Here is a 1,153,433-nt window from a genome sequence, read left to right as displayed (position 1 = left end):
ATGGTAGGAAATAAATTTGGTAGGGCACCTGTCAAATGTTCAGAAAAATCCTCTGCTTTTGCTATTATGGAGATTTACTGAACTCCAGTTCCAGTTCCTCGAGTAAATGCAGGATGATGTCTTCTCTAGACTTTGATCCAACTTAAAGTATAATGCCTACTTGAAATGCACAATATTGTCTATACTGGCAGAAAAAGAATACTCCTACCTAATGTCTGAAGTTAAAATTGCAAAGTTATTAAATTATGGCCAGAGTTTTGGAAATCGACTTCTTTGGACTACAGCTCCACAAATCTCCCAGCCAGCACAGCTACAAGCTATGTGTCAAAAGTCTAAAAATAATGTTTCCCAAGCTCAGGTTATGTGTCATTTTCCATTCACTTTGGATGGCTACATGTTTCTCATTTTGTTTGGACAGCTACGATCACAATTCTTGTCTGCAAACACAACATGAGAGCAGAGCAAGAGCATCATGCTCAGACATTAATCTATGGCCAAAATCCTTGCATTTTTATGATTGCCACAAGGCCACTATAGAAAAATACACTACAACACTTTCAAAACTGTGCATGAAGCTGATTTGTTGAAGGGTTTTCTCACATGGTTCAGACTGTTTAACTACAACACCCTAGTCTTCCTTTGTATGGACAGCATAGCTGTTACAGCTTCATTGACTGATGCCACACTACACAGGTTGCTACTTGTATTCCCAGCGGCAACCACTTTTGCCTTGGGAACCGGTGCAATTATAATCTGAACACAGTCTTGCCAGGTGCTGCTGCATCATCATCATTCATGAAGTATAAGAAGTTGAGCCTGGGAAAATGTTTTGTTTTTCTCTTAAATGGGTGGGTTACTTCCTTCAATAAACAAGCCCTGATCTCAGACTGTGTTTCTCTCCTGATATTCTTGCTGTGTGGGGCAGGATAGCTGCAGAAATAGATGCAAAGAAGTCCATATTATCCATGTGATAGTACCATAGCAAACATATCTGAGCCACTTTTGGGGGGGGGGGGGTTGTCCATGTATGCAACCACATCATATGATTTCTTGACATAATGAGAAGAGAAGAAAGCTTGGAGAAGGTGATGCTGCTGGGGAAAATGGAAGAAAAAAGGAAGAGGGGCAGACCCAGGTATCCTTGAAGTGAATGGCTTGACTGAGGATGGATGGATGGTATCCCTGAAGTGACTGGCTTGTCATTGAAGGAGCTGGGGGTGGCCACAACCAATAGGGAGCTCTGGCATGGGCTGGTCCATGAGGTCATGAAGAATTGGAAACAACCGAATGAATAAACAACAAAAAGCATCTTCTTAATGCATATGATGTAGAAGAACAATACAGAAGCATAAATACTGATGGCACACAACTCTCCTTTCCATACAATCCCAAGGAAGCTGTTTCTGTTAGGCCCTTACTACACTACCATATAAAATCCATATTATCTGCTTTGAACTGGATTATCTGGCAGCGCAGACTCATATAATACAGTTCAAAGCAGATAATGTGGATTATCTGATTAGATAATCTGAATTATATGGCAGTGTAGAACATAAAATTTGTCAGGAAAGCTTAGAGAAGACAATGATGCTGGGGAAAATGGAAGGAAAAAGGAAGAGGGCCGACCAAGAGCAAGATGGATGGATGTTATTCTTGAAGTGACTGGCTTGATCTTGAAGGAGCTGGGGGTGGCCACGGCTGACATGGAGCTCTGGTGTGGGATGCTCCATGAGGTCACAAAGAGCCGGAAGCGACTGAACGAATAAACAAGTAGATGTATGGATCAGTACCATTGGAAGAGATTGTGTTCACAGGTATTTGAAAACATCACAGGTACTATAGGTGAATTGGTATCTTCTAGAAAAGATCGGGTAAGGCAAAAAAAATAAAGTACCAAAGTAATAGCACCACCTTGCATTCATTGCTAAATGTTTCAGTAATGAAATGACCCAAAATTTCAGAGACACAGTAATCATATCAGTTATGAACACAATTTTCAGAACTCATTCTTTATGAAACAAAACATGTGTTTAGTGGCACTGACAGATTAGACCTCAAAAGGCTAACCTTCTATAGGCCAGCCCTCCATTCAGCAGAACAAACAGTACTCCAAATGTCGCTTACATTTTGAATGGAATGAAATAATACATGCTTAATGGAAGGAGGAGATGTGGTAACTTAAAAACAACTTTCTGATAAACTACTGGACCAATTTGTCAGAGAAAAATCAGTTTCTTCATGTGTCCAATCATTGGCAGACAAATAATACATTTCAAGATTATTAATCTTCACTTGCTGTGCCTTGCAATTTTTTTGGATTACTGACATTTCCAGGTCCTATTACTTTATTTGCATTTAATTATTCCATTAGTGTTCAATGTGATGGCCAAAGGTAAAAAAAAAACAACACATATAAATAAAATACAAAGCCATTAACTTACATGGTTGGCGTCTGATTTAGGATTACAATATTTTAGAGCAAAAAGACTGTATAAATATAATTTATTAATAATTATATGGATAAAGCACAAAGTAGTAAATGGAAAAACAAAACACACATATACTGCATTAAAATGCATTTTAAAACAAAAACCACTCACATTAATTAAACGGTGTGCAAATTAATGGGAGCCACAGCCCTGTGTCATATGTTGCATTTGCAAATGGTGAAATCTGTGATCATTTATGAAACATTTGAGTAGGCATTTAAATCAAAGACTTCCTTGAAATGATTGGGACCAACTAAGAATACATTTCCAACTGAGAAAAAAACAAGAGCCAATTTGTCTATTCTTTATCTTCAGTTTCTTATTTTCACTGATAGGATTTCTTTTTAGAAAAAGGTACTTGTAGGGGGAAACACAAATGTATCATTTTCAGTTTCAAAAATCAGAAAGATTATTTTTAAAAAAACAACCACAAACTCTGTTGACTGTTCTCATTAGATTCTTGTAAGATGCTACATAATCTGTAGTCGCAGAAGTCGAAGGAAATCTACCACATGCAGGGCTACCTGGCAGATCCTCGTATCTGTGTCAGATTAAAAAAATCATAGTGCTTATTGCTTGTCACCATGGATACCATGAAGATACTGCTGTCCACTAACTACTACTGGAGAAAGACGACGTAATTCTCCGGGACGAGTCCTGTTTTGCCTTCATACGTTGCTTTTAGCCATCCTGGCTCCACAGATGGATACACTGCAAAGAAATGGAGTGGGTATTACTTTTGCACAATATTCACATTTTGTTTTAGATGCATGCTTTAAAAAAACAGTAGGAAAAATAACAAAAAAGGCCCTAAAAGTGGGTGAGGACCTGCCTGCACTATGCATTTGTACATTTGCATCCATCTGACACCTTACTTATATTTCACCCTTCTACAAGACTGGGGCTCAAGTTGCAAAATATACAGTAAAAGCATACAACACAACCTCCATATTCATAGGGACTATGTTCTTGTGGGTTTTTTCGGGCTATAGAGCCATGTTCTAGAGGCATTTCTCCTGACGTTTCGCCTGCATCTATGGCAAGCATCCTCAGAGGTAGTGAGGTCTGTGGGACTATGTTCCTGAATTAATTTTGGAAACAGGAAAATGTGAATAAAAGTGAACCCTAGTGAAATGAATGACTTCTGTAAGGAGTAGCCGAAGTGTAACCCTGGAGGACTTAGAAAATGCTTACTGAAGATTGCTCTCGACAAATTCTCTAGGTCTGGCATGGGCAAACTTTGGCCCTCCAAGTGTTTTGGACTTCAACTCTCACAATTCCTAACAGCCTACAAGCTGTTAGGAACTGTGGGAGTTGAAGATCAAAAACACCTGGAGGGCTGAAATTTGCCCATGCCTGCTATAAGTCCTCCAGGAGAGCTCTAGGTAACATCTGGGGAAGCATCACCTAGTAGAGCAGTGGTTCTCAACCTGGGGTCTCCAGATGTTTTTGGCCTACAACTCCCAGAAATCCCAGCCAGTTTACCAGCTGTTAGGATTTTTGGGAGTTGAAAGCCAAAAATATCTAGGGACCCCAGGTTGAGAACCACTGTAGTAGAGGGTTTCTTAAACTTTTTCACTCAAGAACCCTTTTGTCTGAGAAACGTTTATGTGATCCCAGGCAAATAGATATACAAAACAGGTATAAAACCAAACATTTACTGATAACAAATCAGCATTTGCAAGGCTTGCTAAACTATCTGACTTTCCTTTTTATGAAACATATTCTGCAGAGTCTTCTGTAGCATTGCAGAACAGATTCATGTAAATGTCTAAGACACCCATTATGTGACATTCAGAAAACTTTTACTGCTGCAAAACTTTTTGGGACTCTAGCATTGGAATTCTGGAGCTCCATGCAGTCATGACCTAGAAGGCGTCTATGGACAACACTGGCTCTTTGGCTTAGAAATGGAGATGAGCACCAACCCCCAAAGTTGGACACGACTAGACTTAATGTCAGGGGAAAACTTTTGCTTTTAGCTACCTTGAGCTAAGGTGACCCCATTTGGGGTCGGGACCCACATTTTAAGAAGTAAAATAATTTAACATCTTACTTTAAAACAAAAATTAATAACAACACAGCTCCTTTCTTGTTAAAACACATTTCTTAAGACTTGCTAGAAAGTAAAGATTTGGCTGCCAGAAGGACAACAAAGAAGGAACCATCCCAGCTTCCCCTATGGAGGGAATTCTAAGGTTTTGGAGCAGAAAACAAGTTTTTTCCCCTGTTCCTAGAATTATTGTGAGACAGAAAAGTTTGGACAGGTTCACGGGAGAATACTTGAAACATATGTGTGGACTAATACAACTAGAATCACCATCAGAGGGTTAACTGTGTTAAGCATGTTGCAAACAAACACAACAAGGAGATACAGGATGTAATCAGACCGTAAGACGTCACAAGACTCCTGTTTTTGGGTACAAAAATGAAACATACTACATCTTACCATTGGAAAATATTGCTCCCTGTGGGAAGGAGAGTTCATGACTATGTTCAGCTTTACAGGAATACATGGCCTTGGCTTGCCTGAAAAAAACAAAAACCCAGAACTTGCATTAATATAGACCAAAAGAAAAGGATGATCTATGACAGGAAGGACATTCCAGTAAATTTAATAGTACTAAAAATGGTTTTGGTGACTTATTTCTGAGAGTTAAGAATGTAACACAAACACTGTCCCTATTTTAACCTCCCAGTTCCTGCCTTTCACACACTGGTTTCCCTTACCCTTAGATCTTATCAGCCTTAAGTAGGGATGCCTTAGTATTGTAGAATTAATCCAATTTCACACCACTTAAACTGTCCTGGCTCAATGCTATGGGATCCTGGGGATTGTTAACACCAGCACTATTTAGTAAAGAAAGCCAAAGATCTTGTAAAATGACAACTCTACTGTGTAGATGCACCCCAAGTGCATCTACACAGATGGACTTGTGTAGATGCTGATAGCCCTGATGCTTACCTTCATGCTCCTGATGCTCCTCTGGAATGTGTCCAGAGGAGGGCGACTAAAATGATCAAGGGTCTGGAGATCAAGCCCTATGAAGAGCGGCTTAAAGAGCTGGGCATGTTTAGCCTGACGAAGAGAAGGCTGAGAGGAGATATGATAGCCATGTATAAATATGTGAGAGGAAGTCATAGGGAGGAGGAAGCAAGCTTATTTTCTGCTTCCCTAGAGACTAGGACATGGAACAATGGCTTCAAACTACAAGAAAGGAAGAACTTCCTGATTGTGAGAGTTGTTCAGCAGTGGAACTCTCTGCCCCAAAGTGTGGTGGAGGCTCCTTCTTTGGAAGCTTTTAAACAGAGGCTGGATGGTCATCTGTCAGGGGTGCTTTGAATGCAATATTCCTGCTTCTAGGCAGGAGGTTGAACTGGATGACCCATGAGGTCTCTTCTAACTCTATGATTCTATGATTCAGGCATTTGCTCCTAATCAGAATTGAATTCAATTTCCAAATTATTACATTAAGAGTGATTTCCTAGTGTTATGACACATGTGCTGTAGGTTCATATGTGGGGGTGGGGGTTATTCCTGGGGTCTTAATCATAATGAATAAATGGAAAGTTGTACTTCTTTGCAAACTGAATGTATTTATTTGCAAATATATATGTAGCTTGCAACACTGTTCCCCTCCTAAAAACTGTTAAATTCCTCAAGGAAATTAACATAAAATTAAAAGATAAACTAAAAAACACACTTAAAAAACATATCAATACTATACAGCATTTTTTTCCTTTGGTATGTTGACATCTTGTTGCTGTTACAATAATTCATGAATGGCTGTTGATCCAACCTCTGGTATTTTGTTTTTGTTTACTGCCTTAAAAATCTTCACAACTGTAGTTCTCTATCACAGTAACTGCAATGCAGTTAAAATACATCACATTATATACCCAGTCAGCCATAATATTCACTAAGGTGCCTTGGGAAATCTACAATCTCTCTGAGCTCCATTTGAACTCAGCCAGCTATTGCAAGGATAAATCAACATAGTTCTATGAATGATGCTCTTTTGTTCCTGAGAAATGAATAGTTATTCTTCTATATATACTTCTCATTTAAAAAATTCTTAGTGGTGTAGCAGAAGAAACGAACAGTCCTCCTCCAGTAAAGTCAATATCTGTGAGCAACGTTCAAATATATTATCAGATTATTCATTGCTCATTCCTTTTTTTTAAAGCAAACTGCAAAGTCTGCATTGGCATGCACCACTAAACTCTGAGTTTAAAAGTCAACTTATAAACATTTGAACCAAGAACTGCTCAACAAACTGCCTGCAAGCAATTGCAAGGCTGTGCTCTGAAACCATACACCGATGCTGGTTTGCAAACCCTGTCTTCATTAAAGCTGTATTATTATTATTATTATTATTATTATTATTATTATTATTATTAATACCTACCCCGCCACCATCTCCCCAACAGGGACTTGGAGTGGCTTACATGAGGCCAAGCCCAAACAACAAATTACAATACAAAAATACAAATCTGCCCTCAAATCTGAACCCACAAACCATAGTTTGGGATAACTCTTCGAGGCAACCAAACTACAGCAGCTGGACAGTTTGTGGACTCCTGGTTATTTCATCAAAGGGGAGGACAAAACATAATATAGAACACAAAATAGATGGGAATACAGCTTAGTATCCCTTATCCAAAGTGCTTGGAACCAGAAGTGTTTTGGATTTCAGATTTGAGCATTTTTGTATTTTAGAATATGCAATATACATACATAATTGAATTTGGAATATGCATACACATACATAATGAGAGATCTTTGAGATTGTACCCAAGTCTAAACAGAAAGTTTAATTACTGTATGTTTTATGTTAGACACACAACTTGAAGGTAATTTCATATCACATTTTCAATACTTTGTGCATGAAATGAAGTTTGTGTGCATTGATCCATCAGAAAGCAAAGATGTCACTGTCTCAACCATGCATATGGACAATTTTGGAGATTTTCAGATTTCAGGATGTGGATAAGGGATGCTCAGTCTGCATAGTAGTAATAAACCAGAACGCCAGAACCTCAAAGAGTGGCAATTTTACAAGGTACTTTTACATTCTGTGTTTTATCTCTTAATTGCTTCTGCTCCTCTTTCCTGCTTTTTAAAACCATGTCCTAAAACTGTGAACCAAGCCACTTTTTCCTCTGATGTTAATAATTGAGCATTAGAATTAAGATCATAAAGCACTCTACCCTTTTACTGCAAGATCCTATTGTGTGTGCTTGTGAAGAAGATATCTTTTCTGGTTATATCACTCCTGTTCATTCAATGCAGTGACTAAAAGAGGGTGTCAAAATAACATTACCAGAAACATGTTCCTTAAGCAAAACCTAATTTTCTTTGAAGTGAGAAACTCACTCAGGTCTTCTAGCACATGAACATGGTTATATAAATTGCATCTATGTTTCTAAAAAGCAAAATCTGTTTCTGAACCTGGAAAATAAAATCCACTGGCCTTCACATTTGAATGTAGAAATCTAGTATCTTTGTCTGCCACTTTACAACAGGATTAGAATCCAACCAGTTGAAATACTAGGGCAATAATCTCTATAACACAAGCCAACAAAATAAAACTGTTTGTAATAATAAAAAATGAGAGTAGCACAGTTTAAATCATTTTTATGCTGACTTTAAACGTATTTTTCCCATCATGTCAACTTTTATTTATTTCAAATATTTCTACTTTTAACTTTTAAAAATATGATGAATGGTACATTACAGTGGACTAGTGTAAAGTCTGCACATTTTACATGTAACACAAGCCAACAAGTATTTTTCATCACAAATAGTTTTAGATCATTCTTATAGAGTTTTTTTTTTGCACTGAATTCAGATCTGTGTTTATGCTTTCTCTATAGTAGTTCTCTATAGTAGTTTTTGCGATGAGGCAAATCAAATAATGTATGCATTTATGCACGGACATCAATAGAATCTAATTAACCACAAGCCAACAAGTATTTTTCATTGGACATGATTTGAGCTCATTCTTAACGAGTTTTTTGTGCTGAATTCAGATCTGTGTTTGATTTTTCTCTATCATGTGTAGTTTTTGCGATGCAGCTAATTGAATAATTAATTACATATTGATATCAATTAGATTCTATTGATATCAGTGTGTAAATGCATTAATTATTTGAATATCCTCATCACAAAAACTACATGTGATAAAGAAAAAACAAACACTGACCCGAATTCAGTGCAAAAAACTCTATGAGAATGACCTAAAATTTTATCTGATGAAAAATACTTGTTGGCTTGTGTAATCCAACATTTCAACTATTGTTTATAACTGGATTCCCATCATAATGAAGATTCTGTTTAATTCCCAAGCCCAGAGCATGGAAAAGGTATTGACTGGAGAATTCTGAAACTTATAGGCCCAAAACTATTTTTTTCAGTCTCTGCTCATGATCAAGCTAGGCAGGCAGGCAATCATAAACATCAGCTTCACTACACACTGATGTTTCCCTAATTCTACCATTTTACTTGAATTTCAACAGAGCTCTTTTAACTGGGAATCAATCTAAGGTTAAAAGGTGGAATCTATCCCATGAAGGAAAGTGATTTTTGAATGATGTCATGGCTACTCTGTAGCCTTTATGATTCTTGAAGAATTCAGCTCAGGATTTCCAGCTCAAAGTTCAAGATGCTGCCTTTTGACTGCAAATGTATCACATCAGAGATAAACAACATAACAAAAATCTCTTCCTACAAAATAAGGAGAGCAAGAATGGGGATGAAACTGTAGGAAATACCTGGGGATATTATTAGCTCTCCACTGTTTGTCCCCTTTCTCGTAAATGCATTTTAAATGAGGGGGAGCTGCTCAGTATAGTACAAATCGACAAAAATGTAACGGATGCCACAGCTATTTAAAACAACAATCCTAAGGCTGATGAAAGCACAGCCTCCCCTCAAAACATCTAAAAAGAAGTTAAAAAAATTCCAGATGATGTGTATACAGTTATTATTGCCACTGGGACAAAGCACCAGAGCTGATTCATAAACAGTGGCCAGCTTGTCTGTTGCAAAAGGAAGACTGTCTTCCTTCTGTTCTGCCAACCTCTTACTCAATCTACTTACTACTACCATCCAGCACATTGACAAAATGGAATAATAAACTGCAAAGGAAATTCGGAGGGAGAAGGGAGGTATGTGCTGCAAAATGTACAAATGGATTTTATTTCCACTGTGATGCAGCAATTAGAGTAGAGTAGGCAAAAATTACTGTTTTGGTCCAAAAGGGCCAAGTCAGTATTAGCTGAGGGCCAGAGGGTACAGTGTCACCCAGATCCCATCACAACCCAACCTGCCAGACCTCCCAAACTCATACATTTCATTAGAACACAGCCTTCTTACATTTCAGTCTTTAGTGAGATGAGGTGTTGGGAGAAGAGCTTTCCTTTCTTGCTGAGGAAGAACAAGTTCTTATTCCAACCATCATCTCCAGAACTGTTGCCTCTCTGCTTTCTACTTGTGGGAGGAAAGCAGCAATCTCAGAAGCAGAGTTTCCAGGCATTGTGAGAAGCTTTAACCCCTCTTCTCCTAGTGATTCTGATTGAGATGGCTGCCCTTGTTGGGACAGTGCTTTTGTCTTAATCCACCCAGAAAATAAATCATGAGAGGTAAGTCATGGGACCACACTAAACCAGGGCTGAAGATTGCACGTGGTCTAAAGGCTCTGGTTTACATATTTTGGGTTTAGAGTAGCAGACTAGAACTGGAAAGACATAGATTCAATGATAGGCAACATTTCCTTCCTGTCTTTGTCCCTCAGTCATCTTCAAAATTGAGCTTGTCACCTCATCACCATACCCACAAGTTTTGCATTTCTATGGCTATTCACCCAGCCTGCCTAGGAAGGTCTGCTCCTAGACACCTCAATCCATACATCTGAGGAAATGAGCTTAGCATTTAAAAGCCTATGCTACCAACTTTCTGCTCTTAGTTTCAAATGTGCTACAAGATCTCATTGCTTACACAATAATTATGATGGTAACATTAATGAAGTGGTGGTCATAGTTACATCTAAATCACACTACAAGGTCCATGTTTCCTGACCTGATCAGAAGTGTCATTATAATTAAGGAAAGAGATCCATAAGGCTTCTCCTACCACTTGTGATTCCCTCTACAATCAAAATAACTGTTCTATATCTGTCTCTGCTCCAAAGCAGGAAATGAAGGAAGGTTGGCAGAAAGAACTTCCTAGAGAGCTTACCTGAATGTGGAGGAGTCTGGCCTCAACTTTGTTTTTTGAATTCTCCCTATTTATTGCAACTTTCCCCACTTTTAATATCATAGTCACAAATGCATGGCCACAGCTAGACAGAAATTAAAATATGGCTTTCAAAAGCAGCTACCATCCCTCATGAATGCGCTGCAGAAAAAGAGTATTTGATATTCAAAATATAGAACAGAGAGGGTGTAATATTGCAAGAGAGCCAGTATGACATATTGGTTTGAGCACTGGACTACAGGTCTAGAAAACAGTTAAAATCCACACAGAGCCACAGAAACCTGCTGGGTGACCATTAGCAAGTCACACCCTTGCAGCCTCAGAGGAAGGCAAAGGTAAATCCTTTCTCAAGATACATGCCAAGAAAACTCATAACAATTTTGCTATAGGGTTGTCATAAGGTGAAAACAAGTCAAACTGCACATTATAGTATTGTGAAGCACACCTTACCTTCCTGATGAAGTCTGCTTAAGTGAGCAACCACTTTCAAACAGCTGGGCTCTTGCTGCTACCCTGGAACATATGAATGTACTGCAAGTTTGGAGACATTCTTTTGAATGCAAGAATATTAAGAAAAGAGCAATAAACAACTGGGCAAACTTACACAGAACCTGGTCTCTGATAGCCATTACTCGATGTAGTATCTAACCGCAGTCTTCTGCACATTTTGGGAGGCAGGTCTGGGTTTTCTGGGGTCTTTGATATTTCTTTAGCATCTAAGGATGCTAAACTCTGTACTGAACCACTGCAGCTTTTGTTGCCTAAATAACAATGAAAACAAAGGTTGAATCATATAAATTAACACTTTTGAAGACTAAAGTTATGGATTTTGATATAGCCCACAAGCAATTCTACAGAAAAGGGTACCACTGTCACATCAAGGGGTCAGCTACTCCTGGTTGTCACTACTGCCATTTCCCCATCCAGACGTTCAGAAAGCTCAGAAGTGGCAGCATTGCAGAGAGAGTAGAGGAGGTGCTTCATTTAGGTTCTCCAGGAACAGATGAAACTCTTGCCCTTTGCCACTTGACTCAGAGACATTTTGTTTTTTTGATAGATTCAAGATACAGTACTTAAACTGATCTGTGAGTAAGTAATTCCAGGTTTTTTTAGTCGATTTTTCAACCAAAATTTTCAAGAGTTATACATGAGTATATGCAACAATATGTTTTGTCCAACTGGAAATAACCAGCTAGGATATGTGTTGGGGAGGGTGCAACAGGGAAATAAGCCTGTTATTGTTTCTGCCTGGAAAATACCTGTCCCTCTGACAATATTGCATTACAGCAGAGGCATTAGACCCAGGATCTGTATCTGTTGCTTACCTCAATCTGGACTATTTAAGCAAAACATGCATCATTGCAGTTTCTCTTTCAACCAACCCTTTGAAGTTAATGGCAACAGCTATTACTAAGTACGATAATACAAAGCAAGTGCTGAATCAGGAAGCTTATTGAGTGATACTGATCAGAAAATATGGAAACAGTGATGCACACTAACAAAACTGTTACTGTAAAAACCAGTAAGGGAAAAGGTTTTTCTCTAGACAATATATGAGAAAAGGTTTCTGAGACATGCTATATAACACCCAGACATGACTCATTGACCGACACCTAACCCTTCAGTGACATGGAACTGCTGTTATTTCAATATTTTATTCAACTTCTGATGGTTTGCCATCCCTCCATACATATTTATAACTATCACAAATAATGTAATCAGCGATTTTTCCATAATCCCCACAAGTGGTTTTCAAAATAGGCTCAAGTTGGAATATTTTTTTGCTTCTTTAGCTTCTTCCTCTTCCTCCTTAGCAAAATGAATTGAGCACAAGGCACTTGCAAACTGCCTGAAGAGCAGCAAATCTCCTTTCCTCCTTCTCCTTCCTTATGATTGGAAGGAAGAGAGGAGATTTGGGATGGGGTGGTATTAGATGTCACTTCCTTTTGAAAGTTAAGACATCCATCCTCAAAGAAGTTATTTTGAGAGTCTATGTAGCAGCCAAATGCAAACTTGAAGGCTTTGTCTGTTCCTTCCTCTGAAACATAGCCTACTGCTATCAGATGGAACTGGTGCCTTTAGAGTATTGAGGCCTTATACTTTTCTTTTTTTCATCTCTTAAGAATGATGAGTACATGGAGGCTGGATGGTCACTGTCAGGGGGTGCTTTGATTCTGTGTTCCTGCATGGTAGGCAGTTGGACTGGATTATCCGTGTGATCTCTTCCAACTTGACGATTCTTTGGAAATTTCAAAGGTCTTGAGGTAGGTCAGTCCAAGGCTAATTTTGTAGATCTCTGATATGACCAGACTGAATAGATAAAATCTAATTCTAAGCATTCTACCTAGTTTTTGTTAGAGCAATTACATAGCACGAATTCCAAGCTTTCATTAAAAAAAATAAGGACAATACAAATAAGGGCATAATACATTTTAGGGCAGAATTTTACTCCATCTACAGAAGCAGAAGGAGGAGAAATTAAAAGATTGCATGTTAGAGTCCAATAGGAGTCCAATCACACACCGAGATTATGTTGAAAATCATATGTTTGTATGGGACGGGAAAAAGCCAAGAATCAAGAGGAAAGTCCTTACTGATGATAAACGAAGAGGTGGACTTGGTCTATCAGACCTGAAACTGTATTTTGAAGCATCTGCAATTTTGTGGATGAGAGAATGGATGATGCTAGACGATGAGATAATTTTGACTATAGAAGTTTATCATTTACCATTTGGATGGCATGCAAATTCAAAATAGACAAGAGCTTTACAAATGATATTATGAGAAAAGCATTTTTGAGAATTTGGTTAAAAGCACAAATTGAAATTTGAACATAAGACTCCACTCTGGATTTCGCCACATGAAACTTTCTGGGTGATAAGAAAAGAAGATCAAGAAGAGTGGATGAAACCCAAGTTCAATAATCAACCTATGCTAAAATCAAGAGAAGAATTGATGAAAGAAGTGTTAAATATTGGATGGTTCGCTTATGAGCAAATTATAAACAGAAATTTAAACAAGATCTTTAACATGGCTTTGAAAAAGAAATGACTGAGTTGGTAAAAATATTATGGCCAGGAAAAAACCATATTGGGAGGATTTATCAATTTGATTAAAACATGAGAGAAAGTAAGAACAAGTAAAAGTCTGTATGGTATGGTAATATATGGTAAAATCTGTACTGTACTGTTTTGGTGACCATTGTTATTACCATATTTACTGGAGCCTCCGGAGGTGCAATAGGTTAAATCCTTGTGCAGGCAGGACTGCTGACCGCCGACATGTCAGCAGTTCGAATCTGGGGAGAGCAGGTTGAGCTCCCTCTGTCACCTCCAGCTCCCCATGAGAGAAGCCTCCCAAGGATGGTAAAAACATCAAAAACATCCAGTAAATATGTTAATAACAATGGTCACCAAAAAGTGCAGGCAGTGAAAATTCACTTTTAATGGATATACAATCATGACAGAATAGAAAAAAAAACGTGACTTTACAGTTTCTTTCTTACATTTGCTCAATAGTCTGGTATTTTTGGTAGTAATTTTGTGGCATCTGCATATTTTGATGTTCTTTCCTCTATTTTTTATGTTTCCTTCCTCCAAATCTAATCCATGTTTTCTGCTTCCCCCTTTTGCATTCCAACTCAAATATCACAGATTAAGGTGTGTTTTTTTTGCTGCTTTAATGAAAGATAGACATTACATAATAGACAATGTTTCACATACCTGCAGAAGAAATTGACCTGATGGATGGAGTGGATCTTTTCATTCCAGAGAGACTATACAGTCCTTTTGTACTCAGGTCCACTGAAGGAGTCACATTCTCCAAACCAGTGACAGATGTAATACTCTGACAGTCAGATTCCACATCTGTTTTTGCTGCGTCCTCCTTTGAAGAAGAATCAGGACTTATGGTCCAGAGGCCTGAATTTTTCTGTCCATTAGATGGGGATGATGCAGTCCAAGGAACAGCTCCTGCTTTTTCCTTGGGCTGAGAAGATGCTGGTTTTGTGGTGCTGTTCTGTTCTGATGAGTGAGAAGAAAGTGATTCAATGCTGCCCATAGGAGTACTGTCTGGACTGCTGCTGTATGAATCACCTAGATGGTAGAAAAAGTGAAGGTCAAGATCAGTGGAAATACAGCATTTCTCAGGAAGGAATTGAAATTGCAATACAACCTTCTAATGAAAACTTCAGAAATAAATGTACATTTGTAAACCTAAAACTGTATGGCTAAGGTTGCTTGTCACTGGTTTAAGTGGATAGTGCAGGTTGAGTGTCCCTTATCCAAAATGATTTGGGACCATTTTGGAGTTTTTTGGCTATTGGTTTGCTTGTATTTGCGTATACATACATAATGGGATATTTTGGAGATATGATCTAAGTCTAAGGGTGAAAGTCATTTGTGTTTCATATCCAACTCATTCACATTTTATAGTTTTTAAAATGATATTGCACATGAAACAAAGTTTGCATACATTGTCATGTATCATTTTGATTTCAGAATTCTTGACAAGGGATTCTCAACTTGTACCAATTTTAATTAGGAGGAAATGCAGTAAAAAGCACAAAAAGGGATGACAGTCAAGATAATAAATCACTATAAATACTTTAGTTTATGTTATACACCAGAGCAGGAACACCTGTGACCTTAAAACAACACAACAGCAAGCAGTTAATTGAAGAATATATGTAGGCAAAGCAGTAAAAATAGTAAAGCAGTAAATGTCCAATATATAAAATAATCCATAAACATCAAGGGAAAAGCAGATCCTTGAGTACATAAAATCCATGAAACTAGCCACCTGTATCTATGAAACAAGACAGCAGGAAAATCTCATAGATAAATTGTAAGTTTGGCAAAAACTTGGTACATGAAAGCAAGACAGTGATAAAATAACATTGACTGACTGAGGCAACTCTCTCCCATGAATCATTATAAAGCTTTTGCATATCACAAAACTGAAAGGAAAACATTTTTCTTGACTTTCCCAGCAGATAACGGTTTGTTATCTCTCTTTTGCTGTAGATGAACTGATTGTCTCAGTCTCTGAAGATTTTGTTTCTCTTTACTAAAACTTTGCTTTCTGTCCAAGCTTTCATTATCTTCTCTCTCATTAACTCCTGCACCTGACAAATCATGTTCAGACAGTTGTTCTGAGAAAAGCTCTGAGGCCTCTCCCAAGAATGTGGCCTTATGAATGTTTCTGAGACAGCTCGGGCCTCTTGTCTGAGCTTAACTCAGGCCTAAGCAAACCCTCATCCCCAATGCCAACAGACCCAGGACCACCACCAGGAACATCATCCCCAATCCCATCATGAACATCTACATGAACATCAGACATAATCACAAGCTGAACAGTTTAAGGGGAAAAGCTGTAATGCAGTGGTTCTCAACCTGGGGTCCCCAGATGTTTTTGGCCTTCAACTCCCAGAAATCCTAACAGCTGGCAAACTGGCTGGGATTTCTGGGAGTTGTGGGACAAAAAGTTGAGAACCACTGCTGTAATGCATGAATGGATTCCAATTTCAGAATGATCTCAGGCCTCAAAGTAAAACAGATGTGACTGTAATCAATTCTTACCAATTATAAAAAATTCCAATATAAAATTAGTTCTATGCATGTCTCCTCAGGTATAAAGTCAACTCTAATGACTTCCTAAGCTACAATCTTGAGTCCACATTTAAAAATGTGCAAGCCATAGCAAACAAAATTTCCAAGACCACAGAAATGTCTCAGGGAGTCTCTGTCCCTTCAATGAAGATAAACACTATAAGGATATATCTATTAACTAGCATTACTGGGGTTGCAGATATCAGGTCTGCTCCCAAAAAGAATCCTGATGCCCACATGGATATAGAAAGACAAGATAGAATCAGTGTTCATGAAATAAATGGCAGAAAATGAAGCCATCAGAATGTGATGGAGGGCAGAGCTGAACAAGACTAGCATCTTGAAACTAACATCTACATTTCCAACACTGGGACTGGATGAACTGTCCTATTAACATCCTAGATGTCTGCAGTGGCTTCATTTAAATCACGTATCCTTGGAGTGATCTGATGGATATGGGGTGGAAAGAAGACAGGTTGACAGCTGTATTTGTTAGATTAGACTGCTATACAATTGATCCGGAAATAAATCCACCTATACCAAGATGATTTTGCTGGAGAAACATTAACACGAAACATAAACACATAATGAAGCATAGAAAAATTCAGGAGATAAGACAAAATCCACTTTGCAGACGACAAAGTACCAACACCAGGGAAAATCAAGACTCACATTCATCTATAGTTTTAAAAAAGCACAAAAAGCTCTCAGCCCAGAAGCACCTTATAAAACTCAAAGAAGCAACTATTGCCATCCACTAATTGCCAACCATGAGGGTGGGAAGGCGTTAGTGAACTAAACAGCACTTACTATCATGGTCTGCCAGGCATGGTGTATATCGTCCTTTGGGTTTGCGAGGGCCTGTGGAGAGGCAGATTGCTCTTGTTCTTCTTGAGCCTGATCGGGATTGAGGCTGCGGAAGAGGAATGTTGGGGTCCGGGGCTGTGTGGAATATCTGTCAGTTAAAAGCAAGGACTCTTAACATAAACATATTATATAACTCTTCTTGACAATCTTTAGGAATACCCACACTTTTAGGTAAAGAGATCATGACAGATCTAGGTCCTAATGCTATGAAATTTTGTGTAAAAATTGCAGCTATGGTGGAAACAGAAAAACCCCTTTTCTCTTCAGTATAATGAGTTTAGTCATATTGTTTTCATTACACCATTTCCAATAGATTTTAAATGTATATTAGACATTCTCTAGTCATTCCTTTAGTAGATATAAAAATCTTAATTCAAATGTTGGGCTGCAGGAAGACATGAGTTTTGTTTGAAGGTTATGAACTTCAAACTATTAAAAACAGGAGTTGTGGATTACGATGTGTACAGTCATGCCAATGTGATATGACAGATTTCCATGGGTTTGGTCTATTTCTTCTGGTTAATACATCTAACAACTAAATAGATGTCCCTGTCACTAACATCCACCAGGGTCATGACATTTTTAAATTTACCCGTCCTTCCATAATGCTTACGTACAGATTATACACAGACACAGATTACGCACCCCTTATCCAGAATTTCAGAACCCAAAATGTTCCAATATCCTAAATTGTCCACTTTAGCTTTCTGGTGTTTCAAACGACACAAACTTTGTTTCATGCAAACATTATTTAATATAATGCATAAAATTACCATCAAGCTATATGTACAGGATGTATATGAAACATGAATAAATATAGAATTGAGTCCCACCTCCAAGCTATATCATTATATATAGTAAACTATGTATCTAAAATTCTAAAAAAACCTGAAATCGAAATCAGATTGATTCCAAAGATTTTGGATGGGGTACACGAAAAGTGTATATGTGTGAGCTTGTGGGTGTCTGTTTGCCCACACACACACGCACATGCACACACCAATGTGACTGTTGCCTTATGGTGAGCCCATTTTGATTTTTAGGCAATGTATTCTGGAAGGTGGTTTGCCATTCTTTTCTCCGAAATACAGCATCTGGTATTCCTTGGCTGTTCCCCATCCAAGTTCCCATCTAACCAGACCATAATTTGCTCAACTTCTATGTAATATATAGTGGGAAAGGAGAAATGCAGAACCATCCTGACACCAACATAACACTACAACACTCAGAAAAGAGGAATGGGAAACCAGGTGCATGACTACCATTTTAATAGTGTCATCATTCTGACATCTGACATAGATCTCAATAATGACAGTACAAAGTTAAAGTTAACAAAGTTAAAAAGTTTACAAAGTTTAGTATGGCCATACCAAAAGCCCCGAGTCCCTTTGGAGAGATGGTGGCAGGGTATAAATAAAGTTTTATTATATCATCATCATCATCATCATCATCATCATCCTCTGACCATTCAACTTTATTCATAATTCTGCTTCAACCTAGAGTTGAAAGGATGGGGCTACTGGGAGCTGTAGCTTAATGAATCTAGAGAGCTAATATAAAATCCTTATTTTCTTTCTTTGCTGTATTCATGAGATTGTTGTTTTGTCCTAAGATAAAATAACAAGAACATTAAGGAGGAGGCAGATGGCCTTGTCCTTCTCAGACATTAATGGGACCAAGGCTGTGGAACAGAGATTCTGAGGTCTAAGTCGAGTACCAGTTGTTGGAATGCTATTTTTTTACAATAGGTTTTTTAAATCTTTGGAATGGCTAACAAGATTCCACTGTTCTACCTTTTCATAATGTTCAATGAGAATCTCAACCACAATATTTTGAAACTTGATGTTCATCATAGCAGCTACTGTTTCCTCTTGGGCTCTCATCAGTGTGGGACCAAAAATAACTCCAAGGTTGGATATGGTCATGAGATTTTGTTGACTATGTAACGATACTCTGCAAAGTGGTGAAAAGAAAAGAAAGTAAAAAAAGTTAAACATTGTCTAGTAACTTTATCAAAGGTCTTTTTCCACTCACATTTTAAGAAGCCACTTGTAATTTCGATTTTATAATATACACCATGCAGTCATGCCAGCCACATGACTTTGGGGGTGTCTATGGACAATGCCGGCTCTTTGGCTTAGAAATGGAGATGAGTACCAACTTCCAGAGTCAGACATGACTAGACTTAATGTTAAGGGAAATCTTTACCTTTAATAAACACTAGAATGATGGGACATTCTATTGCACACATGGCCCAATAACTATGTTTTCCTAACAGGATTCTTCCAAATATAGCAGATAAAACTTGAACATAACATTTCTCTGGACGTTTTTCCTCCTTAGAAGAGCCATGAGCAATTAAAGCTGGCAATGCATATCTATCTATCTATCTATCTATCTATCTATCTATCTAGCTGATGAGGCGATAGAATGTATGGGTAGATTTAAATTAATTTATTAAACCCAATTCCAGTCTTAATCTGCTTATTTCAATATTGTGATTCCTGCATAGTGCTGCCAACTCATCATACAATGATGAAAAGAGGCCATATTCCACTTTGTATGTTTCACATGGAATTTTCTTGCAAACATGTGCATGGGTGGTTCAGTCCATTTTGACAGGACATCAATTTAAACATTCTGCCAAAAAGATAGATATTAGAGCTGAGCCTCCGTCAGAAAGAGATGAATATAACGTTATAATTCTCATTTTGTTATGAAGTCAAACTGACTCTAACTGACATTTTGGTGAAAGGATAAAGCCATTCAAAGGGCACGGCCAGTCTACCTTTACATAAATCATGGTATTTTAATTTCAGTTGGAATAATTTGGTGCTTCATTTACAGGGAGGCCTCTAAAAAATGCTGCCTGTCTATTTTGATAAATAGCAATTAGATTTTAAAAAATATCAAGGGGTAAGCGATGCCAGCCACAAATCATTTCTTCATTTGGCAATCTCTCACAATTTTCGATTGCAACAAAAACAGGTTAAAATAGTCTTAGCTGCAGCAATACAGGTATGACTCAGATCCTCAACTAGAGGAAGTCAACACACAAGCACTTTCTTGGTTTTGCACAGAGGAGCTCTTGATGTTCTTCCCCTCCACTGCACATGTCTCAAGTGGCAGAAATCTTTGTCATGGCTTTTGACACAATGAATGTGTGCTGCATTGAGATACAGAAGAAAATAGGGAGGAAAGAATCACAAACATTGAGTCAACTAGACAGATTTTATTGCATGTGGCAGGCAAACTGGAACTGGTGGTCTTCTTCCCACCATGATTTAACTATTGTTGGCTATTGACAAGCAAAACCCAACAACAGCTGTCAATCCAACAATGTTCCCATCATCTTTGGGCCATTACATTTCTGTGCCAGCATATCAGCACTAAAGTGATGTCAAAGAGTGGTATTCTCCTCTTCTCCCCCTTGCTATTCCCAAATTATTTACTTATTATTTTACAGTAAGAGTTGACTTTTTTAAAAAAAATTACCATAGCTGGAAGTACACATGTGGGGCCACAGATGAATTGGAACGGTTGCTCAAATGAAAAGAAATGAAGTAATGAAAACTGATCATGACTGATATTTGAATAGCAGGATCATGCAATAAAGTCCTTTGACTCTTTCAACACATTCAGAAAAATGAATTCTTTTTCTAAAGTGGTGGATAAGCTCAGAGCTCACTAGAATGAACAATATGATTCTCCAAATATTAAATTGTACTGCTGGCTATGCTGACTAGGGCTGATGGGAGTAGTAGTCAAGCAACATCTGAAGGACTTCTGTAGGATGAAGTACTTGGTATCAACTTTAATTAAATGTGTCAGCTATCCGTTTCCCTGGAAAGAGGTGATTTGGTCATGCTCATTCATGCTTTAGTCATATTCAGAGTTGATTACTGGAGCAGACTGCCTTTTGTGTTGCCCTTTAAAACATGTAGAAATTTGAACAGGTTCAAAACGTAGTAGCCAAACCTATGATGAGAGTTAAAGAAGGGATCAAAATACTCCAAATTCTCAAAGAATGTCACTCTCTCATAGTTTATTTCAATGTGCCACCCAAGGTGTTAGTTCTTCACATCCTAAATTAGCCTTGCACCACATGGAGTTCTCTGAATACATTGCATCACAATTCCCAGAATTATGCAACCATCAATGTCATGCCATTATAGAACTCCAGTGAGCCCTCCACATTTGGGAATTTAAATTTTGCATTAATTTGATTTTGCATTAATTTTGATTAATATGTCCTTTTTAGGAATTGCTAGGTTCTTAAGAGGAACTTTATGGTTAATTTCAGCAGATGTTAACAACAGAGACATAGATTCCTATTGAAATGTTATCTTGGGTAAAAAAGTAGTGTTTTTAAACTTGCATTTTCCCCATTTTTATGGGGGTCCTGTGTCCTTAATCCCTGGCAATGTGGGACATACACACATATAGCTTTGTATATAACTTAAAGGCAAGGTTACAATTTTAAGTTTTGTATTGATCAAAGAAGTTTGAAGTGGTAAGATCCATACAGGAATAAGAGAATACCAAAGTTTCCATATCATTTATCATTCCCAACAATGATAATTGCTTAGGTTGTCTTGGTGACAAATTGGATCTCTAAGCACCACAATAGAAAATAGAGTTTCATATTATCATGACACGGAATGATTAGGCACAAATTTTGAAGCAGATTCGGCATAGTCTCCAGTTCTTTCAGAAGTTGTAGAAAATTGCTTTTTAGAATACTTATAATTTGGAACTTTACAAAAAGCCAATTTTCATTTGAGTCTATGCTACTTTTCTCTTGGGATAATGAACAGGTATATGCTCAAATAATCAGGCAAGGAAATATGGCACTATTCTTTATTTCATAAGTAAGAAAATTGCTGTCTCCTGAAATTCTCTTTCCTCTTTTCGTTGTCATTGTGAGATTTTAGACATGGCCGATTTGCAGATTGCTGTTTCCTTTTATTACAATGATATGAGTTACCGAGTGATTCCCCCTCCCTTACTGCATGAACATGGTACAGCAAGTAAGTAGAGCTTCCATAGTCAAATCCTCAGAATTAACATGTATGTATGCATGTTTTTGCACCCTTTTGTTCAGTTTCTTTGTTTTTAGTACATGATATCCTTGATTTCCCCAAGTTCAGAAGTTTGGTCTATATTTATCTGTTTTTAAAAAGTACAACTGGGTTTATACAGTTCACAAATTATGTTCTGATATATTAAACATTACTTCTTTTTTTACTGCTGTTTCACTTCAGTGTGACCCTATGTTTTTAAATGTTTCAGGAGATGTTGGCATTCAGCTGGTGCAGCTTTTACCTGAATACGGATTGTACAACATTTGGGATTCTGCTTCAGGTATCTGAAGATACGGAACCATACTTTTACACAACCTCAAGTACTATTGCATCCTGCCTACACAACAGGAATGATCATATTGACAAAACCCAAGGTTATTGGATGGTCAAGCTATTGTAGGACAATGCTCATAAAATATCTTAGAAAGGTTATTGGTTTGGACTACACTCAGAAGAGTCTTCTAGCCAACTTGGATATAGCAGTGCAGAGTTGAACAAGTCATGATACAATTTTAAATCTCCAAAAACCAAGATCGGTCTTCTAAACTATTCTTAACCCCTTTCTTTTTAGGATAACTCATACCTCGTGTTTCTCCAGCCTACCCAATTCCATATTCCTTAGGATAAAGCCATGAAAATTAAATTAATGTAACTTCCAAGTTCATATATATAATTACTGCCTTTACAGACATCTCAGAATCCAGAACAGATAGCAGTGCAAACACAGGCACTAGGTGGCATGGATAGAACTGAAGTCAATTTCAGTTGAATAGGTAATATTGCAATCATATTTGTAATTGACACTGTAATTCTTTTTCTTCCCCCTCACCTTTCACTCCAACTGCTCACTCATTCTTCCCTCCCCTCACCTTTAGAACGTATCAAACTGATGCTGATAGATATACATATATAGACTGGATTTTTCTAGATGTTAGAAAGGCCTGGAATAGAAATGCTTTAAAAACCTATCTTTTTACACTTTACACTCAAATCCTGTTGAAAACATTTGGACTAAACCTTGGAGTTTATTGCTTTTATTCTGGAGGAGAAAGGTTTATGGACCACATTAGCCTAGTGACTCAATGGAATGAAGGTTCAGCTGCCATTATCCAATATGTCTAGGAATATCACACAAGACGTGTTTCACATTTCAGACATTTTTTGATATTTTATTTTAGAGTATGTACTATATTTGTGAGGTTGGAAGGAGAGAGACATAGGCTGCAGAGGCATAGATTTGTGCTTGGTTTCCCACAATTTCCTAGATCTTCAGTCTCTCTTCATCTCCACAACTCATACAAAACACAGCAGTGAATGAAGGTTGGAGAGAGCCTGAGGATCTGTGAAATGACAGGAATCCAAGTTTAGTGCTTGGTGCCAATCATGGCTCCTGTCATTTCACAGATACCCACATCTCTCTTTAGCCTTGTATCTCTCTGAAGCTTTGCATCTCTTTTGTTATTTGTGCTGTGTATGAAATGTGAGGCAGGAGAGAGATTGAGGATCTGAAAGCCTGGAAAAAAACCCATATTTTTATTATACTGGAGATCTCCAGGAAGCCACCAACTGGTTGCTTTCACGTTGTGAATGAACAAGGGGAAGAATCACAGTCACTGCCTCAAAGATGGAAGCAAAATGGTGGAAGCAAAAGATTTCGGATTTTGGAGGGTTTCATATAAACAGATAATGGAGGCTCAAAATTATTTCAGGCCAGAAATGATTTCAGGCTAGAAAGCCCCAAGGTGGACACTCACACTTTCAGGTGTCCATGTTTTACAGTCTTGGAGTTATGGCAAAGTCAGCTAAACAACACACATACAGACAGTGTTGTTGTGTGCCTTCCAACTTATAGCAAACTAAAAGAATTTTCTTGGAAAACTAACTTTGAGGGTGTCTGGCATTGCTTTTCTCTGTGCTTGAGAATGTGACTTGTCTAAGGTCGCCCAGTGGGTTTCTACAGTGAAACAAAGAATCCAACCCTGGTTTCCCAGTTTCATAGCCCAACCATTAAGTCACTATGCTATGCTGACCCAAACATTTACATAGACTTTAAATACCCTAGATAATCTTTATTTTAATGTAATGAAACCTCTAAGTTTTGGTTAAGTGAATACTGTAGCTTGAAGATATAAATGTTATTCAAGACAGGGTTTTTAAAATGCCATGTAAGAAAGGCTATATTGCAGAACAAAAATTAACAGGAGAATAGTAACTAAACAAACAAAAGCCTGTGCTTCCCCTAATATGAAATCATTCCCTGGCAGAAATAGAAGACTTTTCTAATTAATGGAATTAATTAATCAACACCATTTAGTACCTCTAAGGCTATAGTAATAAAACACATTTCCAATCATCAGTTCTTTGCTTGCAGTCCTGTAGAGAGTTGTATCCTTTTCTCATCTCTTTGATACAAAGCAATTAGGAGAAGCAAGGAAGAAGCTACACGGCATCACACCTTCCTTCCTCTGACCTTCCTTACCACCACCAACAAATCAGAAAATAGTTCTTACTTGACCAAGTGCTTGATTAGGATGTCCAGCATCTCTCGGTTCTTCTCTGGCAGTTTGTGTACAAGTGCATGGACTGCTTCAACTCTATAATTTTGATCATCAGACTCTAATAAAACAACAGCAGAAGCGAAAACAACAAAGAACAATTGTAAGTAGAAAACTAACAGCAACACACACACCATTGTGTGTGTGTTTTGTAGTAACATAAATGCTTGGAGGCTGTATTTTTAAGGACATGTTTTCACAAATATTCACAGACAAAGTATTTTAGTAAATTAGGCTTCTGAAAACGAATATGCAATACTATGTGATATTTGAAGCATTTACACCCAGTTCTGTTTTAACTGAAGAAAATCAAGAATTATTATTATTATTATTATTATTATTATTATTATTATTATTATATTCATGACAAGATTGTACAGAGTAAACAAGATCATTATGTATTTTTGTATTTGATCACACGTCAGACACTTTCTAAGTTTCTAGGACTGTGTGATGTATCAGCGAATAATGTGTGCAGATCCCAGTAGGGTAGTCTTATGCAGCTGACAGATGGCAATTTTGTCAGCGCCAATTGTTTTTAAGTGCAGGTCAAGGTCTTTAGGCACTGCACCCAGTGTTCCAATAACCACTGGGACCAGCTTTACTGGCTTGTGCCAGAGTGTTTGCAGTTCTATCTTTAAATCCTATTATTATTATTATTATTATTATTATTATTATTATTATTATATGTTTATTTATATCCCACTTTTTCTCTCCACAATGAGACTCAAAGCAGAGTACATTAAAAACATTTCAATACAATTTAAAAATATTGTTCTTTGTTCATTCGTTCAGTCATCTCCGACTCTTCGTGACCTCATGGACCAGCCCACACCAGAGCTCCCTGTCGGCCGTCACCACCCCCAGCTCCCTCAAGGTCAGTCAAGGTTATATAAAAATATATAAGTAAGGATTAAAACAATTCAGGAAAAAAACCCAGAGGCAACAACTAGAAGCTATGGTTATATACAGTGCCAGAACATCCTCTTAAATAGCAACTAATCTCTGGCTACATTTTGTGATGGCCACATTGCCCTCAAATATAGTTGCTATGTATGCATTAGATATTGTTTATGCACACTTTGTTGTTCTCTGGGTAATTCTGAAGTTCTATAAAATACTGATAGTTGGAATAAACTTTATCTTGCTTGGTGCTGTGAGCATCTTGGACTGAAAACAGTACCAGGCCTTACAGATCCCTGGCAAAGGTACTGTTTTTGAAAAAATATTTTTCCACTTAGTTTCAGGGCTTACTCCATCTCCATGTTTCACTTGGGAAATACAGTGGGCTGAGTTTTCAGTCCTACACAGCACTAACTTTAAACAGAGGAATCTTTTATTGTTGCCTCTACTTTTGCTCCAAATCACAATGGTATTTACTCTATGTTATTGCTGTAGCAATAATTCTGAACATTGTGGGTGCCAGTGGTTAATGCTGACACCAAACAGTGAAATCTATGCCCTACACCACAGCTCCCAGACACAACTAGAGCCCCAATGCCTTAAGTACTTTGGACAGGAGAATGAAACATCTTATAGTATCCTATTTTATAAAGGCCAAGTAAGAACCTGTATAAGAAATTTGACAGGGACTAATGAAAATAGATTGTGCCGAGAAACAACTAGGTGAAATAGTGAAAATTACCAGAAGCTGAAATGAATTCCAATAATTCATCCCATCTGTGAAACCCTGACTCTACCACCAAATTTCATTTGTGCCAGTGTTCAGAAATAATAATTTGCAGAAATTGAACTATCTTAAGAAAGCTCTCCAAAGTGCCTTTATTTTTGAACTGCATTGGACTCAGATTTAAACAGGATATAAGTAGGAATCTATGACCTAGGCTAAATAAATATCTTCTTTCACACAGGGTAGCCTTATAGGGAGCCACTAGTGAGTGTGCATCTAGAGCAGACACAGGCAAACTTTCTAACTAGGGGGTCACATGGCGGGCCAGAGCGGGGTGGGTGAGCCACAAGGAAGAGTGTTCTCCCAAAGTCCTCTCCATGACCTTTCCTCCCCTTCCTCTTCTCTTTTGGATGCAGAAAGTGAAGGAAAGACAGGAAACGTTTGGATACCAAAAAAGGTTCACCTTCGTCAGGATGAGATGGTAGACGGGAGAGAAAAAGTATATCCAGGGGACCCAGTATTGCCTACTCCTGATATAGATTCCTAGAATCCTAAAGCTGGAAGAGACCCCCGAAGGCCATCCAGTCCAACCCCCTGCCTTGCAAGATGGCACAATCAAAGCACTCTCAATAGACAGCCTCTGTGGAAAAGCCTCCAGACAGATTCGACCACACTCTCAGACAGCCTAGGCCACTCTCCAGAAAGTTTTTCCTAATCTTTTCAGTCAATTTTTTTCCCTGCCATTTGAAACCATTGCTTCCTTGTGTCCTGGTGTCTAGAGCAGAAGAAAGTCTTTTTCCCCCTCCTCAATGGGAAACCCTTTTAAATTTTGAAACTCTAATGGTTCTAATGTTCCCTCTGTCTAACTTCTTTTCTCCCAGCTAAACATCCCCCAGGAGGGAAGGAGGGAAGAAAAAGAGAAGGAAGGAAGGAAGGAAGGATGGAAGGAGGAAAGAAAAAGAGAAGGAAGGAAGGGAGGAAGGGAAGGGTAGAAGAGGATGGAGGGAGGGAAGGCAGGGAGGAAAGAGAGAAGGAAGGAAGGATAGGATGGTGTGAGAGAGAAGGGCCTGAGGAAAGAGCCCAAGGGGCCGCATCCAGCCCCCACATCTGGGTTTGCCCATACCTGATCTACAGTCTTGACTCAATGTAGCTGGTCACCCCTTTAACTGCCAAGGCACAACTGTATGGAATCACACAAGCTGTAGTTATACAAGGTCTTTCTCTCCCTCAGTCCCTCTCACATAGCAACACTTTTCATGGTAAAATAATAATAAATTGAGTGAAAAAAATCATTACTCTAGTGATAGAAAGGGGATAATGGAATGACTGACCATCCCCTTTTGTGAAAATCTCCAAAGATGCAGCAGCAACAACAGTATTATAACATTTTAAATGAGCTGCTTTCCACCAAAGTCTATCTGTATTAGATTTTAAAATGGCACAATATTATTAGCTGTTCTCTTTGATTACAGGTGAACTATACATCCCAGCAACTACAACTCCCAAATGTAAAGTTTTATTTTCCCCAAACTCCACCAGCATTCACATTTGGGCATATGGAGTATCTGTGCTAAGTTTGGTCCAGATCCATCATTGCTTGAGTTCATAGTGCTTTCTGGATGTAGGTGAACTACAACTCCAAAACTCAAGGTCAATGCCCACCAAACCCTTCCAGTATTTTCTGTTAGTCATGGGAGTTCTGTGTGCCAAGTTTGGTTCAATTCCATTGTTGGTGGAATTCAGAGTGCTCTTTGATTGTAAGTTAACTATAAATCCCAGCAACTAGAACTCTCAAATGACAAAATCAACCCCTGCAACCCCACCAGTATTCAAATGTGAGTGTATTGTGCATTTGTGCCAAATTTGGTCCAGTGAATGAGAATACATCCTGCATATCAGATATTTACATAACTATTCATAAGAGTAGCAAAATTATAGTTATGAAGTAGCAATGAAAATAATTTTATGGTTGGCATTCACCACAACATGAGAAACTGTATTAAGGGGTTGTGGCATTAGTAAGGTTGGGAACCACCTCTTACGCAGTGCACCCAAGTTAGACCAGTATATATAGCCATTCTTGTAAACTGCTCTGAGCCTCAGGGGAGTGGGGGCATATATGTTTGAATAATAAATAAATAAATAAATAAATAAATAAATATCAGCAGTCCCCGAGTTCCAAATATCCAACTTATAAATGGCTCATAGTTAAGAACAGGGGTGAGACAATAAGTGACAGAAATCTACTCTAATTTTCCCTAGGAAGGAAAATTCACTCCTGAAAGAGTTACCATGAGGAAAGGGGGTCTCCACTGAAGCTTTATCACCAATTCTTGTTTTCACAACAAGCCAAATTTTTCAAAAGCCAATTATCACAGGGACAGAAAGTGAGGTGAAATCATCTGAACAGGGGCACAGACTGCAAAACACCACAGAGGTGTTAACCCTTCCTTATGCTATAGAAAGCTTTTATAGACACTTAAAATATACCTGTTTTGACTTACAAATTCAACTTAAGAACAAACCTACATAACCTACAGTAGAGTTTATTTATTTTATTTATTATTTTATTATTTTATTTATTTATTTATTTAGTCTCGCTTATCCAACATAAATGGGCCAGCAGAATGTTGGATAAGCGGAAATATTGGATAATAAGGAGGGATTAAGGGAAAGCCTATTAAATGTCAAATTACATTATGAAATTACTAATTAGGCATCAAAACACTATGCTTTACAACAAATTGACAGAAAAAGCAGTTCAGTACACGCTAATGTTATGTAGTAATTACTGCATTTATGAATTTATCACCAAAACATTGCAATGTATTGAAACAGCTGTGGATCTGGGCAGGAGGTAGACTGCGCTGAATAATACAGAATGTTGGATGAGTGAAGGTTGGATAAGCGAGACTCTACTGTATCTTGTTGTAAGTGTGATGTGTGAGATAAGTGTGTCACATATGTGTGATGTGTGAGATAAGTAAGTTGAAATACAACACCATCTGAGCATTTTTTTTAAATGAAGCAGAGAGTGTTTGAAGATTGGGGGACCCATGTATATGCTGAACACAAGTTTGACTCTTTCCCACAGCATTTTTACTTACTGACTGCAACAATGAAATCCTTGTGCAACTTGAAGGTCATCAAGGGCTCTGCAAGACACCTGGGTAAAACATTATGGAAGACAATGTTTATCTTGCTTGGTACAGTTTTGTTAAAACTACCTAACATATTCTCTCACTGATGTCTCATTATAAATCAGTGGTTCTTAACCTCTGGGTCCCCAGGTGTTTTGACCTACAACTCCCAGAAATCCCAGCCAGTTTACCAACTCTTAGGATTTCTGGCAGTTGAAGGCCAAAACATTTGAGGAACCACAGATTGAGAACCACTGCCCTAAATGGATAGGGATGTAAAACAAAAATAACACCAATGAAGGAGAGAGAACTCAATTTAAATATATAGAACAAGAACAGATAATAATTTTGCCTATCAGTTCCAAAAATCACCTTCTGCTACAGAAACAATCATTCCCTTAAAATAACAAAAGAAAATATATGCTTATTTCTCATCTCCTGATTAAATGAAGTCTTGTGCTTCATATACTTCTAGTAAATTGGAGGGAAGTGTTTCATGCACTATGGCTTCAAACTAAACTATGCTTGCCTGAATGTTTTTAAAAAACCCTTAACAACTTCAGACTTTATAGTAAACTAATATATCTAGTGTTCTGGTTCAGGGTGTTAATTTATCCAAAAAATGCTTCCTGTAAAGTACGGGTAGATATTGTATTTCTTGTAAGCAATATTAAGCCAATGTATGAATTTGTGTTATGTGCAGCCTTGACCTCCCAGGTCCATATCAACCTCCTCTATCCAAGGAATTTAAAAATTGGCCTAGCAAGCTATTTTTGATGGGAAAATGGCATGGAGTTTGAATTTTTATTCTAAACATTTATTCATACAACTCATTTCCAAAACATTAAAAATTAAAAAAGATCAGAAGAGACAACAATATCCCTTTTTGTTTTGTATAATAGCAAGTGTGAGACCCATGGCAGGATATCCAAATGACCCTTAAACCTTCTAAAAGGGTGTGGTGAAGTATAACATACTGCCAATATTTTTAATTTGTTTTAATAATAAACTGGCAATTCTAAGCTGGTTTTTAAATGAAGATTTTTGTTGGTTTTCCCAAAGAAAGAATCAATTTATCTGACAGGATTGATAAAGAGGATGCTAGGAGTCATAGTTGTGTTTACCCAGCCTGAATATAGAAAATTAGAAAATCATGTTGGACAGTTCTGCTAAAAAAGGAAACTACTCAATGAAAGAGATTTACTCTTCAGTGCTGTGAATACTGGATATTGACTTACAAATTAAACATGTCCCTTAAAGATGGAGAGCTTTGTGGTGCTTGATAACAATAGCTGCCTATACACATGGTTACTGATTATTTCCTCTTTTACAATGCCATATTCATTACAAGACTTGAAAAACCTTAAGTCAAAATGCAGATAAGCAGACAGGACATCTGAAAGTTGGAATCCACACACCTTACTCACCTGAGGTAGTTCTTTAGTCCACTTGTTATAGTTTTATTGTCCCAAATTTCTAAATCAATGTCCATGTCAGGAGGAGATTTAGGAGCTATTACAAGAGAGATGAAAAGATTGAAAGAGACTGCAGTATGGCATGACTCAATTGCTTTACATATAAAGTACTAAATTAGAAGAATGGGATGTGCCACAAAGGGATGCTGTCTAATATAACTCTTCTGATATTTAATGGAAACCTATGCATTATGTGTGGTTTATCAGAGGTGTCCAGTTTTTAGGACTGCATATGCACAGTACATATAATTGACTATAATATTAGAGTACTTTTTCAAGTATCTTGAAGGTCCTCGGTGCATTACTTATATTTCTAGATAGAGTAACTAGAAGTTAGCAGGGCTGGAAAAGTCCTCAATGAAGAAGAGTATTACCACCTTGGGACTAATCCAACCCCCTTGTGATGCCAGGGGAACTCACTCGTGAAACGTATATGGGCAGAACCAGCCACAGTCTCTGTTGGAAGATAAGAGTGGAAACCCTCCCACTGTGGCTGATTTTGTCTCTTAAATGGTATACCTGCTTGCTGTTTTTTGATCAAAGGTTTTCTCTTACATATATATTAGAGTTGTGCATGGAATTCGTTTTTTTCCTGTTTCTTTCATTTCAGCCCCCTCCCCGTACAAAAATCAACTTGACATGAAAGCATGCTGGAGCTGATCCTGGCTTCAATCCTGCTTTTGCCTGCAGCCGAGCACCTCCCAGAACTTGCCTCCTTGCTTTGGAAAGAGTGAGTGTGTGTGGTGTTCAGAGGTGCAGAAAGCGCAAGCACCTGTCAGTACCCACAGCCGAGTGTCTCTTACTCTAGAGTAAGAGGCACTTGGCTGCAGGCACTGACAGGCATGCATGCTTTTTGGGCCTCCATGCCACACTATCCTTCTTTCCAAGGATAGTGTGTGTGCGGTGTGGCGTGAAGTCTCAGAAAGCGTGCCGACACCTCCTCTAAAGTAGAAACAGCAGGTAAGAAGAAGCTTCCTTAAAGCCGGGAAGGAGAGCCTAGGTGGGAAGCCCCCCGCCCCAAATAATGGTCCAATAGAAAACAGATCTTTAGGGGTCTAAGAGTGAAAACAGATACCTGCCCTCCCGATTTCGGGAGGCTCCCAAAAAACAGATCAGGGTCCCCACTGAAAGCCAGGACACGAAACGGGTCAATGTTTAATCTGAATGCTCAACCCTAATATATATCAAACTATTAAAGCACATGAAAGGACTAAAAAAATGAAACGGATGCCTGCTGTGCTTTTTCTTGGAACTTTTAGTAGGTGTTAAAATGCTGATTACAGGGGAAATAAAATCTTCTGATTATAGGTTAATTGGAGCTTATCAATGAAAAGTCAATTATGTGTGAAAATGCCTGCTTTCCAATGGCCCATACAGTATTTTAGATTACACTATGTCTAAATCATATAAGTAGCTAATTAAATTCCCAACACTTTATTTGTGAGTGCATTTGAGATGGAGATAAAGAGTTTGATTATGCCTGAAGGGATTTCTCATTTGCTTGCTAGAATAGTTACTGATCCCCTTTTATGTACTTTGGGTAGTTTCCTCTTGTGTGAATGGACAGAATGAAAAAACCTCTCTTCTATTTTTTCTCTGTATGAAACTGAAGTTTTCAGGAAGTTCCCCTCTAATACATGTATGTAAATTGGAAAAAAAAATCCTAAAGCTGCTGAACTGTAATTCCCAGCATGCCTCAACCCAGTTGGGATACAGGATGATGAAGAAAGCAAAATGAATCCTTTTGAGAACCTTAGATATATGGTTATGTATAAGATTAATAAGACTGACCTACAATCAATCTATTGGCATCATGTTTAGACTATAGAATAGATGGAGAAACCAGAGGGAAATGTTTAAATGCTCAAAGATACTGGGGTATAAATATTCAATAGTATTCTTATAGCTTTGAATTATGTAAAGAGAAGTCAAGGGTAGAGGTTAGAGATTCTCGGGAGAGAATGGGGAAGTGGTGGGATTGGGAGGGAAATACTTGTATTTTGATTGTTCAATTTTGGAGGTTGTTTGTTTCTATGTATGTATATACAATTTAAAAAATCTTCAAAACAAAACAAAACAAAACAAAACACCCAGTTTATGCTAGCTGAAGTTGTTTTGTGACCCCAGTTAATAAGTGGATTAAGCCCAGTGTTGGAGATATTCTCAAGAAGGGGATGCTTTTACTAGTCTAGTTCAGAAAGAAAGTAAAAACTTGAGAAGAGCCGCAATTGCCCAAGACAAGGATTAGGACCTTTCAACCATGAAAAAGGTAGTAAGATTTCCAATTATGTATTTAGGTAGGGACAAAAGGATAAATTCCTTCCTGTGAATTTTTAATGGCATATTTGCACCTATTTTGAATGTTATGTTTTTGAGTATTAAGGTTTGCATTTAAGGCCGCTATACTGCTGGGCAGCGTATGGACTCTAAAATGAAGTCCTGTGTGCAAGGAATGTTGGGACTGAGGTTGTATTTAATTTAGTATACAATGTGTTAAATTGTTACTGTTATTGTTTTAAAATTTGAGGATTTAAATACAGTAATTCTCTGTGCATTATTGACAAAAAAGCAAGACCCATAGGTACACTTACAAAATATGGTATTCATCAGCTTCTGAACTTTGGAATTCACACCACCGATTCTGTACAACCCCAAGATTGTAATACCTTCAAAGAAAAAGGACAGACAATAACAAGGCTTTGCGCTGCATGCCACTTTATATTTCTCAGCTCAAGAATTTATTTGCCTTATTTGAAATATTTATATTAATTTCCCCTTCTGCAGCAACGTTCTCATTCATTGTTCAATATCTGCTTCTCTGACTTTTCTCTCTTTTTTCTGCTGCTTACACAACAAGGTTGTGAGAGCATTCACACACATTTTGGAAGTAACCTACTAAACACTAAGGTTGGGTAGAAGGAGAATTTCTTAATGCCATGCCAAATTTTTAGAACACAATAGTATTGTTTTAATGACTTATGATAATTTGGTTATAATTAACTGGTATTGTTTTAACTCAGTATATATTTATGGTTTTATACTGTGTTATTGATGTGGCATTGAATTGCTGCCTTTGTTAGCTGCTCTGAGCCCCCCTTGGGGGTTGAGAAGAGGGGGTAAAAATGCTGTAAATAAATAAATAAATAAATAAATTCAAGCTTCAAAATTGTTGCTTTGTTGTATTTCATTGAGTGTTGTTGTTACTGGTCACCAAATAAGTATGGTGACCCTATGAATGAGACACCTTCAAGAGACCTAGATATCAACTTCCCTGCTCAAGTCTTTCAGATTCAGCACTATGGATTTCTTGTATAAAATGTTTATACAAAAATAGCACTATGGATTTCTTGATCAACTCAACCCAGTTGCAGTGAGTTACTTTATAATTACAGTACTGTTTTTCAAATCTTGTCTTTGTATTGTTCTGACGTCCCCCTTTTGAGTACTGAACAGATCCTTCTCCTGAAGTAAATGGAGTTCTCACAACCTGTATTCCAACTAGATTTCTGGTGTTCACGGGATTTAAAATCAGTCTTTTCAAATGGAGTATTTCAGAAGTACTAGTAATTACTGATTATTCCTATGCTCTTGTATCCTACTGGGTTATGCATTTTGATTTCAACAGGATTTAGGAAATTAGGAAAGTCCCATGTTAAATGCAATGGGATTTTGTTTCCAAACAAAGTTAAGATAAATATGATAAATGGGTAGTATCAGTGCAACCCATGTTAGCACAGTAGCAGTGTTCTGAGTAACCATGCATTCCTACATGGCATGATGGTTTAAATGAGTGATTTGGATCTCTAGATGTTGACTATGCTGTTTATGGCCCCTTCCAGATGAATAAAATCCCATATTATCTGCTTTGAACTGGAATATATGGCAGTGTGGACTCAGATAACCCAGTTCAAAGCAGATATTGTGGGATTTTCTGCATTGATATACTGGGTTATATGACTGTGTGGAAGGATCTCTCAAGGACCAACAGCTCAAACATGCTCCACATTCCATGGGTCTGTGCGTACTCTATCACATTTTGAAATTTTGGGCCACGTTATATCAATGTCTATCAATATGTCTCTGCTAAGACATCTTGAAGTATGGGTACTGAAGCCAGACACAACATGTAACCTCTGCACCATGTCCGTATATCTCCATAAATATGTATTTTTCTAAAACATCAAGCTTTCGTTTCAATACATACCTCTTGTTTCCACAGCATGAATGCATTTTCTTACAAAATTGAAGCCAGCTTCATTTAGGAACACTATCAAAAAAATTAAAAATAATATGCAGAAGTTGCAATATTAGTCAAAATTCAACGAGCAAACCAGAATGCCAAATTGCAACCTCAGTATTGACAACATTTGCATTGAAATCCATATAAATTAAATAAAGCAAATTTCTGAGAAGAAATAAGGCCCTCTGGCATGAAAGAAAAAGCAATGGTAAGAATCCTGTTCAGTATTTATTATGTCATAAGTCACTCATACAGCATCATAAATTTATGAATTTAAGTTTACTGTTATTCCACCACTTCAACGATTGAAAGGGTCCCCCCTTAAAGTCATACAGCAGAAGAATTTATAAGATATTGGAGACCAGGGCACCGTGCAATGTGCTTAAGATTTCATAAATTTCAGTGCACATCATTTTTTTCCATTCATGCCCCGTCTGCATATTTTACAACTGATCTTGGAATCTAGATTATACAAACATAGTGATAATGAAATGAAGAACAGTAAGATTATCATTGCCCACATTTTCTATTGTAGGCTGAGAATTACATTATGATGAGCTATTTGGAAAAGGTGACATGTCAGGCTAAATTGTACTTGACCTGCTTGTGTGTTTGGAGAAGGGCATAAACAAAATAGGTTATGAATTACCACTAAAAGTATATAGGCAGATAAGAAAACAATCTTCGTTATGGTTTTTAATTAGTATCATTATTTCAATAAGGCACTTTTTATGAATCGTTTAAAGCTATCTCCAGCAACAATTTTTCTAATTGGATATTTAAGAAAACCAAAATACAAACATAGTGTTCTTGACATGATTGCAATAATTGGTCATGAGGTAGGACCTTTTAGCACTTTAACCTTGCAAATTGATCTATAATTTTATACTGAGAAACAAGAACACATGAATAATAAAACCATGTTTCTTACTAACAAATGTCTGACACACTGCCATGAACAATATGACTGTGAACATAATTTCCCTTAAAATGTATTCTGCATTATCAAAAACAATGAACATACATTTTGAGCCTGGCAGTTCTACAGTCACTGTTATTCAAAGGTTTTGATCAATGTTATTCAAACTTTGGTCTTCCAAATAATTTAGATTTCGGCTCCTAGATTTCAATTTACCATGCTTGCTGGGACCTCTGGGATTTGAAGTCCCAAACACCTGGAGAACCAAATTTTGGGAATCACTGGTTAGATTTACATTGCTTTCTGAAGAATATAGTAAAATGTACACATTGATGCAGCATAAAAATGTAACTTATAACAAATTTGGAAAGCAGCAAATAGATGCATGTAGTATGGCGGGATGGGGACACAAAGTTCTACAGTAAGATATCCAGAATTTGGAGAACAATTCTGAAAGCTGTAATCCAAAGAAAGGGACATTTTCAAATTCTGGACATGATTCTATATAAAGAACATTGGGCAAAAATTCAGACTTAAAAACATCAAATAACCAGAAGTACACTTACTTTCTTCCTTCTTGCTTATAATAGCTGGCAAAGTATAAATCTAAAAAGAAAAAGTAGTGATTTGCATCATGCTCATATTTTATCACAGCTTATTACTGTTGCTTTTCCAAATTTTCAAGATGTTTTGGTGGAACAATCCGATTTTATTACCCATACGAGACTCTGAAGATGACACAAGTGTGGGTTGTACAGGAAGAAGCCATCCCATTGATATTTGTGTCATGTTTTCAAAAACCAATCCAATTTTATTTATTTATTTATTTATTGAAATTTTTAAAAAATCACCATAACTTGTAGATGGCTTTCTTGTTTAATAAAGCATTTCTTCCCATCCATTTTCTTGCAAGCCAGTGACACAATATTATGAGAAAACCAAAGCATTTTTCTTGAATTTCAGTGTAATCTGATATACCTGTGATGTTCTTCAAGTAGACCGAATAGCCTCAAATATGATTACTTTTTGGAAAAAGGCAATTTTAGCTAAGTTTACAACATTCTTCCATTCTCCACATTATTTTTCTAAGAAACAAGTAATCTCAACTGAGGACACATTCAATCCGCATGCTCTCATACAAAATAGCTGGAGATGCCATTTTTGTTGTTTCCAAGCTTTGAAAGGTGATAGTGAGATATCCAGTGGTGGATAACATTTATCATTACTTTTTTTAGGGGAGTCATGATGCACTCCATAATATGAACATTTCAAACCTTAAGTCAAGAACTATCCTATTTCTTGATCGGTTTGATTCCTCATTACCTTGTCTCTGTGTATCTTTAATAATAGTATTGTTGTTATAACTGTTATTGCTACTTCATTACAACTGTAATAACATGGTTTTACTTTTACTTTAGTGGTATTTCTCTTATTAATGTTTGCAAGCCATTGGAGGAAGGGTGAGGTATAAGAACTATGAATAAACATGAGAAGTATAATTTTTTTGTACTTTACAAGGCTGACTGAAAGGGACAAAGAACTGCAGGCTTGCATAGTCAAAATGCTTTTCTAACTTGGGGATGGTGGGGTGCTGCAGATTATTCTCCTGACAGAAACACTTTATGCTATATCCAATGATGTTCTTTTGACTTGAGCAGACACATGCTATTTGTGTATGAGATTTATTTTAATTGCTTTGTATTGTATTTGTTACTGCTTGTTTTGCTTGTATTGTATTGTGGGCTTGGCCTCATGTAAGCCGCACCGAGTCCCTTGGGGAGATGGTAGCGGGGTATAAATAAAGTTTTTATTGTTGTTGTTGTTGTTGTTGTTATGAAAAATCCCAGCCACAAGCCCTTGGATTATGCCCCAAATTAGCCCTCCTTTTTCCAGGCCTTTATATGTATTTTTGGCTTTCCGGGTTAAATTCAGAATTATCCCTACCTACAATAGGCACAGCAAAGCCTAGAGAAAACAATTATGCTGGGGAAAGTGGAAGGCAAAAGGAAGAGGGGCCCACCAAGGGCAAGATGGATGGATGGCATCCTTGAAGTGACTGGACTGACCTTGAAGGAGCTGGGGGTGGTGACGGCTGACAGGGAGCTCTGGCATGGGCTGGTCCATGAGATCACGAAGAGTCGGAGACGACTGAACGAATGAACAACAACAATAGGCACAATAAACCTGTTGTGACTATTCAGTTTTTTTTCCCCATTTCAACAGATTTACTGTAGATGCAACTAATGGATGATTTAGCCTATGGAAGGAGATTCTGCCAAACTATAGTGGATCATTCCCCAGTAACAACCATGCTTTGCTTCCTAGATCTTCAGGGTGATACAGTCCAGCAACATCTGGAATGCCCCACAATTCCTAACTTTGATTCACCCCTAACTCTTTTCATACACAAACACAATGGAAATCAAATATTTATTGTTACATACAGATATAACAATATGCATTTGAATTTATTTTAAAGAATCACATTAAATGGAGCCACAGTCAGTGGTCCAAATTTTCTGGGGGTAAGGGCAAAAGACCCTATGGAAAAAAATACATATCAGGAGTAACTTGAGAAACTGCAAGTCACTTCTGGTGTGAGAGAATTGGTCACCTGCAAGGATGCGGCCCAGGGGACACCCAGATGTTTGATGTTTTACCGTCCTTGTGGGACGTTTGTCTCATGTCCCCGCATGGGGAGCTGGAACTGACAGAGGGAGTTCAATCCATTCTCCCCGGATTCGAACCACTGACACAAGGGTTTAACCCATTACACCACTGGGGAATCCTCCTATGGAAATGAAAAACTGCAAATAAAAATGCCATTTTTAAAATTGACAGAACATCTGTCTGGAAATCTCGAAATCATCCAATGTGATCCTGTAGTCAATTTCCAACAGAGGTGACCACAGTCATACTTGAGGACCTACTGATTCCACAAGAGATGTTATTAATCAAATCTGCAAAAGTAAAACTTGTAAATGTGAAGGGCCAATTGTAGTTTCAAAAGTGGAATCATACATATATTCTTTGTTCTGAAAACAGAAATCGGCAACAATACCATATGACATAATTTCCTTACTGGTTCTTTTCCATCCATAGCTTCCAGCCAGAGTTTTCTGTTGGATTCAGAAAAAGCCTGCAGTGTAATGATCCCATGTCTATTTAAAAAAGAAAACACACAGAGAAGAGCATGCTATTTATTCATTTTTAAAAATGTGAACACTTATCTCAATATGTCATTGCAAAATGGAGAAGAAGAAGAAAAGATATCATGTAGTAGAATTAAATTGAATGTTTATATTTTTCCCTATACCGGTTGTTTTCTCTCTTATTATGAGAGGCTCCCAAGTGGTTTTCTCCAAGACCAAAAGCAGAGTGAATCAAATACAATAGCAGAGAAAAATAAAGAACAACCCTTGAATTCCAATGGAGACATATGTTGCAGTGTCAAGAAGTTCTTCTCAAGAAAAACAAATTCAAAATAAATACAAAGATAATGACTTGGGTTAAGACAAGTATAGTCACGAAAATATCCCCATTCATTTCAGCTCTCTCTTCAGACAGACAAAACAATTTACATCACTGGTGGAAAATGTATTTCTCAACTACTATGCTGGAATTTTTACCATCACATGAGAGAACAATAGGTTGCTTATAGAGACCTCCTCCCTTTAATTGACAGGTTAGGGACCAGGGACTGTCAAAACTGAAAACAGCTGAATAGCAGAACACAGTCTTTTTTGAACTAGCAAATGAAAGACTGGATAGTTGGGGGTCAACTGAGACACAAAAAATGCACTTAGAAAGAGAGAGGGGAAACCAACATGCTGAGCTGACTGAGAGAAAAATTCAGTGCATGGTCAAAAGAGAAGACCAGAAGTTGAAAGTGTGGTTATATAGCTACATAAATGAATCAATGAATCATCTAAAGTGAAGTATCTGGACGTCCAGCTCCAGCTCAATCCCCCCCCCCCAATATTTAGCATCCTTCCCCTGATCTCTGTAAAGACAAAATCATGAGTCATTGTAGTCCACAGATGAAAAACTGAACTTGGCAATTACTGGAGGGTCAGGAGTGCACAGGGGTAGCTCTAAGATGTTGTTGTTGTTATTGTTGTTGTTGTTATTTTGTCCTTTCAAATGGTTTCTGACTTATAGAGATTTCTTAACAAGATTTGTTTTTTGTATTGCTCTAATAGCTGAGAGGTCACCCAGTGGTTTTGAATGGTTGAGCAAATATTTGAACCCTGCTCTCCAGCATCCTAAATCAAAGCTCAAACCACTACACCAGACGGATGTTAGTGGACTCAAAACTAGCACTGGGAAACTATGATCTACACTCACCCAATCCTGCTTACAAAGTTACATGATGTTACCAAACCATAAACCGCAGACCACTTATTCCAATGCAGCCTGAGCCCTGCCACACGCACAATGGAGGACCTTCCTATAGCAACACCAGAGGCACTCCAAGTGGCCAGCTACTGGTCAATTTAATTTAATGCCAACTTTTTTTTACAAATGTATCTTTGGTTCCTTCCTGATATGATAAATAAATATGATGTTACCAGAACTTGCAACATTTAAGAACTACAATTCCCAGTACCCTCCAGCCAGTGACTTCAAAAGTTTCAAACCTTTCAACAACTTCAATATCAAAACAGAAACGCTTGTCAATTGAATCTGTCTTTCTCCGGATGCAGGACTTCAACTTGAATATTTCTGGTGAACTTGGGACAAGACCATTCTAAAAGAAGCATAAGGAGAGAATGTGACATGATCAGTCACCAAAACATTTAAATACATTTCCTTTCATTGATCATATAACATTCTAGTCACATAATAGTCCAAGATTTCTAAAATACTAAGTATATTTCCTCCTTCTCCTTTAGATGATACATATTTATGTTCTTGCAGACATTGCCATAGGAAAAGCATTTGTGAAAGAAAAGGAGGAATGCTGCTTTTTAGATAGTGTTTGCCATTTGACATTTTTAGAATTGTCTTTCTGTCTTTCTGGCAATTGGTCTACCTCATGGTTGGATGGCACCATTTAAAAATGAACAAAGCACACAAAAAATAACAAGCATGAGTTTTCGGCTTTCCCTTTACTGACAAAAACAGACTACACAACCTTACTGTCAGTCCTGTTGATTTAACTGGGTTGAAATATTGATATAGTTTAAACTCTGCTTGGTTCGGTGTAAAATTGTAATGCTGTGAAAGTGTTAAGTGCACAAAGCTTTTGATTTATACCTAGAGCATAGCTTTGGATGGTTCCTGTTACGTTACACATTCCAGAGTAGAGATAACAACTCTGGAGTCTTCCAGCGATGTCTGTTGTACAGTGAATACGTGTCTGTAACTATTGCTGTACATAGGTTTTGTTTTCCTGTTATTTTTCTAGAAAGTAGCAATAACATGCGACTCCGAGGATTTGGAGTTGAATGAAGGCTGCACGCTTCTTCTGTTTTTGTGCTTCTTAGCAGTCACTGTGAGGCCAAATAAACTGACACGTACTAGGTCTGAACATACCTAACTCCTTTCCAGCATGTCACCCACCTTTCATCACTGGATGAAAGGTCAGTATGTTCCCCTCCCAACTCCATTTGGGGTAATACTTACCACTTTCCCCCCAGACTTTGGTTCAGAAAGACTCATTGTAAATGCTTTTGATCCCTTGTCATAAGTACAGTAATGTTTAATCCAAGTAAATCCTAGCGGTCCTACAAAGTAAAAAAAGAAAAATAAAGAATAAATTTGTCTATTAGAACAAAAGCAGAACAAAATAATCATGATAAAATATGGAGGTTATTGGTTTTGTCATAGAAAATGCTTGCAAATGTAACAGTTATTTATGCTCCACATTATATATTTCACTGCTTCATGTGTGTTGATACTATATTGATGTCAAAAATTATCTTTTTACAGAACAGATTTCAAATGCCAGGAATTTTATTTCTCATTAGTCCTTTTAAAATGTTACCACATAGTATTAATAATAGTGCTTAAAACTATTAATTATTAAGTCTAACAGCCAGTTGGTTGTATGTTCAAAAGATTTTATATAATCTTTCAAGTTCCATAATAATCATTTAAACTATACATCACTATATCCATCTGTATTGTTAAAACTATAGAGTAAGGCTGGGGTTAGGGGTGTAAGACCCCCACAAAAGTGGGAAAACCTTAAATAAAAAACTTTTTTTGTCCTGAGAGAAAAATTCTCCAAGAATCTCAATGTCTTTCAGTGCAGTTCTTTCAAAAGCTGGCATAGAATCATGCTGGAGAACTTACAAATGCTTAGAGCAGTGATGTCCAATATTTGGTCCTTCAGATGTTTGGGACTCTGTCTCTTAGAAGCCTAGCCAATTTGTCCAATGGTCAGGAATTCTGGGAACTAAAAGCCAAAACACCTGGAGGATCAGAGATTGGACACCACTGGCCTAAGGAAGTGTTGCCTCTACAAAACTCTAGGTCCTCAGGACACAGTTCTACAGTTAACTCTGTTGGACACTGACTGTAGAATTACATAGGAGGATCTAGAGATTCTTAGAGAAAACACATTAAGCAAAGCTATACATGATTCAGTCTGTAAAGGTAAACTTTCAAATGTGGAGGGCCAACTGTATTCCGGATTCAGCAACACCTCTAGAGGGGAACATTCACTCAAAAATGGAGAATAAAATATTAAAGAGTGGATATTTCATCCCCTATTTCTTATCATCATTTGCCATGCAAACTGAAGCAGATAAGTGAAGTGACAGTATCTACATTCAAAGTAATTGGAGAGACTGAGTACAAAGATGTATTTTATGCCGACAATTCTCAGTAACAGAAGATGTGGCAAGTGGACCCAGTTCTCCGCATTTGGAATAATAAGTGTCCCCATTATTTCGCTTTGCAATGACAAAATGAGAATACATTTTTCTGACTATATTCCTGACAATCAGCAGCCTAACCTACTACATTACTGAAAAAGATGCCTTCCTTTCCAAGACTGCAATTGTCTCTGTCATTTTCTCTCTTAGCTGAAACAAATGATCAAATCCTTTCCTCTTTGACAAGAGTATGTCAATTGGCCTTTCACTATTTAATGAAACACCAAATGTGCCCAGAATTTCACTTTGTCTTTGCTTTCCTGTTAATAATACCCAAGATAATTTCCACTCAACAAGGGTATTTTTAATAGTATATTATTATTATCAGTCAATTAAATACTATAAAAGTGACTCAGAGCAACCTCCCACTTTTTTTCAGCAGGAAATATATATCTCAGAAAAGTACAGGGAGAAGAAAGGAAGGGGTGACTCTTCTTTGACACATAGGCTTAACAAGAGCAAGTAGGAAAACACAAGTGAGAAATCAATATCATTGAAACTTTATCATTGCACTCCTTATTTTTGAATGTCAACTTATCAGCTACAGGGTGAACGCTACAGCTTGGAATCAGTGAATGTATTAAAGTTTTTATACCGGCATTACAATAAATTGAAAACAAAAGTGGGATTCAAGAGATAAAATGTCCATATCCATGAATGATATATTCCAGGACCTTGTGTGGATGTGCAAAAACCATACTGAATGAATAACTTCTGGAGGAAACGTATCACAGAGTTGCCTTGCGGGGAAAAAATAGAATAAAAAGAAATAAATTAAAAATAAATAGATTCATGCAGGAGAATGTAGGAAATGCCTAGAGATGAAAAACTGCTAGCACAGCTAGGTCCTCCAGCATGGCTCTATGGTCAACCTCTGGGAGAAGCATACTATAGAACTGCCTTGAGGACCTAGGAAATGCTAAGAGAGGAATAGCATATTTCACTGTGTCACAGTTGTACTTTTATCCCTTTTTTGGCTGAAAAAAAAGGGGGGGGGGAAGTGCCACTATTATGCTGTGAAAAAAATCCAGCTATGGGGCTTCATTCAGCCATCAGCCAAGTGAAGCCCCATAGCTGGATTGGATGAGGGCAAACAAATTGAAACTCAATCCAGACAAGACAGAAATGCTCCTAGTCAGTTGAAAGGCAGATGAGGAAATAAAGATATAGACTGTGCTGGATGGAGTTACACTCCCCCTGCAAACACAGATTCACAATTTGGGGGTCATCCTGAACTCAGCACTGAACCTGGAGGCCAAGGCATCACTGGTGACTAGGAGGGCCTTTGCACAATTAAAACTTGTGTGCCAACTGCACTTATTCTTTGAGAAGCCAGATCTGGCTACAGTAGTATGTGCCTTCGTTACATCCAATATTGATCACTGTAACAGTCTCTACATGGGGTTGTCTTTGAAGAGTGTTCAGAAACTTCGGCTGGTTCAAAGTGCTGATTAGGACTTTTAAAGCCCTATACAGCTTAGGTCCATGTTATTTGGCTGACAGCATCTCCTTGGATAAGCCTGCCCAAGCCCTGAGGTTTTCAGGAGAGAAAAGAGAGTGGTCCTTTTCAATGGCTGCTCCTCAACTCTGGAACTCCCTCCCCAGGGAAACCAGAATGACCTGTTGTCCTTAGCTGCCAGGCTAAGGCTTTTCTTATTCGGGCAGGATTTTAAAGAGGAAGGTTTTAAGGGTTGCTGTGGTTTTAACTTTGAATATATTTTTAACATGTTTATGGTTTTAACTGTGAATATTTTAATACCATTGATATTTAATTCTATTTGAATGTTTGTATATTTGTGGATTTTAAATTGTATTGAGATGCTTTTAATGTAAGCAGCTTTGAGTCTCCTTTGTGGAGAGAAAAATTAGGGTGTAAATAAACGTAATAATAATTATAAACATAAATATAATAATAATAATAATAATAATAATAATAATAATAATAATTCCATGAAAAGGGGTCCAAGGAAAGCCCCACAGCTCCAAGAAAATGAGGCTGGTAATCAAGTGAAGCCCCATAGGTGCATGGGGAAGTTGCATCTTTCTTTCAGTCACCTGAGCCAGTGTGCAGGTGGATGAATGAAGGGTGCAACTATTATGCGAGGAATTCTAAAATATCAATTTTGTCACCCCAAAAATGGGAGTGCAGCTATTACACAGTGGTGACTATTACATGAGAAAATGTGAGATATTTTGTTAGATTTGGGTAAATGAAAGCAAAAGTACTTGTTCCTCAGACAAGAGGGTTGTATTATATTAGCAAAGCCCCAAGAGTAACATTTTAATCATATTTTACCTGCCATAATAATATTTTTTACCTGCCATGTCCATCATATTTTAAAATTTTAATTATTAGATTTGGCCCAGCCACAAGTTTTTAAATGTCGTCGTGCTATTGCTAATGTTCATTGTTTATTTGCTGTTATGAGTTTTATTTACTGCTTGTATTATTGTTGTTTTTGCTTGTTATTGCTGTGTTGTGGGCTCGGCCTCATGTAAGCTGCACTGAGTCCCTTGAGGAGATGGTAGCGGGGTACACATAAAGTGTTGTTGTTGTTGTTGTTGTTGTTGTTGTTGTTATTATTATTATTATTATTATTAAAGCTCTTGTCACACAACATTCTGACAATAATGCATTGGAAAGTTTCCTGTTCACATCATACAAAACGATGCTGGATGACCACATGTGAGGCATGTCCCAGCTACTGATATCCTTTACCAGGATGGGGTTGGACAAAGTACTATTGGGATATTTTTCAACTTTACAATTCTATAATTCTATGATGATAGCTCACTAACTGTTTTAGGTAAAGGTAAAGGTAGTCCCCTGACATTAAGTCCAGTCATGTCTGACTCTGGGGTGTGGTGCTCATCTCCATTTCTAAGCCGAAGAGCCAACGTTGTCCGTAGACACCTCCAAGGTCATGTGGCCGGCATGACTGCATGGAGCGCCGTTACCTTCCGCCAGAGCGGTACCTATTGATCTACTCACATTTGCATGTTTTCGAACTGCTAGGTTGGCAGAAGCTGGGGCTGACAGCGGAAGCTCATGCCGCTCCCCGGAATCGAACCTCATTAAAAAAACTATTATCACGGAGGATAAATCTGACACTAACATATACTGGCAGAGTTTCCCTGATGACTATAGAAAAGAAGTCAGCCCTAAAATACTGCAACACTTCTCATATTTAGAGTGATGGTCTGAAGAAGAAACTCTCCTCCCTGTATCTAAACATTCAAAATTATTCTGAATCCTGATTTCCCTGTGTTCTCCACACATGGAAGAAGTCCTTCCTTTCAGACTGTGAGCCTATATCTTAGACTTATGAGAATGCTATATTGTTTCCACCAATCCAACTTTATACAGAAATTGATAGCAATAAAATGAAGGATTAGGGCATGAACTTACGGAATGTATGACGCTGTGCCACATTCTTGAGTGGGTAACTCAATGCAGAGTAACATACTACTCACGTTTCTCTTGAACGTAGAGGTAGCCTTCCATCGTCCACTGGCTTGGGGGTCTATAATCTTGACTAGCTGATTTCATTCTCTGCATGAGTCGCTCTACTTCCTGCCTCGTGCTTTCAAAATTATTCCGTGTCTACGCAGTAAGATGCAGAAAAAGAAAAGAAATGATGATGAATTAGGATTCTATCCATGCTGACTGAAGTGGGTGGAACACTTATTAGCTCTAAGGAAATTGATGTAAAATACGTACTTCAGACCAGAAAGATTTGGAAGTACAGATGCCATAGAGACTTTCTATATTTATTTATTTACAGCACTTCTACCCCGCCCTTCTCAGCCTGAAGGCCACTCAGGGCAGCATACAGACTGGCAACAATTAGATGCCATGATCTATACACTGACTGAGTTTTTGTATGTTAGGAAGACATAAGCTTTCCAATTTTTCCCATTGCTCCCATATGTGTGTAATAGGATTCTTAAGAAGAAATTCTTATTGGCTTTAACTGCCCATTCCTAACTACTTGCTCCCTGTTGCAAAACCCACAGGCAAACCACATGTTTGAAAACCAACCATAAACATAGCATATCATGGTATCACTTTGTTTGATATCTATGTTGTTGTTCATTCGTTCAGTCGTCTCCGAGTCTTCGTGACCTCATGGACCAGCCCACGCCAGAGCTCCCTGTCGGCCGTTACCACCCCCAGCTCCCTCAAGGTCAGTCCAGTCACTTCAAGGATGCCATCCATCCATCTTGCCCTTGGTCGGCCCCTCTTCCTTTTGCCTTCCACTTTCCCCAGCATAATTGTCTTCTCTAGGCTTTCCTGTCTCCTCATGATGTGGCCAAAGTACTTCAACTTTGTCTCTAGTATCTTTCCCTCCAGTGAGCAGTCAGGCTTTATTTCCTGGAGGATGGACTGGTTGGATCTTCTCGCAGTCCAAGGCACTCTCAGCACTTTCCTCCAACACCACAGCTCAAAAGCATCGATCTTCCTTCGCTCAGCCTTCCCTAAGGTCCAGCTCTCACATCCGTAGGTGACTACAGGGAATACCATGGCTTTGACTAGGCGGATCTTTGTTGCCAGTCTGATGTCTCTACTCTTCACTATTTTATCGAGACTGGACATTGCTCTCCTCCCAAGAAGTAAGCGTCTTCTGATTTCCTGGCCACAGTCTGCATCTGCAGTAATCTTTGCACCTAGAAATACAAAGTCTGTCACGGCCTCCACGGTTTCTCCCTCTATTTTCCAGTTGTCAATCATTCTTGTTGCCATAATCTTGGTTTTTTTGACGTTTAGCTGCAACCCGGCTTTTGCGCTTTCTTCTTTCACCTTGATTAGAAGGCTCCTCAGCTCCTCCTCGCTTTCGGCCATCAGGGTGGTGTCATCTGCATATCTGAGGTTGTTAATGTTTCTTCCAGCAATTTTCACCCCAGCTTTGCATTCAACCAGCCCCGCACATCGCATGATGTGTTCTGCATACAAGTTAAAAAGGTTGGGTGAGAGTATGCAGCCTTGCCGTACGCCTTTCCCAATCTTGAACCAGTCTGTTGTTCCGTGGTCAGTTCTGACTGTTGCTACTTGGTCCTTGTACAGATTCCTCAGGAGAGAGACAAGGTGACTTGGTATCCCCATCCCACCAAGAACTTGCCACAATTTATTATGATCCACACAGTCAAAGGCTTTAGAATAGTCAATGAAGCAGAAGTAGATGTTTTTCTGAAACTCCCTGCCTTTCTCCATTATCCAGCGGATATTGGCAATCTGGTCTCTCGTTCCTCTGCCTTTTCTAAACCCAGCTTGAACATCCGGCAACTCTCGCTCCATGTATTGCTGGAGTCTTCCTTGCAGGATCTTGAGCATTACCTTACTGGCATGAGAAATAAGGGCCACTGTACGGAAGTTGGAGCAGTCCTTCGCATTTCTATCTATCTATATATCTATAGAGTCTGCAATATAGTAATTATTTTCAAATTTCCATGGGAAGCAGGAATAATTGATATTAAAATAAGCTGAGTAGTTAATGGCCCCACAAGTCCACAAAACTGCAAAACATCATTAGTGGCTATGAGAAAAACCAAAAAGTGGCTAATACCTTACTTACTTCTTGAGTACATTAAATGAGAATCATATTTTGCTACAAAACAAGTATGTCCTTAAAGCATTGTCACATCCATGTCAAGTGGCCTTTTTGTGTGTATATTACTTTTAGAGAGAAACGAAACAAGAAGCGAAGAAGTCCAGATTTTCAACAGAAGCTGGGTTCTGTAAGATTTCTGTTTTTCTCTCAACACTGTTCTCCAAGTTTTATGCATCTTCAAAGTCGAAAAATCAAAGGAGACTCAGACTTGAAGAGGCAATGAAGAGTTATCAAAACTTCAATTTATTCAACTAACATGACATCCATTATTCATTCTGAAGTGAAGTGTCTAGAGACTAAAGGAGGGGGAGCCCTAGGATCCATCTTTTGTGCCAAAAGAAATGAGTTATATGAGCTAAAAGTTAACTTTGCTTCTATTAACTTTGCCCAGTGTATTTGTCCGAACGGATCTCCCTCTACATCCCACCTCGAAGTTTAAGATCTTCTGGGGAGGCCCTGCTCTCGACCCCGCCAGTGGCACAAGTGAGGCTGGCGGGGACGAGGAGCGGGGCCTTCTCAGTGGTGGCCCCCACCTGTGGAACTCACTCCCCGGGGAGATCAGATCGGCGACTTCCCTTCTAGCGTTTAGGAAAAAACTAAAGACCTGGATGTGGGACCAAGCTTTTGGTCATGCTGACAACTAACTAAAGGACCTGTCGATAGACAAGGACAATGGAATGGAATGGATATATGGACTCTGATATATGGACTCTGACATGAGATTGTTTTTATGATTTTATTAGGTATTTATTTTTTATTTTAATTGTTGAATTGTTATATTTTGTATTGTTTGTTGTGTGATTTGGGCATCTAATTGTGCCTTCCCTGTAAGCTGCCCTGAGTCCCCCCCGGGGTGAGAAGGGCGGGGTATAAGTAGATGAAATAAATAAATAAATAAATAAATATTAAGGATGAATCTACATGGTAGGATTAATGCAGGTTGACACAACTTTAACTGTTATGCCTCAATGCTATGGGATTCTGGGAGGTGTTCGTGTGATAAGGTGCCAGAACTATTTGGCAGAAAAGGCTAAAGACCTTGTAAAACTACAACCCCCATGATATGTTAGCATTTAGCTATAACAATTAAAGTATAGTGTCAAACCAATAATTCTACAATGTGTATGTGCCCTTAGTTTACCTAATAGCTGCTAGTCAATAATTCTACAATGTGTATGTGCCCTTAGTTTACCTAATAGCTGCTAGTATTTTTCAGTCCCATTGTTCCAGCACACATAGCCTATACCCACAGGCATAGAATGGCTCAAAGCCCAAAGCATTCAAACAGTAGTGGATAGGGAAAGATTACTTTAAAACTATGAAATTACATGCGACACATACTCATTATGTTTCCATAATCACAGAAAGCAATGGGAATGTGTTTATACAGCACTGACTCATACTTTCATATATAACCCTTCTATCTTGTAACTGTCAAAAAAGCATAATGTGGAAGCTTTCCAGATTTTTTTTCGTGTCAGAAGCGACTTGAGAAACTGCAAGTCACTTCTGGTGTGACAGAATTGGCTGTCTGCAGGAATGTTGCCCAGGGGATGTATTACCATCCTGGGAGGCTTCTCTTGTGTCCTTGCATGGGAAGCTGGAGCTGACTGACGGGAACGCACCCTGTCTCATGGATTTGAACTGTTGACTTTCAGGTCACCAGTTCTGCTTGCACAAGAGTTTAACCCATTGTGCCACCGTGGCTCCTTTTTCAGAATGGTGAGACTATAAAAGGTGAATACAATTGGCATTCTTATGCATTAATATTTCATCACAGGTCTCAGTGAATACTGGTAGATTTGGTGAAATTACAAGAGACAACCCGACAAAAGAGGGCTAAAGGAATATGAGATTGGTTATGATTCTACTATGAGACGAAGCGGATTATTTAGTGTAACTTTGTAATTGTTGTATTGTTAAGATGTTGTTGTAATTGCCTTTTTGTAAATTGCCTTTTTATATGTGTTGTACACCGCCATGAGTCGCCCTAAAGGGCTGAGAATGGCGGTTAACAAATGCATTAAATAAATAAATAAATAAATAAAATATTACAAGAGGTAAAGATATCAAGAGCACCTAATGCTTGAAGTATGTCAGCAATTTTTGAAGAAACATTTGATGAATTCGTCAAAAGCATGGAAGATTATGCTTCCAGGAAATTTTGTAACAAATGCTAGAACCAAACATTAGATTGAAATTTCAAAATTTTGACAGTTTTAATAAGGCCAAACTTGCCAATGAATTGCTGTATAATATAAGATGGAGTTGTGATATAGATTGATAGGTGCATGGTAATGGCCAAGAGAGCCAGAGATGTGGCTCGGGTAAAATATATTCATTTATTGCCACAGTTTCTGAACAATAAATATTATCCTGAATTGCTAGAGCACCAAGCTACAAAATATAAATCAAGAATGTGATTGTATGGTGAAGCAACAGTGACCTCTGGTGCTTTTAGAACCAACAGTTTAGTTATAATTGCTAGTTCATTCTTGGATAGCTTCTTTTTTTTCCAGTCTTCCCATCAATGTCACTTTTTACATTTTGTCTGATAAAAGGTCAGATTTTTATTTGTGAAACTTCCAAATACTTATTTTCAAATTAGCATTGCTCTCCTGATATCTTTGAAGAGAGGGTCATATTTTCAGGCTCGTTTAATCACCTAAAGCACAGAACTTTCTCCATGGTATTGTGGAAGGCTAACCCTAACCCTCACAACCTCTGAGGCTGCTTGCCACAGATGTAGGTGTAATGTCAGAAGAGAATGCTTCTAGAACATTTCTCACTATGCTTCATACTTTTATTAAAAATCATTTGAACAAAAAAGGGGGAGGATATAGCTATTTTACCCCAAATGCACTGTTTTCTCTACAGAAATGTTTTCTCTATTTAAAAAGGATTTTGCAAAAAAAAAATCACACAGAAAAACATTTCAGAGTGAGAAATCTCACCACTTTTTGATGTCTCAAGCCTCTCCTCCTCAAAGTTTAGTCTAGCAAATGGATTAAGACAACTACAGCTGGACCTCCACATTTGAAGGTTCACCTATTGCAGATTTGATTATTCACCGATGGATTGATACGGTCTACCTGGGAACTCCTAGTACTCCAGCATAATTATGATTACCATCTGCCAGAGGGTGACCATAGAGTTGCACTGGAAAACTAGGGATTCCTAGTGGAACCATATTATGCCCTTCCACCAGTAGTTAAACACACTGGAGGACAGAGATTCCTAAGGAAATGTTCTCTCAGGTTAAATGTCCTTCTTCTTATACAACTACAGCCCCTCAGATTATTTTGGGACTGCATCTCTCATAATTCTCTCAATAGTTCATTTTATCTAGGGTTGATGGAAACTATGTTGTTGTTGTTCATTCGTTCAGTCGTCTCCGACTCTTCGTGACCTCATGGACCAGCCCACGCCAGAGCTCCCTGTCGGCCGTTACCACCCCCAGCTCCCTCAAGGTCAGTCCAGTCACTTCAAGGATGCCATCCATCCATCTTGCCCTTGGTCGGCCCCTCTTCCTTTTGCCTTCCACTTTCCCCAGCATAATTGTCTTCTCTAGGCTTTCCTGTCTCCTCATGATGTGGCCAAAGTACTTCAACTTTGTCTCTAGTATCTTTCCCTCAGGCCTGAGCAATCAGTTGCCCATCTCTCATCTAGTAGGAGAAGTCAAGTGAGCAAATGCAGGCAGCCCCTAATTTACAAACATCTGTCTGACGAATGACTCATAGTTAAGAATGGGGGTGAGACCCCCAAAACCACATTTCCCCACTCCAGTCTATACTATTCCCCACTTTCCCCTTCTATCTCTCCACTCTTGGACCTGCTCTGCAGATACTGTCTTACTTTTAACACTATTGAACCTTTTAAACTATATGTATTTTTTTTTTAAAGTGAATAATTATATATATATATAGAATGGGGGTGAGACAACAGAAAGTGAGAAAACTACCTCTCGGAAGGGAAATTCACTCCTGAAAGAGTTATCATAGGGGAAAAGTGTATCCACTGAAGCTTTATTACCAATTCTTGTTTCCATAACAAGCCATTTTTTTTACAAAATCCAATTATCACAGGTACAGAAAGTGAGATGAAATCTTCTAAACAGGTGCACAGACAGTAAAACATACACCACAGGAGTGTTAGCCTGTCCCTATGTTATTCAAAGCTTACATCTATCTATCTATCTATCTATCTATCTATCTATCTATCTATCTATCTATCTATCTATCTATCTATCTATCTATCTAACTCTGGTGTTCTGGTGTTAAAAAAATTACCTGTTCCAGCTTACAAACAAATTCAACTCAGCTTGGGGACTTCTGTAACAGAAATGGTGTCATGGATATGCAAACATTCTAGTGGTAGAACTCACTAATGGTAATGCAAAATTATGTCTAATGCCTGAAACCATAGCACATAATCTAAGTTAGTTTTTCAGTATTTTCACTTTATAGTTTTAACACAAGCCAAAATGTAAACTGTAATTCTGTGGAAGAGAAGTGAAGGACCCCAAACGACAACAGGGTATGGAGAATAAACTTCAGCTCCCTGAAAATTTTCAGTGTTCACTCTACCCATTTTCCAAACCAGAAGTGGGCTCCTGGGCATTTCTATTTTTTTTCCCTCTGTCATTCAGTCTTGATTTTTTTTTTAACCATGCAGTCCCTGGACGGCGATCAATCTCACCAAATTAGTCCCACACTTTTTTTTTTTGTCGAGCCAGGAGCAACCTGAGAAACTGCAAGTCACTTCTGGTGTGAGAGAATTGGCTGTCTGCAAGGACGTTGCCCAGGGGACGCCTGGAAGATTTGATGTTTTATTGTCCTTGTGGAGCCCCCGGTGGCGCAGTGGGTTAAACCCCTGTGCAGGCAGGACTGAAGACCGACAGGTCACAGGTTTGTAATCCAGGGAGAGGCGGATGAGCTCCCTCTATCAGCTCCAGCTCCTCATGTGGGGACATGAGAGAAGCCTCCCACAAGGATGATAAAAACATCAAATCATCCACCCTGGGCAACGTCCTTGCAGATGGCCAATTCTCTCACACCAGGAGTCACTCCTGACATGAGAAAAAAATCATCCTTGTGGGAGGCTTCTCTCATGTCCCCGCATGAGGAGCTGGAGCTGATAGAGGGAACTCATCCGCCTCTTCCCGGATTTGAACCTACGACCTGTCGGTCTTCAGTCCTATCAGCACAGGGGTTTAACCCACTGCGTAGTCCCACACTAACATCAGTGTTTGGCCAATGTCCCAATGTCTACTGTTTAAGGAAACCTCAAAAGCAACTAAATAGTTTTCCCCTCTCTCTAATGGCTGGAGTGAGACCTCAGAGATGGCATAATTTATCATGCTTCCCTATGTATAACATAAATAAAAGTTAACGATAAATACTGCATAATAAGGATAAGTGTACACATTTGCCCAATCTGCATGACAAATAAAGATGTAAAATCTGGCTTTGCTTGGCTCTGAAAGTAGATTGCTGAAGCATAAAATTTTATTTTCTGAGTGGAGTCCATGCAATCCTGCCTACAGGCAGATCACTAGTGTGAAGACATTCATAAAATTCTACATCCAGGGTGAGCTGTATACAATGCTTTTGCTTAAATCCATTTAAATTACTAGACATTCTGAATGGGATTGTTTTTCCAAACTGGGGGCAGAACAAATTTTACTAATTTAAATCTTGGAGATGTTAAATCAATAACTGGATTTCCCAAGGCAAAGGGATGAAACTAGACATGACTTAAGTAATATGTGAAGCTTTCTACATTTATGCAGGAAGTTCCTTGATTTGCATTCTAAAAATTTTAGCATCACAACAAAGCATGGGCAGCACTGCCTTTGTTACAGCTGAAGTTCAATTATCTAAAAAAGTCAGAATAAATGTAGCTGAGCCTTACATTCTGTAAATTGAATTGCAGCTGCTGCTTGTATGGTGCAAACTCCTGGGCCAATTCATATCCTTCATGATAAAATGTAAATAAGCCCTGAAGAAATGCCAAAAGCTGAAAAGAGAAAAAAATACAACTGAAAACTAAGCATTAAACATTGCATCACACATATTAGAGAGCATTAGCAGAACAGAACTGACACCTATTAAAATAGCAAAAGGGGTAAGAAAACACATACAGGTTGGATATCTTTTTTGCACAATGCTTGGAACCAGAAGTGTTTTAGAGTTCATATTTTTTCCCCCAAATATTGAAATGTTTTCATGAAATATCTTGGAGTTTGGACCAAAATCTAAACACAAAATTAATTTATGTTTCATATGCACATAAACTTATACCCATAATCAAGGGCACATGTGTTAACCTCAAGGCCCACAGGTCAAATTGGTCATCCAGATGCTGGACTACAACTCCTGTATTCCTCATCATTAGCCATCACGATTAGATTAGAGCTGATGGGAGTTAGAATACAGCAAAATCTGTAAGGCTATTATAATCTGTTACATTTGGTCAGGATAGTGGGGTTTGAATTAGGACACTAAGCATGTGGATATGATGTTTGATGGTACAATGTCTTTTAAGTTTTCCTCAACCTCAGAAACACAAGTGCTGTTGGGCAGCATCGTCATTCAATAACATCGGGGGACCACCAACCACTATGTAAAAAAAAATTATAGTTGGCCTTCTTGTATCCATAGATTCTCTGTCCATGGATTCAAAAGCCCTTTGAAACAACCATAAAACTGATGTGTGTCTTGATGAAAAAGAGCTTGACACACTTGGCCTTAAAATAATTCTGAATACACAGTATTTTAAAAATTTATTTTGTGCATGAAATAAAATTTGTGTAGACCAGTAGTTCTCAACCTGTGGGTCCCCAGATGTTTTGGTCTTCAACTCCCAGAAATCCTAGCAGCTGGTAAACTGGCTGGGATTTCTGGGAGTTGTAGGCCAAAACACCTGGGCACCCACAGGCTGAAAACCACTGGTGTAGACTGAACTGAGAAAATGTCACTTTCACATTTCAGAATTTTGGATAAGGTATGCTTAACTTGTAATGTCAAAAAGGAGAACATATATTATGGTGGCCTGGTGTAATTCCATTGGGCAGGAAATGGTGGTCTGTAATATTGGTGAAGTCCCTTGAAGTCTGATGGTTTGTGATGTCTCAGGGCAAGAAGGTATATCTAAGTTGATCTTCCAATCATTGGCGGGTGCTTGTAGGGTGCCTGTGGCCCTCCAGCTGTATTGGGCTCCAACTCCTAGAAGTACTAGCCAGCTTGCCCAATGTCCAGGAATTCTGGGAGTTGGAGGCCTACAAAGTTGGAGAGTTGAATTTACTAATATAAACAGCCATACAGATATAGCTTTCAAGCTCTAGACTCAAAATTTGGGCTAAAAAAAGAATGTTCAAAGTCAGCCTTTACTTGCCAAAAGAAGTTACTCTCTCAAAAACTTACTTATGTGCTGTTTTACATATATTTACTTTTCTGTGTCTCTCTGTCTGGAAGGGGAACTTTTAATCAAATCTGGTAATATTAGCTCATAGATATAGCAAAACATCAGGAGTGGAGTGAAAAGGCCAGAAATAAGGGATTTATTTCTCAGCTTGTTGATATGGTTAATTTTAGTTACAACCTGTGTACAATGTCATACAATGCAAGTTTTAGTCTTCTTTCATTACACATAATATGACCCAGTTCATTATTAACATACTACTAAAATGTCCTATTTGTGCAGCCAGGCTTCAGAAAGTTGAAGAGTGTTTATGTTTTTTGAAGACTTATTCAGAACGATTAATCTAATTCTGAACTGAACAAAAACAGTATCTAGCACTAGATGGCAGCAATGTCAAACTCATTGTGAATCATTCAGTCCTTCAATATCAAATTTTATTCTTTTATTCAATATGGTATCTAGTAACCGAGCATCAAGAATAAAAGATACTCTGTGCATTTCGAGTGTATCCTTTGATCCAACCATAACATTTGAACCAGCTTGTGATGTGGATAAGTGACATTACTTTGCGTTTTCCCAGTCAATCTGCTAGAAGTCACAAATGGAGATCAAGGGAGTCTGAGCATGGTATGAAGTTCTAGATCATGGGTAGGGAAATTTTGTTCCTTATATTTTAAAACTTTAGCATCCAGAAGTGCCAGCTTGCATTGCTAATGATAAGGGATTATGGCAACTGTAGTCCAAACCACGTGGACATACAATGGTTCCTTACCCTCGTTCTATACCAGAATGGGCAGAATGCATCCCATGGGCCTTTTGTGTGATTTGCAACTCTCTGATGCCACTGCCTCCACAGACACTGGATTTTTCTCTGTGTGTGAAAGCCTCCTGGGATGGTAAGTGTGGAATTGCTGAAGCCCAGAAAATTTCACCCCAACCAACAATAAAACACAGACATGACCACAGTCACTTTCTGGTCAACGGCTTCCACCAAAATTGCTCAATCCTAAATATGTCTCAAGAAATGGGCCAAGTGAAGCCAAACCATTCTTCAGTTAGACAATGCATGCAGGTATCTTTTTCTCCTTATTTTTTTAAAAAAAGGCACAGCTATTTCAAAAGGGGAAATTGGAACTATACAAGTAGCAGACATGGGATTGGTGAATCCTGTCCCCTATCCAGATTAAATTCCCAAGGATAAGGAGAAAAGTGAATGTTAATGATAATTTGGAGAGCAGAGACAATCACAATTGGTTCCCAGTAGTAGTTTCTCATACTAAAATTTGCAATTAAGGCAATGTTACGAACATCTGCATGAAATGTCAAGTGCAGCCTTGAGAGAGGCTTTTCTCAGTTGATATGTTTTAAATGTAACTGTTTTAAACCTATGTTTTACTCATCTGCTCTGGATTTAGCGATTAACAAATTGGTTCCCTTCAAAAATCAAAGCAGGTCAAAAGATGTCGCTTGGGATTTTGAATAACTGCAACTGAGCATTATCTCTGAATTCAGACAAACTGCAGATAGTCATAACCCCATTTTATGGGGGGGGGGGACTACCTTCAAGCCTTAGGTAAAGGTAAAGGCTTCCCCTTGACATTACATCTAGTTGAGTCCGACACTGGGGGATGGTGCTCATCTCCATTTCTTAAGTCAAAGAGCCGGTGTTGTCCGTAGACGCCTCCTAGGTCATGTGGCTGGCATGACTGAATGGAGCGCCGTTACCTTCCCATCAAAGCGGTACCAATTGATCTACTCACATTTGCATGATTTAGAACTGCTAGGTTGGCAAAAGCTGGAGATAATGACAGGAGCTCACCCTGTTCATGGATTCAAACCGTCAACCTTTCGATCAGCAAGTTCTGCAGCTTAGCAGTTTAACCCACTGCACCACTGCAGCCCCTACCTCCAAACCGTATCCCAAAAAAGTTATTATACTGGCTATCAATATTTAAAAATTCTAAAACTATAACAGTAAATAAAGAACAACTCTCAAACACAGGGGAACTCCAGACAAGAAACAATCAGGAACACCTAATGACCTCTCAACAAAGGATTCTCCCACGCAGTAACAAGCCACACCTAAAAACTGTCAGGCCATCAAATGCTAATCAAGGTGGCCACTTGAAACCTTCAAACCTAGCTCCAACAGACAAACGTTCTTTCTCCTACCCTGGACTTTCTACAGATATATAAACCCAATTTTCCTAGTTTCCAACAGACCTCACAACCTCTGAGAATGCCTGCCACAGATGGAGGTGAAACATCAGGAGAGAACATGGCCATACAGCCCGAAAAACCTACAACAACCCAGTTACCATACTCCAAACTCAAAAATGGAAAACTGAATGTTGGTGGACAGGAAAAGAGATTTAAAAATGGGCTTAAAGCTAACCTTAAAAACTGTGGCATAGACACTGAAAACTGGGTAGCCTTGGCCCTTGAATGCTCTAGCTGGAGGTCAGCTGTGATCAGCAGTGCTGTGGAATGTGAAGAGGGCAAAAGGGAAAAATGTGCAAAGAGGAAGGAGCATCAAGCCAACCCTTTCACCTGGAAACCAATGTCCTCACTGTGGAAGAATAGGGCTCCATAGTCACCTACATATCCACTTTCAAGATACTACACTTGGAAGGACATCATATTCGGACAATGCGGGATTGCCTAAGTAAGTAAGTAAGTAAAAGTAAAGTAAATGTGAAACTGCAAGAAAGGAAATGTGAGGCTGATTTCCCTCATAACTGCGAGAGCTTTTTGTGTAGGGAAACACTATAACAAGAAACCATAGTTTATGATTATGTGCATTTTAAACACAGCACTTTGCGCTGACAGCACATTTAGGGCTGCTACTCTTTGTGGTAAATCTTCTGTGCTTTTCACAGGTGTATGGCAGCCAAAGATTCACTTGATGATTATCTATCCATAATTGTTTCCCAGTTCCAGGATAAGCTGCGTCTCTAAAATTTAACTATTATGCAGTTGTTTAAAGTATGAACACCCTACTGAAAACACTTATTGAAATCCCAGGGCAGTTACAACAATAGCAAAATGTTGCTCTGCTTCATTTCTGTGAAAGCCAGTTTTCCATTTCCTCTTATATTATAAAATCCAGTTTATGACTGTAGATCCAAGTATGTTTTGTGCAATCTCTCGTTTCATTTTCCTTTAAAAACTGAACCAGGAAGACAGTAACTTCTTGGCTGATGAACTAAAGGCCAGAGGTCAAATTCCTACCCTATCCAAAATGGAAGTGCAATCTTCTTCCTGTGAGAATAAGATGACCAAACAATCTCAGGGTCACCAACATTGCATAAAAATAAATAAAAGATTCTTGCAGACTTTTGATGCAGTTTCCCCCCCGAATGCTGGAATCCCTGTGGTCCAGTCTCTAACACCCCCATGGCCAGGGCTGTATTAAATCAGCACAAGCTTTGATTTACTGAACTGAGTGATTTAGGGATTCACATGATGATAAATATACTATTTGAAGTCTAGTTACAGATCAAATCTAGGGGGGAAATCAGACAACATGCCCTTCCATATCCTGTTGGTTCTATATCATTAGATAGCTATAGTATAAAGTGGTGAAGTGTATGTGTGAATGAAGCAGCAGAGCCAAACCACCATATTAGTATCAACTAAGATGCAATGGTTCATAGGTTTGGGTGGTGTTTCATGATGCGCAGAAGTACCTTGGTTCAATATCCTAATGCAGCCTTTCTCAATCCTTTTAAATTGGAGGAACCCATAATTTTCAAGTCTCAGGGAACCACTGCATACATATGATTATGTCTATAGTGTATGAGAGATATATCTCTATCACACACTGCTTTTTGCAATCATTATTTAAAGCCTAGATTTTCAGCCCCTTTTTAGGCTGAAAAAGCCTCCCTTGGCTTATACACGAGTGAGGGTCCTGGCAGGAAGGTCAGGGGCTGAAAAAGTACTTCTTTTAGTCCCACACCTTCCCAACAGAACCCTCACCTCTCCGCAAGCAAACTAACTGGGTCGCTGTGCTGAGAGAGGGGAGAGGGTGCGTTCCCCTCTCTCACGTGCCTTCCTCCCTCCCCTCCAGGAACAGTGAACCAGCTGGGTTGCTGTGCTGTGAGGAGAGGAGAGATTGGGCGCCTTCCTCTCTTCAGTCCTTCCCACTTTCTCCCTTCCCACCTCAGTTTCCCCCCCACTTTTCCAGCACCCATTTCTCACCCCAGTCTTCCTTTTTTCTAGTTTTCCTCTTCCTAACCCAGTCTTTACTATTCCTAGACCATCTCTCCCCACTTTTCCAGCTCCCTTTCCATCCTGGCCTTTTCCAGGTTCCAGTCTTTCTTTCCCATTTCCGACTTGCTCCTTTCACCATTACAGTTTCCCACTTTCCCACCTTCTCTTTCTCACCCATTTTTCCACTTTCCCAGCCACCTTTCCCACTTCAATCTTTCACATTTCTCCACTTACCACTCCAACCTTTCCCACTCCAATCTTTCTACCTTTCCAGCCCCCTTTTTTGCACCCCAGTCTTGCTAATTTTGCAGTCTTCCTTTCTCCAACCAAATCTTTTCCAGCTGCCCCTCTTTCCCAAGCCCAATTTCCCCAGCTTTTCCCGATCCCCACTTCACACTCGAGACTGGGGTCTTTCCCACTTTTCCAGGCCCCCCCTTTCCACCCAAACATTTTTCAGTTTCCAGCCCCCCTTTCACACCTCAGTCATACCCTCTTCTCCAGTTGCCCCCTTCCGGCTCCAATCTGTCCTACTTTTCCAGCTACCCACTTTCCACCTCATTTTTCCACTTTTTCAACCACCATTTCCAATTTATTTTTGAAATTTACCAGTAGCTGTTGCATTTCCCACCCTCAGTTTATACTTGAGTCAGTAAGTTTCCCAGGTTTTTGTGGTAAAATTAGGTGCCTTGACTTATATTCGGGTCAGCTTATACTCAAGTATATATGGAATTTATTTATTTATAACCTCTCCTTTTCACTCCAAGGGGGATTCAAGGCAGCCTTACAGAAAGACAACATTTCAATGCATCATAAAACAACAAAAAAAAATAAAGTAAGCCATTGCATTAAAAACATGGAGTTAAGACAATCATAACCTCTAGTGACCTCTCATGGGATCCTGAGGTCCACAAATCCTGCTCTACAGAAGTATCAAACAGAAGTACAATGGGCCCTTGGTATCTGCTGTAATTTGTTTCCCGGATTCCTTCACATAACTTTTGACCTATAGCAACTCTAAGTCAAACCTATCACAAAATTGAGTTCTGATGAGGTTTGCCAGTTCCATTCACTGAGGCTGAGAGAAATACAATTTGCTCAAGCTCAACCAATGAGTTTCTATGGAAAAGTGGGGATTCAAACTTTTGTTAGCCTAACACTCAAATATATTGTCTACATTTTGGGAGATGTATTGATACAGAAATATTTGCAAGGTAATCCAGAAAAGCAGAAGTGTGTAAGATGGAAGCGTAACTGTCAGCTCTCTGCTATATGCATGGTTAAAGATGCCTGGCTTAGTATTATGCAACTTTAACCATGCATACAGCACAAAGCTATGTTTCCACATTGAAAATCCAGCTTTGCCAGAGCATCTGCAAATATTTCTCTATCAGTGCAGCCCTTTCAGACACTGCTACTTATTTGTTCTGATCTACTGAACCTTACACAAAATTGAAGCTATCACATTAAAGCCTCCCTCTAACTGAATAATGGTCATTTCAGCTTTGTTGCAGCGCTGGACCTCCTCCTCCAGGGTTAGTAAGGAGCAGGGGTTGCCAGATACTCCCACAAAATATTGATTTTGTGACAACAGCGGTTAGACAGGAATTTGATTACTTTTATGGTATATCCTATATAATTTTTAAGGCTTCAAGCACAAACCTGAGCTGCTATTTTGCTCCTTTTGCAGTTGTACTCTATTTGCTTGCCACTTACTAAAAATAAAATTAATGATTTTTACAGAGGTGACGAATGGAGATATTTTTGAGAGCTATTATTGGTGTTAATGTGAATCATATCACAGATCCTGTTAGTGCAAGATCTATTCTGAACAGAGCTTGCAATTCAGAAACACTTTTAATATTGGGTTGTTGTAGGGTTTTTTTTGGGCTGTATGGCCACGGTCTAGAGACATTCTCTCCTGACGTTTCGCCTGCATTCAGGAGAGAATGCCTCTAGACCATGGCCATACAGCCCGAAAAAACCTACAACAACCCAGTGATTCTGGCCATGAAAGCCTTCGACAATACACTTTTAATATTATTATTATAGCTTCCAGAATTCCTCAGCCAACATGGTCATTCGACATCCTGGTTGAGGCATTCTGGAAATTACAGTTCATTTTTTCTATAAAAAATATTTTCAGACTTTTACTCTGATTTGTCTATCTTCAGATTTTCAAATGGGAGGTTTTCACAAACCCATCTGTATGTCCATAGGATCAGAGTTGAATTTATTTGCACAGGAAATATATCTGTGTACGGGTTAACCTCATGTCAGGCATGTAGCCCCCCCCCCCCCTGAAATTCTCATGGTGGTTCGCGAAAAGACCTTACTGGTGCATTATTTACACTGCTATGTTTATTCATATCATGATCTGATCACTATACTCAATATATCCCATATGCATGGGGGTATTGGGGTAACGATACAAAAGGTTTGCTAGGGTAGACCCTCTTTCACTCAAACTCAGCAGCCCCCCCCCCCCCCCCCCCGAATCGAAATCCTGGCTACAAGCCTGCCTCATGTATAAGGTTTTGCAGGTGTGGGGCCAAAACTATCACTTTTTATATATCCCAGGGATATCCCATATATCCCATATCCCAGGGATATGATGAGTAATTCTGTGAAGAAGGGAAAGTGTCACCACCAAGTCAAGGGGCCAGGCAATACCTATTTATCTACTAAGGGCCCTTGGCCACGGTTTCCACTATTTTCCCACATTCAAAAAGGCAATTCACTACTCTACTTGGAGAAGGGGATGGTGTGTGTGTGGAGAGAAGGGGGGCTATTGTATTAACTCTTACTTAAAAAAGAAATATTCCTTTATTTGAGTAGAGTGGCAAAAGACAAGAGCTTAGTTCATGCCAGGAGAATCTTTAAGAAGCAGCAACTCCCTCTACTTTCTTGGCACTCCTTCCAGGAACAATACTAAAGAATTGCCACCTCTTCCATTTCCCCTCTCAAGCATTCAAAAAATCTAGAAGAACTGTCACAGTGGACAGTAAATACTACTTTTGGGATGTCCCAGGATGGACTATGATTTTGCCTTTCATCAATCTACTCAGAGAATGGAATGGTTCCTTTTATGGTAAGTTTTAAGGCACAGGGAAGCTGGTAAGTTTCAAGGCAACATTATCCATGGATAACTCAACCCAGTTTTTGGAGGTCAGTTCTTCAATTAATATTTCCCAACTTACTCATTAGTTTATACAGTATCTGCATTACCATTCCTCTACTGCCCACAAGGACTCAATGGTCTGCATTACCCTCTACAAATGTAATCAACTTTCTTTTTGAACATATATTTCATGAACTAGATTTATGTTGGTAAAGGTTCAGATTACACTACAATCTTGTCAAATTAGAATAGCCCGTGAGCTTCTACCTTTAGTACAATTCAGAAATGAAGGCCACTGTTCCAAACGTACTAAGGTGGAGACTCTATTTCTGCAATGCACATTTTTTTCATGGGCTTTCAGGGTTATAGAAGTCAAAGACCTCATGTTTCTCTCGATCCTGAATGCAATTAACAGTAGTTCAAAGAGTGAAGGCAAGCTTGCATCATTATTTACTTTGAAATACGGATGAACAGAAATGCAGCCTTACAACTTATTAGAAGAAAGATCCATAAAAGTTAACCGAACTTATTCTGAGGTGAGAATGTATATGACTTTCAACTAAGGCATAGATTGTGAGTCCTGCTTCAGCGGTTTCATTTTTTTTTAAAGTAACTTCTATTCTCTCTCTCTTTTTACTTCTTTAATGAAAGGTCTAGATAGATTTATTAGAATCTGAAAATGAATGCTGTGGGTTAGGGGTTTTTTGGAGCCAGTTTTTTTTTACAATATGAAAAATGTTGCACAGACAATATTGCTAAGCACAAGTCATTAAAATGTCATGTAGATAGATGGCAAATCATCTGCAATTTCATTCCACTCTGGATGAGAGACCATCTACGTGAGCATTTAAGAAACCAAGATTAAGAGTCCAAGCCAGGCTTTCAATAGCTTACGATATTAAATTCCCTTCTTTAATTAACCAATATATTCCACTTTAAATGCAACATTTGCAGATATAAGTCAGTGGTTTTCAAAAACTGTGTTCCTGGAAACCACAGGGTTCCTCGGAAGTTCACCAGGGGTTCCTTACTGAGATATATTGGTAAAGGCAGACAAATTGTTTGCAAGACCATTTGCTTCGGCTGAAACATCACTCCAAGCTACAGTTAAAGAAGCTGAACTGACAAATTGTTGTTCATGATGAGATAGGAATATAAAGTGCAGTTGCATCCATGGTTTAATGCCAAATATATCTTGGCATGAAATCTCAATTGCCAGCTCATAATTATTGATGTCACTCTCCCTGTACAGGCACATGTGTCAAGAGCCTGTAAATGTTTTGCTTGGTGTTTTTAGATTATAATTCCTCAGATCTTCTAGTTAGCATAGGATATGGTGATTCTGGAGATGTAATCCAAAAGAAGTATTTTCTTTCCAGACTCTTGCTTATGACATGGAATTGGGAATCTTTTGTATATGGAAAGAGAAAAGCAATTTTAAACACAAAAATTGGAATCCTGATATGGAGCATTCAATTAAACTATAATTCTATGGCTTGAACATATCAACAGATAATAATTTCATCAAACCAGGAAATATGCCATGAAATCAAGACTATGGAAGGAAAGGGGAAAGCATGTCTACAGTTCTCCAAACAAATGTTCACAGGGTCAGGAATATGGCATCTCAGTATAGCTTATATTACAAATCAGTTTATTATCTGAACTGTAGCCCACTGGTTATATTTGCTCTTTCTCTGTAACTCCTGGCTTCACTGAAGCAATGGATTAGATTTTTAGACCTATTTTGAATACATAATAAACAGATTGCAAAATAGAACACACTACTGAATCTTCTGCAAGATGGAGAAGTCTCTCCAGAATCAGCGTGTGGGATTTCATTGGCTGAAAAAAATATTTAAAGGAAATGAAATGATTTAAGGAAAGGCATCTATGCATAAATATAAAGTAGCTGTTGAAAAATTGTGATATATCTCAGCTACACTGGAAGTTAAGGGTTTACATTTTTGTTATATTTGTATTTTACCACGGTTATCAACTTACTGGTTCAACAAACTCAAACTTCTTTCTCTCTTGTACTTCTTGAATTTTAAATACATATTCTAATGATGCTTCATAGAAATTTTGATGTTCTCTGTCAATCTGGGTATCTGCCTGAAAAGAAAGCAAAATTAAAAGTTAGAAAAGATCACATGCCAGCTACTTTTATTTTTATTACATAAGTGATTCTGATGACATCAGAAACACTATCCATAATAGATGCAGTTTTCAAAAGAGACCATTGCATCCTGTTTTCATTCATTACATTCACCTATCATTCAAATATGTCATAACTATCTAGACCAGTGTTCTCAACCTGTGGGTCCCCAGGTGTTTTGGCTTACAACTCCCAGAAACCCCAGCCAGTTTAACAGCTGTCAGGATTTCTGGGAGTTGAAGGCCAAAACATCTGGGGGCCCACAGGTTGAGAGCCACTGATCTAGACAGAAGGGCATTATAAAGTTGCCTGAAAGTGTGAGGACAGGATGTCAACATGTCAAAGTTCTCCCTTCTCTTATTTTTTAAAAAAGGTATTTGGGCATAAGCAACACAGGGGGAGTCTTCAGGTGAACTATGACCTCTTTCCCTGAAAGAACAACTCTTTGTTTGCTACCCCAAGTACCAGGGACATTTTCATTGTCAGTCATGCTCCAAATGTTGTGCACCCATACCTAACCTTTCCCACAATCCCCTCTTGTGAGTTTTGTAATCTACACAGGTGTTGGGAATCAGCCTGTGTTTGTGTTCCAGGATCATGATGCTTCTGATGTGGGCAATGATGTGTGCAATGCTGTGAGAAAGGATGAGGGAAATGATGGTGCCAAGGCTGAGGTGCAAGATGTAGATAGTTCGGTCAATGATTTTCATGCAGACAATGACAGAGAGGCCCCAGTGCAAGGGGCAGTTTCTCATGAGAATATTCCTGCTGAGCATAGGGATTATGGTTTACTCCCTCTCTCTCAAGAATTGGGTTTGGAAAACAATCTGACACCTGGAAATTTTAATGAGCAGTCAGAAATGGAGTTGAAAAACAGGTGGATGGAGTTTATCCAAGACCAACAACAAACTCAAGATTTATGTCACTCCGAAAGGCTTCATCAGATAAGAGCCAAAGGAGGGGGAAAATGAAACCAGTTTCTGGGTTTTAGGATATAAGGTTTGCTTCAAGGGAAAACCTGTTTGATCAGGCATCATTTGGAAATCAGTTCATGTGCCATAGAAATCCAGTTTAAGGGGTCTTGTTCCTGTGGATGCTTCTAGCCTTTTGGTGTTGGCTAGCAGCGTTTGGATTGTCTTTGCATCATGTTGATTCCTATTGGATATATACTGCCATGGATTGCTTTTATATCTTTTATGGACACTGCTTTGAGTTAATGCATTTTACAGACCTTTTGCTTTTTGGAAATTTCTTACAAGCATTTTGGAACTTTCTTACAAGCATTTTGGAACTTTCTTACAAGCATTTCTTTCTACTGGCTATTTTATTAAGCTTCAATAAAAAAGGATTTGTTACTTCACTCAACGTGTGGTGTGTTTTAAAGTCAGAGGGCTTTTCCTGTCCTGGAGTACAACAACAGGCATGAAAACCCAGACACACAACTTGAGTTGTGCCTTGGATGCCTGCAGTTTTGGTGATTATCACAGGTTACACTGGATTTGCTCCACTTCTAGCAAAGCCAAAGGGGTGCTCTGGAATTTGTTAGAAACTGTAGCATATCCCAGTCTCAAGACAGTGTGGACAGTTGGATTAGGTCTGATTTGGAGTGGGGGAAAGGGGCAGATTGGGCCTGTGTCACCAATTCCTCCTCCAAGTTACCTGTAAAGCTCTGTCTGAGCTCCCAGTAATCATGGATGCCCCTTACTGACATTACCAGAGGAACAGCATGATCAACAAGAAGGAGAGGAGATTGGTCCCCTTTTTCTTCCTAGTCACATGGGTGTCTCTGCTTGATGTCAGAACAGTGTGCCTGAGATGATCGGGAGTTTAGATGGAGCTCTGCAACATGAAACGTTAGGTAATGGTTCAGCAAGATAGATATGGTCTTGACCTGGCTGGGTGTTGGTTAGGTAGGGTCTACCTCTGGAAACATTTATGTTCTGGTCTGGGTTCAGACTTACCAGACAATGCTTTTTCCTTATCTGGCTTGCCACTCTGACAGCAGCAGTGGTGGCTAATCGGCTACAGTTGCAAGCCAGGTGTTTGGAGTTCATTGCTAGTTGCACAACTGCATTTATTAATGCTCCTATTACATGATTTCCAGCTGTAACACTGTGCCAAAGAAAGAATGAAGGCTTCCATTCCCTCAGTGGCACAGCAGCAAGTCAGACAGGATGGGGGCAAAGGATAATAGCAGGAGGAATTTAAATTCTGCTCTAGCTTAGATTTAAAAATCAATTCCAGAGAAAAACCTCTGGGATTGTAATTCTAGCTTCCAACAAGAAATGAACATTAAGATCCACTGGGAGTCATATTTCCAGGCAAGGAAATGTATATTATCAATGTTGATGTTAGTCACAGAAGATAGTTCTGAAAAGTTCCCTCCATTTTGAAAAAAAATATTATTTTTCTTGGGGGAGCAGAGGAAAAGAAAAAAAAATATGGAAGTAATTGCTTGGTTCCTCACATCAAAGATATTGCATAACTCATTTAGCATTTTATTCAATGTAGAGGATAAATAAAATATGGTTTAAATTACTGCTCTTAAAAAGACTGAGACATTCATATCATCCTGTCAACATGAAAACACACAGAAACAAAAAAAGCTTAAACAACCCAAAAATATAAAAGAAAATATATCTGCTTTTTAGAAATGAATCCGATAATGCCAATATGCATCAACTGCTTTAAGAAAGAATATCTTGGACCTTACATTTAGTAGATTATTACAGGAAAGACCCATAAAACGACAAACTACAAAATAAATGTATGATCTGTCATGGGCTCCATGCCTCCCTCCATGGTATTTGATATGTAAGATCAATAAGGAAGAGAAACAAAAAACCAAATATAAAAAGGAAGTATTAAAAATATTTCTGAATACTAGGCCCATTACAAATAATGATTTGAAATGACATTGCTCTTCTAGCCCTAATTTATTATCTGCTCTTGCACTCTTCTACCAGCCTTGAAACTATATTGCACAAGCTCCTACTCTCTGATTTCAGAATTTATTACTGTTCAGGCTATTGATTGTTTTATGATGTTGTTTTATGTTATTACGATATTATTTATTTTATTGCATCATGTTTTTAATCTATGTCTGTTTAGGCTTGTCCCCATGTAAGTCGCTTCGAGTCCCTTCGGGGAGATGGAGGCGGGGTACAAAATAAAGTTATTATTGTTATTGTTGTTGTACATATGCTGTAAAAATCAATTGAGTTTTAGTTTGGTTAGGGAGTACAACTTTCTTTGGACAGGGTCAACTAATTCTAGAAATTCAGCTTTTTTTAATATAGTCAGCTACCTCTAGAAGCAAACATTGCTTAAAGAACAGCATCACAGAAAACTGTCCAGATAAAAGTAACTAGAGTAGCTGAAGTAACAATGGAAAGTGAAAAAGGGCCATATTTTTACATAAGCTTAAAAAAGAAGAAAGTTGGAAAAAGCCATTCTTCCACCTGTCATAACTAGAAGATGAAGCCACATAGAATCATAGAGTTGGAAGAGACCTCATGGGCCATCCAGTCCAACCCCCTGCCAAGAAGGAAAATAGCATTCAAAGCACCCCCGACAGATGGCCATCCAGTCTCTGTTTAAAGGCCTCCAAAAAGGGGTCTCCACCACACTCCGGGGTAGTTCCACTGCTGAACAGCTCTCACAATCAGGAAATTCTTCTTAATTTTCAGATGGAATATCCTTTCTTGTAGTTTGAAGCCATTGTTCCGTGTCCTAGTCTCCAGGGCAGCAGAAAACAAGCTTGCTCCCTCCTCCCTATGACTTCATCTCACATATTTAAACATGGCCATCATGTCTCTTCTCAGCCTTCTCTTCTTCAGGCTAAACATGCCCAGCTCTTTAAGCTGGACAATCTTTATGATAATGCTCTTGAATAATCTAAGAGTGACTCTTGACATTTACAGGATAGAACAACTTCATATAGCAGAAGCAGCAATGAGTAAGAATTCTTTTTGTTCTTCATTACATGTCATCAAGTTTGAGTGTGGGAGAGAGTGAAACTTCGAGTCTGCCTTAAGTTTCTCTTCTGCAGGAAAAGATGGGTTATAAATGACAAAGTGATGGATTTCCTCCCTAAAAGGAGGAATGGGTACACATTTCCCCTCACATGCTATTCCTGGATGATGAAGGTTCTTCCCATACAGACTCCTAACTTAATTCTTCCATCTGTTTTTTTAAAGAGAGCAAATCAGATGAACTAAGGTTCATTTGACTGTCTTCACTGCTTAAGAAGTCACTCATGGCACGCTCCTCTTTAACCTTTACATTTTATGCTGGTCCAACATTACTGTTTGAAGTGAGTCAGCATCTCTTCAAAACACACTTGCTTGGCCTCTGTGCTAGCTTAAACTTTTTTCAAAGCATCTGTTTTTTTCTTTCTTTTTTTGGCATATTGTGCTCTATATGAAACCTATTTGGGGAAAGTAATATGGTGTGGCTCTAGACAACATTCCTATGTCTTTCCAGTTCCATTGAGATTGAACTGAATCACAATGTTTGGGTTCATCAATTGCTAAATTGGCAGGAGGCATGGTAGATCTTGTGAACTAAAAGAAATTATTTAAGCAGTTTAACCATGTTTGCATTTGAAACCATCTTTTGCAAGATTGTGAATACATTGCCGGATAAACAATCCGGCAATGTATTCACATTCTTAAGATTGCTGGATGAACAACTCTTATTTCCATAACGTTTTTTTCAAAATAATTTTTATTGTAAGAATAGAATAATGCCTTCCCTCCACCCCCTATATATTAAAAAAAAAAAAAAAGAGGAATGGGGGGAAAAGAAAGAAAAAAAATAAGTACCGTATATTCTGGTGTATAAGACAACTGGATATCTAAGACGACCCCCCCCCCCCCAAAAAAAAAAGTTTACAGGACTGTCAGAGTGGGAGCCAGCTCTTCGGCTTAGAAATGGAGATGAGCACGAACCCCCAGAGTTGGACACAACTGGACTTAATGTCAGAGGAAAACCTTTACTTTACCTAGAGTGAGCCCAGGTCCAATGTCCTTTCCTGAACAACAACAACAATAATAGAACCCTAGAGTTGGAAGGGACTCCAATGGCCATCCAGTCTCAGCCTAATTCTGTCAGGCAGCAAAACACATCCAAGCCCTCCTGACAGGTGGCCATCCTTCTTAATAAGAACAACAACAACAACAACAACAACAACAACAACAGAACCCCAGAGTTGGAAGGGACCCCAATGGCCAGGGAGGAACATACATCCAAGCCCTCATGAAAGGTGGGCCATACAGCTCTGCTTAATAACAACAATAAAAACAACAACAACAACAACAACACAATAATAGAACCCTCGAGTTGGAAGGGACTTCAATGGCCATTTAGTCCATCCCCACTCACTCCTGCTAGGCACGAAGACACAATGCAAGCCCTCCCAAAAAGTGGCCATCCAACTCTCCTTGATAATAATAATAATAATAATAATAATAATGGAACCCTATAGTTGGAAGAGACTCCAATGGCCATCCAGTCCATCCCCACTCACTCCTGCTAGGAAGGAAGACACAATGCAAGCCCTCCCAACAAGTGGCCATCCAGCTCTGCTTGATGATAATAATAATAATAATAATAATAATAATAATAAAGAGTGGAGGGGGGGTGCAGCGCAGTACCAAACCACCATCCCCAGCTGGTCTCCATGGTGGCCAGCCTGGTGCTGACTCTGCCGCCACTGGCTTGGTAATGCCTCCTCCTCAAGCCTGGAGCAGCTGCGGAGAGAGCCGAAGCCAGAGCGGGGGGAGGGGGAGGGGCAGAGCCAGGCCGCGCTGTGCTGCTTCGGCTCTCGCAACAGCTGCTCCGGGATTAAGGCTTAGGCAGCACCAATCCAGTGGCAATGGAGACAGCATCAGGCTCGCAAAGTGGGGACAGCCCAGCAGGCCACCACCCCCAGCCGTTCTCCAAAGTAACGTGACCTCACGCTCCTCACTTTTCTCCAACGTAACGTGGCCTCACACTCTTCCTTCTCACCCCTCCTTCCCCCCTCGCTCCTCCTCCAGGCTGCAGTGCTTGGGGATGGCGAAGGAGGCAAGCAACTGCCCACTCGCTGGAGCAGGTTTTGGCTCCCACAGTAGCTGAAGCAGAAACCAAAGGGACTCCATTTTGGAGATGATTTTTTGGGGTTCAAAAGTCATCTTGTACCCTGGAATATACGATAGTATGAATCGGAAAAAAACATAACAAGAAAACGAGTGAAAAAAATGGAGTTAACTTCCAATCCTCTCTGTGAATCTTGGGTAATTGCCTGTGTTAATAGATCCATTTGCATTATCTCTATCACTTTTAATATCTATTGTTCCATTGTTGGGAATTATTTTGATTCCCATTTTTTGGTGCATGTTGTTTTAGCCATCGTTGTTAAATAGTATAATAATTGGTCTTCATTTTTTTATTTCAAAGCCTGTTATTCCAAGTAAAAAGTACACAGGTTTAAACTGGAAATGTATTTCTATTTTTTTAATTTTCGCAAATATTTCCTTTCAATTTTTTTTGCTTTTTTGCATGTCCACCACATATGAAAAAAGTGCCAATTTTCTCTTATTTCCATATCTTTATAAGCTTAAAACAAACAAAAAATCCTTTCACTATCTCTAGCTCTGTATGCATGACCTTTTTAAAAAATGAAATGATTGCCAGGATGCTATGGTTAAAGAAACAAATCTTAGAAACATCCCGGAGAAGGGGGACAATGAGCCTTCACTGGACCTGTTGACCTGTGCCTGCTCCCACTAACCTCCCACAATCAATCTCTCTCTCGATAGATAGATAGATAGATTATACTATTTAACAACGGTGACTAGAACAACAAAAAAGAGTGGTTCCTCCCCTTCAACAAACTTAAAATGTTTGGAGAAATTTCATCTTTTGATGTGAAAAAAGTGTTTATTCAAACTCTAAGATAAAGGCAACACTGCTCTCTGCTAGTCAAAGTGTATTATGACTTCATAACCTCTGAGGATGCCTGCCATAGATGTGGGGAAAATGTCAGGGGATGAATGTTTCTGGAACATGGCCATACAGCCTGGAAAACCCACACCATTTTTATGTGTGTTTGTGCCTTTATGTTGCCTGTGGATCTACAGTGTGCCTATGAATTTCAATGTTATCTTAGGCAATGAATTGCGGATTCTTCTTATATTCTTGCAAGTGTGTCTGTTTTTCCTGCCATTAGCAGAAGTGGAATTTGGAAAGTTATGTGAAGTGGTGGTATTCACAGGGAATGCATTTAATTTGAAATTGATTTCCTCACAGAGGTATCGGTTTAGTGCATAACAAGTAATTCCAAGCTGATTAACTAGCCTTTAAGAAGTCAATTATAACTTCCAGTAAACAATGAATAAGTTGTCACTGATTTTTTTTTAAAAAAAACTGGAGTTCTTTGCAAATGGGCCTTCTCCCAATTTCTCTCTACAAATGATGTGAATGGTCTAGGTTTGATTCCTAGCAGGCCTGAAGTTTTATAGAAAGCATACTGTCAAATGGAGGAGGGTTACTAAGATAGTAAAGGATCTGGAACTACTCCTTTGCGGAATAATTGCAGGAGATGTATAGGTTTGTCATTGAGATGAATGACTTGATATGATAACCATTCTCAAACATTTGAGGGATTGTTGCATTGAAAATGGAACCAGTTTTTTCCTGCAGCTTCAAAAGACATGACCTGTACCAATCAGATGGAAATTACACAGAAATGGATCAAAAGGATTTTCTTTCAACAATAGAACAGTCTGCGATGGTGCTGATTTCCACTGTAGAGTTTAAAACTGAGGTTACATGTCCACCTGACAAAGATGGATTAGATATGAATTCCTATACTGGCATGGAACTGGGTGACACGATCCTTGAATCCCCTCCCCTTTAAAAACTACAAAATTTTATATAATTCTTATTTTAGAAGGAGCAGGGTACAGGTGATGGAGAAGAAAACCCTGTCCAAATGCTTAGAGATAATTTTAGGTCAGAATTTGTAATACTGAGATGGGACTAGATAGGATGTGAAGGCCTAGGAGCTGGAAGGAGACAGAAAGTGAGAAAACTATGGGGAAAATGATTCTTCTGCTTTCCCTGCAACACTTTTTTGCACCTTTCAGTTAAAAAACTGAAGCTTTATTTGTTAAACACAAATAAAATATTTGGAAAATACGTAGCATAAAAATTTGTATACAAAATACATATAATTCATATAAATTTTGCCTACAAAATATTAAAAGTGTGATTGTTATGTATATTAAACCAGAAATTGATTAAGCTGTCTTAGTCACCTGTATATATTTTAGATCAGGAACAATGTGCTTCTTTTAATTTAACTACAGCAGAGTTATGCATTCTCGTTGAAAAAAAAAAACCATTCATTTTAGGAAGAGAAATTTAGAAATCAATATTATCGCTAAATGTTTACCACAACCAAAGATTCAGGTTTTAGAACTATAGGCAGTAATTAAAATAGTGCTTTTTATCCTGATTTATAAAATTAAAAGACAAGATGTTACTGATATTAAATTCACTACTCATAAGCCGTGCATGTACCAACCTTAGAATAAAATAATATATTGTCGAAGGCTTTCATGGCCGGAATCACTGGGTTGTTGTAGGTTTTTTCGGGCTATATGGCCATGTTCTGGAGGCATTCTCTCCTGATGTTTCGCTTGCATCTATGGCAAGCATCCTCAGAGGTAGTGAGGTCTGTTGGAACTAGGAAAATGGGGTTTTCCACAGATATATAAACCCATTTTCCTAGTTCCAACAGACCTCACTACCTCTGAGGATGCTTGCCATAGATGCAGGCAAAATGTCGAGAGCATGCCTCCAGAACATGGTCATATAGCCCGAAAAAACCTACAACAACCCAATAAAATAATAGCTTGTTAATTTGCAAATTTATACCGCTCTCCAATAAACTATGTTCTAGTAGTAACTTATATAACTTTTTATAGTAACTTAATAAAAATTCAAATCAAAATTCAGGATGAAACACAAATTCAGAGCAAAAGGAATTTTTAAAAAACAAAACTTACAGCTAAAACCTGCCATTTTGTCATGGTAATAAAAATAAAATTCACACAAGTACTCCCTTAATACCAAGTTTATTTTAAGATGGGATATTTATCTTCAACATATCCACTTTAAGACCCCGAACAGAAGCTGGTATTTATATTCCATATAAACTGGAAGCTATTTTTGTTCTTGAGTACATTCATTCCCCTTTCTCTTTTTAAACATGAAAACCAGACCCCCAATAATAAAAGCTTACATCTTGCAGGTGTGACTCCTTCTTCTTTGCTGATAAATTTAAGTGCTTTTCCAGGGTAGAATAATACTTTTCACTCTCTTTGTCAAACTTCTTCTTTCCTTCCTGGAAAATAATACATTCCAAAATTTAAAATAAAACTGGAAACAGACATAGTACCAACAGATGCTGAGCCGGTGGAAGAAAAGTCTTTCTAACTGTTGGCTATAATAAAAAATATACATGGGAATTGTGTGTTTATTGGATAACTGAAAGTCAATCAATTCAACTCCATTTAGCAGATTTTCATATTTGTACAAGGAAACTGGAGCATGGATATATATATTTTTAAATCTGTTTCTTCCCATTACACAAAACAGTATTTGAAAAGCAGTTTTCTGTCTTTATTAATTGCAGTGATGGCACAGTACAGTGAGCCCCACAGATTCAAGGGTATAAGGGGCGACTGACCCACACAAAAGTGGAAAAATGTGACTATTGTAATTGCTCATAGAATCATAGAATCAAAGAGTTGGAAGAGACCTCATGGGCCATCCAGTCCAACCCCCTGCCAAGAAGCAGGAATATTGCATTCAAATCACCCCTGACAGATGGCCATCCAGCCTCTGTTTAAAAGCCTCCAAAGAAGGAGCCTCCACCACACTCTGGGGCAGAGTGCTCCTTCACAAACATGCATGCTACAGGAACTTTTTCCACCAATAGTCCTGGGCCATCACTCAAGATTTCATATCCATTTCCTTCCAATCCATTTCCTTCTCCGACTCCATCTGCTGCCTCTCTGCCTCTTCCTCACTATCCTGCCAACAGTACCAGCTCCTCATTTCCTTCCTCACTTTCTAGCCATGAAGCTTCATCCAGATTTTAAACTCCCTTCTTTCATCTCTCTCCTTTTCCCACCTTCCCACTATGAAGCAATGTAGGAAGGAACATGGAAGAGGCTTCATGGTAGAAAAGATGGGAAGTAAACAAGGTGCGGATACTGTTGACATGGAGGAGGAGCAGTAGAAGGAGTAGGATGAGAAGTTCAAATTAGTTCCGCTACAACTACAAACTTGTGAATCAAATTAATCAAAGGTAACACCTGATGCCTCTTGTTGCACAATGTCTTATGGCCCATCCAGTCAGGGCCCATATTCCAGGCCCTGTTGCACTTTTACTGGGGGCGTCCAAGCGACGCTTCCAATGAAAGAGGATTAATTCAAGACAAAGCAGGAAAACCCTGCTAATGCCAAAATAATTTGATAGTACATTAGACTTGCACCTTTTGGGGTTCTGGAGACCAAAAATGCGAGATGGTGCCAACCCCCCCCCCCCCCCCACCATTAGGCCTCTCTTTTCAGGTCTGGTGGAACATGCCAATGACACACAAGGAAATGAGGGGAGCCAGGAGCTAAGCCTGCCCCCCCCCATCTCCTCGCATGTTATTGGTATGGTCCATCAGGCCCAAAGAAAGTCCTAATGGCACCCAGTAAGTTTATTTTTATTTTTAAGGGTTTTGTGTGTGTGTGTGGGGGGGGGGGTTGGGGTGGCTCCATGAAAGCATGGTAGTTACTGTGCTGTCATGGGGAAAACCTATAGTAAAGCCCTTTTACTTGTTAGACCAATAACACTGACCAACACACATTTTGGTGCCTCAAATGTTAGACCCATTTCTAGGTATAATTGACCTGGTGATTCAAAAAATAGAACTAATTTTCTCCTATCAGGTCTAGTTTTTGTCATATAACATTTTTCATCTGCTCGATCATAGAAAACCATGATAACTATATCTAAGAAATTAGGTGCAGTCTATCCAAAGTAATTTTCTGAATCAGCATCACAAATAACCCCGGGAACAGGCCTAAAAACCAAGACACCAAGAATTCTTTTTGGTTGGGCTGTGTAATGTGACTTCACTTTTACTTATTAAGTGGTGTTTTTTTTAAGGATGACTTTCTTATCCTTATTTTCCAAAATAAGGATAACTATTTCCACTTCTAATAGGTTACTTATAAACTCTAGAGCAAGAGTTTTAAACTAAGGAGTCGATGGACTCACAAGATTTCAGGATGTCTATGAGCTTGAATTTAAGAAATCAACTTATTTTTATTTTCTTTGATCTCTAACTGAAGTTTAGTATTTCCTTCACTTATTTCTAAACATTTGTCAAAAAATGACTATTTGAATGGATGTTGCATCTTATTAGGTTGTCAGGTGTTGAAATAATGGGATATTTTTAAAACATAATTGTATATAATCCTAAAATTTAGTTTAAAGACCTGCTGATGTTGAGTGTCATACAACCATTTGTCATTATATTTATTTATTTATTTATTTATTTATTTCGAGGTTTTATATACCGACCCTCTCACCTTCAAAGAGGGATTTGGACCGGTTCACAACATGTGTTAACATACAAAGAATATACAATAACAACACAATGCCACTTCATTACACGATTAAAATATCAGCACCATACACATTAAAACATTATCATCACAGTTAAAAGAGCCAAATCGTCCAACACCATCACAATCCCATTCATCATCCTCCTTTCATGTGGGCAAAGAATTAAATCAGTTGTCAAATGCCAACATATTCTGAGAAGGGGTCCATGATTTTCACCTGACTGGCAAAGGAGTCCGTGGAACAACAAAGGTGAATAACTCCTGTTGTAGAGGGAACACTGCTCAAATGTTTATATCCCTTCAGTCATAATGCTCTCCAGTGAAGTCAGTACTCTCCAAACTACAAGTACATGCATGCAAAAAAGATGAAAGACAGTATAGGGAGGTACCCAATTTCAAACCATTTGTCATGATGATGTACTATATAAATTCAGTAGTTGACACTAAAGAATTTTTGGAAAACCAGACCTGAAGATGTTCCTCATTTTGAAGTGTATTTCAGGACTGCATGTATGCATATGTTCAGTATTTCCTTAGTTCCTTTAGACAATGCCAGATCATTAACCATGGGAAGTAGTTTATGTTGACTGTGAAAACATACCTAAAACTTTGACAAGCTTGTCAGTTGTCCATGGCTTCAAAGCTAGTCCTGAAGCAATAATACTGAGCTATACCAGGTTTTGTCAATAAACTTTCCTTATTACTCAACTTCCAATACTCAGCTTCATGTAATGAAAACTTCTGAAGTCTCATAAAATCTGCTGCAGTTGTTACATTCTGTATTATCATATTAGTTACTTAATTACTTTCAGAAAAGATAAATAGGTGGCATTTCTACTTCTGGGGGACAGGGGACGGAGACGAAAATACTTTCTTTAAACCGAGATATATGGAAACAGTTAAATATGAAATAAGGCTTCCGTTCTTGGAATTGTAAAACTACAAATCTGATTTTGTAAAGTGTTTGCATAAAGCAATGAAACAAATCCACTCAGCCAATGCAAAGATACATCAGGTTTAACATAGATTTCCCTCCTTTGCTTCCTAAGGAAATGAGCCTTTTGGCAGATGCTAACATTAAAAACAGAAGTAAATATTATATATTTTTTTAAAGTGCTTAGGTCAGCCCTTGAAGATTCTGAGTCAGATGACCATCACAACTTTCAACCCAGACATGTGGGTTTGGCCTGACCCTTTCCTGGCATGAAGTTCTCCCCACGTTCTGAAAAAAGATTTCTGGAAATGAGAAAGAGAAAGTTACACGATACCCCACATCTTCCATTTGGTTATTGGACAAACAAGATTGTGCCCTGCTAAAAACAGGTACAGAAAACCTGGTTTTAATAGACAGAAGGCATTGGATTAAGTGCTTATCCTCTTCTTTATTTTACTCGCACCTTTTGCAAGATGGAGCTCGTTGTTTCAAAGACTGGGTAACTCTGACCACTTTTAAATTGTGTCTCTTTTCAGGAAGTTCTCCTGTGTTTCTCGTTAAATGACAGCAAATATTCCATACCCCTTCCAGCCAGAATTTTGGCAAGCTACATAATTGCAGCTCCAGCAAAGGATCACCGCCTTGTCGGGGCGCTGGAGCTTGAGCACCTCAATGATGTCATGAGCGAAACCGTGAAGGGCCACCCAAGACGGGACGGTTGTGGCAGAGAGGTCAGACCAAGCGTGATCCCTGGGGAAGGCAATGGCAAACCACTCCAGTATCCTTGCCAAGAAAACTAAATGGACCAGTACAACCAGAGATATGTCGGTATGCCATTGGAAGATGGGACTCCCAGGTCGGAAGATGGCCAAAATGCTACTGGGGAGGAGCAGAGGATAAGTTCAACTAGCCCCAGATGTGATGACGCAGCTAGCTCAAAGCCGAAAGGAAGGCTAGCGGCCGACGGTACTGGAGGCGAACGACGAATCCGATGCTCTAAAGATCAACACACCATAGGAACCTGGAATGTAAGATCTATGAGCCAGGGCAAATTGGATGTTGTTATTGGTGAGATGTCAAGACTAAAGATAGACATTCTGGGGGTCAGCGAACTGAAATGGACTGGAATGGGCCACTTCACATCAGATGACCACCAGATCTACTACTGCGGACAAGAGGAACATCGAAGAAATGGAGTAGCCTTCATAATTAATAAGAAATTCGCTAAAGCGGTGCTTGGATACAACCCAAAAAATGACAGAATGATCTCAATTCGAGTGCAAGGAAAGCCTTGCAACATCACAGTGATCCAAATATACGCCCCAACCACAGCTGCTGAAGAAGCAGAAGTAGATCAGTTCTATGAGGATCTGCAGGACCTACTGGATAATACACCAAAAAGAGACATTATTTTCATTACAGGAGACTGGAATGCCAAGGTGGGAAGTCAAATGACAACTGGGATCACAGGCAAGCATGGTCTGGGAGAACAAAATGAAGCGGGACGCAGGCTGATAGAATTCTGCCAGGAAAACTCGCTGTGTATAACGAATACTCTCTTCCAACAACCTAAAAGACGGCTTTATACATGGACCTCACCAGATGGTCAACACCGAAATCAGATTGACTACATCCTTTGCAGCCAAAGGTGGCGGACATCCATCCAGTCAGTGAAAACAAGACCTGGGGCTGACTGTAGCTCAGATCACGAACTTCTTATTGCCCAATTTAGAATAAAACTAAAGAGATCAGGGAAAATACACAGACCAGTTAGATATGATCTCACTAACATTCCTAGCGAATATACAGTGGAAGTGAAGAACAGATTTGAAGGACTAGATTTAGTAAACAGAGTCCCAGAAGAACTATGGACAGAAGTCCACGACATTGTTCAGGAGGCAGCAACAAAGTACGTTCCAAAGAAAAAGAAAACCAAGAAGGCAAAATGGTTGTCTGCTGAGACACTGGAAGTAGCCCAAGAAAGGAGGAAAGCAAAAGGAAACAGTGAAAAGGGGAGATATGCCCAGTTAAATGCGCAATTCCAGAGGTTAGCCAGAAGAGATAAGGAACTATTTTTAAATAAGCAATGCATGGAAGTGGAAGAAGACAACAGAATAGGAAGGACAAGAGACCTCTTCCAGAAAATTAGAAACATTGGAGGTAAATTTCAGGCAAAAATTGGTGTGATAAGAAACAAAGATGGCAGGGACCTAACAGAAGCTGAAGAGATCAAGAGAAGGTGGCGAGACTATACAGAAGATCTGTATAGGAAGGATAACAATATCGAGGATAGCTTTGATGGTGTGGTGAATGAATTAGAACCAGACATCCTGAGGAGTGAGGTTGAATGGGCCTTAAGAAGCATTGCTAACAACAAGGCAGCAGGAGATGATGGGATCCCAGCTGAACTGTTTAAAATCTTAAAAGATGATGCTGTCAAGGTGATGCATGCCATTTGCCAGCAAATATGGAAAACACAAGAATGGCCATCAGACTGGAAAAAATCAACTTATATCCCCATACCAAAAAAGGGAAATGCGAAAGACTGCTCCAACTTCCGTACAGTGGCCCTTATTTCTCATGCCAGTAAGGTAATGCTCAAGATCCTGCAAGGAAGACTCCAGCAATACATGGAGCGAGAGTTGCCAGATGTTCAAGCTGGGTTTAGAAAAGGCAGAGGAACCAGAGACCAGATTGCCAATATCCGCTGGATAATGGAGAAAGGCAGGGAGTTTCAGAAAAACATCTACTTCTGCTTCATTGACTACTCTAAAGCCTTTGACTGTGTGGATCATAATAAATTGTGGCAAGTTCTTGGTGGGATGGGCATACCAAGCCACCTTGTCTCTCTCCTGAGGAATCTGTACAAGGACCAAGTAGCAACAGTCAGAACTGACCACGGAACAACAGACTGGTTCAAGATTGGGAAAGGCGTACGGCAAGGCTGCATCCTCTCACCCAACCTTTTTAACTTGTATGCAGAACACATCATGCGATGTGCGGGGCTGGATGAATGCAAAGCTGGGGTGAAAATTGCTGGAAGAAACATTAACAACCTCAGATATGCAGATGACACCACTCTGATGGCCGAAAGCGAGGAGGAGCTGAGGAGCCTTCTAATCAAGGTGAAAGAAGAAAGCGCAAAAGCCGGGTTGCAGCTAAACGTCAAAAAAACCAAGATTATGGCAACAAGAATGATTGACAACTGGAAAATAGAGGGAGAAACCGTGGAGGCCGTGACAGACTTTGTATTTCTAGGTGCAAAGATTACTGCAGATGCAGACTGTGGCCAGGAAATCAGAAGACGCTTACTTCTTGGGAGGAGAGCAATGTCCAGTCTCGATAAAATAGTAAAGAGTAGAGACATCAGACTGGCAACAAAGATCCGCCTAGTCAAAGCCATGGTATTCCCTGTAGTCACCTACGGATGTGAGAGCTGGACCTTAGGGAAGGCTGAGCGAAGAAAGATCGATGCTTTTGAGCTGTGGTGTTGGAGGAAAGTGCTGAGAGTGCCTTGGACTGCGAGAAGATCCAACCAGTCCATCCTCCAGGAAATAAAGCCCGACTGCTCACTGGAGGGAAAGATACTAGAGACAAAGTTGAAGTACTTTGGCCACATCATGAGGAGACAGGAAAGCCTAGAGAAGACAATTATGCTGGGGAAAGTGGAAGACAAAAGGAAGAGGGGCCGACCAAGGGCAAGATGGATGGATGGCATCCTTGAAGTGACTGGACTGACCTTGAGGGAGCTGGGGGTGGTAACGGCCGACAGGGAGCTCTGGCGTGGGCTGGTCCATGAGGTCACGAAGAGTCGGAGACGACTGAACGAATGAACAACAACAACATAATTGCAGAAATTTAAATTAGGCACAGAAGAAGAAACAAGTGAGATTAATATGTGGAGTAAACTAAGAGACAACCATCAGTGAACACGTGCACTAACATAATGAATAAAGTAGTCACATACCCATATTCACTTTCAAAAGTACTATTTTGCAGGTGAATGCTTACTGTATATTGAATTTTATTGACAGTCGCAGCTACTCTCATAATAAAGTTTAAAAATAGGATTCCAATGAGCACTTGAAATATGCTTTATGATATTTCTGCTACTTGTCTTTGTAACTCATCTTTTAGAAGAAAATTACATTAAGTGAACTAAGAAAATCATATTACATAACTTTGAAAGAGACATAGTTAAACATCTGTCCGGGACCATTGGATAGGTCCTAAAATCTTTGCTATATCTTGGAATTTTTGCAGAAAATATTATGGATTAGGATGCACAGTGAGTAGCACTTCCAATATATTTGTTACATCCTTAAATAAAGGTATATTCATTACTATAGAAGGGGTTATGCCTTAGCTATTAGGAGATCTGTATTATTCATGTGAATTTAGCATGAAAGAGGAAATTGGAGGCATTTACAAAAAGAATAAAAATAAATTGAACATAAAACCTACAATTAGTTGATCCTATATAACTAGAAATGTCTGCGTATCTGTTCCAGCCAACAGTTTTGAAGCTTTCTGTTGTTCACATGCACTTTACACAACTTCTACATCAGTTTATGATTTTTTTTCAACACAATGCTTACATGAAAATTCATATGCATTTTTATATCTTTCATTTAATGTATGTGCTTCTCAAGGCATCCTTTGGGAGAAGTGAGTATTTCCACAATGTATGCAATCTTTATCCACAGCATATCTAACATTGGATAACTATATCATAAAATTGGTAAAAACTGAAAAACTGAAGAATAATTGGATATTCCTTTAGAGAATGAGAAACTGTCAAGTTCACACCAAAATGCTAATCAAATAAATGTCTCCCCCATTCTTTTAGACACAATGCTTTCTCAGCTTAATCTGCCCTAGTTAACTTTATTTCAACTCTTCACTAATGTCCAACAGAAATTATACACATAAGAACATTCCTATTTCCTTTTTTCTTGAACTTTCCTTGCATCATTGGAAATATGCTAGTAGCCTTGTAGGTCAAAATGACCATGGAAATGCTAACCAACCAGGTTGATAGACATTTGATCAATCAAAACATGTTTCTTCACTAAAAATGGCATTTCTCCCCAATATTCAAGAAAATTTCTAAATATTCCAAAATCCTGACATCTTGAATTGACTGAAATCTATGTCCATTTCTGAGCGTGTTTAGTAATGTAGATAAGTGAAACCATGCAGAAGGAAATCTTACAGTGCATAGCTTACTATTAGTGAAACAGGAAAATATTCGTGAATTCTAATCTCACGTCACTCAAACAATATTAACTGAAATGTTGCAGAAAGCTTAGTGCCATGTGGTTAATTTTTTCCTGATCATTTAGTATATTTAGCATTTTTATTCAGTGAAACATGCTGTTCTTGTTCATTGCTGACAAGTCAGATTCAACTTTTAGGGTGCATCTATTTTGTAGAATTAATGACATCACTTTAATTGGCACAGCTCAAAGCTATGGACTAATGGGAGTTGCTGTTTTACAGGGCCTCTTTTTACCTTCTTTGCTAAAGAGTGCTGTTGCCTCACCAAACTACAATTCCCAGAATTCCATAGCATTGAGTATGCTAAATTGCATTAATTCTATAGTGCCGATGCACCAAATACACTCCTATGAATGAATGATCTCCAAGACACCCTATCATCAATTCCCTGGTCCTACAGGCTCAGGGATATGGCTTCCATGACTGAGCGTGGTTTTCCTATTGCTTCCCAACAAAGCATTCTCTGTTTTTATCTGGAAACCAAGCCCAATGAGGAGCAGTTTAAGAAACTGGGTATGTTTAGCTTGGAGAAGAAAAGGCTGGGAGGAACATGATAGCCATATTTAAATAAGAAAAAGGATGTCACATTAATAAGGGGGAAAGCTTGTTTTCTTCTGCTCTATATGCTAGGATAAGGAGCAATGGATTCAAATTGTAGGAAAAGAGATTCCACCTAAACACAAGGAAGAAATTCCTGATGGTAAGAGTTGTTTGACTGGAATATACTGCCTGAGATTGTGGAGTCACCTTCCCTTGAGGTTTTGAAGCAGAGGCTGAATGGCCATCTATCAGGAGTGCTTTGATTGTGTATTCCTGCATTGCAGGGGTTGGATGCATAGATCACACTTGAAATTCTCCACCTGCAAACGTGGAGGGCTAACTGTGCACAAGAAGGAAGGAAGGAAGGAAGGAAGGAAGGAAGGAAGGAAGGAAGGAAGGAAGGAAGGAAGGAAGGAAGGAGAGAGAGAGAGAGAGAGAGAGAGAGAGAGAAAGAGTTTGAGTGATAGGTACAGTCATCAAAATGTGGGGGTATATTCCAAGTCAGCTGACTTGGAATATACCCCCCCCACACACACACACACACAGATACAGCACTCATGCGTATCATAGAGTACTCATTCCAATAGAACTGTTTTCAGTGCAACTGTATGCTTCTTTAAAGTTTGATGGTTCTTACTCCTTTGTTGCTGAATGTAGGTCCACAGCCCTGAGGCTACAGACATTATTTGCACGCAATAATATGCTATTGTTAACAAGCAATGAGATTCACCTGGGGGCCCTCTCTATGTTTTATAGCTGAAACTTCATAAGGTGGAGAGGGGATTCTTCCCAAATGCTCCTTTCACTCAACATTTAAGTGAAACCAATCATGTGAGTCACAATGCAAAATGAGCTCCTGCACCAAACCGTTAAGCATTTAATTTGTTATGACTATGATAAATTAGTCATTTATATTCTGCAGGATTTCACACAATCCCTGGCAAAACTCTGCCCACATACAAAACATGCAAGCATTGTTAAGAGAGTGCATTCTTGAACATCCCTCACAAGAGGATAACAAAAGGTAGCCTGTTACAATATGTGCAGTCGGCCCTCCTACCTTTAACATTTACCGTTCTGAAACAAGTGAAAGAGAAGTTAACAACCGTGACTTCCTGTTACCAGGGCACTTGTGGCTGAGAACCACATTTACTGGAAAGCAACAAAACAAATAGGATTTTATTTTTTTTCCTCTTTACTACTTAGCACACACCATCATTTTTCTTTCCATTGGTATCAGATGAAGAAAATATCCAGAACAAGACTAGTAGATGCTCAGGCCATAACTCAGCAACTATAATTGAATTTACATCTTCATTTTTATTTAAGTCATGATGGAACTGCTGGGAATCCCTTAATAGATGCCAGGAAGCCAGCCTTTTCTGACTTGTAAAAAGAAATTACTTGGACAAATATTCCCATGGACACTGTAAAAACAAAAGTGCTTGCCTTTCAAACCTGCGAATCAGCAAGTACAGAATATCATCTAAAACTGCCAATGAAAACATTTTTTGATTTCAGTTGAGTGCCCCCCAGACCCTTAAAAAGAATTACTAAGAAAAGGTGGAAAGAAGCAATAAGAGATGAATTCGAACAACAAGGAATTTATTTATTTTAGTAAGTCCAAAGCAATTTCTGAATATACCAAAAATTTTCTATATTTTTTAAAAATTAAATTAAATACTGATGTGCAACTTATATGGAAAAATTACATCCTAACAAGGTAGTTTTAACTTAATGTTAATAAACCAACATGTTGGGTGGCATACTATCTATTGCAAGTTGGAGTAGCTATACAAAACTGCTTATTTTCCATCGTTTCATCATACACGTGCATTCTGTATGTCCATCTCCCCACAAACCACAGTGTATTGTTGACTTATAAGTCTGGATTGTCAAGAGACATCCTGCTTGTAAACCAGGTGTAGATGAAAACTGGGCTAGTATTCTAAGATTGGCAATGTCGCTACAACCTAGCATTGCTCCAGGAAACATTTAAATTCACTTTTTTAAACAAATATTGTGAAATAAGGATGTGAAACAATAAAAGGAAACAGTCCATTAGATATAGTGTTGGTTCTCTAGGCATAAGGGAAATGATTCTTAGTACTTGTTTTACTATCTAAATGGTAGGCTGTCAGGATCAAATTAAGTAAACTCTTCTTCTACATTTATTTTGCTATATTGAAGTGTTTGATATGTTTACACTGCTCAGTCAATAATATCAAAAGTTCAACTCACATAAGAGGAACCAACAATGTGACTATCTTTGACATCATGAGGTGTTCCTCCAGAATGGGAAGGAACTATACTCCTCACACATGATTGACCTTGCTCAGGATAGGAGATTCTTGCAAAAATGTGAGAGTGGGGTTTCTTTGTTTGTTTTTGTTAGAGAAGACTTTGCCAGATCTAACACACAATGCATGAGAGCTCCTTAGGCATTCATTTAGACTCCTATTGATTTTGTATACCTGAGCCACTGAATCAATTGAATTTACCTAGAGGCAATAAACAATTGATTCAAAGAGTCTTCTTTGGTTGGAGACTAACCAACAGGACTTCATCTATACAGTTGTGCATTCTTGAATAGTGCATTCCTATCTTATGTATTCTCTTTCACAAGAGAATAATCTGTGAATAAACTGGGCCATTGACTGCGAATAAACTGGGCCATTGACTGATACACAGCTACACAATGTTGGTATTCACTAGAAGTTGGAGATTTATACATCTGAAGCACAATGTAGGATCTCAGCCACTGTGAATAGCCAAAGGCATCCACATACCTTCAAAACCTGGGAGGAAGACCTTTAAAAGTTGTAGTTACCTGCATTAACTGCCACCACCAAAAGAGAGAAAGTTGTTGTTTTCAACTTAGTGATTGCTTCACGTTAGCACATTATGGGACTGATATTGTACACAGTCTGTTTATATCCAGAGCCTTTGCTGTATTTTATTGAATTTTAAATCCGTAGGGGTTTTATATGTTATTTTATGTAAATATTGTCATGCAAACTACCTCGCTGCATTTTGTGTGTTGTTGCACTATTGAATGCTTTTTGTGAGCTGCCCTGAATCCCTTTGGGGAGATGGTGGCAAGATACAAATAAAGTTGTTGTTGTTATTGTTATTATTATTATCTTCAATGTATAATGACTCTATGAAATAAAGAGTTCTAAGGCATCCAATTATCAACCCTGCTGAACTCTTTCAAACTCACATGAAAAGTTAATGCAATGACATGCTTCATTGAAATATATTTTAATTATTGTCAAAGTCTTTCAATTATGTTTATTATGTTTTTAATTTTAAACCATGTTTTTAGTTGGATATTGTATGTTGTAAGCCGCCTTGAGTCCCCCTCGGGATAGAGAAAGGCAGGGTATAAATAAGGTAAATAAATAAATAAACAAATGTACAAACTGCTGAAACGTGTTCCGGGCTGGGGCGGCGTAGGGTATGGGGAGTCAATCCAATGCTATATTTTTGAAGTGAAATTAGAGGGCACAGTAAGTGTTGGCTTATGCTTCATCATGCCCATATCATATATGAAGTTCAAGTTGAGTTTACAGGAGTAATGACTGAAGTTTAAAGATCTTTGGTAGCAAGGAACTTGCAAAATGTTTTAAGAAGGGATGATGTTCTTCCTTTGTTTCTGCCACAATGTCAAATTGGTAGATGAGAGGACCTAAGTATCAGAATCTTCACACTTACGGTATGTATTTTCTAGCACTGTTAGTTTTCAAAAGACTAACATTCATGAAGACCATACATCTTCCATCCTAGAATATTTGAGATATAGTCTGGTAGCTATATGGATAAGAATGGGATACAGAAGAAGACCTCATAATTTGTTCTCTGGCTATCTAAAAAAAGGGATTCAAAGCAGCACATGATTAAGGATGTGTTTTTATACTGTAAAGATTGAAGTGTAAACTTACAATGTGAAAAATAATACAATTCAATTAGCATGACAGAACCGAGGCATAAAATATATAATATTGACAGAAAGCCTGATTGCAGAATAAAGTTTTTTTTAGTTTCGGTGTAGCACCTGTATAATGTTTCCTGCCAGATTCAAAAATATTTCATAAAAAATCCACTGTTTTGCAGTTCATATTTCTCAGGTAGTTTTGACAGGTTTTTCCCCAAAGGGAAGGGAACTAGAAATAATTAATCTCATAGTAATATTTCCACATTGTGATCCATGTGATGGGTAGCTTTAAGAAATACAATACTTCTTTCAGAAAATTGAAAGATGAAACGAAATGTTGTAATGTTACATATTATTTGAAGTGGTGTACTATTTGAAAATGAGCGACTAAACCAGTAGAATCTGGTTACCTTCCCTACTGATCTCTTTTGACTATTTTAATGAAACATCACTGTGTGTGTTCTCTGGTCTATTTATCATAAAGATTTACTTTGCAGGGTAAGTTAAACATTTCTTTCAATACAGTGTTCCATTTCATGCAATCACAGACATATGTTTGGGAATTCACAAAGCTGTTATGAAGGCAGCCTCTCCCTACCATATGGTACTAAGAAGAGCCATTGATAGATCCATTGTGATCTATTCTCCAAATAAAGTTTAAAAAATATTTCCTGGTATCTCTAGTCAGGACTCTGGAAGACCAGGATTTGAATTTTCACTCACTAGTGAAAACCCACTGAATGATCTTGGGCAAAAGTCTCAATTCCAGAGGATGGGAATGGCAAATTTCTCAATAAATCTTACCAAGAAAACCAGAGTGAGGCTCTCTTTAGGGTTACCATAAGTCAGAAATTAACTGAAGGCATACAACAACATCTGAGTCCTAGGCTGGGAAAAGGGTTTATTTAAACCAGTGGTTCCCAACCTTTTTTTTTTTTGACCAGGGATCACTGTGACCAGGGACCACTCTCCAACATTAGCACCAGAAGGGTTATGAATCAGCTTTTGATCAACTTTAGATTTGGTTTGGTTATTTGTGGTGCTGATTCAGAAAATTGCATTGGATAGAACACATCAGTTCTAGTTTCTGATACAGAACATATGCCACCCAGTAGTTGCCATCTGCTTACCCACAGAAAACCATATTTAATAAGCCTTAGTACTATAAGAAGGTTTTGCGAGACCAGTTGCTCTCGTTGCAATGGTGTAGTAATGGTGAGGCCGCAGAACACATTTTAGTTCTTGCGGACTACTGGTGGTCCATGGACCACAGGTTGGGAACCACTGATATAAACAAATATGATCATGACTACCATGTCATCTTCTCCTTCTGCCCTTCTTCTTTATAGGGTTAGGAAAACCATTTGAAATCCCTGGAGTCTCTGCCTGTCTGTGTCTGCAACACTCAATCAATTGACCAGTGGACTGATTCAGTATATGGTATCTTTGAATGGCTATTTATAGCAATCTCAATTTCTAATGATTTTAATTATGGCCTCTATGAAATACTTTCTTTTCAAAGTCTGAAATCCACCTTCATTTCAGAAGACAACTCGGCTTTTTCAGTTGTTCTGGAGCAGGCAGCAAAATGTCTTTCTATTCACCATGTACAGTTCCTTATAAATTATTATCATGTCATCATTTGCCATCATCATTCTAAATGAAAAAGTCACAAATATTTTAGCTTAGCAAACTACTCCAATCACTTGATTGTTTTTTCTTGATCTTTTAATTGACTTTTCAGCTAAAAATGGCTGACATAAGTGGCAGTGGAAAAAATTACTCATCTAAAAGTTTATTTACAGATTTATACCCCTCTTTGCTAACATTCAAAGGGACTAACAGTGGAGAGCGAAGCAAACATTAATTAAATACAGCATCTGCTAAAACAAATTTTCCCAGGCAACTATCAAATAACATCTCAGCAGAGCCCTTCACAGTTGGATTGCCAGGGCCAATTATGGGAAAACAATCCCATGCTCATGGTTAAAAATTGTTTACAAGTGTTTTCCTGTTTACAAATAGAAAAAAGAGAGAGATGAAACGTAAGGTTAATCGGGGCAATTCAGCCCTTATGCTGCAAAAGGAATTGTCAGATTTTTGTCCAAGTCCTGTAGTCCACTCCCAGTACCTGTGTTTTGGCAAGAAGCAACAATTGCATAAATTAAGGTCCATTTATCCCAAGAACTAGGTACATCATTTCATATTTCCAGTTGCTGCAAGGTAATATAGAAAGCCCTCATATCCTTTGTGAAATCTCAAATAGACAAGCATAAATGCAGCATTATAGAGCAAAAACTAGTGGTGGTGTCTTACAGTAAACAAAGAGGAAAGTAGAAGATGTATGTTAGAAGTAGACATTTTCCAAAGCTAGATGACACTCAAGTGATATTGTTACACATCCATACAATAGTAAGATATGCATCCAAAGAGATGAGAGCCGTTGGGAATATTATTTCCTCTTTGCCATCTTGCAATGCACATCTTTACCATTCCCTAGCGTTGAATTGTCCCCAATGCTAACATACACATCAGAATTAACAACCCTGTCATTCTTTTTGGGGTTGTGGGGGAGAAGCAATCCTTAGATATTAACTTTATTAACTGACAACATTGGAAGGCAAGATTTCCCAAAATCCTATTTTCTGAGATAATAACTTACACTAAAGTCAAGTTAATGTAGAAGAACGATGTGGTGGGATGGCCTTGAATTGTGAGAGCTTTTAAAAATAAAATGTCAAATTTAAAATGAGGAAGAAGTTAACATTTTCTTCAGTTTTTTATTTTGATTACTATCAGCTGGGGCCCTTGCAAGAAGGTTTAATCCAGACAAGAAAGAGATACTCCTGGTCAGTTTGAAGGCAGACCAGGGAACAGGGACCCAGCCTATGCTGGATGGGGTTACGCTCCCCTGAAGACACAGGTCCATAGTTTGGGAGTCCTCCTGGACTCGGCTCTGAACATGGAGGCCCAGGTATCTGCAGTAACCAGGAGGGCCTTTGTATAATTAAAACTTGTGTGCCAACTGAGCCCGTTTCTTGAGGAGCCAGATCTAGTTATGGTAGTACATGCCTTAGTTACATCCCACCTGGATTACTGTAACATGCTCTACATGGGGTTGCCTCTGAAGAGTGCTTGCAAACTTCAGCTGGTCCAAAGAGCTGCAGCCAGGTTGACCACTGGGGCTGGCTACAAGGAGCAGGCAACCCCTCCCCCCAGTTGCAGCAGCTCCAAAGTGCTGGTTATGACTTTTAAAGCCCTAGGCAGTTCAGATCCAGACTATTTGGCTGACTACATCCCATTGTACAAACCTGCCCAAGTCCTTGGTGGGTTTCCATCTCAAGCTTAGTTGGTGGAATGAGAGAGGGGCCCTTCTTTCTCGGTAGCTGCCCCTTGACTTTGGGACTCCCTGCCCAGGGAAGCCAGAATGGTCCCCCCTTGCCGTCTTTCCGGCTGCAGGCTGAAACTTTTTTATTCAGGCAGGCTTGTAAAGAAGAAGGTTTTTAAGATCAAGTCATGAGGTGCTATGGTTTTTAACTTTGAACATGTTTTAATGGTTTTTAACTGGGATTTTTAAAAATACTGTTTATATTTAATTCTGGTTTAAAGTTTGCCTATTTTTATATTTTAAATATAGCTTTTATGCTAAGCTGCTTTGAGTCTCCTGCAGGAGATATAAAGTGAAGTATGATGATGACGATGAAAAAGAAGAAGAAGAAGAAGAAGCAGCAGAGGGGAGGAGGAGAAGGAGAAGAAGAGGCACTACTACTACTATTACTACTTCAGGACTGAACGTTGGCTTCCACCTCTTCACCTAATACTGGTGTTCAAGGTGCATAACGAATTAAAATAAGCCCAATAAATATATGAGAAGCAATAAAAAGTAAATGAAGCTATTAAAATACTAAAGATACTGTGTGTATTTGTATGTGTGTGTGTGTGTGTGTGTGTGTGTGTGTGTGTATATATATATATATATATATATATATTTAAAATTGTGGTCATGTGCTCTCAAGTCAACTTATGGCAACCTGAAGGCAAACTTATCATGGGATTTTCTGAAAGGATTTGTCATTATTTCCTCTGATACACAGAATACATGGCTTCTACAAGGTCAGTCAGTGGTTATCCATGACAAGGTATGGATTTCAGCTTTGATACCTCAGAGTACCTAGCCTAGCACTCAAGTCACTATGCCATGCTGATTCTAGCATTTAATATACATTAGACCCTTAAAAGTATATCAGAATAATAATAATAATAATAATAATAATATTTTCTGCTGACAGAATCACAACAAGGAAGGAGCCATTTTGATCTCCTTGGGAAGAGAGTTTCAGAGCCCAGGGGAGGCAAGGTCCTGTCTTGCATCCCAACAAGGTATTGGGCTCAAGAGAACTGTCTCACTGGAGGATCACAAGTAACTCATGCAGGCAGATACAATCTCTCAGGTAAGCCATATTGGGTTTTATAGATCAAAACTTTGTTTTGTAATTTGTAGTGCCTTAAATCCTATGCTGGAGAAAGGTGGGATAGAAATTATATAAAGCAGGGTACAACCCACTTATCCACCAATTTGATATTTATAAATTTAATTTATCCATGCTCCAAAACATATTCCCCTTAGAAGTATTTGTTTCCCCCAGTGTGACTCTATGATATGTTTCTAGCTCAAGAATAGTCAAAATACAGGGTTCGTGATTTTGATGTTTCAATTATTCACAAGGGGTCTCGGAACATATCCCCTGCAGATTTGTGTGTTTTTGTATCATACCCTAATAGAGGTGGTTCTCAACCTGTGGATCCCCAGATGTTTTGGCCTTCAACTCTCAGAAATCCTAACAACTAGTGAACTGGTTGGGATTTTTGGGAGTTGTAGGCCAAAACACCTGGGGACCCACAGGTTAAGAACCACTGCTCTAATGTAAATTAAAATAACCAGCATTTAAAATTTTGCCTGGATACTGAGCAGCAGCCAGCAGAGCCGTTGTAGCAAGGAAGTTGCACATCATGTTATTTCATGTACAACTCAAACAAGAATTAATTGAGGCATGTACCAGTGTGTTAGATCAGTCATCCAGGAAGAGCTTTATTTTTAAAGTTAGGCTATTATGACACCAATATATTTATGTTTTCATATTGAATTGGAGGAAAATACTAAACAGGCTGCTAGCTTCCACAAGTTAGTGAAAAGCTTGCACGCTTGTAGTGTAGTCGTTTTTGAGCACTGCACTGTGATCCTGGATACCGAGGTTTGATTCCCCGCTAAGTCATAAAAACCCATTGGTATTCTTGGGCAAACCCTATACTTTTATTCACAGAAACCTCTATGACAGGGTTGCTATAAATTGGAAATGATTTGAACACACACAACAAGTGACAACTTTTGCAAAGTTACTTTACCAGACTGTGGTAATGACTTGTCTTATAGGATTGGTTGTTGGAAGGACTACAACAAGATAATGTATAGTAAATGCTTTGATCTCTCTGAAGTGCTATATAAATGCGAAGTATTGTTATTCTTATTATAGGCACCGAGCCAAATCAACAGAGAAACAAACAGATCTGTCTCTTGCTGTGCCAAAAGCAATAGCAAGGCAGATGGAATGCAGTGCGGAAGAGAGGCGGGAGGAGGGGGAAAGTCTCTCTTTATTATCTCTAAAACATCTTGGTTTGCTTCTTCATCTTCTTTCATCTGACACAGACCAATGAGTGCAGTGAACCAGGATTTCTTAAATACTATGCTGGACGGATAAGAACATACCACAGAAAGGTTTAACCTAAAAGCAGACAACACAGTAATCCATGAACTCAACAACATTACCAGCTGGGGACCAGTAAACCACATTGACCAAATAAGGCAAGTGACTTCGTGCTCGAAATCTTTTCCCACTTAGCTCACTCCATTTTTCCTATGATTTGTGCTATAAATGATAGAGGTCACTCTCCCCCCTCTCCCCACACTGTCTGACTCACATGTAATAAACTGCTAAGCTGCCCAATGTATAGCTCAGTTTGTATCCTCTCGGGGTGGAGGTGGAAGGGAGAGAGCAAGAAACACAGTTACAAGTAAAAACAATAATACTATACGAACATGGAGACTTACTGACATACACTTTCTCTCTCCCTCGTTCTGCCCCCCCCCCCCCAGAAGAGAACTTTTATGAATTTATGCAGAAGTGCCCCAATGACATTTTCAGACATTCTATATAACACCCACTCAATCCCTTCAGTCTTTCAGTCTTCAGTTGAACAGGGGAAAGGGCTATTTTAAAATGTTGCAAATTTCAGAGTGATTTTTATATAATGTAATGCTAACCTAACGCTATGCATTGCTTTCAATGGGGCCCTCAGCTACTGTTCCCCTGCTTGTAATGTCTGTGTTTCATTCTATTGGAATTAACTTTTCAAATACTTTACTACAAATCCAGATCAGTCATGAAAATTTCAGCTATACAGATTGAACGTAGCCCATGAGGATCCCCCAAAGTTGCGACACATGTTCATGATTTGGCTGAAGGCTTTTCATTTATTTATTTATTTTTGTCATGTCAGGAGCGACTTGGGAGACTGCAAGTCACTTCTGGTGTGAGAGAATTGGCCGTCTGCAAGGATGTTGCCCAGGGGACACCCAGATGATTTGACGTTTTTATCATCCTTGTGGAAGGCTTCTCTCATGTCCCCACATGAGGAGCTGGAGCTGATAGAGGGAGCTCATCCACCTCTCCCCGGATTTGAACCTGTGACCTGTCGGTCTTCAGTCCTGCCAGCACAGGGGTTTAATCCACTGCACCATTGGGGGCTCTGGCTGAAGGATTAATGAAAGAACATAATGTGCCATGACCATGCAGGTATAGCTAGCCTATTCACCTAATATGCAAAAGGAGAAATTGAGTACTAGACATTTCAAGGAGGTGAGTTCTGCCTAACCAATGTACTTCCCAATAGATTTTTTTCTGCAATTCTGACATAATGCTTCTCCAGTTTAATTTTCCATGACAATGTAAACTGTGAAATGAAATCACACATACAGTTTTCAGTGGAAAAAAAATCTCCTAAGTGATTTCCTGTCCAGTCCACCAAAAATGGGTTAGCTATACCAACCATACTATTATGACAGACCTTCCTCTGCCAACAGGTTTTTGGGGAAGGGTAAGGGGAGGCTCCGGGGAGGGTGGGTGGGATTGGGGAGGGATATGAGTTTTAAATGCCATTTTAATGTATTTGCTGTATTTTAATTCTGTTTTTACCACACTGTTACTATTTAATGGTTTTTTAACTTTTGTATTGCTTTTTTAAAACTATTTAGTGTGGATAGATGTTAGCAGCCTTGAGTCCCCATAGGGAGAAAGGTGACATATAAATAAAGATAACAACAACAACAACAACTTATGTCACAAGTACCACCTACCAGTAGTAAAGAATGGTAATCATAAATCATAAATCTGCAAAGGTAGTGGAAAATGAACACACAAAAATACTGTGGGACTTTGGAATCCAGAACCCAGTTTTGGAACACAATACACCAGACATTACGATTGTGGAAAAGAAAAAACTTTGGATTATTGATGTCACCATACCAGGTGACAGTCACATTGAGGAAAAAACATAGGAAAAAAGCAGCCGTTATCAGGACCTCAAAATCGAACTGCAAAGGCTCTAGCATAAACCAGTACAGGTGGTCCTAGTGGTCACTGGCGCACTGGGTGTATGCCAAAATATCTCAGCCAGCATTTGGAAACAATAAACATTGACAAAATCACAATCTGTCTACTGCAGAAGGCCACCTTACTTGGATCTGCGCGCATCATTTGGAAATACATCACACAGTCCTAGACGCTTTGGAAGTGTTCGAAATCCAGCATATATATCTCATTTGAAATCCAGCATATATATCTTGTTTGTTGTGACATACTGTGTTTTTGTGTCAGTAAAGTAATAATAATAATATGTTTGAATGCAAGCATTAATTTAGATTATTTCCAGTTGCATGAATGAGTCCCTGGTTTAAAAGAGAAGTGTGGGAATACTGTGACCCTTCAAGTTTTGTCAAACCAAAACTTACAGAATTCCTCACCATTCTCTATGCTGACTACAGCTGATGGGAGCTCCACTTCAACATCATCTGTAGAGCTACATTTTTCACAATCTGAAGCTCACTCTGATGTCAGCAATAGGCATGTACATAAATAAAGAAATCCAGAACAGATTTAATTGTTATATATTCTTAGGACATTCTGAAGTCACTTGAACTTTTTTAAAAATTAAGGATAATTACATAATTATCATAGAACTTATTCTCTGTAGCTACCTTCTCTATTACAATTTATGGTAATTGTTGTTTTTTATATATGTTAACACTTTTGAAATGTCAGTAATGATTTAATTTTGCCATCAATGTATATAAATTGAGTTATTAAAGTCTGCATTCTAAGTTAATATCTTAAAACATTCTTTTCTCTGGTGGTGAAGAAACTATAGCATCACCTATTAAATATTAAAGCATGTATAGTCTAAAAATGTAAATTATGGATGCCAAGCCATGGAGGTATTACTATCTTGGAAACATGATTTATTTCTGTCACTGAAGAAACTTTATGATTTGGGAGGTTTACTTTTAATATCTGAAACCACATCTCATCAACAACTCAGATTGCTGACTTCCCAAACATCATGGCATCAAATAAGACTCCAAACAATAACTCAGTACCAGTATATGCTTCCGTCCGAATAACTCATTATTTTACAGCAGGATTCCAAAATAAGAAACACTTTTTACAAATGCTGGAAAAATATGCATTTTGGATTGACTTATTCATGGGTCAATGTAAGTACTGTACCACTCTTGTAAAAAAGGAATGAAACTGGAAAACTTAGTCTAGCCTGGGAGAGTCTAAAAGATGCTGCAACCTCTCTACTCTCTCCATCACGACACAGTCTCTGGCTTTTCGAATGTCTGGGTGAGAAAATGGTAATGGCCGCCAGAAGCATCTGGACTTCCGAGGCGATGCTGGTGTTTTCATCTCCCCACAAAAGAACCCTTGACTTGGGATTGTGGCGCAGCTGGCTGAATGTCAGCTGCATTAAGATCACTCTGACCAAAAAGGTCATGAGTTCGAAGCCAGCCCGGGTTGGAGTGGGTTTCCAACCAATTGTGTGTAGCCTGTTGTCGACCTTTGCAACCCGAAAGACAGTTGCATCTGTCAAGTAGGAAAATAAGTTACCACCTTAAAGTGTGGGGAGGCTAAATTAACTGATTTATGAGGCCATAAAGAAGACTCCAGCAAAGCATTCCAGCGGGGAAGCATGCAGGGAATGCGGAAGTGCTTCATCAGCATTGCAGATGAAAGCGACAGCTCCCCTGGTGGCCAGAAAAAGTTAAATAGCCTCTGTCTATGTCTGTATATGTTTGTATGTCAAAAATTGGCATTGAATGTTTGCCATATATGTGTACACTGTAATCCGCCAAGTCCCCTGCGGGGTGAGAAGGGCGGAATATAAACGCTGTAAATAAATAAATAAATTGACTTATCCATGAGACATATCAAAATCCATAATTTTGACTACAAACCTGTCCTTGATCTACACATGATGTTGACTTATAAAAGAATGTATGGTGTAATCTAATTAAACAAAATACAAATTACTAAATGGTAAAATGGACATCAAATCTTTAATTTATGCAGCTATGAGTGTTCAAGTCACCTGATGACTTATGATGACACCATGAATTTCAAAGAAGTTTCTCTAGCAAAGAGTGGTTTGCTCATTTCTTTCCTCTGAAATATAGCCTACAGTGGTGGTCTCTCACGGAAGTACTAACCAGTGGTTAAAAAGGCTGATACTGCCTTTTCCTTCACGTTGACCACAAGTTCACTAAAGGAATTTCTTTGGAGCATATAACGCTTCCCAACTGTTTCAACCTCATAAATGTGTTTTCCTTGTAACAGCTACATTTTTTCCTTGTAAATGGTAAAATGTTGTCAGTCACTTAAGTTAGTGGACTTCAGTTGAAACAATAGCACCACCGGTTTTGTTGCAACACTTATTAGGAACTGAAGTTTACATTTGCTGGACCAGTCTACAATCTATCTTGTCCATCCCAAACTATTCATCCAGACATTTCTGAGAAGGTCACAAGCAGTACAAAATATGAGCAGATATGTAATCTGTCCCCTGCATCTCATATACTGGTTTCATTCATTTTGACTGAGCTGTTCTATGCTAATTCTCTGTATGTTTTTATGTTAGGTTTTTGATGTTTATTTTTATTGATTAGGTCTAATTTTTTTGCATATTTTATATGTTATGTTTGAACTGTTGTAGCCTTGTAAGCTGCCCTGAGTCCCTTTTTGGAGATGGGGCGTGATATAAATAAAGTGGCTGTTGTTGTTGTTATTATTATTATTATTCTGCATTGGACTTTCAGTGTTTGTTAGCCACATCAGCCTTAATAAATGTATTCTTTACCTATGCTCCACATCCTCAAATTATATGACATCAGCCACTTAATAAATCTATAACTTGACCAATTTGGTCACTCTCTACTCGTTTTCTCCTCACCACGCTGTATGATAAGTGCCTTCAAGTCACCTGTTGTCTTATGGAGACCCATTAATTTCATAGGGTTTTAAGGCCAGGAATACTCAGAGGTGGTTTCCCTCCTCTGAAAAATAGCCTACAGCACCTAGAATTCGTTGGTGGTCTCCCATTCAAATACTAACCAGAGCTGACCCTGTTTGTTCTTCCAGTTCAGAGGGGATATACTGCCTTTAGGATAGGTAGGCCCACCAGAGTCCTGTAAATTGTCCTCAAGAACACATACCTATTTATTACGACACATCAGTTACTTGGAGGAACCAGCTCTTTCAGGCTCCACTGCTTATCTACAGAATTACCTGAAGGCATTTTTTGCTCACTACAACCTACCAAGTGAGCAGTTATTATTAGTTCTACATATGTATCCTATTTCTATAGTTTTAAGAAAAACTCTACAAATAATGCAGAATTGCAAAACTCTAAATACTTCAAATGACTGGTGGTACCCTTTAAAAGATCCCTGTCATGTTAAGAAGAATATTTCATTGAATGTGTTTTTATAATGGCTGTTTTTCTACATACCAAAAGGGTTTATTAATTTTTTTTGCAAATGCAGGAGCAGACCATTTTGTAGTTCCCTAACTGATACAACCCTTCCAGCTTACTCTACTATTTCATTCTGTAACTTATAAATCACAATATTCAGAACAGGAGTTATGTACATCATCCCTTTGACCTAAAATAAGCACCTCTGGAAAACTTACAAGTCAGCTATAACAATGATAACCATCTCTTTTCTGTCTTCAGAACATCTAACCAGTTTTTAACACATGCATGTTCACACAGAAAATGGATAATATTTAAACACTGTCGAAATAAAAGGCAATATGGATAGATTAAAAATGACAGTTCCCACTCAATAAAACCCCACTTTCCAAGCCAAGCTGTAACTAATAGTCCCCTTGAATAAAAAGATCTATTGCCAAAGGCAACAGTGATTATCCATGTCAGATTCCGATATTTGTTTTTGTATTTGATTAAGAACACCTTATTATAACATCTGAACCTAGACGAACTGCTGCCATGTTTGATCTGGTTTAGTGAAAGAAGCCAAACTTTAGATCACTTTTTTTACAATTTGGTCATTTCAACTAATAACTATTAAGATTAACCACAGTTTAGAGTTCCGCCAATGTAGGAAATGGCAGTTAAGACAAAACAGAAGTGCTTTATATTGACTTCCAGTCCTTTCCTTGTAGCTGCACTGGGAGTCAATAGGTGCAATGATAGTGGTAATTCTCCCCAAGTGTCATAGTACAGCGCAATGTCCAAATGCAACTATTTACAGAACTAGATATTAAATATTACGCAAACAGTGTATGACCTATCTGTAAGCTTTGTAAACATTTTTAGTAAGCAACTTACTTTTGCTGCACCTATCTGTTCTTTACGAAATTTCTCCAGAGGTGCTATTAAAACATCATTAGCATTCTGGATCTGAAATGAAAAAGAGAATCACATTTAATTTTAGGACAGAAAAGTCTTTTGTTGTTGTTGTTGTTGTTGTTGTTGTTGTTGTTGTTGTTGTTGCTGTTGCTGTTGCTGCTGCTGTATTTGTGTGCATTTTAAAAAAATGTTTTTGTTAAGTTTCAACAAAAACAACAATGTATAATCAAAAAGGACAAAGAAAAAGAAGACAATAAAACTAGCCAAACATAACATAATACTATTAAAAATAAAAATAAAGACACTTCTATCAATACATATACAGGCAGTCCACAGATAGGTTCTGTAGGTTAGTTCTTAAGTAGAAGTTATAAGTCAGAACAGGTAGATATTACCGCTATGCAAAACTTCATTAGCAATTAGTTTTTTATTTGTAATACATTAAATTCATATATACGGAGTAATATTTAGAAACACAACGGGCAGCCACACAAAAAAACTTTTAAACCTTTTTAAAAGGTTTAAAACACTGACATATGAAATTTGGATGAGTTATGTAACTCTCGTACATGGCTCCAGGTCTTTGTTGCAGGTACCACTTCTTCCCCAAAAGGGCTGGGTTTGGTTCCCCCAAAGAGCCCTGAGTAGGATGGTGAGGCTGGAACTGAGGAAGAAGCCCTGCTCTTTCCCTCATAGTTACTGTCTCAAACTTAATTTCCCAGAATTTTGCTGATCTCCTTGTGCCATCACCTAAAGGGATTTTGAGATAAATGATGAGGATTGTTGGAAGTTGAATAAACCCTGTAAGGTAGGCTAAGTTGAGAATGGGAAACGTAATGTTGGTGGTCAGGAAAAGAGATTTAAAGATGGGCTTACAGTCAACCTTAAAATCTGTGGCATAGAAACTGAGAACTGGGAAGCTCTGGCCCTTGAGCGTTCCAATTGGAGGTCAGCTGTGACCAGTAGTGCTGCAGAATTAGAAGAGGCACGAATGGAGGGGGAAAGGGAAAACATGCTGTAACGACACCACCAGTTGTAGGGATGTTACTGATTTGTCGGAGTCTCCTACAATTTGTAATGAATCCACAAATTTGATAACACAGCCACTCGCCTGTAATATTTTGTTTATCTTCCTTTGATGTGTAGCGCAGCTTGACTTGAAAGTATTTGAAACAGAGGCTTGGATTTAAGAGAAACTGTAATATGTTTATTGAAGTATAGAAGCTTAATGGTTTTAATGTTTCTTACTCCTAAAGGTACATTCCTTTAAGTGGTTACATTTATAACCTTTCATAAAGCAACTCTTAAGAGGACTGTTCTTTCCACTAGACAGGTTTAAAACTTATTTCCTTCAAAATGTGTTTTTTTCCTTAAGAGATCACTCCAGGTACTAGCCTATTCTTTCCCTCTGTTATCTCTGTTACAGTAAAGATTCTTACTGGGGTTCTCTTCCCTTTTTTCCAAACCCTAACTGCTAATCTAAATAAGTCAACTTGGCCTATCTAAACCACACAAACTAAAAGCCTAAACCTTCCTGATTCTCAACACAGTAGAACCAACTTTCCCTGCGGTTCTCTGACCACAGACTGCCTATTTAAAATGCCTGCTCTTGCCAAGTAACAGTTGGCTTCTCCCCTTTTACCATGGCAACCCATCTCAGAGTGAGTTGAGCTTGCTACCATCCTCCAGTTATGCTATTTTAAATACTTACCCCTTTAAACACCTACCTATAATTATATATGACTGTAGGTTAAAATTCACACTTCACCACACATGCCAATAGGAAGGCACAACATGCCAACCCTGACCGGGACCACCTTTCACTTGGAAACCAATATCCTCACTGCGAGAGAACATGTGGATCAAGAATAGGGCTCCACAGCCACCTACAGATCCACTGCCAAGACACTATACTTGGAGGACTATCATCTTCGGGCTACAAGGGATCGCCTAAGTAAGTAAGTAACCCTCAAGGGAAGAGGGTTACTTACTATGCATGAATAGGAGCGTAGTGTCTAGATCTAGGGAAGTAATGCTACCCCTCTATTCCGCTTTGGTTAGACCACACCTGGAATACTGTGTCCAGTTCTGGGCACCACAATTCAAGAGAGATATTGACAAGCTGGAATGTGTCCAGAGGAGGGCGACTAAAATGATCAAGGGTCTGGAGAACAAGCCCTATGAGGAACGGCTTAAGGAGCTGGGCATGTTTAGCCTGAAGAAGAGAAGGCCGAGAGGAGATATGATAGCCATGTATAAATATGTGAGAGGAAGCCACAGGGAGGAGGGAGCAAGCTTGAATGATGGACAATGAATTCACTATGACGACTGACCATTGTTATTATGTGATTGCATTTTGCTATTATAACGTTTTAATTGAATATGTTATATGATGTTTTAATGATTGTTTTGTGATTTTATTGTTGGAAACCGGCCCGAGTCCCCCGTCTCTTCTTAGCCTGAAGAAGAGACGGCTGGGAGGAGACATGATGGCCATGTATAAATATGTGAGGGGAAGTCATAGGGAGGAGGGAGCAAGCTTATTTTCAGTTGCCCTGGAGAATAGGATGTAGAACAATGGCTTCAAACTACAAAAGAGGAGATTCCATCTGAACATGAGGAAGAACTTCCTGACTGTGAGAGCCGTTCAGCAGTGGAACTCTCTGCCCCGGAGTGTGGTGGAGGCTCCTTCGTTGGAAGCTTTTAAACAGAGGCTGGATGGCCATCTGTCAGGGGTGATTTGAATGCAACATTCCTGCTTCTTGGCAGGGGGTTGGACTGAATGGCCCACGAGGTCTCTTCCAACTCTGATTCTATGATTCTATGATAGGGGTGGATGAGCAGAACAGCCTACCAAATAGACAGAGTCCCTGAGAAAAATGGGTCTTTAAGCTGCCTCCCCATAACTAAGTAGCAGAATTATGCAAGTATTCAATTACATAAATAATTTATGCAACTAACTTTTAAATAATGAATTTGGGTTCGCTGGGGGAAGAAAATTAATTTGTATAAAGAAGCCTGAATAAAATATATATTCTAAAGATGATTTTTCCCCTCCTAAATTAAGGAGTTTCCCACCACAATATATTCTCTTGCCAACTATTGTGTTTCCCTCCTCTTCATTTATTACTAGCAACCTCTCTGGATGGACAATCTAAATAGTCATTCCATCTGTCTCAAGATTTGGCATTTTGTAAGACTGAAACAGCCTTTTTTAAAAACCTTATAAATATTTGAAGAAGGAAAAAACATTTTTACGCTTAAGCTCCCAGAACTGTAGTTATTTTAAAGTAATTAAGTTTTAGTATGGAACACTTGTGTATTTCAGTGCTAATTGTAGGATGCGGTGGCAAGACTAGTGTTGGAAGCAATGTTTAATATAGTTATCCCCTTGCAAACCCCAATACCATTTCTAGTTGGAGAACAATTTCTTTCTGTTATAATCACCCTCTAAGCTCATGAGCACTTAATATGCCAAATGAACTGTTAAGGGTATTTTGATAGCTGGTGCTTAAAGCCGGGCTGCTGAAGTGGGAAAGAGATGTTAACATATTAGTAATGACTCTTAAAATCAATTACAAACTGCAGCCTTGCACATGTGAAGCAAGAAAGTGACTTTGGATAATGCACATGAAGTCAGTAGAGCCTCTTTGTACTATTTGATTTGTGTTTAACGGTCTATTCACAACTTTTAACATAAATGTAGTGTTTTTTTTAACTGGAGATGGTAAATCCTAAGAAGATACCACATATCCTTTAAGTGATGGCTTGGGAAATATTATTAGTTACGCTCTTTCGCCATGACTATGGAAAAGTCACTGTTTGGAATTATCTCAGTAATTTACCAGATTTTTTAATCTATTTCTTCAACTAACCAGATTTTCCTCAAATTCAGCACTGAGTTAAATACAGTCACTTCTCCACATTTGTGGGTTTTACTTTTGCAGATTTAATTACAGTAGAGTCTTGCTTATCCAACATAAACAGGCCAGCAGAACGTTGGATAAGCAAAAATGTTGGATAATAAGGAGGAATTAAGGGAAAAAGCTTATTAAATGTCAAATGACGTTATGATTTTACAAATTAAGTTAGTTTGTTATACCACAAACTGACAGAAAAAGCAGTTCAATACATGGTAACGTTATGTAGTAATTAATTATTTTACAAATTTAGCACCAAAATGTCACAATGTATTGAAACAGCTGTGGTTCCAGCAGGCCCGTAACCAGGATTTCATTTGGGGGGGGGGGGGTGAATTTTTTTCAGGGGGGGTTTCGGGGGGGTTGAGTTTCGGGGGGGGGCTGAGTCTGAGTGAAAGAGGGTCTACCCTAGCAAACCTTTTGTATCATTACCCCAATACCCCCATGCATATGGGATATATTGAGTATGGTGATCAGATCATGATATGAATAAACATAACAGTTTAAGTAATGCACCAATAAGGCCTTTTAGCGAACCACCATGAGAATTTCGGGGGGGGGGGGGCTGAAGCCCCCCGAGCCCCCCCCCCCCCCCCCCGGGTTCCAGGCAGGAGGCACAGTCTCCTACAGAATATTGGATGAGCCAAGTTTGGTTAAGCAAGACTCTACTGTATATGCAGATTTTATTCATATGTTCCTTCTAGGAGTATCTGGGTCCTACAGCACCATTCTATTGTCAATTTACAATGGAAACTGAACTTTATAGTTGTGCTGGAGGACCTACTGTTTCCTGCTGAGATTCCTACTGTTCTTCTCAGGTTAACAAAAAAAAATATTTTGAATTGTATTTTTTCCATTTCATGGGGGCCCTACATCCCCATCCCCTACAAAGGCGGAGGTTCTATTTTATATGGTATAGAGCACTGGGGCTCTAGAATTATTTATTTTATTTATTTCATATTCTTCTATCCCGCCCTTTTCCCCACAAAGGGGACTCAGGGTGGCCTCACATAGGCATCAACGATGCTTGCAATGTATACACCATAAAAATACAATTAAAACAGTAAAACAGTAAAAACATCTTTAAAACATCGTACAAATCAGCCAATAAATTCATTTAACAATAATATTAGTGTGCCAGAAAAACCAAAAATCAAGCCAGGATTCCAATGTCGCAAACCCAAATTCTTTTCGATTTGTCACTTCATCTAATCAAATGCCTGGCCACAGAGCCAGGTCTTCAGTTGTCTTCTAAAGGACAGGAGGGAGGTAGCTAACCTGATGTCCTTAGGGAGGGAGTTCCACAGACGGGGGGACACTGCCAAGAAGGCCCTGTCTCTCGTCCCCACCAATCACATTTGTGAGAATGGTGGGATTGAGAGCAGGGCCTCTCCTGATGATCTTAAGCTTCGTGATGGTTCATAGTAGAAGATACGTTCAGACAAGTAATCTGGACTAGAACTGTTTAGGGCTTTAAAGGTTAAAACCAGCACTTTGAATTGTGCCTGGAAGCCAATCGGCAGCCAGTGGAGCTAGCGCAACAAAGGAGTAGTGTGGTTCCTGTACGCCGCTCCAGTTAACAACCTGGCTGCCAACCGTTGGACTAATTGAAGCTTCCGAGAAGTTTTCAAAGGCAACCCCACGTAGAGAACATTGCAGTAGTCTATTCTGGATGTAACCAGAGCGTGGACCACCATGGCCAAGTCAGACTTCCCAAGGAAAGGGTGCAGCTGGAGCACAAGTTTTAATTGTGCAAAAGCTCTCCCGGCCACTGATGAGACCTAGGGTTTCAAGCTCAGCCTGTGTCACATCCACATTTCAACAGAATTCACCACATTTCACTTCATCACATTCAGAAAGACAGACAGAACTCCTGCATCAGAATAAATATTAAAATTGGAGAGAGAGAAAATGCCACCTGGCTATGTTTTTATGCAGGGCAATCTATGTCAGTCAGGCCTGTAGCGAGGGGGTGGTTTTAGGAGTTCAAACCCTCCCCGAAATGTTTCAGATTTTTTTAAAAAACCTAGTTTACTCATGAATTTTAACTGGTTAACCAAATCCCCATGCTAAGTCTATGAGAAGCAAAAAAATTAAGAGTCCCTCCAGAACTGTAAGCACTATCTCAAGCAAATATTGACAATTTATTCACACTGTCATTACTTGCAGCAATAGCCAATGGAGTGAAGCAACCAAGGTGTGTGTGTGTGTGTTGAATGCTCTCATTAAGGAGGCTAGACTTGGTGGAGGTGGTTGACAGGGGCAGACCTGCAGGCTATTGAAGGTTGCTCTGCCCCTGCTGTGCTCTTTGCTTCAGCGTGAGCTAGGAGGCAGGTTTCAACCCCACCCCACCCCAAATTTTCAACCCTCCCCGAAATTTTCAACCCCCCCAAATTTTCAACCCCCCCCCCAAATGTCAACCCTCCCCGAAATTTTTTTCTGGCTACGGCCCTGATGTCAGTGTTTTTGAAAGACAGCATGAGGAGACACAACCTTTTGATACCCAGGTCAGATCAATTTCTTTCTTTCATTTGATAGGCTCTCCCTTGCTGTCCTCTCTATTTCAGAAGGGAAATACTGGATAATATTTATTCTGTTCCAGGCAGCATTTTTATTTTCATTTTGCCAGGCTGATAGGCATTTAATGCTACATTAAATGTGCAACCATTTTAAACAAAATCATAATGGAACTCAATATGATTTAAGCACTTGAAAATAAAAGAAATGGAATAAACCATTCAATTAGTTCTTACTATAATTGAATTTTGTAGGCATTGAAAAGGAAGCTGTTGTTGTCTACCAATTAATTTAATGATGGATAATATTTTTTGGACATGGCATCATCTATGTATTAGGCTTGTACATTTTGGCTAAACCCTGCGTTTCTGCTGGCCAGATTCCAATAGACCCCCATATCCATTTTCACATGACTCTAGAAGACAGGTAGGTAGCTGGATAGCTGTATTTGGTCCATAGCCGAAAAATGTGGCTAGATCCTGCCCACTAGCGGCAATGGGAAACTTATGAGGCTCCCCTTTCCGTTTCTGGGAGCCTTTCCTTTTTTTCCTTCAAGGCAGCCTGGGTGTCAGCAAAGGGGTTAAGAAAGCACTATATCCAGCCCATTATGGTGGGGGGAGGGAATACTTCCCACAGCTCCCCTTCCATATCCTTCATTAAGACCTGGATTAATATAATCAAAATTAAGATAATACTCTTCCTGGGATCCTTTCCCTTCAGTCTGTAGAGGAGACCAGGTTTAAAGCTTTGTTAAAGCTGTTTCTTTCTACTCTAGAGGAGACAGGCTGCAGATGCATTCACTCTCTCCCTGCATGCAGGAGGCTTCCCATTTCTCAGGAAAGAAAGAGCAATCAACCTGGAGCTATCTCCCTGGGCTTCCTTTAAAGACTCTTTTTGCTTTACTGCAGGTCCTGTCTGGAATGAGCATGCTTCAATCTCTGGGTTTAATGCTTCTTTAAAGCTGTTTCTACTTTCTACTCTAGAGGAGAAGTAATTAGGTGGCAGCAGTTTTCATAGAACGAGGATTTTCTTTATGTTTGGTGAGATTTATTATTATTATCTTTTACAAGTATCTGAAGGAGAGAAAGGGAAGGAGGGAAAAAAAGCTAAAAGGGTGACTTTCCCAAGTGCCCCATCCACCTGTCCATGCATGTTCCCAACTCCCAGTCAATTTTACTAAATAAAAAGAATTGAGAAAATAAAGGAAAATCAAAAAGATTAAACGGTGGTGCCGAATTGGGGAGAAGAAGTCAAGATCGGCTACCTCGTGGTTCTGTTATGGTCGGGAATTTGTGATGGCTGGTCGCTTGCCGTTATGGACATCTGAACAAACCAAAGATGTTGGATTGGCTGAAGGAAACAGTTAAAATGGATCTGAGCTCAATCTACTATGTATGGTAATGACATCTGCAATAATAACTGTGGTTTCAGTTCATCTGACTGAGAACCAACGCTGCACTGAGTCATATATATCCCCCCCCCCCAATTTACTAAAGAGCCCCTAAAGCCTCTCTGTATGGTTCTTCCATGCTTTACATCCATTTAACCAAATGCAAAATGGAAACTGCAGAGCTAGGAACCCAGGCAGGTCTTAATAATGATGACACCATATTGTTTCTGGCTAAGGGGATGTATCCAGATGCTTCTCCATGTGTGCAATTCACTGTAAAGCTCACGTGGAGTCACTTCAGGTGATTTTCAGTAAGTCAAAGGAAGACTTTAGGCACTGCAAGGGGAGGAAAGAAGGGCATGTCAATCCCTTGAAAAAGGGTTTTTCTGCATATAAGGTAAACTTAGATATGTGAAAATTCCTAATAGAATTTGAACCATAATGTCACATTTTGATATCTATTCTGATTCAACACTGATCTGGCACAAAATGTTTTTGTATCACACCAGTATAAAGGATACATTTGTGTAGCTTGGACCAATGTCTAGAATACATAATGCTTGCTAGGTCAATTTCTTTGTATTTCATGGCAACAGCTTCCAGAAAGATATCTATGGTAAGCTGTCACAACAAACATTCCAGGAAGCCTTGCAGCACCAAGGTCACAAAGATTTATTATTATGGCACAAGCCTTCATTGCCTATTTCTTGCATCATTAGATGAGTAAGTATTAACCCTACTTGACAGGTATATAGCTTTACACAGATTTACCACAGACTAGATTTTTTGCATTTCACTGTCATTTGAGAACAGCAGGGGTTGTTTTTTTTAACTTCATCTCTACTGATGCAGAACTTATGAGCAAAAAGAAAACAGACTCAAAAGATGACCAGGAATAACATTCAATTCATCTGATGAAAGGGACTCCAGACCATGAAACATATGCCACAATGATAAATTTATTCATCTTGTGCCAGAAGACTTTGTTTTATGCTGCCCAAATCAAGATCAACCTCCCCCCCCCCCACAAAAACACCCTGTAGTATGTTCAGCTGGTCACAAGGATTCTCTGTGCCAAGTTCGGTCCCAGTCCATCATCGGTGGGGTTCGGAGTGGTCTTTGATTTCAGGTGAACTATAAATCCCATTACCTACAACTAACAAATGCCAAGGCCAATTCCACCCCAAAGTCCACCAGTACATAGAAAAGGGTTATGAGAGAGGCAGTGGACGGGGTCATGCAAATTCCACAGCAATTGAGAAAGAAAGGAATCCTGGGAGGTGTCTTTGGTGGGGGGAAAACAGAAAATCTAGGCTGAAATGGTCCCTTTATGAAAGCCTTCACTTGGGTGGTGGGCATGCGTGGAGGTCATTGACATGTTCATGGTAACCTGCAATGTCAGTTTGGGGAGGGCCATAAGTGTCTCCTGCTCAGTGGGAACTATAGCTTGCTTTTGGAGGTCGGACTCTGTCTGTATGTGTATGTGTGTGTGTGTGTATAGAAGATAGATAGACAGATGAAATACAGGTTGAGCACCACTTATATGGAATTTCAAAATCTGAAAATGTCCACATGGGTTGATGAGATGATGATCTCCCTTTGCTTTTTGATGGTTCAATGTACACCAACTATGTTTTATGCATACAATTATTACAACAATTGTATATAAAATTACCTTCCAGCTATGGGTATAAGGTTTATATGAAACATAAATGAAATTTGTGTTTAGATGGGTCCCATCATAATGATATTTTATTATGTATGTATATCCAAGTATAGGCACTTCAAAATCTGAAAAAAAAATATCCAAAATTCAAAACATTTCTAATAAAGGATATTCAACCTGTAGTTTCTGCAAAATGCTACTTGCCCCCAAGAAACTTACCATCTAAAAACCTTGGTTAGCATTTTATGTTCTAAAGCCTGAAAAAACATATTAGGAGAATAAAGTTTTGCTATTCATTATCCTTACATTGAGTGCCACTGACCTGCAAAAATACTGTTTGGGGTTAAGGAACCACAGCAGAAAGCATGCATGCAAGCAGAACTTTTGAAAGGGAAGAATGTACTTGAAAATTGTGTCTTACAGAGAGCTTTCATGAATGGACATGTCCAGGCAGCCAGCCAAAATCAGCATCGTTGTTTGTAATGGTATGAAGCCCGGGGGCCTTAAACTTGAGACTACTGTGCAACTCTGCATTCAGGAAAGGCAAGACACAGGTTTACATAACACGGATCATCAAATATCCTGGAAGCGGAGCAAAAGTGTGTTAAATATAATATGAAGGGATGATCCAGTAGAGATTTACAGACTGGACTGGGCCCTCATGGGAACCTTTTCTAGACTCCAGCAAGCCTAGGTTCTTAAATCAAGCTGTCTTATGCATTGTCCACAGCTCTACTCACAGCAAGAAAGAAAATGTATTACAGGATTTAAAGGAAATAGATATCGCAGACACACCTTATGGATCTTTTGAATTTTGACTCAAAGTGTCCTATATCAGAAAGCATACACTCCAGAATGATCACAGCCTTATTGCTAATAGGGGCCACCAAGGCCCTCCATATCCACGGATTCAATCATCTGCGGCTATCATGCACAAACTAACTATTTCTACATCAAGAGATAACAGAACTGGGATCACTAGGCAAAGTTATCCTAAAACCTGATACAAAATTAATTTAGAAGCAGTTCACCCCCTTCCCAATCTAAACAGCACTTACATTTGCATACATTGATATATATAACCATAGCAAGGATCTATATGGATGAGAGTACAGTGGGATTTGATTCTAGAACCCCATGGAGGCCCAAGTACCATTATATGCAATGACATAGTAAAACGAAGTACCAAAGCCAAAGTTTGCTTTTTGGAATTTTAAAAAAAACTTACAATATTTTCAAGACATGGGTGGCTGATTCCATTGATGTGGATTCTGTGGGTATGGGGGGTCAACTGTATTGCAAGCCCTACCCAGAATTTTCCAAAATCCCAAGTATTCAAATATGACAAAAGTCCCAAAAGAAAAATACTCTGAGTGTATGTGTGGTATCTTCCTCAACCAAATCACCCTTTGAGTTACTACAGCTACTAAAGTTGTATGTGTATGTTTAAACTTATAGATTTAAGTAAATTCTCACAAACTATATGTTTGGTTTTTGCTGTCATTTTGACCCATCATTTATTACTTTTCTCTCACTCTGTTTATATGCAGCAATCACAGTTGATGTATGTGAACTGATAATGGACAGGTTTTGGACAAAGTCCCTGAATGTTGAGTTGAATTTGGATGTGGCCATATTATTGTTAATAATGTTTTAACTGCCTATTTATATTTAACGTTTTAATCAATGTTTCAATTGTGTTTCATCACTATGTTGTGTGTTGGCATCAAATTGTTGCTGGTGTAAGCCACCCTGAGTACCCCCTCGGGGGTTGAGAAGGGCGGGGTAAAAATGTTTGAAATAAATAAATAATAAATAAATATTCTCTAGAGATACCTATTTGAAGCTATTTCATCTATGAATAAATTCTGTTTTCTCCTCAGTATGAGAGAACAGAAATATTCCTATGCAATTCTCACTTATTATCCCTATTACAGTAAATAGAAAATATTCTGTACACAAACACCCACAAAGGGGTTTCTTGCTGAAAAATCATGTTTTTGTGAGTAAAACGTAGATTCCCCTCACCTGACAAAATGTGTCCTCTCTAGACATTTCCTATGTCCTCTAGAATGACTCTATAGTATTCTTAGACTAGAAGTCCTTCATTTCAATAGGGTTTGCTATTATCCACAGTTTTGTGTATCCACACATAGTCCAGGAATGTATCTCCTGTGGATACATGAGTTATACTGTACTCATCTCAGCAAAGAGCTTTGGTGGAAAAGCCATGAAATTCAGAAATAGGATTACTCTTATAAACTGGAAAGAGACAGTGGTTCTACCATTTGGAATCCCATGCCACTATCAGTTTGCACTTTGGCTGAACTCAGCCAAGCAATATTATCTCTCCCACTCCCACAGAGGAAGTGTTTCTAGACAGAGAGCGTGAAGCAGTGCGGTGCACCTTTAAAAAAAGACATAATTTCAAATGCTGTAAGAAGGTGTGCTCTGCTTTGAGGCCTTAGTGAGGGGTGTTCAGTTTCACTCTAATGTGTGCCGTGCTGCTTACCGAGCAAAGTGAAAAGCAATAAAAAAATAATCTTAGTGTATATCATGCTCTGCAATCAATACCATTTGTAATATCTTTTCTGGCAGGGAGGTTGCAAAGGAGTTCTGTGCAGTGAAGTCAAAGCACATCTTTGCACACAGTTTGGACTAAAAGATCAAAAAGATTTCCACGTGGCTCTTTCCACTAAGCTTTGTTTGTAGTGGGGAGGATTAATCATAGCACCGCAGTGGTCAGAAACAAAGAAGTAAAGATTTCAACCTACCCAGGTGTTGGCACAGATACCAAAGGTCTACAAACAAAAGCTTCTTGAGTGACAGTGGGATAGTAATACAAGGGAGAAAAATAAATATATAAAATAACTTCAAAAACTACAGGACTTTTAAAATTTAAGTCTGCATTATTTCCTCCAGATGAAGAATGAATTAGATCTTGATATGGATGTTGAGAATATTCAGTGAGGTGCACCCTTATTACACTATCTGGGAACAGTATCTTGGTGTACAGGATCAACATGATATATGGAGTTCAAATCCCCAAAGAGCAATTGTTTGAGTCCCAGTCCAGCCATGGGAACCCACTGGGAGAGCTTGGACAAATCTGACTGTTTTTGTGACCAGGGTCTTCTGATTGAAATGCTACGAATAAAGACAACAAAATCCACTTGATGCTACCCTATTAGTGACCTCACAGAGACAATATTCTCAAAGGTCTATACCTAACCTTATTGATTGTTATAATGTTATTCTTTTAACTTGTTTTTAACTGTTTTTATCATGTTTAAGTATTGCATTTGCTTTGTTAACCGCTCTGAGTCGCCCTGAGGGCTGAGAAGAATGGTATACAAATATAGTAAATAAATAAATAAATAAATCCAGAAGCTTTGGCAACACACTTTTACATCATAAAGTTCAGATTTGATTATACTTTGAAAAGCTATTTAATGCTACAACATCCAGAATACCCTAGCCAACATGGTAATTTCTGAGTACACTGACTAGGGGATTCTGGCAATTCCAGTCCAAATATGCAACATTTCTAACCTCTGGTCTGGAACTAATAACCTCATCAGCCAGACAAGAAAATTGATCTTTCCTTTATTATCAAAGCATTCCAAGCATATTTAGATAGTATTACGCCCCATCCCTCAAATGGAAAGACACTCTGCCAAAGCCTGGAGAACACCCACCACCCACTCTACAGCTGATGTGACCTTCCCATGCTCTCCGCATTGTTTGTTTTATCATAGTTTAAGGGTGAGACTGCAGCAGTGTTCATGTCAAGCATTTACATGCCTCAAAGGCAGAACTCATACAAACACCATCCTTTTCAAATGAACACTCAGATGCGCAGACATCCAAAGATCTCCTCTGTATAGAGGAGTAGGTTTTCTGCTATGTACACAACAGGGATTAGACACATCCTTCAAAATTCGAACAAGTAGAAATTAGAGTCCGGCCTTCCTGACAAAGGACTTAGCAGTGGAAAGGCAGCTGAAAACTCAGTGAAGCAGCCAACCTCTTTCATGCTAAAGTCTCCAGATTCCGTTCCTGCAAACTTCAATGAGCAGCAGTAATAGGAAGGAAACCTGTGTTGGAAAACCACTACCAGATAAAAAAGAGAGCACCAGGCTTACAATAGTAGCAGTCCAACTAGATAGCAAGCAATGACTCTCCACACACACACCCCTGTAAAAAAAAAACAACAACAACAACAAAAAATCCAATGCAACACTATGGGCAACAGATGTTCCCATAATTATCTGTACACAGATGGTTTCAACAATATACATAAGGAAGCTAATAACCCAGCTAATATAGAACATTTCATGTTACTGCTGAGCACTGGTTAAAATAAAGACAATATTTTAGGAAGGAACTTTTCTCAAGCAATTTACTGTGGGACAAAGACCAGTCAGACATTGATTTATATTACACAACATGAGCATATCTAGCTGTTAGAGAAGGAGTGAAGAAACCTTAAAACACCTAAATAGGAATTGGAACAAAGTCAATCCTTCCTTGAACTGGTTCAACAGCAGCTCTGTTGTGGATTTTGGATTTCCAGATGGAGAACACAGGCAGGTTTGTCCATCATTATGTTTTATTGTGCTGCTACATACGGAGTAGACTCCAAAGTAGGTAGACAACTTCGAAATTTTTAAACCATGGTAATACTGAACTGCAATTTTCATCCTATTCACTCCATTCTAGGGCATTGAGCCCACGGTGGCGCAGTGGGTTAAAGCCCTGTGCCGGCAGGACTGAAGACTGACAGGTCGCAGGTTCGAATCCGGGGAGAGGCGGATGAGCTCCCTCTATCAGCTCCAGCTCCTCATGCGGGGACATGAGAGAAGCCTCCCACAAGGATGATAAAACATCAAAATCATCTGGGCATCCCCTGGGCAACGTCCTTGCAGACGGCCAATTCTCTCACAACAGGACACTCCTGACACGACAAAAAAAAAGGGGGGGGCATTTGATCGAAGTTTGTTCTTGCTGTGTGCCTTAAGGTAGTTTCTGAATTATGGCTACTTTAAGGCAACTCTATTATAGAGGGGTTTTTTTTTAAAAAAAAAGGATTTGGTTGGGGACAAGGGGAGACGCCAATGACTTCCTTGGAGGCTGAGAAAGGTTGAGTAGGGATTTCAACTTCTTAGGCCAGCCACCACACTGGCCTGGCACCTTGTGTGAAAGTAGCCATATAGGAACAGTTAATATACTGGTTCAGAGGACAACTTCACAAAAATAAAGGTTCAAGTAAGGAGTCTGCTGCTTTTATTAAACCTCTCTTATCCTATCAGACTGACCATGCTAATAAATCAATGAACTGAATATTTGACCTTAGTAGGTCAATTTTCAAGAGGTCACTACTAGTTGAATTAAAACTCTATTCTTTCAGCTTAGCACTTAAGATTAATAAATTGACTGAAATTCTATAACTGAACTCCCATATACTTTGTCCTTTTGGAAGCTGCCTGATGTCATACATTTGTTGACCTAACTTTGTTTTGCCTAACACTGACTAGCAGCAGGTCTTCTGAATCTCAAATAAATGTTTCATCACCTCCTTTGTGGCCCTTTTTTGAAAATGGACAGTGATGAAATCTTTGCCTTCCTGCATACTAAGAGAGAATTTTGTGACTGAGATATGATCTTCTCCCATCTCATATATCTATACTGTACTCGTGAGAAAATATGTACGACACATGATTTTCCCTCTTTACAGAAAGCATTTTCTTAAATTCCTCAGTCAGGAATCTCACCACATTGAGAGAAAGATTATTCAAAATCTGGAAGCAAACAGGGATCACTCTGTTGCTCTCAACAGAATTGAGTGTTAATAAGCATTGTGTGTTATCCCAAATGAAATAAATAATTGGTGCATTAATTCTGTTCAAGGAAACATGCTTCCATAGGTGGGTTGAGCTTCTTAGAGTAGAACTGAATAGAGATGATACTATTATCCACCGGGATTGTGGGACAGCATTAAGATCACTCTGACCAAAAGGTCACGAGTTCGAAGCCTACCCGGGTTGGAGTGGGTTTCCAACCAATTGTGTAGCCCGTTGTCGACCTTTGTAACCCGAAAGACAGTTGCATCTGTCAAGTAGGAAAATAAGGTACCACCTTAAAGTGTGGGGAGGCTAAATTAACTAATTTATGAGGCCATAAAAAAAGACTTCAGCAAAAGCATGCAGGGAATGCGGAAGCACTTCATCAGTGTCGCAGATGGATGATGAAAGCGACAGCTCCCCTGGTGGCCAGAAAAAGTTTAATAGCCTCTATCTATGTCTGTATATGTTGTTTGCCATATATGTGTACACTGTAATCTGCCCTGAGTCCCCTGCAGGTTGAGAAGGGCGGAATATAAAAGCTGTAAATAAATAAAAATAAATAAATATTAAAGATAGCTTGTTCCATCTTAATGGTCATAGTGGAGCAAATCCACAAGGCTCTTAGATATGAAAGATTAAAGAGGGGTCTTTTCTAACAGTGATGGACAGAAAATTGCATGCATTTCTCTGTAAGCTTCATTTGCTCATTTTTCTGGTCTTCTTCCATCAGCACATCAAGGGTTTGTTTGTTTTTAATTACAGACGGGTTTAGTCTTGTTGCTTTTAGGCTCACATTGTTCTAGCTGTATTTGCCTCATTACTTTTGGCTTTACATATTAAAGTGGTTTTAATTGTTTTTATATTTTTCTGTCACCTTGACTGCAGACTAGAAGGAACAACACAAGTAAAATACAGAAACTACCTTGTTTCACATAACATTCATGGGTTGTCAATTTATGTCACGAGTGCCATAAGCATGGATGTATGTGTGCCATGCCAGGGGAACACACCAATTGTGATACATGAATAATAGAGCTGGGCGAGATCACAAGGGCCATCCAGTCCAACCCCCTGCCAAAAGGGCTAAATTTCTCCCTTCTTCTCTTGTTTGAGTATTATCCTGCTGGTTGCTTGTTAGATCAATATTTGTTTTATTTAGCTCCCACCCACCAGGACAAGCCATTTTAACCTCAGGGGCATGTCTTCATGTACAATCCACTAAAAATTAGACCTCCAAAGAAGTCATTCTGTGGTAGTTACTTGAACCACTGTAAATGTGTCCTCCAAATTTCAACCACTTGGCTTGTAGATTTGCTGGTACTGTCTTTATGAACAAAAATCAGCCAGGATCAAATAAATTACAGTAAATAAAATAAAATGCTTCCTATTATTTCTTTGCCTTTGGGGGACATGCAGTAGTTAATATAAAAATCCCCATATATATCCTTTTTGATGCAATGATCTAGTTGCTTTCATTTGAGGTAGGGATTGACTTCCCATTGGGGTCAAGCAATACAAGACATGTACATTATTTTTATTATTACTGTATTAATTCATTTTAATTAAATAATTAACAACATACAGTATAAAAAGAATTCAAAATAATAAACATTTTACTAGCACTTAACCCCACCACCTAGGTCTGTTTGCTTCCTCTGCTATAAATTTATGAGTCAAATGTCATCTCTAAAAGGTCACATCCAAAATTCCTAACCAACAAGGTTGGATAGTTTTCCCTTATCATTCTCTAGAATATATTTAATGAAAATTGACCAATGTGAGTCAAATTCCAATATCTTACCACCACCCCCCCGCCGCCCCAAACACCATCATTTCCATTCATAGCTTGTCATTTAATGCTACATTCCATACCTCCCCATACCATGCTTCCAACATGAGATTGATTACTATCTTCCAATTCCTTGCAGTGATAAGTCTTGCCACAATGCACATTATAACTTAAAACGTATCAATCACTTTTATGCTAAACTTCAAAACACTGGAATTCTTATTGGGAGGTGGAAGGTGGGGTGGTGGCAATAAATAACCAGAATGTACCGGTTGGATTTTTTTGAGAAACAAATATTCTTGTGCATGGCAGTGCAAACATTTCTATCCTCCTTTCTGTTTGATAATAGGCTTCATTGAAGCCCCTGGTGGCACAATGGGTTAAATCCTTGAGCCAGCAGGACTGCTGACCGAAAGGTCAGTGTTTCTAATCTAAGGAGCAGGGTGAGCTCCCATCTGTCAGCTCCAGTTTCTCATGCAGGGACATGAGAGAAACCTCCCACAGGATGGTCAAACATCCGGCCATCCCCTGGATAACATCCTTGCAGACAGCCAATTCTCTCACACCAGAAGTGACTTGCGGTTTCTCAAGTCGTTACTGACACGAAAAAAAGCTTCCAAGGAAGATAGAAATAAGTGAAAAAGCAATATTCCAACTCCATTTGAAAGGAAATGGTAATTTTATAAAGTTCTAAGGGGAGAATTATAGTACACCCCAAGCCCAAAATTCAAAAACAAGGGTAAAATGTTTGTAAGGCGGGTTTTGATTTCACTTCCTGGAAGCTTCAGTTTAAAAAAGCTCAAATAGGAAATTATGGGAATGATTTTTTATTTATTTATTTATTTATTTCGGGTATTTTTACCCCACCCTTCTCAACCCCCTTGGGGGGACTCAGGGCGGCTTTTAGCCAGCACATATTTGATGCCTACAATTAAACACAATAAAATACACAACAAACAGTAATTATAAATAATTAAAACATTGAGTTAATACAATAAAATCTACTAGAAAGAAGCCAGCCTGGTGGTCATCGTTTCGCCGAGTTCTGTAGTTAGTGATTCCATTCAGCTTATCATTTTTCTCCATGGAAGTCTATTTTCTTTTCAAATGCAGAGATATAGACCAAAACAGGTCAAGCAGAGACTGAATACAATAACAAGCTTCTGCAAAGCAATTTTCTGAATCCACTAGTATGTAATTTTTAGCACACCCTAGATAAGCTTATGGAACAAAAAGAACAACACAGTTCATTACGTTTTCAATGTACGTTTTTAAATTTATGTAAGTTGTAGAGGCAATGAATGTTTGTGGATATACTTGTAAAGCTCAGATGACACTATACAAATAAATAAACGTAGTAGTAGTAGTAAAAACACACGCACAAAGTACACATATGTGTGCACATACATGTACCTGTCCCAAATCCTAAGTATCTGTATTTGCGTGGAGTTTGACTGATGTCTGAATGTTTGATTAATGTTTCAAATAGATGCATTATATCAAAACAATTTGCTTTTAAAATGACAATTAAAATCACTTGTTTCTGCAGTCACGGTTTCACTTGAGGGCACAGCTACCCACTGCGAAAGGTGGACTTCCCAGCATATGCAGCTGGATGAGGATTGTGTGAGAGATGAATTAGAGAACTTGGAGAACCAGTCTAAACATACTAATAATCAAATGCAAAAATAGGTGGTATCATAGTACCACTCTTGGATATATCTACCATGTGAATTTTGACAGATGATACCACTTGATTGTCCTGATACCATTACTTTCATTCCAAGAGCATGTCATGTCATACCCAATGGCAGTCTTGTATGACAAGTCCTATAGTATTTTAATATACTATTTCTCCCTGGTGATGAAAAGCAAAGGAAGAAATAAAAGAAAGGAGAAAGAGAAAGGAAAGAAAAAGAATTCAGGGAATGCTGGTTATGGAAAGGATGATGGGAATGATGGCTAAGCTAATTAAAATCTGTAGGCAGAACTAGGAGAACCAAATATTGCTATATATTAGTAATATGATAAGCGATCAGAGGTGATGGGAATGATACTTCAACATTTGGAAGGTAATAGATAAGGGATATTTTGGGGCCTTGGACCGCAAGAAGATCAAACCAGTCCATGCTCCAGGAAATAAAGCCCGACTGCTCACTGGAGGAAAGGAAAATAGAGGCAAAGTTGAAGTACTTTGGCCACCGAATGAGAAGACAGGAAAGCTTGGAGAAGACAATTATGATGGGAAAAAGGAAGAAAGGCAGACCATGGGCAAGATGGTATCCTTGAAGTGACTGGCTTGACCTTGAAGGAGCTGGGGGTGGCCACGGCTGACAGGGAGATCTGGTGTGGGCTGGTCTGTGAGGTCATGAAGAGTCGGAAGCGACTGGACACAGCAGGCTAAACAACTGTGCTACAGAAAAATCCTGCTGATCAAAAGGTCAACAGTTGGAGCTTGGGCCAGGATTGAGCACCCACCATTAGCCCCAGCTCACCTGCCCACCCAGCAGGTCGAAAGAAGAAATGTGAGTAAATAAAAATAAGAACCATTTTTAGAAGAGAGGTAATAATGGTGCCCTTAAGGACATCGATATGGCATGGAAGATGGAGCAACAGCACACATCCCCAGCACCTTGGCACAGCCTCCAAAATGCCAGAAATAAGATGGGAAAAACTGCCTTTGCCTCTGTTGTGTTGTCTGTTTCTTGTTATTGTATAATCGGCATTGAATGCTTGTCGTATTCTGTAAAGCCGCTCTGAGTTTCCTTCGAGGTGAGAAGAGCAGGGTATAAAAACTGTAAATAAATAAATATTTTGTCCTTCTAACACTGCTCCAATGCTACTGCTGTTCCATCATTTTCAAATAAATGGAAGCTACTAGGAAAAAGAACAGACTGTTTTTAATTGCTTGAAAAGAAATGGCTTTTTAGACCTTGAAGATATCAAAACCTACAACAATAAATCCAGACTATTAAAAGTAATGAAATGAAAGATGATCAAACAAAACAAGGAAGATAGCAGCATCAAAAATAGTCAACATGAATAACTGTATACCAAAAAGCCTTACTATCAGTTTCTCTAAAGAAAGCAAAATGAAAGCCTAAAGCAGGTGAAAGACAGTGAAGTGTGGCTGTTATGGTTCTATTAATCTTTTGAAAGTAAAAACAACAAGGTTTCATGTGCCTCTTTATGTAAGAAAAGACGTGCTTTTCCCTTATTCCACATGTCATTGTAGACATTCTTGGCAAGCAACTTTGTACTTAAAGCCATTTTTCGCTAACTATTAAAAAGGAAGTACTAAGACTGTGCGGCATGACTTATTTCTGACTGTAGGTGACTATGACAGTATATTACATGGGTGTCTCCATCTATCAGAGCATTTTATTGAAAGAAATTATTCTGTCTAAACTTCAAGCTAAAATAGGAATCTAATGTGAATACAGAATATCCATTCTTTCATGCTCTCTGTCTCTCAAAAAAGAATTTAGATGATACTGATAATAATGCTGCATGCAAAAATCAAGCTTTTATGCATGGAATGAGCAGTTTGCAATATGTTTCTGAGTAGATATATGTGTTAGAGAAAAAAAAACCACACACATTTGCATATATAGCGGGCCCTTGCTATTTGCAAGATTTCAGTTTAAAGATCTCTTATTGATACCAAAATCAATGGATGCTCACATCATATTATACTTACTTACTTAGACGATCCCAGTAAAATTGTTATCCAAGATTGGTGTACTGGCGGTGGGTATGTAGGTGACTGTGGAGCCCTATTCTTGACCTGCATGTTCTCCTGTAGCGAGGGCATTGGCTTCCAGGTGGAAGGCAGTCCTGATCAGGATTGACTTGATGTGCCTTCCTCTTGGCACATTTCTCTCTTTTGCGCCTCTTCAAATTCTACAGCACTGTTGGTCACATCTGACCTCCAGCTGGAGCGCTCAAGGGCCAGGGCTTCCCAGTTCTCAGTGTCTATGCCAGAGCTTTTAAGGTTGGCTTTGAGCCCATCTTTAAATCTCTTTTCCTGCCCACCAACGTTCCGTTTTCCATTCTTGAGTTCGTAGTAGAGCAACTGCTTTGGGAGACGGTGGTCGGGCATCTGGACAACGTGGCCGGTCCAGGTTGATGGCGGAGGACCATTCCTTCAGTTCTGGTGTCCTTTGCTTCTTCCAGCATGCTGACATTTGTCCATTTGTCTTCCCAAGAGGTTTGCAGGATTTTTGGAAGCAATGCTGATGGAATTGTACTAGGAGTTGCATGTGACGTCTGTAGATAGTCTACAGGAGAATAGCTCTATAAACAAGCACCTTGGTATCCCTACGGATGTCCCAGTCCTCAAACACTCCCTGCTTCATTCAGAAAAATGCTGCACTCACAGAGCTCAGGCGGTGTTGTATATAATTTCCCATTATATACAATGATGTAGTAAATGATGTCCTTTACATAAAATGGCAAAATTCAAAAATTGCTTTGGGGATTTTTTAATATATGTTTTCAAACTATGGATGGTCGAATCTGTGGACAGATAATCTGTTGATTAGATAGACAACTGTATAATACTTGAAAACAGTGGTTTTCAATCTGTGGACCCCCAGATGTTTTGGCCTTCAACGCCCAGAAATCCTAATTGCTGGTAAACTGGCTGGGATTTCTGTGACCTGTAGTCCAAAACACATGGGGACCACAGATTGAGAACCACTGTGTTAAAAATACTGTAAGAAAGAATGTACCATGCTCATGTCCATAAAAGAAGTTCAGAAGTCACACAAGATACTGTTCCTTGGAATCTGCTATTTCAGAATAAAGGAAGGGAGGAAAATTGCATATTTCAAAGTTTGTCACGGCTGCATATTCAGCACTGCTGTCAAAAAGAGCCAGGACATGCAGAATAGCCAGCTGTTCCAAGAATAAAAGCATCTGGTTCCACCTGCCCTTGCCTGGTAGGTGGCTCACATCTGACAAAGGGACTGTTTTCCTCCCATGGCCGATTTAGTGCTTTAAACTAGATAGAGCTGAAGAAGTAATATTCAAGACCTGGAGTGGAGAACTAATGAGATTGTCTATTTCCTGCTGTCAGAAAGAGCTCGGAGTCCAAAAAGATGTATTTCTGCCAGAAGATCAACAGCTCTTGGTCCTCGTGTGACTTTTAAAGAACAGTGGATTTCCAAGGACAGTTTTCACTAATGTCCAAAAATGTAGGCAGGTAGCAGGCTGATATTTGGAAGAAGTACTGGCAAGTTATGTAAAACTGAGGGATAGTTTTCAAATATTTAAATAGTACACCCACATCTAATTTCATTGTAAATTTATATTCAACCTATATATGTTTTTTAAAGGCAGTAACATTACTACTAATAATAATGTATTTATTACCCACCTCTCCTTATGACTAGAGGCAGGGTGTAACATGATAAAACAGAATACTATTAGAATACATATAACAAAATACACAGGTTAACATTCACAAGTTAAAATTGACTGGATAGACCTGCTGGAATAGACTAGTCTTTAGTAGCAGTTTCATATAACTCTTAAAAAGCAAAAAATCTAAGACAAGGACCATTTCACAAGCTGACTATGTTGTCCAGCATTTTTGGCTTAATACATAAATAAAATACTTATAGTCCACAAGTAAAACATCTCTAAGATGTGCAATGCTTATGATTATGATTGTATTCCCCATATCATTTCAGGTGACAAGCTAATTGCCTGTTTGCATTACATTTTTGTTGCTACTTCGTAACTGTAATTTTGCTACTGTTATGAATCGTAATACAAATATCTGATATACAGGGTGCATTTTCATTCACTGGACCAAATTTGGCACAAATACCCAATATACCCAAATCTGAGTACTGGTGGGGTTGGGAGGTAGGGATTGATTTTATCATTTGGGAGTTTATAGTTCATCTACAATCAAAGAGCATTTTGAACTCCATTCATGAAGGAATTGAACCAGTCTTGGTGCACAGAACTCCCATGACCAACAGAAAATACTGGAAGGGTTTGGTGGGTACTGACCTTGAGTTTTGGAGTTGTAGTTCACCTGCATCCAGAGAGCACTGTGGACTCAAACAATGATGGATCTGGACCAAACTTGGCATGGATACTCAATATGCCCAAATGTGAACATTGGTGGAGTTTGGGAGATATAGACCTTGACATTTGGGAGTTGAAGTTGCTGAGATTTATCATTCACCTATCATTCACCTATCATCATCATCATCATCATCATCATCATCATCATCATCATCCTACAATCAAAGAGCATTCTGAACCCCACCAATAGAATTGAGCCTAATTTCCCAAACAGAATCCCCATGACCAACAGAAAATACTGTGTTTTCTGATGGTTTTTAGCAACCACCATGACACCCCCTCATGACCCCTCCAGTGGTCCTGACCCCCAGGTGTAGCATAGCTTTGAACCTCTAGAAAATAGTGATGCTTCTTCTTAATATTCACCCTCTTTCGCTGTTATTTTCAAATATTTCAATAAAAACTATTTAAAAAAAGAAAAAGAAAATAGTGATGGAACAAACTTTATCTCAACCAGTGATGCTCACACACGCTTTGTCACTGTGTGCATAGCTTTGAACTTCTAGAAAATAGTGATGCTTCTTAATATTCACCCTCTTTCGCTGTTATTTTCAAATATTTCAATAAAAACTATTTTAAAAAAGAAAAAGAAAATAGTGATGCTTGGAACAAACTTTATCTCAACCAGTGATGTGAGTAGATTGGACTGAAAGCAATCCTGTGACCAGGTAGACCCTTTGGCTAATGTTATTGTTTGTTGTCTATTTGTCCTTCTGCACAGTTCCAGAATTCAATCCATCTCTGGGTTTCACTTGGGAAATACATTAGGGTAGATATTTCAATCCTATTCAACAATATCGTATGTGAAACTGAAAGTATAATGCAGCCATCATGACTGAGATACTGATAATTTTTTATATATTCACCTCATGACCAGAACGATTACTAATTGATCTTTTGCCTGCTGCTATGGCCATCCAACTTCAAAGCATTGTCATGCCAGAATAAATGTCTTTGAAGAAGACTGGAATAAAGATTTCAATAATCAAAGTGTTGTTTGACCTATACTCTGAATTCTTTCAATTTTCTTTCCTAAAAAAGATACAGCATTAATCTGTATACAAAGAGGTAGTAGAATAAAGCAACATTTGAATTGTTGGCTTAGTGTTTTGTCAGCTTTATAGCGGAACAATACTTACTTTTGGAAAATCAAGCCCAAGTTGGAAAATATGTCTATTCAAAAATCACTGCAAACACCGTTATAGATTAATAGCTGTCCTATGTAAAATTTAAAGGTTTGAAAGTTTTTTTACCCTAGAAGGAAAACTATGAGGTAGAAGCATGCCAAGTATTTCAGGAGTCTGATCCTTCACTATATAAGTATATTTACTGACTCCAACTTTCATTTTAGGCTTTAAAAATCATTGCCTCTTTGTTAAAAGCTTTTCTCTTGAACTTTAACTTGTGATCTATTTTACCAAAAGAAACACAGCAAAGCTCGGAAAGCAATGTTAGCCAAGATTTGGTATTATTAAGCTAAAAAAGTACATATGGACTAGGTTGTTGTAGGTTTTTCTAGAGCATGGCCATATTGCCCAAAAAACCTACAACAACCCAGTGATTCTGGTCATGAAAGCCTTCAACAATACATTACATATGGACTGCTTGAATAAAGGAAGTTTTAACACACTATTAATTACAACACATACAGAACAAAAGCTTAGCCAAACTTCACAAAACGAGTCTATGTCACTGATATGTCACAGTGGTTTGTAAGCTTCTGGAAGCCTCTAACTATGTGGAACTACAAGGCTCATTATCTACAAGTTGCTTCTGGGTGCTTTGGCTGATACCAAATGAGAGACTCCCCCTGGGCACACAGAAGACTGGGCAATTTGGAAGGCGCTGAACAGATTGTGTTCTAGCACCACGGGATGCAGAGCCAACCTTAAGAAATGGGGTCACAAATTGGAGTCCACAACATGCGAGTGTGGAGAAGACCAAACCACAGACCATGTTACAATATAGCCTGAGCCCTGCCACATGCACAATGCACCTTCTTATACCACACCAGAGGCACTCCAAGTCACCAGCTACTGATCAAAGGACATTTAATATAATGCTAAGTTTTTACATTTTGTGTTTTTAAAATACATTTCAACTGTACCCTTGGTTTGCTTCTGATACAATAAATAAATAAATCTACAAGTGGAATGGCCATGGTGGCTGGGGGTAATGGAAACTGTAGTTCAGTGCATCTGAAGTGTGGTAAGATGGAAAGGAATGGATATGAGTAACACACAAGGAAGATTCCAAGTAAAACAGGGTTTAGCCATACAACCCACTGGATGTTCCTAGACCAGTTGCTCACAGGCAAGTTGGAGGGAATAAAAACTATCTATGACGTTCTCAGCTCTGCTGGGAAAATGTGATGAAAATGCATGGGATTAAAAAAAAAGATCTCAATGGTTCCCACAATCAATACCACAGGGATTAAGAGACTGATATGAAGGTGGTGGGAAATGTGTAATATGATTATCCAAGAGAACAACTAAAAAGAGGGGTTGAAGGCTCTTAACTGTTCAAATAAGAAAAAAACTTATAGCTGAAGTACAGAGACTGGAAGGGAGTATGTAGGGAACATAGACTCTTGACAGAATTATAAACGGTAGTGTTTGGTGAATAAGTTAGTTTTGGTCTGTTGTAGATTGCCAATTGATTTTTCAATGGCAAAACATTTTTTACTAACACAAACATTCCAATCTTTCCACATACATTTACATACTTCTAGAATGATGATAAAGTACTTGCACCAACTTTAACAAGTACTAAAATGGAATACAAGTCTTATGAGGAACATCTTAGGGAGTTGGGTATGTTCAGCTTGGAGAAGAGAAGAATGAGAGATGACATGAAAACTACCTTTCAATATTTAGAAGGCTGTCATATAGAAGATATAACCAGCTTGTTATATGCTGTTTCAGAAACTAGAATATGAACCAAAGGATTCAAATTACAAAGGAGGGCATTTTACTTAAAGATTGTGAAGAATCACTGTACTGTTGGAGATGTTTGATAATGAGATGGACTGCTTTGTAAGCATGGTGGACTCTCCATTTTTGCAGATCATTAAACAGAGATTGGGTTAATCTTTCAGGAGTTTTTAATTGTGTATGGTAGAGGCATAGAACAGATGGCTCTGAGAGTCTATGGTTCTAATATATTTTATACATTACTTGATTTTACTGCCCTTATATTTTGTTATTCCTACTGAAAATGTGTATTGTCCTGTGCCACCACAGGCAAATGTTGTCAATAAATCACAGTGCTGCCCTGCCAAGGTCCCTGACATCATTCAATTCTGGCTTTTCTGATAAACTCCCTTTTTTAAAAAATAGTCTACAATGTCTCATCAGCACACCTTAACATTAAAAACACATTAAAAACACAGAGAAAAGCAGAGGGGGGCTTTTGATCACTTCCAGTTTTGTTTTGGGTTCCTTTTGGGATTTGGGGCACTTCATGTGGTTCTTAGAAGGTCCTGTGGGCAGAAAACTGGTCTCTGGGCTTGCTGAAGTTGGCCATCCTATTGCAGATTAGTAGCACTAATTTCATGTGCTACAAATACTAACTACCTGCTAAGTAAATGTAATCCTATTCAAGAAAGCAAATAAATTGCTAGAGGATGGATAGAGAACAGTTTTCTTCATCCTCTATCTACATGTTCTTCTCTGCATCCAGCATTGAAATACAGTGAGCTGGAGAAGGGGTGGGATTCTTAATTTAAGAGGGATTAAAAATAAAAAAGTGAGGATTATGCCAGTTACCTGAATTTGATAAGTATGAAAGCAAACACAACAAGATACATGGAATTCCAACCACAAAACAATCTGTTTGTCATTCATCGGGAGGCAGTCAAAACTTGTTTCTTGAGGTCCTGTGATTTTCATAAACATGAAATAGAAGCTTTCCAGGAGAAAGCAGACTGACTTATTAAGTGAAACGTGAAACTGTACAAGCACATTGTCAGACAGACTTACCAGGCGTCGCCTCTCTTCTTCTACTGCAATCAGTAATCGAGCAAACTCCTTCAACGACTGAGCTACAAAATAAATGCAAAAAAGGAAACAGAATTAGTTTATACTCATTCTTTATTGCCTTTATACACACACACACACACACACAAAATGAAGAATCATATATTCTCTCTCTCTCTCTCTCTCTCTCTCTCTATATATATATATATATATACACACACACATACACACACACCCATTAATTAATTTCATTAAATAATTAAATCCTCACTGGCAAAGGGATCTGCCAGGGCTTGCTGCATCAGAGTCCAATCCAATATTACTCTTTTTGTCAACCTCCAGGATTTTGAAATGGCTACCAACAGCTAATTTAGAATATAAGAGAGATAAATATCTGTTTCTTGGGATGAAAAGGAATCAACATGTTGCTTCTATTTGTCTTTGGTTTGAGATGATGGAAACAATGATCCTCCAGAGAAGTTATCCACTCGTTTAAATGTAGTGCCTATTCCAGGGATTCCCAAACTAAGGTCTGCTGGCCAGATACAGCCCTCCAACATCATTCACCTAGCCCCCACCCAAAACTTTAGACGTAGGGTCACCCTAAGTCTGAAACTACTTGAAGTCACATAACAACAACGATCCTAATTAACTTGACTATCTCATCAGCTAAAAGCAGGCCCACACTTCTCACTGAAATACTGTTAAGTTTATGTTGATTAAATTGTTCTTCATTTTAAATACTGTATTGTTCTTTCATGTTTTTTGCATTGCAAATAAGATACGTGCAGTGTGCATTCATTCATCCCCCCCCCCAAACAACAGTCTGCCCCCGCCCTGACATTCTGAGGGACTGTGAACTGGCCCTCTGTTTAAAAAGTTGGAGAACCCCTGGCCTAAGTAATAGAAGACCTGGTCCACCATCTATTCAAATGGTATTTATATTCAAACAGTAGGGAGTGTTATTTAGGCACATTTCTGACTCATTTGAGTAACTGGTAGGTGATGTAGAAACTCACTTTCTTTTTAGTGGCTCTAACTATTTTGTGCCACAGAGTCACACTGGTGGACCTATAAACTCCTAGAGAGATCATTTGAATTGAATCTGTGAATAATCTAATCTACAAAAGTGAAACTTGAAAATGTGGAGGACTGGCTGTAATTTGCTCAAAAATAAACAGGCATATACAAAAATCTACATTTTCTAAATAATAAAAAAACACACACACAAAGTAGTGGTCTTTTTGCTTTAGAGTTAATTCACAAAAGCTGAAAATGCTTCTTTCTTTGGAGGGGGTGTCACGCATTGAGACATCTTTCCTCATTTTTGCAGCTCTTCTAAAGATGATTCTTTCCAATATTAGAAATGTTGACTTAAGGATGCCCAAGCAATGTAGTGGGCTCTTTCAAAATACTTGCTTTACATTTATATTTCTTTGTGCAGGTAAGCCAAAAGGATTCCTGTTCCTTGTTAAATGGATACAACAAAGACCAGGATTTTTACAACATGATATCTGCTCTCCATGCAGTATATATAATAGTAGGGGGATACAAAGATTGCTAGAGCACTGATGACAGTAGTCCATCATTTCTCACCACTCTTATGTTGGCAAGGACTGATGGGAACCATAGTGGATGGCCACATAACTCTTTGTTCAGGAGATATGATTGTAGTCTTTCTCTCACTTAAGAGCAAAAGAATACAAAGTGTTTGCTGTTTGTTGTGTAATGAGAAGACCACTGGAAATTATCCCTGTTGAAATTACATGAGGAATGACAAGACTGATTATTCAGGGACAGGAATGCTGATCATGTTGTACTATGGCTAAAACATTTCATTTATATTAATTCTATTTAATAATGTACAATTACTTGTACTTCTAAGCAAGAGAAGCTTTTAGAAAAAAAGGTAATTGTGCAATTTGGATGACTACATTTTTCCCAGCAGAAGCATTTCCACAAAACAGGGAACATCAAATGTCAGAGAATTCTAACTTACTGTGAACAAGCTACATGCTATTACCTGAAACTCTTTTACTCCCACACCATCTCTTGCTCCACAAGTGACTAAACTACTCAGAATTCAGAATGCCATCTGAACCAAAATTCCTGCATGTTGCTATTACTGCATTTATTGGGTCTTGATTCATATAATTAACATACATGAATCACAAAATGGGAAACCAAGTTCAAATCAATTATATGCTAGTCAGAGGAGTAACTGAAAATCTGCATTTTCCCAACTTTTCAGGCATTCAATAACCAACTACATACATTATACACATTTTTGGCTTCTTTTGCTTGTTTCACCACATATATGCATTGCTTTTCTTATAGAGAGACCATACACAAACAAGAGCTTCCATATTTTAGGACTACAGAGAACAGAACATTTTGCGAAGTGCATCTGCTTTTGCCGGGATGAGTATGTCACAACATTTAATAGTGAGATTTTTATATTAAAAGACAATAGAATCCTGTACTCCTTTGTACCTGGTCACAATTTCTCCCTGCCTGCTTTAAAGGGTGAAAATAACATAAAAAGAGGAAATTAGAGCAATGACATCGATCTGAACCATCTTATTTAAATCCATTTTTCTGAAATCAATTCACTCTAGAAAGCAAAAAGATCAAGAGAACAAGTTGCCACCTTTACTAAAAGAGAGATTACTACACAATCCCAACATATTTCTGAGAAGCCTCTCTTTGGGAATAACAATATTTTTGAATAAATGTGGAATTAATATATTGCCATGGTGTTTAAATCATTAGAGAGTCTGGCCAGAACTATTATATTAAATCAAAATATGGAAGGGAAGCAGAAACAGAAGAGTGATTTAAAAATATATAACTAAATTGAAAAGGAGCAATATTGAGAACCTTCTACAATAAATAATTGGGCAGAATGGCTCCCCTCCAAAATGAATAAAATGTGCAAGATCAGAGCAGATGTTCTCACATTCTGTTGCAAGATCATTGCAAAAACAGTCCGTTTTATACCCCAAGTAGAAGACAGACTCAGAAAATGATGAAATAAGGTTCTTACATCCAAGTAGAGGACTATTTTACCTTCCAAAAAAGCTTAATCTGTTTCATAAACTTTCGCTTTATACTAATAATTATTTGTAGGTATTAAGAAAGAATATGAACAAGTGGTGAGTTTCCAACTCTTATACAGAAGTCGGGCAAACAGATTCATAGATACTTTTCCCAGACACACAAAATACCTTTCTAACACTTTCATACATGAATGCTTATGGGAGTGTGCACATGTAGTGATTTCATTTGGGAGCACTGTTAGAAAGACCCATGCCTAGCAAGTGTAAGCTAAAGTAGATAGGTTAGGACAGAGAAACAAACTCACCAGATTGAAGATAAAACCACAGATGTTTATTACATTTCGGCCAAGAAGGATGCAAGTACAAGCAAATTGTTTCAAAAGGTACAAACATAAACATACAGGGAAATCTTATACCACTCTGACAGCTATTTTGCTTCCTGCTCCCTCTCCCGATTGGCTGAGAAAGAGACCAGCCAGAATCTGCATCAGGATTGGCTGGGGATTTGCTTGACATCACAGCCTGCAGGCGAGATTCCCTTGGTGGAGAGAATGGTAGTCAGGTCTATGCAAGGAGTCAATCCATTTTAGTAACATCCCCTGGGAGGGCGCAGAGGAAACAACACTACAGATATGCTGATGAGGTTTGGATTGACTCAGACATCAAGTTCAATCCAAAATATAGGTGTAAAGTTCAAAAGAAAAAGATGCTGATCTTGTGCAATCATGGAAAGGCTGTCAGTATAGAAAGTTAATGAATGCACATACACTAAGCCCCCTCTTCTGTGGGAGTGGCAGACTCTCAGCCTCAGGTTACATGGACAAACATCCTGAGCTTGTCTGGCTGGTAAAGAAGATCATTTATATACACAAAAGGTTTCTGGTAGTTATCTGCCTTGGGAAATAGTTTGAGTGGTTTAATAAATGTCCCAATTCCCAAGGGATTATGTATTTGGGGTCACAGGGAAGTGGCTACCTTCAGTTACATTTTGATACATATAAGAAACAGTTTATACACTATATATAATAAATTGATACACTTTACTTTTTAACTTTTTTTTACTTAACAGTACAGTAAGAAAGATACAAGTTACACAGAAATCACAAACTGATACAATTTGTTAATGGGTTACACACTACAGAGTACATGGGGTACAGCTGCTGCTAGGTCCATTCCCAATTTTCTAAATCTTCGGAACTTCACAACTCCAGACCTCTGGAAAAGGTTTTTAATAAAAAGGAAAAATATATATTTATTTGTAATCTCTTACTGAAATATAAGTCTTTTTAGGGGGAGGGATGCCGTGGCTTGACAACACACACACCAAATAATGAAAAGGAATGTTATTTCAGCGAAGTTCCCTTTCTTTCCACCTTTCATTCAGCATCTGTCTCCACCAGTTTTAGATGAACTGCCTGGGGTTCTACTGAAGAACAAAAGTGTCACATAAATGAAATAAAATTCTCTCTCCCTCTAGTTTGTCATTGGGAATGTTGCACAGAGAAAGGGGTCTTCTGAACACACGTTGATCTAATGTTCTACCATGATCCTCTAAGACTGAATCAGGTGCATACCATATATACTAACATACAAATCAACCTCATGGATTTTGATATGACCCAACAATAAGTCAAAAGTCTTTCTGCAGCAAAAAGAAAACTTGTAGCATGTTGGTATCACTGGTGCTATAGTAGTCCCAGTAGTAATAGAGACCCTTAGTTTTGCTGCATGGAAACCACTACCAAATAAGAAAAAGTATGGAACAATTTCAGATTTGCATCTTATCATCTCTTCTTCTGCAGTGAGATTTGTAGAAATTACATTTCTACCACTGAGAGATTTTAAGTGATGCGCAACTGGTAAGTATCAAATAAATATATTCTAATAAAATCCTCTACAGACAAACCGCAACAGACATCTCCAACATTCTTGTTTTTATTGTCAGTACAAGTGAATATGAAATTATCGTAGATATGTAATTATCTTGAATTTGCAATTCATGCAAGACTAACTTTATCTCTTCCAAATTGACAGGCAAAGACATCATATTCATTTCTGCTAAAGACGGTAAGGAGCATATTGTTTGAATTTGCATTCTACTCAAGCAAGTGCTTTGTAAAACAGTTGAATTCCTTGTATAAATCAGCAAGACAAACTATTTCCAGTTCATCTCCCTACAGAAATGAGTCGGTTTTGACCCCTTTGTGGTCTGTTTCTTGTCACACATGTTACACTTTTACTTGTGGTTGCTTCTCCTTTTGTTGGAGGGTAAAGTGGTATTGCTCCACCATTTCCAAACAGAATCCATGTGTTCCGGCTCACTGGGAAAGTACCACACTGAATTGTTGCTCATTCTTTTAACCTCTCCTGTCCTATGAAGTTTATGTTCATGGTCACCATGGTTTGCTGACATATCCATTGAAGATCAATAAGGTAGGTTAACATTTATTTGGGACTTGAGTAGATAACATTTGGGTGCCACTCTAGGGCTCTTAAGGACAAATCTACAGCATTTTCCCACAAATTCCCACAAATTCTGCTCAGCCCACCATAAGGGGGACCCATATTTTCTGTAGTGTGAGAAGTGCTTCACTAATCACTATAAACTCTACATATCAGTTGAAAGCAGGATGCAGGTTATACTTTCTGTGCAACATAACTTGAATTGCCATTTAAATTTTCCATGATACTCATCCTCAGCCTGAAACAAATTCCATGCTCAAACATTTTCTAGAAGTGGCAGTTAACCTGTGTATTCTAGCAGTTACAGAAACTCAGTGATAAGCTGTAGACTATGGAGCAAGTAATAGGTTATTACAAGGTGACGGTTTTAAATTCTGTGCAGACAAAAGTGTGGTGTTTGACACATTGTGGGACTGCAGTTCCCATCAACACTAGCCAACAAATCCAATTGTGAATTATGTGGTTTTTTTATATAGAAACATCTTCACCTCTGAGTAGAGCCTACTCTCTCAATACTCCTTTAAAGGGAAGGGCAAAGAGCTGCTGCCACCATTTCCGACCCAGGCATTCAAAGAGGCTACAAACAGTACCTTGGTGAAAGAATTGGGGTGGGTGGGGGGAGGTTGATGCTTCTTTTAACTTTTCCCAGCACATAGTAAACTCTCACATTCCGCCGCTCTACTTAGGGCCCTTCCACACAGCCATATAACCCAGAATACCAAGGCAGATAATCCACAATATCTGCTTTGAACAGGGTTATCTGAGTCCACACTGCCATATAACCCAGTTCAATGTGGATTTTATTATCCAAATATTTCTTGTTATCTATTAATAAATCTCAGGGTTTGTTGCCCTATTTCTTTGTAATATATATACTATATAGGCCAAGTATGACCAGACATACCACCTAATTCAAAGTATTTTAAGGTTATTGATATTTACAGGATTTGAGGTCTATCCTAAATTTTCAGGCTACTCCATTTTGCATGGAAGCTTATCCAAATACTTTTTCCTTATGAGCCTCCTTATATGTGGACAATACCAATTTACATTAAAAGTACTTGTGTCAATTTATCAGATTGTAAAGCATCAATATGTGCTTTTTCTCAGTTGGATCCCCCTTAAGCTCATTAATTTAATGGATTTGAAACTAGCTTGGTCTCCCATTTACTATTGACCAGAAAATGGATTTAATTAGAAGTGTCAGAGCTAACACATAAAGCAAGGACTGAAAGAGTCGTGTATGTACACAGTAGGATTCTCATTCCCATGGTTTAATAAGTCATGCCTTAATAAACTGTCTAAATCACACCTCATGATCCATGGTGCCTTGTAATTAGCATCAAATACTCGTTAGCAGGAAAACATAGCCTAGTATATTGGCTCTAACTAGATAGTAGCATGAGATCACCCAGGGTAGGCTCCAGGGATGATGTAATGACAGCAGGATCCAGAAGTGATCAATGAGTGGTTGCACTAAGGAAGCAGTTCTGCCAAAGATGTTGGCTGGATTTCAGAGAACAAGCTCCATCCGTCCCAATGGGACTATGGATTTTAAGTTCTAAAACTACTTTAGAAACTGTTGGGGCTTTCAAAAACTGGTCTGAAATAAACCAAAACTTCATGTGAACATTCTCAGTAATATAGATACTTGAATTAGAATAGCGCTTTATATCAGAACTGTAGTATGTTTTAACAAGTCAATTTTAATCTCCAAATTTATTTGGCTCAAGAATTACTACAGATGCTTCTAGATAGCATCTTGGTATCTCCTAGAACAGACATTGGATCTTAATGCTTGTAATGGCCACCAGCGATTCCCAAACTTTGGTCTTTCTGGTGTTTTGGACTTCAACTCCCAGAAGTTCTAGATGACTTGGTCAACAGTCAAGAATTCTGTGAAGTGGGAGCCACTGGATGAGACAGTCTTTCTGTCAAATTGTGAAGCTTATAATAATGTAGAATCACCATTAGTCCATGACAATATAATATAACGTCATGCTACTGGGACAAAGAATAGCAGCTTCTTTGCTATTTATACCCAAATCTGCAAGCTGTTTCTCAAACCATCTTTTCCTATTTTTCTAGTTCCAATAGGATTTGTTCACTTCTGAGCTGTGAGTAAAATATTATATCAATGACTCAGTGATGTTAGATAAATTGGAATACAAAGACAATTTGTGTTTTGTAAGCCAACCTCAACTCTGAGATGAAGATTTGGGCCCCATCTTGGCTTTCAGGAGAAAATCTCAGACACTCTGCATCTGGACACATTCCTTATTTTGCTCACTCACATAGGACTGTGCCAGATGAACCTGCAAATTGTAGAATATAACAATGACCCATTGTGCCTTATATAGAATGTTTGACCTCCCTGGCAGATATTTTTCTCACGGTTCTTCACGGTAAATGAAGGCTGCTAAATGAATGTTTTCATGTTTGAGAGATTGTTATTATAGGCTTTGGCATGTTTATTTTTAGTAAATCACAATTTCTTTTTAAATCGGTTCTTTTAAAGAGACTTTTTTTTTTAAAAAAATAGTCATATTATTTTCTAAAAGAGACTTCATTTTAAATCCAGGTCATCTTGGTTGTTCCCTGCATGAACCATCATTTCAAACTAAACATTTGAAGTCTCTAATTTTTTTGATTGCCAAGTGCACTTGGGAAAGTTAGTGATCCAATTGCATTGCCCAACCAAAAAAAATGCCTATGTGTCTTGATTTTTAGGCCTGTTCCTGCTATTATTGTGGGGGGTACTGATTCAGAAAAATTCATTGGACAGACCAAAACAGTTATAGTTTCTTAGATATGGTTATCATGGTTTTCTATGGGAGAAGAGATGGGTGACTGGTAGATAACATTTGTTATTTATCTCACAAACTAAAGTTGATAGGGGGAAACAAGTGCCATTTTTGGAACCAGCAGGTCAAACACATCCAGAAATAGGAGCAACATTTGAGGCACAAAATATGTGTTGGCCAGTGTTATCAATAACAGCTGAAGCCAAGATACAGGGATGGCTTGGGGAAAAGAGAAAAATGAAATCATTACACAGAAACAGCAACAGAAAAGAGGCAATGTAAGTCTGTCTAGCACCAGCAAAACACAAGAGGTTGGAAAGATTGTAATATGGCCCACTTCATAGACATTATTTACATGCTCCTGCAACCCTCCTCCAAAACCTACATAGGATGCCACAACTTCACTGAAGTTCATGGTGTTTTCTTATCATCAGGATACCTTCCTGTTGTATGCCTTTAAGTAGTCTCTGATTTATGGCAACCCTAAGGCAAATTATGACACTATTTGTTCAGACCTGAGTGTAATTTGCCCAAGGTCACCCAGTGGGTTTTCATGGCCCAGTGGAAATTGGCCCTTGGTCTCTCCCAGAGTCCTAATTCAGCATTCAAATGACTACACCACCTGGCTTTCTCTACATATGGGATAATGTAGTTCCGCAGTGTTCATAGTGTAAGATATGTTCCAGCCCAGAACAAAAGACAAGACTAATATAATCTCTATGGTTAACTCTGTGGGCCATACTGGTTGGGGAATTTAGGATCACTGAATCCATGGATATCAAAACTATGGATATGGAGGGCCAATTGTACAACTATTGGAAGAATCAGCAACACAGAGACTATATTACCAATTTGAGCCAAAGCTAGGGGGTGGGGACACTGAACCTAACTGTTCTTCAATCTTTTTATATATTCATTCTGCACATGTTCTATTTCAAATATTACCTCAATATGCACATTTCTCATGTCTACAGATGCCTTGTGTGATGTAAGCATTGCCAGTGAATGAGATCTCTTTCCACTATGAATGCCACAGTTTAGGCACATCGCCCATTCACCTCTCATTATCTCCCAATGTAAATCAGGCTCATAGAAATTAGATGATTTTCTAAGACATCTCGATACCTTTCAATCCAAGTTAAAGCATTTCCTGTTTGTCCAGTGCAGTACTGCTATTGCCAGGCATGTAAACACATTACCATTTTGTCAGTGTTTATTTTGCAATAAATTAGATTTGCTTCCCAGAGAAAAACACTATTCATTTCAAAGGAAGTCTTCATTTTGAAACCATGCTGTTTTGATTCCAGCCTCTTTTTTTGCCTGAATATAGGAACTCAGACAGTTATGCTTTGTGCTCACTCAAGCTCTATTTGATTTCCCAGTTACAAAAGCTGTCACTTTACTGGGGGCAAAGGTTTTTATATCACTGGATATAACGTTGTACTCAAGGGTAGCAACAGAAAGACTCAATAATATATATCATTCTTCTATGCTGCAACTAGTTCTACAGACCAAGGTTGGGTGAAAAACAGCCTTTTGGACATTGTTGATCTGCACCTCCTAGCAGTTATCAGCCATAGCAAGGGCTGATGGGATCTGCAGGTAAACACTGTCTGGAGAGCTTCATGATCCACATCTGTATTACAGACTAATTTGGTGGCTTCCATCACCCATAATCTCCCATCCTTCCAATGACTATGGCCGTGCTGACTTCAGCTGATGGACCTTTTTCATAAAACACGATGACTTTTAAAAACCTGTTCAAAGAATAAAATGTAACCAACCATCAATAAGCACATCAAGACTTGCTTTTTCTTTTCTCTGTGTAATATGGACAGGCTTGAAGTTAAAGGAAATCTGCAAAAAGGTTGGTTGGCTTTCAAGAAAATATGGACAAGTATCCACAACTATCAGGAAAATGTGGACAAGTCTTTGAGAATGTTTAACCAAATTCCCTAGTTCATGAGCTACAACTTGCACTATCCCATTCCCCTGTTCCTAGTTCTGATTGGCCATGTTTTACGACAGTTCTCACCATAAGTTATTGGGCGCTATTTTGAGTTTAAATAATTGTTTTATATGCTTGTGGTTTTATCTTTTATTGCATTTTGTGTTTATTTTATGTGTTGTTCCAGGCACATTGTGCCGTATGTAAGCCCCCCGAGTATGTTCAGGGAGATGGAGGTGGGGTACAAAAATAAAATTGTTGTTGTTGTTATCCTCCAAATGCTGAGTTCAATATGCAAGAGAAAATTGAGCTCTGTCCTGACCGCCTATTTTAGAAGCAACTCATAGGACCACATTCTCCAACCTGTTATCTTCCAGTTGTCTTGTTTACAAGTTCCATTAACTCTTTTCAGTGGACTGCTGGATGGAAAATATGGTGATTGTGGTATAACTCATCAGTTGGGAAAGAATATTATACTACACAGTTTTAGATACACTAATTGATCTTTTCTGTACAAAGGAAGTGTGGAAACTTTTCTGTTCCATTGCTGACAGTAGTATGTGTAGCAAAATATGCAGATGTTAAACAAGCCAACAACAGTTCCATTGCTGCAATTCATTTTGAGGGTGTTCATTCTAACAACTGACATTAATTGGCTGTGGCTTCCAATATAACTATTGCCAACTGGTTTTTTACCACTACATTCATGTAAAATGATTTGTTTTAATACCTTGGAAAAATATTCTCTCAGTCAACACAACTCTAAAAACACTTGGGACCCACAGCAGTAAACTTGCTTTATCTTCATCGTCAGTTGATCATTTTCTTATATAGTTTGCCATATTTAAGCATATTTCAAAACTGTGTAACAAATAAATGCATTTAAAAAACTACTACACCATACTGGCTGTCATAAAGCATATATTTTATTTTATTCCTGTTACTTGTAATTATGTTTTTAATGTGTTTTAAATGGTTTTAACCATGCCTTTTAAAATATATTTCACTCTTTTTTCATTTTTGTAAAATATTATTTTAATTTAAAATTTAAACCATTTCTGGAAGCTACCTTGGAACTAATTCTGAGAGAAAGGAAGTCCAATAAACAAACATATTACTGTACAATCTCATGTATTAATCTAGAAATGTTAACCCCCCTCCCAAATTAATTCAGTGGCAAAAGTCATGGTAAAGGGGTGTTAAAGTGAAGTTAGTGACTGAATGAGAAACCACTGTCAACTGTTTTCAGGGTGGTATGAGTTTTCCTAATGGCATAACAAAATAATACAATATAACCCCCGTATCTGCAGGAGATGTTTCCCCTAAATTTGTGTGGATTCGCAAAACTATGGATAATAGCAAACCCTACTGAAATGAAGGACTTTCCTAGAGATGACATATTTCATCAGACATAGGTAAATGAAACTGTGGATATTAATCCCATGGATACGGGGCTGTACTATATGTTAGAAGTATCAAGGTATTAAGCAATGTCTCATGTCTGAGATGATAACTCAGCATTATTGCACTGAGGTGTCACCAATATGTTGCTGATGCATTTCTGCTATGACATAACACTGAATCTGGAGAGGCTGTGAATATTTTCACACAGTATCTGGATACAGTTTATTTTTATTTACCATATATACTCATGTGTATATGTTGACCTTATATACAAGTAAATGGCAGGTTTGAAGTACAAAATTATGGGTTGTGATATGATTTATGGATGTTGAGGGTCATTCTTCAGAGTGGGGAAATCACTGGCCACTGGGGCTGTCGTTTTCCCACCCACTATTTTCCTGTTCACTCTAGAAAGGTCTTTTGCCACTCTTCTCATAAAAGAGCATAGTTTCCTTTTTTATAAGGTCAAAGTGAGTTCATTGACTTGTGGATAAGCTGATACAGATTACCTACACTATTGTCTTCTCCCATACAATCCACCCTACACACTTAGGTCCTCCAGGGGATGTCTACTCCAACCAGCCAGAACCCGACTGGTGATTATCACCTAGATGACCTTTTCACTGACCACCCCACAACTGTGGAATGACCTGCCAGAAGAGCTCCGACAAGAAAACAAGGTGTTGGAATTTAAAACGCAATTGAAGATCCATCTCTTCTAGTAGGCCTACCCAGTCAACTTTTAATCATGAATTTTGATTTACGTTCTATTCCACTATATATCAATTCTATATCTGCGTTTGGTAGAATTTCACACAGAGACACATGTATGTGTGTGTGTTTATCTATGTAATTTAGTAATTTATTATATTTTTATGTTCATTTGTTTTTGAATTTGTTGTACTCTGCTTCAGACCATCAGAAGATAAATAAAATGTATCATCACCATCATCTTAAATTGCTGACATTGTTGTCATTAAAACCTTCCTTTTAATCTCACGAATACTTGATAAATCTTTCACATTTGAACCATTTTACACGTAGCCCAGAATGTGAACTTTTCACTCCAAGAATGAGAGCCAATAAACTGCCCATCCTCTCAGAAGATGGATTATACTGATCTACTATACATGTATCTGTGCCAAGAAAACTGCAATCATTGGTACTCTAAATGAGCCATTGCATTAATCTTTAAACTGTAAAACTAAACCATTAACTAGATTTGTTCCCTCACATATTTAAGCACATTTTCTTGTGCTGAAGTTACATATTGTCTGAGTCACTGTTCAAGATTCAGAAAAAGATAGATTTTACAAAACAAAGAAACATTTTGGGAATTAAGAGTCTAGTGTCAATGGGGGTATATGCTCCAAGGCAGGCTTGTCTAACCTGTAGTGGCCCAGCACAGCTACGAATGTGGCCCAATATAAAATTGTAAACTTGCTTAAAACATAAGATTATTTGTGATTGTTTGCAACTTCATTGCGAGGCTGTTGAGTGCAAACTTTATAGAGATTAATGGAATGGAACAATCAGGGTATGTTATTTCCACAAATATTGGCGGTGTGATCCGTAATTTGTATTATAATTGCAAAGATTTTGGCCAGAAGACCTGCTTGATGTTTTTAAAAGACCTTCCAAATGAGATAAATAATTAGGATTATTATGGAAATACTTATATTGCTCATCTCTGGTGGTTGATAGTGTGAAAATTATCCAGGGACCTTTTTCATTTGTTTATTAGCTATCGTTAGTCTTAGTGTATTTTATGTGTGGCCCAAGACAATTCTTCTTCCAATGTAGCCCGGAAAAGCCACCCCTGTTGTAAGGGGTACCTCAACTTTGCAAAGTTTACATTTTGAAGCAGAATTTAAGAAATATTGTTGGCTCTTAGCAGTGTTTCAGTGTTGGCTAACGTTGTAGATTTCAAGATATAATAACCGTATCCTTTTACTAACATTTAGTGAAACAGTAGTATGAACAGATTCCAGAAGTTGCCATTTTTAGAACTTCTAACTCTATTGGAATGAAGCATCGCTATTCAATTATTTGGAGGTCAAAGGGAGGATCAATTCCCAAACTTTGGTGAACACCTTCTTAGCTACACTTTTTGTTGGACTACTGGTGAACATGATTTGATAAATTTAGTATTGTGTGTGGGTCGATTAGTTTTCCTCCAAAAGTCAAGTACCAAATTCGAGTTCAAGGATTTTGATTATTAACCCTAGCCATCTTCACTTCTGCCCATGCCCATCCCATTTGTCTTGAATACAACCTTGAGTAGTTCTGCCCAGGAAGATTTCAAACAGAGAACAAATCGTGCTTTTAAAAGATCTGTGATATGAACAGGAATGACTGATGGAGCTTCCATACTTTCCTTCCCTGCTCTTCTCAAGAGACTTCATGGGTTTACTCAGTTATTTCTTCAAATAATTCAAATTTACGATAGACTGGGCACAGACAGGACACCCAGCATGCTTTATAGAGAGAAGACAGTCTTGAGATGAGCATCACAATCTAAAATATCTGACTTATTTACTACATTTCCCTCTTTCAAACATAATTGACTTGACAAAGTAACACAGAATTTATTGTTACAGGAAAAGGAACATTACTTAGAATGAAGAAATAGTTTTTGCTGTCAGTCTTTATGGCATATAAACATTTTTGCATGTGGAGAAAACACCTGACATTTCAATTATTGCAACTGAATAATTGTTGTATGTAGGTGGCACTGCGTGGCTGAAGAAATAAAAAGCAGTAAATGGAAAATAAGGAGTTTGAGACTACATTTGTGCATCATTAAATGAGCTCCTGTGTTACTGTGGTTTTTAAAATATATTATAGTATGTGAAACACCTACCTAAAATATTTTTGAAGTTTGGAAAGCTGAAGTATTGTTAGAAAGTGAATATATAACCAACATCTTAGTTGTACAGCAAATTCACTAAGAAAGGCAGGGAAGAGAGAAGACTTGGACACTGGTCCATTTTCCAGTACTAAGTATCATTATGTTCAATCAAACTGAGTTGTCTATATAACCCAGTATAGCCAAGAATGCACCTCTTTCAATAGCATGGTCTCTCATGCTTCACACGTTAAGCTGATAGTAAGAACAGGTGAACTGGCCCTTTGCTCCTACCAGTACTACCTTTATTTTATCTAATTTTGAATTAATTAATTGGCTTTTATTCCACCTTTCTTCTGATAGAAGGACTCATGGCGTGTTAGGGTCAAACACACATGGAAAGGAACAAGCATGCCATGTTCTACAACTCTCTCTGGACGTTGTTGATTTCCTCCCCAGTTAAATGATACAGCTTTGTTAAGCAAATTAAAGAAATAGACAAATACCTTCCCACAATTCAACTAGTCCAACTACTAGTAAGAATTCAGTAGGCACTTGGTATTGGCTGGAGTGTGGTTTCAGGCTCTCCTGATGATACCAAAAACCATGGGTCTCCTAAACTCACAAAATGGTAGGGATCAGTTTGTGACTTCAATCTGGCTTTCCAAAGAAACTGATCTTTCTAATCTCCCAAACTAAGTTTGCTGTTAATATGGACCAACCTTAAAAATAAATCAGCCCATTCCCCCAAAACTCCACCCTACCATAAAATAGATGTTATCTGAGCCAATCATTTCTGTGAAACTCTATTTTAATTCACATGACATTATGGTAGTTTTCCATATTTTATTGAAAACAATATTTCTAAAGCATTAATGATAAATATAAAGGCACATATTTTCCATGTACACACGAGAAGGGGGAAGCCTAACAGTGCATGTCCTTTCAGGAATTATAAAAGTAATCCCTTACCTATTAACTTAGCAGTCAACAAAATACATTGCACTTTAAATACTAACATAAAGACAAAGCCCTGAGGCTACCGAGCATCTACCATAGTTAATCATGAGCCAACAATTCACATTTACTCTGACAATGGTAGATCAAAATGATCTGACTTCATGACCACAATGCCATTAATGCTCTGTGATCCATAAAGTCAGTTCTCTCCATTACATCACAGAAAAAGAATTCAGTTCCCTTGTGTAAGCCAAGTTCTCCTAACTGTGCCCAATAGGTGATTGCCAGTTTACTAGGTAATCTATTGAACTCCTAATGTACTGCTCCAGGTTCTGGAATGATTTGATGGCTGCAAGGAAACTTAGAAAAGCAACTATGCCAACAGTATAGCAGAAGTAGAGATAATATTTGGGAGAAGGTTGTTGTTCATTCATTCAGTCGTTTCCGACTCTTCGTGACCTCATGGACCAGCCCACGCCAGAGTTCCCTGTTGGCCGTCACCACCCCCAGCTCCTTCAAGGTCAATCCAGTCACTTCAAGGTAGCACCAACATTTTTTTTCAAGATTAACACAGATTTTATTTGAGGAAAAACAAAATCAACTCACAGTATAAACCAGTTACCCCTAATAAAAAAGAAGACATAGTTTGATCTGTGAGAATTATAACTTCCCAAGGGTAGAAGGCCAGATAAATTGGAAACAGCTTCCACCCCCATAACCTTCCTCGAGCCTCCCAAAGGTCCAGTAGCAGCCCACACTCCATAGCCCCTGAGCCCCCACACATGGGCACATACCCCTGGCTCAGCTGTTAGACTTGAGCAGATCTGCTCCAGAGAATCTCTGGAGCTTCAGAAGAGATCATTCAGCTGATCCTCTCCCTCTTTCCCAACTGAGGGACCATCCAAACAGCTAAAATATATCTAAAACACCTCCAATACCCAAGCCCTTGCTACTCTGTAACCCTTTATGTTTATTTTATTTTTTCTATTCTTTTCCTTATGTAAATGTGTGCACAAGCGGAGGGGATGAAATATAAACAAATAAAGCAAATGACATTTTTCACCTCTTGCTCAGCCTTGGAGAGACCCTCAATCTTCACCCTCTTCTTCCCTCTTTATGAGTCTATACCAAGCACCACACAAACTCTCTTTTATCTATTTTTATTATTATTAAACTCTATAAAAATGAAGGCAAATCCTTTGAACTTCTCTTTGTTTTCCTCATTCCAACGTCACCCACCCAGGCGTTGACACAGCCTCTGGAGGATCCTCCCTCCCCTAGTCCGCCACTACCAGTCCATTGGAAGCCTCAGAGCTTTCCTGGCCAACTGGGAGAAGATCCCCAGCTGTGGCACCACTCCCTCCTTCAATCAGGGCAAGCGCCAGCTTGGACCGACCTCCTGACCAATCAGAGGCCTGGAGGACACCGGGTGGATTCCCGGTGCTGGCCAATCAGGGGAAAAAGAAGGGAGTTTCAAAACAGAACCATGTCAGTGAATAGCAACTTGTGTTATAAAAATGTCTGCTTATGATTACTGTATACCTTACACTTGTACCCTTTGCGCAAAATGAATAAAGTTTCTGTTGTGTGCCTTCAACCTGGTGAGATGCTTGGGTCCTGATTCCTGATTTGTGACATCTGCAGTTAACAAAGTTTGCCAGGCATCCCTCAGCATCCATGGAACTTAGAAAAACTCCAAATTTTTCGAATCAAACTGAAATCTGTGATGGAAGTAATTATAACCAATCTTCTAATTCCACTATCACCTAGCTAACCAACAGAAAGTGGTATTTGCCCAGCTTTACTCAGGGGTCTTTCATGGTTGAGAAGGGATTCAAACCCTGGTCTTCCAGAATCCTAGCCTAGAACCCAAACCACTATACCACTTTGGTTCTCATAACATCTATAAGTATTTAATTCTCATTAAAATACATAGCATATGGAAATTAAATATATGCCTCTGATCAAAGACCTATTTATAAAGGAACTGTCAGAGTGCTCCTATAGGGAAGTTCCTCTTCTACATATTAATAAACACTAACATACATTCTCTCCATCTCATCACAGAAACTCTAAGGAAATATTCTTCTACCTTCTCGAATAAGAAAAATAAATTCAAAATATGGTCTGCCCTTCAAAATGATGGCTAATGATTTAGTTGTTGAATGAATTAGTGCTTTATAATAGCTCAGCAAAAGAGAGGAAACAGATTTTAGAAGATATTCCGAAGTATAATGAGTAGCAAGACTAGGCAGATCAAATATATAGTGGATGACAAGCTAATTTTCATAGCAACAGGCATGGCCATATTTGTCCAATTGCATTGTAAAAAAAAAAAAACAGTAAAAAGTATGAACATGTTAATATTAACATAATTATCTATTTATTTCTCCCAGATTGGCATCCAAGGCAGGTCCCAATTGCAAAGTCTTTATGGAAAACGCAGGTGAGTGATCAGATTTTTCCAAGGAATAACATAACACCGAATATACTGGCTGCAATGAGATGTCACAATAAGCAGGAAATCCCAGTGGACAAACTAGCATGCCAGTGCATGCTGGCTAATGGTGTCTGCTTTCGCTGAAAGCAGTTAAATAAATCACAGATCTTCAGTTTATTTTTTTATGGTGACATGTGGACCTGAAAGGAAGCCAGCTCTCAAGATTTTTTTGCTTTTTCCTCTCCCAATAACCATAAAACAAATCTTGGATTAATTCTCTTTTGTAGTGGGGAGGTTCCCTGCTGTGGCCAAGCATTACAACAAACAAATCACAAATCAAAAAGTGGAGACAGTAGCAAGAACAATCAGGCAGTGTTCATGAGCATACTATTCATTCTCAGAATGCAGATGTTCCTGAAATCTTATTAGGATGGCCAAATGCAGCCGCTTTCTCGTCTTTTCATACTTTCAGTTCATAAATTGAAAAAACAGCACTTCTCAACCTGGGGGTTGGGACCCCTGGGGGGGGGGCGTTGCAAGTGGGGTCAGAGGGGTTGCCAAAGACCATCAGAAAACACAGTATTTTCTGTTGGTCATGGAGGTTCTGTGTGGGAACTTTAGGCCAATTCTATCAGTGGGGTTCAGAATGCTCTTTGATTGTAGGTTAACTATAAATCCCAGCAACTACAACTCCTAAATATTTCCCCCAAACTCCACCAATGTTCACATTTGGGCATACTGAGTATTCATGCCAAGTTTGGTCCAGAACTATCATTGTTTGAGTACACAATGCTCTCTGGATATAGGTTAACTGGAACTCTAAAACTCAAGGTCAAAGCTCACCAAACCTTTCCAATGTTTTCTGTTGGTCATGGGAATTCTGTGTGCCAAGATTGGTGGAGTTCAGAATGCTCTTTGATTTTAGGTGAACTATAAATCCCAGCAACTGCAACTCACAAATGACAAAATCAACCCCCCCCCCACCCCCAACCTCACCAGTATTCAAATTTGGGCATATTGGGTATTTGTTCCAATTGTGTCAGTGAATGAAAATACATCCTGAATATCAGATATTTACATAACAATTCATAACAGTAGCAAAATTACAGTTATGAAATAGCAATGAAAATAATGTTATGGTTGGGGGTCACCACAACATGAGGAAATGTATAAAGGGTCGTGGAATTAGGAAGTTTGAGAACCACAGAGCTAAAAGAAAGTCAAGTCCACACAATAAAAATCCATTCAGTAGAAAACTTTTTTTTTAATTGAATAATGGAGTTCCTAACACCTTGGCGGATCCAATTAAAATTCTAACAACAGTTGTTTAAGATTAAGAAATGGATTTGTATTGCTTCATAATTTTACACCTTTTCCTTCTGTATATAATGAGGTATATAATCAAAGTCCTTGCTATCTCAGAAGCCTACCGGCTTCCATTAATTTAACTTCACTGCATGAAGTCCACTGTAATTCAATACATTTCAAATTATATTTCCTCTGAATTATGTGGGAAGAGTATTAGAACATAAGAAGAGCAGTTATAGATGAGACTAAAGGTATATCCATTGCAGCATTGTTTTCATATCATAGTTAATTAAGCACCTATGACAAATAGAACCTGAGAGCAACATCACTTTTCTACTTACGTTTTCCAGCAAGTGGCATGCAGAAAAGTATTGCCTTTGGTGCTAGAGGAAATACAGAGCTGTCATGACAAGTAACCACTCTTTAGATTGAGCTCCTCCCACATATTTCAAAAATTCTATTACAATGGGCCCTTGGTATATATTACAGTTTGATTCTACAACTTTTTGTGGATACCAAATCCATGGATGCTCAAGTGCTATTATATACAATGGCACTGTGCAGGTACAACTGCACCAGGAGCTCCAATTTTGTTTGCTTTGCATTGAATGTTTGTTGTAGTCCTAAGTTTCAGGGACTCTGCAGATAGGTGGCTTCTTTTGGCTGCAATCATAGGGCAAGCCACCTGTCAATTATAGTTAGGTTCCCTGGTCCAGCCCCTTTTTGGGTTTTGGAGGGAATAGGAGCCAGTTTGGGTTCAGTCCACACAGAGAAGCTTTTCATGCAGGACATAATACCAAGAGCTCCTGGAGAAAGCTTCGTCTTCTACAGCTTGGCCAGGAGATATACAGCCTTACAGCTCCTTTGCTGAGGGAATCCGGTCCCACAGCACTTCAGCCAGCCATCACAGAAACCTGAACTCCTTTCCCCCTGGAAGTCTACAAAGTTCTGCTTGGTAAGGGTCACTCGCGGAAGCCAGAAGCAGTTGGTACCGGGTGCAGGGGCTCCACGCCAACAGAGACAAAGACAGACTGCCCAGATTAGAAGTTAAGGATTACCCTATTAGCTAAAATACAGTTTACAAAGATAGTGCCTGTTCCCTGTGGACAAGATTGAGAGAGAGCCAATAGACTGTTAAGAAAGCTTTAAAGTACCTGTTTATTTTCATTAATAAAGAACATTGTTGAACCTTTAAGCAATCTAAAGACTCTGTTTTAAGGAAATCCAAGGGCCTTTAATCCCAATTTATGTCCTGTCTACAGTCTTATGCACAGGCCCAGCATGTGACAGCACAGGCACTGCAAAATGCTGTCCCTTGTTTGTTGTTCATTCGTTCAGTCATTTCCGACTCTTCGTGACCTCATGGACCAGCCCACGCCAGAGCTCCCTGTCAGCCATCACCACCCCCAGCTCCTTCAAGGTCAGTCCAGTCACTTCAAAGATGCCATCCATCCATCTTGCCCTTGTAATGATAAAATTAAGGTTTGCTTTTTTACATTAAAATGTTTTAAAGCTGTGGATAGCAGAATCCATGAATACAAAATTCGTGAATACGAAGGTCCAACTATATCTAGTATGTATCAGCAAATGTCTCACTGACACTGATTCACACAACAAAAGTAAGGTGAAAATGAAACCTGCATAGGCAATGAATAATATGTACATATAAGCATATGCATGTCCATTCTCATTTTGGGTAGAATGGATTAAAAAAACCCTAAAAAACAGGCATCTGACATACATATCCAAATGTCCCCATCTCCTCAGAATCTATCTTGTTTCAGAGATGAAATCTCACTTCATAATAATACATTGTCAACAGCCAAGATTCTTGTCATCCATCTTCTCTGGCTGAAAGATTGCAAGTGTCATTTCTGAAGATGGAGGACCTGCAGTCATTAGCAAAAGGATGAATGATGCATTGCATCTTCAAGTCCATGTCTTTCTAGGAATGTTCAACATACTATCTCACCACTGGTTTTCAATTGGAATAAAATGATAATTCATTTGATTTATCTACTGTACATCTCTGTCCATCTTTCCACTGGTGCAAATCCTCTATTCCAGTGGTTCTCAACCTGTGGGTCCCCAGGTGTTTTGGCCTACAACGCCCAGAAATCCCAGCCAGTTTACCAGCTGTTGGGATTTCTGGCAGTTGAAGGTCAAAACATCAGGAGACCCACAGGTTGAGAACCACTGCTCTATTCCTTTAAGAACATTTTTACCTCTACTGTGAGTTCACTTTTATGGCCTAGCCACAAATTGCTGTCTCTTTTTGTGTTCCTTTAAGTCATTTGCAGTTTGCTTTCCTCTGGAGTTGACAGCAGAGGACTTGCCCACAGTCACCCAGTAGGTTTCCATGGCTGAGCAGGAATTCAGAGCCTGGCCTTCAAAGCCCGAGGTTGCAACTATACTGCAGAGTTGTATCACTTTGAAATCGGTTTAAGTGAAGTAGCTCCACTTTAAGAAATTCTTCCATTTAGAGTTTTAAACTACATAATGGACTGAAAATACCACTAGAACAGTAAAATTCTCTACCAAACAGTTCTGGTGCCCCACCAAATTACAAATCCCAGGATTGTGTAGGATGAAGCCATGGCAATTAAAGTGGTAATAATTTTACAGCACAGATGTAGTCCAACATTCAAACTACTACACCATGTTGGCTTTCACAGAATCAGATTAAGAACTCTCAATTATTTTTGAAAGTACATGTCATCAATATAATAATAATAATAATAATAATAATAATAATAATAACAAGAATTATCGTACACGTAAAAGAAAATTAATCTAATTAAGACATGGCACAAATGGAAAAGGGGATTATAGTGTGGAAGAGGATTAAAAAGTTCAGGGTAACCAAATGATGGTACATCTGATGCCACATCGCTTTGAAAAGCTTTGCTCAGACTCATGGACAAATGAGTAGATATCCGCACCACAAAAACTATGATAATCTCACATTTGGGGAGCAAGCCACCTTGCATATTTCAAATAATGTATTTTGCAGTTTTGACATACCTTGCCCAAGTAATTTGGAGGATGGGGGTGGAGGAGAGCAGCAGCTATAAAAAAGGACTCAGTGATCTTAACAGTCATCAGTAATGGGAGAAATATGGCATCGTGCTGTAAATCAAGAGCAAATCCAAAGCTGCAATTCACATTTAAGTAGAAGACAGATGGCATACAAACTAAAGCTAACCGTCTCCATCCTTGGGTGCCTGAAGCAATACGTAATACAAATATAACCAGATACATTTCTTAGACTCAGACCTAGGAGCATTCCAACCAAATTCCTGGATTATATTTAAGTGTATTATGCACCCTCCTGAAGAACACAAGCCACATTCAAATACCATAGCTGCAATTGCATTAGTAAGACATAGCCGGATGAAACATTTTATTTTTGGCCACTAAACATTTTTGGAAACAAAACAGCCAAAATGCAATTCAAAAGTGCTGCTGTCGGTACCATGACTACAACTTTCACTTGATTCAGGAAGGGAATTATCCATAAACTGATCACAGTGGCATTTTCTGTGATTAAAACTGCATAATGGACTGAAAATACCACTAGAACAGTAAAATTAAAAATGGAAAATGTAGGTGCTTGAATAAATATTGTCAGGAGAGAAGCCTGATATAATATGAAGTATAACAGGTATTATTAACTATAGTATCAATATAGGTGTTTGTATGTACACATGCATAATATGTAACATTTTAAAATTAAAATTGACTTTTTAAATCTATTGCCTCCATTAAAAAGAAACAGACGTAGAAATCAGCTATGAGAGTAGATGTGTGGAAAATGTATAATAGGAGTGTGTGCGTTATGAGATTAATTTGTATCCCCTTAGCTCTAAATTTGAAGGACCTTCATGAGAAAATTGAAATAATTTGATATAGTCTAGTGCCTTAAATCTTAAAGTTTTGGGGGTTCGTGACTACAAAATGTATTTAAAAGAGGGTCCATGGTGAAGTAAAGGCTGAGAACAACTGCACTAAACCATGTCTTTTCAATGTATATAAGGTAAGGTAAAAGGTTGCATTTTACTCTATCTGAACACAGTCCTTCACAACATGTCCAGTGCTTAAGGAGCAAGAGAAATTGGAAGAGCAAGAAAAGTTTAACACAAGACTAAAATTTTAAAATGCATGTGGATGTTAGCTATAGTCCTCGGAAATTTACCAGTATAGATCTCAGACTGAGGTGTTTTCTTTAAATGCTACTCTTATGGCCACCTCCTCAGAAGAGATTTCCTGGGCTCTAGAGAAATAATTATTCCAGTGCAATGGTTAACAAGTCTTAGGCCCCTTCTACTTTGCCCTATATCCCAGGATATGATCCCAGATTATCTGTCGATCCCAGATTATCTGGCAGTTCATATAATCCAGTTCAAAGCAGATAACCTGGGATCAGATCTTGGGATATAAGGACAATGTAGATGGGGCATTAGATAGTCATATACTACTCTTAAATCTCAGGCATAAAGAGTTTGCTAGGCTAACACTAGCAAACTCAATTTTACAAAATATTATTCACAAAACAATCAAAGAATACTTGCAAACTGTAGCATCATTACAACGAGTCAGTACCAGATGCTCACATAAATATAGCAATGGGAGAGATAAAAGCAGTTTTAAATAATCTATATGCAAATGATACACAACTCTATTTGTCTCCTCAATCTGGTCCCAAAGAAACTGCCGAAAGTGGAAATTGTTCAAGGAAGTGTGTAACTTCCTGGAACTGGAGAGAAACTGCCCCAAAAAAGGAAGGTTAGACACTGGTCTGTAATTATTAAGGTCCAAGGAGGGCTTTTTCAGCAGCAGTCTAACTACTGTTTTTTTTTTTAAACAGGGTGGAAAATTCACTTTCCTAAGAGATAATAATAATGATAATAATAATAATAATAATACTTTTATTTTTTCTCCACATCTCCTCACGGCTCGAGGTAGGTTACAGGTTTACTAAAACATAAACAAACACAATCTTTTTAAAACACTCCATAAAAAAAGGTAAAGGTTTTCTCCGACATTAAGTCTAGTCATATATATATTTCTAAGCCAAAGAGCTGGCATTGTCTGTAGACACCTCCAAGGTCATGTGCTGGCATGACTGCATGGAACACTGTTACCTTCCTGCCAGAGCAGTACCTATTGATCTACTCACATTTGCTAGGTTGGCAGAAATACTCCATAAAATACATATTTTAAAACATATTTCCACAAAACAAAACAAAAATAGGCATACAGTGTTAAAATTCATCATTAAAACTTTCTGGGAGATGAATTGATAATTTGTTGGATTTGAAATCTAATTGCATCTCCTCCCTGGATGACCAACTAAGATGGACAGGGATGAAGTAATTAAATTGTCTTCCTTACTTGCCCCAGCAACTTGTCCACATCAAAAGTACTCAATAACTGAAACTAATCCAGTGTAATCTCATTCAGAGTGGCTGGACACCTCATTGTTGACTTCTGCTCCAATGATAGCATCTAAGTTAGCTCTTATGTGAGAGATTTTATCTGCAAAATCGTTATTAAAGGCATCACAGTGAACTACTGATGGTTCTATAAATGGCTTCAGAGGGGAAGGCACCTGCGTTAAGACTCTCACCACTCTGAACAGCTCAGTTGGACATGAATCCGCAAACACAATATATGCAGAGAACGAAGCTTTCTTCGCTATGTGTATTGCCACCTTATAGCAGTGAAGAGTTCCTCTATATCTGTCTTGTCACATAAAAGTCTACTTTTCTACCATTTGCACTCTAGTCATCATCCTTCTAGTTTCATTTCCCTGACATATTTCTAAATATGTCTGACTCTCTTAACCTTAACCGTCACTTCACTCATTCTTTTCTCTTCCTAACCAGCTATATCAACTGTAACCCACATACCAACTGCCATCCCAGCTGTCATTCACCAATTTTATTCAGATGCCTTCAAGCATTCCACCAATCACCACTCATTTTCACCTTTCCAGTCTTTTGCCTATTTTCAATAAAGTGAACAACTCAAGTAATTTAGTTAATATTTAATAAAATAAGCATCATTTTACACCACACATCTATGATATCACATCCATTTTCTAAGAAGGCAATTTGCTCCACTGCTGAACAACAGTTCAAAGCATCAGGGCATTCTTGCTAATGTGTAATTCAATCCACCCACCCACCTTGCTTTTGAAGCCATTCATTCAAGTCCTTCATTCAGGAAAAACAGAAAACAGATATTCTTAATTATCTATGAGACATGCATTCATCTATCTGACAATGGCTATTGTGCCATTAATTGTTTCCTCTCCAGGCTAAACATGCTTAGTATCTACAATCTCTCCTCAAAACACTTCTTTGTCCTCTTCTTCTGCTTACCACATGCAAGTCTGTCAATAATTTTCATAAACTATAGTACCCAAATGCAACACAATACTTTAAGTGAGGTATAACCAAAGTGGGAAGATTATTTCTTGTGATATAACACTAGGCTTCTGATAACTAGCTTTATCAGCGACTACTATGCAGTACAGGCACTCTGTGAGTTACAATCATCCTACTTAAAAACAAGGGTGAGACAACAGAAAGTGAGAGAAATCTACCCCTAGGAAGCGAAATTCACTCATGAAATTCACTTAACATAGGGACAAGGTGTCTCAACTGAAGCTGTATCACCAATTCTTGCTTCCACAACAAGCAATTTTTTTCAAAATCCACAGGGTCAGAAAGTGGGGTGAAATCTTCTGTACAAGCGCACAGATAGCAAAAGAAATACCACAAGCATGTTAACGCTTTCCCTATGATATCCAAAGTTACGATATGTATTTTTGGCTGGACTTACACTTAAAAAATTTACTTGTTCTGACTTACAAACAAATTCAGCTTAAGAACCAAACTATATTAATATAATCCATTAATATTTTTATATTCTTTCCACTTCAACTACCATCAATGTATTTGTGTAACTCATTTTTCCCGCCTTAATGTAGGACATTAAATTTATCTCTATTCAATACCATTTTAGTATTTAGGACCCTATCTCCATCTTGCCAACAGTGAAAGAATTGAATGAAGGCACAGATTTTGGAAACTTTACAAAAATTCCATTCACCCAAGATAAGAACCCTGAACACTCATGATTGTATATGGAATAATTCATTTGGTCAAAAAATTTTCTGGGTACTTGACAACAGAATGCATACACATATACAATACATGATGTAAATGCTTTGAAATGCTGTTAGTTAATCTATACCTTTGTTTCATTAACTGTCTTATTTGCTATTTCAATAAAATTGTAATTAATTTTAAAACATAGTCTTAAAACCTGCTTCCATCCAAAGTATTAATACTTTAATACTAAATTAATACTAAAGAAGTAATCAAAAAGTTTAGTGTAATCTGCAATTAGACAAGTATAATCTCTATTCTTTGGTACAATCATCATCATCATCATCATCATCTTTATTTATACCCCACCACCATCTCCCCAAAGGGGACTCGGGGCAGCTAACATGAGGCCAAGCCCAAAAATAATACAGCAAAGTTTAACACAAAATAACAGAAAAAATTACATCACAACAAAATACATGAAGTAACAAAATAAAATAAACAGTACAAAACAACATAATAAAAATCAAACACAAAGGGTGGGCCAAATGTGCAAGATAAAATGTTAAAATGTTAAAACATTAAAACCCTGGGTGAGATAGAAATAGAAAAAAGTTTATTTATGAGGAAGGAGCCCAAGAAGGAGTAGTCGTGGGGTATGGACTTCATTAAGACAGAACATCCCCTGTACTGCTTTGTTTCCACAACGGACAGTTCTTTCATGCTTTGTTTACTTTTATTTGATTTATAGCTTGAAGTTCTTCCAACATAAGACCTAATGCAGCTCAGTAAAATAAAATAGTATGTGGAACAAAAGTTTAAAAAATCATTAAACAATCATTACAAACAAAATATTAATTTGTAAACAACTCCAACGTATTAAATACATATAACATATGAAACCAGAACACTCAGTATACATTTATCTATTCCAATCACTCAAAAGCGGAAGGCCTATTTTGAATAAAAGGGTTTGCCAGTAAGAGAAGAACAGAGAAGGTGCTTCCACTGGAGGGAGTTCAACAGCTTAGGAGCAACTATTGATTAAGTTTTTGTTGGTGAGTACCTTCAAGTCATATCCAGCTTATGACAACCCTAAGGCAAACCTAGCACAGTGTTTTCTTGACAAGATTTTTCAGAAGCAGCTTTCTATTCCCTTTCTCTTGCCCAAGATCACCCAGTGAGTTTCTATGGATGAGAAGGGATTCAAACTCTAGCCTTCAAGTCATAGCCCAATGGCCAAACTATGACTGGGAACTGGCGCTCCCAGTAAGAAAGGACTTATTGGTTACCACTATTTGGAATCATATAATCAAACAGTTGGAAGAGACCTCATGGGCCATCCAGTCCAACCCCCTGCCAAGAAGCAGGAATATTGCATTCAAATCACCCCTGACAGATGGCCATCCAGCCTCTGTTTAAAAGCTTCCAAAGAAGGAGCCTCCACCACACTCTGGGGCAGAGAGTTCCACTGTTGAACGGCTCTCTCAGTCAGGAAGTTCTTCCTCATATTCAGATGGAATCTCCTTTCTTGTAGTTTGAAGCCATTGTTCCTTGTCCTAATCTCCAGGGAAGCACTGTAGTCGTCTGCCCTCACCTTAGCTCAGTTTCTGATGTGACTGATTATGATATTTTTATCACACCTTTCAGGATACCAATCTTTCTAGGCTCATTTACAAGTAATATTAATATTCATTATAAAAGTCACAAAGATATCAATGTACAAAAAGTCATAAAGATATTTGCCACAAAGCAACATGAAGTCCTCTAGAGGGGAGGGAACAGTCCAGCTAAATAAAACTATACATCCTCTTTGTTTGCCTTACTCTTCCATTTGAGGTCTGGATAAAATGGTTAAGATTACAAGATGTCACATCTACAAATATGAAGAAGATATCTTCTTGATCACAGCACAGACATGAATATAGATATCACAGGTGCTTGCGTGCCATTTATCAGCTAAAGAAAAGAGTACCACAATAATTCAAAGTCTATCTTATGTAAAGCTAAACATTTATGACTGCAAGATGAAGTAAGACAAAACACTCACCAATGCTAATTTCATCGTCTGTTTCAGCATCTCCAATGCATTCAAACTGAAAATCTTGAAGCGACTGAGAAAATTTTTGCACTGCCATTGATAAATCTGTAAAAGAAAAATATCTAAAATTACTGTGGTGCTTATTTTTAGAGAACAGACTTTCATTATAATAGTCACCTGATCTATTTATTTTATTTTCTGGAATAAATACAATTAAAAAGAATGATTACACAAACTATCAAAAGCTTCATCTCCCCTCAAACATAACTTTCAGGTAATTAGGATAGGAATGTTTTATCGTTTTCTAATAAGCACATTTTTCAGATGATTCAACAGAGACATTTATAGGTTTCTATGTTCCTTTCTTTGAACACTTCACCCAGTCCAATTTTTATAGGCTTGATTAATTCATTCATTTGAAAGAAAGAGTTGAACAATTGCTTTATTTCATTAGGTTTGCAATACAAGTTTAAGAATTTTACAAAAATAAATAGTGAGGTTAGATATCTATGTATCGTATCAGAAGCAAGCCAAGGGTACAGTTGTAATGTATTTTAAAACCACAAAGTTTAAAAAACTTCACATTATACTAAATGTCCTTTGACCAGTAACTGGCCACTTGGAGTGCATCTCGTGTTGCTATAAGAAGGTCCTCCATGTAGCAGGGCTCAGACTGCATTGTAATAGCAGTCTGTGGTTTGCTCTTCTCCACACTCGCATGTTGTGGACTTCACTTCGTAGCTCCACTTCTTAAAGTTGGCTCTCCACTCATGATGCCAGAGTGCAGTCTGTTTAGTGCCTTCTAAGTCGCTCAGTCTTCTGTGTGTCCAGGCGGGAGTCTCTCATTTGGTATCAGCCATGGCTTGAGGTTCCGGGTTTTAGCCTGCCACTTTTGGACTCTCGCTTGCTGAGATGTTCCTGAGAATATCTCTGTAGATCTTAAAAAGTACTTCTTGATTTAAGGTGCTGGCATGTTAGCTGATATCTGAACAGGGGATGTGCTGGAGATGTCACTGCCTTGGTCCTTTCATTATTGGCTGCTACTTCCAGGCGCATGTCAGGAGGTGCAATACCAGCTAAACAGTATAATTTCTCTAGTGGTGTAGTGCATAGATATCATGTGATAATGTGGCAGGTTAGATAAGGTTAGATGAGGTCAGAGAATAATGTGGTTATTATACATGTGGCCATTCAAATTAGAGAAGTTACAAAACATGTGCTCCACCTTCAGTCTTTACACACCATGCTTCTTGAGTCACAGAGTGAAAACGCAAAAAAGATTCAGTTGCAAATAAAGTGTTTTCATATACAATTGGCCCTCCTTATTCATGGATTCTGCATCCATGGATCAATTCATTACTTTAAAATTTCAAAAAAAAATCCAATAAGTAAACCATGATTTTGTCATTTCATACAAGGGACATAATTTTGATACCCCAGTATACATAATGGAGCATCACCATTCATGGATTTGGGTACTTATGAGGAGCCTAAGAACCAAAGCTGAGCAGATACCAAGGTCTCATTGTGCTAAAATGTGAGGTCATTGTAAGTCAAGAGGCAATTTGAACACACACACATAAATACACACACACACGATTCAATGATTGATTTAATAACTATCCATCTATTACTGTTCTTGCAGTAGATCAGTAATACTCCTTATTAATCTTTAACACACAACACATTTCAAGAGTTAGTGAAGTGTACATATTGGTTAGGAAAGAAAGAGAAATGATGAGAAGTGTCAAAGGGAATTCAAGAGAAGAAGCAAAGTAAACAAGAAAGCGGCATGTAACCATTTCAGTTGTGTGTGCTCAGGCTTAACTGTGAATGACTAGTGCTTATGCTTGTCAACTAGAGATAAAAAGCAAGGTGATTCTGATTCTAACTTGGCTCACAATTGGTTCAGTCTTATCACAAGACAAACTGAAACTTTCTCATTTTCACAAAGTACAGCTCTGGTAATAACTAGACAGCCTTTCTGAAAAACGTCTATAACAATTGCTTGCCTGGAAAATATTTTTACAAGCATATCTGCCATATTTGCATATGGTAATCTCTCATGGCTCATCATTTAAAAAGAAGGAACCAAGATTTTCACTGATTGACTAGAAGCAATTTTTACTTGACACAATCTGGAAGGTAAACTGACTCACCAATCCACTGCCTGTTATTTGAGCACAAATGTACCACCATTAACTATAACTGTGGTTTTTTAATGACGCAATTGTTTTGGAAAGGTTCTGTTACTCATTTCCTTGGCTCATTTCTTTTTAAATCTAATTGTAAGGTCTGGTCTTCCATCACAAAAGCCCAGCATTTCAGTGAATCATTCCTATTTATAAAACCTTTAATTGGACCAAGCACAACAAAACCCCCACTGTGTTTTCTAATAGAGCTAACTTTTAATTTGGTAATTGTCATAAGTATAAAGTTCATATTACAGTTTTGCTTCAATAAAGTTAAAAACAACCAATATGTGACCTGTAAACAGCTTTTTTTTACAACAGAAATGTATCTTTATCCATTTCTCTTGAAGTGAACAGAATACGATCAGTGTTGTAACTTTTAGGACAAAGTATATTGAGCTGGGATGTTACAATCTCATTTCCAGCCTACTTGTTTGAACTGGAGACTTATGAACATAAAAACAAGAAAAACAGTGCCACAGGAAGTAAAATGAAACACATCATTCAACGTATCAGCCTTTTTAGTTATATGATCTTACATTTCCTTCTGCAACCTAAAATTCACCTCTTGAGGAAAATGTTTCCCAAATGGGAATTTGTCCAACTGCTTCACCTCTATGAATTGTGCTCACTATAGCCCTTTCTTTCCAATATCCAAAGAACACATTGCAAACTGAATTATTATTATTAAAAAAAAAGAAGCTTGGCTAGTAGTCTCCTTGATATACTGAGTCCATGCACAGTTTCTGTATTTTACTTAATATATGTTTTCTATTACAAAAGGTATTGATTAAATGTGAAGACTTGGAGGAGGAGGCTTTCTAATCCTAGGTACATCTACTCAATGGATGTTCCTATTTGGCAGTTTCACATCTGTGCTGCACAGCACAAAAATGCATGTTTTGACAAAGAAACATTAACATTATTATTCTTTCTAAATGCATTCCAGAGTGACCTGGAATTCCCCTGTAATAGTTTTTTTCACCAAGAAATAGTTGAAAACCTTTCCTGAAAGACAGATTGCTCGTTGAATTAAATTTAAAGAAAGTATTCTAACAGGTAGTACTTGAAGGGCCAGTGTCTCTGCCAACACAGATTGCCCCTGGCAGGGAAGAAAAAAGACAGCTTCCTAGTCTAGTTGAGCTTCCATGAATGACAAGGAGCTTTGGAACATTCCTACATCCTCTTGACTATCCCTGAATTCTTCCTTCTGGTTTACCCAATTGTGACTTATTCTTTGGTTCTGACTTTGTCCGTCTCATTTGATCTTGCTGCCATGACAACTGATTCAAGTTGTACTCAGATGTGCTTTAATTCATAATTCATCAAGATTCTTATAAATGCATCTCTGGTTATTATTCCAATTTGGGGACAAAATATTAAAAGATATAGTCAGCATTCTATTGTTTGTGGGAATTAGAGTTGCGGGGGCTCACAAAAATTGAAAAACCAAACCAAAATGCATCTCTCTCTCTCTCTCTCTCTCTGTCTCTCACACACACACAGAGTGCACTCACTCACCTGAATAGGTACACTCACTCACTTGCATAGATGGGACAGGAATAATGGGAGAAGGGAAGTTAGGTGATGGGCAAGTCTGTGGGAAGGATAGATGGCGTACTGCCATTGTAAAAGTAGCTGCTGCTGAAGCACCTTTCCATAACCTTTGCCCTACCTTTGTCACTGACACTAACCCTTGCTCCCACCTTGGTTTTCTTCTATTCCTCCTCATCAGCCTGCTTCCTCTGTGTGCCCTGGATACCATCAACTCATCCCTCCTTCTTTGTGCTCCCCCATTCCATCCTCTTTCCACCTGTTGCCTTTAGTGAGTACACCAGGCCATGAATGTGCTCCACTTTCCCTGCCCTCAATTCCATTCCCCTTCTCACTACCTGTGTCTGAGGAATCACACATGTATAATCTCCATCCCATCCCATTCTCCCAACCATGTGACCAAGAGGCAAGGGAAAGCACATGTGTACCCATACTCACACTCCTTGCATTTTCCTATTCCATTCCTCTTGCTCATCAACTGAGTGAGTGAACTTACATACACATACCTTGTCTTCTCATTCTTCTATCCCATCCCCTTCCCCTCTGCCAGCCTGAGAGAATTAGTAAGCAAATGTGTTATCCCCAATAAAACCCCATGAACATACTTGATTTTATCAGGAAGGCTTATCAGGAAGCATGTTAGGTACTTTCAAACAACTATGTTGTGCCAAATACAGAAGGAGTATTTTTTTTCCCCTCAACACCTCCACGATGACTAACTCTAGATTGCCATTTTCAGTCCTGTTCTTTGTTCTTTGTATACAAATTCTCCATTACGGAAAACTAACCACGAAATTGCTCATTTTGTGGGAAGTCTAGGTCCGCAGTGGGTGGCGCAGTGGGTTAAAGCACTGAGCTGCTAAGCTTGTTGATCGAAAGGTCGCAGGTTCGATTCTGGGGAGCGGCGTGAGCTTCCGCTGTCAGCCCTAGCTTCTGCCAACCTAGCAGTTCGAAAACATGCAAATGTGAGTAGATCAATAGGTACCGCTCCGGCGGGAAGGTAACGGCGTTCCATGCAGTCATGCCGGCCACATGACCTTGGAAGTGTCTACGGACAACGCTGGCTCTTCGGCTTAGAAATAGACTACCTTTTTTACCTCTGTCCAAACTTAGAACTCAACATGAGGGGTGAATGAAATACTGTAATGCTAAAGATTTCCTAAAAGTATTCTAAAATACTAAGACTAAGCTATCCACTTCTTTGATAATACAACAATTTGGAATTGACAATAAATCACTCTTAGATCTCAATAAATATTCCTTTTTGGATGCTTCCAGATTGTTTTGGGTGGGGAGGACAAGTCTTTACAGAATAAAAACAAGTAATGGAGAGCTACATCGACCAATAATCACACAAAAGAGGGGAATTCACGTGTGCTATAGGAATTAACTTTATTCCTTCTGAAAATCCCATTTCTGGTTTATAATCTCTCTGATTCTCCCTTCATGTTGCTGTACATGTCAAGGTTTCTAAAAAGTCCAATGTGCTGTCCTCATTCTGAATACAATCTATCCTCATAAAAGCTCAATTGTTACAAATAGTGGTAGTCATGCTGCTGCATAGAGTATGCCTCTCATTAAAAAGCCGCAGTCCATAGACAGCTTGATATGTCAAGTTAGAAACATATGGCTTCTGGAGGATTTATAAACGGAAATTGTATCACAGCTGTAAAATACCCAAATGCATATCTCCATCAAAATACTGAGGGAAATGTAGACATTATGATATACATATTACTTAGAAATAATTACTTTTATCTGGAGCAGTGGTTTCAAAAACTCCTGCATCCGTGCTATAGATGCAGAATAGTGTAGAATTCATAAAACGCATTGGCTGAGGAAACTGGGCTCCAAATGAACAAAAGTCCTATTCATATGTGAAAAATATTATAGTGTTATACCAGCAGGGATGTATCCAACCATGGGAAGGTGAGCAGTCATAAGCAAGTTGAACATGAGCCAACAGTGTGATGCAGCAACTAAAATGCCAATGGGATTTTGGGATGCATCAAAAGGAGAATATTGTCTAGATCGAGGGAAGCAATGGCACCTCTCTATTCTGCTTTGGTTAGACCTCACCTGAAATATTGTGTTCAATTCTTAAATAAATTCTGGGCACCACGATTTAAGAGATATTGACAAGCTGAAATGTCTCCAGAAGAGGGTGACCAAAATGATCAAAGATCTGGAGACCATGCCCTATGAGAAGCGTGTTAAATAGCTGGGTATATTTAGCCTGCAGAAGAGAAGGTTGAGAGAAGACATGATCACAATAAATATTTGAAAGGCTGTCATAAGGAAGAGGAAGTAGAGTTATTTTCTGCTACCCTCGAGACTAGGACTTGGAGCAATGGGTTCAAATTACAGGAAAGGAGATTCTACTTGAACTTTAAGAATAACATAATGATCGTGACAGCTGTTTACCAGTAAAACACTTTGCCTCAGAATGTGGTGGAAGCTCCTTCTTTGGAAGCGTTTAAACAGAGGCTGGATGGCCATCTGTTGGGAATGCTTTGATTGTGCCTTTCCTGCATAGTAGGAGGTTGGACTAGATAGCCCATGTGGTCTCTTCCAACTCTATTATTCTATGATTCTAAACAGAGAACCTCTGTTCTTTGTGAAGAATCTCTACATAAGTAGTGGCATGGACAGCTTGGAAGGTGTGGATGAGGGAATGCTGGTGGAAGGCTCGGCAGTACAGTTGAAGTCCAGCAGTGCACAGAAGCTCCCTCAGCCAAGCTCTGAAGCAATATCCATAGAAGGAGCTTGCTGACTATATGCAGAAGACTTCATCTGAGCAGGTTGAGGAAGAGTTAAGAGCTTTCATGGACTTACAAAAAGATAGGTCTCAGCTGAGCAGATAATTGAAGTTAGCTGAGAAGAGAGCCAGCAACAGGCAACATCTGTGAAACTAGGATTTAAGGAACTGAAGACTTTTACTTAGTTTCTGGTTGCAACATCAGTTCTAGAAGCTATGACCCTGGACTTAGGATCACTTTCTGAAACTGGACTTACCTTGGACATCAACTTTGGACTTTGATTCAACGTAGTACCCTGGACATTTCTGGTAATTGGCTCATGACTATGAAATAGACATTTGTATTTGCTCTTGTGTATTCCGATTATTGTTTGCATCACTGTGGGACTACTGGCTAGATCTTGGACTGTTAATGCATGCTTTGCTGGTATTTGGGGGTCAAGGCTTTGACAAATAGAGACATCATGGTATCAGAGATTCTCCAGACTATTTCCTTCTCCACACAGAAAGTAAAAGAAGGAACAGCAGGGTGTATAGAACTAACAGATTTCCCTTCAGATGTATTGATTCAGAATTCATTCATCACAAGTGAAGTAGGTTCAAGAACTAAAAGAAGAAATATGGCAAAATCTGAATTGTGGCTGCAAATTATGTTGAAGAGAATAGTAGCAAACAACTGTCCATGGCATCAAAACAATACCTCCTGTTCTGTTTGTCTGTGTACTGACTATACAAACGGCATCAAATGTTTGCCTTGTATGTGTACTTGTGATCCGTCCCAAGTCACCTTCGGGGTGAGAAGGGTGGAATATATATAAAGTATTATTATTATTATTATTAACATTGACAAGCAGGCATTCTGGGAGTCACTATTTATACTTCAAATTAAAAAAAATCTTTAACTGAAGAAACAGTCTGAAATCCAATGGTGAATATTATAAGACAGAAAATATTTAAATATACAGTGCTTTGCAGAATTAATCTCCCCAAATTTATTAGCACTTTTGTGCAATTTTATTCCTGGTTTCTTTTGATAGTACTTTTGTATTCATAAAAAAGTTTGTTCAGAAATGCTCTCCGGCAAGCTGAAGGGTCTTCCATAAACTGGTACAGTAGTCCTCCATATTAGTGAAGGTTAAAGGCACCTGTGAAAGTGGATAAACTATGGATATAAATAGAAAACATGCAAATACTGCTTTCCCTCCAGTAATAACACTTCTTTAGGCATCTGGAGGTTCTCCAGCATGATTTTATGGTCCACTATAGAACCACACTAGAGGACCTACAAATGCGTTGAGAGAACAAATTTTGGCCACGTGTAGAACAGGAGCAAAAGCCATGGTAAATACAGTACAGCAATGCGCAAATCAGTGCCAAGAATGCTAAATCAAGAATAAGTGGCACTGCAACTGCACAAAAGAGAATTCAATTCAAGTGCTTATGTGATGTCTGGAGATAGTGGTCATACCAGAAATTGTTTAGATGTGTCATAGCAAAGAGTTAAATGCCTATGCTACAAACACTTAAGTTTTGTAACTTAAGAAAAAATAATTTGTATCTCTACAGCAGGGGTCCTCAAACTAAGGCCCTCCAAGGTCATTTACCCGGCCCTCGCTCAGGGTCAACTTAAGTCTGAAGTGACTTGAAAGCACATAACAACAACAATCCTATCTCATCAGCCAAAAGCAGGTCCACACTTCCCATTGAAATACTCATAAGTTTATATTTGTTAAAATTGTTCTTCATTTTAATTATTGTATTTTAAAGTGGGTTTTTTTGCACTACAAATAAAATATGTACAGTGTGTATAGGAATTCATATTTTTTTCAAATTGTAATTCAGCCCTCCAACAGTTTGAGGGACTGTTACCTGGCACTCTGTTTAAAAAGTTTGAGGACCTCTGCTCTACAGTGTGGAATATCCTGTTCAAGACAGTCTGCAAACAGGTGTAATGGACGCTAGAAGTCCCTTTCCAAGTAACATAATGATGATCCATAAAGCCATAGGGAGTCTGAGCTCCAAAGAGTTCTGGTTATCTTGTCTCTTATCTCACAAACCAGCAGTCTAAGAAAAACATGCTCTGTATTTGAAAGAAAAGAAAAAAATAATATTGCATCTGAAGCAGCAATCTCACTATCTCCTCTGTGTCTCCCCTTAAGCTCTCTCCAGGAGCCTAGCCAGCCTTAATCATATTTAACTACTAAATCAAGAAGGTTCCAAGAATGACCACGGATGCTCACTGTGCTTTCGCCTAGGTCAGTAGATCAACCTTATTTTTATATTCCACTTTTTAATGGTTCTGTTTCTCTATGTCACTCTTCTTAAGGAGCTTAAGGAACCTCCAAGAAACCAATTAAAAACAAATCAAAAGCATTCTAATAAGAAACTTGTTGTTGGTTAAATCTCAATAATATAAAGACAATAGAAGCAGCAAAGAACGTCTGCCAAAAGCTGCCTATAGAATCATGCTGGAGGACCTACGTAATATGTCTAGACAAATGTTCTCTCTATGTATCGCTAGTTTCTCTTGTTCAATGCTAGAGTCAGCCTCCAGCAGACATTAACCATACAATCACTTGAGGAAATCTAGAGATGCCTGAAAAAGTGTTTTCTAGGCATTGATGGGTCCTTCAGTTTGATTCTATGGTCAATTTCCAGCCAAAGTTGATCACAGAATTGCACTGAAGGACTGAGCAAAGTGGTTTCTCTGGTGTATGTGTTATTTTGATTCATATCAGAGGTTTGCCCACTTTCATAGGGATGCCGTACCCCTAATGCCCACAAATATAGGGCAACTACTGTTCAGGAAAACTTGATGATTGTAACTTTTTCTTAGTGACTATAAACAGCTTCAGAAAGGGATTTATTGGCAAGAAAATGGACAGGGCAAGAGAAACCTTCTCTTCTATTTGCAGCCTCAGCATGGTGGAAACCAGACATTGTTAATTTAGTTGTCCTTTCACAGAGAATAAAGATATTTTAAAATTGCTTTATTTATGAAAGAAGAGTAGGCTGCCAATGGGTATGACGTTACTGCATTTTTAGTCCTGGCACCTCTGCCTCTTCTCAATAATGCAAAGCAACACTGTTTTATATGCAAAACAAATAGGTCATAAAACTTCAATTTTATGCTTTCAAAGAACTGCATACCAGAAAACTCCATCAATAATCAAAAATAGCTGAAGGAACAAGAGCACCCCACTGAGAACGACTGCATGCCAACAGCTGCTGTGCTTGATACAGTCAATTTCATTCTAAATAGAACATGCCACAGCGGGACATCTTTTTTTCCACAGACAACATTGTAAATACGCCAACTGGTAAAATGATTACGCTTAGCGATGCCTAGAAGAATTATACAGCATTAAGCATACTAATAAAACGTATCTTATAAATCAATATTTCTTAGCCAATTTTGCATCGTCAATAAAACGGAAAATGTTGCCAGAAGCCAACGAATTAGATGGTGAATGGAAATGGTGAGGAAATTTTGAGTGCTGGCAAATTGGAAATGATGATCCATAATTGGAAAAGGGATCCACAGTCCTCTCTACAGTTCTGGTATTAAAACTGGTAGAGTTTTCCCTTTCAAAATGTGTGTATTTCTTACTGTTGACTGATATAGTGGAAAACAAGGTGTAGAAAATTTCAAGAGTAGCCCATATTTTTCATGCCAGCTCCCAATGCAAAAGTCCTGATAAGACTGCATTGAGGAACATGCATGAAGAAGCTGAAGGGAGAAAAGCAGATGTATTACTGTATGTTTTCCTAGAAGAACCGGATCTCCTTGTCAGGTATATTCTACCAGTACATTAAGAACTTGAATCCAGTCTCACACAACTGGATTTTCCTCTGTCCCAAGAAGGCAAGCCCATCCACACAGAAAACTAAATGCCAAGGAAAAGGGTGGCACTTGTGCTTGGTCATACCACTTCTCTATTTTGCAGGATTTTTTTGTCTATGTTGTGGAATGTGTATTTGGGTCAGCCCAGATATGAGTGTCTCTAACCTTCAAAGGTCAGAGAAATTCATCCTGTCACCAAAACAAAATCCCCTCAATGTCTTTGTTTATTTTATTTCATGTCAAAAGCATTACATAAATAAGTTTAACACTGATCAAATAAAGGGAGCACAAGCAGCTAAATAGTTTTAGATCAAAACCGGGCAACTGCGACTGCATTATCTGTAGCTTTAAACAGTTCTTTCTCTGTGCATGAGGCTGGGCATTGTGGACAAGCATACAGATGCTGAGTTGTTTGTTCTGCTTCATAGTCGCACTAGGTGGAAGATTCTTCTAGTTGGTGCTATTTTTCCAGGCTGTCTTTTGATCGGCCAATTGCAATTCTGGGTCTGTTCAGGTGTTCCTTTTCTTTCCAACTTCCAATTCCCTCCTCCTTTGCTAGTATCAATCATAGCTTCCTGCTGAAGATTGGCAATTACCATTTCAAGTTGAGAGTCTATGCGGACGACGTAGTTTGCATAACAGAGGACCCAATAAACAACATAAAAGATTGGCTTAAGAAAATAGAAAACTTTGGAGAATTGGCGGGCTTCAAATTAAATAAACAAAAAACAAAATTATTGGTGAAAAATATGGACCAAAAATCAAAATTTAAGTTACAAGAAATTTCCGGCATTCAAATCGAAAATAAAGTAAAATACTTAGGGGTTAACATAACAAAAAACAATATAAATCTTGTAAAAAACAATTACGAATTGCTGTGGGGAAAAATACAAAAAGACTTGAACAGATGGAAATACCAAAATATTTCGCTATTAGGTCGAATTGCCATAATCAATTCTGTTCCTCTTCCAAAACTTACCAGTGTTAAGAAATGACCACCTATTTAAGAAGTGGAACTCCGAGGTGACCAAATTCATCTGGAGAGATCGTAAACCAAGGATAAATCTAAAAATATTATCAGATGACAAAAAAAGGGGAGGCCTGGGGCTCCCAGACTTCAAAATTTACTATGAAGCATGCAATCTGGTTGCCATAAAGGAATGGGCAACCTTGGAGAATAGACCCCTGTTAGCATTGGAGGGACATGATATCCATGCCGGCTGGCACGGATACCTATGGTATAACAAAAGAAAGGTGGAAAAAGCCTTCAGCGACCACTACGTAAGAGCCGCCTTAATAAGAACCTGGGAAAAATATAAACCCAGATTGTATACAAGAACACCCTTATGGATCTCCCCCACAGAGGCGAAACATAAAAGAGAATTAGAGGAAAAAATTGGCTAACTTATCAACAACTATTGAAGGAAGAAGAAGGAGGGAATTTAACATTAAAATCTTTGGATGAAATAAAACAGTTATATGGTAAAATTTCATGGTTAAATTACCACCAAATTTATCAAGAATATAAAGAAGATAAAAAGTGTGGGTTCAGCCAAGATTTAAGGTTATGGGACACAGTAATGAAAAAGAATAGAAAACTAATAAAAATTATTTACCAGCAATTGCTCGCATGGGCTACTGAAGAAGAGCAAATTAAAAATTGCCAAGTCAAATGGGCCAGAGATATAGGACACAGTATCTATACCAAACAATGGGAAGAGATCTGGACGACTAAAATAAAATATACAGAAGCCAGCGACCTAAAAGAAAATTGGTTTAAAATGTTTTTCCGCTGGTATTTCACGCCAGATAAGATAGAAAAATTTAACAAAAATGGGTCAAGCCTCTGTTGGAAATGTGAGAAAGAAAAGGGGACCTTTTTCCACCAATGGTGGTCTTGTAAAGTAGTGAAAGAGTATTGGGAGAAGATACATAAAGCAATACAAAGAATAATAAAAATTAAATTCCCCAAATTACCAGAAACATATTTATTAGGAATCACCAATAGAAAACTAGACAAAAATCAAGAAAAAATAATCTTCCTATTAACTACAGCGGCAAGAATGCTCTTAGCGAAAGTGTGGAAACAAAAAAAAATCCCGAATTTAGAAGAATGGTGTCTGAAAGTAATGGACACCATCCAAATGGATAGTCTCTCACAGAGACTAAAGGGAACAAAAAAATTCACAAATTGGTCAGGTTTCAAAGAATATATTAAATCCATAAAATTTCCTTTACAAATCGACTTGTCCAGCATATGAAGTATACAATTCCAAATGAGGTCTGGCTTTGAAGAGGAAAACAACAGGAAATGAAGATCTCATGGAAGACTGACGGGAAGAATACCCCCCTCCCCATCCCCTCCTTCCCTATGCTGTCATTTTGACCCTTTCCTCCCCCGCTGTACCCCCCTCATTCTTAGCCCCCCCTCCCCCAACACTTTTCATAATATCCATCATCACCTCCCCCCACCCTCGCCTTCCCTAATCCCAGTGTTTCATGTCTTATATCTTATGTTTATATTTATGTATATACTGTAACAAAACAACAATAAAAACTATATTAAAAAAAATCATAGCTTCCTGCAACATGTATACCACCTCAGGTCAGGATATAATGGAACTATGTTGTGCAAATCACAACATAGTTAAACATAACTTACAAATGGTTTCCAAAATGCTGTCTCTGGTTAATGAGCAATCCTGTTTTGCATCAACTAGAGATCAGTCACACTACACAATTATAGCACTATGGTTCCACTTTAGCTACCTCTGGAATTTGCAAATGGTATTGAGAATTCTCTGCCAGAAAGCCCATGTCTTACCAAAGTCCTAGAATTCTATATGGCAGTTAAAGTGGAATGACAGCACCATAATCATCCACATAGAAAGTGTGAAAGGCCCCTGTTTTAAAAACAAAACAAACACAAGCTACAACGTTGCAAATATCACATAATGAACCACAATGTTGAGCCGACTCTATCTGAACTTTTAGAAAAGAGGATTAACAGTTATCAGCTATAATGGCTATGTGTGTCTCCATGTTGAGAAGCAATATCTTTGATAATGGTAAGGTGGGAACAAGCAGTAAAGGTAGGAACAACCAGTGAATCAATATCACCTTAATAGCCCTGGAAATTTCCCAGACAGAACACATTGCTGGCTACTGTAACAAATAGAAGGGTGAATTCAATGGACTGTGTCAAATCCATTCTTCGATTCTTATTTGAAAGTCCTTGCTTCTGAAGTGATTTAGAAAAAGCTATATTATTTTATGGAGCATGACTTTCTTCACATCCCATCCAGCTTTCTCTGTGCAGAACTTAACCATGACCTTGTTTTGAACACATGCAATTGCTTTTTCAAAGTCCAATGTTAGAAACTCAAACTAGTATGAAACTTCACCAACCTGCATCCCCAGTCCCCAACCCTAGTTTTTAAATATATATCGTAATAACTATATAAAGAATAGCTTTTAGTAGTGACGAACAGGTTACATAACTGGAGGCCCCAAAAGGATACTGTATGGATTTTGCTCATAGCAAAGGGAAAAGCCTAAAGCCTACACTGATGTAGACCTCAATGTGCCCTGCTGAGATAAGGGCAAGGGGAATGCAAAGGCAAAAGGCCAGCTAGCCTATGCTGACAGAGCATTTGTTATCATCTTCAATGAATGCTCTCTTACAATTTTGTTGAATACATAGTCTTTCTGCCATGCGACAATACTAAGGCACAATGTGGCATTTGTGCACATTGACTTTTCTTGTCACATTAGCAGTTCATGCCAACTGCTCACAATAAAGAACTAGACTGCAAGTGGGCGAGAAGAAGAGTGACTTGACTCTTATTAAATCTTCATCTTCCATTAATTCAAATTTTCTCAGCAGGAAGATAAAAAAAAGATGCCATTATATACCCTATTCTCTCTTCATATTTCATGCCTTGTAACACACTGTTTGTGAAATATAAAATTAATAATTCTCATCACATCATTCTACATAAAACTGGTTCATGTGCAGTATGCCTGGCCACAATGGTGCCTCAGTATGCTCAATAGCTGGCTTTTGACTGCAGTGATTCATATTTCTCTTCAATGTTAAAAATTAAACAACTGTACTAGGCTGTACTGGCTTTAGAATTTTTTATTATATCTTAAAGTAACATGCAGAGTTCTATTTGTCTTTGTTGTTGTGTGTTTTCAAGTCTTTTCTGACTTACGGTGTCTCTGAGGTATGGAGTTTTCTGGGGTTGAGTATGTGTGACTCACCAAAGATCACCCAATGTGTTTCTATGGTCAAACAAAGAATTGCACCTTGATCTCAAGATCGGTAGTCTAATACTGAAATCACTACACTTTGTCTACAACACTGAAAATAATTAGAATGGTGATCCACAAACATAGAGATATGCAGCTAATGTGAGGTAGAACAGTCAAGAGTCACAAAGTTCCCTGAAGCTCTGGAATGTCCAAAGATCCAATTAAAAAAACCTCAACAGGCTACTAGTACTAAAAAAAAAAAATCTAAAATCAGGACCAGTAAATAAAGAACAACACTACAAAACAGGGGAATTCCAGACAATCAGGACCAGCTAATCACCTCCCAACAAAGGATTTCCCCAGGCAGGAAGCAGCCAAGCCTTGAAGCTGCAAGGTCGTTCAATGCTAATCAAGGTGATTAATTGCAACATTCACACTTACCTCAAGCAGAAAGGTTATTTCTCCCACAGATATATAAATGTCACTTGCCTTGTTTCAAACAAAACTGTCAATCTCTGAGGATGCCTGCCATAGATGTGGGTGAAACATCAAGAGATAATGCTTCTGGAATACGGCCATACAGCCCAGAAAACTCACATCAACCCAATGATTCTGGCCATGAAAACCTTCGACAACACAACCCCTCAACAATTGGACTCTTCAGCTGAGTTCAAGAAAGCTAATGACAAATTCTACTGAATTAGTTTAATGATTACAACCACAGAAACACAGCTTCAATAAATAAGAACACAAAATTAAGAAACTGAATAGGTATTTAAAAAAACTAAAACAGAAAACATCTAGCAGATTAAAATCCAGTGGAAGTGTTAATCACTCAGGTCCTGCAGGTAACCTTCTTTTAAAAAAGAATATATTAAACTTCACCAAATATCATGACAGAGTTCCATGTCTTCCTCCTTCCTGTTCACTTCCTATCTCCTTTGGATTGCATTAAAGCTATCATTACTACTCATGACAAATATGTGTCTTCTTCAGTAACAGACAGGATTCCTTTAAATGCTACTTGCTGGGGTTCACAAGTAGGACTATTTCACTTCAGTTGCATTTGTGAGCTTTCCACTGGCAACTGGAAACCACTATGTGAAAAAATTATGAATTAGAACTGGGATGTTCCAGCATGGTTTGTTTTATGTTATTATCCCAGGAAGGAGTTTTTCTTGAGCGTATCTCCAGAGTTTAGAAGTAGTCATTTGAAGATGCTAAGTAAACCTGCTCCGATGAAATTCAATTATGTATAAGTCAATTTCATGTATAAGTTGAGGGCAGATTTTTGGACCAAAATTGTGGATTTTGAAATGACCTGTGGATAAGTCAAGGGTGATTCTATGCAGAAGGGAAAGCACCAATGTCACCTCAGGAGGGCAGACCTCCCTATCTGATGCCATAGTTTCCCAACCGAGGCATTCCAAAAAAGGCCAAAAGCTTATTTATTTATTTGTGCTATTTATACCTCGCTTTTCTCAGCCATACGGAGACTCAAGGCGGGTTATAGATTAGCACAATTTGATGCCAGACACCAAAGCAGAGAGAGTTGGTGGTTCTTTTAGGTTTTCTCGTGACAAACAAAGGCCTTGCTTTTCACCACTCAACTCCAAGAATGTGATGGTTCCAATTTTTATAAGAGTTCAGGTACAGCAATGATAATGACCTGTGGGCAATTTGACCCAGGTTTTTTATGGTTGAAGTTTCTAGATTTATACATGAGTCTATAGGAGAAGCGTATCCCCAGAGAATGGAAAACACAGTGGTGCATCTGTTGAAGATCTCAACAGGTTGAAGAGGAGATCATATGGTGGTGCTCCTTCAAATAAGCTTGTCCTAACTGGAATTGGCTTACTGGATATTACCAGATATTACTTTACATTGGTCTTGGAAACAAACAAGTTGGAAACCAGCAAAGTTATTTTTGTAACAGTGTTCCAAATCTTATGTGTCAACAGGCTGGCTGCAACATTAAGGAAAACTAATTTTCATTTCTTTGTGATACTTCTTTGCTATTTAAAAGCAGATATCTATACTTCACATCTGCATCCAAGCTGAGAGAAGTTAACATAGCTTTGGTGAATTATTTCATATGCTATCACTGGCATATTTCAGAAAAGAAAATTTATAACTCCAAAAGCTTCAAAGTAAAAGAATCAATGTGCCATCGGTCTTCCAAAGGAATGAGTCTGTCAAAGGAGGTTTTCTGGGCAAATTCATACATACAGAATCACCAATCAGCAGCAGCAATAATATGCTATGTTATGCCTATGTCAGTGCAGCATCAACAGACATTTTTATGTTTTTTATTAAATTTCTAAACATGGAATCAAAATGACTTCCACAAATTGAAATGAAAATTCTACATTTTACCAAAGTTTTAAAAAAATGAAATAACATTTTAAAAACCTGGATAAAACTGTTAAAAGCTAATTTAAAAACATAAGTGAGAGTAACAGTTCAACAAAATAAAATGCAATAACCATGTCAAAAAAATGATGATTATCAAAGGCCTTCCTTCACCTGTAATGGAAAGATCACATATGGTCACCATGAAAGTACAGTCAGACCTTCATATTTTCTGGACTTCGGGGAACAGAGCCCCCCTACAATGGAACAAAACACAAGTAAAGATACTAATTTTTTACATCTCTTTAGGAATCCCTAGAATCTCCATCGCAACTCTGATGTTTAGCTATCACTTAATGTTTTACCACAGAATTCCACCGGAGGACCTTCAAAAGCCTTGAGATAAGTTCTCTCTAGGAATCTCTAGTTCCTCCTTGGTGGAAAGTGGCCATATGGTCATGGCCAAAGACCAAAGACCTTTACATTCTATTAATCAATTCTGCAAGTAATCACATCTACAAAAGTTGGGAGGTCTGACTTAGCCACAGTGGTCCACACTCTTGTTACATCCCGAATAGACTACTGCAATGTGCTCTATGTGGGGCTGCCTCTGAAGACTGCTCAGCAGCCAGGTTACTTATGGGAGCAGGGTACAGGGAGCGCACAATGCCCATGTTACACCAGCTCCACTAGCTGCCTATTAGCTTCTGAGAACAATTCAAAGTGCTGGTTTTGACCTATAAAGTCCTAAATGGCTCTGATCCACTTTATCTGTCCGAACGCGTCTCTCCCTATGAACCATCAAGTACTTTAAGGTCATCTGGGGAGGCCCTGCTCTCGGTCCCGCCACCATCGCAGTCATGTTTGGTGGGGACAAGAGACAGGGCCTTCTCTGTGGTGGCTCCTCAACTGTGGAACTCCTTCCCTAAAGAGGTTAGATCTGCCCCTTCCCTCCTGACTTTTCACAAGACACTTAATACTTGGCTGTGCGAGCAAGTGTTCACAGAATAGACGGTTTTTCTTGGCTTAGATAAGATTGTATGGACCACATATTTTGGACTGATTTGGAGCACATTTTAAATTTGGCAAACTGTGTTTGAATGTATATTTATTATCATTTTATGTAATTGTGTATTTTATTGTTTTTTTATATTGTTGGAAGCCGCACTGAGTCCCTCTTCAGAAGTTGAGAATAGGACAGGATACAAATGTTCTAAAATAAATAAATAAACCACAAGCATAGAGAGTCAACTGTACATTCATATCATGCACCACAAGCCCATATGCATAGTTCAATAAATTACTGTTTTGAATACCATAATGGTACATCTATACAGTATAAAAATCAACACCAGGCTTACTTTGCCCTTAAAAATTGAGAGGCTTTTTAAAAAAGAAGCAATTCAGATCTATTTGAACAAGGAACACATAGAATCCTAGAGTTGGAAGAGACCCCATGGGCCATCCAGTCCAACCTCCTGCCAAGAAGCAGGAAAATCAAATTCAAAGCACCCCCTACAGATGGCCATTCAGCTTCTGCTTAAAAGCCTCCAAAGGAGGAGCCTCCACTACATTTTATGTATACTTTATAATTATCTGGTATCATTAGCATGATACCATATTTGCCAATGGAACAGCAAAGTCTGCACATTGATACAAAGCTATTACAAATTCTGTACACGATCCAAAAATAATCAGGACTATAGCCAGCTTTCACAGTTAAGGAAAAATGCCTTAACTAGGAAGTGATATATTGGAGTGAAAAAACAATTTTCTTTCAATTTGGCTATTTTATCAAAGTTTACCAGAATTCACAAAACCATATATGAAAGTAAAAATAACAAACTAACAAATTTGGCCATTTGTAGAAAATTAATACCAAGCTTCTAAAGTGATTTCTAAGCACCCGTGTTTACAAATGACTATTCAATTTATCTGAGAACCAATGTGGCATAGTGGTCCACCGATCACCTTTATGTTTATCAGGACAGAAGTCATAACAAAAATCTTTCATCCCAAAACCAATAGCTATAAAACTGGTATATGCTAATAAAATGTATGTATTACTTAATTAAAACCTTTTGTCAACTGCTTTTTGCATCCTACTTCCCTGCTCTACAAAGTAACATGCAATAACATATATTTCAAAAATAAATCCTCATAATAATTACCTTTGAAAACTCAACATGACACCTGAAGACATTACATTTAGCGTAAAGTACTAAATGCCACAAAACTGCTCATTGAATAATCAGGTTTTTAATAAGCTAAGTGAATATACAAATATAAACATCTCAATCCCTATTTATTTATTTATTATTTATTTAAAACATTTATATTCTGACCTTCTCACCCCGAAGGTGACTCAGGGCGGAGCACAGCATATATACAGCAAACATTCAATGCCGGGACACAGATTCACATACAATACATAAACATTAAAAAACATTTATCAAAATGTTAAAATACACCATTTAAAACCATCCTAGCCATCCACATCAAATCCAATTGGCCCTGTCATCTTTCCCACTGCCGCTTCATTGCCCTGTCCCGAAAGCTTGGTCCCACAGCCAAGTTTTTACCATCCTTCTAAAGGACAGGAGGGAGGGGGCTGACCTGATCTCACCAGGAAGGGAGTTCCATAGCCGGGGAGCAATCACCAAGAAGGCCCTATTTCTCGTCCCCATCAATCGTGCCTGTGACAATGGTGGGATGGAAAGCAGGGCCTCCCCGGAGATCTTAATCTCCGTGATGGTTCATAGGGAGAGATGCCTTCGGACAGATAATTTAAGCCGGGACTGTTTAGGGCTTTATAGGCCAAAGCCAGCACTTTGAATTGTGCCCTACCGGGCAGCTAGTGCAGCTGGCGTAACATGGGAGTTGTATGCTCCCTGTATGCCGCCTCACTTATTAACCTGGCTGCCTCTCGTTGGACTATTTGAAGTTTCCGGGCAGTCTTCAAAGGCAACCCCACGTAGAGTGCGTTGCACTAGTCTATTCTAGATGTAACGAGAGAGTGGACCACCGTGGCCAAGTCTGACTTCTCAAGGTATGGGCGCAGCTGGTGCACAAGTTTTAATTGTGCGAACGCTCCCCTGGCCACTGCTGCAACCTGGGATTCCAAGCTCACTGATGAATCCAGGAGAACTCCTATGTATTTATCTATTATGAATACATGGGGAAAGCAAGTCCTTTGGGTAGAAGACGGGGGGGGGGGGGGGGACCGATTCTTGTAAATCCAAACAACCAACTTGATCCTGAGATAAAAGATGCAAAATTCAGCATCTTTCCTCTCACTCTCTTTTTAAAAAACAAGCTTTTCATACTTGACAAATACAGTATATTACAGGCCTTGGGGTTGTTTTAGCCTGTGTCAAGTATGGTCTGCAAAAGAACAAATTGCAGGTGCAACTGGAAATTCATGGGTGGTTTCTGGGGTTAATAAGTTGTTGTACAGCAACAATTTATAGGTTGGGATACAAAAAAAGCAACTGTGGCACACCCAGGAATTTGCACACACCCAGTGGGATTTTTTTTTTTAAAAAAAACCCTTCTTAACTGTATAAACTGCAGTCAACTCAACACCATATACCATCACCACTAATTCCATACCTTAAACTTCTCTTGAAGTTTCCTGCAGTTACAAAAGTGATTTCAAAGGTGGGAGAAAGGGGAATGTAGTTTGAGAAACAATCAGTCTTAAGAGTTAAGTAGTTCTTGCCCTCTTATTTCTACTAAACAACAGAATGCACTTTTCCGCCTCCTCATTTATCTGTGAACTGCCTGATTCAGAGAATATGTGATAAATTCATGCTCATTTTTGCAATTCAAATGCTCAAAGTAACACATTTTTTATAGTTGGACCTCCATATTCCAAAAAGCAAACCTAGAATCATATAAACATAGAGTTGGAAGAGTCAACAAGGGCCATCCATTCCAAGCACCTACCATGCAGGAACACACAATGAAAGCATTCCAGACAAATGCCCATCCAGCCTCTGTTTAAAAACCTTCAGAGAAGGAGACTTTACCATCATCCAAGGCATTGAGTTCCACTGCTGAACAGCTCTTACCATCAGGAACTTCTGAATGTTCAGATAGAATCTTTTTTTCTTGCAATTTGAATCCATTGCTCCCATTGATGAAGGGCAATTTTAATTAACTGCCCCTCCTCAATAGGACATCCTTAGACATATTTAAACATGGCTATTATGTCCCCTTTCAGCCTTCTTTTCTCAAAGCTGAAAATACTCAGCTCTCAAAGCTGTTCCTCATATGGCTTGGCTTCCAAACATTTGATCATTTCGGTTGCCGTTTTATGGATCAGTTCCAGCTTTTCCATATCCTTCTTGAATTGTTGTGTCCAGAACTGGACACAGTATTCCAGATGAGTTTTGACCAAAGCAGAATAAAGTGGGACTATGACTTCCCTTGGTCTAGACACTATACTCTGACTGATGCAGCCTAGAATCACATTGACTTGTTTAGCTGTTGCATCACACTGCTGATTCATGTTCTGCTTGTGGTCAACTAGGATTCTTAGATCCCTTGATTTTGCCATTTTATAATAAAATGAGACTTGAATGTCCATTCGATAGTATCTTTGAGGGGAGGTGTGTCCTGAAACCAAACACGCAAACATCAGCAGATAATCCGGGGGAGGGGGGAATGATTGTTCTGTTAATGTTGTTGCTGTTGTCATCATCATGTTTACACCCAGCCTTTTCCCAAAAATGAGATTCAAGGCAGCACATGAAGACAAACAAAGCAACACCATAGATAGGTAATGAATGAGTTCTTTTGAAAAATATTAATCTTGGAAGTACTCCGTTAACGGACAACAACTCCCAGTTTAAGAAAGAAACAAAATAATCTGACTTAGACCAGACTGATTTTACCATTGGGGGGGGGGGGGGAGGGCATGAATAGGAAGACATATGGAACTAAAGACGTTATCTAGGCATTTCAAGTAATGAGCCCTTGGAAAAACAACATCATCTAGAGCGAGGGTCATGGGAAAGAGAAGCTTCCCTCACCCTTTTTCCTGGCAGGATTTCTGCGCTTGGGTGGATAGAAATCTATGTTTTGAAATGGGAGAAAAGGAGAGAGGGGGGTTATGGCAGAATTAAGAGGCATCTGCATATTTGGCCTCTTAAATAAATAAATAAGAAAGAAAAAAACCCTTTTACTTTAAAAGAAAATGAAACACATTCTCTGATTAATTTCTTGGAGCGCTAAGAAGTCAGTGACACACAGCCACTGGTCAGATGTCTTTGATCACAAAAGTTTGAATCTGCCACATGATCTTCTGGATTAAAATCCCAGTTGGTTTCTTTTATGGACACATATGAAAAGAAACGGATGTGCTCAACAATTGTTCATACACAGAGAAAACATACACAACCCCACAAACCCTAAACTCTACTGCTTGGTAGATCAAAACCTCAATCATAACAGTATTTGACTCCCACTGACAAGCCAGGCTTAGGGAAAAGTGTTCAAATGAATCAATCAGTTGTGTACATTTGAATCCTTAATGCAGACATCACCTGGAATTAAGCCAGCCAAAGAACATGGTTTGGGGCTGCTCCTGTATCACTAAAGATCAAAAGATACCACTAATGAGGAAAAGAGCAAAGACTACCTGTATGTCCAGTAATGATCCGGTTATGAACCTCATTGCAGTGTCCTGGAATATACTCATTCCAGGGTCACATATGTAGTACTGTTCCAGTTAACTCTTTAACTGTGTCTAAGGCCAGGAATGATCGTCCCTCCCAACATGATCAGAAGGTAAGGGAACATCATACAAATCCTCAACTTGGAAGATCAGGAGGAGACAGAGGAATGGCCCACTCATTCACAGACACTTGCCTTTCAGAAGTCACTACACAGTTGTAATGCTGGCACTTACTGAGTGAAGTTAAGGTTTAAATCTTTTGTTAGGAATTGAAAATACTATGGAATGAGCAATGTTTTCTTCAGTAATATCCTTATTCATAAATATATATTCTCAAAAAAGAGGCTGCAACCAATCATGGCTTTCCTAACTATAGATTTTATTACACCAGCCTGCTGTCTCACTAAGGTTTTGTAGGAATTGGAAACATATTCGTTTCAGTATCACAGCTCTTTGCATTAGTAGAATGGTGCTTCTATGGCAAACAGTGATCCTGAAATCTGTCTTCTGCATTGATCCCATAGCTCCACCTTTCTGTCCTCTGCCCTACCCACTAATGTGGCATGAGTTCCAGAATATTGGACTAGAAGTCAAAGGGACCTATTGCACTGAAGAAAGGAATGGGAAGGCAGTGGAATGGCTTTTATCTATCAATAAAGAGAAGTGCTTTTCTTCCTCAAGAGAATGAAAGCAAAAACGTAGCAGGATAAAAACAACATTGTATGATAATTTTTGGTAACAAACAGTATTATCTTACTGCAATTTTAATTTGCCAACTTTGTGTCATAAATCCTATCATTGACTAAGTTGACTAAGTTTTCAAGCACATTTTTCTCTCATTCAGAGTCACATTATATGTGAAATCACTCTGCAGCCAGCAAAGGTAAAGTCGCATGGTGGATTAGAATCCTGGAAGACCAGGACATATCAGTATATCCCTCCTTAGTAATAGACACATCCAACAAAAGCCGAAAATGTTGGAAATGACTTGAAGGCACACAACAGCAGCAACTATGAGTACAATAAAGTGTTAGATTTCCTTCATTTTTGCCCCTCCTCTTTTAATTTTATGCAGAATGTTAACAAAACTAAATACTGACACATACAGGGTTTCATGTGAGGAATAACACACAACGTGATAGCTATGTGAATATGTAGACCTAATAAATCATGTCTATCAGCAAATCCTATCAGCCTTTTAAACTAGAGTCTATAAACCTATCTAACATATCAGCAAAGTAAGAAAAAACTTTTGAAATCCATGAAGTCATCTAAACTGAGTAGGGGGGAAGGGAAACTACGCAAAAGCCACAATGGTTTCATGAAAACTGCTCTTCCTCTGTGTAGAATTAAGTGTCTTATTACATCACAATGCCTAACTTTACCTACCATCTGTAACTCATTAACTGCCAAGGAGCAACAGATTTTTAGCACTGTTACAACCAATCAAACCCGTGGCTTTCAGCAGGGCTTCAAGCTTGCGGATTTGATCACAGACCATTCTTTGGACATGATACCATCCATGGGACAAAGGCAAACCCCAGTCTGCCTAGACAGCTCTGCAACTGCAACCACAAAAAGAGATTTATCCAAGAAACTTTCAAGAAATCAATGGGCTAACTAACCCCCAAGTTCTCCTGTAATGTGTTATTCTCGTCTCCTTCTCATTGATAGAAAACTAACTTTCTGGGCTGGGGATATTTCACCTGATGGCTCTGCTGGACTCTGTTCTGCCAGCCAAAGTGAACTATTTCATCTTCACAATGTTTGCACTACCCTGATCACAATAACCTTATCAGTAACTAAAAGGTATACAACTACATATGGATGTTGAAACAGCAAACCAAAACACAACGTTTAGACCAGGTATGGGCAAACTAAGGCCCTTTGAGTTCTTATATCAGGCCTCCCTAATTTTCCCTGTCTTTATGCCCTACCATGTCCTTATGCCAAAAAGAAGGGGAGGAAGGCACATGGCAGCTGGGAGCCCTGTGGCGCACCATCAGTCTACATCTACTTGAAGCCATTGGGAGAGATCTTCCGGAGTTATGGAGTTTGGTGTCATCTGTACACAGATAACATACAACTCTATCACTCCTTTTTACCTGCAACTAAGGAGGCTGTGTGTTTTAAACTGTATATTTTGGTATTATCTTGACTATTAGTAACTCTGTTTATGATCAGACTGTTTCTTAAAGTTGGGAATCAAGATGGGTTATAAACTAAAATGATAATACAATTAAATATTTGCAAGAAGTCACATTCAAACAGAAATCTTTTAGCAATATCAAAATAACAAAGTACACAATTAAAAATGAAACAAAGTTAAAAACATTAAAAAATGTAATCAATACAGCACCCTCTTAAAACCCCTTTCCTTGATAGGTTGCTGTTTTTACTCATTAAATTTATGTAAAAGCCTTCTCCTTAATATTTTGGCATTAAATATTTGGATCAAAACCCTTTTCTTAATATCCTCAGACCCACAAACAGGGTTATTAGGGCAAAGACACTGTGCAATGCTGAAAATCAACTGAGCTTCTCAGAATCTCAATATGTGTTTTATTTAAAGAAAAACAGCTTTGTTTATAAAACCAAAAAAATCTGAAGAGGTCAACACAATCCCAACATGAATAGATTTATAGAGAAATGGTTGTAGCTTATTAATTTTCAGTGTACAGTATCCAACCTTTGCTCATCCAACGTTCTGTATTCTCTAATGCAGTCTGCCTCCCACCCGGATCCACAGCTGTTTCTATACATTGTGATGTTTTGGTGCTCAATTCGTAAATACAGTAATCACTAGAATCATAGAATCAAAGAGTTGGAAGAGACCCCTTTGGGCCATCCAGTCCAATCCCCTGCCAAGAAGCAGGAATATTGCATTCAAATCACCCCTGACAGATGGCCATCCAGCCTCTGTTTAAAAGCTTCCAAAGAAGGAGCCTCCACCACACTCCGGGGCAGAGAGTTCCACTGCTGAACGGCTCTCACAGTCAGGAAGTTCTTCCTCATGTTCAGATGGAATCTCCTCTCTTGTAGTTTGAAGCCATTGTTCCGCGTCCTAGTCTCCATGGATTACCATGCATTGAACTGCTTTTTCTGTCAATTTGGTGTAAAACATGATTTTTTGGTGCTTAATTTGTAAAATCATAACACAATTTGATAATTAATAGGGTATTCCTTAATTCCCCCTTATTATCCAACATTCTCACTTTTCCAACTTTCTGCCGGCCCGTTTATGCTGGATAAGTGAGACTCTACTGTATTTCAAATGTATCTATTTTTGCTATGAGGTAGAATATAATATCTTGCTTTTTTTTTCAATTAAAAATGCAAACAAAAGGAGCAGGCAAGATTATCACAAGCCACAAAAGTAGCTTCTACAGTGCTTTTATCATGAAGAAGAATGGTTGTTATTTCTTGAGGAAGTACACTCAATCTGAGTTCTCCCCGGCTCTATACTGATAAAGTAATCCTGCCAGATAGTTAGGTAGGCAGTGACATTATCCAGGTCCAGAGGGTAGAAAGGAAATTCTGCCCTTCTATTTAAAAAATATGTCATAGCAAGACAGCTAGAAAGATGTTCTGTGACTGATGTCTGTAGCAAACTGGGATCACTCATCTAGAATTAATAGAAGGTCTTCATGTAGCAACATGATCATGCTGAGAAATGAACTAGACAGCATGAAACAATCTCTCTCTCAAGGACTGCCAGAAAGACCCATGCCCAAAACCATTAATCCCTTGGAAGCCACTTGTCCCGGGTTAGAAACTGAGGGACCAAACTGTATTCCTCAATGGGTGACTATGGCATTCAGGTCTCTAGTTGCCAATATGGGGAGATTTCCTTTTCCAGAACAGCAGTCTCAGACCACAGAATGGGAAGAAGGAAGGAGGAAAATAAATAGAAGTCAATTGTAAGGGAAGAAGCCTTGTAGGAAGACAATAAGGGAGAAGCCATATAGTATCACTGCTGTAAAAAAAGCATCACAATTTCTGTAGACAATGGTCATGTAATGGCTTCCTTTCTCACTCATATATAACCATGGAAGAGCAGATTGGGCCAGGATTGCAGCAGTGGCTTAAAGATGCACATTACAGTACTAGTGGCACCAGATCTCTTGCTTTCTCTTTATTACACTCCTCCACTGAGGCTGCCTCCTCAGAACTCAAAAAGTTACTTTTCTCATCATCCCTCCTAAAAATCACAACCAAAACAGTCATTGAACATGCTAGGAAGGAAGCTTTGGAAGTAACATTTCCCACTTCTGGGTCTGCTACACTAAGTGATATAAGAGGAGCCCCAAGTGGCACAGTGCGTTAAACCCCTGTGCCAGCAGGACTGAAGACCGACAAGTTGCAAGTTCGAATCCAGTGGGAGTGTGGATGAGCTCCCTCTGTCAGCTCCAGCTCCTCAAGCAGGGACATGACAGAAGCCTCCCACAAGGATGGTAACACATCAAAACATCCTGGCATCCTTGCAGACAGCCAATTCTCTCACACCAGAAGCGACTTGCAGTTCTCAAGTCACTTCTGACACGACAAGTAAAGTGATATAAGAATCATAGGTACAAAGTATGCCAAGGCATCTTACTCTCTGAGATATAGACCTATATCTGAAATGGCTATATAGATTATTATGATGAAAGATTCCTAATAAAATTTTATCAGTGTTCTATCTCATTTACAGCAATGAGGTTAAAGCAAATTGAACTTGTCCACTGCTGGAGTTTACAATGATTTTTCTTAATCTTATATAGTTAGAAATGTGGTTATAAAGTTTCAGCATTATTTCAGAAAGAGTCACACAAACAGAAATGAAGATGAAACGTTTAATCTCATCTTAAAATCAGAGGTTTACGAAGCTTTAAGATAACAAGGTCGACAGGGAAACTTTTACATTAACTACCACAAACGGTCCAAGCCATGTAAACAGGAAACACAACAAGCAGGAGAGCACCTTCATGAGCAAATGGAACATTTTCAACTTTTATTTTGACCCATCTATTCTTTTGCTGCAAAGTAAAAAAGCAAGCAGACATCAGGGAAAACTGTAAATTGCCACATGAAAGAACCAACTTCCTAGGAAAAAATACCAATGGCTGAAATATTTCAGATTTTTTTCAATGGTGGAAGTTCCACAGTAAATTAAAAAGCAATAGCACATTTAAGATCCAGATTCAATGATTTTTTTAAAAAAAATGAAATAAATGCTATATATTTAAGATCCTCCGAGCCCTTGAAGCACATTAAATTTGAACTGAAACAGTAAATGTATTACTCAAATCAAGTCTTCCTGTACATGTCTGCTTAGAGCAGGGGTCCTCAAACCTTTTAAACAGAGGGTCAGGTCACAGTCCCTCGAAGTGTTGGCGGGGGCAGGGTGGATTTTTATTTTTAAAAAGACATAAATGAATTCCTATGCACACTGCACATATCTTATTTGTAGTGCAAAAGACACTTTAAACCAATACAAAAATTAAAATGAAGAACAATTTTAACAAATATTAACTTATTAGTATTTCAATGGGAAGTGCGGGCCTGCTTTTGGCTGATGAGATAGGATTGTTGTTGTTGTTGTTGTTGTTGTTGTGTGCTTTCAAGTTGTTTCAGACTTTGGTTGACCCTGAGTGAGGGCCGGGTAAATGACCCCCGGGCCTTAGTTTGAGGAACCCTGGCTTAGAGGTTCCATTGAGGTTCTTATTTATTTATTCACAATATTTATATACCGCCTTTCTCACCCCAGGGGGAGACGCAAGGTAATTTACAACATACTAATGGCAAAAATTCAATGCTAACATACATGTAGACAGAAAAAAGAACTGTCGAAGGCTTTCATGGCCGGAATCACTGGGTTGTTGTAGGTTTTTCCGGGCTATATGGCCATGTTCTGGAGGCAATTTTTCTCCTGATGTTTCGCCTGCATCTATGGCAAGCATCCTCAGAGGTAGTGAGGCACTGCAAAATCACTACCTCTGAGGATGCTTGCCATAGATGCAGGCGAAACGTCAGGAGAAAAACTGCCTCCAGAACATGGCCATATAGCCCGGAAAAACCTACAACAACCCAGAAAAAAGAACATAACAACTCAACACTAACGTATAACTATAAATTAAAATAATTAAAACCATTAAACATGAGACATAAACGAGAGTCCAAAAGTTGCAAGCCAGGATTTTGTTTTGGGGGGTGGGGGTGGGGGCTGAGTTTGGTTCGGGGGGGGGGGGCTGAGTGAAAGAGGGTCTACCCTAGCAAACCTTTTGTATCGTTACCCCAATACCCCCATGCATATGGGATATATTGAGTATGGTGATCAGATCATGATATGAATAAACATAACAGTTTAAATAATGTACCAGTAAGGCCTTCTCACGGACCACCATGAGAATTTGGGGGGGGGGGGGCCCTGAAGCCCCCCAACCCCCCCCCCCCCCCCCGACTACATGCCTGCCTCCAGGTGACCAGCTACTGGCCAAAGGACATTTAATAAACGTCAAAGGAAATTTAATAAAATGCCAAGTCTTAAAACTTGTGCTTTTAAAATACATTACAACTGTACCCTCAGTTCATTTCTGATATGATAAATAAATAAATAGCATTAAAAAGCATTAAAACATCCTAGTATAAATACTAAAATCACATAATCTTCTTAGGTTCGCAGGCACAGCATTACAGTCTCAAGTCTACTGAAGATAACTTTTCCATTGGTATGATCCTTTGAGCTAACTTTGACTACGGGCTATTCTATTGTTTTCTTGGAAGGATTTATTCAGAGAAGGATTGCCACTGCCTTCTTCTAAGAAAATGACTTGCTCAAGATTACTTAGTGGGTTACCATGACTGAGTGGAGATTTGAACCCTGGCCTCCTAGAATCTTAGTCCAAAGCTCAAAATGCTATATCATACTGGTTCTTGAAGATTAGTAGTCAATACTGAGTCCCTGAGGACCACCCACCTTTCATTTTCTAATTACTGCTTAAATTTAATTAAATGTGTGTGTGTTGTTGTTGTTGTTGTTGTTGTTGTTGTTGTTTCAAGACAAAATATATACTGGTCAAACAAAAAAAAATTAAAGATGCCAATAGTATAGTGACCTTATACAAATCCATGGTGTGATGACACCTGGAATGCTGTATAATGTTCTGCTCACTCACATAAAAAAGAGCCCAAATGAGCAGCAAATAAGGGACTGGATTACCTCCCATAAAAGTTAAAAACTTTGAGTTCTTTCACTTAGAAAAAAAGTGAAGACTGGTACACTGTAAAATCATAAAGCATATAGATACTTCTTCTTGTGATTTTTAATAGGGGTCATTCACTCAAAATAGATAATGGAAGAGTCAAGACCAATAAAAGGAAGTACTTTCTCACATTACATAGTTAAAATTACAGAATCATAGAATCATAGAGTTGGAAGAGACCTCATGGGCCATCCAGTCCAATCCCCTGCCAAGAAGCAGGAAAATTGCATTCAAAGCACCCCCGACAGATGGCCATCCAGCCTCTGTTTGAAAGCTTCTAAAGAAGGAGCCTCCACCACATTCCAGGGCAGAGAGTTCCATTACTGAATGGCTCTCACAGTCAGGAAGTTCTTCCTAATGTTCACACAGCCAGCCAGCTGCACCAGGACTGTGGCGCAGCTGGCTGGGTGTCAGCTGCATTAAGATCACTACTGACTGAAAGGTCATGAGTTCGAAGCCAGCCCAGTTCGGAGTGAGCTTCCAGCCAATTTGTGTAGCTTGTTGTCGACCTTTGTAACCCGAAAGACAGTTGCATCTGTCAAGTAGGAAATTCAGGTACCACTTATGTGTGGGGAGGCTAATTTTAACAAATTTACAAGGCCATAAAAAAAATCTACAGCGAAACCATAGGGGGATTGCGGAAAGTACTTCATCAGTGTCACAGATGGATGGTGAAGCGACAGCTCCCCTAGTGGCCAGAAAATTGGAATGTTAAATAGCCTCTGACTATCTGTCTATATGTGTAGTGTGTCTATGGCATTGAATGTTTGCCATGTATGTGTACATTGTAATCCGCCCTGAGTCCCCTGTGGGGTGAGAATATAAATACTGTAAATAAATATACACACACACATATGTATGTATATGTGTGTGTGTGTGTGAGAGAGTGTATCTCAGTTGCCAAGGTGCAGAAGTCAGAGGCTATGCCCCTCTTGGCAAAACACTCTTGGCAAACATGTGTATATATATATCTCAGTTGCCAAGGTGCAGAAGTCAGAGGCTATGCCTCTCTTGGCAAACATTCATGCCCTTTGGGCAGGCTTATCATACCCAACCAGCTGACCACTGTGTGAAAAGAATGGTGGACTAGGTAGGCCTTTTTTCTGATTGAGGAAAGTTGTTCAGGGCCATATATTGAGTTACAACCATAAAATCATTTCGGTTAGACACCCAACTGTGAATACAGGCAAAGGCCCTCAGGCAATGCAGACTGTCTGGTGTCTACCATGCTGTTTTGCAGCGTCAGTGTTGAAAGATTTTGTGACTCAGGTTCTACTTTTTAATTTACAAATATCAGGGGTACTGGGGTAATTTGGGAGCCATGGAATGGGTGGTAAGAACAACTATGGATCACAGGCAGAATTAGTTTTTCTTGAAAGCAATAAATTATGGTAGCATAACACAGTTATGCTAACAAAGCTTATTCAAGCCATCAGTATGAGAAGGAAGCACACAATATTTTTTTCATGTCAGGCGAAACTTCAGAAACTGCAAGTTGCTTCTGGTGTGAGAGAATTGGCCATCTGCAAGGATGTTGCCCAGGGACACACAGATGTTTTGATGTTTTACTATCCTTGTGGGAGGCTTCTCTAATGTCCCCGAATGGGGAGTTGGAGTTGACAGAAGAAGCTCATCTGTGCTCTCCCCGGATTCGAAATTCCAGCCTGTTGGTCTTCAGTTCTGCTGGCACAAGGGTTTAAACCCATTGCACCACCGGGGGCTCATATATATATATATATATATATATATATATATATATATATATCCCCAATACAATATATATAATGATATTGTATTGACATCAGTATTTAAATTTAAGAAATGTACTTTATGTCATAATACACATGCATGGGAGTAGGACTGTCACACTGTCTTCAAGTTCCCCGCTGGCTTACAGCAAATGCATGAATTGCATTTGTTTTTGGGTTCTGAATAGATTTGCGTAAGATACAAGGTAGACATGGGTATTTGCTGTATTAATACAAGTTCCAGAAAAGTGATATCTCTATATGTGTGTTTATATCAATCAAACCAAATAAATAGTCTCATCTGCTTCTGACCCACCAGATGGATAAGAAATAATGAATCGTCCCCAGGTTGCTGTGGAAAACAAAGGACCATTCTGTTTCATAAGTCTGAATATTTAACTCCTCAAAGTGCTTATTCTACTAGCCTCTCAGCATGCTGTTCTTCCACAAAGGAAAAGAAAATGCTAAAAAGAAAAGCCCCTTCAAATCAGAAGAAAAATAACATTTTTGTCCTTGGTACAGTTGATGCAAATAAACCTTCAGAATAGGGAGAACAGACAAAGCAGAAAATCATTTTGAATTAATTGTAACAGGAAGTGGCAAGGTTGACAAAACAGTTCCCAGCCCCTTAAAACCACAAGAGAATTTATACAGACTCAGTAAAGGTTATTTTTTTTCTAGTCTAATGAGAACAACATTCACTATTTATCTTATTTCTTCCAAGAAAAGTCAAATATTGAAAATAAGTGGGGTGCAATTCCTCTACAAACTTGCCCAGGGAAAAGTTGCATTTAACTCAATTTGTTCAAGTATTTTTTTAAAAAGTACACCCTGCAAAGATTCATTTATAAATATCAGTAGTTTAAATTTCTAAATGAAAATTGATAATACTTAAGTGGCTCTTTGGGATTTACATCCAACATAGGATCAGTATAAACTGATTTCCAATTCATAATAAAGGCAGGTTGGAAATAGAAGCCAACTTGTGGATGCTGCCAAATGGCAAGTATTTCACTACTAATTCCATTAGTATCTGCCTGCTCCATCTCCACCCCCACCCTACATCAACAGTGACAGGCTCTTGGAAATTCCAGATTCTGTTAAATTTCCCATAATGGAGTGTCTGCCAGAACTTTCCTCCCAGGACTGTAGAAAATAAGACTGGGGAAGCAGCCTCCCAGGGCAAGACACCCAACTGGGGAGAATACCTGATTATTGTGAGGAGGGAATTCCACCAGGGAGAACCTTGCTAGATATTGCAAATGCTGAACCCATCGTTTGCAATCACAATGTTTTGCACTTATACTCATGTATAAGTCTAGGAATGTTAATCAAAAAACTGACACCAAAACTTGGTTTGACATACCCATAAGTCAAGATAAGCAATGGACTATACCTTAACTTTTATTTTTGAAAAGGGAAAAGCTCTTTTGACTGCACAGACAGAAAAATGTTAGGAGAGGGTAGGGTCTGTTAGTCCCCTGAGGTGCTGTTGGTATTTTCCATTCTCCACAGAATGACTGTTGTGGTCAGCCCTGAGAATGAGGACAAGGGGATGCTGGAGGGGCCAGTGGGGAGTTGAAGACCTGAAGCTCCCAGCAGCCCTCCCAGCCTAGCTTCATTATTGCAGAAGAGAAGCCTACAGCAGTAGACACCATTTTCCAGCAGATGATAATAATATAATACTTTATTTTTATGCCCCACCTCCATCTCCCCAAAGGGACTCAGGGCGGCTTACAAAGGGACAAGCCCAGACAGCACAGAGTTATGGAGTTAGCAGAAGTGAATGCATCAGGGCAGGCTGATGAAGGGTCAAATGCATTGTCCCTTTTAGATTTACAGATGCTAGCATGCTATGGCCCTGTAGGTCTGCCCAATTAGCAAAGAATCATAGAATCATAGAGTTGGAAGAAACCTCATGGGCCATCCAGTCCAACCCCCTGCCAACAAGCAGGAAAATTGCATTCAAAGCACCCCCAACAGATGGCCATCCAGCCTCTGTTTAAAAGCTTCCGGAAACTGTCTCTAAATAGGCAACACCTAAGAACATACAATAAAAACCTCTCAGGGTTTCAACCTTGTTGAAGAAGACAACATCTATGCTTTGTAGTGTAAATCTGAACTGTAGATTTGTTGATTCTGGACTGTATCCTGGACTGCTGTATTGGACTTCTGACTGCTGTTTTCGGACTGCTGGCTTTGTTGACCTTGGACTGGAATTCTGATTACGGTTTGTTCCTGACTGAACTCTGAAACTCTTTCGGTGTGGCCAGAGCAACTTGGACTCAGCACTTGGGCTTTTTCTCGCTCTCATTGGCTTGTGTGTGTATGTACACTAACCCTACAAGGACTCTAGCATTTAGGTCTGCCTTTGTTAAAATATCAGGACTTTGACTCTTCTGTTGCTTGGAAAATCCTTGTTTGTTTAACCAGGAATTGACATAACATGACAAACACCCTCGACTTAGCCACAAGTCATATCAAAGTCCATAACTTTGGCCCTCAACCCTGCCCTCAACCTATACATGAGGTTGATTTATACATGAATATGTGGAGTAATTGGAGTCACTGAGGGCTAGATGTGAAGGTGACAACATAAATATTAATTTTGTAAGCCACCTTCAGTCTGTTGGTGGGAAAAAGACAAGGTATAAACTGAATGAATAAAAAATAACCTTTGAGTAAGCTATCTTTGGAACATAACAGTCATGAATCATCAACACCTATTTATCTAGATACAATTAAAGGACACAGAGATTATGGAAAGTAGATATTGTGTGGCCAGTGTATCCATGTAGATATTGTGTGGCCAGTGTATTATCTATGTCCAATAACATAAATCCTCTCTAGGCATTTTCTAGATACTCCAGTATGCCTCTATGATATCCTTGGGTTGGACATCTTTCATTTCAATAAGGTTCATTATTAACAGTGGTTTCACATATGCATCTGAAGTCAAGGAACACATCCCCCGTGGATATGTGGTACTTGCCGCATTTGGTCAAATTTGTCCTAAGATTTCATCCTAAGATTTCATCCAGTACAGATGTTATCCGGTATAGGGTTGATGTTATATTTCAGAAATCCATTGTGCTTCATTATTTGCTTCCTTTCCAAAATTGACTTTCAACAGTGTGTGTCTAAACCAGAATTACATGGCCACAACTTAACCTTAGATAGATCCCAACAGCTATAATTCCGTCATACAAATACATAGTATCATAGAAGTACAGAGTTGGAAAAGGCCTCAAGGGCCATCCATGATGAAAACAACATCAGCACGCCAAATGCAGACTAAAGTAAAGTCTGAGAAGATTGGAAAGAATTTCTTCACAGCTCTCTGATACTTCAGTCATATAAAGAAATTCACCAAATGTGACATTTCATTGCAACTATATTAATGTTAGTTTTTGAGTAAATACACCCCTGACCTCAAATGCCCGAAGATTTTTCAAGCTCCAGAATAGCAGGTCTTCCTTAAATTACTCCATCTAAATAGCATAACAGACATTCGATCAAATATTTGCCAAAGGAAAAGAGAGCCAGCAACTAGGAACAGTTTACCCAGATTGTGGCTTAGCTCTGGAAAAGGCTTTTTGCTTGAAGCTTGTTACTAAAGTCGGGGAAAATACAAGGAACTGTCTCATTGCACACAAATATGCCCTGCTGTCACCTGGATTTCTGAACCATACGTCCCCCAAGACATTTACTTATTTACTTTAAAATGTCTTGTTTTGAATTACTTCCTTTAAAACATCATATTCTCAGACAAACACTGATCCAGAGACCATTTGCCCTGTCGTACAGATTAAGATAAACAAGACAGTTTCACTAAAATGGACACACTGGAGAAGCCTTCACCAATCTGGAACTCTCCAGATGTTTTCGGCTACAATTCTCCAGATGTGATGAGACTTGCACAAATTATCATAACAGTACTGGGTTAAGGAAGCATGACCTATAGCCTTGATGTTTCAGAATGTTTCCATTAAACAAATGGCACGTTTGCTTAAAAAAAACTGGAAGGAAAATAACTGTGCAAGGGGAAACTCACATTCACATCACATTATCTTTGCTGGAGGGGGAAAGGAAGGGAGCATGCCTCTCATCGGTTCAGGGAGTGTTTGAACTGGACCTTAGATTGCAAATTGGCTTTAAGGAATTTCAAGATTGCATTCCTGCCTTTTGCACAAGAGCCCCTTGTGTAGAACAAAAAGCTGCTTTTAATTCCCTTTAAAGTACAGTTGGGTAGCGTACTAATAATATGCCCCATGCAAACCTCACTTGAAAGGATTCTGCCCACAGCCCAGAATCTGAGAATGTGGCCAAAAAAGTTTCTTGTCTCTACAAGGTGGTTTCCACTTAATTTGATGGAATTTCTCAGGCCTGGATGAGAAACAAAAGAAACCCAGTGAAACTTCCCTTATGCAAACAGCTGTCCAAGTAAACAAATTCCAAAGAACCGTGAGAAATATGCACTTCTTTGGAGCTTACATTTCAGAGTATTTTTAACAGTAACAAGTGCGTAATATCCAGATATGAACTAAAGTTTAAATAAAGTGGAATCCTCCACTTTATTTAGAGCAGAAGTCAGCTACACCATACTCAGCACTGAAAAGAGATAGGAGGTGATGGGAGTTATTATGGGAAAGGAAGGAAGGGGGAGAAGCATAAGCCCATGGGATTTCCAAAATTCCAAAACATGTTTAAAAGATTGGGTTTGAACCAGAGCCTCCCTGTTTCCCAATCTGTTCCATAAATTTTAATGGATAGACTCTTTTCTACATATGGTTGTGCAAACTGGATAGAAAAAGTAGTGAATAGGAAGAGAGTCCAATCATGGTGGTGGAGAAGAATTTGGCTGACACTGAGGACTGCTAAAAGACAAAGAAATTGATCTTAAAGCAAATCATGCCTAAACTATCCAAACTGCCATGATGACTAAATTGAAGGTGACAAGACATGGCTTACTAGAAAAGACAATAGTGCTTGGTAAAGTTGAAGGCAATAGAGGACCAGATGACAACTATATTTCAGAGATTGACCCAATCAAAGAGACCATGGTCCTGAGTCTGCAAGGCCTGAGCAGGGCTGATGATGATAAGAGGAACTGGAGGCCTCCTGGACACTATCTACACTGACACATAATGCGTATTCATAATGCAATCACTGAACTGGATGGCCATCTATCAGGGTGCTTTGATTGTATGTTCCTGCATGGCAGGGAGTTGGACTGGATGGCCCTTGTGATCTCTTCCAACTCTATGATTCTATGATTTTATGGTAGTATGAAAAGACATGTCTAACTAAACAAGGTAAGTATGCTTGCTAAGGTTATGGAGTCTATTCCAGGGGGTAGACTCCATAACCATAGCCTTGAACTTACAAGACTCAGTAGAGCTGTTGATGATGGGGCGTCTTGGAGGCTTCTCATTCAGAGAGTTACATAAGGTCAAACTGAAAACAGTTGACAACAACATATTCAAATCCTCACTTTGTAAAATGTTGGATCTCAGCTGTAGGAAAAGGAACAGACACTTTGTTTCCCTTTGTGACATGCCACAACCATCTTGATATACACACATACAGTGGTTCCCAACCTTTGAGCCTCCAGGTGTTTTGGACTTCAACTCCCAGAAATCCCAGCCAGTTTACCAGATGTTAGGAACTGTGGGAGCTGAAGTTCAAAACACCTGGATGCCTAAAGGTTGGGAACCACTGCTTGAGGCTCTGAATATGATGGTGAGGTTGGAGATTTTGGTTGGGTATCACTTATTTCTAACAATAATTATAGTCAGCACTCATATTCTCTGAGGTGAGGGACACAGAACTTCTACAAAAGTGAAAACTGCAAAATAAAAAAACCCTTTTTTTTAACCACAGAGAATATCTATCCAGGAATCTCTAATCCTCTAACGTGACTTTATGGTCACTTTCAGGCAGAAGTTGTCTGTTGAGTTACAGAGGATCTATAGATTCCCAGAAAGCACATTATAATCAACTCTGTGAATAATCAAATCCACAAATGTAAAACCCATGAATGTGAAGGGCGACTGTATAGGACACAACTACACTACCCAATCACAGGTCTTTGGAGTGTTTGCTACCATTAATCACCTCCTTTACAAAAAAAAATCAGTTTGAAGAATGATCATTATCACATCTTAGTTCTCACCAACTTTCTCAGAAGAACATGACATTCAATGGCATGCAGCAATGTTTCTAACTGGAGAATATTTTGGGACAGCTGTCAGCATGTCAAGACCAAAATACATGGAATAGGTTGTTAAATATATATTTTATTTTATTTTTATTCTAATACACCATCATCTGTCTAGAAGAAACTGAAAATCACTCGTGGAAGACCATAAATGGGGAAATCCACCTTTACTTTCCTTGCATTGGTTCTCAGGAAAACGCCTCTTCTGAAGAAGGGAAAGAGAAAAAGCACCAGAATGTAGACTGTGAGATTTTTATCCAAATGAAGCCTGTATATCTCCAAAGACAGGCAGATAACAGAAGGATTTTGTGCCCATTAGAACCAATTTTGGGAATTAAAACTGTTTTGGGAATTAAAACTGTAAAAACTAATGACACCACTTCAAGTTTCAAATCCCCACTCAGCTATTGATACCTACTGAGTGACTTTGGGTAACCTCAGAGAAAGGTAAAGGCAAGACCCCCTAAACAAATCTTGTTGATACAACCCTATGATGGAGTTGCCGTAAGTCAGAAATGAAAGAACAACAAAGAGTAGACCTATTAACATAACTGTTGAATGACCAGTAAGTAAGTAAAACCATCCAATTCAATGACTCTGTTCTAAGTGGCATTGACAATAAAGTTTAGGTTCATCTGAAATAGTTGCAGTTGTGGTACCATATCTGGTTTTGCCACCATGAATTGAATATGTTTACTGCACAACAGCCAAGAAAATCTAACCACATGTGTGAGGGAATTTATACAGATACATGGCACAAGCAGGATTTCAGCCACAGTATCACATATCCACATAGCAAGCAAGCTAAGTCTTCTGAGTCTGTTTTCTATCAGTTCACTGGTATTCCACTGCCAAACACAATTGTTAAATCTTAATATCAACTCTCAAAATTTAAGCATTATACCATTTTTGCTGTCTGCATACTATATAATGGTGGCAAACCAGACAATGGCTCTAAGCTGAACCTTGCTTTCTGTCCAAAATGACCACCACATGAGAACTTGGACCACTCTTCCCCAGTCAACTAATCCATAAATGCTTATCTCAAATCTCTATAGAAAACACTGACTTTAAATAAAATATATTAAATTACATCTGTTTTCGTGAGGGCCTGTAAGTCTGTGGCAAGTTTACATCCTTTGCAGGCACAAATAGTCTCAAGCAGTGTTTCTCAACCCGGGGGTCGTGTGGAGGGTTTCGGAGGGGTTGCTAAAGACCATCAGAAAATGCGTATTTCTGATAGACTTTAGGAACCTCTATAGCAGAGAAGGCTGAAAATTTCTCTGCCTTTCCTCCTCTTCCTTTTTCGTGCTAGTGAACTACAACTCCCAGAATTCAAAAACAGCCCCCCCCCCAACCCCACCAGTATTCAATGTTGGCCATGTAGGTAGTGTGCCAATTTTGGTGCAGATCCATTGTGGGCTGGATTCGGAGTGCTCTTCAATTGTAGGTTAACTATAAATCCTAGGACCTACAACTCCCAAATGTCAAGATCTATTTCCCCCCAAACTCCATCTGTGTCCATATTTGGGTATTTGTGCCAAGTTTGGTCTAGATCCATCATTGTTTGATCCATTGTGCTCTCTGAAGGTAGGTGAACTACAACTCCAAAACTTAAGGTCAATGCCTACCAAACCCTTCCAGCATTTTCTCTCGGTCATAGGAGTTCTGTGTACCAAATTTGGTTCAATTCCATTGTTGGTGGCATTCAGAATGCTCTTTTATTGTAGGTTAACTATAAATCCCAGCAACCACAACTCCCAAATGAGGAAATCAATCCCCCCCCCAACCCCACCAGTATTTGTATTTAGGCTTGCGGGGTATTTGTGCCACATTTGATCCAGTGAATGAAAATACATCTTGCATATCAGATATTTACATTACGGTTCATAACAGTAGCAAAATTGCAGTTAGGAAGTAGCAACAAAAATAATTTTATGGTTGGGGGTCACTAAAACACCAGGAACAGTATTAAGCGGTTGAGGCAGTAGGAAGGCTGAGAACCACTGGACTAGAGCTTCTCCATTTTAAATAGACAAGGTTGTAGGTCCATGAATAACTGTTTCTGCCAGTTGAAAATGACCATACCACACAACAGTACGGACATCTGTACTTCAATAGCTTCCTATGATAGTCATCGTCAGGAGAAAAAAAAACTCAACAGTCCACGTGTTTTCCACATGCCAAGTTAAGACCATAACAGAAAATGATAGTTACAAGATTCCAGAAAGAGACAGGCTTTTAGAGGGTAACTCAACTTTTTCTTAAGTACCTTATTTACTCGTGTGTCTAGAAAGTTTAGTCAAAACCTCAATACAAATAACAAAGGTCAACTTATCCAAGAGTAAATGTGACTATCTTAAAAGTCAAAATCAAAAAAGAAATCACCTCCTTTTCTGAGTGGAATAGTAAAAGGGAAGTGGTTAGTCCTCCCCATAAGAACCTAAAATAAGCAACCCTCTCTATTATTATCTCTATTATTCCTCATGTTCCATCTGAACATGTGGAAGAGCTTCCTAACTGTGAGAGCCGTTCAGCAGTGGAACTCTCTGCCCCGGAGTGTGGTGGAGGCTCCTTCTTTGGAAGCTTTTAAACAGAGGCTGGATGACCATCTGTCAGGGGTGATTTGAATGCAATATTCCTGCTTCTTGGCAGGGGGTTGGACTGGATGGCCCATGAGGTCTCTTCCAACTCTTTGATTCTATGATTATTTGCCCTATGGTGCCACTTCTGAACTTTTTGAATATCTGGGAAAATGGCACTGTGGCCAAGGTGGCTGTCTCCAAATCATCACTGGTGCTTTCCACTGTCTACAGAATGACTCTCAACTTATCCATGTTTCATAACAAAATCCACAGCTTTGGCCTCAGAAACCTGCCCTTGACTTATACGTGAGTTAGACTTATAGATTAGTATGTATGACATGCACTATAACTGCCATCATCAAATAGGTGTGCTCTAACCTATGCACATAGTAGAGTCTTTCTCGCAAACAGATTTAGCTGTTGGCCACATCCCTAAACAAACATGAGTTTGTTACATATTTGCATTATGGACACTTCATATAAATCCTTCATATGACACCTAGAAGTGGCCAGTCACAGGTGAACTCATACACCTTCCACATCTAGGAAGTCTTTATTCTGCAGCTGCTTTTCTGACAAAATTAATATCTTGCCTTCTCAAATAAATGTTCTGACCCCAGTGAAAAATTCCTTTATTTCCCAAATTTCTAGCATCACATTTGACCATTTAGAAATTGACTTTCGTTAGCAAAGAAAAAAGGTAGGCAAAATTAACAAGGGAAGGTGAACATTAAGTAAACGAGTTCTAGATTTTCAGGGCCTTGCCATCTACCATGTTAGATTCACTGGAGGCCATAAATCTTTCTTGGAGGGCAAAGGTCCCATTTTGCCCTTGCCATAGCTATAATTCAGCATTAATCCTCTTGCTTTGAGAAAGGAATGACATCTGCAAGCCAAACCTAGGTATCTTAAGGAACACGACCTATAAACTACACAGCACACTCTACTTCTGACCCAATCAAATACGGTACCCAACTATAATGTTATTATTTGTGACTGTAAGCTCCTATTTTTTCTGTCTTTTGATATGCCTTACCACTGAGCACCATGTATGTAATGCAGGGAAGGAAGATAAACCACAGAGGAACTTTTCTATCCATTTTGATTTTTGTAAGCCACTTTGAGTCTGTCCCAAGAAAAGGGCAGGATAATGATAATAGTAATAACAATAGCTGTCAGTCTGGAATATCAGTATGTAAAGCGATCTTGTAGTACCTTGAGACTGAGAATACAAAATTGGCAGTATAAGAATTCCATACAAATACCGACTAGGAGCATGTCCCTGAATTTAAACTACAAATCCCAGGATTCCACAGCACTGAGCTTAGGAAGTTCAAGTGATGTGAAAGTGCATTAATTCTACAGTGTAGAGCCACACAAACCAATATTATGTATGCTGTCTAGCCATAGCATGTGCCTGAACTCCCAACTGCAAACCCCAGGATTTCAAAGCCTTGAATCATGGCAGTAAGGACAGTTTCATCTACACTGATGATCGTGCCATCACCGCTCACATAGGGAGCTTTGAAATGGTTGTACAGAAGCTCTCCAAAGTTTTAGGTGCTCTTACTGCCTATTACAGGGAAACCAAGCTGATTCCCAATCCATCTAAAATGCAGAAGTGTGCTTTTCATCTTAAGAACAGACAAGCATATCGAGCTCTGAGGATGACCTGCGAAGGAATCCCACTGGAGCATTGCAGCCCACCAAAATATTTGGGAGTCATTCTGGATCATGCTCTGACTTATAAGGAGCACTGCTTGAATATCAAGCAAAAACTGGGCGCTAGAAATAATATCATATAAAAGCTGACTGGCACAACCTAGGGATCACAAACAGTCACAGTGAAGACCTCTGCCTCAGCACTTTGCTACTCTGCTGGTGAGTATGCATGCCCAGTGTGGAATACATCTCACCATGTTAAAACAGTGGATGTGGCTCTTAATGAGACATGCTGCATTATCACAGGATGTCTATGCCCAACACAACTGGAAAAATTATACGGTATTGCACCATTTGACATCTGCCAGGAAGTAGCAGCCAATAATGAAAGCACCAAGGCAGTGACCTCTTCGGCCCATCCGCTATTCAGATATCAGCCAGCATGCCAATTCCTTAAATCAAGAAATAGTTTTCTAAGATCTACAGAGATACTCGCAGGAACACCTCAGCAAGCGAGAGTCCAAAAGTGGCAGGATAAAAACAAATTCATGGCTGTTACCAAATGAGAGACCCCCCCAGGGCACACAGAAGACTGGGTGACTTGGAATGAGCTGAATAGACTGTGCTCTGGCACCATGAGATGCAGAGCCAGCCTTAAGAAATGGGGCCACAAAGTGGAGTCCACAACATGCGCGTGTGGAGGAGAGAAAGCCACAAACCACCTACTACAATGCAGTCTGAGTCCTACCACATGCATAATGGGGGACCTTCTCACAGCAACACCAGAGGCACTCCAAGTAGCCAGCTACTGGTCAAAGGACATTTAGTATAATGCCAAGTTTGTGTGTGTTTTAAATACATTTTAACTGTATCCTCAATTTGCTTCTGAAACAATAAAATAAATGCAAGTTGTAGTTTTAGAAGGTGTTTAACTTTCTGTTTCAAAGAATGCAGGTTGCTTCACCAAACTACACATCCCCAGGATTCCTTAGCATTCGGCCATGGCAGTAAAAGCGGTGTCAAACTGCATTCATTCTCCAGCATGCCTTCCTCCCATACTGAAAACTGAAGCTAGTCTTAATGGGTGCACTGGTGGTATACGTGATATATTGTCAAAGCAATATGAAAGTGCATTCATTCCACAGGGCAGATGCAGCCACACAATTACAAATACTATTTATCCTGCCTACTAGGAGCATGTTGGAGCCCCTGGTGGTGTAGCAGGTTAAACCACTGAGCCGCTAAACTTGCTTACTGAAAGGTCAGTGGTTCAAAGCAGGGTGAGCTCTCACTGTTTATTTCAGTTTCTGCCTACCTAGCAGTTCGAAAACATGCAAATGTGAGTAGATCAATAGTTACCGCTTCGGTGGGAAGGTAACAGCACTCCATGCAGTCATGCTGGCCACATGACCTTGGAAGTGTCTATGGACAACTCCAGCTCTTCGGCTTAGAAATGGAGATAAGCACCACATGACTAGACTTAATGCCAAGGGGAAACCTTTTCCTTAGGAGCATGTCCCTGAATTCCAAACTACAAATGCCAGGATTCTACAGTACTGAGCCAGAGCAGTACGAGTGATGTGAAAGTGCATTAATTCTACAGTGTAGAGACACACAAACCAATATTTTTTGTGTTATCTACCAAAGCATGCACCTGAACTCCCAACTGCAAAGCCTAGGATTTCATAGCCTTGAGCCATGGCAGTTCAAGTTGTTTCAAATTGCATTTCATTCCAGTGTGTACATGTACCCATACACACAAATGATCTTTCTGCTGCATACCCAGAACATATGTCCGAATTTCTGTTTCAGAACAAGGGAAAGGAATTGAATGTTTAGTTTGAGTTGGGGTTTAATGGGAGTATTAGTAGTTTAAGTGACAACAAGTCTTGTGAAAGTGCATTCACTCTACAGCAGTGTTTTACAACCTGGGGGTTGGGACCCCTGGGGGTCCTGACCCTGGGGGGTCATGAGGGGGTATCAGAGGGGTCGCCAAGACCATCAGAAAACACAGTAATTTCTGTTAGTCATGCAGGTTCAGTGTGGGAAGTTTGGCCCAATTCAGTGTGGGGTCCAGAATGCAATTTGATTGTAGGTGAACTATAAATCCCAGCAACTACAACTCCCAAATGACAAAATCAATCCCTCCCAACTCCACCAGTACAACTCCCAGAAATTCCAACCACTTCACCAGCTACATTTAAATACATGTATAACAATTGGGAACCCCCGGTGGCGCAGTGGGTTAAAGCGCTGAGCTTGTTGACCGAAAGGTCACAGGATCGATTCCGGGGAGTGGCGTGACCTTCTGTTGTCAGCCCTAGCTTCTGCCAACCTAGCAGTTCAAAAGCATGCAAATGTGAGTAGATCAATAGGTACCACTCCGGCGGGAAGGTAATGGCGCTCCATGCAGTCATGCTGGCCACATGACCTTGGAGGTGTCTACGGACAACGCCGGTTCTTCGTCTTAGAAATGGAGATGAGCACCACACCCCAGAGTCAGACATGACTGGACTTAATGTCAGGGGACAACCTTTACCTTTACCTTTTACAACTCCCAAATGTCAAGGTCTGTTTTCCTCAAACTCCACCAGTGTTCACATTTGGACATATTGAGTATTTGTGCCAAACTTGGTCCAGATGCATCATTGTTTGTGTTCACAGTGCTCTCTGGATGTAGGTGAACTCCAACTCCAAAACTCAAGATCAGTGTCCACCAAAGCCTTCCTGTATTTTCTGTTGGTCATGGGAGTTCTGTGTGCCAGGTTTGGTTCAATTCGATCATTGGTGGCATTCAGAATGCTCTTTGATTGTAGGTCAACTATAAATCCCAGCAACTACAACTCCCAAACGACAAAATCAATACCCCACAACACCACAAGTACTAAAATTTGGGCATATTGGGTATAAGTGCCCTGGATTTCATAGCCTTGAGCCTTGGCAATTCAAGTGGTGGCAAACTACAGTGTGGTGGCAAAAATAAATAAATTCTGCCTACGTTTAAGTGACAGCAAAAAAAAAGCCAATGGGATTTTGGCCTGCATCAATAGGAGCATAGTGTCTAGATCTAGGGAAGTAATGCTACCCCTCTACTCCACTTTGGTTAGACCACACCTGGAATATTGTGTCCAATTCTGGGCACCACAACTCAAGAGAGATATTGACAAACTGGAATGTGTCCAGAGGAGGGCGACTAAAATTATCAAGGTCTGGAGAACAAGCCCTATGAGGAGCGGCTTAAGGAGCTGGGCATGTTTAGCCTGAAGAAGAGAAGGCTGAGAGGAGATATGATAGCCATGTATAAATATGTGAAAGGAAGCCACAGGGAGGAGGGAGCAAGCTTGTTTTCTGCTTCCCTGGAGACTAGGACGCGGAACAATGGCTTCAAACTACAAGAGAGGAGATTCCATCTGAACACGAGGAAGAACTTCCTGACTGTGAGAGCCGTTCAGCAGTGGAACTCTCTGCCCCGGAGTGTGGTGGAGGCTCCTTCTTTGGAAGCTTTTAAACAGAGGCTGGATGGCCATCTGTCAGGGGTGGTTTGGATGCAATATTCCTGCTTCTTGGCAGGGGGTTGGACTGGATGGCCCATGAGGTCTCTTCCAACTCTTTGATTCTATGATTCTATACATGCACCCATACACAGAAATGATCTTTATGGTATTGTAGAAGGCTTTCATGGCTGGAATCACTAGGTTCTTGTGGGTTTTTTCGGGTTATATGGCCATGTTCTAGAGGCATTTCTCCTGACGTTTCGCCTGTATCTATGGCAAGCATCCTCAGAGGTGAGCTCAGATCCTCACCTCTGAGGATGCTTGCCATAGATACAGGCGAAACGTCAGGAGAAATGCCTCTAGAACATGGCCATATAGCCCGAAAAAATCCACAAGAACCTAGATCTTTATGGTACATACCCAGAGCATGTGTCTGAATTCCTGCCCCAGAACAAGCGAAAGGAATGGAATGTTTACTTTGAGTTGGGGTTTCATGGGAGTATTAGTAGCTTAAGTGATATCAAGCGTTGTGAAAGTGCATTCAGTTTACAGTGTGGATGCACCTTTGTTTTGCCAGTTGAGCACCACATTAACTGCCCTGTCTATGCAGTACACACACACAAGTACTTTCCCAACTGCTTCCCATGCGCCTGGAGTGGATTCCCGTCCCAGAACAAGGCAAAGCAAAGGAATGTTTGTTAGGGAAGGAAGAACTTTGTCTGCTTCCAGCAGGGGAGCCCTTCCACCGGGTCCATTCAAACAAAAGAGCAGCCTCTCCCTCTCCCCTCCCCGGCCCAAGCCCAACCCAGCCTGACTCCCCTACTCACTCCGGAGCGCCCCGATGAGCAGGCTGCCGTCCTTAATGAGCTCCTTAATGAACTTGTTGGTCCTCTCCAGCTCCACCTCGTGACATTTCAGCCTCTCCCTGAAGTCGGGGCTATCCAGGTAGGAATCGCTGAACTCCAGCGTGGGCAGCCCCATCGCGGCCCAGGAGGAAGGAAGCCCACTCAAGCCAACGAGGAGGAGGCCAAGCCCACCGATCCCGAGCCGCACTCGCGGCACTCGCGTCCAGGCGAAGTCTTCCTTTCCTTCCTTCCTTCCGCCTCTCCAAACCCAAGCCGAGAAAGTTGTCAGCTGGTTACATGGTGGCGCCGAGAGCGCATCGGCGGAGCTTGCTTCCGGCTGGGGCTGTCCCTTGGAGTTTCTCCTCACTGGCCCGGGAGGAGGGGAAGAAAAAAAAAAAAGGGGGGGGGATCTCAGCTGAAGCCTCTCCTCCCTCCCAGGCTCGGGTCAAGAGGCAGAGAGAAGGAGGAGGAGGAGGAAAAGAAGGGAAAAGGAGAGAAAGCGCACTCACTCCCTCACTCCTTCACTCCCTGCGCTCGCTTGCTTCCCAGGTTTTGCCCCCGAGCCAGTCTCTCTCTCCCCCCTCTTGCCACGCCCCCTCCAGGCTTTAAAAGGGGCCACCCACTGGCCCCAAACTAGACCCTCCCTCCTCTTCTTCTTCCTCCTAGGTGCATCTCTGCTGTAGGACAGGCACGGGCAAAGTTGGACCCTCCTTCCAGGTGTTTTGGACTTCAACTCCCACCATTCCTAACAAGGCTTCCCTCATATCAGACCTTCTTATACCAAGTCTTCCTCATATTGAAACCTTTCTCACAAGGAGGCATTTTTACTCTTCTCAGAAAAGGAAGGGGCCTGAGACTGTTAGGAATGCCTCAGTGTGAAAAAGGTTTCAGTATGAGGAAGACCTGATATGAGGGAAGCCTTGTGTGAGAAAGCACCAGTGTGGAGGCTGCTGTGTGTAAAGCTACAAAGTCTTTAGCAGGTATGGGCAAATTTCGGCCCTTTAGGTGTTTTGGACTTCACCCCCCACCATTCCTAACAGCCTCAGGCCCCTTCCTTTTCTGAGAAGAGTGAAAATGCCTCAGTGTTTGAAAGGTTTCAGTATGAGGAAGATCTGGTATGAGAGAAGCCTTGTGTGAGATAACACCAGTGTGAAGGCTGCAGCGTGTAAAATTACAAGGTCTTTAGCAAGTATGGGCAAACTCCGGCCCTGCAGGTGTTGTGGACTTCAACTCCCACCATTCCTAACAGTTTCAGGCCCCCTTTCTGAGAAGAGTAAAAATGTCTCAGTGTGAGAAAGGTCTCAGTATGAGGAAGACCTCCTATTAGAGAAGCCTTGTGCGAGAAAGCACCGGCATGAAGACTGCTGTGTGTAAATCTACAAGGTCTTTAGCAGGTATGGGCAAACTCTGGCCTTCTGAGTTATTTGGACTTCAGCTCCCACCATTCCTAACAGCCTCAGGCGCCTTCATTTTCTGAGAAGAGTAAAAATGCCTCAGTGTGAGAGAAGTTTCAATATGAGGAAAACCTGGTATGAGAAGGCCTGGTATGAGAGAACCCTTGTGTGAGAAAGCACCAGTGTGAAGGCTGCTGTGTATAAAGCTACAAGGTCTTTAGCAGATATGGGCAAACGCCGACCCTCCAGGTGTTTTGGACTTCAACTCCCATCATTCCTAACAGCCTCAGGCCCCTTCCTTTTCTGAGAAGAGTAAAAATGCCTCAGTGTTTGAAAGGTTTCAGTATGAGGAAGACCGGGTATGAGAGAAGCCTTGTGTGAGATAACACCAGTGTGAAGGCTGCTGTGTGTAAAATTACAAGGTCTTTAGCAGGTATGTACAAACTCCAGCCCTCCAGGTGTTTTGCACTTCAACTCCCACCATTCCTAACAGCCTCAGCCCCCTTCTTTTTCTGAGAAGAGTAAAAATGCCTGGGTGTGTGAAAGGTTTCAGTATGAGGAAGACCCCCTATGAGAGAAGCCTTGTGTGAGAAAGCACCAGTGTGGAGGCTGCTGTGTGTAAAGCTACAAGCTCTTTAGCAAGTACGGGCAAACTCCAGCCTTCCAGATGTTTTGGACTTCAACTCCCACCATTCCTAACAGCCTCAGGCCCCTTCCTTTTCTGAGAAGAGTAAAAATGTCTCAGTGTTTGAAAGGTTTCAGTATGAGGAAGACCTGGTATGAGAGAAGCCTTGTGTGAGATAACAGTAGTTTGAAGGCTGATGTGTGTAAAATTACAAGGTCTTTAGCAAGTGTGGGCAAACTCCAGCCCTACCGGTGTTTTGCACTTCAACTCCCACCATTCCTAACAGCCTCGGGCCCTTCCATTTCTGAGAAGAATAAAATGTCTCAGTGTGAGAGAAGTTTCAATATGAGAAAGACCTGGTATGAGAAGGCCTGGTATGAGATAAGCCTTTTGTGAGAAAGCACCAGTGTGAAGGCTGGTGTGTGTAAAGCTACAAGGTCTTTAGCAAGTATGGGCAAGCTTCCTACTTACAAACAAGTTCAACTTAAGAATAAATCTACAGGACCTAACTTCTTCATAACTTGGGAACTTCCTGTATGGATGAAAAGTGTTCTTTCCTTTCTGCTTTAGAGATCTCTTGGGGTGCTTCCAGACAGGTCCAGTATCCCAGGATCTGATCCCAGGTTTTCTGTTTATCCCAGATTATCTGGCTGTGGGGACTCATATAATCCAGTTTAGTGCAGAAAACCTGGGATCAGATCCTGGGATATAGGGCTTGTCTGGGCGGGCTCCTTGGTGGTTGTAGAGCATGTTTCAGTTCAAATGTGTGCCCCTTCTGCTTCACAATACAGTACGTAAATCAGATAATTGTGTCTTCTAAACTTTAAGGCCTGTATAAACATAGCTATGTTAGGAGAGCGATAACTTGCTCTTTTGAAGAGTGAAGACACAAACAAACCCCATTCTGGATTTAGGCATTCTTCATATTAAGCAGTGATTGTTACTGTTTCTAGATTTGGCTTTGAAGTATCGAAAATAAATTGACTGTTTTAATAATCATTATGCAACAGTTGCATATAGTATGTTCCCAATACAGATCTCAGCATGTTTAGCCTGAAGAAGAGAAGGCTGAGAGGAGGCATGATGGCCATGTATAAATATGTGAGAGGAAGTCATAGGGAGGAGGGAGCAAGCTTGTTTTCTACTTCCTGGAAACTAGGATGCGGAACAATGGCTTCAAACTACAGGAAAGGAGATTCCATCTGAACATTAGGAAGAACTTCCTCACTGTGAAAGCTGTTCAGCAGTGGAACTCTCTGCTCCAGAGTGTGGTGGAGGCTCCTTCTTTGGAAGCTTTTAAACAGAGGCTGGATGGCCATCTGTTGTAGGTGCCTTGAATGTGCTTTTCCTTCTTGTCAGGAGGTTAGACTGGATGGCCCACGAGGTCTCTTCCAACTCTGTGATTCTATGAGTGGTAGAAACAAAGACACAGAAAAATGTATGGCTGAGTAACATTTGTTGTGACACGTTCTGACTCACAGATTCTGCTGGTAGTCCCTTTACAACGGCCATCAATTGAGGGTTCATCTACAGTTACAGTGTAGAGATAACATAATTTGACATCGCTTTTAACTGCCATGATTCAATGTTATGGAGTCATGGGAGTTGTTGCTTTACAAGGTTCTGTAAGCACATCCGCAAGTTTCTTCAGTACTCAGGGATGCAGTTTACCTGAACCCATGCTGTATTCAGAGGTACTGTGTAGAATCAGGATGTGGTTGCTGAAAGAGCATTGCGGTAAGACAGCATGTACTGTTTTTCTCTTTGCTACTGAAAGCATACTTAGGATTTCAGTTGAAGACTGTATTTTCTTCTAAGGAGCTCCCTTTTTGCTCCTAAGGGCCTTTCCAAACAGCCCTATATCCCAGAATTGTTGTTGTTCATTCGTTCAGTCATCTCCGACTCTTCATGACCTCATGGACCAGCCCACGCCAGAACACCCTGTCGGCCGTCACCACCCCCAGCTCCTTCAAGGTCAGTCCAATCACTTCAAGGATGCCATCCATCCATCTTGCCCTTGGTCGGCCCCTCTTCCTTTTGCCTTCCACTTTCCCCAGCATAATTGCCTTCTCTAGCTTTCCTGTCTCCTCATGATGTGGCCAAAGTACTTCAACTTTGTCTCTACTATCCTTCCCTCCAGAGAGCAGCCGGGCTTTATTTCCTGGAGGATGGACTGGTTGGATCTTCTCGCAGTCCAAGGCACTCTCAGCCCTTTCCTCCAGCACCACAGCTCAAAAGCATCGATCTGCCTTCGCTCAGCCTTCCCTAAGGTCCAGCTCTCACATCCGTAGGTTACTACAGGCAATACCATGGCTTTGACTAGGCGGATCTTTGTTGCCAGTCTGATGTCTCTACTCTTTACTATTTTATCGAGACTGGACATTGCTCTCCTCCCAAGAAGTAAGCATCTTCTGTTTTCCTGGCTGCAGTCTGCATCTGCAGTAATCTTTGCGCCTAGAAATACAAAGTCTGTCACGGCCTCCACATTTTCTCCCTCTATTTTCCAGTTGTCAATCATTCTTGTTGCCATAATCCCAGAATATCAAGGAGGAAAATTCCACCATATCTGCATTGAACTGGGTTATCTAAGTCCACACTCGGATATTGTGGGATTTTCTGCCTTGATATTCTGGGATATAGGGCTATGTGGAAGAGCCCTCAGTTAACTGGTACTCATGCTGTATTTTCTGGTTGTTTGAGAGTTACTATTAAAAATAGGACTAATACTATATACCGTACCACTAACCCTGGTTTGACTTGATATTACAGCAATTAAAAACAAATTAAGACAAATGAAACTTTAACACATTTTCACTATATTATATGTATATAATAATTTTTAAAGAATTAATTCTTCACTTTTTTGCTGGTTGTCTGAGAGTTCCAGTTGCTTGAGTTCTGCTTAACTGAGACCCTTTCTACACTGCCATATAAAATTCAGATCATCTGCTTTGAACTGGATTTTTTTAATTTACGACATTTATATGCCTCCCTTCTCACCCCGAAGGGGGCTCAGAGCAGCTTACAAGGTATATATACATACAATATATTATATTATATTATTAGCATAGTACAATATCAGTATTAAATATTACTATATTTAAAGATTTAAAGATGGCCTCAAAGCCAACCTTTAAAACTCTGGCATAGACACTGAGAACTGGGAAGCCCTGGCCCTTGGGCGCTCCAGCTGGAGGTCAGCTGTGACCAGCAGTGCTGCAGAATTCGAGGAAGCACGAGTGGAGGGTGAAAGAGAGAAACGTGCCAGGAGGAAGGCGCATCAAGCTAACCCCGACCAGGACCGCCTTCCACCTGGAAACCAATGCCCACACTGCGGAAGAAGATGCAGAGTAAGAATAGGGCTCCACAGCCAAATGGAGACCCACAAGGAAACCCATAATGGAAGACCATCTTACTCGTCCAACGAGGGATCGCCTAAGTAAGTAAGTAAGTAATTACTATATTGCACTATACTATATAATACTAATATTGCACTATGCTAATAATTATAATATATTGTATGTTTATATAAAATTGATCATAATATTACAGTACAGTATAATAATTATATGTTTTATATTACATATAATATTACTAATAATATTGCAGTATAGTGGTATAGTGTTGTTGTTCATTCGTTCAGTCGTCTCCGACTCTTCGTGACCTCATGGACCAGCCCACGCCAGAGCTCCCTGTCGGCCATCACCACCCCCAGCTCCTTCAAGGTCAGTCCAGTCACTTGAAGGATGCCATCCATCCATAATATAGTAATATATAATACTGATATTGTGTTGTGCTAATAATATAATATAATAATATTATGAGTCCCCTTCAGGGTGTGAAGGGTGGGATATAAATGTTGAAAATAAATAAATAAAATGTTCTTATTGCATCAAGTAGGTGACAGCAATGTGGTGGAATTGGTGGCTATTCAGTGGTTTTGAAGGTTTTGCCCTTCATTAACAAGGGACAGTTTATTTACAAGGAAGAGACATGCGAGTAGCAGGATTCATACAGTGCCATGCGATAGGGATGCTTTGGTGAGGTTCAACTTCAATGCTCGTTTGCGATAAAGACCTCATTCAGGTAGTATGATGGTGATAACTTCTACACTTCATTTGGTATTTTTTTCAAGAAAAACACTACTTTATTGACGAATGTGGAAAATGAACTTTGCTTGAACTTCCTGAACCTCCTTCACCTTTTTGCAATGCTTTATTATTTCTAAAGGATTATACTATTTTTGTTGAGTTCCGGGAGCAACGGGAGAGTCCTCCTGTAGACAGTTTAATGATGACCCATTTCTGCATTTTTTCAGGCCAATTGAGAAGGGCTTTCACCCATTCAATTCAGTTAATATTGTTCTTTATAATGATATTAAAACTGTTCTTTCTCCCCACCCTCCAAATACTGTTTTAAGCTGCAGCACACAAATATATCCTTAGGAGCCTTGACTGTTACAGATGCATGAATGCATATCACTTTTTTTATAAGTTATCTTGTCTAAAGCAAGAATTTATCCATTCCAACCCTGTGAAAATAGCTGATTAATTCTTTAGGTCAGACTTTTCCTTAAGGTTCAAAATTTAAGGAAGAACATACTGCGACTCTGTGGGAAAATAAACAGCACTCTACGCTCTAGCCCTGAGGCGTAGTCTACTTCACTTGGGTGGGCTGGTGTTATAGTAAGGTTACTACCAATGCCTCGCTAGAGAAAATGACTAATCAGATAAGACTGCATACAGATCTGCCTAGCATGTGCATAGGTTAATATATGTGTAGAGATGCCATCCTCAAAAATAAATACTGGGACGTCAACAGAAATGTGCTTTGTCTCACCTTAGTGGGGAGAGTTGTGAGTAGAGCATATTCAGCCCTCATTTATTGTGGCGATGGGCACCGGGTTCCCCATGGATATAAACATTTATGAATTTTAAAATGCTATTCTTTTTTACCTGAGTAAAAAGACCAAAGTGTATGGAACCCCAGATCCTATTATATATTTATTTATTATTTATTTCCAACATTTCTACCCTGCCCTTCTCAACCCCCGAGGGGGGACTCAGAGCGGCTTACACTGGTAATAATTTGATGCTGCAACATACAAACAACTGTAACAAATATAACAGCAATTGAAAACGATTAATAAAACAGTAAGTTAAAAACAGTTTAAAACATTATTATCAAGCCGTATAGTCATTTCCAGTCCAGTTCAACTCCAAAGTCCTGTCATGTCTGCTGTCTAAAAGCTTGGTCCCAGAACCATGATTTCAGATTTTTCCTTAAAAAAAGGAGAGATGAAGTCGACCTAATCTCGCTGGGGAGCGAGTTCCACAGACGGGGGGTCACCACCGAGAAGGTCCTGTCCCTTGTCCCCGCCAAATGCGTTTCCGAGGCTGGTGGGACTGAGAGCAGGGTCTCCCAGGATGATCTTAGAGTATGAGGTGGGACATAGAGGAACAAGTAAGCTGGGCTGGAACTGTATACGACTTTATAGGCCAAGACAAGCACTTTGAATTGTGCTTGGAAGTGGACCGGCAGCCAGTGGAACTGACATAACAGAGGGATGGTATGTTCCCTGTAGGTTGCTCCGGTAAGTAATCTGGCTGCTGCCTGTTGGACTAGTTGAAGTTTCCAAACAGTCTTCAAACGCAACCCCATGTAAAGTGCATTGCAGTAATCTATTTGGGATGAAACTGGCCAATAGTTGACTAATTGAGTGCGGTCCAGTGATGGTTTTTTCAACAGCGGTTTTATAACAGCCTGTGTTAGGCTGGCTGGAATCTTGCCCTCCTGTAAGGAGTCATTAACCACCACCTTCACTTACTTTGCCAACCCCCCCTCTGGCTTCTTTATCAGCCAGGATGGGCAGGGGTCTAGGACGCATGTGGTAGGTCTTGCTTCTCCAAGGATCTTGTCTACAACAGCAAAGTAAAATGTTCTTCTCTGTGGAAAAAAGGAAAAATTGAGAGTTTATTAAAACTATTTTCATGCTGCAGATGGTTGAATCAGTGGATACAGAATCCATAAATACGGCAAGTCAACTGTATATCACACTGACTCTCTGTTCTTCTTGGGTGAGTTTCACACTGTCAGGGCCCTTCTACACAGCCATATAACCCAGAATATTAAGGCAGATAATCCACAATATCTGCTTTGAACTGGGTTATCTGAGTCCACACTGCTATATAACCAGGTTCAAAGCAGATAATGTGGAATTTTATACAGCTGTGCAGAAGGGGCCTCACTGAAGCAACCCCCTCCCCCCTTTGATAGTGTTGCCTTAAATTGGAAATGACTTCAAGTAACACAACATTTTTCTGTAACTGAATCAGTGGCAAAGTTTGTACTCCAAGCCATAGAGATTCACAAAATGTGCAAAATTCATAAGTAGATTCTGGAAATTGTAGTAAAAAAAACAACAGGCACATTTTCAAGCTCTGTTCTCTTCCAACAGAATTCTTCCCAGGTCCTTTCAAGTGGACCCAAAGGAGTCTCCAATTTATTTTGGTCTGTAACTGATTTAGAATTCTGCTGGGGCTGTTGTGTATGTTGTGCTATTTGATTTGAGCTGTTAATTATTGATCTTCCAGTTTTCTTGTATATCACCCAGAGAGGGCTTATCCTAAAACACATCTTATAAACCTTTTAAATAAATGATTCAGCTTAGTACCTAGTAGTTATTAATGGAATGCACTGATATATCAGTAGAATATGAAAAGGTGGAGTTGTACTGTTGCTGTCTTACTACAGCTGCATTGAAGGCTATCACCTATGTCTAAACTTTATAAACATCATTTTTTAAAAAAATGTAGTTTTGGTAATATAGTGAGCTTATGTCGGTCTGTATGCCTAACCCATGTTTATTATTCCTTTTTCACTCCTTCCTTTTTTCTTTACTTCCTTTTTAAAATCCTATTTTTAAAAGGAATATCACCCAAAAAGTGGTGAGTAATAGTATAATATATCTTTCATCATTTCTCTGATGAAAGACAAGACATGTGAACCAAGCCATATTTTGTTGCCTTCAATTTTATTTCAATCCATGGCAATCCTATAGATGAGAAACCTCCAACTCACTCTATGCTAAGGAACCCTACACAGATCTTGGAGACTCGGGATGATGATTTTGTTGTGCACCCTATGGACTATCAAGAAAGACAAATAAATGAGCTCAAAAACAAATTACAGTAATTCTGTGTCCTCCATTCCAGTTGGCCAACCATTTCTGCTCAACTTATACAATGTGACTCTTTAGAAAAGACTATAATGCCCAGTAAAAACAGCAGGTAAAAGAAGGACTGCATCATATGTGGATGTGTTTATTTTATTTATATTCTGCCTCTTTCGTAACACAGAATGCAATGGGGCTCATAAAGTTCCGGTAGACTCTCCCTAATTAAAAAATCCAATTAAATGAACAATCTTTTTAAAAACACAAGTTAAAACAGTTTTAAACAGTAAAATGACAAAAGTATAGTGCACTCCATTAAAGGCCCCCTTTGCCACAATAGTACAGAGCCAACTGTGCAAGAACAGTTCCACACAATCACTATAATGCAGTTCAAAGCCAGCTCAAGGGGAGGGTTTCTACAAAACATACACCCCAATGCATGATGCAGAATGCATCAAACCAGAATCAGCATGTTACAAAATCTCACCAGAAAGTCTGGAACAAGCCAAATAGTGCACTGCAGCTGATCAGAGTATATCCCCATGCAGGACTAGAAACCAGGATATACTCTGCTCATATGCAGAAAATCATCATATCTCAGTAGATTGGTTAAGTGTGTGTGTGTGGAGAGGGGAGGGGAGAGGAAGGGGGAATCCAGCATTTTCTAGTAGCCATCCAGCCACAGTTCCTGCAGTTCCTCAGTCTGGTTTCAATCCTCAATCAGTGCCTGGAGTGTTTGTATAGGTGCTACAAATTGAAAACCAGTTTGATTTAATCCACTTCCAAACTGTATTATAGTGTCTATGTAGAACTGCCATGAGATTCAATAAAGGAAGTTGGAGCCCTGAATGTACATTATCTCAGTGGGGATGTAAGTAACAGAAACTCTTGGCTATCTCTCATGCATAGGTTGGCGCTACACTGCCATATAATCCAGTTTCAGAATGTGAATTGCCTGCATTTAACTGGATTATATGAGCCTACACTTCCATAAAATCCAGTTCAATGCAGTTCATTTGCATTCTGAAACTAGATTATATGGAAGTGTAGATCCAGCTGTATTGTTGCCATCCATCAAAACTAACTTGATAGCAAATATAGAATCACAGTGCTCAAAGAGGTCACAAGGACCATCTACTCTAACCCCTTGCAATACTCATTAAAAGCACTTCTGATATATGGCCATCCAGCCTTTCTTCAAAAATCTCCAGAGAAAGTGACTCCGCTATATTGTGAAGTAGCTTATTCCATTGCCAAACAGCAATTACTGTGAATAAATTCTTCCTACATTTAAGTGGATTCTTTTTCTGTAGTTCGAATTGCGCCATGTCTTCATCCTGAAGCAGCAGAAAACAAGCCAGCTCCAACTTCATATAACATCATTTCAGATATGCAAACATACATATCTTAATTGTCTCTTTTCCAGGCTAAACATACAATATCTTCTCACAGGGCTTGGTTCAGACCTTTGACCATTTTGGTTCCCCTCCTGTCCAAACTTGTCAAGTTCCTTCTTGTATTGTGGTGCCCAGAGGTGGACTCAGTATTCCAGGTGGTCTGAATAGAGTGCCACTTTTACTTCTCTAGATCTAGACACTATATTATTATTATTATTATTATTATTATTATTATTATTATTATACCCTGCTTTATTCTCTAGAACCAGTCAAAGCAGTTATATGGTGTCCTCCTTTGAAGGAGGATTATGAATCCAGCCTTGGTCTTGAAATTCCATGAGCCTTCACCAGGTTCTTTGATTTAAGGAGTTCTGTTGTTGCATTCAGCAAGGATTTTTATTCTGTAGGCTTCCAACAGTGGATCCTGTCTTCACAGGATCTCTCCAGAAGGATGGTTACATCACAGTTTGGGGGCTTTGTTTCTAAAGTAAAGAATGCTTTTCATAAGTCTTCCATTGAGGATTCTGCTTTCAGTTGCTTAGAGCCATCTCTCATCAGTGACTATTCAGTCTTCTTGCCTCTGGGTTTGATGGGTACAGTGATGACTCCAGAAGCTCCTTTGTTGGCTTGGCTGTCAGTCAAGCTTCCTGCAGCAGCATCTAGCTCAGTAACCCCAGGAAGATTGCTCACAAAACCAAGCTGATTCTTCCCTTCTACCCTGTATATTTCTTAATATCTTTTAACTCATCTTCCTGGTTAGACTTTCTAAGGAAGTCTGCTTCAGTCATATGTGTTCCTTGTGGCATCAGTAGGGCAGAGCAGAGGTTGCAAATTGCATCAAGTGACACCATCAAAATGAATGTCTATAAAATTATTGTGCAATGTTTCAGCAGAACTTTTTTGGTGAACCACATAAACTTTTCTTAATATGAAAAAGCTTATATGTACTGGTGCAATATGCCTAGAAGACTAGACAATTTAGAACCTTGTAATGTACATTCACTCTGGGCAGTGCTGTCAGTATTAGCCATAACAATGACATTTTGAATCATATGGTTTTGCCTGCACACGTCTATAAGCACACACTGTTATTATTTTTGCTGCTGGTGGCTTGCTGCTGGTGAAATATATGCCTTTGCCCTGTTTTCACCTGGTTTTTCCATTTTTTTTGTATTTTGCCATGTCCTTTCTATTCACTCTTTTGCTTTGACAGTGGCTTCTGGCCCCCTTTTTGGAGTTGTCACTGTGGCCCTGGACTTCATTATAGATCAGTTGTGACCATAGTAAACTCCCTCCCTCTGCTTGCTCCAGAGAAACAAAATCCTGGGATCACGATGAAGAAGGCTAGCCTAACATGGGGTGTAAAAAGTGCTACTGCTTCAAAATATTTTTTTTCTTTTATAAGTTTAAAATGATACTCATAATAACCAGTGGCTAGGGGGTTTGTTTCCAGAAAAAGGAACCTTTCCACATTAGGTCTATTGCTTGTGGTAATAGTGACAGGAATAAATTTATTTATTTATTTATTTATTTCAAACATTTATACCCCATTCTTTTCAACCCCTGAGTGGGGGGACTCAGGGCGGCTTACACCAGCAAAATATTGATGACAACACACAACATAGCAAAATAACACGATTAAACATTGATTAAAATATTAAATAGGCAATTAAAAACATTTTTTTTTAAAAAAATCCATCATAGGCAAAGACTTTTCCATTCCAACAAGTTTTTGAAAGTGGGAGTTTATAAAAGAAACTGTTTTAAAGAGAATGTTGTACATTGTTATTGCTGTTTTCATTTTAATTAGGTTTTTTAAATGGTGTTTAAGTGTCATTGATAGTTTAGTTGAATTTCAGCGGTGATTAGTATTTGAGGCTTAATATTGATTGCAATATTTTAACTATATTGGATTTTAATTAAATCCCAGTATTGGAGGAAAAGACAGGGAGATACTACGACAGCTTCATTTATCATCTTTTGTGTGATGGTGACACAATTAATGAGAGACCTCTAAGAGTCCTGTTAATCAGCTGCCCTGTTCAGATCATGCAATTTGGGGATTGTGTCCTCCTTGACTGAATCCATCCACTTGCAGTTCTTCTTTTCCTAATGCCTTTCACTTTTCAAGCTGTATTGTCTATTTCTATGAGTTACATCTTCTCATGATATTTCTAAAGTATGACAGCCTCAGTCATCTTTTCTTCTATTGAAAAATAACAACAGTGATATTACTATTGTTGTTAACATTATTGCTACAGAAAGGTTTCTGAACCTAGACAGCCAAAGAGGGGAAAGGTGATGAGTTAGGTTCATCTTCTAAGGAGATCTTTTGCTTTTGCAAGCTTCTAAGAAGCACAGGAATGATTGACTGGTTGCATTAGAAATTGTTTGCCTGTTGAAGGGACATGGGCCGGTTATATGCCTTCCAGGTGAAGCTGGCTGAAGCTTAGTTTTTGACTTTCAAAAGTTTCAGTCAGGTTCACCTGGAAGGCATATAACCAGCTTCCATCATGAAGATCCTCATTCCTTTGGAAACTAGCTTCCCCACCTTCCTCCTTCTAGGCACAGTAGACATGGTACTATTTCTTTGATGTTATACTGTCTTGACATATGTTTCAACTCTTTTGTTTTATGCAATGATTGGGCATACAAGTGGATAGATTTGGAAAATGAATGCCTGCCAAATATTCATGTTATTTTAAAAGGGGATCCCTTAATGTGGGGATCTGTCTAGCTTCATGGGGATCTGGGGATCTGTCTAGCTTCATGCCCAAGTGACAAGAACCATGCCATGGCTTCTTCCTTTGTAAAGTTCTGGTTCTGTCGTCACATGTCATTTGGATTGGTACAGAGCTGCATCATCAGCCCATAGGTGGGTTGTCCAATTAATGGAACTGGCCCTTCGCACAAGTCAACTTATTCAGCTGTAATCAGTAAAAGTTGTGGTCTATTTTATTCCATGCTGAATGTTCGTGTCCTCTTTGAAGTGTTTTGCTCAAACTCATTGGATGCACATTTTTCCAAAATGTGAATGGTATAGGTACTCAACCACCTTAGCTGAAATGCATGGCGGTTTTGCTACCTACAAATGTATTGATACAATTTCATTCAACACCAAGAAAAAGACACAAAATTAAAGAGAAATTGAATGAATTCTCTTCTCATTCTGTAAGTGGAAACTTTGGTTCATTCTCTGACGACAGCTCACTGATGTGAAACAAAGTTAAAAACCAGAAATCTGAAGTGTGTTATGCAGCAAAATTGTTGAAGTGCATCACCATCTCTAGAGACCTGTGGGAGTTATCTGGAAAGAGAATAGAATTTTTCCATATCCTTCCTCATGGGCTTTCATTGCTTTACTCTAAAATATTGGTAAAAGGTCAGGTTAAGGGCTGTCTCTTGCTTTATAAGTTCATATATTTCTTTTTATACATTATTTCTTTGTATACAACATTTCTAAAGTGGCCCCAGTTTGCTCCCAAAATGATAGGCACACACAAAAATTCAACTTGCTATGAAGCCTGAATACCTAAAGGCATCAGATCCCATCTGATCTTGGCAGCTAACCAGTGTCAGCCTTAGTTAATATTTGGCTGGAAGAGATTCCCAAAAAACACTAGGTGCTGTAGGCTATATTTCAGCGGAAGTAAAACAAGTTCTGACTAATTCTTGTCTAAGAAAACCCTATGAAATCCATTGAGTCACCACAAATTGACAGTCGGTTTGAAGGAACATCTACACATGGTATAGAAAAAGGAATTGCTCTGAAATAATATTGCCATGACTTTGATTTACTTCTTTGCCTCCTCCTCTTCTTTTTCAGTGGTAATAATTATCATTTCCTATGTTCTCATCCATTACCCAACAGAGTTGACATCCCTCACTGCAAACCCTTGCCAGATCTAATATTATTGAAAAGAACATATAAACAAAACTGTGTTATTCAGGAATTAATTTCTTACTAATTTTGAAAGACTTGCTGGAACTGGAAGTCGGACAATTATACATTGTTTGGAACCTGATCAGATGTATCATACAATCAGTTCTCTTAGTTTTTCAGGCTCTACTGAGACACTAAGTAATGTAATATGGTGTAGCCTTCTCACCCCCTCCTTCCCTTTTATTGTTTTTTCTTCTTCTTTCTAAGTTATTGCTGGACTTTGCCCGAAGAAAAAATTCAGCTGAAGATTTGGCCTGTTTCCTGCTGGGAATGTGCAATGGAATATTAGTACAGACCCAATTAAATTTGCTCAGGTTTCAGTGATTTGTTACCTGCTGGAATCCACTGAGTATTTATCGATTACATTTTTCCAAGTGGGACCCAGAACAGAACAGTGCAATGTAGCATTGTTCCCTTTCAATTTTTGAATTACCAAGCCATGCCCTCTTCTCGAATACTCCATTCCTTTCCTCCCTCCTACCTATCAGTTTGCAATATTATATACCATACAGAGTTTTTGCGACTATAGCTCCCAGACTACCTCACTCAGCAAGCTGATAAAGGATTCTGGAAATGACACAAAGTTATTTTTTCAAGCTCTGGCTATACATCCACTAAGTCTCACTGGCATGCTTGAGGTAACTTTTCCTCTTACTGTGTTCTCTTCACCAAATATATTGTTTTGTACTTCTGCAAAACTTGGTATATTTTCCCGAGTCTAAAGATATGCATTCCTTCGACCTATTATTTTGGTTGTAAAAGGCTCTGCATTAGACACTAAGTTACCAAGGTTGAATCTCCACTATAGAATTAATGCAGTTTGACACCACTTTAAATGCAAGATAGTATGCCACCAAAGAAACAGTACCACATCTGCAATGTCAATGCAGTTTGGTGAGGCACTAGCAGTCTTTGGCAGAAAAGGCTAAAAACTTTGTACAGTTGCCATGATTCCATAGCATTGCACCATAGCAGTTAAAGCAGCATCAAACCGCAGTAATTCTACAGTGTAGATGCACCCCAAGTCAACCTGGCACCCTTGAATCATACTACAATAAAACTCCCAGCTGTTAAATATTCTGATTTTGACTGACTTAAAATGTATTCTAATACAACTTGAAATCACCAGTTTATGAAAGGGCTGGTCTGGGTATCCCTGTACTCAGGAAAAACACGGGACTTCAGTGTGGACTGCTCCAACACATGTGCACATTTTAAAATCCTGAAACAGCTGATGGGGACTGTAAACAGATGGAGCCATGGACACACAGGTGGCTAAATGGAAGTACAAACTGAAAGCAATTCCCATGAGAACTCTCTGCAACCATTCCCTTTGTTCTGATGTTTGTTCTGTTTTGTTCTGATGTTTGTTCTGTTTTGTTCTGATGTTTATGAAATTTGTTCTGATGTTTATGAAATTAAAGAACTTTAATTTACACAGTGGGCACCAGCATGGTAGGCAAGTGACCTCAAAAGAAAGCAGGGTTTAAGAGGGCAAATATTAAGGCAGTAGGAGAGTGAGGAGAGATAATAAGAAATCTGCTTGTGTGAACATTCATATATCCACATCAACACCCATGATGTACAGCACATTTTGGAGAGTCAATTAAAAAAATGAAAAGAAAACTTCAGACGGATGTCCTGTGACCATTTTGCAGATTTCTAAAATCTGCTTCAAACAAATCTTTCAGGGTGCCAGGGGACTATTTGACGGGATTGACAGCTCCGTGTTTGGACTTGCTTTCAGGTACCATAATTTTTGAGCCCCCGGTGGCGCAGTGGGTTAAAGTGCTGAGCTGCTGAGCTTGTTGACCGAAAGGTCACAGGTTCGAATTCAGGGAGTGGCATGAGCTTCCGCTGTCAGCCCCAGCTTCTGCAAACCTAGCAGTTTGAAAACATGCAAATGTGAGTAGATCAGTAGGTATCGCTCCGGCAGGAAGGTAATGGCGCTCCATGCAGTCATGCCGGCATTGGAGGTGTCTACGGACAATGCTGGCTCTTCGGCAGGCCCGTAGCCAGGATTTCAATTCGGGGGGGGGGGGGGCTGAGTTTGTTTCGGGGGGGGGGGGCTGAGTCTGAGTGAAAGAGGGTCTACCCTAGCAAACCTTTTGTATCGTTACCCCAATACCCCCATACATATGGGATATATTGAGTAGGGTGATCAGACTATGATATGAATAAACATAACAGCTTAAATAATGCACCAGTAAGGCCTTTTCGTGGACCATCATGAGAATTTCACCCCCCCCCCCCGACTACATGCCTGCTCTTCGGCTTAGAAAAGGAGATGAGCACCACACCCCAGAGTTGGACACGACTGGACTTAATGTCAGGGGAAAACCTTTACCTTTACTTACCACGATTTTTGGCCCACTTCTTTGTCCCAGATTATGAAGCTGCCTGGAAGGTCCCTCAGAAGTCCCATTATTGGCTCACCTTAGGGTCACCATAAATCAGAAATAATGTAAAGGCACAACTTAGATATCAACAATTCAAGAAATTAGTTATTACATTTGAAACATATTTACACACGTCTCCAAATTCCATGCATCCAAAGAGGTGCCAGTGAAGAAACGGATTGCTGAACTCTTCTGCTTGATATGCTTAGCAGCATTGCAACCTTTGAATGTGAACTTGAAACCCAGAATACAAAATAGATGCAAATGCAATATTGAAATTACATGACAAAAATTACCCTTTTGTTCTTTTCTAAATATGTAACTGAAAATACCTTATTCAAGGTGAAAAGAGACTGTTCCTTAACCATGGCAACTTCAAATCTAATTCTCCCTCTTTTTGAACTCACTAACATGTATGGTCCTCTTTATAGGGGCTTTTCACCATTAGTGTATACATATGGCTTTCCTCTCCCCCTTTAATCCTCTTCCAACACTTAATTAGTTCACCCTTCGCTCCAAATTATTATACCCAGTCCCCAACATAGATAGTAGTCATTGCTAAGTATAATGGGAATTAAACACATTTGGAACATGCTGGTTCAAGGAAGGCTGGATTAGAGATTGAGGACCTCATCACACTATAGAATGAATCCACTTTAAATCTGGTTTCTGCCTCCTGCAGAATTCTGGGGTTTGTAGTTTAGTGACACTGTTAACAGGGGCAGCTCAACCCATTATGCAAAATAAGCATTTGCAGTATAGTTGGTTTTGCCCAGGGGTGCTCTTGAGGCACTCCTGGGGGTAAATAGACCTTGACATATGCAAGCTGTAGTTACTGGGATGTATAGTTCGCCTAAAATCAAAGAGCATTCTGAACTCCACCAATGATGGAATTGAACCAAATATGGCACACAGAACTCCCATGACAAACAGAAAATATATAGCAGTGATTGGTTGGGGGAGGGGGCACCAAAATACGGTTTGCTTACCATTGAAAATTACCTAGGGCCACCCTAACTGTTAAAGGTTCCTCCTTAAACTACAAACACCAGAATTCTGCAGGAGGCAGTGACCGGGTTTAAAGTGGATTCATTCTCTAGTAGGATGAGGACCTAAGACTCATGATCATCCAATGAGTTTCATCAACTAAAAGGGCTCTTAATCTAGATTTCTTTCTAGTCTTTGGATTTCTGGACCACTATTCTTTTCTGGAATAAAGAATAGTACTTTGTTACATGGTTTAGAGATATAAGTCTACGGCTGCCAGATGGAAAACTGGAAAGGACACCTATATCTTTAAGGGCTGTTTGGGTTGTTGTGCACACCTTTAAGTCCTTTCTGACATAGTAACCCTGGGCCTAAGGTAACCCTATCACAGGTCAACCAGTTGGTTTCCACGGGCAAGTGGGGAATCGAACCTTGGTCTTCAGAATTGCAGTCCAATTCTCAAACACCAGCCATGTTGGCTCTCTGTACAAAAAAGGAAATGTCAACATCTAGTGTTTGTTTTTGGTGGTATCACAAACAACCCCTGCCAAAATGACTTCTTCCATATGACCATATAGGAGCCATCTCTCCTTATTTGGTTATGGTTAATTATACTTTAACCTGACTCCTGGGCCTTTAAGGCAGGGCAAAATATTGATACATATGATAATTTTCAGATTACACATTTGAAGACAATAAGCTATTACCTGGGATATTTCTTTATAGTAGCAAACTATCCTGATTATGGTTCATGATCATTCAAGTTGCTCATATAGCCTCGGTTTCTAAAAGGAACAATTTTTCTCAAAAAATCCCAGCTTCTTCTGTAAAGCCTTTGCTTTTTTGGTGCACTGTGGCACCACCTACTGTTCGCTCTTTATGTGCTTTAGTTAGAATTTCACTGTCTTTGTTCAAAAAGCAAGGGTAGTAGTAATCGGAAAGAATATGAAAAGTTGAGAACAGACCAGGAAAGGGATAGGAGTCCCTGTTAATAATTGTGACAAACGGAAACCAACTAAGGGAACAGTTTTAAATATATTTGCTTTAAATATATTTGCTTTACAAGGATTGTTGTTTATTCATTCAGTTACTTCCGACTCTTCGTGATCTCATGGACCAGCCCATGCAAGATAACAATCTGCAAATCGGATTTTGGTTCTTGATGCATAGGTATTCATCTTTAACCTGTGAATGTGAAAGGAAAAAAAGAATTTGGATTGGAGCAAAAGGGCAAATAGACCACTCTTTGACTACTCGTAAAACACATAAACCTGGAATGGAAGAACACACTTCCAGGCTCTATTTTATTTGTTTGTTTTGAGGAAAAATGGTTGAAAAAAAGATGGGAGGTGATACTAAACCATATGTTTGGCTAAAATCTTTCAAATAATGAAAGGTTGTGACCTTATACAATGCTCCTGTTCAATATACAATAATGGCTTATATATTGTTCAGTTGTATACTTCCTGCTTTGTGTGTACTTGTTGCTCATTTATCAGCATTAAAACAAGTTAAATCTCCAAGTCTACTCACTCTTTTTTTTCTGGGAATTTGTTTACTGGGTTGTGCTTTCATAGTGTCAAAATCTGATTGCACTTGATTCTAAACCATAGTGTTGGCAAAATGACTGATAAAAAGGTAAAGGTTTCCCCTGACATTAAGTCTAGTCATGTCTGACTCTGGGGGGTTGTGCTTATCTCCATTCCTAAGCCAAAGAGCCGACATTGTCTGTAGACACCTCCAAGGTCATGTGGCCGGCATGACTGCATGGAGCGCCATGACCTTCCCGCAAAAGTGTTACCTATTGATCTACTCACATTTGCATGTTTTCTAACTGCTAGGTTGGCAGAAGCTGGGCCTAATAGCAGGAGCTCACCCTGCTCTCTGGATTTGAACCACCACCCTTTTGGTCAGCAAGTTCAGCAGCTCAGCGATTTAACCTGCTTTACCACCAGGAGCAATCCTTAATAATTGTCCTTGTAAACACCCTACGTTTTGTTCTCTTCTGATGAACTGTTGAAGACAAGCTAATCTTTGGCTGAAATGCTTGTAGAAATGAATTAACATAAATTCATTCTGGGCTGGATGTGTAAACCTCCCCCTCTTTCCCCTATCCCTCATTCACTAGTATATTCAGATACAGGTACAGTATTCCAAAAATGGGGGGGGGGGGACTAAAACAAAAAAAAAGCCTCTGTATCTAAGTATTTTGGATAAGGAAGACTCAACCTGTATTGCCTGCAACAATACAGGTTGAGCCTTGATTCGACAGCAGGTAACAAGAAGTGCAATCTCAGACTCCTCTTAGTTGAACTTAGATGTAAAGAATTTGAGAAAGTAATACCGCTAGCGTTATCAAGTCAAGCTAATAAGATCTGCAGAGAACCCAGAGTATGTTACATAAAGCAGCATTTGTCTTGGAACAGCATTTTCTAGTTCTTATTGTAGCTCCTTTAAGAATATCTTTCACAGCTTTGTGGCTCTGATATATGCCCACTGCACTCATGGATGCGAAGTTTAACAATATTCCGTCTCACTAGAGATTTTCTATCTGCGAGTCTAGTGATGTTAAGGATATCTTTCACTATTTATTAAGCTCCCTGCTGTGTAAATCCCCGAGGCACAAATTTCTTGCTTGTAGTCTCCGTTCTTTGTCAAACAGACCATCCTTGAATTGGCTGTGTAGACTGCTAGGTGGTATTTATATATTTTCTACGCAGGCTGCAAAATTTGCTTGGTGTAAAGGAGACAGACACCCAAGCCAAAGCAAAATGAAACAAAATCCTAGTAGGGCAATTAGCATAGTTAGTCCCCTTATAAAATCTATACGTACAGTGTGTTGTCCAACATCTTTTTTTGCATTATAATGGTTTTCTTAAATAGATGTTTGGTTATTTTTATAAGTATACATTATCTAACATTATGTACTTATGTACATTATGTGTGCAGGGACTTAAGAGTGGTATTGTTCAACATCTTTGTAAATTGCTGTAGTGATGGACTAGAAATCACACTTACCACATGTGCAGATGACATCACATTAGGAAGGGCAATGAACACCTCAAAAGACCAGATCCAAATTGAAAACAACTATGATAGATTGGAAAACTGTGCTGAAATGAATTTCAACTGGAATGACTGTGAGGAGAGACAGCATGATGCAGTGGGTTGAGCAATTCAATAATCAAAACCGCTGTTGTGCGATTTCAGCTACTGTAAGAACTTCAGGTTCGGGACCAGGACTATAAAGCTCCCAAAGGACCAAATAAGACACCGATGGTTTGAAGGCAAAATTAGAGGCTTTTATTTCACTTTGGCCAAAGTGGATGTCAGGAGAGTCTGTGCTCCAAAGACTGACATAAGCTCAATTGCGAACATATAGATTTATTTATAGAACTTCGACAGCTATTCAAACAAAGGCTATCTGCCATGCTGGCTTCTGATTGGTCCAAAATGGTGTTGGCTGGGATCTGTTCTCTGACAGGTCTAGGAGCTCCATCCATTGATATCACTATTGGCTCCAGCCATGGTGGGAAATTTAATAAATTGTCATTGGACTATTTGAAGGCTTATGTTTGTTTATTAATCTGCCCAGGAGATGGGTGCCTGTGGAAAAGAATATGGCTGGACTTTAAAATGGGGTTTGAGGTCTCTTTTTCAGTCAATACAATGGGTGCCAACTGGGTAGACCCCAAGAAGGAGGGGCTGATTTAGCAATAGAGGTGGGGAAACTTTCCCAGGAATAAAACCAGATTATATCAGAAAAATTCCATGACACTTCTTAAAACTTATTATGTGTTCTGTGTGTCCTCTCAAGGTACTGTGAAGGGATTGTGCTAACTACTTGTGTGGTTGTTCTCTGAGGTCTGGTGCTTGGAGTGGTTGTGGTCTATGCACTTGGATCATGTGATTTTAATGTTTTTATTAGGTGTTTTAGGTCTTATATTTCATGTTTTAAAGGTCTTTCCCCCTTATCTTAGTGAATTGTCCTATTGTTTTCATACTCAGTTACATGGTGTTGATTTGTGATTTGGTTTACGCATGTAAGGCATTGAATTTTTCCATTATCTCTGTGTAAACTGCTTTGAGTGCCCCCAGGGGTGAGAAAAGCAGTATATAAATACTGTAAACAAATAATAAATAATAAATTGTGCAACATTCTAGAGAGATTCAGTGAAAGGTGGCTTGAAACTGGGGAAAAGTTTAATGCAGTGTCCCTATTAGTTCCTATAAAGTTGCAGACTCCAGGGTTCATCATTTTGGGGTCTGGTTTTCAATAGCAATACTTTCTCAGAGGACGGCATTGGCAAACATTTTCTGAAAAAAATCTTGCCATACAGGTTTGCTTTAGAGTTGCCATAGGACAGAAATAAACTGAAAGCACATAAAAATAACACACTGTATTTAAGGAATAAAAATAAAACACACACATATAGGATAACTGACACCTGCCTTGAAAGCAGTACATGTATAAAGCATCTAGTAGACCAGGGGTTAGTGGACTACATACATATACAAACAAAGGTCGAATGGATATACTTCAGGATTTCTGCATTCCTACATGGCAGGGACTACATGAGATGTATCTTGTAGTCTCTTCAAACACTAGGAGTGGTTCCAGGCAGCACTTTATTGCAGGCTTTAGTGGGGGGCAAAAAATCCCAGGACTTCAGAAGAGGTCCACATACACACCTGTTGGTCCCGGGATTTCTGCGTCCGTTGTCCAGGTGTCATGCTTTGTTCTGAGATTTAGATTCTCCCAAGATGGTCATCAAAGGCAGGACTTCTGCTGGAAACTGGCAGGTTTTTTTTCCAAAAAAATAAAATAAAATCACAGGATGTGGATATGCGAACATTTGGGTATATGGAGAACTGCAAAAGTTCCGTACTTTGTCCTGGCCAGAAAAACCGTTCCCTCCAGACATTTCATGAAGTATCTCCCACATTTACAAACCTCATGGGATAGAATCACTACTGTCCAAGTCAGCAGTACACAAACAGGAACACACATTTTAAAGCCAGGAACAGAACTTTGTTATTATCTACTATTTTTAGAGCCTGGCTACCTGGCCATCTGTCTAGATAGATTTGGTTGAGTACTTGTGGCATCAAACAACCTGGAGCTGTTCCTGGGTTACACATGGCCTTTTCTATTAGCCACCTGCATGGCCTTGGCTCTCAGTATTTACATTCCTCTCCAGCACATCCATGTCCCTACAGCCCGTAGTAAGTTTTTGCGGTAAACTGTGCACATATTATCAGCACACACCCAATGAGGAACCAACATGTATAACCCAGCAACATCATCCTGTTGTTCCCTGGCACAAGTACACCATGAGACCTGTTTACACAGATGGCCGCACAACAAGGTCTAAGTAATTATAGTAATGATGACATTCTGTTCCTGATTTGAAAGTGTCTGTTCCAGTTTCACTGTGTACTCATTACTTTGAAAGTACTTGTTGCACCCTAGGAACTTCATTTTTCTGCCAGAAACTTCATTAAATAGGTGAAGGATGAAGTTCCTCTTCCCAGGACAAAGTTTTTGCCTTGTATTCAAGTGTCACCTTCTTCTTAGAAACTGATCAATCAGGAAAAAGCATCAAAACCCCAGGAACAAACCAAGATAAAAAAAATCATGTGATATCCGATTGCAGGGACATATAGACATGCAAATATCTGGATATTTGGCTCAAAACTGCCCACACCTGGAAATCTTGCGTTTTTTGCTTTTTGTAGCAATTACTTCCAGGTTTACAGAGAATGGAATCTGGCCACCCTCCTGTTTGCTGTGGAAGCTCCTGGGATAAAGATACTGTCTGAATGGGCCCTAAGATTATATCACGATTCTCCCTTCCTTCTCCCAATGACTCTTGAGAGAGTCTTAACTCCTTAACACTTGTCTGACAGAGGAGCCCATGCTGGAAATGAGGTGGACTGGAATGGGATCACCCCCCAGAACAACACTCAAAAAGCAGGGGAATACCAGACAATAATCAATCAGGGCCAGCTAACACCTCCCAACACAGGATCCCCCAGAAGCAACCAGCCAGGCTTTGAAGCTGCACGGCCATTCAATGCTAATCAAGGTGGATAATTGCAACATTCACACTTGCCTCATGCAGACAAGAGTTCTTTCTCCTACCCTGGACATTCTACAGATATATAAACCTCACTTGCCTAGATTCCAACAAACCCCTCAACCTCTGAGGATGTCTGCCATAGATGTGAACAAAACGTCAGGAGTCAATGCTTCTGGAACATGATACAGCCTGGGAAACTCACAGTAACCCAGTCCATATATTCTGTGATATTGTGATAGCCAGTGATCACAAAATAAATAAATAAATAAATATTTTTTTTGTCGTGTCAGGAGCGACTTGAGAAACTGCAAGTCGCTTCTGGTGTGAGAGAAGGATGGTGCCCAGGGGATGCCCAGATTATTTGATGTTTTTATCATCTTTGTGGGAGGCTTCTCTCATGTCCCCGCATGAGGAGCTGGAGCTGATAGAGGGAGCTCATCCGCCTCTCCCCGGATTTGAACCTGTGACCTGTCGGTCTTCAGTCCTGCCAGCACAGGGGTTTAACCCACTGTGTCACTGGGTTATTTATTTATTTATAATAAATAAATAAAGATTTATAAATAAATAAATAAATAAAATCCTATTAGTTTCTATTAAAAAACAAAAACAAAGATAAAATTCACATAATGGGGGCAGGGAAATGTGCTATTGTCTCTAACAGTTTTTAAGACATCTGATTCATATACTTCTTCAAATCAAAATTGACTGGTCAAAGTTTCAATCTATGTACCCAATTTGTTTTCAGTTATAGAAACTAATATGTTAGAATAATCATACAATTCCTATTTGTATAATGTGGTTCTGTCTGCCCTCTAGTGGCCAGAGAGAGAATATACACTATATCAATTGTAAGAATATTCAGTGCTTTCAAAGGGAAACAATTGCAGCAACATCATTGCCAGTTTTGTAGTGGGCGATCACCCATAGCAAAATGGTCCTTGTCTGCTGAAATGGCAGTCTTTGACAGATGAACACGACAGGAAAGGTGTAAGGATTAGCATGGAGAAGCAATTAAACTGTCAACAGCAACAATAGCAAGAATATATGGTTTCATGTTTGGTTACCTCTTTCTTCTTTTATTCTGTGCTAAAACTAAGGATTCTGTCAAGTCTGGCATGCGTGTTATCTAAATGACTGTGTCTGAGCCTACTTAGGTTCTGAGATCTTCTGGCGATGCTCCTTTCTCCTCACTAGTCTCACTGTCTGTTATTGTTATAATATGGTAGGAATATGACAGGGACTTCTTGGTGGTTTCTTCCAAGTTCTGAAACTCCCATTTTAGAGCAGTTAATCTGCTGCCTTCCTTGCTCTCCTTTCTCAGTCAGGCAAGTTGTTGTTTTTCCCACTCCAGCAGGCCTTTTAAGAGTTGGCTGCTCAGGGTGAAAGGGGCCTTTCATGTGCTGTGTAGTTATCATAGAATCATTGAGTTGGAAGAGACCTCATGGGCCATCCAGTCCAATCCCCTGCCAAGATGCAGGAAAATCGCATTCAAAACACCCCTGACAGATGGCCATCCAGCCTTGGCTTAAAAGCCTCCAAAGAAGAAGCCTCCACCATACTCTGGGGCAGAGAGTTTTGCAGCTGAAGAGCTCTCATAGTTAGGAAGTTCTTCCTAATGTCTAAGTGGAATCTCCTTTCCTGTAGTTTGAAGCCATTGTTCTGCATCCTTGTCTCCAGGGCAGCAGAAAACAATCTCCTCCCTAGGACTTTCCCTCATATATTTATACATGGCCATCATGTCTCCACTCAGCCTTCTCTTCTGCAGGCTAAACATGGCAAGCTCTTTAAGCTGCTCCTCATAGGGCTTGTTCTCCAGACCCTTGATCATTTGAGTCGCCATCCTCTGGATACATTCTAGTTTGTCAACATCTCCCTTCAAATGCGATGCCCGGAATTGGACACAATATTCCAGGTGTGGCCTGGCCAAGGCAGAATAGAGCATGGGTAGCATGACTTCCCTGGATCTAGACACTATACTCCTATTTATGCAGGTTAAAATCCCATTGGTTTTTTAGTTGCCGCATCACATTATTGGCTCATATTTAACTTGTTGTCTATGAGGATTCCAAGATCTTTTTTACATGTACTGCTGTCGAGCCACACGTTTCCTTTATATTTGTTGTTCTTTTTCATTGTTGTTTTAACTACATTTATTGTAATTTTATTGAGAGATTATATTTCTAAATTTTGCATGATGTCATACTTTTTAGCTGCATCCGATTGACCTTTTGTAAGATGTTTTGAATCTCAAACTGGGAAAAATATGAAATTCAAATAACATGATGGTGATGGTGATGAGTCAACTACACCTATTGCTCAGGCTTGGAATTCACCTGCCAGAATCCCTCTGCCAATACAGGCAATGAATGAGAATTTGGGAATTGTAATGATGGATCTATATATCCTCACTAAGGACTTCATCCCACACAATAAAATCAGCGTTTCTACACATTTAAGAATCGGCAGGGCCTATTGGGGAACTGTCTGGGGTAGTGGGTGTGGGTGCAAGGCCAGATTCTAACAGTGGCCAGGGGCTGGGGCTAATATTAGTTGTTCTCAAAGGCCTGGTGAAACCACCAAGTCTTCAAGCTCTTACGAAAAGAGGAGAGGGATGGGGCCAGGCCCGTAGCCAGGATTTCGTTTCGGGGGGGGGGGGGGCTAAAGAAATTTCAGGGGGAGTTTCGGGGGGGGGGGCTGAGTTTCGGGGGGGGGGCTGAGTCTGAGTGAAAGAGGGTCTAGCCTAGCAAACCTTTTGTATCATTACCCCAATACCCCCATGCATATAGGATATATTGAGTATGGTGATCAGATCATGATATGAATAAACATAACAGTTTAAATAATGCACCAGTAAGGCCTTTTCGCGAACCACCATGAGAATTTCAGGGGGGAGGCTGAAGCCCCCCGAGCCCCCTCCCTGGCTACATGCCTGGATGGGGCCTGTCTTATTTCCCTTGGGAGGGTGTTCCAGAGGCCAGGGGCCACCACCAAGAAGGCCCTCTCTATCATCCCCACCAACCGTGCTTGAGACAGTGGTGGGAGTGAGAGAAGGGCCTCTCTGGTGGATCTTAGAGTTCATGCTGGTTCATAGAAGGGAATGTGATTGTGAAGATAGGAGGGGCCCAAACTGTTTAGGGCCTTATAGCTCATAATCTGCACCATGAATTTGGCTCAGTGACTTTTTGGCAGCCAATTAAGCTGTTTTGATAGGGGCATTGTATACTCCCTATAGGTTTGATGGGGGTAGGAAAACTTTCCATTTAATTTCAAAATGGGCTGTGATGAAGCTTAAGAGAAAACCAACAATCTCAAACATTTTGATTTCCCCATGGGATGAAGTCCTAAATACCCATCTGATCTCTAGGTACTCCAGCACAACTCTTTTGTCAACTTACAATGAAGGCTGGCAATACTGGAGGACCTAGAGATTCCTAGAAGAATCTTATTAATTAAAGCTGTGAATAATATGGAAGGCCAACTATATTTCAGAGGATGAAACTGGCAAAACCACCCACATACACCTTGTCTAAGAAAACTCTATGAATTCAATGGAATTTCCAAAAGTCAATAGATGACTTGAAGTCATATACATACACATAGTCCAAGAAGCAACTTTTGAAGCTGTACTTAAAGGCAGTGTAGCACAACAGAATAAGAAAGCTTAAGTTTGTCTTTTAATTGAAACACAACTTGATGTTGAAGCTAGCATTACTCTTAATTTTCCAATGGTATTTCCAATGAGAAAAAAAGAGTCTTAACATGCACAGATTTGGGGAAAGTACAAGCAAAATAGGTATATTCATAAAGCAGCATTCAAAAATGTATCCTATTAATCCAAAAAAGTGTATTATAGGCAAAACAGAGGGAGAAATGTGTAAAAACTACCGTATTTACTAATTTTAATGAGATTTTAAAAAATCTCGAAGATTTAGAATGAACAACTGGTATTAAATTGAGAAACAAACATAAAGTGAAATTGTCAGATTTATCAACCCATGGAGCACAGTACAGAGTTGCCTTCCCCAGTCCCAAATTAAACCTGAACATCTTTGCCCTTGGCTCTCAACGCAGGTCCACATTCCAAAAACCATCCCTCTTGACTGTTAATCTAAGAGTTCTTTAATTAGGGCCTCTCCATGTAAACAATAATAGACAATCCATTTACAGCTGCTCACTCACTCCTCTCTGCCAGAAAAGGAACAGGGAAATGGGAACAATTTGAGCAGCTGTAGTACATAAAAGTGGAGAAACCTGCCAAAGCCTCTCTTGTTGTTCATGCTAGAGAAGGCTTTTGAGATCATGCTGCCTGTGTCTTCATTCTTACAGGAACAAAACAATGCTGGGAGAAAAGAGACAATAGTGTCACCCCAACTATTGGGCAGACTTGCAACCTCATTACATAGCCAAAATAAGCGTCTTAGGACACTTAAAGCTTTCTTTGGAGATGGAGCCCCATGGCAGCCATCACACGACACCATGTGATGGCTGCAATGGGGAACCCCCCCCCCCAAAGAAGGCTCTAAGCATTCTAGGTCATCACATGATGTTGTGTGACTTCTGGCTGTGGATCCACCCCCAAATTGGGCAAAAGTATAATTGGACACTTCCCCTGCAAGATGTGAGGCTTTCTGTGTTAGAGTAGCACACGGGGTGACAGAGGCACCCCTCAAACCTGCCATTTCGCCACACCTGCTGGTGAAATGGCACCCGGGGGGGGGGGGTCTCCCCATGTGATAAGGTCCCAAGACAACTCTTTAAGACAGAAAATGTGTGCATGTTCAGGTCAGTAGCAGCCCTATTCTAGATATTTCTTCTGGAACCCTCTGGGGGATGCTGTGAGGATTTCTTCTTCTCCCACTACTTTGATATCAAATGCAGAAACTTCTCAGTCTCCCAGCACTACAGACCCAAAGCCACTACTGTGTGTATGCCTTCATCTTGCCAGTTGAATTAGGGCAGTGGGTCAACCTGTGGGTCCCCAGATGTTTTGGCCTTCATCTCCCAAAAATCCTAACAGATGGTAAACTGGCTGTGATTTCTGGAAGTTGTAGGCCAAAATACCTGGGGATCCCCAGGTTGATGACCACTGAAATAGGGTGACCCATGAACTTCATGCAGCTTACTCAGGCAAGGAATCTACAGAGGTGGATTTGCCAGTTCCTTCATTTGAAATGTAGCCTACAGTAACCACTACTCAGTATTGATTGGTGGTCTTCCATCCAAGTACTAATCAGTGTTGACCTTGCTTAGCTTACAAGAGTGGATGAGATCTGGTGCCTTTAGGGTATTTAGGCTTTAGAAGTCACCACCCCAATACTAAATAATTGTTCCCACCACAGGTATCATGTGCTTAAACCCAACTACTCCACTAAGAGTATGTTAGCATTCCCAGAGGCAATGTATGTAGAATTTATTAAACAGAAGTTCAACATAGAGTTTAAAATTACTTGGTGTACAGAAGCTTACTTGTAAATAATTTCAAGGCCTACTGATATTTATTCTTCTTTATTGGATTTCATCCAGATTCTATCTCTAACACATATTTTTCCCTATTATTTCATAAATCTCATTGACTCTAACCCTCCATCCTGATGAAGTTCAAACACAGACTGTTTCTATTTATTGTCTCATTCCTAACTCTACTCTTTGCTGTCACCTATCTACATTTCTTATCCCTCATTAAATGAAATCTCTAATTCTATCACACACACCAGCATTCTAAAAAAAATCTGTGCTCTCACTGTTTCTTAACAGGTCATTTACCTTACTACATCAGATACGTTGTTTTTGTTGTTGTTGTTGTTGTTGTTATGTGCCTTTGTTGTTTCTGATCCTGGTGAATCTATTACAGGATTTTCTGGGGCTGAGAATGTATGGAGCTGAGAGTGTGTGCTTAGCCCTGGTCATCTAGTGGGTTTCCATAAGTGATCAGAAAATTGAACTCTGGTCTCCAGACTTGCAGAACACGTCACCAAACTGGCTCTCAATCAGTCACCACCACCATCATCCATAGATGCCCCCTAGGTGACTTTGGGTAAAGCCTTATGGTTGCCAAAAATTGGAAATGACTTGAAGGCAGAACACAACAATAACAATAGCAAATTATTTTTATTGTTGGCTTATATGTTGGCCTATGATTTTCTGCCTTCCAACTGACCAGGAGTACTTCTGTCTTGTCTGGATTTATTTTCAATATATTAGCCCTCATCCAGTACATCATTTGATGACATTTGGTGGAAAGGAGTAATAGAGTTGGGTGTTGTCCACATAAATTTGACACTGAATTTCAAAACTCCGAATGAACTCTCCACAGCATGGGGGACAGAATTGAACCCTGAGGGACCCCACAAACCACCGGCTAGGGAGTTGAACAGGAGTCCCCCAGCTCCACCTTCTGGGTCTGACCTTTCAGGAAAAACTAGAGCCCATAGCCCCATCCTGGAGAGATAGCCCAGAAGGATACCATGGTTGATGGTATCAGAAGCCAGGGAGAGGTCCAGGAGAACTAGCAGGGACACTCTCCCCCTATCTAGTTCTCTTCATAGATCATCCACCAGTATGACAAATACCATCTCTGTCCTATAGCCAGGTCTGAGACCAGACTGCAATGGATCCAGATAATGGGCTTCATCCAAGAACCTTTGGAGTTCTCTAGAACCTTGCCCAGAAAGGAGAGATTTGATACTGGCCTATACTTGTTAAGTTGAGTGGGATCCAGTGCCGGTTTCTTCACAAGGGCTCTTACTACTTCCTCTTTGAAAATACCTGGCATTACACCTTGAGTCAAGGAGGCATTCACCAGCACCTTCACCAACTCTGCCAGTCCCACACCCCAGCCGATTTTATAAGCCAGGGTGGGCAAGGGTCTAGAGAACAAGTGGTCACCTTCATTTCTCCCAAGATCTTGTCCACATCCTCGAGCTGCAGAAGCTGAAAAGAATCCAATAATCAAGGACAAACAGATACCTCAATTACATCCACAGAGACTGCATTAACACTGGCATCTAAAACAGAATGGATCTGAGTGACTATTTGCAAAGAACCTAGCAAACTCCTCACAATGAGCTGACAATTGGTCAGGGGTCCCTGGTTGAGCGGGGTTTAAAAGTCCCCTGACCACTCAAAACAGCTTTCTTGGATGGTTCTTTGCAGATCCAATGTTGGTGGCAAAAACCATTTTTCTGCCACCTTCATTGCAGTGGAAGAAGCTCTTAAATAAGCTCTAGATACCATGCTCAGTCAGACTCGCTGTGACTTTTATGCCAACACTGCTCTAGTTTCCATTTCACTTGCTTTATCACTGCCAGTTCCCTGGAGAACCAGAGAACTCTACCTTTGGAAGACAATCATACTCAGCCATGAGTTATAGCCTATGATAATGACTGTGTGGACTTCTCAGACGGATTGTCTGGTTGGCCACCAAGGGAAACAGAACGCTCAACTATCAGATCAGCCTTTGGGCTGCTTCAATGGAACTATTCTTATCTATATTTTGTTTGCATGCAAATTCTGGATGCTTCAACCATGCTTTCAAACACTTACTCACAGAGTCTGATCTTTCTTTAAAGCAAGTCATTTTCAATGCAATTACATCTTGCTCACTCATTCGCAATGAGCTTATTATTGTCCTTAGCTTCAAAGATCTATGCTGTAATCCTAGCAACCCCCACTGAGAAAAAATGTATCTTCAAGAATCTAATAAAATAATCCAAAGCTAATAAACTGTTAATGCTTTCTGATCAAGTGTATACCCTTTAACTAGGCTGTTCCCTGGTTATTATCAACATTCTTGCCTGTTGCTGATAACGAAGTTTTTAGCTCTACTGGAACAGTTAATCTTTCTCTGAGAAGGATATAACATTGATCAGATGTCTGTGAAAAGATTGTCATTGTCTATAATTTCTGATGAGGTGGCTGGCCTGACAAGCGAGCAAAAACAGCACCGTTGGCTTTTCTTTTATCATGTCGCTCCCTGATAACCTCTTTTGGTACAATAGGTACCAGGCAAGAATCTTCATCTGATATCACTTCGTATTTCCTTAGAGCATTAATCACAATCTCTGCTTCTTCCTGGGATATTGCATTTAGATATTGCACCAAGCAATGGTGACAAGCACTTGGCAATATTTCTCTCATTTAGCCTCACAAGAAACTCTTTTATTCTGAAATCACACAGGAATATGTCATGGCATGAAGGGAAAAGAGATGATGAGCAACAGATCTGAAAATGATTTCTGAATTTAATTTGCCACTTTCCAAGCCCGCACATTTATTGGTAGGACTTTCTTCCCCTCTGCCTCTCCCATCTTTTAGCTATGATCCAATGTCATTGGCTTCTCACACTTTTTATTTATTTATTTATTTATTTATTTGCAGTATTTGTATATCACTTTTCTCACCCCGAAGGGGACTCAAAGTGGTTTCCACATAGGTAATGGCAAAATTCAATGCCAGCACAAACAATTACAATTATACAATTACAGTTAGACATAAATCAAATTAAAATACATCCATAAACAGTAGAACAATCATTAAAACAGTAAAAGAGTCTCATCCGTTGAATTGCCGTTCCAGTCATTGTCTTTCCGAAATGCTGCATAGATTTGTTTCTACTGCCCGAAGGCCTGGTCCCAAAACCATGTTTTTAATTTTTCCCTAAAAGCCAGGAGAGAGGGGGTGGATCTTACCTCATTTGGGAGAGTGCAAGATGGATACAGGTGGACTGGAGCTGGATACAGGTGGACAAGATGGATACAAGTGTACTGGAGCTGAAAGTATAGCCAGTGGTGGCTTATTTTTTCCATGTCAGTGAATCCAGTCCGGATTATGAAACATTTTAAAAACCTCTCCAATTTGCTGAACATAATGGCAATGCTAAGATGCCAGAAATACTTACAGTATTTCCATTTTAACAGGATGGTTAAATTAGTTCATTTCACATTGTATTTTATGCTATTATGATCCCAAATATTGACTAGCATTGCCACCTTTGTTACAAGGTGCCTGCGATTGTGCAAGTTAAATCCTGGAACCCTGGCTTGACTAGGGGCCATTGGTAGGTTTTGTCCACCAATAGCTGTGAGATACTTTGTCATCTGGACAAGCAATGATATTGCAAACTTGTTTCTATGCTGGTTTGCCACTTCTCTGCAATAAAGTCATCACCTAAGAGTTTTAACTGTTTATTTTAATGCCATTAATGTTTAATTCTACTTTAATGTTCATTTTTTTCAGTTTTGATACTGAGGACTTTATCACACGAAATTGTCATTCCACTAGACTAGAGAGACCTTATAATTGATAGTGGATGCACACTAGCTGTTACCATACCTATTTTCCTTAGTATAATTGGGCTGATTTTTTACTTCTGCCCTCATAAGCGTGTCTACTAGCACTACTGCTGTTTCTTAATCTTTCCTTTCCAGTTTTAAGGTGACTGCACAATTCGAACTTTTTAAAAATAAAGACATCAAAAAGACTAATACAAATATAAAAGAAACAGCCAGCTTGGGAATACTGATAGGTAAAGTGGAGAATCCTGTCCCCTGACGTCACTTGATTGCTAGCATGTTGTTATAGAAGTGAAGGAGACCCATCTCATCAAGGTAGGTGACAGGAACATTGAAAGATTGGGAACTTTATTTATTTATTTATTTATTTATTTATTTATTTACTGTACTTATACTCTGCCCTTCTCATCCCAAAGGGGGTCTCAGAGTGGCAATAATTACAAACTATGGCAATAATTCAATGCCAGATTCAGATAATAGCGATATCAATAAAACACAATATTATAAATGTAAACACACACACACATAAATTAAATTATCTTTCAAATGATTTTGTTATTGTTCATTCATTCAGTTGTTTCCGACTCTTCATGACCACATTGACCAACCCACACCAGAGCTCCCTGTCGGCCGTCACCACCTCCAGCTCCTTAAAGGTCAATCCAGTCACTTCAAGGGTGCCATCCATCCATCTTGCACTTGGTCGGCCCCTCTTCCTTTCATTTTTCCCAGCATCACTGCCTTCTCCAAGCTTTCCTGTTTTCTCATTATGTGGCCAAAGTACTTCATCTTTGCCTCTACTAACCTTCCCTCCAATGAGCAGTTGGGCTTTATTAATATGATTAAACATATTAAAATGTATTGAAACATATCAAATTTACATTCCATTGAAGCATGATTACAGGTCTCACAGTCCAGTGGCTTAAACAGCCAAAGCCCGGATAAATAGCAGCTCAGTACCCTCAAAACATTGTCACACACAGCCCACTCCCACCTAAAATTAATCCAATCCACCCCACACCCAGTTGTCCTTAAGAAATGCCCAATAGGGTGATGAAAGATTCCAAAAAGGTGTCCAGATGGTTCAGTCTATTTGGCCCAGACCAGTCCATTTGGTTTGGGGGGGGGCAAGGGGTGGCTTTCTAATAAAAGTTCAAACACCGAGCAATGATAAGCCACAGCAACCCCTCCAAAGGTGACAATGACAATGGTAATAGAACAAGCCAATAGTGGAACACAGCAGCCAAGTGGGCAATGGTGGAGGAGGCCTGTCTGATTTGAATGCTGCAGCGGTGATACCAGAGGGGGCAACGATGGAAAAGGCCCAACATTAGAGGTTTCCCACTGCAGCCACTCAATGGAGGCTCCTCTCTCAGCTGTTCTTACCAGTCTGGGTTGCAAGATTTTAAAGCAGCCAGTAGCGTTGGAGAGAGTTGTAGAAGCATCTCTCTCAGCTATAATTGGGTTTTACCTATTAATAGCCATGGACAGGAGGATCACATGATGCAACATACCAGCCTTGGGATACACCCAGCATCATGTGATAGGGACTGTCAACAAAGTGTCAATTGTAATGGTGATTTGCTTGCACAATGCAATAAAATCCTGAAATAACAGTAATAAGAGCTATTCTTAGAGTTTAGCATTCATGACTGCTTTTGAAGGAAATAGATGCTTTTCCCAATGTATTAAAAATGTCCCTTCTTGATCATATTCCCCATTGTAATCTTGGCAAGTTATCAGCCAGTGTAATTCTACTGCATAAAACAACATGCTTCGTTCTATTAAAGCTCCAGCTTTTGAGCCTTAGGCTCCTTACTCTGCTTACTAAAGTATAATACAGAGGGTTTATTGGATTCCAAATGTGGTCTCATTTGCAGATCCACTGCCTCTCATAACTCTGGTGACAACTTAGCGAGTTGAGAGGAGAATGAGATGAAGGGTGGAAGAAAGATTCCCTGCCATTTAATTCTGCTCAATTTTTCTTGCTGTGATTTTTTTTTTAAAAAAATAGCTTATCCTAGTTCATTTTTCTTTAATCAGGACATGAATGTCTAAATTAAGTGTTCCATTTTTTTTTTAAAAAAAGTTGAGTTACAATAATTGCATATTTCAAGGGGAAATGATCTCCAATAATCAGAGGAAGCAGACCTTCAATAGCATTTTGAACTGACTGGAGCGTGATTCATGATAGCCATGACTGTGTTTTATTAGATGTTCTCCGTCTAGTGCTCACTCACTATGTGCAATAAGAAGTCAAAAGACAATTTGTGTTCCTTTTACTTTGTAATTCAATTCAGTCTTGTGCGGCAGTTTTATGGGTTGTGTTGCCAGAATGTAGTAGCACTTTATTTATTTATTTTACAATAATATAAATCAGAGTCATTCTTGCAAAGGGAAAGCAGTCATTTTGATGTGATGTATTCCTCTCTCTCTCTCTCTCTCTCTATATATATATATATACATACCGCAAATTTTATAGTTTGTTTATAGGTTTTGAAATAATTTGAACATTTTAAACTTTTATAAATTATTTAATTGTTTATAAAATAAATTTCACAAAAACTTGTTCAAGTTTTTGTATAGTATTTAATCTAATCTGTTTCATTTCAAAATATGTTGTTAGCTGCATTCATTTTTATTATTGAGAGAAAGATGGGGTATAAATGAATAAAATAAATAAAGCTATCTAATATTTAATTGGCATCCACCCATTTTTCAATATAGCCCTTGATGGATCTCACTATAGAAATTAAAGCAAAATACAGCCAAAAATCCCCCTACTGTCATAAAAGTAAATAAAGGGGCTGAGTTTTACCACAGCTGATTAATCACCATCAGGAGTAGATCTTTCCCAAGCAAAGGGTTGGCAGTTTAAGCCTGGGTCAGTGTAATCACCCGACTTTCAGCCTAACTTACTGTCCACCTAAGCAGTTTGAAAACAGCTGTGAGCTGTGAGTAGAGAAATTAGGCACCGCTTAAGCAGGGAGGTATTTTATGACACCATAAAAAGTGGTGATCAAAAGAACAGAAGGAAAATCTGTGATCAAAAGGCTCATCATCATAGAGGATGGCGCGACAGCACCCCCTGTGGCCAGAATCAAGCATAAGCTCCAGGATGTCGAAGTTAGATAAATGCCAACACATAGAAATGTGTCTGTTTGTCCTGTATGTCTAACAGCACTGAATGTTTGCCATGTATGTGTTTTGTGATCCACCCTGAGTCCCCTTTGGGTTGAGAAGGGCAGAATATAAATACTGTAAATTAAATTAAATACTGTAAATTAAATTACTGTAATAACAGTAATAGTAAAATCATAATAAAAACAATATATTAAAACAACAGTCTCTCTAAAACCACTCATCCTTTAAAACCATTGAAATAGCAAACAAATACAATCTTTTGGAGGGTTAGACACAATATATAGTTCATGAGGTCCAGCTGCTGCTAATGCCTGTTCCTGATCTTCTACAGCTTTGAACTTGCAAAACTCCAGGTCTTTAATAAAGTGGAAAAATAATATATTTGTAGTTTCTTTGTGAACCATAAACCTTTGTGGGTGGGGGGCGTTACAGTGGCTCATCCCCCCAGGGGTGAGAAAGGCAGTATATAAATACTGTAAATAAATAAGTAAATAAATGTATTTGCTGGAATGACTTAGCAGCTTTAACAAAATATATTACTATCAATGAGCTTGTGGCTCTGATCTCCCATTTTGTTCAAATTCCATATCTGTCAGATTGTGGAGACAGAAATGCATATCTTTCTCTTAAAAAAGATCCTTAATTCAGCAGCATGCCCTGTTAATTTTCTTGGTACAATGGAAGAAGCAATTCTGCTGCAGCAGTTCAGAAGGAAGATGTTGGCTCTGGTGAGCAATAGTCAAACTTGAGGTAATTATTTTTCTGGACTTCCACTCTTAGTACCAATGATCTGAGGAGGTTTCTAGCAGTTGCAACCCCATTTTATTCCCCAAACTCTGATATGGTCCCAAAACAGGGCATGTATGCAATCAGCCTCTGTCTTTCCCTCCTTCTGAAATTCTCCTGGTGTTAAAATAATGAAGGAATAATATGTCTAAATGTAACTACATGTCTCATACTTGTTGACTTTTTGATCTTTTTAAAGACCATCTCAAGTATAGGTTTATACATGCAAGTTTATGCAAGAGGAAGTAGTCAAATAGATTGAATAGTGTGAGGAAAGGCAGGAGGAAGTTAAGTTTTGATTTCCATGGCATGTGTGTTTGGGGTGGGAAATGATAGGCTGAAGGGCCACATAGATCTGTGTTATATCACTTGGCATTGAGCCATCTTCAATTTTGCCCTCCAGAGATCATGACTTGGTATTTTATCTGTGGGTTTTAATCTGCTTGATAGATTGTTATGAGTTTTAGTTGCTTATATGCTTAGATTGTTTATATTTTTGTGATATGTGTTTTATTGTTTACCTGTGTGGCATTGAATTTTTGACAAATGTATAAGCTGCCTTGAGTCCCCTCTTGGGTCGAGAAAGGCGGAGTAGAAATGAAGTAAGTAAGTAAGCAAGCAAGTAAATAAATAAATACATTTGACTTCTGGGATGTTGGGTTTTTTTTGGGGGGGGGGGGGGGAAACTCTTTATCAGGCCTAAATCAGTACTGGGAAGCCAAGAAATGTAGCAAAAGTGTACCCACATACCATAGAGGGTACTAGGGAGCTTCTAAACATTAAAAATGGGATGTGCTGGAAGTAACATGTACCATCCTATGACCTCTGAAAGTTTGTCCCTGCTATATACACATAGCTGAGAATTAGCAAAGACATGGGATAATACTATAAAACAGTAATCTTATACACACTTACAATGTTAAGTGATAAGGCTGAGTGAAAAGTCGGACTAATGCATTGCTATAATGGTACAACAGCCTAGTGTGCTAGCAGCCCTAGCCTGGCATCCCAGTAATGATGGATTCTCCTTTGTGCTTATCATTACTTAATCAAAACCCAAAGATGTACCTGCAGGCTACACACTGAAGATAATGTGTACTTTGGCTAGAGGACAAGGTGTTAATGTTAGGAATAAAAAGTCCAAAGAGTTTATGAGACAGATACGTCTATATTTTGTAGTGCTAAAATGTCAAAGTCCCATCCTTGTGGTTTCAACTGGGGACAAATCAATAAGGGAGCACTTAAGAAAGCACATAAATATAGTTAAGGTCATAAAAAGTAGATTGCTGTGTTTAGCATGTTATTTATTCCACAATAAATGCTTAATGGATTCCTGTTGACTTTTGAGAAAAGCGGTAGGGGTGTTTGTAGAGCAGTAAGAAATACAAAATTCATTTCAAGACTAGGAAAATATTCTTACTTTGAAATGAATATAGATTTGACCCATAATCAGTAACTGCACAAAATATATATGTGTGGCATTTAGTTCCCAAATAAATTCTTGAGATTATCTTCAGCACTTGTCGGCAAAGGAGTGCGAATGGGAGGCTGCAGTTTGGTATATGGGATTTCTCGCAAGATAGCCTTTTATTTTTATTTATTATTTTTTTAAAAATAAATCTGACTACATTATTGTCTTTTTAGGAATTAGGGGTGGGAGTATCTGAAGACCAACAAGATTTTTGTTGGAGCAAGTTAGAAGCAAGAGTGGATGAAAGGATAGATGAGAGATTGCTGCCAGAGATTTAGGGCCCTTCTAAACAGTCATATAACCCAAAATATCAAGGCAGAAAATCCTGCATTATCTACTTGAAATAGCCAGCATCACCTTCCACATCTTGGAAAAACAACCCTCTGCTTACCGCAACAGCTAAAACATTCCCATACCTTCCCATCTCCTCTTGTCATTCCTATGCTGTAGCTTCTGCTTACCTTCCTCCATCATCTTCCTCTCTCAGACACATCTGAATAAACTCCCACAATATCTGCTTTGAACTGAGTTATCTGAGTCCACACTCAGATAATGTAGGATTTTCTGCCTTGATATTCTGGGTTATAGGACTGTGTGGAAGGGCCCCGTGCTTTTGTGGAGGAGGATCTCCAGAAGTTTTGGAGGGCATATTTTTCAGTCTGGTTGGCTGCATGCTGTATACAGGCTACACTTGCTTTGCTTTCTCCCTCTGATTCATCAGTGAGTAAACGTCAGAGGACAGTACAGTAGAGTCTTGCTTATCTAACCTTCACTCATCCAACATTATTATCCAATGCAGTCTATGTCCTGCCCGGATCAGCTGCTTCTCTAGACAGTCAATGTTTTCAATACATTGGGATGTTTTGGTGCTAAATTCATAAATACAGTAATTACTACATAACGTTACCACGCATTGAACTGCTTTTTCTGTCTATTTGTTGTAAAACATGATGTTTTGGTGCTTTAATTGTAAAATCATAATGTAATTTGATTTTTAACAGGCTTTTCCTCAATCCCTCCTTATTATCCAACATTTTTGCTTCTGCAATGTTCTGCTGGTCCATTTATGTTGGATAAGTGAGACTGTACTAACTCTACTGTACTAAAAACCATTTTGAGCAACTAGATAGGGCATTGCATTGATTCTTTCATAGGAGAGCAGTCTGATTCAGGATGCCTCTTGAACAGAACATTTACATCTCTTGAAGTCTTTAAAAGTTATTTTTGGTTGAAATATTTGGGAGGAATTGATATGAATCATTGGGATGGTCTAAATAACACAATTCCTGCTCTTGCTGTATGAACTCCTTGCTGTATGAACTCCTTGCTATATGAACTACCACAATTTCTTCAAAATATGCTAATTTTATGCCTCCTCACTTCATTCAGAGCTTGGAAAAGTTATTTTTTGGGACTAAGGCCCCAGATTTTCCCAGCAAATGTGGATTCTGGGATGTGTGGCCCAAAACAGAAATTTTGACATGCTTTGTGTTAAACCAAGAAAAGCAAGATAGGATTGAAAGTAAGCCTTTAATAATCACAATTCCTGCTCCTGCTGTATGAATTCCCTTTACCTCTTTGAATTTGAAACTACCACAATTTCTTCAAAATATGTTAATTTTTGCCTCCTCACCTCATTCAGAGCTTGGAAAAGTTATTTTTTGGGACTAAAGTCCCAGAATTTCCCAGCAAATGTGGATTATGGGATGTGTGGCCCAAAACCGAAATTCTGACATGCTTTGTGTTAAACCAAGAAAAGCAAGATAGGATTGAAAGTAAGCCTTTAATAATCTAAGTGTTATGCCATCCTATTCACATCAATATACGAATATATCCCATTGAACTGAGTCAAGTTTGCATTTATTTAAGCATGATTAGAAAAAAGTAGCATGCATAGACATAACTGATTTATGTGTAATGCTGTAAAGGAATAGGCAATAAATATGGGAACATCTGCTTATAATGCTAAAGGAATTTTAAAAATGTAATTCAGTAAAACAGGCCTAATTCTGATAAAGATTGACCACAGAGAGAATAATAGCGCAGATGCTCACTTTTAATAACTGAGTGTGCATGTTTTTCTTTGTTTCCTAGAAAGTTTTGAAGTCCATGAGCAATTAGTCAGGTTAATCGTGTTTGGCTGATAAACCTCTTCTGAAGAGATATAGCTAATTATAGAACAATGGAATCAAAAGCAAATGCATACACAACCCAAAGTACAGCTTATTGTGTTAGCTTAGGTTGTTTACCATTATAGTCCACAAGGAGTTTCTTCTCCTAATTATCCTCAGCATAATATTAACTATCATAATTACTTGCTAAAGTAGGTAGCTGAATGTTATTTCATAATGTTTAATGTATGCAGGCTCTAATATATGCAATGGCAGTTCTGACTGAGTTGGCTGCATCTAGAGATGTGGAGAGTTTAATGGCAATTAAAGATGTTAACACTTGTAACAAGCCATCCATGTCCAGCTGAAAAAACACAGCATCTGCTTATGAATACTTCCATCAGTCCTCTGGAAACAGTTGCCTATTCTATTGGTTTCCAGTAAAAAAAGTTATATAAACACACTGTATTTCATGGGAACTATAGGTATGAGGCTAGATACAGATACACTATATTACTATACACCATAAGAAGTTGAATAGACCAATGGACAAGATCCTACACAATTGTGAAGTTACTGACACAATGCATAAACATGCAATTGCAGGGATGCACACAGGAGGCCTGTGCCTGTTGTCACAGTTTGCAATTTAGAAGGAAGGTTTCTGCATGTGCCAGCAGATCTTTCTTACATTTATTGCATTGTACTGTATTATTGTATTTTTTATTTACCATTTGATGTTGTTATTTGTCATCAAATCAGTTTTGATTCACAGCAGCCCCATGAATGGGACTTCCATTGAGAGACGTCCATTGCAAGTCCGTAGCTGGTAGAGAAGAGAGATCACAGAAACATCTCTATATGTCCTCATAATCAAATTCTCACTTACTTACTTACTTAGGTGATCCCTCATTGTCAGAGTATGATGGCCTTCCAAGTTTAGTGTTTTGGCAGTGGATACGTAGGAGACTGTGGTGCCCTATTCTTGATCCGCATGTTTTTCCACAGTGAAGCATTGGTCTCCAGGTTGAAGGTTCTCCTGGTCAGTGTTGACTTGACTTGCCTTCCTCTTGGCATGTTTCTTCCTTTCACCCTCCACTCATGCCTCTTCAAATTCAGCAGAACTGCTAGTCATCACTGACCTCCACTTAGAGTTCCCAAGGGCCAAGGTTTCCCAGTTCTCGGTGTTTCAATTATGACATCATCCACTGACATAAGTTGGATTCTTACAGAAGTGTTAATGGATGACAATCACTCTGTACCTGGCATACAAAGGCAGATGCATCTTTGATCCCTTGCTGTACACCAGCCACAGAAGAACCACAGAAGAAATAGACCAGCAGTGAGGAGAGAGAGTTAGCATTGCAGAATGAAGAAGTTAATACCAACCTCTGCAACAACAGCAACAAAACAACAGCAATAAAACATACAGATGTATGCTTGTGTATGTCACTAGCAGAATGCCAACCACAAACTAGGATTGCAAGACAACATGGCCATTATAGCAAACTGGCCATGTTCAAATGAAGAATGGTTAGCAACTATATATTATTCCAAGACAAATTTTTGAAGTGCTTAGTCATTTCATAACCATATTAGTGGAATTCAGCTTCCAAGTTGAAAAAGACTTACACATCCAACTGGAAATGCTGATTTGAAAGGTTTTATTAAACATCAGATCACATAATGAAAGGGTTTCCCCAGGTTTTCTACTAAATTTCAGTGCCATGTCGATGATGGAAGGGGTGTAGCCAATGATGGTTCTTTGGTGGGTCGGGAACTCCGGTCCCTCTGGAAGGGACCATACCTATCCCAAAGATGTATTTCACATATCTTCTTGGTAGTGAATATTGGGCTTTCTGCATATAAACCTGAATTAGGAACTATGTGGCCCTCAAAATTGTAGACTGAAATTTCCCATAGCCTTATTATCTAAAAGCTTTCAAAAACATTTAAAATAAGAGGACATTTCCTATTATTTTCTTTGTATTGTTTTTAAGTAGAGTTTTAAAAAAATAAATGTTATGGTTTAAACTGTTGAAAAATGTTTATTAAATTCCATTTTAATGTTTATTTTTGGTATATTTTAGTTGTATTGTATTTTAATTTGTAAGCCACCTTTAGTCCCAGTTATGGGAAATATTTTCTGGGTTGCTCTCCCCTGAAAAATAACTTTTATAATCTCTGAATCCATGCATGATGAATTTAAATCAAAGCAGTGTTCAGGTTGCGACATCTAACCCGATTTGGTCTGCAGCCATATCCTAGTTGCTCATGGATCTGAAAAACCTTCAGAATGGTTAAGTATTGTAATACAACATCTCCTGCTGAAAGTAATCAATGCAGCTTCTGCTGAGTAGAACATACTCTTGGGAGTTGTAAAGAATAAAGTAATACCTTTGGAAAAGAAAAAAGTACTCTGAGCTGTTTGACAGAGGAATATGTTGCCTTGGAGTATGGTGGAGTCTCCTTCTCCGGTACTAGTGTTTTAATCTTTGCTCTATGTTTTTTTTAAATATACGTATGGTTCCTTCTTTTATCTGTGTATTTTAACTATGTTGTACTTCATCTCTAGCTGTGAAGAGAGGTGGGTAACAATTTATCATTAGTAATAATAATAAAAATACTATTGTTATTAATTATTGTTAGTCACTCAAATAACAAGATGGATGGAGTTGCTCTACTATAGGTAGCCATAGGCAACAGTTAGGCATGGTCATTGGTAATATAGGTTATTAATAATATGTGATTCAGATTCCATGTGTTATCAAAAATTAGACCCCAAAATTATGAATTAGGTGAGGCAGTACAATTGAGACATACAGTGCACCCACAATACCTTTTCCCTTTTATCCTAAAATAACCTTTCACGAATTTCCTTGGGATGTTGCCTCACCACAGCTCGGACATCAAGAAATCATAAACTCATAAATTCTTTACAATACACCAGGAGACTCCGGAAGACATACTGTACAGTGAGTCTTTTTTTCCTGTTTCACCTGATATGATCTGGGTTATCTCTTGGAATGCTTCATCTTCTATGCCCTCAAACCAAACCCATCCTTTTTGACACCCATTGAAACAGCCAATACCTTAAGCACCCTTTGTTTTCCCAATTTGACGCCCATTGTATTAACCAGAGCTGAGATATCAAGATTCATTGCAGCCCATTACTGCTTGCCCCATCACATTTTGTCCTATTGCGCTTCTCTCAAGAATGGATTAATAGACAACTCTTCAAAACAATCCAATTACAGTTTATTAAATTTTCTCACTACAATGAAGACCAACCAGCTATGACATCTGACAGAGCCCTAGACCAAGCAGGTCCTAGCCGGGCACTTTCTGGAGGAGCTGGTGTGGGAATCTTGAATAGCTGTCCAAGATACAATAAATACTGAATGATCTATATTAGCAGCTGTAGGATGTCAGTTCTTTGGAGTGCTGCCTCCATTGATGTCCCCTCTGGCCATTGAAAATAGAGCCCCTGATTTTGTCTTCAGCCCATTTGTGTCTTGTCTGGTCTTTTGTAAGCTTGGCATTCTGGGCCTTGAACCCATGATTTTAGTGCAGCTGAAATCACATAACACATGAAGGACAGAAAAACATAGGTAGAAATCTGTATCTAGACACTCCCTTCAGACTGCTGTTTGTGCATACTGAATGCTGCTGCATTAAAAAAATGGTCTCCAAACTCAATGTATTTTTATTCAAGTAGATAAAGTTCTAGTCTAGTCTTAACCCTAAAACATTTAACTTACATGCAGAGGGATTTTTTTTTTTTTGTATTGGTAGGAAACATCCTTTTCTTAAGCTCCCAAATCTCCTATTGCAAGATTGTGTATTCACAAAAGTAACTTTTCTGCCCTCTGATTCAACCAAAAACAGCCCTCAACAACCTGGAGTGGATCGGTTCAGGCTTTCTACCTACCTCAATGGGAAAATCGCCTTTTCCTTTTCCCATCTAATGGACTGGATATCTGCAAATGCAGCTCCGAGTCACTTTTAGCATCATGTGGTGTTAATGAGTCAAACAGCTCTTGCCATTTTATTTCTCCACCAAGCATATTACAATGATCAAAACCTTTCTATTAGTGGCACAACTCCTTTGCCCATCAAGCCCAGCACATAAAAATTAAAATTGCATGAAACTTTCATCTTGTTCTCTATTAATCATGCTAGTTGACTATATATGCAGGTACCAGCTTCTTGGTTATATGAACAGCTGTTTGTTAGATTAAAGCAAAAGAAAAGGTGCTAAATTTTAAGGTGTGTAAATTTTAAAAGGAAAGAAACACTACTTTTTGTCAGAAAGTCAATGCCTGCCACATGTAAAAATTATACAGCCTCATATAATTTTTGCAGGACCTGAAATATTACATAAAGAGAGAGATATTGTTTGCCTCTTCTTTTAGCATTATTCATCCCAGCCTTAGCTTAATAGATAACAAATATCCATAAAATTCTAGGACTGCAGTCAATTTCAACTGATTCAGGCTGTGTTGAAGTCACTTTGACAACTCTAGTGCCACTTCTTATCATGCATTTAGCACCAGTGATTCCAACTGCTTACAGGCTGGCAAAGCCTTTGTCATTTATGCTATCTCTTGGATGGAAAAGACAGAATGGCAACCAAAGTCATGAAGTGACAACAAAGAATAGGGCCAGATGAAAGAAGATAATTTGATGTGAATAAGAGAATGATAGTGTCATTCACTAAGCTTGGTTGATTAAAAAAATGGTCCACAGCTCATTTCGGATGTAGGGGGCACTGGTGGTTCGATTCTAAAGTTACTTCCGAATTTTTCCAAAAAAAAAAGTCAGAACTTTTTGAAACTTCTGAAATTTCTGAATCTATTTGTTAATGATGGACACAATTGTGCAATACATGGAAAACAGCACTGGCATAGGGGAAACATCCTTTTTTTTTCCTAATTATGCCACATCCGAGTGAACCTATCCAACCCTATCATTCATTTATCCAAGTGAACTCTTTATTTTCGAATTGCTGTGCATGGTATATTTAATGTATGTGTATGTAGCCTGAAATGGAATGGCCTGGGTTTCTTCTACAATACTTACCAGATGTAGTTCAGTCACACTGAGTGTGGTTCTGGGTTTATTTAATATCTCCTTGTTTCAGTGTATCATCCAGTCGATTCAATAAAGGGCAGGGCTTCTACACCTTTATATTGCCCATCAGATTAATATAGAGGTACATTATATATGTGTCTACTTTCATGGAGGTTGAAGCACAGTAGCCTTGCAAAAGTGGGAAGCATGAGTAAGTGTTCAATATGTGAGGCCTTTTCATACTGAAAATTATAGCACTTTGATTACACTTTAACTGCTAAGGTTACATCCTATGGAGCTCTGGAATTTGATGGTTCATACGATAATTATGCCGATGGTTATATGCTTACTACTAGTACCACTACAGTACCATTATTATTCCTGCTGCATCAGGTACAATTTTTTGTTCTCTGTCCTATTTTACTAAATACTTCCACTGCACCCATAGATTTCTTCTATCAAACTTCCTGTAATTTATCTTCCTCTGTTTTTATCTCCTCAAGTTATTTTCTTTATCTTGGATGGCCAAATGCACATTGTTCTTAACCTACATTCATCTTACTCACTTAGTGTCACAAATCCATTCTCCGGTGTTCTATAAAGAACAACTCTTCTCTGACCAAAGCAGGAGAAAGTCAATGGGATCACCACAAGATCCTTCATCCGACAAGTGCAGTATATTGATTTATACTCAACAAAAGCAGACAGAAAGTATGCTCACATGGGAATATTTCTCCCAGAGATGGTCAGGTCACAGTTTGATCGACAGACTAATTCTGCATTGGTAGCTAAATTAGATTTGTTATGCCCATATGCTGATGAACATTGCTCTGTGGCTTAGTATAATACCATATTTTGTGCAGGTCAAATATGAATCAGAGTCAAGGCTGAAATACGAATTAATGTAAATTCTGAAGTATAAGGGATCATCAAGAAAGTCCCCTTACCATTCTTCAAGAAGAGACAAAAGAAAAAATTGAAGGCATCTATGTTGAGTCATATAATTTGTAACATTTTCACCCCCATCAAGTAAAGCCAGAGGATCTTATCTGCCAGAAACCAAACCACCCCCAAAATACATTTTACTAAAACATGGAGAATTTCAAAACAATACACTGTGATTTTTTTTCTTCCTTCATCTGTAGACTGCTTGATTTTCTCATCTTGTACTTATGGTGCAAACAAAATGCCAATTTGGTTAGAATAGAAGTTCCATCTGGTCTTAAGGTTTAAAATTTGGTGAAAACCGTGCAAGAGGTTTAATTAGCTAGGATTTCTAAGAAGGATTTGTAAGATGCATTGTGGTTTTAGATTAATGATTAATGGGTAAGGTTTTTAAACTCTGGGAAATGTAATCTGAGATTTGATGTATTTAACAGGATGATCAAGGCAAGATAACATTTCTCTTTTCTGTTTTGATTTTGTGTGCATTCTTTTCTGGTTTGTCAGCCAATTAATGCTATTTTTCATTGTAAGGAATTGATGAAAGGATTTTTGAAATGTAATAGAAAGAGAAGGCAAAGGGTTAGAGTAATTAGATTTATTATGATAATGAAAACAATGAGTACAAAGTAAGAAGTGTATGAGAGTTTTAAATATATTGAATGTATTACTGATAATTTTGGATAATTGTGTTGGATGTATAACCTATTGTATCTTAAAAGACATTACTATGATGTTGACATGGTTATAGAGGAAGATATCAAGATTTGAGGTGAAGAATAGTAGGGTTAACAATATGTTGTAGTTCAGTTACCAGTTCAGGTAGAATACATGTGTGTACAATTTGCTAGAAAGATTCAAGTCATATGTGTTAGACTTGTGCAATCTGAGTAAACTTTGACCCATTTAGTGTCCCAGCTTTCAGTGGGGGCCCCAATGCCTTTTTTGGGAGCCTCCCAAAATTGGGAGGGCAGATACCTGTTTTTGCTCTAGAGTGCTGAAAGATCCATTTTCTCTCAGCCCGTTATTGGGGGGGGGGGGGGGGGGCTTCCCAGGTTCCCCTTCCTGTCATTTTAGGCATTTGAGCTGTTTCTTCTCTAGAGGAGAGGTGCTCAGCTGCAGACAGGCACATGCGTTAAGGAGGATCCTTACCTGTTCTTACTCTAGAGGAGAGGCACTCAGCTGTAGGCAGGCATGCAAGCTTTCTCTCCTGTGCCTGCACATCACACATGCACTCTTTCCAAGGCAAGGGGACAAGTTCTGTTTCTTACTCTATAGGATATGGAGAGGCACTCAGCTGCACACACTCTTTCCAAGGCAAGGAGGCAAATTCTCAGTGTCTTACTCTAGAGGAAGTGCTTGGCTGAAGGCAGGCATGCACACTTTCTCTCCTGGGCTGCACCATGCCAGCAGCCACAAACTTTCTTCCAAGGCATTTTAAGGCAGGTAAGGAAGAGCGGTGACCTCCTGGAAGATGAGAGTAGTTTTCAGGGAATTAGGGTTTTCTTTTAGTTTGCTGGGGGATTAATAAAAAAGATTAAACTGTGATGCTGAAAAGCAAGGGAGGAGCTGAATTTGATTCCCAATTGCTTTCATATTGGGCAAGTTTTCATACTGAGAGGGTCCTTACACTTACAAGCTCCTGAAGTACCAAAGGTACTGAAAGAAAAGGAGGAAACAGAAGAAACAAATTCCATGCACCAGTCTAATACATGTTTCCCAGTTTGTTGGGGGGGGGGGGGTGAGGGGTGGGGTTGGCGGCCTGTTTTTGTCCCCAATGGCTGTGGTTGTCAGAAAATCTCAGTGATTCTGCATAACAGCAAATGATACTTTTGGAAATCTCAATAAAAGATTTACGAAAACATTGCTTTGAAGATTTTGGGGACTTTTAGTTGTGTCTCTAATATTGCAAGGTTGTTTCGAGGAAATAATATTGAGAAAAGTAAACATTTCATTCTGTGGAATCCTCCAGCAATTCAGCATATCAGGCTGCTGTGAGACAAATATTCCTTTGTTTCCTGCAGCTATTTTCAGCTTCCATTGGCCCTTTTTCATTGGAGTGCAAAATATCAAAGATGGAATACCAAAAATTAAATCAGATATCGGAAAAGAAACATGAGAACATGAAAATGCCAAAATTTACAACATATTTAATTGGTGGCATTTGAAACTGCAGCAATCAGTTGTAAGACTCAGTGGTGTCACCTATGTTTTGGAAATGCTAATTTCTTAGACATGTAAGCCCATTGTAACTTGGATTTTAAAATGGCCATAGCATTTTTCTTTTCCATTATATTTATGCTATGCTTAAAACCTTTCCTGCATATTTCAGGTTCACTTAGCTTTGGTCATCTTGGTGTGGCTGATGGAAGCAATAGACCTATCTAAAACACTGATTTAGATTGGGGAAGATAGCTCTGGTTTCAGGAATGTTTTCCCATTTAGCTTTAATTGTGAGAAAAGGGTTTCTCTTCAACTTTAATGACTAATAATGCATTTTTGGTGATTTTCCAGACTATGAATCTATTATAGGAATATAGTGAACAATGCTAGAATTTTAACCAGTAATTTAGTGAGAACCAGCATTTTAGACTCTGTGGCAGAGCAGGTTGTGTAAATCCACAACTCCCATCATTCCATAGCATTGAGCCATGGCAGTTAAAGTGGTGTCAAACTACATTAATTCTACAATGTAGATGCACCCATAGTGAGGGAACCATATGGGTACAAAGGTTGTTATCAAAGTTTACTTTTTATAAGGGCATAAGGAAACCATTGCAGTTAATTTCTGAGATTGCATATAATGATTTGCAGTTAAGTACACTACAGGGTTAGTCAAAATGCATAGGCCAATAAGCCATTCAATTGAATGGCTTATTGGCCTATGCATTTTGACTAACCCTGTACTTTGCTAAACAAACACTGTGGACTCCAATATACGTATTTCTAGTGAAAATTGGATTTTAAATCTAGCAGCTACTGAAGCCAAAGTCACAATCCATTGGCTGAAAAAAAAAGCAGTGCTGATTCATTGTTCCAGTCAAACCGCTCAAAATCTGACATTTACTGAGTGACAGCAAAGATTTAAAGATGACATTTGGTGGCACTTTGAGAGTTTTAATCCTGAGTTCCACCTTTTGGCCTTTTCTTCCAAGTCAAGATGCTAGGAAAGGGCAGGAAGGGGCATTTGGACACTGTGTGACAGCAGGCAGGAAGGAAAAATGGCCAGCTAGAAAGAAGTGATTGTCCCTTATTGGTATTTTGAAAACTTGGCAAACACCAGCTGCAGTTGAATGGATGCCTTTATCTCCAGAATAATTATTACTTAACTGGGAGGAGAACATCTGTGCTCACAAAGGTAAGTTCTTTGTGAATATAACCAGCCTGGAACAAACTTTTTATATTAGGTGAATTGTCCTGTGTTTTCAATATTACTCTATGGCACAATTCTGAGCTACTGCTTCTCAGACAAAATGGAAAACATTACTTTTGGGGTCCAGAATCCTCTTTCTGTTGGCACAACTTGTCATAGTTATAGGCTTCGGAAACACGGTGTAATTGGACAAACATGGTATGATGAAATAACAAACACAGAATGGCTTAGACGATGTAAATGGACATGGAGTTGAACTGGTAGACATTGATTATTATCATTTTAAGTGATTTTATATGGATTTTTATTATGTGATATTAACTGTTTTTAATCTATATGTATGTATTTATGTTTTGGCATTTAATTGTTGCCAATCTGTATGTTGCCCTGAGTCACTGTCAGGCTGAAAAGGGCAGGATAAAAATGTGGTAAATAAATAATAAATGAATAGGCTATCAAGTATGATTGCCTTCTAAGTGCAGAGTTTTGGCGGTGGATTCGTAGGTGACTGTAGATACCTATTCTTGATCTAGATAGTCTTTTGCAGTGAGGACATACATACAGTGAGAAAGGCAATCCTGACAAGGATTTGCTTAAGGCATGTCTTCCTCTATTCGTGCCTCTTCAAAATCCACAGCACTGCTGGTAATAGCTGACCTCCAGTTGCAATGCTCATGGGCCAGGGCTTCCCATTTCTCAGAGTCTGTGCCACATTTTTAAGGTTACCTTTAAGCCCATCTTTGAATTTCTTTTGCTGTCCACCAACATTCAGTTTTTTATTCTTGAACTAAGAGTAGAATAACTGCATTGGGAAATGGTGATTGGGCATTCGGGTAAGGTGGCTGGTCCAGCAAAATTGATGGCGGAGAATCATCACTTCAGTGCTGGTGGTCTTTGCATCTTCTAGAATGCTGATGTTTGTCTTCCCAAGATATTTGCTAGATTTTTCAGAAGCAACACTGATGGAACTTACCAGAAGTTGAGATTTATGTTTGTAGACAGTCCATGTTTTGCAGGCATACAACAGAGTGGGAAGAACAATAGCTTTATAAACAAGCATCTTGGGATTCCTATGGATGTCCCAATCTTCAAACCCTCTCTTCTTCATTAAAAATAAGCTGTGCAACTTGTCAGTGGTACAAGGAAGTAGTATCTAACATAAATTCAAACTTGGAATACAACATAACCAATGGATTTGAGGGCTGTGGAATACTGGAAACTGGTTTTTAAAAGTAACCTTTTCCATGCTATGTTTTTTCCAATGATGTTAGAGGCAGTTAATAACTGTCAATCAAGGATGAAAGAAGCCTGAGATTTATTGTTCATTAACAAGGTCACAGACAGAGAACAGACAGAAAGGAAAACTAGAAATCATCTGATTACTAGGATTAGTTTCTTTTTTTACCTGCAGCATTTTGATTCCCACTTCACAGTTTTTGTCTGGTTGGATAATGAAAGAAGTGTTAATGGCACCAATTAAGAAGTGTAAATGTGATTTATTGGTCTTTGTTACTTTCCGGGTCACTAAAGATGAAACAGGAAGACACACATCCTGCAGTCTAAAGACAATTTAAACTGAAGCAGTTCTTTGCAATTTAGATCTTTAATTAAAAGCTTTTAAAGTTTAATTAAAAAGTTAAATCATTAATCTCATTCTGGAGGTGGGGGAATTTCTCTCTCTGTGTATGCCAATGAAATAACAGAAATCATGCAAAAAAGTGCTAATTATTTGGGATACTGGAGTTTGATGGCTCCCAACCCCACCACGTTGAGGCAAATCACAAAAGAATATATTTTGGGAGAAAGGAAAAAATAGCAAATGGTTCAGTCAAAAACAGTATAAAGCACTGAAAGAATGAAGGTTGTGCTATTATTATCAAATAACGGTATCACACGAGAATATAATATTTTTTACAATGGCCTTAATTTTATCTTTTGACAAAATTATTCAGCTTGAGAGACAACGCTGATATTGATGGTTTTGTCAGTTAGTCATTGTCATTGCTTCACTCTCCAATGACTTCAATAACTATTCAGTAACATTCAATCAGTTCTGATTTGTATGATGTCTTTTTTTCCATGTGATCCCTGATAGTATTTGATCATCCATGCAATTATCCAAAATATACCTTCTTCCTCCCTCAGTTACCCCTATTGACCAATTCAATTGCATCATGTATACACATTCCCTAGTGGGTTGTAATTGTTCATGCAAAAAGAAATAAGAAGAAAATGTGGTCTTGAAGTACTTTTTAGAGGTTCAACATTCCATCAAAATGTCTGTTATTTCATTGGCATACATCAGAAAAGGAAGAGAATCAGTTGGTGTTGTAGCTTGAGCATTGGACTATGTCTCAAGAGGCCAGGGTTTAATTCCACACTTGACCATGGAAACCCACTGAGTGATATTTACATGAGGCACACACTCTCAGTCCAAGAAAATCCTACAATAGGTTTACCTTAGGAAAACTGGGTTGCTGTGAGTTTTCCGGGATGTATGGCCATGTTCCAGAAAAATTGTCTCCTAACATTTCACTTGCATCTATGGCAGGCATACTCAGAGGTTGTGAGGTCTGTAGGAAACTAGGAAAATGGGGTTTATTTATCTCTGGAATGTCCAGGGTGGGAGAAAGAACTCTTATCTGTTGGAGGCAATTGTGAATGTTGCCATTGGTCACCTTGATTAGCATTTAATGGCCCAGCAGTTTCAAGGTGTAATTTCTTACTGCCTGGGGGAATCCTTTGTTTGAGAAGTGATTGGCTGGCCGTGATTGTTTTTTGACTGGAATTCCCCTGTTTTTGAGTGTTGTTTTTTATTTACTGTTATGATTTTAGAGTTTCTTAGTGGAGCTGTAGATAGTTTGTAGGTCGGGTTTCTTCATCAGCTTCCCTATGTGGTCAATGGTTCCCTTGATGTATGGTAAGAACACTTTTCCTCTGAGTGGATCTTTCTCTTTGCTCTCATAACTTATTCTCGGATCTTGAAACTGCTGTACCATTAAATGCTGATCAAAGTGGTCAATGGCAACATTCACAATTGCCTCCAACAGACAAGATTTCTTTCTCCCACCCTGGACATTCCAGGCAGCTCGGACAGTCCATCGTGAGTACTTACCCTCTTGTCTTTGAAACTGGTGCTGAGCTCAGATAGGGGAAGACCTGCTCTTTCTAAAGATAGCAGCTCAGCGCTGGGGAAGAGAATATCTCAGGATTTCGCTGTCATTGGGAGAGGCTCCATTACTTCACCCCCAAACTAACCTTGAGCTTAGGTAAGGAAAGACTTGCTCTTTCTAAAAATAGCAGCTCAGGGTTAGGGTAAAGGATCCCAGGATTTTTTTACCATTGGGGGAAGTTAACTCAGCAGCTGAAGGAAAAAGGAAGGAAAGAACATCTACATGATTTCACAAGTTGACTGTGTTTGTAATTTCAACAAGCTTTGACAAGTCTGCCAAGGACTTTGAGAAATAAATATTCTGTTTGATGTTCAAATCTGGAGTGGCCTCAGTTGCTGGGAATCTTAAGCTTCTAAGTAAGGCACCCACAGTTCACCTGGATAAAGAGAGAAGCACATCTTAGTTTTAACTTTATAGGGTCTGGGTGTGATGGCACAGGCACTGACCATGTTGTTCCCAGTGACCGCTTTTATGATGAGAACAGGAGGAGGATGGTAAGTGCTATCCCATGTCCCTGGATTACCCGAGCCTCTGGAATATAGGATGGCCATGTAAGCAGTTGTAGCTGGTTGTGTCTCAGAGCTAGTCCAATTTCTTACATGTTGCAGTTTGCTCCAGATTCTTGGGGAAAATCCAAGGTGCCTGAGTCACATGGTTGTTTAACATCTACATGAAGCCGCTGGGCGAGATCATCCGGAGTTTCGGGGTGCGGTGTCATCTGTACGCAGATGATGTCCAGCTCTGTCACTCCTTCCCACCCGCTACTAAGGAGGCTGTCGAGGTCCTGAACCGGTGCTTGGCCGCTGTGACGGTCTGGATGGGGGCGAACAAATTGAAATTGAATCCAGACAAGACAGAGGTACTCCTGGTCAGTCGCAGGGCCGAACAGGGTATAGGGTTACAGCCTGTGTTAGACGGGGTCGCACTCCCCCTGAAGACACAGGTTCGCAGTTTGGGTGTGATCCTGGACTCATCGCTGAGCCTGGATCCCCAGGTTTCGGCGGTGACCAGGGGAGCATTCGCACAGTTAAGACTCGTGCGCCAACTGCGACCGTACCTTGGGAAGTCTGACTTGGCCACGGTAGTCCATGCTCTGGTTACATCCCGCCTTGACTACTGCAACGCTCTCTACGTGGGGTTGCCTTTGAAGACGGCCCGGAAGCTCCAATTAGTCCAACGGGCGGCAGCCATGGTATTAACAGGAGCAGGGCGCAGGGAGCATACAACTCCTCTGCTGTACCAGCTCCACTGGCTACCGATTAGCTACCGAGCCCAATTCAAAGTGCTGGCTTTGACCTTTAAAGCCCTAAACGGTTCTGGCCCTACATACCTATCCGAACGTATCTCAGCCTATCAGCCCACCAGGACCCTAAGATCTTCAGGAGAAGCCCTTCTCTCCATCCCGCCTGCTTCACAAGTGCGGCTTGCGGGAACGAGAGATAGGGCCTTTTCTGTGGTGGCCCCCCGGCTTTGGAATGCCCTCCCTACTGAAATAAGATCAGCCACCTCGCTAATGGCATTTCGGAAAAAACTGAAAACATGGATGTTCGAGCAAGTTTTCAACTAATTCCGATGTGATGATGTTTTGATCATGGACTAGCAATCAAGGATAACGAATTGGATTACGACTTTAACTATGAGATGTTCCGGTCTGTATTGGTGGCCCAATACTATGTATGTATATGTATGTATTTTTATATTTTATTTTATATTTTTAAAGTGAATATTGTATTTTTAAATATGTTGTAAACCGCAATGAGTCGCCGCACAGGCTGAGATATTAGCGGTATACAAGTGTACTAAATAAATAAATAAATAAAGGTGTGGAGGGACTTCAAGGCCACATTTATCTAAATCAGTTTTGTGGCACATGCAGTCAACATGGGGCTGATTCAAACACCCACCACCACCCTTAGAAAAAGGGTTAATGGAGATGTTCCCTCAGCCTGGCTCAATAAAGCCTGAAAGAGCTAAGGCAAAATATTTGATTTGAGGAAGAGGACAAAACAACATCTTCGCTGTCCCTCTACATTCCCACATGTAAGTCAACCAGAATGGCAACTTGAATCTTCTTTCAGACCTAGTGATGAAATACTACACCTGAGGATACAAAATAGGTTATGTACAATGCCCCTCTTCATTCAATGCCACTCAGCAGTCTCCTAATTCTGCCTAATGGTAGGACTGGCCCTACAGATAAATGCACTTAAAAGCCAATTGAGATGGAAATGTTGAAAGCATGTGAATGCCTACTCCATACTCTGACTCTTTACTTATTTACTTGCTTCAAGCAAAAGTGTAATCTCATGACATTACCCTGCCCCAGGACACAAATTTAGCATAAGTGCTTCTCCAATGTGCACGATAGAGACAGATCATTTTGAAAGATAACTGAACAAGACAGATCATGTAGATGCATTTCTTCATAAATTAATAGACACAGTCATTTTCCTCTATGTGAAACTGAAACCAGAGTATGAAATGATATCTGCAGACAGGCATATGAATTTTCTGTTCGTGATTGACAAACAGGGTACTTTTTCTGCAGCTGAATCATTAGGGATGCAAATCCTGTCTACTTAAATATGCAAATAGAGGTTTTGCTTTCACCAGGGCTGAGGAAGGAAAGCATTTCATGTACAATTTAAATGCTCATTAGAGTCCTTTTTACCCCTTTGAGCATTCAATTTGTTAAAAGGCAGCCTGCCAAAAGAAGAATGTATTGATTGGTTATCACACTGTGAAGTGTGGAGGTTTCTAACCTGAACCCTTCTACAAAAACAAACAAACAAACATGAAGATACACAGTTCTGGTTCTCATTTTGTAATAGAGTTGGGAATAGATACAAGTAAGAAGATGGAAGTGTTTTCCCACTCCACTCTTACTTTATATTCCTGGGTGATCTTCCATCCAAGTAGGAAGTTCATCAGGGATCTATATTTAATCAGGCTTCCATTTTTGCCAGCTTGTCTTTTGCAGATTTGATTGTATTCATTAATATGTTTTCTCTGGATGACCTACAGATTCTTAGATAGAACACTTCCCTAGGCATTTGTGGCTCATCCAGTGGTGGAATTCACCATACAATTGTCCTGTAGGACTTAGAGATTCCTACAAAGATGTTCTCTTAAGATAACAATAAAATTGGTGGTTTTTAAATTCAGTTTTCCCAGTTGTCCAAGGATCCTGCACCCCTAATTCAAGCCAATGTGGCAGAGTCACTTTAAATTTTATTTATTGGCATAAGGGAAGGTTTGCATACCCTCCAACATTGAAGTATGAACATCAGGACACATGCACCCAAGAATGCATAGATTGCACTTCTCAGGCAGGCAAATCACCACCAACATGTTTTTTTTTCCTTCTTGGGCAGCCTGAGTGGACAGCCTCATATGGGTGCTACTTTTAGGTCAGTGTTTCTTAACCTTCCTCATGCCACACCCCTTTAATACAGTTCCTCATATTGTGGTGACCCCCAACCATAAAATTATTAACTGTAATTTTGCTACTGTTATGAATATTAATGTAAATATCTGATATGCAGGATGCATTTTCATTCACTGGACCAAATTTGGCACAAATACCCAATACGCCCAAATTCGAAATACTGGTGGGGGTTGCAGGCAGAATGATTTTGTCATTTGGGAGTTGCAGTTGCTGGGACTTATAATTAACCTACAATCAAAGACCATTTTGAACTCTACCAATGATGGAATTGAACCAAACTTGACACACAACTCCCATGACCAACCAAAAATACTGGAAGGTTTGGTGGACATTGACCGTGAGTTTTGGAGTTTTAGTTCACCTACATCCGGAGAGTGCTCTGGACTCAAACAATGATGGATCTGGACCAAACGTGGTATGAATATCCATTGTGCCCAAATGTGAACACTGGTCAAGTTTGGAGAAAATAGACTTGGCCTTTGTAGTTGCTGGGCCTGGGCTTATAATTCACCTACAATCAAACAACATTCTGAACCCCACCAACAATATAATTGGGCCAAACCTCCCATACAGAACCCCATGATCAACAGAAAATATTGCTTTTTGGTGGTCTTTGGTGACCCTCTGACACCCCCTCATGATCCCCTCCCCCAGGCGTCCTGACCCCCAGACACTGTTTTGGGTCCTTCTGCACTAGACAGTTATTGCAGTATGGTTTCCCCTAACTGCTAAGGTTCTATCATATGAAATCCTGCCTTTCACATCGTTACAAATTCAGGATTCTAGGGGATGCAACCATGCCAGTCAAATAAGACGAAGAATGCCATGACTGTGTATCATGAAGGGTCTTTTCCCTGTCTGTCTCTCTTATGGGTATTCTTTAATGCATTTCATATGTTCTTTTTGGTAAAGTTATGACAAGAAGCCTGTTTTGAAAGCTGAACATAGTTGAGAGGTTGTTATTTGCCTGAAAACACTGGTTGACCCCATGCCTATAAAAGCAAACCAAACAGTATGGGATGTGTAGAATTCATCAGTAAAAGCAGCATTGTCACAAAAGCTGCTCTTCACCCCCTGTTCCGTTGCTTCAGTTTGGGGGAGTTTACATTGATTCCCATTCTTCCATACCCTTTTAATGCTTCTTGCCTTGACTGAACCCATTAACTGAACGGGCAGCAGCAGCTGCGAGTTAAAGTTTCACAACAACAGAATCACACAGGAGTTCATTGCAGGTTTCAGCAAAGTGTGCCGGCATGTCCTCTCCACCTATTTGTGTTTTTATTTGCTTTTAGCAGTGATTGAACCTTGATTTCCCACTAGTTCTTAAATGTAAGGAAGTAACTGGATTTCTGAAATCCATAGGACAAGTGAAATCCCACAGCTGCAGTTTGAATACTTTTCAAACCTGAATTGGAGAAGGATTTTGTTTTTGTTTTGGACTGCAAATGTCAGTATCTGTGCTGACTCTGGGAATTCTGGGAGATGTCATCCAAACTTTAGTTTTAAAAATATCTTTTTCAGCACATCTTTTTCATTTCCTCTCTTTGAAATCCTCTGCAAGTGTTCTGTGCATGCCTTTCAAACTACATGACATCCTTGGTTTGTTCGCATTCAAACATTTAAGCTTCTGTAAACATTTGAATATTGCCCAGCTGTTCCAAAAGCTGCTCTTGTCATGTTTTGCTCCTGATAATGAAAGTATGTTTAGGAAACAATGCAATGTAATATGTGTATTAAGAGCAGAAAAGTAATATGGAGGAATTCATTTCATACCCTTGTTTATGAGCATAAGGAATACAGATATAGTTTGCTTTAGAGTTGAGTTTGTGGAAATCGAAAGACCTCCCACACTGTATAATTATAGCAGTATGACACTATTATAAGTACCCTGGCTCTGTCCCAGGGAATCCTGGGATTTATAGTTTTTGTGGCATCAGAGATCTCTGATAGAAAAGCATAAATACTTCACCAAGACTACAAATCCCAGAATTCTATAGCATTGAGCTGTGGCAGTTTATGTGGCAGTAAACTGCTTCAAATCTGCAGTGTGGTTACAGACTGAATTATCTAGCATGAAGGAGAGAAACCTCAGCCTTGTAGAACCCAAGCTGCAATCCATGTAATTCTTGTGGATGAGCTATTTTTGTCTTGTTGGCACTTTTTCTTGTGCCTAAAGACTTGAAGCTGTAGGAGAAACCCTCATGTTGGTAAAGTTCACACCTGGCTTTCACTAAAACAAAATGGCAATTATGTTGGGCACCTGATAAATGCAGTAGAATGTCCTTTCTCTTGGAAACTGGATGGTGGGGTCCAGTGAAGATCCAGTACTTGGATGGAAGATCACCAGGGAATATCTGATAACTCTCAAAGTATTGCTAGGAAAGTAGAAATTATGGAGAGCTGTTACCTACAGATAGCACTGACAATATCAGAATAATGGACTAGATTGATCAATCATTTTGTTGAGCATAAGGCAGTCTCCTAGGCATCCCAAGGCCATTATGTCCAACTCTAAAAAGAGCTGTGCATAGGACCTATGGATTCTTAGTCTGCATCACGGGACAACCAGCAACCAAAATATTGTGCAAGAGTCACACTTTGCCCATTCTACTCCCCAAGTCATCTAGATGCACTACAGGTTGGAACACTTTTGCTGAAATCCTACATTTGTGCTTTTGTAGTGTAAAGCAACATATACATCAGAAGAGATGTCATGTAGAAAATGGTGTGGGGCTGTTTTCTGCTGCTAGGCAGGCATTAAAAAGCTATGTCATAGGCTATGTTCACAGAGATATGCCTGCATGTCTTCTGCACAGTGCCTAAAAAGCACATTAACATGTGCAAGTGAATTTCAGTCTTCACTTTTTCTAGACCGTGTCTATTTTTTTCCGTTTTGCTACTTTGCTTTCTGTATTTTCTATTTTTAATCACTCTGTCCATTGGGAAGTGGAGGCTAGCCTTTCATGTTTGCAATTATTTAATTAACATGCTATCACTCCATTATGACCCTTCCTGTCTAATCAAGTCTTGCCATTAAACCATTTTTCTGTGATGTTTTCTCAAGAATCTATTACTAGGTAGATAAGATTTTACACCCAGGGTAATCATCTCTTCCCTTCGTGGGAAAGCTCAGAATCATTCCAAAATTTAAACATATTTTTAAAAGAAGTCCCAGGTGGGGAAAGCTGATTTTACAGACCCATTGTTCCTTTTGAGAAAGAGGTTGGCCTGGTTGTTAATTAGAAGCAGAAAATTGCTCTTCTGAAGCTGACTAATATCAAAAGGGCATTTTAAACTACTGAGCATATAACTTTTTTTCCAATTACATTTTAAAATGTAATAATTAATGACCGGAAAGTGGATCCTGATTCATAATGGCAGGACTGTGTGCAAATCCAATGGTGTGAGTTAATAGTAGGAACACCTTTTAATGAGCAAAAGATTAAAAATGGCTTTGCATATTGTCCAAAGTGAAATCTTGCTTTAAAATAAGGAAGTACTTCACACATATTCACACAGAGGGCAATATTTTCTGCTTTCGCCAACCAATGAGATGGTTCTGGAGCAACAATATCTAGTTTTATATTTCTTTGGCGGAAAACAACCAATGGAGACTTATAGTAATTTTGTATTTGTTTCATTTACAAGTATATAAATGAATCTGATGTGGGGAACAGTCAATTCATTTATTTCAATCACAGATAATAATAATAATAATAATAATAATAATAATAATAATATACTTTATTTATATTCCGCTCTATCTCCCCGAGGGGACTTTGAGCTGATTACAGAATACATATATGTCAAACATTTAATGCCGTTATATAACAAAGACAGACAGCACATCGACAGAAGCGAAGGCTTCCCCCTTTTCATCTCTGGTATCTTGAGGCTGTGCTCAACTCCTGCCATAGGGAGGTGCTCTTGTTCCAGTTTCCATGCTGAGGAGCCTGCTATTTGTGGGTGCCTTTCTGGTTGAATTACTGTCATATCTCCCATAGGCACCTTTAACCTACCAATCAAGGCAGTACCTATTGATCTACTCACATTATTGTTTTTGAACTACTAGATAGGCAGAAGCTAGGATGATGGAGGGAGCTCACCCCGACATGCAGCTTCCAGCTGGTAGGATTTTCTGCAGTTGGCAGTTTAACCCACTGTGCTACTGTGACCCATATATATTTATATATACCAAGTGAATATAAAGAAGCAGTAAAAATAAACACCTTAGTACTATGCTTTAGACATACCCACAATATGTTTATACATGTCTATTTTTTTTTTTAAAAAACCCTATAATTCAAACATGCACTAATTTATGATTTCTGGTACATACAACTAAAATATATTTGAAACTTATGAACTACGGACAATGCTGTCTCTTCAGCTTAGAAATGGAAGTGAGCACCAACCCCCAGAGTTGGACATGACTGGACTTAATGTCAGGGGAAAACCTTTACATCCATCTTGGTGGATAAAGCCATAACAAAACACTTGGACCATCTCTTTCCCTTCCTCTTGCTCATTCACCTTTTCTCTTGTTCCCTGCTTCCCAATCTTTTTTCTGGTACATCCTCTATTTTCCATTTCGACTAGAAGATGACACAGTCCTGTGGCATTTGATGGTTTCCATGCCCATTGGATCATGAATCCACTTCAGATTTTAACTAGCTTTAATGGAAGTGTCTAAGGTGCAAAAACTAGTTAGGATCAAACTTCAGTACCTTGGAGATCTCCTTAATGCTTGGATTAAAATTTGGAGTTGATGTAGTGGTATGGGAGCCAGTAGCTCCCACTGTGCAAGTCTGAATCAACAAGTTTCACAGGGCTTTTGAACTCGAAGCAAAGGCCAGACATAGCCTAAGGGATGTTGTTTGCCTAGTGCTGAAGTAGAGGTAGTCGCAGATAAGCAGCAGGTATATTGCTTCAAGGATTTAGAAATTCTATATCGCTTAGATCCATTCTCTCTGACAAAATATATCTCACTTTTTGAACTTGTCTAGATTCTGAGAACCTCAGGAGAAGTCTCTCATTGCATGAGTCTCTCATTTCCATTACTTTTATAGGTGTAGTTGGTGGGTACATGAGATAGGGCTTTCTCAGTAGCATCCTGTAGGCTCTGGACCATCCTCCTTAGGAAGGCGAAATTGTTTTAATATTGTTAATAGTTTAATTCCAACTTATGGTGACCCTAGCATGAGGGAGTTTTTTTTGTCAAGATTTGTTCAGAAGCTGAATGAGACTTGCTCAAAGCCATTCAGTGGGTTTCCTTTGTCTAGCAGGATTTTGACATCCTGGTCACCAATACACCATGTTGTGTCTTGAGGAAAAGATTGGCTATTAATAAAGATGCTGATGATACAAAAATAGCATTGATCACTATAACTGCTTAAACATTTGAATTGTCCATGGGGGCATGGCTATAGAGCAGTGATTCTGACCTTTTTTTTTTGACCAGGAACCACTTAGACCAGGGACTATTCACCAGGGACTACTTGATAAGGGACCACTTTGACCAGGGACCACTCTCCAACATTAGTACCAAAAGGGTTGCAAATCAGTTTTTGGTCAACTTTAAATTCGGTTTGAGGTGCTGATTCAGAAAATTGCATTGTATAGATCACATCAGCTCTAGTTTGTGATACAGAACATATGCCATGATCAGCAACAGGGAAGGAATGGCAGGTGATGTGAAAGGAGTGGAAATAAAATAACTGAACTAAAATAAATAAATAAACGAGGAGTAGGTTTGCAGACCAGATTTTCATCCTTGCAGCCCACTGGTGGACTGTGGTCCACAGGTTAAGAACCACTGGTAAAGAGACTAGGGAGACAACCATGATGAGCTTTGCAAGATTACTAGACCACTGAATACAACCCCACTGAATTCAGTGGAGGGTGGACAACAGTAATTTCAACAGAGAAGAGGACTGGTTGGCTTGATCAAGTGGTTTGTTTCCATCACTGTAAATCAATTTTCAAGGTTTTCATTTTTCCCTTTTTTTTTCCAGTCTCTCCTTCTTACTCTCTCTGTGTGTTTTTTAGAGGAAAGGACTACAGCCAGAAGATTTATTTTCACAGTGTAGTTGATTGAAGATGATTGTCTGTCTGTACACTAGACCTAATTAATTTTTGACACCAAGGTCATTTACAGTGTATCGGGGAAAAAATCTCTTTGCTGGAACACAAATAGACCAAAGATAATTGCTGAGGACAAGAGCAATATATTCTGCCGCCTCTCCCCATGATGAAGGCAGAGTTCAATGCCATGAAACAGAGTTATTGCTGAAGATCAGTATTTGATGATTCTTCTGTTGCATTTTATCTCAGTAAGCAGAAAGACACTTCAGTTGCAGCTAGCCAGCCAGTTCAACTGAACTGTGGTTATAGAGTATATCACCAAGATGCACATCACTGGGGCAATGAACCTATTACAGGTTTTAGTTTGGACTTTAGAGTAATAATTCAAGATGCTGAACACAACATAAATTCAGCAACTTCAATAGCTTTGTTAAAATTTTTGAAAACCTGGAATTGATTCACTGCCTCATTCACACGAGAAACCCAACACTGAGACCCAAGTTGGAATTGTATTCCTTTTGTGGTCAGTGATAGGGTGTGTGATATACACAGTAGCTAGAAAAGTTAATAGAGGGATGGTATCTTGAAGTGACTGGCTTCACTTTGAAGGAACTGGGGGTGGCCACAGCCGACAGGGAGCTCTGGCGTAGGCTGGTCCATGAGGTCACAAAGAGTCAGAAGTGACTGAACAAATAAACAACAAAGAAAAGTTAATTAGAGGCGTTAACCACCCAAATCATTCTGCCAATATAGTCATTGGTAAGTGTTGTTGTGCTCCTCCACATCCAGAGTTTGCAACCCCAATGTCCAAATGTCTCATCTCTTCTCTACAATCCTCCTCAAAATTGTGGCCTTTTGCTCATTTGAGAGGGTCTACAGAGGAAAAATGAGGTATTATTATATAATAATAACTTTATTTTTATACCGCGTCTCCATTTCCCCGAAGGGACTTGGGGCAGCTTACATGGGGCCAGGTCCAACAGAACAATTGACACATAACACATTAAAATGCATATCAACAAAATAATAACAAACAGCAATATATCAAAATAAAAACAACAATGTTAAGCAGTACATAAAACAAGCATAAGAACCAACAACCAATAGCAAAGTTCAAAGGCTGTGGGACTTATAAAGGTCTTCCAAAGAGTGGAGAGGACAACCAATGATTCTCTGTGCAGTAGTAGTGACCCTTTGGAGAGCCTATCTGCCAATGTGCAGTTACCAAACCATGTGCTGATGCAATAGGTTAGGACACACTCTACAGCACAGCAGTAGAAATATGGGCAAACTAAAGTCATTTCCCATGCCTTTTTTACTCAGCATAAGACAGTAAATGAAACATTTATGCATGGGCTGCACAGGTTTACATTTTGAGCCAGGGCTTGAGACACTGCATGGGAAATACAGAACATATGGCAGGAGTTTCCTCACAAGGAGAGCAGGACTGAGTCACTGTAGTTCCAAACTCATCTTTGCCCTTTAGGACCCTTAGTACTTCCTGCAACTTCCAAGTTATGGCTAAGACCCAGAGACAGCAAATGTATGTGATTACAGAATGTGTGCTCCTTAGTGGAAATGTTGTGTGTGGATTTAGGAAGCTTCTCTTTTTGCTAGAGCTATCAGAATTAATTTTGCTTTCCTGTACTGCAGTTCTGTAGGCATTTCCTCCATCAACTGAAAGTGAGTTTACATGAATTTTTCAAAATATATGCCCTGGATTATAATTTTTTAAAAAATGTTGGATGCTCCCAAGTCATTTATAATTTATGGCAATTCTAAGTGTTGACCCCATAACAGGAACTTATTGGCATGTTTTGCTCATAGGGGGATTGGTCACTTCTCTCCTCTGAGGCTGAGAGAGTGTGGCTTACCCAAAGTTATACAGTGGATTTCCATGGCTGAGAAGGGATTTGGTCCCTTGGAGTACTAGGATTCTGGCTCTGTGCACCCCTGCAATGATAGAAACCAAAATTAAATACACACATAATTCCATAAACCTTTTGCCTAACATAACTTCTTGTCTATCCATGTCTCTTGGCTAGCAGAGGGCAAGGCAGAGTATGCATCTCACAAGGTTTCTATGTGTTTTTAATTTTTTTAATCATATTCCCAAGTCCTATTTGCCACAGAGTAGTATTTTTGTTCTGACAGCACTTAAGTAAAATATGTTATCTTTGCAAATGCTAGGCACATACCCTGCCTGTGATTCCAGCATAAGTCTTGCAACAAATGTTTGGGGAATATTTGTCCCCATGATTAAATTGTTTGCCATCAATACTGTAAATGGTCTGCTCTTGAATGAAGGGTGGGTTTTCAAATGGCCTGTTATTATTTTGACTTGGGTTGTAATTTGTTTGCATGAGTTGGAATATTCCCTCTTTTTACACTTTAGAGCTGAGTAGACTAAAATTAAACAACAAATGCAAGAAGTCAGACTAATTTCTTTTCCCCCCATTACATTTTTGATTTATGCTTTATTTGCCAACGGCTGCTGATGTCTCATGAAAATTTGCAAAGCAGCCACCCTGCAGATAATTCTGGTAATATATTATACAATTTTTGTCATCCTTACTCCATTTCCTTCTTGTAGTTTGCATAAAAGAAATGTGAACCACATTTAGCAGGAAAATATTGGCCAAAATTCTTTTAGGAATATCCATAGGGAAGTGTCCCTTTTGCATGCAGCTTTCTTTTTTCAGCCCCTGGGATGTTTTTGTTGTTGTTGTTGTTATGCTTATTTATATCCCACTTTTTCTCTCCACAATAATAGAATCATAGAGTTGGAAGAGATCTCGTGGGCCATCAAATCCAACCCTCTGCCAGGAAAATCCCATTCAAAATACTCCTGACAGATGGCCATCTAGCCTGTTTAAAAGCCTCCAAAGAAGGAGCCTCCACTACACTTTGGGGCAGAGAGTTCCACTACTGAACAGGTCTCACAGTTAGGAAGTTCTTCCTCATGTTCAGGTGGAATCTCCTTTCCTGTAATTTGAAGCTATTATTCTGCATCTCAGGACCCTTCCACACTGCTAAAAAAATCCCAGAATATCAAGGCAGAACACCACACAATATCTATTTTGAACTGGGTTCAAAACTGAGTCCACACTGCCATATATTCCAGTTCCAGGCATGTGGGATTTTATTCAGCTATGTGGAAGGGGCTCTAGTCTCCAGAGCAGCAGAAAAGAAGCTTACTCCTTCCTCCCTATGACTTCCCCTCACATATTTATACATGGTCATCACGTCTCCTCTTAGCCTTCTCTTCTGCAGGCTAAACATGGCAAGCTCTTTAAGCTGCTCCTCATAGGGCTTGTTCTCCAGACCCTTGATCATCTTAGTTGCCCTCCCCTGGACACAATCCAGCTTGTCAACATCTTCCTTCAAGGAGACTGTTAGTATTCCTTCCCTTCCTAAAGGTTCCCTACACCGCCATACTGTGCTTCATAGCAAACTGGAAGGATCAGAGAAGTTTTGATCTACATCCCCATAGCCAGATGCAATATATTGACATCAGTATCTTCCATGAGTCTCCATTCTGATATCATCATTCTGCATATAGGCATGGGAACATAGCAAGATTTTTCTCCAATCCTTCCTGCTTGTCACAAAGCACAGAATGACCATATATTTTGGCTTTGTTTGTGTATGTGCTTTTCAGTAGGTTTGTGGTACATGACTCAAAACAGTTCATGCAGTTATGTATGTTATGGTGTTGGGTTGTATCATTGAGGCCATTGACAGCATTTCTGAATGATGATCCAATAGGACTTGAAAGTCTGTATATGAAAAATCATCCATTTAAGATGTTTGTCATGCTATGCTGCTATAGTTATCTTATTCCACTATAATTCCCAGGGTTGCAATTTAGGGAGAGCCATTAGGATTCTCACCAGAAGGTTATTGGGCCTCACTAAACTACATGGCAGTTAAAGTGAAACAAGAGCACTATTACAGTGCAGTGCGAGTGTGATAATGCTTTAAATAACCTACTTTAGATGTCTAGATATTTTGTTTTGTCTTTTTTAGTCCTGGTTTTTAATGTGCAAAAAGAAAGTGAGATGACCCTCAACTTTTGCCTTCCACTTTGCTAAGGTGTGTCTCTGTAACAGGAATGTGTTATGCAAGGCAATAATAAACACCTTACTTTGACTTTTCACCTTCATTTACACCATGGCACAGCCTTAAGTTGACTGGGGACCTCATCACATTGAGAACAGTAAGCTGGGTGATAGTGGGGGGATTTGCCATGGATTGTGGTGAATCCAGTAGGGGCAAGGGAAACCCATCACCCCCTTGTCCCACATCACCCCTTACCGCATCCCACAGGTGAAGCGCTGCCACCCGGCTTCTCCCTATTGTCCTCTATGTAACACTGGAAGCCTCTTGAGTTCCTGGCGCTGTCAGTTCGACCTTATTTCAGGCACAAAGCCCAGCTAGACACTGATCTACATTGTGTGAAGGCATCCAGCTGGCTCCATGACTGAAATGAGGTCGAACTGTTGTAGGAAGGGCAATTTTGCCCATCTGATGAGGTCATAAGTAGCTGTAGGAATCACTTGTAGAATGCATGGTCCCTGACTATTAATTGGCCTGCTTCTGTGGGAAAATAAGAAAGATAATACTGGATTTCTCAAGCAGAGTAATCAAACTGGCAAGGCAGAAGCAGAACAACAATCCATTCCATGCCCACATGTGCAGGAAATAAAGAAGCAAGTTTAGACTGCTTTCAAAAGATATAAAATTAACTTTACTTATAGCTACTTGTCAATAATCAAATATGTGGTCTAATGGAGAAGAAAGAAGGAAGACAAAAATGACCGTGGGATAGAGTGATGCAGGATTAAGGAAACAAACAGAAAGTCTCCAAGCAAACTAGTAATTAGTGAGTGCAGACAAGCAAAGACTGCTAACTTTAACAGCTTAAAGCTGCCTAACCCTAACAGAAAGGCTGTTCCTTCCTACCTTTTAAAATAATCTTTTGTCATAATGTGGTTGGTGAATAGCAAAGATTAAAGTAGTCAATTATCTGGAATCCCAGGGCGATATTTTATTGCTATTTAATGCAGCGTACTCTCACTTGCCCACAATGACATGATATCATCTAATATGATTGACTGCATAATACTGATGTCATCCTATTTGCCATGTGATCTCTTCTAATTGGAAATGACCCATATAATTAATTCAGGAAGAGGAAAGAAAAAAGAGCCAGTTTTAATACTTAAGATGAACCATTGCTTTAGGATGATTTTTTTTTGTTTTAAAATGTCCTAGTTTTTGATGGAAATTTTAAATATCAATTGCAGCTCTAATTGCAATGTATCTCTTTTATAATGGCATACCATCAGAATACACTGTTATTTCAGTTTCCTTTATGTCAAGGGATTTAGGGCCCTTCCACACAGCACTATATCCCAGAATATCAAGGCAGGAAATCCTAGATTATCTGAGTGTGGACTCAGATAATCCAGTTCAAAACTGATATTGTGGGATATTCTGGGATATAGGACTGTGTGGAAGGGTCATTAGTTAGCAAGACACTCAGAGCTCTTTCACACAGCCCTATATTCCAGAATGTCAAGGCAGAAAATCCCACAATATCTGCTTTGAACTGGGCTATCTGAATTCACACTCAGATAATGTGGGGTTTTCTGCCTTGATATTCTGGGATATAGGGTTGTGTGGAAGGGTCTGTAATAAAAATGGAATTCAGGGCCCTTCCACACAGCCCTATAACTCAGAATATCAAGGCAGAAAACCCCACATTATCTGCTTTGAACCGGAATATATGGCAGTGTGGACTCAGACAACCTAGGGCCCATCCAGACAGTACCTTTATTGTGGTCATTCCTGCAATAAAGAAGGGGGTGCCCAGACAACATTCTGTAGCAAATTAATTAGATAGTGGATTTATTCTGCGCCTTCCTAGAAGAGCTGCTCTGAGTGTGTACTAGAGGCTGTGTAAGTTCATTTTACTTTTCAAAGGGGTCTGGGGGCTTTGGGGGAGGTAGTAGGGCCTCCAGATGTTCTCGTGGGCCAATCCCATAAGAGCATCTGGACACCCACCTCAGAAAGTATGGAGCCCCCGGTGGTGCAGTGGGTTAAACCTCTGTACCGGCAGGACTGAAGACCGACAGGACACAGGTTCGAATCCGGGGAGAGGAGGATGAGGTCCCTCTATCAGTTCCAGCTCCTCATTTGGGGACATGAGAGAAGCCTCCCACAAGGATGATAAAAACATCAAATCATCCAGGCGTCCCCTGGGCAAAGTCCTTGCAGATGGCCAATTCTCTCACACCAGGAGTCACTCCTGACACAACAAAAAAAAAAAACCTCAGAAAGTGCGCATTTTCTGGGGTGGGTGTGGACAGGCCCCTGGGAAAATCCACATTTTTAAAACATGGATTTTCTTGGGATATAGACCTGTCTGGATCCACCTCCAGTTCAAAGCAGACATTGTGGGATTTTCTGTCTTGATATTCTGGGATGTAGGCCTTTGTGGAAGGGCCCTAAGTGTGAATACCTAATACACAATCCTTGTTCTGATTTCTGTTGGAATTAAACTTTTAATAAAACTGCTTAACCTGGGATCTTGTTTGTACTCTGAAAGTACTTAGAGGATACATGGATAACCTTAGCTGCATGATCTCTTTTCACTGACCCATTAATTTCAATGTACCAGAAAGGTAGTTTGAATCTTGTTTTAAAATATAGGGAATGCCCCCTCCCCCCACCACCACACACACAATGGGGTTTTTTTTAGAGCTTCTGTAAATCAGAGATGATTTGAAGGCACACAAAAACAGCAGCAATAAAGTGTATCTACTTGGATGCAAGCCCCATTACACCTAGTCAGCAAAAATGCGTAGAGCAGCCAGTGTGTTGTTTACACACATCTACTTGGGAAAATGTTCCCTGGAAACAACAGGAATTATTTACACAGTTGAAGCTAGATTTATTTTACTTGGAGGCTCATAAACAGGACATGAGAATGTCACCATCCATTCTGTTGCTTGTCCCTCAGCATCTGGTAATTCAGGTTTTACCTTTATTGGATTTTACTCTTTACCTTCTCCTAATTTAGCTCCAAAATTAAATTTAAACCAATTAAAATATCCACATGTATATGAATATGATACAGTGGATTAGTTCCCAAATGAGATGCAACTCTTGAGTCGGTATCTTAGCATTTGAAAAGCTAATCAAATATTTACTTCATTCATTCTCTGCTTACACACAGCATTTTTCTGTTTTCCAAACAAACCAGCCAGGGAGGGGACATCTAAGCCTAATGAGATAAAGGAGTTTTCATTTATATTACACATATGACCTTTTGCTTTGTTTTGTTTTTGAAAGATGTCTTTTTTCTGTTTGCTCCATTGAAAAATTTCCATGATCATAGATCTGTTCCCTGTCATTCAATGTCATTTTTCTTGGAGGAGGTGATCTTGAAATGCAGATGCCTCTGTCTTAGGAACGGTATTGCTTATGATGTTCTAATCCACTAAAGATTTATTATTATTATTATTATTATTATTATTATTATTTATCATCATCATCATCATCATATGCATAACAAGATTACTACACAGCAAACCAGATCACTATGCTGGCTTTTGTATTTGATTACACATTGGACACCTCCAAAGTATCTAGGACTGTGTGATGTATCTGCGAATAATGCATGCAGATTCGAGTAGGGTGGCCTTTTGCGGCTGACAGATGGCAATTTTGTTTTTAATTGTGTTTAAGTGCAGGCCAAGGTCTTTAGGCACTGCACCCAGTGTATCAGTCACCACTGGGACCACCTTTACTGGCTTGTGCCAGAGTCTTTGCACTTTGATCTTAAAAACTTCCTATTGTGTAAGCTTTTCTAGTTGCTTCTCATCGACCCTGCCTGGGATTGCAACATCGACAACCAACACCCCCCCCCCCCCTCCCCAATGATCATGAGGTCAGGAGTATTGTGCTCCAAAACTCTGCCAGTCTGACTTGGGAAATCCCAGAGTAGTTTGACATGTTCATTTTGTGTAACCTTTTCAGGCTTGTGATCCCACCAGTTCTTTGTCACAGGCATATGGTATTTGTGACACAAATTCCAGTGGATCATATAAGCAACAATATTATGCCTCTGCTTGTAGTCCATTTGCGCGATCTTCTTGCAGCAGCTGAGTATGTGATCCATCGTTTCATCTGCTTCTTTGTAAAATTGTTGTTGTTGTTGTTGTTGTTGTTGTTGTTATTTATACCCCACTTTATATCTCCAAAAGAAGACTCAAAGTGGCTTTACATAAAAGCATTCACATACAATTTAAAATATACAAATATGTAAACATTAAAACAGGATTCAATATAAACAGTATTTTTTTAAAAAAAAATCCCAGTTAAAATCCATTAGAACATATTCAAAGTTAAAAACCACAGTAGCCCATGACTAGATCTTTAAAAACTTCATCTTTAAAAGCCTGCCTGAATAAAAAGGTTTTAGCCTGCCTCTGGAAGGACAACAGGTAGGGGGGCATTCTGGCTTTCCTGGGAAGAAGAAGGGAGTTCCAGAGTTGAGGGGCATTTGCCACCAAGAAGGAAGGCTCACTCTCTCATTCCCACCAACTAGGCATGAGATAGAGGTGGGACCGAGAGAAGGGCCTCTCTTGAAGATCTCAGGGCCCAGGCATGTTGGTACAAGGAAATGTGGTCAGCCAAATAGCATGGACTCAAACTTTCTATGGCTTTAATGATCATAACTAGCACTTTGTATTGTGCCTGGAAACACACTATCAAGTAAGTGGAGCTGCTTGGCTGCAGCTCTTTGGACCAGCCGAAGTTTCTGAGCATTCTTCTGAGGCAGCCCCATGTAGAGCACACAGTAATCCAGATGAAATTTAACTAAGGAATGGACCACTGTGGCCAGATCTGGCTTCTCAAGGAATGTGTGCAGTTGATGCACAAGTTTTAATTGTGCAAAGGCCCTCCTGGCCACCACAGATACCTAAGCTTCCAGGTTCATTTCTGGGTCCAGGAGGATCCTCAAACTGTGGACCTGTGTCTTCAGGGAGAATGTGACCCCATCCAGCACAGATTGGATCCTTATTCCCTTGTCTGCTTCCAACTGACAAAGAGTACCTCTGTCTTTTCTGTTCCATTGTGTAACTATATGTATAGCCAAAATCTTCCAAATCTTCATTTAAACCTAATTCAGATCAATCTGCCTTTTGGACTCAGTATTATGTACATATGAGCACAGTACTATCTCTGAGTCCTTGAGATTGGAAACAGTGGAAAGGAAATCTGCTATTAAACCCTAAATCTCCTATACTGATTACATACCTTTCAACATTTCATGGATGAAAATGGGATGTGTGTCAAGTGACATCAGAATGAGGTCAAGGCAGCAAGCAGTTACTAATGATGAAGAATACAGAACTCAGAAGAAGCTGCAATTGTGTGCAAAAGCCTCCGGAGATTATTGCAACAGGCTTGTACGTCCACATTAGGAGCTTCCCAACCATGAATGCAAATGCTTACGATTGCACAAAATCCTTATTAAAATACCTCAAAGTTGTCTTCAACTCATTTTGAAGAGATGGTTTACAATAAATGAGAAACACCCATTTATAGCCTTCAGAAAGCGCTTCTAAAGGTGGTGTGGGTTTAGGACATGCACGTATTTTGCAGGCATGTTGTGGGTATCACTTTCCTGTGCTTGAATTCCCCCATTCTCAGCATGTTTCCCATTATGCTTCTGGTGAGCAGCCTGAGAGGATCTCAGAGGCCTCTTCTCTGCTGTCCTGATATCCCAGGATCTGATCCCAGGCTATCTGCTTTGAACTGGATTATATGAGTCTCCACTGCCATATAATCTGGAATAAGTAGATAATCTGGGATCAGATCCTGGGATATAAGGGCAGTGTAAATGGGGCCTGAGGCCCCTTCTATGCTGCCATATAAAATCCAGATTATCTGCTTTTAACTGGATTATATGGCAGTGTGGATTCATATAATCCAGTTCAAAGCTTATAAAGTGATTATCTGCTTTGCTCTGTTTGCAAAAGTTCCATCTCCAGCTTGCCCATGCAGCCTTAAGTTGTGTATCGTAAATATACATCTTTCTTGTAGAATACACAAAAATATCTGAATTTGTGGAGTTGGGCAAATAAAAAAAACATATAAGATGTATGGATGAAGAGGGGCAGTGTACAAGCTGGGAGGAGTTACATCCCATCTCCTGCAGTAAGCTAAAAGCACTTATAGAAGGCATTGGGATGCTAAGAAGAGTGACTATCCTGCTATTTTCCTGCTCACAGCAAGACAGGTTTGCAATGCCAGGACCTGTTTTTAGAGCCCCATGCAGTAATCTCTTCAGTCTACTTTATTGGGAAGGATTCTGCCCCTTCTCTCTTGTCCCTGCCGGACTGAGTTAAGGGAGAGCAATCTACTTTACTGCTTTTACTATTTGCAATTGAAATAAGATGAGAATTAAGGGGGGAAGTGTGAGGAGGAGAGAGAAATGGGAACATTTTAACAGAAGTTTTGAGTGATAGGATTTGTCAGAACGGTTTCCATCAAATTGGGACAGTTGGAAGGTATGTGCTTACAGTGTTGTTCATTTTGAGGGCATATTTTCTACTACCAGCACCAAATTAGATGAACTCTCAAGTGGACTGGCTGTTTTAAGCATCAATTGTATGCACACACAGCCTTCAATGTCAGGTTCACTGTGGGTTTTCCTCCAGAGCCAAAAGGAAGATGTCTCCATTGTGAGTTTTTTTTCTCTTTCCCAAAAGAAGCATCCTGCCGTATTTGCTTGACTTTGCAGAAAGGGTCAAAGCCAACTGCAGTATCATAAACAATAGCATCCCTGCAGTGCTGACTGGAAGGAAATTAATTTGCTTTTTAAAAAAAATCTGGAAAGGCTTTATCTTAATTAGAATACACAACTGAGTAACACTTAAGGTAATTTCTAGTTATTAAACTGAAAAGAAGACCAAGTACACTGATCACATATTTTCCTGAATGCGAGAGAAAGACACACTGAATTATACCTTCCCCAGTAGAAGTACGATATTCCTATTGGAACATGTCCTTAGCAGTCATGCTCACTCATTGTAACAAACGTTTCATAGAGAGGAAGAAAATAGTAGTTTATTTAATGGATTGACCAGCACAGGGTGTTGAGTACTTGTTCTTAAAGCCTGGCTTTGAATTCCCATGATTGAAATGGAAACAATAGAATCATAGATTCAAAGAATCCTAGAGTTGGAAATAATGGAAACCACCAACCACCACTGAGCAAAGACGTTGTTGTTGTTTATTTGTTCAGTCACTTCCAACTCTTTGTGACCTCATGGACCAATCCACGCCAGAGCTCCCTGTCAGCTGTGGCCACCCCCATTTCCTTCAAATTCAAGCCAGTCACTTCAACGATACCATCCATCCATCTTGCTCTTGTTCAGCCTTTTTCCTTCCATTTTCCCCAGTATCATTGTCTTCAAACTTCTCCAAACTTTCCTGTCTTCTCATTATGGGCCAAAGTACTTCATATTTGCCTCTAATATCCTTCCCTCCAGTGAGCAGTCAGGCTTTATTTCCTGGAGGATGGACTAGTTGGATCTTCTTGAGGACCAAGGTACTCTCAGAATTTTCCTCCAGTGCCACAGTTCAAAAGCATCTATCTTCCTTCCTTCAGTCTTCCTTATGATCCAACTCTCACATCCATAGGTTACTATAGGGAATACCATTGCTTTAACTATGCAGATCTTCGTTGCCAGTGTGATGTCTCTACTCTTCACTATTTTATTGAGATTGGTCATTGCTCTCCTCTCAAGAAGTAAACGTCTTCTGATTTCCTGGCTACAGTCTGCATCTGCAGTACTGGAGCAAAGATAGTGGCTGATGTCCTCTTGGGTCAGGTTGTGTACATTTAGATCCTTTTGAACACTGTGCAAGGAGCAAATCATTAACATTCCTCCCAGCAGCTTCTTGACCAGCCATTTCCCAGCTGGTAGTGAGGAAGGGGAGATGGCAATTAAGCAGGATCTGTCCTAGCTGCAATTATGTAGCTGGGGGAAAAGTATATGGAGATACTACTCTGGATTTCCAGAACGTCACACACTGATAGCCAATGCAACAACCCCTGGAGATGCCTTTTTGGGGATGAGCAGAGCACAACTGTGCATGTGGAGAATCAGACCCTACACACAATGAGGAAGGATCTTGGCCATTTCCCACTGAACCTGTATCAGATATAAAGGATTCCAAGATATTTCTATACAATGTCAATCCGAATATACAAAGTTTGGATTCTCACTGCCTATCGCCTCCATTCTAAACCCTTGCCCCACCCATCTATACTTATCAGTATCCTTGTTATTTTTCTCTCTATCTACCAATACACCATTAATTACTTTAATTAGCATGGTCAACATTAATGGACAGTTTATCCCTTACTAATGTAGATATTGCATCTGCTACTGAAAGCGTGAGCATTTCATTTGAGTTGATAAACTTAAAAACAACCTGCCAACTAAAAGTGGACAATACTATTTCTGATATATGGGCCAACCCGCTCTCAGCTGCAGAAGGTTGACTCCAGATTTGAAACATACAGAGAACACAACTCTGTCTGGCTCAGCATAAGGTAATAGTGTTACCTGTGGACCTACTCTAGATTGAGTTATATCCCCTTGACATACTGTTCAGATTCTTATGCCCCCACCCCCATGTCTATTCTGCACCGTGTGGGTGGGTGGCAAGAAAAGAGAGGAATTTTGCTATTGTCAGATGCAAAAATGATGAAAATCTGCTGAGGTCCTCTCCAGGTTATTGTGCATCTGTAATCATTTTGAATCTGACTCCGGCGACCTTGATGATGCCTTCCTACCCTGAAGAAATGAATATTGGTGGGATGGAGAGGTAAGAGGACAGATAGATTCAATGATTGGACACATGGGATGGGGACTTTGAGTGCTGTGGAGGGAGGAAGCAAATGTGATTCCCCAAAAGGACATACAGAGGTGCAAGGGATTTGCAATTTCAATTTCATCTCTGGCTGTAGAGGCATCTCCAATACTGCCTGCTCCCCATGAATACATGCATGTGTGAGTGCATCCGTATGTGTAGGAGAGAGTCAGAGGCTTCAGAGTACAGTATATTTGGGGAGACTTTGGGTGCTGTGATAGAAAGGAATAATGCCCCGGAAAGGACATATGCAGGCATGTGGAAAATGTATGTGTGCAAATAACACAAATGTAAAGCCAGCTAGGGACTCCTGATTGTACGGGTAGTTGAATCTGGTCACTAACAGATTCGATAGATTAGCTCTTTAGTGAAAGACAAAGTAGAAAAGTATTAATTAAAAAGAGTTTACAGAAGATCTAAGTATATTCTGTGTGTTCACAGGAGACATCTTTTTAAAAAGGTGTCAGTTGGGCCATGCCTTCAGATCTCTTGTGTCTATTCCACTTAACTGCTTATGAACATCTCACTTTGCAAACTGATTGTGTTAATTGAGCTCATGGCTTTGAGGACTCCCTTCATAACCATTAAACGATACCAGCAGGATCACCTCTACTGGTTGTCTCAACCCATCTCATTTAGCCAATGATTTCTTTTTAAAAAGACGGAGGTTTTATCTCCATTTAGTTAGACCAAGTCCCTTGGAAGTAATTTAACCCTAAACTAGAAGCCATTATCTCAACCTGCTTTAATTCAAAGTGTTTCACATGGGAACCTAAGGTATTTGTTTTTTTTTTTAAATCCTACTGCTTTGGTTAAATTGGTTGGGCATTTACATCTTTACATCATCACAACAGACATTTATCCCTCATGGTTATGACAAAGGACCATTCTCAACAACAATGTGGTAAAACTATTTGTGAAAATATATGCAGTAGGAAAAATGCACACTAACATATGTAACAAATGGAAATAGAATGGTACAAACATTAATACTGACCTCCCATCCCACCGCCCCCCCCCCCCAAAAAAAACCCCCCAAAATTGTAAGATGTCTCCATTGCTAAGGAACAAGAACAGAAGGGAGTTATTGTTGTTCGAACTGTTTTTGGGTCAGGCAGAACATAGAAAAAATATAATTCACAGAATTGTCATTATTTATTTATTTATTTATATTTCTAACCTGCCTTTCTCAGCCCGAAGGCGACTTTCTAATTTGACCATAGATGTTGGCTAGGAGATTGTGGGAGTTGTGTTCTTGGCTCCTAGACATCAAGCTATTAGTAGCTAGCTAATAATGAAAGATTAAGTGTATGTTACATTTTTGGATGATAATTCCCCAAATTCCCTCTTTTTCTTAGCAGTAGGCTCTGCTAACACTACTTTTGAGACAGAAATAACCATTAGACCCAAGTTGATACATACAAGTTTCATAAAGGAGGGAAGGAAGTCCTTCAGATATTTTTTCTGCAAACATTCTACTTTGTGTTGTCGAAGGCTTTCATTACCGGAATCACTAGGTTGTTGTGAGTTTTCCGGGCTGTATGGCCATGTTCCAGAGGCATTCTCTCCTGACATTTTGCCTACATCTATGGCAGGCATCCTCAGAGGTTGTCAGGTCTATTGGAAACTAGGAAAATGGGTTTATACATCTGTGGAATATCCAGGGTGGGAGAAAGAACTCTTGTCTGTTTGAGGTAGGTTTGAATGTTTCAATTGGCCTTCTTGATTAGCATTTGATGGCCTAGCAGTTTCAATGTCTGGCTACTTACTGCCTGGGGAATCTTTTGTTGGGAGGTGATTAGCTGGCCCTGATTGTTTATTGTCTGGAATTCCCCTATTTTTGAATGTTGTTTTTTATTTACTGTTATGATTTTAGAGGTTTTTTAAATACTGGTAGCCAGATTTTGTTCATTTTCATGGTTTCTTCCTTTCTGTTGAAATTGTCCACATGCTTGTGGATTTCAATGGCTTTTCTGTGTAGTCTGACATGGTAGTACTTTGGACTATGAATATTTAAAGGGTATGAAAAACATTCTTTTTTTTTTTAGTCTGAACATCTTAACATGGAACTCTATAGAAGGTAAAATAGAGGGAGAGAGATAGTTATCTAAAGGATCTTGATAATTTCTACCAAATATGAGATACAAATCTTTGAAGCCAATGCCACAAAAGAAATGTGTGAGCTTTTAATGGACCCCAAATATTATAATAATATTTACAGGAGAGTTGATAAGCTCTAGAAAGATCTCTTTACTCTTAGGGATCAAACTGTAGATCTGTCGAGGGTGACCTGGAAAGATTTTCTTCCTAAGCTTCTACCAATGTAAGACTTACAGCCATTCCTCAAAGACATGATTGAGGGCTGAATACTAAACAACTTCCCAGGAGATACATTATGCTAATCGGTACTGCAATCAGTTATTTATCATTCTAACAGACATGTATTTTCCATTTATGCTAACAGGGTGGTTGATTGGATTCCGCTCATTAAATGGGCAGAGTCAAAACCAGTCTTATAAACTGCTGTTCAAGTTAATTGGGGAGTACTTTAGTACTTGGAAACTGAAAATTAAGGTTTAAAATTATAACCCACATCAATCAGGCATTCTTCCGACATTAAGCCAAAATCAATCCGCTTAGTGTGTTGAGCATAAAGTTAAAGTAAAGGAGGAAAAATGCCTCTCTTCCATTTTTGCCTTTGCTGAAAAGTCAGCATTTTCAGAAAGACAGTAGTAGGTAAGAGGCTCATTTTCTGGTTTTTTTTTTGTTTTGTTTTAGCTGTTTAAAGAGCGGGTCCCTAGGACAGTAATTAGACTAAGGGACTGTGCAAATAGCAAAGAGTGGGTCATGTCACCCTGCTTGCCATTTGTTCTTCTAGTGAATTATATTAATTTCTTATGATTTATTTCTTCCCTCCCGTCTGCCCTCCCTCTCTCCCACCTGTTACTGTAGTTAAATATACTATCATTCCAGAGACATTGACTTATTAAATTACTAAACTAGCATAGAAGTGAAGAATGGGCTTTTCAAGCCACTGTAGACATGGCTCTTCTTGGAACATTATTGCACATCGTAGTTGCTTCTTCTAATAATGAAGTCAGATGATGAGTGATGAACCTGTAGTGATGACAATAGAGGGCCACCAAGGGGAAGCATTGGCCCACCTTTGTCCTCTTCACCTGGAATCTGGATCTCTATATTAGTATGCTTTCATAACATTTTGCCAGTTTTAATAGGATCTCAGAGAGGATTTGATGCCTTTAAGATGTAGGCAATGTGTTTACATAGCTGGAAGTAATTTAATACAATTGAGGCAAACAATATGTTATCAAACAAACCAGTCCAAAATCACTTCCCTGATGATGGATTGATGTACACACTGAATAAGCTACATCTTGGGCTTCTAACACAGTCTAAAGTTAGAATCCTGTTGGTGTAATACAACTATGTAAATAGTTTTACAGATATAGCTGTTCTGTTTGGCCATTGTTCAATTCATAATGCAGTCCAAGGTTGTGAAAATCAAGTCCCACATTTCACATGTAACTTCACATTCTGAGATGGCACTTATTCACCAGTGCTTTCAATGTATCAACGGATTCATTGGGATTGTCAAAACAGCCATTGTGCATTCCCCAGGCAAGCATTCTGGCAGATATGCATTGGCTGTATAGTGTTGCTATTCACAGAAAGGTTGTGTAGTGCCACAATTGTATAACTGTGTGGGCGTACAATTCAGCCTAAATTTCAAGTTTTACATAATAGTTGGATTCATACATTTTTAAAGCCTCTTAAACATAACATAGTTAACTTAGCAATATCCACCTTTGATAGTAAGTATACATCAATACAGTAACAGCATCCTGGAGATTTACTATAAAAAGGAATGATAGTAACTCCTTGTTATTCAAGGAGGAACCCGTACTAGGGGTATGCACAATTCTGTTTCATGATATGGGATTTAGTGAAATTTGACGATTTGGTATTTATTTATTATTATTTATTTGGAGTGCTTCTACCCCGCCCTTCTCAACCCCCTAGGGGGGACTCAGGGTGGCTTACAAAAACAGGCACAATTTGATGCCCAACAATTCATAAAGAACAACATATAATTTACAATTTAACGTCAGCAATTATCACTAGTTAAAACAATCACATAAATACAATAACAGTAATAAAATCATCCTGTGGTCAATGTTCACCGATTTATAATTCCATAATCCATCCAGCATTGTCATTGTCCTTTCCTGCTCTAGTTGTCTTTGTCTTTGTCCATCTGTCAGCTTACCCAAAGGCCTGGTCCCAAATCCAGGTAGCTGGATTGTTGAAAATGGACCAGGCAGGACCCAACTGAAGCCTTAACTGGAACAAATCACGAGTAGCTGGATCTTTCAGCTAGTGGGGGCAGCCTTGCAAATGTGGCAAGAATGGGCACCTGGAGGCAGTAGCTCTTCCTCTTCTTTCTTCCCCAGTAGTCTCCTCCATCCCTTCCCAAAGCCCTCCTTTCCCAGTGGAGCTTCCACTTGAGGCAAATAAGGCCAGAGAGAGAGAGAGAGAGAGAGAGAGAGAGAGAGAGAGAGAAAGGTGGGAAAGGCTTCAGAGAGGGCCCCACTAGGAACTCATTTTCCCAGCAGTAATTTGTGTCATTCAAGCTTTGAAGGAGCCTCTGAGCTCACTCCTGGGGCATGAGGTTTTTCTTTTTGTTTCTCACATTTCTCAGTCAATCAGAGATTATGTTGACTGTGTCCATTTTCCTCCCCTCTTGTAGCATGCACTGATTGGGATGTCAGTTCCCAGAACCCCCTCTTGTGTGTGTCTGTTTTATTTAAAATGTTATGGTAAAAACTTTTTAAAATTCCTCAAAATCAATGGATTGGTGAAATGTTCTGAAGCTTGAGGCAAGTTTTATCCTGATAGGCATACAAAGGCCTCTAAAGTTTACCCATTGGCATCAAGGGACTGAATTTTACTGGAACAAAAAATGGCAGCCTCCTCCTGATTTCAGGAATTTCCTGGAAAACCGAATGGGTGGGGGGGGGTGCAGCCAAACAGAACCAAAAACAGTATGGTTTTTGGACATTGTGCACACTTCTAGTACAGAACAGATTAGAGTATGGCACAGTGGGGGAATTACAGTCATCTCTATATTTGCAATCAGAAGCAGCCAAACAATTCTGCCTAATGGGAAGATTGGTCTATTTATGCACCTCTCACGTTGAGTATTCACATCTTTATCTCACCATCCTTTAAGTCACTGGATAGAATTCAAACAGCAAGCATTATAATGTATTTTAAGAACATCAAGGAACAGTATTCTACTTCCCTCCCCTTCATGTAAGGAACAACAAGCAACTCATGTCTTTTCTAGCTCAGCATTTGGAGACACAAGCAAACTGCACCAAGGATAATCTTGATCCAATACAATACAACCTCATTCCCAGGAGAACATTTTGATATATAGATGGATTTAGAAATATGCTTGCTAAAGATAATGGGTTGTTGGCACTGTGCTTTCAAAACTGGTGACTCTTAAAAAAAGGATTAAGGGATATTGCCATCTCAAAAAAGAAAGAATGAAAGAAAAATGAAGAAAACACAGAAAGGCCTTACTTTATGTCACAGATAAGATGCCGTATCATTAGACAATAGAAAGATATTGTTCAGCCAGGCATGAGGTCAGCAGAATAAAATGCCACCTGCTAGAGCTTTGACAGATATGCTTCAGAAAAGCTTTCAGTATATTGTTTTTTTTCTCTCTTTTTTAAAAAAACACATAATCATTTTCTGTTTTTGAAATGAAATTGCTGCAATTGTACCATCATAAACAATCTCAGGGATTCAAAATATGTTGTAAACCATCATTCTGGGCTGACAAACGCCCACCTTCTTTGCTAGTCATCTGGATAAGTATTCACCAAGCACAGTTATTCTTCTTTTCTGATATGTATATATACCATATTACAAAAAATATAAAGATTATCTTGGTGAAGGAAAGACAGACAAAGAAACCAATAGTGCGCATACATTTGGAGAATTTTTAGCAACCTGGTGACATTTTCAGAACTAATTTAGTTCCATTTTCTACCTTCTTTCCATTCAGCCTGGTCCTGTGGCATTCTGTATAGAAAATACTTTATTATGTCTGTACTATAAGAAAAGTAGGCTTTTCTGATGTGCTCACTGATAGCTACTCTTTTTTAGAGACCGCAAAATGCTGCTTCCATTTTTCTTCAAGGAACCTTTCCAGCACATCTTGCCTGCATTTCTTTGATTCCTTATGTCTTTCCTTGCTAGGGATGGATGAACTCCCTATATACCATCGCATTATCACGGGGTGTCTGCGCCCCACACCACTGGAGAAATTACACTGCTTAGCCGGCATTGCACCACCTGACATCCGCCGGGAAGTAGCAGCCAATAGTGAAAGGACCAACCCAGAGACATCTCCAGCTCATCCCCTGTTTGGATATCAGCCAGCACGGCAACGACTTAAATCTAGACATAGTTTTCTAAGATCTACAGAGACACTCGCTGGAACACCTCAGCAAGCGAGAGTCCAAAAGTGGCAGGCCCAAACCCAGCACCTCAACCAATGGCTGATACCAAATGAGAGACTCCCCCCTGGGCACACAGAGGACTGGGCGACTTGGAAGGCACTGAACAGACTGCGCTCTGGCACCACGAGATGCAGAGCCAACCTTCAGAAATGGGGCTACAAAGTGGAATCCTCGGCATGCGAGTGTGGAGAAGAGCAAACCACTGACCACCTGCTGCAATGCAACCTGAGCCCTGCCACATGCACAAGGGAGGACCTTCTTGCAGCAACACCAGAGGCACTCCAAGTGGCCAGATACTGGTCAAAGGACATTTAACCAACTACCAAACTCCCAAGTTGTGTATTTTTCTGTCTGTTTGCTTGTTCTGTTAGAAATGTAATATATAATGGACTGGTTGCTCTGACACGACAAAAAAAAATCCTTTAAAAAAGAAACCCCATGTTCTTTTCATGTGTGAATGTGAGGATGTTTCTCAAAGGAGTTGGGGGACCTATACTCACAGAGGCCTTATCCTATGGAAATCTGGTGAACACATACAGACTGGACTCAGGTAGCAATCTGGGGACCAGTCCCATGTGGAAGTCAGACTGCTCCTGAGGGGAAAAGAGGGGCTTTTTGGGGTCCCCTTGAGTCCCTTGCTAGCAAATAACTTGGAGGAACCCCTGACACACTAAGGAGAGAGGCACAAGAGCATTTGGGGTCATGCAGGATGGGGAAAGAGGAGTCCCTAGTCACCAGGAGTTCATGATGAGAAACACGAGGTTCATAAAGGCACCAATCAGCCAAAGTCTATTCATAAAAAAAGAGAGGTTCATTCATAAAAAGGAATCCAATTCATAAAAATCGAGCAGAAAGAGCAACAGAGGCCTGGGGTTCAGGGAGGACACAGAAAGGGGTGTTCCAGGGTCAGGGGCACCATATGTGTCACTTCTTGGGGCGAAAAACACACATCAAAATTGTGGGTCCGTGAGAATGCCAAAAGCCTATGGCCTGCACAAGGGTCGTTTGGATAGGGCAGAAGGTGAATTTGGAGGGCACAGGGGTCCATTCAGAAAAGTGAGATAGCAGTTAGTCTTAAAATTAATTGAAAAGAGGACTAGCATTGGCCCGGAAGAAATCAGTTAAGTCACAGATATGGAAACCCGGCTGGCCCCGGTATCCGTGGTTGTGCCCTCCGGGATGCTATTTCAATGTTCGCGGCTCAGGGAGGTGTAGGTTCATAGATTGGAGGCAGAAAAGGACACAATATATCATGCAGAGAGTTTTGAGTCTAGGGAAATGATGCAATTTTATTTAGGGACTTGTTACAAAGTGTTCCAGGGGTTTAGAGAGGTGAAAGGCTTTTGCTGAAGCTGCAGCTGGTGTGATGCCTCCGTTGGGAGTCCAGGTCAGTTCTGTAATGGAGCAAATTTGGAACTGCAGAACTCCCTGATGCAGCTGGCGATGATTAAGTCAGTTTGAAAGTGGGGGTCCTCATGTTCGATGTAGAGTTGGCTACCTTGATAATCTTATAAAACAGTTCATACCTTTTAAATTTGGTAAATAGCTATAGTATATAAAAGGATAAAAAATGTACAAAAAGTAATAGATATAAATATGATAGGTGTTGCTGATCTTAGATTTTTAGTCCTACATCAAACTTTGGCTGTCTGGGCATGGAGATGATGGAATTATGAAGACCTGGCTTCTGAGAACAACGTAGCTGATCTCTGTAGTTCGGTTTAGGTTAGGCAATCAAAGGGAGAATCCTAGGATGTCTATCGAGGTGGCTGCAGTTGGGCTGTTTGGAAATACTGTCTCTAGAATGATAGTATTTTGTTGCCTGAGGCTGAGATCCATTCTTGAGTGATGGCCCTTGGCTTGAGTCAGGCAGTTCAGATAATTCCTTATACTTAGTTCATTTAGAAATAAGATCAAATAAAAGTATCTTTTATACATTCTACAAAGCCATGGAATAGATATACTATATAGAAAGGTTATATGGGAAATCTTAAAGAGCATATGTGAGTATGGTAGTTGCTCTTGGTTTTTAATAACCAAGCTTTAGATGTTAATTCAGTGTCCGTGTAAAACCTAATTGTGTAGATCTTACATTGACACTGAATTAACATCCAAAGCTTGATTTGTTTGAGGATTATCCCACCCTTAAGAGTTCCAGGATTTCCTCTCTGAGATCAGTAAAAGGTGATTGATCCTGGTGATTTCTGACAGAAATACAGGGAAGGATGCTGTATCTCATTGTGGCTTGATGTCCTTTGGGAAACTATAAATTCTTTGGGGGGAAGGGTGTCGTGTTTGAAAACAGAGCCATAAGGGGGAAAAAGAAACAACAAGATGACAACTTCAGTTCAGCACAAGAAACTAGACTGAATATAGAGGGATACAAACCAAGACACTTAAGAATGGAGCATTCAAGTGTAAGGTGTTTTGTCTCCTTACTTAGTTTCTTTTTTTAAAAAATCCCAAGTTCATTTCATTGTGTTCATGAAGAAAAAAAAGTTTTTAGAAAAATGTTATCAAAAGTTTAACAGACTTAGGAAGGGTCCTAGGATAAAGATTCAGCCCTCATACCACTCTTGAGAAAACCATCATATATCAAGAGAACGAAATAGCATCTGGGATCCCTTCCTATTCATTTATATGCCTACATTTATATGCCTACACTCAGTAACTGTTGTCATTTTCTGTTTGTTTTTAGCACATCTACTCTCTGACTGCATCATTTTGACCTGTAGTCATACGCTTTCTCCCTGTCCTCCATATGATCTTGTAATTGAGTACAAAGAAGGCATTTTAAGAAAAGCTATCTTTATATGTTTTTACAAATGAAGGTCTTTTTTTCTGCATTGCATCTACAATGCAGAATTAGTGAGGTTTGATTCAACTTTAACTGCCATGCCTCAGTGCTATGGTTTCATGGGAGTTTTAGCTTTACAAGGTGTTTAGCCTTCTCTGCCAGAGAGGTTTGTGCTCACCAAACAACAACTCCTGTGGCTCCATAGCATTGAGCCATGACAGTTAAAGTGATGTCAAACTGCGTCAATTCTATAATGTAGGTGCACCCTAGGTTTTTTGTATGTTTATGATTGATTGTGAGGCTGGTTTAAATGTGATTTTCCTGCTTCTTGGCAGAATGGGGTTGGACTGGATGGCCCATGGGGTCTCTTCCAACTCTAGGTTTCTGATTCTATGGTTGTTCTTCAACTTCTGCCTTGCCACCTTGATTAGTCCATTGGAGAGATTTACTACTGTCTTTCACATTTTCCAAAACATACATAGCTCCAATATATGGTGAGTAGGTTTGTTTGTTTAGTGAGAATGAAAAGCTTTGTTCCAGAAACACAAGCAAAAGTTTGGCTAACATTGAGTCCACTCTCCTTTTTCTTAACATAGAAAATGTCCTAGTTAGTAATTAAGGAAGGAAATGTCTTTCATCTTCACAAGAGTGGTGATGATAGTAATAAAAGAATGAGAATGGATTGCAGATTGATTAGCTTATGGATTTTCAATATATGTTGTTGTCTGCATCAGCAAAAGAACGGGTCATTATAGCCTTCTGTGACATTCATAGCTAATTTACTAGAAGGCCTTGTGTAATATGCTACTTAAGCAACAGTCATTTTGTAATTGAAATCTCAGTTGAAATGCCTACAGTAACAATCTATTTTTATTTCTTGAGCAGAAAGGATTTTTTTTAAAAAATCTTGGCCTGATATTGCAAAGTCATGAACCTTTATCAATATGTTTGCCATAAAAAAGTTATGAGCTCTAATAAAAGTTCCCATCCAAGTCAAATTGTTAAAAGTCAAAAGACAAGGTGTCAGGGTGTAACTGAGGTCTTCCAAAGCTCTACAAAGTTTTTAGTGTGGGAGATCTCATTCCAGAAGCAAGGCGTAAGACTAAAGATTAATCAATATGGGAATACCTCCATTAACAATATAGATGTGTTCCTGGATATTACATCTACAACAAAAAATGATAACAGAGTCGGAAGAAACATGAAAAGAATAGGAAAATGATTCTATACTATAAAAATAAATCAGATGTATTTCATCGAACTTTTATTCCGACCAACCAAATGCACATCTGAAATTTAAAAAACTAGGTCAGGTAAGCCTTGCATAGACAAACAAAACATTATTAACTTTCTGGACACGGTTTGAAGACTTCTTATAGAATCCATCCTTCTTCTGTGAGTCTGCGCTCTTCTTATGGCTTCCATTTTGGGCAACTTTATCCATTTTTAAGATGCTGCAGAGACAAGCTAATCTGATTTCCCTCTTTTCTTTGTTTTACTGTTCATGCATGCAATCAAGCCAGTTGTTGTTTACCTTGCCTTTTGCAGGCACACACAGAGCAACATAGGATTGGTTCATGTAGGACCAATCCATTATTCCCTAGCTTAATGTCTCAATTTTCCTGCTATTCTAGCAATGCCAATGTTTCTGAAATACTTCCAGCTAGACCAGTGGATCCTAATCTGTGGCCCATGGACCACCAGTGATCCATAAGAACTAAAATATGATTCACGGCCTCACTGTGACTATACCATTGCAATGAGAGAAACCGGTCTTGCGAAACCTTCTTATAGTGCTGAGGCAATAAGAATGTCGGGAGGGTAGAGGCTGACTACCCATGAAAGGCATGACAACAAGCCTCTTGCCTGCTGCTTCTCCTCCACCTCCTCATTCCCCCTGAGCAGAGCCATTACATGTGGTGCCTGGAAGTGGGGGAACCTTGGTGTATTCCTGAGGTTATTTGGGTATGATTCAGAAAATTGCATTGGATAGACCACATCAACTCTAAGTGATTCAATATGGTTTTCTGTGGATGAGCAGATGGCGACTACTGGATGGCATATGTTTCATATCAGAAACTAGAGCTGATGTGATCTATCCAATGGAATAAGCCCTGTAATCAGATATGAATTTATTACAGCAGCACTGATATCCAATAGGGTATTTAGAGGTCTTGTCACTGATGTAATCATTTTACATCTAGCAATAATGGCATAGGCAGATGTTTTTCTCCACAAAACTCAGAGCAGCCCAAGGGTGAGGCTTCAGGGATATATGGTAAGTTTGGATGAATATTATATGGTTCAGTCTATCTTCAAACTACAAGAAAGGAGATTCCATCTGAACATTAGGAAGAACTTCCTGACTGTAAGAGCTGTTCAGCAGTGGAACTCTCTGCCCTGGAGTGTGGTAGAGGATCCTTCTTTGGAAGCTTTTAAACAGAGACTGGATGGCCATCTGTCGGGGGTGCTTTGAATGCAATTTTCCTGCTTCTTGGCACGGGGTTGGACTGGATGGCTCATGAGGTCTCTTCCAACTCTTTGATTCTATAATTCTTAGGTCTGTGGACAGAACTAACATGCTACTCTGAGCTACATAGGATCGAATCTTTCATGTGTCTCTGTGCTGGCATTGCACTGCTAGTTTGTATGAATTTATTTAAGCCATGCTTTTTGCAATCAGGTAGCTTCCCCAAGTTGCAGTCATAGGGCCAGCAACCTGGCAATCATTGTTAGAGTCTTTTGGCCCACCCCTTTTCCCAGGGTTTTGGAGGCAAAGGAGGACTTTTGTTCAGTCTCACTGTTTGAAGCCTAGCAGCAGGACATGCGGGATTCTCTTTCCCACCTGCATAAAAGCTTCACTTCTCACAGCTCTGCTGGGGGAGTAAAAAGATAGTTCCACAGCTTTTGCTGGGGGAATACAGCCAGCCTTTGCTTGGGCAACAGGACAGTTCCTACAGCCTTCGTGGAGTAAAGCAAAGGACACCTTTTGGCTTGGCAGATCTACAGCAACCATTGTCTGGTAAGGGACCACTCGGGCTATCCATAAAGTAGCTTGGAGCCGGGAGTAGGGGCCTCATGCCAGCAAAGTAAAGAAAGATTGCCCAGGGAGGGGTCAGAAGATTTCCCTAAGGAAGAAAGGAACAGTTTACCACCAGTTGCCTGCCCTTGATAGCAGATTGAGGAAGCTACCAGTTCTCCAAGGTTATAAAGCATTTAATTCATTTTTTTGAAGATGTAAGCCCAAATAAAGAACTTTGTTGAACTTATTTTGAGCCTCAATAGAACTTTGTGTTGGGAAATCTAAGGGGCCCTTCAGCAGAGGCACCCCGGCGTCCCGATGGGCATACAGAAGACACGTCCTGTAAACAGACATTATTTCAGGCTCAGTGTGCAACAGCACAGTCTCAAATGTGGAAACGGCATTTTTGCAGTTGAGGATAGGTAGCTTCACATAGTAGCAACATTATCTGGCCACTTTTGAGGTGAGATTCTCCTTAAGATTATCAGCTTCAATTTAGTAGTCGCATCTGAAGCAGCAGATGCAATGTCTAGCAGATTCAGATGCAATGTGTCAACTCTCCCCAGAAACCAAAATGACTAAACTGGGTCAATGGCATTCTGTTCATGGCATACACACATGTAATTTCTTCTTATGCTTGTGTATGTTCCCCCACTTTTTTTTTTTGCAGAGGTAGCATTTCCTTTCCTTTTACTGTATTGACTAAGTGTCCTCCTGAACTTGTCTGAACTCTGAAGGCTGTATGAGCTTTATTTTTTTTTACTAATCTTCTTACAGGGTGAAAATATCAGCTAACTTGGAAGGATCCTGTTCAAGTGGCTACATCCAAAGATGAGAAGAATGAATCAATTGCTTCTTTTAGGATTAACAGGAAGGTTTTTTTTTTTACTTTTTGGAAAATTTCCCAGCAAGCACATGCCTTGACTGGGGGAATTTGTAATCTGAAAGATCTTTTGTGGTGACCTGTCACTAAAATATCTAGACTCAGTAATTTTAACCTGATGCAGAAAGAACATGAACACAAAGCTTATAAAGGGATTTGTTTTGAGTACCAGAATGCTCTATTTCTGTTTATTCATCTATGTGTTCTGATATTTAAATGCCATCCAGGGGAAATGTCTTAGCTATGCCTGGAAATGAGACTTCTGCCTAGTTCAAGGTGGCAACTGGTCATGTCCAAAAGCAGCAATGCTTTCCGTGAGATAGTTTGATTGTGAACTATGAAGAAGTTATCCAAGCTCCTTTGTTTATCTAAAAAACAAGTCCAGAACCTTGCATTGTGTCTCTAAAGTTTGAACTTACAACTAGAGATGACTCATTATCTATTGACAAAGTAGCAATCACTGCCACTTCTTGGGTGTGTATGCTGCCAATGTGTACCTTTTTTTCAAGTTACCCATTGATATATGAATTTCATAGGTTACTCAGTGGTAGCTTTGCCAGTTCCTTCCTCTGAAATAGAGTCTACTGAGCATGGAATTCATTAGTGGTTTCCCATCCAAGCACAAAGAAGAACTGAACATCCAAGATCAAAGAGGATCTTGCACCTAAGGGTATGTACGATGCCTATCCAGGGTTTAAACTTACCACTGCAGCAGCATGTGGATGTGATACGGTACTGACATTTTATTTCAGGCCAGACAACCATTAGTCTAAAAATCTTGCTGATCTCTTTCAAATCAGTAAATCTGATACACTTCATCTCCTCGCACTACCGTAGCTATTTTGAAGCAAGTTAATACCATGTTTGAGATTTGCAGAAAAGCTCATGTGAAAAACAGTTGCCTTAGGCAAAAAGAATGAGGAAGCCCTCAGGTTCTGTGTCCCTGCAGAAACGTATCTGGGATACTGAACTAAGAAATTCACACCTTCAGTGTTTATTTCCCCTGTTTTAAGGCTCCATCTCCATTTACAAGTGTTCTGGGAATCGTGTAGTAAAACCATAGCATTTAGCACCTGACAGGACATAAGATAAAAGTCAATAAAAAGAGAATAATTTATTAAAAAGATCTAATGTTACAAGAACAGTAGACAGGAACCAGTATTGAACTGTGTCTTTCACATAGTATATACCATTATATATAGTAAATATATACAGTTGTATACAAGATATCTCACATTTTAAGATGGGACTTCATTTTGGTTTCTGAACCGAGGTTGTTGTTCTATTTTTTCCTGCTCACTTTTAAAATCATCATGACATTATACAAAAATACAGTCTTTTGAATTAATCTGTTACAATCTCAATGAGAGAAAATGAAAACAAACAAGGAAAGATTTCTGCAGCAACACTCAAATCCTTTAAAACAATAACACCAGATAGTTGTCATGAGATGGACGTGTTATCAACCACAACGAAACAAATATGGCAATGTGCAGGTACTTAAACATTTATAAATGTTTATTAGAAGCAAGGTACAACATTTGCACAGATTGAATAAAAAAAGGTACCAGCTTGCATCTGTTCACTGCTACTTAACATGATGTTGACCTTGCATCCATTCATTGCCACTTAACATGATGTTGGGTCAACACAGTTAGTGAACGTTTGGCCGTTAAACTATTGTTGTGTGCCTTCAAGCCATTTCGGACGTATGGTGACATATGGCAAGCCTAAAGCAGTCCTAGCCTGGGGTTTTCTTGGCAAGGTTTTTTCAGAGGTAGTTTGCCATTGCTTTCCTTTGAGAGTGGCAGACTGTGACTTGTCAAAGATCAGCCAATGGGTCTCCATGGTTCAGCAAGGACTGGAGCATTGATCTCTAGAGTTATAGTCAAATATCCAAACCACTGCACTACATTACCTTTTCTATTAAGATCTATAACCTAATTAAAAGTTGAGGTATGCTTGCCATTTTATTTATGGCACTACCAGGGACTGTAAGACGTGTAGATAGGGGCTTAGTAAACCCTCACTCTCTATTGAAGACAATAATAAACCATGTTCCTTTGCTGATTGGCTACCATTGTTCAAAACCCAGGGAGTGGCAGGAGGTGAAAGCATGTAGAAGAGGTAGGAATACTCACCCTGTCCTAATCTAATTAATTTGAGAATGTATTTTGAAACAACAATAGGCAGATGAAGAGAACATCTACAAATCATTAATTTAATCAATGAAGACATATGAAATGACTTCCTGACTGAAGTGTACTCTGGAGTCTTTGCCCCTGTTTTCTCCTGACACCTTTGTCACTTGGTGCTTCAAAATGACAGCAGATACACTTTGAATGACCATGTGTTCTGCTTTATAACTCTCTTTTAGGCTTTAGGTACTAAGACTACCAATCTAAATTTAACACCTGGGGAGCAAACGGGTAGTCATATATTATGGGATACTAATATTTGCTCATTGTATTTCCAAAGGAAGGCGTGAGTCATTTTGTCAATTTCCTTCCTATTCTTAGAAAGTCATTGAAATTGATACCATTTTGAGACTATATGAAGTTAAGGAGTTTTCTGTGCAAAAACACCCACTTTTGTGTGTGTGCAGCAAACTGTTTCTTCTGCACACAGAGCCTTGCTTTCTGTGCAGAAAGCTGGATTCGTATAGAGAAAATGCAACTTTATGCACAGCAAATACAGTTTAAGTACAAAAGCACCACACATATGGGGGTTTTGCACAGAGTTCTGACTTGCAAAGCTTCTCAGTGTGGTGAAAACCCTTTCCAGGGTTTCTTTACGCTTAGGAAACCTTTCTTTCAGCTGTTGATAGAATATTTTCAATATTTTTCTGTCCCTATATGCTTTCTCACTGTGCTGTCTCTATACTCTTCCTCACTATGCTGTCATCTACTGTATATCAAGTATATATACATTGTATATATTAGATCAGACAGGATCTGGTGTCTTTAGGGTATTTAGGCCCTAAGTGTACTAATCTTATTAGTTTATTTCAATGAGACTAGACAGACAATCAGATGTTGAATGGTAAGTCAATGCATAGGCTTATCTCATTGACTGCATACATCTGTTTGAATTGAGTCAGGACTAACAGTAGGATACAGGCTTTTATGACTGCACATCTTTACATATAAATTAGCATATGTAAATCTTAAGTGGATCTATGTTTCTTTCTTGTTAGGTAATGCATTTGGGAAATGTTGAAGTGGTCAGACTAGATGGAGATATTATATGAGGCTTCTGATAGTGTCACCAGGGCCACTCCAACTCATTGCATGATTTTGTGAATTTGTCTGTAGCAATGGGGTGAGTGGGTAACAGAAAGGTTGGGCACATCTAATTCAAGAACTCATCGCAACATTTGATTGGACCATAATGTCTTCAGGAAAGGTTCTGAAAACTTTGGTTGTTTTCAACCACATTTTAGCTATCACATTCTGTAGTCATATTTTTGGTGGTTTCTGACTATAGGATGTCAAATCATTATATGTTATGACTTGCACTTTTCCCAGCCAGGGAAGGGACAATCCTGTCATATTTTTCCTAGGCAATGAGAATTCTACTGTTTCTTTTCACTTGCCAAGTAAGGGATTTTGCCCATTGTCATTGTAACTTTGCATTCTTTCTTCTTGTACACCATCCTCAGTGCATCTTGCAGCAATAAGATAAAAGTTAATTCATATTTTATTCAATAGATTCAGTAAGCTTCTACTTATTTAGACTAACTGTTTATGTTCCTTAAAAAGGGGGACTTAGAGGGTGCCTTTATCTTACCTCTGAAATCTGCAGCACTCAAGATAGCCTTTTTCTCAGTTTCACAATGGTGAAAGTATTCAAACATTTCCCCCCTTTCAAAGGAAGCAATGTGAATAAATGTAAAATCAGAGATCGACATAAAGGAAATTCATTCAACTGCTTTGAGAGTTGGCCTTATTGGGTTGGACAGTGAAAGAATGCTTGGAAACTCTGATCTGAGCTCTTAACACAAATTTTACACTTTATATGCTGAACAGTTTTTCTTCACAAGTGACTTCCTAGGTGCTAAGCATTGTATTTGAAGTTTGTCTTCAAAGTAGCAAGTGTATAGATCCAGTGTTATAGATCCAATATTCAGATTAACAATGATTTCTTTGAGATATATAATTTGAAGCCCGGGCAGGATTAATCTAAGACTTTTAGCTGCCATGTTTCCCTTTCTCTCCTCCTTCATCAAGTCAAAGTGGATAACACCAAAGGAAAAACATTTTTTCTGAAATCTGAGGCTAAAAATCTGAAATGCAATTGTTTCCCCCTTTGTCATAACATACAATCATAACTTAAATAAGGAACATTCAACTGGCTTTAACATGACACCTAACATCGGTCACCTGAGGCAGCAGCCTTGTTTTGCCCAACAGTAGCACCAGCCCTGACATTTGGTATGATTCTCTGTAATATGCATTATTATCATAGTCACTATGATAAAATGCACTGGTACATATATTGCGCACCCAACAAATAGAAAGATTTTGATTTGGCTGCTCCTTCCACAAAAGGCCTCTAGCAATAGAAACATATTCTCTCTCTCTCTCTCTCTTTCTTTCTCAGTGTTCCATTCTATTAATAAATAGACACTTATTTGCTGAAAAATGCCTTTGGGACTAGAATTGGTAGCCAAGCTCTAGTCCAAGCTATGGTAATTTTGAGCCGTCGGACAAATTATAAGATAGTATCTTCTGCCATTCTCGGTGCAAAAATGGATCAGACTGGCAATTGAATCTGGACATGGCATAAAATTCCCACCTCCGCTGAAAGTAACAAATCAATTTCACCTGCAGATAATGTGGATGCAGCATAATAATTTGTGCACTGGTCTTCAGATGATGAAGTGTGCCTGAATGGATAGCTCACTTAATATCCAATATGAACCAGACAAATGTGCTGTTACCATTTAGTTAGGGGATAAAAAGATTGAAATAGGGAGTGGGGTAAAGAAAAAAAGATGGATAGATCACTGTATAAATGAATGAGAAAATAGTATTTCATATTACAAACAAAAGAACACATAAAACTGTTGCAGTTTGAACTTGAAAATAAGATATGGATCTGGAAAAGCTAAAGGTGATGGTGGGAAACATTGACTAGCAGTAGCTATTCCAGTGGATTTGAGATTGAGAATTTGATTGGTTCTGTATTTTGTTGACAACAATCTGGTCACCATGATCTTGTTCCAATCTTAATATGCTTCTTGATATCGTTTCATTTAATCACCAAATATAGACAGTACAGTACCATACAAAAATGGACTACAAAAATAAAGGTCTAAAGACTGAAAGCTGTTTGGGGTTAACAGCTTTGTCTCTTTGCATTCATTTTCTCCTTCCACCAGTTTGCACTAACTGGAGGGTTTGTTGAAGTATCTGATTATAGTTTCATTGCCATTTGCATTCTCAATCAGCATTATTCTTGCTATTAAAAATAAAACATTTCTCCATCAATTGTTAAAGTGGATAATATCTGAGGCAAAACAATAGGTCTGACCCTTCTCCATTCAACTGCTTCAAATGTAACATGTAGTGAAAAGTGGATCATTATATGCCCAGAAAATATAAACAAAACAGAGGAAAAGTAACAGAAATTACCATAATTTGCCAATTTGATTTACCATTCTTTTTTTTAAAAGACATTTGCTACAGTAATTATGATGAAAAGTTTGTTATCCTGCTCTGTCAATTTGAAAAAGAAAATACAAAAAAAGAAGAAGGGAGAAGATGGTGGTGACCCACTAGACTGCAAATGTTCATCGGTTTCTTCCTTTTTAAAGAAAACAAATCCGTGACAACTCAAACAAAATCGATGTACTGTACTAGACATCACAGTTCAAACTACTAATGACACAAGACGGGTGTCAGCTAATTTATAAACATATATAAGGAAAGCAAATATAATTTGACAGGAATTTCATTTGTTTATAAAAGGTCATCTCATACAATCTGCATATTTTCTGTTGGGCAATAAACATCCCCTCTCTCCCAAAGAGGACTAGTACAAAATTGAAAAGAAGAAACCTGATGAATTATGTTAAAATTATTTTTCACCCACAACACTCTTCCTGGCACACTGTAGGCATTTCTAGGTGTTGTTGACCAGTGGGTGTTCTTTCTCTGCCATGGACGCAGAGCTCCACTCCTTGGTGTCACTGGCCTAAAGCAATTGAACAGATGAACGAGAAAAGGTCCACAGAGTTCTTCTTCACCATGAGGTTGAAGGAACCATCAGTACCAAGAGAAATGTCACAGTTGATGAAGATGTGGAGAAAGTATGTAGACTTGACTGAGAACTTGTGACTTTCCCACCTGAAATAGACAAAACAGAAACTGCAAAATAACTATGGGGTCACAAGGGGCTCTTTGAAAAAAACAACAACGGTAAGGTTTGTTTTGTTTGCAACAGGTCAGAATTTGTTTTCAAGTTGAATGCCTCTGCTAAGTCAAGGTACAAAAATACAATTAACTTTCTATTTGGTAAGAAATCCCAAGAGCAAATAACCTGCCTTTTAAAATTTGCAATGCCTGTCCTTTGCAATCTTATTAACCACTCATACTAATTATAGCTAATCAATGCAAACATAAACAATGCACTGTGCCATCCTTTCTTTTTAAATTAGCACTTGTAGGCAGTCTGCTATTTGGAGCTGCAGGTCAGTCCAAACTAGCAAGGTAACATTCATCCATTCAGAAATGCAATTTTCTTACTTATGTTTAAGCTGTCAGTGCTGTTGCTTATGTAGCCATATGGGGTGACAGAATCCTATAACACCTTTTACATAATGTATGTTTACATAAGCAGTGGATGCTTTAATTAAACCTGCTGCTAGTGAATTCTGAAGTTGTGGATTGGGTCAATGTTAAAATGGTGTGTAACAAGCATTGGACATTTTGACAATTCTGCTATGTAGTCAACATCATCAGCAATCCCTTGTGTGATTGCCTTCCAAGTGTAGGGTCTTGGCGGTGGGTCCATAGGTGACTGTAGAGGCCATTACTACTATGTAATAATACTGTTGATGTCCAAGTTTTGGTTCTCCAGGTGTTTGGGACTCCAACTCCCAGAGGTCCTGACCAGATTGTTCAATGTTTAGGAATTCTGGGAGCTAAACTCCGGGAGGACCAAAGGTTGGACACCACTGTAGTAATGTAACAGCAGTCTTCTGCTGAATACAGGCATTATGAAACTGACCAATTCTAATTCTTGTATATGGAAATACACTTACAAAGACATAACTCATCTATAGATTCTGACTGGCATTTCTATATCACATGGCAGAGTCCAACTGGGTAAGGAAGTACATGAAAAAATACACACTAAAATAGGAACCCAGAAATTAAAAGCTCAATGAACCTATGCAAGCTCAGTGATCATGAAATGTTAATAGATGGTTGAAGGAAAGGAACTGAATGGAGTTATTAAATAGTTGAATAGCTTCTCTCCATGCCCGTCCAAGTTTGACCTGTGGTATTTCTGAGGACATTGCTGCTGGAGGAGACATATACCATAGCTGCTAATATAGTTTAAGTTAGACCTCCAAGTCAAAAACCATGACCCTGGTTGGTTTCCATTAACTCCTTGCCTTCGCTACCTGTCTGTTTTGTCTGCAGTACTTTTGTGGGTGTTTTGGGAGGAAGGAGCTTACAAAACAAAACAAAACAAAACAAAACAAACCCCTTTCCATTTGGGGAGTTAATTTTTAAAATGTGCAACTTTTTGAAAATGTATTCATTGGTAAGAATACGGGTGCATGTGTGTGCATGTGCAGATGTCATTTTGGGGAAAACTGCAAAGGTTGGCCACAGTGCTCAGAGTCTCCCTTCCAACCTACCATATAATGTACTATATAAATCAACCTATGTATAAATCAGGACAGATTTTGGGGCAATATTATGAATGTTGACATGACGTGTTGATAAATGGAGGATTATTCTAAACAGAAGGGAAAGTGCTAGTACTTCCTTAGGGAGCCAGCCACCCCTGGCTGTTGCATTTGCCATTTTCCCGCCCAGGCATTCAAAAAGGAAAGAATAGTTGCTTAATGAAGAAATACATGCTCATTTGAATCTCAATGCGATCAGCATATAGTCAAATTATTGGGATCACCTCTGTGACTAATTGAGGAAACAGTGTTGATTTGATGTGACTGTTAACAGCACCCCTCATGAAATATGTGGAACTCCTTGAGTTCAGAGGTGTAGCTGAAGGGAAGTCAATGTTCTCATTCTCCCAAGACACATTTACTCCCCAAATTTTTAGCATTGCAGAAACTCAATTGAACATTTAAAAATACAGTTCTGGCATTCAAAGATTTCTAGTCTGTTATTGTGTTCAACATGGGAAATTTGGGGACTGAAGGTAAATTTCATATAAGAAATTTACCATTCACCTACAAAGATATAACTCACATATTTCATATAAGAAATTTACCATTCACCTACAAAGATATAACCCACATATTTCATATTAAAAATTACCATTCAATTCCTTTCCTTCAACTGTCTATTAACATTTAAATGATAACATTGACTTATTGTCACTGTCCTCATTTTGTCCTTCTATAGCTACACCAGGACAGAGAATGATTAGCTATGTATGCCCCTCTTTGCCAATCCCCGATCCAGCACCCATATTGGAAGGAAATAAGGAATGTGGCTCTATTACCTACTACCACCATGACTGTCAGGAATACGGATTCAATTATTGGTCTGAGTGAATCTCACCCCACGAAGATTTCTCCCAGTGTGACATTTTTCAGTGTGACTTGTCTCAGCATGACACTCTATAGTTGACAAACAATGCCAAATCACACTGATATGGAAAGTCACTTTGCAACAGCATGGTTAGCTCAACACTGTGCTTTCTTGTTAGTCAAAACACAGCCAACATGTTTCCTATTTCAACCAAGCAATCCCTTAATTGGCAAAGTGATGCAAAGCCCTGAAACAATGCAAGACAGTGAAATATGAAAGCTGGAACAAGTTAAACAAAATTGATGGATGTTCTCCTTACCTGAAAAAACTATGTAAGAAAAATTCAGCTCCAATGCTAACTATATCCAGGGAAGTGAATGTAAAGGCTGCCTTTACCTTGGTAGGAAGCTTTCTGTTTTCTGCCCTAGGTGCTTCTTGCTGAAACAGTGTTGATAGCAGTGATAGCTAAATACACTTGGAAAGATTTATGCCCCACAGGTACTCTATTGGATATCTTTCAACATCTCGGGAATTGGCCACTGATAAGAATACATGCCTTTATTCAATTTTATGAGCTTCCACTGCAGTGTAACAATGTTAGCGGAGTTGGAATGCAATAACTATGTGGTCCATTTTTTATTATCAGAAATACTTACCTGAGAAAGACGGTACTCTAATTTGGGAGCTGGGTGTTCCATCTCCTCCTTCGCTGACTGCACGGACCTCTATGATGTAGACACCTACATCAGGGAGAAGCACCACTGCAGACGTTTTCTGTGTTTCAATGACTTGGCTGTTGCTATGACCTTCTTGTCTAAACAAGACCTGTAGATGACATAAATAGGATGAATGTCTGATTTCACATTCTGGAACATGGTAATTAAAGCAAGGACTAAAGAATTTAGGATTCAGCTGAATACACTGGGGACTAGCACTGCATCACTGTCAGCTTTTCTTTGTCTTTTTCAAATCCTTTTATAAGGTTCTCCTTTCCATTGGAGCATTTATTATATGACCGTAACCCTACTTTGATCAACTCTGTACTGTTGTTTTCCTTTCTGACTTCCATCAGTATTAACTGGTTTGTTAGAGACATACAGATATTTATTTATCTTCTGACCAGGCTTAGGAGTTTGAACGAATGCTGGATAGTTCACACTTCTCCTTTTCCCCTCTTCCATGTCAATAACCCCTTTTTTCCCTATCTGTAAGAGTATTATATAGGAAGGAACAACTCTATCACTTTTAATATCTTCCATATTCATTTTTAATTTATGGAAATAGTGGTAAAAAAACAAACTGAAAAGATTTTTCTTCCAACCTTACTACAATATAAATGTTACATTTACACAAGTTGCAATAACAGTTTACACTAACCACAGTTGTAGTTTTAAAATGAGGGATAGAAGCTGATTTTTGGCTCATGGTTAATGCTTAGAACCAGTAAAAATTTAGATATAAGGATCTTAATAGTGTGTATGTGTACATGCCTTCAAGTCACCTGTTGACTTATGGTGATCTCATGAATTTAATAGGGTTTTCTTAGACAAGAAACATACAAAGGTGATCTGATATTTTCTTCCTTGAAATATACTATGCTTTGCTTCTAAGAACAGATGGGATCAGGTGCACAAGCTAAACATGAATCAACACTGTGATATCCAGCAAAAAAATCAGTTCCATTTCAGGCTTTATTCACAGGAAATAATTGAAGGAAATAATAATAATAATAATAATAATAATAATAATAATAATAATAATAGCAGCATTATATTCCCCATTGGTCAGAGTTCACCCAGAAAAAATGTTTACAGTTCTGGGGACCATAGTTCTTAAAGATGCTCAAAGATATTAACCCATTTGGTGCCTGTCTTTTGCCAGATGCCTCTTTAGTGATTAGATTTCTTCAGTAGTATTTTCTTTAGTTGCTATAGGGTCAAGGTTAATTGTTTAAGATGGTAATGTTCCTCTATGTTTGAGATACAGAGAAGCTTGCTGAAAATATGAGATAATAAAGCTTCAGTCCTTGTGAATGGGTATCATCTTATTTGCCATAAATGCATGTATGATGAATCATGTATGATGAAAGCAATATACTCAGACATTAATGTTTGTGTTTCTTTCTTAAGAGGGATGTAAATGTATATCTAAACTTGCCTATAATAAATATCCTTTGAAATTATCAGAGAGTCTGCTTAATCTCCCCTCAGGATTCCAGTACTTAAGAATGTTAACTCTTCTTGTCTGGATTTTATCATCATCACATGCCAGCTTCAAAAACAGATTAGATGACAAATGGCCAAAGACCCTCAGTGTAAAGAGAAAGGGGTGGGAAGCCATGTTTGTTTCAATCCCATCACTGTCCAGCCAGGAAATTACTATGTTAGTTTGCTCCAGGCATTTGGAAGCCGCCTACAACCGCAAAAGATATTGGAAGATTATGCTTTGTCCACATGCTGGAGGATGTTGGTCAAAGTATGTATATGCACACTTATACATTTTGGTGCAGACCAATAACCTCTTTCAAACAATGTGCCAAGAGAGCAACCTGTTCCTCAATGTAATCAACATTTAAGAGGAAGCCAGGTGTTATGAATGTGGACTGTTGAATATCTGCAAGTAATCATAGCAAAGTCTTGGTATTTGCACTTCTGCTCTGTAAAGAAAATACTAATTTTCATGGCATTTATGACACCTCAGGCTTCTGCATTTCCTTAAATCCTATTGCAAATATTATCAAATTGGGGTGTTATCATGGATTTCACTACAGTCTGCACTTCCTAATAGTGAAATGGGATGGTAGCAACGACACCAGGCAGCATATATTACTTAGTTTTAAATCCCCAGTTGACAGTCACTTTATTCAAAACATGCCAGCTGAAGAATAAAGGCATTACATTTAATTTTAGTTCCCCTCCATCAGCTTAGAAAAGATTGCTTTTGTCTGACTCAAAGTTTTTAAAAACGTAATCAAAACAGTTTATAACTCGAGGTAGTGGTGGTTGATAGGATTAAGAAAGGACCTCCTGCATCAATAGAATGGTAGGTATGAGAGATTTGTCTCCCCACAATATCCAAAGCCTCAACGTCAGGCTTGCATACACCATAGTTTACAAAACAGAGCCACTAGTTCTAAGAAGTTGGCAATGTGGAACTTTGCCATTCCCCATCATTCAGGCTCCTTCTACACTGTCCTTATATCCCAGGATCAGATCCCTGGTTATCTGCTTTGAACTGGATTACATGAGTCGCCAATGGCATAAAATCTGGGATAAGCAGATAATCTGGGATCAGGTCCTGGGAAATAAGGACAGTGGGCCCTTCCAGGACATTTCCAGATAGTGCCAAAATGTGGGATTAAAAAGAGGGGCAACCCCCCCCCCCCGGGACCTCAGCAGGTCCCCACACTGACCTGCCAGTCCCAGGATTTCTTCCCCCGCTACCCTCACTGGTCTCCCTTCTGTGTCTCGGGATAAAATGGAGGGCAGACGTGGGACATCCAGCAGAATGAAATGGGAACTCCTGTATTTAAAGTTCTATCTGGATGGGCCTCAGACAAACTCTATATTTCAGAATCTGATTCCAGATTTTTTACTTTAAACTGGATTATATGAGTCCACACTGCCAGATAATCTGGGATAAACAGAAATCCTGGGATCAGAGCCTGGGATATAGGGCTTGTCTGGAAGGGCCCCGAGCAGAAGGAGCCTCAGCAGTACCAGAGAATAATGTGACCTCTCTAAAATCATAGGTTATCATTATACCAAAATAATTCACTTGTGGGACCTCATAGCATTCAGATCTTCTGTTTCCTTTATTACTTTTCTTTTCTTTTCTTCTTTTTTGTTGTTGTTTTGACTTTTTAGATCAGAGCTGCAGACCGTCCTGCCTTTTTCATTTTATTTGTGTTCTGAAACTTGAGTTATTCAAGAGGTATAGGAAATACTACAAACAAGCCACAAGATTGGCTTTTTAGTTGTTATTGTATTAATTGATTTTTTTTAACTATTGTGGCTATTGCTGTTATGTATTTTATCTGTTGAATTGTTGGCATCGAATTGTGCCGGTTGTAAGCCGCCCTGAGTCCCCCCTTGGGGGTTGAGAAGGGTGGGGTAGAAGTGCCCGAAATAAAATAAATAATAAATTTGTACCTATTTTACATTTTGAATCACAGTGCTGAAAAAAGGCATGATGACGAGACTGTTTAGGGTCTACATTAACCAAAACCCCCATACTCACTGCGAATGGTCCACTGGTTATCTTAACAGGGTACAGTGGCTTCCATTGAGTATCATTATTTTGGTAGGTGTATGCGGGGAGATAAAGTCAAGAGATATCCCAAGGCTTCAGGGATCTGGACAGCGGAAATGTATTTGACACCATCATCTTTTTTTGTGCACTTACTAGAGCAGAGCAAGGGGATGGATAATTCCTCCCAGCCAGTGCATTCTGACTGCTGATGTCAGAACTAGGAGCCCATGGGACCAAGAAGGAAAGAATATTTCACCCTGCTTTTTGATGTCCTTCAGGTGCTTCATTCTGACATAAGAATATATAAGCAGAAGAATTCATGGTAGGCAGAAGCTTGATTGGAGTTCTCTGGCTGGATGGCAGCAATGGCATGAAAGAGATGACAGCAGAGAAGAGTGGATGCACTCCCAGGCTGTCTAGACAACTGCCATGCATTTGGCACAAATGTGCTGAATTCAGGGCTGCTCTCGGGCAAATATATATTGGACTAGACCTTCTAATGTAAAGGAGCTCAATGTTGACATAAATCGAGTCCTTTAGCAGACAATTTGTGAACAATGCATGAAAAGCAATGATAGAGGATGGAATGCTAAACATGTGGCAAACTGACCTTGTATCCCATGACATCAGATTCATTTGCTAGAGGTCTAACAGGCTCCCATCCCAAGGACACATGGGAGCCATCTTGTATCCACATAATATTACTTGGTGCTTGACTAGGAGCTGAGAAAAGATTAAAGATAAAGAGATAAATATATGATACACTGTTTAGAAATACATACTGGAAGGTTTTGGGGAAAGCAACAAAATAACCAAGAGGCGGTTTAATTTTTTATTACGTTTATGCTCAATTGCCAGCAGGGTTGGGCAAAGTTCAGTAGTATAGTCTCTTGCTGAAGAAGTGTCATTTTAATAGTTACTGGGGAGGCATGAATCATTTAATCTCCATTTGCTGTTCCATGTCAAAAACATTTAGCCTTGTTTTCCAGAAAGCTAACCTTGCCTCTCATGAATGCCAAATGTTCTTGGTCACTTTTTAGGAATACAAATCCTTTAAAGTGAGCTCATGAATCAAAATAGAGGCACAGTCCTGTTTGCTATTCCACATATATCTCAAGGAAAGGGGAAAAAAGAATTGAAACCTTTTCAGAGCTACACATAGGAGAACAGAAGTTGGGAACCTACGAGATTTCTTGGTAGCAACACGAACAGCATTGCTAGGTGGCCCGTACCCCGCTGCGTTGTACGCCTTTACTCTCAGGTGGTACAGTGTGTTGCCTTCTAGCCCGGTTAGAATGATGGATGACTCATTTCCTTCTGTTCTGGCCTTTTCAGCGGCTTCTTCTTGTTCCATATCTTTCCAATAACCAACCTGTCGATAGAAGACTGTGTAAATGATTGAACAGAACATTTGCGGGGTTCTCCCCTTAATTATGATCATTCATAATGTCTATAGCATGTTTCAAAAACCCATCAAAATACCTTGTTTCCAAACCCTCACACTAAACCTTTGAAATTGTTTTAATGTCTGTGAAATAGTGGTGTCTTCAATGTCTCTTGTAAACATATAGCATCACAGAATAGGAAAAACCATGAGGCTCATCAAATCTATTCCTTTATCACACAGGAACACACAAAGCACTCCAGAAAGATGGCCATTCAGTTTGATCTTTAAAATATCCAAAGAAGGAAAGTCCACTAGTCTCTTGAGGTGATCCACTTTATTTATTTATTTATTTATTTATTTATTTGTGGTATTTCTATGCTGCCTTTCTCGGCTTACGTTTGGCAGCAATTTGTTGCCACACAGTCATAAAACACAATTAAAAACATTTAGTACACATTATAAAACCATATAAAATCTTTAAAAACATATAATCATCAGTGACTTTCTGTTAATTCATTTTCCAGAAGCATTGTCTAAGCCTTTCCGTGCCTACTTTTTCCTAGTTCCATGTTTATCTGTTATGCTGCATTTCCAAAAACTTGTTCAAATAGCCAGGTTTTTACTTTTTTCTGAAATGTCAGGAGGGAGGGGACCAATCTAATATCCCTAGGGAGGGAGTTCCATAGCCAAGGGGCCATCACTGAGAATGCCCTGTCTCTCGTCTCTGCCAGGCGTGTCTGCGACAAAGGCGAGATCAAGGGCTTCACCAGAAGTCACGATCACACGTCTGAGAAAGGTGGTGTATAAATATGGTAAATAAATAAATAATAAATCTTAACTTTGACTTTGTGTCAAACAGCTGTTACAGGAAGGAAGTTCAGCATGTTTAGGTGAAACCTCTTGTAATCTGAATGTGTTGGTTTGTGTTCTAGTGTCTGGAGCAGCAGAAAATGATTTCCATCTTTTACAGGACATCATTTCAGGATTTCAGTTTTGCTATTAATAATCCAGCTTTCTTTAGTCTGGTGGACTACAGTTCCCAAACTTCAGGGTCAGTATGCTCAACACATCTGGAGGGCAATAGTATGAAATAGATTGATAGAGTTCTATAAGCTTTTGGTAAACAATGTAGCTGCAAAGGAAGGTTATGGTCCCTGATGTAAAGCAATAATGACAAGGGAATCTGCAACCTATTTAAAAGGCCAGTTTAAAAGACTTCCGGGAAAGTCCTCCCCCCATCACCACCCCGGCCACTGGAAGAGCAATCAAAGGAATCTCAAAACTCTTAAAGGCTTTGGGGCCACCAAAAAAGCCTGTCCACTGGGTAGTACTTTGTTAATTCCATCATAGATCAGAGAGGGAAGAGCCTGGCCTTGGGCAGCACTTGGATCTAGAACACGTCCAACTTTATTGTTTTCATAAAATGTTTTTCTGAAAGTTCCCAAAGTACATAACTAAAAGCAATCCAGCCTCCCTCCTCACAGCCCTTTTGGTTTGGAAAAGAAATGGCAATGTGGAACATTTACTTGGAGACAAACATTTTTGATGGCAAAAACTGGGAGTCAAGAACATCAGCGGTGTCAAAGTCCTGGTCAGAACTTGTGCTAACCTTGAAGATGTGTACTTTTGTATCCTATAGCTTGTTGGTTTCTAAATCTGACTGGCTATATTTCCCAACTGTTTCAGATATTGGTCTTATTCATTTCTACCTGGAGACAACAAGAACATTTTGCATGCAAAGCAATGAGTCCAATTTGCTAGGTTGGGCTGAAACACAGTAATTGACCCAATGTCATTCATAGAGCTGTCATAGCTTCCTGGACAAATGAACCTACTATCAAGTACTTTAACTACCACTTTAGCTCTTGTACACTGCACTGCATTGTGGCATTTGACATTTCCAACCAGTTGGCCAAAGGGCATCAGGCAATTAGATAGATAGCTAAGATTCAAAGCACTCTGGATTTGCCAGCCTGGGACTTTGTAGCAAGAAGGGACAAGCGAGAATAAGTGCTGACAGGAAGTCAAAACCACTCCAGAAAATCCAAGGGCAGCCTACCTCTGGTGGGTTTTCAAATACATTTACTATTCAGACATAGCGAGCTTCGACTAAATTCTGCGAGGAAGTGGCGTGAGCAATATTTCCTTCCTTGGTGAGCACAGTACACAGCAAGGAAGCTCTTAGCCTGTGCAATGAATTGGAGATGACAGAACACCTGAGGAAACCTTGTAGTGGGTTAATCATACCCGAACAGCAGCGCTGGGGGAACGGTGAGGAAACCGGAGGGTTTGGTTTGAGTTACTCTGATAGGAACAGGTTTCTGTCAAATGTAATTCAGGAAGAACCCTCTCTATGGAGTGGCTTCCTCTTCCTTTGCACACAAAAGCCCAAATCGTTTTTGATGTTTACAAGTCTGTGGCAGTTGCTGCTTGCCTTCTCTGAGTTTTTCTCACTCTCCAGAGGTTATGCTAGCAGTGCATGAATACTGAATAGTTTGTTTGTTATGCTTTCAGTGTAAGCCACCATTTTCTTGCAGGTACTGGTTTTGCAGTGAACAACATTCTCAGTGAGAATAGTACTTTAGTACTATACTTCCCAGAATCCCCTATGGCCACATGAGCTGGAAGATCCTGGAAGATGTAGTTCCTTAAAATTAATTCTCCACATTTTGCTAGAGTTACTCTAATTGACTAAGAACTAGTGCAGTTTGACACCACTTTAATGGCCATTGCTCAATGCTTTTGAGTCATGGGATCTGTAGTTTCACAAGATATTATGCCTTCTTTTCCAAAGTGAGTTGCTCCTTCTTGAAACTACAACTCTGATGAGTCCACAACACTGAGTCATGGCAGTTAAAACGGTGTCCAGTTGCATTAATCCACTGGCTGATCTTGGGCAGGTTACATCACCTAGGAGGGTCCATAAACTGGAGATCAAATCATCACATTTTGGGGAGTGAGACTGAAGACCTCATCACAATGAAGTCTCCAATATGGGGATTCACCAGGCAGCATGGCAAATCAATGGGACAGTGGTAGAAACTGTCATTCTGCATCCCGCATTGCCTGCATTGTCACCTTTCCCATCACATGGGGGGAAAAGTCACTGCCCAGCTTTCCCCCGTACTGCCTCCAATGTAGGCAATGGGAACATGAGTAGCCACCTGTGTTCTCAGGACTTAGTCCTAGGAAACTTCCAGGATGGAGCCAGGACAGATCTCTGCTAGATGTATCCCTGCCTCATGTGAAGAATTTCAATGGGCTGGGTTCTGGTTTGGTCGTGGAAGCATCCTAGGACGGATTCAGAAGCCCACGTGATGAGGTCCTTAAGCTACCAGCTTCCTTAAATTACCACCATGACAGAAGCCTACCTGACAGGGACAAAAAACCATAAAACCTGCTTTATTAATGAAAGGGGAATAAAATTTGGATCTACTTTAAGATAGACTTTTTTTTTTAATCATGGCAGTGAGATCAAGTTCTGGCAGTTATTTCTCCACGCAATCATGGGAATATAATAAACTGGCTGTGAAACTTTTAAAAGACTTTTGAAAAACACTTTTAATAAAGACCAAATGGATGTGCTGCGGAATTTTTCTTAAGGAGAGAATTGTGGAAATAAAAGGACTTTAACTTTTAATAAAAGAGAAGAATAATAAGGACTATAAATAATCGCAATGAATGTGACAAGAAAATCTGTTTACCTTTTGTAAAGTGATAAGTACAAGGTCAGCTTCTTGAAGCTAAAGTTTACTGCCTCAGCCAGACTTTTGCAGTATGATTGCTGTAAAGAGAGCCTATACAACTCCCTCCACTATATATATTCATCTCAGCTTCAGGCAACATCTTTTCTCCTGTCTGTCTTCCAGTGACCATCATTAAAACTAATTTGTTGCCCCAACACCATACTCACAAGTTTTGTATTTTTGTGACTATTTATACACACAGCCTGTCTATAAAGGTCTATTTTTAGACACTTCACTCTATCCATCTGAGGAAGTACTTAGGGCCTGTCTAAACTAAACAGGAACCTCAAATCAGTCCAGACATTACTCCTAAATGTTCTTACAATGTCCAGGTATTTCCAGTCCACAATGCAGGGAAAATCTGGTTAACCCAGTTTTACCCTATGTTAGCAGAAGTTGAGGAATGCTCCAGACTTTCCCCCAAATGCTGAGCAGTCCCACACTTTGGAATTGATGTGGAAAGCTGGACTGGCTCTAATTTAAAGTGGAGCAACTGTGTGCATGGACCAGTACCATTACCCCTTCTTCTGTGTTTTATGACACACAAGGAAAAGGCAACAGAACTTAACTGAGCTTTTGTTTGTTGCTGTGGCAACCACCTAGGGAACTTAGGAGAGCTCCTAACCAGAACTGAGTGCCAAAGGTGCTGTGTGATCTGAGGGGATCTCATTTGAAACTAATTGAGAACTTTTTAGAGATTGAGAGAATATTGTTGGCATTAAACATTTTTATAAACTCGGGGCTTATCTAAATGGACCTAAATCTGGGACTTGTCTGGAGCACTGTTCCTTTTGATTGCTGTTTAAATGCTCTGCTTCCAATTCTGAGTCCAGTCTGACTGATTCATGCATTAGCAAAGGAGTCCAGGTGATGACCAGGAGCTATCTAGAGCTCTGTGGCCAGCTGTCATGGCAATAAATCTCAGCCCAGTAAGGGCTTAACTGGGGTCATTGGTATCCACACTATCTGGAAGAAGGTGGAGAGATCATTACCTTCTTTCTGGTCTCATGTGACCTCTGTTAATGTCAGAACAATGCTCATGTGATTGTCAGGAGCTTATATAGAGCTCTGTGACTGTCTGGGAGTGTTGATGACAGTGACAAAGGTACAATCCATCCCCTTTTTCCTTCTAATGATGGTGAAGGGATTGTGCTGAGGGGCTAAAGTGGTTTTTGGCTTGGCTGAACTGGCTGCCACAGTGGGTAGGAGCTCTGTGGCTGCCATTGGGGTTAATCTAGAGCAATTCTGTTCCAGACTAACCTCAGATTTACTGCTTAGTTTAGACACAGCTTGAAATACTATTGCTGAGTAGTGGTCACTGATCATTTAAGTCAATGTAAGAGTGGATCAGTTCTGTGGCATAGTAAACACAAAAGTAAAATTTCTGGATTAAACAGATGCCTTGTAGGTCTGCCAGAGCATTCCTGCATTGGAAAGAGAACAACTCTCAGCACTTAAAGAGTAAAAGATGCTTTGGAGAGAACAGCTGGCATAGAGTTAAGTAGTTTCCAGTGATCCAAAGTCTCATCACTTCTTATCCATCTATCCCAACTGCTCTGAGAGGTAAGCTGATCCTCTTATGGATTTTCCCAGCTCTCCTCTTCCTGCCCTTTGATTCTCTCACTTCTGCTAAAAGTCAAACTAGCTTAGTTTGATGTTAGCTTAGCACCCTTAGTAAGCTTTCCAATCTTTAATGGAGCTCTTTCAATAAAGCCAGGGTTTGTTTCTTCAGCCATTGGTGTCATTGCTCTTTAATATAAATTGTTAGCCTCCGCACACATGTGCTGTCTCTCATTCTAAACACTCACAAAAACTATATGATTTGCTAAGTGATAGTACCATAATCGCTTCCTATTTTTTAAACCAATATGCAAATCTGGAAACCACAAAGAAGTTGATTTTACAGTAAAAACTCCCAACAGATGGGAGAAAGAGCTAAGGTGAGAGGGTGGCACCGACAAACTGTTAAGATCAGAAATAATGCCAGCCTGTGAAATTTCACTGGCAATGCAGTCTACTGTTCAAGGATGCTTGTGAAACTGAACAAATTGCTGTGATTGCTCCTCAATTCAACACACATCAGACCTGCATTTTCAAGCAGGTCATGGAAGATTTATCCCTCCTGTCAGTTTTGTCAATAAAACAAAGTGGGGAACCCTGGTAAAAGAAGAAGCAAGTGAGCTAAAAAGCAAAGCAAACTGGAAAAATAAACTATCTCTTATATAATATGATTTCAAGAAAGGGATGAGCCATTAAATGCAGGCTTATCCGTGGTCTATGTAGATCAACTAGGGGTGGATCATTTCTAAGCAGGTGACAAAGTTGCAAATTCTCAGTATCCACCTTCTAGCTAGATATGAAATGTCCCTTATCCTATCTCCTTATTCAAGTGAGAAGTAATAATCGCCTCATTTCATCTTGATTGGGAACAGATCCTTTCCAAATGGGAAAGGATTTTTTCTATGCATGTATATACATTTATATGACAAGATGTAAGCAACTGTGGCTGGTACTTAACACATAATGCTTAATAACATTGCCAACGGTTGTCTAAGGTCTCAGATTTTGGCCTATGTTTGGGATTGGGACAATCCTGAACCAGTAACCCCAAGATTTAGGCAAAATGATCTCCTGCGGTTGTGTGTGACCTACCAGTTGGTTCTTGATTCTTTTAGAATTTCACAATCCCCCTCTTTCTGCTCTTGCTCCCTCCTCAAAGGAGTATTAAGCTTGGGTTGTTGTAGGTTTTTTTGGGCTGTACGGCTCTGTTCTAGAAGCATTCCCTCCTGACGTTCGCCTGCACCTGTGGCAGGCATCCTCAGAGGTTGCGAGGCCATCCTGCAATATTATTTAGGCCTTACAACAATTGTAGCTTTTGTCTGGACAAACCAATACCACATAAATGTATAAGTCAAGCTTTATGTAAATTCCATTGATTTACTGGGTCTGCTTAAGCAGAGGTTAACATTTGTTTTTCTATTTAGCAACCGTATATCTTACTTACCATAATGAGCAACCAAGTCCTGTCTAAATAACTTTCTCCGCAATTGTTACTAATACATTATCAAGATTAAAAATTTGACAGATATTGCACTGTGTAATTATTTTAGCAGAAGATAGAGTTAAGCAAATAAAGACATATCACCAACTGAAATTATGTAATGTTATTCACTATCAAATCAGTTTTGATTTGTGCTATTTGTATAAAATTAGACCTTTAATCCACAGCCATGCTTAAGTCATCCAAATTCAGGGCCAATGGCTTTGTTTATTGAATGAATCCATCCGTATTTTACACATTATTTTGAAATATATAATTGCTTTCCACTTTACTGAGCGTTATAATATTTTCCAGTGAATTATGTTGTCTTGTGATATGTCCAAATACAATAGCCACTGTTTAACCATCATCGCTTTTATTAATACCTCAAATCCCTGAGGTCTTCCTACACTTTCTTTGTTGTGTCTCCATGCAATGAGAATCTCTGATACAGACAATCCTGTAGCTTTGACATCTGTTGGAGCAGCACTGGGTTCTGCAATAAGGAAAAGGATTGGAATAATAAAGTTAAGCCATAACAGCTTGTATCTCTCAAAAAGACTCGAGCTGAATTTGTCATGTAGTTTCTCCTTAGTCTCTTTCATATAGCTCAGGATAAAACTTCACAGTTCTTGCGTATCAGAAAAGTAATACAATACAGATCATTACTGCTACTGTATTTCTTTCCACTGTTTTTCTTTATGTCATCTTGTCCTATCTGTATCACTGCCAGGTCCAGAGAGATAGGCAATCTGGAACTCCTACGCCAGATTCAGCTTCTGTGAAGTAGATGCTGTACATGTGCCTTTCCCCCAGCAACTAGCAAAAAGACAGTTGTTGATAGAAGATGCGTATTATGATTTTCAAAAAATATGCCCAAGGTAAATACAACAGAATAATCACATAATCCATCCTACAAATATAATCCATTCATATGTGTTTCAACAGATCAGATTCTTTCATCCACTCAGTCATTTCAAAACTTACTTTTCAAACATTTCCCCCTCTACTTGTAGATTTTGGGCAGAAATTAATATGAAAAAAATAATATGAAGGTTTTTTTTAACAAATATAAAGCCATGCTTTCAAAACATAGTATTTTCCATAATATGCACACGCACACACACACACACACACACACACACACAAGGCTTGTGCATTTGATGTAAACCTTGACCTATTTCATGTCCCGGCTTTCGGTGAAGGCCCTGATCCATTTTTGGGGAGCCTCCTGAAATCAGGAGGGCAGATACCTGTTTTCACTCTGGGGTGCCGAAAGATCAATTTTATATTCGCCCATTATGAGGCAGGGCATCCCAGGTTCCCCTTCCTGTCATTTAAGCTGTTTTAAGAAGTGCTGAGCTGCAGGCAGGCATGTGCTTTAAGGCAGCTTCTTATATATTTCTACTCTAGAAAAGAGGTGCTTCGCTGCAGGCAGGCATGCGCTGTGCCTGAACTCCACATATGCGTTCTCTCTTTAAAAGGCAAGGAGGTAAGTCCTGACTTTATTTTATTATTTATTGATTTACTTCATTTATATACCGCTTATCTCAGCCACTGGGTGACTCAAAATGGTTAACAATAGCAAAAGTCAATGCTCAACAATATAAAAAACACTTAAAAAGCAATTAAAACAATGACATAATAAACAATCAATTAAACATAACTATAACATCTCATTAGCGTCTCATAGGTAGAATCAAGATCCAATCTCATCATCCATTGTTCCATATTCCTATATTCATTATACTGCCTATTCAAATGCCTGCTCGAATAACCAGGTCTTCACTTTCCTCTGAAATGCTAATAGGGAGGGGGGTGATCTAATTTCTGTGGAAGGGCATTCCACAGCTGAGGGGCCACCACTGAGAAGGCCCTGTCTCTCGTCCCCGACAGTCGTACTTGTGATGCAGGTGGGACCAAGAGCAGGGCCTCCCCAGATGATCTTAATGTCCTAGCTGGTTCATAGGAGGAGATGCGTTCGGACAGGTAAGTTGGGCCAGAACCGTTCAGGGCTTTATAGGCTAATGCCTGCACTTTGAATTGTGCCCGGTAGCAAGCTGGCAGCCAGTGGAGCTGGTGCAACAGAGGAGTTGTATGCTCCATGAGCGCCGCTCTTGTCAGTATCCTGGCTGCCAAACGTTGGACCATTTGAAGCTTCCGAACAGTCTTCAAAGGCAACCCCAAATAGAGAGTGTTGCAGTAGTCTATACGGGATGTAACCAGAGCGTGGACTATTTATTTATTTATTTATTTGCTATATTTGTATACCGCCGTTTCTCAGCCTAGCCGGCGACTCAACGCGGTTTACAACATAATATAACAATCAACAGTATACAGTTTAAAAGCATAAAAAACATAGTACACAATTCATACATCAATACCAATCCAGTTCAACTCCTAACTAAAAACGTGATCCAGCTCGTCGTCCATATTGCCAGTCCTTTAGTCAATTACCGTTCATTGCACTGAGTTAACCAAATGCCTGCTTGAACATCCAGGTCTTCAATCTTCTTCGGAAAACCATCAATGAGGGGGCTGATCTTACCTCCAAGGGCAGGGCGTTCCATAGCCGCGGGGCCACCACAGAAAAGGCCCTGCCTCTCGTACCCGCCAGCCCCACCTGTGAAGCAGGCGGGATAGAGAGCAGGGCCTCCCCAGAAGATCTAAGGGTCCTGGCGGGCTGATAGGCCGAGATACGTTCGGATAGGTAAGTTGGGCCAGAACCGTTTAGGGCTTTAAAGGCCAACGCCAGCACTTTGAATTGAGCCCGGTAGCAGATCGGCAGCCAGTGGAGCTGGTGCAGCAGAGGAGTTGTATGCTCCCTGCGCTCCGCTCCCGTTAGTATCATGGCTGCCGAGCGTTGGACTAATTGGAGCTTCTGGGCCGTCTTCAAAGGCAACCCCACGTAGAGAGCGTTGCAGTAGTCCAAACGGGATGTAACCAGAGCGTGGACTACCGTGGCCAAGTCAGACTTCCCAAGGTACGGGCGCAGTTGGCGCACGAGTTTTAACTGTGCGAATGCTCCCCTGGTTACCGCCGAGACCTGGGGTTCCAGGCTCAGCGTTGAGTCCAGGATCACACCCAAACTGCGAACCTGCGTCTTCAGGGGGAGTGCGACCCCATCCAACACAGGCTGTAACCCTATACCCTGTTCGGCCTTACGACTGACCAGGAGTACCTCTGTCTTGTCTGGATTCAATTTCAATTTGTTCGCCCCCATCCAGACCGTCACAGCGGCCAAGCACCGGTTCAGGACCTCGACAGCCTCCTTAGTAGCGGGTGGAAAGGAGTGACAGAGTTGGACATCATCCGCGTACAGATGACATCGCACTCCGAAACTCCGGATGATCTCACCCAGCGGCTTCATGTAGATGTTAAACAACATGGGAGACAATATTGAACCCTGAGGAACCCCACAAGACAACCATGGCCAAGTCAGACCTTGTGGCCTTGCAACTGACCAAGAGTACCTCTGTATTGACTTTCTTACTTTAGAGGAGGCACTTGGCTGGAGGTAGGTGCTCACACTGGGCCTGCACACCACAAACACACTCTCTTTTCAAGGCTAGGAGTCATGGAGCCCCATGTGCTCATGAAAGCAGAGGGGGAGCTGGTGATCGGCTCCGCTTGTTTTTGTGTTGAGTGGGTTTTTGTGCTGAGAGCCCCCTTCCTGTTACATGCTCCTGAAGGTGTAAGAAGTGTTGGAGTTGCCACAGGATCCACACACAACACACACACACACACACACATATCTATTTATCTTTAAATTTCAAGGGCAGTGGATCCTTCCAGACTAGTCACAGCTGTCCTGTCCATGAGAAAATGATGCCACCTCTTTGGAAAAGGGAAAATTAGCACCCATAATCCCAATGTAATTAATATACAATCTACCTGTTCTCAATAATGTTATATTGTTGTATTGGGAATGTTTTTTTTCTTGTTTTAGTGACTAAGAATTCCTCTTTGCAGCAGTGTTAATAATAATTTCTTCTGTTTTCAATGTTCTGGCATAAATGCCATTTTAGATGCTTAAGTAACAGCAGTTTTGAAAAAAAAGATGTAGCAGCAATTGGGGGAAATTATCAGTCTTGTGGAAGTCCCCCCACATCAAGGTTTTCAGAACCTCCATGCACTGGGAGAGAAACTAAGAACTAAATTGTTTGTGTTAGTAACAGAAGTCTCCAATACATTTACCACCCTCAAAATAAGCAATGAGTATTTTAAACAATTTTTTACCCACTATAAGAAAGTATTTGAAAACCATGCAGTTTTAAAAGCTTGTTTGCAATTCAATACCAGGCAGTGGCTAGTTTCTGCAACTAGGGGACTGATTACACTGTCTCCAAACCCCAAATTTGACCAGAGGTCACTATTAGACATCTTGGTGACATTCAGGGGTTTCAACCCAGTTAACACAGTTTTATGAGAAGTTGGGGAAATGTTTTGGGTTAAATTGTGCATGAAAATGAGCACATGGTGTATCAAGGCAATAGCATCACCATAAAGACTATAGATACAATGGAACAGATTCTACCCAAACATTAGGAAAACATAGCCCCGGGTGGTAAGTACTGTTCAGCAGTGGAATATGTTGCCTTGGAGAATGGCGGAGTCTCCTTTTCTAGGGTTTTAAACAGAGGCTTATGGCCATCTGTCAGTACCTTGATTTTGTATTTCTACATGGCAGTGGGTTGGGTTGGATAGTCCTTGGAGTTTCTTCCAATTTTATGATTATATGATTTTCCAGTGGTTCCTCTGGAAGGTTCAGAAAATGATGTTTATTCATGGCCTACTGCTACCTGATCATGCTCTTCTCACTACTAGATATGTGGGCCATTCCAGTGACAGAAATGTACAATGTGTATATGTTAAGAGAGAGAGGAAAGAACCCACACCTGGTGGTTTATGCTTCGACTTTCAAATTGTTCCTCCTTTTATTACACTGCTTGCTTTTTGCAACTTTTTGACTGATCTGAAAAATTTGAAAGGTTGGCCTCATTTTGTTCTTTTTGGTTTGGCCTAGTACAACATTTTTCAACCTGGGGGTTGGGTCCTCTGGGTGTGTGTGTGTGTGGGGGGGGGGGTGTCAGAGAAGTTGCCAAACACCATCAGAAAACACATTAGTTTTATGTGCCAAGTTTGTTTCAATTCCATTGTTGGTGGGGTTCAGAATACTCTTTGAATGTAGATCAACTATAAATGACAGCAACCACAACTCCCAAATGACAAAAATCAATCCCCCTCCCAACCCCACCAGTATTGAAACTTGGGTGTATTGGTCATTTGTGCAAAATACGGTCCAGTTAATGAAAATACATCCTGCATATCAGATATTTGCATTACAATTCATAACAGTAGCAAAATTACAGTCATGAAGTAGCAATGGAAATAATGTTATGGTTGGGGGTCACTACAACATGAGGAACTGTATTAAGGGGTCACAGCCTTAGGAAGGTTGAGAACCACTGGCCTAATAGATTTATTGTCACAATATTATATTTAGCTTTGGCTTCTTATAGCCAAACACCTACTTATGTTTTCTTTTTCTGGTTGCTGAGCTGCTTCTTTCAGCTCCTGAATATGAAAAGTTTTGTTTTTTCATGACACAACAAATAAGTACTGTGTTTTTAGAGCATAAAACAAGAAATGTTTCGAAGTCAAAGAAATATTGTGCTCCAACAGTTGCTGCCCAACATGATTTTCTCTGCAGTAGGCACACCTTGTTTTCTGTTTTATGCATTATAAAGATTTGTGCATTGAAAGCCATTTCCCAAATTTTATATCATTGAAGCAATTACCTTCTTGTCAGGGAAGATTGCATTGGGACGAATAATTTGCGATCAATGCAAAATGTGGGGTGGCAGTTTTCTATATACATAAAAATCATTTCCCTCTCATGGATCTGTATTGCTCAGAATGAGAAGTAAGCAATGAAAAGTAAGCAGAAAAAATATAAATAGCTTTTTTGCAATGAGAGGAGAAATCAAGTGGTTTTGTTTAAGATGCGAAACAAATGCAGGGGTTTTGTGTGCAATGTATGTCGTTACTCACTAAGGTTTCACTGATATTAGGCACTAAAATGCAAATTTTTAGAAAAAGATTGGGAATGTATGATCTATGAATAAACTAAAGTATAATTTTCTGAAAGTTTATAGATATGAAATGGTGGTTTTTATTCATTTGGGCTGGGAAAGAGAGCATCAAATCTGTTATAATCTAAAATAGCCCATAACTCAGTATGCTGTTGAATGTTGTTTTACTAACACTAAGAATAAGATTGATGGATTCATTAGGTTTTCCTATAATTGTTGCCAATGTTATGATCATAACCCTTTATTAATACTGCTGTGTCAACTTCTAGCTATAAAAGCCTTTGCAAAATTGTGTGGATGAAAAAGTCCAAGATCTATAAAAGCTTTTTTTATAACACTGAAAATATTTTGTGCCACATATTAACTACACTGTTTTTTTTATTTGCAAAGCCCAGCATTTGGAGTGCTATATTTAGTGTGTCATATATTACATTTCCCAGTATCTAAAACCAATTATTATCTTGCATTCATATAGATAGACTATTTTTTTAAAAAAGGAAAGGATTCACTGCATATTTGTTGCTTTATTTGTTGTTAAGTTCAACTGATGGCAATTCTATAAATGAGAGACCATCAAGATACTTGGGGCTCCTCTATGTGGGTATGAAAACATGGACCCTCCCTGTGTTGGTTACTGGCTGTCTTCACAATGATTCTTTATTTCCAGTGGATATGATGGGTCATACCAGGCTTATCTAGTTTTTCTCACCTTTCAGCAAAATCAGAGGATGCTCCAGAAACCCCAGGGTATCCAATGACTTCAGGGCAGTGTGGACAATTGAATTTGGCCCAGTTGGGCCCAGTTCAATTTCTACACAAGACACCACAGCTATCACCTTGCCCTGAAGTCCCTGAAGAGATTCAGAAGCAGAGTTGGCAGATCAAAAGACAACCTGGCAAAATGGCACTACCTAGAAGAAACCTTGTGCAATTGTGGAGCAAAACAAACAACCCAGCATCTGTATGCTTGCCCACAATGCCCTGCCTCATGCACAGAAGAAGAACTGTTTAAAGCTACAGACAATGCAGTCTCTGTTGCCCGTTTGTGGTCTAAAGTTATTTAACATCTTTTAACGTGTTTTAACGTGTTTGTTTGTTTGTTTGTTTATTTATGCAATGCTTAAATATTTATTTATGCAATGCTTTTGACATGAAACAAACAAACAAACAAACCCTGCTCTGAAGGACTGTGCCTATGTCATTACTGTTGCTGACCCCAACTAGCCATATAGAGCTGGCCATCATTGGTGCCCTATGCAGACCTCAGCAGAGTCACCCATGCAATCAGAAACAAATTGTGGAGAGATTGCCCCTTTCTTTTTTTTTCTGGCCATGAAGGTGCGTTTGCTGATGTCAGCACTGGTTAATGGCCAGGAGCATATGCATTGGGGGGGGGGGGGGGGTTAAAAAACTACAGTCTCTGTAGCTATATGCCACAGAGCCTACAGATCCAATAATTGGTTTGAGGCAGACTCTGTAATTTGTGTAATCGCCATCCAGGCCTCAAACCAGTTCCAAAAAATATTATATAATCACCTGCACAGTGAAAGCACTTTTTTCAAAGCCAGCTTCAAACTGGCCTAAGTAGTCAGTGTTGCTGTACCCTGAGAATTTGAACGGTGACTATGAGAGAACTATGTAAGATCCATATGTATATCAATGAACACCAAAGTTGGAATGATCTCTGTCATAGTATTTCCAAATTTGGTGTATGGTTGTGAAAGCTGGACTATGAAGAATGCCGACAGAAAGAGATCAGTAATTTGTAATGTGGATGCTGAATTTTTTTTCCAGAAATGTAGATAAATGGATCCAAGGGGTATTTAATCCTAAACTTGCCCTAGAAGCCAAAATGACAAAGCTGGGGGCATTGTACTTTAGACATATCATGTGATAATATGATACGTCTCCCCCTGAAGACTCAGGTTCACAGCTTGGGAGTGATCCTGGACTCATCGCTGAGCCTGGAACCCCAGGCCTCGGTGGTGGCCGGGAGAGCTTTTGCACAATTAAAACTTGTGCGCCAGCTGCGCCCGTACTTTGGGAAGTCTGATCTGGCCACGGTGGTCCATGTTCTTGTTACATCCCAATTACTCCTGGAATGATTCCATCAGTGTTGCCTCTGAAAAATCCTGCAAATCTCTTGGGAAGACAGGTGGACAAATGTCAGTCTGCTGGAAGAAACAAAGTCCACCAGCATTGAAGCGATGGTCCTCCACCATCAACTCTGCTGGACTGGCCATGTTGTCTGAATGCCTGATCACCGACTCCCAAAGCAGCTACTGTAATCTGAACTCAAGAAGGGAAATGGAATATTGGTGGACAGGAAAAGAGATTCAAAGACGGGTTCAAAGCCAACCTTAAAAACTGTGACATAGAGACCGAGAACTGGGAAGCCCTGGCCCTTGAGTGCTCTAGCTGGATGTCAGCTGTGACCAGCACTGCTGCAGAAATTAAAGAGGCATGAATGGAGAGTGAAAGAGAGAAATGTGCCAAGAGGAAGGCGTGTCAAGCCAACCCTGGCTGGGAGCGTCTTCCACCTGGAAACCAATGCCCTCACTGCGGGAGAATATGCAGGTCAGGAATAGGGCTCCACAGCCACCTACTTATCCACTGCCAAGATACATCATTTGTAGGACCATCATCCTTGGACTACGAGGGATCACCTAAGTTAGTAAAGTAAGTAAGTCTCTTTCTCTCTCTCCCCCCCCCCCCCCTCTGTGTATGGGCTATTTATGCAGTTTGATTTGTAGAACGAAGACAAATTGTTAAATGGCTGACTAAGACTGCAAGCACTTTTTTAAGTACTTCAGGGAAACAGCAAACAAGCTTGAGAACTGCTGTTCATAGTGCAAGGATAAGACAAATTCCTTACTAATGTCTAGAAAAATTGTTTATCTACTCTGAAATTTGCCATTTCAGAATATATATTAGCTACCCATGCCTATCATTGGGCAAGAAGTGGTGAGTGATTCCACATCCAATTTGCAATGTCATGAAAAGACAGACAGTTGTAAGTTATTATATTCTTTTTTTTTAACTTACAATGAGGAAGTAAGGTGTTCCTGGATTTCCACCTCTGGTGTCAAAATAATTACTGCCTCATCACACTAGAGCATGAATCCACTTTTAATCCAGTTTCTGCCACCTGCAGAATTCTGGGGTTTGTTGTGAGGCTGAGCAGTTTAAAGGCTCCTCCCTAAACTACAAAGCCCAGAATTCTGCAGGAGGCAGAAACAGGACTTAAAGTGGATCCATGCTCTAGTGTGATGAGGTCCTTAGACTGATATTGATCACTAGGTGAACTGAACTGGGTGGTTGAGGCACTGCGTGTTGTTTTACCTCGGGCAGAAAAATATTATGGGCTGGACTTGTGTGTCTCGGTGTAGAGACACTGCATAAGACTTGGGCTGCTGCCTGACAAATCTCTTTACACAGAATACTAATGAGATGAGGCTTGGTGTATGTTCCGCTAAAGAAGATGCTATCCTTTACTTATGAAGGTATTAATTATCTCCCCAATGTCTCTTTTACCACAGAGGTAGGAAAATGGATAGGCTGATTGATAGAACAAGTGTTCTAGAAGATTAAAAGTTTTAAAAGGCATTTCCATGCTCATGAATATAAATGGTACATTGTAATACAGTGGCAGATACGTTGGGAGTTTTCAAAATAATAGTGACTCCTTGCAAAAAATAATTCACATAACAAAGACATTGGATAGGAGTATATGAAGGAGAGCAGAAATGGATTTGCATTGAATGAGGTGGCAACAATCTAACCCACATGAATTTGGTGCAGTTACCTTTGTTTTTAGACTATAGCTCCTCAAATCCCCAATCACCATGGCTTCTTTCTTGCCTTATTTTCACATGCAAACACAACAAAATCCAAATGTTTTTTCCCTACTGAAAGTTGTTTGAGAGAATTGTTTTCGTGCACTTTCCAATAATTGTTTGCATTTTGGCATTTTAATTAAACTTGTTGCAGATTTGTTTCCCTAATATAACTTCACCTTTTTTGTACAAAACCTTTTAAAATAGATTTTAGTCATAATACAATTATTGGCATAAAAAATCAGTGGTTTTTTTTAAATAAACCAAGAAATGGAAAAATAAATCAGTTGTTAATTTTTAAATGGGATATCTTAACATGCTGTTACACCTTTTCTCACCAAGAAGAAAACTGGCAAACATTTTTTACTTTCCTATTGATATCCAATGAAACATGCTTGAGATTGGAGCCATGTTTAGCAAGATACACAAACTCACCTCCTTCAGCAGAACAAATAACAACAATAGGGCTGAATGGACCATCGCCTTTGTTGTTGTAAACTCCCACTTTCACTTCAAATGGAGTCAGGGGAGGCACACTCTCATCTCTGTAGATGAACTTGGAAGCATCTGAAGAGGTGACCATTTTTTCCTTCCAGCCTCTTGTCCCATTTGGCCTGAAGGCCACAATGTAACCAAACCCTTCGCCATTCTGAAACTCTTCAGAGACTGGCTAAAGAAAGACAGGTTTAGTTATTGTCCTAGAGGTTTGCTATGGTTCACTGAAGGCAAATATAATCTGTATAGAGCTGCTTGCAATCTTTAAAACACAAACAATCCAGGGATGAAAATTCTCCACTGTTAAAATGCTATAATGAATGTATTTGGGGCACAGGCCTATAGGCTTGAATACAAGCTTAGTCCTTATCTCTCAGTCAAACCTGCCCTTCCCTTAGAACCTAAGAAGAAATCATCCTTTTACTTCCACAACCTTCATAGACAGCTGACAAGAAGATGAAACAGAGCTTTCTCAGGATGCATCAACATTATAGAATTAATGCAGTTTCGCACCACTTTAATTGCAATGGTTCATTACTAGGGTTTATAGTTTGGTGAGGAACCAGAACATTTGGCTAGAGAAGGCTTAAAGTCTTTTAAAAGTAGAAATCCCATGATTCCATAGCATTGAGCTATAGTAGTAAAAGAGGTGTCAGGCTGCGTTAATGCTACAGCATAGATGTACCCTCAGTTATAGTCCCTAAGCTCTGGAACTTCCTTCCCAGCAAGACTAGAATGCCTTTGTGGATGTCCTTCCTTCAGCAGATCCTTACAAATCTCATTTTCTATCTTACAGTCTCAGCTGGGGTGGGGAGATAAGAACCAGCACGATGAAGTGGTTTGAGCATTGGTCTAGAACTCTGGAGGTCAGAGTTCAAATCCCAGCTCAGCCATAAAACCCAGTTGGTGTCCTTGGACAAGTCATAGGAAAAGTCAAATGCAGATCAGAGTTCAAATCCCAGCTCAGCCATAAAACCCAGTTTATGTCCTTGGACAAGTCATTGGAAAAGTCAAATGAAATTCCCCCTGAACAACCCATGCCAAAAAATGTCCCATATTAGAGTCATCATACATTTGAAACAACTTGAAGGCACATAATAATGGTGATGGTAATGGTGACAGAAGTGGAAAACCCAAATCTATTTATTCAGTGGCTTTTAATGGAGTTGTAGGCTTCTTATTTTAAAAAATAGCAAACGATAATACAGTTAGTAAGACTATGTTTGTCATCAAAACATCAGCAAGCTATAAGGGGATAAGTTTCCTAGATCAATTATGCCGCCCTGGAAACAAAAATCAAGCCTGTATTGAATGTTTGAATGTATTTTAAATTATTCTTTTCAGCAAGAATATTCTGGTAGCTGTTCTGTTTACACAGTGATACCGTCCTGTTCTGAGGATTTACATTACCATGTTTTAAATCCATTTGTAAGTAATAATCAAAGCAGACACATTAAAATTGGAGGTGTGATTTATGTGGCCCATGGGCTACATGAAAAGGCAGTGATGCTTGGCAAAGTAGAAGGCAGTAGGAAAACAGGAAGACCACATTCCAGGTGGATAGACTCAATCAAGAAAGCAATAGCCCTGAATTTGTAAGACCTCAGGAGAGCGGTTGATGATAGGGTGACCTGGAGGTCTTTCATTCAAGGATAAAATGTAGGACTGGGTTGTTGTAGGTTTTTCAGGCTATATGGCCATGGTCTAGAGGCATTCTCTCCTGACGTTTCGCCTGCATCTATGGCAAGCATCCTCAGAGGTAGTGAGGTCTGTTGGAACTAGGAACGTAGTTCTGCCTTATGTAGGACTGCCTTATGTCAAAATCTGAAAGGTTGACATAGGGCAGGCTTACATTTTGTGTTTTTTTTTTTCAAAAGACTATCTAGTTAAAAATATAAAAAGCACAGAGATCCAGAAATTATCAATTTGCACAGGCCTACAATACAGTTTTCCTGCTAAGGTGAATGTTACACTTCTATTGCATAGTAATTATTTCTAAATTTGCACCTAGATAGATAGCATATACAAATTTAATGCCAATTGCTGTCCTCTGTAATCCTTTTGCATGATGATGGCCACCTTGATATGATTGCCCACTTTATGAAAGAGAGGAAACTGACAAGGTGTTTATTGGAAATTGAACTTTATAAAAGCACTGAAGTGGGAACAAAATAACCAAAACCCAACACATCTATAGAGTTTAATTTATTCCTGGAAGAAATATAGTCTTTCTTCCCCGTTATTTTACTTATAAAGATAAACAGAAATTCCTTAAACACAAATGCCAGCAGGTGGGCTTACTATACATTTGAATGGAGGAAAATTCCCATCAAAATACTATATATCTAGACACCTCCCTGCCATTTCACTTACTTTGTTTCTCCTCCCCACTTCCTTTTTTTTTTTGAAGAACACGTGTCCTTGTTTGTATGTAAAATTACATTCTGCTTTTTAAAAGATGAAGTGTGGTGAGGTTTCCTGGAAGCTCCATTTTGAAAAAGTCACCTAATTCTTGGCATATCAGTAATTATTTTTTGCCCTTTTAAATTTAGATGTCTATATATCACTCAAGTTAGAGGGCTACTGCTAACAGGCAGTGTCTTATTTCAGGGAAATTCTTAAAGGCTACTGCAGTATTAAATAAGTTTCTACCAGAATTATTTGAAAAGCTTCTGAAAGGAATGAGAGCTGACCGAGACTCAATATTTATCAGTATCTGAAGCATCTTTTATGCTTCAGATGCCAGGAACAAGTGGGGTTAGGATTACAGTGGAATGAAAAAGTAAAAACACCACCATCCCTGCTGCATCCCCATTAGTATTTGCTCTATTATCTTTTTATTTATTTGTTTATTTACTGTACTTATACCTCGCCCTTCTCACCCCCGAAGGGGGACTCAGGGTGGCTTACAAACTATGACAATAATTCAATGTCTGATTCAGATAATAACAATATCAATAAAACACAATATTATAAAACTGTAAAAAACATACATATCAATTAAAATAGTTTTTCAAATGATTACATTTATTTATTTACAATATTTATATCCCGCCTTTCTCAAGCCCAAAGGTGACTCAAGGCATAAAACATATTAATAATATACGGTATATAAATACTGTAAATATTAAATAAAACATATCAAACATCAAATTTACATTGCACTGAAGCATGATTACAGGTCTTACAGTCCAGTGGCTTAAATGGCAAAACCCTGATAAATTGCAGCTCAAGACCCTCGAAACATTGTCACACACAGCTGACCTCCACCGAAAATTAGCCCCAATCCACCCTACACCTAATTGTCCTTAAGGAATGCTCAATGGGCCGATGAAAAATTCCCAAAAAGGCATCCAGCTGATCCAGTCTATTTGGCCCAGACCAGCCTATTTGTTCTGGGGAGGGGGAGCAAGGGAGTGGCTTGCTAATAAAAGTTCAAACACTGAGTGATGGTAAGCCACAGCATCTCCTCCAAGGTTGACAATGACAATGGTGGCAGAACAAGCCACCGGTAGAACATAGTAGGCAAGGGTGATGGTGTAGGAGGCCCCAAGACTGCCTGACTGGTTTGAATGCTGCAGCAGCAGCAACACCACATGGGGTGATGATGGAAAAGGCCCAACATTAGAGGCAGCCCAATGTGGCCACTCTATTCTGCTATTTTCTTTTAAACTACAACTCAGAGTAGAGCGCATGAGTTCCATGCTTATATGGCTCTTTGATTTGAACCAAGATGGGGCTCCTTGACACCCTATCAGAGCCCCTTTTCACAACACATGTATAGCTCTATGATTCCGGTTTAACCACAATTCCACAAATCTTGAGATTTCTAGTTTGGTGTGGGATTATTGCTTGTGAATGAGAATTCTAATAATCTCTCCCTAAATTATAACTTCCATGAATCCTTACTAATCCTGTTAAAATGGAATCATAGTTATAGCAGAAGCCTAGTCTAATCATTATGTAGTATGAAAGTATTCTATGCTTCATATTACCACATACAGTATGATGTGAAGAGATAGAAGAAGAGATCATTTTACTGTATTTCCTGACTTGCATCAGGGATTGTAACACTCTTGTTGATTGAAACTACATCTAGCTTCAGGTCCAAGAAACAACCATGGATATTATCTTTGTATTATCAAAAGCTTTCACACCTGAAATCACTGGGGTGTTGTGTGGTTTCCAGGCTGTATGGCCATGTTCTAGCAACATTTTTGCTTGATGTTTTGCCCAAAGATGCCAGCCACAAATGCAGATGAAACATAGGGAGAAAATGTTACTAGAACATGGCCATACAGCCTGGAAACTACACAACACCCCAGAGATTATTTCTTTTATTTTTCAGTGTTTTGCAATGGGTCAAAGAGTCTGTTTTAGTTCTTATATGCCATAAAAATGATTAAAACCTTAGATTGGATGTTTTGGTGCCCAGAAAAAAGTGTTTCCCCCTTCCAGACATTCACAGCTAAAAACATCAGATAAAAGTAGAAAGTAGAAAGAAACCTGAAAAAATTAAAAGAATAAAACATGTGCTTCTTATAGTGTAGAGCAGAGCTTCTTTAACCGTGCTCCTCCAGAAGTTTTGAACTTCAGCTTCTACATTTCCTAACAGCTAGTCAGCTGGCTAGAATTTCTGGGAACGGAAGTCCAGAAGACCTGGAGGAGCACAGTTTGAGAAACACTTTTGTACAGAATTTTCTGAACTCAGTGAATTCCTGTGCACTAGCAATAGAAGAGATTTTGATTTCTCTTGAATGACATCAGACTATTGAGAATACAACCTTTTGTTTCACCACATTGTTTGGTTGTTATTACATGCCTTCAAGTTGTTTCTGACTCTGAGACGAGTCTATTACATGGCTTTCTGAGCTTATATTGTGTGACAAGCAGAATGCCATTGAGTGGGTTTACATGAACAGGTGGCATGTCACCCCCTTGCAGGTGTGACTGGTGGGCATGGGAGATAGGGCCTTCTCAGTGGTGGCCCCTCAGCTATGGAACTCCCTCCCAAGGGAAATTAAATCAGCCCCCTCCCTCCTGATCTTTAGGGAGAAAGTTAAATCCTGGTTGTGGGACCAAGCATTTGCACAATGATTTTCAGCCTTTCTGCATAAAACGGTACCTACATTTCTTACTTAACATATGCAACTGTCTTTTGGGCTGCATAGGTCAACAGCAAGCTAGACTATTAATGTTTGGAAGCTTACTCCAACCCGGGTGGCTTCGAACTCATGGCCTCTTGGGCTGTGGTGCAGCTAGTTAGTAACCAGCTGCATTAAATACTGACTCTCTAATAGGGTTGTCTTGGCAAGATTTATTCAGAGGAGACAGTGAGAGAGTGTGACTTGCATAAGGTCACCCAATAGGTTCCTATGGCTGAGTGGGATTCAAACCCCGCTCTCCTAGAATCTTAGTCCAACACTCAACCATGTTGCCTCAAGTCAAACTGACTTGCACTTATTTCACTATTTGGATAAAGGCCATTGCTGACATCCCTGCCCTTAATAGTGTTGTCTAATGCCTACAGTATCAGTCTCTTTTTCTGTCAATTCTGCAATCAAATATTATTCAAACTGTCATTCTGTTGATCACTCCCTACTAGAATTGTGAATCAATACTTGAATAAATCCCTTGGTTCAATTGATCTACTGAAGTCAGAGCTAACAAGAAGATTTAGGTCAAAATGTTCCATTCTAGTGCATTAGGGCCAATAAGATTTATACCACTGGTTCTGATATACCATTGCTGTATATTATTTGAAAAAAGAAAGGTGCAACACCTAGGTATCAACAGTGGTTGGGGTTTCCAATGTCAGTGAGGTGGCAAATCCAATTCAAGTTTGGATCAGTATTTTAAAGAAGCTAACCAAAGCTACCCAAAACCTCACAACCTCAGGAGAGAATGTTTTTATAACATGGCCATACAACCCAAAAAACCTACAACAACCCAATGATTCTGGCCATGAAAGCCTTCAACAATACACTGTTAAAACTATTTTGAGTATATGTTCCTACACCTTTGAGGATTCTTTAAAGTTCTGTCTAAAACCTCAAGCAGATTTACCACCCCTCTGTCATGGTAGGTATTAAACAACACTTTCAAATACCGTATTTGGAGATGCCCAGTCGTTTTGCCAATACTGTCAGACAAACCCAACATATTATCAATACTCTCCATCTTGGAGTTCCAACCAAAATCTGAGTTACAGACATTCAATGAACACAGAAGTTATTCCTCATCAGATGTTGGAAGCAAAAATGAATATTTGGTTGCCTGGGATCAATGATGATGCAGAAATTTAAAGGACGTTGTGAATACAGTAGAAACAAACACAAAATTAATTTGAGATACTGCCATTAACCATAGGTTTCTCAATAGACAGTATGTTTTGTTCACTTTAAATTGTGACCTACAGGGAGATTTTAAACAAGCATTTAAGAAATGATCTTTTGTATTCCTCTCCTGACAATTCTTGCTATGGGGAAACCTCAATGCAGACCTCAATAGCTTGTTCTCAAAAAAGTCAACATGAAACAAGGACTTTAATCAAAAGAATTCCTTACCTCCCATGCTATTACTAATTCATGCCGTCTTCCACTTCTGCCACTTACATTAGCAGGAGCTGTCTTTGGAACTGTGAACAGAAAGAAAAAGACAGAGACAGAGAGAGAAAAATGAGAACGTCCAAGTTAGTGAAGTTTTCCCCAAAGAAAATCCTTTGTCAAGAAGTTGATGGGCCCTGGGCAAAGCAGGTCAAAAATAACAAAGACAGACAGACTGATGTTATTCCTGCTTCAGTTTCCAACTGTGTGTTGTAGACTCTTAACTGTGAAAGCCAGTAACAGTAACAATGCAAAAGAGGGAAACAGAAAATGAATGGAATAAAGAAAATGTGGCATGTTTTTTTGTGCAGTTTACTTCTAAAAAATAAAAAGGTGCTACCCTTGGGTACTTATCAATTTTTGAGAGAATACCAAACTGGACAGACAACAGCTGTGACAGTCCTACAAAAATATTGACCACCAAGCCAAACGAGGCTACAGCAGGCAAAAACATTAGATAAGTCTTGTTTTCTGCTGTCCTGAAGACTAGAACTCGGAGCAATGTGTTCAAATTACAGGAAAGGATATTTTACTTGAAAATTAGGAAGAACTTCCTGACTGTAAGAGCTGTTCAACAGTGGAACTCTCTGCCTCGGCGTGTGGTGGAGTTTCCTTCTTTGGAGACTTTTAAACAGAGGCTGGATGGCCATCTGTCTGGGGTATTTGATTGGCTTTTCCTGCATGGCAGAGGGTTAGACTAGATAGCCTACATGGTCTCTTCCAACTCTAAGATTCCATGATTCAATTATTCTGTGAAACAGAATGAGCTTTGGTTGGCTTGCCAGGAACTGGATATACTGGTTTAACATTCAGAAATCCTAAATCTTCCAAATTCCAAAATGGTCCACATAAGTGACTGGGATGACAACATCTTTGCTTTCTGATGTTTCAATGTACACAAACTTTGTTTCACTAACAAAATTATCAAAATAGTGTACAAATTTCCTTCAAGCAATGTGGTAATATTAGTGGTAATCCCAAAGAATACTCTATACTTGCAATAAGAACAAACATACATTCAGCAGAATATCATAGGAGCACATGAAATTAGACTCCGTGAGTATGTGGATATGTATATAAACTTATTAAATTCAAACCATTACACGGTCAATTTGTTATGGCCACTTTTTGTTCCTTTTGTTTAGAACCCTCGATTGAAAACGGATACATGAATACAAACTTTTGAAAGGGATGTAAAGTGTATTGTCGAAGGCTTTCATGGCCGGAATCACTGGGTTGTTGTAGGTTTTTTCGAGGTATATGGCCATGGTCTAGAGGCATTCTCACCTGACGTTTCGCCTGCACTTTGGCAAGCATCCTCAGAGGTAGTGAGGTCTGTTGGAACTAGGCAAAAGGGTTTATATATCTGTGGAATGGCTGGGGTGAGACAAAGGACTCTTCTCTGCTAGAGCTAGGTGTGAATGTTTCAACTGACCACCTTGATTAGCATACAGGGATGTAAAGTGTTTTTCATGAAAATGTAAAATTGTATTTGGATTAGATTCATAACTATATGTATGTGGATATTGATACAGTCTTTTAATTCGATATAATATTCTCAGATTAATTCACCTGAGGAAGACCTAGAGTCCAAACCAGTTGTGGTCTTCATGCTTGTTGGTTCTACATATTGATTTTACAAGCTGCAAGTTTATGCATAGAATACACATTGTTTAAGTTAGAAATTATTCAGATGAACAGAGCAATACCATTGTAATTGTAAATTCTTCACTAATTGTATTTCACTTAATACTGGTCTATACTGCATATAACAGTTTATTCATCATTGATATTGTATATCTTTGTGTTTGGGGGTAAATATTGTTTTGGCCATAGTCAGGAACCAATTTATTTAATATTCCTGAAGAAGTACTGACACGGATCCTTCATTGGTATCAAAATCCATAATTTTGTTCCCAAAACCTGGCCATATAAGAAGTTGACATATGCGTGAGTATATATGGTAAATGAACTTCATATTTAATCTTATCTGTAAGATAATCTTATCTGTAAGATATTTAATTAGGTACATGTATGCAAATATAGGCATTCCAAAAATCTGAAAAAATATAAATCCAAAACAGTTCTGGTTGCAAGCATTTTGAATGAGCAATACTCAATTTGTAATCATCCATAAACCCCCAGTTTAAGTAATACCATCTATGTTTATGGTACAATCAAGCTATGTAAGTTTGTATGTGCCTATAAGATGCTTGTCAATGTATGGAAAGTTCGAAAGCACATACATTTCATATGTTTTTTGGGCAAGAAACATTCAAAGAGATGGTTTCCAGTTGCCTTAGTCTGACACATAGTCTACAGCACCTGGCATTCCTTGGCAATCTCTCATTGAATTACTAACCAGTGCTGTGATTGAGTGCTGGGATCAAATGCTTTCATGTTATTCAGGCTGCATCTGATGAAAATTTTGTTAGGGCCAACACCAAGTTCCTTTAGTACTCCTTTGGCTGGTCATGAATGTGTAGCAAAATACATTACAAATCAGAGCATACAATTTACTCCCAAGTTCTTGAAAGAATTGCCTATCTCCTTGGTTTAAACAAAGCTTGTACCTTATTTATTCATCTTTCATTTCCACTGATTTAGAACAGGCTCTTTTTGAAATATCTGATGGCCTTGTTTGTTACTTAGCCAGAGACTAGCAGCTTTCTGGGGATTTTTTTGTCAATGGCCTTGTAGACTGAAGCACTCCTTATATGAGTAAATGTTAAAAGAATAAACCTGTCCAAAGAATGGATTTCCTTCTGCCCCAGACTGTAAAATACACAGACATACAGTGAAACACTTTTGGATGTATAACCCTTGCAGAATAAATATGTCAAAGCAATATTTTTCTCTCTGCATTGCACCAAACTGAAAACAACCACAACATACTATCAGAGGAGGAACCCTCCCTAAATGAATAATGTGCAATGAAGAAACCTATTAAAATAAGCCATCTTTCCCACCCATGGTCAGTGGAATTATGTATTTGCAGATTTCTTTGAAATCCCATTTGATATTATGGAATATGGTTTTCTACTAAGAACGATTTGCTCATAAGCTATGTTTATTACCACATAATTACTCTCTTGTTGCTAGTACTGATATTAACGATGAGCACAGATACAGATATTGACCAATAAATACAAAAAGGTGCAAGGAAATTAGAAATAAATAGTGAATAGTGTGATGTATAATATCTCCTAGATCAAGAAGTTATTTTCTTGATTTTCTAATGTAACAGAAATTTAGCAAACTTGATGTACTTCTGATGAGCAAAATGCAAAATTCTTTAGCTGTTCTGTTGATTTGTTGGGTATTAGTCTTAGGAAAGCATTAGGTATAAATATTTGCCAGAATTGGTATCATATGCATTCAAAATCCTTTATACCTGCAGTTGAACTTTTTGGGCTATTGTGCAAATTCAGCTCAGGATTCCACGGATGTTGTTTGCCAGATGTAACAGATACACATTCCTGGATGGTGCATAACTACTTTGTAGTGCCTACAATATATCACTTGACTACCTTGGATTTTGGAGGCAGCCACTGCTTGTTCCCCATTGCTGTTAACCAAAAGAAGGGAGTAGCATAACCACCACTTACATATGTGGGTAAAAATGTCCTCTACACATGCATGAAAAATTGCACATTTTTACTTGTTTGAGGAGAGGGATGGAAAGAATAATTTAAAAACATTTGAAAAATTGTCATAAAAACATGTTGAGATATTGTGATTAGAAGAATCTTGGACTGATGAAAATCTTCATTGTTGGGGACAGGACAGAAATCAGCCTTTTCTGTGTTAAAAATAAATTTCAATGCACAAATATTAATTCCTGCACAGAAAATGCTGTTTTCTGAGCAGAAAGTGCTACTTAATGTGTCAATAAACCATAGATACATTTTAGACAGAAGAAATCCCAAATTACATGATATTCTGCTCAGAAATTAAGGTTTTAGAAATTCACATAAATTAGTATTTTTGTATTAAAATGTTATTTCTCACATTTAACAAATGTGTTTCCTGTGCAGAAAATTCAGACAGGTGGTTTTTTGGGTTTTGTTTTTTACAAAATAACTCAAAGTTTTGAAGTGCATGGTTTCTGAAGACTTCCTCGCAGCAAGAATATAACAACAACAACAACAACAACACAGCTTTGTTTACATCCCACATTTATCTCCCTGAGGGCACTCAGGATGGTTTCCAACAAAAGAGTGGCAAACATTCAATGCCATAATAAACCAACAAAAACAAATAAACAACCCAACCAAATCCCACAAATAAATCCACATATTGCTGAAATTACTTATTGCTAACTTCTAAAAGAAACTTCATAAAGAAGTGCATCCCTGTTTGAGAGTATAGGAGTACCCAAAATGTGTTAATAATAAATTGATATACCAGGAGTTCACAAATGCTGAATTGAAGGGTCTCATAATGATATGACATACCATGTATTTCTGGCCATTATTCCAATGAATTGTTGAAGAGGATTTTAATGGATTGCACTACAGAAGAATGTAATTGGTGTCAAGACTTTCAATGAAAGTATTCATTTTGAATTTCTGAAGACTTGTTGAGAAAATCATACATCCATGAAAATACATTCCAGAGAAACAAGGCATACAAAGAAACATGCATAGATTTTGAAACTGCAGATAGAAAATGAACAGGATGTAAATTGATGTCTTATTTCATTCTTGCATACAAGGGGTAATAATTTCAGATTTTTTCCCCTGTTGGCTGAAATTAGAAAGTCCACCAAGAACTGCATCATTAAATATGCTGATGGGTTCAGACTCTTATCAGACTCCAGTCATATACCTTAAAGGGTTAAAAATAGTTTTTGAACATCTTCCAACTATTTTCACAGTTAGTGACTTTTATGAAATTAATTTGCACAAAAGTTAAATTGTTTAGATCCCTGCATAAGATAACAATTCTATTTATGGATAGAACTGTCCAGAAGTTGGAAACATTGATATTTTTGGACCACAGCTTCTAGTCAGCATGGTCATTTGGATAGATTCTTGAATATACTGGCTGAACATTATGGGGGGTACTGAAACATTCCCAAGTCCTGATCATGGTCTGCTAGAGCTTTTTACTCAAAGCCTTCATTAAGCTTTGGCTTAGCCATGGCAATAACATAAGTACTAATTCATGGAAAATCAAGGTTGGTATATAGATCACATTTACACTAGATTGTAAAGGTTCAAACCTAATTTTGGACTTGGAAAGAGAAAACAAGCATTGTGTTTGTATGTAGAGCCATTATGGTGTAGTGGTTTGAGTGTTGCACTAGGACTCTGGGAAACTTAGGTTCCTTTCCCTATTGAATAAGGGAAACTCACTGGGTAAACTTGGGTAACTCACACTTTCTTGGTTTCAGAAGAAGCTAATAGCAACCCCACTCTGAACAGATCTTGCCAAAGAAAACCCTGTGATAGGTTCACTGTAAGGTCACTCTAAGTCAGGGATGACTTGAAGGCACAAAGCAACAAACTGGCAAGAAGCATCCTTAAGGAACTTCAAGGATGCATAACTGTTTCCAAAAGACCCTGAGGCATTTTTTTGCCTAGGGTAGTAAAAATTACTGCAGTCTCACCATACTGATTCTTTCATTAGGCCCACCATTCCCCACAAAGTGGTTGCTTGTTATCTCTTCACCTGAGCTATTAGGATAGTCTCCTGATATCCAGAGATTTTTCTTTCCTGAGGAATCTGAGGTTTTTCTCAGAATATTTTGAAAGGCATAAGCATCAGAGTTTGGGGAAGGTATTTATTTATATTAAGGGAGGGACTGATATGAATAGTATGTTTTTACATGTTTAAAAAACATCAGTTGTGAATAAGCAGTGAGACGGCTTGTAAGCACTCCTCAATGCATCTGCCATGGGCAATCCAGTGCACTGCCTTCTAAGGGTATCTGTTGTTTACCTACATTTATGCTGTACTTCTAAATAAAATAACTCTTACAAAAGAATGACAAGTCTCTACACCTGGATTGTCATATAGTGACTTCCACTGTGAAAGAATGGCCCTGACTATCTATTTATTTCTAGTCCAATTCAAGGTGCTGATACCCAGCTCTAAATGGCTCAGGACCGAAATATTAAAAGAGAGAGGGAGGGAGGCTTTTTAGCCAATATACTGTACATTGACTCTGGGATCACATTCTTTGGGGAAGAACCATTAGCTTCTTTTCTGAAAGCTTTCAGAAATCAGGTTAAACCTTTAAAAATTATTATAGTAATTTAAGGTATATTTAAGAACTCTGCATTTTGTCCTATAGGTTATGTGGATGAATTTATGTAACCACTCTGAAATTTGATTTGCTGATGGGAGCTGCACAGAATTATAGAATCATAGAATAATAGAGTTGGAAGAGACCACATGGGCCATCTAGTCCAACCCCCTGCCATGCAAAGATGCTTAAATCAATCTGGTCAACTAACAAGCAACTAACACATTTCCTCCTATCTCCGCTGCTCTGCCTTCTCAACAACAATTGAAATTGTTATATTTCTTCTTTCTCTTACATTCTCTAGCCTTACTTTCCTAAATGCCATGTTTGCTTTTAGGCTCATGAAACATGCTGTTGGTTTAATCCTCAACCACCAAGTCTCAGTGTCAATCTGCACTGCTTCTTATTGTCATGAGAAACCCTCCTTCTGGATGGTAGTGGATGCATTCAGACTCAAACAGTGCTTTTCACTAGGTTCTTGTGGGTTTTTTCGGGCTATAGGGCCATGTTCTAGAGGCATTTCTCCTGACGTTTTGCCTGGATCTATGGCAAGCATCCTCATGAGGATGCTTGCCATAGACACAGGCGAAACGTCAGGAGAAATGCCTCTAGAACATAGCCCTATAGCCCGAAAAAACCCACAGGAACCTAGTGATTCCAGCCATGAAAGCCTTCGACAGTGCTTTTCACTCTTTGATTGAGTGTGTTGATTCCTGTATTATAGGGAGTTTGACTGGATGACCCTTGTGTGGTGTTTTCAAACTCTATGTTTCCATGTCCTATAGGTTATGTGGATGAACCTAATTTTGTAAAGTTTCATATTTGTTGCAAAGGACATTCCCATCTGCAATAATAAGTGTGTGACTGTTGTGCAAAATGACTTCTTGGGCAGCCTCCAGCAAATGATTAAAAATGACAGTGTTGTGTCCCTCCTCTCTTGTTTTATCGAAGGTCACACAGTGGGGTACCTGATGTACTAAGGCCTTTCTGATGCAATAATGCATTAGACTTTGAAAGATGGCTTTAATGACCTGAAATCACTAATCTTATTCCAAATAGTACTGTGTTAAGCAGTGGCTTGAAATACGGATATGTCTTCTAGACCACCTTTTGCCAGTGGCATGCTGTGTTTGACCTTGGTCAAGTCACACATTTCCTCTGTTGTGTTTTAGCCTGTCTTGGCAATTTAGCGCCTTCAGAGATATTATGTTCTCTAATTGTCAATACAGTTTTTTATCATAGTTAAGCTCAGACAAGACAATACCCCTGGAGAAAAGGACACAGAATGTAAAGGGGAAAAACTCATCTAGAGAGAAAAACAGAGAAATTCAGAAATCTACAGAGAAACAATGGTGGTTAGCATTTAGCTACTAATGTTGAATATAAATTGGTGAAAGGAGTCTTAATGATGTTAGAGTGCTGTCTGTTGTGACAAGAACTAAGGTAGGGACAGTAATCCTCCATTGATTGGAAGCCCTAGAAGAAATGCCCCTTGCAATCCCATTGTAGATATGACCCTAGGAGGTAATGGATTATATGGTGCAGGTAGATTACAGCCCTGGTAAGCAATGGATTGCATGATATAGGTGTTGATAGGACAGCAACAACATTTGCCCACATTTTAATTGTTTATAGTTGATGGGGCCTGCTTTGATTATTATGCTGTATATAACATTGAATTTTGCTGGAATTGCAAGTTGCCCTGAGTCCCCTCCAGGGTGAGAAAGGCGGGGTATAAATGAAACAAACAAACAAACAAACAAACATCCTCCATTGTGAGTTGGTTTGAGCACAATTATGTGAAAAATAACATATAAATAAAGAGATGAGGAAAATGATGGCTAATGATGTCAGGAGCCTGCATTAGCTTAGCTTTCTGCTGTCTCTGCCACTGAGCTTCAAGCCTTTTTTTATTTGTGTGTGTTGTGTGTAATTTACCTATAATATTAAGAGTGACATATAATTAAACCCCCAACACCATGGTAGTTGATCTCAGTTAAGAAACTAGGTTTGTTCAGTTTGCCAAAAGTTCTCAAGGCCAGGCAAATAAAACCCTGGCAATTCAGCCCATCATTGCATTTCTTTGTTGTCATTTTCCTTTCCTTTCCTTTTCATATATATATATATATATATATATATATATATATATATATAGTTGGCAGTACACATCTAAGAAGGCAGCAAATGTTAAGTGAAAAGCCTTTCACAGTATGAAAGGGCAGCCTGTGAGTTCTCACCCTCCTAGGAACACATTTCACATCTCATCTCTTCTGAAATTAGATGTGAAAATGTGTCACGCTCTTTCAAAGGAGTCAGACCAAAATATTTCACACAAGTGGAAAACAATAAGGGGAAATTTCAGGCTCTGGTTTTGACACGTCTCATTGCTCTGCTCAGGTGTTTGTTCTGCTTTAGTGCTGAAGACATTCTGATTCTCGTTATGTGAAATGCAGCAATTCCATGGCCTTGTTTCACCTTATCATTCTTGGTGTTATAAGATGTGCAGGCCATGTCTAGAGTTCTCATTCCAAAGACTCTCACCACATCACCCATATTGGGAAAAAACAGCAACCCCGTTTCAGATGTTGTCACAGATATGTATGAGTGGAGGAGAAACAATATTCCATGTCACCTATGCAGATCCATTATTAGAAAGGGAATACACTTTTACAGAACTAGCCAGGTTAGTGAACCTGAACTCTCAAGATGAATCCACTCATTAAACCTGGAGTGGATTCACCACCACATTGATGTAAAACCGCCAGCTTCCATTGTTCCGCCTTGACTGAGAATTCTTCAAAATCACATTGAAATGAATTCTTCCTCTTTCAACTGTCCACAACATACAGTTATTCGAAACATGGATAGAATATGGTGGTATTATTTTAGTGACAAATACAGTTAAGCTTTATGCCTTTCCTTCCAGTGATCCAGAGGAAAGAATTTCCTTCCTCATGCCAATTTTAAAACCACAAACCCACCTTTATTCTGTTGCTCTCCAGTGGAGAGTGTGGGATGGCTGATAAGTATCTGCCTATGAGAGTTTAGCCAGATGCACAACAATGAAGACAACCTCTGTGAGCTTTCATGGGTCCTTTGGAGTTCCTAGAATATGACTTAGTCATTATTCTTCTGATGACAGTCACATAGCAAGATAGTTCTTGGTTGTTGCCCTTACTTCTCTGGCCACAGAGGGAAGGTGAGTCCTCTGGTCACGAGACATTTCATTCTTCCACCAAGAGGACATTTCATTATTCCACCATGACCAGATATTTTTAGGACCTTGGACATTGCACCTATATGTCATGTAAATGTCTCCCATCCATTCATCCATTGTGGGGCTGGCAGGATTATGCATTTGAAAAAGAATAGTCAATACCCTGCTCGTTTTGGTTAAATGTATATCTAAATTCCAACCTATTATTTTTTTGTTAAAAATACCAGAGCTTCAGAAAGTCTCCATTCAGATTACTGTCAAATGCCTTGCCCTGAAATCTCCAACAGCATAGTCATACAGTCTGAGGTCAGCCAGTCAATTCTCCATAAGAACAAGCTTTCAAGGAACAAGCAGAAGAGTAGCCAAAATCCAGCCCTGATTAAATCCAATCACCAAATGCACAATTGACAAAACTGTCCAAAACTGTCCAAAACTGTCCAAAACTCCAAACAGTGTTCACGGCTCTCTGGAGCATAGAATCCAAGGTATGGTTTCAAATGTTGCCACCAGCAATTGGGCAGCACACTGCAAAGCCTTAAATGCTGCTTTCACAGCTGATCTCTATTTCTGGCTATTCTCTCAGCAATTCTGATTGAATATCTGATCTGAAATTTTTCTTCTTCTCTGTTTAAGAGAAGGTACTATTAACCCTTCCCAAGCCTGCTCCACCAAACACTCTTGTATTCAGCCAGCAGGCTGTGTGTGGCTAGGGAAGTTGCCATTCTTGGCTAGGCTCTCGTTCTATAGCCTCATCCACGCTACCCATGACAATTGCACTGAAAAGTAGAGCATACAGTTGTATAATCTATAGATTATACACCCACAGATGGCATGGCATCTATCTCTTGCTCTCTCTCTCTCCATCTCCTAAAAATAAGATCTCAATTTTTCTATTTTATTTATTTTTTATTTACCATATTTATATACCGTCTTTCTCATCCTGGAGGTGACTCAGGGCAGTTTACAAACGGTAAAATTCAATTCCCCCCAATAACAAAAATATAATTAAAACATTAACATATAATATAAACCATAAAAACAATAGAGATGAAACAAACAATAAAACACAAATCCTCAACGTCTCATTACTAAAATCATTTTCCATTCGCGTCATCCAATCGTTCCATGGATCTAAAATAGCCTGTTACACTTCATCTGCAAATGCTTGCTCAAAAAGCCAGGTTTTGACTCTTTTTCAAAATGTTAGGAGGGAGGTGGCCGATCTAATATCCCTTGTGAGGGTGTTCCATAGCCGAGGGGTACATAAGAAATGCTATTTTCCTTTTCCCACTGTATTTAATGGGACTTGAACATACATGGATTTTGATATTCAAACCATAGCAGACAGCAAGGGGCCACTGTATATTCTTCCAACAAGGTAGTGGAGTGGGTCAAGGGAATTGTTTCCTCGAGTACCATTTTGATTCCTTACTCTTTATTGATACTGATGATTTTATAGAGGCCCATATTAACAGAAGTCAGTGGGGGAAACATTATCTTTACCCAAACAAAATACAAAACAAGCTGGTTTGAAGGCCCTCATTATTCACTTCTTTATTCTTTAGAAGATCTAATTTGGAATCAGGCCTTCTTTTTGCCCTTCTTAATGCCTACATACATGCTGCTACTGATAAATGTCACTAGCTTATTAGCTCATGGAATCCAATGTGCATGCATGATTAGCAGGGTAAACTCTGATTCTACTCAATTTCGACTCTTACTTCCCCATGAATAGATAATGTAATTGATGCCGTGCCCCCAGGCTCCTAATGCCCAGCTGCTTTAGTGGAATGTCTTGCATGTTTAAATTTATGTTACTTGCTCTTTTTAAACGTAGCCCTGCAAAATATGTCAGAGCCAAAGGGGATGGGGACAGGGCAGCCTTTGTTAGAAAAATGGAGTGGGAAAATTTGGAAGCGTTTGATTTAATGGCAAGACCATTATGATTACCAACATCACAATCACACAACAAATTGTGACTTGGGTTGTTTTATTGATCTATTTCTAAATTTAGTGGTTTGTTGCATTCTTTATATTTTTTGCAGAATTGCTTTATGCTGCATTTTCTTGGGGTGGCTAGTAGATTCTATGTCAGGAGTGCCATGATTCCATTATAGGTTTTATTATGGGTCCTTATGGAGCTCTCCAATGCGCTGAATTCAATCTCTTCATAGTTTTAGCATCTTGTATAGCCTCTTTAAATTCAGAAATAAATGCCTGGCTGAAAATCTGATAAAAAGTGAACTAAAATGTAAATTTAAAACAAACATTTTAATGTCCAAACTCTTTAAATTCTTTGTTGATTACTATACTTCAACTGAACTGAAATTCTTTTAAAAACTCATGTGAACACACTAAATCCAGAGGTATTGCTTTGCACTGACAGATTTGCTCTTGCTCGAATGAAGCTAGATAAGGGTATGCAACTTGTTGGGTGTAAGAGGCCATTCCCCTCCAGATCCATACCTTCACAGAAAGTCTAAATGTCTCTGTTTTTCTCTGAAGTCTCTTTCAAAATAGGGACAGGAGAAAATGTCACATCACTATCTGTTTTGAGAAGGGATGCAGAGGAAAGCAGGTATTTGGAGGCTAGAATACAGTTCAGAGTGAGAGCACATTTACTATAATATACAGTACAGCTCCCATAACTACCTGTATCTGACAAAATATGCCACATAGTCATCCTGGATGCCCATGCAAATTCATAGTGAAGATACCTCTCTAGGAATTTATTAGGTCCTCCAGAGCAATTATATGGTAACTTCTGGTACAAGTCATTTATTTGAATAGGGTTCACCATTATCCATGGCTTTCTATTTCTAATGTTCAGGATACAGGAATTGAACCATAACTACATGAGTATATGATAGCTTGCTTTATAGTTCACGTTTAAGTGCTCCATGACTTTGGGGTGATGTGTGGTTTCTAAGCTATATGGCTGTGTTCTAGCAACATTTTATCCTGACGTTTCACCTGCATCTGTGGCTGGCATCTTTAGATGATCCTTCGAATGTGAAACATCAGGAGAAAATGTTGCTAGAACACAGCCATGCAGCCCAGAAACCACACAACACCCCAGTGATTCCAGCCATGAAATCTTTCGATATATCATGGCTTTATTGGACTTTGAGTTCTGTATATTCTTTAAGGAGGCCTTAGGTACTACAATAAACAGAGATACAAGTAGTGTGAGGTAGGATGTTAATAAGACACTTGATCTGAGAACACGATTCTTCCTCTTGGTTCATTCTTTGGGGGGAAAGGAGGAGGGGAACAACCTCCTCCAAACCTGCTAGTGTCATTGCATAACTGGGTAGATATGAACTGAATATGGGAATTCACATTCCAGAAGCCTAAAATTTTTAAATGCACAGTGCCATCCTTAAACTGATGAGTTCATCACATATGTATGTTTGACAATTTCCCAAAAAGTGCAATTTTTGGTTAAAATAATTGGAAGAGAGATTTTCCAAATTGCATTCATATTTGCAAACACATGCAAATATGAATCTTCTAAATGACAGTAAACATTGAAATCTCAAGCAGAACTCACTGTCTTCTTTAAAACATTGACACACACATCTTCTTAGACTGAAGAACAACAACAAAAATATGGAACCTGAAGCAATAGCTAACCAGCTTGTCAGCTGCTGACATCCTGAATGACATATTTGATAAATCTGCCACTTGCTTCAATGGATTAAAAAAACACAATTACTTAATTTATTGACATGTAAATAGATTTTATGAAACCATGATCTCAATGCACATGCTAAAATCTACAGCAGTTATTATGGTAGTTTTGGTTGACCACCAAAAATGAGAGGGAAAACTTGTTTGGGTTTGTTTGGGTTTGTTTTTTGGTCTTAGAGAGTACTGGCAGAAGTTTACGCATTTTTCAACTTTAATGCTTCACCATTGAAAGTTCTTGTATTCCCAAGCCTTAAAATTATCAGTTGTGATTATTTAATTTTTCTTGTTATGGAAAAATTTGTTGCTGAGTGCATTTAGTGCATTTAAGTATATATCTTCCTTTTATACAATTCCCTCACAAGATAGGCAGAAGGTAGCATGGAAGAGATTGGCCTTCGTGGCTTAGTGGCCGTGCATTTCAGTGCAGAGTGTTTCCAACCCTAGTACGTCACAGAGATATAATTCTTCATCCATTTTCTTCCTAAAGGAAGCAACAAGTAGATTTAGCAATTTCCTTTCCTCTATGAGAAAGCAGGAAGAAAAATTGCACAGCTTTTGAAGCCAATTTGCAATTTGCTACTTGTTCTGTAAAAAAATGTGAATGTTACTGTTGTGCAGAGAAAACAGCAGTGCTTGCTCAGCAAACACCCCAGTCTGGATGGACATTCAAGCAAAACATGGAAACTGTGGATTGAGAAGTATGTTTTGGAATATTTCATGAAAAACTAAAAGAAGTACCATATTTTCACTGCTAAAGGGCTGAGGTCAGGCATGTAGCCGGGGGGGGGGGGGCTTCAGGGGCTTCAGCCCCCCCCGAAATTCTCATGGTGGTCCACGAAAAGGCCTTACTGGTGCATTATTTAAACTGTTACATTTATTCATATCATTATCTGATCAGCATACTCAATATATCCCATATGCATGGGTGTATTGGGGTAACAATACAAAGGGTTTGCTAGGGTAGACCCTCTTTCACTCAGACTCAGCCCCCCCCCCAAACAAACTCAGCCCCCCCCCCCCCCGAATCAAAATCCTGGCTACGGGCCTGGCTGAGGTGAGCATGATTTTTTTAAAATCATAGACAAGTCCTGAAACTCCTAGATTCCTTTCACATGCACTGTTGATAAACATGGCCATACACCCCGGAAAACTCACAGCAACCCAAGGTGTCATCCATCCTATATCTATGCAATTTTCCGCCTAAAAGTAATACCTGACATTTATCCCTGTTGAAATTCACTTATATTAGTTTTGACTCAGCTCTTCAATATGATAACATCATTTTTGATCCTGTCCTAGCTACTCTTCTTAATTTAGTGTCATCTGCAAATTTGGAAAGCACATCTTGATAAAGATGTCGAATAACACTGAGCCCAAGGCAGAGCCCTGTGGCATCCCACTAGTCACTTCTCTCCAGGGTGAAGCGGGACCATTGGTGAACACTCTTTGGGTTTGGTTGCTTAACCAATTATAAATCCAGTAGCACTGTCTACCCAATAATTTATTGGCTTGTTTGCAATAATTTCATGTCATATGCCTTAGCTAAATAATGGCACTTGAAATACATTTTAAAGCTATTCCCTCCCAAAATTTTCAAAATATTTTCCATCCCAGTAAGACATTTTCCCCACCAAACTGCACTATCATAATGATCCTAGTTATGAGGCAGCCTTTCTTCAGAAAAAGAAATAATTGTCATGTCTAAACCCAGATCCTTTATAAACCAGCACTTTGAATTGTGTCTGGAAACAGAGTAGGAATCTGGATTTCTTCTTGGGAAAAGATGTTCATGCATTCGTTTGAGATACAAATAAATGAGAAAATGAGGACTGCTAATTTTGAGGAAGTTAATTCCATTTGAGTTACATGTCAGAAGCATAAAAATTGGTCTGATAGCAATAGTCATGCTGAAATATTTTAATATTCCATGAAGATTGAAATTCATTCTGAGAAATGGGAATGAATCTATATGAAAGCAAACCAACAATCAGAACAATGAGAGAGGGGGATCATCTGTCTGCAAAACAACTGCAGTTGGATGGAGGAATATCTACACAAAATTAGAGCAAACCAATGTCATGAAAATTTAAAAACCCAAGCTAGTGTAAAAATTATGCATTCACAGCTTAAATCACATCTGGCCCATTAAAACATAGAACTTGTCCTTTAAATTGCAGGATATGCATTTGTAACTCTGAGAGAACATGGGCACTGGGGTGCAACCTATTACCTGCGGAAAGCTTCCGGCTCTGTGTTTGTGTCCTCCTTGATTTGTGCTGCCTGACTAACCCGTTCGGTCTTTGACTTTGATCAAACAACTACATATGGTGCCGAGGAGCCATCTACATCCTAAGGTGGATGGTAAAAGCTTTTCCAAACATGCTTTTTGGTGGAGGTACTCATGTATTTTTAATGTTGTTTTGCTTCTTTCCCATAAGACTGTAACAGAGCAAAGTATACGGCTTATTCTCATTGTTGGAAAGAAGTTGAACCTATGGTTAACTTTCACATGCCATTCTTAAAGGCAAAGAAAAAGAAAATATAGTTCTGGATTGGTTTTCAAAAAGCTTTCACCTCAGTTATGACCTATTGCAAGCAGCTTCTCTTAGGTGAATTGGATAATGTTTTAACTTGGCAAATTGGTTTATATATGTATTTTTAACTTATATGTATTTTAATTTATTGTATTTGTATGTTGTTTTAAACTGATATTTATTGTCTTGCATTGAATTCTTGTTGTTAGCCGTTCTGAGTCCCTCCACGAAGGTAGAGAAGAACGTGATAGAAAAGTTCTAAATAAATAAATAAATAAGGTCTAAAACTGACTTTGTACATAGTAGTGAAAACATGAAATTCAAAGCATCAGAAGAAACTAAAATTGTATGGCTTCATATAAAATAGTGACTGGGTAGGAAAAAAACCCCTTTTTTTGCCCACAATTCCCAGAATTTTAATCACCAAAAGGATTTTTCCAAGCTCTGAAAATCTGTGTCACAACCACACTTACAACAACTTTGTTTTTTATCTTATAGTTACCGTGACTCATTTACAGAGAAAATGTGAAAAGAATGCAATAGCAATAGACGCGTCAAAGTAAACTCAGGCCATACATGGTAGGAATCCTACATGAAGACAAAGACTGTGAGAAACCATACAACTGAGAGAATTCAGATGGACTTTTCTCTCATTCTTTTCACACTTAGGAACTATATTTAACACAAACCTAACTCTAAGCTGAGACATTCAATTTTCCCCAGATTGTTCTCTTCCTTTGTATTTTTATTTGCTACTCTGGCTTGTCTAACTCCTCTGCCTTCTCATCTTGAACTAAAAAATGTTCTGATTTGAACAAAGATGCTTATGAGTGCCAGAGAAAGATCAGAAATCTCAAAAATGTCATGTATTGAGAGATGGGGCATATTGCATACAAACAAAAAATATGTGAAGATTTTACTTATTATACAATGAGCAAGAGCTTTCACAATCTCACTTTTAATCCTTTTTTTGGTTATTCCTTGAATCAAATAAGCAAAGTTTTACACCCCAACATATTTCGTAGGGTGACAAAAAATGTCAAAATAAAATCAACCTGTGTATAATAGATTACCATAATACCCTAGGATCATGAGAAAGTATAAAATGCATTAAAAGAAATTGTAATATAACATTAGATTGTCCTGATGTTTAACCTATACTCTGGACAACAGCCACTGTGAGGACACCATGTGAAGAAACAGATTGGTTTTTCATTGGGAAGGGGGTCAAAGGGGTTGCATTTTACCACACAATGTATTCAATTTGTATGCAGAACATGTCATACAAAAAACAAGATTAGATTTAGCAGTGTGAAAATTCATCAACAATATAAGACTGCACCATATTACTTAGCAATAACCAGTCACTTGGAATGACTATTGATAAAGAAGAAAGTGCAAAAGCATATTCAGAGCAGATTGGTAATAAGACAGAAATAATGACTATAGATTATCAATCCTGGATTCTTACCAGAAGCAAAGATGACTGAGGTAAGGCAATATGAAAAAAAATGAAGACTACATCACAGGTGGAATTAATTAAATCATGGAAGCCATGGCCCTAAATCTGCAAGACTTTACTTGGATTTTGGAGATCTCTTATCCATAGGCTTGGTATAAGCTGAAATTGATCTGACAGTAATCATAATAACAACACAGAGTAGGCTTGGTTGATAAAAAAATATGGTTCAAAACTCGTTTAGGATGTATGTGGTTTGATTCTAAAGTCACTTCTGATTTTTTTTAAAAAAAATTAAAAACTTTCTAAAACTTCTGAATTGGTTTGTTAATGGCAGACATGCATGCACAGTAAGAAAAAACCCCCACAGAACTGGCACTGGGGAAACTTCAGGGGATTCTCCCTCCCTAATTTTTAGACCAATCCTGATGAAACTTGCTACAGTGCTAGAACACATGGAGCACTGTTAGCTCACCAAATTTCATAACCTTTGACTTATCCATGGTTTTTTGGCACATTTTCAAAGTTTTTCTTTTTAAAAAACATTTTTAATAATAAAGAAAATCTGTTCCTGGTTTGAAAGTGTTATTTCCTGTTTCACTGGGTGGTCTTTACTTTGAAAGTAGTTATTCTACTCCAGAAACTTGTTTGTGTGGCACAAACTATGTTAAATTGGTGGAGAGCAGAAATCATAGTACAGATCCCATCAAGGGACATCTAGACTGACCCCTTCTTCTGGGCATAAAGGCACCATCCAAACTCTCCTGATATCCATTTGCTTCCTCTACTGAGTTTGAGGGGACCCTCAAGACAAATCCATCTGTTTATTCCTATTTGCAGATACAAGCAATCATTTTATTTTATCATTACTTACTAAAAGAAAGGGCTGGCTGGCTGTGGCTGGCTACCCCAGTGCCTTGTTCATGGCAATCAGGCCAAAGTGAAATGGTTGGTTTTTATGCAGTTTATGTTCACTTGGCTTTGCAAAAGTTGCCTATTGCTTTGCTGCCTTCTTTAGGCACCTTTGTAGATTCAATCAGTTTATTTTATATTTAGATGAAGACTACTACAGACAGCTATAGGGATCCTTCAGCCATTTTGGCGAAAGAGCGGCTGGGCAGTGTGAGAAATGTAGTTTAACAGCAGGCCATTTGCAATCTCTACCATTGGGGGCCTGGCCTTCACAAACTACAACAATGGCTGTGCTTAGCCACACCCATCTCATTCCTCCTTGCATTGCCGGGGGAGGGAAAGCATGAAATTTTAAAACTTTTTAGGCTTTACCAAAGTTGCTTAATGGTTGTAAAAATTAAAATAACCTCAGTTATAGCCAATAGTGAGGGATGATGAGCGATGCCCAACATAAACCCCAGATTTGTTTTACAAAGCTTAAAGAAGTTTATAGGAGCATTCCAGGAAGGTTTTCAAAGTCAGACCTGCTTCCTAACATCATCATCAGATCATCATGTGCCTTCTGACCATTGTATGGGATTGAAATGTAATAAACAACTATTTATACAGCTAAATGATAATTAAAACAACAATGTAATTGCAATTTGCAAAGCAAACATAACAAATAATGAAACATTAGAAGCAATTTTAAAATGTGCCTTAGAAAGCATGAATACTGCAACATTAATGAATGCTTCTCCCAGGAGGAAACCTCTACTGCTCGGAAGCATTTCCAGTAGTTTCTACATGGCAGGCATATCGTAAAAACCAGCCCTTAGTGACTAAAGCCTTGTTAAAATGTCACACTGATAAGCAAGAGAGCTGACATAGTGCTGCATTTTAATTTACCAGGTGCGTAATTGTCTAGGAACCAGAGCAAAGCTAATTGAATGAAACCAACTGTTAAAATCTAATATAAATTTATTTAAGCAACAACATATTATTTAGAAACTACCATGTGAGAACCAGTTATTAAGGAAATTCCATGTGATTTCTCAGAACTATTTGGGGAGGAGATATATGTAACTTAGGAGTGTTACAAACCAGAGATCATTGAACACATTCCTTATTAATCAAAATATTTATGGCCTGCTCTTCCATCATTTTATGAACCCCCTTCACGGACAAATAACAATGTAAATTAAAATAATACACAGGAAAGGCTAAACAATAATGATTACACAAGGGGGGAAAAGCTTCAAATCTCCAGGAGACAAGCATTAAAACAACTGGGGCAGCTTAAACCGTTTTGCTATCTGAGGTGGAAAAAGCAAATAGTGTCCCACAAGTATTCAAGTCAGAATGCATATTCCAAAGCAGACAACTATACAGGTAATTCCCCCATTCCTGGCAGCAAATCTAATTACAAATTACAACCAGAAACCAGGATGGATGGCTAAAGAGCCAAGATTTAAAAGTGACATATACATGAAATGGAAATGGGAAAATCACCAATGAGGAATTCAAACAAATAGCCAACACGTGTAGAGAGAAAAATCAGAAAAACCAAAGAGCTCAGCTTGCTACAGAGGTTGAAAACAATAAAAGGACATTTTTGTTTGTTCATTCCAAAAAAAGAAAAAGGAAATGGTAGGTGACTGCATGGAGGAAATTGGAAATGTATCATACCTTCATTTCAGTAAGGTTTTTTTTACAAAATCCCTGATGACATTCTTGCAAACAAGCTAGTAAACATAGGCCACAATGCTCCTCTTCGATGGATTTGTAGTAATTTGACTGACCAAACCCAAAGAGTGTTTACAAATGGCTTCCATAGTCTCTAGAGCATCAAGGGGAAATTTTTGCCTCATTTTCAATATGACATCATTTTAAATATTTAAATATGGCTATATTGTCCCCCTTTATCATCCTCTTCTCCAAGCTAAATATACCCAGTTCCCTAAGATGGTCTCATATAATTTTGGTCACCCTTCCTTGTACATGCTCCATCATAAATCTCTACACGTGGAGTTGTGCATTAACTGAGCTATGCAGCCTTTGTATTGAATTCCAACGTTTATCCAGTGAACTAAACTGAATTGAAGACCAAATGTCAACCAACTGGGAATGCACATCAATGCACCTGATTGTAGCTACACAAGCAGTTGCAGTGCCTATCCATGGGTAATAGTGCTGTGTGCGCAAATTTCCCTGCACAACCTTGAACTGAATGCAAATGTTCCTCATTGTACAAATATGTGCAACTTACATAGGGGAAGTAATGTGTGCATCAGACACCAACTGGATACTTTCCATCATATCAAGTTAGTTTAGCAAAGCAGAAATCACAAAAAGGTGAAGGCTAATTCTAAAGTGTCAAAGTCATGTAAAAGGTCTTGTTTCCAGTTCAAGTTTTTACCTGCTTCCTTTGTCCGGATCACTCTGGATGGTGCACTTGGATCTCCAGTTCCAATTTTGTTAGTTGCTACAACTCTAAATTCATATTCCACCCATGGATTCAGTTCAACTGCCATGGCGGACTCCATGTCACCACTGATGGTTTCTGGAACTAGGAAAAGTGAATAACTATGAGTAATATCTCAAAACCACACAACCAAAAGCAATTTTCCCCGATACTGGTGAACACTGATAGGAAAAATCCTCTGGTCAGTCAATGGGTCAATTAAGGATGCTTTAAGATCCTTGCACATTGTTATATACATACAGTATGGTCTGCAACAGTTGGACTCTGTTGTGGTTCAGCACCAATGTGATGGGAATGGGAGTGAGGAGCGTGCAGATGGGATTGAGAATAGTGCAGATGTGGGCTCTCAGCTTTCTTCCCATGAATTTAGAGACAGGTCTGTGTCTTCAATGTCTTCACAAGATCGGAATGTGAGTGATAAGGCAGTTGCTGGGAAGCAAGGTCAGACAGTTGCTGGGAAGCAAGGTCAGACAGTCGGTGGGATGCAAGGCCGCGCAGGCCAGGTGGTGAGAAGGAGTGCGCGGCTGGCAGAGAAGGGTTGACCTCATCTGTGGGAAAACTGCTCGTTAAGGCTTGTTTGATGTTTGCTGTTTTGCTGTGAAACGTATAAGTAATCTGCCTGGACAGAGATCCTGTGTTAGTTCAACGTTGCAATATGGCTTGCAGTAGCCCAGTTCGGGGCTAAGGATTTAGCAACAGCTTGCTTCGTGTAACCTTAAGCTGCTTCCTGGTTTGGGGCTTCTGGTTTTGCTTCATGTCTTCTGCTTAAACTTTCAAGGAATATATTGGACTTATTATTTTGTAACCACTGAATCTTTTATTGCTTTTACTTTGATTGTTTCAATAAACTCTTTTACTTCTCAAGATTGGCTGGTTTTGTCTGAGAAAGCAAGGTGAATCTATTCTGAGGTACAACAGACTCAATAACCAGAAATTAAATAAGCAATATATCACAAACATCTTCAGTTATAGGGATGCAATTTTTGGAAGTTTACATATCTCCAAATCTAGACTGAGTATCCTTTATTCAGAACTCAAGAATACTTCAAAATCCAAAAGTGTCCACTCACGTGGCTGAGATACTGACACCTTTGCTTTCTGATGGTTCAATATACACATATTTTATTTCATGCAGAAAATTGTTAAAATTTAAATACTGTGTATAAACATGAATATGAAACATTACTAAATATGAAACATAACTGAATTTCATGTTGAAATTTGGGTCCCAGTTCCAAGATTATATATGTCTATGCAAATACAGGAATTCCAAAAATTCCAAATAAAACAAAGTGTATAAATCTGAAATCCAAACCACTTCTGGTCTCAAGCATTTTGGATAAGACATATTCAACCTGTATAAATGTGAACTATTTTAAGGATAAGCACAAAGGCGTGTATGTGTGTGTATAGGAATTTGATTTATTGAATTTATTAAATCCTGTATACAGTTACCTGAGAGTTGATGTTGTTTACCTTCAAGGTGCTTTCAAACTATGGTGACCCTAAGAGTTATTTTTGTAAGCTTTGTTCAGAAGAAGTTTTCCCTTGCCTCCCTTTGAGGTTGTGACTTTCTTAAGTTTATCTGCTGAGTTTCATGGCTGAGTGAGGATTCAAATCCTGGTCTCCAGAACTTTAGTCCAACACTCAAGCCATTATACTATAGGTAGGTATGTGGCGAGGGAGGGGGGGAGGGAATCTCCAGATTTAAGTCATCTTGTTATAGCTAAAGTCTCTTACCTGTTTTCACAGTTTGCCAGCCAAGGGAAAATGGACTTCGGGCTTGCAGGTTGTAGGAAGTTATGGGGCTGTGATTATCAGCCCCAGGTGTCCATGAAAGAGTAGCTGTGGTCTCTGTGATTTCCTCAACTATCACAACTCCAGGAGGTCCAGGTGGACCTGAAACAGAAAAACGAATGAAAGGCACTACTTTTAAATTGTCATCTGTATGCGTAGGGTCATGCCCGTATCATCTGCCTGTGAATACCAAACATAAAATATTGCTCTCTATAATCATTATGACAGTGATGGTTGGTGGTTGGCAATGAATTCTAAGTTTTAATCTGAATTTTAAAACAGCTACACAAAGGTAGAAATCCCACATCACTTTAGCATAGCATAAATGTCTGTTTTACAAAGTCTTTAGACTTTTCTGCAAAAAGAGTGCTAATGACTAACCGAGCTTCTTCTCCTATGATTCCATAGCATTTAGCCATGGCTATCAAAGTGCGGTCAAATTGTATTACTCCTACAGAGTGGATACACCCACATTCAAGGAAGCCATGGTCTTAGGTTTTCAGAACAATTGAGAAATTGAGATTTTGTAGGTCTCTCATTCCTTAATTCAAAATTGACTTGATGACAGACAACAGCAATGTTATGACCAACAGTTTGAACTGTGACCAGAAATGGTTCAGCAGCTAGTGAAGAAAGATAAACTTTACAATAAACCATGCCCCCAAGAAAACCTTTCAGAAGCCATAGGATATGCCTACACACTTCCAACATTTTCCCACCTTTCCTAGAGTTGCTTACATGAAATACACTTCAGAATTCATTTTGTATCCTCACATTTTCAAAATTGGAAGACAACACATAAGGAAAAAAGACACAGGGGACATGGAAGAAATAAGCATCAGTGAAAACATGAAATCATAAAAATATAACTTGAACACTTTAAAATGGAAGGTAAACTAACAATTACATGAGAAGTTTGATATAGAAGGCATCCTTCTTTTTCAAGTGAAATGCCATGCACAAAAGATAGATAGTTGGGCCCAGTATAGAGGGGAGGTTTGAAATTGATTATATACATGTTTCACTGGGGAGGAAAGTATATCTTTCATTTTATTAACTAGAGCACACTTGCACTGTTTTCATAGAATCATAGAATCCTTGAGTTGGAAGAGACCTCGTGGGCCATCCAGTCCAACCCTCTGCCAAGAAGCAGAAAAATCACATTCCAATCACCCCAAGACAAGAGTTTTATTACTCTTATTCATGTTCAGAAAAAAATTCCCATAGGATTGTGTCTAAAGTTTCATTGATTCATTCACTCAATTGGATATTCCCTTTAACCCTAGCATCCAAGTTGGGTGTAATAATAATAATAATAATAATAATAATAATAATAATAATAAAGTTTAAAGAAAATGAACACATCAAACTACTCTGGGACTTCCAAATTCAGACTGACAGAGTTTTGGAGCACAATACTCCTGACCTCGCAATCGTTGAAAAAACAAACAAACAAAGTATGGATTGTTGATGTTGCAATCCCAGGCAACAGCAGAATTGATGAGAAGCAACTGGAAAAGCTTACACAATATGAGGGTTTAAAGATCGAACTGTAAAGACTCTGACACAAGCCAGTCAACGTGGTCCCAGTGGTGATTGGCACACTAGGTGCAGTGCCTAAACACCTTCACCAGCACTTGAAAACAATTGACACTGACAAAATTGTCATTTGTTCACTGCAAAGGGCAACCCTACTCAGATCTGCACGCATTATTTGCTGTTACATCGCATAGTCCTAGACATTTGGAAAGTGTTCGATGTGTGATCCAATACAACAATCAACATAGTGATCTTGTTTGCTGTGTCCTAATCTTGTTGTGTTAATAATAATAATAATAATAATAATAATAATAATAATAATAATTGTTTCTGGCATTTGGAAACAATAAACATTGACAAAATCACAATCTGTCAACTGCAAAAGGCCACCTTACTTGGATCTGCACACATCATTCAAAAATACATCACATAGTCCTAGATGTTTGGGAAGTGTTCAACTTGTGATTTTGTGATACGAAATCCAGCATATAGATCTCGTTTGCTGTGACATACTGTGTTTTTGTATCAGAATAATAATAATAATAATAATAATAATAATAATAATAATAATGCATTTATTGCCTGCCTCTCCTTTAAGGTCATCTGTCATTATATGCTAGTTCCCTATGCATGGCATACATTATTTTGGTGCTGGAAGCTGGATTTAGATTTCTTTTTTTTTTAACTTGGGAAAGGAAGAAAAATAAAGCACACTCCAAACAAGGTACAATCACAGTTGCTCCCATGAATATATTATTAAGAATTGTCTGGTTGAAGAGATTTTTTAAAAAAATTGAGCTAACTTTGTTGCCTTTCCAACCCTTCAGACAAATTTCACAATGGCAGAGATAGCCCCAAAGAAGATTTCATATCAAATAGGAATGTCTGTAAGCTCCTGATATGAAATTTGAAGTTGTAAATGTAAAACCAAGAGCCATGTTTTTGTGAGTTTTAAGAAACTTCCCTTGAGCTAAATTGTTACTAAATAATTACTTTTTATTTTGGCTATGATTTCAAGACTGATTTTGGCTGGTTGACTTAGTAATCACAGAAAGCATTAGACAGCTCTAATGAACCATGAAAAGTGTTTGGAAGCTACAGACTATGAAACCGAGCTTTTGTCAGATGGGTGCATAGGTTGAGAATCCTTTATCTGGAATTCCAAAATCTTAAAAACTCTAAAATTGAAAATTGTCCTCATGGATCCAAACACTTTCTAATAGTTTAATCTACACAAACTTTATTTAAAATATTACCTTCAGGCTATGTGTTTAAGAAGCATATGAAACATAAATGAATGTTGCTTTTAGACTTGGATCTCATCACCAAGATATATCATTGTGTAAGTACACACAGAAATCCAAAAGAACTTATATTTATTTATTTATTTATTAATTTATTATTTAAACTTATATGCCGCCACTTCCCTAGGGTCTGGAGCGGCTTACAAGAATAGCTAAAATCTAACAAAGTTTAAAAGCAATTTAAAACAATTTATAAACAACAGTATCAAACATTAAAAACCTGTCGGAACAGGTATGTCTTACATGCCCTGCGGAAAGCTGGTAAGTCCCGCAGGGCACGAACTTCAGGTGGCAGAGCATTCCAGACTGATGGCGCCACTGCTGTGAAGGCTCTGCGTCTGGTTGCCGTTAGACGCAAGGTCTTGACACTGGGGACTTCCAATAGATCTTGGTCCTCAGAACGGAGTGATCTCTGGGGTTGGTAGGGGGTGAGACGATCCCTTAGATACATTGGCCCCAGACCATGCAAGGCCTTAAAGGTGAGTACCATCACTTTGAAAGTGATCTGATGCTCAATTGGTAACCAATGCAGCTGTAGTAAGATTGGTGTTATGTGGCATCTCATCGGAATTCCCGCAAGAAGCCGAGCAGCTGCGTTTTGTACCAACTTGAGCTTCCGAATCACCGACAGAGGGAGGCCAATGTAGAGGGCGTTACAGTAGTCCAGTCTTGAAATGACCGTGGCTAGGTCGTCCCTGGACAGGTAGGGGGCCAGCCGTCTAGCCTGCCGCAGGTGAAAGAAGGCGGTTCTGCTCACGGCGGAGACCTGGGCCTCCATTGTCAGCAGAGGGTCCAAAAGGACTCCCAGACTCTTTACCAATGATGACGGGCGTAACGCCTCACTATCCAGGGTGGGCAGATGGATGTCCCCACTGCCTGGTCCACCCAGCCATAGGATCTCTGTCTTTGCTGGATTCACCCTCAACCTGCTGGCACGCAGCCATCCAGTAACGGCCTTGAGGCACTGATGGAAACAATCGGGTACAGAGTCCGGTCGGCCTTCCATCTTCAGCACCAGCTGAGTGTTATCGGCATATTGATAACACTCAAGCCCAAAACCTCGAACCAACTGAGCAAGTGGTCGCATAGAGATGTTAAACAACAGAGGGGATCTATAAGAGATCTTATAACACTGACCTTAACAAAACTTGTGCTATACAAAATCTGTTCTCCCAATTTTGCTGAAATAAAGGAAAGATGTAAAATAAAGGAATAAATAAATATGTAAACTAGAATGACTACCCTCTAAATCAACAGTCTTCAACTTTAGGTCCTCCAGATGTTTTGGAATTCCCTAGAAGCTCAAGTTAGCATAAATTCTGATGGCTGAAATCCAAAGTAGTAAGCAGACCAAAAGTGGAAAAATGCTACTCAAAATTAAGGGATGACAACCTAGACATTGTGGCGTCATGTTACATTTCCCATCCATTTTCAAAATAGTACAGATACAATGTAGTGCATTTAGATCTATGGTGTAGCATGCGACTTTCCAGCTAGTGCCATTGGATTGCACATGGTTTTAATCCCTGCTTCTGTGTAATAACATATTTAAATTTGCTCATTACTGTCTAGTAGGTTATGAGTTGTTCAACCCTGCTTTTTAGCCCCATTCACTCGTGCTTAAGCAGGGCTCCCCAAACTTAGGGTTTGAAATGATTTGAAGAAAGGCAACAACAATAATCCTAATTAACCTGACTATCTCATGAGCCAAAAGCAGGCCCACATCCTATGGAAATACTGGTATGTTTATGTTGGTTAAAAGTGTTCTGCATTTTTAATATTGCATTGTTCTTCCATGTTTCTTGCACTACAAATAAGATATGTCAAGTGTGCATAGGAATTTGTTAATTTTTTCCCCAACTATAATCCGGCCCCCAACAATCTGGGGGATCACGAACTAGCCTTCTGCTTTCAAAAGTTTGAGATTTCTGTGCTTAAGAGTGCCCTTATCTTAATTTGTGAAATATTGATAGTTTGTGGAATGGAGAGGATATAATCAGTGACCTTGCAGATCATATATGTGCAATGGTTGATGCATGGAACAGACATTTTTCCTGCTTTGGCAGGGGGGATGCCGGACGAGGGGGACAAGAAGGCACAGATGGGAAGAGATACTCCAAACCATGTCTGTTTTAAAAGGCAACCTATTAGCACTTTGAAACTGGAAGTCTCAACATTAAAAATAGCTCATATTTCCGAAATATTTTATTTATTTATTTATTTACAGTATTTATATTCCGCCCTTCTCACCCCGCAGGGGACTCAGGACGGATTACAATGTACACATATATGGCAAACATTCAATGCCAAAGACACACAACAGATATAGACAAACGGTCAGAGGCTATTTAACTTTTTCTGGCCGCTAGGGGAGCTGTCGCTTTCATCGTCTATCTGCGACGCTGATGAAGTACTTCCACATTCCCCACATGCTTTTTGCTGGAGTCCTTTGCTGGAGTCTTTTTTAAGGCTTCGTAAATTTTGTTAAATTAGCTTCCCCACACATAGGTGGTACCTAATTTTCCTACTTGGCAGATGCAACTGTCTTTCGGGTTGCAAACGTGGACAACAAGCTACACAATTGGTCGGAAGCTCACTCTGACCTGGGCTGGCTTCGAACTCATGACCCTGTGGTTAGAAGTGATCTTAATGCAGCTGACACTCAGACAGCTGCACCACAGTCCCGGTACCGAAATAGCCACACACAACCTTTTTTAAAATTGCTCCTTTAAATAAATCATCCTGTAACTCCTTTGGAAAGCCCTTCCCTTGCCACAAAAGACAAGGTAGGGAAGGGTTCTGCCCTTTCCTTTCCTCTGCTGAATTAATTGAGAGCAAACTATACTTTTGCACTCTGGATCCATTTGGCAGCAACTGAACTAAACTGATGACAAAAGAAGCAGAGAAAAAAAACTGGGACATTTTAAAAATAAGATGGAATATATTAGGGTTTATCGGGATTATTTCATGACAAATCAGAACAGATAGAGTGTATGTACACTACATGGATGGATCTCAGTCATCATAACAGTTCTTGTAAAACTAGGCCAAAGGACTAGGAAGTCCAGGGAATTATTTCTGATAGGCTAATATTTGGATGGATGATTGTGAAATAATACCAAGTGCATCAAAGAAATCACAAGGAATGCAATGGCAAACCATCACTGGCAATTCCTTACGTAAGAAACCTTAGGAATTCCATGGGCTTGATACAAGTTTACAGGTTCCTTAAAGAAAGCGAAGTAACTAGTCATGTCCTTATATATTGACACAGAAAAATGAGATTATCTACAGAGACTTCCTGGGATCAGGAGGCACCTACAGCTAAAGTGTAAACAGAGAGAATGGTGAAAGAGGAGATATAGCAGACCTCTGCATGCCAAGTCCATGTGATGTGGAATCTTAGTTTCCTTTTGTTATTTTGAGGATTATTTTGGGAAATTAGTATGGCTTCTCAGGGGTTCCAAAGAGGAAAACACCTGGTCATCAGATACACTGTTAACTGCTCACTTTGATTTAAAGTTTCATAGGAAGCTTGCTGGAATAAGGTAGGAATATGTTATGCAATGTACTTTAAAAAACAGGAGAAAGTGAATAAGAGGAAAAGCAATGGAAGGAGAGAAAACCTAGTGGCATACATTAGAGATTGAGCATTTAAGCAGAACAATCTAAAAGAGGTTGCAATCATTTGTTACAGAAGCATTGCGTTATGGAGAGATTGTTATAAGAGAAGCTCCTAAAGCAGCTGGTTACATGGAGTACAATGGAGTCACTTAGTAAAGCCAATGATCAGCTTGGTACTAATGCAACATGAGCTGAGTTTGCTAAGCAAAGAAAAAGAGCTTCAATTTTAGACAGGGCTTCAGTGATAAGGTATGTCTTGAAAAGTCAGATAAGTAATTGTTCTATCTCCAAGTATGGCATGAATATACTGGCTTAATACATTTCAGAACAAAAAATGAGAAATGCAAAGACCATGAAAAGAGAACCTTGGCAAGCCTGGGCAAGAGCAACCAATTGCGGTTTGGAATGGTATGAAGGAAAAAAAATGAAACTAGAGGTCAAACTTATAATTAGTGGCAATTATGAATGCAGCCACCTCTCTAGATTTGTGGTCTTAATCTTTGTGGATTTGATTATTCATTGATTTGATTTAAAATGTTCTCTCTAGGAATCTCTAGATCCTCCAGTGTCAACTATGGTCAAATTTCTCCTGTCATACTGGAGTAACTAGAAATTACTAGAGAGATCTATCTCTAAGAATCTCTAGGTCCTTCAATGCAATTCTAAAGTAAACTTCCAGCAGAAGTTGACCATAAAGTAACGCTAGAAGACCTAGAAATTCCCAGAGAAGGGTTCTCAGATAAAATAAAAAACAGCAATTTTTAGTTTGTGGTTTTTCACATTAATTGAGGACCTGCCCCTGATCTCAGAAAATGTGGGGGGCTGATTGTAGAAACAGTGACAGATATGGATGGACTCTTAATAAGATGAGGTGAGATAGGAACAGTCAAGAACAGAGAATGATAGAGGTTAGGAATTGATAAAAACCATAAGTCAGAGAAGCAGCTGTAATTTGATGGGACATGAGCTGTGGAAATCGTTCAGGGGGAAGTGTACCTTTGCTATAACTCAAGTGTTAAATAATGCTAAGTATGGAACCAGGATGAAGCTGGATGTTTAACTTCTTTTACCAATAACCTTTCCTGTTTTTGTTTTCTACAGGAGGGTCTGGATAATTTAATTTAAAAATGAATAAGGAGGATCAGCCAGTTATTACTACACTGATCCAAAACCACACATCCATTTGGGCTCAGGAATCGGATCTAGGAAGGAGTTTTAAAGGAAGGAGAGTAGAAGTCCTAGGATTGGAACTATGGGGCCAACCTGCATAGGGGATCTGTCCCAGAAGCTTATCAGCTTCGTGCTTTGGTCTTAGGATAACCTAAATACAGTTGGCCATCTGTATTCACAGATTCTGCACCCACAAATATAGCCAGGCATGGCTTGAAAATGTTAAAAAAATTCAGAGGCAAACCTTGATTTTTCTGTTTTATGTAACAGACATCATTTTATTTTGCCATTGTATACAATGGGACTTGAACATTTACAGATTTTAGAACTAAACAAATGGCCCACTGTATATCAGCTGGTGACTGATGCAGTTAAGACTTCCCTTAGGTAAGAGTTTGAGACAACAAAGAACTTGAGGTATTTTTGGAGCTCTTTTGGGTGGTTTCCAATCAATGTCCATGCATGCTTGGAACACTCATTGAAAAATCCTGATATTTTTACCATGGTGAAATTCCTCACTGGTTGTTTACAAACTAGTAATCAATATGGGTAATTATAAATGAATGTCTGATTGATGTGAGTCGATGGGGGAAATTTAATTCACTGCCTGGTTAATATGCATAGACAGATTGGATTGGTCCAATTGCATAGACTATAGTGATGGATCACCGGAGTTGAAGTTTTGCAGCCTCTAGAGGTGTATATACTTCACCAGAGGCGGCCCTAGGTAATTTTCAATGGTAAGCAAACAGTATTTTGGCGCCCCCCCCCCCCCAAAACCAATCACTATCTATCTATCTATCTATCTATCTATCTATTAGGCCTGGGTAACAACGCAAAAATTTGTTTCTAAAATCGTTTTGTAATTGGGGGTTTTTTTTGTTTCGATATTTAAAATAATTACAAAATTTTCAAAAAAAAAAGTTCGGTATTTACGAAATTTCGTAAATATTTACAAAACATTTTGTAAAGATGGCGCCCTTTTTTTTCAATATTTTTTCAATATTTTTTCAATATTTTTTAAATTTAATTATTAATTTAGTAGAATAGGGAGGAGAAATTAAAATTATTATTAAGGAGGGAAGGCAGGCACTCACTCTGGCGGGCCCTCTAATCAAGGTGGTCAGTTGAAACATTCACACCTCGCTCCAGCAGACAAGAGTCCTTTGTCCCACCCTGGTTATTATTCCACATAAATATATAAACCCTTTTTCCTACTTCCAACAGACCTCACTAGTACAGGATGCTTGCCATAGATGCAGGCAAAACGTCAGGAGAGAATGCCTCGCTCGCCCCTCTCGCTCGCCGCTCACTCGCCCCTCTCGCTCGCCGCTCGCTCGCCTCTCTCACTCGCCATAGATGCAGGCGAAAAGTCAGGAGAAAATGCCTCTAGGCCATGGCCATATGGCCTGAAAAAACCTACAACAACCCAATCAGGGACATCTGTAATCACCTCTCAACAAAAGATTGCTCCAGGCACTGCCAGGCCATCAAATGCTAATCAAGGTGGTCAGTTGAAACATTCACACCTCGCTCCAGCAGACAAGAGTCCTTTGTCCCACCCTGGTCATTATTCCACATAAATATAAACCCTTATAAATATAGACTTCACTACCTCTGAGGATGCTGCTTGCCATAGATGCAGGCAAAACGTCAGGAGAGAATGCCTCGCTCGCCCCTCTCGCTCGCCATAGATGCAGGCGAAAAGTCAGGAGAAAATGCCTCTAGGCCATGGCCATATGGCCTGAAAAAACCTACAACAACCCAATCAGGGACATCTAATCACCTCTCAACAAAAGATTGCTCCAGGCACTGCCAGGCCATCAAATGCTAATCAAGGTGGTCAGTTGAAACATTCACACCTCGCTCCAGCAGACAAGAGTCCTTTGTCCCACCCTGGTCATTATTCCACATAAATACAAACCCTTATAAATATAGACTTCACTACCTCTGAGGATGCTGCTTGCCATAGATGCAGGCAAAACGTCAGGAGAGAATGCCTCGCTCGCCCCTCTCGCTCGCCATAGATGCAGGCGAAAAGTCAGGAGAAAATGCCTCTAGGCCATGGCCATATGGCCTGAAAAAACCTACAACAACCCAATCAGGGACATCTAATCACCTCTCAACAAAAGATTGCTCCAGGCACTGCCAGGCCATCAAATGCTAATCAAGGTGGTCAGTTGAAACATTCACACCTCGCTCCAGCAGACAAGAGTCCTTTGTCCCACCCTGGTCATTATTCCACATAAATATAAACCCTTATAAATATAGACTTCACTACCTCTGAGGATGCTGCTTGCCATAGATGCAGGCAAAACATCAGGAGAGAATGCCTCGCTCGCCCCTCTCGCTCGCCATAGATGCAGGCGAAAAGTCAGGAGAAAATGCCTCTAGGCCATGGCCATATGGCCTGAAAAAACCTACAACAACCCAATCAGGGACATCTAATCACCTCTCAACAAAAGATTGCTCCAGGCACTGCCAGGCCATCAAATGCTAATCAAGGTGGTCAGTTGAAACATTCACACCTCGCTCCAGCAGACAAGAGTCCTTTGTCCCACCCTGGTCATTATTCCACATAAATACAAACCCTTATAAATATAGACTTCACTACCTCTGAGGATGCTGCTTGCCATAGATGCAGGCAAAACGTCAGGAGAGAATGCCTCGCTCGCCCCTCTCGCTCGCCATAGATGCAGGCGAAAAGTCAGGAGAAAATGCCTCTAGGCCATGGCCATATGGCCTGAAAAAACCTACAACAACCCAATCAGGGACATCTAATCACCTCTCAACAAAAGATTGCTCCAGGCACTGCCAGGCCATCAAATGCTAATCAAGGTGGTCAGTTGAAACATTCACACCTCGCTCCAGCAGACAAGAGTCCTTTGTCCCACCCTGGTCATTATTCCACATAAATATAAACCCTTATAAATATAGACTTCACTACCTCTGAGGATGCTGCTTGCCATAGATGCAGGCAAAACGTCAGGAGAGAATGCCTCGCTCGCCCCTCTCGCTCGCCATAGATGCAGGCGAAAAGTCAGGAGAAAATGCCTCTAGGCCATGGCCATATGGCCTGAAAAAACCTACAACAACCCAATCAGGGACATCTAATCACCTCTCAACAAAAGATTGCTCCAGGCACTGCCAGGCCATCAAATGCTAATCAAGGTGGTCAGTTGAAACATTCACACCTCGCTCCAGCAGACAAGAGTCCTTTGTCCCACCCTGGTCATTATTCCACATAAATACAAACCCTTATAAATATAGACTTCACTACCTCTGAGGATGCTGCTTGCCATAGATGCAGGCAAAACGTCAGGAGAGAATGCCTCGCTCGCCCCTCTCGCTCGCCATAGATGCAGGCGAAAAGTCAGGAGAAAATGCCTCTAGGCCATGGCCATATGGCCTGAAAAAACCTACAACAATCCAATCAGGGACATCTAATCACCTCTCAACAAAAGATTGCTCCAGGCACTGCCAGGCCATCAAATGCTAATCAAGGTGGTCAGTTGAAACATTCACACCTCGCTCCAGCAGACAAGAGTCCTTTGTCCCACCCTGGTCATTATTCCACATAAATACAAACCCTTATAAATATAGACTTCACTACCTCTGAGGATGCTGCTTGCCATAGATGCAGGCAAAACGTCAGGAGAGAATGCCTCGCTCGCCCCTCTCGCTCGCCATAGATGCAGGCGAAAAGTCAGGAGAAAATGCCTCTAGGCCATGGCCATATGGCCTGAAAAAACCTACAACAACCCAATCAGGGACATCTAATCACCTCTCAACAAAAGATTGCTCCAGGCACTGCCAGGCCATCAAATGCTAATCAAGGTGGTCAGTTGAAACATTCACACCTCGCTCCAGCAGACAAGAGTCCTTTGTCCCACCCTGGTCATTATTCCATATAAATATAAATCCTTATAAATATAGACTTCACTACCTCTGAGGATGCTGCTTGCCATAGATGCAGGCAAAACGTCAGGAGAGAATGCCTCGCTCGCCCCTCGCCCAAAATCTGGCTACCAGTACCCTCTAAAATAACCCTCTAAAATCAGAACAATAAATAAAGAGCAACACTAAAAAAGGGGGGGGGGATTCCTGACATGAAGCAATCAGGGCCAGTTAACCGCTCCCAACAAAGGATTCCTGGGCAGCAACTAGCTCGGCTTCGAAGCTGCAAGGCCATTAAATACTCATCAAGATGACCAATTGCAACATTCACACTTACCTCAAGCAGACATGAGTTCTTTTTCCCACCCTGGACATTCCACAGATATACAAACCCCTCTTGCCTAGTTACAAACAGACCTCACAGCCTCTTGAGGATGCCTGCCATAGATGTGGGTGAAACATCAGGTGAGAATGCTTCACCAAGCACCAAAGAGCATTCTGAACTCCACCAATAATAGAACTGAACCAAACTTGGCATACAGGACTTTCATGACTAACAGAAAATACTGGAGAGGGGGTTGGGAAAAATAGACCCTGACATTTGGGAATTGCAGTTTACCAAGCACCAAAGAACATTCTGAGCTCCACCAACAATAGAATTGAACCAAGCTTGGCATATAGGACTTCCATTATTACCAAATACTAGAGGGGTTTGGGGGAGGCATGTACAGAAGATGACATTTGCAGTACCTTTTGACCAGGCCTCCTTGCTGCCCTGAGAGGGGTCCAGGCTCAGCTGCAGGGAAGGAAAGGGAAAGCGAAAGAGCCTGGCTGGCTGGCTGGCTGGCTGCCTCCCTCCCTCCTGGCAGCACGTGGAGGGAGGGAGGGAGGACTTCCCTCTCGCCTAGTGGGCGGGGCCTGCGCTTCTCCATTAGAAGAAGGCTGTGGAGGGCGCATGGGGCCTGCAGGAGGAGGCGTGGCCTAAGGACAGAACAGCGCCCCCTGGCAAAAAAAGTATTCCGCCACCGCTTACTTCGAGTAATGGACGGGCCGCCCCTGTACTTCACATTCTTACATTAGAACTTCACATTTTGATTTGTCCCATATTGATGAATTTCTTCTTTAACTGTTTCAAAGGGAATAAAATCAGAAATGCCAGGAACTGCAATGAGCCATATCAGTTATATTGAAAAAGGATCCAATTTTTTTTAAAATAACAAAATCCCACCAACAAAAAATATAACACAAGCAGCTGAGATTTTTAAATAAAAGCTGGCAGGCACAGGTGCCAATCGGAAAGGGAAACGTGGTTTGGGATCAGAACCAAGAATGGGTCTAATCATTTACTGACATAGAGCGAGACTTGATTTGTCACCATAAAGTGAAACCTGACAAACAGAAACAACCATCTTTCCAGAGTGTCACAAACAACTCTACTCTGTGTGCATACCTGAGTTCATTTGGAAAAGGTCTGGGTATTTTTCCTTCCAGAGAAAAAGATATCAAATCATTTTGTGCCAGGTTTCAAAGAACAGTAAACATAGTAAGCAGCAATGTCACAATAGAAAATGACTTCTGAAAATATGGCTCATTCTTTTGCAAGCTGTGAATGAAAAATTGGCTGGCTGTACAGGAACATTAGACTGGGGAGTAGTTAGATGGTGGAATGAAGACTGCTGGTGCTTTGCTTTTTTGGAGGGGCATGGATACTGTAGTTTCAACATTTATGTGACAGGTAAAATGCTAGCAACTACTGTTCTCCCTCCCAACAAATGCATGTTAGAGGAATTTACCACTCAAGGGAAGCAAACTGGCACACAATTGTGTACATCCCAATACTGGCCTTCTTCCTCCCCACAATTACTTGTTCCCTGCTAATGTTGGACAAAATACACTAGTAACTGCCTAGTCTAATTATTTGAGATCACAGAAATGCTGGAAAACTCTATGTAGTCTACCATGTTAGACTACATAGAGAAGCCATTGAAATCCACAAGCATGTGGACAATTTCAACAGAAAGAAAGAAAGCATGAAAATGAACAAAATCTGGCTACCAGTATTAAAAAAAACTCTAAAATTAAAACAGTAAATAAAGAACAAAACTCAAACATAGGGGAACTCCAGACAAGAAAAAATCAGGAACACCTAATCCCCTCTCAACAAAGGATTCTCCCATGCGGTAACAAGCAACACCTAAAAATTGTCAGGCCATACCTAGCTCCAACAGATAAGAGTTCTTTCTCCCACCCTGGACTTCCTACAGATCTCTAAATCCCATTTTTCTGGTTTCCAACAGATGTTACAATCTCTGATGATGCATGTCACAGATGCAGGTGAAACATCTAGAACATGGCCATTCAGCCCAAAAAACCTACAACAACCCAGTGATTCCTGAGATGTTTACAAGGCCCATATGTGGCTTCCCTCGTTGATATCAAACCATGTCTACATTTGCTTTCTTCATTAATACTAGTGTATCTGTTGTTCCCAAGCTCACTGGATAAATGTCTTAATTCTGGTTTATTTTAATATGCCATTTTGAAACAAAATTGCTGCTTTACAACTTTTTAATGTGCTGAAGTAGCCCCCAGGGCTTTTAAGGCCATGTGGCAAGAGTACAAGTGTAAAATAAATAAATGGCTGCAAGCCAAATGAAGTGCTATTCCACAACAAACCCAGTCTGATAGGTGATATTGTCTTCATCTGACTTTGGCAGAGGCAATTTAACACTTGTGAAGCCACTATCAGAAACATTCCTTCACTTCCGTGCCTCAAGAAAAATAAATGGGACATAATAAGCTGAAGATAGTGTGAAACTGATTTATGTTCACAGCCTGTCATAATATTCACTTTGAATAGAATTTTAATAGAGTGTATAAATACAGTGCTGCTAATACTAAAAATCCTGCTTGACTCTTGTATTCAAACGCAGCATCAAATGACAGAAACTTTTAAACATATAACAATTTGACTTTTGTTACGAAGGGCTTCAGAGGAGAAATCAACACATAGCTTTAATGGTTTTGAAAGACCAATGTCAGTGTCAAACAGTGAGAAAAATGCTTCATGACTTTGGGAACATTCTCAGGCTCTAAAGCTTTAAAAGTTAACATACAGTGTGATGGCTTAAGCATTGGATTATGACTCTGGAGACTAGGGTTTGAATCCCCACTCAGCCTATAACAAACTCCCCAAAGAAAGCTTTTTCCATCTGAAACAAATACATGTTATTTATATATAATACATTTCCTTTGTTGCTGTTATGTGCTATCAAGACATATTCAATGTATGGTGATCTTTCAATGAGTAATCCCTCAACATATTTATTTATCTATTTATTATTTACCCTCTTTAGACCCTGCCTTTCTCTACCCCGAAGGGGACTCAACATTGCTTACATATAGACAATTATTCAGTGCCTCAAAACATATACAATTCTAATAAACATTAAGATTAAATTACATTAAATTAATATTAATACATATTAAGCATTTAAAAACATTTCATTCTATGCTAAAATCACACCATTCATATCCATAAGATACCTTTATGAACAGTCCTGCTCAGGTCTTGCAAACTCAAGGCCTTTACTTCCTTGAATCAACCAATTTCTAATGCTATCTTACTCTTTTCCTACTTTGTTGTTGTTGTTTATTCATTCATTCATTTCCGACTCTTCGTGACCTTATGGACCAGCTCCCTGTCGACCGTCACCACCCCCAGCTCCTTCAGAGTCAAGCCAGTCACTTTAAGGATACCATCCATCCATCTTGCCCTTGGTCAGCCTCTCGTCCTCTTTCCTTCTATTTTCCCCAGCATAATTGTCTTCTCTAAGCTTTCCTGTCTCCTCATGATGTGGCCAAAGTACTTCATCTTTGCCTCTAATATCCTTCCCTCCAGGGAGCAGTCAGGCTTTATTTCCTGAAGTATGGACTGGTTGGATCTTCTCGCTGTCCAAGGCACTCTCAGAATTTTCCTCCAACACCACAGCTAAAAAGCATCTATCTTCCTTCGCTCAACTTTCCTTATGGTCCAGCTCCCACATCCGTAGGTTACTACGGGGAATACCATTGCTTTAACTATGCGGATCTTTGTTGCCAGTGTGATGTCTCTACTCTTCACTATTTTATCGAGATTGGTCATTGCTCTCCTCCCAAGAAACAAATGTCTTCTGATTTCCTAGTTGCAGTCTGCATCTGTAGTAATCTTTGCACCTAGAAATACAAAGTCTGTCACTGTCTCCATGTTCTCTCCCTCTATTTGCCAGTTGTCAATCAGTTCAGTTGCCAGTTTCTTGGGTTTTTTTATGTTTAACTGCAACCCAGCTTTTTCACTTTCTTCTTTCACCTTGATTAAAAGGCTCCTCAGCTCCTCCTTGCTCTCGGCCATCAAAGTGGTATCATCTGCATATCTAAGGTTGTTAATGTTTCTTCCAGCAATTTTCACCCCATTTCCACTTTATTGAAAATTATTTTCTTTTCCATGTAAGCTCATTTTATGGTATTAGATGTCCAAAGTACAAAACCTCAGGTTAATCATTTTGGCTTCTAGTTGAGATTTATATAATCAGAAAAATGGTTGATTTTAATGCAGAACAATTTCTCCTTTATCTTGGTATTTAAAACTCCTGCTCCCATATCTTTGGGGGTTAATCGCAAGGGCTCTTGAACTAGTCAGAACTGTCAAATTGTTTCCCACTATGTATTTGTTACAGGTCGTTGCAACCATAACCATATATTCTTGCTCTGAACAGCAAAGCAACTCCCCTCCACCCCCCCCCCCCCAAACACAAATTATTTAAAAATGAAAATGAATCAGGAGGAATGTGTGGAGCAAGGGAGATATTGCAATTCTTTTGCATGATAATTTATGTGGATCATGTCCATCGTTATTACCATACTCACCCCGAACAAGGAGTTCTGCCTCATCGGATATACTGTCTGCTGTGGTTTGTACCCTGCAGCCATATCTCCCAGCATGCATCAGAAGGATGTTCCTGATCATTAAATCTGCAGAGGATACTTGCTAGAAGAAGAGGAGGAGGAGGAGGAGGAAAAAGATGAAGAATAAGTGAGAAAACAGTAGCAGTTTAACAAAATGACAAATCCTTCATAGCAAAAATGGAGGAACAGTTTTGATTATTTCAGAGGTACTTACTCCAGTCTACAACTTTGCAGAACACTGTCCCTACTTAAAATCCGTATGACAGTAATATCTATGGGAATGATGAATAATTTGAACATGTGGTCTTGTTTTCTGATGAGTGTGCAAGCTGCTGCAGACAAGCTACTACTTTCTACTGGAAATAGTTCTCAGATCTATCTGTCTCTTTTGCAGTCCTGTCTCCCATTTGTACAGCAGAATTATAGCAGTTTGACACCACTTTAATGGCCATCCTATGGAGTCTTGGGAGTTTGTTATGGCACCACATCTATACTGCCAATATATTCCAGTTTCTGAATCCAGATTATTTGCTTTGAACTGGATTGTATGGCAGCGTAGACTCATATAATTCAGTTCAAAGCAGATAATCTGGATTCAGAAACTGGATTATTTGACAGTGAAGATCCAGCCTCAGACAGAGAATGGTAACTGTCTCACAAAACTACAAATCCCAGAATTCCATAGCACTGAGCCATGGGAGTGTGGTGTACGACTGCTATCATTCTGCAGTTTGAATACAGCTCTGTTGTCTATTTCATCTAAGCATGGAAGGAATTGAATTTTCCCTGAAAGAGAACTCTACTGCACTTGCCTGGGTGCAGAACTCCAGCAAAAAATTCACACATCTGATCAAATGATAAACCCTAAGATTCTGTAGAATGAAGCCAAGGCAGTGAAAGTGGTATCAAACTGCTACAATGGTGTTGTAGAAATACAGTGTTTAGCAGGGAGTAAGCAATATCACAACATGCACTGCCTCCTAACCCACTGGGAGTCAACCTCTACTTCTAATATTTGATGGTTAGTCTGGAAGAATTGCAACAATACTCTATTTTTATTTCCAACTAAATGAAGACCCAACAAAACTATCCAGGGAAATGGGGAGGAAATTAAGTCTACTTTTAGTTTTCTTTCTTTTTTAACTCTTGCAGGCCCCACCTTCAGCTCTTGAAGATGTTTTGCCTCCCCCCATGTCTGGGCTGCCATGCGTTTCAGTGACCCCATCTGAGCACGAGCGCCTGAAAGCTGCAAAGAGGTAAAATGTTAGAAATCAGCTGGTCTACATTTAGAGTAGAGTGTGCTGAAATCGTGAGAACTAGATCTCTTTATAAAAAGTCAAAGTATATAGAGTTAAAGTGTGTATGTTTGTTGTTTGTACCACAAAGGCTGTTGCTAGGGGAAGTGGCCCTCGGTAATGTTACTGGGGAGCCACTTGATTTATCAACAGCCTTTGTCAATTTTTACCACAAAGGTGATTACTAGGTGAAGTGGCCCTCTATGGTGTTGCTGGGAAATAAAGATGACATGTTTGAGGGGGAAGGATGGGTGAGAAGGAAGAATTCCCTTAGGGAGAGAAAAGAAGTATATAAATGTAGTAAATAAATAAATAAATAAGGAGGAGGAAAAGAAGGGAAGAAATGGGAGGAGTGCTTTTGCAAGGAAAGAGGGAGCAATCTGTTCCTTGCACACGGGTCCATCTCAGCTATGCTTTGCCCATTGTGAGGAGGCCCCATGCTGGCTCCCATGTTGTGTCCAGCACCACTTTCACCCTGGTTGGGGGTGGGGTCTATGCCAGAAGTCACACAATGTCATGTGATATCTGGCATCAGTCTCTGTCCCCCCAAAAGGGTGAAAGCATCCTAGGATGCTAAAATCACCCCATCTGATGAGGCTGAAGGACCCACAGCAATGTGTTCAAATTACAGGATTCCACCTAAATACTGGGAAGAACTTCCTGACCATAAGAGCTGTTCAACAGTGGCACTCTCTGTCTCAGTGTGATGGAGGCTCCTTCTTTGGAAGCTTTTAAGTAAAGGTTGGATGACCACCTTTTGGGGGTGCTCTGATTGTGCTTTTTCTTCATGGCAGGGGTTAAACTGAATGGCCCATGTGGGCTCTTTTAACTATAATTCTAAGAGAGATGGAGGGAGAATATATATGTGGGAAAATGAGGAAGGAAAGAAAAAGCCACAAAGAAGTATGCCGACCATTGTCTAAGTGTTGCCTTCTTAGAGCTGGAAAAGGGAGAAAGTTGGGGGGGGGGGGGAGTGATCGCAATGACACCCAGTGACACCCAAGCAATGGTGGGTATATATACTAGTAAAGCATATTAACACAGATTGGGGTGGAGAACATTTTATCAGCCCACATGCTGCAGCCATCTTTTGATGAGTTTTCTGGAGGCTTGTTTGCAGTGGATTCTAAACATAGGGTGTTAGATATTAAGACCAATGTATTACAACAATAAATATTTGACTGATGTGCAGATTTTAATACAGATTGAATATCCTTTATCTAAAATGCCTGGGACAAGAAGCATTTTTAATTGTTTTTTGGATTTTGAAGTATTTGCATTTCTATAAACATGCAGACTGAGATATTTTAGAGATGGCACTCAACACTAAATACAAAATTCAGGTATGTTTCGTATATGTACGCACACCCTGAAAGTAATCTTATACAACATATTTTTAATAATTTTGTGCATGGAACAAAGTTTGAGTTCAATGAACCACCAGGAAACAAAGACATCACTATCTTAGCCACCAATGTAGACATTCTTGAATTTTAAAGTATTTTGATTTCAAATTTCCAGATAAGAGATTCTCAACTTGTACTAATTCTACTTTAACAACCAAGGCAATATCTCATAGAATCCTGGGATCTGAAGTTGTGGGTTGTGGTGTGGTGATATTTCAGCGACTCAGCTAGAGAGATCTACTGTTTTACAAAACTACAAGCCCCAGGATTCCATAGGAAATTGAGGGTCAGCAAGGGTCTGGAATACTTAAAGTCAAAGTGCTTATCCAGGTGCCATATACCTGCATGCTGATTCACCATGCAACAATCGATTGAATGGGTCTTACTCTAATAGGAATCAAGCAATGGTATTCCTGCCATATTATGAGACTTTTGCATGCAAAGTATGTTTCTCATCAAAAATATGAATTCTCACTACAATGAATGAACATAGGAACCTTTAGAAGGGGCTTGTCTAGCCAGATTGTCTAGCCAGTCTAATATTTTCTACTCCATTTTGTAACACTTCTCCAGAGTCAAATGAAGAAGATTTTTCTATCAGCTACCTGATACTTCTCCCACCTACTCACTTTCTTAACAAAAATGTCAGGTATTGAGCCTGGAATCTTTTCACACAAAGCAAGAAGTCTACCACAGCCTGAACAAATTACTTCTCTACATTACATTTTCTTGAGTGAGCAATGTGTTTGCACTTTGCAGGGTCAAATAAGAGACAATTTGGTGTGTCTATGGCAGGAGACAGATAGATAGTCGTTTTAAGAATGGTGCATGGAAAATGAAAGCTATTAAAACAGCTTCATTCGCTGCCAATAAGTTGCCGAACCAAATTCAAGGTGCAGGTTATGACCTATAAAGCCCTAAACGGTTCGGGCCCCGCCTATCTTCGTGATCACATCTTCTTCTATGAACCAGCGCAAGCTCTAAGATCTTCAGGGGAGGCCCTCTTTTCGCTACCACCACCGTCACAAGTACAGTTGGTGGAGACAAGAGAGAGGGCCTTCTCGGTGGTGGCTCCCTGCCTCTGGAATGCCCTTCTAAGGGAAATAAGATAGGCCCCATCCCTCCCCTCCTTTTGTAAGAGCTTGAAGACCTGGTGGTTTCTACAAGCCTTTGAGAATGACCAGTTCTAGCCCAGCCCCTAACAATGTTGAATATGGTCTTATACTACCTACCTATTACCATGGTCATCCCTCTAATAGGCCCTGGAAATGAGCAGCCACAGAACCGTACCTGCTATTGTTGTCAGCCTGTTACAGCACTGTACTTAATTCCTGGTCCCCTCATATTTTGAGTTTGCACTAACCTCAGCCCGGTCTTTTAATTGCTCTGAACAGGCAGGATTATTTTTATATATATATATGTGTTATTATGATAACTTTATGCTTATGTTGTTTTGTTAATTTTGTGTTATTCTGTTTACTCTGCATGTTTTGGTGATGTTGCTTGGAAACTGCCCTGAGTCTCCCTCGGGGAGACAGAGCAGTATATAAATAAAGATGATGATGATGATGATGATTATTATTATTATTTTATAAATACATGGCTATGAGGGTTGAAAGAGTAGTGGAAGCAAGAGCCCCTAGCATACTCAGGCATGTGGGCACTTCTAAAGATCTGTCCATATTTGGAATGAAGGATTCATGTTGTTCATTTGTTCCATCGTTTCCGACTCTTCATGACCTCATGGACCAGCCCATGCCAGAGCTCCCTATCAGATTCATAGGATTATGCAAATAAATTCCTTTACAACCCACCCATCCAAATAACTGGGAAAATTATCATGGGAATATTTGCATTGACTTAGAAGTCTCTAGTGCTGGTAACAGCATGAAAACTACCAATTCTTAGAAATTCCTAGCAAGTGGGAAAATTAGAGGAACTAATTAAGTAACAATATTTTGGCTCAGATCTTATATCAAGTAAATGGAACATAATTTTATTCTTTGAAACAATATATCCACACACGCAATGCACAATGTTACTTTGCATGTACATTGCACATGCATAATGGCGCCATATGCACAATTCTTTCTGCAACCTTAAAATGAACGTAGATGTTCCACATTTGACAAACTTGTTTCAACACTTCTATAGGAAATTTTTTGCATGCATAAAATAACAGCATTCTGGCTTTTGAATTCAGATTGATCTGCTATATCTCTTTACAGATAGTGGAGGATTTCAGCCTCTGGATGAGTTTTAAACAGGTCTGTGGACATACACAAATGCATGCACACAAGTATGATGGTCTACTGATAATCAAACTCTTCTTTCTTTATATAAAACATGAAGGATTTATTGCCAATTGTCTGAGTTAAAATGTATGCGATGGGGGAGAAACATCAGTGCATCCGTTCCATTGTTTTCATTGCAGAATTTCATATGTTCTCAGGTATTTCACAGCCCATCTTATTCACTGAGACTCTGAAGATGGATGATGTGATGAATCATTGTATTTCACTTCAGCAAGGTGTCATCTTGGGGATACAAAGTTTGCAACTTGTCTAGCACGACAACACTTATTAGCCATGAAATATAGGGTATTCAAGAAGATTAATGTTTTTGATATAAAGCCACTGATAGTTAAGGGGTAAGACCAAAATCTCACCACATTTTCCTCACCCTCTGAGAATAATTTAGATTTAATGTGTGCTTTGTTGTTAAAGAAAAATAAAAATGTCATATATACAGTGACTGTCTGGTTTTATTGCTTTATTTATAATTTTAAAATTGTAGCTGACACACTATGAGGGAGTTTGCAGCAATTGAATCTTAATGTGCTTCTCAGGAAAGCAAATGTGTATTCAATCTACATATCTAAAAGGCAGAGAGAGCTGGAAGGAACCATAGATTTCCAGGTAGAGGAAAGGAGGGTAATCAAGCAGAATCTTGTGGAATGCAGTTATTCCAATGGACAGAGGAGGGATGCTTTTAGGTGGGTCTGTCCAATTTGTGGTCAAGATATGCAACCACTGACCATCAGCCTTATACTACAATCTAATAGGCACTAGTAAAGGTCCAATTTGGGCTCTGTTCCCAGGACTACAAAAACAGAAAAGGAAGCTAGAGTCAACATTCTCTTAGGGACATCCACACTCATACATGCCCTTTACACTTGCAGATATCCTTTCTTGTTTGCCATGGGAGTTGGAATTTGCTCCCTCCTCCCTCCTTCTACTGCTTCTAACACCCCACCCCACCCCACCAATTCACTATAAAGCCCTTGAAGTCACCTCTTATACCAGGCATGGGCAAACTTTAGCCCTCCAGGGGTTTTGGTTTTTTACTCCCCAAATTCCTAACAGCTGGTAAGATGGCAAGGATTTCTGGGAATTGAAGTTCAAAACACCCGGAGGGCCAAAGTTTGCCCATGCCTTTATTGTTATACAGTTTCATAGTGAGACAGCATATGAGTACGTCCATATACATAATGATGACATCAGTGCTGAGAAGGAACTGGCTATGTCCTTATAACCAGATGCACAATCTTATCATAACACAAGTATGCATATGGATATTATATACACCATGCTGTGGGGAGATTGGGTTGAGTGAAAAAAGCGGGGTAAAAATGAAATAAATAAAACAATAATAAATTTAGTATAGTCATGTGTTCTGCTTCTGTTTGAGGAACCTCCTATTGAGGTCCAAGTTTGTTTCAGAGATTTATTTATTTTTTGTCGTGTCAGGAACGACTTGAGAAACTGCAAGTTGCTTCTGGTGTGAGAAAATTGGCCATCTGCAAGGGCGTTGCCCAGGGGACGCCCAGATGATTTGATGTTTTTATCATCCTTGTGGAAGGCTTCTCTCATGTCCCTGCATGAGGAGCTGGAGCTGATAGAGGGAGCTCATCCGGCTCTCCCTGGATTCAGTCTTCAGTCCTGCTGGCTCAGGGGTTTAACCCACTGCGCCACCGAGGGTTCAGAGATACAGAGCACTAACACAGAGACTTTGAAGTTACTCATTAATAGTTTAGCTCATGTTATGTAAATGTGTTCTCTTAGTACTCTTTTTGTGTGATGCTGATGTGGCTACCCTAGGGTCAGTTTATATTGGCACATGGTTCTATACTGGCACATGGATTTATATCTGGCAATGTTCGGCTACAACACGAACTGACCTTATGTGTCCATAGACAAACAGAAAGACAGATACATAGAAAGGGACTTTAGTGATGCCAACCAAATACATGGATAAAAGCCAGAATATTTGAAAACTCATAGTGAAAACTCTGAGTCTGCATATTATCAATGTGACATGCATATATTATATATTAGACTTGGATCCAATAGTGAGTCCCAACTGAGATACAGCTATTGAACCAATTATATTTGCTTATCTGGTGATCTATTATTCAGCAATTGATTTAGATCAATTGTTGGAACTAGTTGGAACTGAACAACCTGTTCCCAACTACTGCATATTGTATGTACATGTAACATATATGTGTATTATGTATATATAATACATAATATGCATATATATTATTCATACAGTTTAATAAGAGACATGATAGTCATGTATAAATATGTGAGAAGCAGTCATAGGGAGGAGAGAGAAAGCTAGTTTTCTGCTACACTGGAGACTAGGACATGGAACAATGGCTTCAAACTACAAGAAAGGACTCCTTGTCTGTGAGAGCTGTTTAGCAGTGGAACTCTCCGCCCCAGAGTGTGGTGGAGGCTCCTTCTTTGGAGCATTTTAAACAGAGGCTGGATGGCCATCTGTCGGGGGTGCTTTTTTCCTGCTTCTTGGTAGGGGGTTGGACTGAATGGCCCATGAGGTCTCTTCCAACTCTATGATTCTAATAAGTATTTACACAGGGCCATACATGATGTATGGTTGAATCTAGAAGTAATTAATTACAAATATGATGTCATGTATAATACATTCCTTTTCACAATTAAAAATTGCATTACAACATGGCTTCTGTGTTCAAGGGATGACCTCATTCTAAAGCAGTGGAGGAGGAATATCACATAGTTCAAGACTGGTTCCTATTGGGTCTTACACTATTTTATCGGTGCTGAAGTGACAATGTCGTGGGTTGGAGGACAATATATTTTGTACCACAGATCAGTTTTTGTTAGCATTCCGTTTTTCCCCTAAAAGCTATAAAAGAAACTATGATAACTACTTTTGAGAACTGAGAAAGCAAAGTGTTACTTAAAATGTAAGCATAATTGCAGCTAACTGTTTTGGAGCCAAATGGAACTATAGTCAATTCATTTTTAAAAGTAACTTTTCAACCTCTGAGTGCAATCTCATTATCTTTTGTAAAGGTATGGTCTACATTCTCACTAGACTCATGAATGTCTCATCAGCAGACATAATATAAGATTCACGGCTATTTCCTTCTGACAAAAGCAAATATTCCATGCTTCAATTAACTCAAATGAGATACCTTATTCTGTGAGCTAACATTTCTTTCTCCTTTTCTTGCCTTGACTGTAATTACATTTCTTTCAGCCCTGTTTAAACTTTGGCAGCAAAGCAAAGACTTCTCTGGCAAACAGCTTTCTATTAGATATTTCATTGAAAATAGATGTTGGTGCTTACTACCCGGATGCTTTCAAAATGCCCTCCTTCTTTCTCAAAATCAATGGGCTGCCCATTCAGAGTCCAGTGGAAAATGACATCTAGGGTGGGGTCATGGAGGGCTTTGCAGCTGAGGACGATGCTTTCTCCCACGGTTAGCTCAGTCCTCTTCGGGGACAAGTCTATTCTGGTGGGTTCTAGAAGGAGAACAAGAATCACTTTTAACATAACAGTCAGCTTTCACATTCAGTTATCATAAATGATGCTCACTCTTTCTGAGATTCCAAGAAGTATAAAGAAGGGCTAGGAATATACATAGAACTTTATATGGGGGCATGATAAACTCTGTTGGCTTCCTCTCTCTTCTCAAGTCTTTTAATTAAGGCAGAAGAATTAATGATGAGGTAGATGATGATGTTTTCAATGTAGTTATCTTGTTACCTTACAATAGTTGATGTTTTCAAAACCATTTTAGCTATTGCATATACTAGATATGGACAAACTAAGGCCTGGGGGGGGGGGGGGGCTGAATGTGCCATCCTAGGTGCTTACCTCAGGCCCTCCTCATTTTCCCTGTTCTCTCAGAATAAGGACATGGTGCCCCCACATCCTTATGCAGAAAGGACAGGGGAGGAAGACATGCAGCAACTGAGAGCCCTCGAGCACTCTCAGCCAACACATATCTAGTTTTCCTCCCAGCATAAGGATGGGATGAGCAGTTGTTGTTGTTGTTGTTGTTGTTGTTGTTGTTGTTGTTGTCATGCCAGGAAGACAACTTGAACATGACCCGGGCCCTCCCAGCTCCACCCTCTCATAGGCCCTCTCCCTTTCAGGCCTGTCCCATCCAGTGCATGCCTGGCCATCCTCTCTCCCAGCCCAACCCTCTTGGTCAGGCCCACAATGCAGCCCCAAGGCAAAAAACTTTGTCCATATCCGTATATTCATATATAAGTCAACCACATGTATACATTGAAGGCAAGTTTTGGGATTAAAGTTATGCATAGACCGATAGATAAAATGGACGTCATTCTGTAGAGAAAGGAAAGCAACAGTGCCATCTTGGGGAGCCAGCCATGCCTGCCATTTTTGCATCCACATATGCAAAAAGGCCAGAGGCTGGATGGCCATCTGTCAGGAGTACTTTGAGTGTGGTTTTCCTGCTTCTTGGTAGGGGGTTGGACTGGATGGCCCACATGGTCCCTTCCAACTCTATGATGCTATGATTCAGAGAAAAGAGTGGTGTTATTTATAGGAAAGTACTTACATTGATCTCGTGTTTTGGGGTTAATTTTTGAACAATTTTTAAAGACATATACATGAGTATATACAATGGATTTTCCTTGTATTAGATTTTTTTTTGTAAGCTTCTTTGAGTTTTCATTGAGCTGAGAGAATGGTTGGATACAAATTAAAGAAATAAACCAATTAAATTTGTGATCCTTCAACTATTGTTGATTTGCAGCAAAATCTCTTATCATTGGGTGCTATTATTATTATTATTATTATTATTATTATTATTATTATTATTACCTCTTGAACCTCTAAGTTAATACGCGAGTCACCCTCGGGCTGAGAATGGTGGTATAGAAGCATAGTAAATAAATACACAACTGATAAAACACATTAGAAATGATGGCTGGCATTTTGTATTGTGGTTAAGGAATCACAACTCCTTCAGATTCATAACTTTGAAGGAGATAATAATAATAATAATAATAAAGATACAGATCCACAACTACTTCAAATTCAGTAAGCTGCTCAAAAACCACATATATGCCCTTTTCATACCACTTAAAAAGCAAGCAACCAGATGGGCTGGAGGATGACCACTCAGTTGCCATTTGGTGTACAAGGAGAAGGATGTTCCTCTTCCCTTCCAGTGATTGAAGCTGCAACATTCAGAAGCTGAACCGCTCTTCCAATTCCTTGTCACAGCCTCATCCATTGGCAGAATGGAGCTGGAAACATTGCTGACTTTGTGTCCCATTTGGCAACTAAACACTTTTCAAAGGGAGTTCCACAGTTGGAGGCCTTCTAGAGTCTGTAAAATGCACAACTGAGGATTCTGTGTACACTTGCTAGAATTGGTTATTGTGATCTACATTTTGTGGGTGGATCTACACTGTGGAATTAATATTTGACATGACCACTCAATGCTATACACTCAGGGGAGTTGTAGTTTTTAGTCTGCTCTAAAAATAGTATTAGTGCCTTACCAAAACAGTAACTCCCAGTATTCTGTAGTTTTGAACCATGGCAGCCAAAATGGTGCTGAACTGTATTAATTCTAGACTTGGTTTTTTACTTAGTCCGTATATTATGCACAGTAAGCCCTCCACTTTTGCATGGCTTAGAGATGCAGGACCTCTGCGGAAGTGGAAAAACTATGAAAAAAAGTTCCAAAATATTTAACTTGAGAGAACACCTTGCTAAAAATCTCTAGGTTTTCCAGCACTACTATATGGTCTACTTCTACAAAAATACATACAGTAGATTTAAGATGGGCTTGTAAAAAATCTTTTTGTAGATATTTTTTACTTTAAAATATTTTTTTCTTTTTGGAACTCTGCAACAAAATTTTATAGACAATAATTTTGGTGTCATTCCCTCTGATGCACAGGAGGAAATATTGCCAAAGGGGCACCAAATACCCCATTCTGCAATGAACTTCAAAATATATGTGTACATCCCCACACACTCCTGCCCTTTTAAAAACCAAGAAAATACTGGCCTATGTTTTCAATGTATTTTTAAGGATTTTATTATAAGTTCTCATGATTACACTTTATATCAGAGAGGTGTAAGGGGTGTACCCCATGGCCTTCAGGACTATTTTCTGTCTTCACAGTCATAGAATCATAGAATCATAGAATCATAGAATCATAGAATCAAAGAGTTGGAAGAGACCTCATGGGCCATCCAGTCCAACCCCCTGCCAAGAAGCAGGAATATTGCATTCAAATCACCCCTGACAAATGGCCATCCAGCCTCTGTTTAAAAGCTTCCAAAGAAGGAGCCTCCACCACACTCCGGGGCAGAGAGTTCCACTGCTGAACGGCTCTCACAGTCAGGAAGTTCTTCCTAATGTTCAGATGGAATCTCCTCTCTTGTAGTTTGAAGCCATTGTTCCGCGTCCTTGTCTCCAAGGAAGCAGAAAACAAGCTTTCTCCCTCCTCCCTGTGGCTTCCTCTCACATATTTATACATGGCTATCATATCTCCTCTCAGCCTTCTCTTCTTCAGGCTAAACATGCCCAGTTCCCTAAGCCGCTCCTCATAGGGCTTGTTCTCCAGACCCCCAGGGATCCAATGTTTCCATTCCTTTAATGCCCATTGGAGGGCATTGAAACATTTTCACAATATTTGTGTCCCCTTAGGTCATTCCCACTTACCACTGTTATTCAAAGAGACCTTCCCTGGGCCTGAAAGGCTAAGGGAATTGTCTGAAAACATGGCAAAAATTCTTGCCAGCTCCCTCATATTTTGGGAGAAGATACAGAGATGGTGCAGTACTTCAAGGTCTCTTGGGGAGCTAAATGCAGACCCATAGCTTTCCACAGCCACTCACCTCTATTTATATTGGGTTTTTATTATGTTAATGATAGGTTTTCTTTCACAAGTCTCTTTGAGAGTACTTATCCAGGGGAATTCCTGCTTCTTGGCAGGGGGTTGGACTGGATGGCCCATGAGGTCTCTTCCAACTCTTTGATTCTATGATTCTATGAATTAATTTATAAACATTTAATGTATGAAGGAATACATATTTTCATGCCAACTTTAAAAAATCCCACAAATTGATGCAGAACTGAGACAAAGTAATTTTTTTGTCTTTTTTCAAAGATGTAACAGTTATTGAAAGCTAAATCCACAAATCCCAGCCTAGTCTTACCTTTAACAAACACAGAAGCTGTTATCTCTGCTGAACCAAAAACATTTTCTCCTCGGCAGACATATTTCCCTTCATCAGATTTGGTGGCATTCAGGATCCGCAGGCTCCCATCTGGAAGAACAGTTATCCTGAAAATTAGAGAAAAGGTTTTTATCCCGAAAGAACATATACAGAATTATTGCAAATGCAAAAAATACCTGCAGGTCATATTTTCAGCCTTGGAAATAGATTTATAGGGATCTCTCCAAATTCCCGAACAAAGATGTCATGATACTGGTTGAATTCTCAATTCTTTTAAATGAAGCTGATATACGGATGTCCTCCATTGTGCACGTGGCAGGGCTCAGACCGCATTGTAATAGGTGGCCTGTGGGTTGCTCTTATCCACATTCACATGTTGTGGACTCCACTTTGTGGCTCCATATCTTTCATATGACATTGTTTCTAGTGCCCACTTTTTGCTTGACATTGAAGCAGTGCTTCTTGTAGATCAGAGCATAGTCCAGGGTAACACTGAGGTATTTGGGTGTGCTGCAATGGTCCAGTGGGATTCCTTCCCAGATTATCCTCAGAGCTTGAGATCCTTGTCTGTTCTTAAGATGAAAAGCACACATCTATGTTTTAGATGGATTAGGAATCAACTGGTTTTTGCTGTAATAGGCAGTCAGAGCACCTAAAGCTTGGAAGGTGCTGAAAAGGCTGTGCTCTGGTATCATGGGATGCAGAGCCAACCTTAAGAAATCAGACCACAAAGTGGAGTCCATGACATGCGAGTGTAGAGAAGAGCAAACCACAAACTACGTATTACAATGCAGTCTGAGCCCTGCCACATGCACAATGGAGAACCTCCTTATAGCAACATCAGAGGCACTCCAAGTAGTCAAAGGACATTTAATATAATGCCAAGTATTTTTAAATTTAGTGTTTTTTAAATACATTACAACTGTACCCTCGGTTAACTTCTGATACAATAAATAAAATAGTTCCTTTCTTCCTGTAATATGAAAAAATTATGAACTCTCCCAACAAGTGGATTTATCCTCTAAAACTTACAAAAGTTAGAAGTTTTTTTTTAAAAAATAAAATAAGATACTTCTTTCAGATGAAAACAGCAACTTTATCATAAGAAGTTGTTTTAATATTAAGCATCGGCCATTCCGCTGGAATCTAACAGTGACCTTTAAAAATCAAATAAATGAATAAACACATGAAGTAAACACAGATGAGAAAGAAGAAATTAATTGTAAATAGCCAAAATATGATGCCATGTAGTATAGAGATGAAAATCAGTTTTGGGTATGAATCAATATCATTTTCATTTCTTCTAGTTCTACACCACGTTATGTAGTCAGAGGCACCAATAACTCACTCTTAAATATAAGAAAAAAATTGAAATGCAGGGCTATTCCTAATAACAGAGCTTCTGTAAAGGATACCCTTTCCCACTACTCCAATGTGTAGTATTATTTAGTTATTATTTATGTTATTTCTTTATCACATTTACGTGTCACTTTTCTCCTTGTATGGACCATAAGGCAATCCATAAACAATGAAATAAAATTAGGTAAAATTTTAACAATAAAGTAAAGTGCATTTGAAAGATTGGCATGTTTAAAATCATAAATCAAATAGCATGAAATCATTAGAAACACAGTAGAGTTAAAAGTAGTGTACCTGCACATCTCAGGTCCCTTCATTAACTACAGGCAGTTCCCAAATTACAAACTTCCGACTTAGAAATGACTCATAGTTAAGAATGGGACTGAGACAACAGGACGTGAGAGAAATCTACCCCTCGGAAGAGAAATTTACACCTGAAAGAGTTATCATGTGGAAAAGGTGCCTCAACTGAAGCTACTCACCAATCCTTGTTTCCACAACATGCCAATTTTTTTCCAAATCCAATCACCACAGCGACAAAAAGTGAAGTGAAATCTTCTGAACAGGAGCACAGACAGCAAAACAAACACCAGAGTGGTGTTAGCCCCCTTTTCTATTCTATCCAAAACACGTGTGTGTGTGTGCGTGTGCGCGCATCTCTCTCTCTCTCTCTCTCTCTCTCTCTCTCTTTCCAGCCATCCATCCATCCATCTCTGAAGTTACACTGAAAATATGTACCTGTTCTGACTTACAAATAAATTCAGCTTAAGAACAAACCTACAGAATCTATCTTGTTAGTAAAGGGGATTGCCTGTACTTATCAAAAGCTCACTGTGTGCATCTGCACTGTTTAATGTTTCTAGTTTGGTGATGCACCAGCAATATTTGGCATGAAAGGCTAAAGACCTTGAAAAATTCCATAGCATTGAGCCATAGCAATTAAAGGGGTATTAAACTGCATTAACTCTACAGTGTATATATAAATCCTGTGTATTTCACTATGGACTGAATTTTATAGTTAGTCCCAAATAGATTAGACCCATTGAATCAATGCATTTGCCTACAATGTTCACCTATCCTTCAATAACAGAGTAGGATCTGGTGCCTTTTTCAGGTATTTCGGTAGCTATCGAAGTAAACATAAACTACACTTTCCTTATTGTATGCAGTTTATAAGATGTATTGGTTGAAGGCAGTCTAATTGTCATGACAAATGTGCCACCATTCACTTGAAATGTAAATTTGGTCCCTGTTCCAAACAATTTATTGAATCTGCTAAATAGGTGTGTAAGAAAATCCAGGGGCATGGGAAGGTCAGACAGGCTTTATGCTGTGTGTTATATGAGAAGAGTGAGAAATTGATCACAAGAATGCTATCTGTTGACAACCAAGTCTATTCCACCTAATCATGGTTCATACATTTCCATATTAGGTTCCATTATGGCACCTTACAATAATCTAACATAAGGGTTATAAATGTATGATTGACTATTGCTACCCTCAAAACTGTTACAAGATCAAAACTGGGAGGGAGACCCATAGCTCAATGGAAAAAGAACACATGCTTTGCATGCATAAAGTAGCAAGTGCAATCTCAATTTCAACAATCTGAGGAGTGGTGCTAAGAAAGACTTATGCAGGATGTCTTAAATTGACTGAAAGTCTGACACTGTATAAAGCAGCTTCATGTTCTTATGTGAGGCTGATAAGGATGCTATCCATATATCTTATAATGAACCAAGTGGAAGAAATAGGAGTTTGTTGCACAAGGCAGGCAAAACAGCACTTTATCTGGTGATGGTCCCTATCATGCGCATCCTGCTGCTGATCTGCCTTCTCTCCATGATTAACCTATCCTCTGCTATAGACAAGAAAAACCCCTCAATAACCCACTATCTCACAATGTTCTTGTCACCTATCTTGTGAGATGGCTCTGTCCTGCTTCCATGCCATCAATGTTGGCAAGAAATGTTGACCTAGGAGTACCCCCCTCTTGTACGAAGATATGTTTATTGCACTGTTTCTCTATGAGTTCCCCCATGCAAATAATCTGCTCCTTTTATCTCACCCTGAGTTTTTAAACCATTTTATTGTACATGTGGCCTGCTCACTGTCATTATGTTGTTTATTGCTTTCTTATGCTTTGTGTATATTGCTTATTGTATTTATATGCTTTGTACTTTATTGCAATATTGTTTATTTTATTTTATTGTAATTTGTTGTTTGGGCTTGGCCTCATGTGAGCCACCCCAAATCCCCATTGGGGGAGATGGTGGCGGGGTATAAATAAATTATTATTATTATTATTATTATTATTATCATCAGAAGGTGAGATTCTCCTATCTCACTCGTTTCCTCCCCCTCACTATTCCCAAGCTGTATGATTTTCAGTTATATTTGCATTTTATTTTGTTAACCAATGGCAAAACTGAGAAGAAAAATTCAGAGCAGTGAAAGTGCAGGAAGGTGGGTTATAAGGTATGCAGAAGTATGATTGTGTGACCACGGTCTGGTGATTTAGTGCAATTTCACTAATAACGAGAGGCTCTATGTTGAAGAAGCTCTATGATAATGGGTATGCTTTAGAATAGCATCTTCATCCAACAAGTTCAATACTCCTTCCCTCTCCATGTTGTGGTTATGAGTTATCAGTGGCTTGATTAGCTATGACTCACACTGTCAAATAGATTCCAAAGATGCAGGCTGTAGCATTGCTAACACATATCCACAAACCAGGTGTAGCAGTTTCCATCTCTAATAGGGGAAGGTCTTTTGTAAGGCTTATGGGCTTAATTGCCTGCTCAAGACTAAGCCATACATTACAAGGTTTTTCATTAAAATAAAGATATTTGGCAACCCTGCATGCCTAGTTATTGAAGTTCCTCATCTGAAACTTAAGGCATAGTCTGTGCAACTGATCTTGGTGCTTAATGTACCATACTTAATGACCTTGCAAGTTTAGTCAGTGTGGGCCTAAGTACCCTAAAGATACCTGTCTGATCTTGGAAGCTAACAGGTGTCAGGCCTGGTTAGAACTTGAGTGGGAGACAACCAATGAATACCAGCTCCTTTTAGGCCATCGTTTCTCAACCTGGGTGTCGAGACCCCTGGGGGGGATTGCGAGGGGGTGTCGGGGAGGTCTGTTGGTCATGGGGGTTCTATGTGGGAAGTTTGGCCCGATTCTATCTTTGCTGTGGTTCAGAATGCTCTTTGATTATAGGTGAACTATAAATCCCAACAACTACAACTCCCAAATGTCAAGGTCTATTTTCCCCAAAGTCCACCAGTGTTTTCATTTGGGCATATTGAGTATCTGTGCCAAGTTTGGTCCAGATCCATCATTGTTTGAGTCCACAATGCTTTCTGGATATAAGTGAACTACAACTCCAAACCTCAAGGTCAATGCCCACCAAACCCTTCCAGTATTTTCTGTTGGTCATGAGAGATCTGTGTGCCAAGTTTGGTTCAATTCCGTCATTGGTAGAGTTCAGAATGCTCTTTGATTGAAGGTTAACTATAAATCCCAGCAACTACAACTCCCAAATGACAAAATCAAAAGCCCCCCCTCCCTCAACCCGACCAGTATTTAAATTTGGGTGTATAGGGTATTTGTGCCAAATTTGGTCTAGTGAATGAAAATACATCCTGCATATCAGATATTTACATGACGATTCATAACAGTAACAAAACTGCAGTTATGAAGTAGCAACGAAAATAATTTTATGGTTTGGGATGACCACAACATGAGGAATTGTAAGGGGTTGCAGCATTAGGAAGTTTGAGAACCACTGTTTTAGGCTATATAGATAAAGGAACTATTATAACTACCTCTGAGGATGGGGCTTAAGTTTCAGATATTTGTTTCTGTTCATTGCAAAGTATGCCATAAGCATGGTGGGTGGCTGGTGGTTATTATCATAGTTCAACCTACATTTTGGTCCTACAAATTGAAGTAATAACTAATAAAGTTCCATTGAGCTCAACAGGACTTGCTTCCAAGGAAACACATATCAGATCAGCCTGATAATCTCTTGCGTATATGCCGGGGTTATTTTAAAACTGACCTTGATTCTTACAGATGAAAAATTCAAATAATAAGTAAGGAATTAATGTATATAGAATAGATTATTTTACAGGAAAGCAGGGAATAGGGTGGAATATCTAATACAAGACTTTCCATCAATCCCAAACCAGCAAGTATCTTACAAAGGGGAAGGGGAAAATAGTAGCATCAACAGATCTGTTTCTTATTTCCTCCTTTTTTCAACTGACATCATCACTGGGGGTATGAAATTGGTTTGTGCTGAATGCTGGCCAGAGGGACTTTTGAGATGCAAAGCCGGTAGAGAAGCTACATTGACTCATTTGCCCTGTGGCCTTTTCCAGTGTTCAGATCTGAGCAATCTGTCATTTCACATTAGCCTAGATACGGAACCTGTCAATATTCTTTAATGTAGATTATGTGGAATGAAGACAAGTATTTGTAAATAGCTTAAACCTTTATTTCTCCTTGAATGTCTCATGAGCTCTCCATCTCTTTCATAATAGACATTTAAGCTTCTAAATCTCAGAGGAGCTAGAAGTGAGTTATTGCTTCGCTGGAACATTCTTGAGTATCCAAGATACCAACCAACAAATGTATGAATTATTGATAGACCTACCTTGTATGGAGTTCTCCCTGCAACCCCCAATATTGCTGACCTAATTACAAGAAACCTGATTGTGGTTAAATCCCACAGCTCAAAACAAAATTGCTAGGATCTCCCATAGGATGAACTGATTTTTCTCATCCCTTTATTTAGAATAGATTATCTCCTAATACTTCAGTGTAAAGCCATAAGGTCACTGGCATACTAAAAAGTAAAATCTTAAGATTCAACATTATAGCACCATAAATCCATTTCCTGCTTTCAGCCAAATGAAGGTATTTTCTCCTCTTAAAATTGCAGGGTTTCATGTCTTTGAATGTGATCTGTTTTAAATCCACACAGAAAGTGTGGGATAATTGAGTCATTATGAGTTTTGAACAGCAGTCTGGAAGGCTTCTTTTTCATTACTAGAAAAATCTTACATTTCTTTCCTCTAAAATATGAGTGACTAACCTGAATAATGGGTGCTGATAATGTCACACCTGTGACCTACTATAGTAAGTGCAGGAAGACCTATGGTTTTGGCTATGAAATAAAATCATGTTGATATTCCTGGCACTCTTTTCCAAGCTGTATTTCCCATCACCACATCAAGGTGTTGCCTGATGGGACATACAAACTGTCCTCTTTCACATCACACCATTATAGCATTATTATGACACTTTAGTTGCCACAGTTCATCCTATAGAAATCTGGGGTTTGAAGTCCCATGGGATATTTTGAATTCTGTGTTGGAGAGCTTCAGCACTTTGTCAAACTACACACTCCATGATTCCATAGATGAAAGCTGAATTTGTATAGTGAGAAAGTACCTTATTCGAGGGCCAGGGTAAAGTGGGGGACAATGGGGGAAATCATGGGGCAGCAGAGGGGACTCTGCTGCCTCATGGCATTTCTCCATCTGTCCACACTTTCCCTTTGGTTCATGTTGCTTTGGTCAATTGAGGGGTTAGGTATACACTCTGGGCTCCACAGCCACAAAGCTGCTCACATGGAGCCCCATGGAATCTTGCCAGAAGTAGTCCTGCATCATATAATGGGCCCCGTGGAACTCCGTGCCAGTAGCGAGAGATGAGGAGAGAAGACGCTTCTCTCACTGCATCTGATGAGGTCCTTTGGCTCATATAGAAGAACACTGAATGCAAAAAGCAGATTTAGTGCTATTTGAAAAATGGTTACATGGGAAAATCCAAATGAGATGATTTTTGAAGTTCTTTCTAAATTCTGGCCTAGTACAATTTCTATTAATTTTATAACACATTCTAATGCATTCACATTTGGAAGCTGATGGAATATTTAATATTTATTTCCCTTGAAATCGATTCCTACATTGTTTGTTAGGTTCAGAGAACAATAGATTTAGGACCAAATACTCATTATCCTTCCACATTTGCAAATCTCTTCTACATGAATGACACAGGAGAGAATTTGTTCAATCCCAGACCAAAAGAACAGAACACAAATGCAAACTACACATACAAACCACAGGGCAGTTGTTTCTTGCTTTTCCCAGATGATACACCGGAATGTAAAATATTTAGCTGGTTTTAAGCATTAAATTAGTTACAAAGTTGAAAAGGATAACAGAATGAACCAGCCTTCAATTCATGCAATCTCAGGATCAAAACAAAATGGAAATCTGAGACATGATTAACAAAGGGGTAAAAGTGGGAGTTGCATCAAAACAGTGTCAAGCATTTCAATTGAGAAAATATTCTTCCAATCCCTCTTCCAACATTTGCTTGGTTTTCCATTCTTGCTGCATGTGCTCAAGCTGCTATTGGGATTTCTGGTTCTCCCCTTTTTTAAAAAAAATAAAAAAATGGACCTCCACAAATCTTGGTTATTTTCTCAAAATTGCTGATTACCTCCCCATTTCTTTATACACAGATGGTGCCATTTTGGTCTTACAAAATTCCATCCTAGCTGCTGCACATTAGGGGAATGATAATAGTGGTAGGCATCTATGTAAAATTTTCTACGGAATTAATGCAGATAGAGAATGGCTTCCAATAGGCACTTGTTGGTCAGCATGGGATACATAGAATCATAAAGTTGGAAGAGACCACAAGGGCTATCCATGCAGGAATAAACAACCAGAGCACTTCTGATAGATCTCCATCCAGTATCTGCTTAAAAACCTCAAGAGAAGGAGACTCCACCACATGCCAAGGCAGCATATACCAATGCCAAACAGCTCTGGCCATCAAAAAGCTCTTCCTAATGTTTAGGTTAAATCTCTTTTCCTGCAATTTGAATCCACTGCTCTGTGACCTAGTATCCTCAGTATAATATCCTTTCAAATATTTAAGTTTGGCCATCATGTTCCCTTCTCAACCCTTTTCTCCTAGCTAAAGATACCCAGTTCCTTAAGTCATGTCTGATAATGTATGAGATAGGGCACTGATGACTAAAATGTGATCCTCTAGATGTTTTGGACTGCAACTCCCAGCAGTCAGCATAACCATTGGTTCAAGAATGCTAAGATTAGCTGTTTTTGTGCAGACATTGATAGAAGTAGGCATTTCATAGAGTGTAATTTAATACACCTTATTGAGTGCTGTGGAAATGTATACCTGAGGACTGGACTCAGACAATTGTCAATCTGAAGGGCAAACTCTGTTTCAGCAGTAATATCATTAACCTTGAGAAGTACATAATGAGGACAGGAACAACGTCTGTATTTTCCTGTGAAACACAACAGATTTTAATTTGGGTGAATATGGCAAGAATTTTGTTAACATTAGAGTTGCTAATTGACTATTTACATGGAAAGTTTCCCTCTGCTTGGGGCAACAGTGGTTGAGTTAAATCATTTTTATTATTAAAATGAGCCTTGTAACGCTGTCCACTCAGGTGGAACCTATGCCGTTGCATGGTTATTTGATTTAGAGTTATGCTGTTTGAATATTAACTACAGGTAGCATTGTCAGTCTCTTGCTTGGCAGAATATCCCCTTTGTCTAGATGGCAGTATCACAACTCCAAGTAATTAGCTTGCATTGATGACAGGCAGAAGTGCCGCTGAAATGTTGCCCAAAGCAAAATTTGAAGTGAATCTGGGCATACTTCATCAGCTGACATATTAGCCAAATTTCAGAGGAAGCTTGGAGGACCTAGAGCTTAGCATATTACAATATATAGGTATTTTTAGTTTAAAACTTTCCTCTGGCTGTATGAATATATATATATATATATATATATATATATATATATATATATATATCCCAAAATGTGTGATTTATAAGGCTAGTGCTGTTTCGTGGATGGTTGTGAAAGAAACTAGGAAGAGAATCCATTCAATTGAACTGTGGTGCAGGAGAGAAGCACATTGGCTTTTTAAAAGTTCACAGCTTGGAAAATTTAAAATAGAGTTAGAAGTAAGTTAAAACTTATCCATATATAAACAACAGCTATAGACAGTTCAGAACATTATTAAATACCCTTTCCCTGAGAGCCGTCAGTCTTCCAACATAAAGAAAAACAAAATCTTCATCTGCATATAGAAGGATAGCAAGAATGGTAGCAGTCTACAGTTTCAGAATCTAAAAGCAGCTACTAATAAGGTCCTTGGCTCTATTTTACCAGAAATACGTGTGCAGGTGATGATACAGAAAGAAGGGCCTCCCCAGAAGATCTCAAAACACATGAAAGGTCATATAGGGAAACATGGTCCTTCAGAAAACTGGACCTGAGGCAGACACAGATTTACTTAAACCACAACAAATAAACACGTATGAGGTCTCTCCAGTAAATGTACAATATTTGAGAAACTATAGGCTAATCCTAAACAATACCTTAGATCTGAGAATATTTGAGAAACTACGTATATAACCCTAACCCTAAACAATACCTTAGATCTGAGAATCAAATCATGGAATCATAGAATCATTGAGTTGGAAGAGACATCGTGGGCTATCCAGTCCAACCCCCTGCCAAGAAGCAAATCTGTCATATCTCTTACAAAATGTACAACATAAAAAATTAGAAACACCCCGTTTATCTCTATTTTTTCACTACAACTAAAGCTGATTATGGAAGCTAATTTTCCAAGAGGATTAACTCAGCCTAATTCAGACCTGCATGCATCACTTTGCATGCATAAAGCGATAAGATACATTCAATACCTGATTTTGAGATTAAACTTACAGGGATCCTGGAAGGCAGCTAAGTATCCAATACTACATACTAGGCTTCTGCATTTTGGCTGAACCTCAAACCATTTCTGCTATCCAGATTCCGAGAGGGAGGGGCACAGATCAATTTCTGCGAGCCTCCCAAAAACAGGTGGATGGCCAAATGGGGATTTTCAGTCTGCATCCGAAAAATGCAGCCTGATCTAACCCATTGGCGGGAATGGGGGGGCTTCATGGGCTCAATTTCCTGTCATTTTTAGGGCTATTGAGATGAAAATGGCCACACTTGGAGAATGCACCCACCACTGCTGGCCCATCAAGTTTCGTAATGTTGCGGTCATCCCCTGATTTTTAGGATATTTTTTCTTTCTAGAAATAAAATCCCCTTTTAAAAAATCCCAAAAAGATATCCCTTGTTGGTCCTGCCCTGTATCTTCTACAGGAGTAGCAGGAGGGTACCATTACTTCCTGCCAAATGTCAAATATGCACTTCCATATCACACAGCCCACTATTACACTTTCAATAACAACAACAACAACAACAACAACAACAACAACAACAACAACAACTGGGTCCGGGCTCAATTAAGTGCAATAAATTCCTAAGTAGTGCTGAGGAAAGGTGCAAACAGTATCAACCTAGAGGGGATACTTTTTGCCATAAAATGTCAAGGTTAGTGGGGGTGGGCAAAAGAAAAGTGCAGGAACTTAGGTAAAATTGAGTCAGTTCTCTAGTGAGCTGCCTAATCAAAGGCACAATGGAACATCCAAGTTTTTAAACACTTACAGAAGGTGGTCAAGGTGGGTGCTTGTCTAATCTCCTTAGGGAGGGCATTCCAGAGCTGGGGGGGGGGGGTCACCACCAAGTATGCCCTCTCCCTTATTCCCACGAACCAGCTTGAATAAAACAATAGCAACTTCTTCCAAAGCTTTTGCATTTCTTGTTCTCATAGCACATTGGAAGAGGCCAGCAACCCACCATCCACAAGCAAGCAGCATCCCCCCTCTTATTAGAAAATAACTCCTGTATGATCTATTAGGTATTGGTGGTAAGTTTAGGTAGGTAGGTAGATGGTTTTTCTGAGAATGTGGATTTGCTGTTTACTGGAATTCCTATAATTATTAATAACAATAATATTTTAAAAGTTCTACATTGGTAAAAGAGAAGAGGGAGGAGAGAGCAGAGAGAAGGTAAAGACTTTAGTAGAGGCTAAAGGTAACTCAGAGCCACCCAAAAAGAAAAGCACACCCACAAACGCCACACACTCACTGACCTGCACTTTCAAACTTCCAGTCCCATTAAATAAAGAATCCAGAACGTAAAGGAAAATAAAGGAAAATCCAAAAGATTCAATGATAGGGAGAGGCCAAGCCAAGCAGGCAAGGCAATTGGACTGAAGGCCAGGATGCAACAGAGGCACTTGCCTCATTAAATAAACGCAGCTTGTGTAAGACCTGTCATGGTTGTTTCTTCTATTCTGATTGGCCCAGCATGCAGGGCTCACAGGGAAACCCTGTGTGAGCATGCGGCAGCCTCTCCACGAACCACGTGATTCCGAATAGAGCAGAAGGAGCCACAACCGGCAGCCACATGGTCTGGCTCTTTTAAAAAAAACATGGTGGTGGAGCCCTTGCTGTTATGGCCGCCCGAGAAAGCCAAACAAGCCAAAGAAATTGAAGGAAAATGGCCAAAATGAATCTGTGCACAAGTCTACTTTACACACTCCCCCCAGGCTAGTACTAGGATCAACACAAAACGATGATGCTAATAATTACATTTTAGGACATCATTGCACTACAAAATAAGAGACACAGCTATTAACCAAGTAAAACAGTAAAACAGTTTTGCTCTCAAAATGTTATAACCTGCATATGGAGTATCCGTGCCAATTTTTGCCTAGATCCTTCATTGTTTGAGTCCACAGTGATCTCTGGGTGTAGGTAAACTATAACTCCAATACTCAAGCTCAGTGCCCATCAAACCCTTCCAGTATTTTCTGTTGGTCATGGGAGTTCTGTATGCCAAGTTTGGTTCAATTCCATCATTGGTGCAGTTCAGGATGCTCTTTGATTGTAGGTTAACTATAAATCCCAGCAACTACAACTCCCAAATGAAAAAAAAATCATTTTGTTGAGTGATGGTCACTCATTGGCCTGATAATTGTATTGTGTCCAAATTTGGTGTCAATTTGTCCAGTGGTTTTTGAGTTATGTTAACCCCACAAACGGACATTAGATTTTTATTTTTATAGATGCTGGGTTTCTTGCCAAGGAAAGTCCTGAAATGCGAAAATTCTCTATATGAAGAGTTTTTATTTTTCAGCCAAAGAATGAATATTTTTGATATTTTTTCATCCCTGGTCCCAAGTTAATGGTTATTAGTTTTCTGGTCATGATTACTACAGCTTTTGTTTTTGCTGTCATTGACTTGAATAACATATTGATTGCCAGTAATTCACATTCATTAGATTTTTAAAATAATGTTCTCACTTTTTCATGTATCTTCCTTTCTCAGTTTTAGGATAAATGTTGGGTTTATTTCTTAACACAGAAGTTAACAAGGGTTACACCAATCAATTAAATGAATAATGACAGAATCCAATGACTAACAATTTGATCTGCATTCTCTTGCTCTTGTCATTGCTGGTCCTGCCCCCTTTCCCATCTCTACTCAACCCCCTTTGATATTCCAGGCACAGGTTAATAATCAGTTCCTTCTCTGTTTAATGTTTTATGAGGGAGTTATAAATAAGTACTTCAAATTATATTGCGGAATCACTATCTTCCTCATGTTTCTTATAATGTCCACTTTAACCTTGGGCATGCAGACACCTTGAAAAAGAGAGAGAGTGAAAAGCTATACTGTCAATCCCATGGCACACTTTCCAGCTTGTGAAAATGCTTCAGTCTGTCAAAAGCAAATAAAATAAAATAAAATAAAAGGATTAGGCCAATAATATGTTAGAATCTCATTAGACTCTTGACACTGTTTTTTTTTAAATAAATAAATAAATCTGCAGTGATAATTTAGAATTCTGAGAATGGATTGAGTTATCATGTGCTATGATTGGTAAAATGGCTAAGGCAACATCCATCTCCTTTTGCTAACACTACACGGTAAATTATGGGTCTGCAACAGGGGAAAAGCAGTTAAAAAGACAGATGTGTCCTTTCCTGAGAACTTTATTACTGTTAATATTAGGAGGTGAAAAGGGCATTAGTTCCTGTGGGCAAGCTATCTATTGATTAGAAATTCTCTGGACCTTGTAAGGTATAGTTAGCTGTGCACTGGCTCTTGCACTTTCATGATAACTGCAGAAGTTCTGAGGGTTAGGCTTAATAACAGTTTCTCCAGGAATTGCCCCCCTTTTGCTAAAAGTGGCACATCCTGTAGCAACATCATTGAGCAAAGAAGAGAGAGGTGAATATCTCTCAAAATGTATTCATGTTTGTGTGTGCCTTCAACTACCTATCAACCCTGGCAGCCCCTCAAATTTCATAGGGGTTTTTAGGCCAAGTACTCAAAGATAGTTTTGTCAGTTCCATCCTCTGAAATTCAGACCCAGATGCAATTTACAGCTTGGGAATTGTACATTTCCAGGCTTGCAATGCATTTTATAGGGACAGAAAAATGCACACATTACAAACATTTTCACAAACATGGCTTATTCAGTGGAATCATAGAATAATAGAATTGGAAGAGATCACATGGGCGATCTAGTCCAACCTCTATTGGTAATTTGAATACTTGGAATTTATTTGGTAAGAAAGGATAAAATGATTTTGTACGTTTTTGTATTTTTTAAAAAATACTATGAACATTGAATCTGTCGAAGTCCCATTACACACAATGGCTTAATAAAATTGTGTCTCTTATTTAAAACTCCAAAATCAAGGTTAGGTTTTTGGATTCAAGAAGTCATTGGCAGTTTCCCATCCAAGTACAATCCAGGGCTGAACCTCCTTAGTTTCCAAGATTAGAAAAGAGTTTGATGTCTTTAGACTCAAACCATCAAAAATAAGTACATTTGGCTCTCCAAACCCATGGATTCTGTAACCATCCATTGCTTGAAGTTTTTTTTTTTTAAATCAAACTTTGACTTTGAAATTTTATATATGGGACACCATTTTACTATGCCACTGTATATAATCAGAGTTGAGCATCCACTGAGGTCTTGGAACCACACCTCAGCAGATACCAAGTAGACACTTTATATCATCTCAAGGCAAATTGCATTTTCTGAAATAGTAGAAAGGCTGCAGCTCTATTTTTTTAAATGCAGTGTTTGCGTTTAAAATCGTACCTTTGGTACAAATTACTGGGTGGAAGAATGTTCATGCTTTTAAAAAAGTAAAACACAAAACCGTTTAAAACCCAATTATTCTTCCCCTTCTCCCTTCTGAGTTTCCAAATACCCAGATTACCAAAAGCTTCAACTGAATAAACCATGTTTGTGCAAATGTGAGAAATGTGTGCATTTTTCTTTCTGAGTGAATGCTTTATGTCCCTATGGAATGCATAGGAAGCTTGGAAAAGTAGAGCTTTCTGGCTGGAAATTGTATCTGGGTCTCTATTTGCTTCTGGGAGGTACGTATTAGGCAAATTCACAAACAAACAAATCCCTTGGCTATGAGCATTCCTTACCATCATTATTTCAAACCTCACAAAATCCTCTTGTAAAGAAAAATATCAAGTGGAGATGAAAATGATGCATCCCTCCAGAAGTTGTTGGACTTCAGCTCCCAGTTTTCCTCACCGTTAGTTATGCAGATGGGAGTTGAAGCCCAGCAAAATATACATACACTTAGACTGCATGAATAATTTCCCATAGAAGCACTACTTTTCTATCACCATTTTGGGTGGAACTAGGATTGTATTAAAACTTTAGATGCCTAGATGATCAAATATTGAGAACAGCTCTTATAGCCCAACATAGAGTTATCTTGAAGGAATTACAAATGCCTAGATCATTATTCTCTTTTGGGATCTCTAGATCCTTTGGCATAATTCTATGATCAAACTCGGAAATAAGTTGAACACAGAATCATGCTGGGGGACCTAGAAATTCCAAGACAGAACATATTAATCAAAGCCATGAATAATCAATCCACAAATGTGCAACCCACAAATATGGAGGGCTGACTATATGGATTTTTAAGATCTCCTAGTGGATCTCTTGGAAGAACTGATTGGAAGCTTCTTGGAAAACATATTTCTTAGACCAGGGGTCCTCAAACTATGGCCCAGGGGCTGGATACGGCCCTCCAAGGTCATTTACCCGGCCCTCGCTCAAGGTCAACCTAAGTCTGAAACTACTTGAAAGCACACAACAACAACAATCCTATCTCATCAGACAAAAACAGACCCACACTTTCCATTGAAATACTAATAAGTTTATATTTTTAAAATAGTTATTTTAATTATTGTATTGTTTTAAAGTGTTTTTTGAACTACAAATAAGATATGTGCAGTGAGCATAGCAATTCATTCATGTTTTTTTCTTCTCCAAATTATAATCTGGCCCTCCAACAGTTTGAGGGACTGTGACCTGACCCTCTGTTTAAAAAGTTTGAGGACCCCTGTCTTAGACAGATATAGCTAAAGCTTGAAAAAAGTTGCTTGTTTGGGCTATAATTCCCAAAATCTCTGCCTCTGACCATGTTGGCTATAGAATGCTGGAAGCTGGTCTCCAAATAATACCTTTTCCAAAGCTCTGGATTGGGCAGGACTGATTTTATATTTTTAGAAGCTCATTGTAACAGCATAAGACATAGTGGACATAGGATTACCATTTCTATAAAACCTGTATTTGTTATCATCTAGCTATGCCCATAAAAGTGTAGAAAGATATATAAAATTTGCTCATATCACCCATCCCCTGTCTTTCATAGTCACTTCCTTTATGACTAAAGTTTAACTTGATATTAAAAGGTGCCAGACTCATAAATCAGTATTTATGATAATCACTGTGCTATTATCATACCTTTCAGACACTCAAATAAATACTGCAATATCTAAGGGAAAATAATACACAGAGAGCCCTGCCTGCCCTCACATTGTCACAATGCAGCTTGTGATACTGAAGGTCAGTTGCATATAAAGAGAGTTTGATCTTGGCCACAAAGGATAAGTTAATAGCACAGTAAACTGATTTTAAAGAGCCTTCGAAATGCAATGTGTGTCACACTGCAATAAATATATTTTGATTTTTAAGAGAGAAACTAACCTGAAACAATTTTCAGGATGACATTATTGGTGCGAATATATGTTTTATGTCCTTGTAATGCTATATTCATGGATTTGAGAAGACAGCACAGATTTTTAACATATCTTAAAAATAGAATGCATGCCCTCCAACATTTTGAATATAAAAACCAAGAAATGCAGGGCCACACAATATCAAAGTGTGGGCAAGATGACAAAGTTATTAAGGTGGTAGATAAAGGTTTTCTCCTGACATTAAGTCCAGTTGTGTCCGACACTTAGGGTTGGTGCTTATCTCCATTTCTAAGCCGAAGAGCTGGCGTTGTCCGTAGACACCTCCAAGGTCATGTGACCAACATGACTGCATGGAGCACCGTTACCCTCCCACCAGAGCGGTACTTATTGATCTACTCACATTTGCATGATTTTGAACTGCTAGGTTGGCAGAAGCTAGGGCTGACAACGGAAGGTCACGCCGCTTCCTGGATTCAAATATGCAACCTTTCAGTCAACAAGTTTAGCAGTTCAGTGGTTTAACCCACACAAAATACATTTCTGTAAATCTGTATTGATTAGAATGTGAGTAGTGTATTTTACCACATCTCCCAAGTGCCATGTATCAGCTGTTAACAATGTTAGCCTCTTAGCCACAGTTAATCCTTTGCATTCTTTTAAAAGAAACTTTTTAAACTTTTATTGAGAAAACGGAACATAAAATACCATCTGAGTCGCCTGCGGGCTGATATAGGCGGGATATAAGTGACGTAAATAAATAATAAATAAATCTACAAAACATACAAAATCAACAAATAAACTAACACAATTGCAAGACATTAATACAATGTACAAAATTTAATCTGGTCTCCAAAATTAATGTCTAATAGAACCAAATGCGGCATTCCATATACGTGCATGAGTGTTTGGGCTTGCCTTCCTGAATCTGGTGGTTGATTGACATAGCAAAGTTAGAATGGTGATGTATTTACCTTTACTATTCTTGGTTGTAAAAGCGGGATGGTGCTGAAAGTTGAATTGAGACATGTTGTTTAAGAAGAGTTCTGTAGATACTGTGGATTGGTGATCAGTGAAAATCAGGCCTGAACTATCCCTAGAAGCAAATATGACTGAAATGAGACTGTTGTACTTTGGCTATATCATGAGAAGATCTGATTCACTAGAAAAGACAATCATGCCTGGTAAGGTAGATAGCAGTAGGAAAGAGGAAGATCACTTTCCAGATTTATTTATTTATTTGTCGTGTCAGAGCAACCAGTCAATTATATTACATTTCTAACAGAACAAAGCAAACAAACAGACAAAATACAACATTTGTGAGTTTGGTAGTTGATTAAATGTCCTTTGATTAGTATCTGGCCACTTGGAGTGCTTCTGGTGTTACTGCAAGAAGGTCCTCCATTGTGCATGTGGCAGGACTCAGGTTGCATTGCAGCAGGTGATCAGTAGTTTGCTCCTCTCCACATTTGCATATCGAGGATTCCACTTTGTAGCCCCATTTCTGAAGGTTGGCTCTGCATCTTGTGGTGCTAGAATGCAGTCTGTTCAGCGCCTTCCAAGTTGCCCAGTCCTCTGTGTGCCCACAGGGGAGTCTCTCATTTGGTATCAGCCATTGGTTGAGGTTCTGGGTTTGAGTCTGCCACTTTTGGATTCTCGCTTGCTGAGGTGTTCCAGCGAGTGTCTTTCCAGATGGACAGACTTGATTATGCTAGCCAAACCTTGAGTCTGCAAGACTTGAGCAAGGTTGTTGATGATAGGATGACTTGTAGGTTTCTCACTCTTTGGGTTGCCATAACTTGAAGTTGACTTGATGGAAGTTAACAACATTAGAATGTCCAAGCTCCTCCTTCTTGGCCACTGCCTTGTTTGCTTTTTAAATATTATTTGCTTGTCAACCCCCAAAATAATGAAACCACACAACAGTTTGGGTTAAAATATGGGCAACTTTATTAACTGTTGCCTATTTAAGATCCGCCTAGTCAAAGCCATGGTATTCCCTGTAGTAACCTACGGATGTGAGAGCTGGACCTTAGGGAAGGCTGAGCGAAGGAAGATAGATGCTTTTGAGCTGTGGTGCTGGAGGAAAGTGCTGAGAGTGCCTTGGACTGCGAGAAGATCCAACCAGTCCATCCTCCAGGAAATAAAGCCCGACTGCTCATTGGAGGGAAGGATACTAGAGACAAAGTTGAAGTACTTTGGCCACATCTTGAGGAGACAGGAAAGCCTAGAGAAGACAATTATGCTGGGGAAAGTGGAAGGCAAAAGGAAGAGGGGCCGACCAAGGGCAAGATGGATGGATGGCATCCTTGAAGTGACTGGACTGACCTTGAAGGAGCTGGTGACAGCCGACAGGGAGCTCTGGCATGGGCTGGTCCATGATCGACAATCAGGTCAGAATGATTAGAGGGGGCAGGCTCAAGTAAACAGCCTGGCTCCATCCCCTCATGTAGTTCCGGCTGGAACTACTTGTTTTCTCCCTCAGGGGAGAAGGCAAACTGCTTCCCTCTCCCAGCTGTACAAGGGTGGAAAGCCCATTGCCACCACTGGAAGCTGCTATGGAGGATATCAGCAACACTTCTTCTTCCTCTTTCTTTTTCTCACTGATAACTATGTAATGTACTCGCCTGATCATCGTAAGAAGAGAAGAGGATGATGAATGCAGCAATGGTAGGAGAAAAAATAGTGGCTCTCAAATTGAATGTATGCATCAGAATATTTCCCAGAACTGCCATCAATGTTCAAATTCATAATCACTAAATCTATGCAAGGAATGGGAACATTTTAATCCTTTATGAAAATGGGCTCTACCCCATTTCAGGAAACCACATTTAGAAAAAAATTGGATAGAGCCAAATTCTTCACCATCAGGATGACTTTTGAGCAAAAGTTACTTGTGGTTGAAAATATGTAGATGTTTTTGCAGGTTTGCATAGAAAAACTGGATAGTTTGCATAGAAAACCTTTTTTTTTCCTTTAAAAAATGAGTTTGTTTGTACAGGAAATGTATTTTTATATGAATTATAATATTTTCCTGTGCAAAAAGTACTATGGGTTCAAATAATGCTACTTTTTTTTGAAGAAAACTGTGGGTGCAGGGTTTATTTTTATGCACAGAAAAAAGTCCAAACCTGGAAATAATTATTGAAAACTGTTAATTTATCCAAAGTTGAGAGAAAATTGTTTGTCTTACTCCTTTATGCTAGCAAAAGGAAATAATTACAAAGACAGGCACATATTCTATGCAATGTGATTCCCGAACACAGTAAATATGAGAGTTTCACTTCATCGAAGTATAGGATATATCAAGTCACCTGGATATAAAATGGGTCCCATATTAAAAGAAAATAGGGATATAAATCAAATAAAAAGTTTATGAGATGAGGACATTTCTAGTATCTACTTTTGCGAAATGAAGATCTTACTTTATCTTCAACAGAAACCCACATGATCCATTGTTTTGAAACTGAGGGGGGCTCTTGAAATGTGTGATATTGTGATATTTACAAAACTGAGTACTTCAAGGCAACAACAGCAGCAAAAGCATGCTTGAAAATAATTAATGCAAGTGTTCATAAACTGAAGCACTTGAGGGTCACAAACATCACATGTAACTTCAGTTTGCTTGGTGACTGAACAAGAAATATGGTAATTCAAAATACAAAGAAGGTTTCATTGCCATGAAGGAGAGACAATGCTAATGACCGCTGATGAAGGAAACAGAAAAACAACATTATCTTGGTATATGCTGCACTAATTAGGAAATATTTGTCACTGAAAGACAAAGAAGCCGAGCCTAAATTCTTATCACCACTGTACAACTTATTTGTTCACTACACATTCAGTAGCAGAAGACAATACACTTCTGCCTTTAAAACAAATGTAGAAATATCTCCTGGTCCAAACCAAAAAACTGATTACTGTGACACAATAGCAAAAAACAAACCAACAACACATGTTGAACCAAATAAATCACAAACAGTAATGAAGCAAGAACTGAAGCTTACGGGACCAATAGCCAATATATCTGACAAAGTGAAGGAAGCATCATTATCTGGAAACAATTAGCAAAGATATAAATGAGCCAAGCCAGAAATGAAAGATCATAAATCCAGAAGGCCCAAGGTGATAGGAAAAAAACCCCATTAGCAACAAGTACCAGGAACAACAAATGAGAAGCATGTGAAGATGTCACAGTCAGGAACAATCCTTCAGAATTTTGTTCACCATATATGAGCTAGTATGCACTATAGGAAGAATGGATAGTTTGTCATGGGATTCTTTCTCCATTATTTTGAAGGGTGATTCAATGTAGTCAACTGGAATTTATGTGTTTTGTGGAGCACCTCTCACTAAAGTTCTCGATGAAAACATGGGAACTCTATGCAAGATGTCAACTAACTAAGCTTGTGAACATTTTGAGAGCCAATCCTCAAATATTGTTTTTGAGATTACTCTTTGGGATGGCACAATTTAGAATTATAGTATTGTAATTCCATTTTAACTTTCTTGTCAACATCCTACGGAATCTGGGATTTGCATTGTACAAAGGAGATCTAGAGTTTGCGGTCATAAACTTCTAGTGCCTTTCTAAAGTACAAATTCAAGTGGAATCACAGTGCTATGATCATGAATTGTAAAAGTGGCCTTAGTTAAAGCCAACATTAATTTTAGCATTTCAGTTCAACTTTAGAAAAGATCCTTGAACTCAGGCTGGTGTGAATATTAAACTGGAAGAGAAGACTCATATAAGATGGTTGTTTCTCTTTTGTGATCAGAGAAGGTGCATGTTCTATGACTCACAGTGCAAGATTAAGCTCACTGCAGGAATGAAGTAAATCTCTTGTAGTTCTATGGGAGAGATGTCACAAGAAATTCAATGTGCAGATTTGAGAAATGTGAATTTAATATGATGTGTGGGAATGAATGGAAGGATGTATAGATGGAGTTAATAATTTTGGAAGAACCAGTAAAATATTAAGGCCTGCAATAACTAGCTACCTATTTACCACTTTGAGTCGCCTAAGGGCTGAGAAAAGCGGTATATAAATAAAGTAAATAAACAAACAAACAAATAAATATTTGCTGGGCTGTAATTAAAAGTTGCTAATGAGAAATGAAAAAAAAAAACTCTGATAAGAATGGTGACAATGGTTCTTTCAAGTTAAGGAAATGTTTGCAACATTCTTTATGTTAAGAAGGAAGTCAACACAAGCCTTGCGTTTGTCAACACCAATCAAGTAGAGTCAACATCTGGCCAGGAAACTGAGATGGAGCCAGGATGGAAAACGTCTATCATTCATTTACAACTTTGGGACTACATCAACAGAATATTCCTATAAAAGACTCAGTCTAATAATGGTCAAGTGTGGCAGACCCGAGGAGTCTGTTCCACCTGCCATGCTCTGCTCCATGGGAAGGAGAGAGATAGTGTATGTATTTTTCATAATTTTGTGCACAAAAAAAGTTTATGTACATTGTACAATATTCGCCATCTTGGGTTCCTATTTTGGGAGAAAAGCAAGCTAAAAATAAATGAAATAAAGAAACCACCAGAACACACTGGTGTCACTATCTTAGCTGCCCATGTGGACAAGCTGGGATTTTGGATGTTCTAATTTGTACTAACCAAATCAGCCATGGACATGCTTCCATGTTACCTCAAGTAGAAAAACGTGCAGGATTTTGTACTAGGTGATATTGTGCTGTGTCATATCTCCAGTATTTGATCTATGAAGGCTGGGACACATGTGATCAAATAAGAACAGAGTGTGGTCATGAAGAAGTTATTAATGAAAAAGAACAGAGAGGCTGCATCAGTTTACTTTTGCTTGAGCCTTCTGGTAAGTGCCTGATTCTCCCCTTCCCTTCTTCCCTCTTCTGTCTGGTGAATTAATTGAGGGGAAACTATTTTTGCACCATACAAAGGGCTTTGGTAGTCCCTTTGAGTTTAACATTTACACTTGGGAATTTTTCACCTGTTGAAATAAGCTTTTAGGGGGGACGTGGAAAAGGAAGAGTGAAACTAGGCTATTTTAAAAGCAGCTGAGAAAGTGGGATGGCACTGAATTAATTAAGATTATCCCTGCCAAATCAGGAGAGTGCGTACTTATGCACTGGTTGCCATATGCAACCAAAAATAGTACCATTATAGTACCATTATATTGGAGGTAATGTGGAAATAACTCTGCTTGGTTTTTTTTTTATGAGAAACCAATTTCAATCTGGTTCTCATTTTGGGAATTTAGAATGTAAACAGGTAAGAACAGTAAAAGGCAAGGGAACTGGGAATTAGAGAAAGCAATACACAGGAAACAATGTGTATATGTTTCAAGTTTAGTTATAGATTCAATTGGAGGATGGGAATGGTCTCAATGGATACAGTGAAATACAGTGAAAACAGCTAACTGTGTAGAACAGGAGGTTATTTTTCTGTAACCTTTCTCAAACATCATCATGTATGCAGCAAACATACAATATTCAGAAAGGCACATGCAGCTAAGCATTAAAAGGAGCTACAAGTAGCTCTCTTTAAACATCCAAAACAAATCAAAAGTGGGGGATATTAGCCATCTGGACATCCAAAAGAGAGTTCTTAATCCTTCTAGGTTGTCAGGTCTCTTCACATCCACCGCTGGCATCAACTCCACACAGAGGAAATCTAAATCTGACTGTTGAGCAGTCAACCAGACAGGCTATGATTGATAGGAGCGGAACCTACCCTTTATTAAATCTGCAGGTATCTAATTGCTTCATTCAGTCAAGTAGCACTTTGTGCCTAGAACACTGTGCCAGGCATTTCTTCATTGCCAGTGAAAGCTATTCACATTTAAGTGGCATGTGGCACTACCACCCACGTGGGGAAATTGGGATGGCAATGAAGTGACTTATGATTTAGCATAATTGACTTTCCCTCCCCTTTTACTATTCTCAGATTTACTATAAAGGTTAAATAAGATTGTAAAGTATTAGCAGTGTCCGGTAGTTACCCCATGCAATACTGGGTCTTATCATGTCTTTCAACCTAAGCAGGCATTGGTTAGGATGATATTTGGAAATTAGATATTCTTGCAGTGTCTATGTTTGTGAAAAATGTCTGGTCTTTCTCTTTATAGGTTCACAGCAAGAATATCTTAACATTATTTAGATGAGGAGTTATTAAGGTAGCAATTGAAAGATGCTTCGCTGCTATCTTGTATTTCCCACTTAATGGATTTACCAAGGAAAAGGGTGAAAGAAAATGTGAAAATATGAATTGTTTGTGAGGGGGAACACAGTACAAAATCAGTAAATGAATCACCATATCTACTATTATATGCTTTTCAGGGAAGGGAATGCTGGTATCAGAAGGAAAGGAAACCAGCTATAAACCTCTGGTCTAGTGCATCATACTAGGGCAGAGCATGGTGATTTATAAGCTTGCTTTGCCTCCTTTACCTCCTTTTTTGCAGTGTCAATCCTTAGCCCATCCACTGCCTCCAATTCAGTGTAAGGTTTTGCTGGTTATACCCTGTGCCAGATAGGAATTTTTATTCCCCCTTTTCTGGAGAATTGGGGTAGAGAGAAAGATATAAATATGATGAGTGCCAGTAGACATCTACTTGGTGAAGATGAGATTTCTAGATTTGCCCCTTACCTCGAGGCTTGTTTTTTGGATGATCTCACTTTAAATTGTGGTACTTGAGGGAAGAGGTTCCTTAGGTGGGGCCTTTAGGTGGAGGGCAACTAGGTTGCCTTGGGTTGATCTATGGGTTAAGTGTCTTACCTCAGGGAGGTTGAGGAAGAGGTCAGAAAGGGATCTTCTGCCTCGGAGGAACCCCCCACTGAGTAACTCCCCCAGGCATTTCACAAAGTTAAACAGTTAATAAAAGTGGTGCTTTTCAACCCAAAGCCTGGTGTCTGGTTTCCCTATTCCTAAGTGGATCAGTGATAAGGCTGTTCTAATAACATCTGAAATTGCATTAATTGGATGGATACATGCAAGACATAAGCAGGGCTTGAAGTAGAGCTAGAAAAATTAGTTTTTGGACAAGAAACTTCTAAAACTCACCAATGGCCATGTGAGCTAGCAGAGTTTGGATGTTGTACTCAGAAAAGGTAATTTTTTTTCTTGAAACCAAGTGAACTGGAGAAGGCTAACATAACTTTTTCCCTCCTTTTCCATGCTCCAATCTTAGATTTTAGATGTGGTGAGACCACAAAGGCCCAAGGCAGCTACCTTCCATTGACCCTGGAAGGTTGCTTGTGGGCAGTTTGTGAAAGAAGCTCCTTTACTGTCATATAAAGATATCCCTAAATTTTCCCCAGGGGTGCTTCTGCATCACTTCCACCATTATCTGTGTGAAAAAAAATTAATTTGTTCAGCAAATCAGTCAAATGAATATAACGTCTCTAGAGATACCCTGTCATGAAGTAAGCTCATCAAGATACTCCTACATGTCAGTTATGAGAATCAGTAAAACAAATAAAAACCCTATTCACTTCAAAAAATGAGGATGTCTGCATGGTATCAGTGGGATTGAGTGGGCTATTCCTCAGGGAAAAATGCCACTAATCACTTCATCACACTAGAGACAAAATCCACTTAAAATGTGGTTTCTGTCTCTTCCAGAATTCTGGGACTTGTAGCTTAATGAGTCTGTTAAAGGCTCCTCCCTAAACTATAAACCCCAGAATTTTGCAGGAGGCAACAACCGGATTTTAAGTGGGTTTTTTTCTCTCTAGTGTGATTAGGTGAGTCCAACATCATATGGGCTAATTTTCCCATCTGAGTCGGTTCCTCTCCCTTTTTGCTACGGAGTCTATTACACGACGTATGGCTACTTCTGACAGGGCCTTGTGGCAAAAGGGGAGAGAAACTGGCATACGCTTCAGAAGCAGCAACATGGGAGACTTCCAGTGTTGCATCTGCAACAATGGAGGACAACTGGGTGGTCCTCCTCTGCTTCTCTCCAGAGGAAGGTAACAGGGCATAAGGTGACTGGTTCTCCACCCCCACCACTGGGACCCACAAATTTGCTGCAATGCGAGGCAAATTCTGACATTCCATTGGTTGCTCAATATGACCACATCAACCTTGCCTTTTTCCCTACAAAAGATGTGGTACTAAAGATTATGGCTTTCCAAAGCTGCAGTAAGCGCTCCCCATGATATGCTCCATCAAAACATCCACTGAGACTAATCATCCTAAGCAGTGACGTGGTATGATATGCTTCTGAATCTTTCTTTGAACTTTCAATTTTGCCAAGGGCTATCAGGTATGCTGACCAATGATATTGGGTTGTTTTTGTAGGACTTTGTATGTATGAGTCACTGTCAAAATGATAGACCAGAAAATAAATGGTTTAAGAAATAATTTAAAAACATCTTTTGCACTGTGTAAGGGATCAGTGATTTACCTTTTCTGTTTTTGATCTCTAAAAGCTGTGTAAATTGATTAAGTAAGGATCAAAGGACCATCTCACCTATGGTGAGCCTGGGCTTTTTAATGGCTAGTGACTGAAATGAGAAAATACTTTTTTGTATTTAGCATTAAAATATCAGTGTAAGATTGCATATATGATCCCCTTTTCCTCTTTCACCAACTCTCAGCTCATATGTATTCCACCTAGGAGGTCTGGATTTATTATTTATGAATTCAGTTCCTCCCGCCACATAAAATATTAAGAGTAGTTATATATAGTACTGAGAAAGTGGTCTGATTTTTATCCAAGGTGTATGGTATACTGTAGTTGAGCTCATTGGCAAAAGCTACCTATAGCTTACGGGTTGAAATTATGCTGTTCAGCTGTACCTCACATCTTGAATAAAACTTCTTAGAAAAAAATATATTTAGATACGTTTTTCCGGGTGGTAAATTATTAAAGTGCTAAAATTGATTGACAGCACAAAGTAATGCTGCAGGAGTGAAGGGCCTGTCTCATTTCTACTTTCAAGGTCAGCATATAGCTATTTTTTTCAAGTTCTAGGAAGTAGAAAGATTATTAAATGAAAAACAACAAACAAATCAAACAAGCATGGAAGGGGGACATTCAGAAATGACACTTCATTTCATCTTTTCATAACCACTTTTAATCAAACTAATGGTTTTATATGACTGATTTGCTTGTTCAAATGTATAGAAAACCTATCTCCCATTTTATGACATTATCAGGATGGAAGTGGAGGGAGTGGAAGAAAGCAGGGGAAAGCTTGAAGGTGGTGTTGTTGAACGCCAGGTCTGTCAACGGAAAGACATCTTGGATCCAGGATTTAATCCTGGAGGAGCGGGCAGATCTGGCGTGCATCACGGAGACCTGGCTGGATGAAGCGGGGGGCGTAAACCTCTCCCAGCTTTGTCCTCCAGGTTTCTCCGTGCAACACCAACCAAGAGCCGGAGGACGGGGAGGCGGTGTCGCAGTGGTCTATAGAGATTCCATCCATCTAACCAGGAGCCCCATCCCGCAGACCACAAATTTTGAATGCGTCCACCTGAGGGTGGGTGACCGGGACAGAATAGGGATTCTGCTAGTGTACCGTCCACCTCGCTGCACTACAGTCTCCCTACCTGAGCTAGCGGGGGTGGTCTCGAGCCTGGCGGTGGAGTCCCAACGGCTCCTTGTGCTGGGGGACTTCAACATCCACGCCGAGGCAACCCTCACAGGTGCGGCTCAGGACTTCATGTCCGCCATGGCAACCATGGGGCTGTCCCAACAAATAACTGGCCCCACCCACTGTGCTGGACACACATTGGACTTGGTTTTCTGTCAGGGATGGGAGCAAGGTGGCGGTGTGGAGGAGTTGTCTAGCTCTCCGTTGCCATGGTCCGACCACTTCCTGATTAGATTTAGACTCACTGCGCCCCCTAACCTCCGCAAGGGTGGAGGACCCATTAGGATGGTCCGCCCCAGGAGGCTAATGGATCCGAGTGGATTCCTGACGGCTCTTGGGGAGTTTCCCGCCGCCGCGGTAGGTGATCATGTCGAGGCCTTGGTCGCTCTCTGGAATGGGGAGATGACCAGGGCTATTGACAAGATCGCTCCGGAGCGTCCCCTCTCGAGTAACCGAGCTAAACCAGCCCCTTGGTTCACTGAGGAGCTGGCAGCGATGAAGCGAAAGAAGAGGGTTCTAGAGAGCGTGTGGCGCTCAGACCCAAGCGAGTCAAACCGAACACGGTTTGTGTCCTTTTTAAGGGCATATGCCGCGGCAATAAAAGCCGCAAAGAAAACTTTCTTTGCGGCCACTATTGCGTCTGCCAAGAACCGTCCGGCGGAGTTGTTTCGGGTTGTCAGAGGTCTTTTAACTCCCCCAACTTCAGGTGGGAGCCCTGACAACCCGGCAGCACGCTGTGAAGCATTTGCTCGGTTCTTCGCAGACAAAGTCGCTTTGATCCGCGCTGGGCTGGACGCCGCATTAGATGCAGTCTCTGTGAATGTGACACAAGCACCTGCTTGTCCGATTTTGTTGGATTCCTTTCAGTTTGTGAAACCCGAGGATGTGGACAAGATACTTGGAGGAATGAGACCCACCACGTCCATCCTAGACCCCTGCCCATCCTGGCTCCTGAAAGAGGCCAGAGGGGGATTGGCCGAGTGGGTAACGGTGGTGGTTAATGCCTCCCTTCGGGAAGGCAAGATTCCAGCGAGCCTAAAACAGGCTATTGTAAAGCCGCTGTTGAAGAAACCATCACTCGACCCCACTAATTTGGACAACTTTCGGCCTGTTTCCAATCTTCCCTTCTTGGGCAAAGTCATGGAAAGCGTGGTGGCCTCACAACTCCAGGTATTCTTGAGAGACACGGATATTCTGGATCCGGCACAGTCTGGTTTCAGACCGGGACATGGTACCGAGACGGTCTTGGTCGCCTTAGTGGATGATCTGCGCCGGGAGCTAGACAGGGGGAGTGTGTCCCTGTTGGTGCTCCTGGACCTCTCAGCGGCCTTCGATACCGTCGACCACGGTATTCTTCTGGGGCGCCTTGCAGAGATGGGTCTTGGGGGCACTGCTCTGCAGTGGCTCCGGTCATTTCTGGAGGGTCGTACTCAGAAGGTGTTGCTGGGGGACTCCTGTTCAGCGCCACAGCCGTTGATCTGTGGCGTTCCTCAGGGTTCCATCTTGTCCCCCTTGCTGTTTAACATCTACATGAAGCCGCTGGGTGAGATCATCCGGAGTTTCGGGGTGCGGTGTCACCTGTACGCAGATGATGTCCAACTCTGTCACTCCTTCCCACCTGCTACTAAGGAGGCCGTCGAAGTCCTGAACCGGTGCCTGGCCACTGTAATGGTCTGGATGAGGGCGAACAAACTGAAATTAAATCCAGACAAGACAGAGGTACTCCTGGTCAGTCGCAAGGCCGAACAGGGTATAGGGTTAGAGCCTGTGCTGGACGGGGTCGCACTCCCCTTGAAGGCGCAGGTTCGCAGCTTGGGTGTGACCCTGGACTCATCGCTGAGCCTGGAGCCTCAGGTTTCAGCGGTGACCAGGGGAGCATTTGCACAACTTAGGCTCGTGCGCCAGCTGCGCCCGTATCTTGGGAAGTCTGACTTGGCCACGGTGGTACACGCTTTGGTCACATCCCGCCTCGACTACTGCAACGCTCTCTACGTGGGGCTGCCCTTGAAGACGGCCCGGAAGCTACAGCTAGTCCAACGCGCGGCAGCCATGGTGTTAACGGGAGCAGGACGCAGAGAGCATACAACGCCCCTGCTGTCCCAGCTCCACTGGCTGCCGATTCGCTACCGGGCCCAATTTAAGGTGCTGGTATTATCCTACAAAGCCCTAAACGGTTCCGGCCCAAAATACCTTGCAGACCGCATCTCGGCCTACGAGCCCACGAGGGCCTTGAGATCATCCGGGGAGGCCCTTCTCTCGGTCCCGCCTGCCTCACAGGCACGGCTGGCGGGGACGAGAGAGCGGGCCTTCTCGGTGGTGGCCCCCCGGCTGTGGAACGCCCTCCCTGCTGAAGTTAGACAGGCGCCCTCCTTGTTGGCCTTTCGGAGAGGCCTGAAAACATGGCTCTTCGAGCAGGCCTTCAACTGAGAGTATCGTGAATGACACTGGAATGGACTAGGATTATGAAACTGGCTATGACCCCAGGACTCGACGAAGCGGATTTTTAGTATAAGTATATGTTATGTTGTATTGTCTGGTTTTGTATTGTCTTGATTACTGTACTCTGTTCTTTTTGTTGCTGTTCACCGCCCCGAGTCGCCCTCGGGCTGAGAGGGGCGGTCAATAAATGCAAAAAATAAATAAATAAATAAAATTAATAGTGGGGATGCGACCTACCCTGGCAAGATCAGTCTATTTATTTATTTATTTATTTATTTATTCCCAACACTTCTAACCTGTCCTTTTCAACCCCCAAAAGGGGACTCAGGGCAGCTTACAACGGCAGCAATTTGATGCTGACAACATACAACATATTGCATACAGCAATATACAAAGGATAAAAAATTACATTAAAATACCTTCAAAACATTATTATTCATGATATAGCCAAATCAAAGTCTGATTTAGCAACCGACGACCCAGTCCAAAGCCCGTCATCGTCAAAATTCCAACATTATGATTGCTGCCAAACCTACTGTCCAAAATCCTGGTGCCAAAACCATGTTTTGAGCTTTTTTCTAAAAGAGAGGAGGGATGGAGCCTACCCAATTTCACTAGGGAGAGCATTTCACAGACGGGGGTCACCACCGAGAAGGCCCAGTCCCTTGACTCCGCCAAATGCACTTGTGAAGAGGGTGAGACTGAGAGCTGGGCCTGCCCAGATTATCTTAAATTCCAAGGCGGGATGTAGAGGGAGATACGTTTGGACAGGTAAGCTGGGCCAGAACCACATAGGGCTTTATAGGCCAAGACAAGTACTTCAAATTGTGCTTAGAAATGTACTGGCAGCCAGTTCAGCTGACATAACAGAGGTGTGATATGTTCCCTGTATGTCGCTCCAGTTAGTAAACTGGCCACCGCCCGTTGGACTAGTTGGAGTTTCCGAACAGTTTTCAAAGGCAACCCCACATAGAGTGCATTGCAGTAATCTATTTGCAACAAGAGCGTGGAATACCATGGTATATGTGGTATGGCCAGCCATCCTATAATGTTTCCCCACTTATGTCTGCTTCCACATGCTGTATTTAATCAGGAATCAGGAGACTACCTGACTCCTGAGAATTGACTTTTTTCTCCGTCTTTGCATGCCAGTGAGACAGATTTGCATGCATAGCCTCCAGAAATGTTCGTGCATCATGGGAAGACATCTGTTGAACTTTGTTACATCAGCATTAGAAAATGGTGAGAAAACAGGAAAAATTTAGCATGGGATAAGGTCCTTCATCTATTTATAGTTCCTCTCACCCTGTAATTATAAAACAATTGCTGGATTGGGGATGTACTATGTGGTATGACACATGCTGTTCAAATGGGAACACACCTACCTTTTCTTGTTTGTAAGTATGTGACGATATGGGATTCTGTACTAAGTATGAAGCACTCCTTCCTATTTGTGTAGTGGAGCTGTAAACTATAAATGCTTCATTTAACAGGCTAAGTTGGGCATCGAATTGTGCCTTTTTTAAGCCGCCCTGAGTCCCCCCTAGGGGGTTGAGAAGGGCGGGGTAGAAGCACTCCAATGTTTGCTTACAGTAAGTTACTGTGTCAAATATATCAAATAAATGTATGGTCAGGAATCTTGTTGGTGCCAAATGCATGTGTAACTCCCATCATGCCTGTGATTGGATTTTTTGGCTATTGTGCAACAAATGTATTCAGTTCATGCAGGTGAAAGCAAAATTCTCCAAGTGTAACCATTTCACATGGGCCTAAATTAGAATGTCAGTCCCTACTAGAACTGAGACACTGAATCAACTGAATTCACCAAAGTGTGAACTCACCATTTTACAACTGATTCAATGATCCTATGGAACTAACCATTAGTATTCCAGCCATGTCATTGCAAATACCTTGGATCTTGTTCTTTTTCCACTGGGATTGCAGAAACAGCCACTGTGAATTGCTTATTACAACGGCAAAAACCAACTGGCTGCACAGTGTCAGTATTCGGTAGGACATTGAAGAAGAACCATGGTGAGACCACAGTATTGATTTACATTTTGTTGCATGCCTTCAAGACATGGTGAAATGGGTACTAAACCCTGGTCTTAGTCCAACACTCATATCACTACACCACACTATGAAAGCAAAATGTAGGATCTGGTTCTGAGATTAATCCTTCATTTTTTAGTGTATACCCCCTCCTCTTCTGTATGAAGGCTCCTTTCTACCTTATTCTGGAAGAGTTTCTCCCCAACAAATAACCTGCTCCATTGTTGTCTCACCCTGTGTTTTTAGCCTTGTTTTTAGCCTCAGTATTTTATTCTGTACATGTGGCTGGCTCACTGTTCTATGTTATGAACGATTGTATTTTATTTTGTTTGCTGTGTTTTTAATTTTATTTTGTTTGCTGTGTTTTATATTTTATGTTTTATGTAATTTATTATGCTGTTGTTTGTGTTCTGATTTTATTTATTGTATTGTGTTGTTGGGCTTGGCCTTATGTAAGCCGCCCCGAGTCCCCACTGGGAAGATGGTGGCGGGGTATAAAAAAGGTGATGATGATGATGATGATGATGATGATGATTATTATTATTATGTATCATGCGAATTTCAGGACATAATGTCTAAATTCAGACACTAACATAAACAATAATATATGTTCAGAAAACCCATAGATGAGTATTCAACACATTGTGGATTTTTATCTGGCCAAAACAGCACAATACATACACAGTATTTTTCAGTGTTATGTGTGTTTGTTTTTATGTATGACTTAGTACATTTTACTTGTGCTGAAAGGTACACAGAAATACAAGTAGTAGGCATTACCTTGTCCTGGCGGTTGATAATTTTTTTAAAAAATCTGTCCCAGATAAATCACTCACATTTAATGGATTAGGGCTATTTTCATTGTTTTAATGAAATTAAATAACTTTCAGCCTATGAGACTATTTAACGCTGATCCAGATGATGTGAGCTGAAAGGAACTGCATTAAGCTTAGTAATGTTTAATTTTTCCATCAGTTTTAATTGAACTTAACAGCTAACCTTTACATGCAACAGTGGAAGAATGGAACACTGGGATATTATAAGATAATAGACAGCTCTGAATATCACAGGTTTACAAGAAGCAGAGCTTTAACAGGCTGCAAAAAATATTTACATTGTAGGGAGGTAAATCTTATTCTAGCAATGAAGGATAAATTTGGGAAATTTTCTCTCCATTGGATGAGATTAAAGTGCTTCTGTGTTTTTTTTTTATTTTAACAAAAATCAGTTTTATGTGCAAAAACAACACATGTATGAACAACATTATACTTGTGACATACAATATTATATGCAAATAACAGGCTGTTTCAATTTGCTACTCCTGAGAAAAAAGTTCATATTTTCGTTCTCATTCCAGGATGAAATTTTTGATGTCAGCGACTTTTTGATTATGTCAAAATTTATTTATTTATTTAGAACATTTGTATCCCATCCTATTCTTGACCTTCGAAGAGGGACTCAGGGTGGCTTCCAACAACATAAAAACACCAATAAAATACACAATTACATAAAATGATAATAAATATACATTTAAAAACTGTTCACCAAGTTTAAAACGTGCTCCAAATCAGTCCAAAAATGTGGTCAATACAATCTCATCTAAGCCAATAAAAACCTTCTATTCTGTGAATGCTTGCTCCCACAGCCAAGTCTTAAGTGTCTTGTGAAAAGTCAGGAGGGAATGGGTAGATCTAACCTCTTTAGGGGGTGGGATTCCACAGCCGAGGGGCCACCATGGAGAAGGCCCTGTCTCTCATCCCCACCAAACGCGACTGCTATGGTGGCAGGACTGAGAGCAGGGCCTCACCAGATGATCTTAAAGTCCCAGATGATGATCTTGATGGTTCATTAGGAGAGATACGTTTGGACAGGTAAAGTGTGCCAGAGCTGTTTAGGTCTTTATAGGTCAAAACCAGCACTTTGAATTGTGCTTGGAAGCTAATAGGCAGCCAGTGGAGCTGGTGTAACAAGGTCGTTGTGCGCTCCCTGTACCCCACTCCCGTAAGTAACCTGGCTGCTGAGTGTTGGACTAGCTGAAGTTTTCAAGGAATCTTCAGAGGCAACACCACATAAAGCGCATTGCAGTAGTCTATTCGGAATGTAACAAGAGCATGGACCACCATGGCCCAATCAGACCTCCCAAGATATGGGAGCAAGTGGAGGGTGAAAGTTTTAGTAGCTATCCACAGTTTCTAGAATAGAAACCTTCAGTCTTCAGTCCTGCTGGCACAAGGGTTTAACCCAGGGGTCCTCAAACTATGGCCCGGGGGCCGGATGTGGCCCTCCAAGGTCATTTACCTGGCCCTCACTCAGGGTCAACCTAAGTCTATAACGACTCAAAAGCACACAACAACAACAACAACAACCCTATCTCATCAGCCAAAAGCAGGCCCACACTTCCCATTGAAATACTAATAAATTTATATTTGTTAAGATTGTTCTTAATTTTAATTATTGTATTGTTTTTATTTATTTTTTTGCACTACAAATAAGATATGTGCAGTGTGCATAGGAATTCATTCATGTCTTTTTCAAATTAGAATCCGGCCCTCCAACAGTTTGAAGGACTATGACCTGGCCCTCTGTTTAAAAAGTTTGAGGACCCCTGGTTTAACCCATTGCACCACCCGGGGCTCCTTTGCATAAAGATAGAACAATGTGATACTACCAACAAAAGGGACGAGGAGGAGGTCCCAGACCTCAAATATGAGTGAAATGAGTTATCTCTTATCAGAGTGGATAGTTTGCCCATTTCAACAAAATTGCTCAATTTTTGAAAGACTACACTTCCCAGAAGGCATTCTGGTATAAGTTTTGCAAGGGCTGTTATCTTCAGAGTTTGGCCCTATTTAGTCACATGATAACTAAGTAACTATGTTTTTGGCAGCATTACACCCTACAAGCAGAAGGGTGGGTGAAGAGTTGAGGTGGAGGGAGAATAAATTCTGGTTCTGCATTATAATTTTTTCAACACTATTACAGTAAAGGCGATAATACTACTTGCTTTTTATTTATTTGACACAAAATGAGATTAGGCTTCTTCTGTAGTGTCTCTAAATATCTTATCTTTGCATCATCCAGCGACATCTCCTACACAGTCTTCTTGGTAAAAAACATCCGCTGTGAATGATTTATTGGTATATTTAAAGGTCAAGTCACCTTTTTTATATTTCAATGCAGACTGGCTGATATTTTTTTTGCTACACCACAAGTGCATCAGACTGTAATAGAAACCATCCCAATGAAACAGAAATTATATGCTTTAGAATCTGATAGCCTGTGTCCCCTTCAAGACTGAATATCTATTCCTGATGTATTACAAATTAAACTGCCACTGGATTTGTTAGATTTTTTTTTACTCATAGCAATAAAACAGACCTGGTCTGAACTGATAAGGGGCTGTTTTTGTTTTACGTTCACTTTGGAAGACTTGTGTTGCACTAATCCAGTACATGGATTTTAATTTGTCTCAGGGAGGATTGGTAACTCCTTACTTTTCTTCAGTGTCTTCACTACTAAGACACAGAAATCAAGGGGTAGCTTGGTCTAACAGAGATGGAGAAGCCAGAATTAGTTTCAGGAGAGGGCAGGAGGGTGAAAATAAGAGACCTGGATTCAGCGAAAACAGTAGCAAATATGAGAGTGAAGGCACAGCACTTTGGAAATCAAGGAAAAGAGAGACTTTGTGTTTTGAGGGGAAAATGTTCTGATTTTTGTATAGCAATAATCAAAATCAACTGTCTTTGAAGTCTTCTGACAGGTGAGGTGACAGCCAAATGTTTCTATGGCTGAACTTTTAAATAAATGTTTATAACTTTTTAAGCTGTTGTTTTAAGTGTAACTGATTATTTTAACTTATGTGTGCAGCATCTATGGTTGCCTGTTGTAAAGCTTCCCTGAGTCCCGCTCCGGGGGTGAGAAGGACAGGGCACAAATGTAATAAACAAATAAATAAATAAATAAATCACAGAGCACTATTATGCACCAGTTTTCCCATTTATTTCTCTGAAAAAAATCAAAATTGAGGCCATTCTGCCACTATTCCCATGTTGATTAGGCTTGGAAATATCAGTCAGACATTTGGCAGACACAGAAAACTGCAAGAACGGAAAATGGAATTTTGGCGGACAGGAAAAGAGATTTAAAGATGGGCTTAAAGCTAACCTCAAAAACTGTGGCATAGACACCAAGAACTGGGAAGCCCTGGCCTTTGAGCTCTCTAACTGGGGGTCAGCTGCGACCAGCAGTGCTGCAGAATTCAAAGAGGCATGAATGAAGGGTGAAAGGGAGAAACATGCCAAGAGGAAGTCACATCAAGCCAACCCTGACCGGGACCGCCTTCTGTCTAAAAACCGATGTCCTCACTGCGAGAGAACATCCAGATCAAGAATAGGGCTGCGTAGCCACCTACTGACCCACCGCTAAGACACCACATCTGGAAGACAATCATCCTCAAGCTACAAGGGATTGCCTATGTAAGAAGTAAGTAAATACTGGAAACTGCAGTATTTTGCTCATGGTTTACCCTCCAGAAAGAAAAGAAGAAAGAGAAGAAATATATTGAATGCTAGGAGGAAAACTATAACTTTCAAGCTGCATGTGAAACCTTCAGACCCATTTTGCAACCCCCAAAGCCCCTTCACTATCTCTAAATCCTTAATCCTCTCCCCATTTTTTAAAACTTCTGCCAAAAATTAGGCTAGAAAGGCACGGAGAACAGCATAGTAACCCTATATAAAGATTTTCTTGGAAAGTGTTACTCAAATGAAGTTTGCCATTGGCTTCTTCCATGGCTGAGAGAGTATGACATGCCCAAGATCATCCAGCAGGTTCCTATGGCTGATAGAGATTTGAACACTGATTTTCTGGAGTCTTGATCCAGCTCTCAAATCACTACACCACGCCGGTTCCTCAGAAATATCTAGTCATCCATTTGGTGATCTTCTACCAATCTGAGCAGATGATAAAAAGGCTAGATAAGGTAGAGCTCAGAAAAGTTTCTTTTTTGAACTAAAAAAAGAATCCTAAAGCCAGCACGGGCTATTAGTTAATGAATTCAGGGAGCCCCAGTCCAAAAATGTAATGTTTCTAAGCTTGACTATCAACCTGACTCAGCATAGTCCTATTTCTAATATCCTGGGTTTTGGCTTCTTGGTCTTCCTAGTGTGAAGGCATATTTTCAGCTGGTTCTTATGACCATGCCTGTCTCTATTTATAACAATGGAAATATCAACTGAACAAGAATCCCCGAATGTCCATGTCTGATTATGTCCTTTGGGTTGTCTGGATGCATCTGACAGAATGAGGGTGCCTGATTTCCCTTGAGTATAGGCTCCTTGCACTGAAAGCTCTGAAAATGTCATCTGCTTTGCTAGCACTATACTGTCCATGAAAAATGAGCAGATCGGGCTCAGCACAATCCATTATGCACCTGATGGAGCTGGAGGTTGGAGGAGCGGAAAATGCACAAATTGGGGAAGAAATGAGGGAAGTAAGCATTTATATACATAGCAGGCCATGTTCCAGAATGGCAGCCAATACGTAGGAAAGCCCTTAAGACCAGCTGGGCTTTCTGGATGTTTGTAAGAAGGCAGAAATGCCTGGGGGCAATTCATATCTGGGAAATCCACATCAGTAAATGTCACATGCAAGAATAAAGAGTCATAAAGAAATTATTCCCAGAGCTCAAGACACAAATGGTTGCTCTCCCCAGGGAACCCAAATGGAGAAGCAGAAATGTAAAATAGAGTAACAAGACTTGCACCCCCAGTAGACTGCTTTACAGAGGAAGTTAGCAAAGACCTCATTAGATGGGAGGGAAAAAGTGGGGAAAAGTAGAGGGAACCATCTTCCTTCATTTGTTACCATCTTTCCCTTTCTTCTGGGATGGCCTCCCACCGCTCATGACTCCCTGTCCCTTTCCCACTTCCTCATCACGTTCTCCAAAGCCACTCTGGGCTCTGTTTCTCCACATTGCCAGAAGGGATCCCCATAGGGTCCCACTGGAAGTTGTCTGTGTCATGTGATGGGCTCTGTGGGACTCCATTTTGGCAACATAGAGAAGACTTCATCTGATAAGGTCCCAAGAGAGACCAATAAATGTAACTTACATCATATGATTATTTTTATCAGTTTGCATGGTATAAATAGTGGGTTATAACCCACACTTTACTCAAAAGTGAGCCTTACATGGTTATGTACATTTTACTGCTATGTAAACATGCATAATACTTTAGCAACTTGTTTCTTGCTTAGATACACTCTAAATCTATTGGCCTTTTCCAAACCCTACTGGTAGCTCTACACACTGCTAACATTTCACCTCAAATCATCTTATGATCTTGGCCAGAAGTAGAGGCCTTTATCTTTTCAGGCAATCTATTCCATGATCAAACAATTTCTACAGCCAAGGTTGACCCCCTTGTCATTTTAATTCATGTTCCAGTCTCTGCCCAATCTTCAACATAAAATCTCTTCAGGTATTTAAATATGACTGTCATGTTGCTTCACAGTCTTTTGTGTGGCAACATAAACATACCCAGATCATTATACCATTCCTCATTGTATTTAATCTCCAGATCTTTGACCATATTGGTGGCCTTTTGTTAAACGTGTTTTCCAGTTTGCCAATATCTTTCTCGAACTGTGATACCCTGAGCTGAACACAGTATTCAACATGGTGCCTGGATAAAGCAGAATAGACAGGGACTAAACTCCTGTTGAGGCAGCCTAGAATTACATTGCAATATCAGGAGGATGTTTTCTGTTTAAACACTGGGACTATTACCTACTCCCAAGCAACCAAAAAAAAAATCTTCAAACACCATGTCACTCAAATGCCCCAATTTAGCAGATATAGTCTTTATTAATCCAGTCACCTCGATGACCCAGTTTCTTTCTCCTCTCCTTCTTTCCCCCTTGATCCTCTGCAATTAAACTCAGGCTGCAAAAGTAATTTGTGTTCAATGAGCTCAGTGAGTACAAAGGACAGGAGGGGACAGAATCTTGCCCTTCCTGAAAACATAAGTGATCAGGCAGCTGGATCACTGAAAACCGAACCAGTAGGACCCAGTCAAAGCCTTAACTGGAACGGATCATGAGCAGCCAGATCTTTCAGCTTATGGTGGCGATGGGGCTGAGCAGCACTCAGAGTGGCCACTTGAGGCAAATAAGGCCAGAAAGAGAGAGAAAGAGGTAAGAAGAAGAAGGAGAAGAAGAACTTTATTTTTATTCCCTGCCTCCATCTCCCCGAAGGGACTCAGGGTGGCTTACATATGGCCAAGCCCAAAGGTAGGAAAGGCTCCCCTAGGCCTCTCCTCTAGAAAAGGCCCTACTGGGAACTCACTTTCCCAGCAGCATTTTGGAGGCATTGAAGGAGCCTCTGCGTGCCCTCCCAGGACATGATGGGAGTTGAGGTTTTTCTCTCTGTTTCTCACATTTCTTTCTTAGCCAATCAGGCCTGGTTGACTATTCCCATTCTCCTCCCCTTTTGTGGTGCTCCCTGGTAGGGACTTCAATTCCCAGAACCTACTCTTGTGTTTTTTTTAAGTGTTATGGTAACAAATTTAAATATTTCCCAAAAATCAATGGATGAGTGAAACATTCTGGAACTTGGCAGACTTGCAGTTGTAAATATGGCCTACAAGTGAGGCAGGTTTCATCCTGGTAGGCCTTAAATGATGTAGAAACAAGCCTCTAAAGTTTCCCCATTGGCGCCCATGGACCAAACCTTACCGGAATGAAAACGGCATCCTCTCCCAATTTCAGAAACTTCACAGAAAACAGAACGGGGGACAGCCGAATATATATAAAAAACAATATGGGTTTTGTGCATCATGCACACTACTAATCAAAATCTATAATTTTGGCATTAGAACATGCCCTTGACTTTATACATGAGGTCCACTTACACATTAGTATAAATAGTGTATGTGTACGGAAAATTCACTGCACATCTAGGAAGGATGAATTTCCAAAAGCCTAGGAAGTGAGGAACTTCCTCATCTTTTATATGCACATAACTTCTGGTATTTGATATGCTTATAACTTTCAGCAGTGGCAGTGAATACTGATATTGTGTAATACAATCTCATTCACTTGAATGGCCTATTTTTTCCACTGTGCATTAATGAAGAAGAAATTAAAAACAAAAACAGTACTCTCTATACATCCTGTTGAAAAGAAAACCCTGTGATCCAAAGCATCACATAATACAGATGCTAGGGATTCTACATCAGAGCTAGATCAATTACGAGGCTGCAGGTGTTTAAGATTAACTCAAGGATAGATGAGAACATATTATATACTTAAAAGGCGAAGATGAAAAAGCATCTACAAAATTGGATGTTGTCTTTTAAACAAAAATGCCAATGACAACAAAAGCATGGATGCTTAAGATTATAAATGACAGCACAGGTGGGGGAGCCGGTGAATAAACATCCTAGCCAATTTAAAATTGATTGTAATATATAAAACATTTCTCGTTTGGGAGATCTGTCATTCAGGGCATTTCATTCAAAAAGATGGAAATGTTACTGCATGGAATCTATCAAGGAAATGAATACAAATTCAGAACTCTTCTTGTCATTATCATGTTGGGCCAAAAGACCATTGTGAAAAAATATTGTTAAACTATGTACATCACTGACAGCACAGTATACTCTAATGAAAATTAGAGTGGGATATTGGTCGGGAATGAACTGGAATTGAAATAATGTTGTAGTCTTGACAACAGTAGCATTCTTGTACTTTGAACTAGAAGAAGAAAAAGTCTGTATCACCCTGTATTTGTACAGGGCAAGTTTGAAAAGTACATATAATCAGCACATTTTAAAATAACCTAGTACCAAAGGCACTATATGTCGTAGTTTCTTCCAGCTCTACGATTCTATGTTTGGGAAGATACCATTACATTAATGACCTGTTTGTGGCCTTATGATAGGCAAAAAATTGTCCACTGAATGAACAAAATAATGCACTAGAAAGACCCTTGGTCTGATTCAACATATCAAAGATTCATAAAATTATAGAGTTGGAAGAGACCTCATTGGCCATCCAGTCCAACCCCCTGCCAAGAGGCAGGAAAATCACATTCAAAGCACCCCCAACAGATGGCCATCTAGCCTCTGATTAAAAGCCTCCAAAGAAGGAGCCTTCATCACAGTCTGGGCAAGAGAGTCCCACTGCTCTCACGGTTAACTAGTTCTTCCTAATGTCTCCTCTTATGTTCTTTCTGCTGTTAGTAATTCAGAAAGGACCTTCACTTATTATACTGCTTTGGTTTATCCTTAAAATTATGAAAATGAATTGGACAAACCTGTTTTTTGAAACTCAAATATTACACACTTCTTTCCGTTCTCTCCACCTTCACAGTTATGCATGGTTGGAATACAAGAGAATGCATTCTCTATGTCCTTTTCCTTGGTTTGGGCCTCTCTTTCTTAAGGTAGCTAGGATTGTTCCATTCTTGCTGTCCTTTCTTCAGCTACTGAAAACTTTCAAATCTGCGTATGACGCTGGGAATTGTGATTAAAGAAGCATATTGACAAACTGGAATGTGTCAACAGGAGAGTGACCAAAATGATAAAAGATCTGGACACCAAGCCCTGAGAGGAGAAGGCTAAAAGGGAACATGAGAGCTATGTTTAAATAGCAGAAAGGATACCATATTGAAGTTAGAGCTTATTTGCTGCTGCTTCAGAGATTAGGACATGGAACAATGTATTCAAGCTACAGGAAAATAGATTTTGCCTAAACATTAGGAAAACTCCTTTTTCTTCTCTGGAGGATTTTAAGCAGAGGCTGGGTGGACATCTCTCAAGAGTGCTTTAATTGTGTATTCCTGCATGGCAGAGCTTGGACTGGATTGCTCTTGTAGTCTATTCTAACTCTATGATTCTGTTCTGACAGGTATTCTAATAATGTGCTGTTTCACTTTTGTGAGGTTTTTCAAATGTTTTTACTTCTACAAAAAGTTTGTTGCATTTTAGCAATAACTTTTATAGAAAACTTTTCATATGTTTTAACTTATATGATGGTACATTCTTCTGTCTGAATTCTTTTCAATTCATTTGATCCACCTTGGGCTGTATTTTTGTGGAAACTATGAAATATAACTGAACACAAAACACAGAAGTATTGTACAGGTCTAGTTGTAATTTTCTGACAAAGGTACACCTAAGTTTACATTCCTGAAACAACTCAGAGGTCGGACTACTGTACTGAATGTGAAATATAATAATAATAATAACAACAACAACAACATCAACAATAACACTTTATTTATATTCTGCCCTTCTCCCTGTGGGGACCCAGTGCAGATTACAATATAAACAGATACCAGCAAACATTCAATGCCTTGTTACAATACAACTGGACTCACAAACACAAACAAAGGCAATTGCTTCTCCTTTCATTTCTGGTTTTGGAGACAGTGCTCATCTCTGGCTCTGGGGGAGGTGTTGTTCTCCATTCCAAGCTGAGGAGGTTGTATTGTCACCTCCTAGTTGTGTGGCCAGTGTGACTGCATGGAGCATCTTTTCCCTTTTCCCATCAAAGTGGTACCTATTTATTTGATCACATTTGCATGTTTTTGAACTGCTAGGTTGGCAGGAGCTAGGGCTAACAGCAGGAGCTCACCCTGTCCCATGGATCTGAACTGTCAACCTTCAGGTCAGCAGTTCAGCAGCACAAGGGTTGAACTCATTGTGCTACGACGGACCCATCAAAACATTCCTAAACATAAGAATATTTAATTTTATTTACATAACATTAAATATAATTAAATATTAATTATTAATTATAATGAATACTGAATTGCATTGTAAAATGTTCAACTAATGGTGAATTAAAAGTTTTCTTCTTTTTCTACAAATGGGAACAAAAGAAGGAGTACTGCTCCCTTCCTTTAACATTGGAGTGAATAAAATAGCAAATAATAGAGAAAATGTAGTTTATATAATTAAGCCTAAATATAGATTAATAACTTTAAAAAACATTAGTCCTTGCAAGCAATTTTGTTTCAACTTCTTCATGCTCAGCAAAAAAGAACAAAGTCTAATAAAAGAAATGAAGATGCTTTCTTCTAAAAGTTCTTATCTTTGCTGAGGACTCAGCTTCCTCCTGTCCAAAAGAACAATTTTTATCTAGGGAAGCATCAGCCCCTACATCCTCTGCCATTGTAACTCCTGAAAAGGGACTATTAGGCCAAGTGTGTGCTCTGTACCTAATACAATGTAACGACACCAGAGGGACAACTAATTCAGGGAAGGTGGTTGATAGCTTAATCAAAGGAAACTGCAAAGTTACAATGATAAAAAAGAGAACAAAAGAAAAGGAAGAGATTAAAAAATCAGTACAGTTCAACAGATGGAATGAAATGCCAAATTTGATGGAATGAGAATGAAAAAAAATCAGAAAAGGCAATCAAACAGCAGAAGGCTGAAAGGCCGTCTTTCCATAACTACTTCATGGACTAGTAAGTTGACATTTTTTCTGCCTCTGGACTGCACTTTGCTGATGTATGCCTGTCAAGGTCCTTATGATTATCTATGTATCATGTGCTGCCATTTCAGTCTCTCTCTGTATGATTTAGTATACTGTTCTGCTTTAGATAGAGAAAAAAAAACACAGAATGGGATAGATTAGAAAAAAGGATGTAGCTAAAAACAAAACCCTCAAAAAGAATGCTGTGTCAGCACTTTTATTTCATAGCAATATAGATTTGAACATGCTCACAGATACATAGATGGTTGATAGAAGAACTTCTAAATCAAGGGTCCCCAAACTGTGGCCCATGGGCTGAATGCAGTCCCCCAAGATCATTTCCCTTGTTTCCGCCCTAAACTTTAGATGCAGGATTGCCTTAAGGCTGAAACAACTTGAAGGCACACAACAACAGCGATCTTAATTTACTTGACTATCTCATCAGCCAAAAGCAGACCAACACATCCAATTGAAACACTGATCAGTTTAGCTTGGTTAAAATTGCTCTTCGTTTTTAGTATTTCATTCATAGAATCACAGAATCATAGAGTTAGAAGAGACCTCATGGGCCATCCAGTCCAATCCCTTGCCAAGAAGCAGGAAAATCCCATTCAAAGCCATCCAGCCTCTGTTTAAAAGCTTCCAAAGAAGGAGCCTCCACCACACTTCATAGAAGAGAGTTCCACTGTTCAACAGCTCTCACCATTAGGAAGTTCTTTCTAATGTTCAGGTGGAATCTCCCCTTCTGTAGTTTGAAGCCATTGTTCCACATCCTAGACTCCAGGGCAGCAAAAAACAAGCTTGTTCCATCCTCACTATTACTTTCCCTCACATATTTATACATGGCCACCATGTCTCCTCTCAGCCTTCTCATCTACAGGCTAAACATGCCCAGCCCTTTAAGCCTCATTGTTCTTTCATCCTTTTTGCATGACAAAAAAGATACCTATCTGCAGTGTGAATAGGAATTCATTCAGTTTTTTTCAAATTATAGTCTCACCCCTCAGCAGAGTGATGGACCATAAACCGGACATCTGCTTTAAAGGTTTGAGGACCCCTGTTTTAACCCTAAGCTCTGACTTCCAATATTTTTAAAATGGCAAGCAAAACTGGAAATAATGCAGACACATCACTGACATGCTGGATCTTGCAATAATCATTTTTCTCCTAGCCTCATCTTATAAAAATGTTAATTGTTTAGACGTTATTTCACAAAATGCAGCTTTTTATACTACACTATGATTCCACTTCAATCACTATAGCAACTTCCTATTTTGCGATTTGTTTTTCTTTTTTTTTAAAAAAAAAACTTAGCAAGAGAAAGTGCCTTTGAAAACTACAGACTGCATAGCATGTTGTTATGACAGTTAATATGGAGTCATATCACTATCATTATATATGAGGAAAGGGCCACAAGTCTTTTTCTGCTTTTCCAGTTTCTACTTCTGTTTTCACTGATCTGGTAGATAGGTGCTCATGTTGTTCCTTTCTTTCTCTGTACGGGGCACATATTCACATTCAACATATAATGGGCTCCCTCCCATGTTAACATTTTGCATCTGGATCTGTTATACCCACCTTGGTCACTCTTTTGTACTTCTTTATAGCCTTCTTTGTACTTATTTCTTGGATTCCACTAAAATGTCAAAATACATCTCACAAGTCCCAAATTTCCTATGTATCACATAATCACATCTGTTGTGACTGCTACTCTCTTTACATTCATTTTTTTTCCAAAAAACAAACAGACATGAAATTGTTTGACTTCATCAAAAGCCACTTGAATGGAATCAGACTCAACACATGCACCATTCAGTGAATTACTGAAAAACCCCTCTCACCTTTCTGTCATTCACCTTCCTTTGAGCACCAAATCTCACAGATAGGTGAATGTTTGCTGATGGAGTGCTTTTTGGTGCTCCATTATAACAATTTCAGTTTCCCGCCATTCTTAAGATTTTGTTATCAGAATTGTCACAAGTAGAAGAAAAACCAAAATTCCTGCATGGATGAATTCATTCTCCAAGGATTGATCCCTGGAAAGTATCCGCAGGTTTTGGAGAATTCCAAAAGCACATTAAAAATTGGTGAGAAAACAACAGTGAAGGGGAAGACACAGCTCAGTGGATACAGAACATGCTGAATAGGCATAAAATGCTGATAGGTGAGGATGAGAACAGAATATGGAGAGGTCGAGGTATCTGGCAAAAGGACACCACTATTCAGTTGGAAAGCAGGTTCAGCTTGTCCTTAATAAATGTGTAGAGGAGCGAATTTCAACAGTCATAACTGGTATGACAATTAATCCTGAGATGCTATCTCAGAATTGACAAATTCATTTAAAAATACTTGATCAGGCAAAACTAGATCTGTTCACCTTGCACATTAAGCCAAAATCAATTATTACTTTGCAGTAGAAGTTGGTTCATTGTTGCAAGCTGTGCTTGAAGTTCCTTTTGTTTTCCCTTAATATGAATACTGCGAGCTAAAGTGACATGAATAAAATGAGTCAAAATTGGTAAATAGCTCCCTTGAGTCCTACCCTGCTCATAAATCACAGTCTATGAAGATGTACCAGAGCAATCAAATACAACAAGAGATGTATAATTAAATTCAAAGTCTTTTCAGTTACCATTTATAAACCACCCTGTGTCATTCTTTTCCCCGGAAAAAAAATGCAGAGTCTAGATCATGATTTACAGACAAAATCAAGAGGTATTTTGTAAGTTATACAGCTAATGAATCAGTTTCATTTTTGTTTTTCACCACAAACTATCATTATAAAAGAATTTAAGTGCTGTTTTATTGGATCACATTAAGGTTGGTCGGTCAGTCTATCTATCTTTCTCCCAAGGTATTCAAGTTGGCATACAATGTTTTTTTCAAACCTCTTAGTTGCTCTCTTACCATGGCGAGGCCTGTCAACAGTGCTTGTAAAACCTATTTTCCCCATAGTAGTTACTGCAACCTGCAGAACTTCTCAGCTAACATGAAGAGGATTATGAGTCTTTTAATCCAAAAGATTTGTTTTCTAGACCCAGTTATTATGCTTCTCCTTCATCTTCCCCTTTGCACTGACCCCAAAAATGAACAATGAAGGTGTAAGTTAGGCTTTTCCTAGTGTAAGGCTACATCTATAATGGTGATGATGATAATGATGATGATGAATGTATTACCCGCCTCTCCCTGTGATGACATCATTAAAACAAGAAATGAAACACTATTAAAAGACATACAACAAAATGCACATTAAAATACAAGTTAAATTCTACTAATAAAATCCAGATTAAAATTCACAATTTAAAATGGACTGGGTCATCTACACTATAAAATCTACACTATACAATTAATTTAATTTGAACACCACTTTTAATGCCATGACACAATGCAATGGAATTGTGCCACACCAAATTACAACTTCCAGAACTCCATGGCATTGAGTCGTGGCAGTTAAAGTGTTAAAATGTTTCTTTTTTAAAAAAAATTAAATAAAAACTTTGAAGTTTTCCATAAAAATTTATGGATATGTGAAATGTTCTGAAACTTGGTGGGCTAACAGTGGCAAAGGTGTTCTACCATTGTAGCAGGTTCCACCCTAATAGCGGTAAAAATGAAGTAGAACAAAGCCCCTGAAGTTTCCCCACTTGCTCAATTATTCTAACAAAAAAGTAATGAATTTTTCAGTAACAACACTTTAGAAATGCTTTAGAAACAAAAACCCCAGTGCCCCCTAATTTTGTAATGAGTGTGGAAACATTTTTTTATGAATCAAACATTCCTAGAAAGCACTATCAAGGTATATGTGGAAAGCACATATGTAGTCCTTGGAGAATGGTGCATTCTGTTTGGATCGTCCTGTGGGAGTTGTCTATTACAAAATTAAAATGACTGTAAGAATACTGCTGTCAACTCGCTATACATAATAGCAGATATTTTATTTATTTATTTATTTAAAACTTTTGTATCCCGTCCTTCTCAACCCCCGAAGGGGGAATCAGGGAGGCTTACATCTGGCAGTAATTCGATGACAATACACACAACAAAACAATATAAAACAAATTGATATTAATTAAAACAATAAGTTTTAAGATATCCAATTAAAAGCATTTCTAACAGCAAAATAACCACATTGGTGACGGGAACCCATTTACAGGTATCATCACATCATGGTGCTACATCTTGAATTGTGGTTGGTCACAATAGAAGGCACATAGAAAAAAAATCATAAATTTAGAATTTTTCAAGAAAATTCAATTGATTAGTAGAGATCCATATCCTCCAACAATCCTCCTTTGCTATGGACAGTCATCCCATTGTATTCAGCTGCTTTAAAAATGCCTCAGTCCTTCTCTTCTCACACTTTGTCCTTGGCTTAATTCACATTGCAAAAGTAGTTTGTACTCAACTGACTCAGCAAGAGGTAGTAGAGAAACAGACAAGTATCTTGCTCTTTCCTGCAGACTATGTGTCTTCTATTGTGGCCAACCACAATTCAAGATGTAGCACCATGATTTGATGATACCTGTAAATGGGTTCCCATCACCAATGTGGTTATATTGCTGTTAGAAATGCTTTTAATTACATGAACCTGCTATTCCATTACAGGCATGCTATAATTGATAGTGGGTACATATTGAGTTGACCATCTTCAATATCACATCAATTGCGCCATTTTGCTATTTCAACTATTCATAGTCCTGCAACTGTACTTCCTTATATTGTGGCTACACATTATTTCATTAATTTTAAAATTTTAATATCTAGTGCATGTTCATGACTCCAGCTTTTAAAAACAACAAAAAAGAGTCAATCATAACTATAAAATATAAAATAAGAAAACGTCAGTTTGGAAATAGCAATGGAGGAAAGGAGGTGAATCCCACCATTTGATTTCACTTTACTGCTGGCATGCTGGTACAGAGGTGAAAGAAATTCATTGCACCAAGGTAGGTGATGTGAACATTGAAGGTGGGAACTAATGATATCTGTTGTGTGTTAATAGTTGAAGATAGGCGAATCTTGGGGAGCAGGCAAATTGGCCAAAGGATGCACACGCCAGCTGCAATGCCAGTGTGCCTACCGCATGTGATAAAGTTCTTGGACAAACAAATGCAGCCCCTCCTAGCTTGTGTTATTTCCCTCATCCGTAATTTTTCCATCCTCACCATACCTTATTGTTACTTTGTCATATGTGTCCCTGTTTTCATCTATGAAATGTTGGAGGGTATGGTGATTGATGAAATTTAAATTATATGCTGTGTATTGTTAGCAGCGGGCCACAATCTCCACATGGTGGAAACAGACTGGACAGCTTTCACTGATGGACTTGCCAATGCTACTAATAAACTTGAGTCATTGACTCCCAGAGGACATCTAATGTAATTTGTTTTACTTTCCTTTGGCACCATGTAATCTGTTTTTATTCAGCATGGTGTTTCCACTCTTTGGAGTGGCTGACTTTCAATTCATTCTGTGCCCCAAAGGAAAAAGCAGTATTCTAAGGGTTGTGTCCATTAGTTCTGAAAGGCTTCATTCTCTTTTTAAAATCCTGTTTTGTTTCGAAAATCGCTCTGCCTTTAATAATAGGATGGGCAGTGACATTGCAATTGTCCGTGATCTGCCCACTGTTTTGGTCTTCTGTGACTATCTTTCTTTCTTTTTATATAATTGAATCGAGTCAGTTCTCTGCTGAGAAACTGACAGCTTAGTGTCATCAACCTGTAGTTTTCCCAAGATGCAGTTCCCTGAAAACTCTTTTAATTGCTTTGATAACTCTGGCGTATTGAGATTCTCTTGTGTAGAAAAAAAATGAAGAAAAAGGTACGCTATTGATCAAAGTCCGACTTGTGCTAAGCACAAAGCTTCCAACCTATTGATGATGATGTATAAACACAATCTTCCTGAGCAGTCCTCTGAGTGTCATTACAAATCTGAACATCAATCTGATCTTTCTGTCACTCATCCAGCTGTGAGATTAAAAAGTCTGTGCAATAAGGCTTCTGAACATCTAGATCTGCTGTAAAAACTCATTAGATGGTCATTGAGTTTTATCTCGACATACCTCTTAAAAAGTACTACCATTATAAAATAATCTGCTTCCAAGTGTTGTTCCATTGTTACTAGAATTCTATTCAGAGTGTTGTACAACTCTGTTTTGAGACAACAGCCTCTACCTACATTTACTACAGTACACACATCAGTTTAATAGTTATCTTTATCCCTTTTCTGGTATTTGATCTATGTGCATCCCAGTAGATACTGATCAAAAACCAGAATAAGTCTCACTTGCAATGGTGTGAATCGGGGCCTAGTTATTCCCTTTTTCCAAAGTCACTAATACAACTCTTATCGGGTAACAGAATTATACCAAAAATACCTTTTCATAGAATATTGGCAGATAATGCAATAAAAAAATCCAATGCAAATAGCCATGTTTTTTTTATCCCTACTATCTTTCACAACATGGATGAATTAAAATAGCAGAGCTATTTTAATATTTCAAGACATTAATATCACTATATAGTAAATGCATGTTAAGGCTTGATCACAGTATCAAATAAGCCAAAATAACCAGGGATGAGTATATTTCCATTCCAGTTTTATTTGCAGCCAATTAAATCCCATTTGGAATACAGCCCAGTTACTTTAGAGCCCAATTTAGACCCTATTGTGTAACTAATAATATGAAAAAATGATGGGTTTTAAATTGCTATACAAATTCAGCAAGTCTCAAACTTTCACTGTTTGTCTGCCTTCCCCTGTGCTGATCAGTGCAAGAAAAGGGTGAAGTCAGAGATGCCAATATGGATAGGAGACTGGACCAAATCAGATCCGATCAATGTGTTCAGACTCTCCTGAAGTCATGGGATGCTCCAGATTTTCAAGTAAACTCTTGAACATCCTCTGACTTTGCCTAAAATGAACCAGCTTTGTTTTTAAGTGAAAAAATGTGGGATACTCTGGAAGTGTCTGTGTATCATGAAGACTGCCCGTGGTCCATTCATGGTAAGCATAGGTTTGTAGACCTGTGCAGATAAGCGTTACATAATAAAGTAATGTTGATTGCAGAAGTATCCTACTTCAGAATATAATCATTGACTATCCGGTTCCTAATCCAGCTAAACAAACAAATTATCAAGTTTAATGAAGCTATCCAAATAGCAAAAATCAAAGAGGGTTTTTAAAATGGTGTGTAGCAATTATTCCACAGGATTCTGCAGCTAGATGCCGGGATCATCTGTTCAGCGCACAGTCAATTGCACTTGTACAATTCTCTGCACTCTGGGATTCAGTTGGAAGCATGTGAATTGCTTCCCTTTAATATTATGTTTATGCAATGAAAATTCTTTCATTAACCACATTGGGAAAATTACTTCTGACAGAAAAAGCAGCCCCATGCTAAGGAAGAAATGGTTTTTAATAAATAGGAATTCATCTTTGGCAGGAGTTGCCAGGGGTTATAATTTTTCATTCTCTTCAAGATATCCTATTACACACTAGGGGTTCTGTTAAGCTACCCAGTTTGGACTCTTCCTTTTGGTATACACATTTATCTGAGCATCAAAGAAAAGTAAAACTTAATGAAGGAAACAAAATGTCAAACTTGAAAATTCAAATGATGAAAGATGAAGAATTTATTTAGTTAGTTAGTTTTATATCCCACCCTCTCTCCCTTGTAGAGGAACTCTGAGCTGCTAACAACTGGCAACAATTCAATACCATTCAAACACAAGACAATATCAACTCAAAATACCTAGCAAGCATGTATACAAAAATTACAGCAACAATACATGGTATTCTTTTTTTCATGTCAGGAGCGACTTGAGAAACTGCAAGTTGCTTCTGGTGTGAGAGAATTGGCTCCTTACAAGGATGTTGCCCAGGGGACGCCTGGATGTTCTGATGTTTAACCATCCTTGTAGGAGGCTTCTCTCATGACCCTGCATGGGGAGCTGGAGCTGACAGAGAGAGCTCATCCACACTCTCCCTGGATTCAAACCTCCAGCCCGTTGGTCTTCAGTCCTGCTGGTACAAAAGTTTAACCCATTGCACCACCAGGGGCTCCAGTACATAGTAAAACAATATTACATAGTAATATTATAATTTGACCATTGAATAGCAGCTTGTATGAAGAAGACATAAGCAATTTCAAAGTGACAATGAATTGATCTGGATTTGAATTGGCGTGTTTTAACAACTGTTTATTTAATGTTTTGTTTTAATGAATTTGTTGATTGTTCTTATCATTATGATGGCACTAAATGATGTTTGCTGTGAAGCTGCCCTGAGTCCCCCCTCGGGGGTTGGAAGGGAGGGGTACAAGTATAATAAATAGATAAATAAATAAATAAATAAATAAAGTTATAATACCACCCAGACCATGGCTAATCGACAAGGCAGCTTGTTTATCTTGATCATCCCTAACTTGTTTTGATTGTATTAATTGTAACTGTGTGTTTTAATGTTTGTTTTTTTTGGAATCTAATGACTGCCTGCTGTAAGCTGTCCTGAGTCTTCTTCGGAGGTGAGAAGGACGGGATAGAAATGCCCGAAATAAAGAAATAAAGTCAACAATATTTAAAACCAACTCCATCTCATTGCCATCATCAAAATTCATTGCTATTTAACACAGTTATTCTCTTCCTGAACTGGGGAGGGAAGCATACTCCTTACCATGTTAATTCATTTGATGCATCCTTCGATAGCCAGTTTTGCAGTGCTTCCAACAAGAGGTTAGATACGAAGTCCTACATCCTCTACTTGGTTTTGACACAACTTTGGGATTCTGCTCACAAAGTGTGTTTGAAGCAGTCATTGTGTCACAATTGGTAACATTGAATGGAGAGAATTTGTAAAGAATCCTTGTAGATGCATCTACACCTACCAAACTCACCTGGGATACTGTGCTTTGGAGCACCCCCAGATGCAGAATGGGAGCATGCCTGGAACCTTTTTGTGTTCCAGATGGAAGGATGAGCCAATAGCACATTGGGGCCGCTGCTGCTATTTCACTGGCTAAAAGCAGCTCCCTGGCCAAGCCTTGCTGTTGACATTTCTTATGATAAGGTCACAATAGGGCACCCAGTCTTGTGACCAGTGAAAACAGTATTGCCAGCAAGGCTATGCAGGGGAGCTGCTTCTTGTTGGTGACACAATAGTAAGTCTCTTTAATTTGTGGACACAGTTCACACCACAAAACACTTGGGTTATGGTTGCCTTTCTCTCAGTAGCTAGAAGCAACACTTCTGCTGAGAAACCAATCTCCCCATACATCATGGAGATTTCTTGAAGCAGTTACAAGATGAGTCTGCTTTATTTGGCCCATGTAGACATGGCTTGGGTGAAGTCTGGATAATCATTGCTTCTGAATGCAGCCCTCTCTTAAGATCTGTATAAGTTATTATTCTTCTGATTTTTACTGTTCTTATTCTTATGATGTATTTATATCCCACTTTTTCTCTCCACAAAGGAAGGTTGTTACCAACAAAATTACTGAAGTGGCTTACATTAAAAGCAGTTCAATACAATTTGAAATCTATAAATATACAAACAGTAAAAGAAAATTAAATATTAATAGTATTTTTAAAAAATCAGTTTAAATACATAGAATCATGGAATCAAAGAGTTGGAAGAGACCTCATGGGCCATCCAGTCCAGCCCCCTGCCAAGAAGCAGGAATATTGCATTCAAATCACCTCTGACAGATGGCCATCCAGCCTCTGTTTAAAAGCTTCCATAAAAACTTACATAAAAACTGATTTAAAACATATTCAAAGCTAAAACCACAGCACCCCCTGACTTGATCTCAAAAACCTTCTTCTTTAAAGCCTGCCTGAATAAAAATGTTCTAACCTGTCACCAGAAGGACAGCAGGGAGGGAGCCATTCTGTCTTCCCTGGGAAGAAGGGAGTTCCAGATTTGAGGAGCAGCCACCAAGAAGGAAGGCCCTCTCTCTCACTCCCACCAATCAAACTTGAGATTGAGGTGGGACTGAGAGAAGAGCCTCTCCTGAAGACCTCAAGGCCCAGGTAGGCTTGTACAAGGAGATGTAGTCAGCCAAATAGACTGGACAAGAATTGTATAGGGCTTTAAAGATCATAACAAGCACTTTGAATTGATTCTGGAAACAAACAGCTGTTCAGTTCTTCAGCTTTGGGGAGTTATCCACCCCCTATAGCCATCTGCAGTTCTAAAGAATTGCCTGAACTTTGGCAAGAATTCTGATGTTGTTGTTGGATTCAACAGTCTTGTTAAATATAATGTATTTGCATATCCTGGGCTCTATAATAAAAAAGGTGCACTTAACCTTGAGCATTTACATTTTCGTGTAGCTTACAGTGAATTTCTGGGAAATGTTCTCAAAACAACGAGCACATTTTGAAATGTAAACAATTAAAATATACATATTTTAAAAATGCAGAAAAACACTTCTGTCAATGTGGATAAGTTCCTTAAAATTGCTAAATTGCACATGAATGGCATAAATTAAGCGTAATTGCATGAAAAATTGTGCAAAATTAAATGTGGGTTGAAAACCCAGCATCTTGAAACCTGATGTGTAGAAAAAAATAAAACAAATGCTAGTGAGATATGGAGAAATTCAGAGCTTTTCACATTCTTGCCTGATTTTCTACAGATGACTTGCAATGGAAGGAGTTCCGAAAAATCCATTTGCACATTCAGAAATGGTATACATAAATCTGTTTGAGTTTCTGTAATTTCCACATGCTGTAAAGCACATATTCATTCCATCCCAGATTAAGAACTCTGCAATTTTTGGATACATTCCTCCTTATGTATTCATTTTTGTACATGGGCTCTTGAGGTAATTGTTAAAAGAAAGGAGTACATTAGAAGAAATGCAAATAGAAAGGTGTATTTTGAACCCTGTGTTCCTAAGAACTAAAATTTGGACCAGGAAGTGTGAAAACAGAATAGTATTTATGTTCTGCTTTAAATATTCACATGGGAAGTGTGAACCAGGTAATTTCCCATTAAAATGCAAAGCTTCGGATTCATTCTGTAATAAGTACAATCAAATAATGGTTTAATAGATGGGTAATATTTTATTGAATGGACAGGGAATATGTATCCATGTTATGAAGAAAATTAAAGAGAGAAAAAGCATTTACTGAAACTAGACTAGAAAGATGGGAAATTGAATAGAAAAAAGTGTCAATCACATAGAGAAAAAGAGAAAAAGCAAGAGAGAGTGAAGAAGAGAGATGTTTTTAACAAGAAAAACACAATAACTATTCAAATCCTCATTACAAGCTTGTCGAGGAAAAATTAGTACATGATACGCTCAGAGCCCCAGACAGCTCAAAACGTACTGGTGTGTGAAATCAAATTTAGGAAAAATGCTTTAAAAATCAGGAGGAAGGGCCAGGAATACGTATTTAAAGCTGGTGAGATGCCAATAGCAGTGCCTGGATTTGGAAGTGAATTTTTTTGTCTGTTTTCATTTATGTTTCAAGCATGTCAATAACTATTAACAAAACCTCTATTAGACACTCTGTGGATGTTTTACAATTTTCTGATTGATGACGTTGCCCCTTATTCACAACTACATAGCAATAGCACTATTGGTAATTATGTCCAATCAGATATCTATAATGAACCTCACCAGGAAAACATGAGGATAGTGTCACCTACGAACTGGTATTCTGAGGCTATGACTAATAAAGGAAAGTTGTTACCATCACAATAACTGGGTCCTGAAGTCCTTATCTTCTATGGTTTTATCTAGTACTGCAGCAGCCATCTATTATCAGGTGCAGGCCATTTGTCAGATCACATTGCCCAGAACAAACCATCTCAGGTCATGTGATTATTCTCATAGGAGGTCCATCTCTCAGTCCCTACAATATTGCAAGCATGGTTGGTGGAGACGCAAGAGAGGGGTTTCTCAGTGGCTGACCCTTCACTCTGGAACTCTCTGTCTAGGGCAGTGTTTCTCAATCTTACTAATGCCGTGATCCCTTAATACAGTTCCTCATGTTGTGGTGACCCCCAACCATAAAATTATCTTTGTTGCTACCCCATAACTGTAATTTTGCTACTGTATCAAATTGTAATGTAAATATCTGATATGCAGGATGTATTTGCATTCACTGGACCAAATTTGGTACAAATATCTGAAACACCCTAATTTTAATAGTAGTGGGGTTGTGGGGGGGGGGGTTGATTTCATCATGTAGAAGTTGTAGTTACTGTCATTTATATTTCACTTACAATTAAAGAGCATTCCATCAATGATGGAACTGAACCAAACTTGGCACACAGGATGATGGTCACATTGGGAGTCAAGGCTCTTCAGGACTCTTGGACCAGTTCTTAAACACGCTTCTGGAATGAGCTTCCTGTATTCCAAGTAGACTGGAACATACTTAGTCCTAATCTTTTTTTTTATACTGGTTTTAAACCACTTCATTGGATGTGCTGCAATATCAGATTCCCAGATTAGTTTAGTGTTTACACCTTATTTTATTTTTCTGATTATTTAATATTTAATGTTTATTTTACTTAAGTGATATTTAACTTTACTGTACTAATGTAGCACAAATCCTATGTAAAATCATACTATGTATTTTTGACATTAATATTGAAATTTGAAATATAATTCAGCTACAATCAAAGAGCATTTTGAACCCCACCAATGATAGAATTGGGCCAAACTTCTTACACAGAACCCCTATGACCAAAAGAAAACACTGTGCTTTCTGATGATCTTTGGTGACCCCTCTGACACCCCCTCAGGGGTCCTGACCCCCAGGTTGAGAAACGCTGGTCTAGGGAATTCAAAATAGTCCCTGCCATACTGCCCTTCCGATGGCAGGTGAAAACCTTGCTTTTCAGGCAGACTTTGAAAGAAAAATACTTTTAAAGAAGAATATTTTAAAGGTTGAGACTAATGATGTGATTGACATTTATATATTTTAATATACATTTGATGCTTTTAATAGTTTTAACTACTTTTAATACTCCTATGTTTAATTCTATTTTAATGTTTATATTTTTGGTTTTAAATTGCACCCTTTTATTTTATTTATTAATTATGGGGATTAGAGGCATGGCTTTCAAATATCTCTGGGGTGGGTTGGGGGAAGGTTAATGGGCTAGTTTTGTTGTCATTGTGGGGCTGCCCATAATGAACCCAGGGCAAAGAGGAGAAGAAACAGGCCCTATATTCTGCCACCACTTCACTTACCATGCAGGGCTTGGCTCCTTTATTTCTTTTTGTGTGTTGTGGGTGGAACTTCCCTTCCTTTGTCCAAGCAAGGAAGAGGAAAAAGAGCCAAGGGCCTTAGGTTAAGTGAAGTGGTGGTGGCACTCAGTGCCTGTTCCTTGTGAAACACATATGCAACATGGCCAAAGATGGGGCTGCCTAGTGAACATTCTCATGACAGCTCTGTTCCCAGCTGGTACATGCAGGGGGAATATGCCATGCTCATCTCCTGAACAGTCCCCCAGCTATGTTTCTGAAGCTCATACTTTGGGAGGCAGGAATACAATACAGGCTTGCAAATAATCAAAACTATGGTTGTGAAATCCACGAATGTGGACAGCTAACTGTATTTCAATTTTGTCTGAACTGGCAACCATCACTCCATCTTGAGGCAAGAATTCCCACATTTTAATAACACATTGTGTGAAGAATCTCACATAATTCAACTTTTAAAATCTGTCCTCCTTTTTATTCACCTTTTCAGTACCATTCTTAATGCATAACATTGCACACACTTGTCATTCTTTTTTTGCTTAAATATTTTCAAATATAATAGCCTCACTCTTTTTCATGTTTCCTATCAATATATCGCACAAGTTTCTGTTTTACTTGCCATTTTATAAATCCTTTCCATACTTGCTAAGCTGACTTTTTCCTGTTTTATAATAAGCACTGAGTAGCTGACCTAGAATCAGATGCCACCTTCTCAAAATTGTTACACTTTGTTTGTTTTTGTAAATGTTATCCATATGGTACAGCAAACACATACTGTTGATTTAATCTGAACAAATCCTTCCTGCAGTGTACACAGGATTTATCTGCTCTCGATGTTGAGTTAAAAATGCACTTTACCAATCATGAAAGAATGGAAAAGCAAATTTTATTTGGGCTTAAAGTATGTACTCTGTCATGGAGCAACTTATCAATATTTTTTTTGGAAGTCTGTAAAGTATCTCACAATACTGCATGTTTTCTCCTGGAGTGGATATAAATGTTTAGGTGGTGGGGGGAGGCACATCTTGTGACTGTATTAAGCATATGTCTTCCCATTCATGTCAAAATGACAGTGAGAGATACAGAGAGAAAGAGGAAGAGAAATTCGATATTTGTTGGGCCTAAAAAATATACAAGGACATACTCAAGGTCAGCTCTAGAAGTGAGCCCAATCCTGAAAATGTATCTTTCCATAGAGGGCATTCCCATGACACCAAACTGGGAGTGGTAGCCTATACCACAGAATGAAGATTCACAATGACCAGAATGGATTGGAGGGAAGTAACTCTTGGGTGGCATGGTAATGATTTCATTTTGCTTCAATACTCAGGTTTCTAGCATTGCAAAAATTAAAAATTCATTTGACAAAAGATTCCTTGGTACTTTTCCACTATCCAGATGGAGGTCACTAGGGGTGCTAGAGAGAGAAGGATATTCCACTTTATGGGAGCAGAGGGTGTGTTGAAGGAGTAAAACCATTTCCCCTGTTTTCCTGTTATGTTTATTCCCCCCTCTCATGTCCCCATCATGGAAACAACCCTTGTTTATGATATTGGAAAGGGGCAGGAGGAATAACAAGCAAAAACAGGGAAGTGGTATTCCTCCTTCAACTCTCCTCGCCCCCCCCCAAAAAAAGTCTATTCTTCTTTTTCTAGCACCCCTTGTGACCTCCACCCATATAATCGAGCAGTACAGATTCCTTATTTGAAAAAAATGCTCTCATTTTAATCCTACTGTACTGGCAAAAGCTGAAGAACTGAATAGCAGGAAAATCTGGCCCACACATACAAGACAGATTACTTCTGTGGAAAGGCTTTGGACTGGGAAAGGCTTTGGACTGGGTTGTTGGTCACTGAATCGGACTCTGATATGGCAATAATGTTTTAAATGGATTTAAACCTAATGTTTTTTCTTTATCTGCTCTGTTATGTCATGTTGTATTGTGTTTCTGGATGTGTTGGCATCAAATTGTTGCTGTTGTAAGCCACCCTGAGTCGTCCCCCCCCCCCTTGGGGGTTGAGAAGGGCGGGCTACAAATGTTTGAAATAAATAAAAAATAAGTAAGGAGGAGGTCATTCTAGCAAACCCTATGCAGAGATTTCCAATGTCTAGGAGAAGCCACGGAGAAGACCCCCCATCATATTCCCACAAAACCATATCTGTGAAAATTACTGTAGCTGGAAGAAGGCCCCTTCCTGAGGATTTTTGGGCCCAGGTAAGCCCATTCTAAGAAGTATGTTCTATTTGGATAGATTGGACCTAAGTCAGCATTCCTCAGGAAAGATGAGGGGATAAGAAACTATACAGTTCTGAAAAATTCCTGTTTTTGGCTCCCAACAAAATCTTAACTAGAGATATTGATTTCATCCATTACACATCTTTCTTTATATTTCTTAGAAAGGCTGCTAAGTGACATAAAACAACATTGGGAGGTGCTCTGATTATATCAGGGGAATCTGATCAAAACAGAATAGTTTTAAGCTAGTTCAGAATCTGTATTGCAATTAGAGTAATGCAGTCAATTAGTACAATTTCATGCTAATAAAAAAGAAATAATGTTACAATTCAATTGTTATCACAAATTCGAAACTGACAGCATCTGCTCTCTCTAATTTATAATCTAAATCCTTCCTTACCATGTTGAACTGACACAACTACATTAGACTATGATATATGCAAAGTTGAAGGCAGGGGAAAGAATGAAAAGCAGCAACTACATGATTCTCATATCAAGTTTTCTTTTTTGAACCATGTTTAATACATTTCCTTTTCTATTCCTCTTTCTTTCCTCTGAAAAGTATCTTTCATTACCTTTGAATTGGAAATATTGAGTATAATGAATGTACTATGTATTAACAGTAACTGACTTTCTCAAGCAATTGTATTCAAAGCACATTAAATGTTGAGTAGGCACTCCTTTCAGTGATAATGTCTGAATCACCACTTGGAGAAGTGAAGAATCAGTCAGTAGTTTGTCCTCAGAGATATAAATTCTGGCGTATTTTAGATGCCAGTTTCTATTAAGGACAAACAAAGCTGGAAGCTATACTTTACAAGCTCTTAGCTAAAGATAAGCCTTTAAGCAAATTAAGGATTTTGCAGCAATTGTGGAGTTCAGAGAGAGAAAACTGGATGGCTATTTTTTACATTTGGGACAACCAAGCCATAGTAACATGAACTAAACTTGCTATTCAAAGGCACGCATAAAGGAACCCAAAGTGTAACAAGGCAAGGACATGGTTGTTGATGGCACATGGTATAGGACAGGCTGGACTTCTTTGGTTTCTGGTGTTGAAGGAAGAAAGGAAGGAAAGGATTGACCACAGCTAGATGTAGACCCCAGATATTATCATATTGTGATCCCCAACAATTCTCAACAGTATAGACAATGGTAAGGTATAATGGGAATTCCAAGCCAACATTTGGAGAATCATATATATCCCAGCCCTGGAGCAAGAAATAAGTTCTTAGAAACAGTATGACAATATTCTATTATGCAACAGACTTTTTTAATGATTAAAAAATTACATACATTAGAGGAGCACCTAAAGGCTTATTTATACATTATTTCATATCTATCTATTAGGCTTGTTTGATAAAAAAATGGTTCAAAACTTGTTTTGGCTGTAGGGAGCGCTGGTGGTTCGATTGTAAAGTCACTTCCTTTAAAAATATTTTCCCCCCAAAACTTCCGAAACAGCTTTGTTAATGGCAGATACACACATGCAGTAGGAAAAAACAGCACTGGGACTGGGGAAACTTCAGGGCTCTTCCACTCAGGCCACTCCTGACCGAGGGGCTCTTCCACTCTAGGCCTGCCTCGGCTGTCAATGCTGAGGAGGAGGAGGAAGAGGAGGAGGAGGAGGAGGAGGAAGCAACGCCACCTCAGGTACCAATTGGTTCCCGCTGCCGGGCTTCAGCCTGTTAGGAATAATGGGAGTGGAAATCCAAAACACCTGGAGGGGCCAAAGTTTGCCCAGGCCTGGATTAGATGCAGCCATGCCACAGTTCAATGTTATGGGATCCTGGGGTTTGTAGTGTGGCAAAAGAGGCTAAAAAACCAGGCAAAACTACAGCTCCCAGTATTGTGTAGCTTTGGGGCAAAGCAGTTGGAAGTGGTTCCTCAATAAGATCTGCCTGATCCTCCTGGAGGGAGGGAGGCAGGAGAGGGAATGAAGGAAGAAAGGAGGGAGTGAGGGAAGGGAGGAAGGAAGGGAGGGAGGGAGGGAGGGAGGGAGGAAGGAAGGAAGGAAGGAAGGAAGGAAGGAAGGAAGGAAGGAAGGAAGAGAGGAAGGGGAGGAAAGGAAGGAAGGTGCTTCTGACAGGTTCTCCTTCCTTTCCAAAATTGGTTGCTTTAACCAATATCCCAATCAACCTTTAGTGCCACTGATCTATAACAGAAAGCACCCAAACCTTGAGATTGAGGTGAGAAGGGGGGGGGGGTGAGGAAAACTCAGTTTGAATGCAAACTCCGGAGCTCCAGCTGGTAATGCAGAAAAGGAGGAGGAGGAGGAGCCTGTTGCTCGGCCATTTTGGCTAATGCGCAGCAAGGCAGGGTGGGAAATGTAGTTTAACAACAGGACCTTTTGCAATCTCTACCATTGGGGGCTTTCCCTTCACAAACTACAACAAACTACCACCTCACCCCTTCTTTGCATTGCCCGGGAGGGGAAGCAAAACTTTACAAATGCTGCTTAATGCTTGAGAAAATTAAAATAACCTTGGGAGAGTTCCGAAAGTTATGAAATATTTATGAATAAAAAGGGTAATTGGTTCAAATCGTAATTACACCTCTTACTTTTCCTGCATGGTTCAAAATTGATTCAAAAGACCAAATTCAATAGGTTTTAACGAATTTAAGGTTTTAACGAAGCAAACCTAACCAACTCTACTATCATCTATCTATCAGCTGTATATCTTAGGGAATGGTCTAATGCCAGCAAAACAGCAGCATATTATGCAATGCAGTACACAGAATTAATTCCATTCCTATTTCAGTTTAATTGCAAATAATTCCTATTGAACTCTATGGCTTACGCCTTTGAGTAAATATGTATGGGATTGTGTTGTAAGACTATAGCCAGCAACTTTCCTGGTCCTAATTTCAAGAAATCCCTAGATGGCCCACTGAGACCACTATTCTCATAGATTCATTACCAATTCTATAATATATGAGGGATAGATGACTCACCTGGTTTGCAGAATTTACTCAAAGATTTCTAATCTGACAAAGGATACCCCTTACAACATGATGCCCCCCTAAGATAGATAATCTCATCTATCTGTTGGTTGACTCACTGTTCAATATATACACGATGACTCACCATTCAATAATTGATTTCATCATCTACTCTAGTTTGGATTAATTAATAAGATACAAAGAGGACTAGGTTAGCCCCCACTCTTCAAGTCTTTCGGGCTAGTTTTAAAACATGGCTCTTTAGGCAGGCCTTTGACCTGTTGCAATCTATGGCCAGATTCGAGGATCCACCAATTGCTTCACTTTGACCTGTTACTCTAGACAGCCGGCTTTATTCGCAGATTCTAGTGCGTTTTAGGAATTTTTCAATTTTATCAGATCAGATTTTATGTGTGTTTGTTGTTTTTAAAGGTTTTTTTTTTTTTTTTTTTTTTTGCTTATGTACTATTTGTTTGTATGAGGCAATTCGTAGTGCTTCTGTGAGCCAACCTGAGTCCCTTCGGAGAGATGGCGTCAGGGTATAAAAAAAAATGGCTGTTGTTATTATTATTATTATTCTTATTATATGAAGAATGGAATGAGAAAGCAGGTGGACCTTACATAAATGCATCAAAATCAAGGCTGAAAGAATTTCCAACCTTGCTATAAAATTTTACCCTCATCTAACAACTCCATATAAATTGTCTAGAATGCGACATATCTAGACCACAGGTACTGATAAACTTGTTTACAGATCAACTGACTCACTCATGTACCTTAGAAGACATTACATGGAAACAAACAAAAAAATAATGTTATATGCAACCTATTTACTCAGCCCTTAGACCATGCTGGGAGTCATGAAGCCCTCCAGATTGTGTTTGGATTGCAGCTCTCAGTCACCCTAGATAGCATAGCCCAAAGTGAAGGATGCTGGAAGTGACAGTCCATCAAGATCTGGAAGGCCTCATGATTCCCAAACCTGACAATAAACACAACACTTTAGCTGACTCTGCCTTCTATACTTTTCCTCTGCCCTCAACTGCCTGCCAATTGCAAGTCCTTAGCATTTGTTTTCCAACAGTTCAACATGCTCTATTGTTCAAAATGAAATGTAGTCAACTGAATATTCTCCTTGTTAGTAATATTCACAAACTGATTCACAAATAGAAGTCCCACAAACCCAAAGGAAAAGAATGTTGAGATAATAGAGATAAAGGCATTTACAGACATAAGTGACTTAATCTTTATTTATTGGGCTTAGCATTTTAAAATGTGGCAATTGGGGGTTTGTTTTCAATAAAATTTACACATGGGTAATTTGCATAGAAACAGAAAATATTGTGTGCAAAACAGCATTTTCATATATATATATGCTGTTTGGACTTATATTATTTATTATTATTTTATTTATTTATTTACCTTACTTATATACCGCTGTTCTCAGCCCGAAGGCGACTCACAGCGGTTCACAACAAATACGAACAGCAAAAATTCAGTGCTACACTATAAAAACTGTTAACAACCTAACACATTACACAATTAATAAACAGTTACTACAATATCCATTCACTGTCATCTCATCATCAAAAACATGTTCCAGATTTGTCATCCATTGTTCCATTCCAGTGTTCATTAACCAATCATTGCACTAATTATTCGAACACCTGCTCAAACAGCCAGGTCTTCACTTTCCTGCGGAATACCATTAGAGATGGTGCTAGTCTAATGTCCGTAGGAAGGGCGTTCCGCAGCCGAGGAGCCACCACCAAGAAGGCCCTATATTATCTGCATGAAACAACTGCATGAGAATTATGTGCATTGTAAGTCCATCATAGTGTATAGCCTTTGAAAAGTATGACAGCATGAAAATGCTGAAATTATTCACTATTAACTTTGAGAAGAAACTTAGTGAAGATTTACATCCCAACTTCACTGTTCCAGAATATGGCCATCACATGGTTTTGTTGAATGTAGAAATATCATATCAAATGGCTTAACACTGGAGATGAACTTGCAACCATGAGGCATATAATTAAAATACAACTCTTTAAATGCACACAATGCCAGTGTGATATTATCACTCACTGTCAAAAAGCTAGGAAACCCAAGTCATTTACATATTTTCCCAAAAAGGACCGCCTCGCTGAAATTAGATTTTTGTTAGCTCAAAGCAAACAATTAAACACTTTTCCTTTTGTAGATTAAGCAAAGTAAGTAATTATAGAGTCTTAATAGGATTTTCCTTTGCTAGAGTGGTTAGGAATAATTCTATTTTTAACTATAATTAATAGTCATGTAGTAGTAATAATGAGCTGGACTGAAAGCTCAATAATTAAAAGATATTTCTATGTACTTCTGTGATGGGGCAGAGTGGGTGTAGACAGTAAAGTATGAATGAAGTATTGTTTTTGAAACAAAGGTTATGCCTGTAACTCACAGATTCCATCAATCAACTTAGTCACCATCTTCAGTCAGTGAAGCAAAAACAAACCTGGTTTTAATACTGTGGTTTGTAGATTCTGTGGAATCTCAGAGGTAAAAATCGAAATAATATTTGGGCAACCTTTCTTGGAAGATAAGTCTGCCCACTACTACTGATCTTTCCTAACAATGCATAACTTTGTGGCAAACATCTTGTTAGTGATGTATTCAAGCTGGAGCCCACCTTATTCCTTTGTACGCCTTTTTGTTTGTTTTGTATCTTGTTGAGACTGGCATTCACCTTCTCCTTCTGCAATTAACAAGGCCCTTCCCCACTTTTCAGACTTTTGGTTTTCTGCAACAGTCCTGGACTGACTATGGGTCAAAACTAGACGCTTCTCCAATCTCTCTGTGCTGCAGTCCACCAGCTATAGAATGGGTATTAAGCGAGAGTTATTGCAGAAAAAACTGGGAGTCCTGGGGTGGTAAGTGATTATTCATAGTGATGTTCAACTTGTAGAACTTTTACTCCATGTTGTGCAATGCAGAGTCTTCATCTCGAGTCCACAAGCAACAGAGTTAACTGAAACAGATCATGAGTTAATGATATTCCCTACTCAGAATATATCTGGGGATCCTCTGAAAGGCATAGTATTTTCATGATGTATCTGGATGGAGAAAGAAATTTGGAGTCCCATCTGGGAAAATATGGGATAAAAATCATATTTAAATATGAATGAGTGAATGAATGCAGTTATTTATATATCAGAGCAAAGAACTGCAACCTAAAATAATCCTTATGTCCAATGGTGGCTGATACTCTGATGTCTATTGAGTTACGCATCTTGTCTGAAGGCGGCAGAAAACTGGGGACACAAGAAAAAGCCTACTCAGTGGCATCTCATGGTCTCTGGAGTCCTCTACCCAGGGAGACCAGAAGAGTCCATTCTTGTATTTCTTCCATTATCTAGGCAGTTTAAAAAAAATAAAACAGGCTAGATGATGCTATATTGACTGAAATGTTTTAAGAGCTTTTTTAGTTTTTAAATTTAATTTTATTCTTTTTCATCTGTGTGAATTGTTTTATTATTGTATACAATTTAATTCTATTTTAAGAATTGGTTTTTGTATGTTTTTGATTGTATTATTCTTTTAAACTGTGAGCCACTTTGAAGTCAATTTGGGGAAGTCCCAATGCAGTCTTCTTTTCAACAGAAGAAATGTTCATGTGCCACTCAGGGAGCTGTGCGCACACTCTCATTCCTGTCTTCAGAATCACAAGAGAAAATAGTACAAAAAAATTAGAGGAATGGAGTCCATGTCCATCTCATTTCTCCAGGGTCAGCTAATGGGTAGGGCAAACAGATTGAAGTTGTGTAAGGGGATATATTCATCAAGGTCATCTTGTAGAATTATGATTTAAAGTGAAACATTGATCGTGAATTGCATTTGGGTATTCATAGTATTAGAGGTCATACTGATAGCCACTCTATACAATGAAGTGGACATTGATTAAAGAGAAGAGCTGCCTTTTTCTGACCTAAGGGACCAAGAACAGCCCTTCTTCATTTGTAGAACACTCCTGAATCTGACAGTGGATGGAAATAACCCAACTTTGTCTCCACTTACATAGTTTCTGCTAGTCTATTAGTGACTTGTCGTATCATCTGTGCTTCAAATTCATCTAGCAGCAGCTCTAATTTTCAAATTTGGAAATACCTAGATTCTGAGCTCCAAGCTAAAGAAAAGCACACAGCAACATCCTTAAATGACTGTCATTTCAGATCACAAATGTGTGTGTATAGACCCCAACATATGCACACATATACATATATGTGATCCATATGTGAATGACTCATGAGTTTAAAATATGCAAAAGATACCTACCTCTCACTTGGATAATGTACTATTTATGATGTATAAGTCAAGCTTTATATGAGAAAGTATTACAAATAATTCCCCCCACCAGCAAAACTGCAATACTGTTCAAGGGAACACTGACCTCTGACTAACTTGAAACACTTTTCAGATTAATCTCTCTATTGGGTTTCTTTCCAACATTTTATCTATCACTCAAATTTAATTTACCCACAGCTCTCCCATTGCCATGATGCTCCATCCCCATAGCTTTGGCTAGTTATTTTCTCAGAGACCTTCAAAACAATTGATGGGGAGAATCACAGTCCTATGGAGACAACATGAAAACATAAAAGGACAAAGGCATGACCGTGGATCTTGAAGAGGATTAGGAAGAGAATGTGTGGGGGAAATCAGCAGGCTTGGTTGGACTTTGAGAGGGGTAATAGGTAAATCCAAAATTATGGGGAAACTGAAGGACATGACAACAACTTTGTCATCATATATTTCTTGGGAGGGCACATTTGAAGCAAGAAATAAAAGGGGGCATTGTAGGCTGAGCAGGAGAATGCTGAGAACAACTGGGAGAAAGTGAACGAAGAGAATGGGGAATTTTGGCCTATAAGACTAAGAAGTAATCCCGAATTCTCTTTCTCCTAAGATTATTGTATAGAGCGTTAATGACCTCAGATGTGATGCTTGTTTAAGAAGAAGATCTGTCCCCTTAAATATGAAAGTATGTAATTAACTTCCATAAATTATTTATATCTTGCAATCCTCCATAAAATTTGGGCTGCCTCCTACAATTAGTGGTATACAATGTATATTAGAATGCATAATAATAAAAAAGAAAATGTCACACATTTTCATTAATGCCTCCAACATTTCACACCAACCGCTGTCGATCAAAGGCGCTTGCCTGTTATCTCTTTCTTGCAGGCCTGCATGCAGTCAAAGCAAACCTTAATGAACTGACATCTGACCTTTTATTTTCTCTCAGTGCTTTGTCTCCTTTCTTCCATGAGATGGTTGGCTTGGGAGAGGCTTGGGGTTTGCATTCAACAGCAACTTCTTGGCCTTTGGTAATAATGATTGTTTTCTTCAGATGACTTGCAAGGAAAGTTGGAGCAGAAGCTGTTGAAAAGGGAAGCTCATTTTAGAAGAGAAACAACAAGCAAAGAAATACTTATTCAGGACTTTGGGAACATTGCCAAAGTGGATGCAAAATTAAAGTGAAGGAAGCATTATTTAAAGAGAGGTGTAGTTTTCAGTGGTATTGATGTTCACAGTTTTTTGGAGAAGATTAAAAAGGGACAAGAAAAGTTATGGTTCTGAACAGAGTAAATCGGATTTTGAATTGCAACTGCATAGATGCAACTACAACTATGTATAGATGATTGGCAAAATGTACAAGCTTTTGCTAAAGTTGAAAATGGAAGAAGACCAAGTGAAAGAATGTATGCTAAAATGAACCAGAATTGAATATAATATCCAGTTGGTATAATGAGAAAGGTTGTGGTAAAAACAACTGGGTTGTGTCATGACTTTAAAGAGAATTTTAATAAAATGATGTACCATTGGACACCAGAAAAATTGTGTAAAATATATAACAGGTTTCCAAAAGTGTGCTGGAAGCATGGACAAGAAAGGACACTGTATCATATGAGGTGGATTTGTAAAAAGGCAAAAAAGGTCTGGGAATAGAATAATATTTTAATACAATTCAATTAAAACTAGAACTTTTTCTGTTGTGTTTAAAGGAAGAAAAGATGGAAAAAATACAGTAGATTATTACAATACATGATCACTGCGGCAAGATCAATATATGCATACCGATGGAAGACTTCTGCACTATTTACAAAGGAAGACTTGTTACTAAAGCTGAATGAATTAGTAGAAATGGATAAACTATCTAAGTTCAAGAGGGATAAATCATTTGTGACATTTATGAAAGATTTTAAAGTCCTTATTGATTTTTGTGAGAAAAAAATGATTTGGCATTTGTGGGTTTTGAGAGTTAGAAGGAATGGATATCTGGAAAAGCTGTTTGATATATGAGGTACAATTATACGATCTGCATTGAATAAACTGCAAAGAAAATTGGAAGTTTCTTCCTTGATTTTTAATATTAGCTATATCTCTCTATAATTGACTTGCTTTCTTTCTTTTTTGTATTGTGTTTTCTGTTTTTTTTTCTTTTTTTGTTCTTCAAATAGTTGTAGTCTTACTGTACTTTGAAAAGTTAATAACAAAAAAGAAGGGGAAAATACTTTAGACTGCTAAATAGTTATCATTTCACAAATTACACACCATCTGGTTCTTTCTTTCCTTTTCTTTTTGAGGGTGAAACAGAATTATTGTGGAAGTTCTAATAATATAAAAAGCCATAACCATGGAACAAAAAATACATCATAAACTAGAATATAACTCCAAAAGGGACATACTGGGGCACCACTGAATCTAGTGGATTTATTTCTCTGTTAGCTCATCTTTCAGCAATTTAAGATATGAATCTATGTTAGGCAAGACTAGCCAACACCATTTCAGTTGAGAAATATAGTAAAATGCAGTCCCTGGAATTGATTTCAAGGCTTTTTTCTCCTAAGACTGGTGACTGTGGGGGATTTCTGCAAATGGGTTTTCTTTAGTTAGACTAGCTATGCTGCAACCTGTAAAAAAGAAGCACCTTTGCTGCCTTGGGTTCTGTATAAGGCAGGAAATAAATCAAATAATAAATAAATAAATATTGTAAGAACAAAGGATTTTTCACTGCCCACAGCATATTATATTCTGTCTGATCACTTCCTGATTTTAAAAAGACCTGGGTCATGAGAAATACATTTTGTTACAGACCTGTTTGATGATTACAGAGAAACAGCATACTGGCTTTGAAGGTTTAGCTGAGTGGAAAGTTACCCTGATAGTACATGTGAAATGTATGTGACATTGTAACGTTTAGAAAAACTGAATTAGAATGGAAAAGTTGGGAGTTTAAGCCTCTCACCCTCCATATCCTGCCAGGGTGGAAAATAAAAATGCATTTCTTAGAATAAAACTGAATGTTTGGATTATCAGTATGGTCTCTTGGACAACATACCTGTGGGGACTTTTCTCCTTAACAGGCTTTTTTTTTAGTTTATTGTGAGCACAATTATCACTTTCTTGTAATATTCAACTTTCTCAAGGCCAATGCTGCATTTTTTATTGTAAAATGGAACCCATGTAATGTGGTACTAAAGAAATACGATAGTAAAATATGCTTTCAAAATGCATACCTAATATCCTTAGCTCGGCACTGGTGTAAACAGCTCCATGCTTGTTTTCTGCTACACATTGGTACATTCCAGCATCAGACTGATTTACACTGTGGATCATCAGTACACCATTAACCATCTCAATCCTGCTCTGTAATGGGATAGAAAAATAATTCTACAAAAGCACACAAAAGCAGGAAAATGTGTTGGGTTTTAGCTTTAAGTGAAAGAAGAATCCGCATTAATGAAGTTAGCATACAAGATGGAGATGGATTTTTCTTTAGGTTTTTTTTTTTACTCTTTGCTAATGCTAAAATAATATAAATGCTTAAATGCAGAGATGTACAATAGACATTGCCTGGGGGGGTTATCCTTTTTTTCATTCCAAGCATGATTGAAATGGAATGGATAGATGAAATTTCACAATTCCAACATCTAGAGTCTATTCCCTGAAGCACTCTGGCAATGAAGATATGAATTCTGCAGATCTGTATAATTTGTGAAACAATCCAATGAAGTCTATTAGCTTGTATGGATGTCCACCTTGCTTCTTTGAACAGCTTCTTTGGTTCCTTTAACAGAAAAAAACCAAGCACCTATAATGTGTTATGTTTGACAGATCATAAGGACAGATCTCAATAAACTGAACACACTCCTAGTTGTCAACTGTCACTATTACAGAGTCTTTGTTACATGTGAATGTTCTTGTCCATACTAGAAAACTCCATTGGGAAATAATATCAGCCATTACATCAGAATCCTAGACCTTTATTATCTTCAAAAAATGTTACATTCTATGTCTCATAGTTTTGAAGATATGTATGAAAGTATGCAAATGAGCTTATCTGGATGATACCTGTTGAAATATCACAAGCCAGAAAGTTTTGCTGGCTGTCACAGGTTCTTAGTGTTCTGTATAGACTCCTTCTCTCCACGCCGCTAACAGAAATCAGAATAAAATATTCTAACTAAGCGGGTTGTGAATATTTTATTGAGCTGGCTGGTTTTTATTTGAAAGTTAGCTTACCTCGGTAGAGAAATCTGAATTTTGTTTGAGCATAGAGATGCAAATCTTCACTTGTCACATTCCCTCATGAAAAATTAAAAAAATTCAAAAGTGTTCTTGTTGAGTGACTTTTCCACATTTTAATACTTATTCTACACATAAATAATTTCTGTTAAAAATAAACATTCCTTTTTGTACAAAACATTTTGTATGATAGTACTTATATTTTGGGGGAAATAATTTTTTTTTTGGCAAAATATTTTAAAAATAAATATGATAGGACTTTTTGGAGGACAAAAATAAAATATCTTAAGACAGAAACAATGAATATGAAAATGAGAATGCTGACACTTTTCCTATTAATTATGAGAAAATGATCTCACTGTGGTTGTTAGTTTTTTCCTAAGGAAGTGTCTTGATGTGGACAAGAAAAATATTAAATATAGGCCTGTATTCTGTATCAGTGACTTCATTAAGTATACTTAACTATGTAACCTCTCCTGTCCTGACTTCCTCATAGATAAACCTTGGGGTACTTATATTTCTCCCCATGCATCTAATGTCCAATAAAGTGGGTTGATGGAAAAGTTACGATCATGGCATAATGCCAAAATCATGACTGAGTAGAGATCATGAATATGAAATGCTTACCCTGATTTACACCTTGGTAACTGTTTCACATTCATGAAATATTCTACATCATGATTGTGATGCTTTGGTGTGACTGGAGGTCTCCCACATTCTTCTTTACCAGGCATCAGTTACATGAAGAGAAAGAGGTCCCCTCTGCTAGAGAGAATAGTTTTGGAGAGCCAGTCTAGGAGAAGTTACTAAATTAAGTATACTTCAAATTGCTTCCAATTTATGGTGACACTAAGACAAACCTATTACAAGGACTTCTTGACAAAGTTTTCTCAGACAGGCTTTGATCCCCCCCCCCCCCCCAAGGCTGAGACTTGCTCAAGATTACCCAGTGGGTTTTCATGGCTGACTGGGGATTCAAACTCTGGTCTCCTGGGTCATGATCCAACACTAAAACAACTATATCATGCTTGTTCTCTATAGTTAAGTATACTTAACTAATGAATTCATAGAGAATACAAGCCATGTTTTATATCAGTATGCACTACATGCATTTGCCTCTGTGCTGCTGAGACAGAAATCTATTCTGAAATAGGCTAGATGTTAGCTCTAGTTTAGATGTTTCCTCCAAAAGACTTCTAAATTCTTTGAATTTTTATTCAGCTCAAGCAAATATAATGTGACGTATAAGCAAAATAAAACTATAGTTCACTTACCTCTGGCCAGAGAGGGGTTCCATTCTTTAGCCAGCGATAGGTAGGTCTTGGCTTTCCAATAGCTTTACATTCCCATCGAAGCTGATCCCCACTGTCTAACTGGGTATCATTCAGTCTTTCTGTCCAATGTGGGTATGCTGCCAACAGCAAGGAAAGAGGATCATTATGGTATGGAAACATTTAACTTTCATTGCATCAGTTCATGGATGTGGACAAATATTGTTGATAATGAAAAATTTTAAAACTGTAAAAAAAAAAAAACATTTGGAAAGCATTGCTCTTGGAATGAATATACTTGATGCCAGCCAACCAAGAGTGGCCAAGAAGAACTTGGTTGCAAAACATGACACAAAGGTAAATTGTCTTGATTGATAAGCCAAATAGGTCTGAACTGATGCTCTTTTGATGCCTTCAAATAATAACAGTATTTCTGCAAAGACTTGCCTATCTGAACCAAATGTCTTAAATGAAATCTTCATAGAACAGCCTTCTCCTTGCACATAACTTGTTGTTTCATTTGTAGAAAATTATTTATTCTATACAAATCAAACTTGTGTGGATTTTACAAAGATCAAATCCTCAATAACAACTTTTTTCTGCACTAAATCTTTTCCGTGTAGGAAGAAATATTTTTACGTTGAAATATTATCCATGCAGAAAATGTTTGATGTGCTACAAATGCTGTTTTCAATGCAAAATGGGCAACCTCAAAATTTAGACAGAAGACTGTTTCAATGTGGAGATTTCATGTTTAGAATTGAAAATTGGACCATTATAAAATCTAAATGTCAAACATATTGTTTAATTCCCCCCCCCCCCCCCAAAAAAAAAGGCATGATGAAGAACCCTTTGGAACTATTTGATGTGACTTTCTTTTCCATAGTATATGCATTATGGCAGAATTTTTGAGATGAGAATGTTAAGCTTGTTTTCTGAAAAGGTATTATGTATAGTTGTTTAAAAAACTATTTTGACTGTTGAATTTAATACTAATTGACGTTGTTCTCTATCGAGCTGACAAAAGTAATTGATGGATTTATTGAAGGTTAAAATCTGGGGAGTGGTGATTTCAGCAGAGTAATGAATTCAGTTAAATAGAGTGGAAACACATACCTATTAGAATGCAGATATTGACTAAGAAATTGACCAATGACCAATGATTTAAAAACAGATGTGTTGAAAAAGATATCACCATAATGAAAAAGATAGCAATTCCCCCTCATAACTTCATAGCTTTTCTCTATATGAATTTATTGATTTTTACTGATCCAAAAAGTATCAGATAAGGTGGAAAGAACATAGACAGATTGGTTTATTTCTTTGTGTAGACCATTTCCTTACATTTGAATTTGGAACACTTTTAATATTTGGAGAAAATGCTATATAAGTGTTAGATAAACAATTATTTAAATGAGTATCCTGATTTTGAAATTGCGCAGGTGACACTGGACATTTTTTCAAAGTAATGGACAATGGACTCAGCTTTTTTTCATGTCAGGAGCAACTTGAGAAACTGCAAGTTGATTCTGGTGTGAGAGAACTGGCCATCTGCAAGGATGTTGCCCAAGGGATGCCCAGATGTTTTTGATGTTTGATGTTTTATCATCTTTGTGGGAGGCTTCTCTCATGTCCTCACAATGGGGAGCTGGAGGTGATAGAGGGAGCTCATCTGCGCTCTCCCCGGATTCGAACCTGCAACCTGTCTGTTTAAGTACTGAAACACAGGTTTCTGCCGGTGCAAGGGTTTAATCAATTGTGCCACCAGGTGCAAGGGTTTAATCGATTGTGCCACCAGGACTCAGCTTAGGCAAATATTGAGATTATCTCTACACGCTGCTACCTCTGAATGTGTAGAGTCCTTCTCTATGATTCCTTCTCAGCCGCAGAGAGCACCCTGAATTCATCTGTCATAAGCAATAAAAACAGGTGTTCTATTCTTTTAAATAAAGAGCTGTAGGTCCTTCCAGGTCAGTTTAGTTACTATGGCCCTACCATGAGGCTAAAGGACATGGTTGGATTAATTTTTGTCATTGTTATTTTTAGATTACCTTATTGTCAGTTCTTTAATTTCTTTTCATTTTTACTATCTGAAAGGGTGAGGGATAGTTTTTGGATATTTTGATCCATTTGATAAAACAATTTGACTGCCTGGGCAAGTCATCTGTAGGAACCAATGCAGATGCTCTAATTGTAATGAAACATAGTCGTGTACCCTGGAAATTAATACAACATTTCTTATAATCTTTCACCATAGTATTAGTCTCTTTGGAATTTACACTGCTATATCTAAAGGATCATGATATGTCCAAGTGGAAACTGTTACTGTAGTTTTGTTTTGTTTTATAAAGGGAATAACAATAATAATAAGAAAAATGTATCTTAATCCAAATGTTAACATATTATCTGTTAAACATTTTATTCAATAAAGTCTGAAGACTCAATAAAATTAGAAGAAATCAATTACAACATTTTTTCTGCACAGAAAACAACATCTTATGTATAGGAATTAATATTTCTACACTAAATACCTCATCACACTAGGGTGATGAGGTATTTAGTGTAGAAATATTAATTCCTATACATAGTATGAATCCACTTTAAATCTGATTGCTGCATCCTGCAGAATTCTGGAGTTTGTAGTTTAGGGAGAAGACTTTAACAGCCTCACTAAACTATAAACCCCAGAATTCTGCAGAAGGAAGAAACCGGATTTAAATTGGATTCATTCTCTAGTGCAGTAGTTCTTAACCTGTGGATCCCCAGGAGTTTTGGCCTACAACACCCAGAAATTCCAATCCGTTAACCAACTGTTAGGATTTATGGGAGTTGAAGGCCAAAACATCTGGAGACCCACAGGTTGAGGACCACTGCTCAAGTGTGATGAAGTAGTAAAATTCTATTTTCCATGCAGAAAAAGCCATGTCTTTTATAGGGAATGTACTTCCTGTGCAAACCACAAGTGAATTTTACACACTATAAGTCCTAATGGCAAATATTTTTGCCAGTTTGGGATTTTTCTAATCAGCACTGGAAATATGTTTTTCAACCATTTTTATTTCTTTCCTATTCATAATAAATCTTTGGAGAATTATGCTTTATTTCAAAGGTTGGGTTCAGCACCTTGGGATTCTTCTTTACAGCCTGAAACTCAGAGAAATTTCATGGCCCCACTGACATGGAAGCCACTACTTGCTACTGCTTCCCACTGTCTGAAGACTTCCTAGCCCTGGAGGCTTATCAACCTAGGTCCAAATACCATTCTTTAAACTAATACAAGGTTTTAGCAATAACATTTGATGCACAGAGCTGGAGACCTTAATAACTATTCAATAGATGCCAATTCCCAAGCAAAAAAAGTAAACCCTCTTAAATTAATAAGGCTTAACTCATTAATCCAAAGCACTGAAGAGGAAAGCTTTTAAATCTGTACTGTACAACATTGTGGTGTATACGGAGTCAATGGCCTTGACATCAAGAGATGCAGACTAATACTTATGGCAGGGTTGGTTAGTAACTGAGAGTTAGCACAGTGAAGGATCTATTTTGGACAGAACAAAATCAATAAAGCACTTTAATAAAAGCCTTGTGGTGGACTGCACTTTAAAATAAATCTTATAATCCATTTGGTATTTCATCAGCCACCAATCAGAGTTTTGAGAGGCTGCAAGAAAGGAATAGCAGTTCTGCCTGGAATGTTGGTTACAAAGAATATAAATCAAGCATGTATTTAGACTGAAAGCTAGGAGCCTGTAGATGGAAACCAAAAGCCATTCAACGAGGCAGGTTGATGTCTGAATGTGCAGGAACATAGTAATGCAGATAACCTGAAGGTCCATCCAGATAGGCCTTAAAACCGAGCCCTGTCTTGGTTTTACTGCCGATGTCCAAATGATGCCTCTGGTAAAACTGAATTAATTTGGAACAAAGTAGAGTTTCCCTGCTTTGTTCCAAATTAACTGAACACTTGGTAAGACCCAGATCTTAGGTAAGATCCAGGTCATATCAGGTGTGGTCCCAGTGTGGATTGGGCCCAAGGACTGCATCACGTGATCACTGGGCCCAAGTAATACAGCCATCTCAGGTTTTTTGGGCTCCAGGAAACTGAAAAAAAGGAGAGGACAGCCACCTCTCCCTCCACCTGGTGCAAAATTTCCTCGCGCCAGGAAGGTATGAGAATGAAGATAATGGTGGCTGGATATGTTTTTTTTTTTTAAGAAACATGGAGTTGTTTTAGGGGGGCTTAGGGGTGGCTGCATACAATCTCAATTGTTATCAGAATGGCATGTAGACACCCCAACTCAGGAAACCCCTATTTTTTGGGGAGGGGGGGAGAGGGGAGGTACTCAAATCAATGCCAAAGCAGGTTTTAAAAACTCAATTTATTTATTATTTATTTACCATATTTATATACCGCCTCTCTCAACCCAAAGGTGACTCGAGGTGGTTTACAATCGGCAATCAATGCCCCCAACAACATAAAATATAGTTAAAACTATATTTTGAGGACAGTCTGGAAGCACCCTGAGAATACACTGAACATCTAACAATGTGAAGGTTGACATTTCATATTATTTTAAATGATGTTTGTTTGTTTATTAAATGTATGCCCTATTATGGCCTTTCATTCAGGGGAGTGTTCTGATTTGCATTCATCATGCTCAATTTGTCAGTTCAGTTTTGTTGTGATAAGTCCTTGCAGGACCAAGTGTGTGTGTGAAGAAAAACCTTATGAGTGATAATTATCTTGTTCAGCTGGGAAAGTAGGTCAACTAGCAATGAGAGCCGTTCAGCAGTGGAACTCTCTGCCCCGGAGTGTGATGGAGGCTCCTTCTTTGGAAGTTTTTTAACAGAGGCTGGATGGCCATCTGTCAGGGGTGATTTGAATGCAATATTCCTGCTTCTTGGCAGGGGGTTGGACTGGATGGCCCATGAGGTCTCTTCCAACTCTTTGATTCTGTGATTCTTGTACCACACCCAAGAGGCTATATCTGTTTGAGTTTTCTTGAATACATTCTGGTTAACTAGCAGGAGTTCCAGCAGGAGATGCTGAAGGAGAGATCCTGATGGAGAGCTTCTGGAGAGCCTTTTCTCTGAGGAGACCTATGGACAAAGGCTTGGCTCTGGGGAGCAGTTTGGAGAAGCTACTCTTAGGAGGCTATGGTGAAATAGCTATTTACTTCAGGTTTATTTTGATCTCTTATTTGCTGTAAAGATGAAGATGCCTTATTTTGTGTTCCGTACAAATACTGTGTAAATACGTTGCACTCTTTGACTTTTTGTATGTAACATTGCCAGTTTTGTTTCAACTCTGCAAAATAAAGAGTACAGTTTTTCTGTTCACTTTTATTATTGGTCTGTGAGTCTTTTGCATTTGGGCTTTGGGCACTGGGACGATGGGTAAAACACGTACTTCATAACAAGTTTGATCCAGTTCACTGTAGATGTTTTGTGGAATGTCCAAAATCCATTGATGTGCTTTAGCTGCTGTCATGCAGCTAAACTGACAACAGTTTATACCGTGATATCCTGATACAGGAAAATAAGGAAAGGTACTCTGGTTTCTTTAATACTTGTGAAACAGAATGAATTTCAAAGGTCATTTTAAGTAGAAGGATTGAAGTTAGCACTCATTACGTTATGCAGTGTAGTTAGGCCATCTTTATTAGAAACAAGGAAGAAGTCAAAAGCTGTTTTCTTTGTGCTCTGAGTATTCTTTTAAATCACATTTTTGTTGCTGCTACTGTTATTACCAAAGGTATTGTTGTACAAAGCCTAAGAAGCTATCTTTGGAGCTGAAACACAGCACAGAAAAATACCTAATTGTCTCTTTATCTATCTTGTCCTGGGGTGGGAATTCTTCTCTACGTTGTTGGATGGTGATTCCTCGCCTTCTTCACCATTCACTATACTGGCTAGGGCTTCTGGGAGATGAAGTCCAAATACATGTGAAGGGCTACAGAATCCCCATCTCTGATCTAATCCCGTTGTGTTCAGCATGAGTTGCAGCTAAGCATGCAGAGGATGTTAAGCCTAAAAAAAATCAATGTGCTGGCTCTCAGTTTTTCCAACATTTCCCCAATTGGGAACTCAACGTAGCTTACAACAGCATAGTTAGAAAATTCACAGCTTGTGAAAGTTTAAACTATTAAATGAACTTAACTTATTAAGTTATTAAATTATCAAAAATGAAAGCTATCTTATGCATATATGAAAACACACTTATCTAATAAAAGCCTAAAGCATTATATAAAGTCCATTTCACCTTTGTTAAAAGTCATAAAGGACATAAAGGTCTTCACTTTGGTGTGGAAACAAAGTAAGGAGGATGTAAGTCTAGCCTCTCTGCAAAGGAAATTATAGAGCCTGGGGGAAGAACCTCTCCCACTAAATCTATTTATGAGAGTCAAGGAAGGAGAGTCCTCCAAGAAAATCTCAAAAACACGAACAAGTTCAAATAATCTGGTATTCTACTGGTTGTCCTACAAATTCTATGAAGGGAAATTGCACTGGATTCACAGCTTCTGCAGAGTCCAAAACTACCCTATATACTCAGATATAAATATAGAATGTTTAGTTAAAAATCAATTCCAAAGACCTGGGTCATCCATGGGTCAATGTGAGCACTGTATCTTAAATATTATCAAAAATGTACCATCCCTTAGTAGAGGTGTGAAAAGAAAGAACTTATTTAATCCCAGGTGAACCTTTAAAAAGCACTCTCTGCCATGGTACTTTTTCTTGCCTTTTAACAGCTGGGAGATGGTAGCAATGGCCAAAGGTGGATGATCTCTGGAGATGGCATTGATGCTTTCACCTCTCTGAGGAATGGCTCATGTGCCTTGTCAAAATACATACCCCATATATACTTGAATATAAGTCGACCCAAATATAAACCGAGGCACCTAATTTTTACCACAAAATACTGGGAAAAATTATTGACTCAAATATAAGCCCAGGGTGGGATATGCAGCAGCTACTGGTAAATTTCAATATAAAAATTGATACCAATACAATTACATTAATTGAGGCATCAGTAGGTTAGATATTTTTCAATATTTACATAAAACTGTAATTTAAGATAAGACTGTCCAACTCTGATTAAACCTCCTTCAATGTAAATGTGCTTGCGTATCCTTCCAACAAAAATAACTAGAGTAAAATAATCAATTTAATAATAATAAAAAACTAAAATAATGGAAATGTAACAATAACAGTAATAATATAGTAAAATAATCACTGTCATAATAACAACAATAGAGTAAAATAATCAATGTAATAATAATAATAAATTTATTATATATTTCGAACAAAGTAAAATAACAAATAACCTTGACTCACGTATAAGCCGGGGGAGGGGGGGGGGCTTTTTCGACCTAAAAAAGGGCTGAAAAACTAGGCTTATACTTAAGTACATACAGTACTTTTGGCCCCAAACCTGCCCTTGATTTATACACAAGGTCAACTTATTCATGAATATATATGGTAGATGTCTGCAAGCTTATGATGGGTCACATCAATTTGCACACAGGAGCAAATACTGAGCAGTGTCACCACTTTCATGATAGAAACTTCAAAAACATACTATAAACTTGCAGCTGTCCTCGGAAGACATTTCTTCCCCGGGAATTTTCAGCCTTGCATTCGTATGTCCCGGCATCTTCTAGCTGTACATTTGGGATTTCGAGGACAGCTTGGGACTTCCGCAGGCGAGCCTTGCTTGGATTGGGGCCATTAACTTTCCTCCAGGAGATTGTTGGAACAGGGCTGAAAGATTTAGTGAAGTCATGATTAGCACTTCCTTGCCATTAAGAATATAGATCCCGTTACCTGCTAATTTAAGTACTTAATCGTCTAAGCAGCAATAAAGTGTTATCACAATTAAGGCTCATGAACTGCCTGATAGATTTCACTTTTAAAGTATTTAATAAGTGGCTCTACTGACATGGACACTTTCAGTGTGTTGGAAGGAATGCTCAATCTCTTCTGGGGACTAAGCCATGGGATTTCAGCCAAACATGCTACCGTTCAGTGGCTCAGTGTAATCATTTCGCATAACTGCAATGAAAAACTGATACAATGAAAATAATCAGCTTAATCTCTAAGCTAAATCAGTATGCCACTGAGTAAGACTGCTTATTTAAATGATATGCTGCTGACATGGTGTCATCAAATCCCTCAGCAGAACCTGCAGCATCCAAGAATTACATTTTTAAAAGATATGTAAAATCCTAAATCAAATTGTTAGCATGCTCTCCAGCAGTTCACAGATGAAAAAATGGAACATGTGTGGCCAAGTGATGTCTGAATGTGGTCAATATGACAAAATTAATTGAAAAATACACAACCGAGAAGAGCCTGTAACAGTTTGCTTTCTATCTGAGCCTACTGGACACAGGGCAAGAATCCACCCCCTCATCTCCTTTCCTCCCTATTGAATTTATTGCAAATTACTTTCACCTTTTGAACTCAAAGTGCAGCAGCTGAAGCCTAAGGAAAACACAGGGGAGGAAAACTGGGCATTTTAAAATCAGCTGAGAAACTGGGATGACAAAGGATTAATTGTGATGGATGGATGACGACGAATAATGACTTTGATGATGACTGACCACTGTAATCATATGATTGTATTTTTGCCATTTTAATTGTTTCAATGTTTTAGTGTGATTTAGAAATATGATATTTTAATGACGGTCTGTAATATTGATGTTGGAAACCGGCCCAAGTCCCTCGAATGGAGGTGAGAAGACCGGTATACAAAACTACCAAATAAATAAATAAATATAAATAATTGGGACTATTCCTGCCAAATATCAGTAATTGAATGGTTTGAGGATTGGAACATCCATAGCTATATCAACGGGCTTGTTTATAAAGCCATTGTCCTCCCAACCCTGTTATATGCTTTGCAATGGGGGACTGCCTACAGATGTCACACTCCACTCCTGGACTCCACCAGTGTTGCCTACGAAAAATCCTGCAAATCTCTTGGGAAGACAGAAATGACAAAAGCAAAGACCTCCAGGATGGAAGTGATGCTCCTATGCCATCAACTCTGCTGGACTGGGTATGTTGTCCAAATCCCCAATTGCCGTCTCCCAAAGCTGTTACTATACTCTCTACTCAAGAATAGAAAATGGAATGTTGGTGAACACGAAAAGGGATTTAAAGATGGGCTTAAAGGTAAACTTAAAACTGTGGCATACACACAGAGAACTGGGAAGCACTGGCCCTTGAGTGCTTTAACTGGAAGTCAGCTGTGGCTAGCAGTGCTGTGAAATTCAAAGAGGCATGAATGGAGGGCAAAAGGGAGAAATGTGTCAAGCCAACCTTAATTGGGACTGCCCTCCAACTGGAAACTGATGCCCTCACTGTGAAAGACCATGCAGATCAAGAATATTGCATCTGGCCTGCCCACTGTTTTAACTTTTCCTGTGTGCTACTGTTTATATGTTAGTTATATTATTTGTATTGTTTTATTGTTGGCTTGCTTTGTTGTTGTACTGATGTATATGTTGAGCTTGGCCTCATGTAAGCTGCCCCGATTCCCCTTGGGGAGATGGTGGTGGGGTTTAAACAAACAAACAAATAAATAAATAAATAAATAAGGGCTCCAGTCACCTACATATCCCAAACCAAGACACTACACTTGGAAGGTAATCATACTCGGAGAATGAGGGATTGCCTTAGTAATTGAATTGTACAATCTTTTGTTTCCAACTATAGTAATTTCCAGTTATTCTACAGCTAGAAAAGAAGTAAGTAACTGTAGAAAGTCATGGGGTCACATTAGTCCCCCAACAGATCTTGGAAGTTTACAGCAAGTAATGTATCTGCTGCCCCCTCCACAGAAAAATATATCAATTTTCTGTTTTCAAATGTCCCCAAAATCCTACAGGACCATGGGGGGGGGGGGGGGGAGATGTCATTCTCACTATGGTTTGGAAATTTCCTGTACCCCTGGAGTGCATTTGGCAGCAAAACATTAATCCCCCTCCTTCAAATTGTTTAATTGTTTTAGCAATATCTAGCTTGCTCAATTAAGAAAAAGATGACTGCTGTCTACATATTGTGCTATACATTTACACAAAGAGAAAAATAAATAGTGCTAATAAATATCCTATTGTAAAAAGTGTCACTTACTAAATATGTCTCTATACAGTGGTCATATACAGGGTTAGTCAAAATGCATAGGCCAATAAGCCATTCAATTGAATGGCTTATTGGCCTATGCATTTTGACTAACCCTGTATATTAATGATGCAAATAAGATAGTGCTAAAGCAATCAAAATTCATTGTCAGTATTAGCATTAATAACATACCTACCTATGTGTATTGTAAATGAACATTTTAAAATGGATATCAGAGTGGCACAGAAAAAAGAGAATAAAAAGATAGTAAAGAGGATTTTATTTCATGTTAGTGTTGATTTTTTTTTTAAAAAAGATTACAATACAGGTATTCATGGTTTTGCCACTTGCATCTGACAAAATATATCATTTTATGGAGTTTTCTAGGTCTTCCAGGCATTCTGTGATATGCTTCTCTCTGTTGGAGGACCTACAATACCTCTTTAGGAATTTCTAGGTCCTCAAGGACAACTCTGGTTGCTTCTGGTGTGATAAAATCAGCCATCTACAAAGATGTTGCCTAGGGGATGCCCAGATATGTTGTAATTCCGCGGGGAGACATGAGACATATGCTTTTCATCTTAAGAACAGACAAGCATCTCAAGCTCTGAGGATGACTTGGGAAGGAATCCCACTGGAGCACTGCAGCATACCCAAATATCTGGGAGTTACCCTGGACTGTGCTTTCACTGACAAAAAACATTGTTTGAATATCAAGCAAATGTGGGTGCTAGAAACAATATCATACGAAAGCTGACTGGCACAGTCTGGGGATCACAACCAGATACAGTGAAGACATTTGCCCTTGCATTTTGCTACTCTGCTGCTGAGTACACATGCCCAGTGTGGAACACATCTCACCATGCTAAAACAGTGGATGTGGCTCTTAATGAGACATGCTGCATTATCACAGGGTGTCTGCACCCTACACCACTGGAGAAATTATACTTTTAGCCCGTATTGCACCACCTGACATCTGCCAGGAAGTAGCAGCCAATAATGAAAGGACCAAGGCAGTGACATCTCCGGCCCATCCCGTTTGGATATCAGTCAGCCAATGCCTTAAATCAAGAAATAGTTTTCTAAGATCTACAGAGATACTTGTAGGAACACCTCAGCAAGCGAGAGTCCAAAAGTGGCAGGCTAAAACCCAGAACATCAAGCCATGGCTGATACCAAATGAGAGAAACACACATCCCTACCCCCCGGGCACACATCCCCACCCCCCGGGTCTGTTGTTTATTTTGCTTTATTCTGTTTTTAATTGTTCGATTTGCTTAGATTGTATTGTTGTGTTGTGTGTTGAGGCCTCGGCCTGTGTAAGCCGCATCGAATCCTTCGGGAGATGTTAGCGGGGTACAAATAAAGTTTAATAATAATAATAATAATAATAATAAAACTGGAAGGTGCTGAACAGACTGCGCTCTGGCAACACAGAATGCAGAGCCAACCTTAAGAAACTGGGCCACAAAGTGGAGTCCACGACATGCAAATATGGAGAAGAGCAAACCACAGACCACCTATTACAAAGCAATCTGAGCTCTGCCACATGCACACTGGAGGATCCTCTTGTAGCAAAACTAGAGGCACTCCATGTGGCCAGCTACAGGCCAAAGGACATTTAATAAAATGCCAAAATAACTTTGTGTCTTTTAAATATATTACAATTGTACCCTTTTTTCAATTCTGATACTATAATGAATAAAGGGCACCTCTATAATAACTTCCAAAAAGTCATTCATTTCAGTGAGATTCACTGTTATACATGATTTCCTATTTCCATGATACATTCAGAAAGTATCCTCACAAATCTGGGGATTGTAGTATATTGTTTTCAAAGTTGTTTCAAGTTTCAGTTAGTTTGCTTTATGTTTCTAGCTCATATTTTTTTTATTAGTGTTAGATGTCCTGGATTTTATTCTTTCAGAGAAAGCCATCCTCTCCCGCCGCTTCATAGCCCCTCATGACAGTTCCTTACCTAATAACATATACTACATGTTACATACATAGCACTATGCCTTGCCTAATACTGCTAATAACTGCAACAGCATTTTCTATATAAATTCAGAAAGTCCCAGAGAGGCACGACCATCCTGCTTAGATAGTCTAATGATTTGAATCAGTGAAGATACTTTCTTCTTTTCCTATTTCAGATAAAAGAAATAATCTTTCTCTCTATTTTGGGAGTTTTGAAAGTTTCTAAGCTATTTGACATAGCAAACCTTGAACAGATTTAACCAGACTTTTATCTTACTTTAATTGTATGCTGCATCAACTTTACAGCTATCAATTACAGCTAGAGAGATGCTGGGTTTTTTTTTTATGTCGTTGCCTAGGCCATTAACAAGTCTCTTTCAAAAAATTTACTTTTTTTACCCCCTCTGATGATGAGGTAATAAGCCAGTTTTTCAAGGAGAGTAAAATACTTTGGCTGTAAAGTTTTAATGATTTCAAAGGAAATTGCTCCCAAATTGCAAATCACTATTCAAAGGCAAGTTGTAACTTGCTTTAATGAATCTTATTTTCCTTTCTGAAGTCATCAGTCACATAGATTTTATATCTGAGATGAATATATGTGTAGATACATCTATACGGATATTTCTCCTCTGTGACTTTGGAAGGAAATAAAAAGACTGTCCAAAAAATCAAGTAAACCATGGTATGACTTTATTATCAAAAAGACTCTTATGGATGTGCTCTTTTTAAAGTGTAAATTTTAATTTCTAGATATGTGAGAGAAATTGCTGCTACCTTTTGTTTTACTGTTGGGAAAATAAATGTATCATTTTGAGGAAAAGACATCTAACTTTCTGTTAGAACAGATTCTAGCAAATGAGATGTTCCCCTTATGAGAAACTAAGTTTAATTGATGTTTATACGGCTTCTATCTAGAAAAGGAAATCAGGAGATGCTTATTTCTTGGGAGGAGAGCAATGTCCAATCTCGATAAAATAGTGGAGACATCACACTGGCAACAAAGATCCACATAGTTAAAGCAATGGTATTCCCCATAGTCACCTACGGATGTGAGAGCTGGACCTTAGGGAAGGCTGAGCGAAGGAAGATAGATGCTTTTGAACTGTGGTGTTGGAAGAAAGTGCTGAGAGTGCCTTAGACCGCCAGAAGATCCAACTAGTCTATACTCCAGGAAATAAAGCCTGACTGCTCATTGGAGGGAAGGATAGTAGAGGCAAAGATGAAGTACTTTGGTCACATCATGAGAAGAAAGGAAAGCTTAGAGAAGACAATGATGGTGGGGAAAATGGAAGGAAAAAGGGGGAGGGGCCGACCAAGGGCAAGATGGATGGATGGCATCCTTGAAGTGACTGGATTGACCTTGAAGGAGCTGGGGGTGGTGACAGCTGACAAGGAGCTCTGGCGTGGGCTGGTCCATGAGGTTACGAAGAGTCGGAAACAACTGAATCAATGAACGACAACAATCTAGAAAAGTAGGCTATAGTAGGTAATGTGCACACCCTTTCTGAATAACTTAAATCTGCAACATTGTGGAAATCTTCCTGATTCCTCTACTCTGCCATGTGAAACGTTAAAAACTATAGAGGAGTTGTGTTCCAACTGTTTGTCTCAATTAAAGTAGACCCATGAAATCAGTATGTTGATAAACAGATGCTTATATAAGTTTTTTTAATTACAAAAGGCAGTTTAACAAGGGCTAAATGTACCCTGGAACAGTCTTAGTTCTGGCATATTCATGCTGAATCTTGGGCCATTGTTCAGGTAGTCCAAGAATACACCCACTCTCACCTCCTCCTTATCACCATTGCTGCTGCTTTCAGCTGGCCATGGAGCTCCATCTGAACTGATGGGTGTCATCATAGAATCATAGAATCAAAGACTTGGAAGAGACCTCATGGGCCATCCAGTCCAACCCCCTGCTAAGAAGCAGGAATATTGCATTCAAATCACCCCTGACAGATGGCCATCCAGCCTCTATTTAAAAGCTTCCAAAGAAGGAGCCTCCACCACACTCCGGGGCAGAGAGTTCCACTGCTGAACGGCTCTCACAGTCAGGAAGTTCTTCTTCATGTTCAGATGGAATCTCCTCTCTTGTAGTTTGAAGCCATTGTTTCGTGTCCTAGTCTCCAGGGAAGCAGAAAACAAGCTTGCTCCCTCCTCTCTGTGGCTTCCTCTCACATATTTATACATGGCTATCATATCTCCTCTCAGCCTTCTCTTCTTCAGGCTAAACATGCCCAGCTCCTTAAGCCGCTCCTCATAGGGCTTATTCTCCAGACCCTTGATTATTTTAGTCACCCTCCTCTGGACACATTCCAGCTTGTCAATATCTCTCTTCAACTGTGGGGCCCAGAATTGGACACAATATTCCAGGTGTGGTCTAACCAAAGCAGAATAGAGGGGTTGCATTACTTCCCTAGATCTAGACACTATGCTCCTATTGATGCAGGCCAAAATCCCATTGGCTTTTTTTTGCCCCCACATCACATTGTTGCTTCATGTTTAACTTGTTGTCCATGAGGACTCCAAGATCTTTTTCACACGTACTGCTCTCGAGCTAGGCATTGTCCCCCATTCTGTATCTTTGCATTTTGTTTTTCCTGCCAACGTGGAGTATCTTGCATTTGTCACTGTTGAACTTCATTTTGTTAGTCATGGCCCATCTCTCTATTCTGTCAAGATCATTTTGAATTCTGCTCCTGTCCTCTGGAGTATTGGCTATCCCTCCCAATTTGGTGTCGTCTGCAAACTCGATGATCATGCCTGATATCAGCTGACATCAGAACAGTGTGCCCTTGCAACCTGGAAGAAGGAAGGGAGATGCTTCTTTTTTCCTAATCACAAAGGCAGCCTGTTCTGATACAGTGGAACTTCAACTTAAGAGCATCCCAACTTAAGAATGTTTTGAGTTAACAGCCATTGCTCAGCCCGGGTTTCACTTTGACATACAAGCAGCATTTTGAGTTAAGAGCTAGTGCAATTTAAAAACTCGCAACAAAAAAAAGGGGGGGGGTCAGAGGGCTAGAACAGATTAATAGCATTTCAATGTGAAAATGTGCTTTGAGAAATGTGCTCATGGAACAAATAAAACTCTTAACTCACGGTATCACTGTATTGTCAGAGGCATTTCCAATGATCAGGAGTTCAGATAGAATTGGAATTGGTGGAAACATAAACACAATTATCATTTTTCCCTGTGCTGGTGAATGCAAGGAAAGAGTGACAGAGTAAGTCTGGACAGTGTATTATGCAGAATTAAATCCAAACTCACAATCCACTCTTGGTATCTACTAGGATTTGGTTCTAGGACATCCCATAGTTACCAAAAGCCATGGATATGTAACTCTCATTATATTCAGTGGTGTAGTACAGTGGTTCCCAGCCTTTGATCCTACAAGTATTTTGGACCAACTTCCAGAAATCCCAGCCAGCTTATTAACTCTTAAGAATTGTGGGAGCTGAAGTCCATAACACCTGGAGGACCAAAAGTAAAATAATATGCCTTACATAAAATGGTTTGCTTTGAGAAATTTGTGAAGAGAATATTTTCAAGTACTGGGTAGTAGAATCTACGGATGTAGAATCTGTGGGTGTAGAAGGTTGACTGTAATGCCATGCAACTCTTGAGTTGTGTGAGAGAAAGGGCCTCCCACAACTTTTTAACATCAGGCAACATGATTCCAATATCTTTACAAAAGCAGGAATGAACTATGCATCATTCTTTGCAACACATGGGGACAACTCCTCTCACCAAAGTAGAGGTAGTCACTGACTGGCCAAGGGATAGGCAGCAGAAGTGACCAGCTGGCTCTATAGATGCCACAATATCCCACCACTTTCACAGAAACTGTAACTATGCCAACATTATACACATAATCTACTGATTCTGTTTCCATGGATTCAATCATGCAAAACTAATAGTGCAAGGGATTATGTATCAGTTATTAATGATTTTACAATAATAACAGTGGATGTAAGCCAATAAAGGAATGCACAGTAGATTATTATATGAGAACAGGAGGACACAATCCACTGTGCACATAAGCCTTGTTCACTAGGTCTATCCCATCTTTAGAATTTCTGTCACCCGAGCAGTTAAATCCCTTGACCTGGATTTGGCAGACACACATGGCACCATCTCCAGCTTACTTTTTTTCCTGGGAGTCTGTGGTGATTGGCAGTTCCAAACAAACAGTATTAATAAATCATTAATCTGTAACTAAAAGCCCAGATTCTTCTAAGAAAGGTTTGCCAACTGCCTACCACAAAAAAGTCTCCCAGGAATATTTGTCATTCTCACAATTACAATGGAACAGAAACTGTCTGAGACAGCTTGGTTGGAAATCACAAAGAGAAAAAAAAATAAAGCCCTAAAAGTAAATAGCATTTGGAAATTAGTGATAGCTTGCATTTGTTTATTTTCACTAAAATGCTGAACAATAAAGAGTTTTCAGTTCCCTAATGATTGCCTGGCGAAAGGTAACAATAGAAACATTTGTAAATGCTAATAGGAGAGAGGGAGGTAAGGATCAGGAGGAGTTGAAACGCAAAGAGAAGAAGGAATTTCATGTATGTTTACCTCCTGCCTCTTCCCCCAGGTTGCAGATAAAGCTTGAAATGCCATTCATCTAATTATTACAGAATGAATTCAAAAGCTGTTTTGGCATACCCAGTGTCTAATTGTGTGCTGGTGGCTGGAAAAGAGAGATAAGGACTGCAAGAACTAAAATATCTGTCTATTTCATTAATAGTAGATGGATCCGACTTATTAGATAACCCTCCAGGGCTTAACAACTGAGGACATTGAACTTGGCCATGAAGCCATCACAGTGTGAGCGTGTGACAAAACTTGAGAGAAAGATAGTCTCTTTCAGTGTCCTAATAACAAAGGGCCGCACTTGTAAATTGCTTGGAAGAGTCTCAAGGTGACTTGGTAGGATATGTAGTTATATACAAAGCATGAGAAAAAGTTATTGGGTAGGAGGTAAAAGTGCCAGAATGCTTAATCAGTGTAGCTACCAGTTTTATTGGATGCTGGGGATGGGAGAGTGCAATGCTGTGGCTACAGAGAATTTCCATGAAGAAGAGAACTCCCTGGTCATTTTGGAGAGAGGAAGAACTAAACATCTGATTTAGTCAGGAGGTTATGCTCAGAGATGAAAAAGGCTAAAACCATTTTTGGGGGGAATATAATTCATTGTCTGCCTTTATTTCAAATTTATTTCCTAAGTGGACAACAAGTTAAACATGAGACAACAATGTAATGAGACTGCTAAAAAAGTCAAAGGGATTTTGGCCTTCATAAATAGTGTCTAGATCCAGGGAAGTCATTCTACCCCTCTATTCTGCCTTGCCCAAACCACACCTGGAATCACACTGTGTTCAATTCTGAGTACTGTGATCGAAGGCAGATGTTGACAAGCTGGAATGTGTCCAGAGGAGGCTGGCTAAAATGATCAAGGATCTGGAGAACAAGCCCTATGAGGAGCGGCTTAAAGATCTGGGTATGTTTAGCCTGCAAAAGAGAGAAAACATGATAGCGATGTATAAATATGTGAGGGAAAGTCATAGGGAGAAGGGAGCAGGCTTTCTTTCTGCTGCCCTGGAGACTAGGATGCAGTGGAACAATGGCTTCAAACTACAAGAAAGAAGATTCCACCTGAACTGAAGAAGAACTTCCTAACTGTCAGAGCTGTTCAGCAGTGGAACTCTCTGCCTCAGAGTGTGGTGGAGGTTCCTTCTTTGGAGGCTTTTAAACAGCGGCTGGATGGCCACCTGTTGGGGGTGCTTTGAAAGCTATTTTCCTGCTTCTTTGCAGGTAGCTGTATTGGATGGCCCATGAGGTCTCTGTGATTCTATGACTCTATGATTCTAAAGTTAACTGCTAAAATCACAAAGGAGCAATACACTGTATTTTAAAAGAGCACTGAATAAATTACAATTGGATCACCATGGAAGCCCAGAATTGCAAATCATATCAAAACCTCAAGGCAAATCATTATGGATTAGTTCCAGATTTAATAATTCTTAGAGTAGGCCCACTGAAATCAATTGGACATGTTAGTCATGACTTACTGAGGTCCCATCAATTTCAATGGACATGTTTCAGATATGTCTAGATTTAATTCATTGTTCTGAAGTTTGACATTTATTATGCATTTATGTATGTATTTAATCAATTGACCTATAAACCACCCTTCATGTGCAAGTCATCCTGGGGCAGTCCACACAACATTTTAAAAGGAAAAATCCAATATATAAAAACTTGACAATTACAAATTACGAGGCAACTCCCTGCCACTACCACCTTCAAGCTGTGAAAACAAAACATCCTTACCCTCTTAACAGGAAAAAATGTTTCACCTTTACATTTACAATTTTAAATGTTTGGGCAAATGCACTGTTGTAATTTGACATTATTAAGAAAACAAGTTTGACATTTATTTATTTATTTAAAACATTTATATTCCACCCTTCTCACCCCAAAGGGGAATCAGGGCAAAGCACAGCATATATACAGCAAACATTCAATGCCGGAACAAGAATTCATTATATGCATACATAAACATTAAAAAAAATGTCTCAATATCGAAATACACTGAGAGATATTGACAAGCTGGAATGCATCCAGAGGAGGGCGACTAAAATGATCAAGGGTCTGGAGAACAAGCCCTATGAGGAGCGGCTTAAGGAGCTGGGCATGTTTAGCCTGAAGAAGAGAAGGCTGAAGGGAGATATGATAGCCATGTATAAATATGTGAGAGGAAGCCACAGGGAGGAGGGAGCGAGCTTGTTTTCTGCTTCCTTGGAGACTAGGACGCGGAACAATGGCTTCAAACTACAAGAAAGGAGATTCCAACTGAACAGGAAGAAGAACTTCATGACTGTGAGAGCCATTTAGCAGTGGAACTCTCTGCCCCAGAGTGTGGTGGAGGCTCCTTCTTTGGAAGCTTTTAAACAGAGGCTGGATGGCCATCTGTCTGGGATGATTTGAATGCAATATTCCTGCTTCTTGGCAGGGGGTTGGACTGGATGGTCCCTGAGGTCCCTTCCAACTCTGTGATTCTATGATTCTATGGTTCTATGGTTCGTGTTTAATTTAATTGGCCTGGTAAGGTTTCCAATCACTGCTTTATTGCACTATCCCAAAGCTTGGCCCCACAGCCAAGTTTTTACCATGCTTCTGAAGGACAGGAGGGAGGGGGCCAATCTGGTCTCCCCAGGAAAGGAATTCCATAGCGGGGGGAAAATCACCGACATGAATTGTATTTGTTATTAGTTACCATTCTAATGACTTAAATCAAGAAATAGTTTTCTAAGATCTACAGAGACACTCGCTGGAACACCTCAGAAAGCAAGAGTCCAAAAGTGGCAGGCTCAAACCCAGAACCTCAACCCATAGCTGATACCGAATGAGAGACTCCCTCCTGGGCACACAGAAGACTGGGCGACTTAGAAGTGTGGTGAAGTGTAAATTTTTAACTTGCAGTTATGTGTAATTATGGATGTTATGTATAATTATCGACAGATGTTTAAAGGGTAAGTATTTAAAGTTGCATAACCAAGGCAGATGGCAGTCAGCTCAGCTTATGTTGAGCTGGTTTACCATGGAAATAAGGGCAGAGCCAATTGCCACTTGGCAGGGCAACCATTTTAAACAGTTAGTCTGTAGTCAGAGAGCTACAGGAGAAGACTGATTCTCTAGGAGGAGAATCAGGGAAATAGTCTACAGTCTTTGAACTGTAGGGAGGTTTGGGCTTTTAGCCTGAGTAGTTTAAATAAGTTGAGTTGGCTTATTTATATTAATAGTTAGTGTTGAGAGAAAGGGTGAGAGAAACCCAGTGTAACTGAAGTAATCTATTAAATAAAGAAACACAGTTTGAAGAAAAATAAGTTTGAAACCTGTTTAGTGGAAGGAAGAGTCCTTTCCAGAGTTGTTTAAGAAAAGTTATAAATGTAACCTTTGAAGATATGTGCCTGTAAGGGTAGGAAAAATTGAATCCACCACGCTTCTTCTACATTTCAATAAACTTGTTACTGTTTTTTCCTAAAGCCTTGTCCCTGTTACATTTCCTTTCCAAGTTAAGTCACGCTACACAGAAGAAAGACCAAACCAATATTATTAGATATCAATTAAATAAACCCTCACAAAGTGGTGGTTCCTTTACAAACATTTACAAATTGGTAGCAGTAATTTTACACTTCCTCACAAGAAGGCACTAAAGAGACTGCGCTCTGGCACCACGAGATGCAGAGCCAAACTTAAGAAATGGAGCTACAAAGTGGAGTCCACGACATGCAAGTGTGGAGAAGAGCAAACCACAGACCACCTATTACAATGCATTCTGAGCCCTGCCACATGCACAATGGAGGACCTTCTTATAGCAACAACAGAGGCATTCCAAGTGGCCAGCTACTGGTCAAAGGGCCTTTAATAGAATGCCAAGTTTGCAAACTTTGTGGGTTTTTTTTAAATACAATACGACTTTTGTTTCGCTCCTGATATGATAAATATATATATTCCATAATTTGAATGCCCCTATGGAGAAAGCCCTTGCAGTACATGCACAAAGTACTATTAATGCTGTTTTAAAAGTCTCCTCTGAAAAATTTAATGTTTAAGTAGGACAAAAGTGAGAGAGGTACCCCTCCATATAGTTAGGTTCTGAGTCATTTTTGGACTTTATAGATGACAATGGAAACATTAAATTTTGCTCTCTTGCGTGAATTTGTGTTAAATTCACAGAATGAAACTTCAATACCAGGCCTGCACAACATACAGCCATGGGCCCCATGAGGCCCACATAAGCCATTGTACAGTCTGTAGAGCGCTGCCAACCTAGCTGTCTATCTCTTTGTCCCAACCTCTTTTGTTTACCCCCTCCACCCCAATCACTCACCCCAGGTGCCTTACCTTGCCCCGTATGGTGACTGCTCATCCTAGCTGCTTTCCCTCACTGTGGTCACTCCGACTGCTCACCCCAGCTTCCTCCCCTTGTCCCAGTTGTCCCCAACGTCTTACTGCAGCCACTTTCCCTTGCCTGGTAACTTGAGCCACTTGCCCCTACCATTTTCCTTCACTTTCATCACCCCAGCTGCACCCAGGAAGGAAGGAAGGAGTGAGGGAGAAAGAAAGGAAAGAAAGAAAAGAAGGAAGGAAGGAAGGAAAAGTAAAGAAAGAAGAAAAGCGGGAGGGATTATGGGAGAAATAAAGAAAAAGAAAGAAAGATAGAAAAAAGAGAGGGAAAGAGAGAGGGAGAGAGGTAGGGGGAGAAAAATAAGAAGGAAATGTATGTAGGAAACAGAGAGAAAAGAAATTGAGAATTCAGAACATGTGGTGTAGTGGCTTGAATGTTGAGCTATGGCTCTGAATACACTGGGTGACTTTAGGAAAGTCACACTGTCTCAACCTCAGAGGAAGACAAAGATGAATCCCCTTTGAATAAATATTGACAACAAATCTCTGTGATAGTGTCACCTTAGGGTTGCCATAGGTCTGCAACTGAAGGCACACAACAACAACAACAACAACAACAACAACTAATAATAATAATAATAATTAATAATTAACTATACCTTACTTGAAAAGTGAGGTGCTAAAAATCTATTTGTGGCTCCAAGAGGCTTAGCCTATTTATTCGCAATTTGTAGAGGCCTGTTTTAGACCATTTTCAATGGTGAATTCATGCAAACATAGTGGTGTCTGATGCTTCCAGCTTAGTCAGAGTTTTAACTTGAAAGGAAATATTCAAGGTAAGGAACCTATTTTTGGGATAAGGTTCAGCACTTTGGACAGCTCCTTTCCCCACTGACATTGAAATCTAATAGCACCTATTGCATATAATGTATTATGTTATCTAATGAGAAACATTCCCAGAAAATGTTACCTTTGGTGTCTGCAGTGTTTGTGTAGCATTACACTGGGTTCTTGGGATCCATTGGAACTTGATTAGAGAATTCTTCATGGATACCAAAATTCAGGGATGCTCTAGACCAGTGGTTCTCAACCTGTGGGTCCCCAGGTGTTTTGGCCTACAACTCCCAGAAAACCTAACAGCTGGTAAACTGGCTGGGATTTCTGGGAGTTGTAGGCCAAAAACATCTGGGGACCCCAGATTGAGAACCACTGCTCTAGACCCATTATATACAATAGCTTAGTCACAGAATCATAAAATCATAGAATCACTGAGTTGGACGAGACCTCATGGGCCATCCAGTCCAACCCCCTGCCAAGAAGCATTCAAAGCACCACTGTCAGATAGCCATCCAGCCTCTGTTTAAATGTTTCCAAAGAAGGAGCCTCCACCCCACTATGGGGCAGAGAGTTCCACTGCTGAACAGCTCTCACAGTCAGGAAGTTCTTCTTCAGTTCAGGTGGAATCTCCTTTCCCATAGTTTGAAGCCATTATTCCACATCCTAGACTCCAGGGCAGCAGAAAACAAGCCTGCACCCTATTCCCTATGACCTCCCTTCACATATTTATACATGGTGATCATGTCTCCTCTCAGCCTTCTTTTCTGCAGGCTAAACATACCCAGCTCTTTAAGCTGCTCCACATAGGGCTTGTTCTCCAGACCCTTGATCATTTTAGTCACCCTCCTCTGAACACATTCCAGCTTGTCAACATCTCCCTTCTATTACGGTGCGCAAAATTGGACACCGTACTCCAGGTGTGGTCTGACCAAGGCAGAATAGAGGGGTAGTAGATGGAAGATGGGAAAACTTATAATTTGCTTTTTGGATTTTAAAAAACATTGTTCAAGTCATGGATGGTAAATCCATGTATTCAAAATCCATGGATGTAGAAGCCCAACTGTATTCACTACATGTTTGATGTTTTATTTTAAAAGTTCACAAAGTTGTATTTATGCATAATTTTCAACCTCTTTCCAGGGTGAATCAAACTGTTCTTTTCACTGTTTTATGGCACTTTAGGGAATCAATAATGTTTTGGCCCTTTTTGGGACTGATGCTTGTGCCTACGTATTGGAGAGTAGAATGATATTATTTTCTTTATTTATCTATCTATGTATCTCTATTTATTGTTGCCCAATAACAATAGTTCTTTGAACTATACAATAAATAACAAGTAAGATATTGAACAAGTATGTGGGGTTTTACCATTTTTCAATAAGTCTGATGTAGACTTTACAAGAAATCCCACATTTCTTTGGAGCTGATTACTGCAGAAGCGGGTCAATAGCCGTGGTCAACATGTCTTTCAGGGAAACCTGTCAATCATTCCTATTCTTCTGGTTAACAACCTTAGACATGTTTCCAAGGAAACATAGATTTTCCCTGTATCTCGTTTACAAGACTATTGGACTAGCAGATAACTGTCCCCATTATACCAGAGGTATGTGACCTATATATCTATCTATTTAAGAAGGTTTCACCTTGCCTTTCATTAAAAGCTTTCAGTAGCTTACAATGAATATAACACAATCAGAAAAATAAAAGGACACTAAGTAAAATCAACAATTTTAAAACGTAAAGGAACAAAGCAAATGCATCAGAAAAGCAACCAGGAAATAATTTTTTGTTGCCTTTCAGTCATTTTCAATGTAGGCAACCCTAAGATGGACCTTTTATGGCAAGATTTGTTCAGAGTGCGGTTACCTTTGTCTTCCTCTGATTTGAACCCTAGTCTCCAGAGTCATAGTCCAGTGCCCAAACCACACTGACCCTTGGACGATGTTTGAAAGAACAAGGAAAAAATAATGTGTTTTTGCTATAATCGCATAAGTTCTGCAATACGGAAAGCCTCCAATTGCCTAAAGACTACTGGAAGATTGTGTTGTCGAAGACTTTCATGGCCGGAATCATTGGGGTGCTGTAAATTTTCTGGCCTGTATAACCATGTCTCAGAAGCATTCTCTCCTAACATTTCACCCACATCTATGGCGGGCATCCTCAGAGGTCGTGAAGTCTGTTGGGAACTTGGCAAGTGGGGTTTATATATCTGTGAAATGTCCAGGGTGGGAGAAAGAACTCTTGTCTGTTTGAGGCAAGTGTGACTGTTGTAATTAGCCAGCTTTGTTGGGCTATTAGCGGGCCCTGTTTGTTTCCTGTCTGGAATCTCCTGCTTTCTGAGGGCCAGCTAGCACCTCTCAACAAAGAATTCCCCCAGGCAGGAAGCAACCAGGCTTTGAAGCTGCAAGGCTAATCAGTGCTAATTGAACTGGCCAACTGCAACATTAGCACCTGCCTAAAACAGACAAGAGTTCTTTCTCCCACCCTGGACATTCTACAGATATATAAACCTCACTTGCCTAGTTTCCAACAGTCTTCACAACCTCTGAGGATGCTTGCCATAGATGTAGTCAAAATGTCAGAAGAGAATGCTTCTGGAACATAACCATACAGCCTGGAAAACTCACAGAAACCTACTGGAAGATTGATATGGCAACTCTAAAAACATTATCTAAGTGATTGGGAACTACTTAATTTTTGAGGGTAGGAGATCAGATATCATTGTATAGAGAGTTAGCTATGTATGGCAGAAGATAGCTAATCCATGATCTCTAATTGCTCGTGTCTCTTCAGAAATGCTCAAGTTCAGGTCCAATCTACTTCACTTTGCATATCTCTCAAATATGTCTGAATCAGACTAGTTGGACTGTGGATTTCAGATTTCTCCCAGTTTCTAATATCTTAAAAATTGAATCTTTTTTTCCCACCATCTATAACATTGTAGGATTATGAAATACCCTTTCTCTGTGCACATTTATGTGTATGTCCATTATATTTGGTTTAGAATTTAGTAATCAAAGAATTATGGATGAGGGTCATTTCAATTTATTTTACATATCTGTATGTTTGAGTTTTTAATGCATGCATAATTACCTGTTCCATATCTGTGGCTTATTATGTAATTTAAATCTGGAATGTTTTATAATTTCATAATCAATGCAAGACATTTTATTTGCTTCTGCCTTACTGTTTTATCAATTTCCTTATTCAGAATTTGAATTACTTATTGATTTAATGGTGTTAGATTGCTAATTCACTATCTTCCTTTTGGAACAGGTATGTACTTGTAAAGGTTAGATGGTTTTTATTTGGTTACGTGAATGAAATTTACTGGGTTTATTAATTTCTGCATGCCTAGCCGACTGTTCTTTGGCTTAATGTGCACAGAGTCTGGTTTGTCTGATTGACATTTTAGAGGGAAAAAATAGAAACCATCAAGTGAGTTGGTTCTAGAGATACAGCGGAAAAGTAAGAAGTAACCTCTGTGATAATTTCAGTGGGTATGAAACTGAGCACAAGCAAAGAATTCAGAACATTTTGTGCCGATTCTAGTCACAGTGATTGCTTTTCGTTTCTGACCTCAGATTTAACATGATTTTAAAATTATTTTAAGATTAAATTTATTGTAAAATTATTCTCGCTTTTTCTCATATCTGAAAAGAAATATTATGTTAAGTCAAATTTTTAATATTAATTTTTGATAAAGTTTTATGAATATTTTCCTTTATATTTGTGAAAAGGGATGGAAAACATCATCTTTAGCATCCCTTAATAATCCTGCTTGGCACCTTACAAAATCAAAATATACAGATACATGTACAGTGTCTGTTTTGCATATTTGTTGTTCATTCGTTCAATCATTTCTGACTCTTCGTGACCTCATGGACCAGCCCACACCAGAGCTCCCTGTCAGCCGACACCACCCCCAGCTCCTTCAAGGTCAATCCAGTCACTTCAAGGATGCCATCCATTCATCTTGCCCTTGGTCGGCCCCTCTTCCTTTTTACTTCCATTTCCCCTAGCATCATTGTCTTCTCTAAGTTTTCCTTTCCTCTCATGATGTGGCCAAAATGCTTCCTCTTTGCCTCTACTATTCTTCCCTCCAGTGACAGTTAGGCTTTATTTCTTGAAGTATGGACTGGTTGGATCTTCTTGCAGTCCAATGCACTCCCAGAACTTTCCTCCAACACCACAGTTCAAAAGCATCTATCTTCCTTCACTCAGCCTTCCCTAAGTTTCAGTTTTGCATATATTTGTTTTTAATCTGGATTCTTTTCAGTTTTGGCAATCTGCTTAAATCTGATTCTTTACTCAGAGGTTAAGATCAGCATATAGGACACATATGACTTTTTTCTTCTAATAATTCATCACTACTTTCTATTTTCAGGACCAAGTGCCAAAGGCAATTATCTCACTTTTCCTAGATTTCATTGGAGGTTTATATATTTGACATACAATGAGGAATGGAGAAGGGAATGGAGATGGAGCAAGGGAGCGTGTGAGAAAGACTAGAGGAAGAGAACTGTCTCTGAAGATGCCAGTCACAGATGAGGGAGGGCCTGAAGTGAACATCTGGCCCCCAGGCCTTAGTTTGCCCATGCCTGTGCTAGAACATGGCCATACAGCCCAGAAGTCACATTATTATTATTATTATTATTATTATTATTATTATTATTATTATCTTTATTTGTACCCCGCTAGCATCTCCCGCAGGACTCGATGTGGCTTACACAGGCCAGAGCCTCAAAACACAATACAATAAAACATAACACAATAATAAACAAAGCAAATCAAAACAATCAAGCAAAATAACAACAATAACTACCTCAGGACACAATTAAAACTGGTTCGGCCGGCGCAATGGGGTACAGAGGTTAAAATGCTGAGATGTCAGGAGGAACATGGATTAAAAGGTGCGGTGTGCAGTAACATCGGTTGTGCTAAGGTGCTTCTAGGACTTGGGAAGGGGGAAATTCCTAATCTGGGAAGGCACATCGGAACAGCCAGGTTTTTAGGTTCCTTCTGAAAACTGCTAAAGTAGGGGCCTGTCGGAGATCTTTTGGGAGGGCATTCCAAAGTCGGGGGGCGGCCACAGAGAAGGCCCTGTCCCGTGTCCCCACCAAACGCGCTTGCGACGTGGGTGGGATCACAAGCAGGGCCTCCCCAGATGATCGGAGTGAGCGTGTGGGTTCGTAGATGGAGATGCGGTCACGCAGGTAGGGTGGTCCCAAACCGTTCAGGGCTTTGTAGATGAGCACCTGCACCTTGAATTGGGCTCGGAAAATAAATGGCAGCCAGTGGAGCTCCAGTGATTCTGGCTGTAAAAGCTTTTGAAAATATGCAGATCTGTCTCTGCCTAGCGTATTGGGTACCACTGCTTATTACATTCAAGGAAAGGGGAAGTAGAAATGGCTAATATGGAAACAGAGCTCTTTGAATGCTTTTATTTTTCCCCCTCCTCCTTGTGGAACAAAAAAAGGAGTGGTGATAGTGAAGAGGTTTCCTACCAGACTAGTTTGGAAACAAAAGGATGAAGTTCATTGTGCTTTTCGGAATGCACTTGAAAAATTCTTATTCAAACTGTACTAGGCTCTATAATGCAAACTTTTATGCACCTAAAACATTTCATCCCTGATATATCTGAATTTCTGCTACACTTTGGTGAAAGGAATTAGCATCCACTCAAGTTTTTCAAAGCAAAATTGATGAGATTCTTCATGAGTGTCATGCCGTATATACCGATTTCTTGACTATAAAATCTAAAATATTGAGTTACATGACTTGAAAACTTTCAATTATTTACACTTAATTTATACCCACTGAAATAAATGAGATATGAGGTAGTAACTGATCAAAACCATTATCTGTTTAAGTTCAGTATAATTGCCTTCTTACAATCAATTCCCACACTCATTCGTTTGTGTAAATGTAATGTAAGGATCAAAGAAGGAAATGTTAGAAATGTAAAAAAAAAGAGTTAAAGAGCCCCCCACCCAATATGCCATATTTTAATATCCAATTGTTTCTAATAATGGAAGAATATGTACTTACTTGCCCAGTGCAAAGCACTCCATCTTAATGGTAGATCCCTTAGCGGTTGTAACTGTGTATGGAAAATGGACTTCAATTTTCGGCTCATATTCCCCCATCACACCTGGGAAATAAAGAAGGCTCTTTAAAAATAAAATGGATGTCACTGTTGTCTTCCACATATAAAAAGCTTATTGTCAAGAGCCCCTGTGACAAAATAGTTAAACAATTAGATAGCAATGAGGTTCATTATGGGAGAAAAGGGTTAATGTTTGTATCAAATCCTAAAATAATTTTCCCATACTAGCAAATAAATGTGTTATCTAGAAAGACCAGACAATGATGTCTCATGGCACTATATGTGAAGTCAATATGTGCAATGACAGAAATGCAAATTTTCATGAGACATTAACCAAAGTTGTGAGCTAAATTTGTTCTTCATTGAATGGAAGTTGCAAGCAAAAAAGGTAACAAAAGGTTTCTTCAATTCTAAAAATAAAATATCCAATTAAAATATCCAGACCTATGAACTGTCATGTATGTAGTAAACAAATTGTGTTTTTTTCTATACGAATAAAATTGACATGGATCACATAACAATTATGAGCACATGCTAAAACTTCACATGATTTCTCTCCCATTTTAAATATCAGATGGAATAAAAGTAGAGTGGTTAAATTTTCTCAAGATAAAGTCATGCATAAAGTCAATCATAGAATCATAGAATCAAAGAGTTGGAAGAGACCTCATGGGCCATCCAGTCCAACCTCCTGCCAAGAAGCAGGAATATGCATTCAAATCACCCCTGACAAATGGCCATCCAGCCTCTACTTAAAAGCTTCCAAAGAAGGAGCCTCCACCACACTCCAGGGCAGAGAGTTCCACTGCTGAACGGCTCTCACAGTCAGGAAGTTCTTCCTAATGTTCAGATGGAATCTCCTCTCTTGTAGTTTGAAGCCATTGTTCCGCGTCCTAGTCTCCAAGGAAGCAGAAAACAAGCTTGCTCCCTCCTCCCTGTGGCTTCCTCTCACATATTTATACATGGCTATCATATCTCCTCTCAGCCTTCTCTTCTTCAGGCTAAACATGCCCAGTTCCCTAAGCCGCTCCTCATAGGGCTTGTTCTCCAGACCCTTGATCATTTTAGTCGCCCTCCTCTGGACACATTCCAGCTTGTCAATATCTCTCTTGAATTGTGGTGCCCAGAATTGGACATAATATTCCAGATGTGATCTAACCAAAGCAGAATAGAGGGGTAGCATTACTTCCTTAGATCTAGACACTATGCTCCTATTGATGCAGGCCAAAATCCCATTGGCTTTTTTTGCCGCCACATCACATTGTTGGCTCATGTTTAACTTGTTGTCCACGAGGACTCCAAGATCTTTTTCACACGTACTGCTCTCGAGCCAGGTGTCCCCCATTCTGTATCTTTGCATTTCATTTTTTCTGCCAAAGTGGAGTATCTTGCATTTGTCACTGTTGAACTTCATTTTGTTAGTTTTGGCCCATCTCTCTAATCTGTCAAGATCGTTTTGAATTCTGCTCCTGTCCTCTGGAGCATTGGCTATCCCTCCCAATTTGGTGTTGTCTGCAAACTTGATGATCATGCCTTCTAATCCTTCATCTAAGTCATTAATAAAGATGTTGAACAGGACCGGGCCCAGGACGGAACCCTGCGGCACTCCGCTCGTCACTTCTTTCCAAGATGAAGAGGAAGCATTAGTGAGCACTCTCTGTGTTCGTCCACGTAACCAATTACAGATCCACCTCACCGTAGTTTTGCCTAGCCCACATTGGACTAGTTTCCTTGCCAGAAGGTCATGGGGGACCTTGTAGAAGGCCTTACTGAAATCCAGGTACGCTACATCCACGGCATTCCCCGCATCTACCCAGCTTGTAGCTCTTCTACCCAGCTTGTAGCTCAATATAAAGTCATACAGTTGGCCATGTTTTACAACAGTTATCACCATGGGTTACTGGGCACTGTTTTTGAGTTTAAATGATTGTTTAATATGCTATTGGTTTTATCTTGTATTGCATTGTGCGTTTATTTTATGCATTATTTTAGGCCTATTCTGCCATATGTAACCCACCCCAAGTCGCTTCAGGGAGATGGAGGCAGCGTAAGAAAAATAAAGTTATTATTATTCCTATTCCTATTATTATTATTATTATTATTATTATTATTAGGCAGATGGAAGATAGGTTCTGGGTAATTGAAGTATTTTTCCTAGCAAAATGTATTCACACAGTTATGAATGATAACTGTTCACACATAGATATGTATCAGTTTGACTTCAATTTTGTACAGTTGAGAAGAATTGGCTGACTCCCAATGCATTACAATTATTTCTGGAACAGAAATAATCTTGTGCAAAGTTTAAACATGAGGTTTGCACAGAAAGTAACAATTTCCATGGGGGAAAAGAGCATTTTATGCACAAACAGTAATATTTCTGTGCAAAAATATTATCTTTTGCACAGAAAATGCTACTTTTCTGCAAAGTTAACCATATGTGAATTTTGCACAGAATTAGCCCCAAATTCCAAAAAGTCTTTGAAAACTGCTGTTTTCAAACAATGTGTTGCTGCAAGAATTGCTGAAATTATTCATTTATTCCTTTGAGAAGAAGATTAACAAAGAATTACACCCCCAGTGTGAACTACTGTCAACATTGAATTCAGGTGGTGGGTCATTCACAGCTATGAGCCTTCACTGGTTCATAAGCCCCTAGTATTTTTTTTATTTCTAGTGTTTATATCTTGCATCTTCAAAGACACTGGATAGTAATGAACATGTACATGAACAAGGTTACCTCTTTTCAAGCTGTTCTCGTAGTGCTGTGATCCTATATTTATAAAGGATTCCTGATGATTTTTCTCAGTATATAACCGCAGTGCTCAAACTGAGAGAGAAGAGATAGGAGTGCTTCTAATAGAATTCTCAAGTTCATTCACTGAACACCACTACATTTAGCTGAATTATTACCCCTGTAGCTTTCAAAATATTATCTAAGGAGTCTTATCCTGTAATTCAAGCACTGAATGGCAACCACATTTTCAATCAGCCTGTGGTCACATAGGAGTATCCCAGGAGGATGTTTCGGGCACAAGTACAAACCAATTTTTGGAAGCAGTAGAACTCAGTGGAGGAGGCGATAGAGCTGGATGAACTTAAATTACAGTCAGGGATGTATCAGAAATATAACTGTCAAGGAAGCATTTTGAAGCTAAAAATCAGAAATATGTGTAGGATTCAAGAATGAGAAGGAAACTAGTACAGGGATTTCAAGGAGAGACATCATGTGGTCGGGTCTGAAAGAGGTGAATGATTTTGGCAGCATGTATTCATTTTCATTCAGTAAATCTAGTTCAAGATTCATCTGCATCAATGATCTGTGAAGGAAGACTGAAGTTAACAGCTGTCTTTCTAAATACTCAAAGGATGATTGATGTCCTCCTCTACCATTTTGTAAAAAAAATCGGAACAATTGTTACAATCCAGCAAAAGAGGTAAACACACGTACCTCCAGTAGCAGAGATGCAGAACTATGCCTACATAAACATCCCTATGCTCATATGGAAAATGACTGGGGAGTATTTTGTAAATATTCACAGGGGAATGTTTGAATAGAATTTATGCTACCTGCTGTAATTTCTACAGGCAGGTTTAAAAAAGAATTCATGCTTCAAAATTAATGTGTGCTTGTGTTTGTGTGTGCTGGGTGGGAGACCACCGAAGCATGCAGAACTTTAGGGAAAATCACAGTCTTCCCCATACCTATACGTTTTGGGACATGAAGGGAGTTTTGCCTCTTGAAATTAGTGGAAATGTAGAACTGTCTACATTTATATGGAGTTCTTTTGAGATAAATAATTGCAATATGTGTGTAAGTGTGTGTGTGTGTCTACTATAGAGGGGGCTAGTCAATCCATTCACAACCCACTATCTTAGCATAGCAAATAATTCCCAAAATATACAAATATGCATGTGTGGAGGTGTGGAAACTAGACTGTGACCACCCAGAATGGGTGAGGCATTCCTAGTAACTTGCAATGCTGAAGAGGATAACTTAACAATGAGAAGACAGCATGAGCAATAGAGCAGAAACAAACAATAGGAAAGAAAGAGTGGGGCAGGCAATATCCTACTGGATAATACACCACAAAGAGACATTATTTTCATTACAGGAGAATGGAATGCTAAGGTGGGTAGTCAAATGACAACTGAGATACAGGCAAGCATGGTCTGGGACAACAAAATGAAGTGGGACATTGGCTGATAGAATTTTGCCAGAAAACTCACTGTGTATAACAAACACTCTCTTGCAACAATCAAAAAGATGGCTTTATACATAGACTTCACCAGATAAGGTAAAGGTAAAGGTAGTCCCCTGACATTAAGTCCAATCATGTCTGACTCTGGGGTGTGGTGCTCATCTCCATTTCTAAGCCGAAGAGCCAGCGTTGTCCGTAGACACCTCCAAGGTCATGACTGCATGGAGCGCGTTACCTTCCCGCCGGAGTGGTACCTATTGATCTACTCACATTTGCATGTTTTCAAACTGCTAGGTTGGCAGAAGCTAGGGCTGATAGCGGAAGCTCACGCCGCTCCCCGGAATCGAATCTGCGACCTTTCGATCAACAAGCTCAGCAGCTCAGTGCTTTAACCCACTGCGCCACCGGGGGCTCTCTTCACCAGATAGTCAACACCAAAATCAGATTGACATTCTTTGCAGCCAAAGGTAGTGGACATCCATCCAGTTGGTGAAAACAAGACCTGGAGCTGACTGTAGTTCAGATCACAAACTTCTTATTGCACAATTTAGAATCAGACTAAAGAGATCGGGGAAAACGCACAGACCAGTTAGACATGATCTCACTAATATTCCTAGTGAATAGGCAGTGGAGGTGAAGAATAAATTTAAGGAACTAGATTTAATAAATAGAGTCCCAGAAGAACTATGGACAGAAGTCCGCAACATTGTTCAGGAGGTGGCAAGAAAATACATCCCAAAGAAAAAGAAACCCAAGAAGGCAAGATGGTTGTCAGCTGAGATACTGGAAGCAACCCAAGAAAGAAGGAAAGCAAAAGGAAACAGTGATAGGGGGAGATATACCCAATTAAATGCACAATTCCAGAGGTTAGCTGGAAGAAACAAAGAACTATTTTAAAACAAACAATGCATGGAAGTGGAAGAAGACAACAGAATAGAAAGGACAAGAGACCTCTTCCAGAAAATTAGAAACATTGGAGGTAAATTTCAAGCAAAAATTGGCATAATCAAAAATAAAGATGGCAAGAAACTAACAGAAGCTGAAGAGATAAAGAGAAGGTGGCGACCCTATACAGAAGATCTGTATAGGAAGGCTAACAGTATTGAGGATTGCTGTAGTTTTTTCGGGCTATATGGCCATGATCTAGAGGCATTCTCGCCTGACATTTCACCTGCATCTATGGCAAGCATCCTCAGAGGTAGTGAGGTCTGTTGGAACTAGGAAAAAGGGTTTATTTATTAGGCCTGGGTAACAACGCAAAAATTTGTTTCTAAAATCGATTCGTTTTTTGGGGTTTTTTGCGTTTCGATATTTAAAATAATTACAAAATTTTCCTTTTTAAAAGTTCGGTATTTACGAAATTTCGTTATTATTAACGAATCAATTCGTTAAAATGGCGGACGCGGTTGTGCAACATGAAAATATTAGTTTTAAATAATAGTTTTAATAATAATAGTTTTTAATAATAGTTTTAGTCCGCCCCCTCTCTATCCCTCCCTCCCTCTCCCTCCCTCCCACCCGCGCGGTCGCCTCCGTCTCGCGCACGCAGCGCGCGCACAGCCAGAGATAGAGGTGGCACATACACACTTTAGAGAGAGGGAGAGAGAAGAATCGGGTGGTTGCTCCGCTGCTGTTGCTGCGCCTCCTCCTGCGTTTCCTTTTCCCGGCGGGGGAGGCGATCGGGGGAGTCAGCGGCCTTGCCGCTGCTGCTGGGCGGGGGTCTTTCTCTTTCCCAGGGCGGCGGATGCCAGGGCCCCGCCGAGCGGGCACGCCGGACCACCCCTGCGCCAGGCCGGGCATGTGTGGGGTGTGCATGCCCAGGTGAGCCGGGAAAAGGGGGAAGAAGGGGGCGGGGGGAGCCAGGGGAGCGAGGGGAGGAAGCCAGGCCGGGAAGGGAGCTTGCTCGCTCAGTCTCTCTCTCTCGCCTGCCTTCCCTTCTCCTTGCCCCTGCTCGGGCCCCTTTGCAGCCAGGAGCTGAAATAATAATGAAACAATTACAAAACAATTACAAAATAGCTTTAAAAATTCGTTTTTTAAAAAAATTGCTCCAGACTGATTCGTTATCGTTTTGTAATTTAAAAATTAACAATTTTTTAACGAATTACAAATTAACGAAACGAATTGCCCAGCCCTATTATTTATCTGTGGAATGTCCAGGGTGGGACAAAGAACTCTTGTCTGTTGGAGCTAGGTGTGAATATTTCAACTGACCACCTTAATTAGCATTTGATGGCCTGGCAGTTTTTTTGTGTGGGTTGTTAGTGTCTGGGGGAATCTTTTGTTGAGAAGCAACTAGCTGTCCCTGATTGTTTCCTCTCTCTTGTTTTGCTATTGTAATTTTAGAGGTTGTTTTTTAATACTGGTAGCCAGATTTTGTTCATTTTCATGATTTCCTCCTTTCTGTTGAAATTGTCCACATGCTTATGGATTTCAATGGCTTCTCTGTGTAGTCTGACATGGTGGTTGTGAGAGTGGTCCAGCATTTCTGTGTTCACAAATAATATGCTGTGTCCAGATTGGTTCATCAGGTGCTCTGCTATGTCTGACTTCTCTGGTTGAAGTAGTCTGCAATGCCTTTCATGTCCCTTGATTCGTGTTTGGGCAATGCTGCGTTTGGTGGTCCCTATGTAGACTTATCCACAGCTGCATGGTATACGGTAGACTCATACAGAAGTGAGAGGATCCCTCTTGTCCTTTGCTGAACCTAGCATTTGTTGGATTTTCTTGGTGGGTCTGTAGATAGTTTGCATGTTGTGTTTCCTCATCAGTTTCGCGATGTGGTCAGTATTGAGGATAGCTTTGATGGTGTGTTAAGTGAATTAGGACCAGACATCCTGAGGAGTGAAGCTGAATGGGCCTTAAGAAGCATTGCTAATAACAAGGCAGCAGGAGATTATGGGATCTCAGCTGAACTGTTTAAAATCTTGAAAGATTATGCTGTCAAGGTGATGCATGCCATATGCCAGCAAATAAGCAAAAGAATGACCATCAGATTTGAAAAAATCAACTTCTATCTCCATACCAGATTGAATACAGATGTAGAGGAAGGAGAAATAGAGATAAAATTAAATAACACTGAAAGACAGTTGAGAAAGAGAGAAATGGAGCACTGTGATAAGGCTGTGCTTAATAAAACTGGATGCTTCATAGCTGTTGCACACCAAGGCTGCAGTAGGCACCTTTGAACCTGCAAACACCAATATTCTTTAATAAGCAAAACAGTTTATTGAAGATTAATATAGCAATAGTCAAAAAGGTAAAAAGCATTCAAATAGGAAATAAGGAAATGTCCATAAAACAATCCATAAATCAATGTAATTATATCTAAGTCAAATCCAAGTCAGGAAACAGAATAGTCCCAAAATCCAAATGAGCAAGTCCACAGGAAAATAGGTTTTCAGTCCGAAAGGTTGCAAAGACCAAAGTCCTTTGAAGAAACAGGAGCAAACTTGAACCAAACAATCCAAATGCAGGAGCTTGAAATCAGATTAAAACAACTTACAAAAATCTCAGCATGAACATGGATATGAAGAAAGATTATACATGAATCTCAGTATGAACAAGATGGCATGGAGCAGGCATGAAAACTAAACGTTGGACTCACTGAAGAGTATAGATTCACAGGCCCTATATTTATTCAGAAAGCCATTGCAAAAGCATTCAATTTCCCTTGGGAAACCTCTCCCTGACTCCGTTTTTAGAGCCTCTTCCTTAAATCCAGGTGGCGATCCTAATAAATTTGCCCTTTGCAATCAAAGATTTCCTTCACTGGTTTGCTCATTAGTAAATTCCTTTCACTATCTCTATCTAACCTTGACTGTTTGGCCTCAGCCTCTTTCTCAGGCTGCCTCAAGACATCTTTGCCTTCTGAACCAATGATCCCAGAATCCTCAGTTTCACTCTGGCTTCCTGTATTTTCTTGGCCATCATCTACATTCACAAACCCCTGAGAATCAACAGAAACCTGATCTAACTCAGACATGGAAACCTCTGAAGAGCCATGATCATTCTCCTTTGAGTCCTGTGGTAAAGGCTGAACCCTTACAATAGCTTTGCAAATGTAAAAGTTACCAGTTAATACTTAAAAAACAACCTCTGAGTTAATATCAAATAATATTTTATTTACATTGTTTAGAAGATTTTTAGAACACCCAAAGAACTTCATGTTCATGATTCAAACTTAATAATCTTGTCTGAGCACCTTGTTCAGTATTTACTGCTCATATGCTCCATGATGCAGCCTCTGTATTTTATCAAATTATGCTTTGAATGTTGAATACTAGTAGACTTGTTTTTCAGGAACAAATATGTCCTCTGGCAATCCCTGAGAAGCACCAAGTGAGATCTCAGCTCTGCAGTGTATTAAACTGGTAAAATCTCCACTGGTTCCATTTGAGACTGTAGAGGGAAAACATTATGCTCACATCATCTCTACCCCATCAGCTAGATGTTGCTCATCAAACTTCTATTCCTCAAAGAAATGCTAATATTGTATCCAGGGAAAGTGGAGAGGGACTATATAGAGGAGAAAAAAGCCCTTTATTATTGCAGAACATATTTTTGAAATATAGAGCTATAGGAAAAAGTAAAAATGAAAGCATTTTAATAATCTGAAATTATCTACAAACTTCACTCCATTGGCAATGGGTTGAAAAGAAACAATGATTTTCTGGCACACTACACATATTATAATATTATTTAGCAACCCACCCTTATGAGGGCCCTCTTAGCCAGTTTACCACATCTCCTTTCTAGCTTCCAGTCAACATGGCACTACATTCAGATGCTCCCACCACCATCCATATGGCTATCCACTCAATATGGCTTTTGGCAACATTCTTTCTCCTGCCTTTGTTAAAACTGAAACTGTCTCTCACAAGTTTTGCATGTCTATACCTGTTGTTCACACATACCATCTGCCTATAAAAGTCTGTTATTTCACTCCATACATCTGAGGAAGCAGACTTAAGACTTCACCAGAAAGGGGGAATTTAGCATTCTAGAGTGCTTTCACCCCCATTTAATGGACAGAGCCCCTTGCCAGCCATCAAATGACATTATGTGACTTCAGGGAAAGGCCCCGCCCCCAGCCAGGGTGAAAGCGTCACTGGACAATTTTCCCCACAACACGGGAGGCTCATTGCTGCTGGTGCTTTTTTAAAATTTAAATCCCACTTTACTTCCAATAATGGGCCCAAGATGTCTTGTGATATGCTAAGAAAAATACAGATTAAAACAATACAAAAGCACAAAGAAAACGTAAAACTATAAAATCACTTAAAAAAAACAGTTAAACCATTTATAAAGGTAAAACGTTAAAATTCTTTACAGCCAGGGTCCATCGTACCTTAGGGACCATCTCTCCTTCTCCCTTCATCGGAGGTCATAATGACTAGCCCAACGTGACTTACTTTATATACCAGGTCCTAGAGAAGTGCACTTTGAAAGTACCAGACACAGGGCTTTTTCTGTTTCTGCCCCTGCCTTATGGAATTCCTTGCCTCTCTATATGAGAGCTATGCGTAACTTAGGGCCTTTTACTCTAGCACTTAAGACCTGGCTTTTAACTAGAGCATTTGATCTATGTTAATCATTAATTTTTGTATGTATGTATTTTTATTTTTTACCATTTAGCTTGTTCTCAAGTTTAATTTGTTTGTAAGTTACAACAGGTACATTTTGTAAGTGTAACTCCCAAAAACAGTAGAGTTTCACTTATCCAACATAAACGGGCCAGCAGAATGTTGGATAAGCTAAAATATTGGATAATAAGAAAAGATTCAGGAAAAGCCTATTAAATGTCAAATTACATTATGATTTTACAAATTAAACACCAAAACATCATGTTTTACAACAAATTGACAGAAAAAGCTGTTCAATACACGGTAACATTATGTAGTAATTACTGTATTTATGAATTTAGCACCAAAACAGACAAGGGTTCTTTCTTTCTCTCACCCTGGACATTATTCCACAGATAAATATGTACTCCAGTTCCCTCACCTGTGGATCCAGGCGGGAGGCAGATGGTGTTGGATAATACAGAACATTGCATAAGCGAAGATTGGATAAGCAAGACTACTGTATGTATTTGTGTGTGTGTATGTGCGCGCATGTGTATATGAGTGTAACTGTGGAAAACTCACAGTGATTCCAGTGATTCCAGCCATGAAAGCCTTCAAGAAGAGAAAGAAGAGGCCATTCTGGCCTCCTCAGAAAGGGAGTTCTAAAGTCCAGGAGTAGCCCTCAATAAGTCCCTCTCTCTTGTTCTCCTCAAATGAGCATAAGAACATGGTTGGACAGACACAAGTACTTCTCCTATATATCTCAGAGCAATGCAGGACCTCCAAATAGCCTTGACTCAACCAATATCAATCACACTCTCCTCCAAGAATATTTCATAACAAATATAATGGTTTCCTGTCTGTTTCTCCTGTAATAGATCCATATTCTGTAATAACTTAGGATCAAAGTCAGGTTTATTTTTTGCTTTTTGTACTTCTGCAAACTCTGCTAGTCTCACATTAGTTAAACCCACTGAATTAATTGCCAAAGGATAAGTCAACTGTTATGGAAATCCCATCGATTTAATGAATCTACTCTAACAATTGAACTTGAGCCCAAGATTCATCTGTCAGGGGTGATTTGAATGCAATATTCCTGCTTCTTGGCAGGGGGTTGGACTGGATGGCCCATGAGGTCTCTTCCAACTCTTTGATTCTATGATTCTATGATTCCTCCAACACTGCTTTTGCATTTGGGCACTATATGAACCAATAAAGAATAAATGATTCAAGGTGTTATTTTACAGTTTTACATTGTTATACTAGATTTTACAAAATGGTTAAGATATTTTATTCCTCTGATGAAATTTTCTCTTTCAAGTTTGCTAAACTGTTTGCTGTGCTTGAGTGCTTTAGTTTCCTCATAAAGTTTGGAAAGCCATTTGCCAAATGTCATGCTTTGACCAGGGCTGTGAATTGAGGTGCTTTTCATCAATTAAATACTCCAACCTGCTTTCATTGTTCCTTCCTCAAAATTCTGCATTTGTGAGGCACAAAAGCCAATCTCCAATTCATTCTCCTCTGTCAGAGGGTCATAATGTCTGCCCTGTATTATGTATGTAAATTCTTTCCACAGCATTCCCTCTGCAGTGATAAACTGAGAAAGAAAGCAGAACTATTTCTACTATCCCTGATATCCAATTAAGAAAAACTGAGCTGTATAAAGGAGAAATGCTGGTCTGTTAAGAATGACCCACATGTGTCATGCAAAATACAGTCAAGTGTGAACATCCCATCATTTCCTTGATAATAAAAACCAGACAAGCTCAAGAGCTCTTACGTTCTCCCTCAGCTAAAGTAGCCCTAAATGTCTATTATTTTACTGCCCATAGCCATGAAGTGCCCTTGTGACTCAGGAGTCATCCTTTCCTAAAGCTAAACAGTTGTGGTTCATAATCAGAATGTTTCAGTAGAATGACATACGACAGGAAATGACAAGTTGCTCCAAGCTGGACTCCATGTCATATGCCAGGACCATAGGGACAGCTGTCAGAGAGGTAACAAACAGGGGAAGGCTTAGAGTGTGTGAAGAGAGACATAAATAAATATCATGGTTTCAGAAGGCTGCTATATATGTTCTAAGGCCAAAACAGCTTATAGATTAAGCAAAGAGCATGAATTTCACATTGTTGTTGACCTAAAGGGGTGGGAAGGAGCATACCAAGGACTGGTGCATCCTTCAAGATGCTGCTTAAGAGCTGCCCTTGAAAAAATAATGCCTGCAAGTAGACTTCTTTTTCTGTAGCAATGTATGTTAATGACCTGTCATATCATGGCATATGCCTAAGGTCTTGTACAACCAGATAAATCTTTCGACATATAATTGGACAGAGTAACAAAATACCTGCACTTTTCACTGGCAGCAATAGTCATTTTGTGTCCAATTAATAGTCAAACGTAATTCTGGTTTCACTAAATTAAGTGAACCAATTCCTTAGACAATTGCCCATACCTTGTCTTTTAGTGTGGTGCAGGATGTGTTCAAAATTTATTCTTGCATATCCTACAGCCCTAATATCTGTTTTACCCAGAACTGGCTCCATCAACTGGGATGACCTATCAGAAATGCCATAGGGCACCCCCTCCTTCCTTCCTTCCTTCCTTCCTTCCTTCCTTCCTTCCTTCCTTCCTTTCCCTGTTTACATGGTATTAGAAAAAAAAAAACACAGTGTGGGTGGGATTGGCAGGCACCTTATTTCTATAGACTTTAAAATGGGATGAAGCAGAAGAAGCAGTGACAATTAAGATGTCCTGTAATCTTCCAGAACCAAGAGTCACAGAATTGTAGAATTTGAAGATATGCCATGCATGTCCCAAGAATTGTCACCTCCAACACATTGGCAGTGCAGGAAATCCACATCTAAGTAAGGCTAATAAATGGCAATTTAACATGTCTTTGAAAAATTCAGATGAAAGGAACTGTAACACCTTCTAACATAGTTTATTCCAATACTCAACAGCTCCCGCATGCAGGACTTTACTTCACGAAGGAGACAAACCAGCATTAAAGGAGGGAGATTCCACCTGAACATGAGGAAGAACTTCCTAACTGTGAGAGCTGTTCAGCAGTGGAACTCTCTGCCCCGGAGTGTGGTTGAGATTCCTTCTTTAGAGGCTTTTAAAGAGAAGCTGCATGCCCATATGTTGGGGGTGCTTTGAATGTGATTTTCCTGCTTCATGGCAGGGGGTTGGACTGGATGTCCCACAAGATCTCGTCTAACTCAATGATTCTATGATTCCATGAGGGTCTGAACATGTTGCTGCTTGCACCTCATGGCAGGTATTCTATTTTTAGCAATATTTTTATTAATTATACCTGCAATTAAATGCTTTTATATTATTAAAAATAATGGAGCAGTGAAAGAGCTGGAGAATGAGATTACAAGCTTACACAGAAGTACAAATGCAGGGCCATGGATTTGCAAATTGCTGCAGTTCTTTGAATGGATGGACCTGAGATAGTGAGAGTACTCATGCTGGTATGTAGTTGCTGTTGATGATCATGCAACTGCTGTGGAAAACCAGCTTCATGTCACAAAGTCCTGAGTAGACAAGAGAAAGTATTTATAAACTAAGCTTTATGTGGAATTGTTTATTGATTTATTTTTAGAAAATCAGCAAAATCAAATCTCTTTTATTAACTGCTTTAGGGGTAAATAATAGGCATGGGCAATCCATGGTTCTAAATGGTTCTAAAATACTTACAAAATTAGGGGCACTGGTGCTTTGCTTCTAAAGTGTTGCTAAAGCTGGTGCTTTGCTTCTAAAGTGTTTCTAAAGTTCTCATGGTGAAAATTTCAGAACTCTAACAAAACTTTCAAAATTTAGTTATAAATGACAGTTCCTAATTGGTTCTGTCATAAAAATTGCCAATAACGAAATAATAATGAAATTTTGAAAGTTTTGTTCAAGTTCTGAAATTTTCACCACCAGAACTTTAGCAACACTTTAAAAGCAAAGCACCAGTGCCCCCTAGTTTTGTAAGTACTTTAGAACCATGTATTACTCATACCTAGTAAATATAACAGTACCATAATATATATGAACTTGAAATAGCCACACTGTTTTAATGGGACAGAAAAAGGTTTTTCAACTCCACAAGTTTTCTTTTCTATCCTGAGAAAGTTGTCTACAGTTTTCTTAGTCAAAAACATTTCTATTGCTTCCATTGGGTATCTGAAACCCTACAACTTTATCCTAACAAACAGTTCTCTTTCCACTGCTTGTAAACATGTGTTAAATAATTCTTCAGCATTTCTAAGGTAGTATAAAAAGCAGTTAATGAAATGATGCATGTGCTATTTTTTTCCCTGATGAAACTTTTTATCTCTTCAGATAGAATTTTAAATTGTTTTTGTAAGTCTGCTCCAAAGTGAAATTGAATTGTATGGAATGACTGATTGTCAAGGACATCTGCACAAATGAGGTATTCATTTTATTCAGAATCCATTCAAGTATTTCTTGATGTTTTTATTTAATTTGCTTCGTATCAAGGAGATAAGTTTTCCTTTGAGGCAGAGCTCTGAGGAAATAAAAGATTAATATAAAGACAAGTGAATTTTTACACTCTTGCAGGATTTGACATAAAACTATAATATTATTCAGTTGCGTCAATGAAGATAAATATATAGACATGTTGTCTCAGAAGCCTTCTTGTCATAAGATGCCAAGTCCCAGTGGAATTACCTATAATTGAGAATTCTGAACAGGAAATAGCAGCCCATGAAATTTCTAATTCACAGAAAGGATTATTGTAATTGGCTTGTTCTAAATTCAGTTCTTTTCATCTCTGTGCACTACCCCTCTCCAACAAATAGCACAACTGCATGTGTTGAAGTGATCCCCTCTCATTAGTTTTCCTTATCAGTGCCAGTCAAGGGCACAAAATAATAGCTTAACTAATAATTCTTCTGTTTTGGATTTACTTTTGGAAAGTGTGTGATGTCATTCTTGTTCAACCAATTCTCTTGGGCTCATATCCAATTGAGCACCCTCATTCACCAAGTTTTGAACTGTTGTTTCATTCATCCTGACTTCCCTCACTTATCCTTTTCTAGGTCCGTCCCTTCTTTGACATTTTTCTAAGTCCATTTGTTCCAGTTCATCTAATATTCTCAGCCTTGGGTGTTCTGCTCTCAGATCACAGCATCCTTCATTCCTGACTATGGATTATGCTGCTTTAACATAGAATAATAAATTGGGAAGAGACCACAGGCCTATCTAGTTCAATCTCCTGCCATGAAGGAATACTAATGCAAAGCATGCCTGACATACTGCTATACAAGCACTATTTAAAAACCTCCAAAGAATGTGACTCTGCCACACCCTCAGCCAGCATATTCCACTGTCAAAGAGATCTAGCCATCAAGAAGGACTTCCTAACATTGAGATGAAATTTCTTTTTCTGAAGTTTGAATCCATTGCTCTGTGATCTACTCTCTAGAGCAGCAGAAAACAAGCCTGCTCCGTCCTCAATATATTTAAACATGGCCATCGTGTCACCCCTTAACCTTCTCTTTCTTCTCCAGACTAAGAAAATGGTGATGGGACTTGTAGTCCAGCAACATCTGGGAAGTAACCCAATGGCAAATACACAATGGCATTCTGTTCGTGATGAACACTTGTGTAAGTTCCTTATTGATCTGGATGTCAACTTTGTTAAATGTGAAAATGCATGTTCCATTGAACTTCCAAAAGGAAAGTTATGCATGGTGTATATGTTGTTATTAACTTTGTGTAAGCATGTGTGTATGTGTGTGTGTATAAATGGACAGATAGATATGGTGCAATTGTATTTGTAATATTCCATTTTAATTAGCCATCTTAACCAAGAAAGAGGTAGATTTGCAGATTCACGTTGTGCATAATATCCTGGGCATGTATGTGCATATTGCAACCATGCATTTTGGTCGTTTCCACATACATTGTGCAGTGTTACAACTCACTAATGCACAATTGTCCTATAACTCCAAGTGTGTGGTTAGATATAATCCTCCTTGGTATAGGGCAGGGGTCTCCAAATCAGGGTCTGTGTGCTGGATGTGGTCCTTCAAGGTCCTTTACTCAGCTTCACCTAAATGTTGCCCTATGTCTGAAACAACTTGAAGGTACACAACAACAACAATCCTAATTAACTTGATTATCTCATCATTAGGCCTATCCTTCCAATTGAAATATTGATAAGTTTATGTTTTGTTAAAATTTTTCTTTATTTTAAATTGTGTTGTTCTTTCATGTTTTTTGCACTATAATATGATATGTGCAGTGTGCATAGGAATTCATTCATTTTGTTTTCAAACTATAGTCTGGCCAGCCAACAGTCTGAGGGACTATGAACTAGCCTCTGCTTTAAAAGTTTGAGAAACCTTGATGTAAGATCTCAGCCACCATTATCTTCACTTTCCTCTCTCCTTTCCTTTTTTAAAAATCTTCAATTTAAAGGGAATAATCTATTCTTTTCTGAAGGAACCCCATTAAATAATGAATACATAGGTTCAGACTGTTCATCTGTCATTATTTCAGTCGTCAGTCCCCATTTTACAGAGCCTTCTTTCTATATTTGAAACTTGTATCTTATCATAGCAATGTAACCTATGACTAATGAAGCCTCACATGCTGACAGGTTATCCACCATATTCCTATGATACAAGTGCTAAGGCTGCAGTTTCTTAGATACCATATTCCATGTTTTAATGGGGAAAATTATTCACATCTCTTTGTCATCTACACAGAAACCACAAATATGATAATGTTGATCATTAAAGTTTATATGGGGAAAAGCACACCATGTGAGGTCATAGAAAGTTGGTGAATTATCACACTATTCCTGTACAGCAAGCACATTCTGTTCCATGACAGAATTATTACAGGCTCATTGTCAACAGACATTTATTTTAACAGAGAAACTCTGTCCTTCTTCAAATTCATGGATTTAAGAGCTTAATGTTTGCATCAAGCACACACCATGGAGCTAGATAGGATAAAAGCTTTCATCCAGGAAAATCAGAAGTCCTTTATCTTTAAAGAAATTGCAGTATAGAATGAGAAAGGTCTGATTTACTTCAGGTAGCCTTATTCTCAATGGGGGTAAAAACCCACCTAGACTTCCTACCTCATCAGATGAGGGTTTTCCCAATTTTTAGCATGCTGCTGGCACACTACCAGGACGGAGTTCGCCAGAGCCCATCAAACAATGTAGGGTTACTTCTGGTGGGGCTCCATTGGTTTCCATCCTGGCAGGATGCCATCAGCAAACTATGAGGGAGCCCTGAGTAGATAAATGACTACTAACATCCTCACTGAAGAAACTGGGGACAACATGGAAGGAAGCCAGGGACAGTAGATAAATGTTGTGGGATGGCCGCCCATGACCACCCACAGTAATGGGCCAAAGCTGGGTGCTGCCCCATGGTTTTCCACACTGTCCCCCATTGTCACCAGGCTTTTGGACTTCCATGTGTTATTGTCATGAATAGCAATCTACCATAACTTTGAATTTTTCCTCTAGGATATTCCAACACTTCTAGTTAAGAATGTTTTAACTGCTGAACATTGTTTTAAACACTGCTTTTCCTTTGAGAGCCAAAATAGGAAAGGGAATGGACATCTCTGCCCTTCATAAATTATTCATCAGATTAGTAGTCCAGTATTGTGGGTTCTATGAATAAAGCTCCCCAGTTTCAGTTTTCCCACCTGTAGCTAGAAAAGTCAGGAATTACACCTAAGATCATCTAAATTCAATCCACGTGTTGTTCTACTACATTATAGACCTTCCTAGAGACACTGGAGATCTGAATCTTTATACGAAAGCAGTGGAGATTTGCATGGCAAGAAATCATATATACTCTTTTTTGTTAAAACAAGAGTATGAAGAGCAGTGTGGTCTTTAGCTCTAATGTCTAACTGGATCATGACTGTGGAATTGGAACAACACACCCCATCATCTGCTTGAATAAAAACAAATTTTTGCCAAAAACTATTTGGATAGGAAAGTAAATATACATGTTAGTTTTCCTAAGAGGGTGCAAAGGGTGGAAAAATGGTGCAGAGAGAAAATGAAATCTCTCCATACTCCTGAGTGAAATCTCCTGAAATCAAAAGGAATGAACAAAATCATGAAGTGTGTTATATCACCTACATTGGCCCTAAATTACAATATTTTTCTGTGTAAAATAGGAATAATATTCCTTGGGCATTTAATATACTGTATTGCCAAAACATTCCTGAGAGATCCTTATCCATCTGCTTCTTAAAGACCTCCTACAAAGGAATGATCACTAACTTCTAAGGCAAATTGTCAAAGTGTTTTTACCGCCAGGATTTTATTCTTAGTGATCAGTTAGTATCTCCTTCCTTGCAACTGAATGCACTGATTTGAGGCCTACCCTCCTGAACAGCAGAAAATAAGATTCTTTTGTCTTGTTTCTATGTACATCTCATGGATTTTCAGCAAATTCTGACACTCTGACACCAATGTGTTTCTACAGACATGTTTGGCTGCTTAATTCTTATTTATTCATCTTATTATTATTTCTTACTCACCTCGAGGAGAGGCAGATAAGAAATAAAAATTGCATTATCATCATCATTGCATATTTTGTATTTTTCCTGGCAGAATGAGAAATGGCCAAAGTCCTTTCTCAAACGCGTGGACACTCCCAAGTGATTCCACATCTTAGTCCAATGTAGAGCATCTGCATTCAGCTCAGAGTTGCAGAGGTGAAACTTCACATGTAATACAATTTCACATTCAATTGTGAAGTAATGCATTCAATATCTAACTCCACAGGAGATTTATGCAATGCTAACCTAATGTGGGTTCCCAACCTACATCTTAGATGTAAAACAATTTGCAGATAGCTATATTTACCACCTCCTCTGCTGATGACTCAAAAAGATATGTTCGCTCTAGCTGATCAGAGAATTGTGCTATAGGATTTAAAAATGCCTACAAATTGTTCTCTTGGGTTTTTATTTGTATTCACAGTTTTCCCACTTTTGTGGGGACTCTTTGCTCCCAACCTGCATAAATGTGAAGGGTCTACTGTAAACTATACAAAACATCTTATATTTTGAGAAGATGCCTCATGACTGTGTGAAGGTCGCTTTTCAATAGACCTTCAAACAAACCAGAATCCTTGTTTTTGAAAAAAAACCTCATCAATTATACATTCTTTAAGAAATCATTCTCAGTGTCTTAAAAAGGAAAGTGGAGATTTAGCTGGTCAATAACAGGCAATACTAGCAGACTGTGGAGGAGTCAAGCCCAGTAAATTTTGAATGGTACAAAATAAAAATGAACTCCTAGGGCATAAAAAACAATAAGGACCTACTTCTTATATAGGATTCATGCTGTGCAAACAAGAAAACCTTCCAGTCAGTAGTAATGAACAAGGATCAACTTAATTCCAGGCTAAGCTCTGAATGAATATATACTGTATCAAATCAAATCATCTTTTTTAAAGCCTGGACTTTGTAATGTTCTCACAGTGCTCAAATATTTATAAGCTACAGCAAGTCTCTTACTGTGTTTGCATGTTTTATGGCTTTGCCTAATACCTTTTCTTATGAGCTTGAGTATGTGCACGCACATGCATGCAAAGGATGCTCAACTGAGTTTCTGGAAACAGAACAATAATTGGAAATAATCCTATATTCTAGTCCTAAATACACTTCCCTTGAAATTAATTCCAAAATGAGTGCAATTTAGAAAAGGAATTATCTCAACACCACACATCTACAGATGTTAAATTAAAATTAAGCATCTGCTTGGCACATACGCAGATTTATTCCATATCACGTTAGCACAGAAATTTCAACAATGAGGAGAGAGCAATCCTCCAGTATCTCAGGTACAAAAATCTTTCCTATATACAAGTTCCACATTTCTAAGAAAGGTTCTAGGTTTTCACAGAATGTATAATTCTCTGCAACATCCCATTGTTCATGTTGTCCTTACTGGTGTGCATGAGAGAAAGTGACCTGTGGAACTGTAGGAACAAATTATCGTTGTTGTTGTTGTTGTTGTTGTTGCATTCACTCCTTTAGAATTATTTCTAGAAGGTCCTGGAAAGGATTATGAGTGCGTCCATCCACAATAAATGTCCACAATACTTTTAATGGGGAAAATTATTCACATCTCTTTGTCATCTACACAGAAACCACAAATCCAGTATGCTAATGTTGATCATTAATGTTATATGGGGAAGAGCACACCATATGAGGTCATAGAAAGTTAGTGAATTATCACACTATTCCTGTACAGCAAGCACATTCTGTTCCATGACAGAGTTCTTATATGCAGAACTACTTCAGCAACCTTCCTTCCAGTTTCCATATTCTATCTTGTGTGGACAATAAGGAATGGATTTTCAGAGAATTACTGGGTTTTTCTCTACATCCTTCTCATAAAGAAAGCATCTTCAGCCTTTAAACTTTTTTTTTACTGATAGAAGCAGTAGAGTTAGATATAGAACATTCTCATTACATTGTTACTTTGTAACTGGAAATCTTTGATGGTTTGCACTGATAAATATGAAAACCAGTACAGTTTAGCAACTTTATTACTGTCCAAAACCTTGAGAAGGCCACAATTTTAATTCCTCTTCTGCTATGGAAACCCAATAAGTAAGGGACTTTCCACACAGCCCTATAGCCCAGAAAATCCCACAATATCTGCTTTGAACTGGAATATATGGCAGTGTGGGCTCAAATAACCCAGTTCAAAGCAGATATTGTGGGATTTTCTGCCTTGACATTCTGGGATATAGGGCTGTGTGAAAGGGCCCAGAGTTACACTCTCAGCATCAGAGAAAGACAAATCCTGCCAAGAAAAATCCCTTAGGTTGCCTTAGGGACATAGTAAATAGAAATAGAGTAGATAGCACAGAACACAAACAAAACAAAAACAATGGATAAATACATTTTAAAAAGAAATGGCAGATGGTTCACTCTTTCCACAGGGAAAACAGCAGCAACTCTGAAAAAGTCAGCAATCCAGACTCCTTGACACATTTCCTGTCTTCTTCCAGATCCCTTCCAATTATCTTTCTGCTGTATTTAATGACTGAGAAAATGAAACAACTATTATTTGGGGCTCTGCAATGTGGTAAAATCCCATGCCATTTTCAATTCCCAGTTTTCACCCCTCCCCCCGTTCAGTTTTTAGGGAACTTCTGAAATTTGGAATAAGTTTCTATTTTCATGTCAGTAAGATTCAGTCCATTGACGCCAATGAGAACAATTCAGAGGCTCATTTCTAGGACTTCAGCACGAAACCCTCCTCACTTGTTGGCCACATTTACTACTGCAAGCCTGCCAAGTTTTGGAATGCTCCAAAAATCCACTATTTTTTCTTACTATAACATTGTTTTAAAAAAACAAGAGGGTGGTTGAGAATTTAAGCCCCAAGTAAACACCACTAGAGGGGAGGAAAATGGAAACAATAAACTAGACCTCTGATTGCCTGAGAAAGAAAGTGTGAAACACTGAGAGAAAAATCTCAATTTCCATCATGCCCCAGGAGGGAGCACAAGCCTCCTTCAATGCTTGTGCTACACAAAGTGCTGCTGGGAAAGCGAGTTATCATTTGCCTCAAGTGGGTGGGGTAAGGGTCCTTGGAAAGGAATGGAGCAGCCTGCCGGGGAAGAAAGCAAAGGAGGATGAGCAGCTTTCATAGAATCATAGAATCATAGAGTTGGAAGAGACCTCATTGGCCATCCAGTCCAATCCACGGCCAAGAAGCAGGAATATTGCATTCAAAGCACCCCTGACAGATGGCCATTAAGCCTCTGTTTAAAAGCTTCCAAAGAAGGAGCTTCCACCACAATCCGGGGCAGAGAATTCCACTGTTGAACAGCTCTCACAGTCTGGAAGTTCTTCCTAATGTTCAGATGGAATCTCCTTTCTTGTAGTTTGAAGCAATTGTTCCACGTCCTAGTCTACAGGGCAGCAGAATTTCCTTATTTGCGAGGGTGCCTTGCCCACAAATTGCCACCTCTGCTTCAGGTAGAGTGCTGTTCAGCCCCATTGGTCCCCATGAGCCCCCATTAGCCAAAAAGATTTGGCTGCTGTGATCTGTATTGGCTAAAGCTTTGACTGCCCTGCGCCAGTCTCATTTTCACAAATTCGGAAACTGAATCAACCAAATCATCTGAATTTGGTATACAAAAATGAAATTGTGCACACCCCTACTATTATTCACTTCCCTCTACAAATTAAGTTGAAGTTAATGCACCTGTTGAATCTTTTCTGTCCATCTCAATGATCTTACTTTCATTTCTGGGCTTCAATAAATTAGTCGCTGATATGATACACTTTTCCTGAAAAGTATTGATTTATGCCTGGGTCACTCAGTAAGGACTTCAACTAAGTTTGAGATGTAGCAAAAGGAAACAAAGCTTCCAGTGCGTTCCCAGGGATGATTGTAGACTGCTTCGATTGGAGGCAGAAAGTATAAAATTGTCCTTTGTGTCTTCATTGGGCCGCATATATTAATGTAAAAAACCCACTCTCCTCTAAGATTGTAAGACTGTTGTTACAACCACTTCTCTCATTCTTTGGGAATACAAGTAACATGTAGCTTGGTAATTCCCATTACAAAGTGAGACAACCCACATGATTCTGAAAGTTTGAACCTTTTTCTCTAGGAAGCATAACAATATGCCCTTTTGTTTCTCACAGAAAAGATATTTTGAATGGTAACTGATAGAATTCACTGACATACCCTCAGCTGTAGCAACAAACCCAGTTGTGAAAAAATACCAGCATCACCAAGTTTTTATGTTCTACAAGGGATTTACAGAATATCTGCACATTTTGTCATCCCCAAGCGTAACATGTATTATAACATTTGATTCAAAACGGTCACCAACTATAAGATTTTTCCTCCCAAAAAAGAGGGGAAGAAACGCTGTGTTTTGATGCACACTCATATTGTGCAAATTGGATTGTATATTTTGCAATAGAAACCTTGATGTATTTTATGCAAAGGGAAATGTACTTTGCACAAAAACATCACAAAATTTCTGTAAGTTTATTGAAATATGGAAAATTCATGGATAAGAACTAACTAGGCTAAAAGCTAAATCAGCGACCTTGGGATAATAAAACGAGTCTCATAAGTCTAATTTCAAGGTTAGAATGCCATAATCTTATGTTTGTGCCTGTCAATTGTTTGAGGTCTGCAGTGGCAACCTGTCTTTGAAGTTGGCAAATTTACCAATGCCAGCTTTTGTAAAGGTTTCTAAGCAGAAGGTGCTGGTTTTCATGCAGGGACATAAAAACTGGTGCAACCTGATCTCGTTGTGATCTAGAGAAAATTAGGTGCTCTTAAATTCCATTCTTAAAAGCCTTTTGAGCTTCTTGAAGGAAAATGCACATGTGGATCAATCGGTCAGTAGTCTGCCAAATAATAAATTTTGTAGCTGAAATCCAAGTACTCCTGGCACTTCCTTTTGTTTTTACCAAAGAAGATCAATATATGTTAGGGAGAAGTGGTCTTGCTGTAACAAAATCTATCTATTTGCTTTATTCATCGGGATCATCTCTCACCTTTTTTCTATAAAGAACAGCCAAAGGTGGCCAACAAGATAAAAATAAATCTGTTCAACACTAATAAAAGTGTTGTTGAAACAATTAAAACAATAGGGACACCACTTCAGATAAAGAAATCATTATAGCCGACATGTGGCGAGGGGAGGAGGAGAACAGCTAATAAGAAGCCTGAAGAACAAAACTGTCTTCATAAGGCAATAGGAAACTGAAAGGTATGAGAAACAAATGAAATTTCTATTGGATCCATCTTTCACAAACATCAGAACTGCAGCTGGAGTTTCTCAGTCTAGCTAAGCAACAAACCCTATGGATGCCTCTTACTGCTAGTCCTCCCCAATAGCTGTAGTAGGCTTTGTCTGCACATATTGGAAAAATCTGATTTAAAGAGCTTTAGAACTACCCTAATGTAGTCCCAGAGCTTCCGTAGAGGCCTTTAGCATTCACATGGCTGGTCAGTCTGAGGGCACCACAGGGCATCAATTTGTTACCATTAGCAAACAGTTCTTTCCCAGAGGCTTAAGGGTGATGTCATATTTTTTGATGTTGTGGCCTCAGTTCCCAGCATGACATCACTAGAAATGTGATGTTGACAGCAAGCCTGTGGGAAAATTGCTTGCTGGCAGTTATGCAATAGTGCAGTGGTTCTCAACCTGGGGTCCCCAGATGTTTTTGGCCTACAACTCCCAGAAATCCCAGCCAGTTTACCAGCTGTTAGGATTTCTGGTAGTTGAAGTCCAAAAACATCTGGGGACCCCAGGTTGAGAACCACTGTAATAGTGGGTCCATTGGGGATGTGGACAATGGCTTGAGTTGAATTCAGACCAAGCCTAAACTTCCAAAACTGTGGGATCACTGTTAAACTTTCGGGAAGCATATTTCATATTCTCATGTTGTACATTTATGGCTATATGCAGTGGTTTCATTGCAAAACCAGCAGTCCACTTTATTTTGCTCATGTAGACATGGTTGTAGTGTGCCTTGGGACAGAAGTGAAATGGAATTGTGTGGACCTAATGATACAGGACCTTGGCTGTTGTCGGGTTCATTGCATTCCAGTCCACTTCTGGGCCAATTTAAATTGTTGGTGATGACCAGAGCTAATTTAACTATGTAGCTATTCAATATTCAGAAATTAATTCCTTACCAGCAAAACTAAAACTTTAAATCATTTAATTACTGTTAGTTTTGAAGTAGATTTACAGATAATAGCACTGAGTTTGTCACTGTTTGACTCAGTTGTCAGATTTAGTTATTAGTACCTTCATAGCAGGATAATGCTCCCTTCCTATCTTTTCTTCTACTGTCTAACCTAAGGGCCATGTAATGCATTTCTTTCAAATATAACTTTTTTCTCATAATGTTTTAAAATTAACTAACATTAAACATGTGGTTAAATGCAGCATGAATCAGGAAATACAGGAAACATCAGTGAGTTTACTCAATAAATTAGTTGACTGACGCATGTTGCCATATTATCTGCATCATGTTGCTGCATTCAACTGGAATTTCTGAAGAAAGGTCAGAGACCTCCCACTTTAAGAGTGTTGCAATAGGCCATGACACCATCAAAATCTTTGTCACTATTTAACTGCATAGCCACCCTTCTGTTAAAATGCCCATAAGTATATTTCAAGATGAAGACAAACCTTGCTTACCATCAGTTCGGAGTGTCAGTGGTGTGGGAGGACTGAGGACTCTGGCATTGGTCACTGTGTTCTTCACCAAGCAGATATAGCTTCCTACATCAGAGGGTTGTACTTTGGATATGTAGAGATTGCCTGTTTCTTGAGAGATGAAGCGCCGGCTGTCTTCAGCAACAAAGGAGGGGAACTCATTAAATACCCAGCTATAGATGATCTCTGAAAAAATAATAAAGAAATACAATGGTACTAAAAGGACATTATAAACCAACTGACACTGGAAATGAAAGTGGGCCAAAACAACTTTTCTGACATGAAGACCGATTTTAGTTGAACCTTATAAGGAACTTCTTGATGGTAAGAGGAGTATGTAAATGGAACTGTTAGCTGAAACAGGGACCCAAAAGTGTTGATGTCTGGGAATGATCTACAGTTACTCTGCTTGGCTATGAAAGTCAGGAGAATGATCAGTAGCTAAGCCACACTGACAACTCATGCTTTTTATGATAATTAATGAATTTCAAGAAGGCTCCACCTAAGGACTCTGGCAAAGCATGCGCTGGGAGCACCCCAATCCTACTCTCTACACAATAGACTTCTCCCTTGGAAAATTGAATCGATCAGTTTGGAATAGCAATCCATTATCTTATCAAGGGAATCTTTCCCTCTGGCAGCGAATACAAATCAGCAGATCCAAAATAATCCCAATCCAGATTTATGAACTCTCCACAGTCAGAAAGGAGCGATGCGGATATAGAAGATGGACTCATTTGTTTACAATAAAAGCTATTAAGTTTCTTACCATACTGTGTGCACCAATCACAGTCTGTAACCTTACAACTATGAATGTATGTTTAAACCGATAAGATTGTGGATCGTAATTTGTAACAATTACTGCAAATATCTGTTCTTTCAAATGTCTCTAAAATGTCCATGTTTTATAACTGTGTTTATGTTGTATTTGGGAAGTTTTTCCCTGACATTCTTCTTGGTCAATGGAGCAATAAATGATCTCCGATCTTGCCCTCAATCTCTGCATGTCTCTTTGGAGTTTTTCAGAGCCAGCGTGCTTGTAAAATGAACCCCAAGAAGCAATTAAGTAAAGAGGCAATGGAGTCTTTCTCTGGAGATCTCAAGAAAAAAAAATAGGCAGGTTTTTTTTTTGCTTGTATAGGAAGGCATCAAAAGTGAATGAAAAAGTGAGTTGTTGAATGTGGAGCTCCCAGAAGTAAGAACTCACTCTTTTCTTTTGCCCAGAAAAAAAAAAAAATCAGTCTCTTGCTTCTGGAGGTGCTGACACAAAAACATATTTTTGTGGAGGACTGCTCTGCAGCTTCACTTGACTCACTAAAATCTAGAGCGTCTTACAGATAGTGCTCTGATTAAGCCACCAAGTAATATGTTCAGAGGGAAAAAAGAGTTACTTCCAGTGTATGCACCTTACAAAGTATGACCCCAGAACTCTTCCTTACCCAAGAAGAAATGAAATAGCAAAGTAAACTGGAAATCACATCAGGTGTCAATCCCCTCCCCCTTTTAATTGTAACCCAATTCAGTTGGCAGACAGTCCAGGAGGGTGAAAATTGCCGCTTTGCCATTCCTGAGCTGACCATACTATTCAATATGAACAAGAACATTTTCCCTATGAATTTATTTTTAAAAAAACTATGAGATATTTTTTAAAGGAAACATTTTACAGATATGAAGCTTCCTCCCAATAAGTGAGAACACTGATATGTCTATTCAAACTACCTATTTGCCAGGATAGCTATCAAGGTTTGGACTCAGTCTGGCTACCTGAAATACTTTACCTGGGGATAATTTTTAAATTGGGATTAACTAGATAAATCAAAGACTGAATGTGAGACCTTTTGCATACAAAGTATACATACTACATCTGTGCTCTGGTTTCCTCCATAACTCCCCAGAAGCTCATAAATATAACTATACAGTATTAATCCCTATTTAGCATATTCTAAGTGTCCACAGCATTTCACTTTCATTATCCTGTTAATCCTTTCTAAAGGTTCATCCCCAGAAGGCACAGGGAGGATTAGTGTGCATCTGTCTTACCTAGTTATTTTAAAGGATAGGCCTAGCCTGCCTAATTGTTATCACATCAGGGTCTTAAGTATCTAACAGTGACCATTTGCACATGACAGGAATGGGGGAAATCTATCACCAAACAAGAAGTCCAATATGGAATCAGATGTAAATGACCGCATTTCCATCTACGAACCCACACGCTCACTCCGGTCATCTGGGGAGGCCCTGCTCGTGATCCCACCTACGTCGCAAGCGCGCTTGGTGGGGACGCGAGACAGGGCCTTCTCTGTGGCGGCCCCCCGACTTTGGAATGCCCTTCCAAAAGAGCTTCGTCAGGCCCCTACTCTGGCAGTTTTCAGAAGGAACCTAAAAACTTGGCTGTTCCGATGTGCCTTCGCAGATTAGGAATCCCCATCCCAAGTCCTAGATGCACTTTAGCACAACTAATGTTGCTGCACACCGCACTTAATCCCACGTTCCTCCTGCCATCTCAGCACTTTTAACCCTGTACCCCATTGCGCTGGCCGAACCAGTTTTAATAGTGTCTTGATGTATTGTCATTGTGGTTATTTTGCTTAATTGTTTGATTTGCTTGTTTATTGTTGTGTTATGTTTTCTATTGTATTGTGTTTTGTGGCTTCGGCCCGTGTAAGCCGCATCGAGTCCTGCGGGAGATGCTAGCGGGGTACAAATAAAGTTAATAATAATAATAATAATAAATGTACAGACACACATTTAGGCAGACCTTGGAGAATTACTGTTATGGAGAATGAATTTAATAACATGCTGAGGCCATCCATACCTGAGCATCCACCACTGCTCATTCATGGTTCAGTATATTGTAAAACTACAGTGGGAAGCTCCTGGGCCAGGAACTTGCATACCTGTCTTAGCCTACTGTCCAAGTGGAAAATGTTAGTGGACAACACAGTCCCTAGTCACCCTACTTCTAGTTCTTTGTCTTTAAAATTGACTTGGACTACATACAGCTGTGGAACAGAGAATGCATTCAGAGGAGGGACATCTGGTACAGTTTCAGATACTGGACTGTTCCTCTGAAATCGGACATATAACTACTTTGATATTTAAACTTCAACTAAGGTTACATTTTTAGTACTTAACATTTTAAGTCATTGACTGTTTAATAGGCAGCAATAGCAATTTTGTTTAAAAAAAATCATTAAAATATGTTTTTTGTATCCAATAAGGTTTGGTTTCAGTCTCCACCCCACCCCATGGGGACCAAACTCCATGGACATTCAAGTCCCATTATGTACAGTGGCATAGTAAAATGGTGTCCATTATATAAAATGGCAAAATCAAGGTATGTTTTTGGAATTCAAAAAGAAGTATATTCAAGCTGTGAATGACTGAATCCATGGACACAGAATCTGTGGGTGTGGAGAGCCAAGTATAGTGTACTCTATCTGTTAGGATAGTTAGGATAGTTAATATTTTCTAAGTCTGAGTCAGATGTACTTTCCCTTTTACACATGATTTATTCCTTGATAATATGACACAGATTGGTATAATAACAATAATAACAACTTTCTTTCTTGCCCGCCTCTCCCCGCGGCTTGAGGCAGGTCACAGCACAGTTAAAACACAAATACTATAAACATTCTACAAACATACATTAAAATTTAGTTCCATAAAAGGTACAGATCAATACATTTCTGTGAAAATACACATTAATCATACAGGACAGAGACCAAAACACATGGCATGAGTTTAAAATTCATGCTTAAAGACTGGCTGGGTATAAATTGTGTTTTGATGTGCAGCCTGTGTATTAGAATATGTGCCAGATATATTGGGTATGTGGCATCTTTGTGCCACATTGTAGGTGCTTGATTTATGGTGGACAGAGAGTAGAGGTTTTATTATCATTTAAATGGAATGATTTTATTTTTGAGTTAAAATCCCACCTACAAGATAAACATGTAATTATTCTAGTACTGAAAAGGAAGATTGAAACAATAAGGCAATTAGTATTGTCTCTGGAGCCGATTAATAAATACAAAAAATCAAGCAAGATTTTAATCAAGAGTTCTATGATTCTGAGACACTTCAATAGCTTTTTATATATTAAAAACTCAGAAACCATATAGGAGGAATAAAGGAAGAGAAGCAAAATAGTGGCAACAATTTCTCCTATATTTTACATTATTATTATTATTATTATTATTATTATTATTATTATTATTATAGGGAAGGCTGAGCGAAGGAAGATCGATGCTTTTGAGCTGTAGTGTTGGAGGAAAGTTCTGAGAGTGCCTTGGACTGCGAGAAGATCCAACCAGTCCATCCTCCAGGAAATAAAGCCTGACTGCTCACTGGAGGGAAAGATACTAGAGACAAAGTTGAAGTACTTTGGCCACATCATGAGGAGACAGGAAAGCCTAGAGAAGACAATTATGCTGGGGAAAGTGGAAGGCAAAAGGAAGAGGGGCCGACCAAGGGCAAGATGGATGGATGGCATTTTTGAAGTGACCGGACTGACCTTGAGGGAGCTGGGGGTGGTAACAGCCGACAGGGAGCTCTGGCGTGGGCTGGTCCATGAGGTCACGAAGAATCGGAGACGACTGAACGAATGAACAACAATTATTATTATTATTATTATTATTATTATTATTATTATTATTTTACGTTTGGTACGGTACTTTTTTTTGTTAGTTATTATAAGTTTATATTTATGTTGTTTTACTCATTGCTTTCATTTGGTTTGTTGTTTGTCTGTTATATCATGGCATTGAATGTGTGCCATTTCTCCCCTTCGGGGAGACAGGGCGGGTTATAAATAAAGATGATGATGATGATTATTATTATTATTATTATTTGAAACACAACATAATGGGTCCACAGCAAATAAGATGACTCTGCTTGGATCACACGTTGGCCACTTCCCAAGTGTCTAGAACTGTGTGATGTATTGGCGAATAATGTGTGCAGATCCCAGTAAGGTGGCCTTTTGCAGATGGCAGCTGTTAATTTTGTCAGCGCTGATTGTGTTTAAGTGCAGACCAAAATCATTAGGCACTGCACCCAGTGTGCCATTCACCACTGGGACCACCTTTACTGGCTTGTGCCAGAGTCTTTGCAGTTCGATCTTTAAATCCTTATATCGTGTCAGCTTTTCTAGTTGTTTCTCTTCACTTCTACTGTCGCCTGGGATTGAAACAGCAAAGATCCATACTTTGTGCTCCAAAACTCTGTCTGAATTCAGAAGTCCCAGAGTAGTTTGATGTGTTCATTTTCTGTAACTTTTTCAGGCTTGTGATCCCACCAGTTCTATGTCGCAGGCAGATGGTATTTGTGGCACAAGTTCCAATGAATAATCTGAGCAACGGTGTCATGCCTCTGCTTGTAGTCTGTCGGCACGATTTTCTTGCAGCAGCTAAGGATATGATCTATTATTTCATCTGCTTCCTTGCAGAATCTACATTTGGGATCTGTCATTACATTATCATCATCATCATCATCATCATCATCATCATCCATATTTTCTCTCTTGATCAAGACCCATGTGTTCATTCTTCACGATTTCCTGTAACATGAGAAGCACTTTAATCTCCATAAATTCTTATTTCAATACTTTTTGGTTCAATAACACAAACAAAAAACTCATTAATCTCCAAAATAACTTTCACAAAAAAGAAATCTATCCTTACTATCAATTAAAAGCAAATCAACCAGTTTGAAACATTAATGGTGCCATTATGTGTGTGTCTATATCATTGGGTTTGATAGGGCTCACTCTCAGATTGTATAAAATTTGCTTTTACGTTATAGGGATATTCTCTTAACACTGGAACTAGACATATAGATATAGGCACGAGCATTCTAAAGTACTATGCAGACTTTAAAAAGATGTTGAACAACAGGAAAAGGTGGTGTGGAAGCCTCTAGCACTGCATTTGTTACAGGTTAAACTCAACGAACCCTCTTTCATTCAAAAGCATTCCAATTTACAAACTTTTGTAATCGTTAGACCATTTGTAATATTTACTACTATTTGGTTGCCTTTGTTTGAATGATTTAAAGGTTAAGACATTTTGTGAACGGGAATGCTCTTGATCGTTAAAAAGTTTGCTCAACAATCAAATTTCAGAGATGTCAATCAAATTCCAAAACCCATTTAAAAACCATGCAGACTGACATTCTTCCCTCCTTTCTATTTTCTCATATGTACAAAGTCAGCCATTGAGGCAGAGAAGAGACAGATGGATGAAGCGGCAACAGTAGTCGACAGGGTCCTCTTTCTGACAAAGTTGTCTTAGCAGACATCGCTCCATCTCAATATTTTATATTCACAGCTCTTCACTTCCATTATCTCATCTTCTCCTCCCACTCCCCCCTCCGCCTCCTTGCTCTTCTACACTACTGAACTTTTGACACCCAACATTAGCTCTGAGGCAGCCTCGATCTGCTGTCGGTTCTCTGACAACCTTGTCAGGGCTGGCTCTAAATGCAGAAATGTCAAGGTTAGCTCAGTAATAGAAAGTCATTGCTGCAGCTCCAAGACACAAAATGCTTTGTCGGTACACTGAGTTTGGTGCTTTCAGCTACTAATTGTCTGAGTGACTGTTTTCAGCCCGAGCAGCAGTATGAAGACAGTAATCACAATTTAGCCTGATGGTACATTTATTTCTAATGTGCTACAAAATGCCTTATTGTCAAGCAAGAGTTAGAAAGTAAAGGGGAATTAAGGTCACCAAGGATGGAAGCCTCTCCTTAATTTTTCAAACATCCATTATTTCCTTGGACCATTCAACTTCCTTTGATCTTAATGATAAGGGTGACATGAGTGTGGTAAACGGTCTGGAATATAAAACCCTAAAAGGTATGGCTGTGGAAACTGAGTTTGGTTTGTGCTGATAAGAGAAGACGGAGAAATAATGTGACAACTATCTTTAAATATCACATATGACATAGCTCTCCTATGGAGAATGAAGCAAGTTTGTTGCTCTGGAAGATAGTGCCAGAACAAATGTTTTCAAATTACAAGGAGATTCTGACTGGATATAATGAATAATATTCTAATAAAAATTGTTTGATAAAGGAACAGATTAACTTGGAAGGTTTCTTTCTAAAAAGTAGTTGGAAAGTCACCTCCAATCTCTTCAGATTTATGTTTCAATATCAGCAAAAAAAAAATCCTTTTAGGAGTTCCTTCTTTGATATTGTAATGATTCCGTGATCTCTCTGGGAACACTCTGAAGACTAATGCTGATGGGACATTGCTGAAGGTAAGCAGAACTTCATTTTGTCAGAACTTCAGTGGAAAACCATTTTGGAATCTCAGGTAAAGTGCCCTTTGTTGCATAACAGAAAAAAACCACTATGGAGGTTCAGCACTGCAGAATTAATGCGGATTGACACCACTTATGCTATCATGGAGTCATGGGAGTTGTAGTTTTAAAAATTATTTGGCCTACTCCATCAAGAAAGGCTCACCAAACCAAAACTCCCAGAATTTCCTAGCATTGAGCCCTGGCAGTTAAAATGATGTCAAATTTCTCTAGTTCTACAGTGTGGAGGCACCCCAAGTCAGACCTCACAACCTCTGAGGATGTCTGCTAGAGATGCAGGCAACAATAAATCAGAGCTCTTGCTGTAGGCTTTTGCTTTCAGCAATAGGAATAAATAGTACTGTTCACTTTCAAAAAGAAACCAACCCCCCCCCCCCCAGCAAACAAAACAAAACAACTTCTTTGTCTCTCAAAGTCTAAGTTGTACATGGTTATGGTGTGTGCACACACAGACCTTTATTATTATAATAAATTATATCTTAGTTAAAGTCTCCGACAAAGAAGCTTTTTAGAAAAGTATTTTTATATTGCATAGTTTCCTTTTATCTCCTTGTCATCTGTCTAGCTCCAAGATTCTTTTTAGTAGCATTACCATTGGGAGAGTCATGGAGGAGGGATGGAGAAACAGATTTTATGTGTCTAGTTGCAGCAGCGTCATATTAAGATGTGCAATAAAGATGGGAAACAATAGCATTTCTACTGTAGCCAATTCTAGAGTTACTGTATGAGCCTATCCATGATAGGCAAATAGTAATTGGTATGCAACCACAGACTCTTTAAGTATAAGTGAACAACAAACCAGAGAAAAGTGGAAACAGTGAGCAGATGATCCTGTTTCAGCAGCAACCACAATATTCCCAAAAAACACAGGTTTGGCCATCAAAGTAGACTCACCTGAAATAATAAATCACTATGGATACATTTCAGAAAAGCCTTCTATAGGTCTCTAGAAATTTCAAAATGTTTTTGTCAGCTTAAGCAAAGCTTATCTGATTTGCTCTGGTGCAGGCCCATAGCCAGGATTTCGATGGGGGGGGGCTGAGTTTGATTCGGGGGGAGGAGGGCTCAGGATCTACCCTAGCAAACCTTTTGTATCATTGTCTCAATACCCCCATGCATATGGGATATATTGAGCATGGTGATCAGGTCATGATATGAATAAACATAACAGTTTAAATAATGTACCAGTAAGGCCTTCTCGCAGACCACCCTGAGAATTTCAGGGGGGAAGGCTGAAGCCCCTCAAGCAACCCCCCCCCCCAGCTACGGGCCTGCTCTGGTGTTTAACTGATGTAGGAACATATTTCCATGTTATTTCTGACCCAGTACCAACTTTTCCGTTAAAGACATAATGCCCAGCCCTTCCTCTACTTCATTAACAGAGGTATACCCATATATTATTTCATTCTTTTAAACTCTTCAAATCAAAACATTTATTTCGGTCATTGACCAGCACAGGAAATAGTGTCACATTTCCTTACAAACCTGGCATGTTTGGTACATTAAAAATATAAATACAACTACTAAAAACACAATATGGGTGAGGGAGCAGAAGGGGAAACAGGGTAAAAACATACAATGTCCAGATCCATCACCAAACTCTTGATTTTATTGCAGTTCATTCTGTTGTAAAGTACCTTGTCATACTTAAATTAAAAGCAGTAATAAAAATGTTCTTGGATAAAGTAGTCCGTTGTTGTCATTTTTAAATTAAAAGCAGCATTAAAAATGTTCATAGAAAAACTAGTAAACAAATTACTCAGTAGTCTGTTGTTTTGTTATTGTTGTGTACCTTCAAGTCATTTCTAAGCTATGGTAACTCTAAGGTAGGTCTATATTAGGGCTTTCTTGGAAAGATTTGTTCTAAAGAGGTTTGTTATTGCCTCCCTCCACGGTTGAGAGAACGTGACTTGTCCAAGGTCACTAAGTGGGTTGCATGAAGCTACTGTACTATAATGTATCTCATAGATTATAATCAACAGATATTTACCTATTCCACGACTGGGTTCACCCTTCTTATGAATATTGTATTGTCATGATATGATGCCTCTCCTGGATATAATAATAAATGATAATAGACCTGCCTATATACCAACAGAGGAATACTTTCAGAGAAAATGTTTTTAATTAAAGGCACCTGTTTCTCATTCACATGGAGAGAAATAAGGTTCAGATAATTGGTATGTGTTGGAAGGAGTTTAATTTGTTTGAAATGTAGCCATCATTGGGCTTTACCAGCGACTGATGTAAAATCAAAGGTATTTCATCAGCAACCTGACAGCATGGCTTTTTAATAATTCATTTATTAATTAAAGTGATGGCTAAAGAACACAGTCAGTGTGAACCAGTTCAGCAATTTTATGGAAAGGATGCTCTGTTTACATTTTCTGGTGTTTGTGGGTTCATTGACATTCTTCTAATGCAGTATTTCTTACACTTCTCATACCCTAGGCAATCCCCTCTCCTCATTCATATTGGAGATATACATCACTCTTACACTTGCACATCTTTCTTGATTTGATACAATTGGTTCTTATTCAGTTTGAAAATATGGGATAGCCCAATGGATACTAGGGATGGGCTTATTCATAGCTAGACATGGAGAAACTTACCTTTCCCTTTGGGAGATCTGCTCATTTCTTTTTGTTTTCTCCTCAAGTGTGTGCATTTGCTGTATATTGTTTGAACACAGCTGTAGAAAGCATTTCAAAACAGCATATTGCCTGCATTTGAAGTATGTCCATTTGAAATATCACACTTCCAAAACAGCAGGAATATATGCAGATACTTGCTTGTGTAAGAATCCCAGAACAATCTGGGTTTGTTGAACTTGTATCTTTCCCTTAGATTTACACCCGGTCCATCAGAGTTCCTCCTAAGTGAAGGCAGGTATTATACACAATGAGGATAATTGGTTCCTTATACCTTTCAATTGTATTGTAGAAAGTTTGGGCAATGGCTTGAAAATATTACATGTGAAACAGAGTTATAAGTCTTAGTAGACCACATGTTACTGCAGAAAGCATCTCTGGTTACTAGTGAACTTCCTGTGACATCTAGAGCACCATCATTCTAATTCAACAATGCAGCTAGCATTACACAGGGTACCCTGCTGAAGACGCTGAAAAATATTTTCCGAAATTAGAAACAATTTGCTTCCAAGTTCTGCTATTGATTTTACTTTAGAACAGCATTTCTCAGCCTGCAGGTCAGGCCCTCAAGGGAGGGGGTCGCAAGGGAGTGTCAGAGGGGTCACCAAAGACCATCAGAAGACACAGTATTTTCTGTTGCTCATGGGGGTTTGGTGTGGGAAGTTTGGCCCAATTCTACCATTAATGGGGTTCAGAATGCTCTTTGATTGTAGGTGAACTGTAAGTCCCAGCAACAATAACTCCCAAATGTCAAGGCCTAATTTCCCTAAACTCCACCAGTGTTCACATTTGGGTATATTGCATATTAATGCCAAGTTTGATCCAAATACATCATTGTTTGAGTCCACAGTGCTCTCTAGATGTAGGTGAACGACAACTCCAAAACTCAAGGTCAATGCTCACCAAACCCTTCCAGTATTTTCTGTCAGTCATAGGAGTTCTGTGTGCCAAGTTTGGTTTAGTTCCATCATTGGTGGAGTTCAGAATGCTCTTTGATTGTAGGTTAACAGTAAATCCCAGCAACTATAACTACCAAATAACAAAATCAACCCCCCTCCAGACCCATTAGTATTAAATTGGGGCGTATCAGGTATTTGTGCAATTTTAGTCCAGTGAATGAAAATACATCCAGCATATCAGATATTTATATGATGATTCATAGCAGTTGCAAAATTACAGTTATGAAGTAGCAATGAAAATAATGTTATGGCTGGGGGTAACGACAACATGACAGACTGTATTAAGGGGTTGCAGTATTAGCAAGGTTGAGAACCACTGCTCTAGAATAAAATCTGTTGGGCTTCTTCTTCTCTCTCTCTTTTTTTTTTACAAGGCACAGACAAGGGGAAAAAGTTGCAGTGAGTTTGAAATCAAAATATTTCACAACAGCTACTAATTCTTAAGCATATTTGCACCATTCTGATTTCACTAGGAGAACTATGCATGTCTTTAATTTTCACTTTCTGAAATATGATGATACTAACACATTTTAATTTGGGCTAAAGTTGGATCATGCTCGTTGTTTGTTTGGACTGGATTTTGTCAATGGATTCTGAATGTTATAAGTAAAATTTAATTAAAACATCTAACTTTAGAAAAAGAAAAATGTGATGAGAGAAAGCAAGAATTCAAACACTGTTGTGTGTATGTTTTGGGGGGAATAAGGGATGAACATATGCCATGTATTTTGTTTTTACCCATACCCACACTGAAATTGCAATATACTGTTGCCAGAAAATCAACTGCAAATCATCTACCACTTACAGCAATATGTTCAGAATATAACAGAGAAGAGGGACAATCATGAATGGTAAAGATAGCTATAAATTGACATCCTTATGGGATGCTGTGATGGAGCTATTGTCTGCCAGTAAACCCTGTTATTTACAAAGTTTGGATGTTGAAGTGATTAAGTCACCATGGTGACAGCAAAGCTGGCATTTCATTTTATGAATAGCCTCTTGTATTTACCGAAATCCCTCCAGGAGTTCTATAGCTAGTTTCCGAAGGTCACTTGGAAAGCCTTTCTAAATGTTTGCACCTATTTTTATATATCATTAAACTTTGTTTTATTCAAGTTTGCATATCTGGATGAACAGCTGAGCTATTCAATAACAAAAGATGGCAATGAAAAGAACAGATTTTCTGCTGAAAGTATCCTTAAGGTGATATCCTACTGGAGTTTCTCAAACATGATCCAGAGAGATTCAGTTACTCCCTTGTTTCCTGAGCGGTTACAATTTGATCTCCATCTCCTAATGGAAAAACACTATAGAGCTATACAAGATCAGCATTCCCAAGACTCCACCACTTCATCTGAAACATGTTTTCTAAGTTGGTTTGGTGGTAGCATGATTCAAATAAGTTTCAGATGCAATCTGCATTTATTGTGATGTGCTTTCTAATACTGTTTTGTTGGTTTTTCTATAGTGTTAGTTGATTAATGCACACATATACAGATAAACTTTTTGATCAGGTGCAAGTAACACAACTATTTTTATTCTTTACTGGTTTTAATAATTTTAAATGGCTTTGAGTTATATTAATGGTAAGACAAGAATAACTTGAAACCCAGTAGAAGGATGTTATATCATCTCTTTTTGCAACTTTGAATGCCTTTCCATCGTTTTTGTTCACTGCATCAGAGGCAAACACATCCTGTCCTGGAATGAAGGACTTAGGACTTTATCTCATGTGTGTGTGTGTGTGTGGGGGGGGGGGGGTGTCTCATGTAAACATGGTGTTTAGTCCTGTAGCATTGCAAATCACTATATTCCATTACTCAATACTTATCACACATCATCTGAATTTGCTGGTTTCTCTGTACTAACTGTTTTCATCCTTATCCCGTGAGAGAATGGATGGTTTGCCCAATCCCCTTTTTTTTAAGAAAAAAAAAAGGGGGGGGGTCTTACTTTGACTGTGAGGTATCAAACTCTCACAGTATCAAAATTTGTGTTATTAAGGTAAAGAAAAATAGAAATCTATTAAAGTAGCAACATTCCTTAGTCCATAATGTTTTCGTATTGTATCATATCATATCATGAATTTTAGAACACTTATGGGTCTCAATATGCATAGGGAAAACACTGATGTCTTACAAAAAAAGCCCCAATCCATAAATCATCTGAGTTAACACAGTAGTGGCAAAAACTGGCTTTGATAATTTTCCTAAAAAAGAAAAATTTGCAAATGTTAGACTGTTTTTTTGGGGGGGGAGGGGAGAAAAGGTATTTGTGACATATTATAAACCAATACACTCTTGTAGCAGATGTTTCCACAGTCTACACTTGATCAGATGGATGGAGAATTGTATTGTAACCAAACTAAGAGAACCTTATGGCAGTGAACTGGAACACCAAAATAAATAATTCAATACCATAAATAAGTACAGAAGAATCCCTTTTCAGGAAAATGTAAGATCTTTCAGCACTAAATAATATATGACCAGTCAGAAAATGGCATAGACTCATAGAGATGGAAGTAACCATAAGGTCCTTGCTATATATAACCCTCTGCTATACGGGAATACATCTTTGTGAAAGGGGTGTAGGGTGTTTTTTAACCTATGTGATACAATGACCCATAGCTTATCTATTTACTATTTATCTTCTTTATTTATTTATTTTTGTCTTCTTGGTTCCATGTACCTGTGTAAGTTCATAAAGTGATGTACTTTTGGGCCACTGTGAAATGGATATGTTCACTTCATGGTTGTATAAATAAAGTTTCACATGCACTACTATTTCAGATTGGGCCAAGTCATATGGGCCTAATAGACTAGAAGCATTGAATCAAATGAATATAGTGATGTGTTAACTCACAATTCAGTAATTGATTCAATGGGTCTACTTAATTTGAGACTAACTATCAGGTTCCACTCATACATAAGTATTTATCTCTGTCTTCAATATACCACTTTATTCACTGGAACTTCAGAAATAGCCATCATAAATTCCCCATTTCAGAATGGAACAAAAAACAGAACAGTGTTGTTATTCAATAGAAAGCTATATAATCTGTTGCAGTTTAATCATTCAATAGAAATGGAGGTGTAGGACAATTACCGTGTAACCTTGAAAGCAGGCAAGTATGATGTAGGATGTATCTACTTTGATAATTTAATACTAGCAATAAAATTATTAAAGTAATTAAAAGTTGAGCTTCAACTGGTAGAAATATAATGGAAACATTTTTTTTAAAAAAACTTTTCAAAAGTCCGCAGATGTTGTAGGAAATTATTTATTTTGGACATGGCATGACTCTGCTCCATTCTTTGGACGGATATAGCATGGGTGCATATATATATCACCATTTGATGTCACTGTTCACTCAGTATCAAAAGACAAACCCTGATACACAAGATTATTTGCATTGTTTTATTATTATTATTATTATTATTATTTAAAAATGATACCTATTTTACTATTTTAGAATTAGTAGGTTCACATTTCCAATGGCTATATTAAAAAGTGTACTTTTAGGATTTTCATTGATCTATAACCTTCCCCTAGAAGTAGATAAAATTGCACTAAACAGGGAAAACAAGACAAACGGCTATAAATCATGACAAATATGATCTCCTGATAAATTAAGAATGTGAGGAAATGAGCTTTCTTTAAAGGATAGACAACTCTGCCTGCATCCATTCACTAAGAGTAACTACCAAGGCCATATATTAAATGAGAGACAGCCCTTTTCCTATCTTTCCCATGCACCCCTTATATAAATTGTGCATTTCCTTGTACAGTTGTGCTTTATTATCACTGCTCATTAATCTTCCATGCAAATCTTTAATGAAAGGAATTTATTTGTTGCATTGGAATGCATCACATAGGAAGAAGTGATACAGTCTATTTATCACCTGGAAATGAATTTGCTTCTTTTTCTGCTCTAGGGGTTTCACTATCTCCCGCATTCCTACCTGCCTGAAGAAAAATCCACAGGCTTAGTATATGTCTTTGTTCAGGTTTAATTACTGTGATAGATGTTTAGACCTTTCCTTCTAACTACTTTGTTTGGGGACTTGCTGAAGATAAGGAACAAGGTGGCCAGTATGCTACACTGGCAAATGTAATGTCTTAAAGTGAAACATAAAAATGGCTTTTCTTCCCATTTGTTTGCAGTCTTCTCATGTTAGTAAAGCAAATGATGCATGGATCAAACTGCCAGAAAAGAAAGGATGCAACATATTTTAAGACCAACAAGTGTGTCATAAGTGTTTTAGTACTGCTTAATAATCTGCTGCTGAGAAAGACATTGATAAATTATTGTATATTCAAAGAAAGCATATAACTACAAAGATTATATTAAGTATATAACCACAAAAATTCTCCATTTCCCATCCATTTCTCATCTCCACATCCAGTCCAGTTCTAGTTCCATTAACTTTTGCTTTTCTGAAAAGCATGAGATCCACCTAATTCATTGGGAGATACGACTTCATCACATTTACCTTTGGAAGCGTCCTTTGGAAACGCTGATTATAAGAATGACTTTTATATGCTGTTTTATATGATGTATTATGTACTGGTTGTTGATTGTTTTAATTGTGATAACTGTTTTAATTACGTTTTTTGTATATTATGTGTAATTTGTATAGGCATCGAATTCTGCCTTTTCTGTAAGTCGCCCTGAGTCCCCCTTCAGGGGTTGAGAAGGGTGGGGTAAAAGTACCAGAAATAAATAAATAAATAAAACATTACACTTCCACTCCAGCTGGAGGATGGATGGGCCTGCCGCCCATCACATGATGTAAGGGAACTTCCTGTGGAAGCCCCTCCTCCAACTCAAAGGAAAATGTCATGCAACGCTTCCCTTTCAACATGAGAGGCTTCTGCTCCGGCTGGGGGACTCTTCCTCCATGTGATGGGGGAAAAAGTTGCTGTGAGGGAGCAGCACAGAGGGTGATGGATTCACCTCAGCTGCCCCTCATTTCAGTGGAGAAGTGGGATGCTGCACCTGGGTAATATGATAAGATCCTTTATCACTCTCTTCAGCTGTTCAATTGGCTTGTTAGGAATTAACCACTTAACCATTTAACACAGTATTCTTTCATCATAATCAGCAATAACAACAGCAACAACACTACTACCTTCTTTTGTAATTTCATATTTTTCTGTAGTGTCTGCTATGGAAATAAACAGATATTTTATTTTATATGTACATATTCAGAGTTCTGTCCCTTGTATTGTCCTAATAATATAAGTTAGCTAGCCATTAGTCCATTAATGTATATGTTCCCATCTGTTTGAGGAATTACACATCTTTTAAAAAGGCATTTGTGAATATACAGGCATTAAAAAGTGATTATCCTTGTTAAAACCACACACCATTCATTACAACTTTTTATGTATGTATGTATATATATATATATATATATATATATATATATATATTAGGGCTGGGTAACCACGGAAAAATTTGTTTCTAAACTCGATTCGTTTTAGGGGGGTTTTGCGTTTTGTTTTTTAACAGAATTCTGAAATTTTTCTTTAAAAAAGTTCAAAATATACGAAATTTTGTAAATTACGAAACAATTACGAAACAATTATGAATCGATTCGTTAATGGCAGACGCGATTGCGCAATATGCAAAAAAACCCCTCCAAATGGGACAGGAAGAACTTCTGAAGCTTCCCTCTCCCTCTGTTGTTGACTGTTGGTGTGATAATTTATTTTTTATCACTGATAAAACAAACAACAATCCTAAAACTTGCACCAGACATACGGAAACAATTACGAAACAATTACGAAACAATTACAAAACAATTACGAAACAATTGTGAAATAAATTGAAAAATTTGTTTCGATTTTTAATTGCTCCTGCATGGCTCGATATCAGACCGTAAGCTAATTTAAATACGAATTACAAAATAAACGAACGAAACCGCCTAGCCCTAATATATATGGCAGACGCGATTGCGCAATATGCAAAAAAACCCTCCAAATGGGACAGGGGGAACTTCTGAAGCTTCCCTCTATACATATATATATATATGTAGAGAGAGAGAGAGAGGGAGAGGGAGAGGGAGAGAGAGCATTTGCTGCCATTGTTGTTGTTGTTGTTGTTGTTGTTGTTGTTGTTGTTGTTGTTGATATATGTATTGTGTATTATGTCTTTTATGCTTTTAAACTGTATATTGCCGATTGTTATATTTTGTTGTAAACCGCGCTGAGTCGTCGGCTAGGCTGAGAAGCAGCGGTATACAAGTATAGCAAATAATAAATAATAATAAATAATAATAATTGTTGTGTGCTGCCAAGGGTTTTTAGACTTCTATCACAGGGGTTTATTAGCAAAATTTGTTTAGAGGGCATTTGCCTTTGCCCTTCCTTTGAGGCTGGGAGAGACTGGCTTGTCCAAAGTCACCCAGTGGGCTTCTATTGTTCCATTTAAAATTCTATGGCTCCCATTAAAAAGTCCTTCTGCAACAGAAGTTATTACTGCAAAACATAATTTACTAGCAGAAAGGAAACAGAGGAGGCCAATTTAACTTTCTCAGGAATATAATTCCACAGCTTGAGAACAACTATCTTGTTTCCTTTTACTGACGAGTGCAAGAAAGGTGATCAAAGAAAAAAGAAACTTTATGGAGATGGCCTTTCAGCAGGCTGATAGATAATAATATGTCCAAAATTGACCAGGCTTCTGTAAGGTTACTGAGATAATTTGGGTTGAAGTGCCTTGAGCATTTAAGAAACATGCTGCATAAGGCATTATTTAGTATTGCCGTTTTTTTGTTGGGTGATACCTTGCAAATGACTTCTCACTGACAGCGGTCTCAATATTTCACATCTACATAATAAGCTGGAGCTTAGCCATGCTGTTTTTTCACATCATTCACCACCCGAAGGAAGCATGCATATTAATGCAAAGCTATCCAGCCTGAATAATCTGTGGCCAGCACAGCATTTGTCTGGGAGGGCAGAGTCCCAGATGCATCACAAATAGGCTACAGGAAAATCTACCTACATAAATACATTGAGGAGAAGAAGCCTGAACTTTCTGCCTTCCAAGTTGATGGTAACTTTTGTTAATTATAGCACTTTGGAATGTGGGTGGGGAAGGAGGATTAGCCCATTTATCAAAAGTTAGTCAACTGCCTAATGATGCCAATATTTCTGTTTAGCTGTGTGTTGGGCTCATAAATCATTATCACTATAACTCCTACTCAGTTATCATTCACACAGTACCTGGCAGTGCAGAATCTGTAGCCCTCACCTGAACTTACGTATACATAAAACACAGCTGAGTCCCTGTTATCTCGTACATCATGTAGAGCTGCTGGAAACCCAGCAAACTGTTTCCATCCATCTTCCCCTTGTCAAATAATTGTTATTTAGGGATCATGTATAGCCATCTGTTGTCTTATTTTGAGCCCAAGGCTCTGTCCCATGATTACAATATCTCTTCAGCCCCTTAGCAATAGCAGTCAATGTGACACTTAATGTTCACATTATCAGAATATACATCAAAGAAAGAGGCAATGCTTTAATGCTATTTGCCTCCTTATTTATTTTTTAATGAATATATCATATTGTGATAGGTTAAATATTCTGTGATCTCCTACATAACATATGGACCTGTGCAGTCCATAGGCAGAAAAAAACCAGGTTGGGTGGGTGTTTAAACTATTTTAAGAGTAAGTCCATAACACCAAATTCTATGACTCATTCTATATTTTAGATAGGTTGTTGTTGTTGTTCATTCGTTCAGTCGTCTCCGACTCTTCGTGACCTCATGGACTAGCCCACGCCAGAGCTCCCTGTCGGCCGTCACCACCCCCAGCTCCTTCAAGGTCAGTCCAGTCACTTCAAGGATGCCATCCACCCATCTTGCCCTTGGTCGGCCCCTCTTCCTTTTGCCTTCCACTTTCCCCAGCATAATTGTCTTCTCTAGGCTTTGCTGTCTCCTCATGATGTGGCCAAAGTACTTCAACTTTGTCTCTAGTATCCTTCCCTCCAATGAGCAGTGGGGCTTTATTTCCTGGAGGATGGACTGGTTGGATCTTCTCGCAGTCCAAGGCACTCTCAGAACTTTCCTCCAACACCACAGTTCAAAAGCATCTATCTTCCTTCGCTCAGCCTTCCCTAAGGTCCAATCTAATTTCTATTTTAGCTACTAATTTCAAGTCTAACCCCCCCCCCCCTAAAATGACTTAATTGGCAATTTAGTGGTTACAAAAAATATCCCAATGCCTGTTGGAACCACATGAAAACTGTGTCAGCACACATTGACAGAAAGCAAGCACTTCTGAGGATGCTTATTTATTTATTATTTATTTCTTGCATTTATTGACCGCCCCTCTCAGCCCAAGGGCGACTCGGGGCGGTGAACAACAACAAGGAAGACAGTGTACAGTGAGCCGTGACAATACTAACCAGACAAATACAACATAACATATACTTATACTAAAAATCCGCTTCGTCAAGTCCTGGGGTCATAGCCAAAATTTGTAGTCTTAGTTCATTCCATTGTCATTCACATACTCTCAGTTGAAGGCCTGCTCGAAGAGCCATGTTTTCAGGCCCCTACGAAAGGCCAACAGGGAGGGCGCCTGTCTAACTTCAGCAGGGAGGGCGTTCCACAGCCGGGGGGCCACCACCGAGAAGGCCCGCTCCCTCGTCCCCGCCAGACGTGCCTGTGAGGCAGGCGGGACGGAGAGAAGGGCCTCCCCGGATGATCTCAAGGCCCTCGTGGGCTCATAGGCCGAGATGCGGTCTGCAAGGTATTTTGGGCCGGAACCGTTTAGGGCTTTGTAGGATAACACCAGCACCTTAAATTGGGCCCGGTAGCAGATCGGCAGCCAATGGAGCTGGGACAGCAGGGGCGTTGTATGCTCTCTGCGTCCAGCTCCCGTTAACAACATGGCTGCCGCGCGCTGGACTAGCTGGAGCTTCCGGACCGTCTTCAAGGGCAGCCCCACGTAGAGAGCGTTGCAGTAGTCGAGGCGGGATGTGACCAAAGCGTGTACCACCGTGGCCAAGTCAGACTTCCCAAGATACGGGCGCAGCTGGCGCACGAACCTAAGCTGTGCAAATGCTCCCCTGGTCACCGCTGAAACCTGGGGCTCCAGGCTCAGCGATGAGTCCAGGGTCACACCCAAGCTGCGAACCTGCGCCTTCAAGGGGAGTGCGACCCCGTCCAGCACAGGCTGTAACCCTATACCCTGTTCGGCCTTGCGACTGACCAGGAGTACCTCTGTCTTGTCTGGATTTAATTTCAGTTTGTTCGCCCTCATCCAGACCATTACAGCGGCCAGGCACCGGTTCAGGACTTGCCATAGATGCAGGCGAAACGTCAGGAGAGAATGCCTCTAGAACATGGCCATATAGCCCGAAAAAACCTACAACAACCCAGTGATTCCGGTCATGAAAGCCATCGACAATCCATTGATAAGTTTTGGTGGACACTCAAGAGTGCAAGACCAGTCAGTCTTTCTTGCCCATTGTGCTTTTTATGTATGTAACAACAAAACATGTCCATTCAGAAATCTATTGCCTACGTTTGCCTGAAAGTGACCTTCTAACCCCTTTTTTAACTTGCTGGTGAAGGTGTTTTCATTTGTTCGGGAGGAATATTTCTACTCCCCCGGCATGAAAATTCTATTTTCATGCACTTGTAAATTTTTGCTGTGTTTACATTCTTGAACCTACATTCCAATTTGGGGCATATTTATTTTGGATTTCTTATGAAAAAAAAAATCTCCAGCTTGGAAATGTGTGGGTTTACAAATTCGCATTCCAGTCACTTTTAATTCTAGAAAGTGTGAAATGGATAATCTTACATTACAATGGAAACTGAAGGAAGCTCTAATGCATTCTTAGTTCACACTTCTTTTGAATATCAATGAGTATATGTACCTACTTACAAGTCAGCACCTTAATGGCTGGCATCAAAGCAACATGGAAAATGTGATTTAAGGCTACAAAAATCTTAACTATCATTCATTTTTAGGTGATAAATGGGTTTCTTAAGTGACAGGAAATGTAGTTGGGAAGACTAATACAGATGTGAGAAAAATGTGCATTTTGGGGAGAAATATTATTTATTTATTTATTTACTTTATTTGTATACCGCCCCTCTCAGTCTTGCGGTGACTCGAGGCAGTTTAGAAGGCAAAATTCAATGCCACAAAAACACAGTACATTTTTTTAAAAAAAAACATTAACAGCAATAAAATTAAAACAACAGCAGTAAAAACATAAATTAGTAAGTCCTCAATAAAAAACATGTACATTTCTGAAAAGGGTTTTTGTGTGAAAATCATGCTTTGTGCTTCTTGCCCCCTAAAAGTTGTGGGCCTTTAAGCAAAAATCTTTTTCATACAAAAAACAGTTGCTAGAAACACATTTTCCCTGCCAAAATCAAATTTCTAACTCTACAACTCAGGACAAATTTCTGGAAACAGTGTTTTGTCATGAAAAACCTTTAAAAAAACAAAGTCCCATATTTTTGGTTAACACGCCACATAATAATTTTCCAAATCCAAACCTTCATTGCCCTATGTAGTAAGGAGCAAGTGCCAAAATTGTGACACTCTCATACACAAGGACTGAATATTTGAAGACTTTTATTAATACTTCTATACTTATGAATAATTAGCTACAGAATTGTTTTGACAGTTTACCATTCAGAATGCCTTCTATAGTTCTTTCTCTATCTCAAATAAAACATAACCTTTAAATGTACCTTAGAAGAAGAAGAAGCACTTCATAAATTGTACCAAATTAATTTCTAAATGTAGAGCAATGTATAACAACAGGTCTCATACTATGGCTTAAGAACTTATGCCAACATGAAAACTTATTAATTTGATAATGAACTGCTAAGAAATTAATTTTCACAAGGTTGAAACAAAGCAGATCAAATGGGCAAATTATAAGCACAAAGTGTGCAATTAATTATCATATTGTCAAAAGAGCTCATACAGTGGCCCAAAAGAAAGTGAAAAACACTTAGAAATTCTTTGACATTACTACAAAAACAACAGTCCTTTATAATGCAGTGGGAAAGTTGTATCATTTCTATGGGCTTATTAATGCTAAACTTTGCATGAATAATACTGCATGAATAAATCTTTTAACTGAACATTAATACATGTTTACAACCATAGAATTTTCACACCTGATCCCAGTTATTAATGCTGTCACCATAGATTTATTTTTCCCTGAGTTCAACTTTTAAAAATCAATTATAGTCAGAGCTGAAAACATTTAATCTTACTATTTCTGGGCTAGGTGGGAAAACATTACCAACCGATATAAGCATGTTGTTGTTATCACACGCACACACACTGTTATTATGCTGGTACATATACATCCATAATCTCTTTCATTTACTCTCCCCAACACATCATGTATTTGGGTGACTAAAGAAAACAACAAGAAATATCTTAAAGATTTAAAGATTGCACCATATAGAAAACCACTGATGAAATATGAAAGTATAGAACCAACTCACCTGTAGGGTTGGAATGGACAGCAAAAATATCTAGTTAAACTGCCTAACAATAAAACATCAATGTTTATTTATTTATTTATTTATTTGCTTTATTTATTTATTTACAACATCTCTGTTAGATAACCAGTCAAGGTTTGTTTAAAAACCTCCAGCAAAGTACACATGGGTTGGGTCTACTATTTCCGAATGTACAGTGTTCCCTCGCTACTTCGCGGTTCACTTTATCAGTCAGTCAGTAGCCTTTATTTCGGTCAACAAACCATCGGCTAAGTCAAGTGAAAGTAGAATGATGAAATACAACAATAAACAATTAATAACATCACATTTGGCTTATAATTAATAAAAACAAGTATCACCATTCGCTATCGGATGAATGGCTGTCTATATAATCTAAAACAGGAACTGATTGCAAGTTAATAATAAGTCTCCCGAGTACTCTTTGTTACACTCAGCCTTTACAGGTTATTCATGAAGCACTTGCGGCTTTTTGCTGCTGCAAACAGAAATTTGGCCACCTGTTCCGTTACCCTTTTATCAAGATCAGACAGTAAATAAGTGCAGTACCAACTTAGGGATCTTCCTGGCCACTTGGTGAGTAGAGGGGATATTAACCTTAGTCTATCATCCTTGTAAATTGTGCAAATAAAAAATACATGTGTTGTAGTTTCAATTTTACCCTCCCCGCATGGGCAAACTCTGTGTTCGTAATCAGTCCCTTTGTATCTACCCTCTAGTATGAGGTTCACTTTATGTGGACTCACTGTTTTGCAGGTTTCTGTAAATATTAATATAAATTATTTATGTACATTATAAAGAGCCTCAGAAAGGGAGGCTGGTGCAGGCTGGAACTCCCTCCGCCGGTTCCACTTGACTTGTGCGGCCACTCCTCTCAGCCCATCCTGAGAGCGCCTGCCTGCGTCCCTGGTCTCTGGAGCCCCACAGGCAGCAGCAGGCAGGCCTTCCCCATCGCACCTCAGGCCACTGCTCTGCTGGGATCTGCAGAGACCAGGGAGGCAGGCCTTTCCCACTGTGCCTCAGGCTGCCACACTTTCAGGATCCTGAGTCACTGTGGGGAAGGCATGCCTGTTGCTGTCTGTGTAGCTCCGAAGGCTTCTGGGGTCTCTGGAAGTGCAGCGGCATGAGGCGCAGCAGGAAAGGCCTGTCTTTCTGGCCTCTGCAGACCACGACAGAGCAGTGGCCTGAGGTGTGGTAGGAAAGGAACACTTCACGGATTTTAACTTATCTCAGGTGATCCTGGAACTGAATACCCACGATAAGTGAGGGAACACTGTAATTGTTACAATGAAACTTCTCACATCATCAGAAAGTCTTAACATTTAATCATCTTCTCTTTTCTTATCATTTGTATCCAGTGGTTCTGGCAATATCTCTTAGGGGTCAAGGTCTTTCTGATCATCCGCAGCCATCCAAGTGCAATGGTTGCACATGTTTAATTGCACTTCTACACTATTTGTGATGCATGTTATTAAAAGAATGCTGATCTTAGTTAGCCACTATGGTCTGAAATTTATAGGCAAGATGTGCTTCCTTTACAGTTGGGTTGGGCAAAGTTCAGGTCTCCAGATATTGCTGGAGAACAAGTATAATCAGCTCTAGGCAACAGAACCAACGGAGAGTGGTGCTGGAAGCTGGAGTATAAGAAGGTCAGGAAGTGCTATATATTCTCTATCCATAAGAAATTGATTCTATCATTGCCTTTTTTCTTGGTAACATAAAAAGTATATTCCTGATTAATGTCATTTCTTTTCTGACTTTCTTAGTAGAAATTTGATATAACTCACTGTGTAGTATGAATCAAAGGGGAAGAAAGAAGAAATACACACTTCCTTTAGGAAAATTAGTTAACTTTCAGTTAGGCAGTATGCTTTGAAATTTGGAGGGAATCTAGCATCAATGAGGATGGTATACAGGGTTGTTATAGTCTCTTAGCAATCCTTTCAACAGTCCTGTACAAGTACTTGAAGAACTTTGAATTCTAAAATGTATATAGTAAATTCATACTAAATATCATATGCTCCAGCAGACAGCAAAGGACATTTCATCCTTGCTTTCCACCAGAGGAAATGTGCGAGTACACCATCTTATGAAGGTGAAACTTTGGTTGATTGCCAATGTGTGATCCCTAGTACCTCATGAGAAGAAACTTACCAAAAAAGGGTGATAATCCCTTAAGAATTTATGAGTCTCATACAAAGGTTATTGACAATATTTCTATTAGCAATTAACATATAAGATGGATGCCACTTGTATTATATAGATGAAAAACAAATCATGGGCTCAGTATGAATGGTAAAAGGTAATCAGTGCCTGAATATGGATCAATGACTGATCAATGACTGAATATGGTGGATTGTTCTACTCTTATAGACTCTATCTATAAGACTTTTTGCCCATGATGATTTTAGGATTCAGGTTGGTTATTGGGGGTGTGCAAAGCGTTGGAAGTCTGTTTCATACTTCAGACATTTGTATGATTTAATACAAATCTCCAAATTACTAATCTGAACGGGACCCCTCCTAAGCATTAAAAGTCAAAACAGAAGCCTGTGAAACATTTTTGAGAGATTTGTAAAGATTTGTTGTTCTGGAGAGTTTTAAGCTTTGTTTTTTTTTCCCCCAGTGTAACATATGCCATAATTGTCTGGGATGGGAGGGAGTGAAGGCACTAATGAAGGGACTGGGCGAGATCATCCGGAGTTTCGGAGTGCGATGTCATCTGTACGCAGATGATGTTCAACTCTGTCACTCCTTTCCACCTGCTACTAAGGAGGCTGTCGAGGTCCTGAACCGGTGCTTGGCCGCTGTGACGGTCTGGATGGGGGTGAACAAATTGAAATTGAATCCAGACAAGACAGAGGTACTCCTGGTTAGTCGCAAGGCCGAACAGGGTATAGGGTTACAGCCTGTGTTAGACGGGGTCGCACTCCCCCTGAAGACGCAGGTTCGCAGTTTGGGTGTGATCCTGGACTCATCGCTGAGCCTGGAACCCCAGGTTTCGGCGGTGACCAGGGGAGCATTCGCACAGTTAAAACTTGTGCGCCAACTGCGACCATACCTTGGGAAGTCTGACTTAGCCACGGTAGTCCACGCTCTGGTTACATCCCGCCTTGACTACTGCAACGCTCTCTACGTGGGGTTGCCTTTGAAGACAGCCCGGAAGCTCCAATTAGTCCAACGGGCGGCAGCCATGATACTAACAGGAGCGGGGCGCAGGGAGCACACAACTCCTCTGCTGCACCAGCTCCACTGGCTGCCGATATGCTACCGGGCTCAATTCAAAGTGCTGGCGTTGGCCTTTAAAGCCCTAAACAGTTCTGGCCCAATTTATCTATCCGAACGTATCTCAGCCTATCAGCCCACCAGGACCCTAAGATCTTCTGGAGAGTCCCTGCTCTCTATCCCGCCGGCTTCACAAGTGCGGCTGGCGGGAACGAGAGACAGGGCCTTCTCTGTGGTGGCCCCTCGGCTTTGGAACACCCTCCCTATAGAGGTACGATCAGCCTCCTCACTGATGGTGTTTCGGAAGAGATTGAAGACATGGATGTTTAAACAAGCATTCGGTTAATCCGTTGCAACAAATTTTGATGACTAAAGGACTGGTAATCATGGACGATGAATTTTGGATTGTGATTTTAGTTACGAGACGCATGGGATTATTATTGGTGGCCCAATAATTTGTATTGTATATGTGTTTTATGTTTTAAATTGAATACTGTTTTTTAATTGTTGTAAACCGCAATGAGTCGCCGACTTAGGCTGAGATATTAGCGGTATACAAGCGTATAAATAAATAAATAAATGTGATTGACAATGGCAGCTGTAGCCGAACAAATCTTTCTGAAAGTTGACAGGACTGATGCCCTGCTTATGTTGTCTCATTGTTTTTTTTAAATTTCTAAAAACCAGTGGATGACCGAAACATTCTAAATGTTTCGGTCTAAAGTTGTAAATGTTGCCTATAAGTTTGCCATGTTGCAACCTGAGTTGGTTTAAAGTTGTAAATGTTGCCTATAAGTTTGCCATGTTGCAACCTGATAGTAAAAAAAATTGTCAGAAATCATTAGCCTCTAAATTTTTCCCATTGCTGCTAATGGAACGAATCTTAACCAACCAATTATGAAACTTTGAAGATTCGGATTACGAAACAAAATGGGTCCCCTCGAAACCTTTACAAAATGAATCAGGGGCCATCTGAATCTCCAAAATGAATTACTAATCAGATTTCAGCCACTTCACACACCTCTAATGGTTATCTATGTAAGACAGCCCTTACTAACCTGATGACCCACAGATATGTTGGATTATAGAAGCCATCATTCCCAGCCTAGATATCCAACATGTATAGGCATTCTAAAATAAGAACCCACAACAGCCTTTCCTGAAATGGTTTGTATTGTATTCCAATCTTGGATTGTATTCCAATCATCAGCAGAAGCATCACTTGGGGAAGGATAAGTTCAGATATTTTATATCCTTCATTGATATACACTCCTAGAGACATTTCATAAAAAGAAATTGCAATAAATGCTAATGATATAATTATTGTATTTCCAAACACAATGACCTACACAATGAAAATGCTGTTCAAATTCATTGTAATATCCAAAGCAATTCAAGAAGGATGACTGAAGTGAAGTTCTAAAATGCCTGGAAAAGTCTTAAGGGCATAAGATATGGCAGGTTAAGCTTACTAGAATCAGTATTGTGTGTTTGTGGAGGGAAAGATTACTGCTGAAGCTTAAGTGCTCATTAAATTCAGTGCTAATTTATGAAATATAAATTAAATGGGATAATTCTCTAATATAGTGAACAACTTATCTCTGGGGAGAAGAAAAAATCCCTTCTTGTGATTATTACCTCACGTATCACCAGCTACATAAGGTAGATGCCTAAAAAACACATGACCAGGAAACCACGATTTTCATTGCATTTTTCGAGTTAATTTATTGCCATCTTTCTCTTTATGCAATTTTCCCTTCATATTTAAACTGGCTGTTACAGGATCTGGAGTAATACTTGTCAACATCACTAATGTCAGAACACACCACACAATGCCCTAAAGGAGATTTGAGGTTGGGGATTCCTACTACCATTGCCCTGAGTGCTGTTTTAATTGGGCAAGCTCAGCTAATTTTCTTGAATCTCAATATCTATCATCCCCCATGGGAAGAACCACGTCAGAACATGAACCAGCAAAGCTAAGGCAAAAAACGTTGTTTCTGATTTGTGGAGATGCTAAGATGGGGTTTTCTTGGCCAATTTATTCAGAGGAGTTTTGCCTTTGCCTTCCTCTGTGATTGAAAGAGTGGGGCTTGCCCAAGTTCACACAAGTTACCACAATATGTTTCTGAGTCTAAGTGAGGATTCAAACTGTGGTCTCCAGACTTGTAGACAAGTACTCAAACCATTATGCCATGCTGTGTTCCTATTTGTTTGTTTTTGTGTTTATGTCTTCTTACCTTTAGAACCCCTTTGAAGTTCCAACTAACAAACCATGTTTGCTTTATTTAGTAACCAAAAATGGCTATTCATAAAAACCTTTCTGCCTAACTGATTTATAGCAAAACATTTTGTGCATTTTGTTTTTAAACTTATAAATTTGTAAACTCATTCAATATGTTTGACTTTTACCTAATCAGTTAAAAGGACACCACAGAGGCTGTTTTGGATGTGTTTCCCACTTTCTGATATCTAGTGGGTGGCCTTAGTGTTTACTTAGATCAGTGTTTCTCAACCTGGGGGTTGGGACCCCTGGGGGGTCACGAGGGGGTGTCAGAGGGGCCATCAAAGACCACCAGAAAACACAATATTTTCTGTTGGGCAAGCGGGTTCTGTGTGGGAAGTTTGGCCCTATTCTATCAGTGGTGGGGTTCAGAATGCCCTTTGATTGTAGGTGAACTATAAATCCCAGCAACCACAACTCCCAAATGTCAAGTATATTTTCCCCAGACTCCACCTGTGTTCACATTTGGGCATACTGAGTATTTGTGCCAAGTTTGGTCCAGATCCATCATTGTTTGAGTCCACAGCGCTCTCTGGATGCAAGTGAACTACAACTCCCAAACACAAGGTCAATGCCCAACAAACCCTTTCACTATTTTCTGTTGGTCATGGGAGTTCTGTGTGGCAAGTTTGGCTGAATGCCATCGTTGGTGGTTTAAAATGTTCTTTAATTGTAGGTGAACTTCACCAGCAACTACAACTCCCAAATGACAAAATCAGCCCCTCCCTCCCCCCCAAAAAAACCTTACCAGTATTCAAATTTGGGTGTATCGGGTATTTGTGCAAATTTGGTCCAGTAAATAAAAATACATCCTGCATATCAAATATTTACATTACAATTCATAACAATAACAACATTACAGTTATGAAGTAGCAATGAAAATAATTTTATGGTTGGGGGTCACCACAACATGAGGAACGATATTAAGGTGTCGCAGCATTAGGAAGGTTGGGAAACACTGAATTAGATGATATAGAGTCCAGTGGACCTTTGGTATTTGCTAGGGTTTGATCCCTAAGCCCCTAATGGAAACCGAAACCATTGACTGTTCAAGTACCATTATATACAATGAAATAGTAAAATTGTGTCTCTTATTTAAAATGGTAAAATCAAGGTTGCCTTCTGGGAAATGGAATATTTTCAAGTTGTGGATACAAAATCAATGGGAACAGAGGATCCACTGTACTACTTTACTTCCATATCTGGAAGTTCAGATGAGTAAATAAATATTGAGTGCTTAGCAAACTAGCTGTTTGATAGAAATGATCTATCATAACCTCACACTGAGTGAGAATTAAACTATAGTAAGACCCTTGTAGAAGATATGCCACAATTTTACTTGAGACCTGGTCATCTCTCAGTACAACAGGACACTATCTCAACTGTTCAGAGATACCATTTCAAAGGTGATACAAAAACAAAAAACAAAAACCAGGATGTGGGCACCGTTTTCACATTGCGCAATGACTATGATTCCACTTTGCTAGGGAACAGTAGCAGACTACTTGCTGTCTTGACGTTTTATTTGCAGGAATGCAAATAAAACCTCAAAATTTTCTCAGCCTCAATGAAAAATCGTGTTTTGAGAAATACTATCTTCCTTTGAGATCATAGTTAAAAACGTATGTTCTCTGATACGACACGCACAACTTTGATGCACAAAAATGTTGGTTTTGCAGTGCTTAACCACTCTTCACACAGTTGGGGAAAATTTTGGAAATTATTTATTTTTGTATGTGACAATAAAAGAAGTGAAGGCTTGCACTCTTGGTCTCACATCCCACCTATGGACTTCTGGGAGATATCTATTTTGTTACCCAAACCAGCTATCTTGTAGGGCTGGGCGGTTTCATTTCGTAATTTCGTAATTCGTTAAAAATTCGATATTTTTTTTTATAACAAAGCGATAACGAACCATTCAGGAGCAACTAAAAAACGAAACGAATTTTTAAATTTGTTTCGTAATTGTTTCGAATTCGTTTTGTATTCATTTCGTTATCGTTTTGAAATCGTTTTGTTATTATTTCCGCATGTCTGGGGCAAGTTTTATAGTTGTTGTTTGTTTAATCAGTGAAAAAAATTATAAATATCACACCAACAGTCAACAACAGAGGGAGAGGGAAGCTTCAGAAGTTCCCCCTGTCCCATTTGGAGGTTTTTTAGCGTATTTCGCGGTCGCGTCCGCCATTAACGAATCAATTCGTAATTGTTTCGTAATTGTTTCGTATTGTTTTGTAATTTACAAAATTTCGTAAATATCGAACTTTTTTAAAGAAAAAATTCGGAATTCTTTTTAAAAACGAAACGCAAAAAACCCCTAAAAACGAATCGATTTTAGAAACAAATTTTTCCGTGGTTGCCCAGCCCTACTATCTTGTAATTATACCACTATGATCCCATTCTAAATATGATAGTTTGATCTTGTGGAATTATGTAAATCCCTGAGATACTATAGTGCCAAATGTTCTGGGGCTGTGTATTTGAATGTCCCTCCGTGTACTGCAGATTCCAAAAACATGTCACAGAACAGAAACATATGTCAGCACTACAGTTGTGTCTCGTGAAATTGGTGTAGAAACTAAAAACTGGTCTAGTTTGGCCTTTGGTCTGATCCAGCAGGGCTTTATAGAGTTATTGTTGCCTAGATTGGCTTTTAGTTAAAAGCCAATGCTATTTCTGATTCAGTCTTTGCAGTCTAAATGCTATGTTCCATGCAAATTGTTGTAATTGCTTTAATTTGAATTATATTGTATTTTAATTGCATCGTAAGCCATCTCAGAAGCTGTTGTAGGGCTGATAGGATATAATTATTTGAAAACAGAATACTCTATGCCCTCTTCTTGACTGTTTGTGGGAAGCATTATAAACCCAACTCCAAAAGAAATGATTCATAATGGGCAAATAATGTCTAGTTACAGTTATACAATCAAGCCATCTTTTGCCAGCTCTATTAATGAAATCCTATTTTATCTCATCAACAAAGGGGTGTTACAGACTGTAAATAGAGACATTCCCATGGACAATTACCTACTTTTGTTCTCTATACTAACAAGTTGGCACACTATACTCATGTGTTATTTAGAGAAAGAAGCTGTATGTGTGCTGTTGGGGGGATATAGTGCTGACTCTAATTTGCATGAAAACCAGAGCTGCCTTTTAGAACATAAAAAGTTTCAATTTCTATATAGCTTTTCCACTTAGGAATTGTGATACTAAGTCATTAACACAATGAAATATCTTTCAAGCCAGTGTGAGAGCCTACATATGCCTTCCCTACAATCATTAATAATCACTTCCCACAATTGGGTCATATGAAATAAGAAGTCTTAAATAACAATAGAGGAAGATTTATTACTATTAATGGCCTTAAACTTGTGAACTTTGCTTTTTGAATGATTAAATGAGAGAACGATGACATTTTCATCTTGTGCTGCCTCAAATAATACATAACTATGAACATTATTCCTAGAAAACAACTCTCTTTTTTAAAATAGAATTATACTAATTTCAACAGACAGACAAAATACATTTTAACATTTGGTTTTATGACAAAGTGTAACAATGAACATCTTTGTATTTCACTGTTACTACTATTGTGCACTATAGCATGCATTATAGTATTCAATTTCAGGCAAATATTCATATTGAACTACATTAGAATCTATCAGGTAAACATAATACTCCCTTATTGAATCTGCAAACCTAACCTTAACAAGAGTTAATTTGTTCCACACAGGGATTCCTGGTAGTTTGTTGTTGTTGTGTACCTTTAACTTAATTCCAGTTTATGGTGACCCCCTATTAGACTTGAGCCCGTATCTGTTTGAACAAAAATGATTTGTAATATTCGGTGGGCTGTTTTGTATAATATCTAAAAACAGAACGGGGAGTTGGAGCTGCAAAGTCCAGCAAAACGGATTAAGGGAGCCAGATTTTATTGGTTCCAGGAGTGGAAAGAGTTAAGTCTGCATACCTAAGGCAGGGATCTTTTCTTTCCCCCCTCCCAGCAGAAGTAGTGTCCCTCCATTTCTTTTTTGGAACGTTTCCTAGGCTCCTCTTCCAGAGAGGGCCCTGATGCCCTGCTGGGAAATTATTTTACCAGCAGCCCTTACATAGAGTGGGCATTTTATTTATTTATTTATTATATTTATATCCCATCCTTCTCACCTCAAAGGGGACTCAGGGCAGCTCACAAAAGAGGCACAATTCGATTCCATATATTGAAAAGTCTTTGAGTTCCTCTCAAAGCATGATGGGAGATGGAGTTTCTCTCTCTCTCTCTCTCTGTTTCTCAGCCAGTAAAAAGCCTGGTTTGTGTCCATGCTCTGATTGTCTGAAAATGGACACAAGCGACAACTACAATTCCCAGAACCCTCTCTTGCAGTTTGTCTTCTTCTTTAAAAAAATGTTACGGCTAAAATTTAAAATAATTCCAAAAAATCAATAGATTGGTGCATTGTCTTGAAATTTGGTAGGCCTGCAGTTGTAAATGGGGACTAAAACCGAGTTCAATTTCATGCAAATAGGCCTTTAAATGACTGAGGATTGAGCCTTTAAAATTCCCTGTTGTAGCCAATGGACCAAATCTTTGCTGAATAAAAATGACAACATTCCTTCCCTTTTGAGTAACTTCCCAGTACAGAAAATGAGGGGTCAGCCATCAATGGGCCCCTAAATGGCATGCCTTTTGGCTGAATTGCACACCTCTACCCCCTATGACGGGGTTTTCTGAGTCTAAAAGTGTCTGACTTGTCCAGGGTTCTCCAGCATAACTTTATGATAACTTCCGGCAGAGGTTGTTCATTTCAATAGGTTAAGTACTATTTACAGTTTCTTGTTTCCACAGAAAATAGAACAAAGGTATCTATTTTATAAGTATTATAAGTATTATGGGAGCCCCCGGTGGCGCAGTGGATTAAAGCACTGAGCTGCTGAGCTTGTTGATCGAAAGGTCGCAGGTTCGATTCCGGGGAGCGGCGTGAGCTTCCGCTGTCAGCCCTAGCTTCTGCTAACCTAGCAGTTCGAAAACATGCAAATGTGAGTAGATCAATAGGTACCGCTCCGGCGGGAAGGTAACGGCGCTCCATGCAGTCATGCTGGCCACATGACCTTGGAGGTGTCTACGGACAACGCTGGCTCTTCGGCTTAGAAATGGAGATGAGCACCACACCCCAGAGTCAGACATGACTGGACTTAATGTCAGGGGACTACCTTTACCTTTTTATAAGTATTATAGAAGCAAAAAATATTGCATACCAATTACATTAAGGACAAAAAGTTCAGTCCGGTTTCTGAAAGCCAAAAACCTTTCCACCTGGAAGGTCAGAACTTAGTTGTGTAGGTAAATGGGCGGAAGTGATGACTATCAATGAAAAGTGTTTAAAAATAACCAAAGGTTTTCCCTTCTCATTTAATTAGAACAGACTAAATTTATCATCACTGTCAAATATGCAGCCTCAAAGCTGATCAATAAAACTCAATTAGCAATGCCAAAAACACAAACATCAACCATATCTCAAATGGAGAAGTAAGCAAATTTTATTTGATAGACATATTTTTACACAACACAAACATAAAATGGAGTTCAGTGTCATAAGAAGTTGTAATGGTCAAGATGTGGTAAGTGTTATTCATTTGGATCAACAGTATACAGGTTTTCAGCCTCTGAAATTTTATCATTCTGTGTAAATATGTGTGAGTTTTTTGAAGTCTTTCTGCAAGAAGCAGAACAAAAAAGAAAGTCATGAGCCATAGCAACCAGAGCTGGCCAAGTTATTCTTGAAAATGAGACAGAAATCTCACAAGTGCTGATTTCCTATCCCTGGAAGTAATCATGCAACAATAACAGATTAACAATTTGCTGCTCTTGCATGATAACCAACATCTTATTGCTAAAGTAGTTATCCACACTGCCAATTGGTAGGGTCAAATCTAGGTCTTCTTATGGATACAAAAGCTCTTGCTGATCTGTGAGAAATCCTTCTAGTACAGTGGTTCCCAACCTTAGGGTCTCAAGGTGCTTTGGACTTCAGTTCCTAGAGTTTCTGACAGCTGGTAAGCTGGCTGGGAAATCTGGAAGTTGAAGTCCAAAACACCTAGAGGCCCAAAGGTTGGGAACTACTGTTCTAGTAGATTCTGATTTCCTTTTCCTGAACCTTTCTTCACAATTCTCCACTACTTTCTTCTTGCGCACTTGATTTTTTTCAGTTGCTATGAACTGAAATCAGGGGCAAATATAGGTTGACGCAACTGAGAAGGAGTGGAATCTTGTCCTTTCCAATTAGCTCAAGAAAAAACAAACTGCTGCAGCCATCCCTATCCTGTGTGTTTTCCCTCCTGAATAGCTTTTGCTATCTCGAATGCACTCTGAGGTTACATGTGTCCAGTTTTGATCTATGAAACATTGGGGGGCTTGTACATATATTAAAGCCAGAATATGACTCCAGAAATCAGGATTGAATCTCTGATTAGCCACGAAAACCCACTGTGTGTGTGTGTGTGGGGGGGGGGGGGTAACATTTTATCAGGCTCAGAGGACATCAAAGGTAAATCATTTCTAAATAAAACTTGGGATAGGGATTTTCTTAAGTTTTCCAGATGTTGGAAACAATTTTAAGGGATACGAGAGTGTGTTTAAGTTTCCTGGAAGCATCCGACCATTTAGAAAAAGGTCAGATAAATGAGATGAACCTTACAGCCCTATTCATTTCATTGAGGTGAAAAATCTGTACTTTATTTAAACACATTCGGGGTAGGCTAATCTATAATATATACATATTGTTTCTTAAAACAACTTAAGTCATGATGGAGAGGGAGGAGGATGACTCTAAACACACTTAACTCCCATCTACACATGCTGTAAAATCCAAATGATGTGGATTATAAGGGAGGAGAGTAGAAAGAAAATGCCACACCCCTACTTCATGCTGCAATGTGCATCCACATAGAAAGCACATGTTTTAAAAACTCAGCAGAAAGCCCAAAACTGTCAATAAAATGTGCTGCAGCTGATCAGTGTATAGATGCTGCAGAGCAGAAATTCAGGAGGAACATGCACAGAACTCATGTAAACAGCGCCACCTCTGGAAAATTCTGATAAAGGAACTAGATATGGCACTCTCAGAAAGATAAACACCTTCTCTCTCCCTCCCGGAAAATAAATGCCTTCCCTTTCATTGTTTATGAGTTGGAAGATGAGCTCCATTGCTGATGCTCATCAGATGGGCTGCTGTAGTTCAGCACATTTCTTCCAAAGGGGAAAGAAAAAAAATCATTCTGTTGGCTCAATTGGGTATGAGGAAAGCTTTGTGGATGCTGCAGGAGCTTTTTCATGTTTCCTAGAGTGTGTGTAGAGACTCTCTGGAGTGGAACTGGATTTCTGTAATCCACATTCATCCAGATTATGTGGCTGTGTAGAAGCAGCTTTAGTTAAACACCTAAAAATCCTTCTTTTATGTCATTACATTCACTCTGAGAAAGACAGGAGTTGGCTCATTGTGAAGAGACACTGAGATAGGTGTGATGCAATGACTGGGGGTGGGAGTAGGGGGCCCATGTATTATTTGATAAGTATGGGACAGTCCAGAGCATACAATCTTATGCATCTAAACAGAACAGTGATTTGATCCATAAGTCTTCTAAAAAAAACCCCAATATGCTGTGACAAGAAATGGAATTCAAAAAGAAGCTTACAAGAATGAATAAAAACATCTCCAAAATATCATATTATGGACATATCATACATGCAAATAAGGTATTTTCAAATCCATAAATAAACAAATATATAATCCCAAATCCCAAACATTTCTGGCTCCAAGCATTTTGGATAAAGGATACTAAAACTGTACTCTTTTACATTTTTATCAAAAAATATGTAGATTAAAGGCCCATCTGTCGAAAATCTAAGATCCCTTTACCCGAAATAACTGAAAATGTCTCTGGAAATTCCCAGGGCACAAATAGCCTTCTCTATTGTTGTTCCCAAGCAACTGGCGCTCAGCAGTGAACCAAGGAGTTTTGTGATGGCATGCCTAAGCCTTTGGGAAAACTATATTGTCTGGCTTTACTCAGGGGCTATCTGATACCTTCTGTTAAGATAAAGACCCTTAGCAGACAGAGGCAGTTTAGGCAAGGTGAAAAGATAACCCAATGAGTTTACTGAAACAAGATAAATAAAGGGTTAACTCCACCTGGGACTATCATAGAGTGACTTAAAACAATACATTACAAAAGGAGATTTTGCTGGTTGCAGTCATCTCTCTAGAATCTTCTGCCTCTGATGCAAAGCGATGGATTACCAGTTGTTGCTTATAAACTGTCTTAATCTACTTTTCTGTGAAGCTTAAACTGGTTTTAAGCTGTGAGTATAATTATACTACTAAATGTAGGTGCTAAAAATGCTTTGTTTGCTTGGGCCTAGGATACCAGACAATCTTTGTAGCTCTGTTGAAGAAAAAAGGAGGAGTCCTGTAAGACCTCTATACAGGGAAATGGAATAGACCAGCTAAGACTGGCCTCTTGGTGGATTTTAAGATCCACCCAAAAACTAATACAAAAGATGGTGTCTACACTATTGGGAAGGCCTATAAACAGCGGGAACTAAAGCAGAGAGGAAAAGGCAGAGCCAAGACTTTACATGTTTTACTTAAGTCTTGTTTACAATCATCCTGCTACATTTGCAGATTTGACTTTTGCACATTTGATTGTTCATGGATTTCATTAAAAATGTTCTTTCTATAAATTGTAAGTCTTCCAATTTGATTCTACAATCAACTTTCTCCAGTCATCCTCAAAGACCTAGAGATTTTTAGAGAGAACACCTGTCTAGGATCGCTCTAGGACTTTCTAGTTCTATGAATGTGATTCTATGGTTGGTTAACTATCAGTAGAAGAAAATCCTAGACATGTGTTTTCTTAAATAAAAGGAATAGCAACTTCTTTATTTCTGATTTTTTACTTTAATAGGGTCCTATGCCACTAACCTCAGTAAATGGGGTAGGATTCATACTATTTCTGACAGTTTCTGTGATTTGGAAGGAAAACAGCATATGCAGCTACTGCTATTCTCATTGTGGGGATGATGAGAAATGGATAATGGACCTGTTCAGTGCCTTGTCTAATCTTGAATGAACCATTTTCAATAGCACAGCTCAAGATGTTGAATGCATATCAAGTAAGAGTTGTATCAAAACAAAATGTAACTGACTGTACCTGGTGAATGAAGTGGAGGAGAGCACATCAGAACTACGCCTTGACCTTCCCTCACCGACACAGCACTTCTTGTCCGGCCACTGAAATTCCCCAGGTCTGTTAATATAATACAGTAATTTAGATTCAGGGAAAGCAAGTTCTTGATATTACTGTCTGTACCAATTTCTCTTCCCCTCCTTTCTGTACAGCTTCTCTTTTATGCTAAGCTCTCATTTTTATTCCTGAAATTTAAAAGAAGCTGTCCAGTCCTTTTACAATACATCTGTTCTGGCTGATTTCAACTAGAAAGCAGAAATATTTTCCACCTTAGATCAACACCTTTTTTTATTGCCCACATAGGATATGGAAATGGTATCGGCAAAACAGCATTAGGTAATATACCCTTTTGTAACTGACATTTAATAGCTCTTTTATTCCCTTTTTACTATTTCCTGCTTATTGATTTCTTCCCTAGTAAAAGTCATTTTGCACACAGCGTAGAGAGATATAAAGAAGAAGAGGATGTGTTGCAACCGACTTGCATCCTGTGTGAGGCTCTTGGGGGTCATCAAGGGGATACAGCAAACAAGGTAATATTAAAATGTTTGGAACATGATTAGTAGCATTCGACCTACCGGGAAATCTGTTCTATAATACTGTCATAAAATTAAAAGTGTGTGTGTGTGCATATGTATGTGTACACTAATAGCACTGACCTCACATGAATTGTGGGGGCTGTCAAGGTATTTCCAGTTTGAATTCAAGTTATTGGTGAAAGCATTTCAAGCTGAAAGTGATATGTGACCTTGAAAATATGCCCTTCCTTATACATAGTTGCCTAAAGACTATCTTCACATGCAACCCACCATTAGGAGTGCAAGATGTATTATGTATGCTCATGTATAAGTCGACCTCATGTATAAGTTGAGGGCAGGTTTGGAGTACAAAATTAGGGATTTTGATATATCCCATGGATAAGTTAAGGGCCATTCTTTGGAAAGGGGAAACTGCCAGCACAACTTCATGGGTCAGCCATGGCTGGCTGCAACTGCTACCATTTCCCAGCTGAATCATTCAAAAAGTGGGAAAAACGATGGGGGTTGTTCTTTCTCTTAAGTTCTCCCAGGATGGACTAAGCTCTCACTTGTTGTCACTACTCAGATATGATTCCTATTTTGATAAGGGCTAAGGTACAGTACAAGCAGTCCCCAAGTTACAAAGATGGTAGGTTATGTAGGTTTGTTCTTAAGCTGAAGTTGTATGTAACTTTTAACAAGTATATTTTTTTAGGTGTAGTGCCAGGCAAAACGGTAATTTCAGCTTTGGTTAGCATAAGGAAGGATTCCTGTGGTATTTGTTTTGCTGTATGTGCCCCTGTTCAGAAGATTTTACCTCACTTTCTGCCCCTGTGATAATTGAATTTTGAAAAATGTGGCTTGCTGTGGAAACAAAGATTGGTAATAAAGCCTCAGTAGAGACATCATTTCCCCCATGATAACTTTTTCAGTAATGAATTTCCCTTCCTAGGGGTAGAATTTTCTCACTTCTTGTTGTCACACTCCCGTTCTTAACTATGAATCATTTGTAATGTGGATGTTTATAACTCAGGGACTACCTGTACTTGTCTGGCTTATGGCTGGATTTTTGACTAAAATCTTTATATTTATACATAAGTGTACATACAATAAGTGATGGCCTTCTCTGCAGTGGCACTCCACTTGTGGGATACCCTTCCCTTTCAGGCTTGACTGTCACCAACTCAGCTTTATTCCAGCACCAAATTGAAGCATGCACACACAATTGGACGGTAACAGTAATTACTGATATTTTAAATGGTGAATGAGTAAAAAAAAATCATGCTCAGAGTCCCATTTGTTATGCATACAGAAGCATTTAAACATTTTTGTCCAATGCAGAAAGTCTACATTCAGTTTGTTGTAAAACTGAAGATACACATGAAATGCCATTGTGCATGCAACACACATAGTACAATGATATACATTAGGCTTGTTTGATAAAAAATAAAGGTTCAAAACCCATTTTGGATGTAAGGGGCACTGGTGGTTCGATTCAGAAATCAATTCCAATTTTCATAAAAAAAAATGTTCAAAACTTTTTGAAACTTCCGAGACTTCCAAATTCTGAATAATGGTTTGAAAGTGTTATTTCCTGTTTCATTGGGTGGTCTTTACTTTTAAAGTAGTTGTTTTACTCCAGAAAGCGGGGGGGGGGGGGGGGGGGAGCAAAGGGAGGAAATTCATCCACACTGGTTTAAAATGGCTTCTCTACTGTAAGACTGAAGCAGGAGGGACAACAAAGCAAGCAAATTCATACACACTGGTTTAACAGGCTTCTCTAGTGTAAGACTGAAGCAGGAGGGACAGCAAAGTCAGTAAATTCATCCACGCTGGTTTAAAATAGCTTCTCTGGTGTAAGACTGAAGCAGGAGGGACAGCAAAGTGAGGAAATTCATCCACGGTGGTTTAACAGGCTTCTCTAGTGTAAGACTGAAGCAGGAGGGACAGCAAAGTGAGGAAATACATCCAGGCTGCTTTAACACGACTTCCCAGGATCCAGGCAGAATGCGAGGGGAAAGGAGGGAGGGGGAATAAATCCATTCTGTTTTAACACAGCTTCCCATGCTTGATCCGAGGCCAGGGAAGAGAAGCGTGGAAATGCTGTAAAAATTTCCGACTCCCTTACTGCTTCGTAACAGAAATGGCGGAAAAAGGTTCGGAAGGGGAAAGGGACATCCGGTTTCCTTAAAAACTTCAAAATCGCTTCAAAAAGTAAATCTTTCCTAATGTATTCCAAATTACGAAGATTCCGACTGAACCTAACCATGCCTAGTATACATGTATATTTGGTTTCATGTTTGGTTTTCCATTCAGTGTCATCAGTATCAACACAAAGTTGCACAGCAATATTAATGCATAATACTGCATGCAAATACTAAGTAACCCAAATATATGATGCAAGACCATGTCTACTGGAAGAAATCATGTATTTGAGAAATATCTAAAAGGTCTCTGCTGCTGAAGTGGGTTTTTTTTTCCTTTCCTTTCCCCTTTCTTTTGTTTTTCGCTTAGAAGGTTTATAACAACGGTTCTCAAACTTTGATTCTTCAGCTTTTGGAACTTCTCTTCTTGAAATTCTTAACCCTTGGCTATGCTGGTTAGAGTTCTGGGAAGCGAAGTCCAAAGTATTGGAGGATGAAAAACTGAGAAAGATTGGATTATTATTATTGTTATTTGAAACACAACAAGATGAGTCCACAGCAGACACTCTGCTGGCTAGGACTATGTGATGTATCGGCGAATAATGCATGCAGATCCCAGTAAGGTGGCCTTCTGCAGATGGCAATTTTGTCAGCACCGGTTGTGTTTAAGTGCTGGGAAAGGTCTTTAGGCACTGCACCCAGTGTGCCGATCACCACTGGGACTACCTTTATTGGCTTGTGTCAGTGTCTTTGCAGTTCGATCTTTAAATCTTCATATTGTGTCAGCTTTTCCAGTTGTTTCTCTGCAATCCTGCTGTCACCTTGGATTGCGATATTGACGATCCATACTTTGTTGTTATTATTGTTATTATTATTATTATTGGCTTGCTGTGAGTTTTACGGGCTGTAAGGCCATGTTCCAGAATCATTCTCTCCTGACGTTTCACCCACATTTATGGAAGGTATCCTCAGAGGTTGTGAGGTATATTGGAAACTAAGCAAGGGAGGTTTTAGGCCTGGGTAACAACGCAAAAATTTGTTTCTAAAATCGATTTGTATTTGGGGTTTTTTTTTTGTTTCGATATTTAAAATAATTACAAAATTTTCCCTTTAAAAAGTTCGGTATTTACGAAATTTCGTTAATATTTACAAAACATTTTGTAAAGATGGCGCCCTTTTTTTTCAATATTTTTAAAATATTTTTTTAATTTAATTATTAGTAGAATAGGGAGGAGAAATTATTATTAAGGAGGGAAGGCAGGCACTCACTCTGGCGGGCCCTCTCGCTCGCCGCTCGCCCTCTCGCTCGCCGCTCGCCCTCTCGCTCGCCCTCTCGCTCGCCGCTCGCCCTCTCGCTCGCCGCTCGCCCTCTCGCTCGCCGCTCGCCCTCTCGCTCGCCGCTCGCCCTCTCGCTCGCCGCTCGCCCTCCCGCTCGCCGCTCGCCCTCTCGCTCGCCCTCTCGCTCGCCGCTCGCCCTCTCGCTCGCCGCTCGCCCTCTCGCTCACCCTCTCGCTCGCCGCTCGCCCTCTCGCTCGCCCTCTCGCTTGCCGCTCGCCCTCTCGCTCGCCCTCTCGCTCGCTTGCTCAGCCGGCGCCTTCCCCGCCCTCTCCTCCTCCTCCTCCTCCTCTTTCAGGCTCTGCCTCTGACTGGCTAAGAGAAGAGAGAGAGGAGAGCTCCCAGCAAGCATCGCCAGGCGGCCATCTTACGTATTTCCGAAATGGACGGAAATACAAAATTTTTTGGCGCCTGCCGTTTCGATATTTAAAAACACTTCCGGGTTTAAAAATAAGTTTTGTAATCGTTTTGTAATTGCTAAAATTAACGAATATTTAACGAATTACAAAATTAACGAACGAAACCGCCTAGGCCTAGGAGGTTTATATATCTGTGGAAGGTCCAGGGTGGGAGAAAGAACTCTTGTGTGTTGGAGGCAAGTGTGAATGTTGCAGTTAATCACCTTGATTAGCATTGCAAAGCCTTGCAGCTTTGGCCAAGTGCTGTGAACCCAGTATTAATTTTAGAATGCAGATGTATCCCAAATCGTTTTTCCCCACTAAAATATCTTATTTTTCCTAAAAGTCATGCAGTATGAAAAATTTCAATCACTGACATTTTATAATTTTTTAACAAGATAAAATAAAGGCAGTGAGATTATATATAGCTATCTATGTTCCCTCGGAAGACCAACATGATTCCTCAGGGCCCTTATACACAGCCATATAACCAGAATACCAAGGCATGATCTGCTTTGAACTGGGTCATCTGAATCTTCACTGCCATATACTCCAGTTCAATGTTGATTTTATATAGCTGTGTGGAAGGGGACTCAATCCCTGTCAGGCATGTAGCCGGGGGGGGGGGGGGGGCTCGGGGGGCCTCAGCCCCCCCCCCCGAAATTCTCATGGTGGTTCGCGAAAAGGCCTTACTGGTGCATTATTTAAACTGTTATGTTTATTCATATCATGATCTGATAACCATACTCAATATATCCCATATGCATGAGGGTATTGGGGTAATGATACGAAAGGTTTGCTAGGCTAGACCCTCTTTCACTCAGACTCAGCCCCCCTGAAACTCAGCCCCCCCGAAACCCCCCCTGAAAAAAATTCAGCCCCCCCCCCCCCCCGAAACGAAATCCTGGCTACGGGCCTGATCCCTGCAAAGCATTTCTCTCATGAATAGTAAAGATGTTATGGGGACTATAGAGATAGCTTTTCCCATTTGGGGACTGTCAAGCACCTTCTTCATAATAGATAACAAACTTAGAAGAATTAATTTATTCAGACTGAAACTTCCAAAAGTAAGATGATTCATGTCTGAGCTCCTTAAAAATACCCATTTTCCCAGACCTGTATGGACAGCTTTTCCAGTTTTTGAAAGAGATGCCACCCACCAGAGACAAAGTTTCCATCCCTCTTGGCTTGAACGTAGAGCAAAATATACTGGGCAAGTTGATGTAAGCATTGCCTTCCATAATTCTGCTGGTAAATATTCAAACAAAACCTTAATTCCTTCTTACTCACTTAATTGTTTTTCACTCAATTTGGTGCTGTTTTTCCTCACTGTCAACATTTAAGCAGCAATCTTTTAATGCCAGGACACAGCTTATGAAAAATGATTCAATACAGTGCTCAACACATTCATTGTGTCTATACCAAAAGCAATTAAAAAAGCAAAACAAAACAGGTATCTTTTGCATATAAATAATTCTCAGTGAACTGAAAACACTGGGCAAGTGATAGTATTGAGGGATATACTTTTGAAAGACAGACAGAGGCAAATAGGTAACCTATAGGAAATCTGTGTATTTTTTGTGGGAAGTTGAAAGAATTAAGGTGCCATAGGACTTCCGTGTTTCTGTCTTTGTGAGGAAGTACTCTGCAGAAATCATTAAAACATTTGAGAACAAGAAAACCCAAGTCTCTTACTTGTTTTTACAAATTTGCTTATGAGTATGTTACACGAAGGAAAAAAATGTGATCACACAAGTGGAAATAGTGGGGTGAGGGGGGACAAACTCTGATTTCTTTATGTTTGGAATTCTGTGAAGATTATTTCTCTTTTAGCGACACTGATTGACAATTACAATGTACATACATGTATGTAGCTGGGGCCTTGACTGAATGACCTTGCCACTGACAAAATAAAATAAATAAAATGTCCATTGTATTTTCGAAGGCTTTCATGACCAGAATCGCTGGGTTGTTGTAGGTTTTTTTCGGGCTATATGGTCATGTTCTAGAGGCATTCTCTCCTGACGTTTTGCCTTCATCTATGGTAAGCATCCTCAGAGGTTGTGAGGTCTCATTGATGTCCATTGTTATTGTTCTAGGCAGAAGAAATGCCGCCCCTCCCCCACCAAAGATCTATGGTTTGCCAAGGGCTGAGATTGGGAGTGGACCCCCGGGGTTGAGAAGGGTGGGGTACAAATGTTTGAAATAAATAAATAAAAATTCACCTCCCCTTAAGGGACATGGATTATCTTGTCCAGTTCATGAGTAGTGTGATCTTCTTCACTTCCAAGTGGGTTTTCATCAGTTGGTGGGCTGGTTATCCAATGCCCAGATCTGTGCCTGTGCTAGCCCAAACCTATTCGATTGTAGCCAATACATTTATGAACTTTATGTTCCAACAAGATATTTGTTTGCATACTTTCATTGCAGTTAATGTTCAATGGTCATTGATATAATAGGGTCCCAATCCATTATGTTTCTCTTGATCAGTTGCTTACGAAAAGGAGCTCTAAAATTTGACACACATTTCCAGTCATTGTAAGGGGGACATGAGAGAAGCCTCCCTGCAGGATTGCAACATATCCGGACATCCCTTGGGCAATGTCTTTATAGGCAGCTGATTCTTACACACCAGAAGTGACCAGAAGCATGCACCCAGACAGCATACACCCAAACAAACAAACTGACCTTTTCAGGACCAACTATGACAATAATCTCAATCAACATTGAGGGCATGTCAGCTGCCAAAGAACAGTTGCTCTATGAACTGTGCTGAGATAAGAAATGTGCCAAGTTTTTAAACTCTGTGTTTTTTAAAAAATACATTACAACTGTACCCTCGGTTCACTTCTGTTACGATAAATAAAACAGTCATAGCAAAACTTGTGTCAGAACAGACTTGATGCCAGTTTCTTCTTTGTGTTTCTTATTGTCTTGTGTGCTGAAATTTTAAAGAAAGCTATTTTCAATTTTCAGTTTGGTTCATTTATAAAATAACGGGACTGCACTTCGTGTTCCTGTCCTCTCAAAGAATCATTAAGAACTATTTCCATATTTCTCATGACAAAAGTATAATATGAAAATGTGCCGTTTTCATTGTCAGTTCCATCAATTATTCTCTTTGAGGATATTTTCAAGAAAGGGAAACAACATCTGATGGAAATTAATGACACTTGATATTACTGCATTATTGCATTCCCGGAAATACAGTGTCCACCAGCTTCAACAAGTCAAAAATTGCTTTCGGAATGGTCCTTTGTGACAATTACATTTTAGATCAGATGGAAATTTATTTTTCTATTGTCATAAAAAACTAATTCGTGGAGTATGAGGGATGCCAGATATAATCTTTATTAATTATTTTTTTTTAAAAAAAAAAAACAAGTAAAAACATGTCATACAAAAAGGAGTTCCCATGCAGCGACTTCCTGTAGGGATTATCACCTTTTTTATTGAATTATTTGCCCAGTTAAAGGCTTCTATCTAATTAAAACAACAGCACAGGGTCAAATTAGACAACAGGTGTTAATTGCAGAAATGCAATTAACATGTACATTTTGTAATGTAAAAAATCAACTTCTGTTAGATTGGAGTGAAGTAGCAGCAAAATTGTGGTAAGGGGGATCTCAGAAACTCTTTCCTCTGGTCATGATCCAGATAAGTTATTTGCCCCTACCCCCCCCCTCTCTCTCTCTCACACACACACACACACTGTAGAAGCAATTTCAAATAACAGGATAAAGGAATGGGTTAAATTATCCCATTACATTGAGGGTGGATCTACACAGACACTGAACTCAAGTTAGGAAGTGGATTAAACTGAACCAGTTCCACTGTGGAGTGCCTACACCAGGAACTTGTTCAAAGCTGGAATTGTGGACACAATATCTGCAGATTGCAACTCAGACCTGAATGCAGGAATATTTTTAAATTATGCAGTCTGCTGAGATGTCCATTTGGGATCAGCACTGGGCCACAGCATGACACAGGAAATGAGAACAAAGGGTCAGAAAAGTTAGAGTTTCCATGGGAATGATGTGGTTTTCCGTCTAGGAGAGTGCTTAGTGTATATACTCAAGTATAACCTGAATTTAAGCCGAGGCACCGAATTTTACTACAAAAAACTGGGAAAACTTATTGGCTTGACTATAAGTCTAGAGTGGGAAATGCAGCAGCTACTGGTTAATCTATGTGTATAATAAAAGTCAGTGTTTTTATGCGGAGGACGGGAGGTGTATGTGGCAGCGTTCTGATTGGCTGCTACTGTGGTACAATTTGCATATGGTCTCTGATTGGACACCCAAACATTCCAAGAGAGACAGAGAGAGGAGCAGTAAATGCCTGAGGCTGTGGCAGCTATCTGATTGCTTGCCACTGTGGAACAATTTGCATATCCTCATGCAATGACAGATCAAGGCCAAACTTGGCACAGAGAGCCCCCATGGCCAACTCAACGTTCTGGTGTGGTTAGGGGGAGGACGGACTATGGATGGTGGGACTTGCAGTAACTTCACTCACTTTCTGAGACCACTGAGACTCTCATCCAATGACTGATCAAGACCGAACTTGGCACACAGAGCCCCCATGACCACCTTTACATCCTGGTGAGGTTCCCACAGACCACTGTGGCCCCCAACAAAGACCGATAAAGACCAAACTTGGCACACAGAACCCCCATGACCCACTTTACAGCCTACTGCAGATTGGAGGGGGATGGACCACGGATGATGGGACTTGAAGTACCTCCACCCACTTCCCAACACCACTGAGACCCTCATCCAATGGCTGATCAAGACCAAATTTGGCACACAGAGCCCCCATGACCCACTCTACATCCTGGTGCAGTTTGGAGGGGGATGGACCATGGATGATGGGACTTGCAGTGCCTAAGCACACTTGCTGAGACCACTTCAACCCTCACCAATGACTGATCTAAACCAAACTCGGCACAGAGAGCAACCATGATCCACTCTACTTCCAGTTGAGGTATGAAGGAAGATTCACCATGGAAATACTCCAAAATCCAGGACTCTCCATATGGGTAGCTGACAGTGACACCTTTTTTATGGTTCGATGTACACCACCTTTGTTCCGTGCACAAAAGAATGAAAATATTGCATAAAACCGTACATGTATGCTGTGTCTATGTTTTGTATATGAAACACAAATTAATGTTATGTTTAGACTTGGGTGCCACCTCCTAAATATCACAAAATGGATGAATACACAGATATAAATATTCTGAATTCCAAAATTCCAAACACTTCTGGCCCCAAGCATTTCAGATAAGAGATGCTCAACCTGTACTCTCAGTTAATTATGCATAGGATTGTCGTCATGCTGCACTGTGTCCTGTTACGCATCTTCACAATTCACTAACAGAGTTTCTTAGCACTGCCACTATGTATCTAAGTATATGGAAAATTATGTTTTTTGTCGTTTTGTTTAGCACATCAGAGAGGAAAACCAATTCTGTTTTTTTTCCCAGAAAGCAATGATTTTTAATGTGCTTCAGTGGATGACCAGACTTGAGGAACTAAGCTGTAAGTGACAAGTCTACAATGTATTTTTAAAAAGGAAATTGAAAGAGAGACTGCCTTTAGGGATCAGGGAAAGAACTCTTGGCTGAGGTCAGCATGCTAGGAGACAGGGAATGGCTGAGTGAATATAGGATTGTGAAACAGGTTGGAAGTGAGGAAGCAACAGAACCTGTGAGATTGGTGTTGAAAAAAATGAAAATATGTTTTGCTTTATAGTGTGACTGGCAAATGTGACTGTCAGTGCTGCTAGGAATTTCTGTAGAAGCCAGTGAAGCAAGGGACCAAAGGCAGAGAAAGCTGTGATGTTTTTCCTCTCACTTTTCTACCTCCTTGTTGGCACAATTTAAAAGTGAAGCTAGGAGTTTTTTAAAATTTATTTTTAAAGTACCATATGTGGCTTCCAAATGGTTTAAGTTGCATTTAAAAGTTATTTATTTACTATGCATGTGCACACACACACACACAGAGTATAATCCCCATTAACCATGGAGGATATATTTTCAGACTTTGATGGTTCTGAATGCAAAAACATGAATAATAGCAAACCCTATAGAAATGAAGAACCTGTGGGCCAAGAATAATATAGAGTCACACTGAAGGATCTAGAAAATGTCTAAGCATGGCATTATGTTGGATATGGATAAATGAAACTGTGGATACTAGTCTCATGGATATGGGGGAATGTTGTACTCTGTGTGTGTGTGTGTGTCTCCTAGTTATAGGAGAGGGCTTGCTGGAAGAGTCAGTAGGATTGGAGACCTGCAGCTCTCACCAGCCTTCCCAGAATAGCTGAATTATTGTAGACGAGGAGCGTACAGCAGTAGCCATCACTTTCCAGCAAGTGGAGTAAGCAGAAGTTAAGTACATCAAGCCAGGTTGATGAACAGTTAAGGGTTCCTTTCCTTTTTGAATACAGATGAGAGCATTCTGTGGCCAGCAGATCAGCCTGATTACCAGGGAAATTATCAGGCTATAGCCTTTTTAAAGGTCTCTGCATTATTGGCTTTGTTGATTCTGAGCTGTACCCTGGAGAGCTGTGGTTTGGTTTCTGACTTGGACTTTGAACTCTGCTGTTTTCATACTGCTATTTTGTTGGCTTTGGACTGGAATTCTGGTTTGGTTCCTGAAAAACTCTGAAACTCTTTCAGCATGACTACGGCAACTTGGATTCAGAACTTTGTCTTTATCTTGCTCTCAATAGCTTCTGTGTAATAGGTATGCTAAAACGAATGACTTAGATATTAACAGAGACTAGTAGACTGTCTCTGTTAATATACCAATACTTTGTTTGACTCTTCTGTTGCTTGGAAACCTTTGTTTATTTAACTGGGACCTAGCATAACACAACTATCTCTAGCAATCTATCATGCTCCCCTGAAAATAAGACACTGTCTTATATTTATTTTTTTCCTCAAGAAGACACACTATGGCTTATTTTCAGGGGATGTCTTATGTTTATTAAATATGGTATGACAATCTGCATTTATTCAAATATAGTTAAGTCATCTTCTTCTGGAACATTGTTATAACTCTCCAAACCTGGAATTCCATCCTGAATTTCTTGTGACTCCATTTCCTTTAGAACCATTGCCCCCAATCATTCATGTTGAGCAATATAGGTCTCATTCACTTTCTGTCTCCCTCTATGCCTCAGTTTGCAGCACATACAGAATGACCAGGACCTGACAGGGGGAGCTGACTTTGTTGATGGGGCTCCCTTCTTTACCGCTCTGTGCCAGTATGCTATATAGCCAAGCCTATCACTATGTCTTATTTTTGGGGTATGGCTTATATTGTGCAAATGCTTAGAAAACCTATCATGGCTTATTTTATGCACATGTCTTATTTTTGGGGAAACAGGGTGTCTATCTTTCAAGAACAAAAAGCACCAGTGTGATGTAGTGGTTTGAGCATTGAACTAAGGCTCTGGAGTCCAGGTTTTGAATCTCTCAAGATCAGAAGAAAGCAAAAGCAAACCCTCTATAAAATGATCTTGCCAAGATTTACTTTAGCTTCTTCATAAAATAGAAATGATCTGAAGGTGCAGGTTCTTGGGCATAGACTGAATCTATACTGCCATGTAATCCAGTTCAAAGCAGATAATCTGGCATATGAAACTGAATTATATGACAGTGTAGATGGAACATACTCTCTTAGAAAGGCACCCCATCCTTGAACAAATATCAGAAGGAAAACTCCATGATAGGTTTGTTTTAGGGTCATTATAAGTACAAAATGACTTGAAGGCACATAACAAAATTAGGAAGAAAGGATTAATAACATCAATCAAATGATATAAATTAAAGAAACAAACAGAACCACAAAGCCTCTGTATAATCACTCTAATGCTCATACCATACACAGAGTGTCTACAAAATTATTATTACAGGTTGAATATTCCTTCTACAAAAACCCAAAATCTGAAATTGTCTATAGGGGTGGCTAAGATAGTGACACCCTCTGCTTTCTGGTAATTAGTTTTACACAAACTTTGTGAAACAATTAAAAATATTGTATAAATTACCTTCAAGATATGTGTTCAAACTTGTACATGAACAGTAAAAGATGACCGTGTTTATATTTGGGTTTCATCTCCAAGATATCTCATTATGTACACATATTCAAATACAGATAATCCAAAATGTTTTTAAAAATCCAAAACTCTTCTAGTTCCAGTCATTTCAGATAAGGGTTATTTAACCTGTGTTTTTGTTGCTGTTATTGTTGTGTATTTGCCTACAAGCCATCTGTTATCTAATGGCAGCCCCATGAGTTTCAGGTGATTTGCCGTAATACATCAGAATCCTATATTAAGTTAACGGATTCTTGACTAAGTCACAGAGTTGCTAAGAAATCCTATTGGTGAATTGTGAAGATAAGTATCTGGACATCACTAAGACTGTCCAATGCACATCAATGTACTGTGTGAATTGATCACTTTGCACACAGCACATGGATATATTGCTGACCGCTTATGGAGAAACTACTCCAGTGTTGGATTTTGGCCATTATTATTGTTTACATAGTAACATCAGTGTACATGGTGCTTCACAAAGCAAAACAACAATAAAATGACTAACTCTGCCAAGTCTGAAATAAAACAGGTTCTCAGTCTCCTTTTCTTACCATTTCATAGAGATTTAACAAATTGAAACTTTGTCGGAGTAATTCTGAGAAGCACTGAATAGTCAACTGATTTGGAAAAGCAAATTAGAAACAAATTCAGATTGAAAGGTCTTGACTTTTCAGTTTTATGTAGCAATCAAGTGACTTTTCCTTCAAATGGCATCATTAAATTGATCAAAAATCAAGCTGAAGGAAGTTGTTGTGTAAAAAGAGCACGAGGGAGAAAACATTTATACTTAGGAAGCATAATGAAAAACCCCTTTCGCTTCGTCGCATCCATTATGCCTCCATTTATGTGCCCTGTACGCCAAACAGTTTAGGTGAGGGGTCATACTTGGACATTTGTAAAAATCACATATAAAAAAGCCCCACAGAAATGTGCATTCATTTTATTAAATTCAGTTACCATTGTAAAGGACTTGTTTCCAATAAACAGTGCAAGTTCTATTTGCGAGTGAAAATTAATTGCTTTGCAGGTGCTTCCAGGCTGGAAAAGAAAATACTACACACAAGGGTGCAGACAGGCTCAGTTTCCATTAGTTGCAGGAGGCCTTGCAGCATTAGCTCTAATCTAATCAAAATGGTTAATCATCTGTAAAACAAAGACTGAAGACTTAACATCTGTTATATGACACTGGGCAAAGCCATACAGCATTGGTGATTTGCAAGAGAGGAGTTCAAGAGACTGGGATAATGGGAGGAAAGCAGAATGCTACAAGAAAGGCTTAAATCCTACTGTTAGTCCAAACTAAAGTATATGCATTTAACCAAGGAGATCTAACTATTTATTTATTTGTAGTATTTGTATACTGTGTATTTGTGGTATCTATATTTGAACTGTGGTGTTGGAGGAAAATTCAGAGAGTGCCTTGGACCGTAAAAAGATCAAACCAGTCCATACTTCAGGAAATAAAACCTGGCTGCTCCCTGGAGGAAAGGATATTAGAGGCAAAAATGAAGTACTCTGGCCACATAATGAGAAGACAGGAAAGCTTGAAGAAGACTGGGGGGAAATGGAAGGGGAAAAGGAAGAGGGGCTGATCTAGGGCAAGATGGATGGAAGTGACTGGCTTGACTAGGAAGGAGCTGGGGGTGACAAAAGCCGACAGGAAGCTCTGGCATGGGCTGGTCCATGAGGTCACAAAGAGTCGGAAGCGACTGAACAAATAAACAACAAAATTGAATACCACCCTTCTCAACCTTGAAGGAGACTCAGGGTAGTTAAAGTGTTGGCAACAATTCAATGCTATCAATAAAAAAATATAAAACATCAAAGTTGACCCTGCCCTGATAAAACATTAAACATTATTAAACACAGCACAACTATGTATGAACTCACCATCAGCAAATGGTCCAATGGATCTACACAAGTAGGGGCTAACCAACAAAACAGCCAAGGCCTGCACAAAGCTAACATTATCTAGCCTGGTAACTTTTCTCCATACCCTCCAACTGAATCAATTTGTCATGTATAAGCTTGTTTAATTCTCTGCTGCCTCACTTTGTCAGCTGTTTTCAAATGTCTGGTTTTCTCTCTCCCTTTACCATTTTCTAGCTTTGTCTTTGGCTACAATTGAATTAACTCAGGAAGTGGGAGAGAGGAGGTGGAAAAGACTTGCCTTTCCAGTAGTCTTTGACAAAACCAAGCTTGTGCAGCCTGCCCTATTTATTTTTCCTCATTGATAATTTGTGCCACCTTAACTGCAATCTGCTGTGGTTTGACTCAGTTTTTATCTCTGAAATATGATGGTGGCAGCATGTTTTTTTTCAGATTCTCAGGCATGGAATTTCATTGTTGGTTGGGTTGGTGTTAAAATGAGAATGGTGTCTAAATCAGGGATGTTCTGCATAAAGAGCATGCGACTTGGAATATAATGTCATGTTGCCAGATCTATTGAGGACACATTAGCATGATAAAAGAGATATTAGCATTACAAAAGATAAGAAATGGCAGCACTTGAACATTCAGGGGAAGTTAACACGGAGACAACTTCTGGGCCCAGGTCTAACACTGGATATTGTTCCTCAAGGTTTTGTTTTTATTTTTTTAAAAAAAGGATTCTTAGTTAATGTAATGGAAAGTAGACAAGAGTAAGAACTGTGGTGTGATAGGAAACAGTTCAGCAGTTTATGGCAAGGCAGAAAGGGAAGGAGATAAGATGGTGGAGAGCGAGTATATACGAGTAGTTAAAGAAATTAGCAGTTCCCCTTGGGCTATGTAACAACATTTCTGAACTATCATTTTGTATTCATAACTGAACGGTGTGTTTGTGAACAACCACTTTCACATCCCTACTCTGTAATTATTACTCAGCTCTTTTATCACAGGTGCTGCATGTGTTGCTCAGACTGCACAATGCATATATGCTAGTCTAGCACAACTAAAAGGGAATATATTTGCAGTTTCTCCCATTCTCTTATATCATTTCCAAAAGCCATTTGGTGCTGTCCCTCAGTCTTTTTTAAAAGATGAGCAGATAGTACACGATGACTTGTTATGCTGAATTTCTCACATGTGAATGGCAATACTTTGATTTGGATACTATACTCCTTTCCAAGTTGCCCAGAATCAACTGGTTTCATGTTTAGCTTACGGCTTACTAAGATCCCTGAAATAATTTGTATGACACAGGGCACTAGCATGCCATATGAAAAGTTTCCATCCTAGTCCTGGCAACTCCTGACACATCCTAATACAAAAAAGTTGGAAATGCATTACTATTCTAAGAAGCAGTGTGATAAATTCCTATGAACAATACTTGTGATTTTCAAAGGAAATTCAACACTGCGTTGATGATGGACTGTCACCTCAGACTGTAGCTTTGCTGACAAAGTGGTTGCATGTCACTGCAAAGGAATGAATTCTGACATGAAGAGTAGACCGTAACATTCACATTTATATTTCCTAGAGTTAAAGTGAACATGTGCTGTGGCACTCATACAGAAAGGTCAACTTTTGACAGTTAAGGCAACTTCTGTGGTGTTCTGTGGTTCATAGAAGAAGGCAAAAATACAGAGTACTCCCTCCAGCCAAAAAACACACACAGGCACAACTGTCTGCATTTTCTACTGATGTGATCAGATATAATAGAGTTTTATATTATTTCTGAATGGGTAGCCATAAAGTGCACAAGAGCCCTAGAAAGTCCAGGATGAAAGAGTCAGGATCTTCTTGTTCAGTTACTATCAGCTGTTAGGAATTGTGGGCATTGAAGTTCAAAACACCTAGAGGGCCAAAGTTTGCCCATGCCTGCCATAGAGGATTTTACTCACTCTATTATAGTTTTATCAGCTGGAATCCTGTGTCATAATGACAAATACATAACCTGGAGTTACGCATTCATGATTGTTACATATACACAATCCCTATATGGTCCTTACTTTAGGAATTATGTAGGGTCCATGCATGTACCTTAATCTACATTTACTGAGCAGCAGTCAGTGAAATCAATAGGGTTTGTTCCCATCACTTGGGAAGCAAGTAGTTGCCATTCTTATATCTCTCACAGGAGTGATCTCTGCTGCAAAAGGGAATTGTAACAGGGATCATCTCTCTACCTGGTTCAATAGGGATTGCATCAGACAGAGAGCTGCTACCTGGATTACAAGGGAACAGACCTCCATTGTTATTATTGTTGTTGTACTTAGTTAGGTAGGTAGTTTGAAGGAGTACTGAATGAAAGGTAGCATATAAAATGGAATATCTGGAGATAAAATCATATACATGGTCTTCTAAATTACAATAGATGCTTCACTTTTGCCGCACAGGACTTCTGCAATTGTAGAAAAACACTAAAAATAACATAAAACTACTGTTTATCTTAGAGAAGTCGACTAGGGCTGGGCGGTTTCGTTCGTTAATTTCATAATTCGTTATTAATTTGTTATTTTTTGATAACGAAGCGATATTGAACCATTTAGGAGCAACTAAAAAACGAAATGAATTTTTCCAATTCATTTCGTAATTGTTTCGAAATTGTTTCGTAATTGTTTCGAAATTGTTTCGTTATTATTTCGTTATTATTTCCGTATGTCTGGTGCAAGTTTTATAGTTGTTTGTTTTGTCAGTGATAAAAAAAATCACACCAACAGTCAACAACAGAGGGAGAGGGAAGCTTCAGAAGTTCCCCCTGTCCCATTTGGAGGGTTTTTTAGTGTATTGCGCAATCGCGTCCGCCATTAACGAATCGATTCGTTATTGTTTCAAAATTGTTTCATAATTTCCAAAATTTTGTAAATATCAAACTTTTTAAAAGAAAAAATTCGGAATTCTTTTAAATAACGAAACGCAAAAACCCCCTAAAAACGAATCGAATTTAGAAACAAATTTTTCCGTGGTTGGACAGCCCTAAAGTCAACCATTAAATCAAAATGGAAGATGTAGAGATTCCTAGAGAGAACATATTAATCACAGAATCATAGAGTTGGAAGAGACCACAAGAGCCATGCAGTCCAACTTCCTGCCATGCAGGAAAGCACAAATCCTCAAATAATCACATCCACAAAAGTTAGATCTAGAAATGTGGAAGGCAAACAAAGACTATAAGTGATGCTCTGAATACTATTGTTAATCCCCACTAGAATAATGGAATTTACCTATGTGTTGATTTACATTTCACAACTGACATAATGAGTCTAGTCTAGTTGGGAGTAACCAGGTTAGAGTATTCTTTTTCTGCCAAGAAGCCTGTGTGTTTTCCCAAAGGTTGGAAGTAGCCAGAATAACAAATTTTTATTTTCAGAAACAGCGCCCGCCCCCACCTCAGCTTTAGGTTGGATTCCAACAGTCTTTGGGTATAATGTAAATGACACTTAATTCAGCTTGATCTTTTTAAGCCTCTGCCTCATCCGCGAATCCTCTTTAAGACTTTCATCATATGGACATCATGACTCCAACATCATTATCCCCCCCCCCACCCAAAAAATTCCTCCAACTTCTAATCTGTTTTATTCATTTATTCAGTTTTTTGCCTGATAAAGAGCTTGTCTTCCAGCAGTTATTTTGGGGCCAGTCCAGAGAAGAAGTTGTAATATGATGGGTCATTAGCACTCATGGGCAGATAAGGCTAAAGATCTTGTAAAACTATTGCACTGAACTACGGAAGTTAAAGTGGTATCTTCTGTGTAAACACATAGGGAGTGAAATACACATGATTCCACTTGAAATCCATGAATGAAACAAGTGTTTAAATTTGGCTAGATTATGCTTTGGATTTCATGTCTGTTTGGCCAGTCACAATGGGTCAAATGGTACACTGACAAATATTGAAGCACCATCCAAAATGCATGTGATTTGGCTACATTGATGGAACTCTGCTGATGCAACCATGAGATGAATATGTATATTGCACAAGAACCCAAAGAAACCGCATATGTAAGGGAACTTAAACAGATGTGTTTTGTCAATAGGATCAAACAAGGTGATTCAAGCAGCTACAATGTTTGAATATTATTATCTTTATGGCACTTCTGGAAATAAGCATATCCCATTCTCCCTTATCATCTGAAAGCTTAATCTCCATAGTCATTCTTAAAATGAAACATGTCTTCCAGACATTCAGTTCCATTTTGCCTCAATGTACACTTATGGGATGAGAATGATGAGGGTGACATTCATAAGAATCTCCATAACATATCACTTATGGCAAAAAAATTCAATGCATGTTGTGTTTTCACCGAGTAAACTCTGCAAAGAATCTGCATAAACAGTAAACAAGGGTTTTATAAATCAACTTTTAAGAGCTTAACCACATTTCCATTTCAGCTGTATTTTAAAGAGCTGATGCAGAAACCTCATTTTCCCAACCATTATAATTCAAAACCCGAAAGTTGTAAACCTTCTATTACAGTCCTTTTTCATAACACCTAAGCTTAATGTATCAAACGTGTCGCAGTTTGACATATCCATGGACTATGAACAATGAAGGCAGCATTATTCACTAAGCATACTTTACTTTGAGACAATATCTATAAAAAGGTAAATATACGGCTCTTGTAATTACCTCAAACCAAAATTCTACTGTCATGTTGAATAAATCAGGGACACCTAAAGCTTCCCAAATGGAAGTTGGTGTTCTCCAGCTGTTGAAAATCTGAATTTGAAAATAGTAAAGCAAACTGTAGTTTCCCCAGAAATTCTAAGCCTAAGGCAGGGATTGTTGAATAAATTCTTATAATGCACAAAGTTAGAGGAAGCTGCATCATAATCGTGCCTTCCAGATGTACACATATCTTTATTGCTATTACTGTGCATATCCTGCAGGTAGAAATGTATTGTCAAGTATTGTCAAGTATGTTCTCCTAACTCAAAGTAACAGAAGTTTGGAGAAAATCTCACCAATTCCAATGAGTGTATTGTCAGTCTGTACATATTATCCTCTGTTAGCTTGAAAAAGGCCCCAGCATTAGTTTGGTTGTGGACTGATCTTTTCTTTTTTCTGCTTGAAGGTACAGATACATAAAATGCCTTGATTTATTAATGTTTCCCTTATGCCAAAGAGATTATGTAGAGTATTTTGTTATGAAGGCGTTGATAAAAATCAGAGATAAAGGCACAAGCTTGAAGTTTATTGGTAATGGCGGAATAAATGGTGTGGGCCATCTAATGGACTTTTGAACTTGTTAACTAAGCTCAGTTTAAAAATAATTGTTCTATATACTCCTTTTTGAAAGTGCTTTAGACCAGAGCTTTGTAAACCTTTCCACTCAGGAACCCTTTTGGCTCAAGACATTTTTACATGCATCCGGGTATATCAAATAGGTATAAATATTAAACATTTACTGATCACAAATCAGCATTTGCAAGGCTTGCTGAAAACACTTATTTTTCTTTTTATGAAGTACAGCTGAAGCATCTTCTGCAGAGTCCATTGTAAAAACTGTGCAATAGAGTCTAAAACAGCTACTAGGTGACATTCAGAAAATCTCAATTGTTTTTGCATTTTTCAGGACCTCAACATTAAGCTAACTAAGGGGACCTCATTTGGGATCAGGACCCACAGTTTAAGAAGTGTACTTTAGACTGCTACTGGGATCTTTGTTTATTTCATTTTTGCAGGTAGGCACAAAATATTAAAATTTTTCGAGCTTAGTGTTAATTTACAAAGATTTTTGAATATTGTTTTGATTTTATCTATCACAATTCAGAACTTCTTTCTAATAATTTTAGTCGCACAAAAACAGTGACTTTACACACATTCACTCTTTCACACACACCAATGCAACACAAATGCTTTGTGTGCCATAGTGTGTTGTACAATTTTAAAGGCCATTTGTTCATGCTACTGATGTCAGTTGAGGTCAAATTTGCTCTAACTAATCTAGGGCAAAGACTAGCTGCAGCTACCTCCTATAACTGTCTCTACCCTCCTTCTTCCCTACTATCACTGGTAAGCAGCAGTGACTGCTCCTAGGCTTCTCAACGGCAGATGGCAAACTTCAGAGAGGCCTCTATTCCAGAGCGTTGTTAACCAGACTTATGTCTGTATGTTACTGACAGGAAGCTAATCCCTGTTCTTAATCCCAACTAGTGTAGAGCCAATAAAATAAATGGATTTCTTTTTTTAAGTCAGTCAATCAATCAGTAGCCTTTATTTTGGGCGATAAATCCTTGGCTGAGTCAAGTGAGAGTAGAATGATGGAATACAACATTTGAATAATTAATAGCATTGCATTTGGCTAATAATTAATGATAACCAGTATCTCCATCCACTATCGATTGAATTACTATCTTAATAATCTAAAACCGGAACTGAATGCCGATTAGTAATAAGTCTCCTGAGTGCTTTATTTATTTATGTGTTGCCTTACCAATCAACAATTGATCTAGGAAATCTGTTCCGGATGAGATTAACTGACAGAATTCCAACCATTATGTAGTCACAGAGCTTCATTTAGGAGACTCTAATGTTTATCTAATTTATCAGGATTTCTGCTACAGTTTGATCCTCTCTCATCATACCCCACTTAACAGATCTCAATCACAATTAAGATCTGTAATGGACAATGAAGATATGCATAGTAAAAGCAATGGTATTCCCCGTAGCCACCTATGGATGTGAGAGCTGGGCGAAGGAAGATAGATGCTTTGCAATCATGGTGTTGGAGGAAAGGTCTGAGAATGCCTTGGACTGTGAGAAGATCCAACTAGTCCATACTTCAGGGGAAAAAAATCCTGACTGCTCACTGGAGGGAAGATATTAGAGGAAAAGATGAAGCACTTTGGCCACATCATGAGAAGATAGGAAAGCTTAGAGAAGTCAATGATGCTGGGGAAAATGGAAGGGAAAAGGAAGAGGGGCTGACCAAGGGCAAGATGGATGGATGGCATCCTTGAAGTAACTGGCTTGACCTTGAAGGAGTGGGGGGTGGTGACAGCTGACAGGGAGCTTTGGCGTGGGCTGGTTCATGAGTTCACGAAGAGTTGGAAGCAACTGAACAAATGAACAACAACGTAACGGACAAAAATGTTGTACTGGACTAAATTGATTCACTGTGAAACATGAGCATCTGAACAGTACCTCCCAGGAAAGTAGACTTGAATCATAATTTTCTCAATAGCTCAACTTTTGTCTTGAGAGAATGGCCTAAATCCTGAGATGAACCCTTTGAATCAAGTGAATTTACATATGTGTTGACTTACTGTGCAGTAATTGATTCAATGGGCCCCGTCCAGTTCAGACCAACGAACAGTATTGTGGCCCACATAGATTCTCAATTGAGGAGTTCAGCCATTATTTCTTTTCCCATGGCCACATTTTTAAAATATCTAAAGTAGATGGCCACTGTATGTACAAAAAGCAGGCCTGGGAAAAGTTATCAGAACAGCAACTTCTGGAATCCTCCAGATTGAGTGTCCAGTAACCATGTTGGCCACGAGACTAGGGTAGTTATAGTTCAAATGGCAGCCTTCCAAAGTTCCATAGAAAAGCATGAGTCACTTGTTTCCCATTGGATCCTTATGGCAGTGGTTAAATACAGAATCCACTAATGCCTTTAGGAACTGAATTTCATGATGATTGATAGGTTTTCACACAACAGGAACTGCTCCAGTAAAGATTTCACATAAAATTGAGACATAAATAAGGATGTAGGGTCAAAGAAGAGATCATTGCCTGCGTAGCATACAGTGAGCTATTGCTGTGAACCTTCTGTTCTCACTCCAGTTGTCAGATTTTTGTGAAAAAAGGAGCCAAGCAGGCTACTGCTTCCCAAATATTAAATGTATTTTTAAAAAAATCTTTCTGCATTTGGCAACACATTTTGGAATTTTTCTAGTTCTATCAGATTGGTGGCGATGAGGACATGCTGACTTGGAAGGAGCAAGAAATCTACTTGGAACCTCATGATAATCAATTCTGTTCATCCAAATTCCATTTATTATGAGTTATAGGTGTTAAGACTGTTTGAAAATGAAGTTCTGAGTAAGTGCATAAAAACAACATACGTAAGGAGCATGTGAGAATAAGATGCCTGAGAATTTCCTTTGGGAATCACATTCCCATCAGTTCTACTATAACTTCCAAAGTCTTTTAAAATATTTTTATGGCTGCTATATCAATTTCCTTAAATACAAACAGTTTGGAAAGGTGTCAACTAATGCCTGAGGTCAGAACTAAGTCTCATCTCTTTGGTTAAACCCAGTGAGACACAATCTTCTTAGTCTATTTCTAATCTGTTCCACCCATTCCCCTTTTGCATAATAATCTGTGATATTATTTATTTATTTATTTTAAAAAGAAAGGCAATGCAACAACTTCATTGTTAATTTAGGTTTATATATTTTGGATTATATACTTTAAACAATAATTATTTCCCTTCAGAACGTGCATTTGTCAATTTTCATTATTTTTTTCAAAATGGAGAGAGGTAGAAAAGAACTGCACGTGGAGCTTTAGGAAGTGCGGACCTTAAAGGCACCAAATTCTGTTAGATTTTGGAAGTTAAGCAGGGCCAGTCCTGGTTAGTACATTGATGGGAGACTACTAATGGATGCTAGGTGTTGAAAGCTTTATTACAGAGGAAGAAACTGGCCAACCCACTCTCTGAGAAAGTGGTGCCCAAGAAAACTCTATGAAATTATGGCTTCATCATTAGTTGAAAGGCAATGTGAAGGCACACACAGACACAAATCTATACCACAAATACATTCATGAGACACAGATCAGGACCATTTGAATAAGAATGATCACAGATTGGATTTTTCCTAGCAAAAATATTCATGTTGCATAGTTTATATATCTATATCTAAAGGTAGCTTGAAGCAATGTATAACAATTTAGGCCCTCAGTGCTTGAAATGTCTCAGAAAACTAGGAAATTAGACCAGGTTCCATACTGCAATAGTAGGCACTCAGAAGTTAACTCTCTAGATTACACCATGGCAACAATTCCTCTAACTAGGTTTTAAGGGTGAGTGGCTTGTGCTAGAAATATCAGGCATGGAAGTCCCTTGTCAAGCTGAGTAATCCATCTTAAAATGCATAATCTCCAAGTTTCAGCGCTGGCAGCCAAATGGTCTACATCTTTTTCAGAATGGCCAAGAAAAGGCTTAGTTAGCATTGGTATGACAAGCAGCAGCTTGTCATTAGGAACTGGTCAGATCAATAACTTTGTTCTACTGAATTGCTATCCTTGACCTAAAGCAATTTGCTATTTCCAACTAGACTCACTAAATCAATGGAATCTGCATAAGTGGTAAATTGCTGTTCTTTAATGGATTCAGGGGTCTACTCTAGTTGGGATTAGCAATTAAATATAGACTTTTAGACTAGCCTTTACTACTTCCTCAAGTTCCTTTCCCACACATACTTGCATTCTTCTTGCTTTCTGCTTGGCAGGCTCTCTGTGAAACTGGACCCATGTCAAAGCAGTTGGCAGATCTTAAGAATAATCAGGATTTGTGAGACATATAAGCATTCCAGTTTCCTGGCAAATCCCATATTTTATAAACTCCATATGGTTGCCTGACACTACATTTTCCATTTTGATAAACTGGTGGAAATCAGATGATGCCTGACAACCTCAGATATGCTGGTCCTGCCAAGCATCGCAAGGCATAAACTCTTTGAGCAGATAATACTTGAATTAATTTATACAAGACTTCAGAGTTTCATGCCAGGCATAGACTTATACAGCACTGTAATAGGTATATATTTAGTGTACATGTAGTTTTTTTTTTTTTTGCTGAAACAAAGGAAGGCAGCATGAAAATCATATGGGTGGAAGCATCATAGCTGTAATTTACAATTACATTGTTTCCCAACATGCACTTTTTCTACCTTTACTCAGGCATCTGTAATAATTATATTCCAATACCAAATTTCACTAATTTGCTATAAAAGCACTTATTTTTGTTTATACATTAGCAATTAAAATGCCTTGAAATAAATGAATGACAAGAGATTCTCTGTTAATTTTACTATCAAAGAAATTAAGCTGTAATTGTTTACAGTTTTCAGTAAATGCTCTGCTGTATAGTTTACAACAATAATTTTCATTCTGGCATTCATCATGGTGCCTCTAGAAGTGAATAGTGGATTTGCAATTTTTTTTTTTGCATGAAACAACGTTTGCTCTCTGGTGGCTCAATGTACACAAATGTTGTTTCATGAAAAAAAATTATGAACATTATAGAAAATTGCCTTTAGGCTATGTGTATAAGAAACACAGATGAATTTTGTGTAGCCATGAATCCCATCTCCAAGATATGTACAAATATGCAAAAACAGATATTTCAAAATCCAAGAAATTGGAGGAGAATTGGAGTAGAAAATAACCATCCAGGAACATATCACAGGCCCATAAGCTCTGAAATCTAATTGTGCTTTTCCAGAAATGACGAATGATGACTCTGAACTCCCAAGGCATAAGAAGGTCAAGAACAGTCTTCCCTTCTGCTGTTACTAAACAATTGGTAGTCAGTGATGAATCCAGTGGTTTCAGTTAGAACCACACCTCATCTCTACTCATAGACCACCCTTCAGAATCCACTTAAATTCATTTTAAAACCATCAGTTTGGTACTTCAGAGAACAAATTCTTGAATCCCACTGGTCAGTCTCAACTAGAATGGTAAATTAGCACATATTTGAATTCCACAAATGTATGAATCCCATTGTGGCTAACAAGATTTGGGCAAGAGTGAGATGTGTACAGCTTTCCAAGTGTTGTTGAACTGCAATTCCAGGCATTCTTCTCCATTGACTTTCTTATCTAAGAGCTTCTGGGAAACAATCCAAGAACATCTAAAGGATTCCCACCAATTTAGACCAATAGCTCCATGTTATCTTGAACAAGAACCTTGACTTGTCACAACTTTGATTTTGTTACTTTCATTGACTTTTCATTTTTGTTTTGTTTTTATCTATGTGAAGTAAAGTATGACACACATATGGGGGGGGGATATAACTCTGGCTGGAATATTGTTGCGTAGTTCCGTGTAATAAATTCATTATATGAATATATAGATAAATCCCATTGATTTGGTGGGTCCGCTTTAGGTAAGATTAGTAACAGAACTCTGCATTTATTTCTTTTCTTTTCTTTTCTTTAACATACAAGAGCAAGACACATTAGTATTTACCTTAGACTTGTAAAGCAAGAATCATATTAGTTAAGAATCTGGCAGTTTCATCCAGAATTGGTTGAGGGGATTTAGCTGCACCTACACTGTAAAGTTAATTCAGTTGACATCTCAATGGATATAAGGCCTTTTGTGTTATGCGATTGCTCCCCTTTTGTGATGGTTATAGCCTACACATTGTCTCTATTATCCTTAAGATTTCAAGCAAGTTTTCTCTCCCATTCACCTTATTCAAGTTTTAATGCTTATGAACATTGCTTCAGATAATTATTTCTTATTACTTTATCAGTTGCTTTGTAGCTATATCTCCAGAACCTTGTCCACTAGTACTTGTTCAGGTTTTTCAAAATGTTTTTTAATTTGATCTTTAAAGTCTTTGTGGTATCATTTATTATTAATAATTGATTAAACTCCCTTGAATACCATGTTTAAGGGAAAAGGCCATGCAAGAAAAAGATGAATAGGAAACAGCTCACACTTTAAAACAGAAGCTGGATATCCATTTGTCTAGAGTGCTTTGAATGTGTATTTCTGCATGGCAGGGAGTTTAATTGGATGTCAAACTCTACAATTTTATGAGGCTTAAGGGCTATTCCTAGCACCCTAGTCCAGTTTCCTCTATTTCCCGTCTCTTTAGTATATTGAACGACTAGAAGATAAGGGAGGATCCCCTGAGGAAGGATGATTATTGTGGACTATGTTCTGATAGGCTGCTGCCTATCCCAATCAAATGACATCTATCTTATTGTCACCAACAGTGCTATGGATTTTGAAGAGGCATGAATAGAGGGTGAAAGGGAGAAATGTGCTGAGAGGAAGCTGCATCAAGCAAGCCCTTGGACCCGCCTTCTATCTGGAAGCCTATTTCCTCGTGATTCAGAATACTGATCCAGAATACTGGTAGGTCTCCACAGCTATTTTTCTACCCACTACCAAGACTCTGCCCTTGGAAGACAATCATACTTGTCAATGAGGGATCACCCAAAGCAGTGGTTCGCAACCTGTGGGTCCCCAGATATTTTGACCTTCAACTCCCAGAAATCCTAACAGATGGTAAACTGGCTGGGATTGCTGGGAGTTGTAGGCCAAAACACCTGAGGACCCACAGGTTGAGAACCACTGACCTAAAGATTGTGAACATGCTACCAGATTGCAGGTATCAAATATGACCCTCTTCTATTGGCTCTCTCTTAGTTTGGTGTGGAAACAAAGGCAGGACTATGGAAGATATGGTTTCCATAGTACATTCTGGTGTCTTCCTTCCAAAGTCACATGGGGAGGCCAGGCAAAAGATATGAATTAGCACAGGCAGAACAGAAAGAATATATAGACTCTATGTTCCTTCCCATTTAGATATCCCTGCATTCTTTTCAACATTTCATGGGATAGGTGGCCAATGAGGATTGTCAAAGGATATAGTCTTCACAATCTTGACACAGTTTTCACCCCTTGCCATATTATCATACTACCAACTGGATTTGTAGTTTGACTTACTATTCAACCATTACTCCAATGGCTGCCAGACAGCAGTGTTGTTTCCTAAAGACAAATTAGGCTATGGTGATTTTGACTGGACTTCCAAGATCCTATGGTCCAAATCCAAAAGGGGAGGCTAACAATCATGTTTGTCGATACAAATCAAAATTGACAGATTTTGGCCTAGAGTGTTCATATTCACTGCTATAAAATAAATGAATGCATCTGTTGATGAAAATTGGCACCTCCATCTGGAATCAATAGTAGATGCACATGCAAATAGGCTGGACTGGATTCAACGCTTTTAGCCATTTGCAGGTGACAGGAAGCTCTCCAGTCAGCTGTCAAGACTATTCCATCATGGAGGGTGTCACCCAATACCCTACTGATTGATTTATCTGTGTCACTGTGGACCTTTTCTCCTATCTATCAGGGATGGTTATTATGTGTGCAACCATTTGCAAGGGAAGATGTAAGTTACAGTTAATCGGTACTTGTCTTTCTGTATCCTGAATGGGGAAAAAGATTGAAGAAGCAAGAAATGCCAAAGAAGATAAAAAGAAGAGGCACTAACAATCAGCTGAATAAAATTGGAATTTACAAGATAGATTGGAGGAGTGAATACAAATAATACACTTGTGTTCAGTTTTTAAGCAAATAATCCTCTGTGGAGATGAAGCACATTTTATTGCATTAATGTGAGCATCAACTGTATGTTTGAGAAGAAAGAGAGGCTCACAGAACAATTAAACAGTGGCTACAATCTAGTTCATTGATTGCTTTCAATGAGTTTTTATTTAATGTCTATATGCTAAGACACACCCTTCAATGAAACTACAGTAGATCCACTCTTCTCATCCCAGGAGGAAGTTGTTCCAAGACATATACACACTCCTGTGGATATCTGAAACCCTGGAAAACAGTGAATCCTATATTTTGATTATACTTAGGATGGAAGCATACCACAGTTGGGCTGGAAGCAGATGGACTGGAGAATAGTTTCTCTCTGGAGCACTTGGTGTTCAGCAAAACAATTCCAAGTGCTCTGTGAAAAGCTAAGGATTTTTTAACATTAAAATTAAAATTAATAATAATAATAATAGAAATAAATGGGGGGGGGGGGGGAGGCATCTCATTATAGTTATTTTGTACCCATGAGCAGCATGTAGAAAACTATCCAGTATAGTAGAGAATATATTTAGCAGATTGCATGTGAAACAAACTATAGAATATTTGTCTTACAGTTTTGTCACAATTATTATTTTTTCTATTTTTTTTCTTTTGTGCATGTATTTCTGTCTGTAATGTGAAATTGGTGGAGAAAATGAAAAGAATCAAATGATAAAACTTAATGTCTTGCATGCTTAAATTGTGAAACTACCTTGCTTTGCCAATATTATTATCATTTTATTTATCAAATACAGTATGTATCTGCAGGAGGGATTGTAGTACTCTGCCTTGACTTTCATATTGCAAAGGTGCTCTGTGACTGAAAATGTTTGAAAAACTCTGGACTGAAGGAACTAGAGAAACCCACAAACATTATCAGGGGAGAGATTTTTTTAAAGGAGGTGCAAGTGAAACCAAGGATATTGAATCCTTGGCTAAGTGGGTTGTACTATATTAATTTGTTTCTTATTTCTAGGAATAAAACACAGCATGGTTTTTACAGATGATGATGATGATTATTATTATTAATAATAACTTTATTTATACCCCAGCTTTCTCTACATGGGGTTAAATTAATCACAATTAAATTTAAATTTGATTGATTTTAGTGAGGCTAACCTAAACATGACTATGGGTGCATCTACACTGTAGAGTTAGAAACCAGTTTTATTACCCTGACTCGATGCTATGGAAACCTGTGAGTTATAGTTTTACAAGACTTTTAATCTTCTATGCACTCTTGTGCAGATGCCTCACCAAACTATGACTTCCAGGATTCCAAACATTGAGCAATGGCACTTAAAGCGATGTCAAACTGCATGAAGATGCACCTGATGCCAGAGAACAACCAATTCGGGGATGTTAGTGCATATCATCATTGGCTCATTATATATGCAGTTACCTTAATTGCATCTCACTCCCTTTGAACAATGATGACTTGTCAAGTTGACTGTACATTGTATAATATTGCACTTTAACCCTGCTACTATTGGTCTATGTTTTATGGAGTTTCAGCTAGATTTAATAATGTACAGAGGAATGAGGCCATGATGAAAAAGAATTCCAATGATATTAATTGGTTATTCTAAACCCATAATTTGCTATTGCATTTGTTTTGTTTTAAGTGGCCCAGAAGCTAAGTTCAAAGGTAGCATGCATGATGTTCTATATGGACAGCCAGTAGGGTGGATGGTAGAAGAAACGTGCACATGAAAAGGAGGCTTATTGCTTCATCCAACATGGTCAAGTACTTCATTCACACAAACAAATAGTGTGTCTAGAAAACATTCATAGGAATATCCCCATTGCTGCCAATTGAACTCCCAGGAAGTTGGCATATACCAGGGACGTAACAGATTGCTGCAGTGAGAATTTGCACTCTTGAATTAGAGTGAAAAACCTGTACATACTCATCAGAAGCATCAATGACAAAAATGTTGTATTGTGTGCAAAAATTTAACTTGCTGAACATATATTTGGGAGTTTTGAACAAAATCAATACATTATATACTTAAAAGCAAGCCTTTATGAGCAGGGAAGAGCGATGTACACATCTACTAGATATCAATTGTTTTAAACTATTGCTGTTATATATTTTATCTATTGAATTGTTGGCATCAAATTGTGCCGGTTGTAAGCCGCCCTGAGTCCCCCCTTGGGGGTTGAGAAGGGCGGGGTAGAAGTGCCCGAAATAAAATAAATAAAGTCACTAAAAGCTGATCTATACCAATGAAGAGCATAAGTCTATAGTATAGGCACTGATGGGCAGAAGCTTCTTCATGTGTTGGTAGTGTGATGGACCTTCTCTGGGTTTTAGTCTGAACATTAAAGAACCATCCAAAGTGGCAAACCCTGTCTCCCAAATAGGTTTGATATGCTTTTCTAACTCCTTTGAAGCTCAGACTAAAATTTAGAACAGATTAATGACTCCCTTGGTGGAGTTAAAGAAAGGAATCTTGCCTGCCCCCATATCAAGATATCTGGAATTAATTGTGTGAGTATTTACTCTGTTGGGTAATATGGATATATATCACAGTTTAAATATTAAATGGTGTGGAAAGCAGCCTGCTCTGCACTTAGACACACATAATATCAATATGCAAAGACTATGAAATTGGCAATGGCATGGAGAAACTTGAGACACCCTTCCCCGTTAAACTTGCTATTCATTTGATATAGATGGATGAGAGTCTAATCTTTTGATAGATAGCTAGAGGTTTTTAGGTTCTAAAATCAGCAGGATATGAGGGAAGCTGAAGATGTCATGTTTCAGTTCAAATACCTTATCAGCATGGCAATAAGCTCAAATGGCACAGTGACAATTTTATACAGGGAATCGTTGTACATCATTACTGTATCGAAGGAGAATAATTTTTTATCACAGAGAATGTTAGAACTGTGATGGAAGTTGTGCCACATACCTTCTGTTTCAAGGAAAATGGCAAATGCTTGAATAGAGATAAAATACTAGCAGCACACATATATAAGTTATAGGGAGGTTTTGGAGTCAAAAATTTATATTGTGATATGATCTGTGGATATTTGGAAACTTAAAGAAAATAGCAACCCTCTTTACTCCTCATGGTGCCAACTCTGGCCTTTGAAATGCCCTGGCAGGAATATGATGGCAGCGGAAGATCTTTGGTGAGTAAAAAGCATTAATGCTTTCTTTAGCTTTTCCCAGGATGGATAAATGTTAAACATTTTTATTTTGCCATTCAGAGAAGGAGATGATTCCTAGGTAGTTTCTTCCTGATATACACACTCTGCCTTCTTTTTAGAAAGTTTTATCCCTTCTAAACCACATCTGGACCCCCAAATCTCCTTGCACACCCAGCATTTATTGATATGAGGAAACTATCACTTCCTTTCCAAACTGAAAAAGAGTTCTGAAGCTCTCCGTCAAGAATAGAAAAAATAGAAATTAAACTGTGTAGAGTTAATTTGGCAGGAACCTGTGAGAAATACACAGTTTGCTTTTGGAGGAGGGCTCAGGGCTTCTAGCAGTAGCAATGGGAAGAAGATTCACATACAACCTGGAGGCAGATAAATCTGAACCCTCATTTGCCATCCACAAGCACCTTCACCTAAGCTTTGACTCAAGACTGAGTCACCCAATACTTCACCTACAACAAACCAAGCATGGTGTATTGACACAGGGTTCCCTTGCAACAGAAATGGGCAGCCTCTGGCCTAAAAAGACCCTTTCACTTTCCCACTCAGAAGTAATTGACAGAAGGTCTGGTAGACTGCTCCAAATCTGCCTCAGGAAATGGTTTCACTTCTGGTCCTGTGTGTGCCAATACACCTATTGTATAAATATAAATTCAGAGGGAGTTCCGGGTTCCTTGAGATGACGCTCTTTCCCAGTAGCCATTGCAGGATAACAATGTCTGGGTTGTTGCAAATACTGCTGGTGAGTTCCCCGGACACTTCCCCTGCTTCAAACTTGCTATTCGTTTGATACAGATGTATGAAAGTCTAATCTTTTGATAGATGGCTAGAGGTTTTTAGGTTCTAAAAGCAGCAGGATTTTAGGACCTAAAATTCTCTAGACACCTAGAGAGGGGAGGGTTCAAGTGAAGATCCTGAAAATCTATAGTCATTGTTTGGCTTCTCCCTTGCCTGATGTCATATGGAGTGGCTGAGGGGAAAGCCAGAAGATCACACTCCAAATTCTCATCTGATTCTCACCCTCACTTTGAAACTGTACACCTCTTCCCTCCCTTCTTGAGACAAACTCCCTTTTCTGAGACCTCTTCAAAACAGCATAGTTTAAAAGCAGCCATTCAAAACCCAAATAGGTTTTTAAGACACCTAACAGCAAGGCGGAAATTGCTGATATCATTTGTTCTCCCTTACAGGAATGAATAATTTAATACAGCACATTCCCAGTTATTGAGAAAACTACATTGGGACTCTTGTGATGTATTTTTGATTCAGAGGTGATATATTAACATTGAAGTTGCCTGTTCTTCCAAACAATCAAGAAAGATCCTTCCACCAGAGTCTTTGCATATGCAAGACAATAATCTCTCTGTCAGCACCAAAGCTATAAAGCCTTTACGCTAATAGCTGTTTGACAGTGGAATGCACCGCCTAAGAGTATGATGGAGTGCACTTCTCTGGAGGATTTTAAACAGAGGCTCAATGACCATCTATCAGGTATCATTATGCATTTCTGAATTGAATGGTCCTTATGGTCTCTTTCAACTATATAATTCAATAGCTCAACCTGGCTCCTAGTTTGGTAGTTTTTTAAACTACTTGATGACATTCATAGTCCAAACTTTCATGTAAAGATCAATCTTTAAACTAATCTCTGTGTTCTACAACCTCATCAGACAGACAATCTCTCCCTCCCCCCCTCCGCCCCCATTTCACTGTCAGACACCGCAAAATAATGGGGAGTCATGGCTGCCATTAAACGACACAGACGTACTTCCGGTCATTGCTGTTTATCCATCACAAATTTCTTTTAAAAAATAGAAATGACAGCTATTGCAGAATTACTTAGGCAATCCCTCGTTGGACGAGTAGGATAGTCTTCCAAGATCAGTATTCTTGTGGATCTGTAGGTGACTGTGGAGCCCTATTCTTGACCTGCATCTTCTTCCACAGTGAGGGCATTGGTTTCCAGGTGGAAGGCAGTCCCGGTCGAGGTTGGCTTGACACGCCTTCCTCTTGACACATTTCTCTCTTTCACTCCATTCGTGCCTCTTCAAATTCTGCAGCACTGCTGGTCACAGCTGACCTCCAGCTGGAGTGCTCAAGGGCCAGGGCTTCCCAGTTCTCAGTGTTTATGCCAGAGTTTTTAAGGTTGGCTTTGAGCCCATATTTAATTGCAGAATAGAGACATTGGAAAATGAAGAGAATAAGAGGTTATGTTTTGCTGGTTTGTTTAAATTTATTATTGTTTACTCTTACGTTTTTTTAATTGTTTCCCAAAAAATTCCTTGGCTTTCTTATTGCATTCCTATTCTATTACTGTATTTCAAAATGTAATTTGATAGCAATGGAGTCATGTTTGTATTTTGGGATGTCCATGTAAGAACTCCAAATGGTAATAAATATTAAAGAACTTTTTGTTATTTCCTGTTATGATACATATGCAGTCCTATGTAAGGAACCCTATCTGGATATTATAGAAATTTTAAGCTATGGCTCTTCAATAGAAATACTTTTCTAAAAACAAAACACACACAAAAAAAGAATATGCGGGGGGCAGAGATGTCTTGGCTCTGTATGATAAGAAAGATATAGGGTGCCTACAGGGAAGCACTCCAAAGTTTGACATGTCTGATGAGGGGAAAAGTCACAAAATGGAGCAATAGAGGACTGAAAGGTTCATAATTCCTCTCTTTACTTTACAAAACAATCCCCCCCCCCACTCCCACTGTCTGATAAGATCCATAGATTCATTGTTAATTTCACAGAATCATGAAACTGGAAGAGACGCCATGGGCCATCCAGTCCACCCCCTGCCATGCAGGAAAATAATCAAAGAAGTCCTGACAGACGGCAATATAGACTCTGGTTAGAAAACCTTGGGAGGAGAAGACTCCATCACACTCCACAGCAGCCTATTTCATGGATGAACAGCTCTTACCATCCAGAAGTTCTTCTTTCCTTGCAATTTCTATGATTTGCTCCTTGTCCTAGTCTCCAGAGCAGCAGAAAACAATCTTGCCCCCTCCTCAATGTGACATCTTTTCAAATATTTGAACAATGTCTCCGCTTGTCAGTCTTTTATTCGAGCTAAACACACCCAACTCCCTAAGCTGCACCTCATAGGTCTTGACTTTCGAACCTTTGGTAAGTTTGGTCACCCTTCTCTGGACATGCTCCAGCTTGTCAATATCCTTCTTGAAGTCATAATACAAAATGATGTTTGTTCTATGGTTCTTTATTATAAGAAGAATTTCTTCACTGCCAGGAGCATTAGCAAATGTAGTGGTAAAGATATGTGAGGAATCCCATTATGGTCCAAAGTTAAGCTGAATTGTTTTGGCCTACATTTCCTCAACTGTCTCAGGTATAATGCATATTGCTCTTTGGAATACTCATGTTGACAGACAGTTGTGGACATATGAACACACATAGAAAGGTGCACATATGTCAAATGTATGAAAAAAACCTGTTTTAGATAATGAGAAAAAGTATTCAAGCATATTAAAACATGCAGAATTGTGCTGATGTTTGAAAATTATAAGCAAAGATGGATATCATCCTCTAAAATACAACCAAACATAGAATCAGGTGGTACAAGCCATAGAAGAAAGAAAGATTCTATGTATATGAGTCTAAAGATGGATATGAGCAGTAAAAATATGGCTCCTTGTTGAAGACAAGGAATAAGTATCATAACTAAATGTCACTACATATCCTAGCTGACTGTAACTAGAAGCCTGTTCCTAGCTACCTTTGTGAGCTATGGGTGCTGTTTTCAGCTTCTGTTGAGATGAAGAAAAATGATATCCCATATAACGTCATAACTTAGCAAAAGCAACAGATGGCTAACAACCAAGACAGACCAAATAGTCTAGTCCTTCATCATTCACACAGATTCTCATAATTCTTTCTCATTATTCAGAATACGGTGGAAAAAGTTTATTAGCCAGATCCAGACAATAAAATGGCAGAATGAATAGCAGTTAATCATTTCTAACAGAATCACTTGTTGTACATTGTTACTTACATGCAAATTGAAGTGTAGCTTCTCTGCTCAAAATGCTGCCAAACATGTTAGTAGTAATGCATTGATATTGTCCAGTATCTTTTGTTTCACTGGGATTATTGATGATAATGCTCCCTTCTATCACACTGTAGCGGTAATCACTTTCGATGTCTATCTCGGTTCCATTTCGGAGCCATCTTAGGAAGAAAACAAAGAAAGTGGAATAATTATTGTCTTTTTTAAGAAGCTGACAAATATCAAAACAAAGCACTGATATAATAGTAAGAATGTCATGTTTTTGTGTGAAATATAGAGACATGATATGGAAAACCAACACTTGTTAGAAAACTATGCTAATGTAACCAAATGGTAAAATGATAAAAGACATTGATGTCAAGCCATATGAAGAGAGGTTTCGGGAGTTGGACATGTTTAGCTTGGAGAAGAGAAGAGGGAAAAAAATGTCATATTGAGGTGACAGCCAGTTTGTTTTCTGCTGTTGCGGAGACTAGAACATGGAGCAGTAGATTCCAAAGACATGAAAAGATATTCGATCTAAATGTTAAGAAACATTTATTGACAGTAAAAACTGTTCAATAGTAGTGTAATATGCTGCCCTGGAATGCAGTGGAGTCTTCTTCTTTGGAGATTACTAAACATATTTCCATGACCTTGAGCTCTAGAATTGTAGTTGATTGCTCAAATGACTACAACATGCAGCTACTGTTGCCATCACCCACTTCAGCACCTGCACAACCTCATCTGACTCTGATATAATTACCAATACAAGAGTGTACCTGAGCTTAACATCTGAAGAGACTGACTCCTTGTAAGGCGGTGGTTCCCAATCTTTAGTCCTCCAGGTGTTTTGGACTTCCAACTCCCCAAATCCCCAAGAGCCGCTAAATTGGCTGAGATTTCTGGGAGTTGAAGTTAAAAACACCTTGATGACAAAAGGTTGGGAACCACTGCTCTTTGGTTTATTCATTATGACCTTTATCTAATGTCACATGGGATAATACTCAGATACTTCCTATGGTGATGATTCACTGATAGATATTGTTGAATGCATAGAACATTATGGTACACTAGATTTCTGGCTTGGAAATTTCAGCATTAGTACTAACACATTTACATAAAATTATGAAAAGCAATTCACTTGCTCAATTTAAAATGCTAAGAACCATGTATAAAAGTGTTTGTTACATTATTGTTAATAAGAACCGTTTACAGTTACATCATTAAATTAAAAAAATAAATTATTAAAAGTGGCCAACAATCCCTAATTACCTTGCCCAAAGTAATGACTCAAAACAGCATGAAATGCTAAATATTGCTTGAAAAATTAGCATTGGTAGTGACCTGTACGATCAATGAACAAAATGTTTCAATATTCATTACAAAATTAGGGCATGGGGAAAAAAATCATTTCTAAAGTGTTTCTGAAACTACACTACACTACACTACTTGTCTGTTGAGGAAGAGATACTGCCCATTCACCTGCAATGGGAGGGAAAAGAAAGACTTGATCTTATAAATTTTCTTTTAACATCAATATTCTGTAATTTTTTTTTGCATTTCCCTGCTTCCCTCCCATCCTCCTTGATCCAGTGATACCTACTACCATTATTATGAGCCTTCTTATGAAACATTTTATTATTGACAACTAGGCTGATGCACGGATTCAGTTTGGTTGGTTCCTTTCGACCAATCCGGCTTGTTTGGCTGGCCATAACGGTAAGGGCTTGGCTGTCATGGGTTTTTTTGGGTGAAACACGCCATGTGGCAGCTGGTCATGATTCTTCTGTTGGCATCACGTGGTGTGTGAAGAGGCTGCCACATGCTCGTACTGGGTTTTGTTGTGAGCCTGCCTGTTGGGCCAATCAGGATAGAAGAATGCCATGATGTGACTTAAGCAAACTGTATCTATTTAATGAGGTAAGTGCGTCCATTGCTTTCAGTTGTGTCCTGGCTCTAGAGAGATGCTTCAGTCTCATTGCCTTGCAGCTTGCTCTCAGCTTTATTTTTTGGTTTGGCTTGAATCTTCTAGCATTTAATCTTTTTAAGCCTGGGAAGCTCCCCCCCCCCCCCATTGCCACTAATGGGCTGGATCTAGCCACTTTTTTTGCTGCAGCTACCTGCCTGTTTTTGGGAGGCATGGAAAAATGGATCCAGGGGTTTCCCAAAATTCAGCCAGCAGAAACAGATCAAGGTTCAGCCAAAATGCACAAATTCTGCAGATGTCAGAAATTCTGCAGTTGATGGTGCTTGGTGATGGAAGGGTTAATGTAAGTATTAGTTCTAAAGGGTTTAGTAATCTGTAAGTAAGAGTTCATGGGTGAAAGCAATTAAGGGTGGAAGTATGTAAGAGATAGGTTGCAGCTGGGTGTTTGTGGTTATAAGGAGCAAGCCTTGGAAATGATCTTTGGGAGAAAAGTATTGTCATATTTTGGTGGTGGATGCTGCTGGTTTTTCCCCCAGGTCTGTTGGATTTTTGGTATCCTGACCTGTCTCCTGTAATCTTGGAACCTTGAACCTTTGGACTGGCTTTTGACTATGGTATAGACTCTTGATCCCTGGACGTGTTTACTGAAGTGTCAACATTTGACCACTGGACTGGACCCTTTGACTACGGTGTAGCTTTTGCAATCAGTTTTTGTTTATTCTGTGGCTGTGTGCTATCTTTATGTTTTATATTTTGGTCTATTAAAACAGCCAGCAAGTAAGTGCTGTTTTAATTAAACTGTTTAAAATCAAACTGGGATTTTGTTTGATTCACCTCTGCCGGAAATAACAGCAGAGCCCTGGCAACGTGACACAAACCTATTGACAAGATCACATAATTTTTTAAAAACTTCCAAGATCACATATTTTTTTAAATAATTCTATTATTGCAGTCCTCCAGAAGAAACCTGAACTGAGATTAATTCAATCTGCGGGGAATCTATATGCATAATAAATTATCATTATCATTATTATCATTAACTTCATTTTTATCTCACCTTTCTCCCCATATGGATTCAAGCTGGCTTATTATGACATGCCAGAATACAATAGAACTTGAAAACAAGGCAAATACATAATTATATATATATAAATATAAAAATTAAAAACAATTAAATAACGATTTCAACTATCTAAAATACAAAACACCACCATGTAGCTGTTCTTCCAAGTTCCTTGCCTTAATGATATTCTGGGCAGAATTTTCAGTATATGCATCTACTTGGACAAGCTTTGTGCATGCAAGAATGTAGTATTTTGGAAACAGCATGTACAATATAGCTTCCACATTCATATACTTAATTTGGTTTGAATTAGGATTGACAGCAGGAGATAGTGATCCCAGTTTAATCCATCTTTATCAGAATATCACGTACTTGTAGGTTGGAGCAGGATTTGCCCGTGCTTGACAACCAAGGGATACTTTCTTTTCATCTGAATCCACTGGGAAAATTACACTGTCAGGCTCCTGAATAAACACTGGCCCATGATCCACACTCTCTGTGAAGGGAAAATAAATAAACTTAAAGGTTTTCTGAAAGTTTTGTATACATTGATTGCAGTAAGCTTTTTGTGAGCACACACAACATGTCCGTGATCTGGTTCTTATGTGCATGGTCCTAGCTTCATGGGTCAGCAGTTCTTGGTTACTGTGAAAGCTTCATATCTGAATGTGCCATCCCAAAGACAACACCACCATTAGAAGACCTGTTTGTCTTGCATCCTAATTTTTCAACAATTCCTTGTGATAAACATTCAAAAGTGTCTAGAAGTACAAAAAATACTGAATGGAGATTTTAATGACAGTATAAACTCCAGATTTGAGGGAAAGGACTTGGATGAGATGAGTATGTCCACCTTCCTACTACTGTTACTAGCTACTGGAGATAGCAAAATAAAGGACGACCTCCATTAAAAGAATTCTGTTTCCCACAGTGGAATGAGAAAAGGACTGAAAAAGAGAAGAACTTTGTTGACCACTGAGAAGGACCACTGGGAAAAACACATCAGGCCTCTACTGGTAAGACATGCCAAGACCTTTGCCCATCTGTTTTCCTTTGACTATTGATTTATGCTTTATAGATTATTATTCATACTGCAGTTTATAAATTTGGACTCTATATGCTTTTTGTCTGCACAATCGGCTATGGAATAAATGTGTTGTTTGTTTGTTTGTTTTTTAAAGTTCACACACACATACATACAGTATTTATGTCCTTACTCTGTGTTGGCAGGGTTTATTGACCAGAGCCAATATTAGAGGTTGGCATCATTGGGCAATTGTTAAGACTCACAATATGTATCAGGAGCCCTGCCAATAGTGGGGGTCTTGTAGCAGTACTTGCTTCTGTTTTGCCCCATGTTCATCTATCCTCACCATATAGAACATGGATGGGGCTGGTAGCTATGTGCTGATCTTCATGCTGGAAAAAGCTTTACTACTTGAATTTCTGCTTGTCACAAACTTTCTTAGAAATATATGTATGTGTATGTGTGTGTGTGTGTGTGGGTGGGTGGGTGGGGGATTGGGGGAAGATTGAAATGACAACCTTAACTATCTAGGAAGAAGATAAAGTTTTCAGAGCACTTTGCATAATCACTGCTCTATATACATTATAGAATAATTTGCCCCGAATCTTTTGCTTTCTAATTCCCGTGACATGAATGCTCTTAAACAAGCCAACGATTTTCATCTGCTAATTTGGAAGATTTTCACATGCCCAAAAATACCCTTGTGCATAAGTTTGCATGATTGGGCTCTTCTGCTTCTCAGCAGACATAATGATTCAGATCAATCCTTGTCAATTTGGGTCCTCATAGGAGCATGAAGGGGTTGCTAGCAAATTACAGATATGAATATCAGCAATCTATCTACAGGAGACTCACAGGAAGACATCTGCAGATATTTATTTTTCATTACATTTCTACTCCACCCATCTTCAAAAGATAAGAGCAGCTTTACAATGGATAAAAACAGTAGTGCTGACAGAATACATAACATTTCTGAAAAATCATTTGTATGAAATATACCACATTATGTCTTTAAAAGGCTGAGATTTCAATTGGCAGACTACTCAGAAATAAGCTCCATCAAGTTTAATACAGCTTATTCCTTGATAAGCAACCCAAGGACTTCGGCCTCAGCAATATGATAGCACAATATATCATGTTACTCATGGTGTAGAATCAAGTTCTCCATATCCTGGAACCATGAGAGCAACAATGCAATTCCAAGCCTATGTTACTCTACATAGCCATAAGCCCCATTGAGGCCAATGTGATTTACTCCCTGGTAGGCACACAAGGGTTTTCAAACTAAATGACTATATCAGTTATTTATTCTCACAACAAAATAAGGTAGCTAATAGATATAATTCCTAAGGTATCTTGGCAGTTCCCAAAAATGTTTGGATTTGGAGTACTAGGAGCAGTTACATAAAACACACATATGAGCTCCGTTAAACCAGTTTATTCGATTTTAGAAGGTAAAGGATATTTACAGCACAACATCACATATGCTTCTTCTGAAGTAAAGAAATCAATCTGTGTTCAATGTGATTTACTAGACTAGTAAACAATACCAGTTAGCCGGAATTACACCACCTGACATCCATGGGGAAGTAGCATAATGAAAGGACATCTCCAGCCCATCCTCTGTTCAGATATGAGCCAGCAAGCCAATGCCTTATATCAAGAAATAGCTTCCTAAGATCTACAGAGATACGTGCAGGAACACCTCAGCAAGTGAGTTCAAAAGTGACAGGTTAAAACCTGGAACCTCAATCAATGGCTGATACTGGTTAAGAAACTCCCTCCTGGGCACACCCAGAAGACTAGGTGACTTGGAAGGCACTCTGGCACCACGAGATGCAGAGCCAATCTTAAGAAATGGCTACAAAGTGGAGCCCACAACATGCAAGTGTCCACAACAGACCACCTGCTACAATGCAGTCTAAGCCCTGCCACATGCACAATGGAGGACCTTCTTACAGCGACACCAGAGGCGCTCCAAGTGGTCAGCTTCTGGTCAAATGATATTTAGTATAATGCCAAGTTTGTGTTTTAAAATACATTATAACTGTTTGTCTCAATTGTTCTCAATTCGCTTCTGACACGATCAATAAATAAATATTAGTCTCAAGTAAGTATGTTTGATTTTAAATGAGTCTTGCAGTGCTATAAAAGAAGGAGGGATAGCGGCATTTAAACACTGAATGTATAGGACCACCTGCTGCTATCTGAGGAGGACAAGGCCACCCAATTCACACCTGTGAAAATAACCTGCAGAACAAGGTATGGATAGATGGTCATTTCTTTCTTCAATGCCTTGTTCTGCAGGATGTTCTGCCTTCATCCTTGCAGAGCCGGGGGTAGATTGGAATGGCTAGAGGCCAGAGTCCCTGTAATAGTAGAATGGAGAACAGGATCCATACAGTGACACCGTGAGTTACCACACTAGGTGATGTCAATCCAAATGACGCTACTGCAGGAATGTACAACTATGTGACTAGAAGCCTGTTGGTTATTTCCAACTAAACCAACCTATAGGTAACTCCACTCAATTTGATGGTTATACTCTAGTTGAGATTGGTATCAACTAGTAAAGTGATTACATTGTTGAAGGCTTTCAGGACCTGAATCACTGGAGTGTTGTGCGGTTTTCAAGCTGTATGGCCATGTTCTAGCAGAATTTTCTCCTAATGTTTTGCCTTCATCTGTAGAAGCCATCTTTAGTGTAACCTCTATTTGACATACACTATATAGGTCCTAGGGCCCCCTGGAAGTGCAGTGGGTTAAACCGCTGTGCTGCTGAACTTGCTGACTGAAAGGTTGGCTGTTTGAATCCAGAGATCAGGGTGATCTCCTGGTGTTAGCATCAGCTTCTGCCAACCTAACAGTTCAAAAACATTCGAATGTGAGTAGATCAATAGGTACCTCTTCTGCGGGAAGGTAAGGGCACGCCATGCAGTAATGCTGCCACATGACCTTGGAGGTGTCTATGGACAATGGTGGCTAATCAGCATAGAAATTTAGATGAGCACCCCCCCCCCCCAGAGTCAGACACAACTAGACTTAATTTCAGTGGAAAACTTTAACTCTAATATACAAATCTTTTACACTTTATAAAGAATGAGGAATGGAGAAGCGAAGGGAGACAGAGCAAGACAGCAAGATTGAGAAAATCTAGAGGAAGAGATCTCTCCCTGAAGATGCCAGCCACAGATGCAGGTGAAATATCAGGAGAAAATACTGCTAGAACACAGTCATACAACCTAGTAACCATACAACATTCCAAAATGATTACAGTTCTGGAATTTCATTTATGTAATTATAACCTTAATGCATCCAGAACAAGAATGTAGGAATAGGCAAGAGTGGACATCATGTGGACTTACAGATGCTGTGAAATTCCAACTCCCAGTTTTAATCAACTTTGGCTATGGCAATTGGGCCACTGGGAATTGCAGTCCAATAATATTTGGAGGGTTTTGTGAGCAACACTTCTGCAATAGATGGTAGAGTTGTACCACACACTCCCATTAAGGCAAGAAGGCAACCTCATCCAAGGGATGTATATTAGATATATAACTACTTGTTCTCAATTTGGTAAATTGTCACAGTTTGAAGTGACTACTTGAAAAGTTTGGTCATTTAATGTTATTACTAATTACTAAAGGTGTGGGTTAAAAATTCAGTACGTTTTTATTTGAATGTAAAATGGACAGGGTTACACTTCCTGAACTTACATTTGACTAAATTGTATGCAGATAGCAATTGATATGCTACATTTAGAGATGTGTCGGACATTTAAAATTGTGCACTAAACTCAATAGTCCATGGCAACATGCGTGCAAAAAAGAAATATGTTAGGGAAAAAGTTTTCAATAGAAATGATGAAATGTATATACAAAAATGTGTATTTATTTGAAATGTATAAGAAAATATAGACACATTTTCATAAAGAATTTATAAGAAGATCAAAATGGTGTAGAAACTTACTGAAATAATGTAATGTTGGGATTTAAGGAAAAAAAATCTGAAGAAGTAATTCTGAAACACTATTTCACATATTAATATATAAACCAAACACTCAAATATGATCTGCAGTTGACTTTTTTAATCCTCTGAGCACTGCATTGTTTACAAAGGCCCTGCAGAATCAGGGCATCAAATATATGGTCCTACAGAATCCATATCTCCAGTCTAAGTCCAGCTCGTACATATCACCTTGTAACTATTAAAACATCAGTGCAAGGAGATAAATGTGGGAAGAGAAATTAATAGGTTATAAAGAGTCATGACAAGGATGTTGATACATAATAAATCAAAAGACTTCATTTAACAAAGACAGATCTATTGAGAAATAAATGTAGACAGGCATATGCCATCACTTACTACTGTAATTTCCCACAGGCAACATACTCCCCCCATTTTCATCAAGACTTTTAGTAACACCTGTCAGTTTTCAGACTCCCCCAGTTCTGAAGCTTGGCAACATTGGTGTCTGCTATGATCTATGTACAAATCAAACCTAACCCACCCTGCATTTGTTTCAGCTGGTCAGCCGTTCTTACCACACTATTTTCCACATAGTACTCTTTCTCAGTTTATTTTAGGCTTGAAAAGAGAGCAAAAACCTTCTGCATTTTCCCACAAGACGCACAAATAATTAGTTTTGTGTATTTGTAGAAAAAAATGTTATTTCTCTCCATTTAAATTTAATTGTATCTTTTTAATAATCAGATCACTTCTGTATGCATTTGTGCCACATACACACATAAATATTTTCACTTTTATTATGTGAATAGATTTCATAATCAATTTTGGGTGCGGTTGGACCAGGAGAAGATACTTAGTTATACTTAACTTAGTAGTTAAAGTTGAATACTGGCCATGGATAAAATAAAATCATTATGCTGACAGAGATGAAAAATACATTTCTCATTTAAAGAAGTCAATGTTCTTTTGATTTAGTAAAGAAGAGCAGCTCTATAATATGGCCCAAATAAACCAGGTATTATCTGTTATTCAACACAGTGTTTTCATTTTGATACTCATACTTTGAACGCTTGCTTTCAATTTGCATTGCTCTGCATGTGCTTCATGTGATGACTCTTCTGGGTCTTTCAATTAACCTTTGTTACTCTGGAAAGAGATAGTCTGATCTCTTGATCAGTTTTGAAATTCTCAGGATAATGCGTATAGAGAACAATTCAATCATGTTAAAGCCTTCTATTTTAAGGACTTTTTGAATGAAATATCCAGAATGTTAGCTAAGACATCAACATTTAAAAAAATAACAAATTGCTGTATAATGTATGCAAAGGACTCCTTTAGAACCTTTGAGACTGAAAGAAAAAAAGCTGATATCATAATCTTTTGTAGATTGAGGCCATGTCTACCTAAATAAAATGGACACTACTTTCAATTGCTATGGGGAGTCCACACAATGTACAACTGTATTCGGAACATAAATGCTGCATCTGACCATTAATCTGGCACAAGGGCAAATAGGTTTACTAGAACCTCCAGAGTCACTCTGATCTTTTGGAGATGTGGGCATCTGGATCAGGCTGGATTGACATGATCCAGTATACACAGATCTCACAGAGCCACTGCTGTATTGCAAGCAATAATCAGTTATTTTGCAGAGACTAGGGAGCAACATCACTCCTGGAAGAGGTCAAAACATGGCTGAGTGGCAGAGGCAGCCAGAGGGTGAGAACTCTACATTAGAACTTCTGCCTGGGGCCAACCTCACCAAGTATACTACTCGCAGCTGTGCAATTTCATCTGAAGCCAGCAGCAGCTAAAAAGTGACCAGTGGACCCAGAGCCTGTTTTGCTGAGCAGCAGAGGCAGCCAGAGGGTGAGAACTCAACATGAGAACTTCTGCCTAGGGCCAGCCTCATTAAACATATTGGTGGTGGCTCCCACAGCTGTGCAATTTCACCTGAAGCCAGCAGCAGCTTAAAAGCGACCAGTGGACCCAGATCCTGCTTTGCTGTGTGGCAGAGGCAGCTAGAGGTTGAGAACTCCACATTAGAACTTCTGTCTGGGGCCAGCTGTAGCAGCACTCTGAGCATGGTTCTTTTACAACTATGGGTTAAGTATTGTTGCAATAATGTCTCATTTCTCCTTTGTTTTTATTGTTGTTTTTGGATCTCTGCACTAACTGAAGCTTCCGAACTCTCCTCAAAAGCAGCCCCATGTAGAAAGCATTGCAGTAGTCCAAAAGGGATGTGACTAAGGCATGGACTACCATGGCCAATGTATTGTCGAAGGCTTTCATGGCCAAAATCACTGGGTTGGTGTAGGTTTATTCGGGCTATATGGCCATGATCTAGAGGCATTCTCTCCTGACGTTTCATCTGCATTTATGGCAAGCATCCTCAGAGGTTGTGAGATCCTCACATGGCCATATAACCTGAAAAAACCTACAACAACCTACCATGGCCAAGTCTAGTGTCTCAAGGTATGGGAGCAGCTGGCACACAAGTTTTAACTGTGCAAAGGCACTCCTAGCCACTGCCAACACCTGGGGTTCCAGGATCAACAATGAGTCCAGGATCACCACCAGACAATCTGAAATGTGTCCAGAGAAGGGCAACCAAAATGGTAAAAGGTATGGATGCCAAGTTCTACAAGGAATGGCTTATGAAGATGATTATGTTTAGATTGGAGAAGAGGAGTTAAAAGACAGAACAGATATTGACATCCTTTCAAATATTTAAAAGCCAGGCCACCATCTGTTAAGAGTGCCTTTATTATACATTTCTGCATGGCAGAATGGGCTTCAACTGGGTGGCCCTTGTGGTCTCTTCAAACTCTATGATTCTGTCATGTTATGAACTCCTTGTCTTCTTTTTCATGAGTTACTTATTATTGGGTGACCGTGTCTTCTTCTTTGAAAAGGGCTGGTGGAGGACTCTCTTAAAATAAAAGATAGCCTCTGTTGGCTGTGCTGTTCTGTCAAGGGGCTCTTTCACACTATACAGGTGTAGTGATTTCACTTTAGCTGCCATGGTGCCATTCTATGGAAACTTGGAATTTGCAGTCTGGTTAGACGAGTTTGGAATTCTCGGCTAGAGAGCTTTAGGACCTCACCAAACCAACCAACCAAACAAACAAAAAATAACCCCCTCCCACCGGGATTCTATTGGATGTAGTCATGGAAGTAAAATCATACTGTTTTGATCTTTATCTTTAAGGTCTGCTGTATAGATAAAGGGCTAAGAGAAGAGAAACAGGGGTTTTGAAGTTGCCCACTCACAGTTAGCCTTTCAACAGCAATCTCGGCAGACACACAAGCCACTTGGCTACTGCTATCCTCATTGCAATGTGGTCTATGGAACTTATATCTGTTCTATTATACTCATTTCTAAATTTCCAACTATACATGTACATTAGCAGAATCAGATTTCATGGTGATCCCCTCTTGATTATGTTTAAACAACTGCTGAAATGTATTCCCTTCTATCTGTAACCATAACATTCTTCTTGTTATGAGGAAAACTTTATATTGTCAAGGAGTCTGTCAGTAAAAAAAACCTTACAAAGACTTTAACAAATAAATCCTTTTTAAAAAATTGACAGCCTTGCACTGAAGACTTTACTGTTTAGTATTAGAGGCTACAATGTGGTCGTCATTCTGATGTTTTTCATATTTCATTTTATTTTATTGTACAGTATTATGAATACCAATGTGGGAGGACAATCCGGAAAGTTGATTTTGCAATATCTTTACAATAAGGAAGTGCTGCTGTCCCCACACCTCTCTCTCCTTCTCAGCGGAAAAAGACCACTCACAAACATGCAAAATGGATAAATCTCTCTTCCTCTCATTAGTTCTCCTTCCATCTAAGGTTGTCAGTGCAGCATACATGTGGTTATTCTAGTTATATTGTCACACCTTCCCTCCCCTTCTCCCTTTTCCTCTCCCTCTCTCTTTCTCACTCACACACACATACACAGAGATAGCCAGATCATGTGGGAGACATAGTGTCAAGCCAAAGTTATTTTACAGTATATTTGGCTCTCTGTAGCCATGGATTCTGCACACACACATTCCCCCATCCAAGGCATGAAAATACACACAAACACACACAAACAAAGAAAAAAACAAACCTTGATTTTCCATTTTACATAAGGGTCACTATTCTACTTGCCACAATATGCTTTGAATGTGATTTTCCTGCTTCTTGGCAGAGGGTTGGACTGGCTCGCCCACGAGGTCTTCCCAATGCTATTCTATTATATCAAATGGGACTTGAGAATCCATGGATTTTGCTGTCCATTGGGGATCCTGAAACCAAACCCCAGCAGATACCAAGGACCAACTGTAGAATTATTATATATGTATCTGAAATCAGTCCTATTAAGTTCAATAATACATTTATCCTAGGTAAAAGTCTGTGGGCCTGTAGTCTTGATGAACTTCACAGCCAAGTCATGGAGCACCATCAAAGAAAGATGAGTAAACATATGCCCTCCAATACCATAGATCAGTGGTTCTCAGCCTGTGGGTCCCCAGATGTTTTGGCCTCCAATTCCCAGAAATCCTAACAGCTGGTAAATTGGCTGGGTTTTCTGGGAGTTGTAGGCCAAAGCACCTAGGAACCCACAGGTTGAGAACCACTGCCATAGAAGAAAATCAGGACACACACTTCCAAGCAACATCAGAATGTGGTCAAGAAGGCAAAAGGTATCAATGCAGAAGAACACACAAGATAAAAGAGACAGCAGTTTGTTTTTGCCTGAGCTTACTGAGAAGGATGAGTTCCTGCTCATTTCCCTCTATCCCTTGCTGAGTGAAGAAATAAATAGTTTCTGTACCTCACTGCAACTGAAATAAGTAGAGGCTATGGGGGTAGGAAAGGAAGTGGAGGAGAGAAAATGGGACATTTTAAGAGTAGTTGAAAAGCTGGAACAGTTATTTAAGACTATCTCTGCCAAATTGGTGTAGTTGGAGGGTATAGTAAACATGATGACTTCTTATCAGCTTCTCATCATACATTGAATATACTGTATTTACCTATATATAGATTGACCTCGAGTATATGTTGAAGGCAAATTTGGGGACAAAAATCATGGTACTAAAACTCATATTTTTAAAAAAATATGATTAATTCTATCAACTAATTAATTTTCCATGTAAAAATTCATTAAAATGTTGTATATTAATTTTGCATCATACCATTAATATTAATTCATCATGTAGCCTTTGCTACGAGCAATTATTCTAGGTCTTCCCTTGTCTGGATTTGCACAATATTTCCATACTTACTTAATTGTAGTTTTTTTTTTAGTAATGCTGGCATAAATAACATTAAGATATTATTAAGGATCACAAGAAAAGGAGGAAACATTAGGAGAAAAATTCATATGAGTAATACATACTATTTATCATCTTGGAGAATTTTTACACTGGAAGAATACAAAGATATACATTACAAGTATTATGGAAGGCTTCTATGAAACATGTTTGATTGATGATAAAATTAGTTTGATAAATAGATCTTCACAGTTATAAACTACTTGACTAGTGTTATGGAGTCAATTTGAAAAATATTGAAGCAATCAGTATATTGAAGATATATTGGTTTTCCTAGCCCCACTGTCTTGACTTTCAAAGATATAGACATAAGTAATATAGATCCGGCTGTGCTCTAATGCAATTTCATTTCATTTCATGTATTTATTTTTTTGCAGTCACGTTTTCATGGCTTGGATAAGAAAGAACCCCAGGAAATAATCTGGAAGAGCTCATTTTAAGATTAATCTAAGCCATTTAGAGAAAAGTGACCCCCTTCCTTGGAAGCAGTTTGTTGATATTTACCAACAGCTGCAGAGACCATTTTGAATACAATAACTCCTTAATGAAAATATATTCTCCAGTGATTCATGTTTTCTTGATATAAAGGCACTCTCAAGGAAAAAGTAAACTTACCATCATGTTTGAAGGCCTCTGAAACGTGATAGAGGTTTGTGGGTGAGTGTTGCTGCTGTTGTTGTTGTGCAGCTGCTCCATGCCAGCTTGGTGAGGAGATGCTTCCCAAAGGAGGACTGCTTGATCGCTGCCTGGTTCTTGAAGAGTAGGATGAACTGAGAGACTTGAGCCGTAGAATAGCAGCATATGTCGTAGGGATCCCAGGAATAGCTTCAGAGGATTCTGTTGGAAGGAGCAGAAGAGTGGGACACATTATGAGTTGTAGATCAAGGAATACAATTACAAGTTAACACCATTTCTTACACAAAAATATCCAACAGTTCTTCACAATGTTAGCTAAGAAACAGATAACAGTGGGGTCCAAGATAGAGTAACTAAAATGAAAACTGGAGATGATTCCTTTACCTAATAACAGGTGGGATTGCAACAGTTGTTCTTGTTATATGTATATTTAATGCTTATGGAATAGAGGAAATTTCCGTGAATATTGCAGTCATGCACTTAACAACAACAAGGGTCCAGCGCCAGGTCCGGTCATGGAGAGCTGAGGTGGCTGCCGGCTCCCTGACATCCCAGCTCCAGCTCAGCACTTCTCCTCCAATATTCAGAGAATTTTGAAGTGAATTTTGGAGAAACAAGGGGAAGTTTAGAAATGTATTTCCTCTCTAGGGAAACTGGGAAACATTGTAATCCAAGCCCAACTGTATTCCAAACTTGTCCCAGTTCTGCTTTTTGGGATCAACAAGGGTCATAATTTCTACTCTGACTGGCAGTCATTCTCCTTGTTTTCAGACAAAAGCCTTGTCTAGGTAATGACTGAGAGTAAAACTGTAGTAAAACATATATTCCAATACAAAGCTACATGCATTCTATAGCAGTACTGTGAGAGGTCTATTTTTGTCTCCCACTATTCTTATTTTCTCTCTCTAACAGATACACATTCACACACAAATGTGTATACGGTCAACTGTTACTTCACTATACATGAGAAAGCACATATTGACACTAGCATGGTGTTACGGGAGTTCATCCTATTGAAAATGCCCAGCATCGAGCAGTCAAAGATACCATACCATGCATTCGGTTTTTCTTGTCAATCAGAAATGCTTTTAGTATTTTGGAATCTAGTACATATTGACAAACCGTCAAGCATGACAGGCAAGTATTATCTTCGATCAGCTGCAGGAGGTGGGAAACTGCATTCTACCTCTAGCTGTTAAGTCAGTAGGCATAGTGAGAAAATAGACAGGAACATTAGAAGCTGCCAAGTCATATGTCCACCAGCTCAAAATTGCCTTCTTGCACTGGCAACTGCTATCTATGGCTTTCAGTAAACATCTCTGCCTTCTCTGATAATGGATTTCTTTAGTGATGGAAGTGAATTTTGGAGAAACAAGGGGAGGCTTAAAAATATATTTCCTCATTTGGGAATCTGTGAAACGTTGCAATCTGAGCCCAACTGAATTCCAAAGTTGTCCCAGTTCTGCTTTTTTGGGATCAGATCAGTTTCTTTTGGAAATGGTGCTGATGTCCTGATTGTGCATACATATTTACCATCTTCATATGTGTCCTTTTCATAGGTGCTAGTGTGTTCCTTCAGATCATTTCTAATTTACAGAAGCAATTAGATGAAGCTGTCACTGAATCTTTTTGACAAGATTTGTTCAGATGGCCTTTGCTAAGGCTGAAAGAGGATAATTTGTCCAGCATTACCCACTGGGTTGGTATGGACAAGTAGAGATTTTCCCCCTAGTCTCTCACAGTTCTTGTCCACACTCATACCTGAACATTAGGAAGAACTTTCTGACTGTTCAGCAGGGGAATTCTCTACCCCAAAGTGTGGTGGAGGCTCCTTATATGGAGGCTTTTAAACAGAGGCTGGATGGCCATCTGTTGGGGGTGCTTTGAATGTGATTGTCCTGCTTCTTGGCAGGGGGTTGGACTGGATGGCCTACAAGGTCTCTTCCATCTTTATGATTCTATGATTCATACTATTACGTCATATTTGCTCTTATTTTTATGTGCCTTCAGGCCCACTCCAACTTATGTCTACCCTACCTAAAGTTTTCTTGGCAGAATTTCTTCAGAAGATATTTGACATTATGACTCCTCTTTGAAGCTAAGAGAGTAAAAATTGCCCAAGGTCACCCAGTGGGTTTTTATGGCTGAGCAGGGATTTGATCTCTGATCTTCCAACACTCAAGTCACTAGACCACACTGGTTCTGTGTGTTCTTTATACAAATTTGCCCAAGGATTTTGTGAGCTGAAAAGTATAGTCTTTCTTTTTTTATTACTGGGTCCCCATCTACATTGTCATATATGATCAGTATAGACCAGGGTCCTCAAACTTTTTAGACAGAGGGCCAGGTCACAGTCCCTCAAACTGTTGGAGGGCCGGGTTATAATTTGAAAAAAAAAAATGAACGAATTCCTATGCACACTGCACATATCTTATTTGTAGGGGAAAAAACACCTTAAAACAATACAATAATTAAAATGAAGAACAATTTTAAAAATATAAACGTATTAGTATTTCAATGGGAAGTATAGGCCTGCTTTTGGATTGTTGTTGTTGTGTGCTTTCAAGTAGTTTCAGACTTAGGTTGGCCCTGAGTGAGGGCCGGGTAAATGACCTTGGAGGGCCATATCTGGCCCCCGGGCCTTAGTTTGAGGACCCCTGGTGTAGACTGACCATATAATGCCTGTCACACATTTGCAGTTATTTTCTTGACAATAATGTATCAATTTTTCAAATTTGTGAAATGCTCAAGGAGAGATGCACATTTTGTTACATGTCTTGGGGGGTTGAATTATGTTATTTTTGTCTAAACTGTGTGAACCCCATGGCATTTCTTTTCATCCCAATGAAACAGGAGAACAAGAATGATGATGACACTGGAGGAACTTTGGTAGTCTAGAAAACCATAGAAAATTCCCAGAAAATGCCACATTTTCTTGAGAGTATTTACTCCCTCTCAAAAAAATCTGGAAAGATTTGAGGCATGTTCACTTTTCACTGACAGGTTGTTGGAGTGGATTGCCCTTGTGATCTCTTTTAACTTTATGATTCTAGGTGATTGCATCAGTGATCATACACTTGCAAAATACTGTCACATTCACGAGGATTAGTTGAACAGAACCCCCATGAGAGTGAAAAAGAGATTGATTTTGGAATTTTGGAATTCTGAGGTCCTCCCCCATTACTCTATTGTCAACTTCTGCTGCATGACCATAGAATCATATTGGAGAATCTAGAGATACCCAGAGAAGTGTCCTTCATAGAAATCTCTAGGTCTTCCATCCTGACTGGATGAAGTTGACCGTAGTGGCATACTGGAAGATCTAGAGATTCATAGAGAGGACATTTAATATCAAATCTGTGAATAATCAAGTAATCAAAAATCAAAACTGCAAATTTGGAGGGACAATGATATGTATTTTACCAGCGACCTACACGTGTACTCTAAAGATGCACCTCCTCATTTGCTTCATGCACTGAGAAGTTTGATTCCATGACATTTGAGTTGAATGGAAGGCATAGTTGTTGCAATACCAGTACAAAAGAACAAAGAAAGAAAGAAAGAAAGAAAGAAGAAAAAGGAAGACAGACAGAAAAAAAGAGATGCCTAAATGCTGTAATAAAATTCCGTCTCTTAATTGGATTTAGGTTCTTTGTGTTTTTTTAATCTTCCCTATGTGTGAAGCAGGTCATGACACATAACGAATAAAGTAAAACAAGTTTAATTTTAGGATGAGCTACAGTCATCTGTGGAGCAAGAAAATACAACCTTCCATTTCATCTCATGCTTTGATGAGCTTAAATTTATGAACCCAAAAGACATGAGCAACAAAAATCGTAATCCTGAACATCTGGTCAGGTTTGTATCCAAATTCTCTCAGCCTGAACTCTTGAGAGGCTTTTAGGGTTTAACAACCAGGCACTGTGTAACTAGTATGCTCTGGTACGGATAAGCTGGTATTACTATAAGGATTGCCTTTATTTTAGACTATGCTTTGCACCCGGCCATTTCTTTCCAGTGAGATGCAGAATAAAAGAATCTGAACTGAAAACTGGTACTGATTCAAGTGTCTCCATTCAGTATCACAAATTGTCACATTGGGCTGTTTCCCCACACTTGTCCACAGGTTTATTTTATTTATTTTGTTTTTATCCCATATTTCTTCTGATATAGGGACTCAAGGTGTCTAACTATCATAATCATCACCATTGTCATCAATATCATCATACTTCTATCTTTATAGTTTATTTACACAGGGATATTTTTTCATTTTTAAATTAGCAATATCTTGAGCATTGTTGCTGGATAAGATCAACCCTGAACACAAACACACACACACATGCAAATACACAACAAGAAATTCTGTTGACACCTTAAATTAAAGTTGCAGATTATTAGCCATATTTTGTCCCCACTGCTTTTTGCTCTGCTGTTTTGCCTCTCTTCTCCACTTACACAAAATTGTACAAACTGACATTGTTAGCTATGGCAGTTCATCTTGGTAGTTGTCATTATGTGCCTTAAAGTCATTTTCATGGCATCTAAAGGTAAACCTATCATGGGGGTTTCTTGGTAGGACTGGTTCAGGACTTGTCTTCTTTTAAGTGTGAGAGAATGTCCAATTTCACCCAGTTGGTTTCTATGGCCAAGTGGGAAATCAAACCTAGTCTCTACCATCTTTGTCTTCCTTTTCCTTCTTCAACTAATGGTGGTTTTTTGCTCCTTCCTTATTTCTTCATTCCTTTAGAAGATGAAGCTGAGTGCTTCCCAGCCTCCTTCCCAAAGGGCTCTTCCCTGGCAGATTGCATGATAGGAATGATAGAATAATAGAGTTGGAAGAGACCACATGAGCCATCTAGTCCAACCCTCTGCCATGTAGGAAAAGCACAATTAAAGTATCCCTGACAGATAGCAGGGGTTGAAGTTTTTATTTCTGTTTCTCAAGTTTATCAGCTAATCAGTGCTGTTTGTGCCCATTCTCTGATTGGCTCAGAATGCACACAACCAGCAGCGATCTCTGATTGGCTCAGAATGGACACAACCAGCAGCTACTACAATTCCCAGAACCTTCTTGTGGTTATGGTAAAAAACCTTTTTAAAATTCCCAAAATTAGTGGATTGGTGAAACATTCTGAAAGTTGGCAGGTACTTTGCAGGCATACATGTGGGCTATGCGGAAAAGTTCCTCCTAATAGGCCTAAAAATGACTGAGAAACAAGCCTCTGAAGTTTCCCCTTTGCCTCCAATGAGCCGAACCTTTCCAGAATGAAAACAGCACATCCCTCCCTATTTTGGCAGTGGCTCAGAAAACAGAATGGATGGGGGGTGCTGAAAAAAAATCATAAAACGGTAAGGTTTTGGGGCATTATGGACATCTCTAGTAATTATCACCTGTAGCTTGAAATCAGTAGCAAAAACCATCTATTTCAAACAGAGAAAGGATGGAAAATATGTGTGGTCCTTTTAAGGATTCAAATCTTTCTTCATAAATTCAAAAGAAAGAACTTTAGGGTTACCACTGGCAATTACAACAATTTTAAATATACTGATGTTTGTCAACATCCATTCATGTTTTGGTTACTTGAATGTTAACACTGATATTTCACATAATTGGATGAGAAATAAATGGCAAATTGATAGAGTGCACTTTCCTTATTGTCTGCACTCCCTTATTATTATCTACACAACAACAGTATGAGGTAGACTAGTTTGAGAAAAGTGCTTTTTCAAGTATCATCCAATGAGCTTTGAAGCTGGGTAGATATTTGAATGGAAAATCTCCCCTGCCCAGATTTTTTCCTCATCATTTCTTTATGCATGAATTATATATGAATTTTCAAAAAGTAAAGCTGTTTTACAGTAAAATTAAAGAATGATGAGAGATGTTGTTTCATAATTGCAAAACAGAAATTTTGTCTACAATCCATGGATGATATTCCCCATGAATATCATTACATTATGTGAATATAATCACATTAGGCAGTCTGGGTCTTGACCTGTCTCAGCCTAATTGTTCATTCAGTTCTCTGCTTCATGGGGATTAATGTTAAGAATGTTATTTTATTTAATGGTGGTCATTTTATATCTCTCATGGGGATTATGTGTTCCCAGTGTCTTTGGCTCTTGTAAAACATATTTAAAAATAGTTAATCAATTATTTAGAAGCAAAGTTTCTTTGATTTTATTGACTTACAGTCTGAAGTCCATATGCAGAAGAGCTAATAGTCAGAAGAAAGTCTGCTTCCCTGAAAACTATCTTATTTCAGTTCAAATTTCTTCTTTGAACCATTTTGGTTCTAGTTAATTGAGGGCCCTTCTACACATGTAGTAAAACCCAGAAGAAATCAGGATAAAAGGGGGTGGCTAAATAATATTTGGGGAAAGTACATTTGAAATTGGATTAACAGCTGAAAAGCATGTGTTTACAAGGTATGCATAAAACCCAGTTCTGCCCAAAAACTATGAATCTTCGCATGACAGTCTGTCCCTACAGTCATGCAAAACACATAACTTCCTTCTAAGCCCCCTATGTGGACTGCTCCAGCACACAGGCACATTGTAAAAGCCCAAAACAGCTGATTGGATTGTCAAAAAATGGAAACACACACAGGTGGCTCAATCTAAGCACAGTTGGAAAGTAATAAGAACTCTCGACAACTATTCCTTTCTTATAATGTTTATAACATTAAAAAGAGGTAGAATTTTGAATTGGGTGAAGAGAGAGAACAAGAAATCTTCTTGTGTGTACTTATGAGCACATATGAGGTCCAGCACATTTTGGAGAGATTTTTTTAAAAAAAAAAATATTCCCCCCCCCCCCCCACTAAAATCCGCTTTAAAGCAAGGTGTGGGGATGGCAGGGGAGCATTTTCCACGATGGACGGGTCTGTGTGTGGACTTGTTCTCAGGTAACAGGATATTTTTGCCCCACTTTAAAAACCTACGTTTTGATGCTGTCTGGAAGCCCTGAGCCAAGTCATGGAAAACTTTAAACTATTTCAATATCTTCATTACCTACTTTAAAGTTATGTAAGTCATTATTTATATCTTAAAGTTCAGCTAGAAAACCTGTCATAGTATTTTCTTCCTTAACTTTCTTCAGTAACTGTTTCAAACCTTTGCTTGTTTCTGCTAGTAGTATGGTGTATCCTGCATATCTTAAATTGTTGATGTTCCTTCCTTTCAATTTTCATGCCACCTTCCTCTGAGTTTAATCCAGTATACATATTAAACAGACAAGAGTGATACAATGTAGCTTTGTCTGACCCCCTTGATGATTGGAACCCATTCCAATTATCCATATTTTTTTCCAAACTCTATTGGACTCCAACTTCCAGACAACTCTTCTCTTGACTATGATGATTAAGACTGCCACAAGCTGTAGTTCAACAATGTCTGGAAGACTGTACAGTACCCACCTTTGTTAAAATTTAAACCAATCAATGGGACCTAAATATACACAACATCACATACGGTATGCATGTGCATGCTGGGAGACATTTCAGATACCTAGCAATTAAACACAGCTATTCTGTAATTTGTAAGCACCTTTTAAAGGGAAAAAAACCCAGCCACTGTATGAATATTTCCATCTTTTGCAGTGACTTCGTAATGAGTCAGACTTATTAAATTATTGATGGAAACCTAGCTTTTCTGCACTTGCAGCTGCTTGGGGCTTGATATGATCAGATTTAGACATAAGTCACCAAAATAACACCACAGGCAATGCAAACTCATGGAAAACCTTCATGGCTTGAGCCTTCGTTTTGCAAAGGAGAATTCGGATTCACTGAATGATCTAATTTAATGTGTCAGAGATGAGACACTTGTTAATATTATTCACAAGGAACATCAATTCCATGTAGTACTTGATCAAATCATTACATTTAATCAGGCCTGTAGCAGCCTTGGGTATAGATGAAACAGTGGTAAATATTCAGACATCAGTAGCCTTGGGTCCAAGACAGAAGTTAGGATATGCTAGTTTTTTGGATTACAGCCACTGTAAATATTGACATTATTTATATTTATATCCTGCATTTCCCCAAAAACTGGGACTAAAGTATGCTTAGTAATCATATTGATCAACAAGATGTTAGGAACTGTCATTTTAAAAAGTAAGTTTATCAAGCTTTAGCCGAGTTATAGAAAATTTGCATCAATAGACTCAAATTCCTTTCTCAGCAATGGAAACCCATTGGGTGACCTTGGGTGAGTCACACACTTTCAGTCCAAGAAAACCCTATAATAGGACTGCTTTAGGGTTGCCATAAATCTAACCTTTTCCTATGCAGCTTCTAGGAAAGTCTTTCCTCCTGAAATCTCATTCCTCCCCTATTTTCAGTGTTAAGCACAATTTTAAAACACACCTGTTCATTCCGATTACTCCAGCTGATATTCTTCCTCTAAAAGCCTTTGCCTAAATCTTCTTGCTAGTCTCAGTTACAGAACAGATTACTTAAATGCACAACCAAACAGCCAAGTCTTGAGCGCTTTTACAAAAGGTCGCAACTCCGACATTGCTCTAACATATGGAGGCAATGAGTTCCACAGAATTGGAGCATAGATCAAAAAAGCTCTACGCCTTGTAGCTTCCAGGTATACCTCCCTAAGGCCCGGTATGTATAGGAGATTTTCCTGGGTGGATTGAGGTGACCATTGATGGAGAAAAGGAATGAGGCGGTCCCTAAGATATAAAGGTCCTTGACCATTTTGAGCTCTAAATGTCAGGATCAGTATCTTGTAAGAGATCCAATATTCTATTGGTAGCCAGTGCAGTTGTTGCAGAATCGGTGTAATATGGGATCTTACAAAAAAAGCTATCTGTCCAAAAAAAGAAAAGAAAAGAAAAACACATTTTCTACACTAGTATGATTGTCATTACCATTTTTAAAGTGCCAATGCTGTTCCCCTCATTCTTGTTCCCCAAGTATGCTGAGTTTCATAACATCCTTTTCATCAAGGTAATTTAAAGGGGTTTTTTACATTCCTTTTGGACAAATAAGGACTATATTAGAAAATAAAAATAATTAACCTTTTTTTGAGTGCACAATAAGTTCTCTCTACACTCCAGTTAAGTATTCTTAAATCCAACTAAATATAATGAGATTTTGATCTACTGAATTTCCATGTATGTCCTTCATTAAAGTATATTCACAGTGTCATAAATATGGTATTCCATGGACTAGCCAAAATAATTATGTTATTATAACTTAATCTGAAAGTCAGCATGCCTAGTTCTAATATATAGGAAGTTATCTCTCTGTAAATATGTCTCATTACATTACTTGTTGCTAGTTTTTCACTACAGCAAGCCCATTGAATAAATGGGATTTACCTATTTGTTGCCACATTTGTGGTTGAACAATTGATTGAAAAGTATATTCCAGTTGGGACTAACCAACAGGATGCCACTCATAGTGTGATCCCTGATTGGCTAAAATCACTTGTATGACCCCTTGAGGAAACACGTGTTTCACTTTAAATCAGCACTGTTTGGCAACAGTGAATCAAAATTGCTGAACATTTGGCACAGACACATACCAAGTAAAGAATGTCTGACTTCCTAGTTGCAACTTGTGACTTTTAAGTGGCAGTTGGTCAGTGGCTAAGACTCAGTGACATTTACTGGCTCTCTAATTAGAATGGAGTCTAGGTTATAATACTTGCAAATGTGACCTTCCCTTGTGTGGGTTGTTTCTTTTCTTCTTCTTTTCCTAGCTAGCATGCTTAGCCAAATGTCACTAAAACTCTTACACAGTTTTTTCCTCTATGTCAAAACTTGTAATTATGTTGTTCCACAGGAAGTGCCTATATTTTTTTTGTTACCGTGATTTTTTCAAGGCAAGCAACTTTACTAAACAAGCACAGGATTTGCATGGTAACTGTTCATTGGTTTTGAAACTGAGCAATACATTATGGCAGGAGATCCTATACTGTGCTTGCATATCTTACATTTGCACACATGTAACTAAGTAGTGGTTGTAGTCCTCTACATTCATTTTATATACCAATGAACACTCTAATGAATACCTTTCAGTGTGTTTGCTCAGTGCCCCAGTGTGCAATGGGAATGAGTAATGAAAAACAAAACAAAACAGGACAACCAAAATGCATACGCTTTCTGGATTGTAAGTGAAATAGTTACACTTACAGAGCTCAGTTTACATAACCATAAGCTGAACATGGCCACAATCCAATGGCTAAAGAAAACACAACTCACAGGCATAAGGGAACTTGAATGGGCACATGACACCCACAAGATTCCAACTTTTTCCCTCCGACTTCAGCATTCTTGAACTATTTTTCATTAAGGTAATAGTCTTGGACTTTCTCACTACATGATATATTGGTGTTGACCGATTTGATGGTTTGGGGTTTTTTTTGGCAACCAGCCATGTTCAAAATAGTAGTACACTCCTAAGAATCATTTGCATTCTAGGGATGACTGGATCTGTCAAACTAAATCTCATCAAGGTTCTCATTTTTCCAAGGCTAAACTCATTCTGCCTTGTTTCCATAGGAGCTCTCATCCCTCTGCAGAGAGATTTGTATGTATTTTTGTATGCATTTTTTCAAATGAATGCATTTGGTGTGCATTTCTTTCCCCAGTTACAAACATGTTTGTATTATTTCATCCACTGGCTAAAGAAAGAGTGAGATTATTCTATTCTAGGTTTTCAAATACTTTTCTAGGTTTGGGTAATATGTACCTTGACTTCCAATAGGAAGAGAAATGTGCTCTTCTATCTCAGGCAGCACCATGCCATGGGTTGGCATGAGAAGACATTCAAATCCAGATTATTTATTGTATGTAAAGAAGGAGCAGTTATTCCTGCTCGACAGAAAGTCACCTCATTTACTTTTTTTTTAAAGGAAAGATACTAAATCTTATATATGAGCCAGCAGGGTAGATGTTTAGCAAGTGCGCAGAAAAAAATAAAAGTGAAATAAAATAGATGCTTTCACATATATTTGGCTAAATATTTGAATATGTTTATGCCAGGGATGTATCTCTTTTTATTGCTACCTGAAGTACTGCATATAAAAATGAAATATAAAGCCCTGTACTTGTATGCATTATGAGGCTATGATTTTGGCTTAGTGTTCTAATGACAAGGAAAAACCATGTGTATGCACTTCTTATGGTTTATGTTGCTACCTGAAACCTTTTAGGCACACTTAGGATAAAAAAAATACTTCCATACGTCTTGGATAAGTGTAAAATAGTTGAATATTCTAAAGATTCTGAATATACCTTGTGAAAATAATTATTGAGCCCAGAAAATCTGAAGCTACAACATGGCAAAATGAAGGGTTCAACATTGACCTGCACCTCCACAAGTATTTAGATAGAAAAAATATTTACTGAAATGTAAAACTGGGCATTGGTTAACTGTTACCATCACAGTGAAATATTCTGCTCTTCATTGCTAAAGCAAGGTTTGGAGTTTCTAAGTCAGCAAGTCCAGGAAGTTAGAAGTATCTTGTGTCAAACAGTCCGGAGTCAAGAATTTAAAAAAATGTAATCATGTTATCTGGAATATCAATGTGCAAAGGGATCTTGTAACAACTTCAAGATAAAATGAGAGAACAAAGTTATTAGAATAAGCTTTTTTAGATTAAATCTACTTCCTGCAACTAAGGAAGTAGACTAAAAGCATATCTATACTGACTCTGGATCATCTCCTTGGTGGCCAAATGCTGCATGGTAGTGATCTGGGATATTGCAAAGCAATGTCATCTTGATGCAACTCTTACCCACTGGTAGTGGTAACCTTCTTCTATAGGCAGATAGTCAGCCAATGCCCTGCTTCCATGCATTCCACAGCATTGCTACTCTGGATTGCAGCCTCTTACTTCATATTCAGGGAAAACTCTAGGCAAGTGTTTGCACTTGATCCTCCACTTTTTTCTCCAACGAGAGAAAGAGAATTTCCTCCTGCTCTTCTTCTCTGAACCTGGCCCGACCTACTAAACAGGAGGAGGACTTGGCTTGCTAGCAGACATTTGCAATGACTCCTCCCAACCATAAATCTGGTTCATCTTCCAATGAAGATGAGCTCTGAAGAAAATGTACATGGCTGAAAGTTTGTTGTTGAATTTCATCTAGATTGCTCCAATTCAATCAATTACTGAATGCATATTTAACACATAGGTACTCGGAATGAATTAAATGGCTGTATTTTCTAAAATATAGACACTTTTTAAATAATGCAAAATAAGAAACAAAATGCACGTGATGGCTTGCAATTAGTTATGAGCACTGAAGACTTACAGTCAAACAAATGTAGAGAAAACAAATGACTTTCCATAACAATTTAGACCCACCTACTAGGGATACCTATGATGTGCTCAGTTTTCTTCCTTTTAAGCTGTTGTTCTTTTGCTCTAAAGCATTCTCTTCTCTACTGCTTGATATCTGAGCGATATTCTATGTTGTGGTTTAGTGTCTGCTAAATATTTTACAGCCTTCTGTTCACCTTGATGTGCATTGTTAAGACCTTTCTGTGGCTTACCTTTTCCCCCAGGAATCCTACAAATTAATCACTGGATGTGTTGTCAACACTGCAGGAGATGCTTGTAAACAGCTTTTGCTAACACTTAATTAAACTAACCTTTTACTTGTGAAGGTTGAAATTCATTCCAGTCTGTGAGATTGACTCTGCGTAACTCCCAACCTTGTTTATCCCAGGAATGTTTTATAGAACCCTTATTCTTAGCATCTTAGTAGCTCCATGACATGAAATGGCAAGTATATATCTCCTAGCATTAAACTTAGAATGCTCCTGGAATTCAGTTTCTGTTAGCTTCAGTATGAACTGACTCAATCTGTGTATCCTATATTCATGTTTAGTTCAGACCGGGGTTGTTGGAAGCTTCAATATCAGTATAGTTTTGAATCTGCTCCAAGTGTTGGCCTGAACTTAAAGGAGCTACCCAAAGTGCTATATCATATCCCTCAAATAACTTTGGCACTTTGGGTAGATCTTTCCTATCTGCCTTACTTACCCACTGGTTGTGCTCACTCAAGATGCCAATGTTCAAGATAAAAGTTCTGTCTGCGTTTTCACACTTCCCAAATGTTTTGTGTCAGCTTTATGTTGGGAAATATCAAGACCAACTTAAAATAATATTTTAAGAGGTTTTCTTAAATAAATTAAAAAGTCGGGTCTGTGAGTGTTATGCAAATACATTTGATGCAATGTAACCCATGTCCTGTTCCATTTCCAGGTTCATCTGTGAATATGTATGTGTGTATGCTTGCACTTTTCTTGGCAATACTCATCAACCTACTGCAGTCATCAACATCATATCTATTTCAGAGGTGTCTCAATCCTTGAAAAAAAAGCTTTGATTCAACAGCTGACACAAGAACTCCACTAGCTCATTGATAGAACTTTTTTTTTCCATGTCGGGAGTGACTTGAGAAACTGCAAGTTGCTTCTGATGTGAGAGAATTGGCCGTCTGCAAGGATATTGCCCAGGGGATGCCCCGATGTTTTGATGTTTTACCATCTTTGTGGGAGGCTTCTCTCATATCCCCACAAAGGGAGCTGGAGTTGACAGAGGAAGCTCTCCCCAGATTTGAACTGCTAACCTGCCAGTCAACAGTCCTGCTAGCACAAAGGTTTAACCCATTAACCCACAGATGGAATGCCAGTGACGAAGACGATCCCAGCAGACTCCAAGTATGCCATTATCATCACCCTTTTCAAAGAGAGAGAGAGAGAGAGAGAGAGAGAGAGAGAGGGAACAGACTGTGGAACTAAAATTGCATTATTTTCCTTTTAACCTCCATCAGGAAAAATCCTCACAAGAATCATCACAAATCATTTTCTAGATATTTCTGAAGACATCTTCCCTGTATCCTAGAATGGCTTCTGCCCCTCCAGAGGAAAAGTGGATATGATCTTCACTGCATGACAACTCCAAGAAAAATGTAGGGAACAAACTCAACCTTTGTGCATGGCATTCATCGACCTTGTAAAGGCCTTTGATACAGTGGTCCACCCTCCTGAAAATTGGATGCCCTGATAAATTTGTAAACATTCTGTGATTCCTCCATGGTGAAATGATGGCAAAAGTCTTGGACAGCAACGGCTCCCAAGGTGATCCATTTAAGGTGGGATCAGGTATCAAACGGGTGCTTTCTTGCCCCAATTTTATTTTCAATCTTCATAGCTATGATTCTACACCTTGTTGATCAGAAGCTTCACACCAATGCAAAAATCACATATAGGACAGATGGCAAGCTCTTTAACCTCAGCAGGCTGAAAGCAAAAAGTAAGGTCACAACTTCTGTTATAGAACTCTAATATGCTGACAATAATGTAGTCTGTTTCAGTGGAAGACCTACCAGCCACTTTAAACACCTTTGCAGAAGCATATGAAAACCTTGGCCTCTCACTTAACATCAAAAAATCTAAAGTGCCCCAGTCAAAGGCACCAACCATTCCCTCCTCTATGCCAGGAATAAAGCTTTATGATTAACTCTAGATGATGTTGACCTTTTCTACATCTGTATCTAGACAGCCATCCCTCCACAAAAGTTGACATTGAGCTCTGTGAGTGCAGCATTTTTTTTAAATGAAGCAGAGAGAGCATGGCCCTATAGCCCGAAAAAACCCACAAGAACCTAGTGAAGCAGAGAGTGTTTGAGGATTGGGACATTTGTAGGGATACCAAGATGCTTGCTTATATGGCAATTGTTCTCCCAACTCTATTCTGTGTCTGAGAAACATGGACCATCTACAAATGTCACTCTCAACAGAATGATTGGAAGATTGTAGAAGGCAAGTCAGTGGCAGAGAAAATTCAAACATTTTGTTTAGGACAATTCAGTAAAGCCCAGTTAAATCAATTATTGAATGATGAGTCAACAAATAGGTGTAATGAAATAATGGAGTTGTTATTCCTGGATGTTGTATCTACCTATTTCCATCAATGAACAACTTGATTCACCGAGATTGCAAAAAAAACCACTGGACATTCCCTATTGCACAAACGAACAATAAGTGGGAAAACAAGTAGATGCATAATTGATTGTACAATGTTGGTATTTAGTGGGACGTGATATTGCACAATTGCTGTGTTACTAGGTCAGTGCAAATTTACATGATATAAATGCAATGAAGGATCTTGACTTGAGCATATGATCTGTGCCAATTATCTTCTGCTACATCTACATCTCTTTAGGTCTGTATGTCATGTTAGCAGTAAAGTAAAAAAAATAGAAAACATATGGGCTGTCGTCCTGTTAATATGTAGGGATACATTCAATTTATGCCTTTAATATATCTTTTTGTTGTTTATTTGTCAGTGGTTATAGTTGCAATTTTTTACCTCCATAAAACAATGTCTTAACATTTCTGTCTTCTCCCTTCCACAGCCATGTAATGCCAATGAAAAGCAAGGACAACTTATAAGTGTCCAGCTATATGATTATCACCAGATGCACAACAGCAAAGACGTCCTCTCTCAGTTCTTGCGGGGAGAGGTGCTTTTCACAGGTCAGAGAAGATGATATCATCATTGTGCACGAGATTGAAGTTACATAGCCAGATGTATCTCAACCACTGGCTGAAACAAGCTTTCATGTAAACACAGTAGTAAGTCCACTAGGGAGGTATCTTGAGATGAGATGATTTAATGTTCTCCTCAAAGCAAGTAAATATGTAACATGACCTTAAATCTAAATTTGAAGATGCTGACATAACAAGTGCATCTACAAGTTTTAAAAAGCTTCATTTCTCTAAAATTCTTTTATTTCTCTCCACTAAATGACCTTTGCAAAATAGTCTACAAATTAAAAGAGTTAATACATACATTCTCCTTAAGGTTTCTTTTTAAGATAAAGAGTAAACATTGGATGAGGAACCTCAACCCCTGAAATTATTGGTGACGAACATGAAATTTACCAAGGCTGCTGTGTAAATGTTCAAAAAGCCTTGCAACAGACAGGTTGATGAACAAATACTTTTCTCTCTGTTTGTTTTGGGAAACAAATTCCACAGGCCTTTCAGAAGACAAGGTTAGCAAAAAAAAAAAAAAAAGACCTTCTTTTCAAGCCAACACCGGAGTGGGATAAAATCCAAATAAATATAATATATTCACATAAGAAAACAGAGAGCGATAGAGTGAAGACTTCGAATGTGGATTAACGACAACAAAAGGTACAGAGGAAGTTCCTCTTCAAGCTGTCTTTTAAACAAGCTGAACAGCACATTTGGATTTAAGATTGCAAGGATGTGGGATAAAAACCCCTTAATCTCTGACGAGTAACTGCCAGCATTTAATTATAATTCTAGTGTCTTAATTTTCATTATGTATATATTTATGGGATAATGCCAATAGAAAAAATGTGCGGCTGCTGGGATAACAGCATCAAACTGCTAAATAAATACTGCTGCCCACTGCCATCTCTTTAGCGCAGCAGGGAGTAAAGAAATACACCAATTATGGCTTTCTGTGCTCTTTATTGTTCTCTCCAACTGTGCGGAACAGCTCTTTGATTGATGCTCCGCCCCCCATGCTTCTTCCAATTAAAAGGAACTGATTATGCAGGGTCCATGGAATTTTACTAACTTTAAAACATTTCACTTACTTTTTTTTTGCTAAGAGGCAAGATATATCTCTTGCTGATATACTTTGTCCATTTCTATTCTCTCTCTTTCACTCACTCACCCACTTTGGGATGCATGAAAATTATTTTTACATCTTGCCAAACATGGACAATAAACAAGACTGGGAGCACAAGGTTTGACTGCTCATTTTGAAATCCATTGCTTGTTAACTTTTATGCATATTTTCACCTTTCTCTCTGGTTCCAGGTTTTCCAAATTAATTCCAATGAAATGGAATGTTCTAATACAGATGGAGCCCTGGTGGAAAAAGAAATTCCAGCTCAATTTTCCTCTACCTTCTATGAAAAAAGTATGCGATTCTATCCCTTAACAAGGATAAGTCACTCTCCTTATTTAGGTAAATCAAAGACAGAACATAACAAGAAAAGTGTTAACTAGTTCCTGACTAAATAATCTTATATTTACTAAAGATGTAAATCTTCATTAATTTTGGTCTTGCAGAAAAGATTGAAGAACATTGTTCATGAAGTGACAGTCATTAAAATTGTAAATTTTTCAAAAATTTACAGTTTGAGCCTTTTCTTCCATGGAAAAAAGTGTACTGATTTTTTTGTTTGAAAAAAAAAAAAGCCAAGCATCCAGTCCAAGGTTGAGAGCCAATTACCAAACAGTTCAAAGTTCAACGATAAATCAGAATCCAAAAGTCAAAGTCAAAAAGTCCATGGTTCATAAATACTAGATAGAAAGAGTCTGAGGTTGGAGCTTCAAGCATCAACATTGCAGCCAGTAACAAGGTGCCACATTTGAGCTCCTTAAATTCTAAGTTCTCAGATGTTACATGTTTTTGGCTCATTTCTCAGCTAACCTCAAGGACTTATACAGTTCAGAGCTCTCTGTTTGCAGGTCCACAAAAGCTGGAACAGTTAACTCTTCCTTAGCCTGCTCAGAGGAATTTGCTTGTACTTGTTCTGCAGGTAGAGAAGCAGTAGTTACAGGGCACTGCTGGGCTCTAACTCCACCGCTGGCTTTCAACCAGCATCTCCTATCCTTACTTTTCATGACAACCACATTTTCTACACAGAAATATTGTTTTATGTACAGAAAATACTGGGTTTTTTCTGCATGAAGGTAGTTTTTTATACTGAAATGGTACAATAAATGCTGCTTTCTGAGCAACACTCCCACAAAACAAAACAAAAAGACATGCATTTTGTGTGCACTATAAGCCATGGATTATAAAAATTTCTGTGTTTCAGAACCTCCTTCTTAGAATATCCTTTTGAGAAACATGTTTTAAAGTATTTTTAAATAAAAAGCCTTAAAATGTTATTTTACAAAATTATCATTTTTTTTATTTTTTCCAATTATCCCACTACTATTGACTAGTTTCTCCTCAACAAATTATTTCAATGATTGGAGCTCACCCTTTCATATTTCAATAGGCTTCCAAATAAAGCTCTTTCCTCCTTAAAACAGATTTGGACATTGGAAAGCGAGGAAGAGGAGATGTGATGACCAATGTTATATCCTTGAAATCATCCAGGAACCATACAGACGGCCAGATTCTTTTTAAAAAATGCACCTTAACTGGAAGTGCCACATCAAGTCCGGAAAAACATATATTTGTAATACTAAAAAGCATTGGTGACACTGAAAAGATAAATCTATAATTATAGAAATAATTCACTCTTTTTTGACCAGAAAAGTGCAGCCCGAGGAAAGGGCTGAAGGCTAGAAGAATGTCTTTGTTCTCTGGTGAGCAAAAAACTATTTGCTCATATGTGTCATTTCCTGTTGGAGGAGGTCTTATCAGATGAGGAAGGGAAATATGAGAAATAGCTGGACCCACAGGAAGTTGGCAGTCCTGATCCGGAAATGGACCATCTCATGAAGCTCCTCAAAAACAAGATAAAGATGCCAAGTCACTTCACCCTTCAGAATGTCATAGATTTAGTGCCAGATGTAAAAGAGCAAGAAAATCCTTGACCTGTCTTAAAAGGAACATGCCAGGGAATCAGGCCAACTATGCAGATTCACAGTAAGTATAAATTAACACAAGGAAGTCAATTTCTTAGCTGCAAACAACAGCTCTGAAAACACAATTCAGCATTGTTTGATATTCTTGTGTCTTTATCCTCTGAACTTTAGCTTGTTCCTGGATCATTCTTTTCAACAGCTCCTTGCTTGGTATTGGGCAATGCTCAAATTGCCCTTTGTGCTCAGACTCCAGACATCCTTGAACCACCCTTTTGATCTTTATGACTCTCCGTAACCTCAAACCTCCCTACTTTCCCTAGTTTCTCTGCTGCTTTGTTTGTTCTGTTGCACTCATGTGAGCACTTGCAACTCTGAAACAGGACAACTCTGGCCTTAATGGAAGTCCCCTTGAAACCAATTACTACTCTTTAATGTAGCCTTTGCCTTTGTGTTTCGCTATGAGGAAATCATGTTCAAACTATAAAATGCTACTTGCCTTCGTTTGCCATGCAGGAATACGGATGAGTAAGACTTGTTTAATAACCTACCCAAACTCACTACTTAAGAATTCAAAACGGTTTTCTTACCAAAAAGCAATGTTGGGACATTTGCTCATCTTCCAAAATTTTGAGCTTTAAAGCAACTGAAATGTTTCTTCCCAGTATAATGATTGAACAAACTACATTGGTGGGTCACATGTGACCATTTAAAATGTGATCATGAACTCCATAGATCAATCTCTCCCCCAAATTAATAAACATAGTTTTTGCTATTTTATTTTAATAGCACCCATACTGGCAATCTTTATTTTTTTTTAAAAAAATAGTACAAATCATGCCCAACAAAAACCACTCTTCAAAGCTAGTTCATACACTTCATGCAAACTATAAACACTGATAAACAAATGTTCTAAACTGTTAAGAATTGAGAATTTATTTTCTTTTTCATACACAGAAGAGACAACACTTCAACACCAAATAATTAAAAATTATTAAAATGTCATGATTATCATGTCACAATGAAATGATGATTGGGGATGATGGAAACAATGATTATATTTATTTATGAAATGATTGGCATGGTGATGATAAAGAGGAAGAAATTGTGAAAACAAAAGAGCATTAATCTAGAGCAGTGGTTCTCAACCTGTTTACCACCTGATAGGATTTCTGGGAGTTGAAGGCCAAAACATCCGGGGGCCTACAGGTTGAGAACCACTGATCTAGAGCTTTTGAATTCTGGCTATTGACAGTGAGAGCAGAACTCAAGAAATCATATGGTTATTAAGAAGTACCCACTATCTCATGAAAAAAGGGGAAATGCTACTATAGTAGCATTCACTAACATGGATATATGGGAGATTAATAGGGTTTTTACCATTCTTAATCTGCATGCTCTAGGATAAAAAGAAGTTTCATTGTGTGCGTTGTTGGATATTTTTTCATCCCAAAGAGAATTCTGATACATTGAGAGTTAGCATTCAGGTTATGGCCCTGGTGTCAACTCCGTCTGCGTCACAAATACACTTGCCGGGGATGAGAGACAGGGCCTCTCAGTGGTGGCCCCTTGGCTATGGAATGCCCTTCCTAGGGACATTAGATCGCCTCCCTCCTTTTTGATCTTCTGAAGAAAAGTCAAAACCTGGCTGTTTGAGCAGGCGTTTGAAAATGCAGTGTAACAGACATTGGATTATGGAACAATTGGATTATGAGTTTGGATGACGTTTTTATTTAGGAGATGAAATGACTTTTTATTGTTGTTATGGTCTTAATTGATATGTTATTGCTTTTAAAATATTTTAAATGTTGTTATGATATTGTTGGCATTGAATTGTTGCCTTGTGAATCGCCCTGAGTCGCCTGCAGGCTGAGAGGGGTGGTATACAAATGTAGCAAATAAATAAATAAATAAATAAATAAATGTCTTAATTAATGTAACACCTTATATCTCCCAGGCACAATGAACATCTCCTTTGCCCCAAAAGAAATCACATTTTATCTTGAATGGGGCCAAACTAATGATAACAATGGTATGCAATTTTGACTTTCCTGCATTTTGATTTAGAATCATAGAGTGGGAAGAGACCTCGTGGGCCATCCAGTCCAACCCTCTGCCAAGAAGCAGGATGCCTTTTTGATCCAGTATATCACATTGCCAGATTTTTTTTATTAAAAAAACATTTTAGTAGTGAAAGTGATGGAACCTTTTTTGGACATCGCTATTTTTTTGTCCCCTTTTAAAACAATATACTTAGCAATTGGTTTTGTTTTCAGTTGTTCAGATGACAATGCTATAGAATTATTCTGAGCAGTTCTGTGGCATTACCTTCTGAAGAGGCATAGATACAGGCTTTAACTAGGCAAACTACAGGTTCATGTGTGTGTTGTAAATATATGGCCATGCATCATATAATAAATCTTACCATAGACAGCCTGTGATTAGGTTCATCAGAGGTTGAATACATCATGAAGGAACACCATAAAATGATAACAACACCATACTTACAAATCACATCAAGGAAAGCATAAGAAAGGAAAATTTAAAAGATCTGAACATCTGAGCTGGGCCTGGATAACAATTTTTTATTTCTGAGCCTCACAAAACAATAAACTGTTCTTCACAATGAGCCCGAGCAAATCCACAGCAAACATTCTGCAAAAAAAAAGTGCTGAGATAGACATGGCCTTTAAAGGTTAATCACTGCAATAATAATAGTGGTCCAGGTTACCAAGGGCACAAGTATCTGTAAGTAAAGATCTTTTCAAATGTACAATGGAAGCATAGCTTGCTTTTTTGTTTACAAGCAGTGAAAAATACCTAGCTTTGCAGTGGTCAAACATCCATTATTTTCATTCTCACACCAGTGCCCTCTGTCTTTCACATATTCTGCCCCAATTGCTATCTCATGTTATGTCTCTCCATCTTGGACCTCATTTGGACTGTACCAGGTTCACGGGATTGCAAACATCTGGACTGAAATGCTTCTAGAACATGGCATACAACTCGAAAAAACCTACAATTACTAGGCTGAACTGCATTGTCAGCCTAGTAATGTTTTGATCTTCTTACCCAACATTTTCTTGTTTTTCCCCCCTCTGTTGCCTGTCTTCTCAACCATCGTGAATTGCTATCCTCCTTCCCCTCCACCTCTCTTTCACCCAGAATCTCTCTCTGGGTCATATTATAGTTCCCCAAATCCATGCAGTCAGACTTTCATATATGCATACATGTTATAGTTACATATTATGCATAAAATGACAATTATTTGCACATTTTGCAATTCTCACGGTGAGTTTTGAGCGGGCTGGCAGGCATATAGGTCACCCCATCCTCAACATACATTTGCCTTCTGATACATGTCTATCTAGGCAGTGGATTCACATCCAATTACTCAGAAGAGGATCAAATCTCAATTTCTATTCTTGAACTATTATTATTATTATTATTATTATTATTATTATTATTATTATGAACTTTATATATACTCCACCTTTCTCCCTGTGGGGACTCTAGGTGGCTAACAATCCCACACTTTAGTGTGGTAAAAACAGAGTAAAATATAATAATTACACTAAAAATAGCCTTTTAAACTTACCGCCCCTCCCAATCCCACTCACAACCTCCACAACCTCTGTCCCACTACCGGCTCAAGCGTATTTGCTGGGAACACAAGAGAGGGCATTTTGGTGGTTGCTTCTAGACTGTGGGACTTTCTCCCAAGAGGGACCAGGATAGCCCCATCTCTGCTGGCCTTCTACAGGCAGCAAATGCCTGCTGGCAGAAGAAGGTCTTAACCTGCCCTCCTCAGTTGATCGTAGATGTCTACCAGGTTCATAGAAAGAGGGACCATCCCTCAGATAATCTGGACCAGGACCGTTTAGGGCTTTGTAGGTCAAAATCAGCACTTTGAATTGTGCCCTAAAACGTGTTGGCAGCCAGTGGAGCTGTTGCAACAGAAGAGGAGTGCCTGCCATGTTCTTCAGCAAAGAGGAGGCATGACACATGGCTATGCGAGGCTTTTGGCAGAGCCCCGAACAGCTGTGCATGCCTGCAGGGCTTGCCTCTTTGCAGGACAAAAAATGGCAGCCTACCATGAAATCCCACGAAGGAGAGGCTTGACATTTAGTTATACAAGGCTTTTGGGAGAGCCCCACACAGCTGTGCATGCCAGCAGGGTGTTTTTCTTCGCATGAGGACATGGCAGCCTGCTGTGTGTGACTGGGAAGGCTGGGGCCAGAAGTAAAAGCTTAAGGGGCCACATCCAGCCCATGGGCCTGGGTTTACCCATACCTAAAGTAAAGCCAATGCTTGCTAAAAATTCTCCCTGTTGGTCTTTATCCATTGCTAGAGTGAAGCTTGCTTATATTTCCATAATATTTATTTATTTATTTATTTATTTATTAGCTATATTTCTATACCGCTTTTCCCACCCCTGGGGGGTCTCAAAGCGGTTTACAACATAATCAATGGCAAATTCAATGCCTCACACACACATATAAATATCACATATCTAAATCAATAATATATAACTGTAGATAAAAACCATTAAAACTATAAAAAAATCAAGCATATACATAAGCATGAAACATATTATTGCTGCAATTTACAACTTAGAACCCTTCTCTTCTCCCCCTCCCCTGACTCCCCATCTCTCTCTCCATAGTGTTTCAGCCCTTCTTTTTTTACCCTCCCGGCTTCCCGCCCCCCCCCCCCATCCCCACAGACACAAAGTTATTTAGGTACATATTGAATACAAAATGGGGAGGGTAAAAAATAGTCCTGAGCCTTCTTAGGGGATGGTAAATGTAATATGAGGCCCTTGGGGCAGGTGGAGGGAGAGTCTTATCTGATGATGGTAGTAGGCTACTGAACAGTTTCGTAAAAGTCCAGAGGAACATAGATTTTATCAGTTGTGGTGTCATAAGTCAGATGAGAGCTATCACATGCCAATAGACTGATGATGGGGAAGGGCAACAAAGTGCAGCTGACGCTGAGGAGAGTGAGTGTGTAGGCTGCACCTTCACTACTAGGCCATCATCTGAATGTCCCAACTTGAGTTAGTTTTCTTAGTCATAATGGGAAGGGATGGGGTTTATAATACCATACAGAGATTTTTGGACTTCATCTTCCAGAGTCCTATCCAGCACAGCCAATGGGAAGAATTGCTATGACTCAAAGTTCTCCTGAAGAGCTGCATGAGTTCCAACTCTGTGCCAGAATGTGACACAACATTGGATGCTGCTCTTTTTTCAATGCAAAGCTTTTCTATAATCCTTATTATGTATTTTTCACACCTGGTGCAAAACATCCTTCTTATGTATGCACACTGGACCATCTGAGATATCTTTTTGCTAGAGGCAAGAATCTCAAGGAACAGCTAATATTTGGTTTTCAGGTTTGACACTGAAACAAAGCACTCATCCTTGTGTTTTGTGAAGCTGGGAAATAAGCCACAGCTCAACAGCTGTAGAGGATTTCAGTCAACAGCAGAGAAATTTCATCCTTTGATAGAGAGCTGAATTGCAGACCCACATGAAAAGCCAATTCCCATTTCCTCTTTGACTCATTCCCTCCCTCCATCACTTCTCTCCCAAGAACATTTTGCCTGAAAGAAGTTACTGAGCAGATAGCACACTTAATAGTTGCTCACTGTTCACAGCTTGGTCTCTATAGATCTGAGAGGGACATTTCAAATATTATTTTACTTCATTTTAATTTTTTGCATTTGCAAGTTGTCCTGAAGGTTTGGGTTTAAAAACTGTGAACAACAGAGTGATCAAAGCAGCACTTGCAGAGGAATTGCCTAGAGAAGTTTTCGTTTTCATCATTCACACCAGCTCCTTCCCAGCTTGCAGAAATATGTTTCTTTGAAAAGTTACTATAGCATGACCAGGGAAGAACTAAGAGTCCCAGGGAAGCTTTTGGGTGGATTTGAGGACTTGGATGCAACGACAGAACTGATGAAAACACAGTTCTTTGCAAGACTCATATTATCTATGTCAAGACACGATCTTTTTATTTATTTATTTACTTCACCCCAGAGGGGGGTGGAAAGGAGTGACAGAGTTGGACATCATCTGCGTACAGATAACACCGCACCCCGAAACTCCGGATGATCTCCCCCAGCGGCTTCATGTAGATGTTAAACAACATGGGGGACAGTATTGAACCCTGCGGGACCCCACAAGACAATGGTTATGAGGACGAGCAGTTGTCCCCCAACAACACCTTCTGGGTACGATCCTCTAGGAAGGACCTGAGCCACTGCAAAACAGTGCCACCAAGGCCCATTCCCGCGAGGCGTCCCAGAAGGATACCGTGGTCGACGGTATCGAAGGCCGCTGAGAGGTCCAGCAGAACCAACAGGGACACACTCCCCCTGTCTAGCTCTCACCGGAGATCATCCACTAAGGCGACCAAAGCTGTCTCGGTACCATGTCCTGGCCTAAAGCCAGACTGTGCCGGATCCAGATAATCCGTGTCTACCAAGAATACCTGGAGTTGTGAGGCCACCACACGTTCCAGGACTTTGCCCAAGAAGGGGAGATTGGAGACAGGCCGATAGTTGACAAATTGAGTGGGGTCCAGTGATGGTTTTTTCAACAGCGGTTTTATTACAGCTTGTTTTAGGCTGGCTGGAATGATGCCTTCCCGAAGGGAGGCATTAACCACCACCTTCACCCACTCAGCCAATCCCCCTCTGGCCTCCTTTAGAAGCCAGGATGGGCAGGGGTCTAGGATGCATGTGGTCACTCTCATTCCTCCAAGTATCTTGTCCACATCCTCGAGTTTCACCAATTGAAATGAATCCATCAAAATCGGACAAGCAGGTGCTCGTGCTACATCCTCAGAGACTGCCGTTAATATGTTATCCAGGCCGGAACGGATCAAAGCGACTTTGTCCGCAAATGCTTCACAGCGGGCCGTCGAGTTGCCAGGGTTCCCATCCGGAATGGTGGGATTTAATAGACCTCTGACAACCCGAAACAACTCCGCCGGACGGTTCTTTGCGGACGCAATATTGGCCGCAAAGAAAGATTTCTTTGCTGCCTTTATTGCCACGGCATATACCCTTAGAAGGGCAACAAACCCTGTTCGATTTAGCTCGCTCAGGTCTGAACGCCACACGTGCTCTAGTCTCCTCTTCCTTCGCTTCATCGCTGCCAGCTCCTCGGTGAACCAAGGAGCTGGTTTAGCTCGGCTACTTGAGAGGGGACATTCCGGAGCAATCGTGTCTATTGCCCTAGTCATTTCCTCATTCCAGAGAGACACCAGGGCATCAACAGGATCACCAACCGAGGTGGCGGGAAAATTATATGAGTCTCCATTGCCATATAATCTGGGATATGCAGATAATTTGGGATCAGATCCTCAGATATAGAGCAGTGTAGAACGGGCCTTAGTTTGTTCAAATGTAAGCCACTTAATTGTGATGTATGTTCTTGCTCAATTCTAATTAATATTTTTGCCCTTAATATGTAGCACCATTGATTCAATAGTATTATTTGTATTTACCAAAACCCAGTGATTTTATCTACATAACTGAAATTGAATAGTTCTACATGTGCACAAACATGCAGAATGGTTTCCACAGAATCATGTTATAAAATAATTACTGACTAAGATAAGCAGATAAGTCTTTCAAAGTTTGTAAGAATGTGACCTGGCTGATATCACTAGTGGGGTTCCCTCAGTAAAGGGATCCTACCAAGAAACCCATGTCACATGTTCTAAGCAGGATATTTGTTTATATCAGTAGGCACACTAACATTTCCAGATCTTATTTCAGAGTTCAGGTAGGTTGTATGGATAAAGTTCTTCTTGAAATTTATTGTACTGATTAAGCTTGGAGCCCAAAGGAAGAGCATGCTGAAAACTCTCACACAAGAGAGATTTTAAATTTACCTAAAAGGCTCTATTCAGTTAATAGTAATAGACCTGGTAGCTTAAAAATTCACACAGAGTAGAGATTTGGACTCAAGTCCTAAACTGGTTCAGTTCAGTATGATGAATTACTTAAAGGTAAATGTCCTGCAGAGACCTAATATAAGAAATGTACATGCAGACAAAATACAGCTTGGCATAAAAAGAATATTTTTGTTCTTTCCCCCTCTTAAGCTTTTGAGAAATAAAAAAAGTGAGATGAAGGCGACAAGATGCAGTGTGATCACTTCAAAAGAATGGCAACATGGTTCTCTGGTATCACTTACAAATAAGGAGTTAAGCTTTCGCTGTCACTTAAATACTCAGCAATGATTTTGTCACACATCAAAAACATAAAACAAATGTTTGAAGCTACCTTTTGAGTCATTATCACTGTGTTAATATTGTAAAAAATCAACAGTTCTTGTTTTATGCATTAATGGGAATTATGCACCTTTGGGCTGATAAATTAATCGGATAGATGAAAAAGTCAGATGTTTCTTTTGAATAGTTTACCAGGTATGTAACTTTTTTTTACTTCTTTAATATAATATTGGACAACAAAATGGCTGTCTTCAGTGGAGAAAAGTACATGTCCTGTTTTTGATGCCCTTACTGGATCTAATGGTGGCATTCAACAAATGAGAGCTTTCTCATCTGCTCCTACATTCTGAACATCTAGAAGTTGTCCATCTTGTATACATCATGATGTATCATCACCTTGTCATGATGGGGGGCTTGTGTGTTTCAGAGAGTCCGCGAGTGAAGCCATCTGGCGCCATGTACTCCAAAAAGGATCTTCCCTGGTGGTAGAGTTTGGGAGATATCTCATATGATGAAGGACCTCAAATATTTTAGTATTTTCCTTGCCCTCCAATATTACAGTAACATGTGTGCAATTCATATGCATAATGTATCAAGTTCAATTCCATATTGACAGAATTGGAGAAAAAGGTAGGATACACATTCAATAAGTAAATTCCTAGACATCATCTTCTAGAGATCACTCAACTGAAGCTGTAGTTGATTAATCAACTCAGGAGTGACTAATGGTAGGAAGTTTGGGAGCAGCATTAGTCATCCCAACACATTGGGAGGTGTTATTTTCCACTGCTCCTTTCCAACATTTTCTTTTACCTTTATACTCTCTATGGTGTATAGGCAGCATATTTGCTATATTGTGGGCTTTGTTGGGTCATTTTAGGTACAGAAGAAGTTTAATTTTAGAACAAGCAAATGGCTGGAAGTAATTTCATATTTACTCCTGTTTACATTTGCTAGGGATACTTTGTTCATGCTTTTCCTGAAATGGCAGGGGGTTGGACTAGATGGTTCATGTGGTCTCTTCCAACTCTATGATTCTAAGATTATAGACTTCCCGCCCCCACTTGTGACCCATGGACCATAAGCAACCCCCCATCCCCATTCTTGGGGCCACACTTTAGCCACCCTACATCTATCCATTAAAGTTTACAATAATATAAGGAATACTTTTGTCTCCCTAATGTGGTTATTCAACACATGTGAATCACTTAAAACAAGATTACTAAATTTTCTTTCTTTAGTACATTTGTTCTCACATCAATCACATTTTTAAAAAGTTGTGTCTGCCTGAATAAAGCATATTAAAGAAAATTATGGTTTGCCTTTTAAAGGCCTCCCAAGGATTCAGTACTAAGCTATTAATATCAGTCTCTGGAACTGACATAGTTCCAGCAGCAATAGCAACATAAAGAACTAAAAATAGACTTTTGACAGCCTCAGAAATTGTGTATATTACCTATAAACATGAATTGTTTTTTTATTTGGGGGGGGGGTCTGTGTAAATAAAAAATATTAGACAGTAGCATGAAGAAATTTCCATTAAAGTCTAAGAAGCAGCACCAAAGGGGAAATTAGAGCTGTGATGGCTTTGGAAAGAAAAGAAAAAAAAAAAGGGGGGGGATAGTACAAGCTAAGATAGTTCCAGATAAGCATTTAAAACTCAAACATGTCTATAAAATAAATTGTTTCCTAAAATGCTACAACAGTCTCTAGCAAATTTTAAGAGTTTTTCAATATAAAATCACTTTCTTCTATTGCTAAGCAGTCATACAGATAATAGCTATAAATGTGTTTGAGATTTATCCTTCCCAGTATTCTTCTTCCTGATTTCCTTTTTATACATCCAAAAGTGGCTTGAACTACAAACAAACAGGAAACACATCATGAGCAAAGCATTGAAAGCATTTGAGTCATAGATGTATTTACATGAGGGTAACAATGTGGAAGTTTGGTATGGTGGACCTTGGTTGGTACTTGGATGGGAGATCACCAAAGAATCATAGAGTTGGAAGAGACCTCATGGGCCATCCAGTCCAACTCCCTGCCAAGAAGCAGGAAAACTGCATTCAATGCACCCCCGACAGATGGCCATCCAGCCTCTTTTTTAAAGCTTCCAAAGAAGGCACCTCCACCACACTCCAGGGCAGAGAGTTCCACTGCTGAGTCTCAGGTGCTGTAGGCTGTATTTCAGAGGAAGGCAATGGCAACTAGCTGCTTGTGTGAAAAAAAAGTGCCATGGAACTCATAGGATTGCCATAAACTTAGCATGTGATGATGCCATTATCAATGGCTATTCCATTTTTGTTGAAGTTAGATGACTTCTTGTTCTTCTGGATAGGTCATTTTGAACCATTTATAGGGGTTTAAAACCTATTGTTAATCCCATTTAGATTAGAACCATTTACTCCATTGGATTTGCCCATGTGTTGATTCAGGTCTGTTGAATATACTGTACTTGAGACTAGGGCTCCTTCTACATGTCCAGATTATTTTCTGGATTATATGGCAGTGCATACAACCGTATTCTACTCACTGTTTCCTTGGATGTTACCCTGAAATTCCATTGTATGGGGCAAGATATAAATATTTTGATAGATAAAAACATAAATAAATAGATAAATGAATGAATAAACCTTCGCTTTATACACTTTCATAACCCACTGCTTCAATGTATTTACTATTATAGTCTTTGGGTGTATAATGTGCATTCATGTAAATAATTGCACAATTTTTCAAAAGCCTCTGGAATGTGATCTTAAGCAAAAAAAAAAACTAGATCCACTTTCAAAAACCAAGGTAATTTCTTCTGTGATTTTCACCTTCAAATGTGAAATGATATTTAACACTGCGAGCCGAAAGACATCAGACAGTTCACCTCATATGCCCGATATGAACTAATTAAATCACTAATTAACAAACATGGCAGGCATTTCCATGGAAAGAATCTACAAACTGATGGTGGTAAATGTTGCATGAAGGACAAAAGAAAAAAAGAAGCCCCTCTGCAAATCAGGTGAACAGAGGAAAATATCACAGGTGTTTGATTTGCACTTTCAGCTGTTAAAAGAATTGACACCAGGTTATCCGAATCCCAGGATGGGAAGGGATATCTGGCAAGGCAGTTCAAGTACAACAGGCCCAGGTGCAAGATTTGTGGGCTCAGCTTTCAATGAAAGTGACAACGCTGGCGAGGGAAAGAGGTGAGAGGAAGAACAGAGTCTTTGTGGAGGGAAGGGAATGGAAGGATTGCCAATTTTGTTCATTTTCCCATGTAGTACAAGAACCTTTGGTCTTCTCACAATATCAGTTTTAGAGATATATCAAGTTTTTCTAAAAAAAAAATCAACTCTGTTGCCATCTCTAATGCCAAGAACATGCTGTTTCTCCATATGTTTAATGTGCACAGAAGTTTCCCTTCTGCTTTCTGTTGTTGATTTTTTCTTCTATAAAGTTCTTGTAGCAGTACTAGAAGAATGTGACATCCTAGGGACCAAGGTGCCATATTTCACTTGTGATAACTTTAAGGAATACTTCCAACCACTTGAAAGATCTGTATCAAACCCATGAAGCTCTTTGAAAATTGATGACCAATTAATTAACATCCATGAAAGCTAATGCTAAAATACTAATCTATTAGTCTTAAAGATGCTGCAAGATTCCTTTGCGTCTTCCCTTTTTAATGTTAGAACAAACTATCACATATACTTATTTGCAGAATCTTTACTTTTTTTGGCTTAAGGACCTCTTCACACAGCCCCTGGGACTGTGCAATTTCACCAAGGGGCACCTCATGGTGCCCTGAACACCCACCCACCTTCTCACATTATATGGTGTGGATGGGAAAGGATGCATTGATGCCCTTCCCCTGTACCCATTATATGGGTGGGGAAAAAAGGTAGCTATGCAAAACATACTTTCCTCTCCGTCATGGAGGAGGAAGCATCTTGCGATGCTTCCCCTCCACTTTGGGAAAAATGGGGGCAGGGAAAGCCCCTGTACCGAAAAGGGAAAAGGTGCCATAAAAATCCCCATTTGAAGATGTCCTGCATGAGCTCAAAGAGGGGAATGTATCTTGTGGCTGATGTGACCTAATATTTAATCACAACAGGTTCTTGATTTTGACACATACACACACATTGAAAACAGTAAGAGTAAGAATAATAATGATGATGATAATGATAATAATAATTTTACTCCTTTTACCAGAATTGGTATCCAAAGCAGTTCACAACTTAAAACACAATACAATTAAACACACACAAAATATAAATATTAAAATTAAATTAAATTAGTTACATTTATTAAAACACTTCAGTAAAACAATAATTAGTAACTGCTGCTCCAGAACTGACAGAAATGAAGAGTTGTGGATCTGTATTGTCGAAGGCTTTCATGGCCGGAATCACTGGGTTGTTGTAGGTTTTTCCGGGCTATATGGCCATGTTCTGGAGGCAATTTTTCTCCTGACATTTCGCCTGCATCTATGGCAAGCATCCTCAGAGGAGGATGCTTGCCATAGATGCAGGTGAAACGTCAGGAGAAAAATTGCCTCCAGAACATGGCCATATAGCCCGGAAAAACCTACAACAACTCAGTTGTGGATCTACTCTACAGCTAGCTACTTCTCATCACCATTTAAAGAACTTTCCATTTCATATCTTTCTGCCTGCTAGTCCTGGCAGAAAAATGGCTATTGGCAACTTTGCATCATTAACCATTATAGCAGGGCACTGTTTTTCCTCTATGATTCTATGAGTCTTCTTCATACAAAAGGTAAACGTTTTCCCCTGACATTAAGTCCAGTCATGTCTGACTCTGGGGATTGGTGCTCATCTCCATTTCTAAGCCAAAGAGCTACCGTGTCCGTAGACACCCCCAAGGTCTTCTGGCCAGCATGACTGCATTGAGCGCCATTACCTTCCTGCCTGAGCTGTACCTATTGACTTACTCACATACATAAAATGAAATACTTCATATAGTTTATGCACAAATGAAGCAATAACTAATTTTAATATGCAATTTTGAAAGCCTCTTTACAATCTGAGACTGTTCTGGAGCGGCAGTTACTAATTATCATTTTAATAAGTGTAACTAATTTTATTTTATTTTAATATTTGTATTTTGCATGTGTTTAATTGTATTGCTTTTTCAAATGCAAATTTTGTGAAGAATGCATCCCCAATTACAGAATTTTATGTGCAGGAAACAGCATTTTTTTATGCAAGAATATATAAAATGCAAAGTTTTACATAAAACAACCATGTACACATTTTGTGCTGTATAAATCCTGAAGGATGATGAGTCTTATCAGGCAAAACCTATTTTTGTCAGTGTTAATTAACACCCAAAAGTATGAGTTTTTTTAAGTATTTCCCATTTTCCCCAAGATATCCTTTGCATCTCTATTGCACACCTAGATATTTAAATAAGAAACCCCAACTGTGCAAGTTAAATTTATAACATACAAAACACTGTGGACTTCTGTGCAATGTACACAGAGATTTTCTGTTCAAATCCATCCAGCACAACTTTTCTTGAACTGGCGAAACTCAGGCCTAGGGCCAAATAAGTAGAGTTTACTTCTTTGCAACATTATATTAGAGTTCAGCATTTTATTTTTCAATGTAAGAATAATTGGCAGGCATTCACTTGATTGACTGCAGTCCATTTACTGCATTCCACTGAACAAAAAGGGATCCAAACTGAATTCTTTCTGCATAGCTCCATCCTGAGTTATATTTCTTGGTTACACTGGAATGCAGCAATAAGGATCTAAAATTTGGCAGCTCAATATTTCTTTTTATTGAGAGAATGCCTGCATTCTGCCTAATTTCTATCCTGTTGCCTATTTCATTAGATTTGATGCCTTAAATATCAGTTGACAAGTGTACCATGTTGGAGTCTATAATTTGTACCATTGTTGATTGGGCTCATTTTCAAGATATCAGTGTCTGCAGGGAGAGGCTATTTTTAACTCTCTTCCTTTGTACTTCCCCCACCTCTCATATAAATGCTGTTCAGATGAGTAATTTCCACTAGGGATTGAAGTGCATGCTTCTTTCTCTGCACTTATTTTTAGAAAATTCTAACTTTGGCTTGGCTGACATATTGAGTGCATTTGATCTGAAAAGCCCTGAGATGGGAATAGCCATTTAATTAGACTCAATGCAAACCAACATAACTGAAACTGGATGACAAATTAACATTAGCAGCTTCTTCTGAGCTATGAAAGTTTTTCCTCTCCTTTAGAATAAAAATTAGGATACCTCACATAGTCCAAATGTTTATCAAGAGACACCTCCTTATTTGGCGAGTGCTGTTCCTGATTTCTCAGGATGCTACACTACCTATCAGGATGGTCACATTGCAACTGTCTGGCACTGCATTGAATTGATGTGCCATTGGAGTAGTTACCTGTTCACTTATATGCTCTTCATAGGTCCAGCTTACCTATCCAAACACATCTCCCTTTTTGAGTCCGTTAAAGCATTAAGATCAGCTGGGGAGGTCCTGTTCTCAGTCCCACTGCTATTGCAGGTGCAATTAGTGGGGACAAGAGACAGGGTCTTCACAGTGGTGACCACTCAGCTGTGGAACTCCCTCCCTAGTGAGATTAGATCTGCCCCCTCCCTCCTGGTGTTTAGAAAACAACTAAAACTTCATTATGTAAACAAGCATTTGGGGAGTGACAATAGTGCAGAAGATGGATAACAACCTTGGGATTGGTGCAATGTCAAAATGTTTTATGCTCATGTCAGATGTTTCATAGTTTTAATTGTTTAATTTATAGTTATATATTATTTAGTTGTGATATACTGTTTTTAATTATATGTGAGGCATTGCATTTTGCCATTTATTTGATGTGAACCACTTTGAGTCTCCCCCAGGAGTGGGAAAAGCAGTATATAAATGCAACAAACAATAATAAATGTTTCATGTATGTATAAGGAATGATGAGTTCCAATACGCCATACTGCTAATATGCCATTGCTGCTAATTGCTCGGTTACAGGCTGGCACAGCAAAATCTCATTAGTTAGGAATGATTGTCATTGTTTAGGCTGATTTATGGGCCTGTTATGGGAGCTTATTGGCTCAAGGCCTTTCCCTTGTGAAGACTAGTACAGGGGCAGAGCAAAAGATGTTTTAATAACAAGGCCAATAGGGGAAAAGATGGCAAAAGATGCAAAGTTTAGTCTATCTTGACAAATGGGGTGAGAGCTATAAATATATGCTTGTAATGCTTGGCAGTCCTGACATCAACTGTGATATAGAACACTTGATTTTTTTTTCTGAAATAAAGCTTTATTACCCTCAAGTGAGCTTTTATAAAAAAATGATATCTATATCCAACACTGGCTGAGATTATACAGTGTGCTTGCATAATGCAAAATCTATATCCAAGTAGTATGCTTCTGCTGAATATTTCTGACAGTATAGGTATACATACATTGTAGAATTAATGCAGTTTAAAACCACTTTAACTGCCATGGTTCAATGATTTGGAGTTGTATTTTGGTGAGGCACTTGCACTCTTGGACGGATACCTTGTAAAACTACAATTGCACAGAGGTACTGTATAGACTCACATGCAAGGTGACCACAAGCATAAGTTAAGAGCAGGTTTTGGGACCAAAATGATGGATTTTGATATGACCTGTTGGTAAATCAAGGGCTCTTACACAAAGATGGAAAGGCAGAAATGCCCCTGGCAGCTGCCATCAATTACTTGTCCAGGTATTCAAACTGAAAAAATCAAATTATATACCCATACCAAAAAAGGGAAATGCTAAAGAATGCTCAGACTTTCATACAGTGGCACTTATTTTTCATGCCAGTAAGGTAATGCTCAAGACCCTGCAAGGAAGACTCCAGCAATACATGGAGAGAGAGAGAGAGATGCCAGATATACAAGCTGGGTTTAGAAAAGGCAGAGGAATGAGAGACAAAATTACCAATAACCACTGGATAATGGAGAAAGGCAGAGAGTTTCAGAAAAACATCTATTTCTGTTTTATTGACTATTCTAAAGCCTTTGACTGTGTGGATCATAAGAAATTGTGGCAGGTTCTTGGTATGGGGATTAGGGCTGGGCAACCACGGAAAAATTTGTTTCTAAAATCGATTCGTTTTTTTGGGGGGGTTTTGCGTTTCAATTTTTAAAAGAATTCCGAAATTTTTCTTTTAAAAAGTTCGATATTTACGAAATTTCGTAAAATTACGAAACAATTACGAATCGATTCGCTAATGGCGGACGCGACCGCGCAATACGCTAAAAAACCTCCAAATGGGACAGGGGGAACTTCTGAAGCTTCCCTCTCCCTCTGTTGTTGACTGTTGGTGTGATATTTATAATTTTTTTCACTGATTAAACAAACAACAACTATAAAACTTATTTATTTATTTATTTATTTATTTATTGCATTTATTGACCGCCACTCTCAGCCCTAGGGCGACTCGTGGCGGTGAACAGCAACATAGAAAGACAGTGTACAGTGAATCACAACAATACAAACCAGACTACTACAACATAACATATACTTATGCTAAAAATCCGCTTCGTCAAAAACCTGGGGTCATAGTCAATTTCATAGTCCTAGTCCATTCCAGTGTCGTTCCAAGATATTCAGTTGAAAGCCTGCTCGAAGAGCCATGTTTTCAGGCCCCTACGAAAGGCCATCAAGGAGGGCGCCTGTCTAACTTCAGTAGGGAGGGTGTTCCACAGCCGGGGGGCCACCACCGAGAAGGCCCGCTCCCTCGTCCCCGCCAGGCGTGCCTGTGAGGCAGGCGGGACCGAGAGAAGGGCCTCCCCGGATGATCTCAAGGTCCTCGTGGGCTCATAGGCCGAGATGCGGTCTGCAAGGTATTTTGGGCCGGAACCGTTTAGGGCTTTGTAGGATAATACCAGCACCTTAAATTGGGCCCGGTAGCAGATCGGCAGCCAGTGGAGCTGGGACAGCAGGGGCGTTGTATGCTCTCTGCGTCCAGCTCCTGTTAACAACATGGCTGCCGCGCGTTGTACTAGCTGAAGCTTCCGGGCCGTCTTCAAGGGCAGCCCCACGTAGAGAGCGTTGCAGTGGTCGAGGCGGGATGTGACCAAAGCGTGTACTACCGTGGCCAAGTCAGACTTCCCAAGATACGGGCGCAGCTGGCGCACGAGCCGAAGCTGTGCAAATGCTCCCCTGGTCACCGCTGAAACCTGGGGCTCCAGGCTCAGCGATGAGTCCAGGGTCACACCCAAGCTGCGAACCTGCGCCTTCAAGGGGAGTGCGACCCCATCCAGCACAGGCTGTAACCCTATACCCTGTTCGGCCTTGCGACTGACCAGGAGTACCTCTGTCTTGTCTGGATTTAGTTTCAGTTTGTTCGCCCTCATCCAGACCATTACAGCGGCCAGGCACCGGTTCAGGACTTCGACGGCCTCCTTAGTGGCAGGTGGGAAGGAGTGACAGAGTTGGACGTCATCTGCGTACAGGTGACACCGCACCCCGAAACTCCGGATGATCTCACCCAGCGGCTTCATGTAGATGTTAAACAGCAAGGGGGACAAGATGGAGCCCTGAGGAACGCCACAGGTCAACGGCTGTGGCGTTGAACAGGAGTCTCCCAATAACACCTTCTGGGTACGACCTTCCAGAAATGACCGGAGCCACTGCAGAGCAGTGCCCCCAAGACCCATCTCTGCAAGGCGCCCCAGAAGAATACCGTGGTCGACGGTATCGAAGGCCGCTGAGAGGTCCAGGAGCACCAACAGGGACACACTCCCCCTGTCTAGCTCCCGGCGCAGATCATCCACTAAGGCGACCAAGACCGTCTCGGTACCATGTCCCGGTCTGAAACCAGACTGTGCCGGATCCAGATAATCCGTGTCTCTCAAGAATACCTGGAGTTGTGAGGCCACCACGCTTTCCATGACTTTGCCCAAGAAGGGAAGATTGGAAACAGGCCGAAAGTTGTCCAATTTAGTGGGGTCAAGTGATGGTTTCTTCAACAGCGGCTTTATAACAGCCTGTTTTAGGCTCACTGGAATCTTGCCTTCCCGAAGGGAGGCATTAACCACCACCGTTACCCACTCGGCCAATCCCCCTCTGGCCTCCTTCAGAAGCCAGGATGGGCAGGGGTCTAGGATGGACGTGGTGGGTCTCATTCCTCCAAGTATCTTGTCCACATCCTCGGGTTTCACAAACTGAAAAGAATCCAACAAAATCGGACAAGCAGGTGCTTGTGTCACATCCACAGAGACTGCATTTAAAGTGGCGTCCAGCCCAGAGCGGATCAAAGCGACTTTGTCTGCAAAGAACCGAGCAAACGCTTCACAGTGCGTTGCCGAATTGTCAGGGCTCCCACCTGGAGTAGGGGGAGTTAAAAGACCTCTGACAATCCGAAACAACTCCGCCGGACGGTTTTTTGCAGACGCAATAGTGGCCGCAAAGAAAGTTTTCTTTGCGGCTTTTATTGCCGCGGCATATGCCCTTAAAAAGGACACAAACCATGTTCGGTTTGGCTCGCTTGGGTCCGAGCGCCACACGCTCTCTAGAACCCTCTTCCTTCGCTTCATCGCTGCCAGCTCCTCAGTGAACCAAGGGGCTGGTTTAGCTCGGTTACTTGAGAGGGGACGTTCCGGAGCGATCTTGTCAATAGCCCTGGTCATCTCCCCATTCCAGAGAGCGACCAAGGCCTCGACATGATCACCTACCGCGGTGGCGGGAAACTCCCCAAGAGCCGTCAGGAATCCACTCGGATCCATTAGCCTCCTGGGGCGGACCATCTTAATGGGTCCTCCACCCTTGCGGAGGTTAGGGGGCGCAGTGAGCCTAAATCTAATCAGGAAGTGGTCGGTCCATGGCAACGGAGAGATAGACAGCTCCTCCACACCGCCACCCTGCTCCCATCCCTGGCAGAAAACCAAGTCCAATGTGTGTCCAGCACAGTGGGTGGGGCCAGTTATTCGTTGGGACAGCCCCATGGTTGCCATGGCGGACATGAAGTCCTGAGCCGCACCTGTGAGGGTTGCCTCGGCGTGGATGTTGAAGTCCCCCAGCACAAGAAGCCGTTGGGACTCCACCGCCAGGCTCGAGACCACCCCCGCTAGCTCAGGTAGGGAGACTGTAGTGCAGCGAGGTGGACGGTACACTAACAGAATCCCTATTCTGTCCCGGTCACCCACCCTCAGGTGGACGCATTCAAAATTTGTGGTCTGCGGGATGGGGCTCCTGGTTAGATGGATGGAATCTCTATAGACCACTGCGACACCGCCTCCCCGTCCTCCGGCTCTTGGTTGGTGTTGCACGGAGAAACCTGGAGGACAGAGCTGGGAGAGGTTTACGCCCCCCGCTTCATCCAGCCAGGTCTCCGTGATGCACGCCAGATCTGCCCGCTCCTCCAGGATTAAATCCTGGATCCAGGTTGTTTTTCCGTTGACAGATCTGGCGTTCAACAACACCACCTTCAAGCCAGAGGGCCCGCTCACCTGGTTACACCAATTTACCTTAGGAGACCGATTGGGAATAGTTAATTTAGATAAGCGGTCCGAATTAAGCCGAATTCGAGGTCTCCTTCTCCCGCATCTCCTCCCTCCCACCACGACCTCTATGGGGGCCCCTCGGCTAGTGGAACACCTCCCCCCCTCCATGCCGCAGTTCCGAGCCATAAGATTACTTTCTCCTACGCTTGTTGTTAGGCTTATAGGTTCTTGCCAGCATCCCCTCTCCCCCTCCTCCCCCCTCCCCACCACATCTTCAATCACAGGCTCCAGAACACCTCCCCTTCTGCCCCCTCCGCTACAACAAAGCAGCAGGAACAATACACAAAGGGGGGGCAGGGGACCACATGGGTAGCAGCAATACAGATGGTGGTTGATGTTCCGACTACTACAATGGAACAGTTCTTAAAGTGCATAGAATTAGGAGCAGTTCGTCAGTGATCGTAATGATCGTAATTAGTTAGCAGCAGCACATTCATAAAGGCACATTGATAAAGTGCTAGGTCTAAAGGCACATTAATAAAGTGCTAGGTCTAAATAAAGTGCTAGGTCTAAAGTGCTCCAATTAGCGATAATAAAGTGCGGCACAGAGGGACAGGGAAGGGGCGTAAGTGCTGGTGCAATCTAGCAGCCGATGGCAGGCGCCTAAGTGCTCTATTCTATTACAGATGACAGATGACAGCAGATGACTACCAGGAATGGACTGGTTGGTATTATACGACTCCCCCCTTATGGGTGGTAATGGTGGTAGTTAGCTAAATATTAACTAAATATTGCTATGACCCCGGAGTCTCTAGACGGTTTGTAAGCCAGCGGATGGGCTTCCGGAGTTGGTAACTCGGGGGTGGGGCAGCACAGATGGTCAGTCCCAGTTGCTCCTGAATGGTTCGTTATCGCTTCGTTATAAAAAATAACGAATTTTTAACGAATTACGAAATTACGAAACGAAACCGCCCAGCCCTAATGGGGATACCAAATCACCGTGTCTGTCTCCTGAGGAATCTGTATAATGACCAAGTGGCAACAGTAAGAACTGACCATGGAACAATAGATTAGTTCAGGATTGGGAAAGGAATATGACAGAGTTGTATACTCTTACCCAACCTTTTGTACTTGTATGCAGAACACAGACTGCAGCCAGGAAATTAGAAGACATTTACTTCTTGGGAGGAGAGCAACGATCAATCTCGATAAAATAATGAAGAGTAGAGACATCACACTGGCAATGAAGATCCGCATAGTTAAAGCAATGGTATTCCCCGTAGTAACCTATGGATGTGAGAGCTGGACCATAAGGAAGGCTGAGCAAAGGAAGATAGATTTTTTAAAACTGTGGTGTTGGAGGAAAATTCTGAGAGTGCCTTGGACTGTGAGAAGATCCAACCAGTCCATACTCCAGGAAATAAAGCCCGGCTGCTCATTGGAGGGAAGGATACTAGAGGCGCAGATGAAGTACTTTGGCCACATAATGAGAAGACAGGAAAGCTTAGAGAAGACAATGATGCTGGGGAAAATGGAAGGAAAAAGGAAACCAAGGGCAAGATGGATGGATAGTATCCTTGAAGTGACTGGCTTGACTCTGAAGGAGCTGGATTGTGGTGACGGCTGACAAGGAGCTCTGGCGTGGGCTGGTCCATGAGGTCATGAAGAGTCAGAAGCAATTGAACGAATAAACAACAAAGACTCCATATAGCATACAGAATTTAGGGGGTCAGTTTTACGTTTAGTATTAAGCTCTTGACTCTCACCACTCTACTTAGAGAAAGAGTTAAGGTACAATACATACTCACGTTAACCTGTGGATAAATTCACCCAGTTTGTGGGGCCTATTTTTGACTGAAATGTCTAGATTTATACATGAGTATATAAGGTACCTGACCTTTGAGCAGGTTGGTTATCAGATTCCTGCAAAACGTGCTTATGATTTTAATTCGGCTAAGAGTAAATTCTTCAGCTAACATTACTCAATTGTTAACTTTGAGATATAATTTGCCCAGTATATGAGAGCTAAGTAAAAGGACAAAAGAGGAAAAGTCATTTGCTCATTAATTCTTTTTTTTAAAAAAAAGATTTGTAAGCTACTTTTGAATGCACAGCCTGATTTTTCATCTTTGACGGAGACAGTATTTCAGAAGATAGCTGAGAAGAGGTATTTATGGCAGGTGCATTACTACTCAGAAACTAATCTCACACACATGGCTGTTAACGTGAAATATGGATTTTAATAATCCCAGCTTGGTAAGAGATGTGAGCCTGCCTGGTGGGGATGTGATTAGCCACAGTCAGCAAGATTAATTGAGATGTACAGAACAAGATTACATCTAGAGAACTCCAAACCTGTCTGATTATGTACAAGATTGCTTAGTTAAGGCTCTATCTTTCCGGATATAAGAAGCAGATAAATTATGTCCTCTGTTCCAGGGAAGGATAACCTTCTCTTGTTTTCAAGTCACAGGAAAAAAAGCAGAAAGGGTGGGGGACAAATTCTTTGAACAATCAGCAACTGGAAGTTGTATTTTATTAAACAAAAAGCTTAGGCTTCATCTATTCTAGTGATTTTTGGGACAAGATAAAGACAATGGTTGCTGATGGTTTTCATGTAAGTGTGGTGCTACAAATTGCTGGAATTTTTAAGTATGCCATTTTTTAAGTGAATGTAAGTAATTGTAAGCATCAGCCCCAAGCATGCTGTAAGTAATGACAATCCTCCTGGTAAATCTTATGTAATTTGAAGCCAGGGTGGACTAGTTGTAAAAGTACTAAAGGAGTACAAAGCTTCTATGTTATTGAAGGATTGACGTTGGAGGTTTGGAGAGTTTGTGTTTAAGATAAAGCTGCAAAGTTCCTGAGGAAGAAGGACAAAGCAGGCCCGTAGCCAGGATTTCGTTTCGGGGGGGGGGGCTAATTTTTTTTCAGGGGGGGTTTCGGGGGGCTGAGTTTCGGGGGGGGGGGGGGCTGAGTCTGAGTGAAAGAGGGTCTAGTCTAGCAAACCTTTTGTATCATTACCCCAATACCCCCATGCATATGGGATATATTGAGTATGGTGATCAGATCATGATATGAATAAACATAAGTTTAAATAATGCACCAATAAGGCCTTTTCGCGAACCACCATGAAAATTTCGGGGGGGGGGCTGAAGCCCCCCGAGCCCCCCCCCCCCCCCCCCCCCCCCCCCCCGGCTACATGCCTGGGACAAAGCATTTGCAACCAAGAAGACTTCAACTGTTTGGGAGTTGCTGGCACAAAGGTTTGAGAAGAGTTCCTGTATTGTAAATATTACTTTGTATAAAGTCCTATTTCTACTACAAAGACAATTGGTGTATGACTACTCCTTAAACTGGAGAGAGAGAGCTTCTGCTGAGAAAGAGTTGTTTCCTGTTGCTGCATATAGAAGAACCTTTTAATTACACCACGACACATATGAACAGGTTTTGCTGCAATTTCAAGATCCTGCATTGTGCCAAGGAAGTATAAATCTGTATTTAAATAGTTACAACTTGGGTTCTTATAGATTTTTTGGGGGGGCTATATGGCCATGTTCAAGACTCTTGGGTCAATAGTTAGAGCAGAGCTTTCAAAACATTTCAGGTTAATGGCATACATTTTTGACATGGATCTTTTTGTGACACAGTAATTCTGTTTTTGTAGCAAACCAGAGGTTAAACCAACTCTTTATAAGAGATAACAACACATACCTAAATTGTAGTAACAAAATGTATGAGGACACAATGTATCTCATGAAAACCTTTCATTTATATATTTAAAAATATATTAATTGCTTATTTCACATAGATTCAGGGGTGTCTTGTTACATTTGCATGACACACCTTCTAACTGTAGCCAACACACCAATGTGTAATGAGACACAGTTTGGAAATATCTGAGTTAGGCATGATCTACACTGCCATATAATCCAGAGTATCAAAGCAGATAATCCAGACTATTGGCTTTGAACTGGATTATATGAGTCTGTCACATAATCCAGTTCAAAGAAGGTAATCTGGATTTCATATGTCAGTATAGATGGGGCCTTCGATACAATGGATTCAAATATCTCCAAGATAACCCTGTAATAGGTCTGCCTTAGGGACATCTAAGAAGTTATAGGCCAAAAACAAACAAACAAACAAACAAAATTTGCATAGAACACATTTTCAGGAATTAATAGTTCTGTGTTGAAATACTACTTTCCATGCCAAAAAAGGTTGCTTCTTGGGGAAGAATGCTGATTTCTGCCCAAAACAACAATGTGCAAATCTTGCAAAGAAGAAATCCCAAACTGCAAAGATTCTCATCAGCCCAGGATTCTTTTCATCATAGTTTTTCAAAAGTTTATTTTTAACCATTTTTCAAATATTTTCAAATATTTTTCTCCATCCCCACTCTAAGCAGTATTATGTCAGACAAGGGGCAGACACCTTAGAATGAATGCAGTTTGATACCACTTCTATGACTCAATGTTGAGGAATCATAGAGTCATAGTTCTACAAGGTGTTTAGCCTTTTTTTTTTTTTTGCCAAAGGGTGCACATGCCTCACCAAATTACAAAACTTAGGATTCCCACTGACCTATGACAGTTAAAATAATTTCAAACTGAATTTATTGTATGGTGTAAATAGACCCAAGGGAAAATGTTGGCATCTATTGTACAGAATGAATGCAGTTTGACACTACTATAACTTCTATAGCTCAGTGTTGTGGAATCATGGGAGTTTTTGTTTGATGAGGTAAACAAAGCTTTAGTCCTTGTAAAATGACAACTTCCATGACTCCATAGCACTGAGACATGGCAGTCAAGGTGGTGTCAAAGTGTGTTTAGTTTACAGCACATTTATTTATTTATTATTTATTTATTTGCTTCATTTTTATACCGCACTAGCTGTGCCCTGCCACGCGTTGCTGTGGCCTATAGTAAAACTTATCAAAGGGTCTCATAGGAACAATAGCATAATAATAATAATAGAAATAACCTTTACCCGCCACGTGTTGCTGTGGCCAATCTTCCCTCTTTCTCTCCTTCTTTCCCTCCCTCCCTCCCTCCCTCCCTCCCTCCCTCCCTCCCTCCTTCCTTCCTTCCTTCCTTCCTTCCTTCCTTCCTTCCTTCCTTCCTTCCCATCTTTCCTTCTCCTCTTCTTTCTCTATCTCTTTCCTTCCTTCCCCCTTTTTCTTTCTCTTCTGCTGTCTCTCTTTTCTTTCCTTCCATCTTTCCTTTTCTTTCCTTTTCTTCTTCCTCTAACTTTCCTTCCTTCCCCCTTTTTCTTTACCTCCCTTTCTCTTTCTTCCTTCTTTCCTTCTTTCCTGTCTTTCCTAGATTTTGACAGGGCGGGAAGGGGCGGGGCGGGGTTTGGAGGTGGCCTGAAGTAAAAGGAGGTAAGATTGGGGTGGGGGAGTGATGGAGCGTGGGGTTGCGTGTGTGTGTGCGGCGGCGGGGGGAGTGATGGAGCGTGGGGTTTTGAGTTTTGTTGTTTTGCCGTTTTGTGAGTGTGTTGTTGTGTTGTTTTTCATTTTGAGTAGATATGTTTGTACCTTGTGGGTTGTGTTATGGGCACGGGGATTTTGGTTAAGTTTCGTTGGGGGATTTTTGAGTTTTGTTGTTTTGCCGTTTTGTGAGTGTGTTGTTGTGTTGTTTTTCATTTTGAGTAGATATGTTTGTACCTTGTGGGTTGTGTTATGGGCACAGGGATTTTGGTTAAGTTTCGTTGGGGGATTTTTGAGTTTTGTTGTTTTGCCGTTTTGTGAGTGTGTTGTTGTGTTGTTTTTCATTTTGAGTAGATATGTTTGTACCTTGTGGGTTGTGTTATGGGCACAGGGATTTTGGTTAAGTTTCGTTGGGGGATTTTTGAGTTTTGTTGTTTTGCCGTTTTGTGAGTGTGTTGTTGTGTTGTTTTTCATTTTGAGTAGATATGTTTGTACCTTGTGGGTTGTGTTATGGGCATGGGAATTTTGGTTAAGTTTCGTTGGGGGGTTTTTGAGTTTTGTTTCCTCGTTGGATGCCCCTAACAAATTTATATATATAGATTTATCAGCCTGTTCGGCGACTCAATGCGGTTTACAATATAATTCATATAACAAACAATAATTAAGACACATCGTACACGGACAAACAAAACACATAATCATCAACGCCTCAGTGAAATCAGATCCCGTTCTCATAATCCTGACTGTGAGAGCCATTCAGCAGTGGAACTCTCTGCCCCGGAGTGTGGTGGAGGCTCCTTCTTTGGAAGCTTTTAAACAGAAGCTGGATGGCCATCTGTCAAGGGTGATTTGAATGCAATATTCCTGCTTCTTATTTATTATTTATTTATTTATTTATTTGCTTCATTTTTATAGATGTACCTGAAGAGGAATCTTCTTGTGGTGTTCCCTCCATTATTAATCACTACATTTTAACATTATTTCTACAAAATGTGGTAAGTTTTAGTTATATGTTTTAGTTATTGTTATTATTATTAACAACAATGAGTTTGTTTAATGTTGACCTTTTGTATACCACATGCTGGCCTGAAGCCTTTCTTCCCCAGTTATGTGGCAGGTTGGAAATTTTAAATATAAAAGCACAATTGAAATGTTTTCATTATTTATGAGCCACATTTTCCATAAGCTGCTCCAGGTGTAATACAAATGCACTATAAATTTTATTAGGAGAACAGCATAGATAGAACATCAGAACAAACAATGTAAAAATCATAAATTAATCATTAATAACTTGAGTTAAGTGACCTTACTAGTTAGTAACCTCTTTTAATTAAATTAAACATGCTTCAGGGATTTCTGCATTTATAAAACAAAACTTTCCAATAAATGTTTGTTTGATTATGAGGAACACAGTCTTAAAATCTGTGTATGAACACAAGTCTGTTTTAGATATGAAGTGCACTGAATAAATGCACATCAGTCCCCAGTGCCCACTAAAGGATTGGAGCCCCCGGTGGCACCAGCAGGCCTGAAGACTGACAGGTCAGAGGTTAGAGTCCAGGGAGAGCGCGAATGAACTCCCTCTGTCAGCTCCAGCTCCCCATGTGGGGACATGAGAGAGAAGCCTCCCACAAGGGTGGTAAAACATCCAGGTGTCCCCTGGGCAACATCCTTGTAGACAGCCAATTCTCTCATGAGAAGCAACTTGCAGTTTCTCAAGTCGCTCTTGACGCACACACACACACACAAATTAGCCTGTGTTCCCCAATAAGCAGAGTGATATTTATTTGAATTTAAATAACCAGTAGTGTGACGTTTAATCTTTAAAGAAGCTACCCAAGATCTCACACTTATGGGCATGTTGAATAACTGGGAGTGCTAAATCACCTAAACTCTAATGACACAGAAACCATCCATCTCAATTGGAAATCACCCAGCTCACACTTTCTGGACCTACATAAAATGGGGAACCCAGTATTATATGACACCATTCATGCAATGTATAATTTCAGAACTCTTTCACAATAATGTTCTTGTATTTTAGTGCAAAGAGAACATTTTCGCATCAACAAAAAAAAAGGTGTGAATGTGGAAGTTATTACAGTTGGCCCTCTGTATCCATGTATCTCGGATTCACTGATTTAACAATTCATGACTTGTTAATACACACACACACACACACACAAATACCATAAAAAGCAAATCTTGATTTTGCCATTTATATCAGAGACATCATTTCACTATGTTATTGTATACAATGAGCACCCAAGGATTTTGGTATCCACAGAGGTGCTTGACAAATGGATACCTAGGACTCATTGTACTCTCATTCAGAGTTGAACTTTTTACAATGTTTGATCTTTTTTTTCAAGATGACATTTCAAAACATTTCAAGGCCTGGAAAAGAACACAGTTTTGTTTTTGTTTTTTGTTTTTTAAAAAATCTTTATCTGTCAATACAACTTCTGGGCATGCGATAAACATAGTAAAAAGGGTTTTATTACATCTGTGCCTTTACTTCATGAACAAAGTATGAGAAGGTGGATTTCAAGATCAGGCATGTTTTATTGATAGCCCATCACTTGCCTGCTGAACTTTAAACAAACAAGCAAATGGGAAGTGATGGGAAAAGAAGTCCCATTTCAGCCTGAAGACTAACTGATTTATTTATTCAAATGACTGAGATGAATAAATCTGTTATTCTTAAAGGTGCTACAAGACTATGTTTTCCTCCCTGCCCTCTTTATTTTTATTCTGAAGCTCAACTCATAGCATGACTATTTAGCTGAAAATCACCCCCAGAAATGTACAGCTTCCATGCCAAGATAACTTTTTGGAAAAAAGGAATATAGAATGCTGTAGCTAATTTGTATGCTTTAATGTAGAGACCAAAATCTGCATAAATTTTCCATCTGGTGACAGATGCCATCACGCAGAGGCCACCTGGCCTGTGCAGAATTTCATTCCTGGGGAAAAAACTCCTTGCATGCTAAAAGGCATAATACGATAAGAATCCTCTCACTTTCTCAGTCTTCTGGTTCATAGCTGACAACTGCCATGACCGTGCTATAGATTTAAACTGGTTTTGACTGACATCTCCTTCTACCCAAAGGACCCTGTGAACTGTAAAAAGGAGCAGGGAGGGTGGATTTCAAACATCAGATTGTCACACAACTATAGCTTCTTGGCTGAAGCCATGGCAATTGAGTCTCTTTTAGACCCCCTCTTATATAGAGTGTATGTGGCAGTGATAGGACCTGATGACTTTCAAGATGTTGTTCAACTCTACTCACATCACTTTTGATAACTGACTATGCTGGCTGAGGGTCGTGGAATGAGGAATCTGATAATATCTCAAGTCCCCCATGAGTTCAGCAAATCCTTTCCCCCCAAGAAGAAATAATACTTATGATGAGCCAACATCATTAAACATAGTACCCCCCATTATGTTGAAAAATCAATGTGTGTGCAACCTTTTCCAGCACATACAGTCTTCAAATATTTACTAAAGCTGCCAACTCTACAATTTCTACCTGACATGTTTGATCCTTTAAAGACAAGAGTTGGACAGCTGGGGTTTGTGAGGAGCTACTCCCTTCATCAACATCCCATTCCTAAAAAGAAAAAAAAAAGTTTCACCAAAATGGCCCCAATGAGCCCTCAGTGGTTGGGGACAGTTTGCAATGTTTGGGAGCCTCCTACCCATTTTAAATCTTGGAGGCTCTTTTATTCTTAAAAGGATCTGAGTAGAAATTGCTACCGGGCCCAATTTAAGGTGCTGGTGTTATCCTACAAAGCCCTAAACGGTTCCGGCCCAAAATACCTTGCAGACCGCATCTCGGCCTATAAGCCCACGAGGACCTTGAGATCATCTGGGGAGGCCCTTCTCTCGGTCCCACCTGCCTCACAGGCACGTCTGGCGGGGACGAGAGAGCGGGCCTTCTCAGTGGTGGCCCCCCGGCTGTGGAACTCCCTCCCTGCTGAAGTTAGACAGGCGCCCTCCCTTATGGCCTTTCGTAAGAGCCTGAAAACATGGCTTTTCGAGATGGCCTTCAATTGAGTGCTATGTTATTGGAAATGACGACCGGAATGGACTACGACTATGAGACTGATTATGACCCCTTGACATGACGAAGCGGATTTTTAGTATAAGTATATGTTTGTAGTAATAGAATGTTGGTTATTGCCTTGATTTATTGTAAACTGTCTTTTTCTATGTTGTTGTACACCGCCACGAGTCGCCCTAGGGCTGAGAGTGGCGGTCAATAAGTGCAAGTAATAAATAAATAAATAATAAATAAGAAAGACCAAATCATGGCATAATTGCCTAGATGCTTCCGAAAGAGTTCTTGTATGGGATTTCTAAAGCTTCTTTTAAAGATGTTTTTAGTGTTCTAGGTTTTCCTGGCACAGAATGCAAAAAGGTTAGGATTTGGAAGGAATAAAGGAATTAGACAAGGTCCTCACATGTAAAGGTGTTTCCTATCAAAGTCAGTATCATCCATGCCACTGTATTTTTTTATTTCCAAGTATGGTTGTGAAATCAGGACCGTGAAGAAAGTTTGCATTAAGAAAACTGATTAATTTGCAAAGTAGTGATGAAGGAAATTTACACAATGTCCAGGAGGAAATCAGTTCTGAATTTATAGTAGAAGGCAGAATGATTAAACCGAGGCTTCCACACTCTGGGCATATCATGAGATTATGTAATTCATTGGAATATATAATACTTGGGGGGGGGGGGGGGGTAAAATGGAAAGCAGTAGGAAAATACGTTTTATTAAATCAATAAAACTACAACCCTGTGTTTGGATAATATGAACAAAGCAGTTGATAACTGGGGGCAGTTCCAGACAGCACTTTAACATGAGGGCAATCGAGTTTTAAAAACAAAATTGCACTCACATTGAAATCCACCCCCCCCCCCCCAGAAAGTGTGTGGGAAGGGGGCCACATGCCCTGCTGGGTTTTCCAGCAAAGCACTGGGACAGAAAAGAAAAACCCTTAAAACACCCTTTAAAAAAGCAAAACTCACTCAACAGCCATTTCCTCTTCTCCAGAAAGGTCATACCAATGATGCACCATGGGAGGTGGGGGGGGGGAGAGGAAAATTGCTCCTGCTGCCCCCCTCTCTTGGTGCTTCATTGGTATGACCCAGGAGAATTCCAGAGAAGAGGAAATGGCTACCGGGTGAGTTATTTTGCTTTATAAAAGACTGTTTTAAGGGGTTTTGAGAGGGGATTGGTGCTGTTTTAGGTTTCTTGGGCTCCAGAAGCCCAAGAAACCCAAGACAGATTGTGTATATGGGCACCAGAAGTTGTGCGGTGCAACCCCCAATCCCAACTACACAGCCCCCACAGCTGGAAAGACATTGGTCTTCTGAAAGACCTATATCTTTCCAGCAGTCAAATAATCTTGGCACAAAGCAGAGCTTCCTTGCTTTGTGCCAAAAACATTTGTGTTTTTGTGGGGCATTATCTGAATGCCCCACTTGAAGAAGCAGGAGGGTGCACATTTTAGGGCCTGTCTGCATGGCCCCCTAGTGTCTTGGAGGTCTCTCATCCATAACTCAAAGTTGACTTTATAGCAAATAAGAATATGAACAACAACAACAACAACAACAACAACAACTTAATTCTTATACCCCGCCACCATCTCTCCAAAGGGACTCGGGGTGGCTTACATGGTGACCAAGCCCAGCATACAACAAAATTTACAACTAAGACACAATTTAAAAAACAGTTACATATAATATAAACAGTCTAATGAAAACAATTAAAAACCAGCAAAGTATAAAACATCATAAAATGTGTCAGATCAACCTCAACAACCAGTGACCAGGAATATGGTAGGCATGATCAAATTGGAGAGGGCAGGGCCAATTCCTTGGGGGCATTTGTGACCTGGAAGCCACACTTTTATAGTCTGTGTTTCAATAAGTGTGTGGGAGGCACCTGGCCATGATCAAATCCTTGCATATACTTAACAATATATCTCTGTATCCCAGTCAATCTATCAAAGTTATTCACTCTTCTGTACCTTTGCAAAATATGCTGTCATCAGACACTGAAAACTATTTCCATAACACAAGGTCTGTAGATATGGAATGAATTAAGAAATTGAAGTATTCTTGGGATTTTCATATATGAGAATGTGGGAAAGTGTGTTATCTCACATATAAGGAAAATCACTTCAGTGTCAACTAATGAAGTAACTGAATTTGAAATAGTAGATGAGGGCAAATTGTTTGATTTGAATGATCAATGATTGCCCTGTTCATTCTTAGATGATTACAGAAGAGTAAGATTTTTCAAGCACAACAAAGTCTCAATGTCATAGTAATACTATTAATTATAATTTAATTACACAAAGACACACTTCCATTATTATTATAATGCATTAACATTCAACATTGCCATGAAGCAATAAAGAATCATCCTTCATAGTTGACCCATAGAACATCCTGAACAGAAAGTAATTCCATTTAAAAGTGATTTTCATTCCATTGTAATAATATACTGTGGGGGTGTCTGGTAATTATATCCAGTCATTTCTCATTAAGTAGAGCATATGATTTCACAATCCCAGTATGAAATCCACACATGGATGAAGTACAAGATTACAATTGTCAGATTTTTGGGGCATGTGTGAAGGACAAAAGCATGAATAACTGATGCAGTTGTAGACTGTAATAATGATGTGATGTAAAATCCATTTTCTTTTATGCTTCATGATGCTTATGTCTATGTTCTTGAATGCTGATCATTACGGGGTGTAATTAAATTAATTGTTGATATGTGTGCATCATTCAAGTGATTGTGAATTGCGCTTGGTGGGGACGCGGGACAGGGCCTTCTCTGTGGTGGCCCCCCGACTTTGGAATGCCCTCCCAAAAGAGCTTCGTCAGGCCCCTACTCTGGCAGTTTTCAGAAGGAACCTAAAAACTTGGTTGTTCCGATGTGCCTTCGCAGATTAGGAATCCCCATCCCAAGTCCTAGATGCACTTTAGCACAACTAATGTTGCTGCACACCGCACTTTTAATCCTACGTTCCTCCTGCCATCTCAGCACTTTTAACCCTGTACCCCATTGCGCTGGCCGAACCAGTCTTAATAGTGTCTTGATGTATTGTCATTGTGGTTATTTTGCTTAATTGTTTGATTTGCTTTGTTTATTGCTGTGTTATGTTTCTATTGTATTGTGTTTTGTGGCTTCGGCCCGTGTAAGCCGCATCGAGTCCTTCGGGAGATGCTAGCGGGGTACAAATAAATTTAATAATAATAATAATAATAATAATGAAGGGTTGAATATATGATTCAGTCTTTCAAAGAAGAAACTGGAAGTAATGGTTTCTGGCATCCCAGTGGCAGAAAAAAGGGGATAAAATGTGTAAGTAAAAGTTGTAACTGATGAACAACAACAGCAAAAATACTTCTTCTGATTCAGTATGCAACAGCCATTGACTGGAGCATGACACAGTTGAGTGCTCTAATACATTTTGGCATTTTCAGTGTTTCTGCAATGTAGCATGAGATACGCCTTTATTGGGCTCACAGCAATATATTCAATTAAGCAGGACTATTTAATTAGATCCATGTGCTTTGCATTGTTCTTCAGACAAAACTGAGCATGAGGCTACTACTTCCTGCTGAAACTTCAAGTTACAATCTTGAAGCATGTTCACAGACTGCAAAATGAAAAACATGTATACATAAACACATGTAGTGGCTGCTAAGTGATTATGTTTGATAAATAAGAAGTCAGACTATGTTCAGTAATTCTGAACAATTTTCATAAGTGTGCTTGCCAAACAAACCTCTAACATTCATATTTAATAAGCAGAGCAGCCACAGTGGCAGGAGATGGGTAAGAATGGAGACGACAGAGATGCATAAAACTTTGCAATGGTTTTGTAAATAATTACCAGAAAATTGCATTATTGTTGGTGTAGTTGTGCTGGAGATGGCGCTTATGCAATTAAAACAATAATTAACCCACCACCCTATAATCAGCTATTTTGTGTTTGGTCAATGGTCTCAAATGAGCTCCTCCATCTTTAATTTCATTTAAAAGGATGGAGAATGTTTACAGGCAAAAAAACCTCTCTTAAATGGATTGGAGTTCCAATACCCAAGACCTGAAAGGAACACAGGTTAGGTAAGAAATGCTCAAATTAATTTAGAGAGTATGAATACAAATTTAGAAAAAAATAATAGAGGTGAAGTAAGGGTAAGTCACACTCACTCAGCCTCAGAAGAAGGTAAAAGCACACTGCCTCTGAGCAAATCTTGCCAAGAAAATCCCACAATACCTTCACACTAGTTCACCATACGGTGGGAATGACTTGAATGCACACAACAAAGAAATGTAATGCAACCTGTCACAGTGGAGAAGACAGATCAGGTGCATAACATGCTCAGTTATGTTGGGATCCACATGCTTACTGTATATGTTAAATTTCAAGAGCCATAATGATTCGAGTGTATAATGATTTGATTGTTGAATTGTGGTTCTGGGGACCAGAGCTTGAATCCCAATTTAGCCATGGAAACTCGCTGGTTGACCTTAGCCAAATCACATTCTTTCAGCCTCAGGAAAACAAAGGCAAATCCCTTCTGAATAAATCTTTTCAAGACAAGCCTGTGATAGTTTCATCTCAGAGTTGTCATAAATCATAAATAAGTTTATTTATTTACTTAATTTTTATTCCATTTCTCTCTCTTTATAGTTTAAGACACATGATAACAACTTTCCTTTCATATATGTTCTTTATTTTTAAATCAAACATAGCTCATGGAAGTCTTCAAATAAAAGATGTTTTCAGAGATAGGATTGTCTGGTTAAAGCAGAATGGGGAATTTGTGGCTCCATCATTATTTCTGGACTCCAATTATCATTAGATAGATCTACCTAGCAGAATGAATAGGAGAGCTCCTAAACATAGTAATGCTGGTTGGTTACATTTGTGAGGAAATACACATGGGCATAAAAGAGAATTAAAATGTAATCTAATAATATAGATTATTTTGCTATCCAAAATATCTGGGACCAGAAGTGTGCTAACATAGGCCAACACACATTTTGGTGCCTCAAATATTGGCATGTATATTTGACCTGCCTGGTCCAAAAATGGCATCAGGTTTTCCTTATCAGCTCTGGTTTTTTGAGATACTGAACATATGCCATATATAAGTATTCACCTGCTCACCCATAATAAATCATGATGACCATATTTAAGAAACTACAGCTGATGCAATGCAATTTTCTGAATCAGTACCCTAAATAACCCCAGTGATAGGCCTAAAAACCAGACACCATTTTTTGTCATTGTTGTTGGGCTGTACTAATTCAAGAATTTTGATAAGTAGAGCTTGGAAGGGTTAATTTTCGAATACAACTCCCAGAATCCCCATACTAGCTTGTGAAAGGGTGTTGCAATATATAAAAGTATTGTTTCCCAAACTCTAGTAATGAGATTTTACTTCACACACCCTTAACCACCGTTATATGTTGTAACAAGTCTTTGCTTACAGTCTCTCTCTTAGTGCATAACATAATTTATGAATGAATCCTTTTCATTCCCTAAATGCACTTTGTTCTTGAGCATTCTTTTGCCTGAAGCATCCTTTTCCATTCAAACTGGCATTTGTCTGCCCTTTTAGTTATCCTTCAAATCTGTTGCCACAGGGAACTCTTAACTCCTTCCTCTTTGATTGCACAAAAGCAGAAAGACAGAAATGTTTCCAAATCTTTTTCTGCTTAGAATGTCTGGATTTGGGAATTTGGCTTTGCAGACATTTAAAAACTTCACAAGTGAAAGTAAGATAAGCAATGTGATCACTTATATCAGATAATTTTAGCTAAAAAGTTCCTTCATAAGTATTTCTGAATATCTACTGTAACATTTAAACCTTGGATGGCTAACTTTAATATTCTTGGGGCCAGTTTAATTTTAGGCCAGAGTCAAAGGGCTGAAACAATCAGACTAAACCATCAAGTGGTACAAGCTTCGCGGGGCACATATACCAGGATGGTATGCGGTCACCTTTAATGTCTAATGGGGCTACAGGCCAAATGGCTCATTGAAATATTCCTTCAAGAGCCAATAACCCCTTGAATTTGTAAAATGAATTTTGAAGACAAAAACCAAAATGGTGATATGCAACTAGAATTCAAAGTCACAGCCATGTTACTCTGGAATATCAGTACATTAGCTTTTGTAGAACAAATCTACTTCCTCAGATGCCTGGAGTAAAATGCTTAGAAACAGACCATTATAGGCAGACATACAGTGGAGTTGCTTAATAGCCTGCACTCACTGTGTAGTCATTCTTGGCTGTCCATGGTGGTCTGGAACTTCCAGTCCTTATGGCTAGGTAAACCGGGACTGATGCAAGTTTAGACCTGCATTAAGAAACGTTGGGAGAGATGCTCCAAAGTTTAGGTGAAACTCTGCAGACTGCTGTTTGGATACAGTGTGGACACATGATCAAGCCTGATGAAGACTGGTCTGTTGTCTACATGGGCTCCTACTATCATTCCCTTTCTCCTACACTCATAAACACAAGGGAAAGGGGGCAGATCAACTCTCCTTCTTGGTTTTGCAGACATCTCTGCTGATGTCAGCATGGGCTAACCACACTCATAAGTAGCTCTCACAAAGCCCTACCATTACCTGGTAGAAGTGATGGCAACAGAGGCTGTATGGATACTGGCTGAAAAGGTCTTGGAGCATCCGGAGCCCATCCTTAGAGTATCAAGCAATTCTATTATTTTCCCCTTTTCAAAGCCTTGACTACTATTAATGGATGATTGCTTGTAACTGATCATTCTATTGTGGCATTTTGTTTTGATTTATGTGGATTTGGATTTCAATTTGTGTTTTATTGTATATCACTCTGAGGGCTATTAGCTACAGAGTAACGAATCAATCTTAGAACAGTAATAAATAACTTATTGATTGACAGGGAAAGGTATTGATTGTTCCTATACTTTATATCCAAGGAGACTTAATTCTACATGTTACTATAAAAATCTGTGGGGTTTTTGTGTTTGTTTGTTTTTAACCCAATATATGTGCTCTGCATATTAGGGCGAACCACAGTTTTCCCAAGGCATTTTTCTGCATGAAGTGGGGAAAGTAATTGTACCCTGCTCCCCACAACAAGGCATTTGGTGCCAAAGTTTAAGCAAGTTATTTTGGGACCCATAACTGAAAATAAGAATAGGACTGCCCTGTTATAAGGCCAAATACCAACATACTTTTTTTTTACTTTGGTAGTAAAGGGTATAGACAGCTCATGTATTTATCTCATATAACTTTTTGTCCTTTTTGTCCTTGGTTTCCCTTACAAACTTTTACATCACAATGAAATTTAATCCAAGGAAATAGCCAAGAAAATAACTCAACAGAAATTCAATACATTCTCAAAGAAAGATATCCACTTGCCTTTATTCAAGGGGAAAATCCATTGAATTTAAAGGGATGATTTATTTAAGAGTAGTTAAGTGTTGCATACTTCACCCATAATGAGGAGGTATGGAAAGGATAAATAAATAATGTGACAACTAATTATTGGGAGCAGAATATTTGGCTTAGATAAAGGCTTCAGAAACTTCTTGGACACTTTTTTCAGCCTGGAGTGGTAGTGATAAGGGAAGTTTTAACCACTGTGTCAAAAGCTCAACTTTGCTTGGAAAGTTATACAGTTTTACAGTTATATCCTACAAAAAATTTACTGAGATGCAGGTTGCATTGTATAACTGTAAATGTGCTTAATGTAATAGTCTTGGGATGAAATTCGGTGCACTTAGCTGAGAATGGATTACATTGTGAGACTTACTTCTGAGTAGATATACTTAGGACTCTATGATTAATAAAATCATAGAATCTTTAGTTGGAAGGGACTACAAGGGCTATCTACTCTAATCTTTTGTCTATCCAGCCTTCGTTTAAATGCTTCTAAAGATGGAGAGTCCACCAGCTTCCAAGATGATCTATTCCATTGTTGAAAGCTCTTACAGTAAAGAGATTCTTCCTAATGTTCTTCCGAACTGGTAAACCCATATAATTTAATGTCTGTTATGGACCTAATAATCATATTTACACATATGATTTAAGGAATGTCAAGTGAAGACTTTGCAATACCAGTTACAATTCGTTTGCAAAGTGCAATATAAGAAAAACTAGAAATATGTATTTTGTGGAAAAAAAATAACATTCAAGTAAGAATTGCCTTGCTGCTTAAAAGACAAAAGACATGGACCATGTAGGAAATAGAATATAACAAGTATATACAGATTCGGGGGGGGGGGGGGGGGGACTTATTGCAGGCTTTTGTATGATTTGACATTGACTTATTTTCACCAAATTGTATTTACTATCATTTGTTATTTTTAAGCGTATAAATGCAATTTTACTGAATGGAAGGATAGGGTAAATATATTTAAAGAAATAACAATAGAAATGTTCAGACTAAAATGCAGGCCTTTCATTCTGGAAAAGATTGTTAAGGAAGTGGTCTGTAAACACTTAGAAACAAATGCGGTCATTGCTAATAGTCAACATGGATTTATCAAAAACAAGTCATGCCAGACTAATCTGATCTTTTTTTCGATAGAGTTACAAGCTGGGTAGATGCGGGAAATGCCGTGAATGTAGCATACCTGGATTTCAGTAAGGCCTTCGACAAGGTCCCCCATGACCTTCTGGCAAGGAAACTAGTCCAATGTGGGCTAGGCAAAACTACGGTGAGGTGGATCTGTAATTGGTTAAATGGACGAACCCAGAGGGTGCTCACCAATGCTTCCTCTTCATCCTGGAAAGAAGTGACGAGCGGAGTGCCGCAGGGTTCCGTCCTGGGCCCGGTCCTGTTCAACATCTTTATTAATGACTTAGATGAAGGGTTAGAAGGCAGGATCATCAAGTTTGCAGACGACACCAAATTGGGAGGGATAGCCAATACTCCAGAGGACAGGAGCAGGATTCAAAACGATCTTGACAGATTAGAGAGATGGGCCAAAACTAACAAAATGAAGTTCAACAGTGACAAATGCAAGATACTCCACTTTGGCAGGAAAAACGAAATGCAAAGATACAGAATGGGGGATGCCTGGCTCGAGAGCAGTACGTGTGAAAAAGATCTTGGAGTCCTTGTGGACAACAAGTTAAACATGAGCCAACAATGTGATGTGGCGGCAAAAAAAGCCAATGGGATTTTGACCTGCATCAATAGGAGCATAGTGTCTAGATCTAGGGAAGTAATGCTATCCCTCTATTCTGTTTTGGTTAGACCACATCTGGAATATTGTGTCCAATTCTGGGCACCACAATTCAAGAGAGATATTGACAAGCTGGAATGTGTCCAGAGGAGAGCGACTAAAATGATAAAAGGTCTGGAGAACAAGCCCTGTGAGGAGTGGCTTAAGGAGCTGGGCATGTTTAGCCTGAAGAAGAGAAGGCTGAGAGGGGATATGATAGCCATGTATAAATATATGAGAGGAAGCCACAGGGAGGAGGGAGCAAGCTTGTTTTCTGCTTCCTTGGAGACTAGGACGTGGAACAATGGCTTCACACTACAAGAGAGGAGATTCCATCTGAACATGAGGAAGAACTTCCTGACTGTGAGAGCCATTCAGCAGTGGAACTCTCTGTCCCGGAGTGTGGTGGAGGCTCCTTCTTTGGAAGCTTTTAAACAGAGGCTGGATGGCCATCTGTCAGGGGTGATTTGAATGCAATATTCCTGCTTCTTGGCAGGGGGTTGGACTGGATGGCCCATGAGGTCTCTTCCAACTCTTTGATTCTATGATTCTATGATTCTATGACCATTGACTGGTCATTTCTACAGAGTGGTCCAAAAGCAATTTGGACCTTGTAATTTACATCTGTTGGTTCACTTTCTAGTCTCTGAAGCAGCAGAAAACAAGTTGTTTCTGTTTTCCATGACATGCCTTCAGATATTTAAAGATATTTATCACGTCAACTCCCAGCCATCTCTTTCCAAACTAAACGTACCCAATTGTCTGTTATTCCTAATTAGGCTTTGTTTCCATATCTTTCATCATCATGGTTGCTCTACTTTGGATAAATTCAAGCTTGCCAATATATTTTTGACCCACCTCAATAACACTTCTTTTTGCATCCCAGTTAGTGGTCCTGTCAGAACATGACTTTGGCCTAGACATCCAGGGTTCCACTCAGCAGAATGTGCAGAAAACCACATTTGCCCAAAACCAAGAACCAAAGCAAGAGAAGTGATACAGATTGATCAGGATCCTATAGTCATTCTCAGTTATCTGTTGAATCAATGAAATTTATCTGATATATAATGACTCGGAAGTCAAGAATGGATTCAATGGCTCTACTTTAGTAACTTGCAACTAACCAAAAGGTTACTGAAATTTTAAAATGTAATAATATTAATAATCATCATCATCATCACCACCACCTTTATTTGTACCTTGCTACAGTCTCCCCAAAGGGACTTGGGGTGGCTCACAAAAGCACTCCAAGTGCCACATGCAGACAACAATACATAAGTATAAATAAAATGACTTAAGTATAATCAACAGCACATTAAAATCTCATTAATAAAATTATAAAAATTTGAAATTATACAATTTCTAAAATGCAGTGGAACCTGCCAGCCAGCTACCTGTCATATCAATTGAATCCACTGACCCATTGACACACCAAAAGCAGACCCTACTCTCTAAATTCCTGTTGGGATATTTTGAAAGATTTGAGACTCATCAGCTACTTGAATAAAATAAAATAGTGGTCTGGCAATCAATGAGATAAATAAGAAAAGGGGGTACATTTTCAGAAGAAAACTATGTCCTTCCAATTAGCATGAAGAACCAAATGAGAAGGGTCTCACTACTACATTGCAGATATTGGCCTTGCCTGATAGCTGACTGATGTATTCTTTGAACTTCCTCTTTCTTTTTCCTTGGCCAAGTTTTGCTTTCTAAATAGATGAATTAGAACACTAGCCTCCAACTATTTAAACCTCAAATCTTCCAGAGCACCACAGTTAGATATGTCTTTGAAGTCATGGGAGTTCCCTTCAGGAAGCAGCTGAAACTTGAGGCTACAGGGAAATACATTTGAAATTCAAAACAACTACTTAAAAAATTAGAGCACTACAGGCATTGCATTAGAAGCTTGCCTGACTCCTTGATTATGTAAAATGCTAGCTTTTGATGACTCATGTAGGGTAATCCACAGTAAAAGGGGCTGAGCAAAAGACTGGCATTAACATATACAAAATTATGCAGACGCAAATGATCAGAACATTGGTGATGAGAAAAAAGCAAAAACCTATTAAAAGAAAACATTTACATGGCTAATGCTGACATCTTATGCAGACTTACTTGTGAGTAAATCCCATTAAATACCATATAGTTCTGAGTAAATCTGTGTAGGGTGGTACTGCCCTAGACCTGACAAGAGATAAATGTATATTTATTTTTTATTTTATTAATCAATTTTATATACTGCCACTCCCTGAAGGCTTGGAGCTGTTTACAATATACAAATGTGATACATTACATTTAAAATCAAAGAAAAATTCTGATCAGCAAGATTCAAATGCCAGCCTAAATAAATAAGTTTTACAAGCTCTACAAAAAGATAGTAAGTCTCGGAGAACTCGTGTTTCCGCTGGCAAGGCATTCCACAGGTAAGGATCCACCACTGTGAATGCTTTACGCCTAGTAGATATCAGGTGAAAGGTCCTAAAATTGGGAACTTCAAGGAGATTCTGATCGTCTGAATGGAGTGATCTCGGGGGTTGATAAGGGGTGAGGCGGTCCCTCAGGTACTCTGGCCCCAGGCCATATAAGGCCTTAAAGGTAAGAATCAGCACTTTGAAGGTAATCCGGTGCTCGATCGGCAACCAGTGCAGTTGCTGCAAGATTGGAGTGATATGGCACCTTGCTGGGACCCCTGTGAGAAGCTGGGCAGCAGCATTTTGCACTAGTTTAAGTTTCCGGATCACTGATAAAGGCAGTCCTATGTAGAGGGTGTTACAGTAGTCCAACCTTGAGATGACCGTAGCCTGGATCACTGTGGCCAGGTCGTCCCTGGACAGATAGGGAACCAGATGCCTAGCCTAACACAGATGGAAAAATGTGACTCTGCTCACAGTGGAGGTCTGGGCCTCCATCATGAACAGAGGGTCTAAAAGAACTCCCAGACTCTTTACCAATGTTTAGCAGTATTTGAATTGTAGTACTCGGTAATTGTGAGCAAGGAAGAAGAAATAGTGGCACCACTGCAGTCATAGTGATGGTGCTGGGTTTAGATTACCTCTCTATGTGCCAGCTTTTTGTAGAAAAAAATAATTATGAATAATGAAATGTTGTGGAAATTGGTTGTGGAAATTGCTGCATGGATCTTACTTCTGGTTTGTAACATAGTAAACAATTTCATTGGGACCTATAATAACACTTTATTTATATTCTGCTCCATCTCTCCAAGGGGACTCAGGGCGGATCACAGTACACATATGCGGCAAACATTCAATGTTGTTTGGACAGACAGGAAAAGACAGACAGAAAGGAAGTATGACATCCAGCTTTCGGCACCTTTGGAGGTTGAGTTGATATGCAGGGAATTAACCTGTACTTTATATTCTAGAAAACAGGGATGCAAATTTTTGCTTAATTCACTCTCCCCTGGAAGAAATAGCGCCAAAGGTTTTCTCTCTGCTGGGTGAGGTTAGAAGAGATTTTGTTTATTCTTCCTAATGAAGTTTCACATTTTAGGGATGTTTCTGGTGAAAAGTTCATTGATGCAAAACATGTAGTTTCTGTGCAAATGACATTCTATGCAGCAAACGAGTATTTTTCATGCAAAATCCATTTTCCTACACAAATTTGTCACATTACTAAATTGGAATTGTGCACAGGGTAGGAGTGAAGTAACGCATGATGGGTGGTGATAAATGCTTGCCTAGATGCACTAGAATGGTTCATTTTGATATTACAATTCACTGGTATAAAACCCACTAGGACAGAGCAGTAGATGCTCTTTAACTTCTGTTATGCCTAAGCCACCTGGGGCTTTGTTATACTCTAGAAGATTTATAAAAAAAATCCTTAGAAAGGTTAGAGTATTAGAAATATAACTGCTGTGTAAATGGTACATCTACTACTTAGATTAGGTGAGCCCTTTCCCCAGTACCTTTCTCTCTTCTATTATGAAGTATTTGATTATCTTGGTGTTTATGAAAAATTATTTATAATGTACCTATGCTTATTTTACCCTTTTTGGCATAATGTTCAATTGCAAGTGAATGACTTCAAAACAGCCAATATTGTGCCATGGTTGAAAGTAACAGTTTGGGAACTTTCAGAACCAGAATGCTTTTCTAAAACATCCCCACTAAGGGGAGATAGGCAAGTCACTCTGAGCAGGAAACATCTTGAATTAAATAACAAAATCAATACATTTCACAAACCTCATACAGAGCTGAGAAAAAACGTTTACTTCACTAGTAAATGTCTTGCTGGGAATATGATCTTGATTATTACTACATCGCTCTCAGTCTAGTTCATGTAACACTTTTGTGACCCTAATAAAAGGTATTCACCATCTCTGTGGGTTTTTTGTTGGTGATTTATTGAATGTCATTAGCCAAATGTTGACAGGTCTCTGTTTCAGTGACCTTATATGTAGCTCAGTTCTGTTTAGGAGAAATATACAATAGAGGAAAAGAGAACTATTTATGCAACTCCTACAAATGCAAAATTGAAACAAACGGAAGAATGAAAAGGGTTTAATTCTCAATATTATATCTGGAAGACATTTCATCTTAAGTGATTTTGGAAGCTAAATAATGCTAGGACTCATTAGAGCTTGGACTACTGAAAGGCTGGAAAAGAATCCCGCCTGAAACCCTGTAAAGCCAGGGTTAACAATGGTAGACTAAATGGACCAATTGCCTATGTTCATGCATTCCCATGATTCTATGCAGCCCAGCTTACCTGTTTGAATGCATCTCTACCTATGACCCATCTTGGAGCTTAAGATTGTCTGTTCTCGGTCCTGCCTCCTTCACAGGTGCGACTGGCAGGGACAAGAGTTAGGGCCTTCTCAGTGGTGGCTGTGGAATTCCCTCCCTGGGGATATTAGGTTAGCCCCCTCCCTCCTGACCTTCCACAAGAAAGTAAAAACATGGCTTTTTAATCAAGCTTTTGAAATCCTATGCAACAGATAAAATTGGAATTATGTGCAACAACTATTGAAATTGCGCAGACTATGACTTTGGATAATGTGGTTAACAGTGAAGGCATTGTTTTATATGTTTAAACATTTTAATGTATTTTATAATTCTATTTAAATGTTTATTTTAACTGTACATTGTTTTGGAAGGCATTGAATAGTTGCCTAAATGTAAGCTGCCTTGTGTACCTTCTGGAGTGGAGAAAGGTGAGGTAGAAATGTTGTAAATAAATAAATAAAATGTGTTAGCCACCTCCCTGAGTATTGTATCATCTGTGGACTTTGATAAGGTGTGTATCCCACACACAATTGTTAGCTACATGTGAAAGTTTCCTCTCTAAGTATAGATTTTATTAAGAATGCACAACAATCAATCATCAATAATATAATAACACCTCTCTCTCTCTCTCTCTCTCTCTCTCTCTCTCTATATATATATATATATATATATATATGTTCATTTGTAGGACACAGTAAACAAAAAAAAACCACTGAATGAAATGACACCAAATTTGGCCACAATATACCAACTAAGCCAATGTATGTCCTTCACTCAAAAAACCCTAAAAATATAAACCAGAAAGAACTTAAAACCCCCAAAACCAAAATACATAACAGTGCATGTGCAAATATCCCTTCTCCCCATGCATGAAGGAAAAACATTACACCAAACATCTGTAGTGAGCTTCTTTGCTTCTGTTGTGAGAGAATTGGCCATCTGCAAGGACGTTGCCCAGGGAACGCCCGGATGATTTTGATGTTTTTATCATCCTTGTGGGAGGCTTCTCTCATGTCCCCGCATGAGGAGCTGGAGCTGATAGAGGAAGCTCATTCGCCTCTCCCTGGATTCGAACCTGCAACCTGTCAGTCTTCAGTCCTGCCGGCACAGGGGTTTAACCCACTGTGCTACCGGGGGCTCCATGTAGTGAGCTGTCTCTGCTGACGCCGAGTGATGCCTAGCCATGGAGTCAGGATGCGGCTTGGACACACACTGTAGAATGGATGCAGTTTGGCCCTACTTTTAATTCAATGCAATGGGGTCCTGGGAGCTGTACTTTTACATGGCCTTGCTGAAGCCATCTCTACCAAGGAAGGCTGGTGCCCCACCAAACTACGGATCCCAGTATCCCACAGCATAAAGCCGTGTTTGTGGCAGCCCTGTGGTTTTGACTTTGTTTCCCAGAATTCATGCCCCTTGGACACACTGGCTAAGGCTTCTGGGAAATGGAGTTCCAAGTGTAGGCCTGAAAGGCAGGGGGGGTGCTACTCTGTTTGTTTCTTCTCTCTACCTCCTTTGCGTCTCCATCTAGATGAGGAGTAAAGGGAGCGACTCTGAGTCATCTATCTCTTCCCAAGGCATAGATAAGCTTAGGTTTTTGCTGTTATTATTAGCCCTAGACAGATATCTCCTCATAATTTGGCTGATTGCAGACTGAAAGTTGAAGTCCAAAACACCTGAAAACGGGAATTCCAGACAGGAAAGAATCAGAGCCAGCAAACACTTCCCAATACAGGATTCTGCAACGCTGCAAGGCTATTCGATGCTAATCAAGGAGATCAATTGCAACATTCTCACCTGACTCAAGTGGACAAGAGCTTTTTCTACCACCATGGACATTCCACAGATATATAAACCCCTTTGTTGCTCAGCTTGATTAGAATTGAATAGCCATGCAGCTTCAAAGCCTTGCAGCTTCAAAGCTTGGTTGCTTCCTACCTAAGGGGATCCTTTGCTGGCCAGCTTGAATATCACTTAATACCCTTGCAGAATCAAAGCCTGGCTGCTTCCTACCTAGGGGGATCCTTTGTTGCCCATCATCAATACCACTGAATAGACTTGCAGCTACAAACCATGGCTGCTTCTCATTACTTTATTTTCCAGACCACCAGACTATGCAATGGCAATGCATGGCTGAGCACAGTTAGCATAATATAAATACTCCCTCCCATGGATTGTTATGTTTCCAAACTGACAGGTTATATTACTTTCAGCCTGATAATACCAAACTATACAGAATATTACCCAGTCTTGCAATGGGTAACATGCACTGTAAACATTTAATTCAGAAAAGATATGGCTGAGTGTAGAAGATAATGCTAAGTGACTGAACAATTTAACAATTTTAATACCCATAATGAAATATATTACAAACCCAATGAGGCTGTTGTTGCATATTTTTGGGGATTTCAAAGCTAGTGTACACATGGCTAGTATACAGAGATATAACATTTCTTATGTTATAAATCTTTATGCACCACAGGGACCCTTTAATTTTGCAATTAAAATATTAATCTTCTCAATTTTCTCTGATGACTTGCCTTTAAATGTTCAGCTTTCTCGTCGTAGAGAAATTCATCTGAGGAACATGTGCAAGCTGAAAAATCCCAAATCTTCTTATATATGCTTCAACATTTTTACGCAAATGACTTAATACTACAGCAAGAACAACAGTCAGCCTTTTGAAGCTTTCATGCTGGAGGAGAGAGACAGGAATCCACTCTGGGTTTTATTCTGAACTTTGAAGTTTAGTCTGAATTTTAACAGAGTTATGCTAGGTAGGTGGCAAACTGTATCCAAAAATAGAATTCAGCAGGACAGCTTTCAAACCTGGATCCAAATCCTGGTTTTATCACTAAAGTGACATTTTGGATCATAAGCAAAAAAAGAAAAAAAAGGGGGGGGGAGAAAAGAAAAGATGAATGCCGTTTACCCTATATTTGGAGCATAAAGCTGAATCTGCCTTATACTTTGATGCTTGAACAGACAGGGTCCCCTGCAGAGAACTCTAAGCAATGCTAAATATGAACTCAAGAAATTCATGTAAATCCTGAATGTAAAATGCTCACCGACTGGAGTGCCAAGTAAATCGGCTTGCTTTGATCCACTTTTGCTAAACTGGGTAAAACACCCAGCTCATGAGATCCACTTGAGTAATGTGGTTGAGAGAATAGGAAATGCCACACATAGCCATCAATTACACCTTGTCTTTGCAGGCTTAATACAGTTGCAATACTCATATGATTAGAAAAAAAAGAATACATCATACTAGTAGGAGTATCTCTCTGTCATTGGGTAGTTCCTTTAAAATTCAGAGAAAACTCAGAGTGGATGTACAACTTGATGGTGTGGAACCCTATCCACTTTAGTAGGTTAAGAACTCCATTATTATCCCTGCAAAAACATTGATCACCATCACTATACTACTGAAAGGGAAGTCACTAGTTGCCCCTATCTTTATCACAACCATCTCACAGCAACCTGCCTGTCCAACTTTCAGGGCTCATTATTTAACATAAAAAGGCAAAAGCATTTTGTCTGAGCTGTTGCCCATTCATACTACATAGGCATAGTGATGTTATTCCAGTTTTATAGCCATCGTTCAGTATTATAGAGTCCTGGGAATGGCAGTAGTGCCATGTAATGTAATATTGCATGGCACAATCAATATATAATTCAGTCTATGAATATTTATTCTACTCAGCCCAATTATTTATAGTTAACAGGAATTGTGACTAGACAGATCTTTAAATTGATAATATATTTCAATACAGAATCACTCTGAGTAAAATTAAACCACGAGATAATCAGGAAAAAATGGAGTAAAACAAGGCAAAATAACATTATTGTCATAATCAATATTTTCCCCCACAATCTATCTGCCAGCAGTTGCACTGAGTGATGGAAGTCGGTTGTGCTGGTGATCGGGGCACACCACAATGACATTATGGCCATCTCCTCACAAGATTACTTCTAGAGTTTGAGACAGATAGTGCAGAACCCCTATCATCATGCCTTATCATACCAAGGCTGATGCTGGAAGGGGTCTGGTAAACACTCAGCAGAGCCTTGATCAATGGGAGAGCAGCCCAAGATCATGCACTGCAGCTACAAGATGTTAAAGTAGCTTTGGGAATGGGCAAAAGGGACCATACTTTAGAAGATGGAGGCAAACCGGCTTTGGATTTGGACCATCACCTTTAGTGATAGTAAAGATCACATGTCATAAGCATCTCAACAGTCTGCATCTTCCCATGATTCTCCCTCAATAGCTTGCAAAATCCATCAACTGTTTGTAGTTTTTCAATAGTCCATCATCAACTCTGATAGGAGTCCCTGGTGGCACAATGGGTTAAACCCTTGTGCCGGTAGGACTGAAGACTGACAGGTTGGAGGTTCGAATCCAGGGACAGCTCCGGCTCCCCATGTGGGAACATGAGAGAAGCCTCCCACAAGGATGATAAAACACCAAAACATCTGGGCGTCCCCTGGGTAACATCCTTGCAGACGGCCAATTCTTTCACACCAGAAGCGACTTGCAGTTTCTCAAGTCGCTCCTGACATGAGAAAAAAACCCCTACTTTGATGTGATGAGTCTGTTCCACTGCTGTACGATCAGGCCAGCATTAAAGTGATGTTGGGGGCAGAATCATCCTCCTTTCCTCCTCTCTCCTGGATATTCCCATACTATTTCATGTTTATTTTACAGTTATATTTGACTCTTTTTTATTTTTCACAGCTAAAACTGCTCTGCAGTAGAAAAATGTTTTTTTTTTTGTTGTGTCAGGAGTGACTTGAGAAACTGCAAGTCGCTTCTGGTGTGAGGGAATTGGCCGTCTGCAAGGATGTTGCCTAGGGGACGCCTGGATGATTTGATGTTTTTATCAACCTTGTGGGAGGCTTCTCTCATGTCCCCGCATGAGGAGCTGGAGTTGATAGAGGGAGCTCATCCGCCTCTCCCCAGATTCGAACCTGCGACCTGTCGGTCTTTAGTCCTGCCGGCACAGGGGTTTAACCCACTGCGCCACCGCAGAAATGTGGGAAGGGAGGGTATATGATCATTGCAAATCAATGAATCAACACAGTAGCATGAATGAGGAGAGGTGTGATATCACATATGCTCAACTCAGTATGTATCCACTATCAATGCTATTATGACTCCAGTGGAATAGTTGTTGCAATAATGCCCTTGGTTACATGTTCATAACTAAATAATTGATCTGAGCTCTCAGTCATAATATATAATCTACAACTGTCTTAAATTCAAATATGCAAAAATGATGTGAACACAATTGCTTGAAAAACTGGCTGACTGCTTCATGAGTTTCAAAAGTGTTTACCAAATTTTCATGTTTATTTTCAGCCAAAGTCTATTTTTCTTGGATGTAAAAACATAATGGAACAGAATACCTGGTAGCTGAGATGTGTAATCTAGACACTGTGATAAAAATGGAAATCATATAAGTCTTACACCTCTACTTTTCAACAGAAAATAATATTATACTATGGAGAGGCCAATAAACAAGGTTTTGTAGTACTTGTAACTTATAATATTCTGCTGAGTTTTTTGTCACCAGAATATACTCTGTTTACTGATTTTACAGTACTCTCTTTTCTTACAAAGAATGTTTTAAGAGACAGAAAACATCTGGCTACACAAACTATGTAAAAAACATTGTGCTCATGTGCACAGTGAAATCCCTTTTTGAGTTAGAGAATTGAAAGGAATAGTTTGAATGGGCCTTAAGAAGCATTGCTAACAACAAGGCAGCAGGAGACGACGGGATCCCAGCTGAACTGTTTAAAATCTTAAAAGATGATGCTGTCAAGGTGATGCATGCCATATGCCAGCAAATATGGAAAACACAAGAATGGCCATCAGACTGGAAAAAATCAACTTACATCCCCATACCAAAAAAGGGAAATGCGAAAGACTGCTCCAACTTCCGTACAGTGGCCCTTATTTCTCATGCCAGTAAGGTAATGCTCAAGATCCTGCAAGGAAGACTCCAGCAATACATGGAGCGAGAGTTGCCAGATGTTCAAGCTGGGTTTAGAAAAGGCAGAGGAACGAGAGACCAGATTGCCAATATCCGCTGGATAATGGAGAAAGGCAGGGAGTTTCAGAAAAACATCTACTTCTGCTTCATTGACTATTCTAAAGCCTTTGACTGTGTGGATCATAACAAATTGTGGCAAGTTCTTGGTGGGATGGGCATACCAAGCCACCTTGTCTCTCTCCTGAGGAATCTGTACAAGGACCAAGTAGCAACAGTCAGAACTGACCACGGAACAACAGACTGGTTCAAGATTGGGAAAGGCGTACGGCAAGGCTGCATACTCTCACCCAACCTTTTTAACTTGTATGCAGAACACATCATGCGATGTGCGGGGCTTGATGAATGCAAAGCTGGGGTGAAAATTGCTGGAAGAAACATTAACAACCTCAGATATGCAGATGACACCACTCTGATGGCCGAAAGCGAGGAGGAGCTGAGGAGCCTTCTAATCAAGGTGAAAGAAGAAAGCGCAAAAGCCGGGTTGCAGCTGAACGTCAAAAAAACCAAGATTATGGCAACAAGAATGATTGACAACTGGAAAATAGAGGGAGAAAATGTGGAGGCCGTGACAGACTTTGTATTTCTAGGTGCAAAGATTACTGCAGATGCAGACTGTGGCCAGGAAATCAGAAGACGCTTACTTCTTGGGAGGAGAGCAATGTCCAGTCTCGATAAAATAGTAAAGAGTAGAGACATCAGTCTGGCAACAAAGATCCGCCTAGTCCAAGCCATGGTATTCCCTGTAGTAACCTACGGATGTGAGAGCTGGACCTTAGGGAAGGCTGAGCGAAGGAAGATCGATGCTTTTGAGCTGTGGTGCTGGAGGAAAGTGCTGAGAGTGCCTTGGACTGCGAGAAGATCCAACCAGTCCATCCTCCAGGAAATAAAGCCCGGCTGCTCACTGGAAGGAAGGATACTAGAGACAAAGTTGAAGTACTTTGGCCACATCATGAGGAGACAGCAAAGCCTAGAGAAAACAATTATGCTGGGGAAAGTGGAAGGCAAAAGGAAGAGGGGCCGACCTAGGGCAAGATGGATGGATGGCATCCTTGAAGCGACTGGACTGACCTTGAAGGAGCTGGGGGTGGTGACGGCCGACAGGGAGCTCTGGCGTGGGCTGGTCCACGAGGTCACGAAGAGTCGGAGACGACTGAACGAATGAACAACAACAGTGAAACTTGGGGAAAGTATTTTCTTGTCTCTCATATATACCAAAGTAGAGAAAGACATTGGAGCCCCAGCCTCCTTTGCACTTTGGATGCTTCACTCATTTCTTTGACTGTAATTGTGCTTCTAATGTAGGGAATCTTTCAAGAATGTGATCGACATTCTCACAAGGCATCTGGAATATACAAGATATTCCACCTATCCACAGTTCATTCTGCTCATGACTAAACTAGATGGGCCTCTCATGATGCTGTTCCGCATTCGACATTTGCCATTCCCACTCACCATTTGGATCAATATCATCCACTGAATGATTGAAACCAGTGGAAACAATCAGAACCACTGATGGTATATCTCTCAGAAGAACCAGGAACACCACCCACTGAAAGGCACACACACTGCAAGAATTTCCATACTCTAGACCTCAGATTACATTGTGTTTAATGAGCTCTTTGGAATGAGGAATGGAGCCCATCAGAATGAGAAGTGAATGGAAAAGTACAGAGTAGTTGACATGGTATGCTTCACTTTGATTGAAATTCTGTGTAAAACTCATGCAAATTCTTCAGTGCCTGAGGGAACAACTTTTGAACTGTTTGGCAACTGCTGCCACTCCAAACATCTGTCACTTTTGCATCCAGCCAAGGTATTTAAATGACCATATTACTGTAGCGATTCAGTGTTTTGCAACATATTTAAATAGTCCTGAGAACTAGAGAAATTTTATTATTTTTGTTTTACAGAGCATGGATCTTGTAGATGCAAAAAGGATCTCCTGCTGAAGGCTAGATTTCCCACTAGGCCACCTTGCTAGATGCCAAGGGCAACAGTGAGCATGACTTATACACCTTTATTCTTTTGCAATAGAAGCATATAGAAGTGCTTTTCAATGCTTTTTGGACATATATATCCATGATGGGAGAGAGGAAGCAAAATACCGTGCAGTGTTTAAGTCTGTCAATTTAATTTTTTGCTGCATTTATATGAATCTCAACAACATTTTCATTCTGTATACATCAAGTTCAGATATGTTTCTGTCATTTAAAAAAAGGAATGTGTGCCTAATTTGGTCAGCCTTTTCTGAATCTACAACTGTTGATGCCATATTTCCTTGACACAGGTCTTTGTACTTTTGAGGCTGTTTTAAAGTGTCATGTAATGGGTTCAACAATGGATCAGGATTAGGGAGACAAGATTTTGAATTCAGCTATTGAAACTTTTGGGTGATTCTCTCAGATTCCAAGGAAAGCAATGGCAAACATTCTCTTAACATTCTATGATAAGGTTAACACAAGTCAGAGTCAACCTGAAGACACACAAGAACAACAACCATCACTAGATGTATCCATGGTTGTGTAAACAAAGGTCTACAAGAGTAACCCTTTCACATCAACCTACATTCTATATTTGTTACAAAAGCTTGATATAAATATGAAACATCACTGCTGTTGGTATTGTTATTGTTGTGAGCCTTCAAATTCCTTTGCGACTTATGGCAACCCTAAGGTGGAGCTAGCACAAGGCAAGATTTGTTGAGAGAAGCTTTGTCTTTGCCTTCCTTTGAATCTGAGAATGTGGAATTTGATGGTCGATTTCCATGGCTGAGTGAGGAGTTGAACCCTAGTCTCCAGAATTTTAGTCCAATACTCAAATCACTACACTATGCTGGTTCAAATATGGAACATCTAGGAGGACAAAACAGTGCCCTGAAGTATCCCATGTAACACGTATCAACATGGTAAAGAACACACCATCATAACCAACAACATGTCATATGTGACTAAACAACATTGGAGTTTAGTTACGACAGCAAAAGCTATTAACGAGGAAGTATTCAACCTAGAAGAGAAGCAGTAGTTTGTTTCTGCCTAAGAAGGGCAAAACTCTGCCCCTCTTCTTTCTCTTTGAATGAAAATGTATAGTTTGAAAACAGTTTGCAGCAATTGAAGTAAGCTAAGGACCAATGAAGAAATTGGGAAAAGGTGAGAGATTCCAGGGAAAGGAGCTGAAATATAGGACTCTCCCTACCAAATGGGGACAGCTAAGGGGTATGTACATAACTGAAATACAGTATCCTCACAGTCAGTCGCAGTATGGACAGCAGAGCAGAGTAGAGTTTTTTCCCTTTATTCCTCCCAAGACAAGGCTGATTTGGTATAAAAACTAGATAATCAAAATTTCACTTGAGTCCCTCATGTGTTATTTATAAGAGCGTGTTATCATTGTTAATAAACTTTCCCTTACCTGCTTGCTGGGAAGGGGGAGGAGTTTGTCCCCTCCATTGAACAAAGACAAGTAGTTCCGGCCGGAACTACTTCCCTGGGGGCGGAGCCAGCCTTTGGGCTGGCCCGCCCCCAAATCCTCACTTCGGAGCCAGCCGGCAAGAAGAGAGGACGCAGGTCTGTCTCGGGGGTGGCTGGGAGTGGGGCCTGGCCCCCTCTCCCGGGCCACCCTTTACCTTGGAGTTTGGGTGTGGGGTCTGGCTGGGAGCAGGGCATTGTCCCCTCTCCCGAGCCACCCCTTCCCCCGGGTTTCTGGGCACCGCTTCGCGGGCCCTCCATCGGGCATGGCGGCGGGAAAAGGATAGGCTACCCCCGCTCATTTGCCCCCTTTTTTGCCTGCTCGCCCCCTTTTCCTGGCCCCGGCTGATGCGCTCCGCTTCGCTCGGCACGGGCGGCGGCTGCGGGTCGCGCTCCCGGGCTTTGCGGCTGTTCGGGGCCGCTGGGGCGTTTTTCCGGCGGCGTATGCTCGCGTGGCTGGGCCGCTTGGTGCCTTACGGCCTCGCCGCGGAGCTTTGGGGAGCCGCGGGTTTCGGTTTGGGGCCGCGCGGCTCCTGGTTTTTTCCATCGCATGCCCCCTTTTGATTTAGGGCTGGGTGAGCCCTTCCCGCATCGTTTTGCCCTCCACGGGTCGTCTTTGGCCCAGTTTGGGGCCTGGAACCGAGGGCTGAGGCGATTCGGGGCTTTGGCTTTGCGAGCATCGGGCGGGGCTGGGAAGGGCCCACCCCCCCCCCCGCCATGAGGCCTCACTAACGGCTGTCGGGCGGCCATGCGGCTGTCGGCCATCTTGGCCACATGGCTGGCGGCCATCTTGGAGAGGGGACGGCAGCCATTTTATAGCTGCATGGCCATCTGTCAGGGGTGATTTGAATGCAACGTTCCTGCTTCTTGGCAGGGGGTTGGAATGGATGGCCCATGAGGTCTCTTCCAACTCTTTGATTCCATGTTCTAGGTATTTCTCTAAGAAGGCCAAGCAAGAGGGTGCCACCCCTTCCTTTCCTTGTGTATTGTATATATATATGGTGTTTATGTATATATATATATATATATATATATATATATATATATATATAAATGAGACAATACAAATAGGGCATATATTCATACATAGTTACACAAAAATTGGAGAGAAGGCTAGAGGCTGTTTTTTAACTTACCCAAAAAAAATAATAAAATAAAATAAAAAAATAATAATAATAAAAAAAATAAATAAAAAAAAATAAAAAAATATAATAATAATAATAATTAAAGTGAACAAATTAATACAGAAATGTATATACAATTATAGGGGTATGTATGCAATATAGATATATTGACACTCCATATAGTTATGCTTGCCGAATGACCTTGGAGGTGTCTATCGACAGTGCCGGTTCTTCGGCTTACAAATGGAGGTGGCTACCAGGCCCCAGAGTCAAACATGACTGGCCTTGGGGTTGGGGGGCTACCTTTACCTGTTCGATATATCTATATAGATATAGACTTAAGCAAAGTGTATGTGTATATCCACATTGGTATACACACGCACACACACATATATATATATACAGTACAAAGAGGGATAATAATTACGAACGCAAGTTTAAAGATTAACAACAGCAATTCGGTTTGCTAATTTAGGACCATTACTGCGACATAAGCCGTCGAGGAGGTGGTGGCGGCTATACGAGCGTATGGTGTTACAATGCCTAACAAATTATTGTGATATATTATTTTACTTCAGGATGCCGCCTAAGAAAAACGTTGGAGGTCCCAAGGGCAAGGGCCCTGCAGCGAAAATGGCGTATAAGCGCCCTCCGCCCCCAAGCGCCGCATCGTCAGACGACGACGAAGGAGTGTCTACAGAAGAGCTCAATGCACTAATGATCCGGATTAACCAGATAGAAAAAGAAAAAGGGTTTGCTGCCTCGGCTGCCCCTAGGCCCGCCAGGCAAGCAAGTAAAAGGGCTATTTTTAAAGCGCTTCTTTCTCGGGTTTCTGTTATAGAAGCTGCCGGGACATCGACATCAGATACCGCTGTGGGATCCCCGGTTACACAGGTGGGCAGCAGCGCAAATTCTGCCCAGGAAGGAGGTAGTCAACCAGTGGCACGACCTGACCCCCGGCCGCATGTTGTGGTCCCTTGCGGCCCTCCTCCATCGGTTCAAGTAGGACTCCCCCCTTCCCAGATGGTTTCAACATCAACATCGACAGGTACCAACACTGTGGGTTTTTGGCCCTGGGATCAAACCCAGGGTCAGGGGGGTTCTGGTAGTCAATGCACACAGGTTGCGCCGGTGATCGATAACTCCTTGTCACCGGTAGCCCAGCAAGCGCCAACACAGGGCGCGGCAGCTGGTCCTGTACCTGCAGCTGAAGATGCCAACCAATTTTGGGGAACAGCCAGATACCCCCTCCCTGCTGAACCTAAATTGAGTTCAATAGCATTGGGAGCTCATCTATCCCAAAAGACAATTGACAGGATACTTAAAAACGAATACATCGACATATTCTTGCTGTATTTTAGGGAATTGGATAAAAAGGAAAAGGACGAATTAGATGAAGAATCTAAAGACAAGCTAAAAAAGAGACGGGTGGACCATACATGGGAAAACTGGCTAGCCTGTTATATGATCTACAGCGGCGTCCTGGTCGAAGCTTTTCCCTATAGGGGCAAAGCGCTAATTCAGTACCAAAACATCATTTACTGTGCATACGTAAATTTTACGGGTAGTGCATGGCTGTCGTATGATAAGCGTTTTCGCTTCGATGCCGCACGGTCGCCCACAAGTAGATGGGACCTCATTGATAACCAGTTGTGGATGGATGTTTTGACGCCAGCGCGTCCTAACATCGGAGAAAAAGCCGACAGCGGTCACACTATTCAAAATTTCAAGGGTGGCCAGTCCTTTCGACAGGCTGTCACCCAACAGCAGCCCCAACGACAAAAATCGCTTTGCTGGGAATACTCTTCCCAGGGAAACTGCTCACGTAGGGCTTGCAGATTTCAGCATGCCTGCTCCATTTGCGCAGGCACCCATCCTACAAAAAATTGTGCCAAAGGCAGACCAGTCAGGCCCAATACAAAGGAGGGTCAGTTTCCTAAGAGAAATGGAGCCGGCGCCCCCCTTTCAAAAGGGGCCCAGCCCAATTAGGTTGGCTCAGTTAAGAGAGTGGCTAGAGAAGTACCCTCACAGGGCATCAGCAGACTATTTGTTAACAGGTTTTTCTGAGGGTTTTCGCATCCCGGCCTTAGGCCCCAGGGTACAAGTTCAGTCACGCAATTTAAAGTCAATAATTGGCTTGGAACATATTGTTCATCAAAAAATTCAAAAAGAGCTCAGGGAAGGAAGGATATTAGGTCCTTTTACTGCACCCCCGACACCGCAATTCAGGGTATCCCCTCTTGGTATTGTGCCCAAAAAGGCACAAGGAGAATTTCGTCTTATTCACCATTTGTCCCACCCTAAAGGCTCATCGGTGAATGATGCTATACCGGAAGAGCTATGCACAGTGCAATACACTTCCTTTGATGCCGCAATACATATGATTAGGAGTCGTGGCTACGCGGCCGAACTAGCGAAATGCGATATAAAATCGGCATTTCGACTACTTCCAGTCAACCCCAAAGATTTTGAGTTGTTGGGGTTTCAATTTGAAGGTTTATTCTACATGGACCGAGCACTCCCAATGGGCTGCTCGGTCTCATGCGCTGCTTTTGAAAAGTTTAGTTCCTTTTTAGAGTGGGCGCTAAAAGCTAAAGCGGGTTTGAAAGGGGTGGTACACTATTTGGACGATTTTTTGTTTGCAGGTAAAGCGGGGCTTGGTGAATGCAGAACGCTGTTGTCTGCCTTCATTGAGCTCACGTCAGAGCTTGGTGTTCCACTAGCAGAAGAAAAATCCGAGGGTCCATCTACCAGTTTAACATTTTTAGGCATTCAAATTGATACCGTTAATCAGTTTTCCAGATTGCCCCCAGAAAAGGTGTCAAACCTAAGAGTGAGGGTCACTGAATTTGGTGACAAGAAAAAAGCAACATTGAAAGAGTTCCAGGAGCTAATCGGGCACTTAAATTTTGCATGTAAGGTGATAGCTCCGGGTCGGGCATTTTTGCGCCGCCTATGCGAGGCTATTGCAGGAGTTAAAGCCCCTTACCATCATATCAGGGTGACCCGCCAGATAAAATCTGATTTGGCTATTTGGCAAAAATTTTTGGCACAGTTCAATGGCATCTCCTTTTGGAGGCAGGACCTGATGTTGAAAGACGCCCTTCAGGTGGCGTCTGATGCATCCGGGTCAATCGGCTTTGGGGTTTATTTTAACGGCCATTGGTGCGCTCAGCAATGGCCGCCTAAGTGGCATGAATTGGGTTTCACAGCTGATTTGACGTTTTTGGAATTCTTCCCCATATTGGTGGCGGTCACAATTTGGGTACAATATTTTCAAAATTCGACTGTGCATTTCTGGTGTGACAACATGGCCACCGTTCAGGTTATTAACAGTCTGACCTCCAAATCCCCCAGAGTAATGGAAGTGGTTCGTCAGTTCACACTCCATTGCCTCCATCACAACATACTATTTAAGGCTTTTCATGTGTTGGGCATACATAACCCGCTGGCTGACGCTCTGTCTCGCATGCAGATGGAGCGTTTCAGGCAGCTGGCGCCCAACGCAGACGTCCGACCGGAGGCCATGCCAGACCATCTTTGGCAGGTTGGGGTGAGGAAGTACTGAGGGGAATGTCTTTGGCCCTTGCCCCAAGTTCTAGAAAATCTTATCTTAAAACTGTTCAAGAATTTTTTGAATTTTTAAACAATTACGGCCTGCCCAATATTTCGCCGACACCTTATGACCACATTGCAAAATTTTGCATCTACTCTAAGAGGCGGGGATTGGCTCCTCGGTCAATTCGATCTAAGCTGGCTGCACTGGCGTATTGGCTTAAGGCCCAAGGGTTTCCTGATCACACTAATGATTTTAGGCTATATAAACTCTTAGCTGGTTGGTCTCGTGAACACGGTCATCAGCCTGACAATAGAGAGCCCCTAACACCAAACATATTAAAAGGCTTAAAGCAAACATGGGCCCAGGTCTGTTCGTCAAGTTACGAACAGTTACTTTTTCATTCGGCCGCATTAATTGCCTTCTTCGGGGCTCTGAGAGTAAGTGAGCTGGTAGCCACGGGCAAAACGGACGGGTCGCTTAAAGCTCTCCTGCTGTCCGATGTTAAGCTGACTCAGCAGGGCTTGCAAATTTTCATCAGGTCATCTAAAACGGATCAGCGGGGAAGGGGAACGGAAGTCTCGCTAGCTCAGTGTGAAGACGGTGATATTTGCCCCGTTAGGGCTGTGACTGAATTTATGTCAGCTAGAGGGGTCACGGCTGGTTATTTTTTCATACATAAAGACGGTTTCCCTCTCACCAGATATCAATTCTGGGCTCTGACTAACAAGGCCCTTAAGGTGTTGGGGCTACAACAACATAAATTTGGGACTCATTCATTCAGGATTGGTGCTGCATCTACGGCGGCCAGGCTGGGCTATGGGGCCGAAAGGATAAAAAGCCTGGGGAGATGGAAATCAGAATCTTACAAAGGCTACGTTCGCCCTGTTGCGTTTTAATCTTGTTTCTTTATCATTGCAGATGGCCTGGAGCTGGTTCAAAGGAAAAGAGTGTTAATTTGCGGGCACAGTTATGTACATTGGGCCGAGCGTCATGCCCGCAGAGGTGCCTTTGGCCAGCATCTGGGTCTTGCCTCTGTCGCCACAATTGAATGGAGAGGGCGAAGAGGCTTGCGGTGAGATGGTTTGTTACCGTTATTGTTCCAGCCCGGTTGGGGGCCCCCACCTGATTTATTAGTGATTCACCTTGGAGGTAACGATCTGGGCCTGTTGCAGGGCAAGGCACTATACCTACAGGCACGCAGCGATTTCAAAAGGATCCGGGAGGCATGGCCTCGCACACATATTGCCTGGTCTGCGATGATTCCGCGCTTAAGATGGTTAGGTGGCGGAGGGATCAGACAAATGGAAAAGGCTAGGAAGCGTGTCAATAGGGCCATGCGGTTAGAGTTGACACGTCATCAAGGATTTTTCATACACCAAGGTGACATCACGCTCGATAAAGTTGTGTTGTATAGGGCAGATGGTATCCATCTGTCAGAGGAGGGCAACGATTTGTTTTTGGCCAATTTACAATTGGGAATTAGAGCTGCATTAGAAGGCTGTGTGGGGTGATGGGGGCTAAATGGACATTTGCCCCCAATCAGTGGCAGGAAATAAGTTAATAGGTTAAATAGTTAATATAGTCCCCAGTTATCCCCTTTCAAGATGGATAGGCCATTAAAGAATACACTCACCTGATGTTCTCCGTGGTCAGGTGAGGGGAACAAAAATGGCCCAAAAAGAGGTTGGGGGAAAAAAGAGAGGCTGGGGCTTGGTTATCTTGTTAAAGTTGTAAAATTGATTACTATAAGAGGTTACCCGTATTAAAGTTACACGGGATACGTTGGTCGCCCCACATAGCTAGTGAATAGGCTGATAAAGCCAATAAGTTGTGATTATTAAAAAGCAGTTAAACAAAAATAGGTAACGATCAATAAAGTTGCCCTTATTTAAACCCAGCTATCTTGTGTGGTCTGGTTATTTCAATGGTTGGAGGACAATAAACTTTCCCTTACCTGCTTGCTGGGAAGGGGGAGGAGTTTGTCCCCTCCATTGAACAAAGACAAGTAGTTCCGGCCGGAACTACTTCCCTGGGGGCGGAGCCAGCCTTTGGGCTGGCCCGCCCCCAAATCCTCACTTCGGAGCCAGCCGGCAACCCACCACGCCCGCCCTATATAACAGTATAATTTGGTCGCCATTAGGGGGCCGGGTAGGAATTTTTCCCCTCCTATGTTCTAGGAAGGTTTTTCGCCTACCCTATACTGTTAGAGGCAAATTGGGATGGTGAGGTTTTAAATAGGTTGCCACAGGAAATAAGTTAATAGGTTAAATAGTTAATATAGTCCCCAGTTATCCCCTTTCAAGATGGATAGGCCATTAAAGAATACACTCACCTGATGTTCTCCGTGGTCAGGTGAGGGGAACAAAAATGGCCCAAAAAGAGGTTGGGGGAAAAAAGAGAGGCTGGGGCTTGGTTATCTTGTTAAAGTTGTAAAATTGATTACTATAAGAGGTTACCCGTATTAAAGTTACACGGGATACGTTGGTCGCCCCACATAGCTAGTGAATAGGCTGATAAAGCCAATAAGTTGTGATTATTAAAAAGCAGTTAAACAAAAATAGGTAACGATCAATAAAGTTGCCCTTATTTAAACCCAGCTATCTTGTGTGGTCTGGTTATTTCAATGGTTGGAGGACAATACATAATGACATGCAGTAGAGATTTTTAAAAATATAATTCTAATCAGTAGTCTGACCAATATAATTTCTACGCTTCATTGGAAAGCAACATCTGCATTAAAACCCTCAAGGGAGTTAAGGCTGGTGTTTTTCTTGCAATGTTTGATAATGCTGGGCAGTATAAACTATTCCTGAAAGGACTGCAATCTAATTCAGTAAGTCATCTCTTCCAGAAATATTGCTGCAAAATTGATACGTACCAGCAAGCAAGTCCAGAGGTTCTGGTAAATGCAAATTCACTTTGGATTTGGATTTTGTAAATTTTGTAATCTAGCTTTCAATTCCAGTTTGGTTGACAGTTCTCAAAAAAGCAGCCATGTCAGACTCTTGCAGCAAAAAAAGAAGGAGGGGAGGAACGAAATGTAGCAGCACCTATAAGACTAAATAGTTTTTAGTTTTGCATGAACTTTCATGGATATACATTTACCCTACAAGGATGAGTAACACATCTCACCAAACTACAAATCCCAAAATTTCATAGCATTGAGACAAGACAGTTCATGTAGTGTCAACAGAGGCGGCCCTAGGTAATTTTCAATGGTAAGCAAACAGTATTTTGGAGCCCCCCAACCAATCACTGATATATATTTTCTGTTTGTCGTGGGAGTGCTGTGTGCCATATTTGGTTCAATTCCATCATTGGTGGAGTTCAGAATGCTCTTTGATTGTAGGTGAACTATACATCCCAGTAACTACAACTCACATATGTCAAGGTCTATTTTTCCCCAAGAGCACCTCAAGAGTGCCCCCGGGCAAAATCAACTATACTGCAAATGCTTACTTTGCATAATGGGTTGAGCTGAGTGTCAAACTACTACTTGAGTGTGGATACAGATTTCTTCAGGTGAAGCTCTTGCAACCGAAATATGATAGATCTATGCTTGGCTCTCTTCTCCCTCTCAAAAGCAAGAATTGGAACATAGAGGATATAAAAAGTATATAGTAGGCCTGGGTAACAACGCAAAAATTTGTTTCTAAAATCGATTTGTAATTGGGGTTTTTTTTGTTTCGATATTTAAAATAATTACAAAATTTTCCAAAAAAAAAGTTCGGTATTTACGAAATTTCGTAAATATTTACAAAACATTTTGTAAAGATGGCGCCCTTTTTTTTCCAATATTTTTAAAATATTTTTTAAATTTAATTATTAATTTAGTAGAATAGGGATTAATTATTATTAATTATTATTAAGGAGGGAAGGCAGGCACTCACTCTGGCGGGCCCTCTCGCTCGCCGCTCGCTCGCCCCTCTCGCTCGCCCCTCTCGCTCGCCCCTCTCCCTTCCAAGGAAAAGTAAAAGCTCGCCCTCTCAGCAAGCATCGGCAGGCGGCCATCTTACGTATTTCCGAAATGGACGGAAATACAATTTTTTTTGGCGCCTGCCGTTTCGATATTTAAAAACACTTCCAGGTTAAAAAAAAGTTTTGTAATCGTTTCGTAATTCAAAAATTAATGAATTTTTTAACGAATTACGAATTAACGAAACGAATTGCCCAGCCATAGTATATAGATATACCTTTATAAGTATGTAATTGGTATAATCTATAAGTAAAATTAAAGTCATTTCATTTTAATTCATGAAGTTCTCTCTATTTTGTATGCAAATAAATGGAAACCTTGAAGCACTAGGAAGACTGTAGTGCGTTGTCCTCCCCCCCCCCGCCTTTAAAAAGGTCTGTGTTGCCACATTCTTTTCTCCAAACTATAAATATACAGACATGCAATTTATCCCCACTAAAATAAACAAAATAAAACAAATGCTTTCAGCTGCAAATAATCCTTGCTCCAGGCAATGTATTGCCCAGATAGAAAAATCAATACTGAGAAATGGACTCAGCAAAAACAAATTAACTGTGCTACTGGATTGGATCTGTTCTGCAAACCATTTGTCCTGATGTTTTAAAATCTTGTCGGTCTTCCATTTAAAATAAACCAAAAGAGAAAGGAAATAAAGCAAATTTGTTTAATAGCATGTTGTTGTCAATTCTCAAAAAATATATATCTGAATTTTTAAAAGACCCAGATATTTATGTCTAGTTGGGAGTTCTTCCAATGTGTCATCAATGAAGTTATGACTTTCCATTTATTACTTGCATTAACAACAGGAGGCAGTTTATTCTGCTTATGTCCATTTACTCCTTTAATCCATTTTCTTTCCTGAAGTGTTGCAGACATTAAAAACCTGTTGGGTGAGTGGGCTTATAAACCAAAAGCCCTCCCCATAAATGTAAAGCAGAGTAGTCCTCTTTGCAGCGGTGTAACACAGTGTCACCACCCCCAAAATGATAAAAAATTAACCTGTTTATCACTTCCTTTGGAGGCTTTTTCATGCAACAAAAATAATATAGCTTCAGTACTTACAAAATAAAGTTTCTTATAACCCAAACAAAGCTTATTTCTCCTCATTCCTTGCTTCTTTGCTCTTGTCTTCTCTGTTAATACACTGGCTTTTCTTGCTCACAGGTATGCTGCTTCAGCTTCACTCACACAGAGTCTTTACATAGGAGCCAAATACAGGAACCTTACACATGACATACATAGAGTCCAGACACACAGCCTCTAACTCACAGGCTTCTCACATAGGGGCTGATCACTCTACAGTCACACCTGCTTATATTACCACCTTACTGGTTTTACTTAGTCATTGTAATTTAACCATCTCAGTGCTTGACTAATATTTCAGTAATTAAAAATACCTAGTTAATTTTTAATATTTCTGACAAAACCTTCATAATTATATCCTCATTAGGAAGTCTGGCCAATCTAAATGGAAGGAATGTGCCTTACCATGAGAAGACTATGGCTTAAAACCTGTCAGGGATTCCCAGATAGAATAGATCCATTGAAACAGTGATAGAATTGTGAATCAGCAAAGAGGTAAATTAAATGGATCAAATGTGCCTACTGAAGTTGGGACTGATACCCAGATTCACACTGCAAAACTCCTATATACAAGAGGATCACTTTCAGTCTGCAATCAGCCAAATTACGAGGAGATGTCTGTCTAGGGCTAACAATATGGATTGATGTGGAGAACAGTCAATGACACTAAAAGCATGTACAGCTGGCCTCCCACATTTGCAAGCTTAAATGTTGGCAATTTGATTATTCATGTATTTGATCATCTCTAGTTCCTCCAATGTGATTTGATGTTCAACTTATGTTTAACCCACAGTTAGCACAGCTGATTAAACCAACAGCTACAGAACATCTTGCGGACTGGAAGCCTGGCACTCAAGCTGAAGGTGGGGTGAGCTCCCACTGTCAGCTCTAGCTTCTGTTTACCTGGCAGTTCAAAACAGCAATGTGAGTAGATAAATAGAAACCACTGTGAGCTGGGAGGTAAAAGGTGCCCCTGAAAAACTTGCCGACAAATTGATTAGGAAGGTGTCCATGGACAATAGACACCTGGGCGTGCAAAAATGGAAGAGCAACACCTTCTCATGACCAAGTCAAGCACAGCCTCCAGATGCCAGAAATGAAAAAGAGGGAAGCCATGCCTCTGTCTATGGATTGTCTGTCTTTGTTAATTGTATAACGGCATTGAATGTTTTCCATATATGTATTCTGTAATCTGTTCTGAATCCCCTCAGGGAGATAGAGCAGAATATAAAAGAGTCTATTAGTATATTAACTTCTTTTTGAACAGCATTTTGAATATAAAATCATTTCAAACCTTCAAACCATTCAAAATAATGAGCACCAGAAGGCAAACTGTTTCGATTATGTGAAATTTCACAAGAAAAGTTGGAAAGAAGGGCTACTAGGTTCATTTTAGGCTTTTCTAGAACTTGACTCTGAAGTTTTCTGATAGGTCTGTAGTTCTGTAGTTACAAAATTGAGAAATAAGGGATCAGAAGAGGAAAAAGTCAGTCTTGGTCAACAGATCAACTGTAGACATTTCAATATAGTTCTTCAACATCACTTGGGGTATTTTGTCTTTTAGGATGAAGGTATACAGTATGTTCAGCAATGTAGCTAGGTAATTTTAGCAGAGGTGGTCACATTATTTTTAAGAAGAATTACTATATATATATTGCCTTTGGTTTGCTTTTCTAGTTGTTGCCATGGTCATCTACAGCTGAGGAATTCTCTGTCTTCAGGGCAGTGAACTCACCCCGGTTTTTAAAGAGCTATCCAACATACTGAAAGTATTTTGAGTATAGGATATAATACCTTAGAATACGCTTTCAAGTTTGAAACAAATTTAAAAGCAGGTTCTCTACTCTCTTGACATGGAAACCACAAACAGATATCTTGGGTCAGAACTTGTTTTCCAATGAAGTCTGCCTCTTGCTGTTCTATTCTGCAGCTGTGGTTTTGAACAGGACCTGAGGTAGTGACCACAATGAGGAAATAGCTACAGCAAAGTCAAGCAGGAGCTACTGAGGAACCTGGCAGAATCAGTTTCTTTTTAGCGCACCTTGAAGGGCTCTGGATGAGTCAAACTTGTTCTGAGATCTAGACCACCACCTCTCTTATATAGATATATGGCTTTTTAGATTAACATGGTGCGTAATGTAGGCAGTGTACAGGCATAGCCCATATAGGAATATAACAGGGAAAGTACTTTGTCAGTGTCTCTCACACATATTATTTTTTCCTCTCCTTCCTTCCTTCCTTCCTTCCTTCCTTCCTTCCTTCCTTCCTTCCTTCCTTCCTTCCTTCCTATCTCTTTCTTTCTTTCTTTCTTTCTTTCTTTCTTTCTTTCGTTTACGATGAAGATGATTGGCTACAAGATTTCACATCTTAACCCTAATTCTTTTCTGTTATTTCCTTTAAAAAGACTGCTTGGGCATTGTTCTGGGGACATATGATATACAATATCTATGCTACTGACAATTCCAAGCTCATTGGTGGTAAACAAATGAGATCTGGGATGCTGTTCAAATCCCACTTCTGTTTATATACTGTTGCTACTACTGGCCATATTATGTCTGGTTAGTATTTATTTATTTATCCCACCCTTCTCACCCCACAGGGGACTCAGGGCAGATTACAATGCATATATACATGACAAGCATTCAATGCCATGGACACACAACATATATAGACAGAAACACACAGGCTATTTAGCATTCCAGCTTCATGAGGGTATGCTCGAATTCCAGCCACGGGGGGAGCTGTCACTTCACCATCCACTTCTGACACCAATGGAGTACTTCCTCATTCTTTTGCATGCTGCTGGAAATTTTTATGGTGTCGTAAATTAGTTAAATTAGCCTCCCTGCATAAAGCGCTACCTAGTTTTCCTACATGACAGATGCAACTATCTTTCGGGCTGCAAAGGCTGACAGCAAGCTAGACAATGGTCGGAAGCTTACTCCGACCCAGGTCGGCTTTAGGTCAGTAGTGATTTTAACCAGCTATGCCACAGCCTGGTCCTTAGACAGGAGGCAATTATTTGTCTGTCAAAACTCTGTGACATTAATGTGGTCACCAAAAACCCACAGGTGACTTGAATGCATACACACAGTATTAGTTATAGATTTGAAACCTAAAGCTGTGGATCTATGACTGATCTGCAGTCAGTAAAGCAAAATGGTCTTAACTCTATATAAATGGCTCTCTGGTCTATCATAAGCACAAGCAGGTGGTTTAAGCAAAGGAAGTCTGTTCAGTTTCCAGCTGGGATGCAAAGTTTTCACTCCCTCCCACCAGCAAGCTAACCCTCATGATCAAAAGCAGGACTTCATTACAAGTTCTTGTTGTAGAATCACTAACTTCTGGGAGGAGGCGGAAACCTTGTTTCTCAAAGCTTTTGGGAATTAAAATTCTTCATTTGCTGAGAAAAGTACAGCAAAGAAAGAATGGGTTTAGCCTCCCCAGAAAGAGAGGTACAGAATTTGAGATGTGCTTTTATTTGTTTAGTAACCCAAGTACCTAAATATGTTCAGTTAACACTGAAGATGGCCAATATTAGCAACAGTATACAACCAGAACTAGGATTTCTACAGATCCCATATGTAATTAATTTATCAGCAATGCTCTTGGCATTGACAAGACAATACACACTCAAAGATGTGAAGTAATCAAAATTAAAATGTCATCATTTGGCAGCAACTCTTGGTCTCTGCATCCCAGTCATGGCAAGAGAAAATGCAAATGTGAACATTACTTCAGCAATTGCTAATTTGTACAATTATTGTGGTCAGCAGTATTGATTCCTACAGCATGCCTGAACAAATTAGCCTGGACAAAAGCACTCAGAAATCATTTTCTAATTATTATCTCCCTGTAAACAACTCATTCATCATGAATAATCAAGCCTTTAACACAGATATGGAAATAATCTCTTGGCGGCCCAGCTAAACTGAAAATTCCACACTGGCAACCATGAAAGTCTTCAGAATTCTAAGATTTTTCAACTGTGTGAAGTAGACAGTACAATGTACAGCTTCTCAAATACTATCCTCTCACCATAACCTCAAATGTGCAGTTTTTTTAAACCTGATAGTTCCAGGCTATCTGGAGGAACATTTTCTCCCATTTGAGCCTACTTGGCTTTTTTACATTTTCAGGTACATTTAAACAATCCTCATGGGTAGATTTGATGGAAACATAGAAGAAGGCTTTCTTGGTCACTGCTCCCAAGTTCTGGGCACCATAATTCAAGAAGGATTTTGACAAGCTGAAACATATCCAGAGAAGGGTGGCCAAAATAGTAAATGCCCTGGAAGATTTTTATTCAATTAGCTTAAAGAACAAAATGTTAAGAAGGGATGTGCTATCCATGTTTAAATATTAGAAAGGATTCCATATTGAGGATGTGGAGGGGAAAAACTTGTTTTCTATAATAATAATAATAATAATAATAATAATAATAATAATAATAATAATAATAATTTATTTAAAAATCGAACTGCAAAGACTCTGGCACAAACCAGTAAAGATGGTCCCAGTGGTGATCGGCACACTGGGTGCAGTACCTAAAGGCCTGCACTTAAACACAATCGGCGCTGACAAAATTACCATCTGCCAGCTGCAGAAGGACACCTTACTGGGATCTGCACGCATTATTCGCTGATACATCACACAGTCCTAGACACTTGGGAAGTGATGCACTTTCCCCCCGCCCTCAATGAAGGTCTAACCCTACTGTTTGCCCCTTTTGAGCTCCTCCCTCAGAAACACATTCTCTCACTATTTATCTCATCCAGGGTGTGATCCAATTCACCAGCCAGCAGAGTGTCTGCTGTGGACTCATCTTGTTGTGTTTCAAATAATAATAATAATAATAATAATAATAATAATAATAATAATAATAATAAATCCAGCATAGAGATCTCATTTGCTGTGACATACTGTGGTTTTGTGTCAATAATAATAATAATAATCATAATAATCTTTATTTGTACCCCGCCACCATTTTCCCAAAGGGGACTCGAGGCAGCTAACATGAGGCCAAGCCCAAAATTTACACTACAGCAAAATAAAATACAAAGAAGCAAAAATAACATCAAAATAAAATACATGAAATAACAAAATAAAATAAACAGTTACTAAATAACATGATAGAGAAATAGGACACAATTGGCGGGCGAAATGCACAGAATAAAATTGATAAAACCCTGGATGAGATAAATAGTGAGAGAATGTGTTTCTGAGGGAGGAGCTCAAAAGGGGCAAACAATAGGGTTGGACCTTCATTGAGGGTGGGGGGAAAGTACATCATGAGGACGGAACTGTAGTTCGAACAGACAAAATATGGAATATATGTTCACTCGCCAAAGGCCATGGGGCAACAGATTCAAATTTCAGGAAAAGAGATTCCACATAAACAGTAGGAAGAACTTGATGGTAAGAGATGTTGGTAAGAGATGTTCTACAGTGGTATATGCTGCCTTACAACATGGTGGACTATTCTTCTCCAGAGGTTTTTAACAAAGGCACGGTGGCCACCTGTTGGGAGTGTTTTGATTGTGTGTTCCTGCATGGCAGGGGGTCTCTTCAAACTCTATGAATCTATTATTGCATGATTCTTTGAGTGTACATTTCCATCATAGCAGATAAAGCCTTTTGTGTTTCAATAGTTCTTTAGCTAACTATTTAAAGATGTTAATTTTCAATTGCTTTGATTTTTCTTGATAGTTGAATATATTTTAACTTTTGTATGTTTTTAATAATACCTTATCTGTAACTGTTTTAATTTACATGAGACATTTGAAGTCCCAGCACTGGAAAAACAGCAAGGGTCAACTCTGTTCTATCAGTTAGTCTCTCTAAGGTGCTGGAGGATCCTATGAGTACTGATAATAGAGACTGATATCGCTATGCCTTTGAATTCGATCCAAGAAGTAGCTATTCTGTATCCATATAACAAAAGAGGATGTGATGGCATTTTGATGACTAAGAGATTTATTTTGTAAAGGGGGTTGTGCACATTAAGTTAACCCTTACCATATTACACACATGCACACATATACACATGCAGATGTGTGTGTGTGTGAATCAAATATGGCATTCTGTCCCACTAGGCATTTTAAAAGAAATAATTAGAAAAAGCAAAGGAGGGAAATTTAATTAATTAGTTCTTTCCGCTATTGTTTAAAAAGATTGGGATGATTGCAGCTATAACGGAAGAATTTCATGTGATATGATTACCTTCTTCCTACATTTGTAATCTATATAAATAAAAATGTAATGTTCGTTTGTGGGATTAACATAACTCAAAAATCACTGGACGAATTGACACCAAATTTGGGCATAATACACGTATCAGGCCAATGAGTGACCATCACTCATAAAAACACTGAAAAACACAGCAGAAGAGACTTAAAAGCAAAAAATAAATAAATAAAAATACATTGCAATGCATGTGCAAAACCACATATACGCACACACAAAGAACATATATACAGACTGGGCCACAGCAATGCGTGGCAAGGGACAGCTAGTTAAAAATAAATTCACCAGTTAGTACCAGCTAGATAGGCCCACTGAATAAATAGGAATTAAATCATTTATGAAAACCCCATTGGTCTACTCTATTTGAGATTAACAATTCATTTTGGCTCTATTCAAATGTAGGCTCGACATGAAAACACAATACTTGAAAAATATTTTAATGCATTTTCTTTATGAAATACAAGGGATGTGTGAAATTCATTTACTAATATATCTTTAATAACCCCTGGTATAATACCAGAAATTTTAGGCAAAAAAAACCTCATAAAACTTGGGTTGAGTTATCCACAGGTCAATGTAAGTATTGTATCTTAATTATTATCAAAAAAAAGAAAAAAAAGAAAAAAGAAAGTATTCCCTTCTTTGGGAAGAGTGGTGGAAGGTAAAAGCCTGGTGTAACCCGGGAGAACAAAAACAAAATTATACATCAGCCGCTCTATTGTCTCTACCATGGGACTTTTTGAATCTCTGGGTGGGAAATGGTCAAGGGTAGCTTTCCCCTCTCCTCAGAATGACCCCCAAGTTATTCATGAGTCATGTCAAAATAATTTTGGCCCCAAGCCTGTCCTCAATTTATTCATGACTGTATATGGTAATGACATGACTAATCTAATATTTCTTTATTATGGTCATAAGTTAATGACATGTATTCCCTAAACACCAGCTTGACAGGGACAGTTCTCTCCTGGCTTGTACATCCTTCCTACTTAATAATATTTACCATCCTGAGCAGACTCTGATGTTCCTTGGCCACACACATTTCAAATCTCATATGTGAAATATTGGTGGGTACATGAAATGTTGGAGGTTATGAGTACAGCTAGAAAATTGCTGTTTCATGTCTTACTACAGCTATGAATGAAATATCTCTGCCTCATTTCACATTTTGTAATAAAGCTCCTCCTCAGTAATGAGCCTGCAGTTTTATTTGATCCATCAGATTCTTAATCAGAATCTCATTTTCAATTAGTGGTGGAAAGATTTCCTAGCTCAGATGCACACCAGATGCAAAAATAATTCCTTCAAAGTTAGGTCACCTCATTGGAAGGGAAAAGCCATGTGTTCATCAGCCCGAAATGAATGGAAAAATAAATGGAGCCTTATGCACAAGTATGGAGCAAATCAAAATTATTTGAATGGACTGGGAGCAATAGGGAAGAAACTTGATTACCTGGTTATTTTAAAACCTACCACATTTTAGCAAGGAGTTTCCTTTTTAATTTTTTTCTTGGACTAATGCAGCAGAACCAAACAGTTTGAAATACTAAACAATGATAGCCTTGATGTTTGCATCACTTAAGTAATAGGGATGTGCACAACACCCATTTTCAATTTTGTTTTCAGCTGCCTCTGTTCTCTTTTCTGGGAAGGTCCACCGGGGGAGGGGGACAACAGCCTTGCGAACACTACTTTACCCACAATATCTGGGAATCGCCAGAAGGCTAAACGGAGGGCTGCACAAACACAACAAGGACCAAGTACCCAAAGCACAATAATCCCAATTAAACAGCCCAGGGGAAGATCTCAGGGGCTCACATGTCTTTACACTAATGCACAGAGCATGGGAAATAAACAAGACGAACTCCAACTTTTAGCACAACACCACAAAGATGATATCATAGGGATCACTGAAACCTGGTGGGATGACTCCTATCGCTGGAATGTAGATATCGAGGGGTATAACCTCTTTCACAGAGACCGAACAAAGGGGAGAGGAGGCGGAGTAGCCTTATATGTCAAAAACTCTTATGCTACAGAAGAGATTCAAGACAGCAATCTGGGAAACCAGCTTGAAATCATCTGGATAAGAATCAAGGGAACTGGGACTCAAAAAGATGTCGTTGTAGGCGTCTACTACAGACCCCCAAGCCAGGAGGAAGAACTTGATGAAGTCTTCTGCCAACAGTTGACCAAACATGCACAGAGAAGAGATGTAGTAGTCATGGGCGACTTCAACTATCCCGATATTTGCTGGAAAACAAACTCGGCCAAGAGTACAAGGTCCAACAAATTCCTCGCTTGCCTTGCAGACAATTTCATGGTCCAGAAGGTAGAAGAAGCAACAAGGGGATTGACTACTCTTGATCTCATCTTAACAAATGCGGAGGACCTGATCGATGCGGTCGAAGTGGTAGGATCCTTAGGGGCAAGTGACCATGTGCTCCTGCAATTTGAGGTACAAAGGAAGGCCGAAACTAAGACAAGTCAAACCCGCATTTTGGACTTTAGGAGAGCTGATTTCCAAAAAATGAAGGAAACGCTGAGCAGCATTCCGTGGACACAGATACTAAAAGACAAGGGAGTTACGGATGGATGGGAATTTCTCAAGAGTGAAATACTCAAGGCGCAATTGCAAACTGTGCCAACAAAGAGAAAAAATAGGACAAGTGCAAAGAAGCCAGAATGGATGTCCAAAGAACTTCTAACTGTGCTAAGACACAAAAGAGACATGCACAAGAAGTGGAAAAAGGGAGAAATCACCAAAGAAGAATTCAAACAAATAGCCAACACCTGTAGGGAAAAGGTCCGCAAGGCTAAAGCACAAAAGGAGCTCAGACTTGCCAGGGACATTAAAAACAATAAAAAGGGCTTCTATTCTTATGTCAGTAGAAAAAGGAAAAACAAGGAGGCGATAGGACCTCTTCGAGGAGAAGATGGGGCAATGCTGACAGGGGATAGGGAAAAGGCAGAACTACTTAATGCCTTCTTTGCCTCAGTCTTCTCACAAAAAGAGAGTCTTCAACCTCAGCAAGATGGAGTGGATGAGGGTTTGGAGGACATTCAACCCCAAATTGGGAAAGAAGTCGTCCAGGAATACCTGGCCGCTCTTAATGAGTTCAAGTCCCCAGGGCCAGATCAACTACACCCCAGAGTATTGAAGGAACTAGCGGAAGTCATGTCGGAACCATTGGCAACCATCTTTGAGAGTTCTTGGAGAACGGGAGAAGTTCCAGCAGATTGGAGGAGGGCCAATGTGGTCCCAATCTTCAAGAAGGGAAAAAAGGATGACCCAAACAACTACCGTCCGGTCAGCCTCACGTCGATACCGGGCAAGATTCTGGAAAAGATTGTTAAGGAAGTGGTCTGCAAACACTTAGAAACAAATGCAGTCATCGCTAATAGTCAACATGGATTTATCAAAAACAAGTCATGTCAGACTAATCTGATCTCTTTCTTCGATAGAGCTACAAGCTGGGTAGATGCGGGGAATGCCGTGGATGTAGCGTACCTGGATTTCAGTAAGGCCTTCGACAAGGTCCCCCATGACCTTCTGGCAAGGAAACTTGTCCAATGTGGGCTAGGTAAAACTACGGTGAGGTGGATCTGTAATTGGTTAAGTGGACGAACACAGAGAGTGCTCACTAATGCTTCCTCTTCATCTTGGAAAGAAGTGACAAGTGGAGTGCCGCAGGGTTCCGTCCTGGGCCCGGTCCTGTTCAACATCTTTATTAATGACTTAGATGAAGGGCTAGAAGGCATGATCATCAAGTTTGCAGACGACACCAAATTGGGAGGGATAGCCAATAGTCCAGAGGACAGGAGCAGAATTCAAAACGATCTTGACAGATTAGAGAGATGGGCCAAAACTAACAAAATGAAGTTCAACAGCGACAAATGCAAGATACTCCACTTTGGCAGAAAAAACGAAATGCAAAGATACAGAATGGGTGACGCCTGGCTCGAGAGCAGTACGTGTGAAAAAGATCTTGGAGTCCTCGTGGACAACAAGTTAAACATGAGCCAACAATGTGACGTGGCGGCAAAAAAAGCCAATGGGATTTTGGCCTGCATCAATAGGAGCATAGTGTCTAGATCTAAGGAAGTAATGCTACCCCTCTATTCTGCTTTGGTTAGACCACACCTGGAATATTGTGTCCAATTCTGGGCGCCACAATTCAAGAGAGATATTGAAAAGCTGGAATGTGTCCAGAGAAGGGCGACTAAAATGATCAAGGGTCTGGAGAACAAGCCCTATGAGGAGCGGCTTAGGGAACTGGGCATGTTTAGCCTGAAGAAGAGAAGGCTGAGAGGAGATATGATAGCCATGTATAAATATGTGAGAGGAAGCCACAGGGAGGAGGGAGCAAGCTTGTTTTCTGCTTCCTTGGAGACTAGGACGCGGAACAATGGCTTCAAACTACAAGAGAGGAGATTCCATCTGAACATTAGGAAGAACTTCCTGACTGTGAGAGCCGTTCAGCAGTGGAACTCTCTGCCCCGGAGTGTGGTGGAGGCTCCTTCTTTGGAAGCTTTTAAACAGAGGCTGGATGGCCATTTGTCAGGGGTGATTTGAATGCAATATTCCTGCTTCTTGGCAGAATGGGGTTGGACTGGATGGCCCATGAGGTCTCTTCCAACTCTTTGATTCTATGATTCTATGATTCTATGAAAATTTCCAAAATTGGGAGGGGGAGGGTGCTGTTTTTGTTCCGGTAAGATTTGATCCATTGGTGTCAATGGGGAAATTTATAGGTTCGTTTCTCTGTCATTTTTAAGCCTATCAGGAAGAAACTTGCCTCACATGTAGCTGACATTCATAATCACAAGACTGCCAAGTTTCAGAACATTTCACCAATCCACTGATTTCTGGGGGAAAAAATAAAGTTTTTACCAAAAAAAAAACAAACAAAAACCACAAGAAGGGGTTCTGGGAACTGATATCCCAACCAGCAGGCACAACACAAGGAGATAAGAATGGACTTAGTCAACCATGCCTCTGATTGCCTGAAAAAGAAACATGAGAAACAAAAAGAGAGAAAGAAAAAAAACCCTCAACTCCCATCATGCCCTGGGAGGGAGCTTAAGGGCTCCTTTAGTTCCTGTGTTCCACAAAGTGCTGCTGGGAAAGCAGGTTCTCAGTGGGGCTCTCTCTGGAGGAGAAGCTTGGGGAAGCCTTTCCTGCCTTTTTTCACTTTATCTTTGGTCTTATTTGCCTCAGGCATTCCGCTGGGGTGAGGGCCTCAGGAAAGGATGGGCTGCTGGGGAAGAAAGAAGAGGAGGGGCCACCACTGTTAGGCACCCGCTCTTCCCTGATCTATGAGGCCACCCATATTCCATGGCCTGCACCTCAGGTAGAGTGCCATTCAGCCCCATTGCCCCTATTAGCCAAAAGATTTGGCTGCTTGTGATCCATTCAAACTGAGTCTTTAGTTGGCCCCTACCCAGTCCATTTTTGAGAACATTGTGCTTATTTTTTCAACAAATCTATGTACCAGAAAGTGTGTATTTCTCAAGTGTACATGCATATGTATTTGGAAGGCATTGACTTGAAGAAGCCTTAGAAAAAACCCTATTTAGTACACAATACGGATGTGAAGCAATAAAGTTAATTTATTTTCAAAACATCAAGTTCCCTCTGAGTAAAAAGCCCACATGGGCACAATAAAGAAAGCAACATTAGATAATTTTCTATGTGGTGAATAATTAAAAGATTGGTCAAGAGTTTAATATAAAGTCCCCCATTGTCTGATCTGCAAATTACAAAGCCCTGTGTGTCCTCTTGCAGATACAAAAAATGTGCTAGAACACAGGAGACTGAAATTACAGTGCTAATTCTGACACAAAAGTCTTTAACATTAAATATTAAATAAATACAGATTTGAAATGAAAGGAAGTTTCCACCATGATCTAATTTATGCCCCTTAACACATCTGTGGCTTATACAAAATGTAGGAATTTCAGCTAAAAGAAGGCATGTGTGGAAGGGGTGTCCAAAACAAACGTCAATGAAGCATATTCAGAAGTAGATCACCAGAATTCGGTTGGACCCAAATAGAGGAAACTCATCTAATCAATTGTTAAATGGCAAGTCAGCCAACTGGCAAACTTATATAATTCAATGTCTGTAGGCAGAATCTAATAACAGGATTTACATCACATGAAATGTCTACAATAGAATGTATTTAGAATGAGAGCAGACACATAAAATTGGTTTAAATGAGGCCCAATTTATTTGACATAACCTATTTAAGAAGCCTTTGCCTGGAAATGAAGCAAAAGAGGGGAGCAACCTGATGTGAGTTCAGCTGAGGCCAGGTGTCAGCCTCTTGACAAACTCCTCAACCTTTTCTTTAGTAAAACACCCGAACCTTTAGGGCAACCTCAATACTAGGGCTGCCCCCAGCTAGCTTCAATTGGAATGTAACCTTGGAAACTCCAGGCCAAGCCTCAGAACCTTACAACTGAGAGGCTGGATCCCTGTTCAACCTCAAAAGTAGCCTTCCCTCACCCTGACCCTGAGATCTTGCAAGAGAAAGTTTCTAAGCCCTACCCCACACCAAAAGTGTGCTGAAGATGATCACTATTGTCTCAGCACTACTTGGTAGGAGAGCCTATTTAATGACACCACTGAGAGTTGTTCACTGCACAAGTCCAGGTATAACTCTGATATAAAGCCGCCCTGAGTCCCCCCTTGGGGGTTGAGAAGGGCGGGGTAGAAATGCGCCAAATAAATAAATAAATAAATAAAGCTTAATATTCTAAACATTATAAACATATGGTTTGTGAAATTTAGAAATCAATGTTTAAATAAGACATTTCTAGTGGATTTCAAGTTTAGAAAAAAGGATTAGTGAGGAAATGGAATAGAATGACTTTATGAATGAATATATACAAAGAAGATACTGAAAAATCTGGTTCTAATTGCATGTTCCAGATACTAAAAAAATCCTGCACAAATAATATTAATAATTAGTAAGAATATTTGTGCAGGACTGAAGAGATATTATTTTCCTTAAATATGTTTCATTGTTCTTTGTTTTCATGAGTTTTTGTTTTAAAAAGCTGAGAGAATCATAGAATCATAGAGTTGGAAGAGACCACATGGGCCATCCAGTCCAACCCCCTGCCAAGAAGCAGAAAAAGAAGTAGGTTAACAAAATGTTTTTAAAGAAAGACACCAGAAATATTCACTGACTAAGTGATAGCCTTTTATTTCTGACCAGTCATTTTGTGAGAGATGGCCTACAACTTGAGAGGAAAATTTCTCCAGTTCATTTTTGAGAATGTGCCCAACATTCAAGGTGTGGGAGAAACCAAACCTCCACTTGTTTCAGAGGCTTAATTACTAAATCTTAGGTTGAATCCCAGAGTATTCTTCCATAAAATAAGGTTAATATATTTTCTTTTTGGGTGGCCCCTTTGTTGTGAACACTTATATAACAGGTAAGCACAAAATAGTCCTATTTCATGCTAAGAATTTATCTAGATATTGAATTTGGCCAGAATAAATCACATTTTAATTGTGTTCAGCAGAATCTGACCAAATTTGCAAATTTTAAAATAGCTTAGATGGAAATACATTTTAAAAAATGAAAGGCAGCGAAATGGATGTATTTTCCACTTCCTATCTGACACAATAATGTGCAACTTTCTGAAAACGTATTTCTAATTTTATTACAATTCTTGTACTTCTTTTGGAATTCCCACCTGAGTATGACTCTTTACCTCTGATTTCTCTGCAAAATCTACTAGAATCTCTTTTGACACTCCAACATAAAAGATAACATCCCTCTTTAAGATTAAGTTCAAATCTTTTCAGTATTCCTTATAGATCACAGGAAAAAGATGCTTTATACTAGATTGAAGTGGACGAGTCAAGCAGAGAGCCTAATGCAGTGGGTAATACAATGTAGCTAGGAACACATTGAGTTGATAATATGAAAAGAAATGTTAAAAAACTCAGCAAAAAAGAACAGAGAAAACCTTGCACTGCCTTCTTGTACCGGGACTGATACTATTTGTTACAACCAATTACACTGTCATGAATATTGTGATTGAAAGGGAATATTAAGAAAATCAGCTGGATTTCTAAACTTAGTAGAGTAGCAGAGTTGTTCAGAAGTCATGTATGCATTGCATTCAGGAGGCATTTGTTCTCATGAACCAAGAAACCCATACTGATGCAAGAATAGCCCTATTACAGTAGGTATGCTTGAAATTGGGGACTATGCACTTACCAGATGGGGCCCATACAAGCCCCAACTGCTCTCTGATTACCGTGTGTGAGGTAACAATATGAAGATGATAACATTCTCAATTTATGTAGTAACCCTGGCATAATTTCAAATCCCACCCTTTTTCAGTCTCATGGAGAGTCTCTACATATAGTGGTGGTTCTCCTGTTGAGACCGTAGTGCACCTTCGTCCATATAAAAGGCTGATATGGCATAATGGAGTAAATCTGCTCTCTGCTAATCTATAAGATAAATGGATGAAGTAAAGGGCTATGAATTGATCTAAATGTTTCTTAGAAATTTCCTGGGTAACTAACTAGTTGGGGTGGGGGGAGCAACCTGATGCAGGTGAGGGACAGGCATCAACCCGTGATTACCTTTTCAGCACACCCCTGGCCAAACACATGAGCCCTAGGGCAATCCATGTCCTCTTGCCTTCCTTCTTGTTGATCCACCCACATACCATCCATGAAATGATGAATGGTGGGTTTTGTTGTGTTTTGTTTTTTTGCTCACCCTGGCCAGTCATAATTGGAAGGCCAACACAGGACACTGCCTCTCAAACCACAGAACTATACAAGAGAGTGCCAAGCCCACAGGCTAGCCATAAAAGGGAACCTCTTTCCCATACCCTCCCCCCATCCAAGAATTTAGAGAGCATCACAGAGACAGTCTCTTCACCCAAAGGTGGGCTACGAGGTAAACACTGATGATTAGTCAACCCACCCTTTTCTGCTAGTGGCAACTTATAATAAAGGACCTCTTCACATAGCCCCCTGTGAAAGGGAAAGGGTGTGAGGTGCCTCGTGGTGCTCTGTGTGCCCTCCCTCCTTCCCCCATCACATGGTGGGGATGGGATGGGAGAATGGGTAGTAATACACGTTGCCCCACTGCCCTTTTCCCCATCCTATGGGGAAAAGGGGAGAAAAGTGCAGGTAGCTCCATCTAAGCTACCCGAAAAACATTTTCCTCCCAGTGGTGGAAGAGGAAGCGCTTTCCGACACTTCTCCTCCACTTTGGGAGAAATGTGGGCAGGGACTGCTGAGCATCACCTGATTGAAACTGGTTGGACACAACAGTTTAATTAACATGCAAATAACAAATCCCAGTGCCTAATAAAATGGACTAACTTAACTTTTCTTTGAAAGAATGATTGATCATATTTGATACTGCGACTAAACATACAGGGGAAATAGTTCTGCAAGTGATTTGCAAAGTATCATTTTTTGAAATGAAATATCTGGATTGCTCCTGTAAGATAATTAAATTGTTTTCGTATCTAGTTGATGAATTGCACCCAAACTATCTTAAATCTCTCTTTACTGTTTTGAATGTCCTATACTGGCATATGATGCATTTTGTCCATAATACTTTTGCATCCTATTACAAATGCAAGGAAGCATCAAAATATTATCAGTCTCCAGCCATACAGTTCAACTTTAATTTCATTAAAGCAAATTGATTGCAAGCAAGTTTACATTTAAGACAGCAGGAGACATAAATTTTATTCCAACTGAACAGAAAATACGATCCTACAAAACCGAGGGAAGACCACCTGCTGTTGTGAACATATGAGTTATTAACTCAACTTGCTATATCTCAACTGGCATCCATAAAATAATTTCTGTTAACTATGACTGAATTTTAAAAGCTACCATTAAAAAGAAACAGTCTGCTCTAATTTGGCTAATGTCTGCAAACAAAATGAAACCAAACAATTGAGCCAATCCTAGTGAAAAGTCCAAGGGTTTTGAGGCAATTGTCCAGAGTAAAAGGAAGAGCATTTTCTTACTGGCGTCTTAACAATATGGACTTTATTGCATGAAAGTGAAAACCATCACAAAGGTGACAGTTCCTGTGGTCTAGTGTCATGCAAGGATAGGGTTAGGGAAAAGGCTTCATGCTCTAGGGAACTTTTGGAGTACAAGAGTGCCTCTTAAAGATGGGGCAGATTCTCAAAGCAACCTTACGAGAAAGTCACCAATAACCAGACATCAAGCACCAGCTTTCTCAGCTGCTTTGATAAACTGTTGGAATAGTTTCTGTTAATTTCTGATGTTGGAATAAATAGCTTGGCTCATTTTTAGCAACCGAAAAAGAGGCCAAGATGTCTACTACAACTTGCAACAGCTCTCCACATGATTGGGCTCGGGATTTTGCAGCCCTTTCCCCCCCAACTTGAGAACCTTATAATCTGAAAATGACAAATGATAACCACAATAGCAGCAAAGAGGAGGAAAAGATGAATCGAGTTCTTATGCACTGATATGCAAAAATATGATACTTTAGTCTCTTTTAATGCTTTGCATTCAGCTTCCATTGCAACTGGTCCAGCAAGGAAATTGTGTGTGAAAACCATATTCCATGCACGCATACCTTTCATTGGTTGATGCTTGGCTTTGCTTTCCAAAATGGCAGCTTCTAACTATTATGGTGTTACTGGAGTTTGGTTAAATGCAGTAATGTCTGTTTGATATTCAAAACTGCATGCATATAATTTAAAATGAGTTCTTTAGTAGAGAAAAACCTTCAAAATGTAAGTTAGTTTAGAAATTTTTTGCTTTATTCACAATAGTTCAGATTGTGCGTGCAACAATTTAGAAAAGCCCTTTCAAATTTGCTTTAAAAATCTTTAAAATATGCAAATTGGTTTAAAGTTTTGATTTTTACTATTAAAACATACCTGTGAGCTGAAAACTGGTTAACTAGTTTATGTGCATAAATCAATGGAGTCTATTTAAAAACAACACCTCTTTGCACATCAGCATGTTGGATTCTGTGACTAATCTATTAATTCCATCAATACCTAAAACCTTGAGATTAGAAATAACAAATTCCACATAAAACTAATTAGCAAAAATCTTTGCCACTTGGCATAATCATACTTCTTTAATCAAAAATTTGACTTCCAATTTCACTTTATTATTTCACCAAGATGACAGAGTTGCTGGCTTGTGTGCTTGGGAGTTTGCCCTCAAGTATTAATCATGTTCAAGCAATTAATCCTTTGAATGCATAATAAAGATGTAAACCCACATTTAGATTTTGAACCAATTAAATAAAGAAGCAGGAAAAGTGGTCTCTTAAGAAGAAATACCTGTTGCCAGGCCATTTTGAATTTTCTCTCCCAAAACAGTCTCTACTTTTTGGTTCCTGTATCCCACATGCTCCAATGCTCCCGGCTTGGCAGGACTAGTCCAGAATAATACTCTTTTATGCAGGTTTAGAAATACTTATTACCACAATTGCTAACACTATGTTCATGAGGAGCTCATTAGCTGAACCTGTCTGGAATCTTGTTAATGACATATCCACAGGCAATGTTGGTTACTAAACTTATGGGATCTTGTGTAAGGAGGTGTTCAGTATCATTTTGTACAATGCCTCACCCCCAAAAAACTATATTAAAGTCCTAGGCAATGGAAAAGGGGGTGGATGAGAGGTGCACAGAAGTATGTGTGTATCTCCCTGAAACCGGGGAGAGTGGGTTGAGCTCCCTCTGTCAGCTCCAGCTCCCCATGCAGGGACATGAGAGAAGCTTCCCTCAAGGATGATAAAACATAAAAAAAAACATCCAGGTGTCCCCTGGGTAACGTCCTTGCAGACAGCCAATTCTCTCACACCAGAAATGACTTGCAGTTTCTCAAGTTGTTCCTGACATGAAAAAAACACACTATTTTCAAGACTTTCATGGCAGCCAAGGAGAAGTCTTCTAGGCCAAAAAGAAAAAGTATCTCGGCCAAGCAGTATTATAAAGTTATTCTAAAGAAGAGTGTTGTGTGATTATATCTTTAGGCAAAGAAATTTATTTCTTTTGCTGAACTCTGAAGTGCATACATTTTAAAGTTAGTGGTGACTTTTAAAGTAGATCACAAATTCATTGTTATGTATGCCTGTATTTTTTATTTTAAAACCACAAACTTTCTATTAATGCCATGCTGGGAGAACTAGGAAAGGGCTTTTTGTAATTTTACTGTTTCTCATTTCTTAACCATCAGGCAAACACCATGAGCGCCATGATTAATTCTGTGTCTTTAGCAAAGCTTATCTCCTTAGAGACAGGCTGATAAATTATTTACAGTGCTATATATTTTGCACAGATGAGTAATATTTCTATTTGATATCTCTAAATACTAGCAGGACTGAACAGCTTCTGCAAATAAGCTGCTGATGTTACTCTTATTTCAAACTGTTATTGCTTTACCCAAACATCTATTTTGTAAAAAAAAAAAAAAAAACACCCAGACTTTTCAGTAATACCCAACATTTAAGATTTGGAAATCCTAAATATATAATCACCATAATGTCCACTACCATAAGTGTCAAGGATTCTGGAGTGGGCTGTATTTTTTTATTATGCTTTGAATGTGTTTCAATGGTTTTAAATTAAAAATTTGATTGGAATTTGAAACTCCAAGAACATTTCTGAAGTCCACAACAATTTGGGCTGATGTACATTTATTTCAAATGTCATTACTCTGAAAAAAATCTGAGATTTTTGTTCTGCTTACACACCTAGAAAAATATGCCTAGTTTTTAGTGTTTTTCTCCCAGTATCCTATTCCACCTTAACCATCACCACCCCTTTATAATAATATCACCTTCAAATACTTTGAATATGGGACATTGTCTAGAAAAAAATGAAAATATTTGCACTATTGCCACTCTAAATGATGAGGCCCAAGAAACTGTTCATTTCTTGCAGATTATTATTATTATTATTATTATTATTATTATTATTATTTATTGTCGAAGGCTTTCATGGCTGGAATCACTAGGTTCTTGTGGGTTTTTTTCGGGCTATATGGCCATGTTCTAGAGGCATTTCTCCTGATGTTTCGCCTGCATCTATGGCAAGCATCCTCAGAGGTAATAATAATAATTATTATTTACTTTATTGAAATTTAGGTGATATGAATTACACATAGACTAATCAATAACAAAAGGATAGGATTAAGTAAAAGCTTCCCAAACATGCAATGTATGTTATTGATCAAGAATGATCAAGAGTGGTTTGGACATATTTCTTTCCAATAGAATAAGAGGAGAAGCTTCTGCCAATACTCTAGAAAACAGGAACAGAATTCAAAAAAGATCTTAACAGATTAGAGAGATGGGCCAAAAATAATGAAATGAATTTTAACAAGGACAAATACAATATACTACACTTAGGCAGAAAAAATGAAAGTCAAAGATACAGGATGAGTGATGACTCAACAACATTATATGTGACAACATTACATGTCTTTGTGGACAACAAGTTGAACCTGAGCCAACAGTGTGATGCAGCAGCTAAAAGAGAAAATGGGATTTTGGGCTGCATCAAAAGGAGTCTAATGTCTAGATCTAGGGAAGCCTTTGTATTCTGCTTTGGTTAGACCTCACCTGGAATCACCCTGTGTCCTAATCTGGGCATCACAGTTCAAAAGAAATATTGACAGACTGGAAGGTGTACAAAGGAGGGTGACTAAAATGCTCAGAGGTCTGGAGACCATGCTTGCGAGCAGTGTCTTAAAGTGCTGGGTATGTTTAGCCTGGAGACAGTTGAGAGGAGACATGATAGCCATGTATAAATATGTGAAAGGATGAGGAAACAGGCTTGTTTTCTGCTGCCCTGGAAACCAGGACTCGGAGCAATGGGTTCAAAATACAGAAAAGGAGATTCCACCTGAACATTTGGAAGAACTTCCTGGCTGTAAGAGCTATTTAGCAATGGAATCCTCTGCCTTGGAGTGTGTTGAAAGATCCTTCTAGGAGGCTTTTAAACAGAAGCCATCTATCAGGGGCACTTTGTGCCTTTCCTGTATGGCAGGAGGTTGGACTAGATGGCCCGTGTGGTCTCTTCCAACTCTATGATTCAATGAATCTATCCATTCAGGTGCCTAATAGTGGTTGGCAAATAAATAAATATTGTAGCAAAAAATCTATCTGTTCTGTTTTACTCAAATGTTCTGATTTCAGACATGAGCAGAACGTGAGAAATGCATGTAACTATAAACTTATAATTTTAAAAAATTCATTCATTTTATGTTTCTCAAAACATTTGGTCTGAAATATACTGAGAAGGGAATGTTACTGCTGTTTTTCTTGTTACTCTTTCTAACCTGTTTTTAAAACGAATGTCACTCTCCATCCAATTGTTATTTACACCTTGTCTTCTCCCATCCTACATTTGTGTTCTTTGTGTTGGAGGGAGGAGTCCTTCAAAGTGGTATGAAGTCTATAAGCCTCTAGAAACTGGAGGTGATGGAAAAAAATGATAGCTGCTTAGCATCTCACTGATTCATTCATTTTTTTGGGCTGTGTATGTGTCTCAATCGTTTAAAGCAAGTGTGATATCTCACCCCTGTCTCTTAAAATTTAGGGATTGAGGGTGCTTAACGCTTGCCAGTTAATCTGGATTTTCAAAATCAAAACCCAATTTAATTAATATTTGAGTTTCAGGATATTTACATGAGAAATGTATAGTCCCTTTGGTCTTGGAGTACGCATTGGAGTCTCAGAATATTTATATGAGAAATGTATAGGCTCTTTGGTACTCTTTTGATTAATTACAACATACATTCATAGATATACAAACATATTCAGTTCCCTTGTGGGACAAAACAGTGACATGTACATGTCTGGGAGATTACTTTCATTTCATTACATTACATGGCATGTAAGGCATCACACATTAATTACATTATATCATACAACCATTAGGATGTTGCACTTTCACAAGGGCAGAACCTTTATCTCTCTGCATTTGCATTTTTATGGGGTGTGTGTTTACCTAGTTTCCAACAGTTGCCCCTTAGTTAACTTAATGAATTTAATCTCATGTTCCACAACACATTTCACTGAAATTTTGGTAAGGATGGCAGGAAGGCGGATAAGACCGCAACTCCCTATTTAGTATGCAAACTTCTGAAATTATTATTGTAGTCAAGGCTTATTGGACCAAAATTCAATTATTAGCCATAGCTAGAGTAAATAAATTGAATAAATAGGCACTTGGTAATTCAAAAGTTATGTAAATTCACCATAATTTGATTTAATCTCTAAACAGGACTAATATATTTATGACATTATTTTCATTTTAGATTGGGAAAATATGTGTAAATGGGAAGCCTTGTTATAAAAAAGGACTGCAACTCTATGCTTGTTTTATTGTGTTTATGTATATATTATTGACAATAACAATAATTTAGTGCTGCAATATAATATAATACAATTATCTCAGAGGAACAGGTCAGTGAGCTAGTGAGCAATATCCAAACTCCCCTGCAGGCATATAAACTGTCCTTATGCTTCATTATTCACAGGAAAATCCTGCTGAGTTTAGTGAGGCCTATTCTTAATAGGATGTGCATGGGACTGAAGCTTTCATCATTTAATATCCCTCTGTTCTCCCCAGGCATATTGTGGTTCAATAATTTGGGGGAATTAGCTTGGGATCTCTTGCAGTATTCTTGGCATCTTCACTAGACAAGTCTTTCAAGCATGTGGTGGAATCCATCTAATCTGGCACAACAAAATCTATGCATGTTTTCTGTAGAACTGCAGAACTTATTGATAGTCAACACCTTGAAAATAAAGAAGCCATAAAAACTTAAAAATGGGTTTAAACGAGGGAGTGGATGCATGTTCAAAAAATAAAAAAAAACACAGTTTTCAAATGTCAGTATACTTGCATAAGAAGATTTCTGGACTAGCAAGAATCTTGCCAGTTCAAGGCTTATTGTGCACAAAGTTCATAAATGGTTGTTTTTGTATAGAGAAATCTTGAGAAAGTAGGATTTTCTTGTTGGCATTGATGTGCATAGAAAACAACATTTTATATGCCAGAAACAACATTTTCTGTACATAAAATAATGTAAAATTTTGTATAGGCTTTGAGACATGCTCAAATTACTTGTTGCTTCTTTCAAGAAGAAAACAGATGAAGAATTACAGCCCTAGTTTGATCGTTCCAGCAGTTGGCAGGGGGTGGGTGGGTTATAAACTCCATTGCCTCATAAAAATTGGTAATACATCACCACAAGACATTGCTCTACTGGAGCAAAGTTCTTATAACAATAATAAGAATAAATGATGGCAGTCATGACAGTGAATTGTATAAAGTGTTATCATTTGAATACAGGCCATCTGATTTCTTCCATGAGGATCTGCCCATGTGAATCTGTCCTCTATTTGGGACAAACAATTGAAGTTAGGCTACTGACTTTAGGGATTGTCAGGCCAGATGTTATTCAAATTTACCACAGACCAATTAACACCTCCAGCAAAGGATCCCTGCCTTGTCGCAGCACTGGAGCTTGAGCACCTCAATGATGCCATGAGCAAAACTGTGAAGGGACACCCAAGACGGCCACATCATGAGAAGACAGGAAAGCTTAGAGAAGACAATGATGCTGGGGAAAATGGAAGGAGAAAGAGAGAGGGGCCGACCAAGGGCAAGATGGATGGATGGTATCCTTGAAGTGACTGGCTTCATTCTGAAGGAGCTGGGGGTGGTGACAGCCGACGGGGAGCTCTGGAGTGGGCTGGTCCATGAAGTCATGAACAGTCGGAAGCAAATGAATGAATAAACAACAACAACTAATTAACACATTTTTAAGGGGGGGGGAATATAATTTATTGAAAGTAAATAAAACTAGCTTAGTAAAGCAGTAGAAAATAACTGATTTCAAGCAGGTAAGGATATTAGAACATCTTCCATTTGTTCTTGGATTTCCAAATAAAGTATGTTACATTTTCATTTTTATTTAAAAGTATTTGCCCTTTGTGTTTTTTTTTTACTTCAAGCCATTATAAAATGTAAATAACTGCCAATTAAGTCATTACACCATAAAATTATAAATGTCACAAGTTCTTTTGCACTGAATGAATGTGAGACATTTCTGAATTCTTACAGCTATAATATTTAGCTGGTTAATTAGTCTAAAACTCTGCACATAACTACAAAGATATTTGCAATTTTATCAGGCAACCAATATTTAAGAACTTGTTTATTCTTTTGAAAATATAAATTTAAGAAAATTGGAAAGATAAGTATCACGTTGGGTAATATAGAATCATAAAATCAGAACCAAACAGGCCTTATGGCAAACCTCTTGATTACTGAAAGCTCTCCAGTATGAATTTGCCTTTCTTCGGGTGATGTAAAAAGTATTAAAATGCATCAGTCTTTCATGTGCTATAAGTCTCTTTGCGGTTTTATAAACCTCTAAATGTGTGTGTGCATCTACATTAGATCATTCATTACACATGGTTAGTTGTCCAAGATAATAGCTAGCTAGTGCCATGTGGTTCACCAAGGCAACTATCTATAAATCCTTTCAACTAACCAACTCACATAGAAAATCATTACTTTGTTGGCTAACATAATCTAGATATTTGTTGCCTAAATCAAGCATTATTTTGGAAGATCATATTTAGCACCCAGAAATTTCTTGGAAAGGTGCCAGAACTTTTATTTTTTTATCTCTATCCCAAGTTGGTTTGAGAGGCCCCTTTCCTCTTGTTATGAAATTTATGTCTCTTAAAATAATGGAAAATTTCACTCCAGAAAAGCAGGATCTCAATCTCTGCAGAAGAGGATGCCACAGGCTAATTCTGTAAGCATTTACAATCACAACTTATCAAGTGCTGCTATCGTGGCACAGGGAGAACTAGGAATTAATTGCCTAATTTGTTGCATAGGGCACATTAGTGTCCAAACTTAAGAAATGTTCCAGTCATTTGTGTGTCATTTCTCTTATAGGTCACATTGCAGAAATCTAAAGGGTCAGATATGCTCTCCAGCCCTAATATTTTATATCCCACGTGAAGCTTCATAATTCCACCAAGACAAATGCTGAACAATTATTTTATTCACATAAACATGACCTTCATTGAATTGAGAAAATTTGTATCATAATTAAGGAATACCAGTCTCTTAGAATCCATTTTTTTAAAAAAGAAACAAACAGGGATTTATTATAGCAAGAAAGGAAGCCAGATTTGCAAAAGTAATTTTAGGTACCTTTTATCCATTTATTTCTTGACTTGGATATAATTAAATCTTATCATGCTTTTTTCATGTTGCTTTTATGTTATAGATTTAAAGACCTGCTCCAACAGCCCCAGGAATCAATAACAGTTTTTCTGTCTTCTTCTCTCTGAGCCAACTTTTATGATTTACTGATCTATCTTAAATCCTTTATTTGATATAAAAATAGGATGTTCTATGATTTTGTCACTGCAGCGCCGTTTACCAATCTTAACTATTTGAAAAGGAGGCTAATGGAAGAATTCAAGCTGAAGAGTTGCATAGTGTAAATTGATACTTGCAAAACTATGATGTGGCTACATCACACTATCTTTCTTTTGAATACTGATGATAGATCTACTAATGTTTACACTTAATTTTCCATTGTGAAATGGCATGATAGTGCCTACTTCTGCAATCTCACTGAAGAAAATAGAATATTGAAGGCATGGACAAAAAGTTACACATCATCTAAGAATGCCTAATTGCATTGCTGGACTCCTATTGGTCAGTCTTGAGTACAGCCACTGATTCAATTGTAATGTGGCAAATGGAGAACTGGCATAATGTATAATGGTTTGAGTATTGGACTATGATTCTAGCACTGGCTCTGCACTTTTTGGCAGACAAAGCTGATCTTGTAAAACTACAACTCCCATGATCCTATAGCATTGAGTCAAACTGCATTAATTAAAAAGTGTAGATGAACACGAAGAGTTTGGTGTGTATAGGAAGAGCCAGTATGGTGTAGTGGTTTCAGCACTGGATTATTTATTTATTTACTGCATTTCTATACCACTTTTCTCACCCCTGGGAGAACTCAATGTTTCAACACTGGACTATTGATTTATTTACTGCATTTCTATATCGCTTTTCTCACCCCTGGGGGGACTCAATGTGGTGTCCAACATAATAATGGCAAAACGTCTATGCCAAATTATATATATATATATATATATATATATATGAAAACCAAAACATGATATCTAAACAATAACATATAACAACAAATTAAACCTTAAAACCATATTAAAACAACAAATATAAACAAATATACAAGAACTCTGGTGTTCCAATCTTCCATTCTACCATGGAAGCCATTGTGTGACTTAGGCAAACCCTACTCTCTCAGCCTCAGAGGAAAGGAATGGCTAACCTTTTTTTTTAAAAAAATGTTTCACTAAGAAATACTAGCATAGAGTCTCCATAAGTCAAATTTGACTTGAAGGTGCTTAAGAAGAACAGAACAGTATCCATGGAAACATCAACACTTTCTTCATTGTTGGAGCTAACAGAATGTAGGTTCATGTAAAAATCTTTACACCTGTGGAACTCAATGAACTGAAGACATCCACTATTCAATGGCAATAGTGATATGTGTAAGGAACATGGTATACATATGCATGACATGAACAGCATCCCAGTTTTAAACTGTTAATCCTTTGGGACTGTAACCATCCTTTGACAAGCTCTTGCAGAGTGAGCAAACCTCCTCTTGTGATACCATTACCCCAGAAGACAATGAATTGCAAGCTTATTCAACCTCCCAGTCTGAAATCTGCTTTCTACAATTTAGTGAATAGTATGTTTTCTGTGGCATTGAGCCAAGAGAAGAAAAAGCTACTTGATATGGCTGTGGCTGCATTGTGTACTGGGTGGCAAAGGGCACATTAGAGCAAGTCAATACAATAAGACATCTACAAAGTCTACTCTTTAAAAGGGAGGCTTTCTAGTAAGCACGGTCAGCCATGTTACAAAGAGAGTTAAAAGCTTAGAAAGTATGCTCTTCAGCAATATCTGGGGTTTTCACACACACTACTGTACTTAATAAGGAAAAAAAATAACACCTCTCAAAACACTCCACTGAGCAACATGGTATTTTACAGAGCCACAGCTTAGCACTGACAAAGGGTAAGAGTGCTGCCTCCCATACTTATGGGCCTGAACAATGAAAATACACTGCATATTTTTGCAGATGAAGTGATGGACAAACCCTTTCTGCTTTGATTATTTCTGCCAATCTTATAACAATATCTTGTTGGAATGAATATAATTTGATCAAAGAGAAAATATATTATTCTCAATAATATGAATTTCAGGATCACCCAATTATAGAAAATCAAAGGGACCAGAACCAGAGGATCATACAGTTATAAGAGACCACAAGGGCCTCTTATAACAGTTTCTATTTTAAAATCTCCATATAAGGAGACTTGGAGGCAGAGTATTTTACTGTTGAACAGCTCTTCTCATGAGGAAATTCTTCCTAATGTTAAGATGGAATCTTGTTTTCTGTCATTTGAATTCACTGCTCCATGTCATAATCCCTAGAAAATCAGAAACCAACCCCATTCTATCTTCAATATGTGATCTTTTAAAGATGCCTACCATGTTACATCTTAACCTTCTCTTCTCTAGGCTAAGCATACCCGGTTTCTTAATCCACTCCTCAAAGGGTTTGGCTTCTGGACCTTTGATAACTTTGGTGACCATTCTCTGAACATTTTAATTAGATGTTTTTATATGTGATATTTAAATGATTGTTTTAAATGTAAATTGTTATAATTGTCTTGTATGGGCATCTAATGGTTGCTGATTTGGGGGGGGGGGGGGTTGAGAAGGGCAGGATACAAATGTATGAAATAACAAAAAAATAAATGATCTAGCTTGTAAATATCCTTATTTCCCAGAACTGGATACTGTGTCCCAAGGGTAGCCTGACCAAAGAAGAATACTATTACTTTCCTTGATCTAGACATTATAAAGGTAAAGGTAAAGGTTTCCCCTTGACTTTAAGTTTAGTTGTGTCTAACTCTGGAGGGGTGGTGCTCATCTTCATTTCTAAGCTGAAATGCTAGCGTTGTCAAGCATGACTGCATGGAGCACCATTACCTTCCCGCTGGAGTGGTATCTATTGATCTACTCAGATTTGTATGTTTTCAAACTGCTAGGTTGGCAGAAGCTGGGCTAATAACAAGAGTTCACCCTGCTCCTCGGATTTGAACTGCTGACCTTTTGGTCAGCAAGTTCGGTAGCTCAGTGGTTTACCCACTGCACCACCGAGGGTTACTGCTAGACACTATAGTCCTATGGATATAGCACTGCAGGTTCAGCTTGTCATATCCAGTAAAGTTTCCTAAAAGTGCAGCTAAACAATTTCTATTCATGCACCTAAAGTTCTATCCAATAATGACACTCTGCTGGATAGTTATCTCTTTAACATCAGAATGTATTTGCATTACATACCTAAAAAAGATGTAGCCCCTTGATACCACATAATCATGGTTTAAGTGTACAGAACCTTTTTAGTTTGGTGAGGTGATGAAAATTCTCTGCTAGACACTTTTGGCATTCTCCAGTGAACTGAAAGCAATACAGGACCATTGCAGAAAATTCTCAGTATCTTATTAAATTATAAATGCTATGCGTGATAGGATACAGTCATAAAAGGGTAACACATTTGATTGGTTATTGTTATACTTTTGCTACAAGCTATGAGCTGAAATGTTTGTGTGATTTTTTCCCCTCCTTTTGGAAAATAATATGTCAAGCTTTGGAAAGTACACCTTAACTGGGGAAAGTTGGGGGAAATGCTATTTATAAATAATAGTGGCTTATGGACAAAATGGTGTTCTAGAAGCAAAATGTCTTTATCAGTTTTCAATAAATATTCTGATGTATTGTTGAAGGCTTTCATGGCTGGAATCGCTGAAGTGTTGTGTGGTTTCCGGGCTGCATGGCCATGTACTAGCCGCATTTTCTTCTGACGTTTCGCCTGCATCTGTGGCTGGCACTGTAGATGATCTGGAGATGCCAACCACAGGTGCAGGCAAAACTTCAGGAGAAAATTGTGCTAGAGCACAGCCATTCAGCCCAGAAAACATACAACACCCCAATATTCTGATGACTATATGTACATTGAGGTCTCTCCTTCGTAGGTTTCTCCTTCATAAGCTGAAGGCAGCCCGACAGCAAATGACGAACAAAACCTTTTATGGATGTGAGCAGAATTGTATTTTTTTTCCTTGAGAAGGACACTTGCTATCCATTAAGGCTCAGAAAGGTACTACTCAATTTACTGGGATGAATAATCAGGCAAGTATTCCATTGTTAAGTCCTATGAATACTAATATGTTGAGTGCTATTTTAGATGCTTTTGAAATAATAAGATTTGTGTGACAAAGGTGGAAAATAAAGAAAACTAAGGAAGTACGTTATTTATAGTCTTTATCAAATAAGACAGGCAAACCAGCAATGCCAAAGGCTACACTCCTAATCACATAACACTGTGTACATCCTACTTCAAGTGACAATCAGTTCTTTCCAAAATGGAAAAATGCTAGAAATATAGATGAAAATAATGCTAAATCAAAACTAAAAGTGACAAAAACACAGCTAAATTTAAAACATGGTGTGGTGGGAATGAACATTTTCTGCTTCCTGTGCACCTCTGATGAAAAAGAATACTTTAAAAATTGGATGAATTCACAATCAATTAATTGCCTTTTTTCCAGCCACAAAATCATGCAAAGAATTTAAATATAGGCCCCTTCTGGCTTTGGAGCTGTATATGGCTTTGCCAAATACAATCATTTGTTTTTGTCCCACTAATTGCAGCAAAGTTTGTAGAGTTAGGAGTCAATAGTTCTCATGCCAGTCAGGAACTAATTCCCTGTGAATTTAGTTTGAGACTTAAATATACTTTTCTAAGATTCTGAACTGATTTTGGGGATAGTGTTCAGCATCTTGAACAGTTCCTGGAAAGTCTGGACTAAAACCCAGAGAAGATTCAGTGCCTCATTGGCACCCACTACACTGCCATATAATGCAGTTTGAAACTACATTATATAATCAGCGTAGACTCATACAATGCAGTTTGACTCCATTGTACTGATTTATATGAGTCTATACTGATTGCAGGAGTCAGCAACCACAAACACTACAAGTGTCTATAGGACTAGAATCTTTTGAGGATGAAGCTATCTTTTGGATAGCTATCATTTATCTCCTCTGTGGTACTTAGGAAAATGAGACCTACAGTGCCTTAGGGAGAGATCAAGGACTGTTTTTAGCAGCATGGCACAGTGCTGAAGGAATAGGCTTTAAGAATAAACCCGTGGCACCTCAGTGCTAACCTGAACTTGAATGCTATCATTTACCATTCTGCACAGAGCTCAAAATGCTCCTTCCTATGGTTTATTTCATCTCTATTAGTTCTCAAGAAATTCTGACTGTGCTTAGGATAGTTTCCAGATGAGACCGCATCTCTGAGTTGGAAGCTGTCCTAAAATCTTACTAAGGAAAGCACCGGCAGCACTATAATAAAACCAAGGCTGCAATTCTAAACATATCACAGCTCTCTTTATCTTGTCCACCATTGACTTCCTTTATCTTTCTGCATTAATCCTAAGACTCTTCATGAATACAATTTTCTCCATGGTTTCATTCCCCCCTTCTCTGTTCTTGTTGGTTTCTCTATACTCTGCTCCACATAATCTTCATACTTCTAATACTGACCTGCTAAGAACAACTTCTGATCCCCTATGGAATTGAAAATGAAATCCAAGTATTTGTATCTAGAATTCAATTGTTCTTTTTCTTATGTTCCTTATTTCTTCTTTTTCTGCCTCTGTTGTTTCGCCTGCATTGACTATATGATCCATGGGGACAATGCTTTTCTTTTTGTTACTCTGTGAACCAGCTGAACATGGATAGTGTTGCATTTATATAAGCTATGCATCTCTCATCTGAAGGAATAAGAGTGGTCCATCCCAGTTCTCCTTCTCCTGGCAAGCAAAGACCTTTTTCATTCAGGTGCATTATTGGCAAATGACTGCTGAAACAGGAACTTTAAATGGATTTGTACTGCATTGTTTGTACAAATGTATTGTACATTGATTTTTAAAGTAAAAGTTTTTTTTACTATTCAAATTTGCTTCATTATATTTTAACTTTATCACTTTTTGTCTACTTTTATCTCAGCTGTCCTTATTTCTGCCTGGTTTTTAATCTTGTTCTCAGTTTTCTTAAACTCTAGTTCTGAAAGTGTTGGGATTCATCCCTGGACTGCACAAGTCTCTTGTGTTACCAAGTCTCTGTTTCTCAATGAATAGTTAGAATAGAGATAGGATTAGAGGGAGGGATTTCCCCACCCCCACATTCCTATGCATGCTTATCCCAGAAGGGGCCTTTTTTTTTACTCTTCCTCCTTGCTACTATCTCCTCCCCCTTTGAAGACATAGCAATGTAATCTCTGTGAGGTCACTTCCTTTTTAAAGGTATTTTGATTGCCCCGGGCTTGGCCATGCGGGCAGCCTCTATTGTTCTTTTTTCAACCTCTTACTTTCTTCCAGTGAAGATGCATTTTGCCTCTCTCTAGGCAAAATGTAGGTGCATCATTGTTTTTAACTTTTTATCCTTTTATTATTCTTAGAAAATGAAGTTTAGTCAGTTAGTTCGCTCCAAAACCTTTTCTATCTAAAATGTATTTCTTTTTCTTGTATAATTTTTTTGAGTCTAAAGTTCTGACTCTGCAATTCGGTGCCATCTTGTTGAATAGAAGCTTATCCTGGCTGACCACATGTAAGTTTCTGCTGGTTATGAAATTTACTTCTAGTACTGTGCTATAACTGAGGGTTATTTTTAAGCCTAACAGCTCAGATTTACAACAGAAAGAAAGCTAGATTGTGAGTTAAATAAAATACACTCGGGGATATTAAAATATAATAATTATTTCTTCTTTAAAATACATTTCTTGTGTTCAATATCTCTTTGCTTTCTCAGTTCCTGCCTCTTATGCTGCAAAATAATTTTCCAGGCAATATCCATACCTATGGAGGTATGGATAAGGCTGGAGGTTTAGCACAGCTGGTAAATTATCAGAAACTGTAAGATCTATCAACCGAAAGGTTGCAAGTTCGAAGCCCTGGGTTGGCGTGAGTGGCTGACCATCAGCCCTGCTCACTGTTTAGCTAAGCAGTTCGAAAACAGCTTTATCTGCAATTAGAGAAATTAGGTACTGCTAAAAGTGGGGGAGGTGTTTTACAGTGCCATAAAGAAACGAAGATCAGAAAATGCAAGAATGTGGAAGTCCTGACAGCTCTTCATCATAGAGGACAGAGTGACAGCACCCCCTGTGGCTGGACTTGAGCCCAACTGTCCATGACATCAGAAACAACACACCTCCTTCTGTTCTGTCTGTCAGTGTACTGTCTATACAAACAGCACTAAATGTTTACCATATATGTGTACTGTGATCCGCCCTGAGTCCCCTTTGGGGTGAGAAGGACGTAATATAAATCAAGTGTTGTTGTTGTTGTTATTATTATTATGTTTTAAAAGATATGCAAAGATTATTATTATTATTATTATTATTTTATTATTATTATTATTATTATTATTATTATTATTATTATTATGTTTTAAAAGATATGCAAAGATAATTCCTCACATATTCCATTATCATCACCACCGCCAACACCACCACCATCATCATTATTTATAACCTGCCTTTCTCTCCATGGGAACTCAAGGTGACTTGTATTTAGATTCTGCTTCTATTACACACCTAAACAAATGAGAAGTAGTTCTTTCTCCTGTGTTTATTATACTTAGATATTTTACATCCATGAACATGGATTGTCTTCAGTTTTATTTCTACAGAGCACTCAGAAGTGCTCTGGAGCTTTATTACAGCTGGCTCCTGTACATAATACACTCTTCATTTTTTTAAAAAGGAAACCAGAATTTACCAACATTCAAATATGTGAAAAGCTAAATTGATCAAAGATGTGTCTGTATCAGCCCAATGTGTATATTCCCTATTCATTACAGGCAGCTACTTAAAGCACACACATACACAATCCTCTCATAGTTGTTTGCCACTGACAACAATATTAAGGAATTTTTCTTTTATCTTGAAAGAAGTACATTTTCATTCCATAGATCTTGTGAAGAACAGGACACTTCCTTTATATACCTCAAAGAAAAACAGTAAGTAGTGGTCAAAGGGCAGATGAGAATGTCTTTGTTCTTGAATTAAACCATGGCTTCTCTGAGGGTACTGTCAACAAGGTTTTTGTTGTTGTTGTTGTTGTTGTTGTTGTTGTTGTTGTTGTTGTTGTTCCAAGTCCATTGTTTTGGCTCTTTGTGTGAAGTGACTCATATCCCATGGAAAGAGAATAAAAAAAAACACACTAGGCTAATGTCAGACTGAAACTGATAGGAAATAAACTTGAATAAAGGTAAGGAATCCCTTCTAAGATAGCTGGCCTAAATCCTAGTTTTACTCTGACTATAGTAAAGCCACTGAGACTCACAATTCTATGAATCTACTCCAGTTGGAGTAACCAGGAGAAGGACTCCAGTTGGCTATGTCTTGCACTTCAGGGATGTGGGAGAAATTCAGTATTTGAGGATTCTAGATTGGTATAGCTGAAGTGAGTCAGATAATTAATTGTGTGAGGAGATAGTAGACAATATGATATCATTTCAAATGTTTAAATATTTGTAATGGTATCACAGATGTTTGTTTTTCACTGCTCCAAAGACTAGGACACTGACGATAGAGTCAAACTACAGCAGTGGTTCTCAACCTGTGGGTCCCCAGGTGTTTTGGCCTACAACTCCCTGAAATCCCAGCCAGTTTACCAGCTGTTAGGATTTCTGTGAGTTGAAGGCCAAAACATCTGGGAACCCACAGGTTGAGAACCACTGAACTACAGGAAAAGATATACCACCTAACTTCCTGATGGTAATAGCTGTTTGATAGTGGAATATGTCTCCACTTTCTTTGGTTGTTTTTGATCAGAAGCTGTCATATGTCAGGAGTGCTTTAATTGTGTTTTCCTCCATGGTAGGAGGTTGAATTAGATGGTTCTTAGGGTCTCTTCTCACTCTATTATTCTATGATTCTATGGTTTACAACGTCTTCAAATGTTGTGAAACAGCATTTTCTGTACAAGAAGCAACATTCAACTGGAAATTCTTATTATTCTTTCCCCATGTTCTTGGTATACATGGAAAACCTTTCCAACCAGGCCTATTCAGTGAAACATCCTATTCTTTCATGAGAGTATGAAAGGAAATCCGAGAAGAAGTCAAACTATTTGCACAAACTAACCCAAAAACCTACTGGAATGTGTCCAGAGGAGGGCGACTAAAATGATCAAGGGTCTGGAGAACAAGCCCTATGAGGAGCGGCTTAGGGAACTGGGCATGTTTAGCCTGAAGAAGAGAAGGCTGAGAGGAGATATGATAGCCATATATAAATATGTGAGAGGAAGCCACAGGGAGGAGGGAGCAAGCTTGTTTTCTGCTTCCTTGGAGACTAGGACGCGGAACAATGGCTTCAAACTACAAGAGAGGAGATTCCATCTGAACATTAGGAAGAACTTCCTGACTGTGAGAGCCATTCAGCAGTGGAACTCTCTGCCCCGGAGTGTGGTGGAGGCTCCTTCTTTGGAAGCTTTTAAGCAGAGGCTGGATGGCCATTTGTCAGGGGTGGTTTGAATGCAATATTCCTGCTTCTTGGCAGGGGGTTGGACTGGATGGCCCATGAGGTCTCTTCCAACTCTTTGATTCTATGATTCTATGATTCTACTTTTCAAGTATTGAGAAGCCCTGATTGATGAGAATATTCGCAGTTTCGAACAGTTTTCGAACCCAAAAAACCTATTTTTCAAGTATTGAGAAGCCCTGCTTGATCAGAATCCTCACAGTTTTGAACTTGTTCTGTGGAAAAATTGCAAGTGGTTGTTTTGACCAAAAGAACAACATTTTCTGCATGGAAAATAAGACTTTAATGCAGCTATAGTAATTCCTGTGCAAGAATATTTCTGTATTGGAAAACTATATCCTACACAGATAATGTGATTTCCTGCACTAAAAAATATATGCTGATTTCTGTGCTAAGCAAGCACGTGCGGATTTTTCACAGAATAAGTTCTGAATTGCAACTTTGAAATTTTTCTTACAGCCGAAATAAAATTGCTGAAATTACTTGTTACTGCCTTCATGAAGAAACATAGTGAGTGAATAATTACATATCTATAAATAACAGAAGTGGTAGAGCTCTTGCAAATTGTACTGGACTTGATAAAAGTGGACAGAAGGTATAGGAATTTTTTTTCATTTTAAAAAGACAGACTGCTTTATATGGGAAGCAGAAATATTGGATGTGGTTTCATTAATGACTTCTTGAACCTTTAGGCAATGATTTTTTATACTGGCAAGAATGGCAAGGAATTTGTGTTGAGCAGCTTTGGGGACGCTTTCAGAGGCACTCCCATCAGTTATTCTCCAAGCTTCCAACTTGCCAGATGGAGAGGGAGGGATCGAATAAGAGAGCCGAAAGTTCTTTCTCCCACCAGCAGCTGCAGGTCAAAATTGCAGGCAGGGTGTTGAAACGTGTATTAGTTCTACACATGTTCATCTCTTAAGGGCAATTTTTATGCTGCTGTATAAATTGTTTGACCGGCTGTTTGGTGAAGGCCTGCTGTTTCCGATTTCAAACTTGCAATTTGGGGGCCCAGAGCAGATGTCTGTACATGTGGCTCCTTGGTCAAAACGAATTGCTGGGTTTAGTTAAATGCTTTGCGTGAAATATAGGACTGAAAGCCTTGTAAAACACATTCCTTTTCTCTTCTTAGCTTACATAATACTCTATAATGTGTTTAATTTAGGGTTTTCAATCGAAATGCCATTGCTTCTCCATCTTGAGCCTCTTTCTTTTCTTCCTCTTCCATTTCTCTTTGTAGTGATTAAAATTCAGTTGACACTGGCATTCCTTTGGACTGATACCACCGGCTGCATTGCTATTCATTAATTTATTAAGGTTTTAATTTTTCTCTTTGTGGGTATGCATTAAAAACTTGAGAGCACAACAAAAATACATAAAAAAACTGGCTTTGAAACAACCCAGTAGAATACACACACATACACACCAAGTTCCAGTCAGTTGGAGAGTGAATCTACTCTCAGTTTTAGTTTGATTTTTAAGGATGTTATTCTGGACCCATTATAAGGTTAGCGTTCTACATCTTGGTTATCTCTTTTTCATTCTGTTTGCTAAAGGGCATGACATAAATTGCTATAGGACATGACATAGTGTTATTCCATGTCATCATTTTGATGGAGAAAAACCCCAATTGGTATCCCAGTGAGAATTTATAACACTGTAAACCAACTGATGACTGCACATTGTAGAACTGCAGTATTGTGCAATTTTGAATACCCAGAATTTCCATTGCTGTACCATTAGCAACACTGTAGAAAAGGAGCAAGGAACATGGTTATTGCACAATAGCCATAATTTATGGAATTTCACAAAGATGGGCTACATTTACATAATGACAGCACAAAAAAGAGGAAAATTTCATCCATCATCAGAATCACAGACACTTATTCTGGGTGCCCCTGGCTGAAATAAAATGTTTCCAGCAGTTGTGGTATTGCATTGAGGGAAGCCAATATTTTTATTTATTTTTATTTTATTGTTTTTATTTGTCTCCCCCTTTATTTCTCTTAAAAAGACCCAAAGCAGCTCACAATAAAAAATAAACCTTAAAAATACTAAGATTAGAATTAAACATTATTAAAAATAAACCCTTAAAACCTATTCATCTTGCACAATTAGGCATCTTTTAGTAGTGTCACATTATTCAGTGGAAGATCTAATTGTGCAAAGAGATATTTTTCATGCTGCTGTATTACACATTGTCACAGTTATCTAATATGGTTGTGTATTTTTTCAGAGATGTAGCTCTGGCATTGGAAAATTATGCATCACGGGGCCTGATATCGGAATATAAATTTGGGTATGCTTGGGTGGAGGAGCAGCCTGTGGAGGTCAGGAGTGAAAAACTCTGCAACTCCCACTTCTGTGCTATTGATCATCAATAAATTATCTTCCTGTATCCCATCTATAATGTTCTTTCCCTGCAATCACCAAGGCTATTGCTACAATGGAGTCGAAAAGAGTAACTGAGCAACAGAAAAATGCTTCTCATTGTCACTGGAGTTCAAGAGAGAGAGAGAGAGAGAGAGAGAAGGGTAGCATGAGGAATGGGACTGGCATTCCTTTTGTTTTACTTCTAGTGATCGGCAACAAATACAGTTGGTTAAGACCACACTTGGGATACTTTAGTTTTTGGGATCACAATTTGAGAAAAATATTGGACTTCTAAGAATCTATGAAATACAAGGGATAGTCATGCTAGGGATCGAATTTCATTCTCAAAAGGAAGCAACGAGTGATTTCAGCTATTCTTTCCTGCCATGAAAGTCCCAGAAAAGATTATTAGCAGTTCGGTACAAGAATGTTCTATGCACAATTCCCCATTCCCTCTTCCATGGAAAATAGTTTTTTTCTGCATACTTCAGCACAAAAAAATATTGTTGTTGATGGGCTATTCTATAAACAAACCCACAGTACTGATCAAAAATAGCATTTTCTGTGAAAAAAAGAGTACTTACTACAATGTTGTTTTCAGTGCAGCTCGCTCTTTCTCCCCCCCCCCCCAAAAAAAAGTTATGTTACGGTAAGTAGGCCTTAAACTGAAGATTCGGGATGCTCTTTGTCAAGATTTCCAGACATTTGAGAAATATATTTTGAGACCATTTGTCAAAATATTTTGAATATAATTTCCATGTCTAGTCCCCACTGCTTCGTCAAGTTCCTCCTCCCTTCTTCCACGGCTGTTTTATGGGAAAAATGAAAAGAAAAAGAGAGAAGTCTATTTGAGAAATACTAACAAACTTTTGTCAATAAGGGAAAGTATACAATAATGTACAGGCAGTCCCAAAGTTATGAGTAAGATAGGTTCTTTAGGTGTGTTCTTAAGTTGGCAGGGGGTTGGACTGGATGGCCCATGAAGTTTCTTACAGCTCTATGATTCTAGGTTCATTTTTAGGAGTACCACCAGATCTATCTATCTGTCTGCCTGTCTCTCTTTATATAGCATAGGGAAGGATTAACACCCCTGTGGTGTTTGTTTTGCTGCCTGTGCCCCTGTTAACTTTCATCAGTGGAGACCCCTTTTTTCCCATGCCAACTCTTCCAGGTGTGAATTTCCCTTCCAAGGGATAGATTTATTTATTTACTGTATTTATACCCCTCTCTTCTCAACCCTGAAGGAGACTCAGAGCAGCTTACAGATTATGGCAACATTCAATGCTGCATCATACAACAAATAATAAATATAACATATCAAATTATAAAACAATTAAAACATAAATGCAATAAGTGCAACAACAAATAATAAATATAACATATCAAATTATAAAACATATAAATGCAATAAAACATATTAAAATAGTTTTAACAGAGCAGATGTTCCATCAGGGGAAGAATAAGATGCCAAACCGGGGTGGCAGTGTCCACTCAAGAGAGGGCTCAGGTGAATCAAGGGCCATGGCTGCAATAAAGAATTGTTGGTATCTGTGCTGACCCAAGGATGCTGAAATGGAGACCAGTCAAGATAGAGTCCAGCAGCACCAAGCGGTCCCCAGAAGCTGAGTGAATCCCTAGAAGCTGAGCCAGAGGCAGCAAGGGAAATAAACACTGCCCCTTCCCTCAAAGCCCCTGGTGAAGGTACCTTCACTTCTTGCTTAGGCCTGAGGCCCTGCAGGCATGGTTCTTTTTATATCCCAGCCTCTGGGGCAAGCAGGTATTGTTGCTGGCCTTGAGTTGCAGAATCAGGGCCTCGGTTCTGCCAGGAGTGAGTCCACAGGAGCTGTTGTCTCACCCCCATTCTTAACCATGAGTCATTTGTAAATCAGATGTTTTAGAAGTCAGAGGCTGCCTGTATACATTTAAAAATGCATAAAGTGGTATTATGGTTTGAAAAATGTACATACAAGTATATGCATATTTCTGTATTCCTGGGCAGGCAGAATAAAAGAATTATTGCAATCAAATATGGCCCCATATTAGAATGATCTTGATGCTGGAAACCAACGAGCTTAAGCTTGCCACCTGCCTGACTAAGTGCAATTTAGCACTGAATCCTGATGCACTCCTTTAAGACAACCATCTCTTTTAATCTGGTATACCTCAGCAGGGCTGTTGAAAAGACAACATTTATTGTATCTTGGATAGGGCTACTAAATACATGTTCTCCCCTCATGATGGAAAACATGGATAATAAACGAATAAATAAATAAATTTTATTTGTATCCCTCCACATCTCCCCGAAGGGACTTGAAGTGGCTTATATTGAGGGTTAAAGAACAATACAAAACATGTAACAGACAGCAGTGAAAGCTATTTCCACTATAAAATTAAATACACATTATTTAAGACAGTACATAGTCAATGCCCAAATTAAAATCCTCTAAGCATGGTCAAGAGTTTCTGTCCAAATCTATTGCATTATTCTTTAAAAAGAGTGCAGTAAAGAATACTGAAAGCTGAAACTCTAAAGCATCTGGCTTAGTGGACCATGTGAAACACAAATCAATATAAGAAAGCATTTTCAGCAGCAAACATGCTTCAGTGACTGCGGTAACACAACACAGGTGTAATTGTAGAGCAATGCGATCAGACGTCTAGAGGGATAAAGCCCAAAAGTGCATTGTTAGAATTAGAGCTTACCTTGACATCTAACATGACCCCATCCGCCTTGAATTCAATTATCTATATATCTACAAGCTGGGATCTAATAGTTTAAGCTATGCTGCAACTTGCACACTCCAGTGCAACCAAAAACAGAGAACACAATATGGAGTTAGTCAGAGACCAGAAGCCCTGATTTATAATGGTTGGAGTCACCAGGGGCAGAAATTGGTTTCAGCCCCATCCCAGGATTATTGATCTTTAATGATCACCAAATAAGTAAATGGCTGACAATGTCATTCTAATCTGTGATGTACATGAAGGAATTGTACTTAAATATAGGTTTATATCCCTTCCTGTCAGGCCTGTAGCGAGGGGGTGGTTTTAGGGGTTCAACCCCTCCCCCCCGAAATGTTTCAGATTTTTTTTTAAAAAAAACTGGTATACTCATGAATTTTAATTGGTTAACCAAATCCCCATGCTTAGTCTATGAGATGCAAAAAATTAAGAGTCCCTCCAGAACTACAAACACTATCTCAGGCAAATATTGACAATTTATTCACACTGTCATTACTTGCAGCAATAGCCAATGTAGTGAAGCAACCAAGTTGGGAGTGTGTGTGTTGAATGCTCTCATTAAGGAGGCCAGACTTGGTGGAGGTGGTTGACAGGGGCGGAGCTACAGGCTATTGAAGGCTGCTTTGTCCCCTGCTGTGCTCTTTGCTTCAGCGTTAGCTAGGAGGCAGGTTTCAACCCTCCCCGCCAAAAAATTTCAACCCCTCCCGAAATTTTTTTCTGGCTACGGCCCTGCTTCCTGTGGTTTGGCTCCTTCCCACCTTTCTGCCACCAGGCAAAGACATTTCGATTTGGGCATGTCTCTGGATTTTATGTTTTGCTCTTTAGAGCAGATGGAGCTTTAAATGGAGTTCTTTGTTTGTACTGTATTAGGTTTTTAATGTATTCTTAAAACTGTTTTAGGCTTTTAATTTTTGTATCAATAGTTGTTAGATGTATCACATCCAGTACAAGAGTGGTATAGCCCAAATATTGTGTAATGAGTATATAATTGTACACAACACAATTTTAATGTAGGATCTTAGCTATAAGTTTCATGCTAGAACACACAGTAGAAAAAGTCTTTCCCCTATTGAGGGGAAAACCTTGAAGGGTGGGGGGTCTTATGGCTATTGTTCCAATGCAATGCAATGCTTTCCATAGCTTGTTTTTAAATCCAAAAATATAAATATTGGAGGACCTAATGTTCTCCCTTGCCTTGTGTATGTTTCTGTCAATTATTTATTTTTAAGTCTAGGTAAAGGTAAAGGTTTTCCCCTGACATTAAGTCCAGTCATGGCCAACTCTGGGGTGTGGTGCTCATCTCCATTTCTAAGCCGAAGAGCCAGCGTTGACCTCCAAGGTCATGTGGCTGGCATGACTGAATGGAGCACCGTTACCTTCCCACTGGAGTGCTACCTACTGATCTATTCACATTTGCAAGTTTTTGAACTGCGAGGTTGGCAGAAGCTGAGGCTAATAGCAGGAGCTCACCCTGCTCCCTGGATTTGAATTGCCAACCTTTCGATCAACAAGCTCAGCAGCTCAGTGCTTTAACCTACTGTGCCACCAGGGGCTCCCTTTTAAGTCTAGGGATGCCCTATAGTGTTATCAAATGGGACTACAATCCCTTTGAAATGGAAACCACAAAAAGTGAAAGATTACCATTACAAAGCAATATTGCATTGTGTTTGAAATTAAATGCTATGCAGCGTATTAGTTTGAAAAACACAAAACACCAAAAACATTAGTGAATCACCCAGGAATGCTACTTAAAATGAAATACCTGCTGTGCCTTGTTTTCAGCTACTATTGATTCCTGCCAGGTATTCACTGAGGTCTCTGTTATCATTTTTAATTCATTGGCTAGGTCCCCAGATTTATCACAGCTTTTCTAAAGAAGATGACTGTATACAAATGCTTGCTTTGTAGTTATTGTGTATTACTTTTATCAAAACAATAACATTTGCATTTCTTAAATGTGAAGGAGGTGGTAGTGCCTGCTAACATGCAATTGGTGTCAGCCAGCAACTTGGCCATCTCTATAAAAGTTAGGCTGATACCTGGGGATGCATTCAAAGAAATAATGATGATCTGAAAATGTCAGTTGCACAATGGACAAAACAATGCAACTGCATGTGTCAGGAAATGTACACTGTGGCATGATACAACCAGGATTCTGGCCTCTGTATGTTTGTGCATTTATTTATATACTTATGGCAGAGTATGCATGGCCACCTATATTTATTTATTTGTGTGTTTGTTTGTATGTTTATATAACTTGAAGTATATTAATTAATTCTAGCACTGAATCAATGGATGGACAGTAAATCGCATTAATTAAATCTGGCACTGAATCAATAGCTGATTAATAAACCCCATAGACATAAATAAATCCTATTTATAAATAGTTTACACTGGTTGTGACCATCAGTAAGATTCAAGAACATAATGTGCATATACTTAAACATATATGTATGCATGCACATGCTACCTTCAGGACCAAGTAGAAATAAAAATAATAATATAATAATATTTTGGTTTTTTTTTAAAAAAAACACCCAAACAAAGGTCAAAATGTGCTTCTCAAGTGATTAGATTATTTCCAGTTTAGAATTTATTACATATTATTTCTCAGATTGCACAGAAAATGTTGCTTACAGGTGCAAAAATGTTGTTTCCTGTGGGGAAAAAGAGCCTACGTGTGCATTTTGTGCCCAAGCAATTCCACTCTGAAAAGTTTTCAAAAAAGTTCAATTTTTAAAGAGTATCTCATTGTAGGAAGAAAATTCCTGCAATCATATTTGCTTCCTTTGAGAAGAAAATTTGTGAAGAATTTGTCCCAAGCTAGAACTACATGTGGTCCTGGTCCTTATCACTGGAAGGATTGTGTATCCTTGAATAAATGTTATAACAGCTTTTAAAATTTCTGTGCTGCAGTTTTACCAAGTTTTATGTTTGTTTGATCCGTTCTTTCTAAGACCAATCAAACAAACTTACAACCTAATACTTTGTGCAATCCTTACAGGTATTTGTAGTAAACTTATATATCTCTTTATTGTTAAAGTATATCAATATTCTTCTTATTTATGCTATAGGTTATCTATTTATATGAAAATGTTCTGTTTGTTTGTGGGGACCTCATAAGTCAAAACCCACTGGACGAAAGAACACCAAATTTGGCCACAAGGCACTTATTATCCCTAGGAGTGACCACCACTCAGAAAACCCCCCCAAACAATGAAAAGAACTTTAAAATTCAGAAAAGGTAGAATACAACACAGTGCAAACAAGTTCCCTGGCCCCGCCCCCTTCTGCGTGACAACCAGGTGTGAGAGGCACCAGTGCCATCCTCCCTCACCACTGGATCAGGACAGAAGGCAAGGGAGGCTAAGAGCACTGAGGAGACCACCTTACCTCAGCTTCCTCTTGGCCTTCACAGTTCTTGAAAGGAGAGGTGGGAGAAAGAGAAGGGACCTAATGGAGAAGGGAGAGTGGTGGTGGGGTGGTTCATATGCGGTGGTGTCAAGAGGAAGAGGAGGAAGTCTCTGAAGCAGCAGCAACAGCGATGGATGCTGCTCCCTGCATGTCTCTCAGTCCCTAACTAACAAGAAGACAAGGGATCAAAGGGCAGTGGCAGCAGCAAAGGATGAGAGAGAGAGAAAAAAGGAAAAAGGAGGGAGGCCACACTCTGCCCACATACTCTCACTCTCTGTCTCACACACATAGTCACAGAGCAAAGGGGAATAGAGCTGGAAGACATAGGGATTCCTAGAGAATTTGCTAGACCATCCTGTTGTTCTATGGTAAGTTTCCCAAAGAAATTATCAGAGTCATGTTGGGGGACCTAGCAAATTATTAGAAAGCTCATTTTCTCTTGGGCACAGGTAAGTGGCACTACAGATATGGGTTCCACAGTTATGGGAGTATTCTGTATACATGCATGTTTGTATTGTGATTGATTTTACCCTTGTTGTAAACCGCGTTGAGTTGCCGGTTAGGCTGAGAAACTGCGGTATACAAGTAAAGTAAATAAATAAATAAATATAGTATCTAAAGCATGCAGAGGCCCAGTGGAACATAGATGCTTCTAGAAAACACATTTTGTCCAGAAAAGGACAATCCAGAATATGGAAAGCCACTTTTTATTCACCCTTTAATTGCATCGTCAGGTACACATTAGAGTAGAATAATCTGAAGATTATCAGAGTATAGCTAACTATAGCCAAGCTATTTCTATACAATTAAGTGCACATAATACACTTGTTTAAGTTAGTAAATATCTGGAGCTTGAATTTCCAGTGAGTAGTGGAGATTACGGAGAAGGAACTAAAGGGGAAAGCAATATATACGTACAGCAAGGGTTGCATTTGTCCCATCATCTTGCCCATGTCACAATGCATCAAGAATTGGAAACTAACCAACAACAAATGACAGCTAAAACTCAGGAAGCTTCTGTAAACTGACCTAATTAAATCTTCTAATACAAGCCATGGCGGCATGAATGATTTTTATCGTCAAAGTGCTTTTTATGCATATCATGACAGATCTCCGAAGATTCCTTAGAATTGCCAGGTGATGGTGAGATAATATAAGCACTTCATAGAGCAATTTGTTTATTCCTTTGTCATTCACCATTTATAATGAATCCTATTACTGACTTTACTTTGTTGTGGTGTCAACTTGAAAAATGGAGCATATAAAATCTAATGGTAGATTTTTTAAAAATCAAGTTGAGCAAAATCATGCAAAATTGCAAGAATTCATGTGAGAGGAAATTAAATTACTATCAAACAGAAAGCAACATAATTTATTAATGCTAATAGATAAAACTAGAAAGCAAGACAAATGTTATTTCAACTAGCAAAATTGCCACTGGTCACTGGAAACAACACACACCTATCTGACAAGACGCATACACACAAAAGTAGAGTCAGTGTTCACAGAGTTGGATCAGAAGGAATTTTTGTAGCAGAATGATAATTTTGTTTGGAAACCACTACTTTATTTTCACTTTACTTTTCCCTCTGAACTTATATGCAATTCTGAAATAACTTATAAAATGGTATTTCCAGCAATACACTGCTCAGAATTATCCCTGCTGCAATGCAAATAATCCTAGGCATGTTGATCTTGAATAAGAAATCACGAGCCATTAAAAACATGAAGAGTCTGGGGCTTGTTGATATATTAAAAATCTCTGTTGTTGGGATTTTTGGATTTTTTGATTGTTAGACTCATTTTGGGCTGGTTATTCAGGTGTCCCCTTCCTCCCTCACTTTTCCGTGTGTGTCCCACCTGAAGCTGCACAGTCAGTGGAACAGGACTGTGTTCCAGGTAGAGAAGGGGTGTACTGAGGTGATCACAATTAGCAATGAGTGCCTGCACTTCAAAATTTACACTACATCATTGCAAACAACCATTATGGAATATGTCATAGAGATATCTGCAGATCTCTCATAGGCCACAGAACCCAATCCTCTATTCAATATGAAACTACAGCTAGAGCCACACTAGCATCTTGCCATCAAGAAATCTCTTCCAAAGGATGAACAAAACCTTTAAACAACAGATAATAAACAACAGATAATAAATCTTTACTCTGATCTTGTAACAGCTTTTAAGGTATTTAACGAGTGAATCATGTTAGCCTTCTTTTCATTAGGCTCAATATGTCAACTCCTTCAAACTTTTCTCATGTCACTTTGTTTTCCGCACCACTTAGCATTCTTTTCCTCAATCCTTGAGCATATTCCAACTTTTTCATAACCATCTTAAAATGAGATATATAGAACTGAAAACTTTAGATAAGACTTGAACAGAATATATAATTAGCATATTGCTTCTCTTGTCTCAGTAAATGTGGTTATATTAATACATGCCATAATCATTTTTCCTGTTTTGCTGTAGTATCTCATTGCTGGGTTTTATTCAACTCATGATCAACAATCACCCCAAACCAGTTTCAAGTGTGTATGTAGAAATTTGCATTTGTCTTTGGTGAATTCCATTCATTGTTCTCAATTTTCTAGTTGATTAAGGTTCTTTTGAAGTCTATCTTTCAAAGTGTTAGCTACCCATCCCAGTTTTGTATCATTCACAAATTTGAAAAGGATTCCCTCTACCCTGCCATCTAAGTCATTGATTAAAATAAGGTTGAAGAGTAATAGCCTCAGGACAAAAGCCCATAGCACTCCACGTGAGGCCTACTTCCAGTTTGAAGTACTGATGACAACTCTTTGAACATCTGATAATTTTGTTTTGTGTATTCCATATTTAATCAGTTTGTTAATCAAAATATCACCAGGGACTTTATCAAATCATGGTGGGCTTTATCAAATGATTTCTTGAAATCCAAATCAGTGATACCCACAACATTATTTTCATCTAATAACTAGTGACCCAATTGAGAATTCATAATTTTGTCCACATTCCAGACACTGAAGCAGCACAAAACAAGTTTTGATCAATATTATATATGTCACACTTTCAAATGTTTAAATATGGCTCCCTTATCATCATTACTGATGCCATTTTATTTTTATGTATAGTTGTGACAACTGGATAGTGAGGACAGTTGATAGGAAAATAATCAATTAACTTGAAATGTGTCACTGGAGGAGAATATTTCAGGTACCATTGACTGCAAAAAGACAGATAAGTAGCTTCTACAACAAATTTCAGCCTGATCTCTCACTGGAAACTAACGTAACCAAATTGAAGTTTTTAAAATTTTGGTCATGTCATAAAATAAAATGACATGACTCATAGGATAAGATGATAATATTTGATAAAGTGCAAGGGAGTAGAAAAAAAGGAAGACAAAATTATAGATGGCTTGATTCAACTAAGACGGGGACTTGCAACATCTGTGCAGCACTGCTTATAACCTGGGACAGTTACAGACAGTAGTAAAGTCTGCTTTGACCTGAGTTTTAAAAACCTGGGTCTAAAAAACCCGGAGTGGACTGTAGTCCACATACCACCAAGGAAGCCTGCACTTTCTGTGAGCAGTGTCTATATGTCCTCCCGGTACCTACTGGGAGAACAGGGAGACAGCTCCCATCCCCTCCCCAAAACCCTTTAAAAAACAAATCCTTTAAAAATAAAAGAACTTACCCGGCTGCCATTAGCATGGTGCCGGAGCTCTCCTGGAGCATAAGAGGCCGGGAGGGGGTTAGAGCCCTCGCATTTTCTGGCCTCAACTTCTGAGCAGACAGTCCAGACAGCAATCATAGTAGGTTTGCTCCATGCCTTTCAAGAAGGCATGGAACAAACCCACTAAGAAATTAATTCACTACAAAGCAGGGATTTCCAAATGCAATCGCTTTTCTGTGGGATGCCATCTAGACCCCCCACTTGAAGAAGTGGGAGCTCCCGCTTTTAAAGAGCTGTCTGGATGCACCCTGGTCTCTCATCATAGACTTTTTATAATTTGATTTCATCTTGAATAACATCAAGAATGCATATAACCTTGGAGTTTTATCTTCTCCATACTAAAAATCCTCATGTTCCTAAGTTATTCCTCTTAGGCTTATTTATCTTTTTCATTGCTCTGCTCTGGACAAGTTTCAGCATGGAGAATTTTTAAAATGAAATGGGCTAAGTACAACCACATGGTGTAGGAATACCCTCCAAAGCTATTTTGTGTCTTAAAAAATAAAATAGCCTTTAAGTGCCCTGTATTTATTTATTTACTTACTTACTTACTTACTTACTTACTATATTTATATACCACCCCTCTCAGCTCAGAGGTGACTGTAAGTATTATGGAGACATTTTCCCATGTTTCTGGAAACCCTGGCACATTTTAGGCTTTGATCAGTTACTTCAAGCTGCTAAAAAGGCTTTTCTTGCAACTAAAAACACACCAATCAGACCAAAGACATGTCAAAAGGTTCCCAGATACACTAGAGATTACCTTTGGCCACTTCTAAATGGAAGGTATAGTGGGTGACTATAGCTTTCCAATGTGTCTTTGGGGGCTAATGTGCACCCCTAGCCCTCCCCCCCCCCAGTTACTAACATGATTATTACAGCATTATACACATGCGTCATGGCATATCGAAAATAATCACTGTACTTATCATCACTACCATTACACCATCTGATTATTTTCTTTTATTTGTTTATTATTTTTTGCATGAAATCAACACACTGAAAAACTAGGGGAGAATTTATAGTCAGATGGGTTTTATAAGCACAATACATCAACTCTTCTAATTTAATTGAGAATATCCCTTGTATTAACAAATGAATCTAAGGAATAACCATGTTGAACACTGAGAAATGACAATCATATTTAAATGTCTGAAGCGCTGTCTTGTGGAAAATGGAATAAGCATACTCCCTGATGTGCTTGAGAACTTGGGTCTAGAGATTCAAATCATAAAAAGAGAGGGTAGGGATGCATCTATTCTATGGAATGAATGCAGCTTGACACCACTTTAACTGCCAAGGCTCAATGCTATGGAGTCATGGGAGTTGTAGTTTGCTGAAACATGCACTCTTTGGTAGAGGAGTCTTTAGACATTTTAAAACAACAGCTCCCCTTACTCCATAGCACTGAGCAGTTAAAGTGGTGTCAAACTGCATTAATTCTACAGTGACTAAAGATTATGAATTTCCTGATGCCATGAAGTGCTTGAATAGTTGACATCACAAGGTCGTGGGCTGTTCATTGGTGGAATTTTTTAAAGCAGAGGTTAGATGACCCAAAATGCTTATTCTTGTACTGATAGACAGTTGGATTAGATGGTGCTTGGAATCCCTTTCTACTATATGGTGTAAAAAGGGTAATGGAGGTGAGTGAGACATTATTATGGTTGAACCATCATTCTTAACTTCATTGTCCTGTACTTCTATGCCTATTGAGTTTCTTGAATGCACATTTCCATCAATACTCTGCCTTTAACAAGTAGCACTTGCTTTACTTGTATGTCTTCTCTTCTCTTTGTACACTCTTAAAACAATGTTGTTAAAGAATTTTGTTCTTACCTGTAAAGCAGCTAGCAAGTGACATAAAAAACATCAGTCTCCATGACGACTGCATGGCTTGTTGCAAAGGTCTTCAGCTCCCCTTTGTGTGACTGTTAGCAGCTCGGAGGTTTCTTCATGAAAACACAGCCTGGTGAAGCAAAAAACAGTCCTCTGATAAGTATTTATTTACTTTTTTTCCTTTGTAACTGATAACTAATTCTTATTTCAGATGTAACTGTAATTGTTAGAAGTGATTCCAGCATTTTGGAGGATGGCATTTGGGCAAGACACTCTCAAATTTTGGTGGAACACAGGATGAATGAGTGAAGCCATTTTAACTTCCAAAATAAAGAAGATGCAAAGTAGGAATCCTCTTATACTGGTCCATTGCAGATAAAGGGTTTCAGCCCTCTTGCATTTGATACAGTTGCCAGAACGAAAACTGGAGAGGGTTCCTATGTCTTTAATGCTTGTGTAGAAGAGGGAATCTCAGTAGGTGTTGCTTGTTATCTGTTTGCATAACAAGTAACAGTTGCTGAAATCTCCCCTTCTAAATAACCAGTTTCTATTTCTAGTTTCCACTCCGGCAACCTAACACTTCCCCAGTTTGAAAACTGGGTCCCAGAAACACGTAAACACCTGTATTTTGCTATTTTTGGGCTGGTAGCACAACTGGTTAATCAGCTGCAATAAATCACTGCCGACTGAAAGGTGGCAAGTTCGAAGCCTGAGTCAGGGTTGAGCGCCCAACCGTTAATAGCTGTTTTAAAAAAAAAGCTATTAAAAATGCCCAGCTCACTGTCGACCTAAGCAGTTCGAAAACAGCTGTGAGTAGAGAATTAGGAACTGCTTAAAGCAGGGAGGCTAATTTATGACACCATAAAAATGCCGGAGAGCAAAGAGGAAATACTCAACATCATAGTGGACAAAGCGACAACTCCCCCTGTGGCCGAATTGAGCAACCTCCAGGATCCGAAATGGAATAACTGCTAAATGGCCTCTGTCTATCTGTATATCTTGTATGTCAAAAACGGCATTGAATGTTTGCTGTGTTTATATACATTGTGATCCATCCTGAGTCCCCTTCAGGGTGAGAAGGGCGGAATATAAATACTGTAAATAATAAATAAATATTTTCCCATCCCATATCCGCCTAACATTTCACAGATTAGTATCAGGACACATGTAGCCAAGCAATATAAAAGCATAGTCAAGGTAACACAAGTTATTAATGAGGTAGAACACACAAGCTAGGAGAGGCTGCACCTGTTTGCTTTTGCCTGAATCTACTAGAAATATCAAATCTCATCTTGGTAAGTTAATTTGGTGCCAACTGTTTTTCCATTTTGAATTCAGTTTGCATCAAAGGAAACAAATGAGAAAAATGAAAGAGGGACCTTTTAAAGACAACTAGAAAGATAGTTAAAGAGGATTAATCAGGACTGTTCCTGCCAAATTGAGACAGGTATCCCAATTGGTCATCCCCATTGGTCAGTTGTCTTTCATGATCTCTGTTGCTACTCTGTGATGCTGACCCCAATTAATATAACTTCACACAACATACCCTTAACCTTTGTTTACCAGGAGGGGAGATGATACCCTTCTTGTGTTGTACAAGTAACAGGATTGCACAACTTATAGCAGTGCCATGCTTTGCAGCATCACAAAAAAGGTGTTTTCTTACATATCTGAAATTTCTAGTTCTAACCTTAAGATAGCATTATTATCTTAAATGATTTTATGTTGCTTGACAGTAGTTGATTCTGCAAATATATTTCACTTGATTCCATGTTATGGTGAGTCTGCTGCTCTGTTCCTCCTCCTATTATATACTGGATAATCATATACAAGGTTTAACTAGCATAAAGGCATCAGATCATGCCCAATCTTGGAAGCTGAGCAGGATCAGCTCTTGTTAGTACTTTAGTGGGAGATCAATAAGGAATATTGGAGAAAGACAATTGCAAACTACCCCTGAATATTCATTTCTTAAGAAAATCCAATGAAATTCATAAGGTCACCAGAAGCCTTAAGACAACTGATAACTTGAAGGTATGGGCAAGGTGTATAGAAAAGACAATACAGATAAAAAAAAATTTGAAATTGTAACATGTCATTCAAGTTGAAATATAATTGAATAGTCAATCTGGCCAACTCATTAATTCCCCTTAGCAATTATATTGACAGATAGATGCAGTGTAATGCTATGAACTATCATGAAATCTTAGTGTTTTCAGAAAAAAAATCTAGTGATTCAATCTAATTAAAAGATACTGTTGAGAAGAAGTGAGACTCCTACATATATGTTGCAAAAACTACAAACTCTTAGCTGGAAAGTGCTGACATAATATGCCAGCTACATGCAAAGTCTGAATAAATAGTAGAAAATGAAAATAATAATAAATATTAATCCTTTTTTTAAAAAAAACAAAATAACAAATACGAGAAGTTTAGTCATATATTACATATCAAAGTTTTTGATATATAATAAATGATTGAGCTTTCTAAGTGGCTCAATAAAAGCTGCAAGCAAATTACAAAAAGAAGAGAAGCCAATATTTGCATGAAAAATTAGGAGAAAATCTGATAAAATTATATGCAATCTATTATCTCTTTTCAACAAGCACAGTAAAAAAAAAAAGGCTAGGCAAATAACCCCATGTCAACAAAATCCCATGTGTTTGCCTATGAGAAATGAATCTTAAAATATTCTTCACTCCATTTATTTATTTTTGCAGAGCACACCCATGTTGGCAAAATGACAGCTACCCAACTAACAGACTGAGGGCATTCTCACCAATTTATTCTTCATTCTTTATATTTGAGATCTTGTCAAGCATATTTAGACAGTAGAACAGTCCAAGAGGTATAATGTTATTGGAAAAGATCTCTTGGGAAATTCCAAGCTGCTGCTAGCTCAATAACTGGTGTGCTGACTTAGAAATCGGTACTCTTAGTTGATTGTAAATGTGATCCTTTTGCAATGTGCAAATGTTTGTTTTCTCTCCAAACTGCTGGTTCAAATTGCTGAAGCCTGTCTGTTCACCTCTGCTTTTATATCAACCTCTCTTAGTATTTCTCCATAATTCTGAATTTTTTGCCAGTACTACAATGGACATCCTGTCTCACCAGCTGTTCTTGCAACCATTTTGTGTATTTCCCACAGCTTTTTCAGATATTTTCTAAATGTGGATTTATTTTTAGATATGCGAAGGAGAGTGCATTAAGGGATTATTGTCACCAACATATGGTTTTATTGTTCCTAGTATGTTTGACAAGGAAAGAGTCATGCCTTGCCAGCCTTCCTAGTATTCTAGAAATGGTTAATAAAAATTACAATAGGAAAACAATAAAAACTAGAAGCAGAAATGATACCCATTTATGTCCCCATTTTACCAGTTGTCCCTACTGTATTGTAGTTGGGGTGGCTGTGCCAAAACCTCTGATATTCTTTGGCTGAGTTTGTATAGATTGTTTGGTTATTCAAGGAACAAACACAATTTACAGTTCTAACCTTATGGGGAAAGGAAAGGCTGTTAATTTGGCTAAGGATATAGAGAAGCAAAGGGGAAAGTATTTGGAAACATGGAGGCTGAAAGGCAGATGTGGAAAGTTAGATAAAAGGCCAATGGAAAATAGACAATAGGATGAGAATGGGGAAACTAAATAAAGGTGGACAGAAAATGAAGCACGGAAAAGTGGGTATTTTAAGACTTTGAATTGGTGGGAAATAATTAATGAGAGAAGGAATTTGGAACAGTTATTTAAAATACTTTGACAAGGATAATAGAACCTGGTCAACTGGAAGGATGACCAGAGGAGACAGTAAGCTGAAAAAGCAAAAGCACGGGAAAGCAATAAGTAATTGAAAAAAGGAAATGTAAAAATTAATGCTGAAAAGAAAGCAGAACTAAAGACAAGCTGTACAAATAGCACTTGGGCTGTCATGTCCTGCTTGTAAGAAGCCTCCTCCAATGAGGAAGAGGAAGAAAAGAGTCTAAATGCCAGGTCACGTCAGAGCCACTAGTGTCTTGGATCCAAAGTAGGTTGGCAGCCCTACAGTCAATACTGAATTTGGCTATTCCCATGTGGATCCTGAAGAAAAGACAGGAACATTTCATGTTCAGAAGTGGGAGATTAAAGCAGCAGGAACAAAGGAGAAGGAAAAGTTGGCTATAAACTAGAATAGCCAAGGCTATCTCAAGGCAAGAGATTGCTTGGTAGAGTTCTTACTCTCTCATTTCTTGTTACTTGGATTTCTCCCTTCTGTGGTTCCCTGTTTTCTTTGGACTTTTCCAAAGAAGTTTGTGACATATTTTACCATTTGGTCTATCATTTACATAAACCAAAGTGTGCACATTGCAGAAGTTGTAAATATCTATTAATAAACATTTTACTGAAGAAAAAAATCCTGTAAAATGTTCTTGTTGGCAGATTGCATGGTAATTACTCATTTCTTCATTTTAGGTTTTTGGTTACACAGCACAATCCATAGATTCTCAATCACATCCCTTAGAATTAGCAGTTTCCCTCCCCATGATACAACTTAACAAAACTTTCCAGTGTCAGCCATTTAGAAATGTGCTTTGAAGGTATGCCCTGTCAATCAAACCCTGCCTTAATTGAGCTTTATACAGCACTTTTAGCTGAATATCCTCTTCTCTTGCAAAAGTGTCAGATCTAGGTATGAAGTTTTGCATATAAATCCAAATCTCGACATATTAAATCAAGTCTACTTGGACAAACACATTGGCCTGAATGGTAGAGTAATGCAAGAGGAAAAGTTATGATGTCCCAATGATATTTAATTGTATGGATTTCTTTTGCATAATAATGAGATTTGGATATGTTCTGAAACTCCTTTCTCACTTTCTAAAAGGAGAGATGGCATCTCTCTCTCTCTCTTAAAAAACATTTTTATTTTTATAACTTTGCATTGGAGTGTGCCTCTTCATCAAATTGGTTCTTTTTAGAAGAAGGGAAGATAAAATTTCCTTGCCTAGAGCTGAGAGAAGATTGCCATCTGCAACACAAATGTATCAAGTAATTTGAGACAAAGGCTTTATGTGAGAAATTTAGCCCCTCCATCATCTCATGGGGTTAACTACAAAGGGAAGTTTGGTTTCACTTGTCTTGACCAATTTTCTGTCTCCAAAGGTTTCTGAAAATTTAGATTTGCTGTTATGTAAAGTACACACAAATCATAGGGAAATCATGTAAAGTATTAAATTGGTTCCTTTACCTCCATTTCAAAAGTTTCTTGCCATAGCTCATGGGCTCGCTTTGACAAAATGCAAGAAAACCCAGTCAGGACATTGCAACTCAGCAGACATAGAAAGGCTAGCAGGATCATCACAATCTCCATTTATATCACCCCCCCCCCCATAAAAATAGGACTCAAGGGAGCTTACACATGGAAGAGACTGTAGACTTATTATGCAATACCAATCAATATAAGTCCATTTTATTGACAATTTACATTTTTATTCCTGTCAATGTCTGTATAGGCAGGTCCCAGTGCACTGCTTTGCTTAGGGTGCCTATAATGCTGTTAAAAGATCCCTGCTTAGGGACGAAGCATAAATTGCCTTAAATGTATCACTCTGACCTCTAAAAGAGGGGAATTGTGGGGGCCTGTTTCAAGTGCATTCTCAATATTATTCACAATCTGCTGCTTGAGGCGGCTATCTTTCTTTGCCTCATGACAGTCCAGAAAGAAAGCAGAATGAAGGGTCAAATTAGGTCCCTTCCACATTGAACTGGATTATATTTATTTATTAATGTGCCATCCTTCTCACTCCGAAGGGGACTCAGAGCAGCTTACAAGATACACACACACACACACACACACAATATGTTATATTATTAGCATAGTACAATATCAGTATATTACTATATTATACTATACCATTATATAGCTTCTGCCAACCTAGCAGTTCGAAAACATGCAAATGTGAGTAGATCAATAGGTACCGCTGTGGCGGGAAGGTAACGGCGCTCCATGCAGTCATGCCGGCCACATGACCTTGGAGGTGTCTACGGACAGCGCTGGCTCTTCGGCTTAGAAATGGAGATGAGCACCACACCCCAGAGTCAGACATGACTGGACTTAATGTCAGGGGACTACCTTTACCTTTACCTTTACAATATCAGTATATTACTATATTATACTATACCATTATATTGTAATATTATTAGTAATATTACATATAATATAAAATAAATTATATGATAGTGTGGACTCAGATCATCCAGTTCCTTGATTTTCTGGATTATATGGCTGTGTGGAAGGGCCCTTAGTAAACCAGAGAAGTTCCATGATTCCCATTCAAAGTTCTAAACATTTTGCTTCTGCCTCAGAGCACCTTTGCATGTTTTCTCATGTTAGAAGGAAGGTATATAAATAAAATAATTCCCCCTGTACCTATTTGATTATGAGAGCAAATAAACTCTTGACATAATGCTTTCACAACAATTATTGTGTGTTATTAGACACTGATCAGACTGAGATAGAGAAGACATTCTAGGTCTGCTCCTCTGGAAGGCATTGACAGCTATGCCCCATTCATACTTTTAGCTCTTCAAAGTTTTAAACATTAAGAGATCAGAACTTGTATAAATTTCCTTTGTATTTAATCAGCCAACTGGTGGATATTCGCCATGAGTTTAGGACCATCATTCAGTGGAGAAAAAGCAGGTATTATAGACAAATTATGTGGGTCAATTAAGTTTCATATTGCGTTTCAGGTTGCCAAATGTACTATTTTCTATGTGCAAATGTTTTTCCTGTGTAAAAAAAATAATCTCCTCTTCAACTTTATTTTCAATTAAATTAAATCATGTTTTGTAAATTGCATGTTTTCTAAAAAATATTTTGAATAGTTCTAGGACTTGAGTCTTTGTTTTCGTAATACTGTCGTTCAAGTATGTTTTTCAAATCACTTCGTGAATATGCTTCCAATTAAGTTCAGCTAAATAACTAGTGATACTGCACCACTATCTTTCCTCTTGGTATATCTATATGTTTCTTTGTTCACTGGGATTGCAAAGACAATCATTGCACATAAACTCTTCCACAATGGGTGTATAAGCTAACACATTTTCAGAAATACAATTGGTTCTTGGAGTTGGAGGCCAAAACAGCTGGAGGGTTGCAGGTTGCGCCAGCCTGATCTATAGGTTTATAGAATCATATAGTTGAAAAGGACCTCAAGGGTCATCCACTCCAACCTCCTGCTATGCAGGAACACTTTCCCAACATACGACTATCCAGTCTCTGTTTAAAAACCTCTGAAAAAGATTCCACCACACTCCAAGGCAGCATATTCAGCTGTTAAACAGCTCTTGCCAACAATACATTCTTTATACTGCTTAGATGGAATCTTTTTTTTTTCAATTTGAGTCCCTTGGTTCATGTCCCAGTCTTCACAGGAGCAGAAAACAAGCCTGCTTCATCTTCAATATGAGATCTTTTAAAATTCTTAAACATAGCAATTATTTTCCCTCTTCATCTCTTCTCATGCCCAGATCAGCTCCACATATGGCTTGATTTCCAGACATCTTGCCATTTTGTCCATTTACTCTGGACACATTACAGGCCCGTAGCCAGGATTTCGTTTCGGGGGGGGGGGGGGGCTGAATTTTTTTGAGGGGGGGTTCGGGGGGGCTGAGTTTCGGGGGGGGGGCGAGTCTGAGTGAAAGAGGGTCTAGCCTAGCAAACCTTTTGTATCATTACCCCAATGCATACGGGATATATTGAGCATGGTGATCAGATCATGATATGAATAAACATAACAGTTTAAATAATGCACCAGTAAGGCCTTTTTGTGAACCATCATGAGAATTTCGGGAGGGGCTGAAGCCCCTCAAGCCCCCCCCCCCCGGCTACATGCCTGCATTACAGCTTGCCAATATCTTTCCTGTGGTGCCCAGAACTATATGATGGAAGAGCACAGCTTGTTGTTTTATGTGTCTTCGAGTTCTTTCTAAGTTATGGCAACCCTATAGCACACATGCCATGAAGTTTTCTGGTAATGTGCTTGTGTGACTTGCCCATGGTCACCAGTGGGTTTCAGTGGCTGAACACTAAGGACCTCATCACAAAGGCCCATGTATTCGCCATGCATCATGCTGAATCCATGGTCTCCTGGTGGTGATGGTAGTGGGGAACTTCTGCTTCATGCTCTGGATTGCACATCTTGCCTTTGCTCCCATCCCATGTGGAGAAGCATCACCAACTGGCTTCCCCCTATTGCTGGAAAGCAACACGGGAAGGGTTCTGTCTTGCCATTCTCCTTTCTGGATGGAGCCTGGGCAGAAGAATTCATGGGTTGTGTAATGGACTGCATCCCACAAGAGGAGAACAGGTGGCATATGACGAGCCAAGTAGCTGTCTGATTAGGTTGTTAGGTAACTGGAATGAAGGTAAATGTTCAGTTTGATGTTTTACAATCTTGTATATTTTAATTACATGTATTGTCAGTTTGCTTTGCATTATATTGCAGTTTGTTATCTGCATTGTGTTTGCATCGTTTACTTTGCAATTTATTGCACACTTATGATTTCTAGTTCTTCCTTCCCTTCCTTTTAGATTGTACACCTCTGTCATGAACCATTGCATTTGGTTTTTAATTATAAAGTACCATGTACATCTAATGGAAATGGTTAAATAAATAAATTCAAGAGCAACAACAACAACCCTGGTCTCCATAGTTATAGTTCAATTTTAAAACCATTACACCACGTTGACTCCCCGCCATACATTTACCACTCTGTTATACAAGTGTAAGTGTATCCAATCAAAGCACAATGTAAAATCTTGACAAAACCTCTAAATTTTTGTGCCCTAAACTTGCAATTTGCAAAAGCAAAAGAAAAAAGAGGCGGATTGCCACGTCCCAGCAACCTTTTGTTGTAGAAGATGAGAAAATTTGCAAATACTCTTTACACCCCGACACAGTATGAAAACTCACTTATTCATTACAAAGACCGGAACAGATTGAATAGCATGCAATTATCTGATTGTGCTTTATGTAGATGAAATCATATGTAAATACAACTCTCGTCGGAATGAATGTTTGCTTATGCAGGTTTGTTTCAGACCCATTAGGCTGTTGCATGGAATGAAATCATTATGGAGATTGTTATCTGTGTATGTGCATTTATGTGCAGATGAGTAAATGCACAGTAATCTCATTGACAGGAGAGATGAAGTATAATACACCCACCCACCCACAAACACTCACTGATCCTTTTTGTTCAAAATTATCATGGAGGCTACTGCAGTAGAGCTATCATTTCAGAATTTACATACAGCTTGGAAAGAGAAAGCTGTGTCTCAGTTAATGAAGTGGATGCATTCTTGGGAGTGACATATTTTACTGAAAATTCAAGAAACAACATGAAAACAAGTGGATCCTACACTACAAAACAAAACAATTGTCTTTTTAAATTTAAGATTCACAATATAACCATGTGAGATAAAACAACTAGGTCTGGTAAGCATTGAGCAAGGAAACAAAACATTTTGAAACTTCTTGAGACCACCTGAAGCCTTCTTCAAGTAGTCTCTGGGATTGTGAGCTCTGTAGGTTCTGTTAGTCCATATAAATTCTTGAGTGAAATTTCTTAGTCTTTACATATGTGTTTTGAATCAGTTCTGATTTGTGGAAATGGACATCCTAGCAAATAAAATCAAGTTGGAAATCTCTTGAACTCTACTGTCAGTAGATCTTGGCATCCTATCCTATCCTATCCATCTTAGGGATTAAATAAATACAGTAGAACCTCTACATAAGAATTTCCCAACATAAGTATGTTTTAACTTACAAATTCTCACTCATTTTAGAGTGACATTTTGACATCCGAATGCTGTTTGACCTATGAACGGTGCAAAAGAGACCTCTTTGCCCCCTAAACCAGTTCTAACAGCAAGGCAGAGAGAAACAAAACCTGGATTTCTAGGCAGAGCTGCTCTGGCTCCTCTTCCTGCAAGGCAGACACTCCAGCTCCCTCTGATTGCTTCTTGTGAACATTCTGGGAGGAGTCCAATCCAGAGATTCCACTCCTGAGATTGCAGTCCACCCTGGTGAAGCAGAACCTCAGCCTAAATAGCAGTACTGTATGTTTAGCTCCAAGAAGAGAGAGAGGGAGAGAGAGAGAGCAAGAGAGGGAGGGAGGGAGGCTGGAATTACAGTATGAAAAAAAATGATGTTTTGCCTTGCTGAACACTGGCCAACACACATTTTGTTCCCTCAAATGTGCTTCCTTGCCGCAGTGGCTGGATGGAACCAAGCACTGCCTATCTCTGAACATTTTATACATTATTTGCTAGTTATAAAGTACATATACTTATCTGAAAACATTTTTTTTAACTTGGGGTAGTTTTCAGAACGCCGGAATAGATTAATAACATTTCAATGCATTTCAATGGTAAAAACTGTGTTGCGATAAGGATGTTTTGACTTAAGAACATAGTCAAGGAACAAATTAAATTCTTATGTCAAGATATCACTGTACCCTTCTCTCTACTATATCATCATGACTACATTGTATAAAACATCTTATCTTCCGACCCCTTGATAACCTGATGCAACTGGTTTTCATCATTATTTTTATCCTTGAATAGGGAAAATCATATTGATTGGAAGTGGTTTTGTGTTTTCAATTTGAATGGATATCAGAAATTGTAGCTTTCTTTTTATGTGAAATAATAATAACCGATTAGTGCATTTATAATAAAATATATCAGCAATTTCACCACCAGTCAAATCGAAGTGAAATTACCCCATTCATATTGTAAACAGAGAGATGGCTTGCAAGATTGATTACTGCCCCAAGGGAGAAAAAAACATTTAGTTAGGATTTTACTAATAGCATATATTTTATAAAAGTGATGCCAAAGTATTATTTAAAAGAAAATAAGGGACGTCTGTTTTCCAGATGAAATACAAAATGGTGTTCTAAGCCATCTAATACACTAGTCAATAAGGAAATGTTTGCCTTCCTATTGATGCAATCTGTGAAAAGTTTTTTATAAGCCTCTAATAATGCCAGGCCATAGAAGAGGGAGAAAGTCATCAATTCTCCAAACAATCTAGTTTCTGTTATGCCCCCCCCCCCCCCATAACCCAGTAGCCATTCCACTGGGCTATAGACAATGGAAACAAAGAGCAAGAACACCCTATGGTTCAGATAAGAAAGCTTGGTATGCAAAATAAGCTAATGTTTTTGACAAAGTGCCGGCCTTTATAGGCAACAGGAGAAAAAATCATTGCAGTTGACATTTTTCAGTGAAGTTTCTTGACACAGGCAAGCAAGCAGCCTTCTCACTTGATTGATTGATTGTATTAATGGACTTTTAAATCCATTAAATCCTTTCAGAATATCTAATCTCCTGATGTACTCATGAACAGAGTGACATTGAACATCTACTTGGGAAGAGGAAAGATATAAAAGACAGTTTATTGAAAACCTCAAACTCTGGAAAAGACATACAATCATCCCTGAGTATCCACTGGACTTTTGTTTCACAAACCCACACTAAAAAATGTGGATGTTCACCTGATGTAATTTCCAATTGCACAGTAAAATGTTGTCACATATGTAAAATGTCAACATAAAGGTCTACTTTTTGGATTGTCTCTGTGTATTTTTTTTTCATTTCTTCTGTCTCTGCAGATTCTGTGCCTTGTTTCTGTGGAAAAGATCTGTGAAAGCTTTGAAAAATATCTGCCTTTGCTTTTCTCTCTGTATTTAACTTGCTCCTAACTTGAGGACTGTCCCCTGGAGCATTGGAAGACACCTCTAAGTGGGCCAAAATTTTTGTCCTATGAGAGGTTCAAAAGAAAAGGCCCCAAGTGCTCAAAATGATGCAGGGAAAGCTTGTGCAGGAAATAAAGAGTATGTGTGCAAAGGACAGATGTGAACATGACCTTTGCATATAATGTCACCTTATAATGTCTTCAAATACTCTGAAATGGGCCTCTAAAGTAAACAATGGAGTTCACACATGGAGCAAAGCCAATCACATAAATGGCATATCATTCTGAACCACTTTGTTAAGATCTTTTATTCATTAGTTTTCTGGAATGCAAAAATGAAACCATTTCCTTGTCTATAGGAGGGAAGGTATTTTTTTTTAACCAGATTGTATTTTTAAAATAAGGCTTATCTTTTTCCAATACAGCCAGGGATCCAGGATAACACCCTTTGTCCTGTCTTTTACTATTCAGGTAGTGGCAGTTTTATTTATCAAGCATAGCTTGTACTCCAAGGATACCAAAATCCATGGATGCCCTAGTCCCTTTGTATATAATGGTGTAGTAAAATTGTGTCCATTATATTAAACAGCAAAATCTAGTATCGTTCTTTAGAATTTTTTTAAAAAATCAAGCAGTGGATGGTTGAACCCGTGGATACAGAATTTGTGAACATGGAGAGCCAGATGTATCAGTAAAAACAAACAAATGAGTAAATAAACAAAAGTTCAGATAAAAACTCAAAATATTTTCCTCCCTTGCAGAATTAAATGCAACAAAAACATGTCAATTAAGATTCTAAAAGTATGAACACTTTACATTAAAAGCCCAGCTTCATCCTTTTGTTAAAAGTAGTCAGTTCCCAATGGCTCCTGAAAATGTCTTCACCAGCTGATGAAAGGACCCCCAAGGAGAAGGACATTCTAGCCTCTGCCAGAAGTACCTTCCAGAGCACCTAGCCCAAGACATTGGAGAAATGCATCTCATTTTTTTTGTCAATGAGATAAAAGGGATGCTATGAAGATGTGAAGATCTCAGATTAACTACACAGTACTCTACCAATTTCCCAAAGAACATTGCTGAACTTCAAGCACACACCATTTTCAACTTCCTCTAGTATCCCAGGAGTCAAAGGCCTTCTGGCTGAAAAACTAGAACAACTTTGTGTGTGTGTGTGGTGATGCCTACAGGCAATAACACTCACTGGGATTTTTGGTGCTTGATTCAATCTGTTTATAATTAAAAGTCTCAGAAAAGAGCCCGTTTCTGCTGCTATAGTGGAATCTCAAAGAGAAGCTCAAGAGAATTTTCCAGATGTTTTGTGAGCTCTTTTTATTTATACTGTTAAAATTCTATTTAGCAACCTGTGAGTTATGCCAGATTCAAACCAATGGAGATGTTATGCATTCTAGCTTCAAAGAAAGCCAAGCACCAACTGTCATTTTGCGAATAACTTCGCCATATCTAACTGGATGGAAAAGTGTAGGGAATATATGTAGAGATTTCATCAGATTTCACAGTTCTTCAGCTTAAAAAATAGTTGCTGGTCACTTTTAATGGTTGTCTTAAGTATGAAATAAGAAAGTTAATTGTCAAATCTTTCTCACTTTTGACATAAACCACTAAGTTTCTTCCTTTCTTCAAATCTATTTGTGGGCCTCTAGCCTACTCCCTCCAACATGGTCACGTGGCTGTTTTTCTGACAGCATTAAATTCAAGAGTAAAGAAGGAGGTAGCCATCTTCTCACCCATCCAGTGCTGCCTTTCATTCAATGGATAGGAAGATTGAGAGAGGAAGGTGCTACATGAATGGAGATTATTTCTTTAAAATCTTTTCTAATACCAGTGGTAGGGAAAGTCCTGACTCTACAAAACCTTATATCTGCAGTCCTTGAAACTCCTTAGTTTTTCACTTGGGAGGAGTACAATCCAATTTTTTAAGGCCACCCTTCAAGAACTATGATGTGGCAGCCTTCTGGATGTGGAAACTAGAATATGGCTTACCTTGTCAAAATTTGGGCTGAAGCTACTCTTTCTTCCCCTGTAGGTTTAGCTCTCTTTGTCCTACAAAATGATTTTAAATGGCCATGGGCCCTAAAGATTATCCAGAAAATCCAGCAGTACAGTCCACAGGTATGTGATATTACGTTTTGAGAAATTGAAAGCAACACGAGAGCAACATATGAACATTAACTTAAGTAACTAATTCCATACCAATCCACAGAATACTGTATGAGTACAAAACAGCATTGTTTATTTTGTCTATAACTATTGAAAGACCTTTTGATTCAGGAAAAGTTAAATCACTACCCCATACCCATTGCCTTGTTAACCATATTAGGAAAATCTAATCTATTTTAGTTAAATTGTCAAGTTGTTCAGACTCTTTCTATGCCTCCTTCCTCCTTTCTGAAGAAAATATATCAATACAGCCTTCTGCCTCCATGGAGGATTGGTTCCAAGTTCCCCCTCATGGATACAGAAAAATCCATGGATGCGTAATTTCCAAATATAAAGTTTAATATATTTTTGCACCTAGGACCATGAAACAAAACATGCTGCAGGTGGGGGCAGCTCTTTTATGGCACCCAGTAAAAAAGGTAGATTTTTTCCTCGTTTATTAACTTTTTTACCTACCCCATGTGGCATCTGTTGTAATTTATGAATTGGGCTAGGGAACCACCTTAAACATCTTTGCAGAAGCATATGAAAAGTTTGCCCTCTGATTGAACATCAAGAAAACCAAAGCGCTCTACCAGTAGTACCAACCAATTCTTCTGCAATGCCAGAAATAAAAATTAATTGTATAAAGCCCATCATATTCCTGATTATTGATTGTTGAGGTTTGTTTTTGATATATTTTAATGGTGTTTTTATACCCTGTTGTTTTTAATTGTTTAATTAGATTGTGACATGTTATTGTGTTTTTAACTGTGCTTAAGTTGGTAAACTCTGGTGCTTGCTTTGGGCTTGGTCCTGCATGTAAGCTGCCCCAAGTCCCTATGAGATGGTGGTGGGGTATAAAAATAAAGTTGTTGTTGTTGTTGTTGTTGTTGTTAAGCTAGAAAATGTTGACCATTTCCCCTGCCTAAGCAGTCATCTCTACAAATATCAACATTGACAGCAAAATACAATACTGAGTTCTGTGAGTGCAGTGTTTTCTCAAATGAAGCAGAGATGGTTTGAGGATTGGGACATTTGTAGGGATACCACCAAGATGCTTGTCTATAAAGCTTCTGTCCTTCTAACTCTGTTGTACACCTGCAAAACATGGACCATCTACAAACATCACTCTTGATTCTGGAAATATGCCATCAACATCACCTCTGAAAAATCCTGTAAATCTCTTCGGAAGACAGGTGGACAAATGTCAGTGTTCTGAAAGAAGTGAAGAGCACCAGCATTGAAGTGATGATCCTCTGCCATCAGCCTTGCTTGACTAGCTACCAAATGCCTGATCACCTTCTTGCAAAGTAGTTATAATACTCTCAGCTTAAGAATAGAAAATATAATGTTGGTGGACAGCAAAAGAGATTTAAAGATAGGCTTATAGCAAATCTTAAATATGTGCAATAAACACAGAAAACTGAGGGCCCTTCCACACAGCCCTATATCCCAGGATATCAAGGCAGACAATCCCACAATATTTGCTTTAAACTGGGTTATCTGAGTCCACACTCAGATAATGTGTGATTTTCTGTGTTTATTCCACATTTTTTGAGAGATGCTTTAAGCCCATCTTTAAATTTCTTTTGATGTCCACCAGCATTCTATTTTCCATTCTTAAGCTAAGAGTATAATAACTACTTTGCAAGTTCTGGCACTTAAGCATTCCAACTGGAGGTCAACTGATACCAACAGTGCTGTGGATTTTGAGGAGGCATAAATAGAGGACAAAGGGGAGAAATGTGCCAAGAGGAAGGTACATCAAGCAAATCCTTGTTGAAACTGCCTCCCATCTGGAAATGTATGCCCTCACTGTGAAATACCGTGTGGATCGAGAATAGGTTTCTACAGTCACTTACAGACCCATTCCAAGACTGGGAAATAATTATGGGAAATAACTTCTGGGAAATAACTTCTGGGAAATAATTATACTCAGCCACAAGGGGTTGCCTATGATTATGATGAGTGTTTTGTGGTGGGAATATAAGAATTTGGCACCTTTTGGTGAAAGTAACCAGATCTAATAATTGACTTATTAGATCTGGTTACTTGTAAAAGATACTGTCTTTGGATATAACTGGGGATTTTCCTCTCTTTCATATAGTTTGGTGGCTTGGGAGGGAGGACTTGAGGTTCACCTTCCAGAGAAAGGCTGCCTAGTGTGAGCAACCCATAGCACTGAGTTGTCCCTCAGGGTCAGTTGTTTTACCCAAAGGAGGCTAAGGAAGCATTCATGGATAGACATCTGATCCTCAGACCTACATAAGGGGGTCTTGTTAAATTCAGCTACAACTGAATTAAATAGACATTTCCCCATTAGCATTATAGAATGGAGACTATTGTCTGATCTGCTCCTGCAGAATTCTGGGAAATGTAGTTTAGGGAAGCGGAGGGCCTCTCTAGCTGAGAATTCCAAAGGTTCCTCCCTGAACTACATTTCTCAGAATTCTGCAAGAGCAACTCCCACAATTGCATCCATTCTATGACATTGGTGAAAACAATGTTGTAGGTCTCTGAGCCAAATAAAAGGGCCTTTATTTAAAACCAAATAAGCTGTCTGGGTCCTTATTTCATAGTTGATCACCAATGGCATGTAAGCTTCTTCTGGATCACATATTGGTGAGCTGTGACTGGTCCCCCTGCAGATCATTCCGGCAACTATGGGCACTGCAAAACCAACAAAGTGGCATAATATGTTTGTGACTCTCGCTCAGTGATGTTACTCAGCTATTTCCACTGTCGGAGCAAGTATGAGGGAATTATCAGATCCGTGATTAGCTGAAGCAAAGGATATAGAATGGGTAGATACAGAGGCCCAAATACATTTAGTGTTGTTGTTTTTTTTTTTTTTTGCTTTGCAGCTGCATGCACTATTTGACAAGTAAGTTTACAAGCCATCACCCTCTTGTATTTGGAACTGTAATTTGTATTTCTCATTTTGTCCATTTTAAAAAATAACCTTGTTGTAAGTTTTTTTCTTCTTTTTATAGTGCTTTTTATAGTCATAAAGTATAGTACAGATGGATGATTGATAGTCCTTGTGAACTCTTTGAGGACTGCCGGCCCACCCCCCAAATTGTCGTAATTTTCAGACAGTTTTCCACCTGAAAAGCACATAGAGTGAGAAAGAGAGAGTTTGGCAGATTACCTTTCTTCAGCGTCTCACATCTTCAAAGCTTTTCTACCCTAATTTGGCTCAATTCCACCAAAGGGATATATTCTTAAAAGTATCGTTACACTTATTTTTCTTATTGCCAAGCTGCAGATCATATATGTAGATCAGAGTAAAGTAGAGTAGAGTTAAACTGGCAGCAATATAATAGCATAATAAACATTTAAAGCAGGAAAAAGAACACATGGAATATTTTGGAATACAGTTCTTTACCATTATCTGTGCCATACCTGTCACCTATACCTATTTGGCAAAGAGAGTCTTAATTAATACTATTTGTATTTACTATTTCAGCTTTCTCCTCCTTCTACTTTTTCTCTTTGTTTTCAATTTACTTCACTTGTTGCAACCTGAATTCAAGATGCAAATGTAGTCTACAATTAATCTAATGTCAGGAAGAAATGGAAGTAGGAAAATCTCAATTTTCCCAGAAAGCTTAGGCAAAAGCAAAATGATGATGATGATGATGATTATGATGATGATGATGATTATTATTATTATTATTATGTAAAGCTGACACAATATGAGAATTTGAAGATCTGGCACAAGGTGGTCCCAGTGGTGATCGGCACACTGGGTGCAGTGCCTAAAGACCTTGGCCTGCACTTAAACACAATTAGTGCTGACAAGATTACCATCTGCCAGCTTCAAAAGGCCACCTTACTAGGATGTTCACACATTATTTGCCGATACATCACACAGTCCTAGACAATTGGGAAGTGTCCAACGTGTGATCCACAAATTCATCTTGTGGTGTTTCAAATAATAACTTTATTTCAAGACCACCCTCTGTCCCCAAAGGGACTCGGGATAATTTACACACAACCAAGGCAAGCATTCAATGCCTAAGGTGGGTACAAATATATCTAAATAATACAAAATAAAGCAGCAGTAATAACAGTGAGCTTACGACAAAAAATCAAGCATTGTGATGAAAAATAAAACAAAACAATTCAATAAGACATAGTTAACTAAAACATAAGTAAACATTACAACAAACACCTTGAAAGCAATTTAAAATACAGTTACATCAAAAATGGCTGGCACAGGTGTTCATTTGAAATGTAATGTGGCAGCCATATTCTACCAGCAGAACTAGCCAGCATTCCAAGCAGTTGAAGTGTCTTAGTCTTCCTTCTAATATAGTGATTATTGCTTGTACAGGGGTTAGAGGCTATTTCCCCAAATTCCCTGATAATATACCATGTTGTGATGGAAACTATGCAGTCATTCAGATGTTTCATACTCTGGTTGTTACTGTTTCTCATCAGTGGCTATGGTGAGTTGGGCTGATGGAAATTGCAGGCTCAAAGTCTACTGGGCAAACTTTCCCAACCAATGCACTATATACTTTTTAAGCAGCAGCTCAAACACATAAACATTGTGATAGTAAACACCCAGAAATCTCCTTCAGGTACACTATATTTCTCTGAACCATGTGGTATTTCTATGTTGTTGTTGTTGTTGACTGCTGTGGTTCCCAATATTGGGGTTAAGGAATAATGATAGTGATGATTATGATAATAATGATGCAGCAAAAACCATAATAGTCATGGAAACTTGTACAGGTTACAGTTTCCTTAAAAGATGACCACTGCAGCATGCATTGGCAGAGTGAATTTTGTGGTCACCACGGTTTCAGTGTCAGTGTAGATAGGACCATGGTGTGTTGGATATAAATGTAACATTTTGAGTATAAGTGATTTGTGTGTTTTGTGTGTGTGATTTAAATGGTGGTTTCTATGTCAATGGAGTGATGAATCTGTTTTGGGTTCAAGTCTGCATTTAATTATTATCTTCGGTAGATGACACTTAATCACCAACATATGTTTAGTGGATAGTGCCTTTCAAATTCAGGCTAAAATGTAGAATAGATTCACTGCACTAATTAGGGTGATCAAAACTAACTTCAGTCCCATTAACTTACATGGGTCATTTGACGATGATTGTGCCTTTATCAAGTCCATTGACCAATTCAACTTCTTTGGAAGGATTATTTTAACAGTAATAAAAAGAACATCACAAAAACACACCAAGGTGGAAAATAGAATTTAACCCCCCGCCCTTCAACCCAGAATATACACTTTGATCTTAGTGCCATGGTTGAATTAAGATTTTTAAAAAGGAATGATGAATGTACAGAAAGGATGGATGGAAAAAATTCCAGTGGATTCAACAGCCTTGATGAAAGTAGTCTTTTCACAATCCTCTATCCTCTCTGCAAGGATACACTCCTTGTTGAAAAAAGTTACTCAAGGCATTTTGGGCAAACAAAATGCATATAAAACAATAAAAGGTGAAAGTAAGGCTTTCCCCTGACATTAAGTCCAGTTGTGTCTGACTCTGGGGGTTGGTGTTCATCACTATTTCTAAGCCCAAGAGTCGGTATTGTCCATAGATATCTCCAAGGTCATGTGGCCAGCATGACTGCATGGAGTGCCGTTACCTTCCCGCAGAAGCGGTATCTATTGATCTACTCAAATTTGCATGTTTTCGAATTGCTAGATTGGCAGAAGCTGGGCTTAACAGCGGGAGCTCACACCACTCCCTGGATTCGAACTGCCAAACCTTTCGGTCAGCAAGTTCAGCATTTCAGCGGTTTAAACCACTGCGCCACCAGGCGGTGCTACATAAAATAATATGAACATGTAAAATACAGGACATAAAAAGTAGGTACTTAAAAACATGTTGCTTTGAGTCGCCTTTGGGCTGAGAAAGGTGGCATAGAAATGCAGTAAATAAATAAATAAATATTTTAGTCAGTGGGGTAAACGCTATGATTAAGTAAAATTCATAAGCAACTCTAAGAAATGCATTGCACATGGATTTCTCTGAGAAAATAACCCCCAGAAATTCGCACAGCTCAAGAGAAAATAAGGACAGCAAGAAAATATGGACAAGATTTGGAAAAGCACAGAATAATCAGTACTGATATTTAGCTTTTTATTAGAAAGGTAATGATAACTTAATGAAAGTATTTTTTTCTGGATGGGGCATCACTGATAAGGCAAACCTAGTTTTAAAGAAGGTGTATTTAAGGAAGATACTTCTTGTTTTGAAGCAGTTACTATTGTTCAAATGCGAGCAATTTTGCCTGGAGCTAATTTCCACTTGAATTACTGAACTCTTTTTTTTATATAAATGTGACACACTGAAGGATTTTAATGATGCAACAAATTCACTGGTGGTCTAAGGACGTATCTATCTATTTATTTTTATTAGAGTGTTTAATTGCACATTTTCTTTTAAGTTTCTAATTAAAAGATGCTCTACTACTAATGTCTAGTTGTTTAAAGCCAATTTCTATAGTAAATGTATTAAATTATGATCAACTAAACCGCATATAGTATCAAGATATGAGGGTCCGGTAGAAATCACATTAGCAATAGATGAGTTGTCTGCTTAGAAAAATTGAATATAAATAAATAAAGGACTCTGTGCAAAAGAACAGCCTTATCCATTTCTTTCACAAATCTCATTTTATTAGAATTTAAATGTCAAGTCTCATAAACCATGGCATTAGCAGGCATTGTGTTTCCCATTAGTAGACTGTGCTACAGTTTATGAGTTAGGTGGGAAACTATAGCCTTAAGCATAAGTCAGAAATAAAGTTCTGATCTAGCCAAGAAGTTATAGTTCATATTAAAAATACCCAAAGAGAAACATGTTTCTTTAAAAAGCTGGAAAAAGACTTTATTGGGTCACATACCTAGTGAGCATAATCCAATCAATGATGTCTGGAAAAGACTTGGAAGTGTGGATAATAATAATAATAATAATAATAATAATAATAATAATAATAATGGTGATGCAAAGACTCTGGCACAAACCAGTAAAGTGATCAGCAATACCTAAAGGCCTTGGCCTGCACTTAAACACAATAGCGCTGACAAAAATACCATCTGTCAGCTGCAAAAGGCCACCCTACTGGGATCTGCACACATTATTCACCAATACATCACACAGTCCTAGACACTTGGGAAATGTCCGACATGTGATCCAATACAACAGCCAGTATAGTGACCTTGTTTGCTGTGTACTAATCTTATTGTGTTTCAAATAATAATATTAAACTGTATTTATATTCTGCCTTATCTCCCCAAAGGGACCCAGGGTGGATTTCAGTCAAAAAAATATAAACATTCAATGCCTGAATTCAACAACCAATACACACATAATAGCCAAAAATAATAACCCAACATATAAAAAAATATAATTTAACATCAAATCAAATCAAAACATTTATTTCGGTCATTGACCAGCACAGGAAATAGTGACACATTTCCTTACAAACCTGGCATGTTTGGTACATTAAAAATATAAATACAACTACTAAAAACACAATATGGGTGAGGGAGCAGAAGGGGAAACAGGGTAAAAACATACAATGTCCAGATCCATCACCAAATTGTAGATTCAGGGAAGACGATTACTGGACACACAGTTGACTTTTGGAACTAGTCATTCCCTGGCGGATTTTGTATGCTGCTGCACAAAACTTTGCGACATTGTAGGTTGTAGCTGAATTAGTATCCGCAAGTAGCAGGGAGGTATAAAATTGTCCTGAATGGCCTGGGTGCTTGTCTATCAGGGGTAAGATAAGCCTGGCACGGGTATCCCTGTAGAACGGACACTGAAGGAGCACATGTTCTATTGTTTCCACATGGCCCGAGTCACAGGGGCAGAGTCTCTCTGGGAAAGGGATCTTCCGGTAGCGGCCTTCGAGTACAGCTGATGGGAGAACGTGGCATCGGGCCAGGGTAAAAGCCCTCCGATGAATAGGAACCTCTAAGTATGTTAAATATGCCATAGGGGAGGCAAGGTATCTGCTGTCTTCACTGACAAGAAAGGTTGGAGCCGAGGCCAGATCTAGTTGGCGCTCTGTGTCTGTGATACGTTGTTTAATAAGTGCTTTGGCTTGATTGTAATCCATAGCTAATAGTAGACCTGGAGAAAATCCCAACGAGGAGATTTTGGATGCTACCGCCTGCTTCCATGTGGATTGGAAGTCATCCTCCATGGTTAGTGGGGCAAGGCCAAGGGGTGCACGGGACAGTCTGAGCCAGAGGTTAAGTATGGCCACCCACACCCTGGCCTCCACTCTCATAAAACCCGTCTCTAGTCGCAGGGTGGCATTAGAAACACATTTAGGTACCTGCAAGGCCGATCTCAGAAACTTGGACTGAACCACCTCTAATGGGGCAAAACTGGGGAAGGGGCCCAGCTGAGCACCATACAAGAGTTGGGCTAATGACTTGGCTTCAAACAGCTTGAGCGCTGCCGGTGTGAAGTGACCCCCTCTTGTCCTGAGATATTTAAGAATGGCAATTGAGCTCCCCTGCGCGGTGTTGGATACTTGATCCCCATGAGCTCTTCTGCTACCATTAGATTGGAAAACTACACCTAGATATTTGAAGGATGTAACTTGTTCAATTTTATGACCATCTATGCTCCAAGAGTAAGTCCTGGGCCTATTAGCGAAAGCCATGATTTTGGTTTTATTGTAATTGAGTTGGAGCTGATCTGTGTTGCAATGTTGTATTAATGCTCTCAAAGCTCTTTTGAGCCCAATGGGTGTTCTAGAGAGTACAGCAGCATCATCTGCATAGAGCAGGATGGAGATGTGTCTTCCCGCCAGCTTTGGGGGGTGGAAGTCCATGTTTTGAAGCTGGGCCACTATGGAGTTTATATAGAAGTTGAACAGCAAAGGGGCCAGAATGCAGCCTTGCTTGACACCCTTGCATGTTTCAACAGCCTCAGTGAGGTGGCCCTGTGGGTTGCATCTTACTTTGAGTGTGGTCTTTTCATGAAGTTGGCGTATTAGATATAATAGACGGCGATCAATTGTAGAACTCTCCAGTTTTTCCCAAAGTTTAACTCGCGAGATGGAATCAAATGCTGCTTTAAAGTCAATAAAAGCAGCATACAGTGAGTTTATGTTTTGAGAGGAATATTTTTCCACAAGGTGTTGCAACACTAGGCACTGATCTATGGTGGATCGACCTTCCCTGAATCCAGCTTGCTCCTCAGCTAATATGCTTTCTTGTTCCAACCAATCTTGGAGTTTCCATTGTAGATGTCTAGCATATAGCTTGCTGATAGTGTTAAGGAGGCTGATTGGTCGATAGTTCGCAGGATCATCCTTTTTTACTTTCTTTTTATAGATGGGAACAATGATTGCAAGCCCCCAATCCTTGGGGATTTGGCCATGGTTGTCAATACATGTAAAAAGTGAGGCTAGGATGGGGGTCCAGAAATCCAGGTTGTTCTTGATGGCCTCTGCTGGGATAAGATCTTCTCCTGGAGCCTTGCCTGATCGTAGTTGGGCAACCAGGTTCTTAATTTCTGTAGCTGATACAGGTGGCCATGGTGGAAGGTTCTCTGTATCAAAGTTGGGACAGTCCCTTCCAGTAGAGGTGTCCATATAGAGATCCTGGAAATATGCCTCCCAAATCCCCGGAGGGATGTGGGAATCCACAATAGGTTGATCAGATCTTTGGGCATTTGATGTAATATGCCAGAAAGTGGCTGAGTCTTTCTCTTTGACAGCTTTGATAAGCTGAGCCCAGTTGTTTTTCATAGCTTCCTTTTTCTTATATGCGAGCATCTGCTTGTAATGCCTCTTTTGTTGAAGAAGGTCTTGCGCTGCTGATGGTGAGGTATTGGATATGAAGGCCTGATAAGTGGCAACAAGAGCATTTTTAGCATTGACGCAATCTTTATCAAACCAGGGCTTGGAGTATTGCTGTTGCTGCTTCCTTGATGTAAAATTGTTAAACCTTAGGTGCTTCTGTATTTCTTGAGTGATGTTCATATAGTTGTCAAGTAGTATGTTAGGGGATGCTGATGATGTCAAGGCAGTCTGTAGCCCCATTAGTCGATCAGATGGATACAATGTTAACATCTAGAATTAAGATAAAACTTAATCTATCAAATTATATCAGCATAGAACGAAGCATCAAACAGAAACATCAATTTCCTAGTGCCGATAGCATTCCTTAGGTGTATGCGAGGGACTGCTGGTAAGTCTTTGGCTTTATCCAGAAAGAAACGAGATAGGAAAATGAAATTTTACATTTCTTCCATATGCAAGGGGCTGCTGATAAGTCTTTGGCTTTGTGTTCTTATTTTGTTTCAATGGTAACAAATGTTACATCACATGAAAGGGATCAATGCCCTTCATATTCTACAGTTAAGAACTGGGTTGCCAAATTTAAAACGGGCCACTTCAGCACCAATTATGAGGAATGTCCTGGACGACCAAGAGTGGTTGTTGTTGTTGATGGGGACTGGAAATAACCATTAATAGGCTTCTCTTCCATGACTTTAGACTCATCTACATGTACCACTTAAAACAGGAACCATTTAGATTAGCAGAAGCAGAAGAAGCCAAGCCCAAAACAAAATACAATTAAAAGCAAAACAATAACAAATCAAAACAGCATAAAACAGCATAAAAATAGCATAACAATAATAACAATAATAACAAGCATCAAAAGCCACTATGCGAGCTGGTTAAGGATAAGGTGGTTCAATAAGGTGGATAGCAACGTATAATGATATAGGAAATGGCCTCATGTAAGCCGCACCGAGTCCCTTGGGGAGATGGTAGCGGGGTACACATAAAGTATTATTATTATTATTATTATTATTATTATTATTATTATTATAGGAAATAGCATGGAAACAGAGCAATTTAACAGCATCAATTTAACTTATCTGAACTTAACTGAAGGATATATATAATAATGTAATATAGGAATTCAGAAATAGGTCATGATTCAGGTCATGATATAAGTCGAGTTGTCAGTCGAATGCACAGCGAAACATCCATGTCTTTAATTCCTACCACCACCACCTCCAAATGAAGTTCAGGTAACATTGTTACTTCCGATCTATTACTTCCAAGTGTGGCATCTGATATACCATCCAGTTTCACAATAATGTTCAACCAGGGAAAATGCTACCATAATACATTCCCATGTAGGTATTCAGTGGCATGCTTCCTCGGAGCAGAGGATTTCCTTGGTTTAGAGAGCAATTGATAAGAGGCAATACAATATATTTCATGTCTGCATTTTAATAGAACCTTTAATAAAATAAAACAGGCAAAAGCAAGGACAAAGGAATACCTTAGAAATGCTAATGTAACATTATCACAATGGCCTTGTGTCTAGCTTGCTGGTTTTCATTAATATAAACAGGTGGTGCTTTAGAAATGTCGTTCTTTTCAGTTGTGCATGGAAATAATATTCTATAATCAAACTGCAGGAGTTAAATATTGAAAGCACTGTTAGGAAAACAGCAAATTTGCTGACCTGCTGCTTGGTAGGAGGTAGTCATAAGGACTTCTTCAAAGAAATTGCAATGGGTTGTGATGTTGCTTTCAATTCTCTTTAAAGAATTTTTCTTTATTAATAATAGTACATGTTTTCAATCCGTTTCAATATACAGTGGAACGTCGGCTTAAGAGGATCCCAACAGAATTTTGAATTAAGAACCGTTGTTTGGCTTGGGGTTTGCTTTGACATAAGAGCAGCATTTTGTGGTAAGAACTAATGCCAGAGGGAGTGCTAGCACAAGAGTACAGTGCTTTAGGGCTTCAAGGGAGAATCCTCCATGTTGCATGCCTTTGTGCCTCCATGTCTCATGCTCTTGCTAAGATTGCTGTCTGTTTTGCTCTTATCTGCTTTGAGAAACTTTGGGTTAGCTGATTTTGTGTGGTTTTTATTCCTGGCATGTTTGTCTTCATGAAGAGAGGAAGGGAGAGAGGATGGAATTACAGTATGAGGAAAATGATGCTTCTGCTTCTTTGCTTTGTGCTTCTTTGCCACAATTTTGTGCTTCTACCATTTAAAAGTTGATCTTTTCTTTATATTGTTCAATGTGAATGTGCATTTATACATTAACTGGGCATGAGGGAAAATTGTTTCTAAAGTGTTCATGAAACTGAACAGGATTCACATTTAAACGATAACAAATTAACTACTTTTTGTTACTTTTTGTTCAGTAATTGTGCCAATGGGGAAACTTCAGGGGCTCCTTTCTCCCTCATTGTTAGTGCTATTAGCATGAAAATTGCTATGATTATAGGACACATTTGCCACTGTTAATCCACCAAGTTTCAGAACTTTTGATCCAGGGATTTTTTTAGGAATTTCCAATGTTTTTACAAACAACATTTTAATGAGCACTACAATAGATATCTCCTTGAATTTTCTATACTATGACACAAGATAACAGGGCACCATTCCCTCCAACTTCCAGAAATATTCATACATCTACTAATTTTGGGGATTTTTAAAAAGTTTTTATTAAAAAAAAATTTTTAAAGCCACAACAGCTCTTTTATTGTATGTCTTTAACTAACACAACTTCAATTTATGGATATGTTCCCAGCCTACCACAGATTTACTTACTAGTATTGAAGTATCAGGCAGTCCTACTCTCTGCATAGTCAACAATTTACTGGAACTCTGGCTGTTACTAGGAAGGACAAATCTCTCCCCTAACCTAATTGGAGCTTTCTAATGCTGAGCAGAATTCTGGGAAATGTAGTTTAGGTAAGGGCCTTTTGAATTCTCTACCATGGGGCTCCTTGTCTTCTCAAACTACAGTTCTCAGAATTCCGTGCTCTCTCAGTCTCTTTTCCAGCTCACTCAGCTCAACCTGCCCTGCTGCTTTCCTCTCCTCATGGTAAGAAGCAGCCTATCTCTTCTTAATTTAAAGAGGAATTGCAGCCTTTTTGGCTTCGCCTCACTTGTGCTGAAAATGAACTGACTTCAGAGCATTACAGAATTCAAACAAAACAGTATTGGGTGAGTTTTGATTCTTAAGTTTTTGCATGCATGCCCCTCCCTCCTCAATATTTCTTAATATCTGTTCATATATACAAAACTTATGAATAACATAGGACTTACAATTTTAAAACAAAGATTTGCACACCTCTAAAGTTTACAGGGTGACTTTGCCTCAGAAGAAATCAATAGGCAGAAAGGACTGTAAAACTACAACTTCATGATTTCATATCACTGAGGCATAGTAGATAAGATTGAGTCAAAGTGTATTCATTCTACAGTATAGATCAGTAGTTCTCAACCAGATGTTTGGGCTTTCAACTCCCAGAAATCCTAACAGCTGGTAAACTGGCTGGGCTTTCTGGGAGTTGTAGGTTGGGAACCACAGATACAGATGCTCTCAAAGATGCACAGTACCACCCAAAGCCAGTTGAATTAGTTCGGTACACAAGGAAGAGGTTGTAACAACCCATTTCCACATCTCTGACAATAAATATACAGGTTGTAATTCTACACAGGTACTATTTAGTTACATATCACTGTGCAGCTAAGCAGCATTTCTCTGGCAGACTCATTCCCCTGACTTAGGCAGCTGCTGATATGAACAACAAGGTCCTGTTCTCCTGTTGATTGGGACACAGTGGATTTATGTTTCCACTGTTCCTGTGAGACATCCATGATGCAAGGAGAAATAGGACAAAATAATAGGATCTTGCTTCTAATTTTTCCACTAGAATTTGGTCATGGGAAATAGGCAGAAACATCAGTCTGCTGAGTCCCAGTTGACCAGAGACCAGATCCCTGTAGTTCACAACAGCAGTTGTCAGTAATGGGGGTCTTTTGTAATTCCCATGTATTTCCTACACTACGGAATTTTCAAGAAATGCAAACATGTACAGGTTACATATTTGTAACTATGATTATGCATTCCAGCTGCAAAATTTAACTAGATGACTCTCAATTTTCCTCCTTTCATTTATTATTTATTAACATGTTTATACGTCACTGAACTCTGTGAGTGCAGCATTTCCTGAAGCAGAGAGTGTTTGAGGACCAGGATATCCATAGGCAGACTAAGGTGCTTGCTTATAAAGCTATTGTGCTCCCAACCCTGCTATACGTCAGTGAAATGTGGGCTGTCTACAGACATCACATTTGACAATGATTCCATCAGTGTTGCCTCTGAAAAGTCTTGCAAATCTCTTAGGAAGACAGGCAGACAAATGTCAGCATGCTGGAAGAAGCAAAGACCTCCAGCACTGAAGTGATGCTACTACGCCATCAACTCTGCTGGACTGAATGCCACATTGTCCGAACGCCTGATCACCATCTTCCAAAGCAGTTACTATACTCCCAACTCAATAAAGGGAAACCTAATGTTGGTGGATAGGAAAAGAGATGTAAAGATGAGCTTAAAGCCAACCTTAAAAACTGTGGCATAGACACTGGGAAGTAGGAAGCACTGGGTCTTGTGCACTCTAACTGGAAGTCAGCTATGACCAGCAGTGTTGCAGAATTCGAAAAGACATGAATGGAGCGCGAATGGGAGAATTGTGCCAAGAGGAAGGCACATCAAGCCAACCCTGACCGGAACCTCCTTCCACCTGGAAACCAATGCCCTCACTGCAGGAGAACATGAGGATCATGAATAGGGCTCCACAGCCACCTATGGACCCACCACCAAGATGGAGGACCATCTTGGTGGTGGGTCTACACTTGGAGGACCATCATGCTTGGGGTACAAAGGATCGCATAACAACACTTCATACTAAATCCAGTGATCTCAGGATGTCAACAATTAAAAACCCCATATTTGTAAAATATTAAAACAATAAATGCAGTTTAAAATGTATATTAAAATATCAAACAATTTAAAATATGTTGAAATAATTTAAAAATACTTTGTGTGTCTATATGCCTTGAAGTCTCCTGTGGAATTATGGAGACCCATGAATTTCATCTGGAGATATAAATAAAGACATTGTAAAGGAAACTGCAATCACTCTTTCCTCAATTTGGGATCACATAGTGTGGAAATCAATCATGTTTTATAAATGGATACAATGTTAACATTACTATTTAATTTTACCTCTTTGTTTGGTTTTTGTATTCATAGCTTTCCATAGAATATGATTACATAGACTAGGATGTGGGTTGGATTTTGACACAAAAATAAACTAGGGGTTTGGTTCATTTTTGTGCATTCAGGATTAAAAAACACATTAACATTATTAAATTCAAAGGAATAACTATAACAAACAAAACAAACAGAACAAAACAAAAACAAGCCTATACAATAATAACGAAACTTACACTAAAGAAACCAAACATTAAACAGTCCACAATCCAACAGCAGGTCCGACAGTTAATAATACAGAATATTGTTAGGCACTTTTAATATTTTTTTAAGAAATAAAAACTGGGGTGGTAGTAGTAATAATAGTAATTATACATATTAAAATAACTTCCAGTTAAAGCATATCTCCCTATATATCATTATTACTCTCTAATTTAAATAAAAGTAACTTAAATGAGCACATTCTTATCACCAGATAATTTCTATATTCTAACAGCACTCTGAATTTCAACTAAATATAATTAAATTCATAGGATTTTTCTATATTCGTGATGCCTTTTCCATTTCAGAAATAAAATTCATGCATTTGAATAAATTCTTCAGAATGAATTAAAAAATATCTCCCATTCGTAGCATTTAGAGCACCAAAATTCAGTAGTTTCACAGGATAGGAAATATAGAATCATAGAGTTGGAAGAGACCTTGTGGGTCATCCAGTCCAAACCCCTGCCAAGAAGCAAGAAAATCATATTCAAAACACCCCCGACAGATGGGCCTTCAGCCTCTATTTAAAAGCCTCCAAAGAAGGAGACTCCACCACACTCCACACTCCAATGTTGAAAAGCTCTTACAGTCAGGAGGTTCTTCCTAATGTTCACGTGGAATCTCCTTTCTTGTAGTTTGAAGCCATTTTTTCAATGTCCCAGTCTCCAGGGCAGCAGAAAACAAGTGTGCTCCCTCCTCCCTATGACTTTCCCTCATATATTTATACATGGCCATCATGTCTCTTCACAGTCTTCTCTTCTGCAGGCTAAACATTCCCAACTCTTTAAGCCGCTTCTCATAGGGTTTGTTCTCCAGATCCTTGATCATTTTAGTCTCCCTCATCTGGACACATTCCAGATTGTCAACATCTCCCTCCAATTGTAGTGCCCAGAATTGGACACAGTATTCCAGGTGTGGTCTGTTCAAGGCAGAATAGAGGGGTAGCATGACTTCCCTGGATCTAGATGCTGGACTCCTATTTGTTGTTGTTCATTTGTTGAGTTGCTTCCTACTCTTCATGACCTCATGGACCAGCCCACGCCAGAGCTCCCTGTCGGTTGTCACCTCCCCCAACTCCTTCAGAGTCAAGCCAGTCACTTCAAGGATACCATCCATCCATCTTGCCTTTGGTTGGCTCCTCTTCCTTTTTCCTTCCATTTCCCCCAGCATCATTGTTTTCTCTAAGCTTTCTTTTCTTCTCATGATGTGGCCAAAGTACTTCATCTTTGCCTCTAATATCCTTCCCTCCAATGAGCAGTCAGGCTTTATTTCTTGAAGACTCCTATTTATGCATGCCAAAATCCCATTGGCTTTTTTAGCTTCTGCATCACATTGTTGGCTCATGTTTAACTTGTCCACAAGGATTCCAAGATCGTTTTCACACGTACTGCTATTGAGCCAGGCTTCCCCCAGTATCTTTGCATTTCATTTTTTTCCTGTCTAAGTGGCTATCCCTCCCAATTTGATGTCACCTGCAAACTTGATGATCATGCCTTCTAACCCTTCACCTAAGTCAGTAATAAAGATGTTGAACAGATCTGGGTCCAGAACAGAACCCTGTGGCATTCCACTCATAAGGAGACTCTTGGGTGTGTGAAGAAATCACATTTTAATGCAACAGTAGCATGGTCAAAAACAGAAGGTTTTAAAATAGGGTTTAAAGAATGATGTGTCTAAAACTTTCTGTTTGGGTGAATAAGTCTACCAGTTTAAACTATTGCAATATTCATAGTGGGTGGAGTGGAATATGTCTATTTTCTGTCATTCTGAATTTGAAGAACATTGTGAATTCTGGTTCATTACTAACAAAAGGAGAAAAGATGTTTTTTCATCCACTCTTAAAATAAGTATCCTTGTCAATGTATAGGCAGTTACATTATTTTCTAGGACCTAGAATTATTTATTTATTTATTTATTTATTTATTATTCGAACTTATATGCCGCCACTCCCCTGGGGCTCAGAGCGCCTTACAAGAATGACTAAAATCTAACACAATTTAAAACAATTTAAAAACAATTTAGAAACAGCAAATCAACAATCAAAGGCCTGTATTGTCAAAGGCTTTCATGGCCAGAATCACTGGGTTGTTTTAGGTTTTTCCGGGCTATATGGCCATGTTCTGGAGGCAATTTTTCTCCTGATGTTTCGCCTGCATCTATGGCAAGCATCCTCAGAGGTAGTGAGGTCACTACCTCACTACCTCTGAGGATGCTTGCCATAGATGCAGGCGACACGTCAGGAGAAAAATTGCCTCCAGAACATGGCTATATGGCCCGGAAAAACCTAAAACAACCCAATCAAAGGCCTGTCGAAACAGGTATGTCTTGCATGCCCTGCGGAAAGCTAATAAGTCCTGCAAGGCACAGACTTCAGGTGGCAGGGTATTCCAAAGTGATGGTGCCACTGCTGTAAAGGCTCTGTGTCTGGTTGCTGTTAGTTGCAAGGTCTTGACACTGGGAATTTCCAATAGATCTTGGTCCTCAGAACGGAGGGATCTCTGGGGTTGGTAGGGGGTGAGGCGGTCCCTCAGGTACATCAGCCCCAGACCATGCAAGGCCTTAAAGGTGAGTACCATCACTTTGAATGTGATCCGGTGCTCAATTGGTAACCAGTGCAGCTGTATGTGGCATCTCATCGGAATTCCCGCAAGAAGCCGAGCAGCTGCATTTTGTACCAACTTGAGCTTCCGGATCACCGACCGAGGAAGGCCAGTGTAGAGGGCGTTACAGTAGTCCAGTCTTGAGATGACCGTAGCCTGGATCACCATAGCTAGGTCGTCCCTGGACAGGTAGGGGGGCCAGCCATCTAGCCTGCCGCAGATGAAAAAAAGCGGTTCTTCTCACGGCAGAGACCTGGGCCTCCATTATCAGCAGAGGGTCCAAAAGGACTCCCAGACTCTTTACCAATGATGACGGGTGTAGCGCCTTGCCATCCAGGATAGGCAGCTGGATATCCCCACTGCCCAGTCGACCCAGCCATAGGATCTCCGTCTTTGCTGGATTCATAATGGGTGAACCCATTATGTTTGCTGGAAACATAATGGGTGAACCATTTTTGCCATTATTATTCCTGGTGGAAGGAGGAAATGTAACAGGTAAATAATACAGGTAAATTCTACTTTATTCTAATTAGACAAAGGGCAATGCATACTCTACAAATGTTAGTAATGTATTGCATGACATTTTAAAAGCAAAGGTTTTAAAATATCTCCCATTAAGCAGGACATTGAACGGTATCCAGCACAAGGTTATCTTTAAGGTGGCATTTTGTTCTGTTTTAATTTGATAGGATTTATAAAGCTGTATTCCCCAAAAGTTGGAAATACCAGTTAATCAATGCAGATTTTATGTATCTTTGGCAGCTCTGCAAGGTTGCAAAGGATTATCGCTGAAAATTCTGGAGATAAGGCATTGTACGGACGATACAGGATATCCTGTGTTCTGTTGAAATTACTGAATCATTGTGAATGCTCTGTTTTAGAGGCAAAATTTAATTAGGCTTTCACATATTGCATTTGTTCTTTCCTGAAATCTCTCCTAAGGAACCATTCAAAAACTGAATGAGTAGAAAAAATGATTCCGGCATCACAGAAATGAAGAAACTGAACATCAAGGAGAAAAGGGATTTTTTTTTAAAATGGTGAATGACATGGTGGAGAGCTGAAGCCCATGGGCAATTCTTGAAATAATTTCTATAAAAATATTCTTTTTGGTGTCTGCCATTCTAAAATGGAATAAGGAATAAGGGAAAAATATTAAAATTGAACCATTGAAATCTGCTCTATATGGCAGCCACTTGCTGTATCTTTTACATTGAGGATTTCTCTAAAATAGTAGAAAATCTTTCTAGTTGAATAATAGGAACATTCTGTTGCTTCATACATGGCCATGAAATAGCTCTCAGATTAGCAAACAGCAAACTACTGACTATTGGATTGACATGGACATCAACTTCCCAAGTATAGAAGAGGACATCTGTAACATCCAGGTCCATGGATCTTCTCCTCAATCTCATGCCCAGCTCCATATTTTAAAATAGTTATTGGTTAGGATGAGATCTATCTTTTTCTTTGATTACTTTTGACAATGTTGTGCTCAAGTTTTAGATTCTATGTTCTGCTCCCATATTGCCTAGAACAGGGGTCCGGACCCCTGGGGGGTTCGCGAGGGGGTGTCAGAGGTGACACCAAAAATCATCAGAAAATACAGTATTTTCTATTGGTCATGGGGGTTCTGTGTGGACAGTTTGGCCCAATTATATCATTGATGGGGTTCAGAATGCTTTTTATTGTAGATGAATTATAAATATCAGCAACTACAACTACCAAATGTCAAGGTCTATTTTCCCATATTGAGTATTCATGCCAAGTTTGCTCCAGATCCATCATTGTTTGAGTCCTCAGTGCCCTCTGGATGTAGGTGAACTAAAACTCCAAAACTCAACCTTAATCCCCACCAAACCCTTCCAGTATTATCTGTTGGTCATGGGAGTTCTGTGTGCCAAGTTTGGTTCAATTGTTAGTGGAGTTCAGAATGCTCTTTGATTGTAGGTGAACTATAAATCCCAACAATGACAACTCCCAAACGACAAAATCAATCCCCCCACAACCCCCACCAGTATTCAAACTTGGGTGTATCAAGTATTTGTACCAAATGTGGTCCAGTGAATGAAAATACATCCTGCATATTAAGGGGTCATGGCATTAGAAAGGTTGATAACCACTGGACTAGAGCATATATAGACATGGTTTTCTGTACATTTTCTAGGTTCACATTTTTTCCAGTTATGTCTACAGCTATCTATCAATATGTGGATTCAATATGGGGTCTTGCCATGCTACATAATTAAAGCATTATGATAGCAAAAACAGGATTCTATTAAGTGTTACTATAGCAATTAAATTCAAATGATAGTGCCACAAGTGTGCAATGCAAAAAGGCTCCTGGTTTTCCCTTTCCCAACCTTTCCAATATTCATTGGCCACTGAGCATGCTCAGTTCACTTCTAAAGTTTTCGTTTCCAGACCCTTTGCTACAACAAAACTTTCTGCCATTATTTCTTGAGGTTGACAGGTCTGCATCAAAAAGGGCTGCCCATCTAACTATAAAACTCCTAAAACGTCCAGACACTTGGGAAGCAGTTCACAGAAGGCAATGAACTACAAAGGGAAAGTAGAACTCAAAACACCCTGTCATTTAAACTTTTCACACATTTGTCCATATTTTCTCTTTTTTCTTTTGTAGAAAAGTTTCTTTGGCGATATTCAATTGCTCCAGGCAATGTGTTTTTAGCATTTTCCTCTTTCAGAAATGTCGAGCACTGTGAAGTGAATGGCCATCAAGAGGTGAAAAAGACAGGAAAAGAATGGTAGTGACTTTTCAATAAATTCAAGGGAGAGGGAAATCTTTTTTAAAAATAACTTTACTCACCTATATGACAGCAAAATCCCAAAGCAGTCTGTTGTATTTTCAATGAGATGGTATCAGTAAAATAAGAGCATGGGAAATGATAAGCCCATATATTGTAGTGGTATGAGCCTCGCATTATGATCCTGGCGACCAGAATTCCAACTCTGTCATGAAACCCATTGGGTGACTTTGGGCAAGTCACACTCTCTCAGCCTCATAAACTTCTTCTGAGCAAATCTTGACAAGAAAATCCAGAGAGAGGGTCAGCTTTGGCTTGAAGACACACAGCAATGGGAAATTGCTTCCAAAGATGACCAGTGTTACTGGTGAGTAATGCCATTGATATTTGATACATGAAAAGAGCTTTGGATTTCCATGATGTGTGTATTTTGAAATATCACTCAAGATGAAAGGAAATAGATCCAAATCCTAAAGAACATTATAAAAAACTATTGTTCACCATTCTGTGGCTATAGTAGGTAACCAGACTCAACATTGTAAACGGGCATCAATGTATTATGAATAACATTTCAATAACAATAGTGTAGTTTCTTTTTATTACAATTTCAGTGTGAGAAAGGGCATATCAGAACTTTGATATTCTTACACAAAGAACGACATTGGACTTACAGATATAGATTCTATATAACTACATTGAATTCATAAATGACCTACAATTACATTGGCTAACAAACAAAGGGTAATTACCTTTTTACTCAGCATTCCCATTACACATACACATTCATTCATCCTCATTCACCCAAATATTACCATATCCTTTCTCCCTCCTTGGAGAAGCACCTGTTTAGGCCAGACCCTGTTTTCCCTGCAGCCTGCCAACACACAGTTTCAAAACTTCCAAAACATCTAAAATGCCAAAATACATCATCTTTCCCCAAGAACAATGTCAAGGATAAGATCTCTATTTTCCCTACAGCAGAAACTGACTCCCAGCAAATGTATCATGACTCTAAAACTGCATTCCTTTCTTGTCCCTTGAGAAAAGGAGCAAGAGACCAGACTTCTGCTTTTCCCATAGCAGATCTGATACTCCCAAAGGTACACCATCTCTCTCTTTCCCATGGAGCAGAGTATGGTGGGTAGGTCAGACTACTCTGGTATGCCACAATTTTGGAATATTAGAAGGTCTCTTATATAGCAATATTTCTTGCTGATTTTGTTCCATAGATGTAAATTAATGATAGACTTTTTTCCAGCATGAAACATCCTGGCTTCATGTTGGTTCCGGGCAGATGTTGACTCTCTTTAATTGGTGTTGGGAAATGTAAGGGGCCTTGTGTTTACTTCCTTCTTAATGTAAGGAACCTTGTAAACATTTCCTTAACTTAAAATGTCATTGTCTCTAATAATGTAAACACGTGTTTCCCCAAAATTTCAACTATTAATCATTGTCATAGTTCTCATCAGCAACTTTTAATTATAGTACATGAATTCTTCACTTTCTTCTTGTAGTTTTGCAGGCCTCACCTTAAGATGACATCTTTAGACTATTTAGACCCCAACTATCTTCCATGCAATTCCATTCAAATCATATATCATATTTCATGACAAATGTACCAGAGGTCCTGAGGGTGGAAGATTAGCTTGGATGGAGAGAGAGAGAGAGAGAGAGCATGATATGTGCACAAACATCTATCTTGCAGCAACTCACTGGTTTTCCCCAACTTGCAATATGTATTGCCTTAGTTGAGTGCCACCCTCTATCTCATAGTAGAGCCAGCTCTAAGGGCTTCTTGGAGGAACAAGTAATTTTCTTCTGGTAAGAGCATAATATTGAAGACATCTAAGCAATTAGTCCAGAAAAGATCAATAAAAATGCAGCAATTCTCTATAAATAGATTAAAGGCATTTGTTCTGTAGCAGCAACACCTTTAGAAGCAGCCTAGACATAAAAGAAATACACAAAAACCATGAGCTCCACAAGATATTCCAGTATTAGTTAAGCACTTTATATAAATATTCTAAAAAGCAGAGTTTCTCAAACTGTGCTCCTCCAGATATTTTGGACTTCAGTTTCCACAATTCCTAACAGCTGGGAAACTGGTTAGGATTTCTGGGCATTGAAGTCCAACAGCATTTGTTGTTACTCATTGCAATGCTTTCAATAACTTAGTGTTATTTCTTGTCTGATGAATTACTACTGTTACTACTATTCTTCACTGAAGTCTGATTGTTCCAATGATAGAGGGTGGCAAATCTACTTCATGTTTTAGTCCCACTTTTAAAGGAACTATCCAAGGTGATGAACAAATCCTGGGGAAAGGAACAATGGAGAGCCCCTTTTCAATTTCAGACTAAAACATGTAGTGGATCCCTGCTCCACAACCTCTACTGATGTTTTTCTTGGAAAATATTTGACAAGTGGATATCCTAAAATTTGGTAAATCCCACTTAAAGTACCTTGAAAAAAAAGATTGCCTGTTACAACTGCACAAAAATGTGTAACACCATTCCTACACACTACGTTGCTTTTCAAAAGGAACTTATTCGCACTCTTACCAACTTTCCAAATGTGTCTGATGACAGGTAATCAAACCTCCTATAATTCTTTGCTTCCCAGTTCCATACCATTTCTCCTCCCTCCTCCCTCTTTCACTTTCCTTTACATGCCCATTTATATCAGGGCTATAAAACTGAGCTATGCCATTTATTAAGGTATTTTTCCTGCCTTTCTGTCTGACCAGTAGTGATCTGTTGAGATAATAATACTAAGACTTCCTCTTTGTGTTTTCTCTTCAAATAAGACGATCAGTTCTTTGGATGCTTTAAAGCATAAAAGAAGACAGGTCCCTAACCTTCAAAGTAAATTTTGATGGTAAAGAAAGGACAGAATAATAACTTGGCAGAGAAGGTCACATTAAGCTTGGAGGTTATTTAAGCAGGGATTTATTTCAATGACATATGCTTTGGTTTGATTCAGAAGATTCTTGCGGTCTCCCAGATGTTGAACTAGGACTCAGAACAGTCATTGGCATTAACGGAGCTGGTGGTTAGGGACTTCCAGTCCAACAACTTCTGAAGAGTCGCATGATTCCCATAATTAGTGGAATTCCTGGTTGAGTTAAAACAGAAGATGTGCCAAAGGAGATTGTACCAAAGACTCACAAGAAAGGTCATTTCAGAGGTATGATACAAAGAATGGATGCTAGTATTAGAGAGGCATTCTAGGAAGCAGCCTGAAATATATGGGACATCATGTGCAAATGGTGTGTTGAAGGAGCAAGAGGACTTCAGATAGGTGATGGTAACAAAGTTGGAGGAACAAAAGTAACATGGTAGGATGTGCTAGGGTATAAGAGCAGCCACATGTCTGATCGGTCATTAACACCGAAGTCTGACATGTTAGGATGAATCCACATTGTAAAGAATGCAATTTGACACCACTTTAACTGTCATGGTTCAATCCTATAGAATCATGGACTTTGGCCTTCTTTGTCAAGGGGCCCTTCCACACATTATATCCCAGAATATCAAGGCAGAAAATCCCACATTATCTGAGTGAGGATTCAGATAACCCAGTTCAAAGAAGATAATATGGGATTTTCTGTTTTGATATTCTGGGATATAGGGCTGTGTGGAAGGGCCCAAATAGTGTTTGTACCTAAAAAAAATGACAAATCTCGGGCAATTAGAGTGGTTTCAAACTGAATTAATTCTTTAGTGTAAATGCACTCTAAGTGAGGAAGCTTACTTTCACTCTTCATTCCAACTAAGTTGCAAGCCCTATGGAGAACAATGGAGTGAAGAATAACTGATGAAAATCTGTAGAAATGTTGGGGAATAGAGGCAGTTGAATGTTATTGTTCAAGAAAGAAAGAAATCACAATTACATAGGAACTCAATCCCTTTGAAGCTCTTCTCAACAGAAAGCTTTCCGGCAAGGCTATCTACTCAGTGTGCTTTTTCAAAGGGAAAAAAAATACCCCTAATGTACAAGCTACAATCAATACAAATGCAGGCAGTATATGGACAAGGCCAAAACGACATCTTCACTTTTTCAATGTAAGAAGTGACCTACATATTTGTAACCTGGTGAGATATCCAAAACACTTTGGGTTGTACCTGGGGACATAAATCTCTGCCAACTTTGTTTTCCTTGCCTTTTCAGAATCTTAATCGCATATTTGCCCCATAACAAGTCAGAAGACTTTTAGTTTCATTCCCACAGAGAAATGGATAACCTTTTATTTATGAACTTAAACACATTTTTGCTAATGTGCACATTTTTCTTCTTGACTAAAGTGTTTTGCCATTTTTCAAATTACACATTTTAGTTTTGCACATTTGCTTGCATATAAATCAAAGAAACAAAGAAAAGGGATCTGATATTTGTGTCTTGCTCTCAGTGATAGGAAGCTAGACATTTTTTTTCTTTATTGATTTATGTATGTGTTGAAGGGTTTCAAGACTGGTGTGAAGGAAAGACTGGGTCTCAGCATGTGAAAGGTTTTACTTTGAAAATTACCCAAAATGTTTCAGCTAAGAAACTTTTTTTCAGAAACATTTAAAAGGACAAAGAGAGAGAAGCAATAGGCATTCGTAATTATAATCAAAGCATTGAGTGAAGGGGTACGAAATGAATGTTTCTCCTTCTATGATCCAACTAGAGCTTTAAGATCTGTGGGGAGACCCTGCTCTCGATCCCACACCCTTTGCAATTGTGACTAGTGTGGATGAGATTCAGGGTGGCCCCTTGGCTGTGGAACTCCTTCCCCAGTGACCTTAGACTGGCCTCATCCCCCCTGGTCTTCAAGAAAATGCTAAAGACATGGCTCTGTACACAAGCATTTGGGGAGCAGGGTAACATGGATTCAACTTTAACCTAGCAGTCTAAATGATGACTATGGAAAAACCAACAAATTAGAAATCAAGACTCGGCACTTTGTTTTAATCTCTGTTGCTGTTTTATATGTTTTTAACTGTTTATATATTTTAATTGTTTTACAATTTAATATGGGTATGCTTATTGTTATGTGTATGATGCGGCATTGAATTTTTGCCATAGTTTGTAAGTCATTCTTCTCAGTCCCCTTCAAGGTGAGAAAGGAGGGGTACAAATGGAGTAAATAAATAAAAACAGGATGTTTCTGCACTAGCCATTAATTCTGTGGCCAGATATTCCCTGCAGAGCCCATTGCAGTGCCATGTTGGTGTCCTCATGGTCCAGTTGGGTCAAGGCTGCATCAGCACCATTCATGTCATTATTGCCACAGAGCCTGACTCTGTTCTGACATCAGTAAAGGGATCTACAGATCTCGCCATTATCTTCCAGATCACATGGGCATCTCTTCTGGTGTCAGACAAGGCAACCATAATGGTCAGGAATTCACACAGAGATCTGTGTCTGCCTGTGACAGCAGTGACAACATGGGCATGATCCATCCCTCTTTTCCCCAGTGTCCCTGTAAGTTGAGAATAGTAGCTTTAAAATTTGAGAGGGCACATAAATCTTTAACAATGGTAAAGAAGAGGGATGTCTGCTGTTGCTTGCCACACAGCCAGATAACAAGCAAACATTCTTGACTTCCCTCTTCTGTACAAACTGTTAGGTTATAAGAGTCCTTTCCAGTTTGCAGTGTGGCAACTCTATTTCAAATGTGGGAATGGCAGATACACCAGGAAATAAGCCATGAGTTGCCCTCCGCCTCTGTTATACAATATATGCATATAAATAATTTGAAGATCAACCCATAAGGATTTCTTTTAAAATCCTCTCCTTTTCATCCTCTTTCTCTTTGTGTGCACATGTTGCCAAATTCTTAGGATTAGGCCAGCTTTAATATGCACAAAAAAAATGAAAACTCTGTAAAAGTATAGCCTTTTCCTCCCTTCTCTGAAAACTTTGCTACTAACTATACAATTTGGAGAAACACATTCTTTGAATCCTGCAGGTTGATGTTTAAATTGCTTTGTAAAAATATAGTATTGTTATCTATGTTGTCTATAGCTTCATCTTGTTTCCATATTATTTTTATTATTGAATTTTATGTGGAAATGAACATGAGGCATATGTGTACACACAGTTTTTATAAAATGTCAGTCTACAACTTGTATATTAATTGAAATAAATTAATTTCAACACTGCTCTCTATATCAATGAATCTCAGAATAGGGTAATATCAATCAAATAGTCTTGAAAGAATCCCAAAACAATTCAAGCCAAACAACTCACAGCAATATAAACAGTTTTAAAATAATTTCTATTAGTGCTCTTGTGGATCAAGAATGGGATAAATCCATGAAAGGCCACTGTTAATGCTAATTTCTTTCCTTCTCCATGGTTGCAGTCATATGATAATCCCTTCCCCCATGGATAAAGGACTCCAGATGGTAGCTTCCATCTGGGCTGTGAATTACTGGATTATGAATATAAAATTTAAATGAGCAATCCAAGAAGTTGGGAGGGGGGCAGTATTCATCTCCTTGGATAGGACATGAAGTATGGACTACATATCCCATTGATATGAACGCCACACATATCTTATAGAATATTTGCCCACTTTCACACAGCTAAATAAAAGAGAATTTCCAACCCCAGCACAGCTGGGGGGGGGGGGGGGGAGGGAGGCAGAGAAGGCTGGGTTTATTGGTTCCATGTGGAACTATCCAGAAGGTGGTGGAGCTAGGTTTTGCCTAGCCTCACCTCCTGTGCTTCATTCCAATCCTGCACAGTGACCCACCAGCCTGCCCATTAACAGTATAATCATTGGTCACCATTCGGGGCCAGGTAGGAATTTTTCCCTCTCCTATGTTCTAGGAAGGGTTTTTCATCTACCCTATACTGTTCTAGGGGCTAGCTGGGATGGTGCGGTTTTAAATAGGTTTAGCATAAATAGAGAAGAAGATTCTGAAAGTTGGCGTACACCCAAGGCACCCCCTTCAGGGGTGAAGGCCTACAAATAAAACACTCACCGGCTGATCATTTGGATGGGGTGAGGTGAAATCGTTTGGCCTTAAAATGGCGATAACTTTGAAGGAGACTTCTCTACATGTTTTCCTTAGAGGTTGTCCGGTTGTAAGTTTCCAGGAGACCCAGGTGTTTCACCCGAACAGCCGGGGGGGGGGGGCAGGGGGTAGTCCAGTTACGGATGCTACCTTGTCTTTGCCACACCAAGTTCAAGACACATATAAGTTAGTCTAGTTTAAAAGTTAAAGAGGTAACCTTTAATAAAAGTTGTCCAGTTTGAACCCAAAAAAGTTGTTTTATCTCATTATTTCAGGGGTTGGCAGGCAATCTTACATTTTCTGCTTAGAACTGGAATGTGTGGCAGTGTGGACTCGGATAACCAAGTTAAAAGCAGATATTTTGGGATTTTTTGCATGGTATTCTGGGTTATATGGCTACATGGAAGGGCCCTTTGCCAACAGAACAGGAAGACAGATTGTTTCTAGCAGTTCCATCTCCCATACAGCTCACTCTTTTGTTATTTAGCATCAAGTGAGCTTTGACTTATAGTGACCCAATGCATTTGAGACAACTCCCAATTAGGTCTTGCAAGTTCAGGGCTGTGGCTTCCGTCATTGTGTCTATGATATGGTCTTTTGCTGCCTTCTACTTTATTAAGAATCATTGTCTTGTCTAATGAGTCTTGTCTTCTCCTGGTGTATCCAATAAATATAAATGAAAATCTCAGTTTATTCATCTTGGCTTCTAGGGAGACCTCAAACTTGGTATGTTCTAGGATCCTTTACTATACTATATCCACAGTATTCTCCTCCGGGACCACAATTCAAATGAGTTGATTTTGTCCTTATCCAGTTTCTTCACTGTCCAGATTTCAAAACCATAGAAATATGACATATTTTTAACTTTGGCAACCAATCATATATCTTTATACTAGGGAGTTTGGGCTTTCTTTTCTTCCCTTCCAAGCCCTAGGGTGAATTTATACTGTCAAATAATTCAGTTTGAATGCATTGAACTGCATTAATGAGTCTACACTGACCATATAATACCGTTCAAACTGCATTATTTGGCAGTGTAGATCCCAGGCTTTGTCTTCTAATTTCTTGACTGCAGAATCCATTCTGATTAATGGAGTCACATATGAAGAACTTTAAAAATGATTTCAATTTCTTCATCTAATGATTTAAAATCATGCAGACCATTTGTGGTCACCAGTTTTGTTTGCTTAATGTTCAACTATAACTTTGCCTTTGTGCTTTGTTTCTTAACTTTTTTCAATTTTTCAGCTTTGTTATTTTCTGCTAGTAGCAGTATATCTTGAGTTGTTCATGCTTATTGTTGCAATTTTTACACCACCTTCCCCAGAATCTAATCTACATTTACCCATGATATTTTTTATTTATTTACAGCATTTATATATCACTTTTCTCACAAATATAAATAGATAGGGTGACAAGGTACAGATTCACTGGAACCCTCTTTATCAACTGGGAACTATTCTGTTTCTTCATATTTCTTCATATTTCAATTTACAAAGAGGTTGGGCAAGGCTTCAACTTTCTGCCCCAAAATATCTGTTCCGGAGCCTGCTGGATGACTAAGAATGACATGGGGACAACATGAAGAAATAATCAACACTTTCAACCATTCCCTTTCCTATCCCAGTATTCTGTTTCAACTTACATTGCAAGTCTATATTGGCAGAATGGCAAGATTTGTTTTTTTTAACCCTACTGTTTTTCCCTATTGGGTAAAGAGCCTTTGTTAGATGAGGTTCTATACCACCTCTCTTATTTTGTAATTATTGACTTTCCTGTAACCATGAAGACAAACTTTCTCCATTAATATACAATCTTAGCTCTCTGAGCTGTCATTCGGAACTACTGGAGACCTAGGAAGCAATTGAGTGAAAAAGGAAGAAATTCCAATTGTGTGGATAATAAGAAGGATGCTTTTTTCATAATCAAAGTAAGTGTTTAAATATTAGTTTTACTTTCAGAGTGAAGTACCACAGAAAGCAGCTTGACATCTCTAGCTATTGTGTGAGCATAACTTTCCAGACAAAAGAAACTCCCCAATATCTTTTCAATTGATTTTCCCTTCAAGTGGATCAAACTGAAGCAAGATTAAGAATTTTATTTAGTATTTCTTTTTATTTGGAGGCAGTTTTGATTTCTTTCACAAGCTTTTGACTCCTCACTTATATCCTTTGGGTTCTCTGAATAGAAATGGTACATACATCTGAATGAGAAAAGTAGATAAAGTTGGCTTGTATTCCTTTGTGTCAAAATGTATTTGACTTTCCAAAAATGACTAAGAGAATTAATATCATCATATTGAAACTTTTTCTTCTTTTCTTTATGGCAGACACAATCTAACCTGTGACTAATATTTTCCACAAATACAAGTCATTGTCATTATCCTCATCATAATAATGTATTCTGTCTTTTGCCCAATAATGGGGCTCAAGGGAGCTTGAAACTTAGTAAAAACAAGACAGATACACAACTTTAAAAATCAATAAAAAGTATACATGTCAAAGTTATTCAAAAACAATTGGTGGAATCCAATACAGCATACATACCACAAAAAAGTAGATTGTGTGGATTCTGGCTGTCCCCTACCCAAATCGTGCTTAAACACCCATTGGGATTGATGTGGAAAGGTTTTCACTCTTTCCAATGGGTGATAATTGGTGCAACCCTTCTCACAAACTCCTATCATGTATGAGATGGATGATGGGCATCTAAATCTATGGGTGCACAAGTTCCAATACATACGATGGGTAGTAAAGAGGCACCCCATATATTAAATGGCAAAAAACATGGGTGTAGGGGAAAATTTTAAAATTATGTATTTTTAAGATATAGAATCCAGGAATATAGAATTCATAGAAAACAAAGTGCTTACAGTAGATAATTCATCAAATTAAAACTATCATCAAAACACACAACAGATAATTACTAATTCATTCAATTCCCAAAATACTGATTTCAGTTAACAGCAGGAGAGAGTCAGTCTGGTCTCCCCAGTGAGGATGTTCAAACGTCTGAGGAAGTAGACACTGATGTCCCTTCCACACAGCCCTATATACCAGAATATCAAGGCAGAAAATCCCACATTATCTGAGTGTGGAGTCAAATAACCCAGCTCAAGGCAGATATTGTGTGATTTTCTACCTAGATATTAGGCCTGGGTAACAACGGAAAAATTTGATTCTAAAATCGATTTGTATTTGGGGTTTTTTTTTGTTTCGATATTTAAAATAATTACAAAATTTTCCTTTTAAAAAGTTCGATATTTATGAAATTTCGTAAATGATAAAAAATTAACAAATCGATTTCCGAAACAATAACGAATCGATTCGTTAATGGCGGACGCGACCGCGAAATACGCTAAAAAACCTCCAAAACTTTCTGAAGCTTCCCTCTCCCTCTGTTGTTGACTGTTGGTGTGATATTATAATTTTTTTTCACTAATTAAACCATAAAACTGGCCCAGACATGCGGAAATAATAACGAAACGACCTCAAAACAATAACGAAACGAATACAATATCGAAATACGAAGCATTTACAAAACGTTTTTGAAAATTCGTTTTTTTAATAATTACTCCAGAATGGTTCGTTATCGTTTTGTAATTGAAAAAATTAACGAATTATTAACGAATTACGAATTAACGAAACGAAACCGCCCAGCCCTACTAGATATTCTGGGATATAGGGCTGTGTAGAAGGGCCCTAAGAAGGGCATCTCCCTTGTTCCCATCAAATTAAGCTGAGAAGGTAGAAGGACAGAGAAAAGGGCCTCTCCAGATGATGTTACAACCCCAGTGGGTTCATCAGATACTGCTTATCCATTTCCATGCATAATTCAAGGTGCTGGTTTTGACCTATGAATCCCTATCCAGCTGGCTTTGATCCAAGCTACATAGGATTTAATAGGTCAAAACCAACACCTTGAATTGTGCATGGAAATGGATAAGCAGTCACTGGAGTTGATGAAATAAGAGTATTTCATGACAGAAATATGAGGCCAATGAATTATTTTATCCACCCTTTTTGCGAATCAGGCTGCAATACCTTGGAAAGTCAAGTTTGCCGATACTCCAGTATATTCCCACAAAACACCGGGCCATTTCTGATCACTTTCTGAAAATTATTGTTTGTTGGCTAGAGAGCTCAATAGTTGTCAGAAGCTACTCTATATAGACTTCAAAGTGTATTGTATATACACAACAAAGCACAACCACAAGTCTGTCTTTAAAAAGAAACAGTTGTTTCTTTTGTCTGTATTGTTAGCATGTCAGCTGTCAAGACAGTAGTTCTGTGTGTGTTTGAAATGTCACGGTCTTCTTTATTCCGTATCTAAACATTTTAGCATCTGAGAAAAGCACATGAGCAATCTGTCTTTCAGAAGAGTGTATTTTGTGATAACAGAAAGCACAGTGCGCAGTGATTTGACAGGTAAAAGCTATTTGCTTGATAGAAATCAAGCATTCATCTGTTTGTTCTTATTTCTTGACTGTACTATACAAGACTGCTTTCTACTTGTAAAAAAAAACCCCTAATAAACCCAAAATATGCAATACAAGCTTACCTGTGAATTTCAAAGCCTAAAGTTATGAATATCTCCCTTAAATCTGGCAGGGGAAATCCAAAACCATAGCTATCTTGATGAAATATTATCTTTAGTAAAATGGGAAGAGGACACTCTTATTGAAGTGTAAGTCAAATTCAACAATATATATGAGTTGTGAAGCAAACTTTATCAAATGTCCTAGGTTTTTCCAAGGCTACACTTGAATATGTTATAGAAAAAGTCTGCTTTCCTTCAAAGCTCTGTTTTGTATCTTATTTTAGACTCTTCCTATGTTGTTGTTATATTAAACCCTGAGGGCCCATCTATACTGCCACATAATGTGTGTCAGTAATCACATTAGCTTGGGGCATGCAAATAGTGCCTCAGGCTAATACGATGTAGTCAGGGATAAAATTTGTTACTGCTGGTTTATATCCTGGGTTTAAAAAAATCCATGAAGATCAAGACCACTGCTGGTGATGTGGCTGTGGAGACAGCTATTGGGGATCACAGCCTTGGGAGATGGAATGGCAGTGCCACCCTCCCCTCCCTGTACCCTGTTTCACTCCAAAACCAAAGACGCAGCATGTTTACTGATGTAGGGTGCTTTCCTGTAACTCCATGGTGATCAGAAATGACATGGTCGAGGTTAGGAGCAGGAAGGGGGATTTGTCCCAAGTACAGGTGATGCATCAGGACAGTCCAGTGATCCATAGTTTTCCATGAACTAAATAATCATAGGTTTTGTTGTATTCTAAAAAGCACAGACTAATGTGTTTTGAAATTATCTGTCCCACTCAATTGCCCAAGGTATATTAGATTGTGCTTTATAGAATACAGCAAAGCCTATCATTATATAAGTCATGAAAAACTATGGGTCACTGTTAAAGAAATAAGTGTACTACAACACTGGATTGTCTTTCACAACAGACATTTCCTATCAGCTTGTACAAGTGATGAAAGTTTGTTTCTCTGTCTATTGTAATACAACAGACTGGCAATTCCAACCCCTTCCGCTTGTAATTTTTTGCAGGAAGAAAAATTATAAGAGAGGACCTGCTGTGTCCCAGTTGATAGGAATACAGACCTCCATTATTGGTAGGTAGTTTTTTTTACCTATGAGATCTCACTAATCTCATAGGTGACCAATCTCAAAGGTGAACAGAGAAAATGTGATTTGTTTTAGTCTCGTGGACAAAAATGAGACACATACTAACAATTTATATCCCTATTAAAGACATGTAAATTTCCCAGAGTATTGTGTTTTACTGCATGAATTCTTGTCCCAATTTTAGCTCAATTTTGTGTGGACACGTATATTTCTATAATATAATATAATATAATATAATATAATATAATATAATATAATATAATATAATATAATATAATATATTTATTTACTGCATTTCTATGCCGCCTTTCTCAGCCCAAATGCGATTCAAGGTGGCTTACACTGGAACAATTTAATGCCACAATGAACATAAACAAAATCAAACAAAATTAAAAACAATTAACACACATTATAAAAACTCTGTAAAAAGCATTAAAAGCATAAAACAGCAGTAATTTCCTATGAGCTCATTTTCCAAAGACATTGTCAAGCCGTTCCATGTTCATTCTTCCCTGGGTTCCATATTTATCCATTACATATTCTATAATATAATATTCTATAATATTTTATAATAACAATATAATATAAATAATAGTATAACATACACACATACTTGCACATTTTGTACACATGTTTCTAATGACAGAAGAGTGCTTATGCATATTTTGTCAGTTCTACATATTTTTGATCTTCAAAGCTTTAAGGCAGTTATGGTTTTGTGTGGATTTCCCTTTCCCAAATTGTACCACAAACCTCATAAATGAGCAGATTTTGAAGGCAAAATGCACCTTCATACCACAGCGTTTAAGGCAATATGAAACAGATGATTTCATCAAACATTTTGCACCCAATTACATTCTTTTTAATCCCTAACCTTTCTTTGTTGATATCTCACATTCTAGCCTAAGTAGGTTACATCCTCCTAAACTGACAGGAAGAAGGGGGCCAAAATGATAAGCCTTTTACCAAAATAGCTGTAATGTCTTAAGGTGTCTCCAGCTATTTCCTTGCCATTGTGTACCACTTATCTGTAATTCCCTTAATAAAGCATGTAATTGGCAATTTTTCCAGGTCGGTTACACTCTCAACTTTTTAAAAGTACTCATAAACTTCACTGCAGCCATAGTGTTAACTGGGGCAGGTTACAAGGAAATAGCTGCCAGTTTGTTTCCAGGTACAATTTTAAGTTATGGTTATGAACTATCTCCAATGTATTCATCGAGCTAGGGCAAAGGTTAATGGAGAGGTCCATAATGCTTTAAACAAAGGATTGGGGCACTTTTCTTCACATCCTAACATTCATTTTCAGCAACCAGAGCTCTACAGAATTGACAATCTTCATTTTTTCAGAAGGAAAATGCAACATCGAGTGAATGCCTTATTGGCTGGTCTGGTAGAAGAAGAAGTAAGCATATATAGGCATGGAAGCTGCTCCCTTGAAACACTAAAGTCCTGCACTCTTGTGCTAACCCTCCCTCTGGCTCTTAACTCAAAATGCTGTTCTTATGTCAAAGCTAAATTTATTTATTTATTTACTGTATTTATACCCTGCTCTTCTCAACCCTGAAGGAGACTCAGAGCGGCTTACAGATTATGGCAAAATTCAATGCCACATCATACAACAAATAATAAATATAACATATCAAATTATAAAACAAAACATATAAATGCAATAAGTGCAACAACAAATAATAAATATAACATATCAAATTATAAAACATATAAATGCAATAAAACATATTAAAATAGTTTTAACAGAGCAGATGTTCCATCAGGGGGAGAATGAGATGCCAAACCGGGGTGGCAGTGTTCACTCAAGAGAGGGCTCAGGTGAATCAAGGGCCATGGCTGGAAGAAACAAATGTTGGTATCTCTGTGCTGACCCAAGGATGCTGAAATAGAGACCAGTCAAGATAGAGTCCAGCAGCACCAAGTGGTCCCCAGAAGCTGAGTGAGTCCCTAGAAGCTGAGTCCCTAGAGGCAGCAAGGGAAATAAACACTGCCTCTTCCATCAAAGCCCCTGGTGATGGTACCTTCACTTCTTGCTTAGGCCTGAGGCCCTGCAGGCATGGTTCTTTTTATGCCCCAGCCCCTGGGGCAAGCAGGTGTTGTTGCTGGCCTTGAGCTGCAGGATCAGGGCCTCAGTTCTGCCAGGAGTAAGCTAGAGGGAACAGGAGAAACAAACGCTGCCCCTTCCCTCAAAGCCCCTGGTGATGGTACCTACCTAAACCCAGGCCGAGCAACAGTTTTTAACTCAAAATGCTCTTAAGTTGGGACACTCTCAAGTAGAGGTTCCTCTGTATTGGATTGTCCTTGGGGCTCCGATGTTTTACCAAAGGGAAGGTTGATGAGATAGCCTAAGACTGATAACTAGATCCAGCTAAGTCCACATCACTGGTCTCCCCCTCTTGCTGCTATTAACGTAATTTACTTAAGTTATAAGTCAAATAAAATTACTCTAATTTAACCAAACTTTCTGTGTCTGGTCTTGCTATGCCATCATTGGTCATCAAAGTCCTGTACAGTGCTGGTCCAGGTATGAGTCCCCATGGGGAGATAGGGCGGGATATAAAAAAAGTTTTTTTATTATTATTACTATCTGAAGGGCTATATATTTCTCTGTGAGACTGGCAAAGCTCTATGAACATATGTATGATCTTCAGAGAGGGATCTTCTGCAAACCTACAGCCTTCACAGACATATCTATTGTTTACACAGAAGTTGTCTTTTCGGTGGCTTCTCTCAGACTTTTGAAACCCCTCGCTGTGGGAGGGAGGGGACTCTTTCCTTGAAGTTTGATCATGACAATATGACAACAGTCCCATTTATACAGGTCATAAATGCAGGGTTAGTCTGGAGTGGAAATTGTTCAGATCAGTCCTAAATGTGGATACACTGCCTGCTGCAGTGCCCAGATTGAGCTTTGGTCATCCAGTCAGGCTGAATGTGATTTGGCCCCACTGGGTGGTCAGCTTTATCTTTTTCTGTCATTGGTCAACATGAAGGTGTCCATGGAGTTCAAGAGAGCCCCTGGCTAATGCTGGGTGCCTTTGCCAAACACAACTTGGAGAAAAGTCATGTGTGCACATGTTCCAACATAAGCAAAGGCACCTGGCAACAGACCGAAACCCTCCATAGTTTTGTGACCAGTGCTTCACTTCTGTGAATGTAAATTAAATCTGAGTTAACCGATTGTACCCTGCATTAGGAACTGGAAGTCCCTGGACATTATCTGGAGACACAGGAATGACTTCTGCCCCAATTTAAGTTTTATGGTCTGTGCAGATAGATCCAAACTAGCTATCTTGAATACAAAGCAGTTACCTAATCATAAGCAAAAATTACTTACTAATTTACTCAAGCATTTAGTTAGGTACAAGCTGATAAAGGATTCAAACACCTTTATTTCCGCACCCTGTCCTACAACAAGGACCATGCTGCAAGATATGGTTATGTGGATAATGGATACATAAAGTGCTGAGTACATTTGAAACCACATCTTTCTTCTGAAGCACAATTTTGACAATTCACCAAAAAGACTCCTGAACATCCTTGTAACCACATCTTTCGAGCACAGATCCGTATCACGTATACCCTGTGGTTCATCTAAATTTTTATCATTTTTATATGCCTTTTTGTTACACTATTGCAACAAAATTTATATATATTTGAGATAAATATCTATCTTAAAGTGAACATCTTGGGAACAATAAAGGGAGCAAGAAAGGAGGAGAATCTTACTGAAGTTGCATTATTGCTTTCATGCAGGAATAGAAGCAGGATAGACCCATCACATTAAAGTAAGTAAGGTAAATCCAGTGGTATGGGAAACTATTTATGGGTTGTACCCACCAATAGCAAGGGGCAGGAGAATCACAGGGCTGGGAGAAGCAAACTAATAGTGGGATGTATACAGCAATAGGGACCAGCTGCAATACTGTTTTGTCTGCATTGTGTCTGCTCTGTATCTCTTCCCTTAGAATACCATATGACTCTCAGGTCCTCAGGACTGGTATCTATGGTTAAGTTATCCAATCCAATTAAATATGATCTCTCTTGGCATTTTCCAGATTTTTTATCATACTTTTGGTATTCTCAGGCTGGAATCCCTTCATTTCCATAGTGTTTGCTGTTTTACATATCCACGCAAAGTCTGGCAATGTATCCACCAGAGAACTGGAGGTTGTATCTTATTATGTAAGAAACTGTGATACTGTGAGGAGGGTATCAAGATCTGTATCCCCTGTGGTCAAACAGTTCAGCTCTCTTTATGCAGGATTCAAAAGGTCACTATGAAGAAAGACTTCTCTGAAATTCTTTCTATCAACGTTTCCAACCTTTTCTTATCTTTAAGAAGAAGAATCCCAGAGCTACTCAAACAGCAAATTATAGTTCTTTTATCATGGATTCATGGATTCAAGAATTAAAGTTCTTTTAAAAGTCAATTCACGTACATACAGGAGTTATCTATCTGTCTATCCATCAATCAATCTTTTCTCCAGCTATGACAGGTGTATATTCATAAACTTAAAAATGATAAAAGGAGAAACAAGTTAAACAGCATCTACCATCCCACTAGCCCATATTGTTAATCTGCTGAGACGTAGTAATATTCATGATAACGTGGGTTGGGGGGAAATGAAGAGGAGAAAAAAAAACACCCTAGGAAACCCTGCCTAAGATTTACGTGCTTTTCAGCCAGTCTTTTTAATGTTTTATGGAAAGATTTTAAATACATTAAAAATAACAGTGACTTCCAATCATTCTTTCAGTTGTTATATTCATATATAGCATGTTATATTCATGTCTCTCTAATCATTTTTTTCATAATCCCTTCTTTTGAGAATCTAATCTACCAAATCTTCAACACCAAAAGATGCCAAATCATTTACTATCTTTTTTTTCAAAGAGGCTATAGCCACAGGCTCTTTATTTGCTAAATGTAAACAAAACAAAACATACTATGTGATTTGTTTGCTTTTGATTATGTGTCCAGCAGATGTTCATTGATCATCAGTGCAATCTGTCTAATTGGTTACAGGACAATGGAACCACATTGCATTGGCTACTGCAATCAATTGTTTCCAAGCTTCTGTTCATTGTCCCTTAGTTACAGATGATGGCGAGTTTTCAAAATAAAACATGAGAGCTTTTGCTTTGGCTGAGATGGCATTGGAAAATCTCGGAATGGAAGAACTATCCTTGCAAAGTTGCAAAGGAACAATAAGTACGATTTATTTTGTATAGCACTATGATCCTATTTTTAATACTATCAGTACTATTCCATTATCTGGATGGAGGCCACTAGGGTTGCTAGAGAGAGAAGGATTGTCCCATTTGTGGGGATGGATGGTGGGTTGAAGGTGGAAAACCACTACCCCCTGTTTTCCTGTTATTCCCCCCACCCATTTCCCTGTAGTGGAAGCAACCCTTGTTTATTATATGGGGGGGGGGGGATAACCAATGAAAACAGGGGAAATGGTTTTCCTTCTTCAACCTCCCCCCCCCCCCCCAAATGGACCAATCCTTCTCTCTGACATCCCCTGGTGGCTTCTGCTTGGATAATGAAATGGTACTGTACTACCCTATGAAATTTGAACATTTACAGTCTGATGAGGCAGTAGAGCAGTGATTCGCATATTCTTGTCCTCCAGGTGTTTTGAACTTCAGCTCCCAGAATTCCTGACAATTGGCCAAGTTAGCTGGGGCTTCTAGGAGTTGAAGTCCCAAACATCTGGAGAACCAAAGTTTGTGAGCCACTGTGCTAGAGCAAGCTGGCTGAAAATTTTAAACATCACCTCCTAAATTGCAACTCCCAGAATTCCATAAAGTTGACCCATGGCACTTAAAGTGGAATCATAACTGTGTGGTGTGAAAGGTTGTTAGGTCAAATGAACCTGAAAAGGGAGGCATCAGCTAAGGAGTTCTGCCACTGAACCAATAGAGATGCCAAAAATAGGGGCAGAACTAGACAGACAATTATTGGCAGCTGTAGCCACTCTGGCCATTTTGTGGTGCTTATCTTAAAAACAAGACATTCACTAGAGAGGACAGAAAGTTGAGCAAGTGGTGGTAGTTAGATAGTGAATGTAAACCCTTATTTCACTCTGTGATAATCAGCTTGAGCCAGGTTTCAGTGTGAGAGTAACCTGAGTTATATTTAGTTTCACAGAATTTCCCCCAGCAAAAGAATTGAAAAAAAAAAAAAAAAGAAGGCTTAGTAGAGCTTTTTAGCTCAGAGCAAGTATGAGGGATATTTGGAAAGTAAAGTTACGAGATTTTTTAAAAAATAGAAAGAATGAATTTATTTTGATAAAACTTCCATGGATTGCAGCATAAGTATTACATGATTTTTCCACATAATCATCATTCAGTTCAATACATTTTGTCATCCATGGGACGAGTTTTCAATGCCTGTGTCATAGAAGTTTCCTTCTGCCTCTTTCAGCCAGTTTGTCACTTCAATTTTCCCCTCATTGTTGGAAAAGTGTTTTCCACCAAGGTGTTCCTTCAATTTTACAGAATAGATGATACTCACTTGGTGCAAGATCGGGGCTGTGAGAGGGCGGCTTAAAACATCCCAGCCAAATGAAGTTAACAACTGTTGTGTTGGAAGAGCGGTGTGCAGATGCTCATTGTCATGAAGGAGACAGACTCCTGCCATCAACATCCCACAATGTTTGTTTTGGATGACTCTGCAAAGTTTCTTCATGGTCTCATAATATATTCCATACCCATTTTGTCACATGCTGTCTTGACATTACGTCCTCTTCATAAACCGAAATGATTTCACGATGAATCACAGCAGTGTTCTTGCCCTTAGCATTTAGGTAGCGTATGACAGCGCGAACTCCGCACTTTGAAAAAAAATGGAATGAGGGCACTCATCTCTAACCACAACATCAGTCGATGAGCTACTGACAACTGCTTGTTCACATTCGCTGGCTTCCTGCTACATGGCAGTGATACCAAATTCCCCAGGAGAGCTACGTGCCTTGTAACCTTACTTTCCAGATAACCCTCATAGAATGCGGCTGTTAAGAATTCTTGAGCTTAAGGAAGCGAGATGCAGAGTTAAATCTTAAAACTTTCAAAAGGTTTATTAAAACACAAGATCTACCTTTCTTGATGGAAAAGGATTGGGTCTAAGCTTTCTCTCTAACAAAACATTTTCTCATTCTCACACAACTAAGACACAGCCTAAAAAGAACAGAATGAATGAAAGGAGAGAATGACTATGAGTATATGTCGTCCCCCCTCTGTGGGAAAGCTTGATTCCTCAACCCCCGCTATAATGAGCTCTCCTCCGCAAATAATCTGTCTCTTTTTATCTCGCCTGAGTTTTAAATTAGTTTTAATTAGTATCTCTTTTCATCATTACATGCAGCCCGCCCATTGTCATTGTGATTGCGTCTATTGTAACTTTATATTGTTATGTATTTATTTACATGTTTTATTTTATTATGATGTTGCTGTTTACTGTTTGCGTTTTCGGTTGTGTTTTGGTTTTATTTTTATTGTAAGTTGTTGTTCAGGCTTGGCCTCATGTAAGCCGCTCCGAGCCCCTACTGGGGAGATGGTGGCGGGGTATAAATAAAGATTATTATTATTATTATTATGTCTTTCTTCTGGGTCTTAAAACAAAGGAGCATGCATCATGAAAAATTTCTTTCTATTTCATCAGTTAGGATGGGAGGAGAAAGGACAGAGAGTGAGAGAAAGCAGACATGGCAACAGGCTTCCAGAAATTAGGGGAGAGCCTAGCTTAATTCTATCTCTCTGCTCCTTATTGAGGATGACAAACTTGAGCAGTATGAGCTTGAATTTCTACATTTAGAAGATAGACTGAGTTTGTTTTTCTGTTGCCTTGGAGAACAGAATACAAACCAATGGATTCAGGTGGGAAGAAAAGAGATTCCCGCATGGCCTCCATTCCTGTCCTATAGAACTGCACTGATTAATGGTACCACTACAGTGCCAGTGCAGATTTATACTGATGTAACCTTCTTGGTGTGGATGTGGCAGCTTAAAATAGGTTTTTTGAAGCACACAAAAAACCGATGATAGCATGACACAAAAATTGAATATAAAAATCATTGAGATTAGAGGAATAATTATCCATCAAATTCTGCACCTATTTTTGGCATCTCTATTGGTCCAGTGGCAGAACTCCTTAGCTGCAGCCTCCCTTTTCAGGTTAGAAACCAATAAGTACAGCAAACTGTGTGTTGGCTAGATGAGATGATAAAAAAAATCCTAAAAATCACAGCAAGCTGATAAAAAAGCCCTACTGATAAAACAGAAAGATCTTTACACAGTTATTGAGTATTTGCACAGTAAGGGTTTTTCACAGAGAGATGATGTGATGGCACGGGTAGGTAGAAGAGATAAGAAAACAGGTCAGTTCTTTCAATTAGATTGCAGATCCTTTGGGAAAGGCTTATAGTATGGCTGTGTCCTGTGTAAGTGTAGAGCACCATGTAAATAAAAGATAAGTAGTAGCAGTAGAAGTAATTCATTCTGTAATCACCTATCCAACCAAGAGGAAGAAGAATACACTAAAAAACTATTTGTTACCTTCTTAGTTTACCCAGATAATGAGGTTTCCTGGGGAATGGCTTACTATTGTCACAGACAGGAGTGCTGTGAACTCAACCAATCCTTGGGCAAATAATTATGTCTGTAATAAGTGTGGAATCAAGTACACACTAACTGAAAAATGCCAACAGAAAATCTTAGTTTACTTCATACAATCCCTCCTCCCCCACACATTTCACCAAACCCTTGACTTTCTTGCCGTAATACTAATGGAGAATGCCTGCTGGTTGATGGCATCTATCAATCATCTGAACATCATGTTAGATGCCTCAATATTTTTCAGTGGTTAGGATTGTCAGCCAAGTTGAAAATCCAAATGGGGAGCTCATTAGAAGCAAGAAAGAAGTGCCAGCTATTGATCTTCATGAAGTCATGGTAAAGATATCTTTAAAATTGTAGAATTTTCATCCCACTGCAGTAGTGAGTTTAAAATATATATATTTTAAAAAATCAAAATTCCAAATATTTTCTACAAGCAACAATAGAGACTTGTCCTAACTTATCAAGACATTGAGGTAGCTGCTTCACATTTGACTGTTTCTGGTTGCTGTCCAAGGTATGCAAACCAGGTTCATCTCTGCATTTTCTGAAGGCACAAACAGGTTGGAAGAAAAAAATGAGCCACATCACCTGTCCTGCTCATTTGCTTGATCAGGTGGACTTTGCAACAAGAAAGAAAGAATTTTCCTATTCTCCACCCAATTTGGATAGGTTGGTAGGTATTTCCCCTTTCCAAAATAATCTTCCACTTACTTTTTGATTGATTGAGAAATTGATAGGTTGCTTAACTGAAATCATCTAGTAGTTGTAAGGTTATTTGCGGGAAGAGCTCATCATGTAGTTTTGATTCAAAGATTCTGCAAAATAGATAGTACAGGACTTCTGTATTTTCTCAACTCACAACACACACACTTCCTTGCTTTTACGAATATGAACTTCATTATGTACTGTCAAGTGGCTGTTGAAAGGTTAACCTATGTTTTATATTTGATGACCAGCACAGAATTGAACAATGGCCATGTCCTCTTTATTTGGAGTTGGATGCAGAATCTGATGCAGAATCAGCTGAGGCCAGGTGTATATTCCAAGACAACCTGCATAGCCTTCCCTTGAGCAAAGCACCTGAGCTGCAATGGCAATCCAAATATTTGGATTGCTCTCCAGCCAGCCACTTCCTGGAAAGTAAACCTTCCACCCATCCAGTTCACAAGACCTGTGGAAGCTGTTCCAAGCCATACCCTACATCAAGGGGGCAAATATGAGCACTGAACTCATAAATTCTCCCCCATAACATGTTTATAGACACCTCCTCCCCTGCCAATCTTTAAAATCTCTCAGATATGGTATGGGGTAGGTGGAAAAACCTAGGTAACGGGAAGAAAATTTAAACTTGGTCCTGAAGTAACCAGATAAACTCACACTGCACTGAAGGTGGGAGGTTAGATCACATTTTGAATTGAAGAGGTGTCAGAAAGGTAGCCAGGCGTTAAATAGCCTGAAGACCCTATCCACATCATACATAGCATTTAGGTGTTTGGTGCCTACCTCAAACCATCCAAAGAGGTACTATTTCCATAGAATCTTTGTCACTCTGTCCAAATATACATTTTTAAAATCACTAAATAAATGCAATAAACCCTAAAGTGCTTTACTTTCAAGGAACAACTCTTTAAATGCACTAAGTAATCATTCAAGTACTTAGGTAATAAATTAAAGAATATTTATATCTTGTGAAAGTAAGCATAGATTTTAAAGAAAAGAATCATGTTCCAATGAACAATCAAGCAGCAGATAGTGGTCCATACATCATCAGAATATGTGAGTCCAAAGATTTGATACATGTGGTGGGAAATGAATTGCATGCCAACTTAAGTAGTTGCCTAACAAACTAATGAGAATGGGACATGAAATATTTTGCAAATGGAAAAAAAAAGACACTTTCGGAAGACAGTTCTTATGTTCCAACAAACCAGCTGGAACAGTGGCACCAGTACCATTAAATGTTCACTCATGATCTATACATAAGTATTTTGGGCATCTTGTGAAAGCTCCCATAAGGAAACTGTCTTGAGTGCAGATATTTACATTTATAATAGTTCATATCATAAGTGCCTTAGAGAGTCTATTAAATGACTGAATTTGTATCTGCTCCAGAAAAGTTTGTGAAATATAGCCAAGTCAGTACCAGCTGTCTTACAAATAATAAATAAATAAATAATCAATCTGATAACTCCCATCCCTGGAAGTAAATCTGTTTTCTGAAGTTGGACAATAAGAGAGGCAACAACCCAGAGGCAGTATTATTTTCTTCAATTACTCATTTGAAATTGTGCCTTTGATATTAATAATTTACCTTCAAAGAAATGTGCAAAATAAATGATATTGTTTAACAACACCATTTGACTAATTCTGCTTTGTGTGTGAAAGGGTTTTGGAGTTGTATCTCTGAGATACTGATCTTCTAATTAATGCAGCATATTGAAGGTGTGGGTTTTATGTGTAGTTTGCAAAGTGACAAGGAAGTCAGACATTCTTCAAGTGTGCATCCTTGTGTCCGGAAATAGGTGGGATACCCCTCTTGGTGTTAGTTTATTTCACCCAAATTTGAAAATAACATTATGCTTTCCTACTCCCCTCCTGGGGCCTCCAAGTAAATGTCAAAATCCTTATTGCTCTGTTACAAGTTTATGATCGGAGCTTTCAAATAAGAGGGTGACTTGGAGGTCTCTCATTCATAGGAGTAACATAAAACAATGTCAACTTGATAGCAGTTTGCCCATCCACATTTGGGTCTGCCCAAGGTACACTGATGTCTGATGTGTAGAGAGAGGTCCTCCACTTCAAATTAATAGTTTAGTAGATGACTCTTACATAGATATGGTGAAAATTTTGTATACTACACCTGAAAGCAGCAATAAGGAATCCAGGATCCATCCTGTGACATACATACCATGTGACATACACACTTCAAGAAATCAAGCTTGCACTTCTCAGCATATATCATTTTGGCAGCAACTTATTCTACTTATTGTATTTTTTTTCTTTTCAGGAGCAACTTGAGAAACTGCAAGTTGCTTCTGGAATGAAATAATTGGCCATCTGCAAGGACATTGCTCAGGGGACACACAGATGTTTTACTATCCTGTGGGAGTCTTCTCTCATGTCCCTGCATGGAAAGCTGGAGCAGACAGACAGGAGCTCACCTTGCTCCCCGGATCTGAATCGCTGACCTTTTGGTCAGCAGTCCTACCAGCATAAGAGTTTAAGTCACTGTGCCACTGGGAGCTCTTACTTATTGTATGTAATCATGTATAAATCAATCTCATTTATAAGTCAAAACAGGATTTGGGGCCAAAGATCTGGATTTTGATATGACTCATGGACAAACTGAGAGTTTGTGGAGAAAAGAAAGCACAATGCTGCTTCTGGGAACTAGCTGATTGGTCACTGCTATTTCCCCACCCAGATATTCAAAAAAGCCAGGAGTGGAACCACAGCAGAGAGAGTAAAGGGAGTCACTGCTTCTTCTAAACTCCTGCCTTTCACCACTCTACTAAGAAAAGGTAACTCTTTTTGAAAAGAGTTAAGATACAGTTTTCACATTGACCCATCCATAAATTTACCCAAGATTTGAAGGTTGATTTTTGACTACAATTTCTAGACTTTATACATGAGTATATATGGTAAAATTTTACCATATATACAATTACAAATGGAATTACAAATTCCATTAATCCATAGCATTGAACTATGACAGTTAAAACGATATGAAACTACATTAATTCTACAATGTAGATGCACACTTAAAATGCATCGATTGTCTTGTGAACATGCCATAATTAATTATTTGGAAATGGATCAGAAATGGTTGATTGACAATCATTGTATTTTCCAAAAACATATTTTCCAAGAAGCTTTGTTGGATACTCAACAGAGAAATATTGCTGAAAAACAAAGGAAATTAATTGCCAGTTTGTTTGCCCTTGGTTTCAGGGGAATGGTCAAAAGGGATGGTGTCTAGGTGTTCCAAACAGATTAGCTTTGCTTTTCTGTTGTTAAGTTCTCACAGAATTGAATAGGAGAGTGTATTCTTAAATTTTGCATGCACCTAGCTATTAGCTCCCTCAGCCATGAAGTATTCATAAGCTTTCTGCTAACTTCAGATAAACAGCTACAACATGGAAGAGTCACAAAAGAAATTGTGTGTCAGTGTTTCCGACAGCAGCATTTCATAATTGAATCAAACACTCGCAGACGTCTCAATGGGTTTTTTTCTTTGTGCTAACATCTCCCAGGAAGCGATAATGGGTTTGAACTCCCTTCTGGCAAGCCAAGTGTAAACCGAGTTGGCTAACTTGAGTGTTGCACTGCTTTCCGTTTATGTGGGTGTCGGTAGTTTTAAAACAACAATTGTAATGTGGAAAGCTGGAAGGGTGCTATGGTACATTAGCTCAATGGGCTAGCAAATACAGCTTGGTTTATTTATGTACCATGGGGGGAAATCGTATCAGTTTCTGGCCTCAAACTATAGTTCCGGTGTGGTGAATTCTATGATTTTGTTATAGCACATTTATCCTTGGTGGGGTTCTAGTTAATTAAACTACTGTAAGTAAAACTAGCATCATGTAAGCTTTTGGAAATGTCTGTTGCTATCCTGCACTTCAGTCCCGTGCTTACAAATATACACATTCATGATGTTTGTGGAATATATGCAGAAGATTATGCATGCAGCCATAATATTTATATAAAATACCATACCAATGTGGTCTGTGTTTGGATTCTCCATGTGCCAACTTGCCCACCTTCACCCATGTCACTAGCATGGCATCAAATGATGGGAAAAGGCCGACTTGGTAGGTGCCCGGGGCTAAATTGGCACATGCTACTGAATTTAGCCCTGTGTGACGAAGTGGCAGGTTTGGCCCAACTGAATAGTCAGGACTCTACTTCTGCCACTACTGTGATTCAGGAATGGAAAAGTGTAAACACCTCATCAGAATTTCAGGACTGGCCCAAAGTAGCAATGTTTTGGATCAGCCCCAGCCTGAATGTCTATGTAGATGAACCCAAAGAGAAGGATCTATTCTCTGCTACCCCTGAGGGTAGAACTAAGGCTGGATCTACACTGCTCTGTATTCCAGAATCTGATCCCAAATTATTGCATTGTATGAGTCTACACTGCCAGATAATCTGGGATAAGATCCCAGAATATAGAGCTGTATAGATCCCGTAAGTCTCAAAACTTTCAAGTTACAGGAGGCCAGATTTGAATTGACAATTAGAAATAACTTTTTAAAGTGAGAGCAGTTCAACAATGGAATCAATTGTGAAGTTGGAAAATGGAATTTTAGATTCAGATGATCCTATCCAGTGACTTTGGCTGCTCTGATTGTATTTTCTTTCATGGCCTGTTGAAAGTACACATCCCTAGAAGCATGTTCTCCATTGGTCATGGTCAATAAGATCATTCATAGTGTTGGAAATTTAAGTGACAGCTTGGGGTATTGCGGGAGGGGGGATTGCTGAAGACTTAGATGGATACTGAAGCTGCACAAAGAGTTATAGTCTTCAATGAAATCAGTTACCTTGACAGAAAATGGTCTCTGTCATAATATTAAATTAAAATGGCCATTTGAAGTCTCCTTAATCCCATGGTGAGGGGGAAAATGACAGAGAGTTTTCAAAAAAGAACTGCAGATTGATTTGGATACTTTTTGTGCTTAAGGGACCAATCTGTTATCCTAGTAATCCTTTTTTGTCTTTGTGATGTGCATAAAAGGCGTGTTCCTCTTTTGGAGATTTAAATTTCGTTTAGATTACATTTCATCACTTAAAAGGTGGACTGGTAGGCAGGTCATGGCAGCTCCAGTGAAACAAGACTTAACATAAAATTTAGAGTTCCTTATAAATTAAACAAATCATTTTCTTGTTAGGTACCAGCTGGTGATTTGTACTGCTCTGTATATTCAGCCTGCTGGGGCCACGTCTACTCTTTGGAAGGTCTGGCAACAAACTCAGAATGCAGATTCTTTATATTAGATTAACCATAAAATGTATTACGATTGGACACATGATGACAGGGAAAGAGAGAAGTGCCTATGGGATTTTAAATGCCATTTGCCCAAATAATCTTGCCAGCTTTGGGTATAAATGTACCTTGATTCTTTGGCTCTATGATTTAGCTTGAAAGGCTGAAACAAATTTCAGTCAGGAAAATATACTGATCAGTTCAAACCATCACCATCATCATCATCATCATCATCATCATCATCATCATCATCATTTATATCCCACCACCATCTCCCTGAAGGGACTCGGGGCAGATTACAAGGCACTCCAGGGTGCATATATAACATACAACAGGTAAAAATGGTACAAAAGTATAAAACAAGTCACATAAAATTATAACAACAACCTCTATTAACACATGTAGCATAAAATCAAAATAATACAATTTTAAAACAACAGTAGATAAATCGAACTGCTGTTAATTCACAAGGTGCCAAGTGTCAGCTTCATATGGGCCCATTCAGCCTACTCAAGGTCAAAGGCCTGTCTGAACATCCATGTTTTCAGGTTGGAACAAAAGGATTGAAAGGTGGGGGGTAATCTAATCTCTTTTAGGAGGGTATTCCAGAACCAGGGGGCCACCATAGAGAAGGCCTTCTCTCTTGTTCCCACCAACCACGCTTGAGACAGTGGTGGGACCGAGCGAAGGGCCTTCCTCCTACTGCCAGTTTGCAGAAAGAGATGCAGTCACAAAGACAGGCTGGACCCAACACATATAGGGCTTTATAGGTAATAACCTGCACCTTGAATTGAGCCTGGAAACTTGTCAGAAGTAAAGTTTTTAATGTTGCTTTTTTCTAAGTGCTACCTATTTCATTTTCTCTGTATGGCAAAATTTTAATGCAATAGGTTTGTTTTTTTAGAACAGGAAAAAGTATGGGTTTTTATTCAGAAGATTCAGTGTTGTTGTTGTTTTACTTTTTAAAGGAACTGCATAAAACTAAGTAAGGATTCTGATGCAGGGATCAACACAACAGAAACTAAAGCAAAAGCATTATCTGCACACTGCTGGCCTAGGTAGAAATGGCAAGTGTTTTGCAGGCTACTCTAGCCAGCTAATATTTTGAGGTGAACATGAGGGTGGAGATGTCAATGTATGTATAGACTTCACCTTCTGCAATATATTTTTGAGCAGGTTATGGATATTAATGGACATTAATTCCTTAAGAAAGTTACCGTGCAGCTTGTTCTTTTCTCTTTCATGTAAGGTTGTGCCAAGAATTTAATGTAAGCTTGTGCCAAGAATTTAATTTTTTTCTGTAAAAAAAATGAGCTTATTCTCACCAGTTACTGTCCTTGGGACTTTTCCTTTCCTCAAATGCTGCAATGCATTTTTGGGCAGTTTGGAAGTACCGGATGCATTTATTTATGTGATTTCAGAGAAAACCCATATTTTAAATAGCTTTTTTGAAGGGGAAAAGTCCACACAAGCAGTACAATCCTTCTTATGGCATCAGAGTGCTCTGAGGATGTCACTTCTGATATACAAAATGCCTTGCTGAACAGAGTAGAGGTGAAAGGGGAGCATAGTTCTCTATTTTGCCTTCTTATTCCTTTTTAATGACAGTTTATGTCCTATGAGAAACAATGTAAGGGAAACTGCATAGGTAGAGCTAATGTAATTTTTACCTTGTGTTGAGCCCGCTGTGGTGCAATGGGTTACACCCTTGTGCTGGCAGGACTGCTGACTGAAAGGTCAGTGGTTCGAATCCAGGGAGCAGGATGAGCTCCCGTCTGTCAACTCCAGCTTCCCATCTGGGGATATGAGAAAAGCCTCCTGCAAGATGGTGAAACATCCAGGCATCCCCTTGGCAATGTTCTTGCAGATGGCCAATTATCTCACAGCAGAAGTGACTTGCAGTTTCTCAAGTCACTCCTGGCACATAAAACAAAAACCCCTTGTGTTGAGGCATCTTCAGGGATTGGAGGGGATTTCAATTTCGAGAATGTTCCCTATTATACACTCTCTTGGAACCATATTTTCAACATTGGTGATATAGACATTGCAGATGTCCTTTCAGCGGCAAAAAGGAGATTCAGAGATTCAGAGAAGCTGCTACTGTCTGTTTCTAACTTTTTTTTTTTTTTGCTATTTTTATAAGTTGTCATCAAGTTGACTTGGGTTGCATCTACACAGGCAACAAAACCCTGGACTGGTCTGAAGCTGTAATTCTTTGAATCATCTCTGGATTCTGAACTGGGGTTCACACAACACTGTCTTTGAACCACATCAGCAATGGGAGCAGAATGTTCACTTTTGAGTGGAACTGAATGATGTTAATTACTGTAGCAGTGGCCTCAGAGCTTCTGAGAACTTGAAGCTAGCATTCATTGCCCTTGCCAATATACGGCAAGCAAAGACCTGCATGACTCAGAGAGATGAGGAGGAAAATGGGGACAGCTTTAAGCTGCTGTTCCCATAATGCATATGAGATGGCTCCATGCATTCTTACCCATTTCCAGTTAAAGAGACCTTCAACCTATGGTGGCTCTATGAATCAAAGACTTCCACAAGTCCCTCCTTTCCAGGTCTTGCAAACTCGCAGGGAGCATCCACACTGACCACCTAGGTCAATTGGGAACCAGCTTAGGAGAAACTGTATGATGATTGGATTGACATGACAGAAATGGATTTGACAACTGGAAGGGGACTACATTAATTCTCAAACTGGTTCCAGAATCTGCAGTATTTTATTCCCACTTCCCAGCAAGATACCACATGTTAAAGAGGCAAAAGTGTGTGTGTGTGTGTGGGGGGGGGGGGGGGGGTGATAGTCAATGAACCCTGATTTTCAGTTATGCCCTTAGAGTGTTTTTCAACTTTATGGGTTTTAAATCTGAGGATACATAGGGCTCATAGAAGTGCATTAAGGACTTTGGGCTTTCCTGCAACTTTGTTTGATGTGCTTTAAACCTTTTAATTCACATTCCAGCATGTTTTGGCAGCATGCAATTTGTAGCCAGTGCAGTTTGAAGTTGACATTAAATGCTCAGTGTAAATATGCCTTCAGATCTATTGAATCAATCCATATGCAGTGTGATCTTCCTGCTTTTGTTCTGCCTTCCATATTATTGAATATTATCACCATTTTTGTCATCTTGTGATATGGCCAAAGGTTTCAAAGATGGGGACTAGGATGGTGCACGGAACCGTTTACCTTTTTTTTTTTGACGAGCGGAGTGCCGCAGGGTTCCGTCCTGGGCCCGGTCCTGTTCAACATCTTTATTAATGACTTGGATGAAGGGTTAGAAGGCAGGATCATCAAGTTTGCAGACGACACCAAATTGGGAGGGATAGCCAATACCCCAGAGGACAGGAGCAGGATTCAAAACGATCTTGACAGATTAGAGAGATGGGCCAAAACTAACAAAATGAAGTTCAACAGTGACAAATGCAGGATACTCCACTTTGGCAGGAAGGGCGAGATGCAGGGATACAGAATGGGGGATGCCTGGCTTGAGAGCAGTACGTGTGAAAAAGATCTTGGAGTCCTTGTGGACAACAAGTTAAACATGAGCCAACAATGTGATGTGGCGGCAAAAAAAGCCAATGGGATTTTGGCCTGCATCAGTGGGAGCATAGTATCTAGGTCCAAGGAAGTAATGCTACCCCTCTATTCTGCTTTGGTTAGACCACACCTGGAATATTGTGTCCAATTCTGAGCACCACAATTCAAGAGAGAAATTGACAAGCTGGAATGTGTCCAGAGGAGGGCGACTAAAATGATAAAGGGTCTGGAGAACAAGCCCTATGAGGAGTGGCTTAAGGAGCTGGGCATGTTTAGCCTGAAGAAGAGAAGGCTGAGAGGGGATATGATAGTCATGTATAAATATGTGAGAGGAAGCCACAGGGAGGAGAGAGCAAGCTTGTTTTCTGCTTCCCTGGAGACTAGGACATGGAACAATGGCTTCAAACTACAAGAGAGGAGATTCCATCTGAACATGAGGAAGAACTTCCTGATTGTGAGAGCCGTTCAGCAGAGGAACTCTCTGACCCGGAGTGTGGTGGAGGCTCCTTCTTTGGAAGCTTTTAAACAGAGGCTGGATAGCCATCTGTCAGGGGTGATTTGAATGCAATATTCCTGCTTCTTGGCAGGGGGTTGGACTGGATGGCCCATGAGGTCTCTTCCAACTCTTTGATTCTATGATTCTATGATTCTACGATTCTACGCCAGAGAGAGAAGTGTTTTTCAAGTAGTTTTGTTACTTTCATTATCTTTGGGAGCACGTAACGGGAAGTCCCCTCCTGGTGTGAAAATCAGCTTGACACAAAAACAAGCGGAAGCCAATCCCTGGGAACCCCCCTCCCCCACCTCACCTCATAATGGGTTGATATTAAATGGATCTTTCTGTACCCCAGAACAAAAACAGATATCTGCCCTCCCAATTTCAGGAGGCTCCCATAAAACAGATCAGCGCCCCAGAATGCACATCTCTAATGGAGTCCTTCAACAAGAAGCTGCTAGAGGAAAAGCTTTATAGTTGAAACAATGTGGGCTATTCCTAGCTTCAGCAGAACCTTTGAGTAAATTGTTAAGTGGCCAATCTAATTGATTTAATGGCTTTACTATGGCTAGGGTAAAATTCCCTTAACTTCATGCAAAAAGCCTAACTGGCAATTTTGTTTTAAAAAGTAACAAGAAGAAATGGAATACAAGTGTAGAAGCGCTGCAATTACCAGATCATTGAAAGCTCACAATACTGTAAACCAAAACCACAAATGGTGTACAAGAAAAACATTACCCCTAAGGTAAATAAATGATAAAGTAAAATATATGAGATAAATCTCTTAATGTAATTCAGCTAGTATTAATATGTCTCATTGCCAAATGACCCATGCTACATGAGATTAGTTTTCGCATGCAATTGAGGGTTTATATATGTTGTTTAAGGTGCTAATTTGCCCTAAAGACTCTCTGTTTGTAATTAATTCATTTAATTACCAATATAATGTTTTGTGTTCATTTTTACTGCAAATTCATGCTAATTTTTACTGCAGATTCAGTGTTAATTAATATTTGTAATACACCAAGTGATTCAAGTTTGAACTGATAGTAATCTACACATGAAGTCCACAGTGTACGGACTGAAAAGAAAAATTGTCAAAAACAATTTTTTGAACAAAATTACCAAATGTAAGCCTGTTGAAATTATCAGTCAAACTAAGTTCCCAATTCCAATTTTGTAATACCTTTCCAATGCCTTTATATGCAGTCTTGTACCTATTGACTTAGAAATCCTACTTCACTCGATGAATCAGTTTCTGAGACACTATAGTTATAACTAAACAGCTGCAAAAATGTCCTCGGGAGCAGTTTATTTTCCTGCTAGTGCAATCAACCCTACTTTGTCCCCCGGATCCCCTATCCTGACACATTACATTGCTCTCTCACCCAGTGTTTTTCAAATTTTAATTCTTTGCAAATGGCCCTGCTCACTGTGATTAATTTTCCGTGTTCAAATGTTCTGAATTTATATTGCTTTTATATTGTTTGATGTGTATATTTATATTGGTTTTGTATTTTATTTTTTTTTATTTTCTGCTATGTTCTTGCTGTATATTTGGCAATGTGGAATGAATTTTATAAATTCTGAGCTGGCAAACGTTGAACATTAGATTGGTTTAATTGATTGTGATATATAACTTGATTGTTTAAATTGTTTTATAATTGCTTTTGATACATGTTTTATTTTATTGTTGTTGTTGGCATCGAATTGTGCCTTTTGTAAGCCACCCTGAGTCCCCCCTCGGGGGTTGAGAAGGGTGGGGTAGAAATGTGCAAAATAAATAAATATAAATAAATAAAATAATGTTTTATTGTACTACTAGGCTTGGCTTCATGTAAGCCTGCCTGAGTCCCCTTGGGGAGATGGTGGCGGGGTATAAATAAAGTTGATTATTATTATTATTATTATTATTATTAAGAATGATTTTGTAAATACTTTTTGAAAACTCAGCAATGCTAGAAAAATTGGGTGTCTGAAGGAAAATGTCATGGCAGGGATTTTTTTTTTTAACTTGGGGGAAAATATCTTCATTTCACATACCCACCTCCAACTTCAGCCCTGTAGTACAACTACGCCATCTATTTGTCTTGTCTACTATTTAACATGTCAAACAACATGAGAGGAAGAGAGTAGCAATTATATATAATAATATAATATAACTTTATTTTTGTATCCTGCCACCATCTCCTCGAAGGGACTCAGGTGACTTACATGGAGAAAAAGCCCAGTCAAACCCAATTAAAACATGGAACAATAAAACAATAAAATACATGTAAAAACATTATAAAAACATAACTATCATAATCATAATCAACAATCAGTGGTCGAGCACAGCAGGCATGTTCAGAACTAAAGGGCGAGGCAAGGGCTTGTGTGATACAGCTACCAGGACAGAGCAAAATACAAGGGCCAGAGGCCTGATGGGGCTAGAGGAGTACACTGCAAGGAGAAAGATAGTAATAAAGTGCAAGGGCTGGGGCTGGGGACATATCATCTAGTGAACCGGATTGCCCCTCCTTTCTCCAACAGAGTCATTCCTTGGGATAGCATTACTCCAGGTGATAAGCAACCGGCACAATGCATGTCACACTCTCTGGTGGCCATAATGAGGAAAATGGGAGAGGAAGCTGTGTCATTCTGTGTCCCTGGGCTGCTCAAGCCTGGGAAACATGGGAATGTGAAGATCTGCAAATATATTTGTAAGTAAGGTCAGCTATATATGGGACCCATTCACTATCAAAGAGTGCATCTGCACTGACCCTTTATCCCAGATTTTTAAAAGGAAATATGTAAGATAGCAATAGCCAAAAACCAGCTAATCTTTAAGACATTGATCCACAGCAATAAATATGCAGAAAGTCATAGATATCGTTCCTGTATATTAAATATTAAGGGAATAATACATAACAGCCATATCTTATTAGCTAACATTTTGCATAATACCAAGAAATGAGGCTGACTGTTCTCACAATTCTAAAAAAAACCCCTCTAGTTACTTCTCCAGCTAATCTAGAAAGCAATTAAAATTAATGATCTTTAACATCATATGTGCAAAGCTTCATTCTGGAGCTTCATCTAGTACTAAAGGGACCATCTTATATACCCAAAGAAGAAGAAGAAAGAAATGATGAGGAGGAATCATTTTGAATATACAATCCCAGACTTGACATGGATATGTGAAGCCATGGATAATGATGAATCCTATTGAAATTAAGGTCTTTTGGCCCAAGAATATCATAAACTCACCTGGAAGGATCTAGAAAATGCTTAGAGAGGACATATTTAATCAGATGTGGATAAATGAAACTGCTGATCCCAGTGCCATGAGTTCAGGGGTCATACTGTATTGGAATTGATGGTTTTATTGCCTGAAGATTATTTCCGTCTCTTTATTGTTTAATTACTAAAACTGATACTACTAATAGCATTGCTGCTTCTATTGAACTCCAGCAGTGTAGTGCAATAGGGACATTCAATAGTATGTTCAGGCTACAAATTTGGGTTGTGTTATTTTTAAATCTGTGTTAATTGCTATACTCATTCATTGAAGTTAGTTAAGGGAGTGCATAATTTCAATGCCTAAAAGGCCCTTTTAGATTTTCCACCTCCCCCTCTGTGAGCAATAAAATTACTCACATTTTGTAGGCCATTTCAAAGCAATATTAGAAACAACAGGATTCTGCGGATCTCACATGGCACGTAGGAATTAACGAAGGATTGAAAGGGATGAATTGATGCAAGGGTCTTTTTTTTTTTTGCAGTGGAATGAATGTAGTTAGCCTAAATTTATTTTATTCATATAAAATATTTTATATTACTTTTTAAGTTGGACCTTGCTCAAGGGGGATGACAAAATGAAATGTTAATGCCACAAAAGATAAAAATGACAAAATTAGCAGCATAGCACAGGTCTCACAGAGCTAGTGTGGTGCACTGTGTTGTACTAGGATACTGGAAGATCTTGCTATGGATGACCTTAGTCAAGTTATACTTGTAGCCTCAGAGAAAGGCAAAACACTCTTTGGCAGGTCTTGTACATTTCCCATGATTCCATACCATTGAATACTGGTGCCTCAGCAAACTACAACTCCAATCATCCCTTAGCATTGAGTCACGGCACTTACAGTGGTGTCCAACATCATTAATTCTACAGTGTAGATCAGGGGTCCTCAAACTTTTAAAGCAGAGGGCCGGTTCACTGTCCCTCAGTCTGTTGGTAGGCCGGACTATATTTTGAGAAAAACGCGGACAAATTCCTATGCACACTGCAGATATATTATTTGTACTGCAGAAAACATGAAAGAACAATACAGTATTTGAAATGATGAACAATTTTAACCAACATAAACTTACCAGAATTTCAGTGGGAATGGTGGGCCTGCTTTTGGCTGATCAGATAGTCAAGTTAATTCAGACTGTTGTTGTTGTTGTTGTTGTTGTGTGATTTGAAGTTGTTTCAGACTTAGGGTGACCCTAAATGTAAAATTTAGACCAGGGGCCAAGTAAATGACCTTGAAGGGCTGCATCCGGCCCATGGGCCTTAGTTTGAGAACCCCTGGTGTATGTGCACCCTAGGTCTTTGAGAATCATTTTTGTAAAAAAAAAAAAAAAAGAGAGAGAGAGAGAGAGAGAGAGAGAGAGAGAATGTGAATTTGCAAATGAAGTGTGTGTCTCATACTCATGTACTTGATCTATTTGATTGCTGTGAGCAGCACCTACTTAGCAGATCTGAGGTCTGGGTCTTGTAATAGCTACATGGATAAAGGATGGATGGATACATGTCCTTCTCTCTCTCTACTCCAGTAATGTCTACTTGTGTCCATGGGGGACATGTTTCTGAACTTAATCTGGAAAGAGGAAGTATTGGTAATAACTCCAATTAAGTGAACAGTTTCCATTGGAAATTAACATAGAGTTGCTCTAGGGCAGTGTTTCTCAAACTGTGCTCCTCCAGATGTTTTGGACTTCAGCTCCCACAATTCCTAACAACTGGTAAGTTGACTGGGATCTCTAGGAGCTGAAGTCCAAAAGACCTGGAGCACAGTTTGAAAAACACTGCTCTAGAGCAGTGGTTCTCAAACTGTGTGTCCCCAGATATTTTTGCCTTTAACTCCCAGAAATCCTAACAGCTGGGAGAGTCATAGGCCAAGACAGCTGGGGACCCACAGATTGAGAGCCACTGCTCTAGGATCTAGAAAATTCCTAGAAATGTATTTTCTTTAAGATTTTCCTAAGTCCTCCAATAGACTTTATATTAACTTATTTTTTTCAATAGATTTGGCTATTATACACAGTCCCAGTTGTGCAAGTATTGTGACATGCATCATTCAATGCTTCAATGGTTTAGCCATATATCTTTCGAAAGGTTTTTGTTGAAAGGCTATAGAAGGTACAAGTGATAGCCTTATTCATGAATTGAAGCACTGAATGATTCATTTTGCAATATTTGCACAACTGGGACCATGTATAATAGAAAATTTTATTTAAAAATTAGTTACTTACTATCGAGCCATGTTAGAGGACTTAGAAAATGTGTGAAGAAGCAATGTCCTTCCAACTAGAACTCATAAGATCCTTTCAACTATGCATAGACATGAATATTTCTGGATTTGGAAAACCTGTAGTCTTTAGATCCATTGTGGGAAAATGATAGTTCATCTTAAATCAGTATATGACATTGAAAACGTAGATTGTTCATCATTCTCTTTAAAAACTACTATAGAAATTCTATCAACTGCTTACTTAAATCACAGTAGCACTGATTTAAGCTTTAATTTGTGGGTTACTTGTAGGTAGGTACTATTGAGGTTTGGAAGTTCATGTGGCAGTGAGATGGCGATATTTTCATGCACAAATATTACTTTGGACATGATTTGGGCCAGTTTTCCCAAAATGTCATACTGGATTTTTAAAAAAAAAACAAACAAACATGTAAGGACTGGAGTTTAGGGGCTACAAAAGTGGCACCCAGAAGAGGCATGAAGCCTGTGGGTTGCACTTTAGGTAGACTGATACTTTGTTGCCTTCAAAGATGTGGCTGACAGAGTTTTATGACACAGCTACTGCTTTTTTTCCTATGCCCTTGAGGCCAACATACTCTAGGTACTTCCCTGAAAAGAAGACCAGTACTGCAGATGATGTGGGATGCCCTCATTCTTAGTATAGCATTAGTTGGTGGAGATTGTTTTTCCATGCTTTTCTCTCTGGCTTTTGCACATAGTCCTTGATCAAAGACTGCTGTAATACCAGGCAAATATAATTCTATTCAAGTTAGTTCAATCTGGGTCACAACTTCTGACATTGTTGACAACACAATTGGAGGCACACTGATTATGAGAAAAAAGCAACAACATCCTCTGAAAACTTAAGAGTCTAAAACATTTTTTTAAAAAAAACTTGCCTACTCTTAAAAAAATCTGTGCTTCTGTTTTCAGCCTTGTAAACACTTGAAACCAATATTGACATAAATCTTCATATTCAAAATTAATAACATCTTTCACTAATAAAGGATAAGATCCAACTGATTCCCCATAAATAGTAAATAAATACTATATTACACTTCTATAGAAACAGTTTGCTTCTTTGTGGGAGTTTGGTGGGATCATATTGCAAACATATATTTGATGTAAAGTGATATTACATAATGCATGTAAAGTGATATTACACTAAGGACCTCTTCATACTTACCTCCTCATGGCTCCCCATATGCCCTTCCTCCTTCACCCATCACACTGGGGGAATGGGACAAGGCACCTTGGTACCCTGTCCTCATCAGACAGGGGAAAAGATGACAACACGTATTGACCTTTCCCCCATCAGATGGGGAAAAGGAAAGTAAAATGCAGGTAGCTCCACTGAATGTACCCAAAAAACACTTTCCTTCGCGTCATGGCTGAGGAAACATCTCATGACGCCAAGCGTCATGTGATGGTGTTTGACAGACCCCGTCCCCAAAGTGCTGCAAGGGGGAAGTTTGCCCCAATGTGATGAGGTGGTAAAAGGGGAAGTGTGTGTGAAATGGTTGAGAAGGAACAGTAATCTAAGACATAATGAAAGCATAATATTGTTTGCATAAAATAGCACAGGATGACTACTAACAGGGCTGTAGCCAGAAAAAAAATTCGGGGAGGGTTGACAATTTGGGGGGGGGGGTTGAAATTTTTTTTGGGGGGGGAGGTTTGAAAATTTCGGGGAGGGTTGAAAATTTTGGGGGTGGGTGGGGTTGAAACCTGCCTCCTAGCTCACGCTGAAGCAAAGAGCACAGCACGGGACAGAGCAACCTTCAATACCCTGCAGCTCCACCCCTGTCAACCAACTCCACCAAGTCTGGCCTCCTTAATGAGAGCATTCAACACACACACACCCAACTTGGTTGCTTCACTACATCGGCTATGGCTGCAAGTAATGACAGTGTGAATAAATTGTCGATATTTGCTTGAGATAGTGCTTACAGTTCTGGAGGGACTCTTAATTTTTTGCATCTCATAGACTTAGCAGCATGGGGATTTGGTTAACCAGTTAAAATTCATGAGTAAAATAGTTTTTTAAAACATTTTTAAACATTTCGGGGGGGGGGGGGGTGTATTGTCGAAGGCTTTCAGGGCTGGAATCACTCAGTTCTTGTGGGTTTTTTCGGGCTATATGGCCATGTTCTAGAGGCATTTCTCCTGACGTTTCGCCTGCATCTATGGCAAGCATCCTCAGAGGTGAGGTCTGCTGGAAATGGGAAAAAAGGGGTTTATCTCACCCTGGCCATTCCACAGATATGTTGTTGTTGTTCATTCATTCAGTCGTCTCCGACTCTTCGTGACCTCATGGACCAGTCCACGCCAGAGCTCCCTGTCGGCCGTCACCACCCCCAGCTCCTTCAAGGTCAGTCCAGTCACTTCAAGGATGCCATCCATCCATCTTGCCCTTGGTCGGCCCCTCTTCCTTTTGCCTTCCACTTTCCCCAGCATAATTGTCTTCTCTAGGCTTTCCTGTCTCCTCATGATGTGGCCAAAGTACTTCAACTTTGTCTCTAGTATCCTTCCCTCCAATGAGCAGTCGGGCTTTATTTCCTGGAGGATGGACTGGTTGGATCTTCTCGCAGTCCAAGGCACTCTCAGAACTTTCCTCCAACACCACAGCTCAAAAGCATCAATTTTCCTTTGCTCAGCCTTCCCTAAGGTCCAGCTCTCACATCCGTAGGTGACTACAGGGAATACCATGGCTTTGACTAGACGGATCTTTGTTGCCAGTCTGATGTCTCTAATCTTTATTATTTTATCGAGACTGGACATTGCTTTCCTCCCAAGAAGTAAGCGTCTTCTGATTTCCTGGCCACAGTTTGCATCTGCAGTAATCTTTGCACCTAGAAATACAAAGTCTGTCACGGCCTCCACGTTTTCTCCCTCTATTTCCCAGTTGTCAATCATTCTTGTTGCCATAATCTTGGTTTTTTTGATGTTTAGCTGCAACCCAAACCCCTTTTTTCCCATTTCCAGCAGACCTCACCTCTGAGGATGCTTGCCATAGATGCAGGCGAAACGTCAGGAGAAATGCCTCTAGAACATAGCCATATAGCCCGAAAAAACCCAAAAAAACCTGAATTTCGGGGGGGGGGGTTGAACCCCTAAAACCAACCCCTTGCTACAGGCCTGACTACTAATGAAAGTTCAGGAAGAAAGTCCTAAAGCAGGGGTACAGTTCAGTATTAAAAAGGCAAAAACAGTGATCACAGATAATTTACATAAAATTGGGTAACAATAAAATAGTTCAACATCTCTGGCATAGTCGTCATCAAAACGGAAAGTAATGTAGCTGCAAAGAAGTTGGAAGTCTTAGAAATTCAGTTGTGAAGGAACTATATAAGATTCTCAAAGGAAACGGCACATCATGAAATAACAAAGCCAGAATTATCTAGGCCATAGTATTTCCAGTCTCTATATATGCTTTAGAAAGCTGGACAGGGAAGAAAGTGGATGGGAAGAAAATAAATTCATTTGAAATGTGATGTTGGAGAAGAATTCAACAGATGCCATTGATTATTTTAAAGACAAATAAATGGGCCTTAGAGCAAATCAAGCATGAACTCGGGAAGTCTGACTTGGCCATGGTGGTACACGCTCTTGTCACATCCCACCTGGACTACTGCAACGCTCTCTACGTGGGGCTGCCCTTGAAGACGGCCCGGAAGCTTCAGCTGGTTCAGCGCGCGGCAGCCATGTTACTAACTGGAGCGGGTGGCAGGGAGCACACAACGCCCTTGTTGTCCCAGCTCCACTGGCTGCCGATTTGCTACCGGACCCAATTCAAGGTGCTGGTTTTGGCCTACAAAGCCCTAAACGGTTCCGGCCCAAAATACCTTTCCGACCGCATCTTGGCCTACGAGCCCACGAGGACCTTGAGATCGTCTGGGGAGGCCCTTCTCTCGATCCCGCCTGCCTCACAGGCACGGCTGGCGGGGACGAGGGAGAGGGCCTTCTCGGTGGTGGCCCCCCAGCTGTGGAACACTCTCCCTGCACACATCAGACAGGCGCCTTCCCTCATGTCCTTTCGAAAAAGCCTTAAGACATGGCTGTTCGAGAGGGCATTTAATTAAGTGCTAAACAATACGGTAATGAGAACTGGAATGGAACAAGGAATATGAGACTGGCTATGATTCCACTAAGAGACGAAGCGGATTTTTAGTGTAGTCTGTAATTGTTGTATAGTTTATATGTTGTTGAAACTGGCTTTTTTGTAATTGTCTTTTATGTGTACTGTACACCGCCATGAGTCGCCCTTATGGGCTGAGAATGGCGGTTAATAAGTGCATCAAATAAAATAAATAAACTCACATAGGATCTGAAGATGGCTAAACTGAGGCTGTCATACTTTGGACATACCACAAAACAATATGATTCTGGGGGGAAATAATGCTGTTTTTTTTCAGATGCACACATTTGGTAGTTTACACTTCTTTGTGCAATTGCAAAACAGACTTGAGAACCAAATTAATTATTATAAATTATTCATCGGATAATAACTGTAAGCATAATACCAATTTCACAACTAGTAAGATATCAATCTTGCAAAATCAACTTCCTCCACGTGCACACATTCAACTTTATACACCAAACTTGATACCAAACTCAGTTCTGCTTCATGTAGAACGGCATTACAAAAATAAAATCCACACAAAACATCATGCACCTTTTGACACACAAACCATTAAGATGCACACAATGGAAAAACAAGACAAATTAAAAACTTTTTAGTTAGTGGGAGGCAAGCACAGAGTATATAAAATGTGTAAATAACTGCATCCATTGGGGGGAAAAGAAAACATGCACAGATTTCAATGCCCAAAAACTATTAAAATCATGGAGTCATGAAACTTGATATAAAAGGACACAAAGAAAATGCATGCAGGAATCAGAGAAATGCAATGTGAGACTTTAAAAAAATCACATCCCCCCTCCTATGCGCACAGCTTTACCCCCTTAATGTGAGCACTGGAGTGAAATAATGCCAGCTAGACAAGTAGCAGCTAAGAGGAAGAACAGTTATATTCACAGCACATGGACATCTTATCATTTCCCCACTATTTTATATATATAGCTAAGGAAAGTGGAGGAGTAGCCACAGGGCAGTTGCTATCAATTGTACCCTTGAGGCTTAATAGCATCATGTTCTAGGCTTAGTTTCCTTCAGCAGCATAGAAATCGAAACATGAAATGGTTCATCAGCTAAAATAATAAAGGAATAAGATGGTTAAAAAGTCTACTGGATGCTGCCGGCACTATCGACACAATCCTCTCTTTCGGATTATAGCAATGAAAATTCTTCCTTTCCCAAGGGCTGATGGGAAGCAATGAACTCACTCCAGCAATACAAATACCATTAATTACGTATAAAGTTACATACGTACAATTGGACGCTACATGTGGTGTCCACTAAACTGTGAAGTTTACAGCAGAATAATACAGACCAGTGCACAGCTCAACTGAGCACTGCAGTACCTTGACTCAATGAAAGCAGTGAAAGGAATTGCTTGTTGTTTTTCTGCTGTAATATTTGCTGATATAATGTGCACCATTCAAGAAAGGAGGCACCGGAGAATTGAAGCAAATACTTACAATGGAAGTGTTCCAATGTACAAAAGATTATGATTACATTATCTAGGGGCTTGTCTACACTGCTGATAAAATTTCACATTTTTCGGGCCCAAATGGACCCAGCAGTGTCCCTTTTAACAACATACACATAACTTGTTATTGTGGGATTATCATTACCAACCATACATCTCCCCTGGTTCATTCACCTTGCTCTTACATTGCAGTCCAAATTTCCCACCTTTCACTTTATTTTCAGCCACATTTTTTTGTCTTTTATTTTCTGTCATACATGCAAATAATGCGGTTTTGAGTTGGCAGATTCTTTTAAAGGAATGCTGTTGTTGTTGTTGTTGTTGTTGTTGTTGTTGCTATATGTATTTATATCCTGCTTTATCTCCCAAAGTGATCTCAAAGTGGCTTGACATAAAAGCATTAGCACAGAATTTAAAATATTCAAAATATACAAGAATTAAAATAGAATTAAACACAAACAGCAGTAAAAAAAAAATTAAAGTTATATACTGCACACACACACATATACATTTCTTTTCTTTTTTAAAAAATCAACCTAGGGAAGATCTTGGTGGGAATGATCACCTTCCACTGAGTTCCACCTACCACTAATTACTCCTCTGAACCCCACAGTGGTTCTTGACCTGTAGTCCACTGGGCCACGAGGATGAAAATCAGGTCCACGAGTCTCCTTCCTCTTTATTTTATTTTATTTCTGTTCCTTTCGTGCCCCCTGCCACTCCTTCTCTGTCACTGACCATGGCATATGTTCTGTATCAGAAACTAGAGCTGATGCGGTCTAGCCAATACCATTTTCTGAATCAGAACCTTAGCACAATCTAAAGTTGTCCAAAAACCAATTTGTAACCCTTTTGGTCCCTGGTCAAAGTGGTCCCTGGTCAAGTGGTCCCTGGTAAAAAAAAAAAAGGGGGGGGGGTTGGGAATCACTAGTCTAGAGGGATGACCACATGCCAAAAAAACCCCAAGATTTTTCTGTACAACTGTGGGCTCATATGCACGGACCATTTATTGCAGCTCCAAGCCAACTCAAAACTGCAGCAGCTACAAAGCACATACCAACAATGCCTACTCCATATGAGGCTAAAAGGTATACAGCACATTAAAGAAAGTCACAGGAAAATCCAAGTTAAGCCCTTTAATGTGCCACAGCGAGTCCTAATATATCCCAGCTCACAGGGCGAAATCAGCTCTGCTGAATGTGGCACTCATTGTAGACACCTGCTCATGCTGAAGGACATTGTAGGACTTTGAATGAGGGGGCTACCAAAAATGCCCCAAAGGCATGGCTGGCTTGCAGGGAGCTAAGTGACCCCCTGAGAGGGATAATTGATTACCTCTGCTCCTGACTGTCACTTTCCTCCTTTTTCACCCTCTATACTTCTGGAGCACTGGTGCGCATCTCTACCAGAAATGGAAAATAATCCCCAAAGCGCAGTTTGAGGCTAGGTCCTGTGTTTAATGTAATCACCTTCTTTGCCTCAAACTAGTTCCAGACCTGTCAATTTAATCACTCACACAGAGAAACCACTTCCTCCCAAACTGATTCCAAGTTACATTATAGTGTCCTGTGAGATAAAAGAAGAGTTTTTTCAAACCAGATTAAAACCCAAAGAATCATTTTGCAAGAAAGGAATAAAAATGATATGTATTAGGATAACAGCTATGACATGAGCATGCTTTTTTTGAGTCTACGTAGACAAGCCCTATGTACCACTCTATTTGATGTTTTGATATTTCATTTGTTTTGTATTTGGTAGATCTATTAAACACCCACCCACATCCACATATTTTCTATTTCATGGAAAATGCTTACATGGTGGTTTATGGAACAAAAACACAGAGCCAATTCATTCATATATATATATATATATATATATATATATATATATATATAGTGTAGATGGAACATTTAGACCCTTTGTACACTGCCAAATAAAATCCAGATTATCTGCTTTGAACCGGATTATATGGCAGTGTAAACTCATATAATCCAGTTCAAAGCAGACAATGTGGATTATCTGATTTGATAATCTGTATTATATGGCAGTGTAGAAGGGGCCTCAGATGAAGGCTGCCATCACAGTTCAATGAGGGTGGGTGGATGTGTGTGTCTATGTCTGTGTGTGCGTGCATCTATCTATCTATCTATCTATCTATCTATCTATCTATCTATCATCTATCTATCTATCTATCTATCTATCTATCTATCTATCTATTTATCTAAAGGTGCAGAAGTACTGACAATCCTTTAAAATTGACAATTAAGAACTTTTAAACTCTCTAATGAAACAGCTATTTAATTTCCTGGTGGTTACAGAATAATACTTCCATAGATAAAGTTGATTACCTCCCTTTAATTGCCATACTATATCCTGCAGTGTGATGCTGCCATAGAATAGACAAATTTGAAGCACAAGGCAACAAAAACCTCTCAGTTTCAATAAAATGCTAAGTTTAAGATCTGCTTAAATGTCACGAGTGGATCCACCTTGAAAAGACCTTGAAAGCCAGCTATTCGGTCAAATAAAACAAAATAACCAAGAGGTCATAGATACCTCCTGGGGGAGTGAATCCTGCACATATGGAGCCTTAAGCAAACAAAAAATCCTCCCAGAAGAATATTTATTTTTAGTTCTTCTGGAGAGTAGAGATGTAGAAGGGTCACTTTGAACTGAAAGGGACACACAATTTCCCTCTTGTTCATAGTTGTTTTTCAATCAGCAATTAGTTTTTAAGGGCCCTGCATTAGAGGAAAAGAGAGCACAATATAGCCCTCCCAGTGACAGGAAGACATGAACTTTATAAAATTTATCCAGTGCAAATATGAGGAAACACACCACCTCCAACTAACCCAATTTGGGAAAGGCAATCCTGATTAATGTGCTGCCATTCCATTTTCACAACGGTTGCCCTGGTTTCTCTTTTCTCCCCTCAACTTTCTCCTTAAAGTACTTCAAATGGAGGTCCCTTCTACAATGCCCTATCATACAGATTATCAAAGCAGATAATCCACATTATCTGCTTTGAGCTGGATTATATGAGTCTACACTGCCATATAATCCAGTTCAAAGCAGATAATCTGGATTTTATATGACAGTGAAGAAGGGACTTCAGTTTAAAGTAAAGATGTAGCTTCCATTCAATGAATGTAGTAAGAGTAACAGAACCATAGAATCATAGAGTTGAAAGCATCACCCAGTCTTCTGTCATTCAGGAACACATTACCCCATGCCCCTTGAGCAGCAGACTTTGGGCCATCCAGATGACATCCTAGAGAAACATGAATTAATTCACCACAAACCAGGAAATTTCTGTTTGTGGCAAATTAATTCGTTAGTGGGTTTATTCCATGCCTTCTTGGAAGGTGTGGGATAAACCCACTACTTCCGCTCTCTGGACTGCTCCCTCAAAAGTTCTGGGCTTTTGAGAGGGCAGTCCAGTCCCATGGCTTTCTGGGCTAAATTAGCCTGGAAAACTGTGAAGACACCAACCCCCTCCCCAAAAGCCCCCACAATAACTTACCTGGCCTCCATTACAGTGGTACCAGCGTTCTCCTAATGCATAGAAATGACATGCCAGGAGAACGGGGGGGGGGGGGGGGGGAATTTTCCCCTCCCCCCTTTCTCTTGGTGCATCATTTCTGCATACCAGGAGAGGTCAGTCACCATTCTAATGAAGAGGTGGTAAGTTCTTTTATTTTAAAGGGACTCCTGGGGGCCTTTGGAGAGGGGGCTAGAGTGTCTGAGTGTTCTCCCAGAAAGTTCTGGGAGAACATCTGGACACCTACTCCAGAAAACACGTGCTTTCTGGGGCATGTGTAGACCAGGATCCAGGAACATTCACTTTTTAAAACACCAAATGTTCTCAGATTAAAGGGCTGTCTGGAAGTGCCCCTTCTCTTCTTCAAATTAAACTATCCAGAGCCCTAAACTGCACCTCAATGCTTTCCAGGCCTTTCACTATTTTGGTCTCCCACCTCTAGACATCTTCCAGCTGTCAATATTCTTCTTGAATTGAGGTGCCACAGATGTCCAGGTGAGGTCTGAGCAAAGCAGAATAGAGTGTCCTCTGGGGCATTTCCTAATCTACTATCATCTGCAAATTTGATAAGAATGGGATGAGAGAGAGAAGGACGAAGTTTGTTCTTTTCTGTAGATTCAGGCTAAAGCAAGCATCTGCAAGCTCTTCCTCAATTTGTATCTTGACTACACTCTTACGTTGTGTGTGTGTATGTGTGTGTGTGTGTTTACTGCACACACTAAGCTTAGCTAGTCATGCTGAGACTTTTTAAAGGTTGAGGATTAAGGTGGAATTTGGAAAAGTATAGAACTTTAGAAGTTAAAAGAAAGCTCAAAGGTCATCCAGTCTGACCTCGGACTCAATGCAGCATCAGTAATATAGAAACTTGTAATGGCAGAGGATGGTCTGGCAGATAGTCTTTCAGGCTCCAATTAAATATCTTGTGTTTGTCCTGTTCTTTCATTGTCAAAGCCTCAAAAAAGCTGAACAGCTACAAAACAGCAGCAATCAGATAAGGTAGACTCAGGCCTGGATCAGTGCATGGAGATTCTCAAGAATATATAGCCTGAAAAAAGCCCTACAACAACCCACTATCTCTGTTTCCATTCTTCTGAAATGGGTAGAACTTCTCTGAAGGACTCATCCACATAATGAAAATATTCCAGAGAACTTTCAGATGGTTCCCATCCCCTTCATTCATATCTTATGGACTCTCCAGATAGAACATTCATTCATTATCTTTGGTCCACCAGGTGTTTAAGACTTTAGGCCCTTCCAGACAACCCTATATCCCAGAATATCAAGGAAGGAAACCCCGCATTATCTGATTGTAGACTCAGATAACCAGTTCAAAGCAGATATTGTCGGATTTTCTGCCAGAAAATCTGCTTTGAACTGGGTTAACTGAGTCCATACTGCCATATATTCCAGTTTAAAGTAGATAATGCGGATGATATTCAGGTGTGTAAAAGGGGCCCTAGCCTTGCAATTTCCATCTATAGGTTCCAGCCCTACCAATTTCTTGGCAAAACAAAAGTGTACTAGGAGAATGCTTGATTTTGATTTGCTGCACTTTTTTTTTGTAGAATGTCTTTTAAAAATTCATGGCCAACTAACATCTGTTTGGCACAATTGGAAGAACTGGTTGTGAGTGAACATATAAAAAAGGAGCCATATAGAGATTAGTTTCTTTGGATTCTTGAAGAAAACTATCCACTACTACATATGTCCACTACTACTACTACTACTACTACTAATAATAATAATAATAATAATAATAATAATAATGCCAATAGAAGAATACGAAGAATAAGAACTCAGGAGTTATGCCTAGACCTTCCATGGCAATTTGAAAGGTTAACCAATCTATCCAATGACTAACATGTTTGGAGAAGAGCATGATGTACAAACACCAGTAACAATTACATTTTGTAATCCATCCAGCCATACAAAAAGTGTGCGCTCTCTAAGGACCAATTTTACCATTTGGCCAAACATCCTTATAGGTTTACAGATGCAAAGTAATCAGGCTTTTGTGAAGGAGAATCAACAACCATTAGCATTTCACTATAATTTCTCACATTACTATCAGAGTGTACACAGTGCTTCCCATATCCGAAGCCTTCTGTATTTCCAACTCAAAGATATTAAACAGCCCAAAGCATAGTTTTCAGTAGCATGATTGCTAAGAGTCATTTTGATTCTTCCTCTTTTTCAGTCTGTGTATGGTAACAAGCAGCATAATTTTTTTCTTGCTCTTTTGGTGATCATATCACCTTATCTTGAAGAGATGCTTAAATCTATTTTTCTGTACCTCTTCTGATGCGTAGTTTCATGAATGTGCACTGACAGGACTGTTTTTCTAGATCCATTTTCATGTATTTATATATGTACTTGGAAATGACAGCAACTCATCTTTATGTGGAAGCCTTTGAGCGGTTGTATTTTTTAATCTAGATGATTTAAGACTGCGTGCTACTGACAGAGAAAAAAACATCTATGCAATTGCCAGGTGGAATTTTCCATTTGAGACACAGTGTAGAGCTTATTTGAGACTTGGGCCCCTTCTGCACTGCCATATAAAATCCAGATTATTTGCTTGGAACTGGATTATATGGCAGTATAGACTCATACAATCCAGTTCAAAGCAGATAATGTGGATTATCTGCTTTCATAATTTTCTTACATGGCAGTGTAGAAGGGGCCTAGGGCTATGGCTCTGGAACAGGGTTAAATCCCTGCCCAGCCATAAAGGTCCACTTGGTGACCTTGACCAGTCATACTCTCTCAACCTCAGAGAAAGACAAACATCTTCAGCAAAAATCCTGCTGAGAAAAAGTTTTGCCTTAAGTTGGGGACCACTTCAAGATTCACCTTTTCTACAAAGAGCTGAAAATGGCTTTGGACTTGAAGGGATTGACCCAGCACTAGACTAGAGGATATGTTCCTGAGTTGACCTTGGAAAAAAGAAACCATGGATAACAGTGAATCCCATTGAAAAGAAAATGACTTTGAAACCCCATTGAAAAGAATGTTTTCCACTGGAAGTTATCTTAGTCTGGATCTTCACTGCCATATAATCCAGTTTATTAAAGCAGCTAATCCACGTTATCTTCTTTGAACTGGATTATATGAGTCTATACTGCCATATAGTCCAGTTCAAAGCAGATAATCTGGTTTTCATATGGCAGTGTAGATCCAGCCATAAGAGATATCCCAGAGGACCTAGAAAATTCCCAGTGAAGTACCTCATAACATCCTAAGGAATTTGCTAGGAATTCCATGCTGACTATAGTAACTTCTGGAAGATGTATACCATGGAATCTTCTGAAGGACTTAGAAAACACCTAGAGAGGGCATATTTTGTCAGCTGTTGGAAGTGATGCTTTGAATACTGATCTCATGGGTCATATCTTTTCCCAGAAGTTTATAGAAAACTTTACTCAGCTAGTAGAAATGACATCTTCAGTCTTGAGCGAAGACTTCACCTGTGCTTTGAACAGAAGTGCATACTACCTTTTGTCAACCCTACCATTCAGAAGCCAGAGCCAACTACCTTTGGCCCCTTCCACACAGATGCATAAAATCCACATTGAACTGGATTATATGGCAGCGTGGACTCAGATTTAAAGCAAATATTGTGTATTATCTGTCTTGATATTATATGGCTGTGTGGAAGGGCCCTTAGATAGCAGCAACTGTGGATTTAAGCTCTTCCTTGTGAGGCTCCTTCCAAACTGCCCTATATCCCAGGATCTCATCTTTTAAACTGGATTATATTCTTTAAACTGGATTATATGAGCCCTCGCTGCCAGGTAACCTGGGATAAACAGATAATCTGGGCTCAGATCGTGGGATATAGAAGGGGTCTTAGATTCACTGGAAGACAGTCAACTGCTGTTTCACTTCATGTCTGCATAATGAAGGGGTTCCTTGTCTTTTGCCTAAAGCAACAAAGCACCTTAATTTTACTAAAGATTAGGTACCCATCATGTTACTAGCATCTCGGCACTGCGAGTTTACTTTCTTCTGTCAGTAGCAGTCAGCGATTATGTGGAGTAAGAGTGCAAGAACATATTAACATTGATGTGAACTGGTGAGATGTCAAAATAGGATATCAAAAATGGTGCAAGGCAATCTGAGATGGCAGTCGCCACTGCCAGAGCACCTGCAAAGTGAATCTTTGATGGTGTGTGTGCTTTCTTAAAACCCGTGGTCAAGCTCAATTAAAAGGCATTTGCCTAGATGTGTCGTTTGGATGCCCCAGACTAATGCGCATACGCTATACTGCATTTTGTGGCAGTGTAGATGGGGCCTGAGTGAGTTCCTCCCTGCTTGAAAGTGAGAGTCACATCATACTCAAAGCTACATGTTCACACAGATTAGATATTAAATTTTGGCATGTCGGGCAAAACCTGCAGCAGCTGTGGTGCCATTTCCTGCTTTGGGGATTTAAAAAAGTTATATCTATTTGTTGCTAAGCTTTTGCCACCAGTTATGTGATAATAAAATTTTAAGACAAAGTTATTGGTAGTGGAAGGTATAAAGTTGTTCCTTTCCCCATGACAATGAAGATGCTGACAATTGTGGTTTTTGCAAGAAGAAAGCCTTAACAAATGAGGAGGAGCAGGTCAGGAACAGTTTATTTGCCAAGTAAATCTTTGTAGCTGTTTCTCGAAACAGCTAATGAAAATTCAGCATGAGGTCTCAAGCTGAGGGCATGAAAACAACATGAGGAGGTCTTTAGAGCCAGGCCCAATTGGACTCCAAATGGCTATGTTTATATTTGTGACATAAAGCTGAATGGTGTACACTTTGGTGCATAATATTTTAAAGCCCTCTGAACACAGAGAAATAAGATAACATGCCTACCCAAGTGTGTTTGGAGAAGGCATTTTACCAAACATTATAATTTAACTCTGCCAGTTCCCTGACATTGTCAATGCCATACCTTCCATGTATGCCAATATTTTAGGAACACTTGCAACTTAACTCTGCTGCCCCTCCCCTTTTTTTTACAGCTGTTTTAAAATGTTGCAGTTTCTCTCTCATTCTCCTGCTTTCCTTTATTGTTCTCAGCCCCCTTCCATGCTGCCCCTATATGCCAGGATCTGATCCCAGATAAGATCCAGTAAGAAGATATTCTGGGATCGATCCTGAGATATATTGTTAAACTTTATTTATATCTTGGCCCCTCTCCCCAAAGGGACTCAGGGTGGCTAGTGTAGAAGGGGCCTCAGCTTACTTCAATTGATGCAAATGAATTAAAAGTGCAAAGATAGAGAGAACTCAGTTAACTCAGTAGGGTAGAAAAGGAGGGAAGAATCTTGCCTTTCCCAATGGACTCAGGCAAAAGCAAACTACTGCAAAATCTCCTATCTTGTGAGTTGTCACTTTTTCACTTCCTACCACATCCCAATGTGGCTTGGCCACACGTATCCTCATTTTTGTTTGTGAACTGTTGGTAAAGTCTGAAATAACCCTGAGAAACAGAACCCCCTGTTTGTTTATCTGCCTCAGTATTTTTTACACAGACTGGCAACAGCTCTCCATGGTCTTTTGGTTCACCACACATGTCTGAATTGCTGGCAAATATGGCATGTTCTATGTCATTCTGCCCAGCCCTCATCTTTTGGTAGGATCTCCAGCACTTTATTCCCAGCCCTCGGCCTTACAGTTTACATTGCACTAGTCTTGTTCTGCCTTATTATTCTCAAATCTGCACATGCCCACTTTTCTCATTTATTGGTTGTTTGTTATGAAGTCTTAGATTTTATTGGTTTTATTGTTTCAATACAGTTGATTGTTATATGTTTTAATTGTGTTACTTTGCAATCTTGTTTATATTAGGCTAGGTCCCCAAGTAAGCCGCCCCACATTCCTTTGGGGAAATGGAGGCGGGATATAAGAATAAAGTTATCATCATCATCATCATCATCATCTCATGGGAACTGTACAAGAGTGCTGAAGGTTTCTGATTCTTTGTTTCAAACTGTGCCTTGGTCTACCTTTTAGGTCTGTAATGCTTCAAGATCGTACTGGGGAGTAAATCCCATTGCAATTTACCATCTCTCAGAACAGATAGTAATATAACTATAGTAAAAGCATTCAGTTCAATTTAATGTAAAATGTAGAGACTTTGGCTGGAATCCTCTAAGACAGAGGAGGCACATCTCTGTTGAATTAATGCAGTTTCACAGCACTTTAACTGCCATGGCTCAATGCTATGGAATTATGAGAGTTATAGTTTTACAAGATCTGTAGTCTTTCCTGCCAAAGAGTGCTTGTTCCTCACCAAACAACAAATGCCAGGAATCCATAGCCATGGCTGTTAAAGTGGCATCAAACTGCATTAGTTCTACAGTGTAGATGTACTCCATGACTAAATTGAAATCTACCCTCCTCTCAGCTGACTGTTATATGTTTTATTTGTGTTACTTTGCAACCTTGTTTATATTGGGCTTGGTCTCCATTAGACCTGGTCCTACCCTCTGGAGCAGCAGCAAAGAGCAAACCAACACCCTTCTCACTTTAGAAACTTTCCTCATATGCAAGACACCACCCCAGTAAACACTAGATGAGCAAAGTTGACTATATGGAAAAAAGAACCTTTAAGGAGCAAAATAGCACACTATTCTCCAGTCACTTCAAGTTCAGGATCCTGTGAAGCTTGCCTCCTCTTTTGTTACATGCTTTAATAAGTCACCAAGGCTACCTTCTGAGCCAGATTCTGCAGAATGTGCTGGTGTCTCTAGCCTGTTCTGCTCTTTGCTTCTGAATCCTCAGGATTTGTAATAATTCTCGGAGTTGTACGGCAAGTGTCAAGAGCTGCCTTTCCAACAAATCCTTTCAAACTTGTACATAAATTGATTCAGATTTTCACAAAGGCATGGCTGGAGTGTCAAGTGATTTTTAATGTTGTTACAGAAAAATGGCCCACAAAGATGGATAAATTCAAACTTCTGGGCATTCCTTCTAACCTGATGAACATTTTTTTTCAGGCACTCCTTATTATATTTCAATCAATATAGTGAGCAGGAGAGGACTCATGGCCCTTCCACAAAGCCATATAACCCAGAATTTCAAGGCAGAAAATCCCACAATATCTGCTTTAACCTGAGTTATCTGAGTCCACACTGCCATACATTTCAGTTCAAAGCAGATAATGTGGGATTTTATTCAGCTGTGCAGGACGGGCCTTCCACCCAACTCTTGTCTTAATGGAAGTTTTCCTTAATATCAAGATCCTGGATTTCACAGTTCACACATACTCTGCATATGAAGAGGATGCTGTCATCTTTACATTTATTTCTTATCACTTGCTGAAGAGAGCAATGGAAGAAATATGGTTTGGCACCCCTCTGATAACTTATTGATTTATATCTAGTAAATGTATGCAGAACATGTACTTATAAAGAAAAGGTTTGGTGCAGCAGCTAAAAATGTCAATGTGATTCTTGTTTGCATCGACAGAAGTACCACAGATGATCAAGAAAAGTAATGGTCTCTTATATTCTTCCTTGGTCATACCTCTCTTGGAAAACTGAGTCTAGATCTGGGCACCACAATTCAAGAAGGATGTTTGCAAATTGGAATGTGTCCAGAGAAGAACAACCAAAATAGTAAAAGATCTAGAAGCTATGCCATATAAAAAGAGGCTTAGGCAGCTAGGAATATATTTAGCCTGGAAGAGAGAAATTTAAGAGATGATATGATAGCCATGTTTACATGTTTGAAAGGATGTCATATTGAAGATGGAACAAGCTTGGTTTTTTTGCTACTACAGGGACTAGGAGCACATTTACACTGTGGATGCTAAACAACAAACACAGCTGATCCAGATTAACATGGACCAAAGCTGCTTATAATTTGGACTTGAACCACATTTATCAAAGTTGCAGATTGCTCTGAATTATCTCCAAGAATCAGGAGCAAAATGTGCCTTCGGGCCATGTAAAGAGTTAAGACTAGTTTGGAGACGGAACCGGATGTAACTGTTAACACAGCCAACTTATGTTTCCTACACTTAAACTAAACTACAAACCCATGATTCCATACGAAAGTGGGATAATTGTCAACTGTGTGAATGGGCCCCTAGTTGTTCCAGATTGCCTTTAACTGAACACAGGGCCAGCTTTTACAAGGATCTCTCCCCGCCTTCCCTCCCAATCCATGTATCGCTTTATCTACTCACAGAATTGGAAGAGACCCAAGGGCCATCCAATCCAATCCACTGCTATACAAGAATACAAAAACAAAAACAAAACACTCCTCTCTCTCTCTCTCTCTCTCTCTCTCTCTCTCAATCTCAATCCTCCTTCCCCCTCCTCCCATCAGATTTAGCATCCTAGAACACTTTCACTCCATACACTGGACGGAGCCCCATGCCCCATCACACGACATTGTGTGACTTCTGGCGGAGACCCCATGCCCAACTGGGGTGAAAGCGTCACCACAGGCTTTCCCAACAACATGGGAGGCTTCGCATGTTGTGCTGGATCCAGTGGAGCCAGCACGGGTCCTCTCTGGGAGGGTGACATTTTCCCCATGTGATGAGAAAACCATTGCCAAGAGGGAGCTGCATGCAGGGTGACAGATTTGTCCCACTGATCCTCTCCTTTCGCTGCAATGTTAGGCAAAGCAGCACACTTTACTTGGCCTTTGTGATGAAATCATTTCTCTCTCTATTGTGTTAAATATATTATTTCAATTATGTCTTCTTTTTAACTTGGGTAGAATAGATAAATGAAGAGGGAAACAGGAAGCTGCTGTGTACTGCATACTCATTACAATGCAAAAGAAGACTGCCCAGTGAACTAAACCCATTCTGTGCTTTTTTATTAATATCATGTTTCACAAGAGGAAACTAACATGAAAAAAATACAATCAGACCCACCATTGTTTAGTTGAGAAGATAGGTCAATGACACTGAGTTATCTTTTTCTTTTAACACCAGGTTATCTTTGCTGTGGATCTTCATTTATAACAGCCCTGCTTACAATAGATTATTACACAGTTGCCAATCATCTTTACAAATTCCACTATTTCCACATTTCTGTTTGTATCTTCAGATTCTTTCCTTCTTTCTCATACACAGGTCCTTTTTATCTTCACCGTGATTTTTGCCTCTCTGTGACTTGATTGTTCGAATGACCTCAATCAAAAGGCAATTACCCAGTGAGGGCGGAAGGTAATTATTCTCATCAAGGAGAGATTGAATGCACCTGAATAGACAGCTGCAGTTCTTCCAGGGATTACATTAGGATGCGGGAAATTGCCTTTGCTAATTTGTGACGCATGTCAAATTTATGATAAAAGGCTGGTTTGTTTGCAGGACAACCCCATGCCCCCGCAGGATGGCAATCTCCCTTCTCCGCCATCCCCTTCTCCAGTTGAGAGAGAGAAAGAGGCAAGGGTGCCAAGTTGTTGCTTTGATCTAATACTTTGACATCTCTCCACATGCTGCCACCTCAAACAGCAGCAGCAACATCAAAAACCATAAAGGAGGAAGCCAGTAATGACTCTCCACTCTTGGCATACACGTTATAATTTTTTTTAAAAAAAACAGGAAAATTGGTACTATAGCTGAAGAATGCCAGTTTCAAATGGGGAAAAAAGAAAGGCCAACACATCAAATTAATTCATCAAATACAGCTCAGCAGGAAGAAACAACTCCTAGGTTGACTTGACAATGTGTTTGTGAAATCCATTTTCATTACAAACTTCATCGAAGGTATTTTTTAATCGAGTGATGTTTAATAAAGGTTTCCTATTTTGAGGTGCGTCCACACAATGATATTATATTGCTATAATTCCAGTTTAACTGCCATGTTTCTATCCTATAAAATCCTGGGATATTTATTTATTTATTTATTTATTATTCAAACTTATATGCCGCCACTCCCCTGGGGCTCAGAGCGGCTTACAAGAACAGGCTAAAATCGAACAACAATTTAAAAACAATTTAAAAACAGCAATATCAAATATCAAAGGCCTATCGAAACAGATATGTCTTACGTGCCCTGCAGAAAGCTCTTAAGTCCCGCAAGGCACGGACTTCAGGTGGCAGATTATTCCAGAGTGATGGTGCCACTGCTGTAAAGGCTCTGCGTCTGGTTGCTGTTAGACGCAAGGTCTTGACACTGGGAATTTACAACAAATCTTGGTCTTCAGAACGGAGGGATCTCTGGGGTTTGTAGTTTAGGGTGGAGTATTTAGAATTTAATGCCAGAACACTCTAGTACCTTGCAAAACTCCAGCCTCTAGCAGCTAAAGGAAAGTAGTAGTATTGTAACTGTGTGATGTGGCTGGCCTCTGAAAATAACAATCTCTGCAGAGAAATGGTTTGTATCTGATCTGGAACCAAAAAAAGTTTAATGATTTCAATTCTTATCTGTATCTTATTTGATTTTGCAAAATGTAATGATTAAAATAATGTTAAACTGTCTATTGTATGATTAGGCAATATTCTGCACAACAACCCTGTGAAACAGATCATGCTGAAAGATGGTTAAAATTCAAAGTGCTGGCTTTAGCCTATAAAGCCCTAAACAGTTCTGGCCCAACTTACCTGCCTGAACGTATCTCCCCTTATGGACCTGTTAGGATGTCTAGATCATCCAGGGAGGCCCTGGTCTTGATCCCACCTGCGTCACAAATACGTTTGGAGGGGACAAGAGACAGGGCCTTCTCAGTGGTGGCCCCTCGGCTATGGAACGCCCTTCCTAGGGACATTAGATCAGCTCTCTCCCTCTTAACATTACAGGAAAGAGTTAAGACTTGGTTGTTTCAGCAAGCGTTTGAAAATTCAATGTCAAAGACATAGGAATACGGAACGACTGACGACAAGATTGGGCATGTTTTTAATTAGGAGATGTAAAAGATTATGTTTTTATTACTCGTTATGGTTTTATATCATGTTTAATGTTTTAAATGTTTTATGATGTTCTTGGGCATCGAATTATTGCCTCTGTAAACCACTCTGAGTTGCCTGAAAGGCTGAGAAGGGTGGCATACAAATACAGTAAATAAATACATAATAATAAATAAAAATCACAAAGTGGGTTTGATGTTGAATGGCAGTTAAAACTAGGATCTCTGAAGTCTCAGTCCGGCAGTCTAATCACTATACCACACTGCTTTTCCATTTTTGAATGGGATAGTAACATAATGGGCAAATTTGTCCTGCCCCCTCCCCCACCTGCGTCTTGGCATGTCTTTGGTATGTTCCAAGAGGCCTACGGAGAGGCATCATGGTAGCCCGGTAAGTTTTCTGTTGTTTTTAGGGCTTTGGAGGAGGGGCATGCCCTCCTGGAAATTACCAAGAGAGTATGCGGTCACGATATGGGCAAAGCTAGATGTTCCCCCCAGTATTTGGTCATTTAACCCCCCTTCAGAGCAGGTTTCTTGAAACCACTCCGAAGAGGGTTTAAGTGTAGTCTAGAACTGCCCAGAGTATTCATGAAGCACTGTAGGTCAGGATGCTGGGAAACCACCATTACAGTACTCTACAATTTATAGGGAACATTGAAAGAAGCAGGTGTGGCATGACACTGAGTGCTGCCTGTTCTCAATGTGCTCCATGAGCGGCATAATTTCCCAGCATCTGATCTACAGTGTCTCAGAAATTGTTTGGCTGGAGAGCTGTTTGGCGTAAGAGGCAGTTTCTGGAGAGTAGCATTGGCAAAAGCAGCTACAATGGTAGAACTCTGTCATCATAGCTCTGTCAAATGAGACAGTATTTTGGATGGGATTTTTCCCCAAAATGTCCCTCAGAATGCATTAGAAATATTCAATTTCACGGTGTAAAATTCCAGTTCAGTTTTACACAGCACATAGGGCAGAGAGCTCAATTGTAATGAAGGATTAAGGTGTTAACAAAATTAGAAAGGCTTCTTTTTGAAAGAAAAACCATTGCCAAGAGGGAGCTCCTGGTTGGACAGTGTCACAAGCTGGGAGCTCAAAATCATGAAAGCTTTCCATGATAGTTTCCTGCTGAAAATGAGACAGGTCACAGTTTAGTCAAACCCATGGTTTGCACATCAAAGGTAGCAGGTTCAAGCTTTTGCATCTACAGGAAGGTCAGTGATGAGTGAAAAGAACTGTCACAAGTTGCTGCTAATCAATACTCAGAAATGTAATGAACCAGAATGACCAGAATTCTACATGTGTTCATTATATCGCTACATTAGTTATACATAGTAGTGTTTTTAGCTATCTCCCTTCTAATTGTGACTTACTTGGTAGCAGCTGCGGTGATTAACAGAGGTCTATTTTCTTAGCAATTAGAATACAGCAGGCGGATGTTTTCACTACCCACTTCCTGTGAGAAATCTCTGGTGCAAATAAGTATTGTGTCAGAGATCCTACTACTGATCAAAAATCTTTCATGTGACAGTCAAAAGCAGGATCTTTGATACAATGCAGTTGAAAAGGAACTCAGAGCTAATCTACACCAAACAGTTTTCCCCAGTGTAAATATGCCCTGAAGCAGCCTCAGATTCTGCACATTCATGTTAGATCCAGGGCTGCTGTTCATATGGCCAAGGGAGTGCACCCACTGTGCTAGGGCATTGTACATATATAAAGCCTATAAAGCCCTAAACAGTTCCTGCCCAGCTTACCTATCTGAATGTATCTTTCCTTATGAACTACCTAGGAGTTTAAGATCATCTGGGTAAGCCCTGTTCTCGATCCCTCCTGCACTGCAAGTGTGATTGGTGGGGATGAGGGACAGGACCTTCTCAGTGGTGGCCCCCTGGCTATGGAACTCCCTCCCCAGGGATATTAGATCATCCCCTCCCTCCTGACTTACCGAAAAAAGGTAAAAACTTGGCTCTTTGAGCAAGCTTTTGAGAATGCAGTGGAATAAATAGCATGAAACTATGAATGATGAATGTGGAATGACCAGACGATGTTACTGGAAAACAATTTTAACAAGATGATATTGGTGACTACATGCTTTAATGGTTTTATATATGTTTTTATATTGTTATGTTGACTGTTTTTATTTGCACTTTTATGAATGCATGGTATCGAATCTTGTCAGTCTGTAACCAGATGCAGAGCCTTTACAGCAGTGGCACAATCACTCTGGAATACTCTGCCACCTGAAGTCTGTGCCTTGCGGGACTTATCAGCTTTCCGCAGGGCATGACATATCTGTTTCGACAGGCCTTTGACCTTTGATATTGCTGTTTTTAAATTGTTTCAAATTGTTTCTAAATTGTGTTAGATTTTAGTCTGTTCTTGTAAGCCACTCCAAGCCCCAGGGGAGTGGCGGCATATAAGTTTGAATAATAAATAAATAAATAAATAAATAAATAAATAAAACCCATGCTGGAGTCGCTGTATGGTTGAAAAAGGTGGGCTATAAATGTCATAAATAAATAAACAAGCACATATTATCTCTTGCATGTTGCTGCTGTGCCTTTCTGACCACAGAGCTTTGTGCAAGTTCCTGGACATCATGGGGTGCCCTCATGACCAGCATGAAGTGATCTCCCATCTTTTCTGGCTGAATAGGTGCCAAAGGGGAGATCAGCCAAATGATCTCCCCTCCTTCTTCCAGGTCCACAACTATGGATCTCTTCATACAGGGCTTTTTTGGCCCCATTCTTCCATTTGTTGATGAGGCCTGCCGATTATCATCAGACAACACTGGCTTGGCCCCGCCCACATTCCTCCCTAAGTAGAGGGGCAGTGTCGCAAGACACTTACTCCTCTACACCAGAGAGAGAAGTGTTTTTCAAGTAGCTCTGATGGAGCTACCCACACTTTCCTCCCCTTTTGCCCATCTGATGGGGACAGAGACGGGGTGCCAACACGCTTTGCCCCATCCTCAACATATGATGGGGGAGTGCACATGGGGCACCACGAGGCACTTCGTGTGCCATAGTCTGTGGGTTACATAAGGGGCAAGCAAACCATAGTCCTCCATTGGTTGTCGAAGTGCATTGAATTTATCATTGCTGACTCTGTCAGTTTGGGTTTCTGGGGTGGTAATTCAACAACATTTAGAGAGGTGCACCATTCCCACCTTTGGGCTTCACACACAGTTTTACATTTCATTATACTTAATTGTATAGATGAATTGGACTTAGTAACTGAAGAAAGTGAATGTTGATCCACCTTAATCAGGAGCACTGACACTAGCCAAAGTCACAAGGGATTTTCAGAACAACCTCTGTGACAATTCTGTACATTTTCCTCTTTTATCCTTTTCTCCCATGCTAAACATAAAATAAAATTCATTAAGCAGATGCCTTATAATTTCCTGATTTTTGCAACTCTAGAATTCTATTCTCCCAATACCTTTCACTGGAAAGTTGGTCATAACAAATTGAAATTGAATCTAAACTGTCCTCCTGGTCAGTTGAAAGGCCAAACAGGTTACAGCCTGTGCTGGATAGGATTACACTCCTTCTGAAGATGCAGGTTTGCAGCTTGGGAGTGAACTTGGACTCATCGCTAAGCCTGGAACCTCAATTTCAGTGGTGACGAGGGGAGCTTTTGCACAATTAAAGCTTGTGCGCCAGTTGTGCCCATACCTTGGGAAGTCTGACTTGGCCATGGTGGTCCACTCTCTTGTTACATTGAGAACAGATTACTGCAACGTGCTCTACATGGGGTTGCCTTTGAAGACTGTTTGGAAGCTTCAAATGGTCCAACAAGCAGCAGTCAGGTTTCTCACTGGAGCAACATATAGGGAGCACACAACTCTTCTGTTATGCCAGCTCCACTGGCTGCCAGTCTGCTACCGAGCACAATTCAAAGTGCTGGCTTTAGAAGAAGAAGAACTTTATTTTTCTACCCTGCCTCCTTCTCCCTGAAGGGACTCGGTGCGGATTACATGAGACCAAGCCCAAAGCAAAATACAATTAAAAGCAAAGCAATAACAAATTAAAACACCCTAAAACACTATAAAAAGCATAACAATAATAACAAGCATCAAAAGCAACAGCAGACTAATTTTGAAGGGGGGAAAGAAGACCACTAGGCGAGCTGGTTAAAGGATTGGGTGGTTCAATAAGGTGGATAGCAACATATAATAGCATAGGAAATAGAATGGAAGCAGAGCAATTTAACAGGATCGATTCAACTTAACTTAAAGATATATATAGTAATATAATATAGGAATTCAGAGACAGGTCATGATATAAGTCATTCATCATAGCAGTCGTCAGTCAAATGCACAATGAAATATCCACGTCTTTAATTCCTTACAGAATGTGGGTAGGGAGGGTACCAACCTAATCTCCCTGGGGAGGGAATTTCAGAGACAAGGGGCCACCACTGAGAATGCCTTTTCTCTTGTTCTCATCAACCGCGCCCTAAACTGTTCTGGCCCAGCTTACATATCTCCCTCTATGAACAATCAAGGAGGTTAACATCTTTTAGGGAGGCCCTGCTCTCGGTCCCACCTGCTTCACAAGTGCGGTTGGCGGGGACGAGAGTTGGTCTTCTCAGTGGTGGTTTCTCAGCTCTGGAACTCTCTTCCCAGTGAGATTAGATCAGCACCCTCCCTCCTGGCCTTTAGAAAGAAAACAGAGAAATGGTTATGAAACCAAGCTTTTGACTACTGAAGTAACACAGTGCAAGAAGCAAATATGGAATATGTGCAATTGACATTTGGAATGACTCAGTTTATGTACTTAGATCATGTGATTTCAACGTTTTTATTAGGTGTTTCCACTCTTATATTTCATGTTTTAAATGTCTTTTTAATTGTATCTTATGATGAATTGTCCCATTGATTTTATACTTTGTTATGGTGTTGATTGTAATTTAATGTAAGGCATTGAATTTTGCCATTATTTCTGTGTAAATGCTTTGAGTCTCCACAGGGGTGAAAAAAGCGGTATATGACTACTATAATAAATAAATAAATAAATAAATAGACTGAAGTAGGTATTTATCCTCTTCTAGTGGTTTGACAGTATTGTTTTAGTTGCTATTTATAACTTTACTATGACAAGTCATTTCAATGCTTTGCAACTGGAATTCCCACACAGTGAACGTTTCAATTTTCCAAAAGAAATACGATGAAGTAAAGAATTGATAACAAATCCGCTTTGCTAAGCATTATCTATGGATCTGGGGTGACATTTATCACATTTTATCAAGGCCCATTGCCAAAGTTCTGTATGTGAAAACCATCAGAACTTCAATGTGTAAATGTTTCAATGCACACAGTTCTAGGAGTGCATCTACACTGTAGAATTAATGCAGTTTGACACCATTTTAACTGTCACAGCTCAATACTATGGAATCCTGGGACATATAGTTTGGTGTGACATAAACATTCCCTGGCAGAGAAAGCTAAAGACCTTGTAAAACTACAACTCCATGATTTCTTAGCATTGAGACATGTTGAACTGTCATGGTGTCAAACTGCATTAATTCTTCAGTGTGGATGCATCTTGGGTCATTGTTTTGGACAGTTGTTTCTAGATAACTTTCTATGAGTGAAATAATATTGGAAGTGAAATTACAATGAAAATACCATTCCAATTCCATAACTGTCAATTAGAGGGCATTGTTTTCTCTTATTTCCTTAAGAAATGACATTTTAATAGCAAAAGCAAAATGTTGCTGCTTTATGCTGTGGTGGATCATTTGCGACCCACCAAATATTATTAGACTGCAATTCGCATCAGCCCTAGGTGACATAGTCATGGTAAGGGATGATGAGAGGTGTAATATAACAATTTCTGAAATGCCACAAGTTACCTATGTTGGAGCTATGTTATGCCAAGTAAATTTAGGGTTCAATTATTCGTTAGCAGAAATAGACTGGTTGAATTCTGGAGTCCATCTGTTCAGAGAGCAAAGAGTTATATTTCAGACATAACTCATAGGAGAAAAAGGTTCTAATGTGAATTTTATTAGCATGCAAGGGAACATGGTTTAATACAGACATGTAAATTATTACATAAAGCAGAGACTATCAAAGTGTATCCCAAGAATAATATGTGCCCTCCATGGCATTTTTGTGGCCCATGGGAGAGGGGTTTATTATTTTTTCCTGAAATGCCCTCTCAATAGGAGGTGTAGTGGTGTTTTGACCATATATCATTTTAAAACTAGGAGGCCTCTTTTTAAAATGGGAAATATGTTTATGTTGTTGTTGTTGTTGTTTCTTTCCCACCTTATCTAAAAAGGAGATTAAAAGCAGCTCACAATAAAATCAATACAATGTAATTTAAAACCAACATTAAAACAGAATTAAACATTGAGAATATTAAAAATAAACAATTAAAAACCTTAATACCAATTAAAAACATCCTGGCTTTATTTTTTTTTCCTTTTTCAAAAATCTGCCTTAATAATAATAATAAAAAGGTTTTAGCTTGCCACTGGAAGGTTAGCAGGGAGAGGGCCATTCTGGCTTCCCTGGGCAGGGAGTTCCAGCATTGAGCAGCCACTGAGATCGAAGGCCTGCTCTCTAATTCCCACCAACCAAACTTGTGATGGAGGTGGCACCAAGAGAAGGGCCTTTCCTGAAGATCTCAGAGCCTGGACAGGCTTGTACAAGAAGATACAATCAGCTAAATAGCTCGACCTATACCTTATAGGGCATTAAAGACCATAACACTTTGAGTTGTGCTCAGAAACAAACTGGCAGCCAGTGGAGTTGCTGTTACTGGGAGGTTGTCCACTCCCTGTAGCCAGCCCCAGTTAGCAACTTGACTGCAGCTCTTTGGATCAGCTGAAGTTTCAAAACACTCTTCAAAGGCAGTCCCATATGGATGTTATGGCTAGTCCTGATAATGAGGATGTGGATGAAGGATTACTGCTCCCAGCATTAGAGTTGGGCTAAAATACAGAGCAGCAGCTCATACAGCCAGACAGTGAGGAACCCGTCACTTCAGAACAGGAACAACAGCATGCCCAAGTGGACAATGAAATACTTGCCATTCCTCTGGGCACAAAGCAAGAGCAGGATTGGAACTTGAAATGGAAGTGTTCCAGACCAGCTATAGTTAAGAACAGATAGGATTCAAGTAAGGAAGTCAGGTCCTTTGGCTCATATGAGAGCCAGCAGGTGGGATCACTTGAGAGATCTGCATAAACAGCTGAAGCTTGGAATAGCAAATTGTTAGCAAAACTGATATGGAAAGCTGTGGCCTGAAGTTCTGTGTCTTGGAATCTTAAAATATGAACTGTGCCCTGGATGCTGGATCATGGATTGTGGCCTTAGAAACTGGGTTTGTGAGATATCCTTGCTTTGGAATATTGGAACAGACTTATGGCTTACCCTCTTGTTTCCTCCTTGCTTGGCTGACTGATGAATATGTTGACCTCGGACTGTCCTTGGACTATGTTTTTGTGCTTGGCTGATTTTACAGAGACTCAGTCGATAGGACTCTGACAGCACAGTGCTTTAGAGTAATCCAAATGGGATGCAAATAAAGCATGAACCACCATGATCGGATCTGGTATCTCAAGGAACAGGTGCATTTGGCACACAAGTTTTACATGTGCAAAGGCACTCCTGGCCACTGAAGAAATTTGGGCCTCCAGGTTCAATGCTAAGTCTTTATCTCTCTATCTCTCTATCTATGGCTGGAGTTATACTTTTAAAAAGTCCCAATTCCAACTTACATACAAATTCAACACAAGAACAATCCTTCATAATCTAAGTTGTTTGTAACATGGGGACAGCCTGTATTCCATCATTGAGTGATCGTGATTTCTCAAAATTTCCAGAACATATGAACTTTATAAGGAGTATGTTTTAGGTTGGAGAGGGGCATTTTCTGGACATTCTTCACTTCCTTATTAACTCTGTATAAAAGGCAGGCAACTACACAGAATCCAAGACAACACAACTCCTATAGGGTACTCTATCAGCCAATCAAACTACCTGTTTTCCTCTGAATTCACTCTCAAATTTGTGGAAATGATGTCGTGCCACTTTCTATTGCCATTGTAAGGGAGTCTGAAAGGAGAATAAAGGTATTTAGGGTAGTACAATGTCCTGGGGTGTTTGCAAAGGTGGAGTAGGTATTTTCACATGTTTTAACACCTTTGGGGGGATTTCTGTGTAGATGTTGGATTACAAAATAGGGAGTACCAAGTTTGGGAACTTTTGGGATACTGCTAGGGGGCACATGAGATCCAATTTGCCTATCACTGCTCTATATTATTAAAGTGTCATGACTGCCAGAACTTTTACTTTCTCGTTGTGGAAAAAACTTGTAATTTGAGATGGGAGGGAACAACCGCCATCTTCTCTGTAGGATTTGTAGCTCTTAATAACAAGAGAGAACTGTAGCTAGTTGGGGTTTTTCTAATATTAGTTGTAAAGGCACTGGGGCCATCTGAGCATATTCATTGCTTTTCTAATAATAAACAGGAACTAGCAACTATAAGTGTCTTTTGGAGAAGTGGGTGAGAGATGGATATAATGAACACACAGAGGGGAAACATTTTAAAGCCGGTGTGTGGCAATGGTAGGCGCCAAACCAATTATGCAAATAATGTTCATATCACTCATACACTGTTTTGCAGATCAGCAAGTGCTGTAAAGAGTTGGGCTAATGAGAGCTTTTGTTGATTGTTACCAAGGGAAGAGAATCCAAAGACATTTCTTTGAAAAGTATGTGTTTTCTTTTTCTTTTTTTTAAAGTTTGTACCTCTCCCTATTCTTGCAGAACTGGAATTCTAAATCTACAGACTAAAGACTCTGGAAACCAATCACATTGACAGGTGGGGGAGGGGGGGGAGAGATCAAAACAGTGCTCAGACCCATGAACAGAAGTCAATTTCACTTCTGGCAGAAACGCAGTTTAGAAATATAGTTTGAGTATCCAGTAGTATCCAGAAATTCGAAATGTTCCGAAATCCAAAATTGTCCATATAGGTGACCTGTGCTTTTTGATGGCTTAAATGTACAGAAACTCACTTAGAAATTATAAAAAAAAATGTTTCATATAAAATTATTTTTAGATTTAATAGGTATAGACTTCTTCATTGATTTTAAATGAAGCCTAGTACCAACATCCTATGAGGAATGATGGCTATGCCCTAATTTGGCAAAGAAGAGATGCATTCAGATTTTTTTTTTACAGTACTCCAGATCACTGAAATATATGCAATCTGGGAGAAAAAAAATAATTCACAGATTAGTGAGAAAGGGAACAAAACCAAGCACAAAATTCACCTCTTTGGGAAACTAGGAGAGGCAATATCATAGAATCATAGAATCATAGAATCATAGAATCAAAGAGTTGGAAGAGACCTCATGGGCCATCCAGTCCAACCCCCTGCCAAGAAGCAGGAATATTGCATTCAGATCACCCCTGACAAATGGCCATCCAGCCTCTGCTTAAAAGCTTCCAAAGAAGGAGCCTCCACCACACTCCGGGGCAGAGAGTTCCACTGCTGAACGGCTCTCACAGTCAGGAAGTTCTTCCTCATGTTCAGATGGAATCTCCTCTCTTGTAGTGTGAAGCCATTGTTCCGCGTCCTAGTCTCCAAGGAAGCAGAAAACAAGCTTGCTCCCTCCTCCCTGTGGCTTCCTCTCACATATTTATACATGGCTATCATATCTCCTCTCAGCCTTCTCTTCTTCAGGCTAAACATGCCCAGTTCCCTAAGCCGCTCCTCATAGGGCTTGTTCTCCAGACCCTTTATCATTTTAGTCGCCCTCCTCTGGACACATTCCAGCTTGTCAATATCTCTCTTGAATTGTGGTGCCCAGAATTGGACACAGTATTCCAGATGTGGTCTAACCAAAGCAGAATAGAGGGGTAGCATTACTTCCTTAGATCTAGACACTATGCTCCTATTGATGCAGGCCAAAATCCCATTGGCTTTTTTTGCTGCCACATCACATTGTTGGCTCATGTTTAACTTGTTGTCCACGAGGACTCCAAGATCTTTTTCACACGTACTGCTCTCGAGCCAGGCGTCCCCCATTCTGTATCTTTGCATTTCATTTTTTCTGCCAAAGTGGAGTATCTTGCATTTGTCACTGTTGAACTTCATTTTGTTAGTTTTGGCCCATCTCTCTAATCTGTCAAGATCGTTTTGAATTCTGCTCCTGTCCTCTGGACTATTGGCTATCCCTCCCAATTTGGTGTCATCTGCAAACTTGATGATCATGCCTTCTAGCCCTTCATCTAAGTCATTAATAAAGATGTTGAACAGGACCGGGCCCAGGACGGAACCCTGCGGCACTCCGCTCGTCACTTCTTTCCAAGATGAAGAGGAAGCATTAGTGAGCACTCTCTGTGTTCGTCCACTTAACCAATTACAGATCCACCTCACCGTAGTTTTGCCTAGCCCACATTGGACTAGTTTCCTTGCCAGAAGGTCATGGGGGACCTTGTCGAAGGCCTTACTGAAATCCAGGTACGCTACATCCACGGCATTCCCCGCATCTACCCAGCTTGTAGCTCTATCGAAGAAAGAGATCAGATTAGTCTGGCATGACTTGTTTTTGATAAATCCATGTTGACTATTAGCGATGACTGCATTTGTTTCTAAGTGTTTGCAGACCGCTTCCTTAACAATCTTTTCCAGAATCTTGCCCGGTATCGACATGAGGCTGACCGGACGGTAGTTGTCGTGAGAGTAAGACAATGCCTCTGTTGGAGTTCTATGCATTTACTATAAAGAGGTGGCATTAGTTTGGTGATCAGTTGGCTTCTCCAGCAGACTTTTGTATCATCATCAAGTAATTTATCACTTAAATGCTTTCCTAACATTCCTGATTTTAACATGCTGAGATTGAAGCATTTATCACCCTATGGCATTATGATACAAAGATATCACAGAGGAACAAATTACAAACATCCGACTTAAAAATGACTCATAGTTAAGAATGGGAGATGTACAACAGGAGGTGAGAGAAACTTACCTCGTGGAAGGGAAATTCCTTCCTGAAAGAGTTGCCATGGGGAAAAGGCGTCTCTGCTGAAGGTTTAGTACCACTCCTTGTTTCCACAACAAGCCATTTTTTTTCAAAATCCAATTCTCACAAGGACATAAAGTGAGGTGTCACGGACAGAATGGACAGCAAAACAAACACACAGAGGTGTTAACCCTCCCCTATGCTATCAAACTGTGTGTGTGTGTATCAGTGGTTCCCAACCTTTTTTTGACCAGGGGCCACTTGACCGGGGACAACTTTGACCAGGGACCACTCTCCAACATTAGTACCAAAAGGGTTATGAATCAGTTGTTGATCAACTTTACATTTGGTTTGGGGTGCTGATTCAGGTGATCGCATTGAATAGTTCGGGGTGCTGATTCAGATAATTGCATTGCACTAGTTTCTGATACAGAACAGGAAAGGAGTGGCAGTCAACATGAAAGGAGCAGAAATAAAATAAATAAAGAGGAAGGAGGCTTGCTGACCAGATTTTAGTCCTCGCGGCCCACAGGTTAAGATATCACACTTTAAAATGTATCTGTTCTGACTTACATACAAATTCAGTTTAAGAATAAGCACACAGAACCTGTCTTTCTCATAACTTGAGGACTACCTGTATCACAAAAGTTTAACATCCGCAAGTTGCACCCTTGGATATGCTGTAGCCCTATCATCACCATCATGGCCACCATCAAAATGATGTTTGCTTGTATGCCACTATTTCAAGGAAAACTTTGGGCACATGGTTTACAGTAACATGAGAAAACAACTTACATAATAGAAAATAAATTGTGATAAGTAACAATCGAAATTCAGCATTTAAATAATTGAACAACAGACTAAACATCTCAGATAAATAAATGTACCACAAGATCCATGAATAATTCACACTGAAGTCTAACAAAAGTGAAATACTTTAGAAGTAAACACATCAAAAGAACAGTAAGAATAATCTATTTTCTACCTTGGCCTACACACCACCTGTTTTTTATCATGAATTTTAAACTCCCATCTTGTGTTTTAATCTTTGTTCTGTGTATTTTAATATGCATTTTGTAGAAATATGTTTCAATATGTGTATTTTATAGAATGTTTACCATGGTTGTGTACGTTTTAGCTATGTTATAACCTGCCTCAAACCACAAGGAGAGGTGGGTAAGACATAAAATTATTGTTACTTTATGCTGACCTTAGTGTCACAAGTCCTACAAACCATTGAATATTTCATTTTTTTACAATACACACCTACAACAAACTCATTTTCATTGAGAGCCACATCCGCCTTATGGTTCCCTTCAATAATTTTTTTACATAGTGTTCAGAGATGTGTAGCTTTTTATCCAGTTTGAGTGCCCAGATGTTATTGAATGGCAACTCCCATCTCTTTTGATTTTTAACCATGTAGACTGAAGATAATGAACACTGATACCCAACAGCTCTTGTGGGTCTGAGGTTGGGGAAAGGTTATAGAGCATTTTAAAATCAGATATCACATCCTCAAGTCACTTCAGGCCCCATTATCCTGATTAAACAGAACAAACAGCGGCTTTCTGGATGTTATGCATCACACCGACCATAGGATTTTGTCATGATGTCTAATGATGAGGAATACAGGAGGTGTAGTCCAGAATCTGATGGGCCACAAAAATGACAATATAAAGAACAATGGAATGAAAGGGCAGGAAGAGTAACAGATGAAAAATTATGCAAATGTTGGGCAACAGAGGCAGTTGAGTAGAATTATAATGCTGTGCCTGGGTATTCGGACATGTCCTTAGTTATGATAATGAAGCCAGAGAGATTCTATATTTTTTCTTCTAAAGCATCCCATACAGACCTTTTGTCAGGCTGTGTCTTTTTTGGAGAGAGCTGCAGAATTTATTTTGTGTGCTACTTGGCTTGTGCCCTCATGATCCTTGTTCAGCAGCTGGTTGGTTATAAGCAAACTGGCTGCCTTTCTGTTGGTTTGTCCCAACTACAATAGATCCATTCAAACAATTGTTGAGTGTTGAGCTAAAATCTATTAGGCATCTCACCAGCAGAGTGAAATAGAAAGAACCATATAAAGCATAGGGAATGATTTTGCACATTTCAGAACCCAAATCCCAGTGCTTCATAGCCCACATAGAAGGTTTGCACCCCCTCGATGGACTGTCACCTTGTCGTGGTGAGGGGGCTTGTGTGTTCCGATGAACCTGTGGGCACAACAACTGGAGTCGTGCACTCCCAGGAGTGGCCGCGGGGGAGGTCCCAGACCAAGCACAGTCCGAAGACCCAAAGACCTCAACGGCGGAGCAGGCGGAGGATAACATGGCACATGTTACAACGGCTGCGAAGGCGGAAGAAGGCTGCAACAGACTGAGAAGCCACGGTCATTGTGTTAAACTACATCACCAGTGGAACCTCACCCTGTGAAGTCTGTGTGTTGATCAGTTGTGCACTGACCTCCACACATTAAAAAAATCCACGCACAGGCGTCTTCCACAGAAAATAAAAACCAACCAACCAAAGTCCCATGGCGATCAGCGAGTGGCGACGGGGGCAGGACTGTGAAATCTGGAAGCCCCTAGTCACAGACTGGCACATGGGCGGTGGGTACGGACTCAGTCGTTCTACCTCAAGGTCCGAGGCAGTTGAGTAGTTCGGCAGCTGTATCCACGACTGAGCAGCCCTATTGAGGACCCACTCTGCTCACCCCACATGGGGAGGGGGCTAGAAAAGGTGCCCCAAACATAGTCTGCCTCACTCATCCCTGACTGGACTGCCGCGTCCAGTGGGGTCACCACCCTGCGGCCAAAAAAGAAAAATGAACTTCGGTACGTGGAACGTACGGACTCTGATGGACAACAGTGGCAGTGAACGCCCCGAACGCAGAACTGCCATCATCGCAAGGGAGCTGGGACGCTTCAACATCGACATAGCAGCCCTTCAGGAGACCCGGAGAGCAGGAGAGGGACAGCTGAAAGAAGAAAAAGGAGGCTACACCTTCTTCTGGAAGGGACTGCCCAAAGAAGACCAAAGAATGCACGGAGTTGGCTTCGCTATAAGAAATGATCTGATGAAACATCTGTCCGAAGCACCCACTGGTATCAACGAACGTCTCTCCACCCTCCGAGTTGATCTTGCCAAAAACCAACGGGCAACCATCATAAGTGCCTATGCACCAACACTAGACGCTGATGAAGACATCAAGGAGAAATTCTACTGTCAGCTGGACACCGTCCTATCGGGGATACCTAAGGAGGACAAAATCATTCTCCTGGGGGACTTCAATGCAAGAGTCGGGCGAGACTTCGACCTGTGGCCAGGCACCATAGGAAAAGACGGGGTTGGAAACAGCAACTCAAATGGCATCCTGCTTCTCACCAAATGTGCGGAGCACAACCTTGTCATCACCAACACGCTCTTCCGCCAGAAAAACAAGTTCAAGACATCATGGAAGCACCCCCGGTCAAAGCATTGGCACCTCTTAGACTATGTAATCACACGCGCCAGAGACCGCCGTGACGTGCTCCTCACAAGAGCCATGATAGGTGCTGACGACTGCTGGACTGACCACAGGCTAATTCGATCCTCGATGGCTCTCAAGATCGCTCCCAAGCGCAGACTCCAAGGAAGGAAGACAAGGCGCAAAATGAACACCCAAGCCCTTCAGGAGCCCTCCAGGCGAGCCCATCTCCAAACAGCACTCAAGGGCCATCTACCCACAGAACACCCCGAAAATGTTGAGGAACATTGGAACAAACTGAAGACCTCCATCATCCAAGCCTGCGAAGAAACTATTGGATACCAAGCCAAGAAACATCAAGACTGGTTTGATGAAAATGACATCGAGATCCAACAGCTAATTGACAAGAAAAGGAAAGCCTTCCAAGCATGGCAGAGAGACATCAACTGTGCTGCTAAGAAAAAGATCTATGCTAGTGCAAAAGCTGAGGTCCAAAGAAGGACAAGAGAACTCAAGAACATCTGGTGGACAAAGAAGGCCGAAGAAATCCAACACCTGGCAGATACCCATAATGCTCAGGGATTCTTCAAAGCCACAAAGGTCATCTATGGACCAAGAAACCATGGCATACAGCCTCTACGCTCATCAGATGGAACCAAACTCCTGAAGGACCAAAACTCAATTGCACTACGTTGGAAAGAACACTACCAAAGCCTCCTGAACCGCAGCTCCAATGTGGCCGACGAGGTCCTCTCACAAATCCCACAACAACAAACCAGGGATGAGCTTGCAGCACTGCCTAGTTTGGAAGAAGTCAGCAATGCCATCAGCCAACAGAAGAATAACAAAGCCAGTGGACCAGATGGGATCCCTGCTGAAATCTTTAAAGAGGGAGGACCTGAGCTAACACACCAACTCCACCAGCTCATAGAAAAAGTGTGGGTGACCGAGAAAATCCCAGCAGATTTCAAGGACGCCACCATCATCACCCTCTTCAAAAAAGGGGAAAGAACAGACTGCGGAAACTATCGAGGTATCTCCCTTCTAACCTCCGCTGGGAAAATCCTCGCAAGAATCCTTGCAAACCGCCTTCTGCCCCTCTCAGAAGACACCCTCCCAGAATCCCAGAACGGCTTCCGCCCCTCCAGAGGAACCGTGGACATGATCTTCACTGCACGACAACTCCAAGAAAAATGCAGGGAACAAAACCAACCCCTGTACATGGCATTCATCGACCTTGCAAAGGCATTTGACACAGTGAATCGCAGCGCTCTCTGGACCATCCTCCACAAAATCGGGTGCCCTAACAAATTTGTGAACATCCTGCGGCTCCTCCACGATGACATGATGGCAACAGTCTTGGACAGCAGTGGCTCCCAAAGTGACCCATTTAAAGTGGAATCCGGTGTCAAACAGGGATGTGTTATCGCCCCAACTCTATTCTCCATCTTCATCGCTATGATACTTCACCTTGTTGATGGGATGCTTCCCACCGGAGTGGAAATAATCTATCGGACAGATGGCAAGCTATTCAACCTCAGCAGACTGAAAGCCAAAACCAAGGTTACAACAACATCTGTTATAGAACTCCAGTATGCTGATGACAATGTCGTCTGTGCGCATTCAGAAGAAGATCTACAAGCCACTCTAAACACCTTCGCAGAAGCATACGAGAAGCTCGGCCTGTCACTGAACATTGAGAAAACCAAGGTGCTGTTCCAGCAGTCGCCAGCCAATCCCTCTCCAATGCCAGTAATACAGCTTAATGGTGTCACATTAGAAAATGTGGACCATTTCCGCTACCTTGGCAGCCACCTCTCCACCAAAGTCAACATCGACGCCGAAATACAACACCGCCTGAGCTCTGCAAGTGCAGCATTTTCCAGAATGAAGCAAAGAGTGTTTGAGGACCGGGACATCCGTAGGGAGACCAAGGTGCTTGTCTATAAAGCCATTGTCCTCCCAACCCTGCTATATGCCTGTGAGACGTGGACAGTCTACAGACGTCATATGCAACTCCTGGAACGATTCCATCAGCGCTGCCTCTGGAAAATCCTGCAAATCTCCTGGGAAGACAAGCGGACAAACGTCAGTGTGCTGGAAGAAGCAAAGACCACCAGCATTGAAGCGATGGTCCTCCAACATCAACTCCGCTGGGCCGGCCACGTTGTCCGGATGCCTGACCACCGTCTCCCAAAGCAGTTGCTCTACTCCGAACTTAAGAATGGAAAACGGAACGTTGGTGGACAGGAAAAGAGATTTAAAGATGGGCTGAAAGCCAACCTTAAAAACTCTGGCATAGACACCGAGAACTGGGAAGCCCTGGCCCTTGAGCGCTCCAGCTGGAGGACAGCTGTGACCAGCAGTGCTGCAAAATTCGAGGAGGCACGAGTGGAGGGTGAAAGAGAGAAACGTGCCAGGAGGAAGGCGCGTCAAGCCAACCCCGACCGGGAACGCCTTCCACCTGGAAACCAATGCCCTCACTGCGGAAGAAGATGCAGAGCAAGAATAGGGCTCCACAGCCACCTACGGACCCACAAGGAAATCCATAATGGAAGACCATCTTACTCGTCCAACGAGGGATCGCCTAAGTAAGTAAGTAAGTAAGTAAGTAAGTAAGAAGGTTTGCAGATTGTCTTAGGACATTCTACAGGAATAAATTCAAAGAACTGGGAAACGATCCCATATCTGAAAAATAACCATTCTGATCTTGTCATCTATGTCAATTATTTTTAATTGAACTTCAACCAAGATGGTTTTTGATGATGGAAGATCTTGTCAGATCTTTCAATCCTCTGTAGGACAGTCATGTTTCAACTTTCTTGCCTAGTGGATAAAATCTTTGAACAGATTTCAAGGACAGCTGGAGAGAAGACATTGTATTAATCTAGCCTGAGGGTATTGCCAGCACAGGTGGGTCTGTGTCCATAAAAGAAAAAAAAGGTCAGACAGCACGTTTGAACACTTCCAAAGTGAAAATAGCCATAAAAAGTGATGTTTCAAACCTTTCATTATGAAATATAATCAGAATGGCATTAACATGAACTGATAATACCAAACTTTTAATAGAAATAAAGAAAGATAGTTAAAGTTACATTTTCTCTGCAACCACCAACATAGATCCAACATAGATGGAAACATAGATCCACATGACCACTGATATATCTATAATGTAGAATTAATGTATTTCGACTGCCATAGCTCAAGGTTAAGGGCATGTGAATTTTAGTTTTATAAGGCTTCTAGCCTTCTCTGTCAAAGGGTGTTGGTGCCTCATCAAATTGCAAATCCCAAGCTGCCATCACATTGAGCTATGGCAGTTAAAGTGGTGTCAAATTGCAACTCATTCTACATTGTAGATGCAACCCAAGAAAGAAAATATAGAGTGGCTCAATTTGTTATAAAGAAATGACTGAAAATAAAAAAAAATAACCCAGCAGATGTTGATAGCAAGAAACGTGTTAAATGACAAAAGTTTTCTTTCTGGATGACAACACACAGATGTTCCCAGCTACCAATTATACATCCTTGAAATGAGAAAATGCATATCAAATAAAGAGGACAAAATGACACCAATGTATATAATCATAGATATTGATTTATATATATGAACAGAAAATAAAAATTGGTGTTTGTAATTTTACTCAATCTCACCAAATGGGCAAAGTCTTTGACAAGATAATTTGCCTGCTGAGTCTGTCTCCGGGTACTAACATTTGGCTCGTCAACTGGAGACAGACACTTAAACTTGAAAAGGAGGAAGGCAATCAGCTCCATGAGACACAGAGCTAATTCAGATAAACATGGAAGTGGCCATGTACTGTGTTAACAAAACTTGTGGACTGCTCCAGAGTTTCAGTGAAAATCTAGAGCAAATTGTGATTTTAGGTCCATGTAAACATATGGGTTGGTTCCAAGACAGAACTGGGTACAATTGTTTATATGACCATCCCATGTTCTTGGGCAGCCTGGAGACATGGTGTGGCACTTACAACCTCTTCACACAACCCTTTGGGTCATGCCATTGTGCTGGCAATCGCTGGCAAAAGGTAAGGCGCACGGGGGTGGCTTGTGGTGCCCAGTGCACCCTACCTCCTCTCCTCATCACAGGGAGAGGACAGGAGAGTGTGATTTGGCACCCTTTCACTCCTTTCATCGGATGACAGAAAGGGTGGGAATACACATTGCCCCACACCACCCTTTCTGCCATCAAATGGCAAAAAGGGGAGGAAAGTGCGGGTAGCTCTGTTCTAGCTACTCAAATTACACTTCCTTCCTCGTAGTGAAGGAGAAAGCACTCTTCGGTGCTTCTCCTCCACTTTGGGAGAAATATGGGTGGGGCCTGCCATGCATCATGTGATGGCGCATGGCAGGGCCTTTCCTTGCCAAGGTTAAAAGTGCCAAAACTGGGCAAAAATGCCCTGTGTGGAGCGGTCCTTATTGTACCCCCTCTTATTTTCATAATAGCAGTTACCACCAGGCATAAAATGTCTGCTGGCCATCAGTTATCACCTGGAGTAAAATCAGCCAGGGCACAAGGGCAATCAAAGGATGGATGGGAGACAGGAGAAAGAAATTCCTCTTTCCCCCAATCCTAATCTCAGACCCCACCCCCCACCCCAGCCAACCTGACTCCAGGTGGTGAGAAACCGCCATTTTGCACCCAACCAGTGTTGTCATGATAAGAACACGAGGGGGTAGTAAAAGCTTGGCACCACTGGCCAGTCAGGATTCCTTCCCACCTCTTCAGACACCTAAGGGTTGGCAGTAAGAACCATCCCAGGGCTGATCCAGACTTTGCAACTCTAGATTACTACCAGGATCTTGTGCCTGTGTAGAAATGCCATGTGTAGAACTACCCTTTCCTTTTGAATAGTGGACTGTTCTTTGGCTGCCTTTCACAGGAAGAACTGTCCTGTCACTTGGCGACAAGATTCCCATCCTTCCTGACAATTTATTATTGCTGTTCTGTATGTTGGGTTTTCAGAACAAGAAGTTTTTATGAGATACTTTTGTGAGCTAAACATTAGTAATGGGCTGGAAAGTTCACTAAAATGGAAAATATTCTCTAATATGAATATGAAACCCATGTGCATTTTTTGCCAATCCGCTCCTCCAAATTGCTCTTGAGTCCACCAACAGATAAATGATAGATCCCTTATTGATACAAAAGGCAGAGAAATGGGCTAGCAAGCTCATTCAGCGATCGCTCCCTCATTATTTGGTATAAAATGTAACTGTGTCATAATTCGGTATACTGCTATGATTATAAAGGATTGAAAGTGGCTCTCATCCCATATATTGTGCAACACTATGTATACTTTTAAAATAATAAGCTTTTTTAAAAAAAAAACATAACTAGGCAAAACAAAACAAAAACCAAAGCTCTTGTAATTGCGAAGATGGGCCGGTAGGTCATTTCTCTCTTCTTTTATTTCAAAAAACATCTCTTTCATCAGTCCTGCCATCCTTGAAAGAGACATTCCTTTCTTAAAGCCATCATTCGGTAACGTTTGACTATTGTCACAGAGCTATTGCCAGATTCAAAGGGATTTTTTTCCCTTTTACTCCCTCATGAAAAATCTCAAGTCAAAAGGTTACACTACAGGGACAAAGAATATATAAAAAAACAACTGAAGAGAATAAAAAATACTTTTAGGTTTTTGTCTTTCTATTTAAAATAGGAAAGCCCTAAGGTTTTGTTAAAATATTCAGCTCCAGTCACCCTTACACCACTGGGTTCAAGTGTAGCCTGGATGAAATTTTACAAAAGAATGCTACTGTAGAGAACAGTGATGACTACTATGACATGAAATAATTTTGAGGAAGGAGACTGATGAAGACTAAAATTCTGACAGAATTGATTATCATTTTTCTTCCCATTTAGCATTGATCTATCTTTCGAGTTCAAAGTACATAGGAAATGGCATTATACTGACCCAGATCCATAGTCCATTTAGCCCAATTGCCAGCTCTAGCTGGAAGCAGCCTCCGAGTGATTCAGGCTGGGTTTCTTCCTAAATCTATCTAGAGAGTCCTGATCTGCATTTACATTGTAGAATTAATGCAACTTGATGCCCTTTAACTGCCATGGCTCAATGTTATAGAATCATGGGAGTTGTAGTTTCTCAAGGAGCCCCCAGTGACACAATGGGTTGAACCTTTGTGCCAGAAGGACTGAAGACTGGCACGTTGGAGGTGTGAATCCAGAAAGATTCAGTAAACCACCCCAATATTTAAACAAGCATTGCCCAAAATGCCCTTTCACAGCCCATAAATGAAATTGCCAAAGCAAAATATTTGAATTGGAGCTAGCTAGCATGTGAGTGGCATTCTTTTTCTGATTGACTCAGGCAGGCAACAAGGCTCACAGCCTCACAGGGAAACTTGTCTGCACGGGACTGCATCCCTCCCCACAATCCACATGTAGCCAAAAGATACAGGAAGCAGCCACTGATGGCTGCCATGTGGTCTGTCGTGGCTGAAAAAAATGGCAGTGGAACCCATTACAACTATCCAAAAGAGGCAAAACATCCAAAGCCCATTTTGAAAAATGGATCTGTTCCCACCCCTAAGTGCAGGAACTCCTGCTGGAACATGAGCAGCAGGAGTTCCTGCACTTCCTGCATGTCCAGCCTTTTTTCTGTCATCCAAGTACTAAAACTAGGCACAAACATGCATAACTTCTGAAATCAGACAAAACTGAGTCTCTTTAGGTTTGTGTATAGATAATTTGCTTTTCAGGCACCAAATACGATCAGAGAAGCATGATGTGAAACTTGGCCTTTGAAGTGTGAGATCTCTAAAGTAATCCTCTTTAATACAATACAATCATGTGTTTTTGCAGTGTATTTTTACATCACTTCCAACTTATGGTAACCCTAAGGCAATATTTCTTCACAGGGGGTTGCCTTGGCCTTCCTCTGTGGCTAAGACAGCACCACTTGCTCAAGATCTCCCAGTGGGTTTCCATGACTAAACAAGTATTTGAATCCTGATTTCCAGAGTCATATGGTGCATCTACACTGTTAAATTAATGCAGTTTGGCATGACTTTAACTGTTAGGTCTCAATGCTATGGAATCATGAGGGTTCTAGTTTCACAAGGCCTTCAGCCTTCTCTGCCACAGAGTGCTGGTGCCTCACCACACTACTTTTCCCAGGATTCCATAGCATCAAGTAATGACAATTCAAGTGGTGTTAAGTTGTATTAGTTCTACAGTGTAGATGCATCCATAGTCCAATGCATAAACCATTACACCATGTGGGCGATCACAATACCACCATATAATACTGCATTTGAATCTGTAACCTTTTGTTTGATATTTAGGTTACCAAATGAGATTACTTCAATTGGTTTGTCCACAGATTGGGATTTAGAACCGGTATTCCAGCAAATGTATCAAAACTCACCTCCCATCAGCCCCAGATATAGTGAAGGACTATGGAAAGAGTTGTTTATTAGTGTTGGGCAGAGCAGAGTTTCATTATCCCATGCTGTGGATATATAAAAAAGCAGTCTTATGCATGTTTACTCAAAAGCAAGTCACACTCCATTAGGATTACCAGGAGTTATTATAATATGTTTACAATTTCAACAGAAAGCCAAAAAGGTATAAGGAGTGGTTAAAATAATGACAACAATTTATATCCACAAGTAAAATGTTTGCAGCAGCTAAATCATTTGCCCTCAAGAATTCATTACATTTGCTTCACAGTAGCTCTATCTTGATTATCAGGATATAAACTGTGACCATTTGTGTTCCAAATGAGAAAACACACAAACAGCTCTGCTCACTAGAAAACGGTGAGGTGTTTGTTTGTTTTGCAGTATTTGGGACAATCTGTGCATCTTTGAAATTGAGTTTTTTGCCTTTCTGTGAAGTGTATTTGTTGTCTGCATGATTGTGAAAAATTATTGTTGCCCCCCCCCCCCAACCTTTATTTACTTGCTATGTACATGTGTATACCTTGTGTACTGAGATTCTCACAGGGAAATAATTGTAATGAATCAACATAAAGGTAAATCTAGTGAGTTCAATAGCTCTACTGTAGTTGGCACTAATAATCACATTTGGCCTTTCCCCCCACAAAATCTGGGAAACACATATGTAATTGTCCCTCCATATTTGGGCTTGAATGGACTGGGAACAAGTGTACAGAATCCAGCCTGTTGTGGGGGGAACCATGAGCATCCATGGCTAAGTATGATGGATACTTTTCTCCCTGTGACTAACTTACAAATTCAACTTAAGGACAAATCTACAGAACCTATCTTGTTCATTTATTTATTTCATCTCAAAAGCACTGCATAAATTAATATAAAACTGATAAAAATAGTATACATTAGTATAAAATTGATACAAATCTTATTCATAACTTGGGGACTGTCTGTATTTGCATAGAATTCATCCAGAATTGAAAATAGTATTCAGAAATGGGGTGGTTTTCAAAGACTTTCTTGCAGTGGATGAAAATTGTTGAAATTATTCATTGCTACCTTTGGGGAGAAATTTAGTAAAGAACTACATCCATAGGATTCGGTCAGTGACACACCTAGGTTCAGCACTGTCCACAAAACTGTGTTAAAGACCTTCACTAGTACTGAGATTCAGCCTATATTCCCGATTTCTGTATCCTGAAAACCCTCCACAAAAAAACTCTCCTGACCTGACCTTCTCACCACTGGGAAGCTTTTGGATGTTCTTCTCCTCTCCATGAAAAGATATCAAAAAGTATTTTTTTAATCTCACGTTAGCTCTGATTCCACCAACTATTCAACAAAAGAAACTAGCCAGTTTCCAAAAGGTATAAAAAAGAGAAGTCCTAGGAGACATATATATATAATTTTTGCAGGTCCTTTAAGCTTAAGCCCTTCAGACTGTTATATTCAGGCACCCTTCTGAAGAGAACCAATTAAGGACAAAAGAAAGGCTTCTCCCCCTGCTTTTTGTGTGTGTGTGTGTGTGTGTAATACTGACCATGATAGGATTCTGTAGAGCACAACTTACCACTCCAGAAAGCATACCTAAAACAGCCCTATATATATTAAAATTTCAGTTGATAATAGTGATAATTTTTATTGTAATGGTCCAATGACAAATGTGTTGCACCGCCATTCCAATCAGGATACACTTCAACTCCCATTGTCCTCAATACTGCAGGTGTTGTGTGTTTATTATGTAACACTTACCTTTTGGTTATCAAATCTTGAACTAGGGACATTTAAAGATAGAGAATGTTTCACATCCCTTTAAAACTCTTGGTGTGGTGTTTTAGACTTCCTGCTTGGATGTGTTGCACAATCCCCACTTTAACCGGTTGTAATTGATTACAGCTTCATGGATGCTACAATTGTGGAAAATAAGGGACATGGAGGGATCCAAGATCTCAGCACGTGACCTCTCTGCTCTGGTCTTCAGGTGAAAAGAGTGAAATCTTAGGATGTGTGTCTGCGGTGGCCGGGAGGGCCTTTGCACAATTAAGACTCATGTGCAACCGTACCTCATGAAGGCAGATCTGGCCAGGGTGGTCCATGCCTTAGTCACCTCTAGATTGGACTACTGTAATGCACTCTAAGTGGGGCCTTGAAAATGGCTCGGAAATTCCAGATGGTCCAACGGGTGGCGGCCAGGCTGTTAACTGGTGCTCCTTACAGGGAGAGGTCAACCCTCCTGTTTAAGGAGCTCCACTGGTTGCCATTCATTTTCCGGTCCCAATTCAAGGTGCAGGTTCTTACCTACAAAGCTCTGAACGGTTTGGGACCCACCTACCTGCGTGACTGCATCTCTGTATACAAATCCACACAATCTCTCCGATCATCTGGAGAGGCCCTGCTTAGACTCCCACCTGCATAGCAAGCACAATTGGTGGGGATGAGAGAGAGGGCCTTCTCAATGTTGGCCCTCCGACTCTGGAACTCACTTCCTAAGGACATCAGACAGGCCCCAACTCTGGCAGTCTTTAGGAGGAGTTTGAAAACGTGGTTGTTCCAGTGTGCCTTCCCAGAATAATGAACCCTCAGCACTTTGTCCTCTAAAGCACTTTATATTGATTTAGGTCTGCTCATATGTTTCCACTAACGCACTACCTCCTTATCTCGTCCATGTCCAGCATCATTTTATTTTTTTAATTACATTGGCCCAGCCATAGATTTTAAAAGTGTGTTGTACTATTGTCAATGCTCATGTTATTGTCTATGTGATTTATTTTAATTGCATGTATTGTTGTTATTATTGCTTGTATTGTTGTGTTGTGGGCTCGGCCTCATGTAAGCCACACCGAGTCCCTTGGGGAGATGGTAGCGGGGTATAAATAAAGTTGTTATTATTATTATTATTATTATTATTATTAATAATAATAATGTTCCTGATCAGTTAAACCTGGTATTTTTTAAAGTTTGAATCAAAGACTCCAGATGACTGTGGTTAATACTCATGTATTATGCTTAATGCCATCACCAGGGCTTTCTCATGTTATCTTATCAGGATCTTCTGACATAACAATATGCCATCACCAAGTCTAAGGCTTTGGTTCCAAAATTTCAAGACCTGATTCTAATTTAGCAATACTAGACAGTTCTAATTTAGCAATACAGGGAAGAGTTGGGAGGAATGGAAATTGTGACTAACTTCACTTCAGCCATATCTAGAGATTTAAAGATATAGGAATGGCCACTGGTTGTGAATCTGACAACTCTAAAAAGTTTAGAGAATTTCTAGCCTAAGATAGCAATAACATCCATGGTCGAACAGCACTGTGTACATAAAACTGGTTTTTTTTGTTGTTGTTGATCTACATTGATCTTTTTTTTTTAAAGGCTTACACAAGGTTTTCTGTTTTAAACACATTGTCAAAAATGTCATACTTTACATGGTCACTTAGAGTATGCTTTACAAAACCCATTTTATTCTAAAATGCAGTCAGCATGCTTCTTGAACCAAGAACTCATCATAATATTTGAGGAAGTGCAAAATCCATTTTAATCTATACATTGGTTTAGGAGATATGCTTCAGGTTAGCTATAGCAAACCAATTATTCAAGCATTCCTGCCTGTGTAAAGTCAGTTTTGATATATCTCAAGCAAATTTTTCCTAACTCTGAAACTCTCCCCACATTTGAGTCAGTTTCAGGCCCCTTCTACACTGCCCTATATCTCAGGAGCTGATCCCAGATTATCTAATTTAAATTGGATTATATGAGTCTCCACTGACAGATAATCTGGGATCAGATCCTGGATATAGGGGCAGTGTGGAAGAGGCCTCAACTGCCTTAAAACTAGCTTGTGTGACCCATAGAGAATATCTTCTCCCAGACTTTGAATGCTATAGTAAACCTTATTTTTGATTGTAACTTCTCAGACTATAGATCGAGGTTATGCCACTGAATCATACTAATATTAGTAACAGCAAAAACAAAATCAACAATGACTTGTCATCAATACGATTAACCTAGCCTTTATTGGGGAATCTAAAATCACTTATGGGAAGGAATTCTGGAAAATAAAGTCCAGTATTCAAAGAAAGGACAAAAACATACACTCTTTGAGTTAGGAAAGGCTGTCCAGGAAGGCACAATCAAAACACTCCCGAAAGATGGACATCCATTTTTACTTTATAGCAACTATGGGCTATAATATATCTACAATAATAATATTGATTTATCTATCATAATAATATCTATAAGTCTATTTTATATATATATATATGTGTGTGTGTGTGTGTGTGTCTGTGATATCTATATGTCTATAACAATAATATCTACATGTCTATAATAATATCTGTATGCCTATAATAATAATATCTATAGGTCTATAATAATATCCAGATGTCTATAATTATATCTATACATCTATAATAATAATGCCTATATGCCTATAATATCTATGTCTATAATAACAATAATATCTATATACACGTATAATAAAATGTATACATCTATAATAATAATAGCTATAAAATATAATAATATCTATATGCCTATAATAATATCTATAGGTCTGTAATGATATCCATACATCTGTTGCCTGTTTTTGCTTGAAAGATATTTAGCCCTATGCTCCTTCTATTTTTTATTAGTTTTATACTAAATTATGCAATGCTTTTGACATGAAATAAATAAATAAATAACAGCTAGAATAATACCTATATACCTTTAATAATAATATTTGTGTCAATAATAATAATAATATCTATATGCCTATAATAATATCTATATGTCTATAACAACAATAACAACAACAACCCTTTGAACTGGGTTATATGGCAGTGTGGACTCAGGTAACCCAGGGCCCATCCACACATCCATATAAACCTTTGGCCTCGAGGAGACTGAAATGTGTCTATATTAGGTTGAAACTTTGCCACTTCATTTGTGTATTGATAGTTTAGAAACCAGCTCACCCTCTTTTCTTTCTTTCTCATTTCTCCACAATGGGCCACAGCAACGTGTGGCCAGGTACAGCTAGTATACATATAAATATACATATATTTATATTCGTAATTCAAAACAGGTTCCTCAGTGTACACCCTCACAGCAGTTACCTGTCTGCATTATCAGTTCTCTTTAGTATGTTTGCCATTTATAATTCCCAAAGGAAAGCGTTTTTTAAAAAGAGGTTTAAGAGTAGTAGAGAAATGAAAATAAGCCTAGATGCTGTAAGCAACATTTCCTTCAACCTTCATATGTTTAGTGCTTTTATTGTGATTCAGTGTTCAAAGCACTTTGCAGCACCTAATAAACATGCAAGCCTGGAAGTTAGGTAAATAGGTACTATGATGGTTTTCAATGTTAAAGCATTCAGTTTAGGGGTGTAAAAAAAACATAAATCATTTGGTTGCTTAATCAATTGACCTTTCCCTGAATAACTGCAGATGAAATATACGCAATTTAATTGGGTGTTTATTGAACTCTGGTCTTCCAGGTGTTTTGGACTTCAGTTCCCTAAATCCTGATCATGAATTTGCAAAGGCAGCTGAGGCTTCTGAGAGTTGAAGACCAGAACATCTGGAGGACTAGAGTTTGGGAATGATTGCACCAATTAGTGTTTGAAGCAGTGAGCAATGGATGGATGATTATGTAGAACCAAGGGGAGAATGTTGATAAATCTTCTTTCTGTAAACATAATCTTAAACTAGGGATGTTTCATTTAACAAAAGACTCTGGAGACCAGCAGCATGTTATTCATTACCTTGCATGAAGAAGAGAGCGGAACTGGTTTTAAATTTATTTAAATGTATATGTTGTGTTAACAGTTTATGCTTATGTTTTTGTTTTATATTGTATGTTTTTGTATTATTTTGCATATGTGGAAACCACTCTGAGTCTCCTAGGGGAGATAGGGCAGTATATAAATAAAGTTTTATTATTATTATTATTATTATTATTATTATTATTTTCTTGTATTACAGGCAGTCCCCATGTCACAAACAAGATAGGTTCTGTAGGTTTATTCTTAAATTGAATCTGTATGTAAATTGAAACAGGTACATTTTTTAGTGTAACTCCAGCTATACACACACACACACAGAGAGATATATACACACACACACACACACACACTCACATATATACATGATATATACATACACACATGCAAGCTTTGGATAGCATAGGGAAGGGTTAACACCCCTGTAACACCTTACTTTCTATCCCTGAAAGTAACACCTTACTTTCTGTCCCTGTGATAACTCACTGAACAACTTCTCCACTGAAGCTTTCTCATCAATCCCTGTGAAAAAATTGGCTTGTTGTGGAAATAGGGATTGATGAGAAAGCTTCAGTGGAGACATCTTTTCCCCATAATAACTCTTTCATGTGTAAATTTCACTTCCTACGGGTTGATTTCTCTCACTTCCTGTTGTCTCACCCCCGTTCTTAACTATGAGTCATTTGTTAAGTCGGATATTTGAAACCAGGGGGGCTGCTTATATATAGAACTTCTGGAAATAATTTGCTTGCTCTCTCAAAAATATCATCTAGGATAACTAACACTGAGGTACTTCACATTTATGACTAAAAAGAGTGAACAATCCAATAGGAACTCTTAAAGGGGCTCAACATACACACTTAACCTGTGGAAGCTGGCAGAATAAAAGTCTTGAAGTCAGAAGAGGAAAAAGTAAGGGTTATTTATTCTTTTATAAGTGGTTGACTCAGCCCCACTCATCGGCTATCCAATATTTCATAGATGTATACTGAAAGATGTAGGATCAAGCAACACCAAAGTATGGTAGAAAAAGTGTAGCCATGCAATAGGAAAGTCAAAGTTAGTAGTGGAAAAGAACACAGAAAACTAGCATTTTAATCAGAGAAATCCTGAAATTTATGTACTGGCTTTAGGAAAGCCAGAAAAATGGGAGAAAACCCTAATAAACTTGCCATGAATGACAGGATTGGGCTCAAATCCACAGGGGGTGCTGTTACTCCATCCTCTATGACAAAGAGCTGTCAGGACTTCCTCATTCCAGCATTTTCTGATCTTTTTCTTTATGGCATTGTAAAAACCTCCCCCACTTTTTAGCAGTACCCATTTTCTCTAATTACGGTTAAGCTATTTTCGAACTGCTTAGGTAAACAGTGAGCACAGCTGATGGTTGGCCGCTCATGCCAACTCAGGGCTTTGAACTTGAAACCTTTTGGTCAATAGATCTTACAGTTGCTGATGATTTACCAGCTGTGCTAAACATCTGAACCCCACATTGCCGGGTTCTTGAAAAGAAGGGAATTGCATCGGGCTGGCCTACCACTAATCCACTTTACAATATATGCCTCCAGCGTAAGTAAAGCAATCCATATTTGCAGGTTTCTCTTTTAGCAGATTTGATAATTTATAGATTTGATTAAATTGATCTTGCTAGGAATTTGTATTCCCTCCAGTACAACATTATGAACAACATCTGGCAGAAGATGACCACAGAGCTGCACTGGAGGGACTAGAAATTATTTCAGAGAATGCCTCTCTAGAAATTTCCATATTATTCTGTGTAGAATTACACTGGATTTTACAGATAATGCCTCTCTAGAAATCTCTAGAATTTTTAGTGTAGAATTCCAGTGGATGTTAACCATCGGTTTGTGGTGGACAACCTGGTGATTTCCAATGAAGTATTCTATCGGGTTAAAAAAATAATTTGCAGAATTTCACTTTCATGGATGCCCTGTGCCCCTAACCTCAGTGAATGTAGGGGAGTGCCTGCATTTCATTTTTCACAATGATAGGGAAGCTATTAATAAGTATAATGGAAGCTGATGGCTCAAATGCTACTGAAATTGTGAACATTTTTGGGTTTGATTCCAACCACTAAAGAGATAAACAAAGTGCTACAGGAGTCAGTTCCATTAAAATTTAGATTCAGAATGCATTTAGCCCTCCACCCCCACCCTACACACACAGCTCCTACTGACCAAGAGATTAGCACCCACAAAAGGTTTGGGAGAATTACGCTCAATATGCACATTAATAGACATCAAGGAATGTTGTATGCACTTACTTATCCTGGAATTTTAAGATATGATAGGAAGTGACTGGCTTGACCTTGAAGGAGCTGAGGGTGGTGACAGCTGACAGGGAGCTCTGGCGTGGGCTGGTCCATGAAGTCACGAAGAGTCAGAAGTGACTGAACGAATAAACAACAACAATGTCCTACCGAATTGCAGGAAACACATTCAGCAGATTATTTTATCTTTTCAAAATAGCCTTGAATTTTGCAGCCTACCAATAATTAGATAAAAAATGATTTTTTGCATTTATCTTGCTCTAAATGGGTTGTAATTTCTACAAAGATCAAAAAAATGAGGCTTGTTTAAGGTATTTCATCCATTGCCTATAAAAATCATTTCTTTTTTTTAAAAAAAAAAATTAAGTGTACAAAGCACATCCCTTACTAACTTCTTGTTGTATTGATTAATTCTACTAATCTTGAGCTGACATATCACAAAATAAATAAAATTCGACATCTTGCTGGAGCAAGTTATTCAAGCAGGATATCAATAAACCAGTTTTGATATTTATTTATTTTTTTAAAAAAAATGCTTCCCTTCCTATGGAACAGCCTTATCTGGCACAGCAATTTGACTGGAATAAAGTAGCACATCTCAAATAATGAAAGGTAGCAACCCTGAATTTAGACTTCACGGCAAGCATGGTTCTCAGCAAGATGTTCAATGTACCATGATATCAGCAAGCTTGCTAAAGCCACAGGTAAGCAGTAAGACAACTGGAAATTCCGGCAATACTGAATGGATAAGCAAGGATAGCTCTGCATTGCTCATAAGAATAATGACTTTGATAGCTTTTATTTTATTTGAAATGATTTATGGTGACAGCTGGGAAATACACCCTACAGGGCAGATTGCTGAATTGAATGTCAAACTGAGAGAGTTGGAAATACGTACGAGAAAGGTGGGGAATCAGATGTATATAAAGGTTAGAATAGCTTGTAAACTGGTTGTTATAATTATTTGTCCTAGTTTATTTCTTAAGTCCTACTGATTTCAATGGGTCTTCTTAAAGAATGACTAAATTTGAATGTAATGTTAACATATGTATGCAGTAAATTTTCAGTTAATCAACACCCATGGGAATTGGTAGATACTGGATAAATGTAATTTCAGGTTGCTTGAGAGTTATTATTAAAATACACCTATTACCGTACCATACCATAAACTCTGCATGGGCTTGATATTAATATTGGTAAACCCTAATTAAAAGCAAATTATGACAATTAACTGGGAGTCTACTATATTTTGTCCTCCACACTTCATCCAATACTCGGCCCTATCGTACACTACTTGCACTACCCTATGCCCGGCCCTTTTATAGTCTGGTCACGCTCACTGTACTACTATTCACTGTACTACTACTGGTTATACTAAGTATTGTTTTGACTGAGTTTCAATACTGATGTTTTATATTTTATGTGTTATTTAATTGTGCTTTTATCTAGATTGTTATATTTTACTATATTTTTATTTTAATTGTGACTTTGTTTTCATTGATTGTTTTGTATTTGTGCTTTGTGGGCATTTTGTCCCATATGTAAGCTGCCCAGAGTCCCTTCGGGGAGATTGTAGCGGGGTATAAGAATAAAGTTATTATCATTTGATACATAACAAGATTAGTACACAGCAAACAAGATCACTATGTTGGCTTTTGTATTTGATCACACATCAGACACTTCCCAAGTGTCTAGGACTGTGAGATGTATCAGCAAATAATAATAATAATAATAATAATAATAATAATTATTATTATTATTATTATTATTATTATTATTATTATTATTATATTTCTGACACACTGGGAGTCTTGGTTTATTTCATTTGAACATACTACTGAGCTTTGTCATAATCAAAACTTAGATCCAGTGCCTTGATCAGCTACTATGTTCTCAAGAAGATCCACTACTAGCACCTGATCTGGTTCCGCACTGTATGTTTTTAATCTGTTATGTGAACCATCTGTGGTCATTTTTCTTTTTTCCCTTAATTTTCAGCTGAAAACTGTTTTTTTACACAGAGATATTACATGAGCACAACTATAGCCCCTATGCAATAGCAGCACTGCACAACATATTCTAGTGTCTAAGTGCCATTGCCTAATGGAATGCATGAACTCAATGCACAAAATGTGATGTGAAACTGCAATACAATGTGCAACCGACAGTATGTAATGCACCTTTGCAATGTGCCTTGTATTTGCAATGTGTCAATACAAGGCACATGAGAGCATGGTGCCTATGCAATTCCCTTCCCACTGCTATCAGTGGAATTATAACATATAGTGTGACATCTCCCTAACTGGATGCCACTCATGTTGTGAACATACATACAGGAAAATATATGAAATTTGTTCATGTTAAGACTTTATTGGATGCTATTAAGGTGATTGCAATTAATTTTGATGTTGTCATTATTTTGACAATCATATGCATGTTCTACGTGTATTTTTGTAAAAAAAGTTTTTCTCTGTTTTGTGGTTTGATGATTTCATTGTAGGATTGTTGTTTTTGTTTCCGACTCTTCGTGACCTCATGGACCAGCCCACGCCAGAACTCCCTGTTGGCCGTCACCACCCCCAGCTACTTCAAGGTCAAGCCAGTCACTTAAAGGATGCCATCCATCCATCTTGCCCTTGGTCGGCCCCTCTTCCTTTTTCCTTCCATTTTCCCCATCATCATTGTCTTCTCTAAGCTTTCCTTTCTTCTCATGATGTGGCCAAAGTACTTCATATAAATATGTATAAATATGTGAGAGGAAGCCACAGGGAGGAGGGAGCAAGCTTGTTTTCTGCTTCCTTGGAGACTAGGACGCGGAACAATGGCTTCAAACTACAAGAGAGGAGATTCCATCTGAACATTAGGAAGAACTTCCTGACTGTGAGAGCCGTTCAGCAGTGGAACTCTCTGCCCCGGAGTGTGGTGGAGGCTCCTTCTTTGGAAGCTTTTAAGCAGAGGCTGGATGGCCATTTGTCAGGGGTGATTTGAATGCAATATTCCTGCTTCTTGGCAGGGGGTTGGACTGGATGGCCCATGAGGTCTCTTCCAACTCTTTGATTCTATGATTCTATGATTCTATGATTCATCTTGGCCTCTAATATCCTTCCCTCCAATGAGCAGCCGGACTTTATTTCCTGAAGTATGGACTGGTTGGATCTTCTTGCAGTCCAAGGCACTCTCAGAACTTTCCTCCAGCACCACTGTTCAAAAGTGTCTATCTTCCTTCGCTCAGCCTTCCCTAAGGCCCAGCTCTCACATCCGTAGGTGACTATGGGGAATACCATTGCTTTAACTATGCAGATCTTCGTTTCCAGTGTGATGTCTCTACACTTCACTATTTTATCGAGATTGGACATTTCTCTCCTCCCAAGAAGTAAACATCTCCTGATTTCCTGGCTGCAGACTGTGTCTGCAGTAATCTTTGCTCCTAGAAATACAAACCCTGTCACTGCCTCCATGTTTTCTCCCTCTATTTCCCAGTTGTCAATCATTCTTGTTGCCATAATCTTGGTTTTTTTAATGTTTAGCTGCAACCCAACTTTTTCACTTTCTTCTTTAACCTTGATTAGAAGGCTCCACAGCTCCTGCTTGCTTTCAGCCATCAAAGTGGTGTCATCTGCATATCTAAGGTTGTTAATGTTTCTTCCAGCAATTTTCACCCCAGCCTTGCATTCGTCAAGCCCTGCACATTGCATGATGTGTGATGCATACAAGTTGAATAGATTGGGTGAGAGTGGCATGATAATGGACATAAATGGATTTACTCTTAAACTTCAAGGACCCAAATTCTTTTCTGGTTCAGTAAAAAAAAAAACCCAAAAAACCATCACCATTGTCTTGTTGTTTAAGTATATTATCTGAAATCCTGTCTAATCTGGAGAATTTTTATTCATTAAATTCATCATTTTTACTCTTCCCCCACCCTGAATTAGTTATATTTTAACCTATTTATCCTTTCCCATGCTATCTAACAATTAAATTCCATTATTTTTAAACACAGAGAAAGTTTCTGTTTTTGTCATTGGAATTCCCACTCTATACCACACTCACTTACACAGCAGGAAACCTATTAACATTTCCCACAAATGGATGTCTGTCTGTCAACTTGACATTTTTATAGTTCTCAAATATTTATTATCTCCAAAATTCAGAGTATCTCCCTTTCTCCGTCTCTCTTTTATCACTAGGCAACCATATTTTCCATTCCCCTTCCTCTTTTCAATGCAAAATGGTTCCAGGGCTTTAAAAGGGGAAAATTATTCTTACAGCAAGTTATTTTGACAGTGGGTGAAAAACTTCCTTCATCAAAGAGGAACCACACCCTGTCACTCAGTTCTAATTACAATCTTGTATCTGTCAATGCAAAGAGATGACAATTCCCCCTGGTGATATCATACAATGACATTTACAAAACGACGTTGGTCTTGGCCAAGTCTCCATATTTGCCAACACTAGTCAGTGTCAGCTGTGCTCACAAATGCTGGCTACACCAATTTAAAAGCATGATTATTCTTGTTAAACTCAAAGAAAAATGTGCAATGGTTTTTTCATGTTAATATTTGGCTGAGCTGTATCTAATTATAGTGTTGCATTTTTTAAAAAACCATCTTGTGCTTTAGCTAAAACACAAACCTGGAGCAATCATTGAATAAATCACACTGCTTCTACTGACAATTCATCTTTTGTAGATGAATTGTCGTTTAAATAATTGGAATTCCTGCTCCACAACATCATAGCATAGAAGTTTTTAAGAATTGCTAAGAAGGATATTTTTTGCTGCCTCAGAATTTGTTGGAGTCTCCTTCTCTAGGTGTTTTTAAGCAGAGGTGGGATGGCCATCTGTCCGGGATGCTTTAATTGTATGTTCCCACATTGCAGGGAGTTGGACTGGATGCTCCTTGTGGTCTCTTCCAATTCTATGATTTGCATGGTTGGCAATATTTTCTCTTGCTTAGTGTTGCCAGGTCCCAGGACTTATCTTTGAATCTCCAGCTTTTGTGGGTCATCTCCAGACAGGAGGCAAGAGTACAAGTCCGGCAGTTTTGGTGACCTCAGCTCTGGGAAAGGTTTGTGTGCAAACCTCTTACCTAGTAGGTAGAACATCAACTTGCTATTATCTCTGAGAATATATGGATTTATTTTTTATTCCTTCTCCCCTCTCAGTCTTTGTGGCACCTTTGGCTCTGCTCTGTATCCACCTTCTGGCTAGAAGCAGTGGGTTAGATTAAATGTTCCTTAATCAATCTTCTTAAATAAAAAGGAATAATCCTCACATTTAACTATAGACTCTTAAACAAGGATTTCTGATCTTTTTCAAAACAGTGTAATATAAGGGCACCACTATTTCCCGTAACCTGGACAATATATTCCTGCTGATGCAGGCAAGATGAGTGCTAGGTTTTCTTTTGGCTGTTGCATCAAATCATTGACTCATGTTTAAGTTGTGGTCGCCTAAGATCCCTAGATATTTCAATTTGTTCTGCTTTCAAGTTAGGTGTCACTCTTCCTATATTTGTATTTTATTTTTCCTGACACATTTACCCAGACTGAATGACTCAAAAATATTCCAAGCAACAAAGATGCTACATGGGGGAAAGATGTGTCATATACTTTGATTTTATCTTGTATTGACATTAATCTTGAATTTGTTCTCCCTTTCTGTTTTTATTATACTTTTGATGGACTCTATTATTCCTGCAGATTCTGGTTTCTTATTTATTGTTTGATTTGGGGGATAGTGGTGGGGAATAGGAATGTTTGGGATATAAACCACTCTCTATATATTTTAATGATGATCATGTTTGTTGATGAAGCTGATGATGACAACATTGTTGTTGGTAATGAATCAAAGTAGGCAACATATAACCATGAAAAAGACTTCTCAAACATAAAGCTGCTAACATAACATCCAATCTTCTTCTAGCCTTGGGGTTCTTTATTCTCTCACATTTTGCAGAATCAGTTTCTATCCATTTCCCCTTTCACAATAGCTTAACAATTCCCAAGCAACTAGTTGAATTTTTTACTCCTGACATAGTGAGGTTACTTATAAATAAGTTAATAATGATTTCAAAATTTGCATTTGATAGTGTATACTTTGTTTCCCTTGTCTTCTTTATCAACTGCCTAAAAATTATTGAAGAAATACCCCATTGAGCGTCTAGAATCCCTGGTGGGAAATCCATGACATGTTACAAACAAAATTTGCACATTGCTGTTTTGCACAGAAAAAGAATCTTTGCAGAAAATAATATTGCATGTGAATTGTTCTGTGCAGTAAAATACATTTTCTGTCCTGAAAATTGTACTTTCTGTATAAACAAGCATACATTATTGCTTTCTGCTGAATACGTCTCAAACTGTGAATAACCTTTGAAAACTATGGGTTTTGAAAACTTTCTTACAATGAGAAGGAAGTTGCTAAAATTATGTGTTGCAATTTTATTATTTATTTCTTCTTTGGAGATTGTTTTAAAAGCCCACACATCTCTATTCTGTGTGTGCAATGCCTCTGGTATACTGAGCTCAGTCTGGTTGCCATATAGTAGCTGGAGTGCAAGCAATTTTTAATCCTCCTATATTACCTTGTAGAATGACACTTTGTTCCTCCTCTTATTAATAGCAACTTGCTTATTTAATGGAGCTAGAAACACCTACATCCATAAATAATACAAAAGTTTTCTTTCTTGGGGATTTGGGTTGATGTGCTCTTTTTCTATGGTGCTATCAATGCTAGTGACCTATAAAACCCTATATGGTTCCGGCCCAGTGTATTTGTCCGAACGGATCTCCCTCTACGTCCCACCTCGAAGTTTAAGATCTTCTGGGGAGGCCCTGCTCTCGACCCCGCCACTCTCACAAGTGAGGTTGGAGGGGACGAAGAGCAGGGCCTTCTCAGTGGTGGCCCCCCGCCTGTGGAACTCTCTCCCCGGGGAGATTAGATCGGCGACGTCCCTTCTGGCGTTTAGGAAAAAACTGAAGACCTGGGTGTGGGACCAAGCTTTTGGCCATGCTGACAACTGATCAAAGGACCTATCGATAGACAAGGGCAAATGAAGTGGAACGGATATATGGACTCTAACCCTGATCATGAGACTGTTTTATTATTGTATGATGTATTGATGTTTTAATTTAACTGTTGAACTGCTTTGTATTTTATACTGTTTGTCAATGGATTTGGGCATCTAATTGTGCCTCCTCTGTAAGCCGCCCTGAGTCCCCTCCGGGGTGAGAAGGGCGGGGTATAAGTAAGTGAAATAAATAAATAAATAAATAAATAAATAGTGAGTTCACTCAGCTATGAAATGTTTATGAAAATTGTGTGGATTTCTAGGCAACCTAGCATGTTTCTTACAGGCCCAGATGGATGTGAATTTATCTACAATAATGTAAGTGAAAGTGCAGATAGCTATGAAATTGAGAAGGTACTAATTAATGGATTTCACCCCTTTTCATAATATGTGTTACAAAAGCATTGTGAACTCAACAGAATTGAAGTCATTGTGTTGACAATACCATTTTAAGAAAAATGGGGATTCTTTATCTTCTAACAAGGATTTAAGGAAGGAGTGTAAATAAAATGTATTACACTCCCCTCCTCCACATTAGCTACAAAGACAAATAATACAGGCTGAGTTAAACACCACTTAAGTTTTTTAAAACTACTATGTTAATTATTTTTTTTATTTATTACTTACAATATTGCTGTACCAGAAGTGACTCATTTAGTTTTACTCTGAGCTCAACTATTGGTTGTTAGTACTGGATGTGAAGCTTTGAATGCTGTGATTTTGTATATGTCTATTCAGAAATAAAGATCAATTACAAAAATGTATCAGTTGATTCTGAATAAAAGTGTGTCGAATTCACATTTCCAAGACCAAATGGAGATTAAAATGAAATCCTTGCCCAGCAGTTTCTACACATCTACATTTGCAGTGTGATTCCCTCAAGAAGGAATTTGATATATGCATATATTTGAAAAGTCGCCACAAACACATTGGGAGGAAATGGCTACATTTGAACATACAAGCAAAGAGAAAACTCAGCAAATGAACTTTGGGTCCAAAAAGTCAAACATTGCAATAAGCTTTGAGGTATAAATTGTAATATGCCTATGAGCGCAAACTTTACAGATGTTTACATCCTTAATCAAAGTAAGTCCTCCTGAGTTTAATGAAATCTGTCAATGCAATCATTTTTAATCAATTCAGTGTATTGTTAGTGGCATGCATCCCATATTGCATTAGAAAACCACTTGTCATGCCATGGTTAATGTTGGAGTTTTAAAATATACTAACCTATTCTGAAGATAAAATGCTGGGTTACTTTAAGTATTAGAAGTCACAGTGATTAAGCATGAGGATAATGAAATCCTGAAGTTAGGTTTGCATTAGGTGTATAAGATAATGAATGCATGAATTGCATCATGCAAGTGTATATAAGAAAACCAACATAATAAGTTGGAGTTGGGTGATGTGATGATGTATGGTGAACTGGAGGATTCTGGAAAAAGGTATGAATATTGTAAATAGCTGCAACAAAAGATAAAGCCTTCCTGTAGAAAGAAGCTCCTGTGCCTGCTGTTTATTGCAAGTGTTGGTCATACTATAACATTACTTTAATACTGCTTGGAGGAAACTCTGCTTCAGATTGAAGAAATACCTGACAGTAAAATTCCTTTTCCTTTTTTCCTATAGAAGACCTTCCATCCCAAAATCTGTTTCAAGTCTGAGGAAGGGCAGTAAGTAAGATGCAACAATGGAGAGGAACATTACTCCTTCAGTGAGATCATTTTGCTGAATACAATCCATAATTTCATGTTGTTATTATTTTGTTACCTTGTTTCTCTCCCCATTTTTATATCAATTTCAATATGGCATTGCCAAGGGATGGCCGTTGTGTTCTTTTCCAACTCTATGATTCTATGAATAATGAATATTACCCTTTCCTTGGAGGGTCAGATTGTATAGCTTTTGACAACTGTAGTAAAAGGCAATCAATTTCAGAAAGAAATCAATTTCTTGAATACTCAGGGGATCCCAGATGTTCTATTCATAGATTACTTTCTTCTAATTTAGACTTTCCGTGATATTTCCCTTTGTTGTTTACAGGAACAAAGACTGGACAAGTTATGTAAACCTCTGCACCCATTGTAGGGATGAAATTCCCAGTTTTGTCCATGAATAATGAAAACAGTGAAAAACATTAGCAATACCTTTCTCACTATAAGAAACGGCTCAGCTTTTAAAGAGTAATCAAATCACTGTTAATGAGATATTCTACACAAAATGTTCATATTGTTTATTTTGTATTTTCTGTGCAGTTAGCGGGATTTTCTGCATAGAAAATAAGATTTCTTTTCACATGAAAACACCATAACTGGAGACATATTCCACACAAAATTTGCCATGATTTTCTTTTTGCTCAGAAAATACATTCTGTGCAGAAAATGTTTTTTTTTCTTGAACACAGGGGAAAAACAACACGTGAACTCCATAAACCATATCTATTTTTCCTCCTCACAATGAAATAATCTATTTGGGGCAATTTCTATGAACAAATAAATCTTTCCAAAAACAATTTGCAATTTTCCATTGACAAACCACAATTTTTGCCCACTATGAAAACTCTATTAAATTTATGGAGTCACCATAAGTGAACAAGCAATTTGAAGTCTAAGGCAGAAATGTTTTTTTCTCATTTTTTACTTGATATGCAGTTACAGAATGGGATAGAAAATGATTAATTAATTAAACAAACATCTCCCCCACCGTTCAAACCTATATCATATTCTGAAAGGGAGTGTTTTCCATGAATTTTGATGGAGAAAGTTCCTTGAAAACACGTCAAATTTTGCTTGGTTGTTCAATGAGCAGGACTTCTTTAGAAATACAGTGGTTACTCTGGCAGATGGGCTTTTTTAACATCTTCTCTTTTGGAACATATAAAACCCAAACTCTCAGTCTGCAGCGGATTCATAAAATTGCATTGCCAATGTCTCTCCCAAGCTCTGAGCAGCCATTAGAAAGAAAAGTTCAATTTAAAAATGAAGAAAACCTAATTATTTGCTTTTGTCAAATCCTGCTGCATTAAAAAAGGCTTTTAGTGAAATAGTAATTCAGCTAATCTGAGCAGCTCCTGAACAATGCTCTTTGCTCCCTTCTGCACTCGCTCACATTAACCCAATTGTGCTGGAATAGCAAATACAGATTTACATTAGCGGAATTTTAATTAGGCTTTATTAGTTTTTAAAAGGTAATCTAAGACCAAAGGGGAGTGACATTAGCCATGTGCCGACCTCCTGAAGTTAATGGAAGCTTTGTGAATGGAGACAGCGTTCTTTCTGTGTCATGAAAGGTTATATAATGAATGCAGAAATACTCCTGCTAGTTGAAAGTGGTGTTGCTCTACAAGGAGAAACTACATTTTCACCTGTTTCAGCTTTGGTGAAAAGGATTTATAATCTTTAGAATGCTAACACATGTCCTCTGCAATCCTATTACTCTGCTAAGGAAATCCAGCTGGAAATGCTTCCTGGTATCATTTTTTTATTACATTGGCTTACAAATCCAGTACTATGCTACTCAGGTTTCATTGTCAATAGCACCATTTTATGGGGTATGAATCTGGGAAAGACCAGGACAATGACAGTGAAAATTTTAACTGCATTTTAAAAATATTACCAGGTATGTAATTTACTAGCTTGAACAAAATCTTGAAATCTTCAAAAACTAGTCTCTTAAGAAACAAATAATAGGCAATGCAGGCTATAGTCCAATGGAGGAGGTGGCCAAAACCAACTTTGAATATCCCTTGCTTAGGGAAAAACTTTCAAATTCATGGGATCACTGTAAATTTATAGAATCATAGAATAATAGAGTTGGAAGAGACCACATGGGACATCAAGCCCAACCCTCTGCCATGTGGAAAAAACATAATCAAAGCATCCCCAACAGTTGGCCATCCAGCCTCCTTTTGATGCAGACCAAAATCCCATTAACTTTTTAAGCTGCTACATCATACTATTGGCTCATGTTCAACTTGTTGTCCATGAAAACTCTAAGATCTTTTTCACATGTATTGATATCGATCCACGTGTCACCCATTCTGTATCTTTGCATTTCATTTTTTTTCTGCCTAGGTGTAGTATCCATTTGCTCTTGTTGAAATTCATTTTGTTAGGTCTGGCCCAGCTTTCTAATCTGTTAAGTTCATTCGGAAGTCAACAGGCAACTTGAAAGTGCATATGCACATACTGATAATGAAAACAAATGTATATGTTTGTAACTTTCCATTCAAATGTCTTCCTAAATATGTACCATATGACAACTTCTCAACTCTTCAGGCAATTGGAATCTGTATGCTTAGACCTCCCTTGCTTAGAGAAAGGTGACCTCACCATGTTGCTCTTTGCCTAAAGCTGTCTATGCCTTGCAAAAGGCCTGAAGATGGAAAATTTACAGAACACCCATATGCAAACCTTATGATATGAAACCACAATTTCACATGGTTCCAATTGACAGGGACGTCTACACTGCTTTGTTCAAGGTATGGTAGAATAGTGGGTTTGTTACAGTAAGTTGTAGCAGGATCAAGTGTGTGTTAAAGAAAAACCTTATGATGTTAATTATTATGTACAACTGGTAATGTAGGTCAGCTAGCATGTTTGGACCACACGCGGAGGGGTATAGCTGTATGGATGTTAGAATACAGTTTGGAGTAGCAATACGCTACTCAGAGCATTACAGCATATTGCTTCTCTTCCTCAAACAGTGATGCTCTTTGTTATGGTGGAATAGCTATTTATTTACTCAAGGTTTATGTTTTGCTCTCTCATTTGAATGAAGATGAAGAAGCCTTATTCTGTGTTACTTACAAGTACTATGTAAGTTTATTGCACTGTTTGATTTTGTATGCAACATTGCAAGTTTATGCCTTTACGGATAAGAGTAAAGTTTTTCTGTTCCTTTTTCCTCTTGCCTGTGTGTCTTTTGCATGGGACTTGGCTAAAACACGCTCTGCACAACATGGTTTGCATACAGTGAGTTCCAGCTGCATCTAAACTAACTGAAATACTCAAGTTCTGTACTACAGAACATCCTTGGAGTTCTTTCGGTATTGAGCTGACAAGCAAGACTGACATAAGATTAGAGCTACCACTACTGTTTCACTAACTAAAAGCACTGGTCCAATTCAGTCTGAAAATCTCTTCAATCTGATTCAATCTGCAAACTGTTTTTTTTTTTATGCTAGCCCCACACGGTGGGCAGTTTGGGGGAAAACTGAGATAGTATGCACCTGAATAGGGCTTCTAACTCAAAAATACTTTCAGAAAAAAATCCTTCCAGATAAATCTACCATAGAGGAGATCAATGTGTTTGTGTGTTTCCTGATACTACGGAGAGGGAAAAACATGCAAGTCAATGTGCTTGTTGGATTATGATAAACATTTGCTACAGTACTATCGATTTGTCCTCCTGAAGACTGTGCTTACATAACATTGACATAATAAAAGATGAAAGGCAAGAAGGGGCAATGGTGTGTGACTGTCACATTTGTTAACATTAACTAGCAACTCTGTTGACTTGTAAGATGACTTATGTCAGGTGGTTAATGGTAAACCTAATAAGATGTTTCACACAGTGTCTGAAATGGCATTTAAATAGCTCAGAATGCAGAATGCAATCTCTTGCTCATCTCACTGAGGGCATTAGCCATGTTTGTGCAAATTTCAAACAATTTGCCATTTTCCTAGTGACAAAATAAAACACCACTTCACTCCGTATTACCAGACGGAGTAACTGTGGTCATTGTTATGACTTGCGTCACCTACTAAAGTGGATGGAAATTGACTCAAGACACAAACACTGATTATTTGAGATAGAAAGAAATTGCTTTACCTGCAAAAGGCCAGAGTCATTTTTCCCCCAGGTACTTAGAGAGACAGTTAGACCAAACAATCCCAGGTTTTCTCCTGAGATATATGTATATTTATAATCCATAATGGCTGCAAAGATTTAATGGTGGCAACCATTAACCTTCTCAACATATGTGTGTATATGCATGTGCATAATATTTCCACATAATAGCCTTGTGACCTAGGCTAGGCTGAGAGGCAAAGCATTATTGTGATTCTGAGAAAAGGAAAGCTCCAAAGTGAAGGCTTGTAACTGGTTCTATTGATAAATCACAACTCTCCTCCAATTTATTACTAGGATTCTAATCTAAACAAAATTCGGAATAACACCGCCACATCTGTGGCTGTCTAAATAAGGGATCTGAAATGTCTTCCACTCAAATCTGGTACTTAATGTGAGCTCATTTATAATATGTTTCCTTTCCTACATTCAAGTTTGGCTTCTTCCTTCTTCTTAGCAATGTGGATACTATTTTGTTATTTCTTTTAATGTGATCATTGTGTGTACATTTTTATTTTAAAAAATCCCAACCCTGCATCTCTTCACATATTGATTGAATTAGATTATTGCAGTGTTTACATACATTTGGAGTTTGCACATTTTTCTATGTGCAAATTTCCTCCTGGACCTGAATAAAGTCATCCGTCAAAGCAAAGATTCCAATGTGTAAAAGTGCATATATCCCATAGTTAGTCCAAAACATATCTGCAGGGGCAGACAACAGTGTTTAGGCAATGGGTCACATTCTCCCAGCCTCCCCCCATGAGCCACACCTCTTTTCATAGAGAAAACATAAATATTTTCATTTGTCTCTGCAGTCACACTCAAATTGGAAAGACAATGTGATATTGCATCACTTCTTGTTGCCATTTTGCAAGAGAATTTTTAAAAAGGTATTGAAGGTGAAGGGTTCTGGTATACTCAATGGGATGGGCCATTTTTACAATTTCTTTGCACATTTGGAGGGTTTCTGGGTGTATAATTTAAATTAATTGAAAATCAATTAATTTGGGGGGGGGGAGCCGGGTGTCCCAGGGCACCCGTGGGCAAATTCTGAGCCCACAAAAAACGGATTTAGGGATGCTTAAGATCCACAGACTACACTATACCTACCACACTGTATAACCGTCAGACACTCCTCCAGCATGTAAATCAGTGATATTCATGAAAGATTATTCAGAGACATTTCCCCCTTCCCCCATGAGTTTGTGATGAAATTTTAGGAAGATCCTTAATGAAGAACTTAAAACATCCTGTAATAATGTGTTTTCCCTAATCATATTTTGCAGGCCTTCCAGAAACTTCTGATACTTTATTTAAAGGGTTGAGAACACTACTACTACTACTACTACTACTACTACTATTAGTAGTAGCAGTAATAGTAATTTATATGGCACTCTTTCCTCTTTTAAGAGAGATTCAAAGCCAAGAAATACCTGCTGTGCCATAATGCTCACAGTAGTGTTGATCAGGGATCCTCAAAATTTTAACGCAGAGGGCTGGTTCATGGTCCCTCAGACTATTGGGCAGGTGGATTATAGTTTGAAAAAGAGATGAAGGAATTTCTATGCACAATGCACATATTATTGAAAAAAACCATGAAAAAACAATACAATATTTAAAATTAAGAGCAATTTTAACCAACATAAACTTACCAGTATTTCAATAGGAAGTGTGGGTCTGCTTTTGGCTGATAAGATTGTCAAATTAATTAGGATTGTTGTTATGTGCCTTCGAGTTGCTTCAGACTTAGGATGACCCTAAGTCTAAAGTTTAGGGGCAGGTAAATGATCTTGGAGGGCCACATTTGGCCTGCAGGCCTTCATTTGGGGACTTCTGGTGTTGGTAATGGATACAAACCAAGTTTAGGGCTTCTATATCACACTTCTCTTCAATAGCACACTTATGTCAGCTTGCCAATCCATGGCGCTCTGATCAGACTTCTAGAAGCTCTCACAACCATGTTTTACTGCACTTTTCCTAAACCAGTTTGTTTATTATATAGTTGTTGTTATAATGCAATTTTGAAATTCTGTTGTTTTTTTTTTTTTAAAAAAAACCAGCAAATATGCAATCACCTTGGGAATAGTCAAGGAGAGAAAGTGGGAGTCTAGGAAAATCCTGCCCACTGACATCATGTTACTGCCAGCATGTCAACAAATGACTCATTCATTGTAGCAAGGTGAATAATGTGGGATTGAGAAGTATCTATAGATTCTACCATTCATACCTGGTGATGGGAGAATTACAGGCAGAGGCAAACCAGGAGTGGGGTGCACATGGCATTGTGTGATCGTTTCCATCATAAGAGGTAAATGTCCAGATGCAATGCTGGTTTGCCTTCCTCTTGTGATAAAGTCCCTTGTCAGAGTGTTACAAAAAAAGCATTTTTAAAAAATAAATGTGAACATGATTGCTTCCAGCCTGTGGTGAGCCTGCACTAAGTACAATGGGGTAGAACTCAGCCCTTGACCCATTACTGAATATTATTTTTATCTAGCTGGGAACTTAGCCTTGTGACCAACATCAAGGAGGAAAATCAAGATGGCCAAACACTTAGAATGATCAAGAAGTAAATTGAACCTCTCTTGGGATCTGAGTTGATGCCCATTTGATAGAAGAAACTCATTCCTCTTTGCTCTGCCCACACAGATCAGAACCGTTATATGAGGGGAATATTCTAAACAGCCATACGGAGTGGACAAGAAGTACACAGTGACGGCTAGTGGATCCAATTCCAGGGTATCTACTGTGGGATTTAGTTTAGTTTTATCTGAGATGCTGAATTATTGATGGGACAGGATTCAGCTCTCTAGACATCTTTATAATTCAGATTAAAACCAAGTGAGGGTTCACTGCCATCAGAGTACCCTGTTAATATCAGGGCCATGAGCTACTACTGAATATCTACTGCTGTGGTCCAAAATAATCTTAGGGTGTCTATCTGGACATCTGCTGTTGGGTAATTAATTTTCTACATCTGATCAAATGGGCAGCTTGCTTAAAGGGATGCAAGGAAGAGAGAAGTAGAATTTGGAGATACTGCTTTTTCTTGGGCTGCATCTGAAATAATTTCTCTATAATCCAAAACCGCAATCCAAGTTTTGGAGGACATGGGATGTTAATGGCAGTATTGCCAAGGCTGGAAAGTTTGCCAAAAGCCTCCCAGATCTTTAAAAAGCAGCATTCAAGAACATATGTCCATGTAAACTAAATGATAGGCACTGAAATAAAGATTCCATAAAATAAATCATGGCAGTAGTTCTGTCTCATCATTGTTGTAGTGTCCTTTTAAGTTATTTTTTAACTCAGGTTAACCTATGATGGATTTTCTGGGCTTAATTTGTTCAGAAGAGAGTTTACTTTTGCTGTCATCAGAAGTTGGAAGCACATAACTGCCCAATGTCACTCAATGAGTTTCCATAGCCATGCAAGGGGTTTGAGCCTTGGTTTCGAGGGTCATAAACCATGCCCAAACCAGCCGCATGGTCTTTCTTTATTATTTTCAGATATTGAATTCACTTTAATTGGCCTTAGAGCTTCTTCTATTCTCAAATCTAACAATTTGAAATGCCTAAATATTTAATCTTATTACAATGCTACATACAGTCTCCACCAGTCCTTATCACTTTTTAGAACTATACTTGATACTAATAAGATCACCTATTATAGTGATTATAGGACTTTGAAGTCTGAGCGCTTTCCCCAAATGCCTTCGGTACAGCCTTTAATTTTTACATTCGCCTGACCTTTGCAAAACTAAAAGAGCAAGGTAATATGCTCAATTTAAATATAGAACTAATACCATTAAACTTCTTACGAAACTTAGGCATTTTGTTGAGTGGGTAACAATGAACAATATTGAATTTCTAACAATTGCATCAAGAACGAATTATATGCTTGTCACCATATCATACATAACACATACTGTCCATACAGCAAGGCATTTGTTCCATCTTTCTCATGAAAAGTGGTTTTTATGGATCGCCACATGGTATCAAAAACAGAAGGTAAGTGTAGGACTTCCATATGCCTTTCTTCTAGATGGTAATTGTGTATTCTCTGCCATGCTTGGAAGGCTTTCCTTTTCTTGTCAATTAGCTGTTGGATCTCGATGTCATTTTCATCAAACCAGTCTTGATGTTTCTTGGCTTGGTATCCAATAGTTTCTTCGCAGGCTTGGATGATGGAGGTCTTCAGTTTGTTCCAATGTTCCTCAACATTTTCGGGGTGTTCTGTGGGTAGATGGTCCTTGAGTGCTGTTTGGAGATGGGCTCGCCTGGAGGGCTCCTGAAGGGCTTGGGTGTTCATTTTGCGCCTTGTCTTCCTTCCTTGGAGTCTGCGCTTGGGGGCGATCTTGATAGCCATCGAGGATCGAATTAGCCTGTGGTCAGTCCAGCAGTCGTCAGCACCTATCATGGCTCTTGTGAGGAGCACGTCACGGCGGTCTCTGGCGCGTGTGATTACATAGTCTAAGAGGTGCCAATGCTTTGACCGGGGGTGCTTCCATGATGTCTTGAACTTGTTTTTCTGGCGGAAGAGCGTGTTGGTGATGACAAGGTTGTGCTCCGCACATTTGGTGAGAAGCAGGATGCCATTTGAGTTGCTGTTTCCAACCCCGTCTTTTCCTATGGTGCCTGGCCACAGGTCGAAGTCTCGCCCGACTCTTGCATTGAAGTCCCCCAGGAGAATGATTTTGTCCTCCTTAGGTATCCCCGATAGGACGGTGTCCAGCTGACAGTAGAATTTCTCCTTGATGTCTTCATCAGCGTCTAGTGTTGGTGCATAGGCACTTATGATGGTTGCCCGTTGGTTTTTGGCAAGATCAACTCGGAGGGTGGAGAGACGTTCGTTGATACCAGTGGGTGCTTCGGACAGATGTTTCATCAGATCATTTCTTATAGCGAAGCCAACTCCGTGCATTCTTTGGTCTTCTTTGGGCAGTCCCTTCCAGAAGAAGGTGTAGCCTCCTTTTTCTTCTTTCAGCTGTCCCTCTCCTGCTCTCCGGGTCTCCTGAAGGGCTGCTATGTCGATGTTGAAGCGTCCCAGCTCCCTTGCGATGATGGCAGTTCTGCGTTCGGGGCGTTCACTGCCACTGTTGTCCATCAGAGTCCGTACGTTCCACGTACCGAAGTTCATTTTTCTTTTTTGGCCGCAGGGTGGTGACCCCACTGGACGCGGCAGTCCAGTCAGGGATGAGTGAGGCAGACTATGTTTGGGGCACCTTTTCTAGCCCCCTCCCCATGTGGGGTGAGCAGAGTGGGTCCTCAATAGGGCTGCTCAGTCGTGGATACAGCTGCCGAACTACTCAACTGCCTCGGACCTTGAGGTAGAACGACTGAGTCCGTACCCACCGCCCATGTGCCAGTCTGTGACTAGGGGCTTCCAGATTTCACAGTCCTGCCCCCGTCGCCACTCGCTGATCGCCATGGGGCTTTGGTTGGTTTGTTTTTTTCTTGGAAGACGCCTGTGCATGGATTTTTTTAATGTGTGGAGGTCAGTGCACAACTGATCAACACACAGACTTCACAGAGTGAGGTTCCACTGGTGATGTAGTTTAACACAATGACCGTGGCTTCTCAGTCTGTTGCAGCCTTCTTCCGCCTTCGCAGCCGTTGTAACATGTGCCATGTTATCCTCCGCCTGCTCCGCCGTTGAGGTCTTTGGGTCTTCGGACTGTGCTTGGTCTGGAACCCCCCCCCCCCCCCCGCAGCCACTCCTGGGAGTGCACGACTCCAGTTGTTGTGCCTACAGGTTCATCGGAACACGCAAGCCCCCTCACCACGACAAGGTGACAGTCCATCGAGGGGGAGACATCAAGCAGAGAGACATCAACTGTGCTGCTAAGAAAAAGATCTATGCTAGTGCAAAAGCTGAGGTGCAAAGAAGGACAAGAGAACTCAAGAACATCTGGTGGACAAAGAAGGCCGAAGAAATCCAACACCTGGCAGATACCCATAATGCTCAGGGATTCTTCAAAGCCACAAAGGTCATCTATGGACCAAGAAACCATGGCATACAGCCTCTACGCTCATCAGATGGAACCAAACTCCTGAAGGACCAAAACTCAATTGCACTACGTTGGAAAGAACACTACCAAAGCCTCCTGAACCGCAGCTCCAATGTGGCCAACGAGGTCCTCTCACAAATCCCACAACAACAAACCAGGGATGAGCTTGCAGCACTGCCTAGTTTGGAGGAAGTCAGCAATGCCATCAACCAACAGAAGAATAACAAAGCCAGTGGACCAGATGGGATCCCTGCTGAAATCTTTAAAGAGGGAGGACCTGAGCTAACACACCAACTCCACCAGCTCATAGAAAAAGTGTGGGTGACCGAGAAAATCCCAGCAGATTTCAAGGACGCCACCATCATCACCCTCTTCAAAAAAGGGGAAAGAACAGACTGCGGAAACTATCGAGGTATCTCCCTTCTAACCTCCGCTGGGAAAATCCTCGCAAGAATCCTTGCAAACCGCCTTCTGCCCCTCTCAGAAGACACCCTCCCAGAATCCCAGAACGGCTTCCGCCCCTCCAGAGGAACCGTGGACATGATCTTCACTGCACGACAACTCCAAGAAAAATGCAGGGAACAAAACCAACCCCTGTACATGGCATTCATCGACCTTGCAAAGGCATTTGACACAGTGAATCGCAGCGCTCTCTGGACCATCCTCCACAAAATCGGGTGCCCTAACAAATTTGTGAACATCCTGCGGCTCCTCCATGATGACATGATGGCAACAGTCTTGGACAGCAGTGGCTCCCAAAGTGACCCATTTAAAGTGGAATCCGGTGTCAAACAGGGATGTGTTATCGCCCCAACTCTATTCTCCATCTTCATCGCTATGATACTTCACCTTGTTGATGGGAAGCTTCCCACCGGAGTGGAAATAATCTATCGGACAGATGGCAAGCTATTCAACCTCAGCAGACTGAAAGCCAAAACCAAGGTTACAACAACATCTGTTATAGAACTCCAGTATGCTGATGACAATGTCGTCTGTGCGCATTCAGAAGAAGATCTACAAGCCACTCTAAACACCTTCGCAGAAGCATACGAGAAGCTCGGCCTGTCACTGAACATTGAGAAAACCAAGGTGCTGTTCCAGCAGTCGCCAGCCAATCCCTCTCCAATGCCAGTAATACAGCTTAATGGTGTCACATTAGAAAATGTGGACCATTTCCGCTACCTTGGCAGCCACCTCTCCACCAAAGTCAACATCGACGCCGAAATACAACACCGCCTGAGCTCTGCAAGTGCAGCATTTTCCAGAATGAAGCAAAGAGTGTTTGAGGACCGGGACATCCGTAGGGAGACCAAGGTGCTTGTCTATAAAGCCATTGTCCTCCCAACCCTGCTATATGCCTGTGAGACGTGGACAGTCTACAGACGTCATATGCAACTCCTGGAACGATTCCATCAGCGCTGCCTCCGGAAAATCCTGCAAATCTCCTGGGAAGACAAGCGGACAAACGTCAGTGTGCTGGAAGAAGCAAAGACCACCAGCATTGAAGCGATGGTCCTCCAACATCAACTCCGCTGGGCCGGCCACGTTGTCCGGATGCCTGACCACCGTCTCCCAAAGCAGTTGCTCTACTCCGAACTTAAGAACGGAAAACGGAACGTTGGTGGACAGGAAAAGAGATTTAAAGATGGGCTGAAAGCCAACCTTAAAAACTCTGGCATAGACACCGAGAACTGGGAAGCCCTGGCCCTTGAGCGCTCCAGCTGGAGGACAGCTGTGACCAGCAGTGCTGCAGAATTCGAGGAGGCACGAGTGGAGGGTGAAAGAGAGAAACGTGCCAGGAGGAAGGCGCGTCAAGCCAACCCCGACCGGGAACGCCTTCCACCTGGAAACCAATGCCCTCACTGCGGAAGAAGATGCAGAGCAAGAATAGGGCTCCACAGCCACCTACGGACCCACAAGGAAATCCATAATGGAAGACCATCTTACTCGTCCAACGAGGGATCGCCTAAGTAAGAATTGTGTATTCCTTTCTTATTCCCAGTGACCCTCCCCATCTGCAAGAGATATACTCCAAGGCCCTCCCTCACCATGAAAGCTTGAAACTATAGAGCAGGGGTCCTCAAACTTTTAAAACAGAGTGTTAGTTCACAGTCCCTTAGACTGGTGGGGGGTGGGGGTTGGGGGCAGATTAGTTGAACAAAAGATTAACAAATTTCTATGCACACTGCACATATCTTATTTGTAGTGCAAAAAGAATAAAGAACAATACAATTTTTAAAATGAAGAATTTTAACCAACATAAACTTACAAATATTTCAATAGGAATTGTGGGCCTGCTTTCAAGTTAATTTGGATAGTTGTTGTTGCTGTTGTTGTTGTGTGCTTTCAAGTCGTTTTGGACTTCGGGTGACTCTAAGTATAAAGTTTAGGGTGGGAGCTGGGTAAATGACCTTAGAGGGTGTCATCAGGCCACGGGCCTTTGTTTGGGGACCCCTGCCATAGATAATAGCAAACCCTATATTTTTCCTATACTTAGGCCAGAAGCATAGATGTGGATTGAGTCAAGTGGCATTTTCTCAATCATATCAAGAAGATATGACCTCCTCCTTATTCTCTGAGAATTGAGGGAGTTACCGCTAAATAGAGTTATGGCAGCAGTGGGGAGACTTGGTAGTCTGTTGCAATCCAGGTCCAGGCTCTAGAGCAGTGGTTCTCAACCTGTGGGTCCCCAGATGTTTTGGCCTTCAACCCCCAGAAATCCTAACAGCTGGTAAACTGGCTGGGATTTCTGGGAGTTGAGAACTAGTGCTCTAGATGATGTAAGCCAACTTTTCATAAACTTGTAAAGTATTGTAAAGAGATCTAAAATCACCCCTCTTTTGCACAGGGAAAAGCCAAATAGGCTGTGGATTTTATGTTTCTTTCATTACAAGCTCAGAAGCAGCCAGAAAAAGGGGGAATATATTAGGAAAACAATTAGTCCCATCGTTTAGGGTAAAGGAGAAAAGGCATTCCTTGAAGAAAGACATACACAGCCTTATTTTGTTATTCTCTGCCTTTAAGTCATTTCTGACTCATGGCAATCCTAAGGCAAACCTACCATGTTTTTTTCTTCTGGCACTGAGAATGTGTGTTTCATCCAAGGTCACTCATTGGCTTCCATGGCTGAGTGGGAAATCAAATTCTCATCTACAGAGTCATACGCAACATTCAAACTACTACACTACACTTGAACAGGAGGTAATAAATGGAGAATATCATGACAACTGGCAATTGTTAATATTCTGTGCTAGGCAAGAGTTTCCCTTAATATGGAGCATACAACAATAACATTCTTTCTCTAGTTGCAACAATAGTCTGCAGTAAAGTAGTTAATTCTATTTGCTTGTCACAAAATCATCTGATATTGATCCCAATATACTCCTCTCTGGGGAGACTACAGTGGGCCAGAGCTAGAAAGATGAGACGTAGTTGCTGGATGTTGAGCCTTCATTTGCCTCTTTAGTATCCAAGAAAATATATACTATTTCTTGGCATACTTGTATTATTATAAGTAATGAACAGTTCTAGGAAATTTGGTAATGAGGGTATCATTCCCATTGTCTAGCTGTTTCATGTTTATTTTAAGTGTGTTTTGCCTAAGCTGATCATGTCCTCTATAGACCTTGGAGGTGCATTTTAACAACCATGCAAGAACGATTATTATCACAGATCTCATTAATGTTAATTGGAGTTGCATCATGACTAACTCCAGGCATGCTGTTTTGAAAAACATAGCCTTTAGCTATTGCATTGCTTTTAGGAAGGAACATGCCAGACCTTTTTATGTTAGCTGTTTGTGCATGAAATAAGAACTGTGTTTATGTCTTCTGAGGTAAATGTGTGTGGGTTGCATTTTCCCCAATAACGCTGTTTCAATTAATCTTACCGGAAATACTTAAACCAAACTGACAAGCTTAGGCTTTAGGAAGATTTGTTTTTCATTTACATAAGGCATTTTTTTTTAAAAAAAATCAACTTTTGAACTCCCAGAAGCAATGGACTTAAATTATATCTGACTTTTTTTATATAGCACGCTCACCTTAGCACAGTTAAACTAAAAACATTCAGGACTGAATACAACTTTTTGCCCAAGAAAAATCCTCAATGAATTTCAAGAGCAGTGAAAAGGGTACCAAAATGTCTTGTGGGGCATTTGGAAATGGGAATGAAAATGAGCTCCACAAATCAATTAGTCGTCACTGAATTTGAATTATGATTTCATCAAAATCAAAAATAAATTTAGAGAATGCTGGATAAATTGTATCGGTGTGATCAGTTGCCTTATCCTCTAGTGTTTGTTCTCTCTTGGCTTATCTTGACAAAAATAAAGATCTCATACTAGTTTCCACAGTGACATTTTATTAAACCCATAGAAAGGATAGTGAAAGAAGTCCTCGGAGTCTTTTTGGTGGGAGTTGGAGAATTCTCAATGGTCAGGTCAAAATCCCCAAAACTGTGATATTTCTTTTCTTGCTTCAATGCAAAGCAATTTGATCCATGCTAGTGATATGCAGAGAAGCTTCATTCTGTGCATCAACAGGGTGAATCAAATTACTTCTTCTTCTTCTTCTTCTTATTATTATTATTATTACTTTATTTGTACCCCGCTAGCATCTCCAAAAGGATTCGATGCGGCTTACAACAGGCCGGAGCCCAATACAATACAACAACACAATACAACAATACAATACATAGCAAATTTGCTTGGAAGTTTAAAAAATGATGGAATCTATTACAAAATACTGGCATTGCTGTCTCTTAATGCTGTTGAAGGACATTTATGAGATAATATACCTGGAAATATTTGAAGGACAATTTTATCCAGGAGTATTTATTTATTTATTTCCAACATTTCTACCCCATCCTTCTTAACCCCCAAAGGGGGACTCAGGGCACCTTGCAATGGTAGCAATTCGATGCCAATAACTTACAACACATTGCATACAACATTATGCAAAAGAGAAAACATTAGATTAAAATACATTTAAAACATTATTGTTAGCATGTATCCAAATCAAAGTCTGATTTGGCAACCGACAACCCAGTACAAAGCCTATCATAGTCAAAAATTCCAACATTATGATTACTGCCAAACCTACTGTCCAAAGGCCTGGTCCCAAAACCATGTTTTGAGCTTCTTTCTAAAAGAGAGGAGGGATGGAGCTGACCTCATCCCACTAGGGAAAGCATTCCACAGGCCGGGGGGGGGGGGCACCACCGAGAAGGTTCTGTCCCTCATCCCCACCAAATGCACCTGGGAAGAGGGCGGGACCAAGAGAAGGGCCTCCTCGGATGATCTTAAATTCTGAGGCGGGACGTAGAGGGAGATACATTTGGACAGGGAAGCTGGACCAGAACCATACAGGGCTTTATAGGCCAAGACCAGCACTTTGACATAGCAGAGGGGTGGTATGCTCCCTGTATGTCACTCAAGTTAGTGATCTGGCTGCCGCCCATTGGACTAGTTGGAGTTTCTGAACACTCTTCAAAGGCAACCCCACATAGAGTACATTGCAGTAATCTATTCAGGATGTAACCAGAGTGTGGACCACCATGGCCAGATAAGACTTCCCAAGGTACGGACACAGCTAACACACAAGTTTTAACTGTGCAAAAGCTCCCCTGGCCACCTCCGAGACCTGAGGTTCCAGGCTCAGTGATGAATCCAGGATCACTCCAAAGCTGTGAACCTGAGTCTGTGTAACCCCATCCAACACAGGCTGTAACCCGATGCCCTGTTCAGCCTTTCAACTGACCCAGATGACCTGTCTTGTCTGGATTCAATTTCAATTTGTTAGCTCTCATCCAGTCCGACACTGCTGCCAAGCACTGGTTCAAGGTCTGAACAGCCTTCTTGGAGACGGGTGGAAAGGAGTGACAAATTTGGATTTCATCTGCAAAGAGATAATACTGCATTCTGAAACTCCAAATGATCTCTCCCAGCAGCTTCATGTAGATGTAGATTGGGGACAGTATTGAACCCTGTGGAACTCCACAAGACAAAAATTGCAGAGTCAAACAAGTGTCACCCAATAACACCTCCTGGGACCGACCCTCCAGGAAGGACCAGAGCCACTGCAAAATAGTACCTCCAAGTCCTATGCCCGTGAGGCATCCCAGAAGGATACTGTGGTCAATGGCACTGAAGGCCACTGAGAGGTCCAGCAGAACATGCAGAGTAAGAAATGAACTATTACCAAAGCTGGAGTTTGGCAACTGTTTCTAAGACAGGCTGAACTACAGGGCTAATTTGGAGACACTGATATAGGATGTTTCTAGATTTCCTCTCAGTGTATACTAAGAATGTGATGTGGTGTGAGAGGATCATACAAGCTAGAAAATCGAGCTATATGTTTGAACGAAGCTTTGTACTTATCATAGCTCCTTCACTTTTGGGAAAAATATATACCTCCAAACCGATAGGCACCAGAATGGCATAAGCACTACAGAAAGAAACCATTTTCACAGATGACCTGGTACAATGCTCTCTCAGCACATGCACCCAAAATTCTTCTCCTCTATCTATGATTTCTTAATACTTATTTTGCAGTTAAGCCACATGGAAACCAATCACTTGAGACATTTCAACTACTTCCACTATATCATTATTGTATTCCTGGAACAATCTAAACAATACATGTATTTTCTTGAAACTCTGTGGAACTGCACAATGGACTTCTAAGCACTGTGCTCTTTCAAAAATCCACTGATCACTACACATGCTCCAGTTTTCTCCCAGAATGCACGGCCAATCTCTTGAAGTATATTAATTAACATACAGCATCTACAGGATAGCACTACAATGTCCAGTCTGTACCAATATGCAATGCATGATGCCATTCAAATAAGTCTGTACTTGCAATTCCAGTGTCCAAATCAACACCTGAAACAACCAGATTTATGTTTCTTTTCAGATCATTTCATAAATCCCCAAGTGACCTGAAAACAAGCAGCAGAATCCAGTAAAACTACACATCTAGATATGACAGATGGACAACCAGCTTACTGCTTAGTCTAGCAGACAGTTTGATATAGGAGAGCAGATGGATCCCATGCTGTCAGGAGTATGAATCCTGCCACATTTCATTTTTATTTTTATGTTAAGATGTTTGTATTGCTTATGTATAAGTATGCACCGGATGATAGGTCTTATTGTCTTATTTAACAACGCTTGTATTTGTCTTTATATTGTGGCTGATGGGGGATGTAACTTTCTATCATTGATTTGGAAATAGGTTTTAACACAGATACAGAGGGAGTATATAACAGCCAAAAACTGCAGGTCATTCCCATGAAAGATTTAGTACAAAGAGAAAGGAGGGACATCTTCTTAGAAGTTTTTTAACAATTTATAGTTTGATGACACATAAAGAGACAGTGTTTTTGCTGACTGACAAATGGAGAGGTAGCACACCTTACATTGAATTACTTTATCTATAGATGTGTTGGATTCTTCATTCTTGAATTGACCAGGAACCTTCTATTAAGATCAACATTTTTTCTTAAATAAATTTTCTAGACTTTTCAGAGTTTTTTAATTTTCTGAAATGGAGTTTATCTATAAATGGCATATGTTGAAAAATATGTTGAGATACACATTGATGCAAAACAATGTGTATTAGGAACAGACATGCTTCAAGGGAAACAAAAAGCCCCCCCCCCCTCCATTACAACACGAAGTTGTAATTAACAGGATTAACAGTTTCTGAATTTAGCTCCCTGAAGAAATGAGAAATTTCTGTATCATGTCTCATGAATACCACAGGATATCTATCTGAAACAAAGAATGTCGTCCCCTTCCAAACTGTCTTTATCACTTCTTGGTTTAACCTTTTAAATAGACCAACATACCTAATAATGAACTAGAATGCAATACTTGACTAATAAAAGAAACAGCTGGACAATATAAAATGTGTTGGCTCTTTAGCAGTGTTTCTCATTTAATTAATTAGTAAGCTAATTAATAACTTAATTCAGGAATTAAGCTAATAAATTAATGCTTACATTTCAACTTAAGTCAATCAATCAAGTTCAAAAATAAATTTAATTAGGTTGCCCCTTTTCATTATAAAACTTGCCAATTTAATTGAAAAGTTACTTGATTTAAGCTAATTAGGCCTTACCTCTGGCAATCTCCCATCTGATTGCTAACTAGGCCCAGCCTTGCTTAGCTTTTGAAATAAGGCAAGATTGTATGTACTCAGGGTAGTATGGCAGAATGTATATCCTGTCCAGCAATTCAGTAAGAGGAAAACAGTACTATGGAAAATAGGTGATCATTTGCATAGCTTCCATGAAACACCTACAGGATGATAATCCTGATAACAACTTTACAGATAGGCAGGAAAAAAGAAGAGTGCCAAAATTCTTTTTTACTTTGACATATATTGCTTTTACTTGGCTGGGAGGCTGCTGAATGAAGTGTGCTGTAAGAAAGATCAGTACAGGAGAATCCCTGAAAACCAGGCAGCGATACCTTCTATGATCTAAGTCCTTCCACCTATGGAACACAAATTCTACATCCCACTGTGTTGGCTAGGCTCTGTTTGGATAGGCAACTCCCTATATCAAATTTTCCTTACGGAAAATTTGGCCAATTTTGGAAATAGTATGAGAAAATAAGAAGCAAAAATAGAAAGGGAAAAAAAGCCAACAAATATATGAAAAAAATGAAAAAATAAATAAATTGCTGATGGTGGCCTTCTGGAGGACCCAGACATGTAGCGGGGGGGGGGGGGGGGGGGGCTTGAGGGGCTCCAGCCCCCCTCCCCCGAAATTCTCATGGTGGTTCGCGAAATGGCCTTACTGGTACATTATTTAAACTGTTGTGTTTATGCATATCATGATCTGATCACCATGCTCAATATATCCCATATGCATGGGGGTATTGGGGTAATGATACAAAAGGGTAGACACTCTTTCACTCAGACTCAGCCCCCCCCCCCCGAATCAAAATCCTGGCTACGGGCCTGGGAGGACCCAATAGGTCACACTTAATAGTTACAATGGTTGCATGTTGGCCATATCCTGCACATTGAACACCCTTGTTTTACATTAATATAGGTATTCTTCACTGAATTAAAAAATGCCCACTATTACAGAAGAAATGTTTAAGATATAAGGTTTCTGGTCATTGCTTAAAGCACACACACACACATCATGCAAACAAAATTTTCAAGACTAAGAAAATGTGTAATAATTATTTCTATTCCTAGGCAAAGGAAGCAGGAAATGACCTCAGTGTTATGATGAGCACCATATCAACTTGGAGTTGTCATTCCAATTTATTTATGTACTGTATTTCTACCCCACTCTATCTTGCCCCGGAGGGCAGTCAGAGTGGTTTTCAGTTTTGGCAATTATTCAGTGCCACATTAAAAATAAAAGCATACAAATACACAACATGATAAACTAGAAAATCAAATAAATCATATAAATACAATTTAAAAACTGTTAAAACATTGCAAAGAATTTCTAATAAAGCTCAGCATAAAATTATGATTGAGACATTCTAGAGAATACCACTGGTAACTGTCCCTCTTCCAACGAGGGAGTAACAGGTTCAGGGGTGTTAGGCCTTGGCAGCTGCCCAAGGATCCTGAATGGCAATGTCATGCCTAGCTATTATGGGAAACACCTCAGAATTCAAAAAAAAAAATGAATGCTACAACTTTGAGAATGTCTTCTAACTCATGTAACATAATAGCTGTCTTGAGAAACTTTAGAAAGAGTGAGAGATTATAGGAATCATTCCTCCTAATAGGGTAAGCGAAATCCATCCTCATTTCCACTTGAGCGAAAGGCAGAGATGAAATGGCTTTCATATCTCTGCATTTTACTCAAGTGGAAACAAGGGGCAAAAAAAAAAAAAAAAAGATATGATAGGACAGTTCCAGAGTCTGAGAAAAGATGAATTATGCTCCCAGACTAGACAGTAATACACTGTAGGTTAGGAGTCTAAATGAAATAGAGGTGTGCAGGTTGACCTCAAACCAGTTATCCTGACCCTTTTATCACAGGGTATCCAAGTGGAATACAGAAACAAGAATAAAACTTCCCTCCATTTTTCTTCTCATGTTTTTTCATGTGTATTTGTATATATTTGTCATAGCCTAGGAGCAGGTGCATGCTCTTCTAATACACACTGTAGCTCCCCACCCCAATAAGGCGGATGCTCCATACAGAGTGGCAAAATTGTATTGGAGGTAACAGATTGCTTTGGAGGGTGATGGGCTGTCTTCCTTAGAGGCCTTTAAACAGAGGTTGGATAGTCAACTTTCAGAAGTGTTTTAGCTGTATATCCTTGTATGGCAGGGTCTGGATTTGACAGCTTCTGCAATCCCTTTCTGCTCCATGATTCAATGATTCCTTCACCTGCAATTATATACAGTGATGGCAGGAGTAGGAACTACTCTATGAGGTTTAGCTTTAGATTTGCTATCAGAGTTATTCAAGCATTCAGAAATAAGATTAGAAACCATACCTGAGCTTGTAAATGCCTGAGCTTGACTGATTTAGGAAGTTAGGCCAAATTGAGAATACCATCAGGAGAGAAATGACAATACTGGCTTAAATAAACTAAATATAAGTAGCTTCCTATTTTTTAAGTGTCTATGATGCATGTTGTGTCATGTTGCATGATGCTTTACTTTTTAAAAATAAATTTCCACATCAAAATTGTTTCTGTGTATTAATGTTTAACTGGAGATGACCCTCCTTGATGAAGACGTTCCTCCCAAGTTTTGTAATACAAAGCCCACAAGCACGTATCATTGTCCATCTCTGTTGGATTACTGGTAATTGTAAGTTAAATAATTTGTAGCTCCAATTGTTCCCTAGTCTTAGCTAAAATATTTTTCTGGCATGTGGAGTTCCTCCTCAAGAAAATATGAAGAAATATTGCAAGAAAAGACCCCTGAGCTCTGAGAATATTTTCCCAACAATAGGCTGACCATTATTAGGTATTAATAAAGAGGTTTTCAGTATTGTTGCCATGACAGGCAGTTTATTGTCAGTCCCCCAAGTGAGTACATTTTACCTATCTTTAAAACTATTTCCTCATCCCACCTGGATCTGGCTTTGTGTAGAAAGAATATTTTGGCATGTCACCAAACAGGTCACCATGGACAGGATAATGTGACAATCTATTATCATTAACTGTGTTGGGAAAGGCTCTCAAGGCACTGGAGAGAATTAAATGGCCTGGAAAACTCAGTCTGTGGGAAAGTCTATTGTACTCATCTTTGTTATTTCCAGCTCTACGCATCACTGGGCCAGTGGAACAATGTGATTTGCTGAGGTGACAAATACTAAGGTCATCTTTTTTTCCCTCCTCTTCAGTTTCTTATCAAGCTAGCTAAAGATCTCTAGCATTTAATTCACTCAGTATACTTCCTAGTGCAAATGTCTTAATTTTTCAGTATGTGTTGTTATGGTGAAATAAAGAAAAAGAGACTGAACAATAAAAATATAAGGTGTTCTGTCTTTCAGTCAACACTTCACAGTAATTGACCATGCTCAGGGAACCTATTTCTCCCTTTAGGATTCCTTCCTAAAATTGAGGAAGGAGTGTATTTGTTTCCTTGCTGCAGTAATATTTCCCTGTGTAGTGAAAGTGGTGGCATTTTGCATGAAGAAGAAATAGTATGGGTGCCTCATAGACCATTAAGAGACACAATGTCCTCAAGATTTCGGTGTCTCCTAAGGGTCCATAAGGCACCCATACTATTTCTTCTTCATGCAAAATGCCACCATTTTCACTACAGAGGGAAATGTTACTACAGCAAGAAAACAAAGACACCCCTTCCATTCCCACAAGTGTGCTTCAAAAACGTTGGCTAAGAAATTGAGGAATATGTGTATGCATGTGCAAGGGAAGAGGAAGAAGATGGGAAAGGAAGGCTTCTTTGCAGTTTTTTTTCTTAAGAACATCCTCAAATTTGAAAAATGTAATGATAGCTGACCATTTTTGATGGGATGTCTTAGTGTGCCAGGGCACAGTGTTTCAAACCAAAACTGTTTCATATGCCTTTTAAAATGGAAACTGACAATGTTATTGTTGATAAGTGATGCAGCATGTCATTCAAAACAGATATTCATTCTAGCCCTTTCATTGATGGGGTCCAGAAGTCTTATCCCCTTGAAAAATAGAATTCTTTATAACTGGATATATGGAGGATTCTTTGTCTGGGGTACACCTCCCCCAAGGCAAAGCCAATGGAGATGGGCTTCCATAATTTAATATGTCATATGGAACCAAACAAAAAAAATGAAGTATCCAGATATGAGCCATCTCTCCCCTAATAGCTATGCAAACTGTGCGAGCAAGTTAGCAACAAAAACATTCTGCACCCCTCAACTGGTTTTCTGTCTCCAGCCCTAGACTTAAAAGTGAATGTAAAAAGCAATCAACAGGTTTTGTCGAAGGCTTTCACAGCCAGAATCACTGGGGTGTTATCTGGTTTCTGGGCTGTATAGCTGTATTCTAGCAGAATCTCCTCCTGCTGTTCCACCTGCATCTGTGGCTGGCATCTCCAGATGATCATCTGAAGATGCCAGCCACAGATGCAGGTGAAACGTTGGGAGAAAATGCTGCTAGAACCCAGCCATACACCTCGGAAACCACACAACATCGCAATCAGCAGGTTAATTCTTTCACACTAATGGGCAGCTGTTAATGTTTCGCCATTATTCTAACAAGAATTCTAAATCCCATCTGTAGGCTCATTGTATATTTCTTCTTGATAATTGACATCTTGTTATGTCAAGACCCTTCTTATCAACAATAAGAATATTTTTGAGACTTTTTTACTTTCTTAGCATTGCCCAAGAATGTAGAAATGTTTAGATCAACCCCAGAGCTATGTTAAGTGATGGCCTTACTATTTTCAGTAATGAAAAAGAAATGGTAAAGATACAGAGAAATCAATACACAAGAAGAGCATGGGAATCATAATTCTTCCAAGATTTCTGCACTCCTGGCAGGAATCTAGTAAATCTTTGAAAAATGTTGAAATTCTTTGACCTCAGAGCACTTAGGTACAATGATAGGTTCACACTGTTAACTTATCTGAAAAATCACCAACTCTGATTTTGCTCTTTAGTCTTTGTCTATGTTTTTTTTAAAAAAAGGTAAAATTCCTTCTTCCCTATCAGCTATATTTAATTTCAGAACTAGCAAACACCAAGCAAGAGATTATGGTTTTGGTTCAGGAGGTCATGAGATTCCTGTCATTTGCATAATGCAGATAAATTTAGAGAGGCTGGCATTTGGCCAGCCATCTGAACTCTTTGCCTGAATCAAGACCAGCCGCAGAAACTGGAGTGAAAATGTTTCAGCCACAAGACTGAAGTCAGGTGTTCTACAGAACAGATTATCCTTCCATCAAATCTCACCAAAATTCATCATCAAATTTAAAGGGCTTGAACGCTTTTTAAGTGGTGGCACAATGACAGCTCAGGTGCAGCAAGATGAATGAGGCTGGAGTGTATTCAAAGTGACACTGCAAATCCACTCTAATCGGGTTCATCACCGGTAATTCACTTGCGTCTGTTGTGGAGTGGTCTGTCTATCTCATTTCTTTCAATAGCCCTCTAGCTCTCCAATATAATTCTCAATTAGTTGGGTCGGCAGGTAAAGTGTTTGACACCGGCATGAGTGAACTACCCTTTTCCCAATCTGTTCATGCAGATACATTTTATAACAAGACTTCTTCCTTTCTGAAATTGAGATCCCTAGTTTATTAGCAGGTCAGCAGGGGGAAAAAGTGAGAAACATCTCTAAAATTAATTAGTGGTGTTTTGAACTACAGATACATAATTCACTCTTCAGGTAAATGATGATGCAAGTCAGCTAACAGAATGTTTGCTCTTTCATCCCTTTTCACACTTCCACAATAAAATTTAATTGGATAGCCATCATCCATCTGGATAATGAGCCCAAAACCCAAAAGCCTCCTACCTACAGCTGTTGTTCTACCTCTGCTTCCAGTTGATTTCCAGTAAACATTTAAAGAAAATAGGCCAATTTTACTAAAATAATGTTTTATACTTATTTGCTCAAGATTCCTCTCCCCACACTCTCAGTTTCTGTATCCCATTCATGTTCATTGTTAAAAACGTCTGCAGGCATCCTAGTCAACAGAATCATAGAGTTGGAAGAGATCTCATGGGCCAACCAGTCCAACCCCCTGCCAAGAAGCAGGAAAATCACATTCAAAGCACCCCCAGCAGATGGTCATCCAGCATCTGCTTAAAAGCCTCCAAAGAAGGAGTCTCCACTACAATCTTGGGCAGAGAGTTCCACTGCTGAAGAGTTCTCACGGTTAGGAAGTTCTTCCTAATGTTCAGGTTGAATCTCCTTTTCTGTAGTTGAAAGTCATCATCTTGCTACACGTGAGCTGTAGTTTGAAGCCATTGTTCCGTGTCAGTATATCTATATGAGGATAGACGATGGCTTTGGAGACCTGCATTTGATTCTGCATTTGCCCATGGAAACCTACTGGGTGCACTTGGGTGATCAACACACTCCCAGCCCCAGAAAACCCATGGATAGGTTCAACCTGACTTAAGAGACAGGTTTATGTGGACAGCATCAAAGTATCCAATTCCATTGAAGGATGTAGGAATTATTATTATTATTATTATTATTATTATTATTATTATTATTATTTGAAGCACAACAAGATGAGTCCACAGCAGACACTCTGCTGGCTGTTATATTGGATCACACGTCAAACACTTCCCAAGTGTCTAGGATTATTATTATTATTATTATTATTATTATTATTATTATTAATGTAAAATGTGTTCATTTTCACTATTACATTCCTTATTATTTATTGGTAATTGCACCAAAGATAACTATAGATAGATGTAGATATGGAGGTATATAACATTTTATTGTTTAGTGCATAAAATGATCCAAACCAAGATGTTCACCATTAATTCCAAGTAAATGTGATTTATTTTCATTTTGTTATCAAATTATTGATTCAGTTAGTTTGCTGTAGCTGCAAAAGGAAAAGGGGAGGGGAGCAGGAAAAGGAACCTAACAGCAGTTTTAAGACAAAATAGTTTCCATAAATTTTGTCATGAGGTTTTATGGGTATTAACCTTCAGATGGAATGACAAAGTGATAATAAAGCCTCACATTATTAGGCATATTTATACAGTTGTGGGAGTGGGATAGATGACAGAAAGAAGCAAAATGTTGACTGTCACCTGAAATTTTCAAAGGATGGTGCACAGGGATGGAGATTTTTCAGATCTTTAAAGTGGTCAGTTAGTATTGATGTGTGAAAGATACCAGACTGCTTACCAAATGCCAGTTCACTTAGGGTCAAAACCTTCTTTAAGAAGATTCCTTTGTTATATGTGTAATTGTCGATATTAGGTTTGGATTGGTGAGACCCAACAGGCACTGCCTCCATAAACACGTCAATAATTATTCCTTGCATTTTTTTTTACTTCAGAAATATGATCTATGACTAATCTATATGTATTTTTGTGTACACAGTCAGTTCACAATGGATTGTCACCAGAATACTGCAAAAACACTCCTCTAGAGGTACTGTGCTATTTTAAATGCCATTCCCCAATTAAAATTTTGTAAGCAAACATTCATGCTGTATGGCAAACTGTCAGGAATGTTTATCTTTGGCTTCTTATACTGGTTGTCACAATGCCTGTTCCAGATCTACAATTCGAGGAACTTTATAATAATAATTATTATTATTATCTCACAAGGCTGGCAAACTGGCATTACAGCTGGACCATTACATTTGGTGACAGTTCCTGTTACATGATAACAGGCACATCCTCTATTGGTCTTCCTCCTCCTCATGATTAACTTGTTTCTTGCTATTGATGGTAAAATTCATCAATAGTTCCTATTTTTTAATGCTTATATCACTATCTTGATGCTTCTGTGCCAGCATGCCAGCAGTAAAGTGACATCAGAATACAGGATTTTTCTCTTCCTCCCCCTTGCTATGCACAAGCTGTCCTTTCCACTTATATTATTTTTATAGTTGGAGTTGCCTTTTATTTGTTTTTCAAAGTTCCTTTGTTTTTTCAAATTGCTTAGAAATATAAATGTTAAGAAATTAAACCACAGTCGTGAAGAAAGGTGGGATTACAAGGTAAGCAGAAGTAGGATCATGGGGGCATAAATTGGTGAAGGGTTGCAATTGCATAGTTGAAGAGAGTGCAATATCAAATGTGCTCATACCTAGTATTTTATCTGTTACCAATGAGAATGGAATAGTAGTGAGTTCACGCATTTTGAAAAATGGCATTCATAACCATTGAGAGATCATAAACTTTTGGAAAAGCATGGCCTTTCAAAGAAGAGCCAAAAACCCATATAAACAAAATCTTCTCAAGTGGTATACCACCAAATGTAATATGAAATGAAATTGTCTTCATTTGTGAGATGGAACCTATTGTCTCTGATCTGTTAGGAAAAAATTGCCAGTGCATAAAAACAGCAGAGTTTCAGAAGTGTTTTTCAGTGCCCTAAATATCAACTCTCCCATAAAACAACTAGTTTTATATCATGCATTCAAGAAACAAAAATGAAGTAAGTTTTGGTAAAATAACATATTTGGTACACACAACCTTCATGTGTTCAGCATAACACAAGTTCACGGCTTATCAGTCCAGTTTTAAATATGTTTGAGATAATCCCTGTGTTAAGATGGCACAGGGCATCTTTCTTATAATAACAGCAGGCATGTGTTGGTCTGAACATCTCAAAATCAAAAACATCTCTGTTGTCCAAAATGGAATCTGAGATCTGCTCAGTCTCAGAACAGATCATGCGATCTGCAGCCCCTCCTACAAGCTCTCAGAAAACATAGAGTAAAAGAAGCTGCATACCAGACCATACACACAAAACAGTAAGCAAACAGAATAATAAATTAATAAATTACTAGAGGAGACCTGAAGAAGGTTGTAATTCCCAACAATGCAACAAAATCCTAAGAATCTGTTATCACTCTAAGGGCTGGATCTGCCATCCCTACCCTCCCAATGAAGATCAGTGATGCCTTCGTTTTCTAGAACCACGTATCCTATTTGGTATCACTCCATCAGTGTTGCCTCCAGAGGAAATCAGTTTCATTTGCCACTCTCTGTAAATAGAAGCACCACCAAGTTGTCAGTTAGCTACAGAGAAATTGCCAGTGAAGGTGAAATTAACGAAGTCTAAATGAAATTGACATGACTGCAGTTACAATGATGAGGGCGCATGCTGAGAGCTGTGTCCCTTTTGTAATTAAGGTTGCACACAGCATACCAATACCAATGACAGAAAATGGGAGGATATGTGTAGCGATACCTTACAATCCATCTAATTAATCGGGTTAGAGATGGGGAGGAGAAAGTGCAGCATTGATAACTTTAAAAGCAGAATCTAGGTGGGCAATTAATTAAGCAACCCACTGAGAAGGTATTGCATGTGGACAGGAATGCAATTAGTGCATCTTCAAATTTATCACAGATGCACACTTCTTATGAATTAACACCACATGAAAAAACATGAGTGGGTAAAAAAAATTGAGCACCAGACATTTTAAAAATGAGAATATTTCATTCATAGGAAACAAGGAACCACTCTTCTGCAGAACTGATACCCTGTTTGATTCCAATTATTCCATATTATTGTTTTGTGAACACATTTTATTATTCCAGTCTTTTCTGGAGTCAGGTTGTATCATTGGGTATTGATTGAGAAGATTCTTGCATGGCCTAGACAGAAGAGGGAGGAAAGAGGTTGTATTAACTTCAGAAGGTAATTTTATTTCTTTTGTTTTATTTGATTCATAGATCATTTCTACTCTGGACTAGCCTCAGATGTATGGTCCTCCAACATCAACTCTGCTGGATCAGCCACGTTGTCTGAATGCCCGATCATCGTCTCCCAAAGCAGTTGCTCTACACTGAACTCAAGAATGGAAAACAGAATGCTGGAGGACAGGAAAAGAGATTTAAAGATGGGCTCAAAACCAGGCTTAAAAACTGTGGCATAGACACCGAGAGGTCTAGCTGGAGGTCAGCTGTGACCAGCAGTGCTGTAGAATTTGAAGAGGCACAAATGGAGGGAGAAAGAGAGAAACATGCCAAGAGGAAGGTGTGGCAAGCCAATCCCAACCAGGATCATCTCCCACCTGGAAACCGATGCCCTCACTGTGGGAGAACACGCAGGTCAAAAATCAGGCTCCACAGTCTCCTACATACCCACCATCAGGACACCGAACTTGGAGGACACTCTTACTTGGACAATAAGGGATTGCCTAATTAAGTAAGATATAAACCCCACTGAGCTGTCACCTCATCTTCCATTTCATCACTGCTGTCTCAATTGGCTACAGAGCTCTGGATGAGCTCCTGGCCATTGAAAGTGCACTATGTTGACATCAGCCAAAATGCCTGCATGACCAGGAAGGGGGAGGGGCATATTCCTCCACCTTCTTATTGTTCATGATCCCTCTGTTGATTTCACTACAAGATGCCCTTAGTGGCCAGGAGCTCATACAGAGCTTTGCAACCAGCTAAGAGTGGTGACAGGATCAACATGGGCACAACCCATTACCTTTTCTTTGTACTGATGAGTCCAGGGAAACTATGATAATGGAGGTGCCCTGTATGGAGTTGCAGATCACCCTGCATCAGACACAAATGTTTTTGCAATGGTAAATCAAATATGCAGAAGAGCATAAATGAGTTGCATTAGAACTGAACAAAGGTCTATTTTATGTAAGAAACACAAGTCTGGTATACATGCATTATGATAATACCTCCTTCCCTACTCCCTTTGTTATGAGTAGCATAAGGATTAGATGTGATGAGAGACTATTTGGGAAATGAACATATGATAGTACATGAAATGGAGGGAATCATCAATTTAAACAGGATGGATTTTGAACTTTTGTGTCTGTGTCGCTTTGGATAAGAAGACACTAGAATAGGTTGAAATAATTCAGATTTATTTTAGATAATTAAATTTTCAAAGATCCAGGAAATTATCAGAAGTGTGGTGATGATAATCATTATTATCATGAATTGTCGTTGTTGCTGCTGGCTAAAATCCTGCATTGCTCACTGAATTACAAAAGTATAAATAAGTAATATTTTGCTTCCTAACCTTCAAATGTACCATAACAGCCAGCAGCTGCTGAAAGCAATGGTGGCTGATTCTGCTGGTGCACCAGGAAAACATTTCCACCTTTTTCCACCAATGATCTCTGATAGTTTGAGGAATGATAACATTGATTCCGATTGTCACAGCCTTGCTTGATGGTGAGACGTTATCATTTCCAACATATGAAGGCCCTGAGACAAGTCTATCAAGGGGGTTTCTTGGCAAGACTTGTTTACAGAGGGATTGCCTTTGCCTTCCTCTGAGGCTGAGACAATATGACTTGCCCATGTTCACCCAGTGGATTTCCATGGCCAAGTAAGGGAATCACAGTCATAGTCCTACACTTACATCACTACACCATGCTGGATTATAACTGCAATATAGGATTCAGTCATCATCACCACCAGCAGCAACATCATTGGAGTTAAGTTATAGTGTGAGAAAGTATCTCCTTCGCCCACTTCTGTCTCAGAGAAAGGAAGCAGTCAGCTACACTATGCATAACCTCTCTTCTTAGGAGATTGGCAGCATTTCAAACCATTTGGCATACAACTATTTTATTCCACACCTGAAAAACAGTCAAAATGCCTCTCCTCAAAATGAGCAATCAAACAGGTTTAGCCTGAAGAACTAAATACTCAAAAGGAAAGAAAATCTAAAACAAAAAATCAGTGAGACTCAACCCCTGAATTCCTTATTAAATTTATGATCATGTGCCTTCTGAAGATATGCAAGCCAGTGAGATTTGACATATTAAGTAGGTAGTAGGAATGCATGTTTTCCTAATCCGACTTTACTAAGAACATTGAACAAGAAACCAATCTAGGTCAAGATCTTGAATTCCCACCATAAAATAAAGAGACCAGACATAAGAAAATAGATCTAAAGGGCTATTTCCTGACCTAGGAGCCCCCAATGGCGCAGTGGGTTAAACCCCTGTGCCGGCAGGACTGAAGACCGACAGGTCACAAGTTCGAATCTGGGGAGAGGCGGATGAGCTCCCTCCATCATCTCCAGCTCCTCATGCGGGGATATGAGAGAAGCCTCCCACAAGGATGATAAAAACATCAAATCATCTGGGCATCCCCTGGGCAACGAACTTGCAGACGGCCAATTCTCTCACACCAGAAGCGACTTGCAGTTTCTTAAGTCACTCCTGACAAAATAGTGGCTTCATACAAAAAACACATTTTCCCATATGCCTATCTGTATATTAATGCCTAGGAGAAAAATCTCAAACTACTTTATGATATAAAATTATTGGGGAAGAGATCCACATTTTTTCTCCTGCAGCAAAGAAAAAAACTATGTAACTTATTTTCCCTTGCATGTGAAGACAATGAATGTTTTACATCCCTGCTTTCCAAACATATAGCAATACATGCAAAAAAAATATCTTTTTTTTCAAAAAAAATCTGTTTACTTTGGTTAATAGAGAAGAAGAAGTACATAGTTCCACTGGTAAGCAAGGCTAGTTTACAAGTAATCCTTGGCCATATAAAAGGCACCACATATAGTAAAGTGAATTAACAAATCCATCACATACCATATAATCCTCTCAAATGTATGTAAATTAAAATCTATTTTACCTATTTGTTGGAGTCTGGTCCAGGAATAAGTGACTTTTGAGATGGAAGCTGTTGCAGCAAAATAGTCCTTAATGATTGTGAACGAGTGAGGAAATGATGTGTTCACTTAAGAATAGATCCTTTCAGAATAATCTGCCAAATAGAAAATAACAGAAATCATTACTTGCATTCCCATTCCTTTTGTTACAAGCCGAGTCTCTTTTAACCGAAAATGCTGAAATACCCCCCAAACTGAAACCTTTTGCGACCAGCTGCCCATTTCCACTTTTGGGGAAAGGGGGCTAGTCGTATATCCAGCACCTGTTCACTTTTCCTCAAGGAGCCCTGATGAGGAAAAGAAGTAGAGGAAAAGGGAGGACTCCACTTATACAAGGCCCCTGTAAAAAGCAGGCATCTCAGATGTTTCCAGCTTGGCTTCAGCCAAGGCAATGATAGCATGTGGTAGGACAGGCATCCTGGAAATGGGCCTCAAGGTTAGACCCTATTCGTCACCACCTATATCTAGCCCAAAGAGATTTTTTAAAAGACCCATAGCAGAAAGGGGATTTTCCTTTCCAGCTCCTTTGCTACAAGGGTGAAAAGATTGCCAACAGCCATAGAAGAGTCTGGAATATCTGTTTTTGTAGGAACTTTGCGTATTATATCCTCTTCTCTTTGTCCTGTCAGGATTCTAGCAGTGACAGAGTGGGGGCTCTGGGGGGAGGGGACAAAGGTTAATCCCCTATCTTTATTCACAATATATATGCAGATACAGGTATTCCAGAAATTTGGGGGGGGGGGGGGGGTTGATGGAAAACATCAGGTCCCAAGCATTTCAGAAATGGTAGGCTCAACTTATATCATTATTATTTTGCTACAGACACTGGAACAAAAAAAACCCCAGAGTATTTATTTACTTATTGGCTATGTTGATGCCCTACACTACACTTCCATGGCACTCTTCATCCTCCTTGTAACTTTATAATAACACTTTTAGATTGAGTCAGCCTGGCACAAAATCACACAATATATTTTATGGTTCATTCAGTCATATCTAGAAGACAGATATCTAGTTCAGCCTGCTACAACCAACCTATTTCCTGCTATATCTGCTAAAATATTGATGAAGTCCAGCATTGGCTCTCCAGTAATGACCACTGAAATAACTTTGAAAGGCCCATAGACAGGTGAAGAAGCAACCAATTTCTCTTACCTATCATCAGCGGCTCGTGTTCAAAAGATCTATTTGTGGAGTTCAACTCATGCAATGTTGTCCCAAGTATTTCTTTCTGTCAAAGGAGAAATATCTATCTGTTCTGTATCTAGGGGAATCCCTCAACCAGAACTTGGGCAGGTTATTTCTTTGGACTAGAATTATATACATTGCATACCATCCTGACTAGGTGGTTTGGGGAGTTTGAGCACTGAACTATGATTTTGGAGACAAACGCTCAAATCCTTGCTCAGCCACAGAAACCTACTGGGTTGACCTTGGGCAAGTCACACACTCTCAATCTCAGAGGATGGCAACAGTAAAACCCCTAACCCCCTTTTAACAAATCTTGTCAAGAAAATCCATGATAGGTTTATCCTGGGGTCACCATAAGTCAGAAATGACTTGAAGACAATTTAAAACCAAAAAGTCCCCCCAGAAAACTAACTTTGTCAAAGTCTTCCCTCAATAATCTGGATTTTAGTTTTGAATTGGTAGGTGGGGTACAAACAAAACACATACTGCTGCCTTCTTTCCTAACCAGGCTGAAGATGATATACTTGTCCTTTTATTTGCAGGCCTTCAACCTGCTAAGATATAAATGGAATTCTCTATCCTTAAGTTACAGTCACAACACACTGTATTTGACACTAGAAAAAGATCAATCATTTGTACCAGGCTGTACAATGTAATTTGGAAGTAAAGGCATTCTCAGTGTGATTCAAAAATGAAGGGGCATCAACACATCATGTTTCATGTCCTTTCCAACTGATAAGCTGGAAACTCAACAGGATTACCCTTTTAATGAAATCTATTCTTAGCCAGGCTCCAGAGGTAACCCCATCGATGCATTAGAAAATCATAATGAGATGGTTTCTCATATTGCTGAAATGGAAGCATAAAATTTTCCTCTGTGGTTTGGTCACATAACCCTTCACCAGAAGTTTTGAAATTTAACTTCAGCATATTTTAATTGCTGCATTTACAATGCAAAATACCAGGAAAGTGAAGGAGGTATAGTAAGTAGCAAAACAAAAACATTAAAATAATATGTTCCAACAGGACAAGTTCAATACAGTTTGCTAGCTGAAATGGTATCCACAACTAGTTCTATGTAAATCTGGCAGAACACTTTTACTTTGGTCTTGGCATCCTTTATCCACGATTGAAGAAGCAGTTAATTTTGAAGGACTAGATCAGTTCTGTCTTCTAACATAGAACTTCTGCAGGATTTAGGAGAGAGCATGTATGCAGGAACATTTCCCAACACCTGAGGATTTTGCTCACTCTGCCTAATAATCAAGCCAGCTCTGGATTCTGAAACCCATAATGCATGCCTGAATTTATAGAAGGCAGTATGATATTGTAGGAGCCACTGTGGTGCAATGGGTTAACTCCTTGTGTGGACAGAACTGCTGACCGGAAGGTTGGCAGAACCACAAGATAGGGTGAGCTCCCATCTGTCAGCTCCAGCTTCCCATGTGGGGACATGTGATAAGCCTTCCACAGGCTGGTAACACATCCAGGCATCTCCTGGTCAAAGTTTCTGCAGCTGGCCAATTCCATCACACCAGAAAGGACTTACAGTTTCTCAAGTCGCTTTTGACATGATAAAGAAGTGTGATATTGAATATATAATTGCACATGAACCCCAAGAGAGAGAGAAATAGCAAGGCAACGAAGAAAAAAACTTGTTCTGACTCGGAAGATACCCTGATATTCAGCAACACCAGGAGATGCCAAAACAAGTAACTGAAGACAGAATAAAACTAAGGAAACCGAAAGACTTGATTGATAAGGGTAGGGAGGAATCAAAAAGTGAGATCAGAAAAAGCAGTATCATGAGGATATTCAAAGTAAGATGAAAAGAGAGACAAAGTGACTCAGTAAAGAGGAGAAATGATAACTATAGGGAATTCTTTCCCAGGATTTAGCAGTCAATCTCACCCCATCATCCAACTTTCCTCATCAATATTCTTCAGTTCCTAGCCCTAAAAGCAAGATTCATAATGAGACCTTTGCTCAAGCCCAGTTAGGATCATATCAAAAATCCTGAACATTAAGAACTCCAAAGTGCTAATATTACACTTGAACTCGTAACATGTGGACAATGAGATTTAGGCCATATTCATGCAAGGACTCACAATGATTCACAATTGTACTGGGTTCAGCAAGTATGCAAGGGATACCTTGAAGTACTGTTCACAGAATTAAAGATGACTATCAAATTGTGATCAGAAATTAGAGCTCTCAGTCCCTTATCTCCCTTCCTGATTTCCTGTTTTTGCGGAGATAAAAACTGCGTGTATGCATGTATGTGTACACATTTAGAATGCATGTATCAGTTGTACTCCCAGGATCCGAGGATCAAATTTAGCTAGTGGATTTCTATTAAATTTTGTGTGTAAAGTTGTACCCAGTCACTCTTGTCCTGTGAACAGGCATGTAGCCGGGGGGGGGGGGGGGAGGGGGGGGTTGAGGGGCTTCACCCCCCCCCCCCCCCCCAAATTCTCATGGTGGTTCGCGAAAAGGCCTTACTGGTGCATTATTTAAACTGTTATGTTTATTCATATCATGATCTGATCACCATACTCAATATATCCCATATGCATGGGGGTATTGGGGTAATGATACAAAAGATTTGCTAGGGTAGACCCTCTTTCACTCAGACTCAGCCCCCCCAAAACTCAGCCCCCCCCCCAAAAAAAAAAACCCTGAAAAAAACTCAGCCCCCCCCCCCCAAATCGAAATCCTGGCTACGGGCCTGCCTGTGAACATAATATTGTGTGTGTGTGTGTGACTTCAAAGGGGGATACAGTGCCTGGGTAGCAATAAATTAAAGTGGACTAAAAAACCGTGGGTACAGCTTAATATATCTAACTCTCCTTCTCATTGACCCATCCTCTTTACAAATGCTCTCATGTGATTTTAGCTGTGCTGTTTATCAAATAAAGTGTTGAATTTGAATATTAAAAGGGCTGTATTTAGTAAGCAAAACAAGTAACTGAAGACAGAATAAAACTAAGGAAACCAAAAGACTTGATTGATAAGTGTAGGGAGGAATCAAAAAGTGGCAAAGATTACTAGGCACAAAGATTACTGCAGATGCAGACTGTGGCCAGGAAATCAGAAGACACTTACTTCTTGGGAGGAGAGCAATGTCCAGTCTCGATAAAATAGTAAAGAGTAGAGACATCAGACTGGCAACAAAGATCCGCCTAGTCAAAGCCATGGTATTCCCTGTAGTAACCACAGATGTGAGAGCTGGACCTTAGGGAATGCTGAACGAAGGAAGATCGATGCTTTTGAGCTGTGGTGTTGGAGGAAAGTTCTGAGAGTGCCTTGGACTGCGAGAAGATCCAACCAGTCCATCCTCCAGGAAATAAAGCCTGACTACTCATTGGAGGGAAGGATACTAGAGACAAAGTTGAAGTACTTTGGCCACATCATGAGGAGACAGGAAAGCCTAGAGAAGACAATTATGCTGGGGAAAGTGGAAGGCAAAAGGAAGAGGGGCTGACCAAGGGCAAGATGGATGGATGGCATCCTTGAAGTGACTAGACTGACCTTGAAGGAGCTGGGGGTGGTGACGACCAACAGGGAACTCTGGCGTGGACTGGTCCATGAGGTCACGAAGAGTTGGAGACGACTGGATGAATGAACAACAAAATTTAGTAAGCATATCAATATACTTGCTTTAGGAAAATAACCTGGGATGAATATGGTGCGTAATACATATTTTCCCCTTCGTCTTTTAAAGTTGGCACAAAGTGGTCTCAACTATGTGTTAGAACTAAACTTTTTTAAAAAAAATCTCAATGGAGGAGGGTTAATGTGTGAGAGGAAGTGAGAAAAAGCTAGAATGGCATATTCTTTATCTGGCCTGATTTGACAGGGATGGCTCCAAATAATAAACATGCCGCCCTGAGTCCCCCTTTGGGGGTTGAGAAGGACAGGATACAAGTGTTCAAAATAAATAAATATCTAATGCAGCTCCCAAACAGATACTGTATTCCCTGATGATGTTGGCATCTTATTCCATATTCTGGGTGGGCAACAACCTCCCTCGAAATACCAAGATTATTTCTCTGGGAAAGTAGCAGTAGGCAGCACCAGAGAGTAGGGAATGAAGTAATGTATTCAAACTATCTGCTAGTTCATATGGAGAAATGGATTCAACTATAAGAAAAGGTATCCCCACCTAAACATCAGGAAAAACATTCTGACAGTAAGAGCTATTTGATGGTGAAATATGATGCCTCAGAGTGTGGTATGGTCTCTTCTCAAGACTATTTGTTGGGAGTTCTTTGATTGTGTCTTACTACATGGCAGCAGGTGGAATTGGTTGGCCCTTGTGGTCTCTTTCAACTCTATGATTCTATTATCAGTTAGTTGGCAGTTTTCGCTCATAAAAAAGAAAAAAAGAAAGGGGAAAAATCAATGCTTAGACTCGAGGGCACCAGCTTGGTCATTGAGATCAATATTAGAAAAAGAATATTGCCTGCCAAGACCCTTTGGCCTCTTATTGATTTAGATAAGGAGCTGGTAGTGAAGTGAAGAATGATCACCCAACTGGGGTTCTCACAGCTCATGGATATCAATATTCTTGGTGTATATATTTTATGTCATGCAATTATAAGAGGATTTTCTTGAACATCAGTACACACAAAACAGTGAAGCAGTTAGTCACATACTCCAAATCCTAAGGGTTGTTTTGACCTTTATCCATGCATTCATATTTATTCTGTATCACACACTTTGTAAGACTTTTCCAACAAGGTTACATATTCCACAGTCTGAAACATTCTGCATCTCTTAGAAGTCAACACTTTGGCAGTCTCAGGTTGGAGGAATGCGAATATTATAGGTGGGTGGGCTTTTTAGAATTACATTTTTTTTCATTAGCTCAATCTGAACTAAATTCTTGTTTTCTCAGAATTATACTATATCCCTCATACAGAATTATATCATACCATCTTGATTTGACAAAACAATTCTGATCCCTTCTTGCACCACTTTTTTAGCTGTTTCTAAAATACCCAGATCCCCTCTTTCCCTTTAACTTAAGCTTATCTCAAATGCTGAAAACTGAATTCAAATACAAAACTAGTTTTCTCTCACAACTGAACTGGACAAAGGCAGAGGAGGATGCAGAATCGTGCCCATCACAGAAAGCTCATGCAACCTCTCCCAATGTTCTTTCTCATCAGTAATCTTTGTTATCTTGACTATACGCTCATGTTGCTTGGCCATAGCAAAATATGATTAATGAGGACTCTGCCTGCCAAACTGAATCTGTTGGATGATATGTGATATATTTTGCTAAAATTTCCATTACTACTTGGAACTATGGGGCAATGTAGTTCCCATGGATCTTGGCATTCTCAAACATTGCCTGGCATACACAGAACCATGAAGGGACAATCAGAGTCACTGGTAATAAATTCCTTTTTAATGCATCCAAAGTCTTTGTAATTTCAGAATATTAAAGATTCATTTAAGGGACGGTAATTGTTTTAACATTACCTATAGTATTAATCCTGCTTGCACAATCATCACTTGATTTCTGATAAATGCAGCACCATATCTGCAACCCCTTTCCTCACCTGTTTTTTTCTTCTTCTTGGTATGAATAAATCATTGCAACAGATGGTGGGAGATTATCAATAAAAGGCGTTGTTAGCCTCAGTATAAATCCACTACATTCAGTCAACATGCTTTGCTTAGCCACCTGCTCATTTATTACACTCAGAGCAACACTTGGCTCTTCAAAGATTTTTTTCCCAAGCATTGGTGTTGCAAAGTAAACTAATTTTAAAAGTAAGCTGGTAGTGTGAAAGTCACAAACCTTTAGTGAGACTGGCATCTATTTTCAGTAGAATGTGTCACTGAACCATTGGTTTTTAACCATTTTTTTTAAAAAAATGTATAGAACATTTTATTTTTGTAGGTATGCAAGTAGAAAAGAAAGAACAGCTGTGAATTTTGACTTGGTACATTACAGTGAATAAAGTTCAGTGATGTGTTTTCCAAATCAAACTCTTTTATTTTAATGCAGGAGGACTGACTCTAATTAATTATTCTGACTTTAGGTGAACCAAGCAACTTTTTTTTTGGGGGGGGGCAACATATTCATAAAAGGGTCTGTTTATATTTTATGTGTTATATGAGGCACATGGCTGATCTGGTACACAAAAAATTAAAATATGTTTAACCTGTTGAGAGAATTAATGGCTATAATATCACATTGTGATTTGAATGTTGGACAAGAACACCAGGAAATCTGAGTTCAAAACATAAATACCCACCTTGGGTACATTTTACCCTTCCACTCTCAGAGGAAGGTCATAGTAAACATTGCACGGGAAAAAAAATCTCTTAGTAAGTTCCCCTAATGATTATAATAAGTCAAAAATTAATATTACAAACTATTAAAAGCATACCCACTAGCAAAAAAGCAACAAATACAGTATTGGACAAGGTGGCACATTGGCCATTTCCCCATAATTGATCACTCATCTAAGTCATAGTAAGATAAATAAGCCCTTGCTTGCCTATGGAAGGATGACAAAGAGAACACCATCTATCCCAGGGCACTTCCAGGCAGCACAAAATCATGGATTTTAAACAGGGGCAAAAAATCCCAGGACTTCAGAAGAAGGTCTGTTGGTCCTGGGATTTCTGCCTCCTTTGTCCAGACTTGATGTTTTATTATGAGATTTAGAGGCTCCCAAGATGGCCACTGCGGGACTTCCTCTGGAAACTGTGGCAGTTTAAAGATATGCAGATATGCAAATCACTGCAAAAGTACTGTTTTTTTTTTGTCCTGGCCAGAGAAACTGTGCCCTCCAGATGTTTCCTGAAGTATTTGCCACACAAACATTTTTTTTTTGCATTCTACTCAAGTGACACCTTTTTTTAAGGAACCGACCAATGAGGAACAAACATCTAAAACCTGGGAACAAACCCAGATGAAAAATCCCGTGATTTCCAATTGTAGGGACATACAGACATGCAAAGATTCACATATTCAGCTCAAAACTGTGACATTCCTGTATCTGGAAATCTTTTGCAGTGATTGCTTTTGTGTTTACAGAGAACAGCACCTGGCCACCCTCCTGTTTGCTGAGGAACCTCCTGGGATAAAGGTACTGTCTGGACGGGCCTCCAAAGCCCTTTCTCAAAGCCATATAACCCAGAATATCAAGGCAAAATAGCCTGCAATATCTACTTTGAACAGGGTTATCTGAGTCCCCACTGCCATATATCCCAGTTCAAAGCAGATAATGTGGGATTTGATGCAGTTGTGTGGAAGGGGTCTAAGAACAGAGTTTCAAAGCAGTTTCTGAAAAAGTTGTTTCCCACAACACCACATATGGACCAAAACTAACAAAATGAAGTTCAACAGTGACAAATGTAAGATACTCCACTTTGGCAGAAAAAATGAAATGCAAAGATACAGAATGGGTGACTCCTGGCTCGAGAGCAGTACGTGTGAAAAAGATCTTGGAGTCCTCGTGGACAACAAGTTAAACATGCGCCAACAATGTGATGTAGCAGCAAAAAAAGCCAATGGGATTTTGGCCTGCATCAATAGGAGCATAGTGTCTAGATCTAAGGAAGTAATGCTACCCCTCTATTCTGCTTTGGTTAGACCACATCTGGAATATTGTGCCCAATTCTGGGCACCACAATTCAAGAGAGATATTGACAAGCTGGAATGTGTCCAGAGGAGGGCGACTAAAATGATAAAGGGTCTGGAGAACAAGCCCTATGAGGAGCGGCTTAGGGAACTGGGCATGTTTAGCCTGAAGAAGAGAAGGCTGAGAGGAGATATGATAGCCATGTACAAATATGTGAGAGGAAGCCACAGGGAGGAGGGTGCAAGCTTGTTTTCTGCTTCCTTGGAGACTAGGACGCGGAACAATGGCTTCAAACTACAAGAAAGGAGATTCCATCTGAACATTAGGAAGAACTTCCTGACTGTGAGAGCCGTTCAGCAGTGGAACTCTCTGCCCCGGAGTGTGGTGGAGGCTCCTTCATTGGAAGCTTTTAAGCAGAGGCTGGATGGCCGTTTGTCAGGGGTGATTTGAATGCAATATTCCTGCTTCTTGGCAGGGGGTTGGACTGGATGGCCCATGAGGTCTCGTCCAACTCTTTGATTCTATGATTCTATGATTCTATATGTTTGTGAGAAGGACTTCCTTCTTTTCCATTTATTTTATTTAAAGCATTTATTTCTCACCTTTCAACCTACCAAGCAACGCTCCAATGATCAAAACATTTAACAAACCAACAAATGAAAGCATGTGAAATTATCCAGTGTTAGAAATAGAAAGATTTTGTTTCCCTTATTTTTAAGGAACAATAGAGCAGTTTACGCTTTGCTTTCACGTCACTCAAAGAAAGACCTTCATCAAATATTTGGCATCTAATAAGCACTTAAAATGAAGCGCTATGATTTGGCACTAAGTATATTCAAATACAGTGTAAATATGCTTTAATGATAGTATAATCTTACAAAGTGCTGATGAATACCCAACAATTACTTACAGTCATCAAACTGTCTAATTATGAATAATCATTTGACTCTCTTCCTCTCTCTTACATATTAATGCCCGTGATTTTGATCAGAACATATAAAGAATATAGACGGAGGTCTGTTTGATTTAAGCACTCAGGTAATAGATGTTGAAAGCTGTACTCTAGAGGAAAACATCAAAGAGCAATGAAGGCAGACTCACTGGTAAAACTTGGAAACTACAGCTTGTTTATCTGAGCACATAATTATTGTATATGGAGTTGGGGGGGGGGGGGTTGTCTACATTTCAGTTTCTATTCTGCCAGGTATGGGAGCCTCTGTAACAATGTCCATCTGAAAATATTACACTTCTTATGTCATGTGAGTGAAGTTTGCAAGATTAGAGAAGAATGCAGATATTATGATGTTAATTTCCAATTTGGTTTCACCTTTCACTAGAAACCGAACAGGACTAAAGGCAACTTCTAAAATGCATCAAAAAGAAATCAAATGATAAACAATTGACATTATCCTAACAGTCAACAGCTGATAACTATCAAATGCTAAAAATTGCAGTTGGAAAGGCTAGTTTGAAGAAATACCTGTATTTAGTTGAGTCATGCACAATCCAATCTAATGTGCACCTCAATTTTCAAAACTCTGAAACCAAAAAAAGTATTTGCTAGCAAATGTAATGCACAGCAGTAAAAGGTGCTCTCTTTGTAACTTGGCCATCTTAGAGCCCCTTCTTTAAAAACAAAAGTGTTAGAACACCAACAATGGGAAAGAAAACCTTGGGGTGAATCTATGCTGTAGAATAATTCCACTTAAACTGCCATGGTTCAATGCTATTAAGTCTTATCGGCTATAGTTTTATAAGGCCTAGAGCTTTCTCTGCCGAAGAGTGCAGATGCCTCACCAAACTACAAATCCCAGGATTAGATATCATTTAGCTATGGCAATTAAACTACAGATAGCATCCCTCAGACACATTCTGAGTTGGTTTTTGGCTGCTCTCATGATGTTTCCTGAGTTTCAGCACTTATGGCAGGTTGAACAAGTTTGTATATATGGCAGGGAAAATGGGATGCATTACGTCTTAGTCACTGCCCAGACTGCCACAGAGTTTAGTGTGAATTCCTGGACATTATGTGTGTCTCATGCTGACATCAGCTGAAGTGACCTTGTAATAAAAAAAGGTGGAGAAATAGCCATATAACCCAGAATATCAAGGTGGAAAATCTCACAATATCCACTTTGAACTGGATCATCTGAGTCCACACTGCCATATATTCCAATTCAAAGCAGAAAATGTGGGATATTATTCAGGGACCTGAGGTTATCATCCAGTGGGGTCACCACAGGTTCAGGAATATGTGGTTGCCTCTGGGGTCAGTTCAGAGCATTTCTGCTCTAGACTGCTCCCAGATTTACCAACCAGTGTACGCACTACCTAACTGTATGCCCAAAATAAATTCTGCATCTTAAATAAATCCTATTATTGGTTTTAATGTTTATTCTACCTTTCTGGCAATACTCGAACTCAAGGCAGATTGCAAAAATCAAACGAAAGTTGAAAAAAATACAAAATGTTATTATTAAAATGCAAGTAAATTATCTATGTAATTAAAATAATTTGAAACAAACCCATTCAGATACAGAACAATACTATTAAAAGTCCTTCTATTCACTTCCTAAATACTATTAAAAGTCCTTGTATTCACTTCCTAAATGCCTATTGAAACAGATACATTTCCACTTACTGATGATAGAACAGTAAGAAGAGAGTAATCATAGTCTCTATAGGAAAGGGTTGGGGTTTTTGTTTTTTGTTTTGTTTTTTGTCATGTCAGGAGCGTCCTGTTGTGAGAGAATTGGCCGTCTGCAAGGACGTTGCCCAGGGGATGCCTAGATGATTTTGATGTTTTTATCATCCTTGTGGGAGGCTTCTCTCATGTCCCAGCATGAGGAGCTGGAGCTGATAGAGGGAGCTCATCCACCTCTCTTCGGATTCGAACTTGCAACCTATCGGTCTTCAGTCCTGCTGGCACAGGGCTTTAACCCACTGCGCCACCAGGTTAGGGTTAGAGTACATGACAACAAACACCTACTAAAGTACATGACATAATGACCATAATGCTGTTGTCTGGACTCCACAGTTTGAAGCTAGCTTTGAATTCCACTAAATGGTCAGTGTAAATGGAACCTTAGTCTTATGTCTATGAGATCAGATCTCTTTAAAGTCAGAATAAAAGCTTGAAATAGATTCACCCCACCACCATAGAAGCCACCAGTGTATCTGTGTGTCTTCATACCCTTTTAAAAACTGGCAGTAAAAGATATCAGTACCCTGAGGGCATCAGCGTACCACTGTGGATAAGGTGAACATCCCACCCGGTTTATCGCACAAGAGTTGACCATATACTGTAGGGTAGTGGTTCCCAACCTGTGGTCCATGAGTGGTCTGCAAGAACGAAAATATGGTCCACAGCCTCACCATTACTACACTGTTGCAATGAGAGCAACTGGTCTCATGAAACCCTTTTATAATGATGAGACTTATTAAATATGGTTTTCTGTGGGCAAGTAGCTAGTGACTACTGGATGGCATATATTCTAAATCAGAAACAACAGCTGATGTTGTCTATCCAATGCAATTTTCTGAATCGTCAGTAACCAAACCGAATCTAAAGTTGACCAAAAATTGATTCGTAACCCCTTTGGTACTAATGTTGGAGAGTGATTCCTGGTCAAAGTGGTCCCTGGTCGAAAAAGAGGTTGAGTACCACTACTGTAAGGAAAACACAATTTTAAAAGCCCATGACATAATGACCATAATGCTGTTGTCTGGACTCCACAGTTTGAAGCTAGCTTTGAATAGCTTTGAGCAGCCAGAAATACACACCCGGAAATACAATGGAATAATAAAATATGTGTTCAATAACAGGGCACTTTCTTATCTACTGAAATTAACACGGCCTTCGTTTGTGTGGATGTTGGCTATTCTGTGATTAACTACTTTTGAACTGCAGCCTGAAGATTTTAACCACTGAATCTTGATTGTGTAAACAAGCTGTTAAAAAGGCAAAGTATCTTACAAAGGGACACTATTAATTAGGAAAAATCACGCTTCTCTCAGAGATAAAAATGCCTCCTGCTGCTACACATAATAATGCCTACTGTTACTAAAATTAAAAAAGGAAACCCAGTGGGAACCAATCTTTTGTCCCTGCTTTTTTTAAAAAAAAAAGAAAGAAAGAAAACACAACAGCAGTGTTTGTGCAATTAATGAAGCTTATGTATAAGTCAGTGGCAATTTATCAAATGTGTCTCTCTAACGGTAGTTTCAGTTGTATAATCACAAGGCTGTAAAGAATCAAAGTTGTGTTCAACTGTGTGCATTCATCTCAAAAATATTAATAAATACAACTTTTCTGAGAGAGGAATTCTTCTATTTTTCTCATGTTTGGAGGGATGGATCACTTGATTTCTAGGCCATGTCAGCTCCACACATGTTCATTAATAAGTACTTTCTGCCTCATTTTTCTAAAATGCCTAACAAATACTTCTGCCTTGAGATTTTCTTTAAATTCCAATGCTTTAAGAGAATTGCATATCCCCCCCCCCCCCAAAAAAAAAAAAAAGTCTAAAAGCAAAGCTTGTATAGCATAGATCAAGCTTTCCTTTAGGGACATTATTTTACTATACCATTATACAGATCCTCTGCCAATCATCATCATCATCATCATATTTATTTCTAGACTGCCCTCTCTCCCCAAAGGGACTCAGGGCGGTTTACAAATACATACATATAAAAGGCAAACATTCAATGACATAATTAAATCACACAATATCAAAAGATGAGAAATAATCATTAACAGACTTATTACAGTAAAAGAGTTCAGTTTAAAATAATAAGAGATGCAAATACTAATAAAAACATGATTATACCAGTAAAACATAAATTACACAGAAACATATACCCTAAACAATTAAAATGACCAAACTGAAAAAAAGGTTCCAAGGATTGTCTACCCTTGGAAGACAATCATACTCAGCTATGAGTGATCACATATAGTAACGCCATTGTATAATGGGACGTGAGCATCCATGATTTTGGCATCCATGATGGGTCCTGGAACCAAACCCCAGTAGATTTCAAGGGTCCTTGTACTAAAATTGCGCAACTTAATGTCTGTCTACTAATACGCTTACTTATTGTCTATCATGTAATAGAGAATGGACACAATTACATTGAACAAAGTGGTTTACTGAAGCATAACTATGTATCCTTCAAGGAAATACAAAAGCATGGTTGGAATTCCATTGGCTCATTTTGATATTGTGAATCAACTCATACGTAAACTCAATTGATTCACTTGATTCTATTCTTGTTAGAACATACAACAGAATGTAAAATTATGTGAAATCACTATATGTGTGAAAGTCCACTGATGAAACACATTTGTCCATTTCATGACAGCCTATATAACAAAACTGCATGTGTAGGGAAACCTAGGTAGATATATGGTACCCACTAGATTCTGAACATTTTCTCTCTTAGAGGTACTTGCTGGAAAGAGCACAGCAGGCCTGACTCCTATGGAGTTGTCCATCCCGAGATGAAACAAAATATTATGTTTAATGCCTAGTGTACAACTGAACTCTTTTTAAAAAATTATTTAATATTTATTTGTTCTATCTAACCCTTTTTTTCAACAGAGGGTAAAGGTGACTTTTTTTAAAAAAATAGATTAAAATAATATAGAAACCTAAATAAAAAAAAGTATAAATATAAAAGACACATAAAAAGATAATTAACCGATTTCTAGGGTTAAAATAATTAAACTACATTAAAGGACTATATACAAGCCATCTGTTTCTTAAAGCTTGTTGGTATAAACATGTTTTGCTTTAGCATTTGATGGAGAGCAAGGAGAGGACTAAGATTGGGAAAGGCGTATGGCAAGGCTGCATACTCTCACCCAACCTTTTTAACTTGTATGCAGAACACATCATGCGATGTGTGGGGCTTGATGAATGCAAAGCTGGGGTGAAAACTGCTGGATGAAACATTAACAACCTCAGATATGCAGATGACACCACTCTATTCTAGAGAGGGACTTCTGAAAACCAGGAGGAGTCACCGAGAAGAACCACCCTTTTGTACTCACGAAACAAGGCAATGGGAGAGAGAGAAGAATCCCTCCCCACAATCTTAGGGCTCTAGTGGTCTCATCAATTAACATATGATACAGGTTTGAAATTCAAAATACTCCAAAATCCAAAATTGTCCACATGGGGACGGGGGGCTGAGGAATTTCCATGCACACAGCTTTTGTCTCATGTGCAAAAATATTCAAAGTGTGTGAATGAAATGACTGCCAGGCTATTGTATAAGGCTTATATGAAGCATACATTGTGTACTTAGACTTGGGTCCCCTCTCAAAAATACCTCACCAAAAATCTGAAATACAAAACACATCTACCGGTAGTCCTAATTATATGGGTAAAGGACACTCAACCCATCCAAACTGTATAGGTCATCATTAGCACTTGAAGTAAGGATTTCCATGTGGCATAAGCTTCCAGCCAGTAGATTATTTCACTAGAATCTAATATTTTTACATGGTATAAAAATGATCCCAATCTTGAATTTAACAGCAATGGACCTCTTCCCCCACATTTACAACTCACACATATGTGAGGCGATACACACGCTAAAAATTAACATAGTGTGAGGCAGCTTTGGATTGAGACTAGGGATATATCTAATACAACCCTGTGGTTTTCTAAAATATATAACAAATACTTGCTCTTTGTTATACACAGTATATTAAACATGACCTAATTTTACAACCCCATTCAGTACGAAAGAGAAACCGTTTTATGTTGTAGCTAAATGGCAATAAAATTACATTATCTTGATGCTGATCACAGTGGACTTTACATTTTAAAAAGCCTTTTGCCCTCTCTATTTTAACTATACATATATTTATAATTACTTTCATGGAGGGAGATAACCTTGAAGTAATGGCCTTTACCCACTTTAAGGACCTCATCACACTAGAGAATGAATCCACTTTAAATCTGGTTTCTGTCTCCTGCAGAATTCTAGGGTTTGTAGATAAAGGAGGAGCCTTTAACAGCTTCACTAAACTACAACCCCCAGAATTCTGCAAGAGGCAGCAACCAGATTTAAAGTGGATTCATTCTCTAGTATGATGAAGTAGTAAGAGGTAGGTTCTAACAAAATGACAGTATAGAAATGTTTTGTTCCTGTTGTTGTTGCCAAGCTTTTGGGGAAACTATCTTGAAGGTGCAGGTTCGCAGCTTGAGTGTGATCCTGGACTCATCATTGAGTCTGGAACCCCAGGTCTCGGCAGTGACCAGGGGAGCATTTGCACAGTTAAAACTTGTGCGCCAGCTTCACCTGTACCTTGGGAAGTCTGACTTGGCCATGGTAGTCCACGCTCTGGTTACATCCCATATAGACTACTGCTATACGCTCTATGTGGGGTTGCCTTTGAAGACTGTTCGGAAGCTGCAAATGGTCCAACGGGTGGCAGGTTGTTAACAGGAGCGGCACTCAGGGAGCACACAACTCCTCTGCTGCGCCAGCTCCACTGGCTGCCAGTTTGCTTCTGGACACAATTCAAAGTGCTGGCTTTAGCCTATAAAGCCTTAAACGGTTCCAGTTCAACTTACCTATACGAATGTATCTCCCCTTATGAACCATTCAGGACATTAAAATCTTCTGAGGAGGCCCTGCTCTCAGTCCCGCCTTCCTCACAGATGTGTTTGGCGGGGACGAGAGACAGGGCCTTCTCAGTGGTGGCCCCTCGACTGTGAAACACCCTGCCTAGGGATATAAGATTGGCCCCCTTCCTCCTGACTTTTCCTATGAGCTGAGAGGGGTGGTATATAAATATGGTAAATAAATAAATATGGTAAATAAATATTGTCTGGCTTTACTCAGGGGTTATCTGATACCTTCTGCTAAGATTAAGACCCTTAGCAGACAGGGGCACTTCGAGGCAAGGTGAAAAGATAACCAAGTGAGTTTACTGAAACAAGATGAATAAATGGTTAACTCCGCCCGGGACTATCATAGGATAACTTAAAACAATACATTACAAAAGGAGAACTTGCTGGTTGCTGGCATCTTTCTGGGGTCTTTGAAAGTCTCTTTTGCCTCAGGTGCCAAAGCGATGGTTATGAACTGCCTTAATCTTCTTTCCTGTGAAGCTTGGCTGGCCGAAAGCTTCTTTTTGTTCTTTGGACTGTTGGTATAAAATACTGCTAAATGCAGCAGCAGGAGAAAGTGCTAAAAATGGCTGTTTGGACTGCCAGGCCTAAGATTCCAGACAATATCCACGCCTCTAAAGCTCTACTTCAGAAAAGAGCAGCAGTCCAGCAAAGATCTCTGTGGGGGAATGGAACAAACCAACTGAGGCAGGCCTCTGAGGGGTGCACCCAGAAACTAATACAAAGGAAGGTCTACACTATTGGGAAGGCCTATAAACAGGGGGGAATTGAGGCAAAGGAAGAGAACAAGGCAAAGTTGTTTATTAGCTTCTGAGTCTTCGTGACCTCATGAACCAGTCCATGCCAGAGCTCCCTGTACCGACACCCCCAGCTCCTTCAAGGTCAAGCCAGTCACTTCAAGGATACCATCCATCTATCTTGTTAGAAGTGTTAGTTTTTGGCAAAAAATATATTATAGATTCCTCCAGTCACTGGTATTTGCAGTTAAGAGGTTCCAGAAAGTTCCAACCCAAATATTTTTTTCTAAATTCTGGAGGTGCAGCTAAAACTAGACTTCTCACTTACTTTTTGTGTGTGTGTGGGAAGGGTATTGGCAGAGAATAATTAAGGTATGTCGTAATGTGCTGTATTGCTTGTATTTGTCGTTTTTCCTTTTAATGCTTATAATTTGAGCTCTTTTTTATTTCTATCAGTAGGTTAATTATATTTTTAACTTTCATATGACTTTTTTTTAGCTGTATGCATTTTAATTTTTTCAAGCTGCTTTCAGCCCAGGATGACATCATCATCATCATCATCATCATCATTATCATCATCATCATCTACAGAATCTTAGAGTTGGAAATAACTACAAATGCCATCTGCTATGCAATAATGCACAATCTATTCCACTATCAAACATCTCCTACGGTTGAAAAGAAGTTCTTACTAATGTTTTGGGGGATCTCTTTTATTGTAGCTTGACTCCATATATAACATATAGGAGACTGTTTCCAGCATTGTATTTAGCCATTGACCATATGTAAATTTTAGATAAAGTAATAGCAGAAAAAACATAAAGTCCTTATTATAAGCTAGCACTGTCCCCTGGGATGTTTAAAACAAGAGAACCTGGAATTTATCCCAGGAGTCATATTGCCATGTGCTACAAATGGCAAGGCACAGTGCAGATGACAGGGCTAGGTTTAGAAACTCCAAGTTGGCTCTCTTTGGGAACATGCAGGCGTTTCACTTACAGGGTGAGGGAAGGGAGCCAGAAGCATTGAATACCAACAATCCTGCTAGGCATATAATGACTCTATCAAAATCACCTGCCTGAGCAGCTGTTAATCCAGTCTTTAGGCTTGAGAAAGGGCAATGAGCAAAAGCAATTGAGGACACAATGCCAACTATTTCTCTTGTGTTTATGACTAGTACAGTGAATTGCTTCCTATTCCCTTTACTTCCTTTCACCCTCTTGAAGAATTATTAATAACTGCTAAGCAGTTATAGGCTAACTGTTTAAACTACAGGAATTCTCATTATATTTAGAAGCAGAGCTCCAAAGTTATTTCTGGAGGGCTTCATGGAGTACAGAATAGGTTATAGGAATTAATTTAGCCACACAACTAGATCTGAGAAGTAGGAATGAAAATGTTCAGTAATTATTTTTGTAAATGAAACAGTGAAGAGGTTTAAGGCTTTCTCCAGCTGGGCCAGATTGCATGAGTCAGGGCACATTTTTGTAAGGGCTTCGGCATTTCTCATTTAGCATCTTTTGTGGAAAGATTGTTTACACAAATATATTGACTGGAATCCTGTATCAACTACTTAACCATGCTTATTTAAGTATGCTTAAGGAAATATAATTAGACTGCTTCTCTACCTTCAACATCAACTGCATGAGAAGGTTTTGGGCCCAGACTATTTGAAAAATCGCATCTCCACATACAAACTAGCACAAGCACTGCGATCTACAGGGGAGGCCCTGTTCTTGGCCCCACCCCAGTCTCAAGCATGGCTGGTGGGAACGAGAGAAGGGGGCTTCTCCCTGATTGCCCCTCCCCCCCCCCCCGGCCTCTGAAATTTTCTCCCTAAAGCACTGAAAATGGTCCCCTCTCTCTTCTCCTTTAAACAGCTCTTAAAAACACACCTATGCATTTTAGCTTATGGAGAAGAGGAGTAGTATACCTCTATATATCCTCGTCTAGATATCTTGGATATCTACCTCCACTCGTTGGATGTTGGAAACTATCTTTGCTTTTAATGCCTTTTAGTCTAACCTTTAAGATGTTTATTCTGTTTTAAACACTATGTTTTGTCTATTTATGTTAAATTTTCGGCTTTTTTTGGTTGTTTTATAATTTTATATTAAGATGGTTTATTTATTGTTTGATTTGTTATTTGTTTTTTTGGCATCAGATGTTTGCCAATTTGTTACTTTAATTAGAAACTTCCCTGAGTCCCCTCAGGAAGATAGAGCGAGTTATAAATAAAGTATATTATTATTATTATCATAATAGTTTAACAAACTGCTATCCATCCAATGTTTTCTTTGTATGGAACCTGTATGAATAAATGCAATGTTTTCTGCTCCTACTCCCCAAACCCACAAAAATTGTTTATTTGTCCTAAATTGTGAAGATTGTTGTCGGACTAGGTGTTTATTTGCAAAGGGATATTGTAACTGAGCATAACTGGAAAAAAATAGTGACTGTAGAATAAGCTTTGATAGGCTGGGGCTATTTTATCAGATGCATCTGATGGAAACACAGTCTATGCTGCAACCTTCTTTCTCTGTTAGTTTCAAAGGTGTAACAATATCCATTTGCATACTGATGCAGACTAACAAGGCTATTGCCATAGGATCTTTTCATCTGATGTTTCCTGATGTTTAAGAAACCTGCTCTAGACATTTTTTCAACTATTATTTTCCATGCCTACTCTATACCCAGCTCATCCACATTGTCCCATTTCCACAATACACCTCCGCCCTACCATTTCCTTTCTATTTCTCTTCAAACCACAGATCTTAAAAGATCAGCTCTTCCTTTCCTTCCTCTCTCAGCTTGATCCTTTTCTCATGCCAGTTTGCATTATCCTTACTGAAAGAATAAGGAAAATAACTTTTGCTAGGAAGCAAAGAGCAGACAGTAGAGTAAGAGTAAGAAGAAGAAGGCCCTTCTTCCTAAACCCCTTGATACCTTAAAGCTGGACTTTTATGTTACAAAAAGTCTGCTCTCTAACTATATCATATTGATTAAAAGAAAAGTTTCTTTTAATCTTGTGTGGTTTTTTTTACAAACTTCAAAGCTATGAGCAACAGCAGAACCAACTGTTGTGACCTCCATTAAGAACTTTGGTTGGATTTGTTGATGATTTTGTGCTATAGAAAACTACTTCCAACTCCAGTGGACAATGCTTGAAAACAGTGAGCAGATCTAGACAGCCCCTTTATTGCAGACACTTCCACAATAAAAAGGGGGCTGTCCAGATAATGTTCTGACCAAACCAGAATTAATTCATCACAAACCAGGAAAACCCTGGTTTGTGATGAATTAATTTGATAGTGGGTTTATTCAGCGCCTTCTTGGAAGGTGCAGAATAAACCCACTATTTCTGGTGTCTGGACTGCAGTAGTTTGGGAAAACTGTGGGAATACCAAGCCCCCTCCCCCCGAAGTCCCCTAAACACAGTAAAAAAAAAGAAAAAAGAACTCATCTGGGCTCCCTAAGATGGCTGCCGGACTTCTCCTGATGTGTACTAATGATGTGCCAGTAGAGGGGGGAGGGAGGAAAATGCTCCTCCCCCTTCTTCTCATGTGTCATTTGCATGCAGAAGGAGAAATCCAGCAGCCGTCTTATGGAGCCCGGGTGAGTTCCTTTCCTTTTTTACTGTATTTAGGGGGGCTTCTGGGGAGGGGGTTAAGTGTCCCAGTAGAATAGCTGTCCACCCACACCAAAAAGTGCACTCTTTTTGGGGTCAGTTTAGATGAGCCCCCAGAAACATCCTTGTTTTTAAAACACAGATGCTCCTGGGATAACGGCCTGTCTGGAATGGCCCAGTGTCAGGAGATACAGAATGGGGGACGCCTGGCTCGAGAGAAGTACGTGTGAAAAAGATCTTGGAGTCCTCGTGGACAACAAGTTAAACATGAGCCAACAATGTGATGTGGCGGCAAAAAAAGCCAATGGGATTTTGGCCTGCATCAATAGGAGCATAGTGTCTAGATCTAAGGAAGTAATGCTACCCCTCTATTCTTCTTTGGTTAGACCACATCTGGAATATTGTGTCCAATTCTGGGCACCACAATTCAAGAGAGATGTTGACAAGCTGGAAAGTGTCCAGAGGAGGGCGACTAAAATGATCAAGGGTCTGGAGAACAAGCCCTATGAGGAGCGGCTTAGGGAACTGGGCATGTTTAGCCTGAAGAAGAGAAGGCTGAGAGGAGATATGATAGCCATGTATAAATATGTGAGAGGAAGCCACAGGGAGGAGGGAGCAAGCTTGTTTTCTGCTTCCTTGGAGACTAGGACACGGAACAATGGCTTCAAACTACAAGAGAGGAGATTCCATCTGAACATTAGGAAGAACTTCCTGACTGTGAGAGCCGTTCAGCAGTGGAACTCTCTGCCCCGGGGTGTGGTGGAGGCTCCTTCTTTGGAGGCTTTTAAGCAGAGGCTGGATGGCCATTTGTCAGGGGTGATTTGAATGCAATATTCCTGCTTCTTGGCAGGGGGTTGGACTGGATGGCCCATGAGGTCTCTTCCAACTCTATGATTCTATGATTCTATGATTCTATGATTCTATGAATGTGAGTCAGAGGTAGAGATGTGAAGAAATCTTGTCTTTCAAACTTCTACTTGAGATTGAGTATCTCAACATAGTGAACCAGCTTTTCAATCAAGCATTCTTCACCCCCCCCCCCCCGAATGATTTCAGCTATAGCACAAGGCCGAGACCAGATTGTTGTTCTTAATTGTTGTAGTTTTTACAACTGTACACAAAGGACTTTGTATAAAACCCTTGGTTGCTGCACAAAATTAATGGAAGCACATCAAGATAGACTGATCCCAAATTCCCAAGCAATCCATTGAATGCTACAACAATTGGCCCTCCACATTTCATAGAATTATAGAATCACAGAATCATAGAGTTGGAAGAGACCTCATGGGCCATCCAGTCCAACCCCCTGCCAAGTAACAGGAACATTGCATTCAAAGCATTTGTGGATTTGACTTTTGCAGATTTGATTATTCATATGTTTGATTAAGATATTCTCTCTAGGAATCTCTGGGTCTTTCAGTGCAATTTTATAGTGGGTTTCCCAGAGGAGCTGATCATGGAGCCAATGGTGAAGAACCTAGACATTTCTGGAAAGGTGTTCTCTCAAATTTTATTCACTTCCATGGGGAACCCATGCCCCTAACCCCAGTGAATGTGGAGGGCTGACTATTTTTACCCATTCTTACAACAATTACAGCAATTACAATGTATTAGTAATTGCACTTTCTAGTACAGTGGTTCTCAACATGTGGGTCCCCAAGATGTGTTGGCCTACAACTCCCAGAAATCCTAACAGCTGGTAAAATGGTTGGGATTTCTGTGAGTTGTCAGCCCAGATACCTGGGATTCTCACAGGTTGTTCTATTATAACAAGCAACAGTTTCCTGTATCACAAAAAGGATATTTTGAAGATTTCTTGTCTGGTGCGTTGTGACTTAGAATTGTGAGCTTAGAAATGTACAAGTAAGAAGATATATTATTAGGATGTATGAAAGTTGAGGAGAAGGTTGAACAGGAAACCACTCTCCATAATACTATAATCCGAGTCACTTACAGAGTGGACTCAGAATTGTATTTCAGAGACGAGGGATCAACATTGGTAATCAAATTATTATTAATTTTGCCTACTTGCAAATCCTTTGTTGTTGCTCCATCCATTGTAATGCAAATATGCCTAAATAAGAAAACTCTTACAAGCATAGCTTGTACAATGAAGTTTCCTCCATGTTCTCAGTGTGACTTATCTCAAGTAACTGTGAATATGATAGATTTCAAGCAGCTATTAATCCCAAGAGAGCTCTTTGACAATGGCTGACTTGCTATTTCTTAGTGCTTCATCATTTCTAACACTCCTGTTTGATCATTTCTGAGAAAGCTTAACTACACAGGAATTCTATTGCCCTCTTTCATGTGGGGTTTAGTTGACCCTAACCTAGTCTCAGAGTGGTCTCAAGCCCCCTTTCCAATACTGAGGTTTATACATCCCATACAAAAGGAAGAGATTTGGGAAAGATAAAAGGAAGCCCTTTTAATATAGACTGTGAAACTCTCTGATATCAGAAAGAGTGATGGATGCTTCCTGGGATGAAGGGAATCTATCAATTTGACAGAGGACAGGAATATCAATGGCTTTCAGTCAGGATGGCTATATGCCATCTCCAGTGCCAGAGGCATAATGCATCTGACTATCAGTAGCCAGATGGAAGGTGCAGTTACATTTTTGTATTTTTGGCATGGAGCTCCTTAGATTTTCATAGCTTGGATTATATCCTTCATTTTCTTTGAAGTTTAACTTGATTGACATCTGTCTTTATAATTTCAAAGCTTGTGGATTGTTTTCAGTAAACTGTACTGAGCTATACTAATTAGCAGCATGGTCAGAAACGGAAGGCAGCTTCCTAAGGGTACGTCAACATTGTAGAATTAATATAATTTTCCACCATTTTAACTGTCATGGTTCAATCCTTTAGATTCATAGAGGTTGATGTTCACAAGGTCTTTTGTCTTCTCTGCCAAAAATTGCTGGTGCCTTACCAAACTACCACTCTTAAGATTCTATGGCATTCAGTTATAGCAGTCAATGTGGCCTCAAACAATGTAGATATATCCTAGGCATTTGTAAACAAGTTTGTCAAGGACTGCAATCAAATGTCTTCTTCTTCTACTACTACTACCAGAGGCGGCTCAACCCATTACGCAAAGTAAGCATTCACAGTATAGTTGATTTTGCCCAGGGGTGCTCTTGAGGCACTCTTGGGGGAAAATAGACCTTGACATATGCGAGTTGTAGTTACTGGGATGTATAGTTTACCTACAATCAAAGAGCATTCCGAACTCCACCAATGATGGAATTGAACCAAATATGGCACACAGAACTCCCACGATGAACAGAAAATATATATCAGTGATTGGTTGGTGGGGGGTGCCAAAATACGTTTGCTTACCGTTGAAAATTACCTAGGGCCGCCTCTGACTACTACTACTACTTTCCTCTTTCCTATCTTTCAATCTATCTACCTCTATCTCTATCTCTATATTACTCAGACATGAGTATGGTAGTTTAACAACCATGATGAGAATGACTGCTGAGAAAGATTTTTGAATGATAGATTTATTGACACACAGCCACTCTGCAAAGATTCTGTTTTTGTCCTAACCTCCCTCTGCTGCTGTGAGAGGGTGCTGATAGAGGCAAAGACAAACAGCCAGAAATCAATAACATTTCATATTACAAGAAAAACGGCCCTTTTCAGATAAAAAAAACCCCACTTCTTCTTGCAGCACAAGCAAAAGCCAAGGACGCTGTACAAGACTAATGGGAGCTTCTAACATCTATTTTAGTGACATACTACTAACAAAGGCTCCTGTGGCATTTCTTTAATGGTCAAAGAACTTCTCTTGCTGAGCCTTGTTTCAAATGGAAAAAAGGTCTTTCCTTCTAGGAAAAGAAAATGTGTTAATTATTTGCTGTCCTAGATTGATGAGAATCTTTGTATGATAGTACTTATTCTGCATAAGATTTGTGCTTAAAAATATGAAAGCACCATAATCTGTGCAGAAAATGGGATTCTTGTACAGAAATATTATTTTTGTTTATAAAATGCTGTGATCTGCACAGAAAATGTTATTTCCTATATAAAAACAGCATAACAATTTTGCACCTAATAAGTGCAGAAAGACAGCATTGGCCCCCGCTGGAAACAATATTTTCTGCACAGAAAACACATGTCTGTAGTTTCTATATAGAAACTGCTGTTATGTGCACAAAAATGCTTCTTTTAAACATAGAAATCTCATATGTGAATTTTATAAAGAGAGTAAGATTAGCTAAGAATTGCATCTAAGGGTGGACTGCACGTGTAGTGCTACATCTGCCCTCCTAATAAATCAGTGCAATCAGGGCTCACACTAAATTTTACCAGTCAAATTTTAATCTATTTGCAGATTACACCAGATTTTTATGTTCTCTGTACAGGAAGTTTAATTATTTAAAAGTATGTTGTTTTGAACATATCGACTGTCTAAGAGTTTTGCCAGACTTCAAAGCTAAACCTCAGAAAAATAAAAGCGTCCTATAGCAAAATACACTGAGCAGTGTTTCTCAGGGAATCCAGTATCATCATATATAATATGAAAGGTATTGTAATTTACTTTACATTGATATATCTTATCATATCTTTATAAAGCCAAGTTTCATATAGGTATTGAGCATCAAATAGAGCTAAGTGCTTTGTTTATTCAAAGCAAAGCCAGGTTGACCTCATTCTGAAATGACTTCATGACATCGACTCATAACCAAACCTGTTTTGAGAGGTCATCGCATTCTGAAAGTACAAATAAGATAAGACTTTTCCCCCTTTTTTTCAAGGAAAAATGGTGGCATCCAGGGCAAAAGATGAATGGGATACTGGTGGCTATAAACAGATTAAAATTGTTGTCATCCTATTGTAAGCATTCACATACACATACTGCATTAAGCAATTGAGGATGGTTGTTCGCCATAGCATAACCAATGTATTCATGAAAGTGAAACTGAGTTGTGCATACAGCAACATTGTGCATTATGATAGTGCATTGCGCATTATGATTGTGCATTGCAGTTTCCAACTACATATTGTCAACTGCAATTGCATGCTGCAGGTTACACAATGTATTTACTCATTACAGCTGTGTATTGTGCATTACACCCAAAAAATACTTCGTCATTCAAAAGTAGATCCATATAACATAGTTCAAAGCAATTAATCTGCATTATGTGGGTTACAATGACCATATAATGCAATTCAAACTGCCTTATTTGGCAGTGTAGATCCAGCCTAAAACATAAAGCAGATTTGCTGTCTCCCTGACATGAACGATTCCAGCTCCATTATTACCTTCTCTAACTATCCAGAAGAATAAACCTTATGAAAAGAATTAAGATTTGCTTTGTTACAAGTTGCTATTTAATGTGTATTTGAAGAAGATTACATGTTTTGGCCATCTGCGTGGTCATCTGGAAAGTATGAATCAGCTAAGTAATCAAAAGCAAATTAAGTTTATTGTGACTTAGCTTTGTGTATCTCATCCAAGAATAAAACTATCTTCAAATCATTCATTTGGCAGCCTAAGCTTTATTGGATTCATCATCAGATACCTTGGCGCTTTACTCTGCCGTGAGCTGAAGAAGAGTATTTTTTTTTACTTTTTTTCCATTACATTCAGTGTACAGTCCCAAACTTGACAATATTTCACACTGATTCTTGTTTTAGAAACATGGTATGATGTGACAAATTCAATAGCTTTGGTTGGATCATTTTTGTAGGCATAGATTCTAGGGTTTGGATAAAAGAAACCAAACTGAATCTCATGTTTGAGTTTTGTTAAACAGCAAAGTACATAGAATTATGCACTCAAGGGACTTCTCTTCTTATTAATAACAAAGGAATCAATAAAACTATTATATTTCTTGGCTAATATTATTATGATGGCTCTCTTGATTTTTTGAGGAATGTGAAGCTTTATTAAAGATGACATTTGCTTTGCTACATTTAAATAAGAGAATATTTTTTTAGGTAGCTGATAATCATATTACCTTGAACATCTCCAGATTCTTCTGATCTGGAAAGCTAACTAACTTGCTTGTTAGTACTTTAGGGCGGGGCGAGGAATAAAGTCCAGATATTTGAGTTGTTCCTTGACCAACAACTTACTGAAAAGTAAATCTCAGGAACTCTTACCTTAGTCTCACAATTTTAAGAGATAGTGAGATCTTCCCAGGGTTACCTTAAGAGTACATGCCTTCCCAAACCAACCAAGTTACATCATAACCGGAGACTGTTTCAGATTCATATCCTATGCTAAAATAGGTGACAAAGCATGAGGGAAGATTGTTAAATTCTTCCTCCATGATTAGCCAGATGACAACCTGTTTATAGACATGCTTACAGCCAATAATCAAAGTCACCCTAATGCAATAAGGGGTAGGTGGAACATCCCAAGTTAAAAGGGAGAATATTCCTACTTAGCCCCAAATAAACCATATAAACTTACACAATACTGAGAGCAGAAGGATGGGTCACATTTAGAGATTGTAAGAGGCATGTGAGGGAGTGACCAGGCCTTAAACAGCCTGCAGATTTCACCCCCATGCTGGCACCTCTTGCAAAGTCTGCTGGTCTTTGACCATGGAGACCATGAAAGAGATATCTGCCCCGAACCATCTTTAATAATATAATCAATACTAAAAGTTTATTTATATTCTTCCCTCTTTCCACAAGGGGATATTTGTAACACTGTTTGGATATACAATCAATGTATTTGGATTCTGTAGGCCTTATTATTGCCAATAAATAGACACTCTCTATCTCTTATTCTGGGGTTAAAAGATCTGACTATTTCAACTTCTCATGAGCATGTACTTTATAGAAGTCAAGTTCAATATAATATGTTTTGGGGAAACATGTTGGTTGATATTAATATTCTTCTTCCTCCTCCTCCTCCTGATCTTTGTTTTTTTTATTACACTTTTGATAAATCTATGGGTTTTTTTTGTTAATATCCAAAATATCACAGATATGATTGCTTTACCTTCTCATCCCACATGTGGTCACATATTGATATTATCATGCTGTCTTTTCGAGCTATCATTGCCATCTGAATGCCCACAACTTAAGGATTAAAACAATTATGATCCAGTGAACTAATTCATATGCTCTTACAAAAAACCTCCTCACTCTCTGGGTCCCAAAATGAGTACTATGATTAAATTGGAGGGGGGGGGGGCAATGAACACTAGAATCATAGAATCATAGAGTTGGAAGAGACCTCATGGGCCATCCAGTCCAACCCCCTGTCAAGAAGCAGGAATGTTGCATTCAAAGCATCCCTGACAAATGGCTAAAGCAGGAGCCTCCACCACACTCAGAGAGTTCCACTGCTGAATGGCTTTCACAGTCAAAAAGTTCTTCCTCATGTTCAGATGGAATCTCCTTTCTTGTAGTTTGAAGCCATTGTTCCATGTCCTAGTCTCCAGGGAAGCAGAAAACAAGCTTGCTCCTTTCTCCCTGTGACTTCCTCTCACATATTTATACATGGCTATCATATCCCCTCTCAGCCTTCTCTTCTTCAGGCTAAACATGCCCAAATCCTTAAGCCGCTCCTCATAGGGCTTGCTCTTCAGACCCTTGATCATTTTAGTCGCCCTCCTCTGGACACATTCCAGCTTGTCCACATCTCTCTTCAATTGTGGTGCCCAGAATTGGACACAATTATAAGTGAAAGTTCATGTTTCAATGGCATAAAGAAAGGCACTGCAATGACCTCTGTGCATGATGTATTTTGAACATCAACACACCAGATATTCAGTTCATAAGATTCTTGACCTCATCACAGGATCAAATTCAGAGATAGGGGGCAGAATTCATCTGGAGGCCATATGATTCTTAATCCTGTTTTAGATCATGCAAATATATATATTCATATATTTCATATATTCCCCCTATTGTATCCATCTTTATTTGCTTTCCCACCTAATACTTTTCTCAAATATCCCTGACCAGGTTATATCCTTCCTAGTTGTTCTACAACATCACTTTGAGATGCCTCAGTCATAGCATTGCTTCATATAAGCACCATCCTGTTTCAAGAATGAGAATGACACAAAAAATAAATAAATAAAGTGAAGCCCTCATTTCAAAACATAAATTTCTTTCTGGAGAAAAAGAAAATATGAATGGAAGGGAACAAGACTGAATAAAAGACCTTCATTTCACCCAGTTTATCTACATAGGTTTACAATGTTTTACCCAGGATGTCAGAAGGTCCTATTATAAAAGGAAAGGTCAACCAAAGGAAACAAATCAGTATATATTGCCTGCTGCCTTGCACAAAGGCTAATGCAATTTAAGAATGACAAAGAAGTGATTCCAGGATATAACCTTTTCTGCTTGACTTTAAACTGCTAACAAAAATGGAGGAGATATTGCTTTCTTCTACAGTGCTTTGCATGTTGCACAAAGTGTCTTGAATTTGATAGCTGATGAGCAAATGTTACCAAATGCAGGTGGATAGGCATATGCTCCTAATGATAAAACATAAAGGGATCATTTCCATCGCTACATAGCACATAGAAGTGAACACCCATGAGATAATTACTTTGTGAGGAGAAGAAGTGAAGAAAAAGGAAGTCCACAAGGCCATGTTGCATTTACTCTTTTTTTTTAAGATTACAGAAATCTATACATTCCCTATTCTATGATTACAGTTAAGTGCATCACATTCACATTTATTTGCAATTTCATTGTGATTTAATTCTTTTCTTGACAGTTTTCATTTGTTAGAAGTATAAACTGCAGAAATGCAGAATGTACACATGCTTTGTAAGGAGAGTAGGCCTCGCTGTCAGAAGAACATTTCATGGAAATGTCTACTGTGCACAGAATGCTATACTAAAACCTAAAATAGTCTATAAAGGGCTATATCATACTTAGGCTTTTTAGTAGATAAAAAATGAAAGATCATAACTGTCCTGTGAGCAACTGGAATGGAGAGACCATCTCCTTCACAGGTATATCTGGAAGGAGGGACAAAACACTGCTATTGTACAGTAGATATTGCTTTATGTGTGTCGGAATCACAGATGCCTTAAAGGGCCAGTCTCAGAGTTAGTTCCAAAACTGAGTTTATTAAGCAAAGGAAAAGACTGAGAGACACTTAACTCAATGCCTCTGGTCAAAACTCAAAGGTAAAACCAGTCCTGGTTCAAAAAGGGTTAACCAAAGTATAATCCATATTATCCGGAGAAAAGAACCGAATCAAACACAGTACTCCAAAAATCACACAAAAAGGCACAGCAAATGGTTAACAAAACAGAGAAGCAGCAGTGAAAAAAGCATGGTCAAGCAAAGTCCAGGGTCGTAGCAAGCAGAATCTGAAGTAGTGAAGTTCCAGAGTCCACAGAAGCAGCATCGTAGTCAAGCCGGTCCAAGGTCAAGGAAGGGGGAAATCCATACTTACGAGAATCCAAGCCGAGTTGAAAGCACAAACGAACAGGATCCGCAACCGCAGATCCCAAACCCAATGCTGAACACGGAACAGGCAGTGACAAGTCTAAACACACTATCCAATGCACGAACGTATACCAACATCTTGCCTTCTGCAAAGATTCTTCATTTCTGACCCCACTTTCATTACACATCATCATCACCAGAAGATGAACTGACCACCGCCCCATGATCATCCCTTGCAGCTACTCCCAACTCTTCACATGAAGACCTACGCCCATCCCTCCATCTTCTCCATCTCCTGTCAAGACTTAGATCCCAAGACTCAGTTGTATTCCCCGATTGCCAGTCTTCACTTCCAGAGAATCCCATAAATGTATCACTAAATGTTGGCTCCGCACAAATAGCAAATCCTTTTCCTCTGTTGTTCTTCATCAGACTCCTGCTCATGAGTAACCCTTTTTCCCCCTTCTGGCACCCATACTACTGCTTGCAATGTTACTTATAGGCTCGACTACAACAATGTGACTTATAAACCTCTGTTTTCAATCATATCTTGGATTTTCCTTCAAAATAGAAGGAATGCACACACATTTATATGCACAGCATGGTTTCTAGAGTGTTTTGTAGCTTGGTAGAGTCTTGCTACAATAAACAAGCGACATTGGTATTCCCAACCTTAAGGTAGCAGCTCTATCCACAAAACACCAAGAATTAACTTGTCCTCTAATCACTTTGTCCAATCTTGACTATCCTAAAATATGTTTTCATCAAACCCCAAATTGATATGTTGTTATCCTAGATTTTCTGTTCAATTCCCCATCATTTTCTATGTTTTTCCAAAGGGGTTGGTCAGAATCCTGGATGTGCTGTACAAAATGTTTCACCAGTAATGTTTTTTTAACTAAAGGATTTAAAAAAAAATCTTTGTAAATATTGGTATCCCACTCCTCCCACTCTATTCACGTATCTCCCCTTGTGTGCATATGGTGCTATATAGGCTGCACTACTCAATGTTTGATGTTTTAAAAACAGCAGAAAGATTTCACAGCATTGTCAACACACATGACAGCAGCTGAGATAACATGGATGAGAGGAGCATATTAGGTTACACATATTTAGCTTTTGTTTCAGTTGAGACTAAGGATTAAGGCGTTAAGCCAAAATCTTTAATGAAGCTTTCAAACATGTGAAAGTTGTGGGTATGGGCTGTATTTGGAGTGTAACTATGCCCCAACTAGTTAAATCCAGTTGATCTAATCTTAGAATGCTTAAATTTGAAATCTTATGGGAATGCACTGTCTAGGGGATTATCCTCACCAAACTAAGCAGGATTTATTCCATTACCCACAGTTACACTATTACAGTCAGGGAGAAGTGAAAGATGGATCATTTTTTCATAGACACTCCTTTTTGTATTTTTTTTGGAGGGGGGGGGGGTGTTTTCAAGACAACTGCAAGTGGGTGAATGTATTAACTTATTTAGATCAAGAAGGAACTTTCTTCCTTCTTGAACTAAATTCACAAGAGGTCCCATTGCTTCAAATTGTATTCAAAGTTTTAAAAAAGTGGATATCACTCCATTCATGTGGCAGGGTGGAGAAGAAGGGTCTTGCCCTTCCCGGTAGGTTTAGGGAAAAGCTGACTATTGTAGGGTCTCCTGGCTTCCTTGTTCTTCCCTTTTAGGAACTTTGTTATCTTGAACACACTGTTGGCCACATCTATCCCAGTTGTCACTTGATTGTGAAATGAGCAGCCATATTGTGATTTCCCAACTGAACCTGATGTACAGGTCACACCTGGTTTGTCAAAACAAATATTTGGGGACTTTTAAAACTGCTGGGGACAGGAGGACAACAGTAGTTCAGTGTTGGAATCTGTTGGAAACACAAGTATCTGCACAAGTATCACATCGGTTATAGAATCAAATATTATTTGGTAAAAAATTTATGGTTTCCAGTGAAGAGTCTTCTTAGTTTTTCATCTGTTTGAACCATAGTTATCTGTCACCTTTTCTCTTTCTCGTACACAGGCTGTCATTCATATCATACTGGACAGGCTTTTTGGCCTAAGACATGGAATAGGTCCCCTTTGTACATCTGCTCCTTGACAGCTGGACACCACAGCTTCCATGCCAGCTATTGAAACAAGCCAAGTCCCAATGCAAATGGACACTAATTCATTTGCTAATGATCAACATCAGCCATAAGGGCCAGCTGCCAGTTGTTTTCATGTCCCATCACTGAAAAGAGAAAGGAGCCCATTGAAATGTTTTAATTGTTGTGATAGTAATGGATTTGCTTTTATCAGATCAATATTACTTTGACCAAGAATCAATTAAACTGACAAGGCTGCTGCTATTGAAGCAAAAAGAGAGCGTAATTAAATTCTTTTGGAGAGGGATTGTGTATGGCAAAATAAGAGAAGGAATGCACAAAGAGGCAATCTCTTTAAGATGACGGTGGAATAATACAGTTAGGACAAAGACGAAATGAAAATGTTGGGGTGGGGTGATTTCAAGGAGAACATGGTAGGGTACAAAAAGAAAGCTTTGGACTGAACCTTCCTATATTGTGCACAAAGCAAGAATCTTGAGTATGCAAGAGCATAACTTTGCTTTCATTGCTTTTAAAATAATCTAGACATACACAAACAAACAAAAAATGTCAGACAGGAACCAGACTGAAACCTAGTGCAACATCATAGACAGGTCTCTATTGTAATTTATTTTCCATTAAACTCATAGCTTTTCCTATAGGCATGACTTATAGATTGAGGTCCCTAAACTCCACTTTTGTGTCCCAAAGGCTCCCTCCAAACAATTCAACATATGTTTTCTCTTTTTTGTCCTCAACCATGCAAAACAAATGACCAATATGTGAAAAATGAACAAGTACCCCCACCCACCTTTATAAACATACTTGTATTACTCTAATACTGCAATTTTTCCACTGTAGTCCCTCTCAAAATGGTGAAAGGAAGTGATCTAGCTGATGATTCAAAAAATTTCTTGATTTGGTAAGGACAGTCCTTATTAACTCTCTTGTCAGTCCATTTATCCTTGACATGTTTCAGTTTCAATCTTCTCCTCCCTGCCTTTGGCTTGATCTTACTTTCATTGCTGGAAACTGAGTTCAACGTGCAAAAGTAGTTTGCACTCAGCAAGGAGAAAGCAAAGAAGGAGGCAGGATATTGCTCTTCCCTTTAGGTTCTAGTAAAAGTAAACTTCTGTGTCCTCTCAAAGAATAAATTTCTTCTTAATAGCATTTGCCATTTTAAGCTCACTGTGGTGCTACTTGGCCATGTGTGCCCTGGTTTTCATCTGTGAAATGTTGGAGGGTATGTGATTCACCAAATGTGAATGACACTTACTGACAGTAGCTCTCAGGTAGGATTCTTCATAGTCCTATGTTTAGATGCTGAGAACTGAAGCTCAGACATTCTTTGTGAAACGCATGAGCAATGTTTCCACCCCTGGTGGGTGGTTCACAACACAATATTCGGTTAAAATAAAAGACAAATTGATAATAAGGAGTATTTTAAAAGGCATAGGCATCAGGTTTTTTTTTTCTAATAAAGATCCAGATGCCAACAGAAATAAAGGTAGGTAGGTCAACTTTCTCCCTATAGAGAAGGTAGCCCATTAGAAACAGGACAAGGGAGGTGTATCAAGAAGCTGCAGAACCCGTATACAGACACACCTAAGTCCCTCACTTGCATTCTAGCTTAACATACATTAAATTGTTCATTGTTTTTATGCTTTTAGATACATTGTGATGTGATTTTTTAAAACTTTTATTGATGTAAGTATTTTATATATGGCATCTAATTGTGTCTGTTTGCCGCCCTGAGTCGCCTTCGGGCTGATATGGGCAGGGAAGAAATAGCATAAATAAATAAATAAATAAATAAATAAATAAATAAATAAATAAATAAATGTTTGTAGCTGTGTATTCCTGGCAGGATGTTGGATTTGTTGAACTTTGTGATTATCCCAGCTACTATATTCTGTGGTTTTGTAGTTCTGTGGAGACAAAGAAGAAGTTCTCTAAAAACCTTATATAGAGATTAACAGGTAGGAACCTTTTAGGGGTTGCCTTTGAAGACTGTTCAGAAGCTTCATTTGGTCTAATGGGTGACAGCCAGGCTGCTCACCAGAGGGTGTACAGAGAACATCCTTTCTTTTATGCCAGCTCCACTGGCTGCCTGTCTGCTGCCAAGCACAATTCAAAGAGCTGGTTTTAGCCTATAAAGCCCTAAATAATTCCAGCCCAGCTTACCTGTTCAAACATATCTTCATGTATGATCCACCTTGGAAGCTAGGATCATTGGGGGAGGCCCTTCTCTTAGTTCCACCCCCTCGCAAGCGTGACTGGTGGAGAAGAGAGATGGTGGCCCCTCATCTATGGAACTGCCTCCGTAGTGAAATTAGATCAGCTCCCTCCCTCCTAACATTCAGGGAAAAAAACTAAAGCTATGGCTGTGGGACCAGTCTTTTGGTCAGTAAGCAGCACAGTAAGAGACTACAAATAATTGAATGATTACTTGGATTGCCCTGGAATATTATCTGGATTTTGTGATTTTAACTGAAGTTTTAATGTTTATGTTTTTAATTGAGTTGATTTTAATGCAGTTGTTTATTTACCGATATGTGTATGTCTATACAGCATTTAATTTTGCCTTTGTGAACTGCCCTGAGTCCCCTTTGGGGTGAGAAAGGCAGGGTATAAATGTTGTAAATAAATAAATATTATGTAATACAGACATACTCTATAAGTGGTTCCAAAGGTGTCAATAACTTTTTATCTGAACTCTGAAGCTAAATGATATTTTAAAAGGTCAGTTAAATAAATGAACATGAAATAATTAATTCAAATTAACTATCTGCCTACTACACTGTGAACCTGTTTAAGCTTCTGATTCTGTAACATCTACTCTATATAATTATTACATTAGTTATTTAATAACATCTCCCACTCTCTTCCTTCAGCATTACTTACTAGACATCAGCTGCTGTGAATGACAGAGGTTTGTTCCTGTTACTTGGAGAGCAGGTGAATGATGTTTCCATCTTTTTATGGGAGTATTGTTTGGTGGAAGGCCCCTGTTGCAGTTTTCCCTTGTGTTATTAAAGCACTTCTCAGATTGCTTCTACACAGATTGCTTCTACATAATCCGGATCAGAATGTAGATTAAAGAAATCCAGTTCTTCTCTGATGGGTCTCTGAACATATCTTGGAAACTGTTGCTCAGAGCAGCTAATGGGACCAGGGACCATAATCATCATCATCATCATCATCATCCCAGGTGACAGAAGGATTGAAGAGAAACAACTGAAAAAGCTGACAAGATATGAGGATTTAAAGACTGAACTGCAAAGACTGTGGCACAAGCCAATCAAGGTGGCCTACATGTAAACACAATTGGCGCTGACAAGATTATTATCTGCCAGCTACAAAAGGCCACCTTACTGGGATCTGCACACATTATTCGCCGATACATCACACAGTTCTAGACACTTGGGAAGTGTCCGACGTGTGATCCAATACAACAGCTAGCAGAGGGATCTTGTCTGCTCTGGACTCATCTTGTTGTGTCTCTAATAATAATAATAATAATAATAATAATAATAATAATAATAACAACAACAACAATAACAACAATAACAACTTTATTTTTGTACACCCGCCTCCATCTCCCCGAAGGAACTCAGGGCAACTTACATGGGAACAATCCTGAAATTCGAGATTTCCCTTCGAGGATTTCAAGGATCAAAGACCTACTTGCTTTTCGGAAAGCCTGTAAAACCTTTCTCTTCTGACAAGCTTTCAATGGGTGAATAACTTGGGACTATGTCTGTTCTTGTTTTTATTGTATTTTAAAGTTAATTGTATTGTTTTAATCTACTGCTGTAAACTCCTCCGAGCCAAATTGGGAGTAGCGGTATACAAGTCAAATAAATAAATAAATAAATAAATAAAATTCAACATAGTTAAAATATAACAACAAAATTCATAAAACATTTCAAACAACACAAAACAACCACAGAATGCAAACATCTAGCAACCTTCCATGGTCTGAATAGTGCACAATACTGATTCAGATGGGCAACTGGTGCAAATTATTTGCCAAAGCATAGGGTTGATGGATAAAGTGCTAAAGAAAAGAAAATGACAGGATTAGGATCTAGGGGATAGTATAAAAGGAGTATTACATCTCTTAAATTGGACAATGGTAATATGCAAGATCTGATTAGGATCGAATTGAGAGCCTGAACTATTTGGGGGGACTATCTAGTCAAAGGCACAGTGGAATATCCATGTCTTTAGTTCTTGTAACAGTTTCTATGTATTGCTTATTGATTGTGAATATGAATCAGTCATGAAAAGGTACTCTAAGTTACTCATTCATAACTGTCTTGGTTAATTCCGGCTGACATTTTCAGGAAATCCTCTAAGGGAAATCTACATGCAGTTCAAAGTAGTACCCAACCCATTCTTACATGAGAATCAAGGTATATAATATTCATTTCTGTGATAGATGGCAAGACATGATACAAAATACTTTATTTCTACCCCACCTTTCTCCCCATAGTGACTCGATGTGGCTCACAATTACATGACACAACCCAATAAATTTAGAAACAGCAAATACAAAAATTAAAAACAATTAAATATTTAAATATTTGTGTCATGGAAAACAGGGTCAGTGCAAATCAGGGATGTTTTACATTTTATAAATTAAAGATCAGTGCAAACCTCTTACAAGGGAGCCACTTGAGAAGTAGATAAATAGAAAATACGTGTTGCAGAGTAAAGGGAGATGGCTGGCTCAGTATTGAACATGGTTCCCTCCCCCCCTTCTTCTTCTTTTTTCAGAACCCCACAGCAAAATTACTGATGGAAGGAAAACAATACCATCCACAAATCTGTCCGGAATGAGACTGTGGAGAGGTTGCTATATCAGACAGTGAAGAAAATTGCTGTATGGAATCAAGGCAACAATTTGCTGGTGATGGAAATGAAGAACTCTTCAAGCAAGAAGCAGAGGACACAAGACCTTTCCACATATTGCAATCATTCCAGTTTTGTTGCCTGCAGCTGCTCTCACCCAGGTCTCCCAGTGCAATGTCTATTCTAGTTCTTTTATCCTTCTGGCTCTATTGCTCACTGAGGCAAGTAATTAGAGTACCAAATAAAAGAGCCAAGTTTCCAAATTAACTTTCAATATGGTTGTCTCATTGCCAGTGGCTAAAACAATGATAACAATGTGAGGGGGGATCCATATTCTTCCTTTCTAAAACAGAACTAAACAATGATTTAGGAAAGACCAGATGTGGCTTCTTTATTCTGAAAGAACCCCCTTTTTTGTGCTAGTAATAATGAAGGTGGCACAACCTATAGGGCACAATGGGGAAAACTTTTTTTTCCAGATGTTTGGTCGGATGAATCCTATCAGCCCCTACCAGCATGGCCAATGGGAAAAGATTCTGGAAGTATTCCAACACATTTGGAGAGCCAAAGAGCCTATTCTTCTGCTGTAGGATAATGGAGTAAATTTGAATACAAGGACACACTGATCTGAATTATATCCACTAGTTCTAACTATGGTGGAGACACAATAAATCAGCTGTTGAATAGTGAATCCACCAATAGGCAAATCTTATTGAATTAGCAGCATTACTCCAGTTGAGATTTGTGATTCACCTACACTGTAGAAGTAGTACAGTTTGACGCCACTTGAATTTCCATGGGGTTGTGATTCTGGAGAATTCCATTAGGTGGCATTTTGAAGGCTTCCTTTCTCATATTTTTAAACTATATGTGAAACTTATTTCCAAGGATGTTGATTGTTAGTGTATGGTTCTTCCTTGTGAAAGACCATGTGGATTCAGAATAGGTCTCCGCAGTCATTACCAGAACCACTGCCAAGACTCTACCCTTTGAAGACAATCATACTTGGCCAGGAGTGATTGCTTGTGATGATGGTCGTGGTGGTTCTTCACAATATACTGCCAAAAAAAGAGAGAAGCAAAATGGAGGTTTCAGATGATACATTGCAAAATTGGGAATGTTTGACTATGCTAATGAAATTAATTCCTTCCCTATCCTTAATTGTTGTATTGTACCCATTTATTGCAAGCCTCCTGGAAAACGTTATGAGTGCAGAGTTGTTGTTTTTTTAAAAAAAAAATAGTCCTGCTTAATTTATGTTATGACTCTTAAAATTTAACTTCTGTCTCTTCAAATTTTACCCTTATTATTTATTTTAGTGTACAGTTAGAAATATCATTTTTAAACATTCATAGCATGATACCAGGGATGGTTTCATTTGATGTTGATAGTGTGTGATGGATCTACAAAGGCCCCTTGGTTATTCTTATTCTGCTGGATTGTTTCAGACCACATATTTTTCATGACTAAATTTTATGCCTTGATTCTGAAAGTTCAAAACCATTTGTGTGCTCATTCACCTCTCTGATTTTTTTAAACTTAAATAATCCAAATATAATAAATCATGTTAGCCATGGGGCATTGCATCATTCTTCATGTAAAATATTCTAAATAAGAACTGTAATCATGAAAAGATACCATGTGTGAGTGTACAAAGCAGTCTATTCATCAAAAAGAGTGCTAAAATTCATGTAAGAAAAATGTAAAAGGAAATACTGGTAATTGCCGTCCAGTATTACAAACATCAGTTGAAGGAATCAATTGATTCCTTTTGTGGCAAGACATTTTCAGAAAATCTGAACCCTCTCATTCTAAGCTATTTACTGAAATATCATCAAATCCCATAGCATCAAGTATAATCTTGAACAACAAAGGAAAGTACATAAGAATGACAATGTGTGTGTCAAGTAATTAGTCTACAAAATCAGTTATGTAGTATAACTTGGATGGAGTTAATATAAGTAAGAGAATAACTATCTGTTAACCAGGTATTATGATGGAGAAAAACCAAGATGCAGTGCGTCTGCAAACATCAGTTCAAATACCCAAAACTGAACGGAGTAACTAAAGAAATCAAGTGAAGAAATATTGAAAAAAGATTGCCAATTTAGAGAGAAAAAACTTCAATAAGTATAAAATAGATTTGTGTCTTCATATGTGGATTAATATTTGCAGAAAAAGAATTGAACAGTTTTTGCAAAGTTCATATTTAGCAAGGACCAATGCATAATAGTACCTAGGAAATTTTCATGTGCATTAGAACAGTAGAGTAGAGGCAAATACACTTTCCCAGTGCCTTGGTATGGATTATTGCAATTCACTAGAAGGGTCCCTTAGTCCTCTGCTATATAGCTAAATATATGTGAAGTTACACAATGTACATTGTGATATGGAATCATGGTCATATATTTTAAAGCTCAGAAATCAAAATCCATCCAAAAGATTTTATATATAGCTGGATTTTATCATCCCATACTTCTTCAACTCTTAGTAAAGAAAGAACACATGTGTTGGACTCCAGAGATATCTCTGTTCTGAGCTGAGGCTTAAAGTGTAGCTAGAAAGCTTAGTTGTTGTCTGTCGTATTTCATGAAAAACAAATCCATAATACTGTGGAGACAACAACAGAGTTAGGTTGCATTCAAAGCATCTACAATGTGTTCCTAGGAAACTTGCAATATTATCTCAAAAATGGTGCAAAAACAATGAAGGAAAAGGAACAGTAGCAAAGTCTGTGTTTTGTACAAGTCCCAATAGGGCCTGGAAAGGGGTTTCCGCTCCTTTCAGAGGATGGTATAAGATAGGACTGAGGAAACTATTTATTATTGTTTATTGTTTGTTGTTTTTTATACAGTTTATACTATATGTAATTCTTTTTGACTGTATTTTATCTTGTGGGGCATTGACTGCCAAATGTAAACTGCCTCGAGTTGCCTCCGGGCTGAGAGGGGCGGTATACAAGTATAGTACGTAAATAAATAAATAAATAAATAAACAAACAAACCTGGAGAATCAGTGTTGATCAAGGGTAGATAATTTCCCCTGATCTTTTGGGAATCAATTTCTAGAAATCCCAGCCAGCATGGATAGTGATAAGAGTTTGTGGGTATTTTAACCTAAAACATTAGGGTGGAAAATAACTCATGGTTTTAGAATGGACAATAGAGAACCAAACATGGAGGTCACTGGTCAATGCTCTGATCAGTAGACAGCAATATCTTATGTTTCAAACAAGCCCCTGCTGACAAATATATATCTCTAGTTCCATCATCTTGTTGCAACAAAGATTAATGTGTAGACACACACATCATCTTGTCGCGACAAAGATTAATGTGTAGACACACAGAGAAGCTTTCTCCCTTCAACCAAGGAGCAAAATTACATGTTTGTCTTGTTGCAGAGTTTTGTACAAAAACATATATACAGAGTCCAATTCTTCTCCTTAAGCCACAAGCCTTTCAGAATTCCAATACCTTCACAAAAACCTCCAAACTCCTTCCAACACCACCATACTCCACCACAAGGAGTAACCTGTTTTTTACTCCTTTATTTTCCCAGCTGTTACCCCACCCTGGCTGTAGCCACTCAATGCTTTGAGTACTAAATTATTACAGCGTGAATCCTTTTGGATTTTTGTCCTTAAAACTGTATATCCAAAGGGCCTAAATGACACCATTTCATACCAATGTTTCCTGTAAGCTATGGTGTATATAGCTCTTTAATACTTGAAACACCTCTATCACCTGTTATACCTGTTTCAGGCAGCTTTTGTAGAGCTACATTGACATCATTACTGGGCCCCTTTAAATGCTTTACTTTACATAGTAGTTTCTACCTGCTAGCCATGTGCTTGCTATGAAATCAAATGAATGCAGAGCACTGTTTAAGAGAACCTGATGTGAGTATCTATGCCTTATTATTTATGCTTTATATGTTGGAAACACATTGATTTTTTTAATCTTTTTGGGACGAGTTATAGCCACCTGTATATATTCCCTTTAGGTCCACTTCATCATTGTACTCTCATACTTTTCCACCAGAGGAAGACTTTATATTTTGGAGAACTTGATGTCCAATTCATTGTACTCTTCATATTTTTCCACCTGAGAAAGACTTAAGACATTCGAAACCGATCTGGAAAATCCTCTACGTGGATATCCTCCTACAAGGAAGTAGAAGCTCCACTCAACAGTATTATTACAGAATTATCCTTTCACAGACATTTTGGCTTATAAACTTCTACTCACAAGAGAGTAAGAGATCTAATGCCCTTAGGATAAATATTCTACTTTCGTGACTGGTGTAAAACACACTGTTTGTATAACAGTCTTAAGATCTCTGTATATCGCTCAATGCTGTATTATATAAGTTGTATATACATTCAATGTGGTATTATATAAGTTGCAAAAAAACATTTACATCTGTGATTTATGTACTACTGCTTGTAGTAGATTTGTATCTTTGAGCTTTTGGGAATCCATTGTCTTTTGAGATACTCAATGCTTGCCAGGGGCCCCGGCTCCCACTGCCTGCTGCCCTGATCTTTGTACTGGTTTTTACTTAACGAATGATAAAAACTCTAACACATCTGAACAAAAGGTTGAGACATAAATAAGTTGTTCCTTCTTTCTCAGTCTCTCATTCCAAAGGTGTCCAGGTGTCCTACTACTAGATAATGTGTTGTGATAGTAGATAACTGCAAGCGGTATTGTTTTGCATTGCAAAGACTATAAAAAGGGTGCTTCAAGGTCTAAGTAAACTACAATTTAATTTATTAGATCATTTTGTCCTTGCAAAGACAACCAGCATTAAGAAGAATAAAAAAACAATCAAAATTTCAAGTTTTGGAAATAGCATTTGGGGGGAGGGGTTGTTCATGAAGTTAATGTAGTTCAGTAGTCCTGGTCAATGATAGATCCAGAAGACCTCATTTCACTACTGAGTAAAACAAAAAAACTTGTCCAAGAATACCAGCAATTGGATATTTCAGTAGTAAAGTCAGGTTGTGCTACTGATGGAATTCTCACCGCCATCCCAGTTGGCACAATCAACCAGATTTGACATGCATTCAGACAGATGTGATATGCAAAGACAACGTGTAGCATGAATGCACAGGGAAACTAGATGTCAATGTTCTCAGTGCAACATCACTCAGAGTTCAAGCATATGAGAATTGTGGAGGAAGTGTCTCCTAGAATATTTCAAAATGTCATGGAGTTTGAAATGAGTAGGAAAATGTGCACATGATTTATGAGCACCTGAGATGATTTCACTTCTTGTCTCCAAGGAGAAGAGAGCAAGATCATGAACTGTCTTTAACAGTTAGAATGACACATACCTTGATGAATAAAGAGGACATTTTGGTCTTTAACAGTACAAAACATATGGGCAGAAAATGACGGAGCTATTCATTTGGACCATAATTATTCTAAATTAAAATATTTTAAGCTCCTCTTGCAATATTCACTATAATTGTCCTGCAGATCTGCACAACAAGGTTCTTTTGCATACCTTAATAACCATGAAACTGCCTTTATGAACTTGTTCAAGGCTGACAAAGCCATGGACTCTATCATGAGGATTCAATATGCTTCTTTTTTGTGATAATTTGCTGGAGGAAGGATCTTCTGATATGAATTGCAAAACCACTCTTGCAAATGGTGAGGGAGTAGGTACAGCGGATCCCAAATGAACACAGACCATCTATCAACATGGGGCAATTGATTTTCAATTTGTTTCCATAAATTTGTCAACTCTAATTAGTCTCCTGGTTGGGATGGATGATACATAATTTGACAACAGTTCATACGAAAGAATCTAAGAGTCTTAGCAAATGGTAATTCCATTTTAGGAGTGTATTGTCTAGATCAACCAACCTTTTTTTGACCAGAGACCACTTTAACTAGGGACCACTTGACCAGAAACCACTTGACTAGGGACCACTTTGATCAGGAACCACTTGACCAGAGACCACTTTGACCAGGGACCACTTGACCAGAGACCACTTTGACCAGGGACCACTCTCCAACATTAGTATCAAAAGGGTTACAAATCAGTTTTTGGTCAAGTTTAGATTCAGAAAATTAAATTGGATAGACTACATCAGCTCTAATTTCTGATACAGAACATATGCTATCCAGTAATCACCACCTGCTTACCCATAGAAAATCATATTTAATAATCTAGAGCTGATGTGGTCTATCCAAGGGTTCAGGGCTAGTTTGTGACAGGGAAGGAGTGATAGGTGACACAAAATGAGTGGAAATAAAATAAATAAAGAGGAAGGAGACTTGTGGACCAAATTTTCATCCTTGTGGTCCACGGCCCACAAGTTAAGAACCAATGGTCTAGATTGAGGCATATAATACTATCAATACTGCACTGTTCAGACCTCACTTGGAATACTGTTTCCAGTTCTGGGCATGCAATTCAAGAGGGATATTGACAAGCTAGAATGTGTCCAGAGGCAGACAACCAAAATGGTAAGACATCTGGAAACTATGCCCCGTGAAGAGTAGTTTAGGGAGCTAGGCATGTTAGGCCAGGAGAAGTGAAGGTTAAGGGGTGAAATGATAAACATTAGAGGTGTGAATTTGGTGTGTTTGTATTAGAGAGTCATAAATTATTCAGAAGTACAGCACTTTTGAAGAGAGCTCTGACATGCCTGCTTGCTGCCCCCCCCCCCATTAAGAATTTGTATCAAAAGGAGCCTTCGATTCTTAACTCTCAGATATCTTCAGATGTAGTTGTGATGCAGCTAAAATTCACAGGGCAACCAAGCACAGCTGAGAAGTGAAGCCAAACATGTTGGCATGTCTCTCAGCCAATCAGGGCTGATAGAAGAGGGAGGGAGAGGCAGAGATCACTCTTGTAGTTTTTTTAAATGCTGTTGTTAAAAACTTTGAAAATTCCCTAAACGTCAGTGGGTGAGTGAAACATTAGGAAATGTGATAGTCAAAGAATGGTGAATGTGGTCTACCACTGTAGCAAGTTTCACCCCAATAGCTTTAAAAATGAGGGAGATGGGAGCCCATGAAGGTTCCCCATTGGTACAGGGTGAGACAGCATAACTTTCTTTTTTCAAAACTTAATAAAACCCATTGTATGAATCAGATTTTTTTGTAATGTAGGAGCATACCTAAAGTTTTGTTTTATGTAGATTTGAAGATCAAATTAGGTAGGTGACATCCCCTATTCTCCTTTCTCCATACACTGAGTAAACCGAATTCTGGCATTTGTCATGACTCTTGCCAGCATAGCAGGTGTTATGTTGGCAATTTCTTCCTGGATGTTGGTCATCAAATCTTGTAGGGTAGGCACCCCCACACACCCCTGCACACTCCCCTCTCCCCACTTTCCCCTCCCTCCCCCTACCCTACTCTTTCCCCCTTTGAACGGCTATGTATAGGTTGGCCATCACCACCCTACCCCTTGATTTTATGTACAAGTAAAGAGAAAATGTATTTAATAAAAATATTTTTAAAAAATCTTGTAGGGTCCTTGGACGGTTCACATAAACACTGGATTCTCCATGAATTTAACACAGTTTATGCCACAAAAATAATGTTTACAGAGTAGAACAACTATTTTCAAAGTAAAGACCACACAATTAAACAGGAAATACAACTTTCAAACCAGGAACAGATTTTCTTTATTATTAAAAATGTTTTTAATAAAAAAATTCAAAACTTTGCCAAAATTTTATCTGTGGATATATCAAATGTTCTGAAATTTGGTGAGGCAACAGTGGTAAATGTGTTCTGCCATTGTAGCAAGTTTCATCTCAATAGCTTTAAAATGAGGGAGATAGGAGCACCTGAAGTTTCCCCACTGGCAGTGATGTCTTCCTTATTGAGCATGAGTGTTCACCATTAACTAAGAACTTATGAAGATCCCTAAGTTTTGTTAAGTTCTGAAATTTTCACCACCAGAAATGAAGTGCCAACACCTCTTATTTTTGAAACGAGTTTAGGGCAATTTTTTTAATTGATTGCACATGCCTAATAACCATGTTTAAACATTTGAAAGAATGCTGTACTGAAAATTGGAAATGTATTGAAAATGGAGCCAACATATTTCTGTTGCTCCAGAGACTAGGGATGCATCTACACTGGAGAATAAAAATGAAATTTTACACCACTTTAACTGCCAAGGCTCAATGGTATGGAATCATGGGAATTACAGTTTTTAAAGTCTTTTAAGGTACCTGCCAAAAAAGTGCTAGTGCCTCGCCAAACTACAAATTCAAGATGAAGAAAAAAAGTCATTTTAAGGGGACTTTCAAGGAAATGTTCACAATCTTTTTCTTGATGTATTCAAGGCTTATTTCATCTTTCACCTGTTTTTTGTTTGTTTGTTTGTTTTGACTAAAATGAGAGACCTGGGAGCTCCCCATGTGTGCATTTATTGCCCTCTAGACAAGGAATCTTAATTTGCCATTGCCTACAGAGGCTTTGGAAACGAAGCATGGAGCTCCATAATTTCCCTGCTTTAGTGGAATCTATAATGCAGAGGCATGAGGCATGCAATCTGAATGCAAGACTGTTTGTATGTGGCCAGGGAGCACCTCTTGGATTCCCCTGGACTTTCCAGCCTGATACGGAAAAAGGGAAAATTGCCTTTCCTGGAAGTTTAAAATGGATTGAGTCTGTCATCTTTATATGCTAAAGATATTTGTAACACAGAGCTATTGCCTTAGTCTTGTCTATTTGAGAATGCTAACAGATGGGAGCATTTCTCTTTCCCTGAATTCCATATTAACAGACAAGGTTTGTCTTTTTCATAGTGTTGTGTCTGAATGGAGCTCATGACATTCGTAGGAGAAGTCATCACTTGACTCTGCAGACATCATCTAGCATTGTAGTTGTCATGGAGCAATCTCGTATCTATGAGCAGTTTTCCTGTGTGCAAATCAGTAGATTTCTACAGCTTAAAAAAGCACGTTGTTCAGGATCCTAATTATTCCTTTTTTTTCCATCTGTGTAAAAATGAGAAGGAGCTTGGAGTGAATACTACCAGTGTCTCCTTATGTTGTTGCACTGTTAACCTTTATAAAAGAATTGGTGTAGCAGACCACATCTTTAGCGTTCTCTATTGCACCTGCTTATTAACAGGGATTGTACGGCAGTACATCATGAGCAGAAGATTCAAGTTGGCTTTCAGAATCAGCAAGAGATTAGCATTTTAATTACCATCTTGTTTTTAGAAAATGCTTACTTCATTTTAACAAAATAAAAGAAGAACAGGATTGCTCGCTTAAGTTTAACTAGTAATTCCCATGATGATGATGGAAGTTTAAAAAAATGTTAAATCCCACTGAGGTGCAAAAAGCCTAGGTCAATAAGTGTGAAATGAATAGATGTTAATGTCTTCTGTCCAAGCGTGATCTTATTAGTTTTTAGTATAGTGCTTTTGATTTAACAAGCTGTATCTTGGTAATTGTAAGGTAAAGGTAAAGTTTTCCCCTTGAAATTAAGTCTAGTCATGTCTGACTCTGGAGGGTGGTGCTCATCTCCATTTCTAAGCTGAAGAACCAGTATTGTCCATATATGCCTCCAAGATCATGTGGCCAGCATGATTGCATGGAGCCCTGTTACCTTTCCGCAAAAGTGTTACCTATTGATATACTCACATTTGCATGTTTTCGAACTGCTAGGTTGGCAGAAGTGGGGGCTAACAGCGGGAGCTCATCTTGCTCCCCGAATTCAAACCACCAACCTTTCGGTCAGAAAGTTAAGCAGCTCAGTAGTTTAACCTACTGTGACACCAGAGGCTCCAATTGGTAATTGTAGGAACACAGTTTCAGTGAGTTAAAAACTACCCAAGATATGACCCTAGTCCTATTGTTTCTTGGAATAGGATAGTAAGTTTATTTTGTTACTTTCCCAAAATGTTTTCATGATGGTACATATGTTTAAATTGTATAAATTACTCAAACACATCACCTTCTGTCTTTGATGTGTTTAAGCAGTGTTTGTGTACTTTTGGAGTGTGCACCGTTTTTTGTGAGGTTTTTTTTAAAAAATAGTGTGTGTTTTTATATGTCCACACACATAAATCGATGTGATATTTACACAGGTAAAATTGATTCTTCTTGGCTTGCCAATTGTCTGAGAATTGCAGGCCAACACAAGCTTGGAGAGTTGTGAACTTCATTTGGATTACTGTAGAAGAGATGCATGAGAAAATCATAGAATCATTGAATCTTAGAATGGGAAGGGGCCAAAAAGAGTATCTTATCCAACACCTGCCATGCAGGAATACACAACTAAATCACTCCTGAAAGATGTCACTTTAACTTCCATGGCTCAGTGCTATGGAATCATGGAAGCTGTGGCTTTGCAAGATTTCTACCTTTCTCTTCCACAGACTGTTGGTGTCAACAAAATCCAAATTCTATGATTCCATAGCATTGGACCATGGAAGTTAAAGTGATGTCAAACTGCATTCATTCCATTTTGTACATGCACCCTTAGTCCAAAACATGACATTCAAATTTAATTTCCATCTCTTCTCCTTTTTAAAAGGTTCACTAAAATAAAATTATAAAGTTTTTTTTTCTAAAAATGGCAGATGTATGTGGAAATGATTTTTATACATCACTCAGAGTTCTCATGATATAAAATAGAATAGGAACAGGTTAAATGAATAAACATGCAAGCTTTCTGATACCATCTGGTGACATCACTGATGAGGAAACACTTGCTAGCTTTCTGTAGATAGAAAATCCTATTTCAAAATCATACAGAACCATTTCCAGTGTGAATGCTGGAAACCTATTTATTAAACAAGATGTAGTTCCTCTGATGCCATTATCACACCAAAGCATCAAACTGATGTTCAGGGCCTTCAGACTGATGCTGAAGGTCAAAAGAGGGCCTTGCACATCAAAGAGGGACTTCTTAATGCATCAGTCAAGAGTTTCACCTATAACCTCTTATCCTGAAGGGAAAAGAAGCCCCTCGATTGTTAATGCTTCTTGGGAATGTATTTATCGAATCCTGCTCTGCTCAATTTAACAGTATAATTATTTTACTCAATATGAAGCTGGTTTTACATCCTTCCCACTTACTCCATAATGTTCCCTCTGTTTGATTGCATTTATTTCATGCACAATCCGCTCTATGAAGCAAACACACATGACTGAATGCTACAGCATACTGAGATAAGGTAACATAGCCAGGGGGCACCTGCAATATTCAGTAGTTAGACCTACACTCCATTCTCTCACTCTCTCCCTCAAGGGATTTCTGCAGAAAAATGTGGATAACATTGTGCAGAAGCAATGAAGGGCAGTAAAGAGCTGGGGATAGTTGCATTAGGCAGTTTGTCTAGGAGGTTCCTTCACTGAGTCTGTTTTAAACAACAGTAGGAGAACTCTCACCAATTTCTTAGGTAACTCCCTCTGTAGACAGAGATTTCTTATACAATAGAAGATGCATTTGTTTCTTCCACTCTACTGGTTCCATATTACTTTTCCCCGTAGGCTTCCCGCTGCACTTCAAGTACCAAAATATAATGCTCATTATAATCGGGACACTGCACCCTTTTGAGTTAAGTCAATCTGCTTGGTTCAAGTCCTTGCAAATGACAACACGACCCTCTGGAAAGTTATAAACAAAAGCAATAAGTGTTTGTTCAATTGTGAAATAAAGATTTTAAAAATATCTCAGAGTGAATTCAACTATCCAAGCCAAGTTAAGACAAGGCAAAATAAATATGATGGTGTAGTACATCCATATGCAGGCTTACTCAGAAGTAAGTCAAATTAAAGTGACTGGCATCCAACAAGGTGTGCATAGGTTTGTAGATTTAGGGATGTTTGACCATGTGCAAAAGTATGATGAACAATAGCCAGAAGAATGATGGGTCTTGGCATGGTGGACTAGGACTCTGAGAGACCAGGTTTCAAATCTCTGTTTGACCATCAAAACCTACTGAATATCTTGGGCAACCCACACTCTCTCAGGATCAGAAGGAGGGAATAGACCCCCTTTCCCTGAAGATTTTTTTTTACCAATAAAACATTTTGATGAGTTCACTTTAGGGTATAGATAAGTTAGTAAAAAAAACCTGAAGGCACATAATAATATAATAGAGCAATTGACAACAACAACAACAACAACAACAACAACAACAACTTGAGTGCCACTAATACTATAGGGTTCTAGTCTGTCTACTTCCTTGTGTACTGGGGTTGCAAGTTTTGCTTTCTCCTTCTCCTTCCTGAAGTTTGGAGAATTAGGAGAGTGTAAGAAAAATATTCTACTATGATTTAGATTTACTATGGTTTAGATTCAGACCTGCTACCCCCTTCAGAGAGGTATCAATGTGAGACACAGCAAATTAACACAGCATTGTCATATACACCCTTGAAAGTGTGTATGTCTCTGCAGAAAGTGAGTATACTCAGTCCTCTGTATTCATAGATTCAAATATACACAGCTTGAAAAAATTAAATCCCAAAAGCAAGTGTTGATCTTGACATCTATCTATATATAAATGCTCTGTGTGTCATGAGTACCTTAAAAACAAAACAACCAATGAACGAAATCACACCAAATTTGGCAACAAAATGTCTCACAACACAAGGAGTGACCATCACTCAAAAAATATAATTTTGTCATTTTGGAGTTGTAGTTGCTGGGATTTATAGTTCACCTACAACCAAAGAGCATTCTGAACTCCATCAACTATGGAATTGAACTAAATTTGGCACACAGAACTCCCATGGCCAACAGAAAATACTGGAAGGGTTTGGTGGGCACTGACCTTGAGTTTGGGAATTGTAGTTCACCTACATCCAAAGAGCACTGTGGACTCAAACAATGATGGATCTGGACCAAACTTGGCACAAGCACTCAATAAGCCCAAATATGAACACAGATGGAGTCTGGGGTAAATAGATCTTGACATTTGGGAGTTGTAGTCACTGGGATTCACAGTTCACCTACAATCAAAGAGCATTCTGAACCCCACGAAAGACAGAATCAGGGCAAACTTCCCACACTGAACCCCCATGACCAACAGAAAATACTGAAGGCCATCCAAGGCCATTTTCCAAATCAACAGACTGGGCCATAGCAACGTGTGGCAGGGGACAGCTAGTATTGCATAAAAGATAGCATTTTACTCTACCATTGTATGTAATAGAACTTAAGCATCCATGGATTTTGCCAACCACAAGGGATCCTGGAACCAAACCCCAACAGATACTGTGGGCCTACCATATGTTTTCCCTTTATCATTCAAACCGTAAGCACAAAGTGTCAAGCTGAATGATCACAAAACCATTTCACAATTGTATTAAACAAAGTTTCAATGTTGAAGGTGCTTATCTATGCTAACACAGCTATAGTGAAATAGCAGCAGGTGTGATAAAGTTGTATCGGTCCAATTTAGTATAAGGAAGCATCATCTGCTCCTATGATCAGCTTTGTTTAAGCAACCAGATTCCACAAGAGGCATAAATAATGCAGTGAACATAGGGAAAAAAGAGCAAAGTAAATATTGCAACAGGTTCTTTCACATCCTTGGTAGAACTACAAAAATGTTCAAGGTTTAGTTGCTCAAAATGGCAAGAAACAATTTCTCTTCATGCTCTAATAGATCTTTTCAATGACCAGGCAACTATTTCGAGGCCCTTCAGGTAGTCTGTCATTTGGTCAGTGACTATAACAGCAATTGATTCTGACAGCTTCCACAGCCACCTGTGGAGAACTTCTATGGAGTCTTTTCTCTGTTCCACTGCCCACTCATTTTCCCAACCTCTGGCAATGCCTACATTATTCTCTGAATGTAGTTACTGAATGTACCAAGAGAACTATGAGGAAATGAAAACTAAGGCAACTTCCTTGGCTCCCCTCTTTTGCTGGAAGCATGATACTGTCAGGAAGCAAGCATAGTAATACTGAAGAAAGCTCATGCTATGCTGCAGCCATCAAAATAAAATGTCGATTTTAATTTGTCTCAATTTTTCATGTCCTCCCAATCTCATAATGTATTTGAATAATGTGTTTTTAAGCTTGCATTTAATGTTTGTGTCCATTTTTCCTAGGGCATACATTTGAATCTAATGTTTACACCATGTAATGGCCATCACATTATAAGAAAGATATCAATGACATGAAGGGTACCCAGAGGAGCGTGACCAAGATGATCTGGAAGCCAATATTCGAGAGGGTACATTTTCAGTAGAAAAGCCTGGCAATTGCCCTTTGCAAAGAAACCTCAGAGGAAGGCAATAGGAAAATTGTAAGACCTAAATCCCTCATGGACAATGATTAGATCCTTTATTCATTATTTGTTTTCACTATTGTTGAATTGTGATTTGCTGAAACAAACTATTTTTGAACTATTTGGGGATATAACAATAGTCACTTCCAGGCTGAGAAAGGCGGCATAGAAATGCGTAAATAATAAATAAATAAATCTATTTTTTTTTAATTTTTACAATGGATTAGTAAACTTTTAAAAATGTAATTTTGTGTGTCTGCAGCTTTTGATTACCAATCATATCCCTCAAGCTTTACTACTCTACCAAGCAAGCAGAGTGAAAGAAAAAGTGTAGCGTCTGTTTTTGTGGAAACAGTCTATCAAATAAAACATCCACTGGAGAGCAATCTTCTGTGAAAAAGAAGAAAGAACAATATTGCAAAATATATTATTTTGGGGCAAGTTCTCATATGAAACTAGTCCTGAGCATCCACAATTCCTATAGTTATGCTAAAATATTAACTGAATTTGCTCATAAATTAATATGGTGGAAAGCAGTTTCGTGGCCAGTATGCTAGAGAACTTGCTCTAAAATATATTCTGAATCTATGGAAAGTACTGAACTTCACCCCCAAATAAGTTCAGCACCCTGGGTAACTCACTCATAGGGTCTTTTAAAGTTCTGACTTCTTCTGGAACATATTGATATCTGATGGTATTGGAGCTGTATGAAGAAAAAACCTTATGTAAACCGAACAGAAAATTAAAGTATTTGTACATTCATTGAAGGAACAATAAAGAGGACATAATGCAGTTTCAAGCTTGTTTTTTGTTTTTTTTTTTTGTCTTATTCTATGTTGCACAGCCAGTGAAGTGGATTATTTTCTCCATGGATGGTTGAACTTGCACACCAAAGAATTATTACTGTGTTTTTGAAGATTGACCGACAAATCCATTGCAAAACATGAAAGTAACCTCAGTTAATGTATTCTCAGACCCATGGTGTTCTTTATTTAATATTTTCATGCAGCAGTAGCCACTCATTAGTATCACTTGGGTGCTTTTGGCATGGCCGAGTTTGATGTATCACATTTCAAATTATACTTGGCAAGATTTCGTTGAGACATGACACAGCCACTCTCCAACCAGTGCCCTGATTATTTCTGTAGTTTGTTGACATGAGGCAAAGTTTAGGAATTTTGGTCTAGCATAAGAACACACCGTTGACAGCCTTGAAGGGAGCCATTCCCAGTAGCAAACTGGATCATCCCATGTGACTCTTGGAAAAATCTTTTTATCTTCACCACCTACAAGGTCTAAGATGCTTAAACACATTTTCTTAATGCAAACATCTTCTTGTTTCTGTTGTGCCTTCTGATACAGCCTATACGGACAAATTTTGGTTCATGATTTCACGTGGTTTTGCTTAGTAGTGGCTCTCATGTTATTCCAAATTTAAGCAGATTATGGGAAATGCTAAATGTGTTTTGGGAACATGCTCCTTGAAATTTCAGAGTAAGACCTATTATTAATTCAACTACCCCATTGGAAGTTAAGTGAGCAACTGCCATGATGATATTAGAGATATAATTCTTTACTAAATAGCTTTTTAAAAGAATCAACAAGTAATTTTCTTTTCACTGTAAGGAAGTATTCTAAAGCCACGGATCTTCAAGAGAAGCCCTTCCCTCGGTCCCACTTCCATCTCAAGCTCAGTTGGTGGGAACGAGAGAGTTGACCTGCTCAGTGGCTGCCCCTCAACTCTGAAACTCCCTGCCCAGGGAAGCTAGAATGGCCCCTTCCCTGTCCTTCTGGCAGCAGGCTAAAACCTTTTCTTTCAAACAGGCATTTTAAAAGGAAGGTTTTTAAGCTCATGTCAGGAGCTGCTGTGATTTCATATGCTTTTTTGGATTTAACCTGATTTGTTTTAATATTAATGATACTTAATACTGTTTTAATATTTGTATATTGGCATATTTTAAGTTGTATTGTAATGCTTTTAATTTTAAGCCACTTTGAGTCTCTGTATGGAGAGAAAAAGTGGGATATAAATATAATAATAATAATGATGATAATAATAATAATAATAATAATAGAAGATGTGGCTTATCACATGAAAGCCAGCATAGTGATCTTGTTTGATGTGTATTAATCATAGAATCATAGAATTCTATGATTCTAATCTTGTGATGTGAGCTGAACATACTTTTCCTTCTCTTTTCATCAGGAAATTAGGTGGTGTTGGTGGAGCTGTTGAATGTTTATGTTATATTATTACTATTCATCTCCTCTGAATCTGAGCAGGTGTGACTTCTCCAAGGTCACTCTACTTCCATGGCTGAGCTGGGATTTGCACCCTAGTCTCCTGGCCTTCTAGCCCACACAGACCAGTATACTATACTATTTTTAGAATGTGCATATAGGCAACCCGACATTATTTGCTTTTAAGGTATTTTAGTCTGTTGTGTTTAACTGTAATTGCAAAGATGGTGTTTTTTTTTCTATAACTCCTTTTTTTACATCAAAAATGTTGTGCTCTATGATCTCCCATAATATTTTGAAAAGGGGACATTATGTCTCTGAGTTTTGTGGTACATGATGATGGCCATACGTCTTGCTGTAGTAAGTCTCTACATCAGTGATCTTGTTTCAAAGTAGGTGGCAAATGGGTTTCTGCCAAGCACACAGCTTGAATTTTTAAAGTTTTAAAAAAGAAAGCTTAAAGAACAAACTTGTCATTCTATCAAGTATCAGTTGCCTTCAGTCAGATGTCACCAGCTGATGCTGAAGCAAATTAAGCAGTGACTTATTTTAATTTTTATGTTAATTGATGTTAAAAATATATAGGCATCTTTCTGGGGTCTGTCTCAATAAAATAATCTGGTAGGAGATGATGAACCATTCTTTGTAGATCTTGGAGAAGTCATTGCCATCAAAAAAGCTATATTAGTCTAGAGCTTCAATACTGTGATGTAGTCTAAATACACTGAGTATTCACAATCAAAGTACAGAATCAAGAATTGTACAAACACACAATTTATCATGCAGCTACCTCCTTCCTTACTATTCTGTCTGTCTGCACACATGTACAAACTGGCATTGTTAAAAGTAAATATGAGCTAGCCAAGTGGTAACCTGTCAACATTATTGTAATGTCATGGGGGAGTCATTGCACTTTCTCCATTTGTTACTTTCTATGAGTGATGGCTAGTGGTTTCCCTTTCAGAGGTGTGTTTGTGTAAATCCACTTTAAGCGTGAGTTTAGACACCCAGTATAGCCACAGAGTCCTGTGAAGAAATTATTCAGGCTGGACTCAGAAATGATCAAGAGTATTCTAGAAATTTTGCTGCAATGTCATGTTGGCATCCACAAAATCCAGCTGAGCTGAGACCACATCAGCTGCACTGGACCATGACCTCACTTTCTGTTTTGCCATCAGCACTCTCAGTCAAAAACAGAGCTCTGTGTGAGGTTCTTTCTCTTACAGGTGCCCTGTTCCAATGTCAGCAAAGATGTCCACATGATCAAGAAGATGACCTCCTCATCTTCTCCCGGGTCATGCAGAGGTCATTGTTTGTATTAGAACAGGGCACTTGCAATGGCCAAGAGCCCACATTGAGTTCTGTGGCAAGGTGACAACTATGGTGACACTGGCGGATACTCCATTTCCCTGTGTTCATGACTGTAAGGAAAGAGTGTCCTGTCTAGCCAGTGGACCTGTCTGAATAAGATCTCATCCACCTGTCCAGACAGCCCTCATGCTGCCGAGCTTTCAGAAAATTCCAGAGCATCATTGGCAGAAATGAGGTAAAATCCATGCTCTGACCAAAAGCATGATGACAGCCAAGAGTAATTTCAAGGTAAGTCTGGCATTTCTAACATGCCGTACCAATTTATAGGAACTAGTTTGGTTCATCAATTTGGATAGATAGCACTAGATTAAAACCCATATTAGTAGGGCAAATGCCCCTGATGTCAATGAGCAGAACTATCCTAGGTTTTGAATCTATTTTGAGTGTTTTATTTAAATCAATTTAAACCTGGTGTGATTCACTATCTCGCTGACATTAGAGTCACCAGTTGCTAAGGATTTCAACAAAAAATTATGTCATTGTAGGCTTCATACTACAAAAAAAGTTCTTTTGAAGATTTTATCCCCCTGAGGAATCCTGTGGCACATTGAGAAACAATTTCCCATCCTAAGAAATAAGACAGAGCACTATTTTTATGTAAAACCAACTTTTATTTTTAGCCTTTTTAGCATGACATTCAAAAGTCCATCTCCTCTCAACTTAAGGTAAACAACAGAAGCGTCCATTTGACATTTCCTTTCCAATCAGTTTTATGAAAAGGCAAATGTCTGATTTTTTAAAGAAAAATCATAATATATATTTATTTCCCAAGATATATTTTCATATCTTGAAATGCCAAATACTGCACACTACAGTTCTGCCTCAACCTGATTAACAGTCTCAGAAAGTTGCAATGTTTTAAAATTCCAGATATTACCCAAGTAAACTTTGTTCTCAGTTCTCTCAAGCTGGATGAGAGAAACTACAGTACTTGATATCACACTTTGGGCTGCATCAAAAGGGTATAGTGTCTAGATCAATCGAAGTCATGGTATACCGCTATTCTGCTTTGGTCAGAATGCACCTGGAATACTGCGTCCAATTCTGGGCCCTGCAATTTAAAAGAGATATTGACAAGCTGGAAGGTGTTCAGAGGAGGGCGACTAAAATGATCAAAGATCTGGAGACTATGTCCTATGAAGAGCATCTTAAAGAACTGGGTATGTTCAGCCTGCAGAAGAGAAGGTTGAGAGGAGACTTGATAACCATGTAAAAATAGGTGAAAGGCTGTCACAAGGAAGTGGGAACAGACTTGTTTTCTGCTGCCTTGGAGACTAGAACTCGAAGCAATGGACCCAAATTACACAAAAGGAGATTCCACCTGAATATTAGGAAGAACATAATGACCATGACAACTGTTCAACACTGGAATTCTCTGCCTCAGAGTGCAATGGGAGTTCCTTTCTTGGAGGCTTCTAAACAGAGGTTGGATGGCCATCTGGTGGGAGTGCTTTGATTGTGCTTTTCCTGCATAGTAGGGGGTTAGACTAGATGGCTCATGCGGTCTCTTCCAACGCTATTATTCTATGATTCTAAGTAATTTTGCCTTTTACTACATTATGTAACAATATTTGAAAAAAAAATACTGTCCCTGTTTTGAAAGTGTTATTCTCTGTTTAATTATGCAGTACTTACTTTTAAACTTTCTGTGGCAGTTACAAACCATGTTGAATTGGTTGAGATTATATGAGATATTCATTGAAAAACTATATCAAAATGTGCTGTAGGGTGTCCTGCAAAAACAACATTTTTGGAGTTTAATAAACTTTTTCCATTTTTTTATGATAGAACCAATTAGCAAATGACATCTATAACCCAGGAACATAAATTGTGTTACATAGTGTTATCTAACTGCAATATCTCACCTCTAATGAAAACAAGTCCTTCAGTAAAGTAACACTAATTTTTGGTTTCTCATGTTATGGGAAATATATAGTTATTAGAAAAAGCTTTGGATTTAGTTTTGCAATATACACACACACACACAAACACAAAATAGGCCCGTGCACATGGGGTTTTGTTCCAGCACCCTGTATAGACACCAATATGCATTGATGGATATTATTATTATTATTATTATTATTATTATTATTATTATTATTATTACACAACAAGTTGAGTCCACAGCAGACACTCTACTGGCTGTTGAATTGGATCACACATCAGACACTTCCCAAGTGGGACTTCTGGATTCAGACTGACAGAGTTCTGGAGCACAATACTCCTGACCTCACAATCGTGTTAAAAAACAAAGTATGGATTGTCGATGTTGCAATCCCAGGTGACAGCCGGATTGAAGAGAAACAACTGGAAAAGATGACAAGATATGAGGATTTAAAGATCGAACTGCAAAAACTCTGGCACAGGCCAGTAAAGGTGGTCCCACTGGTGATCAGCACACTGGGTGCAGTGCCTAAAGACATTGGCCTGTACTTAAACACAATTGGCGCTGATAAAATTACCACCTGCCAGTTGCAGAAGGCCACCTTACTGGGATCTGCACACATTATTCGCTGATACATCACAAAGTCCTAGACACTTGTGAAGTGTCCGACGTGTGATCAAATACAACAGCCAGCAGAGTGTCTGCTGTGGACTCATCTTGTGTTAATAATAATAATAATAATAATAATAATAATAATAATAATTTATTTTTAACTGCCCGAAGGGTCTCAGGGTGGCATAGGTATAGCAAAATAGTGTCTTGGATATAAAATGGCAAAAGAAGGTGTGCTTTTTGCAATATTTTCAAGATGTAGAATTCATGGATATAGAAGGCCAACTGTAATGTGTGTGTGGCACAGGTTGGGAAAATCTATTCCATGATGGAAATATTACATGTGCATAGAGTAGAACTTTGACTTAAGAGCAAACCAACTCCAGCACATTTTGAGTTAAGAGCTGTCACTCAGCTCATGTTTCGCTTTGACACATGTGCAGCATTTTGAATTAAGTGCTGGAGCCACTGGGAGTACAGGTGCCAAAGGAGAGGGTTTTAGGGCTTCAAGGGAGCAGCCTTCATGCCTCATACCTCCATGCTTTGTGGCTTGTGTTCTTGTCTGCTTTGGGAAATTTCTGTCTGTTTTGCTATTTCCACTTTATGGAATTTCGGGTTAGTTGATTTTGTGTGCTTTTTGTGTGTGGTTTTTCATGAAGAGAGAGGAGGAGAGAAAGCAAGAGAGGGAGGGAGTCTAGAATGAGTACAGGATGAAGAAAATTATGGATTGTTGTAGGTTTTTCAGGCTATATGGCCATGTTCTAGAAGCATTCTCTCCTGACGTTTCACCTGCATCTATGGCAGGCATTCTCAGAGGTTGTGAGGTCTGTTAGAAACCAGGAAAATGGGGTTATGCTTCTACCTCTTCACTTTGAGCTTTGTGCTTCTATCATGTGCCACAATTTTGTGTTTCTACCATTTTAAACTTGAACTTTTCTTAAATTGTTCAATGTGAATGTGCATGTATACATTATTTGTTATTTATAAAGTACATTTTCTTATTTAAAGAACATAACAAAAATGGGGAGGGTGTACGGGGCGATGGAATATATTAGCATTTCAATGCATTTCAGTAGAAAAATTGCTTTGAGATATGAGTGATTTAATGTAAGAGTTTAGTCAGGAATTAAACTCTTAACTCAAGGTATCACTTTATCTCTACTTTTCCCATTGCCTGAAAGCTGTCAAAATTTGAAAGAGCATCCTTCTGTATACCAGTGGGCAGAAGAGAGAAAGGGAAACCATGATTTGAGAGAAAAAAGGAACATGATCTTTCAAATGAAGGACATATTTTTTGTTCTGACAAGCTTTTCACATTTCACACTCAGAAACGTGGAAGATGCAACATCGTTCCATGCTGGAATAAGAGCACCTATTTAATTTGGCCTTTCCAAATGATTGAAAATATATTCATATTTGATTTAAAAATGCACCTTTCTTCATAAACAGAAATTTCATGGGGGTGTTGTTATTGTTGTTGTTTTAAAAAAGCAAGGACTTCTTCATTCTTATATTAATATTTACATGTGTTAGTTAATTCAATGGCAGCAGAGTAAATATTAGCATAGTGATAGGTTTTGAAACTCAATCATTGTTTTACAGGGATTTTTTTTAGAAGTAAAACAAGATGACAAGGGTCAAAGAAAGCGAAATTACTCATTTTGCATGGACAACGTAGATTAAATAGCAACAAAAATGACGTCTGTGTCCAGAGTTGCAGCAATTGCACAACAACAAGTCTTTCAGTAGAAGTAACATTCATTTTATGGAAAATCTAGTTCAATTTAAAACTCACGCAGAAGCACACATACTGGAGCCCTTATTAACCTCTCTGTAGGTTTCAAGCTGACAATGATAAGACATTCAAGACAAGGGTAAATAGTCAAGTGCAGACGACATTCAGAAAGCAAAAATGTCATTGTAGGTCTCAAAGGTTAGTCATTTTTGAGAGGATGTGTGGAAAGATCAGCTACTTAATTACCCCTGAAAGCTACTAATGAAGAATGGTGATGATCCCATTCTCCCCAGGAAAAGCACATTTCATGCTACCTCATACAAATCTGAGGAAAATAATACAATACCTAGTACAACTTCCTGGATGTACAATTCAATACTCCAACAGAGTCTTAGTTCTGTTAGTATAGATAAAATAAAGAGAGCAGTCGCACTGGATTTCTTTTTGGATTCTATCACTCTCTTTTTCTAGAAAATAAATCTAATATTTTCTGTTCCTCCTTCAGATATTTTAAAACAAAAAAACATGAAATACTTCCTGCCCATTTACGGAAGAAGTTTGTGGTGTTTGCTCAGCTTTTGTTTTCATTGTGTCAGAAGTGACTTGAGAAACTGCAAGTCACTTCTGATGTGAAAGAATTGGCTGTCTGCAGAGACCTTGCCCGGGGATGCCTGGATGTGTTATCATCCTGTGGGTGGCTTCCCCCATGTCCCCACATGGGAAACTGGAGCTGACAGATGGGAGCTCATCCCGTCTCACAGATTTGAACAGCCGATCAACAGTTCAGCTGGCATGAGTTTTTACCCATTGTGCCACCATGGCTCCTTGCTCAGTTATTAAAAGCAAAGCAAAGTGAATGAAGTTCTTACCAATTCCTATTACTATCATACCTTACCTCAGGCCAAAAATTCTAAATGTTTGTCTTAGAATCATAAATGCATAAAATTGTAAGAGACTACAAAGGCCATCCAGTCCAACCCCACATCATCAGAAAAAGCACAATCATAGCATCCTTGACAGATGGACATCTGGCCTCTGTTTAAAAGTCTCCAAAGAAGGATCTTCCACCATACTCCAAGGCAGATGATTCCATTGTTGAACAACCCTTACAGTCAGTAAGTTCTTCCTAATGTTCAGGTGGAATTTCATCCTCTGTAATTTGAACGCATTACAGAAAACAATCCAATCCCTCTTCCTTATGATATCCTTTCAAATGTCTTGTTTCAATCCAAATAGGTGATCTGCTGAGATCCTGCATTGCCAAATGTACTTATGACAACAGAGTTTCATTGAAATAGCTCATTTTCCATTTTGATCCCTGGAATGGACACAACAAATTAAGAAGGATATTGACAAGCTGGAACTGATCATAGAATCACAGAGTTGGAAGAGACCTTGTGGGCCATCCAGTCCAACCTATCTAGAGAAAAGTGATCAATATGGGAATAAGGTCTAGAAACCAAGTCCTATGAGAGACAGATTAAGAAGCGAGGAATGTTTAGATTGGAGAAGAGACTGGTAAGAGAGGACATGAGAGTTATATTTAAATATATGAAAGCATTTCACACTGAAGTGGGAGAAAACAGTTTTCTGCTGCTCTAGAGACTAAAACATGGAACAAATGATTCAAGCTATGGGAAAATAGATTACACATAAACATTAAGAAAAACTTCTTAATGGTAAGAGCTGTATGACAGTAAAATACACTACCTTGGAGTTTGGCAGATTTTCTTTCTCTGTAGGTTTTTGTGATTGGAGGTGGATTGCCATCTGTTGGGAAGGCTATGACTGGATGGACCTTGTGGTATGTTCCAATGCTATGAGTCCATGATTTTTCCCAATCCCATCTTAGGGACCAGGTAGCCACTCCAACATAATGAGTTCCAAAGTTCTCATCCATCTTGCAGAGAATGGTGTGAACAGCAATGTCCCGTTGCAACTGCTTTTTGAAATGTGACTCAATGCCAGGATTAGTCATCATTCTGTGCCTCCTCCCCAGTGCATCAGAACATCTTTAGTTCATGAGGTTGCTTGGCTTCAATGGTGGGTGGGAGAAGCATTTGTAGCCAAGGTAATAGTGCCATGACGTAAATGTGAATTGCAGCATTTACAAAATTGATAAGTCTAACTTACAACAGCATAAATATCAAGCAGGCACATTTATTGCAACAAATAAATGTTAGATTTACTTGAAAGCACATGTAAGAATAGTTAGATAATGACAAGAAGCCACATTTGGAAAGAAGAGAGGATGGAACAAATGTGCATATTACCATTTCATGTGTTTTAATACTATTCTACAGTTAATAATTGATAAATGAGTAAATATGTTCCAAGCAACTGAACTCATCATGCTTGTGGGCTTGGCGAACACCTAAAAGGAAATACATTCTGCAGGCAGGTGCTGTGCAATTAATAAGAACAATTAAATACCATTCAAATTCTTTTCCCCTTTGAGTATTTAGAATGCGTCGGCCTTTAATAGTATTTTTTTTGTTTTGGAAAGAATTGCAACTGTGTGCAAAAGAGAAAAGGATATATAACACAGTGCACTAAAAAAGCTCCACTCCTTGCCAATAAATCATAAGATAGATTGTTTCCCAAGGCTGGCTTGGGAATATACGATAGATGGATTTCTACCTGTAAGTGTCTGTATTTTTTTTTTCCTGTAAGCAACTTAATTATCTAATTTGAAGTTTTCCCTGCTTGAAAGCCACCTGAGGTTAAAGCTTGTTTTGCAAATTTCCCTGAGGGATAAGACCTGGTACATATCCTAGAGTAACAGTTGCATAAGATAGGCTATTTATCTTCACTTTTACTATCTGAGCCACACTGTATAATTGTTTTGAGCACATTCTCTCAAACCTATAAAGGAACTGTCATTGTATCATATATTCTACTAAGGCCATGAGCCAACAAGTGAGCATTTCAATGGACACAAGAAGTTGTGATCAAGCACGGGATTTGGTTCTTATGCTTGAATGCCAGGGGAGCACTATGTGCAGAAACCCAATGCATTCCAATGAATGCCTTCACACTAAACCATGCATAAAATTTTGCTACTAACATTAATCAATGCTGGCACCTGGGCCAAATACTATAATATGTACCCACTAGAAAGAGTGGAGACATACACAATTGGAAGGGAGGGCAAGATTTATTAAACTGTTTACAGCTCACACTCTGTATGAGTTCACTCTTAGTGTGAACTAAGGCTGAAAAAAAATGAACAATTTCTTCTCCCTCCTTTTCCTGCTTCTGTGTTAGAGCCATTGTTGTCGTTGTTGTTTGTTGTTATATCCTGACCTCTTCCCACTTCAGGGCTCAAAGTGGCTTACAACTTTTTTAAAAAAAAACTCCACAGGATACAAAAGTGAAAATAAGTTTAAACTATGAAACATAAAACATATGTAATGAAACACAGATTCACAACAGAACAACAATTAGCAAGATTTAACAAATCCAGACTTATATGGTCAATCATAAAATGTCTTCTGGAGTTAGAAAAGTCTTTCCACCTCATCACACTGGAGTTTTTTGACCTGTCTCCTTTTTGGGGATGGGACCTGCCAAGCACCTTCAGACAACGCTGTCTTGGCCCCACCCCCAGTCCTATATTTGGAGGACCAGAAGATGGCAGTGCATGCACTGGTAACCTCAAAGTTGGACTTTTGCAATGCACTTTACATTGAGCAACCCTTGTACTTAGTTGGGAAACTCCAGCTGGTTCAAAATACAACAGCCAAACTGGTTACAAGATCATCATGGAGTGAGCATATTAGACCTATCCTGAAGTCACTCCGCTGATTGCCAATTAGTTTCCGGGAATGGTGTTGGTTTTGACATTTAAAGTCCTACATGGTTTGGGTCTAGGTTACCTAAAGGATGGCCTTTTCCCATATAATACACCCTGAACATTGAGGTCCTCTGTGGGACAGTTACTCCAATTATTCAAAACCTGATTGGCAACCACTACCCAGAGGAACCTTTTCATTGGCCAATTCATGACTGTGGAATGACCTACCAATAGAGCTTTGACAGCTGGATCAGCAATGCATGCTTCTGCCCTTTCTGCCATCTGATGGGGACAGGGTGCCAACATGCCTTGTCCTGTTCCCCTGTCTGATGGGAGAAGGAGTGTGAGGGAGCCACGTATTGTGGGGCAGAAGGTACCCCACAACCTGCCGTTTTGAAAGCTATTGCCAGCGAATTGGAACAAAATGAAGAGGGAGGGTTACTGTGAAGAGGTCCTTTACTTGTCTGCAAAAAGAAAATTGAATTTGTATTTTATGGTCTTGGCACCAACTGTAAAATGCCCCTAGTCACCTGTGAGCAGAGAAGGACAGTATATAATATAATAAATAAATAAATAAATAAATAAATAAATAAATAAATAAATAAAATAGAGAGGCTACCAGTCTAACTTCTCTGGCAAGGGGGTTCCAAAGTCTGGGGCAAAAACCAATAGTACTTCTACAGTGACCATATAGTCCAGATCGAAGCTGACGGAAGGCTGCAATGCTCACAAAATATACACTGTCAATGGTGCTGCAATGCATTTCAAGAGTAATGAAGCACTTTTTAAAAAGTCGTAGAAAAGTCCAAGTTTGTTCTGAAATGCACTGCAGCTGATCCTTTTGTATCCCAAAATAAGAGCAAAATCAGATCCACAAATTGTGGAGGACCTGTGTCCGCTGAAGCATAGTAAAGAATCTAGAACAGGGGATGCTAAAAAGGGCTAGAAGGACAAGGCTGGCAGTACGGGCATAATTGACTCCATTGGAGGGATAAATTTCTTGTCTCTGCTCCTGTCACTTTCCCTTTTTTCACCCTGATGCACAACTCTTCAGGGAATTTGGGGCAGGGAGTTGCGGGGGGGGGGGGGGGGGAAAGACCTGCAAAGTTGAGACCAGGTTCTTTACTCAATGTCAACACCCCACCGGAAAACTGGTTTAATTTGAACCAATTCCAAACTTGATTATAGTGTCAATTTGGAAGCACACTGAGAATGCCCTCTCCCATGTCCAAACAAGATGTACCTATGAGGGTGGTGGGACAGAGAGAAGAGACATGTTTCTGGCTAGCCATCTCATCAAAGGAAAGAATTCCCTGGCCCACTTGCCTCCCAGTATTTCAAAGGGAAAAGATAGGGCCTAGCCTCAAGGATTTTTTTCTTTTTCCTAAAATCTTCCCCCAATAACCTATGGTTACATTTTGAGAAATTACCATTTATTATAAAAGTTTCATTTGTGTGTACCACAATAATAAATGTGTTCCCTTTTTCCACACTAGTCTTAGGACCTCAACACATGAAGATCCCCAAGCAGGGGGATTTGCCATGGATTGTGGTGAATCCAGCATGGGGCATGGGGAATCCATTACCCAATGCCACACATAGCTCAGATAGCCCCTTACCTTATCCCACGGGGGAAGCTTCGCCACTCGGCTTCCCCCTGTTGTTTTCAATGCTAGAAGGGAGGCTTCCCATGTTGTTGTCATTGCCTCCAGAAATGACTGCACCTCTCTTCAGGCATGGAGCCACACTGAAAGTAGATCAGTGTCATGTGATGGGATCTGGCACTTTCCGTGTCTGAATAAAGGTGCAATCATCATAGGATGAGCAATTTATTTCAATCTGATGAGGTCATTTGTCAATCCCTGCTGAGCAGGCAATGCTAAAATAAACAATACCAATGCAACACATTTCCTGCAAAACAATAAATAATAACAGTTTATTCATTTCCATCCTGTTTTTTCCTCCAGAAGAGGAATTCAAGGTAGCTTACAAAAGCTAATATATATGGATAAGAATACACAGGTCAAAAACATTAAAATGTTGCAGATAAAATACAACAAAACTATCTGTAGCCTTTAAACCACTTAAAATACACCCATTAAAAGAATAAAATCAGTAGAGCAGCACCCTATTTAAAGCTTTTACAGTCATTCATTTGTAGCCACTACAAGGTGAACCAAGCTCCTGATTCCCTATCTCATCCCAAAGCAAACAGCTGAAGCCTCATTGATGCTATAGAGGCCTTTTAACAATGTTAGAAATAACTGCAATTTAAGGAAGGGATTTGCAGTTTTGGAATAGGTACTTATGTAATGCAGAGATCCATTGCTTCATCAAATCACAAATATCAGAATTCCATAGGATGCTCTCATGACATTTAAAGTGGAATCATATTGTGCTATAGCTACAGGAAAACAAGAATATTATACCAAACACAAATTCTGTCTCTCAGATGAAATTTTCTATCAGACCCCAAACATTTAGAAATGCAGTTTTGGGGCTTCCATGTAGCTAAATTCCTAGAGGCCTAAATGCCCTAAAGGTGAGAGACATTGAGGCCTGGCCTGAGGAGGAGGAGGACCCTTTGGTGGTGGGGCTTTGTGCTACTGAACTGGAGGCCACATTTCCTGTAGTGCCTCAGGCAGAAAGTAGCTCTTCTCTGAATGATGGGAATTGCCTCACAGACAGATCTGCTTCCCATGAAACACTGCCAGAGGCTCTTCCGGACCCAAGCAAGGGAAGAATTGGGTATTGTGATAAGGGAGTCACCCACTCCTGTCATCCCCAAGGACTGTGCTTCAGATCCTGATACTTCATGTAACTCCATCCTTCCTTCTTCCAAGAGAAATATAGGCCCGAAGAATAGCATGAAATTTTCCTGAAACTTTCCCAAAAGGCAGCTGACTCATCGTAATTGCTATTTCCATACTACGAGCACTTCCATTACTCAGAATGTTCTGCATGTGCAAGTATTCCATCGAACATGTCTCAGAGTAGAAATCTGCTTCTCAATGGTAGAAAATTTAAGATTATCGTGGAGTTAGAAACTACAACACAGTCTCTCCCTCTCCCTTCCTCCCTCTTTCTCTCTCTCTCCCTCTCTCTCTCTCTCACTCCCACACAAACACTCATGCATATACATTACAGGGACAAGCTAAAAGCTAAAAACAGTGTGATCATGAATGTCAGAGAAGTTTGTTTGCTTTAGTTATGCTGATACCCACTTCCTAGTCTGCTAGGAGTAACAATAAACACAAGCTACTTTAGAAACATGAATTCTTCCATGGTTTTCCCATGGGAACAGCCCCTCAAGATTTCTTGACTGCTTTTAAATGTTTAGATTTGTACTTGTGTATTCTGTGTAACAATTACTTAACTTCTCTGCAATCTTTACCTATTGCCTTACCATCACACCCTGACATTTCAAGTAAGTTGCTGTATTACTTTTTTTATCATGCAGGAGCATGAATTATTGATCGGAGGATTCTGCTTCAAAACAGGAGAACTGCTGGCCTTGGTACAGATGCAAGTGGCTAATAAAGGAAGGGGGAAATAAAATTTCTTTATGTGGCTTTAAAAGCTATATCATAAAGGCTTATCATGGCTTGCAGTGAGGCTAACATTTGCAGTATAAGACAACCTTAGTTGCATTTCAGAAACTTTTCAGTCTACTTAGCAACTTCCAAATTGTCATTCAGATTCAACCTATCTATTTGTATAAATATGAACATTTATTCAAACATCTTCACTTGACAGTTGCCTCCATTGAAACACCAGTTTAAAACAACAATATAGGGGGGAAAGCACTAGGATGTCATTTGAAGAATGACCAAGAATTGGCTGCTTTTTGCAGTTTTGAAGAAGCAATTCAGTCATATGAGTTATCTAGTTTAAAGGAGTGTTGTCGTGTGATTAAGCAGGAAGTATTGGAAAATGTGTCATGTTTCACTTTCTCCTACATTCTTTTCAAAGTAAAAAAAACCCCTCTAAACTTCCTTCCTTTTCTGATATAAAGGCATCAGCAAATTTGGGGAGATGCTGTAAAAATGAACTGAAATGTAATCCTTCCTCAGGAGAACCAAATTCAATAATTCAGATTTTCTCAGGAAAGACAATGTCATGTTGTAACTTTGCATTAAAGATTAGTATCTTATTAGAGAAAAAATAAATGACATTTTTAAATTCACGATTTGATGCAGGAATGATATCTCCTGTATCTATTTATTTATTTATTTATTTATTTATTTATAATTGTTCTGTTCTTTCCATCCTAAAAGTAAAGAAATGTGGACATTTGAAAGTTTCGTATCAAAGAGGGTTGGTTGCCCTTGCCTTCCTCTGAGAGTGTGAATTACCCAATGCCTCTCACTGGGTTCTCATGGTTAAGCCAGTATTCAAATCCTGCTCTCCAGAATCATCATCCAACACTCAAACCACTACATCATACTGGAGGCAAATTATTCATCATAGTATTTACAGCAGTGGAAGCAAAGTTGTGCAATTTACATTATGTTTTCACATTGTATATTGCAGTTGCACTGCAGTTTCACATTGCACATTGTGTTTTCAAACTATGCACTCCAGTTTCACATTATACATTGTGAATTCACATTTCACCCAATGCAACGGCACCCAGTCAGTTACACAATTCTGTGCATGGGTCGAGTACTGCAGAAACAACATATTTTCACATGGGAAAAGTTATTCTACTTTGATGGGGTGTTGGATTGCAGACACTATTGTCTAAAAATGTTCTGGTGGAGTATATTATCTTTGAAGCAAATGCATTCGTATGGAATTTTTCCAATAAAAAAATCACTAATATTTTGTGTAGGTGAAAAGCAAGCAAACAAACAAAAAGTATTTTGGTGGTTGTGCTCCTCAAGCCCACTTCCTGTTAAAATATTGCCCTTGTTGTAAGGCAGGAACAATTTTGCTCCAACCATAATATGACGAAAGATGTAGAATAAATATTTCTTTCTATTTCCTTCTTAGGGTGGTCAACAGGTTCACCAGCTGTCAAGGACCATGGTAGACGCAGATCTTCTAAGGGCTTTTACAGTGATATGAGCACATACATGGTGTATTAAAACAGGTTCCTGATCATGAATTGGCAACCAGGGATTTCCTCTGAGAAGATGCTTGAGGAAACTAACAAATACTGTTAATAAAAGCAATCCAAATCTATGAAGTAAATGCATTATTATGGAATTTTTCCAATGAGAAAATCACTAATATTTTGTGTAGGTGAATAAACATCATTAATAAACATATAAGAGGCTTAACCCTCATCCACTCAGATGGGGGGGGGGCTTAAATGGCTGACATTTTCATGATGTTGTCACCAGGAGAGCTGCAAAAAGCTCACCAAATTTCAGTCACTTCATAAACACTTTTAAGCAACTGATGTGTCTTCACATCTTTTCTGTAATGAGCAATAGTGAGAATGGATCACAGTTTTGAAAGAAGAGCTGTCAAAGTAAGCAAACACAGAAGCAAGTATTCTCTAAAACAGGGGTCCTCAAACTAAGGCCCGAGGGCCGAATACGGCCCTCCTAGATCATTTACCTACCCCTCTCTCAGAGTCTGAAACAACTTGAAAGCATACAACAACAACAACAACAACAATCCTATCCCATCAGCCAAAAGCAGGCCCACACTTCCCATTGAAATACTAATAAGTTATATTTGTTAAAATTGTCCTTCATTTTAATTGTTGTATTGTTTCTAAGTGTTTTTTTCCACTACAAATAAAATATGTGCAGTGTGCATAGGAATTAATTCATATTTTTTTTCAAATTATAATCCAGCCCTCCAACAGTTTGAGGGACTGTGATCTAGCCCTCTGTTTAAAAAGTTTAAGGACCCCTGCTCTAAAAGGTCCAAGTAGGCCTACACAAATAATAATGGCCAAATCTTGTATCGCAGATACAGTTACAAATAATTTCTCATTTCCTGACCCAACACTGTCATGATATCTTAACAGACAGAAGTGGCACTGAGGGAAAGTGACTGAAGTGCAGCAAGGTTCTGCTAATTATTGAGGCACAACAGGATCATGTTCCCAGATACTATCCACAAGCAAAGTGATGAGGAGTTGGGACAGGGATCCTGCTTCTGATTGTTGCATCACTGCTTTGCTCAGTACCAATGCTGACTTCTAAGGTGGGTCGAGAGGGTGCATTTTCAATCATGGCAATGGTGATACTAAACAAATGCACAAGTCTGCCTGACACATGTGTTACTGATCAATAGGTTTCCTTTCAAGTCATTGTGGCTTAAAAGTCTCTCCTGAGAATATGGACATTTAGATACATACTTAGCAAGCCAGGTGGTGCCTTGGGTAGTCTCAGTGCTAATTACTTATACTATTGAAGGTTAAAATGAAATGCATGAACTGAGTAAAGAATGCACAAAGAAGACTTACACACGAGAAACTGATATGGTCAGAAAATAACCTGGTACATCCATCCCTGCACAGAATTGGGAGCCTAACTTCAAGGTTTGTGGCTTTTTTCCATATTTATTTTTGAAGGAACACAGCAAATAAAGCAGCAAATAGCAGCACTTGGCAACTTCATTGCATAAAGACTAATGGCCATCTCAGTTCAGCTTACTGTGGAGTCCTTGTCTGATGAGGTGGAACACAGTTAATATTTCAAAAAAGAGCAAGCACCTGCTAAGCTGCCCATTTTCTCAGAATTGCTGACCTGAGACCTGGTTTCATGAGACTTTTTCACTTTACTTCAAGCTGATCCCAGACTGATCCATGCAGTGGAATTCTATGTTCTCCTGACATGCATGAGTAAAAAGAGCAAAAAGAAAGGAAGAACAACATCCCAGATATCCTCATCATGCCCCTTTTGTGTCTAATGGCTAATGGAGAATACAAACTAAGAAAAACCTGGTCTCATGAGATAATTCTTTGGTTATCTAAGCAGCTATCATAATTCCTAGGTACAGCCAGATCATGGTATCCATGGGGGATATAGTTCCAGATGGACTGCAGTTACTAAATACTACAAATAATGTGGAATACCATTAAAATACAGTTTTCCCTCTACATTTGCAGTTTTGATATTTGTTGATTATTCACATAGTTGATTAAAATGTTCTCTCTAGGAATCTCTAGGTCCTCCAGTATGATTCTATGGTCAGCTTCCCACAGAAGTCAACATTAGAGCCATGCTGGAAAGACCTAGAAATTCATAGAAAGAGGTTCTCTCAGGTTCAAAAAAGCAATTTCTTCATTCAGTTTTTCACTTTCATGAGATCCTGACTACAGTAAATGTGAATGCCCCTGACTACAGTAAATGTGAAGGACTGATGATAAATGGCTTTTTGTTCTGGCATACCATGAATTTGTGATGTGGGATCTAAAGATTCCCAGACATGTGCCCTCTTTATGCATTTGCTAGTTCCTCCAGTATAACTCTACTGGTAACTTCCAGGGGAAAAGTAGCATAGATTCACACTGAAGGACCAAGCAATTGTTAAGAGAAACACTTTTTTTTTCCAACAGTGAAGTGATTGTAGCCATTGCACTGCAGTTATGGTTTCTGTGGTTGCAGGGATCTTACTGTATTGCTGTATTTCAAGAGATTTGTATATATTTTTTTTCCATTTTCTCTGTTTCTTTTACTCTCCTCATCATTATGCATTTTATTGAAAGGGAGTAGTTTGGATCCTACTGAGCTTAGACAGTGATACATATGAAGTAATGATCCCAGAAATGGTTTCCTGAAACAAATGGTATATATGCTAATCATATGTAAATACCTAACACTAGGTAAAATAGAGGCATGGGGAGTGGAAGAGAAAGAGGATCTCTATTGAATGAATTCATGTAGCCCAAAGGTACTGTATTAATGCTTCCTCACAATTTACTTGTATTCTACAGAATGTTATGGGGTCATAAAAAGCAATAGAAGGTCTTTCACAAATGTTTAGGCACTATTATGTGTCATTTATCCCACTCCCGGGATTCTCAATATAATTCTGAATGTACATGCTGTGAGTTTCTATACTTCAGCTATTCCTGGAAGAAAAGGTTGAATGGGAAAACACTCTGTATAGATGTTTATTTAACCGTCTCTGCTACAAATCCCACTTCAGTCATGAATTCACTTACTGGGGGCACCTCACTTAATATGAAATATCTCAGTGCATTTTAGGGGAAGAGCAGAGGACAGCAACAAGGGGCCAAGATGAAACAATTCCTTCCTAAATAAGAATTTAGCCCCCAAATGAAATGTTCCTTCAGGCCCAAATTTCTAGCACTGAAGGGTGTGCAACACTGAAAATAATTCGTACTTACAACTCTTGTATTTGCCGTTTTTTGCATTCCCTTCGTAACTTTGCTTCCCCATTCTCAATCTGTATTTCTCAAGAGAAAAGCATGGCTGCAGGCTACAGATCTGTTCCTGACATTCCAACACCTCAAAACACTTTTGCTAAATCATAACAAAAATGTTTTAACTGTTTTTTATTTGTATCATATTTTGGGGATGCTCTGCCTGCTTTAAGTCCCAGGGAGATCCCTTTGCAACTAGCAATTGAACTGAAAGTCAGATTCCAGTTTGCTTCTTGGCAGAATGCTAAAATTTCTGGTTTCAAAAGAGCCTCTCCTGCCACCTCATCAGATGTGCAAAATTATGACAATTTCACCCCTCTTTAGGCACAGAGCCCACCAGCTCCCATCATACAACACTGATCTACTTCCAGCTGAGGCTCTGTTATGGAAGGGATGAAGTTAGGGGAAAGGTGGGTGATGCAGGGCATGGGGCAATGGGTTCGTCATGTCTGCTGTTGGGCCCAACCACATTTGCCACAATCTGTGGCAAATCAGTATTGTGATAAGCTCCTTGAACCTAAAATAGCCCAGGGAAATTTCCCACACACCCAAAGAAATACTGAATAGCTTTCAATTTTTAAAATACATATATTAAAAAGGTTTAAAATATTCAGGATGTGAGGGATGTGGTCTGTCAAGTTCATTTGGTAGAACCAGCAACACTAGGAAGGAGCTTAGATAAAGCTCCTTAGCCAGCAAAGAGCAGTGACAATGGCAAGACAGGTATGACAAGTCAAGGAAAAGGCTGAAGTTGACAGTGTCCATCTGGGCAGTGGCTTTGCCCAAATTGAAACCAATCCTGCTTGTCCAGTCTGCCACAAACCTCCAAGATACTCCGGAGTGTTCAGCAAATCCTGGAGTATCCCTTGATTTTATCAAAATGGGACAAAGTTGGAGTGCAGTGAAAAAAACCTGCCATACTCCCCAGAAGCTGTTGTCCATTGTGGGGAATGCTAATGGTCCATTTGTGGTGAGTACAGGGTTTGAGGCCAATCCAGATTAGTCTCTAGCATGGCTTCTCATCCTCCAGCAGTTCACCATGTCTGTTGTATAGCTAAATGGCTGGTAAAATGGATTCTTGGGGGGAGTGGAAGAAGAGGCAACAGCCTCCAATTTATAACGTAAAAAACTTTGGACTCAATCCATGGAATTATTGGGAAGAATGAGGAAAAGGACACTGTTTGTAACCCTAAAGAAAGACAAAACCTCATTGAGATGACAAATAGAACTCTGCAGATAACAAAGTAGAAGCAAAAGTCAAAGATGACCACGGGCTCATCTATGATTATTCTGTAGAATCAAGCAGTTTGAAACCACATTAACTACCATGAATCAAATGATATGGCATCATGGGAGCTGTAATTTTATAAGTTCTTTAGCATTCTCTGCCAAATAGTACTGAAGCTTCACTAAACTACAGTTCTCATGATTCTGTAGCATTGAGCTTTGGCAGTGTATTGTATGCCATTAATTTTACGGTGTAGATGCTCCCAGAAATTGGGACAGAATCCTCAGTGCAATGATATAGGGACCACCAGCCCCTCTGAAGTGAAACCCACTCCTTTTTCATCTCTAATTTAGGCATAATTCTCCTTCCACAGAGAGGCAGCCCATTAGTAAACTTACCATGGAAAAAGCTTTTCTATAATAATTACTACAATCATAATTATTATATTCAACTGAAGGTTAATCCCTCTGGTATTAATTTAGCTTCAGCGTAAGCAAATACATTGTTCATATTCATCTTGCTGCATTTAGCATATTAGAAAAGATTAAGGTCTGTCAGGACAAAAATAAAGATATTTCAAACCGGTGCAGTGGGGATGTTATACATTCAGCTTAACTAAACTATGCTTTCCTCCATCACACAGCAGCAAGCCTCACCTTACAGTTTTCCTGTAATGAAGGAGATAAGTCATGTAAAGAAACCTTCCTCCTCAATGCCGAGTCTTGTTTATACCTTATTTTGTTTCCCTGAATCTTTCTTTACATACCCGACAAAGTTTAGTTCTTCGTTTTCTTTGGAAATGACTTCAGAACACGTTTCAGCTAAAACCTCACTATCTAGAAAGCTGGTGTGTGTGCATGTATGTGCTCTCTCTCTCTCTCTCTCTCTCTCTCTCTCTCTCTCTCTCTCTCTCTATATATATATATATATATATATATATATATTGCTTGTAGAGCATATTTCATTTCTTTAAAAAGTGATCAAGTTAATTAACCATAAGCAATTTCTCAGATTTAATTAAGATCACTCCACAGCTTTTGAGAGACCATTATTGCTATTAATAACGACCTCGCTGCACCCACTCAAACCCAAAACAAATTAATTGAGTTCATCGATTCAGCATTGCTGTACAGAACAGTGTTTTTGTCTGCTTGCTATTCAAAACGCAGCATTTTCTATTAATTTAGGTACTTATCTGCCATGTGTCTGAAAGATTTATGGAAAAAAATGATGGTGAGAACTACAGTCCCAGTCACAATGGACTTGGTTTCCAGGAGAGGAAAGGGGAAATGTAATGGTGATGGTGGGAATTAGAAAAGTGTCCTATGTATCAAGGACTACCCCAGTGCTTCCAATACTAATTTCTATACAGCCAAAATCTATCCACAAGCATGCTGAAGGGTACCCCAGGTTTCTAGAAATAGAAAAGGTATTAAATTTAGAGACAGAGCAGCCAGACAGGATTCCTAAAACTGCTCAAGAAAGTCTGAGCATAGTTGATAACCACAGGATGCTGGCTGTCTATGGAGTGGGAGTATCAAAAATGAAGGATGGTGAAGCTGGGAAAGCCAGACACTCTAAGCCAAGAAACCTTGTGATTAGTTCACCTTTCAGTCACCATAAGTCAGACACAACTTGAAGGTAAAAGGATACTGGAATGGAATGTTTTGCACTGGGGCATCCACATATTGCTACATTTTGCTAGAAGCAAATGACTTGAAGGCACACAACAACAACAACAACAACAACAACAACAACAACAACAACAACAACAATATTCTGCCCAGGAGCACACCACACACTACTGTGTTTTACTACAAATCCCAGTGGATGCTGCTATCCCAAAAGGGGTTTATACTCAGAACAACATTTGCACAACTCCCATCAGTGTGCATGTTAAAAGGAGTTCTTAAAAAGGCTAACAAACAAGCCTGGGCAAATGCCAACATCTGCAGTGATATCAGGCCTGTTCCACCCTTTCCTTTCATCCAAAATGCTATAAATGATGGCATGAACTCATTCTCAAGTTATTTTGAGAACCACCTTGCCAATTTTCCTTTCTCCCAGTTCTGGAACCAGGAAAAATGTTAGTTGCACCTTCCAGTAAACCCATTTCTGTTATTAACTTTTACTTACCTTGTCATCCATCCTCCTCATGAGAGAATGCTTGCAGAAGACAATAGAGCCTGTCACAGTCTCTGTATGGGTGCAATATTTCAATGCTTGTGATACAGTTATTGAGCTGATTAGTTCAGTCTTTTGATGAGCCAATCCCCTTGTGTATTAATTTACTTCCACTGATCAGTTTAGTTTCCCATTGAGAATAGTTCCAATCATTAGTCTACAAAGTTAACACACTTAGGTTCTCTCCTTCAGATCAGTCTAGTATCTCCAATGATAGATCTCCAAAGACAGATTAATGGATCAAGGATGATTATGTATAGCAATCTTATACAAATTTGCTCATGAGTAAGAAACACAGTGGGATGCATTTTTGAGTCAACGTGTATGGTGAGGCTATCTTGGACGTTATTCCTGTGCATTTACTTGTTAGATAACTATTAAACTTTATACAATTTATCTCTCAGCCTCTCCTTCATGGCAGAATGAAGTTGAACAGAATGGCCCCTGGGGTTTCTGTTGTTGTTACTACTACCAGAAAGGCTGGCCATCTGTTGGAATGCTTTGATTGTGCATAGCATGAGGGGGTTGGACTGGATAGCCTCTGGGGTCTTCCACTTAAATAAAATTGCTCCTCATTTTAAATATTGTATTGTTCTTTCTTTACTTTTCTTTTGCACTACAAATGAGATATATGCAGTGTGCATAGGAATTTATTAATTTTTTTCAATTTGTTTACACAAACACTCTCCATCCATCTGCCACTGGCTCAGCCCGTCTGTCAAATTTTAAAGTGGCCCATGTCCAAAAGTTTGCCTACGTCTAATATTTCTACATTCTACATTATATATAATATATAATATAATTCTTGGGGTTCCATAAAAAAAACTTTTGTTGAAAAAGTTTGAGAACCTCTATTTTAGAGAAACATGTAATCATTTGAAATGTTATGCCCCACACTTTCAAGTGTAGTTGGTTTTAAAGATATAGTAATTTCAAATCAGATCCATCACTCATTGGAAAATACTATAATACATACCATAGTAAAGTAGAAAATTACCTAGTAAAAGAAGTATAAAAAGAGGGACTACAGGGGAATTTAATCAAAAGGGCCTATAGGTTGATTTAATTTAATTCAATCAAGGAAGCCAGAGATGTCCTGAGTTTGCAAAACCTAAGCAGAGCAATTGATGACCAGGATTCTTAATGGTCTCTCATTCATAGGATCACAATTGTTCTATGTTGATTTCATGCTAAATAATAACAATAATGACAGAAAAATTTACTTTTGCATGCTTACTTTGTATCCAAACACTTTACTGTATCAGTCTATTTGTGGGTGAATCGAGAACTAATTTCAATTTATATCTTCACTAATAGCTGCCAAGGTCAATGAACGAAACTCATCTTGCCCAGAAGCTTGGACAAGGCTTCTTCCTTTCGTGTCTATGCTGTGCCATGTCTATTGACTGGAGGAGTAGCTAAAGAGCAAAACAAGCTACCATGCAGACCAAAGCCATAGTGCCACCAGCATTTCTTGCTCTCTGGAGCAGATGATAAAGCTGAGATCTAATAAAGCCTTGTTGCCTTGCATGACAAGACAATGCAATGTTGACCATTTCAGATACAAAATTGTGAGAAAGTCAAAAGTTGTCATTCTGGGGTTGATTTTATTTTGCTTTTAACAATAAGAAAGGGGGGAAATCATGTTGATTGGAAATATTTTGTTGTTATTTTTTTCAAACTCACACTCCATAGCAATGACTTGAACTGAAATAGATTTGGAGGGGGGAAATGCAGAATTAAATGTAAAGTACATGTGAAGTTGATAGGTCATTGATGTTTAAAAATTGTATAGTAATAACAAAAGCTCAGAAAATTACTTCTAAAAAGTAATTATTCAAAGTTATAGTTCTGAACCTTGAGCCTACTGGCAAAGTGTGAATTCAATGCTACTACCAATCGACAAACCCACCAGGTTCCCCTGCCTGTAATATACACATTCATCTGTTCACATTTCACCGATATACTACAGCATTTCTGTACATATGATTGCTATTTGCACTTTGAAAATGAATGCATGGTTTGTGCACATTTTATTTATTTCTATGAAATCACGTGACCTCATCACAAAGGGCTAAAATTGGTGGAATATGCCAGTTTAGCTCAGGTCACTCACAGAGCCCACCAACTCCCATCAAACAATGCTAGTGGGGCTCAGTGGGTGAAGCAGAGTGGAGCCGGTGCATGCCACCATCAGAGTAACACAGGAGGCTTCTTGTGTTGCCATAGGAAGTGATGGGGGAAGCTACATGGTTGACACTTCCCCCATGGGATCACATAATACCGGAGCTGGGCGATTGGAGCATGAGGCGCTGGGTTCCCCATGTCCCCCAACGGCATGGAGCAATTCTGGCAGCCATGTTACAAGGTCATAAGTCTCAGAAATACATAGATTTCCTGAAGCAAAATTATGTTATCTCACAGCTGCTTTGAGTCTCCTTGTAGAGAGAGAAAAATGGGGTGTAAATAAATACAATAATAATAATAATAATAATAATAATAATAATAATAATAATAGTTATTAATATTATTGGAGCCCCCAGTGGTTCAGTGGATTAAAGCACTGAGTTGCTGAGCTTGTTGACCGAAAGGTCACAGGTTCAAATCCAGGGAGCGGCGTGAGCTTCCGCTGTCAGCCCCAGCTTCTGCCAACCTAGCAGTTCAAAAACATGCAAATGTGAGTAGATCAATAGGTACCACTCTGGCAGGAAGGTAATGGCGCTCCATGCAGTCATGCCGGCCTCATGACCTTGGAGGTGTCTACAGGCAACGCTGGCTCTTCGGCCCCAGAGTTGGACACGACTGGACTTAATGTCAGTGGAAAACCTTTACCTTACTACTAATAATAATAACCCACAAACAAATCCATAGATTTTATATTCCAAAGACCATCTGTTTGCACACTTTTGTGATGCAAGAATCCTATGCTACAACACTCACAATCTTTAGAGATGTGCATTCCACTGTCACTCTTACATTCCAAAACTTCTTAAAGTTTAGTTACAATAAAGGCACATCTACCTGGACATCTAAATCTATGGCTGGTCTGAAGCACTGAAGTTTTAGGCCATCTCTGGATTCTGGTTAGATATTTACACTTCTCATCTTCAAACCACAGTAGTTGCAGGAATTGAGTCCTTACTGTCCAGTTCGGCTGAAGCATTTTGCCCTCCACTCCCCCCCCCTCCCCGGATAGTCACCTTTACTTTTTGCATCATTTCTTGTTGCTGCAGCAGCCGCCCTTCAACTCCAGAGAGTTTCTAGTTGTCAATGGGTGCATTTGCCAATGACAGCAAATATACCCATGCAACTTAAGAGATGGGAGAAGAAAGGGATAGATGCCTGGTGATGGCCACAAGCTCTCTGGAGTTTGATGGCGCCTGCTGCAATGACAAACAAATAGTAAGTGCCATCCATCTTTCCCCATATTTCAGAGCTTAGGGGAAATTAGGTGGCCTTGGTGAATAGTGGAAACAGTTCCAAATCACATCCCAAAAGTGTGAGGTTGTTCCACACTTTCAGGGAAGCTCTGGAGTATTCCCCAACTTCTCCTAATATAAAATCAGATTCACCAGTTTGACCTCACATTATAGGCAGGACATCCTTGGATATTAGCTGGATGCCCAGGAACGACATCTAGCTTAATTCAGGGTTTGCGGTCATGTAGATGAGTCCTGAATCTCAGGAGGTCAGAATGAATTAGAGTAAGTTTCAGGAAGTACAAAACAAAAAATTGGGGGCAACATTTTCTTCTGTCTTTGTTATCCCACACAAATTTATAATCTGCCAGACAGATAATGCATTTTTCAACAGGTAATGTTTGCACAATTAAGCCAATTACAAATAAAGAATATGCCTGCAGTGTCCAGCACCTACTCAGATGTGCACAACAGAATTCAGATACATCTGCTTCTTTGAAAAAATCTGGAAATATCCAGGCAAACCAAGGGACACATCTACCAATATAGTATACCCTATGGCATTAGTCGTTTCTGCAGGCAGCAAGAGCAATCTGTTTTCTCTGACAATAACTTTATCTAGCAAGGACTTATTTCAATAACCAGAAAATCAAGTATGAATAGTGTGCCTCAAAAATGACCTCACCTCTGAGGATGCTTGCCATAGATGCAGGCGAAACGTCAGGAGAAATGCCTCTAGAACATGGCCATATAGCCCGAAAAAACCCACAAGAACTGAGTGATTCCAGCCATGAAAACCTTCGACAATACATTGCCTCAAAAATGTTCAGGTAGTTGCTCATAAAAGAAGCAATATCTATTCTTCTTTAGACAAAACAAACTTCAGTTGTAATTTTTGCAACAAGTTCAGAATTGTTCTGGTTAAATAAAGCTAGCAAAGAGTAAACTACCATTCTCTAAGTAGCATACAACTGGATGTTAGCCATGTCTTCTCTGTCAATGGAACAGATCACAATAGATTACCCTTACTTTAAAAGAATGTAGCACAACTCAGAGAGTGTTTGCATTACTATGGCTCAGAAATTCCTTTCTAATCACCACTTTTATCCCAATTCATGCCTGGAACATGTTTTGTTTTTACATTAGTTCATCTATGACAAACATGCACACACACAAGCTGACCCAAAAGCCCAGGTTTTGACAGCTGCTGTCAAAATGTCCTTCCTATGAAATCTGATGCATGCTGCTTTCATAATTAACAACACAACTCAATCTATTGTTTTATTTTATCTATGTTCTGTCTTTCTCCCAGCATGGGGATGAAGGCAACTTACAGCAAACGGCAAACAAAGTGTAGCTAAAAATCTTACTAATGCTAATGTCTTTTAAAAGTGAAAACCATTCTATTAAAAGCACAATTCCACACCAAAAACTTTTTTTTAGGTATATCCACCTGTGCAGCAAAAGGCACTATGGGGAAAATATATGTTTGATAGCCTCTGAAGCTAGAGTCCATAGAGTGTGGTGTGTGGCACTACTAAGACTCTTCACTGATTGATGGATGTACCCTTTATCCCAGGCATGGGCAAACGTTTGCCTTCCAGATGTTCTGAACCTGCAAGGCAAAAGTTGAAGTCCAAAACACCTAGAGGGCCAAAGTTTGTCCATGCCTACTTTATGTTGTTGTTGTTCATTCGTTCAGTCGTCTCCGACTCTTTGTGACCTCATGGACCAGCCCACGCCAGAGCTCCCTGTCGGCCATTACCACCCCCAGCTCCCTCAATGATGTCATGAGCGAAACCGTGAAGGGACACCCAAGACGGGACGGTTGTGGCAGAGAGGTCAGACCAAGCGTGATCCCTGGGGAAGGCAATGGCAAACCACTCCAGTATCCTTGCCAAGAAAACTAAATGGACCAGTACAGCCTACTTTATACTCATGCGTAAATCTAGAAAATTAGTCAAAAAGAAACCTAAAAAACCTGGGTCAACTTATTTACAGAAAATTGTTAATAGTTTACTCTTATTTTTAAAATTAACAATCATCATTTCAAAATATACTGGTGAAAGTCAAAAGCTTAGGGCCCTTCCAGTCAGGACAGAAACCCAAGAGGAAATGAATTATTTTAACTCACTTCCTCCTGTCTTTGGTTCCCCATCCCAACCCAAAACCCAGGCTTTCCCCCAGGAGTGGCTATATGCTATTCCAGGTCAACCCTTCTCTCCCCTCCCCTCCTGGTACATCATTTCTCCACTGCCTCATGTCCCTCAGGTAAGATTTTTTTGAGGGGGGGGGGGAAATGGGAGGCTGGGTGGAGGGGTGAGTTCTGGAGCAAACTGGGAAATCCCAGTTTTATCTGGATTGTTTTTACCTGAGGCATCATTTGGATGTCTCAGGTAAAAGCAAGACAAATCCTGCATTTTGGGCCTGTCTGGAATAGCCCTGAGTCTATCCCATGAGAACTTAAAAGAAGCACCATCCCCCCTCTACTGTGATGCCACTTTTGGCTTTTTGAATGTTTTAATAGTGGTGGCAGCAAGGCATGCCTGGTTCCCTAAGTCAGCACTAATGTTTTCTATTCTCCATGGCATAACTCTTTATTTATCTATGGGTCATATCAAAATCCATAATTTTGGCACAAAACCTGCCCTTGACTTATATGTAAAATCAACTTAGACATGAGTATACATTAGTATATACAGTATGTATTTATTTAATATACCACTTTTTTCTGGAGGTGGTACCCAACTCCATCCCATGTCAGAGTCATCCCCAGCCATGACATGGCACATATCCTTTCCTTTGTAGTTTGGCTAATATCAGCCAGTGTACTACTGCATTAAGGGAAATGAAATGGGGAACTCCACTCCTCCCTACCATCACCCTCTGTATGGAAGCTGTCTGAGGAAATGACAGCAGGTTGCTAACCTGTGTCACCAAGCCAACTGAGCCCAGGGAATGCAGGATGACAGTCAAGTCAGTTGCAGGTGATTTGGCTTGAGAACTGGCCCACCCGCTCTCACTGTTCCTATATCATCATCATCATCATCATCATCATCATCATCATCATCATTTAATAACTTATTAATCGCCCTCCATCCAAGAATGCTCTAGGCGATTTACAGCTAAATTATAAAAGATAAAATACATACATACAAAAATTAAAAATTAACAATTAACAGGGGATAGCCTGAAGTCTGACCCAGATTAATTCAGTTCAGCCCCAGATCAGCCTCATGTTATCCTTTGTAAGGTTGATTTGAGTCTACACCAAACTATGTGGTCAGTGTATGTGCCCCTAGTATCTGGAACATCAATACATAGTGCAATGACTTTAACTTAAATCAAGACTATCCTTAACTAAATAAATAAATTGTGAACACTAAGACTCAATATACTTATGACAAACAAATCCTATTCATTTGAATGAATCTACTTTCACTATGACTGAGTTAAACGATTGTACCCTTTAGAAAGATTAAAAATCTTTTAAATGATAAAGAGAAGAATTTTCTAAATGTCAAAAACACAAAGTTGTTCCATAACAACACAAAGGTAACTCTAAAAGAATTTAGGACAGGAGTAGGTTGGAAAAATCTGAAAGATAGGAGTTAAATCTGTACGATTGTCCTGCTCTATGAAAGCAGCTTCATGAGCTTTGATGGAATCAAAACAAGTCTAAGAAAATGGACACAGACCACTCATTTTATATAGGGTGCAGAATATGAGTTTTCTTTATGCAAGGTAGTACAATCTGTTATTTTTTACAGTACTCCATACAAATCTGAAGGTCTAGTTTCCACCTGAACAAATAGATTATTTTAATTCCTAATTGTTTTCTAGTTCAGAGACATCATTCTGTATACTGCGACCTTCAAGATGTTCAAAACATCTGCTCTGATTTCTTCTCCTGGCAGGTAATAGCCCCATTTAAGCACCCCTCCTCTGTGTTTAAACAAGAGAGCAATGAAAATAAAATGAGTGGGAGCACACCAGCTCTACTTGATTCATGGCCATTATCTTCACTCCCCACATGTTGCAACAATAATATGGCTTCCTGTATGGGAAGCATATATGTAGTAGACCTCCATTTTATCCATTCTGAAATGTCCTATCTTTTTTTGTTAGAGCCTTATGCATAAAGTAATCCATGGAAGTAGTTGGACATACAAAACACCCAAGAGAAAGGGAGAAAGGAGTAGGAGGAGAGAAACTGGGACATCTTTAAAGCAGCTGAAAAAGTGTGATGACTGAAGATTCACAAGGACTATTCCTGTCAAATTCCAACAGTTGGAGGACATGAAAGTATTGCCCTTTATCTACAAACATCCCACAGAACATTTTTTTTGCATAGCTTAGCTCTTCCTTTAAAAAAAGTTTTCAAACACACCACAGAAATTTTGGGGCCATATTTATGACGACTCATTTTAGGATCTTTTTCATTTTTCAAAACAGTGGCACCCAGTATTGAAAAGAGCCTTCTTCAGTATGAAGAAGTCCTGGTCCTTCCTCAAAATGTCCCAAAATAGCTGATCACCTCAGAAGTTTCTGATAAAATGTGGTCCCCCCACCCTGGATGTTTGGAGGCATGATGAAACTAAGATGGACTCCTTGGAAAGTGATGGATCCATATATGTCATTTTAAATACATACTAGTGTAGCGCCATTGAATAAAATGGATTTTCATATACACACACATCCACAATTGTTTCAATGGGACTAATCTAATAGGTCTACTAATAGGTTTAGGGACTAGAAGCTCCAAATTGCTCACTCCTTTATGTGAGAAGTCAATTTGCAAGCATATGCCTAAGCACATTCACTTAAGAAGATTGTTGAATGAACATTGATTCTATAATATGTGGCTAAGGCACAGCATCTGGCTCAGAGTCCTAATCCAGTCTGTGGAGTTTTAAAGTCCAACTCAAGGAGTATCAAAATTTAGACATGTCAAACAAGGAAACATAATGGCTCTAAAATAGCAATCCTGCATGTGATAAAAATGTCACCACTTTATGTCTAGTTAAAGGACAGACAGGTCTTCAATCTTTAAACGGCCTGTACCTATCATGAAAGAGAGCTAGCATGGTGCAATAGTTGGACTATGACTTTGCAGACCAGGGTTCAAATCCCTGCACAGGTATGGAAACCCACTGGATGAACCTGGGTGAATCACACTCTATCTGTCTCAAAGGAAAGCAAAGGCAAACCATCCACTGAACAAATCTTTCCAAGAAAATCCAACAATAGATTCATTTTAGGATTACATTGACATTGCTTGAAAGGATGTAACAATAACAGCAGCAACAACATATTTTGAAAATACATAACCTTTCCTGGGTTGGTGGATACCTTTTTCCCCATGACAAACAGAACTACAATAGCAATCTGTATTCATACTGCTCAGAATGAGAAAGCTTGAGGTAGGAGGAAGAGTCACCATGGGAACATTATTAATTTTGGAAAACATACATTTATGTAAAAATCTTGTCTTTTTTCAAGATACCTTTGCTTCAGATTTCTCTGTAATTGAATTCATTACAACCCAGATTATTTGGAAATCCTTTGTAAAATTTTGCTAAACTTGTCATTGAAACACCTAATTATCAACCCATCTCCAAACATGAGATTCCAAAATTACCTTAATTTTTGCTTTAGAACAAATGCATGGTATGCTGAAAGAATTCAACTAAGACATCATACAACTCATTCAAAAATGCTTTAAAGCTTTCCTTAGAGGTTAACATAAATTTTGTGTAAGCATCAATATGGAAGCTTCCAACTTTTCTTCATTCTGCTTGACACAAAATTTGGTGGCAACTCAGTAACTTTTAACGAATCCCAAGAAATTGCCTTCCAGTGTAGCTTTTCTGGCTTGTTACCATTGTGACCTTATTTCAGCATGTTGCATTTCCTTGACTTCATACTTTATGCTTCTATTCTAGTCGATGCTCATTAGAATGCATTGATATGCCAAAACTTCGAGAAATCTTTGGCCATGATTGATGTCGACTATTGACTGTATTTGAATTACGAATGTACCTGCTGCCCCAGGACGCTGGTTAACAAGTTATTTCAGGAACTGATCCCAGAGTGCCTCAGCATTTGAAAGAATCAAATAAGGCAGCAGAACAATATTGGATTTTGCACATGAACCTGTAAGCTTAATATGTCTGAAAGGATAGAGGAATGGGAGGGGGTTGGAGGTAGTGCACAAGGTCAAAATATAACAATGAAGTCTGAGGATAGAAGAATATATCCCTGGTGTAACTATACCAGAAATAGAAAGGCAAGATTCAAGTATTGGGTTAACAAAGGTAATATTTGTTATTAACACGAGAAGTCCAGAGCAACAAAAATATCTAACCGTGTGAGATGCTATAAAAACAAAGGATTTATCCACACCACCCAAGTCATCTGTCGATTTATCAGATTGTGCAAAAGTTAGGACCAGAACTAATTCTTACCTGGCTTCATACTTGCAAACCCTCTCTTTAGCTGGTAAGGAAGACCTTTAATTCCTATTCAACCATCACATTGAATTTTGATCAGAAGTGTATTGGCAACCAGGGCAATTCCTTTAAAACTAGCGTTACGTGGCTTTTGAACAGAGTTCCAGTAAGCAGTGGAACCAATGGATTTTGAACAATTAACACTAATGTGTACAATTTCTGTATTCATGGGAGAAGGAGCATCACTGTTTTCAGAGCAACCTACACGTCACTAGACTGCATGATCCACCGCCCATTCTGTAACTTATTATCTTGATATGCCTTGAGATGTATGGCAATAAAACCAAGCTGTTGAGAGATTATTTTAAAACTCTGAATAAGCTCATAATGACACTGATTCCCCTTTCTTTGCAAATGTAATTTTAACCCGAGATCTAGATTTGATTCATTAACTTCCATTGTATCATCAAATCACACTTTTGATGAAGCATAAGGTGTGTTTACACACTTAATAAAAAAGCCTGATAGACTCACACTGAAGGATCCTTTCACTAATGGTGTCTAAATGATTGTATTACTATTATGGCATGCACAATAAATTTTCAAAGACTAGCCTCGGAAAAAAATAGTGGCAAGTGGGAACAATTCATCAATATCTCATTTTCAGTGGGTTCAACAACACGTTTTGCAATTTCTTTTAAAAGAAAAAAAATGCTGATTCTTAGCTCACTTGGTCAGTATTGTTAGTAGGATAGACACCGTGAATTAATTTTAACATTAATCAAGAAGTATCCTGGACTGATGAGAATCTTCACAGTTCAACATTTATTCTGCAGAAAATTAACATGCACTGGTTTTGTGCATATAACAATATTTTTTGTGCATGAAACTGCATTTTCTTTGTTCAAAATAATATTTCAACATAGAAACATTAATTCCAGCACACAAAACGTTCTTTTCTCTGCAGAAATCAGTTGTGCATAAAAAATACCATGCATTGTTGATTTGCAAAGAAAATAGCATTTTATATGCTGAACACATTTTTAGTGCAGAAGTAATACTTCTATACTGCAATATTATTTCCCGTGGAGAAGATACTGTTACATCACAGAAAATGCTGTTGCGTGTGCAAAACAATCACATGTGCATTTTGCACATGATGAACTGTCTTGAATTGTGAACAGTCTCCCAAAACCGTTTGGTTTTCAAAAACTCTCTAGTAAAGGGAAGAAAATTACTGAGATTACTAATGGGTATCTTTGAAATGATATTTTAGTGATGAATTATATCCCTACACACTCTACAAATCAACCAACCACTGGCCAGTGATTGTGAACTAGTATTTTTACAAGCTCTGGTTAACATGACAAAAGCATTTAGAAGTGCATTCTATCAAATACTATACCCTGATTTATCATCTTTTATACTAATTTTGCATGTAGTTTAATGTAAAATGCTATTTTAGGGTTGTTGTTTTTACAGAAAACAAAATCAGTATGTTAAATTTTGAGTTCACCATTGGGGCAAATTGTGTTAAAGCATGTGCTATTTCCTTCTATCTTCTTTACACATACAAACACATGTGATGTCTAGGTCCCAAAATCTAATTATTCTCATTACTCCAGAACGCTCTTCATCAGGGCTTCCTGATGTTTAAGTTTTTCAACCATTATTTGAATATTTTTCAAATAGTTTTCTTATCCTCATTTTAATATTTGTGAATTTTGAGGGTGTTGTGGAGAAGCATATGTATTTCCATTCAAGAGATGCAACTTTTAACGAGGTTGTTGAGTTTGATTGGTACCATCAGTGGCAGTAGGCAGTGAATCTATTCCAGGTTTTAGTCTGAACTTAGAAGGAACTGTCCAAAATGCAGAATTTTCTCCACAAAATAAGAAAATAACTCCTTTCAAATTTAAATTAAAATTTAGCATAAATCCAACATTGGCATGTATCCAAGCCGCTTTGAGTCCCCTTTGGGGGAGATAAATCAGGGTATAAATAAATATAATAATAATATCCCATTGCCATGAAGCTTCTGTGTGCCACTGAGTGGCTGTTTTTCACCATAATGGTACGTGACATTATCTAGCTAGCTCTCTGTTAACTATCTGCTATTTTCAGATACAGTACAACCCTCATATCTTTGGGACTAACACTGCTCTAAAGAAATAGAAATTGAATATAGCGTTGCACTATAGAAGCGTTCTCTAAACATTTTTAGGTTCTCAAGTAAGATTCTATAGTAACCTTCCAATGTAAGTCATTCATTTCAATAGAGTTTACTATCATTTATGGTTTCATGGTTAATATGGAATGGTTTATATGGAAATCATACTGTATTTTAAATCTGGTGAAAGCTGTATCTCTCTCTCTCTCTCTCTCTCTCTCTCTCTCTCTCTCTCTCTCTCTCTCTATGGAGACTTAACAAATTGCCACTCTTGAGTGGCTTCTATGATTTAGCTCCCAGACTTGACTCAATACTTATTTCTTCCCAAAGGAGAGGACAAGAATCAGATGAGTGAATCTTCATGATACCAGGTCAGCAGGTCAGCCTACTTTACCAGGTCAGCATACTTCACTGAGGGTGTTTTGTTTCCACGGTTTAGCTTCCGACAGCAGTTTCTTAATGTAAGGACTGGATGTACACATTTTTCCTAATTCCAGAGGTTGTTTGAGTTATTCAGAACTTTCAGGGTGAGAAAAGTTGATAGAGAGTAAAGAGACCTGAGAGACCTGTCTACTTAAAACAGTGCTCTTCTCATTTCTATTATTTCTACAACTGATTTGTTTTCTAAGCACTTACACTTCGGAACTAGAACTGGGTGATAAATTCACTAGGATCAATTGCTCTATCATTATTATTTTTAAAGTATTACCCCATTAGATCATTCTGCTTAATTTTTAAAATAACTTAAAATTAGGGGAGCATTTAAGCTGCAGAATGAATGCAGTTTGACATTACCTTAATTGCCATGGCTCAATGGTGTAAAATCATGGGAGTTGGAATTTTACAAGGTCTTTAGCCTTCTCTGGCTAATGCCTCACCAAAATATAAAATCACAGGATTCAATAACATTGAGACTTGGTGCCATTAAAATGATTCCAAACTTCATTAATTCTACCTTGTAGATCTAGGCATGAGCAGAGTGGTATAATTAATAATAGTACATATATAGTGCTATATAGCCTATTACCTTCTCCCCTTTCTCCTTTCTCCTTTTCCATTTTCTCTTTCGAGTTTTTAATTCATTATGCCTCTAGAAATTCTAAATAAATACTAATCAGAGGATTAAATGTACTCTCCCCCTTAGTCTTACTTTTTTTATACTACTTAATCTACAATGGACAATCACATTGTTTGATTTATTGTAAAAATCACAATCTAAATGTACATGTTACTCTGTGCCTCCATGTGTCTGTACGAGAAAGTGTCAAATTCTTCCTGCTAAGCTCTGTCAATAGTGTCTTTCAAGTCAACCAAATGATTAGATGGCTTTGGTTGCTTAAGTTTGTTAGCTTTGTCTGAATGAACACATGCCATACGTAGATTCTCAGATGTGTATGTGAGTTTGAGTAATTGAATGGTTAGGAGGAGAATCAGGATCTTAAAATTTTCATTGCCACAAAGTCACCAGGTGAAAAAAAACTATTTCAAGGAAGGATAGGAAAAGTAAATTTGAAAGGAAGGGTCCAAACCACATGGTCTGCATGAAGACCAATAAATTGAAACTGAATCCTGGCAGGATAGAAACATTGTAAGTGGATGGTGTCAAAGCTAAGGGACTAGATGTTCAACCTGTATTGGTTGGGTTTGCACTCCCTAAGAAGGAACAAAAAGGAAAGTTTTTAAAAAATCATGTTTTATCTAATGCATGATCGTTGTGGTTCAACCAAAAGCAGATGCAAATCTTTTCCTTTCCTATTCATGTAATGGTACAGGTTAGATTCCTTTCATTTGTCAAATTAAATTGAAGTTCACATTGAAGTACATGCACATAACCAATAAGAAGAGAAGTGAGATAGTTTTGTGGTGTGATTTGAATATTTGACTAAGGACCTCATCACACTGAGGTCAGCAAGCTGGGCTATAGAGGGGGGATTTCCCATGGATTGTGGTGAATCTGGAATGGGGCATGGGCCCGCAATGCCCCCTTACTTCATCCCATGGGAGGAAGCAATGCCACCCTCTTTCCCCCATTCTTTTTAATGAGAACACAGGAAGCCTCTTGTGTTCTCCCTGTTCCCTCTTATGACAATTCCACCTTGGTTCAGGGATGGAGCCCTGCTGCGAGTAGATCTACCTCATCTGATGGAATCCAGTGAACTCTGTCTCTGGACTGAGGTGAAACTGTCACAGGATGAGAAATGTTGCCCATGTGATGATATCATAAAATTCTAGGAGGCCAGGGATTAAATCCACACTTGGTTTTTTTCAAGATGATCCAGATAGTTCAACTAGCAGAGATTTTGTATGCCAATATTTTAACTAATATACATAAATTTGTCCATAATTTGTCAGTTTTAGAAGAACTGGATGGTTGCCTTTTTTGCTTTCAGGCTCAATTCAAGCTCCTTGCATTTATCTTTGAAAGCCTGAATAACATCTTGGGATTCAAGGACCTAAAGGAGCAACTGTTCCATACCAGCCTGAGCTGCCATTAAATCTGCTATTTGATTACTTCAAATACAGTGATTTTTTTTTTGTCGTGTCAGGAGTCGCTCCTGTTGTGAGAGAATTGGCCGTCTGCAAGGACGTTGCCCAGGGGACGCCCGGATGATTTGATGTTTTTATCATCCTTGTGGGAGGCTTCTCTCATGTCCCCGCATGAGGAGCTGGAGCTGATAGAGGGAGCTCATCCGCCTCTCCCCGGATTCGAACCTGCAACCTGTCTGTCTTCAATCCTTCCAGCACAGGGCTTTAACCCACTGCGCCACCGGGGGCTCCTCAGTGATGATTCCCCAGATGACCTTAGCAATAGCCAAAACATAGAGTCGAAATGCAACTTGTTACAAGCCAGTCTTTAATTTATGTAATGATGTGAACTTTTGTTGAAAATAGTAACAGGTCACATATAGTAGCTTCATGCTAGTAGTGAATCTTTTCCTAATGTCATTGAAATATTAAGGGAGCTAATTAAAATGCTGAGCATTTTCTAGGGATAATCTTTAGAAATATGGGCAGTTCCTCTAAAATTCACACTGAAATGTCCAATGGTTTCAGAGCACCACTAACATGAAAGTGATCATCTGTCACTAGCCTCAAGAACTTCTATGAAGGACATTCTGTAAGTCTCTTTCTTAGATTCGCATTCAAAAAGGAAGATGCTATTGTAGTGCCATAATGTAAAACTATCGCCAATCGTATACCTTGACACCTTTAAAAAAATCAAGGCTTTGTAAATCATGCTGTTGCATTTGACAGCTTCCTTTTAAAAAAATCGTATTTATTAAATATTTTTACAAACTTTTCTACTGCTATTACTCTGTGCAGTAACTTTGTCAAGTGTCTCAGTTCCACGCTGTGTGGCTCTGGAGGAATCTCCTATGAAGGATCACGCAGAGAATCACGAGTGGAGTAGACATCAACACGTTTATTGTTCGGAATACAAGAGCTTCAACTACAGGCCTCCTATATAGTACTAAATAGCATACCATAAATCATACACTCAGGTATCCTGGTGCCTTTACCATTTCAAAGCCTTTCCATCTCAAGGTCCATTTCCTCCCTTGCCTTTGGCACCTAGTCCCATTACCATATCAAAGCCCTCCCATATCAAAGCCCAGTTCTCCCCTCACCCTTGGCAGCTAAGTTTTATGGCTGCCCCGTTTGTCCTGCATTTCCTTTTGGCCCAATGTCCCATGGCCATGTGGTTTGTGTCAGTTGTATGGCATGATCTAGAGATCATGACAAACTTTGAACACAGGCTGTAGCTGTTCTGCTTTGCTTAAAAAACAAACAAAACCAAGAACAGATTGAGCACTTATCCAGAATTCTAAAATCCAAAATACTCCAACACTGTACTGGACAGTGTCGGCTTTGCTTTCTGATGGTTCCGTTTTTGGAATCCACAGGGAGTCTTGGAATAAACTATCCATTAATAGTTTTCTGCCCATCTTCTTTTTTGCTAAAAAGAAAGAAAAAACAAAAAGGAGGAAAAGGGAAATAAAAATGATACAGATAGAGGATTCAACTGACCACTTGCTATGTTGAGACCAAATCCCATAGTAATAGCGCAATGACTTTAATATTTAAAGCTCTATGAGTCATACTGTGTGTGTGACAGAGAGTGTGTATGTGTTTAGGTTGGAGGAATAATTGTGAAAGCAAATTTTACATTCTGCTGTGAGACAATGTGGAATTTCATCTTAAAAGGTTTTGTCACTTTTTTTAATATAGATCTTCCATATTTCTTCTTTTGTGGGAAACTAAAGGGCATGCATTATTTACAGCTTAGCTTTCCTACCCAATTACTTTTCTTTACTATCTCATTTTATGTAAATATTTCTTTTTATATGGTGATGCCGAATGGTTTAAAGGCATTGAAGGCAAGGCAGAAACCGCTCTGAATAAAGAGCTCTAAAGGAAGAATTGAAAGCCCACGTTATCTGTTTGTCATACAGTAGTATGGGTTTATTAGGAGTGATGGCAATACAGCTATCTTGTTGGTACTCTTGGAAGGGAGGGGGCTTTAATGCACTTTTTAAAATGCAAAACACAGAGTTTGGGTAAGGTTGTAATTTTACCCCTGAACAAAACCATACCTCAACAAGACTCTCCTGGAATTTATATACAGCCAGGCCTCAAGTTATAAACATGGAAGTGAGAGAGATCTACCCCTAGGAAGAGAAATTCACTCCTGGAAATGTTATCATGGGAAAAAGTGTCTCCAATGAAGCTTCATCACCAATCTTGGTCTCCACAACAAACCATTTTTTTTCAAAATCCAGTTGTCACAGGGACAGAAAGTGAGGTGAAATCTTCTGAACAGGGGAAAAGACAGCTAAAGAAACACCACCGGTGTTGACCTTTCCCTATGATATCCAAAGCATGTGTGTGTGTGAGTTTTATATATATGTCTGGAGTTACATTTAAAATGTACCTGTTCTGACTTACATACAAATTCAACTTAAGAACAAACCTACAGAACCTATCTTATTTGTACCTTGGGGATTGCCTGTATTTTTAGAACAGAGATGAACAGATATCAAGCACGATTGGAGGCCTTGGGGCACCAGAAAGATCCTAAGGGTCATACAAGGTTCATCTGTGTATCTCATGGTAATTACAGATACTTTGATTTTTGTCCTGGACAAGTACCTTGGTCTTAGAGTGGCACCTTTGAAGTCATTGGGATTTACCTTTGACTAGAGGTGTATAAAATAACATGGTTATTTCCAAACTAGATTACTGCAACACCATTTATTTGGGGTTGCTCATGAGGATTGTTCAGAGTTTGCAGTCAGGGTTTCACAGCAGCATGATGTTGTATAGTGGGACACTTCACTCCCGTTATGGAGCCAAATACCTTACAGTAAAGTGGTCTCCTCAGGAACAAAAACAACTCTCAGACAAAGTTGTTCATTCCTACTAGAAGGGTTTTCTTTCTTAAGCTGCAATAACAGTGCAAATACTAACACAGTTTGTACAATCTCAATATCTCTCTTTCTCAATTCTATCTTCATTTTTCAGCCCTCGTCAGGTTATGACAAATTGTATGCAACAGTCTCAGCACTCTGCTACCACTCCCCAATTACAGTGACACCTGTGGTTAATCCTGAGCCATTGATTCTGCTAGCACATAAAGAAATGCTGATTAATTTACACATTCTGACACCCTTTTCATTTCTTAAAGTGATAACCTTAACACGTAATTTCTATACAAACTCAGTGGAATGCATTTCCAATTGTACTACCACCAAATATGTTTTACAAATACAGATTTGGTTACATTTGGTTTCCTTCAATTTACATTTCAACCATTTATAACCCATCACCAAATCACCTCTTCTTTCTTTAATATATTAAAGGCAATTGCTTGGGAAGTAATGGCACTTCCACACAGGGGGAAAAACCCACAATGAAGTGGGTTTTAAAAACCGACTTTGGTGTAGGTTTTTGTTTCTATACCTCCCTCTAAAACCTGGACTTTCTCAGAGGGGTGTGCATCTAGATACCAGATACCCAGGCACCCTCCCAAAAAGTCCTGCCAAAAACAGGCTGCCATTAAGCTGCTCCGGCAGTCTTCCTGGTGTGTACAAATGATGCAACAGGAGTTGGGGGGGGGGGGGGGGGAGAAGCAGGACTGATTGCTACCCACCACACACACACACACACACACACCTCCTGGCACATAATTTCTACATTCCCGGTAAACTTTAAAAAATTAAGGGCTTTTTGGGGGGGCTTCAGGGTGGAGGTGGGTGCCATCTTGCACCTTTGGGCTCCAGGACTACCCGGGGGTCAGTTCCCACAGTCCCAATACCCCATTAGACCTAGGCCTTTCAGGAAGGCTCAGGTCTAATGTGGTATTTAATTAATTTGGATTAACCATGGCTACTCCAAATTAATTTGTTTTTATAGGAGACATCGTTCGAAGGCCTCCGGTAAAAGCCTGATAGGCTTTGCATTTTGGGGCCTGTTTGGAAGGGACTTAAGAATGCCTGCACTTTTGCATTCCTTTCTTGTTTGTTAGAAATTTCTCCTCTTCCAAGTTTTAATTATTTCACCACCAAAAGGCTTTTATAGCTTTACAACAACTTTACACTTTTAAATTGCCTTTACAAATGTACAGACTTGAAAAAATTACCTTGTTTCAACTGTAATATTCAACCAAATCATTAGACAGTTTGTTCTCACTTTACACCATAGGCTAATATGTCGATTTGTTATAGTCATAACAGAAAGATCTACTTTGTGTATTATCACGGAAGCTGGGTGCTACTTGATAATGCTACAAGAATAAATTTAGGGGCATTAAGAATGGAAGTGTGTGTGTATAGTGAAGTGCAGTCTTCAGGCTCCCCTGATTCTGGGGAAACACAAAGAATATGCCACATCTGGCAACCAGAACTTGCCTATGACAAACTGCAGTAACCTTTCTGAGCCTATGTCATTTTTAATAGCCTATGTCATTTTTAATAGTGACTTGAGTATGCATATTTTTTTGTCATTCACAAGGGCCCACTGTATTTTGTTTATTTATTTATTTAAAACATTTCTATTCCACCCTTCTCACCCCACAGGGACTCAGGGCGGAGCACAACATATATAGGGAAAACATTCAATGCTGGCATAAAATGGAATGACATAAAACCATAAATATATATGAACATTAAAATCACTTATATCACTTAAAAACCATCTCAGGACACCATTTTAAAGAAAGTGACTAAGGATACTATTGTATGCAGCTGGTAGCTTGGGTTTGAAGCCATGAACAGAATTGTTTAAAATGCTTTAGTAGCATAGGAATCCTCGAATTTGTAATCTATTGAAGTGTTACCATTCTTTGACAAATCAAGGCTAATGGCCTTGTTGCCAGGTTTCCATAGTATTGTACCATCACAGTTAAAGCAGTGTCAAGCTGCATCAATTCTACAGTGTAGATGCACTCTACTTAGCCTTTGCAGCCTTTTCCAAGATCCAGTGATTCATAAAGAGGTGCCAAGCAATGTTTCAACGACTTGCAATTCTTGAAAATGGTGCTGACGCAACCTTTGCCTGGAGCTCAGAAAGGTTACTGCAGTTTGTCAGTCTAGAGTTTTGAGACATGAAAATTTTCATAAATGCAGTTATCCATATGCTTTCCCTTGGCAGACATTTCTGGATGAGAGATGCAGACAATTTACTAGTTCTATCAAGTAATATTAATACATTGATAAATTCAGATGGGGCTCATGTGATGCTACAAATGAACCTGGACTTCAAATCCCAGTCTTAGTGTTTCCATAGATACAAGGACCCACTATGGATAGAAATCATATATGCCTGTTCGGGAGGAAACACTATACAACAATTTGTATATTGGTGAATATGCCTTGCAAACTTAATATACGGGGGGGGGGGGGGGGAGTTCGGTATGCTGTGTAAAAATGTCTTTGTTTTGTTGTTGGTGATGTGTACATTGTTTCCTCTTGTTGTAAGCTGCCCCAAGTCCCTTGGGGAGATGGAGCAGGATATAAATAAAGTATAATCATCATCATCATCATCATCATCGTCGTCATCGTCATCATCATCATATTATCTGATGGAAGAATGGGCAAACTGAATTTAAGACTGGGAAAATGAGGTCAACAGAAAAAATGATGATGAGCCAAAATGAACTGATATGGCTATTCTTAACAGTTGAGAAGAAAAAAAATTCTCTAATCTAATCAAAACCTTCAAGTGAGAAGTGTGAAAAAAATTCTGATGAAGCAGGAATATAATGTAGAATTGGGCCGGTCAAGGATAAATGTATGAATAGGTCCCAATAGTAAGATTGCTCTTGCAACTTACTCAGTAGAGACAAAAGGCAGATAATGGCAGTGGCCGGTAGGGCATACTGGTTGGAGGCCCTTGGCCAATATTTCTGGTATGAAATCAAAGTGCTAGCAATGACATCAAGACCTCTAAATGGCTTGGGAACTTGATTATTGAGGGATTACTTCTCCTAATGTATCTCCCCCCCCCCCCCCCCGCAGAATTGAGTTTTTTTAGGAGAGGATTTCCTCTGTGTTCCACCAAGTGGGAAGACATGGCAGAAGGCCTTTCTAGCCTTGGTGCTTCAATTATGAGACATACTTACACTGGAGCCAACATTGATCTCTTTCCAAAGCAAAGTCACCATTGTTATTAAACTCTTTGCACACTAATTTATTTCAAAGTGTACACCTGCATGATTAGCAGTACTTGTAGCTTTTAAAGTGACTTTAACTGATGTTTTGTTTAATATTATTCAAATTATTTACAGTTTTAATCTGGAATTGTTTTAATTCCATACTGTATATTTCATACTGAGATCTCATGATAAAAGCTGGGATAGAAGAGGGTAGACAGACAGACATATAGCAGTATCATTTTTCTTGATGGAAATGAGGGGCATAAATTAAAGAAGTAATTGAATGTAGTGGGTAGCCACAGGAATAAGAACAGTAGACACAATTTGATAAAGGTTGAGTATGTTAGCATTGAAGCGATGGTCCTCCACCATCAACTCCGCTGGACCGGCCACATTGTCTGGATGCCCGACCACCGTCTCCCAAAGCAGTTGTTCCACTCCGAACTCAAGAACAGAAAATTGAATTTTGGTGGGCAGGAAAAGAGATTTAAAGATGGGCTCAAAGCCAACCTTAAAAACTCTGGCATAGACACTGAGAACTGGGAAGCCCTGGCCCTTGAACACTCCAGCTGAAGGTCAGCTGTGACCAGCAGTGCTGTAGAATTTGAAGAGGCACAAATGGAGGGCAAAAGTGAGAAACATGCTAAGAGGAAGGTTTGTCAAGCCAACCCCGACTGAGACCATCTTCCACCTGGAAACCAATGCCCTCACTGTGGGAGAAGATGCAGATCAAGAATAGGGCTCCACAGTCACCTACGGACCCACTGCCAGTACAAGGATCTTGGAAGTCTATCCTACTCAAACAACGAGGGATCACTTAAGTAAGTAAGAGTTCGTTAGAGATGAAGTGATTAACTCAAGAAAGGAGCCCCCGGTGGCACAGTGGGTTAAACCCATATGCTAGCAGGACTGAAGACCGATAGAGCTCCCTCTATCAGCTACAGTTCCTCATGCGGGGATATGAGAGACGCCTCCCACAAGGATGATAAAACATCAAAACACAGGGGCACCCCCTGGGCAATGTCTTTGCAGACGGCCAATTCTCTCACACCAGAAATGACTTGCAGTTTCTTAAGTCACTCCTGACACGACCAAAAAAAATTCACTCAAGGAAAACAGAGTTCTGAACTTACAATACCTGAAAAGGGCTTTAAAAACCTGATGAAAACTGTCAATAGCGGAGTCTTTGGAAGGTCTTTCATTTATAGGGTCTCCAGAATTCAAAGCTGACATGGTGGCACATAACTACACAAGCAATAGAAATACTACTTTTAGTTTTTACTGCTTGCTCTGATCTACTGTGCTTGGAATACCTACTCAGCCTCTGTATTTCATTTCTAAATAAAGGATCACATGCTGAACTTTCCTTTCCCGTAAAAGGTTTCTCTGGGTTTTCTTTTGCTTTACAAAGAAGAGCTCAGAAACAATACAAGGGCCATTTATTTCAAACAGATGAAGAAGCTGGAAGAGAAGGAGACACCCTCTCAGATATATGCCCAATGCACACCTCTTGTGTGGGATTTATTTATTTTCTCATTCTCTGGCTCTCCGCTTTTCATAATGATGCTTGGCCGTTGAGCCCTGGGATATTTTCCTAGGCTTTTAAGTTATGATTTAAAAGTAGAGAAGATAAGAGCTTTGGAACCTATTTGATGTTTTGTGTTTATTCAGTGAAGTTGCTGTCAGTCTCCTTTAATCATATTTGCCTTGTCTAATGTGTTTATCGGTTGATGGGCACAGAAACCATAAAGAAAAGAAGAAGAAAAATCAGACTGCCCTCAGACTCTCTCTCCTCCCTCCTCCTTTCTTCTCTCTTCTCATCAGAAAGATCTTTTGTTCATTCTACTTTTGAGATTCTGTGTGTTCTATCGTTATATTTTATTTCAAAAATACTTTCAGACTCCCAAATAAGCAAAGTCAGAACCTCGTGGTGGTTTACAATCAGAAAGTTTATATAATGAAGTAAAGAAATCTGCAGTACCGCTACGATAATTGATATCAGTAACTTAAAGGAAAAAAATACAAGAAGCTATTCCCAAGAGTGCAGTGATGGGAATCTCCATGGGGCCAAGGGATGAATTGGCAATCAAGTTGAGGGAAGCTATGTAAATTATTATGATAATCAGGGCCGTAGCCAGAAAAAAAGGGGGGGGGGGGAGTTGAAACCTTTTTTTAGTAAATCATGAAGAGTAGTTCCATAATACAAAATAATTTAAATAGTATGGCTCATTCTGTATAGACGTAATTAAATCAATTTTCTATTTTCATTACAAAGTTTCAAGTCTTAAAATAACTGAAAATGACTGTTAATTGGTCATTTATAGTTACAAAAGAATACCACGACATCTGTTGGAAACACTTGAAAACTGTGTCAATACAGAAATCAGGCTCCATCAATTAACTTCAGTGGACAGTCAAGAGTGCAAGTCCAGTAAGTTTTTCTTGCCCTACTGTGCTTCTAATGTATGTTTTCAAAGACTTAAGAGTTGAAAATGACACACACACAGATACACACACACACTTTAAATTAGTATATTTAAAAATCAAGATATTTTTTCCAAAATTTTAGAAACTACATACATGCCTTTAATTTGGTATCTAACAATTCAAAACTTACTTTATAGTTATTAAAGTATAAAGTATAAACTCTTAAATCAAGCTAGAATTATCATAGTTGTTATATACCTGGACACATCATAAATTGTATTTGAACTTCAGTTTTTCTTATGGAGATTTTTTTGGGATTAAAATCCCCCAAATGGATTAGGCTTGGCATATGACAAAAGCACAACTCTAAAAGATACTGCCAGGATATTCACCATAATGCATATAATATAATGAAGATTTCTATTTCATCTGAGTGTGTGTATCTTACTCTATGCCTGAGAGAGTGTGACTTCTTAACTTATTTATTTATTTATTTGCCACATTTCTCAGTCAGAAGTGACTCAAGGCAGTTCACAGTTGGTAGCGATTCGATGCCATAACAAATTATAAAGATACAGTTAAAACAATTATAAAAGAAATTAAAACATTTAAAATGTGATATAAAAACAACACAGCCTGTAAAAACAAAATCCTCAGCATCTCCTTACTAAAATCATTGTCCAATTGCATCGTCATTCGTTCCATATATTCATATTTGACTAATTATGCTCCAGTAGTAAAAGCTTGCTCAAAGAGCCAGGTCTTAACCTTTTTGCAGAATGTTAGAAGGGAGGGAGCCAATCTTATATCCCTGGGAAGGGCATTCCATAGCCAAGAGGCCACCACTGAGAAGGCCCCATCTCTTGTCCCAACCAAACATATCTGTGAGGAAGGCGGGATCGAGAGCAGGGCCTCCCCAGATTATTTTAAGATCCTAGATGGTTCATAAGGAGATATACGTTCAGATAGGTAAGCCAGACTGGAACCGTTTAGGGAGCTATCTAGACTATGAGTCTGAGCAAGGATGATCTGGCACCTTCTCTCAAACACTGTAGAAAATGGCACCCCCTGTGGCAACAAAGAATACAGACTCTTCCAGGAAGGTCTCAACATGCAGCCTAGCATTAGATGAAAATACAAGCCTGAAGGCCACAGTCAGTATTCCCATCCCAAACCAGGAATTGGCCACATAATGAAGATTTATACTTTAAATGGTATCTGTGCCTTGCTCTGAGGCCAAGATAATATGACATTACACCTTCCAGAACAGACCAGATCTAATGCCTTGAAGTTTGTTAGGCCATGAGCCTGAGCAGCCAGAACCAGGTGGGCCTCTCAGATACAGGGGAAGACCACATGGCCCCCTCCACAATGGTCCCAGCCTGAAGCAACAGGAGCCCAAAGGAATGAAGCCCAACATTAAGTCTGAACAAAATGGAGACCTCCAAATGAAGGCTTCCTACTATATTGGCAATGGCTAATATATAAATGAATATGAGGTGTTAAGCAAGATGGACACATCAAGATGGATGCCAACAAGATGGAAATAAATTGGTAGCCAGTTGAGCTGTTGCACTCCCTTTTCCTTTTAGAGTTTACCTAAACATTAGGATGAACTTTCTGAACATAAGAGTTGTTTGGTAGTGCCTTGGAATGTGGTGGAGTCTCCTTCTCTTGAGGTTTTAAAGGAGAGATGGATGGCCATCTGTCAGGGGGTGATTTAATTGAATGTTCCGGCATGGCAGGGGGTTGGACTGGATGGCCGTTGTGGTCTCTTCCAACTCTATGATTATATGATTTTATAATTATTTCAAGTGTTACTTTTGTGTGTGAAAGGGATACCTGGCTATCTCTGGCAGAACTCAATGGTCCATCAATGTGATGCAAGAGCTTGTTAACATCCACAGGAAAGGTGAGAGTTGAACAAAAGTCAGGGATCCTTTGCTTTTACATGCTAGAAATCTCTACAAACAGTGGCTTCCTAGAGAGTTAGCTTAGCATTTCTTGCTTTCTAAATATGAAGAGAAATCTGTGGAAATATCATCTCACTGATCAGGCAAAAGGCAGGGTTTATGGGAGGGGATTCACTGAATTTGTCCCATGGGTTAGAAATCCAAAATTCCTATTATATCAAGTCAGAGTATGAGTCCAGTTAGTCCATCACTGTTTAGCTCTTTCCTGCACATGTACCTGTGTGTTTTAGATATAGACAAGAACCTTTCCCATACTACGCAAAGAAGGGAAGAGCTGAATTTTGAGCTTTTGCACGGGAATCAAGTACTATTCCAATGAGATGCAAGTTTTCCCAAATACATTTGAAAAATATGCTAAGGCACTCCATCAATGTTAAATTGAAATGAAAAAAAAAAAAACAGCTGTTTCAGGCTCTGTTTCTGTAGATAGGCTTCAATTTGATGAGCAGAATCTTGAAGCTATATTTTGGATCAATTGCAATACCTCAGTCAGGCCCGTAGCCAGGATTTTGATTCCGGGGGGGGGGGGGGGGGGGGGGCTGAGTCTGAGTGAAAGAGGGTCTACCCTAGCAAATTTTTGTATCATTACCCCAATACCCCCATGCATATGAGATATATTGAGCATGGTGATCATATCATGATATGAATAAACATAACAGTTTAAATAATGTACCAGTAAGGCCTTTTCGCAAACCACCATGAGAATTTCAGGGGGGGGGGTTGAAGCCCCCAAAGCCCCCCCCCCAGCTACATGCCTGACCTCAGTGTTTCCCCCACCACCAAGATCAAACTGTATAAAAGTATATATCATTTATATCGTATTTCTTTCATCAAAGTAAGAGATCTAGTCCTATCTCATGAAAAATCTATATCCACAAGGCTACTAGTAAGATCCTGCTTGTTCTGCAAATCTGTTTATATAAGTGCACAGAGGAAACACCCCATACAAAGTAATTAGGGTAAACAATGGAAATCCCAAACTGTTCAGAACTGCCAGTGTGCCAAGCCATCATTTGATCTGCTCACTGAACAGCTCATTAGCAAACAATTTAAATAATAATATTATGCACAGTGGAAATGGCTATTTTGCATTTGTGGAAATTATGCTGCAATCTTGCAGGATTTCATGGAAAATGTCCAGCAACCATTTCACCCACAAGAGATTGGTTTTTACTGTGAGTAGGGAAAGTGTGGCTGTCTAGATACTGTTGGAAAACAATCCCCATCTGTGCTAAGCTCCAGGTTCAATGATGTTAGGGCTGCTAGCAAGAGATTTGGTATGAATGAGTTGACATGGAAAAAAACAGAATTTCACTTAGATATGGAGACACATAAATAATAAATAGATAGACGCAGCTACACATCACGATGTGGAATAACATTTAATTCTTTCCATCTAACAGAAGTTCAAAAGAAACAACTGGTCCTCTTTATGTTTTTTGGCCTAGATTCCCAATCGGTTCCAGCCACCATAGCCAATGGAGAAGGCTTATGGGGACTGCAGCTCAGAATCTGTGAATCAGTGCCCATCCATAGACTAGGTTCTTCATGATAGCTAAGAAACATAACCAATTTTGTCCCCAGATGTGTTTATTAGCTCCGCATCATGAACAACTTTCAGTCTAACCTCTAGTCCAAATCCACTTAGAACAAGCTAAACCTTCAAAGCCACCCTTTTTTCTTATGGTTTCAATTACAAGTCCTAACAAGTACAATTACGCTTAGCTTCAAAAATAAGATGCATTAAGAAGCATGGTTATTTTTTATGAGATATGGAGTTTTAATTTAATTAATTGGTTTGATTCTGCTATAGTCCTTCAGGTTTAATCACTGTTTTTGCTGTATTTTCTTTCAACAATGGAAGTGTTCAGTTGACATTACAGGTTTGATCACATTTTTGTGTTGTACCATATGTAGAATTATTAGCAATTTCAGTTAGACTTCTAAAAACACATTATTGCACTTTGTTTATTACTATCTACTTTAGATGTGGGTTGGAACACTGTCATTTATAGGAAAACTGGATCAGAACCAGCAGAAATTAAAGATCAGTAAGCCTTTGCCAGAAAAAAAATGCTGGCCAATTATGTCAAGCCCAACCAAGTCTCAGCTCAAAGACGGACATCAAATTTGAAAACAAAACAAAACAAGTAGTCTAAGGAAGAAAATGTGAGGAGCTGTCTTTTGTGCTGAAATTTGTTCCCCTATTTGTGCACACTGTGAGGAGTTTGTCCATCATTTTGCGTATAAGATTGTTTGTATCTGCTCTGATTTAGACCCCACAGTTGATACAGCTCTGATGGATGTAATCTTGGTACTGGCTTGTCCTTTCAATTTGTGCAGCCTGAGGATGTGGACAGGATCCTTGGAGTGGTGAGAGCCACCAAATGTGCTCTAGACCCTTGTCCTTCCTGGGTCATAAAACAGGCAAGAAGGGGGCTGGTGGAGCAGGTCAGGGAAGGGATTAATGCCTCCCTACAGCAGGGCAGACCTCAAGGAGGCGGTGGCAAGACCACTTCTTGAAAAACCTTCCTTAGATCCTTCTGTACTGGACAACTACAGTCCAGTTTCCAACCTCCCATTTTTATGCAAGGTTCTGAAGCATGTGGTGGCTTTTCAACTCCCAAGGGTTTCTGGATGAAGCAGATTATCTAGATCCATTTCAGTCCAGTTTCAGGCCTGGTTATGGGACAGAGAAAGCTTTGGTTGCCTTGGTGTATGACCTACGTAGAGAACTAGACAGGGGGAGCGTGTCCCTGTTGGTTCTCCTGGACATTTCAGCGGCTTTCGATACCATCAACCATACTATCCTTCTGAGATACCTTTCTGGACTGGGGCTTGGAGGTACTTCAGTGACTCCAATCCTTCCTGGAGGGATGTTCTCAGAAGGTGGTGTTGGAACTTCTGTTCGACTCCTTGGCCATTGACCTGTGGCAGGCATGGGGAACCTTCGGCCCTCCAGGTGTGGTGGACTTCAACTCCCACAATTCCTTGAGGCTCGGCATTCGCCCCAAAGGCTTACCGAGCCTCAAGGAATTGTGGGAGTTGAAGTCCACCACACCTGGAGGGCCGAAGGTTCCTGACCCCTGACCTGTGGGGTCCCTCGGGGTTCTGTGCTGTTCCCCATGCTGTTCAACATATACATACAACTACTGGGAGAGGTCATCTGGAGTTTTAAAGGCCATTTTAATGTCTTGCTGTATTTTAATTCTGTTTCTACCACACTGTTATTATTTCATTAATTTTTAGTTTTTGTATTGCTCTTTTTAAACTGTTCAGTGTACATAGATGTTAGCCACCTTGAGTTCCCATGTGGAGAAAGGAGGTATATGATGATGATGATGATGATGATGATGATATTTTCTAAATAGATAGACCATGTAGCACAGTAGCTTGAATACTATACTACAATTTTGGATCCCACCATTTAAAACCCTAGATGGCATGATCATGGAAACATGTTGGGTGACCTTGGACAAGTCACACTATGTCAGCCTCAAGGGAAGGCAATGGCAAACCCCTTGAAGAAACCTTGCAGTAACACCATGGGATAGGTTGGCATGAGAAATGACTTGAAGGTACACAAAACAGCAAAAGTCCTATTTCTGTTTAGTTCACCTTCTTCTCAACTTTAGAACGTCAATTTAATTTAATTTCTCTGAAGTTTCTTTTGTTGTGGTTTCTAAGCTTGCCCTAAGTTTTTATGTTTTGGTTTTTTGTTCATTGCTCTGCCGCCTCCTCAGCTGCTCGTGCTGGAAGAGCAAATTTTCAGTGTAAGTTGAGATTGAGAAATTATTGTACAAAGAAACACATTTCAAGAGATGCAAGAATAGAAAACCCAAGAATCCCACACTTTAAGGAAAATCTTTAGATTCTTTTAAAAAATGAAATTTATTTTCTGTCAAACTAAATTAGAGTGCAAAGAAAATATATGAAGGGTGTTTTGTTGTTGCACAACATTATTAATATGATGCACTATACTTTAATGCTGCTATATCAATATGAAATATAGCTTCAGTGCCTTTGGAAGTTGGAAGGAAATGCTTTAACTGAGGTTTTTAAAAAAAGCTTCTTACTAAGTGCTAGATTTGATTGGAAATGGATATAATGCATTTTAATTCAAATGTTAATTACTCAATAATATCGAAAAAAAATCACCTTGAGTACTTAAAGCTTATTAAGTATGAAAAAGTAATAAAGAAGGCTTCTTATTAAGAGATTTAATTGAACACATAGCTTGGTGCCAAAGCTAACATTCTTCTTGTACAGTGCAACAGTCCTCTGAGAAAATATTGCCATGTACACTCTGCTCATTTGCTGCATGATTTAAGTATCATAGCATCAATGAGGTAGAATATGGTAAAGCACTTAACAATTGTGAAACATTTTGCAGAATGTAAAGCCTGAACTAAACATGCAAAGACATGTTTACAGACTAGAAACACCAGAGGTCTGCTTACCTGCAAACGCCATTAGCTATAGACTTAATGGCTGCTATGTCAGATTTTGTTCAAAGGTCACAATCCTACTAATTACATATATGGGTGTAATATATAGCTCTGCATATGCCATTTAGTGGTCATTGCCAATAGAGACAGCAACTACCTTTCACTACCGTCCCTTTCCCATGAGCCCCAGAGCACATCTACACTGACCATTTAATGCAGTTTCAATTGGCATTGAAGAAAGTGGTTTTGCTTTGCAAGTGATTGGAGATGGAAAAGACCATGAGTGGACATCCAGTCCAACTGTCACTCCAATCATAGCACTTCTGACAGATGGTCATCCAACCTCTGCTTTAAAAATTTCCAGAGAAAGAGATTTGAAGTAAGGTATTCCATACTTGAACAGCTCTTGCTATCAGAAAATTTTGGGAAGAAGTCAAATGAATGCTGTGTGTGGGCAGAGAGAGGAGCAGCAGAGTTTCACCTGGCAGAACATTGCACTCTGCCAAATCCATGTTAGGATCCCATATACAGACATGGAATTGTTTATTTATGAGTTAATGTAGTCAAGAATTTTAATTACATTTCTAACAACACTGATAAAATTCTCAAGATGTGAAAACCTCTCAGCTATCATTAAGTGCTTTAATGTCCTACTGAAATGTTCTCCCCATCTTTATGTACATGTCCCCCATTGAATAAGGGGTATTTGTGTGCAATTGCAATGTTTCTATACACATGAAATTCATATGAAAATCAAACCAGTTGAAAACAACTGTTTGTATCTTCTCTAACAGTTGGGACCATTGGATACAATTTCCATTAAGACTGTTGGACATGAGCAGGGCATGAGAAGTTCCAAAGGGATCTAGGTACTATAGTGTACTAACTTCTAAATGGTAGATGTTGCAGAAACAATAAAATCTGTAAGACCTAATAATATTCTCCAAGAAAGGAAACAAAGAGGACTTGGAAATATTGATATTTTATTCTTTTCCCTGTCTCCCTTTCTGTTTTCCCCAAAGGTCTATAAAAATGATAGCTATGAGATACTACCTTGGTTTTTCCATACCACAGAAGGACGCTCTAAGAAAACTGAATGTGACATAGCTGTTGAAAAATACAGATTCGAAGGCAAGCAAGTATTCCACAGGGGGAATGCTTCCACAATAGTGGAAGTCTCCCTTGAAATCCTTCTTTCATCCTGAAACCTTTCATCTTGAAATTTTAAGCATAGCCTTGGCATCTCGCCTGCCACAACATTAATGCCTGCTGCCATTCTTCAAACACAAGGCCTCAGGACGCTTTAGCTATTCACTTCGAATATACATCACCACTACTGGCATGCAAAACAGGATTGGGCAGGGGAAGCCAACTGTGTTTTCAATGTAAAGGAGGAATTCCCTCCCTATACAGACTCGCGTAAGCACACACACACTGAGAAAAGAAACCTCTCATGGATGGGACTTTTTAATGTTTCAAAATGGGCTTCTTAATTCTCAAGAAACTCTGTCAAGAAGAATCCTGGGTTGACGAGGATTTTCACAGTTCAGGACTTACTCCATGCAAAATTCACACCGGGGTGGGGAGTGAAAAAAAAAAACCTCAACAACTCTGTGCTCACAATTCTTAAATGGCACCCACAACAGCTAGGAGCTTGGATGGAGCTCTGTGGCTAGTTAGGAGCAATGGCAGTTGTGACATAAGGAGATGGAATGTGGGCCACCCCATGAAACATGCTGCATGGTGTACATCTGCCCTTGAACAACTTCAGATTCAATATGTTCATGTCAAATCCAGGACCATTCCCTAAATGTCCCAGGAATTCATCCACTCCACTGGGATGGCCTGCATCCTCACTTCTTCCACATCACTGCCACATTCACTTTTAACTGGCTATGGAGCTCTACCCTGGTTGTCTCTGCTGATGTCAGAAAGGGGCACCCAGACAACCAGCAAAAAGTAGGCAAGGATGATCCATCTCATGAGGGCAGGGGAGGGTGGTGGCACCAGTATGTGCAGTCTTCATTGCAGATAAGACTGGATAGTTATCTGTAAATCTATGAGCTGGGAACAAACTCTGGAACATCCCCAAACTTTGCCCAAAGTGAAACAAAGTCAATTTAAAAGAAAAAACAAGCCACAACACAAAACCCTGCAATACTCTCTCTGAGAAAGGCTGGATAGCTCCCCATAAATCTATGAGCTGAGAGCAAACTCTGGAATATCCCCAAACTTTGCCCAAAGTGAAACAAAGTCAATTTAAGGGGAAAACAAGCCACAACATAAAACCCTGCAATACTCTCTGAGAGCCACTGTGCATTGTGTGCCAGTGGTCAATTTATGAGCAGTATGTTTTTGCTTTTGTTTGTTTGTTTTTTGCCAGTGTAGACAAAATCTTAGAGAAAGTTCTTATCAGACTGCCTTTGGTTATGTCTACAATGCAGGAAGAGAAGGCAACAAATTGTCTTTCAGATATGCTTGTTCCTGATAACCTGACAGACTGATAATTGATCCAGACATACTGCACAAACATGCCGCATGATGCTGTTAAAGCTGTAGATATACTTAAGTAATAATGAATGTTGTTAGATTTAGCAAGGATTTAACCCCAAATACCAAGAGATGAGATTATATTCTGACATAAATAAATTGATGAGTTCTCTTATTAAAAGGATTGTGAACTTGATATAAGGGGCAGAGTTTTGTACGTTGGAAAGTCTTTAGGACACATATAAAACATTATGAAATATCATGGTATTTATGATGGAAAAAAGACAAAGACCTCATCTTTTCAGCCACTGTAGAAAGGCAGTGGCTGAAGAAGTAGTAGGTGGCTGAGTGTTTGTTTGTAAAGTGGTGGAGTGAAAACAACAGTACGTTCACAGAAACAGAAAGAGATTAAGTGGAGTGCTTTGAGAATAGGGACCAGAGTTTTGTAAAAATTCCATTTTTGTAATCTAATCCACCAGGATATGGAGCAGCGAGAAGGTGTTGTAGTCACATACAGGGGCTGAGGGATGTTCATCTTCCTGCCAGAACACCTGGTGAACTATACCTGGAGCAAGTGCAAACAGGCTGTTTCAATGAAAGAAAAGATATAGCAACTGGAGGCCTGACTTCCTACACTATAGGATATAAGAGAAGTAAGATATGTGCATTGTGCATAGGAATGTATTCATTTGTTTTCAAACTACATCCCCCCCCCCCAAAAAAATAAAAAAAACAGTCTGAAGGACTGTGAGCTGGACCTAAAGTTTGAGGACCCTGGTTTAGACTGTAGTTGCTGTCAGATCTGCCCACCAAATGAACTGGTACTGCACTTCCCTCTTCCAAAAATGTGACATCCTTATGATGCAAAATTGCCTGATTTCAGTGAAATCTTGGGCTGGGTAAGGAGGATCCCCTGCCTTTAAAATCTACAGAGATATTGATGCATATCTTTGGACAACATAGTGTTACTTTTGGTAGGGAAGGATGTTGAAGGAAGAGAGATGTGTTTGTGCATGTGTGAGAGAGCTGGAAGGAGATTTTTTTGTCTCTACAAATATATGTAATAGGATATTAGTGTGGTAGAAAAATGCATATTATTCAGTGTACTGTTTTATAGCCAAAAATCCACTAGCATGAAGGTAGAAATAAAATCCAGTAAGAGCACTCTGTGGACCACAGAGCAGATGAGAGTACCTGACCTGCTGAAACACTTGAGGCCAATTATATTTGATTCATGCATCGCAAGTCAAGAGGTGCAAACAGAAAACATAGGAAAATACCTCAGGCCTTCCATGATCAGCTGCCTTCTGAAGCAAGGAGGGGTTCTCTTAAAAGTTGGAGGGTTTTGCTGCTATTAGCATAATGCATACCTATTTCTTCTCTGGTGCATCTACAGCCTGGATGCACAGCAACTGGAACAAAAAGTCTTTATCTTTCAGTTTCCCCTTCCAAATAATCTTTGACTATCTCAGCTCCCTCTGCATTACTGTGTGAAACCTCTTCTTCCAACATTTATTATCAGAGGCATCCTCATCTTTTGCCTCTTCTCAGACTTTGGAATGTTACTTTTGGGACTGCAGCTTCCCAAACTTCTCAAGAGAATATTCTCTATTATTTGTTTCCTGGTCAAAAGATGTTTTTCAACAATGGGAAAACCCTAGAGATAATAATAAGGCAACAAAGACACCTGTATTTGAACATCCCAAAATGTTTGGAAAGGGTTCCTGTACAGAAAAACACATGGCTCGTTTGGCAAAAGCACATAATTAATTGAAAAACCTGTTTTTTTGTGCATGACCCACATTATTTGTGTGTGCATCAAAGCCATATGAGCAAAGAAAACCTATGGCTGGCATCATGCTAGGCAATTATGAGGCCCATAACTTACAAATGTGTTACTATTTTCTATACACTGCTCTGAGTCCCCTCAGGAGTGAGAAAACCGATATAGAAATGCAATAAATAAATATTCACATTTCTAATCATGGCACTATTCCTGTGATTTCCCACCAAACCCAACTTAAAATACAGGTAGCCATAATGAGGGATAAAGACCCATGGCAATGAGCAGAGCACTGAAGGATGATAATATTAATAATAATCATCATCACCTTCATCATTATTTATATGCCGCCCTATCTTCCCAAAAGACCACAGGGTAGATTCCAACAGACAAAAAATATAGAGGCAAACTTTCAATGCCTCACCACAAGTGCAAAAATAAATACATTAAGACCCACCCAATCCTAAAGCAACCCAACAGCAAGCAATCAATTATTTTAAAAAACCCAAATTACACAAAGTTACATTATAAAGTTATATCTCACCATAAAACATCAAATTATTTCTTATCATAAAAACATGAACCTCAGGTTAACAAGCACCCAAAAGTTCACTAAAAGATTTAAAATGCAGCCCATTCCTCCTAGCAAGCCTTAGTACAGCTACTTGAATTTGAAACTGGGTTTGGTGAGCCAGATCATGATCTGGAGCATAAGAATTGACATTGTAGCTTCAGGATATTGGCTCACATGTTCAGAACCTTTTGAGTTTTTGTTTTCTCCTAGCTTCAAAGTAATCCCTATTAGAAGTTACAATACAAAAAAGTACATTTCTAAGCTGTGTCACTACTTTTAGAAATTGTGCCCTTATTCTCATGGACCTCTTTTCTCCATTAATAGCGGAGGTTCTTAACAACAACAACAACAACAACAACAACAATTTTATTCTTCTATCCCACCACCATCTCTCCAAAGGGTCACAGGGTGGCTTATATGGGGACCAAGCCCAGTCAACGAAAATTAAAATATAGCACAGTAAAATAAAATTGCAATACAAAATTTATGACAAAAACCATACAAAACATCATAAAAACAATCAACAATCAACAATCAGAAGCTGAGCACAGTGAGTGTGTTCAGAGCTGGGTGGGGCAAGGGATTGCACAATACAACTGCAGGGCAGGGCTGGTAGTAACGTGCAAAAGTCAGATAATTAAACTAGGGACAAAAGAGCCACGTCAACTGATGAACCAATTAATTTAAGGCACATTGGAACATCCCAGTTTTCAGCTCTTTACAGAAGGTGGACAGGGTGGGGGCTAAAATAATCTCCTTAGGGAGGGAATTCCAGAGCCAGGGGGCCACCACCGAGAAGGCCCTCTCACTCGTCCCCACCAACCATGTTTGTGACAGAGGTGGGAGAAAGAGGGGGCCCAGCAGATCTTAGAGCTCGTGCATAGGGGAAGATAGGTTCTTCTGATTCTTCTGACTTTCCATGCCATCTGAGGCAAACAGATAAGCCTAGCCAATTGCCAAAAACATACTCAGCAGCAGAGGATCTATTACTGCAGTGTTTTGAAGTGATAAAAATAAAAAATTGCGATAGGGGTGACAGAGCTTTTTTCCCTACACTGAAATAAATGTCAACCTTGCCATTTTAAATTGGAAGTCTGGAGATATCTTTTTTTGTTTTTTCCTTGCATGTTTATTCTGCTCCATCACTAAAAGAATTCACTGTGGTGTAAATGCATCCTTTTTATTGTTGTATATTTGTACTTCTATTTTTTTTAAAAAAAAATAAAATAAACTGCCTTGTTAACACATTTGTTGAAAGGTGGATTCATAATTCAAAAACAGGCATTGCTAGAGGCCATGTTTACTACAATACCTGAGTTCTTTCCAAGTTGTTTCCCATTAGGGAGTTGAGATGCAAAACTTAGAAAAAAAGTATCTGTTTAGCATAAATTTCCCAGGATACTCTCAGTTGGCATGGCCACTGGAACTTAATTAGAGATACTTCACATCTCCTGGATTGCACGTGTGAATAACTTTTTAGCTATCTGTACAGTTGCAGAGGGCACCGTGATGTAGCTTCACTAACATAATGGCAAAGAAATATCAGGCATTCAGGTACTGATTCATGCTATCACTTAGTGTTTTGTAGAAGATAATGGGGTAATGAAAAGGCGGGGGAGAGTAAGTGTGTGCTCCATTGCGGCTTTATTCATAGTAGAAGTACCGTTTCCAGCTGTTAATCCAGAACAAGGCAAATCAGAGCTTACTTTGGAGCTTGGAAATTACTCCAGTGTTTTTGAGGTCTGGACAGCTGATCAGGCTGAGTCCAACCTGATCCAGTGTCCCATGACGTACAGACCCACCACTGTGTTTCTAACAAGAAGCAGTTTCCTTGCCTAGCACCTTTTAAGCAACATCACTTCTGTTGTTCACATGGCTGGGCACCTTTTGAGACCTCATTGGAAGCAACATTGGCATCAAACATTGAATATAGGAGATAGTTTTTCCCAAGCTCTGGAAAATATTATGTTCTATATCTCCATATTACTGTTTAGACTTGCATGTCGAGTTTAGCCTTTTTGGTTATTGCTAACAATGATCTTGGCCTTGCATAAAGGCCTGTGACCAGTTAACTAGCAGAGATTAACATTCACTTCTAAAATATTTTCTTATAAATAGCAACAATTTTTTAGCACAATGATACTGAAAGCTTGTGGTAAATTTAACTCCAGCTTTGTTTTTCCACAAAGCAGAAAATTCTTAGAACATTGATATGGAAGAGCTTTTTTCAAACATCAGAGTCAAATATAGGATGTCTACTTTTCTCCTCATTTTCTTGTTTTATTTTTCTCCTCTGCTTTGTCAAATCTCCGGTTAGCATTTCACAACCTTTCCCATCATTATGTAATGAGCCCACTTCAATGATAATGACACTGTGATAAAAGACAACTCAAGATGGAATGCAATTTGTGACTGCTATTATTGTTAGCCTTATTTTCCCTTGAACTTCACTCAGGCTCATGCTAAATGAAGGCTAGCTTTTAACATTTTCCATTACATCAAGAGAGCCCTTTCATGATTTCTTCTTCTCAGCTTACAAGCCCACCAATTGAAGGAGCAGGGAGGTATTAATTGAGATGCTTGTCAGAAGTTCCCCTGCAATAAATATGAAGTTCCTGTTGCAAAACATTTTCATGGTCAAATGTTTTATGCATGGGTATGATAGAAGATAATGATCCTGTAGCGGTGACATTTAAAATGAACTGATTTCTGCTTAATTCCTTTGAGTGTTTGCTGATGGCTGATGTTCTACCTTCTGGTATGCTCAATGCAGTTTCCGGATTTATTTTTTACTAGTGGCAATTAAGTTTCTTAAGCTAGATCATGTATAGGAGACAAAGCCATCAGTACTTAGGATAAGAACATAAGAAGAGAACTCCTGTGTGAGACCAGGGTAACAACATATCCAGGAACAAGTAGTCCAATATTCTTTTTACACTATGCCCAACTAGTAGCTGGATGATGGGAGGCCCATCATCCAGAACATGGGTGCTACTACTATCTTGTTTTCTTTGGCAAGTAATATGTAGAACTATTCTACCTCTGGTACTGAAGGTATGGGACTAACAGCCACTATTTGTCCCACCCTCTACAAATTTAGCTGATTCCATTTTCAAGCACCATGTTGGACTAAAATTCAGCATTAACAGCATGTTTTCTAGTATTATGCTTTCAAATGTGAAGCAAATATAAGGAGTATAAGGAGGGACTTAAAAAAAAACATTAGTTCAAACTAATCAAATTTATCTTTTACTGCAGATTAGAAGTAGACATGTTCCTTATTCTGCGTTAGCACAAAAGAAAGAACTTCTTGACTGTAAGAGCTGTCCAACAGTGCAACTCACTGCGTCGAAGAGTAGTGGGGGTTCCTTCTTTGGAAACTTTCAAACAGAAGCTGGGTGGCCATCGGTCAAGGGTGCTTTGATTGTGCTTTTCCTGCATAGCAGGGGGCTCTCTTCCAACTCTATGATTCTAGGAGCCTTTTCCAATTTTCAGTCTGGCAATCATATAGTCAGTGGGAGTTAGTTTCATCATGTCTTGAGGGAAGGAATGGCCTGTCTTGCATCAGGACTTATTAAATTTTTCTACTCTGTCTGAGAAATGTTTACTTGTCCATAGGAATAGATATATAAAATTGGTATAAAATCAATCTTTCATTAATAATAAATCAGGCTTGTTAGATTGGTTAATTTTTGTTTTTGTGGAGTACAACTCAATTATTTTCTGCAGAGCTCATTGTAAAAACACGGCACATCATTGCTAACAAAATTTGTGTAAATGGTGGCATTCAGAAACCTTTTGCTATTGACAAATTTTCATGACCCCAACACTGAGCTAAGGGGACCCCATTTGCAGTTGGGATCCACAGTTTAAGAAGTAAAATCTTAGACTCAGGAGAGGCCATCCAGTTGGGGGAAGGATGGGTTTCATGCTCTGAGGCAGCAGAAACAAAGCAGCCGAATAACCAGCTATTCTAGATAAGGAAGAGAGCATGAGACTACCCACATGTGCTCAGAATTGCTGCTCCTCATGGAGAAACCATTACATTAGCATGTGTCTCCACTGTCCAATTAATGCAGCTTGACACCAGTCCAGCTGTCGTGCCTTAATGCTATGGAATTATGGGGATTTTGGTTTGGCAATGCATGAGTACTCTTTAGCAGAGAGGACTAAAGACCTTGCAAAGCTACAGCTCCTAGCATTCCATAGCATTAAGTCATGAATGTTAAAGTGATGTCAAATGGCATTAATGCTACAATGTATATGCATCTATAGTGCTGTCAGCAATAAGTTTTGAGCAGCCAGGAGTCCATGAATAAACATCAAGCTCAGGTGGTTTAGCCAGCCTTAAATGGCCAGTGGTCCTGCAAACTCCCAATATCTTAGTCACCTTCAATAGCTCGATGCACAAATGAAGAGAGTTATTCCTTCTGGCAGTGAAAATAAAGCTCAATTGGGCTTGCTTATTTCTGTAAAGATGATGTGAGGGGAAAAAACTAATTTATAAGAGTCAAGCTAAAAAAGAAAAAGAAAAAAGTTGACAAGATGTAGTTTCAGAAAGTTAAGTAAAGTATAGCAGACCTAGCAAACTTAAAAGATACTAGGTTGTTTATTTCAATTATTTTTGTTGAGAATATTGTATATAACCGAGTAAAAAGTGAATTGCTTCATGGGAAAGTGGTTGTTTTCTTTAAAGAACATAAGACTAAGAACAAACAGATGGTGGCATTGGAACTATGGAGGCAGAATGGGGTTTTAAAATATCAGAGCCTTGCCTTTTGCTTTTAACTCTGTAATTGCTGGATGTATGGGAAATGGAGCTTTCTTCAGAAACTTTACAGCAAATGTTGGAAGAGATCAGACAAGTGAGAAATGAACATATGGAACTCAAAGAGAGACTGAAGAACTGAAGGAAGTTTGGGGAAATGAGGTTGAAGAGTTTAAAGAAGTCATAAAAGAATTGGCTGAGGTTGTGAAAGAAAAGGAGGATAAAGTAGAAAGTTTGGACCCAAGTAAGGAGGAGGAAATTGATCTGGTTAACCCAGTTTAGGTACTAAACAAGTAAATGGAAATCAGTACAGAAGTCCAAACTGAATTGATGAACAGATGCCAACTGGAAAGAAAAAAATCAACATGGGGATGAAGTTAAGATATATGTAGACACTATCTTGCTTCAACGTATGGAGTGGAATGGGGAAATATTTGTTTGGATGGAATTTGTTGAAGATGGAAACAAATTCTAGAATGCAAAATGTTTTGCTCAGGATGAGGTTTCTGTTTTAGACAGTGGTCCATCTACATTGCTTTATAAACTGTATTATATGATCAGTGTGGACTCATATAATTCAATTTAACTGCTACATAGGGATAAACATACCATATTTGCTCAAATCTAGTGCACCATCTAATCTAATGCACACCTCAGTTTTCAAAACCCAGAAACCAAAGAGAGTTGCTGGAGTATATAATGTGCAGCGGCAAAAAGTGCACTGCTTGTAATTTGTTCCAAAAAGGTATGCAATGCATTACAGTTGCTGTGCACTTAGAATTCCTTCTTTAAAAATAGAAAAGTGTTAGATCTCCCAAAATTCCAGCAATTGAAAGGAACTCTGATAGGAAGATGGCAAGAGAGGACAACAGGGAGAAATTGGAAGGAGGGAAAATGAAAGGAAAGGAAAAAATGGAATATGAGAAATTAGAAAGGGGAAGGTGCATGAAGGATAGAAAGAAGGTAAGAAAAGAGAAAGGAAGAAAAAGGAAGGTAGATGAAAAGAGGAAAGGAAGAAAAAGAAGAAAGAGAAAAGGTCAGAAAGGAAAGGATGGAAGAGGAATACAAAAAGGAGGATGAGAAGGAAAGAAGACAGTAAGGAAAGAAAGAAAAGGAAGAGAGAAGGAGAGATGGAAAGAGGATAAGAAATAAATAGGAAGGAAATAAAAGAAAGAGAAGATGGATGACAAGAGCATAGAAGGAAAGAAAGAAAAAAAGTAAGGGAGAGAGAAAGAAGGAAAGGAAGGAAATAAAAGAAAAGAAAGGGAGGGAAAGGTAAAAATAACAGAACGGTGGTTAAACAATGTGGGCAGGCAGGTGCACAGAAGAGGCAGTGGAAGTATGTGCCAATCTTTCAGCTTGCCCCAAGGCAATGCTGCTATTGTTTCCTCCTTAGCTCTCGAGGCCCAACTTGTCACACCATCTCACCAGATAAGAGGAAAAAGAGGCAAGGTGGTGTGAAGAGAACAGGCCCCAGGAGCGGAGGAGCAGGAGGCGAAGGCGGCAGTGAATTGGGACAGGCGGGGAGGCCCACGTGCCCTCCTACTACCTCTCCTGTGTGTGTGTGTGTGTGGGCATGTCCACTCATACTTTACCTTATTACGCAAATGTTATGCACACTCTAATTTTGTAAAGGTCATTTAGCAAAAAAACAAAGTGCACTTTAGATTTGCATAAATACGGAACTCCCAACAGATGGATAATGGAATAATTGAAAGATATGTAAACAGATTGGACTTGAATTATGCTATAAAATGATTTTTTAAGAAAATGCTATATAGTTGCTACAGTACACTTTGGCTATGATACATGGGTGGATTTAGGGATATAAATTTCTTAGCACATATAAAGAAATCTTAGAAGTTGGTGGGAAATGCTTGAACAGGCCAACTGTTCAAACACAAAAATACCACATTTCTCTAAAATAAACAAACTCTTTGTTCTATTATAAGCCTTGATCATTTGCACCTAATAAAAAGGAAGCAAATAAATAAGCACATTATGCTTAATAGCATTAAACAGAGAGCTTTGTTTACACTGACATTAATGGTTTGGAAGCTATGCTTGAGAAATTATTTTTCCCTCCATTCTTTTTGCATAAATTACACTTTGTAATGATTTCTGCAAAAAAATTAACATATAAATATGGTAGCATTTAACTGAGACTCTGCTGTGTATAAAATGTAATGTCTCATCAAGATTTTATTTGAGAATTAAAAGGTAGCTCTGCCACTATTTCAGTCCTGTGGCAGAAGTTCCTCAATAGCTATTTTGTGTTCAGTTAACAATGTAAAACCTTGACTTTTTGGCAGACAGATGAGTCCTATTGGAAACTTTAATAGAAGAAAAGCTATGAAAAGCGAGTAGTGACAAAGAAAAAGAAGGCTGTAATTTCCTTAGAAGTTCTCCAGTGCGTGTCGTATTTAAATTATTTCTATCTCCTTTGGTTTTGCCCCAAGGTTTCCTGAAGAGGACAAAAGCACGTTACCTTCTCACCTATCTGGAATCAGTACACAGAAAAGTTTCAATTTCAGACTTCAGCATCCAGATGGGTTTCTTTTGCTATTTCTGTCCCTGAAGGTTTCTACCATGTCTTCTAGCCAATAATCATTCGAGGGAATCCTTTCTGAAGAGATGTGTTGTTTATTTGTTCATTCGCTTCTGACTCTTCGGGACCTCATGGACCAGCCCATTCCGGAGCTCCCTGTCGACTGTCGCCACCCCCAGTTCCTCCAAGGTCAAGCCAGTCACTTCAAAAATAGCATCCATGCATCTTGCCCTTAGTCATCCTCTCTTCCTTTTACCTTCCATTTCCCCCAGAATCATTATCTTCTCCAAGCTTTCCTGTCTTCTCATGATATGGCCAAAGTACTTCATCTTTGCATCTAATATCCTTCCCTCCAGTGAGCAATCAGACATTATTTCCTGGAGTATGGACTGGTTTGATCTTCTTGCGATCCAAGACACTCTCAGAATTTTCCTCCAACACCATAGTTCAAAAGTGTCAATCTTCCTTCACTCAGCCTTCCTAATGGTCCAGCTCTCATAACCATAGGTTACTAAGCGAAATACCATTGCTTTAACTTCATTGCCAGTGTGATGTCTCTACTCTTAATTATTTTATCAAGATTGGTCATTATTCACCTTCTAAGAAGTAAACATATTCTGATTTCCTGTCTGCTGTCTGTGTCTGCAGTAATCTTCATTCCTAGAAATACAAAGTCTGGGTTGTAAGTTTTTTCAGGATATATGGCCATGTTCTAGAGGCATTCTCTCCTGACGTTTCGCCTGCATCTATGGCAAGCATCCTCAGAGGTAGTGAGTCTGTTACTGCATCCATGTTTTCTCCCTCTATTTGTCAGTTATCAATCAGTCTGCTTGCCATAATCTTGTTGTTTTATGTTTTTTTATGCTGAATGGTGGGCTGAACAGTTGACTTCATCACCTAGAACCACATACCATACATCTGGAGATGCACTGCCCTAATCTGTCTGGAAATCATGCCATCAATATTCAGTAGCAAACAGATGAAAGCCCTTTAGAACTCACAGAAAATGATTGTTTTTAAATATATATTTTTCTGGGTCAGGATGAAAAGCACCATTATTTTTCTTCAGAAATGTATTAATGTGCTGCTTGCACTTTCATGTTTCTTGACCTTCAAGATTAGTTTACGTGTAAACTATGGAAACTTATTCGAATTTCCTTTACAGAGGTGGGAGTGGGAAATGGTTTTCATTTAAAATGCACACACACAATATAATTCAAAGCTTGGTTTCTCAGCAAATGCCTCCCTCCAAACTGGAGGTGTTAATACAGCTATCTCATGCTATCTTACTTAACCGATGAAGGAGCAATTATACTCTTATCTTTAAGCTCACGGAATAGACTGAATATCTTCACGCTACTTTATCTGCTTCCCCAAGGCACCTTCATTTTGTACCTTAATTCTTATTTAGTACCTCATCTGTATTCTTCTTTAGTATCTTGATTCTGTAATAAAATGGATTTTTAAATTTATAGGTTATCTTTTGTCTCATGGACTTTTTGTGGGTGTCATTTATAAAGGTAAGATTTGGGGGCTATTGTAGTTGAAAAGAATAGCAATATTTTTTTCTGAAAGGATATCTTATAAATCATCTTAATGTAAAATACATGAGTGTCAGGATCCAGTTTCCGTAGCCCTGATTTCGGCGCCGAAAACTAGACTCCTGACACTCCTAGCTGATAACGACCCTGCAGGTGGTGGCCTTGGAGTACAGCGGTTTACTTGGTGGCGGGAAGCTTTGGCGGGAGTTTGGTGGTTGGCGGGAATGTGTGTTTCAAATGTGTAGGAGGGTATATAAGAGGTGGCCTGCAGCCATCCAGCAATTCCGGCTTTTCTGTGTTGCAGTATCTGATAGTAAAGTTCTTTGATTGACATGATGCAAGTCTCCTGTCTTCATTGAGCCTAGCCGTCGTGAGCTGACACTAAGCCGGAATTCCTGGCACCATCCTGCAACCGCAGTGAGGTGATATGATGGATGAAGGGAACGAATCCCCTGCAGAGGAGGAAGAAGACACCGTCCTCGGGGCGATGGGAGGAAAACCAACATCGCTTCTGGGTGAGGCTGAAGCAGAACTCGAAAGAGTGACTGCACTCGCTTCATCAACAGCGTTCGCTAACCCTAACGGAGTCACCCAAAGGCGAGTGAGGGAGACCGCAGGGGGAGGCAGCAGCGACATGGACTTTAACTCTCCCCAGAGGCAGGGATACCTAGAAGAGAGAGTAGCTGCCATGGAAACCACGCTATCCGTGATGTCCCGACTAATGGAGCGCCTGGCCCCTCTGCTGGAGGAACAACCACCCCGCACGGAATCCCCGTGGGATACCAGTACAGGGAGCAACCAGATCCTGGGAGCGAGACGCAAGACCCAAGCGGCACCGAATGAAGGGGGAGACGGTCCGTCCCGGGGAGTGACGATAACCCCGCAACCCCTTCCCATGAGAACCGGAGCAGGACGCGGAGCAGGGCGAACAGAGGCACCATTCGGGCAGCCCGCACCCCCAGTAGGAATGATGCAAGCAGGCACACAAGGAATGCAGTTCCAGCCTTTACAACAGAGGAGGGAGGATCTACGTGCCGAATTCGGAGGGAAGCCTGAAGACCTTGACTTCTTCCTGACACTGGTAAGAGGGTATTTGGAAGATAATGCACATACCTTCAGGTCGGAGGCCAGCCGAGTGAGAATTGTAGGAGCAGCATTGAGGGGAGGCGCAGCAAGCTGGTACGTGCAACTGCACGCTCGACACGATCCATGCCTAGGGTCGGTGAGAGCATTCCTGGCTGCACTAGAGGCACGCTTCCGAGACCCCCTTGAACGCATCAAAGCAAGAGACAAGCTGAGAACGATTACACAAGGGCAGAGGAGCGTATCGGAATTCGCTGAGGAATTCCAGATGCTGGCTGAACGGGTCCCGGATTGGTCTGCCCAGACTAAAGTGGAGATCTTCAAGGAAGGTCTGAGGAAGGAGCTGCTGACATGGGCTCTGCATCGCGACGATCCAGGGACGATCCAGGGCTGGATCCAACTAGCCGGACGAGTGGAGACAACGTTGAGCCAAATCGAGCGACACCGAGGAACTACCATAACATCCAGACCGCAGAGGAGAGAGGACAGGAAGCCATCTGGAGAGCCGCCAAAGAAGGAGCCAGCGAGCAGAGAGAAAAGCCGACAAACCGGATGTTATGTCTGCGGCCGTTTTGGCCACCGAGCCTCTGCATGCTGGCAGCGGAAGGGAGGGGATCTCTCACGGCCGATACCAAAACCAGTGGCCGGGAGGAAAGCAGAGGAATGCTCCCTGCCTGAGAGCCTTAAGGGAACCTTGGTGAGTCAAAGCAATGGAATGCTCATTTTCCCCATAAGACTAGAGGGGTTAGATAAATGGGCCGGTTGCAAAGCTTTCATAGACTGCGGATGTTCTAGAAATATCATGACCCCTGAACTAGCTGAAGAGCTAAAATGTAAGATCATAGCTTTGCAAACCCCCATAGCATTTACCCAATTAGATGGGTCGGTGGCTTCCGGAGCCCCAGCTAAATATGAGGTCGGAGGAGTGAAGTGCAAAGTAGGCGACTGGGAAGGCGAAGTGGCATTTGTGGTGGCCCCATTAGCAACCTACCATGTAATCTTGGGAATGCCATGGCTACAAGGAGCAAACCCCCAAGTAAATTGGGAGGAGAGGAGCCTAAGCTTCTCACAACCAAAGATGGGTGGCAGATGTGAGGAAAACACACCAGAAGAATGGGTACAGAACATTCCACCACAATATAGAGACTTTGCTGATGTCTTTGATGAAAAAGAGGCCGACAAACTACCCCCTAAAAGAAGGGTTGAGGTTAAAATTGAGATTAATAAAGGTACAACGCTTCCAAAAGCAAAAATATACCCAATGTCGGCCAGGGAAATGGAGGAACTGAAACAATACATAGACAAGAATCTAGCGCGAGGGTTCATTGAACCTTCGGACTCCCCTCTCGGAGCCCCCGTACTATTTAGACGGAAGAAGGATGGGTCATTGCGCTTGTGTGTAGATTATAGAGGGTTGAATGCGGTGAGCACTACAACTTGTTACCCTTTACCATTAACCAAAGACCTACTATCCAGACTGTCGGAAGGGAGGATATTTACAAAACTGGACTTGGTGGAGGCTTACCACAAAATCAGAATCAAGCCAGAGGACAAATGGAAGACGGCTTTTTCTTCCGCAATGGGATTATTTCAATTTTCCGTGTGTCCCTACGGGCTAAAAGGCGGGGGAGGGGCATTCATGCAGATGATAAATGAAGTGCTACACCCCTTGTTGTACCGGGGTGTGTTTTGTTTTATCGATGACGTAATAATTTTTAGTAAGAATGAATCGGAACATTGTCAGTTGGTGAGAGATGTATTACAAAGGCTAAGGGAGGCAAAATTGTTCGCCAAACTAGCCAAATGCGAATTTAATAAGAGGCAGATTGATTTCTTGGGATACAGAATATCCCACAAAGGTATTGCAATGGACCCTACGAAAGTAGAGGATGTGAGGGTCTGGGAGCCACCTACCACACGAAAACAGTTGCAGTCATTCCTGGGATTCGCAAATTTCTATAGGTCATTCATAAAAGATTTTGCCCAGCTGACATTACCCCTTACAGAACTACTCAAAACGAAAGGGAAGGGGGAAACAGCCAAGACACGATCCCCGGGGGCAAAATTAGTGTGGTCAGACGAATGTCAAAAAGCATTCGACCAACTTAAGCAGCGATTCACTGAGGAACCACTTTTAACCCACCCAGATATGGCCAAACAATTCATACTCCATTGCGACGCCTCAGATTGGGCATACGGGGCAGCGCTCATGCAAAGAGACTCTGAAGGAACCTTAAGACCTTGTGGGTTCCTATCCAAAAAGTTTACCGAAACAGAACGAAATTGGCCTATCTGGGAGAAAGAAGCACTGGCCATCATGAAAGCATTAGAGTGTTGGAGACACTTGCTAGAAGGGAGCGGCACCCCATTTGAAGTTTGGACTGATCACAGAAACCTCCAGTATCTTACATCTCCCCGTAAATTGTCAGCCAAACAAATCAGATGGGCTCAATACTTCTCACGTTTCCAATTTGAATTAAAATTTCATCAAGGGAAAAGGAATGTCCTCGCAGACACATTGTCACGTATGCCCCGACAGGAGGGAGGAAGAGAGCGAGCCGCTGAGAGCCTCATATCGGTCCAAAGGGGGAACATGGCCGTAGTAACTAGAGCCCAAGCTGAGCGCAATCGAGAGATAGTGGGAGTAGAAGGTGGAGGGGGAGAGAGTTGGGAAGAAGAATTGAAACAGGCCTATAGAAAGGACGAATGGTTAAAAGATAATGAGAAAAAGGTGGAATGGAAGGGTGGACTGGTGTTTGTGAATAGAAAACTGTACATTCCGGAATCGTTGAGGGGGGAAATGTTGAAGAGATGTCATGATAATAAAAGTGCAGGCCATTTTGGGGTCACCAAAACAACAAAATTGCTGGCAAGGCAATGTTGGTGGCCAGGAATGAGAAGTAACACTAAATCATATGTCTCACACTGCGAAACGTGCGCTAAGAGCAAAGCCCCCACACAGAAACCCATAGGCCTTTTGCAAAAAGTAACCGAGCCTACGAGACCGTGGAGTTCGATTGCGTTTGATTTTGTTGGGGAACTTCCACCAAGTAAGGGGCAACGTTACATTTGGACCGTCCTAGATCTATTCTCAAAAAATGTACATTTTATTGCACTCCCAAAACTTCCTTCCGCGGAAAAACTAGCGGAATTGTTTGTTAAACACATTTACAAGTTACATGGATGTCCGGACCAAGTCATTAGTGACAGGGGAGTCCAATTTACTGCGAGATTTTGGAAAGAGTTCATGAGGTTGCTAGGAGCTGAGAGGACATTGAGCTCGGCTTTCCATCCCATGACGAACGGGGGGGTAGAACGCACTCAACAAACTCTCGGGACATTCCTCAGAACATACGTAAACCAACAGCAAACCAACTGGGTGGATATCCTCCCCTTCGCAGAGCTAGCATACAATTCAGCCCCACATTCCACAACCCAGGAGTCACCTTTCAAAATAATTTATGGCCAAGAAGTAGCCCCCCTTCCTAGACTCCCAGAATGGCCGGAGGGAGAACAAGAAAGAGGGGAGGATTGGGCCCAGCAAATGAGAGATAACTGGGAAAAGGTGGTGAAAGCATTGCGAGAAGCACAAAAACAACATAAGCTGTTCGCAGATCGCAAAAGGAGGGAGGGAGACAAACTAGAAGAAGGAGGATTGGTATGGCTGTCCACAAAAAACATCAAACTTAACACACCATCGAAGAAACTCACGCCACGATATATAGGCCCATTCCGAATCATTAATCAAATAAACGAGGTCACATATAGACTGAAGCTACCGAAGGATTTGGGAAAAATACACCCGGTATTCCACTGCGGACTGTTAAAAAAATACCTGGGGCCCCTCGACCCGGAAAACGATTAGATGTATGTTCCGTTTCCCTTTCAGGAGGAAGAAGAGGAGGAGGGCGTCATGTCAGGATCCAGTTTCCGTAGCCCTGATTTCGGCGCCGAAAACTAGACTCCTGACACTCCTAGCTGATAACGACCCTGCAGGTGGTGGCCTTGGAGTACAGCGGTTTACTTGGTGGCGGGAAGCTTTGGCGGGAGTTTGGTGGTTGGCGGGAATGTGTGTTTCAAATGTGTAGGAGGGTATATAAGAGGTGGCCTGCAGCCATCCAGCAATTCCGGCTTTTCTGTGTTGCAGTATCTGATAGTAAAGTTCTTTGATTGACATGATGCAAGTCTCCTGTCTTCATTGAGCCTAGCCGTCGTGAGCTGACACATGAGCTTATCATAAATATTTTCTCAATCCTGAAAATCACCATCTTCTGTAGCTTTATTATGGTGAGAAAATGGTCAAGGATTCTTGGAAGCTATGCTAGTGAAACACAAAAACAATAGTCAACATGTGATATGCCGCAAGATCAACTAAAAAAGAAACAATAGTATGGACTACACGCACCACTGAAAATAGAGGTGTATTTTCCCAGTAATCCTAGCAATTATGTTAGGTTGAGACTCAATTAAGGACCTTCCATAATGCATTATTTTAGTGCTGAGATTCCACTTTAAGTTTCATGTTCCATTCTGTGAACTTCTAGGATTTGAGGATCCACAGGATGCAACCATGGCAGTAATGATCATAATGCCATAATTTTATAATGTGAAAGAGCCTCTAAAGTCAGCAAGAGAACTTTATGCATGAACAATAATTTGTATACATACCTTTTCAATCTAGGTATGACATTTAATAAGATTTGTGAGTTTCAGGGCAGCAATCCAACTGTGTTTTGGATTAGCATGGTATACTTCAAGTACCCTTATTGTCAAATGGATATTAAAAAGGTGTGATTATAGGCACATTTACTCAGAGGAAAGTATCAAAGAGAACACAGTTACAATCCCACATTAACTTGGGAAGAAGTTAATGAACTAAATGGGATTTATTTCTACACCAACATATGTAGATTTGAGTATCTCCTAAATATATCATTTTTTCCATTGACAATGAAATTATCTTCGCTTCATATTTTTAAATGTTCACCTTGTAGGAATAATTCTAATATTTTAAGTTATATATATTTGACTTAATATATATTGGATGTAATATAATGGTGATTTGTCGTAGTAGTTGTTGTAATTTCCATCTGATAGAATGTCTAAGGCCCATCTATCATGGGGTTTTCTATCATCTGAGAGAATGTGACATATCCAAGGTCACCCAGGAGATGTTCAATGTTGAGCTAGAACATGAACTCTGGTCTCCTGGGATCACCATCATATCATCATAGGCTATCACTCATGGCCAAGTATGATTGTCTTCCAAGTGTAAAGTCTTGGCAGTGGTTCTGTAGGTGATGGTAAAGACCTATTCTTGATCTCTATGTTCTTTCACAGTGCAGTCCTGACAAAATCTCTGAGGTATACAAAGGTTGCACAAATTTCTTAGCCTTCAAACAGATGCACAACTGCATATGGAAATCCAAAGTGTGTGTGTGAGAGAGAGAGAATACAAAATCTGAAATTGTCTATATGGGTGGCTAAGATAGTGACACCTTCACTTTTTGATCATACAATGAACTTTGTTTCATACACAAAACTATTAACATAGTGTAGAAAGCATATAAGCCATGTATATGCTGTATTTGAAACATACATACATTTTGTGTTTACACCTAGGTCTAATCTGTAAGATAGATCATTATGTACATATAAACAAATTCAGGTTTTTCAAAATTCAAAAAAATCTTAAATTTGAAACACTTCTGGTACAAAGCATTTCACATACTTAGCCGGCATTGCCTTCCTCAATCCAAAGGTTTAGCACTAAGGTTCACTATTCCACTTTGAAAGACCTCTTCTACCTAGAGCTTGAATTTAAAATATAGCTTCTGTAATAATATTGCTGAATATTACATCTGTGTGAGCAATTTGGGAGAGGCACCCCAGCTGTTGTTTCATTATACCACACAGGGAAAATGCTGCAGGGTTTCTCCAGCTGTAGTCCCCATGTTAATGGTGTATATCTTGGAGTCAAATTGCTCCATTGTTACTTTCCAGAGCAAAATTGTTTGCTATCCTGTAAAATAGGGCAGGAGGCAAGTCCCAAAAAATGAACAATCTAACTGAATACCACTGTATATACATACTAAATGAAATGTTTCAATGTGAAAATGCTAGAGGAATCCTTTTCTTAAAAGCACTGCCTAGTTTAAATACTAGGGGTGTGCAATTTTTTTCATTAGTCATCGTAGGTAGTATAAAATTCATTAAATTCATACTTATGATGAGATTTATGACGTGTGGGCAGGGATGACATCAAAAACGTAGGAATTAAAATTTACCCAATACTTTTTTGTTTTAATTTTGTAAATCTCAGAAGCCTCCCAAAGTCAGTTTCATTTTTAGCATAAGCAAGGAAAACAAAGCCAAAAAAGCTGACTTTCCTCTTTAAATTAATGACCTCTTATCATTAGGAGAGGGAAGCAGCAGGGAGAAAGCAGAGAAAGCACAAGCTTCTGGAAAATATAGTTTGGGGGGGAGGGGGGGGGGTAAGGAGCCCTATGCCAGAGAATTAAAAAGGCCCTGCCCTAAACTACATTTCCCAGAATTTTGTTCAGTATCAGAAAGCCCCAATCAGTACAGGGCAGAGATTTGTCCCTCCAAAGCAGCAGCCAGCAAGAGTTCCAATAAATTGTTGAATCTGCAAAGAGAACTGACTGATACATCTAGTCTAGTAGATAATAGGCCTGGGTAACAACGCAAAAAATTGTTTCTAAAATCGATTTGTATTTGGGGTTGTTTTTTTTTTTGTTTCGATATTTAAAATAATTACAAAATTTTCCCTTAAAAAAGTTCAGTATTTACGAAATTTCGTTAATATTTACAAAACATTTTGTAAAGATGGCGCCCTTTTTTTTCAATATTTTTTCAATATTTTTTAATTTAATTATTAATTTAGTAGAATAGGGAGGAGAAATTATTATTAAGGAGGGAAGGCAGGCACTCACTCTGGCGGGCCCTCAAGCGCTGCCTCCGAGTCGGGCCCGGCTCCTCCGAAGCAATGCGAAATTGGGAGAAGGGCTCCCCAAAGGCCATCTAGCCCAGCCCTCCGCTAAGGAATTGGGAGAACGAAGCACAGCCCTCCACTAAGGAATTGGGAGAATGAAGCACACCCACCGCAAAGGTGAGGAAGGAGGGACGGGCCGCCTTCCCGCTGAGGGTCGCTCGCCCTCTCGCTCGCCCTCTCGCTCGCCCTCTTGCTCGCTTGCTCAGCCGGCGCCTTCCCCGCCCTCTCCTCCTCCTCCTCCTCCTCCTCCTCCTCTTTCAGGCTCTGCCTCTGACTGGCTAAGAGAGGAGAGAGAGGAGGGCTCCCAGCAAGCATCGCCAGGCCATCTTACGTATTTCCGAAATGGACGGAAATACAAAATTTTTTGGCGCCTGCCGTTTCGATATTTAAAAACACTTCCGGGTTTAAAAATAAGTTTTGTTATCGTTTTGTAATTGCTAAAATTAACGAATATTTAACGAATTACAAAATTAACGAACGAAACTGCCCAGGCCTAGTAGATAAATATCTGTGCTGGCTGAGAAAAAAAATCCCTAAATGGAAGTTCTATTGGTTAATAATAATTGCCTAATTTAACTAATTTATGAGGCTATAAAAATCTCCAGCAAGCATGTGGGGAATGAAGAAGTACTTCATTGGTGTTGCAGATAGACGGTGAAGCGACAGCTCCTCTGGTGGCCAGAAAAAGTTGGAATGTTAAATAACCTCTGACTGTTTGTCTATATATGTTGTGTGTCTATGGCATTGAATGTTTGCCATGTATATGTACATTGTAATCTGCCCTGAGTCCCTTGCGGGGTGAGAAGGGCGGAATATAAATACTGTAAATAAATAAAATAAATAAATATTAAATATGAGAGACATTCAGTTACATAACTATTGTGGCTTTTTAAGAAATGTTCCTGTCAAAACTTTAAAAAATCCCTAAAATCATTAAATGTGTAAATATTTCTGAAAGTTCGGGGGAATGATCCCCTGTTATCTTGTTTCATTGTATAGAAAATTCAAGAAGATAGCTCTTGTAGTTTTTAAAATGTTGTTTATGAAATAATTCAAAATTCTTTAAAAATTTGTGAACAAATAAAGTGTTCAGAAACTTGATGGGCTAACAGTGGTAAGTGTGTTATACCATTGTAGTACGTTTCACCCCAATAGCTGTAAAAACAAGGGAGAAGGGTGCCCCTGAAGTTTACCCACTTACACAATAACTATAACAAAAAAGTAATACATTTAATTACTCTCAAAGATACAAGCAATTATAGTAACAAAATTTTCACTAATAACACTTTAGAAATTAAATGTCGATGGCCTCTAATTTTGTAGTAAGTTTTGAAATATTTTTTCCATCGATTGCATAGTCCTATTACATACATACGTTCTCCAGAATAACTCAAACCTAGGACAAGGACAACTAAGGGTGCATCTGTAAAATATATGTATTTTAGCTGCCATGGCTCACTGCTATGTGATCATGGGAATTGTTATTTGATGAGGCATGGTCACTCTTTGGCTGAGAAGGCTAAAGATATGATAAACTATAGCTCCTATGATTCCAGGGCATTGAGCCTTGGTAATTGAAGTGTGAGCAGGCCTGTAGCGAGGGGGGGGGGGGGGGTGTTAGGGGTTCAACCCCCCCCCCCCGCCCGAAATTTTTCAGGTTAAAAAAACCTGGTTTACTCATGAATTTTAACTGGTTAACCAAATCCCCATGCTAAGTCTATGAGATGCAAAAAATTAAGAGTCCCTCCAGAACTGCAAGCACTATCTCAAGCAAATATTGACAATTTATGCACACTGTCATTACTTGCAGCAATAGCCGATGTAGCGAAGCAACCAAGTTTTTTTGGGGGGTGGGTGGGTGTTGAATGCTCTCATTAAGGAGGCCAGACTTGGTGGAGGTGGTTGACAGGGGCAGAGCTGCAAGCTATTGAAAGCTGCTCTGCCCCTGCTGTGCTCTTTGCTAAGAGGCAGGTTTCAACCCCGCCCCCTGAAATTTTCAAAACTCCCCCCCCCCTCAAAATTTTCAACCCTCCCCGAATTTTTTTTCTGGCTACAGCCCTGAGTGCAAGTAACAAACCTCGCAAAGAAAACCTCATGATAAGTTTTCCTTATTGTTGCCATTCGTTGGAAACAACCTCAAGGAACCAACACAAACATATATGTGGAACAACCAACTCAAGAAGATTTCTAGAAACCTCATTAATGACTTTTCGAAATAATTTATGCAATATTTTTTTCCTTCCATCAACCTCTACTTTTCTTATGAACTTCATTTTAGTAACCAAATTTTACAGATATATGCTTTCTCCAAAAAAAAATAAATTATGGAAGCTGATGAGACAGTTTTATCTGCTTTCCCCTTACATCCCTGTTTTGCTGTTCATGCATGTTCAATAAGCAATTCCAGTGGCACTGGCTGTTCACCTTGTTTGCTATCGGCACATATTCAAATGCAGCAGGATCAACTAGAACAGAACCGTATTCCTTCCCAGCTCAAACTTCATTGCATTGCATGCTGCAAAACAATGCTATAATTCAACAGTACAAGTCGGATTCGCCAGCCATCTTTCATCTTCTCTGAGTAGGGTGACAAAAGATGAAAGTTTCATCTACCACAAGAAAACTTAAAAGAATCACTCTATTGTCACTGTTGAGGCCACTATTTCTCTCTCTCCCCCCCCCTTTTTTCCCCCCCATTTTTCCTGGGCTGGAAAATGGTATGACATTCACTGCTCATATAAAAATCCACAATTTTGATCCTCAAACCTGCTCTTGACTTCTTTATGAGGTCAATTTATACATATATGGTAAATGTATTAGTCAGTGAGGTCAATTTGTACATATATGTTAAATATATACAACATCTACAGTATATAAGTGTGTGTGTAGACATATGTATACACAAACATACAAAACTGAAGGCAAAGAGCTTTCATCCAACAATTGCTTTTCTTCTATTCCTAATTATCACTGTCCCTTAGAGGGTCCTTCTTTACCACCCATCCTGATTCCTGCTGTTTTCATCCCTGCAATGTATGAGCTTAGCCAACACAGCATTTGGACAAAAACTAAGAGCCTGTAACAGATTCCTCCTGACAAGTGCATTACATCTAAATGGCCCAAGATTAGGATGCCTAATGGAACTGACAAAGTCATCAGCACCAGTCTCCATGGCAAAGAGGTCAAGGAACATTTTGAAACAGCTGAAGAACACACACAGAAAAGAAAGAAACAAAGACTCAACTATCTTGATTTTTTTACAGAACAAAACCAAAAATGTCTTTCTTTTAAAACATTTTTTAGAATGGCTAAAGTCTTGTAATGAGAAATTAAGCACTCCACTAAAACCGCAAGATAGGACAATCATTATGGAATGGTCAGAACATGGACACATATAAAGCAATGTTTAACTTAATAAATACTTTTATTTCCCCATTGTTTAAAGTATAGCTCATCCCTCATATCCACAGAATATACATTCTCAGGCTACACCTGGATATGCAAAACTGGATAACAACAAACCTTATTAAAATGAAGGACTTTGAGGCAAAGAATACAATAGAATTACACTGGAGATCTTAGAAAAAGCTTAAAGGAGACATATTTTGTCAGATGTGGAAAAATGAAACCACATACATATGTTCTACTGATTTGAGAGCCATACTATATTTATTGTTTTTAATGTCTGTTGTTCTTATTAAGCTCTCTTAACAAGTTCTATGTGTCTGATCATTTGTTGTTTCCTCCCTTCCTCCATAGAGAAAGGCTGGTTAGACAAAAATACTGGACAATGTATTATTGAAGGCTTTCATGGCTGGAATCACTGGGTTGTTGTAGGTTTTTCGGGCTATATGACCATGTTCTCGTGGCATTCTCTCCTGATGTTTTGCCTGCATCTATGGCAAGCATCCTCAGAGGTTGTGAGGTCTGTTGGAACTAGGAAAATTGGGTTATAGCCCGAAAAAACCTACAATAACCCAAATACTGGATAGTATCCTGTATCAACTATTTTGTTAAGTATACTCAATGAATTGATCTATTTTGGCCCAATGCCTGAAATCTGATAGACTTGTATCACAATTGCTGACAGAATGCATTTGATATCCAGCTACATCAGTAGCGATCACTACTTAGTTATAATTGCAACACTCTTGCCAAGATTGCAAAACTCAACCACTACCTACCTCACTGGACATCCCATGGGGGAGAAGGAGGTTCATTTTGCCAATGATTATATACTAACATAAATGTACTGAGTAATTACCAGTATAAGTATAATCTTAGTTTGTTATAACCTTTGTTCAGTGTTTTAAGTAGCTAATAAATAATTCAGTAGAGTCTCGCTTATCCAGCCTTCGGTCATCCAATGCTCTGTATTATCCAACGCAATCTGCCTCCTGCCCGGAATAATATCCAAGGTGGGAGAAAGAAAGAACCCTTGTCTGTTTTGGTGTTAAATTCATAAATACAGTAATTACTGCATATTGTTATTGTGTATTGAACTGCTTTTTCTGTCGATTTGTTGTAAAATATGATGTTTTGGTGCCTAATTTGTAAAATCATAACATAATTTGGCATTTAATGAGCTTTTCCTTAATCCCTCCTTATTGTCCAAAACTTTTGCTTATCCAACGTTCTGCTGTCTCATTTATGTTGGATAAACACTACTGTACTGGCAAACATTGTTTTCGTTGTATTTGCAGTTAATGCCACTACATTATGCAGTTAATGCCACTACATTAACTGCAAGTACAATAATAATAATAATAATAATAATAATAATAATAATAATAATAGTAATAATACCCTGTCACCATCTCCCCAAAAGGACTCAGGGTGGCTCACAAAAGAACTCCAAGTGCCACAGGCAGACAATAGTACATAAGCATAAATACAATGCCATTTTTTAAAAAATTAGTGGAGCACTGGGAAAATTCCTTTTTTCCCCCCTGAGTATATTTTACAACTTAAAATATGAGTAGTTTTGAGTTATTAAGGAGGAAAAAACAATCGCATCAACCCATGGCAAGAGTCAGATGATTGTCTATTCTCTCCAATATATGAACCAGCTTTTCCACATTGATTTATCCATATATTCTGGTATGAGTTCAATATTTTCTTTCACTAGAAGAACTATATCCTTTAGCTTTCCTAGCCAGAACAAAAGGACACTGCAGATGGCTGGTTTTTCACACAGATGAGTTTATATTAAAGTCTTCTTTGATGGTTGCAGACTTCAGGAATCTTTTGTCAATGTTATTATACCCGTCCAGTGACTGGAAGACATAATAGAGGTCTATTTGAGAGGTCCCTAATGACTGTAATGCATGGCCATAATAATTTTACTCGTGGTGCAATGCCATTTAAAATATGTTTTGAGCTACTTAAAATTCAAAATTGATCTGTAAATGTGACATTTTGCTGTTCATTTTCCTAAATGGAGTCATAGTAAATTTATCATGCAGCCGGCAAAAAGGACAGGCCAGCTGATGTCCTGCGCAGTCTGACACTACTAACATATTTCTGTCATTAAAACATCCATGCATTTATCTTAATAAAAATGAGATGAATAAGCACAATTTAGTAACTTATGGGGAGGATAGAGGACAAAACAGTTGATGCTGGTGATTTCCACATCTGTGGGGCAGATCTGTTCCAGATTTTAGTCTAAACTTCACAAAAGCTATAAAAGGCATTGAGCTTGTTCCCAGACAATGGAAGGTGCAAGTTGCTAGTAGAAAAAAGGACTTGATAATAAAAGGGGGGAAAGAAAAAAGTAGGGACATCTATTAAGAATAAAGCACACATTTTCAAGTCAAATGATCTCTAATCATAGGCTTTATCTACGCTGCTATATAATGCAGTTTCACACTATAATGAAGTATAGACTCAGATACTAACTGCATTGAACTGCATTATATGAATCTACACTGACCATGTAATACAGTTTCCAGCTACATTATATGGCAGTATAGACTGGGCCATATAGACTTAGGGTTGGAAGAGACTGCAAAGGCCACCTACTTCCTCCCAAATAAAGAACTCCTGAAAGCTGCTTGTCTAACCTCTATTTAAACATCGCCCAAGAGTCCACCACCCTCTGAGGCAGTGTATTCCACTGCTGGAATACAAAGTGATATAATCTCACTCCCATCTATTGTTTAGAATAACATCTTTTCTTGCAATTTAAATTCATTGATTTGAGTTGTAGTCTCTGGAGAAACAGAAAACAAGATTGCTCATTCCCCTACATTATATCCTTTGGATATGTAAAGATACCCCCACTGTGTAACCTCCAGTCATTACTCCATGACAGCAGAACACAGTATTCTTCAGAGGTTCTGGCATGACTTCTCATGGTTGAAGATATGAACAGGTGGAAGAGGCAGATTTTGGCCTGGTCCACTGTATACACTGCCAAAAGATCCAATTTCTGCGTCACTTGATGATGTCATTCTTCTGATTATGTCATGTTGGTTACCAGTGGTATGACCAGAAATATGACAGTATCAACAAGCCTCTGGGAGAGAACTGCTTGCTGGCAGGGACAGAGCGGTGACCTCAATGCACCCTCCGTTCAGCTCACCATATGAATGGCCAAAGAGCTCCTTGTATATTTATTTATTTATTTATTTTGAACATTTATATCCCATCCTTCTCAACCCCCAAGGACGGACTCAGGGCAGCTTACAACTGGCAGTAATTAGATGCCAACAAACAACAATTGTAAAACAGACAATTAACATTAAGTAGACCAACAAGATTATAAAATACATTAAAATATAGACAATTAAAATATTAAAACACAACCAAGCCTAAGTCCCCAAATCCAAATCATAATCCAAAATTCCACTGCAAAGTCCATTCATTGATAGTTCTCATAAGTTATTGCAGTTGCTGCTCAGTCAAAAGTAGCTCCATATCCTTTATAATTAGATTTTTCTAGTAAGTGCACACACAACCTTAGTATTTTTTTCTACAAGATAAATATGTTCAACTCTCTAAGTCATTCCTCATATGGCAGTTTTCACACCTCTAATCTGCATGGCCTTCTTTGGACCCATTCTAGCTTGTCAATATATAGCCAAACTAAAGACAATTCTTCTGCTTCATTGACTATTCTAAAGCCTTTGACTGTGTGGATCATAATAAATTGTGGCAAGTTCTTGGTGGGATGGGCATCCCAAGCCACCTTGTCTCTCTCCTGAGGAATCTGTACAAGGACCAAGTAGCAACAGTCAGAACTGACCACGGAACAACAGACTGGTTCAAGATTGGGAAAGGCGTACGGCAAGGCTGCATACTCTCACCCAACCTTTTTAACTTGTATGCAGAACACATCATGCGATGTGCGGGGCTGGATGAATGCAAAGCTGGGGTGAAAATTGCTGGAAGAAACATTAACAACCTCAGATATGCAGATGACACCACTCTGATGGCCGAAAGCGAGGAGGAGCTGAGGAGCCTTCTAATCAAGGTGAAAGAAGAAAGCACAAAAGCCGGGTTGCAGCTGAACGTCAAAAAAACCAAGATTATGGCAACAAGAATGATTGACAACTGGAAAATAGAGGGAGAAAATGTGGAGGCCGTGACAGACTTTGTATTTCTAGGCGCAAAGATTACTGCAGATGCAGACTGTGGCCAGGAAATCAGAAGACGCTTACTTCTTGGGAGGAGAGCAATGTCCAGTCTCGATAAAATAGTAAAGAGTAGAGACATCAGACTGGCAACAAAGATCCGCCTAGTCCAAGCCATGGTATTCCCTGTAGTAACCTACGGATGTGAGAGCTGGACCATAGGGAAGGCTGAGCGAAGGAAGATCGATGCTTTTGAGCTGTGGTGCTGGAGGAAAGTGCTGAGAGTACCTTGGACTGCAAGAAGATCCAACCAGTCCATCCTCCAGGAAATAAAGCCTGGCTGCTCACTGGAAGGAAGGATACTAGAGACAAAGTTGAAGTACTTTGGCCACATCATGAGGAGACAGCAAAGCCTAGAGAAGACAATTATGCTGGGGAAAGTGGAAGGCAAAAGGAAGAGGGGCCGACCTAGGGCAAGATGGATGGATGGCATCCTTGAAGTGACTGGACTGACCTTGAAGGAGCTGGGGGTGGTGACGGCCGACAGGGAGCTCTGGCGTGGGCTGGTCCACGAGGTCACGAAGAGTCGGAGACGACTGAACGAATGAACAACAACAACAAAAGACAATTCAGGGATATATTCAATAGAGGTGGGAAGTAATTGCCTAAGATTGAATATTCTTAATGGAATCATCCATTTAACACTGTACAAAAGAGTAAAATTGGCACATTTGGATAACTTGCAGCACATTTCAGAGTAATAAAACACACTTTGCTATACAACTTATGAACAATTATACAAAATGTGAACAATTAAAATGTGTATAATAAAATGTGCATGCCATTAAAAGACATGCTGTTATAAAACAATGCACAAGTCTCTGAGGGAAATGCAAAGAAATCCGCATACATTATGCAGAATACATACAAAAAATGATATGAATTTCCATGCAGGAAGAAAATGTGAAGATTTGCATCCTGGTCCAAAAATAAAATGAGAAGGCAGGAATGCAGGTGGGTTTTAGACAAACTTTGTTAAATCAAGAGTAAAAGTTTTGTCTTCCTTTAATACTGAAACCACACATAAGAAAATATTCCATCCTTTCAAACCTATTAGGTTGAATAACTCAAGGATGGTTTTTTTTTTTTAATTCCAGCTAAGCAATGATATATGTAGTGAATATTAAGGCTATAGGAGAGGCTTTGATTTTGCTTTTAAAATGTGGGAGCATTGATATAGATTTGCTTGGTATATCTCTAGTAATACAAACATCCACAGGTGCAGAATTTGTTAAGTAGCCAGATTTAGGAAGAGTGAACTATGTATCCAAGCTGGACATTCAAGAGTGGAGGGATGCAGGTAATTAATATGTTGGTTGAACATGTTTTTTATAAATGCAGAACAATTCAGAAGGAAGTCAATGTACTCCACAGCTGACTTGCATCTTTTCTGAAAAATGCTAAAAGTGACAAAAAGACAGAGAAAAGTAGACAAATACATATTATAAAAAAACACTGGTGTATTTTGGCCAAAATAAATTATAGGAAAATTGTAGTCATACAAAATGTGTGCCACTCTTTAAAGGCTAGTAAGGTGATCCAGAAGCAAAATGAAATGTACATATCTTTGGGGAAAATTATGAATGGAATGAATCCAGCATGGACAGATTTGTCCATCTCTATATTTCATGGTCCATTGTTGTCAGTCTGTGAAGAGTACAACTGTAATTTCAAGTCCTGTCAAATTGCCTGATCTGATGCTTCTTGTTCAGGACAAAAGGGATGTCTTAAGGCCAGTTTCCCATTTTGAATACATTGGAAAATGCACTGCTCCCCATCAAAAAACAAAAAGTCCAGGGAATATTAACAGTAAAGTAGCTAGAATACTATGCCTGGTTTTATATGATTTTTATTCACATTCAAAAGGCATATAAAGTGTTGAAACATCTGCAAAAGAAAAATATACATCTTCCTGGAGTATTATCATCTTTTTCTATATTTTTAAAAGGGAAGTGTCACCCCAATTTCTTAAAAGGTGCAGCTTTAGAGTCAGGGCCAGCAAAATAACCAGACATTTCTTGCTCTCAGAAAAAAAAGTGCAATTCTGAAAAACTCAGAAGAGATAGAAAAAAATACAGAGAACTAGAGCTCCAGTGGAGCCCTCAAAATGGAGGGAGCCCGCACAGTGACATTACTTTGGTGTTTATAGTTTCACAGTGCTGTGCCACCCTTTTGGGTGTTACTCAATCAGGCAATTTCAAGTCATGATCCATGTCCCCACTCTGTAGTCTCCCTCTGTCCAGTTCTTATCAGTAGGCATCCTAAATCCCAACCCACCATGTACAAAGTGGGTGCTGATGTAAATAAGCAGGGGAGGATCTGGCAAGCCTTCGACTCATCAAGGCTATGTGTGTCCAGCAGGGTGGGTTACACAGTGTTCACAGAAGGAGGGTCCATTGGTCATGCTGGGTGGCAGGTGTAGTCAAAGCTCTGGTCTATGTAACAGCAACACTAATACTGTGTTTTCTAGATACAGAAAAATGAGATGTTTGGCCTTGCTGTGGAGTGCAGTGCATGGGAAGTCTGAGAAGATTTGGCTCATGGTACTGAAGCAGTTGCCCTCCCCTGAATTGCTTAGTTATCAAAATGGTAAAAGTGGAAATAAAATAATCTATGTATATGCCACAACCATATCTAGAGCAGAAGGCGAGACATATATTTTTCTATTGGGTGGAAGTAATCCAAGACTTGAAGAAGATGAAAGAACAATTCACAAGCCTAGTTTCATTTCTTTGCAAATACACACCAACCATAACATCAGTTTATCGCACTAGAAACACCATGCTCTGACATTCAAGAAGCACTACCTAAATATCAAGCAAAAAGTGGGTGCTATAAACAATATCACACGAAATCTGACTGGCACAACCTGGGTATCACAACCAGAAACAGTGAAGACATCTGCCCTTGCGCTATGCTACTTTGCTGCTGAGTATACATGCCCAGTGTGGAATACATCTCATCACGCTAAAACAGTGGATTGGATCTTAATGTGACATGCCGCATTATCACGGGGTGTCTGCGCCCTACACCTCTGGAGAAATTACACTGTTAAGCCGGTATTGCACCATCTGACATCCGCTGGGGAGTAGCAACCAATAGTGAAAAGACCAAGGCAGTGGCATCTCCGGCCCACCCCATTTGGGTATCAGCCAGCACGCCAACGCCTTAAATGAAGAAATAGTTTTCTAAGATCTACAGAGACACTCACTGGAACACCTCAGCAAGTGAGAGTCCAAAAGTGACAGGCTCAAACCCAGAACCTCAATCAATGGCTGATACCAAATGAGATACTCCCTCCTGGGCACACAGAAAACTGGGAGACTTGGAAGGCGCTGAACAAACTGTGCTCTGGCACCATGAGATGCAGAGCCAACCTTAAGAAATGGGGCTAGAAAGTGGAATCCACGACATGCGAGTGTGGAGAAGAGCCAACCACATACCACCTACTGAAATGCAACCTGAGCCCTGCCACATGCACAGTGGAGGACCTTCTTGCAGCAACACCAGAAGCACTCCAAGTGGCCAGCTAATGTTCAAAGGACATTTAATAGAATACCAAGTCTGCAAACTTTGTGTTTTGTTTGTTTTTTAATGCAATACAACAATACAACTCCTGGCACGATAAATAAAATAATTAGAAACACAGATATTTTAGGGCAGTCTCATTATCCCATTAATTCTTAGCAATATCTGCATAATAATAAACCTGTGGTTATTTCTTTTTTGGCTAACAAAACCATTTAGCTGGTGATGACAATGCATATGAGTCTTGCAAACAGACCTGGAACACTGTGATGATTAAGCATGGTTATAAAGTGATGCATATTATATATGTGATAAAAATAATCCATTAACAACAACAAAGCTAAATAAAGTGAATGGGCACACTTAACAAGTATAGCTCTACAGACTCCAACAAAGTCATATAGCATTGTGGATTACAGTTAGCCAATGCACACTATTTTCACACAGTGATTCCCAAGATGACAGCTGTCTCCAGATTTTATCCTATCAGCAGTGTAAAAATAATTTAAATAAGACAACAAGGAAATAAAGACTTGTTTTGACATTCAACATTTCTCATGTGTTATTGCCTCCTATTAACCTTTCTATTACAATGACACTCGTTATGTTGCTCCTTAATTCTGAACCTGGGATCTTTTGTATTAGAGAGGATAATTGAATGAGAAAATGAGAAAGATTATCAGATAAGGAAACAGAATGAAGATTGTCTATATGAACCTTTTTTCAGTGTTCACAAAAGGAACTACAAGATGCTATGGCACACAGCCTGAAACCATCTTTGTATGAACAGTAGGTTAATTAATTGAAATATTTGGGGAGGGGGGAACAACACTAAAAAGATATTCAAAATAATCTTGACTAAGGAGTAATGCAGAGCTTAAACATATTTGAGGAGGCAGTGAGTGGGGAATTTGGGGATTGCAGTCCAAAAAAATATTTTCTAATATTTGCTCTCACAAAATCTTAGTATTCAAAGATAGCATCCTATGGTTTCATTTATCAATTTCTAGCAAAATCTGACCTCTTTCTGGGCATTTTCTAGGTTCTCTAGTATGGCTCAATGGTATTCATGGGCCAGGCGTCCTTCATTTCAGTAGGGTTTGCTATTATCTACAATTATGAATTTGCAGTTCAGGAAGGAATATAGCTACTGTGAATATTTTAATATGTTCTGTTATAAGCTGTCCTTAAACCTGAATCCCATTGACACTCCATCCATATTTCATCACACAATAGTGGTATTTTAATGCCATTTAGTTGAAAAAAGTAGCTGCGACTATTACATGATGAAAAAATGTACTGCTGGCAAGATAATCTGCATATGGAGCTTGTTCCCTTTCAGCTACAGTGAATCACTCGCCAGCTCACCCATTTCATTGGCTGAGTCCAAAAGTACTGGACTGAAGAGAGCCAGTATTGTTATTCTCTGCAGCTTAGTGCTTTCAGACTCAGGTTAGTGAAGTACTGTAGTCAAAAGGGGAACAGGTGTGTGAGTGTGTGGGTGAAGCTGTTGTTTGCACAATGCAGTGAGTCAAATAAAGAGGGAAGTCTGGAGTGTTCTTCTTGCTAGTGAAACAGTTTACAGCTGGGAGGATGTTTTCCTCTGCTAGCTACATTGCATGCAGATTGTCTGGCAGAAGTACTTTGGGGCAATCAATCAGGCTTGTGATTATTAATGAAGAAAGGAAAAATATCAATTTTGGGGGCAAAATAAGTTGTGCGACTATTGCATTGATGAAATATGGTAATCATTCCACTATTATTCCCTTTTGGCTACTCAAATTCTGTTCCCTATCAATTCAAAATGGCATTAAAATGGAATAATAGAGCTATAATTTGGTAGTGTGAATGAGCTCCAAGTGTAGAAGTTGCAACTCTTGAACCATAAAGAACCTTGGATGTTGTTGGAGGCTATCCTATTTCAACAAGTAAAATCTGAAAGCACAATCTGAAAGATATCATTCCATTAGCTTTCTCAACTGTTCTTCATGTAGCTTAGTTTCCAGTCCTTCTACCATCTGTTTTTCTCCTCTGGACACATTCTATCTTGATAATCTGCTTTTTCTGTAGTTGCACACAGAGAATCTGAACAGGTTTGCCTGTCTTCAAAACGTATGGTATGATACATGTCTGTACAGTTATGTTTGGCAAAAAAAATGGCTTGTTAATTTTATGTTGATCCCCCTTAGACACACCTTAATCAAGATAGTGAGGCCTCAAGGATCATTGTCTGACAAATCTGATCTCAGATTTAAGGATATTATTAATTTAATTTATTTTTTTGGAGTGGGGATTTTTCCTTTAAAACTTTTTGAAGTGTACTCTAGAAACTTGATAGCTGTTAATAATATTATTAGTGTTTATTACGTTATCTATCTCCCTCTCTCTCCACTAAAGGCTGATGTGGATTTCTGCCGAGGACTTGCAAAAGTCTTGGAGTGGCATGTACAATTTGGCAAATGGGGCAGAATATATTTAATACCCAGTCTGCAACCTTACATAAAATGAATCGGTCACAGTTCATGACATTATAGAAGCAAGCCTGTTTCATTTTTAGCACCTATCTAGAGATATGTGCATTAACAGAAATTAAATTGCCCTGTTTTGATTCCAAAAGATGCCTGGTGGTCATTTAGCCAAAAGCCAAAGTGAAATCAAATGATTATTATTTTTGAAAAAGTTACCCAGAGATTAGTTGACACACTGAGAAAGGCTCTCCCATCTGTGCTAATATTTTGACTAATAGAAAGTGTGGAATATAATGTCCAAACAGAACCCAGTTGGTAGATCTGTTTTGGAACAAGAATAGTGTGCTTTGAACAGTTGGGCAGATGGCAGCAATGTCAACAAGGGCAATGTCTCCAGTGATCTCCTGCAGTGCCAGAAGCCACCCTTTTACAAAATGCAACAGGGTCCCATACACACAGCTAAAGCAGAGATGGGAATGTAGTTTTCTCAAATCCACAAACATCCTCATATTCGAGATGGAAAGAACAACATTATGATTTACTTATTTATTGAATTTATATCCCATCTTTCTCTCAGGATGAGATTCAAAGCAGGTAAAAAATATTTTAAATTGTCCAATCTTGAAAATGAATTTACAAAAGTTAACAAAATAAATCAATTATAAGATTATTTTTAAAAACCCAGGACTGAGAGAAAGTTGTCTGCTGAAAGTCTTCAGATACAGACTGGGTTGTATCGGAAGATGTGGACTTTGAAGATGGTGATGGTGATAATAATAGTGATGATACAACAGCAGTAGCAGCACAATTAGCCCTTGGCTTTCCAGATTTGTGGGTTTTAGGAGTGCTGATTTACAAAGGCTTTATAGACATCATCATCATCATTTAATAACTTATTAATCGCCCTCCATCCGAAAATGCTCCAGGCGATTTACAGCTAAATTACAAAAGATAAAATACATACATACAAAAATTAAAAATCAACAGAGATCGAATGCTCTAGTAAAAAGCCAGGTCTTAAGTGCGAGAGTAAAAGGTCCTAAGTCACGCATGACTCTCATGTAGGGCGGCAAGGAATTCCACAAGGCAGGGGCAGAAATAGAGAAAGCCCATCTGCGTCTGGTCCTTTCCAAGTGCACTTCTCTAGGACCCGGTATATGGAGTAAGTCACGTTGGGCTGGTCGTTGCAACCTCCGATGATGGGAGAAGGAGAGGCGGTCCCTAAGGTACAATGGACCCTGGCCGTAAAGAATTTTAAAGGTCAGAACTAGCATTATTCAATTTTAATATGAATAATTTCTCTTTCTTTAATGTTACTTCTTTAATGTTACTTGGTTAGGTTCTTGTGGGTTTTTTCGGGCTATAGAGGTATTCACTACCTCTGAGGATGCTTGCCATAGATGCAGGCGAAATGTCAGGAGAAATGCCTCTAGAACATGGCTCTATAGCCCGAAAAAACTCCCACAAGAACCTAGTGATTCCAGCCATTAAAGCCTTCGACAATACATTGTTACTTGGTTGATTACATTTATTGTGTTCCTGGGGCAGTCAGCATTGTTTTATAAATGAATCCATATTGGTCTTCTTCAGTTAAATTTGAAATCATAGAATCATAGATTTGAAAGAGACCTCAAGGGCCATCCAGTCCAACCCCCTGCCAAGAAGCAAGAATAATGTCTTTCAGTCTGTTAATTAAAACTTTTGTAAAATGTTTGCAATCTACATCACATAATGTAATTGGTCTGTATAAATTGGGATTATATTCCTCCTTATTTGGTTTTAATATTGTTATTATTTCTGGTCTTTTCCATATTTCAGGGATTATTTTGTGTATCATTATCTCATTGAAAAGGATTAGTAAATTTGGGATAATTTTGGCTTGAAAGGTTTGATAGAAGATTGTCGTGAATGAATTTGGTTTAAGATTCTTGATTAGCTTGTTGATTTCCTCAGTAGTTATTTTCCCTTCAAGTAGTAATTGTGATTGAGGGGCTAGAATTTTTGTTATATTTTCCTCTTCTCTTTCAATTTCCTTATCGGTATATAACTTTTCATAGTATCTTGCCATAATTTCTTTTAACTCCTCATCTTTGAATCTTAGTTGACTGTTTTCGTTGTTTAGTTTTACTATTCTATTACACAGTTTCTTTTTTAAGGCATCTTCCCAATCTCTTAGAATTGTTGATAGAATTAATATAGAGATTGTTTTTAACAATCATATATATAGATTATGATATAGGTGTGATATTGATTAATGAAAACAAAATAAATATGTCTATTGTCTAGTGTCATCTTTCCAGGCAGGAAGACAATACACAGCCAATATGTGCACTGACCATGATGGCTCAGTAATTATGGTAATTAAAATGTAACCTTTCAAATATTTGATCTACTCTAGCTCTTAAGTGTAGACCCAATCATCCAACCAATTTATCATTCTGAATGTGGGTAATCAATTGCCTACTACATTCCAAAAGGAAAAAAAAAGAGGTAATGGGTTTCTTAAGTTTTATTGATTTCAGTCAGTTTCTTCTCAACGTTAAGTTAAATAAAGCACCCCTTCCATTTAAAAATAAACCATGGTAATACTCTTTCCATGGAGTTGCTGGAAACAGTGGTGCAGTGGGTCCTTAATATCCACTGGAGCTTGGTTCCAGGACGCCATGTGGGTACCAAAAGCCGTGGATGCCCAAGTACCATTTTATCTAATGACATAATAAAATGGTTCCTCTTATTTAAAATGGCAAACAACACAAAAGAATGCCAGAAAGAGTTCATTCACCTTTCACACTTCTAAATTCCTTAGTCCCCCAACAACAACAACATATGTATATTTATCTTTCTCTCTTACACTGTCAACTAATTGGAGACTGGAGTTACAGAGCCTGTGGAGAATAATGAACATACTGGTGTTAAGGATAGTACTGTCTAGTTTCACTCAGCTGAGAAGCAAATCAGCATGGTGACATGACCTAGATACATCATCAATAAGATATGCTTATTTATTTATTTATTTATTTATTTATTTCCACTGGTTAAACTACCAAAATCTTGGAATGAGCTGCAGTAAATCCAAACATGATTTAGAGATTTAAAAGTAATTTTAGCCAACATCATGAAGAAAGAACAGCATAGTGTCAATCACTATGTACATGAATTGTTCAGCCTGGAATAGTTGGGCAGCTATTTTTCAAAGAAGTTTGCAATGAAAAGGCAAGATGGAACTGAAGCATGGTAGTCCTATGTCACATCCATGATAGAGTCATAACCTGGCTTTCAGAGAATAGCACAGGGCAGTAACAGATTTGGAATTTGTGCAATGACTACGGAACGACCTTGGACTACAATTTCTGGGTGGCATGATTTTAGTATTGAATTGAAAGTTTTTAAATGCTTACTATGTATATTTTTTACTTTAATTTATTTTAAGCTTAATGTTTTGTATGTGTTTTAAGACATTGAATAATTGTCACATGTAAGCCGCCTTGAGTCCCCTCCGGGGTAGAGAAAAGGTGGGATATAAAAAGGATAATAAATAAAAAATAAATATTAAGAACAGGATAAAAACTGGCAGAACATTGCAGCTCAACCTATTACAAAAAATCTTTGGTATCTCATGCATTAGAATACCTAATAGATACTAAAATCTATGAATACTCATGATATACAATGGCAGACTGAAATTATATAAATGGGAACATTAAGGTTTGCTTTTTGAAATTTTTTATTGAAATATTTTAAAGTCAGAGATGGTTGAATCTGTGATGTCAGAATCCATGGGTATGGGTCAATTGCGCTTTATTCTTAATACCCCAAGTCCTGAATTCCTTTCTATTCACTGATGTCAGGAACCCCCGGTGGTGCAATTGGTTAAACCCTTGTGCTGGCAGGACTTAAGACTGAAGGTGGAGGCTCGAATCCGGGGAGAGCGTGGATTCGCTCACACCAAGAACTTGCAGTTTCTCAAGTTGCTCCTGACACAAAATAAAGCTGATCTCAGTGCTGAATTACTGTTGTCAAATTTGCTTTATGGGAGGTTGATTATTTTTAACATCCCTATACAGATAGGTGTAATGTGATTCTTTCTGTGATGAAAACAACTGTGCCTATCTGAATTGCAGGTGTGGGAGAACTTATTCTGAATTTGTTTTTGAATTCATTACTCGGATTCCTCATATCCAGAATGAAATCTGTGAAAATCGGACTAAGTAGAAGGTTTTGGCCATATTTCATATGAAAAAGAAATTGTAAGCTGCATCCTCTCTTCATTTTTTACCAAAGACCTTCTTCAAAGCACTTGGCTACAGATCTTCCCATACCTCTCTTTACCTCAGATTGAATAATAGAATCATAATATTGGAAAGGTACTGAAGATATAATTCTACATTACATTTTTTTCTCAAAGGTAGCAAAGAGTGTTTTCAGCAGTTTTCTTCTGGCTGTGAGAAAGTCTGAAAACTACAAAATATTCAAAGGCGATTCACAATTAAGCACTTGTTTTGTAAAGAAAATTTTACTGTTGTGGTTTTGCAAATAAACATTTTTTGCACAGGAGCCAGACTTTCTCAGTGGAACACAATTTCTCAATGCAGAAAAATGTATTCTGGAACAGAAAATGTTTTTCTACAAAAACAAAATATGCTGGTTTGAATTCTCCTGCATAAAATCTGTATATACTTTGCATTGAAAATAGTATTACAGTGTATAAAAATCACATTTTCCAACTTTAAAAAAATCAAATATTCTTTGCTTCTTTAGCTCAAGGAGTAGCCATCTAATTCAATGTCCCATTGGGAATAAACAACTAAAGCACTCCTGAAAGATGCCTATCCAACCTCTGTTTATAAAGATCTTTAAAGGTGAGTCTGCTTTGCACCCAAGGCAATCTATTCCACTGTCCAAAAGCTACCTCAACAAAAAAGTTTTTGCTAATATTTAGTTAGCATTCATTTTCTTGTAGTATGGTATCTGCTGTTTTTGGAAGAGTCCCTCTTCTAGCCCTGTTACTTTTATAAGCTCATTTGTTGGGAATATGGAGAAGACCTTCTTTGTCACAGCTCCTATCCTGAGAGGCTGGAATGGCTTTGATGTGTCTACACTATAGAATTATATAGAATTAATGCACTTTGAGACTACTGTTATGGCTCAATGCTATAGAATCCTGGAAATTGTAATTCTATAATGTAAATATGCTTATTGTTATCTTTCTATTAGGGAAGAAAAAGCATTTTGGGTTTTAAACATTTGTGTTTTTTCTATGCGTTTTTATCTTTTCGCTGTTAGTGGATTTTGTTTCAGTTGTCTCAAAAGCCATAATACAATACTGGAACCATTATACTATGTTGGGTTTCCCGATCAGGATCTCAGCCTACAACTCCCAGAAATACCAAACAGCACAGTCTGTGGTTGTGCTGTATGAGGGATTTGGGAACCGTAGTCTAAAAAGGACATATGTCCGAACTTTGATCTGACCCCTGCAATCTAGTTTGCAAGTCTGTGAAAAACATATGTAGGTAAGCATCTTTTTTAAAAAATCAGGGTAAAAATATCATGTCGAAGGATCATTAGAATGAAGCAAAAGGAATAAGCAATCTACAGATTTTTGTTATTTGGTGTACTGAGGAACTACTAAGAAGTTCTGTGAGTCAGATTGTGTGATATAAGAATTTAATTAAGAAAGACATAATCTCGCCAAAAAACCTTCACCAGGAGACAGAGAGAGAAAAGGTACAGTCAAACTAACTTTCAGAGTAGATGGTGATCAAAGAATAGAAGGCATTTCTTTTCTTGATGTGAGTGACCTTTCTGTACAGAACAGTTAATTTGAGGCTAGAAGTACATTTGCTTAGCTAATATGAACTGTAGTGTCTTTGCTTAAAATTCATCAAATTTTACACGTGAATTAATTACACACAATCTCTGGTCTCTCTTTGTTTCTTTCAATCTTTGAAAAAAGTATTTCCACCAAGATAATCTTCCTCAACCCAGAGCCTACCATTGCCTCCCCCCCCCCCCCCGCTCCCCAAACACACAAATGTTCTCTGAAGGTAATGGGTGTTGTAGTACCACACAGCTCAAAAGCATAAGGCTGGGAATGAGATGTACTAAAAATAAACCAAGCTACATAAAATCAATATTCTGGAGGCGGACTTTCCCATCACTCTGGAGAGATGTGACAAATGGTTTCCTTGTTATGTCCCCATCTAAAGGTCTGATTTCACACAAAATTCAAAATTCTGATTATGATTCATAAAGCTGGAGACGTAACATTTTCAGATGGATCATCAAAGAAGTAAATGGACAGCCATGTAAATGGGAATGATTTAAAGAAGTGTGGCATAGTGATCTGACTATTAGACTGACACTGGCCAAATTTTAAATCTCCTTTCTACACATTTGGATACCTAGGTGACCATGGATTGATCATAATCCTTGAAACTTAGAAGAAAGCAATGCCATATCTCCTCTGTGAAGAAAACTGTATAGTAGGAATTGTTGTAGCTCAGCTGGAGCCTCAGGAAGAGCAGGAAGAGGATGATGGGTCTCAGATTCCTGAACATGTTCCTATTGTTGATACAGACGATGTTGATGCTGGAAATGAGGAGTTCCAGTTTCCCATGGGAAGGGATGTTGTCTTAGAAGATGTTTCTGATCTTAGTAAAACTTCACAGGTGCAGGAGGAGGAGGTGAGCCAGCCTGTGAGCTCTCTGCCTGCTGATTCTCAGGCTGCCGATTCCCAGCTCCAGGATAATGAGTTATTCAACCTCGAAGGCTCAGCAGATTTAGATAGGGAGGATCGTTTGCAATTCAAGGTTTGCCGTAGTACAAGGCTTGCAAACAAGAGGGAGGTTAGAGGTCAAAGGAATGCTTTCATGCTAGGAAAGTATATTTAGTGAGCTGATTGAAGGCAACCTTTTGTCAGTGCAACTTCAGCGAACACCCTGATAACTTCTTTGGATTGCCTGGGCTTTTGGGCAGTGCTTTTGGCTTCTTGGGACTTGATTTGGATCTTGGCTTCTTGGGACTCTGTCATACTGCCATGGAATCTAGTTTGATCGATGCTTATGGATTATACTTCATGTTATTTGCCTTCAGACTTTTCAAAACTCTGCCTTTGCATTTAAGACTCTGTGTGGCTATTGAACTTTTACAACTTTACTTTTGTGTTTAAGACTTTGTGTTTTCTTTAATAAACTACAAAACCTACAGCCTTGGTGTGTGTGGGTTCTGAGCAAGGTGGATCTATCCTGAGGTGCGATAGGAATGCAGTCACATAACAACCAATATGTGTGGTTACAGGAAGCACACAACTCCTTGCTAATACATCTCAACAGGCAGGATTCTTTCTTAGCCCCACCGGACAATTTCCTAGTGATCTTTAATCCAAATGCTAACTAGACCTTGCCTAAGCAAACATGAGATTTGGTGTGTTCGTCGTGGCATAATATGTATTAGGATCAGGTCAATGGAAGGTGATCGTAGATCAATAGTTACCATTCCAGCAGGAAGGTAACGGTGCTCCATGCCACCATGCTGGCCACATGACCTTGGAGGTGTCTATGGACAATGCTGGCTCTTCAGCTTAGAAATGGAGATGAGCACCAACCCCCAGAGTCAGACACGACTGGACTTAATGTCAGGGGAAAACTTTACCTATATATGTTAATTACTTGAATATAGAAAGAGATGTAATTTAAGGAGCAAAAGAGAAAGTTAAACTATTCTGCTGATAGCCCATACTAATTTGAAGGGTTGCTCACCAGCAAGAAGTTTCTGGCATTTCTAGCATCCATGCCAGTGTTGCAATCAGATTTTAACATAGGCTTTAAGCACATTGGATTATTTCCTTCTTTTATATATATCCTGAAATAGTGCAGCTTTGTCAAAGATCTGTGCTCTTCAGTTAGTTCATATGATAATGAATGCCTTTAAAAATAATGTGAAGTGGATGTTGTAATTTTGTTTGCTGGAGGATTTATCACAGGTATAGCCTTCTCAATATAGCCTTTCCATCATCTGTCTTTCTTTTATAATTTTCTTCTTTTATAAATATGAATAAATGTATCAGGGATCAATATAAACTGTATTTTATTTGGAAAATTTCATCATTAAAAACACTCCATCAAGTAGGCAGCCTGTATTAAAGATTGCACATCCCAGAAGCATTTTCCAGACAATTTCACAGTCTTTCCACACACCTGAATAGAACAGAATGGAATAGCTTTAGTGTTGTTGTGCTATTGCACAATGAAATTAAATACCTTCCCCAGCACACTGTATAAAACAACACTCCCATCCCTCCACATCCCAACCACCACCACGTGGTATTAATTGCAGTGTGTTTAAAAGAAAGCAAAGATATTCAACATGGTCTGAAAGGTTAAAGTGCAAAATTAGCTCAAGCTTGTCAAAGAAATTTAAAACCAAAAAAAGGGATTGTTTGTTTATGTCAGTGGAAAAGGAATAAAAGGGAAAGGGTAGGGCTTCTACATGGAGAAGGTGGTGAAAAAGGTAGCCGTCCTTAAGCTCAGCAACATGAAGTGGATGAAGGATTAGGGGAAATCCAATTCCAAATAAGGAAACAAGTCATCCAGGAATACCTGGCCGCACTTAACAAATTCAAGTTCCCAGTACCAGATTAACTACATCCAAGAGTATTGAAGGAACTAGTGGAACTTAGCCACCTCAAGACATTGTTGGCTCATTTTTAACTTGTCCACAAGAATCCCAAAATCTTTTTTCACATCAAGCCAGGCAACCCCTGTTCTGTGTCCTTGCATTTCATTTTTTTTTCTGCCTGTGGAGTATCTTGCATTTGTCACTGCTGAACTTCATTTCGTTAGTTTTAGCCCATCTTTCTAATCCGTTAAGATCATTTTGATTTCTGCTCCTGTCTTCTGGAGTATTAGTTATCCTTCCCAATTTGGTGTCATCTGAAACTTGATGAACATGCCTTCTAATATTTCCTCTAAGACATTAATAAAGATGTTGAATAGAACTGGGCCCAGGACAGAACTCTGCGACACTCCAATCATCACTTCTTTCTAGGATGAAGAGGAAGCATTGGTGAGCACCCTCTGGGTTTGTTCGCTTAACCAATTACAGATCCACCTAACCATAGTTTTGCCTAGCTCACATTTGACTAATTTGTTTGCCAGAGAATTATGGGGAACCTTGTTGAAGGCTTTACTGAAATCCAGATGGTGGAACTTTTAAAATGAATGTTTATAACTGTTTTTAATTATAACTGTTTATTTTAATGTATGTGTTTGGCATCTAATGGTTGCCTGTTGTAAAGCCGCCTTGAGTCCCCCTCTTGGGGTAAGAAGGATGAGGTACAAATATGCAAAATAAATAAATAAATAAATAAATAAATACATCCACTGCATTCCCTGCACCTACCCAGCTTGTAATTCTATTGAAAAAAAGATCAGATTAGTCTGGCATGACTTGTTTTTGATAAATCCATGTTGACTATTAGTGATGACTGCATTTGTATCTAAGTGTTTTCAGACCACTTCCTTAATTATCTTTTCCAGAATCTTGCCTAATATCAATGTGAGGCTGACCAGATGGTAATTGTTTGGGTCATCCTGTTTTCCCTTCTTGAAGATAGGGACCACATTTGCCCTCCTGCAATCTGCTGGGATGTCGCCTGTTCTACAAGCACTCTCAAAGATGATTGCCAATTGTTCCAAGAACTTCCTGACTGTGAGAGCCGTTCAACAGTGGAACTCTCTGCCCCGGAGTGTGGTGGAGGCTCCTTCTTTGGAAGCTTTTAAACAGGGGCTGGATAGCCATCTGTCAAGGGTGATTTGAATGCAATATTCTTGCTTCTTGGCAGGGGATTGGACTGGATGGCCCATGAGGTCTCTTCCAACTCTTTGATTCTATGAATCTATGAAAATGACTTCCGCTAGTTCCTTCAACTACAGATCAACTACATCAATGGATGTAGTTGATCTGGCCCTGGGGACTTGAATTGATTTAGAGCAGCCAGGTATTTATGGACAACTTGTTTCCCTTTTCCCTATCCCCTGTTAACATTACTCCCATCTTCTCCTTGCAGAGACCCTATCACCTCCTTGTTCTTCCTTTTTCAACTGACGTAAGCAAAGAAGCCCTTTTTATTGTTTTTAATGTCCAAGGCAAGCCTGAGCTTTTTTAGCGCTTTAGCCTTGTGAACCTTTTCCCTACAGGAGTTAGGTATTCATTTGAATCCTTCTTTGGTGATTTCTCCCCTTTTCTACTTCTTGTGCATGTCTCATTTGAGTCTTAGCCCAGTTAGAAGTTCTTTGGACATCCATTCTGGCTTCTTTGCACTTGTCTTATTTCTTCTCTTTGTTGGCACTGTTTGCAATTGTGCCTTGAGTATTTCACTCTTGAAAAACATCCTGAACTCCCTTGTATTTTAGTCTTGGCATCCACAGAAGACCATTCAATATTTTCTTCATTTTTTGGAAGTCAGCTGTCCTAAAGTCCAGAATGCAGGTTTGAGTTCAAGAGGAAATTGATTACACACCAAAACAGGACTTCTTGTTACTGAAAGGCAACTGGAATGTTCCACAAATAGGTGACAAATGATTTTTTGCAGGGAGGTGTGGCACACTTTGTAGTTTTGTGCCAAACCACTATGATAGGTTACTGTTTAGCTAATTTCCCATTCAATTTAAGCAGAAAATTTCTATCTGAAAAGAGTGTTTAATTGTGAGCATTTTTGGCCCTTCTTTCTTATAAGTTGTGAAGTCTGTTCATTGAACTGGATAATGTTTTCATGAAGAATTATGTTTTTAAAAGATTCTTGTCTAGTAGAGAAACTTAAGGTCCTTCTAAACCAAGCTCCATCATTGCCAACAAACTAAATCACAATTAATTCAAGATGCTTTGGAATATTGTGACAAAATGAATTAGCTCGGTTGAAATAGTTCATTAAGCAATTATACCCCTTCTTTCTCTACCCTCTTGTTTTACAGAGCTGAATCCATTAAAAACCCTAAAAATACCCAACCAGTAAACTTTAGCAAGATGATGGCATGATTAAGGAATATGGGACATCAGTGCTTACCAGCTGGATCAACACACAGGGTTTCTACATCTAAAGCATTTGAATAGAGCTGCCAAGATGAATATTGGATAAGACTCCTATTGCTTTAATATTTGACAGATCTTCAGTGAGGAAGACTGAAAATTTCCCACAGACACATCTTCTCCCACAGTGTATCCAGACCTATATTTTAGCCCTTCCATGAGTATGTACGAGCACTAGCCATGCTAAGAGAAGGGATGACAAAAAGGTGCCCTGCTCCATTTTTGAAGCTGAATACACAGCAATGGGCATCCTTCAGAACCTCACAGTGATCCTGAGGAGTCTGTAGTGGATGATGACATTGCTGTGCATGTCCAGGTTCAGGGATGGAGCTGGATGTTTCTCTTGACCTCCCAATTCAACTTGGCAAATACTTAGGACTTTATCACATGAAGGAGGAAAGAAGTATTGAAGTAGGACCATCACCAATGTTTGACAGCCCCTGTCATATGAGGCCATAAATATCCTTTTGCTGGTCTCTCCCACAGTAAACCCATACCCCACTATTGACAAGAAAACCTGGGGAAATGAGTGTCTTTTAAAACCTCTTTATACAGCAGTGTAGACAGCAACATCATATTGAATAACCAGATAATATTAAGTCTTTAGACAAGCAGATGGTAGCAGTAGATTTCCCAAATGTAAAAGGCTCCATGACCTCTGTATCTTTCCAAAATCCTTGACCTATTTTGGGAATAGAGTTCCGTACTGTGAGCAGCGGCTTAACAGTTCAAACTAAAACCTGAAGTGCACTCATTGTTCCACTCACATCGGAGCCTAGTGTCACTCGGGCTGTGATGTCCCAGTCATCCTTGCATCCAGTCAACTGAGCTTTCCTGCCCTACAAATCTACACCTATTCTTTTGTATACCTCTGGACCAATGTAAAGGAGGAGAAAGATTTCCTTCTGAGATGCAGCTTTACTTTAGAAAGGAACTTGAATGAAATAAATGCCAAGGACATTTCAAGAACATAGGTACAACTTTCCGATGTATGTCATACCAACTGATCACTTTCTAGTGTTCTCAAAAGGTGGGCTACCTTTTGGAGCTCTTCAGGTGGCAGCTGTGTTCACGTCAGCTTTGAAGATCAAGCTGCCAATCATTACATTCTCCTGAAAGCTTTCCACTTCAGCTAAATAGTGCTATTTCCTTAAATATCCCAAGACTACCCTATTTGTAAACCTTTGCCCTTTCCAGTTTCCCTGATTGCTGCTGACGTTGTCTGTTGAAGCTCAGCATTCTCAGACTCCCAATTATTCGTAATACCCACAGCTGGGCCTGCATGAAAATATATACCATGCTGCAAGCCCATCTGTTCAGAGGGAGTGATCTGTAACTGCTCAATTTGGACAAAAGCTGCGTTATCACTGCAGAGCTCCTAAATAGAACTCTGAAATAATGATGCTCAGTTTCCACATTTAGATCCCAGGGAGATAACGTCCGTCTAGACAGATGGATATCTGGACTGTGAAAGCAAGGACAGCTGAGAGGAGAGTGGATGAGGTTAGCAAGCTCTACACCTTCATTATAGCCTCTTGTCTGAGACTTTAATTCCCAAAGAAATGGTGATTACTGACTGCCTACTGTACTCTTGGGAGGGAGAGAAGGTTGTGAGGAATGAGATGTGAAATCTGAGCAAATAATGTGTTCTAGAAGCAATGGCAAACAAAAATGCAAAACTGTTGTAACAGGCAGATTTAATACGCCATTGGATCAGTCCTGTTAGAGGCATGTTATTAAGGGAGTATTCATGGATCACATTTTCTTTCTAATCATGGTATAACCAGAATTATATACCTATGCATTTATGAAAATAGATAACCTATCCCTCTGGTGTTTATACATCAGTCAGAAATAGTAACCTGAATTAAAATCACATATAAAATTATTTTTAAAACAGTGAAAAAAAGATAATTGCAGTCTAAACATGTGCAATAATAAGAAATTTCCCGAAATGAAGAAGAACATAGAATTTACAATACACCTGTTTATTTCTTGGGAAGTTACATGTCTTGGAGAAACATTACAACCCAGAACTTGTTAAAGTAATTCCCTGAATATGCATTATGCTTTTAAGAGATAGAAAATCTGGAAAGTTTGAAATACTATTCATGTTAAGATTCAGAGTGGAGATTAAGGTCCAGTTTAAAAGAGACCTCCATCATGGGAACCCTCTTTGCAACCAGTTATATTGTCCTCATTAACACATTTGTTGGGAACTGAGAAAAGAGAAGGATAATAGAAAATAAAAAAATGAGGATTAGTAGAAAGCTAGTAAAATGTAATGGTTAGGATTTTTGGGTTAAGATGAAAAATAACTTGGTTCAGATCTTTCAACAGCTATGAAGATTACTGGAGAATAGAAACCAATTCCATTTCTGGTCAAAACTATCACACAGTCAGACAAAATGATCAGAATGGGAGAACCTTGTACAACAGGAATGCAAGATAGGATAAATAAAGTACTTGAAAAGTCAATAACAAGTATCCAATGCTCCACATTTATCAGATATTTCTGCACATGTAGACTGGATAACACTCAGCACATCTTTTTAAAGGATCATTATGAACAATATGAATCTGACACTTTTTCATAATCGCTTTATCTAGGTGAACAAGCCTTTATTTTTGCTTGTAAGGCAAACTGCATCAGCATAATCAGACATAATTACTTTAGTGTCTGCACTGTCAACGGTGCTGACATCTCCACATCTCATATTAGACTACCATATGTAATCATTGGTTGCTGTGTTCCTTCAAGCCATTCCTGACTTATGGCAACCTTAGGACAAAGCTTTCCTGGGTATTTCTTAGCAAGATTTATTCAGAGGAAATTTATCGCTGCATTTCTCTAGAGCTAAGAGAATGTAACGTGCAAAAGGCCACCCAGTGGGTTTCCATAGTTGTGCAGGGATTTGAATTGTGATTTACCAGAGTTCTACTCCAATGCTTAAACTGCTATACCACATTGGCTGTAATTTTAACTAGAATATATGTTTTTCGGAAAGATTTATATAGAGTGTTTCCAGATTACTTATGAAAATATTTTATACCTGGCAAATCACTACATGCAAAATTTCAGGATTTCAGTCGCACGTATTAGTAGGATATCCTAGTAATATTTGTTAATTGAGATGCATGATATTTATCATTTAATAGTATTTGGCAGCTGGCATGCAATGACATTGTACACTTGATAATATTTGATGGTCAGTTTGCAATAGTTATGTGATATAAAGCAAATGCAACACATAAATGAATGGAATGTTATTCTAAAGGCTTTTAAAACATATAAAATTAGTCTTGAGAAGGGACACTTGGAACTGGAGAAGTAGCTGGTGTGGAGAGGCATTTCAAGTGGGGTGAAGGAAAGACAATGGGAGTTTGACCAAAAATATGGAGGAAAAGATTTGACACCTTATTCAAATTCTCTCTGTTTCCAATTTAAACATGCTGTTATACATTTCAGCATGCAGTTCAGATAGCTGACATGCAATAGCATTGGTGTCTCACAGCAACTCCTCTATAATCAGGGTGATTGTGCCCCACTCTGCGCTGTTCATGGACTGTAATAAAGTTTTGTATTGTAACTGACAGATAAACCAGTTGTTTGGATCAGAACATGCTATGACTGGCAAACTGGACACTGAAGTTTTAATGGGGTAGAAAGGTATGCCTTCACTTCCTTCACTCTCTCTCCTATCTCCTTCTCTGAGGTTAAAACTATAATAATAATAATAATAATAATAATAATAATAATTATTATTATTATTATGAATGGATGACCATCTGTCAGGGGTGCTTTAATTGTATATTCCCAGCATGAAGGCAGAAGGAGGTTTGTTATTATTATTATTATTATTATTATTATTATTATTATTGAACTGGGCAATAAGCAAGCTGTCTTTCTACATGCTGATTGCTCATTGTTGGTTTTATTATTCAGAAACTCCTGATAAATCTCCAAGAAAACCAATTTTAGATGGATGAAAATCTCTGCAGTTTAGGACATATTCCACATATAAATTGCACTTTCTCACTTAGAAAACAGCCTTTTCTGCACAAAAAAATTAAGAACAAAATAAGGCCCACGTTGTAGATAGACCTCAAAAACCATTTTTGAAAGTTTCTCACAGTGAAAAGAAAATTGCTAAAATTACTCATTCGTTTCTTTGAGGAAAAAATTAGCCAGGAATTACATCCCAACAGGGCAGCTTGCTATCTGTGCATTAAGTGCTGGCAGACAATTTCATGAACCTTCCTTTCTCTCCTATGGGTTATCATTCAGTTGCACTTGACTACTTGACTACTGTTCAGAGTTGTTGTCGTTGTTGTTGTTTTGTGCCTTCAAGTCCTTTCTGACTTATGGAGATCCTATGAAATAGACATAGACCTTCAAATATAGGAGCAATCCTAGCAGTCTTTCAAATAGAGACTTGTTCTCTATGAATATAGACATCCTATTACATCTCACAAAACAAGGATAAAGACAATGTGACCTGCAGATGTCATTGGATTGCAACTCCCAGCATTCCCTACTATACCCAACCCACTGGCTGCTTGCAAGTTTCTGATCCCAATTCAAAGTGCAGGTCATTACCTACAAAGCCCTACACGGTTCAGGTCCTTCCTTTCTTTGTGAAGGCATCTTCTCCTATGAAGTGGCACGGGCTCTAAGATCTGCCAGGGAGGCCCACTTCTCGGTCCTACCTCCAGCTGAAGTGTGGTTGATGGGGACAAGGGAGAGGGCCTTCTCGGTGGTGGCCCCCCTACACTCAAAATGTTTCCATAAAAACTTAAAAACATGGATTTTTAAGCAGGCAGCTGAACAGGTTAACATTACTTTATACCTGAGGACCAAGCATTTTGTTTGACTTGGGCACTTAACATGATTGAAATTGATATGACCATTTCATCCGAAGGGAATTGCTTCATTTTATTGAGTATTTAATTAATAGGGGTTTTATGCTGGCTTTAAGTACATTTGTTTTATGTTATTGACATTGTTATTGTTTACAATTGTGATTTGTTTTACTGTTTTTGTGTTATATGTTTTACTGTGTTTTATTATATTGTGTATTTCATTGCACTATCACGTGTCTTGTAAACCATCCCGAGTCCCTTTTGGGAGATGGTGCAGGATATAAACAACAACAACAACAACAATTACCCATTATAGTAAGGGCTTGAAATATCTGTGTAGTAAAGCCTGAATTCAACTGTTTCAAGATTTATCATGATTACTATACAGCAGTCCCTGCACATTTGAGGTTTTCATTTTTTTGTGTTTCATTATTTTGGGGTTTGATTAATATGGTTTCTCTAGGAATCTCTAGGTCCTCCAGCAAGACACAACATCCAGCAGAAGTTGACACTGAAGGGCACAGAGATTCCTAGTAAGGACTTCTTTCATGTTAAAAAATAGTTTTTTGTGCATTTTTCTATTTTCACAGGGGTCCTGCATTCCTACATCCAATGAATATAAACTGAATATCTTTGGTTACTTGAAATAAAGGAATACTGGGGAAAGGATATTAAGATGTCTTTTTTAAAGATTCCTCTGCAGCTTTGTGTGTTTTCCCCTCACAACTAATAGGCATTTCCAGTCAACTAATTATTCTACTTATCTTTTGTGAGTGACTTGTTGGGAGTAAGAAAGAGAGAGAGTTGTAAGAGCAACAACTAAAGTGAAAATTGGTGGAGAGTGTTCCAATTAGAGCCTGGAAGAATCAAGGAAGAAACGATGGGATAAAAATAGCTTTAAAAAATCCCAGCAAGTCCCTGCAGGCTATTGAAGAACTAATTAATAGAACTTAGCTATCAACCAAATCCATGTACAAATATCCATTTGGTCCAGAAAACAGCAAAAGACATTAAAAAGCTCTTTGTTTAAAATTGATATAGAGCAGTGGTTCTCAACCTGTGGGTCCTCAGAGGTTTTGGCCTTCAACTCCCAGAAATCCTAGTAAACTGGCTGAGATTTCTAAGAGTTGTACGCCAGAACACCTGGGGACCCACGAGTTGAGAGCCACTGATATAGAGGATCAGTAGACCATCATTGGACACTAGATGACTTCTTGTTTGATCTAGCTATAACTAATAACTTTATGTATGGAATCTTTTTTTCTTGAAGTACAGTGTGACCCACATACTTGTGGGAGACATACTCACATTTTCACCTACTTGTATCTGACAAAATATGTTCTCTCTCAGAATTTATTTGGTTCTTATGGTATACCTCTGCCAGACATTACTACGTAGTCACCTGGAAAGCATTGCAAGTTCCTACAAATGATGTCTCTCTAAGAATTTCTGTATCCTCCAGCATTATTCCTGAGTTGGGAGAAAGGTGGTATGAAAATTAAGTAAATGAATAAAATATTTTGTGTGATGACTTCTGGTAGAAGTTATTCATTTATATAGATTTGCTTTTATCCATGATTTCCTGTTTCCACAGTAAGTTCAGGAATATATCCCCCATGGTTATGAAGGTCATATTTTTATGAAAGAAATGGCACACACACACAAGCAACCTTGTTCATGGTTGACCTTCTGCACAACTTTAGTGAAATATCTCTGCAGAGACTCTATATTGCTGTGAAACTTTAGACTTGGAATCCTATCTTTACTTCTATTCCAACGAAGTCCTTGAAGAAGCCCAGATTCAAGGAAACATGGAAGTATATAAGAAGAGTAAGGCTATTCTAGGAGACATTTAAAAATCTTGCAAGCCATTGTGCTACCTCAGGAGGAGCATCAATGCACCACTACTCCATTAGAGATGTACAGTATCCAAACTGCCCATATTGTTTGAAGAAAAAAAATCACAAATATTTTATTTGGGATTAAAAAATGCAAGACAAAACGTGCTAGATTTCTTTCAACCTCAACTTCACTTCTATTTCACTTCAAAGGCCTAGACCAGGGGGTCCCCAAACTTTTTGAACAGAGGGCTGGGTCGCAGTCCCGCAAACTGTTGGGGGGGGGGGCGATTATAATTTGAAAAAAAAACATGAATGAATTCCTATGCATTCTGCACATATATTATTTGCAGTGCAACCCCCCCGCCAAATCAAAAAACAAAGACCCACACTTCTATATAAATAAAAATGTAATGTTCGTTTGTGGGATTAACAGAACTCAAAAACCACTGGACGAATTGACACCAATTTTAGACACAAGACACCTAACAACCCAATGTATGTCCTTCACCCAAAAAATGATTTTGTGATTTGGGAGTTGTAGTTGCTGGGATTTATAGTTCACCTACAATCAAAGAGTATTCTGAACCCCACCACCGATGGAATTGAACCAAACTTGGCACACATTTCTCCCACGACCAACTGAAAATAGTGGAAGGGTTTGGTGGGCAGTGTCCTTTGGTTTTGGAGTTGTAGTTCACCTACATTCAGAGCTCATTGTGGACACAAACAATGATGGATCGGGATCAAACTTGGCACAAATACTCAATATGCCCAAATGTGAACACTGCTGGAGTTTGGGGGGAAATAGAATCTTAACATTTGGGAGTTGTAGTTGCTGGGATTTATAGTTCAACTACAATCAAAGAGCATTCTGACCCCCATCTATGGTGGAATTGAACCAAACTTGGCACACAGTTCTCCCATCACCAACAGAAAATACTGGAAGGGTTTGGTGGGCAGTGCCCTTTGGTTTTGGAGTTGTAGTTCACCTGCCTCCATCAATCACTGTGGACTCAATGATAGATCTGGACCAAACTTGGCACTGATATTCCATATGCCCAAATGGGAACACTTGTGGAGTATGGGGGAAATAGAATCTTGACGTTTGGGAGTTGTAGTTCCTGGGATTTATAGTTCACCTACAATCAAAGAGCATTCTGAACCCCATCTAAGGTGGAATTGAACCAAACTTGGAACACAGTTCTCCCATGGCCAACAGAAAATACTGGAAGGGTTTGGTGGGCAGTGCCCTTTGGTTTTGGAATCGTAGTTTACCTGCCTCCTTGGAGACCAGAGCGGCTGGAGCAGAAGGTTACTGCAAAGGCCGGAGCGGCCCAGGGTGGGCGTGGCCAGCAACGGCGGGTGGGCGTGGCCAGGTAACGCTGGTGCCGCTGGCCACGCCCACCCGGCGCCGCTGGCCACGCCCACCCGGCGCCGCTCCGGCCTTTGCAGGAACCCTCTGCTCTGGCCGCTCTGCTCTCCAAGGAGGCAGGTAAACTACAAAAGGCTTCTCCCTCCCACACGAGCAGAGCAGCCAGAGCAGAGAGTTCCCGCGATGGGCGGAGCAGAGCCGGGTAGGCATGGCCAGGCCAGGCCAGGCCTCGCGGGCCGGAGAAATGCCCTCAGCAGGCCGCATACAGCCCACGGACCGTAGTTTAGGGACCCCTGGCCTAGACAAATTGTCACAATATCTACCTAATTTGTTCATACCTTCTATCTACCCCCACACTCTAAGTGATGTCAAGATTAAACAATGTGGCGCTGTTGTTTTTCCTGAATAGTTGTAACTTTACATTTATCTGCTTTTACACTCAAAACACTTTTAGTTGTTGCCCACAAAATGAAATAAGACCAAACTGATCCTCATCGAACCCACTTTGACTCACTACTCTCCATCCTAGTGCTTGTATATCATTGTACAGGTTGATCATTCTTTATCTTAAATCCAGAGTCCAAAATGCTCCAAAGCTATCCATGTGGGTGGCAGAGTTAGTGATACCTTCCCTTTCCGATTGTTCAATGTACACAAATTTTGCTTCATGCATGATTTTTTTAAAAAAAAATTGTATAAAATTATCTTCAGGGTATGTGTGTATGGTGTATATGAAACATACAAAAAATCTGTGTTTAGACTTCTGTCCAAGACATCTCAAATACAGCTATTCCAAAATCTGAAAAAATCCCAAGCACTTCTAGTCCAAAACATTTCACATAAGGAATACACTACCTACACGTATTCATAACACTTCTGTGAATTCTGCTGCTTTTTGAGCATCACAACTGCACATATAAATGCTTTCCAACTTTTTTTCTTCCAACACTGGGTAGGTGAACTGTTTTCAATCTCTGAGGGATTGGGCGTGCAACTAAATTTAGATCAAATACTTCATAGAGCTTAAATCAGGTGTAAATGGGATTGTTGTTTCACTTCTCCATAGCTTATGTTCTCTTCCAAATGTTTATTTGCCCTTTAAAAACCCATATTCATAAAGGCAAAGATTAGCATACAGTTAAAAATAATGGCATTTTTGCTCTGGATATCAATAAAGTTGTTTCCAGTAAATGAAACACAATTTGAAGAAGGTTTGTTGTCATGATATTTAAGAGGTATTAAATTGACCTGTTAAAGAGGTGGGGGAGTTGGAAAAGCTTCAAGGGTATAGTTTAGTAGAATTAAACATTCCCCTTACAAAGGGTAAAAGCAATTTTAGCACAGTATGGCTACCTAAAAGCCTCTTAACAGATACAGTCAGCTCTGAACACATAACAATAATTTCAGACATGCCTCCTTGTCACTGAGAAGCAAACACATTTGCCTTTTGTAAGCACCTCATGACTTAAAACTATGGCTAAATGGTGCTCTACTGCCATGTTTCACTGTGCTTTTTGCACATTCGTTCAAATGACAGATGAGTTGCTACATATAAAATAAGGAACAAACCATTCCATTATCTCACTCCCATTTAAACTGACATACACATTTCACTGCTGTATTTAAGAATAGAGGCAAGCGAGGAGTGAAGTTGTCAATTTGGTATCTGTGACTCACCCATTCATTGTTTGTTCATCCTTCCAGTGGTTTTTGATAAATTTATTCAAAGTGCAGGGACCTTAGATACAAGGAAAGCAAATAGCATTCTTTTGGGATTCTGGAAACAATAACAATTTATTTATTTACCACATTTGTACCCCACCCTTCTCAACCCTGAGGGGGGCTTCAGAGCAGCCTCACAAGTCAGCCGCAGGATACTAGGAGCTTCTATTACTTTTCCCCACAATATTTTTGGAAGAATGCTATATCAAGGCAAGATGACAAATTGAAACCTCATCTTCTATAACTCCTATTCACCAGGGATGCAAATTCCAGTTATTTTCACCTCATGCACAAAGATGAATAATTTCTCAAGTTTTCTCCCCACTGCAGGGGAACAATCAATATTTTCACTTTATCACCCTGCGAAGCTGCATATTCCATTGTCAAGCAGCTATTGACATCAGGAACTTCTTCCTAATTTTTAGGTGGAATCTTTTTCCCACTTAAAATATGTTGGGAATAGGGTCAATGTGCATTAGCTGTGGTGAAAAAATAAGGATCTCTTCCACACATCTAGTAGTTTTTCAAATACCCAAAGAATGGTTATGAAGATCACTTATCAGTTTAGGAAAAGAGTATGAGGACCAAATCAGAAATGGATGGAAGAGAAGGCAAGGATGGGGAAGAATTCCATTTGATCTTTGTTTTTTCACTCTTCATGAATAAGTAATATCTGGATCGTACCAACATCCTTTGGACTGCACATATTTCACAATGCAGTATTTTATTTAAAATTTGTATACAAAAAGATACACATTATGGAACTATAAGATGTGCATTTGAGAGAAAGTGGGCATGTTCAGGAAGAATGGCATACAAAATATTTACGAGAGAAAATAGTATCCAAAAACAAATACAAACTTTCATGCATTCTCTCCTTCCCTGGTAACATACTGAGGAGGAAATGGAATGGGCTACAAAGCTGAATGCATACAGAACAGACATACAATGGAAATCAGCTGATTTGTCTATTAGGAATACATAAAAGACACAGAGAAGAATGATTAGATGGAGCCAATTTTGACAACATTCTCCTCAAAGGAAGGAACAACCAATTTAGCCATTTTCTTCTTTCTGCAAGAATGTTTTCAGAAATAGCACATTTTTTAAAGAATATTCACTGTTTGGGGTTCATTTTGCACAAAATTCATAAGTGGTTGTTTTGAACACACACACAGAAAACAGCTTTTTCTACAGCAGAAATGAGATTTTCTGAACAAAAAACTGTATTGTGTAGAAAAAAGTGTTCTCTGAGCAATGCAACCATGTGTTAATTTATAGAGATATCAGTTCTGGATTCTGGATTCCATAATGCGATAGAAATGTTTTGCTTATTAATTCTCTTTCTATATTATTTCCATCTGTAGATAGACCAGAGGAAAGCAAAATTTATCTTTAAGGGATGCCATGTCATTCATTAGAACCCCAAATCCAGTAACTTGTCTCAAGTGCAAAAGGTATATACTTAAGATAATACTTAAAAATGCATTTGGCACATAAAAAGAGATCCCAATTTACTCTCTGCTCATTCCTGAAAAAGAGCTGGCAAGGGGCATGAGATGGAACATAGAAAGAAAAAGAAGAACACCTAAAGAAACAGATAAAAACTAAAAGGAGTAGCAATGCATGTCCAACACATAAATTGTCAGGATGGAAATCTTATACGGGGAGAAATGGAAACATAATGCATTAAAAAGAGTTTCTTATAGTCTGTTGATTTAATTACTGGAGTGCAGTGTGTGTGTGTATATATATAGTATATATCGAGAGAGAAAGAGAATTGCGTGCAATGGAACATACTAGGCAGGCAACACATTGTCCCTAGGCCTCTGGTCATATTTTGTCAGCCGAGAAAGTTTTGCTGCGAGACATGCCTCTTGTCCTTTGGGTGCCATTCTATATTTGTTCCAATTTGTACATTACAACTGGACACATACACACACACACACACACAGGGACAACAACCCTAACAAGCCAGCATCTTTCAGCTTCTGGGAGAAATTAATTTTTACCTTCAGGCATATGACAGATGACTGGGTGAACCTAATATAATAACGGGTTCTGGTTTGACTTAATAAAAAAACAACCACAACTGGCATTCTTCTATGAGTCTCCTGAGTATAAAAGCTCAGTAAATTAAGGACGTCTTTGCAACCATCTCTCAGCAATGCTTGTATCTTCCCTGCAAGATCTATATGGATTTTTTTGTTTTTTCTTTTAAATGAGTATGATTGAATCAACCGAAGACTCGGTTGGGGGAAAGTTTTTTTTAAAAAAAGCAGGTAACCTCCTGGGGGATTGAGAAAAATGGTGCCTTCAAAACACACAAATGACAAAAAAGATTCTGCAGGTAAAAATAAACCTTTGAAGGAAACAAAAGAAATGGCCCTTCCAACTCCTGCAGGGAGTAAAAATTCACAGCTTGTATGTGTTCCGTCTCTGGATGCAAAATTTAGTATGCATTATTTACATCTGCAGGTGTATGTCTTGGTTTCTGTTGTTGCTGGTATATAATTAGGAGATTACATCTGGAATGAATACAGCATCAGGTACAATCATGTTCTTCAGTCATCCTCAATTCTGGCTCTTCTATTCTCAACCTATACATTGTCATTAGGCAATAATCCATACAGCTGCTTTGAATACTGGTGTCCTAAGTGGCTCCCACCAAGGGGTTCAAGAAGGAAGGCATAATGTATGTATGTACCTGCAGCGCTCACAGAGAATGACTTGATAAATATTAGAAACTGCTGCTCTTGACTGAAGATTGGAAAGAAAATTGCCCAAAGCTAAAGTATTGGTACTCTTTAATTTAAATTTTTTGATTTCCAAAGTGCTGCATTTGCATTTTAGTTTTTGCCCACATACAGAGTGTTTGCTTTGCCATCAAAATAAAAGCTCCCATACATAAGAATGACTCATAGTGAAAGAGCATTTATTTTGCATCCCAAAAGTTCCTGGTTCAGTCTTGTTATCTTACCTATTGAATGAAACGTTTGGGAGAAAAAATGCTTCTGACCAGTATAGGAAGTCCCTGAGTTACAAACATTTGACTTGCAAAGGACTCATAGTTAAGAAAGGGGGTGAGAAAACAGTAAGTGAGAGTAATCTACTTCTAGAAAGAGAAACTCACTCTTGAAACAGTTATCATGAAGAAAAGGTGTACCCACTGAGGCATTCTCGCGAATCCTTATTTCCACAACAAGCCATTCCCCCCACCCCCAAAAATATCGAGCTATCACAGGGACAGAAAGTAAGGTGAAATGTTCTAAATAGAGGCACATACAGTGAAATCAACCCCACAGATTCCCTATGCTATCCAAAGAAAAAATCTAGCTTTTCCAACTTCCATACAAATTCAAATAAAGGATAAACCTACAGACCAATCTTGTTCATAACTTGCAGGCTGCCTGTACTGGCAAAACTAAGGACATATTGTACAAAAATCCTAAAATGAGTTCTCATGTTGCAAATTCATTTTGCTTGACACTGGAGTATGCCCGGTTATGTTCTGCTGTTGTTGACTTAAGCCTTTATGAAAGTGCTGAGGAAACTCAAGGCACATTTAGTCTACCACAGCGACTGAACTGTCCCAACCAATGCATTCTCCATCATTGTCCATAATCCCCCTTTTCTGCTTTTTCTTTTTCAGAATTGCACAACTAAGAAAGTTCACATTTTTTCACCCTGTGGTAAGTTCACAACTTTGTGCCTCTGTACTTTCACATTTTCAGTGCATCCAAGCACTGCTCCTTCAAGTACATAAAACATTAATTAAAAAACAAAAAGGATTTTGCAACTAAAATAAATTTCTATTTTGTATACAGTTGAGCCTCTACTTAAGAGTGTTCCAACTTAAGAGCCTTTTGAGCTAAGAGCTGTTGCTCAGCCAGACTTTTGCTTTGACATAAGAGCAGTGTTTTGCATTGAGCTTGCACCAGAGGAACCTCTAGCACAAGAGTGCAGAGCTGAAGATTGGTTTGCAGTAAGCTTAAGAGGATTTCATGTGATGATTTTTTTTTTTTCATTCATGGCTTGTAACCCTTTAACATGGGTTGCAAGCCGCATGCGATAACCTCCTTGGCTCGATGCAATGACAACACTATAAGTGGTTTTGGGAGTCAACGTGAGGTTTTTGAAGGAGTTCTAACATAAGTTGAAGATGGCCATCTGTAATACTAGACTACCAACCTCATCATATTTGTTGTGGTCACCGCCAATGCTCATCTTTGCTGTGGGGCATGGGGAATTTGGTGACCCACACCTCACCTCGCATCACACACTGGGAGGGTGATCACATGGGGGAAGCATGGATTGTGTGTGATGCGCATGGATTCCCTCCATAGATTGGGCAACACAGGAAGCCTCCTGTGTTGCCTGGCTGGTGGCAGCATACCAGTTCTGCCCCTCTGCACCCTCGGGCACATTGTTGTGTGAATGGAACTGGTTGGCTCTGTGCATGTTTGCCACTGAATCTAGCCCCATTTGGTAAGCTTATATAGAATCTTAGAGTTAGAAGTATAGACTAGGGTCATCTAGTGCAAACTCTTGCCATGAAATAATAATAGTAATTCAATTTCTGTTTAAAGATTTCCAAAGAATTCAAAATCCCCTACCCTAAATTTAACATCCCAGAATTCTATAGGACAAAACCATGGTAGGGGAGTGTTGTGCAAGCGGGCACTGGTTACCTATGCATACAAAACTTCAGACTTTATTTGTATTTTCTCTTTATTAAAATTAGAAATATTTTGTACTTCAAATGCTGACTCAGAACTACCTTTTCTTTCCCATTGTAATATCTAAGCATCTCAAAAGGTGTGGCTGAAGGCCTTCTGGGGAGGCCCTGCTCTCGACCCCACCTCTATCACAAGTGAGATTGGTGGGGACGAGGAGCAGGGCCTTCTCGTTGGTGGCCCCTCACCTGTGGAATTCACTCCCCGGGGAAATTAGGTCATCAACAACCCTCCTTTCTTTCAGAAGGAAATTAAAAACATGGTTGTGGGACCAGGCTTTTGGGCAATCTGGCGGTTAGATAAGGACAATGACGACCAGAATCAATAGTACTTGACAATGTGGAATGAATTTACGGACTCTGAGATGGCGAACGCTGAGCATTAGATTGTTTTTATTGATTTTGTTGTATATACTGACTGTTTTTATTGTTATAATTGCTGTTTACATGTTTTATCCATTGTTATGTTTATGCTGGAATCGAATTGTGCCTTTGTAAGCCGCCCTTAGTCCCCCCTCGGGGGTTGAGAAGGGCAGGGTAGAAATGCCCAAAATAAATAAATAATAAATAAATACCTGAAGAGATTTTGTATTTAATACAGATTTTGGCCAGGATAATCATTACTGCACATAGCTGTGGGTGTTTGAAATTATTATTTTTTTCATTTGAGGGACGAACACACAAGTGTAAATTCAAAGATAGTACACAGAAAAGTTAGATGTTGAGAATAACAGTATGTCAGAGTTTGAGCAGGGAAACCTGCCTTACAGGGCTGTTGAGACACATAAGGGAAGATATATATATATATATATATATATATATATATATATATATCGTACAACGGTAGAGTTTTGTAATTTAAAGGCCTAGATTGAAACCTGCTGGGATTTTGAGAAAAAAATGATTCCCAATATTGCTTAAAGGAAACTTAAAACAAATCTTTATTGATGCGATGGGGGAGACATTGCTCAGGAGATGAATAATTCATATTGCTGGAGTATCAGAGAAGCTAATTTTCAGTGTTTCTCTATATCTAACTGCATAGCTTCTCCAAACAGATATTGCTTCTTCTGGGCCCTGGGTGTTTTGATTTGGGTGCATGTGCATGAAACACCATTCAAGTATCAAAATTCTGTACTGTACATTCCTTGTGACACATCCTGTTCATCGAACGGAATACAAATGCATCTAAAACCCAGGAAGCCAAATACAGAAAGCAGGAACTATGTCTCTGTCCCTGTTGCTTTTCCATGTTAGGATCACATCCTATCTTGCATTCTCAAATGCATTATTCTAACCATTTAAATGAGTTAGGTTCTACATTTAGTACTATATACACTATGTGCATGTGTCACAGAAGGCAAGTCAAAATGAGGCGGCCTCCCAAGACAGCTGATCGTGCCTTGTAAGGGAATCAAATATTTAACTGATTAAAATGGCATATTTTACTCTTGAAGGATTTATCTACATTGTAGAATTAATGCTATCCGACACCACTTTAAATGCAATAACTCAATACTATGGAATCATGGGACTTATAGTTCTACAAGGCCTTTAGTCTCCTCTGCCAAAGAGTGGAATTTGAATCACTAAATTATAACTCCTGGGATTCCATAGCATTAAACATTGAACCAATGCAGTTAAAGTGATGTCAAACTTCATTAATTCTATAGTATAGATGCACCCGAAGAAAGGTATTTTTGGCTTGTTGTTTTGGCTGGATCTACATTGCCAAATAATGCAGTGTAGACCCATATAGTGCTGTTTGAACTGCACTGAAGTGCAGTTCAGTGCAGGAATTCCCCTCCCCTCTCTAGAGCTTCATTGTATTATTTAGAGGAGCCACGGAGCAAAGGGAACATACTTTTAATGTTTCAAAGGTAGGGAAGCAGGGGAAGGAGGGGAAGGTGGGGAGGGTGGCACTGTGATCCCTTCTCCATGGGCTGCTTCAGCCCACAGAAGTGGGATCATAGTGGGGACTGCAGTTTTGGTGGGTGTGGACAGCTGGATCAAGCTGGATCATACTGCCTGTCCATGCAAACAACAGACACATTTTTGCCTTGCCAGAAGAAAAACATGTAGCTGGGGGGGGGGGGGCTTGAGGAGCTTCCCCCCCCCCAAAAAAAATTATCATGGTGGTCCGTGAGAAGGCCTTACTGGTACATTATTTAAACTTTTATGTTTATTCATATCATGATCTGATCACCATGCTCAATATATCCCATATACATGGGGGTATTGGGGTAATGATACAAAAGGTTTGCTAGGGTAGACCTTCTTTCACTCAGACTCAGCCCCCCCCCCCAAATCAAACTCAGCTCTCCCTGAATCAAATTCCTGGCTACGGGCCTGGCCAGAAGCAAGTAACCATCTCCCAGATGATTATCTGGTGAGATTATGTCAGGTGTGAAGCTTTGTAACCAGAAATGCAACATTGCCAACAAGCCTCTGGGAGAACGCTGTTTGCTGACAGTGAGGTAGCAGCCCCAATGCATCCTTGGTGTGATGCACGCCCAAGCCTTTGGGAAAACTATACTGTCTGGCTTTACTTGGGGGCTATCTGTATACCTTTTGTTAAGATTAAGACTCTTAGAAGATAGAGACACTTTAGGCAAGGTGAAAAGATAACCAAATGAGATTACTGAAAAAAGATGAATAAAGGGTTAACTCCACCCTGGACTATCACAAAGTAACTTAAACCAATAACATTACAAAAGGAGCCTTTGCTGGTTGCAGCCATCGTTCTGGAATCTTCTGCCTCTGATCAGGCCCGTAGCCAGGATTTCGATTCGGGGGGGGGGGGGGCTGAGTTTGATTCGGGAGGGCTAAGTCTGAGTGAAAGAGGGTCTACCCTAGCAAACCTTTTGTATCGTTACCCCAATACCCCCATGCATATGAGTTATATTGAGCATGGTGATCAGATCATGATATGAATAAACATAACAGTCTAAATAATGTACCAGTAAGACCTTTTCGCAGACCACCATGAGAATTGGGGGGGGGGGCTGAAGCCCACAAAGCCCCCCCCCCCCCGGCTACATGCCTGCTTCTGATGCAAATCAGTGGATTATAAGGTGTTGCTTACAAACTGTCTTAATCTTCTATCCTGTGAAGCTTTTGGATGGGGAAAAGCGTCTGTTGTCCTTTGGACTGCTGGTATAATAATACTGCTGAATGCAGCAGGTGCTAAGAATGCCTGTTTGGATTGCTTGGGCCAGGGTACTACACAATGCCCCAAGCCTCTAGTGACTGTAGAAATGGGAGGAGTCCAGCAAGAGACCTTTATACAGGGAAATGGAATAGACCAACTAAGACTGGCCTGTGAGGGAATTTTAAGTTCCACCCAAAAACTAATACAAAGAAAGGTCTTTACACTATTGGGAAGGTTTATAAACAGGAGGAACTGAAGCAAAGGAGAGAAGGCAGAGCCAAGACTTTGCACTTGGCTGGTCAGCCATGCAAATAGCCAAAGGGCTGCCAGAGCTGCATCGGAACAGCTCTAGAATGGTTATAAACCAGAGTTTTCCACTGAGTGTAGACAAAGCTTTTGATAAGTAAGGAAACAATTTCCGGTTACACCTCTCATAGAAAAATGCCTTTGGCTAGCCCTCTTGTTGGTATACATGGATGAGCCTTAACCTTTCTGCAAAGTTTGGTTCCATCTCACTATGTCAAAGTTATTTGGTAGTGCCAGTACATAAATATACAGATGTGATCCAATTGATATTATCTTCTTGAACTGCTAAAAAGGTTCTGCTCAACTATCATAGCAAAGGGTTAGCAGTGGTGGAAAAAAGATAAGAAGCCAATTATGGGTGATAACTGATAAATCAGCTAGAAATAAAGAAGAATAAAGAGTATACTCTTGCCCCAGAGGTATGTAAGTTGCAGGCTCCTTTGTAAAGGACAAAACTGTTAATTTTTGCATAAACTGTCTGGAATTAGGAGTGAAGTAGCCAGGTTTGCTGATTATACAATGTTTTTCAGGATGCTGAGAAGAAAAACAAATTGTCAAGAGCTCAAAGGATCTCTCCAAACTGGGAAAACAGGCACGAAAATGCTTGCTTTTGTTTCAGCCTACACATCTTGGCCTATCATTGCACTATCAGGCTAGTAGAAATGTTTGCACTCCAGGAAGATTTGTGAACTCACTTGTAAGTTTGCCTTCAGATGATGTTGGCTTTATATCACTAGGAGTACTAAAACTTCCTGCTAAACAGTCCTGGTAGTTGTATTTTCATGAGCATGATGATACTACCTTTCTTGACATTACTTGAGTAAAATGCTATTAAACAAGTCAAAACCTAGTTTTGCCCAAAGAGAGGTTTTGAATGCTTCTCACTAGCAGCTTGTTTGAAATGCAAATCTGAAAATTGCTTTCTATGCATTATATTTTTACATGAAGCTGAAAAGAAGAAATGAGAATAAATCCATCAAAAATGCATGACAACTTGCACCATCTGAAGAAGATGACTTTTAGGCTACATTTCTGTGGACTTGAAAAAAAGAATCAGAATGACTAAAAGGGATTTTTTGAAGTCCTTGTTTGCTCCAGTTTGACCAACGTTTAACTCAGTAATACATGAGCAAGATTTATAGGTTGATCCACCACCATCACATCAGATATTATTTTGGCCTTCCCCCTTTAAAGTTGGTTATGATATTAAAGTTATTTTATGTAATTTGTCTGTATAGAGCCGCTTTCAATCCTCGTTTTTTCTTTTTTTTTCTTCCCTTCTTTCTTTTCTCTCCACTTTCCTATCACCTCTTCTCTCCCCACTTCCCTCCCCCCCCCAAGGAAGCCCCTGCCTTTTCTATTTTCTCTTTTATCATATTTATGTTAAAACAATCCATTAATTAAAAAGTATTTTTAAATGGTATTTGCATTACTTGGCTGACTTCTGTTTATTTGGTTTGTTTGTTTGTTTGTTTTTTAAAAAAAGAAGAATTATGAATTCATGAAACTGAAAGCACATTTTACTAAGAAGAAATATTCAGGATGAATTGCTTAAGTTCACAAAAAGGAACATATGAAAATAGGGAGTTTTTCCCTACTTTACAAGAATCCAGTATATAATTCTATCCATCAAGGGGCATATAAAGAATGTGCTATTCAGTCTGAAAAATCTGTTGCATTAGCTCTCTTAACATTGGATCCTTCTTCATCACTATGAATAATCAGAGATCAAGGGGGATTTTTCCATTCTGGAAGACAATAGTATCATTAGATTCAGCCATTTACTTTCATTGTGGGTTGAAATATGAATTTGAGAAATTCCTGTTAAAAATGAATTACATCAAAATTTGCATGCATTCCAGAAATGTATGTTTTTGTGATTATTCTTTTTTAGCTACTTAATTCTAAGATATTTTATTTAGGTATGCATATGCTTAGACATATTTATGTACTTTTTCTGAGCCAAATAAATCCTTATTCTTCTTTGAACATAATCCAGAACATGAAACACACATTAGAGGCACCTGGTAATCAAAATTTAAATGGTGCCCACATGTTTTTTTGCTTGCTTTTTAGACTATTCTAGAACTTTTTACTCCTAATTTTTTTCTTGGATGTGTCACCTTGGGGGTCATTCTGTTTGTCTATCAGTTGATCAATTGATCAGTCTGTTTATCTGTTTATCTTTCTATCTATTCATCCCCATCCTCAACTTGCAAATAGATGGGTTCAGAAAAAGCCTTCATCACTAAATTGCAAAGTTGTGAAAATCAATCTTGATTTTGCTGAATGCCTTCAAATCCCACAATCATATTCATTGCCTTGATTTGTATTGCAAAACCTGTATCATTCTTCCTACACTTAAATTTACTGCAGTTTTACACCATTCTGTTTATTTGTATCCTATTTATCTCATTTCTCTGATTTAGGAAATGTTAGTAAATTGACAAAAATATATTCATCTGTATTTTTCTCCAATTGTGCATATTTTACCATTAACATTTTAAAATATATGTCTTGTTTTGAGCATACTCTATAACTAAAAATGCTCTGTAAGCCTTGAAAATATGGGAAGACTTGAGATGAGATACATATTTTTATAGCATGTCTCAAGAAGTGTAAAAAAAATGATACATTAATTGAGTCCAGCAAAACTTTGCTCATCTCATCCAAAATTGATGCATTCTACATATGTTCCTCTCTATTTTACTATTTGGCTCCCTCCCTTTTATAAATATTCATACAAAAAACTGAATAAGGCTAGAAAAATCTAAGTTTAATAAATGAACCAAAGTAATTTCTTTTCCCATCTAGCTTTAGAAAAATTGAAGTTGCACCCATTTGCCTATACCTTAAAATATGAAACCTATAAAGGGAAAAACAAAAATCTCACAAACAAACCTTGACCCTATCAATTTCTTTAATGACAACTCTCAATTTCCAATTTACGTATAAACAGGCAAATATACCCAGCTTGCAAAACACAACCATAATTCAATTTTTCAATCTGTTTTATAAACGTGTGTGAGAATATTTTCTTCTTTCTTCTTTTCTTTCTTCCCCTCTTCTCTTGTATCCCCATGTAACAATTCATTGTGAACAACTAACAATATTTCCTGTTCACCACGACAGGCTCATAAACGAGACAGAATGAACTGGCATATCTATAATTCAGAAACACAATAAAATTGGCCTTCCTTACTAAAGGCATTTCCCCCCTGTTCTTGCTGTTTTGAATATATCTCTACAGTAGTTTTCATTTTGCCCAGAGGGTTTTGCTGTCGTTGCTCAACCATGATCATAAACCCTAGTAAATCAAAATGTTGATATTACTTTATAGATAAAATTGAAGGTGACCCTCAGCCAATAATAAGCATATTTCTCCATGCATCACTTCCACTGGAGTTCAAAAAGGATATGAGCTGGGGAAAATTCACTTCATGGTCCTGCCTAAGGAACTGATTTCTAAAATTGTTACTAAATTAAAAATTTAGTCAGTGCCCTTAATAAGTTTTTTCTTCCTGTATGTTTTATACCCAGTGTCTTCTATATGTCAAATTCAAACTTGATAACATTAAAGCTGTATTTTTGTTTTCTCATTTACAATTCTATAGATCCCACATAGTGAAGAAACTACTATATTGGATTCAGGACCTATACAAATGATGTGCATATTTGCATCTGCACAATTGAAGTTTTTTAAAAACCTGAAATTTCTGGCAGATGTCCCGTGGTAGCCATCTTGCGGGCCTTGAAATCCCAAAACAAAGCAGCAAATCTGGACATCGCAGGCAGAAATTTCAGGATCAACAGGTCTGTGTGCAGACCTATTCCCAGATCCCAGGTTTTTTGTCCAACCTATTAAACCCACAATTTGGTGCTGTCTGGAAGCACCCTGGGAATAATGAGCAGGAATTGACTATTCTTGAGTAAAAGGAAGGTAGATTCTCTCACTTCTACATTTTGCTGTAGTTCCCACTTGTTGAATTTGCTCCAAGTAACCACATTCATGGTGAAACTGAGGCTGGATCTACACTGCCCTTTAACTCAAAATCTGATCCCAGTTTATCTGTTTTGAAGTAGATTATATGAGTCTATAGTGCCAGATAATCTGGGATAAGAAGATAATATAGGATCAGATCCTTGGTTATAGAGAAGTATAGAAGGGGCCTGAGATGCAACAAGGATAATTTGAGATACAAAATATGAACATGGCACTTCCTGAGGTTGTAGAAAGCCTCAGGGTCACTAAGCCTTAGAGTTTGACCCAAAAATATAAACAGCCATCAGATCTCCTGTGCTATATATATATATATATATATGGCTTTTATCAGTCTATTTCCTGAATTGCCAAGAACTCAACTCCAACTTTTTTTGCACACCTGACACATACTGAGCTATGTCTCCTTTCCTGAAAAGTCCACTCTTCCAAGCTCACAAGATTACCCCCAATGCTACATCATCAGCAACTCTATAAAAACGGAACACATACAGGAGAACCATAGGCTCTCGGATGAATCTCAATGGATTGTCCTTGACGAATGCACCGGGGATGTCGAGGAGGAGGACAACACTTCTCACCTACACAATACACACCAACAGGATCACTTCTCTGGAGACCTACACACCACATTGCACAAAAGGGGCGCTGTCATTCCTGAAAGTAAACAGGTCTTGGTAGTAGGCGACTCCCTCCTTAGAGGAACGGAAGCTGTCATTTCCAGACCAGATGGGATGGCTCGAGAAATATGCTGCCTACCGGGGGCAAAAATACACCATATCACTCAGAGGCTCACCAGGCTCCTCAAGCCCTATCACCATCCTCCCCTCATGTTGATTCATGTAGGAACCAATGATACTGCAAGGCATACGTTTCAAAAGATCACAAATGATTTTCGAGCTCTAGGAGCAATGCTAAAAGAATGTAATGTACAGGTGGTCTTTTCATCCCTCCTCCCTGTTGTAAGACACGGACCCACAAGAGCCAGAAAAATAGTACAGGTCAATGACTGGCTTAGAAAATGGTGTCAGGAGGAACGCTTTGGCTTCCTCGACCATGGCCTGCTATTCCAGGAGGATGGCCTACTGGCAAGGGATGGGGTGCATCTCACACAAGCAGGAAAACACTTTTTTGCTCACAGACTCGCAAACCTCATTAGACGCACTTTAAACTAGGTCCACCGGGGGAGGGGGACAACAGCCTTGCGAACGCTACTTTACCCATAATGTCTGGGAATCGCCAGAAGGCTAAACGGAGGGCTGCACAAACACAACAAGGACCACGTACCAAAAGCACAATAATCCCAATTAAACAGCTCAAGGGAAGATTCCAGGGGCTCACATGTCTTTACACTAATGCACAGAGCATGGGAAATAAACAAGACGAACTCCAACTTCTAGCACAACACCACAAATATGATATCATAGCCATCACTGAAACCTGGTGGGATGACTCCTATCGCTGGAATGTAGATATCGAGGGGTATAACCTCTTTCACAGAAACCGAACAAAGGGGAGAGGAGGCGGAGTAGCCTTATATGTCAAAAACTCTTATGCTGCAGAAGAAATTCAAGACAGCAATCTGGGAAACCAGCTTGAAATCATCTGGATAAGAATCAAGGGAACTGGGACTCAAAAAGATGTCGTTGTAGGCGTCTACTACAGACCCCCAAGCCAGGAGGAAGATCTTGATGAAGTCTTCTGCCAACAGTTGACCAAACAGGCACAGAAAAGAGATGTAGTAGTCATGGGCGATTTCAACTATCCCGATATTTGCTGGAAAACAAACTCGGCCAAGAGTACAAGGTCCAACAAATTCCTCGCTTGCCTTGCAGACAATTTCATGGTCCAGAAGGTAGAAGAGGCAACAAGGGGATTGGCTACTCTTGATCTCATCCTAACAAATGCGGAGGACCTGATCGATGCGGTCGAAGTGGTAGGATCCTTAGGGGCAAGTGACCATGTGCTCCTGCAATTTGAGGTACAAAGAAAGGCCGAAACTAAGACAAGTCAAACCCGCATTTTGGACTTTAGGAGAGCTGATTTCCAAAAAATGAAGGAAACGCTGAGCAGCATTCAGTGGACACAGATACTAAAAGACAAGGGAGCTACGGATGGATGGGAATTTCTCAAGAGTGAAATACTCAAGGCGCAATTGCAAACCGTGCCAACAAAGAGAAAAAATAGGACAAGTGCAAAGAAGCCAGAATGGATGTCCAAAGAACTTCTAACTGTGCTAAGACACAAAAGAGACATGCACAAGAAGTGGAAAAAGGGAGAAATCACCAAAGAAGAATTCAAACAAATGGCCAACACCTGTAGGGAAAAGGTCCGCAAAGCTAAAGCAAAAAACGAGCTCAGACTTGCCAGGGACATTAAAAACAATAAAAAGGGCTTCTATTCTTATGTCAGTAGAAAAAGGAAAAACAAGGAGGCGATAGGACCTCTTCGAGGAGAAGATGGGGCAATGCTGACAGGGGATAGGGAAAAGGCAGAACTACTTAATGCCTTCTTTGCCTCGGTCTTCTCACAAAAAGAGAGTCTTCAACCTCAGCAAGATGGAGTGGATGAGGGATTGGAGGACATCCAACCCCAAATTGGGAAAGAAGTCGTCCAGGAATACCTGGCCGCTCTTAATGAGTTCAAGTCCCCAGGACCAGATCAACTACACCCAAGAGTATTGAAGGAACTAGCGGAAGTCATTTCGGAACCATTGGCAACCATCTTTGAGAGTTCTTGGAGAACGGGAGAAGTTCCAGCAGATTGGAGGAGGGCCAATGTGGTCCCAATCTTCAAGAAGGGAAAAAAGGACGACCCAAACAACTACCGTCCGGTCAGCCTCACGTCGATACCGGGCAAGATTCTGGAAAAGATTGTTAAGGAAGTGGTCTGCAAACACTTAGAAACAAATGCAGTCATCGCTAATAGTCAACATGGATTTATCAAAAACAAGTCATGCCAGACTAATCTGATCTCTTTCTTCGATAGAGCTACAAGCTGGGTAGATGCAGGGAATGCCGTGGATGTAGCGTACCTGGATTTCAGTAAGGCCTTCGACAAGGTCCCCCATGACCTTCTGGCAAGGAAACTAGTCCAATGTGGGCTAGGCAAAACTACGGTGAGGTGGATCTGTAATTGGTTAAGTGGACGAACACAGAGAGTGCTCACTAATGCTTCCTCTTCATCTTGGAAAGAAGTGACGAGCGGAGTGCCGCAGGGTTCCGTCCTGGGCCCGGTCCTGTTCAACATCTTTATTAATGACTTAGATGAAGGGCTAGAAGGCATGATCATCAAGTTTGCAGACGACACCAAATTGGGAGGGATAGCCAATAGTCCAGAGGACAGGAGCAGAATTCAAAACGATCTTGACAGATTAGAGAGATGGGCCAAAACTAACAAAATGAAGTTCAACAGTGACAAATGCAAGATACTCCACTTTGGCAGAAAAAATGAGATGCAAAGATACAGAATGGGGGACGCCTGGCTCGAGAGCAGTACGTGTGAAAAAGATCTTGGAGTCCTCGTGGACAACAAGTTAAACATGAGCCAACAATGTGATGTGGCGGCAAAAAAAGCCAATGGGATTTTGGCCTGCATCAATAGGAGCATAGTGTCTAGATCTAAGGAAGTAATGCTACCCCTCTATTCTGCTTTGGTTAGACCACATCTGGAATATTGTGTCCAATTCTGGGCACCACAATTCAAGAGAGATATTGACAAGCTGGAAAGTGTCCAGAGGAGGGCGACTAAAATGATCAAGGGTCTGGAGAACAAGCCCTATGACAAGCGGCTTAGGGAACTGGGCATGTTTAGCCTGAAGAAGAGAAGGCTGAGAGGAGATATGATAGCCATGTATAAATATGTGAGAGGAAGCCACAGGGAGGAGGGAGCTAGCTTGTTTTCTGCTTCCTTGGAGACTAGGACACGGAACAATGGCTTCAAACTACAAGAAAGGAGATTCCATCTGAACATTAGGAAGAACTTCCTGACTGTGAGAGCCGTTCAGCAGTGGAACTCTCTGCCCCGGAGTGTGGTGGAGGCTCCTTCTTTGGAAGCTTTTAAACAGAGGCTGGATGGCCATCTGTCAGGGGTGATTTGAATGCAATATTCCTGCTTCTTGGCAGGGGGTTGGACTGGATGGCCCATGAGGTCTCTTCCAACTCTTTGATTCTATGATTCTATGAAAAAGCCTTGCTGTTTTGCTTTTCTGATTTCATTCTTGATCCATGGCAGACAGTCTTGATTTGGTTTAAATGGAGTGTGAAAAACATACAGTTGACCTCTAGCCAGCTGTACATTAATGACCTCAGGCAGTGAAACACTGGTGTGACATTTCCTCCCTTCTCTTTTTCTTTTCAGACCAGGGCCTGACTTAAATCAGACTTGGACTTTTCAACAACAATCCATTCCAGCTCATTGTTGAGGCCAGTGCAATTCATGCCCCAGAGCTCTCTCCTTTCAAATTCACCAGCAGGCTTGGAATATTTTTAGCCCTGGAGTTATCTTCCTTTAAACTGACCGTCTGGGCTTGAACGGATGTTGGCTTTGGGTTGTCTTCTTTTGGTTTGAGTTCCAGGACTCATATATCTGATCCTCTTTAAGATTCAATATCGGAGTACTGCAAGTTTTTAAGCATTTTCTCATTATTCTGCATGCTTTTTCACGTATCAAGTGAGATGTTGAATGCCTGCAGTTTTGCTGATCATGGTGACTTTTTTCTGCCATCCCTAATACTCTCCTCATATTGTTTCTTATTAAATGCTGCTTCTCATTTTCACAGTCTGGGAAATGAAAAGAAACAAGATGCTGGTAGCAACTTAAAGGCTAGCAGATTTTGTTATGAAATAAAGAAGCTGGCTCCATATTGATAGGAGAATCTGTTGTTGATGCTATGATGATTAAAAAAATATCCACAAAAAGCCTGGAAATAAGTAGGTCAAAATGACTTGAAATAAATTCCATTTTACAATAAGGAAGACATGACTAAATAACATTATAGTCTGAATCCGATTCACAATCCTAAGTAGAGGTTAAGGTTTGCTTTCATGGCTGCAATACTGCAGAGCAAAGTATGTAAAAGAACTGTCCAATCACAGTATGCACCAGCATCGAACTTCTGGGATAGCATTCCATTTACCATATTTCTTCATTTCCAAGAGGCCATCAATTGTAAGATGCACATTCATTTTAGTACCCTCCCCTCACACACACACATGCGAGCATCTGTGTTTCTAAGACATTCTTTTTCTTTTTGAGATGTTTATATGAGAAATGCAGCTCTGAATTAAATACACATTTTACATATAAACTATCAAAGTTGCATTTCCCATATTCCAATACAGTTGAAAAAACTGTACTGAAATTTGCAATAGTAATTTATAACTGGCTCCATGGAATCTAGAAAGACATACATTTTCATTGTTGTTTCTAGTTTTGTGCACTTAAAACAAACAAACAAACAAACAAAAAGCTCTCAGTGTTTACAACAGGGGTGTTCCAAGTCTATGTTCACAGATTTCCTTCTTTTCCCACTTCTATGTTAATCCCTTGTCCACTTTTCCCATTTTGTAAAACCTATAGTGTAGGTTTTCTTAAAAATTCTCATCACTGGGTAAAATCCACTTCTTTTTCTGTTTTAATGCAATTTTTGTATACATTTTCCAACTTAGAGAAGAGGTTTGCACCAATAAAAGATTATTTCTGTGGTGGTTTTGTACCCATTTTAAACAAGTACATTTCATCAGATATATCCACAGATGTCTAGTAATATGCATGTTCTGGAATAAAGTGCACCTGTTTTCCATTGAGTCCACCATCCCTACTAAATATCAACACTTTAAAAATCTACTAGACTTTTGTACACCCTAGATTTTTAGTTTTCCACTTATGGGTTGTTCATGATAAAATGGGTGGAGAAAAATATTCCCAAAGATATAGCATAATTTTTAAGGGAGGGGATTTGGCTTCCTCACAATATTACTTCAGTATTAGGTAATCACAGTACTTAATTAACCTAGTCTTTCATGTGGCAGCATTTTCCTCTAGCACACTGTACTATCACTATAGTGTGTAGTTCATTACCTCTTCATTTGCTGCTGGTATAGAATCATAGAATCAAAGAGTTGGAAGAGACCTCATGGGCCATCCAGTCCAACCCCCTGCCAAGAAGCAGGAATATTGCATTCAAATCACCCTGACAGATGGCCATGCAGCCTCCTTTATAAAAGCTTCCAAAGATAAAGGAGGACATGAAGATAAAGACCATGGTCAGTTAAACTATAAATGGATGTAAGGTAGAGATGTCTGAGAGCCTGATCACAAAGTAACTAAGCAACTATGGATCTTGAAGTAGGATCTTAGGTATATACCTTATATAGAATCTGCCTTCTATCATATTGATTGATCCATCCATCTAGCTAGTAACAGCTGCTATGACTGGCAGCATTTATTCAAATTCTTCCATGTCCGTCATTAGATTTTACAAAATAAAACTGGTTTACATGGGGCAAAACAACATTGGTATCTGATAAAAATGGTAGAAGAAGAAGAGAGAAGCTAGGAGATGCTGCAGCAGATTGCTTTTACTTGAGTTAGATCAGATCAAAAATTCTCCATCCTGGCTTTAGTATCTGCAACTATGATTTTTTTTTCCTGGCAGAGCAAAGACCTTAAATCTGTTTTCTCTCCACTGCAGATCTGCTGAAATTACTTTTCAGGAAATACTTCTTAAACTCCATCCTGAACAATGATTCTAACTGCCACTGTAGTCTTCATTGTTTTGGTGCAAAATGCTTTGCAGATAGAGCACATTGTTTAATTAATACTGGAACACCTGCTTCCTACCACTCCATTCTGATCCACAGAACTTAATTAAAACTTATTAGATTCACAATGCATTTTTTGTGCTGTAATGTAGCATTGATTGCAAAGGCAAAGCAATTCAGTGATGCTTTGGGTGAGTGGAGTCAGAATGTCTGGCTGTTAGATGATAGCAGCAGCATTTCAGATAGTAAACAGATGCTGGAATAATTCATCAATACACATAAAAAATCTGCTTGCCGGGATCTGAAACCAATCATTTGAGCCAGTAGTAATTTAGTGAGGGCTTCCATGGGGGGAAATAACAAATGGGTACGATGCAATTTAGCTTGAACCCAAATATTGGGCAGTTGTAGAGGTGCAAACACTGGAGTTCTGAATTTTCCAGTACCCCTGTCTGCAACACCTTGGAAACCCTTTGGTTGGACTGTTGCCACAGCTGAAAAAGGTGTGTAATTGTGAATCTCCAGCAGCAATGAAATCATAGGCTCAGCTTATGATCTCATAACTACTTTACAGGATTGGCAACCAGAGAGTTTTGATATACCCAACATGTATGGAAACTGTAGAATTAATCCAGTTTCATGCCATTTTAATTGCAATGCTATGGGATCTGGAGAGCTGTTTCAAGGTCTTAGCCTTTGCTGCTTTATCAAACTACAAGTCCCAGGATTCCATAACATTGAGCAATGACACAGTTAAAGTAATCTTAAAATACATTAATTCATTCATATATCTAGGAGGTATATTTTCCCCAGAATATCACTTTTCAGATAGTTTGTTCTTCCTTGCAGCTGATGGCTTCCATTTTGTTAGCAGATTTCCAGTGAGGGAAAACAGCACATGGACCATCCCAATGGCATAATGCTTGGGAAACATGCTGGTAGAATGTTTTGCCAACTTTCTTCCCTTTCCCCCTAAGCCAAATAACTGCCAATGGTCTGCTATTTATCTCTTATAGTGGCAAACTTTGCTATTTATGAACTTTCATCTCTTCCGTAGCTTCATAAAGTTAAAGTGCACGATCTATCAGGGATTAAATACATGTAACACCTTATAAGAAGGCTCAATCATCCTTTACGTCACAAACTCTACACATTCTATATATATATATATATATATATATATATATATATGCAAACAACTTACACTTTCATGTGTTACATCCTGAACTTGTTCACATCAGAATGTACACATAATTTGCACTCATAAATCTTGACCGACGCATGAAAGTCAAAATTAGGGCATAAATGTAATAAAGTATAAACTTATAAAAAGTAAAGGTTTCCCCTTGATATTAAGTCTAGTCATGTCTGACTCGGGGGGGGGGGGGTGCTCATCTCCATTTCAAAGTCAAAGAGCCAGCGTTGTCTGTCGATGTCTCCAAGGTCATGTGGCCAGCATAACTGCATGGGGTCTCATTACCTTCCTGCTGAAGTGGTACCTATTGATCTACTCACATTTATATGTTTTCAAATTGCTAGGTTGGCAGAAGCTGGGGTTAACAGCGGAAACTCACCCCACTCCTAGGATTTGAACTGCCGACCTTTTGGTCAGCAAGTTCAGCAGCTCAGTGTTTTAACCTGCTGCACCACAGGGGGCTTAAACCATGTCAAAAATGAGATAAGTGATTTGCCTACAATTTGTGTATTCAATTTTATAGGTACAAATAGCCACACGGAGCGAAAAAGACTGTTCAGCTGCCAATTAGTGCACAACGAGGAAGATGCTTCTTCCTACCAACAAGGGAGGTTGCAATAAAGAATTGTGAGAGGGGTCGGCTTCTAATAGTTGCAGCCTTGTTTGCTGGTGGGATGGATCTGGAAACATTGCCCTCCTTGCAACCTGGTTGATAGGTGGAGAGACCTGCTTTGTTCTGTGTGCCTGCTTGCTGTTAAGGTAGGCTGGGGAGAAGGGTATTTAGGATCATGGCATGAGTGTAAATACATAATGTTAATAAATATAGAATAGTTACTGATCCATAATTTTAGGTTACAGATCTGCAACTGAAGTATAGAATGTCAGCCACAATATACAAGACCCAACATAATGCTCTGGCAGTGTTCGCTATGCTGGGTTTCCACATTCCCTGTTGTGCAATGCAATATTATGACACAGTGGTAGACCCATAAATATATATATACATATATCTGAGAACCATGCACCTGAAGTTAAGTACCCTGTAGAAAAAGGAGCCATCTTCTTCCTTTATCTCTAGTGTTACACTCTATACATTACATTGGTGGTCTAGTAGCAAACCTTTTATTCCTTTTATTCCCAGTAATCCATCTGGAGCCAGGTTGGCTGCCTGCTTCATCTGCAGCTAATTGGTCACAGCAATACACTCTTGCACTATTATGATGTATTGCATCAGAGAATGGAAACATTGAGGAAGGAGGTAGTGGAGGGCTATGTCTTTGTGAAATTCCATTGAAATTCATGTCATCATCATCGTCATCGTTGTTCCTGATTTAATTCATTTACATTACACTTTACTCCCAATAATGGAACACAAATGGTAACTTTTAAAAATTATATATAGATAATAACATCTATCCAAAAATGATTACATTTTTATAAACAATTTGTAAAGTTAAAGCAATAAATATTAAAATGTTAAAATTCATGGGAAAAGTATACAAACCGTAAAACTGCACAGCACATCAAAACCTACCCCACTCAATTTTCAAAAGCCTAACCACACAAAAATATTTTTTTCAATTTAAACATGTCAGTTTAAACAAGAGTTATATTGATGTATGTAATATAACTCAGAAACAGGATCAGGGCCAATATACCTTGACATAGTGGACATGACTGTGACCAGGTGGTTTGTCTATCTGTTCAGTCTGCTGTCATGGAGTCACTTTTGATTAATGGACAAATTCAAGATTCCTTCTGTCTTTCTTGTAATTCTTTATAGTTTCGTGATACTAGATAACTTTTCAAAGAGGTGACTGTCTCTTGTAAATGTGGACTAAAGTAAACATAAGTCCTTTCTGTCCTATATTCATTGCTATTTGCCTATACAGAGGAATCTCTTCTATACAGTATAATACTTGTCTGTGTGGAATAAATTCTGGGATTCCTGAATTTTATGTAATGCACTAACTCTATTGATATTGGACATGGTAGTCCACACTCATGTAACATCCCGAATAGACTACTGCAACGCGGTCTATGTGGGATTGTCTTTGAAGACTGTTCAGAAGCTTCAAGAGGTCCAATGGGCGGCAGCCAGATTCCTCACTGGAGCGGCATACAGCAAGCACACGCCAGCTCCACTCGCTGCCAGTCTGATACCGAGCACAATTCAAAGTGCCGGATTTAGCCTATAAAGCCCTAAACAGTTTTAGCCCAGCTTATCTATCTGAATGTATCTCCCTCTATGATCCACCTCATAGTTATGATCATTGGGAGAGGCTCTGCTCTAGATCCCATCTCCGTCACAGGTACAGTTGGTGGGGACGAGAGAGACAGAGCCTTCCCAGTGGTGGCCCCTTATCTATGGAACTCCCTCCCCACCAAAATTAGAAAAGCTCCTTCCCTCCTGACCTTCAGGAAAAAACTAAAAATGTGGCTTTGGGACCAAGCTTTTGGCCAGTAACTTCGAGTAGTGAAATAAGTGACTGCGAACTAATACAATGACAAATGGAATGGCTCTGGATTATTATTTTGATTGCATGATTTCAATGATGGTTTTAATGATGATGTTTTAATTGTTTGGATGTTAATGCATTTGTTTATTGTAATTGTTTTATTTGTGTGGCATCAAATTGTTGCCTTTTCTAAGGCCACTCTGAGCCCCTTCAGGGTGAGAAAGGCAGGCTACAAATGTGGCAAATAAATAAATAAGCAAAGGACATCTGGCCTGAGATACCATAGAGTTGTGCTGGGGGACCTTGAAAATATGCAGAGAGGACATATTTTGTCGAAGGTGGGTAATGAAACTGTAGGTACTGGATCTCAGGATTGTACTCTACATAATAATAATAATAATAATAATAATAATAATAATAATAATAATGCAGCAGATGTCTGTGATGTTAGGGAGGCAGTAAATCATTCTAGATTTTAGTGTAACTGTAGGAATTACCCAAGCATGTTGGGGTTAGGTCCTTTAAAGTTAAAACTAAAGTCCAGAGCAGATTCATCTCCTAACCCTGGAAATCAGTGGCACTCACTTTCCCGGTCAGAAATCTGGGTGATACTAATATCATTCTGTGGTATATGTGTTGGCAACAGGGGCTAAAGCACCATGGACTGTCAAGAAGAAACAGGCTGCATTGAGCCGGCAATTTCCATTTGCCTTCCCTCATTACCACTGTATCATGCTGGAAAATTGCAGTCTCTACCATAAAGCACCTAGCAGGTTCTGTCTCCTGACTAGTTTGAAATGTCCAATAGAGACATTTGGAGGCTGCAGCTTTAATCAGACTCATTAAAGGTGTTCTTTTAGTGTAGCTCAGAGTCTACAGCTGTAATTTGGAGTCTTTATCCTCCCTGCTTCCTCTATTCATATTCATTTGCAGTGAAAAGGATGAACCCAATATATACCTAGAAACAATGGCACTGGCTTATTTTGTTCTTGTTATTTTTCCATTACTGATTTTGATGTCACATGTAAGCACTACACCAGGTAAGTTAACCTTCATGACTGCTGCCTTTTTATCAACTGTCTGTGCAGCCAACATCCAGCAATTTATTGGACTTGTATTGCATTTTTGTGTAGATGTTTTGACATGTTGTTTTCCTTTCCCTTCTGAGTACAGAGGTCTCAAATATCTGTGGATGAACAAAACTGCTTTTGCATGCTGCCCATACATTTCCATTAGCCCAGCACAGTGATAATACGGCTCTTATCATGTAGACTCTATCCTCAACAATTCAGAGTGAACAGATAATGCATAATGATTCAAATCAAAATGACTACACTCCAAACCCTGCTGCACGAAGCTTTCAATGAAGAATAGGAGAGCAGTCCTTTTTCTGACCCCATGTCAATCAGTGGATATGCTGAAACAAACAACCCAATTATCCTGAGTGTAGTTGCATGGATATATAAATAAGACAGTCCTTGCACTGGCTTTCAGATAGCATGGCAGCTGTTTAGGTTTCTAATATTGTGCAACATGTACTATCCTAGAGTGCTGAAAAGCCATAGTGCTCCCTTCATTCTCAGCCTTACACTGAAGTGCCTTCGATTAAACAGTTCTTTTTTTTTTTTTTGCTTGTTGAAGTTGAGCTGGCAAGGACATTGGCCCCATCTATACTGCCATGTAATGCAGTTTGAAATTGTATTATATGGTGTGTGTAAACTTCATTAAACTGCCTTAAATGACTCTACATGATCTCCAAACTGCATTATATGGCTATGCAGATGGGGCCATTGTGAAGCAAAGCAAATCAAGCTGTATACACTAAATCTGGATATTACCTTCACCGAGGTCAATCCCATTTAATAAATAGAATTTAGGGTGCATCTACTCAGTCAAACAAATCCCAGACACAACCTGAATGGACTGCTGCCTGTCCCCGCAATGTTAAACTACATCTGGTGAAGACCATGGGTTTTATAGTGGTAAACCCACTTAGCCCCACTTTGGGCAAAGTTGGGAGCTACTCCAGATTTTAGCAGAGACTCCGGAGCATGCCCTGGATTCTTGGCAGGCTGGAAAGCTGGATCAGGTCCAATCTTCCCCTTCCCAGAGGGGACACAGGTGCAATCAGCCTTTCTGTGTATTCACAGATGCAGGGAAGGGGATGGACTGTGCCCATGTCTTTGCCACTGTTGCCGCTCCCAATCAGATACAGAGCTCCATGTGAGCTTTTGGCAATTACAGGTGTCCTATTTTGACATCAACAGAGGTATCCAGACAACCAGGAAGAAGATGGAAAGTTGATATCAGAATGGGACACTTGTGATGTTCAAGAACTTACATAGAGCTCCATGCCCATCTGGGAGTGGAGGCATTGAGTCCAGCCAGGCTGTTATGGTCTCAGCATGGCTAGACCAAACAGGCACCAATGCAGCACCTCAGCTAGTTTAACTGGGGGTCCTTCCACTGTGGAATTAATCCACTGCATGGCTATCAGTCTCCTCCCAGTAGACTTAAATCAAGGAAAAGTTTCATGAGAACCACCACTCCTCTCAACATTCCCCTAGCAATAGTAAGAGTATCCCTCTGGGCAGCTAAACCAGGAAATCCCAATTGGACCCCCCCCCCCCCCCCACAGGGGTCTGCTTCCAGGGACAAACCAAGAATGGGCAACTTGGAAGTCCTTGAAAAGACTCAGAAGTGGAGTAGACAGATCAAAAGATAACCTGGCAAAATGGCAATTCCTAAAAGAATTCTCCACCTTGTGTGACTGTGGAGCAGAACAGACAACTCCGCATCTGTATGCTTGTCCGCAATGTCCTTCCTCAAGTACAGAGGAAGAATTGTTTGAGGCTACAGACAATGCGGTCACTGATGTCTGTTTTTGTCAAAAAATATTTAACTGCTTGTGCTCCTATTTTTTTAATCAGTTTTATGCTAATTTATGCAATGTTTTTGATACGAAATAAATAAATTATATGTTAGAAGTCTCCAACTGATAGCTGGCTTTATTCACATAAAATGACAGAAGATGACTGGAGTTTAAGGACATCTGGTTACACTGAATCTATGTATTCTAGGTCTGTATGATCAGACTTCATGACAAGCAAACTGATTCAATGATTCCCTGCACTTGTAATTTCTGAAATACTTATACTCCTGTCTTTAATCATGAGTGTCATTTATATTCAGAGCTGTAGAAGATATTCTTTCAGATATGGTACTTACTCTGTATTACAAACAAGCAATGTGTGGGGAGGAATCCCATATCCCAAGGCTGGTAAATACAAAAACTATAGTGACAAGACTAATTATGGTCCAGGCAATTTTATTTTTAGTCCTTATCTTAATGATCCCTAAAATGAAGTCTGCCCTTTTCATTGCTATTACATAATGAGTTGACATTTTCATAAAGCTGTCCATCCTTCCCTGATTAGTCACCACTAGTTCAGATGCAAATAAAATAAAGGCAAAGCAAGGCAAGGTTTTTCTATTACCTAACTTAGTATTGACTTATTCTGACTCTTACTAACAGCATTGTGATGCTGTTAGTAAGAGTCAGTGAGCAGTCGGGCTATATTTCCTGGAGGAAGGACTGGTTGGACCTTCTCGCAGTCCAAGGCACTCTCAGCACTTTCCTCCAACACCACAGCTCAAAAGCATCGATCTTCCTTCGCTCAGCCTTCCCTAAGGTCCAGCTCTCACATCCATAGGTGACTACAGGAAAGACCATGGCTTTGACTAGGCGGATCTTTGTTGCCAGTCTGATGTCTCTACTCTACGATTTTATCGAGACTGGACATTGCTCTCCTCCCAAGAAGTAAGCGTCTTCTGATTTCCTGGCCACAGTCTGCATCTGCAGTAATCTTTGCGCCTAGAAATACAAAGTCTGTCACGGCCTCCACATTTTCTCCCTCTAAATAATCATATTCATAATAATTATATTTATTTATATCAAGCTTTTTCTCACTCAAAAGAGACTCAATGTGGCTAAGAATCCTAAAACAATGCAATTTAAAATCTACAACATATAAACACTAAAATATAATTAAACATGGAGTTGTTAAAATAAATAGTTGAAACCATTGCAAACCTTTTAAAAAACATAAAACACTACACAGAACTCCCTGGCTTGGTTTTAAAATAGTAGGACTCTCTTCATTCTGCTAAACGCTCTTCATAAAGTTGGCTATTTTGTGGTTCACCCTTAATCCCATTGATGAGTAACTTAACCAAAATTGTTCCAGAATAATCTCTTCCCCACCCATACTGTTCTCCTTTGGTAAACTTTTTATAATAGGGAGCAACAACTGCATAATAATTAGGGTTCACTCCCCTCCCCCCTGTCCCCTGCCAACTTCCCTTCAGATGCCACATCAAATCTGACACTGCTCTATATGACTTTTGTCTTCATATTAATCCTTCCTAAAATGATGACAGGAAATGCTATTGTGTCACTCCTGTCACAATTTTGAAAAGTACTCCAATTAAAAAATGGAACTACTAGGGGATTTTAGCAGTTTTAAATGAGGAATGGGATTTTTTTTCTCATGTTATGGGGTTTCTCTATGGTTTAGAGATGGAAAAAATAAAGAAAATCATGAAAAGAACTATTGGAAATTTGGACAACTAAGGAACAGAGCTTCAGGGACAATAAAAGGGACTTACCTGTTATCTTATATATTTAATAATAATAATAATAATAATAATAATAATATATTTAATATGATGATGATAATAATGACTATGATTGGTCCCATGGCCAAATTTTGCTCTTCTATGTCTTTTAGGTAATGGCGCTCCATGCAGTCATGCCGGCCACATGACCTTGGAGGTGTCTACGGACAACGCTGGCTCTTCGGCTTAGAAATGGAGATGAGCACCACACCCCAGAGTCAGACATGACTGGACTTAATGTCAGGGGACTACCTTTACCTTTACCTTTATGTCTTTTAGCAGGACAGTCCCTCAGAATATTGGGGATGATGATTACTATAGTTGGAAAGAAATATAACTGAATTCCTATGCAAACTGCACATTACGGCTGTGTGTTAGATAAAAAAAATGTTTCAAAGCTCATGACAAAATTGGGAGGGTGCTGGTGTTTCGTTTCTAAAGTTTCATTAGTGAAAATTTCATTACTATGACAGTAACGAAATTTCATTACTTTTTCTTTAAAGTAATTGCACATGTGAGGAAATCTCAGGGGCTTCTTTCTTCCCTGTTTTTACAGCTAATGGGGTGAAACCTGTTATGATGGTAGAACACATTTATCACTGTTAGTCCATCAAGTTTCAGAATGTTTCATTTATTCATGAATTTTGGGAAAATTGATTTTTTTATAAACATTTTTTTACAAACAAACTACAAGAGCACAAGATAACAGGGGACCATACCCCCCAACATTCAGAAATATTCACAAATCTACAGAGTTTAGCGATTTTTTAAAAGTTTTGACAAAAAAATATTTTTTAAGCCTCAAGAGCTATCTCATTGAATGTCTCTCATATTAACCAATAGAACTTCCATTTAGGGATGTCTTCCTAGCCCAGCACAAAGATTTACTTACTAGAAGTATCAGTCAGTCCTTTTCTTTGCAGATTCAACAATTTATTGGAACTCTGTCTGGCTGCTGCTACACCATGACAAATCTCTCCCTTATCCTGACTGGGGCTTTCTGATGCTGAACAGAATACTGGTAAATGTGGTTTAGGGCAGAGCCTTTTGAATTCTCCAACATAAGGCTCCTCGCCTTCCCAAACTACATTTCCCAGAATTCTGTGCTTTCTCAGTCTCTTTCCCAGAAAACTCTGATTTCTCCCTGCTACTTCCCTCTCTTAATGGCAAGAGGCCATGCATTTAAAGAGGAAAGTCAGCCTTTTTGGTTTGTTTTGCTTCTTTGTACTGAAAATGAAATTGACTTTGGGAGCTTCTGAGATTTATAAAATTGAAATGAAAAGTATTGAGTAAGTTTTGATTCTTAAGTTTTTGTTGAAGGCCATGCTTACACATCAGTTATTACATTGTAAGTACGAATTTAATGAATTTGATATGACTTATGACAACTAACGAAAAAATTGCATACCCTCCTACTCTCATTTGTAGTGCAAAAATTGAAAGAACAATACAATATTTAAAATGAAGAAAAAATTTAACCAACATAAACTTGCCACTATTTAAGTGAGAAGTATGGGCCTGCTTTCGGCTGATGATAGTCAAGTTAATTACGATTGTTGCTGTTGTTGTGTGCCTTCATGTCGCTTCAGATTTAGGGTGACCCTGTATAAAGTTTAGGGTGGAGGTCAGGTAAATGACTTTGGAGGGCAGCATCCAGATCACAGGCCTTAGTTTGAAGACCTCTGTCTTATAGCCTTTGCCTCCTGTTTGCATACCTACTCTTTCACTGTGATTTAAAAAAACCCACCTATGCTAATTTCTATATACAGATGCCTGGTCATAATGTACCAAATCCAGTTCATAGTCCTAAATAGAGCAAGCCAACCAAATCAAAGGAACTGAAATAAGGGTTACCTCATGGTAGGAATCATATGGCCCTCCATATATTAAACTACAGCTTCCTGCAGCCTTCACCAACAAAGCCAATGGTGAGGGATGCTAAAAGTTGCAATCTGGAGGATTACACAATCCCCACCTAGGGTAGATATGGAGAGAATATTTGAAAATGGCCTGAAAATGGTAAAAAACATGCATTTTGAGTGTTGGGAAAGCCTAATGAGAAGAAACCTAGACTGATGACAATCTTCACAATTTGAGATTCATTCTGCATAAGATTTTCAAGTGATTGCTTTGGACAGAAAAGTATATTAGTGAAAAATAACATTTCATCTACAAATTTTAGATTGATTCGTACACCAAAAATTCTGTTTTTTTCATGTATTTAGAAAACGCTTTAATTTTTTAAAATTTATTTACTATATTTGTATACGGCCTTTATTAGCCCGAAGGCAACTCAAGGTGTTTTACAGAGCTGTGTTGTTGAATGGTCTTTTAGGTGGGAAACAAGTTTTGGTGATAGCAAGATGAGCTGTGAAGGATTTGTACTTCTGTCTCTGAGATGCACATCCCTAAGCTTCAGCATTAGTATGAATCTTCCCAGCAGAAGCATATTGAATGCTATAGTGAATTCAAGCTTTGTTAACTCCGATTGCTAATTATGAAGATAACCTCTATATGCCTTTGGATAATGCCTTCTACCATCTGGGCGATACCATTTTGCAAAATGGTCATATTTATGTTACATTTTAGCATTGAAACCAGTTTACATCCTGAATTCTGCCAAATGCTCATTTACAATGCAAGCACTACCTTTTTTTAGACATAGGCTTTATCAGAGGTCTTTATTTATCATCAAATAAACTCTTTCTTGAGTATGATTTCCCCTCCCATCAATTCATACATAGCAAATCTAGTTGAAAAATTGACGTCATGCAAGAAAAACAGGTTGAACAGTACAATTGTAATGCCCAGCATGTGAAAATATGCAGGGAAGGGAATGACAACACACACAAAAAAGCTTCAGACAATTAGGCATTTAGCATAGAGATATTTACCTCTGCAAATAAGATATTTAATTGCATAGACATCAGAAAAGAAGCTGCTTTGTAGCAGCTCCCTCTCCTGTTTGATTTTTCATTATAAGGCCATTTCAAATGGCCCTTTCTTTTCATTGCTAAGAAAACAGTTATGGCTCTAGGTGAGAAAAGGGTTAAATAGCTGTACCTTTAGCTATTAGGCTCGGTTTTGTTATAGGTTGATCCGGGTATCATTGATTGGTCACTTCAATCAAAACATATTAATATTTAAAGTGGCACCAAAGCATTCATAAAGCCAGGCATAAAGTGTTTGTTTACTCTGCACTAATTATTGTAGGCAAAGCAGACAGACTCAAGTGCCTACATAATTCATTAAATAATATCCAAAAATGAACTTAATACCGGAAATGTTCTTTGTTTGCTGGGAAGAGCTTCACAGAATGGAACATATACACCTATCTTTGTAATGAGATGGAAGTTGTTTTTTGAAAAGGAGAGAGGAAGAAAAATACATCTGTTAAACTCAGCTTTAAAAAGAGATGTAGGCTGCAAAAGCTTGATATGGCACCTCCATTTATAGTGAGATGAGTCACACGTTTTGTCTCATAAAGGCAAAGAGATGTGTGATCCCCATTCAGGACAAGCTCTACTGTTGGTCATAGTGATGCAGCTGATTCAGGCAGGAGATCTGGGATGTCATGAAAGGGTGGTTTTTTGGTACCTGTTTTAATTCTTATGAGTGTATTTTACAGCCAGGTAAGACATAAGAATGCAGAGATTTTTCTACATCAAGTCCAAGAATAATTTAACTAGACTAGAACATTATTAAGTATATAGGATAGATCCATCCATTTTCTTGTCATCAGGAAAAGAAGGTATATCCTATACAGGTTTTAATGTTTAAATGTAGTTTAATTTTATGATTTAATTGTTGGTTTTATTTTACTGTTGTTTCATGTTGAATTTTGCTCTGAATGTGTTGGAAACCCCTTTGAGTCCCTGCAGGGGTGTAAAAAAGCAGTATATAAATTAGGTAAATAAATAAGTATAAGGATTAGTTACAGAAGAAATGTAGATGGTGTAAGAGTCATAAATGTTTGGAATGCTTTCTAAGCAAAATTTAACCATACTGAAATATGTGCCAGGGCAAGTTACTGAACAAGAAATTTAATTTCATGCACTTCTGATTGTTTCTTCGCATAAAATATGCTTCTGGTACCAATAACCCTTGTTTCTGTACCAAGAAGACATTTCGTATATACACACACACAAATATACTTTTCTGAACAAAAACATTTTATTTGATATCATGTAAATCCTGAAAAGTCAACAAAGAACTTAAACTGTACCAATTTTATGGTTTTGTTTTTGTGTAGAAATTGTTTTCTTGATGATGACAACCAAGTGAACAAAGATTTACATTCCCTGGTATTATGTAGATCAGGGAAAGCTGTAGTACTACTGCACTCTGCTTTGGTCAAACTTCACCTGGAGTACTATGCATAGTTTTGGCCATCAGAGATCAAGAAATTATTGATAAACTGGAGCATAGCCAGGGAATGATGACCAAGATGTTGAAGGATGTGGAAATTAAGCCCAGTGAAGAACTGCTTAGGAGCTTGGTACTTTCAGCTTGAAGAAGAGAAGATTGCAATATGGTATGATACCTGTCTTTAAATCTCTGAAAGGATGCCATATAGAAGATGGTGCAAAGTAATTTTTTTTTTTGCAGCTCCAGAGGTTAGAACACAAATCAATGTATTCAAATTATAAGATAAAAGAATCCACTTAAACATTAGGAAGAACTTCTTTACTACAAGAAGTCTTAACAGTGTTTCACTGCCTCATAAGGTAGTAGACCATTGCACTTCACTTACTTAGAGGCCTTTAAACTGAGCCTACATGACCATCTCTCAGGAGTGCTTTAATTGTGTGTTTCTTCATAGCAGAGAATTACACTTGAAGGGCCGGCATGCTTTAATCAACAGGGGCTTCATTGATCAAGATCAGTTTATTTGAAAATGTCCAGAAATATGTATATTCATTTAGATATTTTTTGTATTTTGTATTTTACTGTGTTGTATTGTATTTTAAAAGGGCTTGGCCTCATGTTAGCTGCCCCGAGTCCCCATTGGGGAGATGGTGGCAGGGTCTAAATAAAGATGATGATGATGATGATGATTATTATAGGTGGAAAAAAGATTCTGCATTGAATCAGCACAGAACAACCTTAAAGGTAGTAAAAGGAGGAAGGCCTGAGCAATAAATTTGACTTATATGCATAGCTGAACTGAGCAAGCTGGACCAACAGCTTCATACAGTAGAAGGGAGCTTATTTCAGATGTCCTAGATCAGGGCAAGGTCTTACAGGAATTGCAATGTGAGATATAAATGAAGAAAGTATTAGGTGAAGAGTGGAATGAAAAAAAGGGTTGGATAAGAAAAAGCACTCATCTTCTATGAACACTCTCCAGAATCCCAAAATGTACCCTGCTGCTATTGTATCTTTCCTAAAGAGCCTGGTATCTAATTATGAAGCTGTATGGAAAAACTTCTCTGTCAGCAGAACCAGCAGGGGGAGGGAAAAAATAATCCCCATTTTTGCACATTTGCGAAAGTACAAAAGACTTGGCAGAGAAAAAGTGATTGTTGCTACAGACGGACACTTACGAAGCTAAAATGGGGGTAATTTAGTGCTGCTCAGCTGCTTTCTAGCGTAACCAGAAGCTACGTGGGACCAAACTGAAGAACTCATTCTAATGACTCATTTAGATACTGGGGAGATGTGTTTCCCAGATGAGGTATTTATTACTTGCAAAAGAAGAAGTTTCTCCTCAGGCTACAGCAACTCAGGCAATTCAGCTCACACAGAGAAATGCAGGAGCTCTTCAAAGCCAGACTAGTAGTATGCCCATATGCCCTGCATTCAAGAGGAGAGTCTTCTGCTCTCTGACATCCACTTGTATGATGACATTTCAGATCAAGACTGGTATAGATACAGAGAACTTTAAGAAGAGCAGAGATTTTAAAATCACTCATCAATTCTTAGAACCCAAACAGTAGATTGAACAGAAGATCCACTGATCACAGTCTACTGAACTCCCACCATGAAACAAAAAGACAGGAAAATTGATCTAAAGGGGACATTTCCAAACCAATTTATATGTTCAAACTTCTGGAATGACATGTGAACAAAAACTCCATTAAGGGGAATTAACCTATAAAGGCATAACTCTTGGGTTATTAGCCGCCAAGTGAGAACTGTCCCTTGGCCAGGTGTCACTTCCTCTGACCACCTGGCAGGACATAAGAACACCATAGATCCCGAAATTCTTTGGCTGCACCTCTTGACTGATCATCACAGGAAGGCCATTGGGAGGACACTTGCTCCAAAACCTTAGAGATTTTCCAATAGTGAAAACACTCATCCCAATGTCAAAGGTAGCCCACTTTTTCAACCCTGGATGCCCAAAATGTATAGGAACTGTTATGGAGGTCAATCCTTCATCATGCTGGTTGTCAGTGGGGCTTCTAGCTAGATGTCCAGTGGGCCCATGGTATCTGCTGAAGTTTGTTTCCTGGATCCCTTCCCTCACCTTGTGGATACTAAAATCTGTGATTGCTCAAGTCCCATTATACACAATGGCATAGTAAAAATGGTGTCCCTTATATAAATTGACAAAATCAAGAATTGTTAAAATGTTTTAAGTCATGGATAACAACAACAACAACAACAACAATGTATTAATTTATTTATAACCGCCCTCTCACCCTGAGGGGACTCAAGGTGATTTACACACAAAAAGGGCAAACATTCAGTGCCCATAAGAACTGAAACACTTCAAGATAATTCAAAATAATAACTGTAAACTTATAACAAAACAGAAATTAACATCAAAATGAAAAACAGAATACAAGTAATCAAATAAACATAATTATACTAATAACATAATTAGCAATTAAGAAATAAACTCTAAGAGAACGATTAAAATACATAAAATGGCCATCATAGCTGTTCTTTAACATGTACCATAGCAGCAGTGGAATACAAATAAGTTAGCCAGTGTTCCGATGGAATTAAAATTGTTAGTCTTCCTCCTAGACAGTTGAATTCATGGGTTCAGAGGGTTAGCTGTTATATTTTTATATAACAGTGTATTAATTACTTCCAAATGTACCTTTTTGTGGGCAAATGAGCATATGCTAAATGTCATCTTCTGATGGCAAGTTTGTGTTTGCTAAATGTCTTCTTCTGACTGCAAGAAGGAGAGGAGACCTTGCTGCTTATTTAAACTCCTCCATATGTGTTTTACTTATTCTCCAGAGAGTCCAGGTGTAGGGGACCCCCTGCTTGGGGTCCTTGCTGAGTCCGTCACAGAGGGCAGCAAAATGAAGAGAGTCTAGTCTCCAGAGGTAAAGCAGAAATCTCTTTATTTCAAGTGTGGCCACACAGGGAGAAACAGCCCAGACAGACCAGTGTCTTCAAAGAGAGCTGTCTCTCATATTTGGATATTTCAGTCTCCTTATATACATGTCTTTTCACTGTGTCATGGGCACACACCTCTCTTATCGGATCAACCATTCAAAAACATGTTTTTCTCATATTTTGCCACTCCAATGTCTTTCACTGCTAACCTTCTACAAACTACGTAAACACACACATTATTGTTACAGATAAGCATTTTGGGTGTTAACCCACCCTGAGTACTCTCCCTGGGCGTAGTAACCCACCCTGGGTGTACTTGACAATACAGCATCTTGTGTCTTCTAGATACATTATCTCCTCTTAGCTTCTGGTCTTCTGCAGGCCAGAGGAGAGGCACAAACCCCTCTCTAGGTTTGCATTTTAGAATTTCAACATTTCTGAGTTCTGTTAACCCTTTCACTCCTCCATTTTCTTTTTGCGAAAGCTGATCATACAGAAGCTGAAGCAAGATCAATATCTAGTTATAACATTTTTATGATACCCCAGCATTCTTGTAATCACCACCAATTGCCACGAAGTGGGAACCGCACTTGTGGTGAACTTATCACACATCTTCATGATGATGGGAAAATACATCAAGGAGGGCTCTCGTGCACACACACATTCATTCATACTCATGCCCACGCAGGCCTTCTCCGGCAAAGATGATCAGTCTTTTCTGAGGAAGCGTGGACGCTCCATTGTTGCAGTTCAGGAAGCGTGGAGATTGTCAGGGGTCCCCTGCATTTATAGGCCAAAATCCATTTTTCTTCAATTCAACAGCAGGTTGCTCTGTCCTCTTACTAAAGGACAATATGTCTTTGTTCTCTCCAAAGTTCAAGACATTCGCATTCCAGGCCTCATGACTTATGGGGTACCTCCTGCACTCCTTACATGCTCGGCCGCATACCTCATTGTCCATTGTTGTTCAGTTATGCCTTGCTGCCTCCTCGCTTCGACTGCCAAGTTCATCCCATATCATAACTCCACGTTGGTTTTTCTTCAGGCCTGTTTCTTCTCTTTTCCATGCATTCAAACATTCATTCCTCACATATTGCTCCCCTTGATACATAAATGCTAATTTATCGTATCACATACATGATCCATACATGATAAGCAATTCAGTGTTGGTTATACTTATAATCAAACTTGATTAAGTGTAGAGTATATATGTTTAGGTTAATATTGAACTTGTATGATTAATCAAACATCATAGTTCATAATTGTGTTTCTAAACACGTTAACTTGTTTTCAAATATAGATAATCGATTTGTCAGTCCTGTCATTCGTCTAAGAGGCCATAAGATCCAAATGATTAGCAGCAATATAAGTATCCCTATACATACTATTGGATGTATCCTATGAAGATATCATACCAGTGGTGTTCTGTTTGTGTTTCCCCATCAGACCAATATAAATCATTAGGTGATATAGCACATAGGCATTACATTCCATTGTCATATACCATGGTTTTGGGCTTTAGCTTTTGTAACCTGCAGATTGCATCTGCCATTTCCAATGCACATGGTTCAACTTGTTTTACTGTTAAAGGACATACATATCCCATTTATTGCATCTATCAATATCAATTATTTCATTCAAATTTGTATATTTGGACCTTGTGCATATGGTTTTCTTGGATAACAAATATGGAACCCAGAACCATTTTCCCACATGCATAGGCACAGGAACTATATCACAAACCATTTTTTTCAATATTGACCATTTTTCCCAAGGTTTCCAGTTTCAATCTTAGTATATCATCTTCCCAAGAATATTTGACAAGCTTACTCCATCCTTTATCATCTGTTCTTAACCAATAATGTAATTTTGTTAATTCTAGGAAGGCTTCTGAGTGTCCTCCCATTATTAACATCAACATTTTTCTCTCCAATCTCTCAAATTTATTTCCATAGTCAAACAACTCATAGACTTACTTATTTGTTGTAAGGTTTCATTTTTAGCTTTCATTAAAGCAACCAAGGATGATTCAGCTGGTCAAATATACTTAATTGCAATCCGGCAGTAATCCCATATACCAAAGCTGTACTTCTCTATTTGAAGCTCAATATTCTTCATCCGTTGTATTCTGTGTCTTTCCTTCTATCACTTGGTTGATCTGATTCAAAACATCATTTCATCCTTATTTTTTCTATACCCTTTATACAATAAATCTTACACTTTATACCATATATTGCTTTCATTTGTGTTAGAGCAATTGTTCTTTACCAATCATGTAAACCAATCTTAGCAAATCCTGCACTTTTGATATCTCATTTGCTTTGTTTTTCAAAGAGGTCTGATGCTGAATAGCTCTGGCCTCTGAAAAAACAACTGCCAATAGGTTCTGGTACCAGATAATAATATGAGTCACCATTATTATTATTATTATTATTGCACTCCTTAAAAACTATAAAACACAAACAATACATATATTTACTGTTCCAATTAATAGTCCAATTGCAATTTTTTTTTCATAAGCTTTGCATCCTTTTAATTGGTGGCCAGTTGCATTCCTGTTTAGAAACCAAATAAAACTGTTAATTAACTTGCACAGCTTTCCAAGTTTTTCCTGGTTCGGATGAACCCACTTCTATTTATCATTAGCCTGTAATCAATAAGGATGGGGATCTTCTGCTCAAAACTGCAAACACTTTATGAAAAGTATCATCAATAAGAGTGAGGCTAAATAAAATCTAAAATTACATATGTCATGAATGACTTTTCAATGATTTTAAAGCAGAGGTTCTTTTTTAGTGCAATTTCCAGTGTGAGAAGGTATATAAGATTACAGAAAACATTTAGGCAAAGAATGACATTGGACATTGGACATACAGACATACAGATTCTATGTAATTACATTGGATTCACAATTACATTGGTTAACAAACAAACCAGAGGTTCCCAAAAGACATCACGGCTCTGTTTCACCATTGCCTCGCCACCAGTTACTTTCAGTGGGACAATGAATTCTACGAACAGAAAGATGGAGTAGCTATAGGGAGCCCTCTCAGCCCGGTCATAGCTGACTTCTACATGGAACACTTTGAAAAACAAGCCCTGGAGACAGCAACCAAAAAGCCCACGATATGGTTCAGATATGTGGATGACACCTTCACCATTTGGAGCCATAGAGAAGAAGAACTCAAACGGGTTCCTGGACCATCTTAACAGCATCCACCCAAACATCCAGTTCACCATGGAAAAAGAAAATGAAGGAAGACTGCCTTTTCTAGATGTCCTAGTCATCCGCAAACCAGATCAACAATTGGGTCACACCGTCTACAGAAAACCCACACACACAGATAGATATCCACATAAAAACTCCAAGCATCACCCAAGTCAAAAAAAGAAGCACCATTAAAGCCTTGGTAGACCGTGCAAAAAGAATCTGCGAAGCCCACCTCCTCCAAGATGAACTGAACCACCTCAACTGGGCTCTACAGGCCAATGGATACTCCACCTCAGACATCAGAAGAGCAGCAAGACCCAAGAACAAGCCACAAGAGTCAAGATGAAGATCCACCCAGAGGAAAAGTGTTCCTGCCATACATCAAGGGAACCACTGACCGCATAGGGAAGCTGATGAGGAAACACAACATACAAACAATTTACAAACCCACCAAGAAAATCCAACAAATGCTACGTTCAGCAAAGGAAAAGAGGGATCCTCTCACCTCTGCAGGAGTCTACCGTATACCATGCAGCTGTGGACAAGTCTACATAGGGACCACCAAACGCAGCATTGCCCAGACACGAATCAAGGAACATGAAAGGCACCGCAGACTACTTCAACCAGAGAAGTCAGCCATGGCAGAGCACCTGATGAACCAGCCTGGACACAGCATATTATTTGAGAACACAGAAATGCTGGACCACACCAACAACCACCATGTCAGACTACACAGACTACAAGCATGTGGACAATTTCAACAGAAAGGAAGAGACCATGAAAATGAACAAAATCTGGCTACCAGTATTAAAAAAACTCTAAAATTATAACAGCTAAACAACAGAGAGGGAAAAAAAAACCAGGCACAGATTAACACCTCCCAGCAACAGATTTTCCCAGGCTCAGGCAGGCCTTCTAATGCTAATGAAGGTGATCAGCTAAACATTCACACCTAACTGCAGCAGGGAAGAGCTCCTTGCTCCACTCCAGCCATTCCACAGATATATAAACCCATTGTCCTAATTCCAACAGACCTCACACCTCTGAGGATGCTTGCCATAGATGCAGGCGAAACGTCAGGAGAAATGCCTCTAGAACATGGCTCTATAGCCCGAAAAAAAACCACAAGAACCTAGTGATTCCAGCCATGAAAGCCTTCGACAATACATTAAACATAGGGGAATTACATTTTCACTCAACATTCACACACATGTACACGCATTCATCCACATGCATCCAAATATTACCATATCCTTTTCTCCCTCCTTGGAGAAGCACCTGTAAGGCCAGACCCTGTTTTTCTGCAGCCTGCCAATGCACAGTTCCATAACTTCCATAATGCCATAACTTCAAAACACTGAAATGCCAAAACTTCTTTCCCTAAGCACAATGCCAAGGACCAGACCTCTGTTTTCCATACAGCAGAACCTGACTCCCTGCACAAAATCCAAGACTCCAAAGGCACACTTCTTCCTCTTCCCTTGAGAAAGCAGCCCCAAAGTGTCCAGAATCATGCTTTCCCATAGCATATCTGACACTCTCTGAATACACCACCTCTGTCCTTGCCATGGAACAGGGCATGGCGGGTGGAAGTACTGGAGTCTGTGTCTATTTTTTCTCTGAAAGTGCCTAATGCAACCTGTCTCACTAAAAGCAGAACCTATTTAATGTTTTTAAAAGTACTTATGACACATATGGTGGGGGCTGGGATTCCAGCTCTAATTGTCCTTCTGCAGAATCAAGGTATATGACCTTCTTACTTTCACCATTAAATGGTGCTGTTGGATTGGCAAGTAAGGGCATGCAAGAGGGAGTTTCTTTGCAACATTTTAAAAGCCAAGGAGATCAGGTTTGCAACACAACACTCCATGCATTTATATAGCAAAGCTAATCTAGATGGTTGGCAGCTATGTAACGAAGGTATTGCCTTACTATTTTCAAATCATAAGTTCCGGTTTCTGGCCATCTGGGATTTAAATTAAATTTCGGCCATTCCACCTGACACAGAAATTGCAATTTCTGGGCATTGTTACATCCTGGCATCTGTTGCCTAAACTTAGAGAAATTCTTAACCATACATTCCAATGGGCTTGAGCATTTCTTACTCCCTTTTTGCCCCATTTTCCTAAGGGTGGTGCCTATTCAGTTGTATCACACTCCCGAACAGACAATACTTTCCAACCTTCCACCCTTCTGGCGCCTGTTTACTAGTCTAGACTTTCCCTTTCCCCAAGAAAACCTCTACTCGCCTGGTCACGATGACTTGCGTTCCCTGACGTTCCTGGGGACGAGATTTCCAACTTTCCTCTCAAGTGGAGCGTTCCTGCTGACGAGGGCACCCAACAAAGATGAACAAAAGGATCGGTCTGTTGTTTTGGGATCCCTTCTCGATCTCTGTTGATACATCCCAATTGGGCAGCCTTCGCCTTCAGGAATGGGTTGCCAACAACCTCTAGAATCTCATCAAACCGGCACCTCTGCTAGATCTCGGCGGAACCTCCAGAAATGTAGGGGACCCCCTGCTTGGGGTCCTTGCTGAGTCCGTCACAGAGGGCAGCAAAATGAAGAGAGTCTAGTCTCCAGAGGTAAAGCAGAAATCTCTTTATTTCAAGTGTGGCCACACAGGGAGAAACAGCCCAGACAGACCAGTGTCTTCAAAGAGAGCTGTCTCTCATATTTGGATATTTCAGTCTCCTTATATACATGTCTTTTCACTGTGTCATGGGCACACACCTCTCTTATCGGATCAACCATTCAAAAACATGTTTTTCTCATATTTTGCCACTCCAATGTCTTTCACTGCTAACCTTCTACAAACTACGTAAACACACACATTATTGTTACAGATAAGCATTTTGGGTGTTAACCCACCCTGAGTACTCTCCCTGGGCGTAGTAACCCACCCTGGGTGTACTTGACAATACAGCATCTTGTGTCTTCTAGATACATTATCTCCTCTTAGCTTCTGGTCTTCTGCAGGCCAGAGGAGAGGCACAAACCCCTCTCTAGGTTTGCATTTTAGAATTTCAACATTTCTGAGTTCTGTTAACCCTTTCACAGGTAGATGTAGCACCTGATTTGGTTTGTCCTCACACAGTGAAAAAAAGAAGATAAACATCCTATGATTTCTTTCCACCATAATCCAAGGATGCTAGTTTGGTCATAAACTGGTGTTTGTCACCAATAATAGACTGGAAAAGGTGAAAAAAATTCAAATTTAATCCAGGAGAGACAGAGGTTCTACTAGTTACCCAAAGGGCTGATCAGAGAATATAGATTGAACCTATGCTCCATGGTGTCACATTCTTCTTGAAGATACATGTTCTCACTTACGTATATTCCTAATTCAACACTGTACTTGGAAGCTCCTGCTTAATTGGTGGCCATGATTGCATTTGCAGTTAAGGCATTCCACCAACTGTACCAATTTCATGACAAGTCAGTTTGGTCACCATGACACATGTCTTCGTTTGACTCCCTTTAACCAGTTTATCATATCTCCTTTCTGGCATTGCACTACAGGTTGAGTATCTCTTATCCAAAATGCTTGGGATCAGAAGTGATTTTGATTTCCCTGCTAGATTTTGGAAGAGCTATCATTTGTACTTCCCATTCTGGGAGAAAGGCGGGGTATAAATCAAATATGTAAATACATAAATGTATATGATTAGATATATTGGGACTGGTAAATGTAAAGGTTTCCCTTGATATTAAGTCTAGTCATGTTCGACCCTGGTACTCATCTCAATTTCTAAGCTGAAGAGCCAGCATTGTCCATAGAAACCTCCTAGGTCTTGTGGCCAGCATGACTGCATGGAGTGCCATTACCTCCCCGCCGAAGCGGTATCTACTGACCTACTCACATTTGCATGTTTTCAAACTGCTATGTTGACAAAAGCTAGGGCTAGCGGCGGAAACTCACCCCACTCCCTGGATTCAAATCACTAACCTTTGGGTCAGCAAGTTTAGCAGCTCAGCGGTTTAACCCACTGCGCCACCGGAGGGCTGAACCCGAGTCTAAACACTAAATTATGCTTCATACATATCTTATATACATAGCCTGAAGATTATTTTAGACAATGCTTTTAATAATTCTGCATATGATACAAAGTTTGTGTATACTGAACCATTAAAAATAAAATATGTCATTATTTCAGCTACCCATGTGTACGATTCCATATTTTTGAGTATTTCAGAGTTCAAGATAAGGGGTACTCAGCTTATCTACTTATCTTGGGTTTAAGCAACATTTTCCTTCTTTTCTTGGTCCTCCAGTGATGACAACTAAAACTGAAATTGTCACCTCCTTATCATAGCCACAACATTTGCATTACTATGGGTACTATTTACACAGTCTGCTCATGAAATTTTCCCTTAGGCACTCCATTCCATGCATCTGAGGAAGCAGAACAGGGGTGCATGTACACCAAAGAATTAATACAATTTGACATCACTTTAACTAACAGGTTTCCATTCTGTAGAATCATGGGAATTGTAGCTTTAAATGTTCTTTTATCCTCCTCTGCCAAATAATTGTAATTTAGGATTTCTAGTTTGAAGCTTTAGTGAAGCACCAGCAGTATTCAGAAGAAGAAACAAAAGATTTTCTAAAGCTACAGCTCCCCATAATCCCATAGCATTGAGCCATGTAGTTCATCACCCTAAGAAAAAATCCACTTAAAATCCAGTTTCTGCCTCCTGCAGAATTCTGGGGTTTGTAGTTTAGTGGGGTTGTTAAAGTCTCCTCCTTAAACTACAAAACCCAGAATTCTGCAGGAGGCAGAAACTGGATTTTAAGTGGATTTTTTTTCTTTAGTGTGATGAAGCAGAAAGTAATATGAAACTGCATCTGCTATCGTGTTTCTCCCAGCTGTTAGGAATTGTGGGAACCGAAGTCCAAAGCACCTGGAGGAGCACAGTTTGAGAAACCCTGGTGTAGATGAACAGTCGGCCTAAGAAACTAAAAATCTGAGAAAGGCGTATCACACTATAAATTGCTATAAATTGCCACACCCCATTAGCAGCTCTTGGCATATTTCTGGCTCCCAAAATTGATGCTTCTGTGAATAATAATAAGCTTATGTGAATAATAATATTATTAATAATAATAATTTTTAAAAGTAATGTATTTTTAAAAAGAGAAGAAAAGACCTTTCACACATCCCAATATGTCTAGACTGTCTTATTTTTCTAGTTTCTCAGTTTAAAACATTTGCAAATGGGAAGGTGGAAGTGCTATGTAAATAATAAGAGGAAAAAACTGGCTTGAAGCCAGTAGCGAGTGGCAAGCCAAATTCACCACTCACCTAAAGCAGGAATAACTCCATCGATTTCACTAGAGCTGCTCTTGCATTATGTGAGCCGCAAAGCTGGTTCTCTGCGTGTTCATTGTTGTTGTTGTTGTTGTTCTCTTTTTCCCCTGCACTAGTAATAGCCTATCAATCGCACTGTAGCTTTTTTTCTAATTATAACGGAGCCATCCTGGGAGAAGGGATGATCACCTCAGCTGTACAAAATAGAAACTTTGTGAAAACACAGCAGCTGAAATAAAGAGATAGGAGAGAAAAAGTAGCAAATAGCAGAAGCTGCCAAGTGTCAAGGAAATGAAGCACTAGGGACATGAAAGGATCAGACCCCACGTTTCATGAGTGACAAGCCGGGATACTTTGGAAGTGGGTGTTTGCACACAAGGAGAAATGTGTCAAAAAAAAAAAGATCACTAATCAAGAGAGTTATTTACAGTTCCCAGGGGCCCAATCTACCTTCCTTTTAAATGTAAACACTAACTGCATTCAGTTTAAAGGACAAGACTTCTCATTTGGATAACATAGTGCAGATCAGAGGGCTAAAACTGGTATGACAAGTGATGTAGTACAGCCATGGTTTGCACGATTGAAGATCCGTAACTTTTTAAAATCAGAAATAATGATGCGAGACTGGTGGCAACAGCAAAGGGAAAGTTGATCATGTAGAGTCCGTCTATACTGTAGAATTAATGCAATTTGATATCATGTTAACTTGCATGCATCAATGCTATGGAAACATGCAAGCTGTAGTTTTATAAAGCCTTTAGCCTTCTCTGGCAAAGGGTGCTGGTATTTCACCACATTATTGCTCCCATGATTCTATGGCAATGAGCCATAACAGTTAAAGTGGTATCAAACTTCATTATATATACTGTGTACATGCACATATAGACTCCTCCAACTGTGGGCTGAGCAAGGGACATGTGAAAACTGCTCCCAAAATAAATAACCTCAATATTCCTGGCCAGTGTAGACAAGCTCTGGGACTCACAGTTATGAAGAAACTAGATAACAACATCATATACAAATATATATATTTAAATATCAAATCAGAATGATCAATGTCATAATATGCCTGATTGTTATGTATGTCTGTGGAAGCTGGTCAGGAAGAGAATTGACTCATTATAAATCTGGGGCTGGAGGAGAATAGTGTGTATCCACAGGCTTCCAGAAAGAAAAGCAAATAAATCTAAGAGTCTAAACTTTCACTAGAAGCAAAAATGTCTACACCAAGACTATAATAGTTTGGACATATCATGAGATGAAATGACTCACCCCAAAAGACTATAATGCTCAATAAAATTAAATACATTAGGAAAAGAGAAAGACCACATTACAAGTGAATTGAGCCATGATCCAAAGTTTGTAAGACCTGAGCAAGATGATTAATAACAAGGTACCTTAGAGGTCTCTCATTCATATGGCTTCCTTAAGTCAAAGATGACTTGACAGCAATTATTTGGTTTCCCCTTACTGCAAGCCTGGGTAAAGTGGGATATTTGCCACCCCAGTGAAGTGAGACAAGCCTCTTATTTATATTGACTTCATTTCTATGACACCTTTCTCAGCCTGAAGGTGACTCAAGGCAACTCAAAGAAAGAGTCCCTTCCGGGACTAGTTATAGTGGTGGAAGTCTGCTCTCCAAGTTGCCGTACCCCACTTTGGCTCCTGCATTAGAGCTTCAGATGTTGGCCCACCCTTCCCGCCCTAGAACAGTGTATCTAGGTACCTAGGGGTCACTTCAGGGCCAGGTAGGAATTTCCCCCCCCCCCTCTAAGAGTAGGTTTTTTTCTCCTACCTTATACTGTTGAGGTTCTGGGTAATTGGCATTGGGTTTTACGGGAAACAGTGATGTAATTTAACATTTCAGTGTGCACCTAAGGCACCCATTTTGGTCATGGCCAGGAATAGGAACCCCCACCTATTCTGAGGTGGGGGTGAACATAAATGGCCTTGGAACTGCATGGGAATTCTAATCACAGAAGGCTCCCAACTGGGGGTTTGAATACTCTGTGCAGCTTCCCTGGTTAGGACTCAGGTTGAGTTAAGCAGGGAAGACAAGTGTCTCTCCCAAGTTAGCTGAGGAGTGGGTCTTGAAGGGCCAGTGCCTCAGCTTATCCAACATCAAATTCAAACCCACTTTAAGTCGGTTGCAGTTCATGAAAGAAGTTTAAATAGGTAACTGTTTAATAAAAGTTGCCCATAGTTATTCCAATACAGATGTCTTGTCTCATTATTTCATTTGGGTGGGCAAATTCCAACAACAACAATAAAAGGCATGGTTGACAATAAGCAAAAATAACTCAAGTTTGATTAATAAGAAAGTTTTATGGCTGTGCATATTTGAAATCATTTCATTAAAGACTGTGTTACCCAGTCCTGGAAACACCTGTATATTATTTTATTCCAACTTCCCACCAGTTCTTTTTTTTGAACTCAGTGAAGGTATTCACATCTGATAAGACTCCACATGGAGTATTGAACTCAGTTTGGCACACCACAGTTGAGAACCGCTGCAAGAGATTCAGAATAATACTACAAAAGATAGTAGATAAAGGCTCTCGGGAATGTGCTATATAGATACAGAAAGAGAATATGTGTGCTTATCCTAGAGGATGGGAGATTAAGGTGGATAATATCCAATTGTTTCCATTTGTTGTATTGTGTGTATATTTTGGTTTGTCTCTGAAATGAGCCTGAAAACTACATTTCACAAGTTGGTGAAGGGGGGCGGGGTTTGAATTAAGAACTGCAAGGGAAAAAAGAAAGATTGAAAATGCATTTTCTAGGATCATATGATAATATCTACCCTTTTCAGCCCCATGGTATATTTCATTAAGGAGGGCAATGTGCTGAAGCATTTGAAAAAATCTGCAGAGATACAAACTGTGCATTTGAAACATGGCAATGATTTTAAAACAATGCATTAACATGTGTAGATGAGAAAAAATACATTTTAACCCCCTACCCCAATTTCTATGTGGGAAGAGGCCAGGAGGCTAGAAAACCAGATACAGAACTAAGACAGGATGAGAATGCCGGAGGGATTCTGAGCAAAGCAATGAGAACTGAAAGATTTTCTCGTCCCCAAGGATTCATGCAATGGAACCATTGTCAGATAAATGGGATTTGCATTGAAATTCCACTGGTTGGTGGCAAGCCTATATAAGCTGGAGGATATGTAGGCACTTCTGAAAATCAATCAGGGTTGCATAAGAGGAGAACCCAATAGCTTTCCTATTTAACCTAGAGCAATGAATTTCAAAACTGCAAGAAGTTGTCAATTTGCATACCTTTAAAACCAAAATAAAAACATCTCAATGACCTAAAAAGTTGGGAAATTCTACTGAACCAGTGCTTCTCGAGCTGTCTGATGTGAGAAACTAGCACTTCCTTTCTGGTGTGCCACAGCAGGCAATCGTTTTGTGAGTGATATTTGTCCTGTGGCGACAACTATAAGTAGCACTGTTCTAAGCAATCTACTGGGTGCATTCTAGTTTCCACATTGGTGCATATCTTCCAACTGTCCTTGTTTGCTAGGGAAAGTCCCAAGTAATGCCCTGTGTGTCTACATTTTAGCTTCATTTAAAATGTATTTCACTTTCCTCCCTTGTACTAAAATGCTATTATTATTCCCCATAGTCACCTACGGATGTGAGAGCTGGACCACAAGGAAGGCTGAGTGAAGGAAGATAGATGCTTTTGAACTGTGGCGTTGGAGGAAAGTGCTGAGAGTGCCTTGGACAGTGAGAAGATCCAACCAGTCCATACTTCAAGAAATAAAGCCTGGCTGCTCATTGGAGGGAAGAATAGTAGAGACCAAGATGAAGTACTGAAGTAACCAGTCTGAGTCCCTCAAAAGAGGTGAGAAGGTCGGTATATAAAACTCTGAAATAAATAAATAAATACTTTGGCCACATCATGAGACTAAAATGCTGCAAATGGGATTCATAGTGCAAAAATAGTTGGCATTCTATTCAGCACCGGGATAGAAGAGAGGAGGGAGTAGAATCTTGCCATTTCCTATTGACTCAAAGGCCTTTCCTAATATGTATGTTCTTCCGGTTTAACAACTTTTACCATCTAGATTACACCCTGATGTTGCCTGTTCACATGTATCTCAGTTTTGCCTGTGAAATCTTTGGTTTTCCAGAAAACTGAAAATCTGCTTTAATTGTGCTATATAATACTTGTGCTGAGTGGCAGCACTATGCATCAAAACACACAACTGGAACCACAATGCCGAAGCACAGTGGCAATGCATCAGCAGTTCCACCTCCACAAACATGAATTGAATGCTGACATTCCACATCAGACAAAAATCTCCACTACTTGGGGATCATATAATACCTCAGTGCTTATTGTCTTGGTCAACATAGTGAGAATACACCCAGGTCACTTGGTTCTAGTATTCACTGTGGGGATATTTCTAGTTGAATTTATGCTGGCATGTCAAATTTGCAGTATATGTGATGAATAATAACATTCAAGTATTCTTCCGTCTCTGTTCTCTTTAAGTCCTTTTAGTGGGGGCAATATGAACTATGGAAATGTGGCTTGCATCCTCAAAGTGCTGCCTGTCAAAATTTTATTGACAAACATCCCTTTAACGAGGAAGTGGAAGTGGAGTTGATGTTGATGGGATCATCAGGATGTGGTCTCACTCCAGATCAGGAGTATGTTCTAGATATGGAAATCTTTGTGCATTGTTGGATCATATGGCTCCCTGCCTAGCAAGACTGGTGTGCTTGGCAAGAGGCTTGACATACCTGTAACTTAATTAGCGCACCTCCAGCTTTTTGCATTGAACAATCAGCATGCTGCTAGAAACATCGTCAATCACCAGCTCACAGACTCAACTGTGTTCCTGAATGCAGACTGTTCTGTGTGCCACCCTGTCAGTTTTTAGTCTGCAATCATTGACTGATATTTTGGCTTTGTTCTTCAAACTGCTAATTAACAACCTAGGTTTTTTACTACTCTAAGTAAATGGTGATATGTGGCAAAACCAGTTAAGCCAACTTTTTTTTTAAAAAAAATGTTGTTTTATTCCATGTTTACTTATGTTATCATGGAGAGAGATGCTTTGTTTTTGGACTAAAACTGCCAAATCCCCCCCAATCAGCATGACCAATGCTGTCAGATTGGCTGGGGGGTTTCCAGGTAATACAGTCCAAACCATAATTTTTGAAGCTCTGTCTCTTGCTGAGCAATAATAAATGTTAACTAGCAATATCTACGGAACCATCCATGCGTTATCTACATACTCACAAGACCAGAAGTGTGTGGTAAGATGTCACAAGACAGATGCATCCACATGGATGCCAGTAAGCATGAAACAGGCCTTTGTTTTACTTTGTTAGTTTTTAAAATTGCAGGTGGCTCCTGTCAAACATTCATGAATTGTCCATCTGCTCATTTTTCACTGCTGTTGTATATCATCCCAACGTATTATTTTGCGCATCTATGAAAAAGTAAGCATTTCTGAAAAATTTATGATACATAAGAAGATAGTATATTGAGACAGATGCATTCTTACCACCTACTTAGATTACTTTCTGATCCTTTGGGAATGATTAGTTTTTGTGAAAATGGTATTTCTCCAAAGGGATGTAAATGTTCTTTTTACTTATATCTGTGGCAACATTTGATGGAATTTCCAGGCACAATTGTTCAAGATGGATCAGGCTTGACCACGGTAACTCCTAAAGCATAAATATAGGGGCATAATAGTCAGTTTGCAAGTCCTGGTGGAGAAACACTTAGTGTGATGTATCCTCCTAATCTGAGAACTGTGATATAAATTGAACCCTTATCTGAAAAAAGAGACTCAACATACGGCAAAAATAGAAACAATTTTATTAATGTATCTGTCGTGGGACAAGTTATGGGAGTTAATAGGGTATAAAATTAATGGAGTTGCTTTGCACCTCTTCTAATTCAAAATCTTACTAGTGGGCCACAATTCTTTCTGAGGAGAACATCTCCTATCTTTGAGGCCATCACACTACAGAATTATAACAGTTTGACACCACTTTAGCTGCCATAGCTCCATCTTATGGAACTCTGGGATTTGTAGCTTATTGTGGCATCAGAACTCTCTGACAGAGAAGGGTAAATATGTCACAAAACTAAAAATCCAGGAATCCCATTGAACAAGGCCTGTATCTAGAGGGGGGTGGAGTTAAGGGTTCAACCCCCCCCCCAAAAAAAGGTTTAGTCATGAGTTAGTTAACCAGTTAAAATTAATGAGTCAACCAGTGGTTTTTTTTAAAAAAAAGCAAAACAAACCTAAAACATTTCTGGGGAGGTGAGGGTTGAACCCTTAAACCCCCCCCCCCTCTAGATACAGGCCTGCATTGTTAATGTGATGTCAAACTGCTATAATTCTATATTGTGGATAAAGTCATATCTCTAGTGCCAGCTTTCTGTTCATGGAAGCCACCCTGACTCACTACCCCTCAAGATCTATTACTTTGAATGTGTCTTCAAAGAGTACACTCATTAAGAAAAGACAGCCCTTGTATTATCTGTAGTCTCCATATCAGTGATGAGGAAAATGCAGCCTGTGGACAAAATATATTTCCCTAAGACCTTATTTCATTTTCCTAGGACCCACCAGTATCCTCTAAAATGTTCTGAACCCTAATTTCTCTTTGGGTTATTGGCACTTTTACCATTGAAGGCCGGGAGGGGCCTATGATTTTAAAAATAGAGAGTGACTCAGACGTTGGGTCCAAGCCAGTCCTGTTTTGTAGGAGAAAAGAAAAAGAAAATTATAGGAGGAGACATTATATAAACCCTGAAACCAGAGTTGGCACTTAAACAACAGAGTCATGAAATGCATGATAATAGTTTTTGGGAATAAGATTGTGTGTACATCTAGAAATTAGCACATGCAATTGTATGCAAAATCTTAGAAGCATAGAGTTGGAAAAGACCACAAGGCTATCTACTCCAACCTCTGGTATGCAGGAATGCACAAAATTAATGAAGTCCTGAAATATGCTAACAAATTTTTAAAGAGCAAAGAAGGAGATTTCAGAAAAGGAGAATAGACACCCTCCAAGGTGGTCTGTTCTATTCTGAACAGTATATATATATATATATATATATATATATATATATATATATATTTGGTGGGTGAAAATGGAAGGAAAAATGAAGAGAGGCCAACCAAGGGCAAGATGGATGGATGGTATCCTTGAAGTGACTGGCTTGACTTTGAAGAAGCTGGGGGTGGTGATGGCTGACAGGGAGCTCTGGCGTGGGCTGGTCCATGAAGTCACAAAGAGTCGGAAGCAACTGAACAAATAACAAAACACATCCTATTTTTGGTAATATCACCTTAGCTTTCATTAGGACTCAAATAGATTGTCCTCTTCCAGGTTATACTATTCATGTCAGATTGCTTTGCATCATAAAGATGCTTTTGAATGCTTATCGCTGTGGTCCCTTTCACGCTGCCATATAATGCAGAATATCAAGACAGATAATCCAAAATATTTGCTTTGAATTGGATTATCTGAATCCACACTGCCATATAATCCAGTGGAATGTGGAATTATACAACTGTGTGGAAGGGGCCTGAGAGCCATGTTTGATAAATGCAAGCTCATTCTAGCTTTGCAAGAGCTATTGCGATTCTCTGTGGCTGCATGAATATTTCAGGTCCAAGTTACTTGGGAAAGGAGTATTTGACAAGTGGAAGAAAGGAGCCAAGGACTCCTTACTTCCTATCATGCATTTGTGGAGTCTAAAACTCTGCCCTACCTTCTATAAAGAAAAGCCATCTTTTGGTTTTAGATTTTTCTCCTCCTTTCAACCTCATTCAGCACATTCCAACTTTATTATATATTGGTACAGCCAATATATAATATGGTTGATGAACGTATGGAAGATGTATAATTTGAATGAAGAGGGCAAGAATTTGTTGTTCAGTAGTGATAGAGCGAAAAGGATTTGGCAGGTGTGTCTTTAGAATTGTGAGAATATGTGAATGTGAATTGACTTTGAATTGCCTTCGTAGACATTAAAGAATATGTTGCTCTTTCTATGGGTAATATTTTCAGGAGAGGTTTTGCTTATGCTTTATAAACACAGAAAGGTATATTCAATCAGTCTTGACCATTTTAATAATGTATTTACCGTATGTGCTACGTGATTTACTTGTACACAGTGTTTGTGCAAATAACATCCCTCTCACTAGTTGGAGGCATTCAACAATGTCTTAATCTATTGTGGGTGACAACCCAATTTCCTGTATGGAGATGAATTGTGAAGTCATGAACAGTGGACCATGGCATGCATTAATGACCCAAAGAGTCAGTGACTGATAAAGCAAGACAATTTTTGGGCTAGGTAATCAATCAGTTATAATATGTAATGAGCTACCGAAAGAATGGAGGAAAATCAAAAGTGTGTACACTTGTCACTGAATGCAATATTATTTAGAGTTATGCAGGAATCAAAACAGAGGTGGAATTTTTCATCAAGGCAATGCAGGAAGATTCCTTTTCATGAACACCTTTATCAGCATCAACAAGCAACCACACCATAGCTACTGAAGCACTGTTTCAGTGAATTATTCAGAGAGTTTTGAAAAAAAATCCTCTCCTTGTCCTCCTTTGAATTAGCTTTGTTTACCCGTAGCACTGTGGCATCTCATTCATTTCTGTACTTCATGGGGTTTTTTTTATTTCCAATTGTTTTCATATTTATAGTTGTATTAAAGACTTAAAATGGATAAAATGGATAAGAAGATCTAAATCTGAGCTTAAATTGCAATTATGTACAAATGATAAACAAGGGATTGGTAAAATCCATAAACTCTTCTTGAAAATTGGCACAAAACAGTGAAGGACTTGCATGTTAATATGGGCCAAAATTTTGCCAACAATATACAAATGGAAGAATTTGGAAAATTGTGGTCAGAGGTGTTAGAGTTTTTTATTTCTTAAGTAGCAAGTAGTGCAAGGATCAGGGCAATAAGCAATAAGAGCCAAACCACATGGGTAGCATAGTGTAATTACAGTCAGGGTAACTGCTGGGGTAATAGTTAGAGTGTTGGAGTTTGCTGAGGAGTTAGAAGGTTGGAGCTTACTGAAGGTCGGAGTTCTGAGAGGCTTGTGTTTTGAGGAGACTGAAGGTTGAAGTATCAAGAAGAACTGGACTACAAAAACAGCCTGCTGCAAGTAAAGAATCTCCAGTTATCTAGAAATATCAGAAAAATAAGGCTGGAGAAGTATTCCAGCCACTGTAAATGGACCCTTTTGTCTACTGCAAAGACAAAAGTGAGAGTTTACTCCTTAAACAGAGGAGGAAAGCTTCTGCGGCTATTTGTGACTACACATATTAATCTTGATCGTGACAAAAGGGGTTGAAATTCACACTGTACTGTAATCTTTTTTAAAAGATGTATCAATGGTATATACCATCTGAGAAATGGTCTAAGATTTATATGGGAACTTTGAATATTTGCTGGAAATATTTTTTTAAGGGGACATTTTATCACATGTAGTGGATGTGTGATAAGAGCAGAAGACTAATGCAGACATTTATTGGGAATATAGTAAAGACAAATATATAATTAAAACTTGAACTTTTTCTTCTTGTACTGATGGATGAGCAATTAAAAAGAAACTATAAAATAATTCCTCAGTATATAATTACAGTTGCAAGATAGTTATATGCTCAGAAATGGAAAATAATTATTTTGCATTCTAATAAATGGTTATTAAAAATGAGCAAGTTGGCCAAGATGGACATTGACTATTTTCATTAGTGTGAATCATAGAATCAGAGAGTTGGAAGAGAACAAGAAACATCCAGTCCAATGTACTGCCATTCAGGAACATAAAATCAAATTACTCTACACTGAACATTCAGCAATCTAAGAAAATTGATTAAAATTTCTTGAAAAGATTGGAAACCACTAGTGATTTTCTGAGAAAGAATTAAGGTACTCAAAGAATTAGACATGGGAAGTCTGACTTGGCTGCAGTGGTCCATGCTCTTATTACATTGATAATAGATTACTGCAACACACTTTACGTGGGCTTGCCTTTGAATACTGTTCAGAGCTTCAAGTAGTGCGATGGGTAGCAGCCAAATTTCTCACTGGAGTGGGGTACAGGGAGCACACAAGCACATCAGCTCCACTGGCTGCCTGTCTGCTACCGAGTACAATTAAAAGTGCTGGTTTTAGCCGGTAAACAGTTCAGGCCCAACTTACATGTCCAAATACCTTCCTCTATGAACCATTACAGAGGTTAACATTTTCTGAGGAGGCTTTGCTCTCAGTCCTGCCTCTATTGCTAGTGCAGTTGGCAGGGACGAGAGACAGGGCCTTCTCAGAAGATTTTAACCCCTGTAATGGTTCATAGAGGGAGGTATGTTTGGACAAGTAATCTGGGCCGGAACCGTTTAGGGCTTTATAGGCTAAAACCAGCACTTTGAATTGTGTTCAGTGGTGGCTCCTTGACTCTGGAACTGTCTTCCCAGTGAGATTAGATTAGCACCCTCTCTCCTGACTTTTAGAAAGAGAACAAAGTTGTGGTTGTGGGATCAAGCCTTTGGCTAGTAAAACGCAGTAAAAAAAAGAACATTAAGGAACATGTGCAATGACAATCGGAATGGTTATGGTGTACTTTTTTATTATGTGATTTTAATATTTAAATCCAGGATGATTTTAATGCTTTGTCTGAATGTTTACATTTTGTTTATGTCTTATGTTTAATGTTTTTAATTATTTTAAATTAAAGTTATATGTAATTAGTTATGTTTTCTTTGTGTTACTTTATGTTGGCATTGAATTTTTGCCCTTAATATGTTTTAAACTGCTTTAAGTCCCCCCAGGGGTGAGAAAGGTGGGATATAAATACAGTATATAAATAGATTACCAGTTTCCAATATTAATATGTATCAATGAACTGTAACAATTTAGGTTAAAGGGGGAGATATAGTAGATTGGAAATTACATTTTAACTACACAAAGTATAGTGACTTTATATGGTTTGAGTCGAGACTGTATCTCCTTATATAATTTTGCCTGGGTTTGGATGTACCTGGGGGACAGGAGATTTTTTGGTCCTACCACCATCTTAGGGGTGGTCTGGTGAAGATATTTGACAGGACACCCTTAGTGGCTGCCCCATAACACTTCCTCCTAAGGTTGACTAGCTTCATTCCCCCACTCTTCTCTCCTCACACCAAAGGCTCCAACCTCTTCCTTTAGATAGCAGCAAACTCCTCATCCTTTTATTAGGGGCAGTGTGGGTTTTTCCTGTAGCATGACTCTCCCTTCCATGATTCAGTATCCATGGTTTTACTTTTCTACCCCTTCAAAAAATATTCCACGCCTCAAAAAGTTTGTGAGTCTCTCTAGGTCCTCCAGTGCTATGCTTCCAGCCTACTTATAGGAGACGGGGAGGTCTTGGAATTTATCCCCATGCATGTAGGGGTCATACTGTACTGTTTTAAATGTTTTTGAACACTTTAAAATCTGTGTCGTTTTAACAGAGGAGCTTTTAACGGTTTCACTTATTTGTATTATGACTTGCTGTTGTTGTGTGCCCTCAAATAATTTTCGATTCATAGCAGCCATAAAACAAACCAAGGTTTTCTTGCCAAAATTTGTTCTGAGGAGGTTTGCCCTTGCCTCCCTTTGAGCTTAAGAAAGTATGATTTGCTGTCAAAGCCAACCGTTCTCAAGGTTAGCCCCTATCAACTCAATTAACACCACTGTTTTAATTGAGTTGACTTGACTGTCACATCCAAAACCTGACTGGTTTGCTCCAGCAAGAATATTAGAAGCGTTTCATATCATTCAGTGTTTCACAGATGAAAGCCTGAACACATTTTGACCACACAACTTCAGAGTGGTAAAAATGATAAAATAAAAAATAATATACAAGTTGGGAGAGGTCACGGCAGTTTTTTCCTGAATGTAATGGGAAAGACATTACATTCTGCCTCCTCCCTTCAGCTTCAGGCTGGAGGATGAGAGAGAAATGATACCATTTTAAAATCACCTGAAAATATGGGATGGCAGACAATGAATTAGGAGAGTAAATATTCCTCCCCATTGTGTGCCCCAATTACTTCCTTCTGTGACACGTGTGACCTAAGCCTGCAAGTCACTGTCCAAACTAAATTACTCCATGAAATCCTATGGAACTCTCTTTGAAACAGAAATACATAGGATTATAAGATAAACCCTGTAAAAGCCTTGTAAGCCTATAAAACAAATATCTTTATGCAATATGTCAGTTTTATATCCAGAACAGTTTCAATTATCATTGTTGAGCTGTTACTGATTCAAAAAGAATCTCCATTTCTTTTATAATCTGAGATTTCCTTCTGTAGGAACACAGGCTGAGGTTCTATTATTATTATTATTATTATTATTATTATTATTATTATTAGATGCACTTATTGACCGCCATTCTCAGCCCTTACGGGCGACTCATGGCGGTGTACAGTACACATAAAAAGACAGTTACAGAGGCCAGTATCAACAACATATGACTATACAACAAATACAAACTACATAAAAATCCGCTTCGTCTCTTAGTAGAATCATAGCCAGTCTCATTTTCCTTATACCATTCCAGTTCTCATTACCGTAATGTTGTTGCTTAGCACTTAATTAAATGCCCTCTCGAACAGCCAGGTCTTAAGGCTTTTTCGAAAGGACATGAGGGAGGGCGCCTGTCTGATGTGTGCCGGGAGAGTGTTCCACAGCCGGGGGGCCACCACCGAGAAGGCAATTCCTTTGTGTAAGTACGCAGGTGAAGTTATGTATTAATTGAGTTCAACAACCCTTGAGCTGAATGGCTTTTTTGCACAACTGAACCAAATGAGTAACCAAATACACAATGTGGAATCTGCATCTGGACACGAGTCCACATGTATGAGCATTGAACATCTGCATGCAGATTCTGCTGTATCAAACTAGAACAACTGACCACTTTGTGCATAAGATACCAACAGAATTCTCGCAGCAGACAAAATACTGCTACGCAAATACACCCCTCACAGACTCTCACTACTTTGTTGTTAATTTTCTAAATATGAAGTAGAACAGCTATAAAAAACTTTTTTAACCTTGACTTTCCATTATTTCTTCATTCCCACTTTCTGTACTTGAGTCAAATCATTTCACAATTTCAGAAGTATCACAGGCTTATTTCCGTAAGACACACGCACACACTTGAACCTCTATAAAATGTACAGAATCTATATATTGTATAATCATAATCTGTGTTGACTGATAAACATAAGCAAGAGGATGCTATTGCACTCACGTACTGCCTGCAGGCTTCTCGGAAGCATTTGACTACCCAGCATGAAAGCAGGAAAATGTATGTCTTTGGTCAAGATATACTGGGCAAGGTTTGCCTCTGGTTTGATCCAGCATGTATTTTTAATGTCCTCAGCTAGAAAGAAGTACAAAGAAATACCCTTTTCTGTGCATAAACTTATGCCACATCAGGTATCAAATCAAAATCTGGTGGCTCTGGAGGCAAATTCATTTATTTGAAGTGTATATCTTTAGCATCTCAGTGCCTGTCCACTCCTAAGATGGCACTGACACATAAGCTATGGCTCTTATAGAACCACTCATTCTTCTCTACACAGCATGACCTTCTATTAAAATTACTTGCTTAACAGGGTTGTACACACATATTATGTTATTCTGTGCATTGGTTGGAAGTTTGCAATCCCTTCTTACTCTGAGATATCATAAAACCTTCATTGAAAGTGCACTCTGCTAAACTTGGATTGTATAAAGCTGGAGAATCAGTAGTTTGTAGCACTACAGATGTGCCAGGTCTGTAAATGTCATGAGTGCACACCTGACTAAATAAAAATAAGCAAAGGAAAAAAGAGTCAGACAATTCCTTTGCGGAGAGTTTTGAATAGCAAACCTGAATGATACAAAGAAGATGTTTATCTTTTATTAAAGTCACCATGGGTGGCAAAGGCATCTCGCCTAGCGGACTATTTAAATGTTTGCTAGTTTTAAAAATGTATGTCTTTATTTGAAATGAAAAACCACATGCAGTTTGTTGATTGTATTGTTGCAGTCTTCACCATAGAAAACAATTGAATTAGGCTCCTAGGAGCAACAATCATGAGATAACAAATAACAGAGTAATCCTGTCATTAACTGTTGCATGGGACAATTCTAAAGTTGTTCCCAACTCCTGGCCCTTCCTCAGCATACATGAATCATAATGACAGAGAAGAAGCAAATGCAACATAAGATAATACAAAGAGTCATGCCGGATAGGAGACAAGCGTTTGCAGAATAAATTATTTCAGTTTCAATGCAGTCTGAATAAAGATTATGAACAAGGATTATGGATGAATGGAATAGTGCATTTTATATGTTTTTGATGATGTTGTTTATTCATTTGGTCGCTTCTGATTCTTCATGATCTCATGAACCAGCCCACACCCGAGCTTCCTGTCGGCTGTTGCTACCCCCAGCTCCTTCAAGGTCAAGCCATCCATCTTGCCCTTGGTCGGCCCCTCTTCCTTTTTCCTTCCATTTTCCCCAGCATCATTGTCTTCTCCAAGCTTTCCTGTCTTCTCATTATGTGGCCAAAGTACTTCATCTTTGCCTCTAATATCCTTCCCTCCAGGAAGCAGTCAGGCTTTATTTCCTGGAGTATGGACTGGTTGGATCTTCTCGAGGTCCAAGGCACTCTAAGAATTTTCCTCCAACACCAGAGTTCAAAAGCATCTATCTTCCTTTGCTCAGCCTTCCTTATGGTCCAGCTATCACATCCAGAGGTCACTATGGGAAATACCATTGCTTTAACTATGCATTGTTGCCAGTGTGATGTTTTTTATATGTTTTTAACCAGTTTTTATTCTATGCATTTTATTTACTTACCGTTTTAACTGTTTTTAGTTTATGGGATATGTTTTATAACATGAGAAAGACAGGGTACAAATGAAGCAAACAAACAAATAAATAAAGGCCTTTCTTGTCCAGTATGCTGTTCTAAAGTGTAGAATTTATTTATTTACAGTATTTATATACCGCCTTTCTCATCCCTGGGGGGACCAAATGTCTAAGTTGTTCTCCTTTTCAACTAAACTATCTTAACAAATCATTTTTTGCTGATCAATTCTCTTCTACCACAAGCCTGATGGAAATATTGTTCAACCACTCTAACCACTAGCAGAATTGACCTCCTTCTCCCCAGGCATCTGATGCCTGGTATAGTTGGTTGAGACAAGAGTTATGATGATAGCAATAGTATCATAATTGTGATGAAGTAATGTTAATGAATACAGAACAGTTATGTAGATTTCCATATCAACGATCAGTACATAGTCATCATGATAGTGATCCGCTATTGACATAATCTTAATCTCCTCTACTAACCTAATTTACAAAAAATAATGTAATTGAGGAGATTAATGACATTTCCATCCAGGTTTGTGTGTGTATGTGTGTGGAAGATGGTCTGGTAGAGCTATAGAATTCAACCATAGATTCAATACCCACAGTTTCTCTTACCCGCTTTCCAAAATGAACTATCCCCCGTAAGTGTTTCTAGTCCTTTTTACATCTTCCATTGTGATCCTGTGGTATGCTTCCAGTTCAAGTATAATCATAATATAGGGTTTGCTATTATCCACACTTCCAAGTGGAGGAGGTGGGAGGTTGAATATGGACTCCAATGAATATGGAGTCCATATAGTATTTCAAATAAGTAGGTGATATAGCATACTGGCTCTTGTGAATAAATTGTAACACATTCTGATCAAAAAACGAACTGCAACAAAATCCTCACCCCTCCTTAAAGTGTGAGCCAATCCATCAGTTTCTCTTCGAACTGACATTTGTCCTTGGTAAAGTGGTATTCTAATGGAAAAGAAGGAGGCAATGGATGATTTTCTTCCTTGTTAACTTTGCTGAAAGAAAGGAGTGGATATCAAGACAGGGCAAGGACTATACCATTCACACACTGTATATTGTATTATTCACAGACTCCAGACATTCAAAATCAAGGCTGCCCTGGATACAAGAAGACACAATCAATTCAAGTACTGCTGAGGTCAACCTTGGATGTCTGTTAAGAGAGACAGAATGAATGCATTTCTATGGGCCTTCCTTTTTTAAAGGAAAGCCTGAAAAGAAGAAATAGGAAAGATGATATACAGTACATAGAAATGTGTGTATCTAACTGTTCAAAAGCAAGCCAGTTTCCACTGTTCAGCAGTAACTCTCTCCACACACACACACAAAATTAAGAATTTAGATGAATACATGGGAAGGGAGAACGTGGGAGAAAGGATGTGATGTTGTGTTTGGGCCTGACATCTGAAGAAGCTTTCTTCATCTTCCTTTCTGCAAAAGAAAGATTGATTCCTGTGATATAGTTATTTGTGTGAGGAAAAACATGAGTTTTCATATCGCTTTTGTAGAAATGATCCTTTTATTTTACTTTAACAACTCAATTCATTTTTGAATGCTCATGCTAATGTGAAACTTTACTCAGAAACAAAAGAAATAGAAGCTCTTCAAAATATTTTTTCTGGGTTAGTGAAGTAGCCAAACAGATACTATAAGAATGATGATTACTTATCAGATTTGTTGTGTTTTCAGGTGGCTAATCTATGCAGTAATTAGATAAAGATACTTAGGAAAGTTCACAAATTGTCCCCTATGGCACTCCACAGAGCAAAATAAGGTTATGTGCAAGTTGTGGTACTTTGTTCAGGAGGTAAGAAAAATTTTCTAATTAGGGATGCCTGGTGGCTCTAATGCCAGGAAATGATGAATCTGCTCTGGTTTTAGTACAAATGTTGTAGAAGCTATTTTTGATTAAGCACCTTGGATAATACCAACTAAATTCCAAAATAGATTCACTATAAAATTGACACAGAAGTTGCGAGACTGACTTGTTTGGATGTGGGTACAACACAGTTTGATTTCTGTGGGTGAGTGGGGGTGAGAATTATTTGCACCACCTCTGGCAATAAAATGTTTGGTGCTGCTTCTGAGTAATTACCCCCCCCCCCCAATTTGAACCCCTATCCTAATTTGTCCTGAAATACTTCTGAGATTAAATCATAATTTTGAATAATATGTAAAAAGTGGATGAAGCCAATTTACCACTTCATAAAAGAGGGACAATTTTGGTTAAGGTTTAATAAAGAGTGTGCATTGAACTCAGAAAATGTGAAGGGTTTGAAAGATTTGGTAAAAGAGAAAGCAGGGAAGGACAGAGGCAAGGCCCTATCCATGCAGGTGTTCTGGAGGAAGTTTACAAAACATTTATGCTTTGGAAGGGGAAAGCTACATTAGCACTAGACCAAAAATGCATGTTTCATTAAAGCAGTGGGATGGTCAAAAAGGGGGTCTGAAGCTAGTAAAGGAATGAAGTTACAGTAAAAGAGATCCCACCTGATTAGGAATCATTCCTTATGGTCAGATCTGTTCAACAGTGGAATGTGCTGCCTTGGAGTGTGTTGGAGTCTATTTTTCTGGAAGCATTTAAACAGCAGCTGGATGGACATTACCAAGGAATACTTTGATTGTATACTCCTGTATGAAAGCAGAGTCTTGCATTGGGGTTTCTTCCAACTTTATGAGTATGATTCTATGATAGAAGCCAAGGATACTCTATAAGTAGAGTTGGTCAGATTTTTGACTGCTGTCCACTGTACAATAATAAAGATTTTTGAGAGCTTGTGCGCCAGCTGCGCCCATACCTTGGGAGGTCAGATCTGGCCACGGTGGTCCACGCTCTTGTTACATCCTGATTGGATTACTGCAACGCACTCCACGTGGGGTTGCCTTAGAAGACTGTTCGGAAACTCCAACTAGTCCAGTGGGAGGCAGCCAGAGTACTAACAGGAGCGTCATACAGGGAGCGCACCACCCCCCTGTTATGTCAGCTCCACTGGCTGCCAATCTAATTCCGAGCACAATTCAAAGTGCTGGTTTTGACCTACAAAACCCTATACGGTTCCGGCCCAGTGTATCTGTCCGAAAGGATCTCCCTCTACGTCCCACCTTGGAATCTAAGATCTTCTGGGGAGGCCTTGCTCTCGACCCCGCCTCTATCACAAGTGAGATTGGCGGGGATGAGAAGCAGGGCCTTCTCAGTGGTGGCCCCTCACCTGTGGAATTCACTCCCGTGGGAAATTAGATCGGCGACATCCCTCCTTTCCTTCAGGAAAAAATTGAAAACATGGATTTGGGATCAGGCATTTGGACAACCTGGCAGATGAAAAAGGACGTGGCGATAGACTGGAATTGACAAATGGAATGGAATTATGGAACTCTGAAAGACGTACGCTGAGCTCGTGATTAGTTTTTAGTGATTGTGTTATATATTGATTATTTAATTGTGATAAATGTTGATTGCTGTTTTTATATGAACATGTATGCTATGTAGGCATCAAATTGTGCCTTTTTTGTAAGCCGCCCTGAGTCCCCCCTTGGGGGTTGAGAAGGCCGGGGTAAAAATAACTGAAATAAATAAAAATAAATAGTACAAATATCTGTCAAAGATAGCTTGCCTTTGTTCCAGGATCAGGCCAAACCTCATGAAATGACAGTGGGATGGAATAAAGTGAAAATTCATGGGGGATCTGAATGGGTTGCAATGAGGATTGTCACTTCCCCATCACCAAAATTTGGAAATATATATCATCCAAAGGGGGAACTCATCTTCATGTACTAATTCATTTGCTTGGTATGCTATTTATAAGCAAAAACTACAATTTAAAGAGAAATACAATATACCTTGCCATAGTGGAGAAAACTGTGACTTGGTATTCTGCTTATATGGTCTCCAGGCACAACTTCAAAGCATTTAATACTCTCCTTTCTTCTCATTTTTAATATTTAACCTGGACTTCACTCATACATCCCTTCAAAAAAAGGTAGTTACAATTGATAGCTTTCATTTCAATGGGGCAATGAATGTGTGGCAGTCTTATTTCACACCTATAGAAATCACCCAAGGCACAGAACCTATATTTAACATAGGTCCAACTCCTTCAAAGTTTACAGATTAAAACCTGGAAAGATTCACTCAACAGGATTCCTTCAAATAGAGGACTATTGTCAAGTAGTCTTATGTAAAATAAGATACATGACCACCATACAAAGGAGCTGAAAAGTCTCTGATCATAGGACCATTAAATTACATTGTATGAAAATACCAGCAGTCCTTCTGTATTTGTTTATGAAGCATAACAAGCTTGAGACATTTTTTGCCCAGAAAAATCAAAGCCATGGCTAAATTAAAAATAAAAGGCTGGTGGTGGGGGAGGAAAAACTAAGCTGCAAATCCTGATGACAGATGTATGTATTACTGGGGAGAACTGCAGTCTTTTGATGCCTGACACAAGGATATCTAGGATTTTATTATGCAGAAGAATATATAGGATTTCTGCTAAAAACACAAGAGTGTTGCCCCGGAAGACATTTCTGTCAAATGGGGGTAAAGTTTTATGGGGGATTTATGTATATTACTGGAAGTGCTCAAAGCAATTTTGAAGATAGTCAAACTAATAGGAGGTAGATTCATCTTCAGTTGTAGGTCTTGTAGTTGACTGAATTGACTAGAAATACAGTCTGCAAACTTCAGGGGCACATTCTCCAAATTAAAACATAAAACAAGAGTACATTCTTGACATATCAAGTCCATCTATGCTGTATAAACATGCTGTCTTCCTCAGAAATCTTTAAAAACATAGCTGTATACACTATGTCAAATTATAGCTTCACATTGTTAATGCCTCTCTCCAGGTTACCATTGCCTCAAATAAGGACCTTCCTAGCCCTGTTACATGAAATCCTTTAAACCCTTTTACCCAGTCACAGATAAGTTTAAGGCAAGCCATAAGCCTATGTGAGGCACCCACCTTAGTTTGCAGAGAACAAGGGGTAGCACACTGTGGTTTTATTACTTTTAATGGCCAGTCATGGCATAACAAGACCAGGCACAGTAAGTTAGGTTAGGTAAGTGGCACTGTGTTTTACCTATATCCTATTTAAGTAGATTCAACCTGAAAGGAGTAAAGGTGGGAGCAACCTGATGTGGATCCAGCTGAGGCCTGATCAGCCTTCTTTGGGCAAAGACCTGAGCCATGAAGGCAATCCAATAGTTGTCCCTATTCTGGCCACTTGATGAAAGACCAGTTGTATTCATTTGCATCCAAATCCCAGGGTGTCATGGCCAGCAGCTTGTTTGGTTTGGCTCTGCTGTTGCTGGGTGCTTAATCTGACCTGAAAAAGAAATCCCTTCCTGAGGAATGATTCATATGCTTCAGGGATTATTTGTGAAGACCTGAAAAAATGAGCAGCAGCTGAGAATCTCTGGATAAAAAAGGATCTGGAAGACATACTCTTTGAGTCTCCTTGTGAAGCAAAAACACAGGATATAAATAAACATAATAATCATCAACATCATCATAATGTAGGACTTTGGGATTTGTCCTGGATCATGGCTGCTACCCCTGGGTTAGATATATAGATCTTAACCTTGTTCCTGCAATCCTGTTTTGGATTCAGATTGATCTAGGAACCTTGTTTTAAACCTTGTGTACCTTGAAACTTTGAGGAACTCTGGACTGACTTCCTGGCTTCATTTATGGACTTCAATTCTGGTTTTTACCTTTGGATTTTGGACTTCAGATTAATCTTGGTTATCTATCTTGACTTTGGAACTCTGACTACAGTTTGCTTCCCTTGTAACTTTGGAGTTTGATTTGTGTTACCACATCTGTGTGCTGTATTTCTGTTCTGTTAGCTAGACTTTGTAAAGACTCAATGTTTTAATTCTTTGTTTAAGTAATCTGGTTTTGGCACATTCTAGGTTTGTTTGGTTAAATTCCACCCTCAATACTAGTTGAGAGCCCTGGGACATGACACAGAGCCATATAAGTGAAAGCAAAATCCCCCAGTCAGTGTCAAGGGCAGACTTCTTCACCCACATCCTGGGTGATGTCCTACCCAAAGTCTTGCTCGTCACCAAAAGGATGTCAAAGTGAACTCCAAACTCTTAAATTCTTTCCCTGCTACTGTCTGCAGCATCTGTAGATGCTGCAGACATCTGTAGATATCTAGTACAGACATCACTCTGAACCAACTAATAGTCACCCAAATACAGTAGAGGCAGAAAAGTAGTGAGCTACTAAAATAGCAATATTTCTTTGCTTTAGTTTTTACAAACATCTGATTTCCAAATGACTCGTAGTTAAGAATGGGTATGATACAACAGAAAGTGAGATAACTCTACCACTCAGAAATCCACTCCTGAAAGAGTTATCATGGAGAAAAGGTGTCTACACTGAAGTTTTCCACCAATCCTTGTTTCCACAACAAGTCAGATTTTTCAAAATCAAATTCTCACAGGAGCATAAAGTGAGGTGAATCTTTTGAAAAGGGGTATAGACAGAAAAACAAACACAACAGGGGTGTTAACCCTTCCCTATTCTATTCAAAGCTGCCATATACCTGGAGGCCATCAAAAAGGTACACTCCCCTGTAGCAACATTTACTGTGCATGTTCAAGTACATACCCCTCTTGCTACAGAAAACTATAGAAAATGTGCATGGCTCTGCAAAATATGTTCTGAATCTCCCCTTAGATTAACTGAAAATTAGTTCCTTGCCCAAAATAGGAACCAATATTTTCTGGGCTGGACTGAGCATGCAAAAAATGTTCCTACATATTAGGAATGGTTTTCTACCTCCAACCCTATAGGAATGAATGCTTATTTTGGATATTATTGAGGAGAGCAATGAAACCAAACTGCAAAATATGGACAACAATAACTTTTTTTTTCTGCAGAGTGAACAAATGTACTTTCTCTGAGTGGCCAACACAGTGTTTCCTTCCATCTCTGTATGTATCTCTACCCACTCCTCCCACCTCCTTATAGATGCAACAGTAATAGTAAAGTCTACTGGCAACCTTTAGAACTTAAATAACATATTTGGTTCATTTCAGGTTTGAGTTTTATGCCCCTATTCTAGCACTGTTCAGGATCATTTCCTTCAGGAACTGGTTTGGAAAATGAAAAACAAAAGAAATATTGGATGGAAGCTAACAGCTATTTCTTTAATAAGAACGTATCAAAGGCCAAAAGGAGATACTCTTTACTGAGCCCAGATGAAACTGGTATTACATTTGGGTCCCCTTGATACTACTACTGAAAGGGTGAACACTGCATTCTTGTTTCCTTTGAGACAAGACACAATGCTAATTCTGGACCTTATCCCATGTTGGTGTGTGTGTGTGTGGCATCATGCAATTGTGGCATTTAGTCCTGTAGCATTGCAAATCACTATGTTCGGTTATTCATTACTTATCACATGCCATCTGAATTTGCTGGTTTCTCCATTGCTAATCATTTTCATCCTTATCCCATAAGGAAGTGGATTCTCCACCTTTCCCCCTACCCCGCACTTCTTGGTTTTTTTTAAATGGGTCTTATATATTCATTGTGAGGGATTGAACTCTCACAGTATCAAGATTTTAAAAAGAATAAGTAGAAATCTTACTATTAAAGGGAAAGAAAAGTAGTGAGCTACTAAAATAGCAATATTTCTTTGCTTTAGTTTTTAAATCAATTACAAAAAGAATAGTGTGGCTGCATTATAACAGAGTACCAGAACTCATTGTTGGTTAGGAAACCACCTACAGGATCACCCATCTGCCCATATCATAGATTCAGTTCAATGCTAGTGATTCTGACAGATCTTATCCTATGGATTTTTGTCTTTTTGAAATAGATTATCCCAGTTCCTGAGTCCAGAATATGATCTCAGATCGTCTTCTTCCCACCCCCTTTTTAATGATTGAATTCTGATAGAGGTGACAGGAAGTTCCTCTGCATCCTGGGAAGAGCTCCATCATAAATCGTATTCTCAATGGAATACAACTGTCTTAAAACCAGGGGAGGGAGGGAGGCGTGGGATAAGTTCCTTTAACAGTGCTGCTGATGGAGTTTAGCATGTTAGATGGAGTTTCCCGTACATTTCAACCACTCATGTTTTAAAAATATCAACATTGTTTTGTGAATAGTTTATCTCTGCAAAAATGTCCTGTAAGTATCAAAGATATGCGAATTCTAAAGGCAAAATGCATTGTTTCTAGCAATAAAAAGAGAGCCAGGAGGTAAAAAAGGACTATTTTCACAGATATTGTTGAATTCAACAACAGCAAAACAACAAACATTTCAGTGCATCAGCACTGCCAGATTGGTTTAAAGCATGTCAGGAAAACCTGTGCTCTTCCAGATGTTGTTGGACTTCAATTCTTATCTAATAATAATAAACTTTATTTTTAGACCACCCTATCTCCCCTGGAGGATTCAGGGCAGTTTGCACATACAAAGGCAAAAATCCAGTGCCGGATATATACCAAAACATTACAGCAATAAACATAATACAGAATAATAACAGCACTGTACTTATCAAATTAAATTAAATATCGAGATAAAAATATAAAACAACCAATCACTAAACAAACACATTTAAAAGCATGATCAACAATAAAACTTCTAACATAGTCTACCTTGGTCAGTGTCACTAGAACTAGTAGAGTAATAGTTCATCATCTCTAAAGAGTATCAGATGTTCACACTCAGAGTTAAAAAATGCTATAGAATGGCACATTCAATGTAGTTTTCTTTTTGCTATGATGCCATAACTATTATTATTATTATTATTAATAATAATAATAATAATAATAATCTTTTTATATATATCACTCTATCTCCCCTTGGGGACTCAGTATGGTTTCCAAAACGTAAAAACACAAAACATACAGAGTAAGCAAAAAAAAAAAAAGCATAAATTTTAACACAACACATATATAGTAAATATATTCCATTTCCCAATCCAATCCCATAAAACTCAAGGTGAATGCAAGTCAACCATACCAAGTGAATGAGTCCTGCAGCTCTGGCAAGCAAGGGACTGAAGGATGCATGAAAAGAACTGTCCAAGATCAAGCTGTATGTGGGCATAGCAATAAAAATGCAAAACCTGCAGATGCAAAGTTCAGTTTTAATTATGGTCATTGGGGAGAAAAAGATAGGAGGAAAAATGTTAACTTTTCTCTTACTATTGAGATTACCATATCAATGGTGGAGGAAGTTCTTGGGATGTAACGTGATCCTGACCAGGAACCAGAAAGGGGATGTGGTAACCTAGTCAGGAGAGCCCTCGTGAGAATGGGTTCTTAACTAGTGTTACAATATGTCTAGTGTGCTAAGAAACCATTGTGAAAAAAGAAACCATTGGATTGAACAGAGACAACGATTTCTTCCCACACTACACATATTGTAACACAAATTTACATTTCACCCTCTTGGACAGATTATACTTTCTTCTTTTTTGGTTCCTAGCCAGCATCATACTGTTTTCCAATTACTCCCTCCACCATTATATGAGTTATCTATTCACCTTGGCACATCTGAACAATTACATATCATTGACTGTATGGGTAGATGAAGTCTTCGTCCTACAGCAAAACCAACATTAACTAAAATTCAAATGTCCTTTGGAGTTAAGAATTTAATCTGAAAAACAAAGGAACAACCTCCAACACACTTTCATCAATTTGAACAGGTCAGAAAATGAAATGGACTAGGAATCCCACTGCTTTCAATCAGCCTCTTTTCTGTTCGAGAGAAACATTGCTAGAAGACTTTTGGAACAGCAGCCTGATGAAGTGGTGGAGAAACTATTTGCAAAAGGAAACCCACCATATGCTCAACATCTCCTCCATAGCAGAAAGTTAACAGCAACCAACTGGACACGGTGAGAGATGGAACAAATTAAAAATTCAATTTCTCTAGCCCTGGCAGCTTTCAAGAAGTTGTTTGTATTTTAAAACTATAAGAAGTGGCATGAGTTATCTAGGCTTTTTCAGAAACTGACAGAAAACGTAACATGCAAGCTGTTTGCCTGAGCATATGGAGGGCACGAAGCAACAGTGGGAAATTATACGGTGCATTCAGAGGAATGGAAAAATCGCCTGGAAGCTGGAACCAAGCAGACAACTACATTCAGCACTATTTTAGTAGACACACACATAAACCACTCAGCAATAACAGTTTTGTCATCACAACTGCGGTTCAGAGGAGATATATATATATATCTGAGCAAATACCAGCTTACGTCCAAAAAAAAGTAGAAGAGATGCTGAAAATATAACAGTGCATAACAATGTAATTCAATCTTGGTCTGTGACAACTTGTGTCTGAGATTTGCCACCTCTGATGACCACATCTGCACCAAAAGACATCTTGATATTTTGAATGGGTCTATTTGACTATTTTCCTCCTAATTAAGACTGAAATTCTGCTTTGGTTTCATAATTACTTTGGTCTTCTGTTCAGTTACAGAGCCAACTTTCTAAGTTATTTGAGATGAGTTTGAAATAACTCATCTACGTTTAGCTATATATCATTCACTTTGGTATCCAGATGGGGTTCATATCTTATATTCTGCTAATATGACTAACTTGTAGCCTGATCATAAGCATGTTTACTCAGAATGACACCCCGCTGAGTTCAATGAGATTTACTCCCACATAAGTGTCAATAATGTTCTTATGATAACTGGCTTGGCTTGGAAAAGAGTTCTGCTAAATCAGGGACAGCAAATGCAGAAAAGGTGAGGAAACTTCTCCCTCCCTCTCTCCACACATGCCCCATCACATTTCAGTATAGCATCACTTTCAGATACCACATAGCTGTTATTTGAGCTTTTATTTTACATTTTTTTGATTTGGGCTTGAAGTTGTTGCCATATTTGGGGTTGGTTTGGGATGTATTTGACCAATTTTCTGGTTTAAAAATCTCCTTGAAAAGTCAAGGAATTGTGGCCTCAAGGCCACTGCACAATATGTGCTAAAACATACTCCCAAATAAACTCACCTCGGACTGCAGTTTTGCAGCCCAATTCTGTCTACAGTGTTGTTCTGTGCCTTCAAGTTTCTGAATTTATTGCAGAAGTTGTGAGGCTGTACAGCATAACTTATATAAGGTTACACCGTGGATGTACATGTCTGAGCAGTGATTGGAACCCTGGTCAACAGAGGCATTATTGAACACTTAAAGCACTACACCACACTGGCTCTCTAGCACCATCCCTAATTTTGATAAATATATCTTGTAGAACTTAATGGAAATTACTAATGAGTATATGTCCGGATCACTATATACTTACAGCTCCAAAGTTTCACTGTTCTGCATTATTCAAAATAATTTGCACATATAACTTAAGCCTTCACTTTGTCGAATTTGGGCAGTTTCATACACTCTGTGACCACAAATGCTGGCCTGTAACACTGATTTTGAAGCTAAAAGAGGTCTACAGCCAGTGCCAGCTTCCTGATAAATCTATCTAAAATCTAGCTTTTTTACAAGCTTGGAGCAGGCATATTTGGACAACGAGATAAACAGTGAAGGCACTGGTTTTATACGCTTCCTATGTTTATATGATTTTATGGTGTGATTTTATAATTTTGTTTTTAAATGTTTAAATTATATACTGTATGGTGTTATGGCATCGAATGGTTACCGGTTGTAAGCTGCCTTGAGCTACCTCTGGGTTTGAGAAAGGTGAGATAGAAATAGCATAAATAAATAAATAAATATTTTACACTTTTAAAAATTTCCAAACAATGAAAAGCATACATCTATAAAAAGTTCAAAGTTCTTGAAATCTTGTGTGTGTGTGTGTGTGTGTTTTGTTGCTGTTGTGTGTGTGTATCCTCTTTCCTTTAGTCTCTTTTTAAAAGAATGAGGCAATAATTTTCATACAGGAAACTAAACAAAAGAATAGCACTATAGAATGCTAACACATAGAAAGGTGTATTTTTTTCATTAACTACATACTGACCCCCACTGGTCCCTAGGTCTTTTCTGAACCTCTTCCAAATGCAATCTACCTTCCTCTGCAAAATCAATGATTTTCTGGGAATAACAAACAGGGAGATTCGGGAGGGGGGGGGGGAGTATAAAGTAAATAATCAACCCCACTGATGATCCAATAGGCTCTTAGGTCAGCAACCTATTCAGAGAACTCTGAAAAATATATATTCCCTGATCTTTCTTTTAGGGTGCCAACTGAATCCTTCCTGCTTCATGTTCCTTAGCCCTCTCTCCTTGCATTTTGTACAAGTGCTTCTGTTACCCTACCAGCAGCATCATATTTATCTCAGCTATTCTCTATGGGTGCCTTGATCTTTTCTTAAAGGTTAGGCTATCTTTGCGAGAGAAAACCTTCTTATCTTCCTTTCAAATATGAGATAACTCCCCTCTCCCTCTTACTCTTTTTCTCTCTGCTGTTATTTCTCATCAGCATAGTGTTAAGGGTTGACTATTTTTATGCCACAGGTTTACTTTCTGCCCTATTTTGAAGAATCAGTGCCAGTAGTGTATTAGCCTTCTAAAATAATAATGGCTTGCACTACCATAACTTTGAGTTTTTAAAGAATTTCTTAAAATTGAATTATTTGGTGGATTCTTTCAAATATATCCAAATAGAAGGAAAGTGGATATCATTTTTGAATAAGAACAGACATATTTTATTATTTATTAACTGCATGTATACTCCACCCTTCTCACCCTGAAGGGGACTCAGAGCGCCTTACAAACGGCAGCAATTTGATGCCAGATAGACCTTCTTCATTGCATATACATAGCTTGAAAGGGCATTCCAAGACTAGTGTCACATATAACATGGCAACATGACATGAGAAAATCATGAATATGTCATGGGTGTAACAATAACACATCTAGATCTAAAAGTGATTTGCATATTTCACACTCCAAATGAATCTGAATCAGAGATACTTGTTTTCGGTGTTTCAAACTGTTTTAGTAATGTGGGCATTAACAATAATCTATCAAGGACCTTAGAACTTATAACAAAGGTCCATGCAACTAAGCATGGACTTCTCACTAGAGACCACCAGATGCCCACCAGATTCCCAGAGGAAGCCCACAATTAGAACATGAAAGAAATAACTTTCTTTTGATATTTTCCAGAGAGGGCATTCCACCTCTGCTCCTCCAAGAATCCACGCAGCAAACAGAATTTCTCTGTAAAAAGGTTTCATCTCTACAAGTCTGTCTAATCTGTCTATTAACCAGATAGTTATAGGCTATGTTTTAGAGGAAGGAAAGGTCAAAATCACCTCTGAATAATCCTTACATGGAACTGGGTTCAGAGCCAAGGTGGTGCAATGGATTAAACCCTTGTGCTGGCTGAACTGCTGGCCTGAAGGCCAGCAGTTTGAATCTATGAGATGTGGTGAGCTCCCTCTGTCAGCCCCAGCTTCCCATGAGGGGACATGAGAGAAGCCTCCCACAGGATGGTAACACATCCAGGCGTCCAGAGGCGGCCCTAGGTAATTTTCAATGGTAAGCAAATAGTATTTTGGTGCCCCCCCCCCCCCCACCAATCACTGATATATATTTTCCGATCATCATGTGAGTTTTGTGTGCCATATTTGGTTCAATTCCATCATTGGTGGAGTTCAGAATGCTCTTTGATTGTAGGTGAACTATACATCTCAGTAACTACAGCTTGCATATGTCAAGGTCTATTTTACCCCAAGAGTGCCTCAAGAGTGCCCCTGGGCAAAATCAGCTACTCTGCAAATGCTTACTTTGCATAATGGGTTGAGCCGCCCCTGCAGGCGTCCCCTGGGCAACGTCCCTGCAGACAGCCAATTCTCTCACAACAGAAACGACCTGCAGTTATCTCATGTTGATACTGACAGGATAAAAAAACCCTAATAAAACACTGTGAAATTTAAGGGGTCACTGTAAGTACATAGATGACTTGAAGTCACATTCTCACACATTAGCTAGTGGCCATCATTACACATGTGGCAGAGCATTGTATAAATTCATAAATTATAGGTTGCATGAAGGTATACTTTCTCAATTCTAGCTAAACAGGAAACTGAGTTTCAGCTTTGAACACCCAATCCAGTGCACCACATTTGAAATCCCAACCTCACAGAAGGTAAACTGTGACTGGGAGAGATGGACATCTGCTGAAAGACAATTATGAGAAATGAGCGCAAACTTTGGTCCCTAGGTCCATTAGTTGCCAAGAGGATATCAGGTTTCTCCAACCCCGATGTTCTATTTATGGCACAAGAACTCTGTTTCAGGACGTTGGTTACCCAAATCTAACATGTACGTTTATCTCTGATTAACCTACATTCTTAGTTATGAATGAAATACTAATTCTTATGATAGCTTGAAGTAAGATAAAAGTCTCCTAAATCCAGTTGAGAGATAACAACAGAATCCTTCAATTTCAAAGAACGCATCTCCCAGCTGAAATGGTTTGAGAATATTTACTGGAATTTGCCCTTGCCTCTATCTGCCTCTTATTTCCATATCCTCACAATCCTCACAATCCCTCACTGACAGAAAAATGATTACAGATCATTGGGAATGGGGACATCTGTTAGTATTGTGATGGTTAAAGCTATTGGAAAAATTCATGTGGACCACTGAAAGACAAAACACCAAACCTTAAACTTATCACACTGGCAGAACTCATAAAGCAAAAGGAATCTGCTGCATTACTTATTATATCCGTATTCATGATCCATCTTAGTTAATTTATCCATTTCTATCCTATGATCCAGAAATATATATTATCATGTCTCATGTAATTCAGTAGTTGGCAGATATTCCCCTTGTCTTTTCAAAAAAAAGTACTGTGGCAGATCTCCCATCCACTGAGCTCTTGACTGTCATAACTTTTATGATCATACTTATTCAATTATACAGTTAAATTGAATTTGTTAGACAAAGCCACAGGATTTAAGAATTTGATTTTCTGTCTCCTCCCTCCTTTGGAACATTCTTTTGTTCACTTATCAATCACATTTCCTTTCTATTTCAAACTTTTGCTATTTTAGACTGCATACTTTCTCTTCCCGTATACGCACAGAAGTTTGTTCACTGTCTCACAGGTGACTAATACATTCGAGAAGAAGACCTCTTCAGGGGTAACAATATTCCAACTCCAAGAGAGCTTAAATATTTATTCATTTCACTATTCACAGTCACACTGAGAACTACATCGTACATATGAATGCATGCAATCAAGTCCGATTGCCTTTAAAAAAACAACAAAGCAACTTTTTCGTGTCAGAAGCAACTTGAGAAACTGCAAGTCACTTCTGGTGTGAGAGAATTGGCTATCTGCAAGGACATTGCCCAGGGAAAGCCTGGGTGTTTTACCATCCTATGGGAGGCTTCTGTCATGTCCCCGCATGGAAAGCTCACCCCATTTCACAGATTCAAAGCACCGACCTTCAGGTCAGCTGTTCAGCCGGCACAAGGGTTTAGCCAATTGCACCACCGCGACTCTATTAACAAAGCAACTTCAGGAATTTTTAGTGGGAACATTATGGGGACATCTCCATTCAATTCCTCAATGGGCATTTTCTAACTTAAATGACACTCCTTTTTTCTTTACAGGGTTCTAAAGCGATGCTGCCTTCATCTTCTAGATATTTTAAGGACACACATAACCATGAAAATATCCTGGTAGTTCTACCAAAATGAGGCATTTCTCCATAGCTGCCATCCAAAACTATAAGTCAGTGCTAAAACTTTGGCGAATGTAGAACAGATATAGCTTTGTAAATCTTAAGACTGAATTAAAAAAATGTACTAAACACTTCCAAGCTTGATGTAAAGGTTTTGGAAGGCTTTAAACTTCATTTTGGTAGATAATATTGTCTCTGTGAGCCAAAGGAGAGAGAGAGAGAAGCATAGATAGTATTAGTATTCCTAGCTATTTCAGTTGTTATATATAAGTCAGCGCCAAAACCTTGGAGAATGTAGAAGAAATATAGTTTTGTGAATCTTAGTACTGAATCAAACTGCACCAGAAACTTCCAAGCTTGACATAAAGGTTTTTGGAAGGGTTAATGTGAGTTTTCTGGGCTACATAGACATGTTCCAGCAGCATTCTCTCCTGACGTTTCACTTGCATCTATAGCAGGCACCCTCAGAGGTTGTGAGGTCTGTTGGAAACTAGAAAAATTGGGTTTGTATATCTTCATTTACCTCTCCCCCACCCCATTTTCCTAGTTTCCAACAGACCTCACAACATCAGGAGAGAATACTTCTGGAACATGGACATACAGCCCTGAACACTCACAACAACTCAGTGATTCTGGTCATGAAAGCCCTCAACAATCTGTTTTGGAAGGCTTTTAAGTTCATTTTGGTAGATGATATTGTCCCTGTGAGCCAAAAAAGAGAGAGTGAAGCATAGATAATATTAGTATTAATAGATATTACAGTGGTATTATATATATATAGAGGGGGAGGGCAAGATTATTTTTAATATATGTGTTATTGTGATCATTTTATGCTATGTTGTTTTGTTAATTTTATGTTATGCTGTTTACTCTGTATGTTTTGGTGATGTTGCTTGGAAACCACCCTGAGTCCCCCTCAGGGAGATAGAACGGTATATAAATAAAGTTTTATTATTATTATATTATATAGAGAGGCTGCTCATCTCCTTGTGCATGAAACACAGAAAAGGAAAGAAGAAAAAAGTTGGCACTTTCAGCAGTAGATAATGATTTCTGTATTTACATAAATGGAGGAAAGAAAGAAGAAAATCTGTTGCCTGACCACCAATCATCAAGTAGCCAATTTCTAAAAGTTTATCAAGAAGGCAAACTTTCAAGCAGTGTCCACAAACCATGCATTATGTTAAAATAATATCAAAGAGATGAAAACCCACACAACTCGTATCTCCACAACGATGGATCACATGCCGATTCTGAACAGACACAACTCTCCAAATCACAGACAAAAATGAGTTTCTGTTATGACATAATAGTCAAAAGAATAACAATAACAGACACCATCAGACTTTCCTCCAGCCAGATGGAAAACATCCCATGAATATTATCTTATCTACTGATTCAATCAACAAAAATAAAGATATGGGTACATTTTATGGAGGATGCTAGCATTGTTACAAAAAGCCATTTCAACTCTGGAGTGACAGGTGCAATGGCAAACCAAATCCAGAACTGAGCGTCTTCACTGAACCCAATTACTGAGATCATTGCAGATACTTTCTGGGGATGGAGAGAGCCATAACCTATCACAGCATCTGGATATTAGTATTCATTGACTCCTTTTTCCCCCAACCTCAGGAAGAACTTGAAACATGTTTATTTCCTGCACTCTTTCTTTCCCTTGCTTTCTTACTTTCTCTACATTCCTTTTCAATACATTCCAGTTAGCTAATAGCTCAAGAGCAGCGTTTCTCAACCTGGGGGGGGGGGGGGGGTTGCGAGGGGGCGTCAGAGGGGTCACCAAAGACCATCAGAAAACACAGTATGTTCTGTTGGTCATGGGGGTTCTGTGTGGGAAGTTTGGCCAAATTCTATCTTTGGTGGAGTTCAGAATGCTCTTTGATTATAAGTGAACTATAATTCCCAGCAAATACAACTCCCAAATGTCAAGGTCTATTTTCCCCAAACTCCACCAGTGTTCACATTTGGACATATTGAGTATTCGTGCCAAGTTTGGTCCAGATCCATGATTGTTTAAGCCGACAGTGCTCTCTGGATGTAGGTGAACTACAACTCCAAAACTCAAGGTCAATGCCCACCAAACCCTTCCAGTATTTTCTGTTGGTCACGGGAGTTCTGTGTGCCAGGTTTGGTTAAATTCCATTGTTGGTGGAGTTCAGAATGCTCTTTGATTGTATGTAAACTATAAATCCCAGCCCATCCCCACCAGTATTCAAATTTGAGCGTATCAGATATTAGTGTGAAATTTGGTCCAGCGAATGAAAATACATCCTGCATGTCAGATATTTACATTAGGATTCATAACAGTAGCAAAATAACAGTTATGAAGTAACAACAAAAATAATGGCATGGTTGTGGGGGTCACCACAACAGGAGGAACTGTATTAAGGGGTGGCGGCATTAGGAAGGTTGAGAAACCCTGCTCAAGAGGGTGCTTTGGAACCAATCTGGATTCCTCCCCATTCTATTTCCCTGCTGCCTCTGTGTCCACAGTTCAGGCGTGGAAATTGGAAAAGCCTTTTCCTTTCCACGCCAGCCAGCTTCAACTTTCAGCCAAAGCAGCAAACGCCTCTCTCCCCGAGCAGAGCAAAACAGCCACAAATAAAGGGCATGTCATCTATCTATCTGTCTATCTATCTCCAAAAAAGGGGGAAAGAGAGAAAGGCAAGCTTTGGATTCCATCATTCCGGGTGCCTTTTGCTACAACCCTATGGAAAAGGAGCCAACAAACTGGCACGGGAAGGAGAGAGCAAGTCTCGGGTAGGAAAGGGAAAAGAGGTGCCCACTTACCTTGGGTTGGGTTCTTTCCCCCTTCTCTGCCTCTTCTTCAGTTTAGGTTTTGGGAAGCTGGCATACAAGTCCCTGGGGGTCCTTGCTGGAGTTTCTTCCCCGCGGTCCCTTCTTATTCTTCCCTCCTGCCCATCAGGAGGCTCCCATCTGGGGAAGGAGAAGGCGAGGCTGCAGGTAGGAGAAGAGGAAGCAGGGCATGCTCTCGCCCCTTGGAGAGGGGAACCCAAGCCCAAGCCCCCTTGGCAGCTCCGGGCTCCTCTTTGGCCGGCTTTCCCGAGCTTCTTGGCGGGTCTTGCCCACCCCCACGCGCCCTCCGCGCTCCTCTTCCTCCTCTTTTTTTCGGATTGGGATGGGATTTGGGGAAGAGGCGCCAAGACCTGCTCTGGTTGGTGATGCTCCAGCTCTGCCTCCGCCAATGCCTTCGCGCCTCCCTCCCTCCCTCCCTCTTCCCTTCCTTCCTTCCCTCCCTCCCGGGCGCCGCCTCTGAGTGGATGCCGGTCCCTGTGGCGGCGTGTGCGCGTGTTGGTGCCGCGCGTGGAAGAGAAAAAGAGAGAGAGAGAGAGAGAGAGAGAGAGAGGGCGCGCGTGTGCGCCTGGAGTGCCTCCTCCTCCTCCTCTCCCTGGCTCCTCTCTCGCCTTCGCCTCCGTCCCTGGCGCAGAAGGAGCGTCGCCGCAGCTACCCTGGACCTCCCTCGCTCCCTCCACAGCCTTCCAGCACTCCTTCAGCACCAGCAGGGGATTGGCCACTCACTCACTCTCTCTGTGTGTGTGTGTGTTTGTGTGTGCGATATGGATGGACAGATTGCATAGATTGGATGACAGCGCAGTGAGCTTTCTGGGTGCCTTCAAGTCGACTTATGACCACCCCCATGGACTGCACAGACTGCATCTCTGCACTGTAGAATGAATATAGTTTGGCACTGGGTTGTTGTGAGTTTTCCGAGCTGTCTGGCTATGTTCCCGAAGCAGTGGTTCTCAACTTTCCTAATGCCATGACCCCTTAATATGCTTCCTCATGTTATGGTGACCCCCAACCATAAAATTAGATTCATTGCTACTTCAAAACTATCATTTTGCTGCTGTTATGAATAGTAATGTAAATATCTGATATGCAGGATGTATTTTCATACACTGGACCAGATTTGGCACAAAGACCCAATACACCCAAATTTAAATACTGGTTGGATTGGGGGAGGGTATTGATTTTGTCTTGTGGGAGATGTAGTTGCCTGGATTTATAGTTCACCTACAATCAAAGAGCATTCTGAACTCCACCAATGATGGTATTGAATCAAACTTGGCACACAGAATTCCCATGACCAAGAGAAAATACTGGAAGGGTTTGGTGGGCATTGACCTTGAGTTTTGGGAGTTGTAGTTCACCTACATTCAGAGAGCACTGTGGACTCAAACAATGATGGATCTGGACCAAACTTGGCACAAATTCTCAATATGCCCAAATGTAAACACTAGTGGGTTTGGGGGAAAATAGACCTTGACATTTGGGAGTTGTAGTTGCTGGGATTTATATTTCACCTACAATCAAATAGCATTTTGAACCCTGCCAATGATTGAATTGGGCCAAACTTCCCACACAGAACCTCCATGACTACAGAAAATAATGTGTTTTCTTGTGGTCTTTGGCGACCCCTCTGACACCCCCTCGTGACCCCTCCAGGAGTCCTGACCCCTAGGTGGAGAAACAGTGTCCTGAAGCATTCTCTCCTGACGTTTCACCTGCATCAATGACAGGCATCCTCAGAGGTTGTGATCACCCCCATGGATTGCATGGAGTGCATCTCTACACTGTAGAATGAATATTGTTTGGCACTGGGTTGTTGTTAGTTTTCCGGGCTGGATGGCCATGTTCCAGAAGCATTCTCTCCTGATGTTTTGCCTGCATCGATGGCAAGTATCCTCAGAGGTTGTGACCATCCTCATGGATTGCATGCAGTGCATCTCTACACCGTAGAATGAATATACTACTTCATCACACTAGACAAAAAATGACTTAAAATGTGGTTTCTTCCTCCTGCAGAATTCTAGAGTTTGTAGTTTAGGGAGGCTGTTAAAGGTTCCTCTTTAAACTACAAACCCCAGAATTCTGCAGGAGGCAGTAACCGGATTATAAGTGGATTTTTTTTGTCTAGTGTGATGAAGTAGTATATTCATTTTATGGTGTAGAGACACACTCTATGCAATCCATGGGGGTGGTCACAACCTCTGAGGATGCCTGTCATTGATGCAGGTGAAAAGTCAGGAGAGAATGCATCCTTAGAGGATGTGAGGTTGGATGGAAACTAGGAAAATGGGATGTATATATCATCATTGACTCCTTTTCCACATTTTCCTGGTTTCCAACAGACCTCAAAACCTCTGAAGATTTTTTTTGTCATGTCAAGAGTGACTTGAGAAACTGCAAGTCGCTTCTGGTGTGAGAGAATTTGCCGTCTGCAAGGACATTGCCTAGGGGACACCCGGATGTTTTGATGTTTTACCATTCTTGTGGGAGGCTTCTCTCATGTCCCCATAATGGGGAGCTGGAGCTGATAGAGGGAGCTCATCCATGCAGCTTCAAAGCCTGGCACTGGAGGGGAATGGCAATTTGTGTGTGTGTGTGTGCACACGCGTGCACGATATGGATAGATTGCAAGACAGCTCAGTGAGCTTTCTGTGTGCCTTCAAGTGGACTTATGAGCACCCCCATAGATTGCACAGAGTGCATCTCTACACAGTAGAATGAATATACTACTTCAGCACACTAGAGAGAAAAAATCAACTTAAAATCCAGTTTCTGCCTCTTGCAGAATTCTGGGGTTTGTAGTTTAGGGAGGCTGTTAAAGGTTCCTCTTTAAACTACAAACCTCAGAATTCTGCAGGAAGCAGTAACCAGATTATAAGTGGATTCATTCTCTAGTGTGATGGACTTCTAATAGTTTGGCACTGGGTTGTTGTGAGTTTTCCAGGCTGGAAGGCCATGTTCCAGATAGAAGCATTCTCTCTAGATGTTTCTTCTGCATCTACGGCAGGCATCCTCAGAGCTTGTGAGGTCTGTTGGAAATGAGGAAAATTGGGTTTATATATCTATGGAATGTCTATGGTGGGAGCAAAAACTATTGTCTGTTGGAGACAAATGTGAATGTTGCAATCGGCCAACTTCATTACCATTAAATAACCTTGCAGCTTCAAAAGCCTGGCACCAGAGGGGAATGGCAATTCGTGTGGTGTGTGTGTGTTTATGTGTTCGATATGGATGGACATTGCATGGATTGCAAGACAGCTCAGTGAGCTTTCTGTGTGCCATCAAGTCGACCTATGACCATCCCCATGGATTTCATAGAGTGCATCACTACACCATAAAATGAATATAGTTTGACACTGGGCTGCTGTGAGTTTTAAAAGAGGATCCTAATGCATTCAATGGACTTTACTCACATGTAAATAACAGCAGTTTCCCCAGATAATCTTATGCATTGTTACTTGGAAGTAAGTAGAATCTAGTCATTCATAAATAACTCCAATGAGATTCAATGGGCTTTGCCTCCAAGAAAATTGGAATTTAATAAACATTTGGTCATTTCAAATTCGAATAGAACCATTGAATTAAGTACTGAATGGTGAATCAACTCTTACCTAAATCCCATTAACTTAACAATAGCATTCAGGCCATTAAAGTTACTTGCTCTATTCCTAAATGTGTTGAATTTTCTTCCCACTAAATAAGTAAATATGAGATGCATTTATATATAAGTAAATAAATAATAGGGCAAGAAGATTTCTTGGAAGTGAATCACATTGGGGATTCAATAGGCTTTTCTCCCAAGTAAATCAAGGCAGACATCCAGGGTAATGTTATTTGGAAGTAAATCTGCTCCAAATTCAAAGACTTGTCCTCCAAAGCAAGAATGCATAGGATTCCAGCACTAAGATCTTCTTTTTGAATCGTACTCTATTGTACTGCATGAGATCTTTTCCCAATACTATGTATAAGTATCTATTTATAGATGCAAGTATAAATAACTAGGAATGGGCACATATTTCTATGTTATATACACACACATACAAGGTTTGGCTGTCTCATATTTTACACACAGAGAGAGAGAAACTCGCCACTTAATTATCCTTTGTTCTTCTTTGGTCTGCTATTCTGATCATTTCTTCTTGTTTGAACAACAGAATGAAAACTTGCTCTAGCTCAGCTCCTGAAACACAGGAGGTAATATTGACAGCCCAGCCTTAAACATGAACCTTGAACATGTCCAGTCAGATGAGAAATCCTATTGGTTTCAACAGGTTGGAATTCACAATCCCCAAGAGATTCTTCAGTGAGTGGGTGGCTAAACCTATTGATTTCTGCTAGCATTTGGCTGTTGCAGGCAATGAACCTGACTGACACCAGTATGCATGAATGAGATTGCAGCCCTGAATAAATATATGATTTGATTATATGCAGAATGCCTTGTCTGTATCCTAAATCTCACTCTATGACACGTGTACACACACAAAAGGCAGGCCTTCTAAGGTACAGGGCACAACTTTTAAAACAAGCTTCTACTTCATTAAAGAGAACAAAGGTTCCTGTTGATGCAGCTAAGGCTGAGAATCCAGACAAAATTTCACATTCCACAATCAAAATAAGAGATAATGACAAATATTTACCCAGAAATAACACCTGAAGTGGCATGAAGTAATACTGGCAAGCAGGCCCGTAGCCAGGATTTTGATTCAGGGGGGGAGGGGGGCTGAGTCTGAGTGAAAGAGGGTCTACCCTAGCAAACCTTTTGTATCGTTACCCCAATACCCCCATGCATATGGGATATATTGAGCATGGTGATCAGATCATGATATGAATAAACATAACAGTGTAAATAATGTACTAGTAAGGCCTTTTCGCAGACCACCATGAGAATTTGGGCTTTACCCCCCCCCCCCCCCCGGCACGGCTACATGCCTGCTGGCAAGTGCAGCATATTTTATAGCATTTCAAAATATTAAAATTGGGACTAATCATGAACATGATTGCAGAATTGTTGCTACAGTTGTGCTTATCTAACATAAATGGGCCAGCAGAACGTTGGATAAGCAAAAATGTTGGATAATAAGGAGGGATTAAAGAAAAGCCTATTAAATGTCTAATTACATTATGATTTTACAAATTAAGCACCAAAACATCATGTTTAACAACAAATCGACAGAAAAAACAGTTCAATACATGGTAACATTATGTAGTAATGACTGTATTTACGAATTTAGCACAAAACATTGCAGTGTATTGAAACAGCTGTGGATCTGGGTGGGAGGCAGACTGCACTGGATAATATAGGACCTTGGATGAGTGAAGGTTGGATAAGCAAGACTCTATCTTCATTTTAAAATATATTATACTCCCCTCCTTCAATAACAATTTGTAGCATACTGTGAAGAGACAATGCTTCCATTTCATCACAAATGTCAAACCACAATAGATTTTACACAGTTTTTACCCCAAACATCTGATATTGTAAGCTAAGCAAGATCAATCCTGGTGAATTTTTGACTGGGAGGCCAAACATTTTTGACTGAGTATTCCTTGTCTAAGAAAACCCTATGAAATTCACGGGGTTTTCTAAATGGACAAATGACTTGAAGGCATACACACAGAGAGAGAAGCCGTCAACATAGATAAGAACTAAAATTAACACCTTGGACAGCTCCCACAAAATGCTCCTGTTGAAGCCAGAGTAAGCTCTATAAAATCACATGGATTCACAGCCCCAATACAGTGAAACCACTGGCCATTGTTGATGCACGCTCCCAAGAAAAAGTGCTTAACATCTGGTTGGTGGAAGCAATTTTCATTTTACCCCTATGAGTATGATGTTGCTATGATTCAAAATACAAAACTATATAGAAAATAAGTTCTTTTAAAAAATTGCAAGTTGGTTAGCAAGAGTTAGGAATGTGTCAGGAATTTAGATGTAGTTGTTATTTATAGAATGGTAGTCTTCAGATAGTAAAGGAAATATCAATAGTGTACTTCACAACTGAAAGTAATGCATATACTTGTCTGACTATGATATAGGGTTTGAAAGAAAATGGCTTGAAATTTATTTATTTATTTATTTACATCACTATTATCCTGTCCATTTGAGCCCGAAGGCAACTCAAGGTGGAGTACAGACTGGCAACAGATGCCACATATATACATACATAAATCGGTTAAAAGCAATTAAATCACATCATAAATACATAATAAAACAATCAGCTATAAAAACTATATAAATCTATGGTCAGTGATGAGATCACAGTAGGATGAGTGGTCTTCTAACACAATACAGCTGACATAATACAGCTGTATTGTGACTTACCACATTCTGAGATGATTCTATTGTCACTGGAAAAGGACAAGATCAATATAATAGTTTAGTCCTGAATCTAAGCCCAACTAACTGTACTATTTTCTTGTTCAAATATTTATTTCCTATCCAAGGTGGTGCACAAGAAAAGTAATTTTGACAGTTTCAAACACTTCAAAACAATAAGTAATTTAAATAGATAAAAACATGTAAGATAATCTGAGAAGATAAAATAAAGCCATCTGCTTGAATCTGTTTAGCAGCCAGAATTCTATTGATTTAAAATATGAAGAAATCAAGGTGTTTTATATATTCAGACCATTTGTCCAATTAATCCATCAGTATTGAGAGGTCCAAGGTTGCAGGTTTGAATCTGGGGAACGGAGTGAGCTCTTGGTGATAGCCCTGTCTTCTGCCAACTTAGAATGTAAATGTGAGTAGATGAATAGGTACCACTCCAGTTTGAAGGTAACAGTGCTCCATGCAGTCATGCCAGCCACATGACCTTGGAGGTGTTAACGGACAATGCCGGCTCTTCGGCTTAGAAATGGAGATCACCACCACCCCACCCCACCACCCCGATTTGGACACAACTGGACTTAATGTCAGGGGAAAACCTTTACCTAACCTATTGAGAGGTCGAACTGGCAATTCTTTTCCAAGATCTCAAGAAGAAGGAACAACAGTAAGAAAAATTGGGAAGGATATGTTGCAGCATTTATTTAGCTCTAAAATCAGGAATTTTAGCACTAGGATATACGAAAAGGAGGGAGCATAAAACAGCTATGCATTATCAGTGAAAGCAGCTTCATTGGTGACATGGTGACATTTTTTTATTCTTACCCCATTGATAGAGTAAAATAGCTATCGTTCTAGAGATGTGCAACTTTTCTGCAAGCAGAAGAATTGATGACATATACAAAACCTTGGAAACTTACCTCTTCAAATTACAACTTCCAGAACATGGCCAGTGGAGGACTCCGGGAGTTGTAATACCAAAAAAACAAAAACCCAAAAACAAAACAAAAAAACTTTTTTAAAAAACTGTTATACCCATCTGAGGTCTGGATTACAGTTCAATAGTCTGCCACTTTATGCTGCAGAACTGACTATATCAGTGTAGTCCTTTGAGAGTTGTATTCATCTTGCATAGAGAAGTCCAACAAATACAAGAGAAATGGCCTGACCTCACTGAGTCACTCCCTGGTTTGTATAGTACTTGCTTAATCTCTGCAAAGAAAGATCAAGAAGAACAGAAAAATGCCTATTTAAAATGATCTGTTAATAATTTATTTTTCCAATTGGTTATACTGGATCACATGATCAGGCTTTGGATCCTAGAGTAGAAGCATACTGGACCCTGCTAGCCATGTGACCTTTAAAAAGTGATGACATAAAATGAGAACTTCGGAGTAAATGTTTCATTCACCAAAATGAACAAAGGAATTCCAAAATAGAGTAGGCTGGGGTTGCCACAGTAGGAAGTAAACTAGTTTTATAAAGCTGGAAAGGGTCAGAAGGGCCCTCTAGCCATGCTATACACATTAGCTAGAACCCTGCTGGTTAGGCCCCATTATAGCAATAATTGAATTATGAATGAGTATTTATGAATTTTATTGTTATGCTCTAAATCAGTAGTTCTAAATCTGTGGGTCCCCAGGTGTTTTGGCCTACAACTCCCAAAAATCCCAGCCAGTTTACCAGCTGTTAGGATTTCTGGGAGTTGAAGACCAAAACATCTGGGGACTCCCAGATTGAGAACCACTGCTCTAAATTAATTAGCAATAGAATTTAGGCTAGTATCTTAAGAGGGCATGGGTAAGACCATTACACCCTGTATTTAAAATCACTTCAATGCTTCAAAGAAATAGAGACAAGGATAGTTATCTCCTAATCTTTTCTACATTGGGTGACCATATATCCAGGATGAAAACATCAATGGCTGGAGATCATCAATTTGACTGAATGGCATCTTCCAAATGCCCCTCTGTTCTCCTCATTTAGCTCCTTATTTTATTTTTTTAAAGTAGCATCTATTAACTCAGCCATATCAGTACTAATTGGATTTGTATAGAACTTCTCTCCTCACCCTGAAGCACAACACTGAGCATGAAAACAATGGTTTGTTTTAAAGTTCATGCTTTTTTTTGCTATAGCATGCAATCTACACACACACCAGGTATATATCTCCATCCCTAGTTTCCTTCTCTATTTTCACTGCTTAGGACAAAGACCAAAATCAGATTGCTAGTCCCAACTAGATTCAAACCACTGAATCAATAGAATTATATTAGTGTTAATTAATCATGTTTTATTGACCTAATGGGTCAACTTTACTTAGAATTAACAATTGGATTCGAGCCAGAACTGGCAAGCAAGGTGACAAGGAAGAAAATAACCTTTTGGCTAGAGATACCACCAGACTGCTCCATAATTGGATGTGCTTCTATTTCCATCTATCGCACAGTGTGCTTTGGATGGTGGATTGAGACTCATTGTTCTCTGGCATCCCTGTTTCTCTATTTTCCCTACATTCCACATTTTCCTACCTTTTACCTGGACCCTGAAATTAATTGGATTAGAGTTAAAATAAATTCTGCCACCTTCTCAGCAAATGAGATCTCTCTCTCTCTCTCTCTCTCTCTCTCTCTCTCACACACACACACACACTCAATCTCTCCGTCACATTTCTGTATTTAGTGAAACATAATCCTTTGTCAGACTTGGTGTATTTTGAAAGGGGATGGGTTGTCACTCAAGTCTTGGCATGCTTTTATATTACCTATATGTACTTGATCCTCAAAAATGTATTGGATTCCATTTTCAGCTTCCATCTGCTCCCCTTGATGTTTTGCTGAGTTTAATTGGCATGGGATGAGTCACTTGCAACTGGCCCAGCCTGTAACTCCGAGCTCTGTGCTTTATCTTGCAGCTTTTCTCTTAATTAAAATTAGGCTTCTTCCCATATTCGGCAGCTCCTTCCTTACTCAGTTCTTTTCCTCGCCTCCCTCTCTCACAGATAGACAATTTCTCTCCTCTCTATATATATACTATACCACTATTTTTCAGTGTATAGGCTTCTAATAACTACCCTGAGGAGCTAGCTGAATTTAAATCCTTCCCAAAAAAAATTCTCATCTATAATAAGGACAACTTTCTTTAACGTTTCATGTTTCTGCATCCTCTTTTCTGTTTTCTCTTTTTGTGTCTCAGTGATAGACTGCTTTTCCAGCTGCTGCCTACAGCCTGGGATGGCAGAGAAATCCTACACTGATAGGAGGAAGATGTTCTGTTTGATTGACGGAATGGGACTCATATAAAAAATGAGGCATCCTGTTCAAAAGCCCACATTAAGCACACTCTGTAAAATCAAAATATTCTGAGCAAGGAAAAGGAATAATCATAGAGTATCACCAGTCTTTTCCTCATGCATAAGTTCAGGGCTCTGTCCTGAATTAATAAAATCCAGGTCTGTGAGGTGTGGTTAAAGGCAGCCAAGTTTCAGTATCAGAAAGATGCAGTGTCTGTCAATAGCAAAGAGATAAAGCAAATATTATATAGTCCAAGGGGAAGAATGCTGTAGGGCAGAGCTAGAACTTTATTAAAACATATATTTGGATCATACTAGTAAAATGTAACATAACCCAATTTCTTTACAAGAAAAAATAACAAAGGTGACACATACATTATATAGAAGTTAAGAGGTTGTCCATACTTGTCAAGTAATCAAAGAGTCATAAATCCAACAGGAACAAGTGAACAGCACCATGGATTGTCTGTTATGAACTGTGTTTTTAACAATGAGTTGGTGTTCTTAGCTGCCTTTTAGAGGCAGAGGTGTCTAGCCAACCCTCAGATCTCTTGCTGTATTGAATGACAGCATATTTCAGCTGTGCTCTTCCCAAGACCCATATTACAGCCTCAATTTCCTTCTGAGGGAAAGCATCTAGGTCAGGCACCTGGACCTGGAAAATCTCTGTTTTTCCCCAAACTCTGATCCAGAACTAAACTGTTGGAGCAGGCTTAACTGGTCTCCAGGTATCTGCTGAGTCTCTTCAACTGGCAAGTCTGCTTTTTCTTTGTAAGAAGAACCCTCAATGGAGGCATGGTGGACTGACTGGTTGATCCAATGTCATTGGGTTAGTAATTCAAACTTTAAAATGCCATTTATTACCATGGCACTGAACATTGCCATTAAAGCAGGTCCAGCAACTTGGAAAATTACTTTGAAGTTTAGGCTAAAAGCTGGAGCAGATCCAATGCTTCTATGATTGAAGCTATAAGTTCCCTGTGAGTGAATTGTATCTCTGAATGCAATGACAATAGTCATTGGGAAGAGGAACTCAGGTCAGCTTTTTGAGATCATGTTGGATTGGGGTAAAGTGATTTTTAGTTCAGCACCTCTTTGGGATGCTAATTTGAGAAGGCAAGCTCTGATGCACAAACTCTCCATTTGACCAGAACTTTTATGGTCCACATAAACTGGTTTCATAAGGGATTCCTTCTTTTCAGTGGTTTAAATATAATCATGTTGTGAATATATGCATGGAATCACAGTTCTTTTAAGAGAAAGTAGTAAAAGACTCAATGGTTAGATGGGCACAAAACATAGGCCAAAAGATAAAAATGGCTCAATGGGAAAAAGACACGGAAGAAAAGAATGAAATACACAGTATGTCAAAACCTGAAGGAAAACTTCTATAAAATACATCTGTGTTGGTATCTTCTCCCATAGAGATTAGCGAAGATGTACAACTGCACCGACAAATGTTGGAGAGGTGGAATAGAAAAAGGCACATTTTGTCATATGTAGTGGACATGCAACAAAGTAAAAAAAACTACTGGAAAGAATTACATGTATATTTCTAAAAAAAGATACTAAACACAAACTTCAAAATGACACCACAAATGTACCTTTTGAACATGCCAGATGAAGAATTAGAAAAGAAATTCAGAAAAAATTGTTTTACATAACAGTGACAGCTCAAACAGTATATGCTAAATATTGGAAAACTTCAAATATACCTCTCTCAGAAGAATAGGAAAATACATTATAGATTTGCTAATAATGGATAAAATAACTGTACTTTCAAGAGGAGAACAATTAGAGAACTTTGTTAATGAATGATAACCAGTGATTCAAGATCTCAATAAAAAGTAAAATTAATCTAAGGGATCCTGCAAAACTGTAGATAAGGAGAAAACTGATATTAATTTAGATCCTATGATGCCTTTATTTGTATTATTCAAATAGAAGATCATGACCCTTTAAAGAATGATATTATGTGAGAAATGAAAGTGAAATACTAACAGTTGGAAAATATTGCATTGTATGCAACAAACACGTATAAATGTACATCTATTCAAATAAATAAATATTCAAAAAAATGGAATGACAGTCCTTTTGTGCAGAACAATTATGTAACATAAGAAATAATGTCTGCTTCTAAAGACTTTTGTTCTTACCTTGCCTATGAAAAAGCATTGTAGAAGTATTCCATCCTTTCTTGATGATTCCCCCCCCCCCCTTTTGGTAAACAAACTAATTGTAAGAAACAAAGGCAAAATTAGCTAGGCTATAAATTGGAGACAATATTAAGTTCTCTGAAACTTTCAATAAACAGGTTGTTCTAAGACTATTATAACAGTAAAGTATAAACGTTAGAGATTGAAAGAATATTTTATATATATATATATATATATATATATATATATATATATATATATATATATACACACACACACACACACACACACACACACAGAAAATGGTTGAAAAAATATTTTCTGTTTATTAAGAACTCCTGAAGAGGACAATCCCAGATTAATAATAATCTTTACACTTTGGAACTCGTTCTATGCAAAATTTATACTTGATTGTTCCATGAGAAAACACTACTTTCTGTGTAGGAAACAGTGTTTTCTGCATCAACTGAAACTGACTTGGAGATATTTGTCCCTCTATATTTTCCTGGTCTATCATTGCCTGACTCTGACAAGCACAACTATTTCAAGGACTATAGAATTTATTTATTTATTTAGAACTTTTATATACCGGTCTTCTCTACCTCTGCAGAGGGTCTCAATCCGGTTCACAACAAAAATTCATAGACGATAATTTAAAACATCACATTCCATAATTCACTAAAACATTAAAATACTATCATGTAGATTTTATTTAGAAATTCCTGATTTGATGCTTTCTGTTCAGTACAGAATGAAATAGACAAGCTCCAGATGTCTGAGGGTGAGTTTTCTCTTTTAAACTCATTCGAGACTGTACTGACCCCTTTCTTTTAAAAAATCCCCAAAAGTGGGGATTTAATGCTTCACTATAGTTTTCTTTCTTCAAATATAGCAATTAGTAATTCCTGCAATGTTCTTCCCATTGTGGAAAACTCTTTGTAAACCATGTAATTTTTGGAGCCTATGCTCAATTTGGGCCTTTTTCAGAAAAAAAGCCCACATGTTTATTGTGAGAAGAAATCAGCATATACTGCACAGAAGACACACTTTTTGCATGGAAGACAATGTTTTGGTGAAAGTACTCTTTTTAGGAATTTATGTAAAATGTGCACATGGTTGATTTCAACATGCATAAAAAACAGGGTTTTCTTGCATAAAAAGCAGCATTTTTGCATTAGATATTATTTTCTACATATATTTTTCTCTTCATAAGAAATGTATCTAAGTACTCATTCAAAGTAATATTCATGCATTATTGTGTCATATAAAACAGTATTTTCTTCAAGATTATTTGCCACACAGAAAATGCTGTAATGAGGGGTTTATTCTACATAAAATCTGCTCATGTTGATTTGCATTAAAAATAGCACTTTCTGCACATGGAAAATATTTCTGTGATGATGTTGTTTTCTATAGACTAAATAAAACAATGTGTGACATTTGTCCAGAATTATTCCTGAATTGTGAAAAGTCTTCAAAAACTGCATGGTTTTCAGATACTTTCTTGAAGCAGTTAGAAAATTGCTGAAATTATTCATCATTACCTTTGAGGGGGAAAAAAACTTAGGATGTATCTACACTATAAAATTAATGCACGTCTTTAACTACTACTGCAGTAACTCTACAGTAGAGATGCACCCTTAATGAAGAATGATATCTCCACTAGAGGCACTCATGCTTAAGGATATGTTCCCTATTCTCTGGTTCTTTTCTTAGTGGAATAATATGTAACAATCTGACTTTTGCACCCAAAATTATCAAAATGTTATATTTGTACAAGTTGCTCACATTGATGTTCTTCAGGACATAGTTCTCTTTGAAGGGATACTAACATTGTAGTCTTCAATTGAATAGATAGATGTACTTCCGCTCCAAAGGATCTGAGTATAAATATGCACATGGGCTTGTCCCCATGTAAGCCATCCCAAGTCCCTTCAGGGAGATGGAAATGGGGTACAAAATAAATTTATTATTATTATTATTATTATTATTATTATTATTATTATTATTTGAAATACAACAAGATGAGTCCACAGCAGACAATATTACTCTTCTGGCTGTTGTATTGGATCACACATCAGACACTTCCCAAGTGACTAGGACTGTGTGAAGTATCACTGAATAATGCGTGCAGATCCCAGTAAGGTGGCATTCTGCAGCTGGCAGTGTTTAAGTGGAGGACAAGATCTTTAGGCACTGCACCCAGTGTGCCGATCACCACTGGGACCACCTTGACTGACTTGTGCCAGAGTCTTTGCAGTTTGATCTTTAAATCCTCATATTGTGTCATCGACAATCCATACTTTGTTTTTTAACACGGTTGTGAGGTCAGGAGTATTGTGCTCCAAAATTCTGCCTGTCTGAATTCGGAAGTCCCAGAGGAGTTTGACATGTTCATTTTTTGTAACTTTTCCCGGCTTGTGATCCCATCAGTTCTTTGTCACAGGCAGATGGTATTTGTGGCACAGGTTCCAAAGGATCATCTGAGCAATGGTGTTATACCTCTGCTTGTAGTCTGTGCGATCTTCTTGCAGCAGCTGAGGATGTTATCTATTGTTCATCTGCTTCCTTGCAGAGTCTACATTTGAGATCTGTCATCGACTTTTCAATTCTGGCTTTGATGGCATTTGTTCTAATGACTTGTTCTTGGACTGCCAGAATAAGTCCCTCTGTCTCCTTTTTCAAAGTTCCATTTGTGAGCCACAGCCATGTTTTGTTTTTTTTTTGTTTTTGTCAAATTGGCTCTCAATTTTCCCCAGGAACTGTTCATGGAGAGCCTTCGTTTGCCAGTTTTCTTTTCTTCTCTGGATTGTGTTTTTACGGTATTCAGTCTTTGTCTTTTGCACTTTAAGCAATTTACCTACCCAGAAAATCAGGAGGCAGAGGGCCTCCTGATTTTTATTGTTGTTGCTGTTGCTGTTGTTGTTGTTGTTGTTGTTGTTGTTGTCTAATACTGGTGTGACCACTTTCTTGGCAATTTCTAAAAGAGACATCCAGTACTTCCTTGCACTACAGTTTTCCACTAGCTACACAATGACTGCAAAGAATTGTTATATGTGGCTTGCTTGTTGTTGTTTGTTCATTCAGTCACTCTGACTCTTCATGACCTCATGGACCAGCCCACACCAGAGCTCCCTTTCAGCCGTGGCCACTCCCAGTTCCTTCAAAGTCAAGCCAGTCACTTGCCTTCAACTGAAATGTCCAGCTTCTGTAGTATAGTAGGATGGAAACTTTCACCTTTTTGATTTCCACTCTCAGTATACTAGTGGACCATATCATTCTGCGAGCATCCAAAAGTATCTCACTCTGGCATTTCACAAATTGAACCTGCCACAAAACATTACAGTACAGCAACTTAGAATTCCAGCTGCTCCATTTCGTTCCCTGCCCCTTATGTTTCTCTCCCTCTGATCCTTTTTCAACAACTGACAAGCCTCCAGTGAGAAAGAGAAAAATTACAGACATTTTCTCAAAGAAGAAAAAGTCCTCTGAGAAATCTCATCTCAGCTCTAGATAAAATACATTTAGGATAAGAATGAAAACCTACTTTCTGGTCCCTTTTGTTTCCTTCATTGCCCTATCTGAGCTAGCATGATTTTCATGGAGGCATGAAAGGTGGAATTTAGATAGGGGTTGAGGTTAATATGATATTTCCATGCAAATCTGGATGTCTAGCCACTATTGCAGATTGTGGATGTAAGAAATATATATTCAGTTTGGTATGAAAAAGTTTCTTTGCCACAGGAAAATTCTACTGATAACATGGACTGCTAAAGGGAGAAATGAATGGGTCCAATAGCACATGAGGCCTGAACTCTCTCTAGAGGACAAGATGACAAAACTCAGGTTGGTGTGCTTTAAACATATTAATTTTTAGAACATAAGATAATGCTTGATAAAGTTGCAAAGTGTAGGAAAAGAAGAAGACAATATTTCTGGTAAATTGATCCAATCAGGAAAGCCACTGTGTGGCTTTTTCAAGACCTGAAAAATCAATGGACGATTTGAAGGGTTCTCATTTATATGGTCACCATAAGGGGGAAAGTCAGATTGACAATAAATATGAAAAAAAAAAAAAACCACGGCACTACAGTCAGCCCTTCACGTCTGTTAGATCAGGGACCATAGATCCTCACAAAAGTGAAAATCTGAAACTAAAAAAAATGTTTTAGCTCAGAAAATACCTGTGGTGGAATCTCTTGCTTCTCTAGCATCCTCTGGATGTAGACCATAGAATCTCATTGGAGGAAGTTGGCAGAAGCTGACCACAAGAGTTTTTCTGGACAACCAAGAAATTCCTAGGGAGAATTTTTTAATTGCATATGTGAATAATCTACAAACCCGCAAATATGGAGGATCAACCGTATTAAAAAAGAAATCTATGAAAAGTTAAATCTTTATGAGGGAATCCTATGCCTCTTTACTCAGAAGTGAATTATGTTTGGTCCAGTGATGCTTGCTTCCTGAAAAATGAACATAAGATAGTATTCTCAGTGACAATGTATGCATGTGCATGTGTCTGTATGTATGCATAAATACATTTCCACATTTGATATTACAAGCATCTCTTACATCCATTTCAATGAAGGGATGTTGGCAAGAAAAGAAATTAGATTTTTAAAAGGGGCTGTTATACTTTCTGGCTTACATGTGCAACGTGCCATGTATGCACAAGTAGCAGAACAACTGACATTAGATACCATTAGTGTCATGTGTGCAAACAGCTTTATTCGGAGCAGTCCTAGATTCATCTTATAGCTATAAATAGGAACAATCACCGCTGTCTCTGAACTAAGCGCTGGCTGGATTGCAGACCTTGATGTATTAACTGAACGATTGTTGTCTAGTTGCTTGTCTTTGAGCTTTCACTCTGCTTCAGTGATTCCACTTCAGTGGTTCATGCGCTCTTTGAAGCTAAGAACTCATGGACCAAAATAATCGCTGTCACTATGCTGTTCCTGGGTATTCTCAGATGGTTTCTATATGGTCCCCAGAAAGATCATGTTTCTGTTTATTGCACAGTCGACCAACACTTTGCCCTCTTCAAGAATATGTGTTTTGCCACAGCACATTTTACAAAAATTTTATACTGAATCCAACAGTAGATTTGTGGATCTGCAATAGGGACAAAAATCAAATTGTTTTCATCACATCACATTTGTTGCATTTTTAAAAGCTATGTTCTAGACTTACAATAAAATGTCTCTGGATAGAATGTGTCAGACAGGGAGCCCAAATGAAGGCATGCTGTCCCAATAAGATTTCTCCTCTTGCCAATGTATTTTTTCTCACTATAGCTACAGCTCTAGCAGTAGTCTGTCTGCCATGCTTTCTTCTATCTCCTCCCACCAGCTTTCCATTCTTTTCCCCCAATGGTCAATCAGTAGTCCATTCACACTGGCCATGCTTTGCCCTTTGTTCCAATTTCTTGATATAGTTTCAAATACTTATCTCATTATTGCATAAAGGAATAAGAAATGAGGAACTACATTATACTATCCTCCTTTGTTGAGACACCAAGATATTCCTTGCCTTTTTTTTAGTGAGAATATCCAAATTTGTGAGGATAATCTGTGCACAAATCAAGTAATAGCATGAATGTGCAAGCTTGGATAGCTATGCAAAAGATGGTCTTTTACGGTTGGAGTTGTAAAATATCAGAAGCATCGGATAAGTTATTTGTTTGTTTTTGCTCCATTTGGCAATCCTTCAGTGTTTGCTCTCTGCATGTACTTTGTTTCACAAAGGGAAAATACAGTAGTTTTGCAAAGAGATACTTTCCCACAAATTATGGAAACTCAATGGGGAAAATGTTCCTTATCTTGTACTCATGCTGGAGGCTGGCAATTTCTTGGCAAGCTGACTTGATATAACAAGACAATCTTTCTTACTGAGATGAAGAACTTTTGGAAACATTAATCACATTCCTATTTCTTAGGGATGTCTGTGTCCCCATCCCAACCCACTCCTCAAATCATAATGCCTGGAATTGTGTGCTACAGTTGTGGATGCATAACGTAGTATTATGTGTCTATAACTTCTCTGTATTCAGCTATGCCACATAGTTATGATTGTGGCACTATGACTACGGTAATAAATGCCAGTCTCCTCCCAATCTCGAGTAAGGCTGAAACAATGCATCACAATTTCTCATCACATCCTCATTTACTAATAATAAGGGTCTGGGAATGTAATCCTCCTTGTACCTGGTTCAGCAGTTGAACACAACTTCAGAACTCAATTTGGCTGCTGGCTATTAAGGTTGGAGAGTGTTCAGGCTAGAAGATGTTCCTTAATTATGCATTAAATACATAATAAGGATGTCATTGATGTATTTATGCACACTGTGAGGTTCACACAAGCCGTTTGACACCTCCCAGTGATATTAAGTCACTTAGAGAATTGAACTAGTCTATACCATTCTTCCTCAACCTGCTCTGAACTATAGACAATGCCATTGTGAATGGTCAATCTAGCTGGGGTAAATGGGAGTTACAGTTCAAATGAACCCACACATCAAAAATAAATGGAGTGGGGTGGAGAAAGCTGGTATTTAAGATGAATCTGTCTTTCTTTGTTGAAACTTCACTAAAGGCACAGCCCCCAATGCCTTCTAGAGGACAGCATTTCCCCCACATCGTTTTCCCTCCAGCCATTTGCACCCTGCCTTGAGTCGCAAGGAGGGGCGGGTAACAAATAAATGTGACTATTATTATTAGACCAGAAATTACCTGGTTTAATAATAATAGTTTTTGCTCATTTTCTGTTATTAAGAAAGGCCTTAACGAGACTTCAGATAGCCCAGGTTGGCCTAATAATTCGGTGAAAATGCATCCCACGTCTTCTATAAATATTCAGCAGCTGTGTGTGTGTGTGTGTGTGTGTGAGTGAAAGTTAAGGAGACCCTTTAGCTTCCCAAAGTTGCCCATTCCTGCTGAACTGTCTCATTCAAACTGGATTTTCTTCTAAATCACATCTCCTTTATTTGAATTGAGTCAACTTCCCAGTGAATGAAGCTGAAATCACAGCCTCCATCATCTCCACTAAACATGGATTAGAGTTGTTCCAGATGCCTTACATTTTTAGGAAATGATATTGCAATGTGACATGTCAAAGTCTTTCTTCATCGACTCAGTTCACAAAGTGTTATCGTCTGGTCATTATTCCAGTGTTACTAGGTTACATATCAGCATTTAATCAGGAGCCAGAAATAGTGGCTGAATTAATTCTAATCTCATGAATAACTCATGAGCCATCGTTTCTCTTTTTTTTCCACTGTCAATGTTAAAGCCAGAAAGATTTTTGCTAACAAATGGGATTAAAACCACGCCCACATCTATGTGCATGCACACTCAACCCTGTTATTTACAACATGGTGAAGATTCAACTTCTAACACTTTGTCGTTAAGCTTTTTTTTTTCAAAGCAAACTAACTAACAAAAGTATGGTACATTGCTAACACACAAACAGAGGCCTTGGATCCATTCAAGGCAACTTTTTTCTGATAATGGTAGAAAAATAAGTGGTAATTTCCCTTAACGTTTCTTTTGATATAAGCAGGAAAATTGCTATACACATAACTGGATAAGAGTTATGCAATGAGCCCTTCCATGTTTCCTTCTCAATTATGGCTGTTACTTTACTAGATCAGTATGGTGGCTCTGACCTTGTGGCTATTTTCCATGATGCACCAGTTATGACTGATCCTGAGTGATCACATGGTAAAGTCTAACAGTACGGCTACTTTCCATGCTAGTATCTACCCAGTGGCATAAAAATAACCTACAAGAGCTTTGATAATAAATGGTGCTAAAGGAGTCTACAACACTGTTTTGAGGTTTTTTATTCATAGTCATCATCAGCAGTATTTTGCAGCATTGGCAAAGAAATACACTACTTGAAGAGTTGCAAAATGTACTCAAGGGCTGCATATGCCCTTGTGTAGTTCATCACTCAATATAGGACTCCATTTCAGACTGGGCTGATTCTATGATTCTATGGTCTTTAGAAACTGTGATTCATTATAGAGTGGAACTATTTGGCTGCTCTTCATTGCTGTTTCTATTAGCTTAGAATATCTTGGATAAGGCCCTAGATTGAGCCTGTATGTAACAGATCTAAGTCCATGTAGTTACATTGCAATTGCACAATTCCATCTTTTTTCTGAATATTAGCATTGGACAATCAATTGTCTACCAGATTATCTTCCCGTGTGTTGTCTGTCTACTGTGAATGAGGAATGGGGAACCAGTTGGATGTAATGGTCTGATGGTTGAATTAGGACTATGGTTTGAAGCTCCACTTGACCAGCTCCCTAGGTAATCTTGTGCAAGTCACAAACTCTCAGCCTTGGGGGAAAACAATGACAAACCTCCTCTCAATAAATCTTGTGTAGAAAACCCTATGAAAATATCACCAGAAGTCAATACCAACCAGAAGTCAAAACAAGTAATAATGGATATGCAGAAGCTATTTTTCTAGTTCCATGGAAGAAACTGATACTTCAGGCATTAACTGATACTTCAGGCATTAACAAATAGTTATGTACCAACCAAGTCACATATCTGAAATCCTGTTGGTTAGTCTTCAGCTAGAAAAGACTCATTCAAGCAATTGTTGAATGATGAGTCAACATGTCTGTAAATCCAACAATTCAATTGTTCTTCTCCAGTTGGGGCAAAAATAGGGTTTAGGCTTAGTTTTCACCACATTTGCTGAAATATACTGTACTTCCATTGCTGTGAACAGAGTGTGTTCATTTCACAATGGCTAAAAAAGTACAACTGCCTATATATAACTTACACAGATGTAGGATATGAAAAGAATTCTGGCCCTTCATTGAATTCATTGTACTTAGTCTCTTAGGGCTCATCTACATGGGACACTTAAACTCAGTGGAAATCTATTCTAGAGAAGCACTGGGTTCAGCAAGTTTGTGCTGAATCTAAGTCTGTTGCTCAGATGGCCTGGGACTGCATCAGCTCCACTGGACTCTCACTTCCTCTGTGTCACCATTGCCACTACTCTTAGTCAGTCACAGAGCTCCATCCAAGCTCCTGTGTTGATTTCAGAATGGGATGTCCTCTCCCTTCTTCTTGCTCATTGTATGGGTGTCCTATTTTGACAAAAGCAGAGTCATCTACCAAGGCCAGGAGCTCAGGTGGAGCTCTGTGGATGGTCAGGGGCAGCAGCGGCCACCATTTCCCCCTACACTGAATTCACCAAATTGAATACTATCTGATTGCCTAGTCTTGTCCTGAAGCCCCAAGATAATCCAGAGTATTCAACAAATATTAACACTCTGACTGTTCAGAAAGTGTGGCAAAGTCAATTTAAAGCAGCAGCAACAACAACACAACCCTAAAATACTCACTGGAAGCCATTGTTGGGACAGCTTAGCAGTCCATTCTTGGAGAAGACAAATATTTTTAATAATGTAGACAAGACCCTATTCTCTATTTGCAATAGACAGGTTTACTATGGTCTTCAGACAGCATTTCTGGTAGTTACATAGGGCTTGGAAATCTATTGGGAGACCCTTAGGAGCACATATTAGTTCCCATCCTAAACTGATCAACTTGTACTTTTCATTTTTCAATCCATGTTAGGACCCTTCCACACAGCCATATGACCCAAAATATCAAGGCAGAATAACCCACAATATCTGCTTTAAACTGGGTTATCCGAGTCCACACTGCTATATATCCTGGTTCAAAGCAGAAATTGTGGGATTATATTCAGCTGTGTGGAAAGACCCTTAGAGACTTTTCCCCCTAGATGAACTTTTTCTCACTGTGGTTGTTTTTATTCTTCCTGGCCATCTATTGTTTTTTATTCATACATGTGATTGGGGTGGTGGTGGTAACTTGCATTTCTTTACTTCAAACTATTGTTACACTGCACTGGAATCTGCAATATGAAGCAGTTAATGCAAAACATAAATAAAAAACAAATTAATAATGCGTGTTTCATATTGGCTGCTTCATAAACACCAGACTTCTCCTAATATGTAAACACAGAGTGATGAACTGACCGCAATTTGCACATTATGTTCCATCTTCCCTGCATTCTGTGATGTGGTGTTTTGTGTGTGATTAATGCTATCAATGATAATGATTTACTTTCTACTTTTACATAATAGATCAATGACAAACTAGCCAATCTGGGGCTTGTGCTGTCATAGAGTTATATTGCACAGTATGCGTTTTCTTTCTTTTCTCATTGCCATGTCCAGTATTTTCAACGTCCTGAACTGAAATAATGTGGGCATTTGCCTTGTGAAATGACAGAAGTGGAGTCATAAATTTCACCGTTTGTCCCTCCAGTGGACTTTATAAACAGACCTTTGACTTTTGTCTTGCTAATTCCATTACTCATTTGCCTAGTGCTTCTCACTAGTCTGGTGGGTACTTTGCAATCACAGTGCTTAATGTGCATTTATTAGCAGCAACAAACAGTTTAAATGAATTGGGTCAGCATCTTTCTCCTCCTGATGTGAAAGACCTATCTTTTGTTTGGCTGCCAATTTGCTTATCTTATTCAGTTGTCTAACCGGCTTTGTATAAAAGGCATAATCTCTTTATCGCAGTGTCCCCGATGGGCATACAGACAGATGCAGCACATCTGTAGCATTTCCACTACGTCTCAGCTTGCACTGCACTTGGCTCACTTGCCAGGATATTTTTTTATCTTCTTGTGCCCCCCTCCCCCTAAATAAACCAGCTCCCTTTCAGTGACAAACATCAGTCTACTTTAAACCAAAGAAAGCTGTAGTGATATCTCTGGTCTCTTTCACAAAGCTGTATAAAATCCCATATTATCTGTTTTGGACTGGGTTATATGGCAATGTGGACTCAGGGCCCTTCCACACAGTCCTATAACCAAGAATATCAATGCAGAAAATCCCATGTTATCCGAGTGTGGACTTAGATAACCCAGTTCAAAGCAGATATTGTGGGATTTTCTGCCGTGATATTCTGGGATATACGGCTGTGTGGAAGGACCCCCAGATAATGCAGTTGAAAACAGATATTGTGGATTATCTTCCTTGATATTCTGGGTTATATGCTCGCTGTTTGTTAATGAATGTGCTTTCTTTTTTTTACAATAAGTAGTATTGGGGTGCTTCCACACAGCCCTATATCCCAGAATATCAAAGCAGAAGATCCCACAATATCTGCTTTGAACTCAGTTATGTAAGTCCACACTGCCATATATTCCAGTTCAAAGCAAATATTCTGGGATTTTCTGCCTTGATATTCTGGAATATAGGGCTGTGTGGAAGAGCCCTTAGTGGCAGTAGTAATACTGACAGCAATGATGATTCATGGATTCATAGATAAAAAGGTGAAGATTTCTTCTGACATTAAGTCTAGTTGTGTCCGATTCTGGGGGGGGGGGGGGGGTTCATCTCCATTTCTAAGCTGAAGAGCCAGCATTGTCCCTAGACATCTCCAAGGCCATGTGCCTAGCAAGACTGCATGAAGCACTGTTACCTTCCAGCCAAGGTGGTACCTATTGATCTACTCACATTTGCATGTTTTAAAACTGCTAGGTTGTGATATTGGGCCTAACAGTGGGAGCTCACCCTGCTCCCCGGATTTGAACTACCAGCCTTTCGGTCAGCAAGTTCAACAGCTCAGCGGTTTAACCTGCTGTGTGACCAGGGGACCTCATAGATTTTTTGGCTCAAATCCAAATCACTGTCAGCATCATCTGGCATATTATATATTGGACAGTTAATAAAAATGTTTCATTATAAACTTCTTGTAAACAATGTAGAAAAAGATGAGATATTTCCACAGTTTTTCTTGTTTCCATTTCCACTGTAGAATTAATAAAATTTGACACCACTTTAACTGCCATGATAAAGGCCCTTCCACTTCTTCCTGATCATGTGGGTACCTCAGTTAGTGTCAGAATGGGGCATCTGTGTTGATCAGAAACTTGCATGAAGGTCTGTGTTATAGCTTGATCCATTATCTTTTCTCTTCATTGATGGACACAGAGAAAAGGTGATGGCGTCAGAGTCCCATCTGGACAGCAGGAGACTTGTTACAGCTGTCCACACAGTCTCAAAGCAGGGGGGTACTCTGGAGTTTCCAGCAAGCCCTGGAGTATCTCTCGTCTCAGGGTGAGTCCAGATTTTATTGTCCATGTAGATTTCCCCCTAAATTGAATGGCTGGCCAAGAAAAGTAGAAAGAAAGGAAGGTTAACCATGAGTTCCAGTGGGCATGCACAGAGATTGCTGCTTTTCATTCTTCCATCAATCAAGCGGATGTTATGGTAGAAGACTAGTTCACTGGTGATTTTATCAGATGCAATAGATTTTCAGGTTTGTAAATGCTACTAGGCGGCAAAATTCCATCTGTTGTCAAGAGAAGGCACACATATGCATGTGCATACACTCTCACACACTGAACTATGACAGTACTTTCTGGCCCATAGACTTTGACAAATGGCTTAAACTCTGGGTCACACTCTGACATCTGGCAAGTCTAATTGCGGAACCGCTATTTTAGGATGTCACATATTCTCCTCATTCATTGAGCTCCTCATAGGCAGTAATTTGTGATGTCTGAAAGCACCCAGAATGTCAGATCCCTAATCACTTTTGCTTTAAATCACCTAGGAAACAAGTAAAAAACAAATATACACTATCCCTTTCTTTCTTTTTATTTCATTTATCCATTCATTTCTTCAGGGCTGCTGGTTTTCAAAAAAATCTTCCAAAAGAATGTGTTGGGTAGCAGTTTCAGCAATGAAAGCAAAAGCCTAATTCTAGTTCTGTGATAATTTTGTACTCTGAGGATGGTGCTGCATAATTGTTGTGCTGCATATAGCTTGTATAAAAGGAAATATGGCAGGAAGGATATTTACCCTGTTGTGCACACACAAAAACATCCTTATTTTATCTCGTTTCCCTTTGGTAACAACTGGAAGGATCAGGAAGGATAGTATCATTGATGGAACAGGGGTGGGGGTGGGGGAGTGGGAGGGGGGCATATTGATGCAAAAGAAAATATGCAGATAGGGTGCCCTCTCCAGAATCAGATAATTGCTTAATCTCCCGAAACAACAGACAAAATGATGTACTCCCAATTCATTTTAGGGATGGAATCCTTTGGTCATTTTCTTCTCAAAGTAAGCAACATATAATTTTAACAATTCCCTCCTCTTTCAAGAAAGTCTCCTAAAATAATGCAGTTTTCACAGACTTATAAACAGGGACTTTTCTTGCACAAAAGTCACTTTTGATTGTTTTGTGCAAGAAAACAGCATTTTCTGTGTGCAGGTAACAACATTTTGTCTATATTTTCTGGGCCTTATTCTACACAAAATCCACATAGAATCATAGAATCATAGAATCATAGAATCAAAGAGTTGGAAGAGACCTCATGGGCCATCCAGTCCAACCCCTGACAGATGGCCATCCAGCCTCTGTTTAAAAGCTCCACCACACTCCAGGGCAGAGAGTTCCACTGCTGAATGGCTCTCACAGTCAGGAAGTTCTTCCTCATGTTCAGATGGAATCTCCTCTCTTGTAGTTTTAAGCCATTGTTCCGCGTCCTAGTCTCCAGGGAAGCAGAAAACAAGCTTGCTCCCTCCTCCCTGTGGCTTCCTCTCACATATTTATACATGGCTATCATATCTCCTCTCAGCCTTCTCTTCTTCAGGCTAAACATGCCCAGCTCCTTAAGCCGTTCTCCAGACCCTTGATCATTTTAGTCGCCCTCCTCTGGACACATTCCAGCTTGTCAATATCTCTCTTGAATTGTGGTGCCCAGAATTGGACACAATATTCCAGGTGTGGTCTAACCAAAGCGGAATAGAGAGGTAGCATTACTTCCCTAGATCTAGACACTATGCTCCTATTGATGCAGGCCAAAATCCCATTGACTTTTTTTGCCACCACATCACATTATTGGCTCATGTTTAACTTGTTGTCCACCAGGACTCCAAGATTTTTTCACACTGCTCTCGAGCCAGGTGTTATATTTGAGACAGGTTGGGGTTATGATCTGTTTTGTTCTATTTCATGTTGTAAGACACCTTGGGTGTCGTGCCGCTTGGATCCTGTTCTGGGAGAAATATGGGACAAATGATAAATTAGATAATATATAGATAAAGGGATATGAGAACAGTTAACAGAGAGACAGGAAAGGCTGTAACTAAAGCATCTAAAGGTATTTTGTCCAGTTGACAGGGGTGAGCATTACATAGAAGTATAATGAAAACTGGTCTGAGTAAGAGTTACATCACATAATTCTGCTGTACGTGAACATTAGGAATGGGAACATAAGGATTTCATATTTGTATACAGAGCTACTGGAGTAAAAACTGCGGAAGATGCCTATACTTCTAATAGTTGCATAGAAGAAGAAATTTCAGCCTGTTGTTATCTTGTTACCTGGTGGCATGACAAGTCACGTTAAAGGTAAGCAGATCTGACACACCAGTCAAACTGGTTGGACTCAGAGAAAAAGGTAGAGGGCTCTCCTCAGATTTATATCTGGTAGTGCTGTGCAGAATTATTTCTAGAGTAAACCCAAGATCTATTGCATCCTTGTTCACACATCATTAATGCCCCATGATCATTTTGAACTGACCTTGCATATTGGTAGGCATTCCAGAAATGCATGCTATCATTAGCTGCTTAGCATATTAAATGTCTTAAAGCACAAAAGGTGAGACCTAACATAGCTCAAAGATATCCACAGGGCATGCTAGCCCTTCGCTTCCCTGCTCTGAGGCCTCTGGCACAGCAAGAGGGTCACTGTTACCCATTGTTGCTGCTAAGTAAATAATATCCTTAGGAAAAGCATGGAAGTATTTAACAGAGATTTGGAATTGTAACAGCATGACAAGAGACAAATGCTTTGAACAAGAATATTAAAAATCACATTGAGGAGGAGAAATCCTGAGAAAATAATTTTGCAGCTGTCCTTTTGTTACTGAAACAGCACATTGGGCAGATAAGAACTTGATTCCCCTGACTATTTCTCCTGATAGAATTCAACTCAGACCTGCTACCATATGAAGCTTGTTCTTGGAAGTACCCTTGAAAAGTTATAATAGCAGAATAATGGAGGAAAGGAGGCATTTTGACAGCCAACTAAGTTGTACATTAGCTTTGATATGATGGCACCTTCGGAGCAACCATCCAGCTATGGGTTTAATTTCCTTCAATACTTATGAAGGGGAGTAAGTCTGGAAAAAGAATGTATAGCTAAGCACCAAAGGGAATAATTCATACTACAAGCATGGGTGGATACTGTTCCTCCAAATGTCAGGATGAGGTGCTTGTTCCCTGCTCAGGCCACAAGCTAATATTCTTTCACACTATCCAATTTTTGTATTTTGTGAAATTAAGGTCTGCACTTGAAGGACATTTTAGATATGTTGGTTTTTCAGCACAAGATACCACCCCTTGGATCTGTATGTAATTGCAATTGCAAGGACTGCAGTTCTTAGAACCAACTTGCTGACTAGTTAAGTCTTTAAGAGAAGTCTGCATTATTATTTGGCTTCCACATTAGAATGAAACAAGATAATAGAGTCTGTGCAACAACTTCCTAGTCTGCAAACCATATGCAGTATCCATGCAACAGCTTCCTAGGCTATACAATCAAATATTTATTGTGAATATTTTTAGATTTATTGTTTTTAGAAGCTGCCTTGGGTTCTACTCTGGGAAAAAGGTGGCATATAAATGCACTAAACAACAACAGTAATATAGTTTCCGAGTAAGAGCAGAGTTAAGCAAAAGCTTGTGGCTGGCTAGGGAACCCACACAGACTTCACCATGTCCATAGTCTAGGGGCATGAGAAGTAGAAATATAAATAATATTCAGAAATATTTAACATGATTAAAAGTATCATTATCAAGTGATGCAGAGAATCTGGAACTGATGGGAATCATTACAGTTTAGAACTTACTCTAAGCAAACTTGACTTTTTGCACAAATATGGCACTTGCTCTTCAGGATACATTACAGCCATTTCTAGACAGAAAATAATCTACTACACATGTAGTTTTTCAAAGACTATCTTGCAGTGGAAAGGCAATTGATTAATGTACTTGTTCCTTTGAGAATGAAATCAGTGATAAATTACATTTCTAATTAGACTCCAGGCCTGTCACTGCAAATGGAAGCCTTGTGATGGTCTACCAGAACTCCACCTTTGTGTATTTCTGGGCAAGGTTCTATTCAAGTCTGGTGGACTAATAAGCTTTATTGGCAATCTTACGTGACAATGGCAATGTTATGGTGGATTCCAGGCCATTTGGGCAGGTGTTTCGATGCCCATTCTTGGTTAGGAGACGGAAGGCCCAAAAGCTTCATTAATCTTTCAGCCAAACTGCTCTGCTGTGAGCAAGGCAATTTCCAAGCCCGCACAGCCAGCACAGGGAATCTGTTTGTCACCTCCACCATAAGGAGACCAGCCTTGTTGGATTAGTTGGTAAACTATTTCCAAGGGATGGGGGGCAGGGCTGCCTTAGAGAGCAGTCCACCCCCCCCCCCCCCCCTTCAGCTTACTTTTAGCTTTTTGATTGACTCGTCCTTCCACCACTAACAGTATAACATGCTGGTTGCTTATCAGGGCTGAGTAGAAATCCCCCTCCTGTTCTGGGGGCAGGGAGGTTCACCTACCCTATACTGTTTACAAGTGCTAATTGGGAGTGAGGGTCTTTAAATAGACCATCCCATGGAAAGCAGCCATAGGTTTACATTTGGTGTACACCTAAAGCACCTCTTTGCAGTGTGGTTCAGGAATGGAAACCCTCACCAGTGTTTACATAACCAGGTGAGGGCAAACAGAAATGGCCTTGAAACAGGGAGAGTTCTGGCTTTGTAAAATCCTTTGGACTTGGGGCAGGATTCTTTGTATGCTTTCCTGAGTGGTTGCCCCAGAGACATTAAAATTGGCCATATCTGGGAAACCAGGTGTTTCACTCAGCTTAGCCGAGGGGTAGGTCAACAAGGGCCACTACCTTGGCTAAAAACACACACTAGGTTCATTCCCCTTTAGTTATATTTCTAAATTCAGAAAAGGTAATTCATGTAACATTTCAAATAAAGGTTGCCCATATTTTATTCCACATTGTTGTCTGGTCTCTTATTGAGGTGGTCTATTGGTACTAGACACCCTCTTACCATACATACATGCGTATACATCTAGAAATATTAGACAAAAAATTGACTGCAAAAACCTGGGTTAACTTATCAATGGGTCTATATGAATACTGTGACTTAGCTCTTATTTTCTTAAAAAGGGATCTCCCTTTTCTCTAAGTAATAAGTATGCTGAAAAGTTAAAAGAAACACAGGTCCCTGTACTCTCTCTGGCATGGAGCTACTTCTGGCCATTTTGAATGCCATGAGCAACTGGCTCACACTTTTCCTTCTCGCCAGAATATCTCTCAGTCTATCAACATTAATATGTTTGACCCCAAATCCTGTCCTGAACTAATTTATGAGGTCAATTTATACATGTATACACACTATATGAAATGTGCAGTTATGAGGTTGGGAAAGAACAGACATTAAATTGTATAAAAATAATGAAAGAAAGAGGTTGATTGTACAATGTGGAATTATTATTTTTGGCAGCAGCATTATGAAATTCTGCTATCTCTGTTGTTTGGGATGTGATGAATCCCATGGACTTCCTAAACTGGCAGCAGTTACTAATTGAAGTCTGTTATGGTGCAGCTGCTGAATTGGTGACTTTATACTTAGAGTGTAATGATCTTTATCTTGACTTGATGATCACATTATTCAGCATGTACTCTGACATGGGAAAGACAAGGACTGTTAAGTAACTAGAATGTCGAAAAATCAACACATTGGCTTCCAAAGTCAATGTGATGGAATTATCTTTCCATTTAAAAATAAAAATTAAAAATAAGCCAGAACAAAACAGAAAGGAAAATCTGGAAATATAACACAGTAGGAAGCAGGCTACATATCTCTTTAACTGTTTACTTCCATATACAGTACAACCCCATATCCGCAGGCAATACACTTCCAGACTTCACAAAATAATAGTGAACCACATTGAAATGAGAGACTTCTGGGCCAAGAATATCATGGAGTCATGGTGCGGATTCAAGAAAATGCCTAGAGAGGACATATTTTGTCAGACATTTATACGCATAATAAAAGGCTGGAGTGTCCACATACACAGACAAGATCTCACCTCCACACACAGCTATAGTGTCTACTACTCAGGAGATACTAAAGGCCCTCCCTCTGATGACATTGCAGGTTATAGTGAGCACCATGAACATGTACAAGAGCCCTGCCAATATCTTCCCCAAACACGATACTGCTCTCCATCCAAGTGAAGGTTTTCATATGGGTACAATTTCATCCCAGATTTTATATTTCCTCCAGTAAAGAGTTTCTTACTTTTTCCATTGGTGTGGAATTTGCATGACCCTGCCCACTGCCTCTCCCTTAACTATTTCCTATTCTTTTCTATGGGACACAGCAAACAGAGGAATTGATCATCAACTGAACATACTAGGGAGGCTTGAGGAGAATTCACAACGAACCTAAACAACCTGGAGGTCTTGCATTTGAACCAAACTTGGCATGCATATCCGATATGCCCAAATTTGAATACTGGTGGGTTTTGAGGGGAATTGGCCTGGACATTTTGGAGTTGTAGTTATTGGGATTTATAGTTCATCTGCAATCAATGAGTACTCTGAACTCCACCAGAGATGGAATTGGACCAAACTTGGCACACAGAGCCCCCATGACTAGCAAAAAATACTGGAGGTCTTTGGGGGAAAATTCACCATGATTTGGGGAAGTTGCAGTTCACCTACATCTAGACAGATGGCCAATTCTCTCACACCAGAAGTGACTTGCAGTTTCTCAAGTCACTCCTGACATGACCAAAAAAAAGCACTGTGAAAACAAACACCAATGGATCAGAACCAAACTTGGCATGCAGACATGATATTCCAAAATGACCTTCCTTTCTGGGAGTTGTATTTCACCCACAACCAGAGAAACTGTTACCTCCACCAACTATGGACCTGGACCAAACTTGGCACACAGTACCCCCATGAGCAGCTCAATCTACTGGAGAGGTTTGAAAGGACTGACTTACCATAGTGCAAGCTGTGCTTTATCCTAAAGCCAGAGAGCACACTGAACCCACTGATGATGCAGCTAGAGCAAACTTGCCCAACATGACAAACTTTAACCACTGCTGGAGTTTCTCATTGTTAACCTGGTATGATGTGAATTGTAGTTCACCCATAGCCTTATGCACTTTGCACAATTAAAACTGATTTTTTTCCAAATAACCCAGGTTATTTATACACTACCCAAGCTAGTGTATAAATAAAAGCACAGACAATGGTCCCATAGGCCATGATGTGTACAGAGAATAGGCCTCATTTTAAAAGAGAGAGAAAAAAACTTATTGCAATTATTTGAAAGTTTAATAATTTCCATTGGAGAGTGATACACATGCTGAATCATTTGCACTAAAAATCAAAAGATCTCAAGTTTTAGAACCATATCCCTCATGATGTTGCTTGTCATGGCAGTAGAGATGTAAGCTATCTGTTCCTGATAGCTAGGTGTTTTTTGTTTGTTTGTTGCCTGTAAAACCCATAGACAGCTGGAGATGTAAGAAACAAATACGCTTCAAAAGACTTTATATTTAACTCTATGTCAGCACACTTCCTGATGCCAAGAACACACACACATAAACCCCTGCCACTCTCAGCAAACATAAGCAAGAGCCTTTTCCTATAGGTGCTCTATGCTGCTTATCACTTAGTTACAGCCCAGGTATTCTCTTGTACAAAACTGAATGCCTGGGCACAGTTCATATTGCTTCAATCTTTGCTTAGTTGAAAAACACCTATTTCAGAAATTAGTTGCCAGCCATACCTTCATGAATAGCCTTTTTCAACTTGGAGTCTTCTGGCTGTGTCAGATTGCCGTTTTCATCATCCACAGCCAATACATCCGATCGTTCTTAAGTTGCTGGCTGAAAACAATGGGATTTGTGTTTTACCATATCTGAAAGTTGGTGCTGACTGCTCCAGAGGACCAGTGCAAGATTCTTCAGTCAGCTCTGCAACTAAGGAAAATAATGTAATGGAAGACACACTGGTTCAATCCTGATCACAATAGAGGGACCAATTGCCCTATTGTTGAACAATTGATTCAGTTGGTCTAGTCAATTTAGACTGGTCAACAGGATTAAGACAAATATTAATAACCTGTAGCCAGACCAGCTGTGGGATCTGGCTTGAGCAGTCTGGAGGTTTGGAACAAGAGGCTTCAACCAGAGGGCTAGGATTCCTCACATCTGCCATAAAGTATTGCAGGTGTGCTATTTCTAAAGGGGAAATATGAGCAGGCTATTCTGACTGAAGGGTTCTGGGAAATGTAGTCCAAAAACAAAACAAACCCAACTTCAGGTTTTGATGGATGAAACAGATTACCTAGATCCATTTCAATCTGTGTTTGGACCTAACTATGGAACAAGAACAACCTTAGTTTCCTTAGTGGATACAACTGGGGAGGACTTGCACATTCCTATTGGGTCTGCTGGATCTCCTCTCAGTGGCATTCAGTACCATTTAGCATGGTGATGTTCTGGACCATTTGACTGATTTTGAACTGAGGACTCCTATTCTGTAGTGGTTCCAGACATCTTGTTGTTGTTGGCTGAATGTTCCCACAGGGTGGTTGTGGGGGACTCTTTTTTAGCTTTATGGCTATTATTACTCCATGGAATTCCACAAACCTTGACAGCATACTTTGATAATGGCATCACATATCTTATCTGCTTCTGATGAGACTGTGGTATTGCACTCTACATAGGACTGCTTTCAAAAGTATTTGGAAGCCATAGCTAGTGCAAAATGTGATGGCCAAGCTGTGGTTAGGTATGTGCTTCAGATGCTATGCATCACTAACTAACTATACTAACTGCTGATTTGGGACCTGAAGATCTCTAAATGTCTTGGAGAACAGGATATCTGAAAGACTGTCTCTTCTTGTATGAACCTGCTTAGAATTTGAGATCCTCCCCCTCCAATAAAGGCCCAGTTGGATTTCATACACTACTGAGATGATAGGTTATTGAGTATACAAAACAGGACATCTTCAGTAGTACTCTCTCCCTTTTCAACCCTTTTGAGTTTCTGATGGTTGGCCAAGACTATAATTTTTTGTTTAGCTGAAACCAGAGTTAGCTTTTGTGACAGACTGCACTGTGTTTGTGTTTTAGATTTTTTTTAAGTGAAAGATTTCACCTTGTTTTTTAAAGAATGTTTTTATCTGATGCACATCACCTTGGAGCTCTCATGGGCCAAATGTCACAACACCTTTTTAAATAAATATATAAAACTTTAGAAAGCTCTGCAAATGATACAAAGGTCTTTCCAAAATTGGCTTTGGAGTTCCAGATTCATGGGAACAGGATCCACAGATTCAACCATAGATTCAGGCTACAGCACTGAATCCCTTATTTATATGTCACTATTAATAAAATGGCTTAGAAAGCCCTTGCTGCCAGGTGCAGATTCTTTGTACTCCTCTGCCTTTGGAAGTCCATGACCCACCCAGTGCCACAGTGACCACTCCAAAAGAAGGAGCAAGGGGCTGGCATGCTTCCCAAGTGCAGGGCACCTTGAAGAATGTGCATCTGACAGCCAGGGTTTGTCGATACTTTCACCACTGCCGCATGCCATTTTATTAATAGGGGCTTCAGCACCCCACTTTTTTGCTATCCATGCAGGTCTAGGACCCAAACACTTGCAGATACTGAGGGTTCATTCTGTGTGTATCCATTGTGTCCAAACAATGTGTTTTGTTCAAGCTGCTGAACTCTTGTGCAGCTCCCATTCAAGACAGAATAAATCAGCAACAACTCTTCCCTGTGACCTTGATATAATTTCTAACTATTTTTCTATGAGTGTTCTAAGGAAACTGCTCTTTGCTGCATTGAGTAGCTCAGTGATCTGTTATGCACTGGCAGAAAGCAGAATTGAATTCAGAGTGCCTGAACTGAATCGGATGCACTACAAGCAATTAAAATAACACAAATCAACATTCCCCAGCTTACCTGCCTGCCTATGGGGATTACATTCAGCATTTGACTTTTCCCTTTGATGTTTCGCCCTGTCTATTATATATGCTGAAAGAATGGTGAACTTGTAACTGCTTAAGGAGCGGCAGAGCTAAAGATAATGGGAATGAAGCATGAATACACAGAGTGTGCTGAAGACTTGCAAAGTGGAGGCCCTGCATCCTACAAAGGGTCATGGTTTACAAGATTGTAAAATCTTTCAGAGTTTTTAGATGGCCCTTTTCTTTTTCATGTAGATACATTTAATATGTGTCCTTGAATGTTACCTACATTTTTCCTTCCATCTCTTTACAAGGTAATTGTATCCTTTGCTCAAATGTTTTCGTTTGTTCAGCAAATGGTTTCAGAGTTTCTAGTTCAGAAATTACTGAAGTTTGTTTCTATTTTAAGTAGGTGTGCAGAGACTGTAAGTAACATCCATATGGAGAGTGGACTTCAGTATAAAACTTGTGACTATGGATACACTGTCAAATAAATGCAGTTTGATTCCACTTTAACTGCCATGGTTCAAGACAATGGAATCCTGGCCTGGCAGTTGTAGTTCAGGGAACCACAAGAAGTCTTTGCCAGAGAAGGCTATAGACCTTGTAAAACTACAATTCTCAGGATTCCATAGTCTTGAGCCCTGGCAATTAAAGTGGTGTCAAATTGTGTTAACTTGACAGTGTAGATGGACCTTGAAGACTTAAATCTGCAATAAATAATATTGAGAAGTTTCATGACATCTATATTCAGCAAGGATGTAATATTAGGAGAGTAAAGTGACCTCTGTTCACCAGGACCAATGCACATCAGGTGCTCCTGATACACACTGGAACAAGATATATATCAAAGATGAATTTAAAATTAAATATTCAACCATGGTAACCCAGTTTGTGGGTGGAATTATCACATGATTTTTCTGGTTCTTATCACCTTGAATCAAACTGTTCAGGTTGCCTCTAAGTCCTCTCCCAGGTCCAATGCAAAGCTCCCTAGTAGAGATGGCCACATGAAAAAAAAACCTTCACAACTCATGTAGATCCTAATGTTGAGTGAAAGCCAATCCTTTTTAAAGCAGTTTCAGAGCCAGTGAACTTGTTGGAATGAGAATCATCATGAATAACGTATTTACAGTATTTATATTCTGCCCTTTTCATCCTGCAAGGTACTCAGGGCGGATTACAATGTACATATACATTTTAATCATTCAATGCCATAGACACACAACATATATAGACAGACACACAGAGGCTATTTAACATTCCAGCTTCATGAGGATATTCTGGCACCAGGGGAGCTGTTGCTTCACTATCCATTTGTGACACAGATGGAGTACTTCTTCATTCTGTGCACGCTTGCTAGAGATTTTATGGCATTGTAAATTAGTTAAATTAGCCTCCCGCATAAGCGGTACCTAAATTTCCTACTTGACAGATGCAATTGTCTTTCAGACTGCAAAGGTTGACAGCAAGCTACACAGATGGTCGGAAGCTCACTCCAACCCGGGCTGGCTTCAAACTCATGACCTTTCAGTCAGCAATGAT

At 39.2% G+C, this 1,153,433-nt stretch overlaps 2 protein-coding genes across 8 annotated transcripts; both read right to left on the bottom strand.

The window, feature by feature from the left end:
* Positions 1-1,000: 1,000 nt before the first annotated feature.
* Positions 1,001-202,625, bottom strand: ARHGAP42 (Rho GTPase activating protein 42). The gene is made up of 24 exons (XM_060771073.2): positions 202,041-202,625; positions 155,633-155,728; positions 127,234-127,295; positions 100,003-100,074; positions 74,964-75,065; positions 65,518-65,628; positions 54,672-54,776; positions 46,624-46,753; positions 41,894-41,994; positions 40,906-41,015; positions 39,348-39,426; positions 36,832-36,871; positions 35,311-35,373; positions 33,698-33,772; positions 31,059-31,143; positions 29,599-29,657; positions 24,817-24,922; positions 19,016-19,175; positions 17,166-17,310; positions 14,469-14,840; positions 11,351-11,507; positions 11,197-11,259; positions 4,939-5,018; positions 1,001-3,200 (listed from the first exon to the last, which is right to left on the bottom strand). The coding sequence occupies exons 1-24, from the start codon at positions 202,192-202,194 to the stop codon at positions 3,109-3,111; spliced, it is 2,619 nt and encodes an 872-aa protein (XP_060627056.2). The 5' UTR covers positions 202,195-202,625; the 3' UTR covers positions 1,001-3,108.
* An 89,638-nt stretch (positions 202,626-292,263) lies between these two features.
* On the bottom strand, positions 292,264-1,118,682 carry CNTN5 (contactin 5). Of its 7 annotated transcripts, none has more exons than XM_067466528.1 (26): positions 1,117,973-1,118,682; positions 880,787-880,918; positions 719,740-719,869; positions 590,634-590,855; positions 580,061-580,184; positions 576,702-576,877; positions 541,681-541,776; positions 504,479-504,691; positions 479,455-479,557; positions 459,127-459,308; positions 451,545-451,681; positions 449,262-449,391; positions 446,970-447,120; positions 380,359-380,486; positions 376,492-376,667; positions 369,331-369,417; positions 368,133-368,253; positions 351,637-351,795; positions 349,831-349,980; positions 329,326-329,396; positions 322,700-322,934; positions 312,720-312,829; positions 305,346-305,532; positions 304,771-304,883; positions 300,566-300,734; positions 292,264-297,524 (listed from the first exon to the last, which is right to left on the bottom strand). In XM_067466528.1, the coding sequence occupies exons 3-26, from the start codon at positions 719,792-719,794 to the stop codon at positions 297,421-297,423; spliced, it is 3,399 nt and encodes a 1,132-aa protein (XP_067322629.1). In that variant the 5' UTR covers positions 719,795-719,869; positions 880,787-880,918; positions 1,117,973-1,118,682; the 3' UTR covers positions 292,264-297,420. The 7 variants fall into 7 exon arrangements, with proteins under 7 accessions (XP_067322629.1, XP_067322630.1, XP_067322631.1 ...); XM_067466529.1 differs by having other exon boundaries at positions 376,495-376,667; XM_067466530.1 differs by having other exon boundaries at positions 504,488-504,691; positions 1,117,973-1,118,681.
* Between the last annotated feature and the right edge of the window lie 34,751 nt (positions 1,118,683-1,153,433).

This window comes from Anolis sagrei, chromosome 3, assembly GCF_037176765.1.
Source record: "Anolis sagrei isolate rAnoSag1 chromosome 3, rAnoSag1.mat, whole genome shotgun sequence".
Lineage (NCBI taxonomy): Eukaryota > Metazoa > Chordata > Lepidosauria > Squamata > Dactyloidae > Anolis > Anolis sagrei.
The sequence above is the reverse complement of the archived record's forward strand: the minus strand, read 5'-3'. Positions and strand labels throughout refer to the sequence as shown.

What these genes read in the sequence shown, in the direction of transcription:
- ARHGAP42 (XM_060771073.2), bottom strand. Translation starts at nt 202,194, where the DNA reads ATGGGGCTGCCCACGCTGGAGTTCAGCGATTCCTACCTGGATAGCCCC. An exon ending in GCTCATCGGGGCGCTCCGGA is followed by an intron (nt 155,729 to 202,040) that starts GTGAGTAGGGGA and finishes TTTCTTTTACAG; the next exon opens with ATTTATCAATGGCAGTGCAA. An exon ending in ATGCCTGGCAGACCATGATA is followed by an intron (nt 14,841 to 17,165) that starts GTAAGTGCTGTT and finishes TCTACCATCTAG; the next exon opens with GTGATTCATACAGCAGCAGT.
- CNTN5 (XM_067466528.1), bottom strand. Translation starts at nt 719,794, where the DNA reads ATGCAGTCGTCATGGAGACTGATGTTTTTTATGTCACTTGCTAGCTGC. An exon ending in CCGAACTGATGGTAAGCAAG is followed by an intron (nt 479,558 to 504,478) that starts GTTTGTCTTCAT and finishes TTTATTTCCCAG; the next exon opens with GTGTGATGGGGGAATATGAG. An exon ending in TGCCGAGCTAAGGATATTAG is followed by an intron (nt 447,121 to 449,261) that starts GTATGCATTTTG and finishes CCTTTTCAACAG; the next exon opens with CTTCTGCTCCAACTTTCCTT.